Source organism: Schistocerca americana, chromosome 7 (assembly GCF_021461395.2).
Source record: "Schistocerca americana isolate TAMUIC-IGC-003095 chromosome 7, iqSchAmer2.1, whole genome shotgun sequence".
Classification (NCBI taxonomy): domain Eukaryota; kingdom Metazoa; phylum Arthropoda; class Insecta; order Orthoptera; family Acrididae; genus Schistocerca; species Schistocerca americana.
The window spans coordinates 423736973-424890405 of NC_060125.1; the positions used below are offsets into that span (position 1 = coordinate 423736973).

Sequence of the window (1153433 nt, forward strand, 5' to 3'; positions counted from 1 at the left end):
ACATTTAAATGTCAGACAAAATTAATATATGCAATCTCTTAAACCAACTGCAATTTTTTACAATATTCACAAAAGATTAAATTTTTTAAAAACTGATATCAAAGAAAGACCATTACTACATTTTTTCTGACATGTATGACATGTAGGCTACATACTGATCTACAAACACATTGGGATTGTTGCTACCCCCCCCCCCCCCCCCCCTGTCCCCCCATGGGAAAATGTCACGTGATAGTCCCCACCATCGTCTCTATTCTTGATTACTTTACCTACATAGTGAAATGAGTTCTTGCAGGGAACTCTATTAAAATGTAATCATCAAAGACAGCTTTCCTTCATCGTTCTCTGTTTGACTTCTGATATCTCCACTGGGCGAATAATCTAAAGATGAACACATTTTATTTTCAACTTCCCAGCTAAGTCCGAGTCTCTTGAACATAGACATCTCATGTGAGATTTACATTTCTTTTCCTCTTTCATCATCTGCATTCTTCAGTGTTCTTCAAACACCTCTTTAATTGGAGTATCTATTGTGATGCAACTCATTCCTATCTCTCTATTTCTTCTGTTGCTTATTCTTCCATCGTCTTTAGGATAACCTTTGAAAATATCGGGACCAATCATCGGTCTACTCTGCAATGGTGGATCTTCCTCTGGTAGAATATTAAAGGGGTCTTTCTGTGACTGCCTTTGACACTCAGTAGCTCCTAGAGCAGGGATTACACTGCTTGCATCATTGCCTGACACAGGAACAGCAACTGAATTTTGATTTGATGAGACTTGAGGAGCACTGTCATTTAGTGCTGGGGCTGGGTTTTTGTTGATCAAAACACAGTCTGTCACAGAACTATGCATAAAATCATATTCTGTGAAAATATCACAGTCATCTGGAAAAATAGAAAAATACCTGTTTGCTTGAAACCTGTCATGATGTTGGTTGGTGTCACTTACAAGTGAAGGCTTTGCCAACACATCCAGCAACATCATAAATAGACAGTGGTTTACCAGGATAATGCATTAGCCATGAATCAACTGCAGAGTTGTAATGAGGCTGGAATGGACTGAACACACAAACATCAAGAGGTTGCATTTGATTGCTGCAGGATTGTGGAATGGTTAGCACTGTTACACCATTTTCCTTAGCAATATTCAGTGCCTCTATAGCAAAGTGGTTCTCATGGTTGTCTAGGATGAGTAAAAAGAAGCACAAAATGCTCCATAACTTGTGGAAACAACACTCTATCCATCCAGCCTGATGTAGCTGCAAGTCCTATGAAGTGTCCCTGGAGGAGCACCTGTGAGCATGTGGCCCTTGAAATTGATTTTTGGGAATGTTATTGTTGGAGAAAGAACAATACCAAAAGCATCGATTATGCATACTATGGTCACAAGTGTACCTTTTTCCCCTCTGGTAACCTTGTTCAGCTGCTTAATTCGTTTAGAAGCAAGTTATTTTTTCGGAGTCTATACTGTTGAGGTACCAGTCTCACCAAAACTGAAAATCCCTGTTCCATCACTAAACTCTGAATTATGGTTCAAAATATTTTTCAGGTTACTGAAGAATATTCCAACATTAGTTTTATTGAATGATGTAGCGCTTCATAAACAGCAAGCTTCTGGACATTGGAGGCTAAGGCTTGGATGGCATCCTCTAAAAGCGTAGAGCCAATCTATGCCAGCCATATTTTTTCTTCTATCTGGTTATATTGAGGCATTTGGATACCAAGTGTTATACTTCTACAGTGTCGAAGTCATAGCACATTAAGAACATTACACCAAGTAGCATACCAAAGATTGTTGTTGTTCATCAGTGAAAAATTCACTGGCAGTTTTATTGTGGACACATACAAATGTCTGTTTTTCCTCTGTCCTTACTCTTCGTAATATTCCTGTAATATATGGAAAAGTAAATTATGTAAATTAAATTTATTTGCTGTGATTTTCCATAAAGTACTCATTTTGGTAAAAAAACTGATCAAAGGAATTTTTACCCGCAAAAAGTTCCACAACTCAGATTCTTAATAGCAGCTGCCTTGCAAAGACTAGTTCCAGAAAGCATCAGTTCAACAGCAACCATCATATCATCCTCAATAAAGACATCAATCTCTGTTTTTTGTGCTCTTTTATGAAGCATATTGGAAATCTATATTTGAATATCCTAATTTAAAACCTCTAGTTTATATTCTGTTCTCAGTTGTATTCATATATACAATTTTAGAGGCAAATAACTACTTTTTATTGGCATACAGCATAATGGGGTACATTGTAATGGTGTTACACTGCGCCCCACATTAAACCATTAAGCTTTGCCCCATGGGACTGCTTTGTATAATTTTCTAAGATTTGAAAAAGGACAAAAAATTACGAAATTTTCGATATTCAGTATTGTATGTGTGATTAACACTCAGAATTACACCAATTATTTGTTATTATAAACAACAGCAAAAATTTGTGTGTCTACAAAAATTTTCTTCATATACCTCAAAAAATGTTTTCCTCACTACAAACAATATTTGAATTCTGGATGTGGGTGTTGTCCTCATCACCATTTCATCACAATCAATGCACAAGTTGCCAAATTGGCATCAAATAAAAAGACTTGCTCCAGGCAGCTGAACTTCCTGCTAATAACACATACACACATTACATTTCGCTTTTGTGTTTTAGATGCCTGCTTAATTTTCAGCAATCTGTTATAGCATCACATTTTAAATGCTTCATGTTTCTTATTCTTCAGACTTGCATGGACGATGTCCCACTTCATACAATGCTGCACTCCAGATATATACTTTCAGGAACTACTACTTCACTTCCACTTGATGCACACAGGACTCTTATGTTGAAGAAAATTCCTGTTATCTGTACCATTCTGATTCTGCTAGCTCTTATCTATTGTAATCTTACTTCCTAGGTGAAAATATTATTTCACTATTTCTACTGCGTTCTTCAGTTTTATGTGTTAGGCAGTTTGCTCTGCTTTTTACTATGTTTGCTCATCTTTTTACTACTACTCTCTTGTCTACACTTCATTTGTTCTTAATCCACATTCTGTGTTACAAAAATTGTTAATTGTATTCAAAAGTTTTACTAAATATCCCTTACCTTTCTGCTTTTAGCAGAAGGTGCATGTTATATTGTCTATCAAAGGTGGTGTTGCTATCTGTACCTGTTGCTCTTTTATTCTTATTTTTTGGATTTGATTAACTTTTTCATTGCTACTTCACATTAAACAACACTGGTGGCAAGCTACAGCCCCATCACACAGTCTACTTTAAACAAACTAGTTTTTCTTATTTGTTACTCCTGTTTCTTTTCTCACTTTATTCCCATTCTTTTCAGTATTTGGAATTTCTTATTACATTTTACTTTACCATCTACATCTACATCTACAGCTATACTCTTCAAACCATTGTGAAGTGCATGGTGGAGGATACTCCTACTATACCCTGTAGAAGGGTTTCATCCTGTTTCATTGATATACGCAGTGTGAGAAGAAAGACTGTATTTGAAATACAGCATTTCTTGAATGATTTTATGATCATTGGTGCTGCAATGCTTTTTCTGAGCAGCTGAAACCCAGTATGCAATAATGCGGGCTGCAACATAATTTTTCCTGCTGGAGTCAGTTCATGGTTTGGATTTCAAAACTGTTTTTCATTCTGTTCCTGTGCATAACCTTTGAAAGGTTTATTTATACACCCCGGTTCCCAGAACTCCTGAAGATAGATGTAGACAATGGATATTGTATCACAGGCACAGTCCCTTTGACTGTTCAGAAATGTCACTAAAACCACCCAAAGATGTCAACAACCATGCATGAGCAGCACCTATTAGATGGAGGGGTCCAACAGCCAATCAGTCCCAGCCATTCCACCAGGAAGGAGGTACACAGCTTGCGTTGTCTGTAATTCAACCATGCCTAGACAATCAACACCGTGGTTCAATCATGTCCTCATTGTTACTTTGTGCCAGGAAGGGCTCTCAACAAGGGAAGTGTCCAAGCGTCTTGGTGTGAACCAAAGCAATATTGTTCAGACATGGAGGAGATACAGAGAGACAGGAACTGTTGATGACATGCCTCACTCAGGCCACCCAAGGGCTACTACTGCAGTGGATGACCACTACCCACGGATTACGGCTCGGAGGAACCATGACAGCAACGCCACCATGTTGAATAATGCTTTTAATGCAGCCACAGGACGTTGTGTTATGGCTCAAACTGTGCGCAATAGGCTGCATGATGCACAAATTTACTCTGAATGTCCATGATGAGGTCCATCTTTGCAACCACGACACCATGCAGCGTGGTACAGGTGGGCCCAACAACATGCTAAATGGACCGCCCAAGATTGGCATCATGTTCTCTTCACTGATGAATGTCATATATGCCTTCAACCAGACAATCGTCAGAGATGTGTTTGGAGGCAACCCTGTCAGGCTGAATGCCTTAGACACACTGTCCAGCAAGTGCAGCAAGGTGAAGGTTCCCTAATGTTTTGGGGTGGCATTATGTGGGGCCAACGTATGCCACTGGTGGCCATGGAAGGCACTGTAACAGCTGTACGATATGTGAATGCCATCCTCCTACTGATAGTGCAACCATATTGGCAGCATACTGGCAAGGCATTCGTCTTCATGGACGACAATTCGTGCCCCCATCGTGCACATCTTGTGAATGACTTCCTTCAGGATAACGACATCGCTCGACAAGAGTCGCCAATATGTTCTCTAGACATGAACCCTATCGAACATGCCTGTGATAGATTGAAAAGGGCTGTTTATGGATGACGTGAACCACCAGCCACTCTGGGGGATCTGCACTGAATCGCCATTGAGGAGTGGGAGAATCTGGACCAACAGTGCCTTGATGAACTTGTGGATAGTATGCCACGATGAATACAGGCATGCATCAATGCAAGACAACTTGCTACTGGGTATTAGAGGTACTGGTGTGTACAGCAATCTGGACCACCATCTCTGAAGGTCTCACTGTATTGTGGTACAACATGCAATGTGTGGTTTTCTTGAGCAATAAAAAGGGTGATAATTATGTTTATGTTGATCTCTATTCCAATTTTCTGTACAGTTTCTGGAGCTCTCAGAACTGAGGTGATGCAAAACTTGTTTTGATGTGCTTACTAATATCCAGGGTTTGTAACACAGAATTCATTCCTACAGGAATAACAACAAGGTTACTGGCTTGGTTGTGCATCTACTTTTTTGTGTTGTCAGTGAGATGACCATGAAATGCATCAAGACAGAACATTGATGGTGGTTTGAAAAGCTGACGAGGATGGAATTCCCATATGTTTCAGAGCCAGTCAGGCATTAAAGTTTCAGTTGTCCATCTCTTCTCTTGATTTCGAACAATGGCATAATCAGGAAACAGCTTTTCATTTTTTAGGCGTCTTGGGCCTTTTTTCCCACTTAAATACTAAGAAGGGGGGGGGGAGAGTTGTGCCCATCTGCTGCAATTGCCAGCATTACAGTTATATGCTATTTTTCACAACCTGATGTTTTGATAGTAACTTATTTTGTCTCCTTCTCATCAATCATGTAATTACGTGGCATATCCAACCCAACCAAATGTGCACTTCATCAGTTGGCCCATCAAACAGTTCGGTCCATTGAACAATTCTTCTCTTTTTGGAGTGTGATGACATAATGATGAAATTCTTGAAATTTTTTTTCAAAATCTTGTGAAAGCTTTTGCCATAGTTAGTTAGTTAGTTACTTTCCTGTTTCATGGATCATTTTGTATGATAAATCATCATGATGTGGAACAAGTCTTTTACATTCATATTGCAGATTAATTTGTACATCTATTTGTATTCTTAACTTCACCATATAATTACATACATTGAAGAATGTCGGCGTCAGAGATGGTATGGACATGGTGGATCAAGGTTTTGAGAACGCCCATTGTTTGTGCTGGATGGTGGCAACTAGTAGCTTGTAGATACAGATCTGCATGAGTGGGCTTTCTGTACACCGAGTGACCAAGTGTGCCATCACTCTTCCGTCGCACCAAGACGTTAAAAATGATGGTTGTCTGCCAACAACATGAACTGTGCAGGAACGCATTGTGGTTCAACACCAATGACATACTCGCCTTCTCCAACCCACCAAGTCTGCAATCGCTGAACATTGTATTTCCACAGACCATTCCATGAATTACACCGATTAAAAAATTTTGGATCATAGATCAAGCTTTTGGACCTCGATTATCAATGAATCTGTGGAAATAAGATTGTCTGACAACGAGACTCTCATCAATCGAGATATCAGTTATCAGCTAAACTCTGCTTGGAATTCTGTTATAGAGAAACTTCGTAGTCGACGTAGTTATCTGCATAAAGATGAAAATCGACCTGATATCGATACGCCAAGCTTTCACCATGGAGAGCGTGAGGCACAGTGCATGGAGTTGTTATGAACGTGCGCGCTGAGCAGCGCATGCGCAATGTCACCTAAGTATGGCTTTAAACAGCAGAGCTCAGCATGTAATCGCCAGTACTACTACAGTGGCACTCACCTGAAGATGGCCAGAAGACTCTGCGCCAAAATATCGTGGCAGGACGTTACTGATATCCGGCAGTTCTCCCATGTTTTTATGAATGTGATGTGTGTTTGTGAAATTCAGGGTGAGACCATTTGCAGAAAACCAGTCAATGATACTTTTGAGAACTTTGTTTATCATTTCTTCCACTTCTGTATGTATACTGGGAGTGATTACAATACTAGTGTCATCTGCAAAAAGAACAGCAATGCTAATGGTTGCTTAACAGTATGTCAAGCATAAAATGTAGCGTGTTGATGTCTTCTTGAAACTCTTATCATTTACCCCACTGTTTTGTATTTTAGATTTGATTCATGGATCCAGTTATATGGCTCCTTCTGTGTATAGCGATTTTACGACTATGACGCGTGGGGCCTGAAGAGGCATCAATGTAATGCCAAAACTGGTAGCATATAAGTTCATAAAATAAATTTCTACAATACATATGGCTGTTGGTAAATTATTGCATCAAGAAATACATGCCAGCCATTGTCCCACAGTCCATAATGGATCAACAAAGAATGAATGGTTGCAGGTGATCAGACATCATATCTAGACGTATCAGGGGTCCCACATCACTCCAACTGCAGACACCCCACGCCATTACAGAGCCTCCATCAGCTTGAACAGTTCCCTGCTGACATGCAGGGTCCATGGATTCATGAGGTTGTCTACACATGAGCACATGTCCATCCTCTTGATACAATTTGCAATGAGGCTTAGCCAACTAGGTAACATGTTTCCAGTCATCAGCAGCCTAATGCTGGTGTTGAAGGGCCCTGGCGAGGCATAAAGCTTTGTGTCATGCATTCATCAGGGTTACTCTGAAAGCTCATATTGATGATGTTTCATTGAATGGTTTGCATGCTGACACTTGCTGATGGCCCAGCATTGAAATCTGTAGCAATTTGCAGAAGGGTTTCACTTCTGTCATGCTGAACAATTCTCTTCAGTCATCGTTGGTCCCGTTCTCGCAGGATCTTTTTCCAGCCACAGCGATGTTGGAGATTTGATATTTTACTAGATTCCTGATATTCACAGCACACTCATGAAATGGTCGCATGGGAAAATCCCCAGTTCATTGCTACCTCGGAGATGCTGTGTCCGATCGTTAATGCGTTGACTAATACACCACATTCAAACTCGCTTAAATCTTGACAACTGGGCCACACATTTATTGTCTTATATAGATGTTGCTGACTGCAGGGACGTATTCTGACTGTCACAAATAAAGCTTGGTGTTTGTTGTCCATTTGTGATGAAGGCCGAAAGTTTTATTTGTGACAGTCTTTTTGTTGTGCCTATCTGTGACTCAGCATCTCCATTATATGGTGAGTGGCAACTTTCCTTTTCATAATATTGTTATATATGTAGCGGTTTGGCCTGCTTTATTTATCTCTTCATTTGTTGTCCTCAGTGTTGATGCACTGGCTAAAAAAATTGGGGATCGGTGTGCAGTACTGTCTACTGTAAATGATGTAGCCGACAGATGCATAGTTGCGTTTCACAGTCTTTTACATTCACTTTTCACAACCCCCCAATAATACACAGTCATATATGGCCAGTGCACTATTGTTTAACTTTTGATAAGCCTAATTAATAGGTTGCAGGTGAACATCCACATACTGCTACAATATTTTCCGGTTGAACATCTAAGAGCAGTAAAAATCTAACCTCAAAATTCACAGTTCTTGAGGAATAGAAAGGTACTTATGGAGCAGACACTGTCATTGTTTTAACACACAGCCTAATTGTGTAACACTTATTTCACAGATGCATTATTGTTGTTCTAACCAACATAGGTTTGTCATCTGAAACATGACCATGGACTGACTGTCTCGTGACCTAAATTAGAGCCCTTATATATCATAACAATAATAGGTGTTGAAACTACACATTGTCCTAAGTTTAATTCACAGAAATTACACTTAAGACTTAAATCATTAAATTAACTGAATACATCAAAAAATTGCATCTTTTTAACAGTTTCTTCTGCTACAAGGGTTAAACCGAATTATTTGTTTAAATTATGAAATTAACATATATGGTTATGTAAACAATACTTTTGACAAAACTGTTAATTACTTTGGAATTCATGAAGGGCTGGTTTTGCTAACATGTTTCTGACTAGAGCCAAATAGATACTTCAAGAATACTCGCATTTTGTCCTCCAAATGTTTACAATTATTACAGAATTTATATTTGTTTATATATCAACAATAGAATTTAAGTTGCAAAACAATTACTGATTTCACCCTATAGAAAAAGATACTAGGTATAGCCAAAATAAATTAGAAAATCTACTACATACCTAAAACTAAGCACAAAATTAGATCTGGTGTTAAATTCTTTAAAACTGAGGGCCAACCTTTCTCTTATATGAAAATGCAGATGGACAGAATGACGAATAGAGTGTGGGAAACAACAGAGAGGACAAGGGAAAGACAGGAACCAAGTGGGTTGTTGAACTTTGGAAGGACTGTTTGGAATTGGAGATCAAGGTTGAAGGAAAGGAAAATTGGAGGAACAAATATACACTTATCAAGATTCCGGAGATCAGTGACAGAGAAGAATACAGGGAAAGATTAAAGTGTCACCAGGAGAAAAGGACACTGAAGATCTCGGAAGAAGAGCGGTAGAGAAGAAGAGAAAGAATGAAGAGGTTCTGGGAGAAGAAGAGGAAAATGCAGTCCACAAAGGGGCTACCCATGGTCCTACAGAGACCGTAACTCAAGAAGAAGAAGAAGAAGAAGAAGTATATTAATGGTAATTAATTAAAACTGAAAAAATGAATTTAAGGAGGCGGATTGCAAAACAAGAGGGGAAGAAAAAATATCCCAGCTTGCTTCATCACACATTCCATCCTGGATTTTCCATCGTTTGACTCTTTGCATTTTGTTAAGTTTTAAATAATCAATGAGTTTTGGGTAGTCTTTCATAATAACAGAGGATAAGTTAACAAGACATAAAAGACATGGGTCCCCAAACATCGAAATATACCAATAATCTCATGTTTAAAAACAAATAGATAAGTAAATAAATATATTACCAATGTTACAAAATATGAGCCATGTTATACATCAGAAGACCAAGCCCCATTTCTTTAAAGTTTTTGATGTGAGAGTATTCTGTTGGGAAACAACGTATGTGGAAAAAGGTCACCATTGTCATGTTAGCAGTGGTTGCCACAAAATATTGGAAAGGACTATGTGCTGCTTCGCTTATATTTGATCTTCAATTTTGCATCACAAGCCACAATCCAAATTGTAGTTTTGCAACAGTAGACCAAGCACCACTTACCAGTCTCTGGTCTAGTGATGGTAAACAGAAAATGTGGCAATGCTGATTAACAACATCGACTGTGTCCACAGACTAAGCAAAATGCCTTCTTTCCTTGATCTGTGAAGTGTGTGGTGCTTAAGGACCTAATATTAGATTGTGTGTTATAACATTGTGAATGTTATGATTATCAGATGCAATAATGGATGCATTGAAAACAAGAACGCAGTATGTAACTGAAAGTGCAAGAAGGGTGTCTAATGGATTCGGAACTATAAAGGTATAAAAACAAGTTTCTTTTGCGGGGTAACTTCACAACTGCTCGAAAAAGACCTAGACCTCACACATTCCATTCTTTAGGGAGAATATACATCATCAAGTGTGGACATTCCAAGCAAAGATTGTCCTCCGAATGAAAATAACTGTAACAATGATTTGACCTCAAATGTAGTAGTGAGAATGGAACCCCGTGACGGATCTGTAACTTGTATGAAGATGAGAATTGCAGATCTAGTAGTAACCACGTTGACAATGATGAAACACAAATAAACATAAATGAAGATATCCCACAGCAGAATGTGTGTACTAATGATGTACTAACTAACATTCCTGGACTAGACAGAAATTTATTGCAGTGGAGACCAAAAAGGGGACGGAAACATAAGAACGAAAACCAAGACAGGGAGACTAGGGAAAGATGTTGCATTCAAAACAAGGGCTATTTTATGCAAAGAAATTGCTTCAGAGATGCTAAAGAGTTTCAGCATTACCTCTGCCCCTGCAAATGTCTGGAAAAAGTAGGACGACACAATGCTAGGAAACAATTTGACAAATTTTATAGGGTTGAATCTTCTGATGCCCAGTGTGCATTGCTTTGTTCAGTGATTTTGGAGTTTTAAACAAAGCTGAAAATAGTGAAAACATCAAACAAAGGAAAGTTTAACAGGTTATACGAACTGTATGGGGTGGTAGTATGTAAAGTTTATTTTTACAGATGTTGAGGAAATGAAGTTCTAAAGTGAATAACGCTTTGCAAAGTAAGAAATTCCTTGAAGGCGTTCATGATTGTTGTGGAGTAGGAGGTGGAAAAAATAAAATTTGTGGTGTGACCGCCAGACACCACACTTGCTAGGTGGTAGCCTTTAGATCGGCCGCGGTCCATTAGTATACGTTGGACCCGCATGTCATCACAATCAGTGATTGCAGACCGAGCGTCGCCACACGGCAGGTCTAGAGAGACTTCCTAGCACTCGCCCCAGTTGTACAGCTGACTTTGCTAGTGATGGTTCACTGACAAAATATGCTCATTTGCCGAGACTATAGTTAGCATAGCCTTCAGCTACGTCATTTGCTACGGCCTAGCAAGGCGCCATTACCCGTTACTATTGATGCTGTAAAACATGTACCGTCAAGAGCGATGTTCACCATTTATGGATTAAAGTTAAGTATTCCAACAGCTACGCACATTTTTTTCTGAAATCTAAATTCCTTGTCCTGTTCCAGACCTCACGCCAGCCTGCGTGAGCTCAAACGCGTGCCTTTCGGCTTCCTCTAGTAACACGGTGTTGGCTTTCCTGCCAACCACAACAAAATTGATGATACCCATGTACAAGAGATAACTGAACACATTAATAAATTTCTCAACTGTAAATGACATTACAGAAGGGTGAATGCAGAGGCAGAATTTCATGTGTCAATTGTACTGTGAAGAAGTAGCTAAACCAGTACACCTGTCATCATGTAAAAATTTGTTTTTGTCAAAATTCAACCTATGTAGGAAAAATCTTAAGAAAGATACATGTAATATTTGTGGCAGATAAGAAGTAAAAATAAAACATTGTGATGCTAATGTTAAGCTGCAAATGATAAAGGAAGAAAAAGGTTGTCATTTGGTAAAAAACAGAAAAGGCCCAGGGTATTAGGAAGGAAGACATGCTTGTAGTCATGAATAATCGTGATATTGAAAGATTGTGTTTTGATTTACAAAAAATGTTCCCTGTGCAATGAAAAATGTAAATGTATCTAAAAACAAAGATGATGTGATTTACCAAACGAAAGCACTGGCCGGTCGATAGACACACAAACAAACACAAACATACACACAAAATTTAAGCTTTCGCAACAAACTGTTGCCTCATCAGGAAAGAGGGAAGGAGAGGGAAAGACGAAAGGATGTCGGTTTTAAGGGAGAGGGTAAGGAGTAATTCCAATCCCGGGAGCAGAAAGACTTATCTTAGGGGGAAAAAAGGACGGGTATACACTCGCACACACACACACACACACACACACACACACACACACACACACACACACACACACACACACACATATCCATCCACACATATACAGACACAAGGCACAAGACACAGGCACTGAGGAGGTCACTCTGTTCAAGATACCTCATTATATTTGATCTCAGAGTATGTTCTAAGATTCTATAACAAATCAATGTCAAGGATATTGAATAGCAGTTTTGTGGATCACTTCTTCTACCGTTCTTGTTGATGGGTGTGACCTGCACCTTTTTCCAAGAACTAGGCACAGTTTTTTGTTCAAAGGATCTATAAGCGATTACAGTTAGAAGAGGGGCTAACTCAGCCACAAATTCAGTATGTAATCTGGCAGGGTACCATTTTAATGATTTCAGCTGTTTCTCAACACCACTGACACTAATACTTATTTCATTCATCTTTTCTGTGGTTCGAGGATTAAATTGGGGCAATTGTCCTGGGTTTTCCTTTGTAAAGGAATATTTGAAAATGGAGTTAAGCATTTCAGATTTTGCTTTGCTACCATCAATTTAAGTTCCTGATTCATCTGCTAGGGGCTGGACACTTAACTTTGGTGCCACTAACAGCCTTTACATACAACCAGAATTTCTTTGGGTTTTGTGAAAAATCATTTGATAATAGTCTGCTATGGTAGTCATGCATTGCTCTCTTGACAGCCAAATACATTTCATTCTGCATCACTCTATCTATCTCCTTATGCTTCGTTTTATACCTATTATGCAGTAATCTCTGTTTCTTTACAGTGACTGTATACCACGGAGGTTCCGTCATTATGAACTGTTCTACTGGGTACATATCTGTCCAGTGCTTGGTCAACTATTCTTTTAAACTTGAGCCAGAGTCCCTCTACTTGCTTCTGACCTGTGCTGAAAGTTTCGAGTTCCTTATTGAGATATCACAATACTAATTTTTTATGTAGTTTACTCATCATATATATGTTTCCGTTTATTTTAGCTGTCCTTTGTACTTTGGTAATCATTGTTGCCACAACCTTATCATGGTCACTGATACCAGTTTTGATGTGGACATCCTCAAAAGGTTACATCTATTTGTTGCCTTTAGATCCAATATATTTCAATCATGAGTGGGGGTTCCTAACTATCTGTTCTATGTAATTTTCAGAGAAGGCATTTAGTAGTTTCACAGGATGTCTTATCATACCCACCACTAAGAAGACTGTACTTTTCCCAATTAGTTGTTTGGTGATTAAAGTCTCCACCGATGATTACAGCATGATTAAGGAACTTATGTACAAGTGAACTGAGGTTTTCTGTGAAGTTTTCTTATGGGCGATAAAAGAATCCAGTTGTCATTTTATGGCCACCCCTGGTACTGAGTCTTACTCTAAAAAACTCACATACAGCTTCAATTTCTATCTTGGTGGATTTGAGTTTTTGTAACAAATATATCACCTCCATTTCCCATTTGCCTATCCTTTTGATATATAATTAAATTTTCCCCAAAAATCTCACTGCTATCAATTTCAGGTTTTAACCAGCTTTCTGTACCTAGTATTACGAGAGCTTCACTGATTTCAACAAGTACTTCAAACTCTGGCACTTTGTTGTGAATGCTATGGCAGTTTACCATTAGGATTTTAATACACTGATTCTTCTGGGTTTACTACAGCACCCCAAACACTGTCAGCTATCTGAGTAACAACCTCTGATGTGTGGTTCACACCTGACCTGTTTGGGGGATCTTACAGTTCTCAACCCTATGGCATAAGTCTAGGAAGCCAGAGCCTAGCTTGTCATAGTACCTTCAAAGTCTGTGGTTCAGTCCTTCCACTCGACTCAGAATCAAAGGATCATGATCAGTTCTGGGGACAATGCTGCAAATTGTTAGCTACATTGAGACTCCAGATGCAAGACTGGTCTTCTCAGCCTTCTCTGTCAGTCGCTGGAATGAACCAAGAATGACTTTGGAGCTCAGACAACAGGCATTATTTGTTCCAATGTGTGCCACAAGCTGCAGTTGGTTGTGCCCTGTTCCCCTGTTCCCTCAATGGCTGCTGGAATAGCCTCTTCAACATGTTGAATGAGGCCTCCAGGCATACACACTGAGTGCACATGGCGTCCTCTCCTATCTCCTGGTGCCATTTCCCTGTGGGGTACCATCATTAGTCATAAGTTTGAAGTGCTGATGATTAATAGATCCCTACCCTTTTGTGTTTGTCCCCTCCTGACACCGGATGAAACAGGTTTCCCCATAACAGGTGAAGAGGGTCCCACCAGCTCAGTTTCAGTATCAGTGAAAGACAGCACCTCAAACTTGTTGGTTACGGGGATTAATATAACACCCTGAGTCCTCCCTAGTCCCCATCCAGAAGGACTAGATCTACTGTTGACATGCCACTCACAGTCATGTGGACGGGTATTTCTTCAGAGAAGACAGGATGCACAGGAGAGGATAGTACTTGAGGTATCTCTGGTACAGGTATCACAGGAACCTGATTCTTGTGAGCTCTTCCAACAAACTGATTTGCAGCAGCTGTCAATTGTTTGACAGTAGTCAGGGCTATTTCCAGCTGCTTGTAAATGCTAACCAATTCATTCCATGTTTGAGAACAGCATTCAAGCAGAGCTGTATTTTGGCTGGTCAGTGTATTACAGCACAGGGGAAAAATAACTTCATATTAAGCCTGCTAATTATCTTTTAATCTGCTAATGTAAAAAGTTGCTAATTCCCTATAAGAATTGAAGCAGATATATGAAATCAGATTTGTATTAAGGCAACACAAAAATCTTTGGTAAGAATTACTAGTTTTCTAAAATGTTTTGATATAGCTGTTAGCATACTTGAAAACTGAGTTAAATTATGATAAATGCAAGTAATACATGGTGTTACTTCTCTTTAAGGGAAAACTAGATTTGACAATACATTTGAAAATGCTACAGTAACTAAATCACAAACCCAGTTTCGCTCATAGATTATGCAATGGACAATGGTAGCTTCCAAAAATTCTCAAAAATGCACATTTATTTGTCTTTATATACAATGAAATTCAGTGATGATGTATACTTTGGCTGAACTGTGAACCACAAATGCTGATTTGCTATGAATTAAATTACATGTCCAAAATACTTGTACTAGTAACTTACAAAAATATAGTTTTGTAAGCATCTGACAATTCTGGAACTTACCTATTTCTCATGTAATTGTACAATACAATTAGAAAAAGATTGTTTTGAACAAGGATAGGCCTATAGACCTACTGTCGTTAAAAATTTTAAAAAAGCACAATTTTGTTTAAGCCTACAGCTGACGACAACAATACTAGTTTACCGCAGCATTTTTTGCGAATGTTCAAAATTTCACAGTATATCAGAATACAAATGGGTACTGGTACAATCAATGAAAGATTACACAGAAGAAGTGATTTGAACAGTAAAACACATGAATATAGAACTTCAAATCGACACACAATCTTGCACAAATGATCTCTCACAAGTTGGATTTCATATATAAATAAATGTGCGTGTTGCATGGGTTTATCACTTAGCTAATTCTGTGCACCCTTCTACACTGGTGTGATGAAGAATAACTTCGCAGCACAAGTTCATCTTGATCAAAATCTCTAAAATGTGCAGCACCAACAAAGCATGCCTTCTGCCTGTTGCAGATAACAATGTAGGTCCGACTGGAATGCAACTACCACATCAATAGCAATGTGGAGTGTGGGTGGGGAAGGGGGAGCGATAGCAGGGTAAGCATGACACATGTTCCTGTACATGTCCTATAATTCAGTATCTTCTTTCAGAATCTCTGTCTCACCGTTATGTAATCCTGCTGGCATCTTCCTGTGTTCCCAGACAATTTCTAAGTATGCCTCTCCTCTTGTAATTCTTGAACAGTTTACTCACTGTTACTAGCTGAAATTTACTGCATAGCTCACTTAGTCTTTCTCCTCTCTCTACGAAACCAATATTCTTCTCAATTCTTGTCTTCTGTTCCTTCCTCTACTTCCACAGTCTAGTCCTCTGTGATTATTATATTATTATCTCCCTTTACATATTTTATTCAGTGTCCTCATATACTTTCTCTCTCTTCTTCATTTTCTGCTTGTTACTTCTACATGTATACCTGCAATGTTACATTTATGATAGTTTTGAGCTGAAGGAAGAGATTGCATTAGTCTGTATTTTATGTTTCATTTCACATTTGTAAACTGCGTATTCAAACACTAAGACACACAGTTAAGTTTACATTGCTCAGTTCACTAAAGAGTTTACAGCACTAGTGCTGCCAACCTCACTTTGACACTTAATTATATACAATCAAGGATAACTCCAACACTTTCCCTTATTTAACTAAGATAAAAGGACGAAATGAGAAACAGAAACATATCAACATGAAAGACCCAATTTTGGACATAAAATTAAGTCTTGGTTTTGCCAGGGGCTTTACCGAGCGCGGTGGCGCAGTGGTTAGCACCCTGGACTCGCATTCGGGAGGACGACGGTTCAATCCCGCCTCCGGCCATCCTGATTTAGGTTTTCCGTGATTTCCCTAAATCACTTCAGGCAAATGCCGGGATGGTTCCTTTGAAAGGGCACGGCCGATTTCCTTCCCCATCCTTCCCTCACCCGAGCTTGCGCTCCGTCTCTAATGACCTCGTTGTCGACGGGACGTTAAACACTAATCTCCTCCTCCTCCTCCTCCCCGCCAGGGGCTTTGTCAGTATATCTGCTAACTGATCCTCAGCTGAAATGTGCTGAATGCCCAACTCTTGTTCCAAAATTTTTTCTCTAAAGAAAAAATACTTTATATGTTTTGTTTAATGATGGAATTCAGGATTTTGTGTGAGTTTCACTGTTGCCTGATTGCCAACTTTAAGAACTGAAACTTCTGCTAGCTTCCTCATTCCTCTAAAAATACTTCACAGATAAATTACCTCTTTAACAGCTTCTGTTGCAGCTACCAACTCAGCTTCTGTTATATATGTGGCAGTCATGACCTGCTTTTGGCTGAGCCAGATGATGACTCCACCAGCATGTGTGATAACTATACCAGGTGTTGACCATCCAGTTTTGTTGTACTCCCAAAGTCCACATCACTGTAGCAATATAACATCCCACTACACAAAATTTGGATGACAGATTATGCCTAGCTCACATGTAACCACTACATAGCGGAGTATCCACTTCAACCTCACTACATCTTCAGTTGATGCTAAGTCCAGGGTTCGAGACAGGAAGCTCACACTTTAAGCTAGGTCAGGTCACATTCAAGGCATCAGGTACATCAGTGCTCCAACTGCTTGTCAATAGGGAAAGTTACACTTATCTGCATTCTTCCTTTCTGTCTGTAATGTATCTGGTTCCTTCACAATTGGTGTTGAGACTGGTTTTCAGTCCTGAAAATCGAAACACTTAAAGATCTTCGTGACTTATATAGGTTGCATCATCATCAAAGCACTTTATTTCAAGTCCAAGGAAATATGATGCTGGTTTCACAGTGATCTCGAATTCAGCCTTCAATCCATCAACAAACTTCTTGGCATTCTGCTGATCACTTGCCATAACTAACCCATCATCAACATAAAGGGCAATGAACAGTTTCTTGTCACCTTCTCTGATATGTAGTCCAGGATCTGCATCACTTGCCATGAAACCTGCAGACAAAAGAAAAGCTTCAAAACATTTGCTCCAACATTTTGGGGCTTGCTTAAACCCATAAAGACTTCCCTTTAATTTGCAAACTTTCTCTGTGCCATCAGTGTACCCTTCTGGCTGTTGCAAATATATTACTTCTTCTAATTCTCTAAACAAGAATGCCGTAGATGCATTAAGTTGTATGAGATGCATCATTTCAGCTGCAGCAACAATTACATTGAATGAACTGTGTCAGCTTAGCTACAGGACTGAATGTTTCACTGTAATCTACACCGTATCATTGATTAAAACCTTTGATAACAAGCCTTGCTTTATATTTCTCAATACTTCCATCGGGATTAGCCTTCACACGAAAAGCCCACTTACATGGTATAACTCTAGCACCTTCTGGTAGAGTAGTCAGTTCCCATGCTTGATAGTCTTGTAATGACTTCATTTCATTTCTCGTAGACTCCTTCCAGTGAAAACTTTACATATTGTTTACATCTTCTTCATATGATGCTGGCTTTTCATTTGTTTGATTTATCATCTCCTCAGTGATCATCACAAAGTCTTTCAGCTATGAGGGTTTCAATAATTTTGAGAAGTTTTGCAGTTGATGACGACACTGAGCAACGATTTCCTCTTCTCTGGTATCAGCACTCTCCTTTTCAGTCTCTGATTCTTCAGACTCTTCTTTGCTGGGGCTTGCTTCATCTTCTTCTTGGGCTGTGTAACTTTCCCTGATTGTTTTGCTCGATGTCCTCCATTGTCGACCCACCATGTTGCTGAATCTTTTACAACTGAATAGGCCTCTTCACATACAGGCATCAACACAGTAATAGCAGCTGCACAATCTTCTTGGCTTTTATTTCTATTTTTCTTTGGTTTCCATCATAAATCCACTTTTTGCAGTCCCTCACCAAGTGGCCCTTTCAGATACAGTAATTGCAAGTGTCACCTCTTCTTGATTCACTCTTAACAAACTTGCCTTTGCCATTTGGCTTTTGTTTGCTTACATTTACCATTAATGCATCCTTTGGTGTTCTGTCACCATTGATATTCTTCATGAAATTTCTTTCAAACATACATAAGTGTATTGTTAATTTGTCGAATGTTCTCTTCTCATCCTGTGTTAACAACATACAACTTGATTGAAAGTTTTCAAATTCACATGGTAAAATATGCATGGTCATGCAAACTAGCATTAAGTCTGGTAAAACAGTTTCATTTTTAGCTTTGGTCCTCTGTTTAACTCATTCCATAAACTTTTCAGTTTTGGTGCATGAGTAGACTCATTCTCACGTGGTAACCAGCTAGAAGACAGATGTCTGTGCAGACTGTGAACAACTGATCCTTGGCTGAAGATTGAAACTGCTGTTTTAAGGCAGCCCACTTATAACTGGCAGTTTCCTTGTACATAACATTTGATACACTTCATCACTGATTGCACTACTTGTCATGAACTTTGCATAGCTGTTTACCTTTCAATACAATTCAGATTGTTCTTTGTGCTTTCTAACTTCTCTGACTGTTGTGCCATCTTCCAGAAGTTTGGGCTTCACTAATTTCTTATCAATGGCCTCCAATGCACCTTCTTGGTAATCCAGCAAGTCTCTTATTTTCCTTTTCGAAATTGGCCAATCCACTACAACAGTTAGTGGTTTAATATTTTTTGACATGTCCATTTCTGCAGAATTTTATCTCAGAATATTCTGTGCAGCCTAAAAGTTACTTCTGAATGTAGATATTTTAATCTAAAACTCAGCTGTTGATGTTTCTAAACTCAAAAGTCAGCTGCCTGTACATTACTCAAATCTCAGTTGATGAAACTTTAGCCTCCAGTTCTGACTATGTATTTGCTGGGGGCAAAAAAATTACTCTTTTTAATGCTTACCTGCACTAACAAAGTTCACAGGAAGATTTCACAACACAGTTTTCACTCAAAGCAGGTGTTGTAGTATTTTCAACGACTTTTCGTCACTGTTTTGAATTGTTGATTAACTTGAGGCACTTAAATGAAACTGGGCCCATAACCTGTTCTATTTATAATAGTTTTAGGCTGAAAGAAGAGATTGCACTCATCCATATTTTATTTCACATTTGTAAATCATGTGTTCAAACACTAAGACACACAGTAAAGTTTACATCACTCATTTCACCAAAGGGTTTATAGCATTAGTGTTGCCAACCTTACTTTGAAAATTAAATCCAAACAAAGGTAACTGCAAATGAACTACTGTCAATGGTGTTGGTTTGCTGTCCATTTTGATGAGAACAACCCTATCACTCAACTGTTCACAGTAACTCACTCTCCACCCTACATTACTATTCATAATGAATCCTACTCCTGTTACATCATTTCCCACTGGTGCTAGTATCACCCTATGTTTGTCTAACCAGAAATTCTTATTTTATTTTCATTTCACTTCACTTCACTGAACCCCCACTACATCTAGAGTGAGCCTTTGCATTTCCCTCTTCAGATTCCTAGATTCCTTAGCACATTCAAACTTCTGGCATTCCATACTCTGGCTCACAGAATGTTACACTTTTGTTGTTTATTCAGTCTTTTTCTCATGGTTACCTTCCCGTTGGAAGTTCCTCCTGCAGACTGAGACAAGGGATTAATGGGAGAGATCATGATATTCTTTAATTACAGGTGACAAGTACTGAGGATGATGCACATTACCTGTGTTTAATGCAGTGGTTTACATTGCCTTCCACATCCTTGTGCTGTTGATAATTACTGATTCCTCCACCTTTTAGGAGCAGTTTTCCACCCCAAGGGCCAAGAGGTTGTCCTGAACCTCTGGCCAATGCTCCAGCCTCTGTGACAAGGCCACTGGCACAATGATGGTGATTCCCTATGTGAGAAGTCTTCAGCCACTATCACTGCTGATTTTTACTCAGAATTTTAGCAACAGCTGGGATTGACTCCAGGATCTAGGACATTTTGATCATTAATCAAATGTACTAACCCTAGACGACAGGTACATATGACCAGAAATTCTTTGGTTTTTATGAGAGATCTTTCAATAAGGTTCTGCTACAGCAGCCATTCAAGGCTTCTCACATTGCCCTTCTACCTCTCCAGTGTTTGGTCAACTATTTTTCTAAAATTGAGCTACAGTTCCTCTAAATTTTTCATGCCCAGATTAAAAGTTTCAAGTTTTTCCATGAGAAATTGCTGTCTCTGTACCTAGTTTACTGAACATGAAAATCTTTCTACCTCTTTTAGTTGCCTTTTATACCAAGGCAATCACTGTTCCTACAACTGCCTTATGGTCACTGACGCTATCTTGAAAGAAGTCATATCTTGATGTTGCTATTACATTGAACACATTTCTGTCATGACTGGGCTCCTTTTCTAAGTAGTCTTCAGAAACAGTGTTTAGTTGTTTTAGGGATCTTTTGTCATGTCCATCACTTACAAAACTGCAAGCATCCCGTTTGATTGTTGTATGATTTAGGTCTCCTCCAAATATGACAGTGTGATTGGGAACTTATGTTCTAGTGAACTGAGGTTTCTTCTAAAGTTTAGAGTTATATATGCAGGTGAGTCTGGTGGTTGATAGAAGGACCCAATTATAGCTCTATGTCCAGTCTTGATTGAGACTTGTGCAAATAATCTCACAAGTAGTTTCAGTTTCTGTCTTGGTGACTTTGAGTAACTGTGACAAATACACCACCTCCATATTCTATTAGCCCTTTCTTTAATATACACCTACATTTACCCCAACAAAATCTCACTGCTGTCAGTTTCAGGCTTTAGCTCATATTATGTGAGATCTGCTACTTTTTAGGAGTGCTTCAAACTCTGGAACTCTGTTAACACTTCAGCAGTTGATTAGTGGCATTTTAACAGTCTCATCTGTTGGGCCATTCTCTATTACACTAATACTTTTGGGTCTCATACAGCTTTCACTATGTAGACTGGGCAGAGAATCACCAATCAAAAAAGTCCTAGTGTACACCCCACACACATTTGGCTATATTGGTAGCTGCCTCTGATGTGTAGCACACCCTCAACCCTATAGCTGACAATCCTATGGTGCCAGTCTAGGAAGTCACAGCATAGTTTTTCACAGAACCTTCTTAGTCTCTGGTTCAAGCATTCAGCTCAAATGAGAACCACAGATTGTTAGCTTTGTTGAAAGTTCACCAGCATACCTTTTCTGACAGTTACTGGAATAACTGAAGAATGACATCAAAGTCCATATGACAGTAGGTATTATTTGTTCCAGTGAGTACAACAATCTGCAGGTGATAACACAATGGTCCCTTACCACTGCTGAAACAGTCACTTTAACATGTTGAATGGGGCCTCCAGGTGTACAAACTGACTGCACAAGGTGATTCTTCCCCTCCTTTGGTGCCATTTTCCTAATGGGTCCTATTATTCACCATACATATGAACCACTGACAATTAACAGACTCCATCATTTTGTACTTATTTATTCTGGACTCTGGATACAGCCGGATTCTCAATGGGTGAAGTGTGATGCATTGGCACAGATATTAGGTCATGGAGGGGTTGCTCCTTTGTAGCTGGTTCTTGGGGGTGGTGGGAGGATTGGGGCTGTGTGGGGATATGACACAGGAAATCTGTTTGCAGACTAGATGTAGATGTTAGACCTTCAACACACTGAGCAAAGGAGTTCTTGTCACTGCCAATACACTGTCCTTCAGTAGCCAGGCTGCATGAAAGGGACTTTTCGGTGTGGAAGAAATGGCAGTGGTTGAAATGCAGGTACTGTTAATGGTTGATGGGTTTAATGTGAGCAGACATGTGGATGGACTCATGAGAGAGGAGCAGGTCAAGATCCAGCAAGGCTGCATGCTCAGTTGAAAAGGACCAGGTGAAGTGGATCGGAGAGAAGGTGTTGAGGTTGTGAAAGAATGAGTCAAGATCATCAATCTGGACAGGTACCTTGATGATTTCTTCATGATCAGGACTATTTATGAAGGTTGGTCTTTTGTTTCTGAAGCTTACCTGGTTTTCTTACAGTAACCCCTCATTTTTCATTGTATTCTTGTAATTACTATTCCAGTGAACCTTTTACAAAAGGGGAATGACAGAACAATAATTAGATTCTTCTTATAGTCTGACAGTAATACTCATATGGAAATCTGATAGAAACTGTTATGTTTCATAGATTTTGGACGCAAGATCAACCCCTACTGCTTTTAACAACATCAGTTGTACATTATTGATTCATGTTAATTTATACATGTCAGATCATGAAGTGCCCTCTCAAAGTCTGATCATAGAGGGTCACATGCACTGTTTCTCTACCATCAACTATCTCCTCTTGAGTCACATATTAAAATATTTATTTCACACTCCTAGAACATTCTGTTTAATTTGCTTGTAAGCAGTACCGAATTTTCCTACACTGCTCTTGAAGTCAGTTTATTAATTTATGCCCCTGCTTCATTCTGTCTTTGGACATCCCTTTAATTTCATTCTATCATATAATTCTGACTTTTGACTTCACATATTACATTCTTGCATTTTTTTAATGATGGTCCCCTTACATGAATCATGGAACTTAAACAGCAGGTTGGCTTGCATGCCTCAATGATACAGATGTCTGTGCCAGACAAATGTGGCTCTTGAAGAGGAATAGTAGCCTTTTCAGTAGCTGGAGGGGCAACAGTCTGGACAACTGACTGATATGGCCTTGTAACAGTAGCCAAAATGGCCTTGCTGTTCTGGTACTGCAAGTGGCTGAAAACAAGGGAAACTAAGGCCACTTTTTTTCCATAAGGGCATGCAGCACTACAATATGGCCTAACAAAGATGGAATCCTCTTGTACAAAATATTTCACAGATAAAGTAATTCACTATTCATATCTCCAGGCTGTGATTACTCTTGAGGATGTTTCATCAGGAGAAACAAAAGTGGTATTCTCTGAGTTGGAGCATGGAATGTTAGAGCCCCTAATCAGGTAGGTAGAGTGGTTAGAGAATTTTAAAAAAGATAGCCACTCAGACTGGTAACACGATGTGCATTTCGTGGAACTGTTTCAGCGTCACGATCTGCCTCATCTTAATACAGCCGTCAGGCGTAATAACATGAGACTTGGGGGTGCGCTGATGACAGAAAGCATGGGTCACATTTCAGTGGTGTCGGTGGAGTCTATCAGCAGAACGGGTTTCACTAGACATGGCCTGCACCTCAACAGGTATGGGAAGGGGAGGTTGGCAAAGCTTATAGGTGACAGCATAGGTGGGGTTGGTGGGATCACTCATGGGAAAATTCCTGCAGTAGTGGGTGTTAGAGCTGCACCTTTTTTAGATTGAAGTCAGCTGATAGGTATTCCTGCTTAAGGGAAGTCCCTCTAACACTTTTGACAAAGCTTAGGTATCCGAGTAATGAGGGAATTAGTATATTTCATCAAAATATACAAGGTATTAGAGATAAAGTTAGTGAACTGCTTATAGATGTTGACTCTGAAATTATCGGTATATCTGAACACTTCTTAAATAAGGAGATAATTCAGAGGCTTCCTTTACCAGGATACAGGTTGGCTGGCAGATTTTCGAGGAGCTCTTTGTGGTGTGGGGGAGTAGCCATGTATGTGAAAAACGGCATCCCATTTGAGTCAATTGATGTTTCAAAGTACTGCACTGAAAAGGTGTTTGAATGTTGTGGAGGTGTGGTTAAATTTAACGGAGCTAAACTTCTAACTGTTGTTATTTATAGATCCCCAGACTCCGATTTCACAACATTTTAGTTAAAGCTAGAGGAGGTTCTTGGTTCACTTTATAGGAAATACAAAAAGTTAGTTATATGTGGTGACTTCAATATTAATTGTATAAGTGATTGTGCAAGGAAGAGGATGCTGGTAGACCTCTTTAATTCATATAATCTTATGCAAACCGTATTCTTTCCAACGAGAGTGCAAGGGAACAGTAGAACAACCATAGACAACATTTTTGTTCATTCCTCATTACTAGAAGGGCATTCTGTTAGCAAAAAGGTGAATGGCCTTTCAGATCATGATGCACAAATTTTAACTTTAAAAGATTTTTGTGCTGCAACACGTGTTAAATATAGTCATCAGCTGTTCAGGAAAGCTGATCCAGTTGCTGTAGAGACCTTTGTAAACCTTATAAAGGAACAAGAGTGGCAAGATGTTTATAGCACTGATACAGTAGACAATAAATATAATGCTTTTCTCAATACTTTTCTCATGCTCTTTGAAAGTTGCTTTCCATTAGAACGTTTAAAACAGGGTACTAGCACATACAGGCAGCCTGGGTGGCTGACTAGAGGGATAAGAATATCTTGTAGAACAAAGTGGCAATTATATGAAAACATTAGAAACAGTCAAAATCTAAATGCAGCAGCCCATTACAAACAGTATTGTAAGGTGCTTAAAAATGTTATTCAGAAGGCAAAAAGTATGTGGTATGCAGATAGAATAGCTAGGTCTCAGGATAAAATTAAAACCATATGGTTAGTCGTACAGGAAGTTGCTGGTCTGCAGAGACAGGTCGAGGATATAGAATCAGTGCGTAGTGGGAATGTCCGTGTTACTGATAAGTTGCATATATGTATTGCATATATGTACAGTATTTAATAATCACTTTCTGAATATAGCAGGTGAACTGAATAGAAACCTAGTCCCAACAGGGAATCATATAGCGCTCTTAGAAAAAAGTGTTCCGAGACTGTTACCTGAAATGCTCCTCCATGATACTGACAAGAGGGAGATTGAGTTAATAATTAAATCACTAAAGACCAAGAACTCATGGATATGACAGGGCATCTAGCAGAATACTGAAGTATTATTCTATGTATGTTAGCCCAGTTCTCAGCCATATCTGTAACTTTTCCTTTAGGAGTGGTCGGTTTCCTGACCGATTAAAGTACTCGGTAGTGAAGCCACTTTATAAAAAGGGAGACATTAATAATGTTGACAATTTTAGACCTATTTCTATGCCATTGGTGTTTGCTAAAGTTATCGAGAAGATTGTATTTACAAGGTTACTGGAGCATTTAAATTCACATAATTTGCTGTCAAATGTTCAGTTTGGTTTTAGAAATGGCTTAACAACTGAAAATGCTATAGTCTCTCTTCTCTGTGAGGTTTTGGACCGATTAAATAAAAGGTTGCGAATACTAGGTGTTTTCTTTGATTTAACGAAGGCTTTTGACTGTGTTGACCACAAAATATTACTGCAGAAGATGGAGTAAGGGGAGTAGCTTACAATTGGTTCACCTCTTACTTTAAGAACAGAAAGCAGAGGGTAATTCTCCGCAATATTGAGAGTGGTAGTGATGTTCAGTCCCAATGGGGCACTGTTAAGTGGGGCGTTCCCCAAGGGTCGGTGCTGGGGCCTCTGCTGTTTCTTATTTATATAAATGATATACCTTCTAGTATTACAGGTGATTCAAAAATATTTCTGTTTGCTGATGACACCAGCTTGAAAGTGAAGGATCTTGTGTGTAATATTGAAACAGTAACAAATAATGTAGTTCATGAAATAAGTTCGTGGCTTGTGGAAAATAATTTGATGCTAAATCACAGTAAGACTCAGTTTTTACAGTTTCTAACTCACAATTCAACAAGAACCGATATTTTGATCAGACAGAATAGGCATATTATAAGCGAGACAGAACAGTTCAAGTTCCTAGGTGTTCGAATAGATAGTAAGCTGTTGTGGAAAGCCCATGTCCAGGATCTTGTTCAGAAGCTAAATGCTGCTTTATTTACCATTAGAACAGTATCTGAAATAAGTGACACTTCAACACGAAAAGTAGTCTACTTCGCATATTTTCATACGCTTATGTCGTATGGTATTATTTTTTGGGGTAATTCTTCTGATTCAAAAAGGGTATTTTTAGCTCAAAAACGGGTTGTTCGAGCTATATGTGGTGTAAGTTCGAGAACGTCTTGTCGACCCCTATTCAAAAATCTTGGAATTCTGACATTGCCCTCACAGTATATATTTTCTTTAATGTCATTTGTTGTTAGCAATATTAGCCTATTCCCAAGAGTTAGCAGCTTTCACTCAGTTAATACTAGGCAGAAATCAAATCTGCATGTAGAATGCACTTCCTTGACTCTTGTGCAGAAAGGAGTGCAGTATTCTGCTGCATCCATTTTCAATAAGCTACCACAAGAACTCAAAAATCTTAGCAGTAGCCCAAACTCTTTTAAGTCTAAACTGAAGAGTTTCCTCATGGCTCACTCCTTCTATTCTGTCGAGGAGCTCCTGGAAGAGCTAAAAAATTAAGCAAATTCCAGTGTTACATTGTTGATTTTCTTCATTTAAACTTACGACTTGTCACCTGAATATGATTTTATATGTTTCATTTTATCTGTTTCTAATATTGGGTTATAATTTCATGTATTGACTCGTTCCACGACCATGGAGACTTCTCCTTAATTTGGTCCCATGGAACAATAAATAAATAAATAAATAAATAAATAAAAATGGATAGGTTGAAGTTGGATGTAGTGGAAGTTAAGGAAGAACAAGACTTCTGGTCAGCTCAGTACATAATGATCGATCAGCATACGCTGAGATGACAAAAGTAATGAGATACTTCCCAATATGTTGGCCCAGACCTCCTTTTTTGCAGCTTAGTGCAGCAACTTGTTGTGGCATGGACTCAACAAGTAACTGGAACTCCCCTGCAGAAATATTGAGCCTTGTTGCCTCCAAAGCTTTTCATAATTGCAAAAGTACTGCTGCTGCAGGATTTTGTGCACAAACTGACCACTTGATTATGTCCCATAAATGTTTGATGGGATTCATGTCAAGTGATCTAGTTGGCCAAACCATTTGCTCAAATTGTTCATTGCTCTTCAAACCAGTCTTGAATAACTGCGGCCAGTGACATGGTGCAATGTCACCAATAAAAATTCCATCTTTGTTTGGTAACGTGAAGTCGATGAATGGTTGCAAATGGTCTCCAAGCAACCAAACATAATCATTTCTAGTCAATGACTGGTTCAGTTGGACCAGAGGACTCAGTCCATTCCATGTAAACTCAGCTCTCACCATTACAAAGCCACCACCAGCTTGCACAATGCCTTGTTGACAACTTGAGTCCAAGGCTCCATTGGGTCTGCACAACACTTTAACCCTACCATCAGCTCATACCAAATAAAATCAAGACTCTTCTGACCAGGCCATGGTTTCTCAGTCATCTAGGGTCCAACCAATATGGACACAAGCCCAGGATAGACACTGCAAGCGATATCATGCTGTTAGCAAAGGCACTTGCATCAATCATCTGCTGCCATAGCCCATTAATGCCAAATTTTGCCACAATGTCATAATGAGTACATTTATCATACGTCCCACATTGATTTCCATGGTTATTTCACACAGTGTTGCTTACAACTGTGCAAACACTGCTGCTCTCAGACATTAAGTGAAGGCTGTCGGCCACTGCATTGTCTGTGGTGAGAGGTAATGCCTGAAATTTGGTATTCTTGGCATACTCTTGACACTGCAGATCACAGAATATTGAATTCCCTAAGGACTTCCAAAATGGAATGCATCTAGTGCCAGCTACCATTCTGTGTTCAAAGTCTGTTAATTCCTGGTGTGCTTGTGTGATTATATTGGAATCCTCTTCACATGAATCCTTTAATACAAACTGCCAAGGAACTGCCGTTTTATTCTTTGTATAAGTAACACTACTGCCATGTGCTATCACTGTCTCATGACTTTTGTAACCTCAGTGTAACTCTATAAAAAATAAGAATGTAAGGTATGTGAATAAGCTGCAGTAAAGTCAGTGCATTATTCTAGCCAAGATATACACAAAGCCAACATCTACAGAAGTAGTACAAGTTCATATGACAACTAGTTTCATTGCCATGGAGCCAGGAGGGGAGCAGATAACTGGGCCAAGAGAGCTGTGTACTTCATTAATGCTGTGTGCAATACATTACATGTACACACTATTAGTCTCAAATATTTATCAATCTTTTTCATGCTTAGTATACCAAATTCTATGGATAACACAACCATGCTGTTACAATTTCAAATCAACAACTTCAATACTTTCAGAGATATAAATTTTTACCTAAAACATATAATAACTGAGTTAGGGCTGTAATGTATTCATCTATAGTATCAACTGAAACTAGAACCATGTGGATAGATTCATATAATCCATTTTTCTGGAATTTTCTTTAGGCCTATTGCCACAGATTTCTGATCTAATTGAAAGTAGTTTGGAAAATGATTATTTAATCATATTTTCATTGCATGTGGTTTTGGAAAGACTGTGAGGACATATGTACAGAGAGAATGCGATGTTTTATTAAATCTATGTAAATGTAAGTGTGAGAGAGTTGTTGTGTAATAGGGGAATTTGTGACGTATGTCTGAGTAAGCTTGATTTTGTAAAGGGCAGCCAGAAGGCGTGTCTAGTACTAAATTTATTAGTAATTTATTTTGTGAAAAGGAATCACATTTTGTTTTCATTAAATTTTATCTAGTTATGGAATTATGAGAATTCTAGTCTAAGTTACTTGTGGTAATCTGACTGGCTGGCATTAGAAATACTGTGAGTGTAGAAGTTCTCAAAATGATCTGATTGGCTGCTTACCATACTAGCCAATAGGAATTGAGCATTTTCCACGTGTTTAAGTAGGGCTTGGTGCCTCAGGTCTATGAGCTGAGAGTCGCTCTGGAGCCACCTTGTGGTATACACCTGTGTTAAATTGCATGGACCAGATTTGTACCAAAATGAAGAATCTGCATGTTTGATTGATTCTCAGTGTCAATGGAAGTGTCTCACCGGTCCGCTTTGCGCTTTGACCTGTGACTTAAGGGTGTTGTTTTTTTGTTTTGTGTGTGTGTGTGTGTGTGGGGGGGGGGGGGGGAGGTTTGAGCTATACAGGTCAAGGGAAATGACCGATTCCTGTGGATTTTGTTTTTTTTCGTTTTTTTTCTTTTTTTTGTCGCTTTGTGTGGTTTGGGATCGTGGTGGGCATTTTTTTATATTTATATTTAGCTTGTCCTCACCCTAAAACCCCAGATTTCTCGCAGTTGTCCCGTTAGTTTGATTATATTTTTTGGAGGGCAATGTTATTGTTGTATTCATATATATTTTAGTGTTTGCTCTCGTGTTCATGTAGTGACATCATAGGTGCCATATTGGAGACACTGAGAATGGTCATTTCCACCATATTGATGATGTAATGGGTCAAAGCAGATTGGTGGAATCGGACGCTTCTGTTATCCCGATTCTCATGTAGTTGATGAAAAGTGACTACAGTGTTGAGTGTTTTGAGAAGGTTTGAACTTTGTGAGTGATTTATTTTAGGAGAATTTGTATGTGAACATTTCAAGTCATGCATAAACTCCTTGTAGTGTGTTCCGTGCAAATTACAAGACATTATGGTGAGCAAATCTATACTAGAGGACTACTGAATGACTGACTGAGTTAATTCACAAATAGTCATGGGTCAGTGACTATTTAGGATGTTTAAAATATCAGGTCAGACTAAATATGGTTCCACTTCTTCTGTGTGAATGCACAAATATGTCCGACCTCCTGTGGGAATCTCTAAGTATCAAATGGGAGTGTAAATGGACAGGGACTGCAGATAGGTGGCACTCGGTGAGAACGTGGATCAGCCTTGAGGCATACCAAGATAGCCAGTGCAGTTGTGATATAGCTGTGTTCCTGAGCAGTTGTGATAATGCTGTGTCCCTGAAGGTGTAGTGGTTACTGCACCTGCCTAGTAAGTAGGAAGTCTCAGATTTGAATCCCGGTCTGGTACGCATTTTCACTTCTCGCTGCTGATTCCACTTAATGTCCCACTGCAGCTGACAGCAGTGATCTCCTTCAACTTACATATGACTCTTTTTGCTCTGTCATTAATTGTAACTGGTAGATCATTAATTTAGATCAGGAAAATCATTGGCCCAAGTATCAAGCCCTGGGGAGCCCCATGTTTTACATTTCCCCAGTCTGAGAGGATACAAAATGCAGGATAGCTACAGCAAGGAAAGCATTTTTGAAAAACAGTAATTTGTTAACAATGAATATGAATATAAGTGTTAAGCAGCCTTTTCTGAAGATATTTGTCTGAAATGTGAACTCGTACATAAGTGAAATGTGGATGATAATCAGTTTAGACAAGTATAGAGTAGAAGCTTTTGAAATGTGGCGCTATAGAGGAATGCTGAAGGTTAGATGGGTAGATACTGAATTGAACTGGGGAAAAATGAAATTTATGGTACTACTTAATTAGATGGAGGGATTGGCTGGTAGGACACACCCTGAGGCATCAAGGAATAGACAGTTTGGTAATGGAGGGAAGTGGAATACAGCAATCAGGTTCTTCAGATAAACGTAGATTACCACAGTAATACAGAGATGAAGAAGCTTGCATGGAATAGACCAGCATATGGAACAGCATCAGATCAGTCTTTGGACTGCAGACAGCAACAACAACAGCAGCAGCAGATCAATGGAAACATTAATTGAACCAGTGACTATTTTTCTACATTAGCATTTGCGGTATGTATACTGACCTCTCTGGCTTTAATTATGTCCTATCTTGTTATATCTCATTGTCATTATACTGTACCCTCTTCAACAAGTTTACCTACAATTCATTTTACTTAATTTGTCACAATCTTCCTTCATATGTTACACTACATGCATTCATATGGCATTGCCCCCCCCCCCCCCCCCCCAGTTGTGAATACAAGCATCAAGATATGCAGCATGGAGCTTTTGTATGTCTTGGATGTAATCCTGTGATATTCCAACCCATGCCACTTGCACCTGCATAGATTCAACAGATTGGTAGGTGAAGGTGGTGTCCTGATGACTTGCTATGTGGCATCCAACAAATTAATTATTGATTAGGAAGAGATTGGGCAATATGGCTGGCCATGGCAGAGTATTCACTGTTGCAAGACACACTTGGGAGGTGGCAATGATATGAAGATGAGAACTGTCCTGTTCAAACAAGGCATGGGCATGGGTTTTCAAGAGCAGTAGAGCTTCCACTTGCAGGTCCTCATCCATGTACCATACAGCTGTCATGGAGCCTGTTAGGAACACTAATGGTGAATGAACACCCTTAGGATAATGCACCCCACACCATCACACCAGGCTGGCACGATGTGAGATGGGAGCATAAACTACCCTTCATATCACTCTCCACTGCGCCTCCAGACACAGACCCTGTGACAACCACTAAATATAATACTTACTACTAAAAATAACTTTCTGCCAGTCTGCAAGGCTTCATGTCCATTGTTGCTAACACTAGGCAACCTGGGCACAATGGTGTGAGTATGTGAGGAGCAGATGTCATAATAGTTGGCACAGGAGTGTCCTGCATCAGGCAGGCACCTTCCAATGCTACTAGCACTCATGGGATGTTGTACAGAAGAAAGTACAGACCACTGAATGGCTCCTATTGCTGCTGTCAAATCTGCTTGTGTTTTTCAGACAATCCTTCGGTACTTCCTCCTTGTGGTGCATGTCAGAAATCCAGATCTGACATGCCGTGCACATGTGCCTTCCTGTATCCTTTGCCAGAAACAATGGGCAATGGTGTGTCTGTACGGACAGTGTGGTGCGGAATACAATGACAGTACCACCCAGGCTCCCGCAGCCCCATTAAGTGGCCCCTCTCCAACTCAATCAGCTGGGCAACCTACTGTCAAATGTTTCACCTGGGCACAGTGCATGCCCAGGTAATTCTTCACTGATGCTGCCCTCTTGTATTAGCCAATGTGCATGACATTATGGCCCTACCCATGCTCCCTGACTGCATGGCTGACTGTGTAAAAGAAATCATTGTCATAGCTGATGGTTTGCAATACCCATCCAGTTTGTAGTAAATTGGTTGGGTTCTTCTGGCTGCAGCTCTTTTCATGACAGTGAGTGTGTACTTCTATTTCTAGAGTCCTATTGCTATCATTAGGCTCACATAACCCAGTGGGTAAGGATCTGGTCATGTTTTGTGGAAGAGTTAAAATAAACAATTGGTTGCCAAGGGTTATGCAAGTTCCATAAATCAATGTGCTGCCAATACAGCTCATTTGAAAGAAAGTGGCTAATTTCCTTCCCAATTCATGTCCAATTTGTGCTTGTGCATTGTTGTAATGTCCTCATCACTGATAGGGCATGAAAACCTTACTCTTTCTTCCTTTTTCATTCCACTAAATTTTAACCAGTCGTCCATCATTACTACATTATAGTTGTAATTTTTTAAATAATTTTCCCAGCAAATTTAAGGTTCAAAGAAATTTTGGGCTTGTAGCCAGATGTTGTTTAATTCATTGCATGATATTTTGACTAGGCACCTCCCACTCATCATCAGGTGAGTCCTCAAAGACTGATTAAGACTTGCTCTGTTCCACAATATATAGTGTGCTGCGAGTATTCCACATATACGTCAAAATGAAGTTGACAGACAGACCACAGTTTCCACCAGCAGCACCCTCACCAGTGGGACTGCAGTACTCAGTTGTCCTCTGCATTATCACTTGCCATGGCCATTGGCACTTTCTGTCATCTTCAATTAGAACAAATCATGGAGATGATGGGGTTCCATGCACAGTCCAACAGGTAGTCACTATCACGGTTCATCATCTTTTCTGCCAAGCATACTTCCATGGCTTCTTCAATGTGGAGTCCCAAAAAGATGTCACTATTGTCAGAATAATGGTTCTATCATACTCCTTAAATGTCCAGTGGAAATACAGTGTTCAGAAGTAGCGGACTTGCTAAGTTGCAAAAGGTGAGTGCAACATCGATGTTCGATACAATGTTCTTTCACAGTGTGTGTGGTCTGTCCATGTAAGCCATACCACACTGACCAGGTATTTTGTAAATTCTGGCGTTCTGCAATAGCAAGTCATCCTTTACTGATCCCAAGAGATCTGCAATCTTATATGATGGATGAAAAGTAACTGAAGAGGATTCTTGCTATTTTAAATGAAATGTTGCCCACAAAAGGAAGAAAAGCTAAATATATTTCTGGCGTGTTCAGTTCATTATCCACTTCCTGATTCTTGGTGTTAACTGACAGTGCCCTATTAATCTGATGGGTGGAATGTCAATTTTCCTGAACACTGTCTTTAGAAAAGCCTAGCTCTGAGACAGTGTATGCTCTACACGTGAGTGTTTTGAGCATTCTCTGTGGAATTACTTTTTCAATATTTCTTGATAAATATTTGCCAGTCATCAATCGACAAATCAAAGCTAAGTAAGAGCACTGATAAACTCTGAGAGACAATAAAATAATTATGCTCTTCAATTATTAGCTTTAGTAGTAGTCTTCTGTTCTGTTGTTCGTCATAAAGGGTAGACAATATGTGAAACCTGGTACTATATTTATGAAAGTTTATTTGAATGATCACCAATTTAAGTCAAAATGAAATCTCTGTATTTATCCTTATTTATGGAAACCCCAATAACACATTCTCCTGGACCAATATTGTTATTATTTATACAAGATGGATACATATAGCAGCAGCAATCTTCATGAAGGCACAGAACAAATATGGAGGTTGATGTACATGCCCTTTTCTTCCTTTGTGGCTGTCATTTTAATTTTTTTTAATTTGGTCATTTGCTGCAACACAAATACCTACAATCTTCATTGTTTCTCTTTTTCTAAAAAAAAAATGGAATTCCTTTGTTGCAATTTTTATCTGATTCTTATTTCCACCATAACTGATATTCTTTGCAGGCAGGCCACAAGGTAAGGTAAATCTAAGAAAATATATATGCCTACCTCTCCTGTATATTTGTCATATGTGAGTGACTTTTACAATAATTACAATTTCCTGCCATCATCCCCAAATGCAGTAGTTATTATACAGCCCACTCACTTGTGAATGTATGTACCTTTTCACGTTGTTACAGCAACTGGTGTTAAATATTACTTATATTTTATTAATATTCTTTGGCATGGTTTCCACTTGTGCATATTGCTATTCTCACAACACTGCTTGATGGCGAGAATTATTACATAACTTTATAATTACACCCAGTTTCCAAATTATCCACTGGCTTGCAAAATAATCAGAAAGGTTAAAAAACAATGGAGAAGGTGAATTACTGCTCCTAGTATGCAACTGGTGATAACAACTTAATGCTTGCTAATGCATAGGACAACTGAGTTCCATGGTTCCATCAGTGAGGGTACTGCTGCTGTGGAATGTGGTCCATCTATCAACTTTATTTTGGCATATGCATAGCATACTCACAACGTGCCATATATTGGGGAACAGAACAAGTCTCTATCAGTGTGTGATGGCTCACCTGAAGATGAGTAGTAGGTAAGCAGTCAAAATATTGTACAATGAACTGAACGACGACTAACCGTAAGCCCAAAATTTGTTTGAACATGCATTACAATATTTATACCCTGTAATATGCAGGGACATGTGAAAGATCGGCATTTGATTCTTATAACTTGATGGTGATATATTCCAATAGATGCATTACAGTGTCTCCAAGCATTTGTAAGTTTGAAAGAAGTTGTACATTACAATGAGCTGAAAGAAATCACCAATTCACTTGCTATAGTGACCATCATCTGAATTGTCAGAATGTCTGATGAAAAATTTATTTTAGGTTAATGTCTGGTCTTAAAAGAACAATTGAGAAACTGATTTCTCATAGTAACTTAGACTCTTGTCTTCTTTAATCATAGCAAAACCATCACCTGGTACATCTTTGATGATGTACTTGTTATTACCACCTTCTAGTCAGGCATGAATCCAGCTTTGGTGATGGGGACGCAGTATGTTAATAAGGCCCCTGTGATGAATCAAACAATTTGTCAACCTTCACTAGTTTGTCAAATTCTTTAGCAGAATGCTGCTTTGATTGATGTGTTTACCAAACATAGACTGCGTATGACATGTCTGAGAGAAAGTCCAATTGACAGCCAATTGGACAAATAAGTTTGATCAATTCTATACACAGTTCCCAAACAACAGGTAGTTGCTTGCCAGACTTACCTACAGCTTTAAAATATTTGGGAACTTGAGCGGATTTTGAGGATTTATTGTATTGCACCTCATACAATGTCATATAGTGTCAAAATACTTCACAACACAACATACACAGATAGACAGCTTAAATTTGACATATTTGGTTGGTGCATCTGTGTGATTTTTTGGCGAAACAGTGAATCTGACAAACAACTTTGATCATTTCTGCCACTCCCACTATTACTGCAGCACAGATATGGTGTTGTCATGTAATAGTTTGTGTCTAATAGTGTGTAACACCTCACCTTAGCATAATTTACAAGAAAGTGAAGTTCAGGAAAATACATTATTTTAAAAGTGTTTGTCCAAAACTTTTCTAAAGCTCAAGTGCTATCTAAGTAATTGATTTAAAATTATAATAATAAAACCTTAAACAACTTTGATAATGCCACAATGTTCATAATATAAAATCGACGTGTGCACTCAGTGTTTTCAGTATGTGACTTAGGACAGTGTACAAAATGAGGCCAAAAGATAGAATACAGGTGTATAGAAGTATATGATACATAATGTATTACAGAAAATGTAAGAAAAATATCTACTCTGCTAGTTATACGTGGACATGGCATTCAGATTTTCAGATCTGTGGAATTTTCTGTTTCAAGACAAATGATACAAAGTCAAAACTACAATACTAAACTACAGAAATAAGTGCAGAGGCAATGTAAATTACTTGAATTACAAATTGCAAGTTTACATTTATAAAGTCACACCTTCAAAATCACCAAAAAAGAAGAAAAAATAATCAGAGCCCAAGTGTACGACAAGTGAGTCAACTCAAAAAACTCACAACGTTGGGTACAGACCAGAAGAATATACACAATCACTAATAGGAGTACAGAACAACATCAATCAGTCACATAAACCACAGTATGTAAGGATATGTTGACTGATGAAAGGAGAAAATAATGAAAAAATATTAGGGCCTGTGCTTATTATGTGGGGACTGACCCATGAATCCAAACCAAAGTGGCTACACACCAGCAGAAAGGTTTTGGCACAACAAAATGAATGAAGTTCATAATCATATCTCAATAAGTTCAATCATATGTAAAGAATAATCAGAGGAAGCATCTAGCCTCAATCAATAAGCAAGAGTTTGCAGACAACTCAAGTTCCCAAAACAGAGTTAAGCAAGATTTTGCAGACAACTCAAGTTCCAAAGAGATACAGTAATGCAGTACTCAGGATAAATACAGATAATAAGAGCAATAAATAACTTTGAATGCTGATGTAATCGAGTCGCTTGAGGACCAAAATCAGTGTGTGAAATCAGAAATGTATACATCTTGATATACAGTCCATACACAATCTATGATCACAATCATAAATGTATTCCACACTATTTGCTAATTGTTCATACAAACTAACCTACATACATCTCATTAACAATTGATAAAAAAATTCATACTGAAAGTTGAGATAAGAAAATTCATTGAAATGTATGACTACTAACCTAACAGTGCCTAATTTTATCAGATTCTGATAATTATTTACAACATGGTTCATAGAATGTACTCTTGAATTTTTTAAGTTTTCACATTTCTTTGTTGAACATAACACTATGTAACTTTCCACAGTATTATAAAAAGTTTTATAGTGTATTGGGTAGTTAATCCTCCTACTTGAAAAAACATACCTTTATGTGGGACAACACTGTCCATAGCAGCGACTACTTTTCTAAACAAATAGTTCCACAATTTTTTCGTATGGGATAATTTCTTAGCTAACAAGACTGACATAACTGACACATGCTTGAGTACATTACCCATGATCTCTTGTAAGTCAACTGGACCAACAAGGGTGCAGTCATGCAGGAGTGTGGGAGTGAATCCACCTACATCTTTCAGTTTCCTCTCTAGGTTTCTCATCACATGCTCCAACGGATAGATAACTTCCTGTCTAGCTTTCACATCAAATCCTGAAACATTGTTTTGTGTACTAAGCATGCTGTTTAATACCTCCCTCACATCACACGGCATATCTTTTGCCTGTCTATATTGAAAAAATAAGTACACAGGGGTCACGTCAGAATGGATTAAAAAGTGTTCACATATATGGTTAATTAATAAACAGAGCTAAGTCCAATGAAAAAATGAACTAGTAAGGTAATATACGTAGATATACTAAGATGTCTCAAAGCAACATTTATTTAGAAATTAGCAGATTAGAAGAAATTATTTACACAAGCAAGACAAATTGGATTGCACTGACACAGCATCCAAAAAATACCTACAAAATGAGATATGGACCATAGTACATGATGTGGATTTTCAAGAATTTCAATAGATCTTATTTAAATATTGAAAAATTTATTTATTTCAGGTGTCAACACTTTACATTTCTCTTTGGCTTTCACCAACACAAGATCTCCTACCTCAAAGTTAGAAAATCTGCCCTTACCATCATGTCTCTGCTTTCTCCTACCCCCCTGCTTTTTCATCATCTGCCTGACACACTCTTCTTTCTCTTGCGGTGACAGAATTTTACATGGTGGAAACAAAACATACTTAGAAATAAAGTTAACTGGTCTGCAATTAAACACGATTTCAAATAGTGAAAAACCTGTTGAAGAATGTAGTAAGCCATTCATAATATCCTCGAAGTTTTATGGCAATATGTTCTAAACAGTCTTCCAATTTCTCTCATATATCTTTCTGCAGGATTACTTGACAGGTGGTACACAGAGGCTAAAATATGCCTTATTTTTGCATGATCAACAAAATCTTTTGAAGCTTGTGATGTAAACTGAGAGCCATTGTCAGATAAAATTGTTTTAGGAATACCCACCTAATGAAAGTATGTGTTTTCAAACTTAGGAATGATTTGCTTACTGGTAGCTTTCTTAAGAGGAAACAGCCTTATGAACCTCTAAAATACATCAACCACCACAAAAATATAACAAAAAGCCATTATTAGACTTAGGCAAAGGTCCATAGACATCCACAGACATGAGATCTAGGTTCACTGTGATCTAGGTCACAGTTAAGTGGATGCATTGTCATTGATCTAACCAATATGGGTTACTCATCTGAAACTCAGCCATGGACTGTCTTGGGACCAAAAATCAGGCCATTATATATCATCACAATAATAGGCACTGAAACTACACATTGTTTGATGTTTAATTTACAGAAATTACAATTAAAAGTTAACTCATTAAATTAACTGAATACATCGAAAAATTCCATCTTTTTAACAGTTTCTTCTACTACAATGGTAAGGCTGAATTATTTGTTTAAATCACGAAATTAACAAATATAGTTATGCAAACAATACTTTTGACAAAACTGTAAATTACTTTACAATTAATTAAGAGTTGGCTTTGCTAACATGTTTTCGAATAGAGCCAAATAGATCCTTTAAGAATGCTATTAGCTGGTCCTCTAAATGTTTACAGTTTTACAGAATTTATATTTGTTTATAAGTCAACAATACAATTTAAGTTATGAAACAATTGATGATTTCACCCTGTAACGAAAGATACTAACTAGGAATAGTCAAAATAAATTAGAAAATCAATTACACACAAGAAACTAAGCATAAAATTAGATCTGGTGTTATATTCTTTAAAACTGAAGGCCAACTTTTCTCCTTTATGAAAATGCAGATTATATTAATGTATGTTAATATTAATAAGTCAGACATGAAAAAATGAATTTTAAGGAGGCAGATAGCAAAACAAGAGGGGAAATAAAAATATTCCAGCTTGCTTTGTCACATCACCTCCTCATTGGATTGACCAGATAGATATTTCAAATAGCTAACTGGGCAGTTCAATAACCATAAGTGACCCCAGACTGTGGTTTAACAAGCTACACACAAAAAAATATTACATAAGAAATCTTATCAAAAACTACAGTACCTATATTTTTTCAAATTTATACTTATATGAACTGGCCATACAAAAATCCCCATACAAAATATTTACATACAGTGTATCGTACATTTGCACAAAATATCCACAAGTTATACTTTAATAAAAATTAGGCTTCTTCATCGTAAGTGATGTCCTTTTTGGGTAAACAAAGATTACATTCTAAGATCCGTATCACTTTATACAAGTCCTTCTTGCTTAAGAGAATAAATCCTCATGGGTTGCAAAAAGTTAAATTACACTGCGCATTGCAGTTCACTTTTTAGACAGAAAATTTCAGTTGCTCAGTGTTTAGTATTTTTCGCGAGCACTTTCACTATTTTTCAATGAGCTTTCACACATTTTCTTACCAAGTTGTCCATGCCTTCAACATGTCCAAGTGGGAGTCAGTAAGGAAATGCACTGCTATCAGTTCTCTTGGAGGCGTTTCTCCTCCACCACAGTACTTGAAAAAATCAAGACAAATTACTCTACATTAGTACATTTACTGTTACTTCTAACTTAGTCTAAGAAAAAAAATTTCACTAAAAATGATAGCCATTACTTCATAAATAGATACATTACACAGTTCTCATAATATAACAATAATTATCACTAAAATTGACTATAGTATGAAAGGTGGGGACTAGTAAAAATTTAAAATCAAGTGCACATTACACTACAAAACATTACTCTTAAGTCATAACTGTCTGAAACTGGTTAAACCTGAAAGACTAGGGTCTCTTTCCCACTTTCCCATTTGCAAAATAGTAAAAACTCAAGGTGTGCAGTAGCATAGATTTACTAATCACTATGTTATGAAAAAAATTAGCCACCATCACATAACTTAATTACTATTCAAATCAAAATCAAGGGGATGGAAGTTGTACTAAATCCTTTCCCTACTTCTCCACTCAGCTCTGAGTACTACTCTCATTCACCCAGAAAATTAAATAATCACAAAATGCTACAAAATAGTTGATCTGTCACAATATTCATATCAGTCTAGCACCACAGTTATCAGTTAATCAGGAAAATTACTTTTCTTTATTCCAGTTTTACCAGTTTAAGCTCATAATTCTTCAGAACACAAATAGAGGATTTCAGATAGCCTATAGATCCAATAATGCAGCATTATATGACTTCTACCTCACAAAAAATTTGCTCTTTCTGTTAAGCTCTCATTCCCAGTTGTAGTGTCATGAATTGCACAATATACACAGTACCCAATGCTGCCTAGTTCAAAAATTAGATCATCAACACAGTTACACCACATTTGTTTGTATACAGGTATCTTTTTCATTAATTATGTCTGTCAGCTCCATTATTTTACTTAACTTTCTTACCTTGTTAGCCAGTATAGTGCATTCTCAAAAAATATTCCTACTGCAGAGACAGGCTCCCTAACCATTAAGACCCTAACTTTATTCATTATTTTACTATTTCATTATTGATATCTAATAAATAAACACCTGCTCTGCTTATCTTATGCGAAACTGATTCTACTGGAAAACACTCCACAGTAACAGTTTCCTATGCTAAAGCAAACTTAACCTTCATTACCAAGCAGACAAAGTTACCACTTAGAAAAACTATTATTTCACTGTATTGCATCAAATTGCTTAAGATTCTATCCTGAAGGGTGATATACATACAAACCTTGCCTATTCTTTCCACACACATTACTCCAGGCAACTATGTTTAAAGTTGTAATTCCCTAATGTTAGAAAAGACTATTCCATGACACAGATAGATAGTTATCTCACATATACTTGACTGTGCCAAACACAAACACTTCTACTATACCACAATTAATATTAATACCTGGTATCCCAGATGGTTTATATAGCATATTGTCTCTGTTGTTGCACCAAGTCACACTAATTTCACACATGAGCTGATTACTTCAGATGTTAATTATCCTTCACATATGCTGACACCTTTCATTGTCTGTTTACAAAAAAAGAAGAATGTTTCTGATTCACTTATAAACTACAGATAGGATAGTAGAAGAGTTTGAATGCCTCAGAAAACATGAAAAATGAGACAGACAGCTGGATTAAGCATTATTGCCACATAATGAATCCACCACAGAATGTTGAACCCCCTATTTGCTTGTAGGTCTTACTTCTGGTACAATGCACACTCCATTCTCCTAACAAAATCAATACTACCCAAGCTTAGAAATGTTTTAAACTGTTGTGGATTGATATTCAAACATCTAATTGGTGATGCTCAGGGTTTCAGGTCAATAATATTCTTTAACCCAACATCCTATCAGTCTTTGCATAAACCAATTCATGAGAGTTGTCATGGGCAATGCATGGTCCTCTGAAAGGACCATGATACACATGCAAAAATTTCTTTATCTCATCATTTACTCTGCTTGATTTCTCTTTGGTTTTGACGAAGACAAGGTTATCTATTCAGAAACTAGTTGGATTCACTCCTTTGCCATGCCTTCCCTTCCTTCATGCTGCTTTCCTTTTCATCATCTCTTTAGCCAATCTGATCTTTTCATCCTGTGCTTCCCTTTTCATCATCTCTTTAGCCAATCTGATCTTTTCATCCTGTGCTACTTAACTTACTTGAGGGAAATCCATTTCTTCTCTGATGATATTACTGGGTCTCTCATTGAACATAAGTTCATATGGGGCATATCCTATCGATTCATTCCACAAGTTGTTTATAATGTTTTCCAAATGTTGACTATGACCTGCCCAAGCAGTGTGTTTCTTACTACAATACGTCCTGCACAGTTTATTAATCTCCTTCATAATCCTTTCACTCATGTTACCTTGTGGAAAATAGATAGAAAACTTTAAGTGTTTTATCTTTGGTGTTGCCACACAGTGTTCAAAAGTGTCTGAAACAAATCGTGGACCATTGGCAGACAAAAGTGATTTTGGTCCCCTACATTGCAAAAGTAATCAGATGTCATATTCTCAATTATAGTTCATAGGATACAGTTTTACATATTTTGAGAATGTGTTCAAAACAATGAAAATATATTTATGTGGGCAACACTCCTAGAAGGTCAACTGCTGTAAGCTCCTTAGGTTCATTAGGAAGGACAGAATGCATTAAGCCTTTTGTTGGCTCACCAGTTGTCTTTACTCTCTGACATTTATCACATCTTTCTAGTCTCTGCTTAGCCCTTCTCCACAAATTGTTAAATATTGCTGTCTCCTGTATCTTAGTTAATATTTTCCTGGTCCCATAATGTCCATAACTCTTATGCAAGTAGTCAATAAATTTATCAACATGTTGGTCAGGAAAGCATAACTTCCAGTCCTGATCATTCAAAATTTTCCTCCTAAATAACAACTCTTTATGTATAGTATAGTACTGCTTCACCTTTGGCATGTTGTCTGAATTGCAGTACTGCTTAACCAACCTTAAATTTGGATCCTCATTCTGCTCCCTTCTCATTTGCTTGCAAATCCTTCTAATAAGCTTGTGGGATTTCTGGCTGTAGCGACTGACTATGCACAGAAAACTCCAACTTATTATGATCAGGCACTTTTATTAAAGTTCATATAGTTACATAAAACAGAAGAAAAACAATACAGAAACTCACAACATGCACATCGTAACCTAAGTCCACGAGACCGTACCAAAGAACAACGATTCCCCAAAGACCATTTATTCTGCACTTCACCGGTGGCAGTTACTCACAGACACACCCCACCCTCCCCCCTCCCCCTCCCCCTCCCCCATGAGTGCAGAGCACTGGGGGAAGGAGGTGGGTGTCTTCCTGTGTAGTGGTGTTGTGGGATGCTCACTGGTTGATAGCGGCATGTGCCGAGAGTCCATGCTGTCTGTGCAGGGCGGACTAGCCCTGGTATAGTCTGCCATCCAGTGGTGGGGACAGACTGTTTGACCTGTAAGTGTGAACTGGAATGACATGGAAGCTGTCAGTGTTACAGTACAGGCAGAGGGGGTATGAATCTTGAGCATCCCATTGGTGCTGAACGTTGCAGCTATGCCAGCCATATCCACCCGAGTTGGGATAGGGACTGTGCGCAGGTTCGTGATACATGACATGGATGTGGACTTGTGCAAAGTGTCCCTTATGTGGGGGCTGAAGATGGATCCCTTGTGGAGCTGCAAGGAAGGGTCGTCACATGGGCACTCAGAGGCATTGATTGAGATGCAAATTTTGTTGATAGTGGACATAGGGGGCACTAGGGGGTGGGAAGTGGGAGGTGGGGGGAAACAACGTAGTTCAGGAGAAACACTAGAACTCTCTGTGGGGGTATTGGATGCCAACACTTGTGACGAGGTAATGTCACATGCAACATGTGATTGGGCCTGAGGTTGTGGATTGTCACATACAGTACCTGAGTGAAATGAGGGTACAGTATCATCACACGCAACCATTGAGTTGCCCATAGGTGTAGGCTTACTGCACATATGATCATGGTGGGGCGCAGGGGAGTGGGCGGTCTGTGTGAGATCGGGTTTGTCACCTGATGGAGGAACACTCAACTTGAGAGGATGTGGTACAGATTCCTCGATCGTCCAGGCTGTTTCATGCATTGAAGGGAAACTGTCTGCTGATGGCCACTGGTGAGAATGTCCATAGTATTGTCCATTCGAGCCAATACTCGATGCTAGCCAGAGTAAGGCAACTGTAATGCCAGTTTGACTATGTAATCCTGTAATATAATGAACTCACAAGAGCTCAGTGCTGAATACAGAAAGACCCGAGTATGGGTATGTGGTCATAGAGGGAGCATGTGGATTGCAGCTATGCACCTCCAGACAAGCTCATCTAAAGTGGGGAGGTCAGATAGGTCGACAATTGCTTCATCATTGATGAACTCTGCAGGGAGAACTAGGGTCTCACCATACAGGAGCTCTGCAAGTGAAGCCTGGAGGTCTGTCTTGTAAGCTGTGCATGTTCCTAACATAACCCAGGGAAGGGTGCTGGACAACCATCAGACATGGGTAACAGTCCTATGAGGCCCAGATGTACATGTCGGAAGCGGCCTTTCAGGATGCCAAATTTATCTAGACGGGGTTGTGTGTGCCTGCCGACTTTGCTGCACTGGCACTGTAAACAAGCACAAGCCCAAGTACGACAATTCCTCTTCACACTTGGCCACACAAAGCATTATGTAACAAGATGTGTAGTAGCCTTAGCACCAGGATGTGAAAGGTTATGTAACATAGTGAATACTTGGCAACACAGTTAAGGGGAAACAATAGGTTGGGCGGAAGCCCATGGACGTATCACACTACAGTGGCCTGACCAAGCCCAGTATGTTGCAAGAAACGATCTGGAGGGAAGTATCTGGGTCCTGTCAGAGGTTGTGCAATTCGGTATCATTGTCTTGAATAAGTGGGCCAATTAGTCGAAATTAATGGGGTACAAAATAGCAGTGATATGTGATAGGTTGCCGGTCACCACATTTTCTGAACCTCAGATGTAATGGATGTCTGTTGTGTATTGGCAAATTAAGTCCACCTGCTGAAACCTACGTGGCGGAAGGTCAACAGTGGGGTTACATAGAGGCTCCATGAGGGGGCAAATGGTATGTGAAAATTGTTATATTCCTTCCTTCAATGTCTGTGCAGAAATATTTTACAGCTTCATAAACTGCAAGCAGTTCTCTGTCAAATGCTGACCACTTATGTTGAGCCATAGATAGCTTTTTGGGGGGGAAAAAAACAAAAACAAAAAACAGAGTAGTAGTGTCATGTCACCGACATGCTGTTGAAGGACTGCACTGATTCCAAAATCACTTGCATCCACTGTAATAGAGATGCAGGCATCTGTCAAAGGGTGAGCAAGAGTGACACCACATGCTAATGCTGACTTAAGGTCTTCAAAAGCTCTCACTATGTTGTCAGACCACTTTATTCAATGATTGTCCATGGTTTGTTTCCTGGCCAATGTGTCAGTCAAAGGGACTTGAATTGCTGCCACCATCGACAAGCTATGGTAGTAGAAACTGATAGTTCCTAAAAACTGGCGTAATTCATGAAACGACACTGGAAGAGGTAGATCACAAATGGAATCAACCTATTCCTGAGGGAGGTGTATAACTTCCAAGGAGCTGGTGTACCCCAGAAAAGTGACAGCATTCCAGCAAAGTTATGACTTGTAGTTATTGATCTCGGATTTTTTACCTGTCAATAATTCCTATTCTGAGGCCAGTGGGAGTTCATGTTCTGTCAGTGGAGGAAAAAATGAATATGTCATTGAGGTATGCATAACAATGTGTGCAGTTAAACCGAAGTGAGCCTATAAAATGTAGCCAAGTTTGGACCGCATTTTTGAGACCGTAAGGCATGTAACAAAATTTTTAGAGGCCGAAAGGTGTGATCATCACTGTCTTTGGTGTGTCACTCTTTTCTGTGGGTATCTGTAAATATGCCTTGGGAATAGTCACCACAGAGGAGCATTGTGCTGTCATTTTTGGGCACTAAATGTATGGGCAAAGACAGTTACTGTCCAATGGATGAACAATACCTGCCCACAGAAGTTCCTCCACTGTGGCCTTAGCAAGGTGTAGTTTATGTGGTGGCAGTCAGTGTGCTTTATGACACACTGGTGGCCTGTCTGTTGTCAAAACGTTGTGCGTTATTCCATTTGTGATAGCATTCAGCTGGGCTGGTGAACTCACTCAGGGGCCATTGCGAATGGGAATTGGTAGCATGTGAGAGCCACAAACCTGATGTGCCGTGGAAACTCTCTGCATTGGCGGTAACAAAGTTCCACGAGGTGTGTCTCCAGTGTTGGGGGCCATCGGTGTCAAAGTCCCACATGGTGCATCACCGTGTCAGGGGCTGGTGGCGTTGACAGGTGTTGTACGAGGCATCGCGCCTTGGCAACGGCTTGCATAGCCGACAATATGGCACGGTTCAGTTTGGCACTGCGAGGGCGAAGATCACCGACTGCACTCGATCTGAAGCTGGGCAATGGAAGTTGTGAGGCTGTATGCCAGTGAAGAGCACTCGATGAGAGCTGTGTCACAATCATCAGGAAGCTGAGGGGGAGCGGGAGCTGAGGAGGCGACTGAACACACAATATGAGTGGACGAGGCGTGGTGCAATAATGCGACTGGCTGGAGGTCTGGAGACAGTCTGAAATGAAAATGGAACTCAATGTCTAATACTGGGTCTTCTACGTCAGGAACTCAGTGCCTAATACTGGGTCTTCTATGTCAGCCACATAGAAGGACCAAGTGAGCTGTTTGCCAGGTATGAGTTCGATAGGTAAATCGGCCAAACCGTCGACACGAAGTGGTGATTTATTTGCAGCTCGAAGGAACAGTTTGGCTGGTGTCATGTCCTTTACGGTAAATGTGGGAGGTACAATACTGACATCTGCTCTGGTATTGATAAGAACATACCGGCGCAAACCTAAATCCGAGGCATACAGACATCTTCGTGAGGTGGGGGATCTGACAGAATGCAACGTCTGTGGGTGTCCTTGCATGTATCCGCAGGCTGTGGCACCTATTGTGGCCTGCATGAGGCGTTTGGAAATGTGCAGGGCAGGAGGCAGTTGCGAGCAGCATCCCTGTAAGTAGAGTGGAACCAGCATATGCGTGAGTCAGCTGTACTCGTCCCGTCAGCCGAAGCATCAGGCGAGGGGGAGGTGGGGCGGGCAGGCACTAGCCCGGATGGGGTGGGGAGAGGCTGGTGCCAGCCCATTGGCGATTCCCGTTCTTGGACTCTAAATGGTTGCTGTTCTGTGTGCTGTCCATGATATGCATGCACCCGGCCTCTACTGCCCGATGGTGGAATTATATTCACAGGATTACCTACCTCGGCAGCATTAGGCACTGTGCTGTGTGGAGGGAGGTGGCAGTCCCAGATAATGGAGTATGCCTGGTGTGCCAGCCGTAGTGATGCTGTGATAGGTGGGAGTAAGTGTAATTGTAGTTCTTGCAGCAGCTTTGCCAACCACAACACCCAGAGCACTAAGTTTGGCAAGATCTCGGTACTGACCTCCACACGCGAGTGTCGCAACAGCTGTGAGGGGGTTCTGTCGCTTAAAGTTCTGTCATAACTAATGTTGTGAATTGTATCAGCTGGTGGACAAGAAATGCATTTGATGAGTAGTGTGCAGGAGAGGCATATTTGTTGCTCTTGGATGGGTTCAGCAACAAGTCGCTGATGAGATCAGTGTGGTCACGCAAGTGGTTCACTAAACACACAAAATGAGTGTTGTCATCTGCAATACCATGTATGTCCAACATGTTGTCCACCAAGGTAAACCATGTCACTGGGTTGTTCAGTTGTAACAGCAGCAGCTTCATAAAATGACCGGGGACCAGTGCTAGTGGGGTACTGTAGGAAAGGCATGAACCATACAGGGATTCTGCACTATGTTTGCTGATGCGAACTGTGCCTCAGTGATGGGTGATGTGTTGTGTTGAACGTCTGTTAGCTGTGCAGATGAGACGTGATATCCCATCCTTGTAGGCAGGAAATCTGTACGACCACATGACAAGCACAGTGCATCAGTCATGGAAGGATCTACGGCTGATGCAGACGAAATCGCGAGTGAGTGCCAAGTGACAGGGCAGAACCGCGATAGGTGCATCGCCCGAGGTGTGCGTGGGGTGGCAGGATGGGTAGGCATATACATGGCCCGGCGCTGTTGACACGAGTGTCCCTTCAACCGGCGTGAAGGGGGGCATATTAAAACGGCAAACTGCTCTGAGGAGGAGGCGAGCATGCTTGTGGATCCCAAAACTGGACAGCCATTTGGTCCATGTTGTGCAGTAGAAACTTGGGCAAGAGGTTTCCGGGATCTTGTGCTGGAGGGGCATTCTGTTGAGTGTAGAATGCCATAGGTGTCCGCACCAATGTGAACAGTACCCGGTGGGGTGTGCCGGCAGAGGGTCATCTGGCCAGTCGAAGCAAACATCGGAGATACGAACATTCCCTGTATATTAGTAACGCATGGGGTAAAGCATTTTGCTTCACAGTCAAATGTCCATTCTGAGGTCTTGGCATCCTGCCCTGCTGGAAAAACTGGAGTTTGTGACACTGTCTATTGGCGCAAAATCGGTGATACAAAGTGAGTGTATGCAACATATTTTCATGACTCAGGGTCACCAATGTGGGTTTTCTGGCTATAGTGACGACCGCACATAGAAAACTCCAATTTATTATGAGCAGGCACTTTTATTAACGTTTGTATAATTACACAAAACACAAGAAAAACAATACAGAAACTCACAACACACACATCGTAACCTAATTCCATGAGACTGCACCACAGAACGAGTCACAAAAGACTGTTTACTCTGTACTTCACTGGTGGCAGTTACTGGTGGTCGATGGTCATCACAAGCTTCTCATCCTTCACTCCCTGTAAATAAAATGACCTTACTTGTTCTTCACAGTTTTCACTACTGCCAGTATCCATCTTCCCTGCTGGCATCCTATTGTCCTATTGTCTTTTCCTTTTACATGCCTTACCTCCAAATCAAATTTTTACAAATACAAATCCCACCTAGTTAACCTGGTGTGTTTCAGCCAACACTTCTGAAGGTAATTCAAAGCCTTATGATCTGTATACACTATAGTCTTACGTCCAGTCACCGGCCACTGTGACTGAGCAGTTGTAGGCACTTCAGTCTGGAACCGCGCTGCTGCTACAGTTGCAGGTTCAAATCCTGCCTCAGGCATTGATGTGTGTGATGTTCTTAGGCTAATTAGGTTTAAGTAGTTCTAAGTCTAGGGAACTGATGACCTCAGATGTTAAGTGCCATAGTGCTTAGAGACATCTGAACCATTTCTTACGTCCAATCAAATAGTACTCAAACTTTTGAAATCCAAAAATAATTGCCAAAGCCTCAAATTCTGAAATGTAATAGTTCTTTTCACATGGCTGTAATGTTCTACTAGCAAAAGCAATAGTTTTTGTTCAACCCCCATCTCAGTAGGTACTAATTGGAAAATTTCTACCCCAAAACCACAAAAACTTGCATCAGTACTCATACAAAAAGGCAGCGAAAAATTTGAATTTCCTAACATCTTGCTGTTTACTAATTCTTTTTTCAAACTCTGAAATACCTCTTCACACTCCTCTGTCCAATTCCACACACAACATTCTTTTTCAATAAATTACCAAGGCAAGGATGGTTAAATGACTGATCTGATACAAACATTTGATAGAAGCCGAACATAACTTTAAGATCCTTCTTGTTCTTTGTGGGTGGGAAACCTGCAATAGCAGCAAGCTTTTCTGTGTCATGCTGTATACCTTCCTCGTTAATCCTGTGACCCAAAAATGAAATTTCCTTCTTTACAATTCAGAGTTACTTAATTTTTCTTTCATACCTCCCCTATACATAGCTCTCAGTACTTCATTCAGAATCTTAAAGTGCTGGAATCATTCTGCACTCACTATGAGGATATCATCTACATAGACTGTGATTTCATAGGTTAATATCTCACCTAGCACCTTGTCAATAGCTCTGATAAACACGCACACAGACAAATTCAGACCAAGTGGCACCACACAGTATTGGTAACACTTACCTTCACGTAAAAATGCTGTTCATGGCCTAGATTCCTTGGCCAAACTGCTATTCCAATAGCCACAAGTCACATCAAAAGAAGTCAGAAATTTACATTCATGGAACTTTTGCAAAATTTCGTCTATGTTAGCTGGTCTGTCACTCTTCCCTATTACAATTTCATTCAACTTCCTGGCATCCAGAACCAACCTGACACCACTATTCTTCTTCTTTACAACCACAAGTGGGTTATTACACCTGCTAATTGACCTTTCAATAATCCCCCATGAGACCATCTTTTGAATTTCTTTTCTCACTGCTTCCTTTCTGAAAAATGGTTCATGATCCTTAAACTTTAATTTGCACTCAGAATCTTTTACCAAGCCTGGCCTGTCTGAAAATGCCTTACAGTTCCTCAGGAGAATACCTTTCAATTCCTCTCTTTGAATACTGTCATCAAAATTCCTCCTACAATCTTACACTGGGGGCTTCACCCTCTCCATTTTATGAACATAATTCAATAAATCACTAATACTACCTGTAGAGGCAGATACAAGCAATTCTCTAACTTTCTGAGGCAACTTAGTTTCTACATCCATAATAATTGATTCACTACCTAGCTCTTTGTCCAAATATTTCAGTTTGTTTATCTAAAGCTGACAGGTACCTTTCACAGTACCCTTCCCAGAGTCAAATTCACTCAAAATTCTCTGCTGCTTCTCTTTGGACCAATATTCAACTAAAATTGCTTTCTTAAAACTTTGCCATGAAGTACAGCTATCAGCTACCTGAGCTGCCCATCTATAAGCATCCCCTTTCAAAATACCTCTCACAAATGACATTTTCTCTTTGCCATTCCATGTTTCAGACAAATCATTAAATCCTCCAATGAAATCCAGTGGATGCATTTCCCCATATGGTTCAAAATTATTAATTTTCTTACAACTAACAAATGAAGGACTTGGGACACTACATACCCTATGTTTTAGAGTTTGTACCTCTTCCATCTTTTTCTCTATTTCAGCCAATTTTGAATCTACATCTTTATTTACTTTTACCATTTTTTCCTCTACAACTACCGCACACTTGGTTTCTACCTCTGTTTCAAAATCATTTTTAATCTGATCAATTTGATTCTGAAGTTTAACCCTGTTTTCAGCAAAAAATTTCCTGGCATCTTTGACTTCATCTTGACACTGTCTTTCGGAAGCCTCCACCCCCATACTATAGTCATCACAAAGCCTTTTTCTCTTTTCTACACATTTACTAGTCATAATTGTTAATGATGATGGTGTCCTCTTGGGTAAAATATTCCGGAGGTAAAATAGTTCCCCATTCAGATCTCAGGGCAGGGACTACTCAAGAGGACATTGTTATCAAGAGAAAGAAAACTGGCATTCTACGGATCGGAGCGTGGAATGTCAGATCCCTTAATCAGGCAGGTAGGTTAGAAAATTTAAAAAGGGAAATGGATAGGTTAAAGTTAGATATAGTGGGAATTAGTGAAGTTCAGTGGCAGGAGAACAAGATCTTTGGTCAGGTGAATACAGGGTTATAAATACAAAATCAAATAGGGGTAAGGCAGGAGTAGGTTTAATAATGAATAAAAAAATAGGAGTATGGGTAAGCTACTACAAACAGCATAGTGAATGCATTATTGTGGCCAAAATAGATACGAAGCCCATGCCTACTACAGTAGTACAAGTTTATATGCCAACTAGCTCTGCAGATGACGAAGAAATTGATGAAATGTATGGCGAGATAAAAGAAATTATTCAGGTAGTGAAGGGAGACAAAAATTTAATAGTCATGGGTGACTGGAATTCAAGAGTAGGAAAAGGGAGAGAAGGAAACATAGTAGGTGAATATGGATTGGGGCTAAGAAATGAAAGAGGAAGCCGCCTGGTAGAATTTTGCGCAGAGCATAACTTAATCATAGCTAACACTTGGTTTAAGAATCATGAAAGAAGCCTCGAGATACTAAAAGGTATCAGATAGATTATATAATGGTAAGACAGAGATTTAGGAACCAGGTTTTAAATTGTAAGACATTTCCAGGGGCAGATGTGGACTCTGACCACAATCTATTGGCTATGAACTGTAGATTAAAACTGAAGAAACTGCAAAAAGGTGGGAAGTTAAGGAGATGGGACCTGGATAAACTGAAAGAACCAGAGGTTGTACAGAGTTTCAGGGAGAGCATAAGGGAACAATTGACAGGAATGGGGGAAAGAAATACAGTAGAAGAAGAATGGGTAGCTTTGAGGGATGAAATAGTGAAGGCAGCAGAGGACCAAATAGGTAAAAAGACAAGGGCTAGTAGAAATCCTTGGGTAACAGAAGAATTATTGAATTTAATTGATGAAAGGAGAAAATATAAAAATGCAGTAAATGAAGCAGGCAAAAAGGAATACAAACGTTCAAAAATGATATCGACAAGCAGTGTAGAATGGCTAAGCAGGGGTGGCTAGAGGACAAATGTAAGGATGTAGAGGCTTATCTCACTTGGGGTAAGATAGATACTGCCTACAGGAAAATTAAAGAGACCTTTGGAGAAAGGAGAACCACTTGCATGAATATCAAGAGCTTCGATGGAAACCCAGTTCTAAGCAAAGAAGGGAAAGCAGAAAGGTGGAAGGAGTATATAGGAGTATATAGAGGGTCCATACAAGGGCGATGTACTTGAGGACAATATTATGGAAAAGGAAGAGGATGTAGATGAAGATGAAATGGGAGATATGATACTGCGTGAAGAGTTTGACAGAGCACTGAAAGACCTGAGTCGAAACAAGGCCCCTGGAGTAGACAACATTCCATTAGAACTACTGAGAGCCTTGGGAGAGCCAGTCCTGACAAAACTCTACCATCTGGTGAGCAAGATGTATGAGACAGGCGAAATACCGTCAGACTTCAAGATGAATATAATAATTCCAATCCCAAAGAAAGCAGGTGTTGACAGATGTGAAAATTACCAAACTATCAGTTTAATAAGTCACAACTGCAAAATACTAACGCGAATTCTTTACAGACCTCGGGGAAGATCAGTTTGGATTCCGTCAAAATGTTGGAACACTTGAGGCAATACTGACCCTATGATTTATCTTAGAAGAAAGATTAAGGAAAGGCAAACCTACATTTCTAGCATTTGTAGACTTAGAGAAAGCTTTTGACAATGTTGATTGGAATACTCTTTTTCAAATTCTAAAGGTGGCAGGGGTAAAATACAGGGAGCGAAAGGCTATTTACAATTTGTACAGAAACCAGATGGCAGTTATAAGAGTCGAGGGGTATAAAAGGAAGCAGTGGTTGGGAAGGGAGTGAGACAGGGTTGTAGCCTCTCCCTGATGTTATTCAATCTGTATATTGAGCAAGCAATAAAAGAAACAAAAGAAAAATTCAGAGTAGGTATTAAAATCCATGAAGAAGAAATAAAGACTTTGAGGTTCGCTGATGACATTGTAATTCTGTCAGAGACAGCAAAGGACTTGGAAGACCAGTTGAACGGAATGGACAGTGTCCTGAAAGGAGGATATAAGATGAACATCAACAAAAGCAAAACGAAGATAATGGAATGTAGTTGAATTAAATCAGGTGATGCTGAGGGAATTAGATTAGGAAATGAGACACTTAAAGTAGTAAAGGAGTCGAAGTAGAGAGGATATAAAATGTAGACTGGCAATGGCAAGGAAAGGGTTTCTGAAGAAGAGAAATTTGTTAACAATGAGTATAGATTTAAATGTCAGGAAGTCATTTCTGAAAGTATTTGTACGGAGTGTAGCCATGTATGGAAGTGAAACGTGGATGATAAATAGTATAGACAAGAAGAGAATAGAAGCTTTTGAAATGTGGTGCTACAGAAGAATGCTGAAGATTAGATGAGTAGATCACATAACTAATGAGGAGGTATTGAATAGAATTGGGGAGAAGAGGAGCTTGTGGCACAACATGACTAGAAGAAGGGATTGGTTGGTAGGACATGTTCTGAGACATTGAGGGATCACCAATTTAGTATTGGAGGGCAGCGTGGAGGGTAAAAATCGTAGAGGGAGACCAAGAGATGAATACATTAACCAGATTCAGAAGGATGTAGGCTGCAGTAGGTACTGGGAGATGAAGAAGCTTGCACAGGATAGAGTAGCATGGAGAGCTGCATCAAACCAGTCTCAGGACTGAAGACCACAACAACAACAATGTTAATTTATCATTTAAATTCATGTCTGACTTATAACCACTATCATCTACTGAACCAGGCCCCTGTTGTGTCTTGTCTCCCATTGCACTGTCTTGTTCATTAAGCCCACTCATTATGTGTCACTTAATATGAAATGGCTTTTGCTATGAAATTACGTTATTCTTATTCACTCATCTGCTGCTGCTATGATTGTCATCTCAATTCGTCGTTTGCACAGCTGCTCCAAGTTGTAATTTTCTAGGCGAGGCATCTTATCTCGGTCAGCTGTGTCCACCTGCATGCTGATTGGCTGCTCCTGTACTCAATGGCTGCTTCCATAGAAACTGCTCACTGTTTGGCTGCTGCCCTACTGTGACCAGGAAACCCAAGTGCTGATTGGCTCTTACATCACTGTACTGCAAACCGCTCTTGAGTTAACTAGTTCAAAGTTCACAAGTCCTACTTTATTGTGCACAATTACAATATTCTTCACCAGGGGCACCATATGTGGCATTCACTTGCTTTATTTTTTTGTTGATGGTCATTGGTGTTAATGTACTGTGTTGTGATATTGGCTGAATAATGGGGAGTGGAAGTTTAACACTGCCTACTTTAAAAGATGTAGCCGACAGATGCCCATTTGCATTCCACAGTTCTTTACTTTCACTTTTCACAACCCCCCTCCCCCGCCCATAATACACAGTTACATGACCAGTGCACTATTGTTTAACATTCAGCAAGTAAACATCAACATACTGGTACAATAGTTTACTGTTGAACATCCACAAACAGTAAAAACCTAACCACACAGTTCTTGCCACATAATATGGTACGCATTGAACAGAGACTGTCATTGTTTTAGCGCACAGCCTATTACTCTTTTAATGGTTAAATGGATACATTGTTGTTGATCTAACCAACATGGGTTCCTCGTCTGAACCTCGACCGTGGACTGACTGTCTTGGGGCCAAAAATCGGGCCCTTATATATCATCACAATAATAGGCACTGTTCCTACACATTGTTTGTTGCTTAATTTACTGAAATTACAATTACAAGTTAACTCATTAAATTAACTGAATACATCAAAAAATTCTGTCTTTTTAACAGTATCTTCTACTACAAGGGTAAGGCAGAATTATTTGTTTAAATCATGAAATTAACAAATATAGTTACGCAAACAGTACTTTTGACAAAACTGGAAATTACTTTGGAATTAATTAAGAGCTGGCTTTGCTAACATGTTTTAAAATAGAGTCAAATAGATTCTTTAAGACTACTATTAGTTGTCCCTCCAAATGTTTACAATTAGTACAGAATTTATATTTGTTTATAAGTCAACAATAGAATTTAGGTTACGAAACAATTACTGATTTCACCCTATAACAACAGATACTAACTCTGAATTGCCAAAATAAATTACAAAATCAATGACATACATAAATCTATGCATAAAATTAGATCTGGTGTTATATTCTTTAAAACTGAAGGCCAACTTTTCTCTTTTATGAAAATGCATATTATACTCACGTATGTTAACGTTAATTAGTCAGACAAGAAAAAATGAATTTTAAGGAGGCAGATGGCAAAAATAAAGGGGAAGTAAAAATATCCCAGCTTACATCATCACATACCCACACCAATATCACTACTGTTTGTCATAATACAAAAAGGAAGAAACAAATCTGACCTGAACAAAATATCACTGAAAGCATCCTGATTTTCCTGATTCCAATCCCAAACAGTATTCTTCTTCAAAAGTTTACACAGGTATGAAGCATTCAAACCTTGGCTGCCACAGAATTTTCTATGGAATCCCATTAACCCAAAAAACAATTTAAGTTGTTATCTGTTGTGATGAGCAGAAAAATTAGCAATACCATCTAGTTTCTCTTTATCAGGTTCAGTTCCTTTCTCAGATATAGCATGTCCTAAAAATTTTACTTCTTCCACACCAAATTTACAGTTACCTATTTTCAAAGTCATACCTCCTCATTCCACTTATGAAAACATACTCGTACATCTTAACAGATCCAAATGTTGTTTCTAAGTCTTTTCAGTGACAAAAATGTCATCAACATACATAATTAATTTTTAACTCACTTCACTTTGAAAGCCAGAATCCAGAGCTCTTATGAATTCATCTACAGATACATTTAGCCCAAATGGCACCTCACAGAATTGAAAATACTTTCCTCCATACAAAAATGCAGTATACTTTCTAGAATTAATTTCAAGTGGAATCTGATGAAATCCAGAGGTCAAATTAAAACTACTCATGAGTTTTACATAATCAAATTTGTGTAAGAGCTCATCCACACTCTCAGGATGATCAATCTCTCTGATAAGAAACATACTATGATGTCTAGAGTCCAAAACAATGCTCGCTCCACCATTCCACTTACTTACCACAGCCAAAGGATTATTGTAAGCTCTCCTACTTCTCTCAATTACTCCCCACATTTACATTTTCTAGATTTCTCTTTCAACATCTTTCCTTTTTGAAGAAGGTATACTATATGGCTTGAGAAAGAAAGGTCAATGACCTCTAAGGTAAAGCTTGCGCTGATAGCCTTTCACTTTCCCCGTCTTTCACTGAACACATTTCTTAACTCCAATAACAAATTCCTAATTGTTTCCTTTTGTGTATCATTAAGAGTTGTAGCTTCCCTCACTTTAGAATCTACTGCACTTTCAAAATCCTGATCCTCAGTCCCATCAAAATTTATATCATGATCAAACTACTCATACTCACCTTGGTTCATAATGTTTTGCAAATGGTTGCAAATTTTCCCACAGTTTAAAATACAGAAATTAAATTTCACATAAGTATTACTTTTAGGTTCCAAAGGAAACAGTTCTTTAGCACTCCATCCAAAACAAGCCTCAACTTTCACTATCCAGTCCATACTGAGAATTATATTTTCTTCCAGATTAGCAATCACTAAGCATCCATGTTCAAAGGTCTTGTCTTCTACACTAAAAATGAAAAGTACCTGAGATTTTACCAATTTTTACTGGTACCTCCTCTTATCTTTACACCTACAATGGGCATTTCCATAAAATTCTCACTATATTTGATCTTGTCCCTAAACTGTTCAGATGTATCACAAATCTGGCTATCTGTATCAATCAAACAGTTGCCTTCCCACTGATCAGTCTTAATTTTAATGTGAGGACACCCAAAATCTGAATCATATTCTCTGTTGTCAGACACTCCGTGCAAAAGATCACTTTCAATTTCATCAACTGCTACATCCAGACTGCCTTCACAAGGTTTTATGAACTTTACATGTATCATAATATTACTTTGATTACTCATATTGTCAGGTAAAGATTGAACACAATGAATAGATTTCATGGCACAGCTAACATCACTTGTTACAGGAGGAACTTTTGATCAAAACATAAATAAATGAGAAATCTGAAGTTCCTTCTGTCAAAATTACACTTCTGCCTTAGATCCTCTTTCACTCCATTCCACCAATCGGGATACGAATTCTGACTAACCACAGCTAACTTATTCCAGAATACACCTTTATCTGTGATATCATCATGCTGGTCCCAGACTAACCTCAAAATGTCTGAAGATTGCCTTATAGGCTGAAAACTGGTTAACACAATAAAAGTAATATTGTAGAACAAAAGCAAACTGGTGCTCTTTATTTATTAAACTTCAAAAAGTTTTCACCTTTATTCTCCAGGCTTACAGATGCCTCATCTTTACTGTTTGGATCATTACTCTGCATGACATTAATGAAAAACTGTTTTGACTGGACTGGTATTCCATGACCCTCACTTACAATGTCACATACTTCACTTACCTTACCTGTACCATCAACATCATTTACAACTTCATTATTCTTAAACTTCACAAATACCTGATGCTCATCATCATCATCATCATATTCCTCCAAAATTATTTCATCAACATCACTGACAATACAAGTCTCATCTCCATCAAAGTCATGTACCTCACCTACATTCATTTGGAATTAGCCACCAGTCTCAGACTTACCAAACTCAGTTACTTCACACCTCTCATTACATTTATATCAAAAATACCACCTAGTTCGGATCAAATACAGTCAACGCCTGATTTACATACATCAACACTACTGTTTTCTGCCCAAGAGAAGAAATCATTAGTACATACTACATCAAAATTCTCACTACTCTCACATTCTGGTTTGTGATTAGCACTTACATCACCATAATTAAAGATAGTAGCCAAAAACTTTTGATCAAATGTAAGTGAGAAACTGATGTTCCTTCTGTTCAATTTGAGATACATGTGCCATATCATTAACACTGTTATTATTGTCTAATTGCAAGTATAACTTGGGGAGTCCTGTGCTTGTTATGTTTCCTCACCCGAAAACTATGGACCTTCATTGAGGCAAGCTGCCATTTCCCAAGTAATTACTTCTATGATTGTTTTTTGTATTAAAGTGCCCCTGGTTATCCCCATTATTCCTGTATTGCCAATGTTCAGAATTTCTCTCTCTATTGACACTTTGATCCTGAAAGGTGTTACCATTATCTCTGTTTTTGTGATTACTCTCATTGTGATTTCTATCATTCTAATTATTATGGTACATACTTCTTTCTACTGCCCTATCCTACCTGTCAACATATTGTAAAAATTATTTAAGAAAATTGTCAGGTCTGCGTACCAAATTCCACTGCACTCTTTCTGGTAATCTCCTTTTAAGTGCATCAATCAAGGGCATTTCATCAAATGGTTTGTCAAGATGTGCTAGTTTTTTAAGTTGTTTCTTACAAAACTTTTTCAAAGTGTCGCCCCTATTCCTGTATTTAGGACCATTCAAAAATACATTTTTGATTCTCTCCTGTTCAGCTTCTGACCAAAATTTATTTTAAAAACTTTTCTCAAAACTCTGATATACTTCCCACTGACTTAAATTTAAATTTACCCATGACAGAGCTTCATCTTCCAGAAATCTTTTTAAAAATTTAATTTTCTGATTGTCATTGAAGCCTGACACAAAGCTGTCTTTGCAGTGGTACAGAAAATCCACTGGATGTAAATTATCTGATGGAAAACTTTTGATAGGAATGTTGGACCACACAATACTATTGTTTGCAACAGATTTTTGGGAATGTAAATTTCCTGAACTGCTTAAATTTTTTGATCTAAAGCAGTTTGCACATTGTTTTCTACACTTACAATTTTTTGGTTTCAACTGGTTATATTTTGTTGTTTTTTTCCACTACAGCCTTCTGTTCAACTCTGATGTTATCAACACACTTCGATTGTTTCACTGACTCAGCTACAAACTCATTTTCCAAAACAATAAATTTATTTTCTAAAGCACCAACTTTTTCTTTCAAACATTTAACCTCTCTCACAATTAATTTTTTACTCTGAAACTTGATTACTAAGTTGATCTATCTGATCTTGTATTCTGTCCATTTTGCTAATGCTTTCTTCTTATTTCAGTTAATTGATCATTAACTGCCCTAAATTTGCTTTGTTATCTGGCTTCATTTCCTCTAGTTTCGTCAAAATTAACTGCAAAATATCAGTATTTACTGTTTATTTACTGACTATGATTTCACTTGGCTCAAACATGTCCTGACTGGATTCTGCAGCTTTCATTTCTACCTCATCTTTGCTTTCATCCCTATTCACTTGGTTAACAAGCACACAAGTCCACAAACAAATTAACTTCACAAATGGTTTATACTTATCTTTCAAACAATGGAAAATCCAGGATGAAATGTAACAATACTAGGAAATGGAAAGTTGCCACTCACCATATAGCAGAGATGCTGCATTGCAGATAGGCACAACAAAAAGACTGTCACAAATAAAGCTTTCAGCCAGTAAGGTCTCCGTCAAATACAGAAAAACACACACACGCACGCACGCACACACACACACACACACACACACACACACACACTCATATATATATATATATATATATATATATATATATATATATATATATATATATATATATATATATATATATATACTCGGGGCGGTTAGTAGACCCGCAACCGAGCGCCTCCCCAGGTGGCGGATAGGGGAATGCCTCCTAGATATAGGTGGTACCGAGGAAATGAAATACTCGGGGCGGACCAAAACTACTAGTAGCGTCTGTTCCCACAGTGGGTGGCTACAAAAGGCGTCTGCTCCACATGTCAGTGGCGGCCTCAACCAACCTCCTGATCTGGAAAGTCAGGTTGTACTCGGCAGCATGCCATACATCCAACTACTAAACATCATGATGGTACAACGAGAAAAATCTCATTACCCCAGGCCCCAGTCAATAGACTGGGATTGTCGTGAGCATCGGATTCCGGGGGCTCACGGACATCATGAGAAGAATTGGAGCTTCTCAAACTCCCTCAAGACCAAACGCAAACACTACATCGGCACACTCAACGTGAACACACTGATGAAGACAGGAAAGATGAAACAACTGACAGACACTCTCGAAAAATTTCAAATCAAAATATGTGCACTGCAAGAAACACGATTCACAGACGAAGACCATTTCAACACGGAGAATTTCAGAATATACAAAGGAAAACCATCGAGACAACTGAAAAACCTAAGGCTTTTTGGCACAGGATTTGCAGTACACAGGTCCATCACGGACAGCATAATCGACTTTTCGTCACCAAACAAAAGAATCAGCACCATCACAGTGAAATCAGCCAATAAATCCTACACAATAATCAACGCACATGCACCGACTAATGACTACAACAGGAAAAACCCGGATGAAATTGATGACTTCTGGGCGACAATGGAAGAAACTATCAGAAAAATTCCTGCACATAGAGTCAAAATAATACTGGGAGACTTCAACGCCAAACTCGGAAAAGAAAAGATATACAGACATATCACAGGAAAACATACTCCACACAAGGACACCAACAAAAACGGAAAACATCTGATAGACTTTTGCAAAAGCCACGACCTCGCCACTATGTCAACAAAATTCAAGAAACCAACACGAAAACTTACCACATGGAAATTCCCCAGCGGAAAGCAAGAACTACAAATCGACCATGTAATAGTGCAGAAAGACTCACAAAAAGAAATTTTGAACATAGACACCCGTAAAGGCTACTTCGACTCAGACCACCACCTACTACAGATCAAGGTTCGTCTTTTGCCCAAGAAAAAGCTCCAGAAGAACAAAATTGTTAGACCAGATCCAGAATACGTTAGTTTAAACCAGACACAAATATTACACAAAATTAAAATGGAGAAAATGACAGACTGGACACAACTTTCACGAAGAATCCGAGAGGCCATGAAACTAGCACAAGCACCACGAACACGGAAACACCGTTGGTGGAACCACACATGTGACCAAGCTATTGACCAACGAATCAGTGCGTGGAAAAAATTTAGTAGCCATAAATCCCAAGAGAATTGGATGAACTTCTTGAAAACACAGAAGCAATCAAGCAAAATCAATCGCAGTGAAAAACGACAGTATGACAAACAGCGACTGACAGAGATCGAATCGGACTTCATGAAGAACAATACAAGAAACTTCTACAGAACGTTCAGAGAAAATATGACTGGATATCAACCACCCAACTTGTGCTTCAGAAGACCAGATGGAACCCTAGAAACCAATACCAAAAACAATTGTGACATTCTGGCAAAGTACTTTGAAAAACTGCTCAACACGGACCCCCCCATGGAAGAAATGATGACAGAAACGAGCACATACAATCCAGATAGTGAACCTCCAACTCTAGAAGAAGTTAAAGAAATAATAAAGTCACTCAAGAATCATAGAGCACCAGGAGAAGATGGCATCATCGCGGAAATCTGGAAGTTGCAAGACCCAGAACTCACCAAAGACATCCACAGGATCTTGGAAGACATCTAGAAGACCATGAAAATTCCTGGCGACTGGAAAACTGCCCTGATACACCCACTACACAAAAAAGGTGACAAGACTGACCCGAACAACTACAGAGGAATATCCCTACTACCGGTCACATACAAGATCCTCTCTAAAGCTTTACTGAACAGACTAGAATGCCAAACCGACCACTTGATTGGGGAGTACCAAGCAGGCTTCCGTAAAGAGCGGTCTTGTGCGGAACAAATTTGGAACCTGAAAATGATTTTACAACACAAACAGAACCTGATCATTACCTTTGTTGACTTCAAAAAGGGTACAACTCTATCGACCGGAAAACTCTCTTCAAAATTCTAGCAGAATACAAAGTAGACAACAAAATACGGGCTATCATAGAGCAAACTTTAACCAACACGACCTCCAAAGTAAAGTTCTGTGGGGAACTATCAGAGCCCTTTGAAATTCGCACAGGTGTCCGACAAGGCGATGGCCTCTCACCTCTCCTTTTCAATCTGGTGTTAGATAAGGTCATAAAAGAATGGGAAACATCACAACAGGGGATAACCTTAGGAAACCTACAGATTAAATGCCTGGCTTTTGCAGACGATTTGGCGATTGTCACGAAAGGTATAAAGGAAACAAAAGACGCTATTGAAAAACTGCACGAAATCGCTTCCAAAACTGGACTACAGATCTCTTACGAAAAGACACAGTTTATGAGCACAAAGAAACTCTCATCTCTGAACACAAAGTATGGCATGATTTACAAAACGGCAAACTTCAAATACCTCGGTGAAACACTACAAATGAGTGGACATAACAGAGACTCAAATGAAGAAAGAAAGACTAAACTGGACAAGGCATACAAAGGAGTGTGGAATCATTACAACAAGAAGTCTATCTCACAAAAAGCCAAATTACGCCATTACAACACTGGCCATGTAGTTTAGTCCAAATGCGCTCTTTAAGGGCAAAACACCAATAATAATAATAATAATATATATATATATAGTAGAGGGAAACAATCCACATGGGAAAAATTTATCAAAAAACAAAGATGATGTGACTTACCAAACGAAAGCGCTGGCAGGTCAAAAGACACACAAACATACACACAAAATTCAAGCTTTCACAACAAACTGTTGCCTCATCAGGAAAGAGGGAAGGAGAGTGAAAGACTAAAGGATGTGGGTTTCAAGGGAGAGGGTAAGGAGTCATTCCAATCCCGGGAGCGAAAAGACTACACATATATGTGTGTGTGTGCGCGAGTGTATACCCATCCTTTTTCCCCCCTAAGGTAAGTCTTTCCGCTCCCGGGATTGGAATGACTCCTTACCCTCTCCCTTAAAACCCACATCCTTTCGTCTTTCCCTCTCCTTCCCTCTTTCCTGATGAGGCAACAGTTTGTTGCGAAAGCTTGAATTTTGTGTGTATGTTTGTGTTTGTTTGTGTGTCTTCCAACCTGCCAGCGCTTTCGTTTAGTAAGTCACATCATCTTTGTTTTTTGATATATATATATATATATATATATATATATATATATATATATATATATATAATAGAAGGAAACATTCCACGTGGGAAAAATTATATATAAAATCAAAGATGAGGTGACTTACCGAACGAAAGCGCTGGCAGGTCGATAGACACACAAACAAACACAAACATACACACAAAATTCAAGCTTTCGCAACAAACTGTTGCCTCATCAGGAAAGAGGGAAGGAGAGGGGAAGACGAAAGGAAGTGTGTTTTAAGGGAGAGGGTAAGGAGTCATTCCAATCCCGGGAGCGGAAAGACTTACCTTAGGGGGAAAAAAGGACAGGTATACACTCGCACACACGCACATATCCATCCACACATACAGACACAAGCAGACATATTTAAAGACAAAGAGCTCTTTGTGTGTATGTTTGTGTTTGTTTGTGTGTCTATCGACCTGCCAGCTCTTTCGTTCGGTAAGTCACCTCATCTTTGATTTTTTTTATATATATATATATATATATATATATATATATATATATATATATATATATATATATATATCAGCAACTGGTGCCACAATTGGAGCAGCAGCACCATTGCATGATTAGAGTGGAGACTGGGTGTTGGCAAGGAGGACGCTGGGGCAGGGAGGGGGAGGGGTAGTAGGGTAGGGGTGGCAGACAGTGCAGTGCTGGTGGGGAGTGCACAGGGATGAGGTAGAGAGAGGGTGCAGGGCAGCTATGTGCATTCGGGAGGTTAGAAGGTGGGCAGGTGAGAGGTGGGGAGGAGGGGTAGTGGGAAAGGAGAGAAGGAAAAAGCCTGAGTGTGATGGTGGAATGAGGGCTGTGTAGTGCTGGAATGGGAACAGGGAAGGGGCTGGATGGGTGAGGACAATGACTGATGAAGGTTGAGGTCAGGAGGGTTAAGGGGACCGTAGGATATATTGAAGGTGAAGTTCCCACCTGCACAATTCAGAAAAGCTGGTGTTGGTGGGAAGGATTCATATGGCACAGGCTGTGAACCAGTCATTGAAATAAAGGATGTCATGTTTGGCAGCGTGCTCAGCAACAGGGTGGTCCAGTTTGTCGGTGGCCATTCATGCAGACAGAAGCTTGTTGATTGTCATGCCCACATAGAATGTAGCACAGTAGTTGCAGCTTAGCTTGTAGATCACATGACTGCTTTCACAAGTAGCCCTGTCTTTGATGGAACAGGTGATGTTTGTGACTGGACTGGAGTAGGTGATGGTGAGAGGATGTATGGGACAGGTCTTGTATCTAGGTCTATTTCAGGGGTATGAGCCATGAGGTAAGGGTTTGGGAGCAGGGGTTGTGTAGGGATGGAATAGTATATTGTGTAGGTTCAGTGGATGGCAGAATATCAAATAGTTTAAATGGCTCTGAGCACTATGGGACTTAACTTCTGAGGTCATCAGTCCCCTAGAACTTAGAACTACTTAAACCTACCTAACCTAAGGACATCACACACATCCGCGCCCGAGGCAGGATTCAAACCTGCGACCATAGCCGTCGCGCGGTTCCAGATTGTAGCACCTAAAACCGCTCGGCCACTCCGGCCGGCGCAGAATATCACTGTGGGATGGGTGGGAAGGATAGTGGTCTGGACATTTCTCACTTCAGGGCACAACGAGAGATAGTTGAAACCCTGGTGGAGAATGTAATTCAGTTGCTCCAGTCCTGGGTGGTACTGAGTTATGAGGGGAAAGCACCTCTGTGGCTGGATGGTGGGACTTTGGGAGGTGGTGGGAGGCTGGAAAAATAAAGCAAGGGAGGTTTGTTTTTGTGCAAAGATGGGAGGACAATTATGGTTTGTGAAGGCTTCCGTGGACCCTCAGTATATTTTGAGAGGGACCTCTCATCACTGCAGATGTGACAACCACAAGTGGCTTGGTTGTATGGAAGGAACTTCTTGGTATCAAACAGGTAGCAGCTGTCAAAGCAGAGATACTGCTGGTGGCCAGTAGGTTTGATATGGATGGAGGTGCTGATGTATCCATCTTTGAGGTGGAGGTCAACATCTAGGAAGTATGCTTGTTGGGTTGTGTAAGACTAGGTGAAGCAAATGGGGGAGAAGTATTTGAGGTTCTGGAGGAATGTTGATAGGGTGTCCTCACCCTTGGTCCAGATCACAAAGATGTCATCAATGCATTGGAACCAGGTGAAGGGTTTAGGATTTTGGGTGTTTAGGAGGGATTCCTCTAGATGGTCATGAATAGGTTGGTATAGGATGGTGCTGTATGGGAGCTCATAGCTGCACGTCAGATTTGTTTGTAGGTAATGCCTTCAAAGGAGAAGTAATTGCAGGTGATGGTATGACAGGAACTGTGGAGAGATGGTGGAGGAAATGGTTGGTATCTTTTATATAGGAGGGTAGGTTCCAGGTAATAGGTTGATGATGTTGGTCTATGAGAGCAGAGATTCTCTCAGTGGGGGACACCAAGTGAGGTGGTGCAGTGGTTAGCACACTGGACTCACATTCGGGAGGACGACGGTTCAATCCTGCGTCAAGCCATCCTGATTTAAGTTTCCTGTGATTTCCCTAAATCACTTCAGGCAAATTTCAGGATGGATCCTTTGGCAGGGCATGGCCGACTTCCTTCCCCATCCTTCCCCAATCCAATGAGACCGATGACCTCGCTGTTTGGTCTCTTCCCCCAAATCAATGCAATTCAACCTCTCAGTGGGGGAACAGTAACCTGCCACAATGGGGTGTCCTGGGTGGTTAGGTTTATGGACTTTAGGAAGCATGTATAAGGCAGGAGTGCAGGGAATGGTGGGGGTCAGTAGGAAGATGGACTCTGGGGAGAGGTTCTGGGATGGGCCTAAGGATTTGAGGAGCGACTGGAAATCCTGCTGGATTTCTGGAATGGGGTCACTGGGGCAAGGTTTGTAGGTTGATGTTTCTGACAGCTGGCAGAGTCCTTCTGCTGGATAATCCTTGTGGCTCAAAACACTAGTGCTGAAGCCTTTGTCTGTCGGCAGGACAAAAAAATCAGGATCAGTTTTTAGATGGTGGACTGCAATTCTTTCTGCAGATGCAAGGTTAGTTTGCATATTGAGGGATTTGGGGAATGAAGGTGAGGCAAGGTTGTAGGTTAAGAAATTCTTGAAAGTTAACAGGGTGTGTTTTGGAGGCGGTGGAGATGGATCACAGTTGGATTGAGCAGTGAACTGAGTTAGGCAAAGTGTTTCCACTGTAGGGACTTGAAGAGGGAGAGAAGGTCTTTAACAATTTGTGCATGACTGAATTTGGGAGTGGGACAAAAGGTGAAGCCATTGGATAGGACTGATATTTCTTTGAAGCTAAGGCTTCTGGAGGAAAGGTTCATGATTTTGTTTTGTGTCTGTTTAGGTTCTTCATTCTGTGTGGTGGTGGGAGAGAGTTTTGGAGCGTGGGCTAATGTAGTAGGTCTGTGAGACAGGGTTTGTCAGCTATGAGGGGACATGGAGGAGGATTGGATTTTGTTGTAGAGGTGGTGGAAGGTGGAGCTCCAAGGCAGGAGTAGGAAGTGAGCAGGGTGGAGAGCTTTTTGAGATGGTGTTGTGCATGTTGCTCTAGTTCCTGGAGGACAAGAGTTTCAATTTGTGTTATGGGTTCCAGGAATTTGGTATTGCATAACTGGAGAATTTTGCGGATGGAGATAAGGTACTGAAAGGACATTTGGGCTTGGTTGATGTGGTTTTGCAGGACTGGCTCAGGTATGGACTACCCCTCTTGAGACCCCATTGCCAATATCTATAAGGAAGAGTTGGTATCTGTGGGTTGTGTCCTTAGAAGTAACATTGCAAAAAGAGGTGGTTACGAGGTTCGATTGGCCAAAGCCATGAGCTGCGCGAGGACGGCCTGCACAGAGCAAAGATAATGGAGTATTTCACCAGGAGCAGTGTCAACAACAAGCAGCAAACCCACATCCCGTCTATTGGTTGGCAACATTCATGTCGGATGACTGCTTGTGGCCTGACTGCCCTCTTCTACCTGGCTTCCATCGGCATCACTCAGTATCCACTCTGACACACCATGGATCCATGGAACTGGTTTCTGATAAAGGAGAGTAACTTTCTGCGATCCTCATGGTGATTTGTTTCATTGTCTACTTGCCCTCCTTATTATTTTCTGGTTTGTGCCTGACACGTAAGAGTTTTACTCGATTGGCTCTTTGTTCTTAAATATAGGCAGTAGTATTGTACTGAGACACAAGTTGTCATTTGAAGATTTGTCCCATTGCTATATTGCCTTTCCTTCTGGTCTGTACCTGATCATTAATGTTCTAATTAATCAGCTCTTGGTTGTAAATACAGCTGAAATGATTGTACTAAAGCACAGGTTGCTGATAAATAAAAGAGGGACCTGGTGGTTAGATTTAGCTTTCAACCAGTTCAATTCTTTGATTGTAATTGCATTTCTTAGTCATTAGTTATAATCTGAATAACTTGTTGCACTAAACTGTTTGTTTCTGTGTTTGAAAGACCGGGTCATTATTGGTATGTTTTAGCTGGATCTTGTGGTTCCTCCGAGTGAATTCTCTTGTAATAAGTGTTCACAAGTAATGTGTAAAGATGTTCTTTCAGAGTGGTCTTAATAACTGTCAATCATTTTAACTTTGAAAATATTAACAGCCAACTGTCATCAGGGCTTTAGTCAAAATAAAATTGTCAGAAGAGACAGGTTGGGATCCAGTTGCACATTGGTTGACAGTTGAAATTAAGAGGCTGGTTACTTTGAAGTAAGACTTATCATTGTCATATTGTTTGCTAATCTGTTTAACCTTTAAGCACAGGTGTGCATCTTAACCCCGAACCTTTCGACATAGAGCTTTCAAATTAAAATTCAAGTCATCTGTTCTTAGTAATTGAATCATTCTTGTTATCAATGGTGCTTATATAGTTTTCATGTTTTACAGAAGGACATTTAATAAGACAGACTGTGTCCAGTGTTGTAGTAAACACTGCTGTTTCATCTAATAATGGGCAGGCTGCAAGTCCTGCCGCCTTGTCATCATTGTCATATTGTCTGCTGTTTTGCAACACAGCACTTGAGATTTCTTTTTCAGGATTAAAAGCTTATTCAGTTCAAGGTTTAAGGTCAAAAGAATTCTGCAAATTGTTCATTTTGTCAAAGAAAATTTTATGGTTAAATGCCTTGATTATCTGTAAAACACAGTTTATATATTGTTAAATAAATAGTTTGTGTTAAAAGAAAGTTATATTGATGGGTCCTCCCTTCCATGTTTTCCTTAATTCCAGCAAGTACCACATATCCCAGGCATTTTCTTCAACAACTGTCCATAGTTTCTGTCCCTTTACCACATAGTGCCCTGCTCATCACTATTGATGCTACCTCCCTTTACACTAACATAGCTAATGCCCATTGTCTATCCACTATTGAACACTACCTTTCCCATTGCCCAATGGATTCCTAAAGAACAACCTCCTTCCTAGTTGCCATGACCAACTATACCATCAACCACAATTACTTCTCCTTTGAAGGTATTACCTACAAACAGTTCCGAGGTGTGGCTATGAGCACCTGCACGGCACCATCCTATGCCAACCTATTCATGGCCATCTAGAGGAATCCTTCTTAAACACCCAGTATCTTAAACCCCTCACGTGGTTCAGATTCATTCATGAGATCTTTGTTATCTGGACTGAGGGTGAGGACATCTTATCCACATTCCTCCAGAACCTCAAATACTTCACCCTCATTTGCTTCACCTGGTTTTACTCAACCCAACAAACCACCTCAAAGATTGCTACATCATCACCTCCATCCATATTAAATATACTAACCACCAGCAATACCTCCACTTCGACAGCTGCCACTTGTTCCATACCAAGAAGCCCCTTCCATACAGCCTAGCCACTAGTGGTCGTTGCATCTGTAGTGACAAGCAGTTGCTCTCAAAATGCACCAAGGGTGTCACTGAAGGCTTCACAGACCATAATTATCCTCCCAACCAAGTACAAAAACAAATCTCCCATGCCCAATCTTTCCCGTCTCCCACCACCTTCCAAAGACCCACTCTCTGGCCCAGAGGAGCATTCCTCTAGTAACTCAATATCACCCAGGACTGGAGCAACTGAATTACATTCTCCATGGGGGTTTTAATTACCACTCATTGTGCCCTGAAATGAGAAGTGTCCTGCCCACTTTACTTCCTACCCCTCCCTGCCCCCTACCATACAGCCTGGGCAGAGAGTGGGGAAGGAACAGAGAGGGGCAGGGAGGAGATGGATCAGAAGAAGGAGATTTATAGATATGGGAAGAAGAGTGGATGATCACAGAGGATGGGGAGGCAGTGCTGGACATATCAAACAAATCTGCAGGCAAAACTTCCCCCCTCCCTCCCACTCTCTCTGGACCATTAACTGCCCTCCCTTATCTTACTACCCACATTGTGCAGTGACATGGGTAAAGTGGTGGTGTCCCCAGCCCCTGGTTGCCCAGTAAGGCAGATGGGTAGTGTGGGATTAGTAATGGCATACTGCATCATCCATCAACAATGAGGCATATCCATGGATGTGTTCAGTATAGAATCACACCTGGCATCATACATTGTCTATGGTTGTGCCATGCTGCTCACTCCACAGTGATTCCATGCCTCTGCAAGAGCACAAGTACAAACAAGATGGACAGATAGAGAGGAAGTATGAGATGGACAGAGAGGATAACAGACAGGAGAGAGAGAGAGAGAGAGAGAGAGAGAGAGAGAGAGAGAGAGAGAGACTTGATGAGAACCATCCACTACATGGTAACATTAATAGATAGTTGTTGTTGTGGTCTTCAGTCCAGAGACTGGTTTGATGCAGCTTTCCATGCTACTCTATCTTGTGCAAGCTTCTTCATCTTCCAGTACCTACTGCAACCTACATCCTTCTGAATCTACTTAGTGTATTCATCTCTTGGTCTCCCTCTACTACTTTTACCCTACACGGTGCCATCCAATACTAAATTGGTGATCCCTTGATGCCTCAGAACATGTCCTACTAACCAATCCCTTCTTCTAGTCAAGTTGTGCCACAAATTTCTCTTTCCCCCAATTCTATTCAATATGTCCTGAGTAGTTGTGTGATCTACCCATCTAATCTTCAGCATTCTTTTGTAGCACCACATTTTGAAAGCTTCTATTCTCTTCTTGTCCAAACAGTTTATTGTCCATGTTTCACATCCATACATGGCTACACTCCATAAAAATACTTTCAGAAACGACTTCCTGACATTAAAACCTATACTCGATGTTAACAAATTTCTCTTCTTCAGAAACGCTTTCCTTGCCATTGCCACTCTACATTTTATATCCTCTCTACTTTGACCATCATCAGTTATTTTACTCCCCTAATAGCAAAACTCATTTACTACTTTAACAGTCTCATTTCCTAATCTAATTCCCTCAGCATCAGCCAACTTCATTCGACTACATTCCATTATCCTCATTTTGTTTTTGTTGATGTTCATCTTATATCCTCCTTTCAAGACATTGTCCATCCTGTTCAACTGCTCTTCCAAGTCCTTTGCTGTCTCTGACAGAATTACAATGTCATCGGTGAACCTCAAAGTTTTTATTTCTTCTCCATGATTTTAATACCTACTCTGAATTTTTCTTTTGTTTCCTTATTGCTTGCTCAATATACAGATTGAATAACATCAGGGATAGGCTACAACCCTGTCTCACTCCATTCCCAACCAATGCTTCCCTTTCTTGCCCCTCGACTCTTATAACAGCCATCTGGTTTCTGTACAAACGGTAAATAGCATTATGCTTCCTGTATTTTACCCCTGTCACCTTCGGAATTTGAAAGAGAGTATTCCATTCAACATTGTCAAAACCTTTCTTCAAGCCTACAAATGCTAGAAACTTAGGTTTGCCTTTCCTTAATCTATCTTCTAAGGTAAGTCATAGGGTCAGTATTGGCTCACATGTTCCAATATTTCTACAGAATCCAAACTGATCTTCCCTGAGCTCAGCTTCTACCAGTTTTTCCATTCATCAGTAAAGAATTTGTGTTAGTATTTTGCAGCCGTGACTTATTAAACTGATAGTTCCATAATTTTCACATCTGTCAACACCTGCTTTCTTTGGTATTGGAATTATTATATTCTTCTTGAAGTCTGAGGGTATTTCGCTTGTCTCATATACCAGATGTTCCGGTATGAAATGAGCGTTTTTTTTGTGAAAATGAAACACTAATTTTGAATTGAAAAATAAAAACATTTTATTCAAAGTACTGACCTTTACTTTCTATACATTTTGACCACCTTTCTGGCAATTTGTGGACACCACGCCAATATAAATGTTCGTCTTTTGAAGCCAACCAATCAGACACCCAATTTTCGACTTCTTCATAGGAATCAAAGTGTTCCTTAGCCAATGTGTGTCCCATTGATGAAAAACAATTGGTAGTCAGAAGGGTCCAAGTCTGGTGAATACAGCAGCTGGGGTAGCAGCTCCCAGCCAAGTGTTTTGATTGCATCCTGAACCAGTTTTGCTTTGTGTGCAGGTGCATTGTTGTGTAAAAAAATTACTTTGCCATGTATTCAGTCCCATTCTGGTCTTTTTTCGATCAATGAATAGTTCAAATTGATCATTTGTTGTCTGTAGGAATTAGTATTCACAGTTTCACTGGGTTTTAGAAGCTCATGATATGCCACACCTTTCTGATCCCACCAAACACAGCATTATCTTCTTGCCGAATCAGTATGGTTTTGCAGTCGATGTTGATGGTTGCCCCAGATTAACCCATGATTTTTCCCATTTAGGATTCTTAAAATAAATCCATTTTTCATTGCCAGTAACAGTTCGATGCAAATAGATTTTCTTTCATGTCTTTAAAGTAAAACTTGACAAATGGTGTTTCGGTTTTCCGTCTGTCTTTCATTCAATTCATGTGGCACCCATTTTCCACATTTTTGGATCTTTCCCATAGCTTTCAAACGGTCAGAAATTGTTTGTTGTGCAACACTTAGCATTGCTGCCATTTAGTTCTGACTCAAAGTATCATCTTCATCCAATATTGCTTGCAATTCGGCGTCTTTGAACTTTTTTGGTGATCTTCCACATTCTTCAATTCTTACATCAAAATCATTATTTCTGAACCGTTGAAACCATCTTTTCCATGTTTCTTCTGATAGTGCATGATCACCATATGCCTCGACAAGCATTCGATGCGACTCTGCAGCACTTTTTTTCAAATCAAAACAAAAAATTAATGCTTTCCACAAATCATCACTTTCTGATACAAAATTCAACATTGTTAACACGATGAAAACATAGGATGTTGTTTGTTCCATGACTTGATGTATACTAAATATCTTTGACAGATGTCATACCAACCAAACAACAAAAAAAAAAAAAAAAAAAAAAAAAATTAAGGCTCGTTCACAACAAATGTTCCCTATCGACACATTTGTATCTTAATGCTCATTTCATATCAGTACACTTGGTATCTTGCTCACCAGATGGTAGAGTTTTGTGAGGGCTGGCTCTCCCGAGACTATCAGTAGTTCTAATGGAATGCTGTCTACTCCCGGCGCCCTGTTTCGACTTAAGTCTTTCAGTACTCTGTCAAACTCTTCATGCAGTATCATATCTCCCATTTCATCTTCATCTACATCCTCTTCCATTTCCATCATATTGGCCTCAAGTACATTGCCCTTGTGTAGACGCTCTATATACTCCTTCCACCTTTCTGCTTTCCCTTCTTTGCTTAGAACTGGGTTTCCATCAAAGCTCTTGATATTCATGCAAGTGGTTCTCCTTCCTCCAAAGGTCTCTTTAATTTTCCTGTAGGCAGTATCTATCTTACCCCTAGTGAGATGAGCCTCTACATCCTTACATTTGTCCTCTAGCCATCCCTGCTTAGCCATTCTACACTGCTTGTCGATATCATTTTTGAGACGTTTGTATTCCTTTTTGCCTGCTTCATTTACTGCATTTTTATATTTTCTCCTTTCATCAATTAAATTCAATATTTCTTCTGTTACCCAAGGATTTCTATTAGCCCTTGTCTTTTTACCTACTTGATCCTCTGCTGCCTTCACTATTTCATCCCTCAAAGCTACCCATTCTTCTTCTACTGTATTTCTTTCCCCTAATTAATAGATTACAAAGATTAAAATTAAGATATCAGTCCTCTACTACACCTTGGATGGATCCTCTGTCAGCTACCCTTTTTCAGAACATCCAACAACTGTTGTTGAATTAAACTACAAGTCATGGATGATGCTAAACTGTATCAGAACTGGTGTAGCCCATGTAAAAATCAACCTGATGACAATTAATATGACTAAGGAGAAAGACAAAACATGGAACATCATCTAACATGCCAAAATTGTCACCGGCCGGTGTGGCCATGCGGTTCTAGGTGCTTCAGTCCAGAACCATGGGTGTGTGTAATGTCATTAGGTTGGTTAGGTTTAAGTAATTCTAAGTTCTAGGGTACTGATGACCTCAGATGTTAAGTCCCATAGTGCTCAGAGCCATTTGAACCATTTGAACCAAAATTTTCCTGTATGTTGCTACCTGGACTACCTCTGGCTATGTAAAATTGAAGCTTTTGACCTACTGCAGTACTGGGCCAAAAATTAATAGATATGGACATGAAAAAGTAAAGTAGAAAGTAATTTCACTGATTTTCTTTCCAAATTCTGATGTCAAAAGTTCCTACATTAAGCATAAGTTGTGCAAATTATCAAAATTATAGAAACATATTCCCTCCATGAAACTCTGTTATTCAGATCATTTAAGTTTGTTGTTCCAATTGCAATGAGCTAATTAATTTCATCAGAAATGTTTCCAATCCAAAGCTGTTAACAAACAATTTCTTAAATCTAGCCAAAGGGAAAATTTTATGAGCTACTACGTAAATTTTGAAGGAAAGATCACTTCCAAATTAAAGAGCTATTTTCTCTTTATATTTACATTAGCCCAGACTTAATTAATTTAAAGGATACTGTTACTTAATAACTTCATCTGGCCCCAACTTTCAGTGCCAATTATAGGCAGAATACTGTAAGTCTCCTGGGTACTGTAATGAGACACCCTCCTCCAGCATTACTTTTTCTCAACAGTAGTTGTTGATACCAGTGATATTTTTCGCATTTTGGACAGATCAATATTACTTCAGCTGCTTTTCTGAAAGTTTTCACATAATTTTATACCCAATATGTTATACTTTAAGCTAAAATTCATGAAAAGAATTATTTTATTTTAATGCTACAGTTTATACTAGCTCTGAATGTACAGTTACAATTAATTTTCTCAGAAACATTAGAAATTACAAATTATTTGGCACACTTAGAATTTCTGTTATTAATTACGCAATCTAGTACTGTTTACTATGTTTATTTCTGGATTCATTTATGAAATAATAAGCAAAATTAACAGAAATTCATTTGTCAAGAAAAACTGTCAACTGTTTGGAATATGGTTATTTACTGGAGTGTGAAGTTGTAGTAAGCATGCCTCTGATGTGATCGGATGTATTTTTATACACAGTGGAACCACACACAGCAAGCATAATTCATTCCTGAATCTTACTCATAGCGCGAAACAATTATTAACTGAAACAATTTATCTCATATAAATTAATGTAAATGTGATAATGCATTCCACGTAGAAAAAGTACTGAAAGTTTTATTTCATTTGTATCATTTATTCAAAGAAAATTATACATAGAATATTATATATTTTATTATTCATGATACACAATGAATTGAGATCTTGGGTTGTCGGGTGTTCTGCCGGATATCAGCGTCGTACTTGCACGATATTTCGGTCACGTAGCTCGTAACCTTCATCAGGTGCGACCTGAGACTGCTCCTCGAGTGGACCTGGTCCAGTATTTATGCCTATGGCCTTCCCCCTCCACCAACGGCAGCAGGCACTTCCTCTGTGGTCCGCGCCCATTCTCTGCGACCTGCTGGAGCGTTGCTGCTCCGTTTTCTGTCCGCTGCGGTTCTAGGTGTTCCCTCTGCGGTCCGCGCCCACCAAACCCACTCCTGGGGGTTTCATCTATGGTCTGGGGTACCGCAGACCGCAGAAGGAACACCTAGATCTGCAGTGAATGGAAAACGGAGCAGCAACACTTCAGCAGGCTGCAGGGAATGGGCGCGGACCACAGAGGAAGCGCCTGCAACCGTTGGTGGAGGGGGAAGGCCATAGGCATAAATACTGGACCAGGTCCGCTCGAGGAGCAGTCTCAGGTTGCACCTGATGAAGGTTATGAGCTATGAGACTGAAATATCGTGCAAGTACGACGCTGATATCCGGCAGAACACCCGACAACCCAAGATGTCATTAGATCGCCGGGAAAGCCTGAAGACTTACACAATGAATTGTTTTTACTAGGAAGCTATCTATAGTCATTTTTTTCTACCGATGCTTCAATATTTGGCAAAAAACCAGCCCAGCATTATCGTCAAATAAATTTGTAGCATGAGTAACCATTACTTTATCGGGGTGATGATTTTCAGTGTACAATGCAACCAATTCCCATGCCTTCACCATTTCTCTTATTGCACCAGAAGATTGCTGCTTTGCTGTTACCACCTCCTCCTCCTCTGAAGAACTCCTCTCCACAACTTTCTGCTGAGAAACACACTGCAACTTCATAAGCACTTTGGTGGTCATTTCTTGGCTGTGATCTTCCACAAGCTCATTGAGTGCATTTTTATCTACTTCTAGTCCCATGTTCTTGGCCAAACACATACTCTCATTGATTACCGACTCCACAGGTGCTGACTCAAATGCTTCAGAGACACATTTGACAATGCACTTCAGCCAAAGCTTACACCAAGTAGAAGTGAGAGTTCTCTCGGTAACCTCTTCCCATGCCTTTTTGATCACCTTAATGCATGCAAGGGTGTTGAAGTGATATTTCCAAAACTCTCAGAGAGTGAGATTGGTAGCTTCAGTCAACTCAAAGCAGTGCTTGAGTTAGAATTAGGGTGTTTTAGAGTCTTAGAGATAGGTGTTTATCTTGATGGACTGAGGAGAATGAGCAAGAGCATTGTCCATAACGAGCAAGGCATGGATTGGCAGATTCGTCTCAAACAAATATTTTTTCACCAAAGGCTTGTTGTTGAACCTCCACATCATATTTAACCTGCTCTTCTGGAATTGCACTTCTTGAAGGCTCGTGGAATTTCTGAATGGTAACCAAGCAGTGGTTTAATTTTCAAATCGTCACTTGCATTGGCACAGAATAGCAGTGTGACATGGTCTTTCATTGGCTTGTGACCAGACAGTGCATTCTCCTATGCAGTTATAAAGGTAGGATTCAGCATCTTTTTCCTGAACAGACCCATCTCGTCACAATTAAAAACCTGTTGCAGGAGATAACACTGAGAATTTACGAGCATCTTGAATTTGCTGGTGAAGCTCTCTGCTATCTTTGTGTTGGAGCTGGCTGTTTCACCATGCCTCACAACACTGCCATTGCCAGTTCTTCTCTTAAACTTCTCAAACCACCCACAGATCCCCTCAAACACTTCTTTGGTCGCTGATGATCCTGGTGTCTTCTTAGAGAGTTCAGCAAAAATCATTCTTGCCTTCTCACAAATGATGTTCTCATTAATAGTGTTGCCTTGCAATTGCTTTCATTTATCCATATAAGGAGCAACCTTTCAACAACTTTGAGAATACGAAACTGCTGTTTAGATACTCTTGCCACACCCTTTGAAGCATCTATCTCCTTAATCTTGTCCTGGTTCTTGAGCATAATGCAGATAGTTGATTTAGACTGAGTGTGTGTTCATGCTAAATCAGCAAAGAACACACCACATTCACGATTTTCAGTGATTTTGCATTTCCTTTCTAAGGCCACTTTCTTTCTCTTGTGGCTTTCTTCTTTGTACCTCTTGTGGCTTTCTTCTTGTGGCTTTATCTTTGCAGACATTTCTATGTAGGTTATTAAAATTTGCACATAAAAAAAACACTGTGTAAATGTAAATTTAGAGAAATGTGTGCTCACAGGCTGCACTAAGATGGTAGCAGGATGAGCACTAAACCCAGACTCATCTACATCTACATGTGTACCCTGCAAATCACATTTAAGTGCCTGGCAGAGGGTTCATCGAACCACCTTCACAGTTCTGTATTATTCCAGTCTCGTTTAGTCCACAGAAAGAACAAACACCTATATCTTTCCGTACAAGCTCTGATTTCCCTTATTGTATCACGGTGATCATTTCTCCCTATGTAGGTTGGTGTCAACAAAATATTTTTGCATTTGGAGGGGAAAGTTCATGATTGGAATTTTGTGAAAAGATTCCACCGCAATGAAAAATGTCTCTGTTTTAATGATATCCACCCCAAATCCTGTATCATTTCAATGACACTCTCTCCCATATTTTGCGATAATACAAAATGTGCTGCCCTTCTTTGAACTTCGTCAATGTGCTCTGTCAGTTCTATCTGGTAAGAATCTCACACCATGCAGCAGTATTCTGAAAGAGGATGGACAAGCATAGTGTAGGAAGTATCCTTAGTAGATCTGTCACATTTTCTAATTCTCCTGCCAATAAAATGCAGCCTTTGATTAGCCTTCCCCACAACATTTGCTGGGTGTTACTTCCAATTTAAGTTCCCATAATTGTAATTCCTAGATATTTAGTTGAATTTATGGCCTTTAGATTTGACTGATTTATTGTGCAAATTCCTTTTAGAACTCATGTGGATGACATCACACTTTTCATTATTTAGGGTCAATTGGCAATTTTCACACCATACAGATATCTCTTCTAAATCATTTTGCAATTTGTTATGATCTTCTGATGACTTTATTAGTGAACAAACAACAGCATCATCTGCAAACAATCTAAGTCTGTCTCCCAAATCATTTATATAGATAAGGAACAGCAAAGGGCCTATAACATTATCTTGGGGAATGCCAGAAATCACTTCTGTTTTACTCAATGACTTTATGACAATTACTACAAACTGTAACCTCACTGATAGGAAATCATGAATCCAGTCACATAACTGAGACGATATTTCATCAGCCATCAATTTCACTACAAGTCACTTGTGTGGTACAGTGTCATAAGCCTTCCTAAATCCATGTTGACTGTATGCCAATAGACAGTTTTCTTTGAGGTAATCTGTAATTTTTGAACACAATAACCTGCATATCGACGTTAATGATACAGGCCTGTAATTTAGTGGATTACTCCTACTACTTTTCTTGAATATTGGTGTGACCTGTGCAACTTTCCAGTCTTTGGGTATGGATCTTTTGTTGAGTGAATGGTTGTATATGACTGCATCAGCATACTCTGAAAGGAACCTAATTGTTATACAGTCAGGACCAGAAGACTTGCTTTATTAAATGATTTAAGTTGCTTCACAACTCTGAGGATATTTAAGTCTTTGTTACTCATGTTGGCAGCTGTTCTTGATTCGAATTCTGGAACATTTACTTCATTTTCTTTTATGAAGGCATTTCAGAAGGCATTGTTAAGTAATTCTAGTTTGGCAGTATGTCCCTTGCTATTGCCCAGAGAAGGCATTGATTGTGTCTTGTCACTAGCATACTTCACATATGGCCAGAATATCTTTGGATTATCTGCCAGGTTTCGAGACAAAATTTTGTTGTGGAAACTACAAACATCAAAAAAAGTTTTGCATCACCTCAGTTCCGAGAGTTCCGGAACCCATCCAGAAAATTGGAATAGAGATACACATAAACATCTTTCCCGCCCTTTTTATTGCTCATGAAAACCAAACATTACATGTTGTACCAACATACAGTGGGATGTTCAGAGGTGGTGGTCCAGATTCCTGTACACACTGGTACCTCAAATACCCAGTAGCATGTCCTCTTGCATTGGTGCATGCCTGTATTCATCGTGGCATACTATCCACAAGTTCATCAAGGTACTGTTGGTCCAGATTGTCCCACTCCTCAATGGCAATTCAGCATAGATCCCTCAGAGTGGTTGGTGCATCACGTCATCCATAAACAGCCCTTTTCAATCTATCCCAGTCATGTTAGATACGGTTCATGTCTGGAGAACATGCTGGCAATTCTAGTCGAGCGGTGTCATTATCCTGAAGGAAGTCATTCACATGGTGTGCACAGTGGGGGCGTGAATAGTTGTCCAAAAAGATTAATGCCTCACCAATATGCTGCTAATATGTTTGCATTATTGGTCGGAGGATGGCATTCACTTATCAAACAGCCATTACGGCACCTTCCATGACCACCAGCAGGGTATGTCAGTCCCACATAACGCCACCCCAAAACAGTAAGGAACCTCCACCTTTCTGCACTCACTGGACAGTGTGTCTAAGGCATTCAGCCTGACCGGGTTGTGTCCAAACACATCTCCAACATTGTCTTGCTGAAGGCACATGCGACACTCATCAGTGAAGAGAACGTGATGCCAATCCTGAGTGGTCCATTCGGCTTGTTGTTGGGCACATCTGTACCACACTGCTTGGTGTTGTGGTTGAAAAAATGGACCTCACCATGGACGTTGGGAGTGAAGTTATGTATTGTGCAACCTATGGCACACAGTTTTAGTCATAACACTACATCCTGTAGCTGCACGAAATGTATTATTTAACACGGTGGCGTTACTGTCAGGTTTGTTCCAAGTCATAATCCATAGGTAGTGGTCATCCACTGCAGTAGTAGCCCTTTGGCGGCCCTAGTGAGACATGTCATTGACAGTTCCTGTCTCTCTGTATCTTCTCCATGTCCGAACAACATTGCTTTGGTTCACTCCGAGATGCCTGGACACTTCCTTTGTTGAGAGCCCTTCCTGGCACAAAGTAACAATGTGGACATGATTGAACTGTGGTATTGACCATCTAGGCATGACTAAACTAAAGACCACACGAGCTGTGTATCCCTCTTCCTCGTGGAATGACTGGAACTGATTGGCTGTCGGACCCCCTCCGTCTAATAGGTACTGCTCATCCACGGTTGTTTACATCTTCTGTAAAAGATCACCCATCTTGGGGATTTTGCATCTGTTTGAATTTGGCATGCTTGTTTCACTGTTTCTGCAACCTTTTTGTGTACAAGGAGGATCAACTCCATTGTTTGTTAATTTATTTGGTATAAATCACTCAATTGCTGCTGGTACAGTTTCCTTGAATTCAAGCCACATCTGGTCTGCACTTATATTGGTAATTTGGAAGGAGTGGACATTGTCTCTCAGGAAGGTGTCAAGTGAATTTTTATCTGCTTGTTTGAATAGGTATATTTTTTGTTTATTTTTGGAGGATTTTGGGATTACAGTATTCAGTCTTGCTATGACAACCCTGTGTTCACAAATCCCTGCTTCATTTTGATGCTTGTTATTAACTCAGGATTATTTGTTGCTAAGAGGTCTAGTGTGTTTTCACAACCATTTATATTTTGCATGGTCTCATGAACTAACTGCTCAAAATAATTTTCAGAGAATGCGTTTAGCATAATTTGAGATGAAGTTTTATGCATACCTCCAGAATTAAACATGTATTTTTGCCAACATTTTGAGAGTAAATTAAAGTCACCACCAACTATAATTCTATGAGTTGGATACATGTTGCAATACATACTAAAGACATTGTTCATATGCCACTGCCCACAATGAGAGTAGTTCATATTGTTGAACTTTTCCCCCAGCACACGCATATGGCTGGTGACATCACATCAAATCATTGTCACTCATTCTGTGAAATATTGCTCATTAAGTGAGCCATTCTTTTACAATTTGTTTTTCTTGTTACATAAATTGCGCATTATGGGAGGTGCTCATTAAGCAAGGTTCCGGGGTATATAAAAGATTTCTGTAGGGACTGTATCTGTAGGTGAGTGCATTACATTTAATAACTTTTTGCAGATTAAGATTTTAACAAAATCCATTTGCTGAATTGGCCAGTATGCAGTCATGTTTTCATGGAGAAAATGGACATCACACCTGAAGTTACCGACATGTTCCAGAGATTGAACTATGAAAAGAAGGTGGTGGACCAGGGTCAGACTATGAGAACAAGATGGTGAAGCGGGGGTCAGAGATCAAACTATGAGAACTGATGAACTGATTTTGATTGTGTGCTATGTTTCTCTGTCCCCATTTATTATTGTCTGGAGCAGAATGGTTGCAGTTAGGAGTGGAAGTGAGAAGAAATGGGATACAATCCTTAAAGTCCTGCAAATTTAACTATGTAGTGTGCACTGAAGGGAAATGTGCCAGTTGATTCAGTACAGAATCGCACAGATATTGCCGCTGTAGCCAGATCCATATTGTGGTGACACTGCACACCTGTATCATTTTAGTAAATAAAATCAAACTATAAACCTCCTTAAAATTGAAAATAAAAGAAAACCCATTCCTGTTGTTTAGGGCAGCTACAGCTCATTGCTTATATTGTGACATATAACGAAGAACAGTTTTATTTTCATGAGTTATTAGTAAGTCATAAATTATTAATTAGCAATAAAAGAAGAAGTGTATAACCAAGAGTTGAGAAAATGTTCCTTTCCAGGGATGATGACTTTAGTATAATTTTATTATGTGTTTCCTTGTTTTGAGTAAAGAATACTCATTGATTATAAGACTGAAGTCAAGTTTAGAAAGTGTGTCAGATTCTATTGACAAGATAAGGGGCAATCAAGAAGTTTCTATTTGAGAGCATTGCTGCAGCATACATGCAACATAACACAACTGCGAATCGAGTATGTAAGACCTGACATGTAGGCAGGGGATTAGCATGTTGTTATGAAATGCATCCAAACAGAACAAATATGCTGTTATTCTTTTCTTGGCTGCTGAAGGAAAAAAACCAGAAGAGATTCATCAAAGAAAGAGAAATCTGTATGAGGCAGTATGTCAGTCCACCGCTGTTGAATGGTGCACCAAGATGTGTCATGGTCGTGATTCGACACAAAAGGCTGGTTGATCTGGGGGCCAGCTTCATCCATTACACTAGCTGAGATGGGAAACAATCAAGCACCTGCCCTAGATTCCTGATCACTGTCCATGTGATTATCATGCCTTCGGTGCCTTAAAAAAAGGCCTCAAAGGATCAACAATTCCTGTCAGATGAGTATGTGCAGCAGGCAGTTATGCACTACTTTACTCAGCAGGACACAGTGTTATACCAGACAGTTATCTTCAACCTGATACATCTCCAGGATAATTGCCTCAGTGCTTACAGCTCTGGTCTGTACAGCCTTCAAAAAGAAAGTTTTTGATCGCTGCTTATAAATTTGACAGCCTGCTTTCACCTGTGGTGCCGGTGACCCATAAGGGGAGGGTGGGGGGGGGGCAGAGAGGATACTTACCACCTCCTCCCCATTGGAATCTGGAGTATACTTTATTCACTACACATTCCTGTAAACCAAAGATAACCATCAGTTCTATAGGAAATAATATGTTTTTGTGTCATCTGTAAAATATGTGCACATGGCGTGAAGTGGTGTCAAATAAATAGCCTTTCTCCCAAATATAAAGACTTGCTCCAGGTAGCTGAACTACCCAGGAGAAGTTTCTGTTCAAATATGCCATACACACATTTCATTTTGATTATGGAAAGTGACCAACTCATTTACATAAAAAAGTAGCAGTTTTGTGCCTTGCTCTTCCAACTGAATAAAGTTCTATGGGCACCTAAGACCTATAATCAACATTAAGTACTTTTTTTTATAATCTTTAATTTGCTAAAACTTTGTTCATAAGCTGCTTCAGTCAGTGACATTGTTATACAAGGTCCAGTCACATTAATATGACAACCTCTATGTTTGACATCAAAGTGCAATAATGAATCCCAGGTGGCAAGTCGCAACACTAGCAGTGGAGGGTATATAAAGTGTGTCCAGGACACGGAAAACAGTGCTGTCATTGTCTTAATGCAGAAACAGAGTGACTCATCTGATGCCCAAAAAGGCATGATCATTAGCTTTTGGGCCAAAGGTGGAAGTATTTATGAAATGGCTAAGTTTGTAAACTGTTTGATTGCTGCCGTATTTGAAGTATACCCCACATGGTGAAATAGCACTATTCAAAACTATAGGAGGCATCTGTAGTGCACAACAGGCGACTGATGACAGGGGTGAACGACAGCTCTGGAGATGTGTACATGTGAACAGACATGCAACTGTTGAGCAATTGACACCAAAATGAACCATGGCCTACCTCAATCACCATTCAGCGGACACTGTAGTGTATGGGCCTGTACAGCAGGCACTTGATTCACGTATCCATGCCAACTGCTGTTCGCTGGCATTGAAGGCTGGAATTTGCATGTCAGTACCACAACTGGAAATCTTCTGAGTGCCAACAGGCAGAGATTGTCGTTAGTGTGTAAGGCATGTAACATCTGAAAGCAAAGGGTACAGATCAGAGGATCTAGTGTTGTGGTCTGGGGAATATTTTCGTGGCATTTTCTGGGTGATCGCATCATTCAACAAGCAACACAAGTGTGCATGTATCCTTGGGAACATGTCCACCCCTACATGCAGTTTGTTTTTCCTCAGCATCATAGTAACTGCCAACAGCGCAACATGATGTGTCATACAGTTCACAGTGTATGCACATGGTTTGAAGAGCAACAGAACAAGTTTACTACACTCCCCTAGCCACCGAATTCCCTGGACTTAAACCCAATTGAGAATCTGTGGGATCACCTTGTCTGGGCTCTTCACACCATGGATCCTCAACTGGGAAACCTAGCCCAACTGGCCACACCACTGGAGTTGTCATAGCTGCACAACCCTACCTGTAACATCTATAACCTTACTGACTTTCTTCCTGCACATCTCATAGCAGCCTATGCTGAAAAGGTAGTTATTCAGGCTTTTGACAGGAGATCACTTTAATGTTACTGGGTGGTGCAATTGTCGTCAAAGCTATTTTGATTATAGCACCATTACCAGGTTGGTAAAATTTATGAGAAGGTGGAGTGGAACTTTGCTAGCAACTGGTGGCTGGTGAACACAGCATGTCTACATTTGACATAAGACAACAGGCATGAGAAATTATTGTGAGACACACTAACCTCTCTCTGTATATCTTGCCAGCCCAATGATAATGCACAGGACAGGAAAGATGATGTCTCAGTCTTAGGGATTTCAGCAGTATTGTCAAGTACATGACCAAGTGTGGTTGCAGTGGCACAACTACACCGCTATCTGATATAAATAACCATTAATTCTGTAGCAGATTCATTCACAGTCCAGCAGTAGCACCAGGAAACAGAGGCTGCACTAGATGTGGAGATGGAATGTAGCCATGAGCCACAGCTGCTGGTTTGAGTCCCTGCCAGGATACCTGGTTTTTTCACTACCAAACCATACAACAATGCAGTGAGCTTGCTGGACCACCCCATTTGCAGTTGGCTTCCTGCCAGGAGGTACCAGATCAGATCCTGGGCACAGCAGATGACTTTCGACAATACAGTGGGTGTGTCTCTTGCCACTTGCCTTGGACACTTAATTCGGCCATTCATCATAAGTGACTATCTGCAAGATTCATGTGCTAATGATGTTGGAGCTGTGGGTCATGCAACACATTCCTGGGCCCAGCACTGGGTGCAGATGTCAGGAAAGCAGGACACCACCATGTTTCAGCCAGCTGGATGGACACAAGCCACAGTTGACTGACTATTGGCTCCCTCTTCTCGGCCAGGGTGTGGGTTGCTTCTTCCTTGGCCTCATCAACCTGCCTTCAAATTTGACACCTAGGCCACCAGACCTCCTGACAATATAGCTATCCCATGCTATCTCTGAGGTCAGCTATGAAGTGGTGTCAGAAGTTCTGATGATGTGTTCACTGGGCAGCATAGGGTGCATTGCCTGTGCATGTGACCTCAGGGTCACAAGCTGCAGCACCACCTAGTGTGATGAGTGGAGAAACTGTAATACTTTTTATGTGTGTCACTCATCTAAGGAGTGTCATTGTATCCTGAGGGTTACTGTGTTTTGACCAGGAGAACTGGCTGATGTGTGTAAATTTTGTGGCATTAGCAAAGAGCAGTTCTCAGAGGTGTTCTCAGTGCAATCTGCATGGGCATTCTGCACCATGTGCTGAATCTGTATCTGTAACTTGTTTTATGTTGCATGATTTTGATCATGTTGTGAAGCAGTGTAGAGAATGTAGATACTTGAGGATAAGGCACAAGGTGTAGTAATAATAATAATAATAATAATTATTATTATTATTTGCTGTTGGTAATTACTGCAAATTTGTATTGTGTATGAATGAAGGATAAAGATATTGCAACAGCAGCGCCAGAGGAGCAGGGTGTCACTGGGCCCAAGTCAGTTCAAGCATTAATTAATGAGGCAACATAATGGAGAGCAGAAAATACAATGCCTAAGAAGATGGCACATAGAGATGAGGAGTTATCACTGCTTAGAGCACCAAGCCTTGTAGTAGATCCAGCTGCTGCTAGCCAAATCAGTCCTTTTTCTGGAACGACATCTGAGAGTGTGATGTCCTTCATGTAGGATCTGACATCAGTGAGTATTGGGGGTTTGGCCAGTAACTATTTGTTGATAGTAGTGAAGTTACATTTAATGGAAGAAGCAAAGACTTTTGTGAGATGCTCAGAGATGTTGAAAAAAGGTGGAGACATTTGAGCAGTTGAAATGGGCTTCTTCAGAGATAAAAGAAGCAAAGTAGCATGGGATTCCTTTGGTAGCAGTTGAATACTATTATAAAGATGCAAGGGGAAGCCGTTGAACATTTTGCTGACAGAATTAGAAAAGTGAATGTGTGAGCATGTGAAGTGACTCAGAGTGAAAGTTTTGCTGCAGGAGGCCAAGCAGATGGTGCTCAAGGGTTTCCTATAGGGTTTGCCACCAGATATGTTGAGGAGGGTGTGTACTGGGGTGCCTAGGGCTATGGGATTAGCGATGGAGTGTGGGGAGATTGATGTGTTGATGGACAGGCTTCACGTATTCTCTGCAGATGTGAAGCACTGCAATTGTGGGTATGCAGAGCATGTACAGAAGCAGTGTCACCAGCCTTAGTGAAACAAACATGGCATGTATCATCAGTGGCACTATGGTAATGGTAGTAGGGGTGGAAGAGAGGAAGGAAGCAGCTGTTAAATGCAAAGGGAATCTGAAGTCCACCAAAAGGTGCTCATGTTAAAATGAATTGCAACAAGTATATATATGCAAAGGCAGAGGTGCAATAGTGGGTGTGATGAAGGTAAGAAAATATAAGTTTTTAATAGACACCGGGGCAGATATGTTGGTAGCCAGTAGGGACCTAGTGGGTTGGAGACAGTGGAACCTATGATGCTATTGATTGCTTCATGTGGGAGATAATAATATAAGGCCATTGGTGTTAATGGAAGTAGATTTTCAGGCAGAAGCAATTGGGCCTAAGCAGTGTATGGAAATAGTGACTCATATAAATGAGGGCTACTGTGTGATCCTGAGGTTAGAATTTTTGCATCAACGTCATGCCATAACTGACTTTCAGCAATGTTTGATTGAATTCAGTGGGAAGACATTCCAGCTGGAGGAAGCCTTCTCCAATGTAGATCTGAAGCGAGCTGCTTCCATCATTGTGGGTAATCTGATTAAGCTATGTATATTGCTTTGGATAAGTATGGTGCCAGACTTACTAGGCCAGATATTATGCATAACAGAACCCCTGGAAGGGAATGATGTATTAGCTTCAGGAAGCTGTTTTGCTTAAGGAGTATTGTATTCACATGGGAGAATGATGGCAGGAAGGTGGTACCCACGAATATTGACAATTTTAGTGCTGTAAAAGTAATGTTGACCAAGGGGATGTTGATAATCAAGACTGGAGATTCCAGAGGAGGGAGATTGCTGTCCAGCATGTGTACGCCATAAACAGCAACAAGACATCACTAAGACTGCATTGTGTAAGACAATGGAGCATCAAAAGAGAGTGGAGAGAACATGGATGGAGGAGCTACTGGTAGAATTTGAGGATGTGTAGTTTCCCAAGCGCCTGTTGCCTGCGATGCTCATTATGCAGTACAGAATTCAGACAGGAAATGATGCATTGGTGTGCCACAGACCATATGGAATACCTAGCTGTATACAACCAAATCTGGAGGACTTTATTAACCATCAGTTGGCTGATGGGATAGCAGAAGGGAGTAATAGTCCATGGAGAGCCGGTACTGTGACTGTGCTGAAGAAATCTGTGGACATTTCCAGGAAATACAGATTGTGCTCTGATTACCGCCATCTTAAGAGTAAGAATGTAACAGATGCATACCCCATATCTAACATTACAGAAACCATTAAACAATGGAAAATCCAGGATGGAATGTAACAAAATTAGAGAAGGTAAGTTGCTACTCACAATATAGTGGAGATGCTGAGTCACAGAGAGGCACAAAAAAAAGATTCACACAGTTATAGCTTTTGGCCATTAAGGCCTTTGTCAACAATAGAAACACATACACACACTCAGACACACACTCAAACAAATGCAACTTGCACATATGACTGCAGTCACAGGCATCTGAAACCACAGTGTTGTAGAAAACAGTCACCATGACTATACTGGCTGAGGGTACAGTTTGGAACTTTTTCTTCAGAGAAGAGGTGGTGTGGCGCCACCCCATGGATTGCCATTTTGTTTCTGGTTTGAAGTGATGAAACCCTGATTCATTACCTGTGACAATGTCCGACAAAAACTATCATGATCAATCTCGTAACGTGCAAGGAACACCACACAAATGTTCCTTTGTTGCCCTTTATGGTCTTCAATTAGACGGCAAGGAACCCAGCAGACACACACATGAGTGTGTCAGCCCTGCCACACACACAACGGAGACATCCAGTTGTGCAGTGAGGGGTTTCATTACGATCCATTGACCATCTTAAATGAGAGTGTCCACACATTCCAATATTGCAGAAGTCATAGCTGTGTGCAGCTGGCTGGCATGCAGAAGATGGGACAGGTTTGTGTGACCTTGTTGCGATGATGACAGGCGCCTCTTCCAATGACGCACCCTGCTTTTATTCACTACCAAGTCTACGCAGACATTTTGGAAGCACATATGAATATCTGCATTTACCTGGTTTTTCACCAAAAGAAGCTCAATGACAGGTCTATTTTTGGAATACACTTCCATTACAGACTTAATTTTGATGGCTACATATAGTTCTGGCACCTGTTGGAACTTCATGAAGCTATAAGGGCTGAAGCACAAATATTCCACGATGTCCCACTGCAAACTCTGCCGAGAAAAAAGTGTGTTGCATTACTTATTGAAATGCCTCTCTTACACTGTGCTATGAATTAGAGATTGATGGGTATCTGAAGTTCCACCCTGCTTGGCAGTTGGTGCTAGCACTGATGGTGTGTTTTACCATAGTAGATTACTGATTGTAAAATTACCGATGCAGTGCCCCACTGAGGATGGGGACCACCTGGAGTGACAGTGGAGAGAGTGATGGAACAGGAACCCCATAAAAATCGATCTAACTAGAAATGCCAGTGCTCATCTAACAAAAATGGAGGTACATCACCCCTTAGGTCTTATGTACTAAAGTTTGAAAGTAACTGAAACCAATAATGTTTCACTTTCCTCAGGATTAACTGAATATTATGTCCACATCTGCAAATCACCATACATCAGTGAAAATCAAAAACTTCCCTGTCCCAAAGCACATGACTGACATGAACACACTATCTGGTTTCCTGCTGCCTGATAGTTTAATGGCATACACAGGACAAATTTGCTCAGTGCGCACCAATAATCCACTTGAGAATTGTCACAAAAAATCGATTTGCAAATGCAAAAATAACATTAGCAAACAACACAAATACAAAAAATCAATTAGAAGCAAATATAAAAGACTGATTGCCTTTAGTCTCACTGATAACAGTAGCAATTATGCTATTGTTTGTCGGAAGTTAATGGGTTGGCAAAATTATAAAGTTTATAGCAATAAAGAGTTTATTCAAGAAAAGAACTTTTAATTATTGCTCTGAGTGTCACTGAGAAATACAGTTCAATGCGGTAAATTGCAGCTGAGTGAAAATTAGTGGTAATGAAAAACCAACATAGCTTTTAAAAAATTCTTTACGACATTATTTGTAGAAATAATTCGCGAAGGTTGAGCTTTTTTATCAATGTTTTTCGCAGTAGTCTCCATTTAACTGGTGCTGTCGGTGAGTCATCGATGGCTGAATTGTTGATCCACAGTCCTTGAGTATGCAGTCCAGTAATTTATCATAGTCTTGCTGCTTCTCTCAGTTGTAGCTGTCCATTGTGAATGCAGCAAGAACGTGGAATGTTTGTAGAATTATCTCATTTAGCATATCTACATACAGTGATGAAAATAAGACACGCTTCATTCAATTAATGCACTGCATACCTGAGGTAATAAGGTTAGTCATATATACAGGGTGGTCCATTGATAGTGACCAGGCCAAATATCTCAAGAAATAAGCATCAAATGAAAAAACTACAAACAACGAAATTCATCTAGCTTGAAGAGGGAAACCAGATGGTGCTATGGTTGGCCCACTAGATGGTGCTGCCATAGGTCAAACGGATATCAACTGCATTTCTTTAAAATAGGAACCCCCATCTTTTATTACATATTCGTGTAGTACATTAAGAAATATGAATGTTTTAGTTGGACCACTTTTTTCGCTTTGTGATAGATGGTACTGTAATAGTCACAAATGTATAAGTACGTGGTATCACATAACATTCCCCCAGTGCAGACGGTATGTGCTTCGTGATACATTACCCATGTTAAAATTGACCATTTACCAATTGCAGAAAAGGTTGATATTGTGTTGATGTATTGGTATTGTGATCAAAATGCCCAACGGGCGTGTGGTATGTATGCTGCTCGGTACCCTGGACGATATCATCCAAGTGTCCAGACCGTTCACCAGATAGTTACATTATTTAAGGATACAGGAAGTGTTAAGACACATGTGAAATGTCAACCACGACCTGCAACAAATGATGATGCCCAAGTAGGTGTTTCAGCTGCTGTTGCAGCTAATCTGTACATCAGTGCCAGAAAAATGGTGTGAGAATTGGGAATCTCAAAAACTTCAGTGTTGAGAATGCTACACCAAAATCGATTGCACCCGTACCATATTTCTATGCACCAGGAATTGCATGGCAATGGCTTTAAACATCATGTACAGTTCTGCCACTGTGCACAATAAAAATTATGGGACGATCACAGATTTTTTTGCATGCGTTCTATTTAGCGACGAAGCGTCATTCACCAACAGTGGTAACGTAAACTGGCATAATATGCACCATTGGGCAGCAGAAAATCCATGATGGCTGTGACAAATGGAACATCAGCGACCATGGTGGGTTAATGTATGGTATGACATTATAGGAGGAAGGATAATTGGCCCCCATTTTATCGATGGCAGTCTAAATGGTGCAGTGTATGCTGATTTCCTATGTAATGTTCTACCGATGTTACTACAAGATGTTTTACTGCATGACAGAATGGCAATGTACTTCCAACATGATGGATGTCTGGCACATAGCTCGCGTGTGGTTGAAGCAGTATTAAATAGCATATTTCATGTCAGGTGGATTGGTCGTCGAAGCACCACACCGTGGCCTACACGTTCACCGGATCTGACATCCCCGGATTTCTTTCTGTGGAAAAGCTGAAGGATATTTGTTATCGTGATCCACTGACAACACCTGACAACATGTGTCAGTGCATTGTCAATGCATGTGCAAACATTACGGAAGGCAAACTAATCACTGTTGAGAGGAACGTCGTGACACGTATTGCCAAATGCATTGAGGTTGACGGACATCATTTTGAGCATTTATTGCATTAATGTGGTATTTACAGGTAATCATGCAGTAACAGCATGTGCTCTCAGAAATGATAAGTTCACAAAGGTACATGTATCACATTGGAACAAGCGAAATAAAATGTTCAAATGTATCTGTGTTCTGTATTTTAATTTAAAAAACCTATATGTTACCAACCATTCATCTAAAATTGCGAGCTACATGTTTGTGACTATTACAGTGCCAAAGCAAAAAAAGAGTGGCAATCTGGCAGCACTGTAACCACATGTATGGTAACTACTTCTGTCAACAAATATTAGTCATGCTTTACAATCGGTGCAATGGGTAGAGTTTTGGGTCAGCATGCAGGAGGTCGATGGTTCAGTCCTGTGTTGAGACATGTTTTGTATTTGGTAAATGTAGTCCAGGTGGTACAGTATCTGACATCTTAATTATCAACAGTGATTGCAGTGGGTCCTCTAGAAAACATTTGCACTTACATACTACAATTGTAGAAATGGAAGATTGGTCAGCTGTGAAAGAAGCCCTTTCCACATCGTGGACATGAATTTATTTGCACCACTTCATCTACTAGATGCAAAACCAGTTTTCTTTGTACTCTTTTCAAATGGTCCCATAGATTAGTACCAACTATTATTCTTGCTTCGTACAGGTCAATTACATTTCATTAGGCCCTTATGTTACCAGTAAGACTAGCAACACGCTTTGGGAATAATGTCCAAACTCAGTTACTATTTGTTTGTGTTATCACCATGGTCCCACTAATTACGCCTTTCAACAATGAGTCCGGTAGCTGCATGCTGTTTAGTATGTATCTCAATGCATTATTATTATTATTATTATTATTATTATTATTATTATTATTATTATTATTTCTTTCTTTCCTTTCTCAGACGTTTATGTCTGGTTAAAAATGGAAAGTGACGTGGACCTGGATTAAGTGTGACTTCCTTTTAACTGTACGGTATATGTTACATTACATTTAGGAAATATTGGGTAATTGAACATGTATCAATAACTGCAGATTTCTGTAGCTGTATGTATACGTTTGGATGTAGCTGTATTGCATTGATGTACTGGTGGATATTGTGTGGTATGACTCCTGTAGTTGATAGTGTAATTGGTATAATGTCAACTTTATCCTGATGCCACATGTTCTTGACTTATTCAGCCAGTTGGATGTATTTTTCAATTTTTTCTCCTGTTTTCGTCTGTATATTTGTTGTATTGGGTATGGATATTTCGATTAGTTGTGTTAATTTCTTCTTTTTATTGGTGAGTATGATGTCAGGTTTGTTATGTGGTGTTGTTTTATCTGTTATAATGGTTCTGTTCCATTATAATTTGTATTCAACATTCTCCAGTACATTTTGTAGTGCATACTTGTATGTGGGAACGTGTTGTTTTATTGGTTTATGTTGTATGGCAAGTTGTTGATGTATTATTTTTGCTACATTGTCACGTCTTCTGGTGTATTTGCTAGTATTGTACATCCGCTTGTGATGTGATCTACTGTTTCTATTTGTTGTTTGCAAAGTCTGCATTTATCTGTTGGTGGTATTGGGATCTTTAATAATATGCTTGCTGTAATATCTGGTGTTTATTGTTTGATCCTGTATTGCAATCATGAATCCTTTCATCTCGCTGTATATATTGCCTTTTCTTGCAATGATCGATGTGTGACTGTGTTAGATGATACAGGTGCTTGCCATGTAGTGTTTTCTTTTTCCAATTTACTTTCTTTGTATCTGTTGATGTTATGTGATTTAAAGGGTTGTAAGAGTGGTTATGAAATTGTAATGGTGTAGCCGATGTATTTATATGAGTGATTGCTTTGTGTATTTTGCTAGTTTCTTAATTTTCTTAAATTGTCTTCCTGTCCATAATGTAGGTTTTTTATGTCGATAAATCCCCTTCCTCCTTCCTTTCTGCTTAATGTGAATCTTTCTGTTGCTGAATGTATGTGATGTATTCTATATTTGTGGCATTGTGATTGTGTAAGTGTATTGAGTGCTTCTAGGTCTGTGTTACTCCATTTCACTACTCCAAATGAGTAGGTCAATATTGGTATAGCATAAGTATTTATAGATTTTGTCTTGTTTCTTGCTGCCAATTCTGTTATCAGTATTTTTGTTAGCCTGTGTGTATATTTTTCTTTTAGTTCTTCTTTAATATTTGTATTATCTATTCCAATTTTTTGTCTGTATCCTAGATATTTATAGGTGAGGGAATATGGTATAGTTGTAGGTAAACAACTAGAATTCTCTCATATACAGATTTATTCACACTTAGCGTCTACACAGACACAAGTCCGGAGGCTAACTGCCGTTAGTGTCCAACATCCTGCCCCCAGAAGCCCTCTCCTCAAAGATAGCACACTTGCGCACAGAACAAATATCGATTTTTATGGCACTCTACGCCACATAGCCCCCCCCCCCCCACCCGTCCAGTATGGAGTACGTCCCTGTTAATTGGGGGGGGGGGGGGGGGTGAGAAGTTAGGAAGGTAACACACAGTTCTTCTGCGTCAGGCGGAAGCGGTCGACTGGTAGGAGACTGGGCGGTGAAACCCGGTACGTCAACGGTGAAGTCAGCAAGCGACGCCGGCGGCTGAAGACGACGTCCCGTCCTGGAGTGGAGGTGTAGCACTTCGTCAGCCGGCAGACGGAGAATCACCTTGCCAGAGGGCCTAACAAAGGCATGCAAATTGCCACACGCGGCACTTCTGCTCAATTTAAAGTGGAGGACAACACGAGATTCTGCACTTCCTCCCTCAGTATTGTCACACGCGAGTACCACACACACTGTATCGCCATCTACGACAACAGATAATTTATGTATGTCATCAGGGTGCACATGTGTTGTGAATTCTTGGATGGCACCTGTATGAGCAATGGTAGGGAGGCAGGGAGGTGTGGGAAAGCCATGGCAGGGGGAAGCATCTGCTAAGAGGGGGGTGGCAGGTGCACTGGACTGCGCAGGAGACAACCTCGGGCGATCAGCTGACAGACGAGGGAGCGTGACCAAAGGCAACGAGGAGCCAGCGTGGATTGAACGGCGTGATAAAGAGCTGTCACACGAAGATGGTAACACAATGGTAGAATCCAAGTGGTTGGCAGTTCGACTGCAAGGGCTGTGAGGAGTGAAGCCCCGGAAAGATTGGCCACTCGAATTAGATGAACGCGGAGAAGGAGCAGTGCTCAGCAGAGAAGCACGCTGTGGAGAACCAATACCCAAATGCATGGTGTGGGAAGATGGATGGCCGCTCGAAGCAGGAGTGGGAGAAATAGGGGCGAAGATGGATGGCCGCTCGAAGCAGGAGTGGGAGAAATAGGGGCAGAATCAGGGAGGTTCACCTGAGGCTCAATGAAAGCTGGTTTCACTTGGTTGAGTGAGACCATGGTTACAGAGTCTTTTATGAGGAGATCCATGTTATTCTCAGAGCGTTTGACGACCTTGTAAGGACCTGTGTAGGGCAACTGAAGCGGGGATTTGACTGAGTCATCTCTGAGAAACACGTACTCACAAGAGTCTAGCGTGCGTGGTACGTACACGCGCGGAGGTGTATGAGCAGCCGGAGGTGGAGGCTGAATTTTGCTGCAGTGCAAGTGCACCCACTCAAGAAGTGAAGGGAGTTCAGAGGGCCATGGAAGTGGGGTCGGAGTGACTAATTCTCCAGGCAAAACCAGAGGTTGGCCATACACAAACTCGGCTACGGAACCCTTGAGGTCTTCCTTGAAAGTCGCACGAAGGCCAAGGAGCACGAAGGGCAGTGCCTCTGTCCATAGTGAGTCATGGCAATGCAGGGCAGACTTTAAGGTGCGATGCCATCGCTCGACAAGCCCATTGCTTTGGGGGTGGTATGCAGAAGTATAAATTTTGACAATACCACACATTTTACATAAGTCAGAGAAAACTGAAGACTCGAATTGTCGCCCCTGGTCAGTGGTGAGGTAAACATGTGAGCCAAATCTAGAGATCCATGAATCTAAGAATGCTCGACTTACTGTCTCGGAGGTAATGTTCGGAATAGGCACAGCCTCAGCCCACCGAGTCATCCTGTCAATAGCTGTAAACAAGTAACGGAAACCCTCGGAGGGGGGCAAAGGGCCTACAAGGTCAACATGAACATGGTGAAACCGGCCTGGCGGTTGGGCAAAACAGCCAAGGGGTGGAGAAGTGTGCCTGGAAACTTTGTTCTGTTGACACACCATGTATTCCCTTGCCCAAGACTGACAGTCACGGCGCATGTCTCTCCAGACAAACTGCTCAGTTACCAGACGGGTGGAAGCTTTGACACCGGGGTGTGCTAATGTGTGTAGTTTGTCAAAGACCTGGCATTGAAGGGGCTTAGGAATGAATGGCCGCAACGTACCAGTCGATTCATCACACCACACTAAGTCAGATATGCCAGGGAAAGTAGAGCGTACCGGTTGGAGAGAGGAGCTGTGGTCTGAAATTAACTGCATGGTATCGGGGTCTGCCGATTGCAACCGAGGTAGGTCCGTTAAGTCAATTAAGGTTGTGACAGCACCAACACGCGAGAGAAAATCAGCAACCACATTGTCTGCTCCTCGGATGTAGCAAATGTCATTTGTAAATTGCAAGATGTAATCGATGTGACGAAAGCGTCGTGGGGGCGGATCAGCCACAGGATTTTTTATGGCAGGAACCAACGGCTTGTGATCAGTGAGCACATAGAAATCTCGTCCCTCAACATCAGTTCTGAACTGTCTTATGGCCTCATAAACTGCAAGTAATTCTCTGTCGAATGCTGAGTATTTCTTCTGCGCGTTGTTTAGCTTTTTTGAGAAAAACTGCAGGGGGGTCGTAACATCGTCGTATGTCTGACTCAGTACTGCGCCGATAGCATTGTCACTAGCGTCAGTAGTGATAAACATTGTGGCGTCTGCCTGTGGGTGAGCAATAGTGACAGTGGAGGCCAACAGCTGTTTGAGTTCATTAAATGCCTTGTCCATGTCTGGTGTCCATGGTACCTGGCGGGTGCCAGAAGTTTGTGGGCCAGTGAGAGCATCTGTGAGAGGAGCCTGCACCGCAGAAGCGGCTGGCAAATGTTTCCGGTAATAATTAACTGTTCCGATGAACCTGCATAATTCCCTATAGGACTGAGGTCTTAGCATCTTGAGAACAGGCTTGATCTTGTCCTGTGGTGGTGTCAGACCATCCGATGACACAACATAACTTAGGAATGTGACGGATGACTGGTGCAATTGAGTCTTTTTATTGTTCTGTTCAATACCAGCGGCTGCTAAAATATCCATCACGACTTGAACACGCTCCTCACTCTGTTCTAAAGTAGAAGCAAAAACCAATATGTCGTCCATGTATACGAAACAAAAGTCTAGATCGGATAAAGTTTGATTGATGAAACGCTGCCACGTTTGGGGGGCGTTTTTCAACCCAAACGGCATAAATTTGTATTGAAACAGCCCGAAGGAAGTGGTTATGGCAGTCTTTTCAATGTCCTCTGGAGCCATAGGAATCTGATGAAATGCGTGCTTACAGTACAAAACAGAGAAGTACTTTGCACCTGCGAGCGCATGATTGAAGTCTGCGATGTGTGGGACCAGATATTTATCAATGATGGTGCGGGCATTTAAACGCCTATAGTCTCTGACCATACGCCAAGTACCGTCTTTCTTTTGGTCAAACAGGATAGGACTAGCCCAGCAACCAGAAGAAGGTTCAATTATTCCCTTTTGTAACAGATCGTCCAATTGTTCTTTTGCAATTTTCATAAATTCCGGCTTGAGGTGGCGTGGACGTTGCGATATGGGTGGCCCATCGGTTAGACGTAACCGATGAACTGTGCTGTTAGTGACTACTGCAATACGTGGCACGGCACGACAGTCAGATGTCCGTGAAGCAGAGCAGGCAGTGGTGGACGGGCCAAGCTGTGGCACTGAGGGCACGGAAGTACAGGTGTGCCACCCTCTCGTAGGCTGCGTAAAGGCTGCACACGTGTTAACATGGACGAAGTTGGTACACTGGTTCTTGGTAGCGGGCTGTGCCGCTACGAGCGCTGTAGGCACGAGTGGGCGTGGCCGGACAGCAGATGGCCGTAGTTCATTGCCGCGAGCTTGGCAAGTTAATTGTCCATTCAGAACGCAAGGAGCATGAGCACTCGGGCATACCCTATCATTGAAAAAGGGGGTGCTGACACAGTTTACAGAGTTCACAACATTGTTGATAACGTGCGTGGGCACGGGAGCACCAGATTGCCACAGACTGACCTTGTCTGTAGCCGACGAGTTGTCTGCTTGTAGTGCCGCGAGGCGTTGTTGTGTGGAGGCCAACTCGTGGTGTACGTCGCGGAGATGCAGCAGCATTTCTATATGTTCCAACCGCAACTTCGAAGACTTGGTGCACTCCACTAGCCACTTGTTTGTCCAAGATTGCAGCTCCAAGGATAGGTTTACACACTTCTTAGCACAGCACACATGTTTGGTGTTAGCCGAACTGTCACTCGGCGAAGCGAAAGGAATATGTTTGTTAAGGGTGGGGTAAAACACAGTATTTTGCACAAAATCTAGTGACAACTGATAGTGCTTGAGGAAATCAATTCTGAGAATAGGTTCTTCAATTGCTGACACTAGAAACGTCCACTCCAGCTTGCACTCGGGTGAAAGTTTCACTGTATACAAAGTGGAACCCGAACACTGTAGGGTAGACAAGTTCACTGCACGAAGTACTGTTTTGTGTGGTTGCACTTTATTGGTTGCTAGGCGAACCGGCAGCAAAGAGACGTCTGCGCCAGTGTCTACCAGAAAACATACACCTGATTGTAAATCGCGAACATAGACTCGACCACACTTACTGTTATTGTCCGAAATGGAGTGCAACGTGGGATGGTGCCCATTGTTTATATCGCAGGAGGTGGCACCGTAGCCTACCTGCGGTTGGAGTTTGGGTAAGAACACGGTGACTGGCATTTGCGAGCTTGCTCCCCGAATCTCGCGTGGAAGAAACAGTAAGATTGGGTGGGCCTGTGCTCCTGTGGGTGGTTGCTAGGTGACGAAGTATGTGCCCCAGAATCTTCCACAGAGGCCGATGCACTGTCGTTGCGAGGAGTTGAAGGTGCAGGCCGGGCAGCTAGTTTAACAAACTTGTTATTAGCAGCACCAGACAAGGGCGTGGTGTCAGAAAGCGTCTTAGTGCGTTCGCATCCAGAATGCAGTGCACGGAGCTCACGTTGCCTGGCGGAGTATGCTCTGTCGGCGGCGCGTAAACGTTCATTTACTGGCCTATCTTCATACGCAGAGATTGCAGTCTGGACAGGCAAAGGCAGCTTTTCAGTCCAGATTTCTGCGAGCGTGTCATCAGGCATAGCTTGCTCATAGACGAGAAGACGGATGCACCACCACAGCTGGGACGGAGACCTGTCGCCGAGACGCTCTTCGTAGATGAGCTGTCGCACATTTTTTCTCCTGGTTTTAGAGATGCGCTCCAGTATCGTTTGTTTCGCCGCAGCATACTTCCCTGATAGGGGGGGGGTGCTTTGACCAGATCGTAAATTAAATCAACGCGGTCGTGAAGATGGTTCATAAGGCAGGCGAAGCGTGTGTCATCGTCCAAAGCACAGACATTGAATGTTTGCTCAACCAGGTTAAACCAGAACTCCGGGTGAGCGGGTTTGAAGTCTGGTAATTTCAGCAGATTTGGCACTGCAGCCACTGTGGAGGTGCGCCTATTACTTCGGATGGAAGTAGAGCATGCAGAAGATTGCGAGTCCAAATTATTGGCATCCGGTAATGCGGGAATCGCGAAATTCACTTGACGACGGAGGGGCGGCTGAGAAGCGGCGGACGCTCGAACGGTGTGAGGATCGTAGTCAAAATGTGCATTCTCATTGACGTGGTAGCTCGGAGAGAAGCCACAAGTGCTTAAGTACACCGGTGAATGTCCGTTATGCACACAGTATTCACTCGACCGTGGGTGGTGGGGCTGGTTGTAGATGTTGGAGTAATTACTGTCCAGCACAGAATTGTTGACTTGATTAGAAGCAACACAAGGATCCAACACACGTCCACTAGGATGCACACTCGGTGTGATATTTGCTGTTTGGCGAGCATTGAACACCTGTTGACTAGCCGGCGCAGAAGGATACACACGTGGCGGGAACTGATTCGAGTTTGAATTTACTACTGGATTTTCCAAAGTAGCAAAACCTCGCTCGATGCCACGAACTGTATTGAATTGTGTGTTTGACACAGGAGTAGGAATGTTCTGACCAACACGCTGTGGAGAACACGTGGGAAGGTCCTTGCTAACAAAGCCAGAGTCCACGACTGTTGGCGGTTGGAAGATACTGGTGGCACGCGATGAATTCCACTGCATGTTCTGGCTGAAGGATTCCGAAGATTCTTGCAGCATGTCCACTACAACGGCAGGAGTGCTGGAGAGATGTTGCTGGAATCCGGGCGGTGGTGAATGCTGAAAGGCCATTGTCTGGAGCTGAACAAAGGCCCTCGCGATCGCGGAGAAACCCGAAGCGGTAGGTGCGTAAATAACCTTCGGGCAATAACTCGGACGCGTATTACACAAAATGGGGTCACCAGTGAGGGAATATGGTATAGTTGTAGGTAAAAAAACTAGAATTCTCTCATATACAGATTTATTCACACTTAGCGTCTACACAGATACAAGTCCGGAGGCTAACTGCCGTTAGCGTCCAACATCCTGCCCCCAAAAGCCCTCTCCTCAAAGATAGCACACTTGCGCACAGAACAAATATCGATTTTTATGGCGCTCTATGCCACATAGTCATCTGCTTTTTCCATTGCTTCTATCCAGTCACTGTGGTTATCCAATATGTAATCTTCTTGTTTAGTGTGTTTTCCCTTGACTATGCTATTTTTCTTACATTTGTCTGTTCCAAAAGTCATATTTATATCATTGCTGAATACTTCTGTTATCTTTAGTAATTGGTTGAGTTGTTGATTTGTTGCTGCCAGTAGTTTTAGATCATCCACGTATAGCAAATGTGTGATTTTGTGTTGGTATGTTCCAGTAATATTATATCCACAATTTGTATTATTTAGCATGTTGGATAGTGGGTTCAGAGCAAGGCAGAACCAGAAAGGACTTAATGAGTCTCCAAGCTTAATCTGTATTGGCTGTGATGTGATATTATTTGAATTTGTTTGGATATTAAGTGTGGTTTTCCAATTTTTCATTACTATGTTTAGGAACTGTATCAATTTAGGATCTACTTTGTATATTTCCAATATTTGTAGTAACCATGACTGGGCTACACTATCAAAAGCTTTTTGGTAATCAATGTAGGCGTAGTGTAGTTACCTTTGTTTAGTTTTAGCTTGATATGTCACCTCTGCATCTATTATCAGTTGCTCTTTACATCCTCCTGCTCCTTTGTAGCAGCCTTTTTGTTCCTCATTTATAATTTTGTTCTGTGTTGTATGTGTCATTAATTTCTGTGTAATGACTGAAGTTAATATTTTGTATGTTGTTGGTAGGCATGTTATGGGGTGATATTTTGCTGGGTTTGCTGTGTCTGCTTGATGTTTAGGTTTCAGATAAGTTATTCCTTGTGTAGTTATTATTATTATTATTATTATTCTACTGTTGTGATTGCAGAAACATCATTTCTATTACCATTAGGGAAACAGTGTAATTCAAAACCAAACATTTCATAATTAGCAGTGTTGGAATGAATCATACAGAACACTATCTGTCCGAGGGTTAATGTGCATTAGCTGGAACAGTGCACAGGACTGACAGTGTGTTTATACTGTATGCGATGTCCACTAGTTGCAAGCAGAGTAACATGCTTGTGACAGACTCCAATGTGCATGTATACACATATCAAATTTTCTCACTGTAGACCTCTAAAACAGTGTGGCAGACATATGGCATACACAAACGATGAATATGTGGGTATGCTTCTGGTCCTTGGTGCATCTGATAACCGGGGTGGTGTTACCGCTTGTGAATATGCTGCTAGATATCCTCATCGACACCATCCAGATAAAAATGTATCTGTAGCTGGGCCTTTGGGAGTCAGGTTCCCTCTTTCCACCATCGCGTGAAAGTCGTCATCCACAGACTCGCCATATTCCAGCTACTGGGAAGTTATTCTGGAGGTCATACACCAAGACCCTAAGTGAAGTATAAGTAGCATAGCAAGGCAACTGCCTGTCTTGCAACACACGGTCATTAACGTGCTGTACGAGCATAGGCTGCAACCCTATCATTATGCTTTCACACAACATCTGCATCCTGCAGATCCCCATCAGCGGATGCAGTTCTGTTAATGGTTCCAACAACAACAGGGAGCTAACAATGACTTTGTGAACACTGTAATATAGTCAGATGAGGGTTGGGTTGTTTGGGGGAGGAGACCAGACAGTGAGGTCATCGGTCTCATCAGATTAGGGAAGGATGGGGAAAGAAGTCGGCCGTGCACTTTCAAAGGAACCACCCTGGAATTTGCCTGGTGCAGTTTAGGGAGATCACAGAAATCCCTAAATCAGGATGACTGGATGTGGAATTGAACTGTCATCCTCCCGAATGTGAGTCCAGTGTGCTAGTCACTGCGCCACCTTGCTCAGTGTATAGTCAGATGAAGCAGCATTCACTCGTAAGGGTGTCTTCAATATGCACAATGCCCACCATTGGTGTGAGGTTAACCCACATGTCACCCATGGTCATAGATACTGAGATCACTTTGCTATCAACACCTGTGGTGGAATATTGGGTGACATATGTTTTGGCCCCTACATGTTGCCTGCAAGATGGTAGCATGCATTCCTCTCAAACTATCTGCCTGATGCACTGGAAGATGTTCCACTACATGTTCGGCAGAGGATATGGTTCCAGCATGATGGTCCACCTCCACACTCTGGAATTAATGCACGATAGTATTTGGATGGAACATTTCTGGGGTAATGGCTCGGACATGGAGGTCTAGTTGTGTGGCCACCTCATTCACCTGACCTAAATCCCCTGGATTTCTGTCTGTGGGGACACCTGAAGATGAATGTGGAAGAATTGGTAGCATGTGTTCATAATGCTCTTGTTACAGTGAATGCAGCTTTGCTGCGAAGGGTCCAGAGTTCTTTGATCTGGTGGGTTGCACAATGTTTGGACTTTCAGGGATGTCACTTTGAGCATCTGTTGTTCTGAGGACAACGTATTCTGTTGTGGTCATGCAGTCATTAATATGGACATTATTATTGTCAATGGTTGCTAATGTGTGACATTTGAGTGCTCATATTACATGTAGTATAAATGACAAGTACACATTGTGTTATTGTACTGTGCTATCATCTTTAGCATCTCGAAACTGATATTGTTTCTGTAATTAATCTGTCTTATGACATGTCATTTGTTTCAACTGTCTGTTTCTTAATTGTCTAACCACGTATTTGTCATATGCAGCGTTACAAAATGTTATAAATTGAGGGTACATGTGTCCTGAAGGATGTACTTGTGGGCCGAAATTTTCTGAGAGACATTTTTTTATCGTTGGCATGTGAGAAGTTATTCTGTGAAGCCCGAGTGTGCAAATTTCGCTTCACCCTGTATGTGTGTGTGTAATCTAAAGGAACAGTTCACAGTATGAGTCAATCTATACTGCGCACAATAATCATGGCACACTCACACATCAGTTGGGTTGCTATAGGCACACTGTACATTCAGTATTAAAGTTCTGTGTATCATTTCATGATGAGGACGCATGTTAGCAACTTTCTGTTTAATTTTAGACAATATGCACCAATCAGACCGTGAAGTCTAAAATTAAACTGTGAACTTACAGGGTTCACACAGCTGGACAGTCTGCACATCATAGTTTTTAAGATTAATCTGATTATTTATTTATTGATAGGGTTTGTCAGGATACATTTCAACAAATATATAATATCTCTACAAAATTTTTTTTCTATGCTGAATTCATATGAATCTATCTTATGCTTAATACAATATACAACTAATAAGTATTTTTATAACATAATTTCTTATGTGGTTGACAGACCTATTCCTTGATGTTGTGATTTCATTTGTCACATTTATGATATCATATATTCTTAAACAGTTGAGCAGAGCTATTCACTTGTACTGTAGTGACATTTGTTAAGCATGTGGTTCTTAATCTTCTTATGTGCTTGACAGACATATTCATGGATGTACTTTCATTTGTCACATTAATTTAAACACATATTCTTATACATTTACGCAGAGATAATCACTTATGCTGTAATAACATTTGTCAGGCATGTGGTTCTTTATATTCTAATACAGTTGAGCACAGAAATTCACTTACACTGTAATAACATTTGTCAAGCATGTGATTCTTTATAACAGTTTTAAATTTATCCTCATTTTCCAGCTCTTTGATATGTGTTGGTAGTGCATTAAGAAGTTTGATGCCTTGATTACATACATGTTTCTGACTTCGGGTCCTTGTTACAGCTTGTAAGTGGAGATCTTTACATTGCCATGTATTGTAATTATGGTAGTCTGTATTGGTTTTCATTTTGTCCTGATTTCTTTTGATCACCAACAGATATTTCAGAATGTATAATGATGGAATTGTTAAAATTTTCAATGCTTTCAAAAGGGGTCTACAATGTGTTTGAGGTGGGCTCTGGGTCATTATCTGAACAGTGCATATTTGTAATATGAAAATCTCATTTAGACGACAATTTGTTTTTCTCCAAAATAACATCCCATAGGATGCAATGGACTGAAAATAGCCAAAATATACTAATCTGGTACAGTCATTACTACAAACTCTTGAAATTATTCTGAGTACAAAACATGCTGAATTTAGTCTTAGTGCTACGCTCACCACATGGTCCTTACAGTTTATTTTCTCATCAATGTGCATACCCAGGAATTTTGCACACTGTACTCTTTCAAGTTGTTTGCCCTCCATGGTGGGATTTAGGTTGTCATGCTCACTTATTTTTCCATGTTGCACATAATTAGTTTTTTTTTGCATTCAGTGTTAGCTTGTTTGCACTAAACCATTTTTGTATATCTTGTAGGACATGGTTCACAGTACTGTGCAATGACTGCTTCATATTGCTAACTATTAAACTAGTATCATCAGCAAATAACATGATTCTAGCTTTTCTCTCTGACACCTGAATATCATTAATGTAAATGAGGAACAGCAAGGGGCTAATACACTTCCTTGGAATACTCCTACTGTGACCTCCCTTGGATCTGATGTTAGTTTAATTTTTTGGTTAATATTTGGTGCTGTAATTTCAACCACCTGCATCCTCTTTTCCAGATATAACTCAAACCACTTTTTTATTGGTCCTCTGATACCTACAGCTTCAAGCTTTTCCAAAAGTATGCTGTAGTCAACAGTGTCAAAGGCCTTTTACAACTCTAGATTTATCCCAACCACACTTTTTCCCTCTTCCAATTTACTGATTATTTCTTTTGTATATTACAGTACAGCTATTTTGGTACTTTTCCCAGCTTGAAATCCATGCTGATTACTGTTTATCAGATTGTGGATATTAAGATAATGTGTGACTCTATATTTCATTTGTATCTCTAAAACCTTAGAGAAAGTTGGGAGAAATGTGACAGGTCTGTAGTTTTCTATTTTAAGCTTATCACCCTTTTTCAACAGGGGAATGACTTTAGAAATTCTCAGCTTCTGTGGAGACACACCCTCAGTCATTGACAGGTTTGCTATGTGCATCAATGGTTTCACTATTTGATTAGCTGTTCTCTTTACTAGTATTATTGGCACCTCATCTACTCCAGCTGACAGCTTGGACTTCAGACTTTTAATCACTTTTAAAACACCCTTTTCATTTGTTGGGGCTGCCATCTTACTACTGGCTGCCTTGGGTGCTGCTCTCTTAATCTGCTCCCCAAAATTCCTGCTTAATGTCTGGGGTATATTTAAAAAGTAGTTATTTATATAATTAGGCATGGCATATTTATCTGCCATTGTATTCTCCTCATCTTTTAGAATAATTTCCTTATCTTCGATAGGTATCCCAGTTTCTTTCCTCACAATTTCCCACGCTATTTTAGTTTTATTTCCATCTCATTACTTAGTAACTTTGCATTTGCAATTACTCTGTAGTATATTTTCCTATACCTTTTTACATATTCTATAAAATCAATATCTGGACACTCCCTCAACTCTGAGCTGAGTTTTTTCATGTTTTCACACGATTTCTTAATGCAAAGAGTCATCCAAGAACTTGACTTTATGTGTCCAGTAGACTTGATTCTGGTCAGTTTCTTTGGAAAACACATTTCAAAGTTCATCATATAATTCAATGCAAATACACTATATGCCTCATCTGTACTTGTTTGCTTCATAACATCTAACCAATTTTCATTTTCTAAGATACTTATGAACTGATGACAGCTGTTCACAGAGAAGTTTCTTTTGTAAATATAATTTACACCTTTATCTTCCTTTGACCTTAAAAGGATTTCAATGATGAGAGCATAGTGGTCAGACAGCCCTAAATCTATGTTTGTTACCTCTATGTCATTTGTTGACATATTTGAGAAAATGTTATCTCTGAGGCTACTGGAGGTGTTTGTTATTCTAGTTGAATTGTTTGTGTGTGGTGACATGTTGAAACTCTTTAATATGCCCAAAAATTGCCTTTTTTGTTGACTTTCAACTGGAATATTAATATTTAAATCACCGCAAAGAATAATCACAGATTTTTTTTTTTTTTTTTTTTTTTTTTAAAAGTATTTAGCAATAATTCTAATTTATCAAAAAAGACTTCTACGTTTCCACATGGTGACCTATACACTGTTATGACTATGACTTTTTTCTGCAAGCCGTATAGCTGGACAGCACCTGCTTCAAAGAACTTTTCAATACTTAAGTTCTCTGCTTCACATCTCTTTTTAAATTCTAACCCTTGTCTAAGGTAAATAGTGACTCCACCACCTTTTGCAATTTTCCTACTATAATGATTTGCCAGTTTAAATGAATTAATATGAACACTACTAATTTCATGGTCCTTACACCAGTGTTCAGTAATACACAAGAAATCAGGTTGGGTGTTACTTACTGCTATTTCAAGTTCATAATATTTGTTCTTGAGGCACTGCACATTTAGAGTCATAATCTTTAGAACAGGGGGTCATGACATTTTAATATTAACTATAGCAGATGTTGATATTTTCAGTGCTTCAGCAAATGTTGCTCTAGTTAAGGTTTTCATTTCTTCTGCTTCTGCCCTCATTTGGAGTGGGATTTTAGGGAACTTTTCTATTGATATACAGCTTAATTTGTCTAGTATCTTTTCACTCGTCATCTTTTTTCCATAATAGTTCCTGTGCTGCCCGTGCCTCGTGAAATGATTTCTCTCTGAGCTGTTTGCATCCACAGAAGTTGCACACTTAAAAGCACAGCAGCTCTTGCTAAGTTTATTATTTGTTGACTTTATTTCTTTGTTTACATGTGATTCCTCGATTAGATCATGTCTATGTGGCAAACTTACAACGATAACCTTTAAATTTAGATCTGACAGCATTTTTAGAGTTGTTTGAAGTGCCCTTGTTGCTAGTTGGCTTTCATTTTTGTATATGCCATTTGCTCCACCAATTAGCACACAGCATGTTCCAGTCTTAACTAAGTTTTCACAATTATTTATGTGGTGTCACCGCCAGACACCACACTTGCTAGGTGGTAGCTTAAATCGGCCGCGGTCCATTTAGTACATGTCGGACCCGCGTGTCGCCACTGTGTGATCGCAGACCGAGCGCCACCACAAGGCAGGTCTCGAGATACGGACGAGCACTCGCCCCAGTTGTACGATGACATTGCTAGCGACTATACTGACGAAGCCTTTCTCTCATTTGCCGAGAGACAGTTAGAATAGCGTTCAGCTAAGTCCATGGCTACGACCTAGCAAGGCGCCATTAGCCTTACATAGTTTGAGAGTTATCGTATAAATGTCTCAAGAAGAACGTTGTAAACCAACAAAGAATAAAGTTAAGTATTTGAGGAGCTGCATACTTTTCTTATTAGCATTCAATAGTTATCCTGTTCCAGACTTCACGCCAGTCGGCGTGTGTGTACGCGTGCCTTTCTTTCGGCTACCCGTCACTGTGGACTGGCTGCATTGTCCGTCCACATCAATTTACTATTTCATTAAGGGGAGTGCCAGGTTTGATAATGCCTGTTACCCCAAATTGGGACTGCCGATCATTTATTATTTGCGCCACACCCTTTGCATGACTATCACGTAATACACAGACCTGATATTTGTTGTTATTCAAGTGCCCTCGTTCCATTGGCTTTATAGTACACTTTGAAGAAACATTTCTCACCTTAGAACACACAGATGATCTAGATTCACTTTCACTTTCACTTGTCTTACTTTTTGAGTTCACATTTTGTCCTGTAGTGTCTTTATCACCCATTTTTCGTTGCACTCTATTCACTGACAATTCCATACTATCAGAAAGATTTCTTTCACTATGAGTAGAAGTTTTGTTTGAAACGAAAATTGCCGGTATTTTTTCATTACACTCGTTTTTTAAATTGCCACCTTTCCGTTGGTTTATCAGTTCCTCTAACTTATTTACATAACGATTTGCAAGCACAAGGTCTTGCTGAAGCGATGGAGTAACACTTTCTTCTATGCAGTTATCATATCTTGACAAAGCTACCATTAGTAGCTCACAGCATTCCATGCCACAGTCACATTTCGTGTCCCATTCTTTCATTCTCGCGAAACACTTTGCACGAATCCTTTTGTGCGACGCTGCACATAAAGTGATACCTTTCGCAGTGTAGTTATTGCACTTTATACAATTTATACTCAATATGTAGCCGTGTTTCATGGAACTGTTTATACACACTTCTATACGCAACGCCGTCTTACATTTACACAAAAACGTACCAGCGTTCAAACAGTTATTTTACATTGACCAAGAGCACAGGATACTTGCACTTGCCTGGCGCAGCAATCACCTTCTCTCCTATTTAATGATGCTTTTCTCTGCCAACCTATCTGTATCTCTCTACGCCGTTCAACATATAACGCTCAGAACTATACCGAGTACAACATCACATTACTTTTTTCTTGGAAAACAAATTTTGGGTAGCATATTAATAAATTTGCAAACATGCAACATCAGAAAAAAAAAACAGATAACTAATACATTCGTAACAAGTGCATGATGTAGACAGAAACCAGGTTTACAAAGAAAGAAATTTACAAAATTCATTCTAAAGTAACTCATCTGATGTATCAAGGAGATCAAGCAGTAAACAAGCAAAAAGAACACACAGGAAAAAGGAAAAAAATAATTATATCGAAGAGTAGTGTTATCTTCACAAGAGGAGCCAGTGGTGGAATGGCCAGGGTATCCACTTAAGAGTTATTGTTGGGGATCGTGGACATCAGCAGGACAAGATTTCAGTTGTAGTGCAAGGCTATGGATGGCACACCGTCTGGTCTTGTTATGTACTGATGTGGCGGGCTTAGGGTGTTGCCACCTGGTTATATGTGTAGTACTTGGCAGAAGGCAGCCAGTAACCCTGTGTCTAGGAACGATGGAGTAGCCATTGTCATCGTGGGACAGGGAGCCTCAGCAGCGACATGGCAGTAGGAAGACGGCCAGTGAGAAAGCGTCATAGCAAGTGAGTGTTTGAGAAGGCAGCCAGTTGGATGGGCTTTTGGCGTCTTGCTGACAACGTGGGGCAATGTTTACTGTCTGGGGAGGAGGTGCTTGGTGTTTCTCATCCAGGGAGTGTGGCGCTGACAAGATACTGGCTGATATTAGCTGTGGCATGGGTTTAGTCACGAAAGTGTGAGACGAGTTTATGCCCGTTGTGTTCAGTGCAAAACTTGGATTATGCAGACGTCTGCGTCAAGCTGCGTTTCAGCTCGTTTAAGTTGTGTGAGTTGTTGTATTGCTGTCACAGCAACACCACCGCAAGTATTAGTATGATAGACCTTAAAGGATCTATAATTTGTTGAAATTGTGTTCTAGGACTGTCTGTTGTCTTTTACTGCTGACATTAGTCGGATCATTGATCACATTTGTTGTGGTCTGTGGTCAGCAGTGGATACCCTGGTTCGGTGTCCTAATTACCTACACAGTTTGACAACTGCTGAAGAACAACTGTCAGCTACTTCAGAAAACTGACAATTTCTGCAGAACGCCTGACCAATGATAGTAAAAGGAAATGCTGAGGATGGGACATGTTAACTGTAACGAAGCTTGTTTATGAACGCTCTGCATGCATTCGACAACTCATGCAGTATGGTTTTTGGTGAAGGCGGTTGTGGAACTGATTAGTGTGACACTTCGTATAATATGGCAATACGTCTGCAAGACATAATTTGAGTCCTTCTGATCGTGGACGAGTCGGCTGAAAACAGCTGCTGAAGTTGGAAATGCTATGCGAAAAGCATGCCGTGAACATAGACAAACCACCATTCTGCAGTAGTGGGACATGGGGGGCGCTGCCCCACATTTCATTGTTGCCAAATTTATTCAAGATGGCGGTAATGACGCCATTCAAGATGGCTGATTTTTGTGGGAAAATAGGCCAAATGGGCTACCTCCACTAACCTAACACCCAGAAAATTGGAGGAAATTTGGATTTTGGTGGGAAAACAGGTCAATTGTGCTATGGCCACTAACCTAACCCTCCAGAAAACATTCGGCGCCAAATTCAAATTCCAACATGATAATGTCTCCAAAACCATACTTGTCTTTATTATTATTCATTATCATTTATTATTATTTATATAATGCACATGTGTTCACCACGAGGTCTGCAGTCCAGCTGAGTTAGTTCATATCTCTGCCACCAGGGAGCGCCACTATGACGCTATCCAAGATGGCCGATTTTGGCGGGCAGAAAGCTCAGCTGACTTGAATTGCTCCTGCACATTCAATCTTTGCTGAGCTGTCCTTGTCAAACCATCGCCATGTGTTCGATCATTGAGATGAATGTGAAGGATAGAGCAGCTTTCAATAGCTGAATTACATGTAGACATTCGAGGAAGTACTGTAGCCACAGTTCACTACACCACATATGGAAGAGTATAATAATGGAGGAGTGTTGAAGGAATAAGTACAAGAATTCTGTTCAGCAGCTTTCGGCCATGCAGAGGGATGGAGCAAGGATGCATATTGTAACCAGCACATGCTCATGCGCTTGCGCAAACTGCAGACATATTCACCATCAAGCATTCACTCTCCCAAAATGGAAGAGACATCCAGTTGATGTCAATTCGCTTCGGACTAAGCATATTTGTATACTCCGTGTATACAATTGAAGATCAGCTGCCTATCCCCCCATCCTCGTGGCCACGTCGAATGTGGTCCACCGATGAGTTACTGGTGTTCGAGAGGGATTAGTTTAACAGCTATGTTGTTTTAAGCATACAGTTGAGGACTGCCCCCATAGCCAATGCTAGAACATATGAAAAGGAAATAAATGCATTGCAGTGAGATGCTTTAAAGATGCATTACCCATCTCATGGAAACATCGGCTATTGTTGGAACTGTCTGACTTTTCTAAAAGCACCATATAAGCTCCCAGCCCACAAGAGATGACTGCCTCCAATCCAGCAGACCGAAGAACTGATCTAGTTAACGAGCTCACCGCTCGAGGGCACTTCGATAGGTCATGTGATCATACGATTCAGTCAATATGAACATGGCATCGTGATGACGTAGGTGGATGGTATATAAGGAGGACTCGGCAGCTGACGATCTCTGTTCAGGTCAGTCAAGTCAAGATGAAGTGTCAGTCACCGCAGCAGCAGAAGAATAGGCAGAGGAAGCAGCAGAAAAGGAATCATCTATTTAGCAAAATTATTATTATTATTTCTGTAACAGCAGCATATTATGCTTATGAAATTTCTTCTTTGTCCGCTACCTTCACCCGTGACGTCAGCATCAGCAGGTTCCAACCTGTCGGGACCAGCACACGTGGTGCCCACCACTAATGTACTACAGGATCCTGTAGTACAGCTTCTCAGAATGCTTGAGCAGGATAGCGAGGTACTAATGTCAGTGTTAGAGACTGGGTCTGAGGCGGCTTCACAGTGCTGGACTCCTCCATAAGTGCCATCTATTGATCATCGCACAAGAGACTTACAACCATCAGTGCAAGAACAGTAGGCTAACCGCGCTGGTATGGATGTTGTGGATGAGAAGATACCGACCTCCAGTGCACCACAGCCTTTACTGTTCACCTCATGCTATGTGTTAACAGTTAGTGGTTCAAAGTGTCTTCATGTAGGACTTGAAGTTTCACAAGACAGTAGCCTGTCAACTGTGTTAGTGCTCAAAAATGTACCCAAAAATATTAAAGTTAGGTTTTCTGACTATGAGTGGGATGAACTCTGTCATCTAAAAACATACATCAAGAAGCATATGACTACCAAATACGGTCCATCCCACTCCTACCAGTGCATGTACTGTGGTAGTCTAACTGTGAGTACTCTATCAATGTATGACGACGCTACACTAATAATTAAAAGTGCTGATGGTCATAGTATTTTTGTGCAGCACTCTACTATTGATAATTTTTTCAATCTGGACTTGGCAGTAACTAGTACAATAGAGAGACTAAATAGGTGACGTCCCTATGTTCAAGCTGTATGCAGTGACATCATTAACTGGCTTCACACATGTAGCATTCACATAGAAGATATAGATCATTGTTTTAGTACCTGTATAACTGCAGTGCTGAAGTCTTGTGCTATTCCTCGAATAGGTGTTGAAAATGTTGGACTCAAATTTACTGATGGAATACCAGACCATTGCAATGCACCTGTAACATTATGAGATATACGTGCTGAATTTAAGGGATATAAGAAGCAACTATTTTCGAAATAGTGTACTTCTGCTGCACCTTTTGAAAAAGAATTAACTTATTGTTTTCCATGCCGATCATAACTGTATATCTAGAATAAATAAATATATTTATAATGTTAAATTTCTGCTTGTCTTTTTTATTTCTCTAGACAAAAATGTCACATACCTTAATGCATGTTTGTATACGTCTATGTACGTGACACTCTTCCCTTTAAATATATGACTTGGGAGTTCATTCTATCATGTAACCATTGTAGCTCAGTTGGTAAGGTGACTGCGCTATAGTGACTACACACACATATTATTTATCATATAAAAGCCTATTGCACGCCAGCACCTAGCACAGTAGGTATCATGGCAGACTGGGTGAAGCACCCTCGCTGCAAGGACTTTGTTGTAGGTGACTGATCCTGTGATGATGACCAAGACCAGAAGACCAATAAGAACGAAGCACTCCTTCCCAACAGCATACGAGTGATAATTGTAGGTCCTTCCAACTGTGGTAAGACAAATGTCCTCATGGCTCTGTTAACACACATAGACGGAGTCCGCCTCAAGCACCTTTTCGTCTTCTCCAAAACACTCTTTCAACCCAAGTACCAGTTACTGCAGAAAATATTAGACGGGGTAGATGGTGTAAAGTACAGAGCATTCAGCGAAAGCAATGACATCCCCCCACCTGAAGAGGTGAAGCCTAACACTGTCTTCATATTTGACGGTGTGGCTGTTCAAAAGCAGGATCATATTTGTAGATATTTCTGCTTTGGTCATCATATGGGTGTTGACGTATTTTATCTGAGTCAGACATATTCCAGGATCTCTAAACAGTTGGTGAGGGATAATGCCAACCTCATTATAGCCCTCAAACAAGACAATCTCAATTTAAAACACATTTACCAGGCTCATGTAGGGAGCGACATGTCATAGAATGAATTTGTAAAGAAATTTGCTGATTGTTGGATCCACTCACAATACGGGTTTCTTGTTACTGATAAAAGTCAGAAACTGAATGATGGTAGGTATAGCTGGAACTTCCAGGAGTTTCTACATATATACACGTACAAAATAGATGAGTCTGTCAGTAGACACTACACCATGGACAAATTCGCACACATGGCGGACGCTCAGTCTGAGAGGTTAGGTGTGCATAAACAGAATGCTCGCACGTACACCGATACGAAATTTAAGAATCTTGACGCAAGAATTGGTAAGGTTGTAAGGAAATTAAAGGACACTCACAAACTTCTTGCGCTTAAACAAAATCGGCTAGAGAATATAATTAGCATAATTGAGGGGAAGATAGAAGCTGATGTGGTTGTTATTGAAGAAGGTGGTGTGGGAAACAAGCATAAGAAGAAAAACAACAAAGCATATATAAAACCACGTGATACATAGAGCTCTGATTAGATGTCGACAAAGCATAAAGTTATTCAGGCGCGCAAAGCAGTTCAAGAGAAATTACATTTGCTAAAGTTGGGACATGTGGATCACGAGCAAACACTAAGAGAAACTTTTAATCCTGTTACCAAATCTATCAGTAAGATGGTTTCGCGTGATAATGATCCAATCACAGCCACGCCTTCACTGTTGTGTCCCCCCTACCCTCCTTCTCTATACCCTTCATCTCCTTCCCCAAGGTGGCTTCCATCAACTTGCCTTCCCGGATAATGCCCTCTCTCCCTCCATTTATCCCTCCTATCAAATCTGGTCCTCACACCCCTCCTTTCCTCCATCCTTTCCCTGGGCTCCCTCTCCCCCCCTCTTCCATCATGTTTTCTCCGCACCCACCCTCTCCCTACCTCCCTTCTCCCCCCCCCCCCCCCCCCCTGAGTCCTTTTGTATTCTCCTCCTCTGCCTTCCCCACTCCCTGTCACGTCTGCCCAGCACCCCCGCCCCTCTTATGGGTCCTCATCCTCCATTGACTCCTCCCCCCCCCCCCCCCCCCCCCCTTTGTTTTTCCTCTCCTGCCCCTCCTTTTATTTTTCCCATCTTCTGTCCAGGTTCCCCCCACCTGCCCTTGGCTGTGACACGTTATATTTGCCAACTTTTTAGTGCAGTGTTCAAGTGAAAGTTCAGTGTTGTTCGTCTTTTTAAAGTGTTGCAAACAGAAATCATGCTGTCGCTTGGTGTGAATTTTATGTCTCTTGCGAACAGAAACCAGACTGTAGCTGTGTTTTTTTAATTGTCTGTCTATTATTTTACCTGTCTGCTTCATATGTATTTTATTAGCATCATCATCCCTTTGTTTCTGTGTTTTCAGTTCCAGGATTTTTTCCGCAATGTTAAAATTTAAGTCTCCGATTTTATCGCTGTTTTTAAAACAAATTCTGTAGGCTGAAGAGCGGCATACTAAGCTGCTGCCAGCCCGACCCCTTCGGGGGGAAATCGAAACTCAATAAAGAAAAAAAAACTACACCATATGTCTGCTGGTGCAGGCGACAAAGACGGCAAAAGCCCAATTAAAGGGCGTCAACGCAAACTTAGTCACAATGACATAATTCTCAATGAGCAGGTGAATGTGAGGTGAGTTCATTTTTGGGAGCTCTTCGCCAAGCATTTGCTTGATGGGAATGGAAATGATAGGACAAGGAAAAACGAGAGGGGGGTACAGGTGGGATGAGTGAAAGGGGGGTGGAGATAAATAGATTGGTGATATGAATTATGTCATTGTGACTAAGTTTGCATTGACGCCCTTTAATTGGGCTTTTGCCGTCTTTGTTGGCTGCACCAGCAGACATATGGTGTAGTTTTTTTTTCTTTATTGAGTTTAGATTTCCCCCCGAAGGGGTCGGGCTGGCAGAATCTTAGTATGCCGCTCTTCAGCCTACAGAATTTGTTTTAAAAACAGGCGATAAAATAGGAGACTTAAATTTTAAAATTGCGGAAAAAATCCTGGAACTGAAAACACAGAAACAAAGGGATGATGATGCTAATAAAATATATATGAAGCAGACAGGTAAAATAATAGACAGACAATTAAAAAAACACAGCGACAGTCTGGTTTCTGTTCACAAGAGACATAAAATTCACACCAAGCGACAGCATGATTTCTGTTTGCAACACTTTAAAAAGACGAACAACACTGAACTTTCACTTGAACACTGCACTAAAAAGTTAGCAAATATAACGTGTCACAGCCGAGGGCAGGTGGGGGGAACCTGGACAGTAGATGGGAAAAATAAAAGGAGGGGCAGGAGAGGAAAAACATAGGGGAGGGGGGGGGGAAAGGAGTCAATGGAGGATGAGGACCCATAAGAGGGGCGGAGGTGCTGGGCAGACGTGACAGGGAGTGGGGAAGGCAGAGGAGGAGAATACAAAAGGACTCGGGGGGAAGTAGGGAGAGGGTGGGTGCGGAGAAAACAGGATGGAAGAGGGAGGGAGAGGGAGCCCAGGGAAAGGATGGAGGAAAGGAGGGGTGTGAGGATCAGAGTTGATAGGAGGGATAAATGGAGGGAGAGAGGGCATCATCTGGGAAGGGGAGTTGATGGAAGCCACCTTGGGAAAGGAGATGAAGGGTGTAGAGAAGGAGGGTAGGGGGAACACAACAGTGAAGGCGTGGCGGGGGGGGGGGGGGGGGACGGGAGAGGAGGGAGCAACCAGGGGGTGAGGGGGATCAAGGCAGTGGTAGGGGCAGAGTAGGCGGAGATGTTTGAGGAATGGTAGCAGATGGGGGAAAGGAATGAAGTCATAGAGGATCCGCATGGGGGACGGGAGGCTTATATGGGAGGCGAGGCGGAGTGCATGACGCTCGAGGATCTGGAGGGACTTTTTCCGGCAGACACATGGGCTGCTCCCAGCACAGGGGCCCACTCGCCACCTTCCTCATGCCACTGCTAAGTCAAAGCATCCCGTCACTGTCCATCACACGCCGCCTCGCGGACCACATTCGTACCAATAGCCTCTCTAGCAAAGAGATTCTACACAATCATCGATTCCACCTGAAAGGCACAAAGTCGAAAAATACCAAAACTTTGTGGAAAGTTTCGACTCACAGCACTACAGCGCCAAGGGACTAGAGTGTGAAATAAATGTCAACATGATGCCTCTACCTGTTCCTAAGAGAGAGGGTTTTTAAAGTCGGACAGACAGAAAGACAGACGGGCAACAGAGTGATCGTGTAATGGTTCCTTTTTTGCCGACTGAAGTAACGAACCCTAAAAATGGAATTTTGGAATTTTACCTCCACTTGGATAACTTCCTGCCGACGACTGTGACGCAGGCGCTTCAAAATTCAGCCACAAGATGGCTTTCGAATGAGGTTAATTGGGCTGGTGGGGGGGGGGGGGGGGGGGGAGTATCAACTATAAATTTTAGTGGCGTGGCAAAAAGTGGCGTCACTAGAATGACATAACTGGAATATGGGTGCATATATGCAGACAGAAGCGACGAATGAAAATTGTACCAATACTGGGGTTGGAACCCATGTCTCCTGGTTACTAGGCAGATGTGCTAACCACTACGCCACCTGGCGCAGCGGCTTTGCTCAACTGAATGGATTACCTTTGCACACCTCCCTCCTCAATGCACAATTCCTAGTCACACCTAAACCGACTTCCTATTCCCCCTAAACTCGAACAGCAATACAGAGACTTTCTAACAGTACTGGGATAGCACGTCAGCATCGAAGAAACAAGCAGCTGTTTATTTATTGTTCTCTCTCTTCATTTATAACATCGTGATATGAACGCAACGACACATGGCTCTTGAGTTTTCACCAGTCATCTGTCATTAATAAAAATTAATTTCTTGTAAAATTTCTGCGGTATTCAGTTATACAAAGCACTATACTGAGAAACAGTTTATAACGTTTAATCACAAGTTACAGCTCTACATCTACATTTATACTCCGCAAGCTACCCTACGGTGTGTGGCGGAGGGCACTTTACGTGCCACTGTCATTACCTCCCTTTCCTGTTGCAGTCGCGTATGGTTCGCGGGAAGAACGACCGCCGGAAAGCCTCCGTGAGAACTCGAATCTCTCTAATTTTACATTCGTGATCTCCTCGGGAGGTATAAGTAGGGGGAAGCAATATATTCGATACCTCATCCAGAAACGCACCCTCTCGAAACCTGTACAGCAAGCTACACCGCGTTGCAGAGCGCCTCTCTTGCAGAGTCTGCCACTTGAGTTTGCTAAACATCTCCGTAACGTTATCACGCTTACCAAATAACCCTGTGACGAAACGCGCCGCTCTTCTTTTAGGTCGAACGAGTGTTTTGTAAGCCACCTCTTTTGTTGATGGACTACATTTTCTAAGGACTCTCCCAATGAATCTCAACCTGGCACCCACCTTACCAACAATTCATTTTATATGATCATTCCACTTCAAATCGTTCCGCACGCATACTCCCAGATATTTTACAGAAGTAACTGCTACCAGTGTTTGTTCCGCTATCATACACTCCTGGAAATTGAAATAAGAACACCGTGAATTCATTGTCCCAGGAAGGGGAAACTTTATTGACACATTCCTGGGGTCAGATACATCACATGATCACACTGACAGAACCACAGGCACATAGACACAAGCAACAGAGCATGCAAAATGTCGGCACTAGTACAGTGTATATCCACCTTTCGCAGCAATGCAGGCTGCTATTCTCCCATAGAGACGATCGTAGAGATGCTGGATGTAGTCCTGTGGAACGGCTTGCCATGCCATTTCCACCTGGCGCCTCAGTTGGACCAGCGTTCGTGCTGGACGTGCAGACCGCGTGAGACGACGCTTCATCCAGTCCCAAACATGCTCAATGGGGGACAGATCCGGAGATCTTGCTGGCCAGGGTAGTTGACTTACACCTTCTAGAGCACGTTGGGTGGCACGGGATACATGCGGACGTGCATTGTCCTGTTGAAACAGCAAGTTCCCTTGTCGGTCTAGGAATGGTAGAACGATGGGTTCGATGACGGTTTGGATGTACCGTGCACTATTCAGTGTCCCCTCGACGATCACCAGTGGTGTACGGCCAGTGTAGGAGATCGCTCCCCACACCATGATGCCGGGTGTTGGCCCTGTGTGCCTCGGTCGTATGCAGTCCTGATTGTGGCGCTCACCTGCACGGCGCCAAACACGCATACGACCATCATTGGCACCAAGGCAGAAGCGACTCTCTTCGCTGAAGACGACACGTCTCCATTCGTCCCTCCATTCACGCCTGTCGCGACACCACTGGAGGCGGGCTGCACGATGTTGGGGCGTGAGCGGAAGACGGCCTAACGGTGTGCGGGACCGTAGCCCAGCTTCATGGAGACGGTTGCGAATGGTCCTCGCCGATACCCCAGGAGCAACAGTGTCCCTAATTTGCTGGGAAGTGGCGGTGCGGTCCCCTACGGCACTGCGTAGGATCCTACGGTCTTGGCCTGCATCCGTGCGTCGCTGCGGTCCGGTCCCAGGTCGACGGGCACGTGCACCTTCCGCCGACCACTGGCGACAACATCGATGTACTGTGGAGACCTCACGCCCCACGTGTTGAGCAATTCGGCGGTACGTCCACCCGGCCTCCCGCATGCCCACTATACGCCCTCGCTCAAAGTCCGTCAACTGCACATACGGTTCACGTCCATGCTGTCGCGGCATGCTACCAGTGTTAAAGACTGCGATGGAGCTCCGTATGCCACGGCAAACTGGCTGACACTGACGGCGGCGGTGCACAAATGCTGCGCAGCTAGCGCCATTCGACGGCCAACACCGCGCTTCCTGGTGTCTCCGCTGTGCCGTGCGTGTGATCATTGCTTGTACAGCCCTCTCGCAGTGTCCGGAGCAAGTATGGTGGGTCTGACACACCGGTGTCAATGTGTTCTTTTTTCCATTTCCAGGAGTGTATAATCATACAATAAAGGATCCTTCTTTCTATGTATTCGCAATACATTACATTTGTCTATGTTAAGGGTCAGTTGCCACTCCCTGCACGAAGTGCCTATCCACTGCAGACCTTCCTGAATTTCGCTGCAATTTTCTAATGCTGCAACTTCTCTGTATACTACAGTATCATCCGCGAAAAGCTGCCTGGAACCTCCGACACTATCTACTAGGTCATTTATATATATTGTGAAAAGCAATGGTCCCATAACACTCCCCTGTGGCAAGCCAGAGGTTACTTTATCGTCTGTAGACGTCTCTCCATTGAGAACAACATGCTGTGTTCTGTTTGCTAAAAACTCTTCAATCCAGCCACACAGCTGGTCTGATATTCCGTAGTCTCTTACGTTGTTTATCAGGCGACAGTGTGAAACCGTATCGAACGCCTTCCGGAAGTAAAGGAAAATGGCATCTACATGGGAGCCTGTATCTAATATTTTCTTGGTCTCATGAACAAATAAAGCGAGTTGGGTCTCACACGATCGCTGTTTCCGGATCCATGTTGATTCCTACAGAGTAGATTCTGGGTTTCCAGAAATAACATGATACGCGAGCAAAAAACATGTTCTAAAATTCTACAACAGATCGACGTCAGAGATATAGGGCTATAGTTTTGCGCATCTGCTCGACGACCCTTCTTGAAGACTAGGACTGCCTGTGCTCTTTTCCAATCATTTGGAACCCTCCGTTCTTCTAGAGACTTGCGGTGCACGGCTGTTAGAAGGGGGGCAAGTTCTTTTGCGTACTCTGTGTAGAATCGAATTGGTATCCCGTCAGGTCCAGTGGACTTTTCTCTGTTGAGTGATTTCAATTGCTTTTCTATTCCTTGGACAGTTATTTCTATGTCAGCCATTTTTTCGTTTGTGCGAGGATTTAGAGAAGGAACTGCTGTGCGGTCTTCCTCTGTGAAACAGCTTTGGAAAGAGGTGTTTAGTATTTCAGCTTTACGCGTGTCATCCTCTGTTTCAATGCCATCATCATCCCAGAGTGTCTGGATATGCTGTTTCGAGCCACTTACTGATTTAACGTAAGAAGAGAACTTCCGAGAATTTTCTGTCAAGTCGGTACAAAGAATTTTACTTTCGAATTCACTGAACGCTTCGCGCATAGCCCTCCTTACGTTAACTTTGACATCGCTTAGCTTCTATTTGTCTGAAGAGGTTTTGGCTGCGTTTAAACTTGCAGTGAAGGTCTCTTTGCTTTCGCAGTAGTTTTCTAACTTTGTTGTTGAACTACGGTGGGTTTTTCCCGTCCCTCACAGTTTTACTCGGCACGTACCTGTCTAAAACGCATTTTACGATTGCCTTGAACTTTTTCAATAAACACTCAACATTGTCAGTGTCGGAACAGAAATTTTCGTTTTGATCTGTTAGGTAGTCTGAAATCTGTCTTCTATTACTCTTGCTAAACAGATAAGCCTTCCTCCCTTTTTTTATATTCCTAATTACTTCCATGTTCAGGGATGCTGCAACGGCCTTATGATCACTGATTCCCTGTTCTGCGCTTACAGAGTCGAAAAGTTCGGGTCTGTTTGTTATCAGTAGGTCCAAGATGTTATCTCCACGAGTCGGTTCTCTGTTTAATTGCTCGAGGTAATTTTCGGACAGTGCACTCGGTATAATCATCACAGACCTTGGTTCTTTTTGGGTTTCAACACGAATCCCGTATTTGGCAGAAATTTTCATTCGTTGATTCAGTCTTCGGATATACATCACAGGTGACTGAGTCTTGAAAAGGTCACTGAGCCGTGGCGGCTTCTGCGAGGGCGCTCGCCCAGTCCTACTGGCGCCACTTGTGCGCGCCCTCCATCGATTCTAGCCCTCGTCGCATCGTTTTCGCTTGGTTCTGTGTTCCCTCTGGGGCTGTGTGGTAGCGTGTGGTGCGTGGAACACGGATCTGGACGGGATATGCTTGAGTGCTCGGCGTTGCACCGAGTTGAAACCGTTGACTGCTGGGCTATGTAGGCCCGCGTTTTCTGCAGCGTTGACCGTTGCTACCGGCGAGTTTGGCGGGCAAGGAGTGGCTCTAGTCGCGTGCAACCTGGTTACGAAGGGTATCAGTCAATTTCGGTGTGCAAAATATGTCGAGACGTATTGAAAAACTTGTTAGCAGCGTCGAGCAAGAGGGCAATACTATCCAGTGCCTACCTGGAGTCCTGAAGCTATAGGCCTCTTTGATATTTATTTGAAATTATGTATGAAGACTGTTCATTAAGTACTGTACTTAAAGATTGTCTGAGCTGGCCAGAAATCCGGTTCTGCCTTTGAGGGACCCCTTTTGGGGCTGTATATGACAAGTCAGTCTGGAGGTTTCTGTAGGCGCCAAGCTAGTATTTTGCAATATTACTGTGGTAGTTGAAATCGTTGTTTGTTATCATTGAGTATTTGATAATAATGATTGTAATTTCTGTTTGTGGCTGTTCCTGGGGGCCGCGCGGTTTGAGGCTCTTGTCACGATTCGCGCGGCTGCCCTGTTGTCACGATTCGCGCGGCTGATTGAGTAACGTCGGGGACGGGCTACAACCCTGTCTCACTCCCTTCTCAACCACTGCTTTCCTTTCATGCTCCTCGACTCTTATAACTGCCATCTGGTTTCTGTACAAATTGTAAATAGCCTTTCGCGCCCTGTATTTTACCCCTGCCACCTTTAGAATTTGAAAGAGAGTATTCTAGTCAACATTGTCAAACGCTTTCTCTAAGTCTACAAATGCTATAAACGTAGGTTTGCCTTTCCTTAATCTTTCTTCTACGATAAGTCGTAAGGTCAGTATTGCCTCACGTGTTCCAACATTTCTACGGAATCCAAACTGATCTTCCCCGAGGTCGGCTTCTACCAGTTTTTCCATTCGTCTGTAAAGAATTCGCGTTAGTATTTTGCAGCTGTGACTTATTAAACTGATAGTTCGGTAATTTTCACATCTGTCGACACCTGCTTTCTTTAGGATTAGAATTATTATATTCTTCTTGAAGTCTGAGGGAATTTCACCTTGCTCACCAGAAGGTAGAGTTTTGTCAGGACTGACTCTCCCAAGGCCGTCAGTAGTTCTAATGGAATGTCGTCTACTCCCGGGGCCTTGTTTCGACTCAGGTCTTTGAGTGCTCTGTCAAACTCTTCACGCAGAATCGTATCTCCCATTTTATATTATCCTCAAGTACATTGCCCTTGCATAGACCCTCTATATACTCCTTCCACCTTTCTGATTTCCATTCTTTGCTCAGAACTGGGTTTCCATCTGAGCTCTTGATATTCATACAAGTGGTTCTCGTATCTCCAAAGGTCTCTTTAATTTTCCTGTAGGCACTATCTATCTTACCGCTAGTGAGATAAGCCTCTACATCCTTACATTTGTCTTCTAGCCATCCCTGCTTAGCCATTTTGCCCTTCCTGTCGATCTCATTTTTGAGACGTTTGTATTCCTTTTTGCCTGCTTCATTTACTGCATTTTTATATTTTCTCCTTTCATCAATTAAATTCAATATTTCTTCTGTTACCCAAGGATTTCTACTAGCCCTTGTCTTTTTACCTACATGATCCTCGGCTGCCTTCACTACCTTATCCCTCAGAACTACCCGTTCTTCTTCTACTGCATTTCTTTCCCCCATTCCTGTCAATTGTTCCCTTATGCTCTCGCTGAAACTCTGTACAACCTCTGATTTAGTCAGTTTATCCAGGTCGCATCTTCTGAAATTCCCACCTTTTTGCAGTTTCTTTAGTATTGTTATTAAATAAAAATGTGTTGATAAACGGCGCATCCTTAAATTGATGACGATCCTCGTTGTTCAAATGGCTCTGAGCGTTATGGGACTTAACAAACGGTTCAAATGGCTCTGAGCACTGTGCGACTTAACTTCTGAGGTCATCAGTCGCCTAGAAGTTAAACCTAACCTAAGGACATCACACACATGCATGCCCGAGGTAGGATTCGAACCTGCGACCTTAGCAGCAGCGCGGTTCCGGACTGAAGAACCCAGAACCGCTCTGCCACAGCGGCCGGCGATCCTCGTTGTGGAACTGTTACTGGCACCGTATATCGAACGTGCGTGTTTCCACCCGCAACTTCAGTGGCGTCACTCGCGTGATGTCACCTTAGTTGCATATGGAAAGCCGGCTTTTTCTTGGGGATGAGGGGCGAATGTGCCTAGAATGCAAGACCGCCACTGCGTGTGGCGCGCACGGCGGCCACTGTAGCGCCAGCGGCGGCTACCGGAAGGCCGCGGCGGGCCGGCCGGCCGGCGGCGGCTGTGGTGGGGGCGGCCCACGCCCGCGGGCCGCGCTGCCCGGCGGCCGGCGCCAGTGTGGCCACCGCCGACGCCCCGCCATGTCCAGCAGCCCGGCGCGCGACCGCCTGGAGCTGGAGATGCACGCCGTGCCGCCCGCCGGCGACGACGCGGAGGGCGGCGACGGGCAGCCGCAGCGCTTCGAGGTGTTCGCTGTGGCGGACGAGTGGCGCTCGCTGGGCCAGCTGACGAGGGAGGTGCCGCCGCGGGCAGAGCACTACCGCGACTTCACCAACTCGCCGCACGCCTACCGGCCCACGCTCGACGAGCTGCACGAGGGCAAGTACTCCGGCAAGGTAAGCCGCCGCGCGCCGGGACCGCCCCCACCTGTTGCCGCACGCCGCCGGCTGCGCCCCCGCGCGCTCTCGTGCCCGTCACCCCGTTACGTCCACCTATCACCTCACACTTGTACCCGTTTTATTTCGTCAACCGTTCGGGAAACTGAAATTACGTTTTCGGCAAAACGTAGTATGCAGAGGGGCACGTAATTTGCAGGTACAGTAGAGCGTCGATTATCCGAAGTAATTGGGGGACATGGGTGTTCGGAAAACTGGTTTGTTCGGATAATCGAACTGTACATGTTTATTTGCCATAAAGAAGTACTGTACAGTAAATTTATTCATATAAACAGGCATCTCTTTTAGTATTACAAAGTAACGTACAAAGGCAACATCAGTAGGAATATCTAGTATGTGACACAGTTTGTTAAACAAAAATAATACATATCACATACGCACTTTGTATAAACAATACACACAGTATACAAAATTAACGTTTAAAAAAATCCTTTATTTTGGTCTGTCTAAGCAAGCCTACACGCTTACGAGCAGCTAAGTCACGTACTTTCTTCATTACAGATATCTGAAACTGGTCACTTTCATCTTGGGCTTCAAACCATCGCAAGGCAGTATCTAAACAAGTAAACGCCTCAGAAGCTGTTGGTACACTTTCATCTTCACTTTCTGGAGCACTGACTGATGATATGCTGGCGGCGTCATCTTTATCAGTGACGACGTTTACAATCTCGCTGTCCTGCATGATTTGGTGTCCTGGATCTGCATCATCGATTTTCATCCATTCATGAACGTCTTCTTCATCACATTCGTGGCAATCTATTTCTTTTAGCATACCGATAATTTCGGACATATCATTCTGTTCGCCATTTTTTTGGTAGTGATGGACGGTAGGGTGGGAGAGTAACAGGTGCGAGCGAGTACACAGTTCGGTTAAGCGGCCGTTCGGTTGACCGACTTTCGGATAGTCGACGCTCTACTGTACCTCATGTAGGGATGGCGATTATCACCGAAGCAGCCGGTTTTAAGCTACGTCGGTTTTTCCCCACGCCAATTCAACCCAGCTGTTAAACCCTGCCGGCCGGAGTGGCCGTGCGGTTCTAGGCCCTACAGTCTGGAACCGAGCGACCGCTACGGTCGCAGGTTCGAATCCTGCCTCGGGCATGGATGTGTGTGATGTCCTAAGGTTAGTTAGGTTTAAGTAGTTCTAAGTTCTAGGCGACTGATGACTTCAGAAGTTAAGTCGCATAGTGCTCAGAGCCATATGAATCATTTTTTTGTTAACCCATCTCAAAATAACCGGTTTCTGAAATGACCGATTTTCGTTTTTTATTCTCATTATTTCCTGTAATAAACGTAGAAATCGAATAAAGAATGAAAAACTGTGACTCTTTTGATTTCAAGATACATAGAATCAGAATATTAAATTAAAAACACGAATAAAAGAAAACTTAATCCGTCCACCGTTCCGTTTCAAAAGGTTCAAATGGCTCTGAGCACTATGGGACTTAACATCTCAGGTCATCAGTCCCCTAGAATTTAGAACTACTTAAACCTAACTAACCTAAGGACGTCACACACATCTATGCTCGAGGCAGGATTCGAACCGTAGCGGTCGCGCGGTTCCAGACTGAAGCGCCTAGAACCGCTCGGCCACACAGGCCGGCTGTTCTGTTTTCCTCGAAAAGTGATACGTGGTTGAATACTAGAAAAATCGCCAGTACTCTCCTATTTGTTCTAATTTTTTGAAACTCTGCCAAAAATCATACTGTAGTTGGGGATCATATCACTATTTGGACATTAGGGATAGCTAGTTCTAAAAGGTGAAATCTGAGTGTGAAGAACTCTGATTTTGCTTCAATTCGTCCATTATCAAGGGCTACAGGCAGATAGATAGTTATATTATGTTGACAGGCAACGACAGATTAGTTGCTTGCTATTTTTATTGTTTATTATGAGTGAATATTTAAGTTTTTAATTTATTGCTGTTACGAAAGAAAAATGTGGAGTAGGAATTAAAATCCATGGAGAAGAAATAACAACTTTGAGCTTTGCCGATGACATTGTAATTCTATCAAAGACAGCAAAGGCCATGAGTTTTGCTATTTGGAGAGCGAAATAACTGATGATGGTTGAAGTAGAGAGGATATAAAATGTAGACTGGCAATGGCAAGGAAAGAGTTTCTGAAGAGGAGAAATTTGTTAACATCGAGTATAGGTTTAAGTGTCAGGAAGTCTTTTTTAAAAGAATTTGTATGGAGTGTAGCCATCTATGGATGTGAAACATGAATGATAAATAGTTTAGACAAGTAGGGAATAGAATCTTTCGAAATGTGGCACTACAGAAGAATGCTGAAGATTAGATGGGTAGATCACGTAACTAATGAGGAGGTACTGAATAGAATTGGGGGGAAGAGGAATTTGTTGCACAACTTGACTAGAAGATGGGATCGGTTAGTAGGACATTTTCTGAGGCATGAAGGGATCACCAATTTAGTATTGGAAGGCACCGTGGAGGGTAAAAATCGTAAAGAGAGACCAAGAGATGAATACACTAAGCAGATTCAAAAGGATGTAGGGCGCAGAAGTTACTTCGAGATGAAGAAGTTTGCACAGGATAGAGTAACATGGAGAACTGCATCAAACCAGTCTCTGGACTCAAGACAACAACAACTTTTACCATAATTTCCTTCCTCTTTCATTATTTTATTGAAATGGCAGACAAAACTTCAATCTCTTAAAGCAAATGCAGCAATGTGCCTCAGGGCTACGTCACAGCGTAAAAATATTTCCAGACTATGGTTGGTGCCATTCTGCAACGAGAAAATACCGTACAGAGTACTATGAGGGATGCGAGTCTTGCACACTAAATGTACACGGCCACGTAACCACGACACGCGGCTATAGGGATATTATGATCGCAACAATTCCGTACCAATTCTTATTCCATACATCTGTTGTTCGTTTCGTCCGGATTGCTATGAAAAAAAGCTCTGATCGGTTTTCGCATTTTCTGTAATAACGAAATATTTCAAACCAGTGCGGATTCTATTTAAAGAAAGTTCATTTAAAAAAGAAAAAAAATAGTACTGCTGTTATGGCTAGTTGATATTTCGGTTTTTTGCTCTGTAATTAATAAAAAGTAAAAAAAAAATGTTATAACCTAGACTGAACAGGGACCGAAAAATACCGGTTTTCAGAATTAAATTACCGGTATCAGTTTAAACCAGTCGGTTTTTCGCATCCCTAACCTCAGTCGGTAATAAAGGAATTCTTATACTATCACTCTGTTATTTGTCTGTCTGATAAGACCACTTTTTCTCAGAAACAGGTATAGGTATCAAGCTGAAATTTAGGCAGATACATAGGTCTTCGATCTCTTGGTGGTATAAAAAATTCAAGGTTCTAAGTCAGTGCAATTAAATACACTGCCATTTATGTCACACATTTTGATGCTCACTCATCGAAACTTATGGGGTACCTCTCGTTGACCTAGAATCATGAAATTTGCCAAGTAGCAAGGTTTCATAGAACAAGTAAAGGAAGAAACCTGAAAATTGTTAACCTGTAATTATATCATACAAAAATTTTTATTTTTCTATTTGTTGCCTGTCTGTCTATCCGTCCATCTGTTAAAATCCTTTTACTCATAAACAGATAGAGGTATCAAATTGACATTTACGTCAAATATCAATGTCTACGATCTCCTGGCGGTGTAAAAAATCATCTTCTAAGTCAGTGTAATCAAAAGGTATGGCCATCAATGTCACACTTTTGACATTCACAAATTCACTCATCAAAACATACATACATAATTAAATATGTATGGAAACCTCAAGCGCGAGTCCTACCCGCATTTGTCAGGTTTTTGTGTACGTGTAATATGCAATCAATCGCTTTTTAAATATGATACGATTATTGTACCACTAAATAGTTTTCCAACCACTTCAGGCTCGTCATCAAATGGAAGTGTTACAGAAGCATTTTCTGGAGCACGTGCGGCTCGATCGTTGTTACTCCACTTCCTCGTGGCATCCATGACAAATTCATTCCGATAAACTACATTTTGGTAGTTTACACACGCAAACACACAGTACCTACGCGCATTTGGTTTCACAGTAAACGAACACTGAACTCACATGCTCGAATTTACGTTCAGTGCTTGTTTTTAATGTACGTTACTGGAAAGGATAGCACGAGACAGCGCAAGCACGTGGACATCAGCACTTAGTTGCACATGGTCCAGAAAATATCGTTTCCGTGACGCCGTCTTCTGCGAATGAAACTGCAGTGAGTAGTAAAATAGTTAACGGTATCATAAATCTTATCACTTTCTCAAAGCGACTGTTTGCATATTACAGTCGTACTACATCGTCCTCAATGGATGTAATGAATTCACGTAATTTTGTTGCACGTTTAATCCACTTAAAACTTGTAACAACCGAGATATTGAAGTAAATATGTTTGTAAATGGAACGATGCCATTTGACTAATGGTACTTGACAGCTCTGGAAAAGACGTGCGCAGTGTTACAGTGGTTCTTAATGTTGACAGTGAAACTATTCATAAAATCGTCCGAGAGACGTGCTGAATTTCAAACGCAAAGCGGCCGGAATCGTTTATTACGATGTAAACGCTGCCAAGTGTGGTTCTCGTACACATCGCAGCAAGTGCAATTTTCTTCCAGTTTTTTTCTGCTAGTTCTTATGACCGTCTGCCGACGCAACTATCCAGCACACAATAGCATCGCTAGCCCACGCTAATAAGTGCTGCTGGTCGTTAATGTATACACTCTCGATTATGCTTTCTAGTTTAGTGTTATGGTCAAAACAATGGAACTGCACTTATTGCTATTTGAGAGGTTGTAGCTCTTAGAAATTTTTTTCACACGCATATCGTCTACTGATTTCGAGTTATGATGTGTTGAATTTGGTATCCGAGTAGATGTGGCTCGAAGAGAATCTCTACATCAGGGTTTTCCAAACTTCTCCTCTGATGCAACACTTTGACAATTCGGGTGTTTTGATGAAAGTCCTTGTTTATTTTGAAAATTGATAGAATTCTGAAAGAACGAGAAACTCGTTCTGTTCAGCGATTACTTCAATTTCAAATCACAATTAATAACAAAAAATCATCATTAAGTTTAAAAAAATTAGTGTCACCAAAACATTGAAAAGGAATGCCATGTTATTAATAGTTTTTCGCGTAGCATGTATTCACTTGCTGCGGAACACTGGTGTGCATAGAGTGTTTAAACATAATGTGTATTTTTCGTTAAATGCTTTTTTCCGTGACTTAAATATTTGGTTCTGATCTCATATTTTCTCAAAATCTGCTCGACAGGTTTTTACTCTAGCTTTTTATAGTATCCATTCTCCAGCCAACGAAATAGTTTTGTAATATCATACACCTATAAACTCATAAACAATTCGAAGCTGAAAATTATAAATAAAAAGTGCTTCCATACTTATAGAATTAAAAGTACCTGAAATACAATAGTTTTATTTCATTAGATTGGGTCATAGATATTTTTTGGCGACATTGTAAGTTCCATTTGTCTCCTGTTAATACTTTTTAAAAAAAGATATATGCAGTACTTCTACTACAGCAGTGGAACCTAGTTAGAAGCTGTAAGTTCGTGACAATGAAATATTTTAAAATGAATTCTTTTAATTAACGAGAGCCTTATGTGCATATTAGGTAAATTTTAGAGAAATTGGTATGAAAGTTAATGGGGAAATGAATTTTTAAATGTTTTGGAAGAATTACGTTCAACACTGAGTTATTGCACTCCTAAAAAAAAAAAAAAAAAAAAAAAAAAAAAAAAAAAAAAAAACAGATCAAAGAGGTACGAGCCATAAGCTACGTGTATTTTATAGATATTTACAATAGGCCACGATGCGTTGCAAGTCATAAATCATCATCAAGCGATCATTTAGTAGAATATTAACACATGACTGTAGTATTCTTATAAATTAAATTTCAAAGTATCAGATACATGAAGCATTCGGCTCGCTCGACTGAAAAAATTCAAATATGTGTGACGTCTTGTGGGACGTAACTGCTAAGGTCATCAGTCCCTAAGCTTACACACTACTTAACCTAAATTATCCTAAGGACAAACACGCACACCTATGCCCGACGGAGGACTCGAACCTCCGCCGGGACCAACCGGCTCGACTGAACATTTGTTCCTAAAGACTGGAAAGTTTCACATGATACACTAATTCACAAAAAGGAAATAAAAGTAATCCGCAGAACTGTAGACTATTTTCAGTAATATCGAGTTGCACTTGCATTTTGCGACATATATCTTGTTCAACCATTACTAAAATACGTCGAAGATGTACTACTGACATGCACCAAGCAAGGTTTCAGAAAATCTCTCTCTTCATTCGTCTGAAGTAATGAGTTACCGCCGGCCGGAGTGGCCGTGCGGTTCTAGGCGCTACAGTCTGGAACCGAGCGACCGCTACGGTCCCAAGTTCGAATCCTGCCTCGGGCATGGATGTGTGTGATGTCCTTAGGTTAGTTAGGTTAATTAGTTCTAAGTTCTAGGCGACTGGTGACCTCAGAAGTTAAGTCGCATAGTACTCAGAGCCATTTGAACCAATGAGTTACCGACAAGGTTCAAATGGTTCAAATGGCTCTGAGCACTATGCGACTTAACTTCTGAGGTCATCAGTCGCCTAGAACTTAGAACTAATTAAACCTAACTAACCTAAGGACATCACACACATCCACGCCCGAGGCAGGACTCGAACCTGCGACCGAAGCGGACACGCGGTTCCAGACTGAAGCGCCTTTAACCGCACGGCCACACCAGCCGGCTTACCGACAAGGGCTCTCCTGTTGATTTCCATACTCGAAGATTACCAGCAGAATACGGACACCGCTCGTTACAAGTAGCTTTATAACAAATGGCGTTCTATGGTATATCGTCTCAACTACGCGACTGAACTCATGATTTCTTGCCATAAGGGTCGCAGTAAAGCATGACTGATGGGAACTCTTGTGGTGAAACTCAGGTCATATCTGGCGACAGAAGCGTTGTAGCTCTTGATCTATATAAATCGTTTGTAAGACAGTCTGAGGAGCCCTCTTAGTATGTTTGCAGATGACACTGTAGGTTCCTAGTCGCTTCAGTCCGGAACCGCCCTGCCGCTACGATCGCAGGTTCGAATCCTGTCTTGGGCATGGATGTGTGTGCTGTCCTTACGTTAGTTAGGTTTAAGTAGTTCTAAGTCTAGGGGACTGATGACCTCAGATGTTAAGTCCCATAGTGCTTAGAGCCATTTGAACCATTTAAAGCCAACAGAAGATAAAAACGAATTACAAATTACTTAAACAAAATAGTTGAGTATTGAGAAAAGTGTAAACTGATCACGAACAACGAAAAACTTATGCTCTCCGCTTGAGCACTAAGTGAATTCCGTATAATTTCTGTAATATCCTGGATAAACAAATTTAGAGGTTGTTGGTTCAAGGAAATGTCATGGGATTGTAATAAAAACAATTTAAACAATTGGTTGATATAGAGAATGAGAATCAAAGACTCTGTTTTATAAGCCGAACATATGCGATGTCACGGAAAAAGGACAGAGAATTACTAACTGTAGAAAGAATTAGTTTATAAATATTCAAGTAGTGGTTACGTCAATTGTTCAGTGGGCCTTCCCTCACGACATACTGCTAAAACCTCATTTTGGTGTATAGTTTCTTTCGGACATTCGAACGGAAGTCAATTGTATGCCTGCACTTAACTTTGATTGTGTAACCGCTTTAAATGGTTAAGAAAGAGATACACCCTGCTTTTCTGCGTAAAGAGTATGCATCATCGTGAGTGCAGCCTATAATCAAATCTACGGCAATTTGCCGGCCGAAGTGGCCGTGCGGTTAAAGGCGCTGCAGTCTGGAACCGCAAGACCGCTACGGCCGCAGGTTCGAATCCTGCCTCGGGCATGGATGTTTGTGATGTCCTTAGGTTAGTTAGGTTTAACTAGTTCTAAGTTCTACGGGACTAATGACCTCAGCAGTCGAGTCCCATAGTGCTCAGAGCCATTTGAACCATTTTTTACAGCAATTTGAGTGTCACATTTGTCGAAAGTGAGAGTTGTGATAAGAGGTTCTCTGCCTCAGGCAGAGCTTGGGAGACGAATTGGCAGTTTACCTTCAAAGTAAATTGCGTACAAATAGGTGGAAGGACCCAATACTGTTAGATTACACTGTTACCAATAAATCACGGGAACAGTAGCAACCGTAAAATATCTGGGAGTACCCGCCCCAAGTGGAACAGTTACATAAAACTATTATAGGAAAGCAGATGCCAGGCATGCACTGGAAGATTCGTAAGGATGTGTAATGCATTCACGAAAGAAATAGCTTGCAAAACACATGTTCGATTCATGAGTACGACGGACGTCCAGTAAGTTAGGGAACTCATATTTTTCTCGGCCAGTTTCGGTTGAAAAAGTGCGGTATTTGTTGTGGAATATTATGGAATATTCACACTTCAGCACCTACAGCTTGGTGACATTTTGATAAGTGGCGGTGCTATACCTAGTCTTCAAAATGGCGAATGTAACGGAGGTGCGTTTCAAGCAGATAACTGCGCTGAGTTTCCTTTGCCGGAAAACCGGAGCACCACAAATATTAATAGATGCATGCTGAATATCTGAGACCTGGCAATGAATAAAAGCACGGTGAGTCGTTGGCAGAGGCGTCTGTGATCACCGCAACAAGGTCGCGAAAATCTGTACCATCTCCCGCGTGCTTGCCGGTTGCACACAGCCGTGACTCCTGTAAAACTGGAACGTGCGGACACTCTCATTCGAGGTGATCAGTCAAACACCTCGCTGCTCAACTGAACGTACCTGTTCCTAGCGCTGACACACACCTCCACCAGTTGGGGTATTGATAGGTGTGTACCCGCTGGAATCCTCGCCTCCTATCAGAAAGCAGTAAAGAGCAACGAAGGACCATTGCGCAGAATTGCTTGCGCGTTACGAGGCTGATAGTGACAGTTTTTTTGTCGAACATCGTCACAGGTGATGAAACATGGGTTCGCTACTTCGAACCGGAAACTAAACGTCAATCAATGGAGTGGCGTCACACCACTTCTCTTCCGAAGAAATTTTCAAAGCCACACCATCCGTCGGTAAAGTAATGGCGACGATCTTCAGGGACTCTGAAGGAGTTACTCTGTTTGCAGCTACAATCAACTCTGAAGTGTATTGTGCTACCCTCAGGAAACTGAAGAAACGACTGCAGCGTCGCCACAAAAATGCAAACGAACTTTTCCTTCTCCATGATAACGCAGAACCTCATACAAGTCTGTGATCCGAAAGGAGCTCACAAAACTTGACTGTTGTTCCTCAGTCATCCTACAAGACGGATCTCGCACCTTCTGACTCCCATCCGTCTGGGCAGATGAAGGATGCACTCTATGGGAAGCAGTACGTAGATGATGAAATTATTGATATACAACAAGATGTTGGCTCCAACGCCCAACAATATAGTGACACGATGCCGGCATGCAGGCACTCCAGTAAGGTGGCGTAAGGCCGTCACATTGGACGGAAGTTACGCTGAAAAATAGGGTGTTGTAGCCAAGAGTGGGGAACAATATGGTGTATTGGAATCCTGAATAGAACCAACCTGATTTATGAAGGACTCCCCTCTCAATGCTCGACGCCAAACGTGACACTTTACGACGTAGGACTGATGGAGAAGATAGACAAGATCGATCGAAGAGCGGCAGGATTTGTCATGGGTTCCTTTACTAAGTGGCAGATCCTACAAGGAAGGCACTGCACATTGCAGACAAGACTGATTTTAAAATTTCCAAAACAAACGTTCTATGAAGAGTCAGGCAACAAATAACTTTCTTCAACATACATCTCGGGAAATGATCGCCACACACCTTGAGGGGGCTTGCAGATTATTGGTGTGGGTGTAGAACAGCTTCCTTCAGACACGAGTAACTTGACAGATGTGTGTCTGCAGCATTTCGTAAGGGGGTGAATAAGAAAGTGCTGTAAACGGCTTCAGCATACAGTGTGGTGTTGTGTTTGAATTGGTGACGATGAGAGAGATATGGGAGAGGATGCCGTTACATAGATTACTCCTCGCGGACATTTGCGCACATAGCGGATAACAGTCAAAAGAGTCACATGAGCCTCATCTATGTGACACTGAGGAGAGCTTCCGAATTTGATCCAGAGCACAGACGCAAAGAAAACGGGTGATCGGCTACTTCACGCTACCAGTATCTCTCTCCTTTCGCGGCGAAATACTGGTTGTGAAAATCTTCTTACATATCCGAAATTCGAGCCCGATACCTGCGCATGCGCTAGTGACTTCTCTTATCTCGGCTCCAGAGGCTTGTCTATGAAGTCACACCTGTCACCGGTTAAAAAACATTTCACTCTACATCTACATCTACATGACTACTCTGCAATTCACATTTAAGTGCTTGGCAGAGGGTTCATCGAACCACAATCATACTATCTCTCTACCATTCCACTCCCGAACAGCGCGCGGGAAAAACGAACACCTAAACCTTTCTGTTCGAGCTCTGATTTCTCTTATTTTATTTTGATGATCATTTCTACATATGTAGGTTGGGCTCAACAAAATATTTTCGCATTCGGAAGAGAAAGTTGGTGACTGAAATTTCGTAAATAGATCTCGCCGCGACGAAAAACGTCTTTGCTTTAATGACTTCCATCCAAACTCCCGTATCATATCTACCACACTCTCTCCTCTATTACGTGATAATACAAAACGAGCTGCCCTTTTTTGCACCCTTTCGATGTCATCCGTCATTCCCACCTGGTAAGGACCCCACACCGCGCAGCAATATTCTCACAGAGGACGAACGAGTGTAGTGTAAGCTGTCTCTTTAGTGGACTTGTTGCATCTTCTAAGTGTCCTGCCAATGAAACGCAACCTTTGGCTCGCCTTCCCCACAACATTATCTATGTGGTCTTTCCAACTGAAATTGTTCGTAATTTTAACACCCAGGTACTTAGTTAAATTGACAGCCTTGAGAATTGTACTATTTATCAAGTAATCGAATTCCAACGGATTTCGTTTGGAACTCATGTGGATCACCTCACACTCTTCGTTATTTAGCGTCAACTGCCACCTGCCACACCATACAGAAATCTTTTCTAAATCGCTTTGCAACTGATACTGGTCTTCGGATGACCTTACTAGACGGTAAATTACAGTATCATCTTCGAACAACCTAAGAGAACTGCTCAGATTGTCACCCAGGTCATTTATATAGATCAGGAACAGCAGAGGTCCCAGGACGCTTCCCTGGGGAACACCTGATATCACTTCAGTTTTACTCGATGATTTGCCGTCTATTACTACGAACTGCGACCTTCCTGACAGGAAATCACGAATCCAGTCGCACAACTGAGACGATACCCCATAGGCCCGTAGCTTGATTAGAAGTCGCTTGTGAGGAACGGAGTCAAAAGCTTCCCGGAAATCCATAAATACGGAATCAACTTGAGATCCCCTGTCGATAGCGGCCGTTACTTCGTGCGAATAAAGAACGATGTTTTCTGAAACCATGCTGATTACGTATCAACAGATCGTTCCCTTCGAGGTGATTCATAATGTTTGAATACAGTATACGCTTCAAAACCTTACTGCAAACCGACGTCAATGATATAGGTCTGTAGTTCGATGGATTACTCCTACTGCCCTTCTTAAACACTGGTGCGACCTGCGCAATTTTCCAATCTGCAGGTACAGATCTATCGATGAGCGAGCGGTTGTATATGATTGCTAAGTAGGGAGCTATTGTATCAGCGTAATCAGAAAGGAACCTAATCGGTATACAATCTGGACCTGAAGACTAGAGCGTATCAAGCGATTTGAGTTGCTTCGCAACCCCTAAGGTATCTACTTCTAAGAAACTCATGCTAGCAGCTGTTCGTGTTTCAAATTCTGGAACATTCCATTCGTCTTCCCTGGTGAAGGAATTTCGGAAAACTGCGTTCAATAACTCCGTTTAGCGGCACCCCCGTCGGTAACAGTACCATCGGCACTGCGCAGCGAAGGTATTGACTGCGTCTTGCCGCTTGTGTACTTTACATACGACCAGAATTTCTTCGGATTTTCTACCAAATTTCGAGACAATGTTTCGTTATGGAACCTATTAAAGGCATTGAAGTCCGTGCCAAATTTCGCGCGTCTGTAAATTTTAGCCAATCTTTGGGATTTCGCGTTCTTCTGAACTTCGCATGCATTTTCCGTTGCCTCTGCAACAGCGTTCGGACCTGTTTTGTGTACCATGGGGGATCAGTTCCATCTCTTACCAATTTATGAGGTATGAATCTCTCAATTGCTGTTGCTACTATATCTTTGAATTTGAGCCACATCTCGTCTACATTTGCATAGTTAGTTCGGAAGGAATGGAGATTGTCTCTTAGAAAGGCTTCTAGTGACACTTTTTCCGCTTTTTTAAATAAAATTATTTTGCGTTTGTTTCTGGTGGATTTGGAAGAAACGGTATTGAGCCTAGCTACAACGACCTTGTGATCACTAATCCCTGTATCAGTCATGATGCTCTCTATTAGCTCTGGATTGTTTCTGGCTAAGAGGTCAAGTGTGTTTTCGCAACCATTTACAATTCGCGTGGGTTCGTGGACTAACTGCTCGAAATAATTTTCGGAGAAAGCATTTAGGACAATCTCGGAAGATGTTTTCTGCCTACCACCGGTTTTGAACAAGTATTTTTGCCAACATATAGAGGGAAGGTTGAAGTCCCCACTAACTATAACCGAATGAGTGGGGTATTTATTTGTTACGAGACTCAAATTTTCTCTGAACTGTTCAGAAACTATATCATCGGAGTCTGGGGGTCGGTAGAAGGAACCAATTATTAACTTAGTTCGGCTGTTAAGTATAACCTCCACCCATACCAATTCGCACGGAGTATCTACTTCGACTTCACTACAAGATAAACCACTACTGACAGACACAAACACTCCACCACCAATTCTGCCTAATCTATCTTTCCTGAAAACCGTATGAAACTTCGTAAAAATTTCTGCAGAACTTATTTCAGGGTTTAGCCAGCTTTCTGTACCTATAACGATTTCAGCTTCTGTGCTTTCTATTAGCGCTTGAAGCTCATGGACTTTCCCAGCACAACTTCAACAATTTACAACTACAATTCCGACTCTTCCTTGATCCAAGAACGTCCTGTATTTGCCACGCACCTTTGAGATTGCAGCCCACCCCCCGTACTTTCCCGAGGCCTTCTAACCTAAAACACCGCCCAGTCCACGCCACACAGCCTCCGCTACCCATGTAGCCGCCAGCTGAGAGTAATGAACTCCTGACTTATTCAGCGGAACCCGAAACCCCACCACCCTATGGCGCAAGTCAAGGAATCTGCAGCCAACACGGTCGCAAAACCGTCTGAGCCTCTGATTCAGACCCTCCACCCAGCTCTGCATCAAAGGTTCGCAGTCGGTTCTGTCAACGATGTTGCAGATGGTGAGCTCTGCCTTCATGTCGTAAGCAAGACCGGCAGCCTTCACCAAATCGGATAGCCGCTGGGATCCAGAGCGAATTTCCTCAGATCCAAAGCGACACACATGATTAGTGCCGACATGTGCCACCACCTGCAGCTGGCTGCACCCTGTGCTCTTCATGGCATCCGGAAGGACTCTTTCCACATCAGGAATGACTCCACCCGGAATGCACACGTAGTGCACACTGAATTTCTTCCCCTTCTTAGCCGCCATATCCCTAAGGGGCCCCATTACGCGCCTAACATTGGAGCTCCCAACTGCCAATAAGCCCACCCTCTGCGATTGCCCGGACCTTGAAGGCTGAGAATCATCCTCTGAAACAGGGCAGGCAGCTGCATCTGGCTCAGTCAGAGACAGTGCCTGAAACCTGTTTGTCAGACGCACCGGGGAAGCTTTCTGATCAGCCTCCGGGGACGTCTTTCGCTGCCTGCCACGCCTTGGAACGACCTCCCAATCAACCACAGGCGAGGGCTCAGCCCCACTGCGGGCAGCAACCGGGGCAACCACAGCGGCAGACCGATCTGGGGACAGACGGGACGAGGTTGACATCCCCGTGATACCCAAGTCCGGCTCCCCACAGTGGTGCCTATTGGCAACAGCCTCAAGCTGCGCGACCGAAGTCAGCGCCGCTTGCAGTCAGCCCTCATTCGAACACAGCAATCACAGTCCCTGTCCATTCTAATCGATGTTGAACAACAGTTACTGAAACACGAGTCCGTGCCTAGATAACGCAAGGGAAACACGTAAAGAATGTGTGAACTAACCTGTACAAATGCCTAACGATTGCGCTACAATCTGCCTGAATTTACGATTACAGTAACTAAAACTTGAAATTACACCTCCTATACGAAACTCACACGCAATTTAAGTAAGAATCTACGAAATAAACACTAAAGCGCGGTGCTACAACTCTCAAATACTATAATACTCCCGAAATTTATGAATTAAACAATGCAAGTACCCAAAAACACGCAAAGAACTTAAGAATTAAACTATGTAATAAATAAGTAAGCTAAGAGTATACGACTTGCTGCTGGCAGCTGCTTATCCAACGGCGGCAGGGAGCACACTTTCCACTCTTAAGCCATCTCAGAGAGTCGTAGCAACCCAAGTTTTCGTATAATATTAAAATTCGCGATAATGTCACACGACACACGAAGTGTTTCGAGAGCAGGTCCAGCAGGTCCTCATCGTCAGGTAAAACATACAAGAATATTTATGAATGGTTAGTAGGTTTCAAAGATTCTTTTATATTTTACCTTTGAGAATAAAATTTAAATTACCACTAATTCCTAACCTTGACCACAATTTAAGCTAGAATCGAAAACTCCAACCTGTCTGTTTCTGCGGTCCACAGTGAAACGGATCTCTGCGTTGACAACCGATCTTCCCTCTCCATTGTATCTCGCCATCGCTGATAGTAAATTAATAGATATTCTGACCTATTTCTGTAGGCCCTTCGGTAATTACCATTGCTAGAAACTATTATGATGTGCTAGGTAGGGATTCGAATCCGGACTTCGGCCGTTCGGCGGAGATTCTGTTCTCGACTGAAGCAACCGCGGACGATTCACTCTCAGATCCCAACCTCCACTTCTTAGTATCTCTCTCTCCTTCTTTCCAGGAGCTTTCATGGCAAAATACAAGTCATTTGTATGAAAGCATGGTGCCTGTTCTTTCGGATATGTCCGAAAGAAGAAACACCGCGCATTCAATAACTGATGTGCCCCGATGGGCAATCGATGTATCACCTTCAGTGCTGATACACAGTTATGTTCGACCTCCTGCGGGAATCTCAAAGTAGCGAGAGTGGACGACGTGGATATGGACTGCGGACAGGTAGCGCTAGGTGGGAATGTGGGTCGGCAGAGAGGCGTGCCGAAACGGTCTGCGTAACTGCGATAAAAACTGTCCATATGGCGCAATGGTTAGCGCGACCGCCTAGCAAGCAGGTGATCTCAGATTCGAACCCCAGTCCAGCAAACATTTTCACTCGTCGCGCGCAGTCCGGAACCGCGCGACTGCTACAGTCGCAGGTTCGAATCCTGCCTCGGGCATGGATGTGTGTGATGTCCTTAGGTTAGTTAGGTTTAAGTAGTTCTAAGTTCTAGGGGACTGATGACCACAGATGTTAAGTCCCATAGTGCTCAGAGCCATTTTTGAGCCACTCGTCGCCTCTGATTACTCATAAAGTCCCGATGCAGCTGACATCAATAGTTCCTTCCCTTCACTTTCCTTTCCTTTTCCCCCTCCACCTTATTCTGGTAACAACCTCTAAACTAAGAAGATACAAAGTATATGAGGACGCCATGAAAGCCTATACTGTTATGTAAAAAACGTTAATAGGTAACAATGTCCGAAAGCTATCTTTCGATGGGAGTACAGCGTCGACAACATTGTTAAATAGAAACAACAGTTACATTCTTCACGAGAATGGACTGACAGGCAGTTACAATAGTGCAACGTTATCTGTGGCAAGATTAAAAAAATAAATAAAAATAAAAAGGTTAAGTTCTTTGACAACTAATATGGCGCCGAAGAAATCTGATACCTATAAATGGCTGCATGGGTGAAACATAATACGACGGTGAACCACACTCATGCTCATGAATTGAGGATAATGCTGATACATGGTGAAACAACGCTCTGGTGGGTGGATTGCGGGTTTAAATCACCTCGAGGTATGACCATGCGGTGCATTTGACCTGCGGTCATCGCACGGTGGCGCTGGCAGCAGTCCGCATAAGCAGAGATGTGTTGGTGCATGTCAAAGTCCGGTGCAGCGAGTAAGTGTGCAGTCGTTTTCAGGTGTGCTAATGGTGACTGTGTGTTGAAAATGGCTCAAAGAACACATGCTGATGACGTTATGAGGGGTAGAATACTAGGGCGACTGGAGGCTGGTCAAACACAGCAGGTCGTTGCACGGGCCCTCCGTATGCCACAATGTGTGATCTCAAGATCATGGCAACGATTCCAGCAGACAGAAAGCGTGTCCAGGCGCTACAGTATGGGACGTCCACAGTGTACAACACCACAAGAAGACCGATATCTCACCATCAATGCCCGCAGACGGCCACGGAGTACTGCATGTAGCCTTGCTTGGGACCTTAACGCAGCCACTGGAACAGTTGTCTCCAGACACACAGTCTACAGACGACTGAACAGACATGGTTTATTCGCCCAGAGACCTGCAAGGTGCATTCCACTGACCCCTGGTCACAGGAGAGCCCGTAAAGCCTGGTGTCAAGAACACAGTACATGATCATTGGATCAGTGGTCCCAGGTTATGTTCACGGACGAGTCCCGGTATAGTCTGAACAGTGATTCTCGCCGAGTTTTCATCTGGCGTGAACCAGGAACCAGATACCAACCTCTTAATGTCCTTGAAAGGGACCAGTATGGAGGACGTGGTTTGACGGTGTGGGGTGGGATTATGATTGGTGCACGTACACCTTTGCATGTGTTTGACAGAGGAACTGTAACAGGTCAGGTGTATCGGGACGTCATTTTGCACCAGTACGTCCGCCTTTTCAGGGGTGCACTGGGTCCCACCTTCTTCCTGATGGATGATAACGCACGACCACACCGAACTGCCATCGTGGAGGAGTGCCTTGAGACAGAAGATGAGGTGAATTGAGTGCCTGTTCTCCAGACCTAAACCCAATCGAGCACGTCTTGGATGCTCTCGCTTGACGTATCGCTGTACGTCTTCAAACCCCTAGGACACTTCAGAAGCTCCGACAGGCACTGGTTCAAGAATGGGAGACTATACCCCAGCAGCTGCTCGACCAACTCACCAAGAGTACGCCAACCCATTCTGTGGCCTGTGTACGTGTGCATGGTGATCATATCCCATATTGATGTTGGAGTACATGCACAGGGAACAGTGGAGATTTGTGGCACATGTGTTTCGGGACGGTTTTCTCAACTTATCACCAAGACGGTGGCCTTATAGATCTGTGTCGTGTGTGTTCCCTATGTGCCCATGCTGTTAGCGCCAGTTTTATGTAGTGCCACGTTATGTGGCTCCACATTCTGCATTTATCCTTAATTTATGAGCATTAGTGTATATTGTTGGAAGACTTAGTAATTTTTATTTTGACGAGGTTGGCATTGCTGCAAAGTGGTATGCTGTCATTCACCTGTCGTAGTCTCTTCAGAGAAGAATGGCCCCACAATTACTCCAGCAGATATAAAGCCCGTCACTGTAAACTGGTTGTACTTCCATGGTGTGACACAATGTCTACCCACGCTAGCAAACAAGCATGTTGTCGTTGTAGCTCAAATACAAACAGTTCTAGTCGATTGTTTTCATCTACATCTACATCTACATTGATACTCCGCAAGCCACCCAACGGTGTGTGGCGGAGGGCACTTTACGTGCCACTGTCATTACCTCCCTTTCCTGTTCCAGTCGCGTATGGTTCGCGGGAAGAACGACTGTCTGAAAGCCTCCGTGCGCGCTCTAATCTCTCTAATTTTACATTCGTGATCTCCTCGGGAAGTATAAGTAGGGGGAAGCAATATATTCGATACCTCATCCAGAAACGCACCCTCTCGAAACCTGGCGAGCAAGCTACACCGCGATGCAGAGCGCCTACTTTGCAGAGTCTGCCACTTGAGTTTATTAAACATCTCCGTAACGCTATCACGGTTACCAAATAACCCAGTGACGAAACGTGCCGCTCTTCTTTGGATCTTCTCTATCTCCTCCGTCAACCCGACCTGGTACGGATCCCACACTGATGAGCAATACTCAAGTATAGGTCTTCCCCGAAACTAACGTTATTTATGTTCAGAGTTTGTAACTATTAGTCCAGGGATTGTTGAACAACCTGAGTTTTCCCCGTACGTGTTTATAGTGAATAACTTACTGTTTGGTCTGTCGAATTTCGATCAACGAACAGAATCGATGAGCGTTGTACGTACTGTGTTACTAAGAGCGCCTCCGCTAGTGAGCTAGTGTGTGCCCAACAAACAAAAGGCAATATCGCACAGAGCGGACACAATCAGTATCTTCAGGAAGAGGATTAAGCGAATTAATGTTGAATCGAACTTGAAATTTGCTACTAATAAAATTACTCATTTCATCATAAGAGCAAAAATAATAAATTATGTACAATAGATGCTGAAATATACTTCTTAGTTTCTGAGGTGTGAGGAATTCCTGATTATCCCGCACTTCTTCGGGTCAAGAACAAAAGTTGAGACCACTACTCAAACTGCCAAATGTATATGATATTATTCATAGACGTAGGGTGATGGTGGCTGTGGAGGACCTAGAATGCAGGACGATGGGAAATAAGGCAATACGAAAGTACGTACGCATGTATGTATGTGTGTGTTTTGTAAGAAATAATTATGCGTCGTGGACTCTTTCTATACATCCACAAGTCCACAATACTTTTCCTATACGGCCCACGAGCTTAGGAAGAGAAAATGACGACGGATCATGGTTGTAATTCGTTAATCATGTAGCCAAAGAATAACACACTTCTAAGTTTCGTGAAGTGTATGGATTCACAATTTATCTAAAATAAGAGCTAGTGGCCAATGTTTTCGTCAGGCTGAATTTGTCACGAGATCTGCCCGTTTGATAGTACAATTTTTGCCGGATTTAGTTTCCTTGTGAAGATGGCCTCATCTGCGAAATGCCTGAGATTTTTGCTAACACTACCCTCTAAGTCATTAACATATAAGAATACAGCCACAGCGACTGTCCCATTACACTCTATTGGGCCGCATCAGATATTACTTCAGTGTCAGTAGATGACTCCCCATCCAGGATAATCAGCTGCGATCTTCCCCTTCAGTACATTCTCAATACAATCTCAAATCTGATTAGACATAACTCGGGAACGTACTTAATTTAGAAGGCGTCAAGGCTGGTACTGAATGAAAAGCTTTTCGAAAGTCTAGAAACATCGGTTCAGTAAAGCTTCTGCTGTCCAAGGGACGGAGCTCATCGCGTGTGAAGAGTGGGAGTTGAGTTTCGCATGATCAATATTTTGAAACCCACGTTGACTTCCTCGAAGAATGTAATTTTGTTCCAGCTTTGTTCCTGTTTGAAATCAGAATAGGGTTCAGTTTTCTGGCACAGATGATTGTATGTGATATAGGGTGGTGGCAGATCTTCGGTTGAATTCCTTTTTCTGCAGATGGGTGTGAGCTGCGCTCGTTTCCAGTCACAGGTAACTTTTCTCTGCTCAACGTATCCACGGCACATTTTCATCGAAAACGACGCTAATTCAGATGCAAAGTCCTTATAGATCGTGGCCGACTCCATTGCGCCCTGAGACCTTAGTATGTCGTAGCGAGTTAAGCTGTTTTTCAACACTACTTGTAGATTAGTATGTCACTCAATTTACCAGCGGTTAAACTATTAAATGATGGTCATCGGGGCTCAGATCGAAGCGGAGCTCATCACTGAAGAGAGTTTTATTCCAGTCAATGAGATTACACGTCGAAGACTTGTCTGGAAACGGCCCTGACAACGGCGGGATTCCAACCTGACTGTCGCCCGCCATACGACCCAACAACCGGGGTTGATGGTCTGGGGTGCCATTTATTTTCATAGTAGGACCGCTCCGGTTGTCATCCACGGTACCCTTACAGCACTGCGGCACGTCGACGAAATTCTATGCCCCGTTTTGTTGCCATTCTTGGCAAGACTCCTGGGCTTACATTTGAGCCGGATAGTGCCTGCCCGCAAACGGCGAGACTTTCATCTGCATGTCTCCTTGCTTGCCAAACCCTACCTTGACCAGGAAGATCGACAGTTCTATCCCCGATTGAGAAGGTTTGGAGTATTATAGGCAGGGTCCACGAAACAGCTCGGTATTTTGACGAGCGCCAGCTGGACAGAATTTGGCACGATGTCCCTCAACGGGACGTCCAGCAGCCCTAACAGTTACTGCCAAGCCGAGTAACTGCTTTCCTGATGGTCACAGGTGGACCAACACATTACTACCTTGTTCAGTTCGTAAAGCTCTCGCTCTTGAATAAATCATCCAATTTTTCTGAAATGGTAATCATTTGTTTGTCTGTACATGTACACTACTGGCCATTAAAACTGATACACCAAGAAGAAATGTAGATGATAAACGGGTATTCATTGAACAAATACATTATACTAGAACTAACATGTGATTACTTTCAAGCAATTTGGGTGCATAGAAACTGAGAAATCAGTACCGAGAACAACCACCTCTGGCCGTAATAACGGCCTTGCTACGCCTGGGCGTTGAGTCAAACAGAGCTTGGATGGCGTGTACAGGTACAGCTGCCCATGCAGCTTCAACACGATACCACAGAGTAGTGACTGGCGTATTGTGACGAGCCAGCTGCTCGGCCACCATTGACTAGACGTTTTCAGTTGGTGAGAGATTGGAGAATGTGCGGGCCAGGGCAGCAGTCGAACATTCTCTGTATCCAGAAAGGCCCGTACAGGACCTGCAACATGCGGTCGTGCATTATCCTGCTGAAATGTAGGGCTTCGCAGGGATCGAATGAAGGTAGAGCCACGGGTCGTAACACATCTGAAATGTAGCGTCCACTGTTCAAAGTGCCGTCAATGCGAACAAGAGGTGACCGAGACGTGTAACCAATGGCACCCCATACCATCACGAAGGGTGATACGCCAGTATGGCGATGACGAATACACGCTTCCAATGTGCGTTCACCGCGATATCGCCAAACACGGATGTGACCATCATGATGCTGTAAACAGAACTGGATTCATCCGAATGGCTCTGAGCACTATGGAACTTAACATCTGAGGTCATGAGTCCCCCAGAACTTAGAACTACTCAAACCTAACTAACCTAATGACATCACACACATCCATGCCCGAGGCAGGATTCGAACCTGCGGCCGTAGCAGTCGCGCGGTTCCGGACTGACGCGCCTAGAACTGCTTGGCCACCGCGGCCGGCGATTCATCCGAAAAAATGACGTTTTGCCATTCGTGCACCCAGGTTCGTCGTTGAGTACACCATCGCAGGCGCTCCTGTCTGTGATGCAGCGTCAAGGGTAACCGCAGACATGGTCTCCGAGCTGATAGTCCGTGCTGCTGCAAACGTCGTCGAACTGTTAGTGCAGGTGGTTGTTGTCTTGCAAACGTCCCCACCTGATGACTCAGGGATCGAGACGTGGCTGCACGATCCGTTACAGCCATGCGGATAAGATGCCTGTCATCTCGACTGCTAGTGATACGAGGCCGTTGGGATCCAGCACGGCGTCCCGTATTACCCTCCTGAACCCACCGATTCCATATTCTGCTAACAGTCATTGGATCTCGACCAACGCGTGCGGCAATGTCGCGATACTATAAACCGCAATCGCGATAGGCTACAATCCGACCTTCATCAAACTCCGATACGTGATGGTACGCATTTCTCCTCCTTACACGAGGCATCACAACAACGTTTCACCAGGCAACGCCGGAGAACTACTATTTGTGTATGAGAAGTCGGTTGGAAACTTTCCTCGTGTCAACACGTTGTAGGTGTCGCCACCGGCGCCAACCTTGTGTAAATGCTCTGAAAAGCTAATCATTTGCATATCACAGCATCTTCTGCCTGTCGGTTAAATTTCACGTCTGTAGCACGTCATCTTCGTGGTGTAGCAGTTTTAATGGCCAATAGTGGACATCATCTCTAGCGATATCCATCAAATTCGGATAATTCCTTTGTGGTGCGTCGTTTTCTGTCTTGGAGCGTATTTGCTCTTGCACCCTTTTACAAACGGGATAATGCTCGCCAACAGACGGTACGGTACGTGACTCTATGAACTGTCGGCGTGATGTTAATGATAACAAGATCTGTTCTCAACAAATGGTTCAAATGGCTCTGAGCACTATGGGACTCAACTGCTGAGGTTATTAGTCCCCTAGAACTTAGAACTAGTTAAACCTAACTAACCTAAGGACATCACAAACATCCATGCCCGAGGCAGGATTCGAACCTGCGACCGTAGCGGTCTTGCGGTTCCAGACTGCAGCGCCTTTAACCGCACGGCCACTTCGGCCGGCTCTGTTCTCAACAGAACGTGTGCGGGACCAGCTCTTATCTCAGTCCTGCCCCAATACTAGTACCCAGGATACCAAGAATCAGTTACAAAAATTGTGGGCCACTTTGCCTCAGGAGAGGATATAACTGCTTTATGACACCGTTCCCAACCGAATTAATGCATGCATCCAGACGAGGGAAAGTGGCGGGGAGGGAGATGCAACGTCATAATAATGTGTGAGGTAATACTGCCACGTTCATGGCAAATTAAACTTGATGTCATAATCCTTGAAATAACACAACGCACTCTCCCAACTCGTCAAGTTTCATTTCGTTACCTCGTCCCCTTCTGGCGGCTTCAAGTTTTTTTTGTCAAACAGTGGTACAGGTAAGCTTCAACGTGGTATTAATAACGCAGTTATTCCGTGAGCTTGCGATTACATACCACATACTTCACAAAATTAAACGAGTTGAATCTTACAGGGTGACAATAATTGAACTGCGTAAAAACGTAAATTAGTTACAAAATACGGCGCGCACACACTTTATTCAACATATAAACGTCACTACAGATATTCGGATTTAGGTTACGACATGTTCAATATGCCTACCACCATTGGCGATGAAGTGGCGCGCACGAATAGTGAAATTCTGCATGACCCGCTGAAGTGTCGGAACATCGATGCCGTCGATGATCTCCTGAATGGCTGTTTCTAGCTCAGCAATGGTTCTGGGGTTACTGCTGTACATCTTGTCTGAAGTATAGTCCCATAAAAAGGAGTCGCATTTGTTCAAATCCGGAGAACATGGCGGCCAATCGAGGCCCATGCCAATGGCCTCTGGGTACCCCAGAGCCAGAATGAGGTCCCCAAAGAGCTCCTGCAGCACATCAAACACTCGCCTGCTTCGATGGGGTCGAGCTCCGTCTTCAATGAACCAGTTCTTGTCGAAACCAGGGCCATTTTGGACTGTTGTTGTTGTTGTTGTGGTCTTCAGTCCAGAGACTGGTTTGGTGTAGCTCTCCATGCTACTCTATCCTGTGCAAGCTTCTTCATCTCCCAGTACCTACTGCAACCTACATCCTTCTGAATTTGCTTAGTGTATTCATCTCTTGGTCTCCCTCTACGATTTTTACCCTTCACGCTGCCCTCCAATGCCAAATTTGTGATCCCTTGATGCCTCAAAACATGTCCTACCAACCGATCCCTTCTTCTAGTCAAGTTGTGCCACAAACTTCTCTTCTCCCCAATCCTATTCAATACCTCCTCATTAGTTACGTGATCTACCCACCTTATCTTCAGCATTCTTCTGTAGCACCACATTTCGAAAGCTTCTATTCTCTTCTTGTCCAAACTATTTATCGTCCATGTTTCACTTCCATACATGGCTACACTCCATACAAATACTTTCAGAAACGACTTCCTGACACTTAAATCTATACTCGATGTTAACAAATTTCTCTTCTTCAGAAACGATTTCCTTGCCATTGCCAGTCTACATTTTATATCCTCTCTACTTCGACCATCATCAGTTATTTTACTCCCTAAATAGCAAAACTCCTTTACTACTTTAAGTGTCAATCTAATCCCCTCAGCATCACCCGATTTAATTTGACTACATTCCATTATCCTCGTTTTGCTTTTGTTGATGTTCATCTTATATCCTCCTTTCAAGTCACTGTCCATTCCGTTCAACTGCTCTTCCAAGTCCTTTGCTGTCTCTGACAGAATTACAATGTCATCGGCGAACCTCAAAGTTTTTACTTCTTCTCCATGAATTTTAATACCTACTCCGAATTTTTCTTTTGTTTCCTTTACTGCTTGCTCAATATACAGATTGAATAACATCGGGGAGAGGCTACAACCCTGTCTCACTCCTTTCCCAACCACTGCTTCCCTTTCATGCCCCTCGACTCTTATAACTGCCATCTGGTTTCTGTACAAATTGTAAATAGCCTTTCGCTCCCTGTATTTTACCCCTGCCACCTTCAGAATTTGAAAGAGAATATTCCAGTTAACGTTGTCAAAAGCTTTCTTCAAGCCTACAAATGCTAGAAACGTAGGTTTGCCTTTTCTTAATCTTTCTTCTAAGATAAGTCGTAAGGTTAGTATTGCCTCACGTGTTCCAACATTTCTACGGAATCCAAACTGATCTTCCCCGAGGTCGGCTTCTACCAGTTTTTCCATTCGTCTGTAAAGAATTCGCGTTAGTATTTTGCAGCTGTGACTTATTAAACTGATAGTTCGCATTTTAACAAAATCAAATAGGGGTAATGCAGGAGTAGGTTTAATAATGAATAAAAAAGTAGGAGTGCGGGTTAGCTACTACAAACAGCATAGTGAACGCATTATTGTGGCCAAGATAGACACAAAGCCCATGCCTACTACAGTAGTACAAGTTTATATGCCAACTAGCTCTGCAGATGATGAAGAAATTGATGAAATGTATGACGAGATAAAAGAAATTATTCAGGTAGTGAAGGGAGACGAAAATTTAATAGTCATGGGTGACTGGAATTCAGTAGGAAAAGGGAGAGGAGGAAACATAGTAGGTGAATATGGATTGGGGGGGGAAGAAATGAAAGAGGAAGCCGCCTTGTAGAATTTTGCACAGAGCATAACTTAATCATAGCTAACACTTGGTTCAAGAATCATGAAAGAAGGTTGTATACCTGGAAGAATCCTGGAGATACTAAAAGGTATCAGATAGATTACATAATGGTAAGACAGAGATTTAGGAACCAGGTTTTAAATTCTAAGACATTTCCAGGGGCAGATGTGGACTCTGACCACAATCTATTGGTTATGAACTGCAGATTGAAACTGAAGAAACTGCAAAAAGGCGGGAATTTAAGAAGATGGGACCTGGATAAACTGAAAGAACCAGAGGTTGTAGGGGGTTTCAGGGAAAGCATAAGGGAACAATTGACAGGAATGGGGGAAAGAAATACAGTAGAAGAAGAATGGGTAGCTCTGAGGGATGAAGTAGTGAAGGCAGCAGAGGATCAAGTAGGTAAAAAGACGAGGGCTAATAGAAATCCTTGGGTAACAGAAGAAATATTGAATTTAATTGATGAAAGGAGAAAATATAAAAATGCAGTAAATGAAGCAGGCAAAAAGGAATACAAACGTCTCAAAAATGAGATCGACAGGAAGTGCAAAATGGCTAAGCAGGGATGGCTAGAGGACAAATGTAAGGATGTAGAGGCTTGTCTCACTAGGGGTAAGATAGATACTGCCTACAGGAAAATTAAAAAGACCTTTGGAGAGAAGAGAACCACTTGTATGAATATCAAGAGCTCAGATGGCAACCCAGTTCTAAGCAAAGAAGGGAAGGCAGAAAGGTGGAAGGAGTATATAGAGGGTTTATACAAGGGCGATGTACTTGAGGACAATATTATGGAAATGGAAGAGGATGTAGATGAAGATGAAATGGGAGATAAGATACTGCGTGAAGAGTTTGACAGAGCACTGAAAGACTTGAGTCGAAACAAGGCCCCGGGAGTAGACAACATTCCATTAGAACTACTGATGGCCTTGGGAGAGCCAGTCCTGACAAAACTCTACCATCTGGTGAGCAAGATGTATGAGACAGGCGAAATACCCACAGACTTCAAGAAGAATATAATAATTCCATTTTGGACTATGGGGATGAAATCATCTTCCGAAATCTTCACGTATTGTTCGGTGGTGACCCTGCCATCAAGGAATATAGCACCGATTATTACATGATTGGACGTTGCACACCACACAGTCACCCGTTGAATGCTGATTCTCAGTCCCCCAAACGCACCAATTTTGCTTATTGACCAACCCATCCAAATGAAAATGGCCGACAACAAGGCGCGTGCACATGCACATACCAGTTCCCATCATGTCCCGCGCCCAATCGTGCAGTTTGAACGTCCTAACGTAAACCGTTCAGCAGTTACGATTTTATTTACTCCTACACCCCTGGTCTAGCGAAGCCTGCACGTTACCTCAGCGTGTTCGGTCAGGGAGCTCGTTGGCCTCTGTAATAAAAAAATTGAGTGGAAGGGTCAACAAACTTTAACGGATGTCATGTGACGTCCGCAACGACCAAACCCGACGATCAACAACGGACAAAAATAAAAAAAAAAAAAAAAAGCGGTAGCGTCTTTGATTCATAATCAAAACGTCTTCGGTCCCGGTTTCGAAACCCGCTGCTGTTTAAATTTTGATTAATAATCCGCATTGGCAGCTGAAGACTTCTGGCTTGAGAAGTCACCCTTCATTCCGCCAACGGCCTTTTCAAAGAGGGCAGAGGAGCGGACAGAGGTTCAGGGCACTCTCTTGTCCTAGGGATGGGAAACTACCCTTAAAGGCGGAAGAATCATCAGTGATCAACGGAATGAGGATGCAGAAGGCAATGGAAACCATTGCATTAGAGACACGTATCGTGTGTGCACAGGACATGTGGTCTGTAGTTGAAGAAGTATCGTGATGATCTCTCCATTGGTAAAAGTTTCCGGAATAGTCCTCCAGTCGGATCTCCGGAAGGGGAATGCAAGGGGAATGCCAAGGGGGAGGTAACCATGAGAAAAAGATTGAATATTCAACGAAGGATAACGTTCTACGAGTCGGGGCGTGGAATGTCAGAAGCTTGAACGTGGTAAGGAAACTAGAAAATCTGAAAAGGGAAATGCAAAGGCTCAATCTAGAAATAGTAAGCGTCAGTGAAGTGAAATGGAAAGAAGACAAGGATTTCTGGTCAGATGAGTATAGTGTAATATCAACAGCAGCAGAAAATAGTATAACGGTAGTAGGATACGTTATGAATAGGAAGGTAGGGCAGAGAGTGTGTTACTGTGAACAGTTCAGTGACCGGGTTGTTCTAATCAGAATCGATAGCAAACCAACACCGACAACGATAGTTCAGGTATACATGACGACGTCGCAAGCTGAAGATGAAGAGATAGAGAAACCGTATGAGGATATTGAAAGGGCAATACACTATGTAAAGGGATATGAAAATCTAGTAGTCACGGGAGACTGGAATGCAGTTTAGGAGAAGGAGTAGAAGAATATCGGCTTGGGACAAGGAATGAGAGAGGAGAAAGACTGAGTTCTGTAACAAGTTTCAGCTAGTAATAGCGAATGCTCTGTTCAAGAATCACAAGAGGAGGAGGTATACTTGGATAAGCCAGGTGATACGGGAAGATTTCACTTAGATTACATCATGATCGGACAGCGATTCCGAAATCAGATACTGGATTGTAAGGTGTACCCAGGAGCAGATGTAGACTCAGATCACAATAAAGTAATGATGAAGAGTAGACTTAAGTTTAAGACATTAGTCAGGAAGAATCAATACACAAAGAAGTGGACACGAAAGTACTAAGGAATGACGAGATACAGTTGAAGTTCTCTAAGGCTATAGATACAGCAATAAGGAATAGCTCAGTAGGCAGAACAGTTGAAGAGGAATGGACATCTCTAAAAAGGGCCTTCACAGAAATTGGGAAGGAAAGCTTAGGTACTAAGAAGGTAACTGCGAAGAAACCATGGGTAACAGAAGAAATACATCAATTAATCGATGAAAGGAGGAAGCACAAAAATGCTCTGGGAAACTCAGAAATACAGAAATACAAGTCGCTGAGGAATGAAATAAATAGGAATTGCAGGGAAGCTAAGACGAAATGGTTGCATGAAAAATGTGAAGACATCGAAAAAGAAATGATTGCCGGAAAGACACTCAGCATACAGGAAAGTTAAAACAACCTTCGGTGGCATTAAAAGCAAGTTAGAAGAGAAAGGGGACCCAGTATTATTAGAATCAGTATTAGAATCAGAATTTAAAACAACTTTGGAGGACTTAATATCAAATAAGGCAGAAGGGATAGATAACATTCCATCAGAATTTCTAAAAGCATTGGGGGAAGTGGCAACAAAATGGCTATTCACGTTGGTGTGTAGAATGTATGAGTCTGCCGACACACCATCTGACTTTCGGAAAAGCATCATCCACACAATTGCAGAGACGGCAAGAGCTGACAATTGCGAGAATTATCGCACTATCAGCTTAACAGCTCATGCATCCAAGTTGCTTACAAGAATGATATACAGAAGAATGGAAAGGAAAATTGAGGATGCGCTAGATGACGATCAGTTTTGCTTTAGCAAAGGGCAATTCTGACGTTGCGGTTAATAATGGAAGCAAGACTAGAGAAAAACCAAGACACGTTCACAGGATTTGTCGACAAGTGTTCGACAATGTAAAATGGTGCAAGATGTTCGAAATTCTGAGAAACGTAGGGGTAAGCTACAGGGAGACACGGGTCATATACAATACGTCCAACAGCCAAGATGGAATAATAAGAGTGGACGACCAAGAACGAAGTGCTCGTATTAAAAAGGGTGTAAGACAAGGATGTAACCATTCGCCCCTAGTGTTCAATCTGTACATCGAGGAAGCAATGATGGAAATTAAAGTTTCAGGAGCATCATTAAAATTTAAGGTGAAAGGATATCAATGATACGATTCGCTGATGACGTTGCTATCCTGAATGAAAGTGAAGAAGAATTACATGATCTGTACGGAATGAACAGTCTAATAATTACAGAGCATGGATCGAGAGTAAATAGGACAAAGACGAAGGTAATGAGAAGCAGTAGAAATGAGTACAGCGAGAAACTTAACATCAGGACTGGTGGTAGATGAAGTTAAGGAATGGTAGATGAAGTTAAGGAATTCTGATTCCTAGGCAGTAAAATAGCCAATGACGCACGGAGCAAGGAGGACATCAAAATCAGACTAGCAACGGCCAAAAGGGCCTTCCTGGCCAAGAGAAAACTACTAATATCAAAGATCGGCCTTAATTTGAGGAAGAAATTTCTGAGAATGTACGTCTGGAGTACAGCATTGTATGGTAGTGAAACATGGACCGTGGGAAACCCGGAACAGAAGAATGGTTCAAATGGTTCTGAGCACTATGGGACTCAACTTCTGAGGTCATTAGTCCCCTAGAACTTAGAACTAGTTAAACCTAACTAACCTAAGGACATCACACACATCCATGCCCGAGGCAGGATTCGAACCTGCGACCGTAGCGGTCTCGCGGTTCCAGACTGCAGCGCCTAGAACCGCACGTCCAGAACAGAAGGGAATCGAAGCATTTGCGATTTGGTGTTACAGACGAATTTTGAAGATTAGGTGGACTGATAAGGTAAGGTATGAGGAGGTTCTGCGCAGAATCGGAGAGGGAAGGAATATGTGAAAAACACTGATTGATAAGGAGAAGGGACAGGATGATAGGACATCTGTTAAGACACGAGGGAATGACTTCCATGGTACTAGAGGGATCTGTAGAGGGCAGAAACTCTAGAGAAAGACAGAGATTTGAATACATCCAGCAAATAATTGAGGACGTCGGTTGCGAGATGAAGAGGTCAGCACAGGAGAGGAATTCGTGGTGGGCCGCATGTAATCAGTCAGAAGACTGATGTAAAAATAATAATAATAATAAATAAATAAAGGTTAATAACTGTCCACTTGTTCGAACGTACTTACATCCAGTAAGTCGTTCGCAGTTGATACAAGGTCGGACCGATTTGCCGAACCGTGGAACGACCCGGAGGCCAGGCTATTGTGTTCACATGCGATTGCAGTCTTTCTCGGCGTGTTCCACTGATGAATTCTTCTAGGGTGGCGTCGTCTTGTCGCAACGTTTCAATGAGTTCCATACCCATCATCTTATCGCGAAGTGTTTACATTTTGAGCCCAGGCCATTGAAACTTAAAGCTCAGGTTAAGGGGGTAACTGTATATGTGGTGTCTGTTCTTTCGGACATTTCGAAAAGAACAAACACCACATGTGTAATAGATAAGCACTGACCTGGTGGAACTGGGACTCTCACTGTATTATTTTGTTTTTTGATGGTGGGGATATGGGCGTCTGCATAAATTTGTGCGGGAGGATGGGGGCATGTACCTATGTATGGGGACGCTAATGTACAAGACGAACTATTTGCAGTGGTGTATTAAATGTTGGACTATCAACACACAAGAAGTTATGATAATTTTTTTTTTCGTTCTACCTGAATTCTCTCAACAATTTTCGTGAGTGATCCTTGACGCTCCTTGAACCAGTTTCTCATCCACCTGCTTTTCTGTAACAACGTAAAGCAGTTATCACAACAAAAGCGTCTTTATCATCCAACACTCCAAAACACAGTATTATTGCTCCGTGTTATTGACAATATTACTGATCAGTGTAGAGAGAACGTCCGTAATATTTCACAACACTATTATTCAATATTATTGACAGTCTAGGCTCCGCTTCTGTAGGCTTGAGGAGTACAGATATAGATGTAAATTTGCAGTGTCCAGGCGTAGATATAGATCAGCGGAAAGAGGCTTGTGGATCGGTGAATCACTGTTTATTCTATGCTGGTCAGATAAAAGCGGGCATATTTATTGAATGTCTGGTGAAACGGTATTTCCAGGCCTGCGTATTGCCTAATGCGGAGTTCTGCACATTAGGAAGTTACACTGTGGTCTTATTTCTGGTGTAGACAGCCTGGAGCTCTTTTGTTTACTCCATGCAACGTCACGGCAGAAGCTAGGGATCATATTTTTACAGAAGGCAGGGTATCAGGTAACAAATGCAGTGTTCATGAACTTCGCTTATCAGAGCTCGTGACTTGCAAATAAAGAGAAGTTTTATGAGTTGTTTCCGATCGTGTATTTCAGACAGTCCGCAAATTCTCACGTGGACATATGGCTCTAATTGTAGCTCTTTACGAATGGTGGGCTCTTTTGAGGAAGCTTTCCTCTAGGTAATCGGTGGCACGCATGGATCAGAGAACATTAAAAATAATGAAAATTAAGTGCTGAACCCGTATTCGACAGTTACTATGTGGCTAGTACTCATTCAAAGACACCTACTACAACCAAACTCGGATACTCTGATACCTCCGTTTTGTTCGCGTGGTCATCATGTGCAGCAAGTATATAAATACTAGCGGAAAAATGCTCGGTGTCGGAGCACAAAAAGGCAGATGCGTTCCTTTTTAAAAGACTGACAGAAAAGTGGGGAACCAGCTGCTTTAATCCTCATTTCGCTTTCCTTGGCAAAAATTTTGGCGTGCGACCATATTCACACAGGACATTCTTAATCCTTTTACCCAATCCCTTTTTGTAGTTAAGCTTTACCTCTTAGCATCCCCCTATATATATTTGTCTCATTTTTCTCCCATTGATTTATAGTATATCCGACTGCCCCTGTCTTCTCTCTCACATTGTCTTCTTTTGTCTTTCTTCCCATTGTAATAGTCACCGCCATACCTAGGCAGCTCAAAACTTCTGGATGTCCAACATATTTTTTCCCTGTATTCGCGTGTTTAAAATTTCGGTCCAAAATATGCCTCGCCTATAACTACCTGCTAAAGTTCGTCGGTCTGGCACGGTCCAGACTCTCTTAGGTCTCATCTATATTTTTCATTTCCACTGTCTCTTCTCTCTTTTGCTTCTACTGCTTCTATTCCATCCATCTCTCTTTCTCTTTTACTGCCACTGTCTCTCACTGACCACCAGTATCTCCTCTCTATTTGGCTCCCACTGTTATTGTCTTCATCCATTTCTCTCTCTCTTTGGCTGCCACTTTCTCTCACTCTCCATCACTTTCTCCTTCCCACTGCCGCTGTCTTCTCTCTCTTCCACCGTCACTGCCTCTTTGCTACTTCCTTAAAAAAAAAAAAAAAAAAAAAAGCGAATATGTTCGTATACTAAACTTTTGCGGTGAAGAAGGCGGAAGGCGGACTGAGGTTTGAGGTAGCTGGTTCTCGTTTCCTGCCAGACTCTTTTAAAGAGAAGCATACCTGCCTTCTTTATGTTCGGACAAGAGCATTTTTCCGCAGATTCTCTTCTTTTCACTGCTACAGCAGGGTGTACAGGTTGTATAAACCGACCTCTATGGGTCAGTAAAGTTTTGACACTTTATTTATACACTTCATCACATTTATATAACTTGACACATTCAAACAACATATATGATAATATAAGATTGACTCAATTATTTCTCTTTCTTGATGCTTTGCTCATCGATCGCATTTCATGGAAAACGCCCAGCTTATGGTTTTTATCTTAAAAGAGTAAAAATATATTGCTGAGTTTCCGGTGCCTTCAATTTCACATAATTTTTGGGAGTCTTTTTGTGTTCGTTTCAGACTTAGTAAGACTCTTTTCAGCCCTTTTTTTTTGTAACTGCAGTAGAACTTTAAACATATTTGTATAAGCCTGAAGTGCCCACTACACAGAGACACCGCGCCACAAAAAAGTTTTATTGGTGAAAAAATGGTGACTAAAAACGTAGTGACCTTAGAATCCTTGCGATGACCCTAGAACCCTTGCGCCATGTGTTCACTACGTCAGTTAAAACTATATTTACGCCTGAGACCGGACATTATGTGCATATTTTACATACGTAAGTACGGAAATATCTAAAAATATTTCGATGTTCTTCGAAAAAAATCATCTTAAGAATAAATGGTAAAAAATTTGACGATTTTCCACGAATAGAAATTATAGAAATGGAAATCCCGAATCCCCAATCACCCAAAAATTATGGTCTTTCAGGGTTTTCTCATGAACCACCCGCGAGAAAATTAGTGGTGCTTTTACAAGCCGCATAGAGTCTAACCTAGACCACATCTAATGCAAAAAAACCAACCAATTTGATCAATTTGCCTGGGCTGCAGAAAGTGCGTAACGTTCAAATTCCCACTTGACTGTAGATTAGCTACAGTGTGCCTGTTCTTTCGATAGGTATAGAAATGATCCCTGGGCCAAGGGCTATCCAAAACACTTGACCCCTTATCTCTGCGATCAACAGGGCCCGAGATATGACCCCCCCTGAAAAATCACATTTTCGCGCGCGGCTTTTTGGAAAATATTAGAAACGTGCTCTACGGTGCAAGAGCCGATTCTTTTTATAAATTCAAACTCTTTTTTCTTGCTGCAGTCTATTGATTCCAGACGCATTTAGCCTTTTACTATAAGGCATATTCAGTGGATTTAATCTGGAATAATGCCGTTTCTTTTCACATGCAATACTTACAAATGTGGGTGAATTTCTAAGGGACCAAACTGCTTAGGTTATCGGTCCCTAGACGTACACACTACTTAAACTAAATTACGCTAAGAACAACCAACACACAACCATGGCCGAGGGAGGACTCGATCCTCCGGCGGGAAGGGGCCGCGCAGTCCGTGACATGGCGCCTCTAACCGCGCAGCCATCCCGCGTGGTGCAATACTTACAGATTAGAAATCAGTTCACGTTATAATTTTTACATAAATAAATTATTACACAAAATTATTCGTTTATCCGGGTGAAATCTGAATTTCCTCTCATTTCGTCATAGGTCAGGGGTTGTACTGTCACCTCACCTCAAGTTGGACGAAATGCGGATTTAGAGCGGAGATACAAATAAAGTAGACAGGAAATTATGGTGGAAAGAAACCTAGCAAGCGGACCCTGTATCAATGCAGGACACATCGTAGGAAAGAAGATGAGGAGAATTTGAATTCCGCATGCTATGAGGCGGACTGCAGCTCTTTATGACATACGTCATGGGATAACGATAGGCACCTGTACAGACGGCGGTGGTATCGCGTCCACAAATTATAAAAAGGACAGTGCATTGGCGGAGATGTCATTTTAAGTCACGTGATCCATGTGTAAATGTTTCCGATGTGATTACGGCCGCACGACGGGAATTAACAAACTCTGAACGCGGAATGGCAGTTGGAGCTAGACGCATGGCACACTCCAGTTCGGAAATCATTAGAGAGTTCAATATTCCAAGAAACACAGTGTCATGAGTGGCCGAGGACACTTGGAATTACCTCTCACCACGGACGACACAGTGGCCGTCGGCATCGGCATTTGCGTAGAGTTGTCAGCGCTAACATACAAGCAACAGTGCCTGAAATAACCGCAGGAATCAATGCAGAACGTACGACGGACGGTTACGTTAGGACAGTGCGACGAAATTTGGCGTTAATGGGCCATGGCAGTAGATGACCGTCGCGAGTGCCTCTGCTAACAGCACGACATTGCCCGTAACGTGTCTCTAGGGCTCGGGACCGTATCGGCTGGACCCTAGGCGCCTGAAAACCGCGACCTCAGATGAGTACCGATTTCTAACAACAGATAGTAGGTTTCGAGTGTGGCGCAGAACCCACGAACCCATGGACCCAGGTTGTCAACAAGGCACTGTGCAAGCATCTGGTGGCTCCATAATAGTGTGCGCTGTGTTTACATGTGATGTACTGGGTCCTCTGGACCGCTGACAGGAAATGGTTGCATTCGTCTACTTGGAGACCATTTGCAGCCATTCATGGACTTCATTTTCCCAAGCAACGCTGGAATTTTTATGGATGGCAATACGCCTTTTCAGTGAGCCGTAATTGTTCGCCACTGGTTCGAAGAACATTCTCGACAATTAGAGTGAATAACTTGGCCACCCAGATCGGCCGACAATGAAATCCATCAAACTTTTATGAGACATAATCGAGACTTTCGCAATCATGGGTCAATATTTATACAGGGGACTTCCAACGACTTTTGAGCCCATACCACATCGAATCGTTTGCACTACGACGGGCAGAAGGAGGTACGACACGATATTAGGAGGTATCCTGTGACTTGTCACATCAGTGTAAGCTGAGGAAGCCACTTCGCTCATAGACATCGCTGTTCCAAACGCCTATAATTTGCAAACAGTGAGAAAAAATCCAAATAATTGAATCAGGGAGTTGAGGTAAAAACCATGTGGAAACAGATGTTAGTGTACATCGTCTCAGTTATATCAGACTCTGGCATTATCCCAAAGCGAACTGGTCGTCTCTAAGGATGTCGTCGTCAACGGAACGTTGAACACTGATGTCGTCGTCGTCCTCCTCCTCCTCCTCGTCTTCCTCCTCTTCTTCCTCTTCCTCCAAAGCGAACGGGAAAGTGTCTACAGGACCAAAAAATTACATTATTGACTCTGTTGATAGCAGGAATTGTGCACAACACATGCTGAGCTTTTCCTGGCAAATTAAAATTGTGTGTCGGATCGGGACTCAGAACTGGAAGTTTTCCAGTGGTGGCTGGCTCTGAGCACTATAGGATTCAACTGCTGTGGTCATCAGTCCCCTAGAACTTAGAACTATTTAAACCTAACTAACCTAAGGACATCACACACATCCATGCCCGAGGCAGAATTCGAACCTGCGACCGTAGCAGTCGCACGGTTCCGGACTGCGCGCCTAGAACCGCGAGACCACCGCGGCCGGCTTTCCAGTGGTCCTGGGTAGCTCAGTTGGTAAGAACATTGCCAACGACAGAAGAGCGTCCGGATTCGAGTTCCAGTTCGACACACACTTTTATCCGTCAGGAAGTTTCAAAACAGCGCTCAGTGGTCATATTCATTCTGCAAATCTGTTGACATGTTCGACGAGGTGTCGGAGAGCATACATAACTTATTGATGGTTTCCATTTAAACCATTATCATTGTATCAACAACAAATATTCATATATATTATTTAAGTGGATGTATGTGTGTGTGTGTGTGTTTGTCTGTGTATGTGTGTGTTTGTGTGTGTATGTTTATGTTCCTAAACCACTGGACCGATTTCAACCAAGCTTAGTGCACATCTCCTTTACTGTCAGGCAACAATTGCTGTGGAGGTAAGAATCACCTACCTATCATAATCCAGGACGAGGCCCACGATAAAGACAGGCCGCGGCGCGTACGTCACGAAGGTAGGCCTGAACTCGCTCGTTCGCTCAGTTCAGCAGACAAAATGCATTTCTAATCCTGTTAACTCGCAGCTGGGCTTGTAAGTACTAGCAAGAATTGCATCTTCCACAAGAATCTGCTATTATGAAGTCTTACTGATTAACAGTACTACAGCAAAATTTAATTTAAGAGCAATACTCGATATAAATGGTATAACGGCTAGTTTATAGCATTCAGTCTCTTCTGCTTAACAGTACTCATTACATGCTGGAAGTGGTGCCTAGCGCAACTGATAATCATTTTAGCATGATTTTATTTTATTGTACATCAGTACAGCCGTATCGAAATATAAGTAGACCCATGGACTTCCCATAATTATAGGACTAATAACAGTAAGATTCCATAATAGCGGATTCCACTAGAAGAATCAGTTTTCGTTTGCACGGACACGCCTACTTACGAGTTAACAGGTGTAGAGACGTAGTTTGTCTGCCGATTTGAGCGAGCGAGCCTGGACTTCTTTCGTGACGTACGCGCCGCGGCCTGTCTTTCTCGTAGGCCTCGGTCCAGGAGATATGACGTCATAAATAATTAGGTACGTGAATAGCTGCCGCATCATGTATGACGTTTAAATGTACTACCTCTACGCTGCTTACTCTATTCCCAACACATTTTGCAGGCAGTATCTACATATGTCCCGGAGGTTCCTACAAAATTATATCATTGTATGGCACTCAAATCAGGACATATGACGTCATAAACACTGAGATGCATGAAAAACTGCCATATCATGCATGAAGTTTTAATATATTTATTCTTTATTACTGAGACATTCCTACAATACAGTCAACACAAGGAAACTCCTGACACTTGGCAGCACTTCTGACAGCTTTCTGAAGCGAAACGCAAACTGCTATAGGCGAAAATAATAGCCGTCTATAGAGCTATCAAGTGGCGTTGCCATAGAGACGTGTACAAAACCGCGGTGCAGAGATGCAAAGCAGCTGTGCCCAGCGCACAGAAACTGTTTCATAATTTCAGAAGTGTTTCTTTTCACAAATACAAGGAAATAAAATTTATTCGATATTACACTACAAACATAGTTCAGTTTTTGTTTTCGTTTCTAATAGAAAAGAGACAAAAGGAATACCTGGGCAATGGTGAACTTGTCAGCTAGCATGATAATAATTTAGCCAACAAATAATAATAACCCCTTCTGCTGCGCCATTTGCATAAGGAACAGACGGAGAAGAAAGCAAAGACAAGTACTGCCAGTGTCATATGGGCCATTTGACGTCGCTAGATGAAGAAACAGAGCAAGGAAGGTGGCAAAGAACGAGGTCTTTAAGAGAAGCATCACAGGCTCGGACTGGAAAAAGGATGGATTAGCGTATCAGTTATGTCCTTTTGAAAGGAACCATCCCGGAATTCGCCTAAAGCGATTTAGGGAAACCAAGGAAAAAATAAATCTGGATCATCCAACGGGGATCTGAGCTACTATCGTCAACTCCTCTGTGGTAACCATTGTGCCATACTGTTTCTATTTATTTTTTTATTTTTGTAAATTTTACAGTCTAGTCCGTAGGACCAAATTGTGGAGCAAAGCTCTATGGTCAAGAAACGAGTCAGTACAAGATACTAATATTATGAAAGTCAATAATACATAAAACAGAATGTACACGAATCCTCGCAGACGACAAGCTGCTGAGTACATATTCTAATAAAGAACAAGATAACACAGGAATCTGCTTTATTTTTTCTAGGAACTCCCCAACACAATAGGTCGGGGGTGGGGGGAGGGGGGGGGGATCCGCGACGCTACCTCATTGACCTGGCTACTCTCTCATTGCTCTTTTTCTCTGTTTTAATCGCTGTTAGATTCTGTTTGCCTCTTTTCTGACCGAGCGAGGTGGCGCAGTGGTTAGCACACTGGACTCGTATTCGGGAGGACGACGGTTCAATCCCGCGTCCGGCCATCCTGATTTAGGTTTTTCGTGATTTCCCTAAATCGCTCCAGGCAAATGCTGGGATGGTTCCTCTGAAAGGGCACGGCCGACTTCCTTCCCTGTCCTTCCATAATCCGATGAGACCGATGACCTCGCTGTTTGGTCTCTTCCCCCCAAAAAACCAACCAACCAACCTCCTTTCTGCCTTACCCAATTTTCTATTCTGTGTGTCGCACTTCGTTGAATAGTGGGCGCTCTTGACTGTAATGGATCACAGGTACTACAGCTGTGGACGGGGCGTCTCCTGTTGCATCAGAGGCCCGGGCCGCCCACCTGCTGACCTCCCTATTTCTTTCATCTTTCTTTTATTACTGACAGTACAAAAGATGTCGATTACGTTTTTAGCCTTTTCACTTTTGCTGTTATGAATCTTCCGACTAGATAAGAAACCCAGTCCGCAGCTCGTGGTCGTGCGGTAGCGCTCTCGCTTCCCGCGCCCGGGTACCCGGGTTCGATTCCCGGCGGGGTCAGGGATTTTCTCTGCCTCGTGATGACTGGGTGTTGTGTGATGTCCTTATGTTAGTTAGGTTTAAGTAGTTCTAAGTTTTAGGGGACTGATGACCATTGATGTTAAGTCCCATAGTGCTCAGAGCCCACCCCCCACACTTTCCCCCTCTTCCCAAATCAACCAACCAACCCAACAGAATAGACGAGTGAGGTATGAGGAAGTTTATCAGTTTGGATCTGAAAGTGCGTGAATTACTCCTAAGACTTTTGTAAATACTGTGGTAGCTTATTGAAAACGGACGCAATAGAATACTTCACGCCTTTCTATACAACGAGGAGGTGTGATCAAAAGTATAGATTGGATATCTGCCTTATTATATTTATTTATTCGGCTTCCGGCAGTTTATGGCCATTTAGCCAGGTAAATGTTAAATAAGAGATATGTAGTACAACCCATAAATTAATGATATAACAGTGATGCAAGTATAACGACATTAACGACTAACGGCACCAATTACTACATAACACGAAAAAATAGGAGCACTAGAAACACAACTTTGCTGAGCCTACATTAAAGTAACTATACATATAAAATGCATATTAACATAACAATTAACATAACGACTAACAGCACCAATTAATACATAAAACGAGAAAATAGGAGCACCAGAAATACAACTATTCGGAGCCTAAATTAAAATAACCAAGCATATAAAATACATGTTAACATAACGATTAACATAACAGCTAACATAGTTTGCGGTGCTGGGTTTTATTACAAAGATTTCTTGACAGCTTGTAAAAATATGAAAATCTCTTTGTTCTATGCAGTATTATTCAAAGAAAAGTAGAAGGGGGAGGGGCAGTCGTGAGTAATTGTTGTAAAAAAACATAGTCTGTGCCTTCCCATTTTACACATGCAAAGAATATGTGATCGATGTCATCTTCTGTAGTGCTATTCCGGTCACAGAGCGGAGTTGGAGCAATTGAAATGCAGTGGAGGTGCACCTCAAAGGTTCCGTGGTTGGATCTCGGACAGCAGACGGTAGATATCAGCCTTCTGGGTAAGTTAACACCACGAATTTCTGGCGCCTTGCATTAACTGCGTGAAAGCTGGTTATTCTTGGGAATAAGTGCATACTGTTAACAACAAATGACGTTAAACGAAAATATGTTGAGAAGCCAACGTCATTGATTCCCATATTGCAGAACAGTGGTCGACAAGAGGTTCGCAAACTTAACTTGGATCACATATTGTTCGAACTACCCGTTTCTGAGCCATAAATCTGTAATGTGAAGAATTATCCCAGAAGATATAGCGTATTTCATAAGTGAATGAAAATAGACAGAGTAGACTAATTTTCGTGTCTTACTATGACTTACTGCAGATGCTGTTCTAATTCTAATTATAGCAGCGTTCAGTTTTTGAATAAGATCCTGAACATGGGCTTTCCATGATAGCTTTCCATCTATCTGAACACGTAGAAATGAGGGGTGTTCAGACTCGCTAATCATAAGCCCATTCTGTTTAACCAACAGGTCCGTTTCAGTTGAACTGTGTGTTAGAAACGGTAAAAACCGAGTCTTACTGTGGTGTAGCATTAATTTATTTCCTGCAAGCCATTAAATTATGTACAGAACTACGCTAACTGATACACCGCCTATGATGAACCCAACATTTTCACTAGCAAGCTGGTGTTCGATGGAACAGGAAAAGCAGAGACCAATGATCACTGAACTCTGTGCCGAAAAGCGTCTGATGTTAGAATAATGAGAAACCGGTAGTAAAAAACAACACCGGTTACAAAAGAAGCCCCGAAAAAATAATACATGGAAAATAAATAAACATTCCTCCGTCTGCAGAATGTAAAAATATGTTTGTGGCAGAGCTTGTAACAGCAATGGTACACGCTCTACAGGAGGTGGGAAATTTAAACGTTCTGAAAATAGAACGCTATCGAGTACATAACCGAATCAGCAGCTGTCACTTGATCGTGGTCCCGAGAGTGATGGACTGCAGCAACTGCTCCGCTGCCACAAATAGCGGTCCTCGTGCCAGAAGCTTTTAATACGCCACCAAAAGCTCACCCGCGCGCTCGCAAAATTAAATTTTTGATCCACAAAAGGCAAATGAATAGTAGTTTCCTCCTGCGCCGCTCCCCTCCAACTTCTCTGTGTCGTGGGGATTGATCGAAGAGAGAAGTTTGATGTCTGGTTGCCCTTGGTCAGCGATGAACAAGCGTCCGCAACGTCATTCATTCCTGCTGCCAGCAGATGGATCAGACGAGCATTACCAATGGACGCACGATATGTCCGATTTTACGTCAAATCTTAAAAGTTCACGTAGGTAAAACACCTTAAATGGGAGGAAGACGAATAGGACACGCTCAAGGTTATTTGTTAATGACGCATTTGTATGTACGACAGTTTCAGGCTGTAGCAACTGCAGAAAAAATTCGTATCCGCTGGTGTAAGCAATAGAAACTTCTTCCTTTCCTAGAGTTTATATCGTCGTATAGGATCCGTGGCTTTCACGATTTTTCAAATTTGTTTTAATCAGCTTTGCAGCAGGATGGCATCGCTGTCGCGACAACCATCAGTTGACCTAAAGTTACCGAAGGTGGTGCCACTAAATCGGAGTTACTAAATACAATTTTCCGTAATTCTTTCACAAAAGAAGACGAAGTGAATAATCCAGACTTCGAAACCATGAGTGACATAAAAGTATATATCTTAGGTGTTGCGAAACAACTCAAATCACTTAAGAAAGGCAAGTCTTCCGGTCCAGATGGTATACCAATCAGGTTGCTTTCATAGTATCCAGACACAATAGCACCTTTCTTAGCAATCATATACAACCGCTCACTTGACGAAAGCTCTGTTCCTAAAGACTAGAAAGTAGCACAGGTCACACCAATATTCAATAAAGGAAATAGGAGTAACCCATTTAATTACAGACCCATATCACTGACCTCAATTTGCAGTAGGATTTTGTAGCATATACTCTACTCGGACATCATGAATCACCTCGAAGAAAATGACCTATTGATACATAACCAACACAGATTCAGAAAATATCGTTCTTGTGCAACACTGCTAACTCTTTATTCCCATGAAGTAATGAGTGCTGTCGATATGGGATCTCAGATCGGCTCCATATTCCTAGATATCCAGAAGGCTTTTGATATCGTTCCTCACAAGCGACTATTAATTAAATGCGTGCATATGGAGTATCGTCTCAGGTGTGTGACTGGAATCGTTATTTCCTCTGAGAGGTCACAGTACGTTGTGATAGACGGTAAATCATCGAGTACAACAGAAGTGATATCTGGCGTTCCGCAAGGTAGTGTCATAGGCCCTCTGCTGTTCCTGATTTATGTAAATGATCTAGGTGATTATCTGAGCAGCCCCCTTAGATTGTTTGCAGATGACGCTGTAATTTACCGTCTTGTAAAATCATCAGACGATCAATTCCAGTTACAAAATGATCTAGAAAGAACTTCTGTATGCTGTGAAAAGTGGCAATTAGCGCTAAACAAAGAAAAGTGGGAGGTCATCCACATGGTACTAAAAGAAATCCGATAAATTTTGGGTATCCGATAAATCGCACAAATCTAAGGGCTGTCGATTCGACTAAATACCTGGGAGTTACAGTTACGAGCAACTTAAATTGGAAAGACCACATAGATAATATTGTGGGGAAGGCGAAACAAAGACTGCGCTTTGTTGGCAGAACACTTAGAAGATGCGACAAACCCACTAAAGAGACAGCCTACACTACACTTGTCCGTCCTCTGTTGGAATATTGCTGCGCGGTATGAGATCCTAACCAGGTAGGATTGACGGAGGACATCGAAAAAGTGCAAAGAAGGGCAGCTTGTTTCGTGTATCGCGCGATGGGGGTGAGAGTGACACTGATATGATACGCGAGTTCGGGTGGCAGTCACTGAAAAAAAGGCGGTTTTCTTCGCGGCGAGATCTATTCACAAAATTTCAATCACCAACTTTCTGTTCCGAATGCGAAAATATTTTGTTGACACCCACCTACATAGGGAGAAATGATCATCATAATAAAATAAGAGAAATCAGAGCTCGAACGGAAAGATTTAGGTGTTCCTTTTTCCCACGCGCCATTCGACAGTGGAATGGTAGAGAAGTAGTATGAAAATGGTTCGATGAACCCTCTGCCAGGCACTTTAGTGTGAATTGCAGAGTAACCATGTTGATGTAGATGTAGTGCGTGCGCCATCTGTCTGTAAATAGCGTAGACTGTGTTCTGTGTGCTATCGTATTTTTACTGCAAAAGAGAACTTCGAACTGCTCAAAGTGCTATATAAAGGTCACTCCTAGGTCTCACTGAGAAATATCAGAAAGGGCAATAACAGGTTTTCAGGGTGTCGTGGAAAGGATAAAGAGTCTAAAAAGGAAATGGGCAGGACGTGCCGTACGAAGATGGACAAAGGCTGTGTTAGTGGAATCCCAGAGAGAGATTACCACTACAAAATACCCCATCCGACCGATAGGATAAAGAACTGAAGAAAGCCACTGTCTTCAATTCGCAGAGGGTAGCAGGAGCTAGAGAGGCACAGAAACTGTAGTTCGCGATTGAAGAGGCTGCACTTTTAAATGTTGAATTAACTGAGGACTGTAGAATACAAGGGGGAGTCAGATGAAAGCGAGACAGGTGGAAGAGAGGGAAGTAATCTGTTTAGTATACATTTATCCTACTGTGAGACAAGACGGTCAATGCCCTAATGGGAAAATGTTTACGGTTGCCTACGGAGCCATGATTGCACCCAGGCCTACGCCTCTTCGTCCGAAGCACATCGGAGGCCACGAATTTCTTGCTTCAGGGCACAAAAATCAGGATTGCACGAAGGATGTGTAAGGGGTTCCCAGCGAAAGTTCTGCAGCGTAGTCTATCCAACGTTATCAACATGTGGGAAGGCATTATCCTGCAACAGAATGATGCTATCCGTCAACATTCCTGAGCTTTGGACTTGATGGCGCCCTTCAGTTTTTGTAAAGTGTCCACGTACTGCTGTGCATTAATTACGGTGGCTTGTTCCAGAAAGTCTATGAGCAGCGGGCCATGAGTCAAAGAAAGACTATCATCACCTTTCCGGAGCTGGCGTGCCGTTTGTTTGAACTACTTTGCACAATTTTCTCTGGAAAGCCGTTAAAAATCCTCCATACAGTTCTCATCTCTAACACTGTAATCTTCGTGCCTTTACATCAACGGTGATTGGTGGAATTTTATAGCGTTCATACAGTTCTGCATCGGTTCTAATTCTCCAAGCACTATTTTCATATACTGTGGAATATGTCTTGCGTTCCCATGCATGCAAAGCGTTTTTCACTTGTTCTGTTATTATCTACGTTTCAGACCCAAACATAACTGATTTTATAATCGTTTAGTAAAGTGTCGTCTTCAGCTGTCCTGAAATTTTGGAGAATCGCAACATGTTAAGGATGCTGCAATAGCATCTGTTACCTGCACCTCTTCTTGCCTTTATCTCTGTTGCTACCATATTATCTTCCATAACCATTCCTCTCAAATACTCATTTAGTCTTTCAAACCCTTCAGACTGCTCAACGCCTCTCCATCTTGTTTTGGTGTTTTTGTTCATCACATGCATTGTTTTTCCTAACTTATGAACAAGCCAGGGCAGCCGCTTTGCGTTCCAAAACTACTTAGTTTTTCAATAAATATTTCTGAGAAGCGCGGCTATGTAGTCGGCAAATGCCACATTCTGAGTCGTCCTGTTGAAAATAGTACCGACTGTTTTGCTTGGCAGTTATCGCATGACAGCCTCCACAGCCAAGTTAAATAACGTCAGAGATACAGATTCTTCCTGCAACATCCGAATACTTACCATTAGCTAATATTTTGCAGTTGGTGTTGCTTGCGGTCATTTTCACGGACTTTATGATCTTTGTGAGATCCCCTGTCCCCGTCCTGTCATAGCTGCATTAAAATCCATAAACAGCTGATGCGCCGTTATATTGTATTCGTAACACTTTCCCATCATTAAACTAAAGGGGAACATCTGATCTGTTGTTGCTCTTTCCTTCCTAAGCCCGCACTGGTATTCCCCAGTCATAGCTTCTGCATATGTTCATTATCCCAACCAGTACTCTGTAGGTAGTATTCACCAGTGCCATTCCTCTATGATTATTGTAGTTTGCTCTATCGCCCTTCTTATTTACTAGTATACTTATGGATGTGTTACAGTTTGATGACATCTTTTCACTTCTACGTGTTTTGCGAACCAGTTCACGCATATTCTTTAATATCCGTACACCACCATACTTGAAATTTTCACTTGGTACCTTCTCCCACAGCACTTAGTTCCGCATCTCCTTAACAGCTACAATCGCTTCTTCAAACATTAGTTTCCCTTCATTATCATTGCTGACAGCTTATTCCACCTGTTCCTCTTCTCCAAATTCCTGGATTTCCCCATATTTCAGTAACTCTTTGAAACATTCTTCCCATCTTTCTATTATTTCAGTTTCATCTCCGATTAAATTTCTTCCTTATCCCTGCATATCGTTGTTCGAGGCTGTCACCCTTGTTTTATTCTTTATTTGCTTAAGCATTCTTCTAACATCCTTTTCACTTCTACATTTCTCGACGTCTTTTAGTCTATTTGTCACTAATTCTCTCTTTTTCCTTCTAGAAATAGTTCTTACTCTCCGTCTCATTTCTTCCTGATTTTGTCTGGCGGTCCGTATGTCTCGCTGGAGAATCTTCTCACTTGCGCTATTTCGCTTCTCAATAGTCTTCTCACAGTCATCGCAGTACCACTGACTTCCACCTTACTCTGTTTTCCAGTTCCAGTTTGACTTCCATCGCCTGTAGTATCGTTCTTTCCATTATTTGCCACTACTCTTCCTCCTCAAACGCAATCGGTCTCATTCCTCCATCTATTTCAGTCTTGAATTCTGCTATTTGCCTCTCACTGATGACAACTAGGCCCACATTATACTTTCTAATCTTTTCTACAAGGTTATAGATTTTTGTTGACATACTCTGCCTATAAGTGACCAACACCATAAAGTGATCCGAATCTGCATCAGCCCGCCTTATCACCTTAACATCTTTAATGTTTAAGCCATATCTTCTTTAGATAAGGACATGATCTATTTGGTTGACTGTGTCTCCATCCAGAGATTTCCAGGTCAATTTATGGATACTCTTCTGTGGGAATATAGTGCCAGTTGCGGTGAGATTTTTGCTTACGACAAAATCAACCTACCTCAGTCCCTTGTCATTATACTCTTCATGTATACTGTACTTTCTCACATTTGACCCAAACACTGTTTTCTTCTACCGAGCGAGGTGATGCAGTGGTTGGCACACTGGCCTCGCATTCGGTAGGACGAAGGTTCAAGCCCGCGTCCGGCCATCCTAATTTAGGTTTTCCGTGATTTCACTAAATCGTTCCAGGCAAATGCCGGAGCGGTCCCTTCGAAAGGGCACGGCCGATTCCCTTCCCCATCCTTCCCTAATCCAAGCTTGTGTTCCGTCTGTAATGACCTCGTTGTCGATGGGACGTTAGACACTGATCTCCTCCTCCTGCTTTTCTTCCCACCTTGGCATTCGTATCTCATAGGCAACGCTATTAACCCGCAATCACATTTGCACTGTGATTTTACCGTCGTACTACTGTACGAGAGTATCCACTGTTCCATAAGTACCCTGCAGAGGATGGATTTGATGTGGAGGAGGAGGAGGAGATTAGTATTTAACGTCACATCGACAATGAGGTCATTAGAGGCGGAGCAAAGCTCAGATAAGAGAAGGATGGGGAAGGAAATCGGCCGTGCCCTTTCAAAGGAACCATCCCGGCACTTGCCTGCAGTGAGCTAGGGAAATCACGGGAAACCTCAATCAGGATGGCCAGACGCGGGATTGAACCGTCGTCCTCCCAAATGCGAGTCCAGTGTGCTAACCACTTCGCCACCTCGCTCGGTGAGATTTGATGTCATAGCTGCAGTCGAGATGCGGAGAAATGTCCGGAGCAGAATGAGGGGGAGTGACGTGCAGTGGAGAAAGGAGTGGAATCAAAGAGTGACGCTCCTCAGAGCACTACACGGAGAAGACACCAAAAATTATCTATCAGCCAACCCGCAAGATAGCTGTACAAGATCCCACTGGGATGCTCCGTAACAAAATTGTCCTCTCTCTCCCGAAAGGAATGTGTTAACAACCTGGTACAGCTTCCCAATCTCGAAAAATTTTGCAGCTTCGACCAATTCGGGTAAACTCAGGTTTCGATTTCGTGGAAAAAGGACACCCTGACTCCCACTATGTTATTCCAGACTCTAACCAATCATAGTGTCTCGCGCTCTGTACAATTCGAGGCGGTTCAACATCATCAGTGTCATGGTGACAGAAAGGCATGGTGGCTCTTCTTAAAAACACTCGCCGAACGTTTTGTATCTTTCACACTGCCACGGACTGGAGATGCTATCTGTTGTCTCGACCGTCTGCATTCTGCTCTTTTATGACTAGCGTCCAGCCTCTGGCCAGCAGGCGCTACAGGGAGCAATCTGAATCAATAGAGCGGACCGTAAAGAAACGCACAAGTCACTGCAGTTCCCACCGATTCTTTTATTCCAGACTGCCATGGCTGTCTTGTGCGGTCCACCCGCCAGATGCCCAGTCTATAGGAAAACGCTCCATCTAGTCAGTAGGACACCTCTCTGCGACGACGGATCGCTGAGACCCGGTCGATTTGCCAGCCTAATACAATGTACAAACCCAGTACCAAATTTATTGGAATGGCGTTATTGAAGGGATGCTATGATCTCCGCACCATCCATGTCTCAATTGAAATACGAAGTCCTGCATCAATTAATTAGGAAAAGGAAACTAATATAATTAGTAAAAAAAGTGACAGAATAATGATAATAAAAGATGAAACCACTGGCTTCCTCCAGCGTGGCGCGTTTCAGCATGAAATTACCATTTCATTTTCATTGACATAAGCAACCTTCAGCTGACAGCAAAAAAGCTCACAGCAACTATTCAGAATGCTGCCACTCTCACCGAATGCATGACATCATAAGTGATTGATATAACTGAAATATAAGTTATCATTTGGCTTCGCTGTTTGCACACATTGTTTGTGATAGGATCGCATTTGCTGCTGCGCCGTAGCTGTCAACACAATCTACACTGACGGAAAAAACCGTAACACCAAAAAATAATGAATGCAGAGTAATGAAATTTCAGGAACACATTTGTCTAAGTAACATATTTAAGTGATCAACATTGCAAGATCACAGGTTAATGTCAGGCCGAGATAAGCCATTGCAAATGTGAATTGCTGGTACATTAATAACCGGTGTAATCGCCAGAACGTTGAAAGCAAACATGCCAACGTGCTGGCATTCTGTTGCACAGGTGCCGGAGACGTTTTTGTGATGGAGTTCCATACCTGTCGCACTTGGTCGATCAATACAGAGACGGTTAATGCTGGATGTCCGATGATGGCCGATATGTGGTAGACTGGAGACAGATCTGGTGACCGAACAGGTCAAGGCAACATGTCGATACTCTGTAGAGCATGTTGGATTATAACAGCTGTATGTGGGCTTGTATTACCCTGTTGGAAAACACCCTCTGGAATGCTGTTCATGAATGGCAGCACAACAGGTTGAACCACCAGACTGACGTACAAATTTGCAGTCAGGGTGCGTGGGATAACCGTGAGAGTGCTCCTGGTGTCATATGAAGTCGCACCTCCGACCATAACTCCTCGAGTAGGTCCAGTGTATCTAGTACACACACAGGTTGGTTGCAGGTCCTCAGCTGGCTTCCTTCTAACCACAACATGGCCATCATTGGCACCGAGTCAGAACCAGCTTGTGTCAGAAAACACAACAGACCACCACACTAACCTTCAATGAGCTCTCCTTTGACACCGCTGACATCGCAAATGGCGGTGATTTGGGGTCAGTGGAATGCACACTTCAGGGCATCTGAGTCGGAGCTGTCCTTGAAGTAACGGATTTGTAACAGTTCATTGTGGTGCCAACTGCTGCCCGAACACGCTGATCTTCTATCTCAGTAGTGCCACCTGGCTGTCCGGAGCCCAGTCTTCTCGAAATCGTACATTCTCGTGACCAGCACTGCTAGCAATCACGTACAGTGGCTACACTCCTGCCAAGTCTTTCTTCAGTATCGTAGAAGGAACATCCAGCTTCTCGTAGTCGTATTACACGACCTCGTTCAAACTCGGTGAGGTGTTGGTGATGGCGTCTTCGTCGTCTTAAACACATTCTTTACTAACAACAAATGACCACATCCAGTCTCAAAGGTAGCTAACAGTTACGACCGTTACAGCTAGGATTTAAAGCAAACCAGATTTGCATCCTCATAGTGGCGTTACTGACGCCACTTTTATGCGACTGGCGCAAAATTTGAACAGACATCATCTATCAGATGTAGGAACAAGCCTACCAACTTCCGTTTACGTCGCACAATTCCTCCTTGGTGTTATGAGCCGTTTTCCGTCAGAGTATTTCCAAGTGCATATCTCACAAGCGATATAGCGGTGCTTGTTGATGAATCTTCCCCGCTGTGTGAACAAGTCCTTTTTTCTTTTTTTTCGAAAACCTTCGTCACTTCACTATGGCTTCAGCGAAACAGTGCCTCGTAGGTCTCCATCCACGACTATAAATTCTATCCAATAAAATGGCGCCCGTTGCAGAACTTTTGTCTACACACTCGTTCGGGTGTCTGGACACTAATTCCTGCTGCACCAAACATTAAACACACGCCTGCAATAATCATCTTACGCTCCTGTTTTTTCCGTCTTTGCGAATTAAATTTTGTTTTTAAAACTGCAGCGTCTGCAGAACATAATATCATCCCCTTTTTAAATTCTTTATCAAAATACTTTTCTGCAGTATTCTCGTCTTCAGTGGGTCCCCTTTTATTTCTGTGAAACGTTTTACAAAATTTAGTTGGTCCTCTATTTTAGGCCTAAAAGCTATAACATGTACATTTTACACACTTTTTGTATATTTACAACACCGAGCTGTTAAAACTTTTCACATTATTTCTCTGCAACTGGTTTCGACCTTACGTTTTCTTTTGTCGTGATTGTTCACCTGAAACTGCAGTAAATATACATTTTTAGACTACTTTGCATATGACGTTCTGTCAAGCCACAAAACGCCCAAAAGTAGGCCAACTTGAAGACTTCCGTCTTTAAAATTACTGTGGTTTCAAACGAATAGTCATAACAACAAAATAAAGCGTACATGTTATATTTTTAGGCCTAAAATAGAGATGCCTGCAAGAGCAGTCTTTTAGTCAGATACGATAGAGCAGACATCGACCGATTATTTGATAGTGATCTCTGTGTGATGAGAGCGGCGGATTCATGAGAATGACACCACAAAATGTATCCCTTTCATCGACTGCCCTAACCACTGCGTCAGTTTACTCGATGCCTAAGTAGAGTCGGGACTCACCGCTTCTGATACCACTGGCTCCGCTGCCACACGCATGGATCCTTTTGGATCGGCACAGGCCTTACGCAGAATGACAGCCCGATATTCTCGAAAAGCTACGACACGGGGGAGGCACTGGAGTCGTACTTGATGGCTACGCTTGAAGATGGCCATGATGGTCTGTGTAGCCTGGCTTAAATTATCTGGCATCTGATGTTTCAGATCGAAGTTGCATCGTTGTTGTGGCAAGTACTGTATGTAGACAGCTACCACAGAGCTAGAAAAAAATCTGAAACTGGCGTGCGATATACGAGGTGTGATTGGAAAGTTTTAAGAATGGGCTTGTAATTGTACAGTAGTAGTACTTAGATGCTGCTGTGATGCATCTCCTTCAAAATAGTTCCCTTCTGACGGAACACACCGACTCAACGGTGTTTCCACTTTTGGAAACATACCTGGAATTTTTTTTCCTGAAGTGTGTAAAGGACGGTCTCCATATTTGACTGGATGACTACAATCGAGTCAGTCCGCTTCTCTTTCAGAGAGAATTTCTGTTTAGGTATCAGGTAGAAGTCCGCAGGGGCCAAATCAGGGGAATATGGCGTTTATAGAAGCACAGGAATTTTGAATTTGGTCAAAAATTCAACGATGGAGAAGGCACGATAAGTCGGAGCAGACTCCCGTCTTTCCACAATGCAGGCCTTTTCTTCATACCTTTTCGCGCAAACGTTCAAGGACACATTTGTAGTATTCCTGGTTAATTGTCTGTCCTCCAGCAGTTACCCTATTTAACAAATCGGGGTCATTTTTGGTCCGATTAATGAGTTCTTGGCACACTTCAAGTCGGTATTATCTCTGGTCACTTGACAACACTTTTGGTATGAATTTTGCGGACAGCCGACACATGTCCAGATCTTCAGTTAAAATTGACTGAACTGCATAGAAACTTAAATTAAGTTCATCAGCCATCTCCCTTAGCGGGCACTAAGTCGTGAACTTTCACAATATTTTCATTCGTTTTTGAGGTGGAAGGACAGTCGGACCGTGGTTCATCTTCAAATGATTCGTGGCCATTTTTAAATCTGTTGAACCAGAAAAAACATTTGACTGGCTCATACAATTATCTCCAAAAGCTGTTTCCAATAGTTTGTATGTCTCAGAAGCTGATTTCTCGGTTTTAAAACAAAATTTCTCACAAACTCGTTGCTCCGTTTTTACGTCTATTTTCACGCAGACAGAATCCGGCAACAAGATCTAACAGAACCGCACTCAACCAGCTGCCACAGTGAACTGAATGAAGGGAACGCAGTTTGCTACCAGAGGCCGTTCAAGGACAAGGCAATGACTCACTCCCCACCCTCCGTGTACCTGCCCGCCAAACCAGTAAGCAGTAGCGGATCCATTCTTAAAACTTTCCAATCACATCTCGTAGATATCCATAGTGCCTCTGATTTATGCAATATGTTGTCTTACTTTTATTTTGGCCGGTATTAAGTAAATTTTTTGGAAATAGATACAATTTTCTTGTCCAGAAAACAGTTTCAAACTTACCACGTCATGTCCTGAAATCTACTGAAATTACTGAAACAGGTATTCCGTTGATTCTTAAAATACCTCGCTCGAAAACAGATCTTTCCAGATTTTCATATCGCATTGCGTTTACTGCGAGTAAGCTTCGAAAAAAGCGCTTTTTTTCAATTTTATGAATATGTAACTGTTGATACGCAAGATACATGAGACAAGAGAGAATACTCAGACTTCAAGAAGAATGTAATAGGTTAATTCCTAGAAGTCACGTGACGACAGACATTAGTTTTATAAGTCATGGTTGAAAAATACTGAGAAATTATGTACAGAAGTACGGAAAGCTGTTATAAGCTGACTTTGGGGAAGAACCGTTTGGTTTTCTCGTAAATTTAACATGCGCTTTAGTGACTGAACGAATTATATCAGATGATAGGTTGAAGAAAGTGAAACTTATGTTTATAGCATTTGTAGATGCAAAGAAAACTATTGACAATGTGGACTGAACTACATTCTATAGGTATCTGAAGGTAGTAGGTTGATTTCAACTTATATAGACTGCAGTTATAAGACTCGAAAGACATGAACCAGAACTAGTAATGAGACAGGGCTACAAACAATCCCCAAAGTTATACATCCTGCACATTGAGGAAGCAGTAAAGCAAATTAATAAGAAGTTTGGAATCGGAATTAAAATTCAATGGGAAGAAATAAAAACTTTGAGGTTTGCCAATGACACTGCAGTTCTGTGAGAGACAGAAAAGGACTCGCAAGAACAGTTGAACGGAATGTAGAGAGTCTTGAAAAAGAAATTATAAGCTGAACATCAACAAAAGTAAGACAAGGCAAATGGAACGCAAGCGAACTAAATCAGATAATGCTGAGGGCATTAGATTAGGAGATACCAAAAGCGATATATGCGTTTTGATGTTTCGGCAGCAAAATGACTGATGATGGCCTAAGTAGAGAGAATATAAAACGCAGGCTGGCAACGGCAAGTAAAGAATTTCTGAAGAAGAGGAATTTGTTAAAATATAATGTAAACTTAACTGTGAGGGAATCTTTTTGGAAGGTATCTGTCTGGTATGTAGCCTTGTATGGAAGTGAAACGTAAACGGTTAAACGGTGAGCAGTTCCGGCGAAAAGAAAATAGAGGCTTTTGAAGTGTGGTGCTACAGAAGGATGCTGAAGATTAGATGCGTAGATCATGCAACTAATGAGGAGGTACTGAATCGAATTGAGATAAAAAATATTAAGGCACAGCTTGACTAAAAGAAGGGATTGGTTGGTAGTACACGTTCTGAGACGTCAAGGAATCGTTCGTAAGATTCGTAATGGAGAAAAGTATGAGGGAAAAATTACAGAACAGACCTAATCATGAATTTAGTAAGCAGGTTCAGAAGGCTGTAGGTTACAGAAGTTAGGCAGAGATGAAGAGGTTTCCACAGGACAGACAAGCGTGGAGACTTTGCAACGGAATTGATTAGTCGCTCATTTCCGCTACATATTGTATTTTACAATATATCGAAGGCAATGATTATTCCATACGCAGAGACAAATCGCGTACTCAATAGACACAGATACTCTGAGCAACCAATACACTTAGACAACAAGGTCACTTGATACCACACTTTTTTCCGAAATCATACAAATATATGGGTCTTATCTTTCAGTGTTATCTTGTTTACATTCAATTATGATAATGTAAAGAAAGAAAATACCTCAAGTTTATGGCACACATATCTCTATATAGTGGATGACGTGTAAAATTATTATTATTGCCACCATTATTTCTCTAATTTTTTGAAAGATAACTTGAAAATATTTTTAACATACACTATTAATCCGCCCCCACGAACCATGGACCTTGCCGTTGGTGGGGAGGCTTGCGAACGTCAGCGATACAGATAGCCGTACCGTAGGTGCAACCACAACGGAGGGGTATCTGTCGAGAGGCCAGACAAACGTGTGGTTCCTGAAGAGGGGCAGTAGCCTTTTCAGTTGCAGGGGCAACAGGGGCAACAGTCTGGATGATTGACTGATCTGGCCATGTAACATTCACCAAAACAGCCTTGCTGTGATGGTACTGCGACCGGCTGAAAGCAAGGGGAAACCGCACCCGAATTTTTTCCCGAGAGAATGAAGATTTACTGTATGGTTAAATGATGATGGCGTCCTCTTGGGTAAAATATTCCGGAGGTAAAATAGTCCCCCATTCGTACCTCAGGGCGGGGACTGTTCAGGAGGACGTCGTTATCAGGAGAAACAAACTGGCGTTCTACGGATCGGAGCGTGTAATGTCACATCCCTTAATCGGGTAGGTAGGATAGAAAATTTCAAAAACTAAATGAATAGGTTAAAGTTAGATATACAGGAAATTAGTGGAGTTCGGTGGCTGGTCAGGTGATTATAGGTTTATAAATACAAAATCAAATAGGGGTAATGCAGTAGTAGGGTTAATAATGAATAAAAAACAGGAGCGCAGGCAAGCTACTACGAACAGCATAGTGAACGCTTTATTGTAGCCAAGATAGGCACGAAGCCCACGCCTATTACAGTTGTACAAGTTTATATGCCAACAAGCTCTGCAGATGACGAAGAGATTGAAGAAATGTCTGAGGAGAAAAAATGAATTATTCAGATAGTGAAGGGAGACGAAAACTTGATAGTCGTGGGAGACTGGAATTCGACAGTAGGAAAAAAGGAAGAGAGGGAAAAGTAGCAGGTGAATATGGAATGGGGGCAAGGAATGAAAGAGGAAGCCACCTGGTAGAATTTTGCACAGAGAATAACTTAATCATAGCTAACACTTGGTTCAAGAATCATGAAAGAAGGTTGTATACTGGAAAAGGCGTGGAGACACTGGAAAGCTTCAGATAGATTATATAATGGTAAGATAGAGATTTAGGAACCAGGTTTTAAATTGTAAGACACTTCCAGGGGCAGATGAGAACTTTGACCACAATCTATTGGTTATGAACTGTAGATTTAAACTGAAGAAACTGCAAAAAGTTGGGAGTTTAAAGAGATGCAACCTGGATAAACAGAAAGAACTAGAGGTTGCAGGGAGTTTCAGAGAGAGCATTAGGGAACGATTGACAAGAACGGCAGAAAGAAATAGAAGAAGAATGGGTAGCTTTGGGAGATCAAACAGTGAAGGCAGCAGAGGTTCAAGTAGGTTAAAAGACGAGGGCTCGTAAAAATCCTAGGGTAACAGAAGAGATATTGAATTTAATTGATAAAAGGAAAAAAAATATAAAAATGCAGTAAATGAAGCAGGCAAAAAGGAATACAAAAGTCTCAAGAATGAGAAAAGGAAGTGCAAAATGGCTACGCAGGAATGGCTAGTGGACAAATGTAAGGATGTAGAGCAAATATGACTATGGGTAAGATGGATACTGCCTACGGGAAAATTAGAGAGATCTGTTGAGAAAACGGAACCACTTGTATGAATATTAAAAGCTCAGATGGAAAACCAGTTCTAAGCAAAGAAGGGAAAGCAGAAAGGTGGAAGGAGTATATAGAGGGTCTATACTAGAGCGATGTACTTGAGGGCAACATTATGGAAATGGAGGAGGACGTATATGAAGATAAAATGAGGGATATGATAGTTCGTGAAGAATTTGACAGAGCATAGAAAGACCTAAGTCGAAAAAAGGCTCCAGGAGTAGACAACATTCCATTACAACTAGCCTTGGGAGAGCCAGCAATGACAAAATTCTACCATATGGTGAGCAAGATGTATGAGACAGGGGAAATACCCTCAGATTTCAAGAAGAATATAATAATTCCAATCCCAAAGAAAGCAGGTGTTGACAGGTGTGAAAATTACGGAATTATTAGTTTAATAAGCCATGGCTGCAAAATACTAGCACGAATTCTTTACAGACGAATGAAAAAACTGGTACAAGCCGATCTCGGGGAAGATCAGTTTGGATTCCGTAGAAATGTTGGAATACGTAAAGCAATACTGACCCTACGATTTATCTTAGAAAATAGATTAAGGAAAGGCAAACCTACGTTTCTAACATTTGTAGACTTAGAGAAAGCTTTTGACAATGCTGACTGGAATACTCTCTTTCAAATTCTAAAGGTGGCAGGGGTAAAATACAGGGAGCGAAAGACTATTTAGAATTTGTACAGAAACCAGATTGCAGTTATAAGAGTCGATGGGCATGATAGGGAAACAGTGGTTGGGAAGGGAGTGAGACAGGGTTGTAGCCTATCCTCGATGTTGTTCGATATACATATTGAGCAAGCAGTAAAGGAAACAAAAGAGAAATTTGGAGTAGGAATTAAAATCCACGGAGAAGAAACAAAAACTTTGAGATTTGCCGATGACATTGTAATTCTGTCGGAGACAGCAAAGGACCTGGAAGAGGAGTTGAATGGAATGGACAGTGTCTTGAAAGGAGTATATAAGATGAACATCAACAAAAGGAAAACGAGGATAATGGAAAGTAGTCAAATTAAATAAGGTGATGCTGAGAGAATTAGATTAGGAAATAAGACACTGAAAGTAGTAAATGAGTTTTGCTATTTGGTGAGCCAAATAACTGATGATGGTCGAAGTAGAGAGGATATAAAATGTAGACTGGCACTAGTAAGAAAAGCGTTTTTGAAGAAAAGAAATTTGCTAACATCGAGTATAGATTTAAGTGTCAGAAAGTATTTTCTGAAAGTATGCGTGTGGAGTATGGCCATGTATGGAAGAGAAACATGGACGATAAATAGTTTAGACAAGAAGAGAATAGAAGCTTTCGAAATTGGTACTACAGAGGAATGCTGAAGATTCGATGGGTAGATCAAGTAACTAATGAGGAGGTACTGAACAGAACTGGGGAGAAGAGGAATTTGTGGCACAACTTGACTAGAATAAGGCATCAATTGGTAAGACATGTTCTGAGGCATCAAGGGATAACCAATTTAGTATTGGAGGGCAGCGTGGAGGGTAAAAATCGGAGACCAAGAGATGAATACAGTAAGCAGATTCAGAAGGGTGTAGGTTACAGTAGTTACTTGGAGATGAAGCAGATTGCACAGGATAGAGTAACAAGGAGAGCTGCATCAAACCAGTCTCTGGACTGAAGACCACAACAACAACGTACTATTAATTACTTACAAATTTCTGTGAATGTAAAAAAATCGATCTTCATGAAAATAATTACCTTTGTGTTGCAAAGTTTGCACCTTTTGTGCGCTTTTGATCTGTGTACTGTTTGGCTTGTAAGTTGCTGTACGTTCTTGATGCGAAGCGTTACATGTCGGTTGGTTTTGTTTCAAGAACACAAGGAGCTGTGGTTATAAATGTTAGACTGAAGGAATGTGGTATAAATATGTACAAAACACCTGCGACTTTTATTACTCACGTTACTGACCAGCGGTAAAGGTTCAAATGGCTCTGAGCACTATGGGACTTAACATCTGTGGTCATCAGTCCCCTAGAACTTAGAAGTACTTAAACCTAACTAACCTAAGGACATCACACACATCCATGCCCGAGGCAGGATTCGAACCTGCGACCGTAGCAGTCGCGCGGTTCCGGACTAAGCGCCTGAACCGCTAGACCACCGCGGCCGGCGGTAAAGCTGAATCAAAATATCGTTCAGGAACCAACAGGAATGAAAATACCGACCGACAACAGAGCGTACAAAATGAAGAAACTACAACTGATTTCGATAAGAGAGATAATTATCAAATTAACAAATGAATTCTAATTGTTGACCTGTATATTTCAGTGAATTAAAACGCAGGAGAAAGTGAACCACATCGCTGGATAAACGATTCTTGTGGAAGCTTTTTAAGTTCTGATACAATTCAGTATTTTTAAAGACGGAAAACATTTAGCAGCTGTATCAAAGCACTCTTCGAAGTGAAGATAGCAACATCATAAACATCAACAGCAAATACAACAACAACAACAACAACAACAACTGGTAATAAGTGTGTAGTGTTAAGTCTCTGTCTCCTACAAAACCACGTACCAATTCTGAAATTAACGTATGGTATACATCTCTATAGCGCGTTTTAAGCGTCCCAAAATCATTCTAATTTTAATTGTAGACAGCTTTATGTTTTGTCTTGAAAAAAGGAACATTTTCGTGTCCGTAAACGTTTCCCACTTGAAGACTGGCAGATACCATCCTTTTCACAGGGAAAATGACAACACAGTGGGAATCGTCAATGCCAGTGCAGCTGTTACTGGGTTATCGCTGGCGAGAGTAGTCCAGTCCGCTCGCTGCCAAATGCAAGCTACTCTAAATCGGACTGTAGTTGCTTGGAACATCGTATCTCTGGGAGCCGGCGCCGTGTTCCGCCGTGATCGCAGTACAAACATTGCCGCTCCGGCCCAGTTGCCTGACCTCGGCTTTGATAGTGCAGGATGTGGATGACGCACTGTCCGCTCTGAAAACTTTGATATCACACCCAGGAATGGCGCCTTCAAACAAGTGCTCTCGAAATAGTACCTTCCGTCGTCAGAAGGACGGGCTCTGTTACGGAAATAATCAGGGGCCTTATTGGGGAACTTTGAAGACCTTGAAAGCCAAGGAGCTATTATTCCAAATGTGGGGAAGTGGTGACATCAAAAACATCTTTTACTCGGCTTAGGCGTAGCTATTGCGGAAAACCGAAATCTGCCGAATGACAGTTAAGAGTGGCAGACACTCCGTTACCTCGCTCGGTCTGGTGTTGCGATTGAGGCAGCGTGATAAGCAACTACGTGAAAAAAAAACAGTAATGGGGCAGATGTAACAACAAAAAATATGACTATGAACCTGTAGAAGCTATCCCTACTAGCTGTCGATATCTCAGATTGTGTTTTTCAGGGTGCTCCTGGGTACGAATACTGGTTTTTGTTGCTTATCTACGGCAAAGTGCTACGGAAAAAAATCGTGAATATTTGAAATTATGTGATAACTCAGCTTTTCTTGGTGTGACTGATAAAACGAATTTGTGGAAACAATTCGGCAGTATACCTAGAAGCGCAAAATTATTCGAAATAATAATAGTTGAAGATAGAATGAAGATCATAAATTAAAATGGTTCAAATGGCTCTAAGCACTATTGGACTTAACATCTGAGGTCATCAGTCCCCTAGACTTAGAACTACTTAAACCTAACTAACATAAGGACATCACTCACATCCATGTCCGAGGCAGGATTCGAACCTACGACCGTAGCAGCAGAGCAGTTCCGGACTGAAGCGCCTAGGACCGCTCGGCCACCGCGCAGTACTGTCAAACGACTAGGTCATTTAAAACGGATCACAAGCTATGGTTTGGTAAGGATGAGGAACGAAATCGTCCCTTTCAAACCAGCCATCTTGGCGTTCGCTATAGCCATGGAAAGTCTTCCAAGGGCTCTGCTGTCAGTATAGTCGAAGTGTACCTTTACCTGCATTTCTGGTATTTTGTATACTGTTTGTGCTGTAAACGTGTGTTGTACAGCTAAGGCCAATGCCTATGCCACCTAGGTATCACCGGTGGCGCTGAGAATACAAGAATTCGGTTGCTTGTCATGATCAAATATTCACATCTATCTCAGAGAAACACTGTTTCATTATTTATGATACCTGGTAGAAAGAAAATTCGACGAGCAATAAGGTAGCAAGAGGTAAGATTCGTTGGTCAGAGTGTACGATTCTAACGACCCTTACTTACTTCGAGTAAAAGTTTGAACTCTTAAGGTGCCAGACAAGCTTGCGTCAGGTATTCTTACATCCCACTAAATTAAATAATGTCTTGGAACCGATTCTCTTAGTGCAACTGAGCGAAAATATCTGTAATGCACGGCGTGCTCATTACGTGTTTTTCCTGGCTCGTTTAGGCAAATGCTGGGTTGATTCCCAATGTACGCTTTAAAAAATACAATGCACGAGCATTTAAAATACGGTAATATGCAGAAGAAAAAGATTACGCGATTTACAGGCTGCTGAGAGAAAGGGCACCCGGTCACAAAGTTGAAATAAAACTAAAATTGACAAATCATGAAAACAGGGGACCAAGTACGACGAGATATACGCTGCGGTAGAGAGACTGAAACCGAACAAAGTTTTTTTTTTCCTGCGGTAACTAACACTGCTGTGGGACTGGTGTAGCTAAAATTCTGCTAGGTGTAAACCATATTTTCTTTAACTGCGTCCCTGCAGCACTAAAATACATATTCTCCTTTACCCAGGTTTCCAATGGAGCGATGGAGCTTATTCCACCACTCTCGGTGAACTGAGCCCACAGTTACTCTCAATGTCAATGAGGCTGCATACTCCTCCATTCTCGTTGAACTGAGCCCACAGTTTCAGGTTACTCTAAGGATGAACAAGTCTGCTTGCACTACCATTCTCTGTGGCTGGGACCACAGTCTCAGGTTTCTTTGAACGCGAACGAAGCTGCTTATTCCACCATTTGCGGTGAACTGAGCCTGAAATTCCAAGCCACTCTGAACGTGTACGAGGCTGCTTTTCCCACTATTCTCGGTGACCCAAGCCCACAGTTTCACGATATCCTGAATATGAATAGGGCTGCTTAAACCACCATGCTCGGTACCCTTCGCTCACAGTTTCAGATTACTCTATGAGCGAGGCTGCTTATTCCACCATTCTCGGCTTTTTATTCTTCATGATGAGTGTCCTGTGGACACTACCGTGTTCTGAAATAACAAAAACCATCTTCGCAGGGCTGCTCGTGTACTTTCCTGCTTTGACGAAGTTTCAGGCACCCTGCTTGACTGGGCCCGCTGCATCACACAACATTAAGCCCGCAGCAAATGTCTGGTACTATTTCGAAGAACAGGTGAAATATAACAATCAATATCCACGCGATTTAGCTGCTGTATTATATCTAATGATCAGTGAGACGCTTCAGCTGGATATAGGATACTGGAAGAAACTAGTAGAGTTTCTTCCTCGCAGAACTGAGGCCATTATAAATGCCAGAGAAGGTGTCACACGTTAGACGTCTCCTAGGAGTTAATAACGTTTTTCGCGTGTGCTTATGCAAAAACAGCGTCCTTGGGGGAACGGGCTGGGGCATAACCCTCCCATATCGATACGTTCCAGACGAATTATGTTTAGTGATGAAAAAATGAATGGAGTTAGTTGGAAAGAAGTGAACGAATACGTTGACACAAATTTCTGTTTAACAAAACATACAAATGTCTGATCGGGTGTCACTGATATCATTTAACGTTGCTGTTTCTTCACTGATTTCATTCCCATTGATACCATTCACTTGAGGAGTATATCAAATTGCCTGAAACGAAGTGAAACTCAAAATAATTATTGAGATAGGACAACGGACGTTACAGCCTAAACTGGATGACCAATCAAAGATTTGAGCTCCGGTCCTCTCGATTCCGTCATGTGCTCTAAGCAAAGTACCACCTCGGTCGGTAATAAAATTTAAGCCTTGTATGTGAATTAGCACCAGTTGAGTGGAAAGCCAAACTCAGTAACGTAATACGAGGGTTACCAGAAAGTAGCGCACCGCATTTTTTTCTTCAACAGTTCCGTATTGTACATAATGAGAATTACAGACACCAAAGAATGGGGTTTTATCGACACACCTTACTTTTTCCACGTAATCTTCAACCCCGTTCCAAGTACTTCCTCCAGCGCGAAAGAAGGGCGTGTATGCCCTGTAGGTACCAACCCTTGTTCTGGTGGCGGAGCCATTGCTTCACTGTGTGAATCACCTCCTCGTCGCCGGCCGCGGTGGTCTAGCGGTTCTAGGCGCTCAGTCCGGAACCGCGGGACCGCTACGGTCGCAGGTTCGAATCCTGCCTCGGGCATGGATGTGTGTGATGTCTTTGGGTTAGTTAGGTTTAAGCAGTTCTAAGTTCTAGGGGACTGATGACCACAGATGTTAAGTCCCATAGTGCTCAGAGCCATTTAAACCATTTGAACCTCCTCGTCATCCTCAAAACATCTTTCACGAATGGCGTCATTTAATGGCCCATGCGGTTTGTGATCCACTGTTGGACACCGCGGGAGCCATCTTGCACACACTTTTAATATCCAAGAGTGTGGAGAATTGCATCCACACTTCCTTTGCTGATTGACAGATGCAGCGCCAACTGCCGAATCGTAATGCGTCTGAACTTGCGAGTTACAGCATTAGCTCGCTGCAACATGTCATGTGTGACAGCTGTGGATGGTCTTCCCGGCGAATCGCCTTCTGATGACCTCACCGTTCGTGCCCAGCAACTTAATTGTACATTTGCCGACAGTAGATGCTCCATAGACTTTACACAAGCGTTTGTGAATATTCCCCACAGTTTCTTTCTCTGCAGTGGGAAATTCGATGACGTACATCACCTACAGACGACTTTTTGGAACTGTCCTGCAGCTATGCTATCTGTCGGAAGCGACAGAAACTTGGCGCGCTCATCGCCGTGGCACCGAGGTGGCCAAACCCCGCATGGGCAAGCAACTGCAGAGCTGAGTGGACAAACGTCACCTAGAAAGCAACACCCAGCTGAATGAGCAACAGCCGAGGCTGGTGCCGAAGAGTATCGAGAATAAATGATTAAAATCTAATAATATTTTAGTATCGTCGCCGACCCCTCACAGGTTCCCACAAGTACCCTGGCGTCACGCAGAAGTGTCTCCATTCGGCCCTCTAAATGGAATAGTTATACTCGTAATGAAAAAGGGGAAACGTATGTTTAACGCAACAACGTTGTAAGTCTACAAATGCTTACACGATGTTTCCAAGGATTATGGATCATGTGGAAGGTATTTTTACCCGTCGAAGAAGCTAAAGATTCCAGGTACACATAATAAAGAGCAGCACAAACTGTTACTAGGTCTATACTGCTGAAATGTCCAGTCAGAGAAGTTTTACATCGCGATGTGGTTTATTGTTGAAGTTCCTAGGGCTCTCGGTCATAGAAGAGTCAGCAAACATATTGCTTCCTTCTACGAATATCTCGCTAAAAGACCATGAAGATAATGTTAGAGAGATTCGTGCCCACATGGAGGCTTATTTCCGCGAAGCATATTCGCTACTGTAACAGGAAAGGAAGAATGTGGCAGCGAAACACAAAGTAACCTCTGCCACACACTGCAAGGTCACTTGCAGAAGGTATATGTAGATAAAGAAAGATAAAATCCCCCTCTATATCCTTACCGGTTTATCTGACAGAGCACATCGCTTGTACACAAACCGTGCCAGTACAAGCTTTCGGCATAGCAGCAAAGCTAATTCACTTCAACTACCAATAGCTATAAAAAAAGATGAGAAATGCCTGAGGATCTTGTTAGGATGAAATTACTAATTTTTAATTTCTTTTACAATATTCGATTTTCGAATGGTGCCACTGTCACTTTCTGTCCCATATGAACCAGAAAACGTCAGTTTTTGCGTTGGCGGTGGAACTTATAGAACTGAGGTGGCGTCGAATATGTTCAAGCTTATCACGAAAACACTATAGAGACCGCTAAGCACAGTGATAGCAGAGGCATAAGTCACTGTACGAACACGAGGTTGTTAACCTACAAAGTCTGGAAGTTTGTCGATATTATTTTGTTGCACCATGAATATGACGGTTGTCTTTCCAAACAGATATCAGGAGTCATATGTCTCTGGTATTTAGACAGATATCTGCAGTTCCGTTTACTCTGTATATAAGTAGTCAGCTGAAACAAATGTTGCTCATCACTTACGTGACGACTGCTTTGCCGGAAAGCCTCGCTTTGTTCCTCGTTGTAGTCAAAATATTTTGTTAAGTGCTATTTCATGTGCACATTCGAAGACCGGTACTGAATTAGTCTAGTGCGATATACAATTTAACCCTATGTTTTAACAGGTGCACCAAAAGAACTCCAACATCGACTGAACGCGGAGTATGGATTTTGAAGAAAGTAAGTATAGGACCGAAACTTTTAGTTCTGTAATTATATTCTATGATCGTATCTAAAAGATATAAAACATTGAGTGTGACCATTACTTCGCCCTGTCTTCTGTGGCGTGTGGTGATGCTTGCCACGCCGTGCAGTAGCGATACTCCATCGCTGCTGGAGTACACGTTACTTTTCCTGTTTTACTACCCCTGTTAGGACACGTAGTCAAATCGAATACCCTACAAGACTAATTCGAGACCCCATCTATCAAATGTGCAAATAAAATTCCAGCTAAACAAATAATTATTGGTAATGAGAAACAAACCGATGCTTTTTGTCGATGCCGAGCATCGCACGAAAATGTGATAGACAGTATTTTTTAGGGCTGACGTCATTTACACATTCAAAAAACAAATAACGTAAGTGATTGGGTGGTAACGAGTCGGCACTGAGTACAGTAAGAAATATTTTTTTAATTTCTGAACATGTATTTGAAATGTAAACTTCTCAATTCAGCCTTCAAAATGGTTCAAATGGCTCTGAGCACTATGGGACTTAACACCTGTGGTCATCAGTCCCCTAGAACTTAGAACTACTTAAACCTAACTAACCTAAGGACATCACACACATCCATGCCCGAGGCAGGATTCGAACCTGCGACCGTAGCGGTCACGCGGTTCCAGACTGAAGCGCCTAGAACCGCACGGCCACACCGGTCGAATTCAGCCTTATGCAAGACGTCGTTTTATACTTTTGTTTCATCCAAACGTGTTTCACCATTTTCGGTGCAATCTACAATGAATTTTTATTTATATTCTTTCTGAAAATTATTATTAATGTTAAATTATTATGGAGATAATATGACTTTTTGGCATAAAGCAATTTACTTGTACAAAGGAGCAGTAATTAGGTGTCGAACTTCATGTTAATTTATCTTCACAGTTAAAGACACATGACACAGAGTTGACGCATTGTACTTTGTACACGCTTTGCTGAAAAGTTTAGTCTCGAATACTAATTTGGAAATAAGATGGTTATACACTTGTTCACATAGCTCACATGGTGCAGTTAGTTATGTATGTTGGTAGTCTACCGTGTATTCTACACATCTAATAAAACAACTCTTGTAAATGATCAGCATGTAGACTTACTTTCAAGTCTGAATGTATAATATGTATGTAAAATAACTCGTTAAACATCACTGCGATTAATCCTACAAATGATACGACGAACTAGCATGGACTCAGTAGCAGAGAAGATCAGACACACTCCCGCTGTCAACTTCGGGAAACCATTGAGAAGTGCGTGACACAGTAATGGAAGACTGCAGGATGAAACTGCGCGAGGTATACTGACGATGAAGTAAACTTCACGGATAGAGTACGCTACATCATGCACAGAAAACTGAACAGGATAATGGTGTGTGTGCGCTGGCTATCATAACTATTGACTTTGATTCAAGGAAACAGAAGACTGTCGAAAATGTTCCGCTTTCTACATGTGACACTCAATTTTCTAGCGTCTCGAAGTGGCAAAATGACAATATGTAGACTCAAACAGCAACAGTGAACAAATAAAAAATGACAATCGATAAATAAACTCCAATAAAAATACGGTACAAAACAAGAACGCTACGAACTTATGCACCAAGCTAATACTTTCGTCTCGATCAAATTGCGAGCGGAACAGAAAAGAATTCTTCCATGCAGCTGACGCAAACTGTAGACGTAGCAATTGGTTTTAACGGTGATGGTGCGTGTACAGTTACTTGTCTGACGTTTATAAAAAGAGCAGAAGAACCTTGGCGCGCTTAGTGCATACGACTTTTGTCTCCTCATCCTATACAGCATTGTCTCTGTGTGAGAGACAAATTTGAAGATTCAGAAGGTCAGAAAATTACTGTACCTTATGTAACTGTCTAAATTGAGATGGAAAGGGCTGCCGTTCAAGGGAAGGGCGGCGAAGCGTTTCTGCCATACGGAAGAGAAAATAGATTCATTAGGCTTCCTTTGTTCTAAAACTGCTATTACAACACGGTGTGGCGATGTAGAATGCTGCCAGCATTAGAGCTGGAAGAACTAGGTTCAACGAAAACGCAATGTTTCAATTTGGATGAGTAGTTTCTGTAGAGACACAGCGGGTTGCTGACGCGGATATTAAGCATCAGTACAGCTGCTAAATTCTCTCGCAATGATTATGTCGGCTGTAGTTTCTAATGTTAGGCAAACGGGTCTAGTAAATACGTTTAGGAACATATACTTATCGATGCTTTTAACGATCATTCGTTCTTGATGCTGCAATTTCAGTATGTAGGATACTGATGATGTAGAACACCCATACACACCCACCGAGCGAGGTGGCGCAGTGGCTAGCACACTGGACTCGCATTCGGGAGGACGACGGTTCAATCCCGTGTCCAGTCATCCTCCTCTACGTCTACATGGATACTCGGCAAATCAAATTCAAATGACAATAACTGTTTGATTTAGGTCCGAAAACTGACCTAATTTATTTTTTAAATCATCTCTATTATCCTGATTTGGGTTTTCTCTGATTTCCCTAAATCGCTCTCGGCAAATGCCGTATGGTTCCTTCGAAAGGGCACGGTCGACTTCCTTTCCTAATCCGATGACGCCGATGACGTCGTTGTCTGGTCTCCTCCCCCAAAACAACCCAACCCAACACACATACACACTCCGTAGATCGCTGTAAATGGTTTGGCAGAGGGTATTTTTTACCTTACCATAGTAAGTTAGTCCCTATTCCCATAGATAATACCCATAACAATTTGAAACCTGCCAAATAGGCAATAGGTCGCGTAAATCATAGAAAATTTTATGTGCTGGCCATTTTTAGGTTTGTAATTTTATGCTTATTTATATTCAATAATCTCTCTGTGGTATAGAAGGAGTCGTTAAGGAGAACGATTTTAATGTCTATTTGAAAGCGATTCTGTTGTCTCTCAGACCTTTTATTTTTATTGGTGGATGGTGTGCCAAAGGTAGATTCACTAGAACTTTGGTTCCTATCCAGCTGGTAATTACCCTTGCGACGACGAAATGAAATTTTCTAGGTGGTAAAACCAATAACTGTTCGATTTAGGTCTGAACAGTGACCTAATTTATTTTTTAAATCATCTCTATTATCACTCTCAAATTCTACTAGGTACGTAAGCAGTTATTGTCTAAAATTTGAAAAGGCCATTATTTGTACTTGACGCGTTGTAACGGTAGATAACATTTGTAGACCGGATACGTGAATGGCGTAATTTGAAATTTACGCACGGTCACAGATGACCGTAACTTACCACAACAGGTATTTCCTTATTGCGACAAGTGCAGCGTTTGGGCATAGTCGCCTAGATCACAGTTCAATATTCGTCACCTTCCGCCGAAATTAACCGCGTATCTTTGGAATTTCTTTGTTTAAAGCAGCACTTTTAAATTCGGCTTACAGGGAAATATGGTGAACTAAACCGTGACAACAAGAGGGTTGGCAATTTGTTGGCAGGTTGTTTCGAAAAAGTTTCTGAAGTTTCGCTGGAAAGCCCTTACACATCCTCCATATAGTGCCTGTCTCTCCCCACGCGATTTCCATATTTTTGGAGCCTTAAAGACATTCGTGGGCGTCGATTTGCTTCGGACGAACAGATATAAGCCTGGGTACAATCATGGATCCGCAGGCAACCTCAAACATTTTTTCATGAAGGCATTGGCCGTCGTGTCTCACAGTGGGATAACTGTGGTAACAGTTATGGCGATTAATTTTGAAATAATAAATGATTTACTTAATTTTTCCATCTGCCTCGTTTTTATTTGACAGCCCCTTACACATCTCTTCTACTGAGAGTACTCTACTTTCCATATTTGGAAAGGTAATATTATGGACCAAGCAGTACGAGAATGCCCAGAAAATATGACTCTAAAGGGTATACCATGAGAGGTATGATCACTTGTTTATATTTCATACTGTGAAACACATCTCTTCTATTGGACAAGTTGTCGTAGGTCTTAAGCCATGCATTTTAGAGGCCGTGTTTACGGCATATTTTTTCTTGATTTGGTCCACAATGCCTTCCAAAATATGGAAAGCAAAGTGCTTTCAATAGAAGATATGTGTTCCACGATCACGAAGACGAACAAGTGCTCATAGCTCTTAAGGTATACATTTTAGAACCCATATTTACTAGATTATTTTTTTCTTGTTTTGGTTCTTACTACCGCCTATGAAAGTTTGTCGGTATTTTTGTTCACCCTGTATAACCTCACAATAAAGAAGTCACATTTCTTCGAAACCAACGAAGAGTTTATACTGAAATCATTTCGATGCTTCCAGAGCTGACTATGGTGCTTTACACACGGTATGGAAAATGTTCTTTCACAGATTTATTAAATCAGCACTAGTCATGAATAATAAATTCTATTAGTACCAGCTCTTCCATTTGGAAAATCGAGGAACAAACAGCTGGGTTATAAAACCGTTTTCAGTGAATAAAGGAGTATTGGACATAAGTGAAATCAGGAACAATGCACAGTATTTTGTGTCCGTCTAGAACAACATATCGAAAATAGGTACTTGATAAGATAGAATTGGCAACATTGAGACCAACGTCACTGTCCCTTATTATCTACACTGCTCGAAAAAAAAAGTGTACGGCCCAGAAGACGTGCTCGGATGTCAATATAACTTCATATATGTATACACCATCGGTAGGTATGTAGAAGAGCTACAATACTCCGTGACAGGTACAAATGCCACCATAGTGCAATATTGTTGTAAGTGTATGGTTATTACTAGACCTCGTAAGGTAGGTAAGGGACGAGAACAACTTCAGATGTTGAATTATCATTGTGAAGAACACCGAGAGACCGTTATTAGAACCTGACGGAGTTTGACAGGGGTGTTATTGTGGATCTCCATTTGGTGGGCCGGTCGAATCGTGCAATATCTAGAACTGCAGGGCATTGGGATGCGACACTGGCCCGTCGTTGGACTGTATAGGAACAGCAAGGCAGGTATACTCGTCGTCAAGTTTCCGGTCGACCACAACGAGGAAGGCACGCTATATTCTGCGCAAAGCACCCTGTAACCCATTCACATCAGCTCTTTCCGTCCGAAAGCAAGTGTACTAGCAAATAGTGGACACGGAAACTTCCTGAAGAAGATCCCACAAGAGGGGTCGAAACACGTCGATTATTTTAGAAGGAAATATGACGCAGCCTAACAGCCTAGAAGATTTTAATTTAGTGACAACGGCCACGAAAGCTTGCAGACTTACAAGTAATGCATTCCTTGGAACATTCTGTGTCATCCGGCCGCACCGGTCAGAGACTAGCAGCACCGGATTAGGTAACTACCGTCCCTCGCGTAGGCTGCGTTTAGCAGTACAACAAACAGAGCTGCGTTTAGAGTGAGACCGTGACGGGGAAGCATGGTTTGCTAACGAATGGTGTCGCATGGTGTTCAGCGATGAACCGCAGTCCTGCACTACCCCTGATGACCACAGTCGGTGGATATGGCAGCGACCTGGTGAGAGGTTCAGTTCTTCCAATGTTTTGGAGAGGCACAATGTCGTTACTCCTGACTTCATGATGTGGGGAGCCATTGTGTGTGACTTCAAAATATGGCTAGTAGTGACTGAAGGAACTCCAACGGTACAGCGGTACGTCGCAGATTCAACATGATAATGCTTGAATGAAATTTTCGCTCCGCAGCGGAGTGTGTGTTGATATAAAACCTCCTGGAAGATCAAAATTGTGTGCCAGACCGAGACTCGAACTCGAGACCTTTGCCTATCTCGGGCAAGTGCTTTACCAACTGAGCTACCCAAGCACGATTCACGACCCGTCCTCACAGCCTTACTTCCGCCAGTACCTCGTTTCCTACCTTCCAAACTAACAGGAGAGCCTCTGTGAAGTTGGGAAGGTAGGAGACGAGGTACTGGCAGAAGTAAGGCTGTGAGGACGGGTCGTGAGTCGTGCTTGGATAGCTCGGTCGGTAGAGCACTTGCCCACAAAAGGCAAAGGTCCTGCCGCGCAGGATTAGTCGAGCGGTCTCAGGCGCTGCAGTCATGGACTGTGCGGCTCGTCCCGGCGGAGGTTCGAGTCCTACCTCAGGCATGGGTATGTGTGTGTGTGTGTTTGTCCGTAGGATAATTTAGGTTAGGTAGTGTGTAAGCTTAGGGACTGATGACGTTACTCCTGACTTCATGATGTGGGGAGCCATTGTGTGTGACTTCAAAACATGGCTAGTAGTTAAGCAGTTAGTCCCATAAGATTTCACACGCATTTGACCTTAGGGCAAAGGTCCCGAGTTAGAGTCTCGGTCCGGCACACAGTTTTAATCTACCGGGAAGTTTCATGATAATGCATGTCCACACATCTCCCGTGTCTCTATGAACTGTCTGCGTGATTTTAAGACATACACTGCCTCAAGATCCCAGCAAGATCCCTTGTCAGCAAGACCGTAGGGAACAGCAAGTTTGGCCCAGTGAAGGGTGCACTCCGCGGGAAACAGTACGTGGGTGATGGGGAGGTTACTGATGCAGCAAGACGTTGGCTCCGACATCTACCAGTAGAGTGGTACCGTGCCCTTTTGGCCCTCCCAATAAGGTGGTGTTAAGGCCGTCGTCTTGAACAGAGATAATGCTGAAAAACAGCGGTTTGTAACCACAAGAGTGGGGGATAATATGGAGTTCTGGAATCCTGAATAAAACCAATCTGCTTTCAGAAAAAAATGTTGCGTTACTTATTAAGCTCTCTACAACGTCTGGTGGAAGATAATTCATAAATATTTAGTCTCTTTTCTCTATCTGTATTTACGTAGGGAGATGCTCAGAAAGATGCAAATTCAGGCTTGTTAGTTGGCAATACTAATTTGTAGTTTCACCATCAACAACTCCAGTAGAAATTTCGTTTTCCCATTTGTCGCTTGCATCGATAGCAAAGGTGCATCCTCCGTTTAAAGAGTATCGCTACATTCTGCTAAGTCATCGCTATATCTCTGAAAAGAAAGGCTAATGGAACAGTCATTCATGTAATAACTAGATTTTAAAATCCATTTTTAACACGACGAACAGCATGCTTAACGTCACGCGGTACAAATCTTTGGTCATCGTGGCTTGTGGAACACTCTTCTACATCGCGCTAATAGAAACTCTTATTTTACATTTAAACATATGGATTATAGGGCTATTCATAATTATATCACGATGCACGCGGTATTATAAAATAAATAAGTAAACTTCAAAGCTTCAGTCAGTCATCAACATGATGGTGTTTTAAGTTACGCTCTTCAAGAAGAGGTGGTTTAATACCTTCAGCAGTCGGAATAGTTGTTTTAGGTGCTCCTAGTATTTTTTTCCTATGTGATACACTGCAGAGTCTATAAACACAGAGTGAGCCGGAACCCCAAGATCTGGGCGTCGCCCTTCACTCAAACTGGTGACGATCTATCCACTTGGAAGCAACGGTATGCAAATCGCATACTGGACCATCTAAGCTCAAAAAAGTATTACAACATGTGTAGGTTTATGACACGGATTCAACCATCCATAGAGTAACACTTAATTCGACGTTTATCTGCCCAAATGCAACACTTGTGTATGCCCACTGCGCTAGAGGCTTTGAATCCGTTCATCGCTAAAGGAGGACTTTCCAGCAAATCTTCGTACCTCGATGTAAATAGTGTCTGTCAAGTAACATCACATCGCTTTTCTAGCCGAGCCCTCCTGTTCAAGGTTATGTAAAACTAGCCGGTAACAGACTCATTTAGTCAACCTGAAACGTAACGTTTACCACACAATGCGGTGCAGTACGGAATATCAAATTCCGTGTTGAGAATGAGTCACTGTAGCCGTGGGTGGTAGAATCCTGAATGCTTTAGATTGTTCCCTTCATAGACCGCTGTCAGTCCTGTAGTAATACTTGACCGTGCTTATGGTCACTTGTCTTTTGCAGTAAGTTTCTTTTATCTATTGGGAAGTATCTTTGCACCCTGCAACTTTAACACAGTGCCGCAGATAGCCTCATTTCGTGGAAGGGAGGGGGAAGGGAAAGTGGTTGTGGTCTGTTAATGGGATTAACAGTAAAGTGTTTGTTGTAGCACTTAATAATAGCAGTAATTGCCCGTGGGAATATTGCCGATGACAGTAAGGGAAGTTACTAAACATAGTTTTCCGAAATTCGTTCACCAAAGAAGGTGAAGTAAATAGTCTACAATTCGAATGAAGAACAGCTGTCAATATGAGTATCTTAAAACTACATATCCTTTAGTTTTCATGTAAACAAAATTTGTTTCATTTATGTTCAAATGTGTGTGAAATCTTATGGGACTTAACTGCTAGGGTCGTCAGTCCCTAAGCTTACACACTACTTAACCTAAATTATCCTAAGGACAAACACACACACACCCATGCCCGAGGGAGGACTCGAACCTCCGCCGGGACGAGCCGCACAGTCCATGACTGCAGCGCCCTAGACCGCTCGTCTAATCCCGCGCGGCTCTGTTTCATTCATAATTTTTCTAATTTTATTATTGATAATTCAGTCGACAGTTACAAAAGACGGGGAACTGGCAGTTTTTATATTGTCAAGATTTGCAAACTTCATTGTTAATTATTAGACGCATAAATATTTCTACAAATAATTATTTCCAGCAAACATTATGTAAATTATATCAAAAAGTAATTTCAGTTGAGACAGTCATAATGAAATTAATTTGAGCTGCATCCTGTTCTAGGAGGATCTGGAAGCTATAATCGCAATACTTATAGAAAAAGCGCCATAATAGTTTCCGTTGTTGTCGAGATTGGTCAATGTAACTATTAGTTTCTTTTTGTTGTCTTTAAATGTTGCACAACGCATTTACTTAACAAGTGGCGTTTTAAAAAGTATCAAGAATTTATAAATAAATAGTGCTGATGCCAAAAATCAACAATATTCCAGCGACTTTTTCTGAAACAAAAAACCTTAGACTTTACCACATAGCTTAGCATCTCTTGCTTCTGACTTTTTCCGCTGGAAATTTTGAAATTTCCTCATCAAAATTGATTTATTATTTATCATGTCAAAAGTACAGATATATAAAATATATATATATACGTGTTGACTTAATTTTACACAAAAGAAGGCCAAAAATTGGACACCTCAAGTGCACTTGATGTAGCTCTCATAAGGTCATATATGGTGCTGGTGGTTGGTGATGAGGAACACTGAAGGAAATGGCTGTTAGTCTGCTCAACGCCACACTGGCAAAGAACTGAGTCCACAGAGAAACTCCAAGTCCGCAGATTGGTCTTGCCTCTCGTTGTGTTTGATCGTAATCTATTGAGAGACCTCCATATTGACCACTTCTCCGAATGTCCAGGGGGAAGTTCTTCCTTTGGAGCCATCTAATCTCCCAAATACCGACATTTCTCCCACCATCGCGAGATCCTTTTTTTCATGTTTCTGTACTTTTGACACGATAAATAAATGAATCAAAATATATACCTTTACCTACACTATTTTCGACTCAGAAAATTGCAAAACTAAAATGGCGTGCTTGACTCACAGTGGACCTAACATAATCGGTAATTAGTTTGAGCTTCGAAAAAATCCCCTCACAAAAATGGCTCCGAGCACTATGGGACTTAACATTTGAGGTCATCAGTCCCCTAGAACTTAGAACTACTTAAACATAACTAACCTAAGGACATCACACACATCCATGCCCGAGGCGGGATTCGAACCTGCGACCGCAGAGATCGCGCGGTTCCAGACTGAAGCGCCTAGAACCGCTCGGCCACAACAGCCTGCCTCCCCTCACATTACGGTATCGAGACACCCAATGTTAAGTAAACTCTTAACAGCAAAACTGGGTTGGGAGTAGGTACGGAAAATTCATAATTAACCACAAACTGTGGCTAGTGGCTCAAAGAAACATCTCACAGATTCATCACCATTATTGAAAAATATTTCCGCATGAATTTTCAGACATTTTGCATCAAGGAAAAAGAAATCCCTTATCACCTAAATTATGCCTAAATAGGAACAAAATGATATACAAAAAATATTAGTAAATAATTCCGTTTACATACGTATAAATGAATGAACACTTCATTCGATCTTCTGTAGGCAATATCTTGCGGCACGCGAGACGCACTGTAGTGACTGTTTCACTTCAAACAATAATACACCTACCAACATTGACTCCGATCACATAATTACAAACATACAGACAGAAAAGAAAATACATCACAGTAAAAAGTTTCGGAACAGCAAAAGAAAAGTCTCTCACACCACTTTCATCCGACACTACTATTTATCTACATTATTTGCATTACATCATTAAAAATGTGAAATTGTTATGGAAAGAGAGTCCCATCCAAAAACGTGGTATCATCGCTACATAATTTAACAAACGTAAGCACATACAACCGACTAGGGAACCTGATCTTGGAGGAAACTATAATTTAACATACGCTGAAGGCGACAAAGAGTCATGGGACAGCGATATGCACATGTGCATACGGCTGAAGTATCGCGTAAAGAAGGTATAAATGGGCAGTGCATTGGCGGAATATTTTCATGTGAAAAGATTTACGTCATGATTATGGCCGCACGACGGGAATTAATAGACTTTGAACTCGGTATAGTAATTGGATTTAGACACATGGGACATTCCAATATTTAGGAAATTCAATATTCCGAAATTACCAGTGTGAAGAGCGTGCCGAGAATACCAAATTTAAGGCACTATCACTCATCACAGGCAATGCAGTGGCCGACGCTCTTTAGTTAACGAATGAGAGCACAGGGGTTTGTGTTGTCAGACCTAACATACAACCAACACTGTGTGAAAAAACCGAAGAAATCAATGTGGGACGGACGAACGTATCCTTTGGACAGTGCGGCGAAATTTGGCGTTAATGAGCTATCTTCGAACATCCATATTTAAATTTGATGATGCTGGGACATCACCTGGTATAATTTTATTAAAAATGAAACTCCTCCAGCTGTACTTAAGATTTAGTATTTATTTGGCTACTAGTTTTGACGTTGCATGAACGCCATCTTCAGGCCCGTCCACTTTGACGATATCAATTGTGTGTGGCTAAGTACCGTACTAGAAGTCCGCGGTGAGGCCAATGCGTGCTCCACATGGAGCGCGTATTGGCCCGTGGTGCCTTGGCGACGGTTTGGATAGCGCCATTTTGCAATGTGGAGTATAAGCCCTATTTTAATGACGGCGGCAGGCGAATAGTTTACAGATTTAGCCGTTTCGGAAGTGCTTCCGCCTTTAGCCCGAAAGCCAATGATCACGCCCTCCGGTACGTCAGGTAAACCGCTCCGTTTCCGCATATCGACAACGACAAGTTTTATATACCCTCCGCTGTTAGTGCTTCCGCTTGCTGTCTGTAAGTGATCTACGCTGATGTGGTACACAGGCGGGGACCACATTAATGTGACTGGACTGCGTATAAGTGTACATAATTTTGGAAAAGCTGTTTACTTTCCCAAAACAATATTAAGCTATTTTTGCGCTTGTGTATTTTTCTTTATAGCCCGTCTGGTCATTGTCTCCCACTGCCCTGAAAATAAAAACTCATCTAAAGATTTTAGATTTCTCTGTTAATTCGTTCTATTTTCTTTTCGATATGCTGGTTATACATAATTTTACTCTCCTTATTACTGTTGCTTACCAAGCATTCTTACAAACTTGCTCTATTAGGTTCTTTCAATCGTTGGTGTGCCTATTTATGCCTATTTACAGTTAAGAGCAAGCAGTAGAATGTCCTAAACGAGACGAAGAGTGTTAAATTGTATTATCAAAATGCGAGACTATACAGTGCCAAACATAAAATGAAGACTATAGCATTCTCACAATCTATTCATTCGTCATCATGTAAATAGAGAGTTAAAATGGTTATGGTTTGAGCTGTGGCGTATATCTTTGGTTCAGCTGAAATAAAGCAAGAAAATGTGTTGTACTTAATCAAATAATTGTAAGATATTGTACAATTAATACACTTCTTTGCCTATATTTTGTATCATTTTCTACAGTAAAAAAAGTGTATTTTCTTGTGTAATAATTACAATGTTTCATCAAAAATCCAGTCAGTTTGTAAAATAATTTCACTGACACTTTGCACTGGATTGTCACTGGATTTGTTTACTGACAACTGGTCTCTCCATTTATTGATTAACTAGATCCAGATGCAGACTAAATATCTCCAAGCAACACCTTTTATTCTTCACTGCGTACAAGTTTTCTATAGACTTCGTCTATCCGGTCACACTGCATATCCAAAAATTCATGATTCAGTCCCCAGCTACCTTACGATTTTTCTTGTTACTTGCAGCTCCTTTCGTCTCTGGCAACGGTTTCAAATTCCAGGTTGCTTCGTAGCTGCCCCCCCCCCCCCCCCCCCCTCTACCCACCTCTTCCTACAAACGGGTTCGAAAGTCGGTTCAGCAGTCGGAGGAGGGTAAGGATCATGCTTCGTAAAAACGTGTTCATACCAAACTTCTCCTTATGGACAGCTATACCTTTAAGAAACACTACGTTTAGTACTCCATCTCACCACTTACTTTCTAACCTTCTTCTGAAGTATCACGCTTCAGTTGATCCTTTTCCTTCTGTCCTTGGTTTCCCGCCACTTTCCACCACTTTTTTTTCAACTGCGCTCTTAACTCTCCTTCTTAAGGTCAATTTACGTTGAACATCGCATCAGAATAACAACAGGTGAGGTAAAGTAATACTCGGTGTCATCTAATGTCGCCTTTCGGACTAACAGTCACTATCACGCCATGCCAAGATTTCTCGACGCGAATGGTTGGACTTAAGTTCACGTGGTGGCAGAACTCAAGATGTGGTGTTAACTTGCTCTCCCACGCTTTTTTTGCGTTGGATTTGTTATTCTATTGCTCATTATTTTTTGCTGCTGCTGCCCTGTTCTCTTTTGAGTTTTTTGAAACCGCAGATTATAAAATAGTAACATCACAACTCAGTACCCGTCATTTGCTGTCAGAATTGCTATGTGGCTTCAGGAAAGGAGTATCAACAGAAAATGTAATTGATCTTTTGTGCGTGACGTACTTGCAGAGCTAAATGGGAAGTTGAGGGTAGAAGGTACCTACTTCGATTACCAAACATTTAATTACGTTGATCATTCCATATTTTAGCGTAAGTAGGTCGATTAACTAAATTAAGAGGAAAATTGCCCATTCAATACCTAGAAAATTGGAAAGAGGCAGTTGTCATTACGTAATGATAAACACGGAATGGATCTTAATCTGGCTCGTATACTATAATGATTCTGTACTTGGTCCATTGCTTTTACTAATCAATGGCAACGATCTGTAATTAATTTTTTCAATTTGCAGACGATGTGAGTGACATTATGAAGGACGTGCAATGTAGTGTTAATGTGTAGCACCCAGTAGATGAATTTTTAGATATAAGTTAGTAATCACATCATTTTAAAAAATGTTGGATTATGACATGTAAAGACACTTTTGTTGAAGTGACACTTTTGTCAAACTGACACGCTCTACATCGCTACAGAGTGTCGTATTCATGTTTATCTAACAAGTTTTAATCTAATCTAGGATAGAGAATACATTAGCTCATGGTCTACAGGAACTAGATTGACGTTTAAATGTAAAAAATCCTATACAATTACTGATACGGTAGTCTTGTGCAAGTGAAATTTTATTTTTTCAGGATGATAAAGTAATCAGTGAAGTCAAGCATTTTAGATTTTTAGGACTGTATACAAAGTATGGAAACTTTCCCAAAGCTGACAGGTAAAACAGGCAGGACGTCCGAAATACGCAACGAGTGTAGCGGCGCAGTGGTTAAACAGTGGACTCGCATTCGGGAGGACGACGGCTCAATTCCGCGTCCGGCGATCCTGATTTAGGTTTTCCGTGTTTTTCCTAAAACGCTTCAGTTAAATGCCGTGATGGTTTCTTTGACAGGGCACGGCCGAATTCCTTCCCTATCCTTCCTTCATCCAATGAAACCGATGACCTCGCTATTTGGTCTCTTCCCTCCACTTAATCCAATCAAATCCGAAATACGCTTCAAAGAGCACTCTTCAGTTCACAGTAATAAAACAACATTTGTTGAGCGCCTTCTAAAATCGGTCATGCTGTTGGAACTATTGAAATGGATTTGGAAAGACTGCACATTGAACCAAAGGGACACGTCCTGATAATGTTGGAAGAAACTGAGATTTTTCCACAGCGTCTGCAAGAACCTGGCAACGCATAAAATCAGCAGAAAGATTTTATTAACAGAGCATTTTTAGGAGCTTCGAAAGCCTCTTCCAATCGGCCACCTCACCGTAGCGCACGTACAGTGTGGTCAACAGCCCCACTCACCGACAAGAGACAGCGATAGCGCACCGGCTCACACGCCGTCCTAGCAGCACGCCGGCGAGGCGTGCAGACTGGCTTCCGTACATACCGCAAAAGTGTGCGCCGCACAACGCCACCAACCAGAGGCTGATGCAGTTAACCGTGACTCTCATGTCCCTTCCCTATAACTTAAGTTGCTACTTATAGTTTTATTTTTATAATTTATTGTTTTATGCTTTTGACAGTTTTATACACTCATGTTCCTAAAAGTCGTAATATTTAATGACACTTCATGCAGTCTATTCTTGTACATAATTCCGCTTCTGTAATTTTACGATCTTCATGTCTTTCATTATTAATACATTCATTCTTCCAGGCCTAATATATTAAATAAAAAAATTTACACAATTTTTATTTTTATGCTTTCAGATTAAGACTTTATTACTTAACACTTTCAAGGTTTCACCCTTTGAATATCTTACGATACTAATTCAGTTTCCGCTTCTTTATTTCCTCTTTTATAATCTTATAATTTATCCCTGTTTAACAGTTTTACGCATCCATTTTGGTATTTTAACAGAACAATTAACTTTTTGCAATTCTAGTATAAGACCCTCTCTTGTTAAACCAGCAGCATCCCCGCCACTATCCCTCACTTACCACGCCCCCTACTCCCCCACCCCGCTTGCCATCGTTGCCAGTCTCTCCTCTATCCATTTTATAATTTCACTATTTTATGTCGCTTGTATTTTACATACCGTTTGTTCTACACTATCAGTATTTCAACGAGTACTTTTACGTAACTATACGTTTTATAATTTTAGCATTACCCCCCTCGTTATGCTTTATAATTTTAGCACTACCTCTCTTGTTAGACTCGTGACATCCCCACTGCCTCCTCCCTACTTCCTTTCCCCTCAGCCAATCAGCCTCAGTCCATTTCCCCTTCCTCCCCCCCCCCCCCCGCCCCTACTACCAGCATATACCTATTTAAAACACTGACCGCAGTTGCAAAACACAGTACTCTGGGAACGTACTTCTGAGTAGAAAAGACAGGTTGCTGACGCAACTACTTAGGTAAATTCTATATTTATGTACAATTCTTTTCTTTTCTCCTTACTATAAAATATTAATGGTACATAGTTAGTTTTATTTCCTTTTGGATCTAAATATGACCCAGAGGGATCGAAACATGATACACAATTAAAATGTGCAACTGAGACGGAACGATAAATGAGAATTATCTTAAATATAAGTGATATGTTCCAGTGGATATATCTAATTGATGGTCTTGTCTAGATGATGGGTTTAGGTTTTAAGGCGCTCATTGGTGAGGTAATGGGTGCCCGATTTTGTGTAGGAAACGAAATGCTGATATCTGTACTATAACAATAATCATCGCTGACAATGAGGTGCGAAAGCTTCTTTGCATTCTTACTTTATCGGTATGACATTGGTTGAGTGGCGAAGCACTGTAAGTCTGTCATTCCTGTACATACCCGTCCATCGTGTGATTTATGTTTAACGATACGGATACATTGAAAATGATCTGCCACGCTGACTCGCTGAAGACAAGATGGGAACAGAATTTGCAGTTGGATGCCACTTCTTTAATCACTGCATAAAAAGGTGTGGATTGTTTGCAAGTTACGTTTTTAATAGCCCAGCAGAAGAACAGAAAAGCTTGAATGACAAACCCCATGTTTTCACAACTAAGCTGAAAGGCTTCCTTGTGCCATATTCCTTTCTCTTGTAGAGGAATTCCTGGCAGAAGTTTAGAGCATTACACTACAACGTCTCATTGCTTGCAAACATGTTTGTGGTCTCTTAATTTTTATAATATTATTAGTTTCTACATTTTCTCATTGGCTCCCTGTGAGTTATGTAGTGATTTCTAAGAAATATAAAAGGTTAAATTAATGGATTTCCTATGAGCGTTTCTTTGCAAAGAGGGACAAGGTTGTAAAGAATAAATGTTAATTAATCAAACCAAATGTCAAAGCGTACTCAAAAATGTACGAGGGTCATTCAGTAACGCAATACATTTTTTTCTGACAGCAGGATTTTCATACATCATTTTGTTCCCCACCTTTTAGTTTCAAAACCTTATTTTTCAACATACGCCACCTTACTGGCAAGGCTTGTATGCCCACATGGTACCACTCTACTGCTCGATGTCAGAGCCTTCCCATCATCATCCACGTACTGTGTAAGTAGTCTGTTAATATGTTTGTATGTTGGCAGTGCAATAGCCTGTAACTAATATCGCTGGCAGCGCTCTGCGCCCTCGGTTATATAAGAGACTCTGTGGTTAGACGGACTAGGAGTTAACAGTTAGCGAGCGGAAGGCTTGCACAGTTCTTCGTGGAAACTCAGTGATGGTAGGACATGCATTGTAAAATGATACTGGATGTAGTTGGTAATGTTTGGGTAGTGGAATTATTGACGACTATATAATTTTTGGAACTGGATGTCAGATGGATAAGGTAAAATCTGCTAAATGCATTGTTCGCTCTTCAACAAAATCTTTATTTTGCTAACCATATGATTCCTAGTAGTTAGAGCCTATAATAGTTAGAATCCTTTTATTTAGATGGCTGTAGTTGCTGCTTGCTGTAATTGCTGTTGTTGGTGTTATGAAGATTTTCTGTGAGGTGACTTATGAAAATGTATGGTTTATTGTTAGGATTTCTTCCAATTCAGGGCAATTCTTTTGTGTTAGTTATTTGGAGTCATGTTGTCATTGTAGAGCAGTCAGATTCCGTCGGGCTTGTACACTGAGGGTAATAAATGAATAGGTTAAGTTCGTGTTGTCTTTGTCACGAAAAATTCCGTAGGTCAGTGTTGAAATGATAAAAATAAGTAATAAGACAGTAGGTTCAGGTGTACTCAGTAGTCTAAGTAAACACAAAGAAGTTTCACATACTCAGTTATTTCGGTGGACAGACACAAAGAAGATTCAACTGATTCCCGCGGTGCGCATCCTTCGTTGGGCCAGACTGACGGGAGTCGGAAGGTGCGAGATCCAGGCTGTAGGGTGGATGAGGAGAAACAACCTGTGAGCTCCTTTCCTGCACGCGGACTTACGTGAGGCTTTGCATTGTCATAGACAAGGAGAAGTTAGTTCGAATTTTTGGGGCGAACACTTCAGAACTGATTATTCCAGCATGAGGGAGAACATCAAACAGAATAATCCCTTCAGAGTAACAGAAGACCGCCACCTTGCCTTTACCGGCTGAGGGTGTGTTTTTGAACTTTTTCTTTGGAGGAGAAGTTGTGTGGCGCAATTACATAGACTACTGTTTTGTTTCCGGTTCGGATGAACCCATGTTTCATCGCCTGTCACGATGTTCGGCCAAAAATTGTAACGATCAGCCTCGTAACGCACAATCAATTGCGCAAATATGATCCTTTGTTGTTTTTTATGGTCTTGTATTAGGCGGCGAGGAATGCAACGATCACAAAACTTTCAGTAGCCCAGCGTGTGGAGGAGTGTGCCAACACTACCAACAGAGACGCCCAGTTGTGCAGTGAGGTGTTTGTGATCCGTTGATCACCTCCAAGGAGAGTGCCCGCACGTTCTAGTGTTGCAGGAGTCAAAATAGTGCGCGGCCAGCCGGTACGCGGGGGATGGGACAGCTTTGTGCGACCTTGCTGCGATGATGACAGACGTCTCGCCCAACGACTCCCTGTGCTTTTGTTCACCGTCAGTCTCCACAGACATTCTGTCAGCCCATATGAATATCTGTAACCCATCGCCAATAGAGACTTTAATTTGAATGCTACTACATATAGCGCCGCCAGTTAAAGGAACGTTATAAAACTCTAGGAGCTGAGGCTCACAACAAATCCCGTATTTTTTCAACCGAAATTGGCCGAGAAAAAAGTGTTATATTACATTCTGAATGCTCTTCGTAAGTTAATAAATGTTGCTCCTGCGATGAAATACCTTCTACCAATTTTCCTCTCCTCTTTCCTCGCCTTTATCCCATACCTACATGCGGTCGGCTTATTGAGTATTCGATTTGGCAGAGTAAGAGGGTGGCCGGATGCCCTTCCTGTCGATACCTCTCTTCCCTCCCCTCTTCTTTCTGGACGGAAATCGAGTACACCATCTGCGAAAGTGTGACAACGTTTTCGAAAAGTTTGCGAATCGTGTAATTGAGGTGGGACTGGGTACCTGACCGATATTCACTTAGTTGCATGTGGGAAACCGCATAAAAATCACAACCAGGCTCGCGGGCACACTGGCCCTGGTCGTTAATGCGTCGGGAGGATACTAACCCGGCTAGCACGACTAATGACGAAAAAAAGCTGTTGCTAGTAACTTAACGTGGCCAAGAAATCCCGTATTTAGTTAGACGGCGTATCATCCACTCTACAGTACTGGCAGGCACGGATATAGGATGCGTTTCTGCGGGTAAGAGGAGGGGAGAGGGGGTCATAGTTTGTTTTCATCAGGAACGAAAAGGAAAAATTAGAAAATGTGTGGGATAAGGCTTTCTTTCTCTTTCTGCCCCCTCCTATGGTCAGTGCTTTCAGGAAGCAACATACAAAGCCCATGGAATAAATGAGGTGTGGACAATACTGATGGACAGACGGAAGACATGCTGTATTACGCAGATGATATTACTATGGTCACAGAGACGACAGAAGATCTACAGAAAGTCTTCAGCAAATTGGAAAGGATTTTCTCTAATTAGTGTGATTCGAGAATAAACAAAGGAAGACTAAATTGATAGTATGCATTACTGGAGAAAAATATGAACCTCTAAGAATAAGAAATGGAAGAAAGAAATTGTGATATAAGAATTTATCTATTTGGTAAAAGGACGGTAGAAACTGCAAAGAAATTAAGAACAGAACACAGTAAGACTAAACTGCATTTAATTTGAATTATAACTTACCAGTGAGAACAGCAGGCTCGAAATAAGGAAACGGATCATGAGAGTATTTGGAGTGTGGCCCATACGAATGCGAAACTTGGACTATAGGAAAACAAGACAAAAGACGGCTAGAAGCCATGGAGATGCAGAAGTATGATGAAAAGGTAGAGTTACCAGCGAAGAGGTGCTGAGCACAGGCAGTCATATTCCTGTGGAGGCACATTCAAACAAGAAGAGACAAACTCATAGAACACTTTTTAAAACACACTAGCACCATTGGAACAATAGCAGAAAGAGCTATCGAGGAAAGAAATCGCCAGGTACGAAGAAAGGATGTTATAAATGCAGCAGATTATGAATGATGTGGGATGCGCTAAGTATGCGGAAACGAGAAGGAAGGCAGACAGAAGAGTGTAATGGCGTACTGCTCAAAACCACCCTCAAGGTTAAACACTGGAGAAGGAGAGAGAAGCAATCGTGCAGGATGTACAAAATAGTACTGAGAGACTTCGAAGGGTTATAGAAGGTGTCTTGAGGAACAAATGGAGTGCAGATACCCATGTTCGCAAACTTTATGCAATAACGCTAGAGTATCGACGTTATAAAGGGCCAACGCCTACCATTTGGCCACCCTTTCAACAGCTAACTTGAGTTTGTACGCTTACGCATCGCAAACATAACTTTTCTCCTTTAACATGTTCCAGGGAGTTCCATAGCGTCGAGTAGACCGCTAAGCGCACCACGGTCAGCGCACAGCCTCGTAATATTCTGCCACTCCAATGACATGGAGACGACTGAGAGATGCAGTGAAACTGTTCGAAGGCTACGACAAATGGTTTTGCCCTCGGGTGCTGCGAATCCGAGGGTAGCGCCAAACACGCCTCACTGAGACTGTCGTTGGCCCGCTACAAGGAATAAATGCTCGGCCCTGCGGGCAGTCCGGCGGTTCATATCGTGCATTGAAGCCTTGGTTACGCCGATATCCGAATACAACTGCTACCTCGCTTTTCTGGATCCTGGCTTCGACATGAAACCTGTGTGATTGTGTTTTGCATTTTAAGAAGATTTTGGCTTTATTCTCTAATACTCAGCTCAACTCGTGCTGATGCAGCTGCAACTTTCGCTCTATACTACGGTTTTGGCAATCAATATACCGTCGATCTTGGCTTCTACACACTGTATGGTTCTTCGCAATGGTCGAGTGCGTCAAGCTGCGACCTTACGTATGAGTATGGAACTGATTATATAGATAAGACAAGGAAATAATCAAATATCACAGAGTAGCTTCATTGTGAAACTATACTATCGAGCCAAAAGTATCCGCTATGTAAAGCGAAATTGGCCGCTAGACGCGACAGAAAACGGAACCGCCAGTACAAAAACAGGCGGTGAGCATTGTGTTGTCAGTAGAGATGCCAAAAAGCAGAATAGATTGGTCAGAAGAGATTAGTGGCTTCGAACGTGGAGTAGTGATTCAAAGTCACCAGATCATTCAGGATAAGTTAAATCCTACCAAATGTGCCAAAGATGACTGTTGGTGATGTGATAGTGAAGTGGAAACTCGAAGAAACAACCAACGCAAAACCAGGAATAGGCAGGCCTCGTATACTGACGGATAGGGACCGTCGTACGTTGCGAAGGGTAGTTGAGAAATCGAGCGAAATGAACGAAAAGAATCACTCGAGGATTCCAAAATATTACCAGTTATGGTGCTATCTCCGGCATCTGACTATATAAGAGAAACGCAAATACCAGCAAAAAATGCGAAGAACTGTAAGTAATTACGTATTTACGTAAAAAAAGACGTGAAATGTTTTATAATCTACAAATATCGCATATTAAAACAAAACTCATTTTAGATTCTACTGAAGATGCCTTAAAATAAAAGTCGGAAAGCGTCTAGGAGAAATAAAATGTATTGCAGTAAGGAAAGGCGATTAGTATCTACAAAACGTTTGTTTGATATGATTCGTTTTGCGTTTTTCTTAATTTTATCTTTTTCTAGCGCTATATGATAATTTATATCTTTTTATTTTAATTTTTAGCAGAACAGCCTGTTTCGCATTACAAATCACTTTTCCAGTAAAACCTGAATTAAACACTGTCAATTTCAATTTTGCTGTAAATATTGTTTATTTTTTTAAGTAACAGGCAGGAGGATAACTGTACAAAAAAAGTTTTCCGTTGGTTATGCAGCACTTTATATATCCTAATTCAGTTTCAGGACTGTTCACCGCTTCCGGTTTCTACGGGTATCTAATAACGCCGTTACGATCTTAACTAACGCTGCTAGAAAAACCACCGCAGTCTAAGCTTACTTACGACAGTCTACGGTAGTTTTACAACTCCATTTATAGGTCGAAGATTGTATCAGCACTTTGTCATAAAGCAGCAACTGTGGGGAATGATTGTAGACAATAACATTCCTGAAATAGACTGACCTGCCCAGAGTCCCGACCGCAACCCAGCTGAACACCTTTGGGATGAGTTAGAACGTCGACTTCGATTCAGACTCCAGCGTCCAACCATCTCTGGTTTCGTCTTTTGAGGAACAATGGTCTGCCATTCCTTCACAGACTTTCAGACACTTCACTGAAAGTTTTACCTGAAGAATTCAAGCAGTCATAAAGGCGAAGGGTGGACACACCCCATATTAATGTCCAGTAATATCTTTCCAGATTCTTTTGATCAGATAGTGTATGTCATGAATTACAGCTATGTGCACTAAAACTGTTCATTTAAACACTTGATTCCAATAAAGCACAAATTACATTTGATTTCATTTATAATATAGTACACTCATGTTGAGAAAGAACGGAATTCCTTGAGGATTGGAGATAGGACGTTGATATTCACAGGACGTTTATGTTAGTATGTTCTGCAAAAAAGATTACCGTTGATTGATGATGATGTTTGGTTTGTGGGGCGCTAAACTGCGCGGTCAACAGCGCCTGTAGAAAGTTCCAAGTTTTACACAGTCCAATTTTTTACACAGTCCACTGCCACAAATGATGATGACAATCCCCAAACCGGCCAAGAGGCAGCAACGCTAGCCACTAGACCACGAGCTGCGGACATTTCAGTTTCCTTGGTTCTGCATGTGTCCTGTTGCCTAGGAGACATAGGGTCCCCCATGGGCCCTGAAAACTTGTTCCATAGGTGATGGCATCGACATGTATAAGGTGCGAATGGCGTTCTGGGTACTAAGTCACCGTGCTGCACCCATCGTTTCACCATAACCCACATATTTTCGGTTGGCGACAAATCTCGTGATCTGGCGAGCCAGGTCAAAAGGCTGACACCCTCTGACACCCCGCTGGTGCAGATCCGCCAAGTATCTCGGCGTAACCTTGGACTCTAACGTGGAAACCCCATATAAACGAGATGCACAGGAAGGTCTGCGCCAGAATGCCCATCCTATACCCAGTCCTCAACACAACCAGTTCCCTTTCCTGCTCTGTAGGACTAAACGTCTATCAGGCTCTCATACGGCTAGTAATGGAGTATGCGTGCCCTGTGTGGGGATACGCGGCAAAGCAGCACCTGGACAAACTCCAGAGGCTGCAGGACCGCGCCCTCTGGAGGACACTGCACCTACCCACGGGATTCCCTACAGACGATCTGCACGCCGCTGCCGAAATCCCACTCCTCAAAGAAAGATTCCAGGATATGGCACGGGCTTTCCACGAGAGCTCTTCCAGATCTGGAAATAGCCTCATCCACTCCTTAGGTCGGTATGACATGTCCCATGATAAGCAAAAACGCCCCATGACGATCTTCGAAGACTAAGTCGAAGAGAAAAATCTCAAAAATCTCCAAATCCGAACACCAAATACTTAATCCTTAAAATACCAAACATCTCACCAACCTCAGGCAAGTACTAGACACCGCCAGAACACCAACACAACACACAGACAGCAAAAACAGTCAACGACAAACACACACTCACAACACACATTGTGAAGTAATAAATAGCAATCTACAAACTCCTCTATACACTTCCTCAAGGAGGGGAAAGTAAAAGGTGAAAGAGAGCTGTGACACCAACAAGGCGCGTGTTCGTGCAACACGTGGTCGTGCGGTGTCTTCCTGAAAAATGGCGTTGGTGTGTTGTGCAGAAAGGGTATGGCTACGGGTCGCAGGATGTCATTCACTTTGGTCACACTGGTTACAATGCCCTGGACGCGCACATACTGTGATTTGTGCTTGTACCCAGTAGCACCCGACATCATAAGCACTTGATTTGGTGCTGCATGTCTTGTGCAAATGGAATCACTGTTATGCCGCTTCCGCTGTCTACGGCGAACCAAAATGCCGCCATCATTTTCAAACAACAGAACCTGTATTCGTCCGAAAACACTCTCTGATGCGAGTCCTATCCCTAGTGACGTCGTTCGATACACAACTGCCGTCTAGTGTGTTATTGCACATTCGTCAAAGGTAGGCGGAGAAGTCGTTGACTCGCACATAACCTACGCCGTAATAAATGTGATCGACTATCAACCCTGGTAGCCTACGATGTGTTACACTGTTCCACTGTTGCGTCAGAGCAGAGGAGGACGCAGACCTGTCCTGCAATGCCATTTGGATGAGGTGTCAATGTTCCCGGGAGATGGTCTGGGTGGTGCGACCTGACCTATCTCGTCGTGCTGTACGGCCTTTCGTGAATCAAACGGCACACATCCGTTGCACTGCCGAAACACTCCGTCCCACATGAGCAGCAATTACGCGGATGGATGCATGGCATTCTCTCATGCCAACAATGTGCCTTCTTTCAAACTCACTTATTTAACGGTGCGGTCCGCGCATACGTCTGCGAGGCATGCGGCACATCTGTTTATGTCATAATGATCCATTACCTTCGGTTTACCACGGTATCGACGTTGACCTTAAACCCGTGGGTCGACATGGTACAAATGCTAATCATTTCTATAGAACATACTAATGTACCCGTCCTGTAAATATGATCGTCCTATCTCTAGTTGTTCAAAGTGTTCCTTTTTTCTGAATATTACACTGTTCCACTGTTGCGTCAGAGCAGCGGAGGACGCAGACCTGTCTTGCAATGCCATTTGGATGAGGTGTCAATGTTCCCGGGAGATGGTCTGGGTGGTGCGACCTGACCTATCTCGTCGTGCTGTACGGCCTTTCGTGAATCAAACGGCACACATCCGTTGCACTGCCGAAACACTCCGTCCCACATGAGCAGCAATTACGCGGATGGATGCATGGCATTCTCTCATGCCAACAATGTGCCTTCTTTCAAACTCACTTATTTAACGGTGCGGTTCGCGCATACGTCTGCGAGGCATGCGGCACATCTGTTTATGTCATAATGATCCATTACCTTCGGTTTACCACGGTATCGACGTTGACCTTAAACCCGTGGGTCGACATGGTACAAATGCTAATCATTTCTATAGAACACACTAATGTACCCGTCCTGTAAATATGATCGTCCTATCTCTAGTTGTTCAAAGTGTTCTTTTTTTCTGAACATTAATGTAGGAGATTTATGTTTGTAGGGTAAAGATGGAATTCGTTCTAGTTGTGTATCTCCGGCATATAACGACAAATATGCAGACTGCACCGTTGCATTTTTCGTTGAATCTGGTATTTCCATCCTAGCGACGATCAATCTTTCTTCGTCAGGGTAGATGCCCTTTGAATTTTCAGTTGTGCGAAGGGTATTTCTCAAACGAGAAGCACACGATTCTCGTAAATTGGCTGCGGACAGTGCTCACGAACACGAGAAGATTATGAGCGACAAGCACGTGTTCCACGGAGTTTTAAAATGGGAAGTGCTGTAAGGTTTAAACTAAATGAACGCCTTCCTCATTACCAGAGGCTTACATTACATTGAGTCTTTTTTATCCAGTTTCATCTGACCAAGTACTGTTTTCTTCTTGAACAGAGGAAGTCATACCTGACACTGATAATGCTGTGCAGTTCGGTATCAGTTGACTGTAAAAATAATTGTCTCCATCGTTAATCAGATAGAGACTATTACTTCAAATTTAGAATTTGTTTTGTTTTAGTGTTCATTTCTTCCAAATTATAATTTATTTCAAGTGCTCAGGCATTTGTCTTAGCTGAATTCAGATTCACCGTCTAGGAGGCCTTAGTCGGCAACGAATTCATCACAGTCCTCCAGCAACCATAGCTGATCCTTCGTGAAGTAACATAGAACTCTCTTTAGAAGTATATTCCACAGAAACACGTCCAGGCTATGATTCCTCAGCACGATTTTAGAGGATTTTTATTTTATTATTTTTTAGTTTTTGAGTCATCAGTCTTCTGTCTGGTTTGATGCGGCATGCAACGAATTCCTCTTCTACGCCAACCTTTTCGTCCCAGAGTAGAACTTGCAACCTACGTCCTCAATTATTTGTTGGCTGTTTTCCAATCTGTTTCTAGCTCTACAGTGGAAGTATGATGTCTTAACACATGTCGTATCATCCTGTTCCTTCTTCTTGTCACTGTTTCCCACATAGTCCTTTCCTCGCCAGCTCTGCAGAGAACCTATTCAATTTTTACCTTTATCAGTCCAGCTAATTTGCAAAATTCTTCTGTTGCACCACATCGCAAAGGCTTCGATTCTCTTTTGTTCCAATTTTCCCGTAGTCCATGTTTCGTTACCATACAACGCTGTGCTTCAAAGGTACATTCTCAGAAATTTTTTCATCAAATTAACACCTGTGTTTGACACTAGTGGACTTCTCTCGCCGAAGATACGACAGCAGTAAATGGTGGCTTCACGCCACATTGATTTCTCACAGTAAGAGATAAATGAAATGGGCTTTAATACTAATTATTTGTTTGTCACGTAATTAATCTATGGTCTCAGTTTCGTTTTGGTCACGTGTAACCTTCATGATGATGTACATTTTTGATTTACGTTAGTATTACGTACTATAATGACGATCCTTGATCATGTGGTCTTATCTAACAAGCAGTAATAAGGGAACACCAGGAACAATCGAGAGTGTCAGCTCATATCTTTAAGCGAGAACACTCAAAAGAAACCCTCTGACTTAGCAAAGAAATTTACATGATAAAAATGCATCTCAAAAAGCACAAAAATCTCTAGAACACGGCCATCACACCAGAATGTCTGAAAGAGAATGCGGGACATAAAAAATTGAAAAGACGGAACAAATAGTATTTCAGAAAATAATTGGTCCAAAATACACTAAAGAAGCCGAGGGCAAACAGTGAAATTCAAAAGTATCCCAATATTTAATACGCAGACCGTCGCAGAGTTCCAACGTAGCGTCCGCGGCTAACCGACAGCTTTCCATGAAGTGGGGCCGGGGCTGTTCCTCAGCTGAGTAACGTAGCTTGACATGATACCACGGTACTTTAGCTTTTTATGCTTGACTGTGCCTTGTTCTGGCATGTATTAGTTTATTTTATGCATCTGAAGAATGCTAGATTACTCTAGCTGAAAACTGGGTAAAGACCAGTAACTTTTCGCAACTGAGGCTGTTCTTTGACGTATTAATTTATAACAGTTGCTAACAAGGCTGCAACATGTTAAAAATGTTTATATCCCAATATTTATTCAGACATGAAAAATTAAAGCTCAAATTTTACTGGTACATTCAGAAGATGAACTCAAGCAGGCAACTAGACAAGTATTGGAGTTCGGCGCAACTCGAAGTAAAGCCACAACTACGACAATAAAATGAGCCACAGGAAATACGAGGCAGAAAAAAAGTTAGGCAGAAAATTTACGACTGGATACTTGTTAGAGAGTGAAACCCATAAAGACCGGAAGCACGTGTCTTGAAGGTACTCTGAGGCGACAAAAGTGATGAGACATCTCTTAATGTCGTGTCGACCTCCTTTTGGCCGACGCAGTGCAGCAACTCGACTCGGCATGAACTCAACAAGCTGTTGGCTGTTCTGCAGAAATATCGAGCCGTGCCGCGTCTATAGCCACCATAATAGCGAAAATGCTCCTGGTGCTGGATTTTGTGCATGAACGGACTTCTGTATGATGTCCCATAAATCGTTGACGGGACTTATGTCGGGCGATCAGGGTGGCCAAATCATTCGCTCGAATTGTCTAGAAAGCTTTTCAAACCAGACGCGAACAACTGTGGCCCACTGACAAGGCGTATTGTCATCCATAAAAATTCCATCGTTGTTTGGGAAATTGAAGTCCATGAATGGCTACAAATGGCCTCCAAGTCGGCGAATGTCACCATTTCCAGTCAGCGGACCAGGGGACCCAGTGCATCCATTTAGACACAGCCCACACCATTATGGAGTCACCGTCAGCTTGCACAGTGCCTCGTTCATAACTTGGATTCCTGTGTTCGAGGCGTCTGCACCGCAGTCGAACCCTATCATCAGCCCATCCCAATTGAAATCGGCGCTCGTCTGACCATGTCACGATTTTCCAATCGTCTAGGGTTCAGCCAATATGGACACGAGCCCAGGAGAGGCGCTGCAGGCGACTTCGTGCTGTTAGTAATGGCACTCGCGTCAGTCGTCTGGTGCCATAGCCCCTTGAAGGCACTGTCCTAAAGGATACGTTCTGCTGCTACTTCACGCAGTGCTGCTTGTCTGTTAGCACCGACGAGTCTATGCTAACGCCGCTGCTTTCGGTCGTTAAGTGAAAGCCGTCGGCCATTACATTGTTCGTGGTAGGAGGTAATGCCTGAAATGTGGTATTCTCGGCACACTTTGACACTGTGGATTTTGGAATATTGAAATCCCTAACGATTTCCGAAATGGAATGTCCCATGCCTCTAGCGCCAACTAACATTTCGCTTTTCCGTCGGAAATTTCTTCACATGAGTCACTCAAGTACAAATGATAGTTCTGTCAATGCCTTGCTCTTTGTTACCTGATGTACGTGACACTATGGCCATCTATATATATGCATACTGTTGTGCCATGAGGGTTTTCATCTCAGTGTAGGGAAGCTCTTGTTATGAGAGAATGAAAGTATTATTCGCAGAAAGAAAGGCTAAAAAATTTGAGATGTCCATTGTTATACATCGTGTGGTGCAACACGGATGAAACGCGAATAAGAACTATATAACGGATACCGAAACAATGTTTCCAAGGAGCGATAATAACCAAAAAAGTAAATATTTTTGCTGTATGACTGGTACTTTTAAGCTTTTCTCCTACCGAAGCTTTGATGCAACGTCCTGATTAGTTCGTGCCACTGGAACGACAAAATGGTTCAAATGGCTCTGAGCACTATGAGACTTAACATCTGAGGTCATCAGTCCGTTAGAACTTAGAACTACTTAAACCTAACTAATCTAAGGATATCACACACATCCATGCCCGAGGCAGGATTCGAACCTGCGACCGTAGCGATCGCGCGGTTCCAGACTGTAGCGCCTAGAACCGCTCGGCCATCCCGGCCGGCCTGACACGACATACTTAAAAAAATTAGTATGAAGAGTGACGCAACAGGAAAAGATGACCGTGATTGGCAGTATATAATGACCGATTAACTGTGATTGCCGCAGATTACAATTGTATGCTAGACCGTGACTCGAGCATGGGAGCTATGCATCAGGCAGGCAAGTGCTCCACCGAATGAGCTATCTTGCTCTTTATTTATTGAACTGAAATAAGTATTATGAGGTCCTACAAGTGTTTATGCATATTCAGATTTATAACACATTTTAAAATAAAAATAAAAACTAATGAGTTACACTAAACAATGACTTGTCTCTGTTGCATCCGCATAATTATGTGGTCTCAAAAACAGTCTTTGTAACTTAAATTATTTTCTCGAACGTCTTATTCGATCAGATGATTACGTTATTGGCTAATGCATGCTCTTCACCGTATTTTCCTTTCTTAACCTGTCTCGAGAATCACATGCAGATAATTGTGCACTGACTGTCCATATCTGATTCTAGTCGAAATTTAAGGTTCAGATGTTGCAACGACAAACTCCTGTAAATCAAACGTCCGACAAGCCAGGCAAACGCATTGTGCTTAGCACCAGAAAGAAATTCGAATCTGGTCGCAAAACTTCATCGACGTTTATCTTATTCATGGCGGTTCTCGTGATAATAGACAGCTTTTTTCATAACCAATTCCAAATACTAATCGTTTTATGCAACAGATACATGTGATCCATGTTGATTTCAACACTGCACACCGCATAAGGCTGAGAAGTGTAAGTTTGATTTTATATTTCCTATCAGAGCTGAGTACGTTTCGGTAATGACATTTACCCACGTAGCTCTAATATTTGTAGGTAAAACCTTTGTCTGAACATTTCTCCAAACACGTGACCAATTTGGGTGCGGATATTTGATTGACGTAGGACGCTTAGGAGCGCGTTGGAATAATTATTGGTAGAGTCTTGCAGAGGAATGCTTCAGTGTGCTCCTCCTAAGTAGCTTGTTTCTACGTAGTGGGTGTAGACATATTTGTGAATTTTGCACTCTGTGCCGATATAAATCGGCGGCCTTAAATCTGAGGGTCAAAAAATTTCAGAATCTTTTCTGTACTGCAGCCTGCGCCTTTCCTGTGTATCTTGCTTGTACGTTTTGGGAATAAAGTAATGAAATACTCGTACGGATTTCTCAGCCCCAATGAACCGTTGATACATGCGGTTGCTCATTTGAGAAAAGGCAATTTGAACAAATTGAACCTCCACACATGCCACGGCCAAGCACAACCGCCAATCAGCCTTCACAACTACACTTTTATTACACGTTAGCCATAGACTGAGAATGACCGTCTGGAGTACAGCATCGTATGGTAGTGAAACATAGGCTGTGGGAAAACCGGAACAGAAGAGAATCGAAGCATTTGAGATGTGGTGATACAGACGAATGTTGAAAAATAGGTGGACTGATAAGATAAGGAATGAGGAGGTTCTGCGCAGAATCGGAGAAGAAAGGAATATGTGGAAAACACTGATAAGGAGAAGGGACAAGATGATAGGATATCTGTTAAGACATCGGAGAATGACTTCCATGATACTAGAGGGAGCTGTTGAGGGCAAAAACTGTAGAGGAAGCTAGAGATTAGACTGCATCCAGCAAATAACTGAGGACATAATTGCAAGTGCTACTCTGAGATGAAGAGGTTAGCACAGGAGAGGAATTCGTGGCGGGCCGCATCAAACCAGTCAGAAGACTGATGACAAAAAAACAAAAAAAAAAAACCATAGCCTATGTGATGTTTTCCGAATGGCACACAGTTTTGATTTGTGCAGAAGTTTCAGATCAGTTGACCCTGAGCTGCAGAATGGAAATTCATTCTAGATTGATTAACTGTGTTAGTACGTTTTGCTATTGACTGTATAATGTATTTTATCATTGACGGCATTAATTTTATTTCTCACTGCAGTAAAAACGTTGCCATGTAGGCTGCTGTAAATAATGTTATGAAACAAGATGTTCAGAAGGTTGAAACAGATAGCGCAGAAAGAGTAACTGACGGCGGCTCTTGGCAGATTTAAGATATAGATCCATTTTCAACATACACTCCTGGAAATGGAAAAAAGAACACATTGACACCGGTGTGTCAGACCCACCATACTTGCTCCGGACACTGCGAGAGGGCTGTACAAGCAATGATCACACGCACGGCACAGCGGACACACCAGGAACCGCGGTGTTGGCCGTCGAATGGCGCTAGCTGCGCAGCATTTGTGCACCGCCGCCGTCAGTGTCAGCCAGTTTGCCGTGGCATACGGAGCTCCATCGCAGTCTTTAACACTGGTAGCATGCCGCGACAGCGTGGACGTGAACCTATGTGCAGTTGACGGACTTTGAGCGAGGGCGTATAGTGGGCATGCGGGAGGCCGGGTGGACGTACCGCCGAATTGCTCAACACGTGGGGCGTGAGGTCTCCACAGTACATCGATGTTGTCGCCAGTGGTCGGCGGAAGGTGCACGTGCCCGTCGACCTGGGACCGGACCGCAGCGACGCACGGATGCACGCCAAGACCGTAGGATCCTACGCAGTGCCATAGGGGACCGCACCGCCACTTCCCAGAAAATTAGGGACACTGTTGCTCCTGGGGTATCGGCGAGGACCATTCGCAACCGTCTCCATGAAGCTGGGCTACGGTCCCGCACACCGTTAGGCCGTCTTCCGCTCACGCCCCAACATCGTGCAGCCCGCCTCCAGTGGTGTCGCGACAGGCGTGAATGGAGGGACGAATGGAGACGTGTCGTCTTCAGCGATGAGAGTCGCTTCTGCCTTGGTGCCAATGATGGTCGTATGCGTGTTTGGCGGCGTGCAGGTGAGCGCCACAATCAGGACTGCATACGACCGAGGCACACAGGGCCAACACCCGGCATCATGGTGTGGGGAGCGATCTCCTACACTGGCCGTACACCACTGGTGATCGTCGAGGGGACTCTGAATAGTGCACGGTACATCCAAACCGTCATCGAACCCATCGTTCTACCATTCCTAGACCGGCAAGGGAACTTGCTGTTCCAACAGGACAATGCACGTCCGCATGTATCCCGTGCCACCCAACGTGCTCTAGAAGGTGTAAGTCAACTACCCTGGCCAGCAAGATCTCCGGATCTGTCCCCCATTGAGCATGTTTGGGACTGGATGAAGCGTCGTCTCACGCGGTCTGCACGTCCAGCACTAACGCTGGTCCAACTGAGGCGCCAGGTGGAAATGGCATGGCAAGCCGTTCCACAGGACTACATCCAGCATCTCTACGATCGTCTCCATGGGAGAATAGCAGCCTGCATTGTTGCGAATGGTGGATATACACTGTACTAGTGCCGACATTGCGCATGCTCTGTTGCCTGTGTCTATGTGCCTGTGGTTCTGTCAGTGTGATCAAGTGATGTATCTGACCCCAGGAATGTGTCAATAAAGTTTCCCCTTCCTGGGACAATGAATTCACGGTGTTCTTATTTCAATTTCCAGGAGTGTAGTTGACTGATTCTTCCGTCGTTTCACGGTAGAACAAATTCATAATGAAAGGTGGTTACACTGAGCCACAGCGCCAGAGATTGCGCCAAAGAGTTTTATTCGGCCTCCTCCACTGGCAGTGCTTGTCGAGATGTGGCAGTAGGCAGTGCTTGTTGAGAAGTAGTAGTAGTCAGTCGGTGTTGAGATGTTGTAGTAGGGAGTGCTTGTTCCATGTTTTACGCAGTTGTTTGATGGGCTAGACAGCAGATGTTGTTCGAATGGAGATATTGTAATGATCAGAGTGCTTTTCGTCAATATATATGAAGGTAAAAAAATGCCCTTTTTTTATTATTTCAATGTCTTAAATAATGCGTCATTACAGGTTCAGTCAACAAAGCATCTGGCTTGTGTTCTTGTATTAGAGTGTAATTCTGGTTTCCTTACTCAATTATAGTATTTCTATTTTTTTTAATTGCTTCAGTATAAATTGTGTTCAAAATAATATGTCTTATTGAGGAAGAACCGTGCCAGAGGTGTACGTTGAATCGCACTTCCACACACAGAACAGCTACACTTGTGCTTTGTTGTTTCGTTGGTTTTATAGCTGCTGGGGACTTAATTAATTAAGTGTGTTAACGGAAATTTCATTTCATTCTTTGTTGTTGTTCTATGCAGTCAGATTGCGTACAAATACTAGTCAGGGCCAACCGTTTACGAGACAGCGTAACGGGACAGTCAGCTACTAAATCACAAAATTAAAATTATTTGCATTATATTTAATTAAGCCCCCATGCACGTGGCGACCGCTGCTTCGGATCGTCCCTTGGAATTCTTCTGATTGTATAAATAGCAGACAGTAGTATTGTTGTAGTAATTTGTGGTTTAGTAATTGTAGTGTATATTGCATGTGTAGATTTGGTAATTGTCATTCTTCTAATGGTATTTTTTACAGAATTTAATTTTTGATGTCTTGTATAAGCGTTTGACAATTTTGTGCAATTATGAAGATTTCAATTGTTCGTTGATCGTGTTTGAGGGAAGCATTTCGTGTGGATGGTATTGTTGGTGATAAAGTGTCATTGTGTGTAATTTTCGTATAGTGACGAATTTTGTATGTTTTGTAAATGATTACGCGATTGATGAAAAAGGCAAAAATGATGAATAGTGAGAATAACGAAATTGTTAACATGGCGAACTCGCCAACACAGGAGAACAGGATGATGAATAATGAAGTTGATAACAATTTAATAAGTCGGGAAAATAGTCCGGGACCAATTCAAAATTTTTCAGAATCAAAAAATTTTCAGAATACGAGATTAATGACAGAAAACTCTGGAATAGTATCGAACACAGATAGCTTTATGGCTATGCCGAAGGAAGTTAGTTTTGCGGGAAATGTTAGGGGCGAAAAGAATTTCGAACCAGTAGTATGGAGCAGTTGATGGGTGCTATATTAAATTTGGGATCACAGATGGAAGCAATGGTAACACGGTTAGGCTCACGGATAGGAACAATTAAAACCAAGATGGAAACAATGGAAACACGGTTAAGCTCACGAATAGGGACATGTTACAAAAACATGAAAGATGAATCAAAGAAAGAAATTAGAGAAGAAGTACAACCGATTTTGAATGCTCACAATAATAGTTTAATTTCAACAGAAATTAGACAAGAGGAACAGGACAGAGAACAGGAAGAAAAAGATCGCGTGATAGTACAGAAATTTTCAGAGTTAAATTTACAACGTGCACACGATAAGGAAGAAATATTTGAAAGAATCGAGGAATCAGTACCAAATGACAGGACAAATAACTTAACCCAACAGTATGAACAGTTAACTACTAAATGTGACAATACCGAAACCCGAGTCGCGACACTTACGGAAGACGTAAATAAACAGAAAGAAAAAATAGGTTACTCATCGGAAAGAGTTGAGGAGATTTCAGATAAACTGACAAGTCTTAGTTTAAATGGGGACAGAGATTCAGATAATACAGCACCATTGCCATTTGCAGAAACCGAAGAGTACCAGAACATAAATAAGCATGTTGAAAAATCAGGGAAAATTTAATGAACGCGTCAAAAGGGAATTTGAGGCATTACGAAAGCAAGTCAAACAAATTGAAGGCGAAATCGTAGGAAAAGACAGCAGAAGAAATTTAGAATCACAGATAGCAGAGAGGTTTGAAGAAAATAATTTGTTTCATTTACGAGATGCAACAAGAGAGCGCCAGGCGCGCGAACTTGACAATAATCGACATTCGGACTGGGACAGACGCGGTAGGTCTTTGCCGCCACGAGGAGAAAATTTTGACTATAAACACTTCTTGATTGTTCGGAAATTTAAGATCTTTCGCAATTCTAAGAATGACATACATCCATGTGCATGGTTAGATCAATTCATGTACGCACTTCCACCAAATTGGCCACTAAATCACAAACTGGAAATTATGTGCGGCTATTAATGTCCTCAGGGGATTCACTACAATAAGTGAATATGTGCCGTAGCGTGCATAGGGCCCCGAGCTGTAGTGGTGCTATTTCCCTTTTAGTTTTCTGCACCGCTGCCTACTCTTTTACTATTCTTTGCATCTGTCAAAACAACTCTTCGACTATCAATCTATCTAGAGAGACGGTAAAGAATAACCGGACATGACTATTTTACCCAAAAGTGATTTCGGAAATTACCATTTGGACTTACTGTACCTTCAGCAGCATTCATTCGTAGTTTAAACGATATTTTACCTGTTTATCTTCGTGACAATATTAATTCATATGTTGACGATATTCTTATTGCTAAACGTTCTTGGAGTGAACACAACAAAATTTTGGATTCATTATTACATATTTTTGCACGAGTTGGCATTACAGTGAACTTGGAAAAATCTGAATTTGGTCGTTCTCAGGTGAAATTTCTCGGTCACATTATTTCTACAGAAGGTATTCTTCCTGATACAGAGAAATTAGACGCTATTCGTAATTATGCTGTTCCTACCACAAAACGTGATGTTCGTAGTTTCCTTGGTGTCTGTAATTTTCTTAGACGCTTTGTTAGATTGGACAATTTGACCACACCTCGTTTATGTGAAGTATCTGGAAAGAATTCTAATTGGTGTTGGGATGAGGAAGCTCAGTCAGAATTTGAACAACTTCGTGATGCATTAGTTGCTGCTCCACTTCTTTCACATCCGGATTTATCTAAAGATTTTTGTTTGGCGATGGACTCATCATACAAAGGCCTAGGTGCACACTCATTTCAAGGGATAGAAGAAAACAGCGTTGTAGTACAGAAAACTATTGCATTTGGAAGTCGTGTTCTCTCTAAATCAGAAAAGAATTATTCGATTACGGAACTTGAAGCTTTGGCTGTTGTTTGGGCTTTCACAAAATTTCGCATACTTTTGTATGGCAGACATACTAAGGTTTACACCGATCATCGAGCTCTGGAATTTCTTATGTCAACAAAATTAACTCATGGAAGATTGTCACGATGGGCGCTGTACCTACAGGAATTTGATTTTAGTATTGTTTACATACAGGGATCTTCAAATATTGTTGCTGATGCTTTATCACGTGCACCTATGGGTTTGAAACAAAGTGCTGAAGAGGACTGCAAGGAAAACAATTATTGTTTGATGTATATTCAAGGTGTTGCGTTTGAGAATTTTATTTCGTCTTCGCTCCAGGACATCGCTAAGGAGCAAAATAAGGATCCAATCTGGAAGGACATTAAGGAGAAGTGGAGGAGAAAGGAAAGCGTAGCGATTAGACAGTATTATCTAGTTCGCAATGACATTCTTTTTAAACGAAAATCGGTCGACAACTCTGTTTGGTTAGTTTGTATTCCTGATGAGTGGGTTAATAAATTGATTTGGTACACACATTTCAGTTATGCACACTTTGGTCCCAGAAAATGCTTTCATAAATTACGAGAAAATTGCTACTTCAGTAATATGGAAAAACGTATTCGATCTGTTCTTGCCAAATGCAAATTATGTCAAAAGGCTAAGCCGCCAACTATTTCTCACAGAGCACCGTTGTTTCCTATCATTCCAGCGAAATTAAAGGACATGGCTGCAGTCGATTTGTTCGGTCCAGTGGTTCGCTCTACTAATGGTTTTGCGTACATTTTAGTAGCAGTGGAATTGACATCAAAATATGTGTGTTTTACACCTTTATGCAAAGCAACAGCTCGTTCAGTATCTAATGCTTTCATCAAACATTTTCTTAAAGAAGTGGGTCATGTTGATAAAGTTATATCTGATAATGGATCACAGTTTCGCTCTAAAATTTGGCTTCGTACTCTACGGCGTCGGAAGATTAAACCAATTTTCATTTCACTTTTTCACCCTCAATCTAACGCTTCAGAAAGATGGATGAAGGAAATCAATAAATTGTGTCGACTTTATTGTCATCAGAACCACAGAACGTGGGATCAGTATCTTCATATTTTTCAAAACATTCTGAATGAACTCCCTAATGATTCAACTTCTTTACCGCCAAATTGATATTAAAAAATAAAGCACCGACAAATCGCATTTCTGAAATCGTTCCTTTTCCGCCTTCACGGAAACTGCGGCATTCTGAAGTTGTCAACCTGGCTCTACGAAATATTGCATCTGCGGCTGCTAGAAGAGAGAAATCAGCTAAACGTCCTGGTCGTTTAAAAACTTTGTCAGTTGGTCAAAAGGTATTAATTAAGTCTCATCGTTTGTCTCACAAGGGAAAAGGCTTGTGTCGCAAATTTTTTCTGCTTTATAACGGTCCATATAGAGTTCGCAAAATTATTCATGATAACACTGTCGAAGTAGAAACTCTTAAATCTCGGCGCTCTAAGGGAGTCCATCATATATCGAACGTTAAAATTTTTGTGGAATGACATACTTTCGAGAAACCAACAGTTATACGTAAACATGCAGAGAATACAAGGATACCGCGCTGTGTTTTGGCGGCGGCACAGACTCAAAGCAACAGTCAAGTCTGCGCGCCGCACATGCAGTCGTAGACCGCAAACAATTACTTCCTACGTCACGCGTACCTACAGCTGATCGAGCGCTCAGTGCGAATGCACTGACAGCCGTAAACAAATACACAGTCTAATTTCTCCGACTAAATTCAGTATAAAGCTATGGTGACTTGATAAATTATGTTATTAACGTTCAGAATTTTTCAAGATACGTTTGTATAAAATATTTAAGAACTTCAGGTAAATTCTGTGTGTGTCCGACGTTAAGAGGACTTGCTATCGAGAAAATTGCAGGAAGAATGTAATTTCGTAGAAGAAAGAAATAAACTAATAAGGTAACTATTAATTGAGTTTATTTATCAGGTAACATATTTCCACTTGGTACGTACTTTAGACGTAATTTGCTGCTCGCGATTACGTGATTTATACTTTGTGTAAACTGATTTTGACAATGATTGATTAATGAACAGGGCAATTACTTATGTATATTATACATCGCTTGGCTGCACTGCTTTTTCACTGATGTCATATTTTTTTATTATGTGCCTGCTGTGCTTATTTATTTAAATTATAATTGTCACCTGATTAGTTGTCCTGATATGGTTATGTACGTAAGTTATACTTTGTGATTTATCTGCTTGCGCCTTCATGTTTACTTATTAAGATTACATATGAACATTTATTTGCTTATGCTGATATGATGCTAATGACCTGTTTATTATGTGAGATATATATTTGCTGCTTTGCGTATGGATTGCATATTTACACATTTCTGTTTTGTTGTCATAACTACTCTTCAATTTAGAATATAGCAATGCTGATGTACAGGGCACGAACATAGAGTTTAGGTTACACTATGGTATTAATTATTGTTCGCTTGGCAAAGCCTCGTTGTAGGAATTGTGCTGCATCCACTGGTTGGCATTCTGTTCTCCACTGGTATATTTACTCGCTATTGCATGTTTTGCTTACGCTCAGTGCCTTATATTTTTAAGATAAGAAAATGAACTGCTATAATTCGACGAACGACATTAGTACAAGAAACTTCAAAGAAGTCACATGAGCTGGAGGTTTTATGGAAGCTGTATAAATTTGTTAATAGGAAGGAAGCTAACGACATGACATACCAACATTAGGTTTAGACCATTGACAGTTATTACACTGCATTCTTCGTGAGCAATTGAAATAGTAAGTGACACTTGACACCAAAAATACTCCACATGTTTGCTTCTGCCATGATTCTTGAAGTGGTGTACACACTGAAATATCATGATTATTCACACTTCGTAATCGTACTTACTTACTGAGAGTTATTCAAATTAAAGGCTGTTAGAGGTCATGTATGCATTTCTCTTATTTAATGATGGACAAGGTAACCAAAATGTATTTTATAATTCATAATGAGTAGAAGATATGGGTCAGATGGATTACACAGAGGTTGTGTGTGGACATTGCGTCTACGGATTGTATGGGATGATGAAGTTTGCATTAGGATTTTATCTGTACTTGTTCGAGGAGACTGACTAGAAGAAAGAGTTGTTATGGAAGTGAAATGATATTGGCGATAAGGTTTATATGTGTCGACGTATTGAAGAGGTATTATTGAGGTATTGAGATTGTGTGAAGTTGATGATTATTGGAGTTCTGGTGGACAAGAGGTAAGGTAAATGATATTGATGATAAGGTTTATATGTTTAGACGTAAGAGGTATTATTGAAGTATTATGATTATGTGATGATAATGATTATTGGAGTTTTGGTGGATAAGAGGTAAAGTAAGTGAGGAGCATAATTTTTTTTTTTGTTGGTTTATATGGAACAAGGAGGATGAAGATGGCAGACTAGAACACTAAAGTGGAAGGAAGATTGTCTACACTCAATTTGTTAAATCAATAAGCAGTATATACTTTTTTTTTTTTTGGAGAGAGGAAGTAATTGCATATCTTGGCACACTGACAGTTGTTCAGCAACCGTACATTTTGATCTGGCTTGGCAAACATTGGTCTTGACATGATGACTATGACGTTGGCTAACTATTATTGACTGTTATACATTGCTGCCACTACTACTTGATACACATGATGAACATCAAATTTTGACAGAATTGCATTTACACAGTTAACACTATTCAATTACACAGTAGCACTAATGTGGACGAAAGATGAGTGAGTATGTTTTGTGTGTTTTCCCTTCCTAATCCCAGATAATTGGTACCGACCTATCTCCTAAATATTATTTTACTTGTTTGTTGTGGCTTGCACTGACACCCATAAATATTATAGGTTTACTGATATTTGTGTATTTGTAATAGTAATATGACAATTATCTGATATCATTTGTGTATTTATTATAATTTGTATGTTTAGTGTAAGAGCATTGATAATAATTTTGTAAAAGCAATTGTGTGTGCATTCAAACTGTTGTTCATATCTGCACCTGTTTAACATTGATGTGTGACACTTGGAAATGTTTAATTTCCGCTGATGAACTGTGTGATTAGTGATAGTGAATATTATGGACTGTTACTTGCACTTTTACTACATGATTGGTGCCACTAGGACATGTTTAATTTCTGCTGATAAACTCTGATGAACAGTGTGATTAGTGATAGTGAATATAATGGACTGCTGTCTGCACCTGCTCAACATTGCTGGGTGCCACTGATGAAACTGTTTCTACTGACATAATGTCACTTGTTGCTGTCTGTACCTGCTCAACATTGCTGGGTGCCACTATTGGAACTGCTTCTACTGAAATGATGTTACTTCTTGCTGTCTGCACCTGTTCAACATTACTGGGTGCCACAGATAGAACTGCTTCTACTGAAATGAAGTCACTTATTGGTGTCTGCACCTACTCAACATTGCTGGGTGCCACTAATGGAACTGTTTCTGCTGAATGATGTCACTTGTTGGTGTCTGCACCTGCTCAACATTGCTGGGTGCCACTGATGGACTGCTTCTACTGAAATGATGTCACTTGTTGGTGTCTGAACCTGTTCAGCATTGCTGCATGCCACTGATGGAACTGCTTCTATTAAAATGATGTCACTTGTTGGTATTTGCACCTGTTGACCATTGCTGGGTGCTACTGCTGGAACTATCAACTACTTGTTTTTTGAATCATTGAAAGCATTTTATGTGAACATTTGTATAAACTGATTTTTTGTGTATTGTGTAAACTATTATGTAAAGTCACATGTATGAAAGAATTTGTATTGCTTACTGTATTTTATATATTAGGTTATTGAAAGGTCAGTGCAAAGCCAAAATTTTATCTAATTATGTGATATTTACGTATTAATATTATCTTTTATTTTTGTCTGTATTTTCGTGGACGAATTTGGTGGTATTTTCACCACCAATGCCGGCAAAAATACCATGAAATTCTGGCCCGTGGAGGAAGGGCATATGAGAGGTAGCTACACAGCGCCAGAGATTGCGCCAAAGAGTTTTATTCGGCCGCCTCCACTGGCAGTGCTTGTCGAGATGTGGCAGTAGGCAGTGCTTGTTGAGAAGTAGTAGTAGTCAGTCGGTGTTGAGATGTTGTAGTAGGGAGTGCTTGTTCCATGTTTTATGCAGTTGTTTGATGGGCTAGACAGCAGATGTTGTTCGAATGGAGATATTGTAATGATCAGAGTGCTTTTCGTCAATATATATGAAGGTAAAAAAATTCCCTTTTTTATTATTTCAATGTCTTAAATAATGCGTCATTACAGGTTCAGTCAACAAAGCATCTGGCTTGTGTTCTTGTATTAGAGTGTAATTCTGGTTTCCTTACTCAATTATAGTATTTTTATTTTTTTTTAATTGCTTCAGTATAAATGGTGTTCAAAATATCATGTCTTATTGATGAAGAACCGTGCCAGAGGTGTACGTTGAATCACACTTCCACACCAGAACAGCTACACTTGTGCTTTGTTGTTTCGTTGGTTTTATAGCTGCTGGGGACTTAATTAATTAATTGTGTTAACGGAAATTTCATTTCATTCTTTGTTGTTGTTCTATGCAGTCAGATTGCGTACAAATACTAGTCAGGGCCAACCGTTTACGAGACAGCGTAACGGGACAGTCAGCTACTAAATCAAAAAATTAAAATTATTTGCATTATATTTAATTAAGCCCTCATGCAATAATTATAAATGAGAAGAATTGAAGCAACAAACAGCCCTCGGTCGCAAAATGAAGTCTTTTTGACCTAGGTTTCGGTCACTTTTAAGAGTGCCTTCATCAGAAATAAAACATTTAAACTGGCATGTCATGGATAAAATAAATATCAAGCGATAAAGCTTTAGTCACATAATTTTAAAATAAAGCTTTATCGCTTGATATTTATTTTATACGTGACATGCCAGTTTAAATGTTTTATTTCAGATAAAGGCACTCCTAGAAGTGGCCGAAACCTAGGTCAAAAAGACTTCATTTTGCGACCGAGGGCTGTTTGTTGCTTTAATTTTACGTTGTAACGGTCGCTGACAATGTAGCCATGTTTAAAACTTTAATAAATGAGAAGCACAGAATTGTGGGTGTTCTACAGTCTTAATTTGTTTAGTTAACTAGATTGCAGCCTAAAAAGATATCATCAGACTTCAAAAAAGTACAAGAAAGATACGCAGGAAAGGCACAAGATGTAGTACAGAAAATATCCTCACATTTTTTTACTCTCAGATTTAAGGCCGCCGATTTATATCGGCACAGAATGCAAAATTCACAGATCAAAGAGGATATAATTCTGATGAACAACGCTGGAAAAGAAATTATGCATAGAGAGTGAGTTGTAAAAACAGAGTAAATGCAATCTGTGGCAACGCCGTGGTAACGTAACTGAAAAGTTAAACAGCAAATAAGACAAACACTAAACACCGGAAAAACAGTGTGTGTGGAGCGCGTGCGTGGGCGCATCCATAGAGATTAGGTAGAACAAGAGGAGGATAACATTCTCAAGAATTACACTTAGCAGAATAGTAAACGTAAATATGCTAAAATACCCTAAAAGACTATATAACAATTTAAAGCAAACTAACAATCACAATAAAATAAAATTAATTTAATACAAGCTGTGAGTTCTGAAGAATAAGCTGAAGAGGTATTACATGTGGAAGCTGGTGTCGAAACAGAGTAAAACACAGGACTGACAACTGTAAGAGCAAATAGACAAACTAAATTATGTCTCAGTGGTGTGATTTCTCTCACCCCAAGGAAGATGTGCATATTCGGGGGCCTACTGAAAAGTAATACTTCCAAATTTTTTATTCTCTTCTCAATATCGGTTGAAGTATAGCATGTCACGCACATTACTCAGCCGACGTTCCCGCTTAGCTGAAGCATGATCCTCTGCCGCTAGAGGACCCCGAAATTGTAGGGTGCAACATGACGGTGTGTAACAACCGTGTCGGTGCGTGAGAAACAACGAGCTGTAACCGGGTCTCGAATTTGAAGAGTTCGTCCCCACATGGAGCACAATCTTCTTCAGCATAACTATGCGAGACTACACACGAGCCATGCGACATCTGCAGCAATCCGACGCCTTGGGTTCGCAGTCATCGATCATCCTCCATCAGTGGCGGACGCTGATCTGAAGATGGCTGGACGGTTGACCGCCGAAATATTGTCGCAAGAAATTAACATGATGCTGCTGCAATCCCGAACCCTCGTAGAATCCTCTATCAGTCCAGACTTGGTCCTATCCGATTTTCATCTGGTTCCGATGCTTCAGGAACACATTCGAAGACTTCACTTTGATAGTGATGAAGCAGTGCAAGCAGAGGTGAGGTTGTCACTCCGTCAGATATGTCACACATGCTACAGTGACGGTATCAAGACACTGGTCTCTCATTGAGAGAAATGTGTTCGTCGTCAGAGTGACTACACTGATAAATAAGACATGAAGAACAAATATGTAGAATATTAATAACGTTTGTTTTTACAATGAAATGAATACCCGTAGCTGCATACAGGCGTTGATATAAGGCAACAGGGATAGTTGAAAATGTGTGCCCAGACCGGGACTCGAACCCGGGATCTCCTGCTTTTTTTTTTTTTCGATATAGTTCGTTGCGTTTGGTCCAGGCGGACGTCACAAGACATCCGTTCAAGTTGGTCGTTGTTTCCTTTACTCAGTTTTTCTATTACAGAGGCCTAGCAGCCCTCTGACCGAACACGCTGAGCTACCGTGCCGGCTACCCATCTGAGCCACTGAGGACACAGAAGAGAGTGCGACTGCAGGGACTTATACCTGGCACGCCTCCCGTGAGACCCCCATTCCCAACTTATTGTCCCGCGCTATACTCATAGTGCCGCTGCCCATTATACTCGTTACTCGCGGGTTTTTGCCCATTCCCGTAAGAGTTCGGGCACTGTTTGTGCATCCGCACGGAAGAAGATGGCCAAATGGCAGGAGAGTCATATATATATAGGGTGAGTCGCGTAAGACGTAACACCCCCATTATTCCGGGAGCGATTGCACGTATCGACAAGCGGTGTTTGGCGAATCATAGCCGACTATGGGGCACATACTTTGGTACATGCACAATATTCACAACGTTTATATTGACCGAGATAATGAGGCAAGTACATGTTTTTTAAATGGGACGCTGTACTTTTTCTACCATCATCCGAACGCTCTGGAAAAGACGCGTATAATGATGTAACGCATATTGCTATTGCGATTCAAACTTCGCTTAAAAGACGCTGGGAAATATTGTACGATAGAAGGTCGAGGCGGTCGGAAGCGGCTGCAGACTGTAAACACGCCTCGCGCGACCCGCAGGCCGAGTTGCCGTGCTCTATGCAGCATGCACGGCCTACGCTACGTAGGTAAATCCTCATCCGTCCAGGAACACCAAAACCTATTTCGCTTATCCAACGGCACACAAGTACAGGAAACGGCTGTATGGGGTGATACTGGTATCCTACGTGCCCGCCGACAGACGCTGCGCAGTACAGATGTAGATTTAGACAGGAGAGGAAACTGCCGCGGCTGGAGACAGACTTTGCGGTGACAGATGTGTGAGAGTGTCGTCTGCGCGGGTGGGAACGGGAGCGCCGGCGTCTGCGGTGCGGGGCTGGATTGGAAGGAAGCGCGGAGCCGCTGGCCTAGATTGGACGGACTGCTGGAAACTGCAGGAAACATTAATCACGACGACGGAGTGCTAAATCGAACAGATGGCGCCCTTCAGATGACTGCGAGTCATCAGGCGGAGCGCCGCCGGCAGCGGACTAAGGGCCGTGGGAAGCCGTCCACGTGCCCGCTCGCCGACGCCGCTCGCTTTTGGACGCGGGGGGTCTTTTTTGCAAAGCCTTGCTTTCAGCACCGTACAGTGCAACGCCTTGCTTTCAGCACCGTACAGTATCGGTGCCTCCGTTTAACGAAGCTTTCGACGGCTCGCTATCAGATAAGGCGCAACTTACAGACAACATGCCTTCGGAATTCCTAAAATCATTGCGGGAAGACGGAAACAAAAGACTACTCAAATTGATTTGTAGAATCAGTGGTCTTGAGACATACCATCTGACTTTCGGGAAAAATATATTCCACGTACTTCTAGAGTTAGCAAGAGCAGGTAAATGTCAAAACTATCGCGAAATCACCTTTACATCTCACGCAGCCGAGTTGTTGACAGGAATAATATACAGAAGAATGGAACACAAAGTTGAGAGTCTATTAGATGACTATAGTTAAGTTTAGGAAAGGTAAAGGCTCTAGGAGACAGTCTTGACGTTACGCCTGATAATTCAGTCTACACAGCAAAGAAGCAACGAGGAAAATAAAGCGAAGGTTCAGGGTGAAACAATATCAGTGATAAGATTTATTTATGACTTGACAATCCTCAAAGAAAGTGAGGAAGACCTGCAGGACGTGTTAAATGAAACGAACAGTTTAACCAACAAACACTACAGATTGAGAATAAACCATTGAAAGACGAAAGTAATGAGTAGTGACAAAGACGAAAGTACCCACAAGTATATCATATTAACTGAAGACGACTTGAAGGAATATACTGCTACCTAGAAAACAATGTAACACTTGACGGTGAGGTAAGAAGTACATAAAAAGCAGACTAGAAAAAACAAAGAGGGTATTCTTGGCCAAAAGAAGTCTACTAGTACCAAACATCGGCTACGATTTAAGGAACAAATTTCAAACTATGTATGTTTGGAGCACAGCACTGTAATGGAAGTGAGTCACTGAGAGTAGGAAAGGCGGGAAAGAAGAGAATCGAAACATACGAGATGTGGCGCTAAATAAATTAGGTCGACTGATGATAAGAAACGAGAAAGTTCTCCGCAGAATCGGCGAGAAGAGAGACATGGAAAATACTGAAAAGAAGAAAGGACAAGAAGATTAATCATATGTTAAGACATCTCATCTTCCAATGTATTCAGGGGATCTGCCGAAGACTATGATTGGAATGTTGTTATTGAGCTCTTAAACACACTCATCCCCAGTACCAAACTGACGGCTCCCTGCCTCAAAGGGGTCCTATCAACCGATACCCCTCTTAGTTAAAATGAGCCGTAAAATTCTTTGCCGGCCGGTGTGGTCGAGCTGTTCTAGGTGCTTCAGTCTGGAACCGCGCGACCGCTACGGTCACAGGCTCGAATCCTGCCTCGGGCATGGATGTGTGTGATGTCCATAGGTTAGGTAGGTTTAAGTAGTTCTAAGTTCTAGGGAACTGATGGCCTTAGATGTTAAGTCCCATAGAGCTCAGAGCCATTTGAACCAAAATTCTTTCTTCCCCAGTTAGATTCATTATCCCCTCATCAGTTATTCTACGTAACCATCTAATCACCAGCATTCTTCTGTACTACCACAGTCTGGACTGCTTATCGCACACGTTTCACTTACGTACAAGGCTATACTCCAGACAAATACCTTCAGATGCCTTCCTAACCCTTAAATTTATACTATTTATATGTCTGGCGTCTTTTCTGTCGCTCATGTCCGACACAACAGACAGCACACACGCACGCACGCACACACACACACACACACACACACACACACACACACATAGTATATCTGTAGGTACGACTGTCCTAATAACATCAGTGAGGTTGCACAACAGGGTCCGAGTCTCTTGCTCGCTGCGACCACTATGTGAACGGTCAGTGGACGCTACTAGCGTGTAACAAGTTGACAATTTGGGTCGGCGGGGATACATGTCCGGAAAACTGAGGCGGTTAAGGCAACCGCTCGCGTTAAGCAGGAGACCCAGATTGGCTCTGATGGTTCAAATGGCTCTGAGCACTATGGGACTTAACTTCTGAGGTCATCAGTCCCCTAGAACTTAGAACAACTTAAACCTAACTAACCTAAGGACATCACACACATCCATGCCCGAGGCAGGATTCGAACCTGCGACCGTAGCGGTCGCGCGGCTCCAGTCTGTAGCGCCTAGATCCGCTCGGCCTCACCGGCCGGCAGACCCAGATTGAGTCCCAGTACGGCAAAAAGTATCAACTTTCACCATCGAATTATTTCTATGCCCTATTGAGGCCATCCCTTGGAAACTTAAATTTATATTAGATGACAGCAAATTCTTCCTTGTCAGAAATACTTTCCATGCTACAGTCAGCCTGCATTTTATATCCTCTCCACTTTGGCCATCATCAGTTGTTTTGCTAACAAATAAGCAACCTCATCTAGTGTTAGTTGTTATCTCCTAACTAATACCCTTAGCTTCGCCTGATTTAAGTCACCTACATTCTATTACTCTTGTTTTACTTTTGTTTATATTCACCTTACGACCTCTTTTCAAGGCGCTATACAACCCATTCAGGTGCTATTCCTAGTCTTTCACTGTCTCTGGCAGTGTTACAATGACATTTCTTCTGTCTAACTTCCAATTTCTTCTCCAGCTTTTCTTCTGTTTCAATTTCTGCTTGCTCAATGCACAGACCGAATAACTTTGGGGGATAGGCTAGAACCCTGTCTCACTTTCTTGTCAATTAGTGCTTCACCTTCATATCCTTCGGCTCTTACAACTGCCGTCAGGTATCTGTACAAGCTGTATGTAATCTTTCGTTCCCTGTGTTTTACCATTCCTTCCTTCATAATTTCATAGAGTTTATTCCTGTCGACATTGTCGTACGCTTCAGCTAATTGTACAAATGGAATAAAAGTAGGTTTGTCTTTCTTTAATCTACCTTCTAAGTCATTGGGCTAAAATTGCCTCGCAATTCCCTCCATTTCTCGGTAACGCAAACTGACCTTCCCCGAGGTCGGATTCTATAAGTTTTACTATTCTTGTGTTAATAAGTCATATCGGTATTTTGCAGTCCTGAACTGCAAAACTGGTAGCTTCCTAGTATTCACACCTGTCAGCACTAGCCATCTTTGGAATTATTACAATATTCCTGAAGTGAACAATCCTCAGAAAATGCAGTCGAAACTACGCAGAATAGGATCCATAGCAGATAAGACTGAGAGACAAAATAGAGAAGCGTGAAAGAAGAGCAGCACTTTCGTTACAGGTAAGCGCGAAAGAGTCACGAATATGTTCAGCCAGTTCCGCTGCAGCAGAGAAGATCTACATCACGTTAAGATCTACAGTTAAAGTTCCGAAGCGCACATTCCTACATTGCTTCCTCCTACGTACATCTCGCGAAAAGTCCATGAAGATAAGAGAGTTCGAGCCCACACGGATGCCTACCAGCAGTCGTCTTCCCGCAAACCATATGCGTCGAACAGGAAAGGGGGAAGTGGCACCGATACATAAAGTACCCTCGGCCACACACCTTGTCGGTGCCTCTTCAGTCGTCGCCGCCATCTGTAGGAGCCGCTGAACACCATCACTCGGGCTCCCCTGAAGCCGCATCAGCGCCCCTATAGCATTGTACACGTGCTGCTGCCAGGCCTGTTATCATGGGCTGGACCTTAGTTGCACCTGGACTGGGGCCCTGAAGTCAGCGGACATCCCCTTGAGCTACTTCAAGCCTCTGCGAGCCAAGGGGGACTCGGCATTCCATGTGCCCGCTGGATAGGGCCAAACGACCGGCGATCACGACTTCTGGCGCTGCGGAAGATAGGGCCAGTCATGGACAACTCAGGCCTGGTTGAGGCGAACGAAACGTCGCGGCGTTGGAGCGGCACTTCACATGGGAAGGACACCTTCTGAAGACGTCGGTGCAGGTTGGGGAGATGTGGGCGACTCGCTTACATATCACCTTCGACAGAACGGCCTTCTCGGCGTCCGCCGCCTCTGGGGGCAACACCAGTGGGTCGCTGACACCAGTCGATTGTTGTCTGGGCGAGACTACATCAACGCCATCCGCTTAAAAGCCTTACCACCTAAGACGTGGCTGAGTCGCGGGCGGATGACAGACACCAGGTGCAGAACGGGCTGTAGAGCTGTGGAGACCAACAACCACATCACACAGGCTTATGAGCAGACGCACGGCTCCCGCGTGAAGCGTCACGACGCAGTCGTAAGGTAACCCGCCCGCGGACTCGCGCAGAGGGGGTCCGACGTCTCTGTAGGACCCCACCTGGAACAACCGATGGATTCTGCAAGCCTGACATCGTGACGATCTAAGACGGCCAAGCGCACATAGTCGATGCTCGGCTCGACTGGTGCGACAACGAGAAAGCGGCAAGGTAAAGCACGCCGTCCTCGACCTGCGTCCCGGCGTCACCGAGGTGTCTGTAACATCGGCCACATTTAAGTGGAGGGGGAAATGGCCCCCACAACTGGCGTCCGACCTAACTCAACTGGGATTCAAAGTGCGTGAACTACCCATTACCGGCCCCATAGTGCTAGTGTCGTGCTGTGCGTCCCATAGGATTTTCGATCGGATGACTTATTTTTCAAAACTGTTAATTATTTGTATGTTTATTCGTTGTGATTTGTTACTTTATAGTATTATAATACGGGAGTTGTGCGCCACCTGTAAACTCCTACCACGTCTGGGGGTCCAGGCGCAAGTACCAAACACACACACACACACACACACACACACACACACACACACACACACACACACAATACTAGATATATATATGAAGGGCTTATTTCAATAGTGGTACAAGTCCATTACCTCCACTTTTCTGCCTACAATGCTTCTGACATTAATGATCCAAACAAACAGAAAGAAAGGTTTATCTCTAGCAAGAAACTATATGCTTGAATATTTCTGGTATCTCAACTGCAGATTTTTCAGCGCTCATTTAACTTTAGGACTCTGTATCTCAAAATGAACAGAATTGGACTTGTACCACTATTGAAATAAGCCCTTCATATAGATATACAGGGTGGTCCATTGATAGTGACCTGGCCAAATATCTCACGAAATAGGCGTCAAACGAAAAAACTACAAAGAACGAAACTTGTCTAGCTTGAAGGAGGAAACCAGATGACGATATGGTTGGCCCGCTAGATGGCGCTGCCATAGGTCAAACGGATATCAACTGCGTTTTTTAAAATAAGAACCCCCATTTTTATTACATATTCGTGTAGTACGTAAAGAAATATTAATGTTTTAGTTGGACCACTTTTTTCGCTTTGTGATTGACGGCGCTGTAATAGTCACAAACATATGGCTCACAATTTTAGACGAACAGTTGGTAACAGGTAGGTTTTTTAAATTAAAATACAGGTACGTTTGAACATTTTATTTCGGTTGTTCGAATGTGATACATGTACCTTTGTGATGAACTTATCATTTCTGAGGACGCATGCAATTACTGCGTGATTATCTGCAAATACCACATTAATGTAATAAATGCTCAAAATTATGTCTGTCAACCTCAATGCATTTGGCAATACGTGTAACGACATTCTTCTCGACAGCGAGTAGTTCGCCTTCCGTAATGTTCGCACACGCATTGACAATGCGCTGACGCATGTTGTCAGGCGTTGTCGGTGGATCACGATAGTAAACATCCTTCAACTTTCTCCACAGAAAGAAATCCGGGGACTTCAGATCCGATTAACGTGCGGGCCATGGTATGATGCTTCGACGACCAATCCACCTGTGATGAAATATGCTATTCAGTACCGCTTCAGCCGCACGCGAGCTATGTGCCGGATATCCATCATGTTGGAAGTACATCGCCATTCTGTTATGCAGTGAAATATCTTGTAGTAACATCGGTAGAACATTACGTAGGAAATCAGCATACATTGCACCATTTAGATTGACATCGATAAAATGGAGGCCAATTATCCTTCCTCCCATAATGCCGCACCATACATTAACCCATCAAGGTCGCTGATGTTCCACTTGTCGCCGCCATCGTGGATTTTCCGTTGCCCAATAGTGTATACTATGCCGGTTTACGTTACCGCTTCGTCGCTAAATAGGACGCGTGCAAAAAAATCTGTCATCGTCCCATAATTTCTCTTGTGCCCAGTGGCAGAACTGTACACGACATTCAAAGTCGTCGCCATGCAATTCCTGGTGCATAGAAATATGTTACGGGTGCAATCGATGTTGGTGTAGCATTCTCAACTTCGACGTTTTTGTGATTCACGATTCTCGCGCAATTTGTCTGCTACTAATGTGCGGATTAGCCGCGACAGCAGCTAAAACACCTACTTGGGCATCATCATTTGTTGCAGGTCGTGGTTGACGTTTCACATATAACTGAACTCTTCCTGTTTCCTTAAATAATGCAACTATCAGCCGAACGGTCCGGACACTTGGATGATGTCGTCCAGGATAGCGAGCAGCATACATAGCACACGCCAGATGGGCATTTTGATCGCATTAGCCATGCAACAACACGATATCGACCTTTTCCGCAATTGGTAAACCGTCCGTTTTAACACGGCTAGTGTATCACGAAGCAAATACCGTCCGTATTGGCGGAATGTTACGTGATACCACGTACTTATACGTTTGTGACTATTACAGCGCCATCTATCACAAAGCGAAAAAAGTGGTCCAACTAAAACCTTCATATTTCTTTACGTACTTTTATGTACTAAAGAATGGGGGTTTCTATTTTTAAAAAACGCAGTTGATATCCGTTTGACCTATGGCAGCGCCATCTAGCGGGCCAACCATAGCGCCATCTGGTTTCCCCCTTCAAGCTAGACAAGTTTCGTTCTTTGTAGTTCTTTCGTTTGACGCTTATTTCGTGAGATATTTGGTCCGGTCACTATCCATGGACCACCCTGTATATGTACAAGTGTGTGGGCATTTTCCGTGCCTCATTTATCTTTCACACCAGATAGGGTAGTTTTGTTCAGGACTGGTTCTCACAAGAATATCGACAATTATGAAGAAATATGATCTACTCTAGGGGCCTGTTATCGGCTTAGGTCTTCAGGTGGTCTGACAAGTTCTTCTCGCATACTCTCTGTAATATAGCATTCATTACCCATCCATTCACCTTTCAGCTTCCCATTTTTTGCTTAGCACTGGGTTGTCACCTGAGCTCTTGATATTCATTCAGTTGTTTCTCTTTTCTCTACAGGCCTCTCTAATTTTCCTGTAGATGGTATCTATCTTTCCCCTAGTTGTAAATGATTCTAAAGCCTTGCATTTGTCCTCTAATCATTCCTGCTTAGCCATTTTACACTTTCTGCCAGTTTCAGTTTTTAGTCGTCTGTATTCCCTTTTGCCTGCTTCCTTCACTGCACTTATATATCGGCTCCTTTAGTCAATTAAATTCGGTATCTCCTGTGTTATCGAAGAATACCTACTAGGCGTCACCGTTTTACCTACTCGATTATGTTCTGACTTCACAATTCCATCTCGCAAAGCTACCCATTTGTCTTCCACGCCTTCCCTTACCTTGTTTCAGTCAAACGTTGCCTAACGCTCACATTGGAACGCTCAATTACCTCTTGTTCTATCGACTTAGCAAGGTCACAGCTCACTAATTTCCTACCTTCTTGCTATTTCTTACGTTTTAACTTCCAGTTCATAACCAATGAATCATGGCCAGAGTTCACGTCTGTCCCTGGAAATTTCTTACAGTTTATAAATCTGGTTTCAGAATCTCTCTCTTTACATTACATAATCAGTCTGAAACTTTCCAGGGTTTCCAGGTTTGTTCGGTGTGTACAACCTTCGTGCTTGATTCTGAAACGTAGTGTTAGCGATGATTAAATTACGCTCGGTGCAATATTCTACTAGATGGATTTCTCTTTCAATCCTTTCATCAATTTCATATTCTCATGCTATATTTCCTTCTCTTCCTTTTCCTACTATCGACTTCCAGTCCACCACGACAATTAAATTTTCCTCCCGCTTAATTATCTGCATACTGGCATATGGGAGTATGTCGTAGAAATAACTGAGGACGTTAGATGCAGCTATTACTCTGAGATAAAGACACTGGTAGCCGAGAGCAACTTGTGGAAGGCCGCATCAAATCAGTTAGAAGACCGAGCAAACGAAAAGCGGCTGTTCAAGAAGTTACGTTCAAGAGAGACCTATGCCCTGATTTGAGACCACACTGAGAGTCTAAATAGCAAGCGCATGCGTTCCCTAGGATGTAGAGGTTTAACGTCACTTCAATGACGAGGTGATTGGAAATCAGTGTCAAAGTCGGAATGGAGAAGTAACCTGTCCGCGTCCTTTTCAACGGAGCCAGCCTTAAACGATATAGAAAAAACGAGCAAAATGTATTATGAATGGCCAAAATGATTGTTTGAACTCAGTTCCTCCAATTTCCAAATCTTTTCTGTTAATTTCATCACCATCAAACTCGGGCCAGACAAAGAAATAATTCTGGGTAAAACCTACCTTTTATTTATTTATTTACGAAAATAATTTGAGATAAGTGTATATGTTTGGTACATTACTGTATATTAACGACCGAACATTGTTTCTTGCAGTAATATGTTTTTCGCAAATGTCATGATTGCCTATGATGAACTGTCATAGCATTATCTCTTAACGAATTACGACTCTCGTCCAGCATCATGAGAAAATGATGTAGTTTTGTACAGAATACGGAACCACTGTTTTGCACACATGACCAGGACGTGTCACCAGGAATGACTTGGCCAATTAGGACTGTCCTTCTCCAAGACCTGTACGTTTGTAATACAATAAAATCGTGAAGAAGTTGACCACTATTCAGCTGGGATCCATCATTATGTATCATACCTTTTTGTCTTTGTCTATTTAGGACCAACAACACTGAAATCTAAAGCACAATTATTTTAGATTTATTGTATATCAAATCAATAACCTGGCCTTCCTCCCTTTCGAAAATACAATACCAAGCAAGACAAAGTTTCTTACCAGTTAGAGTTAAATATTATAATACATTCCATGTGCCAATTAATTTATTTTAATGAAAGCTCCCAGGAAATAATAATTTTTGTGGGCTTACTCATCAGTATTTAGATTTTCAAGTGATATGGAAGAGGATGTGGCAGTGATGGTCTAGCGGGTGGAGCACTAGACTCGGACCATAGAGGTCTTGTGTTCAATTCCGGACAGGGACAGCGATTATTCTTCCTTCCGGTCTCCCCAGGACGGCACCAGGTCCACTCATCCTACTGTCAAATGAGTGCCGCACGGACGGAGTGGTTATGTTTCAACCCTGCAACTCCTAATGCTGCGGCGAAGAAGGACTGCAGACAGGCCAGGACCCCGGTTGCCGGGTTGCGCCACACAGTTTACCTTACCTTTTATAAAATGGGATAGCTTGCTTCACTGTGAATTGGCACACTTCAGCATTGCATATCAGTCTTGATTACATGTTTCAGTGCGTTGACATTTTTGTAATTAACTGTATTTAATCTGTTCTTTCCCTTAAGTAACATTTTGTTTGCGATGACTTGATTCTTTTTTCAAAAGTTATATTTTAAAATTGTTCTCAGTGTAGGAGCTACACATATTTTTCTAATGCTTTACACAACAGGCACTGTGTTTCATATGGTAGAATAGGATTTGACTTCTGAGAAAACGTTCTATCAGGTTATAGAAGTTATACGTGTTTACACGCCTAACAGCATTGTAAATATATACTGAAGAAGCCAAAACCTTTGTCATGTTACGGCAAACTGACGAAGTAAATTACTTAAAAATTGGTGTACACAAATTGCAAAAGTAAATCAGTTTACTTACCTTTTAACCATGTTAGGTGCAGACAAAAATATCAAAGGAGAAATAAACAGCAAAATTCAAAAAGCAGGTACACTACTAGCCATTAAAATTGCTACACCACGAAGATGACGTGCTACAGACGCGAAATTTAACCGACAGGAAGAAGATGCTGTGATATGTAAATGATTAGCTTTTCAGAGCATTCACACAAGGCTGGCGCCGGTGGCGACACCTACAACGTCCTGACATGAGGAAAGTTTCTAACCGATTTCTCATACACAAACAGCAGTTGACCGGCGTTGCCTGGTGAAACGTTGTTGTGATGCCTCGTGTAAGGAGGAGAAATGCGTACCATCACGTTTCCGACTTTGATAAAGGTCGGATTGTAGCCTATCGCGATTGCGGTTTATCGTATCGCGACATTGCTGCTCGCGTTGGTCGAGATCGAATGACTGTTAGCAGAATATGGAATGGGTGGGTTCAGGAGGGTAATACGGAACGCCGTGCTGGACCCCAACGGCGTCGTATCAATAGCAGTCGAGATGACAGGCATCTTATCCGCATGGCTGTAACGGATCGTGCAGCCACGTTTCGATCCCTGAGTCAACAGATGGGGACGTTTGAAAGACAACAACCATCTGCACGAACAGTTCGATGACGTTTGCAGCAGAATGGACTATCAGCTCGGAGACCATGGCTGCAGCATCATGATGGTCGCATCCGTGTTTGGCGACATCGCGCAGAACGCAAATTGGAAGCGTGTATTCATCATCGCCATACTGGCGTATCACCTGGCGGGATGGTGTAGGGTGCCATTGTTTACACGTATCGGTCACCTCTTGTTCGCATTGACGACACTTTGAACAGTGGGAGTTACATTTCAGATGTGTTACGACCCGTGGCTCTACCCTTCATTCGATCCCTGCGAAACCCTACATTTCTACATCTACATCTACATCCATACTCCCCAAGCCACCTGACGGTGTGTGGCGGAGGGTACCTTGAGTACCTCTATCGGTTCTCCCTTCCATTACAGTCTCGTATTGTTGGTGGAAAGAAGGATTATCGGTATGCCTCTGTGTGGGCTCTAATCTCTCTGATTTTATCCTCATGGTCTCTTCGCGAGATATACGTAGGAGGGAGCAATATACTGCTTGACTCTTCGGTGAAGGTATGTTCTCGAAACATAATGCACGACCGCATGTTGCAGGTCCTGTACGTGCTGTTCTGGATACAGACTGCTGCCCTGGTCAACACATTCTCCAGATCTCTCACCAATTGAAAACGTCTGGTCAACGGTGGCCGAGCAACTGGCTCGTCACAATACACCAGTCACTACTCTTGTTGAACCGTGGTATCTTGTTGAAGCTGCATGGCCAGCTGTACCTGTACATGCCATCCAAACTCTATTTGACTCAATGGCCAGGCGTATTAAGGCCTTTATTACGGCCAGAGGTGGTTGTTCTGGGTACTGATTTCTCAGGATCTATGCACCCAAATTGCGTGAAAATGTAATCACATGTCAGTTCTAGTATAATATACACTCCTGGAAATGGAAAAAAGAACACATTGACACCGGTGTGTCAGACCCACCATACTTGCTCCGGACACTGCGAGAGGGCTGTACAAGCAATGATCACACGCACGGCACAGCGGACACACCAGGAACCGCGGTGTTGGCCGTCGAATGGCGCTAGCTGCGCAGCATTTGTGCACCGCCGCCGTCAGTGTCAGCCAGTTTGCCGTGGCATACGGAGCTCCATCGCAGTCTTTAACACTGGTAGCATGCCGCGACAGCGTGGACGTGAACCGTATGTGCAGTTGACGGACTTTGAGCGAGGGCGTATAGTGGGCATGCGGGAGGCCGGGTGGACGTACCGCCGAATTGCTCAACACGTGGGGCGTGAGGTCTCCACAGTACATCGATGTTGTCGCCAGTGGTCGGCAGAAGGTGCACATGCCCGTCGACCTGGGACCGGACCTCAGCGACGCACGGATGCACGCCAAGACTGTAGGATCCTACGCAGTGCCGTAGGGGACCGCACCGCCACTTCCCAGCAAATTAGGGACACTGTTGGTCCTGGGGTATCGGCGAGGACCACTCGCAACCGTCTCCATGGAGCTGGGCTACGGTCCCGCACACCGTTAGGCCGTCTTCCGCTCACGCCCCAACATCGTGCAGCCCGCCTCCAGTGGTGTCGCGACAGGCGTGAATGGATGGACGAATGGAGACGTGTCGTCTTCAGCGATGAGAGTCGCTTCTGCCTTGGTGCCAATGATGGTGGTATGCGTGTTTGGCGCCGTGCAGGTGAGCGCCACAATCAGGACTGCATACAACCGAGGCACACAGGGCCAACACCCGGCATCATGGTGTGGGGAGCGATCTCCTACACTGGCCGTACACCACTGGTGATCTTCGAGGGGACACTGAATAGTGCACGGTACATCCAAACCGTCATCGAACCCATCGTTCTACCATTCCTAGACCGGCAAGGGAACTTGCTGTTCCAACAGGACAATGCACGTCCGCATGTGTCCCGTGCCACCCAACGTGCTCTAGAAGGTGTAAGTCAACTACCCTGGCCAGCAAGATCTCCGGATCTGTCCCCCATTGAGCATGTTTGGGACTGGATGAAGCGTCGTCTCACGCGGTGTGCACGTCCAGCACGAACGCTGGTCCAACTGAGGCGCCAGGTGGAAATGGCATGGCAAGCCGTTCCACAGGACTACATCCAGCATCTCTACGATCGTCTCCATGGGAGAATAGCAGCCTGCATTGCTGCGAAAGGTGGATATACACTGTACTAGTGCCGACATTGTGCATGCTCTGTTGCCTGTGTCTATGTGCCTGTGGTTCTGTCAGTGTGATCATGTGATGTATCTGACCCCAGGAATGTGTCAATAAAGTTTCCCCTTCCTGGGACAATGAATTCACGGTGTTCTTATTTCAATTTCCAGGAGTGTATTTGTCCAATGAATACCCGTTTATCATCTGCATTTCTTCTTGGTGTAGCAATTTTAATGGCCAGTGGTGTATGTAGCATTTTGGACTATTGGACAGAATAAAAAATAAAATCTCAAGAATTCTAAGATGTGTATACATGAAACATTTATTAGATCTGTTCGTTATAGCGTTAGTGAGACTTGGACATTAATTTAATGGGATGAAACTAAAAATCTTTGAAAGGAAAATTTTGATGAAGGGGTTTGGAGAGATTGAAGAAAGACCACAGCTGAATGGACAAAACTAACAAATACAGAGGTCCATGATTTATTGGGAGAGCCAGACATTATATCCGAAATAAAAGATAAGAGACCTCGTCGGGCCGACGATGCACTTCGAACTCTGGAAGAAGGGAAAGTAATCCACCAAGAGTAAACGTCATAGATCTCTCGGGAAACCCAGACTTCGTTTATTTAAAGTCAGAAAAAAATACGAAAATCCTATGTGTGAGGTACTTGGAAATTAAATGCCAACAAGACAGAACTACCAGTCAAAGCATTGTTAAATAAGGTACTACGGGCTGTCATAGCTTTTGAGGTTTGTTAATAACTAAATGCCTTTAAAATAAGTCGATGGAGTCGTTTATTTTCAGTGGTGTTTTGCAGGTACACGCTGTGATGCTCGACTAGTACTGAGGAAACAAAAGGACTTTCGTGCAAATAATTAATACATATGCACAAGTTCGCAACGAGGAGTAAGGGAGGTGGGGTGTTCATCAATCTGACTAGTTTGAGACAGTCCGCTACAGTTTCCTCTCCTGTACTCACATGTTCAACTCAAGAGTATCCCTTACATCCCACGTTCTCAATTATTAGCTGTGTATATTGCATTTTCAGTCTTATCCTGTCATTTTTCCCTCTCCGGCTGATTCTTGTATCATGGTATGTATTCTCTGCTGTCTTAGTATAAGTTCTATCATTCTCCCTCTTCTTCTACTATTCTCCGTGTACTCTTTTCCTCACCGATTCTGCAGAGACCCTGATCAGTGCAATTAGGTGTCAGCACGGTTTTGTAGCACCACTTGTCAAACGCTTTGATGTTCTCCTTCTCAGTTTTCTGCTACGCTGCGGTAAGTAGCAGCACCTGCGTAACTTCGACACCACGAGTGGTCTCCCGGAGCAGTGTGGTCTGTCGGTGGTCACCTGCAGCGCGTGAGAGGCGCAGAGGACGCCGCCGGCGGCAGAGTCTGCCAAGTCAAGCAGAATGACGGGAAGTGCCTGATTAGACGGGTCCGTCACCGCCCAGCAGACCAGCAGCTCTAATCGCCAGCTATGCGGGGCCTCTCCGGCGAACAGACTCGTTCCGCGTTTGTAGAAACCGTTCCCAGTGTGAAAGCGAACCTTGACTTCCAGCAGAGAGGGTGGTTTCCTTCTGCGCCACACGGACTGTGGCCTGAAACCCTCCGCAAGGAAAATTCTACATTATGTAACTATCCTTCTTCGTCTTCCTAGATTTTCCCGCGTCTTCACGGGATCGGCACGTTATTTCGGATTTGGGAATGATAATGGTAGTGGGTGACCGATTGCCCTTCCAGATGTCACCTGGACGGAATTCTTGTACCCCATCTGTTTGTATCTAATGTTATGTCCAGAGGTGAGAACATTTCTTGTGAACATTTGCGTATCGCTTATCTGAGGCGAGATGTGGGAACCAGACCGCTATTTACCTAGACCGATGTGGAAAAACGCCTACAAACAACCGGCCCTCGTCGTTGATTCGTGTCCCTGAAGCGGGCGCTTTCAAGCGCTGAGGTATCCTTTCTAAGTGGATTCTTACTGCTTGAGGCGTTCTTCATAAATAAACGTTTTATTGCACTGACTTTCTGCTGGTTTCCTCCCTTGGCATTATCTAGTACCCTGACGCTAGGAGTAATACTTAACAGTTAGAGTGCAGAAACAAAGAAAGTTGAAATAACAATGTACAGGACCCAGTTACTTAAATCAGGTAACAGGTTATATACTACAATTCGTATGTGCTTCGCACAGCAGTGCGGATAGATCAAAACGAAACGGGTCCACCAATATGAATGTACAATAAGGGACACCGCTTGTATGAGCGTCAGCATTTAACAGCATCACGCGTTAAACGGATTTAGTTCAAGAAATTGAACGTGGCTCATATCGATTCATAAAAATCACTTTTGTAACTCCACAAAAGTCTCAAGAATTATGTGACTGTCAAAGTTATTTATACGGTCCAGTGACATTAATGTGATATCTATCAAAAGGTTGAATAACCACCTCTTGCAGCGCAAACGTACGGGAAAGAATCAACGAGGTTCTAGAAGGCACCATCAGGGATGCGCAGCCATGCGGACACGAGTGGCGTGGCCAGGTGCGCTACGTTTCCCCGTTGAGGCTCCCGGTCGAGCTGGTCCCATAAATTTTCGATTAGGTTTAAATCCGGGAAGACTGTTGGCCAGGGGAGTGCGGTAAACTCATCCTGGTGCTCTTTGAACCACAACACTTACGCTGCGAGCTGCGTGACACGTTGCGTTGTCCTGCTGGTAAATGCAATCGTGCCGACAAATAGCAAACTACTTGTAAGGGTAGACGTATAGTTGTGTTGATCCACTGTGCTTTCCTGAAAGACGAGATCACCCAGGGAATGCTGCGAAAACATTCCCCAGACCATAACGCTCCGTCCTCCGGCTTTGTTTTTGTTTTGTTTTTGGACACAAAAACAACTAGGGTCATACATGCCCATGTCGGAACCGTAGGACACGAAGACAAGAAAAGGAGTTAAAAGCGACTACTTGTTAAGCCCAATCGACGAACGGAAAGACAGTCAAAAACAGATACTTGGAGAATATTCCACAAAATACACCATAGAGAAACAGTGGTCCTGAACCTAAGACTAAATCTCCTTAGCCATATTGCTATGACGAATAAAAAGTAAAACGCGGCCGACAACCCGAGCATCGTCCGCTACAACAGCCGATAACTTAGACGGCAAATATAAATTAGAACGTAAATGGTTAAAAAAAGGGCACTCCGTCATGAAATGGCCAACTGTCAAAGGCTGAGGGAAATGAGCCCAAAGTTGCAAGGGAGTACTACTTAACAAATGACGATGGCTAAAAGGACATTGCTCAATACGCAACCTAGCTAAAATGATCTCATGGCTAGAGGGCCGAAAGAAGGTCGTCCAAGCCGCTGGAAGAGGTTTAATTATCTGGAGCTTGATCCCATGAAGGGAGGACTAGTGGGGATGCCAAAGTAGCACCACCTGCCGACGGACGGCAACACAGAGATCATCGGAGGCAATGGAAGAACTAGTGGGCTGGGGTACCAGGACGGCAGCCTTGGCAGCAGCATCAGCAGCCTCTTTTCCTGTCAGTCCGATGTCACCAGGAACCGACATAAGCATCACAGTGGCTTCATCAAGACTGAGCAAGTGACAGCTTTCCTGGACCCATTGCAGCTCTGGAGACTGCTGAGAGAGTCGGAGCAGATGACACGATAGAAAAGCCTGTGTCTCCAAATGTACTGCGTCACCTGCTCTGACTGCGAAGAGCTCTGCTGTAAACACTGAGCAGAGCTCCGGACGCCGATACCGAAAAACGTTGGTGCCAATGACGAAGGCACACCCGGAATCATAGGGAAAAGGTGAAGTGAGGAAGGAAAATGCGGACTGCAACAGCTTAAAGCCGGGTAGTCGGGGAGATGGGCTGACTATGAACGTCATCCTGGATGAGCAGCGTGACTCCCCCATGAGATGGAATGCCATCCTCGGAAGGGAAGCGGACCCGGAAGAAATACGGGAGCCCAAAGTGGTCGTGAGGCCGCAATTTTGCTTCCAGTAGGCAGAGAACAAGCTGCGATTCTGAGAGCAGCTGTAAGTCCTTTTTGTTGGATCGAAAGCTGTGAACATTCCTTTGGAGGAGAGTCATGATGAAAGGGGAGGAGGGAAAGCATGAAGGGCTGTCACCTCGACGGCTGCGGGTGCCTGCCTTCGAAGACTCACTGCACAGGGCACAGAGGCTGGAGGATCCATGAAATCTACAGAGGAGTCAGCATTCTTCCGTCGGTGTGCAGAGCAGTTGATACAGCAGGGAGAAGAAGGGGGACAATCGCCCTCATTACCATCCCTACCACAGGTTACATATTTGGCTGGGTGTCGACAGGACATTTGAGTGTGGTTGTAGCTTCACATCAGGTTTGGAATGTACAGTCGGACTATGGTAACTTCATAATCTGCTTTCATTTTTGATGGAAGCACCAATCTAGTAAAAGTGAGAAAAAGAGTTCATGTGGGCTCTAAGGAGGCGTCTACCTTTTTCATTACCTGATGGACTGCAATGTCACCCTGATCAGAGAGGTACTTTTGAATTTCTACATCGGTCAGACCATCGAGCAGCCTAGTGTAAATAACACCACGGGAAGAATTCAGCAATCAATGGACCTCGACACGAATAGGATAGCTGTGGAGGAGTGAAGCTGCAAGCAGTTGTTGCGCTTGAGAATCAGAAGTAGTCTCCAAAATCAAAGTGCCATTGTGTAAACGAGAGCAGGATCTCACAGGGCCACAAAATGGCATCAACACCTTTCTGAATAATAAACGGATTTACCGTAGCAAAGGACTGACCATCATCAGAACGTGAAACCACGAGGAAGCGTGGTGCAGCTGGGAGGGTTTTCGAATCGTTAGCCTCATTCCGTTTACGTTTAGTAGACATTGACTGTGAAGAAGATGATTGGCTCATTACGAGAAAAGCCCCCATGGTTGCCAGCATCTCCGATAGTGCGCTCCTTCCAACTATGTGCCCCCTTCAGAAGTGGGCGCACACGGCTTAGGTGATTGTTCACATCTCAGTTCACCAATCGGCAGTTTGGGAAGGTAGCAGCTCAGGCCGTCACCCCTCCCAATGGCCTGGCCTGTACCAGGTGGTACGTGCGAACTCGACCTGTCTAACAGGGACTGGGAATACGCGTTTCCCAGTCACCTCTTACGCGTGAGACGCGTGGGCTGGCCTTCAGGAGCGCACATGGAGCAAGAGGAAAAAGAAGAACCACAAACCCGGAGCGGAGGAATGATAGGAGAAGGGGAATGAAGAAAAAAAGGAACGAGAAACAATGGAGAGACTGTTCTGGTATCGGCTACTGAAAATGCAGAACACATTTCCAAAAATATCCCAGACATGTTCCCCGAGGGAGTGGACAAAGAATAGCAAGAGGACAGACATGCAGCACGGAAGAGAAACGATGCTGCCAAGGCTGAGGCCCCATAGTAGGTAGCCAAGCACGAACCTGCCAAAGAGCAGCGAGCCCACTGGGGGGGGGGGCTTCGGCTTAGACCCTTTGCTTTCAGACGTTTCACAGCGTACACCCTAACATCCTCAGTTCGATGGAGCACAAAATGTGATTCATCCGAAAAAGTCACCTGTCGCCATTTAACGGGGGTCCAGTTGTGGTATTAGCGTGTAGCTTCCAGTCTTTGTGGTCGATGAATGACGAACAGCAAGGGTACATGAACCAGGCATCTACTGTAGAGATAAATTCGCAGCAACGGTCATTGAATGGTCGCTAAGGAGACACTGTTGGTTGCTGCTTGGTTCATCTAAGCAGTCGGTTGTTCAACAGTTGCACGTCTATTCCCTGTACACATCTCCGTAGCCGTCGGTCACGTCTGTCATTTATGGCCCCTGTGGCACCACAGCTGCCTTGCATCGGTTTTGGATAGTTCCATTTTGCCATGCACTTTATACTTTAAAAAGGGGGCAGACGGACATTTTACAAACTGGGGGTTACAGCATTCTACCCACTGCAGTCATACATCCTCAAAAGTAATGTTTTTATGGGCCAATGTTAATTAATTCAGTATTTATAAAAAGCTAGCGATTAAGCTAAACTGTACATCTCAAATAATTCCGGAACTGTTTAAGACATCATGATTCTGTTTTCAGCCCGCAAATTAGAAATTAAGGTTCTGGTGACACAAGCAACCAATTTTGAATATCTGTCATGGTATTTGCTCTAGAAGATTTTCGCGAATACCTTTCTATACATCTTTTATGTTTTTGTTTCGGCGTTATTGAGGCTCCTTGGGTAGTAGGTTCCTTGGGTAGTCGCTCGATTGGCAGTGGTAGCCATTCATCAATGAGGGGAACGTGTTTTAGTACTTCATAGAGAAACGTAGGTAAATAATCCACAGAACAATTTCTACTAACATTTCCACAGTATCCACACAATTCTGTTTAAAAAGATCTACATTAACACCGAATACGAACGACAGAACTTGGATTGAAATGTCTGCATGAAATATAAATTGTTTCTTTATCTTACGATTCACAACTTTCTCGATGTGTCGCAAATGAAATCGCTTTTACAGAATATCGAAGATTTCATGCTGATTGCACTGTAATCGCTCAAATACGCGACCCTAACTTTAAAAAATTTACATTGAGGAAAACATAGTTGGTTTCAACTAACACTCGCACAATGAAAGCAACTTAGCTCTCTTGGCTCAATAGCGGTCCTATTGGCTACCTGTGCATCGTGAGTTGTGATATTAAAAGTTACGTTAAAAACGCTCGTGGTACAAGATCTCGGAAAAAAAACAATATTCTAGGCTTCTTCTTCAAATTAAGTAGACCATCAAATTCGGTAAAACAAAACACCACATTGTTAAAAAATGTATATGCATAACAATAATGGAAGAGAGCGTCATTTTAATATTAGTGTTTATATCCATAAAGAATTAATTATATTACACACTCATAGAATTGTCAGCCTCTTCTGGAAAATGGACCAGAGTGTACTGCCGCATCACGCCACTTTAGTGCCATGAACTAGGTCAGTGACCTGTCACATGACCTTCTGGTACCATTTCTACGACATCTACGGTACTCCAAAGCTACCAGTGTGCCCTGTTAACGAGGAATTAGCTTTTTCTCCGGTGAGCTTAAGTATTGTGTGGTTAAAACAATAGAGTAAGATCGTATAAAACGGAAACAACACGTCTAGTGTAGGGAAAGATTTAGCGATTCAATAGGTATTCAGTAACAAACCAGTAGGAAAGATGTAGACGAAGAATCAAACGGCACCCTCTGAAAAACACACTGATGATGTAACTGGTCTTTGTTCCATGTTTCTTCCAAAAATTGGAATTAGAGACGGTTCTAATCTAATGAACAATCCACAGGTCTCCATCGAAAAAACATGTGTTTCATAAGAACCTCCGACTCTGATGGCCAACGGTCTTGCCGCAGTGGTAACACTGGTTCCTGTCAAATCACCGAAGTTAAGCGCTGTCGGGCTGGGCTAACACTTGGATGGGTGACCATCCGGTCTGCCGAGCGCTGTTGGCAAGCGGGATGCACTCAGCCTTTGTCAGGTAAACTGAGGGGCTACTTGATCGAGAAGTAGCGGCTTCGGTCTCGGAAACTGACATACGGCCGGGAGAGTGGTGTGCTGACCACTTGCCCCTCCATATACGCATCCACTGACGCCTGTGGGCTGAGGATGATACGGCGGCCGGTCGGTGCCATTGAGCCTTCATGGCCTGTTCGGGAGTAGTTTTTTTTCGACTTTGATGACTTACATTACCTCTTAGGATTCTTCCAATTACTGTGAACCTGTCTTCTATCCTCCCAATATTCAGATGTAAGTGGTTGTTACTCCAGAAGCCACCGTAATTTTTCTGAGCGTCTTGGTTGATTAGAGATTCTACGTTTATGCACAGTCCATTTAATTTGGTTATGATGTGGGCCATTATTAGTCTTCGTGTCAACTCATGTTTCTCTGTTAGCTTTACTATGGATGAAAACAATTCCCTATTAATGAAGTAGTGATGCAACACCAGGACACACGCATAAACAGGTTGTATTTTCAAGGTCGGTAAGGGACAGATTACAGAAAAATAAGAGTTGAATCTTCGGATCATAACCATCATTTACAGTACTTTTCTTGATACAGCACGAACGCTTCTGACAGCAGCATATTATTGGCTACAAAATTCTGAGTAGTTTGATACCAAAAGGCTTAAAAAACTTTTGCATATATAGATAATAGTTTAAGAGGTGAAATTGGTTTTTTATCTTTGTTTTGCGTTCAACATATATTTTCTTGTCATTAATTATAAGACAAAATGAGAGAAAAATCACATAACATAAAGGACTTCGTAGGAGATTGCTTCATTAATGTACTTTATCACGCATGAAATGTACAATTTGTGTACTACTGATTACATTATTTTGATTGTTCCGTACGTTAAACAAACCATTGCAGACTACCCCAGCATTACTAATCGAATGCAGTCAAACGAATATGTTTTAATTAATATATAGTTAACTAAAATTCCTGATAATTTCTAGTTCATATATCTTGAAGCGCTTTAAGTGTCAAAAATGTTGTTTGCGCACTTAATACAAACATTTAGGTATTGTCTTATACACACTTACTAGTTTTGAACAAAATTTAGTTTTTATTAAGTGTTTTCCACGATGCTGTCTAGAAACAGACCTGGCTGAATTTATGTGAATGGTGATTCAAATTCTAAGGAACTAGAATTTAGCATTTTTTATAATAAAAATCAATTTATCTGCGTTTCTGACATTGGTCGTAAATTCCATTTGTGTTATTCAAGAAAATGCCATGACTAAAAAGTGTGTTTACTTAATGTAATTAACACTATAAAAATAACGTACCTAAATACTGTCTGTTTCATTTCCTGGATTCTCATATCCGTAACATCAAGAAGGGCAGATGAGGACCTTTTCCGGGCAGGTCAAAAGATCAAAAGTAAAGCATCACATGGTACTTAATTTCCGTGGGACTACGTGCATTGTGGTACAATTGTACTGAGAGAGCTCCGACCCAAACTAATAAACTAACCCAGATGTCCAAGAGTATTGCGATAAGGGATTTTCACGGTATTTCTTCCTGTGGTTTAGAAATGGCGTCCAGAAGCAGATCTGAGATGACAGTTACGCGGATGCCGCAGCAGCTGACACGCACGTGGATCGTAGTCCTTGTAGTCATTCGCGAAGATGGCGTAAAGCAGGAGTGGCATCATTTATAGGCCACACCGCTGTTTGCGCAACGTGCGCGCCGGAAGTCATTTAGAGGGCAGCGTCATTAACGCCTGGGGTCAACGAGACAGATAACAGCCTCCATCTCACTGCGCTCGCATGTGCGGAAATGGACTTCGTCCTCGCGTCCTTGCATGACACGCGCCTCTCGTGACTGTCGACAAATAATTGTAACTTAGAAAATGGGAACAAGTGACTACAGTACAGTAGTAATTCGCAAAAACGCACCAAAAGTGACCCACATGATTCTGGTAAGACTACACTACTGACAACGATTTTTGATGATGATGATGGTTGATTTCTGTGGCTCTCAAATGAGCGTTCATCAGCGCCCTTACAAAGTCCGAATTCTTTCACAGTCCAGTTCTGACACACTCCAATCTAGCCACAGACACGAATGATGATGATGATGAAACAATGAGGACAATACAAAAACCCAATCCCTGGGCAGAGAAAACCCCACCTCGGCCGGGAATCGAATCCGGGACCCCGTGATCCAGAGGCACCAATGCTGGACACTAGACCACGGACTGCGCACACATCGATTTTTGGCAGGTTTTTACCCTAGCATGCAACACCTAAGGACGACAGTAGCTTTCGCATGACGTATTACTACCAACTAAAAGAACTCGATAAAACTTGGGCCACGCACAAAAAAAAAAAAATTGGTAGAATATAATACACAAGATAACTACGAGAAATAAGCAGTGAGACGAATAGAAATGAAACAATTATTCAAAGACAAACGACTAAGGTAACAAACGTCATGGCGTACCTCCTAATATTGTGTCAGATCTTCTTTAGCCTGGCGTAGTGCGCCAACTCGACGTGACATGAACTCAGGTCGTAGGAAGTCCCCTGCAGAAATATTGAGCCATTGCTCCATCTATAGGCGTGCGAAAGTTTTGCCGGTACAGGATGTCGTTCACGATCTGACACCTCGATTATGTCCCATAAATGTTCGATGGGTTTCATGTGGGGCGATCTAGGTGGCAAATCATTCACTCGAATTGCTCAGATTTTCTCCAAACCAATTGTGAACAAGCAGTCGATGACTGGCTGCAAATGGTCTCCAAGCATCCGAAAATCACAATTTTCAGTCAATTATCGGATTAGTTCGACTAGTCCATTCATGTTATATAAAAGCTATTAAATTCTTTAAAAAATCGCTTAATTTGATAAATTTAACTGTAAAATGTGAAGAAATGGTGGGTGATACAGTTTTTTAAGTATCAAATTTGGATTTAACACCCTAAAAAACATAAGAATAAGGTATTTTCAGCAAAAAAGTTTTTCCATCGTTGGCCTGTGTAATTAAATGCGAGAGTTGACACAAATGTACGGTTCAAATGGCTCTGAGCACTATGCGATTTAACTTCTGAGGTCATCAGTCGCCTAGAACTTAGAACTAATTAAACCTAACTAACCTAAGGGCATCACACACATCCATGCCCGAGGCAGGATTCGAACCTGCGACCGTAGCGGTCGCTCGGTTCCAGACTGTAGCGTCTAGAACCGCAAATGTAAGGATACGATAATACACGGTCAGTCACATTAACGTGACCACCTCTGAGTAATTACTTTTTACAACGCGGACGTGCAGGAAGAGAGTCACTGAGGTTCTGACAGTGATGTGGAGCCATATTGACTCCATTGCCGTGGCCAGAAACGCTAAGATTCGCCGGTGACGATCTGTAGGGTGAACAGCGAGATCGAGGTGGTTGCGCAGGTTCTCGATCCGAGAACTTTGGTGGCCAGAGTAGCACGATAGATTCATCCTGGCGGTCTCCGAAACTCCCTCGTACACTGCGTGCTGTGTGACACATTGCTCTGTCCTGCTGGCAGATGCCATCATGCTTAGGAAAAAATTGAACTGCATGTAGCAGTGGACGTGATCCCTATGGACAGATGAGTACCTGTGCCTTCCAGAATAACGGGATCAGAATAACGGAGTCACCTTGGGAACGCCACGAAAACATTCTTCAGACCATAACACTCTCTCTTCCGGTCTGGACCATTCCGAAGATTGTTGCAGGGGCGTACGTGCCAACTGCCATCTGTCCAATGGAGCATGAAACATGATTCACCTGAAAGGCCACCTCTCGCACTCAGTGGACGTTCAGTTGCAGTACTGGCGCGCAGATTCCAGTCCACGTCGCCGGTCAACCAGGGCCTGCTGCAGAGCCCCATACGCAGCAAAGTTCTCTGAACGGTCGTTCAGGAGACACTGTAGGTAGCCCCTTGGTTCATCTGGGCGCCCTGTTGGTTCAAATGGCTCTGAGGACTATGGGACTTAACATCTTACGTCATCAGTCCCCTAGAACTTAGAACTACTTAAACCTAACTAACCTAAGGACATCACACACATCAATGCCCGAGGCAGGATTCGAACCTGCGACCGTAGCAGCCCTGCGGTTCCGGACTGCAGCGCCTAGAACCGCACGGCCACCGCGGCCGGCGCGCCCTGTTGCTCAACAGTTGCACCTCTGTCGCCCGTACACCACAGCGCACCCCAACAGTTTACCAACTTAGCCGTTTCGGAATTGCTTGCACCATTCGCCCGAATGCCAGTCACCACGCCCTTTTGGACGTCAGATAAATCGCTCCATACGACAACGACTAAACTGGTTTTTCGTCCTCCCGACACGCTTTACATACCCTACACTGCTAGTGTTGCCGCCTGACATCTGTCAGTGGTTATTGCACGTTCACAGGCGGTCACAGCAATATCACTGGACCGTGTAGAAAACGTTCCTGTACACAGACGTGCTCCGTTTGCGAAATAAGTGCGAATGTGTGGTTACGAACGTACACTGTTATCAGCACGCAGTATTCTCCCAACAAGTACAAAAGTATTTAAATGTAAACATTTGTATTAGACCTCATGTAAATGGGCTCAGATTACATCCACGACGTACCTTAAAAAGAAATACGATACTGATACAATACGGTACTTCTTTATATTTACTGTACACTCGCAACATAAATGAATTGTTTGATGTGTCGCCCGTCGCCCTCGCTTTTTAATTAAACACTACGCCGACCTCTAGAGGTAGTTACGAAAGCTTTCAACCCCCCCCCCCCCCGGCTCGCCTAATAATTCTTGACAAGACTATAAAAATTTGTTGCTCCCTTTCTTCAACGGTATTAAGGAAATCCTGCCCTGCAAATGACCACACACACAGAAATCCAGATGACGGAGGTTAGATCATCTTGGAGGTCAAGGTACTGGGCCCTACTCGACCTACGCTTCATGGAGCGTTACTTTTATTACATTCAGGTGACAAAAGTCATGGAACAGTGATATGCACACATACAGAGGGTGGTAGTATCGCGTACAGAAGGTATAAAAGGGCAGTGCATTGGCGGAGCTGTCATTTCTACTCAGTTGATGCATGTGAAAAGATGTCCGACTTGATTATGGACACACAATGGATATTAACAGACTTTGACCGCAGAAAGTTAGTTGGAGCTAGACAGATGGGACGTTCCATTTCGGAACTCATTAGCGAATTCAGTATTTCGCGATCCTCAGTGTCAAGAGTGTGCTGAGGATACCACATTTCAGGCATTATCTCTCACCATGGACACCAACGGCCTTCACTAAACGAGCGAGGGCATGGGTGTTTGCACAGAGTTGTCAGTGCTAACAGACTAGCAACACTACGTGAAATAACCACAACAATCAGTGCTGGGAGACGACCGGCGCAAGTGCCTTTGCTAAAGCACGATGTTGTCCGCAGCGCCTCTCCTGGGCTGGTGTCCATATTGGTTGGACCCTAGAGAACTGGAAAACAGTGGCCTGCTCAGATGAGATCCGATTTCAGTTGGTAAGAATTGATGATAGGGTTCAAGTTTGGCGCAGACCCCACGAAACCATGGACCCAAGTTGTCAACAAGGCACAGAGCAAGCCGGTTGTGGATCCATAATGGTGTGGGCCGTGTTAAAATGGAATGGACTGTGTCCTCTGGTCTAACTGAACCGATCATTGACTGGAAATGGTTGTTTTCGGCTTCTTAGAAACCATTTACACCCATCCATCGACTTCATGTCCCCAAACAACGATAAAATTTTTATGGAGGACTTGCGCCATGTCACCGGACCACAATTGTTAGCGATTGGTTTCAAGAACATTCTGGACCATTCTAGCGAATGGTCTGGCCACCCAGATCACCTGACATGAATCTCATCGAATATTTATGGGATGTTATCGAGAGGTCGTGCACAAAATCTTGCACTGGCAACACTTTTGCAATTTCGATGGCTGTAGAGGCAGCATGGTTCAGTATTTCAGCAATGGGCTTGTTGAGTCCATGACACTTCGAGCTGCTGCTCTACGCTGGGTAAAAGGAGGTTCGACGTGATGTCAGGAGCTATCCATGATTTTTTTTCACCGGAGTGTAGATCAGCAGCAAAATGTGCCGGTACGTCTTCACGCATGTACCACATTCCCCAGCTAAGGACCATGGGTTAAATTTGTTCCCGATTAGATGAGGACTTCGTCAAAGTGTATATTTCAAATAAATTTGTACTGACCAGGATTTTATTTCATAACTGTGTCAATGACAGCCCGTAACCACACGTTCACAAATATTTCGCTAAAGTCTCGTTTGTAGATCCATGGTTACTGAAACAATTTTACTTCTGTTACCGTCTGATTTCACCTATGTCAGTTCTCGTCGTGCACACCCTGTGGAGGGAAAACACATTTTCTCTTGGATGATGTACATTTAATTTACAAATGCCGCCATTACAATGTTAGGTTTTAAACAGTTGTAGTACTGATGGTTTCTTGTCCAATACATATTTAATTGCGTACAGTTAGTATTGATGTTTTAATACATCCGTTGTTTCTGTTCTGCTGGCTGAGGGTGGTCTGATTTCATCGCATTTGGCTAAATGGCTCTGAGCACTATGGGACTTAACATCTCAGGTCATCTGTCCCCTAGAACTTAGAACTACTTAAACCTAACTAACCTAAGGACATCACACACATCCACGCCCGAGGCAGGATTCGAACCTGCGACCGTAGTGGTCGCGCGGTTCCAAACTGAAGCGCCTAGAACCGCTCGGCCACCAACGGCCGGCTCATCGCAGTTAACAGTTGCCAGCACAGCACATACGTATCCACGATTTCCATGTGTTACTCTACATTGCTGTAGTATAAACTGGAGAGAAAAGCATATAGTAAAATATTAATTTCATTTATTTGATGGTAAACAGACGTAATCTCAAACTCATTCATAAAACAACTTAGAAATGTTCAGAATGTAACCATATGTACAAATTAATTTGCGATATGGGTGTAAAATGACTCGTTCCGCGTCATTAACATTTATCGTGCAAAATGATCCATCGAACATGAAACTAACTAACTAACTAACTAAATAGCAACTGAGGTCAACAGTATTCAAGACGGTTGACATTTCATCTTAAATTATTGTCTACACAGACTACACAGGCAACAGATGCGGCTAACAGCATTTTTGGTATCAACGTTGGTCGCTAAGCATTGTCCCAAAGAATTATTTTCTTACCAACATAAAATGAGTATCTCTATGCTGCTGTACTTATGTTTACAGTTAATACTCAACATAATCTTGGCTGATAATTTTTTGTTCGGACATTAGGTTTGATATTAATACATTTCTCATAGTCTCTTGTTTATAAAGACATTTACACGTGCACTAGTATCCCTCTTTGATGCAAGCTCTGTATTGTTTGACAACAGGCAGTAGAAAATTACTGAATCTTCATCTCTCAACTCAGAAAAGTGACTCGTAGCCGTTCCTTAAAAGTTTGTTAACCCTCGAAACTGTCGCCACATAAACACATAAGAAATGCTTCTTCACGTCGCGTATGTTGATAAGCCTAATCTCAAACTATTGTCGTTTAATGTGGATGTATAAAACTGTTTTCGTAATGTCGTTATGCTTTACACATTATACACTCTAATGTGCACACTTATAGCCACAGTAAGAGTTACTGAATTGAAACCAGAGTATAGCAGCTACGCTGAGTCATTTTTCGTAACTACCTCCCGACGGTCAAAAGACGAATAAGGCAAAATGTATTTACTTCTTTTTCTAGGAATCTTGCAGCCTAGCACGTTAACCAATGCTGTCAGCTGAGGAATGGTATCCTACACATACGCCTCCAGTAGGATCCTAGAGCGAGTGGAATCCCGTAAAGCGAAGGAGAGATGGTGGCCCCCCCAGTTCCCTCCTTTCCTCTCAATCAGATACTCATCCGAGACCGAAAACAAGGGACGACCCTGCACAAGAATTAATAAAAATCATGCATAACGCATACATAAACACATGACGCTTCAAAATGTATCAAAAGGAAGCTTCGTAATCGTTACACCAAAGGATTGTGTCCAGTCCCTGTAAGCATCATGTCCAGCTATCTTTGGAAAACATGAAATAACGTTTGGCTTGACTTGTTCTGTTGGTCTGACCCGTCTAGGATTTCCTTCGATACCGTATAAAGCTTTCCATATCTGCGTATATACTGTTTCCAAGACGTTAACTGTACTATACGACGGGCGTTCAATGAATAATGAAACACTTTTTTTTTTCTCGGCCGTTTTGGGTTTGAAAAATTGAGGAGTTTTTTGGAGACATCCTGGAATATTCCCGCTTCAGCCCCTATGGTTTCATGAGGTTCCGGCAGGTGATGTTGCTATATGTAGCCTCCAAAATGGCGTCCAAGCAGAGAGCTGCCATTGGTTTCTTTTGGCCAAAAACCAGAGCATCTCACACGTCCACAGGTGCTTGCAAAATGTCTACGGAGTCCTGGCAGTGAAGGAAAGTATGGTGGGTCTTTGGGCGAGGCGTTTGTCATCATCGCAATCAGGTCGCCAAACCTGCCCTATGTCCCGCGTGCCGACCGGCCGCACACAGCTGTGACTGCTACGACGTTGGAACGTGTGGACACTCATTCGAGGTGATTGACGGATCACAAGCAAACGCTTCGCCTCTCAACTGGACGTCTCCAATGGCAGTGCTGACAAAGTCGTCCGTCAGCTGATGTTCTCAAAAGTACGTGCCTGCCGGGGTCGCCGGCCGCTGTGGCCAAGCGGTTCTAGGCATTTTAGTCCGGAACCGCGCTGTTACTACGGTCGCGGGTTCGAATCCTGCCTCGGGCATGGATGTGTGTGATGTCCTTAGGTTAGTTAGGATTAAGTAGTTCTGAATCTAGGGACTGATGACCTCAGATGTTAAGTCCCATAGTGCTTAGCGCCATTTGAACCTTCTGGGTTCCTTGACAGACCATAAAGAGTAACGCAGAACCATCTGTGCCAACGAATTTCTCCTTCACCATGATAACGGAAGGCCTCAGACAAGTCTGCGCACCCGAGAGAAGCTCTCAAAACTTCATTGGACTGTTCTTTCTCATCCACCCAACAGCCCCGATGTCGCACCTTCCGACTTCCATCTGTGTGGCCCATGAAGGAAGCACTCCGCGGGAAGCAATAGGTGGATGATTGGGAGATTATTGGTGCATCAAGACGTTGGCTCCGACGTCGATCAATGGGGTGGTACCATTTGGGCATACAGGCTCTCCCAGTAAGATGGCGTAAGGCCGTCGCACTGAACGAAGATCATGTTTAAAAATGGGGTTTTGTAGACGACTAAAACCAATTGTAAATCACCAATTGTAAAATACATTGTAAATCACGCATTGGAGAAGTCTGTGCCGAAAAAGTGGGTTACGGACGGAAAAGACCCACCGTGGTTTAACAGCGCAATACGGAGAATGCTCAGGAAGCAAAGACAGTTGCACTCACGGTACAAGAAAGATCGGGAGAATGAGGACAGGCAAAAGTTAGTAGAGATTCGTGCTGCTGTAAAAAGAGCGATGCTCGATGCATACAACCACTACCACCGCCATACCTTAGCAAAAGATCTTGCTGAAAACACAAGGAAAGTCTGGTCTTACGTAAAATCGATAAGCGGGTCGAAGGCTTCCATCCAGTCACTCACTGATCAGTCTGGTCTGGCAACGGAAGACAGCAAAACGAAAGCTGAAATTTTAAATTTAGCATTTGAGAAATCTTTCACGCAGGAGGATCGTACAAACATACCGCCGTTTGAGTCTCGTACAGATTCCCGTATGGAGGACATAGTGATAGACATCCCTGGGGTTGTGAAGCAGCTGAATGGGTTGAAAATAAATAAATCGCCAGGTCCTGATGGGATTCTAATTCGGTTTTACAGAGAGTACTCTATTGCATTGGCTCCTTACTTAGCTTGCATTTATCGCGAATCTCTTGCCCAACGTAAAGTCCCGAGCGACTGGAAAAAAGCGCAGGTGACGCCTGCATATAAGAAGGGTAGAAGGACGGATCCTCAAAATTACAGACCAATATCCGTAACATTGGTTTGTTGCAGGATTCTCGAACACATTCTCAGTTCGATTATTATGAACTTCCTTGAGACAGAGAAGTTGCTGTCCATGCGTCAGCACGGCTTTAGAAAGCATCGCTCCTGTGAAACGCAACTCGCCCTTTTTTCACATGATATCTTGCGAACCATGGATGAAGGGTATCAGACGGATGCCACATTCCTTGACTTCCGGAAAGCGTTTGACTCGGTGCCCCACTGCAGACTCCTAACTAAAGTACAAGCATATGGGATTGGTTCCCAAATATGTGAGTGGCTCGAAGACTTCTTAAATAATAGAACTCAGTACGTTGTCCTCAATGGTGAGTGTTCATCGGAGGTGAGGGTATCATCTGGAGTGCCCAGGGGAGTGTGGTAGGTCCGCTGTTGTTTTCTATCTACATAAATGATCTTTTGGATAGGGTGGATAGCAATGTGCGGCTGTTTGCTGATGATGCTATGGTGTACGGGAAGGTGTCGTCGTTGAGTGACTGTAGGAGGATACAAGATGACTTGGACAGGATTTGTGATTGGTGTAAAGAATGGCAGCTAACTCTAAATATAGATAAATGTAAATTAATGCACATGAATAGGAAAAATAATCCCGTAATGTTTGAATACTCCATTAGTAGTGTAGCGCTTGACACAGTCACGTCGATAAAAAAAATTGGGCGTAACATTGCAGAGCGATATGAAGTGGGACAAGCATGTAATGGCAGTTGTGGGGAAGGCGGATAGTCGTCTTTGGTTCATTGGTAAAATTTTGGAAGATGTGGTTCATCTGTAAAGGAGACCGCTTATAAAACACTAATACGACCTATTCTTGAGTACTGCTCGAGCGTTTGGGATCCCTATCAGGTCGGATTGAGGGAGGACATAGAAGCAATTCAGAGACGGGCTGCTAGATTTGTTACTGGTAGGTTTGATCATCCCGCGAGTGTTACGGAAATGCTTCAGGAACTCGGGTGGGAGTCTCTGGAGGAAAGGAGGAGTTCTTTTCATGAATCGCTACTGAGGAAATTTAGAGAACCAGCATTTGAGGCTGACTGCAGTACAATTTTACTGCCGCCTACTTATATTTCACGGAAAGACCACAAAGATAAGATAAAGAGAGATTAGGGCTCGTACAGAGGCATATAGGCAGTCATTTTTCCCTCGTTCTGTTTGGGAGTGGAACAGGGAGAGAAGATGCTAGTCGTGGTACGAGGTACCTTCCGCCAAGCACTGTATGGTGGATTGCGGAGTATGTATGTAGATGTAGAATCTGCTTTCAAAAAATGTATTGCATTACTAATTGAACTCCCCTCGTGCACTTCCGTTATTGACAACCCAGAAAATGTTTACCCTCTGTTGCGATCATCAGCGATAGCTAAAAGATTGGGTTGATAAGCTGTGATTAAAATTCATCACAACCAATAAATTTTGTTTCAATAAAAGAACAGTTTGTCAGGACAATAGCCATCCAGCTCATTGCATTTTGTCGTGAAGTTCCAGTTTATTTTGTTCTCTAGGCACACGACAGCTCCTTTTCCGATCGTACATCTACATCTACATTTACACTCCGCAAGCCACCCAACGGTGTGTGGCGGAGGGCACTTTACCTGCCACTGTCATTACCTCCCTTTCCTGTTCCAGTTGCGTATGTTTCGCGGGAAGAACGACTGTCGGAAAGCCTCCGTGCGCGCTCGAATCGCTCTAATTTTACATTCGTGATCTCCTCGGGAGGTATAAGTAGGTGGAAGCAATATATTCGACCTCATCCAGAAACGCACCCTCTCGAAACCTGGACAGCAAGCTATACCTTGATACAGAGCGCCTCTCTTGCAGAGTCTGCCACTTGAGTTTGCTGAACATCTCCGTAACGCTATGACGCTTATGTATGTCACGTCCAGTATGTCACGTCTCCACGTCAAGTTACCTTACCGCGCTTCTTCCATACAACCGACTGCCACACGCATTTCACTTTACTGCCATGATTGCGTCACCAGTAGAGAGTCATGTGGCCGGATTTCTACACCACCTACAGATCAGCGCTGCAAAGCTGCATGCTCTTTTAGGGGGAGGGTTGGGGGGGAGGGAGGTGATGGGTGCGGACTAATATTTCCTCCGGTTAACTTATGATATAATTTTTTTTTGGTCATCAGTCTACTGACTGGTTTGATGCGGCCCGCCACGAATTTCTTTCCTGTGCTAACCTCCTCATCTCAGAGTAGCACTTGCAACCTACGTCCTCAATTATTTGCTTGACGTATTCCAATCTCTGTCTTCCTCTACGGTTTTTGCCCTCTACAGCTCCCTCTAGTACCATGGAAGTCATTCCCTCATGTCTTAGCAGATGTCCTATCATCCTGTCCCTTCTCCTTATCAGCGTTTTCCACATATTCAAAAATGGTTCAAATGGCTCTGAGCACTATGGGACTCAACTGCTGAGGTCATTAGTCCCCTAGAACTTAGAACTAGTTAAACCTAACTAACCTAAGGACATCACAAACATCCATGCCCGAGGCAGGATTCGAACCTGCGACCGTAGCGGTCTTGCGGTTTCAGACTGCAGCGCCTTTAACCGCACGGCCACTTCGGCCGGCTCCACATATTCCTTTCCTCTCCGATTCTGCGTAGAACCTCCTCATTCCTTACCTTATCAGTCCACCTAATTTTCAACAATCGTCTATAGCATCACATCTCAAATGCTTCGATTCTCTTCTGTTCCGGTTTTCCCACAGTCCATGTTTCACTACCATACAATGCAGTACTCCAGACGTACATCCTCAGAAATTTCTTCCTCAAATTAAGGCCGGTATTTGATATTAGTAGACTTCCCTTGGCCAGAAATGCCTTTTTTGCCACAGCGAGTCTGCTTTTGATGTCCTCCTTGCTCCGTCCGTCATTAATTATTTTACTGCCTAGATAGCAGAATTCCTTAACTTCATTGACTTCGTGACCATCAATCCTGATGTTAAGTTTCTCGCTGTTCTCATTTCTACTACTTCTTATTACCTTCGTCTTTCTCCGATTTACTCTCAAACCATACTGTGTACTCATTAGACTGTTCATTCCGTTCAGCAGATCATTTAATTCTTCTTCACTTTCACTCAGGATAGCAATGTCATCAGCGAATCGTATCATTGATATCCTTTCACCTTGTATTTTAATTCCACTCCTGAACCTTTCTTTTATTTCCATTATTGCTTCCTCGATGTACAGATTGAAGAGTAGGGGCGAAAGGCTACAGCCTTGTCTTACACCCTTCTTAATACGAGCACTTCGTTCTTGATCGTCCACTCTTATTATTCCCTCTTGGTTGTTGTACATATTGTATATGACCCGTCTCTCCCTATAGCTTACCCCTACTTTTTTCAGAATCTCTAACAGCTTGCACCATTTTATATTGTCGAACGCTTTTTCCAGGTCGACAAATCCTATGAAAGTGTCTTGATTTTTCTTTAGCCTTGCTTCCATTATTAGCCGTAACGTCAGAATTGCCTCTCTCGTCCCTTTACTTTTCCTAAAGCCAAACTGATCGTCACCTAGCCCATTCTCAATTTTCTTTTCCATTCTTCTGTATATTATTCTTGTAAGCAGCTTCGATGCATAAGCTGTTAAGCTGATTGTGCGATAATTCTCGCACTTGTCAACTCTTGCCGTCTTCGGAATTGTGTGGATGATGCTTTTCCGAAAGTCAGATGGTATATCGCCAGACTCATATATTCTACACACCAACGTGAATAGTCGTTTTGTTGCCATTTCCCCCAATGATTTTAGAAATTCTGATGGAATGTTGTCTATCCCTTCTGCCTTATTTGACCGTAAGTCCTCCAAAGCTCTTTTAAATTCCGATTCTAATACTGGATCCCCTATCTCTTCTAAATCGACTCCTGTTTCTTCTTCTATCACATAAGACAAATCTTCACCCTCATAGAGGCTTTCAATGTATTCTTTCCACCTGTCTGCTCTCTCCTCTGCATTTAACAGTGGAATTCCCGTTGCACTCTTAATGTTACCACCGTTGCTTTTAATGTCACCAAAGGTTGTTTTGACTTTCCTGTATGCTGAGTCTGTCCTTCCGACAATCATATCTTTTTCGATGTCTTCACATTTTTCCTGCAGCTATTTCGTCTTAGCTTCCCTGCATTTCCTATTTATTTCATTCCTCAGCGACTTGTATTTCTGTATTCCTGATTTTCCCGGAACATGTTTGTACTTCCTCCTTTCATCAATCAATTGAAGTATTTCTTCTGTTACCCATGGTTTCTTCGCAGCTACCTTCTTTGTACCTATGTTTTCCTTCCCAACTTCACGCTTATTTCCGTTATTAATTAGCACATCCTCCCATACGACAGGTAACTAAACTCGTGACCCCAAGAGTGTAACGCCATGTTTAACAGCGTGTTGATGCACTTTTTGAATGCAGTACAGCAACGATTCTTGGTAGGTTTCCGGTGATTTAGTGAAAAAAAAAAAGCTTGCCGAGTATTGGACCAGATTTACGACTGATTTCAAGACATCCTTGCAGATAGAACTCAACACCTCGACAATTTAGTTTAGTAATGTCATGCTTCGTGGATCATTTTCACGGTTATTCTATCGATATGATGTGGAACAAGTCCGATTACAAGCTATATATACACACATGAATAGTGTTAATAATATTAATATTTGTGAAATTTTTAGTTCTACACATGCAAATACATTAGGGGTACAATTTTTTTTACCTGTTTTGAAACAGAAACTCGTCCATGGAATAGAAGGAGTTGTCCAAAAGAAATTCAAATTCAAATGGTTCAAATGGCTCTAAACACTATGGGACTTAACATCTGAGGTCATCAGTCCCCTAGACTTAGAACTACTTAAACCTAAGGACATCACACACATCCATGCCCGAGGCAGGATTCGAACCTGCGACCGTAGCAGTAGCGCGGTTCCAGACGGAAGCGCCTAGAACTGCTCGGCCACAGCGGCCGGCTCCAAAAGAAATTAACGGAACAAAATCGCCAGGTGCAAAGTTAACTGCCGGAGTATGCCAAAGAAGTGTGATAGGAGCGTTACTGTTTGCAGCGTACGAGAGGCGTTTAGTAAGTAACGCAACACTTTTTTTTCCCTGATAGCAGGTTGGTTATATTCCGAATTTCAGTATACCATATTATTCTCCAATATTCTGCCTTCATTTCTCAACATCTGAGGTCATCAGTCCCCTAGACTTTATTGTGAGGGCCTGTGTGTCCGCTTGGTACCACGCTACCAGTTGACGTCGGAGCCAACGTCTTGCCGCATCAATAGACTCCTCAGCATCCATGTACTGCTTCCCGCAGAGTTCATCCGTCATTGAGTCAAACGGATGAAAGTAAGAAGGTGGGAGATCCGGGCTGTAGGATGGATGAGGAAGAACAGTCCAATCAGGTTCTGTGAGCTCTTCTAGGTTGCGTCGACTTTTGTGGTGCCTTGCGGTATCATGGAGAAGAAGTTAGTTTGCATTTTTGTGGAGGGTAGCGCAATACACTTCAGAGGTGATCGTGGCAGCATGAGAGAGGACATCAAACAGAACAGCCCTTTCAGAAGACCGTCTCCGTGACTTTATCGACTGAGGGTTTGGCTTTGAACTTTTTCTTCCGAGGAGAGGTGATGTGGCGCCACTTCATGGATTGCCGTTTCGTTTCCTCTTCGAAGTGAAGAGCCCATGTTTCATTGTCTGGTACGATGTTCGACAGAAAAACTATAATGGTAACCTTGTAACGCGCAAGTAATTCCACATACATAGTCCTTCGTTGCTCTTCATAATCTTCTGTTAGGTGGTGAGGAATCCAGCAGGTACACTTTTGAGTACCCCAACTGGTGGATGAGTGTGTCGACTTCTAGTTGAGCTGCCAGGTGTTTCTTTGTGATCGTCGATCACATCGAATGAGAGTAATAAAATGGAACACCTACAGCCGTCATTACAATGTTATTTATTACATGGCTACCAGTTCCGGTTCTTCAGTACAACACATCAACTAGTTGATGATTGGAGACACAACATCGTTGACATAACATCGTTGTTAGCTGCTAGGTGTTTCTTTGTGATCGTCGATCACATCGAATGAGAGTAATAAAATGGAACACCTACAGCCGTCATTACAATGTTATTTATTACATGGCTACCATTTCGGTTCTTCAGTACCACACATCAACTAGTTGATGATTGGAGACACAACATCGTTGTTACAGGTAGTCTGTGGAAACCAGTTCATAGAGGCTGGACACTGAGAAATCGTGTATACGATCGGAGCTAACCTCCTCAGCGTCTGTTAAGGCCTGAAGATGGTGTACTGAAGCACCGAAACTGGTAGCCATGTAATAAATATCATCGTACGGACGGATGTAACTCCATTTTATTACGTAAGTGAACGTCTGAAGTCCTCAGACCTCCAATTAGCAGGATGGTCATGCAAAAACTCGAATGAGAGTGTCCACATGTCCCAACATTGCTGAAGTCACAGCTATGTGCGGTCGGTCAGCAAGCTGGATATCAGGCAGGGATGTGCGACCTTGCTGATGACGAATGACGCCTCGCTCAACGACTCATCTTGCTGTTGTTCACTTCCAAGTCTCCATAGACATTCTGCAAACGCCTATGAATATATGCTAAGCTCTGTTTTTCACCATAAGAAACTAAGCCCGCCACCTATTGGGACATCGCGAAACTATACAGGCTGAAGCGGGAATATTCAATGATGTCGCGCAACAAATTCCGAATTTTTTCAACTGAAATCGGCTGAGAAAAAAATGTGTTGCATTGGTTATTGAAATCCTCTCGTATGTATATGATCTAGCAAAAAGCGTTGGGAGTTTTTTAAGACTGTTCGCAGATGATACGGTTGTCTATAAGAAACTAGCAACGCGAGAAGGCAGTATCGGATTTGCAGAATGGCCTGCAGAGGATTGATAAATGGTGCAGGCTCTGGCTGTTGATCCTGAATATAAATAAATGTAACATAGTGTACATACACAGGAAAATAAATCCTCTGTTGTGCCACTATACTAGTGATGACAAATTTCTGGCTTTAGTATCTACGTTTAAAATACATAGGAGTAACTATCCACACTATCTTAAATGGAATGTCCATACAAAATAAACAGTTGAGAAGTGGAAGACAAACTGAGATTCACAGGAAGAATCATAATGAAACCTACCTCATGCACGAAAGAAGTGGCTTAGAAAGCGCTTCTTCAACCGATTCTTGAGCATTGTTCATCGATCTGGGATAGGTAGTAGGTAGGACTGATAGAAGAGATAGAGAAGCTCCAACTATGAACGGCACGAGAGCGTTACATAGATATTCAACAAACTTCGGTGACAAACGTTGCAAGAGATACTTTGTGCATCACGGAGAGGTTTACTATTGCAGTTTCGAGAGAGCTCCTTCCAGAGAGAGTCGGATAATATATTACTATCTTCCACGTACATCACGCAAAATGACCACGACGAGAAAATTTGAGAGATTAAAGCTAATATAGCGGCTTACGAACAGTCATTTTTCACACGCGTCATTCGCGTGTGGAACATGGATGGAGGAGTTCAATTAAGGATACCAGAAGTACCCTCCACCACACACCGTTAGGTGGCTTGTAGAGTATGATGTAGATGTGGATGAGGTATGCGGCACAAGATGTCTATGCATAGGTCAAAAAAAATCTGTAGATTATATGCGCTGGTGGTTTGTGAGTGTGGAGCTGGTGCCTGGTAGCATCACAGGCATCTCTCATTTGGGTCAGATCAGGGAAATTTGGCAGCCAAGTGATAAACGTGAGACCACTATCATGATCCTCTAATCACTACAGCATGGTTCTGGTTTTGTGACAATTATCCGGCTGGAAGATGCCATCACTGTTGGGGAAGGCATCGCATATAATGGGATGCAACAATGTTCACGTAGTCCACAGCCGTCATGGTACCTTTGACTGGTACCACAGGTCTCCTGAAATTCCAGGTGAATCCCCGCTCCCCTCCACCCACAGTAAAACACAGCACCTACCATCCTGTGTCCGTGATGCAGTGCACGTTTTGAGAATTCGTTCCCTGGACGACACTGTATCTAGGCACGACCATCGAGCTAGTGTAACAGAGCGACACGTTTACATTGCTCCAAGGTCCACTCTCGATGATCACATGCACATTGCAATTGTACTTGAAAAAAGTCGTCGGGTTAGCATGGGAACATGTAAGGGTTGTCTGCTGTGGAGCTCCATGTTCAATAATGTTCACTGAGCTCTAAGCTGTGAAACACTTGTGCTTACTTCAGTATTGCGCTCTGTTGTCAGATCTGCCACAGGTCGCCGCCTATCCTGCTTTACAGGTTGGAAAAGCCTCCAAACTCCACGTACTTTGGTTAGGCATGGACCTCCAACAGTTTGGTTCCTAATCGTTGCACCATCCTTCAACCACTTTTCGTAGATGCACATGATAGTGACTTGTGGCAGTCAAACAACTTTGCCGTTTCTGAGATGCTGTTCCTCGTCGGTGGCCCATAACCATGTGTCCTATGTCAAAATCGATTATGTCCGTGAATTTCCCTGTCTGCGGCCTGTATAATCGCTAGAATGATTTCGCATTCACTCTGCTCCACTTATATGATTTCCTTGCCATGTCATGTATGCTTAAATATCACTAGTGGCATTCAGTCTGGCAGTGACCACAAGTCATAATCTACTGACTGGTCAGTGTATAGGGTGATTTAGCTGCCCCTAAGTATCGATTTTTGCAACCGACAGCACCTTCGAAAACCACATGTTAGGCTTTTATATTCTCTCACTAGCTACATGCAAAATATTAGTCCTACAGAGAAAAAAAAACAAGATATTTATATGGGTAATTTAATGTGTTAAATTTTGTGTTGGTGTAAGTTTTCGCCGGAGACCATCGTTTTCGAGTAATTCAAGAAAAATGTACAAAAGTCACCTCCAAATGCATATTTCTTAAATAATTCGAAGCCTGGTACCTTCAGCGAAATCATACTGCAGTACAAAATTTAACTATATTAAATTTGCCACAAAAAGATCCCGTTCATTTTTTTCTGTAGGACTATTAGTTCGTGTCTAGCGAGTGAGAGAATATGAAAATCTTGCGAGTGGTTCTTGGAAGAATTGTGACAGGTGATGAAACATGGGTCCAACATTTTTCACCAGAGAGGAAGAGGCAATCAATGGAGTGGCATCATGCAAATTCACCTGAGACAAAAAAAATCAAAGCCACACGTTCTGCTGGAAAAGTTATGGCTACGTTGTTTTTCGATTCCGAAGGACTCTTGCTTGTGGACATCATGCCAAGTGGAACCACAATAAATTCTGATGCATATGTGACGACACTGAAGAAACTTCAAGCTCGACTGAGCGGTGTTCTACCACATCGGCAAAAGCAGGATGTTTTGCTGCTGCACGACAATGCACGGCCACATGTCAGTCAAAAAACTATGGAAGCGATCACAAAACTCGGATGGACAACACTGAAACACCAGCCTTACAGTCCTGACTTGGCTCCATGTGACTATCATCTCCACCGAGCGAGGTGGCGCAGTGGTTAGACACTGGACTCGCATTCGGGAGGACGACGGTTCAATCCCGCGTCCGGCCATCCTGATTTAGGTTTTCCGTGATTTCCCTAAATCGCTCCAGGCAAATGCCGGGATGGTTCCTTTCAAAGGGCATGGCCGACTTCCTTCCCCGTCCTTCCCTAATCCGATGAGACCGATGACCTCGCTGTCTGGTCTCCTTCCCCCAAAAACCAACCAACCAACCAACTATCATCTCTTTGGGAAACTGAAGACTCTCTTCGTGGAACAAGGTTTGAAGATGATGGCTCCAACAGGTTGGTCCAGCATTTTACCGTGTGGGTATACAGGCGCTTGTTCCAAAATGGAGTAAGGCAGTTGAGAGGGATGGAAATTACGTGGAGAAATGAAAATATTGTTCCTAAATGATGTATCTACACACTGTAAAACTTTCAAACATATAGAATAAAAGATGGATTTAAAAAAAAATAGTGTGCATTTCTTTTGGAGTGACCCTCGTATTACTTTACTTTGTTGTAGTCCATAATCTGTTGGTTGACAAATAAAGAAGACGCGACTAGATTAAGCGTCTGTAGAATGACATAATATTTAAGTCACAAATCTTGCAGTGTCGAATTAAATCTTGAATGTTGAATTCGGTAAATTTGAAGACTAACTGGGAACGGAGCTAGAAAGACTTGATGGCAGCAATGACTGAGCTGCAAACGATGACTAACATCGGCGCTGGCTGACCACTGAACGCGGTTGCGAACTGTGGACTGGCACAACTGCTCTAACTCCTGCTACACATGAGGTGGCCCAGCGGCGCCTCGCGGCGGGCACAAATACTGCGACTGGCTGTGTACTCTTTGGCTAGAACAGCCGTTCTTCTGTTCCGTTTATCGAGAGAATCGCATCCGGAAGATTTCTGAGGCGGCGGTGTGGTCGTATGACTGACGACATCACAGTAACGGTGCTGCAAATTGCAAGCTCTGCTTGCACCCCGCGCTCAAGTCCTGCAGTCTTCACCACCGCCGCCAGCCGCCTGTACGAACCGAGGATCGCCTCAGAACCCATGCGACAGCCGTCGTTGGTGCCGCATTGAGCCAGGACATGCGGACGACTGAACTCTGCACGCTCGATAACCACAGGCAAGGCCGCCTCCACATCTCGGATGATGCCCCCCTGGCAGACATACCGAGTGCACATTAGCTTTCTTCCCAGCCCAGAACGCTATCTGCCTAAGGGTCTCCATAACGCGCCTAAAATTGGAGCTCCCAATAATTAGTAAACCCCTCGCCCCGTGTGCCTGCTCGGACCCTTCAGAAAGAGCGGCCACCTGACAACTCACAAGGCCAGTATTCACAATGGCCTTCCGCCTCGAGCGACGCTAATGCGTTACCACCAGTCACTGACCCTACTGCGAGGGCCCATCCACAGCGTTGAGTGCATTAGGAGGTGTCTCGGAAGCAGAGCCCAAGGACAAAACAAGCGACACCTGTGGTGTCTCGCGCGACGCACCAGATTCTCCGCCACCTCTACGCCCAGAGGCAGTAGCCTGAAGGTGAGTGATCATAGCCAAAAGCACATTCAGCTGTTCGCGAACTGCGGTCAGCTCATCGTGCGCCTGCACACAGCGTGCACACATCCTAGCCGTGCTAGCAAGACTGACTGAAGAAGTATAAACGATCGTGTGGCATTGTTGGCCGAGAGGTCCCATCCGGGGAAGTTCGCCCGCTAGGTCGCAAGTCTCATTTCAGGTGACGCCACATTGGGCGATTGCATGTCATTGATGACGAGATGATGATGAGGAGAACACAAACCGAGTCAATGAGTGGAGAAAATTCCCAACCCGGCCAGGAATAGAATCCGGGCCCACTGTATGGAAGGCAAACACTCTACCGCTCAGCTAAGCAGGCGGCTACTGAAAAAGGGAACTATAAAGCAGACAGCACTGGATATGTAACTTGCTACCCTACTGTGCTGATGCGTAAACGAGCTACGTAGCCGGCTTTTCAGTGAGCAATTATTGCGCTACAAATTGAATTTACGCTAACAAAAACGCGAGATTAAACCTATTAAACAGAGAAACAAGCACAAAATATAATAAATATACTACGTGGAAACGCATAAAAGGAAACATCTAAGTTGCCGCTCTGTAGACGTATATCAGCGGAGGGCTGGAGCTTTTACTCTGAAATACAAGAGTTCTCCTGTTAGGTCTGTTCAAATACCTGTGTCCACACTGTGAACGCTAGATTCTTCTCATCTGTAAGAATTCAACTCAGAATAGGGAAAGGAAGGTTTGGCAAGCGTATTAGATGCCCTATTTGCAAGATTAACAAAAAAGCCAGGCGGAGAAAATGAAAATGATCTCCAACAAAACATTCCATTTAGTTGGGAAAGGATCTACATTTAGAGTTCCTGTTCATGAAACTGATAAAGTTCGTGGGGACGCTCGCTACAGTTTGGCTGTAGTGGTTGATGTGACAGAAGATAGTTTTTATAAATCATATTTGCAATAATTCTTTAAAAATAGGGAGTTTTCAATTGTTTGTCACATTTTAGTAATATTTCAAAAACTAATAAAACCAGTTTTTTTGGGATAGGCCAATGTGCTTTCACAATTGTGGTAACTCCCATGTTGTACTTTAACTTTCGTAAAATACTTAAATTTCTAATTTGAAAATGTTAGTCCGCAGCTCGTGGTCGTGCGGTAGCGCTCTCGCTTCCCGCGCCCGGGTTCGATTCCCGGCGGGGTCACGGATTTTCTCTGCCTCGTGATGACTGGGTGTTGCGCGATGTCCTTAGGTTAGTTAGGTTTAAGTAGTTCTAAGTTCTAGGGGACTGATGACCTCAGAAGTTGAGTCCCATAGTGCTGAGAGCCATTTGAACCATTTTTTTGAAGGAAGAAGGAGAGGGAACTTTATTTTGATAGGTTGTTGCGGTGGTGGGAGAACGTGACCTCTGTTGTCCATTGGCTCTTGTGTTATGTACCATGATCGGTGGCCACCGTCGAATGAGAAGTTTGCTGCTGTTTACCAACTGCTGGACGTTGGCCGCGCGGCGGCAGTTACTCGCCGGTAGTGCCCGTGCCTCGTGTTGACAGTGCATAGCTGGAACGCACCATTAGACCCAGAAGAAGGCCGCTGCAATCGTGGCCGAAACGTTGGTTTCTCTATAGCAGCAGTAGTTTTTACATTATGATGCAGTACCAAACCCAGAAAACTTTTATGTTACTTCATTGTAGTTTTATTCGTATACGTTCTCTGTCCATTTAAAGTTTTACAAAATACCCATGCATTTTATACATTTCCTAGGGAAAGTATTGTATTAAAATTGAGCTAGACACCTTGCAAAAAATTTTAGTATCTTTGTATATTGCTTAGGCATTCTATACTATGCCTTGGCTGACACTTCTTGGTTGACACAACGCCGGCAACCAACACACAAATCTAGATGTGAAGTCGTAAGATGCCGTCTAAATCGCCACTGTGTTGTATGTGAGGGAATTTCAAAAAATAACTTACACATTATTGTCGCAGACCAAGTAACTTTTATTCACTACTCTACTACATTACAAGGTAACAAACATTCATAACACCATTTTTCAACAGTCAGCAAGTCTCTGTAAACAACGGTATAAACCTTCTTCCAATCGTCCAGTTTCTCGACGACAGAAATGTGGTTCAAATGGCTCTGAGCACTATGCGACTTAACTTCTGAGGTCATCAGTCGCCTAGAACTTAGAACTAATTAAACCTAACTAACCTAAGGACATCACACACATCCGTGCCCGAGGCAGGATTCGAACCTGCGAGCGTAGCGGTCACGCGGTTCCAGACTGACGCGCCTTTAACCGCACGGCCACACTGGCCGGCGAGAAAAATGTGCTCCTTGTCACGAGCCATCTGAGAGCCACTGTGTGAACGTCCACACGTTGGAAAATCTGTGACTCCTGCGGATAATTTCCTTGCCTGGATATTGTCCACTACGGTCGGCGCCGGTGGCCTTCCTTCCGCATCCGCACCACTCACATGTGTGCGGCCTTGGTCAAATAGTTAGCATCAGTTCACTACGGCTGGATGCAAATGCACATTTGGTCCAAATACCACCAGAGTTTTACGGCGAATCTGTGTTTAATTTGGAATTTTTACCCACAACAATCGTACTGCCCCACCTACTTCCAACTTCGGACCACGTTTGCAGCTACCGAACCCTTTCATTCGCACGCTGTGATGCACCTGTTATCCGTACCGCATCAGAACTGTATCTGCAGGAAACCCAGAGCACTTAGTTCCATCTATCTATCTATCTATCTATCGCTTGCGCCTTGTCCCGCAGTTGCACAGGGTCGGCCATAGTTAACCGGATTTGGCATGTTAATTGTAAGGGGTGGCCGGATGCCCTTCCTGACGTCATCGCGCACCCCCCCCCCCCCCCCCCCAGGACGGAATTAGTGTATCCCAGCTGTCTGCGTCTAGTGTAAATCGTGAAATGGTGTGAATGTGTATCGAATGTCTGTGAGTCGTGTAACTGAGGCGGGAGTCGTGTAACTGAGGCGGGACGTGGGGACCATCCCGATATTCACCTAATAGGATGTGGAAATCCGCCTAAAAACCACATCAGGCTGGCCAGCATACCAGCCGTCGTCGTTAATCCGCCGGGCGGATTCGATCGAAGCCGGGGCACTTAGTATTTATCAATAATGCTCCACTCTTGTTGCGCAATGCTTTTGGCGTGGGAGGGTATGTTTAACTTACTTTTTGAAGTCCACTCGTATTAATTACAAAAGAAGACAGTGACCCGCCTTTGGCCCGGCACCTGCTGGAGTCGTCTTTCTGCATTTAATTTCATTCGCTTCCCTCCGGCCGCCCGCCTGCCCGTGGCGCGTGTCCCCGACGGGCGTCGCCAGTCTGCGATGCATAGTCATGAAGAAGGCTGCCGGCGTAAACGAGCGCTTGTCGCTGAATTCCGCCGCCATTTACATTCGCGCACGGAGATTTGCCGGAACGGCCGCCTCGGACGCACGAGGCTTTTACGACAGGCGCGACTGGGACTGCGCGACGGGCGCGGAAAGCGAAATGCGGCCGTCACTTTCTGGAAGGAAGCGAAAAATCTGGCGGCGAACACGACTCCCATGGCAACGACTGCTTTTGTGATTTATGTTCATACCGATCATGTCTCGCGCTCCTCCCTTTCACCAGAGTTGCGTCCCGAATACGCTGTGCATCCACGTACGCTCGTTCTCGCACACGCCGACACTACTCTTGTCCGACGATGATCGACAGTGAGGGATATCGATGTTGGCGTTTAAACACCGATGTATCAGTATCGGTACTGATGTCTTTGAAATATCTTAACAACGATTCTGAAGACAAAATATCGAAGTTCGACGTTACGAGTACGTAGGACAACCAGACGTTTTTGCGCAAATCTTTCTCATAGCAAGAACTTCAGTTATTATTAGAAGAACCGTTTCTCGATTTATGTTCAGTTCTTCTGCAATCATTTTCACGAATAATCTTCGATCAGATCGTACGAGTTCACGCACCCTGGCCAAGTTGACATCCGTCCGTGGGGTTGATGGTCGTCCACTGCGGTCTTCATCTTCAACATTCGTTCTGCCTTCACTAAACATTTTGTGCCAATGAAAAACTTGAACTCTTGACATAACCTTCCCTCAAAGAGCCTTCTGATGCTTACCGTAAGTTGTCGTCGCGTTTTCACCCAGTTTAACGCAAAAAGAAATGGCATACCGTCGCAATATTATGCGGTTCCATTTCCGTGACGAGAGACACAAACAATAGTTAACTTATTACGGCACAACTCATGACTGAGCAGTTGCATCGATGTGCCGCTTGGACTAGAAGCAGCTTATAGACCAAGGTCAAAGATATTATGCCTAAGCAAGCTTGCAGCGTTTCCACATCTTGCAAAGAAAATCAGTCTCATTACTTTATTGTCGCACCTCGTATATTATGATATCGCAACAATTCGGCAACCTTATGACTTTATAAAAGAGCGAAACCGACCATGACAAAATATATGTATTATACAGTTGTCATAATATTCATTACTCTTCATGTACTGTTTTTCGCCCACATGTTCAATTTGATAGCAAATAGGTGTATTGAAAATAAAAACCGCCTGAGTTGAGTGCCCGCTGTGAGGACTGTAGTGTGGATTGTGTGAAGTCTAATGGTGACTGATGAGCTAAGTAAATAATCAGTTTCTTTAGTAAATAAAACCATAAAGGGCACATGTTTTTTACTTATTCTGGAAACACATTTATTTACATTTTAAGTTTAAGTACATAAGCAAGAAATGTGTTTCAAATATATACATAAGTAAGTGTGTGTATATATACACACGAGACTTAAGAAGTAAATAAATATGTTTTCACAATAAATAAAACACATGAGCCCTTAAATGTTTTCTTTACTAAATGGACCCACCCTTTGACAAAGTCCTGTCTACGTCTTTGCCGACCCTGGTGGAGAAACGGATGTGTGGACGTATAAAGGTGTGTTTGTGTGTGTGTGTGTGTGTGTGTGTGTGTGTGTGTGTGTGTGTGTGTTCCACATCTACTCCTAAACGAGTGAATCGATCTGAGCCAAAACCAAACTCAGTACACATACCGCTCACCGTCAGGGAACAATTGCTGTGGGGGTGAAAACGACCTACTTATCATAGGAGATAGACGTCACAATCAGTGAGATGCGTGAAAAACTGCCGCATTCCGCATTATGTTTAAATTTATTACTTCTATCCTACTAATTCTATTCGCAACACATTTTGCAGAAATTATCCACGTATGCAGCTGAATATACCTACATAAATATACCTTCGTACAACAAGAGATATAAAGTCCTACCGGTAAGCACTGAGGCATGTCAAAAAACGCCGCAGAATGCATGAAGTTTTAATACACTTTTTCTTTACTACTGAGACACTCCTACAGTCGTGTCAACTTAAGGACCGCTGCGGTCGCAGGTTCGAATCCTGCCTCGGGCTTGGATGTGTGTGATGTCCTTAGGTTAGTTAGGTTTAAGTAGTTCTAAGTTCTAGGGGACTGATGACCTTAGAAGTTAAGTCCCATAGTGCTCAGAGCCATTTGAACCATCAACTTAAGGAAATCCCCGACTCCTGGCAGCGCTTTTGACAGCTTTCAACTGCGAAGCGCAGACAGCTGTATGTGGCAACAAAAGTCGTCTATAGAGTTAAGAAGAGATGTTGCCATAGAGACGTTTACAAAATCGTGTTGTTGACACGTAAAGAAGCTGCGCTCAGCTTATAGAAGCTGTCGGGAATACTGCTCTACAAACGTAGTTCATTTTTTGTTTTTGTTTCCAATAGAAAAAGGACAAATGAATACTCGGTCAATGGCGGGCTTCTCATTTGCAAATATGCAACTAAATGTTTCTTTATTTAGCAATATGATAACTTCATTCTATTGCCAAACAAATTTTAGTTCTAATGTAATTAATTGCCTCTTTACTAAAAAAACACAGCTCCAACAAATTAAAATTCTAATATAATGTATTGCCTCCCAGCTAATAAAACACAGCACAGTCTTCTAATATAAGGTTCACTATCGCCGAGTAGAAGAATTTTTACTTTAGGCTGCATAACTTATAAAGTTAAATAGTTTCAAATCGCTTTTGGTAATAGCCAACTTTCTTCTACTACAAACTTTTATTTAAATTTTCCATTTATGTGAAACAAAGACTGAATTCGTTCAGCAGGTGAAATCTTCGAAAGTTCCTCAATTCAAACTTAATTTTTATTAAAGTATCCTTAATTTCATTAAAATTCTTTAATTTAATGAAGTGATCGAGAATTTAAAAAAATTATTTCAACATTAAGCTTCAAACTACAGCAACTAAATTAAATGGTAAAACAAAGGGAATACACAAATACTATGAGCTACAATTTTGAGATCTTAACAGTGATTCATGCATTTATATCAACTACATTTCTAAGGTATGTGACTTCATAAATAGGTTTGTATTTACTCATGAGACGAAAATTTAATAGCCATGGGTGACTGGAATTCAATAGTAGGAAAAGGAAGAGAAGGAAACGTAGTAGGTGAATATGGATTGGGGGTAAGAAATGAAAGAGGAGGCCGTTAATCATAGCTAACACTTGGTTCAAGAATCATGAAAGAACGTTGTATACATGGAAGAAGCCTCGAGATACTATAAGGTATCAGATGGATTATATAATGGTAAGACAGAGATATAGGAAGCAGGTTTTAAATTGTAAGACATTTCCAGGGGCAGATGTAGACTCTGACCACAATCAATTGGTTATGAACTGTAGATTAAAACTGAAGAAACTGCAAAAAGGTGGGAATTTAAGGAGATGATACCTGGATAAACTGAGTAAACCAGAGGTTGTACAGAGTTTTAGTGAGAGCATAAGGGAACAATTGACAGGAATGGGGGAAAGAAATACAGTAGAAGAAGAATGGGCAACTTTGAGGGATGAAGTAGTGAAGGCAGCAGAGGACCAAGTAAGTAAAAAGACGAGGGCTAGTAGAAAGCCTTGGGTAACAGAACAAATATTGAATTTAATTGTTGAAAGGAGAAAATATAAAAATGCAGTAAATGAGGCAGGCAAAAAGGAATACAAACGTATCAAAAATGAGATCGACAGGAAGTGCAAAATGGCTAAGCAAGGATGACTAGAGGACAAATGTAAGGACGTAGAGCCATATCTCACTAGAGGTAAGATAGATATTGCCTACAGGAACATTAAAGAGACCTTTAGAGAAAAGAGAACCACTTGCATGAAAATCAAGAGCTCAGATGGAAACCCAGTTCTAAGCAAAGAAGGGAAAGCAGAAAGGTGGAAGGAGTATATAGAGGGTCTATACAAGGGCGATGTACTTGAGGACAATATTATGGTAATGGAAGAGAATGTAGATGAATATGAAATGGCAGATATGACACTGCGTGAAGAGTTTGACAGAGCACTGAAAGACCTAAGTCGAAACAAGGCCCAGAGAGTAGACAACATTCCATTGGAACTACTGACAGCCTTGGGAGAGCCAGTCCTGACAGAACTCTACCATCTGGTGAGCAAAATGTATGAGACAGGCGAAATACCCTCAGACTTCAAGAAGAATATAATAATTCCAATCCCAAAGAAAGCAGGTGCTGACAGATGCAAAAATTACCGAACTATCAGTTTAATAAGCCACAGCTGCAAAATACTAACTCGAATTCTTTACGGACAAATGGAAAAACTGGTAGACCTCGGGGAAGATCAGTTTGGATTCCGTGGAAATATTGGAACACGTGAGGCAATACCGACCCTACAACTTATCTTAGAAGCTAGATTAAGAAAAGGCAAATCTACGTTTCTAGCATTTATAGACTTAGAAAAAGCTTTTGACAATGTTGACTGGAATACTCTCTTTCAAATTCTGAAGGTGGCAGGAGTAAAATACAGGGCGCAAAAGGCTATTTACAATTTGTACAACAACCAGATGGCAGTTATAAGAGTCGAGGGACATGAAAGGGAAGCAGTGGTTGGGAAGGGAGTGAGACAGGGTTGTAGCCGCTCCCCGATGCTATTCAATCTGTATATTGAGCAAGAAGTAAAGGAAAGAAAAGAAAAGTTCGGAGTAGGTATTAAAATCCATGGAGAAGAAATACAAACTTTGAGGTTCACCGATGACATTGTATTTCTGTCAGAGATAGCAAAGGACTTGGAAGAGCAGTTGAAAGGAATGGATTGTGTCTTGAAAAGAGGATATAAGACGAACATCAACAATAGCAAATCGAGGATAATGGAATGTAGTTGAATTAAGTCGGGTGATGCTGAGGGAATTAGATTAGGAAATGAGACACTTAAAGTAGTAAAAGAGTTTTGTTATTTGGGTAGCAAAATAACTGATGATGGTCGAAGTAGAGAGGATATAAAATGTAGACTGGCAATGGCAAGGAAAGCGTTTCTGTAGAAGAGAAATTTGTTAACATCGAGTATAGATTTAAGTGTCAGGAAGTCGTTTCTGAAAGTATTTGTATGGAGTGTAGCCATGTATGAAAGTGAAACATGGACGATAAATAGTTTGGACAAGAAGAGAATAGCAGCTCTCGAAATGTGGTGCTACAGAAGAATGCTGAAGGTTTGATGGGTAGATAACATAACTAATGAGGAGGTATTGAATAGAATTGGGGAGAAGAGGAGTTTATGGCTCAACTTGACTAGAAGAAGGGATCGGTTGGTAGGACGTAATCTGAGGCATGAAGGGATCACGAATTTAGTATTGGAGGGTAGCGTGGAGGGTAAAAATCGTAGAGGGAGACCAAGAGATGAATATACTAAGCAGATTCAGAAGGATATAGGCTGCAGTACGTACTGGGAAATGAAGCAGCTTGCACAGGATAGAGTAGCATGGAGAGCTGCATCAAACCAGTCTCAGGACTGAGGATTACAACAACAACAACATTTGTGCTGTTAGGCGTATTCTCAAGATGCTTGTTACGACAATCTATAAATGTGTCATTTAACATTGATGTTAAAACCATCAACTTTCGGGGCCAATTATAGCTGTCCATTGATGTTCAGAAATCGATGATGAGATCTAAATCAGTATCGATTATATGAAAACATCGCTGGTCTTTCGTAAGTCCAACAGGCACACACACGCACACACACACACACACACACACACACACACACACACACTTCACTCTGCAGCATACTTTCCGCAGTCTTATGCAGGACATGTTGCAGCGGACAAGGATAGATACAGAGTAAAAACTAATGTCTTTCGCGCCAATTACATTAATATTAATGTTACCATACGTTTTTAGGACGTGATGGATCAGGGTAGGGGGAAAATTAAGATACGGCAGAAACGTGCCGACTATATCAATGAAATTTAGTTGTTTTTATTGTTAGTACGTACTGTGGAAAGACATCTATTGCCCGACTAAAATACACTGATGAGCCAAAGCAATGTGAACACCAGCTTGATCATGTGTTCGTCCCTCTTTGAAGCATAAAACAGTAGCGATTCCACATGGTATGGATCCGACAAGTCCTTCACAGGTGTTCGTTGATACGACGCATGATAACTACGTACGGGTCACGCATATCCCGTAAATTAGGGGTCGGTGGTTTGTGCACACGGAGCTTGAGTCAGCCCGGTAGTGACCCAGACCCGTTCCATCGGATACAGATCAGGTGAATTTAGTGGCCCAGATGTGTACCATCGGTTTCATGTCAGGTGAATTTAGTGCGCGACATATCAAGGTACGTTTATTACCATGGTCCTTGAACCACAGTAGTTGAATCTGGCCTTGTGGCGTGGACAGTTATTCTGCTGGAAGAAGTACTCGTTGCGGAAGAGGCATCAAGCTTGAAAGGATGTTGACAACCTGGAGCAATGTTCATGTAGTCTATAGTTGACAAGGTGCCTTCGATTACTAACAGAGGTCCTCAAGTGAATCGCCTTCACAGCGTAATATTTCTCCTACAGAACTGCGTCCGCTGCGCGGTAGTTGTTTCGAGTAGCCCTTCGCTGGATGATGGTGTATATGGACAGGAGCATCGACTTCTTGTAACTAGAGCAGTGATTCATTCGATCATGCGACAGTTTCTGTTGATCCCCCAACCCTCCCGGTGATCCCGTACCCGCTACAATCGTAGCTGTTCCCATGTTTTCGTTGGGTCAACATGCAAACACACAGAGCTCGTTTCATGTGGAACCTCCTCTTCAACAATATTCTCTGAACTGTGTGTTCTAAAACATTAGTGCCTGCACAAGCATTGTACTCTGTCCTTACATCTGCCGTTGATCACAGTCTACCCTGCTTTAGAGAGCGCGTAAGGTTCTGATTTCCACGTTCTGTGATGAGACGTAAACATTCAACCTCTTGTCACCCTTTCGTATTTTGACCGTCCTTCAATCCCTTTCAACAGATGCTCTTGGCAGTAGGACACGGACAGCCGACCTGCTTCACCAATTACGAGATGCAAGTTCACAGGCGCCGGACCATAAAAATCTATCGTTTGTCAAAATCGATTATGTCAGTGGAGTTCTTCATTTGGGCTCGTATTGTCGCTAGAATGACTCCCCATTCTCTGCTCCGCTTTCAAACTTCCCTTACCGCGTCATGTACCTGTGACGACCTCAGACAGAATTCAGTCTTCCTGTGGGCAGCGGTTATAATACATGTGGTGCCTTTTCTTTCGGACAAGTCATTTAATTCTTTAAATTCTTTTGGCATAATGTTGTAATGCCAATCCATAGCAAATTTGTGGTACTATTCTATTATGTGACTACATAATAGTTACTGAGAGTTCTCATCCTTCTCCTCGGTGATTCCCATTCATTTTTAAAGGACTGCGACGATAAATAACTAGACTGCCTGTGTCCGGATGGCGTAGTGGTCAGAGCGTGTGCCTAGTAAGCAGGAGTATCGGGTTCGAATCCTGCTCTGGCACAAATTTTCATCTTTCCCCATAGATATAAATCATTGACCACTGGCAGCTATTTTCTTTGTGTCATAGTGGTCATAATATTTGGGCTTGTCAGTGTGTCATTCCGGCGACTAATTCCGCAACTAGCCACACGAGTTGCCACGGACCGGGAGTCGGGGAATGACGTGCCTTCCCACACACTGTAGGGCAGCTGTTGCTGTCGCTCACTGCAGCATTTCTACCGTAGTTTACCCTTAGGAAAGAAGAAAGGCGTCAACTCCAATGAAATCGTCATTAGTGATACGATCTCGGAACATAAGGACGGGTACAAAAAATAAATGGAATGGCCTAGCTATTTATTTACAAAAAACTGAAGAAATAATCAATGCAATTTACTTTACGTATTTGTAGGAACGGCATACCTAAAATCTCTCTTTTAGATAGATCGTTGTACCTGGTAATGCTGTGTATCACGCCATTTAAGAAAAATGAAGCTCCCAGCCTTGCTTTCTGAAAAGAAAATACACTATTGGGCATGAGAAAAACCGTATTTCAGTGACAGAAAAAAAATGACAAAAAATGTCTGACACAAAAATAGATGAGAATCTGTACTGTTTTCTCCTTTTTTCCCCTTGTCAGTTTCGTCTTTTCTCATTGTAAGAGGTTGTCGTAACCCAACTTTCCTTTTATTTCTGTGTCTTTGCCTGTAATTATTGCGCTTAACAGCTGTCTGTCACTTTTCGCTTCGCATCTGTTGCTTGAGATGGAGTACTTCCTTTCAGTTTGTTTCATAAGAATGCTAGACCGTAGAAGCTCGCAGATTTGCTTCTCAGTCTCGTGAACTATAACCTAATAGGAAAAGTAATTTAAATTGACTTTTGTGATGATCCAACGATCGTTAATCCGATAAGTCATTTAGATCCACGTCTGCCGCAAGTGTGGCAATCGTAGGCTAAGATTAAGATGTTATGTGGAATACACTGCCTCAGTCAGAGCCTAAAATACAGTGTTTTACCGAAGGGACATGGACTTAATTTTTGATGTTGGATGCCGGCCGGGGTGGCCGAGCGGTTCTAGGCGCTACAATCTGGAACCGCGCGACCGCTACGGTCGTAGGTTCGAATCCTGCCTCGTGCATGGATGTGTGTGATGTCCTTAGGGTAGTTAGGTTTAAGTAGTTCTAAGTTCTTGGGGACTGATGACCTCAGAAGTTAAGTCCCATAGCGCTCAGAGCCATTTGAATCATTTTGATGTTGGACGGCTGACATGTCGTATGTCGTCATAGATTGCTGGACGTCAGCCGTTTCATTTAATTTGCTATGGCATTTCGATATATCGTGTAGATAAGTAGATAGACAGATAGATAGAGATAGAGAGAGAGAGAGAGAGAGAGAGAGAGAGAGATCACTGAACATAGAGCATAACTCACTTTGATAGGTGTAGTGGAAGCACCTGAAAAGCTACTATGGAATTCGGGAAGAATACTTTTACGACTGTTATAAAGCGATTACGTCCGAAAAGGGTCGGTATGTGATATTTATTGTTGGCCATCGCTTGGGCCACAGCTGTAAAGAAATTTATTTGATTATTCTTTTCCAGTATGCGCAAAGTAAAAGCAAAGAGCTTCAAATAGAATTAATACAAAATAATTGCTTCCGGTTTCTGAATAAAACCACACAAAAGAAATCATGCGTGAGTGAAAATAAAATCACATATCTGAACCGTTAATTCCTTCCTTTAAATGAAAACCAGAAAATTGAAATTTTCTATAGAATAATTTATCATTACTTTAGTTACCAAAATGGAGTGCTTACTTGAGCTATAACTGGCACATGACAAAGCTAGCTCGCTAATAACATATTCTATCAGTTTTAAAATACTGTTTTATCTGCTTGATATAATTCAGAGAGGAAACGTCTGTAACTGGAATAGATCTACAGTTAGACGACTAGGTATTTTAATTAGCTCGTAGGTTTTTAAAATTAATCTGCAATAGGATATTTAACGAGCATGGGGGTGAGTTGAATGTTTTAATGCTCAGATATAAAAACAAGGAGATGAGACCGTATTTTAAAATTTTTCTTTTTATTTAACACTATGATAGATACTGGTAAATATCTAATAAATTACTATTTACTCCCGTAAATTATTTAGTGGCAGTATTACAGCTTTAAAGTCAATCTGCTGGCTCCTTATCGGTCACGAAATACACATGGTCCACAGAAACAGGTCCTGTGAATCACGCTTTGACAGTGGTTGCAAGCTAATTAGATCTGTTATGATGCCTGGTCGCATTTTAGTGTCGCAGCCCGGTAGATGCAAACCACGTTTTAGGTGTCTATCAAGTACTCAACACCGAAGCAATCTAGGAGACGTACTGTAACGTAATTCAGTTTGAACATAGATAAACCATCAGACAAAACCAAGTGCTATACACGGGGGTGTCACCGAGCTCTAAGAGATTATTCGTAGCGGTTGCAAACCTGGCTACTGACAATTGTAGATCACATAGTGCTCTTCGCAGGTAGCTCATATAAAGCGAGATGACGAAAATCGTGGGATAGCGATATGCAGATGCACAGGCGGCGCTAGTTTCACGTACACAATTTATAAAAGGACAGTACATTGGCGGAGCTGTTATTTGTACTCAGGTGATCCACGTGAAAACGTTTTCGACGTGGTTATGGCTACACTACGGGAATTAACAGACTTTGAAAGTAGAATCTTAGGTGGAGCTACACCCATAGGACATTCCATTTCGGAAATCGTTAGAGAATTCAATATTCCGGTATCCACGGTGTCAAGACTTTACCGAGAATACCAAATTTCATGCATTACCTCTCACCAAGGACAACGCAGTCGGCGATGGCCTTCAATTAACGACGTAGAGCAGCAACGTTTGCGTAGAGTTGTCAGTGCTAACAGACAAGCAACATTGCGCGAAATAACCGCAGAAATTAATGTGGAGCGTACGACGCGCGTATCTGTTAGGACAGTGCGGTGAAATCTGTCGTTAATGCGTTTTGGCAGCAGACGAACAACTCGAGTGCCTTTGACGATACCGTTAGCAACACCTCTCCTGGGCTCGTGACCATACCGGTTGGACCCTAGACGATAGGAAAACTGTGGCCTTGTCAGATGATTCCCGATTACAGCAGGTAAGAGCTGATGGTAGGGTTCGAGTGTAGCGCATATCCCAAGACGCCATGGACCATATTGCCAATAAGGCACTGGGCAAGCTGGTGGTGGCTCCATAGTAGTGTGGGATGTATTTACATGGAATTGACTGGGTCCTCTAGCCAAGCTGAACCGATCATTCACTGGAAATGTTTATGTTCGTTTACTTGGAAACCATTTGCAGGTATTCATTGACTTCATGTTCCCAAACAACGATGGAATTTTTATGAAAGACAATGCGCTCTGTCTCCGGGCCACAATTGTTCGCGATTGATCTTATGAACATTCTAAACAATTTGAGCGAATGGTTTGTCCACCAAATCAGCCGCCATCACCCCATCGAACATTTAGGGGACATAATCGAGAGGTCAGTTGGTGCACTAAATTTCTGCACCAGCAGCACTTCCGCAATTACGAATGGCTGCAAAGGAAGAATGAGAGTGGTAGTGCACTTGCCTGCAAAAGGTAAAGTCCCGAGTTCGAGTCTCGGTCTGGCACACAGTTTTTGTCTGCCAGGAAGTTTCATATCAGCGCACACTCCGCTGCAGAGTGAAAATCTCATTCTGGGAACCTTACACGTATCACTGACGCGCCTCCCTCAGTGCTGGTTGCTCCATGAAACTATGTATGATGCGCTGGAACGGAAAGGGAGAACAAAATTTCGAGTTATCTGTTTTCCCTCGATAAAAATTGTCTTACGTAAATGGAACAAAGCTACATCCATTTCTCTAATTAGTTGTTCAGTATAGATTGTACATTTTGTTTAAAAAATAAGGAAAAAAGATTATTTTGTTCTCCTCTCTGCAGTCTTCTCTTTTCATTCTGAGGGAACTGTCTGGTAAAAAATACCGATTATATCACATCTTGTAGTCTCACATCACAGATTGATACTGAACTGGTTTTCTTTTCGCTACTGCCCTTAGTTATTGTTATATTTTAGGAAATTAGTAAACCATCCCTTATACACTGGCGAAATTTCGGGAATACATTCGTTTAGGTAACATACATAAGTGATTAACACTGCAAGATCACGGGTTAAAGTAAGCGTGAAATAAGCCTTTGAAAATGTGAAATACTGGCAGATTAATTACCAGTATCTCGGCCAGAATGTTGAAAGCAAGCATGCATTGTGTCGTACAGATGCTGGATGTCAGTTTATGGGCTGGAGTTTCATGTCTAATGCAGTTGGTCGGTCAATGCAGAGAATGGTAATGCCGGGTGTGAATGACACTGGCGTTGTCGTCCCATATGTCCTTAATTGAAGATGGATCTGGTGATAAATATGGCCATTGCAACATGTCGAGTATCTAGAGCGCGCTTGATTACAATGGCGGTATGTGGAAGAGCGTTGTCACGTTGGAAAACATTCCCTGGAATGCTGTTTATGAATGGCAGCACAACAGGTCGAATCATCAGACTGACGTATAAATTCAGTCAGGGTGATTGGGATAACAACGACAGTGCTCCTGCTGACACATGAAATTGCACCCCAGACGATAGCTGCAGGTGTAGGTCCAGTGTGCCTAGCATGCAGACTGGTTAAGTTGCAAGCCGTCAACTTGACGCCTTCAACACGTGGCCATCAATGGCACCGAAACAAAAACAGCTTTCATCAGAAAACACAAAATACCTTCACCCTGTCCTCCAACGAGCTATAACTTGACACCAATGCAGTAAAAAATGACGTTAGTTTGGGGTCATTGTAATGCACTCTACGGGGCATCTGACTAGGAGCTTTACTTGAAATAACCGATTTGCAACAGTTCTGTGTGTCACTGTGGTGTGAACTGCTGCTCAAATTGCCGCACCAGATTTGATACGACGCACTACACCCGTACGCTGGTCACGATAGTGTTTCCTCCGGGCAGAGACACGTGGCTCTCCGGAGCCCCGTCTTTCTTTGTCTGTACATTCTCGTGAACACCGTTGCCTGAAGTCATGCACAGTGGCTGCATCAAACTCAGTAAAGTGTAGATAAAGACGTCGTTGTCGCCTGAAAGGCATTTTTAACTAAAACCAGCTCACCACGTTCAATCTCATAGGTAACTAATGCTCACGACCGTTACAGCGTGTATTTAAAGCAATCCTGATCTACATCGTGGGGCTACTAGCGCCACTCTTATGCGATTGGCGCGAATTTAGAACAGATATCTTTCAGATGCAGAAACACGCCTACCAGCATTCGCTTATGCCATACAGCTCCTTCTTGGTGTTTGCGATTTTCTCCTGTCAGTTTGTCTTGAAAAGTTTGCCGTGAATGAATTAGTCGCTGGTCAGTTTACATTTGGTGATTTTAGATTGTACATTGCTGTATTTTAAATGTAGCTAACACTTTGAAATTGTTTTTCACACTGGAACGAGAGCCATACTTCTTTTCAGTCATGAGTAAATAAGTGATTTGTATTGTAGGTTGTCCACGACTAGGTTGGTAGTAACATCACACTTGAAGCTATTGCCACTTGTTACGCGGAGTTGCCTCACGTTTCTGTTTTTCGTCTGATGCTGATATTAGCCACAGCGTCGACTTGCATGGCTGTTTTCAGTATGGTAATACGTCTTCATCTGTACATCTCTTTCTGTGTTGCGTATCAACACGTTGTTCACGCAAGCTTGTTGAAAAAAGCCCGTTTCTATGGAATTACATAACGACATTGTACCGGAGGGCAGATGTGACTATATTGGCATGGAGGATGTTACCAATGGAAATGAAAGAACGAGGTAAGAACTTACAGTGAAATATGTACCATGGTTCTTGAGACGCCCGGCAAACCGGCAAGGCCGGCCGGTGTGGCCGTGCGGTTCTAGGCGCGTCAGTCTGGAACCGCGTGACCGCTACGGTCGCAGGTTCGAATCCTGCCTCGGGCATGGATGTGTGTGATCTCCTTAGGTTAGTTAGGTTTAAGTAGTTCTAAGTTCTAGGGGACTGATGACCACAGATGTTGAGTCCCATAGTGCTCAGAGCCACTTGAATCATTTGAAACCGGCAGGGCAGAACAGGTAATTAGGATTGTGGAAAGGGCCAAATAAGGTTTCGGTCAGGTTCTCTCAAAATTGTAGTTTATTGTAATTTAATAACACCTTTAAACCAAAACGGCACATAGCCAAACCTTTAGAACTACGAGTTTCAAAAAGGCAATTATTTCACGGCTGAAGGCCTCCAAACAAGAAATCTTAAAAATCAACAAAATAAAAACGCAGTTAAAACAGCAAATTAAATAGTTAAAATATACATGGCATCACAGCTAGGCTGGAAAGTCTCAGGGCAAAAGTAAATACAACAAACACATGCAATGTGCAATACAAGCGGCTCAGGGCCACAATTAAATTTGAAAATTTTAAAATATATTACCATAATCTTTCAAGGCAAAGGCCGCAATGTTTTTGCTTAAAGGGTAATTTCAAGAATAAGGTTTCAAGCGACTTAAAGCCCACAATTGATTTACCAAAATTCAAAAATACATAAAGTCCACTAAAACAAGAAATTTTAAGTAATTAGCTATGATAGATTATAAACAGACAATTAAACACCGGTGAGGAGGACAATAAAGAAAACGGCACTCAGAAGCTTCCAGGGAGGCTGGTCTGCCATTGTTCACTTAGGTGAGACAAGTGGTGAGCCCAACTACACTTGATCCGTCGGAACCCAACCAGGGGACATCCACGGACCGACAGACACAACGACTTGCTTGCCACCAATCAGTACACGAGAAGTCAAACACAAAAGGTTACGAACGTGATAAGCCACAATGAAGTATGTGTTAGCTGTCAAAACTAAACACCATGTTGGACAGCGACAACAGGTGAGGAAAGGACGCTGCCTGAAATTATGTTAGTGGCCAGAGCAGGTAACCGGAACACTAACGGCCACAAGGCAGAAAATTCCGCTGGTACACTTGAATTTGAAATACAGTAATGTAGTTAACTTCACCCAATAGGAACACTGCCTGAATTTATGTCAGTGGTGGGGGCAGGTAACCAGAAACTAATTGCCACAAGGCAGAAAATTCCGCTGGTGCACTCTAATTGAAGTCAACCAATATAGTTAATTGCACCGCATTGCGGCAAAATTTCAACAATAGAAACACTCGGTGTTGCTCACAGGAAAACCTCCCCAACAGCGAACGACAGAAACGAACTACATAACATGAATGGACGTGGCTTGGGTAGTTGAAACCACTACTCAACTTTGATGTCCTGGGTTGGTGAACCACGAAGCTCGTAGCGATCGGACAGCTCCACACACGCTCCGACACTGCGCAGGGACCGCCAGCGGACCCAGCCGACTGCACCGCGCGGAGATATCCTCCCTGGTCCGAAGCAACCGACCGACTCCTCGCCGAATGCCGACAACATCTAAAATAGTCGTCAGTGGAAATAACGCCAACTACAGACACAACCTGACAAACACTTGCACGAAGACCTGAACGATACCCAACAGTAACTAAGCACGCACAAAGACAAATCGGGAGTCGATGCGCACACACACACACACACACACACACGCACACACACACACACACACACACACACACAGCCGACTCATGAACGATCGGCGAGCCAAAACGCGTCGTCCAGTAGGACGACCGACTGACGATCCACCAAGACCATGGCCCGGCTCAAGTGATGCGTAGCGGCAATGGTCAGGCGAGCCAGGTCGACAAAGACCTCACAGCTGCTCCAAGGCGACTTCACTAGTGCCGCATTACAACTCCCCTATAGGCAGGTCCGGACTGTTCCCCAGACGCGTTCCAACTGACTAGCACACCGAACTTGCGACCGGAACTGCCTACGACAGACAACGACCGAGAAGTAATAGCAGTTGAGCAAAGATGCTAGAGAGGATATATCAATATAAGCTGCTCACGGTCGGGCAAAGCAGCAACTCAGTGATAGTAGTAATTTGAATTAACGTAATGAGGTGGAAGTACGTTAAAAACAGGGTGTAAAATAGATGATGGCGGGAACACGAGCCACGCACGGCTCAATTCTCAATTTCTCATCTTCATTGTTGCACTTTCTAATACAGATAAAAAAGTCTATGGTTTTGGTCTGATGTATTCTACAGTAGCTTCATTCGAAGCTGAGGAGACAACATTTAAGGCTCTGAAAACAATTTCAGGTGTAAAAACCGAGCAAGCCCCGTTTTCAGTACATTTAAACATTCAGGTTCGAATGAAATTTTTGTACAACTGCTTTGACGAAAAGACGAGGCTACAGTTCAGGTTTAATCGCAGGATGTCATGACGGTGTAAAAATGATTATAAGGTTCCACAGTAAAACCCTAGTGAATATGACTCAGAAAGGCGCACAGGTTTCCCCCTATCGCTGGGGTACTTCATGTGGACCAGGCAGCCATGAATTATTTAAATGGTGTTACTTATCGCTCTTTTATTGCAAGTAAGCAACCTCAGTCTAAGAACAAAAATTTATTCATGGTGTAGTTTGCTACAGTACAGACCCAAATGATGTGAGAGAAGTGAGACTGCAGTGCGATGAGCAGATGGTGTAACGAGTCAACATTGCCCCACACAAGCATTTGTCAACCAGCAGTCACTTCACACTTGTCGCTGATAGCAGTGGCCAAGGGAGACGTTGTGAACCTTAATTATATTCTTGTGATTTACTAAAAAATGCTCTACACAGCTACTTACAACAATATGAAAATGGCAGTTGCAGCACAATGAGCAGCATCTGTCGATGGTGCTACTTTACGTACCACTTGTTAGTCAGTTTGAATGAAATTATAGAAAATGTAGCACTGGATAATCTAAATCTGTCTACTTCAATTGAATGATAATTGCTCCTTCTGGCGTGAGAAAGTAGTTATCAGCATCTTCCACAATCGAAAAGCTTGTGACTCCTCTAAGACAGGGATTCCCAATTGGGCGCAGGGGGAGCGGGGGGGGGGGGGGGTTGAGCCCCCTTGCCAATGTGATGGATTTATTGGGCGGTGAGAGATTTATTGGGGGATACACTCTTTCACTGAAGTGCGGATTGCAGATTATTGTCAAATAAAGTTTTTCAAAAGGAGCAAAAAAATGGCTCTGAGCACTATGGGACTTAACATCTATGGTCATCAGTCCCCCAGAACTTAGAACTACTTAAACCTAACTAACCTAAGGACAGCACACAATACCCAGTCATCACGAGGCAGAGAAAATCCCTGACCCCGCCGGGAATCGAACCCGGGAACCCGGGCAAAAGGAGCAAAAAAATTTATAAGTAAGTAAACAAAATAAATAAACATAGGGAGGCGTGAGATATTCTGGAACAGCAAAGGGGCTATCCAGGTAGAAAAGTCTGGCAACTACTGTTATAAGGTACACCAGGAAAGGCATTACTGGCACAGCAGCAAGTCTGCGTGCAAAAAGTGAAGGATGCTGAAACTTCCCATCACAATAGCAAATGAAGTTATGCTAGACACAAGCCGTTTTTGCTACGGCTGCAGAAGTTTCGAGGAAACTTGCTAATAGATTAAAACTGTGTGTAGCAGCGGGAATCTAATCTGAGACCTTTTCCGTTTGCAAGCATGGCTCTACCGACTAGTGCTCTACGTATCGAGCACGACTAACGTCCTACCCTAACAGCTTCATTTCCGCCAGTACCTCATCTCCTACCTTCCAAATTTCACTGAAGTTCTCTTTTATCTGAGACTACCAAAATATCTGCTATCGGTCATGTAGATCTACATCTACATGGATACTCTGCAAATTACATTTAAGTGCCTGGCAAAGGGTTCATAGAACCACCTTCAAAATTCTCTATTATTCCAATCTCGTATAGCGCGCGGAAAGAACGAGCTCTGATTCCCTTATATTACCGTGGTGATCGTTTCTCCCAATATGGGTCGGTGTTAACAAAATATTTTCGCATTCGGAGGAGAAAGTTGATGATTGGAATTTCGTGAGAAGATTCCGTCGCCAAGAAAAACGCCTTTGCTTTAATGATCTCCATCCCAAACCCTGTATCATTTCAGTGACACTCTCTCCCATATTTCGCGATAATACAAAACATGCTGCCCTTCTTTGAACTTTTTCGATGTATGGTACTCCGTCAGTCCTATCAGGCAAGGATCCCACACCGTGCAGCAGTATTCTAAAAGAGGACAGACAAGCGTAGTGTAGGCAGTCTCCTTAGGAGATCTGTTACATTTTCTAAGCTTCCTGTCAATAAAACACCGTCTTTGGTTAGCCTTCCCCACAACATTTTCTGTGTGTTCCTTCCAATTTAAGTTGCTCGTAATTGTATTTACTAGATTTAGTTGAATTTACGGCCTTTGGATTTGACTGATTTATCGTGTAATTGAAGTTTAACGGATTCCTTTTAGCACTCATGTGGATGACCTCACACTTTTCATTATTTAGGATCAACTGCCATTTCTCGCACCTTACAGGTACCTTTTCGAAATCCTTTTGCAGTCTGTTTTGATCTTCTGATGACTTTATTAGTCGGTAAACGACAGTGTCATCTGCAAACAACCTAAGACAGCTGCTCAGATTGTCTCCCAAATCGTTTATACAGATAAGGAACAGCAAAGGGCCTATAGCACCACCTTGGAGAACGCCAGAAATCACCTCTGTTTTACTCGATAACCTTCCCTCAATTACAACACATAACTGAGACGATATTCCATAAGCACGCAATTTCACTATAAGCCGCTTGTGTGGTACAGTGACAAAAGCCTTCTGAAAATCCAGAAATACGGAATCTATCTGAAATCCCTGGTCAATAGCATTCAACACTTCAAGCGAATAAAGAGCTAGTTGTGTTTCACAAGAACGATGTTTTCTAATCCATATTGACTGTGTGTCAATAGAATGTTTCCTTCGAGGTAATTCATAATGTTCGAACACAATGTATGTTCCATAATCCTGCTGCATATCGACGTTAATGATATGGGACTGTAATTAAGTGGATTACTCCTACTACCTTCCTTGATACACTGCAGAGTATTTTTAACAGAAATTACCACTGTCCATCAGCTTTTGATATCCGTGAATGTATAAGCAGTGAACTGAAATTATAAGAATCGCACATACTGGGAATACAGTTGAAATTGTTTAGTAGTGTTATATGCAATGCAAAATGGAGACAATAAAAAATTTAGCAGAATGCCGGACGCACCAGTGATGTAATTATGTAATTATGCAGCATGATGGGCGTAGTGTCAGGACTCGTAATATATATATAACTTGTCTTTAGAATGTTTGCACTCCGTCTTCGGGCCACGAGTGGTCTACCGGGACCATCCGACCGCCGCGTCATCCTCAGTGGAGGATGCGTATAGAAGGGCCGTGGGATCAGCACACCGCTCTCCCGGTCGTTATGATGGTGTTCTTGACCGAAGCCGCTACTATTCGGTCGAGTAGCTCCTCAATTGGCATCACGAGGCTGAGTGCACCCCGGAAAATGGCAACAGCGCATGGTGGCCTGAATGGTCACCCATCCAAGTGCCGACCACGCCCGACAGCGCTTAACTTCGGTGATCTCACGGGAACCGATGTAACCACTGCGGCAAGGCTGTTGCCTCTTTAGAATGTTTAAAGGATGAAATTCATTGAGCGTTATGTCGCTATGGGAATGTCGTATGGAGATTGGAAGTAAGTCATTTGGTCAGATGAGTCTTGTTTTACACTTTTTCCAGCTTCTGGCCGAATTTACGTTCCAAGAGTGGACCATGGGGGAGCGGGGGACGGAAGGTGATGATTCGGGCGGCCATATCGTGGTATTCCATGGGTGCCGTGGTTACTCCGCCAGGTCGCATTACTGCCAGGAATTATGTGACCTTTTTTGCTGATCACGTCCAATGCAATGTTTGTTCCGCAATAGTGGTGATGCTGCGTTCCAAGACGACAGGGCCCCTGTTTACACAACTCACGTCGTCCAAGATTGATTTTCTGAGCACGAGGATGAGTTATCGGATCTCCTCCGCCAAAGGTTAGCGCGGCTGCCCCCGTCGGAGGTTCGACTCCTCCCTCGGGCATGGGTGTGCGTGTTGTCCTTAGTGTAAGTTAGTTTAAGTTAGATTACGTAGTGTGTAAGTCCAGGGACCGGTGACCTCAGCAATTTGGTCCCATAGTCCTTACCACAAATTTCCAAAATTTTTCCTCCGCCAACCCCTGTCACGAAGCCGCAGTACTGTTGAGCCTTTGTGATATACTTTGGGCAGAAAGGAGATAGTTCTCCACCTCCATCATCGTTACCACTACTTTGCAGCAAGGATGGTGTAAGATTCCCTTGAAAACCATACAGAGCCCGTATTCATCCACTCCGAGACGACTAGAAGCTGTATTGAACGTTTCCTACACCGTATCAATCATGGTAATGTATTGTATTTTCGGCATTTCCAAATTTTTGCCCACACTCTCTATAGTACTGTTAGACGGTTTCAACTATAAAGAGTTATCATTATAAACATCCAGTACCTTGTTACGAAACTAACGCATGAATTCGTCATCAGAAACGCACTGTGGTCATTTAATAGGCAAGTAACAAATGTAGTCACGATATTTGTGAATAAAAGAGCATTTTCAATGGTCCACATGCTACAATTTGGCAAAAGTCAAAGTTCATTAAAGATGTCTCACAAGGTAACATCACCAACTGGACATCTTATTTTAGGGAGAAAAAAGAACACTTCCAAGATGTGAACCCCAGCAATCGACTCCGTAGGAAAGTTGGGGCCATAGTACTGATAGTACGCAGTTATGACCTTATGAAAGTACAGCAATTAATCATAGGGCGCACTATTTGTCACTCGCTCTGTTCCACTGTAGCCTCTGGATGCCCGAGCGCCATACAGTGGAATGACAATCATAGCCCAACTACTCGCGGAATATTGAGCGTGACGCGTTTTGAAACCTTATTCCAAAGCAGTTTCTACGCGAAAACAGTACATAATATAAGTGCGTAATATGTCAACCTCATGCACATACAGTAGTAGAAATAAGTATAAAATCATGGATATTTGCAGGAAAATTAACATCGTCGGTTGGAATAGTTGTGTACAGTGTATATGGAATAGTATAGAATCAAGTATATCGACAATGCAGTCTAATGGTATCGCATTTGATGTCGGTAGTCCAATATACAACAAGACATCAACGATTCAGTTGGTAGATGGCGAAACTCGGCATAAAGTCAGTCGGCTCCGTGCGGTGTTAGGGTGTGCTTACGTTCCTTTATTGCAGATAGGAAAGAGTCATTGACAGTGGATGTTGCGTACATAAAACACGATTGTGACCATGTCACGCGGAAAACAATTATCACGTGATGAAAAAGCAAAAACTGGTACTTACTGGGAAATAGCACAGTCTAATCGTGAAATCGCAAAGAAGTTGAACCGTTCAAGTACAGTGATTGATAATTTCGTTAGATTGGGGGCACGATGTGGACACAACGTAAAATATAGGCAAAGCAGGAAATTATCTGAGGCACAGAAAGGATTACTTTTGCGCAAAGCAAGGGCCGCAAATCGTTATTCTTCTTAACTTGTCGCTGATTTACAGTTGTCAGTAACTGCCTGACGTGTACGACAGATTTTGTCACATGACGGCAGAAAATTGCGTCAACATCCAAACATAAACAGGCTGGACTGGAATTTGCCGAAAAACACATGTCACGGACTTCAGAATGGGATAAAGTGATCTTCGGTTATAAAAAGTTTAATTTAGATGGGCACGATTGATTTCAGTGTTATTGGCATGCTCAGAGAACAGGTAAGAATGAGCAGAAATTTTGATGGTGGAAGTGTTATGATTTTTCCAGACTTCTGCGCTAAAGGTAAATCAACGTATTGCTCGGCCGAACATTAGAATGAACTCTAACAGGTACACTGAGGTGTTAGAAACAGAACTGATTACAATGTATAAGGACCCAGGGGACGAAAGTCTAATGTTCAAAAAGATAATGCACCTGTGTCTGGTTTTGTTAGAACCAAATTGTGGTTTGGAGATTAAAATATCGATGCCTTGCCATGGCCTGCATGTAGCCCGGATTTGAACCCCATGGAAAACCTTTGTGGAATACTTGCAAAGCGTGTTTGTCGCAATGGAAGGCAACTTGAGGCCGTATGTGAGCTGAAAAGAGCAATACGAGAAGAATGGCGGACAATTTCACTGGAAGAACTACAAACCCCAACAAAATCAATGCCGAAGAGAATTTTTGAAGAAATTAGGAAGAACGGAGTTTGGACAAAGTACTAATAACACAACAGGACAAGGAGTGCCTTTATACTAGTTTCCATCCAGGAAATGCAAATGCCTTATTTTTTTGCTTTGTTATGAAGGAAACTTTGTAATTTCGTCATGACTGTTTATATGTTATATGTGTCTAGTGCTTCCATAGTAAATTCGATACACGTATGCTTCCGATATTGTGTTATTACGTTCGTGGAACCCTGCCTTTTTACTGATTCCCACTACTGTATACCTTCACTATCATTTTAACGACATTCTCATATTGATATTTTGCAGTTATATATACGCCTCAAAACCACAATTAATAAAGATAGTAAGTGAAGAATAATTAAGAACATAATAATTTTGGATTTATAGCTTAATAATGACAAGCACATTGAAGGACAGCGCATCCTTTGCAAATGTACACTGATGCTCATAAATTAAGGATAATGCTGATACATAGTGAAACAACGCTCTGGTGGGTGGTTTGCGGGTTTAAATCACGGTGGCGCTAGCAGCAGTCCACATACGCAGAGGTGTGTTGGCGCATGTCAGAGTACGGTGCAGCGAGTAAGTGTGCGGACGTTTTCAGACGTGCTAATGGTGACTGTGTGTTGAAAATGGCTCAAAGAACACATATTGATGACGTTATGAGGGGTAGAATACTAGGCGACTGGAGGCTGGTCAGACACAGCAGGTCGTAGCACGGGCCCACCGTGTGCCAAAAAGTGTCATCTCAAGATTATGGCAATGATTCCAGCAGACAGGAAACGTGTCCAGGCGCTACAGTACGGGACGTCCACAGTGTACAACACCACAAGAAGACCGATATCTCACCATCAGTGCCCGCAGACGGCCACGGAGTACTGGAGGTAGACTTGCTCGCTACCTTACCACAGCCACTGGAACAGTTGTCTCCAGACACATAGTCTACAGACGACTGAACAGACATAGTTTATTCACCAGGAGACCTGCAAGGTGCATTCCACTGACCCCTGGTCACAGGAGGGCCCGTAAAGCCTGGTGTCAAGAAAACAGTACATGGTAATTGGAACAGTGGTTCCAGGTTATGTTCACGGACAAGTCCAGGTATAGCCTGAACAGAGATTCTCACCGGGGTTTCATCTGGCGTGAACCAGGAACCAGAGACCAACCCCTTAATGTCCTTGAAAGGGACCTGTATGGAAGTCGTAGTTAGATGGTGTGGGTGGGATTATGATTGATGCACGTACACCCCTGCATGTCTTTGACAGCGGAACTGTAACAGGTCAGGTGTATCGGGACGTCATTTTGCACCAGTATGTCCGCCTTTTTATGGGTGCAGTGCGTCCCACCTTCCTCCTGATGTGTGATAACGCACGGCCCCACCGAGCTGCCATCGTGGAGGAGTACCTTGAAAGAGAAGATATCAGGCGAATGGAGTGGCCTGCCTGTCCTCCAGACCTAAACCCCATCGAGCACGACTGGGATGCTCTCGGTCGACGTATCGCTGCACGTCTTCAAACCCGTAGGATGCTTCAGGAGCTCCGACAGGCACTGGTGCAAGAATGGGAGGCTATACCTCAGCAGCTACTCGACCACCTAATCCAGAGTATGCCAACCCGTTGTGCGGCCTGTGTATGTGTGCATGGTGATCATATCCCATATTGATGTCGGGGTACATGCACAGGAAGCAGTGGCGTTTTGTAGCACATGTGTTTCGGGACGGTTTTCTCAACTATCACCAATACCGTGGACTTACAGATCTGTGCCGTGTGTGTTTCCTATATGCCTACGCTATTAGTGCCAGTTCTGTATAGTGCCACGTTGTGTGGCACCACATTCTGCAATTATCCTTAATTTATGAGCATGAGTGTACTTCAACAGGGCCAGCATTGAAATCCAAAGAAAATAAGGCCAACAGCGATAGCTGAAGTAGCGATAACTGAATAACGCTACGCTACTTCTTAACGGCACCCCAATTCATTTCATTCATTAATGCTGCATTTGGTTACTGCAACATAAAAATATCCGAAGCAAAAAGATGTCTGGCACCAGCTACAGCTTAGAAACCGCGCTTTTGGACACAACGATCAAAGTATGTTACGAATGTGAAAACAGTATTTCACAAACCTGTCACTCACTCCATTGCACAGTACTTATCGCACGCGCATTAAGTGGCTGCAGTGGAGCGGTGCGAGTGACAAACAATTGGTATGCGCGACTGCTGAAAATTTACTTGGCATGATTCTGTTGTAAACCCAAAATTATCAGGTTCTTAATTATTCTTCACTTACTTTCGTTTATTAACTACGTGCTATGAGAATTATGGTCCAAATTTTCGCGTGGTATCGATTCCTAGGGCTGGAATCTAGAGATTGTGCTCTTTTCTCCTTAAAATATTAGGTCGAGTCGGTGACGTTTCCCTGTCAGTGAGAGCGGGTGACGATGGGACGCGCAGGCTGCATAGCAACGTTCGACGCGACCACAGAGTATGTATATGCATGGAGTGAGCGTAGCCTACTCCGTATGTTCTCAACATCGAACGGGTCTAGTCGTGTCATTCTGGGACACCGCTGCTTGTATGTAATTTGTGGAAGTAGCGAAACTTGAATATTATTCGCATTCGACTTGTTTTATGTGCGTTTCTGCACGTTTGATTTTTAGTAACAGCTATGGTGCTGTATTGTCGTTGTTACGGACGTAAAGAGAAGTATGTGAAAGCAGAATCAATAACTTTTCATGGTTATGTCTGTGGTGTCACCGCCAGACACCACACTTGCTAGGTGGTAGCTTAAATCGGCCGCGGTCCATTTAGTACATGTCGGACCCGCGTGTCGCCACTGTGTGATCGCAGACCTAGCGCCACCACAAGGCAGGTCTCGATATACGATAGAGCACTCGCCCCAGTTGTACGGACGACATTGCTAGCGACTATACGGACAAAGCCTTCCTCTCATTTGCCGAGAGACAGTTAGAATAGCCTTCTGCTAAGTCCATGGCTACGACCTAGCAAGGCGCCAATTGTAACAATGCATGTATCTTACGAGTCTCATTTGTATAGCCAAGAGAGATGTATCACAAGGAGTAAATAAAGTTAAGTATATTCCAAAGCTACGTATTTTCTTGATAGCAGTCATAACGTATCTTGTTCCAGACTTGACGCCAGTCGGCGTGTGTGTACGCGTGCCTTTCTTTCGGCTACTTCAGTGTGGCGTAACAGTCTTGTTACGTCACACCAATGTCTTGTATTATAGAGATAATTTTTGCGATTTTATGGCCACGTGTTTACGAGACGAGTGTTACATAAATTTGGAAGTATAAGCGAACTGCCAGTCAGTGCGTACATATTGCTGATATGTTCATAGGCAGATAAAATTTGTGCTTGACAGTCGGATTATTTTCTCCAATTTCTCGCCGCGCGGGATTAGCCGAGCGGTCTAGGGCGGTGCAGTCATGGACTGTGCGGCTGGTCCCGGTGGAGGCTCCAGTCCTCACTCGGGCATGGGTGTGCGTGTTTGTCCTTAAGATAATTTAGGTTAAGTAGTGTGTAAGCTTCGGGACTGATGACCTTAGCTGTTAAGTCCCATAAGATTTCGTCCATATTTGAACATTTTTTTCCAATTTCTCAGACTCTTGTATGTGTCTAAGTATTCCTGCGTGAGTCAATTTCTTATTCAGTGTCATTGTAACTCGATTAATTAGAATGAATTCGACAACACGAATCAGTGCAATAGAAAACCCCAAAAAAGAATATTGTTGGCTGGCACTTCTTTGGTTTCTCCAACATTCGAGCATTGCTGTATTTTTTAATTTTTTGTATGTACTGTATGGTTACACATCTCTGACGATGTAGCGAAAAAATGGTAATGGTGTAGATATTTTACTTGTCTGTAAAAAGTAGAAGGATGATAATAATGAACAAGCAGATGGTGCAAACCGCCTACCGTATTTGCTATAACAGTTTCATAGTTCCAAATGCATTATTTTTTGGTGACACTTCCACGCAGTCTACAAAATGGCTCTGAGCACTATGGGACTTAACTACTGAGGTCATCAGTCCCCTAGAACTTAGAACTACTTAAACCTAACTAGCCTAAGGACATCACACACATCCATGCCCGAGGCAGGATTCGAACCTGTTACCGTAGCGGTCGTGCTGTTCCAGACTGAAGAGCCTAGAACCGCTCGGCCACACCGGCCGTCACACGCAGTCTACAGAATCATTGTAAAGTAGTTAGCTGGAACAGAGATTTGGCAATATGAACAAGTGCGATAGAAAACTTACGAAAAATGTTGGCTGTCATTTCTTGTTCCGTTGCCGAAAAAACGTAAATCAAGTGAATCCTGCTATCAAACTGTTAAGATGTCTGTAAAACGCATATACAAAGTTTTACGGTAATTCTGAAGGATCCCGGGGGAACTGACTGTAAGGGAATTCGTCACAAGGCATTCGTGCGACCCATAACAGAATATTGCTATACGGGCTAAAATGCCCCGTCAAAAAATAACATTAGTTGAGTGCAGGAGATGTTGTGTGTGTGTGTGTGTGTTGGGGTTTATGGGCGCTCAACATCGAGGTCATCAGCGCCCTGACACACAGTAAAAGGAACGAATTTGGAGAGACCTAATAAAACTGAAAAACACACTCAAAGCAGGAAAAGAGGGAAAATACGACCTGAGAAGGTAAAACCTAAGGTAAGGGATAACATAGCGACAAGAATGACATAGGAAACCGTCAGTGTCTGGCCACTTACATAAAATATGGGCGAGCTTGTCACACAGGAAACAAGTTAAAATCCCCTCCCTAAAATCTTTGTAAAAACATTCGACATGGCACAGAACTTTAAAACTTTAACCACATTCGTCCGAGTGTTGCGGACAGAATTCTCCATAGATATTCATCCTCTATGGAGGTGCCACGTGCTGCCTGTGTCCCCACGATAGTGTGGTGTGTCTGCTTGCCGGTGTCAGTGCCGCTGTCCACCCAGAACGGAGGGCAGGTCTGCTGAGAGACGAGGCAACCCAGGGCCACGGGCGGCGCAGGGGGCCGCGTCGAATGAGATGGGCCGGGCAGGACCAGCAAAGCCCGAGGGACTGTTGAGCGGCGGGCCACTCTGCACTTCTCTGATTTAAACCTCGCTGCAACTAGAGCGGCAACCACTGCGCTGTCTCGCTAGGCTTGCCTTCCAGTGAGTGACGTTACTGATCTGCAGACAGGTACCAGCCACAGTTTGTTGCTACTGTACACGGAGGTGATAAAAGTAATGTGGTATTTCCCAAAATAGTGTCCGTCCTCCTTTACCTCAGCGTAGCGCAGCAGCTCGACGTGGCAGGGACTCAACAAGTCGTTGGAAAGTCGCCTCTAGAAATACTGAGCCATGCCGTCCCCACAGCCGTCCATAATTGCAACAGTGTTGCCGGTGGAGGATATTGTGTACGGACTGACCTCTCGATTATGTCTCATAAACGTTCGATGGGATTCAAGCCGGGCATTCTAGGTGCCCAATTCATTCGCCCGAACTTTCCAGAATGTTTTTCAAACCAACTGCGAACAGTTGTGGCCTGGTGACGTGGCACATTGTCATCTCTGCTGGCCATTAAAATTGCTACACCAAGAAGAAATGCAGATGATAAACGGGTATTCATTGGACAAATATATTATACTAGAACTGACATGTGATTACATTTTCACGCAATTTGGGTGCATAGATCCTGAGAAATCAGTACCCAGAACAACCACCTCTGGCCGTAATAACGGCCTTGATACGCCTGGGCATTCAGTCAAACAGAGTTTGGATAGCGTGTACAGGTACAGCTGCCCATGCAGCTTCAACAAGATACCACAGTTCATCAAGAGTAGTGACTGGCGTATTGTGAAAAGCCAGTTGCTCGGCCAACATTGACCAGACGTTTTCAGTTGATGAGAGATCTGGAGAATGTGGTGGCCAGGGCAGCAGTCGGACATTTTCTGTATCCAGAAAGGCCCGTACAGGACCTGCAACATGCGGTCGTGCATTATCCTGCTGAAATGTAGGGTTTCGCAGGGATCGAATGAAGGGTAGAGCCACGGGTCGTAACACACCTGAAATGTAACGTCCACTGTTCAAAGTGCCGTCAATGCGAACAAGAAGTGACCGAGACGTGTAACCAATGGCCCACCATACCATCACGCCGGGTGATACGCCAGTATGGCGATCACGAATATACGCTTCCAATGTGCGTTTACGGCGATGTTCCCAAACACTGATGCGACCATCATGATGCTGTAAACAGAAACCTGGAGTCATCAAAAAAAAAAAAAAAAAAAAAAACGTTTTGCCATTCGTGCACCCAGGTTCGTCGTTGAGTACACCATCGCAGGCGGTCCTGTCAGTGATGCAGCGTCAAGGGTAACCGCAGCCATGGTCTCCGAGCTGATAGTCCATGCTGCTGCAAACGTCGTCGAACTCTTCGTGCAGATGGTTGTTGTCTTGCAAGCGTCCCCATCTGTTGACTCAGGGATCGACACGTGGCTGCACGATCCGTTAGAGCCATGAGGATAAGAAGCCTGTCATCTCGACTGCTAGTGATACGAGGGCGTTTGGATCCAGCACGGCGTTCCGTATTACCCTCCTGAACCCACCGATTCCATATTCTGCTAACAGTCATTGGATCTCGACCAAAGCGAGCAGCAACGTCGCGATACGATAAACCGCAATTGCGATAGGCTACATCCGACCTTTATCAAAGTCGGAAACGTGATGGTATGCATTTCTCCTCCTTACACGAGGCATCACAACAACGTTTCACCAGGCAACGCCGGTCAGTTGCTGTTTGCGTATGAGAAATCGGTTGGAAACTTTCCTCATGTCAGCACGTCATTTGCATATCACAGCATCTTCTTCCTGTCGGTTAAATGTCACGCCTGTAGCACGTCATCTTCCTGGTGCAGCAATTTTAGTGGCCAATAGTGTAGTCTCCAAGTAGCAGAACGTAACCATTTCCAGTCAGTGATCTGGCCCAGAGGATTCAGTCCCTTGCATGCGTGCATGGCCCACACCATTACCGAGCCGTCACCAGCTTACACAGTGCCTTGCTCACAACTTTGGCCCATGGCTTCCTGGGGCCTGCACCACATTGGAACCCTAATACCAGCTCTTACCAGCTGAAATCGGAACTCATCTGACCAGGCCACGGTTTTCCAGTCATATAGGGGCCAACCGATATGATTGCGAATCCAGGATAGGTGCTGAAAGCGATGTCGTGCTGTTAGCAAAGCCAAATTTTGCTGCACTGTCCTAACGGATACGTGAGTCGTATATCCCACATTGATTTCTTGTGTCAGTTCACTCAGTGTTGCTTGTCTGTTAGCATCGACGACTCTGGGTAAATGTCCCTGGACTAGGTCGTCAAGTGAAGGTAGTTGGCCACTACATTGTTCTTAATGAGAGGTACTACCTGAAATTTGGTACTCTCAAAACACGTTTGGCACTGTGAATGTCGGAATATTGGATTTCCTAACGATTTCCGAAATGCAATGTCCCATCCATTTAGCTCTAACAAGCATTCCGCGTTCAAAGTCCGCTAATTCCCGTCGTGTGGCCAAAATCACGTCGGAAACCTTTTTTATGAATCATCAGAGTACGAATGACAACTCCACCAATTTATTGCCCTTTTATACCTTGAATACGCGATACTACCGTCACCTTATATATGTGCATATCACTATCCAATAACCTTCGTCACCTTAGTACGCTTTAAAACTAGCTTTGGATGTTCAGAAATGCAAAGCCTGTCAGTTGTCGGAACGCAGAGACGCAGTATCCTGTGACTACAATACCAATGAGTCGCAGTTGGAATCAGCCAACTCACACAAATACTTGGGTGTGACAGTTTCTAGACGCATGAAACGAAATAGTTCATTCGAAGGTACGCTTCAATAGTCGGATCCTGCGGAAATTGTCTATAATCGGGATTGGTCACAAATCATTTCTGCGATCCATAGCAGAACATCGCTCAAGTGTGTAGGACACATAACAGACCGGGCTAAGCGGCGACACTGACTGCATACAAAGAAGGGCAGCACGAATGGTTAGAGCTGTCTCTAACTCACGGGAGAACGTCACTGAGGTGCTGGAGCCCAAATGGCACACGCTTGGAAACAGACGCCAAATACTCCGAGGGGAAAAAAATCGTAACACCACAAACTAATTAATGTATCGTATTGAAATTTCGGGAACACTTTTGTCTGGGTGGCATATTTAAGTCATTAACACTGCAAGACAACAGGTCAATGAAAGCGCATGTACAGCCACTACAATTGTGAAATGGTACATTAATAACCGGTTTAACGCTGGAATATTGAATGCAAGCATACAAACGTGCATGCAGCGTGTCGAACAGCTGCCGGATGTCAGTATGTGGGATGGAGTTCCATGCCTGTTGCACTTGGTCGGTCAATACAGGAACGGTTAATGCTGTTTGTGGATGACGCTGGCTGTAATACTTTGAAATGCACATGAAATTGTTTTGGATCATTAACGAGCACGTTTAAGACAATCCAACTTCTTTAAAAAAAATATATGACATGGACAGGGAGGCGGTACTGATTGTGGTAAATTACTAGGACTGAGGTTTTTTTTTTTTTTTTTTTTTTTTTTTTTTTTTTTTTTTTTTTTTTTGCAAAATTATATGGCAAGTTAGGTTTGTCTTTTCAAAAACATCTGATAACTGAAGTTACATTACTCACAATTGATACACAAACTATGAGATTTAAACAGCAAGTGTTATTTAACCTCACTAATCCAACATAAATGCAAATCATCAAATTAAATATAGCTCTGTTAACAAATCTTAGAAACATTACAAAGTGAAATATCTAACTAGCCTTTTTATCAAAACGGTTCACGCACATTCTGGGGTTACTCAACAATTACAAGTTACCAGCCAATTCCTCTTCACTAACGCGACGACAAAAAAAAAAAAAAAAAAAAAAGACCAGAAATCACAATTATTTAATATCTTTACCTTGACTGTATGAAGACTTCTGCTTCCATGTTCAACAATATTGACATACCTACATTAATCTAACACTTGGTGGCTTCACACAGCACACCAGAAAAATTGCCTACTCCAGAAAAACTGCCTACTCCATCGTCTTTCCCTCACAGTTACCTACAACTGTGCGCCCAGCGCTCTCTTACTCCAACAAGGCAGTATCTTTAGCTCTGCGGTCGCGCGCAGTCAGCGATCCGCATCATCGAGCCTATCAGAGACGTTCGTCGTTTATAGTATACTAGTTTCATTTTAATTTATTAATATTCTTATCGTATTCTGGTGCCACATACAAGTGAGCCCCAGTACACTCCTTTCAGGGTGGACGTAGACCTTAGCAGTGTTGGCTAATAGATGTCCCAGCAGTTTTGATCAGATAGTGAATACCACAACCTTATACACATCTCTCCCCTAACGACCCCGAAAACCAGGTTACACTACTATAGTGCACAAAGAGGCATTTGTTATTCTTCCTGAGTTCAGTACGTAAAAGGCAACAGACACGTTTCACTATGAGAAGTACAGTCTTCCATGCACTTTATAGTAATTAGCAAAGTACAAATATAGAAGTTTAGATGTACGAGAAGTAGCCTCGAATGGCTGCCTTAGTCTATTATCTTATAACTCGACTTGTTCCATATTCCTGAGATCTTAGTAATTGGTCTTATGGAACACGATGCATGAATGAATGTGCATTGGATTTGTGCATGTGACTCTTAGAAACTGTTACTGTATTCCACTTGGTCTACAGGAGGAATGTTCAGTAACAAAAATAACGCATCTCACATGAGAATAGTAACAATGGTCCCATACTAGTATGCAAACGAAGTTTTTGGCATTTGCTACTGTTCCTTCTCTGGAAATGCTGCTATTTCTGTGACATCAAATAAAGGTCTGTCGGATGCCTTGCATTGCCGGGAGACCGTAGACAGCTAAACCATAATTCACAAAGTCGAGTGGTGGTTGCTCGTAAAGGCTGTAGCCTCGAGCCAGCAAGTGGCTGTAATACGGAGGAGCGGATACGGCGGCGCTCTACGCAAATGACCGTGAGAATGGAAAGACCTCGAGGAGGGCGCGTGGTGGCCACCAGCCGTGACACGCGAAGAGATCTGGAAACACATTCCGCGGTTAGGCGGCGTGAAGCGCAGCTACCGCGTTCGTCATTTTGCGAGAGGCCGACACGCTATTCTTAGCGTTTGCCCAAGGCCGTACCAAGGGCGTGGGGGATAGCAAAAGCCAAACGGCTAAAGCCGATGCCGGTGTTTTAGTTCTGAATAACCACTATTTTTCGGTATTTTTACTAATAACCGTGTGAAAAAAAAACCGAAATATCAATTGGCTATAGCAGCAGTGCTAAAATTTTTCGTTTATTAATATTTTTTTTTTAAAAGAGGGTTTCTATTCGTAGGATATACATAGGTTTTTATAGAAAACAGGAAAAGTGATCACTGCTACTTTAATAATAATGCCCACGGAAACGAGCCACAAACACATGGCATAGGAATTGGCACAGCATTGCTGAGACGATAATGTCCCTCTCATCGTGTGTTGTGCCTAAAGTACGAGTGCACATACAGCTTGCGAGACTCCTCCCCCCCCCCCCCCCCCCCCCACCCCCTCCTCCCATGACTGGGTGTTGTGTGATGTCCTTAGGTTAGTTAGGTTTAAGTAGTTCTAAGTTCTAGGGGAAGGGGATTGATGACCATAGATGTTAAGTTCCATAGTGCTCAGAGCCTCTCCTCCTCCCCCCCCCCCATCACATGGTCTCTACGGTAGTTCCTCGCTGTCAGTGCTGGTTACCCGTTGTACTGCAGAGTGACACCAGCCGTAATCTGGAAATATCTTTACGAAGTGATGTACCAATGAAGTACAAATAGAAAGTAGATGATCTGCTGCCTGTATTTGCATAACATGCCTTTAGCTGCCTGTACGCATTGAAAACGGACAAATTAACACGAAAAACAGTTCAATGCGGGCCGGAGTGGCCGTGCGGTTCTAGGCGCTACAGTCTGGAACCGAGCGACCGCTACGGTCGCAGGTTCGAATCCTGCCTCGGGCATGGATGTGTGTGATGTCCTTAGGCTAGTTAGGTTTAATTAGTTCTAAGTTCTAGGCGACTGATGACCTCAGAAGTTAAGTCGCATAGTGCTCAGAGCCATTAGCCAGTTCTTCAATCTCAGTTTTCACCCTTTATCACTGACTATTCGTAATGCCTAAATAGTGGTATATCCTCAATTACAACATGATTTTTCAGCAGAATCTCAAAAAATTAGCATCAATAGCAGAATATTGGTGATTTTTATAGTATTCAACCACATATCACTTTTTGAGAAACGCAGCGAACTGTGGACAGCCTAAGTTTTCTTTTATTTGGCCATATTTAATATTCCAAGACTACGCTGGTCTGGAGGTTTGATTTGAAAGATTACAGGTGACTGCAAGTTTACAGCCTGGCAGCAATCGCTTTACTCTGTAAGCCTCCCACATGTCTACCTGACCACGCGTCTGCTAAATTAAATCTGCACTCTGACAGTGGCCTCTATTGCTAGCCTGCATTGGAATTTATCACTTTTATCAAAATCTGAAATAAAAATGGAATCCTGAGAAAAATGAATAAAAAGGTCGCCCTGTCATTTATTGTACTCAATTAGTGATGGGTGATTAAAGTATACCAATACAGATTTTATCTTTTATAAAATGGCAGAAATTTATTAATTATAAAATAGGACAAACAACACAAGTTAAGCGAGATGACAAATAAACCACGAACTAACGGCAACACAAATAGAAGCAACAAATAACTGGCACTCCACTGAATGGCGTTTGTTTGGCAAAGTCTAAGATTTATCTGTGTAATCAGTACATGGCTTCCAAGCACCGAATGTCCACTACAAGATTTACTGTCAAATAACCAAACCGCATGCTTGTTGTCAACCCCAGAAAATACTGTTCAGAGGAGAGCTACCAAAAAGATTAACACTGTACATGCTCCTATCAGCACTTGTTCATGTTGATAACTTCCTGCCGTCTCCAAGAAAATGATATCTGGGTTGTAACAAGAACATTAAAGAATAGCACTGAATTTGCAAATAAGTGAGAGAGAGACTTGACCTCTCTCAGTATAATATTTTGATTCTGTGCATCTTGAAACAGAGAGTCAAAATTCTTCAGTGTTCATTACCCGAAACAAAAGTAATAAAAATACAAATTCGGTTATTGCAGAAACCAGTTACTTCCAGCGGTTTTAACTGTCAGATTAATCCAGCGTGGAAAAAAAACCGATACAACAGAAAAGCGGTTGTTTCAGCGATAAACGTCATCCCTGTGTTGAGACAGGTCCTCGCCAAGTATGCAGGAGAAAGGGGGCGCAAAATGCGATCAAAAGAGGAAACAAAGACTATTTCAGGTGTCTAGAATTAACTGGAGGAGGTGAGTGACTTCCCCTACCATCGTGTTCCTGTCTTCTGCCGATGATCAGAAGCATTTCCGTCTACCTGAGACTGTAAACGCACGCTGTTGTCACAATGTCATTTCTACAGTGTCATTAAACCTAAGTATCATCTTGAAGAAACGACTCCTAGCGAACATACATTTATTTTTGACACGATCTTTGTGGCAACAGTGCTTTTGTTTCAAACAGCTCCCTTGTACACAGCTCGCTAATGGGTTGTTCCATTTCAGTTCGGACAGGAAGGAACTTTGCATTTTCTGTGGGGGTTCCGTTTGCTGTCATCTGAACTAGACGCTACGTTCATATCTTTTGCAAAGTCGCAGCTGCGGTAAAGAAGCGCCTTCGGATTTGTTCAGGGTCGAAGTTACCGTAATTTAATAAAACCACACGATTCTGAAATTGTAGGTCAGAAATTACTCAAAGTAAAATTCTCAGGTAAAATTCAAAATGAAGCTAATATTGTACAGTTTGAGGTAGTATTTATGTGGTACTATCAGAACTTAAATTTAATGTAATTTTCATTATGTTTCATATTTTTTATGAAAACATATTTTAAGTGGAATAAAAATTACTCTTATAGTTCAGCGTTTGAATTAAAAACAATATTAGTAAAAAATGTTATGGTATCTTCAGTAGAGAGCTGTAAAAAAATTAAAAGTAGGTAAAAACAGCGGTAAAACCCGCTGGCTGCACCGCACCATGTTACGCAACACAACGCTGTGACGGCTCTGGCCAAGTTGAGTTACAGACGGCAGTCCATCACAACCTAAGTACAGCGAGAGCGAAAATATTTATTATGTAATAATTTTTTCCACGCTTCAGAGAAGTGAATCCACGAAACTTGAAACTGAAATCAGTGTGTAAAAAAAAAAGAGGTTCAACTCCATATATGTTTAAACTTTATGAAAACTGTGTTACTTTATGTTATACCTCCATGAACGACAGAATTCAGATTCAAAATGAATCGCAGTTAACTGAAATCCGTTATAAGGTTCTTGGGTTTCACAGCAAACTGTCTCGTACGGAAAATAACGCGAACTTTACCGAATTTCAACTCGAAAACTCGTAAACATTTAAGACATAACTTTATGAAAGTTACTTTCTTTCAGAGTATTTGTCATATGTGGAAAGAAATAACGATTTTTAAAAAAGTGCGAGGTCAGTTTTCTTATTTTTCGTGCGATTTGGAATGAAATAAAATGAAATGATTGTACGACACTGATCTCCGCCACACGTCATCTGGGAAAGTTCAGCCGCCGACTTCCGGAGGAAATCTCCGACCTGGGTAGCACCCGGGCCCGCAGCATGGCGGTCAGACGCGCTGACCGTTCAGCTAAGGGGAATCGAATGGGAAGTTGTAATGTTCAATGGTGTTCTTGCTGCTACTTCGCTACAGTATTGTAGGATTTCAAAGGTCGGCGAGCGGGTGGTGAAGCAAATATGCGGTTTCACGGACAGTTTCCGATTTTTGCCGACTGAGGGAGCCGAGGAGAAAGCAGTCAATACTTTTACTGCTCGTTTCACACTGTCTGTGAGTTTGTCTGTAACATTCCCGAATGGTACCCTTGGAATTCCAGGCCTACACCGTCTAACAACTGTTATAGTTAACACTGAAGAACTTTCTCCAAAGTAAGAGATGCTGCAGAATAATAACTGCGACGTCCTATGCTCACAAACCATGCGTTGGTAGCTTACGCCGGCAACTACACTGAAGAGCCAAAGAAACTGGTACACCTGCCTAACATCGTGTAGGACCCCCACGAGCACGCAGAAGTACCGCAACACGACGTGGCATGGACGCGACTAATGTCTGAAGTAGTGCCTCATGGAATTGACACCATGAATCCTCCAGGGCTGTCCATAAGTACGTAAGAGTACGAAGGAGTGGAGATCTCTTCGGTGATCAGACAGGATGCCTATGTACCTGTCACCTGTCAGAGTGGTATCTAGACATATCATGGGTCCGATTTCACTCCAACTGCACACGCCCCACACCATTACAGATCCTTTACCAGCTTGAACATCCCCTGCTGACGTAAAGGGTCCATGAATTCATGAGGTTGTCTCCGTACCCGTACACGTCCATCCGCTCGATACAATTTTAAATGAGACTCGTACGACCAGGCAGCATGCTCCCAGTCATCAATAGTCCAATGTCGGCGAGGCGTAACGCTTTGTGTCGTGCAGTCACCAAGCGTACACGACTGGGGCTTCGGCTCCGAAAGCCCATATCGATGATGTTTCGTTGAATGGATCACACGCTGACACTTTTTGATGGCCCAGCATTGAAATCTACATCAACTTGTGGAAGTGTTGCATTTCTTTGACGTTGACCGATTCCCTTCAGTCGTTGTTGGTCCCGTTCTTGCAGGATCTTTTTCCGGCCGCAGCGATGTCGGACATTTGATGTTTCATCAGATTCCTGATATTCAACATACATTCCTGAAATGGTCGTACTGGAAAATCCCCATTTCATCGCTGCCTCGGGGATGATGTGTCCCATCGCTCGTAAGCCGACTATAAAACCACGTTCAAACTCACTTAAATCTTGATAACCTCCGATTGTAGCAGCAGTAACCGATCTAACAACTGTGCCAGACACTTGTTGTCTTTTATAGGCGTTGCCGGCTGCGGCGCCGTATTCTGCTTCTTTGTATATCCCTGAATTTGAATACGTATGCCTATACCAGTTTGTCTGGCGCTTCAGTGTATAACGAGGAAGCTTTTCTTTAACTGAGGATACCCAGGAATTCATGCATGTGACATAAGGTAAGGACCATTGTCAAACGAGTTTGCCCGTGGACAACGTGGGGGTTCCACTGACGATCGCCACATCCGGGCGCAAATCGCTCTGCCTTCGTCCTGCCAATAAGAACGCGGACTTCTCCGCTCCACAGTGTTACAGGCTGCTCACCCGCTTGTCTTATCGAGGCGCTTGTTCACCATATACATCTACATCCATTCTCTGCAAAACATGAGGTGCATGGCAGAGGGTATTTCCATTGTACCAGTAATTATGGCTTCTTCCAGTTTCTTTATGTATGGAACGCGGGAAGAATAACTGTTTAAATGCCTCTCTGCGTGCTGCAAGTAATATAATCTTGTTCTCATGGTCCCTACAGCAGCGGTGCATAGGTGGTTTTAGTGTATTCCTATAGTCACCATTTAAAGTCAGTTCTTGAAATTCAAAGTAAGCTTCCAGGGGATAGTTTTGCGCCGGCCGGGGTGGCCGAGAGGTTCTAGGCGCTACAGTCTGGAACCGCGCGACCGCTACGGTCGCAGGTTCGAATCCTGCCTCGGGCATGGATGTGTGTGATGTCCTTAGGTTAGTTAGGTTTAAGTAGTTCTAAGTTCTAGGGGACTGATGACCTTAGAAGTTAAGTCCCATAGTGCTCAGAGCCATTTGAACCATCTGATAGTTTTGCATCTGTCTTCAAGAGACTGCCAGTTCTATTTCTTCAGCATCTCTGTGCGACTGTTCCATAGAAAAAAAAAAAGTAAAATTAGCTACGACCTTTGCTTCACAGAAAATAACACAACGTGATAGCAAAATTGAAAGGAAAAACAAATAGTAATACACATAGTTGTTGTGCTACAAACTGCCGCAACCCACGCAGGCGCAACTTCATATCGTTAATTCAGATATGCCGCAACTGATAATAAAAGTTACGAATAAAACAAGCAAGTACTCATTGAGTATAAACTCGAATTAAAATGTGCAAATAAATCCACTTCTTAATCTAAAGCAAAATACATTTTTACATAGCGTTACGAAAAGTGATGCATTCCCTATTTGCATTTTTGGTGGCACTCAGCGTCAAACGGCACGACGAAACATGTCGTTCAACACGACAGTACATTTGTAGTTTTCAGGGTGATTACCTGCGCTTCTAAGTACTTGATATGTTCTACACTGACAAAAATCGCAGTACCAAGAAGGAGATGTGGGACATAAATCAAAGTTGGTCAACGTCTTTCTACATCTTGTGATAAACCTTTTGCATTTCTTTTATGTTTTCGCCTTCTTTAAAGGCAAAGAGAAAAGATGAATCGGTAGCCCATCATAGAGCCTATGCCTACAGTCAGGTATTTTAGATTTTCAGTTGTTAAAAAACAGAGGAGTTTTTCTTGTACCAGTAGGAGGAAGGAAGGATTCGCACTCAGCTAGTGAACGAGAGAGAAGCACGCCATTTTTAGCGAGTAATTGTAGACCGTCATTTTGGGGTCGCTATGAATAAGTGAGGAGCGTGTATTTCATATGTGCACCGTTTAGAAAAATACAGTATTGTTTTATTAACAGAAATGTCGTGTGAGTTGTTATTTCAAATAGTACATAATGACAAGTACTGAAGCCCACCTGTGTACTTTGGAAAATTACGAAGATCCGATAAGCTCAATGGGAACATGGTCAAGACTTCGAAGGTGAACACGGCGACCAAACGTAGCACTACAAAGAAGGGTTAGCACAAATCTACAGCGGAGAAAGAAACTACTTCCCCCCTGAAAAATAATATGAACTAATACGAACTTATTTCCAGGCATAGCTCAGCTTATTGTGCTTGTCATTCGTGCCAAAAAATTAATCTCCTTAATTCAACACATTTTCAAAAGCCATCCATTTCAACATTTTATTATCATTTATTCCAGTATTTTATTATATTATAATCTGAAAGGTCATATCTATTCCAATTTCGGGCCAGTCGCATAAGAGTGGCGCTAGGTGCGCCACTATGAGGATGCAAATAAGGTTTGCTTTAAATACACGCTGGAATGGTTGTGAAGGTTAGTTACCTTTGAGACTGGACGTGGTGAGTTGATGCGGATCAAGAATGCCTTTTAGGCGACAAAGACGCCATTATCAACACCTCTTCAAATCTGAAGGAGGCCGTGTCACAGGTCTACGAGAACCTGGGGTTTACTTCTGCGATATTCCAGAAATACTTGGCAAGAATGTAGCCACTGTACACGCTTCCTGGCAGCAGTGGTCACGAGAACGTACAGTCGCAAGAAGACTGGGCTCTGGACGGCCACGTGGCACCACCGAGCGGGAAGACCATCATGTTTGGTGTATGGCTCTGGCGCATGGTACTGCATCTGCAGTAGCAATCTGAGAAACAGTTGGCACCACAGTGACACAAAGAACTGTTTCAAAACGGTTACTTCAAGGATAGCTCCAAACCAGACGCCCTGCAGCGTGCATTCCACTGATCCCAAACCACACTGATTTGCGACTTCAGTGGTATCAAGCAGGAGCTGTTGGAGGGCAGGGCGGAAGTCTGTTGTCTTTTCTGATGAAAGCTGGTTCCGCCTCGGTGCCAGTGATGGCCGTGTGTTGGTTAAGAAGAGGCCACTTGAGGGCCTGATCCCACCCTGCCTGCTTGCTAGACGCACTGGATCTATACCTACAGTTATGGTCTGGGGTGCGATTTTGTATCACTGCAGGAGCACTCTTGTGGTTATCCCTCATACCCTGACGGCGAATTTGTACATCAGTCTGATGATTCGACCTGTTCTACTAGCATTCATAGAAAATGGTTCAAATGGCTCTGAGGACTATGGGACATAACTTCTAAGGTCATTAGTCCCCTAGAACTTAGAACTACTTAAACCTAACTAACCTAAGGACATCAAACACATCCATGCCCGCGGCAGGATTCGGACCTGCGACCCTAGCGGTCGCGCGATTCCAGACTGTAGCGCCTAGAACCGCACGGTCACCCCAGTTCGTAAATAGTATTCCAGGGGTGCTTTCGAACAGGACTATGCTCACCGACATACTGCTGTTATAACTCAACATGCTCTACCCTACAGAGTGTCGACATGTTGCCTTGACCTGCTCGATCACCAGATCTGTCTCCAATCGAGCACATATGGGACTGAAACCTTGTAGGTAGGTACACAGACTGCGCACGGGATAGGGTTAAGGTTGTGGATGGGGCCGTCAACAGTTACTGTGAGTTACACAATCGAACACACAACTTTGTTTTTCTAAGAACCGCTTATTTACACATTGCTTTAAAAGATCACAGCCTCGCGGGATGAGCCGAGCGGTCTGAGGCGGTGCAGTCATGGAACTGTGCGGCTGGTCCCGGCAGACGTTCGTGTCCTCCCTCGGGCATGGGTGTGCGTGTTTTTCCTTAGGATAATTTAGGTTAATTAGTGTGTAAGCTTAGGGACTGATGACCTTAGCAGTTAAGTCCCATAAGATTTCACACACATTTTTAAAAGATCACAATTAGACAATATGGCTGAAGGCCTAGTTAAAGAAAACTTGAGATGTTTTGTGGAGTGAAGGCCCAAAACCACACCAAAAACAAGAATGGCTGAAGGCCTGGCTTAGAAATCAAAAGAAATTAAAAATAGAATGTAAAATTAAAAAAAAAACTTGCAATGGAAAACAATTAGTGGCTCCTGGCCTACACTACACGTCTGAAGGTCAACTATAATTAAAACACATTAATAAACAATTTTGTTAACCAAGAAACTTCTTATGCTTACAACAGAACAGCTGAGAGCCTAATTTAAAAAAAAATATTAACTTATTGCATGGCTGAAGCCCACAAACAAATTTGAAAAACGGCTGAAGTCCTGAACAACAAGTCAGACAAACAATTTAAAATAAAACTCTTCCTTTTTACAAAAAAAATTCCTTTAAAGAATACACATCACTGAAGGCCTTATTAAAAGAGGTTCACGTAAATCCTCGTCCGAAGGCCACACACAACACGTCAAACAGCTAACGGCTTAGGGCCTCGATTACAAACAATTTCAGATAGAACAAATTTTAAGAAAAATTTTTTTTTTAAAGATAACGTCAATCTTCAAAATTCTAATTTAACATGGCTGAAGGCCTTTAAGTAATATTTAAGAAGAACTGTATTAATACACAGCCAAAGGCCTCGCACAATACTTAAAACTAAAATGAAAATCACAATCTGTAACAAACAAAACAAGTGGTGCTCAGAAGTGTTCCAAGGGTCGGCCTGAGAAGGTAGTTCAAATATAAAGTGCGGTGAGACAGGCAGCCAAGAGTTGAAGTTAAATAATCGGATGGCAACCCACACAAGGGACGGCCCAAGGACCGACCAACAATTTAACCAATTCCCTTCCGTCTGACCAACGGAACAACGATGGAAAATACCGGCTGAGGACGAGGATACGAACAGCACTATGTCTTCAGAAATTGGCGTCTAAAAACAGCCTAGGAAACAATAACCACTAAGGAAAATACGAACCAAACAACTTAAAGTCTGTCGCACTACAAGCCGTGCTGGACAGCATCAATACGACGAGGAAAGGCACACTGCCGGAAAACTACGCTAACGACCAGGGCAGGTAACTGGGGCGTAAACGGCCACAGGGCAGAAAATACCGCTAGTGCACTTCACTGGCAAGTAACAGTCAATTCAACAATTAATCGCAATATAGGAAGACGGCTGCAAGATTCTGCCGTCTCCAACACATCATACATTGCTACTAGCCAAAACGGCCCAGGGAGCAACAACCCACAAATCAACGAAGAGATGTCACAATAGTTGAGGTTTCATAACAGGTTAAGTGATCGCTCAACTTCAGCGTCCAGGTTCGGTGGGCAACGAACCTTGTCGCTCTTAGAGCTAGCGCCTCACGATCCGCCAGTGCGTGCGCGCTGCCTGAGGTCCCGGCCTGATCCCGCACCGCCTAGACGTCCTCGCTGCTCCGTCCCAACCGTCTGACCCCAATCCAGCACGCAGACAGCATTAAAATAACTGCTTAGTCAAAACCACAAAATCTACACACGGTTCCGCAAAACACTTCCACAAACAACTCACCAGTCGCTGAGGAACAACTAGCAGGAATCACAAGTCGACACTCACAGAGAACCAAATACACGTCGTCCGACGAGACGACGGACTGAACGACCAGCCAAGGTCCTCCACACTCAAGTTGTGTGTGTCGGCAACGGTTGGACGAGTCCTGGCTGTCCGGACCTCACTGCTGCTCCCTGCCCACTGAACTCCCGACACACGACGATCCGGAAATACTAGCGGGCTGCCACTCACGGGCAGGCAAGCCAGCAGCTTAGTGACACCAGTAAATCGAATAAGAAACGAGATGGGAGTACCGCCAAAGCTAGATGTCAAGAAATAACGGCACGAACACGAACCGTGCGCGGCTCAGGGACATCGTCGGATGACAACTCCAGCGCCATCCACAAACAACATTAACCGTCCCTGTATCGACCGACCAAGTGCAACAGGCATGGAACTCGATCCCATAAACTGATATCCGGCACCTACAAAACACAACGTTTGCACGTTTGCGTGTTTGCAGTCAACATTATGAAGGTTACACCAGTTATTAATGTACCAGCACTTCACATTTGTAATTGCTTACCTGGCGCTTGCATTAACCTGTTATCTTGCAATGTTAATGACTTAAATATGTTATCTAGAGAAATTTATTCCAGAAATTTTACTACTCTACATTAATTATTTCTTGGTGCTGCAATCTTTTCTGCCAGTGCATTTTGAAATCAGTGGTGCATGTACAAGGTGGAATAGATTTCTGGAATAACGTTGCAAGTTCTGTTCAGTTTCCCGCAGGATGGAGGTAACAACCACGCAATATATTTCTCGAGAACTTAAGTTTCTATTACATTTAGCAGGAACAAACCACGAGAGGCACAGAGAAATTTATAGTTTATGAGAAAGAAGGAATTATTCTGTTTATGTGAGAGTCTTCTAATGCAGTCTGCGATAGTCCCTTGTTTCAGGCACTGCTGGAGTAAGTGGCAAAACGTTCATAAGGGGAAATAAATTGATGAGACGTAAGATTAACGTCATTAAAGTTGTTGGTCCACGATGCAAAGCAATACAGCAGCGATTCTATGTGGCATGGATTCGGTAAGTCCTTGATACGTTTCCGGAGGTATGTTGCACCAGATGTTTTACGGACAGAACACGCAATTCCCATAAAGTGCGGCCGGCCGAGCGTTTCTAGGCGCTTCAGTCTGGAACCGCGCGACCGCTGTGAACGTAGGTTCGACTCCTGCCTCGGGCATGGATGTGTGCGATGTCCTTAGGTTACTTAGGTTTAAGTAGTTCTAAGTTCTAGGGGACTGATGACCTCAGATGTTAAGTCCCATAGTGCTCAGAGCCATTTAAACCATTTGAACCGTAAAGTTCGTGGTGATGATTTATGGACGCTGAACTGGCGCCTGATAGCGTCCCAGATGAGTTTCCTCCGGTTTACATCAAGGAATTTGGTGAACAACAGATTAACGTGAGTTCTCTATGATACTCCTGAAACCACTGTGGTACGATCTAGCCTTGTGACACAGATAGCCATCCTACCATCGCCGTTGGGGAAAACATTAAGCATGAAGAGACGCAGGTGGTCCGGAAAGTGCCTCTGGGAACTACCACAGCTCCTATGGAAGCCCCGGTGCATGTTCCCCTTAGCGTAATACTGCCCCCCACCGGCCTGCGTCCGTGGTACGGGACGTATTTAGACCAGCAGTTGACGCGGATGATGGCGTGTCCTGACACGTCCGTTGCCCTTGTTTTACAAGAAAATTGATTCATCCGACCAGGCGACTAATTTCTACTGATCCACGGTCCAATCTAGACGATCCCTTGTACGTTGCTATCACACGAAGATGTTGTTGGAAAACTTAGGAACAGGTAGGTGTTCTGTGGAGTCCCATGTTCAATAAAGATTTTTGGTCGGTATGCTCCGATACACCTCTGCTTGCACCTGAAATGTACTCTGTCATCAGAATTGTCACAGATAGCCACCTACCCTTCCACATACTGTGATAAGGCGTAGACATCCAATACCTAGTCACCTACGCCATTTCTTAAGTCACTTTCCCCATAGGCTCAAGACAGCAGTCTATCAGCTTCGCTGTTTCCGAGATGCTCGTTCCCAGGCGCCAGCCCAAAACAATCTGCCCTTTGCCAAAGTCGATGATTTCATCTACATCCACATCTACATACATATTCAGCAAGCCGACGTACGGTGCGTTGCGGAGGGTACCCCGTATCACTGCTAATCTTTTCCTTTCCCGTTCCACTCGCAAATAGAGCGAGGGTAAAACGGCTGTCCATATGCCTCCATACGAGCTCTTATCTCTCTAATCTGATCTTCATAGTCATTACGCGAAATGTAAGTTGGCGACAGTAGAATCGTTCTACAATCAGCATCAAATGCCGATTCTCCAAATTTTCTCAACAGTGCTCTTCGAAAATAATGTCACCTTTCCTCCAATGATTCACATTTGAGTTCCCGAAGCATCTCCCTAGTACTTCCGTGTTGTTCGCACCTACGCGGAACAAATCTAACAGTCCGCCTCTGAACTGCTTCGATGTCTTCCTTTAACCCGGCCTGACGCGGATACCAAACGCTAACAGTACTCAAGAATGCGCGGATGAATTGTGTATGGATGAAGAAGTAGGCTATAACTCAGTTCTTCAACAAGCATACGCAGAATTTCTACACGTATCGGTGTTGCACCCACAAGAATATGATGGACATTAAGTATGTACACCATCTACAGCTGGAATTTACATCGGATTCAACACTTTCTAGAAGGAGCTGAAGATAGACAGTTGCAATTTCCTAACTGATAATCGCCAAGTAGAGCCATTAATTCTGATGGAGCCACTTTAAAACTCGCAACTCTCATCGGTGGTCCGACGACAATCTACACGTCCTTGTATGGACGCTTTTCCGAGAACATTTCTCTGTAAATGTGTATTGTGGTATCAAAGACGACTGTTTGGAGGTGTTGTGTAACTGCGTAATGTTACAGGGCTATGTCGTCTTAATTTTCTTGAAAACGAGCTTCCTGGATTATTGGAAGCGGTTCCTTTCACATGTTCTTCCAGCAATTACGGGTCCCTTGCACTTTCTAGTGGTCAGGTAACATCATCTGAACCATAAATTCCGAGGAACAGGGATCGGCATATATGATCATGTTTCTTGGTCACCTAGGTCCCCGGGTAAATGATAATTAATTGAAATCCTCAGCTGACGACAGGATTTGTTGATATACCTCAATGGGGACAGCTGAAAATGTGTGCCTCGACCGGGGCTGGAACCCGGTATCTCTTGCTTACATGGCAGACGCTCTGTTCATCTGAGCCACCGAGGACACAGATGAATAGCACCACTGCAGGGACTTATCCCTTTCACACTTCCCGTGAGACCCATATTCCCAAGTGTCCACATTCTATTAGGAACATTACGTATGTAGAATGTGGACAGTTGGGCCGGCCGCTGTGGTCTAGCGGTTCTAGGCGCGCGGTCCGGAACCGCGCGACTGCTACGGTCGCAGGTTCGAATCCTGCCTCGGGCATGGATGTGTGTGATGTCCTTAGGTTAGTTAGGTTTAAGTAGTTCTAAGTTCTAGGGGACTGATGACCACAGTAGTTAAGTCCCATAGTGCTCAGAGCCATTTGAACCATTTGTGGACAGTTGGGAATGTGGGTCTCACGGGAAGCGTGCGAGGGATAAGTCTCTGCAGTCGCGCTATTCATCTGTGTTCATGGTGGCTCAGATGGTGCCGGCACGGTAGCTCAGCGTGTTCGGTCAGAGGGCTTAGCTGCCCTCTGTAATAAAAAACTGAGTGCACAGATAAATGAACAACCTGAAAGAGTGACATCGGACGTCCGCCACGAACAAATTCAACGAACAATATAGAACAAAATGAGATCAACAAGAAAGAAAATGGATAGAGCGTCTGCCATGCAAGCAGAAGATCCCGGGTTCGGGTCCAGGTCGGGGCTCACATTTTCAGCTGTCCCCATTGAGGTATACCAACAAAACCTGTCGGCAGCTGAGGGTTTCAGTTAATTATCATTTATTCTAGAGAAACTGCACGGTCATCAATGGTATCTGTTCTTTCGAGAACAGTTACTATCTTCATATATAGGTCCCCGGGCTCAACTCCTTCAGATGTTTGCCTGTGTGTATGGTTGAATGGCGAAATCTACTAAGGCGTAGATCGTACGGATTATGTACAGCTCTGTCCTCACAACAGAACACCAAGAAGCACTCAGAAGAGCTACATGTAGTGCTGTCAAGAAAATTCGAAAGTGCTTTGAAGTCGGACGTGGAATTTCTTAAAATCAATTTTTTAACTTAATCATTTGCGTTTGTACGACACCATGTGTGGGTATTTGTTTGGGTTATGTTCTAACACTGGTGTCTCTGTAAAAAGTGGACATGCGTTATATGGAATGTTTTATTCGAATTACACTGCTCCTAAAATATTTAACAGTCATCTTGGCACACCCTGTATGGCAGGCATGCACAATATTTGAAACACTCGTTGAAAGAAAACATGGCTGGTTCTGGTCGTGATTGTCACACTTTACAGCGTCAGCCCGTGGAGCATAGCATAGCAGCAAATGCGGCGACCCGCGTCGGAGTCGCACGAAACAGTGTGCTAGCTGCAAACGGCAGCCCGTTGTTGGTTGTGGTGGTGACGGTCCTCGTAACCTCAGAATATTTACATGATGTTGCTAGGCCCGAACTTGTAACCCGGAATGTTTTTGTCATTTATAAAGTGCTCTACTATTATGCCCACTGCAATGTAGTGCGGCTTATTGTCTTATGCGTTTACCGCAACCCTTGGGGAGGACTGTGAAACCGATGGGGTCGATCGCCTACCATGCTCAGTGCCACAGAGCAACATATGTCTTTGTCAGTGTTAGTGCCCACACTCACGTTAGGCAGCAACACAAGACGAAGTGTAGCATAATCACACTGAAATATACAGCGACGCAGTGTTTAAAATTTGTGGGATTCAAAACCGTCTTTGATTGCAAAAATTGTTCTTTAGTTTTGGACTGGTTTCGATCCATGAAATCATCGGATGCGTCTGTCCTCCTAAACTAGTAAACAAAATCTTGTAGATAAGACAGGCAGCGTCAAAAGATGTAAAAACATAATAAAACTACGAAAAACACAATATGCGTACTGTGGGTCCAGACTATGGGTCATTTGTGTTTACTACTGTGATAACAGACATTATGCCGAAGGCGACGCTACACGAAGAGTGTTTCGCGTTTATCACAGTTTTATTATGTATCTACGGCTACTCACGAAGCTTATCTTCATTGTAAGTTTTACGTGTTTTTTTAGTGCTGTAGGAAGAAAGGCGCATCTGATGACAGTCATAACAAAGAAAACACTATGCAATAAAAGACTGATTTGAATTCCACAGAGATATAAGGCATGGTTGCTTTAATCAGGTCTGTCTTGGTGCTGTGCTTGTTTTCTACTTTTTCGTGCATTTTGCACAGGTGACCGTAAGAACCCATCGATTCCGTTCTGTTCTAGGCGAGGCTCACTATTCTGTAAAATCAAGCAGAAGTAGAGGAAACACGAACAAATTCTTTAATTAGTACTCCATGATGTTGCAAGTTTAGGAGGACTGTTAAGCACTGGATACTGGACAGATAGATGTAAAAGAAATCTGTGATTACGGTGGGCAGCCTTACGAGATGCTCGTGTCAGGGAATCATCGATACTGATCGTGCTATGAGGAAGTTGCGACGGTACCGAAACATCACGTTGGAGGAGAGGAACTGTGAGTGTGGGCTGGTGGCTGTTAGCGGGTGCTGACGCCACGGTTGGCGTGTGGCCGCATCGTGGGTGGTACCAGCTGTCCGCCACTCTGCTGGTAGCTCGCATCGGCTGCAGACATAGTAAGCACCAGAATTTTTGCGAATGGCTCTATTCGCAAGATTTCCACTAAACAGACTACTGCAAATTACGGTGCCGCAGCAGATAAATTAATGCATACGATATGTTAGTTAAATGAGTAGCGTTCTCGTACTCACGGTGGGTTGAACGTGCTAAGAGTATAGTAACGGTAGTGCCGAGGGTTAAGGCAGTGGATTCTAGCACTTTGTTTACCAGTGATTACCGAGTGAAACCAACATTTTTTAGGTCGACTATTTAGTTTAGCAGTGGTGTGATTGCAAAACCAAGACGATTACTTGAGTCTACTGACCTCTGAACGCCTCCTCCAGTACTCGGTATTGAAGATCACACATTTCCCGCCTTCCGTGGCTATGCGACTACCGCTGCAGCTCATCCTTTTTGTCGCTCCGTTGTCTGTAAATTGTTCCTTGTCTGATGACTATACCGTTCAAAGAACTTTATTTTTTGTTGACGTTTGGTGTTTCGGAAGCTGTCACTAAGTGTAAGCCTCTCCACTAAACAGCATAATAGTGTGTGTTTTCAGCCTGTAAGCAGTGGCAAATAATGGTTGTGTCACCTCCTCTTCTCAGCCAAGAAATCATGGAACCTGTGTGCTGGTCACCTGAACAGTGTAATGCTGTATCAGCTACTGGCTGAATAACAAAACGATCAGCAGTCAGCAGCCTCCGAAATGGACAATGAAAGTGGAATATTAGCACGACATAATGTGGCATTTTTTCTGTCTGGCTGTTGCTAATACCAACATAATCGACAGCGAAATTAAAGCAGAAGATAGAATAAATTTTCAGTTGCTGCCACTGGAGGGCTTGGGTGAGCAGTAATCTGTTCTCCTACAACAAGACGTGCGGGGTAGTCGCGCGGTCTAGGGCGTCTTGTCACGGTTCGTGCGGCTCCCGTCGTCGGAGGTTCGATTCCTCCCTCGGGCATGGGTGTGTGTGTTGTCCTTAGCGTAGGTTAATTTAAGTTAGATTAAGTAGGATGTAAGCCTAGGAACCAATGACCTCAGCAGTTTTGTCACATAGGAACTTCCCAAAAATTTCCTACAAGAGCACATAAAGCTCTACGCATCGGATGTAACAAACCAGACATTCCAGAAGTAAATGAGTAAACGAAACTAATCATATATCTCTAGACGCCAAAGTCATGTAGGTGTGCATTGTGTAACCAAGTGTGGCACCTCCTTCGTCTCAAATAGAGGTGCCAGACATGTGGTGTTGCGCTCTGCATGAGTAGTAATAAAGCTGCTTTTCAAAATACAACAAGTAACAAAAATATTGTAAAGAATTTTTTTCTGAAAATACTTCTACAATGTTAATTTGACACTACCTTGATGTACGCCGACCGATGTGGCCGAGCGGTTTTAGGCGCTTCAGTCTGGAACCGCGCGACCGCTAAGGTCGCTGGTTCGAATCCTGCCTCGGGCATGGATGTGTGTGATGTCCTTAGGTTAGTTAGGTTTAAGTAGTTCTAAGTTCTAGGGGACTGATGACCTCAGATGTTAAGTGCCATGGTGCTCAGAGCCATTTGACACATTTGACCTTCATGTACCCATATTAGGAAAATAGTATTTCTAAAAAGATCTTATTACCGGTAAACAAAGGGTTTTTAGGGTTATGGCATATATATTACTATTTCACCTCTCAGATGCCTACAGAGAATAGCTACGACCTAATGTCATGTGACGTGCGCCACCGAAATTAGTTTGTAGTGGTACTGACACATTGTCTGTATACTCACACCTAAAAAAGCCTTATCTTACCTTTGCCAATGCTGATCGGATTCCTGCTACTCCAAGATTTATCACTTACCTTAACTCCTTGAAAGTCGTGTTCTGGCCATTGATTGCTGCAAACGCCAACCCACTCCTACAAAACTAAAACAAAACTCCATCCGAAAGATCTCGGAAGACACAACTGTTCTGACCGACCGAAGTGTCATCCTCAACCTATAGGCGTCACTGGACGCGGAAATGGAGGGGCATGTGGTCAGGACACCTACATTGGTGAAACAGGAAGACTTGTTATTACCCGCATAGCAGAGCACAGGCATTAATGTTCGATTGCAGCAGCGCAACAGACCGACACTAGAGGAGCACCATAGAGATTGTGAGCAACCTATTAAGTTTCAAGAAGCGCAAGTGGTGGTAAGAGAGTTGTGGATTCGCACACGAAAAATAAGAAACGCATTCGAAATCTTGAAGCAGCCTAATGACATCAACGTGGAAGACGGTTCCCGGGGCGTAGTGGCTATCAGCAATAAAGGTACGCTGGGTTATGTGTGATCGCAGGGCAGCATCTTCATCGGACACTGCCGCGACTGCCTGAACTATAGGTGTCCAAAGCTTTTAGCTTAGCTGGATCACACTGTAAAAAGACAAGTATTTTTGGGCCGCACATAATATACTTAGAAAACGACGGCGAGAAAGGGGTTGTTACAATGAACAGCATTATGAGGCAGGAGTTTCAAATTTTATTTTTATTTTTTAATTTTTTATTTATATTTTTCTTACCAATCGTTTGACAGATGCGTCCACTTTTTGGGTCCCTGTTGGACACCTCTGGCATAAGGAGCGCATGGACAACTAGTGTCGTTTCTCCGCACTAACAGCAGGAAAACACAGCCCCCCGAAGCTTGTCGCTGATCTGTAGCGGGTTGCCAGTTTCCATCAAGCCATGTAATTCCCCTGCCTCTCTCTCGACACCAAGTAGTGATATTTTACGGCTAATGAAATCTAACAGATGTGACGTTGGTGGTCTGCTGATACCATTACGAGCTCCTCGAGCAGATTTTGAAGGCCCAAAGGACGTCGAAACGCCGTCATGTCACCGTCTACCACTCGACGTCATGCGAATGCGGTATGGAGGGGCAGCGTTCTGCCGACACTTTTGCCGACTTTCCAGACTTTGGAGCCGCTACTTCACGACCGACTAGCTCCAGAATTGGCATCACGAGTCTGTCTATATCTCGTAGCAGTCCTCCTACTAAGGAAAACTCATTGGTAATACCGGGAATCGAACTTGGGTCTTTCCCATGGCAGCCGTCTACGATGACCACTCAACTACAGAGGCGGACACTGACACCATTAAAGGTGCAATATATTGAAACACCCACCCCTACTAATTTGCCTTTGCACTGAGGAAGGCTGCTGCAGTACGGCTGAAACGTCGGTCTTTCATCATCTCAAGTATTTTATGAAATTACGCGGCGGTATACCCAGATGAATTTCAGAGAGTAAGTAGATATGTACTTGCATACAAGTAGTTAATTTTGACTTTGCGTGTAAGAACCTAAGCGTGTCGTTCGCTTGTGCACCAGCGTGTAGAAAAAGCAGTTGTGAAGTTGGCAATGTTTTTGTAGAGACAATGGGATTCACACAGTGTCACCGCGTGAGTTTCCCGCCAGAATGATTACGAGGTTAGGCGACAGAAAGCGCTAGAGTCACGTGTTAATAGCAAGGAGCGGTGAATGTAACGAGTTCCAAGTGGCAGCCAGAATGTGTAAACAACACATGGAAACATAGGCGTCCACAAGGGGAGGACAAGAGGTGGCACTTGTCCCCCCCTGGAATCTAAAAGACAGAGTATACATTCCTATATTGAGTGCCTAACCACCAACTGTCTGGGATTTAATAAGTTTTTAGTGTCACCTATAAATTTTAATTATCCTGGTATGACATGTCTCGAAACTGATTAACCAAATTATAGCAAAAATGTCAACGGCAGATTCGCCGTAGCGAAAATAGCACTCCATTGCGAAAACACGTTGTTGCTTTGACCAATACGACGTAAGTGACCTGTACATGGGGTAAAACTTGACACTCCGCTCTACTAATAGACTGCGCCATCGTTGCTGTACCTTGCTTTCAGCGAGCGTTATTCAAACAGCAAAATCGTCAGAACATTGTGAAACACCTGTACAACAGTAGAAGGAAAAAATTTTATGCATTACTCTTTAAAGGAATCTACAGCACAGGAAGGTGTGAAATAAGCTACTATAAAGCTCTTTGACACTACCATGCAAATAAAACTGACGATGTGTGTGTGTGTGTGTGTGTGTGTGTGTGTGTGTGTGTGTGTGTGTGTGTGTGTGTGAGAGAGAGAGAGAGAGAGAGAGAGAGAGAGAGTGAGAGGGGCAGAGAAAGAGGGGTGATGCCGTTTAATAAAGTCACATTTTGGCAGCTAGGATGGGTGCGATATGGATGTAATTCTCTCTTCCGATTTACTATAAGAACTATGGCAACTTTATTGCTGTTATATTTGTCTGTTTAGTTCAGTTTATACGATTGTACATTCTATTTTTCCGTAATCGTATCAAGATCACAACCTACAGCACAATGATTATTCATACGATTTGTACAAAAGACTGACGCTCTTAGCATCTGAACGTTTGTATAAGCTTGTGTTTCCCTTCTTACGTGCATGGAAGGAATTCGTTTGACAACAGCTTCCGAAACAAAGATTTTAGGACGCACTACAATTTTTCTTTTTTTTTTTTTTTTACTATGCACGTTGAAGCAGTACTGTACACAAGTCGCAGTGAATTTCGTATTTCTGCTGCGTCCAGCAGATTGCAAATGCAGACGTAGGTGGCGTAGGTGGGACAGGGTCGCTACGTTATCGACGTAGCAGGCGGGAGCCACAGCAGTGGACGTTAAAAGCGAGGCTGAATGCTCAGTGTGCGTCTGTGCGTGGGCGGAGCCGCCAGATCGGCTGGCCGCTTCCGGCACTGTGAGGGCCCGCCAATGCCCTGCTCTGCGAATCTGCGAAAATGCTGCTGAGGTCGCTCGCGAAACTAGACACAGACATCGAGAAAAACAATTTCAGCTGTGCTGGGTAAACGAACAAGGAATAAGTTCTGTTTTTATGACTACTTTAAATGGTTTGCCTCGAGTGCGGATAAGTTGCAAGAGCTAATGGAAAAACGGAACCGAGCAATTATGTTATACTCTGTTCATCGTAAGAATAAACCTGAGCCGGCCGGGGTGGCCGAGCGGTTCTAGGCGCTACAGTCTGGAACCGCGCGACCGCTACGGTCGCAGGTTCGAATCCTGCCTCGGGCATGGATGTGTGTGGTGTCCTTAGGTTAGTTAGGTTTAAGTAGTTCTAAGTTCTAGGGGATTGATGACCTCAGAAGTTAGGTCCCATAGTGCTCACGGCCATTCGAACCAATAAACCTGATGTAAACAACCACAAACGGGATGATTGGTCAGAAGCCGTAGCACACGTACATTGGCGTTGTTACGCTCTTGGAAGTAGTTTGTACTAATGTATTAGATATATCATTACTAAGTTACGTTAAATGAAACTTTAAGATCTTCTAATGTATTAACAGCCATCAACGTTTTTCTTAATCACGCTTTAGCTACTTAATCTTTATTTAAAAAGCCATGTACAGTCACAGTCTCTCTACTTTTGTGCTCCGATTGTCGCGCTGTTCATACGCACTATGAAAATGGCTGAGGCTGCTTCCTGTTCCGTATTGAAACACGCGTGTGGAACACGGTTAGAACGTGCCGAGAAATAGGTTGTTCTTAATATTTTTCTTAAATTTACAGAAAAAAAACAGCTTTGAAGTTTTCCGAGGAACTGTATTTGATACAGTTGAGATACAAACACGCATCGGATGTATAGTGGAATTGGTTGCATAGTAGCTTGGTAAATTTGCAAAGTTCATGGGTCGCTGCTTCAAGCCTCTATTTTTTTCGTTCAATTTGAAATACTTACACCTCGTAACTGTAAAATTCATCATCTTTTTCATGAATAATGCATATCTTCATGTTTCTTATTAAATGTTGCACGGGAAATTCCTGTTTTCATTTCAAATATAAATGATTAATTATCGATATTTCATGAAAGAGTGTCAGTAAAAGTTGCTTAAATTAAGAAAACATAACAATTTAATTTTTAGAGAAAAAATTAAGAACCAAATATATTTTATTGCTTTATAATACAGATGTAGAGTGACACGAACCAGAGTGATGTGTCGCAGAAACATGAAAAACATTTTTACAGCATCGAGCACACCATATAAATGCTACATTTGACATTTGCTATTGCATCATTACAATATGAACACAACAGAACAGATCTAGAGGCAAGTTTTTAAATAATGAGACTGTTAAGCTGCCAGGCATACTGGAACTAACGCAGGCAGCTTTTCTCATGCCAGTGATGAACTCTGGCGGGATAAAGACCGGCACGTCATAAAAGGAGAAAATGCGGCGCCTGGGTGGCTTCGTGGATTTTTTGTTGATCGACTCGTTATTGACGAAACAGATGGCACTTTCAGAACTGAAACGTATTTCTCGGATTCGAATAACGAAGAAGCTAAGAGATTTCCAGACGACTGGCTGTAATAAATACCTTCAGTGGCTTCAGTATTGAACAATACAATGAAATCCTCGCAGTATGCTTTCACACCACACATTACCCTGTGTTAAAGTTAAGAATGTTCATCTCTCTTGTTTGTAATTAGAATACTACGTTAGGTGAAGACTAGAACATTTTATCCTTTCCGTCTGGTCACGTAAGAAGCGTACGGTAGTGCCGGAGTTTTTCAGAATATTATTTCATTCTCTTTAAAAATTATAAGAAATGACATTCGAAGCTATACTTCTTTTTGCCCGTCTCTTTTTACATTTGAACTCAGCTGTTCACCTCATTGCAGGTTAGTTGGACCAGCTGGCTGACCAGAGCTGTCCAAGTTTAATGCGCCGGTAAAGTTGATGTCCCACGTTATCGTTCAAAATGGTTCAAATGGCTCTGAGCACTATGGGACTTCACTGCTGAGGTCATCAGTCCCCTAGAACTTAGAGCTACTTAAACGTAACTAACCAAAGACATCACACACATCCATGCCCGAGGCAAGATTCGAACCTGCGACCGTAGCGGTCGTGCGGTTCCAGACTGTAGCGCCTAGAACCGCTCAGCTACTCCGGCCGCCGTTATCGCTCATTCTGCGTGCCTGTAACACAGCATAAATCGAATCCTTATGATCGTACTTGACTATACTAGACATAGCTTGCCGGCCATTTCGCCAAGTGAGTGGATAATGGAACAAGGAATTCTTTCCTGAATTCTGAATCTACATACACTATGTGGTGTAAAGTATCTGGAGACCACTGTCTATGCAGAAAAAACTGCTAGGTGTCACGTAAGACATGTAAAAAGGGCGGGGCTCACTGACGTCGAACGTGGACTAGTCATTAGATGACATGTAGGCAACAAGTCAATCAGGGACATTTGAACCTTTCCAAGGCTGCCCTAGTCGTCTGTCGGTGGTCTGAGTGTGAAGAGGAAACGCGTAAGAACAACTACAACTAAACCAACAGCAAGTACACCTCATGTACTGATGAAGAGGAACCATCGAGCATTGCGGGGAGTGACTGTAAAAATATCACATGACATAAGTGGAAGTAATCTCTTGAGTGTTCGAAAGTGCTTCCCGCAGTCCATCTAGCACAATCCATAGGGAGTTAAAACAGAATGATCAAGAAGTTCCTCGTAAGTCACATATTTGTGTAGTCAAAGCGATACTTGAAATTATGTAAAGAAAGACGCACTGGATAACTGCAAACGGTGATTTGAGTGAATCACCCTATACCCTTTGGCAATCCGATGGAAGTGTTTGGGATTGGTGAATGCCAACAGTGAATTACGGGGATAGGGTGTTACAGCGTGGAACTGTTTATGTGATTAGGGTATGATCCCCTTAATACGCTCAGGAAAACGCTAAACCTGGACGCAGTGTGTTTTGCGTGCAATAGAGGAAAAGTTCGGAGACGATGATTGTATCGTCATGACGACACAACCTGACATAAACCAGCATGTCTGAAGCAATGGACAACAACATTCCCAAAACGGACTGGCATGCTCAGAGCCCCAACCTGAACTGAGCAGACGACCACTGGGATCAGTTCCAGCGTCAACTTCGTTCTAATCCCCGGCGCTCGCCATTACTACCTGCTCTGGTTTCGGCTACTAAGGACTGCGTTCCTCCACAGACACCTCAGCGAATGTGTCCTCAGCACAGCTCAGGTCGTTACAGAGGCGAATGGAGGTTCGCTAACAGGTGTCCGGTTACTTTTGACCATGTAATGTATACACTCTGCAAGCTACTGCACAGTGTATGACGGAGGGTGCTTTCTACCAATATCAGCGATTCCGCACTATTTCGTTCGCTTATAGAACGAGGGGAAAAACAAGACTTTAAAATAAGCGACATGACATCAATGGTTTCTTAAATCACTGTAATGTAACATACCACTTGTCTGTATAAAGTATACGTTTATACATGCAAGCGGTATATTACGTGACAGTTATTCAAGAAACACTTGAAATCATTCTCGCTTTTGCCTGTAACTGCTTTTGTTGCGCTACTGCAGATTCGGCTTACGTGTCACCGTCAAGGATCTATGCCTGTCATCAATTACACGAGTAACATGAGATGTAGATTTGTATTTAGATGCAGGTTGAAGTGAGTCAACATTGACCCTATTATCATCAAGGATGACGCAGCGCTAAAAGAACGCTCTACGCTGTTTCTGTAATATAATATGACAACGACTCGTAATTATGTGAATGTTAACAGACTGCAGATCTGTTGTACATGCTGTCGTCCCATATTTTCCTTGATACATTGTATAATATATTTGTGGATGCTTCAAAATGTTCAAACGTGTGTGAAATCTTACGGGACTTAACTGCTAAGGTCATCAGTCCCTAAGCTTACACACTACTTAACCTAAATTATCTTAGGGACAAACACACACTCCCATGCTCGAGGGAGGATTCGAACCTCCTCCGGGACCAGCCACTGGATGCTTCATAGAGTCACACAAACCAAAACCGCAGCACATAATAAAAACAGTTACGGCCAAAACCGGTAATGACGTCATTTATAGAACTTATAGAGGCTGTGCATCCCGAGCAACGATAACCCAGTTCGTTGATATCGCCACTGTAGAATATTTGACTTTGTTGACGTAGCCACAATCTCACCTCGGCTTGCGCCGCTTCATCACTATGAAAGCGAAGTCGTCGAAGGTCTTCTTTAAGGCAGCGAACGCAAGGCATCGGACCGTTGCAGATGTTGCAGAGCTCGTGTGTGGTCTCGCATTGTCAAGCGCAAGGAGAGGCTGCTCCATGTGTTGACTAACCCTTCGAATTCGTGTTTTCAGTTTTTTGTGGCTAGCCTCCCGATTTCAACACGCTGTTTTTCACGCACCGATATAGTTATGTTACACACCGCCATGTTATACGCTACAAGTCGGATCCCTCTAGCGGCAGAGAGTTGCATCTTGCGTTAGCGAAGCGGGAAATTCGACCGAGTAACACGCATGACGTGTAATACTGCAACTAGTATTGAGAACAGAATGAAAGTTTTGAGGCATAACTTTTCAGCCCGCCCTCGTATGTCCCTTTTGACATGTTATACTACACAGGCGAAACTGTGCAGCAGTGGAGACTACAAACTAAAATCATATTTAATCCAAGTAAAGACACCAAGTGACGAAGATTACTCTTATTCAGGAAAATGAGTACTTTTTGAAAGGAAGTAATGTTCGGAAACGAGGTCCTAGTTTTCACTGACATAAGCAAGTTAAACACATAGCAGGTGTTCCAAATAACTAGCGTCAGTATAATTGTTGCTCCAGCAGTACTCACCAGACTGTGTTCTTCGAAGGTCGTTCTCACGGGAAAATTGACGCATTCATGTTGATAAATCTTCTCTGCCAATACCATATCCTCAAATTCTAGATTGTGAGCAACTATTTGATAAGAACCTAGGCTAGTTCAGTGTAGCTGAAAGTTACAGTGTCTCCTCAAGTTTCTATCCAACGTAATTCATTTCTTTCAACTATGATGGCGGCTGTTGTTGCACACTCGTCCGGTTTTCCGGCCACTATATCCTGCTGTGCAAATTATTACATGTACGTCTGTAAGTTGTTATAGCGACTAAAGGTCCATGTTTGGGGACCAGTCATGAACTGTAAACATTGGTTAGCTCCACCGTGCGAACATCACTGACAGCTGTGTACCGTTTTTCAAGGTAGTGCCACCATCGCTGATGTGGCGAGTAGCTGTTTCTTATGAAACATAAACAGTTTATAAGATACTACTTCTTACGTATTGATGATTCAAGACCTCGCACCGCCTGAAATGTCATTTTTCGCCTATTAGTTCCTTATCTCAAAATATCTCGTCTGGATCTCTGTGTCTACGAAAATTGTTTTGAGATATGTAGTGGCATATCATGGCCCACTGTCTGTTATTAGCTCAGGAATTCTGGGTAGATCGTATGAGTTTATTGAACATGTGATACTGTAAGTAGGCTGTTTAGGTTATTTTATTGGTAACGCCACCTCTGTATGAAAATCACTGGCTGTGCTGTGTGCAGTCTGTGGCTAGTTTGCATTGTTGTCCGCCATTGTAGTGTTGGGCAGCGGCAGCTGGCTGTTAACAGCGCGTAGCGTTGCGCAGTTGGAGGTGAGCCGCCAGCAGTGGTGGATGTGGGGAGAGAGATGGCGGAGTTTTGAAATTTGTCATGAACTGCTATATTTATATATGATGATATCAAGGTAAATATATTGTTTGTTCTCTATTAATATCTTTCATTTGCTAACTATCTCTATCAGTAGTTAGTGCCTTCCATAGTTTGAATCTTTTATTTAGCTGACAGTAGTGGCGCTGGCTGTATTGCAGTAGCTTGAGCAGCGAAGATTTTTGTGAGGTAAGTGATTTGTGAAAGGTATAGTTTAATGTTAGTCAGGGCCATTCTTTTGTAGGGAATTTTGAAAGTCAGATTGCGTTGCGCTAACAAAATATTGTGTGTCAGTTTAAGGACAGTCTTGTATAATTGTTCAAAGGGGACGTTTCAATACATTTGAAACGTCTCTGTCGAGTCTTTTCATACAAGTTTGCCTCATATGATTCAGTTACGTCTCATGTGATCCACTGCATAATTGCGATTTTGCTTATTAACTCTCTCAGAAAGACTGAGCAGTGGAACTGAAAGTAATTCACTATATATCCAACGTAAAATGCAAGCAAATGGTGCCTTGCACTAGTATTTCAATGTATTGTATTCTAATATTATGTTCTACGTGAAATCATGAGCCATATTTATCATGCCCCTCCGTTATGTTATCTTATGTGTGGTTGAATGTGAGTGAATGGGTGTTTTACGTATCTTTTCGGGCTTATTTTGTGGTGAAAGCTAGTTGGTTGTCGTCTGCTGGGAGCAGAAGATGAGTGCCTGTCGTTTGGCAGGGTTCACAGACTCGCCAACTTAGAATTGCTTACCTGCGCAAAGAGGTTCATCCGAGGTTCATCCCTTTTGTCCCGAGATTTGTGTGTTTGTCAGGTTGGTGGCGAAAACGATCCCTCTGGTCGCTTCCGTCTCAGCCAGGGGTTGCTAGGAGCTTTGTGTAGAGCAGGCACTCTTCTCCAGGCTGTTGGTCAGTACGGTTCGCAGCTCCTAAGTAAGGCTGCTAGTACTAATGACAAAGTAGGAAGTAGTGTTAATCGCGATTTTCCTATGTTAAATTCGTTGGAATATTTAAGTCGTTCAACCTAACTGAAACCTTACGAATTTCTGCTCGGACTGTGGTGCAATTGGTTAATAATAGGTCATGATCGTGTTTAAAAATAGTTGTGGAGGAAATTGGCTTGTTCCTTTGGGAAATCGTCGTGTGGAGCATCCACCATTGAACATGATTAGGAACAGCTAGTGAACTTATATCTCGTGCCAATGTGAGACTAATTGTGTGTTTTTGAGTGAGTGGGTTTATTTTTTTCAATTTTTTGTGGCTTCTTGATGATAGTATATGCTTGTGTTCGTATTGTACTACGGGTCTGATAAACCATGTACGTTTCCGCTTCCTATTGCATACCGATGGGTTTTTCCAGTGCTGATTTAATCTGTTTTGTGCGGAATAAATTCGTTGAAACATCGGATTTTTGTGAATTAAGGCGAACTTTTGTAATGGTTTGGTTCTTAATGGACCACGTGTACCTTGAATCATCGGAAGGTTTCTGCCATGGTGATTTAGTTTTCCGTTTTAGTGACAAATTCATTTTATAGTCGTTCCCTAAGAAAAGAAACGCTTCTTGTATTTGTGCTTTCCACTTAAATTCTGCTTTGAAACCATAAATGTGTGACCCAATTCACCACGTGGTGAACTGCGTTCTTTGCACGTGGGCGCACGGCTTCTCATTTCATGTACTGCTGACCAAATCTTGCAACGGAAATAAACCTCTTTGGAAATTAGTGTATGTTTGCAAAGGTGGTCGGTTATTCCTGTGATCTTTCTCTGTCGTGTGAATCTAGATTAAATGATTGAGAGGATGTTTCCAGTTTCCCCGTCCTCACCTTTTCCATTAATCACAACAGTTAAATTGTACAATATAATTTCAGTTATCGAAAATAAATTAATGTAGTTCATGTTCAGGCACCAGATAAGTGTACCCATAGGATGTGCACGCTATTTCAAAAATCTTTATTAACGAATAAATATGCCGTAAATGATAATACTGTGTGACCTGCTACTTCATTTGTTTCCATTGAATTCCAAATTTGAACTAATTCCAGTTCAGTCATTCTTGTATGTTAGGAAGGGCTTGGGCTGGTGGCGACCCTGTAAATTTTATTGTAAAAAGATGGTCTTTTGATGGTATCTTAACCGCAGATATTTGCCAAGTGCGGATGGAATTCGGCACTTAATATGGTTCGATTCAGGCCATTACCATCGATAAGGTTACGACGTGTAGCTTACACCTATAAATAGAAGTAGCACCCACTGTAGACCGGCGAACTAGCGGTTTACATAAGTAGCTTACACATTTTGTCATCTGAGCGCCGAATGGAGAACTAATTTCGGTCCGGGTGCGATTCTGAGGTTTAGGTATTCCGGCGGCCAAGGCGAGGAATGGAGGCTGATGAAAACTATCTGCATACCTGCTACTGGACATTACTACGAGTGTGTCCACCCTTCGCCTTTATGACCTCTTGAACTCTGCTGGGAGCACTTTGAATGAGGTATCTGTGGACGCCAAACTAGAGTAGGTAATGATGTTGGAAGCAGGGGTCTGGAGCAAAGTCGACATTCTAACTCGACCAAAAGTTGTCTTGTTGCGCTCAGGCCCCGACGTTGGGCAGCCCAGTCGTTTTCGAAACTGTTATTGTCCGCAAACCATTGCCTCACAGATGCTGCTTCATGACAGGGTGCTGGTACGCCCTACCGGCGTAAGGTTGCCACAGAGTGGGAGGACGGGGTAAAATAACGATTGAACATCATTCGTATCAAAATTTTTATCAACTCTCCTCAGGAAAAGTAACTTTAGTAATTAAGTAAATATATAATACGTCAGCCTCAGTTGCAAATAGAAACCAATCTTTACCTAGGTTTCAGCCAAAATAATTTGGCCCTCTTCAGAAGCTATTGACACTAAACTATTGCATGCCAAAGTTTAGCTATGTCAAGTATAAAACTATAGTACCGTAGTACCCAGTCATAAATCTACATTACTTAGCTAAAGAAAAACAGCAGGCCCCACTGCACGGATGAGGTCGGTAGGCCGCGAGAGCTGCGCTGCAACTAATCGTAGAGCAGTAGCTACCTTTACGTTAGGAATTGGATTAATATAAGCATTAAAACTGTTAATGGCGGAATATGTAACCGAGCTTACTTCTGAGGAGAACGAGAACCCTACAAACGGATTCGGAGCCCGTAACAAACACTAGCTATTACTCGGCAAAATTTTTCCTCAATTTTGAATACATTAGTATTCGACTTGAGAAAGTGGGGTCAGGCGTCGGCGACTGCAAAGGCAACGTAACATGAGGGCCGGTGCAACAAAGGTTGAAAACCTTCGAAAAAGTTATTATTTCTCAATTGTAGCTGGTCATTAAGCAGGGTTTCTTTATCAAGCAACAGGTGTTTAAAGATTTTCAACTCCTCAAGGATGTCAAGCCTAGTGCCTTTAACCTCGCAATTTAATAGCTCTGTCTTATTTGGTGGATTGGGAGCATGGGCCAATTGAACAAGGTGCTCGGCATAAGTCGAGCTACGCGTGCCATCACCACTTTTCGTGGGTATATGTTCTTTATATCTAGCTGAGAGGGCTCTCCATGTCTGGCCGATGTAGTAACTCGGGCAATCACTACAGGTAATTTTGTACACCCCAGAACGAGATAATTTGTCATTAATATTCTTTAACGAGTGGACCAAGTTCTTTTTGAGGCTATTATTCGTAGAATATGCCGTGGCTCTCTACGAGTCACCCTATTTTGTAAGATTCTTTGCCTATGAAGGGAATAGAAATGAAGCTAGTCGAGTTATCCTCTGGTGCGACACCTAGTGTAGATGAGGTCGCAGTTTTTTTACCTGTTTTCTTGTTAAAGAGCTGTCTCACAATTTCTGGTTTGTATCCATTATTATAGGCGATAACTTCTGGGGTTTGTAACTCGTTCTCCATTGCGTCTGCTGAAAGAGGAATGGCGAGCGCTCGGTGTATGCAAGAATGGAAGAAGGTTTGGGGGTGACTATTTGGCCTAAATTTGGCAATAGAGGACAACCTTATTAGGTTTTACATTTTTCGGAAAAATATCTCGTCGAGGTAAGTGAAAGAGAATTGCATACTTGTGGGGCGGCGGATAGGTTTGAAATAAATCTACTGTTGTATCCTTGTTTGAATGTTGTAACATTTCCCGGCCGATGCACCATATGTGGGGCGGCGGATAAGTTTGTAGAAAATAAACTAATTAATTGCTGGATAAATGCTTGCATGTTGAATCAGTTTCTGGCTTTTAGAATGTTGTTAATGCTGTCTTTCGCTGTTCTCAACACTGGCTCTCTATTTACTTTTTTTGGCACCCAGAAAGTGATTTAATAAAACATGGAACCAGTAATTAGAGATCCTAGTGCCCACTTTATCTGAGAATGTTATTATAGCTGCAGCTTATAGCTCTGAGGAATTAGGAGATTGTCCGGGATTTCTAATCAAAAACGGTTTTCCAAAATAGTTGAGTATATTCTGAAATTCACTGATAAAAAACACAAGTATCCCTACAACCTAACTAACAGAGCAGTTCAGAGTCTAATGCGCTGATGCAACTATAAATGTCCGAATTAATTGTTAAAAAGAATGCTCGCCATAATTTGATGAAAATACTTCATCAAACGCCACACTAAATATTTGGTAGAATGTCTGTCCCGCGACGGCACGTGAAAATACGACAATACGCAAACTGAAGCTAGATAATGAAAATCATCCCAGAATTAACACTTCACATGAAATGTTTTCATGGTTCCGCGTATCTCTAGTAACTTAATACGGCACCCGAGGCGGTTTGTAGCAGTGACACTGATGCGACGCGACTCCCGACACAGATGACGTGTCCTTCAGCGTCTGGAGAGAACTGGGGCCTTTCTTCCTCGCGCAGCGTTCTTATATATAAAGCCGCGGTGCGGACGGCTAAGGGAACGCCTGATCTTTTCGGCTCTCCCGACTAGCCGCTGGGCTAGTAACGCACCACTTCAAGTTACATAATAATTTATAGCTTCTTTTGCTGATGGCCGAAGAAGCTCTTAATTTAAACGTGCATTCAGCACGCAGGTAAGTATTGATAATAACATTTTGACGTGGCTAAGTTAAATATTTTGGGCGAGAGAATTAATTAAATTACACTGCACGCAGTAGATGAGCTCTGGACTGGCCCTTTTGAGATCCGCTATCGCTATAATTTTATAGGTATTCAAAAGAAACTTTACACATCTTCATAGTCATAGCGGACCTCCAACCTATTTAAATCTAAACATCCTAGCCTTATTTATTAGCCTACTTAATCTATCTTGCTTCCTTCAGTTTTGAGATGAAAACCACAAAATCATGAATTTCCACTAAAATCTTAATTTGTGAAATCAAAAGTACTATTTTTATTAAATCATTATGAAAGATGAATCTAAATATAAATTTTGAAGCCTCTAGCTCTTTTCTGTTGCGCCAATGATTTTTTCAGAAAAACGACCAAATTTCGAAAATGACTTAAGTTATCGAACTGATATTCAACACACATTAATTTAGTATTATTCCTGACATGCTAGAAAAGTTTTAGGTCATTTGCTTGATTTTTAAGGTATTGCGCAACATTTATGACGTCAGAGCTAGTTACAGCAGACTGGCTGGCACACAATGGAAACTGATGTGAATTTACTACAGCGTGAGTAGGCTGCTTCCCTACATCACCCTCCACTTAAATTTTTTTTGTTTATGAATGTTAATGAATGAAAAAAAAATTTAATTACAAAAAGGGAAGCAAGAGTACAGTTTAAACCCCTATGAAATTTCAAAATTGAAATATAAACATGTAGAAACATTAAAGAAAACTTATTACCTACATTAATTATTTAAATTGTGGGCATGTTCACTGCCTTTTAAACAATGTCATTACTCAAAATTTTAAGCAAAGTCAATGAAATATTTTGGCACACATATTGCCTTAGACAAACAAACACATACACATTGAAAAATTATGAAAATCTTAGATCCATTAAATACATTAAATACATTTTTACATACACAAATTCAAAGAAAATAACATGATACATAAACAGATGATTATCTCTTAGCAGTCTTTTCTAAACCTGAAAGAAAAGTTCACAAATAATTTTTACACACGTGGTTGTAGCCGCTTTGGCTGGCGTCCTACACTTCCATTCATAAGGGTAGAGGAGGGGAAGTTGCTATGGTGTGCGTCCTTCACGTTCTCTCTAAATTACATGGGGGAAAGGGGAGGGGTCACTGTGAGTTGTGTCCAAGTCACTCCACGCTTTCACGCAGCTACCAGGCAGCCATTATCTGGTTTGTCCTGTAGAACAAACAAAAAGAGTGCCTCAGACTCTGTTCACTTAATATCTAAGGGAGGGTCACAATGAAATGGGGATATATACATTTTATCCTTCAGTATGTTGCTGGAACAAAGTTAACAGAATTTTTTTCAATTCTACTCTCGTGGTTACTTAATTGTCATAAAATCGGTAAACAAATGGTTCAAAGCGCCGTTAGTCACTTTAGAGAAAATTTATGCTCCTAAGGCATATAATCATAAATCATATTTAATCTGAATTTATTATTTCTGGGCCGGAACACTGAATCAATGCTCGGTACATTCCTGATACATTTGCATTTTAAGCACTTAACTGACTCATCTTTGATTACTATATTCTTAGAGATAGTATGAGTATGATTAGTGGTTGTTTTCTCAGCTTTCATGTACATGTGAGTAGCTTTTGGTAATAGTACAGTTGTGAGTGTTCAAAACACACTACGTTTCGTTGACTACTAAATCCACTTATTGGTCCTCTGCTGTTGTCAGTTCCACATCTGCAATTAGGTACTTACTTACTTTGAAGTGTATTATGCTGAGCTAATATAATGTTTCACGTCTGTCAGTACGTTATTTATTTATTTTGCTAGTGTATGTACTTATTTAACACTCACTCTATTAATATTTAAAGCATAGGATAGCACATTTACTTCATATTCATAGTGTACTGCAGCTGATTAGTTTGCTCACGTGGCAATCCATTTCCACTCGATCGGACGCTGAAACCACAGGTAGTCTCTCTTGACCTACCAATAAAGTGCATCAAGTAATTATGGACGAGCGTAATGCTAAATTCCTTAAACCTATAGGAGACCATGAGCTGCTCTGTCTCATCTAACATGAGGGTACCTATGGTCGCATTCACGCCTCCAACTCATAACCTCAATACGTGTAGGTGTATCCTGTCACACACTACACTAAAATAATGGCCAGCTCCAACCTTATAAATACTTCAGGGACGTGTCCTTCACGTCTCAACCACAAACACTGCTCAATTCTATTACACTGCCTTTCCTTGCTACACCAGGTGAGTTCATCCTTACAACTTATCTGCATATTTTTCATAACACTAAGCAATCTCTTTCTTACTATTTATTAGTTAGCTATAATGCATACACTAGGTTTCACTACCACTTCAGATCCTGCTTGTACATGAATTCATATATCTTTTTAAATTACTGTTGGTGGACCATTTCCAATAAAACAACACTTTGTACTTACTATATTACCAGGGTACTATACATAATTGTTACTCAAATACATTTGTATCTTAATTACGTCATACTTCTCTATTGTTTGTCACTATTAGGTTTGTCACATTAGGTATTTTTCTTCACTAATCGGTAGATAGAATGGTTACATAACTCATGGCTTGATAGCCATGACAGAAAATTTTCATGTCTGGAAAGAAGAGGTCGAAATTTTTGAGGACAGGAAAGAGGAAGAATGAGTGAGATCTGAAATGGGAAAGAAGATCTCACACAGCTGGGACTGCACAGCTGCCACACTGTGTAGAGGTTACAGAACAACCTCCTCCCTACAGCATTCATTGGTTTAATGCTGTAAAGAAGAGTTAGAAATTTTAGGTGGATAGAAAAGATGAAGAGTGAGTGAGACCTGAAAAGGAAAGAAGATCTCACACAGCTGGGACTACACAGCTCCCACACTGTGTAGAGGTTACAGAACAACCTCCTCCCTACAGCATTCATTAGCTTAATGCTGGCTTGATAACCATAACGGAAAATTTTATGTGTTGGAAGAAGATGTCGAAATTTTTGAGGACAGGAAAGAGGAAGAATGAGTGAGACCTGAAAGGGAAAGAAGATCTCACACAGCTGGGACTGCACAGCTGCCACACTGTGTAGAGGTTACAGAACAACCTCCTCCCTACAGCATTCATTGGTTTAATGCCGTAAAGAAGAGTTAGAAATTTTAGGTGGATAGAAAAGATGAAGAGTGAGTGAGACCTGAAAAGGAAAGAAGATCTCACACAGCTGGGACTGCACAGCTGCCACACTGTGTAGAGGTTACAGAACAACCTCCTCCCTACAGCATTCATTGGTTTAATGCTGTAAAGAAGAGTTAGAAATTTTTGGTGGATAGAAAAGATGAAGAGTGAGTGAGACCTGAAAAGGAAAAGAAGATCTCACACAGCTGGGACTGCACAGCTGCCACACTGTGTAGAGGTTACAGAACAACCTCCTCCCTACAGCATTCATTCATAACCTTTGACCACGCCACGTCGATCTGAAAATACCTTATGATGCCTTTTTAGAACCTGTCTCAGTTCTTCCCTCTGATTAGCTGAAATTTTATCGATTTCCTGCAATTTAGCATCTATTTTGTCCAAAATAATTGCTTCTTCTTCTTCTGTGTTCAGCTTACTTGTACTAAGATTAACACCTCCGTCCCAATACCTCCTATTTTTCAGAACTCGTATAGGCAGCTCCCAAGTTCCATCATTAGTTACTACATGTTTATCACTAAAAGGTACTATAATTACTCCGGTTATTGGCAAAACCATTTTTAACTGGCTTCTTTCAAAGTCAACAACACTCTGATATTTTGACAAGAAATCTATGGCAATTAAAACCTCAATACTGAGATTGTTTACAATTAAACATGGATGATCAATTAAATTACCATTAATGTTAAAGGGCAGCAAAGCTTCTTGCTTTACCGTTTTTGACACCTTGCCAGTAGCACCAATTATTCTTAGTCCTGATACCCTAATTACAGTAAGCTTGTCTTTACCAGGTAATGCATCAGAGAAGGACTGAAATATTGCACTCACCTCACTTCCACTATCTAAGAGACAACGTACATTGATACCCAACATATTCACTATTATTATAGGGTGGCTTATTCTAGGTTGTACAGGTGGTTCCTCAAATTCATCTAATAGTTCCTTTTGGATTTGTCTCCAACTAAAGTGATCGACATCTGTCTTCATTATATTTAGGTCACAGTGTGTAGGGGTTTCCTGAATTATATTTTCAGCTGCCTTTTCCAGTCGGTCTATTAATTTTAAATCGAAACACCGCACGACTTCATTACATTTAGTTTGCTGAACATGACCCAAATTACTGTAGTCTGAGCGATTCTGCGCCTCCAGACCGGGCATAACATTAGTTACAGCTAAACCACTTTCACCATTATCGTCGGTTTCCTTCTCAAGTGACAACTGGTCACAGCTACTGGATTCATCGACCCTCAACAGCCTACCCTCTACATTCTCACTTACCCCCTGTCCTAAATTTATTAGTACATTATCAATATCCTGCACAGGCACTTTAGATAAGAGCACATCATCCTCATCGTAAATATAAGCATGAATTTCTTCTGCTTCTTCACCTGACAATTCAGTATTTTGTAGCTCTTCCCTATCATTACACTGCTGCGCTTTCTCATTCTCTTCCCACTTAGAAAGCGTCTCTAACACGGTATCTATCAAATACTGTGAGTGATCTAATATTTCTGTTGTATCCTTAAATGCTACCGACACTTCATCGACCTGTTCAGTTTGAGTATTCTGATCTGTCTTACCAATTCCCTTAACTACTGGCATAGGAAAAGTAACCGCCTGGTGAGCGCCAGTGTCCTCATAGACGGGAACTAGTTTTCCAGCCTCGGCCTACTGCTGTTTCCTTTAGTTTCATTATAGTTAGCCGGCATAGCATTACTTTCCGTACTGTTGTTTACATGCATATTTCTGTTTGGAACAAAATTATTATCCCTTGGACGCCATTGTTGGTTCTGATAATTATTTCCCCAATTCCTACCTCTCTTAGGATTACGAATACCTACTGTTCTGATATTTACATTGCCATTTTGCTCGTTCCTAAAATTACTATTATTGTTATTGGCATTTCTGTTATTACGTGCTTGCTCCTCATTGGCAGCAACACGTTCTACACGTTCCAAATATTCAATGAAACGATCAAGATTGTCTCTAGGGGCTGATATAATTCTAGTTTGCCAGTACCATGGCAGTTTGGCTTCAAGACCTAGTATAATCATTTCTGGTTTTAGCTTTTCCGCCAAATGTGACAAACGTGAAATCCATGACCTAGCAAACTCTTTAATTGATTCCTTGCCTGCATTGAAGCGTTTTCCACTCCAAAATTCTCTCAACACTTCATTTTGCTTATTGCTAGACCAATACTCATTAATAAAAGCTGTTTTAAATTCCGCTAATGTTTTACATTTCAACATAACATCAGCTGACCAACGCATGGCGTCACCTGCTAAATGGCTTCTAACAAACGAGATTTTCTCTCGTTCAGACCAAGTTGGTGGAATCACATCTTCAAAATCGTTCCAGAAATCTAGCGGATGGATATTTTTATCTGGATCAAACCGCAAGAACTGCCGACACCCGATAAAAGCGGCATTTGCAGCTACAACTTGTTGTATACTACCATTACCAGAAGTTACTGAAGCTACTTTACTCTCAATGTTAGCAATATTAGTACTGATATTTTCTACTTTCATTTCAACATTATCTACTCTTTGCACAATATGAGTAGTATCAGTTTTGATTGCATTTACTTCTGCTTGACATATGTTTACTTTTATGTTAACATCTTTAAACCTATCTGAGCACAGTTCAGATTCCGCGTCGATCTTTTCTGTTAACTTGTGCTCCAGCTTCGCATCTTCCATTTGGAAGTCCTTGCGAACCTCAGCAACTTCGGATTTTACTGTTTTATACATTTCAGAAAATTGTTGAGCAACCTTGTTCTTAATATCCTCATGATTGTAATCAATTTTACAATTCAAACTGTCTAGATCCTCTTTCAACTTATTGCAACCAGCCTTGAAGGTATCGTCCATTACCTCCAATCGTTTATTAAAATTAGTTTGACTGGCCACAATCCTGTTATTTACCTCAATTATATTAGATTTTAATTCAGCATTCATTCTAGCATTACTGGCTGATATTTCAGCATTATTGGATTCTAATTTATTGTCCATTGCCTCAAACCGCATATTAAAATTTGTTTGACTGGCCACCATTTCAGACTTTAATTCAGCATTGCTGGCAGCTATTGCTTGTAATATAACATTTAAATCAACAGCCCCAGCATCTTTGGGTTGCTCACGAGCTGGCTTTTTATCACACTCAGGTGACGAAAAACTAGCTCCAACACCAGAATCATCAAAACTAAATGAAACTTCTGATTGATTAGTCATATCTAACTTCTCCTTCTTAAACTCTACCATCTCTGATGACTGTTTCATTCTTAATGCATCAGAGAAACTATCATCCAATAAATTTACAATTTCTAATTTCTGCTTTACTACAGGGGTTTCTATTATTGAATCATTGCCTCTTCGCACACTACTGTCAGGAGACAATACTTCATTTTTCACTTTAACATTACTACTTTCATGCATATTTACACTTGAACCGTTGTCTGAATTTACAGTTCCCTCAACAGACATAGGTTCTGATTTAAGTTTAACCACAGCTTCTTTTGGCGGTTCCATCGCCAACAGTCTTTTAGTGCAGGTTAGTAAAATTTTTAACAGCTTTTCACTTAACTTAGTTCCTCCTGCACGACGTATGGCGTTGCCGGAGCGGCGTACCAGGATTCCTGATGCGACGTGGCACGTTGAACTGCAGACGGCTCTCCGACGGCTGTTGTGTGTTTGCGTGGCCCGCAATTGCAGGCGCTGCGCCAGCTGCTCCAGCGGACGACTGCGGTGAGGCGAAACTGGCTTCTCGCGATGCCGGCAGCACCGCTAGACTCAGTGCCAGCTCCGTCAATCCAAATGCGTTGTTAATCCAATTGCGTCGTCCACATACACACGTAACACTTTCACTGTTTTATACTCAGTTGCGTGTCGCATTTCACTCGCGAATCCGAATAGTTAAAAATCACTTTCACTTAGTCGATTTCCCGGCAGATGCACCATATGTGAGGCGGCGGATAGGTTTGAAATAAATCTACTGTTGTATCCTTGTTTGAATGTTGTAACATTTCCCGGCCGATGCACCATATGTGGGGCGGCGGATAAGTTTGTAGAAAATAAACTAATTAATTGCTGGATAAATGCTTGCATGTTGAATCAGTTTCTGGCTTTTAGAATGTTGTTAATGCTGTCTATCGTCGTTCTCAACACTGGCTCTCTATTTACTTTTTTTGGCACCCAGAAAGTGATTTAATAAAACATGGAACCAGTAATTAGAGATCCTAGTGCCCACTTTATCTGAGAATGTTATTATAGCTGCAGCTTATAGCTCTGAGGAATTAGGAGATTGTCCGGGATTTCTAATCAAAAACGGTTTTCCAAAATAGTTGAGTATATTCTGAAATTCACTGATAAAAAACACAAGTATCCCTACAACCTAACTAACAGAGCAGTTCAGAGTCTAATGCGCTGATGCAACTATAAATGTCCGAATTAAATGTTAAAAAGAATGCTCGCCATAATTTGATGAAAATACTTCATCAAACGCCACACTAAATATTTGGTAGAATGTCTGTCCCGCGACGGCACGTGAAAATACGACAATACGCAAACTGAAGCTAGATAATGAAAATCATCCCAGAATTAACACTTCACATGAAATGTTTTCATGGTTCCGCGTATCTCTAGTAACTTAATACGGCACCCGAGGCGGTTTGTAGCAGTGACACTGATGCGACGCGACTCCCGACACAGATGGCGTGTCATTCAGCGTCTGGAGAGAACTGGGGCCTTTCTTCCTTGCGCAGCGTTCTTATATATAAAGCCGCGGTGCGGACGGCTAAGGGAACGCCTGATCTTTTCGGCTCTCCCGACTAGCCGCTGGGCTAGTAACGCACCACTTCAAGTTACATAATAATTTATAGCTTCTTTTGCTGATGGCCGAAGAAGCTCTTAATTTAAACGTGCATTCAGCACGCAGGTAAGTATTGATAATTAAATTTTGACGTGGCTAAGTTAAATATTTTGGGCGAGAGAATTAATTAAATTACACTGCACGCAGTAGATGAGCTCTGAACTGGCCCTTTTGAGATCCGCTATCGCTATAATTTTATAGGTATTCAAAAGAAACTTTACACATCTTCATAGTCATAGCGGACCTCCAACCTATTTAAATCTAAACATCCTAGCCTTATTTATTAGCCTACTTAATCTATCTTGCTTCCTTCAGTTTTGAGATGAAAACCACAAAATCATGAATTTCCACTAAAATCTTAATTTGTGAAATCAAAAGTACTATATTTATTAAATCATTATGAAAGATGAATCTAAATATAAATTTTGAAGTCTCTAGCTCTTTTCTGTTGCGCCAATGATTTTTTCAGAAAAACGACCAAATTTCGAAAATGACTTAAGTTATCGAACTGATATTCAACACACATTAATTTAGTATTATTCCTGACATGCTAGAAAAGTTTTAGGTCATTTGCTTGATTTTTAAGGTATTGCGCAACATTTATGACGTCAGAGCTAGTTACAGCAGACTGGCTGGCACACAATGGAAACTGATGTGAATTTACTACAGCGTGAGTAGGCTGCTTCCCTACATGCTTTCCAGCACTGAATCGACGAACATTTGACACGTTTGCACTGCATTCCTGAGACCTAAAGTCATAAATTTGCTTTCAAATGCGCCAAATGGCGTATTACCGGCTGTTTAGGTATATCTTCGTCGACCACTGGAATCTGTATTTAGGCCTAGGCGCAATCTAGTATAGTCACAAGCGCCGCTCAGCGCTTAGTTGAAGTCGCGGACCAGAGGTATCGGGTACGTGTCAGGTACCTTGCAGGCGTTCAGTGCTCTGTAATCCCCACAAGGCCGCCATGCACCACCCTCAGTTGTCTTGATACAGTGTTGTGCCTGAGACCTTCGGTATGCCCAGTGGCTTTGTTAACGCTGGAAAGTACTTCAATAGCGCGGCATACTCATCGTCAGTGGCTCTAATCAGACAGGCAGATTGGGTGGATGTCTGACGAGGGAAAACCGCGGCCGTCAGCCCTATGGTCCGGTCTACAAGGTGGGTGTTGGTCATATCTAGCAAAAGGATATAGTACAGCAAGAAATCCGCTCCTATTATTGACTCTGCCACATCCGCCACTGTGGAATTGCAAAGGAACGCGTGGTGGAGGCCAAGATCAGCTCTATTCTGGGCAAGCCGTACATTGTAATAGGCGAGTTACTTGCGGCTATTAGACAGAACGACGTTCGTGGTCGGCACTAATGTAGCATCATACATGGGTAAATACATAAGTTGGAGCCAGTATGAATCAAATATTTACAGCTGATGTGTCGATCGCTGATGAATAGGTGCTATGGTGTTGACTGGCAATCAGACGAAGTGCCTACGCTAGTTACTGCTGGCATTTGAGAATGCATATGGTTTGGTGCAGCATTGCGCGTGTTCCCCGAAACGCCAGTGGTACCAGGACATGTCCTGCTACAAACTCCACCGACGCTGCAACACGCTACCAGCTGGCTAATCTATTGCATCAGTTGATCGACCTCCGCCACTAATGCGTTGTACTCAGCTCGCGCTACCGAGGTGACTGTACTCGCGCACTGCACGGCACAAGCACCTTGTCGGCCAATTCTGCCACGCCATCTAACAACATCTTCCACTGCGTAGCGATAATCGCCTTGATAGATGGAGGTAAGCGACTGCTCCAGACTGTACCCAGCAGATGATCGAGTATGATACCAGCACCAATTTTACTTCTAAGATGCCACAGGTACTCTGATGGTCTTCGGTCTCCAATATGTTCTTGAGTTAGTACCTGATGGATGTGCTCTTCTTGGGAAGCACATATGCAGTGGATCAGTTCTGTCTTCAACTGTTCGTATGCAGTCCCTTCAGGTGGTGCGACGATGATGTCTTACACTTCTGCCACATATTGCTGCTCCAATTGGCTCACCACCAATGCAAATTTAGATGCGTCAGCGGTAACGCCTGAGTAAATAAAATCTGTCTCTACCTGGGCAAACCACAGCGCCGGATTTTGTGGCCAGAACGGCGGTAGCCGTATAGATACTGCCTGGTTAGCACCTGCTTGGTTCTCATTCATACTTTACTGACGTTACGTGCGCACAGGCAGTCCAGATCTTGTTGGGTTCACCACTTTAGCTGCAGAGTAAATGAATTAGGTCCTGCGACTCTGCCATTCCATCAGCAAAACACCTACATTCCTGTATCGCAATGTGTCCACGGCCAAGCTACGTACATATTTGCCTCTGAACTTCCGAGAGCAAGAATTAGAACCCTTACGCAGTCTGAGCACCCAGGTACGAGATCTACGCTATGTCAGGTTCTACGTAGATCGCTTTGTGTGGATGGGAGCAAGGAAGGATTGTAGAGAGTGGACGAAGTGTTGTCTCCATCGCCAACGCAGTGAAGTCGGCAGCCACATAAATGTACCAGTAGGTAATTTCCCCGACATCACAATGCGATTCACACATATTCACGGAGGAGATAGAGAAGATCCAAAGAAGAGCGGCGCGTTTCGTCACAGGGTTATTTGGTAAGCGTGATAGCGTTACGGAGATGTTTAGCAAACTCAAGTGGCAGATTCTGCAAGAGAGGCGCTCTGCATCGCGGTGTAGCTTGCTCGCCAGGTTTCGAGAGGATGCGTTTCTGGATGAGGTATCGAATATATTGCTTCCCCCTACTTATACCTCGCGAGGACATCACGAATGTAAAATTAGAGAGATTCGAGCGCGCACGGAGGCTTTCAGACAGTCGTTCTTCCCGCGAACCATACGCGACTGGAACAAAAAGGGGAGGTAATGACAGTGGCACGTAAAGTGCCCTCCGCCACACACCGTTGGGTGGCTTGCGGAGTATAAATGTAGATGTAGATGTAGATGTAGACGTCGTCGAAACGCTGCCGCCTTCAAACGGCCAACGAGTGAACCTGTCGACGATGGTGAGCAGGTAACTTTAGCTGCAGTGTAAATGAATCAGGTCCTGCCACGCCATTAGTAAAAGAGCTACACTGCGCGCCAAAATGTCCGCTAGATGTGCTGTCGATGTGTCGCTGTTTTACTAACGGCGTGACAGAATCGCAGGAGCTAATTCATTTACACTGCGGCTCAAGTCATGCCGTTAGTAAAACAGCTGCACTGCGCGCCCCTGGCAGCGAGCACGGAGCTACTGACGCACGCGCGATAATTTCACACTCGCGCACTCACACACACACACACACACACACACACACACACACACACACATCATAGGCGGCTGCTGATCGCCACAGGGTGATTCATACAAATCACCCATTTCCATTTATTCAGTGTCCAGTACATCTCTTGTTACACCACTTCAAGCATCGTTTTGACCAAAGAAATATGTGAGTTAGGAGGAACTTCTCAATCAATCTTTTTTAACTCCCTACAGAGTTATTGCGCTAGATAGATGGCTAGTAGCACTTTCGGACCTCACAAGTGGTTTCATGTGATTTTTTACAATCATCCTCTGCAATGCTTGATGGTTTCTGTTCACCAGTACATGAGCTCTTCCGGCTCTTGACTTAGCTGTGGTTGTTCTTTCACTTCTCCACTTATGAATCGCATCACCAACAGCTGACTTGGACAACTCAGGTGACAAGCAATGAGACAACTTTCGAAGTCACTGACCTCTCCTGACAGACCCAATCTGCTGTTATGGCTTCTCTAATGACAACATAACACTCCACTCCTCTTTTTATACTGGTGCAATCGTCTCTAGCGACATTTAGTATCAGTTTTGCGTTACATAGGGCTGTCCGGATACTTTTGATCAGATAATATCTGGCCACCCCCTCCCTTTTTCCCTCTCCCAGGCACCCTTTCCTCGCCAACGTAACACTAAATTCTAACATTTTGTTTCTATTTATGTTGCAGCAACTATAATGCATCCCAACTTATCTGGTTTAGTAGCAGTAGTGAAATTTAAGAATAGAGCACAGCAAAGTGTACGAGCATATCAACATAAAGAAAATCGAGTGAGAATCATCCAAATACTAAACAACCCATGGACACCATGTGACAGAATAGTGGTTAGTTTCTCAGCAATTTATTTCCACTGTAGTTCGTCTCGTTCTTGAGAAGAGCTCATGCTCTTTGTGACACGGCAGCTTAAACAACTGTATACTGCACCTAAGCATTAGCATATCAGTGTTTTATTTTGTCTGATATTTTGGTAAATAAACTGGTGCACGTGCCACCAATAACAACTTGGAGGTGAAATCCCGATTAATATTTTACATTTAGAGGTTGTGTTTATTCAAGAAATATGTTGCAGTGGATTTTACTAGAGTAGGAAAAAAAGTATATGTGCACTTCAGTACTCATACATCCGTGCCAGGAATCACATTAACATTAATAATAACATTAATCACAACCATGCAATTAATCATTCAACTGCAAGGAAATTATCTGTATGTACACTATACTGCACAAGCCACCTTACAATGTGAGGTGGAAGGTACTTCTACTTCCACTAACTGTTTCCACCCTTCCCCGTTACAGTTCAGAATGGCGGGTAGGGAGAATGATTGTCGTCCAGCCTCTGTATTAGCTCTAATTTCTCAGATTTTTTCCTTTGGCCATTTCGCGAGACATACGAGGGAGGCAGCAATATGTTGTCCGACTTTTCTCAGAACGCACTCTCTCGGAATTTCAGTAGCAAACCTCTCTGTGATGCACAGCACTTCTTACAGCGCTACCCTCTGGAGATCGTTGAGCATCCCGCACTTCGCTGGTTTTTCTCTTCTACTAATTCAAACTGATAAAGGTCTCAGACTGATGAACAGTACTCAAGTATCGATTGCACAATGTTTTGTGAGCCATTTCTTTCGTGGATGAATTAGATAATCTTAAGATTCTTCCAATGAATCTCAGCTTGGCAGATGCTTTTCCTACAATTTGTTTCTTTTCGTTATTCCATGTTAGGTAACCCCGAACTATGATATACAGGAGAAAATCCCTTCTGAGACCTGCGATCATTTTTATGTTAGTAATTGGCTACCAATACTGTACAATCGCAATCAAGTCATGAGTCAATTGAACATCTCATGACTGTATTGAGATTGTACGGCATTGGCTGCCAATTATTAACCCAGACTAATTACAGGAACGGAATACTTTTGAGATTAAGATTAGGAATGAGGTACAATAAAAAGTCCTTTTCACTTTTATGTAATGCTTTTGGTATGTACATGGTAGGGTTTGAAATACTCTTCCACGCCAGAGAGATGAGTCCCACTTCTCTGGTTTCTGAGTGACCACAAGAATCTTCTGTAACTTCCTGGCTAGAATACTGAACCGCCAAAACCCTAAGCTGACAAATCCAGTTTGTGAAAATTTTCTGGATTCTCAACAGAAACTTGTTAGCTCCAAGTTCCCTGATTCACCGACTTCGAAAGATTCTTTACATTACACTTCATAACCACGGTGTTCGGATGATGCCAACCTAGTGTGTTTATTAGGTGTTAAAATAGAAAGTAAAATATAGCTATAGTTTTCACTGTCAAAACGAACTGGCCGAAGCAGCACACGTTCCGATGTATTTTGCCCTAAGCAAGCATTATCATTAAAAGACTGTATTTGTAGGACAGACATTTCTTTTAGGTTCTGGACTCTAGCAGTAACAGGCTGCCGTCTCGGTGTCGCTATTGCTGTTGTGGTGCCTCTGTTTAGTTGGTTTACAGCAAATTTCCGTAATAGCTGTGGTATTTACAACTCCGTTCAAGCACGTGTTTACAACTCCGCACACGCATTGTTCTGACGAATGTTTCTTTTTAGTACTTCTCGCAACAGCAACTGTTACGTCACGAACACATAACAGATTCAACTTAGCACTCCATGTGGTTTGCTCGAGAGAATACGTGATGTAGCATGACTGGATTGAAAGTGCTTTATGAAACAGAAAACAATGCGGATGCTGCCCACCCATTCATTCCTCGAAACAATATGGCTGTCTTGACACCGCTATCATATTTTCCATTACTTGCGCATATGTATAACTAATATTAGAAACAAATAACAAAGATAGCCTTATTCCTAAGTAAAATAAAATGTAAAATTAAAAGTACCTTCTGCCATCTGTATTTTGAATGCAATTTATTTATACGACCGGTTTCAGCATTTCACAACGGCATTTTCAGGCTCCTTGACCAAAGTGCAGAAGGAATTCCACCTCATTTGGAGTCGAAATAGGGACCACCATTAAGTAACTGGTATCTGTAGACTCCCAGATGCAACAACGCGATGCCTTGTTCATTACATTAATATTTTTTTCATAGATCATGAATACGACATTTCATAATGATATGCAACATGTCAGTTTAACACAGATTTCTCTACACAATATAATGAACTTTTTAAAGTTAATATTCATATCTAAAAATTCATCTATTGAGTAGAGGGAGTTGCCATTCAGAAATTCTTTCACTTTCTTTTTAAATGTTGGTTGGCTATCTGTCAGGCTTTAAATCCTATTTGGCAAATAATCAAAGATTTTTGAGGCGCCATAATTTACCCTTTTCTGTGCCAAAGTAAGGTTTAATCTAGAATAGTGAAGATCATCCTTTCTGGAATGGGCTATTAACTACAAATTTCATTAGTGAATATATGTTTTTCGAAGGTAATGTGAATATCCCGAGTTCCTTAAATAAATTTCTGCAAGGTGATATTGGGTGGGCTACAGCTATTATTCTGATTATGCACTTTTTGTGCAATGAATATTTTTATCTTAACGATGAATTACCCCAAAATATGATTATAAATGAAAGCAGTGAATGAAAATAAGCACAGCTGGCTAATGTACTGATACATTTATCACCAAAATTTGCAATAACCCTAATAGCATAAGTAGCTACACCTGACCGTTTCAGCAGATCATCAATGTGTGTCTTCCAATTCAATTTCTCATCAACACACATACACACACACACACACACACACACACACACACACACACACACACACACAGAAATTTGGAATATTCTGTCTCAGCAACATACTTTTGTTCAAAGTCTATATTATTAATGGTGTTATATCATTTACTGTGCAGAACTGAGTATACTGTGTTCCCTCAAAATTTAGTGAGAGTCCATTTACAGATAATTACTTAATAATTTTCTGAAAGACATTATCTACAATTTCCGCAGCTGATCCTTGTTTGTTGTGTGTGATCACTTGTATAATTAGCAAAAATAACTAGTTTTATATCTTCATGAATACAGGTTGGCAACCCACTAATATATATTTAGAACAACAAGGGATGCAAGACTGGACCCAGTGGGACACCATTCTTGATACCTGCCCAGTTAGAGGAGTCTGCTGATTTTTTTGCAGACTATCTGTACTGTTAATTTCAACCTTCTGCATTCTTCCAGTTAAATATGAATTAAACCATTTGTTACTGTCCCACTCATACCACTCTAGAAGAATTTCATCATTCACACAATCAAAAGCCTTTGAGGAATCACAAAATATCCCAATGGGTGATTTTTGGTTATTCAAAGCATTTAAAATTTTATCATTGAAATCATATATAGCATTTTCTGCTGAAAAGCCTTTCTGGAAACCAAACTGACATTTTGTCAGTACTTTATTTTTTTTCAGATATATGATGCTACACTTGAATACATCACATTTTCAAGAATTTTTGATACAGCTGTCAGAAGTGAGACTGGGTAGTAGTTGTTAGCATCACACCCATCCACTTTTTTATGCAATGGTTTAATAATAACGTATTTTAGTCTAGTTGGAAAAATGTCATGTTTCAGTGGGATACTACATATGTGGCTGAGAATCCTACGTATCTCTTGGAACAAGCTTTTAGTACTCTGTTGGAAATGCCATCAGTTCCATGTGGAATTTTATTTTTGAGTGAATTTATGATTTTCCTAATTTCAGGTGAAGAGGTGGACTGAACTTCAGTTTAATCAAATTGCATAGATATTGCCTCTTCCACATACTGCCTTGCATTTTATAATGAATAGCTGGATCCAATTTTCTCTACAATACTTAAAATATGATTACTAAAAATGTTTTCTACTTCTGACTTCTTGTTAACAAACTTTTCATTGAGCATGATAGAAATACAGTCTTCCTGTGCTCTCAATTCTCCTGTTTCATTTTTGACAATATTCCAAATTGTTTTAATTTTATCAGATGGGCTAATCTCAGACATAATGGACATACCTCTGGATTTTTTTATAACTTTTCTTAAAACTGTGCAGTAAATTTTATAGTGTTTCACTGTTTCTGAATCATTACTTTGAGTAGCTATAAGATACATTTCCATTTTCTGTTTACAAGAAATTTTTATCATTTAGTAACCCATGGCTTTTTAGATGGTTTCTTACAATTATATGTCGCTGATTTCTTAGGGAAACTTTTTCAAATATACGCACAAAGGCATCACGAAATAGGTTAAATTTTAAACTAGTATTAGGTTCCCTATAGACATCATCCCAGTCTGTTGCAGACTTCTCCTAAAATTTTCAATTGTTAAATATTTAATTGAACAGATTATTTTGGTGGACTGTTTTGCATTACTGTACAGAGCTATGTCATATACTGTAGCTAGCTGTGCATCTTAATTGCACAGACCATTCTTAACAGGAAAAGTTTTCAGTTGATTAAATTTATCTTGGTCTATAAAAACATTATCTATCAGTGCTTTCCTGTGCCACCTGAATAAGAAAATTAATAACTGACGTCAAATTTAAATAAGCAATTTATACTTCAAGCTCAAGCTTTCTGTCGGACTCTTTCACAAAAACTACACTGAAGTCCCCACAAACAATAATTTGCTTCCCTCTGTCTGACAGACAGCACAACAAAGAATCCATGTTTTTCAAAAACAGCTGAAAATTTCCCAATAGGAACCTATACATGGTAACGATTACAAAAGTTCCCGCTACGGTCGCAGGTTCGAATCCTGCCTCGGGCATGGATGTGTGTGATGTCCTTAGGTTAGTTAGGTTTAATTAGTTCTAAGTTCTAGGCGACTGATGACCTCAGAAGTTAAGTCGCATAGTGCTCAGAGCCATTTGAACCATTTGAACAAAAGTACCATTATTTAGTTTAAGCTCACAAGCACATGGTTCTATATGTTGTTATACAGAAAATGTTTTAGTTTCTCAATTTTTCACACTATGACAGATTTTAACAAATATGGCAACTCTTCCTCTCTCCACGGTGTCCCTGCTTACATGTGCCGAAACCTTATATCCATCTACATTTACCCTTTCCATATCTGTGATTATATGATGTTCAGGCAGGCATAGTACATCTATTCCACACTCAGTTTTTAATCTTCTAAACAAGAAGCTAATCTACTTTGTTTTTTAATCCCCTCATATTCTGATGAAATATACTAGCATTATTTTTCACTGTGCTTTTATGAAAACCTTGTCGCATACTTACTTTATTTTTCAGTGTAATTTTATGATAATATTGTGATATTAACATCTTTAGTAGTTCAATTGAAGACTGCTAGACAAACATTCAAACCGAACTGTCTAACTTACGGAGATTTATTCCTAATTCTCCATTCCCTTTGGGAGACGTTGGACCTACTCCTAACGCATATTGCACTAGTGTCCTACACAGGGAGGTGAACCAGGCCCAGGTCGAATCCGCGTGGTGGATCAGCGAGCTTTGGTCTGGTACACCATTCTACGTAAGTGTAATTTTTACTGTTTACACGGTCATTCACGCAAATGCTGGGCTTTACCGCAATATCTGCCTTAGAAAATTTGACACCACAAACAGTTCAAATATAAGAAGCGGTCAACTGAAAATGTGACAGATGTAGAAAAGTAAGTAAACTGTTTATTATTTCTAAATTAATCGTTGTAACTGTTAATACATTTATCTCATTATGTGAGAAGACGATCAACGCCTTAATGGAAAAATCTTTGCTGGTGCCTACGGTGTGCATCCCTTTGTCCGGGGTAAATTGATAGCCACGAACTTCTTTATTCAGGGCTCCAATAATATGGAAATCGCTTGGGGAGAGATCGGGACTCTATAGAGGATGTGTAAGGGTTTCCCAGCGAAATGTCCGCGGCGCTGTCGAAACAACGACGCGTCCATCACCACACACATTGGTACCTTTCGTCTCGTCGTTTATAGTATTGTGGCGTAAGCTCTCTTGGTTAGTGTAAATGACTGAGGCAAGTGCGTGTAGTGCGTCATGTTACATTTACGTTGCAGATGAGAAAGTAGAACGGAAGAAATCTGTTTCTGGCACATAACTTGCTCCTCTCGAATGGCTGTAAGGGCACCGCCGAACTTAAACTCCACAGCCATCGGACCAATTGCTATCAGCCGTGTGAAGTGCTGTTAACATCACAAGAGACAGTGCAGACGCTAGGGATTTAATCTATGATAATGACCACAGTGTGGTGATCAGGAGCTGTGGGTCGTCACATTTTTCCTGCCTCTATATCGAACAAAATTACTTCTCGTATCCGATTTCCAATTAAACTACTTTCTGCTCTGTAGTTGTAATTAATATTAAACTAGCTATTAACTAAACAAAGCGGTATCAAAATGCTGTTTCGACCTGATCTGTTCAAACTGAATTTCTGCTTGATAAGTGTTTTACTCAATTGTGAATCCGAGAACTCTATATCGGAGATCGTCACTTTATATTACAAACTGTATTAGTCATTTCATGGAGTGAAGAGCCGTCAGAAGAAAAGACAGAACAAAGCGGACACCTGTTTTCCTCGTCGATACACGTACAGCCCCTTCTTTCTGCCAGTGCAATACGTTCTCTGACCACAAGTAATATTACTGTCTACGAATCGATCAGCTACTGGTGCATGATATCTGTTTTCGTCTTACGCCTCAGCACGTGCGACTTCTTCTACAGCTCTGCAAAAGGATTTGAAATCCTTAGGAAGAAGCAAGGTTCACCTTGCTTGTTATATTCTGATGACGCTACGAATGTAAATCAGACATGCGCGGAAACCTGTAAGTCTCTACGACTGATTCAGGCTTGTAACGTTTATTAACTTTCCGCACGAAACTGTTCCTAACGTCAACTTGTATTTCAAGAGCGTTTTACACTGGCTGACAAATAATATGAAACACCAGAAGGGAACGAGGAAACGAAATGAAACTGCACGAGTTGGGAGTATATTTGTTATTATTTTGGCGACTATGAAATCTAGTCAAATTTGCAAATAACTCGACAGTATGAGCCCATATATCACCATGACGCTGTACCACCCTCTGGCCCGCATGCATCCATTGCAAAATGCCTCTTAATGGTGATTACACGTTTTGTGTGTATCAGAGTAAATGTTACCATAGCACATGAAGTGAAGATCGCATTGCACGTACTGTTATATCTGATTCTGTGACTGTTCAACTGAGATTTAATGGTCTTTGAGTTTAGCTTCATACTAGGGTAGACGTAATTTATCGTACAGCAACTAGCCATTTCGTAGCAGCCAATATTCGCACGATTCTTGTGATGCGCTGATACTGATTTTGTGTGAGAAGACTGAGAGTATGAAACAGGGCTCTGGTGAGGCATTTCCATAGTAATTAATCAAGCTATTCATTTTTCCTTAATTATTTTAAAATATTAAAATACACTTATCGCACTGACAATTAGCCGCGTAGGAGCATCGTGCATTGTTCTGTGCGCGATATGTACTTATCAAAACAAGAAAAAAGTCTAATAACAGTGGGTTATACATTATGACATATGATAACTTGTTCAGAGGAGGTCTCAATATGATGTCTATTCATCACAGTGCATTCCTCTACCGTTCGCTGTGAGGACTCATGCGCTCTTTGGAATCGCCCTGACCGATTCTGAACGTGCAGAGATGCACGGAAGACACGATTGTGAAGCTTCTGCACATCAGTTATTGGAGTGGCATAGACCAATTGTTTCATGTGTCCCCAAAACCAGAAGTCTAGGGGATTGAAATCCAGGGAACGAGCAGGCCAAGGTATGGGACCTCCCTAGCCAGTCAACCAGTTATCAAATGTCTTTTTCAGGTCCCGACGCACAATGCAGAGGAAATGTGCCGGTGCGCCATCATGCATGAGCCACATCTGCAGTCTTTCCTTACATGTCACATCAAAATGGTTCAAATGGCTCTAAGCACTATGCGACTTAACATCTGAGGTCATCTTAGAAGTGCTTTAACCTAACTAACCTACGGACATGACACACATTCATGCCCGAGGCAGGATTCGAACCCGCAACCGTAGCAGCAGCGCGGTTCCAGACTGAAGCGCCTAGAACCGCTCGGCCACAGCGGCTAGCCATGTCACTTCCTCCAGCAGGATAGATAGTATGTTTTCAGAAAGCGGTGATAACCAACCCCCATGTGAATCTCTGTAATAGCACGAAGGGCCCCAGTAATCTACCCAAGAATGCCTACCCATACATTCATTGAGACTCGATCCTGATGCCCTTTTTCTTGAATTACCTTGAGATTTTCGTCGACCCACAGATGCTGATAATGGAAATTTACAATGCCATCTCGTGTAAACCCTGCCTCATCAGTAAACAAAATGTTGGAGGCAGTTATGGACGTGTACTACATTGCCGCAAGAACCACTGGCAGAACTGCGCTCTGGCAGTATGGTCTTGTGCCCCAGGGCCCTGCAAGCGCTGAACATGGTACGGATACAACAACTGCTTATGAAGTACAACCCAGACAAGAATGTGACTAACACCTTCAGCTGCAGCTATTCGTCACACGCTGGTTCCAGGATTGTCGTCCACTGCACCTAGAAAACGCTCCTCCATTTCTGGCGTGCGAATTGAACGAGACCTTCCACTGCCTACTCTGTCTGCATTGTTGGGTGCTACGGAATCTGTTTCCTCAACAAGCTGGAACAATGGACTGAACAGCTTAACATATCGTACCCTGCGTGTTGGGAATGGTTCAGTGTATAGGTTACGGGCTCTGTGATTAACTCAATCTGCTAAACATAGCAGTAAATCATGTCCGCCATTTCCCCTGTGGAATAAAAGACCTCCGTTGCTAGGTTATGTCAGACTATCTGCAAGGGGGAAAACATGTTGTACCGCACCACAAACATCACAATAACATGTACTTTAAACCCTGACCTGTAAGTAGGCCAAACATCACGGTAGGACCCGAAGTTAGGAGAAGAACTTAAACAGATGTAACAAAACTACAGTATAATCACACAGCCTAAAAGGAATAGCTCACTGCAGACCACTGAGCCAACTAATGCTTACGTGAATACTGCACAGCAGTATCCCAGCACGCTCTCGACCATGCCGCGCATGGTAGCCGCGTGGTTTGAGGCGCCATGTGACGGATTGTGTGGTCCCTGCCGCTGGAGGTTCGAGTCCTCCCTCGGGCATGGACATGGGTGTGTGTGTTGTTCTTAGCATAAGTTAGTTTAAGTAGTCTGTAAGTCTAGGGGCCGATGGCCTCAGCAGTTTGGTCCCTTAGGAATTCACACACATTTGAACAGTTTCTTGACCATGGTATGACATGGAGCGCCAATGCAACAAAGGTGCTCACATCCGCAACCAGATGCCTTCCTACCTCGCACTTTCCATGCCAGGGGCTCTAATTCACGTTAATTAGCGGGTAATCGTCAGTAGTAGGACAAGTAATGCATTACCATGGGTGACATCACAAGAGCACCTCCTATGAACGAGTGTTCATATGTCAGAACGTATGCTTTGTAGGACCAACGGTCATAAGACATTTTTGTCTTGTTTTGATGCTTACTGTCATCCCCTGAAATAATGGTTAATTTTTTTAACGCCCTGTATATAATGCTTAGTGAAGAGAAGGCGTGTAGAAAGACATTTTAACTCATCCGGTAGGAAAGCCGTTGTAACCTCACCCGAGGAAAGTTAGGCCACACTGTTGTAACTGTTCTCTCCTATCCTCAATACTGGTCCCACACATGTTCTGTTTGGGACGAGTCTGGGGATCTTGCTGGCCACAAAAGTACCTTAGCAACACGCAGACAGTTCATACAGACGAGAGCCACGTGTGGTCGAAGATTGTCCTGCTGAAAAATAACACTACCATAGTGTCGCTTGAGATGTAACACATGACGACGCATAATGACCGTCATACCGTCAGAGTTCCCTGAATTAATACCAGCCATGACATGGACCTTGCCGTTGGTGGGGAGGCTTGCGTGCCTCAGCGATACAGATGGCCGTACCGTAGGTGCAACCACAACGGAGGGGTATCTGTTGAGAGGCCAGACAAACATATGGTTCCTGAAGAGGAGCAGCAGCCTTTTCAGTAGTTGCAGGGGCAACAGTCTGGATGATTGACTGATCTGGCCTTGTAACATTAACCAAAACGGCCTTGCTGTGCTGGTACTGCGAACGGCTGAAAGCAAGGGGAAACTACAGCCGTAATTTTTCCCGAGGACATGCAGCTTTACTGTATGATTAAATGATGATGGCGTCCTCTTGGGTAAAATATTCCGGAGGTAAAATAGTCCCCCATTCGGATCTCCGGGCGGGGACTACCCAAGAGGATGTCGTTATCAGGAGAAAGAAAACTGGCATTCTACGGATCGGAGCGTGGAATGTCAGATCCCTTAATCGGGCAGGTAGGTTAGAAAATTTAAAAAGGGAAATGGATAGGTTAAAGTTAGATATAGTGGGAATTAGTGAAGTTCGGTGGCAGGAGGAGCAAGACTTTTGGTCAGGTGGTTACAGGGTTATAAATACAAAATAAAATAGGGGTAATGCAGGAGTAGGTTTAATAATGAATAAAAAAATAGGAGTGCGGGTTAGCTACTACAAACAGCATAGTGAACGCATTATTGTGGCCAAGATAGACACAAAGCCCATGCCTACTACAGTAGTACAAGTTTATATGCCAACTAGCTCTGCAGATGATGAAGAAATAGATGAAATGTATGACGAGATAAAAGAAATTATTCAGGTAGTGAAGGGAGACGAAAATTTAATAGTCATGGGTGACTGGAATTCGTCAGTAGGAAAAGGGAGAGAAGGAAACATAGTAGGTGAATATGGATTGGGGGGAAGAAATGAAAGAGGAAGCCGCCTTGTAGAATTTTGCACAGAGCATAACTTAATCATAGCTAACACTTGGTTCAAGAATCATGAAAGAAGGTTGTATACCTGGAAGAATCCTGGAGATACTAAAAGGTATCAGATAGATTACACAATGGTAAGACAGAGATTTAGGAACCAGGTTTTAAATTGTAAGACATTTCCAGGGGCAGATGTGGATTCTGACCACAATCTATTGGTTATGAACTGCAGATTGAAACTGAAGAAACTGCAAAAAGGCGGGAATTTAAGGAGATGGGACCTGGATAAACTGAAAGAACCAGACGTGGTACAGAGTTTCAGGGAGAGCATAAGGGAACAATTGACAGGAATGGGGGAAAGAAATACAGTAGAAGAAGAATGGGTAGCTCTGAGGGATGAAGTAGTGAAGGCAGCAGAGGATCAAGTAGGTAAAAAGACGAGGGCTAATAGAAATCCTTGGGTAACAGAAGAAATATTGAATTTAATTGATGAAAGGAGAAAATATAAAAATGCAGTAAATGAAGCAGGCAAAAAGGAATACAAACGTCTCAAAAATGAGATCGACAGGAAGTGCAAAATGGCTAGAGGACAAATGTAAGGATGTAGAGGCTTGTCTCACTAGGGGTAAGATAGATACTGCCTACAGGAAAATTATAGAGACCTTTGGAGAGAAGAGAACCACTTGTATGAATATCAAGAGCTCAGATGGCAACCCAGTTCTAAGCAAAGAAGGGAAGGCAGAAAGGTGGAAGGAGTATATAGAGGGTTTATACAAGGGCGATGTACTTGAGGACAATATTATGGAAATGGAAGAGGATGTAGATGAAGATGAAATGGGAGATATGGTACTGCGTGAAGAGTTTGACAGAGCACTGAAAGACCTGAGTCGAAACAAGGCCCCCGGAGTAGACAACATTCCATTGGAACTACTGATGGCCTTGGGAGAGCCAGTCCTGACAAAACTCTACCATCTGGTGAGCAAGATGTATGAGACAGGCGAAAGTGAACCGTGACAAGACGTCTAGACCTCACGGCAACCCCTCGCGGCTATGTATTTTTGTCTGGTACTGAGCAGAAACGCTACACTCTTAAGAACCTATTAACGTTATTTGACGATTGTACATTCGCCTGTTAGTTGCTAGATTCATATTATCATAAAATACCGCTGAGAGTCTTGGACTGCACATATACTTGATTCAGGCCGCATGCAGCCCGCGGGCCGCAGTTTGATGACCACTGCTCTAAAATCTTCTGTTTTTTCGACGTACAGGAGAAAAACCTATGATGTAAGCCCGTGTCCACAACCGTCATCCACTGAGGCTACAGTGCATCACATTGATAGGAGGCAAGGAATTTCTAAGTAGCAAGTAACTCCACATTCTCCACTGCCGATCGTGACATTCAGTCGAAATCACTAAATAGAAAAGAACATTGCGAGACGACCCGCAAGCTGCCGTCAGCATAAAAAGTCATGTTTGCTGCCCAAGGGACGGCCTCTTGCCCGGCGCCAGCGCCTAGAACTGCGCCGTCGGGTGACGGTTCAGGACGTGGGTTCCTCGATTTGTTCCTCAAGGCTTCCTCGTAAACCTCTCGAAGTTTGTCTAACACTTCTGGGACAGTGTGTACGGGACCTTCTTCGTTTGCTAGCACCTGTGTGTCCCGCATCTTTGCGCAGGGTCGGCATGGTTAAACCGGATTTGGCATGGTCAGTTTTTTAAAGGGTGGCCGGATGCCCTTCCTGCCGCCACCCCGTACCCCCCAGGACGGAATTAGTGTACCCCAACTGTCTGCGCCTAATGTAAACCATGAAAGAGTGCGAACGTTTTTCAAATATCTGAGAGGCGTGTAATTGAGGCGGCACGTGAGGACCAGCCCAGTATTCGCCTAGTGTGATGTGGAAAACCGCCTAAAAACCACATCCAGGCTTGCTGGCACACCGGCCCTCGTCGTTAATCCGCCAGGCGGATTCGATCCGGTGGCTGGCGCGCCTACCCGAGTCCAGGAAGCAGCGCATTAGCGCTCTCCGCTAATCAGGCGGGTACCCCGTCTACGGAATCTGAACAGTATATTTGATTTCTGGTAAACTTGAAGTTATAGGCATTACTTTCACTAATGCCACATTGTGTTGAAATTGTTGTACTGTTTGGATCTATGTCAATTGGGCACGGGTACTAAGGACAAAATACCGAGTATTGATTTTTCGTGTGTTCTCTGCAGTTACTACATCGTCGTAAAGTGCTTCCTTTAATATCTGGACTTCTATCGTATATTTAATGTCACAGTTCTTATCATGTGGTTCTCCAGAAACTCGTCGTGTGATGATAAATAATATTATTTGGTTATCAAGGCACATGTTTTAACATGTAGTGCCGACATGATCGGAGATTTCCTTGGAGGCTATTTGTTTAAAGTGATCAAAAAGATGTTTAGTATAATATAAAACTTTCTGAGGAACGACGTAGGAAATGAGACGAAGATTATATTTTAAAAGCAATGCCGACTGAGATGCAATTATATGGAAGAGAAACTTGGACACGTACAAAATGGGGAGAACCAATGCTGCAGCCCACAGAAATGAGATTTCTTCAAGCTATAAAACGGAGATATAGTGAAGAGGTATTCTGAAATGAAGACACACCTAAGGAATTAAAAGCACACAGTGTATTGAAGTACCGTACACGCTGAAGAGATTCTTATGTTTATGTAGACAGGGCAGCTGACTTTTGAAAGCGTGAAGGTATCGACCTACCGACAGGAGAAACTCTGTAACACTGAGAAAACGATGGTCATCGGAACAGCACAATTGGCTGTATTATTTGGCATTTAAGAAAAGAATTACAATTCTGATATTTTATTATTTTCACTGCTACGACAACTGTCTTTATACAATCTTAATATATTAAACTATTTGTTGTTTCGTTAAGCCACATTACGTTGTTTTTAACATCGTGTCTCTTCCTATGTCTAAAATCTAGCGGCTTGGAATGTAACAGCTACGCATTTATTACAGTGTTCTGCTTTTATTACGAAAAATTTTTATACTCTTTAGTCAACAAAATTATTTATATTTTATCAGTGCAGTAATTCAAGGTTCAATTAGCCTTGTCTTATGACAGTTTAGCCTGTCGTCACGGACGAAATGGCAAAATTGCTTGCTTCGTGCCATGTTGTAATGCTTGTGTCAATTTGGGCACTGATGGTCTGCTGGAATGCAGTGTAAGGTGTATGATTTGTGACAGGTACGTTTGTCAGCTTCACTGCGGTGAAATATATATCTTTCCTTGTCTTACATTCTACGTTTATACCACAGATCTGATGATGGAGATATCCCAAAACGCATAATGGTGAGATGTTAATATAAATTACATTGATGAGTAAGACTAGTATATTTTCATTCAGTGCTGAAGATGGTCGCAGATCTGCTAAGTAACTTCTCGTCAAAAGTGATATCCTCTCCATTTCAGCATAGCTGCTGTATCACGTATGCGATTTACCATACATACACACATTCGACTCTTGCTGTCCACCTTCCCTTAAACTATAGTTTACAGTAGCCAATCATCTCAAAACGTGCCCAACCGTTCTCCCTCTTCGATTCATTATGTTATCAGGCATTTTATTCTCGTTGCCTCGTAGAATGTGTTTATTGTGCACTCTGGCAATCCCTTTGATCTTCAACAGTATCCGGTGAAACAACAGTTCAAAGGATTCTAATGGTTTTATTTCTGTCTTTTCCACTGTCCACGTTTCCCTGCTGTTTTCAGCAATCACACACAACTGCTCGCTCGACTGAAGATCCGCACCTAAAGACTGGAAGCCGCACAAGCCACACCGACACACAAGAAAGGAAACAGAAGTAATCTGCTGAATTATAGACCCAAATCACTGATATCGATGTCTAGTAGGATTCTGGAACATTATTCTGCGTCCCAACGTTGAGATTATTGTCAAACACCACTGTCTCTTTATTCACACGAAGCAATGAGTAATACCTCAAGTTCTTTCCATGTTCTTAGATTCCCAGAAGGACCTCAATGTCGTTCCTCAAAGCGGCTTCTAATCAGATTGCATGCCTATAAGTTATGTCTCAGTTGTGTGACTGGATTCCTGATTTCTTGTCAGAAAGGCCGAATTTATTGACAGAAAGTCATCTAGTGAGGCGGAAATGATATCTGTGTTTGCACAGGTTAGCGTTATAGGCCCTTTATTGTTCTTAACTTACGTGAACGATTTAGGAGAAAATCTGAGCATTCCTGGTAGTCTGTTTGCCGATGCTACTGTCGTGTACTACGTACTAAAGACATCGGAAGATCAAAACAATTTGAATAATGGTTTAGACAAGATTTTTGTATTGTGTGAATTAACCATAAACAACGAAAAGAGTGAGATCTCCCGAATGCTTAAAAAATTCCGTTCAATTTCTCTTCCAAGATAAATCACACAAATTTAAAGATTTGTCGATTCAACTAAATGTCTATGGATTGCAATTAGGAACTACTTAACTGGATTATCATATAGAAAGTGCTGTGCCGAAGGAAAACAAAAAAAAAATGCATTTTATTGGTAGTAGACTTAGAAGGTGCAACAAATCTATTAAAACCACTGCCTACACTACGCTTGTCCATCATCTGGAGTACAGCTACGCGATATACGGTCCTAATCAGATAGGACTGACGAAGAACATTTAGAAAGCTCAAAGAAGGGAGTTTGTTTAGTATTATTGCGATATACGGGAGAGAGTTTGACGCATATGATAAGTGAGTAGAGTTGACGATTTCTATACAAAGGTGTTTTTTGTTGCGGCGAGGTCTTTTCACGATATTTAAAGATCTTAACTTTCTCCTTCGAATGCCATAATATTCTGTTAATTCCCAACTACGTAGGGAGAAATGATCATCGTAATAGAATAAGAGAAATCATACCTCGCACGGAAAAATTTCATTTTTCACACATGCCATTCTAGAGTGGAGCTGTCGAGAAATAGTCTGAAAGTAGTTCTATAAACACTCTGCCAAATACTTAACATTAACTTCGGAGTAGTTATATAGATGGACATACGCAAAGGTATACAAAGCTAAGATCCAATTTTTCTGATGCCAAGGTTTCTATTTTTGGATATTAACAGCTGCAAATAGCAACCAACCGTACAATATTAACGAGCTCTTTCTCTCATCTACTACTCGTATTTTTGCAGGGGAGCTACAATTTCACATAATGCCACCAATGACTCTGTCACTGTCGCTGCCACAGAGAACATGTAATCATTTGATTTTATATTCCCCTTGCTCCTTTGCATATGAATAAGATAACTGAAACTGCGTAGTTCAATCCCTTCCCTTTGCCCCTAGAACTGGTCAAATTCTGCTAACCTTCCACGTGGCACATAGACAGTGCAAACATACGCATATTTTATTTCTCGCTTGCTTCAAGTCAGCACGCCCACGTGCATATGAACCGTAAACACGAAGGAGAAAATTCAAAAGCAGTGATTATGTCGCCGCAGTATAGTGACAGCCTGAAACTTTTGAAACACGCGCAGCTTAGAGACAGCCAATAAACTGAAGAACAACCATTAAGCGTCTGAGTATCTCGGAGGCGAATAAAAGGATAAGAGGTAATACATGTGAAACACTGACTGTAAAAACGTGTAACAGCGGTCTGATGACGCTAGTTTCGCTGCAATTTCTTGCAGACGTCGTACTTCCTTTCGTAGAAACTCAGTGCGAAACATCAATGAGAGACAACTTCAGATATGACTGATAACAGAGGGAGACTACAGGTAGTGCAGAATTCACAGGTAGATGGCGTTCGCAGTACAACGGATACCTGACAACAGGTGTTCCTGTGCTGCGCCCTGGCGATTTGATTTTCACTTAAGTGAAACTTTGCTACAGAGTTTTTCCTGCATGTCGAGACATCTGTAGGGTATTTTATGTTCGCTCGGTGTCGACAGCACATTGACCACAGCAATTTCTTAGCATTACAAATAACCTCTCTCTGCAACTTCCTGGCTGATTAAAACTGTGTGCCAGACCGAGACACGAAATCGGGATCTTTGCCTCTCGCGGGCAAATGCTTTACAGACGAGCTACCCAAGCACGATTCCCGACCGCTCCTCACAGCTATACTTTCGCTAGTACCTCACCTACCTTCAAAACTTCACAGAAGTTCTTCTGCGAAATTTGCAACTCTTCTTTTACAACAGTCACAAAGGAACCATTACATATATGACACAACGAGCTTAATGGATCCCCCACCCACATGCTGCATTATGCTGACACTGCCTACCTAGCCACTCACCACACCTTTTCTCTCTTCCATGCCTCCCTCCATCGTCACCTGAATATCCTCGTAGAATGGTGCACGGCATGGTTATGTGGCAAATTCAAATTAATCAACAGAAAAGCCAGCCACCAACTTTGGTCGCACCACTCGGCGTTTCTGTCGTCCAGATTTCCATCTCTTTATCCACAATCAATCATCTATCCCTCTGACTAACACAGTAAAGTGTTTGTGATTAACCCTCGACAGGAATATAACACGGAATGTTCATGTCCTTACCATCCAATACAAAGCCCGAAACCGATGAAAATTACTAAAACTACTAAAAGGGCGCACGTGGCGTCTATATTCTTTTACTATTATCCTCACCAATAAATCGCTCATCCTCCATCAGCTGTGCTGAAGCTGCCTGGATCTTAATTTTTCCTGAATTCTGCAAGACACTTGAAGTTCTGGAAAGACATTCACTCCGCTTTGCGTTTCGCATCCGCCTACCTTCCGCAACTCGTATTCCATATCAAGTCATCTATGTCCCACTCTTAACATCATATCAGGGTACGATTTAAGCTAATGTAAAGTCTGGATTGTCAAAGCAAATCGTAATAAAATATTTCCATTGTTGAAAAAGCTGTATGAGAATGTTCCGAAAGCTAATAAATAAAAAAATGTACTTCCCTTTCTCTCTTCTGTTCCTAGAACACTTCTGGATCCAACAAATTAATCGCAAAACCTAGTCCCTGAACCAAGTATCCCATACACTAATCACCAGTCTAGGTACCGTGCTGTGCCACTACATCCATAATCCACCTTTCCTGCAACTTCATGCCTTATCCATCCTCTCCTGTCGGAATTTCAACCAACTCCCACTCTCCAAAGATTAAATCTGTGCCGAGGTATACACCTCCTCTAACCCTATTCACAAGGCCCCACCTCACACCATATTCCATTTTCCCTCTTCTCCTTCCTCCACCTTGCTGACTTAGTCGCTATCTGCGGTTCCACACGATCCCGTAGTCATACTCATCATTCCGTCTCCGCCATAGCCATGATCATTTACATGCATCACCAGCATCAGCATTACACCATAGCATCATTCACATCATCAGCGGTGATTTTATTTTTATTGCAACATAAAATAACATACAAAATTTTAAACATCATCAATATTGTCCACCAACGTATTTTTAAGCAGCCTTCATTTATTGTTATTCGTAATCGCTAATATTGTCCACCAATGAGCTTTTGAAATATAATCATTTATTTTCATCTGTCTTTATTTAGTTTAATCCATAGTTTCTGTTTGTTTGACCTTTGGTTGAAGATCGGTTTCGTCCGCTGCCATTCTGCCTTTCGTGGGGGGTTGAAATAACAAACAGAGGAGAAAAAAAGCCTGAATGGATGGAACGGAATAACCGTCAGAAACAAAATATACACTTCTGGAAATTGAAATAAGAACACCGTGAATTCATTGTCCCAGGAAGGGGAAACTTTATTGACACATTCCTGGGGTCAGATACATCACATGATCACACTGACAGAACCACAGGCACATAGACACAGGCAACAGAGCATGCACAATGTCGGCACTAGTACAGTGTATATCCACCTTTCGCAGCAATGCAGGCTGCTATTCTCCCATGGAGACGATCGTAGAGATGCTGGATGTAGTCCTGTGGAACGGCTTGCCATGCCATTTCCACCTGGCGCCTCAGTTGGACCAGCGTTCGTGCTGGACGTGCAGACCGCGTGAGACGACGCTTCATCCAGTCCCAAACATGCTCAATGGGGGACAGATCCGGAGATCTTGCTGGCCAGGGTAGTTGACTTACACCTTCTAGAGCACGTTGGGTGGCACGGGATACATGCGGATGTGCATTGTCCTGTTGGAACAGCAAGTTCCCTTGCCGGTCTAGGAATGGTAGAACGATGGGTTCGATGACGGTTTGGATGTACCGTGCACTATTCAGTGTCCCCTCGACGATCACCAGTGGTGTACGGCCAGTGTAGGAGATCGCTCCCCACACCATGATGCCGGGTGTTGGCCCCGTGTGCCTCGGTCGTATGCAGTCCTGATTGTGGCGCTCACCTGCACGGCGCCAAACACGCATACGACCATCATTGGCACCAAGGCAGAAGCGACCCTCATCGCTGAAGACGACACGTCTCCATTCGTCCCTCCATTCACGCCTGTCGCGACACCACTGGAGGCGGGCTGCACGATGTTGGGGCGTGAGCGGAAGACGGCCTAACGGTGTGCGGGACCGTAGCCCAGCTTCATGGAGACGGTTGCGAATGGTCCTCGCCGATACCCCAGGAGCAACAGTGTCCCTAATTTGCTGGGAAGTGGCGGTGCGGTCCCCTACGGCACTGCGTAGGATCCTACGGTCTTAGCGTGCATCCGTGCGTCGCTGCGGTCCGGTCCCAGGTCGACGGGCACGTGCACCTTCCCCCGACCACTGGCGACAACATCGATGTACTGTGGAGACCTCACGCCCCACGTGTTGAGCAATTCGGCGGTACGTCCACCCGGCCTCCCGCATGCCCACTATACGCCCTCGCTCAAAGTCCGTCAACTGCACATACGGTTCACGTCCACGCTGTCGCGGCATGCTACCAGTGTTAAAGACTGCGATGGAGCTCCGTATGCCACGGCAAACTGGCTGACACTGACGGCGGCGGTGCACAAATGCTGCGCAGCTAGCGCCATTCGACGGCCAACACCGCAGTTCCTGGTGTGTCCGCTGTGCCGTGCGTGTGATCATTGCTTGTACAGCCCTCTCGCAGTGTCCGGAGCAAGTATGGTGGGTCTGACACACCGGTGTCAATGTGTTCTTTTTTCCATTTCCAGGAGTGTATTCTTAATGGCCGCTGCTGGACAGTGAGGTCTAAAGTTCCTGCATGTAGAACTCTCGTCTTTTAACACAGAATTTCATCGCATGTTCTGATTCCAGTCGTAAGCATTAATTGCCATGTTGTAGTAAGGCAAAAAGTTTCCATCGGCTTCTATGTAACTACCAGTCAAATACCGTAACAGTGTCTGAAGCAGGGATGTATCATCTCAACATAATATTGCAATACCTCAAAGCGGGAATAGTTCCTTTCTTCACATAACGTATGAATTTTGCAACGTCTTTTGTGTTTTTGGTCCCGTAAATGAAAACGGAAAATGTAGTGCCCAGAAACATTTCTTGCGCTTTGTATCTTTACTGTGTATGTCCTGCACGGAATTGACAAGCGTTTGCAAAATTGTTTGCGATATCCATTTACGTCACCTTGTACATGTACCGTTGTTGTGAAACTAGACTACACGTAATATTCAGAATTGCAGACAGTTTTCCTGCGAACTCGATTTTAATACTCTGCTGAGATGAATAAGTAAGCGTATTTGCAGTACGTATCCCTATGACACTAAATGGCGACATAAATACTGGAAGACAATCCATTTCATATAACATGTTTGTGAAAATGTATTTCACTTTAGTGTGAGAAGTAGGTTCCCTTGCAACTTTAATATCAGTTTATGCTTAATGCTTTCTTAATTAGTGTATTCTTAATTATAATTATTGGTAAAGGCGAGTCTGAGCAGACAATGTCAGCTTTGTTTAATAGGCATCTGCACTGTTTGACACAATTTTTTGAATTACATGTACTGAAAGGCTTATATAATACACTATCCAATATAATTTCGTAATGTACAGGGTGAGTCACCTAACGTTACCGCTGGATATATTTCGTAAACCACATCAAATACTGACGAATCGATTCCACAGACCGAACGTGAGGAGAGGGGCTAGCGTAATTGGTTAATATAAACCATAAAAAAATGCACGGAAGTATGTTTTTAACACAAACCTACGTTTTTTTAAATGGAACCCCGTTAGTTTTGTTAGCACATCTGAACATATAAACAAATACGTAATCAGTGCCGTTTGTTGCATTGTAAAATGTTAATTACATCCGGAGATATTGTGACCTAAAGTTGACGCTTGAGTACCACTCCTCCGCTGTTCGATCGTGTGTATCGGAGAGCACCCAATTACGTAGGGATCCAAAGGGAACGGTGATGGACCTTAGGTACAGAAGAGACTGGAACAGCACATTACGTCCACATGCTAACACCTTTTTATTGGTCTTTTTCACTGACGCACATGTACATTACCATGAGGGGTGAGGTACACGTACACACGTGGTTTCAGTTTTCAATAACGGAGTGGAATAGAGTGTGTCCCGACATGTCAGGCCAATAGATGTTCAATGTGGTGGCCATCATTTGCTGCACATAATTGCAATCTCTGGCGTAATGAATGTCGTACACGCCGCAGTACATCTGGTGCAATGTCGCCGCAGGCTACCACAATACGTTGTTTCATATCCTCTGAGGTTGTAGGCACATCACGGTACACATTCTCCTTTAACGTACCCCACAGAAAGAGGTCCAGAGGTGTAAGATCAGGAGAACGGGCTGGCTAATTTATGCGTCCTTCAGGTCCTATGAAACGCCCGTCGAACATCCTGTCAAGGGTCAGCCTAGCGTTAATTGCGGAATGTGCAGGTGGGGTAAGCCTGACTGCTGTGACATCCTCAGTGCAGATGCACAACAGGATCCGAACTCTTGCGGGAACACAGGAAACCCTGCCAGCAAATGAGGTAATTTCACAGGGGTGCTATTTCGTAGTGGGCTGTAAAGCGTGAATTTAGGTCGGACTGAAAGCGTGCTCGGATATCCCAAGTGGTTAAGGCGACCGCTCGCGTAAGGTACGGCTCCACCGCGCTCTGGCACGAATTTTCAACTTTCGTCACTGAATTATTTTAATGCCCAGTTGCGCCTTGTGCCGGTACCTCCAAGAAATATTGATAATTGCGTAGGGTTTCGTGACCAGAATAAATTAACACGGAGATTCTCTGCGTGTGGTATTAATGGTGTAACTAGTGAACCATAGGAATGCTACTATAACCGTGGTCGAAACGTTGGTTTCATCACTAATAGTTTTTTTTACAGTGTGATGAGATACCAAGCCCAGAAAACTTTCGTGTTAGTATAGTATCTAATTTACTGAATTCCACTGTATCACATGGCGTTGTTTTATGCGCCAATAGAATTTATGAGTAACGCGCATGTGAAATAAAGGAGAAACCATTTTCCTGTCAGTCTGTCAACGTTTTGAAATGATCGAGCAGAACAGTTACTGCTTTTTATTTTGCACTAGTTCTCAAACAGTGTACTTTATTCTTTTCCAGAAATTTGGAACAATTAATATAATAGGCTCATGGGGAATATACTCTACTGTCACGTCCTGGCTGCCATGTTGTACTTAGGCAAATAACGAAAATGAGAATCTTTGACCGGCACGTGCAGACAGTGGCAGCTCGTCATCCTGTATTACTTAAAGATCGTTGGTGAGAGATGAGACCGATGAATCTCGATTGCTGAGAGCTACAGCCAGCATGCTGCAAATGTCTGCTGTGTTTACTCTTCATCATGGTTTCTACTGCAAACGGGGTTAAAAGTCATTATTTGCATTAATTCCTTGTTTGTTTCCTAAACAGAGAGCGTCAGCTACTTTGTTCATCATAAAAATTGATCTAATGAAAATCTTCCCTAAAACTGGTGAGGAGTTCGGATATCTATTCTTTACTGAACATGTTACTTCTCTGAAATTTTATTTATTTTCTTTAAAAATGGCATATTTCCTTTCTAGGACAGTGAATCGTTGAACCGAGAATTTTCTGTGGTTGGACAAGAATAGAGAAGCAATCTATAACGGCCAACGTCCACCTCGAGTGATTTAAACATCTCCATGTCAACCTACTTCAATAAATATGTGAGGGGCGATTACAAAATTGCCGTTTGGGGTCTTTGCTGCAGCGTATACGCAACGTATTGCGACTCCGATGTGGGTATATAAGCACCGACCTGTACGTAAGAGATTAGTGTGGCATTTGTGTCTTTCCGTCGTGCGTGGAAATAGGACCATCGTGATGTCATTCTTTTCTTAGATGCCAAAGTGCAAATGCCCCTAGACATCCATCGGAAAACGCAGAATATGTAAGGGCAGCATCTGTTCAAAACCACCGTTGTGGAATGGCGCGACGTGTGGTGCCCCTGTTTCATAGTAAAGCACGTCCCCTATTGCAAATATCGTAATGCAGTAGTTACATTCGAGCACCCGCCCTGTAGTCCAGTTCTCCCCCATGCGAGTATCAGACCTTAAAAAAAGGCCCAGAATGATCAATGATTGTTGTCGGACGAAGATATGCCGCAGACAGTTGCAGACTTCTTCATGTAGCAAGTCACGGTGTTTTTCCAAATGGGCATATTCAACCTCGTGGATCGTGGAATGTTTGATTCAATGCTCCGGGGGCCTTTGTCTGATAAGAATATTGATTATGAACTGTATGACCTTCGAACGGAAACTTTTTGATCGCCCCTTGTATTTTAAATACTTTGTAAACATAATTTAAACTAAAACAGAACTAGTTATCTCTGTGGCTCCCCGAATTCTATATTTATGGACTGAATTAACTTAAAATTGGTTTTCTGCGTAATTTGAAATTGTATAAATGATAATTTAACTTGAAACACACGGTTAATTCTGATGTTTGTCATGGTAGACGAAAAGAATGACGTTACAAACCATACAATAAAAACAGCTACGTCAGCAATTTGGGGAATTCACTACAGATAGTACTAGAGCGACTGGGCGACAAGAGGTACTTTCGTTTGTCAGTTTCATTTGACACTTCGTACTTTCGTTTGAGTTGGCGGTATGATGTGAACACTGGCGGCAGCCATACTGAGGTGCAGTGGATCCTTGTTTTTATTTGGGGATACCTTGGTGGCATTGCTGGCTTAAACCATCAAGGTGAAATGTTCAAATGTGTACGAATTTCTAAGGGACCGAACTACTGAGGTCATCGGTCCGTAGACTTACACGCTACATAAACTAACTTAAACTAACTTATGCTAAGAACAACACACACACCCATGGCCGAGGGAGGACTCGAACCTCCGGCGGTAGGGGCCATTAAGATCACCTCAGGCATGTATGGAGCCGTAGATCTGAAATCCACAAGAGGAAAGAAAAGTAACGAACATAAGTGTATCCATGGGAATTGGGACTGAGAAACTACTGATGGGGGCCCGAATTATGTGTCCAATAATAAACATACACAGACGTCATTTTGAGTGTGTGTCTCTTAATCACAGGTTGCTCTTTCTAGTTTCTCATTTAGAACAACTTTATTCGACAAGGAAGTGAAAATGAATAGTAAGTGCCCTTTTTAGGGGGTTGGAAATAACAGCCAATCAGCTGCAAAATAAAAGTTTATTGAACCTTGACCATGGTTTCGACAATTTTAAAGCTGTCTTCTTCGGAAAGTATTATACCAATTAAGAAATATTGTTATTGTGTGTAGAGCAGATTCGGTATTATTATAACACACAAAATTACGGGAAATGTTTACAAGTAATTTCAGTAAAGCGTACTCACGTAAAATCACGTATTATCTATATCCGATGTGGGAGTCATTGATAGTGTAGTACATGTGCGTGTCATCCGCTTCATCGCCATTTAAAATACATGATAAAGTATTAGCTCTCTACTGTAAAGCTTTACCTTAAAACTTTTTAAAATATCACACATTTAATAATGAACTGTGCCACCTGAAAGATTTGTATACATATGACATTTAAATATGAAACGCGGCGTCGGATCCTACAAAGCGTAAGTGTGCCACGTACATAGCTAGTGGCTGGTGCCGACAGCCTGCAGAGTAGAGACGCTAGCCTTCAGTTGCCTCTGGTAGGTGGAGCTCCTCCGAGTCCTGTGTGCGCTTAGCTGCAATGGACGGCGTGTGTGATTTCACAAGTACCGGGTGATCAAAAAGTCAGTATAAATTTGAAAGCTTAATAAACCACGGAATAATGTAGATAGAGAGGTAAAAATGACATGGGGTTTTGTTAGAACCACCCTATATTGCTAGACGCGTGAAAGATCTCTTGCGCGCGTCGTTTGGTGATGATCGTGTGCTCAGCCGCCACTTTCATCATGCTTGGCCTCCCAGGTCCCCAGACCTCAGTCCGTGCGATTATTGGCTTTGGGGTTACCTGAAGTCGCAAGTGTATCGTGATCGACCGACATCTCTAGGGATGCTGAAAGACAACATCCGACGCCAATGCCTCACCATAACTCCGGACATGCTTTACAGTGCTGTTCACAACATTATTCCTCGACCACAGCTATTGTTGAGGGATGATGGTGGACATATTTCCTGTAAAGAACATCATCTTTGCTTTGTCTTACTTTGTTATGCTAATTATCGCTATTCTGATCAGATGAAGCGCCATATGACGGACGTTTTAGGAACTTTTGTATTTTTTTGGTTCTAATAAAACCTCATGTTATTCCAAGCATGTGTGTCAATTTGTACCTCCCTATCTACATTATTCAATTGATTTATTCAGATTACAAATTTATACCGACTTTTTGATCACCCGGTACATATTCATTACTAGAATTAATATATTAATTAAAAAGTTGATAGAGGGAGAGAGGAGAGGAGTATAAAAGCGTGCAATTAAAGTCATATGGCTTATAAAGACCATCAGGCTGAGGTAAACAAAATTATTAAAATGGCTCTGAGCACTATGGGACTCAACATCTGAGGTCATCAGTTCCCTAGAACTTAGAACTAACCTAAGGACATCACACACATCCATGCCCGAGGCAGGATTCGAACCTGCGATCTAGCTGTCGCTCGGTTCCAGACTGAAGCACCTAGAACCGCTCGGCCACAACGGTCGGCTTGAGGTAAACATATCAGACCCTTTACAATGTCACAAAAACGCACGAGAAGCACTAGTGTGTGAATACAAGCAAGAGTGTTAAAGAAAACGCTTCAAGGAAACATTGTCAATCTACAAGGGGCCTAATATTTGACGTATTGTAAAAGGGCACACTGTGACGGAGAAACTGAAAATATTAAAAAATCGTCACTTGTGAAGCACAATGCTAAAGGAAATGGTCGTACTGATGGAGCATACTATAAGAACAAATATATTACAACACAAGGTATTATAAAATGGCCAATAAGATAATGAATAAACGAACCCACACTAACCAGTGTACGTATGTCTAGAAATCTCTACGTTAAAGGCAGAATAAAAAACTCTAAAAATGAGAAAAGGGGGGGGGGGGATGGGCCTAAGGTGGTTCATCACTAAAATGTTGACCAGCCACGTAACTGCGGACGACGAAGTGTATATTGCAAAACAAGAAAATAAAGCAAGTATCCTACTGAACATAGAATTCTGAGGAAAAGAAACACCGTGCGGAGGTCACCACCGAGCGCTAAGCTTGGCTACTCGGCCTGAAGTAGAGGCTTAAAGCCTTCCAGTAAATGTCTACTTGCAAGCTGAAATCGATCATTTGAAATGCAGCAATCGCTTTTTCCTCAGTGTTTGAAAATTTCGAACTTCTCACACAAATTAATGGTTCAAATTGCTCTGAGCACTATGGGACTTAACATCTATGGTCATCAGTCCCCTAGAACTTAGAACTGCTTATACCTAACTAACCTATGGACAGCACACAACACCCAGTCATCACAAATTAATCTACGCCTTTTTACTTCTTTCTGTAAGCTTAAGTTATCCTCTAAATCCTTCAGAGTATGACAAGCAAAAAATAAATGTTCTGCGAAGGTGGAATTGTGTGCATTACTGCCTTTCTTTCCGAAGAGATGTTCGTTACATCTCTACTAGATTGGTCTACCAGTTTGTTCGCTACAGTAACTAGGACATTTGCTGCAGATCATTTTGTAAATGAATTTGACAACAAATCTTCCGCGTCTTTGATAACATGCACAAGATATTTCTTTAGGTTGTTAGCAGAAAAAGTTAAGTAGCGTTTATATTTATCCACGAAGAGGCAGTTAATCCTATGGGACACATTGCCTGAAAACGGTATGGAAACGAATTTACTCTTGTCCCCCTTACTGTACGTGCATCTGTTACCTAGTAGAGCTGAAAATTATTTGGTAGTTTTGTTAATGAGGATATGATCTACTACTAGCTTATATGTTTTGTTGGCAGCGATGGATTTTACTATATTAATTCTATTTTGTAGATTACTAGAAGTTAGGGACGTTGTTATGGCATGATTGGTAGCGGAATGAAAAAATTCTAATTTGTGTGTTCGTGGTTTTTTTTTTTTTTTTTTTTTTTTTTTTGGTAGGGTTTAAGGGCGCTCAACTGCTGAGGTCATTAGCGCCCAGTCACTGGTGTTAGAGCACATGGAACCTGCTAAAACTCAAGGGGATGGGGGGACATCAGAAGGACCTGACGAAGATGCAGATAAAATAAGTAAAAAGGTTAAATGTCTTTGGACAAGCCAGTTAAAGTTATAAAACGCACAATACGAGCAGCTGCTCGAGCGTCATCAGCTAAAACATCCGGTAAAGTAGATGGCAGGGACATCAGAAGGACCTGACGAAGATGCAGATAAAATAAGTAAAAAGGTTAAATGTCTTTGGACAAGCCAGTTAAAGTTATAAAACGCACAATACGAGCAGCTGCTCGAGCGTCATCAGCTAAAACATCCGGTAAAGTAGATGGCAGGGACAGGATAACACGAAATTGACTAAAACGGGGACACGACAATAAAACATGGCGCACTGTTAATGCCTGACCACAAGGGCACTGCGGGGCTGGGTCACCGGAGAGCAGGTAGCGGTGGCTAAACCGGCAATGCCCAATCCGCAACCTGGTCAGAAGGACCTCCTCGCGCCGAGATGGTCGGGAGGATGTTGTCCAAGCAGTTGGGAGCGGTTTTACTGCCCGGAGCTTGTTTCCTTGGAGGGATGACCAAGCATCCCACCACAACGACACAAGCCTCTTACATACATCCCCACGAACGTCAGATGACGGGACACAATGGGAGGCTGGCCGAGGCAGGAGGACCACAGCCTTGGCTGCAGCATCCGCAGCCTCATTTCCAGGCACTCCTACATGTCCGGGAACCCACAGAAAGCTGACAGAACCACCATTATCAGCGAAAGAATGGAGGGACTGCTGTATCCGTTGAATCAAGGGATGGACCGGATAGGGAGCTCCAAGGCTCTGAAGAGCACTGAGTGAGTCAGAGCAGAGTACATACGATGAATGGCGGTGGCGGCGGGCATACTGAACGGCCTGATGGAGAGCAAAAAGCTCGGCTGTAAAGCTGGAACATTGGTCGAGGAGCCGGTATTTAAAGGTGGCGGCCCCGACGACAAAGGCACAGCCGACACCGTCGTCAGTTTTGGAGCCATCGGTGTAAATAAAGGTGTGACCGGCAAGTCGAGCACGAAGTTCGACAAACTGTGAGCAATACACTGCAGCCGGAGTACCCTCCTTCGGGAGTGAGCTGAGGTCGAGATAAATAGGAACCGGAGCCTGGAGCTAAGGTGGTGTCGGGCTCTCACCCTCTCTGAAGGTGGTAGGGAGGGCAAAATCCAATTGTCGGAGCAGGCGACGGAAGCGGACTCCGGGGGGCAGCAGGGCAGACACATACAACCCGTACTGACGGTCGACAGAATTGGCGAAGAAGGACTGGTAAGAGGGGTGGTTGGGCATAGACAACAGCCGGCAGGCATACCGACACAGCAGTACGTCGCGCCGGTAGGTCAATGGTAACTCGGCAGCTTCAGCATAAAGACTCTCGACAGGACTAGCGTAGAAGGCTCCGGTCGCAAGACGTATCCCCCGATGGTGGATGGAGTTGAGCCAGCGTAAGAGGGATGGCCGAGCGGACGAGTAGATGAAGCTCCCATAATCCAGCTTCGATCGGACTATGGACTGATACAAGCGAAGCAGGACAGTGCGATCCGCTCCCCAAGATGAACCGCTAAGAACTCTGAGGACATTAAGGGAACGTATACAACGGGCCGCCAAATAAGAGACATGTGGAGACCAACACAGTTTCCTGTCCAACGTGAGCCCTAGAAACTTAGTTGTGTCCACGAGTGGGAGAACAACGGGACCGAGATGTAAGGATGGCGGAAGGAACGCTTTATATCGCCAAAAGTTGATACAAACCGTCTTCTCTTCAGAGAACCGGAAGCCATTTGCCACGCTCCATGAGGAGAAGCTGTCTAGATAACGCTGAAGGCAGCGCTCCAGGAGGCACGTTCTCTGGGCACTGCAGCAGATCGCGAAGTCATCGACGAAGAGAGAGCCTGAGACATTAGGTGGAATGCAATCCATAATTGGATTGATCGCGATGGCAAAAAGGGCTACACTCAAGACGGAGCCCTGAGGCACTCCGTTCTCCTGGAGGAAGACGTCGGACAATACGGAACCTACACGTACCCTATACTTTCGATCCGTTAAAAAGGAATCAATAAAAAGGGGCAGGCGACCGCGTAGGCCCCACCTGTGCATAATGCGGAGGATACCTCCTCTCCAACAGGTATCATAAGCCTTCTCCAAGTCGAAGAACACGGCTACCGTTTGGCGCCTTCGCAAAAAGTTGTTCATGATGAATGTCGACAAGGTCACAAGGTGGTCAACAGCGGAGCGGCGGCGACGATAGCCGCATTGGACATTAGTAAGTAGTCGTCGAGATTCAAGAATCCAGACTAACCGAGCATTAACCATGCGCTCCATCACCTTACAGACACAGCTTGTAAGAGAAATGGGGCGGTAACTAGAAGGAAGGTGTCTATCCTTCCCGGGTTTGGGTATAGGAACAACAACGGCGTCACGCCAACGCATGGGGACTTGACCTTCGGTCCAGACGCGATTGTAGGTATGAAGAAGGAAGCTTTTGCCCGCTGGAGAAAGGTGTGCCAGCATCTGAACGTGAATGGCATCTGGCCCCGGAGCAGAGGACCGGGACAGTGCAAGCGCACATTCGAGTTCCCGCATAGTAAAGGGGGCATTATAAGTTTCCAGATTCAGCGAGTGGAAGGAAGGACGCCGAGCCTCTTCTGCCTCTTTCCTGGGAAGGAAGGCAGGATGGTAATGGGCGGAGCTTGAAACCTCCGCGAAAAAGCGGCCAAAGGCGTTGGAGACAGCCACAGAATCAACAAGGACCTCATTACCTGAGGTCAGGCCAGGTACTGAGGAATGGGCCTTAATGCCCGACAGCCGGCGCAGGCTACCCCAAACGACGGAAGAGGGAGTAAAACTGTTAAAGGAGCTGGTGAAAGAGGCCCAACAAGCTTTTTTGCTGTCTTTGATGACTCTACGGCATTGCGCTCGGAGTCGTTTGTATTCAATACAATTCGCCAACGTAGGATGGCGGCGAAAGGTGCGTAAAGCACGTCGTCGAGCACGGATAGCGTCCCTACAAGCCTCATTCCACCAGGGGACGGAAACGCGACGTGAAGAAGAAGTAGTACGAGGAATGGAACGTTCGGCAGCATTGATGATAACAGCCGTGAGGTATTCGACCTGACTGTCACAACTGGGAAAATCGTGGTCCGGAAAGGTCGCCAGGGAGGAGTAAAGTCCCCAGTCAGCTTTCAGTATGTTCCAGCTCGAAGGACGTGGGGATGGGGTGTGGTGCAGGAGACGAACGACACAGGGGAAGTGGTCGCTCGAATAGGTGTCAGAAAGGACATACCACTCGAACCGACGGGCAAGAGTGGTAGAACAGATCGAGAGGTCCAAGTGGGAGTAGGTATGAGTAGAGTCCGAGAGGAAAGTCGGGGCGCTGGTATTGAGGCAGACAAGATTGAGATGGTTGAAGACATCCGCCAAGAGTGAGCCTCTTGGACAGGATGCAGGAGAGCCCCAAAGGGGATGATGGGCATTAAAGTCGCAAAACAATAAGAACGGCGGGGGAAGCTAAACGATCAGGTGCATCATGTCAGCCCGACTAACAGCAGATGACGGTGGAGTGTAGATGGTACAAACTGAAAAAGTAAAAGCAGAAAGAGTAATGCGGACAGCTATTGCTTGGAGTGAAGTGGTCAATGGGATGGGATGGTAATAAACATCGTCCCGAACGAGCAACATGACCCCACCATGAGCTGGGATACCGTCCACAGGGGTGAGGTCATACCGCTCCGAGGTATAGTGGGTAAAGACAATACGGTCAGTCGGGCGCAACTTGGTTTCCTGGAGACCAAGAATGAGCGAACAGTGCAGGCGGAGGAGCAGTTGTAATTCCTCCCGATTAGATCGAATACCTCTTATGTTCCAATGAAACAACGCCATCGCTAGTCAAAAGGTTGGGGGAACGAGACGGGGGAAGAGCTGGTCACCTCGACGGCCGCGGAGGGCCAGGTTGCGAAAGGACAACGCTACAACCGACGGGAGGCGGATCCGGTTCCATCGACTCGTCGCCAGCCGCGGCCGCTGTCCCTGGTTGTGTAGGAGGGGCCGCATCATTTGCCGACGAAAGGCCGGCGGAGCGCCTGGCAGCAGAGCGTCCCGGCGAAACTGAGGACGGCCGGGAGCAGCAACTCACGGATGGAGCGTCAGACGAAACGCGCCGGGGAGGAGAGGGGGATAGAGACTTCTTCTTGGAGGTCTTCTTGGAAGGCCGAGGAGGCACAGGGATGGTGGGCTGGTCCTGAAGAAGGTCCTCACGCGCGGGGTCCGTTTTGGAACGCCGGACCTCGGAAGCTGGGGTCCGGAACGTTTCCCCGATGGATGCCTGAGAAGAGGATCGCTTCTCAGGTGGCGTGGGGGGTGGAGGAGGAGGAAGGGTGGCCCCTGGGGCAGAGGGGGTGGGGGCCACGGGGGAGGAGGATTTGGAAGGGAGGGATTTGGGAGGCGGAGGCAGAGCCCCCTGATGGGCGGAGGAGGCGGAGGGGGGACAGGATAGGGGTGAGGATACCGCGGAAGGAGTGGACACAACTGAGGCAAACGAAGTGGTCAATGGCACGGGATGGAGGCGGTCGTACTTCTTCCGGGTCTCAGAATAAGAGAGCCGATCCAAAGTTTTGATTTCTTGTATCTTCTTCTCCTTCTGATATGCGGGGCAGTCTGAGGATCTAGGCGAGTGGACGCCAGGACAATTAACGCACCGAGGTGGTGGGGTGCATGTATGTTCCTCATGAAGAGGACGTCCACAATCGCCACAAAGGGGCTCAGCCTCACACTGTGACGACATGTGCCCAAAGCGCAAACATCTAAAACAGCGCATAGGAGGCGGGACGTGAGGTCGCACGTCACACCGGTAGCACATCACCTTTACCTTCTCCGGGAGAACGTCCCCCTCGAAGGCGAGGATAAAGGCCCCGGTGTCAATGCGACAGTCTTTGGGGCCGCGCTGGACTCGCCGGACGAAATGCACGCCTCGGCGCTCCAGGTTGGCCCTGAGCTCCTCATCAGATTGTAGCAGGAGGTCACGATGAAATATAACCCCCTGCATCCTATTTAGTGCCAGATGTGGGACAATGGATACTGGGATGTCCCCTAGGCGGTCACACGCCTGGAGCGCCGCCGACTGTGTGGCGGAGGTGGTCTTGATAAGAACGGACCCTGAACGCATCTTGCTGAGAGCCTCGATTTCCCCGAAGACGTCCTCAATGTGCTGAACAAAGAACATGGGCTTGGAGGTGGCGAACGTCCCCCCATCGGTTCGAGAACAGACCAAATAGCGGGGGAAGTACTTCGCCCCAAGCCGGCGGGCCTGTCCCTCCTCCCATGGAGTGGCCAAGGGGGGAAGGGCAGGAGAACCAGAACTAGAAACGGTATCTTTTCTTTTGAAAGACTCGGCCGCAGAGCGATCTGATACATGTTGACGTTTCATCTGCGAAATGTCCGCCCCGATACCACCCACTCCGACCAGGGGCTCTCCCCACGGGCGCCACCCAGCCGCAGCAAGGGCCACCTGGCAGGATGACCATTGCCGGGAGTCCTGATGCCCCAAGGAGACGGGCGTCTACTCCTTGGCCGACGTGGGGAGGGTGCAGCTCAGGTATCGGCAGTACGATCCCTGTGTTGTCAGGGGGCTACAACCTAGAGGGTACATGAAGACCCCACCACAACGGGCTGGCTACCGTGCTGGATTTCTGGTGCCATGGAAAGTCCATCATGATCGCTGGTGCAGATGGAGATGCACTATGGGCGTAACTTGGACAACCCATCAGGCGTTTAGGCCCAATTTGAGGAATAGTGGGTATGGTTACAACGCCAGTGCAATGCTGAGTGCCAAGGTCTTAGTGCACTTAGGACCAATGGTACACCATGTAAGGTGTCCTTCCCCAAAAGGCTCGTACTTCTGTAGAATTTTGAAAAATGGAGGTCAAACCCCAAGGGGGACCATCACATAGAAGGCCGAAACGGTTGAAACTCCTTTTAGTCGCCTCTTACGACAGGCAGGAATACCTCGGGCCTATTCTTACCCCGGACCCGCAGGGGGAGTGTTCGTGGGTGAGCGGAATTATTGGGATAGTATTATCTCAATAAGATGGCTTACGGGAAACACGAAAGCTGATGCTGTCATCTGCTGTAGATATTTTAAGATCGAGTAACGTAAACTCCACGTTTTCATTCTGGATTTCTTTTGTAAAGCATATTTTCTCATGACCAGTATTAAGCGTATTGAACGACTGTTCTAATTCTTGGTCATTGCCATTAAAGACCATAATTAAATTTGTTACAACTGAAGAAAGCACTTTGCATAGAATAAACGAAGATATCAGCTAGGATTCTGGAAAAAGAGCTACCCATCGCTAGGCCGTGTGATTGTAATTAAATTTTATCATTTAACGTGAAATAATTATATTTAAGTACCACAGCTACCAAATTAATAAGCTCAGCTATTTGTACGTCAGTTAAATTTTTGTACAGTAATAAATTGTTTCAGATAATGTTAAAGAGTCAGATCAACACGTACAGTAGTGTAAAAAAATTACTTTGTAAATGAGATCAACCTAATTTCCGGTGTACAATTTATTAGTTTTATTTTGTTGATTAAGTCCGCACTATTTTTAACTGAAAAGTTGCGCTCGAAAACGAACGAGTCTCTGAATCTGTAATGAAGCCCCCTAGCTAATCTATGGTGTGCGGTCCCTATCCAACTGACTAAAGGACGGATCGGGCGGTTTTGTTCTATATAGTTTAAACTGACTTCTAAGAAGTGGAGGCTTCGGGTTCATTTTGACAAGTCATTTCTCTTTAAACTTTTCAAACAAGCTATCAGTATTAGCTAAATATCGCCGTATTTCTTTTTGCAGATTAACAGTGGCATCGGTGGTGATCTTAACGATGTCGTTTTCGTCAAAAATCTTTACAGTTTTATCTATGTATTCTTTTACGTAGGCAATAACAATAGAGTTACCTTTGTCAGACTTCTTTATCAGAGCAACATTTTCTTTTAATTTGCTATTAATACTATTAATCAGTTTTTATTCTTTTGTACAAAAGTTAATATTTTACGCAATTTCTTTTTCTATTATATTATTCCATTCGTGTTTGACCTTGGCCTGTTTGATATTATCAGATTTAAGGATGTCTACACCTATTTTGAGATCTATTACAGCCGGCCGAAGTGGCCGTGCGGTTAAAGGCGCTGCAGTCTGGAGCCGCAAGACCGCTACGGTCGCAGGTTCGAATCCTGCCTCGGGCATGGATGTTTGTGATGTCCTTAGGTTAGTTAGGTTTAACTAGTTCTAAGTTCTAGGGGACTAATGACCTGAGCAGTTGAGTCCCATAGTGCTCAGAGCCATTTGAACCATAGATCTATTACAAAACTGTAAATAACAATTGAGCTTTGGGGCAACCGTTGTACTTGAAACTTTTACGTAAAATTACATTTCCCTCTGGAGCGAAAATACTCCATCGAAAAAATTATGCTTTGTAACGGCATCTGCAGTAATTATTCGTCAATACGTGCAGTACATTCTGAAGAAAGCAATTTTAAAACTGTCGAAATCATGGTCATGGTTTAATAAACTTGTATTTTGAAACTGGTTGGCTGTTATTTTCAGTCCGTTGCAGTCCTCGGATGCACAGTTGCTGAAGCGCAGCCATGCTCAAAATTAGGTTTAGATTAATGCGACAGAAGACTGATACGGGGAATTACGCATAATTCGTATTCGCCCTCCAATACTTAATAATTGTCGCACAACTTCTCTTATGTAACCGTCCGTTTCCGTAGCGCAACGGTAGCGTTACCGCCTATCACGCAAGGGGGCACGGGTTCGATTCCCAGCAGGGGACTGGGTGTTGTGTGTCCATCATCACTGACACGCAAGTCGCCGAAGTGGGATCAAACAAAAAGACTTGCAACACGGCGGCCGAACCCCGAGGGGGATATCCCGGCCAATAAATGCTATACGATCATTTCATTTCTTACGTAACTACATTTTAAAGGGTGACGACTCTAAGACTGGAACAAACATATTTCCGATGCTGCTATCACTGAGATCCATATGATACGACTGAGTTCACATCAATCAGGCGTGTCCGTGGCGCCAGCACTTGACTTGTCTATTGCCACCGATAAACGTCAGTAGTTACATATTTGCGTTATCGGGCGCCCGACCAAGTACATGGCTACGGGAAAACAGTGTCCTCCTTTTCCGTCGTTACGATGCTCTTTGTATGAGGGTTATACGCGTGAAGAAATGTCAGGGACCCACGTCAATGTCTCGCTTTTCTTGGAGGTGTGAACGGCCGCTGCGGGCGCGGTTCAAAAGTCGTAAAGCAACACGTGATGAGCGCCAGACGATTGCCTAGGCTACGACTGTCACGAGCAGACCACATGTAATATTCATCAATTGCGCCTATATCACTTCCATTCCAGGCTATCACGCTGTAGCCTCGCGTGGAATAAATGTTACCTTAGTCTAGCCTGACGGAAGGGTGGTTATGATTAAATTTTCGCTACTTGACCGGGCCTCCATGAAGAACGATTAAGCGTAGGACAATGAAACTTTGTGGACACATTTGTAAGGACATACGGAAGAGAAATGACGAATAAACCATTCACAGAAACACATTTTAATCTTCACATTAGGAGGTAACATTTGTTAATTGCTTACCATTTTTACCAAGTTACAAACGTTTCCGATTGAGACGATCACGACTAACAGCATCCACGACAGCCTGGAACAGCACTAGAGATTCATTTACTGCGGCCCGAAACATCTCAGCTGGACCATAGAACGTGCAGCTGTCGTGACACAGCTCGTGTAATGTGTAATGCCTGAAGAATGCTCATTGCGTCCAGTGCCTCTCCCAGTAGCAATTTCCAAATCGTCAGTTAATTCGAATGTTTTTCAACCTCGTTGCGGAAGGAGCAGTTCTCCGTATTCCTTTAACGTGTGGATACAAGCGAGAGCAGCACCATTAATGCTGTTGTTTTGATAAAACAACTTTACGAGTAAAGCCCTTCTCATCTTGTCCAGAGCTGTGATAATTGTTTGCACCTGTAATGCACACTGATGCTTGTGTTTGAATCGCTAGTCGCCGTACCAGTACGCCACCTGACTAAGCCGTGACTACTGAGGCAAACCTTGCAGCGCACTGACTGAACATCGTTCCCATACGGTAAATAATTTTGCGTGTACACTGGCTCAAATAACGAGTCACTTTTTTTCAAACAGCACACCACGATTTGACTGTGTATTTCTTTATCTATCTTCTGTATCTATATAGATTTCGGCTTTAATGCCATTATGCTAAAAGCAGGAACAGGCAAATAGACATAGTAAAAATTCAAAATCTTAAGAAAATATTAGATGCACACTGATATAAAATTACGAAATATTCACTTACTTCTTAGGCCATTAACAAGTCATACCTGTAAGGGAGACCTAAGCAGTTAAACAAAACTAACACATGTCTTTAAGATGTAACTGTCAAAGAATGTAGACTCTAGAAGACAGTAAATACAGTAGTATCACAGATATAAGCTTACAAGTGTTAGGTGTCATCTCATCGCATGTGATCACCTTTGGAGGCAGCATTGTGAGTCATCATCTTTGCATTTACATGTATACATCAAATCGTTACTAATATGAAGCGAGCATGCGTTATACAGCATGAAGAAACCGAAGTCTGTAAGTAACAGACAAAATAAAGTACAGAAGACAGTGAATCGCACTTAGCGATATAGTAAGTGCTAGTAATAATATAAAAAGTACTAAACATAACAACATGAGTGAAATACAGGGGAGGATAGTGGGAGTGGAAATGGGGGCAGAAGAAATAGGAGTAGATATTGTTATGTGAAGATAGTATATGATTAAGAAAAGGAAGAAAGTGAAGAGAGTGCCTGGAAGAGAAAGAGGGATGAGGGACTGGAGGAGGAGAGACGGCTTTCCTATAGAGGTCAGTTAGCGAAATGGATACATAGGAAGTATAATGTTGGAAGTGAATGCTTGTAGAGGAGAGAGAGAGAGAGAGAGAGAGAGAGAGAGAGAGAGAGAGAGAGGGAGAGAGAGAGAGAGAGAGAGAGAGTGAAGGGGGTGTAGGAGGGAGGCGGGTTGGAGGAGGGAAATAGCATAAGAAACATGTATGAAATGGATCAATGGCTCTAAGCACTATGGGGGTTAACATCTGAGGTCATAAGTCCCCTAGACTTAGAACTACTTAAACCTAACTAACCTAACGATATCACGTATATCCATGCCCGAGGCAGGATTCGAACCTGTGACCGTAGCAGCAGTGCGGTTCCGAACTGAAGCGCCTAGAACCGCTTGGCACAGTGGCCGGCGAAACTTGTATGAATATTTGATTAGATATTGAAGTTGGGCAGATCAGAATGAGGATGTGGGGGGAGGGGAGAATTCTTGGAAGGGGGATGAAGAAATTACGACGGACAGATAGATTAACACACATGTGTGCAAGGTTTTTTGGATCAATGTACTTTGCTGGAAGCTCCAGTAATCGAGCTGATCTGAGGAACGTATTGTAGTTACCTGTTGGCACTGTAAACGTGACTACTACAACTTCTACATTAAGTTACTGCTGACTTCATTTTTGCATTATTATTCTACAATGAATTAACTATCTTGCTCCAGCACACATGTTGGGTTGTACCAAAGTTGTTTTACACTAAATGGTTTTTCCTACTTAGGGACTGTTACACCATGTTATGCAATACATAATACGTTCCTATGAGCATACCGTGGTTACTATATTGTTTCTTTTTCTTGCAATGTATCTCACAACGACACTGGGATGCGGAATTGTGACTTTTTTGTACAAGTCCATTTTTATTGTTTTAAGTCCTCCCTTTCATAGATTCCATCTACAATATGTTTTCTTCTATGCACACCAATTTTATAATAGTCTACACTTTTAATGTTTTGTGCCGATTGACTTGCATCGTACCTGTAATATATAAACCTGTACGTTAGCGCGTCACAGTAGCAAACATTTCTAGGTACCTGGTACTGTGGTTTACCCCTGTGTTGCTGATTGCTTTTCTAACTTAATTAATTGTTTGCAAACTTTTCTGGTTAGATGTACTTTGTTAAAATTTTCTGTAAGTGGTTTTGTATGAGCAGTGGATTTTGATTACTGGTTGACAGTGTAAACATGAGCACTACTGTTTTTGCATTATTGGTAACTTCTTTTTCGCAGTATCTTGCGTTTGATTTACTATCTTCTTTGAACAGAATAATTCTGGTACTCTTCACGGTTGAAGCATATACCAATTTTGCACAGGTAGTCTCACTCTACATTAGAGCGCATCGTACCTGTTGGAGAGTTTGTGAATTTCCTGCTCCTAGTAAAATTCCTTACAGAATTTAGGATTCATATATATTGTTAATAAGATATGGTGTACATGCACACTGAAGTGTTCATGCTTTGTTGAACCAAAGTAATTTTTTATGTGTCCTTACCTTCCAAGAAGTAATAGCCCCATGCCATATGTAACTGGTAATGCACTAATACGGTTATGTATGCATATTATAGCCACTATATTTATCCCATTCTTGCATTATATTTCGTATGCATATTTGTATGCTGCATTGTGGCTGTAGTCCCGTGTTATCCCACCACCTCTGTACCCTCCCCCATCCGTCCCACACCCTTGTCTTCTCAGACATTCCCGCCCCCTCCACTCACCCACATCGTCATACAAGACTACCATGTTTCCTTGCACTTAATTATACACGTCTGCCAGTTTTCCATTCCGTGACATGTTACATGCATCGTATACTTCGCCTAAGGGAGATCCATGACGTATGAAACATGTTACGCAAACATAAGCAGACGTACAAATGTGAGTTTTACTTATAACGCGCGTTTTCAGAATTAACAAGCCTCTACGAGTGCAACGTATGCAAACTGGCCCCTGTGCATAAGGTACTCTTTAACTGCAAAAGGCTTTATTGTCAACAGACCTGTGTATAGTGTGCTGTATTTTATTCATCATAATGACAACATGGCAAGACTCACAACAGAACACGTTTTATAATATTGCCCACAAATACATCGTCCTTGTTACAACAGTCACGACTGTCAAAACCGGTTGTCAACACTAAGGACTAATTTATGCGTTCACGGCTATTGAATTTTTCGTAGTTAAGTAATCCGATTTAGAGAGAATTTGGAATGTGACACTAAGAACAGTAGATGAATTATGCTGTTTGGCCAGAAAAATAACGCAAGATGGCTCAAGCAGAGAAGGCAAAAAGGCAGAAAACAATAGCAAGAAAATAATTTCAGTAAATTTTTATTAATGTCTAATAGAAATTTAAGTGTTAGGAAGTCTTTCCTGTCTGTATTTGTGTGGAGTATACCCCGAAATGAAACGGAGACGATAGACAGTCAAGAGAAGAAACGAACATATGCTTTTGGAGCGTTGTGCTACAGGAAAACACTGAGTGTATTTGTATGGAGTATAGCCCTGTACGGAAATGAAATGGAGACGATAAACAGTGAAGATCTCACAAGAACAGTTGCTTTTGATGCGTTGTTCTACGGAAAAATACTAAAGAACAAATGAATGTATCGGATAATTAAGAGGTGCTTTACTGAATCGGTGGGAAAAGAAATGCATAACACAACTTGACCAAAAGAAGAGATCGGCTGATAAGGCGCGTCGTGGACCATCAGGGAACCACCTGTTTGGGTATGAAGGAGAGTGTTGCGGTTAGGACCAAGAATTTTCTTTAGAAAGGAGAGTCAAATGGATACATTTTCCAATATTTATGCAGAAATTAAGAGGGTTTCCTACGACAGACTAGTTTGAAGAGCTGCATCAAACCGGTCTTCGGGCTGAAGGCCGCAGCACTAGCAAATGCTACTAAGAGAGAGTTTCGAATTTTACTTGCGAGTTGGAGCAATCATCATGAGCTTGAAAGCAGACGTTTCTTTCCCTTTGCGAAAGTGCTTTTAGAGATGAAAATTTCATCGAGTAGCCGACAGTGAAGTGATTGCTTCTGAACTGACTTCTACGTTTTTACCATACTTATAGGTTTCAGTGATGATGATAGTACTGATAGTATTTCATTATTTATACAGAATGTGACCATCAGTGGTTCTGTTATGCCTTTTGTGGTCAGTCGCTTCCGCAAAGATTTGCCGTCGATGACAACGTTCTTGTTACTATCCTGCACCTGTACTCCGCCCTTATTAATCTCAGGATTCAGGACGTTTTATTCTACTTTGCATTTCTCTCGACTACAATTGCTACAAAAGCATCCTGGTTCTTTCTTTGTCCTCCTTTCATTACTAGTTATAGTGTCAGAATAAGCTCTCTGACAGTTTAACAGTTCTAAGTGAAATGCAAATATAGGTCGCAATTGAGCACTGAAATTATTTCAACGGTGATAAGTGAAAATCTGTGCGAGGCCAGATCTCGAACGCAGAAGTCCCACTTTATGCGAGCGGTCGCCTTTTGCGCTTCGGCCATCCACACACGTTTGTCATCCTACCTATGTTCTCAACTTGTCACACGCTAGTAGCGTCCACTGTACATTAACCTCTATGCCAGCAGCTTCTGGTTGAGTCCCGCAAGAGTTTGGGCGTAGAGTGCATCCATACTGAAATTACCATGCGCCAATTAATATATATTGTATCATTTCTGAAACCAAAGTAACCTCCGTTCAGTTCATCTCCAATTTCTCTGTGTGCGACTCAAATTCCTGAGCAGTGTTCTCAGTAAACTCTCTTCTGCCCACATAGACAGACTACACTAAATGACGAGCATGAAGACAGCTTGTAGCTGGATAACATTAGGATGAAATATTCCGAAAGTGGAATGATTTAAGCATCTACAAGAACATACAGAAGCTGGTCTGACAGAAAAAGTTGCTATGCGGGAGTATGAACCAACAAGAGGAATTTAGCATACACATTCATCGTAAACACAGAGAACACGAATAAATGAAAAAAATGAAACATTACCTGACAGTGATCCGACCTGAACCTTTGTTCGCTACAGAACGATTTTACTTGTTAAGACCAGGGTTACTTAGCAGCCTGGAGGTAGTGAAACGAAATATTCTCAGATACTGAAAGTGGAGATGTCTTACATAGTATATCAGCGAACCAAGTCGTGCATAATGAAACACAAGACACCTGGAAAATAAGAACTTTATTCTTCGCACACACGCGCTGAATGAACTAGGGGAGATTAAAAAATTAGATCTGCAATTTCTTGCGAGCAAGAGAATCGGAGTACGCTAGGACCAGGAGACAGTGGGATGGAGAAGAAATGAGAATACAGAAAAGACATTTACAACATGGTGATTTTTATATCGAAAATCGAGGTTGACACATATTTCCAGGACACAATTAGACCGAGCAGGAAAAAACCACATGCAGAGGAACGAAGAAAACTGCAAAGCGAGAGAATGAAAGAATAATGGATAAAAGACAGACATCAGAGGCTGATTAGAATGAAATTGGGTTATATATGGCCAAAACGAAAACAACTCACACCGAATACCTCACTATTATTCTAATATATATTCAGGGTGGTCCATTGATTGTGACCGGGCCAAATATCTCACGAAATAAGCATCAAACGAAAAATCTACAAAGAATGAAACTTGTCTAGCTTGAAGGCGGAAACCAGATCCCGCCTTGGTTGGCCCACTAGATGGCGCTGCCATAGCTCAAACTGATATCAGCTGCGTTTTTTTTAAATAGGAACCCCCATTTTTATTATATATTCGTGCAGTACGTAAAGAAATATGAATGTTTTAGTTGGACCACTTTTTTCGCTTTGTGATAGATGGCGCTGTAAGAGTCAGAAACGTATAAGTACGTGGTATCACGTAACATTCAGCCAGTGCGGACGGTATTTGCCTCGTGATACATTACCCGTGTTAAAATGGACCGTTTACCAATTGCGGAAAAGGTCGATATCGGATTGATGTGATCAAAATGCCCAACGGGCGAGTGCTATGTATGCTGCTCGGTATCCCGGACGACATCATCCAAGTGTCCGGACTGTTCGCCGGATAGTTACGTTATTTAAGGAAACGGGAAGTGTTCAACCACATGTGAAACGTCAGACACGATCTGCAACAAATGATGATGCCCAAGTAGGTGTTTTTGCTGCTGTCGCGGCTAATCCGCACATCAGTAGCAGACAAATTGCGCGAGAATCGGGAATCTCAAAAAAGTCGAAGTTGAGAATGCTACATCAACATCGATTGCACCCGTACCATATTTCTATGCACCAGGAATTGCATGGCGACGACTTTGAACGTCGTGTACAGTTCTGCCACTGGGCACAAGAGAAATTACGGGACGATGACAGATTTTTTGTACGCGTTCTATTTAGCGACGAAGCGTCATTCACCGACAGCGGTAACGTAAATCGGCATAAAAGCTCTATTGGGCAACGGAAAATCCACGATGGCTGCGACAAGTGGAACATCAGCGACCTTGGCGGGTTAATGTACCGTGCGGCATTATAGGAGGAAGGATAATTGGCCCCCATTTTATCGATGGCAATCTAAATGGTGCAATGTATGGTGATTTCCTACGTAATGTTCCACCGATGTTACTACAAGATGTTTCACTGCATGACAGAATCGCGATGTACTTCCAACATGATGGATGTACGGCACATAGCTCGCGTGCGGTTGAAGCGGTATTGAATAGCATATTTCGTGACAGGTGGGTTGGTCGTCGAAGCACAATACCATGGCCCGCACGTTCACCGGATCGGACGTCCCCGGATTTCTTTCTGTGGGGAAAGTTGAAGGATATTTGCTATCGTGATCCACCGACAACGCCTGACAACATGCGTCAGCGCATTGTTATTGCATGTGCGAACCTTACGGAAGGCGAACTACTCGCTGTTGAATGTCGTTTCACGTATTGTCAAATGCATTGAGGTTGATGGACATCATTTTGAGCATTTATTGCATTAATGTGGTAATTACAGGTAATTACGCTGTAACAGCATGCATTCTCAGAAATGATAGGTTCACAAAGGTACATGTATCACATTGGAACAACCGAAATAAAATGTTTAAACGCACCTGTGTTCTGTATTTTATTTTAAAAAACCTACCTGTTACCAACTGTTCGTCTAAAATTGTGAGCCATATGTCTGTGACTATCACAAAGCGAAAAAAGTGGCCCAACTAAAACATTAATATTTCTTTACGTACTACACGAATATGTAATAAAAAATGGGGGTTCCTATTTTTAAAAAACGCAGTTGATATCCGTTTGTCCTATGGCAGCGCCATCTAGCGGGCCAACCATAGTGCCATGTGCAATCTGGTTTCCCCCTTCAAGCTCGATAAGTTTCGTTTTTTGTAGTTTTTTCGTTTGACGCTTATTTCGTGAGATATTTGGCCTGGTCATGATCAATGGACCACACTATATATATATATATATATATATATATATATATATATATATATATATATATATATATATATAAACAGACGAAACAGGAAGGAATTATCCAGATGGTACGAATATCAGTAGATGTGTTGTACATAACAAACAAATGATTACATTTTCCGAAAAAACTGATGATTTACTCAAGGGAAAGACCTTCACAAATTGAGCAAGTCAGTAATGCATTGGTCCACCCCTGGCAAGCAATTATTGCTTCTTCTCCGGAGAGATATCGTGCCCAGTTCTGTCCAACTGACGCGTTAGATCGTCAAGATCCGGAGGTGGTAGGAGGGTTCTTCCATACTGCTCCAAATGTTCTCACTTTGGGAGACATCCAGCGAACTCGCTGACCGAGGTAGAGTTTGGCAAGCACGAAGACAAGCAGTATAAACTCTCGCCTGTGCATGCGGGCATTGTATTACTGAAATATAACGCCAGCATGCTTTGCCATGAAGGACAACGAAACGGCCGTAAAAAATGGTTCAGATGGCTCTGAGCACTATGGGACTTAGCGGTCGCGCGGTTCCAGACTGAAGCGCCTAGAACCACTCGGCCACACCGGCCAGCGAAACGGCCGTAGAATACCGTCGACGTACCGCTGGGCTGTAAGTGTGCCTTGGATGACAAACAAAGGGATCCTGCTATGAAAAGAAAAGAAACTGCAGACCATCACTCTCGGTTGTCGGCTGTGTGGCGGTCGACAATTAGGTTCGTATCCCACTGCTTTTCGGGGTGTCTCCAGACAGATCTTCGTTTGTCATCATGATTCAGTTCGAAGTGGGACTTATAACTGAAGACAATTCTACTCCAGTCAATGAGATTCCACGCCGAAGATGTGTCTGGAGACGTCCCGAAGAGCAGTGGGATACCAACCTGACAGTCGCCCACCATACAGGGTCTGGGGCGTCATCTCCTTTCATTGGTTATGATCCGCATCACGCTTACAGCACAGCGGTACGTCGACGATATTCTACGCCCGTTTCGTTGCCTTCATGACAGGCCATCCTGGGATTACATTTGAGCAAGACAATGCTCACTCGCACACAACGAAAGGTTCAAATTGTTCAAATGGCTCTGAGCACTATGGGACTTAACTTCTAAGGTCATCAGTCCTCTAGAACTTAGAATTACTTAAACCTAACTAACCTAAGGACACCACACACATCCATGCCCGAGGCAGGATTCGAACCTGCGACCGCAGCGGTCGCGCGGTTCCAGACTGGAGCGCCTAGAACCACTCGGCCACCCCGGCCGGCACACAGCGAAAGGTTTTGCTGCTTTTCTTCGTTCTTGCCAAACCCTACCTTAGCCGGCAAGGTCGCTGGATCGCTCTCCAATTGAGAACGTTCGGAGAATTATGGAGAGGATCCTTCAATCAGCTTGGGACTTTGATATCTAACTTGCCACTAGGACAGAATTTGACATAATGTCCCTCAGGAGACCATTCAAGAAATCAGTCAGTGCGTAGCCGACTAACTGCTTGCGTAAGGGCCGGAGAAGGACAGATGCGTTATTGACTTGTGAATCGTTTTCTCTTGATAAATCATTCAAATGGTTCAAATGGCTCTGAGCACTATGGGACTCAACTGCTGAGGTCATTAGTCCCCTAGAACTTAGAACTAGTTAAACCTAACTAACCTAAGGACATCACAAACATCCATGCCCGAGGCAGGATTCGAACCTGCGACCGTAGCGGTCTTGCGGTTCCAGACTGCAGCGCCTTTAACCGCACGGCCACTTCGGCCGGCGATAAATCATTCATTTTTTTCTAAATTGTAATTTTTTTATCTGTACATGTAAATCGTATCTCCCAACTTCCGTTCCATTCGGATAATTCCTTCGTGGTGCGTCTTTGTTTTTGTCCTAGAGTGTACTTCTACTGGAGTTTAGATAAGATAACATGGAATTTCGAGTGCGAGTGTTTGCTTGTCGGTCGTTTCGCAAGTGCACCTCGCGACCCTAATTGGCAGGGTTAAGGACCGGAGCGCCGGCAGATATTGGCAGGTCCGCCTTCCCACGGCAGCCGAGGGCGGACAGCGCTCATCAACTAATTGGAGCGCCGTGCCGGGGTGTGGCGTGGCCGGCGCTGTGGCCGACCAAGGGCACACGTTTCCGGGTGCGGTGTGGCTGCGGACCGCCTGCCGCACAGCTGCACGGGGCGTGACGAGAGGCCGTCGCCGTCGCTTATGGGGGCACGCAACAGGTGTCTCTTGAATCGTACGCTTATTTTTCGCATCAACTGATACAACAAAATTATACAAATAAAACAAAACAATGTACAGAATTACTCTTAAGTTTCACAAGACTACTGAGTGAAAACTGCAAGACATTCAGAAAAATTGGCCAGTGAGACAATACCTAACGGCTACTGCTAGCGTAGTTGCCCTTCCAAACAGCACCTCATACGAACAAACCAGTTTAGTCTTTACCTGCAGTTATTCGTAGTTCAGGTACTTAGGCTATGCACGGCTATGTTTAAAAACAATAACTCGATGTAGTCAGTGGGTCGAGCAACGCACGTCTGCTTTCATGCCCGCACTAATTCGCTGCGAATAATAATCTATAGCTGGGATCCTGCAATCAAATAGTCTAACCACTGGCTGGAACTACGAGTAAAAAAAGTCACAGAAATACACAGCGGAAATGAAATAAATAATTTAATAAAACGAGTTTTATTCTAACGTCTGTAATTGATAAAGACGACTGAGAATTATGTTGAATAACGTTTATTTAAGAAAGGGTATCTCAAATAAACTGGCAGTGGTTTTAGGATTTTCAGTTAAAATATAGACAGTGAATACCCTTATGAAATGCAGAAAAGTTATGTTGAGGACGTTACAAGAACGGTAGCGAAATCCCCAAACTAAATAGACATAAAAAGGTATGTGAAAACCAAGTTTATTTCGTGGTCACAATACAGGGAGTATTGACTAGCTCGAAACAGTTCAGAGTTCAAAATCATGATCTATAAATTAACAAACGTGAGATGATGAGTAGAAATTCATACCTCGTCTATCCTAAGTTCTGTAATACAATCGGAAAAAGAGACCTGCTCTGGAGCACATTCAGACCTCTCGAAATATAAAATCCCTTCAAAAGTTAGTTTATTATAGCAGCCATTCACCGCCCAGAGTCTATCATTAACACGAACCAAATATGACACATTATCACAGGCAGGTCTGCGTTCTTCCAGAACGAACACCCTAGTTTCCAAATTGCCGACTGGTGCTCTTCATTCAAAAAGTCCCTGTTTCCAATCGACTCTCATAGTGTTTCTCTACAGTCTGCTTTTCCATTGGCTGAAGGCCATCCCCACCAAAGATACATCGCTCTTAATTCTACAGACATGATTCGACTCAACTTGACCGCTACCCAGACTAAACTAATATATCACAACAATATTTAAATCCATCAGTCTTCACAGTAATTACAAACAAAGCCTTGTTCACAAGCCGGTCGTTGTGCCCGAGCGGTTCTAGGCGCCTCAGTCCGGAACCGCGCTGCTGCTACGGTCGCAGGTTCGAATCCAGGTTTAAGTAGTTCTAAGGCTAGGGGACTGATGATCTCAGATGTTAAGTCCCATAGTGCTTAGAGCCGTTTGAACCTTGTTCATAAATAAATAAGCTAATGTTCTTGTTGCAAGTGCACTCACTTAAATGACAATCACTTTTCATTAAATATTGTTTAAAGAATTATATATGTCTTCTTGACAAAAGCATCTTTTGGTTCTCTTTTCAATTGTGGTGTCTGCTATCACATATCACTGATCACTTTTAAGTAAGCACAGTTTTTAATAGCATCTGCAATCAACATTTCAATAAAGTTACTGACAAAATAGTAAACTGTACATTAAATAAGTACACAAGCATGTCAAGATACGAAGTGTTCATGCTGCACTCATATGCTGTACAATTGTGGAGAATATAAAAGACGTCGTAAGTTAACAAATAAAATAAATAGAGCAGATTTCTGGTATGATAACTATAGTGCAATGGTATAATCTGAGATATCGTTGTTGAAATCCCACAAAGTGTCTAAAAGTTGTTAATTCAGATGGTCATTGTGAAAATGCGTAGTCACTGTGAAGTATTAACTCCTGTGATTTCAAAGATATTGAAAATATTGTTGTGTCATCGGATGCGGCTCACTTTTCTAAGATCGCAAATATATTCAGATTTACTTTCATACATGACTGTAAATTATTATGGCTTATCAAAGAATTATAGGAAAGCCATCTAGTAGCTTGTTTGCAAAAAGGTCTTGTGAGCAACAGCCGTCCAAATTCCCAGCTTTGGGGTTTACCCATTTCCAGCGATGCTGCTCGTCTTTGTAACTGAACTCGCCCTTACTGGTCAACTAGCCGGATATGCTGTGGCGTGCCCTTAGCCATGGACCAACTAGTGTTCAGCCGTACAACAATTCCATCTTGCCTCGTAAAAGTTCTAGGGAGCCGATTAGATAGCCTATGTACTCGTGACGTTACTCCAGGTGCGAGCAGGACTTGCGTTTAGTGTATTCGATAAAAACTCAGATTTATACCGGGTGAAGGAAAAAGGACGGACGCTTAAAAATATTTATGTTGTTACTTGTGCTTCAAAAAATTTTTATTTACAACATAATACTCAAATAATGTTGCCATTTTACAAAATTAATGCTTGAAAACAGGATCGTACAGGTGACGGTCGTTCCAGCGACGCACCTCTCATGCCGCTCTCAGAAGTTGCCTTGCACTCTCTTCAACATCGCTCTGTCAATTTAAACAGTTTACGAACTGCTTCCTTCAGTTCTTCAAGTGTACATCGCTTATGCTCGTATACACGTGACTTGAGGTAGCCCGACAAAAAGTAGTCGCACATGAACAGGTCTGGGGAACAAGAAGGCCAACTAATCTCACTAAACCGGGAAATGCCACGACCACGAAAAACAGTCCGAATAGCTTCCATTGACATTCTTTCTGAGTGAGCTGTGGCCCTGTTCTGCTGAAACCAAACGCACCGAATAGCAGTACGCTTTCTTCTTAGCTCAGGTAGGAAGAATTCAGTGATAATCTGTCTATAAGGTTTCGAGGCTACATTTACAGTGTTCGCGGTATCGACTTGGGAGAGGTATGGACCAATAACATCTTTACCGGTATGAGATTTTCACTCTGCAGCGGAGTGTGCGCTGATATGAAACTTCCTGGCAGATTAAAACTGTGTGCCGGACCGAGACTCGAACTCTGGACCTCTGCCAGGAAGTTTCATATCAGCGCACACTCTGCTGCAGAGTGAAAATCTCGTTCTGGAAAAATTCCCCAGGCTGTGGCTAAGCCAGGTATCCGCAATATCCTTTCTTTCAGGAGTGCTAGTTCTGCAAGTTTCGCAGGAGAGCTTCTGTAAAGTTTGGAAGGTAGGAGAAGTAAAGCTGTGAGGACGGGGCGTGAGTCGTGCTTGGGTAGCTCAGTTGGTAGAGCACTTGCCCGCGATAGGCAAAGGTCCCGAGTTCGAGTCTAGGTCCGGCATACAGTTTTAATCTGCCAGGAAGTTTCATCTTTACCGGTTACAGCACACCAATCACCTTGGAACTATGTAGTGGTGTCTCATGCATTAATTTTGGAATTTCAGTGGCCCAAAAACGACAGTATTGTTGATTTAGCATGCCGTTCAGATGAAAATGAGCTCCTTCACTCGTAAACAAAACTGTGTTGTCATTTGGGTCAAGTATGGCCTCCCTTTCTAGAGCAGAATTTAGCCGCGGTACATAATCTCTAGGGTTCAATTGTTGCATCATGGCGATTTTGTAGAGATGATATCCTAGATCAATATGCAAAATACGCCTTACTGAACGATTATTGAGGTGCTGTTTAGCAGAATGTTTCCACGCAGATCGATCAGGACTACGGAATATGGCTTGCCGAACTCTTTCAACATTTATTGCAGCGCGTACTCAGGGAGGAGCCACTCACGATTTTGTGTTCATCACTGTCCCTCATAAACGAAATGTGCAGCCCAACGTAAAATGTTGTTACAAGTGGGAACACTATCATGTCTTGAAAGACTGAAATGGCAACGAAACGCACGCCGAGCTGCAACGATAGACTCATTGTTAGGCATAAAACTATCGTAAGCAAATACACGATCTTTCACAGTCCACGTCTCCATGACCTCGACTACACAAGATGGCAGGAGGTACCAAATACGTGACCACATCAGTCCCCACACTCCTACTATCTGAGCTGGATTCTGTATGTTCTAAAAATGTTCCGTCCTTTGTGCTTCAACTGTACATTCATAATTCATCTACCCCAGGAATCAAAGATTTTCGACGATTTTTGCTTGTTCTCTACATTGATACTCGCGAGATATGGGTCCTGGGAATTCCATGGCTTTCGAGAATGTTATAAGTTTGTAGTCGTATAACAAATGACAAAAATATCTTTTGTGTGTTACATATCTACAAACCAAGAATTATCGGATTCTTTTCTTCACCTGTACTTCGAAACGTTCCTGCTTTCCAAATTTCACGATTGTAGGTGAATGGCAAGTACTTTATACACTGCTGTGGCAGAAGTCACGGAATAACTACATGCACATATACAGATGACAGTAATATCGCGTACACATTGTATAAAAGTGCATTGCACTAGAGGAGCTGTGACTCACGTGAAAGTTTCCGACGTGATTATGGCCGCATGACGTGAATTAGCAGACTCTGAACGCGGAATGGTATTTGGAGCTAGATACATGGGGCATTCTATTTCGGAAATTATTAGGAATTCAATATTCCGAGATCCACGATGTTAAGAACGTGCCGAGAATACCAGATTTCAGGCATTACCTCTCACCATGTACGACACAGTGACCAACGACCTTTACTTAACGACCGACAGCAGCGGCCTTTACGTAGAGTTGTCAGTGCTAACAGACAAGTAATAATGAGTGACATAACCACAGAATTTAATATGGGAGATACTACGAACGTATCCGTTACGACAGTGTGGCGAAATATGGTGTTAATGGGCTATGGCAGCACACGACCGACGCGAGTGCCTTTGCTAACAGCGCAACATCGTCTAGAGCGCCTCTCCTAGGCTCGTGACCATATCGGTTGGACCCTAGACAGCTGGAAGACCATGGTCTGACCAAATGAGTCCAGATCTCAGTTGTTACGATGAGGTGGCAGGGTTCGAGTGTGGCACCGATCCCATGAAGCCATGGACCCAAGTTGTCAGCAGGGCACAGTGTGCAAGCTGGTGGTGGCTCCATAATGATGTGGATTGGAAAGGGTTATGTCCGCCCACTTGGAAACCATTTGCAGCCATTTATGGACTTCACGATACCAAACAACGATGGAATTCTTTTATGGATGAGAACGCGCTGTGCCACTGGACCACAGCAGTTCGTTATTAATTTGAAGAACATTCTGGACAATCCGAACGCTTGGTTTGGCCACCTAGATCGCCCGACATGAATCCCATCGAACACTTATGGAACATAATCTAGAGGACAGTTCGTGCACAAAATCCTGCACCGGCAACACTTACGTACTTATGGATGGCTGTAGAGACAACATCGCTCATTATTTCTGCAGAGGACTTCCGACTTGTTGAGTCCGTGCCACGTCGAGTTGCTAAACTGCACCGAGCAAAACGAGGTCCTACACGATATCAGGAGGTATCTCATGACTTCTGTCATCTCAGTTCTAGTTTTGATGAGTGGGTTTGCTAGTGTCAAAACGTGTGACATAAATGGCCGTGGATTTTGATTGCACCGACTTAGACGCTTACATTTGGTACTCCGCCAAGGGACCGCACACCTTAGTAAGCGACATAAAGTTCAGCTTGATACATCTACCCGTTCCTGGGACTGACGTATCTTAACAGACGGGCGGACAGGCAGACAGCCGGATTAAGAATGAGAAAAAAAATTCTTCTTATATTATTACAAGCCGGCCGCGGTGGTCTAGCGGTTCTAGGCGCTCAGTCCGGAGCCGCGCGACTGCTACGGTCGCAGGTTCGAATCCAGCCTCGGGCATGGATGTGTGTGATGTCCTTAGGTTAGTTAAGTTTAAGTAGTTCTAAGTTCTAGGGGACTGATGACCATAGATGTTAAGTCCCATAGTGCTCTCAGAGCCATTATTACAAACTACCAGTTTTCCTTTTTTTCCTTTCATTGTACTGTGAAACCTTGCTTCTTCCCAAATTTCATGATTCTACGTCAACGGGGAGTACCCTGTAGAGTTTGATGAGTGAGATTGCGAGTATCAAACTGTGACAAAAATGGCGGTATCTTTTGACTGCATCGACCTACAAGCTTCATTTTTACACCGTCAATGGATCGTAGATCTTAGTACGTGACGTCAGTTTCAGCTTGATACGTCTAACCGCTCTTGAGAAGGGGGTTTTTAACTGAACGACGTAAAACAAAGTGATCCTATAAGGGTTCCATTTTCATCTATTCAGGTACGGAACCATAAAAAGACAGTGATTAGAACATCTTTCTAAGTATCGATTCGTAACACGTGTCGTGACTTATTTACAGAGAGCACCACTAGGTGGCAAGCGTATACTTTGGCGTATAATGGAACGAGGCACAAGTTTTGTGACCTTGAGTTTGCTAAATGTTGGTCGAATTAAATCAGACGACGCTGAAGGGATTAGATGGTGAAGTGAGACACTGAAAAGAATAGATAAGTTTTGTAATTCGGACAGCAAAATAATAAGACTGAAGGAGAGAAGATATAAAATGCATATTGGCAACAGCAAAAACAGCGTTTCTAAAAAAGAGAACTTCGTTAATATTAAATATAAATCTTAGGAAGACGATGACGAAGGTGTCTGTACGGGGCATAGAACTGTACAGGAGCGAGACGTAGACGATAGAGACGTAGACGATAAATATTTGAGACAAGAGTACAATAGAAGCTTATCAAATGTGACATTACAGAAGAATTCTGAAGATTAGGTGGGTAGATCTAATAATTCATGCTTTTAGGGTACTACCCAATACACGTACTTACATTACAGTTTCCTCCTATGTGCACGCCCGACGTATCCCGCCAATACAGTAGCCAATTCTTGTGAGTCGTCTTCTCCTGACTTATCTAAACAATCATCCCACTAAGGTTTCTCAGTTTGGTCTGGCCACATGTAGAGATAAATTTGCGACCCTCAGTCAAAGAATCATGAGTATCATGGTGGCCTTCGCTGTCCGCTTGTATGATATCTTGCCCGTGGAATACATCTAGGATATTTTATTGTGGATTAGTTCCTTTTTCTTTCTACATCGGAACAACTCCAGTCATAGATTTCAAATTAACTTTCTATCTAGTTAGAAGCCGCAACGCCCTACCTACAGGCACAGGAATTTTTTCTCAAACGCAGAGATCTTGTAATTTTCTACAATCCTAATTATTTGTATTTATTAATGAGTTTTAAATCCATCTTTGCAACTAGAAGAAAAACATATTTTGTCACCAAACGATTTTCTTTTCACTGAAATAAAACACCATCAGTGGCCTATAAAGAGAGATATTCGCAATCTGGCTTGCTGTTTAGATCGAAAAATAGTTCGCTACCGAGTATAGATTTAAGTGTCAAGAAGTCGTTTCTGAAAGTATTCGTATGGAGTGTAGCCATGTATGGAAGTGAAACATGGACGATAAACAGTTTGGACAAGAAGAGAATAGAAGCTTTCGAAATGTGGTGCTACAGAAGAATGCTGAAGATTAGATGGGTAGATCACATAACTAACGAGGAGGTATTCGATAGGATTGGGAAGAAGAGGAGTTTGTGATATAACTTGACTAGAAGAAGGGATCGGTTGGTAGGACATGTTCTGAGGCATCAAGGGATCACCAATTTAGTATTGGAGGGCAGCGTGGAGGGTAAAAATCGTAGAGGGAGACCAAGAGAAGAATACACTAAGCAGATTCAGAAGGATGTAGGCTGCAGTAGGTACTGGGAGATGAAGCTTGCACAGGATAGAGTAGCAAGGAGAGCTGCATCAAACCAGTCTCAGGACTGAAGACCACCACAACAACAACAAAATATATTTATTTCACTCATGGTATTTCATTTCCGATTTTCACTCGTGTCAGGGACTGCCGTCTGTTTGCACGTTTTCGAGGTATTCTTTCGTTTAACGCTGATGATTCCAACCTAAGTCCATATTTATTTGCATAACTATATATTTCTTAATTCGAAAAACAACACAATATTACATCACTACTGTTAGTTTGCATCTTTCTCGCTAAATATGTCTCCTCTGTTTTGGGCAGTATTACCAGCGTAATCGCTACTTTTTCCTTTGGTGCACAAATGTGTTCTTCTCTGCGTAGTGATGCTATGCTGATGTATTAAACATCACGAAATTCATCGTTCTGAAAAGGAACGTGAGATTAGGCCGGAAACAACAGTACCAAAGGATGGAATACCTCAAAGAGAGCAAGAAGTGTGAGGGAAAATGACATAAAACACCATAAGTAAAATCGACATCTTTTGCAACGAACTGTTTTTCGATCTAGAAAGCAAGGCAAATTGCAAATATCTCTCATTACAGACGACCTACGATGCTTTATTTCAATAAAAAGAAACGCGTTTGGTGACAAAATACGCATGTTCTTGTAGTTGTAAGGATGATTTAAAATACCTTCAGTAATTATAAAGGAATTAGGGGTAATATGGCCACACAAATCAAGAATCTAATTATTTGTATATTATCATTCACCTGCACTGGTAGATGAAGTCTGTATAAGTGTCATGTATGCTTCTTAGAGCTGCAGTTTTCAAAAACATTCATTTGTTTCGTAATTTGGAATGTGAACCTGTCGTCCAAACCTCACAGGAGTTACGGTTTTTCTTTGTGGCTTTATCAGTGTCCACGCTTCCGCCCCGTGCAGAAGAAATGTGAAAACATAGCATATTAGTAGCCGCAGTTTCATCTGTTGAATATTAAACGGAAGGTGATGAGGAGGAGGAGGAGGAGTAGCAGTTTCGAATGTACTTAGATGGAGACGGTGACTCGGCAATAATTGTTGTTTAGAAATATTGAGAGCTCTGTTCAATGTATTTAATATAATATGAATTGTCCTCATATGAATGTCATGACCACTAGCTTTGTCATGTTATCACCTCTCTCCGAAGTGACAGTCGGAATACGTTCACGTTTTGCGCAGTATTTTCAGGGCTATCATGGCGGTCTCAAATGCTGTACTCGAGATATCTCTGACCACATCGAACTCTTCACTGTGTCATTTCCTTGCCTGTTTTTATCATTTTGAGACATCATTTGATACATTGATACAATACAGTTATCGGTGATGAGATCTACGCAGCCCGCACAGCAGTAGACCGAGTTCCCACGCAAGACAAATAGCGTCTGGATCACTTTTTTTTTTTTTTTTTTTTTTTTTTTTTTTTTTTTGACCGACAATGATTGCTTTCGATCTATCAAGCCAACTTTACAAGTTGGGAAAAGGAAAACGAGCCTAAAAATAATGTAAGTGTAACACTATGAAGACTACCGTCAATGGTACGGCAAATAACATGAAAACATCCTTGTCTTATTCATACAAAGTGCTTCAAGGTGTAGTTTGTCAGTAGCTGTAAGAATGTAAGATAAAACTACGTAAAATAGTACAGAGGGTGGAATGGGGAAAATTGCTTATCGGTAACGTGACGTGTGGCGAAGTCAGTGGCCAGAGCGTTGATACAGTTTACAGAGGATTCTTCCATCATGAAATTAAACTTTGATAATTTCACGCTTTCCATCTTACGAAATACTTAAACAGATACGAAAATGTAAATTTACTGTGAGATGGTTTTCTACATTTGTATTCTTACTTTTATCTTATAATGCAGCATACATTCTGCAGTATATTACTTCGATCTGCTTTTTATTTTAGTAATTCTCTTTATTTCTTGACGGAAGAATTCTCTGTACGCTGCACCAATGTACTGGCGACTGAGTTGTGCACATATCACGTTATTCTCTGTGTAATCATCCCCACTGCATGCTCCATACTTTCTTACGTAGGTTTATGTTAAATTTTATAGTGTTACACTTTCGTAATTTCTTTTATATTGTCGCACTTCATTCCATTTTCCCAAATCGTGACTGAAGATGTCTTGCTAGTAAGACCGAAACTGGTCCTCACCAATATAGAACAGGGGTTCAGACGGCGCTTGTGTCAGAAAACCGCGAAATGGGACAAATCGCAGCAAGAGTTTTGGTGTAAATCCCCGCAGCTCCAACAATGTGACGGCAGTTCTTCAATGATACTGCCTGCAAAAAATGTCATTCAACACACACTGCATAAGATTATCCCATCCGAAGATATAATTCCCCTGTCTAACAATAAAATAAGGAATTAGGAGAAACTTTCTGGCAAAGCACTGATCTCTGTGCTTGTAACGTCGACACGCAATAAAGAACGAATGGAAGAAGAATGCATGGGAAAAGAAAACTTTGCTACTGAGAACGAAAGACGTGCTAAAGAAACAAACGAGCGTGCTGCAGAAACAAAACGGCGCAAGCTAGATTTCATTACATCAATGACAAAAAAAGGAAAAAAGAAAACAGATCACATAGCCCTCTAATAATTATTCAGAGTCGGATTCACACATTTAATATCATGAAAGTACTTTAGATATAGACATGGACTTCCTGTCTTGCGAAGTTCCTGTCTTGCGAGTTCAAGAAAGGATCAGAGGACCTAACAAGGTACAATACTTACTAGGTATCTAAATAGCTTAGCCTCAGTAATTGAACAGTTCCAGGTTACCCTACGATTCCTCCTTTCGTGGAAAGGAAATTATTATTTCTGTACATGTATTTTTAAGCATTATGTTCAAATTTATGAGCCATTTCAGTTCAATATTGTGCTGGGTAAGTTGGTTACAACACCACAATGTTACAAATAAGTTATGTCAAGTGTTTTATTATGCAGTCATCTATTGTTATCCACGTTTATTTCAAATGGCGTGAAGACCCGCACTCAAGGGCTTTACCCCATTTGTAAGGTAAAACCCCGAAATCTTTGTTTTAGCTAAATTGTTAGTTTCTCTGTAATCAGACAGAGCTGGAATTTAGGTGAATTATAGGTAACATCCTAACCTACTACTTTAACTCGAAATCGCATGTAAATCTGCCTCTCACTGCCCGCAGTATTACAAACAATCTGAACATTGTGGGCCATTACCCCCTCTCCCCCTTCGCTACTATTACAGACCGCTCAGGAACAATCAGATGGTAAAATTGCACTAGTTGCACGTGAATTACCTCTTTATGCACTTAATTCTCGTGATGTAGGCTGTTTGTGACAAGATGTATTTTGCCTCGTATAAGAACGAGAAACGCCTACCAGCACCTATTGGAATTAAGCAGTAGCAGGATCGTTTCTTATAGACACTTCGGTTTATTGTTACCCGACATGGCTGCTCGTGAAGGTTGGGATACCATGACTGCACCTGGAATACGGAATCGATGGGTTAAGGAGGGCCACGTTCAACGCCATGCCAGATTACAGGGGCACCTCAGAGGACAGACATACAGGGTGCAACAGGTCCAAGTGAAGATATTTTTATATCTGGTTCAGTATATGTACCCACTTTACTGTGCTCGTTGTTTTCTCCCCGTGTCGAATGGTCTTCCTACAAAGACGTCACCAACTTTACAACCTGATGTCTTCCGCATGATCGTAACTGCACCATTAAGTGGACTACGCGTCAGAATAGACTAACCATTTTGCAGCCACACTTCCACACTTCAACGTCTGACCTGCTGCCCCAGTGCTCCCCCAAAGCTTGCTCTTGCCACACATGCCCGCATCTCGTGGTCGTGCGGTAGCGTTCTCGCTTCCCACGCCCGGGTTCCCGGGTTCGATTCCCGGCGGGGTCAGAGATTTTCTCTGCCTCGTGATGGCTGGGTGTTGTGTGATGTCCTTAGGTTGGTTTAAGTAGTTCTAAGTTCTAGGGGACTGATGACCATAGATGTTAAGTCCCATAGTGCTCAGAGCCATTTGAACCATTTTTTTTGCCACACATGCTTGGATGTAGTAAACAAGCTAAAAACACACGACTTGTAATAGCTACAATTGTGAGTCTGCAAATGGCATAAATATTGATGTAATGTTGTTCAATAGACAGCTCTCAGTCAACAATAGAAATATCTGCACCTGTTACACCATTGGATCTAAACGTCCGCAGACCACCTGTGGTTCGCAAGAGTTAAAAAATGGCCTGCTAAAGATTGTAAATTTCAAACTACTCGTTATACAAACTCAAAGGAGAGGTGGAAGTGTTTGTGGTGGGAAAAAATGGAAGCAGTGTTCTGATCTGACACCTCAGTTGCATTTGGCTTATGTCAATATTTTCAAACGTTTGAAGAAGTTGAACTTGAAGTTGTGAGGTTCCGGAAAAAGGCATTTAGAAGACGTTGCAAATATATTTATGTTTGAAGATAAACTCCATGCCTTTATCTGCAACCTTTAGTTACTGATAGGTAAAACTGCCAAAAATAATTATTCTTCATTCGTGATACTAAAAGCACTAGATAAAAAAGGTATGACACGATTACGACAAAGGTACAAGAAGACATCAAGAGTTATCTGCAGGTGTTGGCTTGTGACTTCAGTCGTTACTTCCCAGAATATAACAAAACAGAAGCTAAAGTTGACCAAAAACTGATTCGCAATGCTTTTAGCACTAATGCAGGATTGCTGCAGAACAAACCAAGGAAGAACTCATTGAAATCTAAAACGATTGAAATTGTAAGGACGAATTTGACTCTGATTCTCTTGGTCGGTTTTGGTGTAAAAAAAGCCATTTCAATACATTAAAATTCGAGAAATCACCTTGCGATATCTTATGCTTCCCTCCAAAACTGTTTATGTGAACAAGGGGTTTCCGCTTTTCTAGCAATTAAAAACAAGTCCAGTTCTTGATTGAAGGTAAGTGATGACATGGGTGTACCTCTGAACAAAAATATTAGCCCATTGTACAGAAGATGCAAGCTCATAAAATCACATTGACGCAAACCGAATTTAATGTTCTGCTAAAATACTGTGTTTTCCATTATAATAGCGCCGTTAATGCATGCTACTTTTGAGTTTAAAGAATATGTTAAAAGTTCCACTTCTGACACCAAACGCAAATCCTAACGCCGCCTTCGATACACGGACCGTTTTCGAACGTCAACGACGGAAGCGCCGACTTAAACGTGCTGCTGAACGCTCAGAAACGATGCGACTTGTGCAAACGTTAAAATTCCTACGGTAGCTCTGTTGAAACGCACATTTCCTCCCTTGTCAATACGATAGTCATGTTGTTGTGTCTGTAGTATACTGGCTGTTCGTAATTAAAGTCAATTTTGCAAAACATATTATTCACGCAAGCAGGAAACGCCATGGGATAAAAGCAATTTAACGAAAATCTGACCAATAGATGGCTCTGTAAGCCTATTGGTGTGCCATGAACGACGTTAAGATGTTGCTACTGGACGCATTATACCGCGCAACTTTGGGCACGGTATCTGATCAGTCCGTAACAGACAGTGCGCATCGCACATGACAGCACGCTTCAATTTAATCGACTTTGGATCTGGGATGATAACCGTTGCTACACGCATGGACCATGGCATATCGGATACTACAAAGAAATTTGTTTTTCCGCGATCAACAGTTATTATATTTAGAATCGCAGAGACGTTCCCACACACGAATGGACGTCACGTGTCCACTGTGGAGCCATCGTGGCGATCGACGATGACCGACTGTCAGTCAAATGGCCGCCGATTTGAATGTGTGACGTGACCAAGGCATTCTTGCACGACTGAAGCGAGACAAGTGCATCACGTAGTCTTCGGCGTGCGACGTCCGCCACGTTTACCAGTGCCTTCCCATGTATTTCGCCTCTCAATGTATATGTGTGGTATTGGCTAGTGAAGAGTATTCAGTCCATAGTCTTCATTTGTATTCGACAAATATGTTACTTACTACATGAAAAAATTTGAATTGAGAAAAGCACTGACGGTCTAGGACATTCCTAGAACTCCTACATCTACATGGATACTCTGCAAGTGACATTTAAGTGCCTGGCAGAGGGTTCATCGAACCACCTTCACAATAACTCTCTATTATTCCAATCTCGTACAGCACGCGGAAAAAACGAACGCCTATATTTTTCCGTGTGAGCTCTGACTTCCCGTATTTTATTATGATGATCATTTCACTACACGTAGGTCGGCGTCACGTCTCTTAGGGAAAAAGATAGGGATAGCGGACATATAAAAGTACGTTTTAGTTACATGAAATTATTTCAACCGAATATAATAGTGTGGCATTCTATGAGGGAAAATACCCAGGGATGTAAGACACCCTGAAACATGTATGTTTGAAATGTGATTGAAATTACGTAACTGACAGCAATCTGAAACGCAACTGTTAGGATGGGAATGGAATGTGAACATGTATTTTATCTCGTCCCTTATGCGCTTTGCCCTGTGCTAAACATTTCTGACTGCCAGAATGCAAATTTAATTTAGCTGCGAGAAAGTAAACTGTTAATAACTTTAAACCTAATTAAAACTGCAGTAATTTACGTAACACAAAAACTGAATCTGATGCCACACTGTTCATATACATCTGCGTGATTACTCTGCTATTCACAGTAAAGTGCCTGGCAGAGGCAGTGATTGAAAATGGCCCTAGTAATAAAACAAAACTTCATCGGTTTGGAAATAAAGGTCCCTGTGGTTAATGAATGCTATCTCTGAAATAATCAAATTTCCTACCTTTATCTGCGCAATGGTAAGGCTCTTCGTACTGCTCTATGTTAGCACTTTAAATAGTATAGTTAGGAAACAGCTATTGTGCATGACTGTTGCTTAGTATACATTTTAATTAAACCGAATATGACTGAGACAATAACTTCTTGAGAAAAATAGTTAATCGAAAATGATATGGATCTGGGAACTGGCAGTGACTTGCGGTAAGCAACAATGTGGCACTAACAAAATAAGCAACAATATGGCACTAACTTTAAACCTTGTGTTTTGACTCTGTGAAACTTAATAATGGTCACACACTGTCTCAATCATCACTCATGAACACGCGCATTGCATTAGTAACAAAACAACTTTCTTTATCTTAATTAGTTCCAGCTTCAGTTCAGATTCCTTTTACAGTTAGTAAACATCATTGTATCATGCAAACAAAAAAATCATTACTGCACGTAGCGATTAAGTATATATCCAGCACACATAAAATACAACACGTCTTTACATTCTAGAATCCTCTGTACCACTCCATACATTACTCGATGTGAAGTTACCCTAACCCAGTACCCATAACACATTGAATCAGGGATCGCTGTTAAGCAGCGACGCTACTGCACAATCGATACTACATTTGACCATCTCTGGTTCAATATAATATCACAGTCTAACGTAACAGTCGTGACACTCACTACTGTAAAAGTTGTTACCGTTTGACAGATGGAGCGACACTAGCGCTCCAAGCGGCAAGTGAGGTGAACGCCAGATGCGTCGTAAGCATAATATTTGTTTTGCATCAATTTCCTACGTAATTTACGAAATATTTGAGTTATTTTCTTGCCGCCAAGTGTTTGTGTAGTATCAGAAGGCATATATACTTCTAAGAATGATTCTAAAATAAGCGCAAGTATGGACAAAAATCGTGAATCGTGTGGCAAGCTACAACACATTCGTGAAGAAACACTTGTGACACTGGATAGAATTGCAACTTACCACGTTGATATCAAAAGAATATAAACACACGGATTGACACGTAAGAAGCACAGACATGTACCTCTACAAGCAAAAGCGATCGACAGATCGTTTATCGTTCTGTAGGCCTACTGTGTTTGTCACTCTCGACTGTTGCCACAAGTACGACCTTCATCTTTATACACTACTGGCCATTAAAATTGCTACACCACGAAGATGACGTGCTACAGACGCGAAATTTAACAGACAGGAAGAAGATGCTGTGATATGCAAATGATTCGCTTTTCAGATCATTCACACAAGTTTGGCGCCGGTGGCGACACCTACAACGTGCTGACATGAGGAAAGTTTCCAGCCGATTTCTCATACACAAATCGGAGTTGATCGGCGTTGCCTGGTGGAACGTTGTTGTGATGCCTCGTGTAAGGAGGAGAAATGCGTACCATCAAGTTTCCGACTTTGTTAAAGGTCGGATTGTAGCGTATCGCGATTGCGGTTTATCGTATCGCGACATTTCTGCTCGCGTTGGTCGAGATCCAATGACTGTTAGCAGAATATGGAATCGGCGGGTTCAGGAGAGTAATACGGAACGCCGTTCTGGATTCCAACGGCCTCGTATCACTAGCAGTCGAGATCACAGGCATCTTATCCGCATAGCTGTAACGGATCGTGCAGCCACTTCTCGATCCCTGAGTCAACAGATGGGGACGTTTGCAAGACAACAACCATCTGCACGAACAGTTCGATGACGTTTGCAGCAGGATGGACTATCAGCTCGGATACCATGGCTGCGGTTACCCTTGACGCTGCGTCACAGACAGGAGCGCCTGCGATGGTGTACTCAACGACGAACCTGGGTGCTCGAATGGCAAAATGTCATTTTTTCAGATGAATCCAGGTTCTGTTTACAGCATCATGATGGTCTTACCCGTGTTTGCCGACATCGCGGTGAACGCACATTGGAAGCTTGTATTCGTCATCGCCATACTGGCGTATCACCCGGCGTGATAGTATGGGGTGCCATTGGTTACACGTCTCGGTCACCTCTTGTTCGCATTGACGGCACTTTGAACAGTGGTGTTATGACCCGTGGCTCTACCCTTCATTCGATCCCTGTGAAACCCTACATTTCAGAAGGATAATGCACGACCGCATGTTGCAGTCCTGCACGGGCCTTTCTGGATACAGAAAATGTTCGACTGATGTCCTGGCCAGCACATTCTCCAGATCTCTCACCAATTGAAAACGTCTTGTCAATGGTGGCCGAACAACTGGCTTGTCACAATATGCCAGTTACTACTCTTGATGAACCGTGTTATCGTGTTGAAGCTGCATGCGCAATTGTACCTGTCCATGCGATCCAAGCTCTGTTTGACCCAATGCCCAGGCGTATCAAGGCCGTTATTACCGCCAGAGGTGGTTGTTCTGGGTTCTGATTTCTCAGGATATATGCACCCAAATTGCGTGAAAATGTAATCACATGTCAGTTCTAGTATAATATATTTGTCCAATGAATACCCATGTATTCATAGCATTTCTTCTTGGTGTAGCAATTTTAATGGCCAGTAGTGTATTATTCTAATTGGGACAAGCAACTGCCAAATAGTGGGAGATATATGTTGAAAACATTATAATGAGCTCATTACATTACATTTCACACAAAAACAAATATTTGAATAATTTTCAAGCAATCTGTCAGTGAACAAGGTGCTAACAAAATAATGTCATCACAGGAAAGAAGCAAGGAAATTTAAGTGACTAACAACAGAAATGAATGAAACACATACCAAACACTACGCTTTTGTAAGACACGAATAACTGCACTTAATCTAACCACTTCATCGTCAAAGCAGGAGAGTTGAACTGGTTGCTTCTGAGTCATAGGACTGTTTTACAGCTTTAGATGGATTGTCGAATCTTTGTGGCAGTTTCCTCTCCATCGTCAGTTGACGTGGCTTATTGGGGATGTCAAACAGTGTAGGTACTGCATTCAACACGAGTTTATTATTGTCTGCGTTCATGAACTGGTTTTGTTCTGGAACGTCCCCTTAGAAAAATTATACATGACTGTGCTTAAACTGACACACAATATTTTTTTTTAGCGCAACGCAATATGACTTCCACTAATCCTTACAAAAGAATGGCCCTGACTAACATTAACCTATACCTTTCACAAATCACGTACCTCACAAAAATCTTCGTTACTCGAACTACTGCAATACAGCGAGCGCCACTACTGCCAGCTAAATAAAAGATTCAAACTACGGAAGGCACTAACTACTGATAGGCATAGTTAGCAAATGAAAGATTTTAATAGAGAACAAACAATGTATTTACGTTAATAGTGTTGAAAAATCATAATATACATAGCAGTTCATGACATCCAGTCTTACAAATTTCAAAACTCTGCCATTTCTCTCCCCACATCCACCACTGCTGGCGGCTCACCTCCAACTGCGCAACGCTACGCGCTGTTCACATACAGCTGCCCAACACAACAATGGCAGACAACAATGCAAACTAGCCACAGACTGCACACAGCACAGCCAGTGATTTTCATACAGAGCGCTAAGTGGCGTTACCAATAAGAAAACCTAAACAGCCTACTTACATAGCCCCCATGCTCCCCACAAAAAATTTTACAAATTTTTTTGGGCAGTGGCCAATAGTGATTTGATAAAATTTTTCATAATTGCAATAACAAAGATATCAAATGCACACACTTATTGATACAATGTTGATCAAAAGCTAAAATTTTCTCACAGTCCATAAAGACAGTCCCGATCATTCATCACAGTAAAGTTGCAGTGTTTTTTTTTCCTCAAAGTCTGAGCAGTAAAAGAAAATGCACACAGAAGTAGTGGATTTCCATGCAGTCTTGAAGAAGTAGTGTTGTCCTTCCAATGGAAAGACAGTGCTGACTCTTGACATGCAGACAGGTATTGGTCCACAACAGAGCAAACCCACAGCAGAGTCAGTCGAAATTTTGAAGAGTATTGGTAGATAGGTCATCACAGAGCAGACCCACTGTAGTCCTGGTAGAGATTATGGTATTGGTGGGCTACCAGAGGTGCAGACCCACTGTAGTCCTTGTAGAAATAATGGTATTGATGAATCATCAAAGGTGTAGACCCAAATGGCTCTGAGCACTATGGGACTCAACTGCTGAGGTCATTAGTCCCCTAGAACTTAGAACTAGTTAAACCTAACTAACCTAAGGACATCACAAACATCCATGCCCGAGGCAGGAGTCGAACCTGCGACCGTAGCGGTCTTGCGGTTCCAGACTGCAGCGCCTTTAACCGCACGGCCACTTCGGCCGGCGGTGTAGACCCACTGTAGTCCCTGTAGAGATGGCCAGCGGCCATCTGCTGCGACTGTGGAGGTGCACAATCACCATCGAAGAGTCTTGTGGACAATATGGTAAGTCCATAACCACCACTTGTGCACTCACAAAGTTTTTGGAATTGTCCTTAGAACCAGAAATGCTGTTATCCAGTCCCTTGCTGAATTATTAACACACGTGTAAACACTAACAGTCCCTACTTCTCACATATTGTCCATATACTATGACCAACAGAAACGTGTGCAGTGAAATGGAACTTACAAGTTAATAGTATGATGAACTGGTGTCAATTACAATTTTATAACATAAGAATACAATTACAAAGGTACAAAATACATCTTTAAAGAACATAAGAATATAGATAACATTTGTAGTACAGGCTTTACAAAAGAATCGAAATAACATATACGTCAGTGTTACAGGAATTATGACATGAGTACATACATAAAAGATCAGAATAACTTTCAAAACATTAACTTCACACGTGAGCATTAAAACAGAACAGAATTAATAATTTCTAACATCTTTACAAAGTAAATAACATATTATTAATGCAAATTATATTTGAGGATAACAGTATTGCTCATCATAGTAAATGTAGCTTAGTACTAGAAAAATTATACAACATAAATCTTATTAGCTAAACACATAAAGACAGGAAAAACACAAAAATGCAAGAGTACACAAACACATAGCAGAATAACACAGGGGAAAGGACAGGGTTTGTTTTAGGTGTAACATTTGGTACTGCAGTATTTTGCAAACAAAACCTTTTTTTTCTTAGAGATCTCCCTTCGTTCATCATTATTCCCAAAAAGTCCTATCTATACCTGCTTTCTGTACTTTTTTCGTATAACTTCTCAATGCATTTCTTCCAATTCATCGCAACTCATTCTCTTATATAGTCTACCCCCTCTTAAGCTAACTTAAATCTACTGAGCTCAGATGCTAAACTAAGGGACGAGGCAATGCAGCAGTACAAAACAATTAACACAAACAGCAATGACAAAATATTCAAATTGGCCAAGCAAGCAGCAATATTACAACTAATATAACGCAATGAGCAGCAAACAAGAAAAATAAATCAGTAGTAAACTGGCTAAGCAGAGTAACACAAAGTCAAATTCAGTAACACTATGCCTGGCAAACAGCAGCAGCAAATGAAATAACTTATATCTAAACATGACATAGCTCAAGCAGAAAAAATATTACATTAAAGGCAACAATGCAGACAAGGGAAATGTATATTCACATCTTAATGTCTATGTAATTAAAGTGGTGCACCACAAGAAGTTATTCCACCAAAAAAATTACCAATTAGTTGAAAAGAAAATTCCGTATGCAATTCCTGTGAAGGGAAATGTCTTTTTATGCTCCTTCGTTTTTTTTTGATAAATCATAAAATTATTTACTGGATCTGTAGGCATAAAATATTTATATTAGTACATCTATTAAATTTTATTTTAACTAATGCTGCAGTGCAGCTAGAAACTATATATTAAACAGAATGAGTAAATAAAAACATAAATCAAGCCATATGGCATTTCTCTCAACTAGCAAGACAATAGCCGTGAAATGTTTCTCATCATTTCATTAGGAATTTTAGTAAATATCATTAATTAAGAGCTCCACAGTATAATCATATTTTTTCAAGTTTGAGCGTGTCGTATTTGCAATGCTTTCTGCAAAGGAATGTCAATAGCGAGGATAATGGCCTCCGTTTCTTTTTTTTCTACCTGTGCCTCTGAAAAGGCACACACTAATGGCTTTTTCTCCAGGTGTCTGACACACCTGGGCGCCACCTGGGTCACTTAGCTTCCTTACCAAAATATTTACGACAGCAGTTTCCACTACAGTGACAGTCTCATATAAAAATATTTCACAGGTCAAGAATTTGCGTTACAAATCTGTAGAAACAAAATCGTATTGACATAACAGAGTCCAAAAAATTTTCGTCGGCATTGTAATACATTCACGCATTTACATACATTTCATAACTCTTAAAGTACGATTCTTGGTTTCCAACAACCTTTTTCACAAATCAGAGTCCCTAACCACTTCTCATTATTCCTTACCTTATTCGTCAACACTTCTTCAATATTTCATCATAACAGATACGTAGCATACTCAGATAACTCATATAGCATCAGCTTATTGATCATAAACATACTGCAACAGCATAATACACATAGTCATCGTAATAATAACATCATAACACCTCAGTCAACTCTCAAAATCGTCGTAGATTCCTCCAATACTTTCAAAACCTAAAAGAAATTCTCTGCTCATTTCAATAGTGTCATCTACCTCAAACGTACTTTAAAATCATGATCCCATACCAAATACATCATTCAAAGCTCTCACAGTATCACAATGGTTCCAAAAAAATATGAACAGTTCACAAAGTACAGACAAAATACAGTTTCATGAGTTTGAAATTATCCAACTGTGTAATTGCGTAAACATGTGTCACTAACATAAAAAAAATTTCTTTCTCTGTTAAATAATCAGATAGCTGTGTAATTCTGTGTTGGAGAAATATGGTACCGATGTGTAAAGTTGTATAAGCAAATACCATATTAGCTAGGGATCCTTGTGCTTGCCATACATATGATACACAAAGTAAGCATGTACCCCCCTGAGGATTCATGAAATTATACCCTCAGGTGTTACAGATTACAGCAATGGAATGATATGTATCACAGAAAACTTTCTTTGTAATTCAAAAACCATTAAAAATAAATTTTTAAGTACAAAATCAATCACTCAAATAGATGTACTGTAGCGCTAAACTGTGCGTCATGTTGTAAGATAATCTCTGTGGAAGTCTCGTAGTTATCGTCGTCCAAAAGCTAAGTTCTGCAGAAGTCAATGTACTTACCTCATGATATACAAAAGTGAAATGCTTTGCATATAGATATCTTAGTTATTACGCTTATTGCCGTGATGAAGAAAGTACTGTGCTGTAACGTATTGTTGTGCTACGGAAAAGGCTGTCTCATTGTAGCTATACCACAAAAGCTACTACTAAAACATGTTTTACTTTCCAGAATAATTCAGAAAAACTGTGCAGATATAAAACAGATACACCGCAAAAGCAACATTGTAAATTGTCACTCATTAGTAACGTCGTGATATAATCGTGTAGCTGTCACATAAACTAACCAGTGCGTCATCTGGTATCTCACAGAAAGTACTTTAAATCCAGAATGTATCTTCAAGTAAACCAAAATGTTGCATTAAAATCTCATTAGCAGTACCAGTATATGTCCTAAGTATGTAAGCCTGATAGTCGTTACGTAATCGTGCAACTAACAAGCAAGAATGTACAAATACAACACTGTGTCGTCTGTTCACTATAACAATGCATTCGTAATTTCTGTTTAAAAATGTTCCCTAGGTTCTTGACTAGATATTTAACTTCAAACATTGTTGCATGTTAACAGATTCTAAGTCTGACAATGCATATTAGAAAAGTGAAGTGAAAAGTTTTATGGCAAAGACAAAGTTAAAAAGCAGATTATCTTTCAATAAACGGTTTTACATGTGAAATGTGGTGCAATCCTTTACTCTTCCTAGTGGACAGAGTTTTAACTTCAAAGCAATTATCATGTTGTATACGTCGGTATTGTTGTTGTTGTGATCTTCAGTCCTGAGACTGGTTTGATGCAGCTCTCCATGCTACTCTATCCTGTGCAAGCTTCTTCATCTCCCAGTACCCACTGCAACCTACATCCTTCTGAATCTGCTTAGTGCATTCATCTCTTGGTCTCCCTCTACGATTTTTACCCTCCATGCTGCCCTCCAATGCTAAATTTGTGATCCCTTGATGCCTCAAAACATGCCCTACCAACCGATCCCTTCTTCTAGTCAAGTTGTGCCACAAACTTCTCTTCTCCCCAATCCTATTCAATACCTCCTCATTAGTTACGTGATCTACCGACCTTATCTTCAGCATTCATCTGTAGCACCACATTTCGAAAGCTTCTATTCTCTTCTTGTCCAAACTAGTTATCGTCCATACAAATACTTTCAGGAACGGCTTCCTGACACTTAAATCTATACTCGATGTTAATAAATTTCACTCGATGTTAACAAATTTCTCTTCTTCAGAAACGATTTCCTTGCCATTGCCAGTCTACATTTTATATCCTCTCTACTTCGACCATCATCAGTTATTTTACTCCCTAAATAGCAAAACTCCTTTACTACTTTAAGTGTCTCATTTCCTAATCTAATTCCCTCAGCATCACCCGATTTAATTTGACTACATTCCATTATCCTCGTTTTGTTTTTGTTGATGTTCATCTTATATCCTCCTTTCAAGACACTGTCCATTCCGTTCAACTGCTCTTCCAAGTCCTTTGCTGTCTCTGACAGAATTACAATGTCATCGGCGAACCTCAAAGTTTTTACTTCATCTCCATGAATTTTAATACCTACTCCGAATTTTTCTTTTGTTTCCTTTACAGCTTGCTCAATATACAGATTGAATAACTTCGGGGAGAGGCTACAACCCAGTCTCACTCCTTTTCCCAACCACTGCTTCCCTTTCATGCCCCTCGACTCTTATAACTGCCATCTGGTTTCTGTACAAATTGTAAATAGCCTTTCGCTCCCTGTATTTTATACCTGCCACCTTCAGAATTTGAAAGAGAGTATTCCAGTTAACATTGTCAAAAGCTTTCTCTAAGTCTACAAATGCTAGAAACGTAGGTTTGCCTTTTCTTAATCTTTCTTCTAAGATAAGTCGTAAGGATAGTATTGCCTCACGTGTTCCAACATTTCTACAGAATCCAAACTGATCTTCCCCGAGGTTCGCTTCTACCAGTTTTTCCATTCGTCTGTAAATAATTCGCATTAGTATTTTGCAGCTGTGACTTATTAAACTGATAGTTCGGTAATTTTCACATCTGTCAACACCTGCTTTCTTTGGGATTGGAATTATTATATTCTTCTTGAAGTCTGAGGGTATTTCGCCTCTCTCATACATCTTGCTCACCAGATGGTAAAGTTTTGTTATGACTGGCTCTCCCAAGGCCATCAGTAGTTCTAATGGAATGTTGTCTACTCCCGGGCCCTTGTTTCGACTCAGGTCTTTCAGTGCTCTGTCAAACTCTTCACGCAGTATCTTATCTCCCATTTCGTCTTCATCTACATCCTCTTCCATTTCCATAATATTGTTCTCAAGTGCATCGCCCTTGTATAAACCCTCTATATACTCCTTCCACCTTCCTGCTTTCCCTTCTTTGCTTAGAACTGGGTTGCCATCTGAGCTCTTGATATTCATACAAGTGGTTCTCTTCTCTCCAAAGGTCTCTTTAATTTTCCTGTAGGCAGTATCTATCTTACCCCTAGTGAGACAAGCCTCTAAATCCTTACATTTGTCCTCCAGCCATCCCTGCTTAGCCATTTTGCACTTCCTGTCGATCTCATTTTTGAGACGTTTGTATTCCTTTTTGCCTGCTTCATTTACTGCATTTTTATATTTTCTCCTTTCATCAATTAAATTCAATATTTCTTCTGTTACCCAAGAATTTCTACTAGCCCTCGTCTTTTTACCTATTTGATCCTCTGCTGCCTTTACTACTTCATCCCTCAAAGCTACCCATTCTTCTTCTACTGTACTTCTTTCCCCCATTCCTGTCAGTTGTTCCCTTATGCTCTCCCTGAAACTCTCTACAACCTCTGGTTCTTTCAGTTTATCCAGGTCCCATCTCCTTAGATTCCCACCTTTTTGCAGTTTCTTCAGTTTCAATCTGCAGTTCATAACCAATAGATTGTGGCCAGAATCCACATCTGCCCCTGGAAATGTCTTACAGTTTAAAATCTGGTTCCTAAATCTCTGTCTTACCATTATATAATCTATCTGATACCTTTTAGTATCGCCAGGATTCTTCCAGGTATACAACCTTCTTTTATGATTCTTGAACCAAGTGTTAGCTATGATTAAGTTATGCTCTGTGCAAAATTCTACAAGGCGACTTCCTCTTTCATTTCTTCCCCCCAATCCATATTCACCTACTATGTTTCCTTCTCTCCCTTTTCCTACTGACGAATTCCAGTCACCCATGACTATTAAATCTTCGTCTCCCTTCACTACCTGAATAATTTCTTTTATCTCATCATACATTTCATCTATTTCTTCATCATCTGCAGAGCTAGTTGGCATATAAACTTGTACTACTGTAGTAGGCATGGGCTTTGTGTCTATCGTGGCCACAATAATGCATTCACTATGCGATTTGTAGTAGCTAACGCGCACTCCTATTTTTTTATTCATTATTAAACCTACTCCTGCATTACCCCTATTTGATTTTGTATTTATAACCCTGTAATCACCTGACCAAAAGTCTTGTTCCTCCTGCCACCGAACTTCACTAATTCGCACTATATCTAACTATAACTTATCCATTTCCCTTTTTAAATTTTCTAACCTACCTGCCCGATTAAGGGATCTGACATTCCACACTCCGATCCGTAGAACGCCAGTTTTCTTTCTCCTCATAACGACGACCTCTTGAGTAGTCCCCGCCCGGAGATCCGAATGGGGGACTATTTTACCTCCGGAATATTTTACTCAAGAGGACGCCATCATCATTTAATCATACAGTAAAGCTGCATGTCCTCGGGAAAAATTACGGCTGTAGTTTCCCCTTGCTTTCAGCCATTCGCAGTACCAGCACAGCAAGGCCGTTTTGGTTAATGTTACAAGGCCAGATCAGTCAATCATCCAGACTGTTGCCCCTGCAACTACTGAAAAGGCTGCTGCCCCTCTTCAGGAACCTCATGTTTGTCTGGCCTCTCAACAGATACCCCTCCATTGTGGTTGCACCTACGGTACCGCCATCTGTATTGCTGAGGCACGCAAGCCTCCCAACCAACGGCAAGGTCCATGGTTCATGGGGGGATACGTCGGTGAGGAATGCTAAAATTTTTCTCAAGGTTAGCGTCTATGTTATTTTTCGCTGAGCCAGCAGGCGCACATGGCTGCCTGCAGTGCGAGTCATTGTCTGTCTCTTTGTTGGCGCACGTCGTTATTGGGATTACGAGACCTAACTTCTACAAATTCACCTTGACAAGAAGGCCCTGCCCTGTCTGAGGCTCGCCAGTTCTGATGGAATTCAGGTCTGTTGTTTTGTCGGTAGTTTACATAGTTTCTTTCTTGCCGGTCAAGTGGTGGGGAATTTCTTCCTGAATCGTAACTGCGCCCTGGACCGTTGCGTCTGAAGTTATTCTGTCTCCCTTGATAATAATTATTTTGGTTCCCATATTGTCTGTTTCTATGGCTGTCTCTGTGATAGTCATTACTATAGAAATGCTATCTTTCTCTGTAATTATTTTTACTCTGCCAACGGTTGTCATACGGGTGGTGACTGTTTTGGTCACGATTTACGTTGTAAGAATAGCCCTGTCGTGTCCAGTTATTATTTCTTTCATCACGGAATTGTGATGGATGTGACCTGTAGTTGTTGTGTTCCTGTTTTCGCGTTCCGCGATTGTCAGTGTCAATTTCCAATTCTTGTAAGAGTCCCTGAAAAGCTTCAATGTCGTCTTTGCAACGTCCTGCCAAAATAATATTTCTTAAATGTTCAGTCAATTTCATTAAGCAAATGCGGATGAGTTCTGAAGGGCTGTATAGGTTTGAAAGATATTGATTCTTATGCAACATATCTTCAAAATATTTGACAAGACTGGAAAATTCAGATTGTTCAAAGTGCTTCATCATCATGATGCTATGTTTTACTCGGTCTTGTGTAGCTTGAGACCAATATGCTGAGAGGAAGGCATGGTGAAATTCTGCTTCACTGTGACAATCATGAATGACCGATCGCATTCTTACAGCTGGTTCATTCTCTAAGTAGCCACACATAAATTCTAATCTGTGCTTTAATGACCAGTTGGGAGGAAAACAATGAGAGAATTGATGAAGCCATGCTTGTGGATGAATGTCGTTGCCAGAACTCTTAAATGTTTTGAATTTACGTGTAGTAATGAACAGCTTATAGTCAAAATCATCATGTTGGCGAGTCGCACGTCGGTCATTGTTACGTCGTTTCGGCAGTTCCAGCTCAAAATTCGGTGTGCCTTGCCAATTTCTTTCATAATTTCCGAAGTGTCCTGTGTTATTATTTTGTGGTTGTTCCGTATTTCTAAGTCCCTCTTTCCGTGTTGGAGCGCGAGTGTCCTCTGAAATATGTAATTTTTTGTATTACTTGTGCCAACTGATCTTGTACTTCCCGGATTTCTCTTTTGTGTTGGGTATTAATTTGATTCTGACTTTGTTTGAATTTCTTAATTTGTTCATACTCTTCTGTGTCAGTGATGGCTACAGGTCTTGTGTCATTCGGATCATCATCTACCTTTGTAGATAAGTTAGTGAACTGATCCGAAAGTTCGGCTACTTTCTCCGATAGTGTACTTATTTCCTCAGTGTGTTTTTCTGAACCAAGTTTCAGAGTATCTACTGTGTCCTTTAAGTTTTCCTGAGTTTTTGTAAGTTGCGAAACCGAATCAGTAGATGCAACTGAGTCAATTTTAGCTTGCAAGGTGTCGTGATTTTCATGAACAATGGTTTGCAGTTCTTTTATGGCTGCTTCGTGATTCTGTAATGCATTTTCATGCCGCGTAAAAATAGGTTGAAAATGCTCACAAATTTGTGTTTTTACGTCATTACAGACTTTTTGACATTTCGATTCAATGTTATGTAACTCAGTAGTTAAATCTTCACGTGTTTGTTCAAGTGTGGTGACTAACTTTTGAAGCTTTTGCTGTGTTTGTCTCTGATTTTGTTCCATTTGTTGCATTAGCTGTAATAACAACGCTTTTCGGCAGTGCATTTGCACCGGCAACATTCACATTTTGACAAGCAGAAAATGTGTCTTGACTTATTTGAGAAAACGGTGAGGACGCAAAACCTGAATCTACAGTATTTGCAAAATTGTGTCCTGTCATTTCCGATTCCTGAGGCGAGCTGTTGCCGAGCGATCGATCGATAATGCTTCCCTGTTCACTAATTGTTTCACTGCCTACGCCATTGTTTGCCGCCCGCTCCATTTCCCTATGCACAATTACCAAATTACTATGTTGAACATTAGTTAATTCATTACACGGTGGCACTAACACACTGTTTTCGTCTTCACTGTCATTTCTCAGTTTACTTTGGAGCCTAGTATTACGTTTTTCACGCGCCATAATTGTCACAATATTTCACACGATAACACAGAAAAGCACAATTTGAAGAGTAAAATAAGGTAACACATTAACATAGCACTGAAAATAATATCTAGTTAATTGCAAGCGCAGCTGCGAAATACTTGGTGCAAATCTACATGCATGCCACAACAACAATGAAAGACTGCAACTACAAAGGAGATTCTCTCTACAATTACGCGCTAGCAATAAACAATAGCTACACTAATTACACAAACTACAAGAAAAAATCAGAAGATTCCAGTGCGGTATCCTCGGCTAAGGGTCGACATATGAAACGTCCCCTTAGAAAAATTATACATGACTGTGCTTAAACTGACACACAATATTTTTTTTTTTGCGCAACGCAATATGACTTTCAATAATCCCTACAAAAGAATGGCCCTGACTAACATTAACCTATACCTTTCACAAATCACTTACCTCACGAAAATCTTCGTTACTCGAACTACTGCAATACAGCGAGCGCCACTACTGCCAGCTAAATAAAAGATTCAAACTACGGAAGGCACTAACTACTGATAGGCATAGTTAGCAAATGAAAGATGTTAATAGAGAACAAACAATGTATTTACGTTAATAGTGTTGAAAAATCATAATATACATAGCAGTTCATGACATCCAGTCTTACAAATTTCAAAACTCTGCCATTTCTCTCCCCACATCCACCACTGCTGGCGGCTCACCTCCAACTGCGCAACGCTACGCGCTGTTCACATACAGCTGCCCAACACTACAATGGCAGACAACAATGCAAACTAGCCACAGACTGCACACAGCACAGCCAGTGATTTTCATACAGAGCGCTACGTGGCGTTACCAATAAGAAAAAATAAACAGCCTACTTACAGTTCTTAATGTAATGAACAAAACCTCATATTATTATGCAGGTAAACTGGGTCTTTTTTCGTAAGGTCTTCTCGTCTGCTATTAACTAGCCATTTTCCGCTCCTAAAACGAAACATTGATCATTAACACACATGTAGTTTGCAAGTGAATTTTGACGATACAGTTTAGTAACATGATGGTATATATCTCTCAGGGTCCTTAGGAAACCTAAAAAAAGACAGTTGTGGTATCTTCTTCCTGTTGTTGCTGCAATTTATTGCGCTACAAACGCTCCCACTTGTAAAAACCATTGTAGAAATAAAAATAAACAACCACTATTCGCTTTCACGAATGCGCCGAACTCCCAGTTTAAGTTACTGGCCACTTCGGGCGCTGCTGGCGCGGTGGGCAACAAAATCGAGGCGAAGTGTCGCAACTGTTGTATTAGACTGTGATAATATTTTCTTACAAAACTTGAATTAATTTACCATACGTCTATACCTTTCAACCCCTGGAACCGTTACGCCGACGGCACACGGATCGTGCATTCGAACGTTGAGCGCTGAGCGTTTAGAATTTTTGACGTAGTAACACGATAAAAAACCAACGTTGGCGAGTCTTTCCGAAGGTGCAGAGCAATATTTAGCACGTCTGATACTCTGAACGTGAGTTTGAATGTAGGCCAGTGAGAAGGAAGAACGGTACCTACGCCACTTGCATGTCATCTCTCTCGCGAGGCACCATATTGGCTTTCAAGTAAAGCTCATATGGTATGTACGCTGTTTCTAACAAGGGAACCTCCCCATCACACCCCCCTCAGATTTAGTTATAAGTTGGCACAGTGGATAGGCCTTGATAAACTGAACACAGATCAATTGAGAAAACAGGAAGAAGTTGTGTGGAACTGTGAAAAAATAAGCAAAATAGACAAACTGAGTAGTCCATGGGAGACATAGGCAACATCATGGAGATTGTGAGCTCAGGAGTGCCGTGGTCCAGTCGTAGCGTGAGCAGCTGCAGAACGAGAGGTCCTTGGTTCAAGTCTTCCCTCGAGTGAAAATTTTACATTCTTTATTTTTGCATAGTAGTTATCTGTCCGTTCGTTCATTGATGTCTCTGTTCACTGTAATAAGTTTAGTGTATGTGTTTTGCCTCTCCAATGGGAACCGAAAACATTTGATCGCAAGGTCATAGGGCAACCGATTCCTCCACAGGAAAACACATCTGATATATTCTATACGACACTGGTGACGGCATGTGCGTCACATGACAGGAATATGTTGTCGACCCACCTAACTTGTACACTTGGTGAATGGGTAAAAAGATTCTTCTACCTTGCCCGATTTAGGTTTTCTTGTAGATGTGATAATCACTCCCAAAAAAGTGATGAAAACATAAGAGTTTGTCACATAAACTGAAAATAAAAAATTAAACTTTTCACTCGATGGAACATTTGAACCAAGGACCTTTCGTTCCGCAGCTACTCACGATACCACGAGACCACGGCGCTCCTGCGGTCCCAGTGTCCTTGATGTTGCCTATCTCCCATGAACTACTCAGTTTGTATATTTTGCTTATTTTTTCACAGTTCCACACAACTTCTTCCTGTTTTCTCAATTGATCTGTGTTCAGTTTTTCAAGGCCTATCCACTGTGCCAACTTATAACTAAATCTGAGGGGGGTGCGATGGGGAGGTTCCCTTGTAAGCAACAGAAAATTGAGTATATCTAGGAAATCCGTCGTTAAATTTATGATCTGTAGCAACAAAATGATAGGAAATGTTATATTGGTGGTTAAAGAAGTATTGTAACTTGCGTGTTATGGAAGTGTGCCGTTTAACGCAGCGGCACATTGACCATTCATCGAAAATGCATTCTTCTTGGTACAGCTGTTTATAATTAAATGTCAGTTAATAACATACGTACGATTAAAGCTTTCATGAGACTACAAGATGTTAACTATGGTCAATATTTATTCGTGGTCGGTGTAGCACAAAGATTACAGTCGCGGAACTTTAAGGTGTTAGGTTATGTCTTGTTGATTGCGCCTCACTCGATCCAAACATTCACGTTTTCGAATATGTTCTGACATTTTCTTACTATTTTAATAACAGTATATTGTATAATATCCAATATTATGTGAATGTAGGAGCGCAATTTCGGAGGAGTGAGTTTGATTGGTTGGCTTAATCTACAAAACTGCTTGCACTACTTGCAGTAAGATACTTTGCACTTTCTTCTTTTATGTTTTGTATTTCCAGTCTGTAAAGATTCTGCTACTGAATAGCAGCAACAGTGATCAAGTAACAATGACCTAAGGGCTTTTATTAAAAAAGTGAGAAGATGAAACAATTTTTATCTTAAGTAGGGAACTAACGTAAATTGCATTGCACTTTTTGTAATGGAATTTTCATAAGCCAATGACCTCATTGGCTGGATATACTGCATTCCCTTTTGCCTTGTAACACATTCATGGACATTGAAGTTTATATTTAAGTACAGGGTGTCCATAACAAAATTTACAGTTTTAAAACGCTAAAAAAAGGACCACTGCTCAGAATGACGTCAAATTTAAATAGCATATCATTGACGCAGAAGGACACGTCACGGAACAAAAAATGTTTTAATGGAAATTTTACTAATAGATGACGCTGTAAGCGTCTTAACTCAAATGGAGTCGGCTAAAATGATATATAATCGCAATACGACGACTATAGTTTGAGTTGCACATTACACCATCTGTATTGTTCAAAGTGCACAACTGCACGGTTTCGGCAGTCAACAGTTGTAGCACTGTTAACAAGGTAAGCCCATTATGCCAACGATACTAGTTTCATAATAAATCCCATTAGAGCGAAAGCAACGGAAGAATCGGTAAATGATATTTTCAAAAGAATTATTAAGTTGTTCTGTGAAAATGGACTATCCCCAAATTTTGAACAAACACACTACATTCAGTTCCGTGCAACAAATAGTCATACTAACGACTGATGTAGCACATGAGCAAGAGTCAGTAAGTAGGGTAGAATGCTCCAAATTTTTGAGGAATACATACTGTTGAAAACTTGATCTGCAAGATGTATTTTACGGAGCTTCTTAAACAATTAAACTCAGCTACTTTTGCTGTTCGTACAATTGCTAATCTTGGAAACAAACGTATCAATCTCCTAATATTTTTCATACGTCCACTCGATCAAGACGTAAAGAATAATTTTCTGTGGTAACTCATTCTTTAGAAAGAAAGTATTGATTACACAAAAGCGAACAGTAAGAGAAATACGTGGTGTTCACCTACGGACATAGTGTACGTACCTCTTCAAGGAGCTAGGGGTTTTAACTGCCCCCGTCATAACATATATATTCGCTAATGAAATTCGTCATAAATGATTCATCACAGTTTCAGAATTACACTGATGTGTATACCTACAACACAAGAAGGAAAAGTGACCTTTATTACCCATTGTTAAAGCTGTCAGTGGCCCAGAGAGGATTTCAGTACTCAGCAATAAAACTTTTTGGTCATTTTTCCAGTAACATAAAATGTCTCTGTTAAGTAGAGAAGTAAATTTTAAATCTAAATTAAAATCATTTCTCCTGGACAACTCCTTCTATTCGATTTATGAATTACTACTTAAAATTGGAAGACAGCTGAAAAAATCTTGTTTAAATGTAATTGCATGTTAAGAAATAAAATAATGTGTTCATTAATGTTAACACTAATCATGTATACACACACCGTAAACTGACTTGTTCCACATCATTTCGATAAAAGAGTCGTTCAGTGGATCTTTGTAACATCTAACTAAACAACTAACATCAACCACGGCAAAGGTCGTATCAGAGCGGATGGGAAAAATCGGTTTTTAGCTGTACTGAGGCCAAAAACCTCATAAAAAACAAACTGACATTGTTTTCTAATCGTCGTGAGACTGGCGGAAGACAGGTTCAATACACCGTCCACCGTTTCCTGCCACAAGTTGCAATCGAAAAACAGCGTGCTCCACAAGATATCGGAGTGTCTCGGCGCCGACGGTCAGAATGCGTTGCGCAATACGTGCCTTCAGTTCGCTACGTTCACAACTGGACCGCTGAACACAACGTCTTTCAGATAATCCCCAGCCAGAAGTCATACGGATTAAGATCAGGTGATCTGGTCGACCAGGCTGTAGGAAAGTGCCGGCTGATAAGTCTAACATTTCCGAAATGCCTCTGCAGCAGCCGTTTCAATGTACGGAGGAGTGCACTTTTGCATACAAATGGTGCTACCCACACATCCACGCTGTTGAAGGGTTTGAAAGACGTTGGTGGGTAAAAGACTCTCGCAGCCTTTACCAGTGATGGTACAGGTAACAGGACACGTAGGACTCATCTCTTCGAGAAAATACGGCCATACAATAAACGATGTCTTCAACCCGCATCACACAGCCACCTTTGCAGAATGAAGAGGTACCTGTTAATGTACGTACGGATTTCCGTTGCCCATATTCTGCAATTCTACATATTGAGATGTCCTTGGAGACGGAAAAGGGCTTCGTCTGCCAACTGAATCAGAATGTTCTATGGCCATTCACCGTGTACTTCATGCGAGCAAAAAATTTCAGATCGAAGGTTTGTATTGTTGGCAGGTCAACAGGAAGCAATTCTTGAACATGAATGATACTGTACAGATAGCAATTCAGGATGCTTCGTAGGATTTTATGCACCGTGCTCGCAGGCATGTCAATCGTTCCGACAATTCCCCGTGAAGATTTTTACACACCACCGATCAAACTCTCAGGCAGTGCTATGACCACATCTTCGACAAACGTCGGATGAACTGCTTTCCTCCCTCTGCCCCATTGCACTAAAAAAAAAGGTCGCTTCGCATTTGTTAATCATTTTTTCGAGACTCTTAGGAGACATCGGACCACTGCCATTTTTCATGCCGTTGAGTGTTCGGAACTTCTGCGGGGCTACTGACGCACAGTCACCGTTTTTGTAAAGAACTTTACCAGCAGAATGTACCCTTCATAGCACTTCAGTCATAGCTCGGACACAAACCGAGCAAAAGCCAAGTGCCGCGTTCCTATCGGTTAACTCCTTAGGTTCCATCCACATAAGTGACGAACGTAAATAAACTGTTAACATTGATTTCATTGGGTCAACGGCTGTAAACGAGCATGTTTCATTCATGATATTCATGTTTTTAAGTAAACTGACTTGGCAAACTGGAGAAACAACTCGACATTCTTTTACATGAGTATGGGGAATAGCATACGTTAGATGAATCTTCACTTCCATCTCAAACACAACAACCATCAGTGACTGACGTTTTTACCAATTTTTAAGCCTAGACTAGGTATAGCTTCCAGTTCCTGAATGGAACGTCGCAACTGAATTACTAAATTATTTTCGCAGACACACACAGAGAGCGAAAAAATATATTAACCCTTTTGTTGACGGGATACAAATGTTCCACTAAAGTAGTATCCAGTTCTGAGCATAAGGACATCTGTCTAGTGCTATCATGTAGCGAGATGCCTTCTGAACTTGAAGAAAAATGCTACCGACCATGGGGTGGATACTCAAAAGGCTATGAGCGATCATATAGGGCTGTGTTTGTGTACAGGTGACACAGCAAGTTTTTGACACGAAACTCAGATCAAATCACCATCTTCTCCATTTCGAGAATGCCTGAAGTAACTGAGTTTTCTTTTACATCATAGACACCGATTTGAAATAATATTGCCGGGCGGTGTGGCCGTGCGGTTATAGGGCTACAGTCTGAAGCCGCGTGACCGCTACGGTCGCAGGTTCGAATCCTGCCTCAGGCATGGATGTGTGTGATGTCCTTAGATTAGTTAGGTTTAAGTAGTTCTAAGTTCTAGGGGACTGATGACCACAGATATTAAGTCCCATAGTGCTCAGAGCCATTTGAACCATTTTTTGAAATGTTATTACACATCTGAGTAAATCTGCGGTTTCCTCATAATTTGTATGCAGTGGGAGGTGTATGCCCCAGAAAACTTCATAGAATGTAAAAAACACTAGCGTGTGGTATGTCAAAGCCATCTTCAAATGCTATGTTGAAAACTCGTGTGCGATATTTTGTGTTTTTCATTGTCACCGTGATAAAATCATTCTAAAATTAAAAATTTGCCTCTGAAAATCCTAGGTTCACATGAAAACATGGATCTTGTTAGGTTCGTGGGAAACATGTGTTCCACTTCACCGATTTCAAAAAGGGTAAGGTTAAAATTTTTTTATGGTGAGAGTTTGTTACTTATCACAAAAGAAGATAGTTTTTGTCCTGTATTTTTTATAGTATTTGAAGAAATACTTAAGAACCAAGATCACATTTAAATACTTATTTTGAATTGATGACCGGTTTCGATACTACTTTGCTGTTATCTTCGGATCTCATCCGAAGATGACAGAAAAGTACTGTTGAACCCGATCAGCAGTTCAAAAATAAATATTGAAGTGTGATCTTGACTCTGAAGTATTTCTGAAAATATTACAATCAGCTGATCGCCTCCGGATCAGAATGTCGGTAATATTTTATTTTTCAATTATTTGCAAAATAAATTTTAACCATGAAAGGGTTAAACAGTTCTTTTTGATCTTGAAAAACACGTAGACGTCCAACATGATTGTTCCTCTGATTGTCTGAATGTGATATGAAAACTAGCTCTTACAACTGGATAAGATGCGTAGTCACTTCACATTTTGAAAAACGGCTCAAACTGTGATGGAAGGAAAAGTTTGGCGCTCTCCCTTAAGAGTTTCTGCGAATGGAAACGTCGTCTGTCCACTGCGGGACGCGCCTAGCGGTCGCTTCCTTACGTAAGCGCTCGTGATGCAATCGACGCTAAATGTCACTTTATTGTTTCTTCCGTCAATTTCGCATTTCCTGTGCCGACGTTCCGCGAGCGGTTTGTGTCCGGTTACTTCTGGCTGCTGGCACGCGCTGAGGCACCGCCCGAGGCAACTCCTTCAGCAAGCCGCGGGCCAATTGTCCGCAGTATGTTCTAAGTTAAGCCGAGCAGCTTCGCTAGCCCGTGCGCCATGTCTAATAGCATGAGGCAGTTCTATAACGACCAGCTTCAAGGCCATGAGCGAATGACTGGGCAAGTGGTCAGAGAGGAGGAGAAACAGAGAAATGCAGAAAGAAATATATTAAGTGAGAAACGAGAAAGAAAGAAGAAAGCTACTTAGTCGAGCACATGCGCCCAACTTAGGTGTGTTATTTATTGAAGTCTTCAGTCCGGAGACTAGCTTAATGCAGTTCTCCACGCTAGTCTATTCTGTGCAAATCTCTTCACATCTGCATAACTACCGCAACCTGTCTAACATTCTGCGTGGTGTCTGTTAGTTCTAAGTCGTGTCTCCCTACCACTTTCGCGCAACGACGCTCTGAGCGTGTTTTTTTTAGGGAATTGACTAGTTTGAACCGGGGACCTGTTGCTGGTAAGGAGACACCAGACCACACATGACATGTAGAGTTCAGAAGAGTTCAGTGAGACTAGCGATCATATAATCAAATACTTAATGATTTCAGCGTCAGCTCCACTGCACTCCCTGTAAAAGAATCTTAATACTAACTAAATTTAGTGGAAGCGGTTCAGGGCTTTCCTATTTTTAGTTAACTGGTAAAATAACGTCGAAAAAGCAGTTAAGTTTACCATTGGAAATTTTATTCTACTCACAAAACATTGTTTATAAATTGCACTGTTGATAAAAGGAAATATTTTAATACAGGATGATAAAATCCAACTGCGTTCAACAAAAATGTGAACGAATATTCCCTGAATGGGTTTCCAAGTTCTACTACGGATCGAAGGATGACCTATGCCATATCACATCTGTAATCTCGGTTTAAGTTAAGTTTCATGAAAGAGAAAACTATCAAAATGGTCTACAGTGACCCTCAATTATCTTTAATTACTTATTTAACTTGTCGTAAATTACAGTGGCTGATGTGGCTTCTCAATAATTATATAACAGAAAAATCATCGCATTTCAGATTTTAACTTCTAATAGCAAATGTGAATACCACGAAGTTTAATTAACGATCGGCACTAGTATTACGTAAATAGGGGATGTAACAGATGAGACTTCTGCAGTTCTGAGTGAAGCCTTATGCTGCATCGCGTGCGTTCATTACCTTGTCGTTGGTTAGGCAGTGTCAGGGGGCGGCAGGCGGCGCAGCTCCACACACCTCGCCGTCTCGGAAGCAACTCTCCCTAACTTCTCTTTACTACAATTTGCCGAAGTTGTTTTAAGAAAAGCTATCTGGCTGTGTTTTCAGCTGACCAATCAGGGTCTCAATGTTAACCTTAAGCCCCACCTACAAAAATTCTGTCTATCCTATGAAAAACGTTATACTTTCTGTGGTGGGGCAATGTTTTTAATGTTTGCTACGTAACAGAGACTCGAAAAAGTCTCACGCTAAAACTTGCAGCTGGTGTGGCCCTTTTAGTGTTATCGTAAGATCTATACTGTTCTTCTGGAGGGCTCTATCTTTTAACATGGGCTGGGGGTGGTCTTGGCGGTCGGCTAGCGACTTGGGTGTCCGTCCCTTATCGTAGGGCTTCCTAGGCTACGTGACTTTGCTCTCGGCTTCTGTTCTCGTTTCTCCCCTCGGAACTGCGTCTGTTTCACGGTGGGAAGGTATGACATGCATTTAGGCGTTCTTGTGTTAGTACACTCCTGGAAATTGAAATAAGAACACCGTGAATTCATTGTCCCAGGAAGGGGAAACTTTATTGACACATTCCTGGGGTCAGATACATCACATGATCACACTGACAGAACCACAGGCACATAGACACAGGCAACAGAGCATGCGCAATGTCGGCACTAGTACAGTGTATATCCACCTTTCGCAGCAATGCAGGCTGCTATTCTCCCATGGAGACGATCGTAGAGATGCTGGATGTAGTCCTGTGGAACGGCTTGCCATGCCATTTCCACCTGGCGCCTCAGTTGGACCAGCGTTCGTGCTGGACGTGCAGACCGCGTGAGACGACGCTTCATCCAGTCCCAAACATGCTCAATGGGGGACAGATCCGGAGATCTTGCTGGCCAGGGTAGTTGACTTACACCTTCTAGAGCACGTTGGGTGGCACGGGATACATGCGGACGTGCATTGTCCTGTTGGAACAGCAAGTTCCCTTGCCGGTCTAGGAATGGTAGAACGATGGGTTCGATGACGGTTTGGATGTACCGTGCACTATTCAGTGTCCCCTCGACGATCACCAGTGGTGTACGGCCAGTGTAGGAGATCGCTCCCCACACCATGATGCCGGGTGTTGGCCCTGTGTGCCTCGGTCGTATGCAGTCCTGATTGTGGCGCTCACCTGCACGGCGCCAAACACGCATACGACCATCATTGGCACCAAGGCAGAAGCGACTCTCATCGCTGAAGACGACACGTCTCCATTCGTCCCTCCATTCACGCCTGTCGCGACACCACTGGAGGCGGGCTGCACGATGTTGGGGCGTGAGCGGAAGACGGCCTAACGGTGTGCGGGACCGTAGCCCAGCTTCATGGAGACGGTTGCGAATGGTCCTCGCCGATACCCCAGGATCAACAGTGTCCCTAATTTGCTGGGAAGTGGCGGTGCGGTCCCCTACGGCACTGCGTAGGATCCTACGGTCTTGGCGTGCATCCGTGCGTCGCTGCGGTCCGGTCCCTGGTCGACGGGCACGTGAACCTTCCGCCGACCACTGGCGACAACATCGATGTACTATGGAGACCTCACGCCCCACGTGTTGAGCAATTCGGCGGTACGTCCACCCGGCCTCCCGCATGCCCACTATACGCCCTCGCTCAAAGTCCGTCAACTGCACATACGGTTCACGTCCACGCTGTCGCGGCATGCTACCATTGTTAAAGACTGCGATGGAGCTCCGTATGCCACGGCAAACTGGCTGACACTGACGGCGGCGGTGCACAAATGCTGCGCAGCTAGCGCCATTCGACGGCCAACACCGCGGTTCCTGGTGTGTCCGCTGTGCCGTGCGTGTGATCATTGCTTGTACAGCCCTCTCGCAGTGTCCGGAGCAAGTATGGTGGGTCTGACACACCGGTGTCAATGTGTTCTTTTTTCCATTTCCAGGAGTGTATGTGGTATTCCATTTGCTCACTCGTTGATCGTATTACTTTGGTTAATTTAATGTCAAGATTTATTCGGAGCTATGTGACATACTGCCGGATTTGCTATCATGTCAGGGTTTTCATGGAAGGTGTTGGATTTGCCTGACACCTTACACCTGTATCATTCTGAACCTGCTTACTGTACCCAAACCTTGACCTCCGTCTACAATCTCACTCCCTCTACTGCCAAATTAGGTGTTATTTGTTGCCTAAGAACGTGTAGTACCAAACTTCTCTTCCTTTCGGTCATCGTTTATGGTAAGGCAGTTGTACCATTTGCCCCCTATTCTCTTTCGAGCTTCCTCATTAGCCGATCTAACCATCTAATCTTCAGCAGTTTTCTCTAATTTCACATTTCAAAAGCGTCCATTCTGCTCGAGGGGCGTTCAACAAGTAACGCAACACATTCTTTCTCTGAAAGCACGTTGGTTTTATTCAGGATTCCAGTGCATCATATTATTCCCCACTCTCTTGGATACAATGATCTATTTTTCAAAATAACCTCCGTTCAATGGACGGCCTTATGCCTCTTTACTGTGTGCGCCTGTAGGCCCTCTACTAGTCGACGTCGGAACCAGCGTCTTGCTGCATCAGTAAACTCCTCGTCATCCATATACTGCTTCCCCCCGGGGTGCATGTCTCATTAGGCCAAACGGAAGTCAGAAAGTGCAAGATCCGAGCTGTAGGGAGGGTGAGGAAGAACAGTCCAATGAAGTTTTGTAAGCTCCTCTCTGGTGCACAGACTTCTGTGAGGCCTTGCGTTGCCATAGAGAAGTTCGTTTGCATTTTTGTGGCGACGAACATGCTGAAGTCGTTTCTTCAGTTTCCCCAGGGTAGACCAATACACTTCAGAGTCGATCGTTGCACCATGAGGGAGGACATCAAACAGAATAAGTCCTTCAGAGTCCCAGAAGACCGTCGCCATGACTTTACCAGCTTAGGGTGCGGATTTGAGCTTTTTCTTTGTAGAAGAGGTGGTGTAGCTCTGCTCTATGGATTGCCGGTTCGTTACCGGTTCGAAATGATGAAACCATGTTTCATCGCCTGTAACAATATTCGACGAAAAATTGTCATGAAAGTGTTGGAAGTTAAATTAACTATAAAATGTTCTTTTGTATGTCCGGTAAGATTGTTTGATAAGCTGCGGATAGAGAATTGAATATTTGTGCGGGTCTACATGTACTACCTAAACAGAACTTAAAAAGAGTATACAAGATCCGGATTGTACAGAAGAGACATATTCGGATACAGAAACGTATTCAGATACAATCAAATAGGACGTACATAGTGACATACATTTAGAGACATTCCATATTCTGCTGAATAGCATATGGGAATATAGTCGGTTAACTGAGCGCCGCGCGTCTCCTGGCATTCTAATTTCCAAGCGCAGGGCCTACATCTGTCGACGAACTCGTATAGTAGTACATATGTTGCTATATCGTTGGATGCGAACAAGATTTGGAGGCTGCTTGGGAACCGATGGCCAAGAGCCCGAAGATTACTTACTAGGACGTTTATGTGATCCGTGGATGACAATTATTGAACTATATGAAATAAAATCGTCACAACTTCTGACCGGTTTGCGTTTCGGCATTCAAACTTCAATGTTGGCCACGGGGAATTATGGAATTAGTATGTGCATGCGCACGCGCCTTGTTGTTGTAGGCCATCTGCACAAGAAAATGTCACGGTACTACGTGCCTGAGAGCATAGCGCTTGTGAAGGCCTTCTATGAGGGCAGTAATAGCCCAGTTGGTGTTCAAAGGAAGTTTGCGACAGAGTTAAAGCTGAAGACGACCAGTCCAAGCGTGCCAACAATCAAGAATTTGATTCGCAAGTTTGAGAGAACGGAAAGTTTTCGTCATGGCAGTGTTGGCTATGTTGGTCGTCCAAAAAGGGTGAAAACGCCTGAAAAAATCGAGAAGACACGCGCTGTGTTACAAATCAGCCCCAGGAAATCGATCAGACGAGCTGCACAACAGGTTGGAATCAACCAGGTGACACTGCGACAAATATTGTTGTTGAAGACCTGCATCTCATTCCAAACAAAATTCAAACCCATCCACCATTAAGGTCCAGGGCATGGAACAGCAGGTTGTGTTTCGCCAACACTATTGTCCACGGAATTGACGAACAGGATTTTGATGTGAATATGCTTTGGTTTAGCGAAGAAGTCTACTTTCATTTGAATGGGTTCGTCAATAAGCAAAACTGGTGCATTCGCGATCGAGAAGTCTCTTCACCCACAACGGGTGTTTGTGTGGTGTGCAGTGTCCAGTCACGGAATAATTGGTCGATAATCCTTGATGGGACGGTGACTACCGAAGGGGATGTGAAGGTTTTGGAAGATAATTTCATCCCCATTATCCAAAGTGATCCTGATTTCAATACGAGGTGGATCATGCAAGACGGAGCTTGACCCCAGCGAAGCCGGAGAGTGTTTGATGTCCTGCAGGAGCACTTTGGGGACCGAATTCTGGCTCTAGGGTTCCCAGAGGCCACCGGCATGGGCCTCGATTGGCCGCCATGTTCTCCGGATCTGAACACATGCAACTCCTTTTTGTGAGGCTATATTAAAGATAGTAATAACCCCAAAACCGTTATTGAGTTGAAAACACCCATTCAGGATGTCAGTGACAGCATCGATGTTCTGAGTCTTCAGCGGGTAATGCACAATTTCGCTACTCGTCTGCTCCACATTATCGCCAATGATGGCAGGCATATCTAACATGTCATATTGACAATTGCTGCAACTGGTGAGTTGGCACACCTCCTATGATGGTGTCTAATACGTTGTAGGGGTGACATACTATCAGAGATATGACTACTATGTCTGCTGTGATCGTTTGTGCCAACAGCAGGGTGTCCAAAACGGCAGTCAGCTCGGCTGTCATAACAGTGGTGTGTGGATCTAGCTTGTATAGGCCTTGACGTCCCAGTAGGACTACCAGCGCTGTCACTAGACTTGGTCCTCTCTGTGTACGCATCATGATAGTGAGATAGGAATTCCATTGCCTGTAAATTGAAGGTGGAGAGGAATCACTGCTGTCAGCCGCATCGGCATTCCATTGCCGTTGCGTTAGATGGGTCTCCGTTTTGAAACATAGCTCTGCTCCTGACATCAGTCTGCAGAGTCGACGTTCCGTACGATCCGTTGGAACGCGGAATAAGAGAATTTTCCCACGTCTCCTGCCTTAATGCTTGCATCTCCACATATTCAGCCGCGATTGTGGAAGTTCCTTATTTGTCCAATATCGTCCGCCCACACAGGAGGATGTTAATTCACTGACTATTTTGTTTTGTCAAGAGGCTGATATACGTCGAGAATGAGCCGGGGGAGAAATTGTTCCAGAGGAATATTCGTCGCAGCTTTAACAGTGGTTCATTTGCTTCACACAGTAATACGTTGGTTGAGGTTGACATGAATGTACCAGTAACTGTACGTAAAGGTTTGTGCTGCATGCTGTAGAGTGTTTGGAGTGTGCTGCCTGACGCTGGTCCGTAGCACAGGTGTCCGTAATCATAGTGTGTCTTCAGAAGATACTGTTATAGCTCATTGCTACCCATCGATCAGCGCCCCAGCCGTAGCTGTGATGAGATTGCATGCTTTTTCACGTCTACAAATGATATGTCGGGTATGATGAGCTCACACTAGTTTATCACCGATAATCATCCCAAGATATTATATTGATTTCGCAACTGAAAATTATGCTGTCCCAGTTTTATTGATTGGGGAAACGGAATCCTGTGGCGAGTAAAAATCATTATAGTAGACTTCCTGTCAGATATTACGAGGTCATTTTCTGTATACCATTCATGCAGCGTATGAGAGCAGTGTGCATTTTCAGCTGGCAGGACTGAAGAGTACTGTCTTCAGAATAGATGAACACGTCGTCTGCATATTACAACATTTGGATGTCCCCGGCAAAGAAGTCATAAAGGTTTGAGGAATAGAGATTGAATAATAAGGGAGCCAAGACTGATCCCTGCGAGAGACCTCTGCTAGTTTCTCTGTGACCCAATGTAGTTCCGTATTGCAAAATGATTGTCTTCCTATTGCTGAGGAAGCTTACAGTGTTACGCACGATATGTATTTCCAATTTTTTCCCTAAGACTGACAGGACGACTTTGCCGTATGCTTCCTTCTGTAAGGAGCATTCAAAAGAAATTCGGTCACTAGTATAAAGTAAAGGTAACGATTTTATTAACTCAAAAATGTAGTTATACGCAGTGCACGCACTCAAAAATAGTCGCCAGAACTGTTCGCACATTTATCCCATTGCGACACTAGCCGGTCGTTTTCATCCTTGAAGAAGCTAGTAGGCTGCTGTCGGATCCAGGCCTGTCCCCGTTCACACACTTCGTTGTCCGTTGCGAATCGATGTCTGTGAATAGCTTGTTTTAGAATTCCAAACTCATGAAAGTCACAAGGTGAAAGGTCGGTAGTGTACGGTGGATGTTCCAGCGATTCCCGCAGAAACTGCTGCAATGTCGTCTTCACCACATTGACCGTGTGTGGGCGGGCTTTACCATGCATGAGGACAACGCCATTGGACAACATGCCTCGGCGTTTCGGCTTGATGGCTCTTCTACTTCTCTGTAAAGTGGCTTGATAACGCTGGGCATTGATGGTGGTTTCCCCTTCCAGGTACTCGAAAAGTAGTGAGCCCTTGTAGTCAAAAAAGGACATCATGACCTTACCAGAACTGGTGTGCACGGCCTTTGATTTCTTTGGAGTTGGTAAAAGTTGGTGAAGTCCCATGATTCCACTGCTTGCTCTGACGCCCGCTTTCCGGTTCAAAATGGTGACACCATGTTTCATCACCTGTGACAATACGCGACAGAAAGCCGTATTCCTCCTCATGATAACGTTGCAGGTGACTCAAAGACAGCGCCATTCGAGTATTGCGCTGTTCGGCGGTCAGTGGACGAAAACTTGTACGACCACCTTCTTTTCGGCGTGAAACCACACTGGCGCTATGCAACATCAAACGGTGCGCACGCGTCAGTCTCTCTGACCAATAGATGGCGCAACCATACTCGCAGTTACGTGGTGCCACCTTACGTGTAAGGCAAAGGTAGACGCATTGACCAGGTTTCATTTGAATGAACCCCATACATTACGAAAGCAGCCATCATACAATTATTCCTAGAGAATGTTAGCTGTATGTCAGTAACTTACCGTAGAAGGATTTCGGTTGTCCCTTTTTCTTTGCGAAACTCAAGCTGTTCTTCCGATAGCATTTTCTTGTTTTTATACCACCATTCTCAGAGCCGCTTTATAATACTGTCCATCATCTTCGCCGAGCACGGTAGTAAGGCGACAGACCGATAATAGTCGGGTTTATCACATCTTTTTCCCTATTTGTGGGTGGGAACAATACAACATGTTTTCAGTGAGTCGATTTTGATCTTTTGTGTCCATAAGCTATAGTAAATTTTCAGCAGCAGCAGTTTACCTTTGCGTGGGAGGTGTCGTAGCGTTGGGTAGTCAATATAACCCGGGCCAAGTGCAGTACCATTCTCTCGAGAGCGCGCAATCTGGAGTTCTTCCAGTAAAAAGGGTCTTGTACTCTCTTCGTATTCCGCCTCGTCTTCCTTGTTCAGTACGTCAGATTGCGGAGGTGTTCACATGTCCATTGTCAGGCCGTTTTTTATGTTCCTTATGGCGTTCCAAATCGTGGTTGATTATGTTTGAAGAGTTTTTAGCAAACAGAACACAGCATGTTGTTATCAATGGAGAGACGTCTACAGACGTTAAAGTAACCTCTGGCGTGCCACAGGGGAGTGTTATGGGACCATTGCTTTTCACAATATATATAAATGACTTAGTAGATAGTGTCGGAAGTTCCATGCGGCTTTTCGCGGATGATGCTGTAGTATACAGAGAAGTTGCAGCATTAGAAAATTGTAGCGAAATGCAGGAAGATCTGCAGCGGATAGGCACTTGGTGCAGGGAGTGGCAACTGACCCTTAACATAGACAAATGTAATGTATTGCGAATACATAGAAAGAAGGATCCTTTATTGTATGATTATATGATAGCGGAACAAACACTGGTAGCAGTTACTTCTGTGAAATATCTGGGAGTATGCGTGCGGAACGATTTGAAGTGGAATGATCATATAAAATTAATTGTTGGTAAGGCGGGTACCAGGTTGAGATTCATTGGGAGAGTGCTTAGAAAATGTAGTCCATCAACAAAGGAGGTGGCTTACATAACACTCGTTCGACCTATACTTGAGTATTGCTCATCAGTGTGGGATCCGTACCAGGTCGGGTTGACGGAAGAGATTGAGAAGATCCAAAGAAGAGCGGCGCGTTTCGTTACCAGGTTATTTGGTAACCGTGATAGCGTTACGGAGATGTTTAATAAACTCAAGTGGCAGACTCTGCAAGAGAGGCGCTCTGCATCGCGGTGTAACTTGCTCGCCAGGTTTCGAGAGGGTGCGTTTCTGGATGAGGTATCGAATATATTGCTTCCCCCTACTTATACCTCCCGAGGAGATCACGGATGTAAAATTAGAGAGATTAGAGCGCGCACGGAGGCTTTCAGACAGTCGTTCTTCCCGCGAACCATACGCGACTGGAACAGGAAAGGGAGGTAATGACAGTGGCACGTAAAGTGCCCTCCGCCACACACCGTTGGGTGGCTTGCGGAGTATCAATGTAGATGTAGATGTAGATGTAGATGTTTCTTTGCAGACTGTACGATGTAGCGCTATAACGTTTTATGAATCTAGGAGCGCCACTGGCATTTCTGCCATTGCGTAGGCACTCCTGCAGCTCCACAATGTGTGGTGCCCGCTAAAGTCACCTAGTAGGGTTTCCCGATAGAGTCAATGATTGTTGTTAACTGTTGATTGGAAAATCTGTTGTTGGACTTTTTATGCTGAGACCAAATTCAAATGGAAGTCCTTGATGCGCAGGCGGATACTTACTACTGCTGAATGCCAATATTACCAACAGAAAAATGGATACTTTGTATGACTAGCTACACCGCTGTAGCCACTATCTCTATTTTGCCAGATGACAGAGTATCCACTTTAACCATGTTTCGGTGATGGCACAAACGTCTACTTTAGTTACGAGCAGAAAATGTCGAAGGTTGTCTTTAGTTGCCTTGAGTTATCTTGCGTTCCATTGGATGACTTTATAGGCCATTTTGGAGGATAAGGAGTGGGGTCGACATATTTTGGACTGACATCCGGATCGAATCTGTTTGTAGTACAGGAGTGGGCCCATTAGTAATCTGCTGGTACAATACATCATTCACTACTGCCATTACTATACTTGAAATGTTGTTGACGAGGTAGTTGTCAACATCATTTTGTTGGCTGAGTCTGTGAAATTGTGATGGGTAGGGGTTGGGATCCATCGGAGCAAGAGGCAGGCGGAGTTCTGGTTCGTACAATTGGTCCCTTGGGACTGCGCTTTGGTGGGGTCCATTATGTTTTGTTGAATTTATGCGTTGTTGGTGCTGTAGATGGGCATGCTGTATGAGAGGAGGGGGCGGTGGTATCGGCGATGAATCCACTTGGAGCCACCGTTCCTGACGTCGTTGTGGGGTTCTGCCCATTCGTTGCTTATAGGGTGCCTAAAGGATGCTGCGTTCTCGGATATCTCCACAAAAATTCGAGCAAATCACATTAATAGTTTTTATTACAATAAAGAGGATTGACAATACTTAACTTGGTATTTACAAGAACGTGTCGCAAGAGATGGGCGACATTCAAACTGTCAGTCCTTGGCTATACACATTATCCATGTATGCAATTGATACGGATCACTAATAACTGTTGTGCGAGTGCCGGTTTCGTATTGTGCGGCCGAGGATGGCATGAGCCGTGCTTACATTCTCTTCTTGTAGGGGCCGCTCCTGTCGTGGCGCGATCTTTGTCAGCGGGCTAGTGGCTGACGTCGTCTCACAGCCTTCTCTGCTCTTGCGTTCTTCGTATTCGTGCCGGTGCTTGTGGTTACGCCGGAACAGTCGTCATTACATGGCTGGTTGCTGCAGATATAGGTTTGAGGGAGAACTAACTGCATTTGCATAAGGTCTTCTTTCAAACATAGCCGCTGCTTCTCGGTAGGTAATATTACTGAGACACATAATTTTGTTAATTCTCTTGTTTTTGAGATACATTGGGCAGGTTGGAGACAGGGCAATGTGACAACCGATACCATTAATACAGGTTTGTTGATTGACCCCCCACATTACGCATATTTTATCTCACTTCTCCACCGTTCGGTGCCACATCCAAATCGCAAACAATTATAGCACTTTAAGGTGGAGGGTACACACACGTCCACTGGTCGGAGGACTCCATGAATATAAACCAACTGTGAGAGCCGCAGTGATCTGTTACAATAAAAACTGGTGACGGATTTGCTACCCTTTTCCCGCTCAGGTTTACAATTTTACTAAATAACCTGATGGCAATAACTTCGCTGCAACAGGTCGTTCCCGTCTGTAATTCGCCCTCCGCAAGGGAGGTTTCAACATCATTGATGATGCCTTGTTTAGTTGTGAAAACTTCGGAATATAGGCCTCCAAATTTGGTCTGGCTAAGAAAGAACGCTGAACCAAGGTATCTGCTGATACTCCTGCCGCAGTCTCAGTTTTTCCCTTCCGCTGTAATATTGATTACATGTTTCAATAACTACTCACATTCCCGTCTAATAAGTTTACCTAGCACCATAGGATGAAGCCTGCCTATGTTTTTGTCTCTACTTCGAAAAAACAAGATAAAAGGTCATTTGTGGTAAGTTGCTTAAAAATTAACAACGCAATTTACATGTCGGTAGGTGATGGTTCCTTCTTGGGTGGCGCAGACATGCAACACTTTCTCCATTTGGTCTCGGTCGTCGTATCCCTCTGTTACAGTCGCGCTGACGTTTCTATAAGGGTTGCAGGTCTCTCGTTTCAAATGCACAGACAGATGGAATATCTTGGTGTGTGTGTCTGCGTTGTGGAACGCGGACTGCGTCGCTAATCACTTCACTGATTGGTGCATAAAGTGCATCAGTATCCATTGTGACACCGTGTGGCTGGTTTTGTGAAGCGTGTGTTGCAAGGGGGCTACAATCGCCACGGTCCAAGGTGGTGGTGGCAGCGTAGCAAAAGTTTTAACCATTTGGCAGAGTCTATGGCAGTTTATCGAATACCGCAACGAAATACCACCGTATACACTGCACGATCACTAGCTGAGTAAGAAGAGTTTACACAGTCAGAGCGCGCTAATGTTCACCTCCCGCTTTTCCGAGTCAGCTGCCTTAACATTTCTAACGATGGCTTTTGATCACTGTTCGTGAACTGGCTACATTATTACTCAGCATTCGGAGGCCCATTTCTTCCAAAATATATTTTGTTGATTGTGTTGCACAGCTCTGATAAACTGCATAAAAGGAGATGAAAAAGTTTCCATTCGAAGGACGTACAGCCCAGAATCGGTATGTCGGTCAGGCAAAATCGCCATAAACATTGAGGCAATCATCCCATCGACGCACCTGATTCGTGAGACCCTTTTGGTAGTATACCATTTCCTGCTGTGCGAAAAAGTGCGCCGGCCGGTGTAGCCGAGCGGTTCTAGGCGCTTCAGTCTGGAACCGCGCGACCGCTACGGTCGCAGGTTCGAATCCTACCTCGGGCGTGGATGTGTGTGATGTCCTTACGTTAGTTAGATTTACGTAGTTCTAAGTTGTAGGGAACTGATGACCTCAGATGTTAAATCCCATAGTGCTCAGAGCCATTTGAACCATTTGAAAAAGTGCGTAACTGCCTGCTGCACATCGTCGTCCGATAGGAATTGTCGACCCTGAAGGCCTTTTTTAAGGGATCGAAGGCTAGACAATCGCGTGGGGAGACATCAGGACTATAGGGTGGGAGCTCGAGTGACTCATACTTGATTTGGCATAACTTCTACGCTACGACACTTGCTATATAGGGACCTCTTGTGTCCAATCGCGACCAGCACGGAACTTGGCACACCTTTCCATAACGGTGGCTTTCGACAAACATACTACATTCTAAAAAAAAAAAATTAATTAATTAAAATAAAATAAAATAAAAAATGGCTCTGAGCACTACTGGACTTATCATCTGAGGTCATCAGTCCCCTAGAACTTAGAACTACTTAAACCTAACTAACCTAAGGACATCACACACATCCATGCCCGAGGCAGAGTTCGAACCGTAGCAGTCGCACGGTTTCAGACTGAAGCGCCTAGAACCGCTCGACCACCGCGGCCGACTCTTCATTCTCCGATGGATGTCTACCTGTGTTTGTCCTTCGGCAGCCAATAGAAAAATAACAGCACTTTGGTCCTATTTGGACGCATTTGGTAATAATGTCTCCATAGTAAACGTCCCCACATTTACAACACGCACGTCGGAAAGACACGTGCGCCACACTAATTTCTTGCATGTCGATGTTTATATTCCCGCACCGGAGTCCCATTACATTGCGTATAGGCTGCAGCAACGCCCTCAAACGAAAATTTTTCTTCTCCACTTACAGAAATGACTTCGTGTAATACCATAAAACTGTTGTTTATTTTTTATTATGCGATGTGTTGCGGTCACTGATTTTAACAACAGGGGTTAAAAAAATGGTTCAAACGGCTCTGAGCACTATGGGACTTAACTGCTAAGGTCATCAGTCCCCTAGAAGTTAGAACTACTTAAACCTAACTATCCTAAGAACATCAACACACATCCATGCCCGAGGCAGGATTCGAACCTGCGACCGTAGCGGTCGCGCGGTTCCAGACTGTAGCGCCTTTAACCGCTTGGCCACCGCGGCCGGCAACGGGGGTTACATATAAAAATAAAGACGCAGTGCAAATATGTAATATGTATAAATATCGATTTGTCATGCAGAAGTAGACACATGGAGTAAACAATTGCTTAAATTGTTGCTTGACGTCATTTCTATCCTTTCCTTCCGTGAGTGTCATTGACCACTTTGGTTACGCGAAGAATTTGTATGTTTCATCCTCAAGCGCTCTCTAGTTCTCCGAGATTTCTTCTACACACCGTATGAACCATATGTCTGTTGTTCCAGATGGTTTATCACGCATCCTTAAGACATTTACGTCATTTTTTTTTCAGTCTACTGTATCATTGGTAGATGTAATAACACTCTCTATATCGTCCACCTCCATCCTGTGTGAGACCACCTTGCAAACACACCGTGACATTGACTTTGTAACACTGAGGGATTATTTTATCTGTTAGCAATATCAGTATCAAATTGATTATATCTAGAAGTACTCAATTTGATCAAAGCTGTCACTGATAAAACATAATTTACTTTAGCGTAGGTGCGAAACTTCCAGTGTCAATCTTCTATAGTGCTACTGGAGAAGCGTCATAGAATCTCTAATGTCACGAACTATTGTAATGTATCATTTCCTGGCCACCCAAATGTGACAGCCCTATTCGCTATTGTAGTCGCATCGATTATTTTCCACTTGCAGGAGTAAGGGGGTTTTGGTTCGACATGGACTCGATGTGGGGTGGGCTTTCCCTAATCCTCCTAAATGGGTGGTGCTCGGAGCTGACTGAGCTGACTTTAAGGCCGAATAATTTCCACAAGACTGCCTGTATTTCCAGCGTTCGTTGGAAAAAGAGTTCGTGAAGCCTCATCCTTAAAAAGCACCCTACAGAGGCGCCGTAAGCAGGAGCAGGAAATGGCCAATGAATTGCCTACTCTGTGCTCCTGATTCTGGTTGGCTAGAATGTTTAAGGGTTAAATACTTTCGAGGAGCGTTTTGGGGGCTTCCTAAATCGAAAGTTGTCCAGCAGCCCTCGTAGGATTGAGGTGACAAGTCTTGGGCCGTCTGGGACGGAGTTTGTAAGTGGTTATTTCGTAATAAGTCACGACCACAGATTTTATTTCATGCCAAATTTGAGAGTGATGTTTTTTGAGTGACTCTCTCGCTATTGACTTTGAACTGTATTCCCTTAAACTGTATTCCTGATTCTGTGATGGTTGTGATTATCAGCGAGAGTTGATAGTGGCCAGCTGAAGTCTGCTTATAAACTGTGGCAGTTATTCTATTCTAGCCCAGAGGTCGAATGTCAGAATCTCTCCTGAAAGTGGTTTAATGACTTTCGAGTTGTGAGAAGTCTAACAGTGTCTCACAGTCGAAGTGAGACTGGCGACTCTCATACGTACTCATGCATGTGTTTATTCCAGTCTTCTATTAGTCCATCGCCTCTTTCACCCTCTCTCTGTCCATCTCCCCCTTTCCTCTCTCTCTCCATCTGCTACTCCCCCCTCTCTCATTCCATCTGCCCCTTCCCCCTCTGACCCTTTACTTTGTCCCCCTCTGCCCATTTCATATTCTCCCTCTATCTCCTCCTCCCCCTCTTTCCACCTCTTCATACCTCTGTCTCTCCATCTCCTCTTCCATTCTCTCCCTGTCCACATCTCTTCCTTTCTCTGCCTACTCCTCCCCCCTCTCCCTGTCCATCTATCCACCTGCTCTCTCTGCCAATCTCCTCTTCGCTTCTCTCTGTAAATCTCTTCCTCCCTGTCTCTACCTCTCTGTCCACCTCCTCCACACCCACTCTGTCCATGTTCTCCACTTCCTTCTCCTATCTCTCTGCTCCGACCCCTCTCTCATTCCATATGTTCCTCCCCCTTCTGTCCATCTGCACCTTCCCCCTCTGTTCAACTCGTCCCCCCTCTCTAAGTCCATCTGTTCCTCCACCTCTCTCTCTCCATCTGCTCCTCCCCCTCTCTCTAGCCATCTCTGCCTCTTTCCTTTCTCTGTCCATCTCCTCTTTCCCACTCTCCTTATCCATCACATCTTCTTTCCTTTCTCCATTTCATTCTCCACCTCTCTGTCCATCTCCACTGGGCCCCTCTACTCTCCTCCACCTCCTCCCTCTGTCTATTTCTTTCTCTTTCCTTTCTCTGGGCATCTCCTTCTCTTCCCTTACTCTCTTCCTTTCTTGCTCTCCCTCTCTCCGTTCATCAGCTCCACCCCCGATATGTGTCCACCGCCTCCTTCCCCCTCTCTTTCTCTTTCTGTCCACATCTCTCCACATTATCACCCCACCCAAATAGGTCACTCCTAGTTCTTAGCTCCAAAGTATTTCTTTCCAGATAGTAATATGCATACCAAGTTTGGCTGAAATCGATCCAGGGGTTAAGGAACGGCTTTTTACACACAGCTTTCCTTGCATACGCACTTGTCACATATATTTAACATATACCACTTGCCTCTGAACACATATTTCTCCTTTATCTGTAGCAAATTTCCCCCAGCAGTTTCGCTTTCACGCAGATCTGTGTTTATGACGTCATATCTCCTGATCTATGTGCCGTAGAATCATACATTTTTCCAGGTACATTCAGTGGCCTATGTGAACAAATGCAGCATATATGTGAACACATGCAGCATTCAAAACATTTGTTGCAATTAGAATTAGGAGTAAATAAGTAAAAAATTAAAACGTCATGCCTAATGTGGCAGTTTTACTGGATGAACATCCAAAATGTAGTAAGCGATAAACATTTTTCCTTGCATCGTTTTCTGTCGTAAAGGTTGGAAATTATGTGTAGAGTTAGTTGCACATCACTAAGAGCTCTCATTCTCAAGTACTGGATGAGTATTGTTTCGCTGTTTGCGTGTCGTGAGCTGTGACACTATTTCACCGCTACCCCTTTAAAAGTGAGCTGGTTCTTACCACACAGTGATTCTTTCCAGGCAGCAAGTGATATGTGACCAAGGTTGGTTGAAATCGATCCAGTGGTTCAGGAGGAGATGTGGTACATACATACACTGTTGTAATATGTATGGATTTTTTTTCATGTAGTAGTTCAGAGAATTAATCCGGGTGCGCTACTGAAGTTACCATTAAATCCGCGGGGCCGTATTCGCGTAATTTGTCTCCCGCGCCTTACATGCCAAGATTGCGAGGATTCACGGCGGAGTCATGACTATGATTTCACGCGACACCACGAAAACTCCGAGTTACGGACAAAAGGAACGTTTCACTACGTAAAGCATCTGTCACAGAGTGGACAACAGCGTGAGGTCGTTGACTGAATTCATTATATACAAAACCGTCAAAGTTGACATATAACGCAGCGAAAGCTTCAGTCCGGTCAGAAGTAATAGACAGCTGTGTGAGATTGTTGACTTAAGTTGTAAACTCGAACTGTACGACAATAAAACGGCTTCAAAATATTGCTGTAACGATGGTCCTTGTTCGATGACACAACTCTCCTTACTAAAGCCGGAAATGGTGATTGTACACTAACAGATACTTTCTCTGGTAAGCACTCCACGAACGCCCAATTTTGACGCCACTAATAAAGATCGTATCGACTTGTAAATCTGTCGCCTGCTGGAGTGGCCTAGCGGATCTAAGCGCTACAGCCTGGAGCCGCGCGACCGCTACGGTCGCAGGTTCGAATCCTGCCTCGAACATGGATGTGTGTGATGTCCTTAGGTTAGTTAGGTTTAAGTAATTCTAAGTTCTAGGGAACTGATGACCTCAGAAGTTAAGTCTCATAGTGCTCAGAGCCATTTGAGCCATTTGTGAATCTATCGTTCGACATAATCTCGAATCTCTCTTTTTTTTCACCTTCAGTCCTCTGAAAACATTAGGGCCAAATATGCTATCCTAGCTTGTGCTGCAGTGGCGTTTCGTACTTCGAAACTGCATATCACTGATCTGTCTTCATTGATCACTTGTTAAGGCGACAGATATCGCGTAGGATATGCGAGCTGTCTCCATTGAACACTTGGTAAGGCGATAGATATCGCGCAGCATGTGAGAGTTGCGTGTATATTATCAGCTTTCATTCACAAGTCACGAGAAGAGCACGATATTTATCAAATGAAATTTTGACCTTTCACGCGTACTTATGCATCACAGAGAGATCGTGAAGTGTTTTTCATATTTATAGAAAATTTCGTAAGTAGAGTTCTAGATGCGTTTCGATAAATACATACCTGACGGGCGGAAGCTACTAAGATACTAACCACAAGTTAAACGGAGCAGGCTAAGACATTAGATTTCATCATTCATGGTTCAAATGGCTCTGAGCACTATGGGACTTAACATCTGAGGTCATCAGTCCCCTAGAACTTAGAACTACTTAAACCTAACTAACCTAAGGACGTCACACATATCCATGCCCGAGGCAGGATTCGAACCTGCGACCGTAGCAGTCGCGCGGTTCCGGACTGAGCACCTAGAACCGCTCGGCCACCGTGGCCGGCTCATCATTCATGACCTCACACAATTAGTTACAGCGACCACTACGTTAATCGGAATATTGTGATCATCAACCAAGTAGTATGTCAGACCACTTTCATTAGGCGGAGGATTTGTGCTTCTTCATAAAATGAATTCAACAGATCCTTCATACATGGCCAGAGTTGTTGAGTTTAAGTGTTCACTCACAGGTCACGCAATTCGTGCATATCACGGTGGAGGGATTACCATAAAGTATTTGCTAACCAATGAAATTGTGAATGGAAGGAGCAATAATGCCATTGCAGAAGTTATGATCAGTAGTAGTCTTCATGAAGAGTTCCAAGATAATTCAATTTATATGTAGAGAAGAGCGCAAACTTTAGAAGCACTCATGAGAATTTCGTGCTGTTTTTTTCTGGTACTTATATTAGCTACACAGCATTAATGAAAATATTGGCTGGTGGGTGGAGGAGGGGGGGAGGCAGATGGGATACCTATCACCTTAACTCACACAGCTGCCCCGACCGATCGGTTTTATGCAAGCCACAACGCCTTCAAAAACCCTATGTGCAATTTTCTTATTTCTCGCTCCCTATGCACAAACTATTAGCCCTGTAGAAAAAATGAACAGGACCTTTTTAGGAAATTTAATGACGTTAAATCTTGTCCTGTGGTATGTTTTCGCTGGAGGTCACGGTTATTGAAGTTATTCAAGAGAAACGCATTTGAAGCTCACACTTGAACGCTTTTCTTGAATACTTCAAAAACTATGGCCTCTAGCGAATACGTATCCCAGTACAAAATTTAACTACATTAAATTTCCTACAAAAAGGTCCTGTTCAATTTTTATATAGTTACACTACTTTGAGCGTACCGGGCGAGAGAATATGAAAATTTTGCAGGTGATATACGATGGCGTTGTGAGTTGTATAAAATCCAGCAGCAGGGACAACTGAATCAGCCTGTATTCAGTTGAGCAGCAGTGGTGAAATAGGTCCTGATTCGGTGTATTACGAGCCATATTAGGCGAGTGTCTACCTCCAAAACATTTCAACTGCACAGTATTTTTCTCTCTCCCTTACTTCTGCATTTAGAACTATGACATTTGCTATTTTGTGTGGATAAATGAATGAACTATAAGGTGTTGACTTTTTCACTGTAGAACAGCAAAATTCACACACTGCGATTGTACTTAGAGCTATTACACATTCTAAAGTATTAAGCGATGATAATAACCAATAAATAACACGACAAAAATTACATTAACTCGTCATATTTTCTGTGATCAATCTGAGTTGTGCAAGATTTTATATCAATTGCTATCTCAATATATAATAAAATTATGAGACATTATCGAACAGCAAATATCTGTTACTTCACGACCTATCAACTGTAGAAAGTCTTTATTCGTAACAATAACACGTTTACGAGACATTAGTTTCGTCCAAGTGACCATATGCATACAATATAATCTCCAGCAGTGAGTTAGTTGTGTATGTTTCTAGTCTGTTTGGGGTACCATGTTTGTGATATTAAGGCGTGGAGAGCAATTACTTAAAGAGGTAGAATAAGACTGAGGCACAACGTCTACAGAGTGGTTCGCAGTCTGTGATAGTCACGTCCACAACGAAAACCGACGTCGCCAGGTGTACAAGAAAATAGATCTGAAGTACTCCTGCATCTGAGTCTGAATTTAGACATTGCATAATTCTGTAAATTGCATGGCAGAAGATTCTTCTCTTTCCGCCGTACAATAACTGATTAATGAAAAGGTGCGTCTTACTTGTGAGAGGTAACGCTACCATCGCCTGGGAAATGGAACAGTTCGTCATGGCTCATGATACTGAAGACGTCAGGTACTGTTCCTTTGTCAGGGTGATGTTACCAGATTCAGCATTTTGATCAAGTATATATCACTAGATACGGATAAGGAACTCTATTTCGAAAACCATAAATAAACTGGGCCTTTTGACAGCCACTTTGTGAAGGGTCAAGGGAAGGTATTGGGAAAAAAAGCAGATACCAGAGTCAATTACAGTGGGCAACAACGCTGTCAGCTAGCTTCGACTTTAACGAGGCAAATTGGATCACAGTATAACAGTTCACTAAGAAGTCTGTTGTGGAAACTAACGTAATCATACCATATGGGATCGTAATTTCATTAAGGCATATATGAATCACGAGTCGTCAGGTATTTGCGAGGATGTAGACAAGTAGCAGGTAAAATATTCGCCCGGGCTGATGGCACAAGGAACATGTTGATTCTGAAATATCGAAAACCACTGGAGACGATGGATGTATCTAGGAATCAGGATAGCATTCAGTCTTGTAGCGGTAGCCTCATGTTGCGGATATATACATGGAGTGAAACTGTGAAATTTCTTAAGTCAATCACAGTGCCTCAGAACTTAAGACACGTAAATCTGACGGACTATCACAAGGAAGCCTTAGCTAGCACCGTGCTAAAAATAAGTACACTTGTTTACTTAGGTATGTATTGAACCTGGCAGGATTAGAGCTTTCATGCCCTCTCTTAGCTCTAAATGGACATCCTTAGTGAGTTAACATTGCAGTATGTAGCAAACGAGCAGTATATAATAATAATAATAATAATAATAATACGAAGAAGAAGAGTAATGAGGAGAAGAAGAAGAAGAAGAAGAAGAAGAAATACCACTTTGTATACGGTATTTCAGAAATACCACTCTAATTAACATTGTGCAAAATGATTTCTTTGTTTCTTTCTTTTTCGAACATATGAAATGACTTCTACGAACAATGTATGGCAGCATTAAAGAAGGAATCAAATCTGTGTGAGTTGACTGGAAAGACAACAGATATAGAATGGAATGAGGAAGACATGGATTGTGTTGACAATATAGCAGAAATACTGGTTCGCTGCTGGACAGAAACAGGATAGCTGAGATATTCCGAGGGACAGACTAAGCCAGTGATAGCAGGTAGCTACGGATTTAATCCTGAATCCAGAGTGATTCTGTTTAAGAAGCAGGTTATTGGGTGGAAAGTTTCAAACTCGTATGACTGAAATGGAGAATATGCATAGATATAAGTAATATGTTGGACTTGACAGATTTTACATCGCAGTTATCGAATCATAATAGCTATTTGATATGCGAGGAGACACTCGTGACTACGAAACCGACGAAGAAAACAGAATGTTTGAAAATGGCACTATTTTCGGAGCACCATGTATGGGCACTAGAGAGTGTACTCGGCGAGAACGTTTCCTGCAGTGGAAGTGGGCCTCGGTATGTTCCCGGGTCTCCTTTGTCGGCAGAGAGCAGTCTGTGAATCTCATTCAGTCAGTCATACCTCCTTGAACTGTCGAGCAACTGCCACAAAAGTCGGGCTGTGGCAGACGCCGGTTTGTGTGTTGGACAGTGAAGACCGCACCCGATTTACCATCCTCTGGAGTGATATGAGGTAGACATTTTTGGTTTTATGCGTTAGCTTTAGAGGCCCAGACTCTGAAATGTTGCTCGGCCAGCATGGGAGCACCATTCTGACTTGCTCCAAATATTTGGTTTATCGAATGAGAATGTGTCGATCCACTGACATGTGAGAGCATGGTGTGCAAGGGCCGAACAATCAAAGTAACACTTCTTCAGTGGAGTGCCAAATCTGTGATATAAGCTTCGGGTCTTATATGCAAACATATAAATAAATATGTAGGCATAAAGAATAAAAATATAGAATGGTTCAAATGGCTCTGAGCACTTTGGGACTTAACGTCTGAGGTCATCAGTCCCCCAGAACTTAGAACTACTTAAACGTAACTAACTAACCTAAGTACATCACACACATCCATGCCCGAGGCAGGATTCGAACCTGCGACCGTAGCGGGTCACGCGTCCGGACTGAAGCACCTAGAACCGCTCGGCCACAAAGGCTGGCTAATATAGAATGTTCACGTAAAAAATTCGGAGACATTACTCTTCAGCATGCCCTCGAATGTATAACGAAATTCTAAATGGTAAAAACTGCACCAATATCAAATTAGATCAGCCTTGTGCAAAGACTGGATACTACCTCTCCATGTAGAGAAATGTCAAGCTGCGCGCTTCAGGAAATGTAAAAGCGTGGTGCCTTTGACTATTGCATTAATAAGTTATATACAAATGTTTGGGAGTAAAGTGTGTAGAATTGGAATGACAAATAGACTCATCACTAGGCAAAACAAGTGACAGTTTATATTGGGAAATAGCGGTCTGTCTATAAAAAATTACTAAAAAGCAATTTAATGGCCTGTACCTCAATACTGTTCGTATGTATAGGACTCATATGATGTCAGACGTGCAGGGGACATCAAACGTGTACGAAGAATGACGGTGCAAAAGACGACAAGTTTTTTGGATGGCAAGGGAAACATAAAAAAAATCTTAAGTGTCAGATACTCTGAAAAACATGTGGTACACGTCACGAGAACCTGTGATTATACAACAAACAGTAAACTTTGCCACACACTTCAAAATGATTTTTAGAGTGTGTCTGGAAATTTGATGTAAACAGAGTGAGACAGTAATAAAGATCACCACAGCTGTATTTCAGGTTTTGTTTTACTGTAGCACCGGCGGTTTTCTTCTAAATGAATATCTGTAGGTTACATCGATAATTCACCAACAGTCTTTGTAGCTAATTCTCAGAAAATGGTAGAAAGGTGGTGGCGTCATGACTGTATCACTTTCGGAGAATCAGTTGCGAGGCCTGTTGCTAAATGCTCCATCTCCATATGGAAGGAACTCGGTTGTAGAGCAAAAATTGAAGGAAGAATACAGTTGCGGTGGTCTTTCTTATCATTACATTATTCATCTGTGGAGGCACAAAATGAACAAGATTAGAGTGAGAGACACGGCGCAATGGTAGAGACACTGCAATGTGAGGGACGGTATTCAGATTACAGTGCAGCCAATCGGGTTTAGAATGCCGGTAGTTTCCCTAAATTACCGGTATTAGCCTCTAAATCAGCTCAGAGATTAATTTCCTTTCCAGGACATATTCGATCTGTGCATGTTCTCCTAATGACTTGGCGCCAGCAGGACATCAGACTCTTAACCTTCAGTCGTCATGTGGAACAGGTAATACAGAAATACTGACTCGCGAGGTACGCATTATCTCCATCTTCTTAGCGGTTGGGTTTCTTAATCACCTCGAGACTCCGGGTGCTGCAGTGTAAAGCCACTGCCGGTTATTACCAGATGCGAATAATAAATTAATCTCTAATTATAGCTCTGCCAGCGGAACTTTCTCGGGAGAAAAGAAAATACGATTAAATAGACGTCACGAAAATGGTAGCCCTCAAATGCAACTGGTGATCAGGTCTGCCGGCCACATTACGTCATACATCGAGCGATTAGCTGGCGTACAGGATTTTCCTGTCAACTCTGCCCAGCGACAATGGTCTTGCTATCAGCCATTGTGCGATAACGACTGTCGTATATGTAATCAGACGTCAGTGTGGCGCCAGGCGCTACTTAGGGTGCCGGTTACTCGAGAGCAACACGTGTACTTCTATTACTGATAAAAGTCTGCACATCTCGCGCCAGATAAGCTCCCACGCCAGGTGGGTGCTACAAGAGCGTGGGAACTGTACAGCACCTCTCTCTCTGTCTGTCTGTCTCTGTCTCTCTCTGTGTCTCTCTCTCTTTCTCTCTCTTTCTCTGTGAGTAGGGTGGTGGAGGTCATAGAAAGGAAAACAGAAAGGAATATTAGGGTTTAATGTCCCATCGACTACTAGAGTGTTGGACCCGGAGCGCATTGGGGAAGGATGAGAAAGGAAATCGGCTGTGTCCTTTTCAAAGGAGCGATCCTTACTTACCGTAAGCGACTTAGGGAAATCGTAAACCTGCTGTCTTACCACTCTGTTCACCTCAGAAAAACAGCCTCATCGAACAATCTTAAATATTTGTTGTATGTATTCCAATATTTGTATTGTGTTTTTCTACTTCGTCTAGTACCAGGGAAGTTATTCCCTGACACACTAGCAGATATCCTATTACGCAGGATGTTTCAAAATCTTTGTATAAAACGTCTTGGGGTGTGAATGAGCTAGTACAGAACAACTTTTGTGTGAAACAAAATTTTCGAGCCATGCCTCGGGCATGGATGTGTGTGATGTCTTAGGGTGGTTAGGTTTAAGTACGTTTAAGTCTTGGGGAGTGATGGCCTCGGATGTTAAGTCCCATAGTGCTTAGAGTCATTTGAACAAAATTTTCTTTCACACTTCTCGGCGACGCTAGAAGTCTTTTATTCAATTTTCCGCCCTGGGATGATATTTCACCGAATTAGCCGTTCTACTTGTATTAACAACATGAGCTGCATCTGCTTACTACCTACCCCAGTAAATTGATAGAGTGATTTTCAACAAGGAAACCTTAATAATGAGTATCTGTAAATGGAGAAAGATATTTTAGAAGCTCGGCCGCCCTTCTATCACGCGTAGCAAAAGACAGCTATGGGCAATTCATAATACGTATTAGCGCCGCAGTGTTCCTATGCTCTGGCGTCTCTCTGGGCATCACCAGTTATAAGAGGGACGTTCAATAATCAGTGCAACACATTTTTTCTCGACAATTTCAGTTGAAAACACACGGAATTTGTTCTCGCTTCAGCCTCTGCAGCTTCTTGAAATTCCGATAGGTTGCGCTACACGTAGCCTTTAAAATGGTGTCTGTAACGGATTTGCGTTCCAAGCAGAGAGTTGGCGTTGAGTTTCTTTTGGCGGAAGAACAGAGCATCTCAGAGATTCACAAGGGCTTGAAGAATGTCTACGGAGACCTGGCAATCAACAGAAGCACGGTGAGTCGTTGGCGAGGAGTCTGTCATCATCGCAATCAGTTGGCGCTAACCTGGCCAGTGTCCCGTGCGACGGCCGGCTGCACACAGCTGAGACCCCTGATATGTTGGAACGTGTGGACACTCTCATTCAAGGTGACTGACGGATCATAACCAAACACCTCTCTGCTCAACTGGACGTTTCTCTTGGTAGTACTGTCACACTTGTCCACCAGTTTGGTTACTCAAAGGTGTGCGCCTGATGGGTACCCTGCCATCTAGCAGAAGATCATAAAGAGTATCTGTTTGGCCCAAATAAGGATGCACTCTGCGGAAGCAGTACGTGGATGATGGGGACATTATTGATGAAGCAACACGTTGGCTCCGACGTAGACAGTAGGGTGGTACCATGGGGGCATACAGGCATTCTCAATAAGTTTATGTAAGACCGTTGCATCGGACTCAGATTACATTGAAAAATAGGGTTTTCTAGCCAGAAGAGTGGGGAATAATGCGACGTATTGGAATCCTGACTAAAACCAAACTGTTTCCCCCCCAAAAAAGTGTTGCATTACTTATTGAACACCCCTCGTAAAAGAGGATTAGCATCGCTGGGAAACATCAGAGAACATTTTGCCTGCAATGGATGACGTGATCTACCACCCCTAGGCGCTTGATTCACGCAAAGTCTCAAAACCCCTTTACATTATCCTGTCCCTTCTTCTAGTAAATTTAATACATGTATTCCGTTCCTCGCAGGCTTTTCGACGTACTGCACCATATTATAACCCCCATCTACTTTTTTAATATTTCTCTGTAATAGTACATCTCATACGCTTCAGTCCCATTTTTCCTTGCTTTCCTACAGTCGTACAATGTTGTCCTCCAGAAGCAGACTGGCGTTATCAGAAAATACTTTCCCTAGTGATGTCCTATGTTTGATACTTCCATTCTTCGTTTGGCGAGGAATGATCTCTTTGCCTGTACTTCCTTACTTCGTCTGTGATGAATTTCCAAGGTTGCAGAATTCCTTCACTTCAGAACGTTCATTGACCCCAGTTTTGACCATAAGTTTGATCTTTCTTTTCTGCAAACCAAATCATTGCCATCCGTAATCCTAATTTTAATTCCACTTCTCAACCTTTTTTTTTTAATTTTCTTTATTGCTTCTTCGACACGTGGAAGGAGTAATACTGCATCCTTGCCTTACGCCATTCTTAATGCGAGAACTGTTTCTTGGCATTCCATTCTTATTACTCCCGCGTGGTTCTTTGTACACACTGCTTATTAATCGTCATTCTCTACGGCGTATATCCATTTTCCTGAGGACTTAAAGCTATCTCTCTGGTACCATTATCTTTTCTAGAGCCATAGTGATCGTCAGTTTCTTTCCTCTTTCTTTTGTATATTATTTAGGTCAGTAACTTGGAAGCTTATGCTGTAAAGCTGATTGTACAGTAGTTCTCGCATGTGTCACATCCGGTATGTGTGAATACTATTCCTTCAGACAACCTTGTGGGTGGGGCAACCACAGGTATGAGTATTCATCTTGGGTATCAATACTCGCTTCAGCTGTAATTTGGTCCTTTATTACTGTACCAATACCGGTTTCGTGGCGTTAAAGCCACATCTTCAGGTGACATCTGATGTTTTAATCATATGAGTAATAACATTTTCATATTCTCATCTAAAAGGTTTTAATATTTTCTTAAAATCTTAAAACAATTTACTATACCAGGGTTGTCATTTCTTCTGGATTTATTGTTATACAGATGTCACCTGAAGAGTTGGCTTTAACGCCACGAAACCGGTAGTGGTACAGTAATAAAATACAGCTGGAGCGATTATTAACACCCAAGATATTCGAAATGGTTCAAATGACTCCAAGCACTATGGGGCACCACAACGGCCGGCCCAAGATAATCCTTCAGAAGTCTGGCGATATGTGTCTAGTCTCAAAATTCAATAGAATAACTTTAGTAATGGTTTCTTGACACTTCCTACAACGATTCTAGAAATTCCGAAGGAATGGTTTCTACCTCTCCTGATTAGTTTGATAACAAGTCTTCCGAAACTCTGTGAAACTCTGATACTAATTCGATAATATACATGCTCTCCAAATCGATATCCATTTCTTCTTCTGTTACTTCAACAGACAGTTCTTCCCCATCGCAGCAGAGACACACAATGAACTCTTTCCACCTATCCGATCCATACTTTTAACTAATGGACATCGTTATGCACTGTTATTGTTGAAAATTTTGTTATCGAATTCTCCTAAAGTTATTTTGACTATCCTTCATACTGACAGTGTCTTCCTAAAGAGGATTTGCTTTTATTTTCTTTCTCGCTTTTCCTGCTGCCATTTCACTTACATCCCCAGAAATTCAAAGGAAGCATCTTTTGGACAGTTATGCGATTATGGACTTTCACCAACACTGTGAATAAATAACTGATCTAATCACTGTCCCAAAAAGATAAGTAAGAAACACTTAACACCGACCAAAAAGGGATTTAGAGAAATAAGATTACAATTAACCCTCATCGACTACAAAGACATTTGATACTGAGATCAGTCCCTTGACAAAGATACTATAGGACTCAGGCCAAGCTGGCCGTTGTGACCGAGAGGTCACCGCGTGACCGCTACATTCGCAGGTTCGAATCCTGCCTCGGGCATGGATGTGTGTGATGTCCTTAGGTTAGTTAGGTTTAAGTAGTTCTAAGTTCTAGGGGACTGATGACCTCAAAAGTTAAGTCCCATAGTGCTCAGAGCCATTTGAACCATTTGAGCTCAGGCCAATGCCTTATAAAATGGCCATCCCAGCTTTCAGATGAAATTATTTAGGGAATCCCTGGGAAACCTATATTTAGATGCTAGGACTTTTAATTGAGCCGCCTACTCCCAGTTTCTTAAACACTTCATCACCTAGCTGTGTATCAACGGCCTTGAATTTGGGTCTCATGTGCAACACGACGGAAAAACAAAGTTTGAGTTCATTCTCGCCTCAAGTGGATTTCGTATGAGACTCTAGACTGATGTTGTAGCACACCTTTTGAATTCTGGCAACATCACTGGAGAAAGATGTGATGTAGATTTGACGCTATTGGACGTGAAGAAATAATGCTCTGAGAGATCTGCGATCTCTCGTCTGTCATATCAATGATTGTTACTCGCAGCTCGTTTAATGTTGGTCATCTATTTCCTACTTGTAAAGGTCTTTACCCATGATGTGTCAAATTAATTATTATTTTTTAAACTTCTCTAATGTTGAACGGGAAATGATATGGGCTATAAACCATACGAAGAACAAGTTTAAGTGTTAACCGTATGCACAGAAAGAAGTAATAACATCCAGCCGTAAGTTATGGTGGGCAAAATGTTATTCATAAAAACAATTAAGGTTCGAATTAACACACTGCACATGGATTCAGTAGGTCTATGTAGTCTTCAAGTGGTGAGAAACGAAGGAAACTCATTTAACACATAGGGTGTGCTGCGGAGCTCCCATGGAGAAGAGTTAGTAAGGAACGGTTCTAGGATGAGATTTAGACGTGAATTTTAGAGGTAGCTGTCTCCATTTCTGATATTGTGACGAATGGTTCCACTAGTCATGACAGTCAGTACGCTCAAAACTACGTAGCAAATTGGACAGTAACATCATGAAGAAGGGTCGGGCCCATGCACAGTAATCCCTTGCGCAGAAAAGAAACATAGAGCGTTCCGCATGCTAAAACAGCGGCCCACGATTACAGTTGGCTTTACACGGTGCTTAAGTTTTTTGCCGGTTGCTAACACTACTGAAAATAGACGACCAGAAGGTGCGGTCCTTTAGTACTCCCCCGCTTCTACTGAAGAAATAGATCATTTAATACAACATACAATATGTTTGCAGACGATATGCGACCACTCCATCCATCCAATTGGCAAATGTCGATTTAGGTTTGTATGCCAAAGTGGCGGTTTATCTGTTGGAAAATGAACACCCGCTGTTTCTGCTCCTTTGTGAGTTGTGGCATTAACCGACATATAAACGTGTGGAGCTACAAGTGATTTCCCTTTGTTCTCTAGGCAAGAAAAAATGGGCCAAGCATAGAACTTTGGAAATGGCTACAGACCAAACATATTTTTGAACTATCACCTCAACGGAGTCACAGAGTTTCACATTCTCTATAAGCGGATATTAAGTCTACTGAATTTTCTAAATAAATGAAATATTTCTTCGTCACTCTTGGTGACTCATCTGGAAAGCCCTTTAGCACTTCCCAGCGCGAGGTGGCGTAGTTGTCAGTATATTGGGCTCGTATTCGGGAGGACCATTGTTCAAAATCGCGTCCGACTATCCAGATAAAGGTTTCCTGTGACTTTCCTAAATCACTGCAAGCAAATACCTGGTTGGCTCTCTTGAAAAGGGCACGGCTGATATCCTTCTCCATCCTTTCGTAATCCGAGTTTGTGCTCCGTCTCTAATAACGCCGCTGCCGACGACGGGACGTTAAACTCTAATCTTCTTTCTTTGCTCAGACATTTCAGTAATGGCAGTAATGTTCTTACAAAACGCCTTTCTCTTTGTGTGGTCATCAGGTTGTGGTTTATATGGGATATACTGCGACCATTACCGCAAAATCTTTTTCACATGTGATATTTTTGACTTGCTCCTTGCATTTGATTTCTCTGAGTAAATGTGAAACTTCCTCGCGATTTGTTGACTGCGTACTCACATTTAATCCCGCGCGCAGCCTTTCCCTTAAAGACGCATACATTCTCTGCCACGAAATTGCTTATCACACCTTCTCAGCGACGGCTCTGGAGAAGCAAGATATAGAATTTGCCATTAAATGCCTATCGAACGGGAATAAAAATTTATATTAGCTCAAATCCAACAGTTCCTCCATGAGCAACATCGTGTACCGTCATGTTATATCTAACACATCACCAGTTATACAATGTGGTCCATTGATCGTGACCGGGCCAAATATTTCACGAAATAAGCGTCAAACGAAAAAACTTCAAAGAACGAAACTTGTCTAGCTTGAAGGGGGAAACCAGATGGCGCTATGGCTGGCCCGCTAGATGGCGCTGCCATAGGTCAAACGAATATCAACTGCGTTTTTTTAAATAGGAACCCCCACTTTTTTATTACATATTCATGTAGTACGTAAAGAAATATGAATGTTTTAGTTGGCCCACTTTTTTCGCTTTGTGATAGATGGCGCTGTAATAGTCACAAACATATGGCTCACAATTTTAGACGAACAGTTGGTAACAGGTAGGTTTTCTAAATTAAAATACAGAACGTAGGTACGTTTGAACATTTTATTTCGGTTCTCCCAATGTGATACATGTACTTTTGTGAACTTATCATTTCTGAGAACGCATGCTGTTACAGCGTGATTACCTGTAAATACCACATTAATGCAATAAACGTTCAAAATGATTCCGTCAACCTCAATGCATTTGTCAATACGTATAACGACATTCCTCTCAACAGCGAGTACTTCGCCTTCCGTAATGTTCGCACATGCATTGACAATTCACTGACGCATATTGTCAGGCGTTGTCGATGGATCACGATAGCAAATATCCTTTAACTTTCCCCACGTCAGATCCGGTGAACGTGAGGGCCATGGTATGGTGCTTCGACGACCAATCCACCTGTCATGAAATATGCTATTCAACACCGCTTCAACCGCACACGAGCTATGTGCCGGACATCCATCATGTTGGAAGTACATCGCCATTCTGTCATTCAGTGAAACATCTTGTAGTAACATCTTGTTGTAACATCGGTAGAACATTACGTAGGAAATCAGAATAATTTGCGCCATTTAGATTGCCATCGACAAAATTCCGCTTCATACCCGCCAAGGTCGCTGATGTTCCACTTGTTGCAGCCACCGTGGATTTTCCGTTGCCCAATAGTGTATATTATGCCGGTTTACGTTACCGCTGTTGGTGAATGACGCTTCGTTGCTAAACAGAACGCGTGCAAAAAATCTGTTACCGTCCCGTAACTTCTCTTGTGCCCAGTGGCAGATCTGTACACGACGTTCAAATTCGTCGCCATGCAATTCCTGGTACATAGAAATATGGTACGGGTGCAATCGATGTTGATGTAGTATTCTCAACACCGACGTTTTTGAGATTCCCGATTCTCGCGCAATTTGTTTGCTACTGATGTGCGGATTAGCCGCGACAGCAGCAAAAACACCTAGTTGGGCATCATCATTTGCTGCAGGTCGTGGTTGACGTTTCACATGTGGCTGAACACTTCCTGTTTCCGTAAATGATGTAACTATCCGGCGAACGGTCAGGACACTTGGATGATGTCGTCCAGGATACCGAGCAGCATACATAGCACACGCCCGTTGGGCATTTTGATCACAATAGCCATACGTTAACACCACATCGACCTTTTCCGCAATTGGTAAACGGCCCATTTTAACACGCCTGTTGGGCATTTTGATCACAACAGCCATACATTAACACGATATCGACCTTTTCCGCAATTGGTAAACGGCCCATTTTAACACGGGTAATGTATCACGAAGCAAATACCGTCCGCACTGGCGGGGTGTTACGTGATACCATGTACTTGTGACTATTAAAGCGCCACCTATCACAAAGCGAAAAAAGTGGTCCAACTAAAAATTCATATTTCTTTTCGTACTACACAAATATGTAACAAAAATGGGGGTTCCAAAAAAAAAACAAAAAAAACGGAGCTGATATCCGTTTGACCTATGGCAGCGCCATCTAGCGGGTCAACCATAGCGCCATCTAGTTTCCCCCTTCAAGCTAGACGAGTTTCGTTCTTTGTAGTTTTTTCGTTTGATGCATATTTCGTGAGATTTTTGGCCTGGTCACTATCAATGGACCGCCCTGTATATCACACATAATCAAATGTCAATTTCTAATTTTATTAAAAGTTTCTGCTTGATATGATGCTCATTTATTTTAGTATTTCTCAAACAAACCCTTATAAATCGTGCTATAATTTTAACTACACTGTGTTTATTTGAAAATTCTTTTAAAGAGCTTCAGAGATAATTATTAACTGTTTTCATCGGTTTCACGTTTTCAAGTTACCTGTTAAATGGTTCAGTCGGCAAACTTTTATTCATTTCTGTTCATGTCAAATGAGACCAGTGGGAAGCCAGTTTGATTTTTCCAGTTTTCTTACACAGACGGCGTTAAGTATTTCGTATTTGCTATCAAACAGTCGTGTGCGTACTACAAGAGTATTGTGGGGTCTGAACGATGTGTCCTCGACTCCTATCGCGTGCAAGGTCACGACCGTGCCTGCTTGACTGCCTTATCTCGAACTGCTGGATAAACAACATCGGACACTGATCTCAAGAGGCTTCTTCCCTTTAAAAACAGCTCTTCATTACCTATAATGTCTCGCTACATAGATACGACAAGTACTACAAACTCCAGTTTGTTCATGACCAACAGATACGACATTGCAAGATATATGTACACATTAGCATCATAAGGTCCTCATAAAATTTCTCTGTACGTAAATAATTGTATGTAATTGTATAACAGACAGGACGTTAGACTATACCCCTACCTTTCTTTTTTAACATAATGCAGCGCGTCAGCAACCGTGAAATGTACAGAAAATAAACAATTTTTCAGCCTTCAGTTGCAAGGTAATTTTTTACTCGTTTACCTAGGTTTCGATTCCAGTAATGGAATCTTCTTCAGAACAAAAAATTAAATTATTTTGAGAGCCAAACACTGGCCATGTCACAGATTAAAAATTAAAACAATAAAGACGCATAATCATAAGAGTTTCCGTGCCGCTCACGTGTGCTCCTTATTTCTGGCCGGCGTAGCTCCGTCTACGTTCGCCTCAATGGTTTTTATTTTGACAGACATAATTTTATGATTATGCGTCTTTATTGTTTTAATTTTTAATCTGTGACATGGCCAGTGTTTGGCTCTCAAAATAATTTAATTTTTTGTTCTGAAGAAGATTCCATTACTGGAATCGAATCCTAGGTAAACGAGTAAAAACTTACCCTGCAACTGAAGGCTGAAAAAATTGTGTATTTTCTCTACCCTACCTTCCATGTTTCAGTGGGCTATATGAACAATGGTAATGTTTGACAGGTAGATAAAAGTAATGATTCACAAAAAAATGATTACAGTATGATATCTGTGTACCTATATTTATTAGCGGTGTGCTGCTTGAAAGTCACGTCGATTAAAAATCCAGGCGTAGCATTGCGAAACGACGTCAAATGGAAGCGTTTGCAAGACAGCCGAACGGTCGACTTCGGTTTCCTGAGACAATTCGAGGAAAGTCTAGCTCTCCTACAAATGAAATTGCGGACGTAACCCTTGTGTGATGCATTTTTGAGTACTGATCGAGTGTTTGGGAACCCCATAGATGAGATTAAAGGTAGGCGCCGACGCGATTCAGAAGGGTTCAAATTCAAATGGCTCTGAGCACTATGGGACTCAACTGCTGTGGTCATAAGTCCCCTAGAACTTAGAACTACTTAAACCTAACTAACCTAAGGACAGCACACAACACCCAGCCATCACGAGGCAGAGAAAATCCCTGACCCCGCCGGGAATCGAACCCGGGAACCCGGGCGTGGGAAGCGAGAACGCTACCGCACGACCACGAGATGCGGGCTTTCAGAAGGGCGCCGCTAGTTTTGTACCCAGTAGGTTCGATAATCAAACGAGTATTACGTAAATGCGCTGTGAACTCAAATGGGAATTCCTCGGATGGAAGACGCCGTTCTTTTCGCGAAAAGAAAATTTTTCAGAGACTTTAGAGAATCGTATTTGTGACAGACTGCAGGATAACCCTGCTGCCAAGCACATACGCTCGCGTTGGGACCCGAATTCAAAAGAAATGAAGATTCGTATGGAAGCGCGTAGACAGTCGTTTTTTCCGCGCTGCATTTGCGAGTGGAACAAAGGGAATTACTAGCAGTGGTACAAGATACCCTTCGCCATGCGCCGCAAGGTGGTTTGCGGAATATGTATGTAGAAGGAGATACACATTGTCCAAAGAGAAACGAGGAAGGTCGAATTATTAAGGAATTATTTTTCGTACTGTACTTTATTAGTATGCGGCTGTTGTTTGTTCGTGAACTGTCTTGAAGCTGTGAGGCGTTTCAAATTGATCGATCATCTCACAGGCAGTGGTTGTACTCAGTCGCTCTACCGGAACGCAAGAACAGTAGAACCAGGAGAAACGCAAGAATGTTTCGGGAAATGGAAGGAATACATCAGACGTTTGTGAACTCAGTTGAGGTCTACGTTAAAGACAAACACCAAAAACTGAATGTCTTTCGTAAGTCCACACATTTGCATAATCTCATTTATTTTGTGTCTGACCATGCACAGGACATTTTCCGGTGATGAGAAAGAATACATATGCAGTAAAATGCTGGTCCACTGCCATTCGCAGGAAGTGAAGCAGTTTCCAGCAGAGCGAACTTGCAGTCTGGAGGTTGTACTTTCAAATCCCCATTCGACCACGAAGGTTTTCCTACATCGCTCAGGGCAAAAGCAGGAGTGGTTCCAACCTAAAGGACGCAAACGACTTCGTTTCCCCAAAACGAGCTGGTGCTCTGTCTCTAATGATCTCGTCGTCGGCGGGAAGTTAAAACATCATTTTTACATTTTTTCTTTCCTTCGTCTACCGCCACTTTAGTTGATAGATTTCGATATACCTTATCACAACGGAAGGACGTGTAAATAAGAAACCATTCAAACATAAATACACCACGACAAATTATTTCTTAGCGAAGCGAAGAACCTTTTTTTGTCAGACCTTTGTATACTACGCTACTCAGTCAAACACCGAGTACCTGACTGTGGTGTTAGACGCCACTTTTCAAACTCAGTCTTCCAGTTGGTGCTAGATCGAGTTGCTATTATCAGTTTACAATGATGACCACCCTATACAGTTGAAATTTCACGCAAAATCTTCTTCTTATGCCAAGGCCTAGTGCCTGTTCCGGTCTCACCATCTCATTCTCGGTCTTTCCACACCTCTTTTGCCCCATGGTTTATAATCGATTGATAGTTTAGGAAGTTTTCGTGTTGACATACGAAGTAAATGTCCTCTCTACTTTTCTGGCTGTGGATTGCCTTTTGGTTTATCTGTTGCATTCCTAATTCCTTCCTTATTACTTCGTTTCTTATGTTGTCTTTCCTAGTGCAGCCTTTCACAGATCTTAGAAATTTCATTTTGATGCTTCTTGTTGCCGTAAATCTTTCTCGGTGTCCAACTTTCTGCCCATATGATAAAGTAGGAATCGCCACGACTTCGAAAATTTCAGTTGTGTCTCTTTCGTTGTTTTACTCTGAAATGTTCTTCTTATTGAGCCACATATACGTTTTTTCTGTATATCCATATCTTGATCACGTGATGTGTCAATTCCTAAATAGCTGAAAAGGTCTACCTGCTCTTTCGGCTTATTGTTGATGACTATTTTTTTTTCATATTGGATTCTTCGCTGTCTTACACGATAACTTGGTCACTCGCGAATAATATGGTATTACATTGTTTATTCCTTCCAATATTTATGCCTGATGGTGTTCTATCTCTTATCCATTTCCTGATCATGTCATTTATATAGATGTGTTAATGTTGGTGACAAGCTACACTCTTGTTTTATTCCTTGATTTATTTGTATTTCAGGCGTTATCTCTTTCCGGTGTCACTTATAATTCTGGTGCTGCATATAAACTTTCCTCCCTTCATGAACCATGTACTTGCCGTTGGTGGGGAAGCTTGCGTGCCTCAGCGATACAGATAGCCATACCATAGGTGCAACCACAACGGAGGGGTATGCGTTGAGAGGCCAGACAAACGTGTGGTTCTTGAGTAGGGGCAGCAGCCTTTTCAGTAGTTGCAGGGGTAGCAATGTGGATGATTGACTGATCTGGCCTTGTAACATTAACCAAACCGGCCTTGCAGTGATGGTACTGCGAACGGCTGAAAGCAAGGGGAAACTACAGCCGTAATTTTTCCCGAGGGCATACAGCTTTACTGTATGGTCAAATGATGATGGCGTCCTCTTGGGTAAAATATTCCGGAGATAAATTGCTCTCCCCTTCGGATCTCCGGGCGAGGACTACCCAGGAGGACGTCATGACCAGAAGAAACAAAACTGCCGTTCTACGGATCGGAGCGTGGAATGTCAGATCCCTTAATCGGGCTGGAAGGTTAGAAAATTTAAAAAGGGAAATGGATAGGTTAAAGTTAGATATAGAGCAATTAGTGGTGTTCGGAGGCAGGAGAAACAAGACTTCTGGTCAGGTGAATACAGGGTTGTAAATACAAAATTAAATACGGGTTATGCAGGCGTAGGTTTAATAATGAATAAAATAATAGTAGCACGGGTAAGCTACTACAAGCAGCATAGTGAAAGCATAAATGTAGTCAAGATAGACACGAAGCCCACGCCTGACACAGTGGTACAAGTTTATACGCCAACTAGCTCCGCAGATGACAAAGAGATTGAAGAAATGTATGATGAGATAAAGGAAATTATTCAGATAGTGACGGGAGACGAAAATTTAATAGTCATGGGTGACTGGAATTCGATAGTAGGAAAAGGAAGAGAAGGAAACGTAGTAGGTGAATATGGAATGTGGGTAGAACTTTGCACAGAATATAACTTCATCATAGCTAACACTTGGCTTAAGAATCATGAAAGAAGGTTGTATACGTGGAAGAGGCCTGAGAGACAGGAAGATTTCAGTTAGATTTTATAATGGTAAGACAGAGATTTAGGAACCAGATTTTAAATTGTAAGACATTCTATTGGTCACGAACTGTAGGTTAAAATTGAAGAAACTGCAAAAAGGTGGGAATTTAAGGTGATGGGACCTGGATAAATTTAAAGAACCAGAGGTTGTAGAGAGTTTCAGGGAGAGCATTAGGGAATGAGTGACAGGAACATTAGGAAGAAATACAGGCGATGAAGAATGGGTAGCTTTGAGAGATGAAATAGTAAAAGCAGCAGAGGACCAAGTAGGTAAAAGGACGAGGGCTAGTAGAAATCCTTGGGTAACAGAAGAGATATTGAATTTAATTGATGAAAGGAGAAAATATAAAAATGCAGTGAATGAAGCAGGCAAAAAGGAGATCGACAGGAATGCAAAATCGCTAAGCATGGATGGCTAGAGGATACATGTAAGGATGTAGAGGCATATCTCACTATTAGTAAGATAGATACTGCCTACAGGAAAATTAGAGTGACCTTTGGAGAAAAGAGCTCAAATGGAAAACCAGTACTAAGTAAATAAGGGAAAGCAGAAAGGTGGAAGGAGTATATAGAGGGTCTATACAAGGGTGATGTACTAGAGGACAATATTATGGAAATGGAAGAGGATATAGATGAAGATGAAATGGGAGATACGATACTGCGTGAAGAGTTTGACAGAGCACTGAAGGACCTAAGTCGAAACAAGGCCCCAGGAGCAGACAACGTTCCATTAGAACTACTGATAGCCATGAGAGAGCCAGCCATGACAAAACACTCTCATCTGGTGAGCAAGATGCATAAGGCAGGCGAAATACCCTCACATCACCCTTGTATAGACCCTCTATATGCTCCTTCCACCTTTCTGCTTTCCCTTCTTTGTTTGGAACTGGATTTCCATCTGATCTTTTGATATTCATATAAGTGGTTCTCTTTTCTCCAAAGGTTTCTTTAATTTTCCTGTAGGCAGTATCTATCTTACTACTAGTGAGATAAGCCTCTACATCCTTGCATGTATCCTTCTGTCGATCTCCTTTTTGCCTGCTTCATTCACTGCATTTTTATATTTTCTCCTTTCATCAATTAAATTCAATATTTCTTCTGTTACCCAAGGATTTCTACTAGCCCTCATCTTTTTACCTATTTGGTCCTCTGCTGCCTTCACTATTTCATCCCTCAAAGCCACCCATTCTTCTTCTACTGTATTTCTTTCCCCCATTCCTGTCAATTGTTCCCTTATGCTCTCCCTGAAACTCTGTACAACCTCTGGTTCTTTCAGTTTATCCAGGTCCCATCTCCTTAAATTCCCACCTTTTTGCAGTTTCTTCAGTTTTAATCTATACTTCATAACCAATAGATTATGGTCAGAGTCCACATCTGCCCTTGGAAATGCCTTACAATTTAAAACCTGGTTCCTAAATATCGGTCTTAGCATTATATAATCTATCAGAAACCTTCCAGTACCTCCTGGCCTCTTCCATGTATACAGCTTCCTTTCATGATTCCTGAACCAAGTGTTAGCTATGATTAAGTTATGCTCTGTGCAAAATTCTACCAGGTGGCTTCCTCTTTCATTTCTTACCCCCAATCCATATTCACCTACTACGTTTTCTTCTCTTCCTTTTCCTACTATCGAATTCCAGTCATTTTTGACTATTAAATTTTCGTCTCCCTTCACTCTCTGAATAATTCCTTTTATCTCATCATAAATTTCATCAACCTCTTCGTCATCTGCGGAGGTATTTTGCATATAAACTTGTACTACTGTGGTAGGCTTGGGCTTCGAGTATATCTTGGCCACATTAATGCTGCTGCCTCTCTTCAGGAACCACACGTTTGTCTGGCCTCTCAACAGATACCCCTCCGTTGTGGTACGGCTGTGTGTGTCGCTGTGGCACGTAAGCCTCCCCACTAATGGCAAGGTCCATTGTTCACTGGGGGGAGGGGGGGTGTCAACCCTGGTATAAAGCATATTTCAGTCAATGCTCACGTAAATTGTATGATGGGTATACTTGTTTCAACCCACTGGCCACTGTAAGCCTATGAATACTTCTTAGCCAATGGTTGCTTCAGGAAATGAGTATCCACTTACAACCTGTGCAGTCGCTAAACAATTTAAGTGAGCATTATTGTTAAAAGTAATGTATTCACCGATGTTCTTCTTCAACAAAATAAATATGAGGAAATTTATGAAATGCAGTGATGTAAAAGTCCGGTGATCGCAATCATCCTTCTCTGTCTCCTCTGCGGTATTCACGAAAGTTGTGTAAGTCCTGTTTTAGTCTGACTGAAGATGGTGGTCTTTGTGCAATGTCATAAACATAAACGACATTGATTAAATTTTTAGTGGTTGTACATCTCGAATATAAAATGCAAATGTTCCGCGCCACTATTCGCTGACATATTCCGTAGGGACTCTGATCGCTAACCAGGAAGAGTCCCTTCACGTGTTTCGATTAAAAAATCTTTCCTCAAAGGACAGTGTGTGTTGGAAATTTGTGGTAAGTTCCAATGTGACCAAATTGCTGAGGTCATCAGTCCCTAGGCTTACACACTACGTAATTTAACTTCAACTAACTTACGCTAAGGACGACAAGCACACCCATGCCAGAAGGGGTTTCGAACCTCCAACGTGGTGAGCCGCGCGAACCGTGCCAAGGCGCCTCAAATCGCGCTGCTACCCCGCACGGCACCTTGTGTGATTTGTGACAGTTATCGTGTAGATTTTTACTATCAAGACGTTAGATGTGAGTTTCATTTGGAGAACATGCCAGCACATAGTCCACTCCTCTCAAAGAGCACCAAGTAGAATGCCAAACTTAACGTCCTAGTCTGATTAAAGGAATACGTCAAAAATGTCATTCAGCCTCCTCCTGTGAGATAATGCAGAGCACTTTGTAAATTGTTCCAGAATATAGGGGCTACGTTTGTGATCAGAAACTTTACACCACTATCTCTCGTCCTGAAGGCGGGAAAAAATCGGCGGTGGCAATTTCTTTTCCCACGAGGATTCGAACCGGAAACCTCAGATTCGATCGCCACTGCACGAGTGGGTGTTCGTGGCCACTGTTCCTTCCTGACAGCACACCGATCTATCAACAATACGCAATTTTACGCCTCACGACAGTTGAGTGAGCTCATTTTTAGCTAATTAATTTAGTAAATGGTTCTTAGTCGACAAACACGCTCTACAAAAGTCAGTTTTTTTTAACAGAAAAGGAAGATTAGGATAAGCGGCAGGGAAAGGAAATCCGCGATGTATTTTGAAAAGGAACCATCCCTAGGGACCTAACTTGGGAAGGTTGTACGGAAATTTAATCTCGATATTCCCGAATGTAAGTCCAGTGCCTTAACCAGTGCCATTTACCTAGGTGGTATTTGCTTACGTTTTAGGATGTTTGAACCCACGCTACCAACTGAGTTGCCTCAACCAAGGCTGTCGAGATTCTTTGCCTTCGTCAGCTTCAGCCGTTTCGGACATGTAAGGAGAGGAATTTTCCTTGGAAGAGAAGGTAAATTAGATTGGTACACTTAAAATTTTGTTGACACGCTATCAACTTGGGATAATAACTGATATCTTACTTCTGTGGTTGCTTCTGAGTGAACAATTGACGTAATCCAACACTGGCGATGCAGGGAGGTGATCAATGTGTGACTTTTCGCTCACGCTGTCGGCACGCGTGTATCCTTCACTCTCGCCATCTCTGCTCGAGACAGTGGGACCAATTCCTGTCACACCCTCAAATCTCTATCGATCAATGTTTCCTATTCCATCACAGACATTAGAATTTTTCCATCTTTGTTCGAAGTCTACTTTTATGACTGAAAATAATACAAATATAAACCGAAAACTGCTTATTTCAGAAACAGGTTATGTTGAGCGGTTTTAGCGGTCAGGCTGCACTGGAGACGAAAAAAACGGTATAATCGAAGACCGGTTGTTTCAATGATGAATGGCATCTCTACTGCTCAACCGAGATGTACACAGCTCTGTACGAGATATATTACGATGCTGGTTGGTTTGCAACTTGCTTTCGCACGATTTCAAACACTGATGACGACACAATCAAAATAAAGGTGATCCATGTATCCAGAAAACAATTAAATTTTGTTGTATTCACCAAACGCCCTTGGTGTCAAGTGGTAGGATCAGAACCCCCTACCACCGAAGTTGTTTCTGTTGCTAGGTGACTTTCCTTTCCCAGCAGTTACACAGATCCGTCACAGTACTAAATATCGCTAGGCAACAGCTATGACAAAATGAATGGAAACACAGGTTAGAAACAATTTACAATGATTTGTACTTCTTCTTCTGCTTTTACAGCCTCACTGGATCGCTTCAGACAGTCATTTTATGGCCATCTTCTACAACAGGTTTTCCTTCTGAATTGCCTGGTATCTTTCCATTCGTTCTGATCCTTTTTGTTGTTTCTCATATTTAATAAATTTTTATAGTTTGTCTTTTTATACTCTTGATTTGAATTTCATCGTGATGTTTTTCAGTTTCTTTAAATTTTCTGTTTTGCTTTTTCAAATTTTCCAGGATTATTTCTTGCTTTCATTTCCTCCTTGATTTTCTCTATCCTATTTCTTGCTTCGTTTTCGAAAGTTTCTCAATATCTTTTTCTTGGTATTTCACAAAAAATAGATCATTTTTTTCGTTTAAAATCTGTAATGGGCTCCAGTTCGCTGAAAACCACTTAATTTGGCACTTTCCGCCTTTATCCATCTTTTTGACATTTCTCTCTTCTTTTAGGATTTAGTCGATTCTGTGCTTCTAAGTGACTTTGGAAACAAATTTCACTGTTTTATACGACCTCTCGCTGAACCACCGTCTTGTAATGTTTTAATTTAATATTGACTGATAGACTTTTTTATTTTAAGTAGACCAATGATTTATTGATAGAAGTTTCACAGTATCTAATTGGAGTCTGAAGATGATGCGTGGCAGTGCAGTTCAGTTTTCACTTGCACTGACGTGTGTTTCAACACTGCTAAGAGTGTTAAATCCAGTGACCGGTGACTAGCACCACTTGCAAAACGCTCAGTATAGTTCTTCTTGGCGGCGACAGTAGATGAGTCTGGGACGCTGACCCAACTTACATCATCCGTGCCAGCTGTGGACGATTATCCGATGATTATCTGGTCAGCAGAGCCGTTTTGTTTGCTTATATTCATCTCTGGCGGATGGATGTCCATTTAGTAACTATTTGTGTGACATAAGGCCGATGCGTAATGAGGCCCCTGTCGTGTGTGCCCTATCAGGAGTCTGACCTCAGGTATGTTGCATCTGAGTAGTAGAATCTCAGCGCTCTTTGTCCTGTGTCTTCTGGACAACACAGCAGATTTTGGTCTACATTTTCAGCTTCCTGGACGGGGCGCGATGTAAACTGCCAATTCTCTCTCTTATGTAGAATTCCTAAGGGACCAAACTGCTGAGGTCATCGGTTCCTAGACTTATGCACTACTTAAACTAAATTATGCTAAGAACAACACACACACTCATGCCTGTGGGAGGACTCGAACCTCCATCGGAAGGGGCCGACTGCCAATTCATTTGACGTGAATTTGGCTCCTGATGGTACATGTAACAGGTAAGTTTTAGAGTAAATCAATAATGCTGCCTTCTGTTAATCCTTTAAAAGAGACAATGGCTTCCATTGCGAAAGGGTCGTTCAGTGGGTAATGGACAGATGCATGTTGAGAATTACCGAGAGTGAAACGAAAAAACAGCAAATAGGGTGGAGTGTAAGATGTGATGACAGCTACAATGAAAATGAATGGGAGATATTTGGGACATGCACCGAGACGAATGAATGATAGATGGGACAAGTATGTTCTTTGACAAATGAACTTGATCCCGAAATATTTCATGCACCTTAAGGCAAGCAACCCAGCTTACACCATCCGTGCCAACTGTGAATGATGGTTAGTTGGCAGATGATAAAGGTAATTAGAAAACATGTAGGTTCGACGTGGCTGCAGAGGGCTGAAGACAATGACGTATGCCGAAGTATAGAGGAGGACGGTATCCGGCATAGTGAAGTATCGTAAATAAAACGTAAAACATAACAACAATGGGTCAACATACTTCCTTCTTCAGACGTGTTAGTTAATAACCCAAGGAGAAAGCTGATGCTCTGTAATTATGCTTACTACTAACTTTCAAGCAATACAAAACTGAAAAATCAATGCGACGTATCGTATTTACAGGGCGCAATAAAGTTTAGTCACATAATTACAGAAAATGATGAGATTTTTTTCAGTAATGAAACAAATTTTCTGACAGAATAGTTACATTTCTCATCAATAGGTGACCCTGTAGCGGCCTTTGCCCTTCTGCCCGTTTCTTATTGAGAGATACGTTTACTAGCTGCTACAGATGGAAAATAATCTGATTGGCTGTTAATTGTTCGGCTGACGGACAAAGCCGCACTGTATAAACTATTAATACAGCTGTCAGTGAATGATGTAAATGTCTTCGCAGTTCACACTGACGGCGTACTTTTCAAAACACATTGCTCTAGAAGTAATACTTAGCTCTTCCGGGCGGGAAGGAGAGCCTGGTCCACGGCACGAATCCGCCCGGCGGATTTGTGTCGAGGTCCGGTGAGCCGGCCAGTCTGTAGATGGTTTTTAGACGGTTTTCCATCCGCCTCGGCAAATGCGGGCTTGTTCCCCTTATTCCGCCTCAGCTACACTATATCGGCGGTTGCTGCGCAAACAAGTTCTCCACGTACGCGTACACCACCGTTACTCTACCGCGCAAACATAGGGGTTACACTGGTCTGGTGTGAGACGTTCCCTGGGGGGTCCACCGGCGGCCGAACAGCACAATAACCCTGGATTCGGTGTGGGGCGGCGGAGGGGTGAAGTGGACAGCGATAGTCGTCGTGGGGTTGTGGACCACTGCGGCTGCGGCGGGGACGGAGCCTCTCCGTCGTTTCTAGATCCCCGGTTAACATAACATAACATAATACTTAGGTCGCTTGTGGAACACCCGTCTGCCCAGCTTTTCCCGGCTTCTGTAGGGCTCGGCCACGGCCAGCTAGAAGATAACTCTGTTCGCATGTGACTTGCTCATTCCATAGAGAATGTGTGTGGTCGGTTGATGCTGAATCTCATCGCCCTTGTAAACTGCTCGTCCATCGGAACTTTGATTGAAATGCTTTCCACCTCTGACTGCTTCCTTCCATTTAAAACTTCACTACACATTTTTAACTACTTAACGTAAATGTTTACAAAACGAATTTCGTTACATTGATGGTGACAGTGGATAATTAGCTGTTGCGCCCCGTTAATGGCAATTCTTCATTTTTCAGAAGAATTAATCCAATAGATATGAACAACAACAAAATTAATGTAGCGAACAGGATAATAAAACAATAGAAACGACGTGCAACGCGAGGAAACAGAAGTTTTCTTGCAGCCAAGCGCAGTATAATTTGTTTCTTACACTCATCTTATAGGTCACTGTTTCTTAATGGGACATAGAAATGAAACTCAACATTGTAAGGAGTGAATCAAATTTCAATATATATTTCCCTAATCCGTCTGCCCAACAGAGCGGTAGTTCTAACTACATAACTACATGCGCGTGAAAATAAGAATCACCACATTTATGATTATGGTTGAAATATTGGTCTATGGAGATGCGATTGTAAGAAAGTCCCATGTGCGCTTATTTTAAAACTCGTACGCAGTATTTACTAATGAAATATTTTCTCAAGGTAAGGTCAGTGACGAAACATTGCTATGACTTGCTGAAAAGCGGAAACAAATCTTATCCTTATAGACCAAAACTACGTTAAGAGATCCGCAGTCTGGCATTCAAAGACAGCAGAGTATAGTTCATGGGAAAAAATTAAGTGCGGAGCCCGAAAAAAAAGAAAAAAAACCGCCGCGTCGTGAGAACGTGCGTACGGTTTCTTTAATTCATAATGGTGCTTTTCTGTAAGATTTTTAGCAGACTATACTTAAGCCGGTCGCTGTGGCCGAGCGGTTCTAGGCGTTTCAGTCCGGAACCGCGCTGCTGCTACGGTCGCAGGTTCGAATTCTGCCTCGGGCATGGATGTGTTTGATGTCCTTAGGTTAGTTAGATTTAGGTAGTTCTAAGTGTAGGGGACTGATGACCTCAGATGTTAAGTCCCATAGTGCTTAGAGCCATTTGAACTATACCGTCTCGTAAGCTGCGGTGACGGTTGCGAAGTTCAACGGTATATACTATGCTTATGTCCGAAACAGAGAGTAGCAGCTAATATTAGACACAAGCAGACGATAAGTCCCTGTATCGTTTCAACGTAACATCGCCGATAACTCATAAGATTCATTCACGTCGTAAAGCTTGGCGCAATCCACCAAAACAGCATAAGCCTGAAAGATTAAGATAATCTCGTAATGGCTGAGCAAATGCCAGACGAGAACTTACAGCTTTTCGAAGAACAAGTAGCTTATCAAACAATCGTGGGATAAGTCCATGAATATTATCCATCTACATGATAGCGATAAAACTGGAGAGACTGCGACTTAGAAGCGCAGAAGCGGTCGATTCTACAGGGAACCAACCGAGAATGTAATACAGAGGTCAGCACACAAACACGTACCATAGACGCTCCACCATACGTCGTATGGTGGTCCACCTTTTTAAAGTGAAGATCAGAATGAATTAAAATAATAAGTTTTTCACTCCATATCCTCAGATCTGCGAGGTGCTTGAGATCCGACCCATTCTAGAATTCAGTTCTTTTCAACTAAATTCCAGTAATCAGAAAGAAGGGGTTTCCAGTTGTGATTTATAGGAGACGATCGCCGTATTCGTCACTCACATCGCAACCAAGGAAAATCTCTCGATAAATTCTGATAGGAAGCAAGGCACTGTAAAATACGAATGCCTAGTTCATCTACAGCGTGACAATTATTAAAATATATGAAAAAAACGTAAATTAATTACAAACTGCTGTGTGCACACACTTTTTTCAACATGCAAATGTCACTACAGATGTTCAGATTTAGGTTATGACATGTTAGATATGCCTGCCGTCATTGGCGACGATGTGGCGCAGACGAATAGCAAAATTCTGTATGACCCTCTGAAGTGTCGGAACATCGATGGTATAGATGACCTCCTGAATGGCTATTTTCAGCTCAGCCGTAGTGTTGGGATTATTGCTGTACACTTTGTTTTTCAATAGCCCCACAAAAGGGAGTAGCATGTGTTCAGATCCGGAAAATATGGCGGCCAATCGAGGCCTGCGCCAGCGGCCTCTGGGTACACCAGAGTAAGAATGCGGTCACCAAAGTCCTCTTCCAGGACTTCAAAACCCTCCTTCTTCGATGGGGTCGAGCTCCGTCTCTCATACAACCACATATTGTCGAAATTAGGGTCACTTTGGATAATGGGGATGAAATCATCTTTGAAAACCTTCAATTGCCATTCGGTAGTCACCGTGCCATCATGGAATATACCGCACCGTATATTCCTTGACTGGACATTGCACACCACACAGTTACCCGTTGAGGGTAACGAGACTTCTTAATCGCGAAATGCGGATTCTCAGTCCACCAAACGCGACAATTTTGGTTATTGACGAACCCATGCAGATGAAAGTGAGCTTCGTCGCTAAACCAAACCATACGCGCATACTAATTCCCTTCATGGCCCGCGTCCAACCGTGCAGTTTTAACGTCCGAACGCAAACCGTTCAGAAGTTATGACAATTTTATTTCATGTAGCTCAGTAATTGTCACCCTGTATATACGTATATCTTTTAGTGTGTAAAAACCGATGACTTGATCGACATGTCACTTCTTTTTCCATTCCCTACTCACAAGAGCAGTACAGATTATACCAGGACGTTGTTCTTTTCAGCCAAATCCCAGTAAAGCTTGGAGTGTGACAAAGTGATTCTTAGCTATTAATATTTGGGAGGTGATTTCTAGTTCTGACATTCGACTGGTAATCAAGAGAAAATTCTTAATCCGAACGGGGGGGGCTGGAGCTATTTCTTTTTTTTTTTAATTCTTCGACGACTGGAACCAGACAAAAATATGAAAACCTCATGTGTGTTACAGAATAATCTCCACGTGTGTTTCAATCTATTTTTATTGAACCAGTTCATTTGTATGAATTCTAATGAAAAATTTAGCAGTACGACCTGTATAAAAAGAAAAACCGAGTTGCTGTGGCAGGCAATAACACCAGCACTGTGATGTATTGCCACTCAAAATGGTTTCACATCTTCTTGTAAGCAGACATACTCTTATAAAGAGTTGTGAGTTACGTTGAGTCTGCAGAAGTAACTCAGAATAATCTATTTTTGCAGACTTCCTAGCGTGTAATAATCCAATTTCAATTAACTTTCTTTGCCATGCCAAGACATTCAAGCATCACAGTTTCGAAAATTTAATTTTCTTCGATCGATTCATGCTTTTTAAGGGGAGAAGAGGAGTTTGTGGCACAACTTGACTAGAAGAAGGGATCAATTGGTAAGACATGTTCTGAGGCATCAAGCGATCACCAATTTAGTACTGGAGGGCAGCATGGAGGGTAAAAATCGTAGAGGGAGACCAAGAGATGAATACACTAAGCAGATTCAGAAGGATGTAGGCTGCAGTAGGTACTGGGAGATGAAGAGGCTTGCACAAGATAGAGTAGCATGGAGAGCTGCATCAAACCAGTCTCAAGACTAAAGACCACAACAACAACAACAACAACTTCAATATATCTCTAATAATTATTATTTCGTGAACAAATTTGCTAGTCATCTGTGACACAATGCACCTTGTAGTCACTGTTGCTCATTGATCTGATTAATTATTGGCATGTTTTTCATAATGTACCTTAGGGGACTCATTCTAGGTATCTGTTAGCAATCATGTTGTCGCCTCCAAAATATTCTCAAAAGTAAACCAACGAAGTTTGTCTAACGGCTGAGTGCTTTAGAGTAGGTAACAATTTCATAAATTATCCCTTGCTGGAGAGATGGGCGTACATTCCTGCTACTTGAAATTCGTGCTGTCATGTAGCAGTCTTCATCATGACTTGATAATCAATTTTTGTTTCGCTGTTACCTTGGATCAGCCTTTTTCCATAATTTTTGATACGATGCTGCTGACCGACACAACAGATACCGCAAACAAATATCTGAGACATTAAAGACTAAAAAGGGAATATTGTAAAAACTTCTTGAATCACACTAACAAATTTACATTTTTTGAGTTCCGTCACGAGACTTATAAAGTGTTGTTGCTACTGTTTGAAAACATGTTTCATTGATGTTACACCATCATCAGTGTAACCTCAAGTGGAATGACCACGTAAAGCAAATAGTAGGAAAAGCATACGCCTGACTGAGATTCATAGGAAGAATCTTAAGGACAGGTAACTCACCCACCAAGGAACTGGCTTATAAGGCATTTGTTCGACCGATTCTTGAGTATTGTTTTCCATCTGGTATCCCTACCAGATACGACTGATAGAAGAGATAGGGAAGACCCAGCGAAGAGCGCCACGTTTCGTCACAGGATCATTTAGTCCGAGCGAGAGCGTTACAGAGATGCTCACCAAGCTACATTGTCAGTCGTTAGAAGAGAGCCGTTGTGCATCACGGAGAAGTTTACTATTGAAATTTCGAGAGTGTACTTTCCAGGAAGAGTCAGACAACATATTACTTCCTCCCACGTGCATCTCGCGAGAAGACCACGACGAGAAAATACAAGAAATTGGAGCCGATATGGAGGCTTACCGACAATGATCCTTCCCACACGCCATCAGGACCTGCAACAGTATAGGGGGATCAGTTAGTGGCACCAGAAATACTTTTCACCAGACACTATCGGCTAGCATCCGGAGAATAATGTAGATGTAGCTGTATATCCATTCAACAACGTGAAGTATTCTTCACTACACTTCCAGTCAGATAAGTGAACGTGGTATGTGGAAAACTTGTGTGGAATGCAATACTTGTACAATTTGAAGTATTAAATAATCCACGAGAACCGTAACTGAAGGGAAAACCACACACAAGTGAAACTGTGTCCCAACACAGGCGAAACCAGTTTCACAATTGTTGCTTCATCTGAGCCACAAACAGCAAGAATAAATCGCACAAATCTAAGGGCTGTCAATTCGACTAAATACCTAGGAATTACAATTACGAGCAACTTAAATTGGAAAGACCACACAGATAATACTGTGGGGAAGGCGAAACAAAGACTGCGCTTTGTTGGCAGAACACTTAGATGATACGACAAACCCACTATAGAGACAGCTTACATTACACTTGTCCGTCCTTACCAGGTAGGATTGATGGAGGACATCGAAAAAGTGCAAAGAAGCGCAGCTCATTTCGTGTTATCGCGCAATAGGGGTGAGAGTGTCACTGATATGATACGCGAGCTGGGGTGGCAGTCACTGAAACAAATGCGGTTTTCTTTGCGGCGAGATCTATTTACAAAATTTCAACCACTAACTTTCTCTTCCGAATGCGAAAATATTTTGTTGACACTCACCCACGTAGGGAGAAATGATCATCATAATAAAATAAGAGAAATCAGAGCTCGAACGGAAAGATGTAGGTGTTCCTTTTTTCCACGCGCCATTCGAAAGAGGAATGGTAGAGAAGTAGTATGAAAATGGTTCGATGAACCCTCTGCCAGGCACTTAAGTGTGAACTGCAGAGTAACCATGCAGATGTAGATGTAGATGAAGAATTTTAAACACACCTGCTTCTGAAACAAAAGTTACTACACTTACAAAAATATTCAAGCTTTAGAAATTCGAGTGACATGTAAGAATCTCCCAATCATTAGATTCCATACAAAATTGTTGAGTGTCAAGGAAAGTGCTTATCATATTAAGAACAGGAAATAACAGAAATATACGCCCCTCATGCATGAAATATGTGTTCATTTCCTCTTGCTTTCAGCAAATTAAGCTGTAATTACACACATATTCGCAAACATTTCTTCATGAATAAATTGTAGCTTACGTCGCTGAATCAAGGAGATTCGGATGTTTTTACATTTATTTCGCTGTCAATCGTGTCTCTTAACAGTTTACTAAGCAAGAATTCAATAACTATCTCCTTAATTAAGCAACAAAATAATTAAAAACAAACAGTAATTTTACGGCTGGCTTTCTCGCCGCCAGGAACGCTAATACCGTTCCAACTGTCAGATGGTAACCATTTTCACAACTCTAAATGTCGCGACTGTATATGTTAACCAGGGGTCTCCAAAATAGGGCCCGCGCGCCGAATGCTGCCCGCGAAGGGATTTAATACGGTCGGTGCGTGAGCGACAGTTATTTAAAGTAGGGCGCGATTCCTCCCACTTATTTAACTCTGAGAGAAGTCGCTAGAAGCATTGTATGTTATCTGTAACGAAGATATTTCTGTTCTCAAGAAATACAATATTCGTCGCCACTACGATTGAAACTATGATGCAAAGTTTGATAAATCCAATGTCAAGGTCCGTGAACATAAACTCGAAACATTGACATGGACATTGTTTTCAACAAAACATTTTCATGATATGAGTTCAGGAAAGTGAAGGCATTACGAACGTACGTTTACGAATAGTCAATGAAATACCCAAACAAGGCAAGTCAGTCACTGATGATGATTCCACAACGAGATGCGTTTTGCATTTTAATTACAGCAGAAGAACGTTTCCCAAGAAAACCGAACAATGTAACGCGGTTACTGTTTCGGAAATTCTGCGGAGTATCGCATTGAAGATGCTGTTTATTTTGTCAAATCACTTTATCAAATCACTTACAAGAAAAGGCCTCTAAGTTTTCTTGGTCCTCAGTAGGCCTAAACGAATCTAAAGGCATTTCTGATACTGCTCAAATACTGGTGTTTTTTAGTGTTGTCAACACAGATTTCCAAGTTACTGAAGAACTAATAGATCCAATCTCCTTCGTGGTAAAAATACAGGCGTACAGTTAATTCCAGCTGAAACGTATGAATTTCTTCTTTATCAGTATTAAAACAGATGGGAGAGATATACACTATGTGGTCAAAAGTATCCGGATACCTAGCTGAAAATGACTTACAAGTTCGTGGCGCCCTCCATCCGTAATGCTGGAATTCAGTATGGTGTTGGCCTTTTTTTTTTTTTTTTTTAATATAGTGTGGACTGAAGAGATCATCCTTGATGACTTATTCTTCTAGGATGGGATGTAAGGATAAAAGGAAAACACTTTATTTATTACACATTCAGTTAGGCTTGGGCACGCAATGGGTCCTTTAGCCTGCTGTCCTTGTTGATGTCTATCTCCTGTGGAGTGTGAAATGTGTCAAGGCTGTTATGTGTGACTGCTTCCTCGTGTTATGACATATTGCCTATGGGGGGTGAAACGTTATTGACTTCGGTACTCGATACTTGTGCCGTCTTGCAGGGTTTACCGTTCCTACCGATTCTAACTGTCGAACTTCGTCCCTAAGGACATCGATCTTGTCAAAAACTCGTAGTGCCTTGACATGGACCTTCTCTTGTATAGTGGTCTCGTGGAGTGCGGTGCGGATGTCGACGTTTCTTGTCCACCGTGGAGCTCCTGTGATCCATCGATAGCAAATGTTTTGCAGCGCTTGGAGTTTGTTGTAGTTGGAGACGCACGTAGTGCCCCACGAGGTGGAGCCATACAACATTGTGGGTTCCACTGTTGCCTTATACAATTGGAGTTTAGTCTTAGGGTTGAGATCCTTACTCTTCAGGAACGGAATCAATGACCTGGCCATCTTCTGAGTTGCCGTCTTCTTGTCGTCAATATGCTGCTTAAAGAGTAATTTTTTGTCGAGGTAGACACCGAGATACTTCACTCCCGGTGACCATGGGATAAATTGGTCAGCTATTTGGAGTCTGTCGTTCAGAACTGGTTTCCTCCGTGTGAACAGAACGGCTGCCGTCTTCGTCGGGTTGATCGTTATCTTATTTTGCAGCGCCCAGCGTTCCATTACAGCAAGTTGCCGTTGCATCCTAGCGATTAGCTGGTCCCAGTGTCGTCCAGTTGTCAGAAAAGCCGTATCGTCCGCATAAAAACTCCCCGTAACAAGGGGGACTTTTGGGATGTCATTTATATATAAGTTGAAAAGCAGAGGCGAAATGACAGAGCCCTGCGGAATTCCTGCGGAGATCAGTTTCATTTCGGAGTTTTTGTCGTCGACTCGGACATACAGTTTCCTGTCCTGCAGAAAGCTGTCTACGAGTCTAATGTAACAAACCACAATAGGGGTAGTGCGATGCAGTTTGACGATAAGGTTGGGCCGCCACACCTTATTGTAAGCTTTTTCGATGTCAAGGAAGACATCAATCGTGAAGTGCTGCTTGTTGTATCCTTCTTGTATCCGTTCGGTGATCCGTAGAAGTTGAAGTTCGGCAGATAACTTGTCCTTGAAACCGAATTGTTCGGGTCGTATAACATCATGCGCTGTAAGCGTGTCATGGAGCCTCTTCAACAGCACTCTCTCGAGCACCTTGCCAAGGTTCGGCAAGTGGCTAATTGGCCGGTAACTGTTGGGTTCTGCTGGGTCTTTACCTGGCTTGGGTATTGGAACTACTCGAGCCGTCTTCCATGCCGTAGGAAAATATCCCTGCAGAAGGCAGCTGTTGAGAATTCGGGTAAGGAGCACAGTTGGCTTCCTGGGCAACTGTTTCAAATCGGTGTTGCTTATGGAGTCGTTGCCCGGCGCATTATTCCAAGTCTTCCGGATAATTTTACGGATCTCTGCTGGTAAGGTGAGTTGTGGGCGGCTCTGCACAGGCGCAGGGCGAAAAGCAGTCCATTCTGCTGTAACGACGGCTTCCTGTTCTTGCAGGCAGACGTCGTTCACGGGGGTCGCTGGTGTAGACATCTGTTCTTGGTAAGTCGTAGGATACAGCTCCGCCTGTGCGAGTTCGTCATAGAGGAGGCCATCTGGTCCTCTGATGGCTCGTTTAGGTGGCCGCTGGTGTCGTATGTTCTTGACTACCTGCCATTCGTTCTTGGTTCGAAGTAAGAATTCATCCATCTTATCTTCCCAGACCTGCTGTCGTCACTCTGCCACTCTCCTGTACAGTTCTCGTGTTAAGATGTGTGTTTCTCGTCGATCGATCGGGTTTCTATAGCGGAGCCAACGTCGCCTACTCCTGTTTCTCTGTGTCTTCAGTTCTTGGAGTAGAGGCGGGAACTCATCGAAAGCTACTACAGGGTAGACCGTGTGAGTAGTTGCCCTCCGTTTGGCTGCCTTTATCTTCTGCGTCAAAGTTTGTATCGCGATGTCGATGGCTTCCGGTGTTGAAACGTCCTGCGTCGGGCAGATATTGTTGTCAAGATATGTCCGAAAGTGACCCCAGTTCAGAGTTTGTGAGGTTGGGAGCGGAAGGTTGGCCGTTGCGTGTTCCACTATGCTGATAACAGGTCGGTGGTCAGACGAAAGATCGTCGACGGTGCGGAGCTGGAGGTTCGTCTCAATATTTTTGATGATAGCAATATCTAGGACGTCTGCTTCTTGCCGATCGACGTAAGGAATCCGTGTCGGCTCGTGGGCCATGGACTGTGATGCCCAGTTCTTCTTTCATGGCAATCAAAGTTCGTCCACGAGGGTTCGTACGCCGAGAATTCCACGCGACGTGCTTGCTGTTAAGGTCACCTCCGAAGAAGATTTTGTCAAAATTGGTGAAGATACTCCATAGGTCGTCTGGAACCAGGTTTTTACTGGGGCTGTTGTACGCCGCAATGAAAGTGATGTTGCCTGACGCCGATCGAACCGTTACTGCTGTTGCCTCCAGATGTTGGAGGTGTGGTAGTGTTTCATGATGGTGCCGCAGTTCCCTTTTAAGCAGAACCCCGGTCCCTCCACCTCGTTGGCCTTGTCTGTCCGTTCTATAGACGTACATGTTACGAAATCTGAGCTCAGTTGTTGGACGAAGGTGTGTCTCCGATACAAGTGCGATGTCGATTTTGTGACGTTGTAAAAATTCAGTGAATTCTGTTTTCTTGTGTTTCATTCCGTTGGCGTTCCATATACAGATTTTCAGGTTTCTCGTGGTCCCAGGGCGATCCATCTTAAGGTGTTCCAAAGGCCTTCAATACACTTTCGATTAAAGAAAGTATCCCCACTAGTTGTTGCTGCACGGCGGTGAGAAGTTTCGCGACATCAGAGAGCGCTGGACCCATAGATTCCATCAAATGAGCTGGTGAGACGTAGGTTTCCGGTTCCGGTCGGCGTGGTGATGCTGCGTGGGCGTATGAATAATGCTGGCGGTGCTGTCGAGGTGCGCGTGCTTCAGGAGGAGGCTGTGTTACTGGCTGCCGTGTCGCCGCCGGCTGTTCTTGTGGCGGTTGCTGACGGTGGGGCGGAGGGTGTGGCGTCAGGTTGGAGTTCCGCATTACACGAGTCCTCCGTTGAGAGGGCTGCGGGGAAGACCGTTGTCTGTATTTCCTGAGAAGTTCCTGGTACTTCTGGCAGCCACGCCATGTGGCAGGATGGTCCTTTTCACAGTTAACACATTTCGGCGGAGCCCCTCGGGGATGAGTAAATGCTGAAGATCGGTGTTGCCCTCCACATCGAACGCAGCGAGCAGGCAAGCTGCAATAGTTAGCCGTATGTTCGAATCGCTGGCAGTGGCGACGTTGAACAGGTCCTTCTTGTCTGTTGTAGGTTTCTGTAACGACTTTAGTATATAGAAGGTATTTGATGTCGTAAATCTTGTAGTTTTCTTTTTGGGCTGGCAACGTGACACAGTAAGCATCTTGAGGTCGTAATTCCTTCCTGTTGTCGTCTCGATTTTTAAACTGGTGGACGTTGATGACAGGAAAACCCTTCTCTATCAGTGCGTCTTTCAGCTCTTCCTCCGTAACTTCGGCAGGTAGACGTTTGACAACGACTTTGAGGTCCTTGTCCTCTGCGGCCTGATATGTAAAAAAGTGGATGTCATTCGACACAAAGAAATTGATGGCCCGCCGTTGATCTTCATAGGAGTCAAAGTGATATTTGATCCTGTCTCGTTGGTAGATGCCCTTAAGACTGCCGTCAATATTCGCTTTCAGCGCCTTGTTGAGTTCCATGTAGTTCTTGGTATGGTAAATAGTAACGAGCGGGACTTTGCGTTGTAAGTTACGGCCAGAGCCATCTGTCCCCTCTTTATCTGCTTCGAGATTGACGTCACTCGTCTGGTCCATACGTTCTGGAGCATCCGTAGTATCTTCCGTCGCAATAGCCGCATAACGGTTGGAAGTTTCCAGTTCTTCTGGACGTTGTAGCTTCCGAGAGTTGTTCTGCTTTAGAGAAGCGTTGAGTCGTTTTCTTTGGCGAACTGGTGTAAAATCGCCCTCTCCGTCGGTGGGCTGCATGTCCAAACTTCTTCAGAGGAGACTCCCTCCATTTCGTCGTCGTCTTCTGGTGGAGAAAATTGTTCCACGTCGTCTACTTGTTCTTCGGGCTGTGAAGTAGAAACCGTACTAGTCCGGTTGTCGTATACTTCCTGACTTTGCAGAATCATGTGCTGTATTTCACGTCTTAGTTCCCGTTGTTGGCGATTGTTCTGTGTTAGCTGATGTCTCTCGTCACAGGGGTTTGACGTACGGTGTCCTCCGCTCTGCATTCGCATATCGCTCGTCGTGGTCCTGTCCTCATTATCTTGCCTGTCAGAATCCGTTGTCGTTGCAGGGGTCGTCGCCGTGGTATCCGTCCTGTGGGGAGCGGCCGCCGGGACGGCCGGCGCGGCAGGCCCCACCGACCGGCCAGCGGCCGGCCCCGGCGAGACCGAGCCGGCTGGCTCGGACGCGCGCGTTCCGTTGTCCGCACTCTTCGGCATCGCGCGCTCAACTGGTGTTGGCCCACACTTAGCCTTGATAATAGCTCCCACTCTCGCAGGCATACGTTCAATCAGGTGCTGAGCAGTTTCTTGGGGAATGACACTCCATTCTTCACGGAGTGCTGCACTGGGGAGAGGTATCGATGTCTGTCGGATGAGGCCTGGCACGAAGTCGGCGTTCCAAAACATCCCAAAGGTGTTCTAAAGGATTCAGGTCAGAACTCTGTGCAGGCCAGTCGATTACAGGGATGTTATTTTTGTGTAACCACTCCGCCACAGGCCGTGCACTATGAAGAGGTGCTCGATCGTGTTGAAAGATGCAATCGCCGTCCCCGAATTGCTCTTCAACAGTGGGAAGCAAGAAACTCCTCAAAACATGTGTAGGCCTGTGCTGTGATAGTGCCACGCAAAACAACAAGGGGTGCAAGCCCCCTCCATGGAAAACACGACCACACCATAACACCACCACCTCCGAATTTTACTGTTGTCATTACACACGCAGATGTCGTTCACCGGGCATTTGCCGTACACCCATCCTGTCATGGGATCGCCACATTGTGTACCGTGGTTCATCACTCCACACAACGTTTTTACAGTGTTCAATCGTCCAATTTGTACGCTCCTTACACCAAGCAAGGCGTCATTTGGCATTTAGCAGCGTGATGTGTGATTTATGAGCTGCCGCTCTACCACCTCCCGTCTAACTGTCATAGTACTTGCAGTGGATCCTGATGCAGTTTGGAATTCCTGTGTCATGGTCTAGATATATGTCTGCGTATTACACATTACGACCCTCTTCAACAGTCGGCGGTCTCTGTCAGTCAACGAACGAGGTCGGCCTGTGCGCTTTTGTGACGTGCATGTTCCTTCACGCTTCCACTTCACTATCACATCGGAAACAGTGGACCTATGGATGTTTAGGAGTGTGGGAATCTCGCGTACAGTCGTATGACCCAAGTGACACTCAATCACTTGACCACGTTCAAAGTCCGTGAGTTCTGCGGGGCCCCCCATTCTCACGATGTCTAATGACAACTGAGGTCGCTGATATGGAGTACCTGGAAGTAGGTGGCAGCACGATGCACCTAATATGAAAAACGTACGTTTTTGGGGGTGTCCGGAAACTTTTGGTAACATATGTATGCCGGCCGAAGTGGCCGTGCGGTTAAAGGCACTGCAGTCTGGAACCGCATGACCGCTACGGTCGCAGGTTCGAATCCTGCCTCGGGCATGGATGTTTGTGATGTCCTTAGGTTAGTTAGGTATAAGTAGTTCTAAGTTCTAGGGGACTAATGACCTCAGCAGTTGAGTCCCATAGTGCTCAGAGCCATTTGAACCATTAACATATGTATGTTTGTAGAAAATATACAAGTTTCGTTGTAAGACTAAACTCAGAACGTGGAGCAAGTTGTGTCTCTAAACCCTTGACAATACTTTCTTCAAAGTCAATGGATATGTCGATATATCCTGTGTGCTGAAGCCAGTAATTTCTGTTCAATTTCATTCGATGTCATAGACTCAGACACTATCAGTTCCACTCTTTCCTGGAAGAGGTAGAATCTTTGTCAGGTGATTTCCTGTATCACACGGCACTAAGGTGGTCAAATTGCGGTGTAATTTTGTCGAGGTTCTTGTTTATGAATGAGGAAAACATCCTTCAGAAGTGCTGTCGGACAAAGAATGGCTATGGATACTAGTATTCTTGGCTGATGTTGTCTCCATTAGACGAACTAAACAAAAAAAAACTTTGAAGAGGAGGACAATATTGTTGTTGACCTTTACACATGTTAAAACTTCCAGGGAGGAACTGATTCTACTTGAACATAAAACAGGAAGTTTTCTCACACTCCACGAACTGCCGGTCGTTGAAAGGTGAACGTGGTTCAATTTTTCCGCTTTCACTTACTATGGAATTTGTTGGAGTTCTGAAGGGAAGTCCTCAGATTTAGATGCTTATTCCTGCGAGATCCAAATTTTCCAGAGCCCCTTTTTTATGAAGTGGATGTCTATCATTGATCTGCAAGCCGATGACACAATGAAGGACAAGTTTAAAGAAGGGAGCCTAGTTCAGTTTTACAAGTTTCTTCCAGAAGAAAAGATCCCAAGATCAAAGACATTGCACTTGATTTGTTATCTGTATTTGGAAATACGTACAGGAGTGAACAAACATTTTTCTTTCTGGAATTTATATTCCGTGATGTCTTAACAGATGTCCTGCCGTCCTGTCCTTTCTCCCTGTCAGTGTTTTCCATACATTCCTTCTCGCCGACTCTACAGAGAACCTCCTTATTCCCTACTCATCAGTCCATTTAACTTTCAACATTTTTCTGTAGCAATGCTCCGATTCTCTTTTGCTCCGGGTTCTTACCGTCCCTGTTTCACTATCATATAATGTGTGCTCCAAATGTACATCCTCAGAAATTTTTTCCTCAAATTAATGCTTATGTTTGATACTAGTAGACCTCTCTCTTGGCCAGAAATCCCCGTCTTGCTGGCGCTAGTGTGCTTTTTATTTCCTCCTCGCGCCGTCCGTCATGCGTTATTTTCCTGCCTAGTTAGCAGAATGCCTTAACCTCACCTACTTCGTGATCATATATCCTTATGCTAAGTTTTTCAATGTTCTCATTTCTTCTACTTTTCACTAGTTTCGTCTTTCTTCATTCTTCACTTTCACTAAGGACTCAGACATCACCAGCGAATCTTATCGTTAATATCCTTCTACCATTCATTTTTATTCCATTCTTGAACCTTCCTTTTGTTTCCGACATTGCTTCTTCGACGTGTAGATTGAACAGTACGGGCGGAAGACTACATCCAACACCTCGTCTTTGGTCTTTCAGTCTTATTCTTCCCTCTTGCTTCTTGTACACATTGTACATTACCCGTCTTTCACTATAGCTTACTCTTATTTTCCTAAGAATTTCGAATATCTTGCACGAATTTACACTGTCGAACGCTTTTTCCTGGTCGAAAAATCCTATGAAAGTTTCTTGATTTTTCTTTGGTCTTGCTTCCAATATCAACTGCAACGTCAGAACTTCCTCTCTGGTGCCTTTACGTTTACTACAGCCAAACTGATCATCATCTAACATGTCCTTAATTTTCGTTTCCATTCTTCTGTATATCATTCTTGTCACCAACTTTGATGCTTGAGCTGTTAAGCTGATTGTACAATAACTCTCGGACTTGTCAGCTCTTGAAATCTTAGGAATTGTGTGGGTCAGCTCTTGTAATCTTCGTAATTGTGTGAATGATGTTCTTCCGAAAGTCTGATGGCATATCGCCAGAGTCATATATTTTACACACCAACATGAATGGTCGTTTTGTTGCCACTTCCACCAATGATTTTAAAAATTCTAATGGAATGTTATCTAAGTGTTCTCCATAGCAATAAAGTCTACCTGAGGCTTCCACTGAATATTGTGTTCGTGTCAAGCAACAATAATCTACTTTATAATAGTCTTCTTCAATTTCTGGAAAAATTTGTATCCGCCCACACTTGATATGTGGCCCTCACGGTCTAGTAATTTGGAGAATCCCGTATTAGACTGTGGTAGCACTTGACCTAACGTTTGACTTGTTCTCTTGCGGGTAAGCGGGAGAGCAGAAGAGTGCAGTTTTGTACGGCGGCTACGCGAGGGACAGGGAGTTTGGCACGGAGAGGAGACGGCGGAGCAGGCGCGGATTCGCGTCCAATCACTGGCAGCGACCCACTCCACTGGTCGCTCATTGGGCTCTTCCTGGCTGCCGCCGCGACCTGCTCCACGCCGCCAACTGCTCCGCGGGCAAAGCGCGGCCGCCGGGCTGGACTGGACGGTCGCTCCGTGCCGGGGACGCACCGCCATTGCCGCCGCTTTATCCGGGCGTCTGAGCGAGGACGCCAGACAAATAAATTTTGAACAGCAGCTTGCCAGTGAACCCCCGATTCCTTTAAGTATCGACCTCCCGCGTATAAAACTAACGTCAGATCTCTACACAAAAGAGTTAATACATTAAATATTTTGTATTATGAAGGCTTTAACGAGTGGATGTCATAGTTGCTGATGAGTCTTCCGGGCTGTATGGCTGCGGTCGAAGAAGTTTTTAGGTTCCTGACGTGTCCAGCACAGCTCTGGACTAAAGTTTCTTCGGCCACGCCCATACAGCGCGGGAAACTCATTAGCAATCAAGCTCTTTATGACTGCATGTCTGGGCAGGTTCTCGATGGTAATTCTGCCTCGGATTAATTCCTAACGACTCAGATTTCGAAACAAGGCCGCGTGCTTGCTCCATCACTCTTTGCTCTGTATATGTCTGCCATGTTGGGTGAATCATCTGAAATCAACCGAGACGTCGAGATTAAGTTTCTTTTTGATCCATATTACTCCAAAACTTCTGGCAAGATTTAGTTTGCAAAGAAATACCCAGTCACCCGGGTAGCAGAACTACAGTACGGCGATGACGCAGCTTCTCCTACTCTAACACTGTTAGGATTACAACAGTCAGCTGCTTTAAAATGCATGTGATCGCTTTAGTCTTACGATTAATGCGAAGGTACGCGCACAACCCGCCCCAGCATTAACTCTCCCTTAGTTCGATATCTCCGTCTTGGACACAGCACTGGATAAAACTGATAAGTTTCCATATCTTGGAGACAACTTGCCTGAACAGTGTACCTGCGGAAAAGACGCTGATAAAAGAATTGGGGCTGGACATTCAACATTCAGGCCTTTAATGCACAGAGTCTTCATGAATAATGACCTAAAGCTGCATACCAAACTCATAGTGTATAGAAATGTTATAATTTCCACGCTCCTGTTCGGCTGTGAAACTTGGAAACTGTCACCGTGATATCAAAAAACTGAGCGGTTCCACCGACAAAAAATGAGACACATCTCGAAAATTAAGTGGGAGAACCATGTGACCAACACTGTAGTTCCCGAGAAAGCGCAGCTAACAGCACTGAGACAACCACGGTATCTCATCAGCTTTGGATCAGGCCTTGCTCACATCTACATCTACATGGATACTCTGCAAATAACATTTAAGTGCCTGGCAGAGGGTTCATCGAACCACCTTCACAATTCATTTTTCCAATCTCGTATAACGTGAACACCTATATCTTTCCGTACGAGCTCTGATTTCCCTTATTTTATCTTCATGATCGTTCCTCCCTATGTATGTCGGTGTCAGCAAAATATTTTCGCATTCGGAGGAGAAAGTTGGTGATTGGAATTTCGTGAGAAGATTCCGTCGCAACGAAAAACGCCTTCCTTTTAACGATGTCCAGCCCAAATCCTGTATCATTTCTGTGACACTCTCTCCCATGTTTCCCGATAATACAAAACATGCTGCCTTTCTTTGAACTTTTTCGATGTGCTCCGTCAGTCCTATCTGGTAAGGATACCACACCGCCCAGCAATATTCTAAAAGCGGACGGACAATCGTAGTGCAGGCAGTCTCCTTAGTGGGTCTGTTACATTTTCTAAGTGTCCTGCCGATGAAACGGAGTCTTTGGTTAGCCTTCCCCACAATATTTTCTGTGTGTTCCTTCCAATTTAAGTTGCTCGTAATTGTAATACCTAGCTGTTTAATTGAATTTACGGCTTTTAGATTCGACTGATTTATCGCGTAACCGCAGATTAACGAGTTCCTTTTAGCACTCATGTGAATGACCTCACACTTTCCGTTATTTAGGGTCAACTGCCACTTCTCGCACCATTCAGATATCTTTTCTAAATCGTTTTGCAGTTTGTTTTGATCTTCTGATGACTTTATTTATCGATAAACGACAGCGTCATCTGCAAACAACCGAAGACGGCTGCTCAGATTGTCTCCAAAATCGTTTATATAGATAAGGAATAGCAAAGAGCCTATAACACTATTTTTCGGAACGCCAGAAATAACTTCTGTTTTACTCGATGACGTTCCGTCAATTATTACGAACTGTGACCCCTCTGACAGGAAATCACAAATCCAGGCACATAACTGAGACGATATTCCATAAGCACGCAATTTCCCTACTAGCCGCTAGTGTAGTACAGTGTCAAAAGCCTTCCGGAAATCCAGAAATACGGAATCGATCTGAAATCCCTTGTCAATAGCACTCAACACTTCATGTGAATAAAGAGCTAGTTGTGTTTCACAGGAACAATGTTTTCTAAACCCATATTGACTGTGTGTCAATAGACCGTTTTCTTCGAGGTAATTCATAATGTTCGAACACAATATATGTTCTAAAATCCTGTTGCATATCGACGTTAACGATATGGGCCTGTAATTTAGTGGATTACTCCTATTACCTTTCTTGAATATTGGTGCGACCTTTGCAAGTTTCCAGTCTTTGGGTACGGATCTTTCGTCGAGCGAACGGTTGTATATGATTGTCATGTATGGAGCTAATGCATCAGCATACTCCGAAAGGAACCTAATTGGTATACAGTCTGGACCAGAAGACTTGCTTTTATTAAGTGATTTAAATTGCTTCACTACTCGGAGGATATTTACTTCTACGCCTGAGTGATACCAGATATCCTCACCAAATCCCTTGTGGTGAAATCTGCTCTGGCAGTAGACCTCATAGAATGTATCTCAGACACTTTAAGGACCAACTGTAACATATCATGAAGACGACTGGTATAAATATACGATCATGACCGTTAACCGTGGAGGAACTCAACGTCCACCGCTGTAAACTTGTTTGAAGGATAACGCCACAGACGTGAATAGGCCAAGCGACAAACAAGAAAGCTCTGTCACTACAACCCCTCCCTCCTGTAACCACTTGGTGTGAGTTGTATGGACGCACGTTTTATATCAGGATTGGTCTGTTCAGTCATCAGACACATATATGATATAAGTTAAGCTGAAATGCTCGTTCTATGAAGGAAGACTTAACGAATTTTCGCCGTGTTGCAGTCGACGACAATTTGAAGTTAAACATGTAAAAAGCGTGTTAGCCAGAAAAAGTTTCGAAAAGGTTAGAAAATATGTTTAAAGTTTGTTGGAGGTTCAATCAATACAAAACAAATGACGAATATAATCTGTGTAATTTGCAATCCATTTTAAGCAAATGCTAGTTTTACACTCATCTCAAAGTTTCTGAAGTCATATCTCCTGAACTATGTATCGTACAATGATATAACGTTCCAGTTACATTCAGTGGATGCTACAGATACTGTAGAGTAGACAGTAAAGCAGTAATAAATTAAAACGTCGTGCCTGCTGCTGAAGTTTTACTGCATCAATGGGGAAAATATAGTAAGAGATAAAATTTTGCATTTCATCACTTTGTGAGGGTTGTCAGCGACAAAAAGTTTCGTCAAGGTTTGAAATTATGTGTAAAGTTTGTTGGAAGTCGCTAACTGCTCTCACTCAAATACTGGATGAAGAAACACCTGGTATTTGCTAGCCATCAGTTACGCTGCTTCGAGACATACACACATTGTTTCTAATTGTAATACTTATCTTAATGAATAGATTACGGCAGAATTTTAAATTTTTAAATTCGGTCAATAATTACGTGAAATATTGAAAATCAAATTTTTGTCAACCCTGGATTCCGGAACATCACTTAGTAATATAGATGATCACCAGAAACAGTTGTCGATTGAGAGGGCGAAGAAGGAACTGACGTTAATATCGAATCGCAGCCTTAACTAGTTTAGCCATAGTCCCCAATTGCTAAAAATAACATGTTTACACGAATTATTGGACATAATACTTGTATTCTGTGTGTGCCCGTATCACAGAGGCCTGGTAATCGACTTTGTACAAACTTTAATAAATGAGATTTTAAGACAAAATTATTAAGGCTTTCGTGGCCACTTGTTCACGTACTGCCTGTTGACTTTTGTGGAGGGCTCTTCTGCTGAAGTTTTTTACTTTGTCGTTTCGCCACGACGTGTGGCTACCGAGTGAAGTGGCGCAGTGGTTGGTATATTGGTCTCGCATCCGGGAGGACGACGGTTTATATCCGCGGCCTATCACTCTCATTTCGATTTTCCGTGATACGTCGAAATGGTTACTTTGGAAAGGGCACGGCCAACTTCGTTCCACATTCTTTGAAACTATCAGAGCTCTAATGGCGTCGATGTCGACGGGACGTTAAACCCTAAACTTCTTTCCTCCCTTCCATTAGGACGAGAGGCTGTCATAGTCATATATTCACCTTACAGTCTGCTACGAGCAATGGAAGGCGAGAAAATCCAACAGGCAGTGCGCCAGTCTCTTAGGAATACGTGTACATTCTAGAAACAAAGAAATAATGAATGGGGCATGATAACTACGCACGTAGAATAGGATTTATTTATTTCAATTTAATTTAATTATTTTTATTATATAGGCTCCGTTAGAATGTTGAAGCAGATAAGAACGGTGAGACAAAATGAAGAATCTTCCTAAATCCTCTGTTCTAGGCTGCTTTTCTGTAGGTAGAATTTGATCTACACCTACCTCTACATCTACATGGTTACTCTGCAATTCACACTTAAGTGCCTGGCAGAGGGTTCATCGAACCATTTTCATACTACTTCTCTACCATTCCACTCTCGAATGGCGCGTGGGAAAAAGGAACACCTAAATCTTTGGGTTCGAGCTCTGATTTCTCTTATTTTATTATGATCATCATGTCTCACTGCGTAGGTGGGTGTCAACAAAATATTTTCACATTCGGAAGAGAAAGTTGTTGATTGAAATTTCGTAAATAGATCTCGCCGCAAAGAAAACCGCCTTTGGTTCCCATAGCCAAACCACCTTTGTTTGTGTAGATGCCGCCAGGGCTCAGGCATTGGAAAAACAGAATGTTTAAAACAATGTACGATCTATCAGGAGTGGCTAACGTAAATAAACTAGCAATAGAGAAATATGGCTGTGCTGTTAAGGATTCACCTCACTGGTCACAGAAAAATACAGAGAGCAGAACACTATTCTTCGGCACCAAATGTTAGGTAACACTTCCAACTGGTTAACCGCCTAAAATAAGAGTCAGAGAGAGGGCCAGCGTCTTGTAAGGCATCTTTTTACTGGTCAGCGCCCGGAATCCGTAGCACAGACAATTGAAATGACCTAAAGAACCAAAACACACAAACCTGAGTGTTCCACATCGGAAGTACATGGAACAAAATCACTTTGACTTCATCCCCTGGTGTCTTCGCCAGCCTTCACTGCTAGCCAGGAGCCGAGTAGTTGAGTGCCTTTTCGAGCAGATGAGCTGAGGACTTGGAAGAACTGCAGTCTGAGTCACACTTAGCTGCAGATGCAGGCTGTAGCCACTTCAGCCTCCACCTGTAAATCAACATACGTAGTGAGATCTAGCCATGACAGCGAGATGAACCGTTGCGACTAGGTTTCGGTAATTTTGAAGCTCCAGTCTTGATGTACTTGAAGATTTTTACGGTCAATATGCTTTCACCTCCGGCCACACATACAAACGCACACCCTTCTACTGTATATCGTTGTGTTAATATCAACATTTCAGCAATCACAGAGCGACTTCGCGAACGTAATCGTTTTATACTGGGACGTAATTATTAGAATCAGACCCTCGACACTTCATTCAGATGTGCCACGGTAATATTTCGATATTGTCAATTTTTCCAGAATGACATTTTCACTCTCCAGCGGAGTGTAAGCTGATTCTTGTGAATTTTAGTCAGATTTGTTAATGAGCACTGTAATGTGGTATCTGATTCAGTTGTGATTCTTGCTTATTTTCGTAGCTAACGAATTGCCTATTTATTATTTTGGATGAGCTACGATTTGTTTATGTCAAAATTAAAGCAGAAACGGAAATTTTGCAAGATTTCGTTTGTTTTGCCACTAAATAGTATAAACAGGTGATTAGTAAAGTAGAAACAATGTTAAGATTACAGAACGTAATCAACAGCAACATGCATAACGGTAGACAAAAATGTTCGTTTTTTCCCCAACTTCACCATTGGCACATACACCCTGGCAACTAGTTAATGTGCTCAGTATGGGATGTGACCACCTCTGGCACCAATACAGGCTTGACAACGACGGGACATGCTGTAAATTACGTCATCATCTCGTGTTGAGGCAATAACTCCCATTCCTCCTGCAGAACTGCTCACAAGTCTTGGAAAGAGGTTGACAGATGCAACCCATCACCCCAGTGCATCGTAGACATGCTCCGTGGGATTCAAATCGGGAGAGCGAGCAGGCCACGCCATGCGTGCAATCAGTAGAAAAAAAAAGTTAAATGTTGCTGATTCACCTGTGCAATTTCATGAAGAGGTGTCGCTGCCCACATCATTAGGGATCTTCCTCGATATCGGTCTCTTTTCGCAATGTTTGGGTACCGAAATTGTGTTCCACATGCCCTCCAGATGCGAGTAGGTCGAGAATCTCTTTCCAGACCCCATCGGGACGCATCTGTGAAAAGAACATTGGTCCTCTGTTCGACCGTCCAAGGTAGCATATTGATGGCTCCACTCTAGACGATCCCTTCTGTGAAGACACGCCAGGGGTAAACAGAGAGCACGCCTCCAGCAATGAAAGCCACCCTGCTGAAACCTTCTGTACACCGTGTGCTCGATACAAGATGTCCAAATGCTGCAAGGTCAGATGCCAGTTGCAGTGCAATACTAAGGCGATACCGTCGCGCCCTTACAGCTAAATAACGGTCCATACTTTCTGATGTCACACGTGGTCAGCCCTGTCCTGGTCTCCGGGATACAGTTTCGGTCTCTGTGAACTAACGCTTCATCCGAGAAACAACAGAACGATTCACATTAAGCCATCGGGCCACATCAGCTTGCGACTCTCCTGCTTCCATTCTTCCTACGGACCTCCACGGCAAAGAGTCTGTAGGCGTCTTCTCTGCGCCATATTGCACCGTCTGTATCTGTGTACGCTGCGACTGTTGATGCGGGATTACCCTGCAGACACTACCCCGCTTGATAGGTGCCTCAAAGTCATTGTTAGCGTGCTTGTCAGTAGATCTGAATGCCATCTTCCGTGCAGAACACGATCGTAACATTTGTTGACGTTTTGTATGATTATATCGTGATTTAGACACAGGACGGGGAAATTGCTGTTTGTTGCTTTAATTTTGGGCACCAGTGTATATGTTATACACATGTACGCTAGTAACGTGTCACTGCAAAGTAACAGAGACTGATGAAACTTGGACCGTACATAGAAAGAAGTACTACAGTATCGTACAGAAGATAACTAAAATAAATACGTAATGAGACGAACATAAATGATACTTTTGTTCAAAGACAATAATTACAATGAATTCACCGCGATTCATGATGGTCTCCAGAACATTATAAAACGCGGTACATGGTTTTTATAGGGTGTGTGATCACAACGGACGTAATGCATGCTCTGCAACGTACGCCCATGCTCCATGCTGGCCACAAGTTTGTTGGGGCGTGCTTATCGTAAAGTTTTTCATTCCTCTACCAGCGAGACTGTCAACTATTGGATAGTCGTTGGTGCATGTGAACGTGCTACAATACGTCTCGTCAACGCACACCACACGTGATCGATGGCACTAAAGTCAAGGGAACTAGCTGGCCAGTCCATCCGCCAAATATCCTCTCGTTCCGCCGTGCGGAGTGGCCATGCGGTTTGAGGCAGCATTTCACTGATTGCACGGCCCCTCCCGCCGGAGGTTCGAATCCTCCCTCGGGCATGGGTGTGTGTGATGTTCTTAGCATAAGTTAGTTCAAGTAGTGTGTAAGTCTAGGGACCGATAACTTCAGCAGTTTGATCCCTTAGGAACACACATTTGAACAGTTGACGCGCGGGGTAGCCGCGCGGTCTCAGGCGTCTTGTCACGGTCCGCGCGGCTGCCCCCGTCGGAGGTTCGAGTCCTCCTTCGGGCGTGAGTGTGTGTGTGTGTGTGTGTGTGTGTGTGTGTGTGTGTGTCGTCCATAGCGTAAGTTAGTTTAAGTTAGATTAAATAGTGTGTAAGCTTAGGGACGGATGACCTCAGCAATTTGGTCCCATAGAACCTTACCACAAATTTCCAATTTTTTTCCCTCGTTTCAAGAGCTCCTCCACCTGAGCAGTCGGTGCAGTCAGGCGTTGTCATCCCTAAAAATGAAGTTAGGGCCAAATGAATCCCTGAAGACAAGCACATGGGTGTCGAGTACACTGTGGCAGTAGCGTTGAGTGGTGAGCGCACCGTGTTCAAGGATCTGGAGGCCAGTATGCCCACGCAATGTAATGCCTCCGCACACCGCAACACATGGACAACCAAAACGATCATGTTCGACAGTGTTCCTGGGAGTGTTACGCGTTCCTTCTTCTTACCATGTGATGGCCTATCCTTTAATTTTTATGGATGCCATGTGCGCCTGGGCCGGCCGCTGTGGACGAGCGGTTCTAGGCGCTTCAGTCCGGAACCGCGCTGCTGATACGGTCGCAGGTTCGAATCCTGCCTCGGGCATGGATGTGTGTGATGTCCTTAGGTTAGTTAGGTTTAAGTAGTTCTAAGGTCTAGGGGACTGATGACCTCAGATGTTCAGACCCATAGTGCTCAGAGCCATTTGAACCATTTGAATGTGCGCCCGCATCGCGATGAACAGGTGGGGGATCTCTCGGAACGAGAGGATATTCGCCGCATGGGCTGACATGCCCGATCACCCGACTTAAATCTCATCGCGTACGTCTTTCTTTCTCTACAGTATACTCATACAAAAAAGCTTCAGACATCACTTATACTATGGGAACGCATGCTTCCTCGGCGAATTTCATTGATTAAATCTTCTCGGGTTGCCAGTCGAGTCTTGGTGTCGTGTTGTGGCAAGGTTTCAACGAGTTTTCTGCACATCTTCGCCTGAAAATGACGAGTAGGAAACTCGTCTAAACGTTCCGAGGACATGAGCTGCCTGAAAACCCGAGAAGATCTCATCAATCAGTTACTCTATTTATTAACGAGTTGCCTTGCTATGGGTTCAAACGGACAGTATCACAGTCAGATGGCCTCTCACATTTATTTTACTTAATTCATATAGTGTTGACCATACGATGTCATCTGTTTCCAGTTGTGGTATAAGTTGGTTGGGGTGTCAGTGCCCCAACTGACAGTTAGACAACGGTAGCGCCTGTAGTTTTTTAAAAGAAAATGGTCAATAGTGGCCTGTTGCTGTTTTAACTTCCATAAATATTACCCCTATATTTTCACAAGGCGACGGTTTCATTGTGCCACTTTTTGAAGTAGCCTTTGTTAACCAGTTTTTCATGATAACAACATCTTCGCCATTTCTAGTGATTACCATTTAAGTTACCCTGAATCCTTGTACGTACTAAGTAAGCAGTGTTTCTCCGACTTTCTTCGAGATCATTTTCCACTCAGCCTTATTACAATTTACACTAGCCCTACATATTTCCACACTTCAATAACTTGGTCTTCCATTTCCTTTCCTTTCACCTAACTTCTTTGTGCCCTTCAGTTTCACACTGTTACTCCTACTTCCAGATATTTACTAATATATCTATGCATATTATTAAAATGGATGCATGTTTCACATCTGCCCCTAAAGCGCTGGATTAATTTCAACCAAACTTGGTTTACATATCACTTACTGTCTGGAAAGAACGACCTATCTATTAGGGGTGGGGGAAAGAAGCGTAGCTTACGACGTGCATAGTAACCAGACCACATTCATTCTGTATTTGAAAAGAGAGCACTTGGTGACTTACAACCGTCTTTGCGCATAGTTTCAAACGTTTACGAGACTTTTCCTCGTTGACATCCCACACAAAATGATGAAAGAAAGGAACTTATACTTTACTACATTTTCGCTGTTCATGCAGTAAAACTGTCACATTAGGCATGATGTAAGTTTTGACTTTTTTACTACTAACTATATTCAAAACATATTTTGCAGACTATATTCGCCCGTAACGCTGAACGTACCTGCTAAAATATGTGCTTCTAGGACACACAGATCAGAAAACGTGAAGTCCTAAAATTTAGCACATGAAAACGGAACTGCAAAGCGAAATTCGAAGAGATAGAAGTGAAATACATGTTCAAATATATTAGTGATATATGTTAAATATATGTAAAATATATGTAAATAGTGCATACGCAGGCGAAGCTGTGGGTAAAAAGCTGCTCCCAAACCCACGGATCGATTGCAACCAAACTTGGTGCACAAATTATTTACTCTCAGAAAAGAAATACTGTGAAGGTAATAACCAGAAACCTTCTGCTGGAGGGGGGGTGACAATGTATAGAGAGGAAGAGGGGAGGAGGAGATGGACAAATAGTGAGGGAGAAGAAGGATATGGAGACAGATGATGGGGCTGGGGAAGGATATGGACAGAGAGAGGAAGGTGGGGGAAACGACAGGAAAAGAAGAGGAAGAGATGGTGAAAGCGAGAGGAGAGAAGGTTATTGACAGAGAAAAGAAAGAGGAGGAGACAGACCGAGAGAGAGGGGAGAAAGAGATGGCTAGAGAGGAGGTTGAGGAGGAGTCGGTCAGAGGGTGAAGGACGAGATGGAAAGAGGGAAGGAGCAGACGAACAGAGGGTGAAGGGGCAGTTGGACAGAGTAAGGAAAGGGAAGTATATGTACAGGGGTAAGAAAGAGATGGACAGACGGAAGGGGGAAGAGGATGGACGAGGGGGAGGTGAAGGACAGGGAGACAGAGAGACAGATGAGACAGGGATGTACAGAGAGAGAGGTAGGAGGAGATGAACAAAGGGGGAGGATAAGGTGGACTTAGGAGTGAGAAGAAGAAGGAGGAGGAGGAGATAGTCGAGAGGGGGAATGAGATGAAAAGAGGGCGGAAGGAGCTATGAAAAGGGTGGGCGAGGGAGGTAGAAGCTGATAGGGAAGTACATGGGCGGGGTGGGGTGGGGGGGGGGGGGGGAGATGGACAGACAGGGAGACAGAAGGAGATGGGCAAAGAGTGAGGGTGGAGGAGGTGAGAGAGTGGGAGGAGGAGATGGACAGAAAGGGGGGGGGGGAAGCAGAGATGGATAATAGAATCTTGAAATAAATGAATACCTCATCGACTATGGGTACTCAGCTAGCATATATATAAAATCGATGTGGGTGACCAAAAGCTTATCGTTAATTCTGAACTTGAATAAAAACAGATATGTTCTTTTCAGATGCAATATATCTCTATATATTAACACACCAGATGGACATACAGGCACTTACAGAATGGATAAATCTCGTATTAGTGGGTCGGTATTTCCTTGCAATTATCAAGTAGCTTTCCAACGGAGAAGAGTACTCTCCTCTGTCTTATAAATCCATTATACTGAGTACCTCTCGTAACGAGAACATTCTCCAGATTCCATGTTGTCGAAGAACAGTTCCCCTGAAGTATTGAGCAAAGAGCGAATATTTTCTGCACACCAGTAGTTCTATCAAATGCTGCCGTACTGCGAAAAGAACAACACTTTTTCTTTGTTCTGAAAGAAATTATGTGTATCATACAGGAATGTTAGTCAAGAAATGGATCCTTATCACCACATAATCACCGAACTGACTTAAGCTAACCTTATGACACTATCCTGATTATGCACATCAACAACGTGTTTCAAAGGCAGTGCAGTCTAAGAATTTCTAAATTTTCGAAGACCTTAATGGAATGATTACGGGATAAAATAGATTTGAAAATATTCCATATAAAATTTCCTAATTTTTTCCTTTTAAAATAGACAATTCTCTAAATAATGTGTACTGTTCCTTGCTTCCTCTTTGAATATTGATATTATATTAATTTCTTTCCATGACTGCAATGTTTGATTGCTTACATACGTAAAGGTACCGAAATAATCAAGAGTAACATGGTCGTATTACAATTATGACTTTAATTCTAATACAAATGTATGGAATTACATCTTTTTTTCTTTCTTTCCAGAACGAAATCAAAGAAGAAGAAGAAACTCTTCAAAAGAAGAAGGGGAAAGTCATAAAATTCGGATGGGTAGAAGGCGTATTTGTAAGTATTTTCTTACGATATTTCATAATCAGCTTTTATTGTGGGGGTATGTTAGACTATATTTTACTGTTGTTTCCAGATGTGACATTTTTACATCTGTAAATTTTAGCATGTCCTACTAAAATTTTGTGCTAATTTCTTTGTGGTAATTCGCCAGTACAACACAAGACATAAGAATAATAATTTGACTTTCTGACAAATAAAATGTGTATAGGACTCGACATTGCACTCTTGGAACTTTGATTCGCGCTTGGATAGCTTGTGAAGGCAATGGTCAAGGTAAGAATCCCGGTCCGGCACCCGATTTTAATGCCAGGAAATCCCAGAAGAGCGCACGCCTCGCTGTAGCGTGAATCATCGTTCGAGAATAAACGATTATTTTTCTGGGAAAAACTGTCAAATTCTCTGGTTGACGTACATCATTATTCTTTATCAATGGAAAGTCGTGGTTTCTTATCTCACTGCGCGATTAGGAGTATTAAGCGAAGTGGTGTAACAAATAACACGGCTGTCATATTTACATTAGTCCTCTAAATTAAGGCAGGTTTGTTTGAGGCCAGCGTTTCACAGACTAAATCTACTTCAGTTTCGACAAGCAAGGCGTGCGAAATCGGCTGTGGTCACGGTATTACGCTAGCGTAATTTAGAGGAAAATAAAGCTGATCTCATCTGAACCGCCCAATTTCTAATGTTAATCATAGCTTTAGCTCCACCGACGGATCGTCGAAGTTTCGTCTGCTTTCTTAAACACAAACAAGCGGCAATTGGCTGTCATTACGACCACATGCCAGATTAAGAAATGACTGAGATCTGTTGCGCATTTAACATCACAGTACAATGAAGGGGAAGAGTTAGCGCTCCGGATAACAGTAGTCGTCTGATGTTACACTCCTGGAAATGGATAAAAGAACACATTGACACCGGTGTGTCAGACTCACCATACTTGCTCCGGACACTGCGAGAGAGCTGTACAAGCAATGATCACACGCACGGCACAGCGGACACACCAGGAACCGCGGTGTTGGCCGTCGAATGGCGCTAGCTGCGCAGCATTTGTGCACCGCCGCCGTCAGTGTCAGCCAGTTTGCCGTGGCATACGGAGCTCCATCGCAGTCTTTAACACTGGTAGCATGCCGCGACAGCGTGGACGTGAACCGTATGTGCAGTTGACGGACTTTGAGCGAGGGCGTATAGTGGGCATGCGGGGGGCCGGGTGGACGTACCGCCGAATTGCTCAACACGTGGGGCGTGAGGTCTCCACAGTACATCGATGTTGTCGCCAGTGGTCGGCGGAAGGTGCACGTGCCCGTCGACCTGGGACCGGACCGCTGCGACGCACGGGTGCACGCCAAGACCGTAGGATCCTACGCAGTGCCGTAGGGGACCGCACCGCCACTTCCCAGCAAATTAGGGACACTGTTGCTCCTGGGGTATCGGCGAGGATCATTCGCAACCGTCTCCATGAAGCTGGGCTACGGTCCCGCACACCGTTAGGCCGCTTCCGCTCACGCCCCAACATCGTGCAGCCCGCCTCCAGTGGTGTCGCGACAGGCGTGAATGGAGGGACGAATGGAGACGTGTCGTCTTCAGCGATGAGAGTCGCTTCTGCCTTGGTGCCAATGATGGTCGTATGCGTGTTTGGCGCCGTGCAGGTGAGCGCCACAATCAGGACTGCATACGACCGAGGCACACAGGGCCAACACCCGGCATCATGGTGTGGGGAGCGATCTCCTACACTGGCCGTACACCACTGGTGATCGTCGAGGGGACACTGAATAGTGCACGGTACATCCAAACCGTCATCGAACCCATCGTTCTACCATTCCTAGACCGGCAAGGGAACTTGCTGTTCCAACAGGACAATGCACGTCTGCATGTATCCCGTGCCACCCAACGTGCTCTAGAAGGTGTAAGTCAACTACCCTGGCCAGCAAGATCTCCGGATCTGTCCCCCATTGAGCATGTTTGGGACTGGATGAAGCGTCGTCTCACGCGGTCTGCACGTCCAGCACGAACGCTGGTCCAACTGAGGCGCCAGGTGGAAATGGCATGGCAAGCCGTTCCACAGGACTACATCCAGCATCTCTACGATCGTCTCCATGGGAGAATAGCAGCCTGCATTGCGAAAGATGGATATACACTGTACTAGTGCCGACATTGTGCATGCTCTGTTGCCTGTGTCTATGTGCCTGTGGTCCTGTCAGTGTGATCATGTGATGTATCTGACCCCAGGAATGTGTCAATAAAGTTTCCCCTTCCTAGGACAATGAATTCACGGTGTTCTTATTTCAATTTCCAGGAGTGTATTTGCAGACGTAGCTACGCAGAGACGACCCGTACGTCTTTGCTGATCGGCTGAGGTCATTAGTTGCTACTGTACTGGGTGGTTTAGTATCTTGGTTCAATCATGTAGCAGTAATAATAACTAATTTGGCAGAAGAATCTATCTTGATGTTCCATTTAGTCGATAGCTGATACATAGTTTCCAAGCTGAGGCCTTCTCGACACGTTCATGTACACAGAATAACGGCGTAAAGTAGGTGCATTTACAGCAAACGACGAGAGAATTCAAAAATTTCTTAGTGAGCAAAGATGAAGGAAATCGCGTAGCAGGCTGTTGATGACGAAAAACATCAATCTCCAGACTGCAGCTGATAACACAGGAACAGAAGTAGACAACAGCAACACGAAAGATAAACAGTTAAAGTCGATTTCAGATGTTGCCTTACTTCGGGAAATACAAGCTTCTTATCACCAATAAATTCAGCAACTCTAATTCACAAAAGAAGTGATCAGATACTTACCGGTATATACTATGCACATTTCTGTTCCAACGCCAGAAGTTATAACTAGTGCCGATCATATTTATTTCTAGGGTTGTATTTATGAAAGCCAATAATACACTGAAATCATAAACTATCGTTTAGGGCAGACTACCGTTATGATGTAAGTGTATTATGAAGCTATTATTAGTGACCCAAGAATCTTAAATCGTTGTTTACACCAGCTATGAGGACGTGTGCCATTTATAATTCTCATTTTGTGTTTTGTGCAATAATAAGCGTACATTTAAGTACAGTATTTCTACCAGATTATTTTTCTGTATGATATTTAAATGTCAGTAAGTTAGATTATTTTGCATTTTATATTCTTTCCTCATCAAATTCAGCAATCACATGCATAGTGTAAGCAGTTAAACGTATCTAGCCTAGAACTTATATGATATGTGATTTACGATTCGAAGTCTTATGAATATTCATACACAGAGTCAGTGAATATTCTCTTTCATACATCTTAAATTATGAACCATATGAACACTGTTTTTCCTGAGTTAATTGACAGTCCATTTACAGAGAATCAATTATTATTGTAAAAAAATGCCATTTATCTTTAATTCACCTACTGCATCTGTGCGTATCTGATTTTAATGTTTGCATCATCGGTAAGTAAGACTATTATGCTTTTTCAATAAAATATATAATAGTTTTCATAGACCCAGCATCAAACCTTACATATACCAGTAATGGTTTGTCTGCAGGAAGCAGATCTTTATTATTACTGGAGCTACCTGACTCCTCACCATCTATTAGCAAAATATTAAATATACCAATAATTACTTGTAGCTTCATTACAACAAACATTTTAGAAAAAGCTTCTCAAAAATTATTTTATGATTTGTGCATTTAAAAAGCCTTGTACACAGCCAATAAAATTTCAGTTGCAGGTATTGTATCATTTAAATGTTTTAATATGTGGCGGGTTAATCAATAAATACTCTATCATTTTTAGTGGAAATATCTCTGTGGAATAAAAGTTGTGCCTTTCCTCAGTCTGCAATAGTTGCTTAGATGTTCAGCAATTCTGTAGTACATTATCTTTCACAATATTTATGAAATTTGTTACTAGGGAAAGTAGTTAACACCGTCATTAATATATGTCTTAATTTTTTCTTATAGAGAAGTCTAATACAGTTAACGTTAATCTGTTGAGAGCGATATACTAAAGCGATAATAAGTATGTGAATAAGTATAATAATACAAAGCATAAGAATATCATCTCAGATGAGCAGATTTTTATCGTTCTGTCTGGAATCTCACTAACCTCGTCTGATTTTTTTTGAACAGAACTACTTATTTCCGAGATTTTTACACACAGTGGATTGGTGTTTATGTGAGCTAATTGTATTATCACTATTGTTGCGCTTTGTGAGGATGGCTGATGAAGCCAGATACCGCCGCTACAAGCGCGGTGATAGTGTGAGTTGAATAGCAGGGCAGAGGGGTCGTGGAGTCAGGTGGATGTCCGGCGGCAAATCATAACTGACATCTGCACATTTATTCCGATCGAAAGATAGTTGTAGAGTTGGCACAGTGCGGTCGGCTCCCCCGAGACGCAGGCTGGTATCAGTTGGGGGAAGATGGTCACTTCAGCAAGCGTCCTCATGTAATGGCCAGCCTATGGCCTAGACCTGTCGAGCAGGCGACAGCTAACTCTGAGTTACGTGATCAGCTCTTAGTCCAGTTAACGAAGGAAAAGTAGGGGATAACATTCACGTAGTAGCAAATTTTTCTACAGCAGTTCGACGGAGTGTCATGAACAACATATATTTTTAAATTCTTCATAATGAAGCTCTGATTACAATATGCCCATCATACACATTTATTTAGAAGTAAGCACCTTCTTAGGTATACAGTTAACAAAACAAATCAAACTAATTCTCTGCTTCCTAAACTAACAAGGCAAATAACGAATAACCAAATCAAAACCAAAATATAACTGTCAGTAATGGTTCCCTTAATCCATTCATACTGTGCTACACATAAACCACTGGCATCTCCAGCCCCATTACTCAGAAAAACCATCACACAGGAATTCCAAACTGCGTCAGGATGGACTGAAAGTACTATGACAGTTAGGCGGGAGGTGAGGAAACTTGACTTTCATGGTCGAGCTACACATCACGCTGGTGAATGCGAAACGACGCCTCGCTTGGTGTAAGGAGGTTGTGTGGAGTGACGAATCACGGTACACAATGTGGCGATCCTATGGCAGGTTGTAGGTATGGCGAATGCCAGGTGAACGTCATCTGCCAGCGTGTGTATTGCCAACAGTAAAATTCGGAGGCGGTGGTGTTATGGTGTGGTCATGTTTTTAATGGAGGGGCTTGCACCCCTTGTTTTGCGTGGCACTATCACAGAACAGGCCTACAATGGTGTTTTAAGCATCTTCTTGCTTCCCACTGTTGAGGAGCAATTAGGGGATGGCGGTTACATCTTTCAACACGATGGAGCACCTGTTCGTAATGCATGGCCTGTGACGGAGTGGTTACACGACAGTAACATCCCTGTAATGAACTGGCCTGCACAGTGCCCTGACCTGAATCCTTCAGAACATCTTTGGGATGTTTTGGAACGCCGACTTCGTGCCAGGCCTCACCGATGACCATCGATACCTCTCCTCAGTGCAGCACTCCGTGAAGAATGGGCTGTCATTCCCCAAGAAACCTTCCAGCACCTGATTGGAGGTATGCTTATGAGAGTGGACGCTGTCATCAAGGCTAAGGATTGGCCAGAATCTTATTGAATTCCAGCATTACCGATGGAGGGCACCATGAACTTGTAAGTTATTTTCAGCCAGATGTCCGGATACTTCTGATCTCATAGTGCATATTCCCGAATGTAAATAAGATGTTCTACTCCCATCGTCTGCTACAATTACATCATTAATACACATAAAAATGGAACATCCCTATCTACTACTTCTCCTTCTGCTATCTCATTGCATGTGGAATCGTATGTGTGTTTGCTTAAGTTAATCTACTTTTCTCTTTTTCTTCCCACCCATCCTTCCATATGATAGAGTGCTGCCACCACAAGCAACAATGAATCTGATGCACCTATAAAAGGTCGAATAGGCCCAACATTCACAAAAGCCATACATGTCAATAATTACAGCTTAATATCTACTGGTGAGGTCATCTGCACATTCTAAAACCAACAACCTTGGTACCAGGTGACAGGCTTTTTCGTTTTACCCTTTGGAGTGCATGGGCTTGTCAGTATCACTCACTGACTTACACAATATGCTGGTAACTTAGCATTCCGTCGAACCACTCTTTCTTGACAGTCCACACTTCTTTCAATCTCTTCATGATTTTTGTACAAATTCACCTTTAAATCCCCAACTCTGGTTTGATTGCTTCAAAGGGCGAAGCGAATTTTTTACCATACACCCTTGTAATGTGACAGGGCCTATGTTCTCATGGGGCTTCGAATTATATGCTGCCACTACATATTGCTAGAAAATATCCCAATCGTTGTTATGGATTTTCATGAAATAGCTTGGTACCTTGCTTGTTGTCCGATGTACTTGTTCTGTCCTACCATTATCCTGTGGAAGTGATGGGTCTGTTTTCACCTTGCAAATAATTAGCAAGGGAGTCAGTATTTCATCAGTTCTGAATTACAGTTGGTGCCCTGATCCATGATTATCATCACTGGAACACCAAACCATAGCAACCAATTACTTACCAACACGTGCATGTCCACTTCATGATTAGGAACAGCTATTATTGTAACATAGTGAGAGAAATGATCTATAACAGAACATAGTGGTTCCCCACTGCATTCTGGCTAAAAAGCCCCAAAATACCTATTCTGATCATCTCAAAAAGCTTAGTAGCCACTGGCAACTTCTCCAGCGTCATACGCTGATGATTTAAATCTGCACACTATGCACAAGGCACACAACTGTTTACATACTGTTCTACATCTTTTTGACGTGTTCTCGATTAACAGAACTCAAATATTCTCAGGCCTTCGGTTCTACATCATCCATGACTGGATAACATGTGGTAATGCACTTCCTTTAATACTTATACGGCAGGCACTACCACGCAAGGCCCATGTCCTACATAATACCCCCTGTGAGTGGCGAACTGTGGACGCAATGTGAAAATCTTCATCAGCAGCCACTCTGCAAGGCTAGTCGAGTGTCTGCACCACACCAATTCTTCCACTATGCCCATCTGCCTTACCATGTTTCTTACCAGACTTATGAATTACTCTGAAGTTTAATTCACCAAATTTTAATGCTCATCATGTAAGCTTACTTGATGGATCCTTCAACTCAAACAACCATTTCAATGCTGCATGACCTGTAAGCACTATAAATGTTTCCAATATAAATAACTGTGGAAGTATGTGACACCATATATAAAACTCAGCATCTCCTTTTTGGGGGTAGAATAATTTCTTCAGCTTTCTTCAAGTGCCATGATGCATACGTAACTGGATGTTCCTCACTCAGCACTTCCTGACTTAAAACACAACCCACTGCATGGCTGCTAACATCAAATGATAAAATGGATTCCTTTACACAATCTTGGAAGATCAGCATAGTACTATTGTGAACAGTTTTTAAAATGTGGTTTCACACTCTGGTGTCCACTGTAGTTTCACACCCTTTTTTTAACAAGTGCATGAATGATTGTGCTATATCTGCAAATCTCATCATGAACTTCTTATAGTAATTAGTCAGTCCTAGAAACGACTACAATTCCTTATTAGTTTGAGGCATTGGAAATCTTCATACAGCATTAACTAACGCTGGGTCTGTTCTTTCCCTGTCTTGGCTAGTCATGTATCTCAAGTAATTCACTTCCTTCAGTGCAAAATGGCACTTCTCTGTACTCAGGGTCAAATGAGCAGTCTCTTAAAAGTGTCTTTCAACCAGTGCACATGTTTCTTCAAAATCTTTGCAGATATAATAATATCATCAAGATTCACTATATTCTGTATCGGTTTGAATCCTCTGAATACTCTATTCAATAACCACTTAAAGATGACTGGTGCAGTTTACAAACCAAACATCATTTGCTGTTAGTGGTAAAGACCCCAAGGAACTGTAAATGCCTGTTTTTTTTTTTGTTCTCTGCTGCAACTTTCAATCGATGATACCCACTTCTTACGTCTAATCATGGAAAAGTATCTACAGTGTCCACATTGTTCCTGGTTTCCAGATATCTGGCAGTGGATATGCGTCTGGAATTGTCCTTGCAATGATATATTTGTGATCGCAGCGAAATCAATATTTCCTCGACCCATCTGAAGATTTTTTTCAACACTGTGAGAATAGATGTACTCCATGATGTCATTGCACAATTGCTGGTTAACGAATTCTTCCATTACCAGTTGTAGATGATGGGGCAACCCATGTGTCTTACAGTAAACTGGTGACCAATTCTTTGTTGGAATACTGTGCTCCATCACCGGGTATTGTTGACAATGCCCCACAAGGATTAAATAGATCCTCGGATACCAATAGTAACATCTCTATTGCTACTTTTTCTGCACTGTCCAAATGTCACCCTTTTGCACATAATGCTGTCATACTGGCGACTTGCTCATGGGTAGTGTCCGAACGTGCCCTATCTCAATCATACTTTTCTGGAATATCTGAGTACTACTCGTTCGCCATCTACTTCCCATACATGTACAATACCCATGCGCACAAAACACCACGTTTTAAGTAATTCATCGTTTTCTTTTAGTGTTTCTGCCACACACAACATGTTTGCAAGTAGGTTTGTTCCTATGTTTACCTAAATTAGTTTCCCTGTATCTTGCGATGCTCTCTCACACGAATTAAGCCTGAACACCTTTGCATGGTGTTTAACCTGTTTTCCCTTCATGAGACTTGACCCTTGCAGCGGAGTGTCACCAACAACAGTCTCCTGCAGTTGGAACGATGTTTCCCCAGTTTCTACCAGGCTCTGCCCAAGGTCAACTTTATCATGGTGCTTATGCACGAAATCTAACCCTAGTATAACGCAGTACCCTTCATATACATAGGGCTTCCACACTTTCTCAGAACCGCTTTGCTCCAACCTGAAAATATAACATCGCTGACATAGCAACCATACATCATTATCTCCCACTCAACGTAACCTATAATGTGGGGGGGGGGGGGGGGGGAGGGTTTAAAAGTCTGTTCCCCATGAGACACAAACTCATCACACATACGTGAGCGTCTGTGTGTCATATAAGTCTATCTTCCCTATCGTCTACTACCCCAAGTCAAGCAACATTTCGGCGAATGGGGCCTCCCCTTTTGGTTTTACGGTTGATTATTTGTCTTTCGTCCTTTTGCACTATGCACCTTTTGAAGTCTCACTCCCAGTGCCCCACTTACCTACCTTTTTTACACTGTTGTTGGTGACATTCTCCTGAATGTCAACAACGACAGCACTTCGCGTTAGTAGAGAGTACCTTCTTTATCTCGGATTTCTATCACCGCATTTATTTCTTCCAGTGCCTTGATTATGCTAATAGGCCAGCCAGGTCCTTCGGAAATTCTTCCTTGCCGCCTCAGGTAGAAGTCCCCTTAAGAATGCCTATAATGCCCCACGTTAGGCATCATGCAGAATGATTCTGTTTGCTTCATCATTAGCCGTCAACTGATATACATCCTATGCACAAAGTTTCTCAACAGACTCATTCTGCTTTTCCGACTCCCGCATTGTTTGCAGTAGAGGCAGCATCTCTTCTGCCTTTTATAACGTTGTACTATGCCTTTCTTGAGTTCAAGGAATGTTTGAGCCTTTCTTAGGTCCTCTTGGTTCATAACATCTGTTTTCTCTTGTCCCACTGGGCTTAACTCAGTCACTTGTAACAGCTAGTCATCTCTCTAAAATCCCATCTTCCAGCTGTGAGGAGATAATCTATAAATTCCAGTATATACTTTCTTGTCTTGCCAAGAAAAAAGATTACCTAATCCAGTGGTAACTGAATCTTAGCTAGAAGCAGTCAAACAGGAAGAGGCCTTGTCCTTTACAGCATCCAATTGATTATGCAGTTCTGCACTATTCTCCTTCAAAGTATCTGACTGCTTACGCAGGTCTGCATTATCCGCTCTCAAATGAATTGCTGGTTCTATCGAAGATTTAATTGCTTCCTCAGTGATAAACGCGCCTGTTCTTGACCCCGGTATTATGCAACTTTTATCTAATAAACAAAACAACGGGGCAAACAAAAACAATGGGATGACATGAAGTCACTTAAATGTAACTCTACCATAACATTGCTTTCTATAACTCAATTTCTCCGTCTGAGTGACTGGTCATGTTTTCGCTTTACATGTTTCAAGATAAACTACATGTAGTAATTGAGTCATATTCCCTGGTCACAACAAGTTTCATTGCCCACATTAAACGGGCGCAGTTTGACATTCATCACATCCTAAATTTCTTCATACACCCTGAGATCATCGTCCGATTGTAATGTCACAGTCTGCACACACAAACCATAAACGGAAATCTTACAGAAAAATAACTGAATCTTCATTGCAAAAATAGCCAGAAACAGGTTTTCGATTCACCCCACTACAATGCCGATGCTGTACGTCGCACTTCATCTACATCTACATGGATACTCTGCAAATCACATTTAAGTACCTGGCAAAGGGTTCATCGAACCACCTTCACAATCCTCTATTATTCCAATTTCGTATAGCGCGTGGAAAGAATGAACACCTATATCTTTCCGTACGAGCTCTGATTTCCCTTACTTTATCGTGGTGATCGTTCCTTCCTACGTAGGTCGGTGTCAACAAAATATTTTCGCATTTGTAGGGGAAAGCTGGTGATTGGAATTTCGTGAGAAGATTCAGTCGCAACGAAAAAGCCTTCCTTTAATGATTTCCAGCCCAAATCCTGTATCATTTCTGTGGCACTCTCTCCCATATTTCCGGATAATACAAAACGTGCTGCCTTTCTTTGAACTTTTTCGATATACTCTGTCAGTCCTATCTGGTAAGGATCCCACACCGCCCAGCAGTATTCTAAAAGAGGACGGACAAGTGTAGGCAGTCTCCTTGGTAGGTCTGTTACATTTTCTAAGTGTTCTGCCAATAAAACGCAGCCTTTGGTTAGCCTTCCCCACAACATTTTCTGTGTAGTGGGGTACAGTCGAATAACCTACTTGCTATTGACTCGGTGGGATCAAGAACTATACGACTATAAACTGTGACTCAAAATGAAAATTTTGAGTTTTAAATGATTGATATACTCTGTAAAAGTTCAAACGCATAAACTATAACAACATCCCTAATAATAATAATATCCCTATTGGAAACAGCACTATTAACAGTTCAGAGGCGACTTCTACAGAAAGTTCCAAATAAAACTGTCTATCGTCCTGACTTCTAAATCACCATAAGTTAATTGCTCGCCTTAAAAGTGGAAAATAATCTCGCCACATACAACGCGGTTTCGTCAACATTACGAGTGACACAAAAACAATTACTTCCGTGAAATTTGAGCGATCCAGGATCGTGTACAGTCCTCGCGAGTTCACTTCGTACTTTTACCGAAAAAGCATTCGTCTGTCCAGCTTTGATGTCATCCGAGGCACAACGTACGTCGGCGTTTGACAGACGCAGATTGATATATCGGTGTTGGTGACGCTGCTTATTAAGAAAAAATAGCGCCGTTACCGGTTTCAAATTGACAGGTTCATCATCAGACGGCTGTTGAAGTTTAAGTTGCTCTTAGCTTAAGCTGCACAAGCGATGCTGGCTGATTTTCGTTGTGGCGAAACTTTCTTGAGTTTATGGTCCCCTACGTCAAATAATAACATAACATAGAGCATTATGTATTCAAATATTCCTACTCTATCAGTAGAAATCCAGCTAAACTGGCTAGAGAGCTACATAAAACGTTGTTACACTCTACCTTTTTTGAGTGGATCGCCAGGTAAAAGATAATCATTATAAAGTAAAATATATCAAGTTGTTTTGATTTACTCATCTCCTTCTCTTTAATAGTTGATCTACTGGCCCACTAATTGGTTATATCTGACAATTACTTAAAAATGAAATGGACACGTTTCTTTCAAAATATTAATCAAGGAGACAGAATATCACATCTAATTCCATTAATGGGGTTTCATCATGTTCCTCCAAAATTTCTTTAATGCTGGAGGATGGGGATGCAGTTAAGAAGCTGTGATTCTCTTTTGAACATACGTTACAAATAATTTATTGAACAATTTATTTTAGACATGGACTAAGCGTAGATAGCAAAAATTGCATTTAACAGTATAAAGCATTGGTATAGCCTCTGTTTCACACAAAAGTTAAAAGAAATTTATCAGTGCACTGAACTAACAAATGACAGCGTAGCTGGAATAACATAAAGGTACGTGAACTAGGAAACCAATCTTGCATTCATGCATACCGCAAGAAATTGAAAGAAACGCCCCATTACCACTATCAATGCCACTTTGAGCGCACAATGCCTACTCAGAAGAGAGATTCCTTAGCAGAGAGATGAAATACAACGTACTCTGAACAACACGTGGTCGCACATGGCACCATACATACAGAGCAAAAACCCCATTACAACTTTGTTAGCATCTACACAAATTTAGTGATGTGCACAAATGATTCACGAACACTGACCGCTTATGTACATTTTGGAACGTACTGAAATTGAGGAAGTTCCACAAACTGCGAAAATCCACTAAGAAGTGTGTTACACAATTCCAGAACCTTAAAAACAATTTGGCCACATAACTATTCATTCTATTACGCACATTGAGATCACTGATTAATAAGGGACTGCTACACACTTTACCGGGAACAAGCGTGCTTGAGAACACCCAGGCTTACACACTGAAAAAGCATCAGTTTACGAAAGAAAAACTGACTACAGAGTGTCTAGGTTAAACATATAATAACGTAAAATGTAATAACCTGAGTAATAACTGAGACGTTTATTGACAGTATGTGTCTATAAGTATGGTAACTCAACACTTTTTTTCAAAGGCCTAATACACCTCGATGTGCGAACTATTAGTGGCGCGACAGCCATCTAATCTGTATTCCACTTCCTTCCTAGTGTTTTGCAGCGTTGCAGGAGTAACATTTGCGACAGCTGCACGAAAGCGATGGCGCAGATCTGACAGATCACAAGCTGGTGTCTGGTACATTTGATTCTTGATGAACTCGCGCAGAAAAAAATCAAGCGACTTAATGTCTGGGTATCTACGGGGACCAAGCAACCAATGGCATTTCTCCCAATCCAGTGATCTAGAAACTCGTGATCCAAGAGCAACACTGTCGTTGAAAAATCACGTCACGAAGAAGTTGTGACACAGCATACAGTTCCATCATGTTTACGAACGTTGTTGCATTAACTGTAGGTTCCGAGAAGACGTATGGGACCATAACCCTGTCCTTCAACAATTTCCTCCATACATTTACTTTCGGAGAGCCAAGTTCGCACTCTATCATTAAGTAGGGAGTTAGCTCCACTTCTGCGCCTGTTGTGTATGTTTACTGTGCCAGACGTGTTGAATGTAGCCTCGTCCGAGAAACAGACGAAATCGAAAAATGCCTCGTTTTCATCCATTTTTGCCACAATTATTTATGCGGGTGCCTTCCATCGCGGCCTATCCTAAGGCTAGATTCGGTGATGAAGCTGCAGTTGTTTTATGGACGGCACTGTGCACTATCAAACTTGGTAACTATAACTGCCTACTTGATTGTTGGGTTGACTTACGAGGTCTCCACTGGAAGAACGCATGGATTAATTCAACAGTACCCTCTGGAAATGCGTGCTTGGCGTGGTCGAAAGCGAATGCGACAGCGAAAGCAAACTCCTAATTTCTCGAAGCCGCTTGTCCCATTTCTTGATTGTTACGTAAGTGGAAACATGGTCGCAGTCCATACGCACACCGAAAACGACGTTGTTCCAGTGTAATACACTTTAGCTCCGCGAGAGAAAGCACATAGAACACCATCTTTTCTGGAGTCCAAAGCAGAGCGCGCATTCGCATGCGGTATCAATTGTCGCAAGTAAACACAGAAAACACTTTCAGTTATCATACTTATAGAAGCAAACCGACAATAAATATCTCAACAACATCTCGAATTATTACATTTCGTTTTTTTATGTATTTAACCGGGACACGTTGTATAAATTTCGAATATAATACAGATAACACTCATGCACTTAAAGTGCATACATTTACTGAAAATAACAGGGAGTAGACACCTTCTACCACTGTCCACGTGGCAGTGTCACTGCACAAAGCCACCGAATTCCAAGTTCCGAAAACACGTGATTAACTTAAAATCCACACTCACACCTCTCGCAATTACATTTAATAAATTAATTCCACACTGCAAAACCTATCTAGGAATATAAAGTCTCTTTGTCTTAGTCCACACGTGGAGCCTAGCTCACTCACACACAAGGAATTCCCTACCAAAAACTAAAGGATAATGTTAAATCCCCCCACATAATTACTCTGCCAATAACTGGCATGTTTACCACTGATTACCAAGAGTACTGAAGTGGTAATGTTTATAATTCACACACTAAATAATTCAAATATCTCCATTGGAGGACTGCCTCACTGACGAGACAGCAGAGCACTGCGTATTCGCACAGGCCAAACTAGTATCCGCTTCATCTAAGCTTGTGGTGAGGATATCCACCAAAGATGCATACAATAGTTATCTGTCACCCAACTCTTTCTACCTGCTATGTACCTGTCCTGATGACCTAGCTAGACCTCTCTACCATTTTACTTACAATACAGCTATTGGCAAAACTACAGTAGTAGACAGCGGCTACTACCGGAAGAGTCACATTCACTGGTTTCAGCCACACACCATAGGTTAACTGATAGGACAAGGCTATGAGAATGACTCACGTGCATGATTACCAATAATACAATAAAGCAGAGAAGCGACACACTTCCTTCCGAGAAGATCGAAACTCAGAAAAACAACGGAGACAAAAAAATGAGCCGAAAGATAAATAAGCTGGATCTAATGGATCTCTCTCAATGTTTACTTTACTGTAATAGGATCTATCAGAAAATTAAAACAACGTGAACAACTTTCTATTATAAGAGTTTAGTTAATGTTGTGTTATTTAAACCGCTAATTCCCTTGTAGCACTGTTGGCTGCTTTTGAAGAAGTTCGTATTTCGCCGAATAGTAAGCAATATTCAACACTTTTCTGAGTTTTCAGATAGGGACAATGTACAGCACCATAAACACGTAAACATTTGGGCCACATGGATGTTTACGTACGAAGATCTGTAATGTGCAACTTGACAGAAATAAGGTATGCATTGATGAGACGCATACTGAGGCATGAAAGATTATTTATTTTGATAATAGAGGGAATTGCAGAGGTGAGTGTAAGTGCTGGAGTCAGTCAAATTATCGAATGCAGTAAGAAGCATGGAAAGGATCTAGGTTGTAAAAGTTATGCAGAGATGAAGTGACTTATGCAGGGTAGGCTACGATGGAGCTCTGCAAACCAGTTTCAGTGAAAACAACAACAACATTAAGAAGAGTTGTCCATTCTTACACTAAAGAATAGTTTCATGTCCAGTTATCGAGACTATCGTGGTTGTCTAAGCATTACATTTAATTTGTGAATAGGTCCTCACTGAGTATTAAATGAAGATAGATCGGCTTTGCTGTTTACCTAAGCACAGGAAAGTGCAGAAGTATATATTTATTTTTCATGTTTTCAGATGCGATGCCTGCTCAACATCTGGGGTGTAATGCTATTCCTGCGACTTTCTTGGGTCGTGGGACAGGCCGGCATAGGTGAGTCAAATTAATTATTCACAACTGTGGTGAAGTTTATTAACATACTTCACGTCAGCTAGTCTTCTTACAGTGCATCTTAGATAGCATTTTGCGGCAACCAAGTCTTCGCTATCTGAAACTGAGTCATGTTACAAGTTAAGCAATGCTACATTGAGGATTTGTCCCTTTGAACCCACGAAAACACACTATTAAAGAACCACTACATGTTTTTCCTAAGTCAGTTCAGCTGTTGACTGATTGTTCTAATTTCAACTTCTGTGCTGTATGGTAGCACGATTTTGCCACCGTTCATGAAAATTTTTGAAAATACGTAATTTATATTTACTTAGTATGGGATCGCATTTTAGGTGAGGTTATCGAATTATTAATCATTTATTGGTTGATATAGGGTAGCCTCATACTAACATTTCTGTAGAGTTGCTTGCTTGGAAAGCAATTTCGCAGTGGCTCTGACAGCAAGGTGAAGTCAATGGCGTCCACAGTCTTCCAAAGAGACATAGGCCAAGGGAGATAGCGCTGATGGTAGGGTAATTTTTATGGGTCTCAAAACAATAGTACAATAGGCGCATTTACTGCCTAGGCCCGCACCCTGTGCAGAAGCCAGCGAAATGGGCTGCTCGTGGTGATCCGTGTCGTTGCTAAAAATAGTTAGGGGCGAGGGAATTGCTGAAAGCATAAGATCGTATAGATGGTTCTTCTAAGCGTCGCCACCAGCCTTGTTAGCACAAAGGAATATACGGGGGACACCTGACACAGGCGTGGGCTAATGTAAACGAAAATTATGACGCAAGATGACAAGCTGTGTTCAACATAACAGGGCGGAGAAATGAGGCTGACTGGCTGAATTTGTAGCCGTAGGAGGACCTAGAGAAAGTTCTAGAACCTTTTCCTGAACTGAGTATGAGTCGAAAGCGGTTGGTCGGCAGCTTTAACACTCGTAGGATGGGAGCCATTCCGTTTGTAATGGGTATTACAACTGGCCGCATGGAGAGTGCTTGCAAAGGTAGCGAGGTTTTTCTCTAATCCGAAGCCGACTGGGCACAGCGATGTCGACAGGACACACTTCGCTTGAGAGCGTTTTGAGACATCGCTGGCACGGTGCCAGTGAACAGTCTCACTATTAGATTCCGTAAAGTGCTGATTTCGCCACTAGGAGCAGAAGCATTCGTTTCTGCATGAGCAGAGAATCGAATCTGTGCTTCTTGTGGAGACGGAGGCCAACCCTAGGAGTTTGCAACCGCTATTTCACTTCCTCTTTGTAGCCGGCTAAACAACCCACTTCGTCTGCACGACGGCCGTCAGTGCTGACCAGATCGGCGCAGCAGAAATGTTCTTCCCAGCAGTGAATTCGGTGATACGCACCACATCTCGTCAAATATGGAATATTTAATAGTAAATGTGTTAAGTTCAGTTTGCTGGACCTCTGAGATCTTTACTGGCAGTGCCATTTAGGGTAGAGGCTTTCTTAAATTCAGTTCTACTCAGTATTAACCACTTAGTATTTCCACCGAATAAAAAGGGGCGCGATTTCGAGTCAAGTCACAGATGTTTTACCGATCTTAAATTTCGATTAATGAGTATGAGTTACTGTTCTATGTCAATACCTGCTCAATTTGCATTTTTTAGCGTTGCTTTTTATAATAAATACTCTTACAATACCCAACTGTTCTACTTTCCCTAGGATCAGATTCCAAGTACCAGTCCTGATTTAGAGTAGAGTATTACCACAACTTGGGGACTTACAGGTTAATCCTGGTTCACTTTTAGGCGTGGGCGTTCCATTGCGAACGCAACACTGAAACCATCACTCCTACACATGCCGTATGTACAAATACACCTGGAGAAGCATTGGAGTGTTTACAGACGTTTATAAAGTCAGAGCTACCAACGAAACGGAATGTTCTTACACGGCAGAAAAATAATAGTGTCATTATGGACTAAAGTAACTTTGTTTCTAATTTTACTTCTAAATTCTCTGACTGTGAAAAGATCGTGGGAAGGTGCTTGTTGAGATGTTATTAGCGAGTTTCCGCACTGCTGCTGAGGTCTGTGTGGTGCCTGGTGGAAAAACCAAAGTCGTATGGCATAAAAAGCTGGGAGACACCGAAAGGCAGGTTCGGCCACCTAATTGGAAAGTTTTCCCTTATCCTCTACGACCACAGGCACCTTTCCTTTGTGAAGTATCGGAGTGGTGTGTGTAAGTGCGTCTGTTAAGTGTAGACAACTATAATTGTGTGCGTGGAGTGTAGTGATGTGTTCACGTTGGAGATGATAAGGGATGTTGTAAGACATATCACACAGCCTACTGCCCTAGAATAGCACCAAGATGGACGCCGAGTTTAACATCGCCATCCGATGAACGAATCACCGTGTACAGTGTCTCACGTTCACATTTCATGTTACGCTGCGGAGAGGTAGAAACTATTTCGTGGCGCTCAACATTCATATCGGCGGTGATCTGATTCACGATAGACAGTTGATTGCCCCTGTGGCTAAAAGGAAGCGGAATGGCGCGCGCCTTTCATCAGTGCGGGAGTGTCTTTTTTTTTGGGGGGGGGGGGGGGCGGTGGGGGATAATCAATCTTCTGACTTGTTTGATGCGGCCCGCCACGAAATCCTCTCCTGTATTAACCTCTTCATCTGAGAGTAGCACTTGCAACCAACGTCCTCAATCATTTGCTGCATGTATTCCAATATTTATCTTCCTCTACCGTTTTTGACCTCTACAGTTCTCTCTAGTACCACGGAAGTCATTCGCTGATGTCTTATCAGATGTACTATCATCCTGTCCCTTCTCCTTATCAGTGTTTTCCACATGTTCCTTTCCTATCCGATTCTCCGCAGAACCTCCTCATTCCTTACCTTAACAGTCCATCTAATTTTCAACATTCGTCTGCAACACCACATCTCAAATGCCTAGATTCTCTTCTGTTCTGGTTTTCCCACAGTCCTTGCTGTCTCCAAGCATACATTCTCAGAAATTTATTTCCCGGATTAAGGACTATGTTTGATAATAGTAGACTCCTCTTGACCAGGAATGCCCTTTTCACCAGTGCTAATCTGCTTTAGATGTCCTTCTTGCTCCGTTCATCATTGGTTATTTTGTTGCCTAGATAGCAGTATTCCTTCTCCTTCATGACCATCAATCCTGATGTTAAGTTTCTCTCTGTTCTCATTTCTGCTGCTTCTCATTACTTTCATCTTTCTTTGATTTACTCTCAACCCTTATTCTGTACTCATTAGACCATTCCATTCACCAGATCATGTAGGTCTCCTTCATTTTCACTCAGGACAGCAATGTCATCAGCTGATCATATTTAATCCAACTCCTAAACCTTTCTTTTATTTCCATCATTGCTTCTTCAATGTACAGATTGAACAGTAGGGCGAAAGACTACATCCCTGTCTTACATCCCTTTTTAATCCGAGCACTCCTATTATTCCCTCTTGGCTCTTGCGTATATTAATCGTCTCTCTCCATAGCTCACCCCTATTTTCCTCAGAATTCCGAACATCTTGCACCATTTTGCACTGTCGAACGCTTTTTCCAGGTCTACAAATCCTATGAACGTGTCTTGATTTTTCTCTAATCTTGATACCATTACCAACCATAACGTCAGAATTGCCTCTCTGGTGCCTTTACCTTTCTTAATCGTCATCTAACACATCCTCAATTTCCTTTTCCACTTTTCTGTATATTATTTTTGTCAGTAACTTGGATGCATGAGCTGTGAACCTGATTGTGCGATAGTTCTCGCACTTGTCAACTCTTGCAGTCTTCGAAATGGTGTGGATGATATTTTTCCGAAAGTCAGATACTATATCGCCAGACTCATACATTTTACACACCAACGTGAATAGTAACCTTTGTTGCCATTCTCCCAATAATTTAAGAAATTTTGATGGAATGTTATTTATTGCATCTGCCTTATTTGATCTTAAGTCCTTCAATGTTCTTTTAAAGGCTGAATCTAATACTGCATCCCCAATCTCTTCCCTGCTGACCCCTGTTTCTTCTTCCATCATATTAGACAAAACTTCCCCCTCACAGAGACCTTCAGTGTACTCTTTCCATCTATCCACTCTCTCCTCTGGATTTAGCAGTGGAATTCGCCTTGCGCTCTTAATTTTACCACCCTTGCTTTTAATTTCACTGAAGGATGTTTTGACGTTCCTATATGCTGAGTCAGCCCTTCCGACTATCATTTCTTTTTCGATTTCTTCACTTTTTTCATGCAGCCATTTCGTCTTGGCCTCCCTGCACTTCCTATTTATTTCGTTTCTCAGCGACTTCTATTTCTGTATTCCTGAATTTCCCTGAACGTTTTCGTACTTCCTTCTTTAATCGATCAACTGAAGTATTTCTTGTGTTACCCATGGTTCCTTCGCAATTACCTTCTTTGTATGTGTGTTTTCCTTTCCAACTTCTGTGATTAACCTTTTTAGAGATGTCCATTTGTCTTCAACTGTACTGCCTACTGAACAGCTTATGGGTGTAGGAATACTGTATTTGAGAAATTAAAGATCCACCCTACACACTGTTGGGCTAGGAAAACCCAGTTTCTCTGTAGTCGCCGTCTTGCACCGATTATGGTTTCACGTTCAAAAATCGTGATATGCTGCTATGTTCACTACACATGTCTGTCACACTTTGTTCAGATTCGGGGTCATACAAGGCACATCATCAAGTGGAACAGTCCTTTCCGTGACTTCTGACGACTGAACTTTTAACTCGGAAAAAAAATGCCAGCGTTAACACTAGCATATGAAATCCTACAAAACGATGCGTAATGTTATCATTTGTAGTACATTATGAACCGTAATTACTTGTTCATTGTTCAGTAACGATCAGCACGAAAAGCGACTTTTCAAATTGATAATGTGATTAGTATCCTGTTTCTCACTCCATACAAATTATTATTACTATTAGCCACAGGCTCATCAAGGATTATCACCTTTTAAAAGAGAAATAAGATCGGCTTTTTCACTTAAATGTGTTATGTTACTTGAAAAAAGAAAAGAAAGAAAACAATTACATCTTGAATCGATTTGTGGCTCAGGTTCAAAATTGTCAATATAATCAAGATGAGCGCAGAAGTACTGTCTATTAATTAAAAATTGTAAACAATGTTTACTTTTTAAATTCTGTAAAAAAGAATAACACATTAAAAGTAATTTAATCTTGAATAGTAAATACTCAAAGCCATGCATTTTTATTTTCGTCTGCCTAATTATTCGTGATAGTCCTTTATAGTCCTTTCTATTGTTACACTTCTTTTATTGCAGTGTTTTTTTATCTCTTACTTTTGTGTAGCACACTGTACTCCTTCCATACTGGAAAACTTACACCTCATGTGTATGAGACATCTCAATTAATTGACATCATGGATTGTTACATATATCATGTAGTCTGAGATGATTTTTTTTTCCAGGGGAAGGAGTTGGTGTGATAGTCGTAGCAAACTTTGTTACGTTATTAACCACAATATCAATGTCGGCGGTCTGTACCAATGGACAGATAAAAGGAGGTAAGCAAATCACAGTGACACGGACAACAAGCTGTAAATAAAACTCTGCGTTTGGTACTGTGCATGAATTATGAGTTTATTTTATATGCATGTCTTTGCTACCAGATGGTATAAAGGCCTGCTACGCAACTGGAAGCTTCTTCGGTTTGAAAGAAGTCTAAAAGCGCTATTTGTGTTACTGCCAAGATTTTGCAGTTGTTAGATCGGTTACTGCTGCTACGATGGCAGATTGTCAAGTTTAAGTGAGTTTGAATGTGGTGTTTTAGTCGGCGCACGGGAGTTGGAACACAGCATCTCCGAGGCTGCGTTGAAGTGGGGATTTTTCCGTACGACCATTTCTCGAATGTACCGTCAGTATCAGGAACCCGGTAAAACATCGAATCTCCGATATCGCTGTGTCCGGAAAAAGATCCTGCAAGAACTGGACCAATGACGACTGAAGAGAATCGTTCAACGTGACAGAAGCGCAACCCTTTAGCAAACTGCTGCAGATTTCAATTCTGGGCCATCAATGAGTGTCAGCGTGCGAACCATTCAACGAAACATTGGACAAACCTCGTGTCAAATTGTATCGTGGGGATGGATATGTACAGGTGTGGAGACAAGCTCATGAATCCACGGACCCTACATATCAGCAGGGAACTATTCAAGCTTGTGGACGATCTGTAACGGTGTGGGGCGTATGCAGTTGGTGTGATATGGGTCCCCCTGATACGTCTAGATACGACTCTGACAAGTGACACGTACGTAAGCAACCTGTGTGATCACCTGCATCCATTCATATCCAATATGCATTCCGTCGGACTTGCGCAATTCCAGCAGGACAATAAGACGCCCCAAGCGCCCAGAAATGCTACAGAGTGACTCCAGGAACACTCTTCTGAATTTAAACACTGCCGCCGCCCACCAAACTCCCCAGGACAATTACCGACCAAACTTTTGAAACTTTACAAGCACACGTCCCAAGGTGGTGATGAGCATATACGAGCAAAGTGAGAGATTAATAGAAATACGTAACAAGCTATTTGGAAGAGATCATGAGATTCGCGAAAATTTCAGGTGGACTATATTAGGATTAGACTAGGTACTAGACTGCAAAATATACTCTTTTTACCTCTCTACATGCCTCCTTTGTCCATTCCGAGGGAGATTGGTTTCACAGTCCCCTACATTGTCCTAAGCTCTGAAATCTTGCTAGTGTGGTTCTTGGGTATTACGAATGTATGGAGAGTTATTATCAACCGCACGCGTGGATTGTTAGAACTTTTAAAGTACGCAAATACCTGATAAACAGCATTTTCCCTTTAAAGTCTTCCCTAGAGCTACGCTGAGTACCTTCTTCAACCAACGATACAAACCCATAATAAATCGCAATACTTTTCCTTGCACTGATTTGATTTCCTCACTCGTTTGGACATGAAAAAACACATATATGAGCAACACTCAAGAATGCGATAAGGGATGTGTTTTAAGCCATAAAGAGAAAATACTCTGCTAGGATTATCCCAATATGCCCTCCGAAATAGTACTAATTATTAATCTTACAAAATCCTACAAGGGCTCATTGTCATACGAGATAGATGTCCACAGAGTCTTTCACGATGGCATGCATGATTAAATATACAGAATTCAGACAATTCGCACTGTCTCTGAGCTTTATGCTGAGCACATGTGCCGAAACAGGGAAAAGGAAATGAGAAGTCGGACTTGGTTGAACACTGCCGACCGGACGAACGCAAAATACAGTTTTAAAGTTTATAGTCTTAGCCCAGGCATGTTCATGTAAGAATTCCGTCATGTAGCAGGCGGTCGAGATTACAATAAATTGCAACAATTTTAACCCGAGATCAGGGATACACACTTGGTAAGACATAAGGCGGGCTGTGGATACGGGGCGGAAGCAATACGATTGCTTAAAGCTTGTGTGGAGGTGGGAGCGACATTTCAAACGTGGCGCCGGCTCCACGCGTCACCTAATGTCACTCAAAGCCCCCCCTCCCCTTCTTCCCAATCTTCCCAAAGGCCCAAGAGAAAAAAACACGCCATGGCGCGTATATCACAGTACGTGATACGGCAGGTCTTTAATTCAACCTTTAGCTACTTAGTTTTTATTTCAAAAATCGTGTGCAGTCACAGCCTCTGCAGCTTTGTGCTCTGATTGTCGCCCTGTTAATGAACGCCGGCCGGGGTGGCCGAGCGGTTCTAGGCGCTACAGTCCGGACCGCGCGACCGCTATGGTCGCAGGCTCGAATCCTGCCTTGGGCATGGATGTGTGTGATGTCCTTAGGTTAGTTAGGTGTAAGTAACTGATGACCTCAGAAGTTAAGTCTCATACTGCTCAGAGCCGTTTGAACCATTTTTTGTTAATGAACGGTATGAAAATGGCTGAGGCTGCTTTCTGTTCCGTGAAAATGGCTGAGGCTGCTTCCGTAGTGAAACACGCGTGTGGAATACACTTAAAAAGTGCCAAAAAATAGGCTGTTCTTAATGTTTTTCATAAATTTGCGGAGATAATCGGCTTTGAAGTTTTCCGAGCCATTGTATGTAATACAATTGATAAATTACCGCACATCGTACATATAGCGCAGTTGGTAGCGTTATGGAATGTTAACCACATACAATTAATCGTTCTTTGGTTTGAATCTCCCCTGCATCATTTTTTTCTAGTTCAATTTAAAGTACGTATAATTATAAAACTCATCATCATTTTTTTATCAGTAACGCAGCTCTTCTTGTTTCTAATTATATATTGGACGCGAAATTTCTGTTTTCATTTCAAATACAAATTGTTAATTAGCGATGTTTTATGAAAGATTGTTCATAAAAGTTGCTTAAATTAAGAAAACTTAACAATTTATTTTTTAAGATAAAAATGAAAAACCAAATCTTTATTTGGACTATGTCCATCGTTTTATACGACAGAGGTAGATAAGTATCGTAGAAACATGAAAAACAATCATTTTCACAGTATCGATTACGTCATACAAACGTTGCATTTTTATATTTCCTACTGTACCATTATAATATGAACCCAACAGACTTGATCTGGAGCCAAGTTGCGGGATTTGCCCCGAGAAGTAACAAGGCTGTTAAGATGCCAGGCGTGCTGGAACTAACGCACGCAGCTTTTTCACACGTCACTGCCGAACGCTGGCCGCATATACAAGGGCTCGTCATAAAAGAAGAAGAGAAAATGCGGCGCCTGGTTGGCGTCGTGGATTTTGTTGTTGATAGGTTCGTTATCAACGTAGCAGGTGACATTTCCAGAACTGAAATGTATTTCTCAGTTCGGATAAGGTTCAAGTGGTTCAAATGGCTCTGAGCACTATGGGACTTAACTGCTGAGGTCATCAGTCCCATAGAACTTAGAAATACTTAAACCTAACTAACCTAAGGACATCACACACATCCATGCCCGAGGCAGGATTCGAACCTGCGACCGTAGCCGTGGCGCAGTTCCAGACTGTAGCGCCTAGAACCGCTCGGCCACTCTGGCCGGCTCGGATAAGGAAGGAGCTACGAGATTACAAGACGACTGATTGTAATTAATACATTCAGTGGCTTCAGTATTCAACAGTACGGTGAAATCCCTGCAGTATGTTTTTGCATTACACACAGCTCGTTCAGAAAAATTACCCTATGTTTAAGTTAGAAATTTTCATCACTTTTGTTTGTAATTAGAGTACTATGACAGGTGAGAATGAGTGCATTTTATGCTTTCCGTCTGGACACCTCAGAATCGCGCCATATTGCTGGAGTTTCTCCGAATATTATTTCATTCTCTTTAAAAACTGAATGACATTCGAAGCTATATTGTTTCTTTGCCTGTCTCGTTTTACTTCTGACCTGCAACTGCTCACGTCATTTCATGTTAGTTGGACCGCACGCTGGCCAGCGCAGTCCAAGTTTAATGCGCCGGTAAAGCTGTTGTCCAGCATTATCGCTCAGTCTTGTGCGTGTAAACACAGCATAAACCGTGTCCTTATGATCGTACTGGACTGTACTGGTCACAGCTGGGCTTCGCTCCCCGTGAAACGAAATCCAATGAGATTCAAGCAAACGCGGAAGAATAAATGGCGTAATATTGACATCAGGTTTATTCTTAAGATCACCATGGTGCGACATGACAAGTTCATTGTAGGACCCGTATTTCTAGTGGGACCCGTCTTCCCCCCCCCCCCCCCCCCCCCCCCCCATCGACCGGGAGCTGCCAGAAACTTGATCTGTGCTGCCTGTGTTAGCATAGGGCTGGTGCCGCCAATGCCCAGCACATATGGAATTCCATTTTAATCTGCATCCATCGGCCAGAACATTATGACCACCTACCTAATAGCTGGTATGTCCACCTTTGTCACAGATAACAGTGGCAACGTGTCGTGGCATGGAAGCAATAAGGCCTTGGTAGGTCGCTGGAGGGAGTTGGCACTACATCTACACAAGTAAGTCACCTAATACTCATAAATTCCGGGGATGGTGGCCATAAACTCTGACGCCAAATTCAGTCGCATCCGGGAGGCAGAAAATCAACTGAAACTCGCCACTGTGTTCCTCGAACCACTCCATCACTCTCCTGGCCTTGCGAATGGCGCATTATCTTGTTGAAAAATGCCACTACTGTTGGGAGACGTGATAGTCGCGAAGGGGTATACATTGTTTACAAACAGTGTGCGATACTCTTTGGCCGTCATGGACCTTGCACGAGCTCCACTATATCCATGGAGGCTCACTTGAATGTTCTCTAGAGCATAATGGAGCCGCCGGCAGCTTATCTCCGTTTCGCAGTACACGTATCAAAGAGCTGTTCCCCTGGAAGACGATGGATTCGCGCCCTGTCATCGGCATGATTAAGAAGGTATCTGGATTCATCAGACCATGCAACGCTCTGGCACTGCACTAACATCCAGTGCCGATGGTCAGGTGCCCATTTCAGTCTAGTTGCCGATGTCGTGGTGCTAACAGTGGCACATGCGTGGGTCGTCGGCTGCGGAAACCCGTCGTTAGGAGTGTTCGGTGCACTGTGTGTTCAGACACACTTGGACTCTGCCCAGCACTAAAGTCAGTTCCGCCACAGTACGCCGCCTGTCCTCTTCTACCAATGTGCCCAGCCTACGACGTCCAATACCTGTAATGAGGGGTGTCTGCCCAGCCCCACGACTTCTGGACGTGGATTTACCTAGGTTTCACCATGTGTTGAAGACACTCGCCACAGCACTCCTGGGATATCCAGCACGTCCTGCAGTTTCCAAAATGCTCGTGCCGAGACTCCGGGACATCACAGTCTGCCCTCGGCCAAACTCAGGTAGACCTTCCCCATTCTAGACACGACAGCACGCTCACTGATACTACAAACACTGTGCGTGTGTCTGACTAGCAGTAATTCCTCGCCATGTGAAGCTGCTACGCCTGGACGGGTAATAGGATGGTGGTCATAATGTTCTGGCTGATTGTTATATTTTATACGTTGACGGTGATGTGGATATTCATCTTGACAGAACAGAACTGTAAGGGAAGTAGCCACGTTAATTTATTATTACTTTTATTGATGTTGTTCATGTTTTATACTAGTAACATTTAGAGATTTTTGTAAGATTATTCTTATGATGAAAGCTCGACCTTCGAAGCACGTAAATTTGAGAGTTTTTTACACTGTAAATAGGCGTTTGAGCCGATATTTTAACATTTATTCTCCAACTGTCGCAATAAAGGTCTCCAAAAATGTCCTCTACGCGTACAAGTGTGAAACAGTTTCAGCATTCTGACAAAACATGATGTAGGTCCTATAATGAAGGAGCTGGTTGACTGTGCCAATGAGTTGGCGAAGTAGATAAATGGAGTACCATTGAAAGAGAAAATATTTGTAATGTGTTGTCGAAGAAGCTATTTCTCCCTTAAAATCAACAAATTTAGGAGTTCAAAAGATGCGGAATATGTATTTGATTACAACCATAATTTAGATGATTTTGTAAGAATCGATTGAGTGCAATCTCGTAAAAAATGTGATCGAGACTCAGCTCTTCAGAACTATAGAACCATCATCGTATCCTCCCGCAGTATAGTTCAGCTATTAGAAACTAAAATATAAAACTGTGGCGTTAATTTCCTCGTTGAGAACATACGGCTCACAGAGGTTTAGTCCGAACTGACGTGTCGAGACGAATTGTGTTTTTTTCCCCACTCTCGGAATAAACGTAACTTAAAATCCACATGCCGTAATTCAGCAGCCTATACACGCTGTAAATTGTCTAAAAACTCACGAAAAAGGTTGTTTTCACGATTGACCCTTTCGTTTAAGAGATGGATACATCTAGATTCGTTAGCCGTTGTTACGCCGATGGTAGTGCGGTCTTCTAATTATCGGCGCAGCGATCATTGAACAGGCTTTGTTCAAAACTGAAGCTAATACTCGTATTTTGCAACTCTGCCTTTTAATTTTTGAAAGAGTAAGCAAACGCACCATTCTGATCAACGTCCAAGCACCGAAATTCATTTGCGCATTCTATCTCGCCATACTGGTGATGAGGAACAGCCTGAATGTTAAACTACTTTTTATGGAGATACACAACTGACGTCAGCCGAAGCCAACACCAGTACACAAGCATGAAGACCATGTGAAGTGCGTAACGGTGGTGAAAGTTTAAATAGAGCAGAAATATGATTAGAAACGATTGAAACAATCGATATCACAGACTGAAAATCTATAAACGTTTAAATAGAGCAGAAATATGGTTAGAAACGATTGAAACAATCGATATCACAGACCAAAAATCTATCAGTGGCGAAGAAATTGGAGGTAGTATTAGGTCACTGATGAATTAACGAGTGATAAGAATATAGTGTATTAATATATCACTCCGAAAGAAAAGTCAGGAATTAAAATTGTCTCGCCAGGTAAAGAAAAAGCAGTGATGTATTGGGTAAAAAGAGGACGTAAGAAAACCTAAACTCTCAGTATTGTTGAAAATGAATTTTTCTTTTGCCTCCTTTGCGTCAAATATTTAGGTCGAGAAACGAAAATACAGAACTAAGTAAGAGTCAAATCGAAAATAACGTCAACGTTACATACGCCATCTTTTTTAAATTTTATGAAGCCAGACAATTTTTTTTTTTTTTTTACTCTCAGTGATACTCTACTATCTTGCGGAAGTGGTGGACCTTAGATACTGTTAACAACATTGGAGCAAAATAATTAACGGCTTTGCGAAGTTGAATTACTCGCTTCAAGAAATAGCACGCTATTGTGATTATAAAGTTACCGCGTCAAGAAACACGCCGGAAAAAATATGTGATTCAAAATGGAAGTGATCGAAGCATTTGTTGTGAGTGCGGAGTAAAAAATTGCTACCTGTAGTTTTAGTGAGTCGCGCATGAATCCTCCAGATCACTTCAACTATGAAAAAGACGTTTTCATTCATAGAGATAAACACACACAGAGGCATGTGGGTATAGCTGTTTATACTTGTAGACAAAACGGCCGCGATCAGTCTGGATGGTTAAAAAATGGTTCAAATGCCTCTAAGCACTATGGAAATTAACATCTGAGGTTATCAGTCACCTAGACTTAGAACTGCTTAAACCTAACTAACCTAAAGACATCATACACATCAATGCCCGAGGCAGGATTCAAGCCTGCGACCGCAGCACCAGCGCGGTCCCGGACTGAAGCGCCTAGAACCGCTCGGTCACTGCGGCCGGCTGGATGGTTTATTGTTACCTGTGTTATATATGTTTACTTCAACAATCGATCGGCAACTTTGCACTACGCTTAAAAAGATTAATGTTCTGCACAGAAAATGTTGTACTAGTTTCCCCAAGTCTGAAGAATGAGCACTGAAAATGTTACGTTTTACTTGCATCACGCTGTTCTTCTGTTTTGTAGCAACCATTCCGTTCTACTTATATCCTCTTAGTAAGGCTATAAAATTCAGAATTAAGCTATCAGCCATATTTCAAAATGATCATGATAAAGAAAGGGGGATACGTCAGATTTCACTTGATGTAATTTAATCGTTAGAGCGAAAATTTTCCGACAGAGGCGGGAATTTTACAGAACTTTAACAGTGTGATTAAGAACAGATCGTGCAGTTTCCACTCTACCACCGCGACAGTGTTCTTAAGTTGCAATCACTATTACAGTGCCAGTCTTCTTCAAAATCTCATTCCACAATATAGTATGTTTTATGTACCAACGTCGAATTCCGTCAGCGGCTCACAAGGCTGTCAAATGTCGTTATTCATGCTCAAGTTGCAGAATTAAACATCGTTATGGATAAAAAATGAGTCTGGTTTTTCTCCACAAACATTTAATTATATTCTGACCGCGTTGATTCGTGGATTTAGCGCTTGTCTAGCAAATAAATTGAAGCAGTTCCAAGGAAGCGCCGAGTAGTTTTGCACGTGAATTGACGACTGTTCACCAGCGAGTTTCAAGCGCGAAAACCATGCGAGAAATACCGCATTTCAAAAATTTTTTAGTAGCTTTCAGTTTGCGTCGGCAGCTAAAATTGTGCATATGGAAATTTCGCAACGTCGACGAATAATGGGGAAAGCAATCGAAACAGTTTTCATAGTCAAATCTGACCGTTCTACTGCAGGCTTACCAGTAAGAGCAGAAATTGAATCTGTTGATTCGAAGGGCAAGCTACCTTTCAGCTTGCGGCATAGATATTAGTGACCGGTGACTGGTGAGCTCTCTACAGTCTCTCAGGCTCTTTGGTAATTGGTCTCAAGTACTGCACTTAGTACACAGAATTTTGTTATACTTCCATAAGCTTGTTTTCGTCACATCTTTTATTTCAGCTTTCGCACTCAGGTCTGTGTTAAAGATGTCATGATTTTTCAAAAGTGGTCCACGTAAGAAAACGTACAGCCTTGACGAAGATAATTATTTCGTAATACAGATATGTCGTTCGAAAGCCAACGAAAAGAAAATGAGAGCAGAAAATCCTTGGAACTCATGAACAAAATTAAGCGCTTGGGAAAGGTAATTGTAGACAGATGAGGTCAAATTTGTTAAAGGCTTCATTATTTACACTCTCTTCAAGATTCTCTTATGGAAGGCAACCAAAGATAATATTATACTTTCAACAAGACAAGTGGCTGTCGGAGGTTTTTGGTATACACGGTATGTGTTTAGCATGAGTACAACTTGCTAAGAACTAACGCCTTTTATATTATAAACGAAAAATACAAAATTGTGGAAGTTCTGCACTATTAATTTATTGCAGTAGGTAAAACTGGAATCTTGGGCACGTTACCATGCCCTGTAATCATTCAATGCAGCTTTATTTCGACTGAGCGTTTGTTGTTGATATATGCTATATACGTTAAACTAACACATGCCCAAGAACTCTCACGGATTGTGTACCTTCGTTACGTGCAGTCGTAACATTGATGTGAAGCAAAGAATGGAGCATGAAGGTGACTCGCTCACGTAACATAATCCTTGTTTCTTCCGTACCTGAAATGTACGTTATGCCAGAAAGCTCTTACGTGCCCGACTCACTTAATTACTTTTAACAATTGTTAAGGTAGCAAAATGTTCTAAAAATCTTAAGTTGCCTTCTAAACTATTAACTGTCTTCAGACGTCATTGAAAGCAAGGATTAACATATATTGGATTATGAACTTACCACGCTCCAACAGAGGTGGGAACTTTTGTAGGAACGCAAGATCGATCCAAAAAGAAAGAAATAAACGAAAAGTATTGTTAGAAGTACTTCTCTAATAATGCGTTACGTCAAATATCGTTGCGTATAACGCATGCGCCAAAGAACGATGGAAGATATACAACAAACACTGCAGTGTAAGTTCTCTGGAAATATTCAGGAACAGCAGGGTAGATTATTGTACGTTGGTGCACTTTTCAGACATTAGCCTCTATCCAGCATTGCAAAAAAAGTTTGATTAATTTCTTATTCCAGTTTTAAATGATGACATTCACTTTTTATGTATTGCAGTCTTTTTCTGAAATTACAAAAAATTACTCCGAAAAAATAAGATTTTTCCAAATGTGGAATCATGTTCCATGGAAAAATTTTGTCATGTACCTGTGAACAAATATACCATTCAAATTTGAATAGAAAATCTGGTCTTTACTGTATTTGATAGTCTATCCGTTACGTTATTACTCTACTACACACCAATAACCAGTGAGTAAAATAAAATTAAGAAGTATTCTTAAAAGCCAATTACAAGGTGATTACATTTGAAATAGAAGCTACTCGAAACTAACGCAAATTTTCAATTATCAAGACAGATAAATGGTTAAACATTAAAAGAACTCCGTTCATTTGCAAGTATCATCTGTTCCATGGCAAGGGACCTTCTTTTTCGAGGTACAAGATGGTGCACGACCGAGGAAGTATGGGTTGATGAACTACATGTTATATAAACAGTTCTAAAAATGTGAAGCATTATACTTGCCATAAAATTCTGTATCAGACGCCTTAACAGTAAGTTGCTAGCTATTTTAATACATTATACAGTACTTAAATCTGTAGAACGCGATATACTTACAAGTGCTGCACAAAGCCCAACCTCAGGTCTAAAAAAAATAAAATAAAATAAAAAACTGTAAAACGTGCTGGGAACTGCTTACGGCGACGGCGGTCTCTAGTGAGCATTCATTCCCACGATTCTATAATCAGTCCCTAGACTGCAGTACCGATCAAAAAACATCGCTTGTTTCTCGGTACACTATCCTCTAGGTACAATACTCTCCCCTTTACTAAACACTTCAAAATCGCGCATCACCAATGCTCTCAATGTACATAAAAGTTTACTGATAAATTTCAGGAACCCATCACACCGTTTACTATTTAGGGGTAATATTAAGAGGCAGTATGAAATGGCTCTGATACGAACAGAAGACTTAAAGTTGTTGGGAGCGCTCTGCACAAAGAAAATCGCACACAAGACCTTTCTACCAACAACTGCAAAGAATTGTTCTTTCGTATTCAGTAAGTAGCACTTAGCCATGACAGCAGACGCAGAACGAGTTCTGAGATAACGCTGCTACAGTCGAGTTGCCGCAAGAAGATCGCTGGTATTTGCACTGGGCTGGCCACGACAGCTTCGTACATCTACTTCAGCCAATCAAGTAACACGATTTTTAAACGTCTCTGTAGCAACGCCACAGAATACAGAGTAGAGTACACAGAACGAAAAGCAGAGGGCGGCTTCTTTCATTTGCATGAAGCCAAAAGTTGCACGCGAAGCCACATTGAAGCCGAGTGAATGCGAAACGATAGCTGCCTACTACTAAGGCACGGCATGGACATTCTTACGAAATGGAACTAATCTAACCAACTAAGTGAAAAGTTACACAAAAGGAAACGCTAATGAAACAAATTGTAATAAACCTTTAATTCAAAACTTATTACATAAGCTTTTAAAATACTCCTACTGTTCACATGCGCAAATTGTGAACTGCCACTGTTTATAGCTTAAGTTGACAATAAAGCTACTTTTTGTAAATAACGTTCTTTTCATTTCAGGAATCCTATTTGATTTTTTAATTTTTCTTTCCTGGAACTTTGAGTTAATAAATCAACTTCACTTTCAACAGAAACAGCTGTTATGAGTCACTCACTGTGCAGGAGTTTCGGTGTTTGTATCAGGGCTGGAATTTTCATTCAAGTTTTCAGCCGGAAAGTAACGCATAGATATTACTTTAAATGGAGGCAGTAGGGTGCACAAAAATTTAATTTATGCAAATATTCGGGCTTACGTCCAGAGCTTTAAGTACATTCTAATACATTATATAATATGAATTACATTTGTTTAATAGATGACGATTGATAAGTGTCACGAAGAAACTTTTTCTCGAATTTTGACCTAAAGATGAGATATGTTTCAGCTTTTCCATTATGTAACATTGTATATTTGCAGATAAGTGATGTATGGTATTCCCCCTAAACTGGAACAGCTTTTGCGCTGAGGTGTGTATGGGAATTTGGATTGAGGGGGGAGGCATGCTAGTGTAATCCGTACATTTCTGCAGAGTCACTGTGGCAGGGTAGTGTAATGGTTAGAGTATCTGCCTCGAGATCAGGGGATCTGGGTTAGAGTACTCGTTTTGGTACAAAGTTTCATTGGCCGCTTCAGCTTGCATATATACATCGTAGATGTTTGCGACTTGGAAAGACCTCTGGAACCCTAGAGTTTTATTGCATCATGTAACTCGGTGTGGAATGTCTTCCTCTTCATTTAGTACAACAATAAATCACGATCACTAATTTCAGAAAGGTGCGTCTACTTGCACGAACTGTTCCCGACTAAGATGCCGGCTCTTTCTACGTGGTGCCATCAGGTAGCAGGTTCAAATAAAATACTTTAACTTATGTTTTCTCCATACTGTAGTGAGATGTCGCATTCTTTCCAACTTTAAAAACAATTTCGATGTGTTAGCTACATTTAGTACATAGAAAAGTATCATCAAAAACGAAGCAAATGTAAACAGACCACAACCACATTTATCACTGCAAACTTTTCAAATTTTATGCGACCGAGTACTTGGAAATTAAGTATCACAGTAACTATGACCAATATCGAAAAAAATACACTTGCATTAAAATCTAATGTATACAAATGTTTTCAATTATGGCCAGGCCTATAAGTTCACTCAAACATACGCTGAAGAGCCAAAGAAACTGGCACATCTGCCTAATATCGTGTAGGGACCCTGCGAGCACGCAGAAGTACCGCGACACGACGTGGCATGGACTAGCCTATTGTCTGAAGTAGTGCTGAAGGGAACTGACACACCATGAATGCTGCAGGAGTGTCCATAAATCCGTAAGAGTACGAGGGGATGGAGATCTCTTTTGAACAGCACGTTACAAGGGATCACAGATGTGCTCAATAATGTTAATTTCTGCGGAGTTTGTTTAAATTCAGAAGAGTGCTCCTGAAGCTATTCAGTAGCATTTCTGGACGTGTGGGATGTTGCATTGTCCTGCTGGAATTTCCCAAGCCCATCGATATCCACAATGGACATGAGTGGATGTAGGTGATCAGACGGGATGCTTACGTACGTGTCGCCTGTCAGATTCACTCGCCCCACGCCATTACAGAGCCTCCACCAGCCTGAACAGTCCCCTGCTTACATGCAGGATCCATGGATTCATGAGGTTGTCTCCATACCTGTACACGTCCATCCGCGCGGTACAATTTGAAACGAGACTCCTCCGACCAGGCAACATGTTCCCAGTCATCAGCAGTCCAAAGTCAGTGTTGACGGGCCCAGGCGAGGCATAAAGCTTCGTGTCATGCAGTCATCAAAGGTACACGATTGGTCATTCGGCTCCGAACGCACATATCGATGATGTTACTCTGACTAGTTCGCACGCTGACACTTGTTGATGGCCCAGCACTGAAATCTGCTGCAATTTGCGGAAGGTTTGCACTTCTGTGACGTTAAACGATTCTCTTCACTCGTCGTTGGTCCCGTTCTTGTAGGATCTTTTTTCGGTCGCAGTTATGTCGGAGATTTGATGTTTTACCGATCTCCTGATATTTACGGTACACTCGTGAGATGGTCGTACGGGAAAATCCCCACTTCATTGCTATCTCGGAGATGTTACGTCCCACCGCTTGTGCGTCGACTATAACACGATGGTCAGACTAACTTAAATCTTGATAACCTGGCATTGTAGCAGCAGTAATCGATCTAACAACTCCACCAGACACTTGTCTTATATAGGCGTTGCGTACCGTAGTGTCGTATTCTGCCTGTTGACATATCTCTGTATTTTAATACGCATGCCTCTACCAGCTTCTTTGGCTCTTCAATGTGTTATGTAATATGAATCACATTCGTTTAATAAATGACGCTTGACAAGTGTCACAAAGAAAGTGTGATCTAAGATACGAAAGAAATCAATTCTGTGTGACAATCACTTACCTCGGAATGAAATGAGAGATGTTATGTACAATAATGAAGAAAACGCGCAAATGCCGAACAAGTTGTTTTTAATTTTTTTAATGCAAAGGAGAACCTCTACCGAAAAAGTAACTCGAGGAGCTGATTTAGCTTTACTTCATTTACATACAGTATTTTTTTACAGTTTAATCAGCTTTTATTGTTTACAGTAAGAAGATCAGAAAACATATTTTACTCATGAATTGCTATCAACCTTTTGTGGAAACCACTCGTTGCTTTCCTGTTTTGTCTTTTCTCTTACAACTGCTCATAATATATTTCTAACTTTAACAGCACATCAAACAACAGTTTACCTGTAGGTAAGCCCAGCAGCTGCAATACACAACTTTAAAAAATAAACAAAAGGTACCTGTTCGCCTTTGGCTTCAGACACAGTTGTTTCCTCTGTTTAAGTATGCCAGACTTCGCGCGTGCGCACTAAATTTTGGCGCATGGATTGCAGTCGAGTTTCCATTCTCTGTATTCTCTACTCTGTGGCGGCGCCTCAGTGTTGCCGTAGTTCTACAGAAGACGAAATGGGCTGAAGACTTCCATCCAGGCACTCTTTGCCCAGACTGGTGTGGCGACAGATGAAAGCAAACGGAAAGCTGAAGTTTTAAATTTCGCGTTTAAGAAATCGTTCACGCAGGACGATCGTGGAAACCTATCGTCGTTCGACCATCGCACAGACTCCCGTGAGAAGGACGGAGTAATAGGCCTCTGACGTGGAGAAGCAACTGAAAGAGTTGAACACAAATAAGTCGCAATGTCCGGGTAGAATTCCAGTTCAGCTTTACGAAAAGTGCTGTAAGGCATTGGCCCCTTACTTAGCTTGCATATGTCTTGAATATCTCGCCCGCGCAAATTTCCAAGCTCCCGGAAAATAGCACAGGTGACTCCTGTTTATAAGAAAGGGAAAGGAACAGACTCGCCAAATTACAGATGAATGTCCTGAATTGTATACTGCAGAATTTTTGAACATATTCTCAGTTCGAATATAAAAAAATTTCCTTGAGAAGAATAGCTTATGTCCACGAAACAGCAGGGTTTTAGAAAGCATCGTTCGTGCGAAATTCAGCTTGCCGGTTTTCTCACGTGATATACTGGGAACCGTGGATGAAGGGCAACAGACAGATTCCATATTCCTAGATATCCGAGAAGCAATGGACACGGCGCCCCACTGCAGACTGTTAACGAAGGTGTGAGCATGTCCGATAGGTTTCCTGATATGTGAGTAGTTCGAAGACTTTTTAAGTAATAGAGCCCGGTACGTTGTCCTGGACGGCGGGTGTTCGCCGGAAAGAAGGATATCGTCAGCAATGCTGCAGGGAAGTGTGATAGGGCCACCATTATTCTCTATATACATAAATGGTCCGCAGCTCGTGGTCTTGCGGTAGCGTTCTCGCTTCCCGCGCACGGCGTCCCGTGTTCGGTTCCCGGCGGGGTCAGGGATTTTTCCTGCCTCGACATGACTGGATGTTGTTGTGTTGTCTTGATCGTCATCATCTCCATTACGGCCGGTGGAAGACAATGGCAAACCAACTTCGCTACGATCTTGCTTACTCGGCGGTGCGGGTCTCCCGTATCGTTCGCTACGCTCCTCGGAGGTACGGGACCTCATCATCATCATACATAAATGATCAGACACACAGGATGAGCAGTAATCTGCGGCTGTTTGCTGGTGTGCTGTGGTGTACAGGAAGGCGTCGTCGATGAGTGACTGTAGCAAGATATAAGACTACTTAGACAAAATTTCTTGTTGGTGTGGTGAAGGACAGCTTGCTTTAAATGTAGAAAAATGTGTTTTGAAGGGGATGGGTAGCAAAAATGTAATTAGGAGTATGCTTGACACAGTCACGTCGACTATCTGTACAGTCGTAACGTTGGAAAGCGACATAAAATGGAACGAGAATGTGTGGTTGGTAGTAGGAAAGGTGAATGATCGACTTTGGTTTAGTGGGAAGCTTTTAGAAAAGTGTGTTTCGCCTGTAAAAAAGACCGCATGTAGAATAGCAGTGAGACTAGTTCTTAAGAACTGCTGGAGTGTTTGGGATCGCCGAAGCAATTCAGGGGCGGGTTGCTAGATTTGTTACCGGCAGGTTCGATCAACATCAACTATTACCTAGATGCAGGAAGTCAAATGGGGACCCTTGGAGAGAAGGCGACTCTCCTTTCGAGGAATATTATTGAGAAAATTAAGAGAAACGCCATTTGAAGCTGACTGCTGAACAATTCTACTGTCGACAACTGTACGTTGGACCACGAAGATAAGATTAGACTGATTGGGTCTCGTACTGAGGCATATAGGCAGTCGTTTTTCTCCCGCTGTATTTGCGAATGGAACGAGAAAGAAAATGAGTAGTGGTGGTACAACGTAGCCTCCGCCACGTACCATACCGTGGCTTGCGGAGTATGTATGAGATGTAGATGTAGACGAGTACTGCTTTCGGCTGTAGTCGTTTGCGCTTCGCGTTTGAACAGCACTGCTACCTGTTACGTAGTTTCTTACGCCGACGTGACTGTAACTTCGTAAAAGTAGCCCTAAAAGTAGAATAAAAGTGCTCTGGTAACTAAATTAGCCAAATTTAGAGAACCGATATTCGAAGGAAACGAATGCAGTCTCGTCTCGTTCGGTATTCTCAGAGACTCAACCCACGGATGCGTTGTCGTCGCGGCTCTTTCGGCTGCCTCGTCATGGGAAACCGCCTCAACAGTCGTCGTCTTGCTGACACTCCGTGGTGCTCCAGTTATCATCGCACTGTCCGTGTGGGTACAGGGCTTGCTGCAAACAACTGTGCCGTTAGCGGTACTGAAGGCTCAACCATCATTCAGAGCCAAGTGAACAACAAGTCTATCGTCTCGGGCGCTAGCACCGAGGGCCGTTGAGATCTTGCATGGTACTGAATATGAACCTCCTGACCCACACGATGCAATATTCATGCGATATCCGAACGTGAGGACCAACACAGACAATAATATCGTGAGACAATAAACCACAGTCTTGGTAGGCTACTATTTTGCCGTTGTCAAATTCCGGCTCGTGCTTGTAATCGTCGCGAAACGAACGCCACTGTGTGTTAACAGTAATCGCTTATGAAATAGAGTGGCGTAGTTTTAACATAACTCTGTTTGTACATTTGTAGGTAACTATTTTCTTTGTAAAACACCACTAAATCATGAAAATATGAAGCCACCAAATAGTAGATAAAACAGCAGCTGATACGAGTAAAGAAAGAAAATTTGTCTTTCAGACGAGCAGCTGTGTGTGTGAAAGTGTGTGTATGTGTTGGTGATTCAGGAGTGCTCAGCGAGAAGGTTGCGAGCCCCCACACGAAGATTAGTAGAAACGAATGTGGGTAAAAAGTAGAAAATGCGATAAAAGAAGCAAGGAGCAGTGAGAGATAAAATCGCACTTACTCTCTCCCAGTCTCACCCATGATCGCCTGTACAATCTCACTAGATCAGAACATGTACGATAGCGTTAAAACGGTGAGCTGTCCTAAAACTGTCAGATAAAGCACAAGAAAGAAAAGAGGAAAACTAAAATATATTCGCAAGAGTATGGAGTTGGCTGATGACTTCCAAAAAAAGAAAAGATGAGCCAGGCACCTTGAAAACACATATTACTTAAAAAGACATACCGCATTCGTGTCATTGTCATTTAAAAAAGAGGGTAAATGGGTTGACAAATCGGCCACTGACCTTTTGTCTGAATACAAAAACAGTCTGCCAACATATAGCGCACTGTGATCTGCACGCCACAAGCACCACACATTGGAGTGTTCTCTCGCCAGAACAAGAAGCCATGCGTCAGAGGGCTGTCTCACATGCGAAGACGATTGAGAGGAACTTCATCCTGTCTGCGTGACTGGACGCAGATACGTTGTGGCCGAATTGTAGACTTTATCAGAGTAGTTTGCTATCTGCTACTTACAGCCACTCCTCTTCCCACTGATGCATGATTCTGTACCGCAACAGCGAGGTGATAGCTTATAGAGGGATAGTACACTAAAGGAACTGAGGACTGCGAGATGCCTCCTTGGCTGCTTGTCTGTCATTTCGTTGCCTGCAGTACCCATGTGCCGTGGCACTCTGCAGAAAGACACCTCCAACCACATACTTTGTAAGTGGAGAAGGGTGTCCGGGAATATCCTGGACTACTATATCTGCTCGGTACAAGTTGTTGCAGAGAGTGAAGAGCACTCAGGGAGTCGGAACAGACGAGGAATATTAACACGCACGGCACATCGCATCTCCACCAGCACCCTCAAGATCGCGTATAATTTGAAATCGAAGGCAGTGAAGTCTGGAGGAAACCGAATCTTGACGACACGATCAGGGGAAACAATAGAGCAGCCAACGGAATTCCTCTGTTTAGACCAACCCGTGAGTACAGCTACAGGTAGTAGTGGCGCTCAGTTAAAATGTCAGAAAATATCCCATTAAAAACATAACGGGCGTGCAATCTATCCTGTATACTGCACTATATCTAAAATTACTTTGGGCCTCTTCAGTAATTGGCTTTCGTGCTAATTGACAAAATTACCATTTCTAACGCAAGTGCAAATATTATTGATCCATATGGTGATAGTTCATAGTTAATACAGAGTACAGATCAGATGCTGCTTATCATTTGCTAAACTATATCGTGATTCGTTTCACATCTCCCTGATGGAACTTATGGAACAGTACCAATCAGTGAATGAATATGCACGGATAGCACTACCATGGTAAAACTGCCACACTTGCAGATTGCATGCTGCATGTTTAATTCGTTAGTAAATTTAGAAATAGTCTCAGCGACTAGTAATTCTCTACAGCATTAGGTTCTGTAAAGTTAAGATCTGTGACCATGAAAACTGTTTTTTGTCGTTATGATTTTCATCCACTACAGTGACATCTCTATGATATCTTTAACCTTATGTAAATTTTTGATGTTTCAGGCGGTATTTATTACATGATATCTCGATCTCTTGGTCCTGAATTTGGCGGCGCTATCGGTCTGATGTTCACCCTAGCCAATGCTATAGCTGTATCGATGTATATTGTTGGTTTCTGCGAGTCACTGCAGGACCTGCTAAGAGTTTATTCACTCACCATTGTTGACGGTGACATCAATGATATAAGGATCGTTGGCATCATAACACTTGTTGCTATTCTAATACTGGCGCTGGTTGGAATGGACTGGGTGACAAGGGTACGTGCAACAGAACACTTATAGCGTTATTCACAATAATCTCACTAATTAAAACTCATTTCAAGCATTTCAATAACTGACTGTTTATGTTGTCTGATTGTTCTTGTTGTATCACAAAAGTATAAATGGTACTGATGCAAATTAACACAGCAATGCTCACAATTGTCTCCCGCAATTTCTGCGTTAGCGTAACTTTATTAAAAGTAATGATTTATGATGACGACTCAAAACTATCTGTTTGCTTGATGAATTACCGACCATTCACTGAAACTGCTGGTGAATCTTCTTAGTGTCAATTCAGTTATGAACATGCGCCTCAATTTGTAAGGTGTGATGCTTAATAGTTTCATCTAAAATATCTTTGGACACATTAACGACATTAGCGATCTGATTTTACTAGGCGAATAGTTACAAATGTGTAAAAAACCAAGCATGTCCTTTCGTAACCTTTTTAACATCTGACATAAATATATCAAAAGAAATTTTATGGAATTATGTTGTATTTTGGCTCTGTAACAGAAAGAGGGAGGAAAGGATATTTACACCTTACATAGAAACCAGGCGGTAATTATAAGAATCGAGGGGGCATGAAAGGGAAGCTGTGGTTGAGAAGAGAGTGAGGCAGAATTGTGGCTTACCTCAGATATTATTCAGTCTGTACTTTGAGCAAGCAGTCAAGGGAACGAAGGAAATATTTGGAGAATGAATTAAAGTTAATGCAGAAGAAATAAAAATTTTGATGTCTATTGATGTCGTTGTAATTCTGTCAGAAACAGCAGAGAAATTGTAAGAACAGTTGAACTTAACTGACAGTGTCGTGAAAAGAGGTTTGGTTCGACAAAAATAAAACTACAGTAATTGAATTTAGTCGATTTAAACCAGTCAATGTTGAGGAAATTAGATCAGGAAATGAGACCTAAAAGTAATACTGTAGATGAGTTTTGCTATTTGGACAGGAAAATAACTGTTGATGGACGAAGTAGACGGGACATAAAATGCAGACTGCCTACAGCAAGAAAAGCTTTTCCGAGGAAGGGGAATTTGGAAACATCGGATACAGATTTAAGAGTTATGAAGCCTTTTCTGAAGATGTTTATCTGGAGTGTAGCCTTTTACTGAAAGGAAGCGTTGACAATAAGGAGTTCAAACAAGGAGAGACTGTAATCTTCTGAAATGTGGGGCCATAGGGGAGTGCTGAAGGGTAGATGGGTAGATCGACTAACTAACGACTAGGTATTGAATCTCACTGGGGAGGAAAGAAATTTATGGTACAACTTCACAGAAGGATTGGATCTGTCGGTAATACACATTCTCAGGTATCTAGGAATTGTCGGTTTCGAATTAAAAACAGTGTTTGGGGTAAAAATTGTAGAGGAAGACGAATGGCTGAACACAGTAAGCACGCTCAAACCGACGTAAGTTGCAGTAGTTATTCGGAGATGAAGAGAATTGCACAGGATAGACTAGCATGGAGAGTTTGCATTAAACCTGCCCTCGGGCTGGCGGCCACAACAACATCAATACAGAAAGCCTGTGGAACAACTAATTCCATTTCAAGTGGCGCAACACGCGATAGATCATACCTCTATCAAAGGAAATACATGTTGTTGAGCGAACAGGTATTTCACTTATTTATTGCTCCTCGTAGGATTTGAACGAAGTGCACTGCAACCAATGGCGACATAGATCCAAATTCCTTACATTATTTGTATCGTTGTTTTACGTACTAAAGGGAAAGAATTCTTTACTATCTGAATAACTCAAGTGAGTGCATAAGCGGTTCTCACTGAACTATTAATTGAATTTAAGGTATGAAATCATTTCTTTCACTACTTTTGAACAAGATATTGGTACAGTGCCTCGTGTTTGTTCGGGGCCCCTATTACATAAATGTGTGTTATTTGATTAAACAGATGATGGTATGAAACGTGAAGAAAGAATTGAAATTCTCTTTAACCTTGTACTTATTACTGAATCCCAAGAATACAAAGGTGTTACACAGAACAATAAGATTAACGTTACACGACTCATGTGGTGCCTCGACACAGTCGTACAAAGCCTTGCTCCATAATATAAAGATGGAAAAATACTTTGGTGAATGAAATACCAGCTTACTAAACTTGTCACGAATCAAGTACGGTACTTAAACAAAACGGAATCTCCCCCACATTAATCGAAACCGCAAACATCACTCTGCTAGTCATTCAAGAACAGTGCCTAAGAAATCTCATTATCCCAGTGTGGCTCGTCAATGGTGTATTTGTGGAAAGATATTACCTTGTGTTCATGAGTAGACGCGTGGAAAAGAACTGTATATAATTGTGCTTATAACTTCACAAATACAAACCTATAGCTGCTTTCATAGATAGCTCGTTCTCCTCATCGCAACCACGTTCATTAACACGTCATATCACACACAAGGAAAAGCATATATTCTCTCAACAACCGTCTCGAATGGAACAGACATAAAGAAGAACGCTCTGTTCCCATTCGAAACTGACAAGCCATATGGAGTGTCCCAGTGCCCTCCCTTCTCATTGGCTGAGGATGTTCTCGTTACAAAGATCATAGACAGAGGAAGTAGCGTAGCTGATGCAGCAGGTAATTTATGGAAGTCGACCTGTGGACGTAGGTATGACAACAAAGATTGCTTGCGAGCAGTAGGCACGAAACAAACGTAATATGTAGAGTGAGAATCAATAACAGGCTAATTTCCAAAACACTGATTCCGAGTTATTCAGCTATTTTTGTTGTGACTATAATGATCTAATGAAAAAACATGAACAATACTTTTTATTTATTGTCTACAGTAGGAATCACACTTAAGTGTGAATTGCAGAGTAACCATGTAGATGTAAATATGTTTGTGGCATATTTTGTAAACGAACAGGGTGATGATTTGCATGTGTGTGATATTCTGTATAAAGGAGGAGACACAATCCTGTAAGTATGCAAACAAAAATACTCATTCTAATATTAGCATTTAAAAATACTCAAAGGTTCATTTTGTCCGATTTTCCGAGTGCAGTCTAACTTTTAAAAAATGCCAGAGAGGCAGAAAATCACACATTCAAACATCACAAAACGGATTCTCGTAAACAAATGCACAAATGCAACTGAAAATGAGAATAAGTTCTCGAAACGCGTTGTGCTAAGCATAAAGAAATAAGTAAATGGTGCTGTTTTCATTATTTAAATCACAAATGGCTTGTTAGGTGTCGCATTCTCCATAATTTTTACAAGGTTCTTATGTACTTGACATTCTTACAGCCTCCTGCATTTTTCAATCCGGGAAAAATCTGTCACATGACATAAATAAATGGCCAGAGACCAAAAATTTGTGGTTTATCTCATCATTCTTGCCTTTCTTTCATCGCGAACTGATTCTCTCTGCCTGCCGCGGTGGCCGAGCGGTTCTATGCGCTACAGTCCGGAACCGCGAGACCCCTATGGTCGCAGGTTCGAATCCAGCCTCGGGCATGGATGTGTCTGATGTCCTTAGGTTAGTTAGGTTTAAGTAATTCTAAGTTCTAGTGGACTGATGACCACAGCAGTTAAATCCCATAGTGCTCAGAGTCATTTGAACCATTTTATTCTCTCTTCTTTATTTTTCTGCTGGTGTCACTGTGTAAATCCATCGTATTTACAATATACCTTCGTGAAGTTAACAAACAAAACAAGAAAACGGATTGTGACTGCACAGTATTGTTGCAGGCAATGCTCGTAAACAATTACAAAGCTTTGTGCCACTTAACACGCTCTAGCCCCACCAGTGGGTCGACAAAAGCCCTTAACCCCCTTTTCAGGTTGTTGGCAATGGCACTTAGCTTCATTTTCGGGTGTAACTAAAAAACTGTTTTGACCCTTAGCTAGTTATTGATTCCCACTCTACATGGATGGAAGCTGGTAAATATAACACATAAGTTTCAGGTTCTGTCGACAGCTTTCAACTTACTAGTAATGCCTATTGCCAAGAGTGATTTGCCCATGGTTTATAAACCACATTTTTGCCATAAACGAAATCTTACGTGAAAACCTCATCACTTATCCTTTAGGAAAACGATAGTCCAATTTGAAATTAGTTGCCATGAAGCTGTTTGTGGAGAAAATTTTGGATTGCATTAAATGCGTTGGTATGTAATATTGGCAGAGAACGTCTTGGCGAATCTTACTCGCATATCCAGCTGCCTCGTAGTGACTCGTGGCTTGCATGTTGCCGCTGCTAAAATGTTAGGTGCATTCCTCTCATCAGTTGCTACACTTTATCTTCGACGTCCTTTATCTCTCCAATTTGCAGTTTATTTCAATTGTTTCACAATGCTTGCAACGATAGATCCTGCTTGCTTTCACGATCACGTTTCCATTCAGCATATAACGGCGAAACTGCTCAAACGGTTTGTTGACACTGACCATAAACGAAAACCATATCCACTTTCTCGGCTGCAGTATACGTTGTAGAAGTCTGAAAAGGTTCGTGAGCAAATTGTCTGATTGCTACAATAGGAAAAGTGCAGACTAATGAGCATCAGTACACAAGTGAGCACACGATCTATAAGTGAGTTACGTGTTTGCTTACGATTGCTACAACAGGGCAGATGTTCACATGACTTCATCTTGTGAAGGAGGGACGGTGGTTTGTGGAGCTAGTACCTGTTACTGTATAATTAAGTCCCATGCATGCTATGTCGCGAAGTCCTCTTCCGAGGTTCTTCCCAATACCACAAAAAAGTATTTCGTTACATTTAAATGAAACAGTTACTACCATAATTCGGCAGCTACAAACATTACAGATTCCTTGCGTATCTCACGAAACTCATCACACTGGCCACTTAGGGAACACCGCACTCGACATATAGTGGGGTGACAAAAGTCATGGGCTATCGGTGTGCACATATACAGATAACAGTAGTATCGCATACACAAGGTATAAAAGGGCAGAGAAATGGGGGAGCTGTCATTTGTACTAAGATGATTCATGTGAAAAACTTTCCGACGTGATTTTGGCCCCACGACGGGAATTAAAAGACTTTGCACGCGAAATGGTAGTTGGAGCTAGACGGTGGGAGGATTCATTCCGGAAATCGGTAGGGTATTCAATATTCCGAGATCCACAGTGTACCGAGGATACCAAGTTTCGGGCATTACCTCCCACCACTGACGGCACAGTGGCCGACGGCCTCCACTTAAGAACCGAGAACAGGGGCGTTTGCGTAGAGTTATCAGGGCTAAGTGCAAGCGACACTGCGTGAAATAACCGCATAAATCAATGTGTGACCTACCACGGACGTATCGGTTAGGAGGACATTTTGGACAATTCAAGCGAATGATTTGTCCCCTCAGATCGCCCGACATCAGTCCCATCTATCATTCATGGGACATAATCGAGAGGTCAGTTGATGGACAAAATCCTGCATTGGCAACGTTTTCACAGTTATGGACCGTTGTAGAAGCAGCCCGGCTTACTATTTCTGCAGGGGACTTCCAACGACTTGGTGAGTCCATGCGATGTCGAACTACTGCACTACGCTGGGAAATTGGAGACTCGACACGTTATTAGGTGGTACCGCTTGACTTTTGTCACGTCGGTGCATTTACTCGTTTGGATGTATTTGGGATGACCTGTCTTTGCTACTTCGTCTTCCATAAATGTTTGGAATCATTAGTTTTGCATGGAGCAGTAAGTCTGTTCCTGAAATGCGATGAGAGGTTCTTGGAGAGCTCTAGAAGGAAGGGCGCAGAACTGTTACAGTTGTATTGGAATCTAATTACAAAAATGGCGTACATAAAATAATGCACGGAAGAATTTTACTTTGAAGTAGAAGAACTTGCAGAAACGTTTTCAGTAGATGGGTACTATGTTATGATTACCTCAAATGAATCGACGGAAAAGTGTTGCTATAACGATAAAAAAAACGAAATACTCTTGTTTATAAACACCAAAGGAAACTACACATATTAGAACGAAGGCGCAAGATCTCATCCAAGAAAGAGATAAACTGAGTCTAACAACCAGATACACGACAAGTGTCCCCTTGGAATGATAGTCAAACTCTATCCAATCAAAAATAGTAAAAGAATTTTGAGCGCACAGGTCGAAGCTCACTGCAAAATGCAAGATGACTTACTGTGATCGAGTTGCCCATTACGAATAAATAAAATAGATTTGCAGAAAAATGGTGTCATTTAGCTCAGCGCTCTCTCCGCTGCTGAGTGAGACATTTCCTAGACTGTGGCTAAGCTATTTCTTCGATATATCCTTTCTTCTATCAGTGCTAGACGAGAACAAAAGAAGTAGAAGAGGTTCTGCGAAGTTTGAAAAGTTCGAGATAGGTACTGGCTTAAATTTCAGTGCTGCTGACAAGCTGATGCTGAATAAGTAATCACTTGAACAAGACTTGCTGCGAGGTCAAGAAACCTACACGTACTTTACAGAAACACACTGTTGGAGGTCTGGGTGTACCGGAGTTCGGTTTGTTTGTGGGCGGGACTTGTCGCCGCCCCCCTCCCCCACTCACGAAAGGTTAAACAGGGCTCTAACAGCTGTCAAAGAGGAGCTGCTTCACGCACACTTGACGCACCTACAGACTCCGCACGACGACCACACAGGAATGATAGCCAAACCCTCCGTGTTATTAATAAGTTGTCCGTAAACCAGCTCCTACTGGTGAAAGCTGGCTCACTGATTTATCTCAGCTGCCGCTGTCGCGTGATCAATCGAATCAATGTGTGAGTGTCTGCCGGAATCACTACAGCGTACGGCAGACGTACCGACGTTGAGGGCATGCTGTTAATAGTGGCGTTCAGCACATAATAGCCGACTCAGACCTCCTATTAGGTTCTCATACCTCAATCGGTAAAAACAGAACTTTTTTAGGGCCACTTTTTGACAATCTGCTTGTCTGTCTGTTCGTCTGTCTGTTCGTCTGTCTGTTAAGAGTCCTTTTCTCAGGGATGGACAGACGTATAAAGTCCAAATCTGTGCCAAGTACTAAGGCATAGGGTCCCTTGACGACGTAAAAAATTTGAGCTTCTACGTCAGTGCAATTGTGTGATATGGCTCTCAGCATAAGACCAGATAAGACGATACGTAGGTGCTAACTAAAAACGCGTAGAACTGTAATCACTTATTTATTTAAAAAGCGAGAAGTGAACTGTTTTATAATCCACCAATAATACGTATAAAAACAAATGATGTATCGTAACTGTATCGTTACAGATCCCACTGATGATGCCTTAAAGTAAAAAAAGGCGAAACGCGTCTGGGAGAATAAAATACAGTGCAGCAAGAGAAGGTGTTTTTTATTTACAAAACAAATATCCTATGCTTACTGCGGTGGATGGCACGCATACAAACCCGTCACTCGTCAAAAACTATACGGTACTCCTCGTTGACTTCGAATCGTTAAATTTGGCAATAAGCAAGATTTCACAGTACAAATAAAGGAAAAAATCCGAAGAGTATTAATTTGTAATTATATCACACGAAAAACGTGTTTCTTCTGTCATTTGTTATCCGTCTGTCTGTCCATCTGTTAAGAAAAAATGTGTGTGAAATCTTATGGGACTTAACTGCTAAGGTCATCAGTCCTTAAGCTTACACACTACTTAACCTAAATTATCCTAAGGACAAACACACACACACCCACGCCCGAGGGAGGACTCGAACCTCCTCCGGGACCAGCCGCACTGTCCATGACTGCAGCACCTTAGACCGCTCTTATCTGTTAAGACAGCTTTTTCTCAGGAACGGTTAGACGTATCAAGCTGAAATTTAATAAAGTATACAGTCCCTTTAAGGTGTAAAACATCTAAGCCTCTAAGTCAATGCAATCAAAAAATGTAGTCATTTATGTAACATATTTTGATATCCTGCCATCGGTATCGATAAGAGGCAAAAATCGTCGAAACTCTCGATTCCCGGGACCGATGAACAGTCTATATACATTATTGTGTTTGTACGGAAAACTCTGTTCGTGAGTCAAATTCGCACTTATCCAAATTTTTTTTATTACTCCATGGTCAACAGGCCGTTACCTACAAACGAGAGCGTAGCATGAATATCTGCAAAAATATAGCTTAAAATGTAAAACACATGCAAATGCACCTATTGAAATGACACAATCAGATATTCACAGTGCATCACAATAAATGAAAATAATACACGATAACATTGATTCCTATGTAGGAATCGACATGAATTCCGCAACGATCGCATGAAACGCACCTTCTCTGTCCGTCCACGTGACCGAGAGGGCAGTATATGCCGGCGCCCAGGTTGATGCCGCGTTCCTTGGCTCCCAGAAGGCATTCGATGCAGTTGTGCAGTGCCATCTGTTGAACTAAATACGAACGTATGGAATTTCAGACCAACTGTGTTACTGGTGTGAAGACTTCCTAATAAACAAAACATAGCATGTCATTCTGGTGCCGTTGTTGTGGTTTTTGAATCCGAGGACTGTTTTTATGCAGCTCTCCAGGCTAGCCTATTCTGCACAAGCCTCTTCGTCTCTACATATTTACTGCAAACTGCATCCATATGAATTTCCTTGGTCTCCCTCAACAATTTACCTCTCACACTTCTTTTCATTACTGTATTGAAGATTCCTTCGCATCTCACGTTTTGTCCCATCAACCGATCCTTTCTTTAACCCAAAATTACTAACCTTCATGAAATCTACGATTGCAGTTGGTACCAATTCGCGGTTCCGGTCAAACTGATACCGTCAGTGTAGGGTGTAAAACAGGACATGTTGTACTTATTTTGTATGTGATGTAATTTGGGAGGGGGCGGGGATGGTCGAAGTAGAGAGGATATAAAATGTAGACTGGCAATGGCAAGCAAAGCGTTTCTGAAGAAGAGAAATTTGTTAACATCGAGTATAGATTCAAGTGTCAGGAAGTCGTTTCTGAAAGTATTTGTATGGAGTGTAGCCATGTATGGAAGTGAAGCATGGACGATAAATAGTTTAGACAAGAAGAGAATAGAAGCTTTCGAAATGTGGTGCTATTGAAGAATGCTGTAGATTAGATGGGTAGGTCACATAACTAATGAGGAGGTATTGAATAGAATTGGGGAGAAGAGGAGCTTGTGGCACAACTTGACTAGAAGAAGGGATCGGTTGGTAGGACATGTTCTGAGGCATCAAGGGATCACAAATTTAGCATTGGAGGGCAGCGTGGAGGGTAAAAATCGTAGAGGGAGACCAAGAGATGAATACACTAATCAGATTCAGAAAGATGTAGGCTGCAGTAGGTACTGGGAGATGAAGAAACTTGCACAGGATAGAGTAGCATGGAGAGCTGCATCAAACCAATCTCAGGACTGAAGACCACAACAACAACAACATACCACTTGAGACCTAGCAATTGTAATTATCTAGTGCGTAAACTATTGATTATGGCTTACGTTGAGTAAAATACGGCGTAGTAAAATTTACGATAGTTTGGTAACATTGTAACATTTCCTCCCTTTAGTGTTCTAGAGTTAAGTCATATTGTGCCATAAATTTTTTTCAACAGTATGATTCTGTTCCTATTTAGGTACTCCATCTCCTCATCTAATCTTCAACAGTCTTCTGTAGCACCACATTTCGAAAGCTTCTATCCTCTTTCTGTCTCATTGGCCTATCTTCCACTTTTCACTTACATACACGGCTACATTCCAGAGAAATATCTTCAGAAAAGACTTCCTAACATCTTAATTCATATTTATTCCAAGAGGAGAAACATCTTCAGACATAAAAATCACTTTGAGCGCACACCACGAGATTGTTAGAGAACCGTTATGTGCACAGCATACAGAGCGTAAAGTGTAAACGGTAACTGTGCACAAGATGGTGGGTGGTTTAGGGAAAGTCTAGACGAACAAATTGATATCAAACACTTGTGATCTATCAAGCCGCGAAACAAACACAAATTGGCTTAGGAAAGCCACCTAAACAGCAGCACTTGTACCGTCCCTCCTCTTACACCAAAGGCTTTCGTTGACATTAGTAGGTTAACCTTTCCCGTAAGGGTGATGAAAGTAAAATACTTTTGAAAACGTTATGCAAAACCTTGTTACATTTCCATTCGATCTAAAATGGCAACCACAACAGTATCGCAATATAACGGCCAAAGAAACAAAAGCGATTTAATTGTTATTTTTACATTATTAAAATTCACAAAACAGTAAGTTACAGTTTACATCAACGTCAGTTTTACAATTTATAAATGCACAACTACGGCGGGTGACGTACAGCGCTAGTGGACATTCAAAATCTAATGTGTCACGCTTGTGCCATAGCTTAGGTGGCTTCAGTAGGCCAATTTGGTGCTGCTTCCCAACTTGAAAGATAACAACTATCCTACACACATCAAAAAATGTTTTGCATCACTCCGGTTCCCACAACTCCTTAAGACAGACGTTGACTGTGGATATTGTATCACAGACACAGTCCCTTTGACTATTGAGAGATGTCACTACACCCGCCCAAGCCGGCCGCTGTGGCCGAGCGGTTCTAAGAGCTTCAACCCGGAACCGCGCTGCTGCTACGGTCGTAGGTTCGAATCCTGCCTCTGGCATTGATGTGTGTGATGTCCTTAGGTTAGTTAGGTTTAAGTAGTTCTAAGGCTAGGGGACTGATGACCTCAGAGGTTAAGTCCCATAGTGCTTAGAGCCAGTTGAACCAAACCCGCCCAAAGATGTAAACAACCATGTATGAACAGCGCCTATTAGAGGGATCGGGTCCGACAGTCGATCAGTTCCAGTCATTCCACCATGAAGGAGGTACACGGGTCGTGTTATCTGTAGTTCAGCCATGCCTAGACGGTCAATACTGCGTTTCGATCGCGTCCACATTGTTACTCTGTGCCAAGAAGGCCTCTCGAGAAGACAAGTGTCCAGGCGTCTCGGAGTGAACCAAACCGATGTTGTCTGGATATGGAGGAGATACAGAGAGACAGGAACTGTCGATGACAAGCCTCGCTCAGGCCGCCCAAGGGCTACTATTGCAGTGGATGACGCTACCTACGGATTATGGCTCCGAGGAACCCAGCCACAGGACGTCGTGTTACGATTCAAACTGTGCACAATAGGCTGCATGATGCGCAACTTCACTCACGACGTCCCTGGCGAGATCCATCTTTGCAACCACGGCATCATGCAGCGCGTTACAAACGGGCCCAACAACATTCCCGAATGGACCGCTCAGGATTGACATCACGTTCTCTTCAGCGACGAGTGTCGCATATGCCTTGAATCAGACAATCGTCGGAGACGTGTTTGGAGACAACCCTACCAGGCTGAACGCCTTAGACACACTGTCCAGCGAGTGCAGCAAGGTGGTAGTTCCCTGACGTTTTGGGGTGGCATTATGTGGGGCCGACGTACGCCGCTGGTGGTCATGGAAGGCACCGTAACGACTGTACGATACGTGAATGCCATGCTCCGACCGATAGTGCAACCATATTGGGGAGGCATTCGTCTTCATGGAGGACAATTCGCGCCCCCATCGTGCACATCTTGTGAATGACTTCCTTCAGGATAACGACATCGCTCGACTAGAGTGGCCAGCATTTTCTCCAGATGTGAACCTCATCGGACATGCCTGGGATGTATTGAAAAGGACTGTTAATGGATGACGTGACCCACCAACCACTCTATGAGGAGTGGGACAATCTGGACCAACAGTGCCTTGATGAACTTGTAGATAATATGCCACGACGAACACAAGCGTGCATGAGTGCAAGAGCACGTGCTACTGGGTATTAGAGGTACCTGTGTTTATATCAATCTGGACAACCACCTCTGAAGGTCTCGCTGTATGGTGGTACAGCATGCAATGTGTGGTTTTCATGAGAAATAAAAAGGGAGGAAATGATGTTTATGTTGATCTCTATTCCAATTTTCTGTACAGATTCCGGAACTCACGGAACCGAGGTGATGCAAAACTTTTTTCGATGTATATATCGAATTGTTCGTCTGGATTTCCTCTACGCGTCTATGGCACGTTGTGAACAGCTCTCGCTTATACTCGGTGTATAAACGACCTAGTATATAACGTAGGAAAATTTATGACACTGTTCACAAAGATTCTGTTGTATACAGTGTAGTCACGATCCAAAGAAATATAATTGATTCGCCTCAATAGACAATGAACCCAGAACTTTCGGTGAGGATGCACATTTACATTCGATCTCCAGCGCAAATCTAAAATTAGCAAGCGTGAAGGACATTGACGGGGACTCCGGATATGTAGCGCTCGATAGGAGTGTGGCTCAGCCGGGGAGCGTGGGAAGATAGTCGGTGCAGGTGCGGTAACCACTGTGTCCGGATTGCACAACTGTAAACGGAACTGCCTAATAAGCAGGAGGTCCCGGGTCGAGTCCCGATCTGGCATACTGTTTCACTTGCCGCCGCTGATTCCACATGTAAGTCCCGATGCAGCTGATATCATTAATTCCTACCCTTTCGTTTCCTTCCTCCCCCTTCCTCAACCCATTTACACAATAAGGCTTGTATGATTGCTGTGGAAGATGTGTATTGTGTTTCAGTTGTTAATAAGCTTCATGCAGGAACAATAGGATCAGAACTGAACGGTACATCTAACATTTTAGGATTCTGAGTCAAAGCGTGTATCCTATCTCATTTTTTCTATTCTTCGTTGTAGAGCGATCTGGAATATTGCACCTTTCGATTTATTCTGTTTTGCACGTTTATAATTTCTAGTGTTAGTCGTTTACACCGACTTCAAAGTTACTGTTAATGTTGAAATGAGTAATTACATTTGCGTTGACCTAAAGTATATGTGAGAATTTTATAGTAACGTGACAATGTGGCGTTCCCCGCGCTGTAATTCTTTTACTTATACATTTGTCCTAAATGAAAAGTCTTACATTTAACATTGCAACTTCTATAGCACATAAGGTGTACATGATAATGATAACTGTAACAGTAGCCGGCCGCGGTGGTCTAGCGGTTCTAGGCGCTCAGTCCGGAACCGCGCGACTGCTACGGTCACAGGTTCGAATCCTGCCTCGGGCATGGATGTATGTGATGTCCTTAGGTTAGTTAGGTTTAAGTAGTTCTAAGTTCTAGGGGACTGATGATCACAGATGTTAACTCCCATAGTCCTCAGGGCCTGTAACAGTAGTAACATATATAAGTAATACAGTAATATCAGTCTTATTATGAAACACAGTTATCTTCTACCATAACGTTCCAGTCAAATGGAAATAATGAAATGTTAACAGAAACGCTTGACACCAGTGCACAAGGAATTAAATCTGGAGAAGACAGAGATCAGGAAAGCACGGATAGAATTTTGTGTTACAAATGCTGATTCACTTTGTACGGAAGTAATACGACTGGGATATGCCTAGAGGGAAGCTACGTGATAATAGGTAATGCTCTCATCTCCTCTTAAATGCTGCGTGACTTTGGATCAGACGCAGGTTGCTGGACTGTTTGTTCCAAAGTCCATTGGCTGAAATGGAGGAGAAGATAGAGAAAATTTAGTGTCTGGTTTAGTTACAGCCGACTACTGGACGTCTAAGATCTTTTTGTTACAGTTATGAGATGATGAGACGTAATTTGTATGCCAAGAGAAGGACACCAGTGACTAAGAAACCAATGGATAAAAGCATAAAGTGTGAAAATCACATCGCTTATCTGGTCGCATCCACCTTAACTGATCTCAGGAAGGATTATAGTGATAAAACAACTCAGTGCTACATATACATATCGTACGCAAGAATTCATGGTTAACTCTTGACTCGTCAAAAGTTTTCGTTATTTATGTCGTGTTGAATTACACAACAGAAGCAGGGAAACGGCGGGATAAATGAGTGGACTAGATTTTACTTCATTTGAGGTGGGTCAGTGACAGGTGATAGTCTGTCCTCTCCATCCTGGATATTTATCCAAGATTACGCCTAAATCTTTTAAAAGGTGATATTCTGTCTGTGGAGAAAAGTATCTGACATGTATTAACAGTTCTGTTTATTTCGTCTATACACAATCCTAGAACACATTTTTAATCCTGGTTGGTACGACCACACATTCGTCAACTTCAGGACCCATAGGTTTTAGGCAGCATACGTGCTGTCCACAACACACATTGCCAAAGTATGGGCGAAACAAGTCACGAATAAAAATGTATTCTATCGTTGCGTCTAAAATAAATAAAGAGAATTAACTGTGTAATATTTTTCTGTTTTTGCTCTGGTAACTCGGTACCGTCAATCAGTGTGGGATTAATGGTCTTACAAAATTATCGCTTATCAGCTTTCGTTGCGATTTAATGATCACGTGGAATATCTTAAAGTTCAGTGTAAGATCCTGATTTTGTACCCATTATGCACTCTCTTAATCATTTAAGGTAGACTTATCGGATTTTTCTGCCTCATTCTAAAAACAACTTGAGACGTTAAGCTGATGTTATGGTCCTTCCTGGGAAACTGATGGAACATTACTTTGCAGTGGCTTATTTCAAAGGTTTGGGCCTCTGAGTCCAACGGTAGCACAGAATGTGAAGTATTCCACACCTATCAGCTTCAGTGTACTCGTTCTGAGATGTAAAACAGTATTGCAGACAAGGAAAATTTCCTGTAATTTTTACATAGTTTGTTGTTGTAAAACAACATTGTTAAGAAACTAACTGTAACTTGTTCCCTTAACTTTATTACAAAACACTGCCGACGGTACAAAAGCTCAGGTATGTTAAAGTTACCGTCAGCTGGGTCTTTGCTGAGAGATACAGTGAAAGAAAATCCACGCTACGGTATCGTTTCGAGTGTATTCAAAGCAGAGGCTGAATTGACTCTTTAAGTACGAAAGCATATCATTTGCCATTATCTGATGTTTTTCTTCCAGCATGGCTAGTAGTTTTCATAATCTTTAAAAATCTTTCATTTCATATCTACACACCATGTACAGTTGCGAATGGAATCCGTTTGTAAAAATGTTTTTGGCTGCACGCCATAGTTTACAGAACATCGCTTGATTATTCATAGTTGATATTTAATTATTACCAATAAAATACTTCAGAGGTTTCTGACCACAAACTTTTGCTTATTTCGTTATCACATTTTTCACGAGTAACGAATTACTTACTCTTGTCGCGGACACCGTGGAAAATATCTTTCTGTTGGACAATTCTCTGACGCTTGTATCCTGGAGTTCCTATTTCTATCTCCTTGAACATTTTTATCATTAGTAGTTTCATTCTATGTGTATTTTTTAACTGGGTACGTACAAGTGACTAAGAAAGTGTCAGGTTGAAATTTAGTAACATCAGTTTGGATGAAAGAAAATAAACTATTTTAGTATCTTGCTATGTTTCACAATCTTCAGCAATTGGAGATTCTAATGAAATCGTTGTTTCCAGACGCAGATGATACTTCTATTTGTTCTGATTGCTGCGCAAATAGACTTTATAGCAGGAAGTATAATCGGACCAAAGAGCGCCGAGGAAAGGTCTAGAGGATTTGTGGGCTACAATAGTAAGTGGTTGAGTAAACGTATCAGTTCATTCTTACAACATTCTAGTATTTGATGTATTTATTCTTCAGATTACATTCAAAATTTATTTTAGTGGCATTTATTGCCGTAAATGATGTGATTAGCACGTCTGACAATGCAGTATTCCATCCATGCCACGAGTCGGCTGTTTTGTGTTTCAGTGGAGACTTTCAAAGAAAACTTGTGGAACGACTATCGTTACTATGAGGGAGTCCATCACAACTTCTTCTCCGTCTTCTCTGTCTTCTTCCCGGCCGTCACTGGAATTGTGGCTGGAGCCAATCTGTCGGGGGACCTCAAAGTAAGTATGTGTAAAAATGGTGCTTAGAGTAGAATAGCGTCCTCGAACTGTCCTTACGTTCTAGAGATGTTCATCTTTTATCTGAAAATACCGGAAATGAAGGTATGCTTCAGGTAATCCTTAGAGAAACGATACTCATATGAAAATATTTCGAATACTATTTGAGGGCGTTTTGTCATTGTGAGTATGATATTTTCTTCAAGTTTATTTAATATGCTACCTGAGCACGCCTGTAATGTGACTAGTTCCTTCAATACAAACAATACATGTTTGGTATCATATTTAGGGGATGACAAGTGATTAAGAACATATAAACTTCCATAAGGTATGCTAAATACTGATGTTGCCTGTTTCTTTATTTACTAGTTTTATATGGACATTCACTTTTACATTCAGCTATTTGTTGACACAGGCAGAAGCAAGAAAAATTCAAATAAGTGATATTCTAAATGCAGTAGAGAAAGCTACATTGAGGAATGTATTCAGTACAATGCAGCGTATGTGTGAGATTTGAAAAAGAGCGATCATCTATCCTGCTTACACAAATATTAACGTTAAGACTATGTTGGCATATAGAGTGCTTCTAATTAAATTTTCGCTACTTGAGTCAGTGTGGACGGAAAATATTTACCGTATGGTTACCCAACTTCATAGGAATGGTGCTCAAACTGTGCACTGTGGGATTTGCGTTGTTAGTAGTGTTAGTGACATCGCCGGCCGGTGTGGCCGTGCGGTTCTAGACGCTTCAGTCTGGAACCGCGTGACCGCTACGGTCGCAGGTTCGAATCCTGCCTCGGGCATGGATGTGTGTGACGTCCTTAGGTTAGTTAGGTTTAAGTAGTTCTAAGTTCTAGGCGCCAGATGACCACAGATGTTAAGTCCCATAGCGCTCAGAGCCATTTAGTGACATCGCGTCGACGGCGAGTGTTCACCAGAGATAAGGGTATCGTCAGGAGTGTCTCAGGGAAGGGTGATAGGACCACTGTTGTTCTCTACATTCACAAATGACCAACGGACATACTGATCAGCAGTCTACGGATATCTGCTGATGATGTTGCAGTGGGGACTGTAGAATTATACAAAATGACTTGGACAAAGTTTCTAGCTGTTGCGATGAATGGCAGCTCGCTCTATACATAGAAAAAGGTAAGTTAATGAGGATGAGTAGGGAAAGAATCCTGTAACATTCGAATACAGCATTACTAGGGAGCACCCTGAACATTCATTTCGATTAAATATCTAGACTTATCGTTGCAAAGCGATATCAAATGGAATGAGTAGGTTAGGTTGGTAGTAACGAAGGCGAATGCTCGTCTTCGTTTTATAGGGAGAACTTTGGGAAAGTGTACTAATCCACACAGGAAACGGCGTATAAAACGCTGGTCCGACCCATTCTTGAGTACCAGGTCAGATTAAAGGAACGAATGGAAGCAATTCAGCTGTTAGATTTGTTACTGGCAGGTCAGATCAACAAGCACGTGTTACGGGGATGCATTATGAACTCAATTTCCCTGGAGGGAAGACAATGCACTTTCCACAAATTTGGCCAAATTTAGATACACTATATTTGATGCCGATTGCAGAACGATGCTACTGCACCAACGTACATTTCGCACAAGGACCGTGAAGATAACATGCGTGAAATTGGGGATCATACAGAGGCTTTCAGGCAATCGTGTTTGCGAGTGGAACAGGAGAGGAAATAAGTAGCAGCAGCACAGGGTACCCTCCGCCATGCACTGTACGGTGGTTTGCGGGATATGCAGATCTAGATGTAGACTTGCCGTTCGGCGTCGGTACTGGTACGGCGACGTATAGTTGAAAAACAAGCACAAAAAACAACAAGAAACACAAGTGTTACAGTCGCAGACAGTCAACATCGATCTGGGCAATACGAGCGGGACCGTTGCTCGTAATGCTGTTTTATCTCAACGCCAGCAACAGTGCTACTGCTCATCGCGAATGTCGACGCATTAAAGGAATACGGAGAGGTCCTCTTTCCGCACCGGTGTGGATGAATATGATTCGGAAGTTCGAATTAACTGGCGATTTGGGAATGACTCCTGGGAGAGGCCGACGGCCAATTGTGCCGCAAATTATTGACGGAATTGTTGTTGCCACGGCTGAGGACGTTGGACGCAATGTGCGAGCTTCATGTAGCGGACGACCTGTGTTACGACAACTGAATATTCCATGATCTTCTGTCCGAAAACAACTGTGAAATGGCATCCATATAAAATCCACATTGCTCACCACCTTTTGGCACGTGACACAGATATTTGAGCAGATTTTGCTCTTTATCTTGGTGGGATTGAAGTTGATAACCTGTGGCCTTTGTGCATTTTGTGGAGTGATGAAGCACACTTTACGCTCACTGGAGCCGTCAGCACACAATTGTCGCATTTGAGAATCGTCACGAACGTTCATGAAATTCCGCTGCGTAGTGAACGCATCGCAATATGATTTGACTGCACGGTACAGTTCATGATTGGACCATTTTTCCTTGAGGAACTTAAAGACCGATGACATGCAGCGTGAACGCACACGTTACTGTAATCTACTTCGCCAACATGTGATCCCTACTCAAGAGGAGAGAAGTGCTTTGGGCTCAACTGTCATGATGCGCGATGAAGCTCCACCTCTGTTCCAGAGGTTACTCGGTTACTCAGTAAAATATTCGGAGGGAACGGAATCATTAGCGAATCGTTCCAAACTGCGTGGCCATCAAGATCAACAGATTTGAACCAGAGTGAATTATGGCTTTTGGGTTACCTGAATGTCAAGATTTATCAACTGGACACTAACACAGTTTGGAGTTTGCTACGTTTTTGCTACACAGCATGGCACCGCAGTCTTCACACCGCGCAGCTACAGGGAAAGTTCTTCAAAATAAGGCACATACTTTTATATGCAATGCCATTAAGTTTTTGTCGAAACAGGCAAACAAAGAAGCAATAATCTCATTCAAAACTGTTCTTGAGACGGCCGGCCGGAATGGCCGAGCGGTTCTAGGCGCTTCAGTCTGGAACCGCGCGACCGCTACGGTCGCAAGTTCGAATCCTGCCTCGGGCATGGATGTGTGTGATGTCCTTAGGTTGGTTAGGTTTAAGTAGTTCTAAGTTCTAGGGGACTGATGATCTCAGATGTTAAGTCCCATAGTGCTCAGAGCCATTTGAACCATTTTGTTCTTGAGACGGTTACAGGGAGAGTTATCTTTTCCAATCTCTCTCAGGAAAGAGAACATTGAGTGAGAGTGGAAAACATACCTACAGTTTCGTCCCAGGGCTTACTGCTTCAGGAAAGATGCGGAAGAAGGAAAAGAAAATTTTATTTGTGGGTGATATTGCTGAACAGGTTATGGGGGACTGACAAATAATTTTCATGTGACATACGTTCTTTAGTTTGCATCGTCAGTATCATAGTAAATGTCATGCTACGTTTTTACCCGCCTTTTTGTGTTATGAGATTTCCTTCCAGCTGTGTGTGTGGTCGATTTTGTTTTGCTTTGAGATCTTTTCTTTATATGATTATTTCTTTTTGGGTACTGTCCGCCCCGGGTAACTGAGTAGTCAGCGTGACGGATTGTCAATCCTCTGGGCCCGGGTTCGATTCGATTCCCGGCTGGGTCGGGGAATTTTCTCCGCCCGAGGACTGGGTGTTATGCTGTCCTCATCATCATCCTATCATCCTCATCGACTGCAGGTCGCCGAAGTGGCGTCAATTTGAAAGACGAACACCCAGCGAACGGCCTGCCCGACGGGGGCCCTAGCCGTACGATTAAATAAACTTTTGGGTACTCTAGCGGGAATCTATCGACTTTGAACATCTATACAGGGCGTAACAAAAAAGGCAGGACCAGATTGTCAGGGAACATTCATCACACACATAGGGAGAAAATATGTTATATGGACGTGGGTCCAGAAGCAGTTCATTTCCGTACTAGTGCTCAGTTTCTACAACTCTTCCATATATTAACCATCTACTATGAAACAAAACCTGATCCATGAACAGTACATGAACTAAAGTGAGGGTTGACACATTGCTGAAGGAACCATTCGCAGACGTCGTACCCATGCAGGATAATCAACAGCTGGTAGTGCCTACCTCACATAGCATTCTCCAGACAGTCATGTGGTCAACATTATGTACTTGTTACAACTAACAGTCTTACGCTGACACTTACGGCTGTAATCAACTGCACAAAGAAGTTCCTCTTCCAGTTGATGTGTCCTCGTGCTTCTACCCCCCCCCCCCCCCCCCACCAACCGGGTCCCACGCTCTCCCCTAGTCGCGAGTAGTAGACGTAAGCGTCCCATGCACCCTAAGACGGCGATCAATTTCTTCATACGTCCTCCCGTCAGGGCACCATCCTTCTGGTGATCTCTTCCAATACAAACGTTGAGCGCCACGGCAATTTCCATCTGCTAATCCGTAGAGCAGAAGGGTATCTGCCAACTCCTCATTTGACTACACTTCCATTGCACTACACTGGAAACTAAATTCGTGAGGAGAACTAAACTGTTAATCCCACAAGCATCATCCTAGCAGAGCAATGATATCGTCGCTTGTCAACACAAGCAATGAAGTGAGTCACATGTCAACATTACCCTCGTTCAGATGCGACAACAAACGCTGTCGGTGAACTTAAAAATTACCTTACTGTACACTCCAACCAAACGTAATCAAGAGGGTATTTTGATTATTTCAAGTAATGCTGGCACATTGTTTCTGTGTACACTCCTGGAAATTGAAATAAGAACACCGTGAATTCATTGTCCCAGGAAGGGGAAACTTTATTGACACATTCCTGGGGTCAGATACATCACATGATCACACTGACAGAACTACAGGCACATAGACACAGGCAACAGAGCATGCACAATGTCGGCACTAGTACACAGTATATCCACCTTTCGCAGCAATGCAGGTTGCTATTCTCCCATGGAGACGATCGTAGAGATGCTGGATGTAGTCCTGTGGAACGGCTTGCCATGCCATTTCCACCTGGCGCCTCAGTTGGACCAGCGTTCGTGCTGGACGTGCAGACCGCGTGAGACGACGCTTCATCCAGTCCCAAACATGCTCAATGGGGGACAGATCCGGAGATCTTGCTGGCCAGGGTAGTTGACTTACACCTTCTAGAGCACGTTGGGTGGCACGGGATACATGCGGACGTGCATTGTCCTGTTGGAACAGCAAGTTCCCTTGCCAGTCTAGGAATGGTAGAACGATGGGTTCGATGACGGTTTGGATGTACCGTGCAATATTCAGTGTCCCCTCGACGATCACCTGTGGTGTACGGCCAGTGTAGGAGATCGCTCCCCACACCATGATGCCGGGTGTTGGCCCTGTGTGCCTCGGTCGTATGCAGTCCTGATTGTGGCGCTCACCTGCACGGCGCCAAACACGCATACGACCGTCATTGGCACCAAGGCAGAAGCGACTCTCATCGCTGAAGACGACACGTCTCCATTCGTCCCTCCATTCACGCCTGTCGCGACACCACTGGAGGCGGGCTGCACGATGTTGGGGCGTGAGCGGAAGACGGCCTAACGGTGTGCGGGACCGTAGCCCAGCTTCATGGAGACGGTTGCGAATGGTCCTCGCCGATACCCCAGGAGCAACAGTGTCCCTAATTTGCTGGGAAGTGGCGGTGCGGTCCCCTACGGCACTGCGTAGGATCCTACGGTCTTGGCGTGCATCCGTGCGTCGCTGCGGTCCGGTCCCAGGTCGACGGGCACGTGCACCTTCCGCCGACCACTGGCGACAACATCGATGTACTGTGGAGACCTCACGCCCCACGTGTTGAGCAATTCGGCGGTACGTCCACCCGGCCTCCCGCATGCCCACTATACGCCCTCGCTCAAAGTCCGTCAACTGCACATACGGTTCACGTCCACGCTGTCGCGGCATGCTACCAGTGTTAAAGACTGCGATGGAGCTCCGTATGCCACGGCAAACTGGCTGACACTGACGGCGGCGGTGCACAAATGCTGCGCAGCTAGCGCCATTCGACGGCCAACACCGCGGTTCCTGGTGTGTCCGCTGTGCCGTGCGTGTGATCATTGCTTGTACAGCCCTCTCGCAGTGTCCGGAGCAAGTATGGTGGGTCTGACACACCGGTGTCAATGTGTTTTTTTTCCATTTCCAGGAGTGTATTTCCGATGATTAATCTCATTATGAAGAGAAGTAGAAAATGAGCTCTAACATGGAAATAAAGTGTTTCCACGGCCATCATCACAGAACACATTTATTCCTCTTGTGTGAGGAATGTTTCCTGGAACTTTGACCATACCTTTTTGTCACGTCCTGATTTGTCCTATTACTGTACGTACTGACAGAACCTAATCAGTTACTGCAGTCGTTTGCAGACTAGCTAGCTGTAGCTTACAAATTAACATTTGCGCATAAGTTACAGGTGTCGAACCACAACTCCCCTACCGCAGGATGGTCGTTCGCAGTGAACCTCACACCACTTCAATTGTTCTCTCCTCTACTGCATCACCAGCACAGTTATGGGCCAAGTTATTTTGTGTGGATGCTATAAGAGAAATAGCCGTAAAATGGAAGTTATTTCTATTAATAAATGCTGCTGAGAACAACATGTTGAGGCATGTGGTATGCCGGGAAAATGCGTAATGGTCGATTTATAAACATTATAGGTTACAGTTTTCTCTAGGAAATAAATTTCCACCTCTGAAACAAATAAAGCAGATACTAATTTAAAGCAATTATAAGATCGAAGAGATTATTAACCCTGCAAACTGCTTGAAGAATACGATGTTTATTGATAATTAGTTTCGCTTAGGGTACTGTTCTCAAGCCAACTTAACAAGGAATGGTACAAAAAAATGGCAATCATTATTATACAGTGTGTGGATAAATATAGTTCAAATGGTTCAAATGGCTCTGAGCACTATGGGACTCAACAGCTTAGGTCATACGTCCCCTAGAACTTAGAACTACTTAAACCTAACTAACCTAAGGACATCACACACACCCATGCCCGAGGCAGGATTCGAACCTGCGACCGTAGCGGTCCCGCGGTTCCGGACTGCAGCGCCAGAACCGCATGGCCACCGCGGCCGGCCTATATATAGTATTTAGATAATAGAACACATGTATCACCATATATAACTGTGTTAAAAATGTGACAAGTTTCATATTTCTCGGTTAAAACAACAAACGTGGATGTTTCATTCTTAAATATGAAATTTTTATATCAAGCAATGACGAAAGAATCCATTAACAAAACCTTTCTACATGAAGTATTGTTATATTGTTGTATCTAGGCAGACAGTCATAACATAGTCTGAACTATTGCAAAATTGAGAAACAGGTGAAAAAGTTAGTGTACAAACTGCTAGTGCACATTTACAAAGAAACAGAAAAATTGCTACCTGTACACGTAACTTGCCAACCCTGTTCTCCTAATGTACGTCTATAACTCGTGAGAGTAAGAGGAGCTAGGCCTGCACTGAAAGACTTAACGAATGGTATCTCTATGCATAATAGTTAGAGGGATATAGAGGACTATTTAGGGGCCAAAGACAGTATAACTGTTGATTCCTCTGTCAAAGAAATGTGCATAAATATACACTCCTGGAAATTGAAATAAGAACACCGTGAATTCATTGTCCCAGGAAGGGGAAACTTTATTGACACATTCCTGGGGTCAGATACATCACATGATCACACTGACAGAACCACAGGCACATAGACACAGGCAACAGAGCATGCACAATGTCGGCACTAGTACAGTGTATATCCACCTTTCGCAGCAATGCAGGCTGCTATTCTCCCATGGAGACGATCGTAGAGATGCTGGATGTAGTCCTGTGGAACGGCTTGCCATGCCATTTCCACCTGGCGCCTCAGTTGGACCAGCGTTCGTGCTGGACGTGCAGACCGCGTGAGACGACGCTTCATCCAGTCCCAAACATGCTCAATGGGGGACAGATCCGGAGATCTTGCTGGCCAGGGTAGTTGACTTACACCTTCTAGAGCACGTTGGGTGGCACGGGATACATGCGGACGGGCATTGTCCTGTTGGAACAGCAAGTTCCCTTGCCGGTCTAGGAATGGTAGAACGATGGGTTCGATGACGGTTTGGATGTACCGTGCACTATTCAGTGTCCCCTCGATGATCACCAGTGGTGTACGGCCAGTGTAGGAGATCGCTCCCCACACCATGATGCCGGGTGTTGGCCCTGTGTGCCTCGGTCGTATGCAGTCCTGATTGTGGCGCTCACCTGCACGGCGCCAAACACGCATACGGCCGCCATTGGCACCAAGGCAGAAGCGACTCTCATCGCTGAAGACGACACGTCTCCATTCGTCCCTCCATTCACGCCTGTCGCGACACCACTGGAGGCGGGCTGCACGATGTTGGGGCGTGAGCGGAAGACGGCCTAACGGCGTGCGGGACCGTAGCCCAGCTTCATGGAGACGGTTGCGAATGGTCCTCGCCGATACCCCAGGAGCAACAGTGTCCCTAATTTGCTGGGAAGTGGCGGTGCGGTCCCCTACGGCACTGCGTAGGATCCTACGGTCTTGGCGTGCATCCGTGCGTCGCTGCGGTCCGGTCCCAGGTCGACGGGCACGTGCACCTTCCGCCGACCACTGGCGACAACATCGATGTACTGTGGAGACCTCACGCCCCACGTGTTGAGCAATTCGGCGGTACGTCCACCCGGCCTCCCGCATGCCCACTATACGCCCTCGCTCAAAGTCCGTCAACTGCACATACGGTTCACGTCCACGCTGTCGCGGCATGCTACCAGTGTTAAAGACTGCGATGGAGCTCCGTATGCCACGGCAAACTGGCTGACACTGACGGCGGCGGTGCACAAATGCTGCGCAGCTAGCGCCATTCGACGGCCAACACCACGGTTCCTGGTGTGTCCGCTGTGCCGTGCGTGTGATCATTGCTTGTACAGCCCTCTCGCAGTGTCCGGAGCAAGTATGGTGGGTCTGACACACCGGTGTCAATGTGTTCTTTTTTCCATTTCCAGGAGTGTACATTCATAACGTTCACTATGATGAACATACATCACCCTCTTTGATCAAAAGTTACAATGTCTTCGGATCTTTCAATAAACGTTGTGTATATGAAGTAGCTTAACTGTAGCTCTACAGTGGATCATTATTTTGAATATATTTAAAGTTTGCAACGCTGTTACATTATATGCCAAAAAACTCGTACTTCTCGTAAAATAAACTGAGTGGAAACAAGTACTATTTAACACGTAATTTGCTTTAAGTTTCAATGTATCCCTCCCCCTCCCCCCCCCCCCTCCCACACACACACACACACACACACACACACACACACACACACACACACACACACACTTTTAAAAGACGGTAGCAGTTTCATAGCTAATGCTTTGTTCATGAAAAAATTATTAAACAATCACCGAGTTTTAAATTGGCTCTCGGTGCATGATGTTCAGTTGACCTAGTAATAGATAACATGACATCCCAGAATCAGTTGTTGACAAAAATAGTTCTTAATGCTAGCAGGACATTAGTTTAGAATAAATTCTGTCTCATATTTACTGCAATCAACGTATTTTAAGTGATAGTTTCATGTTTATGACCACCTTTGAAGTGCTATTCAAAATAATTGAGAGCTATGTGCAAAATATTGCACCGTCAGGACCGAAATTGTGCGCGTTTATAAGTTCAAATGATTATTTACGTACGCTGAACAGTGATTATGCATTAGACTATCATCCATCAAGAACTCAGAGAAAGCGCCAAGACTAACTGAATCTTGACTGCGACTCTTCGCAAATACAAATTAATGACACTGTCATTTCAACTCAAGAACGAATACCACGACGTCACAAATGGTGTACAAAAGGCAGAATGTCAGCCTACAATTCTGAACAACGGTCATTCTTGTCATGTTTGCAAATTATTCAGAGGTAGAGGATCAGCATTTAATAATTATAGGGTGTATATCCAAATGCACGTAAAGTTTATTAGAACCCAATGGGTGTTATGGAACACCGCATTCTTCTTGTTTGTTTCCTTTTAATCTCATTTCAGGACCCAAGCAGCTCTATACCACTGGGGACTCTGTTGGCGATCGTCGTCACATTCCTGTCGTACGTTGGCTACGCTTTCATGGTGGGCGCCTGCGTACTGAGAGATGCTACTGGCAACGAAACCATGTACCCCATGAACGTATTTGACAACGCAAGCAGTGTAGATCCATTATCACTCATCAATTACTGCGCCAACTCAACGTGCAAATTTGGACTTCAGAACGATAATCAGGTGAGATGGATGGATGGAATTTTTCTTCTTCAGGGCCAGCAGAATTATACGGGGTGTACATAAACACCGGGAACACTTTCAATTCTTTATTGCACAAGAACGAAACATTGTACAGATATCATACATATGCCATTTTGAAGAGAAACTCTGAAAGTTTTTTTCATGTGTACCGCCACAGCGTAGTTTGGTAATTTGCTGATAGTCAGCGCTAGTCGCAAACATGGCGAGTTCAGGTGCGGAGGGAGCTTTCTGTGTGTTGGAGTTTCATGAAGTGGCCTCCCCGATTACCATATCTCACTCCGTGTGACTTTTTTCTGTGGGGACACATTAAAGATCTGGTGTATGCGCCAGCTTTACCACCTGATGTAGCAGAACTCCGGGAGAGAATACGGGAAGCGACTGCCAGTCGACGATGCCATGCTGGGACAGGTATGACAAGAATTCGATTACCGTATTGATGTCTGCCAGGTCACCCATGGTTCGCACATCGAATGTTTGTAAAAACAGAGTTTCTCTTCAAAATGCAATATGTATGTCATCTGTACAACGTTTAGTTCCTGTGCAGTAAATAATTGAAAGTGTTCCCGGACTTTATCTAAGCCCTGTATATGTCTGATAACAACATGATTGTTAGAATAGATGTACCAAAATAGCTGCTTATAGTAACAAATCTTTATTTGCGACAGACTGTCTCAGCATTTACCGCTATTTTCAAGTACCTCTAGACTGATGTGACGTCCTTATTACGTCGTTAGTGAACTCTCTTATAACTGTCACTGTTTTAATAAGATGGTATGTTATGTAATATAATGAAAACAAAATATGAATTACGGTGTATCAGTAGTTTGAGAATTCCATTCCTGCGCGCTATATATTTACAAAGATCTTTACAAACATACAGGGTCGTAAGAGTGGAACTGTCAAACTACTGACACACCGATTTTTTAACGCTTTATTTTCAATATATTACGTCATTTACCACCTTATATAAAAAACTGAGTATTATAAGACAGTTCACTAACGACGTAATATGGAGGTCACATCAGTTTAGACGTACTTGACAATGACGATAAATACCGAAACAGTCTGCCGTAAGCAGCTATTTTAGTGCATCTGTTCTAATAAGGTGAGACGGAGCTTTGCGCTCGACAATTTTCAACAGTTATTGTTTTTACGCTGGAATTTTCTGCGTCATTAAGACACTGTAACTATTTTACTGAAATATTATGGAAGATTAAATCTACCTCTCTCAGCGAGAGACACTGAGTTGTGCTTTTCTTATTAAACACCAGGTAAACAAAATTTTTATGATGTAACATTGCCACAAACATTCCTGTTTCAATCAACTCTTTCGTGATCTATTTACCACCTTCATAATCCCATAGTATGTTGTGTACACATTTTCTATAGTGGATATTGTTTGAAATGTAATAAGAAAAAGAACTACATTCAGTCATAAAATTTAAAAATGTTTTTATTTGTATTCTAATTTTTTTAGCATGATATACAGGGTGTTACAAAAAGGTACGGCCAAACTTTCAGGAAACATTCCTCACTCACAAAGAAAGAAAATATGTTATGTGGACATGTGTCCGGAAACGCTTACTTTCCATGTTAGAGCTCATTTCATTACTTCTCTTCAAATCACATTAATTATGGAATGGAAACACACAGCAACAGAACGTACCAGCGTGACTTAAAACACTTTGTTACAGGAAATGTTAAAAATGTCCTCCGTTAGCGAGGATACATGCATCCACCATCCGTCGCATGGAATCCCTGATGCGCTGATGCAGCCCTGGAGAATGGCGTATTGTATTACAGCCGTCCACAATACGAGCACGAAGAGTCTCTACATTTGGTACCGGGGTTGCGTAGACAAGAGCTTTCAAATGCCCCCATAAATGAAAGTCAAGAGGGTTGAGGTGAGGAGAGCGTGGAGGCCATGGAATTGGTCCGCCTCTACCAATCCATCGGTCACTGAATCTGTTGTTGAGAAGCGTACGAACACTTCGACTGAAATGTGCAGGAGCTCCATCGTGCATGAACCACATGTTGTGTCGTACTTGTAAAGGCACATGTTCTAGCAGCACAGGTAGAGTATCCCGTATGAAATCATGATAACGTGCTCCATTGAGCGTAGGTGGAAGAACATGGGGTCCAATCAAGACATCACCAACAATGCCTGCCCAAACGTTCACAGAAAATCTGTGTTGATGACGTGATTGCACAAGTCAACATTACCTTCCTTCAATTGGGCCAACTGGCGGTGAATCGAGGAAGTACAGTACATACTGACGAAACTAAAATGAGCTCTAACATGGAAATTAAGCGTTTCCGGATATATGTCCACATAACATCTTTTCTTTATTAGTGTGTGAGGAATGATTCCTGAAAGTTTGGCCGTACCTTTTTTGTAACACCCTTTATTTTGAGCTCTGGTGGCCCCTGCCTCGCCATGTGTTTAACTTCATTATTCCGTTAACATTTGTATGTAGGAGTTCTTGCTGGTCTGGTTCTCTTCGACAGTTACACATATGTGAAGAACGGATAATCTACATTTTGCAGCACAGATATTGCACATTTCGCTGGTTTCCTTACACATACTTGGCGTAGTCATAAAGTTTTAACTATCACCTCGAAAAAATAAAGGTCGTCTTTTTTTTTCCCAGTGTGGGCTGTAATTATCGCACAGCAGCGAAATATCGTAGATATGTTAATGCGGAATCGATTTACGCAGGAAAACAAGTTGTGGCCACTAGTTGCAAGTCTGACGCTGTACACTATTTGTGTAATGGTATGACATCCACCCTATCATTTGAGAAACTATGAAGTGAGTGAACAGTATGGGTATCGAGAAAAGAGACTGTGCGCTATTTGTGAAACTGTTTTAAGTGAACGGCAACAATTACAATGCTGCATTGAGATAGTATCGCCGACAGAAAGGTCTTAGGAGTGCCCCGATGTCATTAAATAGTTTAATGAAGAAGAAAATGAAATTCGAAAACACGGGTGAACATGGCGTGGCACCTGGTAGAGGCAGTCGTCCTGTCCCGGTAGAAGTTATTGACGAGGATGCTGTTGCTATTAACTGACCATGCAGCACGTGCCCCGTGTAGTGCTAGTACTCAAGCAATGTCACAAGAATAATACATCCCACAATCAGCAGTAAGGCAAGTTTTGCGGTCTATTTTACACTGGTATCCGTACAAGATGCAGACTGCGCAGCAGCTGAAACCTCATGATCAGTAGCAATGTTCTGAATGCATTCTTCTGTTTCTGGTACTGGTACGGATCGAAGTTGATGACTTGTCGCCGGGGAATATTATATGGAAGGACGATGCATATATTACACCGCAGAGTACAGTGAATAGACGTAACTGTTAAACTGCGATTTCTGTACGAATAACCATTGCACTCGCCGATGTGACTGTGTGGTGTGGATTCACAAGCATCTTTATTCTTGGCCCGTTCTTCTTTGAAGAGAATACAACATGAGGGCTAGTCAGGTGTACGTGACATCTTCACTTCATCTCTGTGAAGAAGCAGCTACCGCAAGAGAAGCTGGAGCCCAGGAAGACTGGCGTGTCACAATCCAGTGGAAAAAGTAAAATTCAGTCGAGAATGAGTATTCAACATCTGCCACGACATTTTGCTCCTAACAAAGGTTGCTTCTCGCTTGATTCCCCATTCAAGAATCTCGTCAAACCGAGGCAGCACCGTAAATGTGCAACTGTGACAGGCAAATGTAGAAGGCTTCCTTGAGGCCTAGTCGCCATAGACGAGAGCTAGGTGTATTACTATGGTCACAAAACAAAGGAGAAAAGCTAGTGGTGTGAACATATGGATTCATCTATGGATAAGACCCAGTCACCATCGGGAAAGGCAACGCTGACTGTTTTTGAGACAGCCATTGTGTGATCATGACAGATCGTGCTCGTAGCGGGCAATTTCTCACAGTACAGTCATCTCCTGACGTGGTTACGGGAGTCTGTCACGATGAAGCTAAGCGTCATGGTGAGCTGTCCATGACAATGTTTTTCCTCGACGACAACGACCCAGCTCATGCTGCACAGGATACAGCCGTACATGTTGCTTCTTTTGGGCTATCAAATTTTGCCTCCCTCTCACCCCCCCCCCCCTCCCCCTCCATCACCCATATCTTTCTCACAAGGCACCCAGCTACTTCTTTCTTCTTCCTTGAGTGAGGAATCTAATGTGTGAAAGGCGTTTCCAGAATGATGATTTTCAAGGGGAGGGGGGGGGGGGGGGGGGGAGGTTTCCTGAACGCTGAAAATGAAGAGTTCTACGACCTGTCTCCACCAAGCCACCAATTGTTGGGAAACAGGTGTCGCTGTGAAGGGTGAATATGTGGAGGGTGACTATTGCTAGGTCTCATGCTCACAGCTTCATTTTTCCAAGTGATAATTATAAGTTTATGAGTAGCCTTCGCATTAACATTCTGAAGACCTGTGTACGATACAAGAATACGATCCACAAGTGTTCAAAATGATAATATACAGGGTGATTTTTTCCATTGTGTACAAAATGCATGGTTTCCATGCTAGAGACCATTTACTCAGTCATAAATTGTTACAGAGACTGTGGTTAAATATGCGCTGTACCAGGCAGCCGAAGTTACGGTATGTGTTGAAAATGGTTTCCATATGCCTCAAAGCATACATGTACGCCCTGTAGTATGTTCTGTCTCACACGTTCACGTCGGTCAGGCTGCCTCCGAACAGTGTCAAAGGCAGCATGAGTACGCTGCACATCTGAAATAGGCTCTGCATACATGATACTTTTGAGATGGTTCCATAACCAGAAATCACACGCGTTGAGATCCGGTCAACGAACAGGCCATGCAACTGGACTTCCTCGTCCAATCCATCGACCAGGGAGAACACGATTGAGATGCGTCCGGATGTTAACGGCTACCATCATGTAGCAGCCACATAACCCATAGAATGATCAAGGCATTTCTTCCAGCAAGGGAGGCAGAGTCAGCCGCGAGAAACGCCGATATTTCCGGCCTGTTAGGCGACGTGGAAGGAAGACTGGTCACAAAATACTGTCACCAGTTATCCCAGCCCACACACTCCGGTTGCATCAATGCTGATCATTCGTTGTCACCGTTCCATGAGGGTTCTGCCAACTATCCTACAGATGACTGTGATAAAAGTTGAACATACCGCTCCCCCTAAAGGTGGCCTCATCTGTGAATGGATGACACAAATCCTGAAATCGTGCTTGCCTGGTGAACAAACTAGTGAGAAAACTGCTTCCGATGTGGAAAATCTGTCGCTAGTAAGCCCTTCACATCCATATGATAAGGGTACCAACAATTGTCATGAAGAATGCTCCACATGGTCATCTGGCTAACCCTGTACTGGCGGGCCAACTGCCTGGTACTGACACGGCGGTCGCCTTCCACAGCGTTAACCATATTTTCCTGTAAGTCTGGTGTCCGAACATTTCGGTTACATCGTTCATGATTTCCTGCTTCCTGAAACGACCCTGTCTCAGACAACGGCGAAACACTATTGCAAAATTCTGAATGCTATGGTTGTTGTCATTCGCCTTTCCGTAAGTAAACACCATGTCGGTAAGCTCTCGATTGGAATACGGAACCATTGTGTATAACACTGTACCACATTCATTACAAAGTGAGTCAGCAAGAGAAGTGAATCGGACACAACATTACTAATTACTACGGCAGAAGAGGGCGGTAGGGCCTGATGTATGATGAACAGTACCACCCTCTTGGAGGAAACCAAGGATGCTGTAACCGTGGCTGCATGGTACAGCGCGTATTAGACCGCAGTCTCTGTAACAAATTATGACTGAATAAATGGAAACCATGTTTTTCCGGACCTAAGTTCATTAAACCTTTTTTAGTTCTGTATCCTCTCACCGATCAATCCCTAGATTTTGTACACGATGGAAAAGTCACCCTGTATGTACGAAAACCAGTGTAATGTGCAAAATCTATCTTTAGTAATGTGTACCATACATAGTTCAAAGTCTATGCAACTGATAACAGAAGTAATGAGGGCATTACCATGTGAAGCACCTGAATAGGCATATTTGGGATTAGAAATGCATCTTGCTTCTTAATAAGTATCACGACTGGTGACTGAAGGTAAATGTGTTTCCTATTACCTTTTATGAATGTAACACGATCACAACGTCTTCGGCTACTAGGATTCGTCAATTGAAGGCTGACAATTCTCTTTAAGCATATTTAATCCTCTGTGTTTTACTGGACCAAATTACACGTGCTGATATTCATAATCTTTCTTGTAGCCTTATTAGTAAGATGTTTAGGGGCGCATTTCATACAGAGTATATGAGGCGCAAACCAGTTGTCAATTGTTTTTATAAGTAACGTCATAACTATTTTGAAACACCATCAGTGATGAATATTATTTGCCACGAAATATATTCAAGAGTACAATCAATGATTTCGCAACCAGTGAATAGAGATACTCGACTCATATTCTTTAAACTTCTTCATTATACAATGCATTGTCACAGTGAACGTTTTGTTTGATGTGCTCGGAGATTACGGTTGCCGTCGCCCCACACATAGCTTCAGAATGCATTATGTTTTTTGTTGGAAGGAGCCACAGATGAGCTTTCATCGCTATATATGGGCATGCCTTGTTTCCGCGTATGCTGCGCCCTCTTCTTCCTCGCGATCGCTGGATCTCACGCCGCGCTGATGTGCATTCCACAATCTCTGTTAAGGATGTTTTCGGTGATTTTTAGTTTGATGGCTTCTTTAATTGTACGGTCCCAGAAGCCATTAGTGCGAGCCACGACAGACATTTAGTTAGATTTGATCCGGCTGCTGTTTTCTAGAACATACACATCTAAAGCAAAATTTTCGGGATAGTGTAGGCGATAAAACTTCGCATGCTCCTTCCTGCGTTGCTCTCAATGTGTGCACTGTTTGTCCGATGTAAGATTAGCCACATTCCCAGTGTATCTTGCAGTCTCCAAGTGTTTGTACTGTCTGGTCTGTTTCGTAACTTCGTTCAGGACTTGCGAATGGTTTGTCATGCTGTATTCACCCTAAAAGCCAACATGTTCCTTCGCTTGATCAAATGCATAAGTTTATTTTTATGCGCTTGATAATATTTTAGCGAATATCTTGTGTCGTATGCTCTATCAGGCTGATGGTCCTACAGCTTGTCTTACCTCTCTCCTTTCTTTTGAAATACAACACTTATAAAATTGCTCCAGGTTTGGAAATTGTCTTCTTTTGCAGGCATTATTTAAGCAATTTTCAAGTTGCTTTTGTGTTACATTTCCTCCCGCTTTAACAATTTCTACTAGAAAACCGCCATCTCCCGACAGCTTTACTCCCTCGAATTATTTCATCCACCTCATCAGACATTAGTGCTACGATCTTATTATTTTCATAACAGTTTATCTGTATTTCTGATTCAGTGGCTTAATAACCGGTAAGTGTTCGTCATGTTCAGGTGATGGAGCTGGTGTCGTGGTGGGGACCTCTGATCTACGGCGGGTGCTTCGCAGCGGCACTATCGTCAGCTATTGCAAGTCTCGTGGGAGCTCCTAGAGTTTTACAGGTAAGTAAATTTCTGCTATCGTGGCGGGAAGTCCAATGTATATGCCGCAGATATACCGTTCTTGAGGTGGTTTTCGTGGTAGGCCATAACCTTCATTTGATATTGTGAGGGTGCATAGCATTTACCTGTGGTCATACACAGACAGGAGCGGGAGAGTTGCAGTTTTACATCCTACTGACGCCCACACTAATAACTGAGTTGACGTAAGGTGAACCAAGCATACGTCTACGCCTATACTTGGCAAGCCGTCTTATATGTATGGCAGAGGCTGCTTTTCATACCACTGTCACTTCCTCCCTGTCCAAATCCACTGGCCAATTATGCGCGGGAAGAAAGATTGTTGGTAAGCCACCGTGTGAGCTCACGCTTCTCTAATTGTGCGTTCGTAGTCTTTCACGAGCTGTACGTAGGAGAAAACGGTATATTGGTTGACTTTTCTAGGAACGTATGATTTCGCAATTTTTACAGGAAATCTCACCGAAATGAGCAACGTCTCTCTTGCAGCGTCTATTACTGTTGTTGGATGAGCATCACATTGACACTAAACGAACCAGTGACGAAACGCACTGCCCTTCTTTGGATCTCCTCTGTGTCCTCCAACTGTCCTATCTGATAAGGGTGTCAGAACTTCGAGAAATATTCAGCTATCGGTAAAACTAGGGTTTTGTAGACCGCCTTCTTCGTGGGTGGACTACACGTCCTGAGGATTTTTCTAAAGAATCTCACTCTGGCATCTGCCTTTACTACGATAGTTTTTGTATAGTCGTTCCATTTCAAGCAGTCTCCTCCCCCCCCCCCCCCCCCCCCCCAATCACGCACACACAGATATTAAACAGATCTGGCTGCTTGCAGCGATTGTTCGGAAATCGTGTAATCATACACTAACGGATGCTTTCCACCCTTTTATGCTGAGGTTCAACAGACTCATGAATTATCCGACGTTACTGACTAAAGATTTCAGCTACTATCATTAACGACCGCGGAGTTCTCAAGATCCAACATGGGTAAAATAACATTTACATACATTCTAAGACAAAAAAAGACGCACAACGAAGGAATTGTCCGAACAGGACGGAAATCGGTACATGTGATGTGCATGTGCAGTCAAACAAAAATTACAATTTCAAAAAAATTGGCTGATTTATTCAAGTGAAAGAGATTCACAGATTGAGCAAGTCAATAACGCGATGTTCCACCTCTGGCTCTTATGCAAGCAGTTATCCGGATTTGCATTGCTTGATAGAGTTATTGGATGTCCCCCTGAGGGATAACGTGCCAAATTCCGTCCAATTCGCACTTTAGATCGTCAGAATACCGAGCTAGTTGGAGAGTCCTGCGCAAAAGGCTCCAAATGTTCGCAACTGGGAAGAGATTCGGCGACCTTGCTGGCCAAGGAAGGGTGTGGCAAGCACGAAGAAAAGCAGAAGAAACTATCGCCGTGTGCCATTGGGGTAGGTCGTTCGTGGTGCGTCTTTTTCTTTTTTTTTCGCCTGAAATTACTTTTACGACTGAAGATCTCTCTCTCTCTTAAGAGTGATATAGGTGTTCCATTAGCTAGGAATTCCTCAATTTATTCACAAAGTTGGTCCAATATTCCGTATGATCGTCCTTTGTTGATTAGGCAGCAAACCCGAACTCTATCTAACGCCTTACGAAAGTCGGGGAACACATCAGCCTGAGCGCCAGGAATTACTGTGTACGAACTAAGTACGTTGTTTTTCACACGTGAGTTATTTGTAAAATCAATGTTGAATCCTGCAGAGAAGGTTTTCGGTTCACAGAAAGTTCATAACACAGGACCTTAAAATGTATTCTAAAATTTTGCAGCAGACTGATGTCAGCAGTATACGGCTATAGTTTTACGTCTTTCTTCGATGCCCCTTCTTGAGAACGAGATTGATTTGCGCAGGTTTGAAATCACTTGAAACGTTTCGTAATTCGAACCTCCAGTCACCTACGGTGTACTGCAGCTAGAAGAGGAGCAAGCTGTTTCGCATAACCTACGTATACTCGTTTTGGTATCCCATCACATCCAGTCCCCGGTTCTGTCTGTTGAGATATTTTAACTGATTATTGGCAATTTGAAATTATTGGGACGATTGGAAAGAGAGATCGCAGTACTACCATCTTCAGTGAAACCGTTTTGGAAGTAGGAACTTATGTTTCGATCTTCTCTCTGTCATCCTTCGTTCAACTTCGTTACAGTCACTGAGTCTCTGGACAAATAGCTTTGACCGTTTGCTATTTTAACATAATGTCAAAGAATTTATTGTCAGATCGCTAGATAGAGTTTTACTTTCGGATTCTTTGACTGGTTCGCTTATAGCTCGCCGTACGCTACTCATCGTTTCTTTCAGTTTCTGTTCGTCTAAGAGCCTTTGGCTACGTTGTTTTTGAAGCAGCTTTCCAACACAGCTGTAAAAAGACTGTGCATTTTTTTCCATACCTCACAACCGTGTTCGGCACATATCTGTCAAAGGCATACATACAATACTCTTGAACTTTGTCCAGCCATACGCAACATTTTCAGTCTCAAGGATGAATGTTTGATACTGACTGCTTACGTTAATTGAAATCTGTGTCCTGTCACGATTAATAACCAAAAATATCCTCCTATATTTCTTTAAATTCTAATTGGAATCTGTTGTCAATGATGATATCACGGCCTTATCGTCATTGATTCCCTGCTCTCCGTTAACTGATCTGAACCGTAGTCCGCCCTTATACGAGTCCACTGTGCTAACCACACATCACCTCCCTCGGTTTTAGTTTCGATTTTAGCCTTCGCTGAAGCCATGTCCTGTAGGAGCAAGTAAGATCTGATCTTATCGACATGACTGATCAGCTGAGGAAGGATGTTTGCAAATATCGACAGTATTATTTCTTTGAAACGCACCAGCCGCGTCATTACTCAAATATATAATGTTATTTCTGACTGTTAACAAGGGCGCCTATTCTCGTGGGCGACGATTGGGGAGTGGGGGGGGGGGGGGGGGGGTGGCGCAACACCCCTCCCCCTTTAGCAGTCAGGGGAAAAAATTTAAATATCGGTATTACGCAAGTTTTTAACAGGTTCGGAACTACAACTTCTTTAAGGCTACTTACGAGTTCCCATTCGTCTTCCAAAATATTAAAGATACACCATACCCCACGTCTAGGCCACCCTACAAACTATCATATGGGCGCCCTTGCCTGTTAGGCATACCCATTCCAGACCTACAACACGTACAAGAAGCCCCTCATACATATTCATAATAAAAAAGTTTAAAGTCAATAAAAAGTGTAATCAATATCATTTGAGTCTAAATAACACTTGGGTAAAGTTAAGTAGTGATTCTCAAACATAGTGCAAAGCAGTGCTAGAAGCACAGAGATATTGGTCAGTAATGAAATTAGGCAACATTATGCAAAAAATATTGACCAAAACGAAAAATATATGATTTGCACTTGCAGGTACTTATTTACGTGAACAATCCTACAATCCTATGACACATGGTAGACAAAACAGAACAGACAGCTCAGAAATAATCCAGAGAAAGCAGCAAACATAATTAAGCATCCTCATGAGAGAACAACTGCAGGAGAACTTCCAAAACACATTTTACTGAAGAATATTGAATCTCACTGTCATACAACTAAGTAAAGTGGTAACATACTTGTTTCGAAAAATTTTAAATGCATTTCATTAAATGACATTAATGCTTGTTGAACAGATCATGAATACATTTTGTAACGATTTTTAACATGTCAGTTTAACATAAGGTTTATGATGTAATTAAATTATTATTATTATTATTTTATAATTACTACTTCATATCTAAAAATTCATCTACTGACTAGAAGGAATTGTCACTCAGAAATTCTTTTAATTTGTTTTTAAATTCTGGTTGGCTGTCTATCAGAGTTTTAATCTTATTTGGTAATACAACATTAACAAGAAAAAGGAACACACATACACATTAGGGACAAAATAATAGAAACAGAACGTATTGCAGCACAAGAAGGAAGAACGATAATGTAAAAATAGGATGAACGAGAAAATTCATAATAAAACAAGTAAATGACTTCACTAAAACTAGAAAACTCATAGAAACAAATAGTAAGGTAACAAAGAAGCTCTATTAAAATCTATAAAGGAAAAAGCGAGAAAAAGGGGCAATAGCTACAAAATCAGGTAAAGTAATACTGTGGTGCTCATAATTATAGAGGAATATCCGAATAAAACAAAGAAGAATTATAAAAAAAATAATTGTCCAAAAACTGAAGTCTGATCTACCCATTGGATTCCAAATGAAATTGAAAAACACCTTAAAATATCAAATACTTGATCAAGAAAACAGAAACAAACAATTAGAAAACAAAAAAAAGCAGCACCAAGACACAGAATGCAGTTCAAGACATACATAGAAAATATCCCATTGAGATTAGTTATCAATTTCAAGAGTGGTCACACATACCACACTGCAAAGTTCAGACATTAATACTTAGCTGAACATTATAAACTAGAGAACAACAGAAGTATATAAAACTCCTTAGCATTCATATCAAAACAAAAAGACTCACACATCCTGCAAATTACAAAACAGATCTCCTTTGATGTCCAATATATACACTTTAATCCAGTCAGTGATGCAATCAACATCATATAAGAACAACTGGCAGAAAACCTAGAAACCCCAAATACCGTTACATAAGAACTAATACGAATCACAAAAATAAACATGAGCAGAAATACATCGAACTTAACAATTCATCTGTTTAAAAAGAAAGGCCTCAGAATGCAAAACCAACGTCATACATACTAGCAAATATCACAATGAAAAAAGAATTTTTGCAGATATAACAGAAAAAAAGAGTTCAATCTTACACTGGCACATGTATGTAGATGATATGACATGCCTCATAGATGGATTACAAGAACATATAAACAGTTTATACATGTAGGTATGTAACACACACCACAACATTCAGTCTGCTATGGAAATGGAAACAAAAGAAACAATAAACTACCTTGACCTCAAATTCATAAAATAACAGTTTCCAACACCACTGGGTGTGACTCATGCCTCACACATTCTTGTTGTAGGAAGCTCTGTGACTGATCTGTTTCCTACAAAAAGGGACGGAGCTTAGAAAGGAGTTAAGAAATGTGATTCTACAGCAAAATTCTGAACTGTTTTTGGGAGAGCTGTCTTAATTGCTCTTTGATTGACCTATTTCCAAAAAAGCGCGTACCTTAGGAAAACAGGGAGGAGAGGAAGGGGCGTGGCTTCAGAATGGGGTGGGTCTTAAGAGAGGCAAGGGTTATGATTACGTCACGATCTTGCCACAACATGTAGGCAAACCGGCAGTCAACGGACAAATTGATCAAGAATGCCCATTCCATTCCTAAGGTCTTATTGTTCTCTATTGTTTCCCTATAGCTTACATCGATTTTTATGAGAATTCCGAACCTCTTGTCTGACGCTTATTCTAGGTCGATAAATCCCATGAATGTGTCTTGATTTTTTGTACTCTTGCATTCATTAGTCAGTGCAATGTCAAAACTGCCTGTCTGGTGCCTTTACTTTCCCTAAAACCAAACTAATCGGCATGTAACATATATTTTAATTTATTTTCCATCCTTCTGTATACTGTGGCGTTTGAATAGAGAGTTTGGAGTTCAAACAATAACGGAATCTTAAATACTGGGACTACTTAGCGCCACATTCTTTTTCTTCAATTATTCAGCCTCCACGTTTCTGACATTTCAACAAAATTCTTGTATACCAATGAGATAGGGCTGGTCTCGATAGCAAAAGACATAAAAGAAACACAAACATTATTATCAGGGCACTTGGAGACAAGAACGTTTCCTTTTTAAAAACGGTAGTTAGCCATTTGCAGGCGATCAGCGACTGCCTTCGTTATCATGTGGCATATTACATGCAGCATGTGTAACGAGCGTGTTGCCTGGAAGATTTTTGTCGCATCACTGATAGCTTACAGTGAGCTTTTCTTCCTATGACAAGAAAAATGGGAAGCAAGAACATTAAACAAAACTCTTCAAAAGTTTCATCAGGAGTGAATAGTAAGAAGGAATATTGTGAGACGGTATATTTTCCCTCTTTCGTAATGGCATGCTGTGATTTGATGCTGTTATAGATTAGTGTACCCCTCCCCCCCCCCCCCCCCCCACACACACACAGTTGTTTTTTTTTATTTCGAAGGGTACAATAAAGCAACATTTCTCTGATTTTTTGTTTTCAACTGTAGTTTTCTTTGGGCCCACACTGTTTTCATTCTTCGAGAATGTTGTTTCTCTTTATCCTGTGCTAATTTTCTTCAAGTTCTTCCATTTTTTCCTGTCCTGAAGGCCTGCCTTTTCTACTGCTTCCTTAAAGCTTGTCCTATTTCTTATTGTGTCCATGTCGACTCCCATATTTTGATATTTCTTAATACAATTCTAACCAATGTGATTTTGAATTTGTGATTATTTAGGAAGTCAGAGTTTTGTTTAGTTATTCTGCCATTATCCATCCTGCATATAGGTTCAAGTAATAGTTCTCTATTAATCTGTACTCTAATTTTCTGCTGATTTTGGCTCTTAGTGTTTGTATTGAGGTTCTTCTTTCAGTTTCGTCTAACTTCTATAGCTCTCCCTTCGTAGTCAGTTTAAGAGTTCCCACAGGATAGACTGTTTCTGGTATGACCACTGTTCCATAATGTTCCACTTTTGTGTTTCAGGATAAAGATATTTTCATAGACATGTTTCTTGTTATTTGAAAGGTCATCTCAGTTTTATGTAGGCTAGTCTCTATTTCTGTCTTTTCCTTCTCCTAGATACTTAAAAGAGTCTACTTTAGATATTGTACTGTTATTTATTTTATGCTTTTGACGTGCGTGAACGACGTACGTCATGAATTGCATTTTTTTCAAATAGTGTTTGTAACTGTACTTTTACTAATCGACGTTGTAGTTCTGTAATTGGTTCTTGTGCATTTTCAAGTGAGTCTGTAGTAAGTGCCATGTCATCTGAAAAAGCTATACATTGTACAGTGGTCTTATTTGGCATTCTTCCTAGTTGTATACTGTTAGTATTTATGGCATTTCTCCTTTCTCTAGCCGCTTTCTCTAATACACAATTAAAAAGTAGGTATGTCAAACCATCCCCTTGTCTTACTCCGGATTTTGTTTCAAAATTATCTGACAGTTCTCACACAAATTTTGCTTTTGACTAAAGTTGATTTAAGTGGTTCATGGTGTGGGTTCCTGTAGTCATGTCCTAGTTCATGAACCACGGGCAACGTATGAGTGGCCAAGTAAGTGAGCCCGACAGTCGGGATACCATTTACTTTGGAATAAGGCTGGGCATCTCGGACATATTCTGAGTCGTGGTCGCCTTTGTGCTCATACGGCAAAGACTACCAAATCCACCGGTTAGTCCCTCAGCCGTTAGGGGTAAAACCCCTATGAGATGGGGAGCTATTAATATCAATGGGGGCTACTCTGGGAAGAAGGTAGAACTGGCAGAGGCTGCAAGTAAGATGGGGCTGGACGTTTTAGCTGTTAGTGACATTCGGGTAAGGGGTGAGAAAGAAGAGGTAGTGGGAGAATACAAGGTCTACCTGTCAGGAGTCAAAGCAGGAATAGCACAATGGGGTGTAGGGCTTTACATCAGGAAAGAAATGGAACCCAGCTTAGTTGCAATAAGGTATGTAAACGAACGACTGATGTGGATAGATTTGACAGTGTCTAGCAAGAAAATTAGGATTGTGTCAGTATATTCGCATTGTGAAGGGACAGATCAAGATAAGATGGATAGTTTTTATGAGGCACTCAGTGATGTAGTTGTTAGAGTAAAGGACAATGACAGTGTTCTGCTCATGGGTGATTTTAATGCCAGGATTGGAAATCGAAAAGAAGGGTATGAAAAGGTTATGGGTAAATTTGGAGAGGATATGGAGGCCAACAGGAACGGAAAACAACTCTTGGATTTCTGTGCCATTATGGGCTTAGTAATCACAAACTCCTTTTTTTAAACATAAGAACATTCACCGGTATACTTGGGAAGGCAGGGGAACCAGATCTATCATTGACTATATAATAACAGATGAGGAATTCAGGAAGGCTGTGAGGGACACACGTGTATTCAGGGGATTCTTTGATGACACTGATCATTATTTAATCTGCAGCGAAATTGGTATTGTGAGGCCGAAAGTGCAGGAGGTCAGGTCCATATGTAGGAGGATAAGAGTGGAGAAACTTCAGGATAAGGAAATCAGGCACAAGTACATAACAATGATCTCAGAAAGGTACCAGTTAGTTGAATGTAGTCAATTACAGTCATTGTAAAAGGAATGGACAAAGTACAGGGACACAGTACTACAAGTGGCTAAAGAATGTCTTGGAAAAGTAGTGTGTAAAAGTAGGATGAAGCAAACAGCTTGGTGGAATGATACAGTCAAGGCAGCCTGTAAAATGAAAAAGAAGGCGTATCAAAAATGGCTACATACCAGAACCCAGGTAGACAGAGAAAGTTATGTTGAAGAAAGAAACAAAGCCAAACAGATAATTGCAGCATCCAAGAAGAAATCGTGGGAAGACTTTGGAAACAGGTTGGAGACTATGGGTCAAGCTGCTGGAAAACCATTCTGGAGTGTAATTAGCAGTCTTCGAAAGGGAGGTAAGAAGGAAATGACAAGTATTTTGGACAGGTCAGGAAAACTGCTGGTGAATCCTGTGGATGCCTTGGGCAGATGGAGGGAATATTTTGAAGAGTTGCTCAATGTAGGTGAAAATGCGATCAGGAATGTTTCAGATTTCGAGGTAGAATGGGATAGGAATGATGATGGAAATAGGATCACATTTGAGGAAGTGGAAAAAATGGTCAGTAGATTGCAGTGCAATAAAGCGGCTGGGGTGGATGAAATTAAGTCGGAACTCATCAAATACAGTGGAATGTCAGGTCTTAAATGGCTACACAGGATAATTGAAATGGCCTGCGAGTCGGGACAGGTTCCATCACACTGGACAAAAACAGTAATCACACCAATCTTTAAACATGGAAACAGAAAAGATTGTAACAACTACGGAGGTATCTCTTTAATCAGGGTTGTGGGTAAAATCTTCTCAGGTATTGTTGAAAGGAAAGTGCGAGTATTAGTTGAGGACCAATTGGATGAAAATCAGTGTGGGTTTAGGCCTCTTAGAGGTTGTCAGGACCAGATCTTTAGCTTACGGCAAATAATGGAGAAGTGTTATGAGTGGAACAGGGAATTGTATCTATGCTTTATAGATCTAGAAAAGGCATATGACCGGGTTCCTAGGAGGAAGTTATTGTCTGTTCTACAAGATTATGGAATAGGAGGCAAACTTTTGCAAGCAATTAAAGGTCTTTACATGGATAGTCAGGCAGCAGTTAGAGTTGACGGTAAATTGAGTTCATGATTCAGAGTAGTTTCAGGGGTAAGACAAGGCTGCAACCTGTCTCCCCTCTTGTTCATATTATTTATGGATCATATGTTGAAAACAATAGACTGGCTGGGTGAGATTAAGATATGTGAACACAAAATAAGCAGTCTTGCATATGCAGATGACTTAGTTGTGATGGCAGATTCGATTGAAAGTTTGCAAAGTAATATTTCAGAGCTAGATCAGAAATGTAAGGACTATGGTATGAAGATTAGCATCTCCAAAACGAAAGTAATGTCAGTGAGAAAGAAATATAAACGGATTGAGTGCCAAATAGGAGGAACAAAGTTAGAACAGGTGGACGGTTTCAAGTACTTAGGATGCATATTCTCACAGGATGGCAACATAGTGAAAGAACTGGAAGCGAGATGTAGCAAAGCTAATGCAGTGAGCGCTCAGCTACGGTCTACTCTCTTCTGCAAGAAGGAAGTCAGTACCAAGACTAAGTTATCTGTGCACTGTTCAATCTTTCGACCAACTTTGTTGTATGGGAGCGAAAGCTGGGTGGATTCAGGTTACCTTATCAACAAGGTTGAGGTTACGGATATGAAAGAAGCTAGGATGATTGCAGGTACTAGTAGATGGGAACAATGGCAGGAGGGTGTCCACAATGAGGAAATCAAAGAAAAACTGGGAATGAACTCTATAGATGTAGCAGTCAGGGCGAACAGGCTTGGATGGTGGGGTCATGTTACACGTATGGGAGAAGCAAGGTTACCCAAGAGACTCATGGATTCAGCAGTAGAGGGTAGGAGGAGTCGGGGCAGACCGAGGAGAAGGTACCTGGATTCGGTTAAGAATGATTTTGAAGTAATAGGTTTAACATGAGAAGAGGCACCAATGTTAGAACTGAATAGGGGATCATGGAGGAACTGTATAAGGGGGGCTATGCTCCAGACTGAACGCTGAAAGGCATAATCAGTCTTAAATGATGATGATGATGATGATGATAAAGTTGCTTTAAGTATATCTGTTATTTTATTACTTTCACCAAACTCTTTTAAAAGATCGAGTGATGTATTTCCATCAATAGAATGGTACATCTTTCGAAGTCTACAAAAGACAAACTTATTTCAAGCTTCTGATTTTCTGTATTTCTAAGTTGTGCTTTAAATTTGTGACTTTTTCTACACATGATCTCTCTCCTGCCTCTCTTCCTGTGCCTTCCTTCGCACTCACGTAACTGTGGCTCAAGTATTGTTTCAGCTCTGCTTAAAATGGCCTTCTACAGGATCTTATAGGTCACTGGCAACAGGGAGAGTCTTCAATATTTGTTAGCATCTGTTTTATCTCCTGTCTTTTGCAGTGTATATATTGAGGCAGATGTATATCCAGCCAGGAGTCTGTTTGTTTTCCAAATTTCTTGAATTATTTTTGTTAAGCATGCTATCATATTGTCACTAAAGTGCTTCCATAATTCTACAATTGTATTGTCATCTTTAGATTTTTGTTATTTTTTTAGTTGTTTTGTTGTTTTTCTTTTGATCTATAGTCAGAAGATTGGTTTTATGCAGCTGTCCTGTGCACACCTCTTCATCTCTGAACAACACCAACTTAGGGCATTTGATCGTGCTTATTGTATTCAAGTCCTGAGCTATCTCTACAATTTTAACCACCCACCCTTCCCCCATTTCTCTCCAATAACAAACTGGTGATCCCTCGATGTTTCAGAATGTGCCCTATCAGCCGGTCCCTTCTTTTAGTTGTGCCACAAATTTCTTTTCTTCCCAATCCTGTTCTGTAACTCCTCATTACTTATATGATCTATCCATTTAATCTTCAGTATTCTTCTGTAGCACGTCTTCTCTAGCTTCTCATTTCAGAAGCTCTATTCTCTCCTTTTCTGAACAACTTGTTGTCCACATTTGACTCCCAAACATGGCCAAACTCCAGACAAATACCTACAGAAAAGACTGCCAAACACCTAATTTTCTCCGTTACAGAAAAACTTTTCTTCCTATTGCGAGTCTACATTTTTTGTCCTTTCTACTTTGTCCACCACCACGTAGTTTGCTGCTCAAGTAATAAAACTCTTCGACTACTTTTAGTGTCTCGTTTCCTAACCTAATTCCTTCAGCATAACCTATTTAATTCGACGACATTCCATTATCCTTGTTTTGTCGCCTTTCTTATGTTCACCTTACATCCGACTTTCAAGACACTTTCCATTCAGTTGAACTGCTCTTCCAAGTCCTTTGCTGCATTTGACTGAATTACAATGTCATCAGCAAACCCACAGTTTTTATTTCCTCTTCCTGAACTTTAATCCTTCTCCAAATTTTTCCTTGGTTTGGTTGCTCACTGAACAAGCTGAATAGCATCGGGGTAGGCTCCACGTGTGTCTGCAATCATGTCTCACTTCACTCTGAGTCATTGCTTCCCTTTCATGCCCTTCTATTGCTGTCTGGTTTCTGTGAAAATTGTAAATAAGCTTTTGTTCCCTGTATTTTACCCACGCCATCTTCATAATTTCAAAGGGTGCGTTCCATTTAAGATCTTCTAAGAGACGTCGTATGTTTAGTATTGCCTCCCGTGTTCCTACAATTCTCCGGAATCGAAACTGATCTTCTTCAAGGTCGGCTTCTACTAGCTATTCCAGTTTTCTGTAAATAAATCATATTAGTATTTTGCAGCCATGACGTCATGAAACTAATAATTCGTAAATATTCACAATTGTCACCACCTGCTTTCTTTCTAATTGGGATATTACATCCTTCTTTAAGTCTGAGTGTATTTCATCTCTCTCACACATCTTTCACGCCAGGTGGAATATTTTTGCTGTGTCTGGCTCTCCCAAGGATATCAGCACGTCTCAGGGAATGTCGTCTACTCCAGATTCTTAAGATTTCTTTCATTTTCTCGAATTTTAGTTCCTTCGAATCCGATTCTCTTGATATACATTGTCAAAATTACAGTTTTCTTTGGTAGGTTGCAGTTGTGTTATTGCTTGAAATATTCTGCTAGTATTTTAAAGTTTTCGTTGTTTTTGCATACGGTTTTGAGCGTTTTTAGATGCTTGAAACGTAAATTTGGTGGTGTATTGAGCTGGTTTGGAATACTTTGCAGAACTGCCCTAAGGTGATTTACTTGAACTCCGATTCTTTTGAGCTCAACCGATCATATACTGTGACTATCTGAAGAACTTTCGATGTTGCTTTTATACAAAGACTTCTCGATTTTTTTTCGGATGTCCAGGCTCTTTGTCTGTTGAGGACAGGTTCACCATATTCATCATTCCATTATCATTCATTTATTTATTTAGGGCAATCATGTTTTCTGCTGCTCGTATTAATATTGTTTTAGAATTACTGTCCTTGGCTGATCTCTGTGTGTCAAACTTCTTTCGTTGGTACGGATTCTTTTTTCTAACTCTGGGTCTGATTTTGAACTTGATTATGGGCATATAATTATCTAAATCCAAACCAGCACTTTTAGCGATTTTAAAATGGAATATTTCCATCGCAGAGTATTTACTTATAGCCACACAACCAAGTTGTTTCCCTACCTAACTAGATTCAGTGACACCAATGTAGTTTGCTTACGAGGAAGCTTCTAAAATAATATGGATTTTAATACCATACCTTGTTCTTCACATAGGCTGGTAAGTAGTTATTCATTTGCATTAGTTATGGTATGTGCAGTATATCTGTCTACTACACGTCTGTGACGATGTTCTTTGCCGATTTGGGCATTAAAATCTCCACGAAATATTACTTTGTTTCTTGATGGAATTCGGACTAATGTGCTGCTGATTAATTATTGGCCAAAATTCTTGTGTTTGCCCTGTTTGTGTTGTTTTTATTTTGTTTGTTGGTGCATGTGTGTTGACAGCAGTATACAGTTTTCATGTAGACTTAAAGGTTAATGTGGAAAGCCTTCCACTTATGAGTTTAAATTCTATTCTCGAGTTCAATTTATTTTTACTTACAATTAACTGTTTTGAACATTGTGGCTTTTTTATACTCTTTCTTGGTTTTCCTTTTAAAAAAATTCTGAATTTCTCTGAACCAAGAAAGATGTTTCACTAAATATTTTCTTCTTAGATTTCAGTTATCACAATATTTCTCTTTTTGAGTAATTCTGTTAATGTTTTTAGTTGAAGTGCACATTAAAGGTGGCTAGGCAATTTACATTCTTATGTTTAATGTTACGTCTTTGTCGTTTTAAGTATGTTTCAGGACGCTCCGACTCACCCTTTGTACGATGTTGTAAGTCCACATAACCGATTTCTTACTTTCATTTCCTTAGAATTGGGAGATTGGTTACTCCCTGGGTTACAAAATTCATCCTCATGTTGTTTGCTAGTTTTTGTTCTTAGACACCGATATTGTGCAGGAGTAATTGTTTTTAGAAAGTGAGTTTAAGAGTAATGGGAAGAACTTCGCTATAATTTTTATACGGGTACAACCTTATGAGTCAAAAGACCCAGAAAAATGCATTTTTTGGACGAGGACACTCAAAAATTAATGAATTGATGACATATGCCTGCATTGCTTTAAGGGCGCGTGACTTGTAGAGCACATGATGCCATGCAATATCGTTCAATTAAGTCAATCGTTTTGATAGAGACAATAAACATTTGTTTTCAATTTTTCTAGGCCCTCGCAAAGGACAGGCTGTATCCATTCATAGGATTCTTCTCCGTTGGGTATGGTGCGAACAACGACCCTGTCAGAGGTTATATCCTCGTGTCGCTAATTTCCTTCGGATGCATATTAATTGGTGAGCTCAAAAACTCGTAATAATCTTAAAACCGGTGCTACTGACAATTACGATAGTATGAGACATTTCTGTAATAAGACATGCGACTTGCTGATTAATTTGAGTTTGCATTTTTTTTCAGCACAGCTGAATGCGATCGCACCTTTGCTCTCCAACTTCTTCCTCGCAGCCTACGCTCTTATCAACTTCTCCGTCTTCCATGCTTCCATATCAAAGAGCCCCGGTTGGAGACCAGCGTTCAAGGTACAATCCGATATACTTTCATTTTGCAATGTTATCATTTCATTGGCTATGACGGTTCTTCCTTTGTTTTCTGTAAGATGTACTTTGTTTATTTTAAATTCGTAGTCATATGTAACTGTCAAGTTAGCAAAAACACCTATACCTTACACGAAGAAACGGATCTTACATCCAAAACTCAGCTACAGACCTAAATTAACATTTCCGATGCTTCGTTAAAATTATTAACGACTTTTCATCCGTGGATCAGCTTACGAAGAAGGTATCACGATATCAGTGGAAGAAGAAGTGATTGAGCGAGGTTCCATCTTACAGTACCAGGCGTTAAAGGTGGTAGTACTGTAAAGTTTTAATGTTACACATAAATCAAAGAGTTTCACATCATACTTTTTATTTTATTGTCGAGTAAAAAACTCAAAAATCTCAGAACTTCCATGGATATGATACTTTAATTTAATATTACATTTTCATACCATAATTGCATGGAGAGAACAAGAAACTCTGAATAGTAAATTGAAAGTATATGGACAGTTGGAAAGAGGTATAATGGCAGGACATATTACAACTGCTGTGTGTGAGGATTAAAGCATCAGTGATGCAGCATAATTGTGCAACATCCTCAGTTACCAGTGTCTGTCAGTACTTGGAAAGTTCAGTCAAAACGATACTCTTCTCCACAACTTTTGCATTATGGTATTCCAAAGCAGTTGCTGCATCGTACACAAACATGGGACGGGAATGAGGAAGTTCCATCATTTCTTAAATTAACGAGGAGTAAGTACTGACATTATGACGAAACACCAAGTAGACGTACGAATGTCAGTGCAGCAAACATTAGCGCAGCACTCAGCAACCTGTGGAACGCGTCTTTCTGGCGGGATGTTTTCACGGATCACCAGAAGACTGTAACGAGATACAGAGAGACATGCGGAGGGATAATGGTTAGTACAGGGACTGACAGTGGACCCAGAACGTGTGTAAAAGTCTTACATATTGCGCGCAAGTATACAAATAGATTATTACAGCACCATTACGCTATTGGAGAAAAATCACTGGGCACAATAACTACCGAAAATATGTAGGAATAACCATACTAAGCGACCTAAAGTGGACTGACCATACGAAGTAAAGAGTAGCGAAAGCTGATTACAGGGTGAGATTCATTGGAAGAATCCCAAGGAAATGTAGTTCACCCAAGAAAGAAGTGGCTTACAAAATGCTTGTTCGACCAATGCTTGTGAATTGTCCACCAGTGTACGACCCATACCAGGTTACACTAACAAAAGAGACAGAGACCCAATGGAGAGCGGGTATCTTTCGTTCTGGAATCGTTTAGTCGGACGAGGGTGTTACTGAGACGCTCAACAAACTCCAGTGGCAGTCGCTACATCGTGTGACCGAGAGGGTTGCTGCTGAATTTACGAGGTGTCGCGAAATGACTACACCAAGAAAATCAGAGCAATGAGACCTCATACTGAAGTTTATTAACAGTCGTTCTTCTCATACACCAATGATACAGGGAAGTGGGAAGAGGATAGCGGTTAGGGGTATCCTCCACCACACACCGTACGGTAGCTGGTGGAGTGAGGACATAAATGTAGAATTAAAATACTCGTTAGTAAAACTGCTTCATAAAAAGTAAGAGAGAAACTTCACAATTACAGCTCAGTTTTCTTGTTATCAGTGCTGTCGAAGGCCTTAGAGAAGGTAACTTGTAAGAGAACAGTATCAGATATCAATGCAGACTCATAGTATGGCTCGAGAAAACGAGACTCAACAGAAATTTCAGTTCATTATTTCGTGTGTGAGGCACTTAAAGATCTAAACGATGAGTACCCTAGTATCGTCTATGACGTAGGACAGGCATTTGACATAATGAACAATAATATATTCTGTCATTTTGGAGGGAAACTCTGGTGCCACTATATTTAGCAAACCGCAAGCAGAAGGTTTTCCTTCATTTCCAGAAACAAGGAAAAAATTTGAATCTAAATGGCGAGTGCACAGGGATCTGCATGTGTTGGAGAAGTACTCGAACGTCATATCTACCGATTGCCGTCCCATTTGGGTAATTCGTTCGTAATGCATCTTTTTTTCAAGAGTGTGGTCAACAAGATTATGCATTGCAAAAACGTTTTGCTGAAATTATGCCAGTTGCCTCTAGAGCAGATTAATTAAGAAAACGAATCAAGAACATTAGTCCAGAATTTTGCAAGTAGGCTGAAATAGTGATTAATGAATACGTCGCAAGAAGCATTCTATAAATCAGCAAAGAAGTTATAGAAGACGTTGAAGAGTTTTTGTTCAGGGAAGCTGATAACAGTCACTGGACGGACAGCAGAAGAAATACGAGAAGAATATAAATGTTCTGGAGCATTTTTGGTAAATTAAGAAATGTTTTCACAACCATGCCTTTGATGTGACTGAAAATAAAAGTTTACAATAAGTATGTATATTTCCACTTTTGATAAATGGCAGTGAGGTATGGTCTTAAAATGCGAAAAACCACTCATGCACATTGATCGTTACTCAGAGATACAGAAAAATAAGTGACTCAGGAAACAGATCGGACTGTAAGACATAAATATGACAGACTTGCGACTGAAATAAAGTAGGTGGATTATGTAGACAAGCGAATGAGTGTCATACACTGGGTTCCAAGCGATAAGAAAACACCATCGCACCAGCTAATACATGGCACTTAGATGACATAGAGAACACATACAAGGGTAGTAATAAAGCTTTAAAAATCATCCCCAAAAAGCAAAGTTACACAATCAATTTTTTTGTTTGTTAGTTCGCGTCTGCAGTCCTAGTACGCATTGAAATCCTCACGTTACAATATCGCAACATGCCTCTAGAGGATCCAAAACAAAACGAAGCTGTCCATTTATAAACTTGAGTATCTTGCAGTAATTGATTTGCTTCCGCATTTGAAGCGGAACGGTACTGCAACAATCCATGCTGAGTAGGTGGACATGTACAGTGACACAGTGAGCATCTGGCACAGACACTTCCAGTGTTGTCAAACAAATCTGAATGGTGAACAACAAGTAGCAGATCATCAGCCTGTGAAGAAACGGGAACCTCGAGAGAAATGAAGTCTGGTGCCGAAAGACCGGCGTATCACGATCGAAGTGATACCGGAAAAGTGAAAATTTGTCTCTGATCAGTTTCCAGTGTCTTTCGCGACATTTTGAATATGACAAAGATTGCAGCCCACTGGGTTCTACGACTGCTCACACCCATTCAGAAAGCCTGTAAAATCGAGGCAGCAGAGGTTATGTTATACCTTTGGCAGGCCAGTCCAGAAGACTTCTTCAGCCATCTAATCATCTTGGACGAATGCTGAATGTATCACTATGACTAAGACAAAGAAGCGGAGCTGGCAGTGGAAAAAATTGGATTTACCACCTCCGAAGTCGTGAAGACCCAGTCATTCTTGGACAAGATGATGCCGAGTGTTTCCTGGGACTGCTACGATATGGTGCACGTAAATTAAGCTCGTAGGGGGGAGGAGGGGGGGTCGCAAACCGTCACAGGAGCATACTATCCAAATCTTCTGACGAGATTGCGGGATACTGACCAGACTTCGCTTTACTGGAAGCTGTCATTAGAGGTGTTTCTGCTCCACAACAACGCCGCAGCTCGTTCTGCACAGGGCAGTCACACATACCGCTACTTTAGGCTATCAAACTTTGCGTCATTCCGCGTATTCTTCTGACGCAGCACGCTGTGACTTCTTCCCCTTTTCCCAAATGAAGAAACCATTGAATGACACGCATTTCCAGAATGACGAAATGGTAGTTTTCAGCAGGAAATGGATTGTTTTCTGAACAGGCAAAATGCAGAATTGAGAAATGAAGATGTGGAGAAGGACTAAAAACATGTACAATTCGCAAGATATCAGTTTCTTTTGTTCAGGTGTTAAACTTTGTCACTGGCAACTGAAGTCAGCTGTGAGTGGCGCTACATGGTGACCTCTTGTTGCAGTACTACAATGCGTGGGTGAGCCTGCTGGGAACCCTCATGTGTATCGGAGTGATGTTCCTCATGTCTTGGGTCATGGCGCTCATCACCTTCGTTGTGGTCGTCACCCTCTACCTGTACGTTTCCTACCGCAAACCAGGTAAGCCATCATTACCCTCGTTTCTTGTAATGTAATCTACCCATATTTGTATATACATCTTCTTTATCGTTTGATTGCATTTAATTTTCTTCCAATTTTTTATCAGAGTTGTTGCATTCCATCTTGGTCGCTGCAGCTCATCTACAAGACCACGTCCAAGTTATTTCTTGTAGTAGCGTATTCTCGTTTTTAGGGAACCGTACCTCAGTCAGGAAAAAAGGAAATCTTCTAGGATCACTTTCTTTTCCGTCTGTCTCTCTGCCTGTCAGACTGTTAAGAACTCTGTTTCTCAGGAATAAGTAGATGTATCAATCTGAAGTACATATCACATACTAGGCTCTACGGTACCCTTGCGGTGTAAAACGTTTAAACTCCTAAGTCAATGCAATCAAAAGATGCGGCAATTTGATTCACGTACTTTGAAACTCGCAAACTCACTCATCAAAACCTCATCGTTGACTAATAATCATGAAATTTGGCAAGAAGCAAAGTTTCGTAGTGCAAGTAAGGTAAAAATATCCGAAAATTATTAATCTGTAATTACGACACACGAAAAATATCATTTTTTGCCATTTGCTATTCAACTGTTAGGTTTTTTCTTTTAAGATCCCTTTTCCCCAGGAACGGGTGAACGTATGGAGTTCAAATTTATGAAACATACTAAGGTCTATGAGCCTTTGTCGACGTAAAAAGTTTAAGCTTCCAAGTCAATGGCAGTAAAAGACACGACCACTAATGTCACGTATTTTTATATCTTGCCAGTATCGATATCGATAACACGCAAAAATCGTTGAATTTCTAGATTTCCGGACGGACGAATTTCTATATACATAATTAAGTTTATGCGGAACCCGCAGTCCGCGAGTCCTATTCGCACTTATTCGGATTTTTTTCTTTCACTTTTCTCTGTCGTAAACGTGATCCCCTTAAAGAGCTGGACTGGTAGAAGCCATGTTGTCGCTCAGCCTCTGATTAAAACAGTCACATACGTCAACACCCTTTTTTGGGATATAAACAATGATCTTAACGTTAAATGTACGGTGATGTGTCTAATATCCAACTTTATGGAGCAGATGACACCATGATCTTCTGGTAATATTTCCTAGGTGTGGTGCTTCGATGTAAATGGGATTAGAGGGGAAGTGCTATGAGAAATAATGTGCGATGAGTCTTGGGAAGGGTCAAAAGACGGATTGTAGGAGGTGGACTGCACTGCAGTTAAGCGGGGAAAGAAAGAGGTGCGGTAGGTTGTGATTGGTAGAAAGGATAGTCCTCGTAGATGATTTCGTGCCCTGGGAGAGGGAGGCGGTTGAAATTACGCTGTGAAAGGACAATATGTGTTTGGAGGAGTAAGGAAATTGGAAGCTGTTGGCAGAGACGCGGCAGCGGCCAGAGTTCCCAAGGATGCGGATACAGAGGATTGTTGGGATTAGATTTTGTAAGATGTATAGGACTGACGAAGGTGTTGAGGGTGTTGGAGGAGATGCGGGAATTTTTGCGGCTGGTTCAGGATGCGGGTGGAGAGGGGTTAGATGGATACGGAATCCGAGACGGAGTGCGTGGGATGGGCTGAGATCCGCACATCATTTGCATAGCATATGACTGGACAGGCGAGGGCCTCGTAGATATATGTGATATCTGAGGGGTTCAGTCCCAATTTCGAATGGTTAGTAGCTTTAGCCTGCTGTGCACCTTCAGTTACAAGATGCGGCTGTTGATTGCGAGGTAGAGTCTCGAGAACGGAAAGCTTGGGATTTTTGTTGTAACTATTACCTGAATTTTTGCAAGATTTACGGAAATTGAGTATTATTACAGATGAAATTTTTATTCAAACACGTTGATACTTATATGATCATATTAGCCATTTTATGTATTTATATTGTGTTTTCAGTAGAAAGACAAGAAGTGATCTTGCTCAAAGTGTAAGCCTAAACTATGACCATAACCTTAACAAGCATTAATAAAACTATAATCCAGCGTTGCAGATGTTGCAGTAGTACTATGAAAATTCATGCAACAATAAATAGGTAGCCACTCAATGTGGAACCTTTATACCCGATATACATGTTCTCTGTTAAGGTACTCCTGTTTTAAAAGATCCTCTACTACTTCATGAATCCCTAATTGCAGTTTGGCTATTCGGTCCGTCGGTGAGCCACCCGTCTACTTGTTAAGGCGTGCTGGGTTCTAAGCTCACTCTCAGTGATTTGCAGTATCAGTATATGAATCCAGAGCAGCAAAACAATTGCAACAAAAGCTGGCTTTATTCAGCCTTTGACCATTGTTTCGACGGATGTATGCCCGTCTTCTTCAGAAATTCGTGTAACTTGAAGACACTGTAACAGCAATAATTACAAACAGGGAAAAATGCATGTCAAAATTACACTTCATACAGAGACTAGATCCTCACAAAAGGGTGAGAATATCACATATATCATGTTTTTGAGCATGTATTTATTGCTGTTTCGTTGTTTTCAGGTTACACACATTTCTGAAGAAGACAGATTAACATCCGTCAGAACCATTCTCAAAGGTTGGATAAGACCACGTTTTGTTGCAACTGGTTGGCTGCTTTGGATTCATTTACTATCCTCTAACCGTTGCTAAAGTACAGGCTCAAAATACTAATTTGCAATATATTGTGTTTATACAATAACGGTGTGCGCATGTATAGATTAATAACAGTTGCCTGTATTCTTTCTTCGCTGTAGCTTATTTAGGAATCCTGTATATCCGTAGGCTGGCGGTAGTCGAAACTTATTTTACTCAAATCGTCGCATGGAAGCTGAAAGTGAACATTTTGACAGGAAAAGCTACTAACGTTGTCACCCGACTAGGGGTGAAACACTTCACCAAATTCATCTAATGCAGGTGGTTTTCACATTGACGGTGCAAGTCACAAGTCAGATTAAGCTACGAGCGTTAACTAATCGCACGACCGCCAAGTGACTAACTGCCTGTGTAAATGTAATCCTAGAACCAGGGAGAGACGCCTAACAGGTGTAAGATACATGCGTCGTCCACTTTTGAAACGCAATACAGCAACGATTCTGCGTGATATGGAATCGGCAAGTCCTCAGTAGATTTCCGGATGTATGGGACACCAGATGTTTAGGCACAGATCACGCAAATCCCATTAGGTGCTGCTCGATACTTTGTGGGAGCAGAGCTGACGCCCGTTCGGCCCAGATCTGTTCTGTCGGATTCACGTCACTTGAATTTTGTGGAAAGACATCACCATGAGTTCCAGCTAACCTGCTGGAAGATGCCTTCGACTTCCTGGAAGACATTAAGCATGAAAGAAAGCAGTGGTCCACAGTACTGACAGTACTGTTCAAGTAGTCCGCAGTTGCCATGGTGCCTTCGATTACTACCAAAAGCCCCATGGCAGCCGAGGTGATTGACCCCACAGGACAATATTGCCCTCAGCGGCCACCGTGGTGGAGTGCATGTATTGAGCAGCTGATAGCTTGGACGACGGGGTATCCGGACGGGACCGTCGACCTGAAGTATCATGATTCACCCGAACAGGCGATGTGCTTCCACTGATCCACGCTACAATCTCTTTCATACCGTACCCTCTACAGTAGTGCGACGGGAGTCAGAAAGTAAAGAGAGTTTTGCAATTTCTCGCCGTAGGGCTTGGTAACGCTAATAGTATCCAAGAATGAAGCATCGTCGCAGCAACAATTCAAGGTAACGTGTCACTCTTATTTCAGAGTTAGTCGTTGTATCGTTTCAGACCGTGATACACGGCAGCTCTATTGTCAACTGCGCAAAGAAGGAAATGAGGGCAATTATTCGTTTTTTGTTTACGTAAGCTCTTACACCTGCGGAAATTATTCGTCGAATGCAAATGCAATTTCGGCTGTTTATCGCGGAGCAAGATCCACGAGTGAACAGAGCACTTCAAACAGGGAAGAACTTGTCTATGTGAGGAGGAAAGATCGATCAGCCATGGTTCAGCGTCTTCCATCTTACACGGCAGGCTAAACTGTGTGCGGGGTCGGTACCGAAAGAATTGTCAGCGCAGCGTAAGGCACAAAGGATGGACATCTCTCGTAAACATTTGGTCCGTTATCATCGCGAGGAGATTGATTTTTACAGCATATCGTTACTGTAGACGATACGTGGATGCATCATCACGAACCGGAAAGTAAGGCTGCGAGCATGGTTTCGAAACCAGAAGTTAAGAAATTTAAACGTCAGCCAGCAGCTGGTAAGATTATGCTAGCTCTATTCTGAGACATGGAAGGTGTGGCAGCCATACGTTTCAATCCAAAAGGCGAAAATATAAACAGTGAGAACTATTGTGCTGTGTTGCGAACTAAACTGAAACCTGCAATCAGATCCAAGCGCCGCGGAAAAGTGCAAAAAGGTGTCATCCTGCAGCAATACGAGGATCGGCCACTTTCTACCAAACTGACTGTCGAAACAATAAAGGCGTCGGGATCCGAATTGCTGGAGCACCCACCATACAGTCCAGCCCCGCCTCCAAGCGATTTCCATACGTTTGAACCATTGAAGAAAGCGCCCAAGGAAGATAATTTGCAACCGATGCGGATTTCATTGAATCAGGTGCAGCCAAAAGACATTTTTTCCGACGGAATCAAAAAACTTGTGAAACGTTGGGCAAAGTGCGTTGAAATGCAGGGAGATTATGTAGAAAAATAATGTACGTTTCAGTCTTCTGACAATAGAATAAATATTCCGTTTCTGAAAAATCCAAGCCTGCAGCGTCCAGGGTGTGTCATAAAGCGTAGACGTTCAACAGCGTAATGCCTACTCGCTCTTTAACCACCCTTCAGTCACGTTCTGTAGGTGCTGACGGCAGTAATAGGAAAACAGCCGACTAGCTTCGCCGTTTGCGAGATGCTCGTTCCCAGGCACGGGACCATAACAATCTGCCCTCTGTCAAAGTCGCTTATGCCAGAGAATTTCCCCATCTCCTGCCCATATCGTATCTGATACGATTACATACTTTCCTTACCGCTTCACAAGCTCACAACGCCAGCGCGCGCCTTTCAGCGTCGGGGTTAGCAGTGCTCACCACTGGTCATCAGTGTTCAGTCATAAGCCATTTCACATAAACTAATGGAGCTATACATTTTTCTACACATTACGCTCTTAGCCGCTCCCTGAAAGTGACAAGTTTAGTGTTGATGTTGAATCTGTCTCTCACTGAATTTCTCGCTAACAATCTGAAAACCGCATGACTTCAAAACTTCCGATTACAGATTCTGATCTTATTATGCAAACTAATTTTAAGAATGTGTTTTTAATTAATCTAAAATGGATCTGTTGGTCTGTAAATTTGGTAATGCAAAGAACAATTTACAAAAATACTCAGAAAGACTGTTGTTGTGGTCTTCAGTACAAAGACTGGTTTGATACAGCTCTCCTTCCTGCTCTATACTGTGCAAGCCTCTCCATTTCCGAATAACTACTGCAACCAACATTCTTCTCAATGTGCTTGCTGTATTCATCTCTTGGTCTCTCTCTACAACCCACAACACACACACACACACACACACACACACACACACACACACACACACAAACACTTCCCTCCAGTACTAAACTGGTCATCCCTTGGTGTCTCAGAACGTGTGCTATCAACCGATCTCTTCTTTTAGTCAAGTTGAGCCATAAATTTCTTATCTCCCCAGGTCTCTTCAGTACCTCCTCTTTAGCTAAGTGATCTACCCATCTAATCCTCAGAATTATTCTGTAGCACCACATTTCAAAAGCTTCCATTCTCTTCTTGTTTAAATTGTCTGTTGTCCATGTTTCACTTCTATACTGGCTACATTCTACACAAATACTTACAGAAAAGACTTACTAACATTTAGATCTCTGTTTGATGTTAACCAATTTCCCTTCTTCAGAAAGCTTTTCTTGCCACTGACATTCTACATTTTCTGTTCTCTCTACTTCGGCAATCATCAGTTATCATGCTGCCCAAATACCAAAACTCATCAACTACTTTAAGTGTCAAGTTCCGTAATCTAATCCCATCAACATCACCTGACCTAATTCGCAACGTTCCATTATCCTTGTTTCGCTTTTGTTGATGTTCATCTTATATCCTCCTTTCAATACACTGTCCATTCCGTTGAACTACGGTTCCAAGTGTTTTGCTGTCTCTGACAGAATTACATTGCCATCGGCAAACCTAAAGCTTTTTTTTCTTTAATTTTTAGAATGACTAACTATCACGTAATTTAAATATGCCCTATTATAAAAATGCATCTGATGAATGTACATGAAATTTCACTAATTGGAAACTGTTCCTAATATTCTGACAAAAAATTTTCATTTAGACCTACAAAAAATTCTTACCTTGCAGCGGATAACTTGACTACGCTCTCTCAATTTGATGTTTTAGCAAATTAGTTGATTCACTTTTCAAAATTATCGATTATTGTTCACGCGGAAGCGCAAGGCGTGACCAAATATATTCTACTAAACATTTTTCTTCGATGAGTGGGCATATGCTTCGTGAAATATTTATAAACGACAGAAGGAAATACTTTGAAAATTTTTTAACAACGCCACTTGCTGGAATCGACAATATTCTGAATGAACAGGTGATTTTCATTGCATTTGCATTCAAAGGTGTACCAGTTGGTAATATACCAAAATAATTGCGATTTACTACTAATTCAGTCAGTGTGTAAAGCTTTCAATGCACGTTTGCTAGGTTGACATTTCTGCCTTTTCTCGTCTCCCAGAATTTTCTTGGCTCATCTGCTCTCAGATCGCCAATTTACCATGTCACTTTCATTATTGTCAAATTACGTCGTACACTCAATTCTGGGGCTTGTCACCTGTTTGATTTCTTGTCTCTCCCATTACTTCCCAACGTACACCTCAACACCGCTTGCTGAAAGTCACCTCTTCCCCCGATGCAATAAGTCAAACCTGGTAATACACAGCGACTGTAAAATTTCCTTTTCAAACACGTCGAACGCTTAATTTTTAACGTCATATTTAGTACACTAAAACCACTCCGGGTATGAACTTTGGAGTTTTTCTCTCTTCCTTTCCATTTAGTCGCTGTCTGCAACTGTCCTAAGAACAAAAACTTCTCCGTTAGTTCTTCAACTTCATTTTTAATTCGTACAACTTTCTTTTCGATTTGCTTGTGATTCATAATTTTTGTCTTATTGTGTTTCAATTGCAACCCTTCTTGCAAACTTACTCTTTTCGTTGGTAAAGATTTGCTGATCCAGAAGTAAACAGCACTCTGCCGTGTAAACCCGTCGGTGGTTTAGTTATCTACATCTGCATCTACATCTACATGATTACTTTGCTATTCACAATAAAGTGACTGACAGAGGGTTCAATGAACCATCTTCAAGCTGTCTCTCTACCGTTCCACTCTCGAACGGCACGCGGGAAAAACGAACACTTAAATTTTTCTGTGCGAGCCGTGATTTCTCTTATTCTATCGTGATGATTATTTCCCCCTATGTAGGTGGGTGCAAACAGAACGTTTTCGCAATCGGAGGAGAACACTGGTGATTGAATTTCGTGGGAAGATCCCGTCGCAACGAAAAACGCCTTTGTTTTGATGATTGCCACTCCAATACACGTATCATGTCTGTGACACTATCTCATCTATTTCGCGATAATGCAAAACGAGCTGTCCTTCTTTGTACTTTTTTGATGTCATCCGTCAGTCCCACCTGATGCTGATCCCACACCACACAGCAATACTCCAGAATAGGGTGGACAAGCTTGGTGTAAGAAGTCTCTTTAGTAGACCTGTCGCACCTTCTGAGTGTTCTGGCAATGAATCGCAGTCTTTGGTTTGCTCTACCCACAATATTATCTCTGTGATTCTTTCAATTTAGGTTATTTGTGACTGAGATCCCTAAGTATTTAGTTGATTTAGCCTTCAGATTTGTGTGACTTACCGCGTAATCGAAATTTAGCTGATTTCTTTTAGTACTCATGTGAATAACTTCACACTTTTCTTTATTCAGGGTCAATTGCCACTTTTCGCACCATACAGATATCTTATCTAAATCATTTTACAAATCGTGTTGATCATCTGATGACTTTACAAGACGGTAAATGACAGCATCATCTGCAAACAATCTAAGGCGGCTACTCAGATTGTCTCCCATGTCGTTAATGTAGATCAGGAACAATAGAGGGCGTTTAACACTTCCTTGGGGAATGCCGAATATTACTTCTGTTTTACTCGATGACTTTCTGTCTATTACTACGAACTGTGACCTTTCTGACAGGAAATCACGAATCCAGTCGCACAACTGAGGCGATATTCCATAGACATGCAGTTTGGTTAGAAGATGCTTGCGGGGAACGGTGTCGAAATCCTTCTGGAAATATAAAAATATGGAATCAATTTGACATCCCCTGCCGATAGCACTCATTACTTCATGAGTATAAAGAGCTAGTTGTGTTTCACAAGAACGATATTTTCTGAAACTGTGCTGACTATATGTCAATAAATTGTTTTCTTCGAGGTACTTCATAATGTTCGAATACAGTATATGTTCCAAAACCCTACTGCAAATCGACATTAGTGATATGGGCCTGTAATTCAGCGGATTACTCCTACTTCCCTTTTTGGGTATTGGTATGACTCAAGCAATTTTCCTGTCTTTAGGTACCCATCTCTCTGTGAGCGAGTGGTTATATATAATTGCTAAATATGTTCGATTAACAAGAATTGCTTCAGCTCTTCGCAATTTAAATATGTGAAAGAGAAATCTAGGAACAGTAGGAATAACCTTGGCTGCATGGAAGCCCCTTACTCATTTCTAAATTTCCCATTGTCTTGATGAATTCTGGTGGAACCAGTAATATTGACAGATACTTTCTTCACTATACCCACATACAATGTATTAACACATTGTTTCTCTGAGTCAGTATGCATAGATTTCGTAGAAACCGAGTCAAAATCTTTTCCAGTATCTACGAATGCTAGACAAAGTGTTAGTTCGTGCTCGTTACTTCGATTCATAATTTTCATTCAACACTTGCAAGTGATTTCTTGCACTAAAGCCAGTATGATGCTTCATTTGCATCTACATCTACATACATACTTAGGAAGCGCACCGTATGATGAGTGGCGGAACGTGTCTTTCCCATTACTAGTAGTTTCCTTTTCTGTTCCACTCACAAATGTTGTTGTTGTGGTCTTCAGCCCTGAGACTGGTTTGATGCAGCTCTCCATGCTACCCCATCCTGTGCAAGTTTCTTCATCTCCCAGTACCCATTGCAACCTACATCCTTCTGAATCTGCTTAGTGTATTCATCTCTTGGTCTCCCTCTACGATTTTTACCCACCACACTGCCCTCCAATACTAAATTTGTGATCCCTTGATGCCTCAAAACATGTCCTACCAACCAGTCCCTTCTTCTCGTCAAGTTGTGCCACAAACTCCTCTTCTCCCCAATTCTATTCAATACCTCCTCATTAGTTAGGTGATCTACCCACCTAATCTTCAGCATTCTTCTGTAGCACCACATTTCGAAAGCTTCTATTCTCTTCCTGTCCAAACTATTTATCGTCCATGTTTCACTTCCATACAAATACTTTCAGAAACGACTTCCTCACACTTAAATCTATACTCGATGTTAACACATTTCTCTTCAGAAACGCTTTCCTTGCCATTGCCAGTCTACATTTTATATCTTCTCAACTTCAAGACATTAGTCAGGAAGAATCAATACGCAAAGAAATGGGATACGGAAGTACTAAGGAATGACGAGATACGTTTGAAGTTCTCTAACGCTATAGGTACAGCAATAAGGAATAGCGCAGTAGGCAGTACAGTTGAAGAGGAATGGACATCTCTAAAAAGGGCCATCACAGAAGTTGGGAAGGAAGACATAGGTACAAAGAAGGTAGCTGCGAAGAAACCATGGGTAACAGAAGAAATACTTCAGTTGATTGATGAAAGGAGGAAGTACAAACATGTTCCGGGAAAGTCAGGAATACAGAAATACAAGTCGCTGAGGAATAAAATAAATAGGAAGTGCAGGGAAGCTAAGACGAAATGGCTGCAGGAAAAATGTGAAGACATCGAAAAAGATATGATTGTCGGAAGGACAGACTCAGCATACAGGAAAGTCAAAACAACCTTTGGTGACATTAAAAGCAACGGTGGTAACATTAAGAGTGCAACGGGAATTCCACTGTTAAATGCAGGGGAGAGAGCAGATAGGTGGAAAGAATACATTGAAAGCCTCTATGAGGATGAAGATTTGTCTGATGTGATAGAAGAAGAAACAGGAGTCGATTTAGAAGAGATAAAGGATCCAATATTAGAATCGGAATTTAAAAGAGCTTTGGAGGACTTACGGTCAAATAAGGCAGAAGGGATAGATAACATTCCATCAGAATTTCTAAAATCATTGGGGGAAGTGGCAACAAAACGACTATTCAAGTTGGTGTGTAGTATACATGAGTCTGGCGATATACCATCTGACTTTCGGAAAAGCATCATCCACACAATTCCGAAGACGACAAGAGCTGACAAGTGCGAGAATTATCGCACAATCAGCTTAACAGCTCATGCATCGAAGCTGCTTACAAGAATAATATACAGAAGAATGGAAAGGAAAATTGAGAATGCGCTAGGTGACGATCAGTTTGGCTTTAGGAAAAGTAAAGGGACGAGAGAGGCAATTCTGACGTTACGGCTAATAATGGAAGCAAGGCTAAAGAAAAATCAAGATACTTTCATAGGATTTGTCAATCTGGAAAAAGCGTTCGACAATATAAAATGGTGCAAGCTGTTCGAGATTCTGAAAAAAGTAGGGGTAAGCTATAGGGAGAGACGGGTCATATACAATATGTACAACAACCAAGAGGGAATAATAAGAGTGGACGATCAAGAACGAAGTGCTCGTATTAAGAAGGGTGTAAGACAAGGCTGTAGCCTTTCGCCCCTACTCTTCAATCTGTACATCGAGGAAGCAATGATGGAAATAAAAGAAAGGTTTAGGAGTGGAATTAAAATACAAGGTGAAAGGATATCAATGATACGATTCGCTGATGACATTGCTATCCTGAGTGAATGTGAAGAAGAATTAAATGATCTGCTGAACGGAATGAACAGTCTAATGAGTACACAGTATGGTTTGAGAGTAAATCGGAGAAAGACGAAGGTAATGAGAAGTAGTAGAAATGAGAACAGCGAGAAACTTAACATCAGGATTGATGGTCACGAAGTCAATGAAGTTAAGGAATTCTGCTACCTAGGCAGTGAAATAACCAATGACGGACGGAGCAAGGAGGACATCAAAAGCAGGCTCGCTATGGCAAAAAAGGCATTTCTGGCCAAGAGAAGTCTACTAATATCAAATACCAGCCTTAATTTGAGGAAGAAATATCTGAGGGTGTACGTTTGGAGTACAGCATTGTATGGTAGTGAAACATGGACTGTGGGAAAACCGGAACAGAAGAGAATCGAAGCATTTGAGATGTGGTGCTATAGACGAATGTTGAAAATTAGGTGAACTGACAAGGTAAGGAATGAGGAGGTTCTACGCAGAATCGGAGAGGAAAGGAATATGTGGAAAACACTGATAAGGAGAAGGGACAGGATGATAGGACATCTGCTAAGACATGAGGGAATGACTTCCATGGTACTAGAGGGAGCTGTAGAGGGCAAAAACTGTAGAGGAAGACAGAGATTGGAATGCGTCAAGCAAATAATTGAGGACGTAGGTTGCAAGTGCTACTCTGAGATGAAGAGATTAGCACAGGAAAGGAATTCGTGGCGGGCCGCATCAAACCAGTCAGTAGACTGATGACAAAAAAAAAAAAATTGTATTAATCTGCATTTTTCTACATTTAGAGCGTCACACAATGACGACACCTTCTCGTACACGGCATCATCATCAACAAACAGCTGCAGACTGCTTCTCACGCTGTCGGACGTATCATTTGTGCATGTCGACAATAACAGCAGTCCTATCACACTTTCCTGGGGCACTTCTAACAACACCCTAAATTCTGATTAACAGGACAACGTACTGGGTTCTATTACTTAAGAATTCTTCGAGCCACTCACTTATCTGGGAACCTATTTCGTATGGTCGTATCTTAGTTAACGGTCTGCAGTGGGGCACCATGTAAAAAGCCTTCCGGAAATCTGGGAATACGGAATCTGAAACTTCCTGGCCGATTAAAACTATGAACGTGACCGGAACTCGAACCCGGGCCCTTTGCCTTTCACGCGCAAGTGCTCTATCGGCTGAGCTACCCAAGAACAACTCAAGACCTATCCTCACAACTTTACTTCCAGCAGTATCTCGTCTCCTACTTTCTAATCTTCACAGACGTTCTCCAGCGTAGCTTGTGGGGCTAGCACTCTTAGCAAATAGGTGGCTTGCCACAGCCTGGGGGATTGTTTCCAGAATTAATCCCTCGCTCTGCAGCGGAGTGTGTGCTGATGTGAAACTTCGTGGCAGATTAAAAATGCGTGTCGGACGGGGGCTCGAACCTGGCACCATTGCAGGAGAATTGCTGTGAAGTTTGGAAATTAGGAGATGAGGTGCTGGCCGAAGTAAAGCTGTGAGGACGTGTCGTGAGTCGTGCGTGGGTAACACAGTCGGTAGGGCACTTGCCCGCAAAAGGCAAATGTTCCGGATTCGAGTCCTAGTCCTCTGGCACATAGTTCTGTCAGAAAGTTTCGTATCAGTACACACTCCGAAACAGAGGGAAGATTCACTCTGGATGGAATCTCCCCATCGCCTTTTTAAGTGATTCGCAGAATACCATGCGAGCAAGGAACAAGCTGACTTTTATATGAGTGATGCTTTTCAAATCAATGCTGATCTGTGGAGAGAAGATTTTCCTTCTCAAGGAAATTTATCATGTTCAGCTGAGAATGCATCCTGCAGTAAACCGATCTTAAGGATATTAGTTTAAAATTTTGCGGGTCCGTTCTTGTATCCATTTTACACATAGGAGTCACCTGCGCATTGTCCAGTCCCTTGGGACGTAGTGCTGGGCGAGAACTCCGCAATAAATAATACCTAAGTAAAACCGGATTGGGATTGCATCCGGGCCTGGCGTTTTTATTTTTTCCCTCTTTCAGTTGCTTCTCTACGCCAGGGATGACTATTACTATATCCTTCTTGGGAGAGACTGTACGACGATCTAACGAGGAATGATTGTACCATCTTTGAATCTTGGTTTGTCCATTAGCTGTCTTCTGTTGCCTCACCATACTGGTCAACGAGTGACTGGATAGAAGCCTTCGACGCACTTAGCGATTTTACGTAGGACCAGAATTTTCTCGGATTCTCCGCAAGATCTTTCGCTGATCAGAAACACATATTTTCAGTACATCCAAGCAATCATAAAATACTAATAAAATACAGTTTACGTGGAGGCTAACTGATTTATTTATGGCCAAATCTTACACCACTGATTTCGTAAAATAACCATTTCATATTCCTATCTGTGCCTCCTAACGTGAATGTTATGTATGGTAACATGTGACTTTAATGTAGCTTCAGTGCAGTAATGCAAACTGATAGAACAGATGTAGTTGTTGTATGCTTCACGCATTGATCGTTTTACGTAAGCAAGAATTTCCAGCAATTTCTGCCTGTCGTCACCTGCGCGCTCGTTTTTGAACCGAGAATGCTACAGTCTGCTTCCTCAGCGATTTCCGGATTTTGCTGTTAAACTGCCATGGGTCTTTTCCGTCCTTAATCCATTCACTAGGCACATAGTTCTAAGACCACGATTAACAATCTGTTTAAACTTTGCTCATAACACCTCTACGTCCATATTCGTTTACTATGTGGGATTCTAGCAGGCAAAAATACGAGTAAAACTTTCACTGCGAAACTGAGTGGCCGGTAAGAACTTCCGATAATTTATTTCAGTTCACCTGGACCTGTTACATGCTTCCATATAACTTCACAGTCAGATTCAATTTCAACATCGATAAACAATGGTGAAGTCACTGATGACAGTGTCACCAAAGCGGAGTTATTAAACACGGTTTTCCGAAACTTCTTCGCCAAAGAAGATAAAGTAAATATTATTGAATTCCAATCAAGGACAAATGCCAAGACGAGTAACATAGAAGTAAATATCCTCGCTGTAGCAAAGCAGCTTAAATCACTTAATAAAGGCAAGGTCTCCGGTCCAGAATGTATACCAATCAGGTTCCTTTCAGAATATGCTGATACAATAGCTCCATATTTAGCAATTATATACAACCGATCGCTCACAGAAAGTTCCGTACCTAAAGAATGGAAAATTGCCCAAGTCTCCAAAAAGGAAAATAGGAGTAATCCGATGAATTACAGGCCCATATCACTAATGTCGATTTGCAGTAGGGTTTTGGAACATATACTGTATTCCAACATTATGGATTACCTTGAAGAAAACGATTTATTAGCACAGAGTCAGCACGGATTCAGAAAACAGCGTTCTTGTGAAACACAACTCATGAAGTAATGAGTGCTATCGACAGGGGATGTCAAATTGATTCCATATTTTTAGATTTCCAGATGACTTTCGACACCGTTCCACACAAGCACCTTCTAACCAAACTGCGTGCCTATGGAATATCGCCTCAGTTGTGCGACTGGATTCGTGACTTCCTGTCAAAGAGGTCACAGTTCGTGGTAATAGACGGAAATTCATCGAGTAAAACAATAGTAATATTCGGCGTTCCCCAAGGAAGTGTTATAGGCCCTCTATTGTTTCTGATCTATACTAACGACGTAGGAACAATTGTGGAGCCCTGTTAGATTGTTTGCAGATGATTCTGTCATTTACCGTCTTGTAAAGTTATCAGATGAACAAAACGACTTGCAAAATGATTTGGGTAAGATATCTGTGTGAAGCGAAAAGTGGTAATTGGCTCTCAATAAAGAAAAGTGTGAAGTTATTCACAATAGCACTAAAAGAAATCCGCTAAATTTCGATTAAACTATAAGTCACACAAATCTTAAGGCTGTAAATTTAACTAAATACTTAGGGGTGATAATTACAAATAACCTAAATTAGAACGATCACGTAGATAATGTTATGGTTAGAGCAAACCAGAGACTGCGATTCATTGGCAGAACACTTAGAAGATGCAACAAGTCTACTAAACAGACTGCTTATACCACGCTTGTCCGCCCTGTTCTCGAGTATTGCTGTGCGGTGTGGGATCCGTATCAGGTGGGACTGACGGATGACATCAAAAAAGTACAAAGAAGCGCAGCTCGTTTTGTACTATCGCGAAATAGGGGAGACAGTGCCCCAGAAATGATGTGTGAATTGGAGTGGCAATCAGTAAAACAAAGGCGTTTTTCGTTGCGACGGGATCTTCCCACGAAATTTCAACCACCACCTTTCTCCTCCGATTGCGGAAACATTCTATTGGCACCCACCTACATAGGGAGAAATGATCATCACGATAAAATAAGAGAAAGCAGGACTCGCACCGAAAAATTTAAGAGCTCGTTTTTCCCACGCGCCGTTCGAGAGTGGAACGGTAGAGAGACAGCTTGAAGGTGGTTCATTGAACACTCTGCCAGGCACTTTGTTGTGAATAGCAGAGTAATAGCGTAGATGTAGATGTTTGTCCACTGCAGCTAACATTCCCTCTCCCATGGCGTATAAACTGTTTTTCCGATATACATTCCATGCCTCGTTGGTCATTGGGGTTCAGTTCGAAGCGGGACTCATCACTGAAGACAGTTCTACACCAGGTAGTGAGATTCCAGGCCGAAGACGTGTCTTGGATACCAACCTGATTGTAACCTGCTATACGGCCCGAAGACCAGGAGTGATGGAGAGATGTAAATTACATCTATCGATTCCCGATCCATCCGGATAATTCTTTCTTGGTGCACCATCCTGGAGGGAAGTAAATTCAGGAACTTTGTTACTGTTGTTTACTGTTGAATTTTGACAGTCGAAGCGCCTTTACTTTGTATGATTTCGCTCTCTGCGTACTGACTAGTGACAGATCTCGAACTACCACCTCGCCCTAAAAAAAGCCCCACGTACACTCCACAAGTTCCTTGCTGTGCGAGTAATTTCTTCTTTTACACAGTGCACTCCTGAACTATCAAGAGAAGTCCTACAATTCTCCATTCCACAACGCAGGTCCGGCAATCTGCAGCTAAGACTGTCACAGAACTACCAGAGCCTTTAGTTGAGATCCTCCATTTGGCTCTAATCCAACGAACGCCAATCAATTCTGTGAACGATGGAGGTAAATTGCGAAGTCTGCTTGCAACCCACAAGCGAGGCCAGTAGCCTTCACCACTTGCGCAAAGCCGCTCGTATGAACTGATAATGGCGCCGGCAACCAAGCATAGACGTCAATGGTGGCGGCCTGAGGCACAACTTGCAGCCGACTGCACCCTGCGTGCACGATAGCTGCAGGCAGGACCTCCTCCACATCTTGGATGAGGCCTTCCCGGCAGATGCACCGAGTGCACATTACATTTCTTTGGAGCCCCGGACCCTCTTTTCCTAAGCAGCTAAGTAAAACGCCTAACATTGCAACTCCCGGTAAGAGGGAAACAAAATCCAATATTTTTTCTAACGGTTGGAGATCATGCCTCCTCTATTAATGAAAGCAGAACGATGATTCTCTAGTTTCTTAAGTCTTGTTTCTATCATTTCTTATTAATACAGTTATTATATCATTTTTTCAGTTTTGGGGAGTTGTGTTACTCTGCAGACGTTCTGTAAAAACTTTTCAAGTTATTTCTATATTACTTTTCCTCCATCAATAATAATTTCTAATGAATATTGTAACTATACATGTAGCCATTAGTGCTGGATCCATCCTGACGGAAATGAATTTAGATTAAAGCAACGTATTTCCATTTATGGTGGACCCTCCACAGAGATTGATTATCAGTGTCCACTTCACTCATGTGACCTGATAAGAGATACTAAGTATTTCGACTGCGATAATTTATCTTCTTGTTTTTCATGTCAGTACATTCAGAATGTCTTTTTATCTGTTGTACATGTTTATCGAGACAAGTCTAGATTAAATGTTCTGCTACCGTTCCACAGCTGAAGATTTGTGGTTGAAATTTTAATAAAACTTGCCAAACAGGGGTTTTACGCAACATCTCAACTAGTACCTGATCAAATATCCTACTTTATCCATCGTAAGTGCGCTAGTACTACCAAAGGCTATTAGGCCTTTTCCGCTGTTTTACTTTTTAAGAACTCTCAGTTATCTACTTCGTGTCTCAGTCAGCTATCAGACAATAGCTCCCTGCTGCAATCTGATACAGACAGTGCTATGCAGCTAGAGCACAGGCGAGCAGTGGAACAGTCCCAGACAACATCATTTATTGTTTCTTAATTGAGGGGTATACTATGAGAGTGCTAGTCATTGATTATGAGCCGGCCGCTGTGGCCGTGCGGTTCTAGGCGCTTCAGTCCGGAGCCGCGCTGCTGCTAGGGGTCGCAGGTTCGAATCCTGCCTCGGGCATGGATGTGTGTGATGTCCTTAGGTTAGTTGGGTTTAAGTAGGTCTAAGTCTAGGGGACTGATGACCTCAGATGTTAAGTTCCATAGTGCTTAGAGCCGTTTGAACCATTTTTGATTATGTCCAGATATTGAAACTGAAAGGAACAGAGGAAAAGGCATAACTGAAATTAGGAAAGAAAAGATTTAAAAGCTCACCATAGTAATACAAAATTTTTTACAATAAATTATTGTAAGAAATTTTGTTCTACTACGGTGTTCTCAGAAGAGCAAATTACTCTTATCATGGTATAACCTTCCAGCCGTTCATGCCAGCTTATGCTTGATAATGGTCATTTGACCGAAAGTAGTAGCTTAGCGCATAGTGCAAAAGAAAGGATAGCTGAAGGTTCACCATGAATTGTAACACTGAGAGTTAGTCTGGAAGGGCGAACTTCTGAAAGGGTCTACAATACAGACAACTTGAAAGAAAAGTACAACACATTTCGAAAACATTTATCACTTCATTTAATAATTTATTCCCATTAAAAATTGCTAGAGAGCAAACAGTTTAGATAACTAATTGCATTATACGAGTAATATCTCATAATAGAAAACGGAAATGCAGTATATCCCAACTTAAACTCAATCGTAGCCCAGATACAGTTTTTTACTGTAGACGATACTACAACGTATTGAAAGAATATCATTCAACAAGCTAAAAACCTGAAATACACAAAGAGAAAAGGGTGCTCTCAGGAAAAAGTCACGAGGTGTAAGCTCAACATAATATATCTCTTTCGTGGGAGAACTGTGCGAAATATTTAATTATTACTTCCCGTCAATTGTTGAAAATTTAAATAAAAATGTTATCAGTAACTGTTGAGCAAATGACCGCCCAGATAAAACAAGGGCCACCAACAGTGTCTCTCAACAACCGTTTAGCGAAAGTTGTTGCGAATGGGCCTCTGCAGCAAATGGATCACACGGCTCTGAGCACTATGGGACTTAACATATGAGATCATCAGTCCCCTAGACTTAGAACTACTTAAACCTAACTAACCTAAGGACATCACACACATCCATGACCGAGGCAGGTTTCGAACCTGCGACCGCAGCAGCAGCGTCGTTCCGGACTGAAGCGCCTAGAATCGCTCGGCCACAGCGGCCGGCGAAAACAGAAGAACGTCTGTACAGTTTTAGCATTACTCCGACTTTGTCCTCACTCATTTCACGAGATATACGCCAGAGGAAGTAAAGTGTTGCCTGACTTCTACCAATGTCCACGTTCTCTGTATAAGGTAATTCTAAAAGGATTTTACAACTTTACTTATAAACAGAATTTTATTGAAAAGGCTTATGTAGGTAATAGTGGCGTCATCTTGCAGCAAAATACCCTCAAGCTTCACTACTAACACACATACACACAGAGAGAGAGAGAAGGTACTTTCTTACAAACAAACAAAAAATGGTTCAAATGGCTCTGAGCACTATGCGACTTAACTTCTGAGGTCATCAGTCGCCTAGAACTTAAAACTAATTAAACCTAGCTAACCTAAGGACATCACACACATCCATGCCCGAGGCAGGATTCGAACCTGCGACCGTAGTGATCGCTCGGCTCCAGACTGTAGCGCCTAGAACCGCACGGCCACACCGGCCGGCTCTTACAAACAATAACTGGGAAATTTCTCAATCGGTCTATTACACATTATCGATTATGATGGCTGATGCACACAATGAATTTCTTCACAAAACAAAATTTTGCATGCCAATATGAGTTGTTATCGCCTAATAATAAACATAACGTTTCTTTCTCTTCTCTCACTAGTCGCCGTTTTCTCTTCTTTCCGAAATTAGCGCAAAATCGTCTTCTTTTTCTCAAGCTGTTTTTTAATCTACTGTTCCACTGAATTTCTTCTCCAAAACTGTTGCTGAATTCCAATCCTTTGACCAATATTCAACTGAGAATGTTGTTCAAAACTCTGCAGATATAAATTTTTTCACGCCACACTTTCACTATATGTAGTCATTAACATACAAGTGTTGTGTATGACTATCAATATCATCTACCTCAATGGGAATTCCTAAACATGAAACATTAAATTATTCGCTGATAGCGAAATTATTGGTCGTTACATCAGAGTAGCAGTTATCATTGTGGCCTCATATATTAGCGAATCAAACATCACAATTTTGTTTGGCCTTGATCAGTTGATCGAGCTCGTTGACAGTTATTTCAAGATCACAAGAATTTTGTCGTCCAATAGAAACCAACTTGACCTCTAAATTACTTTCGTCAAGTGACTTTGGCACTATAGCAAATCATCGTGAATTATTGTACTCGTTTCAGTAGTCTGATGAACTTCTAGTCGCTGTAAGATTGACTGAGACTGAACTTCAACCACTTCGAATTCTTTCTCTTCATCATGCTGTTTACTGTCGCGCATATAATGAGAATTTTCGATATTAGTCAATCCAATAAGCTAATTTTTCGAATCTGTGAATAGCTCTCGCATGTCGTCCTTTATTTTGTGCTTCCTTTTCTTTAACTCGTTCGCGTTTCCTCTTGTTTTATTGTCGAATTGGCAGAAGTTGAGGTCTTGCTTATTGTTCGTTTGTTCAAAATACTGAACATTTAGGCAATTATTATCAACGTTTCTAGCATTGTTCATCATAATGTCTGAACTGAACTACGAGAATTTCAATTTACATCAACCATCGCAACTAAATCCGGCTAGTTTATTATTGTTACCAGTTTCACCTAATTCTTATCTATTATCGTCACTTCCAACAACTGGGTCACTGTTAACACATCCGTCCTCCATTGCTACAGTTGTTTCACACACAAAAACGCACAAAATAGCAGACATATTAAAATGATTGATAGTTAAAGCAATCAAAGCTCGCAGTTCCCACTTTTTCAGTGTATCCAACATTGTAACAGCTAACACTGAGAGGTGTGGCTGTATATTTTAATTCACATTCACCGTTTCTACTTGGGAGATTTCTTGGTTAATCCATGACGTCTAATACTCGCCATGTGTAATATTGCTACAAATGTATTAGCAACAATGCTACATTATTCCTCTCTGTGTCCGTTTCTCTACTCAGCGAATCATACACTTTTTTGCAATAGCATATTATGAAACGATCTCCAAAGACTTAAATTCACAACAGTTAATGATGGATCATAGAATATATTGTTAGTATTGGAATTGTTCCTTCTTCCAAAACCATTTCAGGCTACACTTTGACTCAGAAAAATGTCGTGAGCCAAAATACAGGATGATGAAATCTTCTCGGGCTTCCATCCGGGTAGTTGCTTCGAAAATCCGCGACGTTTCGATGAGTGTCATTCTCATCATCTTCTGGCGAAGACGCAGCTACCCGGATGGAAGCCCGAGAAGATTTGATCAGCAGTATACACCGAGAAAGCCTACATTCACATAAAAATACAGGTTGTTTACAATTACTTGTGAGTGCTCCCATGGGAAGCGAGTGACCTAGATCAATGAAATTTTCTGTAAACATTTGTAAGGACATGCGGAAGAGAGATAACGAATGACCTTTGCTAGAAGAATATTTTAATTTATACATGAGAGGGTAATTGCGTATTATATTTACATTCCAGGTTACAAATGTTGTTCATTGTGACGACAGTCTGCATCTACGATATCCTGGAACCGTACTAGAGGTGCCATTTCACGATTATTGGCATTACTATTTGAAAGTTGGGTCATGGAAGATTCAGCTGTCGTGCACTGCTTAAAGACTGCACTTTGCGTCCAGCATTCTCAGCCATGGAAACGGAACTTCTGCAACACTTTATGACGCATTGGCCGTCGGCGTCTCCCAGGAGCAGTTCCCAAATCGCTAATCAGTTCGAACTTTCGAGCCATGTTCTTCAACCCCAGTACGGAAAGAGGACCCCTGCGTATTCCTTTAATGCGACTATAATCCACGGACGGTTAAAGCTTGTTTTGGATGAGGCAGGGGTCGTCCGATGGTGTCCCATATGTGCTGCATTGGAGACATCTGGTGATCGAGCAGGCTAAGGCAACATGTCGATACTCTGTAGAGCATGTTGGGTTACAACAGCGGTACGCGGGCGAGTTACTGTTGGAAAACACCCCCTGAAATGCTGTTCATGAATGGCAGCATGACAGGTCGGTCGAATCACCAGACTGACGTAGAAATTTGCAATCAAGGTGATTGGGATAACCACGAGAGTGTTCCTGCTATCGTACGAAATAGCGCCCCAGACCATAACACAAGGTGTAGCAGGTCCAGTGTGTCTACAACGCAGACAGGATGGTTGCAAGCCCTCAACTTGCCACCTTCTAACCAATACATGGCCATCATTGGCACCGAGGCAGAATTATCCTTCCTCAGAAAACACAACAGATCTCCACCCTGCCCTCCAATGAGCTCTCGCTTGACATCACTAAAGTCACAAATGGAAGTGTTTTAGGGTCAGTGGAATCCACGCTACAGAGCGTCTGGCTCGCCGCTGACCTTGAAGTAATCGATTTGTAACAGTTCGAACCAGTTGCTGCTCAAATTGTTGCTGCAGTACACTACGATGCGCCAGAACCATACGCCTTCTCTCTCGGTAATGCCATATGGCTGTCCGGAGCCCGATTTTCTTGTTGACCGTACATACCCTTGACCACCGCTGCCAGCAATTACGTACAGTGGCTACATTCGCGGCAAATTTTTCTACAGTATCACAGAAGGAACATCCATTTTCTCGCAGCTCGATTACATTACCGCGTTCAATGAGGTGTTGATAATGGCGTCTGTATGGCCTTAAAGGCAAGCTTGACTGACATCAATTCACCACATCCAATCTCAGAGGCAAGTAATGTTCACGATCATTGCAGCGTGTATTTGAAGCTAACCTGATTTGTATCCTCCAAGTGCCGCTACCAGTGCCCATCTTACGCGACTGGCACGAATTCTGAAAAACATCTTCTTTAAGACACGCCAATCAATTTTCGTTTATGTCACAGAACTCCTTCTTGGTGTTGCGATTTTTTTCGTCTACGCTGGTTCAAGTAGCAGAAGTTTAATAATAAGACCTTCATACTAAAATTTCAGATATAAACGAACCGCTGCGGGAATAACCAGACTCAGAACATTCTTGAGTTGGATTCAATTTTATCCCAGTTATATCCAAACTTACGAGTAAACGCATCTGTATCTCAAGAACGCTGCCGAGCAGCTGCCCGACAAAAGTTTTACGCCCAGCCGACTGCGAAAAGATAACAACAATTATCATTTGCATACCTTTGTCAGCAAGCAGAGATTTATACCGCAGGATAAGGCTGCTCGGTTATCGATTCTCACTATGCGGCCAAAGAAGAAATAAATTTCTAAATTTTTTTAAAATGTAAATAAAGATATAGGCTCCTCACACACTGATATTTAACCTGGGTGTCTGTTTCCCGGCCACGTTTATCCACATTTAGATTTTTGCCGACTTTTTAAAATTTCTTCTTGCTCAAACAAGTTGACCATTTCAAACGACAGACAGAAAGTTTGTTCCACAACCTTTTTGAAATAAATTCTTTCTTCTTGAATTTTATGCTGTTATTCGTCCCTGGTTTTTGTAGATGCTGTAAATTATTCTGTCTCTGCTCCGTATTTCCAGTTTCCTCAGAAGTGCAAATTCTCCTCTAATTATTTGCGTACTTTCCCTAGCTTCACAAACATCGTGTATTGCACGAGTAATATTTCTTACAGATGCACTAGTCTGCTAGCTTTATCTTTCGTGAATTTTACTCTGCGATAGTCAGTCCAAGATCACTTCAGATTTTAATTTAAGTCCTTATGTATCTCATTCAATTGACTAATGTAAAACCTCGAGTTTCACACTACAAATGCTACATTTCCAACATATTTGCATTCATTGTTTCCTCAGTAACGTAAGGGTAATTTTTACCCCTGTTTATCTATTAAAAAACGAAATCCTATTAAGTACAGGAAAACCTGATAAACTCACTCGTTCGGTACTCGGCAACCTTGAATCGCTGGTTAATTCTGCTATTACATCTTCAATTTTTGGTATATCAATGGCTTTGCGAACTTTTATGTCCGATGACATCCTTTCCGTGCATTAAACGATTAACTCGTTGCTCTTCAAAGATTTCGCCTCAACCACGATCTTGCTGTTACTCGTGGTCGCAAGGTAATTCTTCATTTCAAAATCGCCAACAAATCCTACATCCCAGTCTGCGAAGTCGAATTGGCTTCAATTGGCAAACAAGGCAGTATAAAACATCTTACTAGCTATCAGTCAATCTTTTGCAGATACTGGCCGACTAAAGCCTGCTCTTTCTGTAGAACTTCACGAGATCTGACTGCAGAAGGCCGCCGCATCTTGCTTAAGCATACGTTATTAAAACCGCTGGAGCTGTACCACCTGAGTGTTAATTTCCAAACCCTGTAAATCCTGTAATTCTTTGGATCATCAGTCCTGTGACTGGTTTGACATGAGGCCACTACTTCCTCTGCTCTGCCAACCTCTTCATCTCACAGTTACAGTTAGATGTAACTTCCTCAATTATTTGCTGGACCTATTCCAATCTTTATCTTACCCTACAGTTTTTATCCCTTGCAGATCCGCCTAGTGCCAAGGAATTATTTCCTGACTTTTTAATTACCATTCAGTCTCTTCTTCTTGTCAGTTTTTTCACATATATTAGTCTTCGACGATTCTGCGAGGTATTCCTCATTTCTTACATTTCAACGTTCTTCTGAAAGTACCAAACATCGATTCTCTTCTTTTCTAGCTTCACCGTAGTACATGATCGCTTTCATAAAATGCTGTGTACCAGACGTACATTCTCAGATATTTCTTCCTCAAATTAAGGCCGATGTTAGATACTTGTGGATTCATTTTGCCCAGGAACACCCTTTTTACCTCTGCTGGTCTGTTTTGTATGTCGTCCTTGCTTCGTCCGTATTTTGCTTCCTAGGCATGAGAATTCCACGACTTCATCTACTTCTTGATCCTCAGTTTTTTTATTAACTTTATAAATAATCTCATTTCTGCTTTTCCTAATTAATTTCGTCTTTCTTCGGTTTACTCTAAATCCATATCCTGAGAGCACCTCATCCCGTTCAGTACGCTCTATCATTCTTCCTCGATGTGAACAAGGATAGTTGTGTCATCAGCGGTTTTTATCATTATTATCCTTTCTCCCTGACTTTTAATCCCACTCATCAATCTTCCTTTTCTTCCCGTCGATGCTTCCTCGATGTACAGATTGAGCAGTGAGGGAGAAAGATTGCATCCCTGCCTTACAACCTTTTTAATCCCAGCATTGATCTCAGTCTTCTATTCTTATGTTCCCTCACGGTTCTTGTATGAACACTACCAGTCAAAAGTTTTCGATCACTCATTATAAAACCATATACTATGTTTCAGTGTAAAACACATCAGAAAGCTAAATAGACAAACAAAATAAATATTTTCGCACTATATCTTTAAATACAATGCAATATGATTTAGGTTGTAGCCTCCTCAAAGTATCCACATTGTGCAATCAGAACAGCTCCTCACAATCCTGGCATTCTGGAGATAAGATTTTTTAGTGTTTTGGCAGAAATCGCAGTCCAACACGCCTGTAAATTGCTCCATAGACCTTCAACATTGGATGATGTCAGTTTTCTGACCTCCCTGTTAAGTTCATCCCGTAAGAGTTTACTGGGATTTAAGGTAGGTGACTCACTTGCCCAACTCACTACGTTAGTTCCTCAAATTTCTCTTTTCTATTGACATACCCTTTGCACAATTTAGAAACATGTTTGGCATCATTTTCCTAGTGCAGAACAGACCCGCATCCAAAAAGTATCTTGCCAGATGGAACTACTTTATTGATCAGTATCCTATGATATCCTTCTTCCATAATGTTCCATTAATTCTCTCTAGATCACCGACTTTATCACCTGGAAAACATCCCCACACCATGCCCGATCATCCACCATGTTTCACCATTGGTGTCACACACTGACTCCTCATACGTTCTCCAAGACGTCGACGCACAAACATCCGATGATGGCTTCCAAATACGTAGAACTTGGATTCGTGCTTGAGTAACACCTAGGACCACATGCTCCGGTTTCTATTGCAGTCTTTTTACCTTATTTTTCTTTTTTGGGTAATAAAGGTTTTTCAGCCGCTAGGCACCCCATTAAACTTAGTTCACAAAGACAGTGTTTCGCAGTTGGGGTGAAGATTGGAGCTGCTCATATACTTGTTACTTCCTTGCGAATTTCAGGTACATTACGAGTCCTCTGACCTTTACTCCATACATATATGAACTGATATTACCTGTACGAGGTTACACGGAGTCTTCGAGATTGATTGATTGATAGTGTTTTACTTTTCGCACTTACCTGCAGTTGTTCACTTCGGAGTTGTGAGGATGATATTGTTACGCCGTAACCACACTCAAGTCCAAATCCGAAAGTAGGGTAGTCAGTGATATACTTCTCACGGAAATAATATTTACTGCAAGCACCAACGTACAGCCAGAACTGAGCTGACCACCTCGACTGACAGTGCCGCTATTTATAAAAATAGAATATTCCAGAATGCTGGTATTTACAAAAGCATCGAATATTCCAGATTACATGAAGATTACAAACTTAAGATATTTCAAGAACTATCCAGATATAATTAATGCGAAGTAATTAGTAGGGGTCAGCTTGACCTGGTGCCTGCAGTATTCCAGCTAGCGACGCTAATCACTATACTATACACTTAATGCACCAGAGTTCACAGTGTTGCTCCTTCTGCTGGAGAAACAGCAAGCCGCTGTTTCAAAAGGTCTGGCTGGAGCGGTCTACAGCACCCTGTGTCTAGATGTTATCAGTGGTCTTCTATATGGCGGCTCTGACAGATCATCGTGCTCTGGTGCTGTTGTTATGTTCTCTCCGCTATGATGAGCATCGAAAGTAGCTTTTCCCGCCGAAGCTTCGCGAGCGCGTCTTCAGTTTCCTTGAACCTCCCATTGTCGATCTCCACTTCTGGATTGTAGTAGGGCTTCATACGAAGGACACGGACGACGTCTATACTCTTTTATTTTCTTGATGAAGGGTCATGATCCTCGACTTCATGTGTGACATCTGACAAGTGATGAAGGATGCGATACGGCCCAAAGTAGTGCTTCAGAATTTTTCTGATAGTCCTACTTTCCACAAAAGTGTAGAAACAAACCAGTGCTCTTAGGTTGTACTTCACTGTCCTTTTCCTGGTATACCTCCTCCTGTTGTGGTTTTTGAACAGAGTATTCGCTGTTACCAGCTAAAATTTATTGCAGAACTCATCTAGTCTTTCTCCTTTCTCATTCCTACTACAGAGCTCATATTCTCCTGTAACACAGTCTATTTCTTCCCCTACTACAGCGTTATAATTACTCATAGTTATTGATTTCATCTCCCTTCACATACTGAATTACTCAGTCAATATCCTAGTATACTTTCCCTATCTCTTAATCTTATGCTTGTCACATCTATATGTATACCTGAACTACTAGTATTGGTGCTGATCTGCTGTCGACTCTATTGAGAGTAATCCTGTCACTGAACTAATCACAGTAACTCAGTTTCTGCTGTTCCTATTCATGACGAATCCTACTCCCATTATACCATCTTCTGTTGCTGTTGGTATTACGCTATGTTCATCTGACCATAAATCCCTAACTTCTCTCCAGCTCATTGATTCCTGAGTGTTTGTATTTCCTATTTTCAGATTTTCTGGCTTCCTTATCACACTCCAATATCCAACTCATAGACCTTTGCTTGTACAATCTTCTCCTTGTGGTTACCACCTCCCTGGCAGGCCCCTCCCGTAGTTCCGAATGGGGGACTAACCCGGAATCTTTAGACAATTAAGAGATCATTATGACACTTTTTCAGTTAGAGGCCACATGTCCAGTGGATACACATTATGTGTCTTCAATTTAGTATTTCCATTGCCCTCTGTACCCTCATTCCTTTGATCAATGCTTATTCTTCCGCCATTTACGGACAGTTTCCCACCTCAAGGGCAAAAGAGTGTCATGCACCTCTGTCCTCTCCTCCGTCCTCCTCGACAAGTTCGTTGACAGAACGTCGTGACTCCTTATGTACCACTATATCTGATATTGCGTTTCAGTTGCAGAACAAGCACACACATACATACACTAAAATATATCACAACACTTAGACTTTGAATTTTGCCTTCGTCTCTTACCACATTAATTTCAAAGTTAATTGCCACATAGTATCGCTCAAGCTGAACGCCGCATTGCTCCCTATGGCCAGCTTCTCCTCCAATCTGAGCAGAGCTTTACCTCTGATGACCCAACCATTGATAGGATGTTAAACACTAAGCTTTCTTCGTGGCAACCATTTCAGTTAGCCCAAACACTTTCAAAATACTGTAATTCCTTTCCGCGTGTCTCTTCCACTCTGTGAATCTTTCTTTATATCCCCAATATACTGGTGAGTACAGCCAAGCGTTCACAGCCTGATTCGGGCAAATAAATGCCAGATTTGAACGACAGAGATGCACGGAACTCAAAGCTTTAAAGAAAATTGCCAATCTACGCATCACTTTGAAATATTACCAACATATTTTTTCAGCTACTATTTCGTTACCGAGAACTGCACCATTTCAGAAAAGTCTCAGTTTACTATTAATATCTTCTGCATGGTCATTAATATACAAAATTAATAACAAGATCCCAACACACTTTCTTGGGGCACGCCTGCAGTTGCTTCTACATCTGTCGAAGTCTCTCCATCCAAGATAACATGCTGCGCCCTTCCTGTCAACAAATCTTCAGTTCAATCACAAGTGTCGTTTGATACCGCAGACGATCGCGCTTTCGATTATAAGAGTGGGTATAGTAAAGTGTCAAATGGTTTCCGTAAATCAAGAACTACTGCATCTTCCTGACTACCTTGTTCCATCGCTTTCGGGATGTTATGTAAGACAAGTGAAAGTTCGTATCTTCATCTTGAGGTTTAAACTCAGTCTTGTGTACGTGTTTGCTTCAAACTAAATTTGTTTCTGGGTAAGATCCACCTTTAGCAATCGCAGTTTATTCTTTTTTTCAAGCACACATGTTTCGCTGCGGGCTGCGTTTAACATGATCGATGTTTTCGAAATCCGTGCTGTTTGGCATGGTGGAGGACATTCTGTTCGCGATCATTACGTTAGAGGTCCGAATATGTTCTAAGATTCTACAACAAATGGATTCCAAACATATTGGACAGTAGTTTTGTGTATCATTTCTGCTACCCTTCTTGCAGATGGACGTAAGGGATCTCTTCCAACTATTGAGCATGTGTCTCTCTCTTTGTCTCTTTCAAGAGAGTCTCGGCGCTAAGTTTGGTACCACGGACAGCCTCTACATAAGGCCAGAATTTCTTTGGATTTTGTGAGAGATGACTCGATAATATTCTGCTACGGTAGTCGTTGAAAGCTTCACGCATTGCTCTCTTCACAGCCAAATGTGTTTCATTCGGTGTTAATATATAGCGCTATGCTTTGTTTTACAACTACCGTGCAAGCAATATTTTAAACTTGAGTCAAAATTCTTCTAAGTGTACCTCTCCAGAACACAACAGTACTGCCTCTTTATCCATTTTGCTACTTGACTGAGAAGTAGCGGCTCCGGTTACGAAAGCTGGTAACGGCCGGGAGAGCGGTGTGCTGATAACATGCCCTTCCATATCCGCATCCGGTGACGCCTTTGGGTTGAGGATGACGCAGTGATCGGTCGGTATCGTTGGGCCTTCCGAGGCATGTACGGACAGAGTTTTGTTTTAGTTATGATGAAAGTATTACTTACGTACTAATCAACTTAGCCTTTCTCTAAAATTTTCCGTTACACCTGGAGTGAGTCTGGTGATCGATAGAAGGATTCAATTACAAGTTTATGCCCACCCTTAATATTAAGTGTTGCCCAAACAATCTTACATGTAGCTGCAACTTCTGTTTGGGTCGAATTGAATATATTCTCTACAGCAACAAATACACCACCTCCATTTACCATTAGCCTATCATTTCGATATACACATACATTTTCTCAAAAAAATTCACAGCCGTCAATTTTGGATATTAACCAGCTCTCGGCACCTAGTAGTGGTTAAGCTCCACTGCTTTTTAGGAGCACTTGAAATTCTGACACTTTGTTGCGAATGCTTCGGCAGTTAATCACTCTTTACTGGAGTCACATAATCTCAAAAGCTCTTATGTGCAACCCGCATTCAGATAGCCTCTAAAGTGCACACCTGGCCCATTCAGGGGACTCTTTAGTTATCAAAAAAATGGCACAAGTCAAGGAGATCACAGAGTAACTTACCGCAGAACTTTCAAAGTATCTGGTTCATACATTCCACTCGACTTAGAACTGGTGTGTCACCATCAGTTCTGGGGTCAGTGCTTCAAAGTGTAAGCTTCGTTAAAACTCTGTGAATATGGGTGATATTCTCAACCTTCTCTGCCAGTCGCTGAGTTATCCAAGTATGGCCTCGGTGCGCAGAGGATTGACATCATTTGTTTCAGCATGCGGCACAAACTGCAGTTTTTTTCTCCCCCTTTCCTCCAGTGGCTGCCGGAATAGCCTCTACATCATACTGAATGAGGTCCACAGCCACACACAGTGACTGAAGCCGGTGTCCTTTCCCATTCTTTACTGTCATTCACCGTTATTTGCCACATGAATGAACTGCCGACGGTTAATGGCCTCTATGCGTTTGGGTCATCTTGACTCAACACACATCAATTTTCCCAACAGGTGAGGTGAACCTCACTGGCTTAGTTTCGGATTCGGTGGAAGAGAGCACTTCGAACTTGATAATTATGGGCATGAGTGTAACACACTAATTTCTCTTTCATCCCTGTCTTCCATGTACAGGCGCCTAGACCTACCACTGACACGCCACTCACAACCAAGTGGACGAGCAGTGTTCGATCCCATACTTCTTGGAGAGGAGACAGCGTCCACAGGATAGCATGGTACTTGAGGTAGCTTTGGTATCGCTGATTCACGAGGATGCGTAGCCACCAATCACACCCATCTGCAGCATTTTCCAGTCACTTGCCAACATTCATGGCGATTTCCATTTCATGACTATCGTTAACTCTTTCAACACAGCCATCTGCAGCAGTTTCCAGTCATTTGCCAATAGCCAGGGCGATTTCCAGCTGCTTACAAACAGCAACTAATTCATCCCTTACCCAAGAACAGCATTCGCAGTGGGGTTACATTGTGACTGGTGCAATATTTTACAGAATAGTAAACAAATAGCTTTAAAATAAGCTTGCTGATTTCCGGGATCTGTTAATCTACTTTGTATGGTTCAAATGGCTCTGAGCACTATGGGAAAACTTCTGAGGTCATCAGTCCCCTATAACTTAGAACTACTTAAACCTAATTAACCTACGGCCATCACACACACCCAGGCCCGAGGCAGGATTCGAACCTGCGACCGTGGCGGTCGCGTGGTTCCAGACTGTAGCGCCTAAAACCGCTCGGCCACCACGGCCGGCTCTACTCTGTATATATGAACTTTGTGTACATGGGCAATGTCAAGCTGCAACTTGATATGGTTTCTGCCTGTAACTGTAGGCTACATGAAGTGGTTATCAGACTGTAGAATTACGTTGATATATTGACTACAACTGCAGAGAACTTAGTAACGCATTGTAGTGTGAACATTCCATTATTTTATGTCTCGCATTAAATTATTCACCCTGTATAGTGAGGTCTTAACACAACTGACTGAACAGAGAAATTCCAGCTCTGTCGTAGGACAAGGACGACTTCTTCGAGTAATGTAGTTGAAATATTTAGATCTGGCTCTCGCAGCGGAACGGTCGTGTGTTGCAGACGTGAACTGGGGCTCGTCGACACAGGCGCAGTGCTACAACTCTGCGCTGAAGGCGATGCTGGAGCTGAACCACGTGGAGGAGCACGTGAAGAACTTCCGGCCGCAGCTGCTGGTGCTGGCGGGCATGCCCGGCACACGGCCGCCGCTCATAGACTTCGCGGCACTCATCACCAAAGGCATCTCGCTGCTTGTCTGCGGACATGTGCTAAGCGTAAGTAGCCCGCAGCGCCGCTCATCACCGAACGCATCTCGCTGCTCGTCGGCGGACATGTGCTAAGCGTGAAAATCCCACAGCATCATTAATCAGCAAAGGCACCTCGCCGTTCACTGTGGACACCTGCTCAGTGAACATAACCTGCGTAGCGCTCATTACCACAGCCAACTCGCTGCTTGTCGGTGGACAGGTGCTCAGTAAATTAGCCCACAGTGGCGCTCGTCATCAAAGACATCACGCTGCCCAATGTGGCCAAGTGCACAGTGTTAGTAACTTGTGTGACACTTATCACTGAAGGCATATTGCTGCTTGCTGTGGACTCGTGCAGTGTAAGTAACATTCCTGCTATTCATCGCCACAGACATCTCACTGCTCAATGTCGAAAACTGCTTAGCGTAAGTAGCCTGCATTGGCATCTTGGTGCTTCTCTGTTTACACGTGCTTAGCATAAGTTACCTGCACTGGCGCTCATCACCATAGGCTCTTACTATTCGTCTGCAGACACGTGCTCATTGCAAGAGTTCTGCATGGTACTCATCACCAAAGGCATCTCACTGGTCACCTGTTTGCACATGCTCAGCGTAAGTGGCTCGCAGTGGCGTTTCTTCATCTAGGGTAACTCTTTGTTTGTCTACAGACATATCCTCAGCGTGAGTAGCCTGCTTTGGTGCTCATCACCAAAGATATCTCACTGCTCATCTACTGACATGTGCTCAGTGAATGTGTCTAAAGCTGAGTCCAGGGTTAAAGTATAAAACTTTCCGTAATATCTTAACGAAGTAAGAATGAGGGTATTGTTGATGGCGATATATATGTCGCATGGAAATGTTTGACTTGGCGCCTTCCTTGATGCTACGGGTCCGAACACTGCTCTCCCTTCCTTTCTCACCTGCAATCACTATCATATATGTCTACACTCCGCAAGCCACCTTATATTTCATCGTGAATGATACGTGGCAAGAATGAGTTTGTCTGATTCTTTGGCCAAGGTTATTACGAGAGATATTTGTGAAAAGATGTAATATGTAGCCTGACACTTCTTGTGAGAACAACGCTGCTCTTGCTCACATTATTGGTGTTTGCCGTAGTAACATTTTGATCACTTAAATCTGTTTGCTCTGCTCACGAAATTTTGGTAGTAAACGACACCGAGATGCACGACGCCTCTCTGGAAGCGTCTGCAACTAGAGTTTGACGAGCACGTTCGTAACGCTCTCTTGCTTACTAAACGATCCATCGGCGCAATACGCTGATGATCTGTATCTCTTGTATTTTCCTACTTGCTGAAGGTCTCCAACTCGGAGGCTCACGCCGATAAACGTACATTTTCGAAAAAATCACCTGATTTTGATAAGGAGTGTGTCACACTGTCTGACGACGCAAAATTCGACGTTCCACAATCGACTATTTCGATTCAACGTGCGATAAACGCGCACTTTGAGATGCGCACTCACTAGCAAAGAAAATTGACAAGAAAGTGTAACAACGCTGAAGACTTGTCAAGACTGATAGGCTTGACAAAGCTTATCAGTCCTTAGTACATTGCCCTGTCAGTTTTCCTTCTATCGACCGTCCATATTGTGCAGTTACTATGTGCAGTGCAAGCACGATTTCCTTATCGGATAAGCATTAAATTATTTCTTATTTTGTCATGTAGTCAGTGTATCAGACAAAGTAAAAATACACTTCTGGCCATTAAAATTGCTAGACCAAGAAGAAATGCAGATGATAAACAGGTATTCATTGGACAAATATATTATACTAGAACTGACATGTGATTACATTTTCATGCAATTTGGGTGCATAGATCCTGAGAAATCAGTACCCAGAACAACCACCTCTGGCCGTAATAACGGCCTAGATACGCCTGGGCATTTAGTCGAACAGAGCTTGGATGGCGTGTACAGGTACAGCTGCCCATGCAGCTTCAACACCATACCACAGTTCATCAAGAGTAGTGACTGGCGTATTGTGACGAGCCAGTTGCTCGGCCACCATTGACCAGACGTTTTCATTTGGTGAGAGATCTGGAGAATGTGCTGGCCAGGGCAGCAGTCGAACATTTTCTGTATCCAGAAACGCCGGTACAGGACCTGCAACATTCGGTCGTGCGTTACCCTGCTGAAATGTAGGGTTTCGCAGGGATCGAATGATGGGTAGCGCCACGGGTCGTGCCGGCCGAAGTGGCCGTGTGGTTAAAGGCGCTGCAGTCTGGAACCGCAAGACCGCTACGGTCGCAGGGTCGAATCCTGCCTCGGGCATGGATGTTTGTGATGTCCTTAGGTTAGTTAGGTTTAACTAGTTCTAAGTTCTAGGGGACTAATGACCTCAGCAGTTGAGTCCCATAGTGCTCAGAGCCATTTGAACCATTTGAACCACGGGTCGTAACACATCTGAAATGTAACGTCCTCTGTTCAAAGTGCTGTCAATGCGAACAAGAGGTGACCGAGACGTGTAACCAATGGCACCCCTTACCATCACGCCGGATGATACGCCAGTATGGCGATGACGAATACACGCTTCCAATGTGCGTTCACCGCGATGTCGCCAAACATGGATGCGACCATCATGACGCTGTAAACAGAACCTGGATTCATCCGAAAAAATGACGTTTTGCCATTGGTGCACCCACGTTCGTCGTTGAGTACACCATCGCAGGCGCTCCTGTTTGTGATGCAGCGTCAAGGGAAACCGCAGCCATGGTCTCCGAGCTGATAGTCCATGCTGCTGCAAACGTCGTCGAACTGTTCGTGCAGATGGTTGTTGTCTTGCAAACGTCCCCATCTATTGACTCAGGGATCGAGACGTAGCTGCAAGATCCGTTACAGCCATGCGGATAAGATGCCTCTCATCTCGACTGCTAGTGATACGAGGCCGTTGGGATCCAGCACGGCGTTCCGTGTTACCCTCCTGAACCCACCGATTCCATATTCTGCTAACAGTCATTGGATCTCGACCAACGCGAGCCGCTATGTCGCGATACGATAAACCGCAATCGCGATAGGCTACAATCCGATCTTTATCAAAGTCGGAAACGTGATGGTATGCATTTTTCCTCCTTACACGAGGCATCACAACGTTTCACCAGGCAACGCCGGTCAACAGCTGTTTGTGTATGAGAAATCGGTTGGAAACTTTCCTCATGTCAGCCCGTTGTAGGTGTCGCCACCGTCGCCAACCTTGTGTGAATGCTCTGCAAAGCTAATCATTCGCATATTACAGCATCTTCTTCCTGTCGGTTAAATTTCGCGTCTGTAGCACGTCATCTTCGTGGTGTAGCAGTTTTAATGACCAGTAGTGTAGCATGGATCTTGATCACGCAGGTGATGATTGCAATGGAAGCTCTGCAGTCACTAAGATGTGATGATTGAGCGGCATTTAAGGAATTAAGGAATATAGGCGTATTGTGTCTGTTACAGGGAAGGCATTCGCAGCGTGTGCACAATGCTCTGTCACGGAAAGCGTACCTGTGGTTGCGCAAGCACAAGATAAAGGCCTTCTTCGACGTCGTGGACAGCGACAACTTCGAGACGGGCACCGAGACGCTGATGCGGACCTCTGGGCTGGGCAAGCTGCGGCCCAACACCGTCCTCATGGGCTACAAGGCCGACTGGCAGCACTGCGACCACGACGAGCTCCGCAACTACTTCAACATCATACAGTAAGGAACGCCGCCACGCGTCCCACCCACTCTAACACAACACAACATTCCCCAACCCTCTATAGTAAGACATACTACCGCATGTCCCAGCTCACTACCACATCAGTCAGTAGGAAACACTACCATAGGTCACAGTTCTACATCAATTAGTAAGAAAGTCTACCCTCTGTCTCAAAAACTTTAACATCATAGGGTAAGGAGCGTTACCACCCTCCTAGTTACCACAACATTAGACAACAGACAACACTACAACACCGCACAATCACCCTATCATATACAATGGATCACGATCACACGTCTCAACAAATACAACATCAGACATTACACAACGTTATCACATGTATCATCACCTCATTGGCATACTTAAGATGATACTATCATACGTGCCAATTACTACAATATCAGACAGCAGACAGTACAGCCACACATCCCAATTACGACATCAGGCAGTAGGAAACATTACCACAACATCATACAGTAGTTACCATGAGCAACCCTGCCCTACACTACCACTGATTTTGACCGCCTGTACTATTTAATCCGTGGTCATTTCTCAATTCTGCTTTATATTCACATAAGCAGAATAGATTAAAGTCCTATCCCTGTAGTTGATGCTACACTGCCTAAGAATAGCAAGCATTTCATTCGTTTCTACATTATATAATACCTTCTCCAAATCTACAAAAGCGATGTTTTTCCTAAATCTGCCCTTCGTTATTAACAGCGTATTGAAATATCTTCTCGATCGAACCTCAGCCGCCCCACACTTCCTCTCTTCCTAACTCTACGTCCATATTCTGCAAATCATTGTGAGGTGCATGGCAGAGTGTACTTCCCATTGTAGTATATGTTAGGTTTTCTTCCCATTTTATTCGCGTATGAAGTATGGCAGAAATGACCGCTTAATCGCCTTTTTAGCCAGTCTAACTTGTCCTCTGAGTGACTGATGTTAGAATGGGGCTGTAAATAGTCCTAGTCGCTCCTTTGAAATTGGTTCTTGGAGCTTCGTAAGTAGGATTCCGAGAGACAGCGTTAAATAAACTTATCGACTTTTGTGATGTCATTATTTCTATATACCTTCTGCATGCCCTGTTAATCTCATTTAGTTGGGTCCTGCACACTAGAGAAATATTCTTGGGTGAGTCGAACGAGTATATTGTAAGCAATTTTCTTTGTAGACTGGCTGAATTATCCTAGTACCTACAAATGAAACGGTCTGTCAATTCCTTTACTGCAGAGAGGTCTATGTGATCATTCCTTTGAAGGCTTTACGCACTGCTCCTTTGACAGCTGAAAGTGTTTCATTTAGCGTCTCTCTATTTACAGTCCTATGCTTTGATTTAAACTTAATGATCTGTAGTTATTCTTCCTTTAGAATTTTCTATATTCAATAATGAGCCAAAGCATTGTGATCACCTGCTTAATAGCTTGTTTCTCTGTCTTTGGAACGACATACGTCTCTGATTCTGCGTATCTGCGTATTGCTGGTAGGTTTGTGGAGGTACGATGTGTGATCAAAAATGTCCGGACACCTGGCTGAAAATAACTTACAACTTCGTGGCGCCTCCATCGGTAAGGCTGGAATTCAATATGGTGTTGGCCCACCCTTAGCCTTCATGGCAGCTTCCACTGTCGCTGGTATACGTTCAGTCAGGTTCTGGAGGTTTCTTGGGGTATGGCAGCCCATTCTTCACGGATTCGATGTCGGTCGGTGAGGCCTGGCAGGAAGTCGGCGTTCCAAAACATCCCAAAGGTGTTCAAAATGATTCAGGTCTGAACTCTGTGCAGGCCAGTCCATTACAGGGATGTTATTTTCTTGTAAGCACTCTGCCACAGTCCGTGCACTACGAACAGGTGCCCGATCAAGTTGAAAGATGCAGTCGCCATCCCCGAATTGCTCTTCAACAGTGGGAAGCAACAAGGTGCTTAAAACATCAATCTAGGCCTGTGCTGTGATAGTGATAAGCAAAACAACAAGGCGTGCAAGCCCTCTCCATGGAAAACGCGACCACACAATAACACCGCCGCCATGGCACTACACACGCCGGCAGATGAGGTTCACCGGACATTCGTCATACCCACACCCTGTCATCGGATGGCCATATTGTGTACCGTAATTCGTCACTCCACACAACGCTTTTCCGCTGTTCAGTTGTGCAGTGTTTATACTCCTTACATCAAGCGAGGCGCCGTTTGGCATTTACCCGCGTGATGCGTGGCTTATGAGCAGCTGCTTGACCATGAAATCCAAGTGCCTCACCTCCCACCTAACTGTCATAGTACTTGCAGTAGATCCTGATGCAGTTTGGAATTCCTGTGTGATAGTCTGGATAGATGTCTGCCTGTTACACATTACGACCCTCTTCAACTGCTGGCGGTCTGTGTCAGTCAACAGATGAGGTCGGCCAGTACGCTTTTGTGCTTCTCGTTTCCACTTCACTATTACATCGGAAACAGAGGACCTAGGGATGTTCAGGAGTGTGGAAATCTCGCGTACAGATGTATGACAGAACTGATATCCAATCGCAGGCCGGGATGGTCGAGCGGTCGCAGTTTCGAATCCTGCCTCGGGCATGGATGTGTGTGATGTCCTTAGGTTGGTTAGTAGTTCTAAGTTCTAGGGGACTGATGACCTCAGAAGTAAAGTCCCGTAGTGCTCAGAGCCATTTGTGCCATTTGATACCCAATCACCTGACCACGTTCGAAGTCCGTAAGTTCCGCGGAGCGCCCCAATCTACTCTCTCACGATGTCTAATGACTACTGAGGTCGATGATATGGAGTACCTGGCGGTAGATGGCAGCACAATGCACGTAATATAAAAAAAGGTATGTTTTTGGTGGTTTCCGGATACTTTTGATCACAATGTGTATGTGGTATTACATGTATACGCGTAGGTCATGTAATTCGCGCAAATAACGGGCGGTTGGTTTGCGTGCGCGCTAATGGTGCCCGACAGCGACCCAGATGTGCTCGACAGGATTTACACGTGGCGAATTTGGTCGCCCAGACGTCAACGTGAGTTCACTATAATGTTCCTCAAATCACGGTTCTGGCTCCGAGACACAGACAATTAAACTGCTGAAAGATGATATTGCTGTCGGGGAAACCATCAACCATGAAGGGATGCAAGTGGTTCGCAGCTGACAGCGTGTGTTCGGTTACTACCTCACGTCCCATGCAAGCGCAGGAGAATGTCTCCCATAGCGTAATACTGCCCCCACCAGCCTGCATCCTTGGCGCGTTGCACGTTTTGAGTCGACGTTCATATCGATTTGTAGAGAAGACAAGCGACTTAGTGTAGCAAAAACGTGATTCACTTGAGGTACCGACAAGTTTCCATTGATTGACGGTCCAATCCCGAAGGTCCTGTGCTCATTGCAATTGTAACTGACGATGTCGTCGGCTCAACGTGTGAACACATAGTGGTTGACTGCTGCGGAGCTCCATGTTCAACAACGTACGATGAACGGTGTGTTCCAAAGCACTTGTGCGTGCACCAGCATTGTGCTCTTTAGGCAGAGATGCCACAGATCACCGTTATACTACTTTACAGAGCAGATAAGTCTCCGAACCCCACCTTAGTGAAGAGTCGTAGACGTCCAAGCATTTAGCGCTAGTGGTAAATTTCCTGTTCTACCTTTTTCGTAGATGCTAGCGATAGTGCACGTGAACATTTGACAAGCTTCGCCGTTTTCGAGACACTCGTTCACTCTGCGTAGTAATAATCTGTCCTTGTCAAAATCGCTTAGCCGGCCTAAGTGGCCGAGTGGTTCTAGGCGCTACAGTCTGGAACCGCGCGACCGCTACGGTCGCAGGTTCGAATCCTGCCTCAGGCATGGATGTGAGTGATGTCCTTAGGTTAGTTAGGTTTAAGTAGTTCTAAGTACTAGGGGACTGATGACCTCAGAAGTTAAGTCCCATAGTGCTCAGAGCCATTTGAACCATTTTGAACCAAAGTCGCTTATCGCGATGGAATTCCCCATTCTCAGCTCATAACTTCGCTAGGGTGATTTTCCGTCCGTGTCTGCTCCGCTTAAATACTTCTGTTACCGCGTCATGTGCCCTCAACGCCACCAGACGGCATCCAACGTCGCGGTGGGCAGTGGTCATAACGTTTTGGCTTATCAGAGTAAATACTGTGTACCATGGAGGATCCCTCTCATCACGATCTATTCTACTAGGTGCTTATCTATCCAATGCTTGGTCAAGTGTTCTCATAAGCTTACTCAAGGCTAAATGTTTCGAGTTACTACTTGGATATGATATTACTGCTTTTTTTTTTTTTTTTTTTTGGCTGAACACAAAGCTTTTATCTTGTTTTAGCTGCTTTTCATACCTTGGAAATCATTCTCGTCACAACTGCGTCATCACTGGTTCCAGTTTCGGTGTGATCATCCCGAGAGACCAGTTCTATTTGTTGCCTGTTGCCAATAGAACTGGATTTGTAACTGTTTTAAGTAGTTTTGTTAGAAGGTACGAGTATTTAGTATTGTTTCACATAATGCCTTGTCACGCCCAGCATTTACAAAACTGCAATTATACCAGTCGAGAGTTGGATGACTAAAATCTCCTCAAATAACGGCAGTGTCAAAAAGAAACGTTTGTTCTAGTGAGCAGAGGTTTTATCTGGCCTTTTCGACTACATCCGTAGGTGAGTTTATTGATCGATAGAAGGATCCAATTATAAATTTCTAAACACGTTTGTAGTGAATCGTGCCCGAACGACATCGTATACAGAATCAGTTTCAATCTCAGCGAATTTGTGTTTCTTATCTAAAATCAAACTGGTCCTCTCCAAACCTGTTACAATTTTCCCTTCCGAAGCGTAACAATTTCAGTCTTTTCGACGTCTGGTGGAACTTCTCGACATACATGAATTTCGTTCACCAGCTTGTGTGGCTGCTACTCCGTGCATCGGCCTGACACCCATAGGAGTTATGCTGGTATGTTACGAATATTTGTTCCGAATTCGTGTTAAGTTTATTAATTCGAAAATAAATACTGCATCGCCCCCATCATCATCTTGCACCGTATGCTCATTTGCAGTTGGCTAATTCCTTCTGGACCACTATAAATGTTCTTTAAGTATTGTTTGCATCTTCTGGCCTTATTCTTACTTTCATTATTCATTTACTTTTATCTGTCATCATTGTGATTCTCGTTCTTTACTCTCTAAAGTAACTGTTAATTATATTTTATTACATGTTATTTACATTACAGTATTTCAATTTGATATCTATTTCTTGACATGCATACAGTAAATCTTATTTAAATTTTCTACATTTCTGCTTAATTTCCATGCTGAGTGACCTGTGTTGTTAATGTTCTCTTTCAACATTAGTGCATTTTCATCAAGCTGCTGCTTTTCTGCCTTCTTCAATATGCTGTATTCACTTAATTTTTAAAATCATTCAATGGATTTTCCATATCAGTTTCTCCTTGGACTGTCAATATTTCTTTTGTCAACCTTTCTACAAAGGCAGTCTCAATTTGTGGTTTCTTCAACTTTTCTAGGTTCCAACATTAACTTTTCTAGGATCCAACATTTCAGATACTTTCTCTTTATTTTCTTGAATTTTAAATAAATTCATTTGTGGTAAGTTACGTTGAGTATCAGTGTCAGCACACTGGTTCATGAATCTTTGTTTTACAAAATAATAATCAATCTGGTATTGCCCTTGATCCCCAGCAATCTTCCATATATATTTCCTTGTAAAGACGTTTTAGAAAAACGTATTCGCAACAAACATCAAAGATTTCAGTTAATTTTTCTCTCTTTCACATTAATTGCCGAAACCACTGCATTCCTGCCTCTCATTGTGATTAAATCCTCCCATTATGATTAAATTCTCATTCTCTTTTGTATATATTATCATATATTTCCAGTTGTTATGACATCCACATCTGTGGCTAGCTGGTATTATTGTGTTATTATGGAAACTGTCGTATATTCATTCAATCTCATCGTCAATGTTTCTTTCTCTTTGTTGCAGATAATCCTTTACTTCGTTTTAAAATCACCTACTCGTTATTATTTTTACTCGTGCTGTACCTACTATGAATAATTCTATGAACCCCACTCAGCATATCCCCAACACTGCTTACTGATTCTTAAACTATCTTCTGCGTCCTTTCCATTTGTCCCTTTAGATTTTCCTAGCTCACCACACTGCTTTACCGTATTACCATTCCATGTTCTCATCCTGTTTAGTACTACCGAGCGAAGTCTCACTGTAGTAAAGTAACGGACATATATTCGACTGGGAGGGGGCGGATGGAGGGGGCGCTGGTTCAGATACCCTTCCAGCCATCCAGGTATAGGATCCACATGATTTTCCTAAATCACTTAAGGTAAATGACAGAATGGTTCCTTTGAAACAGCTCAGCCGATTTCACTCCACATCCTGCGCCAAAAACAAGTTCGTGCTCCATCTCTAATGACAAGACGTAAAAGCTTAAGTTGTCTTCTTTCCTTTTAATTAGTACACTCTTCATACCTTACACCTCCTCCTTTGTAATCTTTTGGAAATATCCTTCTACATCAATACACATACTTTGCAAACAACTGTACAGTGCTGATTTGAATATTTTACGCAAAAAAAAGAAACGTCATAAAGCTTTTAATTGAGGACTCCTTGTAAGAGAGAAAGGTACTAAGCTAATTTCCCACTGCATTTCGCATCACCGTACAACGGCCGTTCACGTCGCCCCTTCCACGCCTGCATCTAGCGCTGTAGTTTCCATACCCCTCGCCTTGATTTTTGTATATTGCCGCCTTCCTCTAGGATGAAGTTTCTATGTGTTCCAACAGAGAGAATTGGTGCTTCTGGCTGAATGTACGCAGCTCGTAGTCGTGCGGTAGCGTTCTCGCTTCCCACGCCCGGGTTCCCGGGTTCGATTCCCGGCGGGGTCACGGATTTTCTCTGCCTCGTGATGACTGGGTGTTGCGTGATGTCCTTAGGTTAGGTAGGTTTAAGTAGTTCTAAGTTCTAGGCGACTGATGGACTGATGACCATAGATGTTAAGTCCCATAGTGCTCAGAGCCATTGAAACCATTTTTTTCTGCTTGAATTCACAGCCAAGAGTCTCATAGTAATTCTTGCAAGATGCCCTCTCAAGACATTACCAGCCGGACCTGTTTTTACCAAGGCTTTTTTAATCAGATGTGACTATTCGATCACTCCCACCCTTTATTCTGGCTTAAGTGACGTCTGCATTTGTGATCTGCGCTCATTATTTTCTAGTATTATTTACCCTTCATATGTAGGGTAGTACATATTACGACTATATGAGTTACAAAAATCAAATTCTGTTGTTGACATGAGAACCGCTCGCGTTCTGTGAACGCCTGGCTAATGTCATAGTACCATCGCAATATGGAAATGTCTAATATGCAGAGTCTTGCCGTCATCAAAGAAGTGTTTCGTTTCAGGTGGGATAGCTATCATGATGTTTTCTGTTCCATGTCTCCTTTCCATGATGCACTCAAACTGTTGAGGAGATGGTGCAAACTGAAAGAGATCTGCATGGCCACTAAGGTCAGAAACAAGTGATTCTTCATAAATCAAAATGCCCCTATAGTACTCCTAAGGAACGGACATACTGTGCCTCCAACGACACTAAGAGATGACTTTTCCTGCACCCAACTCGATCTTGCTAATGGGACATTAATGAAAAAGGAAAAAAAAATACAACATTCAATATTTGTAACTATGTACCATATCAGGTTTCGAATCTAGATATTCAGCTTCATCTCTCCCATCCTATATGATTATTTAGGTCATAGTCTTTGCCATATATTGATAACAATTGATAACAGGGTATCGTGAATCAAGTCCCAATATCACTCGCACTTATATCTTCTCAGTGGCTCCAGACTGAAGACTTCCTTGCGTAGTCTCTCCTACGTACTGCTACATACTCTTTGATGAACGCCCTCTCTAAAGAATCGTACGTAGTACACGACTCCATCATTTCCGTCACCTATAATGCACGTTCCCCCTGTACATACCCCGACTCGTAGCTTATTGTCTTCGTATAAATCCAGTACTGTGACAGAATATCCTTAAATCCGTTTATAAAGGCTACGAGGCTTACACATTTGTTATCTGGCACAAAAGGCTGAAACTGTCTATGCTTCAGGAGTTTTTCTTTCATGATCATATCAGCATAGATATTCATAGGTACTATGAACCAAAACAAGAAAATAAGTCCAGTAAAAGAGGGTCCCAAACTGCATACCGTAAGAGCTATAAACACTTGTTCATCTTTCCTAATGTGAGACACATCTCTTCTACTGGCGAGGTGTTCATAGGTCTTAAGATATACATTTTGGAGCCCATGTTTACTAGGCAGTTTTTTCTTGTTTTGGTCCATACTACCTCCTCCCAAAATACCGACATCAAAGAGCTTGCAAAAGAAGAGATTTTTTTTTCACTGAATCGAAGGCGAAGAAGTGCACATAGCTCTTAAGATACGCGTTTTAGAGCCCACGTTTACTAGACTTTTTTGCTTCGAACGATTGTCACTGTCAAAGCCCTGAATACTGACCTATGCTCCTACTACCAAAAGTAGTAACAGCCGGGATTACTATACACACTGATGAGCAAAAACATTGTTACCATCCGATTATTAGCTTGTTTGTCATCTTTGGAACACAATTCGGCAGTACTGCCGACCTGGTATAGCAAGAAACTTGATTTCTCCGACCAGACGTTATCCTTCCATTGATCCGTGGTTAAATCTCGACGATTCCGTGTTCATTGCAGTCGTAATTGGCGATGTCATTGGGTCTGCATGGGAAAACGTAAAGGTCGTATGCTTGGTTTCCTATGTTCAGCAGTGTTCGGTGTCGGTATGCTCCAAAACACTCGTGCCTACACCAGCATGTTCGGGCACGCGCGCATTTGTCGTCAGATCTGCCACGGATTGCAGACTACCGTGCCTTACAGATTGGGCAAGCCTCCAACCTCCAAGTTCTTTGATGAGGCGTGGCAGTCAATAGGCTTATCGTCTAATCGTGATTTCACTGTCGCATAACCACTTTGCGTGAATCCCCGGGACAGTAGCACGAGAACACAGAAGTAGCTTCGCCATTTCTGAGATGTCGTTTCCAGGCGCCAGGCTATCAAAATCTGTCCGTTTTCAGAGTTGCTTATGTCACTGCATTTTCTCATTTGCTGGCCGTATCGTCACTGGAATGATTCACATTCGTCTTTGCTCCGCGTATGCCACCAGGCGGCATTCAGTCTCGCAGTGAGCAGCGGTCCTAATGTTTTCTCTCATCAGCGTATTATGTAACACCAATTAGACTTCAATAATAAGTTATCTGTAGTGTACCCAAATCCCATTAAGCAGACGAAAATAGGTGCTCGCCGTTAGGATTTTATCTTCACCTGTAATAACCTTTTTTTAAATTTTTTGTTTTAATTATTTTTGGTGTGAAACACACTCTGAGTGACGTATACTGTCATATTCTTTTCCAACAGCAATGCCTTGGACAGATACCTCGCTGTAGGCATACTGAGACTCGACGGAGGCCTGGATTACTCGAGGGTTCTGCAGGATGACGAGTTTGTTCCAATATCTAAACTGGACAAAAAGGACGAAGAGGAGAAGCTCAGGAGAAATCAGTCAGCTTGTCAACTTACACAAGGTAAATATGACATCACGTCATCTAAGTATCTCGTTTTATCGTAATTTTGATACTGTAGCCCTTGTAGTGCTGTGACTCAGACTTCTCTGCGCATCAGTGAAAAACGATCGCTATTTTTAACGCATACAAAAAGTGTTCTGTTAATTGTCAACTAATGGAGATGCGAAATCATAGCAACATTTCCTATACGTATATAATACTGCATTGTCATCCATAATACGACATAATTTTACAGAGATACTCATAGTCTCCTATCTATATGGGTGTCAATCGACAAGAGCCATTATAAAACTGTTTGGAACCAGAAAAATATACAATAACTGCATTTGATTCTCACCGTGTAGACGGCATCCTCCTCCTCCTCCTCCTCCTCCAGATATCTAACTGATCAGTCTTCAGTTTAGGTCCTCAGCTGGCTGCCACTTCTCAGCTGTAACGCCGTGACTTGCATCAACTTTAATTTGTTGTTTTACTCGTAATTATCACGGGGTCTATAGCTGAACCCTGTAGGTTCGCCTTTCATCATATTAAAAAAAAAAAAAAAAAGATAATAAATCTCAAGCGGGAAAATATGGTGATCTTAGAAACCATGGAACATTATTGTATTTGGAAAGATATCCTTGCCAATCAGTTTTTAACTTTTCTACTTGTTTATTTATCGTGAACTGAATTAGCTAGAAACCTTACAAATTTCCCCGCACTAAGCATTGTCGTGCCATTCCGTGGAAAACAGGCATTGTGAAGTTAAGGAGACTGTACATTGTGGATCCAAATAAGAGACGATTCCGTCCCAAAATACCAACAATAAGTCAATTCACTATGCTCGGTTCATCATTTACGAAACTGCAAAGTCGCTAGATTTCCTTTGACTGACCTTCTCACCATAATGTAATATTGAGAATGTGTAAAAGATATATGTAAACTTTGTCGCTGTTAATATCCGACCACTCACGATCTCTATAAAAGAAATGTGTTTAATTTAACAGTAAATCGCTTTTTTAAATACCCAGACATTTCAAAAAATTTCAGATTACATTGTTTTACATTAGTAGTCTGCCGGGATTATTGCCTTACCTGTAGCTTACATTAAGTCAGTCAAGACGATTGCACCGGTTTTTTGAGGGCAGTTTCAAATGTCTAACACCGAGTGAATCTCTTCACATTCACTCAGAGTATCCAGTACTACTCTTCTAAAATAACCCAATTATCCAACTGTCCTGCATGTATCCACTTTACTGTCATATTCTTCTCCAACAGCAATGCCTTGGACAGATACCTCGCTGTAGGCATATTGAGACTCGACGGAGGCCTGGATTACCCGAGGGTTCTGCAGGACGACGAGTGTGTTCCAATATCTAAACTGGACACTCTGTCTGAGGGTATCCCAACCTTAGTCACGACCTGGAGAAATTTCTTCAGCAGGTTTCATCCGTTCATTGACGTTGCTTAAAGTTGTTTAATTCAAACGAACTTTCCTCCCAATTATGAGCATTCTACTTGACTGAGGTCGTGATTTGCTCTAAATGTTCCCGTGCAGTGAATGCTTACTGCCTTTCAGGTAGTCTGTAAAAATTCTTTGTCAATACAAACTTTCTTGATGATGTTCACATGAGCAATTCCTGCTAAAAGGTAATGTTTTTCGGTGAATCTTCTTCCCCATATCAAATTCGCACGATAGAGCCATTTATATTGCTTGAACGGTCACAGGAATTACTCCATCCATTTCCCGCCAATGCTACATAGAATCTAACCTTACAGTGGATTTTCAGAATGCTTTTAATACAGTTAATCTTCGAGGTGGTATGTGGGACATGCCCGAAGGCACAGTTGTGTAAAGAGTTCCTCGCTATTGACAATGATATGGTACTTGCCACGGGGCCCAATCCGAAATATAGCTTTGATACCCAGGAAACTTCCATACTGGTTTTCTAACGTCTAATAGTTGCTGCGACACTCGCTAATCGTCTGCAATTATTCCGGAATTTCGCAACATCTCTCACTCGAGATCATCTCACTATAAGCGATAATATCGTCTGTGAACACCTACCTTCTATCACATGCACATTCTTATACAGGGTGTCCCAGAAATGATGTCACAAACTTAAAAGGGTTTTAGAAGGTGTCTTGAGGAACAAACCGAGGATAGGAACCCATGTCTGGAAACATCACCCAACGACGCGTGCCACTAGGCCATGTCTTCGGTAGCAAGCGTGGCTTTGTACACTGGCGGATCGTAGAGCGGAACATCTCCCAACGTTGTGTGTTAATCAGAGATCGCGACTGCTTTTCACTATCGCCAGTGGAGAAGGTTAAACCACCTGCCGCATAGAAAGGCCTTGTCTCCAGTGAATGTAATGCTCTGTTACGTCGGTAGATGACAGTTTCGGAACGTGTTTCCATGTGTAATTCATTCCTCTCCTGTATATTGAAAAACAATGGAGATTTTACAGGGTTCCAGGAGGAAAATACACTGCAGATGGGAACCTGTGTCTGAAACCGTCATTCACTGTGGCATGAGAGCATTGCAATCATAGGAAACATGGCCTTTCTACGTAGCAGCTAGCTTCATCAAATCCACTGGTGATCGTGGCAATCACTCGTGATCACTGAATAACAAGCAACATTACGATATGTTCCGCCTGCTGTCGGTCAGCGTACGAAGTCACGTTTGCTGCTGCAGGGGTTGCCTAGTGGCAAGCGCCGGAGCCTGCAACTTCGACGTTCTGTAGCGTTGTTGTATGACGTTTCCTATCCTAGATTTGTTCCTCAACACACCTTCTACAACCCGTCGCCTCATTTCTGAGACACCCTGCATAAATTTCAAACGAAGTGTTAAAAGTGAGATTAAAAGCAGGGATAAGCCAATAGAATACATACTGAGCTTCAAAGAATAGGGATTTGGTAGCGGGGAGGAGTGTGTGTGATAACCTGTGTAAAGAGAAACCAAGACCTGACTACAGCAAGCAGGTTCAGATGAGACTTCTTGGCAGTTTAAAACTGAGTGTCGAACTCTGGACCTTTGCCTTTTGTAGATAATTTTTCTACCAGCCGAGATGCCCAAGCACGACTCACGACCCGTCCTTACAGCTTTACTTTCGATAGTACCTGATCACCTGGTAGAGCACTTGTTCAAGAAAGACAACAGTTCCGAGATCGAGTCTCGGTTCAGTCTGCCAAAAAGTTTCATATCAGCGCACATTCTGCTGCAGAGTGGTTCAAACGGATGTGTGAGTTGAGGTAGCTACATGAGAATTCCACTGAATATGACAGCATGGAGAGCTATGTCAGACCAGTCTTCTGACTTAAATTAAAATCATGTTCTTCTGTTACAGCTGTTGTAACCAGCAAATTATATAGTGCATAATCCATCACTTTTTTTGAGACAAAGTAGGACATTGTTAGACCATATTTAACAAAGATATTCTGTCAGATATTAGTAACTATAAACTTGCTACATTATTCGTTTCCTTCTCAACAGCTTTGGAAAAAGTAAGTGCCCAAGAATGGTTGACAGTATCTGGAAATTTGAGATTTTGAGCCTACCGCAATTTGGATTCCAGTAGGATTCCTCCGCAGGATAGACCATCCACCATTTCACCGACTGTATATCAAAATATTTGAATGATATCGCCTACCAGAATCTATGTCATCTACGTAAAGCATTCGAATTTGCAAATCACAGTACTAATTCGGAGAAAAGGCGTTGAAGGTACAATGGGTAAGCGACTCGCTTCATATCCAAAGCAATGTGCTACGTTAGATACCTCACGCAGCCTTCATGATGAATTCTCTTCTGCGTATGCATAAGTTACTACCGGTATTGCACACAGTTCATTCTTAGGACTGCTCCTGTTCTTGCCATGCACATCTGCATGCATACTCCGCAAGCCACCATATGGTGCATGGCGTAGAGAACCTCGTATCAGTACTAGTCATTTCCTTTCCTGTTCCACTCGCAAACAGAGTGAGAGGAAAACTGCTCAACAATACCACCTTCCAGTACACCACAGCATCATCAGCAAACAGCAGGAGATTGTTGCTCAGCCTGTCCATCAGATCACTACTGTAGACAGAGAATAAGAGGAGTCCTATCGCACTTCCCTGGGGCAGACCTCACGATGTCCTTGTCTCTGATGAAAACGCACCATCGAGGACAACGTACTGGGTGCCATTGCTTGAAAAGTCTTAGAGCCACTTACATATCTGGGAACCTATTCCGTATGCACCTACTTTCTGTAACAGTTTACAGTGGGGTATCGTGTATGGTTTGCAGCATATATAAATTGCCTTCCATTTTAAATTGACAAAGAATAACATAGTGCTCCTTCCTGGTGTAGTAAGAATCATAATAAAGCCTAACAAAATGGCAACAGTAGAAGGAACAACTAATAAAATATTCAGAAAAAATAATGATTAATTCTCAGTATATGGTCTCTCCCTTAACTGAGACAGAAACACAGATAATTTAAAATCAGTTAAGTCTTCATTCTTCTAGCAAAGATTCGACAGCTTACGAGATCTGTGAAAAGTGACATATGCCTCATGACGCCAGGAATATAAAAAATACCTTGCTGGTGCAGCCAATTTTACGTTGGACAGCACCCTTCAGAAGATGACAGGTGTTTTCGCCTACGGTATCCTGAGAAATCAGCTGTGGCAGAACATGCTCTGGATAACTGACGCCAAATTGCATTCGATGAAACATCTAGTATTAAACCAACAAACGGTTTTCTGGCATAGCGTTATAAAAGAAGCGCGCGAGATAAAAGTATCTGACAACATCACCAATAAAGATAAGTGTCTGCCGTTAAGCACTGCTTGGAAGCCGGCCGTTAGAAGACTGAAGAAGGTGCGGCAGTCTTGCAACAAAGTCCTACCTTGTATGGAGCTGGACTGGGCGCCAGTTACGTCACAGGCGGTAGCGAGGCTACGTAAGGGTGGCAGCAGCAACAACACGACAGAGACCATCTGACAGTGGCAGAGAAGAACTCGACCGAGAGTTCATAGTTTTTAAACCAATGACGCAGCTAGAAGCTCGAGAGAATTTTAATAGATAATAGTTCCGTACATATCATCGTCAGCAGCAACAGAGTACAGGGTAAAGAAAGACGTAAAACTGAATGTTCGAAATTCCTGTATGTGCATACTGATTAGAACTTGACTTGTAAATCTCATGTTATACATCCATCCAAATCTTGGGTTCAGTAACATGTGTTCTGTATTTTAATTGGTAATTTTGTTGAGGAAAGCATCCGAAAGTTAGGTTACTTTATGTACTTATATTCGTTAATTTCATACAAAATAATTTTCCAAGACGATGTCACACATAGATACAAAGCATTCTTTGCGCAGGAATGTTCTCAATGAATAATATCTGGTGTCCCCATTCCAACCTCATGTAGGCAGCTAATTAAAAAAGAAGCATACTAATAATACCCTCGCAATACATTTACCCTCTTACGAAATTTTTTGTTAAATTTGAAACTAATAGTACCGTTCATAAATTTAGCACTAGGGACATAAAGAATATCCACTATCCACAAATTCTTTACCTTTATACAGAAAGAAGAATAGTGTGTAACTTTTTTGAATCATAATTGCTGGAAGATAGTAAAATATTTAACAACGAATTGAAGTAATTTCTACTTGACAACTCCATCTACTTTGTCGATGAATTTCTGATTAGATAATATTTTATACAGCGTTGTGTTACAATGGAAATTTTTTGCGGATTAAGATTATACTAATCATAAATACAACGATAAACGTCAAATAATACCTCTGTAGGAGCTAAATGCCACAATAGGTGATGTCCTCATCTCAGAAGTAGTAGGAATTGTGTGGGAGAAAATTGTAAAGGAAAGAGATTTTGCTGTTTTTAACAGATTAAAAATAAAAAACAAATTCTTCCGAAAAAAGACCTTCACAGATTTATATTGTCAGGAAGGGGATACATGTCTGTCAGAGACTACGTAGTGACAAACGACAAAGTAGAGAGAATAGTGGAAACTGTAATTGATTTCATTCTTTTCTTAGCTTAAGAAAATCAAGACACGTTCACAGGATTTGTCGACCGAAAAAGAAGCATTACACAATGTAAAATCGTGCAAAGGTACATAAGTATGTTGAAAATTAGCTGACTAATATGAAATGAGACGTTTCTGCGCAGAATCGATGAGGAAATTAACATATGGAAAACACTGATAAGAAGTAGGGACAGCTTGATACCACATGTGTTAAGACAGGATGGAATAACTTCGATGTTGCTAGAGGGATCTGTAGATTGTAAAAACTGTAGGAGAAGATAGAGACTAGAATGTAAACAACGAATAATGGAAGAAGTTGGGCGTAAGTGTTACTCTGAGTAGAAGAGGTTGGCACAGGATAGGCAGTCAGGCAGGCGGAATAAAACCAGTCAGAGGACAGACGAACTGCCCTGCATTGCGCCTCACGGTAAAATGTCTAACGTCACATTTGTCAATATTTACAAGCTATATAATCGAGCGGTAGGCTTACTCATTTTCATATGAAGTGGTAACTGAATTTAACAATGGTTAAATTTGTGAAAGTCGAAGGTCCTGACATTTCATCATTCAGTTCTTGAATGTCAAGATTTAAGATAGTGAGTTGTTTAGTTACACATATCATTGTTTACAGAGAAGTGTTGTGGAAAAGTTGGGTACAGTTTTCATATCCATATTATAAGTAGTAGTGTGTAACACTTCCATGATATCCGAATCTTATCGTTCGTTTCCAGTGGTGTCGTAGATCTACATGTTTGTTTTTTCCTGATATGAAATGCTCTTTCCAATGACACACTTTACCGGCGAATAAGTACCTGCCGAAAAATTTTAAGATTCTCTCGACTTTTATTCAAAAAATGGTTCAAATGGCTCTGAGCACTATGGGACTTAACATCTGAGGTCATCAGTCCCCTAGAACTTATAACTACTTAAACTTAACTAACCTAAGGACATCACACACATCCATGTCCTAGGCAGGATTCGAACCTGCGACCGTAGCGGTCGCGCGGTTCCAGACTGAAGCGCCTAGAACCGCTCGGCCACGCTGGCCGGCGACTTTTAATCGGTAGATAAAAACAACAGTGCCAACGTTATTGGTCAAATGTGCCCCTCGCCCCATTCAGCCAGCGTCTAGGCGTATTCAGGAGTGTAACACTCAGCTGATGGATGGAACGAATGAGAGAAGTGAGATTAGTACGTACGTTGGTGCGACAGCGCCCAGATACCGTTTCCCGGAGCAGAGAGGCGCGAGGGAGGAACAACTGTGCGACTCTTAACCGCGAAAGCTGTATCACATGTCAACGTGTGTCGTCACACGTCAGCGTTGTAGGTCAGGAACTGCACACCACTGGCCACTGTGAGCCGGCGCTCCCTGCAAAACCCAGTCAGCAACAAAATCTATCACAGACACGCGCAGGGTCATCTCGCGTTGATTGCACGACAAACTTGTACTGACGGATTGGTTAATTCGGAACGATAGCTTCAACAGTAGTGGTAATATACGAGGAAAAGTTCACATTGTTAAATATCCTCCGAATGCTACGGTTCAAAAACTTTGTGACGGCCCTGTATCCTCGAAGGAGGCAGAGCTGAAAGTTATTTGAAAACCCTCAGTCACAAGCGGTAGAGTTCAGTAGAAATGTATGTTTATTCTTTTAAAGGTGCCTAACTGCATTAATGTGCCTAATTGATACCCCTGGGAAAATTACGTTAGCAGTAAAAAAGTTACGACTGCGTCCCTAGATTTAATATCGGGTTGCAAGGAAAATGTACCACTGCTTCGGTGCCTCTAAGCGGACAACTGAACGAAAAAAAATACGAAGCCAAGAAGCAAATGAATATCATAGCTTCACCCACCGGTTTAGAAACTGCATTGTACGCAAACTGAGTTTAATTAAAATGAGCACACTTTCACGTCCGTTCATTTTGTGATGGAAAAGACTGACTGCCGAGGAACAAAATGAGCAAATTTTTTCAACATCAGTAGACCTGATCTTTCTGTTTTAATAAACTATAATTATTATGGCCCAAGCCAGGTGTAAATTTCCAACACGTCAGTCTAAGACGAATAAAAACAAGGACTGGATGGTGGGTTGTGCCTTTGGTGCCTCTTGCTTCACGGTAACTTTTCCTCGTCTCCATCGCATCCATAATAGTTTCACGAGTACTCCATTCGCCGGAATGCTGTTCTACCTGGTAGCTCTGACGTTCTTTGCAGTAAATATGCAGCGCATTTTTATAAAACTGTTAACAAAATTTTTCCCACTCATTGCCCTTCTGCCATCACTCAGCAAGCGTTGAGATTTGATTCTTTTCTCCCCATGCATATTAATTTAATACTTCTGAGAGAATAAGAAAATGTATGCATTCGGACTGTTACATTTTCTTTTGTCTCTCCTTCTTCCTCCTTCTTGGTGCCCAAAAGCTTTTCAAAAAACAGATGCAGCTCGGTGCGTTCTCGTGAGGAAGGAAATATACTTCTTTACCCTACGCCTACAGCCAATGAAACATACAGGCCTTATGACGTTATGTCAGAGTTTGTAGCAAGCATGTTCACACGCCTTCTAAAATCGAAGGCTGACGTTTTGCGTGGAAACTGCTAATATAGTATTGGTTTAGAGTATAGAGGCTATTACCCAGAACTTCAGCAAACATTAATACTTACAGAAATCGATAAAAATGATTTGTTTTGGCCCATCCCGACTGTGTCTCCTGTGCCAACCTCTTCATCTCAAGCAGAACACGTTTGTTGCATGTATAAAAAGAAACATGTTTTTCAGGCCACTGATGATGCTTCCAAATAAATGAAGATAACGCGTATGGCAACAAAAAAACTGCCTTCATTTATTTACGTAGACAGTACATACCTCCACGAATTTAGAGCAACTAAGAGAAAGACGCAAAACAGTTAAAAATGACAGGAAGTATATTTAATTGATGGTGGATTTGGTAGGTCTTTGTATTTAGAGTAGTTGATAACATCAACTGAATGGACAGCAAAAGGAAAGGAAAGAAAGAAGAATGGAAGTGGTCTGGAGTGCTTACTGTAAATTAAATACAGTTTACGAAACTAAGGTTGATGCTGGTCAGTAAAGTAAACGTAAACACCACTCACGTCGCCAAAGTAAAATGTACGTCAGAGTGTATTAAAAATGTCGAATGAGGCCGTGAGACGTGGCTTGTTAATGCGAAAACCAGTCAAAAATAAAGGGTTGTTGAGCGAGTAATGGCGATATTGTGTTAGGAATCACTAGACCATACAGAAAAACTATATTATTCATCAGGAAATGCATTAAAGTAGGATACATGATTACGGCTAAAATGAAGGCATACAGCTGAAGGCCGCTGTCCATGAAAAATATCTGGAGGCCTTTACACGCCTATGCATGATAATATTAGTGATTTTAATAGTCTTATAATTCCATTCAGATATGGATAGTGGTGGGGTACACGTAACGAGCCTCCCCGAAGACTGCGACGTTTGATGATAAGTACAGAGATATTGGGCAAAGTCAGAGTCCAACTCAGAATGACCTGGCGGCTGATCCTTTCACACCAGAAGTATCAGAGACATCAAGTCAACGGTCCTTTTTAAGACCAGTGTTGACTGTAATATCCGTGAATATCGAAGGAATATATCCCTGCAAGCAACTACTCTTGCAAGGCATGTGGCACACTAAGCACTGTGAAGTTTTGGGTGTTCAAGAAATACATAGGGACACCCAGCAGAGACGTTCTTCTGTTTCTGGAATGAAACTGGTTGCTGAAAGACCACATGCACAGTACGGAAGCGCTATTTTTATAAGACCTGACCTTGAAGTCTGTAGTGTTTGTCAGTCAGACGATAACAATATTGAAATTATTACTGTTAAGTAACTGCACAGTCACATCAGTATACAAATCTCCAGCAACAGATGTTTCCTTCACTCCATCTGAAAATTTTAATACAGAGAAAGCTTCTACTGTGATAAGTGATTTCAATAGTCACAGTCATGTTTGGGGGTACACTCAAGAGGATCAAAATCAAAATGGTGAGGCTGTCCTTCTGTGGGCTGAAACTTTCCATCTCTCCCTCCTTCAAGACAGCAAACTACCTCATTCTTTCTACAGTGGACGCTGGGAACGTGGCTATAATCCGGATCTGCTTTTTGTAAGTGAAAGTATTTTTCATACCTGCACTAAATCCGTCTGTAAGCCCATACCGAATACACAACATCTACCCATTATGTGTCAAGTTCTCCCACAAGTAAGACCTCAAGAAATCCCTTTCAGACGAAGGTACAATTTCAAAAAGGGTGATTGGCAGAAATTTTCAAAATTATTAGATGAGAAAATTGTAACTATAGATCCTGTGATAGATCAATATGAGAAATTTGTTAACATCGTTAATGCCTCCTCCCGAGCATCAATTCCAAGGGGATGCAGAATGAACTATATCAAGGGTATAACACCTGAAACGGCCACTCTTCTTGAAGAATACTTCAGGAAGTTTGAAGAAGATCCTTTCAGTGAAGCCACATCGGGCCTTGCACAGAATGTCCTCTCTTTAATATCTGAGGCTAAGAGAGAAGAATGGGTACAATTAATGGTCGACTGTGACATGAGTAAAAGTACCCAAAAGGCCTGGAGGCTATTATGTCGCCTGAGTAATGATAACACTCAGGTCAACACATATGTTAATACTAAACCAAACCAAATTGCTCACCAGCTCCTCATTAATGGGAAATCTACTAAACCCAGAAATATAGAGAGGAAACAATTATTCAGGCAAACGGATCAAGAGAGTTGTATCTTACCTCCTTCTTTCTCTCTTGAAGAATTGAATTCAGCCCTGAATAAATGTAAATTGGGAAAAGCAGCAGGATTGGATGACATTAGAGCTGAACAAATCAAGAATTTTGGTCCTGCTACAATGCTTTGGTTACTGGAGTTTATGAACAACTGTATTCGAGAATGCAAGATCCCTAAAGTATGGCGAAAAGCAAGAGTAATTGCCATACCGAAACCAGGAAAGGGTAGGAAATATCTCAAAAATTACTCGGTCACCTCTATAAAATACTGGAGAGGCTCATTCTTCAGAGAATCATTAGAAAGTTGGAGCTTCTTCTAATACCACAGCAAGCAGGTTTCAGAGAAGGGAAAAGTCGCACGTTTCAAATATTAAACTTAATACAACATATCGAAGATGGATATGAGAAACGGCTCATTACAGGTGCTGTCTTTATCGATCTATCCGCGAATTACGATACGATCAACCATCGGCTCCTTCTGAATAAAGTTTATGATATAACTGAAGACTACACACTCATGTGGATTATTAGAAACCTTCTCGAGAACCGCAGATTTTTTTGTGGAATTTTAGGGTAAGAAAAATAGATGGAGGACTCAGAAAAATGGGCTACCACAAGGCAGCGTGCTTGCGCCGCTATTATTCAACATCTGTACCAATTATCAACCTATCCCTGAAGGAAGGCGAAGCTTTATTTACGCTGATGCCTGCGCTATCACTACTCTGGCTGACTGTTTTGAGACTGTAGAAGATACGCTATCAAAACTTTGGAAGAATTCACTGTTTACTATCATGGGAATTATTTGAAACCTAATCCTGCGAAGACTCAGACCTGCGCTTTCCACCTGAAGAATAAACAGGCAAATAGATGCTTAAATATATTCTGGAGAGGCATCATACTCGAACATAATCTTATTCCCAAATATCTTGGAGTAACTCTAGATCGCGCCCTAACATATAAAAAGCATTGCCTAAACAACAGATAGAAAGTGGCATCCAGAAATAACATAGTGCGAAAATTGACAGGTACATCATGGGGTGCTAATACATGCACTGTGCGCTCAAGCACGCTTGCTGTGTTGTTCCACTGCTGAATATGCATGTTCGGTATGGTACAAGTCCAGTCATGCCAGGAACGTAGATGTGGCTCTAAATGAGTCTTGCCGAATTATCCCGGGTTGCTTAAGACCTACTCCTGTGCACAAACTCCATTGCCTCGCTGGCATAGCTCCTCATGAAATCAGACGTGAGGTAGCTGAGAGATATGAGAAAAGTAAGGCCACAACGAAGGACGCCCATCCACTATATGGTCGTCAGCCCACACATCCTAGGCTGAAATCAAGAAAGAGCTTCTTGACAACTACTGAGGCTCTCATCGAGCATCCACATACGGCAAGGATCTCGAGATGGCGGGAGAAATGTCGGTATTTGGGAGAATGGATGTCTCCAAAGGAAGAACTTCCCCGCAGACATTCGGAGAGGTGGTCAATATTGAGGTCTCTCAATAGATTACGATCAAACACAACGAGATGCAAGACAGTCTGCGGACTTGGGGTTTCTCTGTGGACTCAGTTCTTTGCCAGCGTGGCGTTGAGCAGACTGACAGCCATTTCCTTCTGTGTTCCTCATCACCAACCACCTGCACCATGCAAGACCTTAAGAGAGTTACACCAAATGCACTTGAGGTGTCCTATTTTTTGTTCTTCTTTTGTGTAAAATTACATGTGTAACATATATATATTTATATATGTTTCTGTACTTTTTACACGATAAATAAATAAAGGGATAGTGGTAACAAAGCTACTTATCTGACTTCGTATTTGTCTTATTTAGTCTATTTTAGTCTGTTTTCTTATTTACTCTATTTTTTGTCTTATTTAGTCTGTTTTCTCTATACAGTGACCTAAATTCAGACCGAAACTTGTGTGGATCTAAAGGTTGACATGACTGTACGCTACTTACCAGTGTGCTACTTGCTTTGTTATGTGAAAGATTCACGTTTCAGCGCACTGGAAGTATGTAAGAGTAACAATACATACGAGGAGAGTTCAATAAGTAATCCAACACTTTTTTATCGGCCAGTTTTGGTTGAAAAATGTGGAATTTGTTGTGGGACATTGTCGCATATCTCCGCTTCAGCTCCTATGGTTTCATAAAATTCCAATGGATGGTGCCACTAAGCTTAGCCTTCAAAATGGCGTCTGTAACAGAGAAGCGTTCCAAGCAGAGAGGTGTCATTCTGTTTCTTTTAGCGGAAAACCAGAGCATCGCAGATATTTGCAGACGCTTGCAGAATGTCTACGGAGACGTGGCAGTAAACAAAAGCAAGGTGAATCGTTTGGCGAGGCGCCTGACGTCATCGCAACAAGATCGCGCAAACCTGTCTGATCTCCCGCGTGCTGGCCTGTCGCACATACCAGTGACTCCTGCAATGCTGTAACGTGCGGACACTCTCATTCGAGGTGATCGACTTACACAATGAAACAGCTCCATGCACAACTATATGTCTCTGTTGGTAGTGCTGACAGACTTGTTCACCACTAGGGGTTCCTCGCCGCGACCCTCTACCAAATGTTTTGAAATGGTGAGACATCTCGAGAAAGTGATGATCAGAGCAACAATTGAACATCATCTGTGTCGACTTAGGACAGGACAGTAGAGCTGTTGAAAGAATTTCGACATATCGACATTGCTTCCTTAGAATATCGATGCGTATCGTCGCTACCTTTCCCCAAAATGTCGATATCAAAATGGCAATATCGAATGCTGATATTTTTATTCTATATTATATTTCTTTCACAATTTTCGGTAAATATGTGAAGTTGTTCTTCTGAAATTGCAGTAGAAAATAATTTTACTTTTACTGTGTGTAGGAGTCTTACTACTTTTTGAGCTTTCATCCCATCTAATCTTTCTCTTTGGGTGTGCGAAGCAACTATAGGTGGCCCGAAAAAAAGAATTCCGATTGTGCTGGGGGGTGGTGGTGTGAATGGTATAACAAGATTGCGATGTGAAGAAACAGCACAATTTTAATGCAACTAGTGTGCTGTTTCTTCACATCGACAGTCTTCAAAACCAGTTGCTGAGGGTGATGAACAAAAATCTGAATAACAAGATGGGTCTTTGCGGTTGGCGGAGACGTGTGAGGGGAAATGCTGACGTAATAGGCGCTCGGCGCTACGAACGAATCTGCAACGTTTAACTTCACCATGCTATTTGGACGCTACAACTGACAAATCGCTGGAGTTGGCTGAAATGAAAAAAACAGGGAAGTCGACATGAAGTGTTCCGGACAAATCGGATATGTGACGAAACCGAACGACGGACCCATCGGACACCTTTTATTGTGCCACTTACCTGTAGTTACGAATGTTAGCAAAGCGGTTATTGCCAAGCGTGAATGTGCATCGTTTACCTTTCAATTCTTGCTTTAAGAGGGATGGTTAGGCTGCTAGATTGTTGATGTACAGAATATCTAATAATAAATCATTCTTAAATATGCAGCTCTAAAACCAGCTCAATCCGCATCTGATATTTTTATATGCCGCTTTATCGTCATTTCTCCGTCGATATAGCTATAACTTTTTCGATAAATTAAGTACTGATAGTGACCCTTTTTAGAGATCGATGTATTTGATGCCTGAAATTTTTAAAAAATAGCAACAGTGCTACAGGACAGCACGGGAAAGGTGGGTCTTGCGTTATCTTGCTGAAATATAAAGTCAAGATCTCAAAGTTTCGGGAGATCTAGTGGCCTTCAGACGTCAGGAATATAACGGCTGTTTTTCTAATTATCGGTTACGCGAACCAATGGCACCTCACACCATTGAGTCTTATGCTGGCCCTATATGGCGATAACAAATTCAATCTGGCAACTTTCGATATCATCAAACTCCACACACGGATTCGTCCGTCGTGATGCTCTAGGCATAAGGGAGACGCGTCTCAAAAGGCTACGTAGTGCCGCTACTGTGCCAAGTGTAGATGTTGTGCATATCAGTATCGACACGCCCACTCGCCCCTCCCTGCGGTCTCTTCAAGGGAAGCCGCAACGATGGTCACTGCTCTGGCTGTCCGTTACGATTCAGACGTTGTAGCACTGTCTGTCTGAATACTTACCTTGCTGCAAACAAGCCCATGCAACAAACATATGCCGTGGATATACTATTATGGACGGCGGAGCGAACCTCATGTCTATCCTCTCGCACGATGATGAAGTGGGGCCACTGAGATCCTGTATGCCATCGGGTATGGCTCATCTGAACCCATCGATTGCATATACGCATGACAGTCGTGAGATCCTGACCATCGCAAGCAGTAGTTCCGCGGCTTGGTAAACCATAGTCTCTGTAGACAGTGATACTGCAGCTGTCGAATACCGACACATGATTGTACAGGTTTCTCCGTCCTACATGAGACATAATGCAATTTTATCACCAACTACAACATTAAAATCAAATTCGTGAATGAGTAACCCGATGCGTAATCTTTACTTGTTGTACTGTAAGTACGAGGGGCGTTCAATAAGCAACACATTATTTTCTGAAAGTAGGTTGCTTTCATTCAGGATTCCAATCCGTCATACTATTTCTCACTCTTTTGACTACAAAACCTTATTTTTCATCATACTCTCCGTTCAACGCGACGGCCTTACGCCATCTTACCGGGATGGCCTGTACGCCTGCAGTCTACTGGTCGACGTCGGAGCCATCGTCTTGTTGCATCAATAACCTCCTCCTCATCCACTTACTGCTTCCGCACAGATGGGCCTTCGTTGTCCTTTATGGTCTTCTATTAGGCGGCGAGGAACCCCTAGTGGTGAACAAGTCTGTCAGCACTACCAACAGAGACATATAGTTGTGCAGAGAACTGTTTCATTGTGTAAGTCGATCACCTCGAATGAGAGTGTCCGCACGTTACAGCATTGCAGGAGTCACTGGTATGTGCGACAGGCCAGCACGTGGGAGATCAGACAGGTTTGCACGATCTTGCGATGACGTCAGACGCCTCGCCAAACGATTCACCGTGCTTTTGTTTACTGCACGTCTCCGTAGACATTCTGCAAGCGTCTGCAAATATCTGCGATGCTCTGGTTTTCCGCTAAAAGAAACAGAATGACACCTCTCTGCTTGGAACGCTTCTCTGTTACAGACGCCATTTTGAAGGCTAAGCTTAGTGGCACCATCCATTGGAATTTTATGAAACCATAGGAGCTGAAGCGGGGATATGCGACAAGGTCCCACAATAAATTCCACATTTTTCAACCAAAACTGGCCGATAAAAAAGTGTTGGATTACTTATTGAACTCTCCTCGTATGTATTGTTACTCTTACATACTTCCAGTGCGCTGAAACGTGAAAACGTTCGTGCGTTGTGTAACTCAGATGAATGAAAGAAATCAAAATAACGTCGGTGTAAAGTGCATGGGTAATACTGGCCTGAGCTAGCAGACAGATTCCCCTTCATTCTACGAAACAGCAAGAGAAACCTAAGACGACATACTCTGGCGCAATCACATGCGAGAGAAATGAGAAAAACACGACGCCTAATCTGTGCCTTGATACTGATGGCACCGAAGGTTCGCCAGCTCCTATCTCTCGTGAATCGTGGTTTACAGTACGCTTCAGTTCGTTCGAACTTCTTATCGTGGCTGTTAACGCCAGAGCACAACACATACAGCGTACTGCTAAGCTACTGTAAAGTTAAAACACACGTCGAATAAGTAGGTACTCATATTCGTCTGGCCTAAATCCAGTCGTACCAATCAACGACGGTCTGGAAAAACATACAGCGTCTGACGAACCTGTTAAACAATTCGGTCAAAATATCTCGAAGATCACTTAGCACGCAAGTAAGGTGCGAATGATGTACCGCCAAAACATGTTACTGAGTGACGTAGAGATCATTCTGAATAAGGACGTCTAGCGCCGCCTAATAGAAGACCATAAAGGACAACGAAGGCCCATCTGTGCGGAAGCAGTAAGTGGATGAGGAGGAGGTTATTGATGCAACAAGATGTGTTACGACCCGTGGCTCTACCCTTCATTCGATACCTGCGAATACGGGTTTCTCCGTCCTACACGAGACATAACGCAATTTTATCACCAACTACAACATTAAAATGAAATTTGTAAATGAGAAATCCGATGCGTAATCTTTACTAGTTGTGCTGTAAGTACGAGGGGCGTTCAATAAGTAATGCAACACATTTTTTTCTGAAAGTAGGTTGCTTTCATTCAGGATTCCAGTACCTGCGAAACCCTACATTTCAGCCAGATAGTGCACGACCGCATGTTGCAGGTCCTGTACGGGCCTTTCTGGATAGAGACAATGTTCGACTGCTGCCCTGGCCAGCACATTCCCCAGATCTCTCACCAATTGAAAACGTCTGGTCAATGGTGGCCCAGCAACTGGCTCGTCACAATACGCCAGTCACTACTCTTGATGAAGTGTTGTATCGTGTTGAAGCTGCAGGGGCAGCTGTACTTGTACACGCCATCCAAGCTCTGTTTGACTCAATGCCCAGGCGTATCAAGGCCGTTATTACGGTCAGAGGTGGTTGTTCTGGGTACTGATTTCTCAGGAACTATGCACCCAAATTGCCTGAAAATGTAATCACATGTCAGTTCTAGTACAATGTATTTGTCCAATGAATACCCGTTTATCATCTGCATTTGTTCTTGGTGTATCAATTTTAATGGCCAGTAGTATACATGGAGTTGCCATGACTAGCCAAAAAACTAGTTCTAACCAGACTGGACATCGAGGCGAACTGAAGTTCGATGACGTACGTCATTCCGATGCTTCGACTCTAGGCCAGATGTCATCAACCGTAGCGGCTGGCGAGTTGCTGCGTGCCGATCTAGCGCCAAATAACGCAGTTTTCCTGAATTTCCGGTTCACAATTCGGAGTATGTTCCTAGAAAGTATTATTAGACATCGTCAAGATTTATCATCAACATTTTGTTGATACTGAACGTACAGTAGCGTAATTCTCAGAAAATAAGTAGGGGCAAGAGCTCTTCTTCAGCGAATGGATTGGCCCAACGGTTCCCCCAGCTCAGATCCCACCCACACTTGTAGGAGCACTGGGAAGCCCTGTCGCAGCACGTCCACATGCAACAACGACCGTCCAACAGCTGCCAAACGCGGCGGTGTAGGAATGGAACGCCCTACCACAAGAACTCCAAAAATGGCTCTGAGCACTATCGGACTTAACATCTGAGGTCATCAGTCTCCTGGACTTAGTACTACTTAAACCTAACTAACCTAAGGACATCACACACACCCATGCCCGAGGCAGGATTCGAACCTGCGACCGCAGCAGCAGCGTGGTTCCGGAATGAAGCGCCTAGAACCGCTCGGACACAGCGACCAGCACAAGAACTCCTTACCAACCTTGTGGCCAACGTGGGAACACGTTTCAGAACATGAACTGCCGTCCGCGGTGATCACATAGCCTGTTAAGAACCATTTCACGCCTTTTTTAATGTGTAGGGGCTTCAATGTAGTAACTGTCTTTGAATAAAACTGTCATTTCTGATCATCTCATTGCGTATTTTTTTCAGTTACCTTCTGTACCAAACTGTAGCAGTTCTTTCTGTGGTTCAAGTTTCGTCGAGCTACGTTACATTTTGCCATAAGTTTTGCACAACAGTGTATGTCTTCAGTTGTCATATTGACCGTTATTTTAGATACCATAACCAGAATCTTAAAAATGTCTTGTAAATACTTTTGAACGGCAGCCTAATCACTGGGAATAAGTTCTTATTTATTAATAATGATGTCTTTCTCGGGGATTTTGTCCTTTACCTAAGATCGTAATGTAGTGTATGACAGAATTATAAGTTACGTAAACGTTTCTAGCTCATCAAGTAGTATGTACCCAAAACAGAGCTGCAATCGAATCAATGATCGCACGAAACCACGCATACATCGGACTGCCCGCAGTACGTTTCTAGTCATTAATGAAGTTGACTCAGGTCAACACATAGTGTGTGCGCGCGCGCGCGCGTGTTTGTGTGTGTGTGTGTGTGTGTGTGTGTGTGTGTGTGTGTGTGTGTGTAGATATCACGCTAGTCCTGTTACTTGCCTCGAATACACACGTCTTATAGCGGTAACTGCACAAACAGCTTAAATCCGCAACTCATGTGGTTTCTGCTGCAAAGGATAGATAACATGAAGGAAAAGCAAAGAAACGAAGCAATGATGTTTGCAACATGTTGTCCAGATGCATAAATTAATCTTTAACTTCTATAATTGAAATGGCTTACTTTCTCTGGCTGTTGGTCTGGGCGAAACCGATTTTGTCTTTCTCTGAGTAATTGCCAGAATATTATTCAACAGTTTGGAACGTGAAAATAGGACGAGGAGGGGTCGTTAAACCTACACAAAGAGTGGTTGCACGAATGTCTTAGATTTGTTTGACCCACGGGAACGCGACACCCAGATGCCGGAAAATATGAGCCGGCAGATGCATGAAGATAAGACACCAACTATAAGACACCATTTATCTTGGGGAAGTCCACTTACAAAGTTTCAAGAACCAGTATTAAATGCTAAATATAGGAATTTACTAAACCCCTCACATATCTCTCCCGTTTGGACAGTGCAGACAAGATCAGACTAGCTAGATTATGCACAGACGCGCTTAAGCAGTCATTCTTTCAGCACTCCATACGCAAATGGAACGAGAAGAAGTCTCAATACAGGTTAGAACTGGAGACAGACTGTAACCTCCCCACCGTAATTTTTATAAATGACAATATTATTTATGAATGCTAATGGACATTGCGCTAAGTGTAACCTCTCCACTGAAATTTTAAAGACAGAAATAATAAATGGGAGCCAAGTGTAACCTCCCCAATCGCAATCTGACTGAAAGTATAAGGTGTCACGAAAATGATGAAAAACAATTCAGTGCTAATGAAACTTCAGTGACAATGAAAATTCAATTAAACCGAAATATCGGTCTTTGGCCCTGTGCAAAAATCAGAATTAAATTCTTACCTCATTGTAACAACTAGTCAAATTTCTGCTCTTATTCTTGCGCACGGCTCGGAGGAACTGCATTGTAAATAATAATATTCCTCTTTTTTTTTATATAATTTAACTGAGACTTTTAAGGGAAGTGGAACGAAATCGTTAGTTCAATAAAATACATATTTTTTGAAAAATGCTTTTGAAATCAAAATTATTATTGGGGGACTTGTTGGAGATTAATTACAATAAATAAATTTTACATTATCTGATGATTATCTTAATTAACAGTATACCTCATTCAGCATCTTGACCAGTGTTGCCGACAGACTACATCGCACAACCGCACTGGGCTGCTACTACTGACCGACTGCTCTGCATGACGACCACTAGCGAACAGCTCTACGACGACTGAACAGAGCTACTGCTCGCAACGACTACTGACAGAGTACTGCATGACGACAACTACTGTACTGTACGACTACTACTAGCGTACTGCTCGTAACACTCGCGCGGTCAAGCGCATACTAACCACGATAATAGGCTCTCTGGTCAAAGATTTTAACGTGCCTCACCATCGCTGCTACGTTACATACGTGTTTCATAACCCTCCACTGGGGGGGCAAAAATTTGGCAGCGATGGTGAGTCATTTGGACTTGCCATCGCAAGAAATTTTTACAATTTACAGAATATTCAAATTTAGTACATAAATTAAATGTGGTGCACACGCACCGAGTACAAAATATATCAGACAAAGACAGGATGTGAGTACAAAACATAGTAGCAAATCAGAAAACTGTATATACAAATTATTTGACAGATAACAAAGTGCACAGGCACTGAAAAAATTGTTGAGCATAAACAGAATGGCAAGAAAAAAATCATACACACTGAAGTATTGAACATACAGAATGAGTACAAATCATATTGAAAAATGAGAAAAGTGCACAGGCACTGAAGTTCAGTAGAAAACATATTAACACCTAACATAAGTGCACATGCACTGTAGTTCAGAACATATCCTCAAAATAAAAAAAGATGTATACACAATATAAAAGACAAGAGTGCACATACTGTACTTGAGAACAAATCGAAAAAATGTCTTAGGCATTTTTGCAATAAATAAACATAATGGCAAAAAAATCATATCGACAAGTGACATAAGTGTACTCGCACTGGAGTTCAGCGAATCGAAAAAAAAGTATAGCCATGAACATAAATGATATTAGCAAACATGATTTTCACTATGTGACAAGAATTAGGATAGGAAAGGGAAGGATTGCATCATGGTTGTAGCACTTTAGATTGCACACAGCTGTTCTGAAAGTCCATATCTTTCCACAGAAGTACAACACCAAGTGACACAACTTGAAGTTCTTTTTCCATCAGAATTTATCAGTGTAGCCAAGACACTGAACTGTCGTAGTAATGTTCCATGTTCTCATTTTGGCAGTACTCTAGGTACACCAAACAGTGGGACCATAATAACGTCTTCATCGCTCACGGTGGTGGACAGCATGTCGTGTCAACACCACGCTCTTACAAGGCACACCAACGTAGAATTAGTGCAAAACCAAATATAGTGCTCCATGATCACTAGGATAAACAGGACAAATGGACATTGCAGTAATTCAGGGTAGTTAGCTCATGAGGTGAAGGACATTAAGTCACATAATATTGACAATTACAGTCTTCATTAGTAGTTTGCGGCATTCATAGCCCAGTTATTGAACATTTCTGTACCAAGTATGTAGTATTACAGAAAAATGTTCATTAATTGTTTTACATAGAATCAGTAATCTTCTTTTCCTAGTTACAAAGTATAGCATAGTTAATTAATCATTTGTCATTCCAATATAGTAATAATCATTAGCCTTCTCCTAATTACAAAGCATTATGAAACAATCGCATTCTTTTCCAGTTACAAAGTATGGCATAGTTAATTAATTATTTGTCATTTCAATAGTAATAATTATTAGCTTTTTCCTAATTACAAAGCATTATTAAACAGTCACATTCTTTACCAGTTACAAAGCATAATTAAGAATCATTAGCCTTCTTCTAATTACAGTTAATTAATCATTTGTCATTCCAATATAGTAAGAATCATTAGCCTTCTCTTAATTACAAAGCATTATTAAACAGTCACATTCCTTTCCAGTTACAAAGTATGGCATCGTTAATTAATCATTTGTCATTTCAATATAGTAAGAATCATTAGCCTTCTAATTACAAAGCATTATGAAACAATCATATTCTTTTCCAGTTACAAAGTATAGCATAGTTAATTAATTATGTAAAAATCAGTTAATTACAGTCATAGCATTAATAATCATGGGCGTTATAAGTAGTCTCATTACAATAAACAGTGGCAGTTATTAGCCAGTTACAAAGCATTATTTTATATATATATATATTTTTAAGAAGTCATTACTGAAGTGACATACTATTCAGAGTTGATCAGTATTATTCAAAATTATCATAAACTAGTGACATTATGTGGGACTGGTAATACCTCTTTTAGCAATGCATTGCGTTGGGATCGATAATTAATTGCTGAGGAATAACACTATTTGCTTTTGACCTATTGCTGCAAATGAGGATAGGTAACGTCATTCGTCATGAGTCAGCTGTAGCAAGGTTATGTAACAAGGCAGTATATGTGATCACATTTATAAATGATAAACACAAATGGGTAAAAAATAAAAATGCAAGTACTAGAACAGATATAACAAGTAACAGGTTTAGTAAGTATCATGAAAAGCTTCTCCTGGAAAAAAATACAAAATGGATTATTGACCTGAAAGAAGAAACGCACACTATGCTGAAAAGTAGTGAACTTCGAATTAACAGGTAGTGAAATGTGTATAAAAATGTGTTCCATAGCTGTCCTTTCCAAAACTTTCCGTCATCCTACTATGCAATATAACACCTGCTGTCAAAACAAACTGCAACAAATACTTAAATAACTACATAGCCTAAATATAACTTCAACATTATCCTCATCTGCAAAGAAAAAACTTCATTATCCATATTATCATGACTTCATTATTATCATCACCTATAAAGAAAAACTTCATTATTCATAACAGCATATTCTTCATCATTATTCATCAGCATTCATTATCATCTGCAAAAAAAATCACTTCATTACTCATTATACAACTATTCCTTATCTCTAGCATATTTCATCACTAAAACTAAGATGTGTCGTTCTGTCTGACAGCCTGCATCAATCACCTTGTATTCTGAAAGAAAAAATTAGTTAAGACTGCTATTCTACGATGAGTATAGTATATTCTTGTTAATGCTTGTTAATCCTGATCCATTTACTCTTCCTCATAAAGTTATTGCATCTTCTTTCGTTTATTCCGTAGGTGAAATTCCCATTTCTGTTGGATTTATTTCTTACACGCATCATTTCTTTCTGAAATTGATGAACAAAGATTAATGTCTTGCATTTAAATCATATACCCACTAGATAATGACTGGTTTACGGTAACATAATTAACCATACAGCATAACATGACAGAAAACGTAATATGTCAAAGACATTGACAGTGTTCAGATGCAAAAATGTACATAGAATATCACAATGCAGCAGCAAAAAACGTAAAACAGTCACGATCTTGAGATGTCATAGGGCAAAAAAAATGTCAAAGTCAACTGGTGTGTGTTATATCCTAACTATTTCACAATGCATAAACAAAACTGGAGTACAATCATACACACGAAAAAAAAAAATGGAAAATGTGCACGGTCTGATGTGTAACGACAAGAAAAACGACCTGCTAACCTTACCTTGTCGGGCACTTGCCACGAAAAAATACGATAATCATCAGTAATTAGTCAGGTGAATATAATTGCATTAGTAAATAGCATCATAGTGTGTTGAATCATACAGTGTCTTCATTCAATAAAGGGTTTAATATTTGAGATATGGTGATTGCCTTTCGATTTTCTGGTTCTCAAAGTTTCGACGTGTACAACATTGGGGTGAGGGATGCTGCGAATCCGATATGGACCTGCGTATAGAAGTTCAAATTTACTGCACTTACCTTTTATTCTGCTGGATAAATAGTGTGTACGTACTAATATCTTCTGTCCAACGTGAAAGTCGCGGCGTGTACAAACCTGTTTTTGCTGTCTTCTCCGGCGCTCTGCGGCACGTTTGATGTTGTTCAGCGCAATGTCAATTATTTCGTGGTGTCTTAGTCGACGACAGGTAGGGAAGTTTACTAATTCTTTAATTTTATTTGGTGGTTCAACGTTTTTCAGTATAACAGACGGAGATAGCATAGTGGATTCATTTGGAATGGAATTAATTACATCTTGGAATGAGAGTATGTGTGTATCCCAATCAATATGTCTTTTGTGGCAGTACATTCGGCACAGCTTACCAATTTCTTTCATTAATCTTTCACAGGGATTCGAAGAAGCATGGTACTTGGATATATAAATCGGAGAAATGTTTCTGGCTCGTAACATGCGTGTCCATACGCTACTACGAAATTGAGATCCATTGTCAGAAATTACTTTCATCACATGCCCTACATGAAATAGAAAATGTTTTACAAATGCTTTCGAAACAGTTTTAGCAGTAGCTTTGCGTAATGGAGTGAAAGTAACAAATTTTGAAGTGAGCTCAACAGCGACAAAGATGTAGCAAAAACCTCTGTTAGTTCTCGGAATTGGACCAAAAATATCTACAGCGGCCATATGTCTTAATTTAACAGCTATAATGGGATATAATGGAGGAATATGTGAAGTGGTGTCTGATTTAGCTTTCTGGCAAATTTTACAAGACGCTAAAACTCGTCGTATACGTTTCTCCATGTTGGTAAAATAACAGTTCTGTCTCAGTATAAGAAAACATTTTCTTGCTCCGTAATGTGCGTAACTTAAATGAGTGTACCAGATTAATTTGTTAACCAGTTCGTCAGGAATGCATAATAACCAATTGTTGCTGTCAGGATGAGAGCGGCGAAACAGAATGTCATTGCGTACAGTGTAATGGTTTCTAATCGTAACATTATTCTTATCTTGCCAAAGGTGTTTAATTTCTTTCCACACATTGTCTTTATTTTGCTCCTTTGCTATGTCCTGTAATGACGATGAAATAAAGTTTTCAAATGCAACTTGCTGAATGTACATGACACTGAAATTTGTTTTGCAGAAGTTGGTTGCTACGTCTTGCTGATTGTTGCTGAGAGAACGCGATAGTGCGTCTGCTATAACATTTTGTGTGCCGGGAATGTGAACTATTGTAAAATTGAATTCCTGTAAATAAAGTTTCCATCTGCTTAATCTGTCATGAGTAAATTTAGCCGAAAGTAAAAATTGTATTGCTCTGTGGTCTGTGTAAACGGTGGTATGTCTGCCATAAAGAAAGTGCCTAAATCTCGTAAAAGCCCATACAACACATAATGTTTCAAGTTCTGTGACGGAATAATTTCGTTCAGCAGATGACAAAATGCGGCTTGCAAATGCGATGTTTTTGATTACTGTAGACCCATCTTCTTCAGTTTCCTGGAAAATATGTACGCCTAAAGCGGTATTGGAACTGTCAGTGGCAATGGAAAAATTTCTAGTAAGATCTGGGTGCGATAACAGTGGTGCATTCAACAAAGCATGTTTCAGGTTCATGAATTCAGAATGTGCTTGCTTATCCCAAGTCCAAATAGTGTTTTTACCTGTTAATTGGCATAGTCTAGGCGTGTCTAAAGCAGAGTGATGAATAAATTTACGGAAAAAGTTAATTAAGCCCAAAAAACTGCGTAATTGCTTCTTTGTCGTAGGAACAGTAATGTCACGTAGAGCTTGAGGTTTTTCCGGATCAGGCGCAATGCCCTCTGCTGAAATTACGTGTCCAAGAAATTTTATGGAAGTTTTGCCAAAGTGCGATTTACCAAGATTAACTGTAAGTCCTTGTGCATGGAAAGTTTGTAACAGTTGTTCAAGAATCAGATTGTGTTCAGACCAGTTAGCTTCTGCGATAAGAATGTCGTCTACATACGTCGTAATTCTGTCCTTAAGTTCTGTCGGAAGTATAGTGTTCAAACCGCGAATAAAAGCTGCAGAAGAAATAGTTAAGCCGAACGGTAATTTCCGAAATTGATAACAGTCGCCAAAACAGAGAAAAGCTGTATATTTTCTGCAATTCGGATGAAGTTGAATTTGCCAAAATCCCGATTTCAAATCTAGTGTAGAATAAATAGCTGTACCATGAAATTTCTGTAAAAGTTCCTCTAGTGTCTGTGGTCGATCTGTTTCATTAATAATAATGTCATTAATGTGACGTGAATCAAGTACAAGGCGAAGTGAGCCATCTTTTTTCTTAACAATATGTAGCGGGTTTATGTACGGACTAACTGCTGGTTCAATAATTCCTTGGTCAAGCATATCCTGCAATTCCTTTTTAACTTGTTCTCTGTGAATATATGGGATGGGATAATGCTTTGCTTTAAATGTGTCGTGCTGTTTCACTTGAAATTCATACATAAAACCGCACATAGTACCAGGAACATTGTCAAAAACTGGAGCTTGCTGTAAAAGAATTTTGTGTAACTGCGTTCGTTCGTCGTCTGTAGTTGCACTGCTTTGTTTAACTTTATCGGAAATCATCTGCATTACGTCGTAGTCAGTTTCGTCTGTAGTATTATAGTTGTGTACGTACGTATCTGTGAACAATGCAGAATTACAGTCTATGTTACGTGTTGCGGAAATGACCTCTGTGCGGTTAATTGTTTGTTCTTCCGCAGATAATGAGTGCTGAAATTCTAAAGCCAATTGTATATTTTCATCCTTTAACATTAAATAAGAATTTTGAAAATCGATAACTGCGTCGTGTTGTACCAGAAAATTCGTACCTAAAATTACGTCTGTTGTCAATAAAGGAACAATCCAAAAATTTGAGTGGAAGGTATGACCTCCAATACAAAATGATAAATGCGTCTGTAATTTAACGTCTACTCCTTTACTCGATACTGCTTCCTTCACTTTTGTTTTGCCTAAAGGTAATGTCGGATAAGTATTCTCTTTGTCGCACTCGTTGAAAGTCTTCTCATTTATTACTGATATAGGTGATCCGGAATCAATTACTGCTGAGAATTTCGAAGAACCAATTTTAATTTCAATAACAGGATGAGAAATGGTTTTCTGAATAACTGGTCTTTCCTGCAAGAGAGTGTCTCTGATATCGTCAAAAGTAATTACATTTTCGTGAACAACATTTTGCTTATCTAAGGTAGTGCTTGTGTTATTGGAAGATGCGTCCTGTGCAGTATTTAGTCAGATTCTATCTGACGTGTTATTATTATTAGGAGGATTCTGTGGCATTTCTACTATTTGAACTGTCCTATTACTTCTTCCAGACGTGTTACGCTCTGGATGGTACCTACTGTCGGGTTCATTCATGAGAATAGGTTCTCGTTCATAATTTTGCTGTTGGTATGACCGACTGTTGTTAGATGTACGCTGAAAATTGTCCTCATTATTTTTACGTCTGTCGTAATAGTCATTCCTATACGGTGCATTACGATAGGAATTGAAATACTGCCTTCTTTGTACGTAGTTGTTTCCTTGCTGCCGTACGTTACTATTTCTTGCATCAGGGACTATATGTGCACGCGGCGGAACATTAAAGCCTGGTCGGTTAGGTATGCTAACCGGCTGGTTTTGATGTTGTTGTTGTGAAATACCTCTATTGTTACTAAAGTGTGGTTCCTTTTGCTGAAAATTTTGACGATATTGATAATTAAAATTTTGGCTGTTATTAGAATTTTGGTAGTTGCCGTTCCTAAAGCGTCTGTTATCTTTCCTATTGAAATTACGTGTCTGATCATAATTGCTGTACTTTTGTTGACCTTGGTTATTATAAGAAAAGTTTTTGTTTACATAAGAATAATCAGATTGCTGTACTTCCAAGAGCTGTAAAAGATCTCTGAACGCTGAAATATTTTCTTTTTGCTGACCTGTTAGAAGTGACACTCGTAATGACCGTCGTAATTTGGAAATGCATAATTGTATAAGTGCGGATTCACTGTACGGCTCACTTAGGTACTGGTTTTGTTGGACCATATGCTCAAAAAATTGCGTCACACTGGGAAAATTTGAGTTCTCGTAATTCGGCAAACTAATTAACTGATCTTTAATTCCGCGCTGTGTCGTCTTCGACCAGTACGCTGACAGAAAAGCATTCTGAAACTCTTCTACTGAATAGCATTGCCTCGCGATCGGTCTCATACGAGTTGCCGGTTCGCCTTCCAAAAAACTGCAAATAAATTCAAGTTTATGTGTTACAGGCCAAGTCGGTGGAAGAGCAAAGCTAAATTGTTGAATCCAATCCAGTGGGTGAATCTGCGTTCTATCGTTTTTGAAAACCTTAAACTTTCTCACTGACAGAAAATGTTTGTAGTCGAAATTATCATCTCTGTGTGATGGAACAGGTTCAGGATCGTAAGAGAATCTATTGAACTGTGGTTGATCGGAATCTAAGTCCCGTACTCTCTGTAGATTACCCAAATTATACGCGCTGCGTGAGTCTGACACATGTTCATAAAGTGGCGTCTGTTGTGGCATGTTATTAACTGAAATGTTTTTCATCTCTGTTACTTCTTGTTGTAAATTTGATAACTTCCTACGTAACGTGTTGTTAGATGAATCGATCTCATTAATTGTCTGCTGTAAATTTTGAAATTCAGGTGTTTGGATAAATGAAACCGGCGCAGTATCGTCTGATTTATTGTCATTAGTATTTTCGATAACATCAATACGACTGGCCAATTCATCACATTTTTCAGTCAGTATTTTAACCTGATCATCGGTTTTAGAATCAGACGCATTAATCTGTTTTTGCAACTTACGCGTAGTTTCGCTCAGTTTTTTAACATCAGCTTTGATGACATCGCAATCCTGTGTTAGATCTAATTGTTCGAATCTGTCTGTCACTGTTTGAATATTTACTGTGTGTGTATCTGTTTTTAATTTAAGATCAGAAATTTCATCCCGTCATTCCGCGTTCAACTGTTCTATGGTATTAATTTTGACGGACACTGTAGTAATATTATTGTCTACATGCGTCTTCGCTTTCGCGAACATTTTACGTTTGTCTTCTTGTCTTTGTGCAGTGATTGTTTCCATGACCTGACGTTTGACTTTATTTTGATCCTGAATAAATTTGCGGAAACGCGTATCACTGTTTTGTATGTGCTGATTAAAGCGCTCGTTAATCTGAGTGTTCTGCTTTTCGAATTTCGCGTCTATCTTTGCGTCCACTGTGCGCGAAAGTTCTACCGTCATTGCTTTAAACTCTTCCCGTAATTGTGTAGCTTTTTCAGAGCATTGTTTAGCGACTCCGCTAATTTCGTCTCTGAGTGTGTCTGTTGCGGCTGTTTGCATTTCCCTTAATTCCTGCGCAACAGACTTAATTTCTTCGATATTTTTTCTTGAACAAGCCTCAATTTCCGCGCGCAACTGTTCCTTAGTGTCATGACACTGCGCGGCAACAGCTCTCATTTGTTCACTAAGCTGTCTAGAATTGTCGTCTAATTTTTCATTTAGCTGTTTGTTATATTCCCTAAGTTGTCTAAAATCTTCACTTTGTTTTTCATTCTGTTGTTTGACCTGTTCACTAAGTTGTTTAAAATCTTCACTTTGTTTGTCTAATTTTTCTTTCTGTTGTTTGAAATTGTTGTCTATTTTCTCACTTTGCCTTTCATTCTGTTCTATCAATATTGCCATAAATTGCTCCAAGGTGACATTACCTACTCTATTCTCAGTACTGTTTGATGGTGTATCTACAATTGTCGCGTTTTGTGTGACCATTTGGTCATTCTGTAATTTACAAAAAGGTTTATCAGTCGGATGTGCACTATCAGACACTATTTCGGAATTAAATAAATCCGTCCTACTTTGTGCATCCTGTTCATTTTCGTTAGACAAATTTGTGTGTTCATCACGTAAATTTAATAAACCGGTTGTGTTAGGCTGGGCAGCGCTCATTACAATAGAGCGTCCCGCGTCATCAATTGTCGTCAAATCAACAGGGGACACAACCGAGTTCGTTTGTTCATCATTAAGATAAAAGTCATCATTAGTGGTTGTAATGCACTGATTGTTAGTGAACGCAGGATTGTCATCATTACACTGCGTGTCACATGTCCTATCGGTAAAGTTGTTTGAGTCGGTAATTTCATTCATAATACCTCGCGATACACTATTCACAGTCTTTCGCAGCATTTTTACAGTAGTCACAATTGTTCAAAAACAGAAATAAGCACAATGCAAAAGCAACACACAAATACAACAGAGCAACGAATTGCCGTTGACCTGTAGAAAGAAATTCACAAGTTAATAAAAGCGTTGCGCCAAATCCTAATTATATTTAAGCAAATAAGAGCAGATATCTGACTGTTGTTCAAAAGACTCTCAACGAAATACGATCCTGGACTGGGTGTCGCCAAGTGTAACCTCCCCACCGTAATTTTTATAAATGACAATATTATTTATGAATGCTAATGGACATTGCGCTAAGTGTAACCTCTCCACTGAAATTTTAAAGACAGAAATAATAAATGGGAACCAAGTGTAACCTCCCCAATCGCAATCTGACTGAAAGTATAAGGTGTCACGAAAATGATGAAAAACAATTCAGTGCTAATGAAACTTCAGTGACAATGAAAATTCAATTAAACCGAAATATCGGTCTTTGGCCCTGTGCAAAAATCAGAATTAAATTCTTACCTCATTGTAACAACTAGTCAAATTTCTGCTCTTATTCTTGCGCACGGCTCGGAGGAACTGCATTGTAAATAATAATATTCCTCTTTTTTTTTATATAATTTAACTGAGACTTTTAAGGGAAGTGGAACGAAATCGTTAGTTCAATAAAATACATATTTTTTGAAAAATGCTTTTGAAATCAAAATTATTATTGGGGGACTTGTTGGAGATTAATTACAATAAATAAATTTTACATTATCTGATGATTATCTTAATTAACAGTATACCTCATTCAGCATCTTGACCAGTGTTGCCGACAGACTACATCGCACAACCGCACTGGGCTGCTACTACTGACCGACTGCTCTGCATGACGACCACTAGCGAACAGCTCTACGACGACTGAACAGAGCTACTGCTCGCAACGACTACTGACAGAGTACTGCATGACGACAACTACTGTACTGTACGACTACTACTAGCGTACTGCTCGTAACACTCGCGCGGTCAAGCGCATACTAACCACGATAATAGGCTCTCTGGTCAAAGATTTTAACGTGCCTCACCATCGCTGCTACGTTACATACGTGTTTCAAGACTCTGTCATGCACTTTACAGCGGTTCGCAGATTATAGATGTACATGTGCGTTATCTATGTTTCGGCAGGATTACACATATTTTTCATACTAGAGACCATTTCTTTCTTCCTAACTGTCAGATAAAAAAAATACTAAATAAAGATAACCGCGTGTATGTCCCATAAGAATAGGCAGTCAGCTATAAACTATCTTATGCTGAGTTTCAAGCCACAAATTTCGAATCTTTACACGCTTCGAGTTTTGATAACTGATTGAAAGGCTGTTACAAGAAAAGACCTTTAGGCGGGAATCACTAGACAAGACGTTTGTTGCCGAACAGGAAGTTACATTTTCGCCTAGTAACTACGTGAAATTTTAGCATTATGCACAATAGACAGGACTTTCAATTGTTTGTCGATGACGAGAAAAGCCACTGCAGTTTCAAAACAGCAATACTTTCAGCTCGCTACGTAACTCTTTTGTGGCTTGTTCACCGAATAAAAAATGTTTGAGGATTTGAAGAAAATTGTTGAATATATATCGCAGAATTATCGCAGATGTAATGACACTCCCCTCCAGTAGTCCAGTAACCTACTACCGAGATTGCCAATGGCTCTACAAAAGATGTTACTTTTTTAAATTCATTATGTAATCTTTTTGTGTTATTTATCTTATGTAGCAAATTTTCGGTATGTTTCTTTGTATGATATCTAATTTATGTCAAATGCTTTCATAAAAATGTTGGAAAACACTGACTGCTCTTTCGAGTTATATCTACTTTTATTATGAAATGTTCCCTTTTCTAAGTTTTTCCCGAAATTCTATTTTTAGAAACAATTTTTTCATACTACAGTAAAGTCAGGAAAATTTGACTTCTGATTTTTGCGATTACAGAGTAATTAATAAATAAAAAATTAAAGATTTTATTGACAAACGTCGTTCCAACTGAGAACCACCATCACTTTACGTCATGGAAATCTAGAAATATATAGTACTGAGATACATCGTTATGTTCCACTGTTAGTAACTTCTACTTTCCCTAACCAAAACGTGTGGGCGAGTCTGAAGTGGTTCATTCAGGTAATGCAAGGTCCCTGTAGTCAGCTCGGACCTACGCTGTCAGCGATGTTTTCCACACCTGTTGAAGGGAGGGTGGCAAAGGTTCACCTATCTCCTCTGCCTATCGATACAGGCTCATACATGTTTCCCTGGTTTCAGATTCGTGGAAAGTGGCAAGGTACGTTATCCCGCTTCCTCCCAGGCAAGGTCATATAGTTTACAAGTGAACAAATCTCCGACTCCAAGGTGAATTCCTCGCTGCGTTATTTTGAAAGTTCCTGGCAGACTAAAGAACTGTTTTTTTCTTCCGCGAGTGCTTGTCCTGGATAACAGGCAAGAGAGCTAATATTTTCAGCCCAGTTAGAGAAGTGGAGGAGAGAGGTACTATCAAATTTGAAATTAAGGGGAGGGAATTGCAGTAGTCGTGCCTCAGTCTCTATGAGCATTAACCGCAAAAGGCAAGGTTCCAGTCCCAGTCCAGCACAGTTTTAGACTGTCAAAAAGTTTTCACGATCTCCGATAACTTAATGGTTAAGAGCGCCTTTATTGTGGATTAATGACTACAATATATAGCATAACGTTCCACTACCACAAACGTCAATGTTCTTCCGGCAGTGGGACAGAAGGGTGACAAGGGTTTCATGGCCTGTTGACAACCAGCTCATTAGAGAGTGAGCACAAACTGAAACTGGGGTAGGTCTGAGAAGCAATTGGCCTCTCAAAGGATCCGTCCCAGCATTTGCATTAAGAAAGTTATGGAAATCATAGGAAACTTAAATCTGGTTGACCAGACGGGAATCTCAACAGGCGTAATCCCTAAAAGCGAATCCAATACCTTGACCTCTGCGCCACATAGCTCAGTTTGGACAATGGGAAAGAAAGGATACAAGATCAGGGTTTAACGTTCCAGTGAGCTATTTGACCAATAGTGACAGAGTAGAAATACGCATTCCTTTTTCATTGCGAATCAGTATTTGGCACAGGATATCGTGGGAGTGGAAGTGGAGGTTTACTTGGCTTAAAGTCTTAATTTCATTAATAAGTGTAAACAATTCAGAATTCATACAAGATAAGAAGCAACAAGAAAGTCATCACTTAGATTAACAAAATATTACTTAACATCCAATACAAGATTTTACACCTTTTAACAATTTGCACCATGGTATGAATCATTTTACAATAAACGGTACACAGATAAATATCACAACACACTAATACTTAATACAATAGGACACGATATGGATAAATCAGCCCCTCTCAATTTATTCAGCCTTACAACACAAGGAACATGAATTAATAAACACAAATGATAACACTCGGTAAAAGGAGAATACGAGAATACTCAATAAAATGTCTTAAGAGAAACAGATCCTAAAATGCACCCAACTAACGCTGACACCTTACTTAATACTAGACACACAATACAAGAGTGACAAAATCCACAGGAAAACCAACATCTGTATACTGCTGCAAGCATAAAACAGAAAGAATAAAACAGTGAAATGCAACAGCAATGACAAATAAAATGTCACACACTTCGACCACACAGAACTTTTTCAACTATTACACTAGGCCCAAAAGTAGCCTCATAGCGTTTTACAAACGGAACCAACAGGTGGCTTAAGTGGGCCAGCCATGACGCAGTCGGCCGGCCGAAGTGGCCGTGCGGTTAAAGGCGCTGCAGTCTGGAACCGCAAGACCGCTACGGTCGCAGGTTCGAATCCTGCCTCGGGCATGGATGTTTGTGATGTCCTTAGGTTAGTTAGGTTTAACTAGTTCTAAGTTCTAGGGGACTAATGACCTCAGCAGTTGAGTCCCATAGTGCTCAGAGCCATTTGAACCATTTGAACCATGACGCAGTCGCATGCACTACACGCTAGCACGGATCACACCAACATGCTCTCTTCTAACTGTCGTGCCACCGCAACCAGTTCTTCACTTCTGGCCGCGCCGTGTTTTCTGGAACAGCGAAGTCAAGCACCGTCCTCTGCTCTGGCCATGGCCAGAATGACGCCCCAAATTGACCACAAGCGACCACTAGCGTTGGCTGTCCGTACACCAGGTCGCTTCTCTGCATCTCAGCACGCTTCCTGGTTCATCTCTCCAGGCAACTGTTCTCGTGGTCCAAATTGCTAGTAGTGTTCCCCTTCGCTGGCAATTCCATACTCTCCACTGAGGCTGTGCATCCGATGACGGCAGCAGCTGCCCCGTCTTCCACCTACATGGAGCGTCATTAAACTGTCAACTGGCTGAGACATTCAAGCTGATACACAAACAAACTCGGCCAATGTGCCACAAATGGCCACGGTGACGCACTGACGTCCGCTGCTGTCCATGCCCCCGAGCTGCTCGCTCGAAAATTTTGTTATCTCTATAGTTCCAGTCACCAGATTCCCCACTGCAGCTCCCTTAGGCAGCCATGCCAATCCACAAACAAGCTCAGCGCTTGTGCCATGAATGGCTCCAGTGCCACACTGACAACTTGCCCACTACTGTCCATGGCCACCATGTGCTGGCTCCAAAATTTTGTTGTCACTACAGTTTCAGTCACCAGATCCCCAGTTAAGCTCCCAGAGGCTGCCACGCTGATACACAAATAAGATCAGCTGGTGTGCCGTGAATGGACCCGTTGCCACACTGGCAACTTGTCCACCACTATCCATGGCCCTCAGCTGCTGGCTCCAAGATTTTGTTGTCACTACAGTTCTGGTCACTAGACTACCCATTGCAACTCCCTAAGCCAGCCATGCCAGTACACAAACAAGCTTGGCCGATGTGCACTGATGACTTGTCCGCCACCGTGTGTGGCCCCCAGGTGCTGACTCCCAAGATTTTGTTGTCACTACACTTCTGGTTGCCAGACTGCGTACTGCTGTGACACACAGCCACAGCTTCCTTAGACATGGTTGTACATCGATGAAACTCGCTAATATGCATGCCTCTACTGGGAAAAGGGGCGCATAAGCTGTGCTGCCGCCATCGTTAGATATGCCGGGCATGAACAGTGTGGTGAACTAGCAATCCATGGCATAAATAAAATACATGGTATACATTAAGTCCGGAAACACTTTCAATTATTTATTCCACAAGAACCAAACATTGTACAGATATCACACATATGTCATTTTGAAGAGAAAGCCTGAAAGTTTTTTTTTTTTTCATGTATACTGCCACAGCATAGTTTGGTAATCTGCCGATAGTCAGCGCTAGTCACAAACAAGCGTGCTGCAGCTGTTCAACGGATGTTTAGCACCAAGTAAGGTAAGAAGCCACCAACAAGGAAGGCCATTTACCACTGGCCCAACAAATTTGTTACGACAGGTTGCTTGTTCCCGGCAAAGAGAAGCCGACGTCCCAGTGTGAGTGAAGTGAATGTGGAGCGCGTACGAGCCATTCTTCATTCTTCTTTGCCGAGAGCACTGTTAGTGGATATTTCTTCTTGGACGTGTTGCAGCAATGGAATCGGATTCTCCGTTCATCTTTCAGCAGGATGGGGCTCCACCCCACTTTCATCGTGAAGTTCGTGGGTACCTGAACACGGAGCTGCCACATCGATGGATCAACCGTGTTTACAGTCGGGGACAGGTGTTTCACGAAATGGCCTCCCCAGTCACCAGATCTCACTCCATGTGACTTTTTTCCGGGGGGGCACATTAAAGACCTGGTGTTTGTACCGCCTCTACAACGCATGTAGCAGAGCTCCGGGAGAGAATATGGGAAGCGACTGCCACAGTCGACGATGCCATGCTGGGACGGATATAGCAAGATTTCGATTACCGTATTGACGTCTGACGGGTCACTCATTGTTCGCATATCGAATGATCGTAATAACAACTTCCAGAGTTTCTCTTCAAAATGCAATATGTATGACATCTGTACAATGTTTAGTTCTTGTACAATAAATAATTGAAAGTGTTCCCTCACTTTATGTACGCCCTGTATAGAAACAAACAAAACAACAAACCAGGCAGTTCGCCGCTTGTCCTCGGAGGATGCCTTTCCGCAGTCGAAGGCGAAACGTCAGGGGAGAAAATTGTTCAAATGGCTCTGAGCACTATGGGACTTAACATCTGAGGTCATCAGTCCCCTAGAACTTAGAACTACTTAAACCTAACTAAACTAAGGACATCACACACATCCATGTCCGAGGCAGGATTCGAACCTGCGACCGCAGCGGTCGCGCGGTTCCAGACTGTAGCGCGCAGAACCGCTCGGCCACCCCGGCCGACGTCAGTGGAGAGTTTTATTTATGGACCAAGGCATCTCAGCCCGGAAGTGTTACGTGATGACAACAGCTTCCGTGAAAGCGTTCATTCTATGATGAAAACATCAAATGCTAAATATACTAAGTGACTGCATCCTGCTGTGCCACACAGCCACAGCTTCCATCAATGGGGTTGTACATCGACAAAACTCGCTAATATGCATGCCTCCAACGGGAAAAGGGGCGCATAAGCTCTGCTGCCGCCATCGCTAGGTATGAGGTATTCAACTGCTTGGTGAATTAGCAATCCATGGCACAAATGAAATATAGTAACAAACAAATGGTAAATATGCTATGTTAACTTTTGTTGCATTAGCTCATTTTCATCGCAGGAGTAGTTCCATCTAGTAGCTAAAAATACTTGAGTATCTGTTGCAGGCAAAGACGTGTTTTGTAATGGCTGTTCAACACAATCCAATAAAAAGGACCTCTTGTTTTCCATTCATATATCTTCTGTCCTTCCACCTTTAGTGCCTTTTAAACCTTTTGCTTCTTTTTTTTTTTTTTTTTTTTTTTTTGTTCTTCCACTTTTCTTCTTCCCTCTCGTGATTTACCCTCTTCTCTTTTTCTTTCGCTCCTCCCTTTTTCTTTCGCTCCTCCTCATTCTCTTTTGCCAGTCTTGAAAGCGTGTGACCGGCCAAAGTGGCCGAGCGGTTCTAGGCGCTACAGCCTGGAACCGCGCGACCGCTACGGTCGCAGGTTCGAATCCTGCCCCGGGCATGGATGTGTGTGATGTCCTTAGCTTAGTTAGGTTTAAGTAGTTCTAAGTTCTAGGGGACTGATGACCTGAGAAGTCAAGTCCCATAGTGCTCAGAGCCATTTGAACCATTTTTTGAAAGCGTGTGCAAACGGAAATGGCACCTGGGGCAGACGTCCCGACTGGCACACACTAGTTGTGCCGCTGGCCACCCCTCCCTCGCCCCTTCACCACGCTCAGATCTCATGCTCTGCTCTCTTCTCCTCAACGCTCGCGCCTGGGTGTCGCTGACCCTGCACTCTGCGCAGTGGCGCGCGACTTGGCCGACCTGGAGCAGACGGACGAGAGCTCGGACTGCGACTGCGGGCCCGGCGACGCCGTCAGCGCCGACCCGGACCCGGACCGCGACGCGGACCCCGGCGCGCTCTCCTCGGTGGCGGCCGACGACTCGCCGGCGGCGTCGGCGTCGCCCGCGGGCAGGGCCGCCAACGGCGTGTCGCGGCGCATGCGCCGCTGGGGCAGCCAGCTGTTCCTGGGGCCCACCGGCGAGCCGCTCAGCCCCGAGCTGCTGGCGCGGCTCACGCGCTTCCGCCAGAAGCAGCCCAAGGGCTACATCGACGTCTGGTGGCTCTACGACGATGGCGGTGAGCACCTCAGCTCCGGTTACGGGGGTCATCCGTGACCTGTCCTAACCTCACCTCTCTTTGCTTTACCCAATACAACACGAAAACAGAACTTCACAACGTTTTCGCTTCAGTTTCTTAATTTTTACACAGACTTTTATGTGATATGAATCATAATAGACACTGTAGAATAGTCGATCGCAACACCTAGCAACAGACTCTTTGATTCTAGCCTATCTCGATATTACGCAAATTCTATTTTTTTGTACATAAGACATGTTCACAACAATAGCACAACATTGCCGTTTGATCGATAATTACATACATACCGTATAATCCTTCTGAAACTGTATTTTAGGATTCCTGTAAGAAATCCACATTTCGAATACTGGAACTACACTACTGGCCATTAAAATTGCTACACAACGAAGATGATGTGCTACAGACGCGAAATTTAACCGACAGGAAGAAGATGCTGTGATATGTAAAGGATTAGCTTTTCAGAGCATTCACACAAGGTTGGCGCCGCTGGCGACACCTACAACGTGCTGACATGAGGAAAGTTTCCAACCGATTTCTCATACACAAACAGCAGTTGACCGGCGTTGCCTGGTGAAACGTTGTTGTGATGCCTCGTGTAAGGAAGGGAAATGCGTACCATCACGTTTCCGACTTTGATAAAGGTCGGATTGTAGCCTATCGTGATTGCGGTTTATCTTATCGCGACATTGCTGCTCGCGTTGGTCGAGATCCAATGACTGTTTGCAGAACATGGAATCGGTGGGTTCAGGAGGGTAATACGGAACGCCGTGCTGGATCCCAACGGCCTCGTATCACTAGCAGTCGAGATGACAGGCATCTCATCCGCATGGCTGTAACGGATCGTGCAGCCACGTCTCGATCCCTAAGTCAACAGATGGGGACGTTTGCAAGACAACAATCATCTGCACGAACAGTTCGACGACGTTTGCAGCAACATGGACTATCAGCTCGGAGACCATGGCTGCTGTTACCCTTGATGCTGCATCACAGACAGGAGCGCCTGAGATGGTGTACTCAACGACGAACCTGGGAGCACGAATGGCAAAACGTCATTTTTTCTGATGAATCCAGGTTCTGTTTACAGCATCCGTGTTTGGCTACATCGCGGTGAACGCACTTTGGAAGCGTGTATTCGTCATCGCCATACTGGCGTATCACCCGGCGTGATGGTATGGGGTGCCCATTCGTTACACGTCTCGGTCACTAAGATGAGATACGAGAACCAGGGCTCATATGGAGGTACACTACTGCCCATTAAAATTGCTACACCGCGAAGATGACGTGCTCCAGACGCTAAATTTAACCAACAGGAAGAAGATGCTGTGATAAGCAAATGATTAGCTTTTCAGAGCATACACATTGACGGCACTTTGAACAGTGGACGTTACATTTCAGATGTGTTACGACCCGTGGCTCTACCCTTCATTCGATCCCTGCGAAATCCTACATTTCAGCAGGATAATGCACGACCGTATGTTGCAGGTCCTGTACGGGCCCTTCTGGATACAGAAAATGTTCTACTGCTGCCCTGGCCAGCACATTCTCCAGATCTCTCACCAACTGAGAACGTCTGGTCAATGGTGGCCGAGCAACTGGCTCGTCACAATACGCCAGTCACTACCCTTGATTAACTGTGGTATCGTGTTGAAGCTGCATGGGCAGCTGTACCTGTACACGCCATCCAAGCTGTTTGACTCAATGCCCAGGCGTATCAAGGCCGTTATTACCGCCAGAGGTGGTTGTTCTGGGTACTGATTTCTCAGGATCTATGCACCCAAACTGCGTGAAAATGTAATCACATGTCAGTTATAGTGTAATATATTTGTCCAATGAATACTCGTTTACCATCTGCATTTTTTCTTGGTGTAGCAATTTTAATGGCCAGTAGTGTAGTTAAATTCATCACCTCCTATTTTGGTACACGAGTAGAGGATATATAACAAGGTTATAATACGATGATAGGTTTTATAGGAGACCTACAAATTCATCATCTCCTATTTTGGTACCACGAACAATATCATATTGAGATGATAGGTTTCGTAGGAGACCCGATCATTTGGCTAATTCCAAAATTGTGGCACGTACTAACGAAAGTAGTTATGGCACAGTACTGAAATACAATTAAACGACTGTTTCCAAAAGTAAGGTTCATTCAACCAATGATAGAGGGCAAAAGATAATGTTTTGCACATACAACTGTTGCCCAAATGCGTCAGATGAATAAATATTAACAGAGCATTAATCATGACATTAAATTCTCAATAACTTCGGAAACGTTACAGCTTCGCAAAATCTAAGACAGTTTTTGAATTAGCGCAAAAATTACTTGTAGATGAGACATTTTACACATTACTTCACAGTCGTTTTAAAGTTCGTAAAAATTATATTTTTATTATTCCGATAAGATGTTAGCAGGAGTTACGGAAATCTGGTTACAACGACATTAATAGGCAGTGCAATTAATTTAAGGTACAAAGGAAAAACTCTATTGTGCTAAAATTAATATAAATTAAAACAGCGCTAGAAATTAGGCAGCTTGTTTCTACAATGAAGTGAATATCTATACTTCGTTTTCGTGATCTCACATCCTTTACGCTGGTAGGGAGGGGTATGTCTATATTTAGAGTTTTAAGTGATACCACAACGCAGTTCTATGTGAGCTCGTGTTGAAGTAGGTCGGTCAGACCGACAGTACCTGTGTTTCTGGGAATAGGTGAAATAGGGTGGTAGCCGTGAAAAAACTTGTTAATATCTGTTGTTATTGTGATTTCTGATTGTATGTGCTGTCTACGTAATAAGAATCATAGAGTGAATACATGCTTCTGGCCTATTAATATATACCTAGCACAAATGAACTCGAGGAGTGGACTGGAGCCAGATTAATTCATCGTGTCGTAGATGAAATCCAAAAATTGGACTTGTAGCTTCTGTTGAATATGGGCTCCGGGATGTAAATTTTTATTGGCTTCGAGTTTACAAAAGGAGGGCAGTCACCGTCGTGTATTGAAATTCTTTTAGTGTATTTTTCAGCCTCAGGTCACGCTAGTCATGACCGGTTTCGATTTCTTAATAGGTCTGCGCAAGAAAGAAAGCAGTAGCAAACACTGGTGATGAGAAAAACACGTGAGACAGACGTTGGCAGAAGTATTAATCAAGAGTGTAGTGTTTCACCAACGGTTTTCAGTATTTATGCTGAGAGACTCACAGAAAAAGCATTTTAAAAAGCGCGAAGCATAATCGTGGAAGGAGAAAGGATAAAGTCAACGAAGTATACAGATCACCAAGTAGCGTTGGCTGAATCAGAGGAGGAACTGAAGTTAGTGACTAAGAGGATACTAGGAGTGAGAAAGAGAATGACATGAGGATAAATGCAGGAAAGGCAAAACTGATGAGTGTCAGGAATCATACCATTGGAATAAAAGACTTTGGAACAAATAAAATCTTTTACGTACTCAAGAAATTTGGTGACGGAAATCGGATCTGCGTGGAGGAAATACTTAAGCGAAAAATCATTTGAAAAGGTGAAAGATTAGTTAACAATAATAGGAATTCCGATAAACTTAATAAAGAGATTATCCAAGTGTTTTACCTGGACTATGAATGAATATCAGGTATGTTCTACAGGATTAATTTTTTAAGTTAACCAGTTTTCGGCTTACACGGCAATCATGAAACTTTAACGGACTATCGTCGTCAAAGAAGTTACAATACTTGTAAAAAACATTGGAATAGATGCTATAACATAGAGTGAGGCACGAACCTAGAGTAAAAGTCGTATTTTACAGTGGAATGGCAACGCAATTAGAAAGTTAAAAGCTAAAGAATAAATAAATATAAAATGAGCAAACCAGGAAAACATTAACATTAAATTCTAAAAACTGTGCCTCTACAAAATTTGAAATTAACCGTCCCAACAAAATAAAATTAATAGCTGACAAGAAACCAAGGAATATCTTGAAGAGTTGTTACACATGGAAAGTGATGCAGAGACAGAGTAAAAGATTGGACTGACAATTGTAAAAACAGAATATAAGGAGAACATAGGCAATTACAATAAAATAATTAAATACAGGAAAATAGACGAATAGAAAGGAACATCCAGTGTGGGAAACACTGTGAAGCCGTGAGGTTTGTGTGGAGTTTAGAAAAGGTGAAGAACTGAACAGTTTCTGTCCATTTAATATTAATTTTAAATACGTTAACAGTCCACTGTCAAAGATGACAGTTACTCTGCGTTCGTACCTCACTCTAGACCGGTATCAGCTTTTCCAGTGTTGTTATAAAGAACACCATTGTATAACATCCTTGACGAAGAGAGGCAGTTAAAGTGTGATGATGGCCTTGTAAGACGAAAACCGGTTAACTAACTAAATAGATCCCGGTGACCATACACTATATTGTAAATATTTTTAATTGCTGGAAATCGTAGTCAAATGTCCTCATTTTTATATAAAGGCAATAAACATCGTTCTGACTGTAAAAGATTTATTAAAACCACGATCGGTTTCAAGCCAGTGTGGGTGCATCCTCAGGTGATCTAAGGATCGATTAGAAATGAAGTATTTTACAGTTTTTTCTTTGTACATAGTCTTAGTGAATACTGTTACATGTAGTAAAATAGACCCGCACATTAGACAGTTACATAATTATGTGTACAACATTATTTAACGCTTTTCTTGGAGCATCTCCCAGTCCTTCCTGTTACTGATAAAACTGAAACCAGCTAGAAGCGTTAGTACAATAGACAAAACGGAGTGTTCCTAAAACAAAATAAAACGAGTATTTGGTGCGGAGGGAGAAAAATAAGCCCTTCAAAGTGTGCGGAATTTCATGTAAGAACCAATAAAAACATACAGTAATATCAGCTGGAGACTATGCGGGCTCAGCCATGAGAGACACTGGGCTAGCTAGCTACAGCCCAATGCAAGCAGCCACGATGAAAGCTGCATTGGCCGTGGTATCTGAAAACATAGTGAAATGGCGCTAGAAAAAGTAGGGCTAGTGGACCTAACTGTGAAGCGTGAAAGAGGTGCTGTACATAAAATAATTACAGTTTTAATCAGAAGTTGATATAAAACATCGACGATGTGTAGATTGGAAACTAATACTGTTAATCCCGTATGATACAGACTAGTAATATTTATAATGAATATTATTCCGTGCACTGAGTGAACCAATGGAAACTTTATAAACAGTAGAAGTTCGTACTCGCAGCAAAATACGTTGTCGAAAATTATAACAAGGGTCTATCCGGATATGGAGTCAAAATTTCTGAAGATATTGCTACGTCTCAGTTTTGGCTAGGCGTTCAGGATGAGCACCAAATACTCATTTCATTTTGTTTTAGGGGCACACCGTTTTATCTATTTGACAAACACCTCCAACGGGTTTTAATTTTATCAGTGGCGTGAGTGGCGGGGAGAGGCTTCAAGAAAGTCGTTAAATAATATTGTACGCACTATTATACGAGTACCAAAAGCGGGGATCTATTTTACTCCATGTATCGGTATTCTCAAAGACATTGTAAAAAGAAAAAAAATTGCAAATACTTCATCTCTGTCCCTGTTTAGATAACCTGAGGATGCGCCTAAACTATCGTGAAACCTTCATGGTTTTAACAAATTTTCTACAGCCAGAGCGGTGTTTGTTGCCTTCATATAAAAATGTTTACAATACTGTGTTCTCCATTTGTAAGCAAGATGTTCTGCCAAAAAGCGACAGAAGGAACAGTTAACATGTAACATCTGGACTATAGTACTACACAGCAACGAATCATGGACAGAAAGAAAACCTACTTGGACAGTTTTCCAAGGTGTTCGTGGATAAAAATTCTAGAAGTGAAATGGACTCACAGAATGACGAATGAAGAGGTACTTCAGTAAGATACCGGGTGATCAAAAAATCAGTATAAATTTAAAAACTTAATAAACCACGGAATAAAGTAGATAGAGAGGCAAAAATCGACACAAATTCTCAGAATGACATGGGGTTTTATTAGAACACAAAAAAGGTTCACAAAATGTCCGACAGATGGCACTGGACAGCAAAACTGCTACAGTGACGGGTGAGAGGTACGCTGATATGTTACAGAATCGCATCATCCCCAGCCTGGCTGATAGACACCTGCTGGACGCACGATGTTTATGCAGGATGGCGCTCCACCCCATATTGCTAGACGCGTGAAAGATCTCTTGCGCGCGTCGTATGGTGATGATAGCGTGCTCAGCCGCCACTTTCGTCATGCTTGGCCTCCCAGGTCTCCAGACCTCAGTCCGTACGATTATTGGCTTTGGGGTTACCTGAAGTCGCAAGTGTGTCGTGATCGACCGACATCTCTAGGGATGCTGAAAGACAACATCCGACGCCAATGCCTCGCCATAACTCCGGACATGCTTTACAGTGCTGTTCACAACATTATTCCTCGACTACAGCTATTTTTGAGCAATGATGGTGGACATATTGAACATTTCCTGTAAAGAACATCATCTTTGCTTTGTCTTACTTTGTTATGATAATTATAGCTATTCTGATCAGATGAAGCGCCATCTGTCTGACATTTTTTGAACTTTTGTATTTTTTTGGTTCTAATAAAACCTCGTGTCATTTGTACCTCTCTATCTACATTATGCCGTGATTTATTCAGTTTTCAAATTTATACTGACTTTTTGATCACCTGGTACATTCAAAAAGAAACGGGCCGGAGGCTGTAGAATTAAAACGGCTAAAAGGATTGGAATGTCGTTATTTGTGGAAGGAAGTGTGGTCCCTATAAGAACGTCGAGGCCCAAGACTCGCCGCTACGAAGACGCGGGCATATACCCACATGAAGACAGAGCGAGCACGCTCACAAGTTGACCGTCCACTGCACTAATTCGTACTGAAAACAGAAGAATGGATGTCTCCAAAGACGATCAAGTGGATGTAGTGAGTTTCCTGACAGTGGAAGGGGTGCTGCGAACGAAAATTCACCGAAGAATGGCGCGAGTGTACGAAAAGGACTACATGTCCGCTGTAAGGGACAAGGCGCAAGCGATTCAGGGTAGCACGGACGTCGGTGGCCGACGAAATGCGGGGCGGAACGCCACACCTTAATACCAATGCCTTAGTCCAGGACTTAGGATCAAATACGCAGAAGGGACAGATAACATTCCATCAGAATTTCTAAAATCATTGGAGGAAGTGCCAACAAAACGACTATTCACGTTGATATGTACAACGTATGAGTCTGGCGACATACCATCTGACTTCCGGAAAAATATCATCCACACAATTCCGAAGACTGCAAGAGCAGACAAGGGCGAGAAGTATTGCACAATCAGCTGAACAGCTGATGCATCCAAGTTGCTGACAAGAATAATATACAGAAGAATGGAAAAGTAAATTGAGGATATGCTAGATGACGATCAGTTTGGCTTTACGAAAGGTAAAGGCACCAGAGAGGCAGTTCTGACGTTGCAGTTGACAGTGGAAGCAAGACTAAACAAAAATCAAGACACGTTCATAGGATTTGTAGAACTGAAAAAAGCGTTCGACAATGGAAAATGGTGCAAGATGTTCAGAATTCTGAGAAAAATTGGGGTAAGCTATGGAGAGAGACGGGTAATATCAATATGCACAAGAGCTAAGAGGGAATAATAGGAGTGCTCGGGGTAAAACAGGGTGTAAGATAGGGATGTAGTCTTTCGCCGCTACTGTTCAATCCGTACATCGAAGAAATAATTATGGAAATAAAAAAAAGGTTCAGGAGTGGAATTAAAATTCAAGGCGAAAGAATATCAATGATACTATTTGTTGTTGATATTCCTATCCCGAGTGAAAGTGAAGAAGAATTAATGATCTGGTGAATGGGATGGTCTAATGATTGTACAATGTAGATTGAGAGTAAATCGAAGAAAAACGGAAGTAATGAGAATCAGCAGAAATGAGAACATCGAGAAACTTAACATTAGGAGTGATGGTCAGGAAGTACGTGAAGTTAAGAAATTCTACTGCCCAGTGAACAAAATAAGCAATGATGGAAGGAGCAAGAAGGACATAAAAAACAGACTAGCGCTGGCAAAAAGAGCATTCCTGGCCAAGAGAAATCTACTAGTATCGAACGTAGGTCTTGATTTGAGGAAGAAATTTCTCAGAATGTACGTTTGGAGCACAGCATTGTATAGTAGTGAAACATGGACTGTGTGAATACCGCAACAGAAGAGAATCGAAGCACTTGAAATGTGGTGCGAGAAACGAATGTTGAAAATTAGGTGCTCCGATAAGATAAGGAATGAGGAGGTTCAGCGCAGAACTGCAGAGGAAAGGAAAACGTGGAAAATACTGACAAGGAGAAGGAACAGGATGATAGCACACCTGTGAAGACGTCACGATAATAGAGAGCAGGAAATAATTGAGGATGTAGGTTGGAACTGCTACTCCGAGATGAAGAGGTTGGCACAGGAGAGAAATTCGTGGCTGACCGCATCAAACCAGTCAGAAGACTGATGACACAAAAAAAAAGTCCAGAGGGCGGATACCCTCATTATTCAACAATGGCACCAGCCATTGTCGCAGAGATCAGATTCAGCGTCAGAAGTGATCACGCCTTCATCAAGGACAAACTGAAATTTCCAGCCTTCAACCAGCACAGGAAGCGCATCGAACAGGACTCTCTCCCGAACATCAGCAGTACTATGCCAAAAACAGGAATGATTTCCAATCACTAGTGGTCGCTAGAGACAAGATATGGTGTCATCGCTTAGAACCCGATTTAAAACGGCAAAGTCTCTAGTGCAATCGACGACGCGTGCACGTGTTCGCTCTGTCCTCGGGGGGTGGGGGGGGGGTTGGGGGGGGGGGGTAAGCGCTTGAGTTCTTGTAGTGGAGAGTTTGGGGCCTCACCACTCTTGTAGGGACCACACCTTCCTCTCCAGGCAATGATATTACGATTTTTTTTCCGGCTCCTTTCTTTTTGCATGCTGTTCCTACTGTTAACACGCTGCCGAAAATGTCTCTATGATCGAACTGAGTGGTCACTTTTCGGATTAACCATCGCAGAATTTGTCTTAAGCGATTTATGCAAATCGTGATACCTAAATCTGGATGGCCGGACATGGATTTGGGCCGCCGATCTCCGATCGCTAAACGTAGAAATGTTGTTGAGTGCCTACGCAGTACTATGTGCTAATTTTCGCCAGTATTAATCTGTACACTGTCTAACAGAAGTGCCTTATTTCCAGGTTTAACGCTGCTGATTCCATACATCCTGAGCACGAGGTCACAGTTCTCTGGTTGCAAGCTGAGGATCTTTTCGTTAGCGAGCAGCAAAAACGAACTCGACAGAGAGCAGAGAAAGTAAGCACCGTGTATTTTCTAACTATACCACAAATGTTATCCATTTTGAATGATTATATATTGCAGCCCTTTATCACAGTAACATTTTTGTAAAAGCAGAGGAGATTCTAAGCACAGAGTGTCAAAAATTGCATACACATTTTAGGGAAACAAAATAACTGTGTAGAGATGATAGAAAAAAATTCTCATCTACACTTACGCTCCGCAAGCCACCTCATGGTGTCTGGCGGAGGGTACTTTCTGGTCCACTGTCACTTCCCCATTTTCGCAAACCATTCGCAGGAAGAACGACTGCTGGTAGTGGTAAGCCGCCGTGTCAGCAGGAATCTCGCTGATATTCTTGATCGCAAGATACGCAGGATGAAGCCTATACTGATTGACCCTTCTAGGAACGTACGATCTCAGAAGTTTAACAGTAAAGCACATCGTGTTACAGGACTCTTCTGTTCCAGCGCCAGCCACTGGAATTGGCTGAGAGTCACCGTCACTCTTCCGTGATTACTGAATGAATCTGTAAAGAAACGTGTTGCTCTTCTTTGGATCTTTTCTATTTCCTCTATCATCTGGCAGAGATGCTGGATTGTCGAGCAATATTAAAGTATTCGTGGAACGAGGGTTTCCTTTGTGTTCAGATCACAATTCCTGGTGATTCTTGCGATAAATCGCAGTCTGGCATCTGCCTTATCTGCGACTAGTTTTATGTTGTCTTCCACTTTTAGTCGCTCCGAACGCATAAGCCTAGATATTTGGTGGATGCGACTGTTTCCAGTGTTCCGCAATTGTGTAATGATACAGCAATGGGATCTTTCTTCCTGTTTAAGCGCATTTGTGGGTCCATTTTATGTTCATGTATGCTGACATTTCTAGAGAGACCGATAATCTTCTCTCCAGGAATCATCATGGGTTCCGAAAATAACGACCGTATTTAACCCAGCTCCCTCTGTCCGTCCACGAGACCCAGGAAGCAGCAGATGTCGTCACACGGGTTGATTCTGTGTTCCTTGACTTGCGGAAGGAGTTCGATACAGTTCAACACTATCGCCTATTGAACAAAATACAAGCATACGGAATATCAGATCAGCTTTGTGATTGGACAGAAGAGTTTCTAGCAAAGAGAACACAGCATGCGTTCTCAAGGCAGAGATATCTTCATACGTAAAGGAACATCTGGTGTTCTCCCGAAGGAGTGTTTATAGGGCCATCACTTTTCACTCTATTTATATTCCCTCCAGGGAAACTATTGAGAAAATTTAGAAAACCGGCATTTGAAGGAGAGTAGAGAACGGCTCCACTGACGCCAACGTAATTTTCGCGCAAGGGCCAAGAAGACAAGAGAAGTTAGGGCTCTTATGGAGGCATAAAGAGAGTAGTTTTTCCCCCGCTCTGTTTGCGAGTGCAACAGGAAAGGAAATGACCCAGCAGTAGTGCAAGGTAGCCTCCGCCAATCACCATAAGGTGGCTTGGGGATTATGTATGTAGATGTGGATGTACAGTGATACTTGTCCTTGCCACCGTGAGGGCACAGAACGTGTGGAACTGGCCATTGCCCCGGCCCACAAGCACTTCATGATGACCGTGACGAAATCATTTTTGTTCTGTGGTATACTCCAGAAACTAGCAGCCATCTATAGCGCATCAGTAGATTCAGATTTCACAACATTTTTCATTTAATAAACAGAACTACTTCCTTTGTTAGGTTGACGACGGCATCTCGGAATTTGTTAAATCCGCGTATTATTTAAGCATCGCATCCGCAAGGACTTTTAATCTCTTGTAGGTTTCACAACACTGACGACTTCAGACACCTTCTTTTCTGTCTCCCAAACCGAGCCGTATTCTGATACCCAAAATTTCTACCAGTTTCAGGAAACTTGCACCACAATTTTCATAACTAAAATGAGAGTGAGATTGATTGGGTCGAGTCGGAAATTTCATTTCAGTGACTGCCAACCTTTGCCTACTTTGAGTGTGAATGTTCCATATTTCGCTTCTCTTTGGAGTTCTGTTATTTGGAATTTATTTTTTTTACTTTGTATGATACATCAGCAACGTTTATATCAGACAGTGTAATCTAAACGTTTAAAAGAATTGATTTGCCTTAATACCGAATTTTATGTATAACTTTGGTTTGTAATAGGCATTTTCCCTCAAAAAAAATATTTAATTTTTCGTCATGGGATTGCCTTACAACAAGTGTTTTTTTTGTTTTTTAAATAACCTTAGATGTTCGTCTTCAGTACTAGCAAAGAATTTGATCAATTGCATATAGTATGGCGACGAATGTGTTGTTACCTTGAAACTGCATGTTGCCATCACGAACTGTTCATGTTCATTACAGCAACACTGATACAGTTGTTCAGTACCTTAGTGATAAGGGACAAGTTGGTCGTAGCACACTATTTATTGGCCAACATTTAGAAAATTCTGTTCCTCATTTCATTGATCAACACTGCTGTCCAAAACTTAAGGACGAAAATAGCTTTCGCATGATGTGTCACTGCCAAGTAGCGTAGTTCGATGAAACTTGGGACTATTCTTAGAAAGAACTGATAAAGATATTACAGAAAGTAACTGAGAGAAATACGTAATGAGACGAACTAAAATGACGCTTTTATTCAGAGACAGTAAGTACACTGAAGTCATTGCGATTTACGATGGTCCTTCTAACATTACAAACGGCGGGATATGTTTCTTCATAGGTTTTGTGATCAGAGCGGACGACAATGCACGCTCTGCGAAATGCTACAATGTTGGTTGGCAAGGAGTTCTTGTGGAAAGATGTTCCATTCCTCCACCAGCGTGGATTGTCGTTGGTGAATGTGGACGTGCTTCAATACGTCTCCCACACGTGCCCCACACATTTTCGATGGGCTGTAAGTCAGGACATCGGACAGGCCAGTATATTGACCGAATTACCTTTCGTTCCACCAGCGCCTCCACGTGCGCAGTTCGATGCGGACGCGGATTGTCACCCATAAAAATGAAGTCGGGACCGAATGCATCCCTGAAAAGACGCACATGGGGAAGGAGTACGGTGTCACAGTAACGTTGACCGATGAGTGTATGGTGCTCAAACATTCGGAGGTCAGCATGCCTATGCAACATTACACCTTCCTAGACTGTAACTCCTGGACTACCAAAACGGTCAAATCTACATCTACATACATACTCCGCAATCCACCATACGGTGCGTGGCGGAGGGTGCCTCGTACCACAACTAGCATCTTCTCTCCCTGTTCCACTCCCAAACAGAACGAGGGAAAAATGACTGCCTATATGCCTCTGTACGAGCTCTAATCTCTCTTATCTTATCTTTGTGGTGTTTCCGCGAAATGTAAGTTGGCGACAATAAAATTGTACTGCAGTCAGCCTGAAATGCTGGTTCTCTAAATTTCCTCAGTAGCGATTCACGAAAAGAACGCCTCCTTTCCTCTAGAGACTCCCACCCGAGTTCCTGAAGCATTTCCGTAACACTCGCGTGATGATCAAACCTACCAGTAACAAATCTAGCAGCCCGCCTCTGAATTGCTTCTATGTCCTCCCTCAATCCGACCTGATAGGGATCCCAAACGCTCGAGCAATACTCAAGAATAGGTCGTATTGGTGTTTTATAAGCGGTCTCCTTTGCAGATAAACCACATCTTCCCAAAATTCTACTAATGAACCGAAGACGAATATCCGCCTTCCCCACAACTGTCATTACATGCTTGTCCCACTTCATATCGCTCTGCAATGTTACGCCCAAATATTTAATCGACGTGACTGTGTCAAGCGCTACACTACTAATGGAGTATTCTAACATTACAGGATTCTTTTCCCTATTCATCTGCATTAATTTACATTTATCTATATTTAGAGTTAGCTGCCATTCTTTACACCAATCACAAATCCTGTCCAAGTCATCTTGTATCCTCCTACAGTCACTCAACGACGACACCTTCCCGTACACCACAGCATCATCAGCAAACAGCCGCACAATGCTATCCACCCTATCCAAAAGATCATTTATGTAGATAGAAAACAACAGCGGACCTACCACACTTCCCTGGGGCACTCCAGATGATACCCTCACCTCCGATGAACACTCACCATCGAGATGATTATGATGATGATTATTAGTGTTTTAGGGCGCACAACAGCGAGGTTATCAGCGCCCGCCACCATCGAGAACAACGTACTGAGTTCTATTACTTAAGAAGTCTTCGAGCCACTCATATACTTGGGAACCAATCCCATATGCTCGTACCTTAGTTAGGAGTATGCAGTGGGGCACCGAGTCAAATGCTTTCCGGAAGTCAAGGAATATGGCATCCGTCTGATACCCTTCATCCATGGTTCGCAAGATATCATGTGAAAAAAGGGCGAGTTGCGTTTCGCAGGAGAGATGCTTTCTGAAGCCGTGCTGATGCATGGACAGCAACTTCTTTGTCTCAAGGAAATTCATTATATTCGAACTGAGAATATGTTCGAGAATCCTGCAACAAACCGATGTTAAGGATATTGGTCTGTAATTTTGAGGATCCGTCCTTCTACCCTTCTTATATACAGGCGTCACCTGCGCTTTTTCCAGTCGCTCGGGACTTTACGTTGGGCAAGAGATTCGCGATAAATGCAAGCTAAGTAAGGAGCCAATGCAAAACCGAATTGGAATCCCATCGGGACCTGGCGATTTATTTATTTTCAACCCATTCAGCTGCTTCACAACCCCAGGGATGTCTGTCACTATGTCCTCCATACGGGAATCTGTACGAGACTCAAACGGCGGTATGTTTGTACGATCCTCCTGCGTGAAAGATTTCTCAAATGCTAAATTTAAAATTTCAGCTTTCGTTTTGCTGTCTTCCGTTGCCAGGCCAGAATGATCAGTGAGTGACTGGATGGAAGCCTTCGACTCGCTTACCGATTTTACGTAAAACCAGAATTTCCTTGTGTTTTCAGCAAGATCTTTTGCTAAGGTATGACGGTGGTAGTGGTTGAATGCTTCGCGCATCGCTCTTTTTACAGCAGCACGAATCTCTACTAACTTTTGCCTGTCCTCATTCTCCCGACCTTTCTTGTACCGCGAGTGCAACTGCCTTTGCTTCCTGAGTATTCTCCGAATTGCGCTGTTAAAGCACGGTGGGTCTTTTCCGTCCGTAACCCACTTTTTCGGCACATACTTGTCCAATGCGTGATGTACAATGTGTTTAAAATTTGCCCATAATTATTCCACGTCCATCGTACCAGAAGTAAATGAAGTCGATTCATTTACTAAATGCACCCAAGCACACCGTCGAACGTGATCGGTTTGATAGTCCAGGTGCTACGGTGTGATGAGGCATAATATTGCATGGGACTGGTGACACTCACTATCAACGTTATTATCATACTATACTCTTTCCCCACGTCTTGTCAGGGACGTATTCGGCCCTGATTTCATTTTTATGGATGACAATGTGCGACCGCATCGAACTGCGCACGTGGAGGAGCTCTTGGAACGAGAGGATATTCGGCCATTGGACTGACCTGTCCGTACTCCCGACTTAATCCCATCGAGTACGTGTGAGACGCGTTGGGGAGACATAATGCACCTCGTCCACATGCTCCAACGGCGATTCACCAGCTGTCAACTGCGCTGGTGGAGGAGTGGAACGACCCACCACAAGAAATATTACTAACCTTGTGGCCATCACTGGGACACATGGCAGAAAATGCAACGTTATTAAGAATCATGTGTCGTCGTTAGCTCCATGGGATCATCACCAATATCAGCGTAGTTGTCGTAGGACCGTTGCTATTCACAATATACATAAATGACCTTGTGGATAACATCGGAAGTTCACTGAGGCTTTTCGCGGATGATGCTGTGGTATATCGAGAGGTTGTAACAATGGAAAATTGTACTGAAATGCAGGAGGATCTGCGACGAATTGACGCACGGTGCAGGGAATGGCAATTGAATCTCAATGTAGACAAGTGTAACGTGCTGCGAATACATAGAAAGAAAGATCCCTTATCATTTAGCTACAATATAGCAGGTCAGCAACTGGAAGCAGTTAATTCCATAAATTATCTGGGAGTAGGCATTAGGAGTGATTTAAAATGGAATGATCATATAAAGTTGATCGTCGATAAAGCAGATGCCAGACTGAGATTCATTGGAAGAATCCTAAGGAAATGCAATCCGAAAACGAAGGAAGCAGGTTACAGTAGACTTGTTCGCCCAGTGCTTGAGTATTGCTCACCAGTGTGGGATCCGTACCAGATAGGGTTGATAGAAGAGATAGAGAAGATCCAACGGAGAGCAGCGCGCTTCGTTATAGGATCATTTAGTAATCGCGAAAGCGTTACAGAGATAACAGTTAAACTCCAGTGGAAGACTTTGCAGGAGAGACGCTCAGTAGCTCGGTACGGGCTTTTGTTGAAGTTTCGAGAACATACCTTCACCGAGGAGTCAAGCAGTATATTGCTCCCTCCTACGTATATCTCGCGAAGAGACCGTGAGGATAAAATCAGAGAGATTAGAGCCCACACAGAGGCGTACCGACAATCTTCCTTTCCACGAACAACGCGAGACTGGAATAGAAGGGAGAACCGATAGAGGTACTCGAAGTACCCTCCACCACACACCGTCAGGTGGCTTGCGGAGTACGGATGTAGATGTAGATGTAATTAATGTTTTTGAATAAAAGTGTCATTTCTGTTCATCTCGTTGCGTATTTCTTTCCGTTAGCTTCTGTACTATATCGTGGCAGTTCTTTCCATGTATGGTCAAAGTTTCATCGAATTATGTGCCAGTGACACATCGTTCGAAAGTGATCTGATTACTTGTTTCATCATTTCTAAAATTTCAATAAGGCTTTTTATTTATGGAGTTGTGTTCTGTCTATGCAAGTAAATGAATGGTGGTTAATGGAGTAGACAGAACACACCTCCATGAACTTTGCAGCAACTAAGGAACGACGCAAAACGAAAAGAAAAAAATATATTTCTGCTTACACAATCAAATGCTTTCTCACAATGAATGAACGCAATATGTGTTCCTCTATGAAAATTTTACTTTTCTATTGTCATCAAAATATTTAAAGAATGCAATATTAAATCTACCTGTACATTATGTTTTATTATTTCCACACGACTTCAGACTTCTGTCAGTTTTGTGGAGGGCTGTTAATGATAGGAAGTAGTACCATTATAGTTTATTATTATCATCAACCACCTTCGACAAGTTTAGAAAAATTTGTCCACAAAATCCTTCCAATTGAAAACTTGAATAATGTTACATTACCAGATACAACAAAACATGCGAGAGACGACGCACTGGCCTTAGATACGAAGAACTCGCAGCATTTTACAGTTGATTTTGCCTGATGTTGTTGTAACTATTAACAGACTTAATTAAACAATATTGCTCAATATTACGTCTAGAACAGATCTTTGCAGACCAGTATTCCACGAAAATATTGTAATGTGTCCAGCTGGCTTCACTCACCAAAGATAAATTTGTTCTCTCTTTATTTCATATTCGCATCACATTCCCATAGAATCTCATGAATTTGTATTTTCAAGTCGGAGAGTCAATAATCGGAACACGTATCACCTTTCGTGCCCCTAACCTTGCGAAAAAAATAAATGGCGCCAAAGCGTTTTCAGAATCAGCAGCCGATACCCTTCAGCAGATGTATCCTCTTGAGATAACCAGTGGCAATGTCTTCTCGACAGTTAGCATTTCCCATTACGTCTTTATACTACTTATCAGTGTTTTGCAATACTGCTGTCAAGAAAAGCGTATTAAGAGTCTTTCCTGTACAGATAAGAAATATACTGTACCATTTTATAATTAGCCACTTATCAGGTCCTCACGTGAAAAAAAAGACAAACAACAGCACTCCATCCCCATCGGCTTTAAAGTGCTTGTTTCATGTGCTTTAGAAAATTACGCAGAATATAGGCTATCATGTCAATCGATTGATATAATCAAATTGTGTGTAGTCCCGCTTCACAGCTATTACCATCGTAACAAAGGGTTGCTAGTGCAAAAACAATATTGCAGCTACGCTGCGGGACGTCGAATCTTCTTCACTTACATTTATTACCAAGACCTTAAGTATTTATTCGTTATTTATTGGAGTCGTAAACAAATACAATACATGGTAATTGACAAAACAAAAGATAGGAAGAATTATTAAACTACACTAATGTTGCCCAAAATTTTGCAACATCAATTCCGCTCGGAACCGCGAGCAGAAGATCTCCATCTATGCAAGATGCTGGGCATAGTTGACAGACAGACCAGCTGTTCCAGTTCGTGGTATCCACGGAAAGTGCCATTTCTGGAGGTTACTCCGGGTATTCCAACTTCAGATCGAAGGCGCCTGACTGAGCTCCAAATGACCCAATTCTGTTCCTGCCCAGGTGGGAGGGTTTCCGAAAGGGGTGACCAGATTGAGTGAGTAATTGTCAAGTCGAGAAATTCACAGTTGTGTGCCTCATGTAGCTGCTATTGTTCACAACACTGAGGTGATCTTGATGAAACTTCTTCTGGACTTCATACTTGTGGCTACTGGAAAGTTCCCGTTTAATGGATGGTTTTCCTAATAAGCCTGATTAGTTCCCTTCGCATTAGCGGCTACTTCACAAAGAATAACTTGTGGCCCTACGCCTGCCGGTAGAGTTCTACAAGTGGCGTAGGTTTCAAACATCCTGTAATACGCCAACACGTTTCGTTTAGTGCCTTGCCAACTATCTACATCTACATTTATACTCCGCAAACCACCCAACGGTGTGTGGCGGAGGGCACTTTACGTGCCACTGTCATTACCTCCCTTTTCTGGTCCAGTCGCGTATGGTTCGCGGGAAGAACGACTGTCTGAAAGCCTCCGTGCGCGCTCGAATCTCTCTAATTTTACATTCGTGATCTCCTCGGGAGGTATAAGTAGAGGGAAGCAATATATTCGATACCTCATCCAGAAACGCACCCTCTCGAAACCTGGACAGCAAGCTACACCGCGATGCAGAGCGCCTCTCTTGCAGAGTCTGCCACTTGAGTTTGCTAAACATCTCCGTAACGCTATCACGGTTACCAAATAGCCCTGTGACGAAACGCGCCGCTCTTGTTTGGATCTTCTCTATCTCCTCCGTCAACCCGATCTGGTACGGATCCCACACTGATGAGCAATACTCAAGTATAGGTCGAACGAGTGTTCTGTAAGCCACCTCCTTTGTTGATGGACTACATTTTCTAAGGACTCTCCCAATGAATCTCAACCTGGTACCCGCCTTACCAACAATTAATTTTATATGATCATTCCACTTCAAATCGTTCCGCACGCATACTCCCAGATATTTTACAGAAGTAACTGCTACCAGTGTTTGTTCCGCTATCATATAATCATACAATAAAGGATCCTTCTTTCTTTGTTTGTGTTGGTAGATTTGTACCAGACTGGGAGCGCCCACTCTGAAAAATTGTAACATGTTGCTAGTGCCGTCGTTCTCAAGGTTTGCTGTCGACAGCCGCACGGTATACCAGCGGCCTTGCGGCGGATATTCAATGAAATCCTATTATTTGATCTGTCTTTTAGGGGGAATACTGATTTTCATGTGTAGTAGTGCTTTTAAGATGGGTCAGGGTAGCTGTTTCGAGGTGAGCTTTTCATCTTTCATCAATGCTTAGGCTCAAGGCAGACACAAACGTTTTATCAGCTTGACACAGGTTTTTTTTTTTTTTTTTTGGGCGGGGAGGGGGGAGGGTCTGGAAATATTTTAAATATTTAAAACTACGTTGAGTGAATTTCTAATCTAGTCGTTATTGCGAGAGAGAAATATAAATTTGGGATATCTGAAGGATAGTCCTTAAAATTGTGTACTTGCATCAGTTAAGAAATGCTGGTGGTGACGTAAATTACTGTCTACACCTGCATATGTACTCAGCAAATTGCTGTAGAATCTGTGGTGGGGAGTATTAATACTAGCGATTTTCTCTCTTAGTCCATTCGCGTAGTGAGTAAGAGAAAATGACTATCTATATAACTGTTTCAGCACCCTAAACTCTGTTATCTGCTTCTCCTGGTCCCTATGCGCTATATACAGGGTGTTTGAAAACGCTGTCGAAAGAGAACCATGTTACGAGTAAGAATGAAGTCAGATTTGATCAGTGCATTGTCGACGCGGAGGGAAACGTCATACAACAAAAAAATTTATCGAAAATTTTACCAGTAGATGACGCTGTGTGCCCTAACGTACATGGGGTCGGCGACAAATAACAGATGAATCGCAATACGACAGCTATGATTTGAGTTGCACATTACACCATCCGTACTGATAAACTGATCACTGGACAAATTCGGCAGTCAACATTTGTGGCACTGTTCGTTATGTAAGCCTAAGAGAGAAGGTCGCTCGCCACCGGAGGGGAAAAATCGGCTTTTAACTATCCTGAAGCCAAAACCGCATAAAAAGCAAAATGAGATCGGTTTCTAACTGTCCTGAGACTGACTCAAGACATGTTCAGTATGCTGTCCATCGTTTCCTGGCAAAAACTGAAAAAAGCACGTTTTACTATAGATTGGGCCGGCCGGAGTGGCCGAGCGGTTCTAGGCGCTACAGTCTGGAGCCGAGCTACCGCTACGATCGCAGGTTTGAAATCCTGCCTCGGGCATGGATGGTGTGATGTACTTAGGTTAGTTAGGTTTAAGTAGTTCTAAGTTCTAGGGGACTGATGACCTCAGATGTTAAGTCCCATAGTGCTCAGAGCCATTTCACTATAGATTGGAACGTCTCGGGGGTCACTTTCAGAACGCGTTGCGCAATACATGCTTTCAATTCAACTACGTTCGTAATTGCAGCACTGAACACATCTTTCAGATAACCCCATAGGCAAAAGTCACACAGATTAAGATCAGGTGGCCAGAGTGTACAGAAATGACGGTTGATAGTTCTAGCATTTCCGAAATGCCTCTGCAACAGCCGCTTCACTGGCTATGCAATGTGCGGAGGAGCACCACCTTTTATAAAAAAAAAGATCCTATCCACACATGTATACTGTTAAAGGGGTGGAATTCTTGGTGCGCAAAAGACTCTTACAGCGTTTACCACTGACAGTACACGTAAAAGGGCCTGCAGGACTCATCTCCTCGAAAAAATGCGGCCCTAATACAACCGATGTTGTCCATCCGCACTACACAGTCTTTGCAGAATGAAATAGTGCCGGTTGATGTACGTGCGGATTCTCCGTTGCCATGTTCTACAGTTCCGCGTATTACATGTCCTTGGGGATGGAAATTGCCTTCGTCTGTCTACAAAATGTTCCATGGCTATTAATTGTCCACTTTCACGCGAACGAGAAATTCCAGAGACAACTTTTGTCTCGCTGGTAGGTCGGCAGGAAGCAACTCCTGAACATGGATGCTTCTGTACGGATAGCAATGCAGGACGTTTCGTTGGATTTTATGCACCGTGATTGCAGGCATCTCCAACGTTCGAGCAGTTCCCTATGCACTGCATGTTTCCACAGCACCGCTTGACCCCTAATACAGTGTTGTGGCCACATCTTCGACAGACGTCGGATCAACTGCTTTACTCCCTCTGCCACGATGCACTTTAAAAGAACCTTTTTTTTCGAATTTTGTAATCATTTCCTCCAGACCCTTAGAGGACATCACACTCGTGCCTTTTTCCCTACTGTTGCTGTCTGGAACTGCATGTGCAGTAATCGCACGTGGATATCTGATGATGGATCAATTCCGAAACGCGTCGTATGAGCAATAAAGTCATTCCTCGTCTGATGTCTGACTGTTACCGTAACGCGTCAGTCAGCCTGAATTCAGAACTACTGGTTCTTATAATAATGGTCGCCTGCTCCCTTCATGACTTATGGCACATTTATATTGTTGTTGTTGTTGTTGTCTTCAGTCCAGAGATTGGTTTGATAAAGCTCTCCATGCTACTCTATCCTGTGCAAACTTCGTCTCCAAGTCACTGCTGCAACCTACGTCCTTCTGTATCTGCTTAGTGTATTCATTTCTTGGTTTCCCTCTACGATTTTTACCCTCCTCACTGCCCTCCAGTACTAAGTTGGTGATTCCTTGATGCCTCAGAAGGTGTCCTACGAACCGATCCTTTCTTCTACTCAAGTTGTGCCACAAATTCCTCTTCTCCCCAATTCTACTCAGAACCTCCTCATTAGTTACGTGATCTACCCATCTAATCTTCAGTATACTTAAATCTATACTTGATGTCAACAAATTTCTTTTCTTCAGAAACTCTTTCCTTGCCATTTCCAGTCTACATTTTATATCCTCTCTACTTCTGCCATCATCAGTTATTTTGCTCCCAAAATAACAAAACTCATCTACTACTTTCAGTGTCTCATTTCCTAATCTTATTCTCTCATCATCACCTCATTTAATTCGACTACATTCCATTATCCTCGTTTTGCTTTTGTTGATGTTCATTTTATATCCTCCTTCCAAGACACTGTCCATTCCGTTCAACTACTCTTCCAGGTCCTTTGCTGCCTCTGACAGAATTACAATGTCATCGGCAAACCTGAAAGTTCTCGTTTCTTCTTCATGGATTTTAATTCCTACTCCAAATTTTTCTTCTGTTTCCTTTACTGCTTGCTCAGTATACAGATTGAATAACATCGGGGGATAGGCTACAAGCCTTTCTCACTCCCTTCCCAACCACTGCTTCCCTTTCATGCCCCTCGGCTCTTATAACTGCCATATGGTTTCTGTACAAATTGTAAATAGCCTTTCTTTCCCTGTATTTGACCCCTGCCACCTTCAGAATTTGAAAGAGACTATTCAGGTCAACACATTTATATTACTAAAATTAAAACATTCTCGAAAATCTTGGAATCTTGGGACCGATATCTTGCCAGTATCAGTATCGGTAACAGGCAAAATGGTCGAGATTCTCGATTCGACGGCCGGCCGCTGTGGCCGAGCGGTTCTTGGGGCTGCGCTGTTGCTACGGTCGCAGGTTCGAATCCTGCCTCAGGCGTGGATGTGTGTGATGTCCTTAGGTTAGTTAGGTTTAAGTAGTTCTATGTCTAGGGGACTAATGACCTCAGATGTTAAGTCCCATAGTGCTTAGAGCCATTTGAACCATTTATCGATTCCACGAATGGATGAACTCTTTTTATACATAATTAAGTTTCTACGCAACCCTCAGTGTGTGAACCCTACTCGCACCTGGCCAGTTTCTTTCACTTTCTTATCCCTAGACTCATATAACTGGTGTCTGATTTCTATACAAGCCATACTCGGCCCAGTCGTCTTAATGTGAGCATCTCCTATGTTCGACATCAATAATCACTCACAGACGACTGGTGGGAGCATTAGCAGTGGACGGTATATAAAGCGTGCCCAAGGGGACGCGGAAAACACTGCAGACGATGGCACGCTGCGGAACTGCGTGGTCATTGGCTTTCGAGCCAAGGGTGAAAGTATTTCCGAAACAGCTAAGTTTATAAACAGTTTGCGTGCCGCCGTGGTTAAAGTAAATCGCGCACGGCAAAATGGCTCTATCCACAACCGGCGCTGTGACAACTGTGGTATACCACCGCGGTCATAGATAACAGAGCTGAACAACGGTTGCGGAGATGGGGTACGGGCGAATAGATGTGTAACTGTTGAGCAACTGACCGCCCAGATAAAACAAGGGCTACCAACAGTGTCTCTCAAGAACCGTTCAGCGAACGTTGTTGCGAAAGGGCGTCCGCAGCAGGCGATCGGTTCATGCACCCATGCTGACTACCGTTAATCAGTGACGCAGGATGGAGATTGCACCTAAATACCGCACGTGAACGTCCACTGAGTGGCAATAGGTGGCCTTTTCAGATGAAACACGTTACATCTACATCTACATCTACATGACTACTCTGCAATTCACATTTAAGTGCTCGGCAGAGGGTTCATCGAACCACAATCATACTATCTCTCTACCATTCCACTCCCGAACAGCGCGCGGGAAAAACGAACACCTAAACCCTTCTGTTCGAGCTCTGATTTCTCTTATTTTATTTTGATGATCATTCCTACCTATGTAGGTTGGGCTCAACAAAATATTTTCGCATTCGGAAGAGAAAGTTGGTGACTGAAATTTCGTAAATAGATCTCGCCGCGACGAAAAACGTCTATGCTTTAATGACTCCCATCCCAACTCGCGTATCATATCTGACACACTCTCTCCCCTATTACGTGATAATACAAAACGAGCTCTCCTTTTTTGCACCCTTTCGATGTCCTCCGTCAGTCCCACCTGGTAAGGATCGCACACCGCGCAGCAATATTCTAACAGAGGACGAACGAGTGTAGTGTAAGCTGTCTCTTTAGTGGACTTGTTGCATCTTCTAAGTGTCCTGCCAGTGAAACGCAACCTTTGGCTCGCCTTCCTCACAATATTATCTATGTGGTCTCCCCAACTGAAGTTGTACGTAATTTTAACACCCAGGTACTTAGTTGAATTGACAGCCTTGAGAATTGTACTATTTATAGAGTAATCGAATTCCAACGGATTTCTTTTGGAACTCATGTGGATCACCTCACACTTTTCGTTATTTAGCGTCAACTGCCACCTGCCACACCATACAGCAATCTTTTCTAAATCGCTTTGCAACTGATACTGGTCTTCGGATGACCTTACTAGACGGTAAATTACAGCATCATCTGCGAACAACCTAAGAGAACTGCTCAGATTGTCACCCAAGTCATTTATATAGATCAGGAACAGCAGAGGTCCCAGGACGCTTCCCTGGGGAACACCTGATATCACTTCAGTTTTACTCGATGATTTGCCGTCTATTACTACGAACTGCGACCTTCCTGACAGGAAATAACGAATCCAGTCGCACAACTGAGACGATACCCCATAGGCCCGCAGCTTGATTAGAAGTCGCTTGTGAGGAACGGTGTCGAAAGCTTTCCGTCGTAGAGATAACCGCTAGCGTGTACGGGGTGAAACGTCTGAAAGGAAACACTCTGCATACATTTTAGTCTGTGGAATGTTATCGTGGCATTCCTTGGGTGGAAGGTACAAAGGATCATCACAAGTATACTTCTATGCTTGGGGACTATGTCCAACCGTGCATGCAGATTGTTTTTTCTCGACAATGCACCTTGTCACCCAGTTCGCATAGTACGTGCGTGGTCCGAAGAGCACCAGGATGAGTTTACCGCAGTCCTCTTGTCGCCAAACTCCCCGGATTTAAATTGAATGGAGAATCTGTGGGTTCACCTCGATCAGCCTGCTTGTTCCATGGATCCTCAACCGAGAAATCTACAGCAGCTGGCCACGGTACTGCAATCGGCACGGCTCCATATTCCTGTCGGTACCTTCCAGAGACCGTAACTCTCTTCCTACATTTCTCGCAGCGGTCCGCGTTGCAAAGGTTGATTACTCGTTGTTTTGACAGGTGGTCACATGACGGTAACTGAACTGCACAATGTAGACAACATTTTGCCCTCTTTATTTTATACCTGTCACCATCAGAATTTCTAAGGGTATATTACAGTTAACATTTTCAAAAGCCTATACTAAACCCACAAATGCTATTGAGGTATTTTGGGCTTAATTTAGTATATCTTCTAAGATACGTCGTAGGATAAGTATTGCCTCTTGTGTATCTACATTTCTCCGAAAACCGAATTAATCTTCCTCGACGTAGGCTTCTATAAATTTCCCGAACTTCTATAAATAATTCGAATCAGTATTTCGCAACCATGACTTAATTAAACTGATAATTTGGTAATATTTGCGTCTATCAGCACCTGCCTTCTTTGGAATAGAAATTATTGTATTTTTCTGAAAAGGCGTAATAGAAAGCCTTGGATATCACACGAGATACTGAATTTAATATTTGAAAGGAGAAAATATAGATGTGGAGCAAATGAAACAGACGAAAGGGAATACAAACATCTAAAAAGTGAGACCAAGAGGAAGTGTAAAATGGGTAAGCAGGAATAGCTAAACAACAAATGCTTCTCTATAGAAGTATTTGTAACTAGGGGAAAGATGGATACCGCCTACAAGAAGACAAAATTAGACATTTGAAGGAAAGAGAAGCAACAGTATGAATACCAACAGCTCAGATGGAAATTCGGTACTAAAGAAGAAAGGAAAGTGGAAAGATGGAAGAAATATATAGAGGGGCTATACCAGGAAAATGAAGGCAATGTTATGGGAAGGACAGAGGAAGTAGGTGAAGATGGAATGGCAGATATGATATTGCTAGAAGAATTTGAAAGAGCACTGCAAGGCCTAAGTGGAAACAAGCTCTCGGAAGTAGACAACATTCAGTCAGAACAACTGATATTCTTGGTAGAGTCAGCCTTGACGAAGGTATTCCACCTAGTATGGAAGACGCATGTGACAGCGCGAAATACTCTCAGACTTCAAGAAGAAGGTAATAATTCCAATTCTGAAGAAGGCTGTTGCTGACAGGTGTGAATATTATCAAACACTACGTGAATAAGACTTGGTTGCAAAATACTAACACAAATTGTTTACAGAAGAATGGAATTATAACCGGTAGAAGCCGATCTTGGGGAATATCGGTTAGAGTTAGGGAGCAAAGTAGAAACGCATGAGGCAATACTGATACTACGACTTATCTTAGGCAAACCTATGTTTACAGCATTTGTAGACTTGGAGAAAGCTTTTGATGATGTTGAGCGGAATGCATTCTTTGAAGTTAAGAAAGCAGCGTGGGTGAAATACAGTGACGAAAATGTTATGTGCAACAGAAAGAAGACGGCAGCTATAAGAGTCTAAGGGCGTGAAAGGGAAGCAGTGGTTGTGAAGGAATGAGACAGCGTTATAGCCTATCCCCAAAGTCTTTCGATCTATACATTAAGCAATAAGTAAAGGAAACGAAAGAAAAATTTGAGGAAGGAATTAAAGTGCAAAGAGGCGTAATAAAAACTTTGAGGTTAGCTGTCAGAGACAACGAAAGACGGAAGAGCAGTTGGACGAAATGGAAAGTGTTCTGAAAGACGAATGTAAGACGGACATACATAAAAGCAAAACTAGCGGAATGGGATGAATCTAATTAAATAATGCGATGCTGAGGGATTTAGGTTACGACATGAGACACTAAAAGTAATAGATGAGTTTTGCTAGTTGGGCAGTAAAATAACTGATGACGTTCGAGGTAGAGAGGATATAAAATGTAGACTGACAATGATAAGAAAAGCGTTGCTGAAGCAGAGAATTCTGTTAACATTCCATGCAACTATAATTATTAGGCAATCTTCTCTAAAGCTATTTATCGGGAGTGTAGCCATGAACGGAAGTGAAAAGCGTACGACAAGCAGTTAAGGCAAGAAGAAAATGGAAGCTTTTGAAATGTTATGCAATAGAGGACTGAAGATTAGATGTGTATATCCCGTAACTAATGAGAAAGTACTGAATAAAATTAGGGAGAAAAAAATTTGTGGCTTAACTTGACTAAAAGAAGGGATCGGTTGATAGGACACATTCTGAGACATAGAGGAATCCTCAGTTTAGTTTTGGAGGGAAGCGTGTGTGTGTGGTGTGTGTGTGTGTGTGTGTGTGTGTGTGTGTGTGTGTGTGTGTGTGTGTGTGTGTGTGTGCGTGGGGTGGGGGAATTAAAATGGTTAAAATGATATGTAGTAATGTGAAGAGCTGCGTCAAAAAAACTTCTTGGACGGAAGGTTCAAATGGTTCTGAGCACTATGGGACTTAACATCTATGGTCATCAGTCCCCTAGAACTTAGAACTACTTAAACCTAACTAACCTAAGGACATCACACAACACCCAGTCATCACGAGGCAGAGAAAATCCCTGACCCCGCCGGGAATCGAACCCGGGAACCCGGGCGCGGGAAGCGAGAACGCTTTCACACGACCACGAGCTGCGGACTTGGACGGAAGGCCACAACAACACGAACATTCTTCTTCGATTCTAAGGGTACTTCGCCTGTTGCATATATAATTCGCATTATATTGAATAGTTTTCCCATAGATGGTTCTGCCAAGAATGTCAATAACCCTGAAACCCAGAGGAAATGTCATCTGCTTCACATTCTCTGTTTCTTAGTAGTCGGGTTCTTTCTGTTTCTTGTCTTGCATTTACTCACATTTTAAGATATCTGCCATTCGTTACAGAAACTGGAAATTTTGCCCAAGTCTTTCTTTACGATCGTCCGAAGATGGAACACTTTTCTGGAGGCACGAACAACTCGATAGTTCCGCTGACCCCATCTGATAAAATGTTCATGTATATCGAAAACACTAGGGAGTCTGTTAGCTTTATTGGGCCACATCGTATGTTTTCATTTCTGATCAACATTCACAGTCCAGTACTAGGTTCTACTGGTCAAACGTTCTGCTTCAAACAAGTCATTTGTCTGTGGACATATCGGTACGATCCTTTTAGCGTCATACGGATAATTAGGGAATAATAAAACATCCATAAAATGATCTTATATATCCTGAATCAAGTGTTGAATGCAAATGACCTGTTGTATGTAGAACTTAAACATATACATTTAACGTGCACTTATCATTCTAATACAAAAACTTTATAATTAAAATGTTCTGTCACAGTTTAGCTGCGCTCCTGTCAAAATTCCGAATCGACTACAGCGATGTGGTCGTGATACCGAACATCACTCAGCAAGCACAAGAAAAAACAAGATTGGAATTTGAATCTCTGATCGAGAAATTCCGAATTAACAGCAGCAATGGAGAGAACTCTTCCAACGGTAAGAGCTTCTGGTTGTAATTTTACAATATCACAACACAAAGGATACTACTCTAACATTTTAAAGAAACTCTCTAGAGTCTAATTAAAAAGATAAATAAACTATGAGTTTATGGTTCTGTGAGTCCATCATTATGAGCAGGTTCCTCAAAAAATACATCTACTACGCATATATTGCATATTCATAGTAACCAACCATTAGCAACTAAGAAAAAAAATTTTTTTTTAAATCTGGTATAGTTATTTCAGATGTTTTACATTTAAATAAAAATACACGATTTGGAGCTTATTTAACAATTCATTTAAGCCACTTTTACCTTTTGTCATTCAAAGTATCACACTGAAACAAAATTAGTAAGTGAACTATTTACTTTGATATGCCGTGCCAAATACATGGGACCGAACGCCATCTCCTGTGAGATTAATATCGAGATATGTAACTCCACCATTAGACCTATTGGTATCAATAGCGCAGAAATATGGGAGTTCAGGAAAGCAGATAGAGACAATCCTGACTTCTTTGAAAGAAAGATGATCACATGAATACTGGGTCCAATCAAAGATGGGAAAGAGTGGAGACAGCGGGAAAATGGAGGTAAATGTGGCATGGCAGAATGTCAGAGGATCACAAATATGTTCAGGAGCCCCTAATCAACTGAGTTAGCCATGAGATATGAGTAACGGGTGCGCTATGCCAAGAGCTATAACGGAGGGACTGCCCTCACGAGTTTTTAAAAGATTCAAACGAGCTGGACATTGAAGGACAGTGTTAAAAGGAAAGTTTTAAATTGACATAGATGGCAACTTCAGGTAATGCGTGGTTTTCACAGCCGATGATCCTTGTATGATGGTTTGGTGATGATGACGATGATGATGATGATAATGTGTGCACTCCCGATCATCTTGAAGGGAATCGTTGAGGGAATTAGGCATTATAGCTGTATATATGCATAAAATTTATAGTGAAAAATGCATTACAGGTCACGAGGAATAATGGTGTCAATAATTACATTATTAGGAAAAGACGGCAGTCAAGCAATAAAAGAGTGAATGATGCTGCTTCCAAAGTCTTTCATCAGTTGCTTAATGATAAAAGATCTGGCAGACGGAAACATTAAATTTGTAAGCAATCTGAAAAAGTGTGCCGTGGTTAACTCGTATTCTATGGAAAAATGTTGTTATGAAATTTGTTGTTCACGTAGCGAAAAACAATAAGTTACACGAGGCCTTTACCCCTGAATGCAATGAGGTATTAGCTCGTACACCCCAACCCATCATAATCCCCCTCCCCCCCCCCCCCCAACTCACAATCATCAACTTCAGTTCCTAAGTAAATTTTAGAATTAAAAATAATTTTCTTTGAACACTTTAACCTGTAAATTCACGAAATTGAATGACAGAGTATTTAGTTTTTTAGGTTTTTTTATTAAAACCTGTACTAATGAGGCAATGACTACTGCTTATTTCGAACAACCTGTGTTTACAGAGTAACGCAGCAATTCTCGGTGCTTTGTGCGTGCTACCTACAACTTGTTCTTAGAAAAGAAGGTTAACTATCCACATTGATGGTAGACACTTGTTACATAACCTGATAACCTGATTCCTCTATATTAGTCCTCTTCCTAACTACAGATGCTTATTAACACCTTGTACTCACATTTAAATCAACCACGTTAAAAGTGTGCACTGTGCGTTACTTTTGCAAATCCCTTGATTTCGGGTCTGCTTACTTCTGAACTTTCAGTAATTGGAAGCCTTCAGGCTGTCAGTGTTTTGTGTCTGACCACTGCCACTAATAATAGTAATGTTGCGTAGGCCAGACAGCAATGCAGCAGCCATTACATAGCTACTATGGTACTGTGCTGTCGATGTCATTTGTCTGCTGTGAAGTGAATAATGAAGAAATTTATGATCCATTGCAGGAAGTTGGAGAACGCATTTTCAAGAACAATTCTAGTATATGTGAGGTATATGTCCCAATTTTACTGCTATAGATGCATGGTAAAAAGTACAAAGTATGTGTGTATTGGTTGAACAATATGAGGAAGCTGTTGTTCACTCATTCGTTTCACAAACTGTAACCTCCACCACATTGTGTCACGCGTTAATGCTAGAATATGTAAAAAAAATTATTGGCAATTTATGTAATAGTCATTACTCTTATAAGATATTGATAATAGTAATGTTCTTTTAAAAATAGCGTTGTTTCGTAATCGAAACAAAATCGAACCCTTTTGTTTTGACCCCTCAGAAAACTACGTTTTACCCCTCAGATCGTAACTATCCCCAGTGTGGGAACCACTGACTTACACAGTTCCTTTATTTACTATTATGTAAGGTGACATGTCATTATTTAACACGTAATCATATTTAAATAAATATTATTCTACATATCTTATAGATCATCATTACAATACGTCGTACAAATTGGCAGAGTAAAATGTAACTTGTTAAACTGTACAGTCAACCAAATAAGAATATCTGTTATTATTTCATTGAAATTGAATGTTTCCGAAGTATAACAACATTCCTGTAATAACGGCTACAACGAAAGTTCGATTTCACTAATTGAACATGATATTATAAAAATATTTGCAGATCAATTCATGCACCCCAAAAATCCCTATGGATTGTTGAAGAAAGTCTGCGAGTTAGGGTACATTTTGTTTTCGTACCGAGTACAGCTGTGAAATGCAAGTTACTTTAATAGTTAAAATTCGTAGCCAACCACATCTGCACTAAACTGGATGTTTTTTTCTTTTTGGGTAAGAATTTTCCTCTTAATGTATTTGTACCAGCATGTTCTCTATTTCACCTTATGCCCTCCTAGTTACAGTAGTCACTGCATGTTGAATAGGTGCCTAAAAAACTTTCCGAATCACTTAGAAATATCCTTAGAACACATTTCAAACTTTAATTTTATAAATAATACACCTTCTTATTCCATTTTTAAATGATGACATCCATTTTTTATCTCATGCAGTTTTTTTCTAAACTTAAAAAAGTAAAGTTTTTTCAAATGTGAAAACATGTTCCATGGTACAGCATGGTCAATTGCCTAGGAACAAGTGTTCTATTGTAATTTAAAAGCGCAGCAAGCGAGAAAATCTTGTCAATTCTGTACTTAATAGCCTATGTGTTACATTATTACTCTACTATACACCAATGACCAGTACATGAAATAACATCAAGCAGAAGTATTATCAAAAACCTGTTACAAATTAAACACGTCTTGAAATAGGAGCTGTTGGCGACCAGTACAAATTTCTGTTTTCAAGGCACGTTAAATTATTAAGACATTAATAAAACTCAGCTGCTTTGCTAATATCACATGCTCTTTGTCAAAAGATCACCTTTCATTTCAAGGTACAAGACGGTATTCACTAACGAAGTATGGTTTAACCGTCCACAGGTTATATAATTAGTTTTAAAAATATATTAAATGTTACTTGCCACAAAGACATATAACTGAAGAATTAACAACATATTCCAAACAGCATCAATATATTATATAATACCTAAACTAGTTGAGCTCGTAATACGAGGGCTGTCAATAAATAATGTAACATATTTTTTCTGAAAGTAGATCGGTTTTATTCACGGTTCTAATAAATGGTATTATACTTCACTCTTTTGGCTACAGAACTTCATTTTTCAACAAGCTCTCCTTTCTATGTGACGGCCTTACGCCACCTTACTGGGAAGGCCTATTTACTCGCATGACCCCACTCTATTGGTCGACGTCGGAACCAACGAGTGTGTCAGCACTCCCAAAAGAGAGGCCCAGGTGAGCAGGGAGGTGTTTGGATGCGATCCGGAGACCACCTCGAATGAGAGTATCCACTCGTTCCAACATTGCAAGAGTCGCAGATATGTGCCTCCGGCCGGCACGAGGGAGATCGGACAGGTTTGCGCGATCATGTTGCGATGATAGCAGACGCCTCGCCCAACTTCGCGTCATGCTTTTGTTCATTGTCAGCTCTTCGTAGCATCTTGAATATCTGCGATACTCAGCTTTTCCAACGAAAGATACTCAGTGACAGCTCCTGCTTGTAACGCCCCTCCGTCACAGAAGTCATTTTGAAGGCTACGGATGGCGCCGTCACCAGTCAAACTTCATGAAACTATACGGGCTAAAGCGGTAATATCCCACGACGCCCCACAATGAAGTCCGCATTTTTTCAGTCGAAACTGGCCGAGAAAAAGATGTGCGCATTGCTTATTGAACGTCATTCGTATTTATAATTTTTGCACAAAACACAACGTCATGTGTAACAACTACAAAAATTGTAGAAAATGTCGGAACCTGCTTATGGCGTATTGCGCATTCCTTCACGTATTTCCAAAATCAGGCACTACACTGAAGTACCGACCAAAAAGTAACATGCGTTCCAAGGTACACTATCTCATACGTACAACATCCTCCCCTGCTGGTGACAAAGTTCTAGTACTCGTGTAATTGCGACGATTTATTTGTAACTTTTTCCAAGTAATGTTAGTTGGTATTACCTCAATGGTGTTGAAAGCACTGAAAGCATTTAATTTTTTTGACTAATGTAAATGTAACGTATATTTGTTGCAGCCAATCAAGGGATTTACATAACTGATTCTGAGCTGTTCGCTCTAAAGGAAAAAACGAACAGACATATGAGGCTGAGAGAACTGCTGTTGGAATATTCCATCTCGTCAACTTTTGTTGTAATGTGAGTTATTACTTCTAACAACTCCAATCCCATTTCCAGATCGCTAAGTTTATTACAGTACAACGATTTATGTCAATTCATTAGCCTATTATCATTCCAGTATATGTAATTAGTTTTTTTATGTTATTTATAGAATTCAATACTGTGTCAATGTGTGCGTGACCAACTGGAATTTAGGTCTGTTTACCTGTGTTTTGCTAAAACGACTTAAACATTTGGAAGCGCTTGGTAACTTCAAAACACCTCGTAATTTCGCTAGATATCAGTACAAATGCTGCATGTTCCAATAGAAACCAGACAGCTTCCCAGGAGAAACTGATAGCTCTCTAATCGATTTGGAATGTCCTATGACGGGAAACCTTCAGAAGTACAAACTCCCAACTGATCACGAACTGTGTTTCAGGGCGCTTCCCATTCCACGGAAGGGAGTTGTGTCCGCACCTCTGTACATGGCGTGGCTGGAACTGCTGACCAGAGGAATGCCGCCGTACCTCATCCTCAGGGGAAACCAGACATCTGTCCTCACATTCTATTGTTGAAAACTTTGTTGCTAGTCCTAAAATTATAATTAGAACAAATTAACAGAGAATTTTTCGATTTCATCTGTCACATACATTATATTTGTTGCCTATTTATATTCATAACATGAAATGTACCAAATAATTACATCAAGAAATTTACTTTTGTAAATAAACTTTTTTATTTTCAAGGCTATATTTTTAAGCTTGAATGACGGAGAGCACTACTTCAGTAGTTGCGCGACAAATGCCTGTATCTTGAAAGAAACAAAGAGCGTTTTAGAACGTCAGTCTTCTGGACATGTATTAACTGGTCGTAAAGAGGCTAGTTCTAGTGTTTTAGAGTACTATCTAAATATTCAGTAATGACACTATTGAATGATAACCATTTCTGATGAAACATATCTTTTGCGAACACCAACCTGTCATCCACCACCAATACTACCTGAATTTAGAATCAGACACAGCGCTACACATAATCCAAATGTTACTAAGCATTGCTTAGGAAAGGACCACAACGATATACCTTTGTGAATAAGGAGAAAGCGTATGAAGTCTGCCTTGTTGACTAACAAGGTGCAGTTATATACGCAAGATTCAAGTTTACCACGATAGAAAAAAGCGTTACACAGTCAGCAATAGTTTGACGATACGAATGATTTTCGGAAAGCTAATTTGCCCTAATGGTATAAAAGGCTACAACTCCTTTAGGAGAATTCCCAAGTATTAAACAGCAACAATGAAATATTGACGCAGCAGATCTGAGAATAATGTCCATTGTTATCTGAACAAAATATGGTCTCTAATTACCGGAGAAAGTAATAAATACACATTTCTCCCAGTGTCAACACAACACAGTATTTCGTCCCCTCGTTGCCAAACAGTGTTATTGTAAGCATCAATAGCTACACTCTTTATGGAATTCAAAAACCGTGAAAAATTAGTTGTGTTCCAGACCATCCCCAAGATCTGAGTAAAGGAGAGAGGAACTCATACTATTTTTGAGGAGGTAGGAGAGAAGAAGAAAATGAAGTACAATTTCTTACAAAATAAAAATCAAAACTACTGAAAAACTGTGTTTATTAATCACCAAATATGCAAATACTATCACTCCATTATAGGTATCCACTATCTACAATGTACTAATTTACTATAGCTTGAATGAGATTTTCAAGTATTGTTTTGCTTTAGAATCCTTTGTATATTCAAAATTTTAGTATTCATTTATTTGCATGTCTGGATGAACAGACATTAATGAAGATTGAAAGCCGTCTAAATTAATTTGGAATAAATTCCCTGAATGGGAATATCTTGGCATCAGCTGTGTCACGTACACGTATGAAAATTTGTGCCGGACTGGACTCGAGCCGGATTTCCCAAGTATCACGAGCGGTGACTTTAATCACTTCGGCTATCCATGCGTGCTTCCCAGACAGACCCAAACTTACCGTTCCGACACAAATTTTCATATGTCACAAATGGGTGGTGGCATATCTATATCTAACACAGCCGATGACATGATATCGCATTCAGCGAATTTATTTCGAATAATTTAAGTAGTTTTTGACGTTGGCTGGCATCACTAAAAAGAACACCGCGAAGTAACGGAACAACGCTACTGGAAGATTGTAGAACAAAGTCATCTGGCACTTTTATTCACAAAAGAACATGATTGTGCAAGGCATTGATGAATGAAGCCTACAAACACATCGCACCATTTTCGAATTAGCCTGGTCCCTAGCACCTTGTATAGATATTCCAGTAAAATGATTGCAATACAATGACTGCACATTCAAACCCACCAGCTCTGTTATTCAAAGAAGCATTTCTGTTTACAATATTCTACGACATGCTTGAGAAGACACTAAGGACATCCAGTGGCTTCACATTTAAGACGGTTCTTTCAGTTATTTCGCCAGTGAACTTTGCAAAAGATCAATAATGATCCGTCACCACAAGTAAGAATATAATGCACGATACCTCATCTGACTGACATCAGCTTTTCAATGATGTGCGTTTGGGAAACCACGTTTCACGTTTAGCACAGTGGCTTCAGCTAACGGGATAGGAACTGGTCTTCCAACACAGTCCGGACTTGCTCAGAGGGATGTTTGCTAATCATAGGGAGCTCCAGTGTTAGGCCTAGGACGGGGTCTCTAAGGGAAATAAGTCAGTTCAGAAAGGAAACTGTTAGGTACCTCTTTTACATCTCATAAACTCTGGTAAAAGAGGATAACGTCTCAGTCTGGCTAACTAGCGGTAGAGCTGTATAGGCCTATATTGACGTTATATAAAAAAAATCTATTTGGGCTGCGCTGAAATCCCACAGAGTGTGTATTATTTGTCTCGATCAAGTCAAGCAATTACGTGCTCCCCGGCGTATTTAAACAAAGCTACACATAGGGATATATCAGTTCCTATTCCGGTATTAAACACAGTTTCATTACATGCACAACACCAATATCTCCACTAAAGTTTTTCAGTTTACTAGAGCCTAACAGTTCGTAACAGAGCGATAATTTGTTAATTCAGCAGGGAGTACCTATGCACGCCTCGTTCCTTGGACAATCAATGTCGTCGCACAGACAATTATTTACTGAGTACACAATACTGAATGAATTGAAAGAAGTTATTAAAGCAGTAATAAAACTGAATGCTGGTTTATTGCACTATTTTCACATCCTAAAATTGCCGTAAGGAAGTAGCTTTTACTATCTGGGTGGAATTAATGACATATACTTCAGTCCAAGATATTATGCAAGTTCCAGAGTCCATTAACTGATTTTACGAAAGTTAATTCTTTTCTCATAATTCAGTTTCAAAGATTAGTCTCTATATCGGTCCATCATAAATAGTTTCTAAGTTTGGATAATGTCCAGTCTTTTATTGAAAATGTGGGTGTTGGAGAAAACAATTCCTTTATTCCCACATACATTTAGCAATAACTGAACACTACACACATGAATGAATCGTGTAGACATGAACAGCACGGAATAACTAACTAAAGTCAAGTCAAAGAATAACTATAACACTGCACGCAAATTAACACTTCACGGAATGTTTATGAAGCACTGTACACTTGTAGGGATCGATTGTCAGAAATAGGTCACTACAAAAATATTCAATTTAAGACATTTTCGAATCTTTCACTATCTGTATTCTACGTGATATCCTATTTGAAGTTGCTGATTTACTTCTTACAAGTTCAGTGCGTCGTAGTAGATCGCAAATCTTTAGCGTTCAAAAAAACAATCTCGTCGCGCCCACGTGTACGAGCACACGCTGAGGTACGACTTGCTCCGGCCAACTCTCGTTAACACAGTAACAGTGCGTGGCTCTTTCTTAGGTATTACACACGATTCTCAAAGAGTACTCATAAGGAGTATTCTTTGAGATCGTTCGTCGTACACCGTGATTTCTAATTACGGCACTTTGCGATCTACTATGATTTTATTTTGAAACTAATGGGATTCTATCTTTTTTATTTCTTTCTTTTTCAAAACACTAAGCTACTTGTACTGAATTTCTTTTCTATCTACATGCTACTTGATGTGTCGACAGAAGTGCCGACACAGTGTGATTTGAGGGGACCGCAATGCACGCTATAAACACACGAAGGATGGCGTGAGGTCTCGCTATTGACGATACAAGTGAGACTCTGTAGATTCAGGCAATAAACTACTAATGGTGCCTTGCTAGGTCGTAGCCATTGACTTAGCTGAAGGCTATTCTAACTATCTGCTCAGCAAATGAGCGAGGCTTCGTCAGTGTGCATCGCTAGCTACGTCGTCCGTACAACTGGGGTGAGTGCTAGTCCGTATCTCGAGACCTGCCTTGTGGTGGCGCTCGGTCTGCGATCACTGACAGTGGCGACGCGCGGGTCCGACATGTACTAATGGACCGCGGCCGATTTAAAACTACCACCTAGCAAGTGTGGTATCTGGCGGTGACACCACACTCCTCCCCCGCAAATCGGCGAACGGTCGTGTTATAAGGCTTCCGCCCGCCGTGGGGAGGACCCCATGTTGACGTATGCGATGAGGTGGGGAGCCTAACAACAGGCGAGGCTGTGCCGCCCGCACCCGGCCATTCGGTCCGAGGGGAGCTAGGAAACGCCTGAAAACCTAGTCCAGGGTGCACGTCAACATGCGGTGTATGCGCCCGTAACGAGACAGGAGGGGCCGAAGGGTCGACCTCCATTGCGTCGGGGTACCCGACGCGCGAAGACGCCATGTGGTCCGGAGCGGGCAAGAGTTCCATGGCGGAGGACAGCTGGTCACGGGAAGCGATCGGCGGCGCGTGACCCAGGGAGGCGTTTGGCGGTTGCAGCGAAGCGTCCTTTGCGGGCGGCGCCGGCGGGACAACAGACGGCGGCGGCGGCGGCGGCGGCGGCGGCGGCGGCGGCGGCGCGTCGCCATGGGGCAAAATGGAAGGCAGCGTCGGTAACACCTGGGGATGAGGCGAGCCAGTAGATGGGTCCCCAGGGCGCTGACCGGACGGCACCGTCGCTGAAAGCAGACGGGGAGCGGCAGAACCCGGGCGACGACAGAGGCGCAGCTGATTGAGATGCCGACGCACCTCACCAGAGGCCCCCAAAACCAAATACATCGCGCGGCCGAGGCAGCGAAGAATGCTCCCTGTGAGCCAACGCCGTGAACCGCGATAGTTGCGATAGAATACAACGTCGCCTGGAGCAAAAGCAGGAGTCTGCCGCTGCACAGGAACCTGATGCGGCGGATGCAGCAAAGACATCAAGATTCAATGAGGACGACCGTGGAGCAACTCAGCCGGCGAGCGACCATCTCGGAGCTGAGAGAGATGCGAAGACAAAAAGAGCAACAACGCGTCCTCCCGAGAATGCGACTCTTTCAACTTCAACATCTGTGACTTGAAAGTGCGGACCAATCGTTCAGCGGCACCGTTTGACTGAGGCGAAAACGGCGCGGATGTCAGATGTTGAATACCATTGGCCTTGCAGAAAGACTGAAATTCTGCAGACATGAATTGTGGGCCATTGTCGGAAACAATAGTCTGTGGAAGACCTTCAATGCAAAAGATAGCAGACAACGCTTGGATGGTGGCAGATGACGTCGTGGAAGACATCCGGACAACAAAAGGAAAATTACTGAAGGCATCTGCCACAACCAACCATCTAGCATTCCAGAATGGACCAGCAAAATCGATGTGCAAGCGTTGCCAAGGGGAAGTGGCTTTTGGCCATGCAAAGAATTTCCGCGGCAGTGCGGATTGTTGTTCGGCACACGCCATGCAAGAAGAGCACATATTCGTAATCGCAGCATCGATTCCGAACCAAGTACAGTGCTGACGAGCAAGTTGTTTCGTTCACACGATACCCCAAAGTCCTTGGTGAAGAAGCCGTAAAACAGAGGACTGTAACGAACGTGGGACCACGACTCTGGACTGATCATTATCAGAACGCAACAACAAAACACCACGTCGTACAAAAAGTCTCTCCTTGTGAGCAAAAAATCTGCGAACCAACGGATCCTCTATCCGTGACTTTTACAAGGGTCATTGCGTAGCAACAAAACGCAAAACCATAGCAAGGACAGGGTCAGCAGCTGTGGCCGTAGCTACACGACGAAAATCAATCGGAAACGATTCGACCACGTCATCGGTTTCCGAATCAATGAACATGCAAGCAAGTTCAGAAGAATCGAATGCTCTATCCTCAGCAACAGGCAAACGGGACAACGCATCGGCGTTTCCGTGCTTATCAGTGGACCGATACAAGATATCGTAGCGGTACTGCGAGAGGAAAATAGACCAGCGAATGAATTTCTGCGCTGTATGTGGAGGTACAGGGTTGTTCGGATGAAAAAGCGATGTCAAAGGTTTGTGGTCCGTGATGATGGTAAAGTGACGACCATACAAGAAATCATGGAACTTAGCAACACCAAATACGAGAGCCAAAGCGTCTTTCTCTATCTGTGAATAATTTCTTTGCGCAGACGAGAGCAATTTGGACGCAAAGGCAATAGGGCGATCATGCGATCCATCTTTGTGCGCAAGCACAGCACCGATTCCGAAATTCGATGCATCTACCATCAACAAAAGGGGTTTCTGGGGATCGTATGGCGTAAGGCAAGTATTTGAAAGCAACGCTGATTACAACTGGCGAAAAGCGCGTTCGCATTCCGTCGTCCAGACGAACGGAACACCTTTACAGCGTAATCGATGAAGCGGAGCTGAAATGGAAGAGGCATGCGGGACAAAGTTATGATAATAGTTAATTTTTCCCAGCACACTCTGTAGCTGCTTCAAATTCTGCAGCGAAGGCAAGTTTTGTATGGCACGGAGGTGCTCTGGACTGGGATGTATGCCTTGGGCATTAATTACATGTCCCAAATATGGTAAGTCACGAGCAAAAAACACACATTTGTCCTTCCGCAAGCGAAGACCATGTTGTCGCAATACCTGAAATAATGTTCGAAGATTTGCTAAATGTTCATCTGCTGTCTTTCCGGAGATCACAATATCGTCCAGATAGTTCGCAGCAGTAGGGAACGACGCACAAACAGTTTGTAAATATTGCTGAAACAATGCAGGGGCGGATGCACACCCGAATGGCAGTCTTTTGAATCGGTACAAACCAAGATGCGTGTTAACCACCAAGACGTGCTGGGATTCGGCGTCCACCGGTATTTGCAAGTACGCATCTGCTAGGTCCAACTTCGAAAAGTATTTACCCAGGCACAGTTTATCAAAAAGATCTTCCGGGCGGGGTAAAGGAAAAGTGGCAATCACTAGTTGTGGATTCACTGTGGCCTTGAAGTCCACACAAAGTCGCAGTTTTCCGGAAGGTTTCGGCAAAATCACTAAGGGTGATGCCCAGAGAGAAGCTTGCACACGTTCAATCACACCTTGTGATTCTAAATCGTGTAATGTTCTTGCGACCTCATCACGCAATGCGTGGGGAACATTGCGCGCTCTGAAAAATTTCAGTTGCGCGTTTACTTTCAGTTCCAAATGTGCTTCATAGTTCTTAGCGCAACCAAGGCCCAGTGCAAAAATGCCTGCAAATTCTTCACATAGACGAGAAACACTGGCGGAAGGCACAGTCTGGTTCACTGATAGGACCTGATTGACTATTGATAAGTTAAACAACTGAAATAAATCTAAACCAAACAAGTTCACTGCAGTAGAAAAACGAAGAACGTAAAATGACACAAGTTTTGTTTGTCCCTTGTATGTTGCAAGAAGAGTGCACTGTCCTAACACAGGGATATGCTGTCCTGAATAACTAGCGAGCTGAACATTTGCGGTACGCAATGGAGGTTTGCCCAGTTGTTTGTACGTGTCTTTATTGAGCAATGAAACTGCAGCTCCTGTATGGAGCTGGAATGGTATGACCTTGCCATTAAAGTCCAAATCTACAAAAAGTTTATTGTCCTGCTGACAACAAGAGCGACTGTCTCGTGCAATTTGAACTGATACTGGTACAGCATCACTTGCTAATTGACGTGATTTTCGGCGACGTCGACGCACACTTTTTGCGGGACGAACACAGTCACTGTTAGAAAGAGTGGCACTGGACGGAGTGGAATTAACTACATGAATGTCCATTGGCGAAGGTTCACGAGCCTGAGTATTCGTGGTTCGATTCCGGCGCGAAGCAAAGGGCCTGGAATCGTTGTTTTTAGTGTCCGATCTGAGCTTTTTCTGGCAAACACTCTGAACATGTCCTTTTTTATGACATAAAAAGCGAATAGCTTGGCGTGACGGGCAATTCTCACGCGAATGTCTAGTAGCACACCGCGGGCATGATTTCACTGCATTTGCGTGCTTGCGCGGCACACGTGGCTGCGCGGACGTGCGCGAGGGCTGTTTACAGTTCCGTGCAGCTCTCCCGGCGGGCCGGTTAATGTGACACACAGCTGGCGAAGTTGCAAATGCATCCTGAGCAAAGTCAAGTGTGTCTTGCCTATCCAATACGTCTATCACTTGTTGAAGGGAGGGATTAACTAGCTTCAAAATCTGTTCCCGTATACGAACATCAGAAACGTTCTGTGCAATTGCATCACGTACCATTGTATCTGAATAAGGGAGTCCACATTCACACTCAAAAGCACAATCCCTCGTAAGGCCTTGCAAATTTGCAACCCACTCCCTATTAGTTTGACCGGCCGTACGTTTTGTACGAAAGAACGTATACCTATTTGCAACTACATTAACTGTTTCCTTGAAATAGGCATCTAAAGCAGACAAAATTTCGTCGTAGGACAGAGTTGCTACGTCGCGTCGGGGAAATAATTTCACTATCACACGGTACGTTTGCACCCCTACACACGCCAATAAATGAGGCCGCCGCTCGTTACCTTGAATTCTGTAGGCGGCGAGATGAAATCCAAACTGGCGTGACCACTCCGTCCATGTCTCCAGAGCCGCATTGTAGGGACGAAATGGGGGTGGCTGCGGTAGTGGCGAAGCGGCGGCCGCCGCATCGTTTTGCATTGCACGTTGACCCTGGACGAGCTGTCCAAGGGCATCCAATAACGCCTGCGTCTGCTGATTCTGCAAGCGATAAAATTCGGACAGTACTTCTGGAGATTGTGGCGAAGCCATGACACAAGCAAAGTAGAGCAATACGAACGCTAATTCCTCTTTTAAGCCTCGTCGCCAACTGATGTGTCGACAGAAGTGCCGACACAGTGTGATTTGAGGGGACCGCAATGCACGCTATAAACACACGAAGGATGGCGTGAGGTCTCGCTATTGACGATACAAGTGAGACTCTGTAGATTCAGGCAATAAACTACTAATGGCGCCTTGCTAGGTCGTAGCCATTGACTTAGCTGAAGGCTATTCTAACTATCTGCTCAGCAAATGAGCGAGGCTTCGTCAGTGTGCATCGCTAGCTACGTCGTCCGTACAACTGGGGTGAGTGCTAGTCCGTATCTCGAGACCTGCCTTGTGGTGGCGCTCGGTCTGCGATCACTGACAGTGGCGACACGCGGGTCCGACATGTACTAATGGACCGCGGCCGATTTAAAACTACCACCTAGCAAGTGTGGTGTCTGGCGGTGACACCACACTACTATTCATGCAACATTATTCCAAAAGAGACTTTTTTTCATGAAACTTGGAACTTGATTTTTGGGACTTTTGAGCTTTGGGGTACTATTTTTATATTCTTCATTTTTCGTCCAAAGGAAGCGGCGTTACAATAGGGAACCGAAAATTATGGTTCTCACTGTTACCTTTTTGTTCCTTGACTAAGGAGTGATTTACTAACACGAACCTTCTACTCGGCTTTAATAAACATCTCCAGGTATGTAGCATGTCATCATGCTGTATAGGCCAAAGCTTCGGCTGTTGTCGCTAATGGCCTTCGCCATACCACCCTTATCGAGTTCACATGTCACAGTAGCCGAAGCTTTGGGCTATATAACAACACGACCACGCGGTCCATGCTTAGAAACGTTTATGGGAGACTAAATGTGGCACACTTCTACTCAACTCATTACCACATTAACCTCAGTTAATTTTATTACTTGGTAAGCACTTGGCTAGACTTGGCAGAATTCATAAAAAAGTTCTGTGTCTTTTGCACTGCAGTTTACACAAAGCATAATGCGCTTTAGGCGGCAACGAAAAGCATCTGTCTACATTTGCAGTAATCATGGTGTATGGTTTGTCAACTTCATTCTACTCTCGACTACCGAGTTGAGAATAATTGGTATGCAGCTGTGCGAGATTGTTTAGTGACGATAGTGTGCACCGATTTTTTGTTTGAAATTCTCTACAGAGAAGCGAATGTAAAGGATGGTCCATAGTTGTTGAGAATTACCAGGCAGAATACACTCCTGGAAATTGAAATAACACCATGAATTCATTGTCCCAGGAAGGGGAAACTTTATTGACACATTCCTGGGGTCAGATACATCACATGATCACACTGACAGAACCACAGGCACATAGACACAGGCAACAGAGCATGCACAATGTCGGCACTAGTACAGTGTATATCCACCTTTCGCAGCAATGCAGGCTGCTATTCTCCCATGGAGACGATCGTAGAGATGCTGGATGTAGTCCTGTGGAACGGCTTGCCATGCCATTTCCACCTGGCGCCTCAGTTGGACCAGCGTTCGTGCTGGACGTGCAGACCGCGTGAGACGACGCTTCATCCAGTCCCAAACATGCTCAATGAGGGACAGATCCGGAGATCTTGCTGGCCAGGGTAGTTGACTTACACCTTCTAGAGCACGTTGGGTGGCACGGGATACATGTGGACGTGCATTGTCCTGTTGGAACAGCAAGTTCCCTTGCCGGTCTAGGAATGGTAGAACGATGGGTTCGATGACGGTTTGGATGTACCGTGCACTATTCAGTGTCCCCTCGACGATCACCAGTGGTGTACGGCCAGTGTAGGAGATCGCTCCCCACACCATGATGCCGGGTGTTGGCCCTGTGTGCCTCGGTCGTATACAGTCCTGATTGTGGCGCTCACCTGCACGGCGCCAAACACGCATACGACCATCATTGGCACCAAGGCAGAAGCGACTCTCATCGCTGAAGACGACACGTCTCCATTCGTCCCTCCATTCACGCCTGTCGCGACACCACTGGAGGCGGGATGCACGATGTTGGGGCGTGAGCGGAAGACGGCCTAACGGTGTGCGGGACCGTAGCCCAGCTTCATGGAGACGGTTGCGAATGGTCCTCGCCGATACCCCAGGAGCGACAGTGTCCCTAATTTGCTGGGAAGTGGCGGTGCGGTCTCCTACGGTACTGCGTAGGATCCTACGGTCTTGGCGTGCATCCGTGCGTCGCTGCGGTCCGGTCCCAGGTCGACGGGCACGTGCACCTTCCGCCGACCAGTGGCGACAACATCGATGTACTGTGGAGACCTCACGCCCCACGTGTTGAGCAATTCGGCGGTACGTCCTCTCGGCCTCCCGCATGCCCACTATACGCCCTCGCTCAAAGTCCGTCAACTGCACATACGGTTCACGTCCACGCTGTCGCGGCATGCTACCAGTGTTAAAGACTGCGATGGAGCTCCGTATGCCACGGCAAACTGGCTGACACTGACGGCGGCGGTGCACAAATGCTGCGCAGCTAGCGCCATTCGACGGCCAACACCGCGGTTCCTGGTGTGTCCGCTGTGCCGTGCGTGTGATCAGCGCTTGTACAGCCCTCTCGCAGTGTCCGGAGCAAGTATGGTGGGTCTGACACACCGGTGTCAATGTGTTCTTTTTTCCATTTCCAGGAGTGTATTATTCACTTTTGGATAGTCGGTCTATAGTCGGTCTACGTTTGGATGGTCGTTCTTTATAAGGAATGTGTGAGGAAAGTAGTGAGACTGACAACGTTGCGAGCAATCTGGCAACGCTATGTTATTTTACTTGTGCATACCGGTGTGTTTATCCCTTCCTGATGCTCAGTCCGACTTTCAGCTCGGTACAACCATCAGTTTACTTTTGAGAACGCCATCAGTGAAGTTGTATTTTTGTTGTTTGTTCCGAAAATGGAACAGCTGAATTTAGAACAACTTTATGCCAACAAGTTTTGTGTTAAACTTGGAGGAATCCGCGAGTGTGACCTGTAATTGGCGGGCACAAATCATTTTTGGAATTCCGAGAAAACGTTGAAGATGTACCTCGCCAGAAAGGCCTCCAACTTCAAAAACTACGAAAACATCGAACATGTGCGTGCTCTTGTGGCACCAGACTGGCCTTTAACAATATGGATGCCCTGTTAACCTAAATTAAAGCAGATGAATAAACTTAATGTAAAGTCAAATCGTATGAACTGAGCTCTCGTTAGTCGTCGATAATTATCAAGTAAAATATTATTTACGTTTGGATAGTCACGGGCACATAAAATTTTGACCGACGTTTTGCACATGCCAAAAGTCTGTGTCAAAAGGGCGAAAAACATCACAGCTGAGCAGCAGGACAATCGAGGAAACGGGTATGTTGATCTTGAGAGGATTGTCAAAGCCCACGAATTGTTCTGTTGTGCGATCGTGAGACATAGCGGCAAAGTCAGGAGTGGCACACCGAGACATCTCGAATGAGAAAATCAAAGATCAAAACAACGCTGATTTGCTCTTTTGAGTAGGGGTATTCTGATTAAAGAACTTGTTCCTCCAGGAAAACGGTCAACCAAATGTTTTACAAAGATGTCTTTGAAAGGCCCAGGAAAAGGGTGAATCGAGTGAGACCGGACATGGCAGACAAGTGGATGCTGCATCGTGACACCGCCCCATGTCAAACGGCCACTTCCACTTTTTGACCTCAACAGGAGCTCCTGTTGTTGGTCCATAGCCCCATTTATTAACATGATGTGAGTCCTAGTGACTCTTTTTCTTTTCTCTAAATTGAAAAATGTCTTAAAAGAAAGTCTTTTTCGTACTCTGTAGAACATTGAAAGGAAAACTTTGGTGTATAACAAATCAGTCGCATTACTTTTCTCACACACCTTGTACGTGAGTTGGGAGTTATTAAAGTTTAATCTACCCACAACTGCAGATTAATGGAAAACAAATATCTTATGCATCATAGTAAATGTAGAGTGAACCGTGATGTGCTTAACCACAGGAATGTCTTACAATGAAACAGTTAAACTGTGTTCTCTTTACCTGAAGCCAAGTAGTTAAGGATTTCCTTCAGTTATCACTATTACAGTGCCACAAGCCAGCAACCAAACACATCCACTGCAGCGGAAGAGACTTCTCTGAAGACAAAAGAAAAATTGTAAGGTGTGAGTGATTCAGACTTCTCCTACGACAACCTTGCGTGTGTGGTAGCTCTGTTACAACCAGAGGCCTATCATCACTATGTTACGTCTGACGATAGGTATTTGCGTGTGTATAAGGTTCAGTTTTTTTTTTTTTTTTGCTATGAGCAGCATCCACCCAGTAGTGTTCAAACAACAATTCGGGGGAATATTTTGAAACAGTGGATGACGAGAAGAAGACAGGGTGCGCAGTTAGTACACTAGAAAGGGGAATGCGAATTGGAGCGCAATGTGAAACATTCAGTCAGCTCATAACTGCATTCATGATTCAATATTGCTCAAGCAGCGCTCTGAGATTATATAACGAGAGACTTATTTGAGGCACAAAAGAATTGCAGACAATGGTTGCGGGTGGGCATTGATTTAAATCCACGGGGAATGTTGGAAATTTGTGCCGATCCGGGATTCGAACCAGAGTCCCCTGCTTATGAGGCACACGCTCTGACCATTAAGCCATCCGAACACAGAGTCAATGTAATGTCAAGATTAAAGAAAGGACAAATAAGGAGCAGCAGGTAAGTCCATGTTATGATAACAACATTTGTAAGTAACAGTTTGGACGCATTTTACAACATAATTCATGACATAAGATTAGGTTTAGAGAAGGAAGACAGTGATCTACATCTACAGACGTTCTCAGCAAACCACCATACGGTGGGTGGCGAAGTGTACCCTGCACCACTATTAGTCAATTCCTTTCCTGTTCCACTCGCAAATAGAATGGTTCAAATGGCTCTGAGCACTATGCGACTTAACTTCTGAGGTGATCAGTCGCCTAGAACTTAGAACTAATTAAACCTAACTGACCTAAGGACATCACACACATCCATGCCCGAGGCAGGATTCGAACCTGCGACCGGAGCGGTCGCTCGGTTCCAGACTGTAGCGCCTAGAACCGCACGGCCACTCAGGCCGGCTCGCAAATAGAGCGAGCGAAAAACGACTGCTATATACCTCCATATGAGCCCTAATTTCTAGTATCTCATCTTAGTGGTCCTTACGCGAAATGTATGTTGGTGGCAGTGGAATCGTTGTGCTGTCAGCTTCAGACGTCGGTTCTCTAAATTTTCTCAATAGCATTCCTCGAAAAGAATGCCGCCTTCCATCCAGGGATTCCCATTTGAGTTCCCGAAGCATCTCCGTAAAACTTGCATGTTGTTCGAACCTGCCGGTAACAAACCTAGCAGCCTACTTCTGAATAACTTCAGTATCATCCTTTAATCGGATTTGGTACGGATCCAAAATACTCGAGCAGTACTCAAGAATAGGTCGCACTAGCGTCCTGTATGCAGTCTCCTTTACAGGTGAACCACAGTTTCCCAAAATTATACCAATAAACCGAAGTTTATCATTCGCCTTTCCTACCACAATCCTCACGTGCTCGTCCCATTTCCTATCGCTTTGCAACGTTACGCCTTGATATTTAAACGACTTAAGTGTGTCCAGCAGGACACTACTAATTCCATATCCGAACATTGTGGGTTTGTTTTTTTATACTCATCTGCATGAACTTACGGTTTACAACATTTAGATCTAGCTGCCATTCATCGCTCCAACTAGAAATTTTGTCTAAGTCATCTTGTATACTTCTACAGCTGCTCAACTTCCACACCTTCCCACATGTCACAGCAACTTCAGCAAACATCCACAGATTTCTGCCCACCCTGTCCGCTAGATCGTTTGTATATGTAGAAGATAATAGCAGTCCTGTCACACTTCCCTGGGGCACTCCTGAGGATACCGTTGTCTCTGACGAACACTCGCCGTCCAGAACAACATACTGGGTTCTATTTATTATTTAAGAAGTTTTTGAGTCGGCACATATCTGGGAACCTATTTAATATGCTACTTACTTCGGTAATAGTCTGGAGTGGAGTACCGTGTCAAATACTTTCCGGAAATCTAAAAATATGGAATCTGTCTGTTGCCCTTCGTCTATAGTTGCTGTATATCTCGTGAGGAAAGGGCAGGCTGATCCATGGACATAAGCTTTTCGGTTTCAAGAAAATTTATTGTGTACCAACAGAAAATATGTACAAATATTCTGCAGCAAAACGCTGTTAGGGATATTGTTCTTTAATTCATTTTTTTACCCTTCTTGTATACAGGAGTCACCTGAGATTTTTTCCAGTCACTTGGGATATTAGCGATGAGGAGGAAGATCAGGACATGGTTGTATTAGCAAAACACGATAAATACAATGTACCAGTTTATCTCGTTAAAACTGACGCGATAAAAACTAATTCAGGTAGTGGAGAAAATCAGTACGAGGTTGACTATGAAGAACACAGTGACAGCAGTAACCAACAATAAAAACCTCGGCAGACACACAGCTTTTTGTCGGTATGTAATTGACGATTCCAGGGGACCTGAAGCTACAGCACTGTTGTTTTATTTTAGATTTCTGCATTATTGTCTACTCTCCTACTTTCTATAAATCTATCAACAATACTCTTTAACTATTCATCTACGAGGAGTGAAGTTGAATGCTACATAAAGCTCATTTACAGAGTGAAAGACACTGCCGATCTCAGTAAAAGGAGAAACTTTCTTTAACTATCCCTAACAACAAGGTTCAAAAATGGCTCTGAGCACTATGGGACTCAACTGCTGAGGTCATTAGTCCCCTAGAACTTAGAACTAGTTAAACCTAACTAACCTAAGGACATCACAAACATCCATGCCCGAGGCAGGATGCGAACCTGCGACCGTAGTGGTCTTGCGGTTCCAGACTGCAGCGCCTTTAACCGCACGGCCGCTTTGGCCGGCCCTAACAACAAGGATGCAAATCTTTAGAAGTTGTGGAAATCACGAACATGAAATAGATCACAAAACAAAATAACACGTAATTGGTGCAGAGCTGTCTAGTGCTGAAGTGACATGTTACCAGACTAACGTACCAAATATCTTGTTACATATTATCAATGACGCAACTATTTCAGATTCATTATTACGCTATACAGACATAAGATACACTAAAAGTTACATGAGTATACAAAAATAAACACAATAGGCATGATGATTAAAAGTTATAAAGCAAAAGAACGGGTAAGTGAATATCCTCATGAGTGTAAATCGATATTTGCATTGGTAAGTCAAGAAATGTAAGTTCTATAGCAAACCAGCTGGGATATACAGCTCAGATTATTAGAATATTAAGTACTGCAGGCAACCGATAAAGGGTCACAGATGATTATTATGATGGAAAAAGTGAGACAAGATGAAATACAGTAAGAAACGGTTGTGTACCACAGATTATTTAGGTAGAAAAGATTCAGTAATGTAGGCAACTGGTAATGGGCCACAATTCACTTATTAAGTAGCTGGTTAGGCGAAGTAATTCCACAGTATAAAAATTAGCAAAAAGTGAGCCCATTAGCACTGAAGTAGGGATGTGATACTGAACCTTTCAAGACGGGTATACTGAAAAATACCAGTAGAAATACTAATCATCGTTTGTTAGCGCAATAATATGAAGAATATAAAGACATAACGATATGCTCTTCCAAAAAGCATCCCATACGAGCAAACCAGTTTACCTGTGGTTACTTGTACTTTAGGTACTTAGGGCTATGCACGGCTCTGTTAAAAAGAATACACTACGTGTATTCAAAAGTATCCGGATACCCCGGATCCACTGCAAGTACTATGACAGGCGGGAGGAGAGAAAACTTGGATTTCACGGTCGAGCTGCTGCCATAGCCACACATCACGCCGGTAAATGCCAAACGAGGCTTCGCTTGGTGTAACGAGCGTAAACATTGGACAACTGAACAGTGGAAAAACGTGGTGTTGAGTGACGAACCACGGTACACAATGTGGCGATCCGATGGCAGGGTGTGGGTATGGCAAATGCCCGGCGAACGTCATCTGTCAGCGTGTGTAGTGCCAACAGTAAAATTCAGAGACGGTGGTGTTATGGTGTGGTCGTGTTTTTCATGGAGGGGGCTTGCACCCCTTGTTGTTTTGCGTGGCACTATCACAGCACAGGCCTACATTGATGTTTTAAGCACTTCTTGCTTCCCACTGTTGAAGAGCAATTCGGGATGGCGATTGCATCTTTCAACTCGATCGAGCACCTGTTCATAATGCACGGCCTGTGGCGGAGTGGTTAGACGAAAATAACATCCCTGTAATGGACTGGCCTGCACACAGTCCTAATCTGAATCCAACAGAACACCTTTGAGATGTTTTGGAACGCCGACTTCGCGCCACGCATCACCAACCGACATCGATACCTCTTTTCCTCGGTAATTTCCAGTCACCATTTGACTCCCATGGTGCTCCATCAGTGTCTGCTTTTCCATTGGCTGAAGGCTGTCCCCACCAAAATTACATAGTTCTTAAGCTCTACAGGCATGATTTGACTCAACATCACCACTTCCCAGACTAAACTAATGTATTACAACAATATTTAAGTAAAGGTATGCCATAAACATTCAGTTACATTCAGACCATTTACAACAAATATAAGTAATCGTTGGTTCATAAGAAAATAAGCTAGCATTCTTGTGCAATTGTGTTGATGAAAAATGACAACAGACTGTCGTTAAATATTGTTTAACATTTATTTATGCCGTCTTGGCAGAAGTGTCTTTTGATTTTCTTACAGTTGTGGTGTCCGCTAATATATGTGATTGACCCCTTTTAAATTTGGAGAGTTTTTTAACAGTACTTGCAATCAACATTTAAATAAAGTTACTGGCAAATAGTAAACTATTCATCAAGTAACTTCACAGTGTATGAAAGTATGAGGCTTCCAGGCTCTATTCATTTGTTGTGTAATTGAGGGAATATGACGTTCTGTCAAATACGTGCATAATAAAACGATATAAAAGACATCATAAGCCAATATTTAAAATAGATACAGATGAGTAGCTTTCTGCGATGGTAACTATACTCAATTCTGTCGTCTGAGATATTATTTGTTGAAATCGTATGAAGTGATTAAAAGCTGCTAATTCAGAGGTTCACTGTGAAAATGTTTGTTCACTTTACATTATTAACGTTAGTTGGTTTAAGGATACTGAAATTATTTTTGTCACTTTGGATGCACCTAGTTTTCCTGGGATCGCCGATATTTTCAGATGTGCATTAATATTTGATTGAAGATTATCATGGGTTCTCAAAAAGCTGCAAGAAGTCATCTTTCACCTAACTTGACACTCCGCCATTTTTGGAGCATTGTCTCCTGCACAGAGGGCATGCAAACAACAGCCGTCCAAATTCCCAGCTTTGGGATTTACCCATTTCCGTTGATGCTGTTCGTCTTCGTACCTGGCTGGCCTGTAACGGTTGCCCAGCCGTGGCGCTTTGGCTATAAGACGGCCACGCCGCGCCCTGAGCCCAGGCCCACACAAACAAGTTTACCTTACCTCCTACTAGTTCTAGACTAAAAAAAACTCCACCCGCAAAGAGCACGAAGACCCAACGGTACCGACCCGCCGCCTTGTCATCCTCAGCCCACAAGCGTCACTGTACGCGGATATGGAGGGGCTTCGCTCTTGATTGCTCTATAACCCTGCAGCTCAATGCTGGACTAGAATTTGCTATGGACTTGGCATTGTCTCTGGCTGTCAGTTCTCTGTTACTGTATTCTTTTCTTTCTCGTGTGTGGTTCAATAACCCCGTTAACTGTCAGCACACCGCTCTCTCGGCCGTATGTCAGTTTCCGAGAACCGCCACTTCTCACTCTTCTGTTTGCCTCACAAGAGCTGAGTGCACCCCGCTTGCCAACAGCGCTCGACAGACCGGATGGTCATCCATCCAAGTGCTAGCCCAGCCCGACAGCGTTTAACTTCGGTGATCTGGCGGGAACCGGTGTGACCACTGCGGCAAGACCATCCTACCAACTCCAGGCGGCCAAATCGTCCACGAACATACGCGTAACGTTACAACCTATCCAATACTACACCAAAGTTGATTACCACTCAAGCGGTGAAAAACGAGATTAGAGAAACAGAAATACACACTAAGTACTGAATAAAGTGTGGTGTCACCGCCAGACACCACACTTGCTAGGTGGTAGCCTTTTAAATCGGCCGCGATCCGTTAGTATACGTCGGACCCGCGTGTCGCCACTGTCAGTGATTGCAGACCGAGCGCCACCACACGGCAGGTCTAGAGAGACTTACTAGCACTCGCCCCAGTTGTACAGCCGACGTTCATAGCAATGGTTCACTGACAAATACGCTCTCATTTACCGAGACGATAGTTAGCATAGCCTACAGCTACGTTATTTGCTACGACCTAGCAAGGCGCCATGGCATTTGATATTATTTAATGAAGCATGTACAATCAAGAGCGATGTTCTACAATTATGGATTAAAGTTAAGTATTACAGCAACTGCGTCCGTTTTTCTAAGTTCTCATTTCCTTGTAATGTTCCAGACCTCACGCCAGCCTGCGTGAGCTTAAACGCGTGCCTTTCGGCTTCCTCTCATAGTGACTTGGCTGTCTGGCCAAGTCAGAACATAAAGTATTAAAACAAGAAGAAAAGATTGGCTCTGAGCACTATGGGACAACATCTTAGGTCATCAGTCCTCTAGAACTTAGAACTACTTAAACCTAACTAACCTAAGGACATCACACACATCCATGCCAGAGACAGGATTCGAACCTGCGACCATAGCGGTGGCGCGGTTCCAGACTGAAGCGCCTAGAACCGCTCGGCTACAACGGCCGGCCAAAAAAAGATTCTTTGAACGCAATACTAAGTGGGTAGGCACTGAATTCCAAATGAATACTGTTGGTTACGAAAAAAGAATTCTTGCAGACTCGAGATAGGTACACACATCCACAACGGAAACACAGTCGATATTCGGACAGAGAAAAACAAGTTCAACTAATGGCGTTTAGCTGATTGCGGGCACAGTGACCCTTCGCTAATTGGGTTCACAGTAGCCTCGTAAACATGTAAAGCTGTTTTCTGCAATATTTTTGCACATGTTGAAGTATTTGCCCCAATGTGATTCGTCCTTTTTGTCTCACTATCAGTTCATTTACTCACTGTAGGAGGTCCAGGTTCAGGGTATTCTTCAGGAACGTTCTTTTTTGGGTTGACTTCACTTTTAATGGTTTTTCCGAGCAATGGTTTGGCGGAGAGTGTGGGCAGCATTCTGCGGTTGTTTGCTGATAACGCCGTGGTGTACGGTAAGGTGTCGAAGTTGACTGACTGTAAGAAGATACAAGACTACTTAGTCAAACTTTCCAGTTTGTGTGATGAATGGAAACTAACCCTAAATGTGGAAAAATGTAAGTTGATGCGGAAGATCAAGCCTGTAATGTTCGGATATAGTCTTACAACTGTCCTGTTTGACATAGCCAAATTATTTAAATATCTGGGCGTAACCTTACAAAGCGATATGAGGAGGAGTGAACATGTGTAGGGAGGGCGAATGGTCGACTTCTGTTTATTGGAAGAATTTTAGGAAGGAGTGGTTCACCTGTAAAGGAGACCGTATTAGGACGCTGGTGCGACCTATTTCTCTTGAGTACTGCTTGAACGTTTGGGCTCCATGACAGGTCGGATAGCAAGAAGATATAGAAGCAATTCAGAGGTGGGCTGCTAGATTTGTTACTGGTAGGTTTGAACACATTACAGCTCAACACCAGCATCGACAACACTGGTCCGGCCGCGGTGGCCGAGCGGTTCTAGGTGCTTTAGTTCGGAACCGCGCGACTGCTACGGTCGCAGGTTCGAATCCTGCCCCGGGCATGGATGTGTGTGATGTTCTTAGGTTAGTTAGGTTTAAGTAGTTCTAAGTTCTAGGGGACTGATGACCTCAGATGTTAAGTCCCATAGTGCTCAGAGCCATTTGAACCATTTGACAACACTAGTGAACACTATGTTGGCCTATGTCTGGGATGACTCCAGCTTCCAAACTAGATTCTTCATTACGCTGTTCACTGTCATCATACCATGCTGCACCTGAGATTTGGATACACTACACTGTTTGGACTTCACTCTTTGTTACTCTATGATCGTTAACGCTACATTAGACTAGAACTTTGCTATGCACCTGGTATCGCCTCTAGCTGTCGTTTCCCTGTTATTGTATTCCAGCTTCCAAATTTCATTCTTCATTGTGGATTTCACTGTCATCATACAGTACCTCACCCGAGATTTGGATATGTTTTGTTGTTTGTACTTCACTCTTGGTTACTCTATAAACCTGCAGCTCTATGCTGGACTAGAATTTGCTATGGACTTGGCATTGCCTCTGGCTGTCACTTCCCTCTTCCTGTATTCTTTTTCATTCTTGTATTTGATTCAATAACCCAGTTAACTGTCATGTGTTCATCTGTATTCTGTGCCACAATATGAATGTATTGTCACTTTGTTGACCATGCACAGTGAACCAACAATACCTAAGCCACACACAAGAATGGCTTTCAGCACCCGGTTGCTGCAGCAATAACTGAACTGAAAGCCTCAAGAACAGAGTTGCGACCCCCTGGAACAGTGTAAAGCGCTGACAGGTTCGGAAAACTAGGGTACAATCGGTCGTTCTCGTCACACAATAACGTCATCAGGACAGACCAACCGTTACAAATATCCTGACTTCCACAGCTTAGTTCTCACTTTGCAGCTAACCAGTCCTGAGGTGGGACCTGTGACGCTCTATCTGTAGCCTGCCTAGGTGACTAGGATCTACGATGCAACAGCCAGGCTACCCTCAAGGACTTAACTGCCTTAGGCTGCTACCACCTTGATTCCACCTTCGTTGATGAGAAGTCTTGGGCCCGCTGGAGGCTTCGCTCAGGGAACCTGGTGAGGTGCTGAACTACCATCAACCCATGGAAATGCAGTAGCTGCCACCTCCCTAGCTATGTGTACGACTAGACACCGGTATCACTTAGCATTCTCTTGCTGAGAGGTCATGAGTAACCACCATTCAGGTTTTATATGTATCGGTCTCCAAAATGAGTAAACCCGTTATGAGCGCAAAAGAGCTCTATTTTTATTTAGACAATAAAATCATTTTCCCCAGTCCCGATAGGTGCCTACTTTCACTCTCTATCACCGAAAATTTTTGAATCCTTCGATAAATTTGCTTAAGTCCTTATATCACGTCTAGACTTTTTTAAGCTAGTATGTACCATGTCCTGTGTCCCTTGCGACATTTTGCAAATCATGTAACACAATGTTATTATCTGCCTAAATGTCTATTCTTGTAACACGGAGGCTATGCGTATCATGCAACCTTATCTCTTATATGTGTAATGAATACTTTCTTAAATGGAAAACAGCAGGTGCTGGCTGTCACCGAAATACCAGTTCCAATGAAAAGGATTCCCACGTCGACAGCATTTCAATCATTTCTCTCCTTCCCAATCTCGTACATTTAAATCTTGTTCCTCCAGATGGATTACTTTTATCAAAAACTTATCTTTAAATCCGACTCTTCAATCTGGTCATTCATATTCTGCTCCAGATAATATTTCTGATGGTCTTTCATAAATTTGAATGAGTTGATATCTAAAACGGTAGATACACAGACACTGATAAAGCTACTGATAAGGTACAGAGATGTATAAATAAGACATATCTGAAAGATTCATCTACAGTAAAGGCTTAGCATAATGATGTTGGAGAAGACATCAGCACCTCCTGGCGCCAAGCCATTCAGTAAGAAATTGCATACTTACTATGTGTCCAGTCTTACTAAACTTACGCGTTTTATTACCTCGGAGTTTCAGTATGGTCGTAACTTAAAATGAGTAGTCACTCCTGTCGGTATAATTTGCATAAGATATACGAACAAAATAGCGTAGCTACTTTTTTTGTTAAAGACCAGCTTTTTTACTCGGTATAATTTCGTTGCCCTGCAAACATAATTCACTCTATAGACAGCTTTGCAATGACATTAACTTGTTATACTTGATAAATGCCGATTGTATGCATAAATGAAAATCGATTAACAATACCGTTTCTCTGTTGGGAGGGCTCAAGGAGCCGTCTATTGAGAGCTCATAGAAGGCCGTGCACTAGTTCATCTACGATAACGTTCTCCAATTAAACCGAGTACGACGTTGCTGAAAATATTTTCTCAGCTCTCACTCAAAGCGGTTTTTCAGTAATTCTTTAATGAGAGAGAGTAGAAGCGATTTGAAATCTACTAATTTTGAAAACGAGCTCAGAATTTTGTTGCCAACAGGACGCTGAGGCTATAAGCACATCGAATATCACAATACTGTGGTAAAAGGGGAAAATAAAAACTTAAAATTTTGCTTAACTGGACAAGTAAACGATCATGTTCTGTCGGAGGGAACAATATAGAACTACTGGGTAAGCTACGGCTCAAATTTAGACTTCATCATGATTTAACAAATATGTTGCAGAAGTGGTAATATAAGAGACACCTCCTCAGTGTGCAACCGACACGTGAGCTGAATTACTCTCGGTTGCACGGAAACCATGTTTGAAATCTAACAGTCTGAAAACGCAAGAAAGTTCACTAAATCCTATTTCTTTAATGTAACTTGCTGAAACTGCTTGTGAGGCAAGGATGAAATTTCATATAAGGGGCAGTTAAACGATATTCGAACGCCCACTACAACGGGACCATGGAATAGTTCCATTCAAAATTAATCACCGCACGCTTTATGATAATTATCCCACTGGCCGACGAGACGATCAATTCCTGTTTCGTCGACCGCTGACGGATCCACAAACTCACCTTCTCTTGGACTTCCTCGTTCGACTCAAACCGACGTCCACTTATGTCTTTCTTCAGGTCGCCAAAGATGTGAAAATGACACGGTGAAAGATCCGGGCTGTACGGGGGATGAAGCGTAGCCTTCCCCCAACTGGCAGTGTGGGAGCGGGCGTTATCGTCCGACGGGATATTTCCATCTGACAGCCTTCCTGGGCAATTTGACTTTGTGGCGCTTCGGAGTTTCTGCAAAGCGTTTCCATATCACTGCGCGTTGGTTGTGGTTTCACGCTCGAAAAATTCGACGATCAGAGGAAGCATCCTGTTGCAAGATAACGCCCGTGCCCACACCGCCAATCGGACGAAGGCTAAGCTTCGGTGATTTGGTTGTGAAACACTGCGACATTCTCCGTACAACCCCGAACTTTCACAGTGTGATTTTCACATTTTTGTCGACCTGAAGAGTGACATGTGTGAACGTCGGTTTCAGTTGGACGAGGAAGTACAAGAGTGGTGCGGTTGTGGATCCGCCGGCGGTCTACCCCGTTCTATGAAACAAGAATTAACAGTTTCGTCTCCCAGTGGCGTAAATGTCTTAATGTGTGTGGTGGTTACCTTTTGATGGAACAATTCCATGGTGCCGTTCTAGTGTCTGTTTGGTTTTCATTTGACTGCCCCTTATAATTTCGTAGAGACTATATGAACACAAACAGGTAAAAACCACACGAAAATAGAAAATACAGATTCCGTATTTCGTTTCAATATATTATTGTTGTTGTGATCTTCAGTCCTGAGACTGGTTTGATGCAGCTGTCCATGCTACTCTATCCTGAGCAAGCTTCTTCATCTCCCAGTACTTACTGCAAACTACATCCTTCTGAATCTGCTTAGTGTATTCATCTCTTGGTCTCCCTCTACGATTTTTACCCTCCACGCTGCCCTCCAATGCTACGTTTGTGATCCCTTGATGCCTCAGAATAATATAAAGCTACAGCAAATATTGATATTTGAACGCTACATTTCTCAATATCTAAAATATAGTCTCTGTCAGAATTACAGTAATTAAATAAATAAATGAAGAAGATTTTGATACGGCATAATATAGAACCTGATTAAGTTCTAGTATGACTTTTGCGGCCCATTTTAACACTGCTGTGATAGATCACCATCCTACGCGCAGAACACTGTATTGACAAAAGTCGGAACGCAAACCGGCGTTACCTGCGTCTGCGTGAGGACAGACACCTAGAAGCCACTCTCCGCTAATGAATTGTCTGTCACCTGTCATAATTCTTTGGACAATACCACGTTAGAGACGCATTTATCTATCGGGAGTAAAGCTAACTACTCTGAAAGATAAAATGAAAGAAAGAAATTTCAACACCATATCGAAAGAGATTCGTGATTTTATCCAAAAGATTTCATCAAAGGCAGCGTACTACGCTAGAGCCAGAGCTAAATACCGCATAGCATTCTGGGCTGGGATGTCCTTTAAGGAATCTGCCGCTTTAAGGTTTTCTCTGTACAGATTCACTAGGCACTATCCCATTGCGAAATGCATGTGTCTTATCTTACAAGTAACTGTTCCATGTAGGTGACTGACAATGTTTCCAGAGTACTTCGACGTAAAAGAGAGGAAGATTATGGTTTAAAGTAGCGTCGACGAGACGAGGAGTTCTTCAAAGGCGGAGTATAAACTCTGGTTGTAGGAAGGATGGGGAAAGGGATTCAACCGAGGCCTTTTTTCGGTAGGAACCCCCCCCCCCCCCCATATTATCCGTTTTAGGAAAACCTCGTTCGGTATTATTTAATAGAGCCGTCGTGCTTAACGTCCCATACGACGTACAGATCACCGTTAACTTTGCCAGAATATCAATTCGCGACACGTTCCATAAAGGTCTGAGATTTAACTCTTAGCATGTTGCTCATAGCCAAGTGATCAAAAACTTCACAACCCTACCTCTATTCCAATCGTAAAGCACGTGGCAGAGGGCACTTTCCATTGTACCACATTTCAACGTTTCTTCTCATTTCATTCACACATGTAGCATAGGACAACCGAATGCTTATATGCCTTCGCGAACTGTAATTTGTCGAATTTCACGTTTACGGGACCTACGGTAGCGATGTATATGAACCAAGAAAGGTGATAGATTATGCCATATAAACTGGTTTTGCTATTTTATAAGCATATTTTCTAAAGATGTTGAGCTCTTTTTTGTTTTCCAGTGGTTACATGGCCAAAATTTGCGTCATTTCTGTAGCACCCTCCCACCAATCGAACAAGTATTCGAACAGTTTAGAGTCCCACATGAGTCGTACGTTTTATAAGACCAGCTGCAGTTTCCAAAATCATATCACTGAATCGAATTCTGTCATTTTTTACGTCTAGAAATGAGACTCTGTAACCAACAGACTTGATATCCCCGAACGTTGCCTCTTTCGGGTATTTATATGTGTTTGACTCGAACTGTGACTGATTAGCCGTATAGTCAAAAATTTCTATATTTTTACGTTTCACGGAGGACACAGTTTAACACTTTTCTGTGTTAAGAGTTGGGTCTACATCGTTTCAATGACTGGCTGAATATTATTACAGTCTTAAAGGGTAACAGTTTTTCACGTTGTTGTTATTGTTGTTGCGGTCTTCAGTCTGAAGTCTCTCCATGCTACTCTATCTTGTGCAAGCCTCTTCATCTCCAAATAACTAATACAACCTGTGAATCTGCTTACTGTATTCCTCTCTTGGTCTCCCTCTATCGTATTTACCCCTCATGCTTCCCTCCAATACAAACTGGTGATCCCTTGATGTCTCAGAATGTATTCTCTCAACCAGTCCCCTCTTCTAGTCACATTAAGCCACAAATTTCTTTTCTCCCCAGTTCTATTAGCTATATGATCTAACCCATCCAACATTCAGCATTCTTCGTAGCATCACATTACTAAAGCTTCTGTTCTCTTCTTATCTAAACTGTTTATTGTCCATGTTTCATTTCCATAAAAGGCTGCATTCCACACAAATACTTTCAGAAAAGACTTTCTAACATTTAGGTCTCTATTCGAAGTTAACCAATTTCTCTTCTTCAGAAAGCTTTCCTTGCCATTCCATTCTACATTTTATGTTCTCTCTATTTTGGCCATCATCAGTTATTATGCCCCCAAACAGCAAACCTCTTCTACTACTTTAATGTCAAGTTTCTTAATCTAATTCCCTCAGCGTCATCTGACCTAATTGGACGACATTCCATTATCATTGTTTTGCTTTAGTTCACGTTCATCTTATATCCTCATTTCAAAACTAACTGCTCTTCCACGTCCTTTGTTGTCTCTCAAAGTTGCTACTTTTTCTCCGTGGACTTTAATTCCTACTCCAAATTTTTCTTTGGTTTCCTTTACTGTTCGCTCATTGTACACATTGAGTGACATTGGGAATAGGCTACAACACTGTCTCGCTCCCTTCTCAATCATTGCTTCCCTTTCACACCCCTCGACACTTGTAGAAGTAGGAAATAGCCTTTCGGTCCCTGTATTCTACCCCTGCCTCCTACAGAATTTAAAAGAGAGCGTTTCAGTCAACATTGTCAACAGCTTTCTCTAAGACTACAAATACCATGAACGTAGGTTTGCCTTTCCTTAACCTATCTTCTAAGGTAAGTCGTAGGGTCAGTATTGCCTCGCGTTGTCCTTCATTTCTCTGGAATCCAGACTAATCTTTCTCGTGGTTGGCTTCTAGTTTTCCCATTCTCCTGTAGAGAATTCGTGTTAGTGTTTTTCAATCACGCCTTACTGAACTGGTAGTTCGGAAATATTCACATCTGTCAGATCCTGCATTCCTTGGGACTAGAATTGTTATATACTTCTTGAAGTCTTTTTCATATACCTACTTACGCAAAGTCTGAAATTGCAGCCAACATATTCAGTTAAATCATTAGCACACAACGTGAATAGTAGTGGCCTTATCGCATTTCCCTGGCGCATGTCCAAAATTATTTTTCTGGAAGATTCCATTCACATAATATGTTGTCTTCTCCTGTCCAGAGAAATTCAGTGTACTCTCCAATCTAGTTAGATATCCCATACGGAACTTTTTTCGTTACTATGCGTTAGTACAGCAATGAATCGAAAGCTTCTCCATACATCACTTCACGCTTCTTTATTTATGATGGGATGTGTCGATAATTACTATCAGAGCGACCGAACTTGGTCAACACTTACAGAAGCAGCAGACAGCTGACACAATGAGATATTTATACACACACCGCCATCTTTATTTCGACAAAAAAAACAAGGTTAATTTTATAATTTATCTTTTAATTCAAATTTACTACTCCTGACGTAGCATTCGTGTCTTTTATCCTCTCGTGGATTCTAAATGTGGTAATATTTCTACAGAAACAGATTTTAGTCTGTTATTAACACCGAGGCTGTGTAAAAGAGATCCTCTATACAACATCACCTGATCGGTTAAGGTTACGGTAAACACTGCGTCGTATACAGCAACGCCTGCAAGGTAGGCCTGCTGTGTAACGGCTACAACACATTTGCACCGGAGGCGGTTGAACCAAACAGCACGCTAGAGGCCCCGTGCAATTACTGGCCACACAGACGAACAACCAGGTTTCTCTGGGGGAAAATTAGCTGTTAGTAGTGCTGGATTGAAAATAGTACTACTGTGTAGGATTATATGCTCGGGATTGTGCATAACTGGAAATATCAGATCACTGACATGTTTGTAATTTCGAACGATTGAAGAATATATTTACCAAAATTCCACAACACGTAATCATGTTTTATGTACTGCAAATTGACACAATATTTTTATTTACATCTTAAGAATCTGTACAGTATTGTCGACCCGAGATGTTTACTTTATGTCATTCAGTTTTCGCCTAAAAATCAGTTGTTGATACACTCTTGCACCAAACTACGTAGGACGCTAAAAGGAACAGTTGGACAATCGGAATTAGTTTGAATTAAGATTAGCGGTAATTTACATCGCTCAGTAATATTTTTCAGATCCTTTTTTACGTTCCTTTCACTAATTTTAAGTTCAACCGAAGTCCCTTAACAGTAGACCTAACTATCATGTTTCAATGCATTTCTGTGAAGTGTGCTTATTCCCAATTGCCTAGTGACGCAGTTTTAGTTTTCCAGTTTCCTGCTCTTCGTACAACATATACCAGGTTCCCCCCACCAATCGTTCACGACCGTGTTGCACTGTTTTATGGAATAAAAAAATTTTATTATATCCACACGTCTAAACTTTATAAGCTTATAATGGGACGCATTGCACTTTTTAAGGTGAGTTGCAAATAATTTCGAGATAGTCTGTACAAGACAGCGCCTGAAACGGTAGGCAATGGTCAGTTCTGCTTGCCGGTAATTTCAGCGGTGGTAAAACTTTGAACTATGGGTAATGGTGCAAAAAAAAATTTTTTTTTTCTGTTTCATGACGGAGAGCCCTATTATTGGTGAAAAAAAACAACCTAGAGCTTAAATTAATAAAATAAAATTTCATCAGACGTTATCTTCACATTTTACGTAAAAGTAAATTAATAGGTTAAAAAAAGGAGTAGCCTACCTGCATATTTCTGCATAGTTCACGTTGCCGCTGATTTGCACCGCTGTATCATGTCTCTTACTTCAAGTTTCACAATTACACTATATATTTTGCAGTTTCATTTTGACGAAGCAATGATATTTAATCGACGTTGAATGGTCACAATGTTAGGTCGATTAAGCAGAACATGTATGTTCGCCGCCATATTATGTTGGGTTTTTCTTTCTTTAAAATGACAGACTGTGGGTTTCCTTGTTGTTACGGAGTGCACTGCACCATTTATAGCTTAGCTCGATTTTGCGTTACACATAGCGCGTAATACTATTCACAACTCGCTTGCTTCTGTACTTCTGATAAAGCGCGCTACCCGGAAATTCAAAAACAGATTTTGCTGTTTTTCACGCGTCTTTCACCACTTTTCACAACTCTTACATAGAATGCACTTCGTTTCAAAATAAATATTAAATACTGGTTGAAATTATACACTTCGCTTGGCCTTTTTTACCATTTGTTTTCTCAATTAGAAAAATACAGGCTGAGACAAATAAAAGTAGCCCTGAGAACAGAGTACCAGGGTGCAAAGGGAAACAAGAGAGGAAAGTAAATGCAGTACTAATCCTACTATAACAGATGTTGAAAGTGACCACCATTGCAGCCAGTTAAAGCTAAATGGTAAATTGGATGAAATAAGTGGAATTTCTGGTATTGGGAAGGTTACGCTTTCGTCTCGGTTTATCACTGTACCAATCGATTTAAAATAATTTTATCTTCATCTGGAACAATATTTTGTATTTGCTAATTTTTTGTTGAACTGCGTCGCTAAGTGTAGTAGTTTCTGCGTACAAGAGAAAATTTTATCGATAAGTTGCTCCTTTGTTTTTAATACGTTGCACAAATCGGAGGTTAAGACGTATTTTGCCGGAGTGTGCGTCAGTGCCATATGTGCCGTTTCCAAGTTCTATTCTAGAACATCCGAAAACATATATGAATATTCGTAAAAACTCGAGAAATTAGAGACCAATCTTGAATGTTTTCCTTGAAAAATACGTTGATACGAAAGAGTCATAAGATGTCCAGGGGACCACCACGATGTGATGGTAACCACTTCAAGCACTCATATCTGCACAACCACGGCAGTTACAACGGCACAGCCACGTGATCAAGAACAGCACCATACACAAAACTTAGTGACTGGTGGTCGGTGGTTTGGGAATTAATTTTACAGTGCACACACTTATCAGAGCCGTTTTTATTTGCACACTGCAGGGCAAATAAGCAAAACCCTCAAGGATAAGGTTATTTCATTGACGCGGCATAACGGGTGGGTTTTCGTTGTAGACGTATGTGACGAATTCAGACCGAACGAAACACACACGTCACAATAACGGGCGCCCAAACAGTCGCATCAGTCCACCGTCTACCACCCTCTGGCAGCTATGCAGGCGTGTATCCTCGCATGCAAAGTAGCGAATGGTCCCCTGTGATAGATTATTCCAGACATTTTGCATCTTTCGTTGCAGTTCAGTAACGGTTCTTGCAGAGTAAGGAGATCGAGTAAGTTCTCGCTTCATCATGTTCCACACGTATTCAACTGGCGAGGGACCTGGCGATCTTGCTGGCCAAAAGAGTTATTGTACAATATGTTTGCAGCAACTGCATGTGGACATGCATTGTCGTGCTGAAAAAGCGTACCACCTTCCTGTCGAAGAAATGGCAGTAACATGGGGACAACAGTGTGTGCAATGTAGTGGGCACTGGTTACTTTACCCTGCAGAAACATCAGATGATGACCCCTCAAGGTGTGAAACCTGCTGTAGGACTTGTGTGTCATGGGGGAATACATTCCAGAATAGGCAGCTTAGCCTACCAGATCTACACCGTACATGTGTATGTTCACTACTAGCATGCATACAGAAACCACTCTCATCACTCAAGACAACAGAGTGCCATTCCGCTCCCCAGCTGATTCTTTCACAACACTACTGTAGCCATGCTTAGTGGAGACTCGGTAACAGTGGTAGCCTGGCCAGGAACCCACACGGTCTTCGTCCTGCTGCAAGCAGATGATTCTCAAAGGTCCTTGGTGACACAGCTGGTGCAAAATGTGCCTGGATTCCTTCCCTGAACGATGTACAGTCAGCCACTTCTGCTCATACGATGTGTTGATGTCTGTACTATGTGGATGTCTATGAGTGTGGCAATGTTCCACAGATCACTGCTGACAGCAGTGACACACTACCAACACACTGTCCCCAAAATAAGCATCAATCTGTCGACAAACACACCCAGCTTCCAGCAGGCCCACAATGTGAGCCTCTTCAAATGGTTGAAGTTGTTCTACAGGTGTAGGTACTCGTCAACAGGTGCAGGTACCCAACAATTATGTCACGAAAACTGTTCATTTCTAAGTTCTGCACAATTACCATCTGCAAGAGGTACACAGACAGGCGTCCTGAGAGCCAGCTCATCATTGATGACTGTGACAAATGTTTCCTTAACACTAAAATGACTCAGTATGCACATATTGTACTCTGGTGCCATTGAACACAGTCCATAAGGGTGGTGTATTTTTTTCTGACAGTGTATTAGTGAGCTACGACACACAGGATCTACACATGCTGCTGTATTGCTACCAGGTTTAAGAGCTGTATATCAAGGGGGGCTTCAGGCATTTGATAAATTAAAAGTAGACCAGCTGTGCTGTATTTAAAACCCTCTTGCCTGAGGGACTGCAGTTCATTGAATGCTGCATTCTTTTATTACTAAAATTTCATTTCACAATTTGGTATCATGAACTAATCTGCTATTCTGGATGCAAAAAACTGACAGCAGTGGTGTGAGAAAATATGAAGAGACTGGAGACATACACTCACAATGAAGATACGTGGCAGGATGCTATGAACTGTAGCACTGATGTGTACAAAATAGTTCTATGACTTTTCCTGAAGAATCATTAAAAATTGTGAGATGCCTACCTGACACATTAGTAACAGGAGATACTGAAAGTTCAAACATAAGATATGAGCATACATTACGACTACGTGTCTGAAAAGTATGTGGACATTCAGTGTCATTTATCCCAAAGATGAGTAGTAGATCAGAGGCGTATTTTACAACTTTTATAGCATTCGTCTTTGGGGACATCTTTTCACCAAACTCCATACAGGTGAAACTGACTTTTGTTTGCATTCTTATAGGACCATTTTTATCTAACCATGAAAGAAGTCATGAATTATCGTGTGGAAGACTACTCACAAAGTTTCAAGAACAAGTATTAAGAGAATAATCTAGAGATATGCTTCATTCACCTGAAAACTGCTTTAATAAGGACTGTGAAGAAAAAATTAGATAAATTACACCACACACACAAGCATTCACATGATCCATACGCAACTGGAACTGGAAGAAACCAAAACATGTGTTACATGCTATGTATTCTCTGCCACCACTTGACATTGGTTTGCAGAGTGTGTAATATGTAGATAGGTATGAAGAATCTTTCTGAAGCTTGGTGAATAATTGGTGGGTGAAGTGATCTGCTACTGAGCTGATGATGTACTCTAGCCAAACAATAACTGGGGAGTGTGATAAACATTGGGACTTTGAACAGGCCACTCCAACTAACCCATGCAATCTTTTTCAAAACTATGAGGGTCTTTGCTTTTGTATAGGGGGTTTATCATGCTGATATATAAGAGATGTTACTCGAAAATGTTACTACAGTGTGGGAAGTATGCTATCATCTAAATATGTTTATAAACTCATGCAACCATTCTGCTCTCAATGAGAATTAGTCCTATGTCCTTATGCTAGGAATAACATCCCCAGACATTCACACCACATCCAGCTAATTTTACTACTGCCTTAATGAACTAAGATACAATTCCTTTCACTAGGTATCTGCCAGATCCATGTATGACCACTTGAGTTCCATATTATTTACCACTCCTATTTCAACTGCGCTGCTTGTTTGAAACACACTAAACAAAATCATGTACTAATTCTTATGGTCAGTGGCTTCTGGTTCCTGCAATAGGCTGTAGTTCCTATCTGTTTGATTTCTCAGACATTCTAAAGTGATAACAAAGATCATCACCTCCCACATGTTTCCATTTTATTCTTAGTTGTGGACCAATGTTGACGAACACGGAGAAGAGTGACTTGGTAATCATCAACAGCAGGAACAGCATAAAATACAGGCAGCAACTGAGACTGTGTGATATCTCAACAAGACAACAATGCCAATACATAATGTGACACTCAGTGAACATATATCAGGTGGCAAACAAAGTATTTTGGTCTCTGTTCAAGTTAAAGAGATAATGAAGTAAGCAAAAAGCAGCACAAAGGCGAAAGCATACTTGTCCCTTGTAAGAACTCATTTGTGCTCTTCTTCAATGATATGGGATATTTTGCCAAAATATGTACCAAATCAGATAAAAGGAGTCCAATGGATAGAAGGAGTCAGGATTGGTATAATTTACCAGGGGATATTCTTGGCACTTCCTCGGAAGGCATCACCAGAGTTAAATGTGATACACAAATGGTCAAACGCCCAACAAAAAGAAAATCAGGATAACTGTCAATTTCATAGTAAGTAGTAAAGTTTTCATAATAAAATGTTATTATGAAGGGTAAATTGCTGCAAAATAATGCAGAGTACTGTGAGGCATACTAATGTTATGTTCTACAATTTGACAACAGACAAACAGTGGGCTAATATGAAATGAGTTAATGGAAAAATAAAATCATTCAACTTTTGAAACCACTCATTTCATCACACTGATTTATTCTGATAGAAAACAGATCTATGATGTCAGTGTACTGAATCTACATTATATATCATCAAATTTAATGTCTAATGTATAAAAAAGTGTATTCAATCAAGTCTTTGGAGAATTTTCACCCATTAGAGAGTTAAGTCCCTTTCTTGTTTTGTATTGTGCAACTAATATTTTGAAATTCTTTTGCAGCCTGCTTTCCAATAAGATATGCTGTGGCTGTGTTGGGGTTCCTTGGAATTGCTTTCCAATACATGCTAAAGGTCACACTGTCAGTAGCGATTGTGGGAATGGTATCCAAACCTGACAAGGACGAAGATGCAGTTCTTGATGATACATGTCCCGTCACAGTGACTAACACAAGCTCAAGTTCACAGGTAAACCTCATGCTTATTTCTTACAATGGAAACTAAAGGGAGCTCCTTCTTTTCTTTATTGATCACTAACTAATTTCAAGGTGTTGTCTGATTGATAATTTATCCCAGTTTTATACTAAACAAATACATTATACTAATAGACAGAGCTCTATATTATTATTTAATTCTCAGTTGACTGAACACAAAACTCAATTACATACTGGCTTTTTAACTTCCCCTCCAGTTGACTAAATGAATTTTTGAGTAATTCCATTCTTGAGCAAGCAGCATGAGCTGTCCATCAGAGAAACTGGGTCATCTCAAATTCACTCCAAAGTACTTCATAGACTGCCCCTGTGGTTTATTGACTGTCATCAGGAACACAAGTCTCAGCGGAAAGTGCAATCTCTTAAAGTTAAAAGGGAAATCTGTTGGAATGAGTGATACCTATAGGATAAATATTGTTTGACCCTTTCCCTTTATTGTTACGACTACCAGTTCTATTAGATTCCCCAGTGTTTTCTTTACTGACCCAACTGCATAACTAGAAGTGTTACAGGTACCTTTGTGCCACAACCTTGTTTTTTTACCAAGTTTGGCTGAAAGTTTTTGAAACAAGCAGATGCTAGATCAAGATCCATCCAAAGATTACCCTGGAAATGTCATTCACACATGAAAGAGACTGTTTACAAAACTCTCATTGGACCAATTTCTGAGTATTGCTTCTCAATTTAGGACCCTTGCTAAAGACTGCTAACAGAGAAGATCCATACAACAGTGGTATGTTTAGTCATGAAGCTGTTATCATTATTGTTATTTCAATGTTCTGACACTTGATTTATTATTTTGCCTTCTTGCTTCGCAGTACAATGTGGTCAAGTCTGAATTATTACAATCACTTAATTTTTTACACTCTTTTAAACATTCTTTGTTCATGAGCAAACCGATCTTGTAACACACAACACATTCTGAAGACAGCAGGATGAATATTTCATGCAGACAGATGACCAAAGAGTAATGTCCAGTAGTCAAGCAGAATATGACTACCGCTTCTCTTCTCGATCCATCAGACACTACCTTTTGATAGATGAGATTTTTCCAGATCTTTCCCTCACATGAAATTTTATTGGAACTTTATAATTCTTTTTGAAATGTGTTAATAATGTGCTTCACTGCAAAATACAACATTTTAGTTTTTACAGCCCGTTTAATTTTTGTGCCCTTCTTGGCTAGAAAATCTGCTTTTTCTTTACCATCTAAGCCACAGTGAGATGGTACAAGCACAACAGTGTCATGTAGATGTTCATGATACTCCAGTGGGAAATTTATTTATTTATTTATTTATTCATCCGTAAACAAATTTCTTTGTATGGATGTCATCATTATACATACATATGTACATTATTTTGTCACATAAGATAATGAAATACAAGCTACATACAATACAGTCATTATATATATATATATATATATATATATATATATATATATATATATATATATATATATATATATATATATTACACACACAATTTATCATTGAATTACACATTTTAAAGTTAACTGTTGAAATTCTGAAAGCATAAATTCTTTCACACACAACTCTTGAAGTGATCATGACATGAAAATCAAAAAATTTTGAGTTCCTACATATGCTAACAACAGTCATTCTTCCCATGCACCACTAACAATTGGAACAGGAGGAGGAGTAAATAATTGCGGTTCTGGAAGTGTACTCTGTCAGTCACCAAAAGGTGGTTTGTGGAGTGCAGGTGTAGATTCTCAACATTTAAGATATGGAGGACGGGATTCAAATGTGCCACACTTCTCCTTAAGGTGTTGAATGTGAAGAATATCACAAAACTGCAACTACAAATGAGAACACCAATAACATCCACAATGTTATAATGGATGATCAGTATTGAATGTGTATGAATTAACTGACATCATAGGCACATGACAAGAGAAGGTTTGGTGCAGATTATAAAATGGATCAGTTAAGAGGAAGCTTTGTGAGAATGGAGGGGGGGGGGGGGGGGAGGGGGTGCCACATTTGTTGAATACTGGGAAAAAAGTTGCAAAAACTAAGGTATTAGTAGCATTTGTTCCATTCTGGAAAGAAATCAGTACTTTTTGTGGATAATTTTATCAGCCAGAATATTTGTGAAATGTGTATTCCATTACACAAAGGGGATTATTCTACATGATTATACTGCATACAGTAAAACGACAACTGGTGGATACCATGCAAGCATTCTAGGGGAACTGAATGTGAACAAATGCTAGACAAAATCTGGATTTCAAAAGAAGAGACTGTCATCCCTCAGAACGATGTATTTGCCTCAAAGTTACTTTGGAAATGGGAAAATTGAGTGACCTGTAATAAAAACTGATGGAACTCCCACCATTCACATCAGATTTTGCTTCCTGTGATTTCTGATTACTCTCACATCTAAAGAAATTAGTGGCTGGAAATCCAGTGATAAGATTATGGCAGTCACATTTGGTTATTTTGCAGACATTCTATAGTAAAATTTCAGGGATGGAATCTACTTACTGGAAAAACATTTTAGAAAGTATGCTGACCTAAAAAGTGTATATTTTGAATAATATGTGCATATTTAACCTAAAAAATGCAGTACTTCCCTAGTTGATCAAGCACTTTTCACCTTGCTCTTACAAAGCCAAGCAAGAAATTAAAATTTGGTTGTTTCTTACCTGACTGAACAACCAACTCATTATACAACTAAAATAATTACTGAAAACACATATGCATGACATTTATGCTATAAATCATTTGTAAATTCCATGAAATAAAGAAAAAATGAAACAAAAGTATACAAACATTTAGATTACAACATGTGTTATTTAAATGTTAATGGTTTGGCTCCATTTATTTCTTTGTAGACACATATCAATATCATTATTACTGTCACTCACACAGATTTGAATATGATTTTTCTGTGCCATTGTGGTGTTATTATTCTGGTTTAGTCTAACAATAGTGTGTGTGTGTGTGTGTGTGTGTGTGTGTGTGTGTGTGTGTGTAAGGCCTGCTTTTTCTGTATGTTTGTATCTGGGCATCACTGAAATAACATTATCATGAATTAATGCTGTTGGAGGAAGTACCTGTTAACAAAACCATTCTTTTGCAGACTGGAGAATTCGATTGGGATGAGGAAATGCAAGGTCATATTCTGTCTTCATATTATTATGGATATGTGGCAATGCAGATAGTTGGTGGCCACAGTGCTGCGAAGTTTGGTGGGCGGTGGGTGTATGGAGCAGGACTCTTTGCTGCAGGGCTCCTCACACTTTTGGGGCCACTAGCAGCATATGCTGGGCCTGTAGTCTTCATGGTCTCACGCATAGGTGTTGGACTTGCTTCTGTGAGTAAAGAAATTTCTTTGAATCAGAAAAAGCTGTGCTAGTTTTATGATTTAAATGTGCCACATAAAAAAGAATTACAGCAGAGTTCCACACTAGTTGATGTGCTGGAATATTCAAGTCACTGCTTTTATCATATTAAGTGTTCATTTAATTCTACTGCAAAGAATTTTCCCTAAGACATTTGTTTAGTGCTTCATTCTCCTAAGTCTAATGTTATGAGTAAGAATTCCAAGATTGATAAGATGTATTTTTGCATTGTATCACATACAGGCACCCTAATATTGTTATACCTCCAAATTCATTGAAATGAAACATCGGTATCTAGGAAATAGTGAAAGAGCAGCATCTAAATGATAAATTCAGCTAATCTGCAAAGCAATTCAATAATGAAATGGTTTCTCCTGTTCCAACAATCACCAAGTATTTAGGTAATTAATGACCCCTATAGTCACATCAAAAATTTCAGTTGGACTCTATGTTTAACATGAGTAAAATGAACTGTGTCATTATAACAAAACCATCTAAAGTTAATTAATTCATTCATTCATCAATAGTTTTTCTGTGCTGATTTCATTTTCCTGGATCTCAAAGAGTATTATACAGGATGTTTCATTTAGTGTCTAAACAGTAATGTCTACTATACGTGCTGAAAGGTCATTTTTATTAATTTGAAATCACAGAATAATAGGAACATTTTGGGAGTATTTTGAGTAAGTATCCATGTTTAAGAAATGTCTTTAACAGAATAATTCAAAGAAAATGTTCAAGAAAGGAAGCCCATTGAAACAAAGATAGAAAAATATGAATATTTCATATACCATCACACCTACGAGTATGCTATTAATCTACAGTGTGTTCATTTTAACTAAACACACTGAAATATCTCAAAAACTCCACATCAGATCAAAGAAAGTTATAATTCTCATGTGTTTGTCTCAGAGCAGAACATCCAATGATACCATACTCGACCCCTCATCCCACCCTGTGTGCGGGTGGAAGGAGGCAACTGTTTTTCATTGCAAATTACACGATTCTATGGCAAAATCTACATACTTTTGTTTGAAGCATTTTCTTCAGTTCACCACAGAGGGCACTGTAATTGGAGAAATAGAAATGGATACATAATAATAATTTATGACATGCTACTCAAAGACCCTTGAAAATCCAATAGCACGTGGGTCTCCACCTCCATGCTGAAAGGGTAGGACAGGACAGTATTTCATAATTTCTAATTGGAAACACCATTCACAATGTTGTATTCTTCCAATATATTGAACAGGGGACTACTCGACGTGCCTCTGTGGCCATGACTCAAGACAAATGCTGCTCTATCTCTTCATTTAGAGGAAGTGTTCAAACAAAGCACTGCCAACTTCAATACACTTAGTGATCCACTTTTCAAATGACCATATGCAGGACAGAAGCATATCTTTGGGGATGTCAGCACAGGCGTTTCTGATACAGTCAACCGTGACCTCACCGCCTGTTGGCACTTGCTGGTACACCATATCTTTTAAATATCCCCACAGAAAGAAATCTGGCGATGCCAAATCTGGCAACCTAGTGTATCTCTGCTGATCCACCAACAGGTGTAAACATGATCTAATACCTCCCATGCTTCAACTGAGTAATGCACTGGGCAACCGTCATGCTGAACCCACATATTTTGTCAAATGTCCAGGACACCATCCCGCAGTAGTACCAGTAGTTCCTATTCCAAAAACATTTGATACTTGCATCCATTCAACATCCTGTTGATTAAATATGGAGCAATAAATTTGTTCCCCATGATGCCACACCTTATGTTAACTGACTAAGGATGTTGATGATCAGCTTGCCATAACCAATGGTGATTGGCTACATTCCAGTAATGCATATTATGCCAGTTAATATTACCATGTTTTGTGAATGTAGACTCATCAGAAAATAGTTCCTCAACAAAGAACGTGGGTGTCATTTGCGTTTGTTGAAATGCCCATTCACAAAAAACTACTGAGTTATTGAAATTGGCCACATGAGTTTCTAGATGCAGTAACACATGGTGTGGATGATTCTTATGATGATGCAATATTGTGAAAATAGTACCTATGGACATATCAGAATCTCAGTGTAATTGCCGGATGCTTATGAGTGGGTTGGTGCACTCCCACTAGTACAGCTATTTTGTTTGCGTCTCCTGTAACATGTTTGCTTCATTTCCTTTTGTCAGGGTTACACTGTCACCAGAGATAAAGGTACTCACAACCCTGTAAATGAACAAATGAAACTGGGCTTTCTGTGGAAAATGCTCTGTATATGAGGCAACAGCAGCCCCGACATTTCTCCTATGTTCTCTGTAAATCAGGATCATTTCAGTTTTTCTTATGTGGTTGCAACATTCATCATCCATTTGTGCATCTGCACAAGTATTGTAACATTTAGAGCCACTACCTGTTCTATGTCTGTACAGTACTTGAGCTTTGGTCACAGTGTACTGTCTGTTGTGATATGCAGTAGTTCGCTACACGGCCATGGTGGCACGTCGAGTAGTCCCATGTTTGATATGATGGAGGAATACAATGTTGTGAATGGGGTTTCCAATTACCTAGGAGAGATGAAATACTGGCCTGTCCTACCCTTGCAGCATGGAGGTGAGGTCCCACATTCCACTGGATATTCATGGGCCATTGAGCAGCATGTCGTAAATTGCAAAATGGTGACTGTATGGTGTGCAATGTCCAGTCACAGGATAATTAGTGTGATATTCCTTGATGACATGGTGACTACCAAATGGTATGTGAAGATTTTGCAAGATGATTTCATCGCCATTATCCAAAGTGACCCTGATTTTGACAAGAGGTGCTTCATGCAAGACGGAGCTCGACCCCATCGAAGCAGGAGACTGTCTTATGTCCTGGAGGAACACTTTGTGGACTGCATTCTGACTCTGGAGTTCCCAGAAGCCTCTAGCATGGGCCTCAATTGGCCACCATATTCTGAGTATCTGAACACATGTGACTCCTTTTTGTGGGGCAATATCAAAGATAAGGTGTACTGCAATAACCCTAAAACCATTGTTGAGCTGAAAACAGCCATTCAGAAGGTCATTGACAGCATTGATGTCCCGACACTTCAGCAGGTTAAGCAGAATTTTGCAATTCCAGGTCAAGCAGAATTTTGCAATTCATCCATGACACATCATCACCAATGGTGGAAGGTATATTAAACATGTCATAACCTAGATCCAAATATCTGTCATGACTTTTACATGTTGAATAAAGTGTGTGCATGCCATAGTTTGTAATTAATTTTTTTTCATATAGTTCAATAATTGTCACCCTGTAAGTGATTCTTTTTTCAATACTGGTAATGTACGAACGTGATGTGGGAAATTGATAAATCTAATGTAACTGATAGGTATATTTTCAACATAACACTGAGAAATAATTATTTAATACAAAATAAAGGATGTACAGTGTCTGAAATATAAGCATACAAAATCACACAAAAACTAACAAACAGTAACACCAACATTAGCAAAAAATAACAGAAAAGTTTGCTAAAAATAACACCAAAACTGGCCATAAAGTAAAACAATATTTTCCTGTCCCTTTTCACAACATTATATTGGAAAAATGTTACTACAATATCATTTTTAGTTGTGTATAATTAGACATATTGACTTGTTTCACAGAAAAATTAATTTTACACATAATACTGAAAAATAATGAAATTAGACAAAAATAAGGGGAGTTATAGGGTATGGTAGCCCTCTAACCCCATCCAGGAAGAACATTGCCATTTTTACCTGAAGGGTGTGCTTTAGAAGATGTAAGAGCTGGGAAGTTTTGCCTTCTAGAAATTTCTAGAGCATTCTAGAAGATTTGAGAGTGTTTAAGAATGTTCCAGAACATTTGAGAGAATTCCACAATATTCCAGAATGTTCTGGAATGTTTCAGACTGATCCAGGATGTTCAGGGATAGTGTGGAACATTCAGCAAGATTCCAGAATGTTTGGGAACATCACAGAACATGCCAGATCAATGTCGAACATTCCAGAACACCCTCAAATGTTGTGGAATGTTCTGGAACATTGTCTGCCATTTGAAGCCTTTCTAGTATATTCTGGAATTCACCCTGGTGGGGCTACCCAGTGGTAGGGGTATAAAGTAAGACCTGTCGCAGGTTCAAGCATCAGTTTCTTATCAGTGACAAAGATAGGATCTGAAAAACTAGTGCAGTGAATAAATAAAAACAAACAGTGAAGTGTGAGTAGTCAAAGTGATACAGTGACTGCATATAAATCAAGTGTGAAAAATTTGTAAAGTGTACTTAGTGTATTTGTTAGTAAAACATTTATTTTATTTATACTTTAGTCAATGGCCAAATGTAAAAGAGGAAGAGCTCTTGCCAGTTCTGAAACAAAATGGCAAAAACAAAAAGAACAATGAAAAAACAAAACAGACAAAGAGTGCGAAGCATGTTTAAGTTCCCAACAAATAACAATGAGCACTGTGAAAAGCAGGGAAAACAAAGAACAACAAAATGAACAGATTGAAGAATCAATAATTGCAACACAGTCTTATAATAAAGGACTGCGAACTCAAGCCAGCCATGAAAATATCACCCTAAGAGAAGCACAGACAAGTAAACAGTACAACGTAACAAATGAAGCATTTCACTATGACCTGACAAAATAATGTAGCAAACACAAACGTCTCGTAATTGAAAAAAATGAATAACATCTACCAATTTTGCAATGCAAAAAAATTCAATAGAGAAACATCAGGATTCTGTTGCCTGAATGGGAAAATTCAATTACCACCACTGAACACCCCACTGCAGGCAGTTTTACGTTACATGATTAGGGAAACTCCAGATTCAAAACACTTACTTCAAAATATAAAAGCGTACATCACCTGCTTCCAAATGATTTATTTTGGCACCACTTTGTTCAACACTAACAGAGCTCAAACTGATTACTTTTTTTCCCATTCAAGGAAAAATCTATCAAAACTTGGGATCATTACTATCACTACCCAATGGAGACCGTAAATTCCTGCAAGTACGTTTCATCAGAAATGAAGAAACAGAAATTGATCAACAATGCACAAATATCTGTGGATTGAGATGAGAAGTAGTCTAAGATGTACAGAAGATCTTACACAAATAGAATCAACTGTTTTACATATTCAAAACAGCAGTAGACCGAATGATTTTTGATGACTATAAAGTTATAATTTGAGCTGACAAAATACCACCAGTAGATCATGAAGATAGAACATGAACATCAATTTAATGCACCTCAGATAGACAAAGTTGCCACTGTAATTAAGACACAAGCATGACATAATTGTACAACAAAGAAGAGGAGAACTACAATGCATTGCAGAGACACACTGTTCATTTGGTGCCCTCCAATATCCATTAATATTGCTGCATGAAGAGGATGGATATCATTTTTACATGAAACAAATCCAACCTGAAACAGGTGCAGAAACAAACCAAAAAGTCACCTCCAAGGAGTTCTATGCTTACTGTTCAATGATCAGAGACAATGAAACATACAATTCTTTGCACTCACTGTTTATTCTAATAATTTCTGGTAGATATGTATGCAAAAATAGAAGTCGAATGGATAATTTACATAAGACTAAATCAGAAGAAACTATGTATAGAAGACTACAGCCACCTTCAAGATGCAATCATAAATTATGGAAACTCTGATGACATTGGAACAATAGTAATCTTACCCTCATCATACATAGGAAGTCTGAGGCACATCCATAAGCACTTTCAAGATGCCATGATCTACACAAGAAAATATGGGTGACCTGACGTTTCATAACATTCACATGCAACTCATTGTGGCCAGAAATCAAAGAACAACTAAGATATGGACGAGCCCGTCTGCATTGACAAGACATAATAGCATGAATTTTCTGACAAAAACAAATAAGATCTATCAAAGTTATGACAAAATACCACATCTTTTGAACCATTAGATGCTGGATGTACATAATCGAATGGCAAATATGACTGCCTCATTCATACAATCTTATATGGCTGCATAACAGAATTCAATCAACAGCTATCAACAAAATCATCCAAGCTGAATTTCCCAATCCCAATATGATTCAGAACTGTGTGACACAGTAGTGAAAATAAAGATTCACTGACCATCCAAGCCATTAAACCCCAAGTCCCTGTGTATGAGTGATGGAAAACGAACAAAAAAAATACCCAAAACCATGCTTGGATGACACACAAACCAGAGTTGATGGCTATCCCAAATAAAGAAGATGATGACTCAAAAGTGGTGGCTTCAGCAAAAATATGAATATGAGGCAGCGATGTACTGGAAATAGACAATCAATTGGTAAAAAATGGAAAGGAGCATATGGTGTTGTTGGCCTGGAGGCCCCACCTGGGAAGTCTCATTTCAATCAACGCCACATTGGGTGATTTGCATGCTGGTGAAGAGGATGAAATGATGATGAGGACAATAAAACAAACAGTCCAAGAGTGGAGAAAATCTCCAATCTGGCCACGAATCGAACTCAGGCCCACTTGCATGGGAGGCAAATACATTACCACCCAGCTAAGCAAATGAATGGGTAGTAGCATATAACAAACTACTTTCCAAAATGTTCCAAGTACACATAAATGTAGAATACTGCAATTTAGTGAAATCCACCAAATATGTCTGTAAGTACGTGAACAAAGGCAGTGACATAGCAGTATTTCAAATAGCCAAAGACAGCAGACAACAAAACAGAAATGACAATATCCTCAAGTACCAAACAGGAAGATACATCAACAGTAATGAAGCAGCAAGGCAGATTTTCGCTTTTCCCAGACACGAATGCAAACACACTGTGCAACATCTAGACGTGCATTTAGAGAATGAACAGAGAGTTTATTTGACAGAAGACACCAACGGAAAAATTGCAAGTGAACCACCTTAGAATACAACATTAACAGCTTCTTATCAACTGTGCCAAACAGATCCATTCACAAAAACATTACCTATTATATGTGGAACACAAGAAGAAAAATCTTTCGATGATGAAAACAAGGAACTCCAGTAGAAGATCATCATGAAAACTGGTGCATTGGGCCAAGTATACATCCAAACAGCACTGAATGTTTGTATCTCCAGATGTCGCTACATGAAATACAAGGACCAACAGGTTTCACAGATCTCAAGAGTGTTGACAGTTACCAATACTAGCCATGGAAATACAAGGACCAACAGGTTTCACAGGTCTCAAGAGTGTTGACAGTTACCAATGCCAGACATACAGAGATGCATGACAATGCTTAGTACTACTCGAAAATGACAACCACTGGGAATTAACATTACAAGAAGCGTCACTCACAGCCTCAGGTGAACGAATGAGAGACTTATTCACCATAGCGTTAATGACAAGCCCATTCTGAACTGACTATCAAATTCAATGACGACATCTTCAATGAAACACTCATTTACTTAGAAGATAAATGTTAAGCAACAAATAACCAGACCTTAGTGCAACTTGGGGTGCAAACTCCATGAAAAGATGGTATCAATGTGCTAAACTTTGAAATTACAAAGGGAAAAAAGCTACAACATCAATGAATTACTTCAATACACTGCTCACAGCAAACCACTCCTCAATGACAATCAAAAGGAAATTTACAATGTTGTCATGGACCAGATCAACATCAACAGTGGTGGATTTAGTTACCTGAAAACACCAGGCAGCACTGGGGAAACATTTCTTATAAATCTATTGCTGGTGGAAATGTGTGCTAAACAACACATTGAACTTGGACTGGTATCATCTGCCATTGCAGCCACATTAATGGAAGGTGGATGAACTGCCCATTCCACCAAACTACCATTGAATATAGCCAAAGAACAATTCCTGATATGTAAAATCTCAAGAGCATCTGGATGGGATGAACTTCTAAAGCAAGCTAAACTAACTCCTAAAGCAAGCTAAAATTATCTTCTAGTACAAATGCACAATGGCACACAAAAAATCACTTGAAGCCAAGGACAGAACATTGCAAGACTTATGAGAAAATTCTGAAGTGATAGAAGGAACTCTACTCATACTGTCAGGAGATTTTGAACAAACAGAAGCAGACAAGATCAAGGCATGCTTTAAAAAAAATCACACATACAAATACTTTGACTAACAAAAAATGTGAGAGTTGAACTACTGAAAGGTGATACAACAGCATATTTTGTTCAACTTCTACCAATAGGTGAAGGAACATATCCTACTGACTGGATGATCGGCCTCATTAAACTCAGCAGTAATTTCTGCAACATTGCCACTGCTGAAAATGAACTCGTTGACCAAATTTATCCAAACATTGTTCACAACAATACCAATCCAGACTGGCTATTTGAAAGGGCAATTTTGGGAACTAAATATAATATTGGCGATGACATCAACTTTAATATTTAAAATAAAATTCCTGGTGAAGAGTGAATATACTAACCAACTGAAAAGATGATAAAATCATTGAAGAAAATGTGAACTTTCCTACAGAGATTCTAAACTCTTTGCAAGTACCAGGAAATCCATTATTGGATTTCTGATTGTACTACTCAGAAATCTCAACTCACCAAAACTATGTAATGGAACAAGGATGATCGTCAAACAGCTATCAAATAACATCACTGAAGCTGAACTTATAACTGGAAAGTACAAAGGACGCACACTATTTATCCCCAGAATACCACTGATCTCCACTGAACTGCCATTTCAGTTTAAAAAATTGCAGTTTCCAATCAAATTAGCCTTCAGTTTTGCAGTTAACAAAGCACAAGGACAAACTTTAAAATATTGTGGCTTCAAACTCAAAGAGTCCTGCTTCTCTCATGGTCAGCTGTATGTAACTTGTTCTCAAATAGGAAATTCAAAAACTTTGTACATATTCACCCTGGATAAGAAAATGAAAAATGCTTTTTATAAACAAGTATTGTAAACAGTTAGAATATATTTTCAATAATTTTTTTTACCTTTTATACTTTAACAAGAATTGTAAATAGAATATTCTTTCACTAACATCTTTTTTACATCTTATACTTTACAGTTCATCCTTTTATTCCAACAACCACACAGTCTCATATCAACTCCCTGAGCAAAGTGGGGTACCCCACCTAGTTATTTGTAAATATTGTGTTACAGTTTTTAACCCACTGACAAATATGTATATTTCTTTTATTTTTTCAGGGAGTAATAATTCCAGCAATGCATGTGATGTTTACAAAATGGTTTCCCGACCATGAACGTCAGAGACTATCTGGTGCCATATTTTCAGGTTATTATCAGATGTTTACTATTATATATGAATTGTTTACTTTTCTTGAAGGAAAAGTAAGAGCTAAAGGTAGAATATCTATTTTTGCTGCTTGTTAGTAAGGTCACATGCAAAATAATTTACTAAAACATTCATCAAATATTAAAAAGCCACCTAATTTTCTTACGTACATTTTCAGTTACATGTTGAGCTAAGTGATGAGAAACATGAAGTGTCATTAAAGATGGTGTTTCATAAATACATATCTTGTACTTATTGATGAACTATTCGTAGAAAAGGATTGTGAAATTTTTACTTCCACTTGTTTGCAGCAAACTACATGGGTACCCTACTTTCAATGGCAGTATCAGGAACAATGGTGAAGAACTTGGGATGGCCCTCTGTATTTTACGTTTTTGGTGGTATTTCAACAGTTACAATAATTCCATGGGTATACTTTGTATACAGTGAACCTGAATCTCATCCAAGAATTACAGAGAAAGAATTAAGATATATTCTGGACAATACTGGATGTAGTATGAAAGAAAAGAGTAGCAAAGAGCCAGCGGACAGCCAGGTACATTTCAATAATATTTATGGAAATTAAATAATAATCGTCTCTCAAGCTTATCACTTTGTAGAAATAACTGAATTTGCATGAATTTATAATTTTAATTTGTTTCTTTTCAGAAATAATTTTAATTTATGGGGGCTATTCATAAATAAACTTCCAATGGCTATTAAAAAAAAAAAAAGAAAATGATAGATAAAGTATTTTATTTACAATTTGTACCTACATGCAGAAACTACTTCTCCACATAATTGCCACCCCTATTCAAACATTTGTCACCCTGTGACACCAGCTTCTTTATCCCTTCATCAAAGAATGTTGCTGCATGGTGCTTCAGCCAGTTGTTGACAGCATCTTTGGGTGCAGCGTCAATCATGAAGTGATGAGTGGCAGCTCGACCTTCATCTTGGAAAGTGATGAAAATCACTTCATGCCAATTCTGGACTATAGAGAGAATGTGCTGACTGAGACTCAACTCAGGACCTTGGCCTTTTGCGGCAAGTGCTCTACTGACAGAGCTACCAAAGCACAAGGTAGGAAATGAGGTACTGGCATAAGTAAAGGTGTGAGGGGGTGAGTTGTGCTTGGGTTGGTCAGCCAGTAGAGCACTTGCCTGAGAAAGGCAAATGTCCTGCATTCGAGTCTCAGTCCAGCATACAGTTTTAATCTGCCAGGAAGTTTCGTATCAGTGCACACTTCACTGAAGAGTAAAAACGTCATTCTACAGACAGAATGCTGAAAAATCTTCCAGCCAAAAATATGAGATTTACTTTCATTCAGTTCGCATTTTGGGGTCACACATTGTTGTAAAGGAGAAGGACTTTTTTCCCAAATTGTTTGTTTTAGATTGATCCTAGGAGTTCCATAAGAGTTTGATAGTAAACCTGTGATGTCACTATATTCTCATTTGTTACTCTTATGAATTTCATTTGATATCTTGGAAAACTGTAACCATCATTTTGCAGTTTGACAGCATTTGCTTGAATGTTTTGCATTCACTGGAGAAATGAGTGTGCTTCCACTGATGGACTGTTCATTATTACTGTAATTCATGTACTGCACCCATGTCTTGTCCTCAGTCATGATTCTGTTCACAAGTTCATCCTACATCTTAGTGTAGTGTTGAAGGGATGTCACACCCAAATCCATTTTTTCAGTTTTATGTGTATCAGTTAGACATGTTGTTACCCACCGTGTACAAAACTCCTCGTAACCTAACGTCTCTGAGACAGTGTTAAAGAGGGTCATCCTTGAAATCTGAGTCTTATCTTCAGAATGTTCAGAAATAGTGAGTCAAAGTCTCACATATACATTTTCATCAGCATGTTGCACAAGTTTATAAGTCACATCTGAATGTCTTTCCTGACCAATTTCATCATGAACATATGTGCAACCAGGCTCAAATTTTCTGTACTGCTCCGTCACACCACTATCACTCTTAACTCCATCCATGTACACACTACACAACTGACAAAAAATCTCAGCATCATTGACACCTTCTGCTTGCTTGAAGCGAATGACAGAACATAGCTCACAACTACAGGAGATGCAATAACATCATCTATTTAAATCACTTGCTGCTTATGCAGTGACAAACACAACAGAGCTGACTGACACAACATGACCTACAAAGTCTGTTTTTGAACCCCTCGCACAATCTAACTGCAAACATTTATTTTTAACAGCCAGTTGTGGGTTAATTTATGACTAGCCCTCATATTTATTTTTTCTGATAACATGTTATTAATCTAGTTATTTTCTTTTTTCGGATTTATGAAGTCCATTAAATCCTTCTTATTTTAAAAATAATACACTTTGGACTTTATTAAATATTCAGTATTTCTGCAATCTATGAGACATTATTTTCTTCAGCTGAAAATAGATAAAAGATTTGTAAAAACAAAGAATCATATAAAAATGTCTTTGCAGGAATAAAATTTCAAGTTTAGTTTTTTTATTTTTATTTTCTTTTTAATTTTATTTTTTATGTGGGACAAAGACATAGAAATGAGAGGAAATTATAATGATGTAAGAGTTTAATAGCAAATGACAAAGTAATTAGAATTAGATTAACATTCAAGTTAGTTTGGAAGAAAAGTCAACCAATGGATTTGTATAGTAGCAGGAAAGAGGTGGGATGCTGTTCATTTATTGGAACAATATTGAGGAGAAAATGATTAACTAGTCAGGAGGTTTAAGAGATGAACATATTAATAGAAAAGAAAGAAAGAATAATAATCTTCATCATTTTTCAGGCTTCTTCAGTTCTCAATAGCAGATTTAAATGCATCAATAATCATTCTTTGACATTACAGTTACATCATACAGACTTTCGTCTTTCTGAAAATGACACACAGTTCCATTTTTTTCCTCTTGCTCTCTTCTTAGCTCTTGCTGAAGAGGTGATCATAAAGCTTGAGATGTAGTATTCCTTTATATGCAAGTAATAACATTTTTTATCAATAACAGATACTTCACTTATGTTCATAATCATCTGATGTCTACTTTTGAACTTTTAATTTTCCAATTTAAGCTTTATTTACCCTGTATTAAAATTGGTATGATTACTGTTATTACAATAATGATAATCTGAAATTCTCACTTCTATTAGGATAATTCAAACAGAACTAATCCATGGATTATGATACCATTGACTCCTGGCATGTGGGCACACTGTCTTGTTCTATTTGCTGTTGGATGGGTCAACTACACATTGCTTTCAGAATTACCAACATATATGCAAAACATTTTACACTTTGACATTGATGAGGTAAGTATATTATTTACTTCTTATGTAAGTATATTATTTACTTCTTATGTAAAATACTGCCCATTGATTACCATTACAAATGCTAGATGAGTCATTATTGCTTACATACAAGTAAACATGACAAATTAATTTTAGGTTTTCCTTGCATTTTTTAATAAGAAACAGTGTCTACCTCTACTATGGCCATCAGAAAGTTTGAAGATTATAGTTCACTGAATAATTATCATTAACTAAAACATTTGTCTAAAATAAGAAGTATTCATAAGATTAGTTAAATCTTACTATTTATTAAAAAAGTACCCTTAACTGAATTTCTTGGGCAAAATACAAAATGTGAGCTACTGACAAACTGAATAAATGTAATTTTTCATCAATAAATTAGTATAATTTAGTTTATTTAATCAAAATAAGTGATGGTGAAAAGAGCTAAAAAGACCAAATGGGTCCTTCTGCTGAGTAGAAATGTATTTAATTGCAAATATTGTTTTCTGAAATGTATGCTTAATACCATTAAAATGAGTGTAAATTCTTACCTGATGCAGCCGAATATAAATGTCTTAAATTCAAAATCTTCCAGCAACCTAAGCTACAAACTTGATGATTTTCAAAGTCTTCACTCAGAATGTAAAATTATATAAACTGTTTGTTTAAATGAACATTGTCTTAGCTAGATACAATCATATTTTAAATAAAACTGAAAATTTCAAAATTGAAAGCAACTACTGCAAGGGAAAAAAAATATATATATATATTGTGGAAATTGCTGTGTATTCCTGAATTCTGCTATAAGCTATGTAGTGAAAACACATTTCAATTACTTGAATGAAGATTGTATACTTGGAACCCTCTGCATAGAGCTTAAGGACCTCAACATGTTAGTCATTTCAGTTTACAGAATTCCAGAAAGAGCATTAATTACACCATTCCTCTCTAAATTCCAATACATGCTGGATAAACTAAAGAAAGAAAAAATTTTTAACTGTTGCTGATTTTAATAAAAACAATGCAAATGACAACAAAAAATCAACAAAATTTATTGATTCAATTAAAAAGCTTGGTTTTAAACTAAATTTTTCAGAGTCCACCAGAGAAAATACTCACTCAGCAACATGCACTGATAACATTGTAATAAATTACTTCTTTGATATGTACATAAATTCTGTTTAGACTTAGGACTTTCTAATCACTCAGCCTTGTTTTTCTCACAGTCAAAAACTGATAAATATAATACAAGAAACAACTTAGGTATATTACAAGAAGTTTCAATAAAAGAAATATTGAAATATTCTATGAGAAACTGAGTAAAGCTACATGGTCTGACAAGGACAGCGATTTAACAAATGAAAGCTTTAGTAAATTTTTAAATAGTTTTCTTGGAGTATTTAATGAAACTTTCCCACAAGAACATATTGCAATAAAGTATTTAGTAAGATAAGGTGGATCACCACCTCTACTCAGTGAGAGGAAGAGAAAGTTACACAATCATCTGAAGTACAACAAAGATTCTCATTTTGTAAAAGATGTTAAAACCATAAAATTATTTTTTAAAAAGCTGAAAAAGCTTAAAAACAAATGCAAATAATAAAGTCATTTTAGGGTAAAAAAATAAAACAATGGCAGTATGGTCTTTAGTTAAGTCTAACCTGGGTTTACAAAATTACAAGCAAGACATTTCAAAAATTAAACTTAAGGAAAAATTGTTGTAAATCCAGCTCAAATATCTGAGTATTTCAATGAGTACTTCATAAATGTATAAAAATCTGATTTAGATGTACTGAATTATGAGCACAAAGTAAATAGTTTTGGGTTGAAAGACGGTGTCAGTGGATGTCTTATAAATACAACATTGTCTCAACAAATGATGTTAAAAATGTCATACTGTCCTTAAAAACCAAAGACTCTACAGGTTGGGATGGGTCACCATCAAAGTAATTAAAGAAGGTTACAACATGATAGCTCACCCTCTATCTCTCATAATGAACAAAACATTTAAGGAAGGTTGCTTTCCAGTTCTTTTAAAACAAGTAGAAGTATTTTAAAAAGGTTCAAAAGATGATAAGTGAAGTATTCTATTTCTATACTCCAAATCATATCCAAAATATTTGAAAAAAATGTTGCTTAACATATTCAAAGCTTCATTACACAGTACAATATCGTTTCACATAATCAATATGACTTACAACAAAGTAAAACCACACCAGATGCCATAAATGAGTTTATTGAAAAAATTTCTTCATTGTTAGACAGGAAATCTAAATTTGCAGGAATATTCTGTGATCTTCCAAAAGCATTTGATTCTGTAAGCCATGCCGTGCTGTTTTTCAAACTCGATAGGTCTGGAATAAATGATATGCTTTGAATTGGTTTGAATCATATCTCACTGAGAAAGAACAAATGGTAATAATTACATCAAATGGAGCAGTTTACTTCTCAGAGTGGAAAACTTTATCACAAGGTGTTTCTCAAGGCTCAGTCCTTGGGCCAATTTTATTCCTGTTCTCTGAAAATGATTTGCTCTCAATATAAATATTCATCCAACCGAAAATGTAAATGCTGAAAATATACCACAGAGTGTCATGAAGGACTTGGAAACATGGTTCACTCTAAATCAATTAATGTTAAACATTTCAAAAACCCATATGATGAGTTTTAAAACAAAAATGTAAAAATCTGAAGAAATATTTATTATTCACAAAAATAAAAAAAATAACTCAGCTCTGTCAAATTCCTAGGAGTAGATTTAGATAGAAATTTCAAATGGAGAACACATATAGAATATCTAGCAAATAAATTAAACAGGCTTTCATTTTCAATGGAAATTTTAGCCAGTGCTACTTATATAGACACCAGGGAAGTGTAATACTAAAACTTTTTTCAATCCATTATTAGACACAGCATATTTTTTGAGGAGGCTCAGGAAACATTATAAAAATTTTAAAGCTACAAAAGACAATCATTCATAACATGTGCACTTCAAAGCCAAGGGCATCGTGTTGACCATTATTTAAAGAACTAAAAATATTAACTGTCCCCTCATTATACATATTTGAGGTGATTCCTTTCCTATGCAGCAGAGCTGATCTATTTTAAAGAAATCATTTTCAACACTTGCACTACACATCACTTAAAATTGTACGCACAGACCCCATAATATATAGCCATGAAAATTCACAACAAAATAAAAGGGTGTGACATAACAAATATGAAGCTAAATACGTTAAAAAGCAAGTTACATCATTTTCTAATTGAAATAAGCTACTACTCAGTTGAAGATTGCAATGACGAACTGATACTTTGAGCTGGACTCTTAAAATGAAATAAAAAGTTACCTGCTACTTATAGTGGATGCAAATTCTTCAAGAGCTTCAGGGAGAAGCGTGAATAAATTCTTCAATGAGTAATATTTTAAGTTTGACAAATTTTAAATAAGTAAATTCTTCAACAAGTAATACTGTAAGTTTAGCAAAATTTTTAAATAAGTAAACTGTGAGCCTGTCTTGTCTCCTGTACATCACTCTCATGTTTTGAAGTTCTCTATGTTATGAGAAAAGACATTTCACATTTCAAACGAGACAGCTATATGTGTTTTCCTCTGTGGCATTTAACAATTTATCTACACAGCTGAGAAAACAGAAAGTTTATTTTTAAATTTCAAGCTGATTTTGAATCAGCCCAGAAAGAATTAAAACACTCAAGAATTTTATACTGGAGCAATAATGTTGTAAATGTCTTATACGACAAGATTAGAATGAACCCTGCCATTTAATCTGGGGGTATAGCAAATTTTCAATATTTTTAATAGTTTTGGTGCTTTGAAGTATTTTGACAAAACCATGCATATAAACAAGAGATTAGGTTGTTGGAAATAGCCCTGGTAAAAATTCAAAGATTGTGGTCAGAGAGCTAAATATGTCCTTCTAATAAGTGGCAGTCACAGATGTGTAATATCAGAAACTGTTCATAAAACCCTGGATAAGAGCTACCAAATTATGATGATGATCCATACTCTGAAAACCTTTTCTTTTTATTTTTCAGGCTGGATTTATATCTGCACTGCCTTACTTATTTGGTTGGATGAGCTGCAGCATATACAGTTTCCTAACACAGTGGTTCATACAAAAGGGCATGCGTAAGATTGTTGCTTTCAAAATATGGGATGCAATAGGTAATTATTATTTTTATACAAAACTGTCTTCTGCTGCTCTTTTATTGTCAAATGGATGAAGCTTCTTTATAATTTCTAACCCTCTCTTATTGACACAAAACTCTAACAGTTCCAGTAAGTATATGAGTAAAGATAAGCAAAAATCTATTCCCCAAATGTAATGCAATTGATGAGTAGAACATTTCTGCATAAAGTATATCCAGAATAAAGTACAATTAAAGAGTATTTCATCCATTGTAAGTGTATAAGCTTCTGCCCCATTCAGTACATTTGATGTATTATGTTTCTGTCTTCATAAAAATTTGCTGAAACCACAAATTACTGTTGCTGATCTGAAATTGTATCAGATAAAATCTACGAACTAAGCAGCCATTTCTAGTAAGAGATTCTGTTTATAGTTTAGAAGATAGCAGAGGTGTTACTTATCACCATAAAAGCAACTGGATCACAGCATCCAGAAGGTAAGACCTATTCATCCAGTGCAGAAAAAAGAATGAGCAAGTGGAAAATTGTTCTTTTATATTGTAAAATATTAAAATAATAATTAACAAGAACTTTATTGCACTCACATATTGCCTTCGACTGCAGCTCATACCCTGTCATCTGCCAAAGCCAAAAAAATGTTTTTATTTGTGTCTATTTGATTATTTTAAAACAACAATGTAGGAAAAGACAGATTGCTACTTACGGTAAAGAAGACACATTAAGTTGTAGACTGGCACAATTAAAGGACACTTATATAAAGCTTTCAGCCAGACACAAACACCATTCACACATACAAGCAAGTGGACCTCATGGACATGATTGCCAACTCCAGCATCTTGAGCCAGAATGCAACCATCACATGGAATGCAAGCATCAATCTGGAGAGAGTGGGAAAGGGGAAGGTATGGTACTGTATTTGTGTAGAGAGAGATGAACACTGTCTGGTGGAGAGTACAGGCATAGTGTCAGGAAGTTGTGGAGAAGGGAGGTGGGGAAAAAAGGAGCATATAAGGAGAGGAGTGGGGAAAGATGGACAGATGTGTTGGCAGAAGGCGGCAAATAAACAGGATGGGAGATGAGAACAGAGAGGAGATAACAGGACATAGAGAGTGGAAACTGTTGGGTGGAGGGTGTGAGGACAGTATGCTACTGTAGCTTGAGAGTGGAATAATTATGGGAACAGGGAATATGTTGTAAGGATAACTCCCAAATGTGCAATTCAGAGAAGCTGTTGGTGGAGGGAAGGATCCAGATGGCTCAGATAGTGAAGCAGCCATTGAAACCAAGTGTGTTATGTTCAGCTACATGTTGTGCCACAGGGTGGTCTACTTTGCTTTTGGCCACAGTTTGGCAGTGGTTGTTCATGCTGGTGGACCACTGGTTGATAGTCATACCAATGTAAAAAGCTGTGCAATGACATGGCTGCTTTCATATGTGGCCCGGCCCCTGATTGTGTAGGACAAACCTGTGACAGGACTGGAATAGGAAGTGTTGGGTGGATGGATTGGGCATGTTTTATAGCTGAGTCTTCCACAGGGAAAAGATCCTTGTGGCAAGGTGTTGGGATTGGGAGTGGCATGGGGATGGAAAAGGATGTTGTGGAGGTTGGGTGAGCAATGGAACATTGCTTTAGGAGGGATGGGAAATATCTTGGGTAGGATGTCACTCATTCCTGAGTATCATGATAAATAATGAAAGCCCTGGCGAAGGATGTGATTCAGTCGTTCCAGTCCAGGTTGGTACTGGGTGCTGAAGGGACACTCATTTGTGGCTGGTTTTTGGGTGTGGTGGGAGGATTGGGGGTGTGAGGGGAAATGGCACGGGAGATCTGTTTGTGGACTAGGTCTCGGGGATAGTACCTGTCTGTGAAGGCATTGGTGAGACCCTCAGCACACTGAGCAACAGAGCTTTTGTCACTGCAGATAAGCTGTCCCCAGGTGGCCAGGCTGTATGGGAGGGGTTTTTTGGTGTGAAAGGGATTACAGCTGTCAAAATACTTGTACTATTGGTGGTTGGTGGGTTTAATGTGGACAGAGGTGTGGATGGAGCCATCAGAGAGGAAGAGGTCAGCATCTAAGAGGGTGGCATGCTGGGTTGAGGTGGACCACCAGAAGTGGATGGGAGAGAAGGTGAAGAAATGAAGATAGAGTGTCTTGGCCCTCAGTCCAGATCATGAAGATATCATCAATGAATCTGAACCAGAATAGGGGTTAGGTGTTTTGGGAGGCTAGGAAGGTCTCCTCTAGATGACCCACAAGAAGTTAGGCATAGGAGGGTGCCATGCAGATTCCCATGGTTGTTCAGCGGATTTGTTTATATACCTTTCATTCAAAGGAGATGTAGTTGTGGGTTAGGGCAAAGTTAGTAAGGTGTATGAGGAATGAGATAATGGATTTGAGCCTGAAGGATATTGGGAAAGGTAACATTCAATAGTGGTAAGACCATGAGGATGTTGGTGTACAGGAAAGTGGCATCAACAGTGACCAGTAAGGATCCAGTGGGTGGGTAAAGGGGTGGGGATGGTGGAGAGTCGGTGAAGGAAGAGGTTGGTATCTCTGACATGGGAGGCCAGATTGTAGGCAATTGATTCGAGGTGTTGCTCAATGAGGGCCAAAATTATTTCAGTAGGGGCTCAATAACCAGCCACAATAGGGTGTCCAGGATTGTTGGGTTTGTGGATTTTGGGGAGCACATAGAAGGTGGATGTGCAAGGTGTCATAGAGGAGAGGAGGGAAATGTATTCAGGGGAAATGTCCCAAAAAGGACCTAAGGCTTTAAGCAGAGACTGGAGGTTGTGTTGGACTTGTGGGAAGGGATAACTCTGGCAGTTTATAGGTGGAGGAGTCAGATAACTGCCAGAGTCCTTCTGACAGGTAGTCACTGTGATTCATAAAAAGTGTTGGAACCTTAGTTTGCAGGTAGGATGATTAAGTCAGGATTTGTTTTGTGGCTGTGTATGGCTGTACCTCCTTCTACTGAAAGTTTGGTGTTCTGAGGAAGGGACCTGGAGGAGGATGGTGAGAATAAGTTAGAGATAAGGAATTCCTGGAAGATGACCAGTGGATGGTTAGCTGGGAGGGAAATGGGGGAGGGGGTGAGGATGATCACAGTTAAATGGTGGTATGGACTGGAAAAGGCAGGGTTCAATGTCGGAAATAGGGTGGTTTGTTCGAAAGGCGGGAAAAAAGTGCTTTCATTGCAGGGGTTGGGAGAAGGAAAGTAGGTATTTGACAAGTCCAGCACAGTTAAATATGGGTGTAGGGCTACAGGTGAGGCATTTGGATAAGACTGAAACTTCTGTGGAGCTGGGGGGTTTGGTGGAAAGATTAACAACAGTGATACAGGGATGTCTTGGCTATGGATTTGGTGGAGAGCTGGTAGGGAGTTTTGGGGAATGTGCAATTTGAAAAGATCAGCTAGGCTGGGTTTAGCTGCTATGAGGGGTGGATGAGGAGGAACACTGTGGGTATGACAGGGTTTGGAAAGTGGTGCCCCAAGGTGGCTATAGGATGTCAGCACGTTGGATAACTCGTGGAGGTGGTATCTGGAATGCTGCTCTAGGTGCTGGAGAGCAAGGAATTCAATTTCAGTGATGTGATGCATGGGATTGTAGAGTAGTAGTAGTAGTATCTTGTGGAGGGAACAGAGGCGATTCTGGGTTGCCTGTGCCATGTAGATGTGTTTTTACAGTACCAGATTGTTGATGGCAAGGGACTGTCAGAATATGAAAAGGAGTAGGTTATTGTGAAAGAAGGGGTGGGATCCAGAAAAGGAATCCTTATGGTTAGGCCATTTGGGAGGAATTCCATGGTTTAGGCAGCCTGTTGTTGTTCTTGTCCCTGCACCCTCCACCAGACAGTGTTCGTCTTTCCCACACCCTTACACTACTATCACTTCACCTTCAGTGCCCCCCTCCAGATTGTTGCTTGCATCCCATGTGATAGCCGCATTCCGGCCAGCAATGCTGGAGTTGCCAGGAATGTGTGCGTGAGGTGTGCTTACTTCTGTGTATGAGTGACATGTATCTCTCTTTTACTGATAAAGGCTGCGGCCAAAAGCTTTATGTAAGTTTAACTTCTCATGGTTGGGATTCAGAGTCATATAATACTTCTTAAAAGACATTATAGTCACCGTTGAATGTATGAAATATTTATTATTACGATTGCAATTTCGTCCTTAATGTCTTCCAATTGTATCTGTCTGCAACTTAATGTGTTTTCCTTATGGTAAGTAGCAATCTGTCTTTCCCTACATTGTTGATATTCCTACCTGGAGTTTCCATGGTTTGATTACTTTAAAATTTTTTGCCTACTAAGTAGATCCGAATAAACAGAACTTGTGAGCATTTTACAAAGAAAATTGCACTGTTCTCACCATTCATTTTCTGAAAATTCTGCTTATGAGAGTAATCTCTAGTTGATCATTAATAATAATATAAGTGAAGTTAAATGTCTGAAAGAACTCATGTTCCCCATTTCTTTTTTTCACAGCCTGTATTGGACCTGCACTTTGCCTGTTGGGAGTGACACTTCTCGGATGTAATGTGACAGGAATTGTTGCGATGTTTGTCCTCACAATGGTTACACGGTGTGCAATTTATGGAGGTTCATACCTAAACCACATTGATATGTTTCCTCACGCTGCTGGAACTGCAGCAGGAATTGCACAGACATTCATCACTGTCCCAGGAATTATAACACCACTTGTTACAAGTGCATTCATTTCTGGACAGGTATGTTACCTTAAATGGAAGACTTCCACTAATATTAACATGACAGGTACTAAAATTCGACAACTATGACAGTATTTCAATTTTCTGCATTTATGCCTTTAGATAAGAATTCTTGTTTGAATAGTAATCTGTTGCACTAGTGTGTAATGATATGTGTTCTTGTACTTTACTGGTACCATTTATGTCTACCTTTGATACACATTTATGTATCTGGAAACAAGAGGAACAGCTATTAATAATATTTCACTGCTTTAAATTTCTTCCAGTAATCAGAATTTTCATAACTCGCTGTAAAAATGATATATTACTGAATGACTGAAAACACACACACACACACACACACACACACACACACACACACACACACCACACACACACACACACAGAAAGAGAGAGAGAGAGAGAGAGAGAGATATGAAAAACATGGACTATGGACACCATATGCTCTCTATGCCATTGGTGAAAATTTGCCTAGTATCCATATGGCATCCCTGACAGTTGAAGTTGACTTTGCCCAGCTGCTTTGCGCTTTTATTATGACCAATCACATAATGCGATTTTCTTATGCTCCTTTATCACCACAGTGTTGCTACAGTTTAGGCAGCTATTGCTTTCAGGTAGCATTCTCCATATCACAGTAAAAGATGGCAACAATCCAACTGTCTGTCAGAGATCTTCTTTTGCTGTATGGAGTAAAGTAATCACAACAAAATGGTGTGTGTCTATGTGCAGCAGAGGAGTGGGGAGTGAATAGAAGAGATATAGAGAAGCACAAAACAAAGGAAGGACACAGAATGAGACAAATGAATGAGATAAGGAGATGTAGGATAAGGACTAGCAGAGTGTAAAGGAGATTGGAGGATGTTCTAGATGGACCATTTCTATCTGTGCAGTTCAGGGGATGGTGACTGGTGGGAGACGATTAATGTGGTGTAGAAGCTGAAGTGACAGATTAAGTCACTGGTACAAAATGTTCAATTTCAACCTGAAGATTGCATGAAAATAAACAAAAGCAAAATGCAAACTGAAATAGGACATTTTTGCACAACTAAAGATCATGGACAATCCATAATGATGAACATGTCTAGTTTTGATCAAATCACTGAAGTTGCAGTGTGCTGCACATTCATTACCCAAATGGGTAGCCACAGTTTAGTGCTGGCCATATAACCATAAAGGATGATGCACAGCAGCCACAGTACAGCTGCTTGATGACATAACTGTTTTCACATGTAGCCCTAACTCTGATTATATAGGAAAGTAATGTGAAGGATTAGCAGCAGGAGGTAGTGGGTGGAGGAACAGCATAAAAATTGTATCTGAGACGTCTACCAAGGAATGTCATAAGAGGTGTTGGGCTGGAAGTGCAGGTTGGGCAAATGATAGAAGACAAATTTAGAAGGAGAAATCATTATTTTGAGTAAGATATGCATCATATCAAATGGCACACACTCCACTGCTCAAGTCAACACTGCCTTATGCCAGCCTATATGAGGTGCGGCTAGAAAAAAACCGGACTGATGCTGGAAAAAACATTTATTTACAATTATTTACAATTTCATGTTATCTCCTTCAATGTACTCTCCTCCTCGGTCTCTACACCGCTCCATACGAATTTTCCACTGTTCATAGCAATGCTGCAGATCATTTTCGGTAAGTCCATACATTACTTCTGTCGCTTTTTCTTTTACTGCTTCAACAGTCTCAAATCTAGTTCCTTTCAAAGCTGACTTGACTTTAGGGAAAAGAAAAAAGTCACAGGGGGCCAAATCAGGTGAGTAGGGTGGATGATCTAAGATGGGAATGTTGTGTTTTGCCAAAAACGTCTTCACTGACAATGCACTGTGAGCTGGGGCATTGTCTTGGTGAAGGATCCATGACTTTTTTCTCCACAAATCGTTCCGTTTTCTCCGTACTCGCTCACGTAGGGTAGCCAGGACGCTAATGTAGTAATGCTGATTCACTGTTTGTCCCTCTGGTACCCAATCAATGTGCACAATCCCTTTGATGTCAAAAAAAACAATCATCATTGCCTTGAATTTCGATTTTGACATTCGTGCTTTTTTTTGTCGTGGAGAACCAGGAGTTTTCCAATGCATCGATTGGCGTTTGGTTTCGGGATCGTAAGTAAAAAACCACGATTCATCGCAAGTAATAACATTTTGTAAGAAGGTGGGATCACTTTCAATGTTTTCCAGGATGTCAGAACAAATCATTCTTCGGTGTTCCTTCTGTTCAATTGTGAGACACTTTGGAACCATTTTTGAACACACTTTGTTCATGTTGAAACTTTCATGAAGAATCTGCCTAACACTTTCCTTGTCAACTCCTGTTAACTCAGACACTGCTCTGATTGTTAAACGGCGATCTTGTCGAACAAGTTTACCAATTTTTTCAATGTTTGCATCAGTTATTGCTGACAATGGTCTGCCAGTGCGAGTGTCATCACTGGTGTCTTCGCGGCCATCTTTAAATCGTTTAAACCACTCAAACACTTGTGTTCGCGATAAACAATCATCGCCGTACACTTGTTGTAACATTACAAACGTTTCACTTGCAGATTTTCCTAGTCTGAAACAAAATTTGATGTTAACACGCTGTTCTTTCTGTACACTCAACATTTTCTGACGCACAGACAAAACGTCAACTACTTAAAACAGACGCCACGGGCAGACTGAGTGCAGGAGGCAGATGAAACTCGAGCAGTAGGCGGAGCGAGAGTCACGTGACAGGCCACGTGACTTTCAGCCTTATTGCATTCGTTTTATTGTTTCACCAGTACTAGTCCGGTTTTTTTCTAGCCACACCTCGTATGTCAGAGTCTGGCGCGATCCCACCAGAGAGCATGCCCAATGATCAGTGTCATTTGAGTAGTGGCACCATATAGGTTGATAGTAGTTTTATACCAGCTACTTGGTTTCAATGATAATGTTGGGTGGTGCCATTACTCTCTGTTCTCCTCCGAGCAGAAACTGATGGGGGAAAAGATGCAGGTGGTACTTGGTCTGGATGAGCTATCATCAGTGAAGGCAGTGGGTTGATATACATGGGTGTTGCTTTGGATTGCTAACACAGGATAAGATCCAATGGGAAATGCCTGAGACACCATGGGACTTGAGATTCTGCCAGGAATGGGAAGCAGATACATGCCGGCCAGGGTGGTGAAGGTTAAGCTGGTTCCATTGCCACTGCAGAAGTCTGTGGGTGGAAGCCACGGTATACAACATGGACCAATGGTGGGCAGAGATAATTCTGTATCCAGGTTGAGTGGCACCTGAACTGCCACACCCACACTGTAGTGCTCACTCAGAAGGCAGAGGGCTGGGCACTAGTCACAGTATATTCAAAATGGTGTGATGAGGATGACCAAAAAACCACTCTAACTGCCTGCTGCCCTCAGCTGTGGTCGTCCTGTAAATAGCTAGAAACCTACAGAAAGCATTAGATGTGTTGTTTCACATCATTTCCTTGTGCAGCTGGGTTTTAAACATGGGGATCTCTCTGCGTGATTGTTGGAGGCCAGGTGAAAAGGTGTGGTGTGACTGTGTTGAAACCTATTACAGGTGAAAAAGCTTTTCTGGTAAGATGTAAACACCATCCCATTATGAGAAATCAAAATGCATGAGCCTGTGTACTGTGGCCAGGGGTGTGGACTGTTTACTATGGGGAATAGGTGTTAGCATGTCTTCATGAGTGAGCCTATCCAGCTCTGTTTCAGTGTTGCCAAGCACAATGGGTGGTCTTTGAAAAAAGGATGGGCTGCAATCACTTTAAGCTTTAAAATAGTTGTTGTTTGGGTGTGCATATCACATGGAGTCTTTAATGCACTGCAAAGCCCTTCAGACTGCACAGTATGCAAAAGTGTGGGAATAGCCTATCCCAGAAACATTGTCCACTTTGGTCTCAGCTGCTACCCGAAAATTTACTGGCCAAGTGACTCAATTATAAGTATTAAAACAGCAGACTTTCCTAGCAAAGGCAAGTGATGATATCAACAAGCTCAAAGATTTGTCTCACCTGCCTGCAACTCTTAAACTTAAGTAGACTGATTTAAAAATGACACAGAAGTACCAGTGTCAAAAAGTAATCCAAGAGGGTGTTTGTCAATGACTGTGTCCATGTACATAAAATAAAGAAAAGGCAATAACTCACCTATAGCTGACTGGCACATGATGCATGGAAGCACACAACAGAAAACAGCATTTACACTAGCTTTTGGGCTCTTGCTCTTTCTCTAGTTAAAGTACACACATTCATGCACACAATCATGCAGACACCCACACACATACGTCCATGGCAAGAGATGTGTCCAATTACATTTTTCTGGGCTACATCTCTAGAACTGGCAATTCTACAGATTGCTCACTCACTTGGGGAGTAGGAGGGAGGGATGGTGGAAGAGCATACACATGCAGCACAAGTTTCTGGCTTTGTGTATCTTACTTCTAGCATCTTGAAATACAGTTGGTTTGAAGAGAGCTCTGATGCAATAAACTCAAAATCAGTATGCTACATCTCAATCTTCCAGTGTAGTGTTCATAAAAAAATTACCATCTTTTTATCAGCAAAAGTTGATAGCCACATGTAACATGTACAGTGCAGAACTAACATCAAATACTGCCAGTTTGACAAACACTGTGTTGTGTTTTGGACAGTGGAGAGAGATACAGACACTATCTTACTATGTCTTTTATATTCCATCATAGTGGGAAATGTGCCAGTTCATTTGAAATATATTTATACTGTGTATGTGTGTATTGTTCCTCATAACAGCTTAATTCATCTTCACCTAAAAGAATTTGACCATTCAAAAACACCTTGAAGTCACTGAAGTAATGGAAAACCGCCAACTCTTTTCTTCTTTATACAGCAAAATATTCAGCAGTGGAGTAAAGTACTATATGTGATTATGGGTGTATCTGCCATTCCATACTTAGCCTATCTGTTATTTGGGACAGTTGAGGAGCAGGAAACACGATGGATGAACAAAAGGAAGGAAAAGGATGTGCCGAAGGTCTAACAAGTGCTGCAGGTGAGTCACTAAAACATACTCACTTCTTCCTTGTATAACAAATTCTTTGTACATTCGAGTATGCTTTATGACGACAGCATCAACATGAAGTTTCCATGAGACAGACAGGCCGCAGAGGCAGCAACTTACAGAATGATACTACATTTTGCTCACATAAGAATTGTGAAGATAAGATTACAAAAATAAATTCACACACAGAAGCATTCAAACAATCATTCTTCCTGTGCTCTATATGTGAATGGAACACAAAGAAACCCAAATAACTGGTACAATGGGACACACCCTCTGTCTTGCACCCCACAGTGGTTTGCAGAGTATGGATGTATATCTAGATGTAGATGATTTTATTCTGTGATGCAGAAATTACTGAGTTCTTCAAATATTTTTCATTCTACTGTCAGTTTCATTGGTATTGCTACAAATTTGTGTACAGAAAACTGTTCACATCCCAGTAGATTTATTGATATAATGTCAAGCTATTATAAAGTGAAGGTAAAATGAGAAGTTAAGAAGCACTTTCAGCTTAACACTGAAGAAAAGGAGGAACACTCATAGTAATATGGTATACAAAGGAAAATTTCTTCAGAAATTAAAGATGAGGAAGATAGAAATCAAAATGAAAGGAGCATGATTGATTAGAGCATTTGCAAAATATGATTACAGACTGAACAATGTTAAAACTGAGTTGAATGACACTTACAGAATAAAGTGTCATGTATGACTTTTTTATGCCTTCTATTTTATTATTTCTTGTGACTTCTTATCTCCTGAATAAGTACCTCTGAATTTTCTTTAAAAAATTAGTTTACTAATACTTACATGCTACTAACTTCATGCTTATCAAATACAACGTTTTTTTTATTGAATTTTAGATAACTATCTGGTCAACAGAATTGCACTAACATAGAAAAAATCTTGAAATAGTGAAATTAAGCTTGAAGTCAATGGAAGCTAAAAATTAAGTAAGAACCAACAGTAAAAGGTAATAATCAGTAAAATGTACAAAGCTTTGTTGAACCCTTTTTCACACTGTATTTGGATAACACACATTATATAAACATTACATCTTTCTAAAAAGGATATTTGATTACAAAAGCCTCAATTCAATAATTATTTATTTTGTCATATTAGCTACAATGCTACATTGTTTCTAGGAAGCTGTTACTTTTATCTGTTTTTATTGATGTTTTGAATGTTACTGAAGCTCTGGAAATCCAACCAAAAAATGTTGTAAATGGTTCTCAACCTCACACACTGTGCAAATTTCCTGATATTTGCATGAAGGAAGAAGTAAAAGAAATGATTTCTCCTAGTGCTGAGTTGTTGAACTGCAGACACACACACAAATAACTACAGCTTGTAACTGTCTTGTTCACTCTTTTCTTTGTACCTATCACTAAGTGACTCCTTCCATTTACTGTATTCCAGTCAGGACTTCTCTTTATTGTGTTAATGTTCCCTATATTCATTTAGGACTTCAGTCATTATTTCTGCTGTGCTATATAGATTGTTATATTGATCACATCCATTTTGGGATAAGGAATGAGTTCCAGCATATATTGACAGAGAAACATTAGCAATACAAATGATCCTGAATGACACTTTTATTTTATTTGTGCTTATAAATGCTACAAAATAACACTATCTACAATTAGGGACAACTTGTAGCTAAGTAATAATATTATTATTTTTTAAATTACTGATTTTCCATTAAACTAGTATTATTGCTTGCTGACCATTACTAAGAGCACACTCACAACTTGTCAGTGGTAACATTCACCCTTGAGTGGGAGCAAGTCAAGGACATGTGGCTCAAGTTTAAAAGAATCTTTGACCAGGCACTGGATAGACATATATCTTTTGTGACAGGAGGCTCTCTATGATATAGTCTCTGTGAAGAAATTTCTAAAGAAACAGTAACTGCTGCATAAAAGATATAAAACAAATCAAAGGGCTGTAGATAGATAGATGCTGAATGAAATGCATTTGGTTGCCAAAAGAGCACTGCAGGAAGTCTTCATTGATTACCAGAGCAGAATCTTATTGAAACATTTGGCTCCGTTTTGCAGTCACTGAAATAAAATCTTATACCCTCTCAACTCATGAAGTTTCAGTTCGTTTCTTTCTGCCCTTCTGGGTGCTTCACATTTTTTGTCAGTTAGTATAACATGCTAAGGATGCCTAGAATTTCAATAACAACTATAAAATATATACAATGGAAAATCCAGGATGGAATGCAACAATATTATGAAAAGGAAAGTTGCTACTCGCCATGTAGTGAATGCTGAGTCACAGATAGACACAATAAAAAGACTGTCACAAACAAAGCTTTTGGCCAGCAATGCCTTCATCAAAAATAGATGATAGGGGTGCACGTGTGCCCACACACACACACACACACACACACACACACACACACACACACATATAATTTTTATATGCACTACATATGTACTCTGTAAAACACAGTAAAGTCAGGTGTTGATCCAGCAGGTCATGATCCCCTGCACAAAGCAAGACCAAATTTAAATAAATTATTATGATCATATGATAATGTTGCATATATTTATTTTATGAAAAGGAAAGTTACTACTCACCGTTTAGAAGCGATGCTGAGTCACAGATGGGCACAACAAAAAGACTGTCAAAATAAAGCTTTCAGCCAGCAAGACCTTCATCAAAAATAGACAACAGCACACACACACACACACACACACACACACACACACACACACAGTGTGAGCTGCATGTGCGTGTGCCTGTGTGGGTGTGTATGTGTGGGTTGTCATATATCTTTGATGAAAGTCTTGTTGGCTGAAAGCTTTATTTGTGACAGTCTTTTTGAAGTGCCTATCTGTGACTCAGCATCTCTGCTATGTGGAGAGTAGCAACTTTCCTTTTCATAATATAAATATATGCAACATTTTCATATGATCATAATAATTTATTTAAATTTGGTTTTGCTTCGTGCAGGGGATCATGACCTGCTGGATCAGCACCTGACTTCACGGTGTGTTACAGAGTACATAGGTGGTGTATATAAAGGGTTTCAAACTACCTGTGAAAAACTCCTGCATGTAGTCCATTGCTTTCATCTACAACTACTGTGAAGTAATATTTTTCATTGTAATAGCAGATCCACTTGCACATTTAAGCATGATACCTGTTGATTGATGATCTGTACATCCACAAATTGGCATTGTTAACACAAACTCTACACAATTTTCTTCAATAATTTATAAAAGTATGGATTTTTCACTTCTGCAAAAGACAATGGAAACACAAAACACATGCAAGATACCAATTAAAATAAGATAATTCTAGAGTTGCTTTAGTATATGTAACTCATATTTAAGCAAAACATTAATGAAACTTGTTTTTGACTACTTTTACAAGGGTTGGAACTTTAATAGTGGCAACTACTTATTTACAGCTCATACAAAATAGATACATGTTTCAAAGTTTTACTGACCTTCAAAGTAGTCACCAGCATTGTGTATAACCTGTTGCCAGCAATGTGAAAGTTGTAGGATACTCTTAGCAGTGCCAGTTGTGTTGAAAGTTCATTTTTGGAACACAACCTTCGACCAGCTCAGAGATAGAAGTGATCACACTTTCTGCAGGACCTGACCATCATTTTGTAGGACAATGCTCAAGCGCGTACAGTGCAAGCTGTTACTGATTTGTAATTCTTCAAGCTTTCCCTGTGAGGCATTGTCATGTTGATTAATCAGGTTTCTGCTGGTTATTCACATGTTTCCTGCACGATATTTCAACTGCGTGACTCGCAGTCTTCTTCAGGTGCTGTCTGATACTGATTCCAGTGTGGAATGAGTTCTGTATTTACGCCTACGTTTTGCTAGGCGTGCCCACTGTGGACCGTGCCGTGTCTGGCACTCTGTCCTTGGTGTGTGCCAACCAATAACAACGGCTGTAGCATTTTCTTCTAGTCGCGGCTGTTCCGAACGCTGTGCGCATGCTTTGTGGTTATTATCCATTGTCAATATAGCTGAATTAAGTTCTGAATGGCGTCCAAGCTGTGCTAGACATTTATCTTCTGATTGTCATCATTTGAGTCCTTCTGTGAATTAGGACGTTCTGTTACCATGCCGTGCCGTGTTAGACAAGCTTTGACAAAGGAAGGGCAGACTGCTCAATTCTCTCTGTTTCCTGCTGCAACACCGAGAAGAGGACGTGGTTCCAGTATTTGCTAGAATCAAACATCACCTCAATTCTAGAGTGGCCAACAGAATTAAACATCGAGCATGCTTAGCATTGGTCAGGGAGAGAGTACATGACATGCGCCACCGACTTGATGTGATATCCAGAGTTGCTGGCTCTACACATTTTTATAGCAAATTCTCTAACCAGACAAGACTGGGATCAAGTTGACGGCACCTCCTGGTCCCTAGCTGAGTGCATGAGGAAGAAATTGGCATCCTGTCAACAAGCCAAGTCTGAACGTCTTAACCACAAAGTGCAGCTGAACGATGATGCTCACAATGTTGTCAACCTGAGTGAGAAGGAACTGGACGCGACCACCTTGAAAGTATTGGGCAAGGATCTCAATTTTGCAGTTACCCCCAGAAATATTCCAATTGTGGCCTTTGTCAGTGCAGTAGGGCAGGTGGCCCTAAAACTTCCTGCCAGTGAGGCTGAAGAAGTCCGACGAGAGACACGTAGGATGCTTACTAAAACCGAGCTGCCCAAATCAAACATCTCCGGTGACAAGAGGTTGGCTCTCAAACAACTCTGGGAAGATGACAACATTGTGGTGTTACCAGCAGATAAGGGGAATGCAACCAATATCCCACAGAAGGCAGATTATGATAGCAAGGTGCAACAACTTTTAGACAACCTGGCATACAGACCAACAGAAAGCGACCCCACAGACAAAGTGGATAAGAAGACCAGGGCTCTTCTAAAGGAAACCGGCCTTCCAGAAAAGACCATTGAGCAGCTAAGGGTTAAAGCACCAGTGCCACCCTGATTTTATGGCTTGCCTAAGGTGCGCAAGGAAGGGGTTCCTCTATGTCCAATAGTCAACAATATTGGCACGACCACCTGCCTCGCTGCTCAACACCTTAAGAAGATTCTCTCACCATGAGTGGGGAAGTGTGCCCATCACATTCACAACTCAGAGAATTTCCTACAACGCCTCAGGCAGCTACAGATCTTGGACTGTGACACAATGGTCAGTTTCGAGGTGGTCTCCCTGTGCACCCACGTACCACTGAATGATTCACTTGAGCTCAATGGATAAAAGTTCAACAGTGCGCTCCTGGACTTATTCAGATACATACTGACTTTGATGTACTTCCTGTATGGGGGTCAATTCTACAAGCAAATGGAAGGGGTAGCAATGGGCAACCCACTCTCACCAGTGGTGACCAATCTCTTTATGAATGATTTGGAGAAGACGCACATACATTGGCCCCAGATCAACCGAAATGCTTTTTTAGATATGTGGATGACACCTTTGTCATATGACCCCACGGGAGGGAAAGGCTTGATGTTTTCTTGGGCCACTTAAACTCATGCCACCCTAACATTAAATTCACCATGGAACTGGAGAAGTAAGGACTGCTCCCTTTCCTAGAGGTACTTGTTAGGAGGAAGGGAGATATTACCTTCAGTCATGGTGTGTACTGCAAACCCACTCACACCAACTTGTACCTGCAGGCCAGCAGTTGCCACCACCTGGCACAGAAAAACGGTGTAATCAGAACACTGGTTCACAGGGCATGAACTCTATCAGATTCGGATAATTTGGCAACAGTGTTCTACAAAAATGAGTACTCTTCTTGAAATCTTCAAAAGGTGCTGTGCCCTGTTTCCCCATGAGAGATTCCTGAAGAGATACAAGAAGAAATGGTGTGTTCCATCCACCCACCAAGATTAAGGCTCTGCTAGGGAGTGGGAAGGATGACCTGCACCTACAGAAACTGGGTGTTTACCACATACCATGTGAATGTGGTATGGCATACATTGGCCAGACAACCAGGACAATTAACAACAGGTGCAAAGAGCACCAAAGCTACAAAATACTGAGACAGGCAACCAAGTCATCAATTGCCGAACATTGTTTAGAACTCAATCATTCTATGAAGTACAGTGATGCAAAGATTTTAACACAAACATTGAGATACTGGGACAGTGTCATCAAAGAATCTAATGAGATTAAGGTTGCAGAGAATCTCATTAACCGGGACACCAGTTTCCAGCTGAGCTCGGCTTGGAACTCAGCACTTGATGTTCTGAGGACGCAACGTAGACAACACCCAGACCCTACGGGGCACAAGCATAAGGATGGAATTAGAGATGACAGCCCAATACATGCAACCAAGGACATACGTGAAATGGCACCTCAGACAACAGACAAAGTATCTGAGGACGCACTTCCGAGTCTCGAGCAACGATCTGAACACAATCGTCCTGAAAATAATGCTGCAGCCACTCCTGGGGGGCGAAAACTTCGGACGAAACGCCTAACACAAGACAGAATGGTAACAGAACGTCCTAATTCACAGAAGGACTCAAATGATGACAATCGGAAGATAAAATGTCTAGCACAGCTTGGACGCCATTCAGAACTTAATTCAGCTATATTGACAATGGCTAATAACCATAAAGTACGCACACAGCATTCGGAACGGCTGCAGCTAGAAGAAAATGCTACAGCCATTGCTATTGGACGGTGCTCACCACATACAGAGTGCCAGACGCAGCGTAGGCATAAATACCGGACTCGTTCCACACTGGAATCGGTATCAGACGGAACCTGAAGAAGACTGTGACTCATGCATTTGAAATATTGTGCAGGAAAGACACGAATAATTGGCAGAAACTCAATTAATCAACATGTTACTGATTTGTTTGACTGATGGGGCTGCTAAGTGCTATACCACCTACTGCACTCCCCTGACTTAAGCCCTTGTAACTTCAATTTGATTTCTAAACTGAAGGAAACACTTCACGGCACTCACTTCAGAGCTCCTACAGTTTTGTCAGGCAACAGATTGTGCTGCTTTAACTGTCAACACAACTGGCACTGCTAAGAGTATCCTATGACTTCCACATTGCTGACAATGTGTAATACACAATGCTGGTGACTACTCTGAAGGTCAGTAAAATTTTGAAACACGTATCTATTTTGTAAGAGCTGTAAATAAATAGTTGCCACTATTAAAGGTTCAACCCTCGTATTTCTTGTTTCTGGGTGTTGTAGTAATTTGAATTATAACTTTCAATTGCTTCTTGTTTATCCTCCTTAGTGCCCTGTGAATAAATCAGTTTGTGTGTGTGGGGGGGGGGGGGGGGTGTATTTAAGTGATATTAATTGAGAAGTCATCTGTACGTGTATTTCGCAGAGAATCATTTTAGTTCTATAGCTTAAAAAAAAAGTATTTCAGCTGTGTGCTAATTCAAACACAGGTTTGTATAAATTCTTGAACACAGTTTTTGTAACTGTGGATATGTCGGTTATTGAATGCTGGAAAGATATTTAGACATTTAAATCTAAGCGTGAATTCATATTCAGATGAGTCCGTAATTAATGCTACTGTCAAACTATATTAAGTAGAGTATGTTTTGTTTCAACTACTAAATAAATCCACCTGTAAAAGACAGACCCTACATTTTGGTACCTCTGTAAAAAAAAAGTATAAATTACAAATGACAATAATGACCATAATTAAATCAACAATTCTTTTCAGATATGTTCCAGGAGACAGTATGCAACACAACATGTGAAGAATAACAGAAGATGAAAATTCTGACAACAGTATTTATGACTTGAAGACTGCTCAAATTCATTGTAGAATCTGTCCAACTTAGAGTGAAAATAGGCCTCAGTACTGTTGGAAGTAAATTACTTCTACCTGAGAGGGAAAGTATTAATAGGCTAATTAAATCACGAAGCAAAATAACAGACAAAAAGTGGAAATTTTCCATATGATTGACAACTGTATCAAACAGTAGGAGCACATGACCATGACAGTCAGGGTGCCAGAAATAGGAATCTCACAGTTTTTAGTGAACATAAGAGAAATGGTCATGGCATGAAGCCAGTGAAACAGATGGAAGGCAAGAGGAAATAATACAATAGTGGAAATGAAAGTGGCCACAGAATGGAATAACATGAAATGAAAAGGGAGTTATAGGCGAGAGCTAGGGAAGTTAAATGTAGTATGTAAACACGATTGTAACAGACATAGGGAAAGAAGTGTGCAATTGCCTGAAGGCAATATATTATTTCTGCTGTCACATGCAATAGCAGAAGAGGACGTACAAGGTAGACCACAATATTACTCATACTTCTAAATGAGTAATAATGAGCAGAATATGTGTTATGAACACATATAAATAATTGTAATGTATGTAACAACACACAGTTCAATCTACATCGGTGTGTACTTTGAAATCAACTCATAAATAGTCTGTTCTTTATATCACTTATATAAATACTACAAGAAATATCTATTTTTTCCAGTGCAAATCTGTATATTTGAACTATGTTGTGGAATAAATAAAATAATGTTTAAATTTAAAATCATATATTTTCATTTGTATTATTATAACCGACCAGCACTGGATTCCAGACATAATATTTACCTGTTGTTGGTTTTGATGTAGATTCTTCGTTATGCACCATTTCACCAGTGCTATGTATCCTTTCAAATTTTCAGTACATATCTATATTTTTGTCAAAGAATATGTCTAATGTTTGATTTCAGTATCAGTTCATTTGCAATAAATCATGAAACATTAAAAAGTATACTCCAAAACGTCTTCAGAGATTTCAAAGCTATAAAAATTAAAAAATTAACAATGCCCTCTGGAGCAAAAACAACTGTTAACATGATATTGAGAGATACTACTACAAAAATGTTAATAAATATGTAGCACTTTAACCTGCAATCATCTGGCAAAAACCACACACGATAAATAAAACTGACATGGAAAAAAATAATTATAATTTTCAAACAAAATCCTTTAAATCTCTTCGGTAAAATTATATGTCATGCAATACAATATTCACCATTTAGCAGACAGGCCATACTTGACTGACTGTACTAGAGTTGGTAATACAGCACCCAGCAGTTCTCTTCTTAGAACTGAAGTATTATGCAATATTAATCAAAATTAAGGACACACATTTAATAATCAACTACTATGACAACTGGTACAAATGCAATCCAGCGAAATACTGTATATTTACATTTTACATTTAGAGTTTGTTTATGTCTTATTGAATTGCCTATGCACACCAGTCAGAAATGTCGGTAAATATATGTGTTGTACTTAAGATACGTCTAATGCAGTTCTGTAAAACGATTTCCTTATTAATTATTACCTTGGCTCTCAAGCTTAACAACATAACTCCAAAATATACACTTCCTAAATAGTCTACTTGCTCACAAAGCTAAATTCACACTTAACTTGAGTCAATCTGCAGTATGCAATACTGTCGTTAAAAATGTAAGAATAGCAATGTTATTTGAATTGACAACAGGAAAAAAAGGAAAAACATAGAGAACAGTAAGTCACATGTATTTTTCCTCTCATTGATACATAGCTCCCATTGAACTAAACTTTTAACTCAATATTGACAATAGTTTTACAACAAATTATGTAAAATCCTACCTAAACTTCAAAACAAATGCTCATAAACAGTCACATAATAACATTCCATGGGTGTATTGGCAGTCCATAATGTCCAATGGGCACAATATTTCAGCAATCAGACATCTCTGACTGTCTGATCAACAAATATGCAGGGAGAAACTGAAGAATCACTGTCACAGAACAATTAACTACAATATTTCAGTGATCAGACTTCCCTGGCTGTTCAATCTACAAATCAGCCTTCCTTACTTAAACAATGGAAACTTCACGTAGGAATATCAACAATGTAGGAAAAGATAGACTGCTACTTACTGTAAAGAAGACACATTGGGTTGCAGACAGGTACAATTAAGATACACTTAGACACAGGTTTCAGCCACAGCCTTCAGCAGCAAAACAGAAACGTAGAAACACACCCATTCATACACACAGGCAAGCACACCTCACACACACATGACCGCTAACTCCAGTAGAACAAGTGCAGTGTCAGGAGGACTTGGAGCAGGTAAGTGGGGAAAAAAAAGGAGAGGAGTAGAGGAAGGTGTGTGGGTGAATTGGCACAGGGCAGCAAACAAAGAGGCTGGGAGCTGAGAATGGGGAGGAGGTGGTAAGACAGACGGGGTGGAAACTGTTTGGTGAAGGGTGTGGGGACAATTTGTTACTTTAGGTTGAGTCAGGGATAATTAAGGGAGTGGAGAATGTGTTGCAAGGTTAACTCCCATCTGTGCAGTTAAGAAAAGCTGTTGGTGGAGGGGAGCATCCAGATGCCTTGGGTAGTGAAACAGCCACTGAAATCATACGTGTTATGCTCACCTACATGTTGTGCGACTGGGTGGTTAGTTTGCTCTTTGTCACAGTATGGCAGTGGCCATTCATCCTGGTGGACAGCTGGTTGGTAGTCACATCAATATCAAAAGCTGTGCAATAGTTGCAGCAGAGCTTGTAAATGACATAGCTTCTTTGACAGGTGGTGCAACCCCAAGAACCAGCCACAAAGGAGTGCCTCCCTTAATCACCCAGTACCACCCTGAACTAGAACAACTGAACCACATCCTTCACCAGGGCTTTGATTACCTATCATCAAGCCCTGAAATGAGGGATATCACACACGAGGTGCTTCCCACCTCTCCTAAAGTTATGTTCCATTGCCCATCCAACCTCCAAAACATCCTCATCCATCCCTATGCCATTCCCAACCCCAATATCTCTCCACAAGGATCCTGTCCCTGTGGAAGACCCAGGTGCAACACCTGCCCAATCTACCCAACCAGCATTTCCTATTCCAGTCCTGTGACATGTTTATCCATCCTATCAGAGGCTGGGCCACCTGTGAAAGCAGTCACATCATTTACCAGCTCTGCTGCAACTATTGCACAGCTTTTTATATTGGTATGACAGCCAACCAGCTGTCCACTGGAATGAACAGCCACACCAAACTGTGGCCAAGAGTAAAGTGGACCACCCTGCACCACAACATACAGCTGAGCATAACATGTTTGATTTCAATGGCTGCTGACTACCTGAGCCATCTGGATCCTCCACTCCACCACCAGCTTTTCTGAACTGAGCAGATGGGAGTTATCCCTACAACACATTCTCCACCCATGTAATTACCCAGGCCTCAACCTACGCTAACATATTGTCCCCACACACCCACCTAACTGTTTCCACCCACTCTGTCCTATCATCTCCCCATTCTCATCTCCCAACCTCTTTTAATTGCTGTCCTCTGCCAACACACCTGCCCATCTTTCCCTGCTCCTCTCCTTTTTTCTCCATTTCCCTGCCCCACAACTTCCTGAAGCTGCACCTGTTGGCATTCTAGTCCCTGCACACTTTGCCAGACAGTGCTTCTCTGTCCCCCATCTGTACACTATTATCCCTTCCCCTTCCCCAACCCCTCCAGATTGCTGCTTCCATCACATATGATAGTTGCATTCTGGCCTGAGCTGCTAGAGTTGGCAGTCATGTGAGCATGAAATGCGGTTGCTTATGTGCATGAATGGTCCATGTTTCTCTGTTTTTCTTTTGCTGATGAAGGCTGTGGCCGAAAGCTTTGTGTAAGTGTATTTTAATTTGCCCATCTGCAACTTAACATGTCTTCTTTACTGTAAGTAGTAGTTTGTCTTTTCCTACAATGATTTACTTAAAACACACTTAATTTTTTTGAAGTACAGTTCATTTATACGCTGTTAATGGGAGATGGAGCAATAAGTGTTACTTCAAAGGGAAATAACAAGAGAGAGAGAGAGGAGGTACTTTTTCTTAGGCTTGTGTTGATGGTCAACACAAAATAATTCTGATACATCTCTGTCTATAAGTTGAACAGTGAAACTAATCCATCATAAATATGCAGTTACAGGCATGATTATTTTCTCTCTATCTCAACACCACGACACCATCACACCATGGCTGGATTTAGCTCACAGTGGTCAAATGGCACTGGTGCTATGTACCACATGTTCATAAAACATAAAAATACACTCCTGGAAATGGAAAAAAGAACACATTGACACCGGTGTGTCAGACCCACCATACTTGCTCCGGACACTGCGAGAGGGCTGTACAAGCAATGATCACACGCACGGCACAGCGGACAAACCAGGAACCGCGGTGTTGGCCGTCAAATGGCGCTAGCTGCGCAGCATTTGTGCACCGCCGCCGTCAGTGTCAGCCAGTTTGCCGTGGCATACGGAGCTCCATCGCAGTCTTTAACACTGGTAGCATGCCGCGACAGCGTGGACGTGAACCGTATGTGCAGTTGACGGACTTTGAGCGAGGGCGTATAGTGGGCATGCGGGAGGCCGGGTGGACGTACCGCCGAATTGCTCAACACATGGGGCATGAGGTCTCCACAGTACATCGATGTTGTCGCCAGTGGTCGGCGGAAGGTGCACGTGCCCGTCGACCTGGGACCGGACCGCAGCGACGCACAGATGCACGCCAAGACCGTAGGATCCTACGCAGTGCCGTAGGGGACCGCACCGCCACTTCCCAGCAAATTAGGGACACTGTTGCTCCTGGGGTATCGGCGAGGACCATTCGCAACCGTCTCCATGAAGCTGGGCTACGGTCCCGCACACCGTTAGGCCGTCTTCCGCTCACGCCCCAACATCGTGCAGCCCGCCTCCAGTGGTGTCGCGACAGGCGTGAATGGAGGGACGAATGGAGACGTGTCGTCTTCAGCGATGAGAGTCGCTTCTGCCTTGGTGCCAATGATGGTCGTATGCGTGTTTGGCGCTGTGCAGGTGAGCACTACAATCAGGACTGCATACGACCGAGGCACACAGGGCCAACACCCGGCATCATGGTGTGGGGAGCGATCTCCTACACTGGCCGTACACCACTGGTGATCGTCGAGGGGACACTGAATAGTGCACGGTACATCCAAACCGTCATCGAACCCATCGTTCTACCATTCCTAGACCGGCAAGGGAACTTACTGTTCCAACAGGACAATGCACGTCCGCATGTATCCCGTGCCACCCAACGTGCTCTAGAAGGTGTAAGTCAACTACACTGGCCAGCAAGATCTCCGGATCTGTCCCCTATTGAGCATGTTTGGGACTGGATGAAGCGTCGTCTCACGCGGTCTGCACGTCCAGCACGAACGCTGGTCCAACTGAGGCGCCAGGTGGAAATGGCATGGTAAGCCGTTCTACAGGACTACATCCAGCATCTCTACGATCGTCTCCATGGGAGAATAGCAGCCTGCATTGCTGCGAAAGGTGGATATACACTGCACTAGTGCCGACATTGCGCATGCTCTGTTGCCTGTGTCTATGTGCCTGTGGTTCTGTCAGTGTGATCATGTGATGTATCTGACCCCAGGAATGTGTCAATAAAGTTTCCCCTTCCTGGGACAATGAATTCACGGTGTTCTTATTTCAATTTCCAGGAGTGTATAAGAGGCCCTAAGTACCTCAACATTTAATTTAAAACTAAAAACACAAAGTTAATAGCTGTATTATCATCATTCTTGTGTGATGAAAAAATCTGTATGAAAGCTTGTAAAAACACTTGAAAAGAAAAGAATTTTGTTTAGGTTGGTTGGTTTTTTGGGGGAAGAGACCAAACAGCGAGGTCATAGGTCTCATCGAATTAGGGAAGGACAGGGAAGGAAGTCGGAACCATCCCAGCATTTGCCTGGAGTGATTTAGGGAAATCACGGAAAACCTAAATCAGGATGGCCGGACACGGGATTGAACCGTCGTCCTCCCGAATGCGAGTCCAGTGTGCTAACCACTGCGCCACCTCGCTCGGTAATTTTGTTTAGAAGACAGTCCCTAAGTAAGTTGCCCCCTCAAACAAAAAAGGTAAATCACAAAGCCTGCCTCACAACCAGAAGCTGCAGTGCCTCATAGACATATGCAGGGGCATCTGTTTTTGCAGACATCTAGCCCTTGATCCACAGCCAAATTGCCAACTGTAAGCTACATGTTAGCAAATCCGACAAACCGCACTGCAGCTGGCTGAAGTTGCTGCCACTCTCTCAGTATTTACAGTGGTCTTTTGTATGTGCTATACATTCAGCCTTCTCAGTTAATGGTTCTGAAACTATACCAAGTATTTACAAGTTCTAGTACCAATTGGTTTTTATCTCTTCAATTCCTCATCGTGGAAGAGCTCCTATCAGGTTTTACAAAAATATTACAGGAAAACCTAACCCTGAAATTTTCAGTTACATTTCAGACATTGAAGTTGGGATGCCAATCAATATGAAATTCTGCAACTATTTTTTAGTAGATAGGCAATATGTATCAAAATTCTGGCACACTGGATCCTGATGTTGTATCTGTATTTTCAAGAATACTGGATGTCACTCCTTACTTAGTTTGAAATCTGTATCACAACTGACGTCACCACCTCCATCTAGATAGAAAGAACAAGGCAAAGGCGCAAAAAAGTATATTTTATAATGGGATAAAACTGTATAACAAATTACCACAGGAAATTAAAGAAATAAATGAGCCCCTCAGTTTCAGACAAAAGATTAAAACCTTCTTAGTAAGTAAAAGTTGTTACACAGTAAAAGAATATTTAACATAAATGTAGATTATTAGCAACATATGACATTATCACCAAAATATAATGTAATTATAAATGTGTGTCTGACTAGTTACAAAAACTACACAAAATATGAGAAATCTGTTTTACTGTAAATGTAAATGTGTGCTCATGTATTATAAACTGACGACATCCATACAATATACATTGTTCCATGGATGAATAAATAAATAAATAAATAAATAAATAAAAAACTCCATTCCAGTGGATTTTGAGTTTGCAGTTGTCAAGCATTACACTGTATTCTGGACTGTAAAAGTAATTCCATGAGCAAGAAAGTAGTCTGTTACTACCATTTACACCTGACCTGAAATTTAAATCTTAAGTTTCTTCTTAATGTTTATATACTACACGATACAATCTGAAAGGATGTATGATGAAATATAATTTAGCATCATTGTCCAGCTGTACAAATGAGAAGAATATAAAGTCATCTACACACTGTAACGTATCTGTTCTTTTCCCTCATACTCTTTCTTGAACACTGTTGTATTGGGAGTTTGAGAAATCCATGTACCCCTGTTGTTGTTGTACAACTGGGCACAGATACATTTTGTTTTATTGCTATCCCTACTTTGAAGCTGATAAAAAGCAATGTTGTCAGTAGTGCACTGTTTTGGTAGTCAAGCCATGGCTGACGTTAGCACTCACAGTTACACTGTTGAAAAGTGATCACTAGCAATCATGTGGGTGCACAAACAACAGGTCAAACAATAACAGAATCTTGACATGTCTTTAGATTGCTTTAGCAAGGTTGCACCTGTTGAAACAACTCTGCTTCATTGGGAGGCATATGCTCTACCATCGACTAAACCAGGCTGTGATACTGGCAAAAGCATCTAACCCAAAAAAAAAAAAAAAAAAAAAAGCAGCAGAACCAAGTTCCACACCTGAAGATATTCAAGATACAACAAGAAGAACTGGGCACTGGAAACCAGAAGCAGTACCTACAGGAGACCCACTAAGGACATCAGCAGATCCAGTCTCAAAAGTATCACCAAAGGAGACCCACTAAGGACATCAGCAGATCCAGTCTCAAAAGTATCACCAAGGGCATCTAATTTTACATGTATCAGTGAACACCAACAATCAGCAACTACTACCCCAGCAACGGGAGGAAGTTCAGCAACTCCAGTGAGAAGAAATGTAAGGCGACGATGTCATCTACAAGATTTTTATTCCCAAAAAGCCTCAACACCAAATTAGAATAACTAGTGCACCTATCAACACCACCTCCAGTAGCAGTCCTTGCAGTAAAGACAGAAACCACCTCAATATCGACCACACAAGTAAAATGACCAGAGAGATGGAGAACAGCCCTTTTCACCATCAGGACATTTTCTTACGACCAATGGAAAAAACCAGCTCACGCTTCTAGATGAGAATGAAGATTTCTCACACAATTTAAATTCATGAAAAAAGGTAAGTAGTCAACCAAGTACAATCAGAACAAACCTAAAATATTACCAGGTCACTCTTCTTCATCAGAATATACAGTCACTTAGGAGTAAAGTAAGAGAGCTTGAAATCTTGCTATCAAGTGAACTCAGATATGTTAATATACTGTGCTTAACTGAACACTGGCTGAAAGAAATGAGTTAAAGACAGTGAAAATAACAGATTATGTGTTAGCAGCACAAACTTGTAGAAATCAGTTTACATGTGGAGGGAACTGCATATACATAAAGAAAGATATCTAATTGAATAACTTAGACAATGTTGAATCCTTAAACACTGAGAAAGATTTTGAAATATCAGGCATAGAAATTCCAGCATTCAAGTTAATTGTAATATGTTTATATAGATCTCCAGATACCCACCTAAAAAAATTCAATACTCAGCTTGATACTTTACTAAATGAAGTAGCAACAAATCGAAAATCAGTTCTTATATGTGGAGATCTAAATGCAGACTTTAATAAGCAAAGCAATTCAAAATCTGAGCTGATGAACATATTAACAGCCAATAATTTGGAGATTACAATCCACTCCCCTACATGTGAAACGAATCATTCTAGTACTACCATAGACCAAATAATAATAAGCTCCAAAACAAAATATAAATCAGTTGTAATTAAAGCTGGACTGGCAGACCATCACGCACAGGCTATAAGTTTTTGTGTAAACACTAATCCATCCTATAATTATATGAGAAAGACTACACACATGGGCAGAACTTTCAGTAATACTGCAGTACAAACATTCCAGAATTATCTCCAACAAGAATCATGGGAGATAGTGAATAGTACAGAAAATATTTCTGATAAGTTTCAGACATTCATGAATAATTTTAAATATTATTTTGATCTTGCTTTTCCATTGAAAGCCAAAACAACTCAAACCACTAAAAGCAACAAGTGGATTACTAGTGGTATAAGGAAATCTTGTGCTAGAAAACGGTACCTTCACAATATTGCAAGAAGCTACAACACAACTCAGGAGTTTGATAGTTACTTTAAAATATATATATATCTTAAATAAAACAATAAAGGAGGCAAGGAAACGAGTCAATGACAAATACATAGAAGATGCTTCAAACAGAACCAAAGCAATCTGGCAAGTTGTAAAAAAAGAAACCAAATCTTACAAAAATACAGTTACTAATATAGTATTAAAGGCTGGCTTGGAAAACATTAATAACCCACAGGAAGTAGCTAGTATGTTTAATAACTATTTCATAAATGTAACAGAGAAACTACTACAACAGACTTTTAATAGAAAACAGCATACAGAAACAGGGAAAAAAGTCTCAAGCAGATCAGTGTTTCTGTAGCCAACAAATGTAGAAGAAGTACAGGTTACAATAAAAAGTCTCGAAATGAAACACACTGCAGGTGTACATAATATACCTGATTTCATTATAAAGAAGTGTGGGGACTTGATTACTGAGCCCTTAACCCTCCTATGTAACCTATCTTTTGCTACAAGAACTATTCCTTCATGTTTGAAAATAGCAAAAGTAAAGCCATTATACAAGAAAGGAACAAAGATGATATTTCCAACTACAGATCACTGGCACTTCTGTCTGTTTTCACAAAAATGTTAGAAAGGCTTTTCAATAAGAGGCTAACAGACTTCTTAGAGGATAATGGCATTCTGTCAGAATCTCAACATGGATTTAGAGCAAACCGCTCAACCGAATCAGCAGTTCACTCCTTTCTATTAGAGGCACTGATAGCATTAGACAACAAAAAACTTACCATGGGCATATTTTGAGATTTGTCAAAGGCATTTGACACCATAAATCATGACAAATTGCTACACAAGCAAGAAAATCTTGGCATTAGGGGAACAGCTAACAACTGGCTCAGCTCTTATCTTAAGAACAGGGAACAATATGTGGAAATAGATCAAGAAAGGGACAATGTCATTAGTAAATATAATTCCAAGCTACTGACTGTTAAATATGGAGTGCCACAAGGATCAGTAACGGGTCCTGTTCTGTTCTTACTCTATGTAAATGACCTAAACTTGCTGATGATATGAGTGTTTTTATTACAGGAAACTCAGAATAAACTCTTGTAAAAAACATAAAAGAAGCCACTGACAGGCTAACATGTTACTTTGATGACAATGACTTAATAATAAACACTGAAAAAACTGTAGCTATGGATATACACACAGCACAAACAAAAAATCTGATATCACCCAATCTAGAGCTATATGGACAGACAATTGCCAAAAAGCCTGTACCAAATTTCTTGGACTTCATCTACAAGACAACTTCAAATGGAAAGCACATATTGAGGAAATGAACAAAAAATTAAGTACTTCTTGTTTTGTGTTGCGTACATTAAAAAATTGTACCAGCTACAACACCCTTCAGTGTGTATATTACGCAGTTGCACACTCTCACCTCCAGTATGGGATTTTGTTCTGGGGAAATTCTGGAGATGCCATCAAAACATTCAACATTTAAAAAAAAAAAATTATAAGAATAATGGAAGGGGTAGATAATCGCAAATCATGTAGACCATTGTTTCAATAAAGGATGATCCTGCCACTTCCTTGCATATATATACTTGAAAATATAATGTATCTAAAGCAAAACTTACATACCAAAAGACCACTCATCACTCAAAATCACACAATAGACAGCTATGATACAAGACAAAAATTGGATGTATATGTTCAAAGTGCCAACACAAAGTTATTTCAAAACAGCCTTATCCATCCTAATATCAAACTATACAATGCCTTACCAGATACCATTAAACACATACAAAACATTGGTCACTTCAAATCTAAACTGAAGTTGTGCTTTGTTGATCACTGCTTTTACACAGTAAATGAATACCTACAAAACTAAATTTTTGTGTGTTTACCCAATGTAGTCTCATTCAGAAGAACATTTGTATTTTATCTCTCTGTATATAGCGAAACAACATTTATTTAAGGATTCATCATTAATTGATATATTAACGTGTGTTATTATGTACAAAGGTAAATTATATGTAAAACTGTTAACATTAACAAAAAATACAAATATCTCTTGCACATTGTGCAGCTGTAGATGAAAGTGGATCAATAAATCAATCAATCAATCAGGCAGTGCAAAAATGAGACTGTGTAGTGCACATAAGAAAATGGGAGAGGAAACAGGAGCTGCTGTCGTACAGTCAGTTGAGCTATCTTGAATGAAATCCATTCTCAGAAGTGCAGCTAAACTTCAAAAACTGCAGTCACAAATGCATTAGCACATTACAATAGATTTGAAAATGAAAGTATTTGCATTGATGTTTCTGAACGGATTATCTGATGTCAGCATGGAGCCTGCCATGGTCTCTCAAGGGTATTATGTTCTTATGAATGGGTAATTTAACACAGTACACACAAAGAGGACGTGGTTTTCTGAGTTACTAAAAATCCCCACTGTATGCAACAGTGGGAAAGGAACCCTCTTCATATTAATATGGACTGGGATGGCTTCACAATAACTGTTTGAACCATATTTTGTTCAAAGGTGCATGAAAGGAAATTCGTATTTGGACATCTTTCAAATGTGGCTAATACATCAGCTTGAAGACTAGGGAATCATGGATCATGTGTGTTTATAGCAGTACGGAGCTCCAGCACACTTTGCTGTTAAGGCACACGAGTTCCTTGATGAGTAATTTCAAAGTGTCTTGAACTGGACATGATTCAGCAAAATCTCCAGCCCTATTTAAAAGACCACCAAGAAGCCCCGACCCTACCACACTAGACAATTGGTTATAGGGGATAATAAAATCCCATGTTACCCAACATCGGTATAAGACTAGCGAAATCCTGCAAAAAAGTGCTGAGGATGCATTTCAAAGCCAAACACCTGAAATGCTCTGCAATATGTCGAGGAGGACAAGGAGACAAGTCTGTGTAATGTACAGTGGCGTACATACAGGTCTGCTGGATATGTTGTTTTTAGATATAAGTACATCAATATGAAATATTATGTTTTGACCTATGGGTTCAACAACTTTTCAAACACACTGTACTTATGAGACCAATCAAAGGCCTCATTGTATCGGCAAACTCAGAATATTGTTTCATTCTATCCACAGATTATACATTGGGGTCCTCAGCCTGAACACAGCGACTATCAAAGATTTTGTTAAACCATCACACTACTTCGATCTGGGATACCTAGAGTTCATTCTTTTTGACTGAAGAAATGCAAGGAGGTTTCAGTACAACAATACTGGCCATAAATAAACACAGAAACATATAAAGTAACCACAAAGATAAATTAGTCACTGAGAAAGAAACATGCAAATAGAAACAGAACTATAAAAAGAAATTGTTGAAATTCAATTACTTGGCTTTCAAAATCAAAAGTTTTCATCAAGTTTACAATATGCTGCACCATCATTGGAAACATATTTAAGTGATAGTGCACCATTGTTCACCTTGCTATCAAAAACTCAGTAAGTCATTTCTACTGAATCCTGATACTCACTTCCTTATTATTACAAGGGCATGCTGAAAAAAATGCCTTCAAATTTTTTATGTGAAAACTCTTAAAGCTTTTTGAATGAAACAAAATTTATTGACATCCTACATCTTTTATTTCTTGTATAAATATTTATTTCCCAACACAGCCATTATGACAATGAACACAGTTCCCCCAATGAGAGACCATTTTGATGATACCACCATTGTCGACAGCCTCACTTCTGCTTGCACCACTTCACCACTATCAGCAGTAGGTCCTCAAAGGTACTCTTTAAGTTTTGGAAACAGATGAAAATTGGATGAGGTCAAGTCAGGACTATATGGAGGAAGATTGATGATGGTGAACCAAAGGCGTCACATTGTTGCTGATGTCACAGCACTCATGAGTGGTCTGAGCTCTCTGGATTCGTGTTTTCAGTTTTCCGGGTTTTCAATTTTTGGACCAACATAATTATGTTACACACCACCATGTTACATGCTACAGTTTGGAGACCCCTAGCAGCAGACGGTTGTAACTTCTGTTAGAGAAGTGGGAAAGTCGGCTGAGTAATACTCATGAAATGTAAAACGTCAACCAGTATTTAGAACAGAATTAAAAATTTGGAGGCATTACTTTTCAGCATTCCCTTGTACTCGAATGCCTGTACCAGAATGTGTTAGTATTTCCTACTTACAGAGTCTCCTGTCACTTCTTGCTAGAAAAATTTCATTGTTAAAATTGAAAAACAGACATAATGCTTTTTTGTTCTGCTAATATTTGTTTATTATGAACCAGTTTTCAGTTTATTATGCCATCACCAAGAAACAACTGACTAGTGTCCCTTAGAGCATAATAGGAACAAAATTTACAAGCAAAGATCATCTCAATACACATAGAATCTCTGGGCATGAAATTAGGTGAAGGATGTTCAATTGAGAGCTCATCACTCATATCAGGTACCAAACACATTAAATTATATTTTAGAAGATGGATAGTATCCAATCCAGTGCATAATGAAAACATACAATATTGAAATATATAAGTTGTATAAATATAAAACTAAAGGTTGTGAGGGAAAACAAAGGTACGCATATGTAATCATTGGAATCTAGGTCTGTAAGTATTTAGCTGGTGAAGCTTAAGGTGGGGGTGTGGTCAGCCGTAACTGATCATTTAGAATTGGGTGAGGGCTTTGAGCTAAATGCGTATTTACCTCAAGTGCTTCAAACAGGTTAGGTTTTTCTCTCTTCTACGTCGACATTATTACTCTGCAGTTCACAATTAACTGCCTGTCAGAGCTATTTCTCTACCATTCCACTCCTGAACAGTACATCAGAGAAATGAACATTTAAAGCTTTCTATGCAAGCTCTGATTTATCTTACTTTATTATGGTGATAGTTTATTGCAGTATAGGTGGGCACCAGCAAAATATTTTCACATATGGCGGAGAAAGTTGGTGATCGAAATTTCATGAGGATGTCCCGCCGCCACAAAAAACACCTTTGTTTTAATGACTGGCACCCCAATTCATGTATAACATCTGTGGCACTCTGCCCTAGTTCACAGTAATACAAAATCAGCTACTCTTCAGTGTCCTATACCAATCCTTTCTAATATGGATCCCACACCAAATGGCAGTACTCCAGAAAATGACAGACAAGTGTGGTGTATGTAGTATCTTTAGCAGACTTGTTGCACTTTCTAAGTGTCCTGCCGGTAAATCATAGGCTTTGCTCCACTTTCCCCACAACATAATTTATGTGGTCATTCTAATTTAAGTTATTCATAATTTTAATCCCTGCATACATAGTTGAATTCACAACCTTTAGATTTTTCTGATTTACTTTGTAACTGAAATTTAGTTGCCTTCTGTCAGTAATTTTGTGGATGACTTGACACTTTTCATTATTTAGATTCAGTTACCGATTTTTGCACCACACAGATATCTTGTCAAATTGTTTAACAGTAGACAGTAAATGAGGACATTATCTGCAAACAGTTTAAGAGGCTGCTCTGGTTGTCCGCTAAATCACTGATATAAATTGGGAACAGCAGAGGGCCTATAACGCTTCCTTGAGGAATGTCCGTTATTACTTAATCATTGACTTTACATCAGTTACTATGAACTGTGACCTTTCTGGCAGGAAATCACAAATCCAATCACGCAACTAAGATGATAGTCCACAGCACACAATCTGATTAGATGTATCATGTGAGGAATAGTGTCCAAAGCCTTTGGGAAATCTAAAAATACGGAATCAATTCAACGTCAAATGTTGATAGCACTCATTACTTCATGAAAATAAAGGGCTAGTTGTCCTTCACAAAAATGATATTTTCTGAATATGTGTGGCTATTTGTCAATAAATCATTTTCTTTGAGGTAATTTGTAATGTTCAAACATAGTACATGTTCCAAAATACTACTTCAAATTAATGTTAGTGATATGGGTCTGTAATTCATTGCATTACTCCTATTTCCTTTGTAGGGTATTGGTGTGATTTGTGCAGCTTTCCAGTCTTTGGGTAAGGATCAATCTATGAGTGAGCAGTTAAGTTGTATATGACTGCTAAGTATGGGGCTATTGTATCAACATGTTCTGAAAAGGACCTATTTGGTATACTATGTGGACCAGAGACCTTGTGTTTATTAAGTGATTTAAACTGCTTCACTACACCGTGCATATCTACATCTATGTTGCTCATGTTGGCAGTTGTTCTCGACTCAAATTCTGGAATATTTACTTCATCTTTTTTAGTGAAGTAATTTCGAGAACCATGTTTTGTAACTCTGCTTTAGTGGCATTGTCATCAGTAGCATCACCATTGCTATTATGTGGTGAAAGTATTGAGTCTTGCTGCTAGTGTACTTTACGTATGACCAGTGTCTCTTTGGACTCTCTGCCAGATTTTGAGAGTGTGTTTCACTGCGGACTCTATTAAAGGCATCCCATATTGACACCTGCTCTAAATTTTGAGCTTCTGTAAAACTTTGCCGATCTTGGAGATTTTGCATTCTTTTAAAATTTGGCACGCTTTCTTCGTTGCTTCTGCAATGGTGTTTTGACCTGCTTTATGTACCACAACAGATCAGTATCCCCTCTCATTAATTTATTTGATGTATATCTCTCAATTGCCTTTGTTGGCTATATGTAACGTTTCTGAGTGGACTTTGTATCTATGACATTCCTTCAGCACATGTTTAGCAGAACTGGTCTGACTTATGTAATCTCCAGCTACGTTCATACTCAGTTAGTCTAGTGATTATAGCCCTGCCTGTATAACATTTTGCAGTCAATGCCCCACTATTATTTAATAAATCTGTTTTATTCTTGCTGTGTAAGACATGAACTGTGGTGCCTCTTACATACAATGCAGTTTTATAGTGGTATATTTGAGAGTTTTGGCTAATTTGTTGTACAACTTTTCTAAATATGGGATAGTACACAAGTTGATTTTAGTTGTGACTGTTACTGCAAAAGGAGCATAACTGTTGGGTAAGAGCTTTCTTCTTTGGTATTTATACAGAATGTCATCAAATAAGTTAGGGCTATAGCCATTGCTAGATGCAGTAAATTTAATTTGTTGTGTTTGACATTTGTCTGGATGTAAAACAATGCACCATAGAATGATCTATCCACAAAGTTTCAAGAAACAGCTTTAAATGATGACTCTAGGAATATATTACTATCCTCAAAAATTGCTCCAAAAGGGATTGTGAGGACAAGATTAGATTAATTACAGTATGCACAGAGGCATTTTAACAATCAATCTTCCCATGCTGCACATGTGAATGGAACACGAGAAGGCCCTAATAACTGATACAACATGCCATATTCGCTCCCATGCACTTTACAGTGGTTTGCAGAGTACAGATGTAGCTCTTGGTGTAGATTTAAGAAGGCCGCATGTTTGTGTGTCACTGGTTGCTACGTACAACAAGATATTTCAGCATCTGTTGTATGTTGTATCTTTTCTCCAAATTTGGAAATAATGTGTATTTGTAGCAAAGTCTACATTATGATGCAAGAAGCTAATGGATTTTTCGCTAAGTTTCATGATAAACTGTATGTTTTTGTGTTGCGAGTTTAGATGTTCTAACTGTGTTAAGTTGTCTGGTGATGCCATTCCACAGACAAATTACATCATCTATGCATTTAAACCATTGTTCAACATTAACAATGAAGTTTTCTTCGTCTACGATACATTTTCGAAATGGTGCATGAAGATTTCTGCTAAAAAAGCGACTAAGAGGAGACCACATTGCCAAGTCGTCTAATTATACACAGTTCCTAGAAACTGAAAATAATTTTGTTACAAACATGTCTTGGTGGTCAGCCTTACATCTTATGCTACTTGTACTGGTCTGCCTACATATTTTCTACCCAACTACACTTGACAAACACAGACAAAATAGTTTAGTTTTTTACTTTTTCGTGGATTTGATGGTAGCTCACTACCCAACCCTGTACACATTCACTGTTGCACTCACACTGTCCATGTTCTTTCAATGTCCATGTACAAACCAGACCACCCTCACCTTCAGTCCTGATCCTCTTGATCACCTTTCCCCCCTACTCATCTACTTGAGTAATCACAGGTTTCAAAATTCCTATAGAAAAAACACCATGGATGCATCAAAATTGTTAATAACAATTTTTAGAATTAGTGTACATGTTTTTCTTATCTGCACAACTTTGAAGATACACTGCTCAAGCCACACCCTGGGAACTACATTGTTCAGGTTCTCTCATTTGTGGATTTTTCACGGCTGCAAGAAAATTCACCATCTACCCCAGGTGTGTTATCCAGGCTACCAGTTATAATATCTAAACCTCCATTACTCTGTTCAGCCACTACACAAAGCAAGCAGGAATACCAGGATGCATTTTAGTGCAGTTTATTTGTAAATCCCTGGAAACTCTGTCATGACAGGAACTATGAACACGAAATATTTCTGTCACAATCTTTGCACTTCCCACCAATCATTCTATTCTGAATTCCAGTTGCAATCTCCAGTATCGTAAGAAGAGGCATTACAGCTTATTGTATTGCTTCACGAAAAATATCTGATGCAAAATGAGCTCCTTCCCATGCTGTGGAGGCTCAAGGGATGTCCACTGGCCACGGTATCATTCTCTGTCTTGCAGCATCATGCAGACGTGGTATGGATGGGCATGTGGTTAGCACACAACACAGCCAGCCATTTTGCACACTTTCCAGACTGGGGAGCCACTACTACTTAGTGCTGTGCAATTGGCATCATGAGGCTCAGTGCACCCCATACCCATCGTCTCACCAAGGAAAAAATCCTTGACAGTACCAGGAATCAAACCTGGGTTCTCTGCATGGCACCCATCTACATTGACCACTCAGCTATGGAAGCAGACAATATGTGATAGGCACACACCAATTTCTTGAACATTAAGTTTCATTCTCTTTCCAAAAGGCTAAGGATAGGTGCAATGAAGACTGCCTCATTTTGACACTACGTGTATTTTATGTTCTGTTTTTAATATCCTTATGCTAGTATGTATTTGTCCTTACTGCTGATGGAATTTTCCCAAAACCTCAGCAATGCTTCTTCACAGAGTAGATGTGTGCTGTTGTGTAGGGTTGTCGTCTCATCGTCTGGTTTTTCAAAACTGACTGATTCTAATATAGACAGGGTGGAAGTGGATACCTATAAGACGGAAAGTTTGCAATGTAGGAGTGTGTCTCGATTTCTTCTGTAGTTAATGTTGTACTTTAGGCCTCCATATTTTTAAAGTTCTCTTGATCAGTTTAGAACCTAGAGGTCCCATCTTTTATTGTTCATATACTACTCTTGCGGCTTTGTTGGGAGCCATTTTGAACATGGTTCTAAGTACTCTCCTTTGTGCATAGTGTGCATGTAACATGGTTGTTGCGCTTGTGTCCTTTCCCCTGCCTCTCATGTGTTTCTTTACTCCCCACTACGTGTCTCATATTTTTGCATTTATCTTCTAAAGGTTTTCCTTTTTATCTAGTGTTATGCCAAGAAATTCCATAATTTCCTTTGGAGTGATATTGTATCCCCAAAGCATATTCTGTATTCTGTCTTTTGTCTATGCTGGAAGACTATTATGTCTACATCTACTTACATACTCTGCAAGCCATCAGATGGTGAATCACAGAGAATACTTTGTGCCACTACAAGTCATTCCGTTTCGTGTTCCGTATGCAAATGAAACAAGAGGATAATGACTGTCTATTTGCCTCTGTTCGAGCACTATTTCTGTTAACTTGATTTCTTGCTCCTTAGACAACATATACATTGGCAGCATGGCAGCAGTAGATTTATACTGCAGAAGCCACAAATGTCAGTTTTCTTTCATCGTCTACACTCCAGGGATTCCAATCTGAGTTCACAGAGCATCTTTGTAACAATCACACATTGACCAAACCTATCACTAAAAGTCTAGCAGCACACCTCTCAATTGCTTTGACATCTTTACAAATGTTCTATAGGAAATATCCTTTCTAGATGTGCTAAAATTTCCTAGAATTCTCTCAATAAACCAAGGTCAACCCTGCTACCAACCATATACACTTGTTCCAATTTACACTGCTTTGTAACGTTAAGCCTATATATTTAACTGATGTGGCTGCGTCAAGGGGTCCACCACTGTTACTGTATTTGAGCATTACAGAATTGTTTATCCTAGTCATCTGCATTAACTTATATTTTCCTGCATTTAGAGCAAAGCGCCATTCATCACACCAAACGGAAATTCTAAGTAATCCCACATCTCCTACAGTCATTCAATGACAGCACTTTCCTGCACGCTACAGCACCATCAGCAAACTGTTGCAGATTACTGCTCACCCTATCCATTAGATTGGCCATATTTTCCGTCTTCCTGGCTATGGACCGAGTGAAGTGGCGCAGTAGTTACCACATTGGACTCGCATTCAGGACAAAGATGGTTCAAACGTGTGTCTGGCCATCCTGATTTAGGTTTTCCGTGATTTCCCTAAACTGCATCAGGCAAATGCTGGGAGGGTTCCTTTGAAAGGGCATGGCCAATCTCCTTCCCCCATTCTACAGGACCGATGACCTCGCTGTTTGGTTCTCTCCTCCTAAATCAACCTAGCTACAGTTATAGATTTTTAATAAACTGGCACTTCATCTCTCCTTGGCTCCTTGTTTTTTCGTGTGTGGCATCTATACACCACGTCATTGGCATATATTACAAAGTCCTGCATTTGACGTGGTGGTCTGAGGGATGTCTGTGGTATACAGTGATTACAGTAATGGCAAGGGTATTGCTCCTTGTGGTACACCTGCTTCTGAGTAGAAAATATCACAGGTCTTGTCATTAACATATATTTTCATCAGTTTTTGGCCCAGTATGTTTGTTAGGTGTGATACTGTATTTTGTGCCATACCTTGTCAAATGTCCCTCGATGTCCAGAATTACCGCAAAGGCAACATTACATAGGTCAACAGCTTACATTATATTTTTTGTCACGTATTTTTGAATGTGCTTGGTTACAACTCTTTCAGAATTTTGCTATAATGAGAAGTTTTGGTATGGATGACAGTGGGTTGCTAGGCAGCTTTGCAGGTTTTAGCAGCTTACCATATTTACTCGAATCTAAGCTGCACTTTTTTCTGGTTTTTGTAATCCAAAAAACTGCCTGCGACTTAGGATCGAGTGCAAAGTAAGCGGAAGTTCTGAAAAATGTTGGTAGGTGCCGCCACAATTAACTTCTGCCGTTGAATATATATAGCGCTATACAGGCATGCTTTGCAGGCACAAAGATAAATACTGGCGCCAAAACCTCTGCGCCAGTAAATGAATTAAAAAAAAACAAGGTGGAAGACGAGCCTTTTTCTCTGCCCCGAGTTTCGACCACTGCATTTTCAGACATTATCCAAATACAAATTCCGTATTGTTCATCTTCGAATGTAGCAGCATTTTGATGTACTACGAAAATCCGACTGGCAAGACTGTTCGGGATGTTTGTCAATATGGCCAACTCTACGTCCTGAATTTTTTCCTACCTGTGAGAAGACACGGTTGTTAATAGGAACTTTTATGAATTGAGAATCACATTCAGTATTATCATCACCATAAGAATAATATGAACATAAACATTTTGCCAAGTATTCTTTCGTGTTTGCTGCTATCTCATTTAAATCCTGTCTGCCGAATAAACTACGAAACTAGAGTGAGAAAACAGTAAAGGCGAAACAATATACATATCATGTCATGTTTATATTCGTATTATCCTTATGCCTAATAGTGATTCAGTCAGAAATGAAGCACGGCAATTGACTAGATTTTTAAATCTAAGATGACTAATTTCTGTGCAGAATGTAATGTACTAAAGAGGCGTCTGCAAAGATTTTCAAACGAAGAAAAATTTTTCGCCAAACTCTCCTTCAGAACATCTTCTATCATAAGCAGTCCATTATTTGGTTCTTGTTGATGATTATTAAAGAAAGCAGCAGTGTAAGTAACAATAATGAGACGATTCCTCTCTCTCTCTCTCTCTCTCTCTCTCTCTCTCTCTTTTTTTTTTTGGCCCGGTATCGTGCACAAAAGGAAGCCATCCGCGAGGGGCTACAAGCCGTAGACACTCATTATCAGAATGCGACAAACAATGCATGACACAGTACAGTAATGCATTTTCAGCTTAGTGACGTAAACACCTATAACAAAGAGAATGGCACTTATCAGATCAAAGAAAAAAAGCAATCAATTCAAACCAGATGAAGCACTTGAAAAAGGAAGGGTACACGTATAAATACGGACGGAGTGCCTGACACATAGCAATGGCTACCTGGTAAAGCGTAACTGCTAAGCTTATGACTCGAACCAAACTACTACAGCTGTATCGTCATTCATTCGACCTAAATTGTGTCTCATTTTAGAATGGACCAACTTTGTTTTGATTTGGAGGCATGGCCTAAAACTTTTCTCCCCTCTTGAATTTCGAGTCTCAAATTTAAGGTGTGGATTAGATTTGGGATTTTTTTTTTTTTCCTCAATTTCGAGTCTCATTTTTCATGTGCTGTTTAAATTCGAGTGCGGCTTAGATTCGAGTAAATACGGTATTCACTTTCGCTCTTTTCCATTTCATTGGGGTGTTTTGCAGCCTAAGCAGTATTCTCATTGGATTTACTGCCTTCATTTGAGATGCTAAATGAAGACAGTACCTGGTGAATCTATCTGCACCTGAAGCATATTTTTTCTGAAACCTCTTTGCCTTTTATTTTGGCCATAGAGGTGCTTCGTTGACATTTTAGCTGCGGGAAGGACAAGATGGAACAGTGTTTGCTTTCAATCTTTTTTTCCATTAAATGTCACATCATACATCTATGAGGAACTTGTCGATATTCTGTAGCACTTTTATGAGGCCTTTCACCTTATCTTCATCATTGTCTATGATGGGCACCAAAGGAAAAATGCACAAGACTTGACATTAAATGACAGTGGTGCATAGTTCCTACAGCATGTGATATTTCTTAATTGCAATGAGAGCTAACTTGCATTTGTTTCCAGCACTTTAAGAACTGGAATGCTGCTTGCAGTACTAGCTGTTACAGGTGGGGGGGAGGTTTGAAGGAAACATTGTCACGTGATAGCCAAAAGTTCACACACCTACCCTCCTTCAGTTTCATAATCAGCTACTATTGAATAACAGCACATAACTTCAAGATCAGATCTATAGGTAGCTAGTATATTTATATGGCCGATGTCACAAATCACATCAAATTGTACCCACTACAAAGGCACCTTTTGGAGAGATTTTTTAATGCAGTGTATGTCAGCTTCAATCCATACTTAATATTTTTCACACTTTCCGTTATAAACTAGAGATGTTTAATGTTTCATGTGTGTTCAATATGCAGTGCATACGAATTGATGAGACGAAACAGAAGTGTTTCCGTGGTCTTGCCGCAAGTTTTGTGCTGTGATTGGCTTATATAAGCAACCAAACGGTATAAAATAATTGCTTCAAAGGCTTTTGTGAAGCTATCATACCACATATGTTGGTTTTGTATTTATACTTGTATATTATGAAAACATCGAGTTTAAGCGATATACAGCAACAAAGATCTCACCAAAACACATAATTTTTTGTATGGTTTGTTGTGGCAGCTACAAAGCAGGAACTGCCTCTAATCATTTACTATTGCACATTCTGCTTATTGTAATTCATTTGTTTATAGAAGAAATCAGTTTGTCCAGGTTCGTCTCCTCTTCTGCGCTGCAAAATGGTCTATGACCATTTCTTTAACACCTGGACAATTCAATAGTTCTTTTTCAAGATTATGTTTTTACCGAATAAATTGTACACTGAATTCACATTGTGTTGTTCTCAGACTCAGGGTACGCTGTAGTTATTTGCAAAAAAATGACACCAACCACAACTCAGGCACAATACACTCAAAACTGAAACTTGCTAACAGTAACAGAACATTTTTCCCATGCATATTTCCTCTGTTCCTTAATGAATCTCTCACTAGGTGGTGGCATACATGTTACCACATTTTACTGTACTCTGATGAGACACTTACAAATTACATTGGATAAATTTGCAGTGCTACAAGCAAAAAACTTATCCAAAACATTAATATTAAATATCAATTACTGATATAGAGAGACAAGGACAGGGATTTGATAGCGAAGCCACTCTGTTTGCTTCCTTTTCATGTAGCAACAGAATGTGAAAATTATGTGGAAGGTGGTGGGACAACCTTAGGCTCTGCTAGTCGAGGCTATGGAGACCGATAAGAGCCGTATTCTGTAGAGGCAACAACCCCCAGCCCCTACTAGGAAGAGCTAGGTGGGGTTTCAAGGTGCACCTTAACATTAGCTACTATCATTTGATAAACATCACTTAACAGTTCCAAAAAGATTCACTGCCTTAATTCACTTAGGAAATATTCAAAATGCATCCCAATAATTTAAATTCTGTACTACGTTATTAAGAAATGTATTAAAATATATATTTTTGGGCAGTTTCGTCTCAGAGCCTTTAACCACAAGAGGTGCCTGATTTTTAAATAAATGATGTTGGATGTTCTAGTCTGATTTGTATCACATTTTGTCACCATGTTCATAAATATGTCTCAAAAGCATGTGTACAGTATTAACCATATCGGATATTAGTCTGCAGTCAGCTGTTTGAGAAGTTACATGTGTTTCAGCAGTATTGATTATTATTTATTTTGTATAAAAATGGATCAGAGAAATTATATTAAATTTTTGTATAAGAATTGACTAAAAAGTCCATCAAAGTTTTACAAATGTTAAATATTGTTTTGGTAAATCTGCTGTGAGTAAAACAAGGGTTTACGACTGGGTGGGGGTAAGGAGTAGGCTGGGGCAGAGAGGGGGAGGGATAGTAGGGAAAGGGTGGTGGACAGTGAAGTGCCGCTGGGGAGCGCAAGGTGGAGAGAGGGCAGGACAGCTATGCGCAGTCGGGAGGTTAGACGAATGGCGGGGAAGAGGTGGGGTGGGGAAAGGGGGTAGTGGGAAAGGAGGGTGGAATGAGGGCTGTTTAGTTCTGAAATGGAAAGAGGGAAGGTCTGGGTGGGTGAGGACAATGGCTAATGAAGGTTGAGGCCAGGAGGGTTACAGGAACATAGGATATACTGCAGGGAAAATTTTCACCTGCGCAGTTCAGAAAAGCTGGTGTTGTTGGGAAGGATCCATATGGCACAGGCTGTGAAGCAGACATGAAATGAAGGATATCATGTTTGGCAGCATGCATGGCAACAGGCTTCTGGTGGAAGCTAAGGCCTCTGGAGGAAGCCTTAGCCCCACAGAAATATCAGTCCTTGCCAAAGGCCTCACCTTTTGCCCCAATCCAAAATTCAATCATGCAGGACTTGTTAAAGACCTTCTCTCCTTCTCCCAGTCCCTACAGTGGAAACATTTTTTCGCCACCAACCCTACCAATCAGACTCCCTGCCACCGGCGGATAAGCAGCTGCCAGCAGAAAGTCGTATACTCCTAGCTCACTTATTTGTTACATAGTTTAATTCTTAATTTCTTTGCATGTTTTTGGTACTTGCATTGTTTAATTCATAAATTTCAGGCGTATTATAGTATTTGAGAGTTGTAGCATCGTGTTTTAGTACCTGAATAGTGTAAAATCACGTAGTCTCCTTCCGCCGCCAAGCAGTGTGTCAGCAGTGCACAAGTAGCAGCATTACTGCATTTACTAGGCAATCTGGTATTTTAGTAATCGTTTAAATTTTGTGTCGATTTGTTTGTGCTCTCTGTAGATTAGTTCAGACGTTCTTTGCACAACAGTTTTTAGCATGGATAGGGACTGCAAATGCTGTGTTCGGATGCAGGCTGAGTTGGCATCCCTTCGCTCCCAGCTTCAGGCAGTGTTGGCTTTGGTCACACAGCTTGAGGCTGTTGCCAATGGGCATCACTGTGGGGGTCCGGATGGGGGCTTGTCGGGGACGGCCAATCGGGCTACGACTGTGGCTGCCCGGGATACTGCCCACATTGAGGCTGATCCCTCACCTGTGGTAGAGTGGGAGGTCGTCTCAAGGTGTGGCAGGGGCGAAAGACATTCCGGAGGGCTGAACGGAAGGCCTCTCCAGTTTGTCTGACGAACCGGTTTCAGGCTCTGTCTCAGGCTGATACTGATCTTCGGCCAGACATGGCTGCTTGTCCTGTTCCAGAGGTTGCTCCTCAGTCTGCAAGATCCGGCCGGTCGCAGAGGGTGGGCTTACTGGTACTTGGGAGCTCCAACGTCAGGCGCGTAATGGGGCCCCTTAGGGATATGGCACCAAGAGAGGGGAAGAAAACCAATGAGCACTCCGTGTGCATACCGGGGGGAGTCATTCCAGATGTGGAAAGGGTCCTTCCGGATGCCATGAAGGGTACAGGGTGCACCCATCTGCAAGTGGTCGCTCATGTCGGCACCAATGATGTGTGTCGCTATGGATCGGAGGAAATCCTCTCTGGCTTCCGGCGGCTATCTGATTTGGTGAAGAATGCCAGTCTCGCTAGCGGGATGAAAGCAGGGCTCACCATCTGCAGCATTCTCGACAGGTCTGACTGCGGACCTTTGGTACAGAGCCGGCAGAGGGTCTGAATCAGAGGCTGAGACGGTTCTGCGACCGTGTGGGCTGCAGATTCCTCGACTTGCAACATAGGGTGGTGGGGTTTCGGGTTCCGCAGCATAGGTCAGGAGTCCACTACACGCAGCAAGCGGATACACGGGTAGCAGGGGTTGTGTGGTGTGGACTGGGCGGTTTTTTAGGTTAGATGGCCTCGGGCAAGTACAGAAAGGGCAACAGCCTCAAAGGGTGCGGGGCGAAGTCAGGACATGCGGGGACCAAGCAGCAATCGGTATTGTAATTGTAAACTGTCGAAGCTGCATTGGTAAAGTACCGGAACTTCAAGCGCTGGTAGAAAGCACCGAGGCTGAAATCGTTATAGGTACAGAAAGCTGGCTGAAGCCAGAGGTAAATTCTGCCGAAATTTTTACAAAGGCACAGATGGTGTTTAGAAACGATAGATTGCATGCAACCGGTGGTGGCGTGTTTGTCGTTGTTAGTAGTAGTTTATCCTGTAGTGAAGTAGAAGTGGATAGTTCCTGTGAATTATTATGGGTGGAGGTTACACTCAACAACCGAGCTAGGTTAATAATTGGCTCCTTTTAACGACCTCCCGACTCAGCAGCATTAGGGGCAGAACAACTGAGAGAAAATTTGGAATACATTTCACATAAATTTTCTCAGCATGTTATAGTCTTAGGTGAAGATTTCAATTTACCAGATATAGACTGGGACACTCAGATGTTTAGGATGGGTGGTAGGGACAGAGCATCGAGTGACATTATACCGAGTGCACTATCCGAAAATTACCTCGAGCAATTAAACAGAGAACCGACTCGTGGAGATAACATCTTGGACCTACTGATAACAAACAGACCCGAACTTTTCGACTCTGTATGTGCAGAACAGGGAATCAGTGATCACAAGGCCGTTGCAGCATCCCTGAATATGGAAGTTAATAGGAATATAAAAAAAAGGGAGGAAGGTTTATCTGTTTAGCAAGAGTAATAGAAGGCAGATTTCAGACTACCTAACAGATCAAAACGAAAATTTCTGTTCTGACACTGACAATGTTGAGTGTTTATGGAATAAGTTCTAGGCAATTGTAAAATGCGTTTTAGACAGGTACGTGCCGAGTAAAACTGTGAAGGACGGGAAAAACCCACCGTGGTACAACAACAAAGTTAGGAAACTACTGCGAAAGCAAAGAGAGCTTCACTCCAAGTTTAAACGCAGCCAAAGCCTCTCAGACAAACAGAAGCTAAACGATGTCAAAGTTAGCGTAAGGAGGGCTATGCGTGAAGCGTTCAGTGAATTTGAAAGTAAATTTCTATGTACCGACTTGACAGAAAATCCTAGGAAGTTCTGGTCTTACGTTAAATGAGTAAGTGGCTCGAAACAGCATATCCAGACACTCCGGGATGATGATGGCATTGAAACAGAGGATGACACGCGTAAAGCTGAAATACTAAACACCTTTTTCCAAAGCTGTTTCACAGAGGAAGACCGCACTGCAGTTCCTTCTCTAAATCCACGCACAAAAGAAAAAATGGCTGACATCAAAATAAGTGTCCAAGGAATAGAAAAGCAACTGGAATCACTCAACAGAGGAAAGTCCACTGGACCTGACGGGATACCAATTCGATTCTACACAGAGTACGCGAAAGAACTTGCCCCCCTTCTAACAGCCATGTACCCCAAGTCTCTAGAGGAACGGAAGGTTTCAAATGATTGGAAAAGAGCACAGGTAGTCCCAGTCTTCAAGAAGGGTCGTCGAGCAGATGTGCAAAACTATAGACCTATATCTCTGACGTCGATCAGTTGTAGAATTTTAGAACATGTTTTTTGCTCGAGTATCATGTCGTTTTTGGAAACCCAGAATCTACTCTGTAGGAATCCACATGGATTCCGGAAACAGCGATTGTGAGAGACCCTACTCGCTTTATTTGTTCATGAGACCCAGAAAATATTAGATACAGGCTCCCAGTTAGATGCTATTTTCCTTCACTTCCGGAAGGCATTCGATACAGTTCCGCACTGTCGCCTGATGAACAAAGTAAGAGCCTACAGAATATCAGACCAGCTGTGCGGCTGGATTGAAGAGTTTTTAGCAAACAGAACACAGCATGTTGTTATCAATGGAGAGACGTCTACAGACGTTAAAGTAACCTCTGGCGTGCCACAGGGGAGTGTTATGGGACCATTGCTTTTCACAATATATATAAATGACCTAGTAGATAGTGTCGGAAGTTCCATGCGGCTTTTTGCGGATGATGCTGTAGTATACAGAGAAGTTGCAGCATTAGAAAATTGTAGCGAAATGCAGGAAGATCTGCAGCGGATAGGCACTTGGTGCAGGGAGTGGCAACTGACCCTTAACATAGACAAATGTAATGTATTGCGAATACATAGAAAGAAGGATCCTTTATTGTATGATTATATGATAGCGGAAAAAACACTGGTAGCAGTTACTTCTGTAAAATATCTGGGAGTATGCGTGCAGAACGATTTGAAGTGGAATGATCATATAAAATTAATTGTTGGTAAGGCGGGTACCAGGTTGAGATCCATTGGGAGAGTCCTTACAAAATGAAGTCCATCAACAAAGGAGGTGGCTTACAAAACACTCGTTCGACCTATACTTGAGTATTGCTCTTCAGTGTGGGATCCCTACCAGATCGGGTTGACGGAGGAGATAGAGAAGATCCAAAGAAGAGCGGCGCGTTTCATCACAGGGTTATTTGGTAACCGAGATAGCGTTACGGAGATGCTCAGCAAACTCAAGTGGCAGACTCTGCAAGAGAGGCGCTCTGCATCGCGGTGTAGTTTGCTCGCCAGGTTTCGAGAGGGTGCGTTTCTGGATGAGGTATCGAATATATTGCTTCCCCCTACTTATACCTCCCAAGGAGATCATGAATGTAAAATTAGAGAGATTAGAGCGCGCACGGAGGCTTTCAGACAGTCGTTCTTCCCGTGAACCATACGCGACTGGAACAGGAAAGGGAAGAAATGACAGTGGCACATAAAGTGCCCTCCACCACACACCGTTGGGTGGCTTGGGGAGGATAAATGTAGATGTAGACTCAACCAAAGATCAATGTTGAACTCTGCCTAACTCAGTTTGCTCCTCCATCCAACTGCGATCCATCCCCACTGCTCCAAAATCACCCCGTTAACTTTCCAGAATTTCTTAGCCTCGAACCTTACCTCACCATCATTCCCCAAAACCCTCAACATGCAAACTAACCTTACATCCACAGAAAGAACTGCTCTCCACCATCTAAAAACTGATCCTGACCTTATAATCCCAGCTGCGGACAAAGGCTTCACCAGTTTTACCGCAAGGGTTACTTGGCAGAAGCGCTCCGCCAGCTGTCAGACACATCCACCTACAAGCCTTGCCACAGTGAACCCATTCCAGAAAAACCAGCAGGATCTCCAGTTACTTCTCAAATCCTTACGCTCATCCCAAAACCTCTCCCCAGAGTTCATCTCTCTGCTCATCCCTATCACTCCCTGCACTCCTACCTTCTAAAGACCATAAACCCAGCCACCAAGGATGCCCACTGTGCTCAGTTACTGTGCCCCCACTGAAACAATCTCTCCTCTCACAGACCAACACCTTCAACCTATCACCCGGAAACTACCCTCCTATATAAAAGATACCAACCATTTCCTCCACCGACTCTCCACAGTTCCTGTCCTTTTACCACACGGTGCACTGCTCGTCACAACTGATGCCCCCTCCCTTTACACTAACATCCCTAATGTCCATGGCCTTACTGCTATTGAACACTACCTTTTCCAATGCCTGATGGGTTCCAAACCAACACCCTCCTTCCTAGTCGCCATGACCAACTATATCCTCACCCACAATTACTTCTCCTTTGAAGGCATTAACTACAAACAAATCTGGGGTACAGCTATGGGCGCCCGTATGGTATTATCATATGCCAACCTATTCATTGGGCATCTAGAGGAATCCTTCCTCAACACACAGAATCCTAAATCCCTCACCTGGTTCAGATTCATTGATGACATCTTTGCTATCTGGAACAAAGGTGAGAACCACATTTCTCCAGAACCTCAACAACTTCTTATCCATTTGCTTCACCTGGTCCTACTCAACCCAACAAGTCACCTTCCTAGATGTTGACTTCCACCTCAAAGATGGCTACATCAGTACCTCCGTCCATATCAAACCTACTAACCACCCGCAATACCTCCACTTCGATAGCTGCCACCTGTTCCACACCAGAAGTCCCTTCCATGCAGCCCAGCCACCCGCGGTCGTCACGTCTGCAGTGATGAGCAGACCCTCTTAAAATATACCAAGGGTCTCACTGAAGCCTTCACAGACCGCAATTGTGCTCCCAACCTTGTATAAAAACAAATCTCCTGTGCCTTATCTTTCCAGTCTCCCTCCATCTCCCAAAGTCCCATCGCCCAGCCACAGAGGAGCATTCCCCCTCATAACTCAGTACCACCCAGGACTGGAGCAACTGAATTACATTCTCTGCCTGAGTTTCGACTACCTCTCATCATGCCCTGAAATGATAAATATCCTGCACACTATCCTTCCCACTCGTCCCACAGTGGTATTCCGCCACCCACCAAACCTACACAATATATTCATCCATCCCTACACAACCCCTGCTCCCAACCCCTTACCTCATGGCTCATAACCCTGTAATAGACGTAGATGCAAGACCTGTCTCATACATCCTCCCATCACCACCTACTCCAGTCCGGCCACAAACATCACCTATCTTATCAAAAGCAGGGCTACCTGTGGAATCAGTCATGTGATCCACAAGCCAAGCTGCAATTACTATGCTGCATTCTATTTGGACAAGACAACCAAGAAGCTGTGTGTCTGCATGAATGGCCACTGACAAAACTGTGGGCAAGAAACAAGTGGATCATCCTGTTGCTGAGTGTGATGCCAAACATGACATCCTTCTTTTCAATGATTGCTTCACAGCCTGTGCCATTTGGATCCTTCCCAACAACACCAGCTTTACTGAAAAGCCCAGATGGGACTTTCCCTGCAATATATACCATGCTCCCGTAACCCTCCTGGCCTCGACCTTTGTTAGTCATTGTCCTCGCACATCCAGTCCCTTCCCTGTTCCCATTCCAGCACTACACAGCCCTCATTCCACCCAGTCTTTTTACTTCTCTCTTTCACTGCTACACTTCTCTCCCCACTTCTCCCCTGCCATTTGTCTAGCCTCCTGACTGCACATAGCTGCCCTATGCTCTCCCCACCTCATCCTCGCACGCTCCCCAGCAGCACTTCACTATCCACCACCCTATCCTACTGAGACAATCTGAAAAAGGTCCGGATTTGTGGTGGAACAATTCATAGTTTTCTGCACCATGACAGTGCACCTGCTCACAGTTATTTCAATGTTCATGAATGTTTGGCCAAAAACAACACTATAATGATGCCTTAGCCTCCATATTCACCTCATGTGACTCTTATGTATCCAAAAATAAATAAAACCTTCGACAGTTATTTTACAAGCATAGGTGAGATTGAAAATGATATGCTGAAAGGGCTAAAAGCTATCTCAAAGACCGCGTCCAAGAACTGTGCTAGGAACTGGAGAAAGAGCTGACATGAGTGTATGATATGTAATGGAGAATATTTTGAAGTGGGTAAAACTGATATAGACCAGTAAATAAAATTATTTTCAAAAAATAAAAATTCCCTTAATATTTGGATGCACCTTGTGTCTCAAACTTTTTACATTTAACTTGAGAACCGGAGTGCATGTTTTGAAGGAAATTTTAAGAATGTACAGCACAGCTATTGTATACATGTTTTACGCAATGTTCCTTATTATCAGGTGAACAATAACTGAGGTAGAGATTTAGTGAAGGAATCCATTCAGGTGAGCCATGTCTCATAAGCAGCAAAGGTTTGACACAACAGAAACACATTCTATTAGCAAAAAATTAATGAATTTGTGTATAAAGTTCTTGAATTATTGCTGGTTTTGTACAAACAATAATAAAAATGTTTATTTCTTTGGACCAAGTTTGACTGCATTTATCTAGGAAAATTTTATAATACTTTTGTCATCATGTAGTACATTCATACCAAATAAATTGTAAACTGTATGAAAATGGAAATGTCTGAAAAAATAAACAACACATATTTAAAAAAAATTATTATTTATTGCCCAAATATGACATCTTCAACAATATCACTGTCTTGATCATCGCCAATTGCTAATGAATAATTATGGCATCTACTTGCATTATTCCTTCTTAACACCATCCTGAACCCAGCACACTTTTTCAAGTTTCTCTATGTGCAGGTAGTATGCAATCCACTCATCCTGAGTGATAGTTTTCAAACCTGAAACAATTGGGGGCAAGTGAGAATATATGCTTTTTCTCAGTTACTGAAAATTGGTTTGGAATAAAAAAAGAAAACTCACAAAATTACTACACACCTTCTTTCACCAACTGTAGTAACTTCATAATGCAAATTTTTCTTCTTCTGACAACATTTTTAAGCTTTGCCCGTGCCACTTCAGCTGGATTAAGGCTGCGGTTTTATGGTGGAAACTGCAGCACAGTGTGTTCTCAGGTTTCAAATATTTTATTAATTTTAAATACTTGGTCTTTTTGCTTAAATTGTACAATTAAGTGAAATATTATTGTTTTTGTCACTGACAAGTCAGCAATCATATAACTTTTTAACAACCACTCAATTATTTCCCCCTTTTATTCAAGGGCCAAATTGGGAGCTTTGTTATGAAACTTATTGTGATATGAAGCACTGTCCATAGCAGTAGTACTGGTGAGAGGCAGATTCATAACTATTTCAGTCTAAATTCAATCCAAAATAATTCTTAGGTTCATTTTGTTGTGATAGTCCTATGGGGCACAAGACCAGTATCAGATCCTATACAGACAACAATAATTATGTTGCTTCCTGGCAGATTAAAACTGTGTGCCGGACCGAGACTCGAACTCGGGACCTTTGCCTTTCGCGGGCAAGCGCTCTGCCAGGAAGTTTCATGTCAGCGCACACTCCACTGTAGAGTGAAAATTTCATTCTAATAATTATGTTTCTGCCATTAACTGTCCACGATTCTGTCGACATTTTCTGTTATTAATGTTGTTCTCCACCTAAGTTTCATCAATACAAAGAACTTTGTCTCGCTCACTTAACTTCCTTACTTGCGCAAAATACTTGCATCACCAGTCAGTTACATCAGTTCTCTCTACCAAAATCTTCCTTTTACCTACACTTCTCTTCCAGATAAATCTCAGTTCATGCAGTGTCATCGGCAAAACAGCTTTCTGCAAAGAAAAATGAATTTTCTGTTTTACAGCAGTAAGTAATTTGCATAATGTTGACACTGTTTTTTGAAAGTCCAACAGCATTTATCAAGTTACCAATTTTGTAAAACTGTCTGTAACAATCGTTTCTTAGCACCCTCTCTTGGCGATTTCAGTAAACAATGTGGTTTATTTTCACACTCCTTTCTGATACATACTATTGTGGCATGTCTGACTTTTGTATAAATTGCAGTTCTTTGGAGCTGGCAATATTACCCAACAGTTCTTTGCTTATTGACTCTTTAACACAAGCTGTAATTACGTTACAAGTCTGCAAATACCTCCTCTTTGTATCGTGCACATTTTCTTGCGGTGTAATAAGCTTATCAATCACTTCTGAAAAACTAAGTAAATAACCAAATATTCTAAATGAACTGTCTGACACTATCACACAAACGGAATCGACATAAATCGCCGCCCGCTGTACTTCACTACTAACCAGGAAATGGGCAACTGATTTCTGGTGTGCCTGTAAGGCAGTTGCAGAACTAGTGACTAGTTTTGTGATACTGGCGGCCTAAAGGACAAGTACATGGCAATGATCAGGTCGCAGTGCACTGCGGGTGTTAGTGTAACTCATGTGGTGTGGGGAAATAGCTGTTCAACAATCCATTGCTGAACACTTCCTTAGAATTCAGCTTTCTAAAAACATCACACCTTACTATGGGTAAACATGAGAATTTAATTTGCTTTTTTGAGGAAGCGAGGGTACATTTTTGTAATGTGTAATGCATCCTTTCAGCTCCTCTGTTTAGAGGCGATAACATTTCTGGAAGCTCTTGCTGTGTGGCACAGTGCTCATAGTGTAATGCAAATGTTACATAACTGTTGACTGTCATGCTGCATAAAATCTGTCCATTTGCAAATAATTAATACTTAGCAACAGACGGATAACTGTTTTCAACAATGTCAAATATGTTGGTCTACTACAGTGAGGAATTCTGACACAAGAGGCGAAAACTTCTCTTATTTTTCACATATTAAACAAAATGATCTTCCACTTGGTACACTACTCAGACAGTTAAGAGAAATGTGTTTGTTCAACCGATATTCTTTCTTTTCTTTACAATTAATTCTCCTTTACCCTCATATTGTCTTGTTGCCACATCTGAAATATGTAAAATAATGATATGTCATCAAACTTCCAGTAGTACCCTAACCTCATCAAAGTATCAAAAACATTTTAAATAACATATTTTATTAGTTACAACATTCCACATATTTTCATTCATCATCATCAAACTTAATCTTCTTTCCTTGAAATGCATGAATATTCAGCTGTTGCTGCTGCATTTTCTTTTTCGCCTCCCAAGATGGATGTAGTGATACTCCTGCATCTGAAGTTAAAAGAACATGTTAAAAACAGAAATTCAAGAGAAAATAAATCTCAAAGCTCTACACAAATAAGGCATTTAAACAGACGTACCATTCTGGCTAGTTTTCAGTTCTGGGTTTTGTCTCTTAATGTGGGTGTTCAGTGTATGCTTTCTCTTGAGAGGTTCCCCTTGGAATCTTTTCCTCTCTTTCTCCATTCCTGTTCTTCTTCCCTCATTCATGTGTCTATATTCATCTTTCACTCTCATTGGACCTCGCAACTCATCATTGAAGGCATTTTTGGCTGAAAACACGATACTCATGTTTAGTTTAATGATAATAGCATATAACCTACATTTGTAGTCCCAGATGAGGACTGATTACATGAACAATTTATAAATGAAGAAAGGATGGAGCACAGGTAACCACCCACTGTACAGCTGGGGTCTTGAATAGTCAATGTGCACTGAAAAATATCAAAATCATTGTTAAGAATTTGGATGAGTCTTTCCTTAGAGCTTACTGACTAATGAACTCAGACTACAGTGCAGGGAACTGTAGCTGGCTGGGAAATGTAACTTAACTGTACATAAAGACACTAAAGCGAAAAAGAAACTGGTAAAGGCAAGCGTATTCACATGCAGAGAGATTTTAACAGGTAGAATATGGCGCTATGGGTGGCAATGCCTATACAAGGCAACAAGTGTCTAATGCAGTTGTTAGATCGGTTACTGCTGCTACAATGGCAGGTTATCAAGATTTAAGTGAGTTTGAAGTGGTGTTATAGTCGGCGCATGACCGATGGGACACAGCATTTCTGAGGTATCGATGAAGTGGGGATTTTCCTGTATGACCATTTCACAAGTGTAATGTGAATATCAGGAAACCGGTAGAACATCAAATCTCCAACATCGCTGTGCCCAGAAAAATATCCTGAAAGAATGGAATCAATGACGAATGAAGTGAATCGTTCTATGACAGAAGTGCAACCCTTTGGGAAATTGCTGCAGATTTCAATTCTGGGACATCAACAAGTGTGAGCTTGCGAAGCATTCAACGAAGCATAATCGATATGGAATTTCAGAGCCAAAGGCCTGCTTGATGACTGTACAACACAAAGCTTCACATCTTGCTGGGCCCGTCAACACCGACATTAGGCTGTTGATGACTGGAAACATGTTGCCTGATCGGATGAGAGTCTTTTCAAATTATACCAAGCAGATCGACATGTACAGGTATGGAGACAACCTCATGAATCCATGGACCCTGCATGTCAGCAGGGTACTGTTCAACCTGGTGGAGGCTCTGTAATAGTGTGGGGCGTGTGCAGTTGGAGTGATATGAGACCCCTGATACCTCTAGATATGACACAGACAGTTGACACATTCATAAGCATCCTGTCTGATCAATTGCATCCATTTATGTCCATTGTACATTCCAATGGACTTTGCAATTCCAGCAGGACAATACAACACACATCCAGAATTACTACAGAGTGGCTCCAGGAACATTCTTCTGAGTTTAGACATTCTATTGGCCACCAAACTCCGCAGACATGAACATTATTGAGCATATCTGGGATGCTAATTTTAAATGAAACAACAAGTTTACTGTTACCAGTCACCGTTTTATTTTTTCCACGACGCATTTCGAAGGTTTAAACCTCCATCATCGGGTGGATTTACATTAGTTACATATGTGTGTATGTTGTGTTACGACATTTGGAGGAACTTGTGGCACTGCCTAGTGGAGAAACAAGACACTATTTCAGAATATGGTTTTGGATAACTTTTGACAAAAAATTAAACTGATATTTAATGGTAAACTTTAATAAGTAAACTAGAGTACCTCCAGTGGTCACAGGTTCCTTTTTATGTCGTAACACTTCACATGTATACTGCCACATTTGTAAACAAATATGGCGTCTGGAATCAGCTGGGTGCAAGGTTCGTGCAGCAGAAGAGAAGACATAATCACAAAGTGCAAAGAATATACATTGTAACAACATTATTACAGAATAATCGTTTAAACCATTTGGAGGTGTTTGTTTTGAGGTGTCAAATATATGTGTGTGTACTTCAGGTGGTATATAAATCCAATTTTGAAAGGTTTTAACTTTTCAAAGGTTTTAACCTTTCAAAATTGGATTTATATACCACCTGAAGTACACACACATATATTTGACACCTCAAAACAAACACCTCCAAATGGTTTAAACGATTATTCTGTAATAATGTTGTTACAATGTATATTCTTTGCACTTTGCGATTATGTCTTCTCTTCTGCTGTACGAACCTTGCACCCAGCTGATTCCAGACGCCATATTTGTTTACAAATGTGGCAGTATACATGTGAAGTGTTACGACAGAAAAAGGAACCTGTGACCACTGGAGGTACTCTAGTTTACTTATTAAAGTTTACCATTAAATATCAGTTTAATTTTTTGTCAAAAGTTATCCAAAACCATATTCTGAAATAGTGTCTTGTTTCTCCACTAGGCAGTGCCACAAGTTCCTCCAAATGTCGTAACACAACATACACACATATGTAACTAATGTAAATCCACCCGATGATGGAGGTTTAAACCTTCGAAACGCGTCGTGGAAAAAATAAAACGGTGACTGGTAACAGTAAACTTGTTGTTTCATTTAATGTCAGTAACAGTCACGGTAAAGCCTAACCTAAAAATGTTCGCATTTAAAGTTATATCTGGGATGCCTTGCAACATGCTGTTCAGAAGAGATCTACACCTCCTTGTACTCTTACGGATTTATGGACATTTATGGAATTCCCTCGTGCGCTGCTTCAGGCATTAGTTTGAGTCCATGCCACGTCATTTTTTGGGACTTCTGTGTGCTTGTGGGGGGTCTACACAATATTAGGCAGGTGTAGCAGTTTCTTTGGCTCTTCAGTGTATTTATGGCGTGTTTCTGTTAATCAGTCAGAAGTTTAGGGACAATTTCGATCTTTCCCATGTGTCTGACAATCACTCAACACCTCAACTATTAAGTTAACAATATTCCTATCGTTAGTTGTATTCCCTCCAAAACTTTGCAGTACTATGTTAGTACTATATATATAGTTTGCATTAAGTGAAAATACAAAAAAATGTGGTGCGCAACACAAAAGAGATAAAATGGATGTTACAGGAAAGTGCAATTTTTTTTAAAAATCATTACAATCACACAAATCTTATCCATAGGAAAAAATGTTACAACTAGAATTTTTTTTTTTGACATACTGGTATTTAAGATGAAAATACCACAAACTTAAAGCCTCCCAAAAGGTGGTCATTGCCTACAGTTAATCCTGCAGTCACTGAACAAATATATGTGTCAGTCACATGTATGGGCAATATTTCAGTAATAATAACCTCACAATTGACTGCAATTATGATATAAAATATGTTTTCACTGTCTAAAACTGTCAATAAGACCAATTCATACAAACATAATTAATTTATTAAATCTCATTTCTAACTGCCTGCCTTCCCATGGGAAAACAAGCTACATTATACTGAGGCACAACCAATTAATGGTAGGTAGCACTTGTACAACTCAAAGTCACAACTTAACATTTAGAAAGAGCAGCAATCTATACAACACCAGTTCAATGCACTGAATATCTAATTTGATTCTTACACTCACATGTCAAACTACATACAGCATACATTATCAGTCAAACCATTCAGAGAGAGACTACTACTGTAGCTTTGACACTGACAGCCTTTGAAGAAGCTGTGACTTCACTGTTGAAGACTCTCCAAGATAAACCTGGAGTAATCAAAGATAAATCAGGAGTAATCTAGAACAACAACAGAAAACTATTTATCAGTAGAGCTCCACAAGGCCTTCAACCCAGCTCCTCATGATGTAACTGTAACATTTTACCACTGCTCAGTTCATAAGACTATCAAACACAGTTATTTGTAATGTAATACATCACAAAGTATGTGTTCAAGACTGCTCGTATGCCACTTCAAAGTAATCGCTTCCAACTTCTTTGTTGCTATTGCACATTATTAATGCTTTTGGCAGAGGTCTGTTCTTTTGTTTTTTCAGGATAAATTATTTTGTCATCCCGTATGCGTCTACTTCTTGAGATGATTGTAATTTATTGATCACTTCACTACAGTGCAGATCCTTCTAACCTCCCAACAATGTTGTTTTGTCATGTTACCTTGAGTTGCTTACTTTCTCATAAAACAATAAATTAATAAAAACTTCAAATATAATATTGCAATAGAGTTAAAAGCCAATTTTTGTGTCTTTCAGCAATAAGCATTGTCGAGCATTGTCTTACAATGCACTTCTCAGGGTTAAGTATTCATTTCCTTTCTTTATAATATCTTCTCATCTGTAAAATGTTAGTTACTTATTCTACAGATTATTCGCATGACATATTGTGGTGTTGAGTGTCACACACACATCAGTACTTGCTGTCTATTTATAATGGAATACATACAACACTGAAAATTACATTAACAAAGCCAGAGTGTGTACTACACTTCTTACTTTAGTATCATTACAATAAAAAATCTTTTCTATTTGTTAACATTTTACATCATTGGGAAGGTTATCAGAAGTTTTGCCATAAAATAATTGAACCCTGTTTTGAGCCAAATTCAACTTCAAGGAAGTGTAAGGAAAGTCATATTTATTTTTATTTTGTGTCGTATGTTATGGCCATTATTATTCCTTTTGAGCTGTGAATAATCATCTACTACATATTTCATTACAGAATATACAGTTGTGTTGTGAAGCTGCAGATAAGTGCCTAACTCTGACCATTTGACACTGATTTGACAGCTAGATTTTTGGAAATACTGTCACAGTTTCAATTCAAAAATCTATCTTTTGGTGTATGTGAACTCACATATCTTAAGCTCTCATGTGTACTTTCAGACAATTCCGAACAGATAACATACACAGAGCGTTATCCATTACTAACTGACCTTTCAAAACCAATCATAAACACGGGATATAAAATTAATTTTTCTATAAAGTTACTGTTATCTAAAGCCCATTTACACACACACACACACACACACACACACACACACACACACACACAGAGAGAGAGAGAGAGAGAGAGAGAGAGAGAGAGAGAGAGAGAGAGAGAGAGAGAGAGAGAGAGACACAAACTAAATTTTAGCTGCTTCCTCTTCTCTCTAGATTTCTCTAATCGAGACACACAGTGTACTACTTCCACAAGCATATATTTTAACAATATTATGAGAAGGAAAGTTAGGACTCACCATATATTGGAGATGCTGAGTCGCAGATAGGCACAACAAAAAGACTCACACAATTACAGCTTTCGGCCATTAAGGCCTTCATCAACAATACACACACACACACACACACACACACACACATTGACGAAGGCCGTAATGGTCAAAAGCTATAATTGTGCGAGTCTTTTTGTTGTGCCTATCTGCGACTCAGCATCTCCGCTATATGGTGAGTACCAACTTTCCTTCTTATAAAATTGTTACATTCCATCCTGGACAAGCATATACTTGTCTAACATAATTTTAGAAAGCCACAGAAAATCTGAAACAATATGTAATTTCATATCATTCCAACAAAAAGTGAAATGATTTAATATAATGCCAGTTGATTACAATATTGGGATTAACTGACACTTCAATACCACTTTGCCCACTCACATTCAAACTGCCATCTTTCAACCTAACTTAGGGTTTGGGCTACACTACAGATCAGTATATCACCACAAGTAAGATTTTGTATTTGCATTTGTTCGTTTCACCTACTCACAACCAAACTGTCACTTTTCAACCTAACTTATACATTGGTCTACATTACAGATCAGCCTACCACCAAAACCTACACTCCAACAAAAATATATAAACACAAAAATTTTGTCTGTGTTCTGTTCTCTTCGTGTATGTGCTTGTATGATGCCACAAGCAACAACACCATTATGGCATATTTGGTATCGATAGGTTCAGTTGACCCTAATATTGTATTTTGTGATATGTGCCACACCAAAAAGTCTGAGTAGGCATATAACACTGTTTTTTTTGTTATTGGTTCCAAACAATCAAGTGCTTAGAACAGAAATTGTTAATAATTAGATTAGATTTACTTTCATTCCAATTGATGCGTAGTGAGGAGGTCCTCCAGGATGTGGAACATGTCAGAAAAACAACAATACATTACAAATATTTACAACTAAAACAAATAAGCTAATGTAACATTCCACAGGTCCCAAGTGGAATGATCATCATTTTTTAATGAACACTATATGAAAGAGTCATTTTACAAATACTAATGCACTGAATTTAAAATTAAAAAGTTTATTTATTTATTTATTAGGTAATAAACATGTAATACAACTACTATAATACTTACAATGAACACATTACTGCACTGAAAAGGTGCAGAAGTTAGATTGTACTTACACACACACACACACACACACACACACACACACACACACATTTACAATGAACACATTACTGCACTGAAATTGTGCAGAAGTTATACAAATCAGTTGGTTTTACTGAGAAATTCATCAATGGAGTAGAAGGAGTTGGCCACCAATAAATCCTTTAGGCTTCTCTTAAAGTTAATTTCATTGGTTGTTAAGCTTTTTATGGCTGCTGGCAAGTTATTGAAAATGTGTGATCCTGAATAATGCACATCTTTTCGTACAGGACTAAGTGACTTTAAATCCTTGTGAAGATTATTCTTATTTCTAGTATTGATTCCATGAATTGAGCTGTTGGTTTGAAAAAGTGATATATTTTTAATGACAAATTTCATTAAGGAATAAATATATTGGGAAGCAGTAGTTAGTATACCTAATTCCTTAAACAGGCTCCTGCAGGATGTTCTTGAGTTCGCACTACATATAACTCTTACTGCACGTTTTTGTGCCCGGAAAACTTTAGCTTGGCTTGATGAATTACCCCAAACGATAATCCCATATGACATTATGGAATGAAAGTAAGCATAGTATGCCAGCTTTTTCATTTTTATATTCCCTATGTCTGACATAATTCGCATTGCAAACAGAGATTTGTTAAGACACTTCAGCAGTTCTGTGGTGTGCTCCTCCCAGTTGAATTTATTATCTAGCTGTAATCCCAAGAATTCAACACTGTCCACTTCTTCAATCTTCTTGTCATCGTATGTTAGACATATACCTGTGGGACACCCCTTACAAGTTCTGAACTGCATGTAGTGTGTTTTTTCAAAGTCTAGTGACTAGGAATTGGCTAGGAGCCAGTGATTAATGTCCACAAATATTTTATTAGCTGATCTTTCTAAGACTACACTTGATTTGCTATTTATTGCAATGTTTGTATCATTGGCAAACAAAACGAACTTGGCATCTGCTAATGTTACTGATGAAAGGTCATTGATCTAGACAAGAAAAAGTAAGGGCCCTAAAATGGAACCTTGTGGGACTCCACATGTAATTCGTTCCCAGTTGGAAGATGCCTGATAGCTTAATACTGTCTCTTTCCTAATAACACCCTTTGTTTCCTGCCAGGGATATAAGATTTGAACCATTTTGCAGCATTTCCTGTTACACTTTAATATTCTAATTTACTTAAAAGGATATTGTGATTTACACAGTCAAATGCCTTGTCTAATGAATTAAGCACATTTTCACTGTAAGTGTAGATAGCCTTCTCAATATCAGAACCTTTTACAAATCCAAACTGTGACTTTGACAGTATGATATTTGAGATAAGATGGTTATAAAGCCGACTGCACATTACTTTTTCTAAAATTTTTGAGAATGCTGGCAACAGTGAAATTGGACGGTAATTTGATGCTATTTCTTTATCTCCCTCCTTAAACAGTGGCTTAACTTCAGCATATTTCAACCATTCATGAAATATTCCACTGATAAACGACTGATTACACAGATAGCTTAATATGTTACTTAGCTCAGAATCACATTCTTGAATTAACTTTGTTGATATTTCATCATACCCACTTGATGTTTTTGATTTTAAAGATTTTATGATGGACATTATTTCTGTTGGGGTAGTGAGGGTCAAATTCATATTGTGGAAGTTACTTGAAATGTCTGGTATGACGTATTCCATAGCAGCATCTACCGAACCTGACAACCCCATCTTTTCAGTAACAGTTATAAAATGTTTGTTAAAAAGTTCTGCAACACTATACACATCTGTCACCAATGTATCATTTACTCTTAATGCTATTTGTCCCTCTTCATGTCTGGTTCTACTGGTCTTCTCCACTATATCCCATAATGTCTTTACTTTGTTATCTGATGACTATCTTTTCCTTGTAATATATCTGCTTTGACGTCCATATTACAGTCTTTAATATTTTGCAGTATTTCTTGTAATGTGCTACAGCATCAACATCGAAACTGTTTCGGATTGACAGATACAGTTTTCTTTTTGTTTTACAAGATACCCCTATTCCTTGAGTAATCCATGGCTTCTTTGTAGACTTTGCTCTAACCTTGGTAAGTTTTGGGAGAAACAGTGTTCGAATAAGGTAAGCACTTTATTAGCAAAAGTGTTATATTCTTCATTCATGCCATGAGCACTGTAAACATCAGTCCAGTGAGTGTCTCTGAGGAGTGTCCTAAAATAATCAACTTTTGGCTTATTGGCTCTTGAGCTCAGATTTAACAGATTTTATATCCTGTCCAGTATCAACATTTAACAGAAGGAACTGCATGTCATGGTCTGAGAGGCCATTGACTATTGGTTTTGTAATATAATTTTGTTCATTGGACTTTTCTATAAAGATATTATCAATGGCTGGCTGTGAGCAATTGGCTACCCTAGTGGGGAACTTTACAGTGGGAATTAAGTTGAATGACAGTATTACTAACTCAAATAAGTTCTTATTGGGACAGTCTTTAAGGAAACCTACATTGAAATCACCAGCAACCACTATTTCTTTGTTTTTGGTTGTTAAATGGGCCAGTACAGCTTCAAGGTGGTTTACAAACAGATTAAAGTTGCCTGCAGGTGCTCAATATACACTTAATATTATGAAGGATTTTTTGTGAAATTCTACTTCTGTTGCACATGCTTCCATATGCTGTTCTAGGCAAAATTTATGAATGTCTATGTTCTTAAATTTATGACAGTTCCTGATGAATGTGGCAACTCCTCCTTTCTCCATTTCTGATCTACAAAAGTGAGATGCTAACCGAAACCCTGTAACACTTAAAAGTTCTATACCAGTGGTCACATGATGTTCAGAGAGGCAGATTATGTCAGCTGGGTTTGAAGACTCTAATTCATCTATGCAGATAGTTAATTCATTAATTTTATTTCTCAGTCCTCGAATATTTTGATGCAATAAAGATAGCTGACATTTCACATTAACTGAGTTCAAATTGGGTAGAGTTAAAATATCTGTTGACTGTTGAAAATTCTTAACCAATAGCTGTTTATGCTGATGTAATAAGCTGGAATTATGTTTTTTGATTTCTTTCTCAAACTGAAGGTTTGTCTCAGTTCTAACCTCTCTTAAAATTTGCTTTCTTTCTGTCCTCCCTACCCTAAAAAAGGGTCTTTTCTGAACCCTATAACCACTGATATTTTACCACTCATGAGAGTGCCTCCCCCCTTTAACTTTCCTGCTATTTCCCCAGACAATTTACCTTTCCCCTTCCTGTTGAGGTGAAGGCCATGCCTAGTATAATCCCACCTGCTGAGAGAATCAACAGGAACCACACCAATGTGTGACCCTGCACCTGACATAAGCAGCCATTCCAGCTCCAAATTAACTCTCTTGACAGAAGAGTTCATATGAGGTCGGTCATGGCGCCCAAGAACAGATACAAACTCAACACTAGTATGCTTCGATGCTGTGCAATCTTTGCCCGGTCACACTCTATACTGTGCCCAGGATCTCTGTCAATATTGTTACCTGCCCCACCCACTATAACCATGGTGTCTTCCATAGTGAAATCTTAGCAAAGTGATCCTAAATCCTCTGTCACCTGCTCCAGACAAGCACTAGGTTTAAAAAAATTGGTGACCTGGTATTCTGATCCTAGTTCATACTGCAAAAGTTGGCCAACACCTCTTCCATGGGAACTACCTAACAACAACACTTTCTTTCTCTTTACTGATTTCCCTACATTCTTACTTTTCAATTTGCTGCTGAAAGTTTGTTGTGCCCTGTCTACACCTGCAACTGCTTGAGGCTCACCAGTTTCTAACTGAAGCAACAGGTCAAATCTATTTTCCACATTGACCATGAAGCTGTAAGACAAAGTTCTAGGCCCGTTCCTCCTGTTGCCACTTCCCACCTCTCTTTACCCTTCTCCCTCCTTAACCTGTCAAGATCTCCCCTGGCCTTGTCTAACTCAGCCTGAAGGGCGGCAATTTTCCCCTCCTGTTCTAGTATCTTCCTATCTCTACTACAAATCCTACAAAACCACTGATGAGTCTCATTTACTTCCCCTATTCCCATGCCAATAATGAAGACAATGGACAGGTATTATGCCACCAGTGTTTTTTCACATGTGTAAGAAGAATTTCTTCTTCAATTAAACAAAAGAAAACAATATGGTCAATAAATTCCAGTTAGTAATTATACAGGATTCCATATGTATGCCCCTAATTTCTGTACCTTTCTGATTTCTGTTCATCTTGGGGTATTTTGTAGACACTCTGCTGCTAGAATTTCCAAGTTTTTTCATAGTCTGTTCTTCACTGTGTACACTTTCACTTTTTACAATACTGCTTAAATATTCTCCTTCATCTGTTAAGAAAAAAGGATCTGGCTGTAATGATTTTAAGTTTTCACTGGTAGCAGATCTTATGACTCTTTCATCAGACAAATGTTCTCTCTCTTGATCTGATGATTCACTGAAATTGTTATTGTCATCAGATGAAACATTTTCTTCACTTGCGACATTTTTCCTTTTTACAGAATGCTGAGGGACATCAGATGCCACAGGATTGGTATTTTTAGGTTTACTTTTATTTTTATTCACTGAGATATTAACACCTACAGCTGCATCTGGATATGTATTAGGTTTTTTAATTTTATGTTCCCATTTTGCCTCATCTGATGTCTCAATTTCCTCACTAATTACCACATCAGAGGTAAGGTCTTCACTGCTAGAAGTATGCCTTATCCTGACAAACCTCCCAGGCTCATATTTTTGCAGATTTTCATTTTGTTTTGTCTTTTGCTTCTTGTTCTTCTTTTTCTTCATTTTTGTCTGAGATCCGAGATCATCTAGAAGTGCTACCCAGTCAACAGGTTCAGATCGTAGTTTTCGTACATGTGCCTCCACATCAGGATGACAAGCCAGTCGTCCAAGGGCACGCTCAAGACAGGATGACTGCAGCTGTTGCACAAGGAGAGAAACAGAAAAAAAGTTGCTCACTAAGACTGAAATGACTGCAGTAACCCACCTGTACAAAAATACTTATATCTGCAATGAAATTAAACATTTGGTAAATTAGCTGTGAACTACATAAAAGAATATGGATAACTACTAAATAAATAATTAATCGTTAACTAATGTACAACAATACAATGCAAATGTATTTACATGTTACACCCCATATCGATTATCTGGGGTGACATTAAATGTGGGCAAGTGCACTACCTCTGAGCTACCCAAGCACGACCCACTACCCGTCCTTGTCCTTACAGCTTTACTTCTGCCAATATCTCATCTCCTACCTTCCAAACTTTACAGAAGAGCACTTGCCCGTGAAAGGCAAAGTTCCCAAGTTCGAGTCTTAGTCCGGCACACAGTTTTAATCTGCCAGGAAGTTTCATATCAGCGCACAATCCGCTGCAGAGTGAAAATCTCATTCTGGAAACATTCCCCAGGCTGTGGCTAAGCCATGTCTCCACAATATCAATTCTTTCAGGAGTGCTAGTTCTGCAAGTTTCACAGGAGAGCTTCTGTAAAGTTTGGAAGGTAGGAGACGAGATACTGGCAGAAGTAAAGCTGTGAGGACAGGTCGTGAGTCGTGCTTGGGTAGCTCAGATGGTAGAACACTTGCCCGCGAAAGGCAAAGGTCCCAAGTTCGAGCCTCGGCCCTGCACACAGTTTTGATCTGCTAGGAAGATGTTGGTATAGTATTATATAAAGATGAAGACTCAATACAACACAGGAAAAGGTGAAGAACAGCACCAAACCATTCAAAAGACTGATCTCTAACCGGTACTGTGTGCGCCACATGCTACTGTCCCTCATTTGATTCTTTCCCTCAACATGTTCTGTTGATTCCATCAAGAATGGATGTGGAGATAAGTGCATTGTAAAAATGTAATCTGTATTAACAGTAAATTATCACTATACTGCTTAATGCTAGTCAAGCATATGCCGTCTAAATTAAACCCAGGAAGTTAAAAAAATGCTACTTTGGAAAATGCTGCTACTTTCTCAGTTATACTAAACAGCTGTTGTTGGTAGCTGAATGTTTACTTTATTACACACGACTTTTCAAAGAAAATATTTACCTATATTTGAATATACTGAAACCTATTTGTAGCACATTACTACTTGTCATGCACTTTCACAGTGAACATTCTTATGCATACTATGTAAGAGTTAATCCCCAGCTTTGTGTTATTTAGGTTGCTGTAGTCTCTTTCCAGGCAGGGGAATGCAATTACAATTACTTGCCTCCTCCTCGAAGTCAGGATAATCCCAAGCTTTGTGTTATTTAGGTTGCTGTAGTCTCTTTCCAGGCAGGGGAATGCAATTACAATTACTTGCCTCCTCCTCCTCCAAATAACATTCAAAATGACAAGGAAGATTAATCAGAATTTGAACCATTATTTTGCTATATGCTTCCGTGAATTATTAACTGTGGAGCAGCATCACAGCTCAGGATAACACAATGAACAGTTTGCACATGAGTGTGAGATTACAAAGTCCTTCAAGGTGAGAGTGTATTTAATTCATCTCCTCTTGATGGACTCTTGGCAAGCTTATAACTGATTTTATAGGTAACAATGGTACAATGAAATTAGGATACTAATACATGGACTACTTCCTTTGGTGTCATTCTTTGAAAACATCACTCCCCACTACAGCAGTTACTAAGTATATTTCATTTTTCTCCAAGTATCATTAGTGTTGACTGCGAGTTATGACTTGGTGGCTCAGTGATAAAGTGCCAGATTATAAATCCAAAGAACTCGAATTCGATTCCTGGTCAATCCCAGGAATTTTTTGCTGAGCAAGACTACTTAACATTTATTCCAATGAAATTCATGTATGATGCAATAATACGGGAGAAGGGAAGTTGCTACTCACCATATAGTGGAGATGCTGAGTCGCGATAGGCACAATAAAAAGATTCACTCAATCATAGCTTTCGGCCATTAAGGCCTTTGTCAGCAGTAGGCACATACACACACGCACTCACGCAAGCACAACTTGCACACACTTCTGCAATGTCAGAGAGCTGAAACTACACTCTGATGCTCTGTTCCAACATTCTCCACTACAAACAACAACATAAACCTTTGGCGTACTTATCAACCAGGATACAAGTTTTAATAATCACCCTGCATTATTTTTACTAAGAGTGTTGAGCATGTTTCATTACTGCTGTAGGTATCCTCTTCGGTAGGTACCCCCTTCTCTTTGTGATTATTTATACAGGATGATTCATGAAGTTATGCAAATATTTTAACTATGTTATTCTACAAGTAAAACTAACGAAAAAGTTCATGTAAACATAGGTCTGCAAATGTTTGGTTATGGAGTTACGGCTAATAAAAGTTTTTGCCTGGAATTAAGCAACTTTGCTAACATGAAGCCATCGCAAAACTGTACGAGGTTAAAGTAAAGCATGTTTTCTATTTATTTTGCCGTTATTGGTCTGGCGAATCTAATAAATCATGTCCCAGATGTGTATCTGAAGTAGTTTTCCAGAATATCCAGAGAAGTAAAGATTATTATACAAGTAAAATTTTTACTTTCCATTAAGAATGAAGAAACGTTTATGTCACTATCGGCAACCGTTAGCGAATTGTTCAGATTAGATTAGATTAGATTAATACTAGTTCCATGGATCATGAATACGATATTTCGTAATGATGTGGAACGAGTCGAATTTTCCAATACATGACATAATTAGGTTAATTTAACAACATACTTAAGTTAATATAACAACTTTATTTTTTTGTGTTTTTTGTTTTTCTTTATTTTTTATTTTTTTTATTTTTTTAAATATTTTTGGTTTTTTTTCTTAATTTATATCTAAAAATTCCTCTATGGAGTAGAAGGAGTTGTCATTCAGAAATTATTTTAATTTCTTCTTAAATACTTGTTGGTTACCTGTCAGACTTTTGATACTATTTGGTAAGTGACCAAAGACTTTAGTGCCAGTATAATTCACCCCTTTCTGTGCCAAAGTTAGATTTAATCTTGAATAGTGAAGATCGTCCTTTCTCCTAGTATTGTAGTTATGCACACTGCTATTACTTTTGAATTGGGTTTGGTTGTTAATAACAAATTTCATAAGAGAGTATATATACTGAGAAGCTACTGTGAATATCCCTAGATCCTTAAAAATGTCTGCAGGATGATCTTGGGTGGACTCCAGCTATTATTCTGATTACACGCTTTTGTGCAATAAATACTTTATTCCTCAGTGATGAATTACCCCAAAATATGATGCCATATGAAAGCAATGAGTGAAAATAGGCGTAGTAAGCTAATTTACTAAGATGTTTATCACCAAAATTTGCAATGACCCTTATTGCATAAGTAGCTGAACTCAAACGTTTCAGCAGATCGTCAATGTGTTTCTTCCAATTTAATCTCTCATCAATGGACATACCTAAAAATTTGGAATATTCTACCTTAGCTATATGCTTCTGATTAAGGTCTATATTTATTAATGGCGTCATACCATTCACTGTACGGAACTGTATGTACTGTGTCTTATCAAAATTCAGTGAGAGTCCGTTTACAAGGAACCACTTAGTAATTTTCTGAAAGACAGTATTGACAATTTCATCAGTTAATTCTTGTTTCTCAGGTGTGATTACTATACTTGTATCATCAGCAAAGAGAACTAACTTTGCCTCTTCATGAATATAGAATGCCAAGTCATTAATATATAATAAGAACAACAAAGGACCCAAGACTGACCCCTGTGGAACCCCATTCTTGATAGTTCCCCAGTTTGAGGAATGTGCTGATGTTTGCATGTTACGAGAACTACTTATTTCAACTTTCTGCACTCTTCCAGTTAGGTACGAATTAAACCATTTGTGCACTGTCCCACTCATGCCACAATACTTGAGCTTGTCTAGCAGAATTTCATGATTTACACAATCAAAAGCCTTTGAGAGATCACAAAAAATCCCAATGGGTGGTGTTCGGTTATTCAGATCATTCAAAATTTGACTGGTGAAAGCATATATGGCATTTTCTGTTGAAAAACCTTTCTGGAAACCAAACTGACATTTTGTTAGTACTTCATTTTTACAGATATGTGAAGCTAATCTTGAATACATTACTTTCTCAAAAATTTTGGATAAAGCTGTTAGAAGGGAGATTGGACGGTAATTGTTGACATCAGATCTATCCCCCTTTTTATGCAAAGGTATAACAATAGCATATTTCAGTCTATCAGGGAAAATGCCCTGTTCCAGAGAGCTATTACACAGGTGGCTGAGAATCTTACATATCTGTTGAGAACAAGCTTTTAGTATTTTGCTGGAAATGCCATCAATTCCATGTGAGTTTTTGCTTTTAAGCAAGTTTATAATTTTCCTAATTTCAGAGGGAGAAGTGGGTGAGATTTCAATTGTATCAAATTGCATAGGTATGGCCTCTTCCATTAACAGCCTAGCATCTTCTAATGAACACCTGGATCCTACTATATCCACAACATTTAGAAAATGATTATTAAAAATATTTTCAACTTCTGACTTTTTGTTCGTAAAGTTTTCATTCAATTTGATGGTAATACTGTCTTCCTCTGCTCTTGGTTGACCTGTTTCTCTTTTAATAATATTCCAAATTGTTTTAATTTTATTATCAGAGTTGCTGATTTCAGATATGATACACATACTCCTGGATTTTTTAATAACTTTTCTTAATATAACACAGTAGTTTTTATAATTTTTGATAGTTTCTGGGTCACTACTCTTTCTTGCTGTCAGATACATTTCCCTTTTCCGGTTACAAGATATTTTTATACCCTTAGTAAGCCATGGTTTGTTACAAGGTTTCTTACGAGTATATTTAACTATTTTCTTGGGGAAGCAGTTTTCAAATGCATTTACAAAAATGTCATGAAATAAATTATATTTTAAATTGGCATCGGGTTCACGGTACACCTCATCCCAGTCTAACTGCTGTAGGCTTTCCCTGAAATTTGCAATTGTTAAATTGTTGACTGAACGTACTACTTTGGAGGACTGTTTAGTATTGCTGAATGGAGCTATGTCATATATTGTAACTAGCTGTGCACCATGATCAGAAAGACCATTCTCAACAGGCTGAGCATTTATCTGGTTAAACTTATCTTGGTCTATAAAGAAGTTATCTATCAGTGAGCTGCTATCCTTTACCACCCGAGTAGGAAAATCAATAACGGGTGTCAAATTGAAAGAACCGAGTAATACTTCAAGGTCATTTTTCCTATTACCCTCTTTCAGAGAATCTACATTGAAGTCCCCACAAATAATAATTTGCTTCCCCCTGTCTGACAGATAGCACGACAAGGAGTCCAAATTTTTCAGAAATAGATGAAAATTTCCTGATGAGGACCTATATACAGTTACAATTATAAATGTGCCTTTATTTAATTTAAGCTCACAGGCACATGCTTCTATATGTTTCTCTACACAAAACTTTTTTGTTTCTATACTTTTTGCACAATGATAACTTTTGACATATATGGCAACTCCTCCTTTCTCCATATTTTCTCTCATTACATGTGCAGAGAGCTTATAAACAAGTTGGTTTCCTGTATTTTTCAGTGAAAGAACATAATAACAACAGTGTATTTAAGTGAAACCACATAGTAACTGTTGTAGTTTGTTGATTATTTGTGAAATGGGGATGCCTTTCAAATTTATGACAGGAATATGCCAATATGGCATTTATTTGTGGTAAATGTGATGGTGATGCTACGGCTGCAGTTAACAAATATCGCATATGTAATCCAACTCAGATGATTTTGAATGCACGAACCATTAGCCGAGTATTTGGAATGTTACGGGAGACAGGTTCTCTAATAATCAGTACAAGTGCTCAATACATGAAGACGATGATGAGGATATTATGGACACTGTTCAATGTAGCCTGGGTACCAGTACATGACGTACCTCTCAATGATTAAAGAAAATTGTGGTAAGGTCTTATGGGACCAAACTGCTGAGGTCATCGGTCCCTCAGCTTACACACTACTTAAACTAACTTTTGTTAAGGACAACACGCACACCCATGCCAGAGGGAGGACTCGAACCACGGACGGGGGGCTCAATGATTAGGCATTTCACAATCTAAGGTAAGGTGTATACTGAAGTACAATAATCTGTATCATTATCACAAACAAAAAGTGCACCATTTACATCCGAGAGATCCTGCCCTTTGCTTGGAGTTGTGCAACTGGCTAAATACTAATCCGCAGTTACACAAATACATTTTATTTACTGATGAGGCGCACTTTACTTGAGATGGTATAAACAATTTACATAACAAGCACATATGGTCTCAAGCAAACCCACATACAACAGTGCAATGCAATTTCCAGCAATGATTTAGCATAAATGTGTGGTGTGATACAATCAACACACACTTTACTGGACCATTCATTTTTCCAGTACGTGTAACTGGCGAGTCGTACTTACAATTCCTTCCAGAAGAAATTCCCCACTTGCTCAAATATGTTCCACTTGCTACACGATTGCAAATGTATTTTCAACATTACGGCACACCTACACATTTCACCAACACTGTTACTACACATTTAAATGAACATTTTCCTCTGAAATGGATTGGTCGTGGTGCTACACGTCTGTGGCCACCCAGACTGGCCGATTTAACACCAATGGATTTTGGTGTATGGAGATGGATGAAAGACATAGTTGATGAGAACAAGTCAATACATGTGAGGCAGTACTTGCTCACATTCTCAATGCAATAGACGAAATTAAGAACAACCCTGTGAAATTGAAAAGAGCAGCAAAATCTGTTTATACATATGCAGCTAAATGCATTGAACTCGGTGGAGAAATTTTTGAACATCTATTGTGAATGTATTGTGGAATTGTATGTGCTCAGTACAACTTCCGTAACACTGAGCTTTATTTTTTCCTGTTTAACATGAATTCACGTAGTAAACAAAATAAAAATTTTACGAAATTACATCTTTTCTTCTTTGGATGTTCTGGAAAACTACTGCAGATACATGCCTGGGACATGTTTTATTAGATTCACCAAATCAATCACAAAAAAATAAATAGAAGTCGTGCTTCATTTTAACCTGGTACAGTTTTGCAATGGCTTTATATTAGCAAAGTTGCTAAATTTCAGGCAAAATCTTTTATTAGAAGTAGCTCTGTAACTAAACATTTGCAGACCTATGTTAAAAAGAACTTTTTTCTTTAATGTTGCATGTAGAACAACATATTAAAATATTTGCATAACTTCATGAATCACCCTGTATACAGTTTATTTTCAGAACATTTGAGTTCAAAGATATAATTACTATCTCCAATGCATGTGATGTAGCAACTATCTTCATCATTTTGTCATGTTTGCAAACAACAAAAGCATCATTTCAGTTCTAGTAAAAATCTTACGATTTTTCAACTTAGTTGGTAACAGGGTTTGTTACAAACATAAGAAATGTTAGAAGGAATGAAAAAAGAGAGGAGGAGAAGAAGTCAGTTAGTTACATGTTCCATGGATCATTCTGCACGAGATATCATAATGATGTGGAACAAGCCACTTTAAATTCACACTGTAAATTAATTTGTGCATGCAGATACATTCTGAACATCAAAAAAAAGATAGACAGATGTGAATTAGTAGCAAATAACCCACCACCTTTTTACACAATGCTATAATAAAAATAATTCTACACAATGCTATAATAAAAGTAATTCTACGGAATAAAAGGAGTTGTCAAAGAGAAACTTTCTCAGTTAGTTTTCAAATTTTGCTCTGCTGTATGTGAAACATTTTATAACACTGGATAACTGATCAAAAATTTGTACCTATTGCAGCACTGTACACCTCTTTTTGTACTAAAGAAAACTTTAATGTGGAGTAATGAATGTCATTTTTCCTTCTGGTATTGAAATTATGTACATCATCATTCCGTTTGTACTGAAGTGGATTATCTACAATAAACTCCGTGACAAATACATATACTGTGAATAAAAGCAATCAACACACCTAGAACCTACTCACACCATGCTAGAAGAGGGGAAAGGACTGTTTGAAGTTATAAAGGATATGAGTAATAAAGTGTTTCTGGTCTTCTTTTCATAACTTTCTGTAACGTATATGACAAAGAGAGAAAAGGAAACTTAAGTATTGTATACACTGCATAAATAACATGATAAGAAACAGAGAAGTCTTTATCATGTAACTGTACATATTTACCAATTTTTACACATATTTTAAAATAAGAAATGTGTTTAATGTATTCATATAGTCTTATTTGGCCAACAAAACAGATTCAAATTCTACTGGACTGCTGGACCTTTGTACTAACGGGATGTCAGATTAAACACACTTACGTCAGTCAATATTTCTTGTAGTTCTCTAGTATTTTTGATAGCAAACTTCGAAACATCATCTTCTTTAAGTTTCTGTATGGGGGGAAAAAAGAAAAGAATTAATGACAATAATATCTACTACAGGCCTTGCCACATATTTCAAATAAAACTGGACGAACCTTTATATTTTGCAGTTCTTCTATCAGTCTTTCTGCTTTCCTTTTACACTTTTCAACTTGTTTCTCATTACCTTTCCTATTCTTAAGTTTGTTAATTTCTCTGGTCAGTCTATGAACAATGTGCACTTGGGCCTTCCTGACGCTGTGTCTCATAGACACTATCTGTTTTAAGTACAACAATAATATTAGATAATATTAATAATATTTGCAAACTGTTAAACACAGTCACACTTAGCAGCCACAAACTACAATGTCATAGACAATAAAAATGTGAATAAACAATAATCACTGATAGAGCAACTGAAGCACATAATGCATAATGATAAATGGCTAAAATTTATTATGGGCCACCCACTTGTTGCATTTAAGCGAGGTACAATACAGATGATGGCAATAAGTCATCATCATGTAAGGGAGCAGCCTGTCAGAGGAAGCTCTAAGGTAGCAAACTACAAATTTTTTACCCAAAGACACATACACTGGGGAATATGAATCACTTGCATTGTGTGAATGGCTATTCCCTCACACTATGTGTTGCCTCATGTTGATGTATTTATTAGTGATGTACCAAATATTCATAGCTACCACTTGGTTTAAGAATCATGAAAGAAGATTGTATACATGAAAGAACCCTGGAGATACTAAAAGGTATCAGATAGATTATATAATGGTAAGACAGAGATTTAGGATCCAAGTTTTAAATTGTAAGACATTTCCAGGGGCAGATGTGGACTCTGACCACAATCTATTGGTTATGACCTGTAGATTAAAACTGAAGAAACTGCAAAACGGTGGGAATTTAAGGAGATGGGACCTGGATAAACTGAAAGAACCAGAGATTGTACAGAATATCAGGAAGAGCATAAGGGAACAATTGACAGGAATGGGGGAAAGAAATACAGTAGAAGAAGAATGGGTAGCTTTGAGGGATGAAGTAGTGAAGGCAGCAGAGGATCAAGTAGGTAAAAAGACGAGGGTTAGTAGAAATCCTTGGGTAACAGAAGAAATATTGAATTTAATTGATGAAAGCAGAAAACATAAAAATGCAGTAAATGAAGCAGGCAAAAAGGAATACAAACGTCTCAAAAATGAGATCGACAGGAAGTGCAAAATGGCTACGCAGGGATGGCTAGAGGACAAATGTAAGGATGTAGAGGTTTATCTCACTAGGGGTAAGATAGGTACTGCCTACAAGAAAATTAAAGAGACCTTTGGAGATAAGAGAACGACCAGTATGAATATCAAGAGCTCAGATGGAAACCCAGTTCTAAGCAAAGAAGGGAAAGCAGAAAGGTGGAAGGAGTATATAGAGGGTCTATACAAGGGCGATGTACTTGAGGACAATATTATGGAAATGGAAGAGGATGTAGATGAAGATGAAATGGGAGATACAATACTGCGTGAAGAGTTTGACAGAGTACTGAAAGACCTGAGTCGAAACAAGGCCCCCGGAGTAGACAACATTCCATCGGAACTTCTGACGGCCCTGGGAGAGCCAGTCCTGACAAAACTCTACCATCTGGTGCGCAAGATGTATGAAACAGGCGAAATACCCTCAGACTTCAAGAAGAATATAATAATTCCAATCCCAAAGAAAGCAGGTGTTGACAGATGTGAAAATTACCGAACTATCAGTTTAATAAGTCACAGCTGCAAAATACTAACACGAATTCTTTACAGACGAATGGAAAAACTAGTAGAAGCCAACCTCATGGAAGATCAGTTTGGATTCCGTAGAAACACTGGAACACGTGAGGCAATACTGACCTTACGACTTATCTTAGAAGAAAGATTAAGGAAAGGCAAACCTACGTTTCTAGCATTTGTAGACTTAGAGAAAGCTTTTGACAATGTTGACTGGAATACTCTCTTTCAAATTCTAAAGGTGGCAGGGGTAAAATACAGGGAGCGAAAGGCTATTTACAATTTGTACAGAAACCAGATGGCAGTTATAAGAGTCGAGGGACATGAAAGGGAAGCAGTGGTGGGGAAGGGAGTAAGACAGGGTTGTAGCCTCTCCCCGATGTTGTTCAATCTGTATATTGAGCAAGCAGTAAAGGAAACAAAGGAAAAATTCAGAGTAGGTATTAAAATCCATGGAGAAGAAATAAAAACTTTGAGGTTCGCCGATGACATTGTAATTCTGTCAGAGACAGCAAAGGACTTGAAAGAGCAGTTCAATGGAATGGACAGTGTCTTGAAAGGAGGATATAAGATGAACATCAACATAAGCAAAACGAGGATAATGGAATGTAGTCGAATTAAGTCGGGTGATGCTGAGGGAATTAGATTAGGAAATGAGACAAATAAAGTAGTAAAGGAGTTTTGATATTTGGGGAGTAAAATAACTGATGATGGTCGAAGTAGAGAGGATATATGAGCCAAAAGAACTTTAACCGCGATAGCGGATACCATCTGAGCTGTGCGTGGAAACGAGCGCTTGATGCAGAGAAGCAGCAGAGACGTTCCTTCCAAGGTTTACGTTTAAACGGAAGCGGTGGCGCCACCGGCGCACACAGTGACACCGTCTGAGACAGCAGCACGTAATCGCCGACCAATCAGAATCCGACCAATCAGAAGCCGTCTTCGGGCTATATAGAGGCTACCATAGCAGCAGTAGAGACAGTCAGCTCCTGACGATGACGATGGAGGTAATCGTCGAAAGCTCGAGATTTTATCTAGAACTGACGCGGCAAGAATACCGAGAATATTTTATACATAGAGAGGATATAAAATGTAGACTGGCAACAAGGAAAGCGTTTCTGAAGAAGAGAAATTTGTTAACATCGAGTATAGATTTAAGTGTCAGGAAGTCGTTTCTGAAAGTATTTGTATGGAGTGTAGCCATGTATGGAAGTGAAACATGGACGATAAATAGTTTGGACAAGAAGAGAATAGAAGCTTTCGAAATGTGGTGCTACAGAAGAATGCTAAAGATTAGATGGGTAGATCACATAACTAATGAGGAAGTATTGAATAGGATTGGGGAGAAGAGAAGTTTGTGGCACAACTTGACCAGAAGAAGGGATCGGTTGGTAGGACATGTTCTGAGGCATCAAGGGATCACCAATTTAGTATTGGAGGGCAGCGTGGAGGGTAAAAATCGTAGAGGGAGACCAAGAGGTGAATACACTAAGCAGATTCAGAAGGATGTAGGTTGCAGTAGGTACTGGGAGATGAAGAAGCTTGCACAGGATAGAGTAGCATGGAGAGCTGCATCAAACCAGTCTCAGGACTGAAGACCACAACAACAACAAACCAAATATTCATCCATTTTACTCAATTGTAATAAAAAACTACTTGAGTGTAGCCCATGGGCCAGGTTGGATTGACAGGTAATAGCTTTATTTGCTAGAAACAACTGAAAAATATTACCTGTACGCAGTCTTTTGAATGAGGTACAGCGGGATGATTGCAAAAAAAACCTTGTCCACTACTAACGAATAAGATATATTCTGCAGGGAAAATTGCAAAAAGTGCGGAGAAGGTACAATCAAAATGTGACTGACTTCAAATACGCCAAATCTGTCATGAGAATGAATGATGATGAGCAGCAAAAGTGATAAATATTTACATTAATATCCTGCAAACCACTGTGAAGTGCCTGGCAGAAGAACTTCCCATTGTATCATTCATTAAGGCTGCTTCCTGTTCCATTTCCACATACAGTGCAAGAAGAATGCCTCTGTGTCTGCTATAACTAGTCTAATGTTGTCTTTGGGATCACTGTGGGTGCAATATGTAGGAGGTTGTAGGATATTCGGGTCGACCGAAGCATCCGATCCCACCCGTCGGCTTTCACCCGTGACGTAAGCCCGTTGTGGTGTGTGGCATCACGAAGGCGCAGAATTTAGTTTGTGAGAGTGGCATGTTTGTAGGTGTCGTTTTGATGCGATCGGTGGTGCTCTCTGGTGGTGTTTAGGTGATGTTTTTGGTTTAGTTTGCGAGTGTGGCATCGTGTTTGAATTTTGGTAAATTGCTCTTTTTATGTCTTTGGTAGGTATGGATATGACTGACAGGGTCAACAGTTTTCGGTTGTCGGCTATGATGAGGGACAGTGCGTTGTCTCTAGTAAAATTTCTTCAACTATTCGGATTTTTGGGTGAAGTCGTGAAGTGTTCAGTATGTCGTGAAGAAATGAGGCTTACTTAAAGTTCCGGCATCTCGGACCAGGGACGGTTGTATGTGGAGATGTCGTAAGGATAACAGGTCAAGGGAAGTGTTCGATCCCAATGTGTGGCTGTGAATGTTGGTGTTTTTGAGCTATATAGGTCAAGCTGTATGTGGAGATGTCGTAAGGATAACAAGTCAAGGGAAGTTTCGATCCCAATGTGTGGCTGTGAATGTTGGTATTGGGAGATGTTTTTGAGCTATGTAGGTCAAGGGAAGTGTTCGATCCCAATTTATGGGATCGGGAGCTGCTGTTGAGCCAAACTTTGGAGGTCATTTTGACTGGTTATTTTTGAGTTTAGGATATTTGGTGTAATAGACAATAATCTAAAGGACCATAAACCACGATTCCAATATGGCGCATATAAAGCCGTTATGTACACATTATGAGGATGAAAATACATCAAAACACACACACACACACACACACACACACACACACACACACACACACGTTCCACAAAAAGCCTAATGACACTAACGGGCCAATGAACCGTCTGACAGCAATCAATATACCGTAATATTGCGTGCAACTGAGGAAGACAGGACTACAAAAAGTTGAAGATGTAAATATAAACTAATTTAGACACCCACCCCCATACAAAACCACACAAAACTGACATCACAAAACTCCCCAAATACCACTAAACACAATATTATCTGGAATCGGACACTTCCCTGACTATCCAAATTTTCAAAAATCCACTTTTTAGGCCGAAAAATAATGAACGAGGAGTAATTTATGAGAGTCTATTGTTTCCTATAGTTAGAGATCGTACACTACTAGCCACATGTAGAGCAAGAACACGGAACAAATGTTTACTTAATTTTTATGAATTTTTGAAATTTGATAATTTTCATTTTTTTTTGTTAAGTTTCGGGTTAGTTGCCTCAGGTGTGATTGAATATAAGAATATCAATATAATAGAGGGAAACATTCCACGTGGGAAAAATTACATATAAAAATAAAGATGAGGTGACTTACCGAACGAAAGCGCTGGCAGGTCGATACACACACAAACAAACACAAACATACACACAAAATTCTAGCTTTCGCAACCAACGGTTGCTTCATCAGGTAAGAGGGAAGGAGAGGGAAAGATGAAAGGATGTGGGTTTTAAGGGAGAGGGCAAGGAGTCATTCCAATCCCGGGAGCGGAGAGACTTAACTTAGGGGGAAAAAAAGGACAGGTATACACTCGCACACACACACACATATCCATCCACACATACAGACACAGGCAGACATATTTAAAGACAAAGAGTTTGAGCAGAGATGTCAGTCGAGGTGGAAGTGTAGAGGCAAAGAAGTTGTTGAAAGACAGGTGAGGTATGAGTGGCGGCAACTTGAAATTAGCGGAGATTGAGGCCTGGCGGATAACGAGAAGAGAGGATATACTGAAGGGCAAGTTCCCATCTCCGGAGTTCGGATAGGTTGGTGTTGGTGGGGAGTACCCAGATAACCCGGACGGTGTAACACTGTGCCAAGATGTGCTGGCTGTGCACCAAGGCATGTTTAGCCACAGGGTGATCCTCATTACCAACAAACACTGTCTGCCTGTGTCCATTCATGCGAATGGACAGTTTGTTGCTGGTAATTCCCACATAGAATGCATCACAGTGTAGGCAGGTCAGTTGGTAAATCATGTGGGTGCTTTCACACGTGGCTCTGCCTTTGATCATGTACACCTTCCGGGTTACAGGACTGGAGTAGGTGGTGGTGGGAGGGTGCATGGGACAGGTTTTGCATCGGGGGCGGTTACAAGGATAGGAGCCAGAGAGTAGGGAAGGTGGTTTGGGGATTTCATAGGGATGAACTAACAGGTTACGAAGGTTAGGTGGACGGCGGAAAGACACTCTTGGCGGAGTGGGGAGGATTTTACGAAGGATGGATCTCATTTCAGGGCAGGATTTGAGGAAGTCGTATCCCTGCTGGAGAGCCACATTCAGAGTCTGGTCCAGTCCCGGAAAGTATCCTGTCACAAGTGGGGCACTTTTGTGGTTCTTCTGTGGGGGATTCTGGGTTTGAGGGGATGAGGAAGTGGCTCTGGTGATTTGCTTCTGTACCAGGTCGTGAGGGTAGTTGCGGGATGCGAAAGCTGTTGTCAGGTTGTTGGTGTAATGATTCAGGGATTCCGGACTGGAGCAGTTCGTTTGCCACGAAGACCTAGGCTGTAGGGAAGGGACCGTTTGATGTGGAATGGGTGGCAGCTGTCATAATGGAGGTACTGTTGCTTGTTGGTGGGTTTGATGTGGACGGACGTGTGAAGTTGGCCATTGGACAGGTGGAGGTCAACGTCAAGGAAAGTGGCATGGGAATTGGAGTAGGACCAGGTGAATCTGATGGAACCAAAGGAGTTGAGGTTGGAGAGGAAATTCTGGAGTTCTTCTTCACTGTGAGTCCAGATCATGAAGATGTCATCAATAAATCTGTACCAAACTTTGGGTTGGCAGACCTGGGTAACCAAGAAGGCTTCCTCTAAGCGACCCATGAATAGGTTGGCATACGAGGGGGCCATCCTGGTACCCATGGCTGTTCCCTTTAATTGTTGGTATGTCTGGCCTTCAAAAGTGAAGAAGTTGTGGGTCAGGATGAAGCTGGCTAAGGTAATGAGGAAAGAGGTTTTAGGTAGGGTGGCAGGTGATCGCCGTGAAAGGAAATGCTCCATCGCAGCGAGGCCCTGGACGTGCGGAATATTTGTGTATAAGGAAGTGGCATCAATGGTTACAAGGATGGTTTCCGGGGGTAACAGATTGGGTAAGGATTCCAGGCGTTCAAGGAAGTGGTTGGTGTCTTTGATGAAGGATGGGAGACTGCATGTAATGGGTTGAAGGTGTTGATCTACGTAGGCAGAGATACGTTCTGTGGGGGCTTGGTAACCAGCTACAATGGAGCGGCCGGGATGATTGGGTTTGTGGATTTTAGGAAGAAGGTAGAAGGTAGGGGTGCGGGGTGTCGGTCCGGTCAGGAGGTTGATGGAGTCAGGTGAAAGGTTTTGCAGGGGGCCTAAGGTTCTGAGGATTCCTTGAAGCTCCGCCTGGACATCGGGAATGGGGTTACCTTGGCAAACTTTGTATGTGGTGTTGTCTGAAAGCTGACGCAGTCCCTCAGCCACATACTCCCGACAATCAAGTACCACGGTCGTGGAACCCTTGTCCGCCGGAAGAATGACGATGGATCAGTCAGCCTTCAGATCACGGATAGCCTGGGCTTCAGCAGTGGTGATGTTGGGTGTAGGATTAAGGTTTTTTAAGAAGGATTGAGATGCAAGGCTGGAAGTCAGAAATTCCTGGAAGGTTTGGAGAGGGTGATTTTGAGGAAGAGGAGGTGGATCCCGCTGTGACGGAGGACGGAACTGTTCCAGGCAGGGTTCAATTTGGATGGTGTCTTGGGGAGTTGGATCATTAGGAGTAGGATTAGGATCATTTTTCTTCGTGGCAAAGTGATATTTCCAGCAGAGAGTACGGGTGTAGGACAGTAAATCTTTGACGAGGGCTGTTTGGTTGAATCTGGGAGTGGGACTGAAGGTGAGGCCTTTGGATAGGACAGAGGTTTCAGATTGGGAGAGAGGTTTGCTGGAAAGGTTAACTACTGAATTAGGGTGTTGTGGTTCCAGATTGTGTTGATCGGAATTTTGAGGTTTTGGCGGGAGTGGAGCTGGAAGTGGGAGATTGAGTAGATGGGAGAGATTGGGTTTGTGTGCAATGAGAGGAGGTTGAGGTTTGCTGGAAAGGTTGTGAAGGGTGAGTGAGTTGGCTTTCCGGAGGTGGGAAACCAGGAGATTGGATAGTTTTTTGAGGTGGCACCACTGCTGAAGCCCAGGCTATCCGTGATCTGAAGGCTGACCGATCCATCGTCATTCTTCCGGCGGACAAGGGTTCCACGACCGTGGTACTTGATCGTTGGGAGTATGTGGCTGAGGGACTGCTTTCAGACAACACCACATACAAAGTTTGCCAAGGTAACCCCATTCCCGATGTCCAGGCGGAGCTTCAAGGAATCCTCAGAACCTTAGACCCCCTGCAAAACCTTTCACCTGACTCCATCAACCTCCTGACCGGACCGACACCCCGCACCCCTACCTTCTACCTTCTTCCTAAAATCCACAAACCCAATCATCCCGGCCGCTCCATTGTAGCTGGTTACCAAGCCCCCACAGAACGTATCTCTGCCTACGTAGATCAACACCTTCAACCCATTACATGCAGTCTCCCATCCTTCATCAAAGACACCAACCACTTCCTTGAACGCCTGGAATCCTTACCCAATCTGTTACCCCCGGAAACCATCCTTGTAACCATTGATGCCACTTCCTTATACACAAATATTCCGCACGTCCAGGGCCTCGCTGCGATGGAGCATTTCCTTTCACGGCGATCACCTGCCACCCTACCTAAAACCTCTTTCCTCATTACCTTAGCCAGCTTCATCCTGACCCACAACTTCTTCACTTTTGAAGGCCAGACATACCAACAATTAAAGGGAACAGCCATGGGTACCAGGATGGCCCCCTCGTATGCCAACCTATTCATGGGTCGCTTAGAGGAAGCCTTCTTGGTTACCCAGGTCTGCCAACCCAAAGTTTGGTACAGATTTATTGATGACATCTTCATGATCTGGACTCACAGTGAAGAAGAACTCCAGAATTTCCTCTCCAACCTCAACTCCTTTGGTTCCATCAGATTCACCTGGTCCTACTCCAATTCCCATGCCACTTTCCTTGACGTTGACCTCCACCTGTCCAATGGCCAACTTCACACGTCCGTCCACATCAAACCCACCAACAAGCAACAGTACCTCCATTATGACAGCTGCCACCCATTCCACATCAAACGGTCCCTTCCCTACAGCCTAGGTCTTCGTGGCAAACGAACTGCTCCAGTCCGGAATCCCTGAATCATTACACCAACAACCTGACAACAGCTTTTGCATCCCGCAACTACCCTCACGACCTGGTACAGAAGCAAATCACCAGAGCCACTTCCTCATCCCCTCAAACCCAGAATCCCCCAACAAACTGTCCATTCGCATGAATGGACACAGGCAGACAGTGTTTGTTGGTAATGAGGATCACCCTGTGGCTAAACATGCCTTGGTGCACAGCCAGCACATCTTGGCACAGTGTTACACCGTCCGGGTTATCTGGGTACTCCCCACCAACACCAACCTATCCGAACTCCGGAGATGGGAACTTGCCCTTCAGTATATCCTCTCTTCTCGTTATCCGCCAGGCCTCAATCTCCGCTAATTTCAAGTTGCCGCCACTCATACCTCACCTGTCTTTCAACAACTTCTTTGCCTCTACACTTCCACCTCGACTGACATCTCTGCCCAAACTCTTTGTCTTTAAATATGTCTGCCTGTGTCTGTATGTGTGGATGGATATGTGTGTGTGTGTGCGAGTGTATACCTGTCCTTTTTTCCCCCTAAGGTAAGTCTTTCCGCTCCCGGGATTGGAATGACTCCTTACCCTCTCCCTTAAAACCCACATCCTTTCATCTTTCCCTCTTACCTGATGAAGCAACCGTTGGTTGCGAAAGCTAGAATTTTGTGTGTATGTTTGTGTTTGTTTGTGTGTGTATCGACCTGCCAGCGCTTTCGTTTGGTAAGCCACCTCATGTTTATTTTTATATGAATATAAGAATATGATTTTTGCACAGTTTGTACGCCTATATGATAGCAACATACTGTAAAAATTTTAACACTGATATCTGGCTCAACAAAGATATGAATTTTTGAAAATGAGGAGATAATTCACTGATAACTGTACAACTGATCTTATGGCTGTTACCTATCATGTGTGATAGTGGTGAGATATAATCAATTATTATTTAAGTAAGGTACTGAATTATATACAAAAAGTGGAAACATCACTGAAATTAACATTTATATTATTTTGACATCTTAAAATAAATATTTTCAAATAAAACCCTTCGAAGTGCGACTGTTTCTAAACCTGGTGGTGAATGTTGAGAACACTATTTCTTCAGACAGCTTCTGTGACATAGAATAAGACCTCCCAGTTGCTGTGGTAAGCTCAAGCACTGGAAGTTTCCTTAAAATATTTTTCATTGGCACCAAACTTTGTCACTAGTAGATTTCTTGAATGATGTTCTTGGGCCAGCAGGTGGTAAAAATGCACAAAAACATCATTGTTTTCCAAACTCACTCTTTCAACCTCTGCAAGCCACCACTGCCCATCATACACACATGCCACTACGTCTTTCAACATTAAAGACAAGAGATGTAATTTCACTCATACAATGATCCTCATAAATATTGATTTCAGGTGTTACATAGCACCGAACAAAGTTTTCTGCAATGCCAAGGAATTTGTGGAAATGCATTGTTCCTTTAATTGCTATACAGTTTTGAAATCTGGTTTGAAGTGTTGTTTTCATATGCAGAAGCACTTCTTTCTTGATCAGAAAATGAATCCAACTGTGAAAAATCACTAAAATTAATATTATCCTTGCAAAAGACATACATGTCCTGTACTGTGAGAATTTGGTCTGTGATTCGACTTTGTAGGCTGGCTGTACTTACTTCATGTTTTGTTGTACCTCCTACTCCATCACATGCATTTTTACTATGGCAAGACGCAAAAAAGTGCCATTCAGCCTACAGCCCAAAGTCAACTTTGTGGCTGCACAGATCTGAAAAAGTCTTTTTGTTCTTATACTGACTACCACTTCCATCTGAAAAGTATATCACCTTCTCAATGTTGGGAAAATTTTCTTTTATGTAATTTATTACATACTTTTGAACACATTTACAGCCAAAGTGATGTGCTCCAAGTAGTCACTTAGAATGCAAATTGAAGAACTGCAAACTTCATCTTTCTCATTTTTAAAGCAGAGAATAAATGGATGCACTGTTGCCTGATCATTGACCCAGTGGTACCCTTGTATTGCATCCTGAATCACAAACGTAAAATTTTCTGCAAAATCAGCTAGCACTATGCATTCAGTTTCATGAAGTTGGCCGAAGATCATCATTCAAAAAAATCTATTAGTGACAAAGTTTGGATACAAAAGGAAAAATGTTTTGAGGAAGCTTTCAGTGCTTGAACTTACCACAGCAACTGGGAGGTCTTATTCTATATCACAGAAGTTGTCTGAAGAAATAAGTGTTCTCAACATTCACCACCAGGTTTAGGAACAGTCGCATCTCGAAGGATGTTAATTGAAAATATTTATTTTAAGTATTTCAAAATAATATAAATGTTAATTTCATGATGTTTCCACTTTTTGTATATAATTCAGTGCCTTACTTCAATAATAATTGATTATATCCAGCCAATATCACACATGGTAGGCAACAGCCATAAGATCAGTTGTACAGTAATGTGAATTATCTCCCAATATTCAAAAATTTATATCTTTGTTGACAGTTAGATATCAATGTTGAAATTTTTACAGTATGTTGCTATCATATAGGTGTGCAAAAATCATATTTTTATATTCAGTCCAACCTAAGATAACTAACCCCAAACTTTACAAAAAATAAAAATTTTCAAATTTCAAAAATTCATAAAAAATTAAGGAAACATTTGTAAGTGTTCTTGCTTTATATGATGCTAGTAGTGTATAATATCTAACTACAGGAAACAACATACTCTCATAAATCACTATGTGTTTGTTATTTTTCGGCCTAAAAGTGGATTTTTGAAAATTTGGATACCAAACTTTGGAGATCATTTTGACTGGTTATTTTTAATTTAGGGTATTTTGTGTAATAGACAATGTTGTAGAGGACACTTTTCTAAAAACAATCATGTCAATTGGAATATTGTAACTTAACCAGTGTAGAGACATTCAAATTTTCAGTAATGTCTCCAGACTGAAAAATTGTTGCATTTCTACAAACAAAAATTGCTGCCATCCAGTAAATGTGCAAGATAAATTATTGAAAAAAACTGTTTTGCACTTTTCAAATATGGGACAATCACATATAAAAAAAAAATTAAAATATTTAAAATTGGTCAAGCAACCATCACTGGACCACTTCATATGGATTGACCCATAATAGAGTTTACTCAAATTCTGTACGGGTCCCATATACTTAATATTCTAGCCTGGATCACAAGAGTATTTTGTAACTAATCTATTTTTTGACTGATTGCATTTTCCTAGTATTCTACCAATGAATTAAAGTTTGCAACAAGTATTACCAATGACTGAGTCTATATGATTATTTGGCCAGAGTGGCATTGGACTCCCTAAAATACTGGTTGTGGTGTGAGAATGAAGTCTAGATAAGGTTGAAAGGTGATGATTTATTAAGGGGTGGTAAATGCCAAATCATGGTTGCGGCAACAGCCTGACCTGTAGCCTATCTTAATTTTGACGTCAGCGTCTTATACGTGTACGCAAATTCACGATATTTATATTAGGTAATTGACAAGTTTCCGAGTGTTTTGATGAGTGTTATTAACATGTTTTGTACATAAAGTAAGAAAATTGGAACAGAGGTCCATTACATGAATTTTACCAAAATTTACTTCATAGCCCTACGAACTGTCGTACTCAACACTCACTGATATTATGGTCATGAATACCATGTCCGGTCGCTTTGTGACGCGCATAATTTTACATTTCTGTATATTAAAAGCAACTTACCAATGTTTGTACCAGTTTGAAATCTTATCTAGCTATAACTGAATAACTATGCAGCTATGTTTCTGCCACCGAGATTGCTATTAATACTGTCTGCAAACTTATACATTGTGACCGGTAACGATAAATCAAATAAAAACAATCGCGATACAAATCACTGCAAACAAAATTGTTATATCGCAGAAAATCAATAGTAACAAGAATTTTGTGCGTACGAGGAGGAGAGGTTGGGAAACAGACTTACAAATATGTTCACAATACGCTTTTGTAAACCGCAGTAATCTACAGAAAAAAGTGCAAGTGATAAAAGTTACCGCTGCAATTCAAGTACGATAAAAATATTTCTACAAAAAGTTCTATATTTACAACAAAACACAGTCAAACCTCATTATTCAATCTTAGCTTCTCCATCGTACACAAAACACAAACACTACACCCACATGTCCTGCAATTGTAAACACTATCAAAGACCGACACAAGAAAGATGTCTTCAGATCGCTGTCAGTGATGCTCCGTTCTAGAGAGCACACAAACCTTGCCTATTTTTACCTCCATGACACAAACGCTTCGTTGTAACACGAACTGTGGAGGTCATTGGTGTAGTTACTAAACTGCACAAAGTCATTGAAAACTTCCGTATTATCAAAAATCTTTATTTACTATCATATTTGAACATAGGAATTCGTCCCGATAGACTCGTCTAAAACCGCCCATCATTTCAAGCCATGAACTGCCTTATTTTTAGTTCACATTTAGACATCCCTTCACATTTTAAAATATCATTTTTGTTCCACTTACATCCAGTAATTATGTTATATTATAAAACCGATGTTCTGCCAACCAATTTTTCAATTCAACGTGAAAAATTCTAACGACCTAGAAACAGCCGAAGATGGAAGTTTTCAGAAATATTTTGTAGGAATAATAACCAGTTTTTACCATCTGTGTCTAGGAATATAAATTTTTCTTTTAGATAGTGTTCCGTTAGTAAATGGTCTCTTACAGTATGTTCATTCTTGTTATAAATCGTTTCGTTTCGTTATTTCTTTTCTTAAAATTTATAATAAATGACGAAATATTAATTGAAGCAGTTAGGCAGCAGTCTGAATTGCCCTGTATTATATTTCTAGAGTAGTTTTTTATACATACCGTTACAGTATTTAATATTTTACTATGAAATGGATTGCATTATGGCTGCAACTTACAGTGAAAGAAGCACTGCGTGTAGAATCAAATTTATTAGTACGTGGAATTTGTATGTTGTCAGGCATTTGTAGTGTTCCATAATGAAGGGTACTGAAACCTTCAGACACTGCAAGTTTTTTAACTATGTGTTTGGGGCAGGCTTATATTGTGTGTGAAACAGTTTTTCAAGCATCAGTGACAAATATCTATGTTGTTTCACTAGCTAACTCGTGTACAAAAAAGACATTTGAACTATTAAAAACCAAATACAAGATGTAAAGAAAGCTTATAGTTCTCGAAGGGAACGGCATTGAGGGAGACATGAACATTGCACAAAACTTTGCACTGGAGTATCAACTAAACTTAATCTTAACAAGCCAATTTTTCAAGGGATGTGATGGCAGCTCGTAACACAATGTTCCTTTTGATATTTCTGGGCGCAATTTAATGTAACTAATGAAAAAATTGATGCTTCGACTTTCTAAAATATACAGATTCCTTTTCTCGAGCTTTTTGATAGTGTGTGAATTTCCCCTTCTGTAGCACTTACAAATGAGGATTCCAACATCGACATACATAAACTACTGCAGTGTGAATGTGCACTTCACCTGTAACAACAACTGAAAATCATCTTGTGAAGATCGCAATTCCCGTGAAACAAACAGCTGAGGACAGCCATGCGAGTTGTGATCACGTGACTTGAACTGACTCGACATGCCATGTCGTGATGAATAGTGACTACCACAGTCTAACATAAAGTTGCGACACTTTGTCTCGATTTTGTTGCCTACTATGCCAGCAGCACCCTAAGCAGCCAGTAAGTAAAACTGTTGAGTTCGGCGAGATTGTGAAAGGGAAAGCGAATAGTAGCTGTTTAGCTTGGTTTGTACAATGGTTTTTACAAACGGGAGAATGTGCAGCGCAATAAATTGTAGCAACAACAACAACAAGGAGACACCAGATCAGTCTTTTTTTCTTTCGGTTTTTGAGGATCCTGAGAGGTATGTATATACCATCATGTTACTAAACTGTATTGTCAGTATTCGCTTGCAAACTACATGTGTATTAATGATTAACGTTTCGTTTTAGGAACATACAATGGCTAGTGAGGAGCAGACGAGAAGATCTTCTGAAGAAAGATCCTGCTTTCCTTTACAATAATGCTAAGTTTTGTTCGCCATGAACCAAACCGGTTCATGAATGCAGACAATAATAAACTCGTGTGGAATGCAGTACCCACACTGTTTAACAACCCAAATAAACCACTCCACTTGACAATGAAGAGGAAACTGCCACATAGGTTCGAAATCTGTCTAAAGCTGTAAAACAGTCCTATGGCACAAAAGCAGCCAGTTCAACTCTCTGTCTATCAGTGCCAGATTCATATGCATCGTCATCACAGATCTGCTTCGACAATGAAGTAGTCATATTAAGTGCAGTTATTTGTGTCTTGCAAAAGTGTGTGATCGCTAGATTACGTGCAAAACTATTACAGAACAGGGAAAGTGCCTATCATTTTAAGTACAGACAGCAACAGAAACTGTATCAAAAGGATCAAGTGAAGAAGGACAAACAAATTTTGAAGACTATAGGATCCTGATATTTAAAAAACAGATGACCTTGACTCATTGTTAAGCCAGATTTGCACGCCACTGAAGGAGAAACTTAATGCAAGATGGAAAGACGAAAATAAGCTGCTTGCTCTAAATTTATTATATTACAGCGCTCAGTCATACAGGTTTTGTCAGAATGATTTATACTTCAGAGGTATGTGGAAGGCATACAAATACAATGTGGAGTAAGTAACAATATATTCCACCTTTTAATGCGAAAGGTACAGAATTTCTCTGATACTGATAAACTGGTGAACTGTTATTGTATGAAATGTATCTAATGGCAAATTTAACGTATGGCAGCACTTCTGGCACTGAAATTGGCTTTGAGGACTTGGGGTTTATGCGGACAGCTTATTTCTACCACTATTTGGCAGTTGCTTGTCCCACTTCGAATAATATAAAGATGAAGATCGTATTTGTGGCAACAGGCGACAATGACTAAAACACAGTAGGCATACGGAACAGAGGGCGTCGATCCCTTTTGCACATAGGGGTACATCCCTGTGCTTCTCATATGTGAATCTTTGTGTTTATATTCTTTTGATATCAACGTAGTAAGCTGTAGTTCTATCCAGTGTCACGAGTATTTCTTCACGAATGTGTTGTAGCTTGCTACTGAATTCGTGATTTTTATCTGTACTTGCACTTATTTTAGAATCATTTTTAGAAACATCTGTCTTCTGATACTATACAAAGTCTTGGAGGCAAAAGTTATTGAAATACTTTTTAAATCATGTACGAAAGGGATACAAAACAAACACTATGCTTACGATGCATCTGACGTTCTCCTTTCTCGCCACTTGGAACGCTAGTGTCGCTCCAGCTGTCAAACGCTAACAACTTTCACAGCTGACAGCAGTGAGTGTCGCGAGTCGCGACTTTTATGTTAGACTGTGGTTTCCACATTTACATGTGACACATCTTCCGAAAGACGAAAATCGAATTTTGAATACCGTTTTCCGCTGATGTGTTTACATGTTAAGATCTGAAGCAGATTTGCTAGTCCAGTTATATATGGCACTTGGAAAACAGCTGTTAAAGTTTCTGATTTAGCCAGCACACTCTCCAGTTCTCTTCAGTTAGACGACAGCACACTGTACTCGCATTTGGGAAGACGACAATTCAATCCCGCGTCCGGCCATCCTGATTTAGGTTTTCTGTGATTTCCCCAAAAGGCTCCAGGCAAATGCTGGTATGGTTCCTTTGAAAGGGCACGGCCGACTTCCTGCCCCATCCTTCCCTAATCCGATGAGACCCATGGCCTCGCAGTTTGGTCTCTTTCCCCAAACAACCCAATTAGACGAGGTGTAAACAGCTTCAGTCTAATATTTCCACTTAGATTAGATTAGATTAGATTTACTTTCATTCCAATTGATCCGTAGTGAGGAGGTCCTCCAGGATGTGGAACATGTCAGAAAAACAACAATACATGACAAATATTTAAACTAAAACAAATAAGCTAATGTACCATTCCACAGGTCCCAAGTGGAATGATCGTCATTTTTTAATGAACACTAAGAGTCATTTTACAAATACTATTGCACTGAATTTAAAATAAAAAAGTTTTATATTTATTTATAAGGTAAGAAACATGTAATACAACTACTGTAATACTTATTTACAATGAACACATTACTGCACTGAAATGGTGCAGAAGTTAGATTATACTTACATACACACACACACACACACACACACACACACACACACACACAAATTTTCAGTGAACACATTACTGCACTGAAATTGTGCAGAAGTTATGTTGTACTTATATACAAATCAGTTGGTTTTCCTCAGAAATTCATCAATGGAGTAGAAGGAGTTGGCCACCAATAAATCCTTTAGGCTTCTCTTAAACTGAATTTCATTGGTTGTTAAGCTTTTTATGGCTGCTGGCAAGTTATTGAAAATGTGTGTTCCTGAATAATGCACACCTTTTTGTACAAGACTAAGTGACTTTAAATCCTTGTGAAGATTATTCTTATTTCTAGTATTGATTCCATGAATTGAGCTGTTGGTTTGAAAAAGTGATATATTTTTAATGACAAATTTCATTAAGGAATAAATATATTGGGAAGCTTTAGTTAGTATCCCTAGTTCCCTAAACAGGCTTCTGCAGGATGTTCTTGAGTTCACACCACATATAATTCTTACTGCACGTTTTTGTGCCCGGAAAACTTTAGCTTGGCTTGATGAATTACCCCAGAAAATAATCCCATATGACATTATGGAATGAAAGTAAGCATAGTATGCCAGCTTTTTCATTTTTATATCCCCTATGTCTGACAAAATTCGCATTGCAAACAGAGATTTGTTAAGACGCTTCAGCAGTTCTGTGGTGTGCTCCTCCCAGTTGAATTTATTATCAAGCTGTAATCCCAAGAATTTAACACCGTCCACTTCTTCTATCTTCTTGTCATCATATGTTAGACATATACTCTTGGGACACCCCTTACAAGTTCTGAACTGCATGTAGTGTGTTTTTTCAAAGTTTAGTGACAAAGAATTGGCTAGGAACCAGTGATTGATGTCTACAAATATTTTATTGGCTGATCTTTCTAAGACTACACTTGATTTGCTATTTATTGCAATGTTTGTATCATCAGCAAACAAAACAAACTTGGCATCTGGTAATGTTACTGATGAAAGGTCATTGATATACACAAGAAAAAGTAAGGGCCCCAAAATGGAACCTTGTGGGACCCCACATGTAATTAGTTCCCAGTTGGATGATGCCTGATAGCTTGATACATGTCTCTTTCCTAATAACACCCTTTGTTTCCTGCCAGAGATATAAGATTTGAACCATTTTGCAGCATTTCCTGTTACACTATAATATTCTAGTTTACTTAAAAGGATATTGTGATTTACACAGTCAAATGCCTTTGACAGATCACAAAATATACCAGTTGCCTGCAATTTTTTGTCTAATGAATTAAGTACATTTTCACTGTAAGTGTAGATAGCCTTCTCAATATCAGAACCTTTTAGAAATCCAAATTGTGACTTTGACAGTATGTTATTTGAGATAAGATGGTTATAAAGACGACTGTACATTACTTTTTCGAAAATTTTTGAGAATGCTGGCAACAGTGAAATTGGACGGAAATTTGATGCTATTTCTTTATCTCCCTTCTTAAACAGTGGCTTAACTTCAGCATATTTCAGCCATTCGGGAAATATTCCACTGATAAACGACTGGTTACACAGATAGCTTAATATGTTACTTAGCTCAGAATCACATTCTTTAATTAACTTTGTTGATATTTCATCATACCCACTAGATGTTTTTGATTTTAAAGATTTTATGATGGACATTATTTCTGTTGGGGTAGTGAGGGTCAAATTCATATTATGGAAGTTACTTGAAATGTCTGGTCTAAGGTAATCCATAGCAGCATCTACCGAACCTGACAACCCCATCTTTTCAGTAACAGTTATAAAATGTTTGTTAAAAAGTTCTGCAACCCTATACACATCTGTCACCAATGCATCATTTACTCTTAATGTTATTTGTTCCTCTTCATGTCTGGTTCTACCGGTCTCCTCCTTCACTATATCCCATATTGTCTTTATTTTGTTATCTGATATGACTGTCTTTTCCTTGTAATATATTTGCTTTGACATCCGTATTACAGTTTTGCAGTATTTCTTACTCTTCACTGCACAAAAAGCCACTCCGTCCATATTGAACGAAAATGTTTAGAAACAAGACGAAACCTGTCAGCCCAAGTACTTTTCAAAACCGGTTGCGTTTACATGATACCAAAAATTGATTACGAGATTGGGAAGCCGACAGCTACAATCGGATTTCCAGGATCGATTTCGAAGTATTTACATGACCACCCAAAAGCGGTACTGGAAAATTGGTTTACGAAATCTGGGTTTGGGAGCTCTATGTAAACGGAGTGAGTGTGAACACAAACTGACGTGACTGTGCTGTTACGTGACGGTGCATTGATGGCTAGTGTGAATTGGTCTTTAAAGAGAGGTCGCTAGCGGTCTATTTGGTCAGCCCTCGTTATTTCCTGTTCAACTTTTATGTTGCATGTTCAGCATATCCCAGATACAAATAGCACCTTTTATGACTTAAGAGACTGCATAAGATCAAAATATATAGCTTTAAATATTCACAATAGCTACATCTCTCGGTTTCCACACAAGTTTGGTTAACTTTGATGCTCTTTTGCAAATATCGTTGATATTTTCTCCACAGATCAATTAGGAGTCAATTTAACTAATTAAATACGTTCTTTAGTGTACTCTTCAAGCTCACCATTAAAAGTTTTTCGTTTATTTGCGTAGTGTTTCAATAATCGTGAAAAGTTTGTTTGTTTACTTACTGCTGCTTAGGTCTCATTTTTCGAGTGTGCATATTTAGTGTTATAGCGCAGTTGTAAGTGCATTTGCTATAGTTTAACTAATTAAATACGTTCATTAGGGTGCTTTTCAAGCTTACCATTAAAGGTTTTTCTTTTATTTGCTTATTGTTCCAGTAATCGCGAAAAGTTCGTTTTTGTTACATTCGGCTGTTTAGGCCTAATTTTTGAATGTGCATATTTGGCGTTATACCACAAATTTAAGTGCATTTGCTAATAGTTTACTTACATATTAGTTTCCAAAACATATTTAGTGTCCTTTTACATCTGTGTTTAATATATTATCGTTATCACTTAGTAAATCTCTAATTTCCAAACTACCATGGATACTAAGTGTGTGAGCTGCAGTAGGAAAGATAGTTCAGGGGTTTTGTGCAGCTGTTGTGACAGGTGATTTCATTGGGGAAATTGTAGCGGCGTGGAAATTGGGGAAGCAAACGAGACTCTTTCATTCTTTGGCAGGGTTTGCTCAAGAGATATGATTATAGCTGAACAGGAGGAGAAAATTAGAGCCGTTCAGGCTAATTTGGACAGAGAGAGGGAGGAACTGAAGAGGTTAAGGGGAAGGAGGGTAAACGGCAGTGGGAAGTGGTAGCTGGGAACAGGGGCCACAGAAATAGAACAGGGTCTGACAGTTTCCCAATTGGCACAACCAATAGATTTGCCTTGCTACCACAGTTAAATAAGGAAGAGACTCCAGTATAAGTAGATGTAGTTAAGATGCACAGAATCTCACTAGGAAACCAACTGTTTCAAAAAAAGTAGAAAGTAAGAGGAAAGTTCTGCTGCTAAGTAGCAGCTATGGAAGAGTTGTGGGCCAGATTTTGGAGGAAAAATTAGGTGGCAGGTACCAAGTCACAATCTTTTTCAAGCCAAGTGCTTGTCTTAGCCAGGTGGTAGAGGATATAGGTTCCTTGCGCAAGTGTTTCCCAAAGCAGGATCATGTGATGAGAGTGGGTGGAGTGAGAAACAGTATTGATAGGGATCAGGGCTACAGTGTTGAGTGTGACCTGGTGAAAATAGCCTCTGCAACGACCCATGCCAATGATCAGGCCCAGTTGAACCGCTCTGCCAGGAGGGTAAATATGGTGTTGGATCAGTTGCATAGGGCAGCCACTCTGTCACACTTTGGATCGGTTCCTGTCGAAGCTACCGATAGGGGAATTTCACAAGGCATGGCCTATACCTCAATAGGAAAGGGAAGTGTAAACTGGCAGGGTTGTTAGTGAAATCCATAAGGGGGGACACCAGTACTCATGGATGTACCTCTTTTTTAGAATAATAGTATATCAGTGTCCAATGAGAAGTTCATGCAGGCAGGTGCTAGAGAGGTTCAAAACTCACAAGATTCTCACAACAGTAAAGTAAATAATAATGTTACCATATTTAACCAAAATATTGGTGGATGAAAGAAAAAAGTAGATTCTCACAAAAGTAAAGTAAAAAATAATGTTACCATTTTTCACCAAAATATTTCGGGATTGAAGAATAAAGTAGATGAGCTCCTGGTTTGTTTAGATGACATTGAATCTGATAATTTAATAGATATACTATGCCTGTCTAAGCATCACATTGTGTCTGATATGGAAAAGGTAAGTATCAGTGGTTATAAACTAGCTGCACATATGAGTAGAGAGAATAAGGTGAGAGGAGGAGTTGCTATATATGTCAAAAGTTATCACTGTGAAAGAAGCTTAGACACAAAAAAGTTTTGTCTAGAGCAACATATAGAAGCATGAGCCTGTCAACTTAAACTGAAGGAGGGCTCTTTTATAATTGTAACAGTATATAGGCCCCCTTCAGGAAACTTTCATTTATTCCTGGAAAACTTGGATGCCTTGTTGTGCTATCTGTCAGATAGGGCAAAGCAAATTGTTATTTGTGGGGACATCATTCTTGATTCACTGAATGAGTGTAATAGGAAAAATGACCTGGAAGTCTTGCTCAGTTCTGTCAGTTTGACATCTGTCATTGACTTTCCTATTTGGGTCGTAAAGGACAGCAGTACATTGATACTTAACACTTTTATAGACTAAGGTAAGTTTAAAAAGATAAATTCTTGTCCTGTTGAGAATGACCTTTCTGATCATGGCGCTCAACTTGTTACAGTATATGACACAGCTCCATTCAGTAATTCAAAACTACCCTCCAAAGTTGTGTGTTCAATTAATGACTCAACAATTAAAAATAAAAGTTTAACAAAATGTCAGTTTGGTTTCGAGAAAGTTTTCAACGGAAAATGCTATACATACTTTCACTAATGAAATATTAAATGCTCTGAGTAACCGGAAGTCACCTGTTGGGTTTTTTTTGTGATCTCTCAAAGGCTGTTGATTGTGTAAATCATGGAATACTTCTAGATAAGCTCAAGTACTGTGGTATGAATAGGACAGCGCTCAAATGGTTTAAATCATACCTAACTAGAAGAGTGCAGAAAGTTGAAATAAGCAGTTCACATAATATGCAAAAAACGGGTGATTTCTCAAACTGGGGAACAATCAAGAGTGGGGTGCTGCAAGGTTCGGTCTCGGGTCCTCTGCTGTTCTTGATATATATTAATGACTTGTCATTTTATATTCACGAAGGTGCAAAGCTGGTACTTTTTGCTGATGATGCAAGTATAGCTATCACCCCCAACAGACAAGAATCAACTGATGAAATTGTAAACGATGTTTTTCAGAAAATCATTGAGTGGTTCTCTGCAAATGGGTTGTCATTAAACTTTTTGTCAAAACAGTATATACAGTTCCACTCAGCAAATGGAATAACACCATTAATAAATATAGACTTCGATCAGAAATCGGTAGCTAAGGTAGAATATTCAAAATTTCTTGGTGTACACATTGATGAGGGGTTGAATGGAAAAAAACACACTGAAGATCTGCTGAAATGTTTGAGTTCAGCTACTTACGCTATTAGAGTCATTGCAAATTTTGGTGATATACATCTCAGTAAATTATCTTACCACGCCTATTTTCATTCTCTGCTTTCATATGGCATCATATTCTGGGGTAACTCATCATTGAGTAAAAGAATGTTCATTGCACAAAAGCATGTAATCAGAATAATTGCTGGAGCTCATCCAAGATCATCCTGCAGACAACTTATTTAAAGAGCTAGGGATTTTCACTGTAGCCTCACAATACATATATTCACTTATGAAATTTGTTATTAACAATCCGAACGAATTCAAAAGTAATAGCTCTGTACATGGCTACAACACTAGGAGAAAGGATGATCTTCACTACTCAAGGTTAAATCTAACTTAGGCTCTGAAGGGGCTAAATTATGCAGCCACTAAAGTCTTTGGTCACTTAATTCAATCAAAAGTCTGACAGATAGCCATATAGCATTTAAAAGGAAATTAAAAGAATTTCTGAATGGCAACTCCTTCCACTCATTAGACGATTTTTTCGATATAGTAAGTGGGTAATTTCCCCAACCCCACCAAAAAAATTAAAAATATTAAGTGTCATGTAATAATTTGTGCAATGTAATATCTAGCATAGACACCTTTTATTAACCGTAATTATGAAGTGTTGTATTTGTGATCTATGGAACAAGTATTAATCTAATCTAATCTACATAATCCTGAAAGTCTAGTTGTCTTATTTTCTATATCTGACATCGCTAACATAGGATGATGGCGCTTATTTGGGTTAAAATGAGGTTCACTACTTCCTCAAGAATTTCTTGTGAAAATTGTTCTAAGGCAGATGGAGGTTAATGAGTGGCAACTACAGTTGTGTCATCTGGAGGGCACACCACAAAATGAAGTTGAAATGCTTAATCACTATAATGAAGAATGCTTCATGACCTGAGCCCTGTAGTGAGTTGGTCTCAACGATTTCCATAAAATGGAATCTTTCTCAAATAATAGCATATAAAGACTACCATTAAAAGATTTATTACAGTCATATAAAACAACAGAGACTTATCCTTATTTTCAGTGGTTATGATTATGTCATGATATGCTGAGATGGCACCTTTTCCTGACCAGTAACCAGGCTGATTGTTAGAAAACAAATTATATGTTGCAAAACAACCATTCTTTGATTTTAGAGCAGGATTTTAAAATATTTTGGAAAACACAGGAAATACTGAAAACTGACAATAATTTTGGGACAGATACTTATCATGCATTTTCAAAATTGTTATTATAATGTTCGAAATGTTTATTATGTGAGAGAAAATTCTAAACTTTAGGTATTTGTTAAATGTAAGTGCTGAAGGTCCACAAATCAAGTTAATTGGTTTCTCAGTGAAGCAGATGGGTAACAAGTAATTACCTGTACTTTTGGAGCAGGACAATTTTGTGGCTGCATTTATAATTGTTGTAGGTATGATACTGTTCTGTCTTACTAGCCACCGTTAACCAAGTTGGTCACTTGCAGAAGTATCACTTGAGGCGACATAATTTCCAAATTCTTTCACTGAAGGCACAAAGAGTTCATTTAATTTTTTATATTGAAAATAAAACAATCGCAATAGCGAAATGATTTTTATTTAAAAATAAATGGTTTCATCGTGGGCAGGCATCATCAGATTAAGTAAAACTGTCAAATGAAGTTCATTGTGCCAGCTACCAAAGCTCTGCATTTGCCATATACACATAAAACTCTCTGGGTGAAAATCCGATCGTCACAAAAACTAAAAGGAACTGCAGGAACCTTTGAACTGTTATGACAGCAAGTAGGGCACAGCATATAGCCACACCAAACAGCTGAGCGAGGGCCACTGCCAGTAAGATCACTTCGCTGCTGGTATCCAGGCCAATATGTAGGTGTGGCTCGAAGCTGTACTCTACTTGCTGTCACAATGGTTCAAGTGTTCCCACATATCCTTTTAGTTATTCTGACCACCAGATTTTCATACAGATGGTTTATGTGTTTGTGGCTGACAGAGTTTTGGTAGCCAGAACAGTGGCCTTCCTATGACAGTTTTACATAATCTGATGATTCCTAACCATGGAAAAACACATTATTTTTAAATAAAAATAACTTTGCATCCGTGGCTGTTTTATTTTTAATATATCCATGAAAACCAGTTGCTTTATTAATCAGCCAATGGTGGAATAGAATAAATACTACATTTAATTTGTTATGTTCAAGCAATAATTATTGTCTGTGTGTATGAGAGTGTTATTTTGTGACAGACTCCCATGCTTCTTGAAACCCACTGAGAGGGAGTTGGACTTTGTACAGTCTTTTATAATTTACATATGCATAATAAATTGAATCTACCTATTGCATACCAAATTAACAGTTACTTTTACATATATGTGTAGTAACAATGTTGTCCCCTAATACTGCCAATATCACAATCATACAATTTCTTTTAGATTTAAATTTAAAATGAGTCCTTCATAGAGGGAGAAAAGGAGAACAAAACCTTGATGTATTCCCTAATTAATCAATCAGGCATAGTTTCAACATTAGTTTTTTCATCTGCATTACATACAAAAGTCAACTTTTGCATTACTTGGTCTAACAGTGGGCATGTATGCACATTCTTATTTCTCTCCTATCAGTCATCTCTCTACATGTTGCTTTTTGGTTGAATTGATAGTCTGAACTGACTATTACACACAGAATGTGAAAATAAAGGTTTGTGGTCATAAAACCATACATGTACATGACTGGTGGTACAAATAACACTAGGAAATCAACAACAATACTATCCAGGCAAGCTTTTTAGTGCGTAGCACTTCTGTTTATATAAAATAACTTTAATAATCTGAGAATATTGAAACAATCGTCATGACACTGGCTTTTCAGAGTCTGAGATTTCTGTTCGAACATCACCAGAAACAGTAATGTTTATTTTTGTCTTTAATACTTTGTAATCATAATGCAAAAATTTTTGAAAAGTATTTCTTCAACCCCCTTTGGAAACCTGTAAAGACTTGTACCTGTCATATTCTAGATTGTTAAATTTATATAACTGAACTCCGAACTCTTAATCTAAATCAGAACATGACTGGCTTACATCAACTTCGTGATTTTGTGACTAGCACTGATAACATGTAGAGCAACACAGTTTTGTTTCTATTTCCTACATTTGAAACTTGCAGCTACATAAGACTGATGAATGAAAATGTATACTTTAGTTATTGTCTGCCATTGTTCTGATACGCAAACAACACCAAGATTCGTCCTTCTACAATACTCTTATAGTTCAAGTAGTTCATTTATGGTGAGGCTTAAATTGATTTTCAGCAATGTAAATGTCTTTCCTTTGTATCTGTTCGTACTGGTTCTCACTGAATCATGTATAGTGCTATTTGTATTATCAGTAGCTGTTAAGTCAGTTCCTCTCTTATTGTGAAGAAGAAAATATTCTTTTTTTCCTACCATGGTGTTCTCTCGTATGAATTTTTTGCCAAATGGTGTGATGTAGACCATTACCGTGCTCCACAATTCACAGTGAATGTCATGGAATGGAAAAAAATCGTAACATTCCACAAAGCATCTGAAGTGGACATACACATGCACAGACCGTCAACAAAAAGAAGAACATGTCAGAATCAACTATTGTCAGGAAGAACGTTTGAAGGTGACATTGTTGGGTGGGGGAAGAGAGGGGAAGTAGTTTTGTCTGCCAACATTGAAAGTTAACCTCATTTCACTGTGCTCACTCTTTTTATGGAGCTAGAGTATGAGTTTTAGTATCTTTATTTTATGAATTTCTTTATCGTTGTGACATTTTACAAATATTCCACGAAGACTTCCTTATTTTGCTTCCAAAAAAGGGTCAAATACCTGAAGAAGAAAAATGAATTAGCTTTTTACAATACGTGCACCAAAAAACCATAAAATTTGATAATAGAAACATAAATTAATGAAACAATTTTCATTTTCATGATGTGGAATCTACATCTTATATTATTCTGATGTACATTTTCAATACTTAACTGTTTGCATTTATTTTAATAATACGCTTGCAACATATATTTCTCTGTTCACACAAGGCGCCATAATGGCAGGTCATATCTTTGTGGAATGCCCAGTGCCAGAAAATTTTTATGAATCAAGTGTTCTGAACACCTTTATAATTGCTCATTGCTGGAAAAGGTCACCGATTCTCCAAGCAAAAGAAAAGTACCTTAAGATAATTTATTGATTTCTGGCAAGTGGCCAAGTTTTCTTATGCCAGACAAATGAGCATCACACTCAGCAAATGATGTTTCCCTTCCAGCTGTTGTTTCATTTTTCTGAATAGAAATTCCATACTTGTCAGTAAGTGCAATAAATTTTCTTGGAATTTTTGATATTTTAGAACACTGGGTTTGGGGTATGACTTTCACATGCAATGATATGTATCTGAAACTTTCATTGAAACTGAGATACAGTATTTTCAATCAATTTTCAGATATGAAGCCACAGGACAGATGCAAGCGTCCTCAGATATTCATTACACATTTGAGTAACAAGCACCACTTGGTACTATAATCAGCTTGAAATGAAATCAGTAGGATGTTTAACCCTTGGGTCCATGATGGGGGCCTTTCAAGCTAGGGAGTGAATTAATCACCCATTTAGTTATATTAAAATCACATATAATTGGACCTTACTTCATGTAATCCTTAAAAATACGTTTATGACTAAGCAACACAATAAAGTTGTATTATAATGTCGCAAAGAGTTTATGAAATCAGTGTTTTCTTAATGGTATGTGCATAATGCATGAAGGGAGCCTTTCAGGCCTGATGTATTCTAATGCGTTAGTGAGCGCTTTTCTTCCAGTTTATGAATGTTGGTACCTGGGATATTTTTATACTTGCAGTTGTTGTATGAGTCAAAATCCAGCGACAACAATAATGGACATACTACTCATTGTAGAAGTTGACCTCAGATGTGAAAGAAGTCTTTCTCATAGATAATGTAAGTAATTGTGTTTGTTATTCTCTTTGTTTTCCTTTCTTCTCTCTTTCACTGACAAAGTAATTATTTAGACTCCCTCTCTAGTCATGGAATGTTCGTTTCTTACAGTATGGAATCATCGAGTATATCTCGAAAGAGAGAACGTAATTCTGCTATAAATGCAGATGATTCAAACGCTTTAATGATTATTTCTGAATGGTTGGACGAATGTGACTCTAGTATTGCTTCTGAAGATGAAACGGATCCTGCATATAGACCTTTGATGGACAGCCCAAAATCTAAAGAAAGTAGTAACGAATATTCCGACAAAAATGAAGCGGGCTTACCAACAAATGTCTGGTCTGATAACAGACAGCTGCCAATAAATTCAAATAATGTAGCAAGTACATAACAGCCTGTAAATTTTTTTATTGGGCGCGATGGGACTCACTGTAGAAAAACACTACCTCTTTCTAGTGGAATGCTTACGCATAATATAATGAGAATTTCTCCAGGTCCTGTTAGGGGAAGTTACACACAAATACCAAAAGATACTTGGAGTTACTTCATCACACATAATATTGTGAATGGAATAGTTCATTGCACAAATCTGAAAGGACGATGCTCAGCAGCTATAAAAGGTCAAACATTATGTAATGTCACATATGGGGAAATGAATGCATTTTTTGGAATTCTCCTACTAGCTGGCGGTGACAGAAGGTGGGATGTTCCTATAAGCGAATTATTTCACGACTCTTCTGGCAACCCTGTTTATATGGCAACTTCTTCTATAAACAGATTTGAAGAAATAAGGAGAGCTGTAAGATTCAACAATAGCTGCACTGGACAAGCCAGGAGCCAAGATGATAATATGACAGCTTTTGGCAATATGTGGGAACTATTCAAAAGCAATTGCAGGCAAAGGTTTCATCCAGGAGCGAGCTGCATAACAGATGAACAGCTAGTCTTTCAGAGGGCGTTGCAAATTTCTACAGTTTATTCCAAGCAAACCAGGAAAATATTGAATAAAGATATTCTGTCTCCATGACTCTTTGACATCATACACTATAGATGGGCTAGTGTGCACAGGAAAAACTCCAGATCGCCCTCATGAAGTTAATGTTGCAGCTTATGTGGTAAAGTCTCTGGCAAAGACGCTCAGTGGAAACTCAACCACCATCACAATGGACAACTACTTTACCAGTGTTTCCCTGTTTCAAGATTTATTGAAGGATAAAATTACAGAAGTCAGCACTCTTCGCCATAACAAACCACAAATTCCTCCTGAAATGCAAGACACGAGTGGGTTTATCTTCAACATTTGGATTCAGAGATGATTTGACTATTGTGAGCTACGTACCAAAGAAGAATAAGAGTGTGGTGCCACTAAGCTCCATGCATCACGACGCCGCAGTTGATGAGACTCATAAGAAGAAGAAATCAAAAATGATTCTATTTTATAACAAAACAAAATCAAGTTTAGATTCTGTTGATCAAAAAATGTCAAATGTGTGTGAAATCTTATGGGACTTAACTGCTAAAGTCATTAGTCCCTAAGCTTACACACTACTTAACCTAAATTATCCTAAGGACAAAAACACACACCCATGCCCGAGGGGGGACTCGAACCTCCGCCGGAACCAGCCGCACAATCCATGACTGCAGCACCTTAGGCCTTTTGGCTAATCCTGCACGGCTCTACTAATCAAAAGGTACGTGCATATACTTGCAAAAGACAGACAAGGAGATGGCCTCTTGTATTATGGGCTAATGTAATGGATCCAGCAACTATAAATGCTTTCTATTTATTCACAAAACAACATCCTGAACATTAAAATGGAAAATCACATAAAAGGAGGCTTTTCATGAAAGGCTTGGCTCTGCAACTTATTCATTCACATATGGAGTCCAGAGCCAAAACTCGAAATTTGCAAAGAAATGTCATACCATCACTGCAAAGATGTGGCGTCAAAAGCTGCCAGGACATCAACAACCAAAGAAAAAGGCCCAGAAGAAGATGCCTTTGTGTCCATGTGAACTGGAAAGGAAAATCGCTCAGTGTTCTTCAAAACATTCTAACAATGCATGCAATGAACATAGTGTGCTTGTTTGTGAAGATTGTTTCCAGTAATGTGTAAAACTTACTGTTTGTATGCAATGCTGTGTATCTCAGTTTTGATATGCCCATGTAATATGCAACTTAGCATTTCCTTTCGTTCTATTTTATATTCGGATGCTTTATGCATACTGATTTGCATTGTACCACTCCAATGTACAATTCATAGTTTATTTGAATATCAATGAAACTTATTGTATACAATGATAATAAAATTAGTATTCATTCAATTAAAACTTATTCCACTGAAATTATTGTCCACAGCTTTTGTTTAGTATTTTTCTACTTAAACTAGATTAGGAAATTGCAAGCTGGAGTTACGATTTAGCATGACATAATATAAACAGGTTGTTGTTGTGGTCTTCAGTCCTGAGACTGCTTTGATACAGCTCTCCATGCTACTCTATCCTGTGAAAGCTTCTTCATCTCCCAGTACCTACTGCAGCCTACATGCTTCTGAATCTGCGTAGTGTATTCATCTCTTTGTCTCCCTCTGCGATTTTTACCCTACACACCGCCCTTCAATACTAAACTGGTGATCCCTCGATGTCTCAGAACATGTCCTACCAACCGATTCCTTCTTCTAGTCAAGTTGTGCCACAAACTCCTCTTCTCCCCAATTCTATTCAATACCTCCTCATTAGTTATGTGATCTACCCATCTAATCTTCAGCATTCTTCTGGAGCACCACATTTCGAAAGCTTCTATTCTCTTCTTGTGTAAACTATTTATCGTCCACATTTCACTTCCATACCTGTCTACACTCCATACAAATACTTTCAGAAACGACTTCCTGACATTTAAATCTATACTCGATGTTAACAAATTTTTCTTCTTCAGAAACGCTTTCCTTGCTATTGTCAGTCTACATTTTATATCCTCTCTACTTCGACCATCATCAGTTATTTTGCTCCCCAAATAGCAAAACTCCTTTACTACTTTAAGTGTCTCATTTCCTAATCTAATTCCCTCAGCATCACAAGACTTAATTCGACTACATTGCATTATCCTCGTTTTGCTTTTGCTGATGTTCATCTTAGACCCTCCTTTCAAGACACTGTCCATTCCGTTGAACTGCTCTTCCAAGTCCTTTGCTGTCTCTGACAGAATTACAATGTCATCGGCGAACCTCAAAGTTTTTATTTCTTCTCCATGGATTTTAATACCTACTCCGTATTTTTCTTTTGTTTCCTTTACTGCTTGCTCAATATACAGATTGAATAACATCGGGGACAGGCTACAAACCTTTCTCACTGCCTCCCCAACCACTGCTACCCTTTCATACCCCTCGACTCTTATAACTGCCATCTGCTTTCTGTACAAACTGTAAATAGCCTTTCGCTCCCTGTATTTTACCCCTGCCACCTTCAGAATTTGAAAGAGAGTATTCCAATCAACATTGTCAAAAGCTTTCTCTAAGTCTACAAATGCTAGAAACGTAGGTTTGCCTTTCCTTAATCTTTCTTCTAAGATAAGTCGTAGGGCCAGTATTGCCTCACATGTTCCAACATTTCTATGGAATCGAAACTGATCTCCCCCGAGGTCGGCTTCTACTAGTTTTTCCATTCGTCTGTAAAGAATTCGCATCAGTATTTTGCAGCTGTGACTTATTAAATTGATAGTTCGGTAATTTTCACATCTGTCAACACCTGCATTCTTTGGGGTTGGAATTATTATATTCTTCTTGAAGTCTGAGGGTATTTCGCCTATCTTATACATCTTGCTCACCAGGTGGTAGAGTTTTGTCAGGACTTGCTCTCCCAAGGCTGTCAGTAGTTCTAATGGAATGTTGTCTACTCCTGGGGCCTTGTTTCGACTCAGGTCTTTCAGTGCTCTGTCAAACTCTTCACGCAGTGTCTTATCTCCCATTTCATCTTCATCTACATCCTCTTCCATTTCCATAATATTGTCGTCAAGTACATCGCCCTTGTATATACCCTCTATATACTCCTTCCACCTTTCTGCCTTCCCTTCTTTGCTTAGAACTGGGTTTACATCAAAGCTCTTCATATTCATGCAAGTGGTTCTCTTATCTCCAAAGGTCTCTTTAATTTTCCTGTAGGCAGTATCTATCTTACCCCTAGTGAGATAAACCTCTACATCCTTACATTTGTCCTCTAGCCATCCCTGCTTAACCATTTTGCACTTCCTGTCGATCTCATTTTTGAGACGTTTGTATTCCTTTTTGCCTGCTTCATTTACTGCATTTTTATATTTTCTGCTTTCATCAATTAAATTCAATATTTCTTCTGTTACCCAAGGATTTCTACTAGCCCTCGTCTTTTTACCTACTTGATCCTCTGCTGCCTTCACTACTTCATCCCTCAAAGCTACCCATTCTTCTTCTACTGTATTTCATTCCCCCATTCCTGTCAATTGTTCCCTTATGCTCTCCCTGATATTCTGTACAATCTCTGGTTCTTTCAGTTTATCCAGGTCCCATCTCCTTAAATTCCCACCTTTTTGCAGTTTCTTCAGTTTTAATCTACAGTTCATAACCAATAGATTGTGGTCAGAGTCCACATCTGCCCCTGGAAATGTCTTACAATTTAAAACCTGGTTCCTAAATCTCTGTCTTACCATTATATAATCTATCTGATACCGTTTAGTATCTCCAGGGTTCTTCCATGTATACAACCTTCTTTCATGATTCTTGAACCAAGTGTTAGCTATGATTAAGTTATGCTCTGTGCAAAATTCTACCAGACGGCTTCCTCTTTCATTTCTTAGCCCCAATCCATATTCACCTACTATGTTTCCTTCTCTCTTCTTCCTACTCTCGAATTCCAGTCACCAATGACTATTAAATTTTCGCCTCCCTTCACTTCCTGAATAATTTCTTTTATCTCATCATACATTTCATCAATTTCTTCGTCATCTGCAGAGCTAGTTGGCATATAAAGTTGTACTACTGTAGTAGGTGTGGGCTTCATGTATATCTTGGCCACAATAATGCGTTCACTATGCTGTTTGTAGTAGCTTACCCGTACTCCTATTTTCTTATTCATTATTAAACCTGCTCCAGCATTACCCCTATTTGATTTTGTATTTATAACCCTATATTCACCTGACCAAAAGTCTTGTTCCTCCTGCCACCGAACTTCACTAATTCCCACTATATCTAACTTTAACCTATCCATTTCCCTTTTTAAATTTTCTAACCTACCTGCCCGGTTAAGGGATCTGACATTCCACGCTCCGATCCATAGAACGCCAGTTTTCTTTCTCCTGATAACGATGTCCTCTTGGATAGTTCCCGCCAGGAGATCCGAATAGGAGGCTATTTTACCTCCGGAATATGTTACCCAAGAGGACGCCATCATCATTTAATCATACAGTAAAGCTTCATGCTTACAGCTGTAGTTTCCCCTTGCTTTCAGCAGTTCGCAGCACCAGAACAGCAAGGCCATTTTGGTTAGTGTTACAAGGCCAGATCACTCAGTCATCCAGACTGTTGCCCCTGCAACTACTGAAAAGGCTGCTGTCCCTCTTCAGGAAACACACGTTAACTGGCCTCTCAACAGATACCCCTCCATTGTGGTTGCACCTATGGTATGGCTATCTGTATCGTTGAGGCACGCAAGCCTCCCCTCCAACGGCAAGGTCCATGGTTCATGGGGGGGATAAACAGGTATCGTATTGAAATAATTTTGGTATCTTGTTTTGGATGATAAGAAGATAACATGTGTTGTCACTGTATTCTGCTAGTCCTGTCATTACTGGTAGATAGCGATTGTCAGTGTCATTTAGATATTTCGGTGTATCTATATGTGATGTAGTAGCATTGCTGTACGACCTCGAATTTTTTGTATAGCGAAAATGTTGTTTGTTATTATCTAGCATTTGAGTCTGCTGTCGCGTCAGTGTTTATTATAGTTGCAGTTGATAATCACCAATGGGTTGATCTGTCCTTAATTTGTTGTCTAAGAGTGCAACTACTGTACAAGCTATACTTCAAGTGTTTGCCAGGCGCTCAGCTACCTTCCAAAAGAGCTGACTGAAAATTTCCTAGAGCTGAGGAGAATCGAGACACTTAGGCGGTGTGCCTGCAGGCATACCGTAATTTTTTGGAGGCTATACACAAATAAACGATAATTGAACTGCTAGTGTGAAACGTGTATATGTTGAAGTGTAAAATTACTGTGGCCAGTGATCCGACATTTCTAAAAGAATGGTGTGGGTGGGACTACATTCGTTCATAAGGGAGGTATAGATATGACTGCAATGCATTAATAGCCGTAATGGTTATGTAATATTTTATGTGGAACATTATTTCCAGTCATAAGGAGTATATAGATTTACAGGGGAAATAGATATTTCCAGAGCCACAGTCATCAGAGGGAGATAATTCCAATATTTTGCTCACTTTTTAACGTCACTGGATTGGTGCTGTAAGCATAATATTTAATTGTAATTAAACTGATGATTACTCATATGTGGCTAATTTCCTAGCAGAGCTCTGCCTGGCGTTCGTGCATGTGGCAGAGGTAGCCAGTAGTGGAACAACTGGACATTTCCAGTTTAAAGCACAAGCCATCATTGAGCCTCTCAAACTGGTCAGATGTGGTACGGGATGCAGTTGACCTCACTGTGTCGCCCTCAGAGCCGGTGAATAGTGAACTAATACTCAGTATGTGTTGGGCTGCATTTGTGATCACATGTGTTGTCATCCTGGTCATCCATGACACCCTCTGTGACCAGGCAATCCTCTCCAGCTGGCTGAGTCCATCTGCTGGCCTGGTGCAATCGTGGAGACTCATGTCCACTGTGGCAACTAGCACTGCGTGACCTGTGGCCTGATGTGCTGCATGTGAACATTGGGACATAAGCACACGAGATGTGTTAATGTTTCAGCGAACTCTGACCTATAACCATTACAGCTACTACTATGGAATAGTATATGGTTTATGTCTGCAGTGTTCACTGCTTCTCAATACAGTCCACTGTACTATGCCTTGCAGTCAAAAGGTGGGAGTTGTTCATTGTTGTTACTATCCTATCATGTGATAGATTCATCCACCTCATTATTCATCCTGCTGTAAGCGAGAGAACCAACTTAGGCATTATATAGTACTTTAATAACCAATAGCAATGTCGAATTCCCAACTGATCAATTTATTCTTTCCGCTAGTGATATTGCGAGCACACACACCAGTCCAACCCAATGCCCTGGCTCCCCCAAATTGTTTAAGGACATTGAATGCAATTGAGCTGAAATTTGAAATTTTCAGTTACCTCCAACGTAATGGACTTTCTGCCAACTGCCCTAGCTGTGCCAGCATCCATCAACAGGATGCAAGGAAAGTACAGAAGGGGGTAAGAGTAGGGTTTGGAAACTGGTTGGTTGTGGGATTGATTCCCAGATAGCCTCAGAATTTCAAACCAAATATGCCAATTCAAGTGTCCACCCATAGGAAGCAAGGAATCACTATCACTTAGAGAGGGTATCGATTTAATTAATCATCAATAAGTATGATAGAGTGTGGGTAGCGTGAATGGACTAGTTCCAAAACATCCAAAGTTGGATACTTATCAGGTATCGACTACTTTATTCAGGACAAAAGCGGAGTTAGTGTGGTATATGTTAACTGGGTAGGAAGTAGCCACTTGAGAATGAGAGAGAGGGAGGGAGGGAAAGAAAGAGAGAGGAGAGAGAGAGAGAGAGAGAGAGAGCATGTGTTTCAGCAGGAATTTCCCAGGTATCAGTGTAAAAGACGTACCACCACCTGTATCAAAGATTTACTGCCACCTGATGATTTGTCCAATGGGAAATAACCAGAGGGGTGAGAAGCAGGAGACAAGATGTGGAAAGGTTGCTTTTTCCAGCGTCCTCTGCCAGTGGTATTGTGAACTAACTCAGTAAGTGTATGCACAGCAGAGCGAACATATAGAGCAGTTGTTTCGACCCACCTGATATGGAAGGTGTGTGTTTGGGAGCACATTGTGCATTTGCTGCAACCAGAAGTAGTCACTTGAGGTGGGAATTGCCCAGCGAAGGACGCTACTGTGAACAAAGGGAAGCATGGCTGTGGGGTGACCTGGTTGTCAGATAGTCATAGAAAATGTATATTGAGTCTGCTGTCATGAGCAAGAGAGCTTGTTGGTCCCTCAGTATGCGTCACGTAATTTCAGTAATGATTGATAGTCAATCGATAGTTAACATGCTAATACTGGGAGACGTGAGCTGAACAGTAGATGCCTGGCAGTCCCTTACGGTACATTGTGGTGTCATGAACCTGGGTGCGCCACGGCTTCCAGCAGATGGTGTGAGCTTGCCCCTTGGCCAACCTGAGCACTGCAGTGGACAACAATGTGTGGTGCAGCCCAGTGAATGGCGTGTGTGCATGTGTGAAGACGCTATCAGGATGTTTTCAACAACGTAATTGTGTGTGGTGAGGTATGCTGATGGCGATTTCAGGATGGTATTTCTGACGCAGTCGGAAAAAAGCGATCTATTAACACATTTAATTACTTCTTTTTGATGTACTTTACAAGACCTGCATCTTAGAAAACAGCAGAAAATGATGAGCTTTTCCAACCAAATAAAGAGCTTCATCTCCTGGAAATTGGTATGCTAACTGAATTTTATAAACAAACAATATACACTCCTGGAAATTGAAATAAGAACACCGTGAATTCATTGTCCCAGGAAGGGGAAACTTTATTGACACATTCCTGGGGTCAGATACATCACATGATCACACTGACAGAACCACAGGCACATAGACACAGGCAACAGAGCATGCACAATGTCGGCACTAGTACAGTGTATATCCACCTTTCGCAGCAATGCAGGCTGCTATTCTCCCATGGAGACGATCGTAGAGATGCTGTATGTAGTCCTGTGGAACGGCTTGCCATGCCATTTCCACCTGGCGGCTCAGTTGGACCAGCGTTCGTGCTGGACGTGCAGACCGCGTGAGACGACGCTTCATCCAGTCCCAAACATGCTCAATGGGGGACAGATCCGGAGATCTTGCTGGCCAGGGTAGTTGACTTACACCTTCTAGAGCACGTTGGGTGGCACGGGATACATGCGGACGTGCATTGTCCTGTTGCAACAGCAAGTTCCCTTGCCGGTCTAGGAATGGTAGAACGATGGGTTCGATGACGGTTTGGATGTACCGTGCACTATTCAGTGTCCCCTCGACGATCACCAGTGGTGTACGGCCAGTGTAGGAGATCGCTCCCCACACCATGGTGCCGGGTGTTGGCCCTGTGTGCCTCGGTCGTATGCAGTCCTGATTGTGGCGCTCACCTGCACGGCGCCAAACACGCATACGACCATCATTGGCACCAAGGCAGAAGCGACTCTCATCGCTGAAGACGACACGTCTCCATTCGTCCCTCCACTCACGCCTGTCGCGACACCACTGGAGGCGGGCTGCACGATGTTGGGGCGTGAGCGGAAGACGGCCTAACGGTGTGCGGGACCGTAGCCCAGCTTCATGGAGACGGTTGCGAATGGTCCTCGCCGATACCCCAGGAGCAACAGTGTCCCTAATTTGCTGGGAAGTGGCGGTGCGGTCCCCTATGGCACTGCGTAGGATCCTACGGTCTTGGCGTGCATCCGTGCGTCGCTGCGGTCCGGTCCCAGGTCGACGGGCACGTGCACCTTCCGCCGACCACTGGCGACAACATCGATGTACTGTGGAGACCTCACGCCCCACGTGTTGAGCAATTCGGCGGTACGTCCACCCGGCCTCCCGCATGCCCACTATACGCCCTCGCTCAAAGTCCGTCAACTGCACATACGGTTCACGTCCACGCTGTCGCGGCATGCTACCAGTGTTAAAGACTGCGATGGAGCTCCGTATGCCACGGCAAACTGGCTGACACTGCCGGCGGCGGTGCACAAATGCTGCGCAGCTAGCGCCATTCGACGGCCAACACCGCGGTTCCTGGTGTGTCCGCTGTGCCGTGCGTGTGATCATTGCTTGTACAGCCCTCTCGCAGTGTCCGGAGCAAGTATGGTGGGTCTGACACACCGGTGTCAATGTGTTCTTTTTTCCATTTCCAGGAGTGTATTATTATGCCCTCTTCATTGTAGTTGAATTTCCTGTCTTGTTATCCTTCCTCTACAGCCCAGACTGAGTCTTTTTCCTGCAAATTTCGAGGTGGAGGAGGGGTGGTGGGAAGTGGCGGAAGAGAAGGGAGGGCTAGGGGATTTCCCAGAGAGGGAGGGGTTAATTAATTGATGGATTTAATTAATGAGTTAATTTGATATAAAAATGTGTTTGGACTAGCGAGGGAGGTGGGGGTTTGGGGATTTCCCAGAGTATTAGGGGAGTGGAAGATGGAGGGGGATGGGGTGGATATTTCTCAGAGGGCTGGATTATTCCCATGGGCCATAAATCAGTTAGCTTAACAATAGGTTAAAGGGGAAAGGGGAGTGGTTGTGTGTTTCTCAGAGGGATGGATTATCCCCCAGGATGATGTAAATCATTTAGCAGAACAAGGTTGAGGGGAGCAATTATGTGGAAAACCACTTAGCAGAACAAGAGGTTAATCTCATAAATCAATCAAGTTTGCCTCTGAGTGTATGCAACCTGCACAAACCAAATCATCCAGCACCCTCTTTGCATTACTACTCACAGAATATGATCCACCCTGCTCTCCCCCAGAGATGTGCTGTTCTGGCCTGACACTATCCATAACATCACTGTACAATGGTGCTGCAATCATTCTGAGACTGGGTAGTCAGTCCATTTATTTAGAGCACTCTACCCTTACAAACTTGTTTTGTCTACAAATAGTGCTATCCACTGTGTTGGAATCCAAAGTGCATATAAAGACATTTTGAACTATCGCCATACATGTAGTATGCATGTAGACTAATTAAAACACCATATTGACAAGAGACCAAAAGAAGAAGCTAAAGGCCTGCCCATCACTTTCAGGTAAATATACAATGAATTCTGTGCATACAAGAAACCATTCTTTGCTAAATACTATACTTGTGTGAAGAAAGAACCAGTGGATTTTGTTGATGTACCACGTCCTATGTACGATTACTGAAGTGTGAATAAAATATATTATGATAAACCTTTTGTTTTTCTTACCTCATAAGTTTTTCATTATAATGTAACCATTGTAGTTCAGTAGGTAAGGTGTTGATTGCGCTGTAATGCTACATATTTTATTACAAGTGTTTTTCTGTAAAATGTCTTTGTACTCCAACACCTATTGTAATCGGTACCATGGCTGGATGAGTGAAGCATCAGAGCTTTGCTGTAAGCGACTGGTTCTGTGTGGAAGGAGACAAGAAGGAGAAGAATGGACTACTCTTCCCTGATAATATACAAGCGATAGTTGTAGGTCTAGCTAGTTGTGGCAAGACAAATGTTTCCACGTCGATGCTAACACTCCCAGATGGAGTCCAATTTTAGCTTGAATGTGTTTTTAAAAACACTATTTCAATCCAAGTATCAGTTGCGGCACAAAATACACAAGGTGTCGTTTGTATAACAAACACAGCTGTAAAGGTTGATGGAACTGAAAAGAAAGTACAGGTGATGGAATTAGGCAAAATGTATGTAAGGTGCAAATTATGAAGCAGTCCATTTGATATGTAACATGATGTCAACTAAGCATAAGGCCATCACTGACCAGAAGTCAGTTTGAGAGAATTTATGACTGCTACGGCTAGGGCAATTGAATCAAAGGCACATACTGAGAGAAACATTTAAGCCAGTTACAGAATCATTCGATGAAATCCCAGCGAAATTTCGCACTAACGAGGAAATTGCTGATTTGATTAACATCCACAGTGACAATAGGAAAGACAAAATATTTGGTGTCAGTGGTGAAATACCGCACATGATGGGGATGCAACCTACAAGTTTAAAAGAAAAAACATTACAGATAGGTGATAGGGAATTTCAAAGAACAATTATCTGATGAACCTCATATTCCCAAATCCCTCAAAAACTGTAAATCTGGAGATGCATGGTGAAATACTGCAAATGCCTGGTGTACTTAGGATAGCAGGAAAGCAATGCAGTGCAAAATAAAATACCATTATAAGACCTATATTAGATGCTTGATACAGCATTGGTGATGGTATTGACATCCAGCATAAAAGAGTCAGCTGGTAATACTGCTCATTCAAACTAAGTTGTTTCAGTAATTTCTGAGCATAGAGAGACAGTGGTATGAGAACTGCACAAATCAGCACATAAAATATACCATCATAGACAAGTTATGAATAAAGATTTGGATGACTTATGGCAGGCTGATCTTGTAGATGTGGGGGAATATGCACATGCCAATAATGATTCCAAATACATTTTAATTGTCATTGAAACATACTCTAAATTTGTCTTGGCATTGATGGTTAAAACAAAAACAGGGCAAGATCTTGCATGGGTGTTTGATCATTCATTGCAGACAGGGTTGAATTGACAACTGGACAACCTTCAAGCCAATCAGAGTGGGGCGTTTTACAATAGGTATTTCACGGTCACAATGTAGTGGTATGAAATAAACCACTATTCAACATTCATCTACCTGAAGCCGCCTATCATGGAACATCTGAACAGAACAATAAAAGATTAAATGTGGATGCATTTTAATCTTTGTGGCTCATACAAATAGACTAATATCCTCCCAGAAATAATTTCACAATGTAGTCAAACCGAACATAATACAATAAAAATGAGACCAACCAATGTTCATGATAATTGACTCATGGAGATGGTGCACTATGGTATTAAAATACTGGATCCATGTAAACAGAAATTTAATGTGGGTAATTTGATATGTATCTCAAAACACAAGACAACATTTGAGAAGTCATACCTCCAAAACAGGTCAAGTGACATATCACAGTTTCCAAAGTGCAGAGGACAAACCCAAGAACTTACATCTTAAAGGATGGCAGTGGTACTGAAATTTAAGGATGCTTTTACACAGAGGAAAACCAGAAGAGCTCATAATCACACAATTCTCATAGAGCATGTCGTAAGACATCGAGTGAATAGAACACTAGTTAAATGGTTTAGTTTTCCTGCAACAAAAAACTACTGGATTGATGTTGACGACTTCCTATGTAATGGAGTGCACAGAGCATAACCAGCACAGCAGCATAACGTGCTTGATAGGGACACATTATAGGAGGCAGTGGTATTATCCACAAAATTGCAGCTAAATTGCACATTCTGGGGTATAACTACTGTCGACCTGGTACAAAGTTTAAAAAATATTTGGCTTGTGGTGATAAGGGGATTAACCTGATCGATGAGAAGTGTTTGGAACACAACACTGCGCATGCAAAACATAAAGATCTCCCGGGACATCATGCTGCAGATTGATAAAGCCAAGGCAATATACGTATATGCAAGTAAGGGTGTTGTTACAAAACAGCGCATTGCAGCGTTTGTAGTTGATAAAACCAAAGATGGTAAAATTAGGTTGTGCTTGGATGTCAATTTCGAGCAAGTTATGAATGCTGCACATCGTGCACTGAAGAAGAAGACAACAATGAAGAAGAAGAAGGCGAAGGGAGTTTAAAAGATTGTATCCTGTCAGCGATGTATGCAGCTAAAAAGTGCCCTGAAGCATAAAGGACCGGCTACAGCACCCTGGGTTCTGTCAACACCCAAGACATCATGTAGAAGTATCCCCTTTCTTAGGCCTGCACTCGCATGTCTGTCAGCGATGGGTGCACTGGCTGGTGGTGATGCAGCTATTGCCAGAACAGTCAAGAATGCATGGAACTCTCAGAAGCAGCTAGAGGAGGCAGAGCGACATAACCACATGATGGCAGCAGTAGCCATCGGGAAAGGACTACACCTGAAACTAGCAAGAAAGGACTGCATCCCTTCATATGTAAATAAAACAAACAACCTGTTAGCCAGCCTACCAGATAGACAGCTTAAAAATACAGATCTGCTCAAGTTTTATGGAAAAAAATCAGCATTCCATGATTCCGCACTGTGTTTACTTGGGACACATTACCGAAGACTATGTGGAAACACAGAGAATGTAGAACTGTGAATTTAAATATTGCTGGGGGACCTGGAACCTTCTGGGTAGCATTTGTTAAGAAAAATACAAATAGTTTCTACTATTTCGACTCATTTGGGCATTTGGAGACCTGCAACTAACAGAAGAGTTACAACAATACTTCACCGACAGGAGATGTGTGCTTCGCAATTTTTATCGCAATCAAGACTTTAATACTTACCTGTGGGGCGTCTATGCATCATGTTCCTCCTAACGTTTACGAATGAGGATATATAAGGAGGTGCACTAAGCATCCACTCATCAGTTGAGGTTCAGATGCAATGTCGTATACTTTGACTTGAGAGGAACGATTGTTTGCATCATTCGTAAATTATTTCCCATCGATTGATTGAAGCAATGGAGGATGGAGCATTGCATTGATTGGACTGGAGACATACAACAGCACTCCAAATATCACAGAGGCTAACAACAAACTTCATTTGGAAATTAATGGTCGAAAAGAAATCGTGGATATAGAACATGACACACATGATATTGATGATTTAAACGAAATTTTAAAACAATTTGGAATAGGAATTGTGCTACATGCAAACATCACCACACTTAAATCTTAAATAAAGGCAGAAAATGCAACGATTGACTTTAGATGGAATTTTCAGTAGGATGACTGTTGGGTTTCTCAAAAGGAAGATGCTAATAAATTTTACAGATCTCATCAGTCAGTAGACATACTTCCTGTCAGTATCATCCTCGTCAAGTGCAACACTGCAGCAGACTCCTATGCATATCAACAGTAGACTGATTTATACATTTTTCAGATCCTTCCCATCATTTGGAACTGGGTAGAAAATTACTGACACCCGTACCAACGCTATATACCTACCAGTAACAGTCCAGACAATCGACTATCTGGATGTGTGTATTGAGGTCCAGGATAATCAACTTGTCGACATTTATGGCGAGGAAATAATTGTACGGCTACATCTAAAGTGGAACCACAAGTGACCTTGAATATGCAGAGACCAGCAATGACCTTCAACTAGTCATGACTTGCAGTGGACCTGCCTCCAAACTCTTGTTAAGAACAAAGACACCACCTTGGCAAGAAACCAGAAGTGGCAGCAGCAAACTTCAGCTAGCCAAGTCTTGAGGCATGCCGCAGATCAGAAACCGACAATGGGAATAAGAGCTGGCCAGGGTGGCCGAGCGGTTCTAGGCACTACAGTCTGGAACCGCGCGACCGCTACGGTCGTAGGTTCGAATCCTGCCTCGGGCATGGATGTATGTGATGTCCTTAGGTAAGTTAGGATTAAGTAGTTCTAAGTTCTAGGGGACTGATGACCTCAGAAGTTAAGTCCCATAGTGCTCAGAGTCATTTGAACCTTTTTTTTTGGGAATAAGACGTAAAACCGACAGTGTGGCACTTCATAACAGAACATGCGCTAACTATGAGTTTCTTAAATCATTGTGCCTGAAACCTTCAATGACGTCATTTGATACAACTAAACAGGAGAATATGATGGGCATATTATGTCAGGACTACTTTTGCATAAACCTTATGCTTCAACCCATGCACAAGCTTCATATATCTTGGTAGATCATTTACGAGAAGGGATGGTACTGCTACAGTGGCATTGAACTTTACACATAATGCTTTAGCATTCCTGTTTCATGAGGTACAGTATGAACTTAACGGAGTTGAGAGTGACCATACATGTAATGCAGGCATATCATTAACTCTTAAAACGCATGTCTCTGCTTCTCCTTCGGATCTGAGCGATTTAGATATTGCTGGATGGTTCATAGACGAACCAGTGGGTAGAACAGCTGAAGAGTACAGGAGATTTACTGGATGTAAACTCCTAAAACTGCTTATGTGATACTATGAAGACATGCAACGACTTATTTTCAAAGCTAAGCAGGAACTTATTCTGGTATGGAGTGCAATGGACAACAAATCAAACAATTAGGGATCATAAGAGGAGGATGTGATCACCATCAATAAAATAATATCGAAAATGCCACACATCACTGCATGGGATGAGCAGTGTTTGAAGCTTTTAGAAGTTTTGAATGCAGTTGTGTTTCTACCATTGTCTTTCTGTTCATGGGAGCTTTTTGGATACCCAGTTCTACCGACTGCAAGGAAACAAAGATGGGCTATTATAACCTCTGCTCAATTGGAGACAGCTAGATTCATCATACTTGCATTCCAGATCAACAGAAGAGGGAATATAGCAAATGATTCCACCAGATTTGATGATTGTGGGTAAGCTAATGCCAGAGTCTACCTGAATTCAGAATTCTAGCAATATGATAATTTACACCTGCAGCGGAGTGAAAATGTAAACAGTTTAGCATTTGGCATGTGTGTGCACTTCTACACTGCTTATTGTGAAGAGGAAGTATGTCGACTCAGCCCACGGAAATCCAAGAAGCTGGCACCAATCATCATAACAGACTGCTAAAACAGAACGAGATAGTTACATCAGTGACTATACATGGCAGAACTCATTTTGAATCTTCAGCAAATTTCCCAGAACCCAGTGCAGCTTATGCTCTAGTTCTACATGATCATGTGATTAACTATTGCCTTCTTGCTGGTGTTGGGCAACGAGCTATTTAATTGAACAAGTGCTGTGCCACACCAGAAGCATTTCACAATGGCATCTCTAGGTATGAACATCACTGCCAACGTTCAGGGTTTCTATGAAGAACAGCATGGACAATTCAATTCATGTTTAAAGACATTGCATTCATAGCATACACAGAAGATCCTGATATAATATAGACATGCTCAGCATGCATTGCATAACCAAGGTCTTTCAAGACGTGAAGTGTTTTAAAAACATGTAGGAGTGCAAACCGACTAACTCATTTCTACCATAGAATTCACTGGTCTGATCCTGGTATACACTATAAAGATATGATGACATCGCTTCGATTATCTGACCACATGGCTACCCTCATCTACATCAAAGACGAGGAGTAAGCCACATGGATGCGTCGAATATTCATATTTTCTGCTATTCAAGACCTAGAATTCTATGGGTACCCTGCTCTCCATTCACTAAAGAAGAAGATGTTTGAAAATAGTTTTGCTGTGCGTGCTTATGAAAATGTAAAATGACTTTTAATTCAGAAGAGAAATAAGTAAATTTTTACCTCATAATCTGTGTGTACTGTATTTTCGTTCACGCTTTGTCAGTATTTAACTTTTCTCAGCTACCTTGTCTGTAACTTTTCTGAAGCACAGGAGATATAATTTTAGACATGTTTGCTATACATCTTTGGAAGCAGATATAGCTCCCACAACAAAACACATGCAGCACAATACTCATAGTCCCATGCAACCATTACATATATTTCTTTATTCTACATCTTAAACTTCACCTCCTTAGTAGAACTCACGTCCAAAACTAATGTCACTTGTCTCCTACACGTCCTTTATACAGAAAAATGGGATAGGCTTTCTGTAAATAACAAAATCAAAGACATATGGTAAGGAATTTCTACTTTTACTCAGTTCTTACAGATACAGTTTGATTCTTGAGATGCAATTTAGTTCTTGAGGTAGAATTGGTTCTTTTAGAACAAACACAAATGCATGGCAATGTTCAGTAATACATTTTGGTTCCTTCTACACATTGGTTCCCCAGATTCGGTACGCTGATAGAATTTGTTTCATATGAGACAATTTAGTTCTTTTTCAGGAAACACACACATTTTTGCTGCTGTTGACAAAAAGCAGCATGTTAATATGCAGCTTGCACTGACCTATAAAATTGGTTAAATGGAGGGGTCGAACGACTTTGTGAGTGATTTTACCATTGTCGTGTGACTTGTTATTCTCCAGGCCGAAAACGTTAACCGAAATGCCCTCATTCTGCCTCTTGAATTTGAGTATGTCCTGGAGTTTAATGGGTTACTCGATACTGTCAAAGCTGTAACATATTTTAATATCACAATATCGGGGTATTTGTCTGGAACGGGATGAAATTTATAACTTTTTTCACAAGTCAGGATTGACCACGTGAAGCAGACATTGTCTGTTTTATTCTTGACTTAATACACGCCTGTTTGGCTACTATATCTTTTGGCAGCTCGATATAGCTGGACCCTCCGTTCATTGGGTCATGGAGTTGTGAGTGGGTGTCGATATGCAGAACATTGATGAGTGCTTTACCGGATCCTCTACCAGCCATCTCTGAAAGCCTGGTCATAATAGCAACCAAGATGAGGTCATGGAGCCGGCCGGAGTGGCCGTGCGGTTCTAGGCGCTTCAGTCTGGAACCGAGCGACCGCTACGGTCGCAGGTTCGAATTCTGCCTCGGGCATGGATGTGTGTGATGTCCTTAGGCTAGTTACGTTTAATTAGTTCTAAGTTCTAGGCGACTGATGACCTCAGACGTTAAGTCGCATAGTGCTCAGAGCCATTTGAACCATTTTTGAGGTCATGGAACCACTCAGTGATCTATGAACTCCGCGATACCACAACGTTTCTCCTCGGCAGCGCCTTCTTCTTTGGGAAGATGTGATAGTTTGCAGCATAGTACAGCGCTGCATTTCATAGAGGGATATCGCGGACCATTTATGAGTATCATGAGCTCTCTCTCCATGACACGGTAGCATGCCAACAGGAAACTTGTACCATCCTGCCGGATTTTCAAACCTTGTAAACGAGAATCGTTCATCAAATGCGCACTCGATCACTGCGTAGTCTAGTTCCAGCATGACGTTTGTAATCAGATGTCAATTAACATAACACAGGAGGCGACTGTTACTAGCCATATCACTGTCGCCATTACTACTACTACTACTACTACTACTACTACAAATAACCAAAGGTAATGGTGGGGTGGTGGCATAGGACGCTGGTGCAGAGGGAGCCCTGCCACCTGGCTTAGCAAACAGCCAGGTTGCAGAAACGCCGACCATTGCGGCTGTGGCTGAGGGTTGTGGCGCCACTGTTTCTCTGGCCAGCGGCATATGGGCTGATCCATGACAGCTTCCGTTGCCTTGTGTGAGGGCCGTGCACATGGCTCCCCCAGAGGGTTTAAGTGCGGAGGTTGTCACCGCCAGATACTGCCTGTTGACTAGCTGTAGAATGAAAAAGTACAGTACTTAAACACATAGATGAGCCGGCTGTAGAGAGAGGAAGAAAAGTACATTGATTAATACAAACACAGATGCTGCAAAGAGAGAAAACGTGAGAATATAATAATTTACTTGAGTCAGCAGCGCTGCCAATGTCGTCGTTCTGATGCCAGGAAGCTATCATCTCCCCCCAAAAATCATCAGGCACCGCATGGGCCTATTCAGGTAGCAGCAGCTCGAACCCTGGTCCACCCTGTCTCTCAGGTAATACCAACTTCTCAGAGTCTGAGCTACTCTGCAGCTGCTGGTCAGCTATGACGAAATTGGGGGCTACAACAAAATATCGATTTGTTACAGCAAGACCTCCTCTCTCCTATACTATGTACACAAAGAGAGCTTGTTCTAGCACCACAGAACTTTTTTTTATTTTTACTTACAAGGCTGCTCAGACGTCTCATTGTCTGCTGGAGACTGTTCCAGTACCTGTTGTTGCACGTGAACAGTCTCCATCTGCCTAACTATGAAGTCAAGCGCCTCTAGAGTAGTTGCTGCAACAATAAGAAACACAATTTTGTTAACATTGAACTACACACGCACATACAGAAGGATTACACAGCTAATACACAGATACCAGGGCTATTCTGAAAGTAAGTCCCTATTGATAGCGGAATGGAAACCACTTTGAAAATCAGAAATATTTTATCTACAACAGTTAGCTACAGCTTCCAGCCACTGCTCTACATAGCCACCACTCCGTCTTAGACATTTGTCGTAACGTTGTACCAACTTTCCAATACCTCGTCATAGAAAGCAGCTGCCTATGCTTCCCGCCAATCGTCTATGCTCATCTATAGCTCGTTGTCTGTGCGAAAATGTTGTCTTCATAGCCACTAGTTAATGTGAGCAGAGGGAGCCAATTATGGGCTGTAATCCGAATGATCAAACGCTTCCCATCGAAAACGCTGCAGGAGCATTTTCATTGCCCCTGCAGATTGCGACCGAGAATTGTCACAAAGTAGAAACAGTATGACAGTTCTGTAAAGTGGGCTGCATAACGTCAGGCGAAATCTCTCACCAGGAGCTCATACTTGGCGGGAGACACTATTTTCTACGCATCCTTATGTGCTCACCATGAGCTCAGAACTGAAAAGAGCGAAGTGACCGACAGGCATCTAGAGACACTGTGGAACACATATGTGCAAAGCTTTATTAAATTTTCACAGTGGTTTCCATTTCTTGACCGATCGGAACTTACTTTCCGAATATCCCTCGTATTTATTTCTGTACTTAAGCGATTGATGCTGCTAAGCATTCTCTGCTGGTGGGAGTTCCACAGCATGTTGCTGTTGTTTCTTTGCAGCTTCCAGCATTATCTCCAGTTCAGCCTGCATTCTTGGCATATAAACTGTAAAAAGAACAAGCACGAAACAAAACTTTGGACGTTAAACCATTGCTACTACTACACCTGCTACTAAGATAACAAATTACAGAATGCTTTTTATACTTACCAGACATTCCTGGCTGTGGGTTTTTCACAGGAGGCTGGACCTCAACAAGAACAGGCTGAACAGTCTGCCATGGTCCATCGTCCACGCCTTCCTGTCTCTCCTCATACTCTAGAATAAAATCCTGGAGATGTGATGTAATGAGCGAAAGGAAATGGAATTACTGACTAGAAATTCACAATAGAATTTAACACGCAGATTTTTCGCGATTTCCACACCATAACCACAGTTCTATGAAAACAATTATTTACTTACGTGGTAGTTTGTCTTCTAGAAATCTTCGGCGGTTGCTGCTAATTTTGGAGTTGCTGCTGCTGCATTTCATTGTCAGAGACGCACACACATTGACAGACAAAACAGAAAAATAACTGTAGCCACCAAGCGGGTAGGAGCAAATGAGGATGAGAGAGGTGGGTTGGGGGCTTATATAGACTCACCACGTTTCACAGGCAGCCAACCAGAGGCCCCGAATTTGAATGGACGCCTAGTCACGAAGGGGAGCTGATGAGAAGTTCCGAAGGAGTATTTTCAGGATCCAATGAAATTCAAACTTTGACAAAAACTTTCAGAAATCCCTTGGTCGACTGTAATGTGATGTGAGCCATGATGTTACACTTTTCAGAATGAGACAAGTCTCTCTCTCTTTCTCTCTCTCACCATCCAGCGAGTCTTTGTGTTGGACTTGTGGTTGCTTACAACACACCCCATTCAACAGTGGACAGCAGTCTGGTTCCACTTCATAAAAGCATGCTCGGTGGCAGGATGCAGTATCCGAAGCTTCTCCTGGATTGTGAGAGATGTTTCGTGATTATTATTACCATGAGGATGGGGGGTTCTGTCGAGTAGGATGGTGCGTTGCAATTATTAGACTTTGTTTCTTTCGCAGTTTTCTCGTCTGTAAGACTGTGCCACGAATTCCATTGGCTTTTGAAATACGTGGTGATTGTGAGCTCTGTGATCGTGGAATAGGAAGCTCTCCCACTGCAAGATATAAGATAATTGTTTAAATAAAGATGCGAGTATTCCTACTACACAGCGTACATTTTAGACTTCGTAACAGACGATGGCAGTGGCCACATATGTGATTCGCCAGTTGGAACGGTAATAAAGTGCTTTTCGTTACCAGACATAACAGAAAAGAATAGTTTTCTTTATCGGATGAATCAATACTTTGAGGAAATATACACTATGACATACTGCTGTACAGGATTTTCGCGGTACTTTAGCAACGTGAAGACGTAATTTTGCTCAGTCGCTAGAGACAGGGAGTGGGATACACGTTTAGAAAGTGGTGGTCAGCAGACAGGTATTTTTCTATTGTTCACAAGGCCGGCATGTGTTGCTTTGCAGAAAGCATTTCCCCCTCAGTGTTCTGGGATGTATTTGAAACCAGAATATTTAACAACTTGTGAGATATTTAGACAAAGAACTGTTTAGCTTCGACAGGTATTACCTCTCTCTCCTTGCTGCAGGTGCTGAGAAAGCTTTTAGCATTAACAGCAGAATGCTCTGAAAATAGCTGTATTATTGAGGGCTGCTGTAGAAAGTTTTGACATCAAGGAAGCTGGAGAGCTGTATCTCAGGAAGGACTTTGTGAAAATGATCGACAAATTCTGTTATTTATGAATGGAGAGGACCGCTAACTGCATAAACTACCATACACACACACACACACACACACACACACACACAGAGGTGTTGCGAAAGTATGCTATTGTTCTAGACTGGCGACAGTTTCTGTTTGCTCTCTTCCATCTGTACAAGTGAGGCTGAGTGCATATTTGTGTTTGGATCCTACGGATAGACTGTGTCACTTGTGAAATCATAACAGGAGTCTGCACACTGTCTCACATGTCAGCAGCCTGGAGCACTAAGTGAGTCACAGCTATCGTGATAGCCGGCAGCGTGTGCGGCAGCTCTGCTACAAATGGCTCTGAGCATTATGGGACTTAACATCGGAGGTCATCAGTCTCCTAGAGCTTAGAACTACTTAAACCTAACTAACCTAAGGACATCACAAACATCCACGCCCGGGGCAGGATTCGAACCTGCGACCGTACCGGCGGCGCGGTTCCAAACTGACGCGTCAGGCCGATTTTGTCCGATGTTCAACAACAACGGTCTTCTTTTCGATCATTGGATTCTTCCAACTAGTGCTGTTGCGATTTATCGTTTCTGCTGTCTTCTCCCACCGCCGCGCTGCGTGTCTACTTGCCGCCAGGAGGCGCTGCCCATCGTCTCGCGCACGCGTGGTGCTCTGTTCGTGGTGCATAAAGGTTGCCGTCGTTGTGGCTGGAATTTATCCTCCCCGTCCCTCCTTCTGAGCGGATTTCCCCTCCTACTCCCCCTCCATCTCTTGTGCCTTCTTTCAGTGTCTCTGCGCTCCCTCCTGCCCTGTCTTCCCTTTTCCTCTCCCGCCCCATGTGTCTCCTGCCTCTTCGTGAACCCACGGTTGCCCCTCCTCTCTTCATCCCGCCGCTTCCCCAGCTGCCCCATGCTCTCCCCTCCTTTTCCATCCTCTCTGACCTTTCCCTCGGCAGGTCCCACCTGGTAGTTTTATTCTTCGTCGTGTGTGCTCCAAGTGGGTTTTAAGTGTGTTGTTTCGGAGTGTTTTTAATACTGTGGCCAACTTTTAACCTGTGCATGCGCATCCAGTGTCTTCTCTGTGTTTTAAGAATCGCCAACTGTGTTTTTTAACTTTCTGGTGACTTTTTTAACTGTCCCCAATGAACTTCTACATGTCAGTGTATTTTTACCTCCATTTTCTCCCCTTACTCTGTTTTATGTTCCCCCTTTTTACCTCCTTATGTATGTATTACTTTATTCTTGTTTTAGTTGTCATGTCACTCGGCTGAAGAGCGTCGGATTGTGCTGCTGACAGCCATCCCCTGCCCATATGGGGCAGGGGAATGAAATCACAATAAGGAAAAAAAAAAAAATATGGCTGGAATTCAGTTCCGGCGAGGCAGTGTACTAGCATTAAATCACCTGAAGATAGCGGCCAGCTGGTCCGCCGAAATATTGTATCTCGACGACGACATGATCCTGCTGCAAACCCGTGAAGAATATCAGAAGTTATTAGGCCGGGAAAGTCTACGAAATCACATCCAAAGCCTCTACGGGGAGGAGATGGTGAGTCTTGTTCGAAAGTTGGATCATTTTCGCAAGAAGAAAGGGAAGTTACTGAGTGCTCTTGTGTTTGTATTGAGATGTCGGGATGAGCATATTATCCCTAAATTTTCCAGAATTAATCATTATATTGACACAAAAGCGGCCAACAAAATAAAGAAGCGGGCCAGTCAAGCATTGGTACGGGAACGTATTTGTTTTACGCGGCGACAATTGGACTTTGTATCCAAAGATTTACATTATTTGCACTTGGAAATTTCTTCAAGACTGTATGCCACATCGCGGGAATGGGTGGATAGCGCTTCATGGGCTTTTTCCGACTCAGTGCATGAAATTGCTACTAGTAAACAGTTATCTAAGTTCCAACGTCTCTGTGTTTCTACTATTATGTCTGGTGACGACACCCGCCAACGGGTGGCTATTAACCTTACAAATTAGGAATTTGATGATGCTACATTATCTGTTTTGGAAAAAGGTTTAAATTTTGCACCTACTCCTAAGAGGACTCCTATTACGGATTTTATTTGTGCTGCAGAACAAGCTGCGGCCCGCTTACCTGAGAACAGGGCAGAAGAGATCAGGCAGGAGGTTGCCTATAAACTTCGTCGAGTTCTCGCTCCACCGAATAATATACCATATTGTGAAAGGGCTGCTATTCGGTCTCTGAGAGAAAATCGGGATCTAATAATTCTTCCGGCTGATAAAGGTAATGTCACGATTATTCTCTCACGTGAGGATTATGTCGTCAAAATGGATCTTTTGTTAGAGGAATCGGCATATCGGAAAATCAAAAATGATCCCACGGATTGTATAAAACGGAACACTCTCTCACTTTTAAAGAAGAGCTCCTTACCTAGTGATGTCATCAAGAAATTTCATCCTGGTGCGGCGGTTCCTCCAAGATTGTATGGTTTACCCAAAATTCATAAGAGTGGTATTCCTCTGCGTCCCAATGTCAGCAACTTGGGCGCCCCTACCTATAATTTGACCAAATATTTAGCTTCAGTCCTCATACCATACGTGGGAAAATGTGAACACCACATATCAAATTCGATCCGACTTTATTCGACGATTAAAATGCTTGTACTGTGGTCCTTCTGGCTTGCTCGTTAGCTTTGATGTTATTTCTCTCTTTACTCAAGCTCCTCTTGAAGAAGGTCTGTTACTTATAGGTGAGAAACTAGATGAAGAAACTACCAAGTTATGTCGTCATGTGTTGACTTCAAAGTATTTTCTTTTTAATGATGTATATTTTGAGCAAACTGACGGGCTGGCTATGGGGAGTCCACTCTCCCCCATAGTCACCACCCTTTTTATGGAAGACTTTGAGGATATGGCACTCAAAACTTCGTTTCTTAAACCAAAGTGTTTTTTGAGATAAGTAGATGACATTTTTATGGTTTGCCCATGTAGTGTTGGCAGAAGAGCCAACACTGTGTTTCTAGAGGAGGCCGAAATGCACGCGTTTAATTACACGCTGACTGGCGTGAGGTCTGGAACAGAACAGTATCTTGAGAATTGCAAATAAAGTACGTAGTTGATATAATACTTAACTTTAATCCACAATTGTAGAACATCTCTCGTTACGGTACATGCTTCATAATATTAATTATCAATTGAATACGGCGCCTTGCTAGGTCGTAGTAAATGTAGCTGAAGGCTATGCTAACTATCGTCTCGGCAAATGAGAGCGTATTTGTCAGTGAACCATTGCTATGAACGTCGGCTGTACAACTGGGGCGAGTGCTAGTAAGTCTCTCTAGACCTGCCGTGTGGTGGCGCTCGGTCTGCTATCACTGACAGTGGCGACACGCGGGTCCGCCGTATACTAACGGACCGCGGCCGATTTAAAGGCTACCACCTAGCAAGTGTGGTGTCTGGCGGTGACACCACAGCCCACATGGAACTGATGCTTTGAATCGCTTCTTAGATAATTTCAATTTTCTACATCCAAGTATTAAATTTACTATGGAAATTGAAAGTGATGGTAAACTTCCATTTCTTGATGTTTTAGTGCAAAGAAAGGATGGTGGGACTTTTGGACATAGTGCGTATCGGAAACCCACTCATACTGACCGCTAACTTCATGCGACCAGCTGTCATCCACCACACCAACGTAGTGGAGTTTTGCGGACTCTCGTCAAAAGAGCTTATGCCATTTCGGACGACGAACATTTGAAAGAAGAACTTGATCATTTGACGATTGTTTTTAAATAGAATGGATATACGGAACAACAAATATGCCGTGCTCTTCAGTTTGGTTCATCACCTGAACCCATAGAGGATACTTTTGAAGCTGTTGCTTATTTACCCTTTGCAGGAAGTATATCATCCAAAATTTCAAGAATTTTAAGAAAATATAATATTAAAAGTGTTTTTACGCCGGTGGCCAAGACTAGAGCTCTTCTTGGCTCAGTTAAAGATAATCTGGGCTTGAGGAGGCCTGGGGTTTATGAAATTCCGTGTCACTGTGGAAAGAAGTATATTGGTCAAACTATTCGAACTATTCAGGACCGGTGTGTGGAACATCATCGGCACACTCGGTTGTTCCAGCCTGAGAAGTCGGCAGTGGCGGAACATTGCCTTAACGAAGGACACAGGATGATGTATGACAAGACACAATTGATCTCCCCTGCTTCTCGCTGTTGGGAATGTGTTCTTAAAGAATCCATTGAAATTAGATTATCCAGTAATATTATTAACAGCGATAAAGGTTTTCCTCTAAGTAAGATATGAATCCGATTTCGTCCGACATTAAACAACAACGGACTTCTTTTCGATCATTGGATTCTTCCAACTAGTGCTGTTGCGATTTATCGTTTCTGCCGTCTTCTCCCACCGGCGCGCTGCGTGTCTACTTGCCGCCAGGAGGCGCTGCCCGTCATCTCACGCACGCGCGGTGCTCTGTCCGTGGTGTACAAAGGTTGCCGTCGTTGTGGCTGGAATTCAGTTCCGGCGAGGCAGTGCACTAGCATTAACTCACCTGAAGATGACGGACAGTTGGTCCGCTGAAATATTGTGTCTGGACGACGACATGATCCTGCTGCAAACCCGTGAAGAATATCAGAAACTGTGTATTTCTTAGTTCCATCTGTGGATTTTTTAGGCACAACGACAATGCCCGCTCCCCAGCAACCATTACTATGCTCTATAGACCGTCCGCAAGCTGCTGATCAATGAAATCCTCCACAATCGGCTGCCAATACCACGGTATTCTGTATGGTTTACAGTAAAAAGGTGCTTCATTCCCCGTTGGTATCCTATGTCCAACTAATGGAGTTGCTGGCAACGGCCCATGTGGAAAAAACAAATCCTTAATTTCCCACAATAATTCTTCCATATGCTCTCTTATTCCTCCTTCCAAATGCTTAATTTTGTTATGCAGTGCAGTTCAATCGACAGTTAGTGGTTGATCGCTTCGCCTACCTCTCGAACACCAGTCTTCGTCATCTGACACATCCAAATTTGCTACTAAAACTCCTTTTCTCAAATTTGTGTCTACAGCGCTAAAATTATGCACGTTCATAGGAACTAGTCGCCCGTCGTTCTCCTCCTGTACGCGTACAACACTACGTTTCACATAACAACCCAATGAACCCAAATCTTCATTATCCTCCAATGGTTCAATAACACATACTGTACCCACAGGTAGATTCAACTCCACACTTACCCAAAGCGACTTCCCGGTGCCACTAGACACACACTCATGCGAATTAATCCTTAATACTAATGTACGCGGTTCAATTGGTTTGTTCATTACGTTGAACGCCCCCCGTGACCGCTCTGCAATGACAACAGTTTCCCCTAGCGGAAATAACATTCCACAAAGTTCCACAGTTCGTTGTCCAAGGTCAATTTTGGCATGATGTTGATGCAAGAAATCTACTCCTAGGATCATGTCGTAGCCCTCGCTCACCGTTGGTACCACGTCCATGTTTGCATTAAATCGGACTTTCCCTATGCAAAAGTCAACTGTCACCGACCCCAAAGGTGACTCCAACTAACTTCCTTCGTCCCATTATATTCTTAGTAGCCACTGACACTTGCGCCCCTGTGTCCAACAAAATCTTAAACTTATTACACTCCCGGAAATGGAAAAAAGAACACATTGACACCGGTGTGTCAGACCCACCATACTTGCTCCGGACACTGCGAGAGGGCTGTACAAGCAATGATCACACGCACGGCACAGCGGACACACCAGGAACCGCGGTGTTGGCCGTCGTATGGCGCTAGTTGCGCAGCATTTGTGCACCGCCGCCGTCAGTGTCAGCCAGTTTGCCGTGGCATACGGAGCTCCATCGCAATCTTTAACACTGGTAGCATGCCGCGACAGCGTGGACGTGAACCGTATGTGCAGTTGACGGACTTTGAGCGAGGGCGTATAGTGGGCATGCGGGAGGCCGGGTGGACGTACCGCCGAATTGCTCAACACGTGGGGCGTGAGGTCTCCACAGTACATCGATGTTGTCGCCAGTGGTCGGCGGAAGGTGCACGTGCCCGTCGACCTGGGACCGGACCGCAGCGACGCACGGATGCACGCCAAGACCGTAGGATCCTACGCAGTGCCGTAGGGGACCGCACCGCCACTTCCCAGCAAATTAGGGACACTGTTGCTCCTGGGGTATCGGCGAGGACCATTCGCAACCGTCTCCATGAAGCTGGGCTACGGTCCCGCATACCGTTAGGCCGTCTTCCGCTCACGCCCCAACATCGTGCAGCCCGCCTCCAGTGGCGTCGCGACAGGCGTGAATGGAGGGACGAACGGAGACGTGTCGTCTTCAGCGATGAGAGTCGCTTCTGCCTTGGTGCCAATGATGGTCGTATGCGTGTTTGGCGCCGTGCAGGTGAGCGCCACAATCAGGACTGCATACGACCGAGGCACACAGGGCCAACACCCGGCATCATGGTGTGGGGAGCGATCTCCTACACTGGCCGTACACCACTGGTGATCGTCGAGGGGACACTGAATATTGCACGGTACATCCAAACCGTCATCGGACCCATCGTTCTACCATTCCTAGACCGGCAAGGGAACTTGCTGTTCCAACAGGACAATGCACGTCCGCATGTATCCCGTGCCACCCAACGTGCTCTAGAAGGTGTAAGTCAACTACCCTGGCCAGCAAGATCTCCGGATCTGTCCCCCATTGAGCATGTTTGGGACTGGATGAAGCGTCGTCTCACGCGGTCTGCACGTCCAGCACGAACGCTGGTCCAACTGAGGCGCCAGGTGGAAATGGCATGGCAAGCCGTTCCACAGGACTACATCCAGCATCGCAGCCTGCATTGCTGCGAAAGGTGGATATACACTGTACTAGTGCCGACATTGTGCATGCTCTGTTGCTTGTGTCTATGTGCTTGTGGTTCTGTCAGTGTGATCATGTGATGTATCTGACCCCAGGAATGTGTCAATAAAGTTTCCCCTTCCTGGGACAATGAATTCACGGTGTTCTTATTTCAATTTCCAGGAGTGTAGTTCCTACAGATCCAACCACTGAACGTTCCACCTCTGCATACGTATTCGTAGCATTGAAATTAAACGGGAGCTCCATTAGGTGGGTCTTGGGGCCCCCTCTGCCGTTTAACGCTTGTCCACCTCTCCTATTTCCATTTCTCCATTCTCCACGCTGTTGCCACCCCTTCTTCTATTCCTCGGTGACGGGGTACATTGCCCCTGCACATGTCCCATATGACCACACTTATAACATTTTATACCTGCTGCAAATACTGTTTGACTCCCGCGTAACCCTTTTGCCACGTCTATTTCCTCACATTGGACTGCCAGCTGAATGGCCGAATACAAAACTTTTCGTGACATATGCGCCGGTAACCCTCTCAAAAATACATCAAGTGCCCTTTGCTTCGCCTCCTGCAACAGAACACTATTGGCTTCATCGCTCTGACCAAAGTCGTAAGTATACTCATTAACTTCCCTTGTCCTATCCGCAATTTTCCCTACCGACTCCCCCTGTCTCTTTGTCATTGTACTCAACCTCTCCCTAAAGTACCGAGTGCTATTCTGTTTCTTGTACGTTTGTAAAAACCATTCCTTTAACTGCTTGAACTGTCCTGCCTTCCTTAAGGCCTCTGAGCGCCTTACAGATGTTTCCGCTTCACCCGTTAATCTAATCTTGGCTATATGTAACAACTGCTCACCAGACCAACCATTCATCACCGCTGAAGTCTCCGAGTCCACCACAAACGAACGCACGTCCTCAGATGCCTTGCCAGAAAACGGAATAATCAAACTTGAGGCATCCTGCACCCTAGACAACAACGACTGATCAGATGCGGTTTCCCGCTCACTTCTAGATGTTAATTCATTTCTCAACTGTGTATTGTCCTCTGTCAACTGTGCTATCTTTTCCATCGAAATCCGCACCGCTTCTGGTTCTGACACACCTTGCCTCCTTGAATCTGCCATTGTGTTGATTTCGTTCCCAGTTAGTCGCTTTGTTTTGGGACTAAGTATAAGAATAGCCTGATATTCTACAGCTCCGTATCGTCACACTCAGTATCATCATACTCAAATTAACACAAAAGTAATTAAACGAAACAAAACAATGTTACTCTTTCAACATACTAATACTTATTCTGACAAAATAATATGTCTATGCAAAACATCTAAAAAAGTGCCTTTTGACACTACATACTCAAAAAACAAACAAAAAAGAAAGCATCCACCCAACACTCAAAAAAGAACAGTTTTGTCAGCACTCTGCAGATCTTGTGACTGTACTGCAGGCGGTGGGCTCTAACGTCGTACTGGACAGACGACGTCCGCTAGTCTGACACCAAATGTTGTGGTATCCGACGCCAAATGTGGCGTATTGACACCAAATGTAGTGGGTGGGTGCGCCCGGAGGTGTAGTATTAAAACTCGGCGAGAACTCTCCAAATGATTGATTTGTTTCCTCTACAATGCTCCGTTCACCTCGGTTCACGTCACTGGGCCCTGCAATGCTGAGGCCACTGCCCCAGCGACACACTGCAACGCAATGCTGTGTCGAGCCGGCCTTGTACGCCAGCGGAGTGCGTCGTCGTCAGGGTGCCGCAGTTGACTCGGCGGTCTGCGTCCCTGCCAACTCAGCGCAGCTCGATGTGAGCTGCAGCGACACCCCCGGGATAACAAGGCCGTCCAACAGTGTTAGTGACGTCACACTAAGCGGCCCATAGCCGACGCAGCAGTCCACGGACACCTCCGTACAGACGCGCCTGATGCTAACCATCTTCTGCCCGTCATACAGAAAGCAGCGAACTATAATTCCAACCAAAGACCAAATTACATATATTCTCGTAAACAGCATAAAGGTTCATAACGAAATACCGATTACATATACGAGCAGGAATAAGATTATTCGATTACGGAACTTTGCCACTATTTTATAATTGTCAGAACACTATTTAGCTTTAAAACTCGCATACAGGTGGTGACAAATGCCAACTGACAGCAGGACTTAACATTTTCAAGCTATTACACTGAAAGTAAATTATCTTAAACACTGTCATACATAGCAAAACCCTCACAACTTTCGTTTACAATAAGGTAACAAGAGTTCGCTTTATCACATAAAACACATGACTATTGTGAATTTACTCATATGTTCATGGTGACAGCTCTCTTCAAGAATTTTTAAAGTGTATCCCCAGTAATAAAGAATGGAAACAAAAGATAGATATCAAATATTCTCCTTTTAACATAGACATCACTGAACACAAGATTCTGTCTTGCACTGTGATACTAAGGGACTGCTCTTTCCTTTAAGAAAAGCCTGACAATTTGAAGTTCACTCTGCTATTGAAGATACACTTCTTGAAACAATATTAAAAATGTTATGAAAGGTAAGGAAATCAAAAACAACCAAGTGCATTACATGTAAGAATGTGAGCAAACGGCTGAGGCTCTCTTTACATACTAAAAATCACCAACTGCAAGTCTCATTATTGCTGTCTGTTACTAACAAAGTCCTTTTCTATTTAGAAAACCTGACAATTTGATGTTCATTCTGGTACTGAAGATAAACACTTTTCAGAGGAGTTCTACAACCTATTCCTGCCCGTATATGTAATCGGTATTTCGTTATGAACCTTTAAGCTGTTTACAAGAATATATGTAATTTGGTCTTTGGTTGGAATTATAGTTCGCTCCTTTCTGTATGACGGGCAGAAGATGGTTAGCATCAGGCGCGTCTGTACGGAGGTGTTCGTGGACTGCTGCGTCGGCTATAGGCCGCTTAGTGTGACGTCACTAACACTGCTGGGCGGCCTTGTTATCCCGGGGGTGTCGGCTGCAGGCGGCTAGCTGCGTCCTTCTTCTCGCTGGCGTGGCTGGGCGCGGTGACGACCAAGCGCCCGCTATCCGGCGTCCACCTCTGCGGCCCTCGCCTCGGAAGTCTCCGGTGAGTGTCGGGAGCCGTGACGACTGCCCGTGGTAGCAAGCCGAAGAGTGGCCCACCCTGGCTGGCTGCGGATCCCGCGTCGGCCTCAGAGCGTTGAACCAACGACCCGCCTTAGACTGTGACACTGTCGCCCCATCTGTTGCTGCGTATAGCCCGGCGGTGTGACACGCCTCGCCATCCAGGAGAGCTGCCACACTTGAATGAATCTCATTAGGAAACAACACCTATTTATACTCGCCTGTGCACCTCTACTTTCGCTAATGCACCACTTCGCGTCACATACGCATAACACTTAGGTTGGCCAGTGGCCCTCTTCTGCTGTGACTTGCACCATGGAAACTGCTTTGTGCGCTCTCTCCAGGAGTTCTACGCCCCGGTGGCCTCTATTTGCCTTCGCAACTGCTGGTATGCGTAACTTACTGCAATCAGGCCCGCACCTGGCTGTAACTCGTGCTTCAAATATCGCACAAAGCTAACTTTCCCTATTCTAAATGGTGGTGCCGCTACAATATGAACACCCACTCCCATGGATGCTCAGAATTAGTCCACAAAGACTGATGAGGATAAGCATGATTTGGTCCACTTATATGGGTCTTGCAGATGTTATGTTCCATCTCACTGTCGATTTTGGGCCAGCGTGCATGATGTCGAACAGTTACCTTCACTCGACACATCCCAAGTGTATCTGCTGCTAGAGGATACAGGACCGGAGCAAAGTGATAATGACGACACACATTCTGACTCATCAGTGGTCAGCAGCAACATAGTGTCCGATGTGATGAGGTAATATCGCAGCTAAAAATACGTTTTATAGCATGGGTCTGTTTCTGTGAGTAAGTGCTCTGGCCATGCACACTCAACCAGCGACATAATCCTACAAAGTCACGGATCCTGAGCTGTACTTCATGAGCAGTAATAGCAAACAACTGCAGTGTCTGACAATTGTTGTCGCTGATAGTGAAGCATAAGGCTTCTTGTTTCTTGAAGTCCTTATCCAGGCCAATAGGCAGGCGAGGCTAAGCAATGGCGTTTACGTGCTGCTCAGTGGTCCTATGCTGTAAGTCATAGGTGTAACCGGTCAAAAACAAGACCAACTGCAGCAGCCACTGTGACATTTTCTCCAGCAGCCTCAGTCAGGAACCGAACAATAATATCAGTGGCTTATATTCAGTTATCAGTGAAATTTGGTGCCGTACAGGAAAACATGAAATTTTTTGCTACAATGGATCAAGAAAGAACAGACCGTGTGCCGTGTGCAGCGCATAATTGATCTGACAGCTACCTACACCAACCAGTCGTTCTTTCAAAATCTTTCTACTCACATTTCATTCCCTCCCAGAAAGGAGAAGGTGGGCCCTTGTAGGAGTTAGTTCTTTTGAGCCATACCAATCTAGCTGGAATTTCAGCAGGAGGATCGCGATACGGAATAATAACTTGTCTGACGGCATGTTATTTTTTAACTTGTGCAACATTGTAGTTGCAGGAACAGGATCAGTACTGGGCTTCCAGGAAACGAAATTGTTTAGTTCTCAATAGTTCGGGTATTCTGCAGTGCATACTTGTTTCATTGGGCTATTCATTAATTCACTGAACTTTCTGCAACAAAGGTAAGCAATAATTTTATGTTTTTCTGTAAATCTGTAAACATTTACTTTACGATCGTCAATCAATAATAATACACGAAAATTTTATACAGCAATCGTTTTTAGCATATGGACATATTTTTCTCTTTATAGTCGTTGTTGTGAAGATTTACTGTCCCCACCACGAGAAGGTCTAAAATTAAACCTAGACTTGATAAAGCAGGACCAAGCAGGAAATGCAAATTGCAGGATGAGAAGTGGTAGTGTCAGGATAGTTGGAGTGAAAAATTTTCGTTCTGTGCAATTGCTGAATACCATCATTCGTCACGTTTGCAAAGGAGTTGTAGGCTTTCCAAAGAAAAACAAGTTAAGAACACGCTATGAAACCTGCAACTTTTCCCGTTACAAAGTCACAGTTAGCCTACGATACTGTAACTCTGTACACTCCTGCCATATATTGTCGTCAGGGCTTCATTTTCCAACTGTGAATAATTTAAATGTGCTGCTGATACTTTTTTAGAAAGGAAAGCAAGTGATTGCTCAGTTCTTTCAGCCTTTTCTTCGACAGTACAGCACCTATCCCGTAGTGCAATGTGTCCATTGCAATTATGAAGTAGGCAGACACGATGCAGATTTCAGGTACTTTTTAGGATTCTGTACCTCAGTCGGTAAAAATGGAACCCTTATGGGATAATTTTTTAGCTGGAGACATCCTTCATGGCACACTTCTGATGGTACAAACTTAGCACATTTTTTGCATAACTGTTCTAATGGGTACGCTATTTGGGCAATCTTTGTAGCGAACTTCGTGTAATAATAAATTTTACTCATGAAATAACGCAGTTTCTTAGGATTTCTAGGGAGAGGAAAGAAAAATATGACACTGAACTGTTCGCCCCCAGGTTTAGATCCGTTCTTGCTTAAAATATTGTTGCTGACAAAACAAATGAATCGCGTAGAAGCTCAGGAGGACACGGAATGGAATATCATTGGTTGAGATTGTATGTGATGTTTCTGCAGTGGTCATAAAATAGAGTCAAATTTACAGGTCACTTGGCAGTGTGAGCCAACTTATCAGTATGATGTTGCACTCCATCTAGCCTAGGTACACACACCGTTTCAGTTGGGTGCAGTGCTGCAAAGTCGTTTCATCCTCTCCTGAGGCAAGGTGGCCCACAACTGTCGTAAATGGTCCTTCATATCCAGGAAACTGGCACTGGGGTGGAGGTGACGTCCATGCTGGTCCGACATGTGTTGTACTGGGACTAGATCTGGGGATCTTGCTGGCCACAGGAGTGCCTTAACATCACTCAGACGTTTCACAGACACACGTGTCATGTGATAAAAAGTGAGGTGATGCATATGGAGGGGGGATGTCCATGAAATACTGTTTCCGGCAACAGGTTCCCTCAGCCACTACCAGCCATGACCTGAAATCATTTCCACTGATTAATTACACCATGACGTCACGAGTAACACCACTGTGTCTCTTCAAAGCAATGGGGAACGGGATTTCTACCCATGACGCCACCACATTCGTCAACACGGGTCATCTGGGGTAGTGCAGAACCACAATTCATTGCTAAATGTGATGCCCAGTCATTCATCAGCAGTGTATGCTTCGCAGTCACGGTTCCACTCCAACTGCATCCACTTCTGTTGTGGCGTTAACGGAAGTCTATGCATAGGATGGTAATTCTGCAGCCCGACTGCTGCCAGTCTTCAACCATTGGAGTGGCATGACACAGAAAGTTGCAGGAAGTCAGTTATTTGTTCTCAGGTGGCAGGTGTAGATGTAAAGGATTATAATGTGTTTGGTGCACAATAGGGCGATTCCCCCTTGTTGTGGTTAGACATAGTCGCCCGGAACCTTGATGACGAGTTTTTCTGCTCCCATGTTCTCGTGCAGTTCAACATTAGGAGACTGTCACATCTTCTAGGCCAAATACCTAACTGAATAGGTACCTCTCCTCCGTGTCACAGAAATTTGCAATTTAACAGAAAATATTGGAATATCACCGGACCGAATGTAACGTTTTTCGGCGCAGAGAAACAGAAAGCACTCCGTCTTTAGGCCACAAGTGGCCCATCGGGATCATCCGACTGCCGTGTCATCCTCACGTGAGGATCCGGGTAGGAGGGGCGTGTGGTCAGCACACCGCTCTCCCGGTCGTTGTGATGGTGTTCTGTGACCGGAGCCGCTACTATTCGGTCGAGCAGCTCCACAATTGGCATCACGAGGCTGAGTTCACCCCGAAAAATATCAACAGCGCATGGCGCCCCAGATGATCACCCATTCAAGTGCCGGCCACGCCCGACAGTGCTTAACTTCGGTGAGAGAAACAGAAAGGCAAAACAAAACGTGTTGTAGATAAATACATACAAGAAATAAAAAAAGAAGAAGATTTAAACCTGAGCGCAAAGGACAGTTTTAAACTAAATGATTTCAATGTTATTGTAGATACAGTTATAGGAAACTGAACTGTAATACACTCTGTCTTAGACAACATGGACATATTTGGTTTCTTATGGAACTACATAAGACTAGACGTTTCTACACTATCAGATCGCGTAGAAAACATGGTACCTTTGTACGGCGTTAGACGTTAAACAACAAATTTTTCAGTTAAAAAAGATCCAAGGAACTAATTTTGGATCTGAATCACTTCGTCCTCTGCGCTTTCACCATGCTCTTCATAACTACTGTTTTAACAATATATTTCCAAATTTAATGGCAGTCTTAGGGATTTTCTGCAGTTTGTTGTTACTGCTACCCAAGCAGAGTGGTCATTCAGCGTTCTTGCAAGAGTTAAGAATTCTTTTAAGATTACAATACGGCTTGCTGGATTAACTGTAACAGCAGTAATCAGAGTTAACCCTGTGTTAGATTATACTGGGGTTATAAAAGAGTTTGCATCTAAAAAAGCTAGAAACAAGGAACAGTTTCGTAAAATATCGAATTTCTGTGAATTGCGTGCATTAAAAACAGTTTCTTTAAATAAGTCGTTGCTTGATTTTTTGCGTTAAAATGTTCTGAATGCCCAAAAAATCAAAGTTTAAAGGAAATGGAAATTAGCGTTTGGCGTCATTGGCCGGGAGGCCCCTTACGGGGCAGGTCCGGCCGCCTTGGTGCAGGTCTTATTACATTCGACGCCACCTTGGGCGACCTGCGCCCCGGATGGGGATGAAATGATGATGGAGATAAAGAAAAAAGTTTTTGGAAGGAATCGAAGAAAGATTGCCTGGGGCCCAAAAATCCTAGTGCTAGCCTGTTCACGGTTATAATAAACTGTACCGACAAGTTGAAAGCCATGGCACAGAGTTTATCTGAACATGTTGAAAACAAACTTGAGAATGATTGCCAGAACATAAGGCCAAAAAATTTCTATTCTCAAAATCTCACACAAGCATGGAACGAGACACTTGCAGGCCACTTGTGCAAATTTTTGATAGTTGGTACAGAAAAAGGGCAACAGCATCAGCTCCTGTCGTGGAACGTCAGACAGCATTAGTGACAGTATAAACAGAGGTAGCAGCAGTATCAATTAAAACAACAACACCAACACCAATAGTAGCAGTAGCACCAACAATACTAACAAAAAGGCAAAAGTAGTGACAATGACAGTAGACACACGAACATAAACATTTATAGCAGCAGCAGCAAAACCAGTAGCTACACAATCACCATCAGGGTCAACAATTACAACACCAACAAAACTATAGTCCGTTTCACGAATGATGGCGGTTCGCGCATGTCGAGGTACTGATGGGGATTGCATTGTTGCCAGTTCCAAGCGACAATTGTGGTACTTGTATATGCAGGTTTTGCGGTTGAAGAAAACATGTATCCTGCAAATTATGTCTCTCTCTTGCTTATGTAGAATTTATGCCTTATCTCTACCATCAGCGATGACAGCTCGCAACAAGTGGAGCAAAATTTCGCTAAATATCTCATTACGACCAAGTTTAATGTTGATATTGACTAAGACATTCACTGTGGAGCGTTCAGAAAAATAATGAACGCTCATTGGCTGTCGGAGGATGCATAACGTAGGTGTGCAGAAAAAAACCTAAACACGAGCGCTTCAAAAATGGTTCAAATGGCTCTGAGCACTATGGGACTCAACTGCTGAGGTCATTAGTCCCCTAGAACTTAGAACTAGTTAAACCTAACTAACCTAAGGACATCACAAACATCCATGCCCGAGGCAGGATTCGAACCTGCGACTGTAGCGGTCTTGCGGTTCCAGACTGCAGCGCCTTTAACCGCACGGCCACTTCGGCCGGCCGCGAGCGCTTCTTTTGTAGCTCCGACTATAGCATCTTTAACTAACCTTGAAAACTACACCAAATCATCTATAGTACAAAACACGGTAACAGAAGCAGTCCCAACAACAGCAGCTGTAGCAGGACCACTGCAAACAGTAACAGAAGGTCCATCAATAATAGTAACAGCAGCACCAACAGTGTAACTAAAATGATGGAAGAACGCTACAGTAGAAGAAGCATAGTCAAGTGTTATGAGTAGAAAGAAAACAGTATATTTATGGGCTCTTTGGCATTTTCCGGTCAGATTGCCTGCACACAGCGGCAGGAACTTATTGACAAAGCATGACACCATCAAGATGTCATATGGAGAAATTTAAAAATCCAGGAAGGTGGACGCCAGGAAATTTAAAAATCCAGGATGGTGGATGGTGTGAAATATAAAAATTAATGACTGCGGATGGTGGGAAATTTAAAAGTTAAAGATGGAGGGAAAATAAAAAGAAAACAAAAAATCCAAGATGGCAGAACTATCCCAATTGTGCTTTGTTGTGGAGCCTACATTTTAACATCATTAAAATAAGACAGTCAGTCACAATGTCATCTTGGGCAAGCTCAAAAGTATTGAATGATCTGAATTTTTTGATGCCATATTTAAAAGTGTGTACCTAGAAAATTACATAATGGTTGTAACCTGCATTATTTTTGGTCATGCTCAAAACTGTCTGAATGCTCCGAATTTTTTAAATTTTTTTTGTTGCACCATAATCAAAAGTATTTATCAAAAAATTGCATTAAAGTGTAATTAACAGTATTTCCACATCCAAAAGTACTTGACAAGTCATTAAAATGAAACAGCCAATGACAACGTAGTCGTCTTACCCAAAAAATTGTATAAAGCAGCAGTGTATGGAACAGTACAGTCACTGTGTGTAGGGAAGCAACCTACTCACGGCATTTAGAATTCATATGCTTTCCATTTTGTGCCAACCTAGTCCACTGTAACTAGCTATGACGTCACGAGTGTTGCACAATACCTTAAAAGTAAAGTAAATAATCTGGTAAGTTAATAGCATGTCAGGAGTGATGCCAAAATGATAATGTGTTAAGTTTCAGTTTAGTAACTTTAACAGTTTTCGAAATTTGGACGTTTTACGTAAAAATCATCGGCACAACAGCAAGGGGCTAGAAACTTAAAAATTTATATTCGGATTCCTTTTTCATTGTAATTTAATAGAAGCAGCATGCCGGATCTCACAAAGTAGTATATTGGTTGAAATTGATGATTTTCTGTTTTTGTGTCCTAAAAGTACGGAAGCAAGATAGATTAAGTAAGTGATTAGATAAAGCTAGAATGTTTAGATTTAGGTAGAATGGAGATACTCTATAATAACAAAGATGTGAGAAGTTTCCAAAAGGTAGCTATAAAACTATAGCTGTAGCGTCTCTCCAAAGGCCAAGTTCAGAGCTCATTTATTGCGTGCAGTTCAAATAAAATAATTCTCTCGCCAAAAGTATTTAACCTAGCCACATCAGAATTTTATTATAGATACGTACCCGTGTGCTGATTGCACAATTAAATTGAGAGCTTCATCGGCCTTCAGCGAATGAAGCAATTAATTATTTAGTAACTTAAAGTGGTGCCCTACTAGCCCCAGCGGCTAGTCAGGAAGGCAAATTGCGTCAGCTATGCTTTTCGTATCAGCGCGCACTCCATGTCGGAAGCCGCGTCGCATCTGTGCAGTTGCAAGGACCAACCTTGGATGCCGTATTACAAAACTCGGTAGGCACGTAACAATGAGTTCGCGTTGTGGTAAAGTGTTAATTGCGGGATGACCTCACTGATTTATTCTTAGTTTGCGTATGTCGTATTTTCACGTGTCGTCGCAGGACAGAGCTTCTACCATTACTAGCGTGGCGTTTGATGAGTATTAACATCAAATTTTGGCGAGCATTCACTTTGAACATTTACATCGATAACGATCATTGAACAGTTTCGTTATCTAGGGATAATAGGATCAGCGCAATAGACTCTGAACAGCTCTGATAGTACAAGAGCTAATAGTAGCATTGCTTGGGTAAACTTTTGTCTGGAACTTTACATTTTATCGTTTTCAGAATATAGTGAAAACTGTTATAGTAAACTGCATTCTCTATGAATCCCAGACATCATCCTATATCCACAGCGTAATGAACTTCAATGATCAACAACTTTATTTCTCCATCAGACAGGGCACAGTGAACTTTAATTACAGGCATCACGATTTTGCTAATCACTTTCTGGTTGCCAACATAGTAGTTAGAGAGCCTGTGTTGAGAACGGCAACAATAGAAAATTTCCACCCACCACCAATTGCCAACTGCCGCGAAAAATACTGTTAAACTGAGTGAAAGTGATTTTAATTCTTCGGATTCGGGAGTGAAATGCGACATGCAACTGAACAATAGTACAGTGATAAACAGTGTTATGTGTACATATTAACGACGCCTTTGGATTACAACGCATCTGGATTGACGAAACTGGCTCTGAATCTAGCTGCGCCGTCGGCATCGCAAGAAGCCAGTCTCTCCCCACCGCAGTCGTCCGTCCGTGCAGCCGGAGCCGCGCCTGCTGCTGCGGGCCACGCACACACACAGCAGCTGTCGAGGTGCCGTATGCAGTTCAATGTGCTGCGCCACATCAGTAATCCTTGTACGCCGCGCCGGCATCGCCATACGTCGTGCAGAAGGAACTAAGTGAAAAGCTGGTCAACTTTTGCTAACCTTCGCTAAAAGACTGTCGGTGATGAAACCGCCGAAAGAATCTGAGGTTAAAATTAAATCAGAACCAATGTCTGATGAAGAAAGTGCAAATCCAGACAACGTTTCAAATGTAAATCTACTTGAAAATAGTGATGTTAAAGTGAAATCCGAACCATTGTCTCCTGACAATAATGTGAAAAGAGGTAATGATTCAATAATAGAAACCCCTGTAGTAAAGCAGAAATCAGAGATTGGTATTTTACTGGATGATAGTTTCTCTGATGATTTAAAAATGAAACAGTCATCAGTGGTGGTAGTATTGAAAAAGGAGAAGTTGGATATAACAGATCAATCAGACGTTTTCATTGAGTTTTGATAATTCTGGTGTTGGGTCTAGTTTTTGGTCACCTGAGTGTGATAAGAAACCAGCTAATGAGCGACCCAAAGATACTGGGACAATCGATTTAAATGTAATATTGCAGGCAATATCAGCCAGTAATGCTAAAATGACAGCTGAATTAAAATATGATATAACTGAGGTAAATAACAGGATTGTGGCCAACCAAACTAATTTTAATAAGCGGTTTGAGGTAATGGACAATACCTTCAAGGCTGGCTGCAGTAAGTTGAAAGAGGATTTAAAAGCTGAGCTCAAAGCGGATCTGAACAGTTTGAATTATAAGATTGATTCCCACCATGCTGACTTTAAGGAAAAGGTTGCTCAGCAATTATCTGAGTTGCATAAAACGGTAAAGTTCGAAGTTGCCGAGGTTCGCAAAGCCTTCCAAAAGGAAGATGCGAAACTGGAGCAAAAGTTAACAGAAAAGATAGAGGTGGAATCTAAACTGTGTTCAGATAGATTTAAAGATGTTAATGTAAAACTGAACATATGTCAAGCAGAAGTAGAAGCAATTAAGACTGATAATACTCATGTTGTGCAAAGAGTAAGTAATGTTGAAATGAAAGCAGAAATTACTAGTACTAACATTGCTGAAATTGAGAGTAAAGTAGCTTCAGTAGCTTCTGGTAATGGTAGTGTACAACAAAGTGTAGCTGAAAACGCCGCTTTTATCGGGTGTCGGAAGTTCTTACGGTTCGATCCAGACAAAAATATCCATCCGCTAGATTTCTGGAACGATTTTGAAGATGTGTTTCTATCAGTTTGGCCTGAATGCGAGAAAACTTCATTTATTAGCAGTCATTTGGCAGGTGATGCAATGCGTTGGTCAGCTGATGTCATGTTGAAGAGCAGCCCATTAGCGGAATTTAAGACAGCTTTCACTAATGAATACTGGTCTAGTCATAAGCAGAATGAGGTGTTGAGAGAATTTTCGAGTGAGAAACGCTTCAATGCAGGCAGGGAATCTATCAAAGAGTTTGCCAGATCTTGGATTTCACGTCTGTCACATTTGACGGAAAAGCTGCAACCCGAAATCATAATGCTAGGTCTTGAAACTAAATTGCCATGGTATTGGCAAACTAGAATCATATCCGCCCCTAGAGACAATCTTGACCGTTTCATTGAATATTTGGAGCGTGTAGAGGGTGTTGCTACCAATGAGGAGCAGGCACGTAATAATAGAAATAGTAATAGCACTAATAGTAATTTTAAAAATGAGTAGAATGGCAATGTAAACATCCGAACAGTAGGTTCGCCATCCTAAGAAAGGTAGGAAATGGAGAAATAATAATCATAACCAACAATGGCAACCTGATGTTCGTAAGGAAAATGTGCAGGCAAACAACAGTGTTGAAAGCAATACTGTTCCAGTTAACAATAATGGCAATAAGGGAAGCAGTAGTCGGCAGAGGCAGGAAAACTAGTTCCCGTCTATGAGAGACTGTCGCACACCAGGCGGCTACTTTTCCTAAGCAAGTAATTACAGCGATTGGTAAGACAGATCAAAATACTCAAACGGAGCATTCGGATGATGAGCGGTAGCATCCAATGATACAGCAGAAATATTAAACCACTCACAGTATTTAGTTGATACCGTGTTAGAGACGCTTTCTAAGTGGGAAGAGAAAGAGAAGGCGCAGCAACGTAATGTTAGGGAAGAGCTACAAAGTACTGAACTGTCAGGTGAAGAAGCAGAAGAAATTCATGCTTATATCTACGATGAGAATGATGTGCTCTCATCTAAAGTGCTTGTGCAGGATGTTGATACTGTGCTTATAGATTTAGGGCAGGATGTAAGTGAAAATGTTGTCACTTGAGAAGGAACCCGATGATAATAATGAAAGTGGTTTGGTTGTAACTGCCCGGTTTGCAGGCGCAGAGTCGCTCAGACCACAATAATTTGGGTCATGGTTAAGCAAACTAAATGTAATGAAGTCGAGCGGTGTTTTGATTTAAAATTAGCAGACCGACTGGAAAAGGGAGCTGAAAATGTGGTTCTGGAAACCCCTGCGGTGTTGCAGGCTGTGAGACTGACGCAACGTACTATAAGCATCAGAACGGTTCGGTCTTCATGTCGAGAACAAACCTAGATGGTATGTGTCTAGGGCCAAGGAGAAGGAAACGGCTGTGAGGCAGCAAAGCTACAACAAAACAAGCACGAGAACGTTTCAAACCCTCTTTGGGCCTTTGTGTGATCAAGGGGGTTCTACAGGACTGTCGGATTCTACAGCATACTGAGACATACTTTGGCTTACGCCATGTTGGTGGACCACTTTCCTGCAACTTGTATAGGGTTCGTCCCAATATTCTGTAGAGCCTAGTCCACCAGACGTGGCGTACGCACAGTCCGCCGCTACCCTGCACGTTCGTCACTCTGGAAGGATCCATGATCACGCAAACGCCCAAACAAGGCTCAACATTCGTGTGATGTAGTAGGTGTCTGTGACGATACTTGTTTTGGTATAGCCGTGCTGTCTCTCGAGCGTTTCCATCTGTTACGCCGTACACAGACACATAGATGCCGGACCATTCTGCTGCTCACAGCACGCTGCGTCAATCACACAGCCTGTTACTCACAAGAAACAAACGGCACGTGGTCAGAGGACCTTTCATTCGCCAGCGCCCTCTGCTGTAGCAACGGTGCATTTCCGGACACACGTTCACAGGTGCGCTTTCCCTCCATTTCCAGTCAAGAATCCGACCCTCCAACTTGTCGGTTTTATTAAAGTGTATTGTGAGCACCTCAGAGCATTAAAAATTGACAGTACACACTCCACTCTTGCAGATTATCTCATACGATAAACCACCACGAAAACAATACACAGAATAGAGGCGAACTAACTCAGATAAAAAGCTGTGATACAAGCAAAGGAAGTGCTGAATGACAATACAGCACTGTGCAATAATACAATGTTAGCACTAAATTAATACTCAGCTGCCTTCAGGTTCGCATAATAACTTGAAATGTTTTTGAGGACTATATTTTATTTCAAAAGCAAACAGTGGTATGTAGATTATATATGCAGTCCGTGGAAGAAAGATGCGAAGTGAAGCCTCAGATAGTGTGATTCTTATGAATCGGCGTCTGGCTTAGGCGCTGGCGCACGTACCATCAAACTCTGCAACAGAGGAGACAAAACATAAGTAAACATAAAATTCACGATAGTTCCAGTGTAGAGAGAGGTAAAGAGAGAGACATTACCATTTCTTGTGGCCACAGTACCCCTTTGATCTAAAGGTAATGAAGACATATGTCGATCACTTTAGCTGGAGACAAATCCAAAAGGAACTGTGGATGAATTTGAGGAACCACCTGTACAACCTAGAATAAGTCACCCTATGATACTAGTAAATATATTAGGTGTCAATGTTCGTTCTCTCTTACACAGTGGCAGTGAGGTGAGTGCGTTGTCTCAGTCCTTCTTTGATGCATTACCTAGTAAAAATAAGCTTACAGTAAGGAGGGTATCGGGACTGAGAATAATTGGTGCTACTGTCAAGGTGCCAAAATCGGTAAAGCAAGAAGCTTTGCTCCCCTTTAATATTAATGGTAATGTAATTGATCATCCATGCTTAATAGTAAACAATCTCGGTATCGAGGTTCTAATTGGCATAGATTTCTTGTCAAAGTATCAGGGTGTTGTTGACTTTAAAAGAAGCCAGTTAAAAATGGTCTTGCCAATAACTGGAGCAATTACAGTACTATTTATTGACAAACACATAGTAACTAATGATGAGACTTGGGAGCTGCCTATACGAGTTCTGAAAAATTGAAGGTATTGGGACGAAGACGTTGTTCTGTAGGGAGGAGGTTGTTCTGTAACCTCTACGCAGTGTGTCAACTGTGCAGTCCCAACTGTGTGAGATTTTCTTTCCCCATTCCAGGTCTCACTCATTCTTCATCTTTCCTATCCACCATAGTTTCGACCCCTTCTTTCCAATACTAAAATTTTCCGACATGCCTATCAAGGCAGTAATAAGCCAATGAATTCTGTAGGGAGGAGGTTGTTCTGTAACCTCTACGCAGTGTGACAGCTGTGCAGACCCAGCTGTGTGAGATCGTCTTTCCCCCTTTTCAGGTCTCACTCATTCTTCATCTTTCTCATCCCCAAGTTTCGATTTCTTCTTCCCATAACAAATTTTGCAAATATTGTCAGTAACAAATCAAAAGTTCTGTAACCATTCTATCCACCGATTAGTGAAGAAACTACTGGATGTGGCAAACCTAATAGTGACAAGTAAACAATACAGAGGTATGAAGTAATGAAGACGTAAATGTATCTGAGTAACAAATACGTAGGGTATATACGTTTTAGGAAGAACCGTGGTAATATTATTAGTACAAAGTGTTGTTTTATTGGAAATGGTTCCACAGTAATATTAAAAAGATATGCAAATTCGTTTGTAAGCAGAAGCTGAAGTGGCAGTGAGACATATTGCCTGCCTTAGAGCTAACTAGTAAATGCTAGAAGAGATTGTTTAGTATTACGGAATATATGCAGATAAGTTGTAATGATTAACTCATCTTGTATAGCAAGGAATGGCAATAATAATGGAATTGAGCAGTGTTTGTGGCTGAGACGTGAAGGACACGTCCTTGAAGTATTTATGAGGTTGGAGCTGGCCATTATTTTGGTGTAGTGTGTGCTACGATACGTCTACACATATTAAGGTTATGAGTTGGAGGAGTGAATGCGACTGTAGGTACCCTTATGTTAGATGAGACAAAGAAGTTCATGGTGTCCTATAGGTTTAAGGAATTTAGCATAACGCATATCCATGATTACTTAATGCACTTTAGTGGTAGTCGAGAGAGGCTACCTGTGGTATCAGCATTCGATCGAGTGGATATAGATTGCCATGTGAGCAAACTGATCAGCTGCAATACACCATAGAAATGAAACCAATGTGCAATACTGTCTTTAAATTTTTAATAGAGTGAGTATTACATAAGTACATACATTAGCAACGTTACTGAATAACGTAACTAGAGAAGTGAAACATTAGTAATAGCTCAGCATAATTAAACTTCAATGAAATGTGGAACTGACACAGCAGTGAAGGACCAATAAGTTAATTTAGTAATCGACTGATCATAGTGTATTTTGAACACTAAGCAATTGTACTCCTATTATCACAAGTTACTCAAATGTACAGAGAAGCTAAGAATGACAACTAATAATTAAATATACTCTTACCATCTGTAAGAATGAGATAGTTGACGATGAGTCAGCCTGTAAATAAATACAGATGTGTCAGGAATGTACCGAGCATTGGTTCAGTGTTCTGGCCCAGAAATAATAATTTGAGATTTAAAGGTTTCATGATTGTATGCCTTGGGCATAAATTTTTCTTTAGTACGTGATTAACGGCGTATTGAGCCATCTGTTTACCAATTTAATTACAGTAAAGTGACCATGAGTCTGAAATAGAAAACCATTCACTTAACTTTGTTTCAGTAACGAGTTGAGAGACAAAATGTATATATCCCCATTTGATTGTGACCCTCCCTTACCTATTAAGTGAACGGAGTCTGAGGCAATTTTTTTTGTTTTTTTTCTACAGGACATACCAGATAATGGCAGCCTGGTAGCTGCGTGAAAACGTGGAGTGAATTGGACGCAACTCACAGTGACCCCTCCCCTCTCCCCATTGTAGTATAGAGTGGACGTGAAGGGCGCACACCATAACAACTCCCCCCTCCCCCCCCCCACTCTACCCTTTGAATCGAAATGTAGAACGCCAGCCAAAGCGGCTACAACAACGTATGTAAAAATGGAAGTCGACTAACCTATAATTTATTTCAGTAGCACCAATGCCCAAGCTGCATGTATTTTAATGAATAATACAAACAGTTGACATGTGGAAATATTTAAATTCAGGGTTCATTGTGCTTACAATGTGTGATACAACAATCGAACTCTGGTCGTTAGCAAGGGCTGCTTAACCTAAAAGTCTTATCAGTAGTGTTAATATGCAAGCTATATGCATTTTTTGAAATTTCATAGATTAATGAAATTGCACCAGTACTGCCATATGTGTTTTGTGCTTGAAGTCTTCCATATTTAGAGAAATAATTGTATTTTGCTGCATAGTTTGAATTTATGTTTTCAACTGGAGATCTGTAATTATGCTTACATTTCATATAAGCTACCTGCATGTGTTTTGTGTTCGATAAACGATAAATAATTTTATCTTGGTGACAAAAGATTTTATTTTCAATGTCTTAAGGTTCCACTCTGCCTTGTTGAACTATCATCTTTTGTTATGTTTCAACTCTTTCTTGTTGCACCACCAGTACCATCTTTGCTCATGTTGTGAAAAATGTAAATGTTTCAAGGTCATGGACAATAAAGTTCAACTTGCATGTTACAAAGATATATAGTTTAAGTAATGTAAGACATCATTGGTGTCAACAGAAAAAAATTTTTAGTATGGCTTGTTGTGGTAAAGTTTCAAAAAATGTAATGTTGATGGATAAACTTGTTATCACACGTATGTTCAAGATCAAATATAACAAAAAATCAATAATGACTGTTAAATGTTACTACAATGCCTGCCAGTTGAGTTTTATCTTGTTATAGGACGATGCAGGCCTAAAAATAGCATTCTGGATAATAATTTGAGAGTCTCCAGTGATGTTTCTAGGTTTTATACATTAATTGGACTGTTCCAGTAATTGATATGTTGTTTCTCCTGAACATGTGCTTAAAACAACAATTTAGACACGGTAATTACATTGACATACTCATTATGTGTGTGCTTGCATATTTTTGATAAATAATAAATCATTTCTGCATTACTGGATTCACACTCTCATTTCACTCTATAAGGAATTATTAACTGCCTGATACGTGTATTTCATACTGTTACATAAAAATAGTACAGGTACATAAGACATGGAAATAACTTACGGTATAATTTGAAAGATGTCAGTCATGTTTTAGGCACCAATTTTAGCGAGTCCCCACTCCTCACCTATATAAATGTGTATTTATATTTTACTATAATGTTTGCGTTAGCCACAAAAGATGGCAAACATTTTGCGCTGTAGGATAAAACTGAAACTCTAGTATTGACTTGGTTAGTATTTAACTGGCACTGAAAGCATAGTAACCATTCATTCCTCGTCCTCATAACTGTGTATTACTACTCTTTAGTATGCTCGTTCATCAGGTGGCATGCATTGTGCAGAACCTATGTCGTGCCAGTTATAGGTGGGGAGTGTTTTGAACTTTGGTTGCGTAAGATACTGGTAGAGGTCAGGTCTGAACTACTACTACTACCAGCTACAGCAAACATTGGCGCTGTAGCCTCTACCAAATGCTTTGTGTGCTTAAGTTTGTTTTGTGTTGCGAATGGCTAATTTTTTTGAAATTATCATAAAGGAATTTGAGTGCGACTCTCACCACATGAAGAGGAATGAGCGATCATAGTCGCTGGTGTGTCAGTTCTGCTTTCTTAGGAGCTCAGAACGTGGACATACGATGAAAGCCATGCGAGAGGGTGGAGGAGGTTTCTTTCCCATACCGTTCCTCTCCCCTCGGACATTAAAAGTTCTCATTTGATCCACTGTCTACACAATAGCTTCCACAGTGTGACAGCAAAAAACGACAAGCTTTTTGAACTACAGGTTGAAGTTATGTGCTAACATAGAGTCATTATACTACTTGGCTGACTTTGATATCGGTTTTAGAAACGAGTTTTGGCAATTATAGACATGACCACATTATTGTTTACTTTGGTTGTTCTCGTCATCAAGTGCACTTTAAGCTGTAGATTAAATCAGCAGGCCTGCATCTCGTGGTCGTGCGGTAGCGTTCTCGCTTCCCACTCACGGGTTCCCGGGTTCGATTCCCGGCAGGGTCAGGGATTTTCTCTGGCTCGTGATGGCTGGGTGTTGTGTGCTGTCCTTAGGTTAGTTAGGTTTAAGTAGTTCTAAGTTCTAGGGGACTGATGACCATAGATGTTAAGTCCCATAGTGCTCATAGCCATTTTTTTTTAAATCAGCAGGTATCTTTGCAGTAAGGCATATGTGTCATTACATAACGAGCTGAGCCAAATGAATTGGATGTAATCTAGACAAGACTTGTTGGAACATGTCATTATACAACGAGCCAAGTCAAATGAATTGGATGTAACGTAGACAAGACTTGTTGGAACATATCATTATACAACGAGTTGAGTCAAATGAATAAGATGTAACCTAGACAAGGCTTGTTGAAACAAGCAAAACGCTCAGTCAGTGAGCTCAGTCTTCACGATGCCTGTTTTGTGACACTGTTTTTGACAAGCATCACAGAACAATTTAGAAATGTAAAATAATTAATTTGAGATCCTTACTACCTTATACCATCTCCACTGCAGAAATCAAACTTTGCACATACAATTTTTTGAAGAAACGCCTTAGAGCATGGCGCAAGAAGTTCGAAGTGTTCGGGTGCTTTTGAGTACAGCCCGTATGACTACATTGTTATGGGCTGTTTCATTTTAATGGCCTGTAAATTACTTTTAGATACGGAAAAACGGAAACATTTATATAAATAATTTTGAATGTGGCACAAAAAAATCTGAACCTTCAGATACTTTGAGCATAGCCAAGATGGCTACATTGTCAACGGCTGTTTCATATAAACGGTCTTTAAAGCGCTACACCTGATTGATGGAGAGAGGTAGAGAAGGCAAATGCTACAAAACGTAACAAGTCTAATTCCACCATCTTAGGTTTATGATTTTTTAAAATTTCCTATCATTTTTAATTTTTAAATTTCTCACCATTTGCTATCTTGGATTTTTAAATTTACCACCATCCACCCTTTTACATTTTTAAATTTCCTGTCACCCATCATCTTGATGAAGTCACACATTCCACATCATTGATGACGTCACTGCTTCTCGTGTAGAGGTACGCCTTACACCTGCGCGTAGGCAACCTGATGGGTGAAGTGAGCTGCAGGAGCAGTGGGCCCCATAGATGTTTTCCTCTCCATCTGAAATAGTTCTGACTTGAAACAGAAAGAGGAAGAGGGCTAACAAGATCAGTAGTGTAAAATATTTAATAGCCTGTCACCAAAACATTCAGACTAAAGAATAAGTTTTTGACTTTAAATATTGGTAGTTTTCAGTTAGTTGTAAAATCTTTGTGTTGGTCACCAATGTGTATCATTAATATATTCTTAGAAAAACTGGACATGCTGTTAGATGTTTTAAGACAGACTAGATGGGTGCAATATGATACTGTAGTAGGGAGACATACAAACAAAGATTTCGGTTTAACAACACATAAACATCGTGTCACTGTCTTGAAAAACCTACTAATACACAGCGATTTATGCAGGGCCAATAGTGCACCTAAAAGAAAGCAATTATGTGTAGAAGATATTTTCGGTAATTTCAAAATTACAGTAGTATCATGTGATATGACAAAGTTTCCATTTTCTGATCACAATGCTGTATCTCTGAATTAACCAGTTCGATCCCTCTTAATAAGAGTAATATAATTAGACCTGTCCTAAGACTTGTGATTACCAGACTTGTCACTGATGATAAAACTGTCAGGTTTTGTAATTCCCTTGCTAACAGAAACTGCTTTAGTCAATGTTAGTGTGCCATAAATTGTACTTCAAGTATTGGTTTTTCACAAAGGATAATATTTGACAGATATTTAGTGGTAATATTCTCATGAAGAAGTGCAGCATAATGTTTCAGAACAAAGCTTCCAAATGGATATAATCCTTGTGTAATGACACATTCCGACACAGAGACATACAATACCTTAAAGGCTGCGCCAAAGATTAAATTGAGAGGCATGTACATTATAATCTTTGTAATGTTCACATTGGATTCTCTTTTGTTTCATACTCCAAGAAGAGCTAAGAGACACTTTCGATTGTTGCCTCATGGAGGATGGACGTAATTTTTGGTGTGTGCGGAAAGGTAGCCATATTATTAGTAATTATGGTTTGTGCGACGTGCAGAGCAAGTCTTATTGTCTTGTGAATAAAAAATAGTGAGAAGTATCGAAGTGTTACGAAAATTATTTAAAGTGATGTAGCATTGTATTCCTTGGTTTCCACCGTCATCGTGAAGTGAACCGATGCCGACTCAGGAAGGTACACACGGTCAACAAAGAGAAGAACATCGATGGCGACTAATGAATTAATATTGTGGCAGAAGGACTAATTCTACGTCTAAGGTGAGAACTCTGATTAAATCAACAATGACGTAGTATTCAAAATGTAATTAAACGGAATAGTAAATTATATTACAGGCATATTTCATGCAGCACTGAATTTGTCTGCATTCAAGCAGGTCAATACAGTCCATAAAAAAGGCCATCCAAAAATTCTGAAGTTACAATTCCATGTCCATGAATGTTCCTCTTTTCAAAAAATCAATAAATTTAATTTTTTTTATTTATTTCGCCACACCTGGTACACAAAATAAATGACTAAACTGAAAAGTCGAGTTATATTTTTGTACAACACATATAATAGATTGAATACTGACCAAGCCTGATTATCCTATATTAAATATAAAAATGAGTATAAGATAGCCCCTGTGGAAGTCAAAACATAATCTCAGAAGTACTGTGAAATCCCCCAATAAATGAATGGAAACCAGTAAGTAGTGTTGTTAAAATTGCAAGAAATAATAAAATTAATATCTCTCCCCTAAAATTCAATGATTTTTTAAACTAAATCAGTTGAAGAAGCAGGAAATAACTATTATCAAGCCTGATAACAGTTCATTCAGTTGCTTTTAAAAAAATGTTGTGCTGTGTGTTGTGGGATCAGCATTAGATAGTATTGACAGAGGAAATCGAAAAAGTTCAAGGAAGGAGGAGAGCTCGTCTCATGTTTACGCAAAATAGTGGAGAGAACATGATGGGTATGACAAGAGCGTTGGTGTGCCAATCATTAAAACAAAGGCTTTTTTTCATTGGCACGATCTTTTCACAGTCTCCAACGTTCTACTCCGACTGCGAAAATATTTCGTGACACTTACTTACATAGAGGGAAATGATAGTTGTAATAAGACAAGGAAAATCAGAGGTCGCACGGAAAGATTAAAGTGTTTGCTTTCCTAGCGCTCTGTTAGAGAGTGAAAGAATAGAGAAATATTGTGAAAGTGATTTTATGAACCCTCCATCAGTTATTTAAGTGTAAATTGCAGGGTAGTCATGTAGCTGTAGATGCATAGTGTATTACTTATCCTTTGTGGTATAAACACCATAGCTGTTCGATATTTTCCTGATAACTTAAACTGTCTAGGGCAGTTCTTGTACACAGAACAGGAGATAAAGGCTCTCATTCAAGTCACAGTCTTTATTATGCTGGAATTGTTATTTATCAACAGTTATACATTTACTTTGAAAATCTAGGAATAATTAGTGGATCACAACATGGCTTTAGGAAAAACCTGCCAACTATTAATTCCATAGACTATGTAATCAAACACTTCCTTCCTACCTTACAAACTTCAAAGAAGCTGTCCTGCGAAACTTGGAGAACTAGCACTCCCGGAAGAAAGGACATTGCAGAGAAATGGCTTACCCACAGCTTGTGGGATGTTTCCAGAATAAAGGAGAGCTTCTGATAAGTTTGGAAGTTTGGAGATGAGGTACTGACGAAAGTAAAGCTGCAGGATGGGACGTGAGTCATGCCTGAATATATCAGTCGGCAGAGCACTTGGCTGCGAAATGCAAATGTCTGAAGTTCGAGTCTCGGTCTGACACATAATTTTAACCTGCCAGGAAGTTTCATCTCAGCGTACACTCTCCTGGAAACAACTTAGGAGTACAATAGGTTATATTTGTTATTTTCAGGTCACCTAACCATGGAAAAGCTGTAGAACATCTAAGGGATCTTGACATTTAATTCAAAGCTGAGTATAATGAACTTTTGCTTGCTCTTTGTGATGCACACAATTAACAAAAAGTTAACAGATAGCAGAGTTCTCTAAAACCTCAATCGAACTTACACAAAATTACGCTTACGCTGGTGGTGGGGTACCAAATTATGTGAAGACAGTATGGAGAAAAAGCAGCAAGATCTACTAATCTGGGCAGCTCGCTAACTCAAAGTAAACGCGACAAAAGGGACGAAATATTACAGTCAAACAGGCAACACAAGTTGGGTAGCAGAACAGGTTGTGAGCAGCTCAGAATATGGATTGCACTACACAAAATTGCAGTAATTGCATTTCCCCAAAAATATGGTAGGGCGCGCCATTCAGCGCTAGACGGCGGCCGGGAGACGAATAACCCGGAAACTTCCTTCTCCACCTTCAACTTCCAACTTCTTTTTTTTTTAAAAAAAAAAAAACCTATACGTGGATGGGACGACTCAGTGTTCTTGTCAATGTGCTGTATCAACATATTGCTAATTTCACAACAAAAAAAAACACAGGGGAATGCACCAAAATCTCTGTCTTGGCACATAAAAGACACATTAACAAACAAGAAACTGCATTCGCTGATAAGAGCGATTCCTGGCGACTTTGAAGCGTATTGTGACTGACAAGGTGTGACACTCGTCTCCGATCCCTGTTAGATATTTTTACGACCGCTCTTTGATCGCGGCTTTACACAGCTGTGAGCAGTGCATCACTCTCCGAAAACACGTTGGGTAGATCGCCTTGATGACAACTTTATTCACGGTATGATAACGAGCACAAGCAAACATGATAGCTCGTTACTGCCTTATCCACCCATCTTACTGTGCTGATTCCATGCATCGACAGTGGAAGGTAACACGAGCACCTGGTACGTTTATACAATTTACAGCCGGACAAAACGACCACTATGTTATTTTACGTAAGTGACGAATATTTTTCCTGTTGAACTTATTTCAAATAACCTACAGCCAGCATTACTTCAGTAAGGAATTCTGCGTATCTATTATCCGGTAAGATTTCTTCAATTAAATGAGGCCTACTTCACATAGTGTCCAATATTCCTGCTCTGCATATTCACAATCTATTGCCTCTTACACTGAGGTGACATAAGTCATGGGATACCTCCTAATATCTTGTCGGATATCCTCTGGCCAGGCATAGTGCAGCAACTCGACGTGGCATGGGCTCAACAGGTCGTTAGAAGTCCCCTGCAGAAATACTGAGCCATGCTGCCTCTTTAGCCGTCCATAATGGCGACAATGTTGCCGGTGCAGGATTTTGTGCACGAAATGACCTCTTGATTATGCCTCATAAATCTTCAATGAGATTCACGTCGGGTGATCTGAGTGACCAAATAATTCGCTCGAATTGCCCAGAATGTTCTTCAAACCAACCGCAAATAATTGTGACACAGTGACATGAGTAGCTGCAAATGGTCTCCAGGTAGCCGAACAATACCAATACTTCTTGATGCAATAATTTACAAACAGCCGTATGCATTGTAGAAATTTATTTTATTTTATGAATTTCTATGTGCTACCTGTTTCGGCATTACAGTGATGCCATCTTCAGGCCACAGTCGTCATAGTCGTAAAATCATTATACACGGAAGGAGCCATAAACTGGATCCGTGAATCAATCGACCTGCAACACCTCTTGGTGGCCAGGCGACACAGCTATTGCAGGACGATTAATTCACGGATCCAGTTATATGGCTCCTTCCGTGTATAGCGATTTTACGGCTATGACGAATGGGGCATGAAGATGGCATCAATGTAATGCCGAAACTGGTAGCACCTAGAAGTTCATAAAATAAAATAAATTTCCACAATACATACGGCTGTTGGTGAATTATTACATCAAGAAGTTCATGCCAGCCGTCGTCCCACGATCCATAATGGACCAACGAAGATTAAATACCAATACCAGTCAATGATTGGTTCACTTTGACCAGAGGATCCAGTACATTCTATGTAAACACAGCCCTCACCATTGTGGAGCGACCAACTTGCATAGTGCACTATTGACAACTTGGGTCCATGGCTTCGTGGGGACTACGTCACACTCGAACGCTAACATCAGCTCTTGCCGACTGAAACCGAGGCTCATCCGACCAGGATACGGTTTTTCGTCGTCAAGAGCCCAACCGATATGGTCATGAGCTCAGGATGGGCGCTGCAGGCGATGTCGTGCTGATAGCAAAGGCACTCGCATCGGTCGTCTGTTGTCATTGCCCATTAACGCCACATTGATTTCTGCGGTTATTTCAGCAATGTTGGTTGACTGTTAGCCCTGACAACTCTACGCAATCACCGCTGCTCTCGGTCTTTAAGTGAAGTTCGTCGGCCACTACATTGTCCGTGGTGAGAGTGTTGTTTTGGCAGAAGAGCCAACACCGTGTTACTAGAGGAGGCCGAAATGCACGCGTTTTAGCTCACGCAGGCTGGCGTGAGGAGGGAAGAACTATACTGACGTGAGGTCTGGAACATGACAAGGAATTAGAATTCAGAAAGCGGACGTAATTAGTTTGATACTTAACTTTAATCCATTAATGATGAACGTCGCTCTTGACGGTACCTGATTCACAATATTATCTGTTCGGAATAGTAACTGAATATGGCGCCTTGCTAGGTCGTAGCAAATGACGTAGCTGAAGGCTTTGTCAAACTGTCGTCTCTGGAAATGAGAGCGTATGTAGTCAGTGAACCATCGCTAGCAAAGTCGGCTGTACAACTGGGGCGAGTGCTAGGGAGTCTCTCTAGACTAGACCTGCCGTGTGGCGGCGCTCGGTCTGCAATCACTGATAGTGGCAACACGCGGGTCCGACGTATACTACCGACGCATACTAACGGACCGCGACCGATTTAAAGGCTACCACGTACCAAGTGTGGTGTCTGGCGGTGACACCATAGAGAGTAGTTCCTGAAATATGATATTTTCGGCACACTCTTGATCTGTGGATCTCAGGATATTGTATTCCCTAAAGAATTACGAAATGGAGTGTCCCATGCGTCTAGCTGCAACTACCATTCCGTGTTCAGAGTCTGTTAATTCCCGTCGTGTGGCCGTAAGCATGTCGGATACTTTTTCACTTGAATCACCTGAGTACAGATGATAGTTCCGCCAATGCAATGCCCTTTTATACCTTGTGTGCACAATACTACGGCCATCTGTATATGCGTATATCATTATCTCATGACTTGTCACCTCACTAGATTTTCAACCTGTCTCAGTTTGTGCGGAGTCTCAAGAGTCCATTGATGCGTATTTCTTATGTGGGGTGTTCAAAAGAAACGGTGCCAAATAACGATGTTTTCCTACCTGACCAAGCACATGGAAGTCAGAGCAACATGTTCGGGCTATAGTGCGGATGCTCAACCTGCTCCCCCTTGAACTTGGCCATTACGCCTTGTGTGGCCTTCGAGACGTGTGGGCGCGTATTACCGCGGAGCAGAATCACTCTCCCCGAGAGCAGCGCAGGTCGTTAGCTCTTGAAGGACTTGCGAAGGCTACGGAGTGTCTCACGGTACACGTCACCGTTAACTGTTTTACCGTGCTCAAGGGATTCGATGGGTATTGGACTTCGGGGTTCGAAAAGGACTGCAGAGCTTCGAATTATTTAGCGCGAGGTGACGAAGCATGCTACCATTGTTAGGTGTCTCACTACGTTATTCCAAAGCGGCGTATGCAAATTGCGACAGGTTCGGTTGTTACGATGTTTCGTACCTGTTCATTTCAACACTCCCTATACTTTCAGATTGCCATGACTTGTAAAGGTTGCTTCACTGGTAAAGAGAATTATTTCAAGAAGGAACCTAATGTCTTGACGTGCATCAGAACAGGATAACATAATTCCATGTGTCTTCTGAAATCTTGTGTGGTTAATATACTAATTAAGTGACACATGATATGGGTGGAAACTGTTAGCGCACAAAATGCGAAAAACCCTTGACTGACGTATTCCAGAGGCACTAGAAGTTTCGATGGTGCCAACATACGGATTAGCGAGCACAACTGCCAGAATACTTATTTCGTTCGCTCTTCTCGCTGCTGGTTTGCCACTTACCCTCAGATAAACATTTCAGTGCTCCTTCAGTTATAGTTTTTTTAACATTTGCTGAATTGATATTTCTGTTGGACTTTTGTGTGTAGAACTCAACCGTTCACTTCGAGTATTTTCTGCATTATTTGTAGAGAAGTAGACTAGCTAATTTCTCTTCGTTTGTGAAACACGTCTTTTCTAATGTATCCATCACTCTGTAGATTGGTGAGAAGTACGCTGGGAAAGAATAGAAATCTGCATTTGCGCTGAGGCCTTTTTATATGTGCGATGTGGCGGTGCATCCCTTTCTTCTTAATCTTACATGAAGTACTTCTTTATTTTGGTGTGAAAGCACGAACTTCCGCAATCTGTTCGATGTTCAAAACAGTGAAATCCTAAGTTCTCAGTATTGTAATTTCTCTGAAGCTACTATTCAGATTTTGAAGAGTGAAACGCAGTTTCAGAACTATCGTATTATCAGCATAATTATTTATAATATTACTTGCAAAAGCGACGTTGATATAAATATCTCAATAATTAATATAGCTACGACAAGTTCCTTATCTTTTTAAAAAAGCCAGATTTCTGTAAAAGTCCATTCATATTCGTAAGATGCGAAACAATTTGGAGACAGAACACATTGTAATTGCTGTAAATGTTCCATTCCACATTCCTCAGTTTGCTGAAATATAAAGATCAATTTTGAAATACATTCAAAAAATATTACCGGTTATACAAAGGCTTGATATTTTACACTCTGTGTGCCCCATAGTAAAGCACAATATGTAACTGCTCTGTACATGAAGCACTCAGTAATCACTATCTCCTACACTAATAACATCATGTGGTGCAATGATAGGAGCTTGGAATAACTGTGTGACGTTTATCACTTTTTGTAATGGTATCACAAATGACGCATCTGCCATACACAGTGTAGGGTCTCAGATAAGAGAATTATCAAACAGATTTCGTCACCCATAAATGTATTATACATAAATGAAGCGTTTCCAATGCCGCAACACGGTGAAACAATTCGCTTACCCTGCAGTGATAAAATGTTGCACAGGTTTATAAATAAAAGTGAAAATAGTTGGCCATACGTTGCACTGGCATGGCAGTGGCATCACTCTCACGGAGTCAGATATACATAAAATATTTTCGGAGTCTTCACCTACAACATCAGTAACTGCTTCGTCCACATTTAATTTAAAGCAAAATACGAAGTTTTGTTGCAACCCTGCAAAAATGTTCTTACTGGATAAGTTGAGAGCATCTTTCACACTTAGTATATCAGGTGCAGATTCTCCTTTATATGCATTGAGTAAGCATGTTGAGCTGGAAGCAATTGTTGCTGACATCTGTTACAACATGTGGTGCAATCACTGAATACTATCGTCATTCCTTCTCATTTTAAATACCACAGACTCCACCTCGAGTGAGAATTCACAGGGATGTAAAAGGACCTGAAAAGCATCCTACATTAACGCCAGCGGTGAAGATCTTTTATTGTTGGATTGCATTGATTACTACTAATAATAATTAGAGACATGGCTCTGCGGCATTTGTCACAAGTATTTGCCATACATATTTATATTTTATAAGCTGCCTTGAGCATAAAAATTGGTTCATTATTAGTTGCACAGCTCGACTGCTGAATCTACTACAATAGCCTCAAAACTATGTAAATGCACAGAATACCGTATACAGAATGTTGAAGACTAATTTACAATGCATAATGTGTCCCGCAATACTTTCTGATAGGGATTTATAACACCAGAATGCAACTATCCGAGGATTTATAAAAAAGAGTAATAAGATAAACTTTTGATTTAGTACTGAATTTGTGAATGAATCCGTAATTGTGTGTACTGGGCTAGTGAAAATCCGTGCATAACTAGAGAATGGCATGTTAATCTACCTGGAGTATAAGTCTGGTGTGGCCAGTCATCTGCAGAGTTAACCTGGCGGTACTTCTTTGAAAGGACTTTCACAGATGATTCTTATCTACAAAATGTTGCATTCGACAACTCCAGGTCTTAGTGATATTTTTGACAGTGCGGATTATTACTTGCAATGAGATGGGCCACCATCTCACTTTCAACTTGATGTGAGGGAATTTCTCAGTCGCACATTCCCTTCGAGATGGAGAGCACCAAGGGGAAGCGCTGAGGAGCATCAAGCTCTGTCACCAGATTTATCCCGTTTAGACATCTATCTCTGGGATATTGCAAAGAAGACAATGTCTGCCGCAAAAACAACAAACACTGAACAATGTAAGAGAAGAAATTGATCAATATGATTAGTATGTCACTCTAAGTAGTTGTGTCCGCAGCTCGTGGTCTCGCGGTCGTGCTCTCGCTTCCCGAGCATGGGGTCCCGGGTTCGATTCCCGGCGGGGTCAGGGATTTTCACCTGCCTCGAGATGACTGGGTCTTTGTATTGTCCTCATCATTTCATCATCATTCATGAAAGTGGAGAGATTAGACTGAGCAAAGTTTGGGAATTTGTACAGGCGCTGATAACCGCGCAGTTGAGTGCCCCACAAAACAAACATCATCATCATCCTCATCTAAGTAGTTGTGGTCGATGCACTGGGTTGGAAGGTGGTGATATTGAGCATACATCGCTCACACCCACTCTCCTTCGGAATAGAAGGCTCCAGGTCTTTCTCCAGGGTAAGAGGACCAGGTAGCACATACGAGAAAAGAATGGCCTACCACAACACATTGTGCTCGCCATCGTGCTTTTAACATGTACACCAATGATCAGCCCATTACAGAACACTCCAGGCATTTCACCGACGCTGATGACACAGCAGCATTAGCCCAAGTGTAAGACTTTTGAAGAAACAGAAGAAAATTTGGCTTCATCTTTGGACGCGCCTGACATTTATTATGAGGTCAGGCATCTAAGGCGAAATTCCAAGTCTCGGGTGTGCACATTTCATTTATGGTACAGAGAAGCCCAATGTGAATCGGATGTCATATGGCAACGTTAATGACTTCAACATTGACCAACACCTGTATATCTGAGTGTTATTTCTGACTATACACTGTCCTTCAAGAAACATTTCTATAACACCAGTTAAACGTCAGCGCAAGAAATAATATCTTCAACAAAACTGACAGCCACTACTTGGGGAGCTAGTCCTCATGACCTAAGAACCTGTGCTCTTTCTTTGTGTGTGTCTGCTGAAGAGTGCGCCTCACCTGTGTGGTGTGCATCTACTCTAACATCAAGCAGCTTGACACTAGTGTCGACGAGACTGTCTGAAACTTACATGAACGCAGATAGGTGGCGCTCGGTGGGAGTATGTATCGGCCATGATGCGTGGCGATACAGTCCGTGCAGCTGCGATAATGCTGTGTCCCGGATGGCGCAGAGGTTACCACACTTGCCTAGTACGCAGGAGATCCCGAGCTAGAATCCCAATCCGGTGCACATTTTCGCTCGCCGCCGCTGATTTCGCATACTGTACTGACGTAATATTCGAAATTTGTCAGATTATATGAAGCCAACTCCAACTTACAAACTCAACCCGATATTTGAAATAGCTCTCTCCAATGTCAGAAGGACCACTGACGCCGATGTGAAGAGGGCAAAGCAAATCAGTGACCCCCATCATCTACTGCATCATTATCAGCCTACAGTCCGTTCACTGAAATCTAAAAGGAGCTACGTAGTTAGAACTCAACCACTGGAGGGACCTCAGAGTCTAACGGCATCACCAGGTGGAAAAGTAAGCTGTCATCAGATATCCCAGCAAAGGAAACGATCTGCCCACACTCTTTGGAGATCACTCAATCGTCTTAGGATGGGCATCTCCCATTGCAAGACCAACATGTAATACTGGGATATCTTACCAGCTGATGAATACATGTGCTGAGAGTGCAGCACAACGCAAGAGCTGGGCCACTTGCTCATATAGCCTCTAATGGAACAATCTTGGACAACACAAAACTGGGTCAAAGTAAATAACAAGGCCACCCGAGTTGCTACATTCTGGAAATTCTGATTGGGCAGAGGAATGAATTACTCAGTGAATTATGTTTAGCGGAAGTACCTTTCAAGGTGGGCATGGATGAAAAATTTAAGAATTCTTTGCAAAGCTGTTTTGTTATCAGTCCTATAGCTGCTTCCTGTAATCATACGAAAGGAATTAAGACTATGGTTCAACGACCGCTCGACAACGAGGTGATTAGAATCGGAGCACAATGTAAAAATCTCATTGCATTTGTCCATGGAGATATCTGTGTTTCGATGCTATTTTCTGCACTATTTCCACTTTTCCATGCTTCTTCAGCTACCGCTTGCGTGTGGCATACTACGTTACTTCACTTCTCTGGCGTTATTTGCACCAATAATATCTCTAATAGATTTTTTGAATTTCTGCCACAGTGAAGCTATTGTTATTCGTTGCCACGTAATGTTTGACCTGCGTGTGGTGGAAGCCTAAGAAACTTGTGGCCACCTCATCAACAACATACTGTTGAAAATGTGGATTATTGTTTTTCACTACTTTTATGAGCTTCGGATTACATAAACCGTTCAGAACTTTCACACTGTGGCGTTTCAGCTGTTTAAGAATGTAGGCTTCTTCGCTGGCATCGTCGGAGTTTTTTCTTTAATAACTGAATGGCATAGGGCAGTATCCTGTACAACGGCGGCGGCCGACTTACGTTTTCCCATAGTTGTCCCTTGAACCAGTTCAGAAAACTATCGTGGTTCGTGGTAGTCGCGTTTTTTTGGCGACTTGTAATGGAGGAGACAGTTCGGAACCAAATTATGTTACAGCAAGCAATACAATAATTCTTGCACCGTTTCCCCTGGGAACAGGAGAACTTTAGCATATACGTACTATCCCATGTCCAGTCTTTTGTGACGGAGCGACCGACATTTATCCATGTTTCGTCGAGCCACACAGTGTCTTCAAAATAATATCTTTCAAAAATCGACAACACCACGCATTGATATCTCCTCGTTCCAATACAATGTTGACTCCATAAATTTTTTTTTTTTTTTTTTTTTTACAGGAAATTGAGGGCTCTGACATCTATTAACAACGAAGTCTTGCTGCCACTGAATAACTCTGCCTCGCAAAGAGTAACCCACGGTTTTTTCTTTTTTTTTTTTTTTACTGTTGGATGTTCTCGATCCATGAATGTGGCGGCAACCAGCATCTTGTCAGAATGAATCCAAGTTCGTTATTCATTGTTCTGTGTTCCTCTTTTTTGTCCGTAGCTTAGATAAACCAGCCTCTTCTTGTTCTGTATAGTATTTTTGCTTACAAGCTTGACGACTGTGGTTTTTATTTACCTCCAAAGAGTATGCAGTTCTTTCGATTACCTTTGTTAGAGGCAATAGAATCGCACCACTATCTTTCTCTCCTGTTCGAATTATACCCGCACCGAGCACGGAAACTCACGTGTCTGACCACGCAGATCATGGGCATGTCGCTGAACTTTCCGTTTAGTTCAAAATGGTTCAAATGGCTCTCAGCACTATGGGATTTAACTTATAAGGTCATCATTCCCCTAGAACTTAGAACTACTTAAACCTAACTAACCTAAGGACATCACACACATCCATGCCCGAGGCAGGATTCGAACCTGCGACCATAGCGGTCGCGCGGTTCCAGACTGTAGCGCCTAGAACCGCTCGGCCACCCTGGCCGGCCGAACTTTCCGTTTAGCAGTTACAGTTTTCTGCATACTTCCGTTGCAAGCTTCAGACAGTCTGCAGTGCTAAACAAATTCGACGCACAGATAAACAATACATAAAACGAAACTTGACTGGCTGTAGGAGCCGCAGCACTAAGAACACTAAAATATGTAAAGTGCAAGGCCCAGGTTACAGTACAGAAACAGAAACAGACAGTAGCGCTCCAAGTGGACTGGTAATGAACCTCGAATTCAGGAAAATGGGGCTCAATAATCCCTATTCTTGCTTTGCGAAATGCGATTCTAGATGATAATACTTTTCATTTTCATAGTCAGATGGAAAGCATTTTTATCTGAAGACTGCTTCTGCCACATAGAGGAATTTCTCAATTATTAAAATGAAATTATTAAAATGAATTTACGCAAAATTGTATTTATGTGTAAAAACCGATAGTGCGATTTCGACTGTGTGGATGTTATGAAGTGGAAATTATGTTCCTAATTACAACATTTTCATATGTATTGCATTCTTTGAATTGCACTGTAAATATGTTGCTCATACTACGCTTAATTTTTGGTCTCATCCGTGATATTAGGTGCAATAAATGATTCCAAATTAGTTCTTCTTTCGTGTGAAGTAGAAGCTGTTTTCATCGCATGGTATTCTCTGACTGTGGTGTCACCGCCAGACACCACACTTGCTAGGTGGTAGCCTTTAAATCGGCCGCGGTCCGTTAGTATACGTCGGACCCGCGTGTCGCCACTGTCAGTGATTGCAGATCGAGCGCCGCCACACGGCAGGTCTAGAGAGACGTCCTAGCACTCGCCCCAGTTGTACAGCCGACTTTGCTAGAGATGGTTCACTGACAAATTACGCTCTCATTTGCCGAGACGATAGTTAACATAGCCTTCAGCTACGTCATTTGCTAAGATCTAGCAAGGCGCCATTATCAATTGCTATTTATATTGTGATGCAGGAGTAGGTTTAATAATGAATAAAAAAAATAGGAGTGCGGGTTAGCTACTACAAACAGCATAGTGAACGCATTATTGTGGCCAAGATAGACACAAAGCCCATGCCTACTACAGTAGTACAAGTTTATATGCCAACTAGCTCTGCAGATGATGAAGAAATTGATGACATGTATGACGAGATAAAAGAAATTATTCAGGTAGTGAAGGGAGACGAAAATTTAATAGTCATGGGTGACTGGAATTCGAGTGTAGGAAAAGGGAGAGAAGGAAACATAGTAGGTGAATATGGATTGGGGGGAAGAAATGAAAGAGGAAGCCGCCTTGTAGAATTTTGCACAGAGCATAACTTAATCATAGCTAACACTTGGTTCAAGAATCATGAAAGAAGGTTGTATACCTGGAAGAATCCTGGAGATGCTAAAAGGTATCAGATAGATTACATAATGGTAAGACAGAGATTTAGGAACCAGGTTTTAAATTGTAAGACTTTTCCAGGGGCAGATGTGGATTCTGACCACAATCTATTGGCACTGAGGACTGAAAGACCTGCAGATTGAAACTGAAGAAACTGCAAAAAGGCGCGAATTTAAGGAGATGGGACCTGGATAAACTGAAAAAACCGGAGGTTGTACAGAGTTTCAGGGAGAGCATAAGGGAACAATTGACAGGAATGGGGGAAAGAAATACAGTAGAAGAAGAATGGGTAGCTCTGAGGGATGAAGTAGTGAAGGCAGCAGAGGACCAAGTAGGTAAAAAGACGAGGGCTGATAGAAATCCTTGGGTAACAGAAGAAATATTGAATTTAATTGATGAAAGGAGAAAATATAAAAATGCAGTAAATGAAGCAGGCAAAAAGGAATACAAACGTCTCAAAAATGAGATCGACAGGAAGTGCAAAATGGCTAAGCAGGGATGGCTAGAGGACAAATGTAAGGATGTAGAGGCTTATCTCACGAGGGGTAAGATAGATACTGCCTACAGGAAAATTAAAGAGACCTTTGGAGAGAAGAGAACCACTTGTATGAATATCAAGAGCTCAGATGGAAACCCAGTTCTAAGCAAAGAAGGGAAGGCAGAAAGGTGGAAGGAGTATATAGAGGGTTTATACAAGGGCGATGTACTTGAGGACAATATTATGGAAATGGAAGAGGATGTAGATGAAGATGAAATGGGAGATAAGATACTGCGTGAAGAGTTTGACAGAGCACTGAAAGACCTGAGTCGAAACAAGGCCCCGGGAGTAGACAACATTCCATTAGAACTATTGGTGGCCTTGGGAGAGCCAGTCATGACAAAACTCTACCATCTGGTGAGCAAGATGTATGAAACAGGCGAAATACCCTCAGACTTCAAGAAGAATATAATAATTCCAATCCCAAAGAAAGCAGGTGTTGACAGATGTGAAAATTACCGAACTATCAGTTTAATAGGTCACAGCTGCAAAATACTAACGCGAATTCTTTACAGACGAATGGAAAAACTGGTGGAAGCGGACCTCGGGGAAGATCAGTTTGGATTCCGTAGAAATGTTGGAACACGTGAGGCAATACTAACCTTACGACTTACCTTAGAAGAAAGATTAAGAAAAGGCAAACCTACGTTTCTAGCATTTGTAGACTTAGAGAAAGCTTTTGACAACGTTAACTGGAATACTCTCTTTCAAATTCTGAAGGTGGCAGGGGTAAAATACAGGGAGCGAAAGGCTATTTACGATTTGTACAGAAACCAGTTGGCACTTATAAGAGTCGAGGGGCATGAAAGGGAAGCAGTGGTTGGGAAAGGAGTGAGACAGGGTTGTAGCCTCTCCCCGATGTTGTTCAATCTGTATATTGAGCAAGCAGTAAAGGAAACAAAGGAAAAATTCGGAGTAGGTATTAAAATTCATGGAGAAGAAGTAAAAACTTTGAGGTTCGCCGATGACATTGTAATTCTGTCAGAGACAGCAAAGGACTTGGAAGAGCAGTTGAACGGAATGGACAGTGTCTTGAAAGGAGGATATAAGATGAACATCAACAAAAGCAAAACGAGGATAATGGAATGTAGTCAAATTAAATCGGGTGATGCTGAGGGGATTAGATTAGGAAATGAGACACTTAAAGTAGTAAAGGAGTTTTGCTATTTAGGGAGTAAAATAACTGATGATGGTCGAAGTAGAGAGGATATAAAATGTAGACTGGCAATGGCAAGGAAATCGTTTCTGAAGAAGAGAAATTTGTTAACATCGAGTATAGATTTAAGTGTCAGGAAGTTGTTTCTGAAAGTATTTGTATGGAGTGTAGCCTTGTATGGAAGTGAAACGTGGACGATAACCAGTTTGGACAAGAAGAGAATAGAAGCTTTCGAAATGTGGTGCTACAGAAGAATGCTGAAGATAAGGTGGGTGGATCACGTAACTAATGAGGAGGTATTGAATAGGATTGGGGAGAAGAGAAGTTTGTGGCACAACTTGACTAGAAGAAGGGATCGGTTGGTAGGACATGTTTTGAGGCATCAAGGGATCACAAATTTAGCATTGGAGGGCAGCGTGGAGGGTAAAAATCGTAGAGGGAGACCAAGAGATGAATACACTAAGCAGATTCAGAAGGATGTAGGTTGCAGTAGGTACTGGGAGATGAAGAAGCTTGCACAGGATAGAGTAGCATGGAGAGCTGCATCAAACCAGTCTCAGGACTGAAGACCACAACAACAACATTGTGATGCATGTACAGTCAGACCGATGTTCACCAATTATGGATTAAAGTTAAGTATTCCAGCAGCTACGTACTTTTCTTGATAGTATAATTACTTTACCTGTTCCAGACCTCACGCCAGCCTGCGTGAGTTGAACGCGTGCCTTTCGGCTTCCTCCAAACCCCGTGAACTGGCTCCTGCCAATTCACAACACTGACCACATGCCTATTTGTTACTGCTTATGACTCCGTGTGTGAGCTGTTCGATTTAGATGCGTTTTCAGTACATTGCTCGTGTTCTACGTTATTCTAGGTCCCATTCGTTTATCATACTGTCGCGTTTAATGGAGGCCACGAATTTTTAATTGAGTTTGCTAAAAGTACTGTTTGCAGTACTCATTAATAACGTGTGAAAACATTTGCGTAACTACTGTCTCATTTTTTGGTAATTCCAAGGAACAATGCTCCAGTCACCAAGACTACGAAGCTTACTTATCTACAGCTACATTCATACTCGGCAAGCCACTGCGAAATGCATGGCGTTCAAATGCAAGAAGCAACACGGTTCTAAGAAGAACTTCATAAGCATTCTATAACAAGATGTAATAATGTTGGATTCCAATACTGTCAAAAACTGCTAACATGGAGCTCTCCACTAAATGCGAGGAAGTACAGAAAACTGGTGCAAACAAAAATAAAGTAGAATAAAGGCAGTACACTTAACATGCATTTAAATCGAACAGTTCACACACAGATTCATAAGGAGTAATAACACACACAAAAATCCATAGAACAGTATGTGATGAAGCTATCTTCTGTTTTGTATGATACAATAGCAAATATGGGATCATTTAACCCATCCAGTATTATGGATGCAAGCATAACTCAATCAGAATATGAGTATATTTACAATGCAATCCAAAGAGTGAAATACACACAAGATTTTGTAATAAGAAGCACAATGTCGTGAAACCAGATCCTGCTTACTATGAAACGAAAACAAACGTGGAAGACTAAATATAATAACAAAGTGAGATGACTAATAAACTCGCAGCGCTCCAAGTGGCCTGGTAGTGAACCAAGGTCGTGTTACCAGAAGTCCCTAAACGAGTTTCACCCCCATGCATAGCAGAGCGATTTGACAACATGGACTGAAGCAGAAAATGGACCAAGTTTGTTCCATGATTGGCCGTTACTGTGGAAGTAGCCCTCCAAGCAGTGGGACACCAGTGTCTTTGATATTGTGATCCAGTTATATAATGTTACCTAATGAGAGCAATCGAAAATATTTGTCACAAACACCATCCGAAAAGCATTTCTTTTGGTTTTCTACAGTGCAAGAACCTTCCCACATGTCCAAAAGACTTAAGAACAAAGCAAGAACCAAAAAAACAGAGGTCTGGTAGATCACTCCTCAGAAAAACAAGAATGTTTTCCGTACTATGTATCTGTATTAATGAGATTTTTAGATTTTTAAGCATTATTTGATTGTGAATCCAAACCTGTTCTGCGGCATGGAATAAGTCTCTGATTCTAACACATGGCAAACAATTTACAAGATCGAACAGTAAAACTAACCTCAGTCAGTGAGCAATTTTACATTATGGCAAAAAGATTTACTGCTGACTGCCCCAAGTATTAAATCGCAGTCAGATGGAAAGCATTTTTATCTGAAGACTGCTTCTGCCACATAGAGGAATTTCTCAATTATTAAAATGAAATTATTAAAATGAAACTGAAAATTTTCTTGTAGAAATTTTCTTCTTCTTTCTACTCTCATTATCAGAAACAATGTAGCTTTAATAGTTTTTATGTTGCTTGCTAAACTATGCAAATTAACAGAAAATTAATTAAAACACGAAAAATTATAAATCTTACAAACTAAATCTTACAAACTAAATCTTACATGTGATGTGCAATTACTTCTCACAATCCCTACTACCTAGCTAGTTGTGTAGGTCTCTAGTATTAAATGATTTTCTTTTTTGTACCACAAATATTATAAAGTTATTAATCATTTACTGATTTCCAGTTGGTTGTGTCTTCTCAGTGCTGCAGCCAGGCTCCTGCCCAGGGAACAGTAGGTTGCATCCCTTGCACGACAGCTGTCTGCCACCACAGTGGTGGGTCCACCCCCATGCTACACAGAAGCAGCAGCCTGAGCATGGTCGTTCACAGCAGATTTGGTTTACAAAAGAAGAAGGCGATTTGCGTTGCATTTATTGTGCAATTTCAATTAGTTCTTTAAATAACTGAGGGGCATTCAGCAAGTAATACAACACGTTTCATTTCTGAAAGCAGGTTATTATTCAGGAGTCCAATACACCATATTATTCCCCCTCTTTTGGCTACAAAACCCTACTTTTCAACATAACCTCTGTATGATGTGATGGCCTAAGGGCTCTTTATTGGGGGGGGGCATGTATGCTCGCATTGTACCACTCTACTGAGCGACGTCAGAGCCAACCTTCTGCTGCATCAATAACCTCTCCTTCATCCATATACTGCTTCTGTGGAGACCATCCTTCATTGGGCCAAACAGATGGAAGTTAGAAGGTGAGGAATCCAGCAGGCACACACCTTTGATTACCCCAACTGGTGGACGAGTGTGTCAGCACTACCAACAGATACATCCAGTTGTGCAGACAGGTGTTTGATCGTGATCCATCGATCATTTCGAATGAGAACTTATGCACATTCCAACATTGCAGGAGTCACAGCTGTGTGTGGCCAGTTGGCATGCAAGAGATTGGTCAGGTGTGCTTGACCTTGTTGCGATGATGACAGACGCTTCGTCCAACAACTCACCTCGTGTTTGTTCACTGCCAGGTCACCATAGACATTCTGCGAGCGGTTACGAACGTCTGCAATGTTCTGGTTTCCCGCCAGACTAAAATCAGTGAAAGCTCCCTGCTTGGAACGCACGTCCTTTACAGTCGCCATTTTGAAGGCTACGTTTAGCGCCATTACCTGTCGGAACTTCATGAAACAATAGGAGCTACAATGGGAATATTCCACGATGTCGCACAACAAATTCCGCATTTTTTTTTCAATCGAAACTGGCTTACAAGAAATGTATTTGATTACTTATTTAAAGTCCTTCGTATATGAAGGAGTTATTTAATTCTGAGAGGTGCAATCGCAGAATACTTAGATGACGTGACTTAACGAAAGACTATGTAGTGTTTCAAGGAGAGAAAAGATTTACGAACTGTATGTTGACGAAAACTACAAATTGCTTTTTTTAGGAATTTATCCTATGGAACATTCAACTGCAATTGCTGATGAAGTAGACAATGATTCACTGCCTTAATGGAGTGCTGGTTTAAACAGGTTTCCTGTTGTCTGAGCAACGAATAAAATCAGTAACTGTATTTTCAACTATTTCTAGAAGTGATCACAGAAGAGAATCTTTCTTTATCTCTTTTCTTTGTTCTTTCTCAAATGGGACGAAACTGCAGATACACAAGAAATTAACTACTTATAGTCAACGGATTTATTTACTTAAAATAGAAGTTTGCCACATTCGTAATCCCAACGTAGGTTCCGATGTGGAGGACTAGACGACGTCAAAGTTTAAATTTATTAACCCCAAAGAGAAACTGAATCATATTAGCGATTCAGTATCGAGTATTGTATCAAGTATCAGATGTAGTTGTGGTTGTGGCAGAACAGCAGATGGTCGGTATTTAATAACATATATTCCTCGTCAGTTTTCAACATCCTACGTTGTTTAAGTGTAAGATGTGCACCCATAATACCACCCACCAACATGTACTCATCATATCTTTCTCAACTTATCAGCCAACATGTTATTGTGCCTTGTAGAGAACACATCAGAAATAAGAGTCTTCCACTGTGCTGGGACTCACAAGACATTTTCAGTTAATTCGGCCGAGTAGGAGGATACACTTGTCCATATTCCCATATAATCTGTGTGCTGCTATACTTCTGAACTGAATCCCACTACTGATGTTTTTGACAAGTCTTCCTTTAGGTATATTGCATGCCCATGAGTAAACAGATTGTTTGTAACCATTTACAGTTGGTGTTCCTGAGATACAGCTTACGTCACATTCCCGTGCATTCCTGATGAAGGTGTGCAGTTGAATGCACTCTCAGCATGACAGCCCTTAAGCCACTCTGATTTATGTCTGTTACTTGAAATCCACATTATCTGATAACAGGAGTGAAATGCTGAGGCTGCGTCATGTGCTTCAGAAGTGGCTCATTAACTGATAGCAATCTCGAAGATAGCACCTGAAGTCTAGGCAATATTGCTGTCACAGCTGTAGTTGGGAAATCTGATACGTGAATGATGCAGATGAATTATTCGTTACGATGACGACGTCCTGCAGTTGCTCAATATGTTAACGACAATTTAATATCGTGGGTTGGGCAGAGAGAATCTGCGATGTATGATACGTTCTACAGCCGATACAATTATCGCACGAATAAGTGGGTGACAGTTGGTCACGCCCAGCCATCAAGAAGTGGCGCCAGATAGTTCTTGTATCTCTAAGAAGCCCAACGCGCCTAGCGAGATACCACATTATCAAGAGGAGAAGAGATCAACTGAATATTTCTCCTCGTAAGCGACACAAGGGAAACAATAAACTAGTAGCTGCACTTTGATCTGAAATTAAGCAAATATTTGGTATGAGCCAGATGAAAATACAACTCTTGGTTGCCTTGTGGTGTTGTATTACCAGTTGTTATCAATGCGACGTACATATTATATTGACTAAAAGTTGAAGCTAATTCAATAGCCTTTGAGATTAGCTAATACATAAGAGGCTAGAACATCGACCCTCTTATGCAATGGATGCTCTACATAAATATTTCATTCAAGATATTACGAATAACAGAAAAGTCTATATCCTCCCCTTATCAAGAGAAAAAAAAACCTCCATTTCACAGATTGTGTGTGGCAGAATTGTGCCAGTATCATTGGCGCCCATCGTGACTCAGCAGTGCTGGTTTTACGCTGAGGGAATGACTGCTCGCGTACTTGAGAATTTCTTTAATATTAGCGTCACAGTAATGTAGGATGTAGTAAAACGTTGTTCGAATCCATTTGTAATTTTAAGAGTAGAAATTTTCATAACTTGTGATGAAGTGAAAGAATACGCGAATTACTTGTTTTGATTCTCTATGAATTAATGCAGACCAAGGTGTTGCTAAATTGTTGCCAAGTCTAATCCATATTTGTTCCAAAACATAATATTTTATACGCCATGAGGGCCAAGCGTCAAATATTCTGACATTGTGATGTAATTCCAATTACTTTTTGCATTACACTAAGGTTGAATGTTGGATAATGGACGCTATTCCTTCTTATAGTATTACATACATCGATGTTACCGTTCTTTTTGAATTGCGAATGATAGTTGACAACGAACTTCATAAGGGACTTAATGTAGGGTGACGCCGTCGATAGTAGGGGTTTTATCTCCATTATTTCTTGCTGTACTCAACCTCCTGTGGTTTTGCTGGTTCAACTTATGGGCTCTCGAACCATGTTGCCACCCAACTGTTCAAGGAACTTCAGTTCAACTTAGTTCAAGGAGCTCTACGAAAAAAGGTCTAGAGTGGACACTATAATGCCCAGGCGAGAAACGTGACACAAGTCAAAAACAGCAATTTTTAGTTTTGTCACCGAAAGAATACTTGTGAAGTGCCCCCAACATGCACGAAAAACGTCACATCTCAATCTCGCAATTTGTCCACTCCGAAACGTACGATCGTTAGTTCAAGAATGATATGAAGTGTGGACATTAAGTGTCAGACTGCCACATTTACAGACTTATACAAATTTTGTAAAAATTTTATTTCAGTTACCTGGTAATTTAGAATTCAATATATTTTACTGATTCATATTCCGTCATTAATTTCATTCCGACTTTAGCAAGCATACATATATCTCTGCGCAGGTTCGACTGTTGCTAATCGAAACTTGAATATAAGACATGAAAAATTCTCATTTTGTAATTGCAGGATAATTTTTGTATGGTTTGGAATTACCATTCCATTTGTTTTTACGTAATAAACTCACAGAAATTTTAGGAAAATTTTCAACTAATAATCTTCATGATATAAGATATTTTATTCAAACATTGTTAGCGAGCATATTTTACGAATTTATATACTAAAAGCTAAAAGCCATGTAAAACTTTATGTTGCAGTATGAGAGGAACGAATTAATGTGTAACAGAACGATGACAGTCTGTGTACACTAGCAAGATTTTGATGTAATCCATAAATTTTTTGTTTCTAATAAAGGATGACATAGGTAGTACTTGTTACAAATATATATAAGTAGTGAAGAATCAGCCATGTGTATGTCTGTTTTCCGACAGTTTATGTGAGCCAGTGTTGTTACAGCATTGTGCAGTAAATATGTGATTTTGGAAAAGGACACCGTGTCAACCTGAGTTTCTTGAAGTTTCTCATAGCACTACCAAACCAATAGCTATACTGTCAAGAAATCAGCAAGCTGCAGAAAATGTTTGTGGAGCACAAAACTCTCAAATTGTTTTACAGCTACTTCAGCATTGGGGAACACTGAGAAATGATGATGAGTATTTGCTAATTAATTGTTAAGCCCTGGTATATTTCTACTTCAGGGCAGATGTATCGGTTTTGTTGTAGATTAATTCATGTTGCGCCACGGTAAAAACAGTGTTGTATCAGCATTGTTACTGGCAGGTGGGCATGGGTCAGTCACGAAGAGTGGCAAATTATGAGTTGTGGAACTTTTCGTGTATAAGGTAACTTGAATGTAATTGTCAGTATCGTTGATTATTATGACAATGTCATTGTTTATACAGTGTCTGTATCACATTACAGTGTCCTTCACATATGCCTGCATGTCTGACAGAACAGTTGCTGTTTCGATGCTTACAGCTGTTGTAAATATTTCTTGTGTTCCAACGCACAAGGAAAAGATGGACATTTCTCCTGTAAACAAAATTTAATATTGAATCCCTTTTATCAGCGAATAGTATTCCTTCATTATACAAGCACATTTATGATTCTGTGGTTTAGTAGACTGTGTTCCTTAAATTGTGCCTAATTGATGTTCCTTATTAGTTGTGTTAATTTTCATAAATTACAGTTTTGAATTTGTATTTTTATGATATAACAATGAAACTTCTTTTCATTTTTAAATTAACTTTAGTACTAATTTCGCCTGATAGAGGTTGGAACGCCATATTATATTGCAGTAAGTAAAAATAATCTATTATTTGGGGTGCGAGAGTGGAAAAAGTATTACATGGAGGATTATAACAAAAACCAAATAGTTTTTACAAAACGAAGAAAAGTGACACAAATAATTGAACAATACTTGCCAGATAACACCTCACATTCGATGAGAACAGAACTACATGTCCTTAGTACTGTTGTATAGACTATATTGGAATTTACTAGTAAAATTACTTCCTCAAAATTTAAAGAACGCTCATACTATTTCAGTATAAGTTTTATAGAATTCTTTAAGACTATTTATCTCAAGTAGACGAGTTTTAATTGTGTCACTGTTCTCGCTAGGGTACAATATGTTATCTTTAGAACTGATACAGACATCTGCACATGAAACACTTTGTTCCTGAATGAATAATTTCTTCAGAACGTGATGCATAAGATTTTAGTGGGTGTATGTAAGAGAAATTAAACACATTTTCACATTTTCATCTTCAAAATTTGCTAGTAGTCATAATATAAAAGCTGTATAACTTAGAAGTTGGAAAGATCAATAATATGAGACTTCCAGTTCAGAATCGTATCAGCATAAACACCGAATTATTTAGAATATTCTGTTTGTTATATTTCCATAATGGATTGCTTCTAGCGGTATAGTGAGTCCTATTCTGTACAGATTTGCATGCACTGCAGTTATTATAAGATCACTGGAAGTCCATTTGTAGAGACAACTTTTTAAAAATTCCAAGAAAATTTTATTTCCGATTCCAAGTGTAACTTTCTCCATTGGTTTTTGTTATAATAATGTGCACCATCAACAACAGGAACTATTTTAGGTTCTTCAAGGTATGACGGGAGACCATTTGTATACAGGATAACCACAAAATCTGTTAACATTTGAAAATGCTGTGCTTCGTGGGATAATGTAGGCAGAAAGATAGAAAATGACACACATGCTTGGAACGACATGAGTTTTACTAAAACAAAAACAAAAAATGCGAAAAATGATCAATAGATGGCGCATTGTACAGTTAGCATAACAACTGATTTTAGCAAAATCGATGTTCTTTATGCAAATGCTCAACATGTCGGTCGTCATTCATCAACAATACCTGTAGTCGAGAAATAGCACTACCGGCTACTACTAAATTTGCAACACAACGGCGTTATTCCTATGAAAGGATTTTTATTTTACAGTTATCGTGTGTAATGGAGACATGTTGGACTACTTTTTTTTAAGATTTCTTTAGAAAGGAAGCATTAGCAGAGCAAACGGAAATAGAACCAAGGTTGTATCAATAATTAAGTAAACTGTAATTATGAAAAAGGAAATGGTCGCCAGCCTAATAAGTCAAAGTTGTACCAAGTACTAGCATGATTCATAAAGAAAGTTAACTACTGAGATTGACTTTAATTGATACTGAAATTCTGTTTTGCTGACAAGATACAAGGCATTAGCGCAGTTTAGCAAGTAATGTACCAATGATTTGACATGAGCAACACAGGAGGAGTATTAATATGTTTAGGCAATAGCTTGCTGTCAATAACACTTACTATCTGTACATCACAGTAGAATGATTACAAATGGTGGAGCACTTATAACTTGGAAAAGAGGTTCTTTTGTCAGTTTAACTATGGGAAATTACTACCATGGAAATATGTGTCAAATAATTGTATCTTTTATACTGATCATTATTTGTATTCTCAAGCTGCTTTTACTTCCTTAAACTATTTAATTCAAATGGGACATGTGATACCTGAACCTATTATAGTTTGAATAATAGTAGTTATTTGCTTACTGTAGTACACACAAGTTATGACAATGAAAGCTGTACTTCGTAAGTACTGTTACCGTAACATGCAATTTAAATCTGGTTTAACTGTTGGCATGGGAATCCAGAAACTAGTATATCAGTAGACTCTGATCTAAGCTGAACATCTTAGTCACAACACGATATTAGGAACACTATTAACTACATAACACATGAAATTATAAACACTGTTATTTCAATAAGAAGAACCTTTAAACTCAATACTTTAAATCTCCGCTCAGCAATTATACTCTGACGAAACTATAACTACCCTTTTAAGAAAATTACGTGGTTTACTTCAAGACTTATGCTCACTGAATAATTACGAAATTTATTACTCCACGAAGTCTATTCACTGTAATGAAGGATTATTGAAACGACTTTCTAGTTCAATAAAGTAGGATACTAGGAAAAACTGTAGCACTTGGAACAGGACCCTGTCTAGGTAAACGACTAAGGATAGAATATGGGTGCTCGACACAAAGTTTATAGAGGACAAACTTATTATTAATAAAGAAACCACATATCTTGTCCGTGCAATTATGCAGCACATAACTGATAATTTCATATGAAGTTGGCGGCAATGTCGGTCTCCTGTGCAGTTCGAAAAAGGCAGCAAAAGTATCCATGGCTCTTGTTGTGTAATTAGCTCTGAAAACTCTCTTCTTAGCGTCGGGTTTTCGTAGTACAGAGCCAGCCAAAGTATGCCATGAATAATATGCCAAATTACAGCCACATCCGAGACTATGTTATATAATCTTGCAGTTTTTCTCGCCTCGTTCAGTTCACAAGATGTGCACACGTTGCCTGCTGGCCACCGACTGACAGATTCCACACAGGAGCCTTGTAGTTCGACGGCCAGATCCACCTTTTGTATTCTGGCCGAGCCAGTTCCATTGTGGAGAGACTGCCCGCCAAGTTTTACGTAATTGCAAACCTACTTTCCCTACGCATGAATCAGTATTACAAGTAAAGTTTTTACATTTTCATTCTCTTACAGCATATTACTTTTGAAATTACACCCATAGATTAATTACAGTTACATACAGGGTGATAATTATTGAATTATATGAAAGAAAAAGTTACATACTAAGGCGTGCCCACACTTTATTCAACATGTATACGTCACTACTGATATTCGGATTTAGGTTATGACATGTTCGACATGCCTGCCATCATTGACCATGATGTGGCGCAGACAAATAGCGAAACTTGCCGACCCGCTGAAGTGTCGGAACATCGATGCTGTCAATGACCTCCTGAATGGTGGCTGTTTTCAGCTCAGAAATGGTTTTTAGGTTATTGCTGTACACCTTGTCTTTAATATAGGCCCACAAAAAGGAGTCGCATGTGTTCACATCCTGAGAATATGGCGGCCAGTCGAGGGCCATGCCAGTGGCCTCTGGGTACCCCAGAGCCAGAATGCAGTCAGCAAAGTGCTGCTCCAGGACCTCAAACACTCTCCTGCCTCGATGGGGTCGAGCTCTGTCTTGGATGAACAATATATTGTTGAAATCAGGGTCACTTTGGATAATGGGGATGAAATAATCTTCCAAAACCTTCACGTACCATTCAGTAGTCACCTTGCCATCAAGGAATATCGGACCGATTATTCCGCGAATGGACATTGCACACCACACAGTCACCCACTGAGTGCGAAGAGTCTTTTAGATCGCAAAACGCGGATTCTCAGTCCCGCAAATGCGCCAGTTTTACCTATTGGCGAACCCATCCAAAAGAAAGTGAGCTTCGTCGCTAAATTAAACCATATATACATCAAAGTACTGTTCATCAGTTTTGTGGACAACAGCATTGGCGAAACACAGCCGATGTTTCATATCCCTGGGGCTTAATGGCTGATGGATATCAATTTTGTATGGGAAGAGATGCAGATCTTCAGCAAGAATTTGTCACAGTGTCTCCCTGTTGATTCCCACCTGTTGTGCAGCTCGATTCATCGATTTCCTGGGGCTCGTTTGAAACACAGCGCGTGTCTTCAGGCCTTTTCACTCCATTTGGACGTCAGACATTGCCAACACTGTCATCACGAACACTTACCCTTCCCTCAAACTTGCCCATCAAATTATTGATTGTTAGCACGCTTGGACCGGATGTCTGCAGCGTGAATTCGCTCGCTCGGAAACTTCCTCTGAGCCGCAGTAGGCCTTCACAAGCGCTTTACGCTCAGGCACTCTGTACCGTGACATTTTCACGTGCAAACGGCCGACAGCAAAAAGTCGCATGCGCATGCACATGCTAGTTCCCATCATGCCCCGCGGCCAACCGTGCAGTTTAAACGTCCTAACGCAAACCGTTCGGAAGTTATGATTTTATTTCATATAGTTCAATAATAGTCACCCTGTAAATTATCGTAGATAACGAATAAAACATTTACATGGATGTAACTTCAAAGAGCATGGTTATACAGAAATCACATTAAGTAAAAAGAGACAAAGAAGTTAGATAAGACCGTTATAGGTAAATCCGATAATAGTGTTACAGAGGGACAATGTTGTGAACGGCAAAGTACAGCATTTCAGTAGGTATGGTAGCATACTGACGTCGGATATTATCTTTTAGCTTCTCTACTGAAATCAGACGATCACTGTAGACTTACGACTTTAGGCAACCCCACAACCAATAAACACACGGGTTCAGGTCTGGAGACCTGGAAGGTCAAGCATGAAGGAGGTGGCGGCTCAGCACGAGATCCTCACCAAACGATGTGCGCGAGAGATCTTTCACACCTGCAGCATTGTGGGGTGGAGCGCCACCCTACATAAAAGCGTACCTTCCAACAGAGGTTTATCAATGAAGCTAAGGGATGACCCGACATCCTCTCTCACTATAGCCTATTTTACACGCGATTCTCATCTGGCGTCACTGACATGTTGCTGTCTAGAACCGTCTTTTGGCAGATTTTTGCAATCGTTTTTATGTTCTATAAAATCCTATGTTATTTCAGACATGTGTGTCAATTTTTATCTTTCTACCAACATTATTCCTTAAATTAGTGCATTTTCAAATGTTAACGAACGTTTGAGTCACCCTGTGTAAAAAGAACAGATTTAATACTGACCAGTGTACTAGACACAACTGCAGTTTCGAGTTTCGTTTCCCACGCTGAATGTCGCTTTGTGTACATTTCCTACGCTTGTTTATGTGACCCTTGCATTCTGTTAGACATGATGAAAAACGGCGCGGTCCTCGGCGCTCATACTAAGTCCCAATTTTTACACAGTCTAATTGTTTATACAGTTCAGTCTAGCTACTGTCACGAATGATGATGATGACGACGATGAAATGATGATGGCAACACAAACACATAGTCCTTGGGCAGAGAAAATCCCCGACCCGGCCGGGAATCGAACCCGGGACCCTGTGATCAAGGATTTATGATTACGTAAAACAGTGGTCAGCAATCCGTAACTTCATTAACGAATGTATTCAGACAATAAATCTCACTGACGACGATGTAAAAGGATGATTTGTCGAACTTCATATCAGTACAACCTTATTGGAGTGCGCAAGCGGATTATAGGAGCAACGAAATCTTATGCCAATAATTCAGTCGTTTTTCGAATCAAATACGTTTGGGGTTGTATGCACAATACCAACAGTTGCGAGAGTACGTTTTCTCAAATGAAAAAAAATCAGTATGCATTGCAACTGACACTTGAGATGAACATTTAGATTGGTTTCTACGAATGAGTGTAACTAGCAGGAAAGTTGATGTCGCCAAGCTGCCGTCCAAGATTCAAGCCCACGCGTCGGTCTCTACTTCAGAAATTGCCCACCGTTTATAAACTGTAACCTGACAGTGTACCTGATCTCTTTCACATTTCAAAGAAACATTATGTTTTAGATAAATGTCCAGAAACAAAGTTTCTTCGTGTTTTAAGGCAAAAGTGTGAATGTTCTGAAACGTATGTACTGTTTTGTTCGACCAATTTCTTCTATTATTGAGATGAACAAACAATACATCTCTGTACAACTGCTGTTATTTCTGGGTGAAAAACTGTGAAAGTGAATTTTGCTTGTCTGTTTTGAAGTCAACTTTACATCACTGAGTTTTATTAAAGACAGAAATAAAGCATAACCTGATGGTACAAGGAGAGGACTGCCTTGTTGAGATGTCGACTTGAAAAGGTCTGTTCTTTTCTGAAACGTCATCAGAAATATGTGGATGTGCCGTTTGAGTTATAGAAGACGGCGCAGTACCTTTCGTACTGATCGATTCTGTTCGATTTCTTCAATAGTATATGCTTTCCAACTATCGACCACAGAGTTCAGAATCTAACGTTTGAGCTTGTACTGGACAAATAAATCCTACGTCCCCCCTTCACCAACCCCGCATACACATGACAAAAACGGTTTCTTGCACCAGTCCTCGTTCTATAACATATTTTTAATGGAAAATAGCTTGACTTCATACAAATTAAGTTGTATCGTCCATACTAGGTGGGTGAAGACAGTAGAGAAACTGTGAGAGAACGAAATAACTTTAGACTGTCGTCAGTTTTCCGATGACGTCACCATGCAAGCTTGCCAAGGGTTCTGAGGCGGCTTTCCCTGTATATAAACGGGCAGAAAACTCAAAAATTGTCAGGAAAATTGAAAATACTTGAATTATGCTAAGCGTAAAATGGAGGGAAATTGAAAGATCCAAGATAGTGAGTCTAGCCCAACTGATTTACTAGTCTTTTCTGTAGTCTTACTACATCATCCAAGGTAGTGGATCCAGGGATATGGGCCCAGGTTGCATAGTTGTCAGATTTCCTGGACTTTTGTCAGTCCCATAAAATCACAATCGGAGAAGGTGGAGGTGAGGATACTGGCACAGTCTGCCAGATTTCCCATGATGTCACTGATAACGTCCAATATGATGATCCAAGATAGCAGACCTGCAAGTACTTGTGTCGCCTGCATGGTTGCACAGATTTCCTGTCTTACTGGCACAGCCTGCATGGTTGCCACATCGCTTGTACTGTGAAACTTCCTGGCAGATTATACTGTGTGCCAGAACAGGACTCAAACCCGATACATTTGCCTTTCGTGTGCAAGTACTCTACCAAATGAGCTATCTGAGCGTGACTCACAAACCATCCACAGAGTTTTATTTGTCAGCGCTTGTCCAACACGTTTTACAGGAGAACTTCTGTGTAGTATGGAAGGTTTGAGATGAGGTACTGGCAGAAGTAAAGCTGTGAGGACCGGCCATGAGTCACACTTGGATAGCTCAGTTACTAGAGCACTTACTTGCGAAAGACAAAGGTCCTAATCCCGCTCTGTCACACATTTTTGTTCTGCTAGGAAGTTTCATATCACTGCACAATCTGCTGCACAGTGGAAATTCATTCTGGAAACAATACCCCAGGCAATACCCTTCCCAATATTCTCCAGAAGTGTTAGTTCTGCAGGTGTTGCAGGAGAACTTCTGAGAAGTTTGAAAAGTAGGAGATGATGGACAGGTGAAAGTAAAGCTATGAGGGTGCCTAGTGAAGGAGAAGATGTATAGGCGGAAGTAAAGCTATGAGGGTGCCTTGTGAGGCATGGTTGAATACATTAGTTGGCAGAGCAATTGTTCGCACAAAGGGAAGGTTGTGGATTCGAGTCCTGACCTGGCACATAATTTAATCTGCCAGGAAGTTTCATATCAGCATACACTCGCTACAGAGTGAAAATACATTCCGCTTGTGCTGTATTGAGGGTCTGATTCTAGGTTTAAAATTGTGGAAAATTAACACTAATTAGTTTTCCCCTCTCCTATGTCATTACAGTTTCCTTATACTAAGAATCCATGTACGATAAGTTTAAAACAGTTTAGCTTGTATGTTCAAGCGATTTCCCTCCCAACACCCCTGACATCACAATTCACATGTTTAAGCTTCTGCCACCCCGAGTGTAGAATCCCTATGTTCCTGGGTGCAATGCATGGTCCCACATCTTGCCATATGAAGGTACATCCATCACTGTTGAATATGAATTATAGTGTGGGGAAGCATAATGTTGCATGGACATACCGACTTCCAATTCATACATCTCACTGGTTAATGTTATTATGGTACTACTCTCCTTCCCCATGTGCATCTTTTCAGGGGTGCATTTGCCCTCAATTCCTTTTCATGGATGAGCTTTTCGTGGAGGAGCTCTTGGAATGAGAGGGTATTTGTCGACTGAACTTGCCTGCCCACTCTCCCACCTTAAATCCCATGAAGCATGTGTGAGAATCGTTGGGGAGACACATTGCAGCACATCCATATGCAATAACAACCACAGCAATGGTGGAGGAATGGAACACTCTACACAAGAACTCCTTACTAACGTTCCGACCAGGATGTGGCACATTGCAGAGCATTCATTACAATCTGTGGTGGTCGCACACTATTCAAAATCATGCCCCACTTTCTGAAACGTGCATGAACCAACAAAATGTCGATGACTTCAGTTTAATCATTGATTTAAGATAAAAGTTAAAAAAAATACAAATGTGTGTGAAATCTTATGGGACTTAACTGCTAAGGTCATCAGTCCCTAAGCTTACACACTACTTAATCTAAATTATCCTAAGGACAAACACACACACCCATGCCCGAGGGACCAGCCGCACAGTCTTAGGTAAAAGTATCATTTCCTTTCGCCTCATTGCATATTTCTTTTACTTACCTTCTGTACTGTACTGTAGCAATTCTTTCTATGTATGGTTCAAGTTTCGTCGAGCTCTGTTACTTGGCAGTGACACATGATGGAAAAGTTACAGTCATCCTTAAATTTTGCACACCAGTGTTTGTATAAGATCATCACATTAGATATAGCACAGAACTGCGTTCTTATTTGAGTAATTACATATGCCTAGCTAAATGTAAGAGCATAAAAAACAAATGAATTGTGTGTGCATGACATACGTGTTTTTTCCCTATAAATCCCCATGCATGCTGATGCAGTTACAAAGTATTCATCATGTACTGGCAGAAGAAATACCTTCTTCATAAGAGCTTTATGGTAACTGATTGGACTGAGAATAGTGAAAAATGCTATTCCAGACTAAATACCAACTGCGGGAGGAGATTGATGGCGCTACATACAAGATTCTCACCAAAAGTTGCAATTTCCCACAACATGAAGGAGTGACATCGAATCTTCGTTCATATTTGATAATGTAGCAGTAGTAATCACGTTGAAATACTAAATACATCTGATTTGACCGACATATAGTAACTGATTTCTTTTTGCCAAAGTCAGACATACTCTAGCATCTCTAAGCTATTGATAAGAAATATAGCAAACCTTGAAAGGTGGCTACACTGAGACACAGCGCCAGAGATTGCGCCAAAGAGTTTTATTCCGCCGCCTCCACTGGCAGTTCTTGTCGACAAGTCGTGGTGGGCAGTGCTTGTCAAGATGTGGCAGTAGTGAGTGCTTGTGCAGATCTTGCTGAGAGGATATTGATAGCTGTGCTATTTGTGGCCATGTTGTATGCAGTTGTTTGTGTTTGATGGGCTAGACAACAGATATTGTTCGAATGGAGATAGTGTAATGATCAGAGTGCTTTTCGTCAATATATATGAAGGTAAAAAAATTCCCTTTTTTTATTATTTCAGTGTCTTAAATGATGTGTCATTACAGGTTCAGTCAACAAAGCATCTGGCTTGTGTTCTTGTATTAAAGTGTAATTCTGGTTTTCTTGCGCAGTTATAGTATTTCTATTTTTTTAATTACTTCGGTATAAATGGTATTTAAAATTTCTTGTCTTATTGAAGAAGAACCGTGCCAGATGTGTACGTTGAATCACACTTCCACACACAGAACAGTTACACTTGTGATTTGGTTTCGTACGTTTTATAGTTGCTGGGGACTTAATTAATTAATTGTGTTAACGGAAATTTTCTTTCATTCTTTGTTGTTGTTCTATGCAGTCAGATTGCGTACTAAAACTAGTCAGGGCCAACCGGTTACGAGACTTCGTAATCGGACATACAGCGACGAAAATTAAAAAGTATTTGCATTTCATATCTATTTAATTAAGCCCCCATGCAACCTTATTATTTTCAAAGAAGATAATATTAATTTAAAACACATTTATCACCTCCATGCAGCAACCGACATGAGATTCGACGAATTTACATCATAGATTGTTAGAATCATTCACAGCATAGCTTTCTGGTTTCTGAAAAGTGGCGACTGAATGGCAGTTGATATGAACAGAAGTTTCAGGAAGGTTTCAAAAGATGAAGGCAAGTATATATGGTGGAACAACTGGCTAATTACATCATTCTACATCATTCTACATCTTGCTATGAACAGATTTGCATGCATATCCCCCAGTAATCAGTCTGCTAGGAGAAGGTAGCGAGGAGTCCTGTTAGTACTACCGGAGAAAAACTTAAGCACACTTAGTTCTGTCATGGTAAGATCGTAGACACGACTCCAGAGAAACACACACAAATTATGTACATTCATTCAACAGGAAATCACCAAAAAATAACAATTTTAATAATTCACAAAACTTTTCAATGGGAGTGAAGCTGGCATGCAACGAACAGTGTTGCTTCCAAACAAATAGCCCCTATGGCCTTGCTGACTGCAGCCTTAATAGAATACATTAACATATGTTTGGCACAAAGAAACTCTAAAAAGCATATATACTAAAAAATTACAAAATGTACACTGGCAAATAGTCATTCAATATAATTAAAGGAAACCTTCTTGAAACTTACATAGCGAATCTTGGAGCTCAAATTCAATTTAATTATATGATTTTAAGAACTAGTAATAAAACAAAATATTCACTAGGAGGGTTATGCCCAGAAGTGCCAAAGAGCATATTCAAATGAAAATACACTGTTTTAAAACAGAATTTTAAAATTTGTAAGTTGTATAAACTCAATTTGAGCTCAGTATAACCAGATGACAGAGAGCCACAAAGCACCACAAGCTAACTGTAACTCACTTCAAGCATCATAGTTATTTAAATACAAAGCAACCACACAAAATATGTCACTAAAATAGGTTGGGCTATACAGTAATAACGTTTAAAAGATACTGTGTCAACAAACACACAATAAAATTTAAACGGTTTAACCTCTGTTCTTGAAAGAACCAATACTTGAACCAAGAGAAGCCTTAGACCCTGTTATATTCACTAATTTCAAAGCTCAGACACACATCCAAACGATCAGAGCACAAATGAGCGTTTTCGCCTAATACCAGAAAAAAAATTTATTTACATCCATATACGACGCTCATCATGCGCTGAAGTGTTGGTTTGTTATCCATCAGCATGTCTCGGGAAGCATCAACAGGAGGTGACTACCATTAAAATTGCTACACCACGAAGATGACGTGTTACAGACACGAAATTTAACCGACAGGAAGAAGATGCTGTGATATGCAAATGATTAGCTTTCCAGAGCATTCACACAAGGTTGGCGCCGGTGGCGACACCTACAACGTGCTGACATGGGGAAAGTTTCTTACCGATTTTCCATACACAAACAGCAGTTGACCGGCGATGCCTGGTGAAACGTTGTTGTGATGCCTTGTGTAAGGACGAGAAATGCGTACCATCACATTTACGACTTCGATAAAGGTCGGATTGTAACCTATCGCGATTGCGGTTTATCGTATCGCGACATTGCTGCACGCGTTGGTCGAGATCCAATTACTGCTAGCAGAATGTGGAATCGATGGGTTCAGGAGGGTAATACGGAACGCCGTGCTGGATACCAACGGCCTCGTATCACTAGCAGTCGAGATGACAGGCATCTTATCCGCATGGCTGTAACGGATTGTGCATCCACGTCTCGATCCCTGAGTCAACAGATGGGGACGTTTGCAAGACAACAACCATCTGCACGAACAGTTCGACGACGTTTGCAGCAGCATGGACTATCAGCTCGGAGACCATGGCTGCGGTTACCCTTGACGCTGCATGACTGACAGGAGCGCCTGCGATGGTGTACTCAACGACGAACCTGGGTGCACAAATGGCAAAACCTCATTTTTTCGGATGAATCCAGGTTCTGTTTACAGCATCATGATGGTCGCATCCATGTTTGGAGACATCGCGGTGAACTCACATTGGAAGCGTGTATTCGTCATCGCCATACTGGCGTAACACCCGCGTGCTGGTATGGGGTGCCATTGGTTACCCGTCTCGGTCACCTCTTGTTCGCATTGACGGCATTTTGAACAGTGGACGTTACATTTCAGATGTGTTACGCCCCGTGGCTCCACCATTCGTTCGATCCCTGCTTTCCCTACATTTCAGCAGGATAATGCACGACCGCATGTTGCAGGTCCTGTAGGGGCCTTTCTGGATACAGAAAATGTTCGACTGCTGCCCTGGCCAGTGCATTCTCCAGATCTCTCACCAATTGAAAACGACCGGTCAATGGTAGCCAAGCAACTGGCTCATCACAATACGCCAGTCACTACTGTTGATGAACTGTGGTATCGTGTTGAAGCTGCATTGCAGCTGTAGCTGTACACGCCATCCAAGCTCTGTTTGACTCAACGCCCAGGCGTATCAAGGCCGTGATTACAGCCAGAGGTGGTTGTTGTGGGTATTGATTTCTCAGGATCTATGCACCCAAATTGCGTGAAAATGTAATCACATGTCAGTTTCAGTATAATATATTTGTCCAATGAATACGCGTTTATCATCTGCATTTCTTGTTGGTATAGCAATTTTAATGGCCAGTAGTGTAAAATGGGGAGTGGCTGACAACTCCTGATGTTTCTGGTCACCGACGTGCAGCAGAACTTTCAATAGACTATCTGACAACAGTTCACTGTGGCTACCTCAGTTACTCCACTTTTACGTGCACTACGCCAGTCAAGGAAGAATACCATGCATGCGGCTGCGAAAGTGCCACAGTACAACCCCTACGTGATCTTTACTCAACTGCAACAGCAACATACTCACCTGTCCGAACACTACTCGTCCGGCGTCACACTGAGTAATGCCTGCAGGTGGGTCATAAAGCGTCCTTAGTGCGCCATGTGAGTTATTTTGTTTTTCAGATACGTGACTATCGCCTCCTAGCGAGGCGGGAGATAGCACGGACTCAAGCACGGCCCTAGATCTTTGACAATCGATCATGCATCGTGTCGGTCTACCTCTTACTATGTGCTTAAAGGTTTTTCACGTACATCAAGTCCCCAGCGTGACGTTAATGCCCACTATGTCCTCGAGTATACCACTTAGTCTGCCTTCGATGCGAAAGACAGATATTACGGTGTGCCACATCTCATTTCTTCTTAATACTGTCCGGGTCCACTTTCTCAAGTAGGTTGTCGTCGATAGTCCTCAGACTACTAAGTAGGGAATTAATGCGGTAAGTCAGCATACACTTGGTGGGTGTAGTTTTATGGGTATGATGAATGTGGTATGAAAGGCAAAGGCTAACCACTTGATCCCACTGTGCCTGCTTATTAGGGTTATAAATAATAATTACTGTGGACTTCAGATATCTGTTAAAGGGTTGAGCAAAACATGTCTGTGGAAAATAAGGTATGGTAGTCACATGAGAGATCGCATGATCAAAACAAAATCATCAAATGAAACAAAGAGATCATCACAGATCAAGAGCTAAAGTGGGCCAAAACTGCCAAAAATTGCCTAGAGATGTTGAATGGCCGCATCTGTAGTAACTGACGTACTGGGTATCAATCAGAAAAATCTACTAAATGCATCTGCAGTCATGAATACTTGCTGATACTTAGCCTTAATATGTGGCAAGAGTGGTCAATGAATATTTCATCCATGGGATAACTTTCTCAGGAGGAGCATAAGAACCCTCTTGCAGGTACTGGAATTCGGTTTTGCCATTTTGTACATTTTTGCAGGTATTGGAATTGGGATTTGCCATCCTGCACAGTTCACGTTGCCCAATCAGACTTTTAATGTCATTCATAAGACCGTTCCATGGAAGGTGTTCTTTAATCTTCTGGACAGTTTTAGAGTAACCAACATGTCCACCATACAAACAGTCATGGAAATACTAATGCACCACTGGTATCAGCCTCTTGGGCAAGAAGATATTCATGCAGTCGTTACATTGGGTTTGGTAGCACAATGGTTTCTTTGGAATGCAATATCAGTCAACCGTCTCTCCTCAATCCAAGCTTCACATTAGCAAACAATAATGAGAGCTGAGTCAAGACAACAGCAACCCTTCTGCAGGGTGTTCCACGCTATCAGAAAACAAACTGGATGGCTCCTCCTGAAGTATGTAGCTCAAGGCTTTGGCAATTGATTTCCAGTGCTACATATGTGTTTGACTCGAAATACGAACCACCTAATGGGCGATCCGGCCAGTCTAGTGGCCCGCCCAACGCCCAACTCAGCGCCTGGTTATCAGTTTCTAACGCGAATTCCTTATGTTCAAGATGAAGCTTAGATTTCTTGAGTGCAAAGGTCTGTCTCATGTTCCAACTCTTAGAGCAACCGTGAGGCATAAGTGAGTGGCCTGCACTTATCCTCCTCCTCCTGAAACAACAAGGCAAAAAGTCCACCGTTTGAGGTATCAGTTTGCTCCATTTTCGTTGGTGATAACCTAAACTGGATGTGTCTGATATATGTGTGATCAGGTAATTGAATGTGGTATTGTATCTTATTAGTGACTCTCAGACTGTCAGAGTGTACTCCAGGAAATTACTCAAGAAGACGTAGCACATATTCAGCTTGATTATTGGTTAACTAAGTCACGTTAAACATACTGGCCTCTCTATTGACCGCACAAAGCCTTTGCTGGGTGTGCCGTCTCCTTAAATTAAAAGAAAATAATGTTTTCCAGCATAGTTTGACGTACATCCAGTCCTAGTTAAAAAAAAAATTACACACCAGTATTACCTGAGTAGTCAACCCTTAGACCACAATAAATCGGAGAGTCCACAACAACTAACAATCTTAATCTTAAAGTAACACTGGCCAGCTATCGAAAGAAAACAACCATTAGTTGTAAAACACTTCCTCTGCATGTGGGCTTTTGGCCCAAACCCCCCAACACTGCCGTATCGAAAATAATACTTGCTGTTCACTAAAGATACTGAACTGCCACGATCGACCAATGCACAGACCAGTCCAGAATTGAAAAAGAAACAAACAAATGCAAAATAATTTACATGTAACTCACGAAATTACGGTTTGCGGCGCCCTTGATGCCGTGCCAACGACCGAGAGCATCGTTTATTCCTAACTGTCTCGTGTGGTTTTTGACAGTCAGGGACCATGTGACTGGGTTCGCGGCAATGAAAACAGACTGATTCTTGTAATAGTTTTCATATTTTACTTGGTGGTTCCACACTTTCAGTGTCAAAAAAATGGTTCAAAAGTCTCAAAGGACTTAACATCCGAGGTCATCAGTCCCCTAGAACTTAGAACTACTTAAACCTAACTAACCTAAGGTCGTCACACACATCCATTCCCGACAAAGGATTCGACCGTATCAGTCGCGCGGTTCCAGACTGAAGCGCCTAGAACCATTCGGCTACCACGGCTGGCCTTTCAATGTCTCGCACACGTCTGCCTCCAAGGCTAACTGTCATTTTTGGTCTGCTGACCTAATGTTTACAGTTGCTGATATCATCCCATACAGATCAGCGAACGAACTTTGTTTATCACACCTCACAGAAGCGACCCTGTGGAAGCATTCCGGTAGGTTGGTTGGTTTAAAAGAGGGGAGGAGGGACCAAATTGCTAGGTCATCGGTCCCTCATTCCGATTAAAATAATTGCACAAGGGTGGGAGAAAATAATCGAGACATACAAAAAACAGCTGGAAGAAAGGAGAAAACCACAAGAATGACAGAAGGGTAACAAACTCTAAAATGGACAAAAACTGACAGCAAACATGTAGAAGAGATCAAAACAAGAAAGCAGATTACCATGGCTGGCTGACCATGAGAATAAAAAGGAGAAGCCAGCCACTCTGCAACACATTAAATCCTCCACCCTAAAAGCACTAGCGTGGAAGACACAGAGAGACAAAGGACATGCGCTAAAACTTAGATCAAATGATAAACCCACCCTCATGAATAAAACGGAGCTGCTGTTGATGCACTGTCGCCCAACACAGAAGGTAGGGTACTGGGAAAGTTGAAAGTTGAAAGTCTGCCGCAGAGTGGCTATAAGTGGGCAGTGCAGATGTGGACGACCGTCATTTGTGAGCCACAGCGACACCGAGGGGAGTCCTCACGATGGAGGAGATAACCATACATTAGCCACATATGGCCGATGTGGAGCCAGCAGAGGACAACTGATTCCCTGCGAGAGGACTACATGGAAGACTTCCACACATTCGTAGTCTCCTTAATGACACACAGTTTGTTATGAGTACTGTTATGCCATTCCGTTTCCCAAAGCTGAAAAACCCTGTGTCGTAATACAGAACGCAGGTCAGTTTCGGATATATTCATCTCCAGCAGCGGTGTCCGTGTAGCCTGTTTGGCCAGCCTGTGAGCAAGTTTGATGCCTGGGATTCCGACATGTCCTAGGGTCCATACAAACACCACTGAATGATAGGAGCGTTCCAGGGCATAGATGAACTCCTGAATGGACGCTACCAAAGGATGGCGAGGGTAGCACTGGTCGACAGCTTGTACGTTGATCAAGGAGTCAGTACACAGGAGAAATGACTAGCCAGGGCATGAGCGATTGTGCTCAAGAGCACGAGATATGGCCGTCACTTTTGCAGTGAAAACACTTCAGCCATCTGGTAAGGAGTACTGGACTCCAGTTCAGACAGATGGGACAGAACGCCGACCGCAATTGTAAGCCCTGACCTGGGCCACCGATGCGGGAGATGAACCGCCGCGGTTGGGAAAAGGAGACGGTAATTCGGATGAGCAGGATAACTACGAACATGTGCAACATAATTGGCGAGCAGTTGCCTAAACTTTAAGGGAGGGACTTCGGCCTCGACCAGGATACTGGTCACCAGACTCATTCTAAAAGTTCCAGTCGCTAGGCGAACGCCACAATGGTGCACTGGGTCCAGTAAACGCAACGCTGAGTGAGCCGCTGAACCGTAAACCAGAGTCCCATAGTCAAGGCTGCATTGAACAAGGGCTCTGTAGAGCTGCAGCAGCATAGAGCGATCTGCACCCCAGTTTGTGTTGCTCAGGCAGTGGAGGTGATTGAGACGCTGCTAGCACTTCCGCTTAAGCTGACGAAGGTGCGGCAGCCAAGTAAATTGGCCATCGAAAACCAAACCTAAGAATCGATATGTCACCACCACAGTTAGTGGATCGTTATTAAGGTAAAGTTCTGCGTCTTGATGAGTGGTGTGACGCCGACAGAAATGCACGACACACGACTTCGTGGCTGAAAACTGGAAGCCAAGGGCTACAGCCCATGACTGCACCTTGTGAATGGCTCCCTGTAGATGCCACTCAGCAACATCAGTACTGGAGGAGCAGTAGAAAATGCAAAAGTCATCCACATACAGAGAAGGTGAGACCGACGGCCCTACAGCTGCTGCTAGACCGTTAATAGCCACTAAAAATAGACATTCAATACGGAGCCCTGTGGAACGCCATTCTCCTGAATATGGGGCGGAACTATGGGAGGCACCGACGTGGTCATTGAAAGTACAGATCGACAGGAAGGTTTGGATAAAATTCGGGAGCGGACCTCAGAGACCCCACTCATACAACGTGTCAAGGATATGGTGTCACCAGGTCCCGTGGTACGCTCTATGTAAGTAAAAAAAAAGACGGCAACCAGACGTTGGCGTCTGGAAAAGGCTGTTCAGATGGCAGACACGAGGGACACAAGATTATCAGTGGTAGAGCGACCCTGGTTGAAGCCGACCTGACATGCAGCCAGTAGGCCATGTGACTCCAGGACCCTACACAACCGCTGACACACCATACGTTCCAGCAACTTACAAAGAAAATTGGTGAGGCTATCCACATCAAGCGGGTTTTGAGCGGGTTGGAGCACCGGAATGATGGTGCTCTCAGGCCACTGCGATGGAAAGACGCCATCGCATCAGATTCGGTTGAAGATGACGAAGAGATGTCACTTGTAGCCAGACGAGAAATGTTTAATTATCAGACTGTGGATCGGACTGGGCCCAGGAGCTGTGTTGGGGCAATGTGCAAGGGCGCTGAGGATCTCCCACTCTGTAAATGGGGCGTTATAGGGTTCACTAAGTGAGTTGTGAACGAGAGGACATTTTCCTCTGTTTAAGGGTGTGAAAGGCTGGAGTTAGTTCTCCAATGCAGAGGCTCGAGCATTGTGCTCAACAAAGTGCTCGGCAGTCGCGTTTGCGTCGGTAGATAGCACACCGTTTATGTTAATGCCAGGGACACCTTTTGGGGTCTGGTACCCAAAAAGACGTCTGATCTTCGTCCAGACTTAGGAAGGTGACATAGCATCCAATGGTCGACATGTACCTCTCCCAACACACCGTTTTCTGTCGTTTTATAAGCTGGAGAACGCAGGCACGAGGCCGCTTAGAGGCTATTAGATGCTCTAGTGAAGGATGTCGCTTATGTCGCTGTAGAGCTCACCGACGCTCTTTAATTGCCTCAGTGACTTCCGGCGACCACCAAGGGACTGTCTTTCGCCAGGGGTACCCTAAAGAACGAGGGATGGGGTTTTCTGCCACAGAAACGATCATTGTAGTGACCTGCTCGACGACAACATCGATGGCACCATGTGGGGGAGATTCAGCGGTGACAACAGAGGTGAAGGCTTCCCTGACTGTCTTGTTTAAAGCCCATCTGGGTAGGCGGCCGTGGGCATGACGCTGGGCGAGTGACAGGAAGATGGGGAAGTGGTCACTACCACACAGGTCGTCATGTGCTCTCCGGTGGATAGAAGGCCAGGACTGCAAACCGAGAGATCAATGGCCGAATATGTGCCATGTGTCACACTGAAATGTGTGGGGGCCCCTGTATTTAAGAGGCAGAGGTCGAACTGAGACAGTAAATTTTCGACTCCCTACCTCGGCCAGTAAACAGGGCGCCACCCCACAAGGGGTTACGAACGTTATAATCTCCCAAAAGTAGGAAAGGTTTAGGGAGTTGATCAATTAATGCAGCCAATACATTCAAAGGTACTGCACCATCAGACAGTTATTTACTGCGCCGTCATTATCCTGATAGCCACAGATTCAAGAGGGGCTTGAAGGGGCACAGGTTCACTACATACTAAGTTCAGGACATAGGCGCAAACTCCACCTGACACTCTGTTAAAGTCGCTACAGTTCCTGTAATATCCCTTATAGCTGCAGAAGGCAGGGCCACATTGCCGGGAACCAGGTTTCCTGCAGGGCAATGCAGAAAGCAGGTGTAAAGCTTAACAGTTGCCGTAGCTCAGCCAGGTGGTGGAAAAAACAGCCGCAATTCTACTGGAGGATTACGTAATCGTGAGACTGAGACGGCATGAAACACTCAATGAAGCAGTCTACGATTCAGGGTCACCTGCTGCCACCAGATGAATACCTGTGCGATCGACATCCATTGTGTCTGAGGGCCCAGCGAGACCTAGGTCCTCAGTGGACGCCAGAATCTCCACCTCATCCTTAGACACAGAGCTTGTAGGTAGTGGTGGTGTGGGTGCCACCGCAGTGCCTTGGTTCTTTAGGGTCTTTTCCTTTTCAGATTTCTCTCGCTGCTACTTAGGTTTGTCCAGCTGGGGGAGCTCCACTGATTCAGTCTCAGGGACTGAGGAGGAGCGTGAAGCCCTATGATCTGTGGTTACTTCAGCCACTGGTGGGTGTCAGCTTTGCCACTGGTAGGAACCTGGGAAGAGAGTGACCCAAGGGAATCCATTCCGGCGAGAGGACCCGAAAGAAGACTTACACTTCTTCAGCTGAGAAGTGGGGACAGACGTCCCCAATTGTTTGCGGGGGGGGGGGGGGGTGTTGATCCTGAAGTAGGTTGTCCAGGAGCAACAGGAGTGTCTCCCCCGCCCCCCCCCCCGCCCCCCCACCATCAAGGGGGCAGGTGTAGTCTGACGGTTCTGAGAGCCAACTGTATGCAGCGGAACGGAAGATTGTAGAATTGTTGTCATAGCGGCGATGTAGGTTGACGTCATCTGCACAGGATATAGCCTATCATACTTTCTCTTAGCCTCAGTGTAGGTCAGTCGGTCCAGGGTCTTGTATTCCATTATTATTCTTTCTTTCCAGAGAATCCTGCAGTCTGTCGAGCAAGGCGGATGGTGCTCTCTGCAGTTGACACAGATGGGAGGCGGGACACAGGTAGTATTGGCATGTGAAGGACGTCCACAATTCCGATGCTGGAAGTACAGCGGGAAGACATATGGCCGAAATTCCAGCACTTAAAGCACCGCATCGGGAGAGGGATATATGGCTTTATGTCACAGCGGTAGACATTCACCATGACCTTCTCGGGAAATGTGTCACCCTCAAAGGCCAAGATGCAGGCACCGATGGAAACCTGATCATCTCTCAGGCCCCAGTGGATGCGCCAGACGAAATGGACACCTCGCCGCTATAAATCGGCGCGAAACTCTTCGCCAGACTGCAAAAGAAGGTCGCTGTAAAATATGATACCCTGGACCATATTTAATCTCTTATGGGGCGTGATGGAAACAGAAACATCCCCCAGCTTGTCACAGGCGAGTAGTGCCCTCGACTGGGCAGAGGATGCTGTTTTGATCAAGACCGACCCTGACCGCATTTTGGACAAGCCCTCCACCTCCACAAACTTGTTCTCTAAATAGTGATTAAAATTCCTCTGGGCATTATGCCGCGTCATTGCTAAAAACTAACAATAATAAACTAAAACCGACGTTTCGACAGAATTGCAACGGCCTTCGTCAGGGCACGACTGGTTTTGCATGAGGATAGGTGCTTATATTTATTACCGACTATCGATGTCTGACGTCACTGTTGTAAAACTTTTAATTGGCCCTCTAATATGATTGGCTAGTCATGACGTAAGGGAAGATGGAAGGAAAGAGGTTATTCGTGGATGTCCTTGTCGTCAATGATTGGTAGCTGTCCGCCAATCAGCGTTCGGCTTCTGGTCGGCAAGTTTTCCTCCTGGTGTGCGCGGAAGTGGACTGACAGTTGCTCTACAGCTGTTTGTGCAGATACGTCCGTGTCCCGTGTAGCTCCGTTGGACTGGGATGGCCGGCAGCCAGGACGCATGGAGTTTGTAGCCATCTTCTCTGTTTATGTTGTCAGGCTGATAAATAATTTCGATCGCTTCCCGTACTTCGCGTTCTTGCGTCCACGGTTCTTTCGCCAGTACTCGGGCTTCCTGTAACCTGATAGGTTGTCCACAGTCACGGTGGTGTTCCGCTATCGCCGATTTATTATGTTGTTGTAATCGTACATAGCGTTCGTGTTCTGCTACTCGTAAGCTGACAGGTCTTCCTGTTTCTCCTATGAAGGCAGCTCTACACTCACACCGTAGTTCGTAAACACCTGCAGTGTTATTTGTTGACTACATCCTTGGTGGGACCTATCATTTCGTGGATCCTGTGACTGCTTCGAAAAATCGGTTTGAAATCTCGTCGGCGGAGGACGTTGCCTCGCCGTTCACTGACGCCTTTTACATATGGTGAGTGTAGCAGTGGAAGCTTCTCTTCTTTGCCTTCTTCTTGTGTTCTGCTCCCTTTGGTTTTAGCTACCTTGCTTATGATGTTGTCATCATAACCGTTGGCACGAAACGTGTGTTGTAGCTCCTTTAATTCTTCTTAGATGTTATTTTCATCGCTTATCCGGTAGATCGGGCAGTTAACGTATGCATAACAGAATACTTTTGAGCTGGATGGTGGAGGCTCTCCGCGTGCAGGCACCGATAAGTGTGCGTTGGTTTCTGGTACACTTTGTGTCCCAGATTACCATCGACAGCTCTGTATACTTCCACATCCACAAACGGCAAGGTACCACTGTTTTCAGTCTCATGCGTGAACTTTATATTTTTGTGCAGGCTATTTAAGTGCTAAAGGAAGTTTCCCAATTTCGCTTCACCATGAGGCCAGATAACGAATGTGTCGTCCACATATCGCAGCCAACAACTGAAACGTAACTGAGCAGAAGCTAGGGCCATTTGCTCAAAGGCTTCCATGAAGATGTCCGCAGCTACAGGGGAGAGTGGGGAACCCATTGCCACTCCATCTAACTGTTCGTAATATTTTCTCCGCCAGGTGAAGTACATAGATGACAGGCATAAGCGCACCAGATCGCAGATATCTGGTGGGATCCGATCCTGTAGAACGCGCATAGCCCGCATCTCGTGGTCGTGCGGTAGCGTTCTCGCTTCCCACGCCCGGTTTCCCGGGTTCGATTCCCAGCGGGGTCAGGGATTTTCTCTGCCTCGTGATGGCTGGGTGTTGTGTGCTGTCCTTAGGTTAGTTAGGTTTATGTAGTTCTAAGTTCTAGGGGACTGATGACCATAGCTGTTAAGTCCCATAGTGCTCAGAGCCATTTGAACCATATGAAGAACGCGCATAGTCTCCTCAATAGGTACATTAGTGAAGAGAGACTTAATGTCAAAACTGACCACATTGTCTGATGGCTTTATTCGCTGTTCCCTAATCAGTTGTATGAAGTGGGAGGAGTCTTTCACGTAGGAGTCTGTTTGTCCCACAAGACGGCGTAACTTAGGTGCCAGATGTTTCGCAACATGATAAGTAGGTGAATCTATTCCGTTCACTATGGGCCTCAGCGGATAACCCTCCTTATGGAGCTTAGGTACTCCGTAGATTCTAGGAGGAACAGGCACCTTGGTGGTTAGTCTCTTGGCTGTGTCAGGATCAATTCTCGACTCCTTTACGAGGGCCTTCGAATTTCTGCCTATCCTCACCGTCGGGTCACTCCTTACTACTTTGTAAACGAGATCGCTTAGCAGTTCGTCCATCTTCTTTTCATATCCAGAAGTTTCCATCAGAACCGTAGCGTTTCCTTTGTCCGCATGAAGGAGCGCAATATCATTGTTATTCCTCAGTTCCTTTATGGCCTGTCTTTCTTCATGTATGATATTGGCTCTGGGTGTTTTTGCTGTTTGTAAAATATGTAGTTCACACATGAGACTGAACAGAATGATACCTTGCCATTTCTGGATGTGGAAGTATACAGAGCTGTCGATGGTAAACTGAGACACAAAGTGTACCAGAAACCAACGCACACTTATCGGTGCCTGCACGCGGAGAGCCTCCACCATCCAGCTGAAAAGTATTCTGTTATGCATACGTTAACTGCCCGACCTACCGGATAAGCGATGAAAATAACATCTAAGAAGAATTAAAGGAGCTACAACACACGTTTCGCGCCAACGGTTATGATGACAACATCATAAGCAAGGTAGCTAAAACCAAAGGGAGCAGAACACAAGAAGAAGGCAAAGAAGAGAAGCTTCCACTGCTACACTCACCATATGTAAAAGGCGTCAGTGAACGGCGAGGCAACGTCCTCCGCCGACGAGATTTCAAACCGATTTTTCGAAGCAGTCACAGGATCCACGAAATGATAGGTCCCACCAAGGATGTAGTCAACAAATAACACTGCAGATTTTTACGAACTACGGTGTGAGTGCGGAGCTGCCTACATAGGAGCAACAGGGAGACCTGTCAGCTTACGAGTAGCAGAACACGAACGCTATGTACGATTACAACAACATAATAAATCGGCGATAGCGGAACACCACCGTGACTGTGGACAACCTATCAGGTTACAGGAAGCCCGAGTACTGGCGAAAGAATCGTGGACGCAAGAACGCGAAGTACGGGAAGCGATCGAAATTATTTATCAGCCTGACAACATAAACAGAGAAGATGGCTACAAACTCCATGCGTCCTGGCTGCCGGCCATCCCAGTCCAACGGAGCTACACGGGACACGGACGTATCTATGACACCTGCCGCGGAAGCCTACGTTCTTGTTCTCTAAATGCTCCATAAAAATACTGAGGTTTCATTGCGAAGAAAGATTCCCCACCAACTCTCGTACATACGACGTACTGGGGTGAATAAGCTTCGCTGCCATCCTTAGCCTGGCGTTCCTCCCATGGTGTGATGAGGGGGGGGGGGGGGGGACGATTGGGGGTCGTATTTCTTAGGATTGAAGTTAGACTTTGACCGCTTAGAGATTGCTGGTGTTTGATCAACAGCAACAGATGACATACTGTCATCATGGTGTGTCATCTGCCCTGATGCGACCCAGTCCGACCAGTGGCCCTCCCCACAGGTGCCACCAAGCCGCAGCAAAGGCCACCTAGCAGGATGGCCATTGCCAGGAGTCCCCATGCCCCAGGGTGATGGGCATCTACTTCTTGCCATACGTGGGGAGTTAATGGTGCAGGCATCGGCAGAGTGATCCGTATATGGTCAGGGGGCTACAACCAACAGGGTACATAGTGGCCCCACCACAACGGATTGGCTACCGTACTGGAAAACAGGCCCAAACGAGCTAGGAAGTCCATTATCGTCGACAGCGTAGAAAGAGATACTGCACAGATGATGGAGGAAAACGCATCCAGGAGAGCGAGCTCGCCCAACAGCTGGAGAATGAAAGAAAGTGCAGATCCACGTCGACGAAGGATATGAGAGGTCTCAGTGCATGATGTACATTATGCACCATGCAAGGCACCCTTCCCCAACTGGCTCGCTCTTCGGGAAAATTTTGAAAAATGGAGGTCAAACTCTACAGAGGACAATCACATAAAGGTCGAAACGTGTGAGACTCCTTTTAGTCGCCTCTTGCGACAGGAAGGAATACGTCGGGCCTATTCTAACCCCTGGACCCGCATGGGGGTGGAAAGCATTCCCTCAATGATCCTGCATACCACCTCAGCTTCTGACAATTTTACTGACAACACAATACTAGCTTACGAATATCCTTCACATAATTACTCATCCCTTCTTGCGTTCCCTGCACTCGAAAAACATACTCAGTTATTAGATCCTCCATCATATGGACACCCAACTTACCATGAACAATTTTACTACAGAGATACTATATTAAAAGACCACTCTCAATGGCTTCAGCCACTAATTTATTGAAGAATCTTACAGTCACTGAACACAGTACTTTGAACACAAAATTATGTGAAAGCCGTAAAACGGCACCTGTTCATCTAACTTGACAGTTAAGAAAAGCACTTTCTTACTCCCCTTACTGTTTTCCAAGAATAAATCTTTACATCTTCTCATAATCGATATTAACAGGTTTGGTAATTTAGCAAAACCCTGCCAAAATTGGGCTTGTTCGCTACCAGTTTGCTGATCGGTACCTTGACGTAACTGCAGTATATTACCTTCCATCTTTTCTTCCCAATTCAATAAACTAATTTTCTGTTAGAGTAAACATCTTGAAAGTGTTGAATCTACGGACGACAGGCGACTTCCGCATTTGCGAAACTCAGATCCAATGTGTGATTGTATAAATGATTACACTATGCCCGCACATGCTAAACCTGCCACTGTGAAGGGCCCACTTGCTCTAACATTTCAACACTGTCTCAGCCATCACGCAACAGCTTAGCACAAGCAGTGCAAGCGGTACTCACGTCCCTAACGGTGTTTTCGGGAATCTTAATCAGCCAGTCCAAGAGATCCTGCAACCATTGGACAATTTCGGAAACAGTACCTTAGGTAGAGGCCTCTTGTATATGAAGTTCATATATTACGCACCCCTTCTTCAAATACGTTAACTCCCACTAACATAGCGGCGCAAATTATTTCTGAAATAGTGGCAAAACAACCAGTTCCCAAAACTACAGGAGTCCAAATGTATGCCTGCTCCTCGTACGACCGAATTTGTGTCTACTACCAATGAGCAGTCCTGGTAGTACTACTAGACAAAAATTTAAGCTCACTCATTTCTGTCCTGGAAGGGCCGTGGACAAAAGCCCAGAGAAACAATTTTTCAACAGTAAATTACTAACAAATAACCATTTGAATAGTTTACAAAAATTTTCAATGGCAGTGAAGTTGGCACGCAATGAACAGTGTAGCGTCCAAGCAAAGAGACCCTATAGCTTTGCTGACCATTGCCTTAACAGAATACACTAATATATGTTGGGTAAAAATAAAATATAAAACACACATACATTAAAAAATACAAACTGTACACAGGCAAATAATCATTCAGTAAAATTAAAGGAAACCTGGTTGAAACATATACAGCCAATCCTGCGGTACAAATCAAATTACACTACTGGCCATTAAACTTGCTATACCAACAAGAAATGCAGATGATAAACGCGTATTCATTGGACAAATATATTATACTAAAACTGACATGTGATTACATTTTCACGCAATTTGGGTGCATAGATCCCTGAGAAATCAGTACCCACAACAACCACCTCTGGCCGTAATAACGGCCTTGATACGCCTGGGCATTGAGTAAAACAGGGCTTGGATGGCGTGCACAGGTACAACTGCCCATGCAGCTTCAACACGGTACCACAGTTCATCAAGAGTAGTGACTGGCGTATTGTGACGAGCCAGTTGCTCTGCCACCATTTACCAGAGGTTTTCAATTGGTGAGAGATCTGGAGAATGTGCCGGCCAGGGCAGCAGTCGAACATTTTCTGTATCCAGAAAGGCCCGTACAGGACCTGCAACATGCGGTTGTCCATTATCCTGCTGAAATGTAGGGTTTCGCAGGGATTGAATGAAGGATAGAGTCACGGATCGTAACACATTTGAAATGTAACGTCCAGTGTTCAAAGTGGCGTCAATGCGAACAAGAGGTGACCGAGACGTGTAACCAATGGCACCCCGTACCATCACGTGGGTGTTACGCCAGTATGGCGGTGACGAATACACGCTTCCAATGTGAGTTCACCGCGATGTCGCCAAACATGGATGCGACCATCATGATGCTGTAAACAGAACCTGGATTCATCCGAAAAAATGAGGTTTTGCCATTAGTGCACCCAGGTTCGTCGTTGAGTAAACCATCGCAGGAGCTCCTGTCTGTGATGCAGCGTCCAGGGTAACCGCAGTCGTAGTCTCCGAGCTGATAGTCCATGCTGCTGTAAACGTCGTCGAATTGTTCGTGCAGATGGTTGTTGTCTTGCAAACGCCCCCATTTGTTGACTCAGGGATCGTGACATGGCTGCACGATCCGTTACAGCCATGCAGATAAGATGCCTGTCATTTCGACTGCTAGTGATACGAGGCCGTTGGGATCCAGCACGGAGTTCCGTATTACCCTCCTGAACCCACCGATTCCACATTCTGCTATCAGTCATTAGATCTCGAGCAACGCAGGCAGCAATGACGCGATACGATAAACCGCAATCGCGATAGGCTACAATCCGAACTTTATCAAAATCGGAAACGTGATGGTACGCATTTCTCCTCCTTACACGAGGTTCAAATGGTTCAAATGGCTCTGAGCACTATGGGACTGAACATCTACGGTCATCAGTCCCCTAGAACTTAGAACTACTTAAACCTAACTAACCTAAGGACATTACACAACACCCAGTCATCACGAGGCAGCCTAACACGAGGCATCACAACAACGTGTCACCAGGCAACGCCGGTCAACTGCTGTTTGTGTATGAGTAATCGATTGGAAACTTTCCTCATGTCAGCACGTTGTAGGTGTCGCTATCGGCGCCAGCCTTGTGTGAATGCTCTGAATAGCTAATCATTTGCATATCACAGCATCTTCTTCCTGTCGGTTAAATTTCGCGTCTGTAGCACGTCATCTTCGTGGTGTAGCAATTTTAATGGCCAGTAGTGTGTGTTATTTGAGTTTAAGAAACAGTAGTCTATGATTAGGTTAGTGTTTTTCAACGTCCCGTCGACAACGAGGTCATTAGAGACGGAGCGCAAGCTCGGGTTAGGGAAGGATGGGGAAGGAAATCGGCCGTGCCCTTTCAAAGGAACCATCCCGGCATTTGCATGAAACGATTTAGGGAAATCACGGAAAGCCTAAATCAGGATGGCTGGAGACGGGATTGAACCGTCGTCCTCCCGAATGCGAGTCCAGTGTGCTAACCACTGCGCTAGCTCGCTCGGTAAGAAACAGTAATAAAACATAATATTCAGTAAAAGGGCTATAACGAGTGCAAAAGATAATTTTTAAATGAAAATACTATTTGTTCTAAGGTAGAATTGTAACCCTTGCGATTTGTTCAAACACAATTTAGGCTCAGTATAACCAGCTGACAGAGGGCTACAAGGCATCACAAGCTGACTGTAATCCTTCGTAGCTCGCTTCAAGCATCACGATTATTTAAATTCAAGGAAACCAAGAAAGTCTATCTCTCTCTCTGTTTGTCTGTCTGTCTGTCTGTCTCTCTCTCTCTCTCTCTCTCTCTCGCTGTCTCTCTCTCTCCCTCTGTCTGTCTCTCTCTATCTCTTTCTCGCCTCTACTTGTGTATGTGTGTATATAAACTTTCACGTTATAATTATAGATTGTTGAGACGTTCTTGCAGTAATACTGGACGATATGGACCTTCCAATAATCATCGATGTCATCACATGCAACTGCAACTAGGCCTTCACAATTGACAACACCTACTTCACTACCTGCACGGATTGCATTCACAACATAGGTGACTGCACCAGCATCCGGATTGCTGTGAACGTAAGTGCTTACGTTGCCCATGCCAGTGCAATGCCCAGACTTTCACTAGCAGTCGTGCTATTAATGCTCTCACACCCAGACCATCACAAACACTGACATCTGAAGAGATCTTCGTAGCTTTAGTGATGATCATGTGTCAGCCAGCAGCGTCCCTACCCATTTGGTTAGTAAGGATGATGATCAGGTATGTCAAAATGGCTCTGAGCACTATGGGACTCAACTGCTGAGGTCATTAGTCCCCTAGAACTTAGAACTAGTTAAACCTAACTAACCTAAGGACATCACAAACATCCATGCCCGAGGCAGGATTCGAACCTGCGACCGTAGCGGTCGCGCGGTTCCAGACTGCAGCGCCTTTAACCGCACGGCCACTTCGGCCGGCGATCAGGTATGTCACACAGCTTTACTGCAAGTGATTCAAGATGCACCAGGGGACAAGATATTGTTTTCCTGCATCAATAATATGGTCGGGTATCAAATTCTGATACTTTTCTTAAATATATACCTACCCATTTTTGAAAGGGAACTTTCGAAGATCATAAACGCTCTGCAGTGTCCTACCATTAAGTGTAGTACAATGCTACGCAGCGAGTTCAATCTCCAAGCTAGGAAGGATGTGTCCAGAAACAGTATCGTAGATATGCAGGGTGGTAAAGATGTGATATTATGGGTCACCAGATATGAGAGTATGATGTGTTGTAGTAGCGATTCCGTAAGGATGTTGGTTAATGATTTTGTTTCAGCTTATTCATGTGTGAATTCTGTATAAATTGTTTAATTCATGTTGTAAAATAATGAGAAGTGTTAAAAACTGGAATTAATATAACCCAGAAATTTTCTTTCTGTAAACACTATATTTATCTCCTTTTCTCTACTAATGATTTCAACAATGCCAATACCAGGAACAATATCTCAAGCGAACTTATATCCTTTTTTATGCAGTTCAGTGAGTAGGGTAGCCTTTTCTACAAATCCATTTATGAATTTTCGTAAAAATGGCTTCATCAACAAATCGAGCAACCTGCTTGACATTACGAGACTGTGGAAATTGCTTAACAGTCCTATCCTGTCTGGGTCAATCCAGATTCCTTTACCCAAAACCTTATGCCCTAAAAATTTCATGGATGAACAGGCAAACACGAACTTCTGTGAGTTTACAGTAATATCTCCCCTTCTTAAACGTTGGAATACCTCTCTCAGATGTTGTATACGTCTCTAAGTAAACGACTCTATACCTCTAAATCATCTAGGTTTTGGTACACGTATTTAAATTTGATGTCGGAAAAAATGCTGTCCATAAGCTGAAGAATTACTGCCGCCCCTGTTGCTAATGTTATAATTATTTGTGCTCCTCGAATCCACCCAAAGCAGGAACGTTAGTCCGGTAGTGGCAACAATCTCAACAACCTTTCTATTCAGTTCACGGTAATCCACTACTGGACGATCTCCATCATTAGGCTTGGGCGCCAAGAGTATTGAGGTTGCATATGGAGATTTGGACGGATGGATAACTCTTTGCTCTAATGTCCTCCCTGTAAGCTGCTTTAATAATTTCATCTTTCTTGGTTATAACCTACAAGGCGCCTTATTATCAGGGATCCGATAAGTTAATTCGACCCAGTACTCAACGTAACTGGTCGCTCCCAGCTCCTCCATCAATACATCATGGAACTCTGCACACTGATCTTTAATTATTTCCGAATCTGTCTAGGTGTATCAGCTATTAAAAGTATCCTCAGTTATGGCTATGATTCCTCATTGTCCATGGCTACAGAATTCCCGTTGGTTCTTAGGGCTGAATTAAAAATAAAGCCACTGGCCTGCCCAATCCGGAATTAAACCCACTTTGGCAATAAAGGCGGCATCCAAAATACATTCTGTAGCTAAATGTTCAATTACCCTCATTGTAATTTCCCAGATATACTTAACAACTGTGATCTTAACCTGTGGCACTCACTTTACTGGCAGGTTCGATCTATCAGCAGTGACGTATTTCTCCATATCCATTGTAACTTTCGCCACTTGCAGATAACCTGATGTGCTACTACCTACCGCTAACCAATAGCTGAAATTCTGCTCCTCAGATCGAGCAGGACACATACCAGTTAACAGCAGCATACACGAAAGGCAACTGCATCATCCCAATAGTCTTTATTACATGCATGCATGCATGCATTCCTTCCTTATATGACCCTGCCTACCACACTTCCAACATGCTAACTTTGATATCATTCCATTCCATTTCGTTAAATATGGTCTACTCTGTCGTGGTCTACTACAATATAGCTGTCCTTCCCCTTTTACGAGTATCTGGCTGCTAGCCATCTCGACCTTTTTCACATAATGTTCCTCTTAAGGCGCATTGGGTAATTCCATAGCTTGTATGTACATTTTTACTTAGTTTAACTGTGCAAACTTTCCGGGAATCTGACAAAATATCATACTTCGTCTTTTTTCCGTGTTCAGCCCACCTAAAATATGCCTCACAACTTGTTCTTCAGTATATGCCAACTAAAATGCTACCATATTTTGCTTAACTCACTTCACGTAATTTATTAGTGGCTTTCTAGTACCTTTTTCGCGCCAGTATTGATTGTAAATAATTTCTTGCATGGCTTTTAGTGGGATTAGCTCACAGAGTCTACGTAGGAATTGCTGTCATGTAATATTCCTTCACAACGCCTGTAACACTTCCTGCCGTAAGTTACCCTTCAGAGAGACAGCTTCTAGATCACTCATCTGCAGTGCTTGTGCTCTATTCTGTAGTTCCAACGAGAAGTTCAAACATTCAACTACATGGTCGAAACTGAGACTAATGTCAACTTGGAACACTCTTGTGACTCATTTTGCAATAGATTTGGCAACTTAGAGATTACGGCATCTAAAACAGTCCACCTCGTGTTGTCAGCGTGGTCTATCTGATTTATTTCCTCACTAATTTCGCTCGCATTACCGTCCTGATCCTGTAACCATCCCTTAATAATATAACTATTTGCAAGCAACTGCTGCGTCTGATCCCTCTCCACACCTACGAATTCATTCATCCTACGCAGGTAGTGCTCCAAACGAGTCTGCAACCTATGGGTGTGGATAGGAGTACAACTAGGCTGGCTCTGCACGATTTCTAACATTTCCTCAAATGCCGTAATGATAACGGCGGCAGCCAAACTCACGTCACTGGGGACCGTTGTTTTTTTCTGCGGGCAGATGACTTTTGACCTACTTGATGACCAACTCACGAACAGTTCCCTTTGTCTCCATCTTCCGTCTCTCTAATTCACACTCCAGCTCACTTCTCAAACAAGCCGGGTTCTTTACATCTGCCATTCTGGAAAAAGCCAGATGCCTAAGTCAACAGTTACAAAATACAAGCTATATTTTAATCAATCGTTACTCAATCAATCGAGCTCTCTCGGCTGACACAAGTGTTATCGGTAACAGGGCCACAGTAGGAAAAGGGTGAAGCGATTGATTGAGTTTGGATTACATTTGCATTTTTTAAAACATATTTTAAAGGCCAAATTTGCATAAAACTTCGGTCACTGATGATTGCACAAAATTTTTTCATTAAAGTAGTCCACAGTTACTCTAACAGTGTTAAACATGGAAACAACAATTATTTTCAAAAGTAAATAATTAAAAACAATACTTTAGTTCTGAAACAAACCTTAGAAAGGAACCGAGAAAACTCTCAGTTAAATCAGTAAATTTAATAAAGGAACGAAAACTTGATCCCACAATAAATTTCAATGGTGTTTACCTTACGCAAACATTAAAGAACTACCTCTCTCATACTGACTTATGAGGGCCACATAAACATAGCAACTGATATCAATACCAGTCAGTAACGAATTAACAGTTTCACACTACAGAGAAGAATCTAAAGCAGTAGATACTAATGCTCACTGATCAGTGCATAATCTGAGATGGAACAAGGCCTCCCTTGTTTATAAACGGCTGGTCATGTCCCGACCAGTGCTTCATCATTGAGAGCTTCATTAGAATCCGCCGTAGTGTATGTCACTCTACAGAAAAGCAATATCAGATCTTACACCTGTAGCAAGTATTCCATAAACACAACAGCCGCATTTCACTTCACGTCTCTGTTCTGAAAATGCTATGTGCAGGCAGCCTGCTGCAAGCCACAGTGTCGGTCACACACCGGCGATGTGCTAACCGCTCTGTCCAGCGTAGTCTCCAATAAACAAACAGCGGCGCTCCAAACATGCGCCTCGCCCAGCGTGCCATCCTCCAGCGTCTGTCGGCAAAACTGTTACATGCTCTGCTGCCGGATACCTTTTTCCTCCATAGCTCACTCGTTCGGACAGAGAAACAAATCTGAAGCAAAGAGGCCCGCTACACTGGGACAAGGAAGTATCAGCAACCTGGTTCGACAGTTGCCGAACTAGATCAAAATGCCCTGCACGACTCAGAAGGTTCGACAAGGGCAGTCAATTAACTTTCCAGACTACGCTCGTTTACTACACACGTACACAGCACGTGATAACAGCAAATACGTATCACAAACAGATATTACTAACTGAATGACCACAGGATGAGATAATGTTCTTAAGAGCAGACCTCCGGCGGATCTTACGGAAACTACGCATTCTAGATAAAAAAAAGCTAATTCACTTAATTTATATTGATAAAATCGTGACATCTTTTGAAAAATGGAATTTTTCAGTTTCTTGATGTCTCGTTCTCTGAGTGCCCAGCACGTTTCGCGTTCTGTGCAGATGTCATCGGGCGATGAAGGTCGTCACTTATATCTGGCTATCGATCCGCAGAATCGAAATGGCATTTAGAATTAATAAAGAAATCGTTTTTGACCGTCAGCAAGTTTCATTTTTAACTGAGAATGCTCTGTTTTCAAAGGGTTTAACTGTACTAAAACGATTTTCTTATCTTGAGAACCTGTTTTGTCTTCTCGGAATCTTGCATAGACTGCTTCATCGTGTTATAACAGATGTTGGAAGAGCGCTTTGTGGATAAACCAGTATCCACCAGTTCAGTAAATTCGTCTACAATAGATGTAAAGGATGTGATGTAGCTCTACTGTTTTCTACTTCTTTCCTTTTTTTCTTTTTTTTCAGACATCAATCTTATGACTGGTTTCATGCGGCCCGCCACAAATTCCTTTTCTGTGCCAACCTCTTCATCTCAGAGTAGCACTTGCAACCTACGTCCTCAATCATTTCCTGGATGTATTCCAAAATCTGTCTTCCTTTGCAGTTCCCTCTAGTGCCATGGAAGTCATTCCCTGATGTCTTAACAGATGTCCTGTTACCCTGTGCCTTCTCCTTGTCAGTGTTTACCACATATTCCTTTCCTCTCCGATTCTGCGCAGAACCTCCCCATTCCTGAAATTATCAGTCCACTTAATTTTCAACATTCGTCTGTAGCACCACGTCTCAGATGACTCAATTCTCTTCTGTTCCGGTTTTCCCACAGTCGATATTTCACTGCCATACAGTGCTGTGTTCCAAACGTACAGTCTCTGAAATTTCTTCCGGCAGGTTAAGACCTATGGTCGATACCAGTAGACTTCTCTTGCCCAGGAGTGCCCCTTTTGCCATTGCTAGTCTGCTTTTGATGTCCTCCTTGCTCCGTCCATCAATCGTTATTTTGCTGCCTAGGTAGTAGAATTCTATAACTTCATCTATTTCGTCACCATCAATCCTGATGTTAAGATTCTCTCTGTTCTCATTTCTGCTACTTCTCGTTACTTTCGTCTTTCTCTGATTTTCTCTAATTCCATATTCTATACTCATTAGACTTCATTCCTTTCAGCAGATGATGTAATTCTTCTTCCCTTTCACTCAGGATAGCAATGTCATCAGCGAATCGTATCACTGATATCCTTCCACCTTGCATTTAATCCCACTTATTTCCATCATTGCTTCTTCGATGTGCAGATCGAACAATAGGGGTGAAAAACTACATCCCTGTCTTACACTCTTTTTAATCCGAGCACTTAGTTCTTGTACTTTTTGTACATTACTCGTCTCTCGCTGTAGCTTACCCCTATTTCTCCCAGAATTTCGAACATCTTGCACCATTTTACATTATTGAACGCTTTTTCCAGGTAGACAAATCCTATCAACGTGTCTTGACTTTTCTTTAGTCTTGCGTTCATTATCAACCGCAACGTCAGTATTGCCTCTCTGGTGCTTTTAGCTTTCCTAAAGTCAAACAGATAATAATCTAAGACATCCTCAATTTTCTTTTCCATTCTTCTGTATATTATTCTTGTCAGCAACTTGGATGCATGAGTTGTTAAGCTGATCGTGTGATTATTCTCGCACTTGTCAGCTCTTACAGTCTTCGGAATTGTGTGGATGATGCTTTTCCGAAAGTCAGATGGTATGTTGCTAGACTCATACACTCTACACACCGACATGAATAGTCGTTTTATTGGCCCCATTGACTTTAGAAATTTTAATGGAATGTTATGTGTCCTTTCTACTTTATTTGTTCTTAGGTCCTCCAAAGCTCTCTTACATTCTGATTCTCGCAATACTGAAACTACTACCTCCTCTAAAAAAATGATTCAAATGGCTCTGAGCACTAGGGGACTTAACTTCTAAGGTCATCAGTCCCCTAGAACTTAGAACTACTTGAACATAACTAACCTAAGGATATCACACACACCCATGTCCGAGGCAGGATTCGAACCTGCGACCGTAGCGTTCACGCAGTTCTGGACTGTAGCGCCTAGAACCGCACGGCCACCCGGCCGGCTACTACCTCCTCTCAATCGACACCTGTGTCCTTTTCTATCACATGAGACAAATCCTCACCCTCATGTAGGCCTTCAGTACATTCTTTCCACCTATCCACTCTCTTCTCCGCATTTAACAGCGGAGTTCCCATTGCACTCTTAATGTTACCATCTTGCTTTTAATTTCACCAAAGGTTGTTTTGACTTTCCTATAAGCCGAGTCTGTCCTCCCGACAACCACTTCTTTTTCGTTTTTTTTTCACATTCTTCCTGCAGCTACTTCATCTGAGCTTTCCTGCATTTCCTATTTATTTCGTACCTCGGCGATTTATTAATATTTCTGTATTCCAGAATTTCCGTGGACATTTTTGTATTTCCTTCTTTTATCAATCAGCTGAAGTATTTCTTCTGTTACCCATGATTTCTTCACATTTACCTTCTTTGTACCTATGTTTTTCTTTCCAACTTCTGTGACTGGACTTTTTAGAGACGTCCATTCCTCATCAACTGTACTGTCTACTGAGCTATTCATTATTGGTGTATCTATAGTCTTAGAGGACTTCCGACGTATCTCGTTATTCCTTAATACTTCCGTATCCCACTTCTCTGCGTATCGATTCTTCCTGACTAATGTATTAAACTTCAATCTATTCTTCATCACTACTAAATTGAGATCTGCTCCTGGGTATGCCTTACAGTCCAGTAGATGATTTCGTAATCTCTGCCTGACCATGATGTAATCTAACTTCTTTCCCATGACCCTCTAACGTTCTGCCATGGAAAATACTAAAGCGGCAGCAAACATAGACTCTTTTAAAACAACCAAGCCAGCTTCCAGATAGAATTATTCAGAAACACAATACACATCTTAAGCAAGAATCCGTTGACCCCCACCCAAATGCCGATTGTCTTTGACCCTCTTATCTTCATCGCAGCCACAGTTAATGCTATTGACTAATTTCCTGCTGTACAGTGATATTATTATAATGGTCTAGGAAGTCAGCTAGAAAGTTTTAAAATTTATGAGTTATCTTAATTTTGAGAGCAATAAATTGATAAATAAGTATATATGTTGTTACGAAGTCATCTAAATAATTTACTGCCGTTGGTAACAATCTAGCGTGTCTCACTAATAATGCTCCTTTATTTACTGCAGAGAGATTAAGGGTCACGTCCCGTCGGTTGCGGCATCATTAGAGACTGTGCCTAAACTTGCGATGATTGAGTATGGGACAGAAAATCAACCGTGTCCTTCTCAAAAGAACCCTCCCTCAGTCTTTTCAGGGGATTATCGGAAACTATGGGAAACCTAAACGTCGCGAATGTGAGATCAGCGTCTTGAGGCAGGGCTTCCACATTCAGGTGGAAACCCCCAGAATATGAGAGCGACGAGTGTCACACGTGTCAAATCCGGCATAGTCGTCAAATGAGGGCTGTCTAGAAAACCTGCTTTCTCGGATCACTAGACAACATTCAAACTAGCCGTATTAATTAATTTCATTACAAAAGGAAAAGATTACATCACTGAACTTTGTGATTACACAGATGTGTCGCAAGCAAAGGGCGATACACGAAATACTCAAGTTTCTTCAGTATAGACAATGCTACGAGGGGCGTTTGAAAAACCCTTGCAAAGTCCGAGAGATGGCACCACCGGCGAGTATCCAGGCCATGTTAGTTAGTAGTATCTTTGGAAAGAACGCACACCAAGTATCAGCCATATTGGTCTATTTATTTGTGTTTACCATTCGTTTGAATCAAGGAAGACGAGTGATTGTTAAAAAATGGACGAAAAAGAGTTTCGTGTGGTGATTAAACATTACTTTATGAAAGGCAAAACGCCTCAGGAGACTAAAGAGAAGCTTGATAAACACTACGGTGACTCTGCACCTTCGATTAGAACAGTTTATAAGTGGTTTTAAAATTTTCGGAGTGGCCATATGGGCACAAGTGATGCTGAACGTTCTGGACGCCCTGTGGAGGTTACGACTCCAGAAATCATTGATAAATCCATGATATGGTGATGGATGGGAGAAGAGTTAAGGTGCGTGAGATTCCTAGTGCTGTGGGCATCTCAAATGAACGGGTACATAATATTTTGCATAAACATTTGGACATGAGAAAGCTATCTGCAAGATGGGTTTCGCGATTCCTCACGCTTCACCAAAAATGGAATCGTGTGAAGTGTTGCAAGGATGGTTTGCAGCTGTTCATGAAGAATCCTCAAGACTTTAAGCGTCGTTTCGTCACTGTGGAGGAAACATGGATACATTACTATACTCCTGAGACCAAAGAACAACCAAAACAATGGGTTACCAAGGGAGAATCTGCACCAAAAAAGGCGAAGACCATTCCTTTGGCCGGAAAGTTTATGGCGACTGTCTTTTGTGATTCGCAAGGGATAATCCTCATCGACTATCTGGAAAAAGGTAAAACTATTACAGGTGCATATTATTCATCGTTATTGAACCTTCTGAAAACCGAGCTGCAAGAAAAACGCCGGCGATTGGACCGCAAAAGAGTCCTTTTCCCTCAAGACAATACACCAGCACACACTTCAGCAGTTGTGATCGCAAAATTATTAGAAATAGGATTCCAACTAGTTTCACATCCCCCCTATTCTCCAGACTTGACTCCCTCGGACTACTATTTGTTCCTCAATTTGAATAAATGGCTGATGGGACATAGATTTTATTCAAATGAGGAGGTGATTACAGCAAATAATAGCTATTTTGCAGACTTGGACAATTCCTATTATTCAGAGGGATTAACAAATTAGAACACAATTGGACGAAGTGTATAAGTCTAAAAGAAGACTATGTCGGAAAATAAAAAAGGTTTATCCCAAACACGTAAGTAGTTTTTATTTTTGCATGGGCTTTTCAAACACCCCTCGTACACAGTACAAGCGAAATGACTAGTCTTGAAGGCACTCTTGAACTGGCCGCCATCATTCAGGTGCCGCGCTTATGTCTTCTTTGAGCAGTGGCCGCTGCAGTTGTGTTGTCATCCTGGAGAGGGCGGTCAGTGTGTAAGTGTGTAAGTGGCTGGCATTTTCGCATAGCCCTCTCTGCTCTACCGTTCCCGACTGGCGTGCCGGCGCTTGACTTTACGCCGTAAAGTTCCTCCTCCACCCCCCCCCCCCCCCCCCAAAGAGACGGACCACCGACCACCGTCGTCATATAAGGAGCCTACAACAGGACGGGAGGCAGGAGTGTGGATGCTGCGATAGACTGAAAGCTGTGGCTGCAGGGAACGTCAGACCTCCAGTCGTACCCCGCCATCTGGCATTTGCTCTGGTGGAAACGTCCCCCGGAAAACGACCAGAAGGATACGGGTCCACCACCTGAGGCCCATAACCAGCTGTAGAAGGCGTCAGCTGCTGCGGCGTGGGCGGGTCCAGCTCCATCGGTAGGACGAGAGGAGGCGGAGGAGACGAGGGCTCCGTGTCCATGGGGTCGTCCGTCAGTGTCATGATGACATCCTCTGGCGGCTGCTGTGGCCGCGCTGTCCTCGGGATCCGTGAATCTGGGAGAAGAGATACAGAAGAATCACCGTGCACATGACAGTGGCGAATTTGATTGTGATGTCGGCGCTGCAATCCGCCTGGGCCTGAAATGAGATGCTTGCCTGCGCCAAGTCGACGAAAGATCTCGCCTCGTGCCCACCGTCTGCTGCCGCTAAAAACCCTGAAAAACACAATATCATGCATATCATGTGGCACGAAACTATACTTACCGGATGCTGAGGAGGGTGGAGCAGGTGGAGCAATGTCTGATGACGACGGCCGTGAAGCAATTCCGTCGGCGTTGGTCCATCTCGTGGATGAGAACAACAGGGGGCGAGAAGCAGTTTCAGTGCTTGATACCCGGTGTGTGCGGTGCGAAGTTTGGCCATCTGCTGCTTGAAGGTGCTGACAAAATTTTACGCTTCGCCGTTTGACTGTGTTGGATGCTATATGTCGTTGGGTTCACAGAATGACGTGAACTGAGGGCCATTGTCAGATACTATGACGTCAGGTAAACTTCGAGGCAAAAAAATAAAGGACAACACCTGAATTGTGCTACGTGACTTTGTCGAGTTCATTGGCACAGCAAAAGGAAACTTGCTATAAGAGTCTACCACAATCAACCAACTGGTGTTACAAAAAGTTTCCTCAAAGTTTATGTGCACACGTTGCCATGGTGATTGCGACTTAGACCAAGCAGAGAATTTTTGTGGTGTAGTGGACTGATTTTCCACACATACGTGACACTGTACCGCCATCTGTTCTATTTGTGAGTCCATACCGTGCCAAGTATAGTGTCGACGCGCTAGCTGTTTCGTACAAACAATCCCCCAGTTTCCTTAGTAAAGTAGGTGCAACACTTGTTTTGTGAAGCTTTGGGGATCAACACACGTGACTGTCCACTGTCATTTTGAACAAGAATCACACCTAGGTGTATAGCGAGGCTACGCCTACGCGCAAAGTATCGGCACACTACAGAGTTCTTTACGCGATGCAATGAACGAGGCCAACACGTGCGAATGTATTCCGGTAAAATGTGCAAATTTGAATCAGCTTTCGTGACCAGTGTATTTTTCCTATAGTTCAGAGGAAAGGTCTGAAGCAATTCCAAATCCTGAGCATCGATTTGACAACAAGATGCAGCAGAAACGTCGAAGTCTGTATCAGGGACAATCGGAAGACGTGAAAGCACGTCCGCATTACCATGTTGAACTGTCGGACGATACACAATTTCTTACTGATATTGAGACAACAACAAAGCAAACCTTTGCAATTTCTGGGCAGTTCGTACAGGAACCAGCTTCATCAGATGAAATAAGAACTGCAATGACTTGTGATCCTTTACTCAGTAGAATTTTCTGCCATACAAATAGTGGTGAAATTTGGTAACACCATACACAATTGCCAATGCCTCTTTCTCTATTTGTGAGTAGTTGCACTGGGCTTTGGACAACTCTTTTGATGCGAAAGGAATAGGACTGTCTTTATCACCAAATCTGTCCGAAAGCACTGCACCAATTCCGTAAGAGAAAGCGCCAACTTGCACCACAACTGGTTTGTCAAGATAAAAGAGAACTTAGGATCGATCACTGAGCAATGAAAAGCTCCTTGGCACTCATCTGTCTAACAAAGGTTACATTCTTGCGATGCAAGCGACGCAATGGAGTTACGATTTGTGCAGCATTCGGTATGAACCGAATATAATAGATCATTTTCCCTAAGACTGATTGCAATTCCGTGACATTGCGAAGAACTGAGAGGTCACGTATCGCTAACAAATATGACTGAAGAGGGTGTACACGTTGACTGTTTATGACTTGACCAAGATATTGCAACTCAGGTTTTAAAAAATCACCCTCGTCCAGTCTACATTTTAGTCCTGCATCAGATAACACAGGAAACAAATCATGCAAATTTGCAATGTGATCTTCGGGTATACGACCTGCCACGACCATATCGTCCATATAGTTTGAACAGTTTGGTACCTGCGCAGTCAGCTGTTCCAAATACCGTTGGAAAATCGCGAGTGCGGAAGCACTGTCAAAAGGCTAATGCAAATATCTGAACAAGCCCAAAGGAGTTCTCACAACACACACTCTTTGAGGTTCTTCATCTAGTGTTATTTGAAGGTATGCGTCGCGCAAATCAATTTTTGAAAAGTTGCGACCATGAGATCCTCTGGGCGTGGCAATGGATAAGTATCAACCACAGTTTGTAGGTTACCTGTACACTTAAAGTCAACACAGAGGTGAATGCGACCTGAAGGTTTGGGGAGCAAAACCAGTGGACTTGCCCAGAGACTAGCTTGTATGAGTGCAATAGCTCCGCTTTCTTGCAATTCTTCAAGTTCCGCAGCGACTTTGTCCCATAATGAAACGGGAACAGTTGTGGCCTGGCAAAATTTTGGCTGAGCATTGTCTTTCATAGTAATATGTGCAACAAGGTTGTTTGCCTTGCCTAAACCTTCAGAAAAGAGTTCAGGGAATTCTTTCAGCAAGCTGTCTTTGGCAATGAATACAGTCACTAACAACACAGTGTCCTGAATTTGAAAGCTAAACAAATCAAACGAATCAAGGCCAAATATGTTCTCACAATCGCGTGACTATAGCACAGTGAAAGTCATAGTTGGCTTTTGCAAGCGATACATGACAGGCAAAGTACATTTTCCGAGAACAGGACTGTCTCGTCTATTATAAGCCATGAAGTGCATGTTTGTTTTAGCCAGGCTTGGGGAGCCTAACAGTTCATATGTGCTACAATTCAGCAATGTACGAGTGTTCCATTGCAAACATAAGGATTGTACTGGATCTTTCTTGTCGCAAGTGTACACTGTGCTTGGGACAGGCAGTTTTGGCGTTTGTGCTTTGAATAGCACCGAGGGCATGACTTAATTCTGTTTGCCTGAGTAGAGGACTGTTTACACGGTGTGGTGCACGGGCTGTTGCTACCTAATGGGCCGGTCCTGAACAAGAGACGACTCAACCCAACAAATTGGTGGCTGCTCAAAGTTATTGGCCGACACGGCAGCTGAATCGTACTGATCTAATATTTGCACTATGTACTGAAATGATGGATATGACTATTTCAGAATCGTTTCTCTAAGTCTGACACCAGTTAAGTTGCACATGATCGCTTCGCACAACATGTAATCCTTATGTATAAAATTCTCGTGTCACAGTGTTAGTTGCCATACTCCTCCGAAATGGCTCAATCGTTTCTGATGAAATTTTATATGTATATTCGGTAGGTCTGAGAATCGGTCATAATCTATTTTTCATACCCCTAAGTAATAAGGGTGGTCAAATAAGTACCCCGCTCATACAATTATAGTCGGAGGTGAATTCAATCTACCCTCGATATGCTGCGAAAATTATACGTTTAAAGCCGGCAGCAGGCATAAAACATTATTCGAAATTGTACTGAATGCTTTCTCAGAAAATTATTTTGAACAATTAGTTCATGAGCCCACTCGAAGCGTAAATGGTTGCGAAATCATACTTGACCTTTTAGCAACAAATAATCCTGGACAAATAGTGAGTGTTGTGACGAATACAGAGATTAGCGACCACAAGACAGTTGCTTCTAGGCTGAATACCGTAACACCTACAACCATCAAAAAGAAACGCAAAGTATATCTGTTTAAAAAAGCTGATAAAAATGCAGTTTAAGAGACAGTCTTCACTCCTTCCGATCTGATCATGTAAGTGTAGAAAAGTTGTGGAATATTTTCAAAGGATAGTGTCAACAGCTATTGAGAGATATATACCACATAAAAGAATAAGTGATGGTACTGATTCCCCATGACACACAAAACGGATCAGATCGTTGTTGCAGAACCAACGAAAAAAAGCATACCAAATATAAAAGAACGCACAATCTCCAAGATTGGCAAAGTTTTACAGAAGCTCGAAATATAGCGCGTACTTCAATGTGAGATGCTTTTAATAATTTCCACACCGAAATTTTGTCTCGAAATCTGGCAGAAAACCCAAAGAGATTCTGGTCATACATAAACCACACCAGTGGCAAGACGCAATCAATACCTTCACTGCGCAATAACAACGGTGAAGTCACTGATGACAGTGCCACTAAAGCAGAGTTATTAAACAGTTTTCCGAAACTCCCTCACCAGAGAAGACAAAGTAAATATTCCTGAATTCCAATCAAGAACAACTGCCAAGATGAGAAACATAGAAGTAGATATCCTCAGTGTAACAAAGCAGCTTAAATCACTTAATCCGGTCCAGATTGTATACCAGTCAGGTTCCTCTCAGAGTATGCTGATAAAATAACTTCATATTTAGCAGTTATAAACAACCACTCGCTCACAGAAAGATCCGTACCTAAAGACTGGAGAATTGCTCAAGTCACACAAACACCCAAAAAGGGAAGTAGGAGTAATCCGCTAAATTACAGGCCTATATCACTAACGTTGATTTGCAGTAGGGTTTTAGAACATATACTGTATTCGAACACTATGAAGTACCTTGAAAAAAACGATTAATTGACATATGGTCAGCACAGATTCAGAAAATATCGTTCTTGTGAAACACAACTAGCTCTTTATACTCATGAGGTAATAAGTGCTATCGATAGGGAATGTCAAATTGATTCCATATTTTTAGATTTCCAGAAGGCTTTCGACACCGTTCCTCACAAGCGTCTTCTAACCAAACTGCGTGCCTACGGAGTATCGCCTCAGTTGTGCGACTGAATTCGTGATTTTCTGCCAGAAAGGTCACAGTTCGTAATAATAGATGGAAAGCCATTGAGCAAAACAGAAGTAATATCCGGCGTTCCCCAAGGAAGTTTTATACGCCCTCTATTGTTCCTAATCAATATTAACGACATAGGAGACAATCTGAGTAGCCGTCTTAGATTGTTTGCGGATGAATCTGTCATTTACCATCTTGTAAAGTCATCAGATGATAAAAAAGAATTGTAAAATGACTTAGATAAGATATCTTTATGGTGCGAAAAGTGGCAATTGACCCTAAATAAAGAAAAGTGTGAAGTTATTCACATGAGTACTAAAAGAAATCAGCTAAATTTCGATTGCGCAATAAGTCACACAAATCTGAGAGCTGTAAATTCAGCTAAATACTTACGGATTACTTGGCGATGTGGAATCCGCATCAGGTGGGACTGACGGATGATATCAAAAAAGTACAAACAAGGGCAGCTCGTTTTGTATTATCGCGAAATAGGGGAGATAGCGTCACAGACATGATACGTGAACTGGAGTGGCAATCATTAAAACAAAGGCGTTTTTCGTTGCGATGGGATCTTCTCAACTTTCTGTTGGCACCCACCTACCTAGGGAGAAATGATCGTCACGACGCAATAAGAGAAATCAGGGCAGGCACAGAAATATTTAAGTGCTCGTTTTTCACGTGTGCCGTTCGAGAATGGAAAGGTAGAGACACAGTATGAAGGTCGTTCATTGAATCCTCTGGCAGGCACTTTATTGTGTATAGCAGAGTAATCATGTAGATATAGAAATGAATTTATAAAACCTAAAAACTAAATTAATAAAAATGGATCCAAAATTAGGAAGTTTAATTAAACAATTTAATAAGGAATTACATAATATTTTAAAGCAATGAAAGGATAAATTGATTTTAAAGTTCGAAAAATAACTATAAAAGGTCCAGCAAATTATTATGATATGGTTATGAAACAGTACTTAGAAAATGAGCTAACCAGTCTTGTTACAAAACCTGAATACATAAGTATTCTGACACAACTCAGTAATTAGGTCACTACTAAGCAACTTACAAAAAAATTAATGAAAATGATCTAATTACTTTAAAAGGAAAGGAAATAGAAAAGCTTTTACAGATTAATTCTAAAAAACAGATTTAACTCTGTACTTAAATGGTTTAAGTAATCTTAAAGATACAACGTATCATAAACAATTTATTGAATTCACTTTTATAACTGGAGGCAAACAAAAAATGCACAACTTCAATAAATATGATTTTATTCTTAAAAAAGTTGTTTTTTTGGTAAAAATATAAACAAAGTGTTAAGTATCAATGGTTTAAATACGTTGATGATTATTTTTTATGAACTTAAGAAAATACCTTCCGATATCAATCAATAAAATAGTATGAATAACAAATTTTCTATCTATAAGATTAAAAGACTCTGTTAAAACTGTTCCAGTTGAAGTAAAGTTAATTATATTTGGTGAAATAATTTAATTATTCATTATTATATACAAATGAAGAGTCAAGATCACATCTACTCTTCGAAAGGTAAAATGTTTAATGACATATATAATATTCATAGAGTAAGAACTAAAAATGGAAAACAAAGAACTGAAGGTATTTGTTCAATTTGTAAAATTAAAAAAAGTAAATTTGTCAATTTCTAGGTAATGGATTAAGTATCTGGGAGGAAATTATCAGTTAATTACATAAACAAACAAATAAAAATGAAACCAAAAGATGTAAACAAAAAAATGAAATGTTTTATTGAAAATAGTTTATGTAACAGGTTTGTTGGATACTAATGCAAAATATAAAATTAGGGAATATAAGTAAGAATAAGTAAATTAAAAGGAAGTTTTAAAGAGAGATACACTGGTAATTGGTCAACAGAAATTTTTGTAATTGAAGATGTTACTTATTCTAATCCAATCACATATAAATTAGAAGATGTAAATGGTGAAGTAACAATAGAACGTTTTTATGAACAAGAACTATTGGGAACGAATTTTCGAATTGTTTATCTTGTTGAAACCGTTTTGAAATAGAAACATAATGAAACAATTTAAAATGGTTACATTTTGAAAATGCACACAATAATTGGGTAAATAAAATTAATGTAATATCTGAAAATTTAATAAAATTTTTTGTAGATAAATGTCATTAGTTACTGAACATTAAAACATGCTTCATATTGAATATAATATTCATTATGCTTCTTGTTTCATTAAAGAAGATAGAATTGATTTAGATATTCAAACAAGGTTAACAAAAATTATTTAATGTTGAAGTTATTTCAAAATTTTTTATTTTAATTAATGGAATCAGATGATTTTAATGAATTTTGCTTATTAGATACATCTAAGAATCGTTATTAATGTTATTTAAAATTTAATTATTAAAACATAGTTGGAAATTTAGTTTTATATTCTAAGAAACATCATTGACTGATATAAGTATACTGAATTTGGTACATAATTAATTCTTAAAAATCCTTCACAATTTGAATGTCTATTTCTTTTCGAATTGTCAATTGTGTTCAAATAATGTAGTAATTATAATTATAATCATATAATCTTAAAATAACAAAAGGTCTTAAATTTCGATCAGTTGTTTGAGAAACAACTTGTGGTAATAAACTATTTGTTCATTTCTTTCAGAGAAATTTTCTTCAGTTCTAAGATATATTTAATCTGTTTTCTTATATAATTATTCTTAATTTTATTCAGATCTTTTAAATGGTTTATTCAATCTTCATAGAATTGTGTTATATTACTATTTAATTTATATTCGCCATTTTTTCGAATTAATGATAAAACTTCTTCATAAACACAATCTTGACATTTTTCTACAAATGACACTTGTGAATTCATAATTCACTAATAAATCTTGAATGAGGATGAACATTTTTAAAAAACCAACATTTCATCGCTACTGAAATTTTCATATGTTTTGTAACATTTCTCTTTAATATGTTGTTTTACAGCATCTCAAGAACGTTAATGGCATAAGATATCATCAACCTTATTTGTATAAAACGATGGACTTAAAGCAACTTCATTTGTTTATAATCTAATTTAGTATATTTTTTAATTCTAATAAATTTTCCTTTATAAATGGACAGTGAAAATAAAATGGTTTGTTCCTTGTGCAATGAAGAAAAAGAAATTCATAAAGAAATAAAGGAGACGTTGGTAAGATGGCGGACAGTGCAGTGCAACATATTGAGAATGCTCTTATGAAGTTCAGAAAAGTGGCAGAAGGAGGAGGATATATGAAGAAGGAAATGAAGAACGAATTACTAGAGGTGGTGAGTGAAATAAAAAAATTCTTAGAATCTCGGAAAAGCGAAACAAAAGCAAAGAAGGAGGAGAATAGGAATCCTACGATAGAGGTTAGGAACATCCAACAAGAGGAGATGAGAGAGGAAGAAGACAACTGCACTGCCGGACAACTAGCGACATCTATCAGAGAAACGCAGGAAACAGCACATAATGGACAGTGGACTGCTGGGCACCTAGTGACATCTATTGGGAAAACACAGGAAACAACACATAGCGGACAGAGGCAGACAGAAGAGACACCTACAGGATCTGAGAAGAACTTCAATGGAGACATCGGAGTGGGTAGCTCTCTGGAAAAAGCAAAAGAAGACGAAAATAAGACGGAAATGGGAGAACTGAGATATAAAGTGGAGGAGATAACTGATTTCCTAAGAAACCATCTAGAGATATTAATACAGGAGCAAATAAAGAAAACTTTGGATAAGAAAAGTCACCTAGAACCAGATAAAATCAAAACTGGTGGAAATAACTTACAAACTAAACACAACAACAAAGTTAAACCAGGGGGAACGACAATATACAGGAATCCTCTGCTCCAGCAACAAAATAAGCTACAAGTCCAAATCATGCACATGAGCAACATAATAAAACCCAAAATCACGTTAATGCACTAGAGGAACCAACTTGGAGTACTGTGGTAGGGAGGAGCTGGTGCAGAAGAAACCAAAGTAATAATAAAACCATAATGGGTACAAAAAAGGTGAAGAAATGCAAGCATCAGAAATAATACCATCGCTATATATCGGTGACTTGAAGACAACCACCACAACTGATACAGTAGTGAAATACCTTAACAAGAACAGAATACTAGGACACCTAGAATGTGAAGAACTTCATACACTGGGCGACAAAAAAGCTTTCAACGTAGGCATTCCGTTTGAAAATCTGCAAATCACAGAAGAACAAGAATTCTGGCCTGAAAACATGAAAATACGTCGATTTCATTTCCCAAGACGATCAATGGAAGAGGTAGCAGAGCTCAACTAAACTAAGAAGAAAACTAGAAGAGCAAGAAATAAAAGCAGTCTTGTGGAATACAGAGGGAATAAAAAGTGCTCTTGACCTAACACCAACAGACATTCTGCAAAACTCGGATCTTGCAATTCTAAGAGAAACCTTCCTGATAGACAACTGGCAACCTAAAGATTTCTACAATTATCCCCTAATGGCAAAGAAGGTAGAAATAGGACGAACCACGGGAGGAATATCTATCCTACTGAAACCCTGCATAACGTCCAACAAAAAAATCATAAAACAAGAAAATAGTATGCTAGTAGAAGCAGCAAACATAAATATAATTGCAGCCTATTTTAAACCGCACACAAATGCTGTAGAAATAGTTGACGAAATAGAACACACTCATCAAATAATGCGGCAGGAAACCCACCATTATTGCATGCGATCTCAACTGCAGAATAGACACGGAGAACTATAAAACAAGACTAGTCATTGAAACCCTAGAAGAAGATGGTTTCACCCTACTGAACGATAGACAGGTACCTACATGCCACAATGGGAAAAGTACCATTGATATTGCATTAACAAAAGGAGAAATGAAAGGAAGAATTCAACCAATATGGCATGACTCCATCACTCCTATACGAAAGCACATTACAATGAAGATAAAAATAAATAACGTCATGTCACCATCAGCAAGAAAGACCCACCATAGCACACAAAGGAAAATAGATAAAGAAAAATTAACAAACCAGCAGGAACAAATAACACAAACAGAAACTTTAATAGAGGAAGGAGACCTTGAAAAGCAACATACAAAATAGAATACCTCCTAAAAAATTTAGTGATACAAACAAACCCAAAAAGGTCGTTCGATGCTGAATGCTACAGCAAAAGTAACACTGTTCTAAGAACGCTCCACAGATTAAGAAACCAGCATGACAAGGAAACATACAAACTGTACTCAGAAGAGAGGAGAATCTACAAAAAACTAATAGAAGAGAAGAAAAAAGAATAGATAGAAAGAGAGGCAAAAAGAGAAGTGGATAAAGTAGAGAAAGACCCATACATAGCAGCAAGACCAAGAAAAGTGGCTCAAACACTAAACATAGACATGAAGGAATGGGAAAACTGCTTCAGTAAGAACAAACGAGGAATCAAAACACGCCCAAAGAGAGAGAAACAACATCAAACTAAGGAAAAAGACAATGTATGGGAACCTGTAAATGAAGAAGATGTAAAAGAAGTAATAAATGCTCTGAAGAACAAGAAAGCAGCAGGACCCAACAATATATATATAATGAACATATAAAAGATGCAAAAGAGGCCCTCCAAGATGTATGGATCAAACTATTCAACAAATGCTTGGAACTTGGAAGAATTCTGACCAAATGGAGACACTCGACAATAAAAGTTCTCTACAAAGGTAAAGGAGACCCAACGGACCCAAACAAGTACAAAGGCATAGCCCTGGAAAATATTCAGTTCAAGATGTTTTCAAAGATAATTACATAAAAATCAAAGCCTGTGTGGACAGCCATCTCCCAGAATGACAAATGGGCTTGAGATCTGAAAGATCAACACTTATAGCTGTCAGGCTTCTTCTAAATAACTTTGACGAAGCGCTACAAAAAAAGCAAATGTTCTACACAGTGTTCATAGACTTTACCAAAGCCTTTGACCTACAGGAAAGAGATCTCATAGTCCAAAAGCTGGAAAACACAATGGGAGAAGATAGCATATGGACAAGAATAATGAAGTCAATCCTCGAATACAACTTAATTACAATATCAAACAACCTCCCTATTTCGAACCTCATTTTGCAATCGAACGGAGTCTTACAGGGTGATCCAACGAGCCCTTTGCTGTACATTCTTGCCACTGAAGAAGTACAGCGAAGTCTAGAAAATGAAGAAGATGTACACATATATGGATAAGCTGATTACATAGCCATAGGTTCAACAGATATACAGAAGCTGCAGAAAATCATTGAGAAAATAGACAAATGGTGGAGTGAACACAAACTGCACATAGACATAACAAAGACAGAAATGGTGATTTTCAGAAAAGAAGGCTAAACAGCCAAGAATGCGGAAATCAACATCAGAGGACGAAAAATAAAAATCTCATGAGACTTTAAATATCTTGGGGTGACATTGCAAACAACAGGCAAATGCTTCACAAAACATACAACAGAACTTGCAGCCCAAGCAATAATAGCAATACAGGACATCAAAAACATCTGCCTTCTCAGTCTAGAAACGCCCATAAATTATTCAATGCAAAAATGTTGCCAATCCTGGCCTACTGGATGGAGGTTATATGGGACCACCTGACACAAAAAAAGCCTAGAAACACTAGAAAAGGTAAAATCGACTTATCTAAAAAGAGCACTATGTCTCTCAAAGACAACAAGATCTCGACTAGTGTACCTGCTAGCGAGAGAGACATTCCTGACTGAAGGCATCAAACTTCCATATATGATGCCACACACCAGGGCTTCCAGAAATCAACGAAGATCATGGAGGACAAACGAGAAAAAGTATGGCCGGAGTTCTATGGCACAGAAGCAATGACAAACCGCTCATGGACAGCACCAAACTTTGAACTGCAACATGTCGTAACTAGATTTTCTATTCATGGGTTTCATCATCTAATTTGCAAAAGTAAAACTTATCAAGACCCAACCACAACATGTGTATGTAAACTGTGTAACGAAGCCTGTCAACGACATCACATAAAACTGTGCAGTAAAAGAGTGAAATCGATATATGAATATGTAAAAATGTAAAATGTAAATGTAAAATCTTAAGCAAAGTAACTGTATATGGCCATATGGCTGCAAGTTTTTTAAATAAATAATAAGAAATAATCAAAGAAAACAGAAATGCCTTCAAAAACGGGTTGTATAGATTGTATAAAAAAGGAACAAAAAATATAGGGAAAATAAATATGAACATATAGAAGAACTTGTTAATAACTGGTATAAAGACCATTTGTTTGTGTAAATTGTAAATAGGAATCTAAAAATTCGTCTAAATATATTTATAACTGTGACCATAATCAACAAAAAAAGAGTAAAAAGCTTTCAGTTATCAGAAATATAAAGAAAGATATTATCAAAAAGTTGAATGCTCTTATGGAAAACTTCTTTGTAAACTGTATCTGTAAATTCATCAGAAATTACCATATCATGAAAAAATATTGGAGAGTGATTAATTTTTATTTTATTATTTGTTTTTTGGTTAACTTTCTATGCTATTGTTCAATTCCCATAAGAAACCATTATCATCATCTATTATTTTATTTGGGTTTAATTTATAATGACCATATGGTAATGTATTAATACCCTCTTATAGTATAACACGTTTATCATCTCCAAATTTAAAACAATTTTGTTACATTCAACTATCTACAATTCATGTTCAAATGATCTAATGAGATTCATTTTATTTTATCACGTTTTGCGTATCAAACCATATACCGAAAATTTTATATACTAAAGTTGTACCCAGATGATAGAACTACATGTCACCAATTCGAAATTATTAGTTGTGTTACAGCCCACATCAACAGTTAGAATAAACAATGCTGTTGCGCTGCATACCAGAACGTCTCCTAAAACGCGCCGAGCAACATTTGACAAGAATTAGGTGACTATTGGAGTGTACTGATATTTCTTCCTACTATAGCAATGTCATCAGCGTATGCACGTATCTGGCTAGTTTTCATAAATATGATGTCTCTTTTGTGATTTTATTTACTACATTATGCAGGGTTATATTGAGTAGGACAATGGAGAGACTATCACCTTACTTCATGACTTTATTAAAGTGCAAGCTTTCACTTGATCTGCTAAGGACCTTTACTTTTGCTCTTTGTCTCTGTCATTGTCATTCTGATTAATCTTATTAGTTTAGCACATATACCAACTTCTTCCAGTACTGTGAATAGCTCTTGCCTGTTTATGCTGTCAAAGGCTTGTTTGAAGTCAATGAATAGGAAATGCAGATCTATATCATATTCATAGAACTTTTCATCATTTGTATGTTCACAAATATTTGATCAGCTGTTCCTCTGTCTGGTCGAAAGCCACACTGATACTCCCCTAGTAAATCTTCTGCATACTTCTGTAACCTTTTGTTTAATATAATTGTGAACATCCTATAAGCTGCACTTAGGAGTGTTATACCTCTATAGTTTTCACATGCTGTTCTGTCCCTTTCCTTATAAATGGGAATTATTATTCCAGTTCTCCAATTATCTGGCAAAGTTTCTGTTTCCCATATGTCTGATATTAATGTGTGCAGTTCCTTTATTACAGCCTCACCATCAGTTTTTATTACTTCAGGGATTATGCTGTCTTTCCCAGGGGATTAATTGTTTTTTGACTTGTGTGCAGCTTGGGAGACCTCTTGCCTCATTGGCATCATTGTCTACTTCCAGCTCCACTTTTTCCTCCTGTGCAGTTGTCTCTTCATCTTCTAGGGTGGTGCTTAGCGTATCTTTGAAATACTCTGCCCATCTTTCCACTATCTGTTCTTCTTCCCTTATCATTTTCCCATATTTACTGCAACAGGCCAATATTTTTGGCTAGAATCTGTTCTTCATTTTGTCTACAGCATGTTAGAACCTTCTTATTTCACTCTGTTCCTTTAACTCTTCTAGTTCTTGAAATTTCTTCTTGGTGCACTCTCTTTTCTTTGCCTTGCACAGTCTGTTAGCTCTTCTCTTTAATTTTCTATATTGTTCCACATTATTTCTGGTTTCTCTCTGTCGCACTTTTGTTCTTTCCCTGTTCTTTTCCTCTACTGCTGACCTGTAATCTTCGTCAAACCATTCCTGGGTTCTTCTGTTCCTCCTTATATCCATTATTTCTTCTGCAGCATCTTTAACAGCTTTTTAATTCTGTTCTACTTTTCATCTACCCCTACTGTGGTCTCTTCACTGCTCAACTTTTTGCTTAGTGTTACTTAGTATTTCTTTACTTCGTCAGGGATTTTCAGTTTGTCAGTATTCCATTTCATCATATTTCATATTCTGTTGCCATTTGTTAGTGACAGTTTCTCTCTCAAGACTGGTTACATCTCAAAGTGGTCTGAGTCACAGTTTGCAGCTCCATACATCCATAACTGACGTGGAGTGGCCTGCAAACACTAAAATATGGTCAATCTGATTGATTACTCCCCTAACTGCAGACTTCCAAGTACCCAGATGGATCCTTTTTTGTGGGAAACAGGTACTTTTAATAATAATATTATTTCTTACTGCAGATTGACATAGTAAGTCTCCAGTCTCGTTGTTTTCTACATGTAGTGAATATTACTAAATATATACTGTCATTTTTCTCATCAGAGCACCACAACATGTAACAGTTGTGTATTACAATTCTAAAAGTGTATATTTTTGTATCCATTTGTGCATGGAAAATATTTTGCAAAGATCTGGCTCAGCATTGGTTGCTACTATGTACTGTGACATGCTCTTTAATATATCGTAACTCCTTGGACTTTTTGTGATTTGTCTTTGTGACAATGGCTAATTTCTTGTTTATACTGATGAATGGCATTGTTTTTCTGATTTATATATACCTACAAGCACTCAAAGTTTAACTTCTACTGCATTCTGTATAATTAATCTGCCTTTTCTTAGTTTAACAGATAAACTTAACATATGTATGAAATGATGTTATAAAAATATTGTCCATAAATCTAAGTGTTTGGGATTTTTTGAAAGTGAAGATGAAATTCATGACTTGTGATATGTGCCATGCATATACAATATATTTAGAATGGAAAGAAAATCAATAAGAGAAGTGAGATGCAGGAAATATGTGGGATACTAAAGATTATGTTTTTTTTTTTTTTTTTTTTTTTTTTTTTTTACTTTTCAGCTTTACTCTTTTTGCCAAGGCATAAGATAAGATTCTTTTATATACATTTTTTTCTTTCAACATGTGTGACATTGCAGACTCCCTGCATGTACTTACATATGATGTAACGTAATAACATGCATTGCATTAGCTTAAGGAATTTTCAGGTTGTATTTACCTTTTACATTTATATCATTTATTAAAAATTTTAAAATCTGTATTTCCTGTATAAATTATTACTATAGGATGCAGCATCATGAATATAATAATTATGTTAAGTATAGTACTGTAAGGTGTAAGAAGAAAACAAAGAGGAAAAGGTAAGAAAGAATAAAGAAATGGCTTCAAAGATGAATGTGAGGAGAAACGATTAGGTAGGGTAAATATGAGAAATCATTTGGTAGGGCAAATATGAGAAATAATTGTGCAATACAAAGATGAAAAATAATTAGGTAGGGCAAAGACGAGAAATAACTAGGTAATGCAAAGATGAGAATTGTTAGGTAGAGCGAAAATGACAAATGTTTAAGTAGGGCAATGGAGGAAAATAATATGAACTTACGAGAATGTATGAAACATATGACAGAAAGAAGCAAAGGGTACAGTAAACAGTGGTAACTGTTGAAAGTTTGATGAAATTATAGGTGAAAGGATTAAAAGGTACACGAACTAAAGGATGAAATATAACTAAATAGCACAGTAATTACTAACCATATTAGGTATCAGGGGCAGCTTCTGAGGTAGTGTTGCTGTGCCACGGCACTACTTGTATAAAAAAGAAAGAAAGAGAAATCTGTGCAAACTGCACATAAAACATAGTTTCGAAGTATGTATTTCCTGATTTGAAGAGGCGCGTTTCGCCACATGCACTCTCACGGTAGTTTTCTGAAGCTTGGAGCCAACTGTAATTGGCACCGTCTGCCCTCATAAGAGCTGTGTGAAAGGCTTGGCTGTTGGTTTCTACACGCTTCTTATGGCGTAGGTGGTGCCACAGCTAGTCTGACACAGAGCTTTACTTTCCTTCCACCAGAGAGCAATAAAGTGCAGGACATATAGAAGCACAATGTGCCATCAGCCGATCATGTTAGAATACATCGGGGCGCAGATTTCTTGTAATTCAGTTTTACAATCTTTCTGCAAGTTAATGCTAATGCATCCCTAAGCGCTAATTAATGCTTAATTAAATCGAATACAGAAATAATGCGCTTAAATATTGTCATAAACAGCTATATCTAATTTGAATATAATTACACCCTTAGATTTTGAAACTAAAAGATATTATTTCCATATTGGTATATTTCACAACAGCAGAGCTATTTCTACAGGACAAAAAAAACTAATGTATTCACCATATGTTGAGCATCTGTTTTCCTAACAAAGGGAGTAGTATTCGTGTTTATACTTGTCTATATTGTACAAACACTTTGCAGTTATTGCGAGGTCAGGTAATTGACAGTATATAGCTGTCTACATAGTGTTACCTGTAAGGGAAAGTTCAGTTGACTGGGAAAATAGCAAACATGAACAAAGTAAAAGAGTTGTTAGAAACGTCATTTAGCGACAGGACTCTCAGATAAAAAACACTAGGTAGGCCACTCCCGAATCTGAATCAGCAGCAGCAAACAAAAGATCGATACCATAAGTTCAGTCCAGAAATTTACCAAAAGAAGAAATGAATATGTGGTTGTGAAGAACGCTAGCCTGTTTTTTGTTTTCCTAGTTGTTATTTGGGGGAAATGTTCGTTGGTGTAAGACCGGAATAACTGATATTGGGCATATATAGTCTAAAATGAAAGTACATGAAATGTCAAAGCGACACATGAATAATGTGCTTAGCCTTTCATTTGTAGGCAAAACCAACATTCAGCAGAAATTAGATTCGCAATGTAGACAATCAATTGCCAGCCACAACAAACGTGTAGAAAAAAATACATACGTACTAGCTATACCCGGCGAACTTCGTTCCACCTCTGAAAATCTTTATATGTTATAACTGACCCAGCAAACGTTGTTTTCCATAAAAATTACCTCTAGTCTATAAGAATAATGTATACATGTAACACAATGTATACCCGGCGAACTTCAGTCCGCCTCTGAAAATCTTTATATGTTATAGCTGATCCGGCAAACGTTGTTTTGCCATATAAATTATCTCTAGTCTATACGTGTAACACAATGTATACATGTAACACAATAGCTGTTGTTGGTGGGAGTTCGTGACACAAACAATAATAATGGCCGAAAACTGTGTAGGGAGTGAGAAAAGGCTTAGGGGGAAGTCCGGCGGTATCGGCCACTATTAGTTCTAGCGATTCAACGGTAGATCACGCGAATTTAACAATTGCAGCCGATACACGGCTCGTCCATGAGCATACAAACATAGCGGCAATTTCGTGTCGAAACGTTTTCGCCAGCATTATGAATAAGGCCAAAAGTACACACATCGATTTTTATCGTACGTAAAAATATTGTATGATTAAATTCTTTTAGAGGAACAAAGGAGAGCATAGGAACTTCTTTGTTCCACTAAAAGAATTTGATCTTACAATATATTTCCATTTGATAAAAAACGATACATGTGCACTAGGCTTAAATGTCGGTTTGGCGAATGATGCATGCTACCTAGTTAAACTTCTCGGTCTAGTGACATCGATTCAAAGAGGGATATTCGAGTCGTTGCTTTTGGTATGTTTCCTTCAATTACCTATCTATCGAATAGTGAAAGACTATCACTGGTAGACACCTGACGGGGATAACTGATCAAGTGATAATTGATCCATTATCGACCAGGGTTGAAAGTTATTAAATTACTAAAATCGCTATTAAAAATAGGGGTTGGTGGTAGTAGGGTGAAAATTTAGGGTTGAGTGTATTAGTAATGTCACATCATGAAAAAATAAAAATAAGATGTTCTGTCCAAAAAATAAGAAAAGAATTTTTGGGGTGCACCACCCTTATCACTTAGGGGTACGAAAATAGATTGCGACTGATTCTCAGACCTGCCGAATATACATGTAAAATTTCATCAGAATCTATCGAGCCGTTTCGGAGGAGTATGGTAACTAACACTGTGACACGAGAATTTTATATATAAGGAATGGATGTATTGAATTTAACTGTAGACTGTATTCGGTTCCGTGGTGCTTTGGATCTGGTACTCAGGGCCCACGATGAATCTGATGCCTCTCAAAATGAGTGGGTTTTTCGCAAGCTTATTCAGTTCAGCGCGAAATTGGAGAAAGATCTTCAAGCTCAACTCACTCAAGCATCGTTGTTCAAAGGCATTTCTAAGACTGTTCAGAACAAACTATTGCAATGCACATTGGAAGTGTACCATGATGAAGTCCGCAAAGCAATAAAACGTGCCGATTATGTTACAATAATCGCGGATGAAAAAACAGATTTGTCTTGAGAATTTCAATTGGTTATTGTTTCGCGTTATGTTGTTGAGGGAAAACCTGTTGAAAGATTTTGGAACTTTGTTAATCCAGAAAGTCAGAATGCTCATACTATAGCTGAGAGTACTCTGAAAGAAATTGAACCATTAATTGGCGATGGTCAAGCAAAACTAATAGCTCAGAGTTACGATGGAGCACACGTTGCGAGCGGCAAGTCGAACGGGGTTCAGAAATTACTTAAAGACAAATATCCAAATGCAATTTACATCCACTGTTACGTGCACTAGTTCAACCTTATGTGTACGGCAGCCTCTGTTAATCGCAAAGCCCGCATCTTTTTTGCACACCTTTCAGGTAATTCTTCTTTCTTTTCTAGCTCGCCACAGAGAGCAAAAGTGTCGTGCTCCGTGTGAGTGACAATATGGAATTACCATTCGCGAGTAGTATCAGATGTTTCTGAAAACAGAAAAATCTTATTACTGTTATGGAAGTCACTGAAACAAGTGAGAGCAAAAAAAATCTTCTACTACTGAAAAAACTGTTTCATACAAACAAAAACTGAAAGATAACGAATTCATTTCCTGGCTATCATTTTTCTATAAGATACTGCCTCAGCAGACGCACTTTTTAATCAGCTTCAGAAGAAGATAACCGAATTGACCACAGCAACGCAAGGCAACCAGAACTTTGAAACTGTGATGCAAAACATCAGAGATGACATTTTCTCCATCCTTAATGAGATTAGTTTCGAAAATGACGAAACGATGCCTGCCAAGAAGTCACGGATTCGTGAACGGCATAAAAAAAGAGATGCTTTGGAAGTGTACAATGCCGTCCCTTCTGAAATAAAATTACGTTTTCATTTCACTGGACACATCATTGCAGCCAACTTATTTGATGTAAATCAATTTGACAAATACATAACAGATTTTTCAGACAAGTACCTTGAAATGAAAGACACATATACATTTCTGGAAAAAAAAGTTTGGAGGACGAGCTTCAAGTCTTCTATGCTAGGCCTGAGTTGAGAGCAATTGCTGATATAGTTCCGTTTCTTTGGCTAATACTAGAGGAAGAACTTCGTGATACATTCGATGAGACTGTTAAAGTTTTGAAACTGCTAATCACAACGCCTATCCAGACATCAGAAACTGAGCGGTGTTTTTCGATGCTCAAGAGCATTAAAACGTTCCTACGAAACACCATGAAAGAAGAATGACTGACTGCCCTAGGGATGCTATCCTGTTAAAAGTCATACGTGAGTAAAACTGAACATTTCAATTTGAGATGACAGATTTATTTGCCAACAAGACCGAGAGATGAATCGATTTACAATATCGTTCCTACTAATTATTTTGAAGCTGTCTTCCCAAAGTCATGGCGTTGCTGCTTTTGATGAGTACAATGCTTTTAATTTTAAATGCTGGTAATTTGATTAAATGTGCTTCGCAAAAGCCAGATTACAACTTCTAATAATTTATACATGCTCTGTTATTGCTCGTAATGGCACTCATGTTGTAGCAGGCACTTTTCTGCCAGTCGGCCGCGAACGTTAAACAGTCGGCCGCGGACGTAAAACAGAAGAGGAATTCTGGCTGTCGAGATGAGAAGAGCAAAGTGGGGCGACAAGCCACGCCTCCCTCTCACAGGGCTGGCAGCCTACGTCCGTGTCCTGTGCTCCTGGGAAGGCAGAACCGATGTAATAATGGACATATGGATCGCTGATTCCATTTGGTGTTGCGAGAGTCGTATTCGAACCCTGTGACAAAGCAAGATAGCTCTCTGCACTCATTTGAAAATAAGGAAAGGAAATAACCAGCAAGCACAACTCAGAGCAAAGCGGAGCACATAAATCATTTGGTAACGGCTAGAGCGCAATTGTTAGCTGAGGTTAGTAGTGTCGTTACGTGGTAGTTCGAACCCGATCTCCAGCGGCATCTTAAGCAACTATACATCAAACACCCCCTGCTTACGACTGACACCTAAAAGGGTCCAAACCCCTATACAGAGTGAAGAATTGTGCTGTTGATATGTGTGCGTGCGTGTGCATTTGTGTATGCGAGAGAGATTTTCGGAGTTGTGCTACGTTTTATATCTTACGGAGACATGCGAAAAAGATAGCAAAAGCAACCTCTCTCTCTCTCTCTCTCTCTCTCTTTTTCTCTCTCTCTCTCTCTCTCTCTCTCTCTTATACAAACACTTGCTATCATGATCTCCAGGAATATATCAAACTCTTACTGTCCATAACAAGGGCTCTGTTGTAATAGGTGTTTTTTTTTCTGTTTCTGTGTACATTTTGTTTGACATTTATATATATATATATATATATATATATATATATATATATATATATATATATGAAGTATCGACAAAATTCTGTAGCACATTGTATGCTACCAAACTAAGTGTTTTTCGCCACCAATAGAATGTCTCAGAGGCCGCCACTGTTAGGTATAATCACAGACTGACATTTGACTGGCTGTATAAAGTGTTCTTTGATGTGAACCTTGGTTACTACCAAATCCATTTTTTTTCTAAATATATATTTGTGTTCTCCTTATATGTGTGTGTTACCATTATCTTTACGTATTTATTTCTAGTGTGTATGTCTCTTTCAATCTCTCGATATTTTTGTTTATTTCAGTGATGCCCACACAAACATTTATTTGAATAGATTTAGAATCTTATGTAGGGTCATTCTGTGCAGATATTATAATTGACTGTTATGCCTATTACAATACATTGTTTCACATGATTTACATGTCTGATGTTTCTGTAATTCATTATTGTAAACCCATGATGCTATTTTTTTCTTAGATTTTTTATAGAGATAGAAATCTGTTGTTACCATTACACTACATGTGCATTCCATACATACAACAACACAAAATCTTATTACTCCTGTCTTAATATAGGTAACTGTATATTGTAAGTGTAACAAATTGGAACTGATTGACCATTTACCATAAATGATTGAGACTTGCCAGGACAGAAGAAATATGTCTGCTGATTATACACCGAAACATTCTGTCAGATGTTGACATACTTCACTGATACAAGCTGCAACTGACTTGCATAAGGAACTTTCCGATACTACAAGATGGTTTTGGAGCTATCAATGGATCTTCAGTCTGCTTCAAGCAGATATTACAACATTTACTGTTTGTGTATGTGTGGGGTAGTCAGCTGAGAACTGTGCTTGGCCTAACTGAGTCTGCTTCCATATAACTTTCCACAACAGCGAAATTATTTGAACGAACTAAAGAAAGATTGATCGTTCGTGACCAGGACACTCTTTCACCTACTTGCAACATGCAAATTACTACTGCCATATGTGCTTCAGAAATGTAGGCCTTCTGTAATATAGACACACAACCTACTTCCTGTGTGCCACAAAAACAGTGAAGATCACCAATACTACGTACTTCAGTACAAAATATTATATATAAACTTCCAAAATAGGCGTGTACAGAACGTTCTCATAGACATCATAAAAAACTGACAACTGACCAGTGAATTCTATTGAGTAATCATTCACATGGTCTTCAATTTTGTAAATATTTATTACTTATAATTCTTTAACTCATAGTCTTGTAAAACTATTTTGCTCTTTCTATTTGTAACATGTTTTGTATATTCCTATACTTAATGTTTGTAATTTTGTCCTCGTCCCATTCCTATCTGAAATGACCCTGGTACAAAATTCTACTGTGGGAAGGTGGAGAACATGTAAGATGGACATGTCATTTTGATTTTTGTATGTCATCGATTGGCTAGTCAGAGAGAGAAAGAGAAAGGGACCTTACTGTTAACCAATCTTTGGTCTTGTTGTGACACAATGTTTGCCTCTGTGCAGTCTGATACATTCTTAGTTGAAGTGTGGTAGGTGATGGATGCATTCTCTGGTACTGTCTTGACTTGTGATGGTACCTGTTAGACGAAATGAAAATGAAATGTCGTGTGGCGAGGGCCTCCCAGTGGGTAGACCTTATCGCCTGGTGCAAGACTTTTGAGGTGACACCACTTTAGCAACTTGCGCGTTGATGAGGATGATTGATGATGATGAAGACGACACAAACACCCAGTCTCTGAGTGGAGAAAATCTCCAATCCAGCCGGGAATCGAACACAGGCCCTCAACATGACTCTCTGGCGGGCTGTTCATTCAGCTATGGTGGCGCCCATCTGTTACATGAAGAAAGACTGATTGGAAAGGACAGCAAGGACGAGTAAGATTAATACATTAGGAAGCGAAGAGAATATATACTTTGAATTATGTTATTAGTGTGAAGAAAAGGAGTTTGAGATAAGACTGCAGCACTGTGCAGCTAGGAATGACTATTGTCAGCTATTTAACTTGCTCAGAGCTGAGAGAAAGACCACCCCACTTCCCTGAGTCTTAGATTAACATGTTAGTTGGTTAAGCTGTGTGATTTTCATAGAAATTCGCTCTTGACACTATACCCTCTTTAAATCATTGTTCACTTTGTTGAGCTTAATATTGTTCAGACCTACGCTACGTGTGAAGATCACATGAAGTACTACTCTGTCTTTTTGAATATATAATTCATTCTGAAACCGCTGTCTTGGCATATTATTTCGTAGAAATAGTTACTCTCCCCACAGCACTGTTTATCATTACGCATTACCATATGCAACAATTTGAATATGTATTTAGAAACAGAAAGGGTATCTACCTTAGCCGTTGCCCACTTGCTGCTTGCTGTTGTGCTTTCTAGAAATCTGCAACAATGTTGTCAAGGCATTGAGGTAAGTGGAAATATACGCATTTAATACAAAGACAAGTTGCTTTCAAATCAGTTACAGTCCAGTTCATATTAGGTTCTGTTTAGTCAAACGTTAGCATACGAGTTTAAACTGGATAACAGTTTGTGGGTACAAAGTTTTGGCAATACATAGACTTTCATTGAGTGGGAGATAAACTGGGGCTCAATTTCAGACAGGTACAAATTTAGTGGGAAGATTATACTGCAATGGAACGCAGAATGTTTACCAGAAACTTCAAGCAAAATTAAGCAAATCACTTGTTGGTGATGACCGTTGTGCTCACGTTTTGCAGCAGCAAAACTGTCTGCCAATTGATGCTGAAGTGATTGTCTTCAAAATTTACAAATGTTTTGAAACATATATTGTTAGAACCGATGACTTACAAGAACTGTGAGTTGACCAGTGTTGAATACAAGTCCGTATTAAGTAAGAGCAAAAGATGTTGGCTGCCTCTTCTTTCTGCCATGCGGAGGATCCTGGATATTCTCGAAGGATGTAAGTCATACTTGTCGTCCATTCACAACAGTCCTCAAGTTTTGCTAAATTTCTTCTCTAATAGCTTCTCTGCATTATGGGTGGGATTTTTAGCAGATCAGTTACAAGTTTTTGTTGTTACCATTAAACAAATCGAGAACCAAAATATCTTTGTCATTGAAACTTCTTATTTAATTCGCAGTCTTATAGAAAAATTAATTTCTAGAAAGGTCAACATGTTCATAGTAACAGCCTGTTAAAGAAATGTTGAAAAATCCTAGGGCATACGACTTATTACAGAAAAAGAGTTCTTCAAGTCTTTCAAAACATTTTATGATAACTGTGAATTACTTAAAGAAGCGAGCCTTGGGTCAGTATTCAGACATATATGATATATCTTTGACTCATTGCAACAATCTGCCTTGCTGGAGAAATGTTCAGTATTCTCTTAGGATTTTGTCTCAATATCGTATACCTCTGTCTGCTTTCAGAGAGAATTCATTGTCTGTTGAGTTTGAATATGTTAAGAGCATAATAGAACAGCAGATTAAAGTTTTGGAAACGAAGAAAGTGTCACTAGAAGTACGATGGATTGGAATACTTAAAATGTGTGAAATTTGCAATGTTTCTTCGGAAAAGTAGAGAAAATTGTTAGTTTTGAGTTACCTCTCCCAGGTGCAGATGGTGCACTAGAAACGGTTTTCAGTTTCATTAACATGTACTGGCATGATGAAAAAGATCACACTAGTTTTGAGGCAATGACAGCTATTATAATTGTGAAAATTCGTTTAAATATATCTCGCACTGAATTTTATGATTATCTCTTTCTGACAAGGAACTTCTAGAATCAAGACAGTCTTCTGATAAATGTAGCTAAGGTAAATCTAAGGATTAAATGTGTAATTTGTATCTGATTACTGATTAGCAATATTACATAGTTTTTAGGATTAACAAGTTGTACCGATTTAAGTAGTAAATGACTAAGTATTGCAGGAAATGTATCCAGGCTGTTATAATAAAAAGTATATATCAGTCTTTTTTATTTCTGAAGAAAAGAATTTTACTGATCTGTACCGTACCAACATTTTTTTTTTTCAATTCAGAAATGAAGATGCAGCCTTGCTATGGGTTTTTCAGCTGTTGGAATCTCATGGCCCTATTATCGATTCCAAAATATCATGTTAACTGACAAGAAAGGCAAGTGTAGTTGTGGGTAACGAAGTTAAGTATAAATACAAGTGTCCAGTTGTTTTCTCTTCGAAATCTGGTCAACCTATACCTATTCAAAACTAGCTGTGGAAACATGTGGGTTGAGCAGTTCCAAATGAGGAGAAGATCCAAGCGTCCTCAGACAAGGTGACACTGAGTGTATTTTGAGACTGCCATGATCTGATGCTAACAGATTATGTTCGTAAGTGACAGACCATCGCAGGAGCACACAGTGGAAATCAGCTGACGTAGCTACTGGGGAGGGGGATTTTCAGGATGAAGCGTCACGGGAAGCTGTCCAGGGGAGAGTTACCAAATTTTTCCTCATCATCGTATTGTCCAGCTGTTGCTCCCGGTGATTATTTTTTCTTTCTTCGGACGAAAAAGTAATTACGTCGGAGGCATTTCCAAAATAACGGCGAAGTGATTTTCGAGATGGAACGTTTTATGAACAGCCAAAAGCCAGACTCTGCGGTGTAACCGCCTTGCTGGGGATAAAACATTAGGAAATAATGAAATATTAGTTTTGTAAATAGTAGCTGAAATAAATATTCTTAAAGTTGGGTGTAGCTCAGTTTTTTTTTTCCAAAATAAACGTTGTCCACATGTCTCTTAAGTGAAGACAGTCCAGAGAACACCATGATTCTCAAAAGGAGTGAAAAGTCAATGTTTGAGGAAAATTTATAATGTCACTCAGAGCTGCACGAGATCTTACAATGGGCCCATAGACGATTTCTCACGGTCAATGAGATTTTCACTCTGCAGCGGAGTGTGCGCTGATGTGAAACTTTCTGGCAGGTTAAAACTGTGTGCCGGACCGAGACTCGTACTCGGCCCCCTTTGTCTTTCGCGGGCAAGTGCTCTACCAACTGAGCTGCCCAAGCACGACTCACGCCCCGTCCTCACAGCTTTAATTCTGCCGGTACCTCGTCTCCTGCCTTCCAAACTTCACAGAAGCTATCCTGCGAACCTTGCAGAACTAACACTCCTGGAAGAAAGGATATTGCGGAGACATGGCTTAGCGACAGCCTGGGGGAAAGTTTAACTGATGTATTGTTGGGTATAGTAAATTTTCTAAGTACAATTACAGAAGTTGTCGATAATTACAAAAACTGTTATCATCCTGTGCTTACAATTGAAATGCATGGAATTAGCTACAAAGACAAATACAGATGTTTTGTTTTCATGGGAAAAAATTGAAACGATACGAATAAACAATGTTGACGGCATTTTTATTAATTTTTTTGTGAATCTTGCCTTACATGCGACGGATTTTAGTGTGAGGCGACGACTAAGGAGACAGGACGCGTTCTACAGACTTGTGGTCGAAACCTGTGTTCCGGCCCTCACCGAAGGTTCGGAAAAAGTTCTGCCCTGTTTAAGACATCGTTGGTCTTTGAAGTGCTAGGTGCGCTCGGAAGTGCTAGATGCGCTCAGTAATCCCTGAAAATGCGGCTGTGTTTACGTGAGACAAAACATCTGCTGAACGCAAGCACCACATAAAACAGAGAGACCTGAACAAGTCGGCGTGGCAGGAACTTGTCTTGAGACTGACCACGTCAAACTATTTGAGAAGAGGTGGATGCTGAGCCAGACGATTGCATTCTGGGTTTCTGCTATAAAACAAGTAGCCGAGATTCGATTACGGCGCAGTAACTTTAACAGAAAACAGGGATACTACTTAGTAGGCATAGTGACAAGCTGTAGAACCCGAACAGAAATACAGGAAAACGCATGAGAATTACACATCGGGCGGGAGCATGACTTTCGAATTTGGCGCCGAACTCGCACTCCTGTTGACGTCATCGGAATCGTGGAGGCCCAGACTGGCGGGCGAGACAGCTTCTTTCCACCCGAACGACCACAGAAATTGACGACAAAATGACGTAATCTAGCGCCCACGTTAAAATGTAGTTGTGCGGAATTCTGTCATATAAAACGTAATTGTTCCGTAATATTTAATCCGTACTCCGGTTCCTGCCTAACCACCACGTCGACACTTTCCGAAAAAACCCTAAATTTTTTTAAAACGACCAGTCGTCACATCGTTTGTGCATCCTGGCTGTTTAACTCACCCTCCTGCGCATGCATTAAGTCGCCTCACCTCTGGATTGTTCCATACGCTGCTGGACGCACACAGTCCAGAATGGAGGCAAGAAATATTGCTGTGGTTACTCGGTGTAAAGTGATGACCTGCCTCACAAAACGAAAAGCTGGCGTAGTGGCAATAAATCTGAGCCGTTAACGGCGGAAATGTTTCACATTCAAGGAAATTGGCATACACTGGTAAGAAATAATACCATTTTGCTGAGCTTCATTATCCACAAATTCCGTGGACATTTTCAAAAGTGATATTTCGAAGGGTAATCTGAAGAGAATTTTGCGCAGCAACAACAGCGAAGACTGAACCACAGATCTGACCACTCAGACTATCATTTTTTATTGAACTATACCCCCTTCGTAAGCTTAAAGGAAGTATGAGAGGATACCTAGTCTAGCTGACCAGTTGGTGACACATTAATTATTGGCATAATACCTTTAGGAAAAACGCAGTGGCCCAAAGATTAACTGACAAATATTTAATCACTCTAGATCGCAGCGAAGATAATTTCGCATAAGCGATTTCGGCCAATTCCGAATATCAGCTAATGTTGTGATCTAATCAGTAAGTTATCTTCGTTGCAGTCTGGACTCAATTAATATTTGCCAGCAGCAGTTAATATTTCTTGGGAAGGAAACACATGATGAACGAATAACTCTGAATGCGAAACGCTTAACAAAGAATATATATATATATATATATATATATATATATATATATATATATATATATGTATATATATATATGCACTCCTGGAAATTGAAATAAGAACACCGTGAATTCATTGTCCCAGGAAGGGGAAACTTTATTGACACATTCCTGAGGTCAGATACATCACTTCATCACACTGACAGAACCACAGGCACATAGACACAGGCAACAGAGCATGCACAATGTCGGCACTAGTACAGTGTATATCCACCTTTCGCAGCAATGCAGGCTGCGATGCTGGATGTAGTCCTGTGGAACGGCTTGCCATGCCATTTCCACCTGGCGCCTCAGTTGGACCAGCGTTCGTGCTGGACGTGCAGACCGCGTGAGACGACGCTTCATCCAGTCCCAAACATGCTCAATGGGGGACAGATCCGGAGATCTTGCTGGCCAGGGTAGTTGACTTACACCTTCTAGAGCACGTTGGGTGGCACGGGATACATGCGGACGTGCATTGTCCTGTTGGAACAGCAAGTTCCCTTGCCGGTCTAGGAATGGTAGAACGATGGGTTCGATGACGGTTTGGATGTACCGTGCACTATTCAGTGTCCCCTCGACGATCACCAGTGGTGTACGGCCAGTGTAGGAGATCGCTCCCCACACCATGATGCCGGGTGTTGGCCCTGTGTGCCTCGGTCGTATGCAGTCCTGATTGTGGCGCTCACCTGCACGGCGCCAAACACGCATACGACCATCATTGGCACCAAGGCAGAAGCGACTCTCATCGCTGAAGACGACACGTCTCCATTCGTCCCTCCATTCACGCCTGTCGCGACACCACTGGAGGCGGGCTGCACGATGTTGGGGCGTGAGCGGAAGACGGCCTAACGGTGTGCGGGACCGTAGCCCAGCTTCATGGAGACGGTTGCGAATGGTCCTCGCCGATACCCCAGGAGCAACAGTGTCCCTAATTTGCTGGGAAGTGGCGGTGCGGTCCCCTACGGCACTGCGTAGGATCCTACGGTCTTGGCGTGCATCCGTGCGTCGCTGCGGTCCGGTCCCAGGTCGACGGGCACGTGCACCTTCCGCCGACCACTGGCGACAACATCGATGTACTGTGGAGACCTCACGCCCCACGTGTTGAGCAATTCGGCGGTACGTCCACCCGGCCTCCCGCATGCCCACTATACGCCCTCGCTCAAAGTCCGTCAACTGCACATACGGTTCACGTCCACGCTGTTGCGGCATGCTACCAGTGTTAAAGACTGCGATGGAGCTCCGTATGCCACGGCAAACTGGCTGACACTGACGGCGGCGGTGCACAAATGCTGCGCAGCTAGCGCCACTCGACGGCCAACACCGCGGTTCCTGGTGTGTCCGCTGTGCCGTGCATGTGATCATTGCTTGTACAGCCCTCTCGCAGTGTCCGGAGCAAGTATGGTGGGTCTGACACACCGGTGTCAATGTGTTCTTTTTTCCATTTCCAGGAGTGTGTGTGTATATATATATATATATATATATATATATATATATATATATATATATATATTAAAATGAGTCATAATTAAATTTAAATGAGTTATTTAAATGGGTTATAATTGAATATGATTGCGATGTTAAAATGTTTGTGCTTATTGGTATTCTTTCGGGCGTCGGACTTCCTTACATTTTTGTTGAAGCTGCAGGCAGCGGAGGACTCTTCTTATAAATCTTAATTTTACGGCATCCAGAGGTCCTTTCATCATGTACTTATACAAATGTAAGAGAGATTTTGCAGAAATTTAACAGCTCGTTGTAATTCATCAGAGTGACTTTGGTGCAGGAATACAACAAGCCCATATATGTGAACAATTTATTGACGGCAGAAATCCAACAACAAAATCTTATTGAAACGAACTTGTACCGCTGGTTGGCACTAGTGCAGTCGACGTCAGCTGTGTGAAAGATATCGCGAGGCCAGGTGATATCTTCGGCACGTTATATGAACGGTGGGAAGCGACGAACAGGCGGTGAACGGGTGTGGACGTTCCGGCTGGAGAGACAGTAGTGTATTTATGAGTTTTAACTAATGGTGGGATGAGCGTACTGAAACACAAACTACGTACACTTTACATATTATGCTATATGTATTCATTGAACTGTTTATCTTTAATTATTAGTGTATGGTTATTTTACGTTTAAATGTAGTTAAGCTATTTACAACTTGTACAGAAACCAGATGGCAATTATAAGAGTCGAGGGACATGAAAGGGAAGCAGTGGTTGGGAAAGGAGTGAGACAGGGTTGTGGCCTCTCCCCGACGCTATTCAATCTGTATATTGAGCAAGCAATAAAGGAAACAAAAGACAAGTTCGGAGTAGGTATTAAAATCCATGGAGAAGAAATAAAAACTTTGAGGTTCGCCGATAACATTGTAATTCTGTCAGAGACAGCAAAGGAATTGGTAGAGCAGTTGAACGGAATGGACAGTGTCTTGAAAGGAGGGTATAAGATGAACATCAACAGAAGCAAAACATAATGGAATGTAGTCGAATTAAGTCGGGTGATGCTGAGGGAATTAGATTAGGAAATGAGACGCTTAAAGTAGAGAAGGAGATTTGCTATTTGGGGAGCAAAATAACTGATGATGGTCGAAGTAGAGTGGATATAAAATGTAGACTGTCAATGGCAAGGAAAGCGTTTCTGAAGAAGAGAAATTTGTTAACATCGAGTATAGACTTAAGTGTCAGGAAGTCGTTTCTGAAAGTATTTGTATGGAGTGTAGCCATGTATGGAAGTGAAACATGGACGATAAATAGTTTAGACAAGAGGAGAATAGAAGCTTTCGAAATGTGGTGCTACAGAAGAATGCTGAAGATTAGATGGGTAGAGCACGTAACTAATGAGGAGGTATTGAATAGAATTGGGGAGAAGAGAAGTTTGTGGCACAACTTGACCAGAAGATGGGATCGGTTGGTAGGACATGTTCTGAGGCATCAAGGGATCACCAATTTAGTATTGGAGGGCAGCGTGGAGGGTAAAAATCGTAGAGGGAGACCAAGAGATGAATACACAAAACAGATTCAGATGGATGTAGGCTGCAGTAGGTACTGGGAGATGAAGAAGCTTGCACAGGATAGAGTAGCATGGAGAGCTGCATCAAACTAGTCTCAGGACTGAAGACCACAACAACAACAAAAACTTAACAACATGTTTTTTCGCTGGAAGTTTATAAATCTGCTTTGAAATATCGTCAAAGAGATAAGTTTTCTTTCGCAAAACAATTCGATTGTTATACTGTAAGCATATTTGAGGAGAGACTTTTCTTGTCCTGGTATATGTACAAGATAGTAACTAGTTTGGAAAAACTTTGTAGACCGTCTGAGCAGAATCAGTTATTGCTGTTGTTAATACGAAAGCATGTCACAAAGTAAAAGTAATTTTTAAAAATAAACTTTTTATTGGGAAAACGACATCGCAAGTCATGTAATTTTTGTACGTAATCTCCCTCAACCTATATGCACCTTGTCCATTTCTTGACAAACTGCCTAGTTCCGTGCTGGAAAGAGCTCTGCGGAATCATGTGCATCGACTCTTGCACCGCCACTACAAACTCGTCTTAAGGCGAAAATTTGAATTCGTGTAGGTGCTCCATCATCGTACCAAAAATGTGAAAACCAGTTGGAGCTAGGTCAGGACAGGTCCAGAAGCAATAAATCAAGATTCCGAATGCTCTGGATTGTTTTTCCAGCTGTTTGAGAGCGGGCATTATCCTGTAGCCAGATCACGAGTTTTGAGACCTTTGGGTTTCAAAAATCGCAGTAACTTACAGAACCAGTCATTATTCACTGTTTGAACTTCAGGAGCGTAGTGAATCAGCAGTGGAGCTTCCACATCTATCTGCTCCATTATCCACGAGCTCGCCGACTGATGCCAGAGCTGAATTGGCGAGTAATTTTGCTGCACCCTGACCCGTCTGTCTGCTTGGCACAATGGCAAGTGGAGAGCATAGTTTCTGGACGATCTCAGCCATGAATATTCCACGCGCGAGGCACGGGCTGCAACCACTACGCTGTCAGGGGTCTTGCTCACACTACATGCGACTGTAAGCTGACGACCATGTACCTCTCAAGTGACATGCTGTTCGAATTCATTCACCGTGGCAATATGACATCCTCCTTCCCATCATCTATGATTAAATTGCTTATTTGTATCTGGCTTTCTAGGTCCACTCCTTTGCTATCTGCCTGAAGAGGCGAAATTCCTCACTTTTTGTTTATTTTCCGTGCGTGATGCACTTTACGATGACGAGCAGACCTAATTTGAGCCTCATCGAGATAGGAGTGGCACTTGTAGCCACGATATGTGCCACTTCGTGCCTCGTTCGCATTGCTGCATCAGATGAAGATTTCTTAACTTCTGCCATCCAATTACAAGACACTCAGGAGGTAATGCAAGTGTGTATATAGAAATAACATGCTCCAACTCTACATGAGAAGAACATCTGTCTCAAATTTACCTCTATATTTGCTATGGTTGGCCCTTCAGAAAGGCACTGAGTGCGTTCACTGCATTGTTGTCCAGGTGACCAAACTTGCACTGTGGTGAACACTTGATGACACTGCACATCTTAATCCGCGTACATGCCTTGCAAGCCTCTGTGAAGTGGATGGCAGAGGGCTCTTAGTATTGTACCACACGTAAGGGTTTCGTCGTAGCTTCAGCTACAGACTCTATGTACTGTTCGCTAGTAACCAAAGTTTGCGACTCCGGAACAACTTCTGTTCTAACCACGTCAGAATAAACATTACCTTCGCCGACCATTATTACTATGGAAGCATCTGCCTGGTTTTCTAGCTTTACCACTGCCAAACTAATCAAATCCACTAATCATGACCTTCCTGACTAAATAAACAGTTCGAATATACATCTGCTGAAGTTCTTTGTCGCTTCTGCTTTTTGTTGCCTCTCGATAGCGCTGTGTCCATCCTCCCCACAATTCCTCGTTACCCATTACAGCCTCTATTGTAAATATCTGTGTCTCCTTTTCTGCCAATGGATACTGCTATCTGTTTTGCACATTCCTTCTGCGGTTCTAATCTTTACAAGTTCGTTCTCCTCGCTTCAGTCTCTTCAGTCGGGAGAAAGTTTAGTTATCCGACTGCTGCCTGGGTCGGGCACCATTTTGCTGGCTATCGCCATTATGCATACTATTGTTCGCAATTCTGTTTCACTGCTGATCCCAATTCCTTTCTGCCCGACTATTCCCATTACTGTTTCGTGAACCGTTTCCTCTGTATCTGTAGCAAATCGCGTTATACATGCGCTCCACGAAATCAAGGAACTCGTCTATCGACTCAGTATGGCTATGAACCAAATCCCTCAGCAGAAAGTCTTGCAAGCGCCTCTGTTAGCATTCCTAGCGGCTTGTCCAAATGCAGTAATTTCTGCAGTTCCTCCTGGCAGAACTCGTACATACATCTACATCCACGTTGATAGCATTCACTTTAGGAAAGCACTCTGTAATTCCATTTGTCTTCCTAATCCCGGGTGCTAGTCAGACTAATGTTTCTAATGTACCGGTACCGTAATCGCAAAACGGCGCAGCGTTCGGGGGCCTATTCTGTACCATTCACACCGATCGGTGTAGTAGGTTAGGCTCGGTAGTGACGTCATTTTCGGTTCTTTATCGAAATATCCTATTCAGTAAGCTTCTGGCACTTGTTAACGAACGGTCGTCCCACCGATTTTACGACAATTGTACCGAGAGGTTTTGGATTTCGGTCTGGCCCTGTCGATCGGTGAGCTGTGGTTTATGTACACCTATAATTTATTATCTTAAACATATTTAGCGGTTTTAGCTTTGGATTTAGGGATTACGTTACTAAAGAATCACCAGAGATCGCATCCAGTTGGAAAGTGAGTTCATAATAGACTATTTTCCTTTGTTAGAAATATGGCTAGGTTAGGTTGTTCAAATGGCTCTGAGCACTATGGTTAGGTTGTTACTGTGAATGATTACATCCAAACAGGAAACGTTTTCGGTCAATATCTCGCAAAATACGTGTTATTTCAATGCAAATAAGAGTTTAAAGATCATTAAATAGCAAGACATCGGCTCTGCTTACGTATATTAAATGAGTGTGAACTGTGACTTTGTGTACTTTTTCCCATAAATGGTTTAGTTAGTAATTATCGAAACGTTTCTACAACTTTCAAGTAACAATGGAAAGCAGTTATGTGAAGCCTGATACTAGAAACCTTCCAAACTATTACGCATTTCTGACTTATGCAACATCGTTTGGCAACGAGGTCAGCCTACGTTCAACGCAATAGCACAAGAATTGAGAGATGTGTAGTTGTTGTCTAGCGTAGCCAAGTGGTTAGCGCGCGGGATTACTACACGTTTCGCGCAAAGATGGGTGCAAAAAAAATTTTTTTCCTCATCATATATGCTACACGTTCTGAGACATTGTTATTCGTATAAGTTAAGATTTTTCTGCAATATTACTTACATGTAAGAGCGCACTTCCTCAGTAATGATTTCGTGATTTCTGTGTGTTTAAAGTACGAAATATGAAATTACTGGAGGTGAAATTGCTGTGAGTGAAACAAACGACAGTGACCTTTATATTTTTTCTTGTCACAAATAATTCACCATTTTTCCGAATATGTAGTGATTTCCGAGTACGCGGTTAGACAGGAATCTAAGAGCACAACTTAAATTACTGGGAATGTAACTAGCAACAGTCATCTTCATTATCGTGCTTGTCACAAGTCTTTATCTGCAATCGAATCGTCAACAACAGTAGATGGAGATGAAAGACCTCCGCCATAATATTTTTAGACTGTAGCACCATATACGAAACATTTTCATTCATGAGATGAATGTTATAAACTTCGACGAACTGCAGGAGCTCTCGAAAACGCGTTTTTTCAATTTTATTTTTAAGAGGTGGGGGCTCGTGAGAAAAGGACTACAGATCATATTTAGGAGTGACATGATTTTTCTGAGTGAAGAAAAACATTTTGAACTTTCAGTAGTAGAGTTAAAAGAACAAAATACCCTTAAAAATTGTATATACTGTGTTTATATAGCTCTCCTAATGGTGATGTCGAAACCTTTTTCACTAAATTAATACAAGTGTTGGACAAAATATGTAATCCTAAAGTACATATTTTTATTTGTGGAGATTTAAATATCAGTATGCTGAAAATGGGTGAAGTCAGCACCAGGTTCTTGAATATCTTGTAGAGTTATGGTATCTCACAATGGGTAACAAATGTCGCAAGAGTAACCAAACACTCATCTTCAATAATTGACCATATTCTAACAGATATTAAACATAAATGCTGTGAAGTAACCGTTAAAAACCTTGGGATATCAGACCACTTTGGTCAAAATGCAAAACTTAAAATATCTACAAAGTTACAAGCAAAAGTTCTTAGCTACAGAAGGTTTTTTTTCTAAATCAAAAAGGTGCGAATTTTCAACACAGATGACTGGCCAGACATGGTCCGAAGTATATTCAGCAACACATGTAAATGAAAAATTCAACAAATTCATGAATGTATTCAAGTTAAAATTTGAGGAAACCTTTCCTAAAGTAGTTCTTTCTGTTGGGGGCTCTATTAGGAAGACTTGGGTAACAAAAGGTATCAGAAAATCCTCTGAAACACTCAAATATCTGAGATCTATCAAAAATTATAAGAGTGTCCCAGTCTTCTTACAGTTTTTTTCTCAGGTACAAGAGGACACACAGAAAACTGTTGCAGGAAGCAAAGAGAATCCAAAATGAAAAGACCATACAGAACTCAAACCATAAAAACAGAGCCATTTGGAATATAGTAAAACAAGAAACTGGTAACTCAAAATCAAAGCAGATGAACATAAAAATTAGAAATAAAGATAGTTTAATAGATAATCCTAAGGGCCTGGCAAACTTTATAAACAACTACTTTAGTAATATAGCAACAAAACTGCAAGAAAAGCTTCCTAAAACACAACAAACAATGGCAAAGAACTATGTATCTCACACAATGCTATTGGTACCCACCAGTGGAGAGGAAATTAGTAGCATTGTACATAAATTCAAGAGTAAATCATCCACAGGTTTAGATGAAGTTCCAACGTGTACACTAGAAGACTGCATTAGTAGCATAAAAGAACCCTTAGCAGACATTATGAATGAGTCATTCTCATCAGGTTGCTTCCCTAATTATCTAAAGCACACAAAAATTCTTCCCATACACAAAAAGGTGACACAGAAAATATAGAGAATTACAGACCAGTTTCATTGCTGTCTTCTTTTTCAAAAATAATCGAAACTATTACAAAAAACAGACTTATGGACTACTTAAATAAATACCAACTCCTATGCAAAGAACAGTTTGGTTTCAAGACTGGATAGGGAACAGAAGCAGCTATAGAAAAATTTAGAAGAGTAGTTCTAGAAGCCCTAGATAAAGGAGAACAAGTAACAAGCATTTTCCTAGATTTCAGCAAAGCATTTGATACAGTTGACCATGAAATACTACTACGTAAACTTGAAGCATTAGGACTCATGGGGGTTGTAAATAAATGGTTTAGATCTAACCTTGCAGACAGAGTGCAGAGGGTGGATATATCTCAAATTTCAAGTAGCTCAAATTATTTAGTGAAACATCTTTCAGATGAAGAATATTTGAACATTGGAGTACCTCAAGGGAGTGTGTTAGGCCCAATACTATTTCTTATTCATATTAATGGCTTCCCACCGTGAGTAACGCAAGGAGAAAGTGTTGTTTGCTGATGACAGCAATATAATAATTACAGACAGGCCACCAGAAATGTTCAATGTAAAAGTTGAAAAGGCAGTTATGGAAGTTCACAACTGGTCAAATAACAACAAAGTAACTCTTAATGTGAGGAAGACTAATAACATAAACTTCTATATAAAGAAAAAACCGAATATGACAAAACTAAAAGTTCAAAATGAAACCGTAGAGTGTGTAGCCAGCACAAAGTTTTGAGTATGTATGTTGATCAACAATTAAAATGGAACAGATTAGGATGCTTGGGAAAAAAATTAGCACAGCATGCTATGCCTTACGAATATTAGTCGCTGTGTGCAATAGTTCATGCCAGAGAATGACATACCTTGCACACATACATTCTATAATAAGTTACAACATAACATTCTGGGGTGCAAATAACCAAAATGTGAAATATGTGTTCAGATTGCAAAAACGAGCTATCAGAATAATGAGCAAGAGTCACTGCAAGAGCGCACTGCAGTGAGCTATTTAAAAAATGGGGTATTCTGACAATCTCAAGTGAATATGTCTTGAAACTACAGTTTTTATTCACAGAAATATTGAGCAATATTTAGCAAACAGCTGCATACATGATCACCAAACCAGAAACAGTAATTGGTTATACCTAGACAAAATGAATAAAACTAAAACCCAAATCACTATGTTTTACCAAGGTGTCAAGATATACAATAAATTGCCAAAAGAAATTAAAAAACATAAAAGAACTCTGTAAATTTAAAGCATTCCTTAAAGATTATTTATTAAAAAATAGTTTTACTCGATTAGAAAATTCATGCAGCATAAAATTGGCATAAATAAATAATCAGATTAATCAATTATAAAGTGGGCATTCTAGATTGTATTTTACCCATACAGGTATTAGAGGAGTCTTGTGATCTATGTCTTTTGATTGAAGCAGGTTCTTCTGCGTTATGTAATTCAATGATAAATTGTGTGTGTAATATACATACACACACACACACACACACACACACACACACACACACACATATATATATATATATATATATATATAATTTATTATATATAGCTTGTATCTCATTATCTTATTTGACAAAATAATGTACATATGTATGTATAATGACGACATCCATACAAAGAAATTTGTTTACAGATGAATAAATAAATAAATAAAAGATGGAAATCGTTGACTTATCATACAGGGAAATGGGCTACTTAATCATTTGGATCTCTAAGAGTGAGTTATAGCCACATTCTGTTTATCTTTTTATTCTTTTAGCACAGGCTATAAATACTGGCCAAAACTGTTCAATAATAAGTGCCCCTCCATACCCAGGGTAGCTGTTTTTGTTTCAAATAAAATAACCATAAACGACAATCACAATAGCAATCCTAAACACTCTTTCAGTGTCACTGAACTGTGAACTACTACATTTCCGCTGGTATTTTAGCAACACTTCGTACTGCAAAAACGCAAGTTCGGTACTGCGAAGAATAGCGCGCCTGTGTCGTCTGCTAGCCACTTTGTGTTCGTGGCGCTGTGTGCACTGCAGTGCGCATGCACAGATGTGCGGCCGCTTGCTTTTGATTGGCTTGCGCGACGCGAACCGACAACAGTGCTTCGGTTCTCTAGACCCGAAGGTATCGCTACCGAAATGCATACTGAATAAAGATGGGACTCTAATTCGAGGACTAGACCGTTCGGTGCTCTTGAGTACCGAAACGATCGGCACAATGGAGGAAAGATACAGAATAGGGCCCCTGGTTCGCCCCAGTCTTAACTTTTGCGTCATCTGACATTCCTTCAGTAAAACACTTTCGCATGACAATAAGTCCACCACGTGGTACTTTTTATTTCAGCTAAAATACTTATTTTCGGCTCGGCTTTAACTGCATACCTACTGCCTCTTTTTGGTTCATCACTATGTTCCATGTATGTATGTATGTATTGAACTAGGGACCTAGAAACGGAGGAGAGGCTTCGTCCTCGCCGTAGCCCTCAGCAGTACACAACCCCACAATAGCCTACAGCAGGCCTCTCATCTCACCGCTGTCCCATACCGAAACCAAGATATTGTGCGGTTCCGCCCTTAGTGGACCATCTCTGAACAAAGGGACTGTACCTGTGATACAATATCCACAGTCAACGTCTATCTTCAGGAGTTGTGGGAAATGGGGTGATGCAAAACTTTTTTTGATGTGTGTATGTGCGTGCTCTAAGAAAACCAAACTTGTGGTCCTCTTCATCCAAATTTCACACACGATATTCACCTGTTCCATCCTAACCTCAGAGTCTAGTTGCTGTGCATGATAAAATTCAGAAAAGCCCCAAACTGCGACAGAATTTGTATCTCTCAATGCTTCCCTGGATAATATCTTCGTCTCATCTCTGCAACATATTTAGTTCTGGTCTCCAAGATCGCAGTCTGTCCTTCACGATAAATTTACATTACCACCTGTTAAAAGCCTGAGTAACCTATCCACCTTCTGCGGCATCGGCCGCTGCAAGACGTGCAGGAAGAAGTCAGTGAGGTTCTGGAAGGTATCGACAGGGATGTGGACCCATGCCGACTCCAGCGCCGTTTCTGAGCTAGATTTCTCTGTTGAGGATCCATGGCGTGAACATTCCGATCGAGGTGGTCCCATAGATTCTCGATTGGGGATCAATTCGGGGAGCCCTGTGGCCAGAGGAGTGCGGTAAGCTCATCCTGGTGTTCTTCGAATGACGCATGTACACTGCGAGCTGTGTGACACGTAGCATTGTCCTGCTGTAAGATGCCATCACATCATACTGAGGAAAAAGAAAATGCACGTAGGTTTTGATATGATCCTCGACTGGACGGTCAGTTCCTCAACAGTTGCACGTCTATTCGTCCCTACACATCTCCGCAGCCGTTGTTCACCCCCATCATCAGTGGCCCGTGTGCACCAAAGTTACTTCAACGCTGGTTTCCGGATAGGGCTATACTGCCTTGCACGGTGTAGTTCAACCACGGTGGCACGCTAACTGTTTACAAACTTAACCACTTCGGAAATGCTTCGACACTTGACGTGAAAGCCAATGATTATGACATTGTGGACATCAGATGAATCGCTCCATTTCCGCATTATGTCAATGGATGCACTGTTTCCAGCATTCCATCGACAGGCTTGATATACCTTCCACTGCTAGTGTTGCCATCTGGCGTCTGTGAGTTGTTATTGCACGTTAACTTCGAATGTCGGCGATGGTCAAATTAACATGACTGGACTGTGTACAATCAGGAAAAACGTCTGTTAGATCTGATAAATAGTTGTGGCATGTAAATGCAGTTACCCAACGACGAGATTTACAATTAAAGTTTGACAGTAATTTATTAACCGAATCCACATCAGCAACGATGGACTGGTGAAAACCTAATAGCTGCCATTATTGTGACCGAAATGTGACTTGAGCGTCCATATAGTGGTTTAAAAATCAGTATAAATTTCAATAAATTGCACATGTTCACAGACAAGAAATATTCTACGTCGACACTGTCCCGCCAGAGTTGAAGACCCAAATCACAAAAAAATAATTCGAAGTCCACACTGGCTCTACACTCGAAAAACACAAGTATTTCTGGCTCAAGGCGAAAGAATTCTAAGTCCAAGTATCTAAAAACCCGAAATTTTCTTAGTATAAAATTTGAAGTGGCTAAATCACCTCCCAGAGTGGCGTGGGTCCTGCCTCTGCAAACGTGTCCGTCAGTCTGAACCCAGGCCAAGATGATGGCTCTCCTTAACAGACGCGGCCCAGGTGTCCCGACAACTACGATAAACTAGTGTCAGTGTTCACCAGTCCGAATTACAACCTTCCATCCTCGTGTGCATCTTAAAACTAGAGTTACCAAAAGATGTGTGCTGATTAAAATGACATATTACGCTAAATTTTTGAATGAATAATTCGTCCACAATCTTAATTAAAGCAACCGTAATTCTCACATAATGAGAACCATATTTAGTATTAGTTAACTATACTTCGAACGTTTACTACATACATACACGTGGTACACTAGTATTATAGGAAATGAGCTGTTCTTTTCACTGGTGTCATTCAAATTTATTTAGCTATAATTTATTTTCAATTATGTTCGGAACTGTGAGAAATCTAATTAATTAATGATAAACAGCAATTACACACTGAAAACTTGCGATATGAATGTTGTTGATAATGTGTGCTTACGTGTTCCAATACATGCTGCAATTTTATTCATGTAACTGCCTTGTATAATTAGCTGTGGTGGCTTTACTTAATCATTTGATTCATAAATAAACAAGTGAGTAAGTCATTCTATTTGTCTCGATCAGTGCTTTCATTCGGTAGGTCGATCTCCTCTATGGCTTAATTAGTACAAATGCTATTACAGATATTGCAAAAAGTCGTTACATATTTATTTTCCGCTAATTTACTAATTAAATACGTCACTGCTACAGTCAGTCTGTACAGGGCGATCGGAAACAGTCTGAAAAGCTTGTAACGGTGTTGGAGGGTAGATTGTGTTGAGAAATAATTATAAAAATTTCGCCGTTTCCGAGTTAGGTAGCACTGAAGTTAGTCAATCAGGCCGACGCGAACGAAAATTCAAGCGGCCCGCCGGAGACAGTGTCACCGACCATGTTCTTTGATAGGTTTCCTAAAACCGAACAAGAGAGCAACGTACCGAATTTATTTATTAATAATTATTTCTCAGCGCAATATACCCTACAACACTCTTACAAGATTTTCAGGTGTTATTTAGGCTCCACACATTCAAATGTGCATTTCGATTATTTGTATTTTAGTAACGACTCTCGCAACGTCAAATCCGAACGGTAGCAAGTTTCAAAGCAGCACAGCGCCCAGCTGCCACAGCTGCGTTCACGCCACACCCCTGTCCGGACCTCCCAGCATGTAAACGAGCGTCTGCGAAGTGTGTGGCAGAGGCTGTACCACACGTAAGGTTTTCTTCCCGTTCCAATCAAGCCCCTACCACGCCGTAGCGGAGAAACGAGGCAACTGTCCCCCAATTGAAGCAGCTGATCACCGCCATTTGCAGGGATGAATCCTAGTACTGGGGTTGTGATTTGACGTATATGAGACGCAACAAGAGCAAATTGAAGCACAAATTAAACACATGTTTGTTTAAAAATTACTGAGTATTCGAGTCTATTTTAAAAGTATACTTAAATGAATGAAGTTTGCCGGCCGGTGTGGCCGTGCGGTTCTAGGCACTTCAGTTTGGAACCGCGTGACCGCTACGGTCGCAGGTTCGAATCCTGCCTCGGGCATGGATGTGTGTGATGTCCTTAGGTTAGTTAGGTTTAAGTAGTTCTAAGTTCTAGGGGACTGATGACCACAGATGTTAAGTCCCATAGTGCTCAGAGCCATTTTTGAATGAAGTTTCCTATTTTCCGAAATACGTCTGCATAGAGACGCGAAATTTAAGAATGTAAGGCTCTTTCCTGACAAGGTGCGAGTTTACATCGAGTTATTTGCATTAGATAATTACATGAAACTTTTAAAGTAGCAGACAGTACGATTATTATTTAATTCACGTAATTTTCTTGTCAGGTCCTGTTTGCTTTTTGCCGACTACTGTGTACATTTTGCACGCTTACTTTTGTTTAGCACAGTATTGTTCAAATGACTCTGAGCACTATGGGACTTATCATCTATGGTCATCAGTCCCCTAGAACTACTTAAACCTAACTAACCTAAGGACATCACACAACACCCAGTCATCACGAGGCAGAGAAAATCCCTGACCCCGCCGGGAATGGAACCCGGGCGCGGGAAGCGAGAACGCTACCGCGCGACCACGAGCTGCGGACAGTATTGTCTATACTCGAATTTTGGTATGATTAACTGTAATAACCCATATGACTTTAAATACGGTAGGAATTTCATTCGCACATTAGTTTTTAACACTGATAGTACCTCTACAAGTGGTTGAGTTTGCAACATTTGATCAAATATTTGACCATTTAGGAAGTATAATCACCACCTGACAACACATGTTAAGTATCTAAACGCAATTATTCGACCTACCTCTGATTCATACTTGATATATATTTGATTGCCTTGGTAACCTGGAAAAGGAACGTTCAAAATTATACACACTGACAGTATTTCCACACAATTAAACCTAGGCCTATATTGCACGATTTCCAGGACACTATACCTTTTTCAAATGAGTTGGAAATCCAAATACTGTCGGTATAGCATCGTCCTTCAGTTGACATCTATTTACATAATTATCCATGTAACAATTCTCTTCAAAATGAAGAGAGCACAGCAAATGATTTGCTGTCGGTTGGAAGTTCTCCCTCTGAGTAGCAACTATCCATTTCCAATGTAGAAAATCGTTTGTAAGGGGAAACCTAAACAAAAACAAACGCTCATGATATATTATTTCTCCATGAAAATACTCAAGATTCTTTATTAGCCATTGATCATGCAAGATGAAATAGGCTTCGTCAGTACATAAAATAATATTAATATTCCAGACACTATATATAAGGCATAGATATAATTAGCATATGAGTAACTTACAAATAACATAAACCTTAAGCAGGTGACTACAATGCTTAATACATATTCTTGTTTCAGATACATACAAAGGTACCAAAAATGAGTTACATTGTAGTAGCAAACACAGTAGTTACGTAACACATCATAACACTGGCAAATAAAGTAGTTACCTAACACAGTTGAAATACAAAGGTATTAGATATGAAATATTTTGTGACAGTATATATAGTAGTTAATTAAGTTAATTATGCAATTACAGGTTTATCTCTGTGCTACTCAGATCATAATATTCTTGCATAGAATAAAATGGATTGTCAGATAACCAATTGTACAAATTTTGTTTAAGAATTTTTGTGGGCATGTCCCGAGCAGATTGCGGTAGTTTGTTGAATATTTTTAAGGTATTCACTTTGTGTGAGTTACTACTTTTTGTTAGTCTGTGTCTTGGTATATCATAATCTGCCTTCCTTCTAGTGTTGTAGTTATGAATTTCTTCCCTGACAACACCTTCAATACCATTGTTTTTAATGTGTAACACACAGATATAAATATACAAGTTTACAATGGTCAACAGTCTTAGCCTTATAAAGAGAGGACGACAGTGCTCCGTGGGACCGACTTTACACATTATGCGCAGCATTCTTTTCTGCATCAACAAAATTTTGTTACTGTGAGAGCTGTGCCCCCATATGAGAAGGCCATATGTAATATGTGACTGGAAGAGTCCACAGTACATTGTTCTCAGAAAGTTCATGCTAATCATGTCCCTAAGTTTCCAAAGGAGATAGGAGACTCTTGAAAGCTTTTTGCAAACCTGATTTACGTGTTCTTCCCAATTAAGTTTGGAATCAATATGCATTCCTAATAGTTTTACAGTTTTGTTTTCTATGGTTTTGGGTAACCCTAAGAGAAGCTGTTGTGTTTTCTCTGAGTTACACAGTAATTTATTGGATGTGAACCAGTGGATGGCTGATTTGAGTGATTCCTGTGTGTTATTGTCCAAAGCTGAGATGTTCTGATGTGAGGTGAGGAGGGTTGTGTCATCTGCATAGCATATGGTAGTACTATTTATGTGATGAGGTAGGTCATTGATGGCTATGATGAAGAAGAAGGGTCCCAGAACCGAGCCCTGTGGTACACCAGTCCTAACTGCTGCTACAGGGGAGTAATTATTTTTAACTGAGACAAACTGTCTTCTATTATGAAGATATGACTCTATTACTGCTAATGCTGGGTTACATACACCATAAAATTCTAGTTTTGCAACCAGGGTGCCAAAGGGAATGCAGTCAAAAGCTTTGCTCAGATCACACAAGACCAGTGACACCATATTCCGGTCTTCAAAGGCTGTTAATGTCTGGTCAACAATTTCCAGGATGGCCGCAGTGGTATTTCTGCCCTGTCGGAATCCGAACTGACTATTGCTCAAAAGGTTGTGTGTCTCAAAATAGCTACTTAATTGAGTGTACATAAGTGACTCAAATACTTTAGAAAATATTGGCACAATTGAGATTGGGCGATAACTTTTAGGAAGATGTTTGTCACCCTTTTTAAACACTGGAATAACTTTGGAAATTTTGAGGGAGTCGGGAAACACTCCTGACTGTAAACATTTATTAAATATGAATGCCAATGGTTTAGCGATCGAGTCTACAGTTTTTTTTACTATGTAATTGGAGAGCCAGTAGCAGTCCATACTTTTAGAATTTGAAAATTTTGTGACTGTTCTATGTACAAGTAATAGAAAGTAACAAACAACCAGAAATGACTGACGTGTGAAATGTAACATTGTTTCCGTCTTCGTCTTTGCTTCCATTATACTGTTACAATTAAAAGCAGCACACGAACGCTGTTTACGCACTGTTTCCCTGCAAATGGCGGCTTCTATCACGTTCAATGTGGGGACGCGACACTAGCGCCAATGCGCGGTCTAGTTGGTATTTAGTAAGTCTATGGTTCCAATAGTGTATGAAGCACAGCAAGAATGATTGCTTAGCTGCCTTTGCGAGCGCTGTAATTAATATAATATTGTCATTGCGGTCGCCACGGAAGCGATGAGCAAGGGGCTGGAGTAGATTTCTAGAGTCTTCGCTTAATACTGATTATTGAAACTCTGAAAGCAGGCTCGTTGTCTATCTTCAGGTGTCTGAAAATACAGCTTTTCCAGCATTTCGGGGACACTTTCCAGTTAGTCAGACACTTTCCAGTTAGTCAGAGAAACCTTTGACCATTTGTCCTGCTTTTCACTGCAGATTTTCAATATCGCCTGACAGTATTATTTGCTACGGATTCCACCCACTTCAGCTATATTCTAAGAAGGGACGCACCAAGAGCTTCGTAAGCAATATCCTTCGTAGACTGAGTGCGTTTTCCCGGTATCCTGTCAATGAACCGAAGTCTGCCGCCTGCTTTCTTTTAACTCATGTAATCAGTCCATTTCAAAACCGTACAAACTGTTACACCCAGGTATTCGTAGGAGTTGATTGAACCAAACAGTGATTCATTGCTATTGTTGTCGTAAGATACTGCAAATCTACGTTTTACCAAGTACACAGTTTTAAATTTCTGTAGGATTAAAGCAAGCTGCCAATCCTTGCGCCACATTGAAATCTTGTCACGATCTAGCTGGGCATTTGTGTAGCTTTTTCAGACAGTACTTCATAATACACTGAAGAGCCAAAGAAACAGGTAACCAGCCTAATATCGTGTAGGGTCCCCGCGAGCACGCAGAAGTGCCGCAACAGGACGTGGCATGGACTTAACTAATGTCTGAAGTAGTGCTGGAGGGAAATCGACACCATCAAACCTGCAGGGTCGTCCATAAATCCGTAACAGTACGAGGGGCTGGAGATCTCTTCTGAACAGCACGTTGCAAGTTATTCCAGGTATGCTCAGTAATGTTGATATCTGGGGAGTGTGGTGGCCAGCGGAAGTGTTTCAACTAAGAAGAGTGTCCCTGGAGCCACTTTGTAGCAATTCTGGACGTGTGGGGTTTCGCGTCGTCCTGCTGGAATTGCCGAAGTCCGTCGGAAGCACAATGGACAAGAATGGATGCAGGTTATCAGACAGGATACTTACGTACTTTATCTAGAGGTATTAGGAGTTCCACATCAGTCCTAATACACACGCCCCACACCATTACAGAGCCTCCACCAGCTTGAACAGCGCTCTGCTGACATGCAGGAGCCATGGATTCATGAGGTTGTCTCCATACCCATACACGTCCATCCACTCTATACAATTTGAAACGAGAGTCGTCCGATCAGGCCACATGTTTCCAGTCATCAACAGTCCAATGTCGGTGTTAGGCCCCGGCGAAGCGTAAAGCTTTTTGTCGTGCAATCATCAAGGGAGCACGAGTGGGTCTTCGGCTCCGAAAGCGCATATCAATGATGTTTAGTTGAATGGTTCGCACGCTGAGATTTGTTGATGGCCCAGCATTGAAATCTGCTGAAGGTTTGCGCTTACCACGTTCAAACTCACTTAAATCTTGATAACCTGCCATTGTAGCAGCAGTAACCGATCGAACAACTGCGCCAGACGTTTATTGTCTTATATAGGCGTTACCGACCGCAGCACTGTATTCTACCTGTCTACATATCTCTGTATTTGAATACGCATGTGTATATCTGTTTCTTTGGCGCTTCAGTGTAGATAACTGCTTCACCTGCAAAAAATCTGAGGCGTCCATTCAAGCAATGTCATTAATACCAAATGTTCAAATGTGTGTGAATTCCTAAGGGACCAAACTACTGAGGTCATCGGTCCGTAGGCTTACACACTACTTAAACTAACTTATGCTAAAAACAACACACACACACACCCATGCCCGAGGAAGGACTCACACCTCCCGCAGCAGGAGCCGAGCAATCTGTGACATGGCGCCTCAAACCGCGCGGCCACTCCGCGTGGTATTAATATCCAAAATGATCATATTCTACTTATTTATCGTGTTCAGTGACTTGTGGGACACCAAAACACTGGCAAGTCGTATTTTTCTTAATGTTCTTCTTTCCAGGAAAGCAAAAATGAAAAAGAGCTATTTCTGGGAGATATAGTTGCTTCTTCTAGGAGATATCTTTGCTTATATGTTCACTACCGAATGCAAGACGTGTAACTGCGAGGTTCGCGTCGTCTTTTTTCTCTGTGTACACACAGTTAAGATCCAGTGGCCTAGTGGGGAGCCTATGCATATGACTCGCGACTGGGTTGCGAGCACATGTGCTTCACGGGACAGGAATTGGAACAGCCTATCCCAGATGATATCTTCTATGAAATTAATTGGTCGAATCTACATTTAGAATCTCGATCAGCGCTACAACTCTTGGACGCGGTCTCACGAATTTCGTCTTGATTTCCATATTTTAAACTATGCAGAGGTTATGACCCATGTAGGCAGTCAGAATGCCCCCCGCTCACCTTTCCCCATAACCACGTACCCCAAAAACTGACTGATTAAAATTTATTTAGCATACATTTGAAAAATAAAGGGTCAAAACCTTTCTTACTTTGTGATAAATAATAATACATTATCACTCCCAAAAAAATTTCAAGCTGGCCGATTTTGAAAATCGGTGTAGTGGGATACACGTGTTTCATGTTTTCATGTTAACTTGGGATTATCAGTGTTAACTTTTTTATTTTAGAATGATTTTATCAGAATGGCACTTATGGAAGAAAGCATAACGAATCAGTACCAAAACTTATTTATTCCCCTGACAATGAAAAATATGAAATAATGCACACAGATTTTCCACACAGCATTTGAAGTTGGTTTTGGCATACCACACAGCAATGTTCTCTACATTCTATAAGATTTTTTGAGACAGATATGTGCAATCAAATATGTTGTACAAACCAGCAGAGTTACTGAGGGATGTAGTAAGCTTTCAAAATTATGTCTATGTCGTATAAGAAAACACAGTTAGTTACTTTAGACATTCTTGGAATGGAGAAGAGCGTGATTTGATATGATTTTTGTAAAAGAGACACGCTATAACCACACGACACCCCCATTTGATCTCTGAGAGCCTTCTATATGTCCACACCATGATCCGTAGTGTTTTCTTCCAAGTTCCGAAAGCATCTCGCTTCATGCTAGCACTGTCCAGAAATGAGATATAGACGTCCCAACACTCAAAACTGCATATTACTTTAGTGGGACGTACAGTATGTATCTCATCAACCACGAAAGGATTAATAAACGGTGTTGCGAAAGTACATTCGAGGTCGCACACCATGAAAAAAAAAAAAAAAATCCTGTATCATAATAGGTTTAATGAAGCATCCTGTCTGGTAGCGCTTTTACCCCAAAGAAGAGCAAGAAAAGGTTCAGAAATCGTTTCTCGGTGCATTCAGTAAGTCAAGGACTTCTAAACATTTCTTTAAAGTGACTCATACTCTGGCAATTAAAAGTTATGTTGAATAACCTCATGCCCACAGTCCTTGAGACTGTTGACTCTTAGTTTCTTCGTACTTTAAGATAAAGTGAAAGATCTGGTTAGATGTTGAGTATTTTACGTTCATTCTTTATTTACTTACCTTTTGTAGTAGAATTTGTTGTAAAACGACTCGTTCGATGATTGTTTTTGCAAAATGGATTTTCAGGTTCTCTAGTTTCATGCATGCGATTAAATGAATAGTCATTTTGATTGAAGACTTCAGTGAATATTTATCATTGTTTCCGTCTTCTTTAACAAAATCTCCCATACAAGACCAAATCCAACCGCTAACTCTCCACTACTGCTAAAACAGAAACTGCATGTAGTGAGTGCCCAGAGATGACACACGTGAGACACTGAATGACTATTGCTACAGTTATTTTTCAGTATAAAACACATTTCGTTCATAAATGTCATATTACCTGGTCGGCAGGAATTATTACTTTTGTTATCGTATTGAGAAAATAAAAAAAAACTGACAATAAACGCTCTACTTATCATTATAATTCGAGTGATATCAAAACCAACATAATTCCTAATAATTTGCAAGAAAATATTCCGAGTAAAAAAATGCAAAATATTTGGTGATCAAATTCTATAAAAAAATGGTAATTATAAAGAAGAGATGATACAAATGTTTGTTTTTCCGTAATCGAATGTGCTAGAAGCGAATTAAAAAAAATTATTCAGATTTTCTTGAGTACATATAAATGCAAGCAAACTTTTTAATGTATCTGGTAGCTACAATCCCTTAGTAGTAAAATATGTAAGATACCAGTAACCAATGACGAAAATCTGATTTCGTGGATCGTGTTCTTAACTGAGTGTGACACACTGCCCAGTTTCGTTACGGGCTGATGACAGGACGATTTTACAAACTAGACGAGGCATTTCTACCAGTACTATCGAGTTAACAATGATAGTTTGATCTGTTGCTCGCACTAATGGAAACAGAAATAACACATTAAAACACGACATGAGGCCTATACCATCTGATGGCGCTTATCAGTGACTATGCTTTTTTTTTTTAAGTACGCATTTGATACAACACTTCTACTGTCTTCGTTCCTACATTGCTGTACAGAAAACTCAAGAAAATTGTTAGAGCTTGGATTTGGAAAACTTGTTTGCTGTGGAAATAAATCCTGCACAAAAAGGATGTCTTTGTCTGCTGGGTAGACAATGAGAGACAAACACTGTCGAGGTGCCGTCCCACGAAGGACATCCGACGAAGATGGCTGTGTGAACGACACATTTAATTCTACACTTCATTTACGACGTAAATATAAATCTTCATTTTATAACGGTTGGTACAGATTTTCACACGTTACTTGAGTGTTGCAAATGCGATTGCACAGAACAAATAATATGCCTAGAGACTGACGTTTCTGGGAGATAAGTTACTTGTATGGTAATGTAGTGTTCTGTTCCCTAAGGTGTTGGTTGTAGTGAGTTCGCAAACCATCGGACTGCATAATTTCGGTGACTACCCTCAAACCCTGCGATGAGAGTGTCTGATTCGGTGTTTGTTTCCATCCAACCGCCGTAACTATCGTGCTGGTAGCTACACGGCTTCCGGCGGTGCTGGTGACAGGCGCACCTACCATGGGTACTCAACGAAATCAAGCTTCCCAGTGGTGAGAGGCAAAGGGGACTCAACGAAATGAAGCACCCCAATAGTGAGAGGCAATGGGGCTCACCAATGTCCAGCATCCCGAGGGCACAGAAAACTATCACATCCACGTCGTTTTGTTCATGGATCATGTTAAACGTGGTATCAAACCAGTCATTGAAACGACTAAGCATTTTATATTGTACTATCAAATTTGCAACACTAAAGTAAAGTTGGAAAGATTAGAACACAATGGTTTACATTTACATAGTGAGTAAATGCAATGTAGAATCAAATGCGTTGATTCTTAATTGCAACAACAAGCACACTTGATATTCATCGATTACAGCGCGCTGGCCGGAGTGGCCGAGCAGTTCTAGACGCTACAGTCTGCAACAGCGCGACCGCTACGGTCGCAGGTTCGAATCCTGCTCGGGCATGGATTTGTGTGATGTCCTTAGGTTAGTTAGGTTTAAGTAGTTCTAAGTTCTAGGGGACTGATGACCTCAGAAGTTAAGTCCCATAGTGCTCAGAGCCATTTGAAGCACTTTTTGATTACAGCGCCATCTGCCACGAATGAAAAACGATGGTTTGAGTAAACCGTACGCACTTTTCTGTACAGAATCCGAATATTCTATAAAAATGGACAGTTCCTATTTGAAAACACAAAGTTGACATCTCCCACACAGGAGAGGTTGTTAGGAAAGTGACCAGTTGTAGCACAGACATAAGCCTCTTTACTAATATTAACTTTTCACCTAGAACATTTTTCGTGCGATGCGTCGCTTAAGAGATATTTAGCTGTTTGGAGTTAAAATTAACATCCCGTATGTGTAACTTGTCTCCCATCACGGATTCGCTCTTTGTGGTACTTAATTGTGAATGACAAATTTCCCCACGAATGATAAATCGCGTATTATTCACCTAGACGCCTATACCGCCTGCGAAATATGGGGAAACATTGATTTGTTGTTACACAGATTCGCTTTCTGGAAGTTTGTTAGTACCGGTTGTCAATCATCGACCGAACGAATCTACGCCTTCTCATTTCAAGCGAACTGCTTCGGTCCGACCTTTTGCGATATGCACGTACAACAGATAATGCTGCCCTTCGGATGCTGGAACACACTGCCGCATGCGTCAACACAAATCGAAAAGCGCCTCTATTGAGGGAGAATTTTGGCGGGTGACGGGAAGAAGTAGACAAAAAACAAGGCAACAAATACGACAGTGAAAGAATACAAACTACAGTTTTTTTTAAAAAATGCGGGTGTTATTCGGCAACCGTATTCTAGTTTCAACCTCAGAATATATAGCCAACGGGTTGCACATGAATGTTAGGTACATTGACCTAGGCTTCGACACTTACTAGGGATGTCTTCTTCAGAATGAAATGTTGATAAATCGTAAAATTACATTGCTAAAAAGCAATAGTCAGAATTTGGAGCAGCTATGTTCAAGTCAAAACTAAAATAAAATGTCCCAGCTTTCGCCACTTGTGCCCAACTGGGAACAACATCGGACTCTTTCTGATCAAGATAGGCCTAGTAGTGTCGAAATCTAGGTCAACGTACCTACCATTAATGTGCAGCTGGTTGGCTGTTTAATACTAAGTTGAAAATACAAACTACTTTCAGCCTTAGAACAGATCATGATGTGAAATACCTGTAACCTACGAAAACCCTGTGAATTTGAACACTAGTCATGGCAAAGATTTGTTCCACTTGTTGTACCTGACGTTGGCCGAGTATCCATCTCCTCCTTCCCTGTCTCTCTCTCCATCTCCTCTATCCCCTCTCTCTGTCCATCTCCCCTACCACTCTCTCTGTCTACCTACTACTTCCCCCGTCCCTCTGTCCAACTCCTCCTCTCCCTCTCTCTGTCCGTCTTCACCTCTTTCCTTTTTCTGTCCAACTACTTTCTCCTCTCTCTCTCTCCGTCTCCTCTTCCCTTTCTCTGTCCATTTCCTCGTGTTTCTCTGTGCATGTTCTTCTCCCCCTCCCTATCTCCTCCTCCTTCTCTCCCCCCTCTCTTTCTGTCCATCTCCTCTGTCTGTGCCCATTACCCTTTCTCTTTCTCTGTCCTTCTCCTCCCCTTTCTATATCCGTCCCCCCTCCTCCTTTCTGTTCGTCTATACGCCCACACATCACTGTCCATCTCCTCCTGCCCCTCTCTGATCATCTCCTGCTTCCCCATCTCTGTCTGTCCATATCTTCCTTCTATCTACACGTTATCACCCCCAAACCTATAGGAGGTTCCTGGTTTTTACCCCCACAGTATTTCTTTCCAGATAGTAAGTAATGTATGTAACAAGTTTGACTGAAATCGATCCATGGGTTTAGGAGGATCTTTATACCCATGGCTTTGCCCGCATACACACACATCACATGTGTTTCGGATATGTTTAACGTATTTCACACATATTTCACCTGTATCTCTAGCGAATTTGGATCTGCAGCTTTGTTTTGCGCAGCTCAATGTTTATGACGTCATATCTTTAGAATTATGTGTCGTACGGTGGTATACTTTTGCAGGTACATTTAGTGGTGTGTGTGATACTGTCTGCAACTGTGTAGCGAATAGAGTTATCAGTAAAGACGTAATAAAAGGTCATGCCTGACGCACCAGTTCTACTGAATGAACAGTGAAAATGTAGTAAGTGATAAACTTTTCTTCCTTTATCATTTTTCAGGTGAGTGTGAACGAGAAAAGGTCTCCTAAAGGCTTGAAACTATCTGTAAAGTTTGTTGGAAGTCGTTAAATGCTCTTTTTCTCAAATACTGAGCGAGTGAATGTAGTCTGGCTCGCGCCGTGGGCTACTCTGCTACTTCATCCGCTCCCCCATTCCTTGGAGAGGTTCTTAAACCCGCAGTGGTCTTTTCCATACTGTGTACTACGTGTACCACGTTTGGTTGAAATCGATCCACTGGTTCAACTGATGTGAAACATGCATACATATTACACTTTTATAACATGCACGGATTATTCATATCGAACCTTATAGTATCAAGTCTTCTGAAAAGGAAGTAGAAAGGAAAATATCATAAGCGACGAAAACAAATGGAAGGCGTTTCTCAGTGATTCGGCCAGCGGAGCAATCCTTTTTCTACGTTTTATCAGTTTTGTAGGGCACAGAGACGGCAAAAGAGCTACACAATTTTTATGGGATGCTGTTTGTGACTTGATTGTTTTGTATGTGAAACATTGTGTGTAATCGTTTCAATTCGATTCAGTTAAAAGAGTGCAAACTAAGCCCCCCCCCCCCCCCCCCAACCGACATCATCTCATTTTTTTTGTTTGGTCCAAATTATTCTCTTTATCCTTGTATTGAGATCAAAAGTTTACAACGAAGAAAGAGTACAAATATGGATAATTCTCGTTGTATGATACAATTCAAAATACACAAACCGAAGTCGCATTACTATTAACAATAACTGGATTCATTTTTTATTGTCGTTCAATACAAAGCCATAACAAAGAAAACAACAAACGATTTAGGTGTTTTAGACGTGTTGGCTCACTTGGCGGAGCAGGAACGAGAAGGGCTACACCAAGCAAGCGAGGAACAAGGACCGTTGTATCAATAAAAGGTACGGTAGGTCTTACAGAACTGTTGCCGAACACAGTCCAATCCGAATCTCCTGTTGTTTTCCTTTCGTACATCTCCGCATTTTAGTGCTTTGCAAACCCTTCATCTCTTCTCCTTTTGCTTCCCATCCTGCTTCGCCTAACTCTTACCATTTTCTTTCGTCCTACCTCATTGTCTCCCCTGTCACAAATCTGCACCGCTATGGAAATGGCGCGCGTCCGGTGTGGCATTTATAACATAGCTAGACTATCACCTAGCGGAGGTGCAGATCGTCCTCCACAGACTTGATGCAGCGCAAGTCTTGTGTTTTATTTTATTTATTTTTCAATCTTTCAGCTCTCATGGCTAGCCATGTGTGGTTCTTTTTCAAGATGGTTCAAATGGCTCTGAGCACTATGGGACTTAACATCCGAGGTCATCAGTCCCCTAGAACTTAGAACTACTTAAACCTAACTAACCTAAGGACATCACACACATCCATGCCCGAGGCAGGATTCGAACCTGGGACCGTAGCAGTCGCGGCCGGCCGCGGTGGTCTCGCGGTTCTAGGCGCTCAGTCCGGAGCCGCGTGACTGCTACGGTCGCAGGTTCGAATCCTGCCTCGGGCATGGATGTGTGTGATGTCCTTAGGTTAGTTAGGTTTAAGTAGTTCTAAGTTCTAGGGGACTGATGACCACAGATGTTAAGTCCCATAGTGCTCAGAGCCATTTGAACCATTTTTTTAAATCGTAGCAGTCGCGCGGTTCCAGACTGAAGCGCCTAGAACCGCTCGGTCACATCGGCCGGCGTTTTTTTCATTGTAGTCCTTGTTTTCTTTGCGAATTAGCCTTTTACATGTGGCAGGTAACTGTATCAGTAACGTGGAAAATTGTTTTTTCATCTTTTAAGTAGGACCATTGTCGGCAATACGTACTTAATCTGTTCAATCCGATTAGAAAGTTCGATGAGACGATATTTTCGAGGTTTGGTGTAATGAATGCCTAGAATTGTTTCGTTTCATTCAAAGCACCGTTAACGCGTCCATTAATAAGTTTTGCTATGATGTGGATGTAGCGTTTCCATTATACTGTAGTATTCATAGTCAGGCCGAAATGTTTGTTGTTTTTTTAGTGCCCTTAACAGCAACTTTACGTCTTCTGGTGCTCGCTTTTTCTTCTTCGTATATTTTTTTTGTCTGAAGAGAACAAGCCTTCGGCAACAAGTTGACTGCCTTAGGTTTTGGGTTTTATGAGTCACAAGCCGAGCCTTTTTTTCTAGTTTGCTGAAGTTTTTCATGTTCATTTGTTTTAAGCCTTCTTTTGTCGTTTCAACAATTACAGTTTCACTCGCGTATAACGCTAAAACTTCGCTCATGAGTTGGGCGAAGTATAACAGCAATATAAGGTTATATACTATACAGCGATGAAGTTAAGATGGCTCCCTGAGGTACTCCAGTTCCAGGATTAAAAATCTCAGAATGTTTGTCACCTACTGTACGGCGGTTGTGGGCCTATCATGTGGGACAGAGATGTCTAGCGACCGCATGGAGAGCCAACCTGAGGGGTCCCAGGGGCGTTGACGTGTTGGATTTGCATACGTATAGTAGTGCAAACTGAAACGAATGAAAGTGTACGTGAGAAAAGGGAGTATTGGAAGGGGGCACCAAATAAAAAGTTGCTTCTGTGCAAAGATGTTCTCCAACCGGTCCGGAACGCAGCTAAATTGCCACCCAAACCGACGCAGAACCTCGCGCAAACGCGTCTCGTGCAGTAGCCTACTCCGCTACCCCTCCCCATCGTCTCTCTCTCTCTCTCTCTCTCTCTCTCACACACACACACACATACACACACACACAACAGCTTCTCAGAATGCGTTCCCTTTACTGGGTCCCCAAACGTCACTGTCCCGATTCATTAAGCTCGGAATTTCATAACTGTTGAACAAATTAATTCTACCATGGCATACACGCATCATTTCTGAACGAACTGACACTAAATACCATATGTCCAACTTCAAATATTGTTTGAGTTACTGCAGTTTATAGCATTTGTATTTGAACAGTCAATATACATATTAATTTTATGCTGATGTAATAAGTAGGGAGTTTTCCCTTATGTGAATGGAACAGGAAGAAACTCTAATATCAATAGGAAGTACCCTATGACATGCACCTCACAGTGATTTACAAAGTATAGATGTAAATGTAGATGTAGGTTTAGCGTCATCTAATTTTGATATTAATTTACATTTACTACACGCATCAAAAAAAGTTTTGCATATCCTCGGTTCCGGAACCTGTACAGAAAATTGGAATATAGATCAACATTAACGCCATTTCCACCCTTTTTATTGCCCATGAAAATCACACATTGCATGTTGTATCACCATACAGCGAGGCCTTCACAGGTGGTGGTACAGATTGCTATACTCACAAGTACCTCTAATACCCAGTAGCACGTCCTCTTGCATTGATGATTGATGCATTCCTGTATTCGTCGTGGCATACTATCCACGAGTTCACCAAGGCAATGTTTGTCCAGATAGTCCCACTCTTCGACAGCGATTCGGCGCAGATCCCTCAGAATGGTTGGTGGCTCACGTCGTCTATAAACAACTCTTTTCAGTCTATCCCAGGCATGTTCGATAGGGTTCATGTCTGCAGAACATGTTGACCACTCTAGTCGAGCGATGTCGCTATCCTGAACGAGCTCATTCACAAGATGTGCACGATGGGGGAGCGAATTGTCGTCCATGAAGACGAATGCTTCGCCAATACACTACCGATATGGTTGCAATTTCGATCGGAGGATGGCATTCACGTATCGTACTGTCGTTATGGCGTCTTCTATGACCACCAGAGGCGTACGTCGTCCCCAGATAATGTCACTCCAAAACAGCAGGGAAGCTCCACCTTGTACACTCGCTGGACAGTGTGTCTAAGGCGTTCAGCCTGACCAGGTTGCCTCCAAACACGTCTCCGACGATTGTCTGGTTGAAGGTATATGCGACACTCATCATTGAAGAAAACATGATGCCAATCCTGAGCGGTCCTTTCGGCATGTTGTTGGGCCCATCTGTACCGAGCTGCATGGTGTCGTGGTTGCAAAAATGTACCATGCCATGCACGTTGGGAGTGAAGTTGCGCATCATGCAGCCTATTGCACACAGTTTGAGTTGTAACACGACGTCCTGTGGCTGCAAGAAAAGCATTATTCAACATAGTGGCGTTGGTGTCAGGATTCCTCCGAGCCATAATGCGTAGGAAGCGGCTATCCACTGGAGCAGTAGCCCTTGGGTGGCCTGAGCAAGGCATGCCATCGACAGTTCCTGTCTCTCTGTATCGCCTCCAAGCCCGAATAACATCGCTTTGCTTCACCCCGAGACGCCTGGACACTTCCCTTGTTGAGAGCCCTTCCTGGCATAAAGTAACAATGCGGACGCGATCGAACCACGGTATAGACCATCTAGGCATGGTTGAACTACAGACAACACGAGCCATGTACCGCCTTCCTGATGGAATGACTGGAACTGATCGGCTGTCGGACCCCCTCCGTCTAATAGACGCTGCTCATGCACAGTTGTTTACGTCTTTGGGCGGGTTGACATCTCAGAACGGTCAAAGGGACTTGTCTGTGACACAAACATCCACAGTCAACGTCTGTCTTCAGGAGTTCTGGGACCAGGGGTGGTGCACAACTTTTTTTTGATGTGTGTATATATCCTAATAGCTAGGTGTTAATACCAGTGCACGCTGCAGTGGTAACAATCTGTTAATTATGAAGCGTATCAAAATTGTCAAATATGTTAATTTTTCAGCGGAAGTGCTGTAACAGATACGTATGAAAAGGCGATTTTTTGTGTGTGGTGGGGGGGGAGGGGGGGAGGGGGAGGGGATGTCTTGGTGCTCGGTTGCTATTTGGGACAGTGGAATAGAAAATTTTGTTTTAGCTCGGACCAAAAACCATTTGTTTAGCCAGTCGAACATCTGTCTCACTGTAGCTATGTTACAGTATATTAAGCTAAGTCTGAACGACGAACTAGAGCTGTCGCCCAGCCAAATTGTGCGAATCGATTAGTTTCTTTTCAAAATACACTCCTGGAAATGGAAAAAAGAACACATTGACTACGGTGTGTCAGACCCACCATACTTGCTCCGGACACTGCGAGAGGGCTGTACAAGCAATGATCACACCCACGGCACAGCGGACACACCAGGAACCGCGGTGTTGGCCGTCGAATGGCGCTAGCTGCGCAGCATTTATGCACCGCCGCCGTCAGTGTCAGCCAGTTTGCCGTGGCATACGGAGCTCCATCGCAGTCTTTAACACTGGTAGCATGCCGCGACAGCGTGGACGTGAACCGTATGTGCAGTTGACGGACTTTGAGCGAGGGCGTATAGTTGGCATGCGGGAGGCCGGGTGGACGTACCGCCGAATTGCTCAACACGTGGGGCGTGAGGTCTCCACAGTACATCGATGTTGTCGCCAGTGGTCGGCGGAAGGTGCACGTGCCCGTCGACCTGGGACCGGACCGCAGCGACGCACGGATGCACGGACGCCAAGACCGTAGGATCCTACGCAGTGCCGTAGGGGACCGCACCGCCACTTCCCAGCAAATTAGGGACACTGTTGCTCCTGGGGTATCGGCGAGGACCATTCGCAACCGTCTCCATGAAGCTGGGCTACGGTCCCGCACACCGTTAGGCCGTCTTCCGCTCACGCCCCAACATCGTGCAGCCCGCCTCCAGTGGTGTCGCGACAGGCGTGAATGGAGGGACGAATGGAGACGTGTCGTCTTCAGCGACGAGAGTCGCTTCTGCCTTGGTGCCAATGATGGTCGTATGCGTGTTTGGCGCCGTGCAGGTGAGCGCCACAATCAGGACTGCATACGACCGAGGCACACAGGGCCAACACCCGGCGTCATGGTGTGGGGAGCGATCTCCTACACTGGCCGTACACCACTGGTGATCGTCGAGGGGACACTGAATAGTGCACGGTACATCCAAACGGTCATCGAACCCATCGTTCTACCATTCCTAGACCGCCAAGGGAACTTGCTGTTCCAACAGGACAATGCACGTCCGCATGTATCCCGTGCCACCCAACGTGCTCTAGAAGGTGTAAGTCAACTACCCTGGCCAGCAAGATCTCCGGATCTGTCCCCCATTGAGCATGTTTGGGATTGGATGAAGCGTCGTCTCACGCGGTCTGCACGTCCAGCACGAACGCTGGTCCAACTGAGGCGCCATGTGGAAATGGCATGGCAAGCCGTTCCACAGGACTACATCCAGCATCTCTACGATCGTCTCCATGGGAGAATAGCAGCCTGCATTGCTGCGAAAGGTGGATATACACTGTACTAGTGCCGACATTGTGCATGCTCTGTTGCCTGTGTCTATGTGCCTGTGGTTCTGTCAGTGTGATCATGTGATGTATCTGACCCCAGGAATGTATCAATAAAGTTTCCCCTTCCTGGGACAATGAATTCACGGTGTTCTTATTTCAATTTCCAGGAGTGTATTTTAATTGGGCAGAAATTAATGCTCCACCATTTGTATGTACACCGTTGGGATTGTGAGTGCAAAACAGTCACCCTTAAATAACTCCGGACTGGAGCGAGAGTGATGGTTCAAATTTGGTCCACCAGTGTTTCGCCCCTTGCTCTAAGATGAGTTTTAATCGTTTGAAAAATCTTGTGTCATTTCAACTTTACGTGAAATGACACGTCGTTCTGGGAGGTTTTTGAAGCGCGCCGCTTCTGCACTTTAAACTTGTACGAATAGGTTGGAACTTTGCACAAAAGTTGATAAATGGATAAAGCAAAATGAATTTTTTTACCCAGTTTTCTTTATACGTTGTCGAGTACGATGGTAAAGTCGAGCTAAATGTAGCACATAAAATTAATTTTTAGTTGAACTGAATGCTCTGGAATGGTTTCAAGTGGATAAAATAAATGAAATATGCATTCTTACCATAAGATTGAAAATTCACTTCCAAAAATGTTGCTTCATTCGTATTTTACATGTAAAAAACACTTTCTTGATGAGTTTTTTTTTCTTACTTTGGGCACTTCTTTGTTTCAGACCTGTGCAAATCGGTTCAAATTTCATAAGAAGTTAGACAAGTACGTGTAACTAATGTTCGTCCTGTTGTTTTGTGGAAGTTTTATCTGTTGCCACCATAGTTGCAACATGGCTCGAAAGAAAATAGGAGAAAACCTATACCGGATCAGTCGCCACCTGAATCAACAAAAATCTACCTACATCGGTTGGCATGCTATGGCGGTCTACGAAATTTAACACTGTTCAAATTGAAGCTAGGAGAAATGTAAGCGACGTATTTGGATTAGATGCGCATCTTACTTTGCTCTTTCTTCTTGCTTTTTCTTGTGCATTTGGCGTGGTTAATTTAAGGGGTAGCCGGATTCCCTTCATGTCTATACCCCAGTAATCCTATGGCGGATATGTGTACCCCAACTGTCTGCGTGGAGTGTTATCCATGTGAAAGTGAGCGCAAGTTTTCTAAATGTTTGCGAATCGTGTAACTGAGGCTGGACTTGAGTACCACCCCGATGTTCACCTGATGGAATGTGGGAAACCGCCTAGAAATCACATCCAGGTCGTTCATCCGCCGGGCGGATTCGATCCGAAAGCGGGCGCTTTAACACCAACGGCTATCCATCCGGGAGGGTTTCTTGTTCTGACCTTTATCCTTTGAAATTCTGAAGTTGGCTCGTTCACCATATTCTTGTTACCTGAGCTCAAAGTTAAATATAACGTTTCGCCTCTAGCCTACCTACGTCTACATCATACTTGGCAAGCCACCTAGCGATGTGTTGAGGAGGGTACTTCTGGTGCAACGTAGTGCCCCCCCCCCCCCCCTTACGAGTTCCACTCGCTATTGGCATTTGGGAAGAATAATTGTCGGTAAGCCCCTGCATTAGCTCTACTTTCTCGGATATTCTCGTCGCGGTCCCTTCACGAGATGCATATGGGAAGAAGTAACAGTTATGTTGTCCGACTCTTCTCGGAAAGTGCTGTCTCGATATTTCAGTAGTAACCCGCTCCGTGATGCACAACACGTCTGTCACTGAAGTCTGTTGAGCATCGCTGTAACACTTTCGCGCCAACTAAACGATCCCGTGATAAAACGTGCCTGTCCTCATTGGATCTTCTCTATCCCTTATACCAGTCGTACCTGGTAAGGATCCCAGACTGATGAACAGTACAAGACTCGGTCGAACAACCACCTTGTAAACCACTTCCTTCGTGGATGAGTTACATTTCCTGTAAGATTCTACCTATGAATTTCAGTCTGGCATCTGCATTTTCTACTGTTTGTTTTTTGTGGTCATTCCACTTGTCACTCTGGACCACTACGCCTAAACTTTTTCGGTAGATACTGTTTTCAGCAATTTGTCGATAATGTAGGTGTGCAGCAGTGAATTTCTTTTCTTATGTACGCGCAGTATGTTATATTTATTTACGTTGAGGGTCAACGGCCAGAGTCTGCAAATCGATGCTGTCTCCTGGCATTGCTACTTACTTATAGACAAGCGCATAATCTGCGAACAGTATTAAAGGCGTTCCTAAGCTTCGTACCACACTCGTGCTCATAAGTTAAGGATAATGCTGATTCATGGTGAAACAACTTTCTGGTGGGCGGTTTGCGAGTTTCAATCACCTCGGAGTATGGCCATGCGGCGCATTTGACCTGCCGTCGTCGCACGGTGGCGCTGGCAGCAGTCCACATATGCAGAGGTGTGTTGGTGCATGTCGGAGTACGGTGCAGCGAGTAAGGGTGCAGAGGTTTTCAGACGTGTTAATAGCGACCGTATGTTGAAAATGGCTCAAAGAACACGTATTGATGACGTTGTGAGGGGTAGAATGCGTGGGCAACTGGAGCCTGGTCAAACACAGCAGGTGGTAGAACGGGCCCTCCGTGTGCCGCAAAGTATGATCTCAAGATCATGACAATGATTCCAGCAGACAGGAAACGTCCACAGTGTACAACATCACAAGAAGACCAATATCTCACCATCAGTGCCTGCAGACGGCCATGGAGTACTGTAGGCAGCCTTGCTCGGGACCTTACCAGAGCCACTGGAACAGCTGTCTCCAGACACACAGCCTACAGACGACTGAACGGACATAGTTTACTCGCCCGGAGACCTGCAAGGTGCATTCCACTGACCCCTGATCGTAGGAGAGCCTGTAAAGCCTGGTGTCAAGAACACAGTACATGGTCATTGGAACAGTGGTGACAGGTTATATTAACGGACGAGTCCAGGTATAGTCTGAACAGTGATTCTCGCCGGGTTTTCATCTGGCGTGAACCAGGAACCACATACCAACCACTTAATGTCCTTGAAAGGGACCTGTATGGAGGTCGTGGTTTGATGGTGTGCGGTGGGATTATGATTGGTGCACATACACCCCTGCATGTCTTTGACAGAGGAACTGTAACAGGTCAGGTGTATTGGTACGTCATTTTGCACCAGTACGTCCGCCTTTTCAGGGGTGCAGTGGGTCCCACTTTCCTCCTCATGGATGATAACGCACGGCCCCACCGAGCTGCCACCGTGGAGGAGTACCTTGAAACAGAAGATATCAGGCAAATGGAGTGGCCTGCCTGTTATTCAGATCTAAACTTCATCGAGCACGTCTGGGATGCTCTCGGTCGATGTATCGCTGCACGTCTTCAAACACCTACGACACTTCAGGAGCTCCGATAGGCACTGGTGCAAGAATGGGAGGCTATACCCCAGCAGCTGCTCGACCAACTGATCCAGAGTATGCCGACCCGTTGTGCGGCCTGAGTACGTGTGCATGGTGCATATCCCACATTGATGTCGGGGTACATGCGCAGGAAACAGTGGCGTTTTGTAACACATGTGCTTCGGGACACTTCTCAACCTATCACCAATACCGTGGACTTACATATCTGTATCGTTTGTGTTTCCTATGTGCCAAAATTACTAGCGCCAGTTTTGTGTAGTGCCACGTTGTGTGGCACCACTTTCTGCAATTATCCTTAATTTATGAGCATGAGTGTAGATCATTTATATACATTGTAAACAGTAACGATCCTATCACACTCCCTCGGGGTACTCCGGAAATAACATTTACATCTGCCGATTTTGTTGTGTTAAGAGCGACGTGCAAGGAAGCCTTGAATCCAATCGCAGATCTGGTCCCGTATTCGGTTAAGTCGAATTTTTTTCGCTAATGAGAGTGGTAGACGGTCTCAAATGCCTTCCTAAGGCTCAAGGAACACAGCATTAACACACTAGCGCTACGTATCTCGTGGAAGAACAGAGCAAGCTGAATTTCGCAAAATCTCTGTTTGCGGAATCCATGTTGATTTTTATAGAGGAGATTATTGTTCTCCAAAAACGTCATAACTATTGAGCATAAAATATATTCCAGATTCTACAACAGATTGACATCAACGATATAGACCTACAATTATATGCATCTGCCCTACGACCCTTCTTGAAAACTGGATGACCTGTGTATTTCTCTAATTGCGAGTTAGGTACCTTTCTTTCCTCCAGCGATCTTCGATAAATTACTGCTGGAAGGATAGCAAGTTCTATCGCATAATCTTCGCAGGATATTATAGCTTTCTCATCTGGTCCTGATGCCTTTCCATTACTAAGCGATTGTAGTTGCTTTTCTGTTTCGCGACCAGTTATCTCAACATTCGCATTTCGACATTCATATGATGACTGAATGGACGGATCGTCTTTAATTCTTAGCACAACAATGCTGAATTTTAGTTCGGGTGACTCAATGATAAAATGCCAGACTGCAAATTCTAAAGGTCCCAGGTTCGATGCCCGCTCACTTATAAGATTTATTTTATCTGTTGCTTATCACTTTTTTCCCCGCTCTGGCAAAGTTTTTTGGTATGAGTTGCACGCTGATTCGGAATCCACGTTAAACTTTATGTCCCCTATAATTGGCTGGGTAAATCAGTTCAAAGGTCGGAGGAGGGCAACGGCATACCACCTCCAACAGGACCACATCTAGTACAGCATTGTGGTGTTCAAAACAATCTTAAGATTGATGACTGCTTTACTTACTTAATGTAACAGGTCTGTCTCTGCGCAATTGGATGTCTCATTTCTTGAGTAAGGTTTCGTTTTTGCAACTTCCAGGTAGTTTTTTCATTTGTCTCCAAGTTGGTACGATTACCGTGTGATTTTGGCTGGAATATTTTCTGTTTGGCAGCTCGTCCTCATCTGAGGATGAGTCGTGTGCTTCACTTGAGTTTGCCCCCCCCCCCCCCCTTTCCCCTCCTTTTTTTCCGTAAACCTTCGGCTGGGTCAAATCTCTGAGACTTTCCAGGAAATTCGTTGTCATCTCGTTACCTTACGGAACACCCGATGAAGACGTCGGGCTATGGTGTCGAAATACCGTGTTGGGATGCCGCAGACCATCGGCAGGACACCCTGTCTCAACGTGATGACCTCGTCTGGATCGTTGAGTGTAGCTCGAATTCTGTTCGTTGCGTGTTAAGTTTGTTTGGCGTGTCGGTTCTGCATTGTTTTGGCATTCCGTCCTCTTGCCTATTTGGAATAATATGTTTAGTTCTTTCACAGCGCCTGTGTTTTTGATATAGTGATTATCTGTTGCTCAGACTTTCAACAGCTAAATCTTAGTCTTATTAAACGCAGGCAGGCATGACACATAACGGCTTGGATTACTCTATTTCCTCACTAACGTCCCTGTTTTCGACTTTCCAGAAATTCTTGGGTTACTCTATTTCCTCACTAACATCCCTGTTTTCGACTTTCCAGAAATTCTTATCTAACTCTATTCTGCCCACAAACACTACAATAAGTTCAGAAAAGAGATTTGCTGGATTTCTAGAAGTGGCGATTTGGCCCCGATGTGGCGCAAGCTGTCCGAGAAAGTAAACTAAGTCACCGAGCTTAAATAACATGTTCAGAGCTGAGCAGTACTTAGAAAAATGGTAACTCTATAACAACTATCAGTTTTTACATTGAGCAGAACAGATGATTCTGTTACTGGCACTTCTGTCATTAGCTAAGGTAATTTTCACCGTGGAAATTTCTGTAAATGAACAAAGTGATCAAATTGAGTTTTGCTCTCAACAGTTGGTCAAGTAAATTCTGAAGCGTAAGTACAGCAATTAATATTCAACAATGTGATTTTATAAAATTTTTACCATCATTACAAGTCGTGCTCATTGCTGTGCATTGTGACCACATAAACAAAGCGTCTCCATTCTGGACGGTTACCAGCTTCCGTTCTTCCTCTCAGTCTCTTGCCTCAGCTTCCTTAGATGATTATTTCCTCTAATTTTTCTCTATTCCTTCTCACAATATGGCCAAAGAACTGAAGAATTTTTTAGTTGATACGAGAAAAAGGCACCTGGAAATATGAGCTGCTCAATAATAACTTGTTCCTTCAGTCCACTTTCTGCACAGCATCTTGCACCTGCACTAGAGCTGAAATACTTAAACACGCTGCTTGTTTCTGGCCTTAAGGGTCGATGTTTTGCAACCATAAAAGAAGATGGAAAACATGAGTGTTTCAACCATCCAGACTTTTGTGGTGTTCGTTATTGCACTGTTTTGCCAGATCTTGATGAAGTTCTGCATAGCCTATCATCCTAGTGAGATCCCTTTTCTCATCTCATTTTCACAGGTTTCTGTATCACAGATGGTTTACCCTAGGTAGATGAAAGAAACCACGACTTCCAGTACCTGTAATTGACCTATCAGCTGTACTTGTGCTCTTTGATCAATTAGTATGAGTTTGGACTTGCTGAGACGTGAGGTCCAATTCATATGATATACTACTGTCATTTACTTTTGTTAGTTGCTCAGGAATTTCATCTTTGCTGCTGGCTAAAAGCACAGTGTTATCAGCAAATCGGAAGTTGCTAATAGTTCTACGACCAGCTGAGATGCCTTTAGTCCAACCACCAAGAGCATTTCTAATGAAGTGTTCTGTATGAATATTATGCAGTTGGAGGGACAGAACAGAACCCTGCCTCACAGGTTTTGATACACTGCCCATGCCTGACACGGTTCAATACACTGAAGAAATCAGACGTGAGCACTGTTCTTCCCTGTTGCAAGGTGATTATTCTACGGATGATCATTGCTGTCAAGCGTGATGGGACACTGAACACTGTAATCTCCTGCCACAACAGTTCCCAGGCACACAGTCAAAGGCTTTCCTATAATCAAGGAAACAGATGAAGATATGAACACAGAACTCCCGTGATGTCGCGATTGTTTGTGATATACTGAGCATCTGCACTTAAACATCTATGGTGCTGCATATAATACTTGTTGCTCCACAAAGTGCATAGGCCTAGTAGATGGTGTTGCATGTAAGAATTACTCTTGCAGTTGCGTTACTCCACATCAAGTGGACTAGTTTTAGGAATCTTCCCCAACCGACGACCTCCAATTTCAATGGAAATTTGTACAGATATTGCCTCTGCAATAAAATTGAGCTGTGCCAAACTAGACCTCTATACAGAAAAAATTCACGGTTTTGATAGACTTTCAGTAGAGGGATGCAAAAAGTTGTGTGAGTTACGTGTCAATTTTGGCCAAAGTTAAGATGGTTTAAAGCTGAAGCTAGGATTACTGTAAGCAAGATATTTGGCTTAGATGCACATCTTCTTTTGATCTTTATACTGCTGTAGTTTTGACACTGTGTCATTCACCACATTCTTGCTACCTGAGGTCAAAATTGGTGAAATATCAGTCAATAATTTTTACACCATTTTGTGACTTATAATTTTTGAGTAAACTGTGTACTGAATGTCTGTTAGCAGTTCTACAGAGGAGTTACTTATTATTGACCCAACTGAGCTTGTTGTTTTTGAGTAGTCTGTAAGTTATCAATATGTAAACACACCAGCAAAATCTTTTACTTCAGCTTTTTGCACTAAATGTCACTTCCTATGTTACTGATTTTTGTTTCGTTAGGAAGGGTGTGTGTGTTTTCATACCAAAAGAGGCAATAAATGAAGCAAAGAAACTGCATAACATAGTAAACATTGAAGAATCTAACAATAAATGCAAAAAGGCCTGAAGCATAATAAACTCCATTGCTCACACTAAACACAAAGAGGAAATCGCCATTACCCCAGAAGAATTTAATAAATATTGCATTCAGTCCACTGAAGAAATTAGTAGCTCAATAAACAAACCCCCTGAAAATGTACTTAGTATTATGGACAGCTGCTTCGAAAAGCTTCCCCCAAGCACCTTCACTTTCACAGAAGTGAGCCCAAATAATATCCTAAAAAATAGTAAAAAATTTCAAACCTTGAGTTAGTGTTGACCATGGCGCAGGGCACGGACAGCGGAGGGAGCGCGCTGCGGGTGGAGGGTATTTAAATCGGCCGCCGCGGCGACCGAACCCAGTTCCCTCTGAGCAGCCATAGCGTACGGATCTCCGTGCCGGCACGTTCACAGGAGCTCAGTCCGTCAGTTCACCTGATGATGGCGACATGTATGATCGCCAAAATATTGTGCCCGCTGGACACTCTAGACCAGCAGTACACCCGTGGATATTTTGATTATGAAATACGCCGGGAGAAACTCAAGAATCACAGATAGAATCATGTATTTGCTGATGATACTAGTTTAATAGTTAGTAATATGAAGCATTCATTGTACAGTACTGTGGACCATGTCCTACAAGATATACAAAAATGGTTTAGTGCAAACAAGGTAACACTGAATGCAAAAAAAAAAAAAAAAAACTAATTATGTGCAATATGGAAAAATAAGTGAGCGTGATGACCTAAATCCCACCATGGAGGGCAGACAACTTGAAAGAGTACAGTGTGAAAAATCCTTGGTATGCACATTGATGAGAAGATAAACTGGAAGGACCATGCGGTGAGCTTAGCACAAAATCTAAATTCAGCATGTTTTGTACTTAGAATAATTTCAAGAGTTTGTAGTAGTGACTGTACCAGATTAGTATATTTTGGCTATTTTCAGTCCGTTGCATCCTATGGGATAGTATTCTGGCGAAGAAGAAATTATCGTCTGAATGAGATTTTCAAATTACGAAAACGTGCTATTCGGATAATGACCCAGAGCCCACCTCAAACACATTGTTGGCCCCTTTTTAAAGCACTGAAAATTTTAACAATTCCATCATTATACATTCTGAAATGTCTGTTGGTGATCAAAAGAAACCAGGACAAAATGAAAACCAGTACACACTACCATAATTATGATACACAACGATGTAGAGATCCCCACTTACAAGCTGTAACAAGGACCCGGAGTCAGAAACATGTATGTAATCTAGGAATCAAACTTTTTAATGCACTACCAAAACATCAAAGAGCTGGAAAATGAGGATAAATTTGAAACTGTTATAAAGAATCACATGCTTGACAAATGTTATTACAGTGTAAGTGAATTTCTATGCTCAACTGTATTAGAATATAAAGAATTACATGCTTGACAAATGTTGTTACAGCATAAGTGAATATCTCTGCGCAACTGTATAAGAATATTGTGTAACATGCAAACTATATTCAAGGTTAGTGGAATAACGAAACCAGGTGCCCCTTTGCGCGAAGTTTTAAAAGACTGTGGACATTCTTTGAAGCTGGGAAGCAACTGTCTAATAATAGGAGGTGCTAATGATGTTTATAGGAACGAGGGCAAACTCGCCACAAGAGCTCTAAGAAGTACATTACAGAAAATTACAGATGTCAACTTCTTCATTGCCAGTATCCCACAAAGACATGATGTTATAGAAGAATCCTGTGTCAACAAAGAAATCACAGTTACTAATAGGAAATTTGAGAAAATCTGCCGAAGCCTCCCAAATGCCACATATGTGGACGTACCATCCGCAGAGAGAAGTCATTTTACAAGGCATGGGCTTCACAGAAATAAACTCGGAAAATCATTCATTAGTCGAGAAATCCTTAATGCAGTGAAGGCAGTTAAGGACAAGAATAGCACAACCATACCACTTCCACCACCAAACACAGCAACTGAAAATTTCCAACAAGAAAATGAAACTGAATCACTGACAACAGGTCCAGCACTAGAATCTCCACTTTCTTCAAAAACAGCTGAGATAAATGATTCAACCAGGACAGAAGTTTCCAAAGCAGCTTCAGCAGATGCAGCTACATACTACGCAACTGCATCATTAACAAGAAAAAAAACGCCTGATGTGCCAACAGCCAATGACCTTTCATCAGTATTGGCCGCTCCTCAGTCTTCAACAGTGAAAGACTTTTCACCATCATCAGCAGTAACAGAAGCAAACAGAAGAAGCACAAGAACCAGGAAACTTACAACTCTGCAGGATTTTTGGTACCCGGCCTCAGTTACAAGACTAACATAAGGCAGATACCTTCAGATACACCAACTTCCAAGTCAAACTGGCAACAGACACCTCCACTGTCACAACAGAAGAATAACCATGCCACCAGCTCATCTAAAGGATTTTTTAGCATCAGGTCTAAAGGGAAAGGCGCCACCAAGATAAGTGAAAACAAATGCCTAACAGTGTTTCACCAAAACATTCAAGCCATAAAGAACAAAGCACAACAGCTAGAAGTAGAATTGGAAAAATTTGATAGCCAAATTTTGTGTATCACTGAACACTGGTGCAAAGGGAAGCAAATTGAAGACATTGCATTAGCCTCATTTGACCTTGCATGTTACTATAGCAGAATCTCAATGAATGGTAGAGGTTCATGTATCTATGTAAAAAAAGGTATGTCATTTAAAGTAAGATATGATCTTTTAGATCTAGGTGAGGACAAACATTTCGAACTTTCCACTGTTGAAATAATAGGACCTGGCATAGCAAAAAAATTAGTCATATTTTGTGTGTACCGCTCTCCCAGTGGAGACATTGATATATCCTTCTCAACACTGAATCAAATCTTAGACAAGGTTTCTGGACCAAAAGCAAATGTAATTATCTGTGGTGACTTAAACATTAATATGATGAAGCCTGATAAGGCTAGCAACATATATGTGAATATTCTAAGCTGTTATGGAATATCCTCCCTTGTTAATTGTCCAGCTAGAATAATGAAAGAATACTCCTCATCTATAGATCATGTAGCTACAGATATTGATGGTAAAAAATGTCATATTGTTGTCCATAACCTGGGCCTAGCAGACCACCTCTGCCAGATCTTAAAAACTAACATTCATGTAGAAACTCCTCCTAAACTTTGTACATACAAAAGAATGTTTTCCAAATCAGCCCTGCATCGGTTTAAATCCCAGCTAGAATATGAAGATTGGAGGGAAGTCTATGCAGAAACCAACGCAAATCAGAAATTTATCAAGTTCATGTCAATTTTTAAACACAGATTTGAAGAGATGTTTCCCAAAACTCTTTATCAAATTAAAACTACAAAGAGAAATCAGTGGGTGACTACAGGTATCAAAAAATCCTCAGAAACTCTTAGATATCTCAACTCCATAAAAAATAATCAATCTAACCCAGAAGTTCTGCAATCCTACAAAAAGTACAGGAAAATTTACAGAAAGGTGTTGCTAGCCGCAAAAAAACTTTCAAACAGCAAAATATAACTTGAAGCTGAAAACAAGAGCAAAGCAGCCTGGAACATCGTCAAACAGGAAACATCTAACTCTGCTAAAAAGGACCTCAATTCACATATTAAAAACAAAGATGTACCAGTAGGTAACCCTAAAAAATTAGCTGATTTTGTAAACTCATATTTCAGTAGTATTGCAAAAAAATTACAGCAGAAATTTCCAGATATGTATGATTTACCTACTCAGAACCAGCCAACAAACTCAATGGTGCTCTTGCCAACTACAGAAAGGGAAGTGGCACTAGTAGTACACCAACTAAAAAATAAAACTTCAGTAGGACTTGATGAAATCCCAGTCTGCGTAATTAAAGATTGTATAGACTCCATAAAGGGCCCATTAACAGACATAATTAATGAATCTTTCGAATCTGGATACTTTCTGGAGTACATAAAACAAGCAAAAGTTATACCTATCCTTAAAAACGGAGATGTGGAAAATGTAGAGAACTACAGGCCGATCTCTATACTGTCTATCATTTCTAAAATAATAGAAATACTAGTCAAAAAGAGACTGCTAAATTACCTGAATAAATATAATCTTCTTTCCAATGACCAATTTGGTTTTAGGCCCGGAAAAGGCACACAATATGCTATAGCACAGTTCACTAAAGTAATTTTAGAAGCACTGGACAAAGGTGAAAATGTAAGTGGTATCTTTTTAGACTTGTCCAAGGCCTTTGATACAGTTGACCACAAAATCTTACTTCATAAATTAGGGCAAATAGGAATAAGAGGTGTGACAAAGAAGTGGTTCAAATCATACTTGGAAAACAGAGTTCAACGAGTTGAGATATCACAAGTTTCAAACAATTCCCTTATAAAACACCTGTCTGACCCAGAAAATGTGAATATAGGCGTCCCACAGGGAAGTGTATTAGGCCCAATATTGTTTCTTATATACATTAACGACTTCCCACAAAGTATCAGACATGGCGAAAAAATAGTAATAACAGGTGAAAATCCAACACAACTGTCAGAAAGAGCAAACGAGGCTCTCAATGATGTCCACAACTGGTCATTAAAAAATAAAGTAACCCTAAATGTAAAGAAAACTAACTATATTATCTTCCAATTGAACAAAAAAACAATGCCACTAGAATAAAAGTTAATAATAATGAATTAGAATGTGTAACAAGTGCCAAATTCTTAGGGATGAATGTAGACAGCCAACTGAAATGGACAAACCATGTCAACATTTTGGCAAAGAAATTATCCACAGCATGCTATGCTCTTAGAATCCTTGCACCGGTATGCAATAATACCTGTCTTAAAATAAAATTTTACGGATATCTACACTCAGTCCTCAGCTATGGGATCATGTTTTGGGGAACAAGTGCCATAACATACAAACTGTGTTCAAAGTACAAAAAAGAGCCATAAGGATACTAACAAATAGCAACAACAGGGCCCACTGTCTAGAATTATTTAGAAAGCTAGGAATTCTAACTGTTTCTTGTGAGTATGTCTTTCAGAACATAATGTTCATTAAGAAAAATCTCAACATGTACAACACAAACAGCCTAATACATGACCATGAAACAAGAGCTTGTCACCACCTCCATCTAGATAGAAAGAACAAGGCAAAGACGCAAAAAAGTATATTTTATAATGGGATAAAACTGTATAACAAATTACCACAAGAAATTAAAGAAATAAATGAGCCCCTCACTTTCAGACAAAAGCTTAAAACCTTTTTAGTAAGTAAAAGTTGTTATACTGTAAAAGAATATTTAACATAGATGTAGATTATTAGCAACATATGACATTATCACCAAAATATTATGTAATTATAAATATGTGTATGACTAGTTATAAAAACTACACAAAATATGAGAAACCTGTTTAATTGTAAATGTATGTGTGCTCATGTGTTGTAATCAGACGACATCCATACAATATTTATTGTTCCACAGATGAATAAATAAATAAATAAATATAATAAATGTGACAAATGAAATCACAACATCAAGGAATAGGTCTGTCAAGCACATAAGAAATTATGTTATAAAAGTACTTATTAGTTGTATATTGTATTAAACATAAGATAGATTTGTATGAATTCAGCCTGGAAAAAAAGTTTGTAAATATATTATATAGTTGTTAAAATGTATCCTGACAAATGTGATCATTGGGATGATAATAAATAAATAAAAGCTAGAACGGCTAAGTTAGGAAAGTTCACAAAAATTGTAACTAATGTCCCAGAGTGAGATATACAAGAACTTGCTACTCTGTTACCCTTCTTGAGGGCTTCAGATACTGAAAATGTGGAACATGTGGCAACTGTGGAAAGCATCAGCTTAGGTTTGTCAGGTTGCGACCATTTCCCATTCTCCTCAACAACATCATATCTCAAAATAAGATTCACAATGCTACATGTACAAGTTTTCTCAAGTCCAAAATGTAATTTGTGGCCAGATTGCAATTTGTGCTGAGTTAAGCAAGATACATTTGTGCAACAAAATTCTTATGATCATTGTTGTAGATACTGGAATGGTCATTATGATCTGCTCAGTGAGCAGAGGTAAAAATGTTTCTTCAAATGTTGAGGTTTTCAAATGTAAACACTTGTTTCAAAAAGTTAGTTGGTACTGTTGCTTGATTCCGAATTTGAGGATTTGAGCAGGATGGTCAAAAAAGGTAGAAAGCCTAAAACAGAATATGGGTGATTATATTTATTTATTTATTTTTCCATATAAATCTCTTTTTCAGTACATATAATGTGCACAGGATATTGGACAGAAAACCTTTTTAGCTATTGGTTTTCCAAATGTCAAACATACATTATTAAAATTTTTATAACAAATTGGATCTATACAGTTAATAATTACAAATATTTTTAAAATAATGTATATTTATAACTTATTTGTGCAAATAAAGATACAAATTACATTTTTTCTTTCATAAGATACTGTGAGATGGAATAGTAGCAGTAGTTCAGGAAGAGATTTTATGTCTTGGTAATCTGTAGTAAAGTTTTGTTCCTGCATGGTATACGCCTTTTTGGCATAATGTGGTGTTACAATGATTAACATGTATGTCACTGTCTGACCTGGTACTGTAATCATGGACACTTTTGTTTGGAGGAAAAAAGTTTTCTTTTCTCAGTATGCTTTTTTGACATGCATGACTACTTCCATTATATAAATGCAGGGAAGGGATAGGATCTTTAGATCTTTAAAGAAAGGTTTGCATGGTTTTCTACTTCTCACTTGTTTCATTACTCTTATAATTGCCTTTTGTTTTCTGAAAACTGTTATGGCCTGGTGTATATTTCCCCAGAAAATGATACCGTGCTTAAGTATTGTATGTACACGAGCAAAGTATACAGCCCTAACTGTTTCTGCACTAGTATTGTTGCAAAGAATTCTTACTACATAGCTCATTTTTGATAGTTTTGAATTTAGGGATGTGATATGAATGCTCCATTTGAGATTTTCCTGGATATGAATCCCAAGAAATTTCGTTGCATTGACAGCCCTAATGTTCTGGTTATCTATACATATTACGGGTTGTGCTGCATTTTTATTTTGATCAGTGTGGAAATTCATGAGTACCATTTTTTGGGGATTAACTATTAGCCTGATTCTGTTAAACCATTCAGACACTCCTTTTGTAATATCTTTTGCAGATGCAGTAAGGTTTTATTCTTTATTCCCTTCAATCAATAGACTGGTGTCATCTGCAAACAGTACTGGTTCAGAATCCCTAACGTGTGATGGGAAATCATTAATGTAAACCCAAAAAAGAAAGGGACCTAAAATGGAGCCTTGTAGAACACCATGACTTAGTCCACATGGTTCTGAAAGGTGTACCTGGAGTTCATTTCCTTCCATGTACATAATTTCAGTTACCTGAGAGCGATATTTCAAATATGATTTGATCCACTGATTTGGCACACCTCTTACACCATACCATTCAAGCTTCCTCAGGAGTACAGAATGATCAATCACACGAAAAACTTTTGTTAGGTCCAAGAATAAACCTAAGATATTTCTGTAGCTGCCCACTGTATTTAAGACATGGTTTATCAGATTGAAAGTGCCTCTTTCAATTGATTGCTGTGGTCTGAAGCCATGTTGACATCCAGAAATAATATTATTCTTGTCGAAGAACATAGTTAGTTTTGAAAGGAACACTTTTTCAATAATTTTTGAAAACTTGACAATAGAGGCACAGGCCTATAGTTACCCATACATTGATGATCACCTTTTTTATATGGGGATATTACTTTTACCATTTTCAGTTCTGAGAGAAGGCACCACATAATAAGAATGAATTGCGTATGTCCAATAAAGGTGAAAGTATTTGTCTTGCTGTTATTTTTGTAATATAATCTGGAATATATTAGCAATCTCTTTCTGACAACATAAAAAAGTATAAATATTGCTTTCTTTCAAGATAACAAATTTAGCTATATCAGCAGTAAAAATGTTTTTCGTGGACTCCTATGTCTAAAAACAATAAAATGTAATTGGATGGATGAGAAAAAATCTACCCACCAAGCAGCAGCAGGAGAACACACACATAGAAGAGGTTTATATTTATGCAAGATTTTGGAGTCAGTGGCTCCTTCTTCTGGAAGAAAGGTTGAAGAGGTACAAAGAGGGGTGAGTTTCCTTATGTAGCCAATTACTTTATATTGTCAAAATTGAATATTTTCATTGTTATAAAACAATAAAAGTTTTTTTAAAAGCATTACTTTGCAGACAGGTTAAAGATAGCAGCAGCTATACTGTTAATTTTAAATTTCTTATATGAAATGCACTTGTTAAAATGATGGTTTGTGAATATTTGACAATAGTATTATTCAAGAACATTTTTAAAATAAATGTTGTCCAAAGAGTCTCAAAAACAAACAAACCATTTAAGTGCAAAGTTTATAAAAAAAAAGTTTTGCTGTAATGTTTACACATTAATAACTTCCTGAATACTCACAAAAAGCCACTGCAGTATGGTAGAATCGATAACAAGTAACAACTTTACAGAGCTGCCAAATGGCACCTTGTATACAGTAGGTACATTGCTCACTTAAAAATTAGTGCAATGACAAAGTTGTAGAAAAATATTCATTGTTGATTTTTCTCCAACTCTGACCTCAGGCAGCAGTGTGATTAACACTAAAAGTTGTAGATCTAATCTGAATAGTTCATTTAAATTACTACTAAATTTAGTCAAAACTGTAAGAGAGCTCATTACTGAAAATCTTGTAAAACCATGAGCGTTTTGTATCTTCTGCTCAAATGTTTCTATAAAATCAAAACCAACATGAAAGCCATGAAAGAAGTTACTTCTTATATCTGCAATGTACAGACACGAAAGAAAGATAATGATGTTGATAATACAAATTGAACAGAAGAAAGAATTACATTTTACAATTTACGTACAAAATATCAAACAAACATGAAATATAACAACAAAAATAATCAATTTTTGACAATATGAAGTAATTGGATGGATAAAAAATCTATTCAGACTGGATGTTCAACAGTTGCTGGATTCAAAGCACCCAACGAACCTCCACCTGCCTTAGGTGATCAGCACCAGCAACCTGTAGTACAAAGACTTACCTGCTATATTAAAGACACCAAACATTTTCTAAATCATCTGACATCTGTGACCATCCCACTCCCAAATTGCTTATCCGCATTGATTCCACCTCCCTCTGTACCAAAATCCTCCACGTACGTGGTGTGTCTGCTGCTGAACATTTCCTCAGTCAGCACCCATCTGATTCCAGACCTATGATGTCCTACCTGCTCACCTTCATCAACTTTATACTTGGGCAGACATACAAACAGATCAGGGGTATGGCCATGGGAACCAGGACGGCTCCTTTCTATACTAACCTTTTCATGGGGTGCTTGGAGGGAGCTTTCCTGGGATCTGTAAGCCTTCAGCCTCTGGTTTTATTTTGATGCATTGATGACATCTTTGCCATGTGGACAGTCTGTTAAATTTCCTGGAATCTCTAAATACCTTCTCCCAATTAAATTTCACATGGTCCTATTCTGAATACCATTCCACTTTCTTGATGTTGACCTCATGCTCATCAAGGGCCAGCTACACAATTCTGTTCACATTGCACTTACTAACAAACAACAGTACTTTCCTTCTGATACTTGCCATCCTTTCTGCATCAACGTTCCCTCCCACACTGCCTTGGCATTCAAGGCAAACCTATTTGTTCAGATGCAGGCTCTTTACAGCAATACACCACCATTCTCATCTCAGCCTTCACTGGATGTAATTACCCCACCAGCATAGTTCAAAACCAGATTTCCCGTGCCATCACATCCAATACTGGTGCTGCTGATCCCTCCAAAAAACAACTTTGAGGCACACCACTTGCCACTCAGTATTAGCTTGGTCTTGAATGTATTAATCAACTACTTTGATGAGGCCATGACTTCCTAAAATCTTGCTCTAAAATTAGGTCCATTTTGTTTGAGATTATGCTCACCACAACTCGAATAGCTTTTTGTCATCTTCTCAGTCTCCACAATATCTTTGTCATCAGTCTCCACAATATCTTTGTCAGACCCTAGTCTCCTGCATCCATTTCCGTACTCTGTGGCTACTACGCCTGTGACCATCCCCACTACAAGACTTGGCCTAGGCACCCTCCTACCACTACCTATACCAGCCCTGTAACTGGCAAAACATATACTATCAAAGGAAGAACCACCCGTCTAATGGCATGTAACATATACCAGCTGTATGTAAACACTGTTTGGCCTTTTACATTGCCATGGCTACCATCAAGTTATCAATTAGGATGAATGGGCGTAGGCAGAGGTTGAATATCGGCAACACACAGTATCTTGTTGCACAGCATGCTCTACGTTATGACAGCCATGACCTCAGTGCCTGTTTCACCACATGTGCCATCTGGCTTCTTCCTCTAGACACCAATTTCTCAGAACTCTGCATGTGGGAATTAGAGCTACAACATGTCAGCTGGCTTTAATTTTTGTTAATTTCTTCCATGATACCAAATGTTAAAATTAATATTCATTATTCATTTGATTTTATGTGTAGGCCTGGATTCGTTTCACATTATTGTTAAATTATCATTTGAATTTTGTGATACGAATACCAATATTCTTAAAGGCAATCATAGCATTCAGTTTTGTTTCACTGTTGAACCTGCAAATAAAATATAGTGACTCAGAATGGGTGCAAACCATAGTTGTGATTGTACTGAGATTCAAAGACCTGCTAGCTTGAGGTTAATGAATGGTTCATGCAGAGATCACAAACAGCTGTGTGGCCGGAATAAAGCTGAACGTCACAGAAGTGAATATTTGTATGTGACTTTGGATGAAGAATGCACTGAAAGACATGAGTTACCTATACAAACTGTAAGAGGACTTACGAAGGGAAAATTACATGGATTGGAGCAACAAGTTCTGCAGTATGTAGAAAATAAATGCAGTGAAGACTTCCCCATTACTTAAGGAATTATTATAATGTAGGTACTTGCAACAGCAAGTTGTGCTGACATGTGAATACATGCTGGAGCACGGGAACACAATCAGGGTATGCTTATAAATGACAATAACAATGATCCTAGAAATGATGATGATGATAATGGTAATGTTGAAAATAGTGATTCAGCAGACTATTATCTTAGGCATTGAGTTAAAAGTAAACTAATTATGTAAACTATTTAATGTTTTACTTTGATTAGTCTGAATATGTTAGAAATAAGAAAATTCTCAAGAATGTTCAGCAAAACAGAAATCTCCTTATATTTAAAGACATCTTAAATGTTGGTAGAAACAGTACTTTCAGAGCATCAGGTAAATAGATTTCTTTGTTTTTCAGGCATTATCAGGACACAAAGTAACTACTGCATTGGTTTATAGTGGTGCACAATAGGAGTTGCATTTAATAAATATAAATATTCCTGAAGATTAGAGACCTCAAGTGATGATTCAAATGTATATTTGCAAAGGGTTTTGTTCTTCACACACAATGGCATCTTATGTTCACAAAGTGTGAATGTTGTTGCTCAAATTTTTCTGTCCAGTGTCAAAAACTTTTAGTGAAGCAGAGCAACTCATGATTTTGTTTCACACTTTGTCAGATTTTACAAACCACTGAATGATTGCAGTGTGGGTTTTGTTTCCTATGCGACATCTCATTTCCTATTCATAGTAACAAGCACATGATAAAGAAATGGAACAGCTGAAAACATTTAACTGTGATACAGTATTCTGTGCTAGTAACTAAAAATCATCTGTGATATGCAGTATAAGTTTTCAGAAGTTATAAAATGATAAAACAAGCTGCATGTGCTTTATACATGATTAAAATATCTGCACCAATCACTGATAAGAACAGCAAATCAGATGACAACAGTGATTACCTGTTTCAAGTGTCAAATAAAAAGATAAAAACAGAGATTTATTGGCTTTGTATCAAAAGATAACTTTCCTGAGTGCCAGTCACTGTTTTATCATATACATTATCTGTTGGCTGCAGGTTCACATAATAAAATTTCCAACAGAATTATCTGATCACTTGTTTCTCATAGCTGTTCCGCTCTTATCTCTACTGATAAAAATATGCTCTGATCTTAGCCTAGACCCTGTCATGCACAGGATATCATCTCTTATTCAGCCACAGAGCTATTACATAATTGTTGCATTCTGATTGTGACACTAGCCATCTAGGGAAATGTACACAGCTCTATCAGCCAAAAGTTATTTGATCCAACCACACATTTTTGAAGATGCTCCATACTTTCATACCTCTGACATGTACTTCACATAAATTGTTTGACAGAGCCATGCCAAAGGGATCCTGTGCTTCTAGCAGAACTGCAAAATCTGCCCCCCCTTCACACCCCCCCCCCCCCCAACCTTCATTTTTTTCTATGAAGATTTAGTAAAATTTTATATTTTTGGAAGTAGGTTTAATAAAAATGAAGCATTACTGAAAAATATTACTTCAACTATCAATATTCATGAAAAATTTGCATACAAAACATTTAGCAAAGTAATTAGCAAAGAAGATTAAGGCTTATGATGACATTGCATGTGCCAAAGTCTCATTAACACTACAGGAAAAACAAAATACCCAGTACATAAATAAGGCCTGCACCCAGTTGGGTTACAACATCAGATGCTTAAGCAGTACATTCTATAAGCAATAACAGAACATATGTTCGTTTATTTGAATGTTCAACTTAGATGAACAGAATGTAGCTGTCTACTGGCACAATGAGTAGCAGCCCATAGTATTATTTATCAGCTATACAAGGTTCATTTTAGGATTCTTTTTTATTTACACTGCAGACTGTACCAACTGAAACATGGGAGCAGCAAAAGTACTGGCTGGACTTCCCCTTCACACTTGCTTCTTGCTTCATTTACTGTCATGCCTTTCTCTGGTCCTCAATTGGAAGAAATGAATAAAGGTCAGAAGACTTCAGCCAAATATAGCATTTGCTGCAGCGGCTGTTAGCTGACTTTTGAGATCCTACAATATCATAATGAAAAAGCAGTAGGAACTCATTGTTGAATATGAGTGAGCTGTGTAGGTGACAGCTGTTTGAGCCAAGCGCATTGTTGATACATAAACAATGTTAACGATACATATCTGTTTGGTAGTAGTTATTTCTTTATGATGGTACTTGGATGAAATAGCACTGTAGATATGACACTGTGTTTACAGTTGCAGGTCATGGGAAAGGCTTCTTCTCACAGGTAGAAGACACAGATACAAGTGGTACTGAAGATGCATATACCTGTGCTGGTAGTCCTTAAACCATCTTTTTTCCTCTCTTTCTTTCTTTCATTTTTTCTTTCTATTTCTTTGTGTTCCCTCTGTGCTTGTTCACTTGGTGAGGAATTATCTTGCTCCATGGTTAGGTCCTGTTGCGCAGTTTGATTTTAGCATCTTTCAGATATCCAAGAATAGATTCACTCATGACTGTGATTTGTGAGATATCATATGAAATAAAAGATGACCTGCTTTGCTCATGAGTGATGCTTTTAACATCCATGCTGACTTTTTATTTGACATTTCTCTCTCTAGTGATGTAATTATATTAAAGCTTAGAATATATTGTAGAGTCACATAATACACAGATTATTAATGATCCTGGTCTACAGATTTTCTCATCATTGTTCTTATAAACAAAAGTAACATGTACTTTCTTAAGGGATTGAGAAGTTCACATTAAATGTAACCTAAGAAGGGGGTTGATTCCCCAGCAAACTTAGTGTAACTGATATGTATTCTGTCAGTCCTTGGTTCAATATTTCTCTGCAACTCAATGATATTTCAGTAACAGGGATGGTTATTTCTGCCATTCATTAAAGAGTTTGTGCAGCAGTCAAACTGTCTCCCCCCCCCCCCCCCCCCCACCCCCACCCCCCATAGTGATGATGAACCTTCAAAATTGGAATTTAAAATTGAAAGTTTCCTATTATTGCCTCTTAATGTAAGTTCAGACTAATTGACAGGTGACTGTCCAAATATTTTCATTTGCTATGCAATTTTATGTAAAATCACAATATACTGGTTTCCTTGGAAAATACACTAGTTTCTGTCTGACAGTACAAGTTGTTATTGGCATCACAGATAACTCAACATGTACATCTACATACATGTTCAGATAGTGACCGTACAGTGCATGGTGGAGGGTACCCTGTACTACCACTAGTCATTTCCTTTACTGTTTCACTTGCAGATAGAGTGAGGAAAACTACTGTCTATATGCCCCCATAAGATCCCTAATTTCTTGTATCTTATCTTCATTGTCCTTATGTGAAATGTATTTGGTGGCAGTAAGATCATTCTGCAGTCAGCTTCAAGTACCAGTTCTCTAAATTTTATCACTAATGTTCCTCAAAAAGCACATCACTTTCCCTAGGGGAATTCCCATTTGAGTTCCTGAAGCATCTCTGTAACCCTACATGTTGTTTGAAACTACGAGTAACAAATCTAGCAGCCCACCTCTAAGTGCTTCGATACCTTCCTTTAATCCAACCTGGTGTGGATACCAAACATTTGAGCAGTACTCGAGAATAGGCCACATTAGCCATCCTATACAGTCTCATTTACAGATGGACCACAATTTCCAAAAATTCTTCCAATAAACCAAAGTCAACCATTCATCTTCCCTACCATAATCCTCAAATGCTTATTCCATTTCATATCACTCTGTAACATTTTGCCCAGATACTTAACTGACATGACTGAGTCAGGCAGGACACTACTATTGCTGTATCCATACGTTATGGCTTTGTCTTTCCTACTCAACTGCATTAACTTACATTTTTCTACATTCATCATACCAACTATAAATTTTGTGTAAGTCATCTTGTATCATTCTATAGTCACTCATCTTTGACACATTCCTGTACATCACAGTATCTTCAGCAAACAACCACAGATTGCTCCTCACTCTATCCTCCAGATCATTTCTGTATACAGAAAATAATAGTGGTCATATCTCACATCTCTGGGGCATTCCTAGTGATACCCTTGTCTCTAATGAACACTTGCCATCAAGGACAACTTACTGGGTTCAGTTACTTAAGAAGTCTTCAAGTCATTCACAATATGAGAACCCATTCTGTATGCTCGTACCTTCGTCAACAGTCTGCAGTGGGGTGCTGTGACAAATGCTTTTTGGAAATCTAGGAATATGGAATCTGCCTATTGCTCTTCATTGATAACCTGCAGTATATCATATGAGAAAAGAGCAAGCTGAGTTTCACATGAACTATGCTTTCTAAAGCGTGCTGACTTGTGGACATAAGTTTTTTGGTCTCTAGGGAATTTATTTTATTCGAACTCTGAATATGTTCTAGAATTCTGCAGCAAACTGATGTTAGGCATATTGATCTGTAATTTTGTGGGTCCATTCTTTTACCCTTCTTATATGCAGGAATCACCTGTGCTTTCTTCCAATCACTTGGAACTTTGCACTGGGTGAGAGATTTGTGACAAGTGTAAGGAGCCAATGCCACAGAGTACTCTTTGTAAAACTGAACTAAGATTCCATCCAGACCTGGCAACATATTTATTTTCAACTGTTCCAATTGTTTCTCTCCACCAGGGATGCTTATTACTATGTCATCCATATGAGACACTGTGTGATGGTCAACAGCATTATGTTTGTATGATACTCCTGCATGAAGGATATCTTAAACATGAAGTTTAAAACTTCAGCTTTCGTTTTGCTATCTTCAGCTGCCACACTAGACTGGTGAATGAGTGACTAGGTGGAGGCCTTAGACCTGCTTAGCGATTTTACCTAGGACCAGTATTTTCTTCAGTTCTCAGCAAGGTATGATGATGGTGATTGTTGTATGCTTTGGGCATTCATGCAAAAGCCTTTGCTTCCTCAGCATTTTCTGAATTTCATTGCTAAACCATAGTGGGTCTTTTCTGTCTTTAACCCACTTACTAGGCACATACTTGTCCAGAGCATAATTTACAATACCTCCATGAACATCACACTGAAACTAAATGATCATTGTCTAACTGAGAAGCTAAAAACTGTGTATCTGTTGTTTCTAGCAGAAACACTCTAAGCCTTCTTGACTAATTTATTAACTTTTGTAACCATAGTTGCTATGGTGACAGCATGACCGCTAATCCCTGTCTCTATACTGCCACCATTGATAAAGTCCACCCTGTTTGCAGCTACAGAGTCTAAGATATATACCCCTGTCATATGTGTACTAGTTGTTATTCAGATTCATCTGATTCTTTAAATTTTGGACCACAATCCCTCTAAATTTGTCAGATTCAGTACAAATGTTCTGATTTAACTGTCCTTTAGTGGTACCTAGTGGTGGTTATCTGCTCATGTTAAAAAAAAATAACTGAGGAAATATTGGTAACATACACACATGCCTTTATTTACTAACAGTTGCCGTTATTAATAATAACAATGCGAACTGTTACTACAATATGAATGGTGCATGGACACTACTTCAAATGATTATTATTGAAATTATAATATGTTGCAATCCCACTGGCTCATGCATTTTTCATTTTTATTTAGTGGTCAGTCTGCTACATGTATCTGTGACAGTATTATTCATGCTTCTCTTTTTCTGTCACCATAAATCTTCAAGGAGGCAGATATCAACTTGTTATTGTCATTGTTTTGGTCTTCAGTCCGGAGACTGGTTTGAAGCAGCTCTCCATGCTACTCTGTCCTGTGAAAGCTTCTTCATCTCCAAGTGACTACTGCACTCTGCATCCTTCTAAATCTGCTTAGTGTATTCATTTCTTGGCCTCCCTCTACAATTTATACCCTCACTAACTTGGTGATGCCTTGATGCCTCAGAAAATGTCCTATCAACCGATCCCTTCTTCTAGCCAAGTTGTGCCACAAATTTCTCTTCTCCCCAATTCTATTCAGTACCTCCTCATTAGTTACATGATCTAATCTTCAGCATTCTTCTGTAGCACCACATTTTTTAAGCTTCTATTCTCTTGTCTAAACTATTTATTATCCATGTTTCACATCCATACATGGCTACACTCCATACAAATACTTTCAGAAAAGACTTCCTGACACTTAAAACTATAGTCGACGTTAACAAATTTCTCTTCTGCAGAAACGCTTTTCTTGCAATTACCAATCTACATTTTATATCCTCTCTACTTTGACCATCATCAGTTATTTTGCTCCCTAAACAGCAAAACTCATCTACTACTTCTAGTGTCTCATTTCCTAATCTAATTCTCTCAGCATCACCTGATTTAATTAGATTACATCCCATTATTCTCATTTTGCTTTTGATGTTCATCTTATATTCTCCTTTGAAGACACTGTCCATTCCATTCAACTGCTCTTCTAGGTCCTTTGCTGTCTCTGACAGAATTACAATGTCTTCTGCAGACCTCAAAGTTTTTATTTCTTCTCCTTGGGTTTTAGTTCCTACTCCAAATTTTTCTTTTGTTCCCTTTAGTTCTTGCTCAATACAGAGATTGAATAATGTCAGGGTAGGCTACAACCATGTCTCTCTCCCTTCCCAACCACACTCTTATAACTGCCATCTGGTTTCTGTACAAACTGTAAATAGCCTTTTGCTCCCTGTATTTGACCCCTGTCACTTTCAGAATTTGAAAGAGAGATATCAACTTATACCTGCAATAATAATTACTTGGATGATTAAGACCTGTGAAGATGTGGATACGCACAGTACTAACTGTGTTGTATAAACTTAAAGAACCATGTCAGTATGATTTTTGCGTACGTAGGCTAGCCTTTATGCTTCATGGCTCCAGAAGTTTATTCCACAAGATGACATGGACTGAAGGCATACAAAATATGCTAGGAGTTTTATCTTAATATGGATGTTGATATAATGAGATATATTTTTTCCCATCAAACATGCTGAATACTGCCTTTCATCATCCTAACAACATGCGAATGGCATCCAACTTGTTATCTATCTCAAAATTCAAAAATTCATGCTCTGGTTCTCAATCACTGTGCTTTTATGAATGTGCCTTTTGGGTAGCTCTTGGTCATTGTAATTTGTTAAAAAATATATAATATATTTCTGTGAACACATGATGATTGGGATCTACAGCCAAGACACACTATTCTCATTCCTCCATGGGCTCAACAACTCCTTTCCTGTCCACTTGTTTATCCTCAGCCCAGTGTGCCATCTTCAAGATATGTACCGTCACCCCTCTAATGGCACTCTAAAACTTCTGTCCATATCAAATCCACTGACAATCAGCAGTATCTCCGTTTCAATATCTATAATCCCAATCATCCTAGAACACAAACAGGTTACATGGGGAATATGTATCTGCAGTGGCACAAAGAGCCTCTTACCCCAAGTATACTGAAGGTCTAACCAGGGCTGTCACAGATAATCATTACCCACAAAACATAGTCCACAAACAGATCTGCTGTGCAATATCTACCCATACCACTAGTCCCATGACCAAGCTGCAAAAGATCACCCTCCCCCCCCCCCTCTCCCCCCCTCCCCCCCCCCCCCCCCCCCCCCAATATCACCCTGGAACAATTTAATCACATCGTTTGACAGGACTTTGACTACCTACCATAATATCTGGAAATGAAAAACATGGAAACTATGAAATATCTTGGTCCATCATTATAACACATCTACTCCCAAACCATTGCCACAACAGTCATAACCCTACAGAAGATATAGCTACAAGATCTATTCTGTGTACCCATCCAGCTTATCCTATCCTATCATAGGTGTGATTACCAACCTTGCCCACCTAAGTGAGTGGCCACTACTAAACTGTAGCCAAAAGCAGAGCTGGCCACAAAGTGACAGGACATACTGATGACCAAAAAATGCTGAGTTTCAATCACTGTTTCACGACTTGTGCAATCTGAATCCTCAAATACCACTTTCTTTAAATTACATATACATAAATCATCTTTACAGCATATCATTTTATTTCATAACCATCCTAGGCTCAATCTCCTTTAGCCCCTATCCTGTGTCTAGCTGCACCCCTGTTTTTGTGCCCAGTACTTCATTCATTCATTCAATACTCACACCCACCTACTTGCAGTCTCTCTCTTCCTCTGTTCCGTGTCCCCTTCTCATTCACTCCTCTACATCATTGTGTGCCACGTGTAATTCCCCTTGTCTGTGCAAGGGTGAGCTTATGGTTGTGACACAGTTATCCTGCTGCACACTCTCTCTTCCTCCCATCCATCAGCCAATCTTCCATCCAACTCTGCCTTCCCTCCCTTTGCACCAGATTTCTGTCCTCACTCACTCCACCTTAATGAACTCCCATTCCCATTGAGCAACAGCATGTGCACATTTAGTCAACCAGGACAATGTAACTGCAGGTAGGTGTAGGTGTGTGTGTGTGTGTGTGTGTGTGTGTGTGTGTGTGTGTGTGTGTGTGTTTGTACACACCCACACACTGTGATAGCCACCTGCAGGTCTGATCACTTAATGTAAATCTGGTGTGACTGAGCTTGGGCTCGTAGTCAATAAACTAAACCTTCAGTATATTAATAGCTACATATGTTGGTTGCCTTAGTAGTATTTCAGATGTAAAAAATCAGCAGTCTGGGAATAGCTCACAAACTCACTGAGGGGGGGGGGGGGGGAGGGGGGGGGGGAAATAATAATAATAATAATAATGTTTTCATAGTTGACTATAGTATGGATAATTTATAGAAGACTTAAGTTTATGCTGTGTAAATGTGACTAACAGTTATTTCTCTATGAATATTGAAACCATAGAAATCTGATATGAGAGCCAAATGTCCTATCAGTTAATGGCAATATTATGCCAGATAAATGATACACAAGTAATACTCCTTTTCAGCTGATAACTATGTTTTCTTTAAGGTCTCTGCATGTTGTACATTAATCTAACAAGCCACTACAAAACTACTTCTTCTTAAGATAAGATAAGGAGAGGAATAAAAACAAAGTGAACCATAGAGTGAACCTTCAGAGTGTGATTACCATTTCATCATCAAAGCCGGCAACATGACTTCAAGTAACACTGCTCGCAAGGAATCCAGTATGTAATTTTAATATAATAATCATTTTTAGTTATAAAGCTGTGTCATGAAGCTCTTGTCTTCCTAACTACATTCGGTACCGTACCTCCTCATCAATTACCTGATCTACCCACATACTTTTGAGCATTATTCTGTAACAACTCATTTCAAAAGTTTCTGTTCACTTTTTGTCTTTTCTGTTGGTTGTCCTTGTTTTGTACCCATGAAGATTATATTTCATACAAAGATTTTCTAATTCTTAAATTTATACTCAATTTTAATATATTTCTCTTCTCCAGACAAGCTTTTCTTACTGTTGCCAGTCTGCAACTTTATACCCTCTTTACTTTGGATGTAATCAGTTAGTGTTCTGTCTAAACAGCAAAATTCATCTACTACTCTTAGTGTTTGTTTACCAATCAAATTTGCTAAGCATCACCTGATTTAATTTTACTGCACAGCATTACCCTTGTTTTACTTTTATTTGTGTTCATCTTATAACCTTTTTTTCGAGACACTATCCATTTGCATTCAACTGATTGTCCTAGTCTTTTGCAGTCTCTGACAGCATAACAAGTCACTGTCAAACTTCAAAGTTTTTATCTCTTCTTCAGGAACTGTAACTAATTTTTCAGAGTTCTCAATAGTTTATTTTGCTTGTTGTATGTACTTCTACAGATTAAATAACATGGATAGCCTCCAATTTTGTCCATCACATTTGTCTATTACTGCTGCTCTTTCATGTTGTAATATTACTTACCTAGTTTTTATCTCACAAGTCTAATAGAATTTTTTCGTTAACTGTCCACCTGTGTTTATTGTATTTGGTGAACAGTTGTTAAATAATGTACACAATGCTGACAGCATTATTTTTTGACCTGTTTTGACCTGTTTTGATAATCAGCTTTACAAGAGTTAGTAGTCTCAATATTTTAACACAGGTGATTAAGCTACAATGCTTATCAGAATTTTCAAAAAGTTTGTAAGTGATAATAATTAACACAGATGACCACTAACTGGCTAACACAGAAGTTTGTGTTTCGTTTACTGGGCACACAGTAACTGTACACATCAATTGTCCAATATGACTGACATTGAGGATAATCAATACAGCCTCACAGTAAATTTATATGTGATTACTGGGTGATGTCTGAGTTGAACTTTCCAGGCATTGTCAGGTTATAGGCATGCTTATTACAGAAATTAAAAATTGCTAAAATGCATGATTCTCACATTTTACATATCAACATGGAAGATAGAAAAACTGAAAGATACAATAGATGATGAAGTAAATTTGTTTAACTAAAGTCTGAATAATTAAAAAATAATCAATTAATAGGTACTACTTTATGAGAGATAGGTTTTAATATTATGGGATTCCCAAAATTTGCCAAGAATTTTCCAAATAGTGAAATTTTCTAATTTGAATAATTACAAACTAATAAAAGTATATAAATTCAGAAACAGAAAAATCTGGGCTAAAAAACAGTAATTTTAGATTCCACACAATCTACATCAGGGACAGCCAACCTATTTTACCTACTGTTCACTTTTGTGTCTCTGTCAGTAGTAAAATTTTCTTACCACCCACCAGTTTCACAGCAATGGTGAGTTATTAAGTAGGGAAGTAACTTTATAAAATTTATAAAACAGAGTTATATCAAGTTAAAATGTATAATAATAATCACCTATCAAATACTTCATATTAAAATCTTATGAAAACGTAATGAAAATTTTTACAACTCCTGTGAACTGAGGGGACATTTGGTTTCATCAGGATGGAGCAATGGCTCACACTGCAAAGGCATTGATAGCTGTTTTGAGAGAACACTTCCCAGAGTGCCTCATTTCAATAAGGGGTGATTTGTAGTGGCCAGGTGCTCCCCTGATTTGTCCCCTTGTGATTCTTTCTCTTTTTCCTAAGTCCTGGATTTATCATTTATGTCAACTGTCTAAAGACCTTAGAAGACCTGAAGGCTAACATCTGGACAGAAATTGCCAACATACCAGCTGCCGTGCTGGTAAGGGGCATGAAAAATACCACAAATCAGCTTATTCAGTGTATGGGCAATGGGGAGATTGGGGGGGGGGGGGGGGGTAGTGTCACCTACCTGTTATGATTTTCAAAACTGCATAAAACAAAACTTTAGATGAGTATCTACATTATTTAAAAAAAATTAAAAATCTGATTCATAAAATGTGTTTTATTATGTTTTGAAATCAGAAAGCTATGTAGCTGCATCCTCTACAAAGCTTTCGAAAAAAAGAAAACATTTGTTGAAAAGTGAGAATGAGGACTTTTAAATAAGTTAGATTAATTCTGAAACAAATCATTTTTAAGATCATTGACTTGCGATCATCATTTCCAAGTGTTATAAGTTACAAAATGTAACAATTAAATGTTCTAATATCAACCAAATATACTGTTGTTGTCAGCTATTGGTATGCCTCAATGTCTCTTGATTCTTATAACTGCAGATGGCCTCTATACAAGTTGCAAATAGCATTTTTCTCTTTGTATTTTATCCCTTAGAACTTTAGAATTAAAAAGAGTGTTTTCTAGTTAACATAATCAAAAGCTTTTCTTATAAATCTACAGATGCTATAAATGTGCATTTACCTTTCTTCAGCCTCTTTTCTAAGGTAAAGCATAGGGTCAACATCAATTTGTGTCTTCCTACACATCACAAGAACCCAAATTGATTTACATCTATGTGCACATTCTGTCAACCTGTTCAGTATCAATTGTACAAATGGTTCAAATGGCTCTGAGCACTATGGGACTTAACTTCTGAGGTCATCAGTCCCCTAGAACTTAGAACTACTTAAACCTAACAAACCTAAGGACATCGCACATATCCATGCCTGAGGCAGGATTCGAACCTGTGACCATAGCGATCGTGCGGCTCCAGACTGTAGTGTCTAGAACCGCTCGGCCACTCCGGCCGGCTCAATTGTACAATTTGTGCTGTATGATATAACTGGACCAATAAAAAATGATCAATCAACCACTGTGAAATGTGTGGCAGAGGTTGCTTACTGTGGTACCACGTGTTAGGGTTATAGCCCATTCCAGCTGGGCAGGAATGCATGGAGGATGCCTGCATGAATGTCTTGCTGCTTGCTGTAATTAGTCTGATCTTTTTCACAGTCCTTATGGGAGTGATATTGAGGGGGATGAAGAATATCCCAAGATTTTTCACATAGTTTCAATGTCTCCTGTTAGAATTATTCAGTATGGGTTGCGTACACTTGAGCAATATTGTAAGATGGAACACACGAGAGTTGTGAGCAGCCTCCTTTGTAGACTTACTGTATTTTTCCACTATCCTGCCAAAGAACCAAAGTCTGTGAGGTGGTTACCTACGACTTACCCTATGTGATCATTCCATTTCATACCACCATAGATTTTGGAGGTATGAATTAAAAAACTCCTTCAGTCACAGGTTTTCATCTTTTATTAAGGACACGATGTGAATTACACCTGATGATGGGCCCACAGGGTCCAAAATGCATTGTGTCCTTAATAAAACATGACTGAAGGCATTTTTTAATTCATACCTCCAGCGTATAGAATACAGTCATATTTGAAGCTGTCAAATATGGATAAAATTAAATTGAATTTGTCCAGCCACTACAGATTGTTGCATTACACATATTTTTGTTAGTCAGATGATTCCAGTTGTGGTTTGATGCCATTGCTGTAGGATACTACTTTCCTGAATTTTGTGCATTGCACAATTTTACATTCCTGAACACCTTTGCACTACTTTGAAGTCCTATCAAGATTTGACTGGATATTTGTCCAGCCTTCTTCAGGCTGCACTTCATTACTGATAACTGCATCATCTGCAAAAAGTCTAAGATTACTATTAATCATGAATGTTTCTTGATATCCCGTATAAGAATACCTTTGCTAATAATTGTTGGTGTGGGTCTGAGTCAGTGCTTTTCAGAAGATAAGAAATACTGCAGCCACCTGCTTTCCTTGATCCACAGCTTACAGAATGGCATGTGATGAAAAGGCGAGTTGAGTTTCACATGGTTGATGTTTTCAGAATGCATGCTGATTGCCAGGTATTTTGTTGGAGATAAACTATGTATGTTTGAACTCAAAATATGTTCAAGAATTGTACAACAGAAAATGTCAATGTGACAAACAACAGATTTGTAAATCAATTCCACTACTTTTCTTTTAGATGGGCATGACTTGTGGTTTCTTCCAATCAATGTGCACAGCATTTGTTCAATGGTTCTACACTATGTTATGGCCAAGATGGCAGTTAACTCAGCTTCAAATTCTGTATAGAAAGTAATAGGGATTCCATTGGGCCCTGGATCCTTGTTTAATTTTAGCAATATTGGCTATTTCTCAATGCCACAGAAGTAATGCCACAGAAGCAATATCTGTATCGCTCATCTTTGCAGTGGTGCAGGAAGTGAATTGGAGCTGTACATCTGTAACTTCCTTTGTATAGGACCTTTTGAAAATGGAATCATTTGTTCTGCTGTTCCTTTTTCATACATAAGTGCATGGACACTAACTTTGGTGCCAATAACAGCCTTTAAATATGACCAGAATTACTTGGGTTTTTTGAGAGATCTTTTAATAAGATTCTGCTGTAATCACCATGGAAAGCTTCACACATTGCCTTCTTCTCAGCGAAATGTGTTTCTTTCATCATCTTTCTATCTATAGCCCAAGGCTTTGTTTTACACCTTTTATGAGGCTGCCTATGTTTCTTTAGAAGTTTTTTTTTTTTTTTTTTTTTTTTTTTTTTTTTTTTTTTTTTTTTTTTTTTTTTTTACAGTGAATGTATACGATACACTGAGGTTTTAAAAGTGATGGGATACCTCCTAGTATCATGTCAGACCTCCTTTTGCCCGGCAGTGCGGCAGCTGTATGTGGCATTGACTCAATAAGTCGTTGGAAGTACCTTGCAGAAATACTGAGTCATGCTGCCTCTATAGCCATCTATAATTGTGAAAGTGTTGCCAATGCAGTATTTTGTGCATGAGCAGACCTCTCAATTATATCCTGTAAATGTTCATTGGGATTCATGTTGGGTGATCTGGGTGACCAAATCATTTGCTCTATTTGTCCAGAATGTTCTTGAAAGCAGTGGCGAACAATTGTGCTCTGGTGACAAGGTGCACTGTTAGCCATAAAAATTCCATCATCATTTGGGAACATGAAGTCCATGAATGGCTGCAGATCATTTCCAGGTAATTGATATAAAACTATGAGAGTTCTTTTGACAGTAATGTTTATTTTTACTTACTGTCCAAATAGGTCCTAGTTTTCTCAAATGAAACTTTGTAATAGCTTAAAATAGTGTTGACTGCTTCCTTAATGTGATTTCAAAGAAGATCTCTTTTTTATTGGAAATGATGTTTTAACATATCTATTTGAGGATGCCTTGTAGATTGGTCTAGAGATACAATTTGTACTGTTTTGCCACTATGACTGAGTTCCACCTTACACAGAAGGATGGCAGTAACAGCTAAATATAATACTTTCTTGTGTATGAACAATAAATTCATTTCTTATTGTCTTCTTTGAGCTTTACAAGAGAAGAGCTTAAGTTCTAGTAGATTGTACATCATTTTCTTTTGGTTTATGGATTTCTTGAATGGGCTAAAAAAAGTATAAAAATTTTTACAGCACTTATTCCTTTGCGAGCTGCTGTTGCAATTCTTGGATTTCTGGGGATAGTTTTCCAGTATGTATTGAAAGTGACACTGTCTGTTGCTATTGGTGGCATGGTGAAACAGACTGCCCAGGAGGATGCTACTGATAACACATGTGGTCCTGCAGGTGCAAACACCACATCTGGTGTATCTCAGGTATGTTGTTCCCAGATTGCATTGTATTGTAAAGAGAAGCATCTCTCTTTATGTTTCAGAGAGAAGTTTTGTATTCTAGTGCAAAGATCTTTGTTACTCTATTGGAAGATGTAAGAGGGCTGTTCAAAAAGTATCCAACCTTATATTTTATTGTAGAAACTAACAAAAGTATCAGGGCATGTGCAGTCTCTATGTTTGTAGGCATATGTAGTGTGCATTCCTGTTCTTTTTTTTCATGACTATGGACATAACCAGTCACTGGCTAGCTGCTGACAAGTGAACAGGTGTAAGTGGTAGTCATCAGATTTTGTGTTGTGGGTAAAATAACAGAAAAAGTAGATCAGATTTTGTGTTGTGGGTAAAATAACAGAAAAAGTGGAACAATGTTACTGCACCAAATTTTGTTTCAAGCTTGGTAATTCTCAAGTTGAAACAATCTTCAAGATTCGAGAAGTGTTTGGGGACAAAGCAATCGGTACCTCACAGATAAAGAAGTGGGACAATTGCTTCAAAGATGGCCACTCATCAATAAAGAGTGAAGTATGTTCAGATAGGCCCCCAGCACCAGCAAATGAGGTTGTTATTGATCACTAAGGGCCCTAGTGATGCAGGACAGACAGATCATGATCAGAGAACTTGCAGATGAGGCCAAATTAGAAATGGATCTATTAATTCCATTTTTATGGAACAGTTGGACTGCTGGAGGGTCTCAACAAAATTTGTGCCAAAGTTGCTAACAACTGAACAGAAGTAACTTCAGTCAGAGATCGCACAGGAGATGCTGGATTCTGTGAACAGTATCCCCAACTTCCATAACGCAGTGATCACTGGTGATAAGTCCAGAGTTTATGGGTGTGAACCAGAAACAAATTTCCAGTCACCACAATGGAAGCATTCATCATCCCCAAGACACAGAAAAATGAGGTAGGTCCTCAGCAATGTGAAAGTCATGCTTACTGTCTTTTTTTTACTCCAATGGCATGATCCATCATGAGTATCCCCCACAAGGTACTAGAATCAACAAGGAGTACTACCAAGATGTTCTGCACCACCTTTGTGAAGCAATTAGCCACAAACAGCCAGAACTTCTGGGCAGCAGAGAGCTGACAGCTTCACCATGATACTGCACCCACTCATCCTTCTCAGTTAAGTCAGAGATTTTTGGTCAAACACAATATGTCTATGATTTGTCAGCCTCCCTGTTCCCCTGACCTAGCACCGAGCAACTTCTGGCTTTTCCCTAAACTGAAAATGACTCGGAAAGGGACCAGATTCCAGAACAGGGAAGATGTTATACAGAATTTGACAGAGCAGCTGCGCACCATACAAAAAGAGGCTTTCCAGAGATGCTTACAGCAGTGGTAGCAGCACTGGGAGTGATGTGTAGAAGCTGAAGTGGGCTACTTTAAAGGTGACTAGTGCCAAACAGTTGTGTCTGAATAAAGATTGATTTTATGAATAAAAGTCAGATACTTTTTGAACAGCCCTCATAATACAATATATTAGGAAAATCTCATGTTAGTCACTTCTAAAGCTTATGAGGGTTTTGCGCATCTCAGCATTGAAAATTCTTCATAGGAGCACAGTAAGTAGTAACAATCACTGTAAATATTTCTCCATTCTTAAAGGTTGTAAATAGCTTTCTTAGACTGTCAGCACTTAGTGACATAAATATTTACTAAGCAATAGTGTTTAAACAAAAGATACCTGATATAGCTGAGATAGTACCACCTTTTTACAGTAGCAACTATTCTGCAGTTGTATTACAGGGTGTATATGCCCCAGGACAATCAGGAAATCTGGGAACAGCCTGAGAATTTCTTCATCCAGGGAAAATGTGGTAAAACTCTGGAATTTTTTAAGAATTGCGGCAATTTTTTATTGTTTTAGACTTCAGATAATTTTTTGTAATTTTGACTGATAGGAACTGACACGCTAAGAATTTTGCTTCAGTGTATTACTACAGAATAGTACCGCAGCAACAGAACATAAATGAGAGAATAACACCTAAATAAAACTTTAGTTACAAAGAAAATGTGCCATTTACATCAAAACACATCGCACACACAAGCATCTATCAATAGCAAATGTGTCAAAGGTCATAGGATAAAGACTCTGCAGCATTTTGAAACAGGAAACTGTTCCGATGAATGTGATGGCACAACTGTTTACATTTCTAACAGGTTATGGAAAAATACTGTGAATGTTGATTTGAGAAGCGTTATTTTATGTTACTTGTAAGAATGTGTGACGAATGTCTGAAATGATGGAGCACTTGAATATCATTCAAAATATAACACTTTAAGGACCAGCCACTCCAAAAAGTTTTGGGCCCAGGAGACCACCCATTTATGTCATTATTTAAAATTTTTCTGGTGCTTTTGTGTTTGACTTACCTTACAGGGTAACACACGCTAAAAAATGACCGAGGTTCAAGGTTAGTTTTTTGTATTTGTTTTAGTTCTTTCGTAGGTTACAAGTTACACAGTAATGATGACAAAAAATATAATTATCATTCAGAAAAATGTGCAAGGTGAGTTCTTGAGCAGTTTTACAAGTAACTGGATATTTTGTGGAAAAGTCAAAGTGTTCGACAGAACATTTATTAAGCCGGGTAACCCACAAAATGTTTGGTGCTCAGCAGTGAAATTTATAATCGTGCTTGTCAGAAATATTCAGTTACTGCAATTTAAGCTGTCATCCTATGATCCTACCCTTGGAAAAAAGCAAAAAAGATATTTATGACCAATTTATATGAGAAAGCTTAGGTTTATGATGTAACTATATTAAATGTATATTAATTTAAACCATTAACTTTTTCTATTTATGTGCTTACTTACTTTACTTTCAGTGTCTTGGCAAGAACATCTAAACTCTCTTCTTTCAAAACTCTGCAGCTTTAATGGCCTTGTCATTGCACAAAAATAGATCTTACACTGTGCAAACAAATTTGATCTGCGGGCACATGAGCAAATCTTCAGTTGTCCGTGTTTCTCCACATTCACGCTGGTCTCTTCAGAGTAGCCCATTTAACTGTGTTTACTTTGCATTTTGTGCCTCCTGTTCTTAATGTATTCAGTGCTCTCCATGTACTACACTTTAGTTGCTGCCCTTGTGTGATTTCCTCTTTGGACACAGGTTTGTAGAAGATAAGTGCAGGGAGTCAAGTTGGGCTTCTAGGGGTAGTGTCCATTGGACAAAGCTCTTCTTTGACTTAAGATGAGTTGGAAGTGTTTGGTGGTTATACATTAAGTGCCATGGATTGGTCAGCTGCTTTTTCTTGTCTATTTCACTGGCTACTTTGTGTCTGCTCTGCTTAACAGTGATGTTGCCATTGGTTGATTACATCATGTCCTATGCTCTGAATATATGCCATCATTGGCTGGTTATATCACATGAGTTATGACTGGGTAACGTGTGTTAATATGGGATACAGAAACATTTCCTGGCAGTAGTTTTATCTGTAAATAGCCTTGACTCATTCCATATACTTGAAGGACTGCTTCATGAAGAGATATGTTCAACATGATAACAAGTGAGTTAGCCATTTACATTTTTCAATTTTTCAGAAAGCAGTGTCTGATAAATACAGCCAGATAGTCTCCATTATTAAGAAGTATGCCAGCAATGTTGATTAAACTTATACACTCCTGGAAATGGAAAAAAGAACACATTGACACCGGTGTGTCAGACCCACCATACTTGCTCCGGACACTGCGAGAGGGCTGTACAAGCAATGATCACACGCACGGCACAGCGGACACACCAGGAACCGCGGTGTTGGCCGTCGAATGGCGCTAGCTGCGCAGCATTTGTGCACCGCCGCCGTCAGTGTCAGCCAGTTTGCCGTGGCATACGGAGCTCCATCGCAGTCTTTAACACTGGTAGCATGCCGCGACAGCGTGGACGTGAACCGTATGTGCAGTTGACGGACTTTGAGCTAGGGCGTATAGTGGGCATGCGGGAGGCCGGGTGGACGTACCGCCGAATTGCTCAACACGTGGGGCGTGAGGTCTCCACAGTACATCGATGTTGTCGCCAGTGGTCGGCGGAAGGTGCACGTGCCCGTCGACCTGGGGCCGGACCGCAGCGACGCACGGATGCACGCCAAGACCGTAGGATCCTACGCAGTGCCGTAGGGGACCGCACCGCCACTTCCCAGCAAATTAGGGACACTGTTGCTCCTGGGGTATCGGCGAGGACCATTCGCAACCGTCTCCATGAAGCTGGGCTACGGTCCCGCACACCGTTAGGCCGTCTTCCGCTCACGCCCCAACATCGTGCAGCCCGCCTCCAGTGGTGTCGCGACAGGCGTGAATGGAGGGACGAATGGAGACGTGTCGTCTTCAGCGATCAGAGTCGCTTCTGCCTTGGTGCCAATGATGGTCGTATGCGTGTTTGGCGCCGTGCAGGTGAGCGCCACAATCAGGACTGCATACGACCGAGGCACACAGGGCCAACACCCGGCATCATGGTGTGGGGAGCGATCTCCTACACTGGCCGTACACCACTGGTGATCGTCGAGGGGACACTGAATAGTGCACGGTACATCCAAACCGTCATCGAACCCATCGTTCTACCATTCCTAGACCGGCAAGGGAACTTGCTGTTCCAACAGGACAATGCACGTCCGCATGTATCCCGTGCCACCCAATGTGCTCTAGAAGGTGTAAGTCAACTACCCTGGCCAGCAAGATCTCCGGATCTGTCCCCCATTGAGCATGTTTGGGACTGGATGAAGCGTCGTCTCACGCGGTCTGCACGTCCAGCACGAACGCTGGTCCAACTGAGGCGCCAGGTGGAAATGGCATGGCAAGCCGTTCCACAGGACTACATCCAGCATCTCTAAGATCGTCTCCATGGGAGAATAACAGCCTGTATTGCTGCGAAAGGTGGATATACACTGTACTAGTGTCGACATTGTGCATGCTCTGTTGCCTGTGTCTATGTGCCTGTGGTTCTGTCAGTGTGATCATGTGATGTATCTGACCCCAGGAATGTGTCAATAAAGTTTCCCCTTCCTGGGACAATGAATTCACGGTGTTCTTATTTCAATTTCCAGGAGTGTACATATGTCACAAAACTCATATGGGAAATGCATATTTCAGTAATCTACTTTAGGAGACTGAAACAATATTGCTTATAATCATGAAGATTCCTAGTCTTATATCAATGAAATATTTACATATCTTGTAGACAGTATTGCACTTAACATAAGAAAGATTAACTAAAAACTGTTTAGCCACTGCTGAAAACAGGTTTGCTAAAAATTGTTTAGCCACTGCTACAAACAGTAAATATATATCTCCATTATCTTTGTTTCACAAAAAATTATAGCTTCTTTACAGCACAGTATATTATCTTATAAGACCTATGTATGCTTAAGACAACCAGTCGTACCCTGTTTACAGGTTTACAGTGATACAGGTTGATGTCACACACTTGAAGGTAGTCCCCTAGGATGTGAATTGCATCATGCTTTGAAGTAAAAATCACAGGTAGTGACTGAAAGCAGTTTTGTTTCTTTAATGTAGAGGGAGACGAAGAGATGAATACACTGAGCAGATTCAGAAGGGTGTAGGTTGCACTAAGTACTGGGAGATGAAGCAGCTTGCACAGGATAGAGTAGCATGGTGAGCTGCATCAAACCAGTATCAGTACTGGACGACAACAACAACAACAACAACTGTCGGAAAGGAATTGTAATGCATTGTTGTTTGGAAGACCCTACTGGCCTTTTCAGCCACCTAATCAGAAAGTGTTTTCTTCCTCATGCACAATGACCCCTTTCCACATTGTATATGAGAGTTGTGTTTTAAATGCTTCAATTGAGCGTAAGTGACTGCAAATGGGTGCATCTAGAGTGTAGTTTCCAATTTATGCTGTACAGTGATGAAATAATGGAGAGAGTGAAACTTGGTGCACATAGCCTACTCCTCTTAAACAGCACCAAACAGTGGGTGAGATTTGAGTCTTAGATGGATCAGTTGGATGTAAGCAACTGTAGTATGTGTGTGTTTATAGTGTGGTTTCATGTTTGGGCTGTATGATGATGGAGTAAGGTAGAGGTTGAAATCTGGTGCCAATACATAGCCTACTCCTCTTGAATAGAAAATGGGTCCTTGGCTCAAGGGTCCATATCCAGTTGATGGATCCCCATCAACCAGTGGTGGCTGCTGTGTAAGAGCACAAAAGTGTGTGAACACCCTAACTTTCCACACCTTGCAGATTTATTGGTTATTTTTCTTTGAATGCTGTTAAGCGTAACATAGATGCTGTAATCTGAAAGATATGGCACTTAAATCTATCATGCTACTGCTCCTCTAGACCCATAAAACTTGGCATCTTGCCATCAGGGCTGTGAGCACACCTTCATTTGTACACTTTTTAAGGAGCTTCTGCGCATGCGCAACTTACGTGACATAATTGCCTTAAGGGCCAAATACATACAGATTCAATAAACAATGTGCTTGGTTCATAATGTGGACAGCTAGCCCTTGCCACTCAACTAGAAGTTTATGTCATCTCCACCAGGTGGTACACACTGTGGCAGACTTTTATCCCCGTTCATTCGGCATAAATCCTGCTAGATGATAGCACATGTCTCAGATATGGTAATTTGCTCACTATATACTGTAGTAAAATTACATCATATGTCAGTATATGTTAAAACTTTACTGACAATAAACCTATTTTGTGGGTTTCTCAATGAGTTATAATACATTAAGGTGTGAATTTTATCATACTGTAATCCATTTGAGGCACTGAGGACCATTTTGGCCTAAAGCACATCAGTGTTTATTGTGAGAGTGTAGCATTTATTCATGCTTCTGAAATCTGTTGATCTTATGGTGAGTCAGGTTTATCTGTGCTGTAGGCCCACAATGTAGATATAAAAATTCACAAAAAGCTGTATCGCTGGTTTCTCTGATATTCACTTACAGTAAATGTGGGATTGAAGGCAGTGTGCTTTAGGCCCTTATGGTGCTCAGTGCCTCATTTGTATTCTAGTCAAGTGACCATGTTGGTAGACATTACTACTTGAGTTTAATAATTTCCACAAATGGTACTTTGTGTTTGGAGTTGGTTGTTTATTGTGCGGGAATCGGCTTTTGTCTGCAGTGTAAACATGGATTATATTGACTGTTTTAAATACTAATAGAAAAATAAAACTGTGAGGATGTACCAAGAAAAGTTAGCCTCAAGGGATGTAGGGCCTCTGAGAACAGATAGTTTGATTGAGAGAGTGACAAAGTCAAATGAGCATGACTACAAGCAAACATGTAACAAGGGAGTGTACAGTTAGCACATAGCGTAAGAATATCTGCTTTTCAGCATGGAAGTAAATTCGTGAACTAATACATCTGTTAGGGATTTCTACTTTGTCCAAAAAAATGGAAAGCATGAAAACTCCCACTTACACAAAAATACAAAATGGACAGTTGTGAAAGCTTACACATTTCTTTGGTATTGCCATAAACTGTAGTTAATTATGTTCAAAACAACATAATTCCACAAAATAATTCTTTCTTGTGTCAGATAGGTTATGCATCTTTATTATTATTATTATTATTACTATTATTATTATTATAGCATTTCCTTTCTCAGACGTTATGTCTGGTTGAAAATGGAAAGTGACGTGGACCTTGATCAAGCGTGACTTCCTTTTAACTGTACGGTATGTGTTACATTGCATTTGGGAACTTTCGGGTAATTGAACATGTATCAATAATTACAGATTTCTGTAGCTGTATATATATGTTTGGATGTAGCGGTATTGTGTTGATGTACTGGTGGCTATTGTGTGGTATGACTCCTGTAGTTGATAGTATAATTGGTATAATGTCAACTTGATCCTGAAGCCACATGTCCTTGACTTCCTCAGCCAGTTGGATGTATTTTTCAATTTTTTCTGCTGTTATCTTGTGTATATTTGTTGTATTCGGTATGGATATTTCGATTAGTTGTGTTAATTTCTTCTTTTTATTGGTGAGTATGATGTCAGGTTTGTTATGTGGTGTTGTTTTATCTGTTATAATGGTTCTGTTCCAGTATAATTTGTATTCATCATTCTCCAGTGCATTTTGTGGTGCATACTTGTATGTGGGAACGTGTTGTTTTATTAGTTTATGTTGTATAGCAAGTTGTTGATGCATTATTTTTGCTACATTATCATGTCTTCTGGTGTATTCTGTATTTGCTAGTATTGTACATCCACTTGTGATGTGATCTACAGTTTCTATTTGTTGTTTGCAAAGTCTGCATTTATCTGTTGTGGTATTAGGATCTTTAATAATATGCTTCGTGTAATATCTGGTGTTTATTGTTTGATTCTGTATTGCATTATTATTATTATTACTTTTGTTATTATTATTGACAGTGGCTCTATCTGTATAAACTTGTGGATAAGCATAACTGTTAAACAGAAGATGGTATTAATTTCACACTCTCAAATTTATCTGAATCTAAAAATTTGAGAACACGCACAACATATACTCATAAACTGGCACTGCCATCAAGAGTGTACCATGCCCCACTTCATGAGAGACTACAGACAGATTTAAAATTTAGTCTAGTGCATTGTTGCCAAGTCTGGTGATCAGAAGCTTTACCACGCTGTCTCTCCTCCTCTTGCCAATTAAATACTGGTGGTGTAAATTTCTTCCACCACCAGGATTCAAACTGATACCTTCATTTTTCTTGAAATATGTAAATGTTTCCATTTTTAAATAACCAAGTTATGTTTCCTCCTAAAATTATGTATCTCTGACATTAGACAGGTGTTACTGGAATAACGTGAAAGCCTCTCAATGAGAAAGCAAGGAAATGTGCAACAGCCAATGTAATTTTTATATTTTATTTTATTTCTTCTTTTGTCTCAGATATTTTTCCTCTAAACTCATTTTCCTGCTCTCGTACACTTGTGTTGGGAGGAATGAGTGTTGTGTGTTTACAAGCAGACAATGAATTTTGTACAGTTTCTGAACAAATGTAGCAAAGTCATGGGCAATCTCATATATGTTACTTGTTCTCCACATCTCGCATCCCAAGAAGTCTCCACATTCAATGTAATATCTTCTAATATCTTCATTGGTAGATAGTAGACATATTTCTTTTGCTCTTGTTGTTTGAAATGACTAATCCTGTTCTTTTTTTCTTTTTCTCTGGAATGTGTTGTAATTTTAAAAACTGTTTGTAATTCACAGCACTCCTCCCATGTCCAAATCTTATCACTTTTTCCTCCACTTTTATATGTTGTGTCCTCTTTTAGTTTTGTTATTGTGATCATTTCTATGTCTCATTTTGGTGCTGTCTCCTTTGTTGCCTTCAAACACTTTAACCCACTCTTGCACTTTTCCTCTTACCCTCCTCTTAGTTGCTTAATTTCTTTCCTCTCCCTCCACTCCACTGAAACTGAATTTCCACCCTTAAACAGTTAACGTAGATGTGGGTGGATGCATTTGGATATCTGTGCATAGAATAGTGTGCATTCAAACTAGGAGATTTAGCAGTACCTGAAAGATAGTAATGTCTATACTGTTAAGTGTGTCTATGTGCCATTCATTCACCAACTTCAGGTGGATAGTTATGTATCTTCATTATTGTTTATTAATTTTCTGATTATTCAATGTGTTCTACAAAAACTACATACATTTTTGTGGTTGTCTAACAACTATGTTTCATAATCATAAATTGTTTATTTCAACAGCCAGGTGACTTTGAGTGGGATGAAGATATGCAAGGATACATATTATCATCGTACTACTATGGATATGCACCAGTTAACATCATTGCTGGTTACACTGCCTCACGATACAGTGCTCGTTGGGTCTACTGCACAGGACTTTTGATGGCAGGCCTCTTCTCAGTGCTGGGCCCTTTGGCAGCTGAGGGAGGACCAGTTGTTTTCATGCTGACACGTATTATTGTTGGAATTTTTTCTGTAAGTAAATGTAATTATTTCCCTATCAAAGCAAACACTGCCAATTTGGAGCAAAAATAAATAAATAAATTTGCTTGCATGAAGTAGAAAATAATATGGAAATGAAAAACATAAAACGTTAAAAATTGTCTTATATATAAAAACAAAGATGAGGTGACTTACCGAACAAAAGCGCTGGCAGGTCGATAGACACACAAACAAACACAAACATACACACAAAATTCAAGCTTTCGCAACAAACTGTTGCCTCATCAGGAAAGAGGGAAGGAGAGGGGAAGACGAAAGGAAGTGGGTTTTAAAGGAGAGGGTAAGGAGTCATTCCAATCCCGGGAGCGGAAAGACTTACCTTAGGGGAAAAAAAGGACAGGTATACACTCGCACACACGCACATATCCATCCACACATACAGACATCCCTTTTTTCCCACTAAGGTAAGTCTTTCCGCTCCCGGGATTGGAATGACTCCTTACCCTCTCCCTTAAAACCCACTTCCTTTCGTCTTCCCCTCTCCTTCCCTCTTTCCTGATGAGGCAACAGTTTGTTGCGAAAGCTTGAATTTTGTGTGTATGTTTGTGTTTGTTTGTGTGTCTATCGACCTGCCAGCGCTTTTGTTCGGTAAGTCACCTCATCTTTGTTTTTATATATAATTTTTCCCACGTGGAATGTTTCCTTCCATTATATAAAAATTGTCTTAAACATTTGAACATTTGTATATGAGACAGCACTATCAAATTCTAAATTTTCTGCTTTGTGGAGTTTGTACCATAGTAATTTTGTCTGGCGAGTACATCCTGCAGAAAAAGGATGTTAGAGTGGCAATCTGGCAACTCTGTAACCACATGTATGGTACCTGCCTCTGTCAGCACATAGTTGTACAATTGGTCGATGGTCGATGGTTCGATCCCCAGTTGAGGCATATGTTTTTTATTTGGTAAATACAGTATCTGGCATCTTAATCATCAATAGTGATTGCAGCGGGTCCTCTAGAAAACATTTGTACTTACATACTACAATTGTAGAAATGGAAGATTGGTCAGCTTTGAAAGAAGTCCTTTCCACATTGCGGCTGTTAATTTATTCTCACCACTTCATCTACTAGATGCGAAACCTGTTTTCTTTGTACCCTCCTCCAGTGGCCCATAGATTAGTACCAATTATTATTCATGCCTTGTTCAGGTCCATTACATTTCGTTAGGGCCTTATGTTCCCATTACGACTAGCAATGTGCTTTGCAAATAATGTCCAAATTCTTTTACTATTTGTATGTGTTATCACCAAGGTCCCACTAATTATGCCTTTCAACACTGAGTCTGGTAACCACATGTTGTTTAGTACATATCTCATTATTATTATTATTATTCTATTGCCATTATTATTCTATTACCATTAGGGAAACAGTGTAATTTGAAATCGAACATTTCACAGTTAGTGGTGTTGGGATGGATCATGTGGAACAATATCTGTCAGAGGCATAATGTGCATTAGGTGGAACAGCATGCAGGACTGATGGCATGTTTATACTGTATGCGCTGTCCACCAGATGGACTATTTGCAAGCGGAGTAATGCACCCATGACAGACTCCAATGTACATGTGTAGATGCATCAAATTTCCTCATTGTAAACCTCTAAGCCATTGTGGTGCATCTGATAACCAGCCTGGTGTTGCTGCTCATGAATATGCTGCTAGATATCCTCGTCGACACCATCCAGATAAAAAGTGTTTTGTAAGGGCCTACAGATTGGCACGTAGCCATACAGTACGTAATACGTGCTCACCAGCTGACCTATCTTGGAATGCTGACAATTTGCTTGGTCAGTAGACTTGTGTACAGCTGCAGTGCATCACAATGGAGTAAGCCACTGGCCGCTGTCTGCAGCGTGCCATATAACTAACATGGTCTCGGGTGCGAATATGTCTCTCTTCTTAACTCACCATGGAGCCCTTCGATACAATCATAAGTAGCCAGTGTTAGGATGTCAGACACGGTGGTAGCACACATTGCGTGCAAGTTTATAATCAGTCTTTCGTTAATAAACTGTTTTATGTTACTTCTCAGTGTTTGGGTATTTCTGTACCTCAAGGACCCACTGTTTACAAATCCTGACAAAATATTTCGTGTAATTATCATCCGGGACAGCAACACAAACAACCTCCTTATAGAAGTGATGTCAGCATGGGGATAATTATGGAAAACCTACAGTCTTGAAGAGGTGCAGCACAATGTGAACTTCGAGCAGCAGCAGCATGAACATCTTCCCACTACGTGGGGATATCCAACGCTGGAATTCAGGTTAATCTACTTCAGTTTGGCTAGAATACAAAAGGCAGTGATGGATTTTTATTTTACAGTTGAGTGACTCTTTGGCATTAAATTAAACAAAGTGCCGCAATCCAGTCAGAGTAACGTTGTTGATCTACAAACTATTATTAATGAAATGCAAGAAGAGATTCGGCAGTTGAAAGCAGAAACAAGTGAGCATAACATTCCGAAAGACTTGTCAAATGATAGTTCATGCAGTTCAAGTACAACTACAATAAAGAATTTTTCATTATTGCCATCAGTACCAGTGTTTAGCGGGAAACATGAAGATGATGTGAAAGTGTTTTTTTGTAAACTTAAAGGTGCCACCCTGTTAGGATCATGGACAGATTCTGATAAGCTAGTGGTTGCCAAATTAAGAATTCAGGAAGCAGCACAAGATTTCATTAGCGTGGAGCCTACTTGCATGAAAGAAGAAGATTACAATGAGTTTAGAACGGTTGTTATTCAGAGATTTAAATATAAAAACGTAATTAGATTTTACAGAGAGCAGCTTTACAGTTTGTGAATGCGATGAGATGAATCTATCGAGAAGTTTGCCAACAGAATTCGGAACATCAGCGCTGAAATGTACGGGTTAGTAGAAGATGAAAATGAAAATCGCATTCAGTTGTTCAAAGCTGACCAGAGAGCCTTGGACACATTTATTCATGGATTGTACACAGAGAGGAAGTAAGCAAAGCTGTTAGATTGGCATGATGTAAAACATTTGAGGAAGCAGTAGACTCAGCTGTTGGTTTCGTTGAAGCACTAGGACGACTGAATGAGATGCAGAAACAAGAACACAGAGTTTTCAACACAGCAGTGCAGTGCTGGGTCACAAGTGTAAGGATTGTAAAGAGAATCGAATCTGCTATCAATGCAGGATGCAGGGCCTTGTTTCGAGAGATTGTCGCAACAAGAAGAAAGGTAATACGAGCAACAGACAATCTGCCAGATCTTTAAAGAAGTATGGGGAAGTATGGGCCACCACTCCATTCGCCCCCTGCCAGAGACAGTGATTACAGTTAATTCCAGCGAAAACCAGATCAAAAATAACTTCATGATAGGTGCTATATATTGTAGGAGAAACATCAAACTACTTATTGACACAGGAGCACAGACCTCATTAATGTGGTGTTGCATAGATAAACGGGATAAATTGAAACCACTGCTATTAAAAGTGTGAGTGTTAAACGGAGGAAGACTACGTAACTATGGAGAAATTGACATAGAATTAATTCTTGGCCAAGGCCAAGATCAGGGTGAAAATAAAGATAAAAATAAATACACAGCAAGGGTGCAAGTAATTTCAAATAACGAAATGCATTACGATGGTGTACTTGGATATGATTTCTTGTCCACTAACAAGGCAGACATATTTGTCACAGAAAGAAAGATCGGACTAGGCCTTAGTAACTACAACCTATCAAATCATTCTTCATATCGTACTCAAAGGAACAGCAATACTGACATCGCGGGAATCGACCGCCCAAGCGATGCATCAGTTCAAACTGTCCGAGTCAATGTTCAAATTGATCAGCCTCAGCAAATTCCCAAGGGAGCAGGAAAGACAATCTATGTTGAAGTTAAGTCACCCTGATGCAAGGAAGGAACTTCGTTATTAATTGAGCGACCTGAGAAAAGTGAGTTACTGGATACAATGCATTGTTATGTTGCTAGAAGTGTAAGTGTCACTTCAATGGTGAGACAGAATGTCGCAAAAGTCCCAGTTACAATAATGAATATGGGCAATGAGTATGTTGTTTTGTCATAAGGAACGAAAGTTGCTGAAGTGTTGAGCGTAAGTAAAAGTGACGTGATACAGATTCCAGATGAGGTATCAAACGCTGAAGTTATAAACACAGATTTTTGCAACGTACCGCAAAATTGCAACGAGGAGATGAAGTTAATAATGAACTGAAGGGCAAGATTTGGAAGAAGATAGAACATTTGACAGCTGATGGACAGAAGATTTTAGCACCTGTTTTGTTGGAGTGTGCAGATTTATTCCAAGAACATGCAAATTTACCTGTCACTCATTTTGTTCAGCATCATATTCATACAGGGAATGCAGTCCCAATCAAGCAGAAACCAATACCATTCAGTCAAAGAGAGTTGGTAGAGGACATGGTTAAAGAACAATTAGAAGCTGGAATTATAAAACCAAGAGATCCTTCAGACCCACTGTGCTGTTCGCCTGTTGTAATTGTAAAGAAGAAATCAATTTCTGGAGAACCACAGTTCTGTTTTTGTGTTGATTACTGATCTTTGAATTCTGTGACCACACCCAAAATTTACCCCTTACCAAATTAAGTGGAAACCTTGGATTACTTGGGCAGATGTCGGATTTCTTAAGTGTGTGATTTAACAAGTGGTTATCACCAGTAAACAGTGCATCCAGATGCTCAAGCAAAAACTTCATTTGCAACTGCAACAGGATTATATAAGTATCTTCATAGGCCATTTGGACTTCGTAATGCTCCAGCTGCATTTCAACGCCTGATGGTTTCATTTTTATGTGGGCTCACCCCCACAGAAGCACTTGTTTACCTTGATGATGTAATAATTTTTGGTGTCTTGTCTCAAGAAGTTGACGGTCATGAACATCCAATCTCATTTTCTTCCCGGCAATTAAACAAAGCAGAATGTAATTATACTACTACAGAGAAAGAGCTTTGTGCTTTGGTTTTCAGTATAACACATAACAGATGTTTCTTCACAGGAAGAGAATTTACAGTTACTACAGATCATGCTGCACTTAAATGGTTATTGATCTTAAAGGATCCAAGTTCCAGATTAACAGGATGGGCATTAAGACTGAGTGAGTACCAATTTAAGGTTATTCACTGACCTTGTAAACAACATGTGAATGCTGATGCAATGAATCGAAAAGTCAATATTTGTGTTACAATAAGTCGGGAAGAAGAGTTAAAGGCAGCTCAAGAAGAAGATCCACAATGAAAATTATGGAAAAATGATCAATGTTTTGTTGAAATAGATGGATTATTATACAAAATCACTAGTAAAGGAAACCACCTAGTTGTTCGAGAAAGCATGAAAGAGCAAATTATGAGAGAACAACATGATTCTTTATTATCAGGACATTGCGGTAAAAAAGCAACAAACTATAAATAGCTCAAATGTTTTTGTGGCCGAGCTGCAAAGCTGACATTTTTGAGTTTGTTTCACAATTTTATTCCTGTAACAGGCGGAATAATGTTGGAAAAAGTAGAGCACCATTGCAAGAACTGCCAGAGGCAAGTAAACTGCTTGAAAGAGTAGGACTAGATGTTGTAGGACCATTGCCTAAGACTAAAGATGGAAACAAATACGTATTGACAATGTTAGACCATTCCTCTAGATACCTTCTCATGATACCAATACCTGATCAGAGTGCTGAGACTACAGCCAATGTTTTTGTAAAAGAATGGATTCTTAAGTTTGGGTCACCATTAAGTATAACCAGTGATCAAGGAAAGAATTTTATGAGTGAATTACTTAAACAGACTTGTCAGCTCATGCAAATAACTCAGTTAAGGACTACACCAGCACACCCTGAAGGAAATGGAAGAGACAAGTAAGTCCACAGAACAATTATTAAAATGGTTAGACATTATGTGGGCAGAAAGCACAACAATTTTGATGTCAACTGGCCTAAGACCATATGAGATCGTCTATGGAAGAAGACTGCATTCACCCTTGGAATTTGCATGATCGACTACCAAAATCAGCAATGAACACGTGAGGGATCTAGCACGCAAACTAAAGGAAGCATGGACGGGAGTGAAACAGCGAAACCATCAATCTCTTCTTCAGCAAGCAAAACAACATGACCGACAAGCAGCAGTGCCACATTATGGAGTTGGAGGTCTTGTGTATCTGAGCAACGTGGTGTTAAAGAAGAGTCAAGTCAAAAAGTTTAAGAAGTTTTGGAAAGGACCGTATCGAATCTTGGAGGTGTTGTCACCAGTCACTCTTAAGCTCCAACTGCCCTTTTGTTTGATTGTTGTTAATGTCAGTTGTGTAAAGCCATTTCTGGGTAGATTTCCTGTAGCATCGCAAGACAATGAGGACCAACCAAGAGGTAGACCTGCTGTTCTCAAACCCAGGAAGCGAGAATCGCAAGGTCGTAGTCCAGACTTTGAGGCCAACGCATCGCCATGTTCTGAGCAATCCTGTTCCAGACACCCCTACAAGCTGCGTAAACGTGTGTAGTGTGTGAGAGTGCAATGCGTGTGTTTATTTCTGCCATGTGCTTATGTGAATGTGTTGTGAAAATTTAGTTTTGAAGCTATTACACAAGTGCACAAGTGAAACTAAACCTTTTATTCCACAGGTTACCAGAAGCAACTCATTTATTTTATGTTCATTGTTAACTCTAGTATACAGAACTGATTAACCATGTTCATTTTTATTCTAATGTTTGCTATAATAGCATATTCTGCCAATGCTGGAGTAATATTACCACAGAGTACAAGTGTTTTATTTGAACCAAAATCAGACATGGTAGTTTCAAAAAGTAATGCAAAACTTGTACTCAAGTACAGTCTGAGTGAAATCCATGAACAGTTCAATTCTGTAAAGAAGCAAATTGATCTAATTCATTCTGTTAAAGGTAACGAAACAATTTTGGAAATGGATACATCTTGGTATAATAACTGGATCACAGCTAAAATGCAGGTAGAGTCTAAATTTGCTAATTATGAACAAGAGATTTACTGTTTTTTAAAGCTTTTGCCACACAAAACTTTAATTAGGCGTAAACATGCCTGGTTTGATTTTGGAGGGAGTCTCCTTCATACTGTATTTTGTACTTTAACTAGTTGAGATCTACTGGAAGTTAAAAGGTGAAATATTAGCTCTTGAACAACAGTCCAGTACAAATTCAACTAATCTCTCTAATGAAATTGTCATATTAAAGAGTATTCAAAGAACCATTACTAACCACACAGGTTTCATTGAACAGATTGCAAAGCAATTTATCTCACATTTCCACGTAATTAATAATGAAATGAATGCAAATAACCAAGAACTATTCCAAGGATTAAATGCTGTGAGTGCACATTTAGATTTAAACACTCTTTTGTTAAAGATTACTGATAGTTTATCAGATGCTAGAATTGATGCCCCTAACTTAAGAACAGCCTTAGAAAGTAGTTCAAATGATTGTTTGAGCAGTGTACAGAACAATTTTTACAGATCATACTGTCAACTGAAGGAAAGTTAGATGCAACATATACTATGATTTACCCTGTTAACTCTTACAGTTTATATGCTTACAACAAGTTAACCACCACACACTCTTTAATGATTGAATATGAATTAACTGTTATTGTTTCTAAGTCCATTGCTAGATCAAAGCATAATTTTGAAATGTGTAAGATTTATACTTACCCTGTGAAATGGAGACAGGCAGGTATTCATGTAAAGTATGTAAGACAATGATTTAATTAAGGATATCCATGAAAATATAATTTCTTTCAATGAATGAGCTAAACTTCATTGAAGCAGCGAATAAAATTAAGTCCTTTGATTCATCCAGTAATGTTAATGCACACTCAATTGTCAATATTGTGTTTTTATTGCTTTTATTAATACGTCTTTTGTCAACAGCATGTGTCATGTATGAAATTGTCATCCTGAAAGCTCACTTCTTTGTACCGAACGTTACTGTGTCTGCAAATGAAATACATGTTGCAATGCCTTCTGATGTCACAAATGGCAAAATAGATTCATAACGCCCAGGAGGTCATTTTGAGTCACTTGTGGTTGCTCTTTTTCTCTGGAGAGAGTGATGTAAGGGTCTATGGGTTTGCATGTAGCGGTACAGTACATGACATGTGCTCGCCAGCTGACCTACCTTGGAATGCTGACAATTTGCTTGGTCAGTAGACATGCGTACAGCCACTGTGCACCACAAGCGAGTAAGCCATTGGCCACCATCTGCAGCACCCCGTATAACTAATGTGGCCTCGGGTGCGAATATGTCTCTCTTCTTAGCTCGCCATGGAGCCCTTCGATACGACCGTAATTAGCCATTGTTAGGATATCAGACATAGTAACGATGGGTGCATGTAGCATGCGTATTTATAATCAGTCTTTTGTTAATAAACTGTTTTAACCTACTTTTAGCTGTCTGCGTATTTCTGTACCTCAAGGACCCACTGCTTACAAATCCTGACAAATATTTATGTAATTATCATCCGGGGGCAACAATTCAAACAATCTCCTTATAGTTTCATCATCTCCAGCTGTGCCTTTGGTAGTCATGTTCTCTACTTCCACCACTGCGTGATAGAGGTCATCCATTAACTCGCCGTACTCCAGCTGCTGAGGAAGCTATTCTGGAGGTCATACACCAAGAACGTCAGTGAAGTACATGTTGCATAACAAGGCAGCTACTTGTCCTGCAATGCATGGTCATTAACGTGCTGCACAACATGGGCTGTACCCCTATCATCCTGCAGATTGCCATCAGCAGATGCAATTCTGTGAATGATTCCAATAACAGTAGGATGCCAATGACAACTTCGTGAACACCTTAATATGGTCAGATGAAGCAGCATTCACTCATGAGGGTGTCTTTAATATGCACAGTGCCCACCATTGGTGTGAGATTAACCCGTGTGTTACCTGCGACTGTGGATATCCAGTTTACTTTGGTATCAACATCTGGGCCAGAATATTGGGTGACTGGTGTTTGGGCCCCTACATGTTGCCTGACTGGTTGACTGCATGAAGGTATCATGCATTCCTCTCAAACTGTCTGCCTGTTGAGCTGGAAGACGTTCCACTACATGTTCAGCAGAGGATTTTTTTTTTTTTTTGGTCATCAGTCTACTGACTGGTTTGATGCGGCCCGCCATGAATTCCTTTCCTGTGCTAACCTCTTCATCTCAGAGTAGCACTTGCAACCTACGTCCTCAATTATTGCTTGACGTATTCCAATCTCTGTCTGCCTCTACAGTTTTTGCTCTCTACAGCTCCCTCTAGTACCATGGAAGTCTTTCCCTCATGTCTTAGCAGATGTCCTATCATCCTGTCCCTTCTCCTTATCAGTGTTTTCCACATATTCCTTTCTTCTCCAATTCTGCGTAGAACCTCCTCATTCCTTACCTTATCAGTCCACCTAATTTTCAACATTCGTCTATAGCACCAAATCTCAAATGCTTCGATTCTCTTCTGTTCCGGTTTTCCCACAGTCCATGTTTCACTACCATACAATGCTGTACTCCAGACATACATCCTCAGAAATTTCTTCCTCAAATTAAGGCCAGTATTTGATATTAGTAGACTTCTCTTGGCCAGAAATGCCTTTTCTGCCATAGCGAGTCTGCTTTTGATGTCCTCCTTGCTCCGTCCGTCATTGGTTATTTTACTGCCTAGGTAGCAGAATTCCTTAACTTCATTGACTTCATGACCATCAATCCTGATGTTAAGTTTCTCACTGTTCTCATTTCTACTACTTCTCATTACCTTCGTCTTTCTCCGATTTACTCTCAAACCATACTGTGTACTCATTAGACTGTTCGTTCCGTTCAGCAGATCACTTAATTCTTCTTCACTTTCACTCAGGATAGCAATGTCATCAGCGAATCGTATCATTTATATCCTTTCACCTTGTATTTTAATTCCACTCCTGAACCTTTCTTTTATTTCCATCATTGCTTCCTCGATGTGCAGATTGAAGAGTAGGAGCGAAAGGCTGCAGCCTTGTCTTACACCCTTCTTAATGCGAGCACTTTGTTCTTGATCGTCCACTCTTATTATTCCCTCTTGGTTGTTGAACATATTGTATATGACCCGTCTCTCCCTATAGCTTACCCCTACTTTTTTCAAAATCTCGAACAGCGTGCACCATTTTATATTGTCGAACGCTTTTTCCAGGTCGACAAATCCTATGAAAGTGTCTTGATTTTTCTTTAGCCTTGCTTCCATTATTTGCCGTAACGTCAGAATTGCCTCTCTCATCCCTTTACTTTTCCTAAAGCCAAACTGACCGTCACCTAGCGCATTCTCAATTTTCTTTTTCATTCTTCTGTATATTATTCTTGCAAGCAGCTTCGATGCATGAGCTGTTAAGCTGATTGTGCAATAATTCTCGCACTTGTCAGCTCTTGCCGTCTTCGGAATTGTGTGGATGATGCTTTTCCGAAAGTCAGATGGTATGTCGCCAGACTCATATATTCTACACACCAACGTGAATAGTCGTTTTGTTGCCACTTCCCCCAATGATTTTAGAAATTCTGATGGAATGTTATCTATCCCTTCTGCCTTATTTGACCGTAAGTCCTCCAAAGCTCTTTTAAATTCCGATTCTAATACTGGATCCCCTATCTCTTCTAAATCGACTCCTGTTTCTTCTTCTATCACATCAGACAAATCTTCACCCTTATAGAGGCTTTCAATGTATTCTTTCCACCTATCTGCTCTGTCCTCTGCATTTAACAGTGGAATTCCCATTGCACTCTTAATGTTACCACCGTTGCTTTTAATGTCACCAAAGGTTGTTTTGACTTTCCTGTATGCTGAGTCTGTCCTTCCGACAATCATATCTTTTTCGATGTCTTCACATTTTTCCTGCAGCCATTTCGTCTTAGCTTCCCTACACTTCCTATTTATTTGATTCCTCAGCGACTTGTATTTCTGTATTCCCGATTTTCCCGGAACATGTTTGTACTTCCTCCTTTCGTCAATCAACTGAAGTATTTCTTCTGTTACCCATGGTTTCTTCACAGCTACCTTCGTTGTACCTATGTTTTCCTTCCCAACTTCTGTGATGGCCCTTTTTAGAGATGTCCATTCCTCTCCAACTGTACTGCCTACTGCGCTATTCCTTATTGCTGTATCTATAGCGTTAGAGAACTTCAAACATATCTCGTCCTTCCTTAGTACTTCCGTATCCCACTTCTTTGCATATTGATTCTTCCTGACTAATGTCTTGAACTTAAGCCTACTCTTCATCACTACTATGTTGTGATCCGAGTCTATATCTGCTCCTGGGTACGCCTTACAATCCAGTATCTGATTTCGGAATCTCTGTCTGACCATGATGTAATCTAATTGAGATCTTCCCGTATCTCCCAGCCTTTTCCAAGTATACCTCCTCCTCTTGTGATTCTTGAACAGGGTATTCGCTATTACTAGCTGAAACTTGTTACAGAACTCAATTAGTCTTTCTCCTCTTTCATTCCTTGTCCCAAGCCCATATTCTCCTGTAACCTTTTCTTCTACTCCTTCCCCTACAACTGCATTCCAGTCGCCCATGACTATTAGATTTTCGTCTCCCTTTACATACTGCATTACCCTTTCAATAGCCTCATACACTTTCTCTATCTGTTCATCTTCAGCTTGCGACGTCGGCATCTATACCTGAACTATCGTTGTCGGTGTTGGTCTGCTGTCGATTCTGATTAGAACAACCCGGTCACTGAACTGTTCACAGTAACACACCCTCTGCCCTACCTTCCTATTCATAACGAATCCTACACCTGTTATACCATTTTTTGCTGCTGTTGATATTACCCGATACTCATCTGACCAGAAATCCTTGTCTTCCTTCCACTTCACTTCACTGACCCCCACTATATCTAGATTGAGCCTTTGCATTTCCCTTTTCAGATTTTCTGGTGTCCCTACCATGTTCAAGCTTCTGACATTCCACACCCTGACTCGTAGAACGTTATCCTTTCGTTGATTATTCAATCTTTTTCTCATGGTAACCTCCCCCTTGGCAGTCCCCTCCCGGAAATTCGAATGGGGGACTATTCGGGAATCTTTTGCCAATGGAGAGATCATCATGATACTTCTTCAATTACAGGCCACATGTCCTGTGGATACACATTACGTGTCTTTAATGCAGTGGTTTCCATTGCCTTCTGCATCCTCATGTCGTTGATCATTGCTGATTCTTCTGCCTTTGGGGCAATTTCCCACCCCTAGGACAAGAGAGTGCCCTGAACCTCTATCCGCTCCTCCGCCCTCTTTGATGAGGCCGTTGGCAGAATGAGGCTGACTTCTTATGCTGGAAGTCTTCGGCCGCCAATGCTGATTATTTATCAAAATTTAGGCAGTGGCGGGGATCGAACCTGGGACCGAAGACGTTTTTGATTATGAATCAAAGACGCTACCCCTAGACCATGGGTAAGAACTTAGCAGAGGATATGGTTCCAATGTGATGGTGCATCTCCACAATCTGGAATTAATGTGCGACAGTATTTGGACAGAACATTTCCAGAGAAACGGCTCAGACATGGAGGTCCAGTTGTATGGCCACCATGTTCACCTGACCTAAATCTCATGGAGCATGTGTACTCTTCTCCATTGACAAAAGTGGAAGAATTGGTAGCGAGTGTTCATTCTGTTCTTGTTATTGTGGATGCAGCTTTGCTGCAAAGGGTCCAGAGCTGCAAGACCTGGAAGTAGCACAATGTTTGGACGTGCAGGGAGTTTGCTTTGAGCATCTGTTGTTCTGAGGACAATGTATTCTGTTGTGATGGTCATGCAGTCATTAACAGGGACATTATTATTGTCGCTGGTTGCTAATGTGTGACATTTGATTGCTCATACTACATGTAGTATAAATGACAAGTAAATGTTGTGTTATTGTACTGTGCTATCATCTTGAGCATCTTGAAATTGGTATTGTTTTTGTACTTATTCTGTCCTATGACAGGTCATTTGTTTCAGCTGTCTATTTCCTATTTATCTAACCATGTATTTGTTATCAATATAATAGAAGGAAACATATCACGTGGGAAAAATTATATATAAAAACAAAGATGAGGTGACTTACCGAACGAAAGCGCTGGCAGGTCGATAGACACACAAACAAACACAAACATACACACAAAATTCAAGCTTTCGCAACAAACTGTTGCCTCATCAGGAAAGAGGGAAGGAGAGGGGAAGATGAAAGGAAGTGGGTTTTAAGGGAGAGGGTAAGGAGTCATTCCAATCCCGGGAGCGGAAAGACTTACCTTAGGGGGAAAAAAGGACAGGTATACACTCGCACACACGCACGTATCCATCCACACATACAAGTAAATGTTGTGTTATTGTACTGTGCTATCATCTTGAGCATCTTGAAATTGGTATTGTTTTTGTACTTATTCTGTCCTATGACAGGTCATTTGTTTCAGCTGTCTATTTCCTATTTATCTAACCATGTATTTGTTATCAATATAATAGAAGGAAACATATCACGTGGGAAAAATTATATATAAAAACAAAGATGAGGTGACTTACCGAACGAAAGCGCTGGCAGGTCGATAGACACACAAACAAACACAAACATACACACAAAATTCAAGCTTTCGCAACAAACTGTTGCCTCATCAGGAAAGAGGGAAGGAGAGGGGAAGACGAAAGGAAGTGGGTTTTAAGGGAGAGGGTAAGGAGTCATTCCAATCCCGGGAGCGGAAAGACTTACCTTAGGGGGAAAAAAGGACAGGTATACACTCGCACACACGCACGTATCCATCCACACATACAGACACAAGCAGACATATTTAAAGACAAAGAGTTTGGGCAGAGATATCAGTCGAGGCAGAAGTGTGGAGGCAAAGAAGTTGTTGAAAGACAGGTGAGGTATGAGTGGCAGCAACTTGAAATTAGCGGAGATTGAGGCCTGGCGGATGACGAGAAGAGAGGATATACTGAAGGGCAAGTTCCCATCTCCGGAGTTCGGATAGGTTGGTGTTGGTGGGAAGTATCCAGATAACCCGGACGGTGTAACACTGTGCCAAGATGTGCTGGCTGTGCACCAAGGCATGTTTAGCCACAGGGTGATCCTCATTACCAACAAACACTGTCTGCCTGTGTCCATTCATGCGAATGGACAGTTTGTTGCTGGTCATTCCCACATAGAATGCATCACAGTGTAGGCAGGTCAGCTGGTAAATCACGTGGGTGCTTTCACACGTGGCTCTGCCTTTGATCGTGTACACCTTCCGGGTTACAGGACTGGAGTAGGTGGTGGTGGGAGGGTGCATGGGACAGGTTTTGCATCGGGGGCGGTTACAAGGATAGAAGCCAGAGGGTAGGGAAGGTGGTTTGGGGATTTCATAGGGATGAACTAACAGGTTACGAAGGTTAGGTGGACGGCGGAAAGACACTCTTGGCGGAGTGGGGAGGATTTCATGAAGGATGGATCTCATTTCAGGGCAGGATTTGAGGAAGTCGTATCCCTGCTGGAGAGCCACATTCAGAGTCTGGTCCAGTCCCGGAAAGTATCCTGTCACAAGTGGGGCACTTTTGTGGTTCTTCTGTGGGGGATTCTGGGTTTGAGGGGACGAGGAAGTGGCTCTGGTTATTTGCTTCTGTACCAGGTCGGGAGGGTAGTTGCGGGATGCGAAAGCTGTTTTCAGGTTGTTGGTGTAATGATTCAGGGATTCTGGACTGGAGCAGATTCATTTGGCACGAAGACCTAGGCTGTAGGGAAGGGACCGTTTGATGTGGAATGGCTGGCAGCTGTCATAATGGAGGTACTGTTGCTTGTTGGTGGGTTTGATGTGGACGGACGTGTGAAGTTGGCCATTGGACAGGTGGAGGTCAACGTCAAGGAAAGTGGCATGGGATTTGGAGTAGGACCAGGTGAATCTGATGGAACCAAAGGAGTTGAGGTTGGAGAGGAAATTCTGGAGTTCTTCTTCACTGTGAGTCCAGATCATGAAGATGTCATCAATAAATCTGTACCAAACTTCGGGTTGGCAGACTTGGGTAACCAAGAAGGCTTCCTCTAAGCGACCCATTAATAGGTTGGCGTACGAGGGGGCCATCCTGGTACCCATGGCTGTTCCCTTTAATTGTTGGTATGTCTGGCCTTCAAAAGTGAAGAAGTTGTGGGTCAGGATGAAGCTGGCTAAGGTAATGAGGAAAGAGGTTTTAGGTAGGGTGGCAGGTGATTGGCGTAAAGGAAATGCTCCATCGCAGCGAGGCCCTGGACGTGCAGAATATTTGTGTATAACGACGTGGCATCAATGGTTACAAGGATGGTTTCCGGGGGTAACGGATTGGGTAAGGATTCCAGGCGTTCAAGGAAGTGGTTGGTGTCTTTGATGAAGGATGGGAGACTGCATGTAATGGGTTGAAGGTGTTGATCTACGTAGGCAGAGATACGTTCTGTGGGGGCTAGGTAACCAGCTACAATGGGGCGGCCGGGATGATTGGGTTTGTGGATTTTAGGAAGATGGTAGAAGGTGGGGGTGCGGGGTGTCGGTGGGGTCAGGAGGTTGATGGAGTCAGGTGAAAGGTTTTGCAGGGGGCCTAAGGTTCTGAGGATTCCTTGAAGCTCCGCCTGGACATCGAGAATGGGGTTACCTTGGAAAACTTTGTATGTGGTGTTGTCTGAAAGCTGACGCAGTCCCTCAGCCACATACTCCCGACGATCAAGTACCACGGTCGTGGAACCCTTGTCCGCCGGAAGAATGACGATGGATCGGTCAGCCTTCAGATCACGGATAGCCTGGGCTTCAGCAGTGGTGATGTTGGGTGTAGGATTAAGGTTTTTTAAGAAGGATTGAGATGCAAGGCTGGAAGTGAGAAATTCCTGGAAGGTTTGGAGAGGGTGATTTTGAGGAAGAGGAGGTGGGTCCCGCTGTGACGGAGGACGGAACTGTTCCGGGCAGGGTTCAATTTGGATGGTGTCTTGAGGAGTCGGATCATTAGGAGTAGGATTAGGATCATTTTTCTTCGTGGCAAAGTGATACTTCCAGCAGAGAGTACGAGTGTAGGACAGTAAATCTTTGACGAGGGCTGTTTGGTTGAATCTGGGAGTGGGGCTGAAGGTGAGGCCTTTGGATAGGACAGAGGTTTCGGATTGGGAGAGAGGTTTGGAGGAAAGGTTAACTACTGAATTAGGGTGTTGTGGTTCCAGATTGTGTTGATCGGAATTTTGAGGTTTTGGAGGGAGTGGAGCTGGAAGTGGGAGATTGAGTAGATGGGAGAGACTGGGTTTGTGTGCAATGAGAGGAGGTTGAGGTTTGCTGGAAAGGTTGTGAAGGGTGAGTGAGTTGCCTTTCTGGAGGTGGGAAACCAGGAGATTGGATAGTTTTTTGAGGTGGAGGGTGGCATGCTGTTCTAATTTATGGTTGGCCTGTAGGAGGATGCTCTGAACAGCCGGTGTGGATGTGGGAGCGGAAAGATTAAGGACTTTTATTAAGGATAGGAGTTGACGGGTGTGTTCATTTGTTATGTTCAGCAGTACAAAATGTTGTACATTTGGGATATGTGTACCTATGAAATGGTGTACATTACAGTATGAAATGTCAAAATGAAATTAGCAAATTAAAAAAAAAATGCACCCCCAACACATGATCGAACCCTTGACCTCCTACGTGCTAACCCAAAACTCTGTCCACTGCACCAACTATACAGCGCAACCAATATGTACTGACAGAGGTAGTTACCATATATGTGGTTACCGTGTTGCCAGATTGCCACTCTTTAACGTCCTTTACCCGCCAGATGAAATTGTGTGTGTGTGTGTGTGTGTGTGTGTGTGTGTGTGTGTGTGTGTGTGTACAGGAAGTTATTCTGAAATTCTAAATACAGGCCATACAAGTGTCAACTGCATCAACCTCCACCCCCAACCGTACCCCCATCACCCAGTTTGTGTACAGGCACTGCCTTACAAACTTGCAGTTTCAGTTCATTTCTACATGATCATTCATTAATGTACACAAACTACAGTTAAAGTATAGTAAAGTATGAATATATTGTAAATGAACAATATGAATGAACATTAAATTACTCAAAAACAATATTAATTCTAAAATCGATATTTGTAAATGAAAAACAAATCACATTGCATTAGTGAATGTCACATTGGCAGTAAAGTGTGATGGGACTTCATGAACATGTTCACAAATGTGCACCACTTTCTTGCATTTAAAATGGGTTGAAATGGAAGAGGTTTGTTTAGATAATACAATAGTGGAATGTTGTGAATGGAAAACAAACTTGACATGGGTTAAAATAATCTCTCACCAACTACTGGTGACATTAGGGGATGGGTATCCATGTAACAAGAACTAGAATGCCTTATATCAGCTTACAAATTCGTTTCACCCACCCACCCATCCACACTCGCACACACACAAACACACACAGACACACACACACACACACACACACACACACACACACACACACGGCAAAAATCAACCCCGAGAAAGCCACAAGTTCATTTTATTTTGTATTTTCATTGAATTTCTGCTTGTGCTTGTGCTTTAAAACAAAATTGTAGCTATTTTAATGCATTAATGTAATTTTGTTTTATATTTCAGGGCATTATTACACCATCCATGCATGTAATTTTTGGTAGATGGTTTCCCGAAAATGAACGTCAGAGGCTGAGTGGATTTATTTTTTCAGGTACGATAATGTATCACACTATAACTTAATAGCTTCTATTAGAGTGGTATCCTATGAAGACTCTGTCAGCATCTACAATTATACAGTGCAAATAATTTTATGAAGTATATTAGAATGTACTTCTTTTCTCTCAAATATCATGAGATACCATAATTACAACCATGTGTTTCCACAAAGAGTGGTTGGTTCTACATGTGTATGAAAGCTATAATAATCAGAATACAAATTTTGTTTTTGTTAGGAAATGATAAATTTGTTGAACTTTTTGAAGTGTTTTTGTTAAACAAAATGTATATTTTTTATTGTCTTCCAGGTCAGGTTATTATCACTTATATGACATTCTTCTGTGTGTCTGATAGGTTGTAACATATAATAAACAGTTGATAAAAACGCTACACCCATTATCCACATCTAAAGTCTACCACACAGACCCTAGCCATATTAAGAGTCTGTCATTTCACAAAAGGAAGTCACTGGGGATCCTTAATAATACTTAAAATTAATAAAACACAAATTACCAATTATGAAAAGATAGATGCCATTCACGATAAACATGACATGCTGAGTTTCAGACAGGCACAATGAAAAGACTGTTACACAGTGAGCTTTTGGTCAAAGTCTTCTTCAGAAACGAAAATAAAACACAGAATTTCACACAAGCAAACACATCTCATGCACTCGACAGTCTGTCTAGAGCAACTGGAGGTATCAGCCATGCACGCATGAGGTCCACCTGCTTGTGTGAATGTGTGTTTTCCTTTCTTTTCTGAAGAAGGCTTTGGCCAAAAGTTCAGTTTCTAACAGTCTTTTTGTTGTGCTTGTCTGCAACTCAACAATTCATCTTTAAGGTGAGTACCAAACTACACTTTTTATAATTGTTGATATTGCAGCCTGGACTTCCCATTGTATAAAAAACAAGTTAGTAAAAATTAATACGTAAATAACACAATAGTAATACCATAGAAAAATACTTGAAATATCTTCCCTAGCAGTCCATGAGGTGTGCTAACAGTGTTATGTACCGTTTACTGTGATGGATAGAGAAAGGCTTAACAATGAAATTGAAGGGCCTGTGTGTGATTGTGAATAATACTTGTCCATGACTGTCAAATGCTACATCTGCTATTTCCCAAAGACTTTTAAAGTGAGAACAGCTTTGTGTGCATGGTTATGTTTTGTGTGTACAGAGCTGGTAAAATTAATTTATGCACAATATATGTATCTTCCCCACAAATAAGTGACTGAGTAAGTGTTTATATGCTAGATGATTTTTAATTAATGGACATCATCACAACCTTTCATTAAAATAGAGTGTAAAATTTGCCAATGTTCTTCCTCTTCTTCTACCCTAAGGGAACAATTATGGTCAACTTTCTATCCCCAGCAGTACATCAGCTTAATTAATTACATGTTAATTACATTTGAATGAATTTAATCCACAGCAATATGGTGTAGTAATGAGTTTTAAAAGGTGAAAAGACAGATTTCACACAGAAGAATGAATGGGCAGCTCAGTGAACTGAAACACTAAAGAGTGGTTTCAGTTCAAAGAACAAACACTTCGTTCAACTGACAGAAAAATTACAGACTGGGTTCACTTTAAAAGAAAGAATGACTAATTCAGTCAATATGCAAAACTACAATGGACTGAATTGGCTGTTTTCATTCAGTTACTCCCACAAACTGGTTTTAGTCTCAGGAAATGAATGAATAATAATCCAACTGATATGTAAAACTACAGTTGACTGAATCACTTGTTTGCTTCCACAGACTGGTTTCACTCAAAAGATAGAATAATTCAACTGATTCATAAAAATACAACCAAATCACTGAATTATTTTCCAACAACCAACCAAATTGATTGTTTTCATTCAGTTGTTCCCATCACCACTGAAGGCAAACACCACTTTTGAACTGTCACCACATAATATGCAGGTGATCTCGCTCTACTACAGCATGTAGCAACTACAAGAAATCTGTAGACATTTAAAGACCTTGGACCACTAATATTTGTGTGTATCCACTGACAATATTAGCAATCAAATTATAGAGTTGTCTTCATATATCATCTTCTGATTGCCAGTACCTTTACTTTATAGGTGCAAGTCTCATTCAGTAGGACAATAATTTTGAAGATGACATTAGTAACACTATAGAAGTCATATACCATCCCTTTTCTGCTTTATAAATATGTGGAAACATTTGAACAATGGTCATTTACTTTCAATGAATTGCTGTAGTTATTGATTGATGACCTCATCCTTTCCTGAGTTATGGATAGTGTCTTGGGGAGTTGGATCATTAGGAGTAGGATTAGGATTATCCTTCTTCGTGGCGAAGTGATATTTCCAACAGAGAGTATGAATGTAGGATTCCTTGTATCTTCTAGGAGAGGATGATTTTGAGGAAGAGGAGGTGGGTCCTGCTGTGACGGAGGACGCATCTTCTAGGATACTGTCCTACACTCGTACTCTCTGCTGGAAATATCACTTTGCCATGAAGAAGAATAATCCTAATCCTACTCCTAATGATCCAACTCCCCAAGACACTATCCAAATTGAACCCTGACTGGAACAGTTCCGTCCTCCATCACAGTGGGGCCCACCTCCTCTTGCTCAAAATCACCCTCTCCATACCTTCCAGGAATTTCTCACTTCCAGCCTTGCCTCTCAACCCTTCTTGAAAAACCTTAATCCTACTCCCATCACGACCACTGCTGAAGCCCAGGCTATCCATGATCTGAAGGCTGACCTAACCATCGTCATTCTTCTGGCGGACAAGGGTTCCACGCCCGTGGTACTTGATTGTCGGGAGTATGTGACTGAGGGACTGCATCAGCTTTCAGACAACACTACATACAAAGTTTGCCAAGGTAATCCCATTCCTGATGTCCAGGTGGAGCTTCAAGGAATCCTCAGAACCTTAGGCCCCCTACAAAACCTTTCACCTGACTCCATCAACCTCCTGACCCCACCGACACCCCGCACCCCCACCTTCTACCTACTTCCTAAAATTCACAAACCCAATCATCCTGGCTGCCCCATTGTAGCTGGTTACCAAGCCCCCACAGAATGTATCTCTGCCTACGTAGATCAACACCTTCAACCCATTACATGCAGTCTCCCATCCTTCATCAAAGACACCAACCACTTTCTCGAACGCCTGGAGTCCTTACCCAATCTGTTACCCTTGGAAACCATCCTTGTAACCATTGATGCCACTTCCTTATACACAAATATTCTGCACGTCCAGGGCCTTGCTGCAATGGAGCACTTCCTTTCACACTGATCACCTGTCACCCTACCTAAAACCTCTTTCCTCATTACCTTAGCCAGCTTCATCCTGACTCACAACTTTTTCACTTTCGAAGGCCAGACACACCAACAATTAAAGCGAACAACCATGGGTACAAGGATGGCCCCCTCGTACGCCAACCTATTTATGGGTCGCTTAGAGGAAGCCTTCTTGGTTACCCAGGCCTGCCTACCCAAAGTTTGGTACAGATTTATTGATGACATCTTCATGATCTGCACTCACAGTGAACAAGAACTCCAGAATTTCCTCTCCAACTCCTTTGGTTCCATCAGATTCACCTGTTCCTACTCCAAATCCCATGCCACTTTCCTTGACATTGACCTCCATCTGTCCAATGGTCAGCTTCACACATCCAAGCACATCAAACCCACCAACAAGCAACAGGACCTCCATTGTGACAGCTGCCACCCATTCCATATCAAACAGTCCCTTCCCTACAGCCTAGGTATTCGTGCCAAATGAATCTGCTCCAGTCCGGAATCCCTGAACCATTACACCAACAACCTGAAAACAGCTTTCGCATCCCACAACTACCCTCCCGACCTGGTACAGAAGCAAATAACCAGAGCCACTTCCTCATCCCCTCCAACCCAGAACCTCTCACAGAAGAATCCCAAAAGTGCCCCACTTGTGACAGGATACTTTCCGGGACTGGATCAGACTCTGAATGTGGCTCTCCAGCAGGGATACGACTTCCTTAAATCCTGCCCTGAAATGAGATCCATCCTTCGTGAAATCCTCCCCACTCCACCAAGAGTGTCTTTCCGCCATCCACTTAACCTTCATAACCTCTTGGTTCATCCCTATGAAATTCCCAAACCACTGTACCTACCCTCTGGCTCCTACCCTTGTAACCACCTCCGGTGTAAAACCTGCCACATGCACCCTCCCACCACCACCTACTCCAGTCCTGTAACCCGGAAGGTGTACATGATCAAAGGCAGAGCCACATGCGAAAGCACCCATGTGATTTACCAACTGACCTGCCTAGACTGTGAAGCTTTCTATGTGGGAATGACCAGCAACAAACTGTCCATTCGCATGAATGGACACAGGCAGACAGTGTTTGTTGGTAATGAGGATCACCCTGTGGCTAAACATGCCTTGGTGCACGTCCAGCACACCTTGGCACAGTGTTACACCGTCTGGGTTATCTGGATACTTCCCCCTAACACCAACCTATCAGAACTCCAGAGATGGGAACTTGCCCTTCAATATTACCTCTCTTCCCGTTACTCACCAGGCCTCAACCTCCGCTAATTTCAAGTTGTCGCCGCTCATACCTCACCTGTCATTCAACAACTTCTTTGTCCCTGTACTTCCGCTTCGACTGACATCTCTACCCAAACTCTTTGCCTTTACATATGTCTGCTTGTGTCTGTATATGTGCGGATGGATGTGTGTGTGTGTGCGAGTGTATACCTGTCCTTTTTTCCCCCTAAGGTAAGTCTTTCCCTCTCCATTAAAACCCACATCCTTTCATCTTTCCCTCTCCTTCCCTCTTTCCTGATGAAGCAACCGTGGGTTGTGAAAGCTTGAATTTTGTGTGTGTGTTTGTGTTTGTTTGTGTGTCTATCAACATACCAACACTTTTGTTTGGTAAGTTACATCATCTTTGTTTTTAGATATAAATAAAATGTTATTAATAAATAAAATTTTGTGTCAAATGAACAGTAATAGAGATCATTCCAATACAAGATAAAAATAATTTATACATGTAGGCCTACTCTATACCTTTGTGCTGATAACAACATGGTGTTCTTTATTCTAGTTTCAATAAACCACTCACTGACCTTAACAAATTGGAAGTCTTGCAAAATAAACTGTAAATCATGAATTACTAGTCATTCCATGAATGATTAATCTATTGGGATTCTTGGGAGTTCCTGTTAGCAATTTATAAAACAAAACTCACTCTAATTAATCCTCCCTTGTTGTAAGGTAAATGAAATGACACAGTTTCATAGACTTTACTAGTCTCATACAGACTTTATGTACATAGACTGATGTGGCGAGTGAAAATTTGTACCAAGGCTGGGAATTACACCCATGTCTCCTGCTTACTACTTGGATTGAGAAGGGAGGCATGCTGGGGTAAGTCCTGCAGCTGTGTGATCTGCTCTGCCAAGGTGACTTAGTGGTTAATGCACCTGCCTAGTAAGCAGGAGGCCTGGGTTCAATTCCCGGCCTTGGCACAAATTTTCAGTTGCCATTTCAGTCTATATACACAAAATTATTGTAACAGATGTTGTAATAGATAAAGAGCAGTTTCTCTAAAGTTAACAATTTTCTACTAATTACATAACATGTGACTTGAAATATGAATACTGTATGGTAATTCCACTGGTCAGTAACGTAAATATCTTATCATTAATCATGGTGGTTGTTCCAGTCCACTGTAAATGTGTTTATTGAAGGTGCACATCTAAGCTAATGTGTACATTAATGCAATTCTGATAAATCAAGGTCTGTTCAAAGAATTCTGGAAAATCGTAATTTCATACCATTGATATGTTGGAAAAAAACACAGTTGGAATCCCCACATATGCCTGTGTTTAGTGTGTAACTGCCAGAAATTTCACTGTTGTATGTCTGTTACTTATTGCTCAGTGCTGTATTGAGTAGAACATTGTGTTGCACATTTTGCGAATTTCAAGATGGCTGAGTTAGAGGAGCAATGCATTTGCATTAAATTTCACATAAAACTAAAAGAAATCTTTATAGAGTCATACCAAATGATGCAGTAACCTACAGTGGTGAGTGCTTAAGCTGTACTTGGTGTTTCAAAAATGGTTGGACAGAATTTAAAGATGACCCTTATTCAGGATGCCCTTTGACATCTACCAATGATGATCATGTCAGGAATGTTAATGAAATTGTGCATGCCAATCTAAGACTGACAGTCCAGGACATTGCAAAAGAATGTAACATTTCAGTTGGATTATGTCATGAAGTCCTGCACAGTGTCTCAGGATGCATCATGTAGCCACGAAGTTCATACCATGGCTCATGAGTCAAGACCAGAAAGACCTTTTCCTTGCAGCCTGTGAAGAACTCTTGGATTGGACAAATGAGAATGAGTTGTTACTTAAGAGAATCATAACTCATGATGAAACATGGGTCTATGGTCATTATGTTGAGACCAAGGTTCAGCCTTCACAATTGGTTGGGAAAGGTTCTCCAAGACCAAAAAAGCTTGTCAGGTGAGGTCAAATATCAAAGCCAGGCTGATAGTTTCCTTTGACTTTGGATTTGCTCATCCTGAATTCATGCCGCAGTGACAAACTGTTAATCACGGGTACTACTGGGACATGTTGTGATGCCTACAAGAAAATATGAGAAAGGAACATCCTGAAATGTGGCGAGACAATTCACGGCTCTTGCATCACGATAACACACCTGCACATTCATCTCTGTTGGTGCATGACTATTGCACAAAAAACGAAATCACTGTGTTCCCTCATCCTCTGCACTCTCCAGATCTGCCCCCTACAGAGTTTTTATATTTCCAGAGTTGAAACCCTGTTGAAAGGCAGAAGATTTGCAATGATAGATGAGGTAAAAGAAAATTCACAAATGCTTCATTGTGCTGTCCAGCAAGAGGTGTATCAGAACTGCTTCTGGAAGTGGAAACAGCATTGGGAGCAGTGTATCATTTGTGGAGGAGAGTATTTCAAAGGAAACCATGCACAATAAGTAAAAGGTAAGTGTAGAAAAATGTTGTGTTCAAAGTTCTAGAATTTTTTGGACAGGCCTTGTAACTGCACTCCTAAGTTATCACATAAGCGAAATGTCGAATGTAAAATGATTTATGAAGTGTGAACGAATGGCAACACATATAATATTTTACTGGCTCCAATGCAAGGCAATGTATAAAATGTTTGAGTGAATTATGAAGCACTTTTAAAGTAATATGGTGAGAATGGTAAGGGGAAGGAAAGAGAGAGAGAGAGAGAAAGAGAGAGAGAGAGACAGAGAGCACTACTGTAAACTACAGTTCTGTACTGTGCCATAAGGAACAGAAATAATAAATGTCAGTGTGCTTACAATATTAAAAAATATACATTCTATACTTACTGAAATGGTAGTCAATGGGCATCATAATTTATATGCAATTTTCTGAACAGACGTCATATATTAACGTGTTTACAATTACCTTTTCATCCCGCCACAAACAGCAAGTCTATGCATCTAATCAAATAGTTTTTCGGTTATCTACCACTTCTGTTGTCATATTTACTTAATACACTGTTTTTTATTACAAGCAGATGGTCGTCAATATATTGAAGTATTGGTGGTGTCATTCATGACTTACATTGCTTCTCTTAGTATAGAGGGCTTTAGATTAAAGTTAGCTGTATAACTGTGCACTAGACAGGTCTGATTTACTATAGTTCCAAATATGTATTCTTTTGGGCTTCTTATGTTTAGACATGACCACACCTTTCTTATCACCACATGGTAACATTTTCTGTTCGTGGAGTTTTACAATAATATCATGTTTTCCAACCTCATTGTTGAAAGTTTTCAAAAGGGGTAAATTGCCTGGGGAAATAGCAGGACAGTTAAAGGGGGGAGGCACTGTCATGAGTGGTAAAATACCAGTGGTTATAGGGTTCAGAAAAGACCCTTTTTTAGGGTAGGGAGGACAGAAAGAAAGCAAATTTTAAGAGACGTTAGAACTGAGACAAACCTTAAGTTTGAGAAAGAAATCAAAAAACATAATTCCAGCTTATTACATCAGCATAAACAGCTATTGGTTAAGAATTTTCAACAGTCAGCAGATATAACTCTACCAAATTTTAACTCAGTCACTGTGAAATGTCAGCTATCTTTATTGTATCAAAATATTCGAGGACTGAGAAATAAAATTAATGAATTAACTATCTGCATAGATGAATTAGAGCCTTCAAACCCAGCCGACATAATCTGCCTCTCTGAACATCATGTGACCACTGGTATAGAACTTTTAAGTGTTACAGGGTTTAGGTTAGCATCTCACTTTTGTAGATCAGAAATGGAGAAAGGAGGAGTTGCCACATTCATTAGGAACTGTCATAAATTTAAGAACATAGACATTCATAAATTTTGCCTAGAACAGCATATGGAAGCATGTGCAACAGAATTAGAATTTCACAAAAAAATCCTTCATAATATTAAGTGTATATCGAGCACCTGCAGGTAACTTTAATCTGTTTGTAAACGACCTTGAAGCTGTACTGGCCCATTTAACAACCAAAAACAAAGAAATAGTGGTTGCTGGTGATTTCAATGTAGATTTCCTTAAAGACTCTCCCAATAAGAACTTGTTTGAGCTAGTAACACTATCATTCAACTTAATTCCCACAGTAAAGTTCCCCACTAGGGTAGCCACTTACTCACAAACAGCCATTGATAATATCTTTATAGAAAAGTCCAATGAACAAAATTATATTACAAAACCAATAGTCAATGGCCTCTCAGACCATGACATGCAGTTCCCTCTGTTAAATGTTAATACTGAGCTGGATATAAAATCTGTTAAATCTGAGCTCAAGAGGATAATCAATAAGCCAAAAATTGATTATTTGAGGACACTCCTCAGAGACATTTACTGGACTGATGTTTACAGTGCTCATGGCATGAATGAAAAATATAACACTTTTGCTAATAAAGTGCTTACCTTATTCGAACACTGTTTTCCCCCAAAACTTACTAAGGTTAGAGCAAAGTCTACAAAAAAGCCATGGATTACTCGAGGAATAGGGGTATCTTGTAAAACAAAAAGAAAACTGTATCTGTCAATCCGAAACAGTTCCGATGCTGATGCTATAGCACATTACAAGAAATACTGCAAAATATTAAAGACTGTAATACAGATGTCAAAGCAAATATATTACAAGGAAAAGATAGTCATGTCAGATAACAAAATAAAGACAATATGGGATATAGTGAAGGAGGAGACCGGTAGAACCAGACATGAAGAGGAACAAATAGCATTAAGAGTAAATGATACATTGGTGACAGATGTGTATAGTGTTGCAGAACTTTTTAATAAACATTTTATAACTGTTACCGAAAAGATGGGGCTGTCAGGTTCGGTAGATGCTGCTATGGAATACCTCAGACCAGAAATTTCAAGCAACTTCCATAATATGAATTTGACCCTCACTACCCCAACAGAGATAATGTTCATCATAAAATCTTTAAAATCAAAAACATCTAGTGGGTATGATGAAATATCAACAAAGTTAATTTGAAGAATGTGATTCTGAACTAAGTAACATATCAAGCTATCTGTGTAACCAGTCATCAGTGGAATATTTCCTGAATGGCTGAAATATGCTGAAGTTAAGCCACTGTTTAAGAAGGGAGATAAATAAATAGCATCAAATTACCGTCCAATTTCACTGTTGCCAGCATTCTCAAAAATTTTCGAAAAAGTAATGTACAGTCGGCTTTATAACCATCTTATCTCAAATATCATACTGTCAAAGTCACAGTTTGGATTTCTAAAAGGTTCTGATATTGAGAAGGCTATCTACACTTACAGTGAAAATGTGCTTAATTCATTAGACAAAAAATTGCAGGCAACTGGTATATTTTGTGATCTGTCAAAGGCATTTGACTGTGTAAATCACAATATTCTTTTAAGTAAATTAGAGTATTATAGTGTAACAGGAAATGCTGCAAAATGGTTCAAATCTTATATCTCTGGCAGGAAACAAAGGGTGTTATTAGGAAAGAGACATGTATTAAACTAGCAGGCATCATCCAACTGAGAACTAATTACATGTGGGGTCCCACAAGGTTCCATTTTAGGGCCCTTACTTTTTCTTGTGTATATCAATGACATTTCATCAGTAACATTACCAGACACCAAGCTCGTTTTGTTTGCCGATGATACAAACATTGCAGTAAATAGCAAATCGAGCATAGTGTTAGAAATATCAGCTAATAAAATATTTGTGGACATTAATCACTGGTTTCTAGCCAATTCTTTGTCACTAAACTTTGAAAAAACACACTACATGCAGTTCAGAACTTGTAAGGGGGTGTCCCACCAGTATATGTCTAACATACGATGACAAGAAGATAGAAGAAGAGGACAGTGTTTAATTCTTGGGATTACAGCTTGATAATAAATTCAACTGGGAGGAGCATACCACAGAACTTCTGAAGCGTCTTAACAAATCTCTGTTTGCAATGCGAATTTTGTCAGACATAGGGGATATAAAAATGAAAAAGCTGGCATACTATGCTTACTTTCATTCCATAATGTCATATGGGATTATTTTTTGGGGTAATTCATCAAGCCAAGCTAAAGTTTTCCGAGCACAAAAATGTGCAGTAAGAGTTATATGTGGTGTGAACTCAAGAACTTCCTGCAGAAGCCTGTTTAGGGAACTAGGGATACTAACTACTGCTTCTCAATATATTTATTCCTTAATGAAATTTGTCATTAAAAATATATCACTTTTTCAAACCAACAGCTCAATTCATGGAATCAATACTAGAAATAAGAATAATCTTCACAAGGATTTAAAGTCACTTAGTCTTGTACAAAAAGGTGTGCATTATTCAGGAACACACATTTTCAATAACTTGCCAGCAGCCACAAAAAGCTTAACAACCAATAAAATTAAGTTTAAGTGAAGCCTAAAGGATTTATTGGTGGCCAACTTCTTCTACTCCAGTGATAAATTTCTCAGTAAAACCAACTGGTTTGTATATATATATATATATATATATATATATATATATATATATATATATATATATATATATATATAAGTACAATATAACTTCTGCGCAATTTCAGTGCAGTATTGTGTTTCATTGTAAATATGTGTGTGTGTGTGTGTGTGTGTGTGTGTGTGTGTGTGTATGTGTGTGTGTGTGTGTGTGTGTGTGTGTGTAAGTACAAGTACAATCTAACTTCTGCACCATTTCAGTGCAGTAATGCGTCGATTGTAAATAAGTATTATAGTAGTTGTATTACATGTTTATTACCTTATAAATAAATAAAAAACTTTTTTAGTTTAAATTCAGTGCATTAGTATTTGTAAAATGACTTTCATATAGTGTTCATTAAAAAATGACGATCATTCAACTTGGGACCTGTGGAATGGTACATTAGCTTATTTGTTTTAGTTGTAAATATTTGTCATGTATTGTTGTTTTTCTGACATGTTCCACATCCTGGAGGACCTCCTCACTACGGATCAATTGGAATGAAAGTAAATCTAATCTAATCTAATGTGTCACACAAAATTGATCCAATTCAGAAGCATTTACTTTGTTCAGGTAATCTGCTACATTAGCATCTGATTTCATGATATTTATTTCAAAAGCCATTGAGGTAAATAATTCCAGTCAACATTCTATCATAGTTCCTGCCACTAATTACTTTCTTTAAATACTACTGGTAGTTTTTTCCCATCCACTTTTCTCTTACCCCAGAGCTGCAACATATTTAATTTATGTATTCATACGTAGAACAATATACATTGTCCAGATGTTGTCAAATGTTTGTACAATATTTCTTATGAAAATAAACGTTTCTCTTACAGTATTTATAGCTCCTGTATTTAGTTATGCTTTTTTTTATCGTGTCACAAATTGTTACATAGTAGTGTTCATGAATATCAAGTTACTGTCTATAGTTATTTTAAATATTCATTTGCAATGCAGTAGCTATTATTTACAAATATTTTTTAGGCTTTGGCTGAAGGTGTGGGAATCATTCACATTTTTTATTTCTTCTGGCAGTCTATTGTACAATTTTGGTCCTTGGCACAATACACTAGTTTGAGTTTTTGACTGATTAGATGGATAGACTTGCTGTTTGTGGGGGAATGAAAAGATAACTGTAAACACATTAATATATGACATCTGCTCAGAAAATTATGGAACATTCGTAATTATGCACCAATGGTGTGTTGGAGCAAAATGTGGTTGGCATCCCTATACACACCTGTGTCTAATGTGTAACTACTGGAGGTTTCACCGTTGTATGTCTGTTAGTTATTGACCAGTAATGTATTGAGTAGAATGTTGTGTCATGCAGTTTACTAATTTTGAGATGGCAGAGATAGAGGAGCAATGCATCTGCATTAAATTTTGCATGAGACTCAAGAAAACCTTTACAGAGACACACCAAATGATGCAGGTAGCCTATGGTGGTGAGTGCTTAAGCTGTACTTGGTGTTATGAATGGTTCACACAATGAAAAAGGCCAGACAGAAGTTAAAAAGACCCCTGTTCAGGATGCTCATGTCAGTAATGTCAACAAAACTGTGCCTGCCAATCGAAGACTGTCTGTCCGAGAGGTTGCAGAAGAATGGAAAATTTCAGTTGGATTATGTCATGAAATCCTGCACAATGTCTCAGAATACATCATGTTGCCTCTAAATTCATCCCACGCCTCATGACCCAAGACCAGAAAAACCTTTTCCTTGCAGTCTGTGAAGAGCTCTTGGATTTGGCAAATGTGGATGAGTTGTTACTTAAGAGAATCATAACTCATGATGAAACATGGGTCTGTGGTCATTATGTTGAGACCAAGGTTCAACCTTCACAATTGGTTGGGAAATGTTCTCCAAGACAAAAAAAACTCATCAGGTCATGTCAGATGTCAAAGCTATGCTGAAAGATTTCTTTGACTTTGAAGGATTTGTTCATCAGGAGTTCATGATACAAGGACAATCTGTTAATTGATGGTACTATTGGTACGTGTTGTGATGCCTACGAGAAAATGTGAGAAAGAAACATCCTGAAATGTGACGAGACAATTCATGGCTCTTGCATCACGATAACACACCCTCACATTCATCCCTGTTGGTGTGTGACTATTGCATAAAAAATGAAATCATTGTGCTGCATCATCCTCTGTGCTCTCCAGACCTGGTCCCTGTGAACTTTTTTTATTTTCAAAGTTGAAAACACTATTGAAAGGACAAAAATTTGCAAAGATAGACAAGATAAAAGAAAATTCACAGAAAGCACTTTGCACAATCCAGCAAGAGGCATGACAGGACTGTTTTCAGAAGTACAAATGGCATTAGGAACAGTGTATCAGTTGTGGAGGAGAATATTTCAAAGGTGACCATGCACAATAAGTAAAAAAAGGTTAGCACAGAAAAATTTTGTGATCAAAGTTCTGGAGTTTTTAGATCAGACATCGTAGGTTATTATTAACATAATTAATTTTAAAATATTAAATATGGTATAAAGCTATAATGTTGAAAACTATATTGGGGATGTGATTTTAGTTCTCGATATTCTGTAATATTATATATTATATATTATGTATATCATATTCTGTAATATTAGTGAAAAAGCTTAAACGAGTTTCTGTATGAAAATTTAAGAAGCTCCTCAACTTCTGTAATTCATTGGAATGTGAGTCTCACGGGAAGCGTGCAAGTCGCACTATTCATCTGTGTCCTCGGTGGCTCAGATGGATAGAGCGTCTGCCATGTAAGCAGGAGATCTCGGGTTTGAGTCCCGGTCGGGGCACACATTCTCAGCTGTCCACATCGAGGTATATCAACAACACCTGTCTGCAGCTGAGGGTTTCAGCTAGTCATCATTTATTCCAGGGAAAAGCTGCACGGTCATCAACAGTATTCTGTTCTTTCGAGAACAGTTACTGTCTTCATATACATATTCATTATTCTGTTTTGCATAAAAAGTGTTAAGAGCAGGCTGATGGCTCAAGGTTATTACATTTTAAACTCATTCTTCTTTAGTGTGAGCTGTTAATTATGACAGCTATCTGGAAATCTGCAGGTTGCACCATAACAGATTTTTTAATGTTTATTTGTTATGAAATATAAAGGTCAGCTTACAGGTGAAAAAATGAATAATGTTTTCTTCCTGTTGCAGGAAACTATTTGGGTACTGTTCTTTCAATGGCCTTGTCTGGAACAATGGTGAAGTCTTTGGGATGGCCTTCAGTATTCTACATTTTTGGTGGCATTACAATTTCCCTGACTATTCCTTGGCTCTACTTTGTGTACAGTGAACCTGAGAGTCATCCAAGAATCTCGCAGAAAGAACTTGACTATATACTAGAGAACACTGGTCACAGTAAAAAGACGAATGATGAAAAAAAGAAGTTGCCTGATGATGAGGTAATACACTTATAATTTAATATATAGAAAAGAACAATGCAGTTGCAGTTTTCAACAGAGTAGGTGTAGGAAAACATATGATTGCAAGTTTTTAAGGCCTATTTTCACACTAAAAATGGAACTTATCATTAAATTTTGGAGCAATAAGTTTCTGTTATTGGAAAAAGATAGAGTCCAAACAGAGAAATGAGAATTAGGATAAAATGGAGACTTGACTACACTCCTCAACCTGAGTGAGACAACACAGAATTAGATGGAAATTATGCAGTAAATCATACTGAAAAACTGAGAAATCAGAAGTGGAAGAGAGAACCTTTATTCAGTTCAAATTATGAAACAAGAAATTGGAAGAAAATCATAGTAATGTACATCTGGGGAGAAATGCTGAATAGAAAAAGTAATGGGAGGAAGACCTAAATGGAAAAGGGAAAAAGGCATATAATTTGCAAGAAAAGACTGAAACTAAGATCTAGGAAATGATAAGTTAAAGAAGAAATTTTTGTAATGTGAAGGCAAGTATGAGTAAAAGGATAAACAAACAGAAAAAATATGGGATAGAGTCAAATGAAATTATGTGATAGCTTGGGTTTTCTTGATGCAATTGGTTAATAGTTTGCTTTTGACTGTTCTGCTGAGTTGTCACATTTTATGCACAAGATTTCAATGACCAACAAAGCTGTCTTCTTCAGGTGCTGTGAGTTTAGCTGTTATATGAACTTGCTGCCTGGACTCCAAACAGTCTGACAGTCTGATTGGAGTCCAGACGCGAGTACACATAGCAGAAAAACTCACAGCTCCTGAAGAAGACAGCTGCGTTGGTCACCAAAACATTGCACATAAAATGCAAACAACAGTTTAGCGGAATATTCAAAAGCACACTATTAACAAATAAAATTATGGTATAGAACACATACCATGTGTAAAGTTCTATAATGTGGCTGATGAAAGGAATTCTTGTATCATTGATATGGTAAAGCAGCCACCATAATCTCTGCTATAGTGTTGCCAGTGAATGCTGTTATTGTTTTGAATAGAATAGAATAATTTTATTGTCGTTAGGCCATTAAGGCAATAGACAAAGTCATACATATAATACAATATAATTCATGTTGCAGTAGAACAATAGGTTTGTTATTACAGTGTAATATTATAATTGATGAAATCCTACAAAGTCATACTTATAACAATATAATTCCTGTTGCAAAAGAGCAATAGATTTGTTATTACAGTATAATATTACAATTGACAAGGTCATACATATAATACAATATAATTCACGTTGAAATCCTACAAAGTCATACTTATATTACTATATAATTCCTGTAGCAAAAGAGTAATCGGTTTGTTATGACAGTATAATATTACAATTGGTGAAATCCTTTATGTCGTAGAATGGGTGGGCAACTAACCAGTCATACAGTGCTTGTCTGAGTGGTTGCTCTGGTAAATCTTGCATAGCTAGTGGAAGTTTGTTAAATAATTTGTGCCCCATTAATTCGTAACTGTTCAGTAATTTTGAGAGTCTGTGGAATGGAATATAAGTACATCTATTCATCCTAGTGTTGTAGCAATGTATATTTTCCCTGCGTTTAGCTTCGGTTAGCTTCTAGTATATATATAGGTTTACTACTGTCAAATTATTTTGCTCAGAAAACAAAGGTTTACAGTGTGCCTTATATGATGAGCCTGTAATTACCCTAATAGCTTTCTTCTGCAGTAGAAGGATGTCACACACACAACTGGAGTTTCCCCATAAAATGATACCATAGGTTATTATGCTTTGGAAGAATGAGAGATAGGATATTCTAACATAATCTTTAGGTACAAAATCCATTAGTCGCCTTAACAGATAGATTACCCTAGACAACGTAAAAGTGAAGTCAGGGATGAATGCACCCTAAAAAGGCTCACGGAGAAGCAGTAGAATGTCACAATATCATTGACCAATGAGTACAATGTTTAAAGATTTGGAGGTCAGTACGACCATGCAACCATGCAACATAATACCCACAACATATACCTGAACCACCAACAAGATCATATCCAACAGTGTTCCTGAGTGCATTATGTGTTCCAAACTCTCAGAGTTTCATGGTACATCCAGAATAACTACTCAAACTCAATCTGTTCACATATGAGAAGAGCATGCGACCCTGCTCCTTGTTGGTCCAGTTCCTATGCTCTTGGCCCCATTGAAAATGGTGTCGCTGATGTGTGGTTTAACAGAACACAATGAATATAGTGATCATCTGGCAGAGACCACCCTCATGTAGTCATTCTTTGACTGGAGCAAGAGATTGCATGCCTTGCAGTTGTGTTAAATGTGGTTGCAATTGCACCACCTGTTGACATGGATTAGTTCTTGCCTGTTTTGCAGTGCAGCACTCATATGCTGCTATAGTTGATCTTAGTCAGCCACCTCCTCTCCTTCAGGCATCAGTATCTGTTGGTCGGAATACTCCCCATCCATGCAAGACAATGCTGTGAGCAACACCAATTACGTGGGCTGTTCTCATCACACTTGGTCCTTCTTCTAGTTTTCTGATGATTCTTCCCCACATGAAGTCAATCAGTGGTTGTGTCTGGCCACATTGTAATGAGGAACACTACCAAAGTACACCATAACTGTTCAGTGACTGACACACAGTGTCTTCGCCCATTCCTTCAACTGTCACAAGTTGCGGGGTCAGCCTCAGTTGGCACTACGATCACACTGACCTCACACAATGTTGTGTCCAGCTACCTGTGCATGACACGAAACCTCTGGTGACATGCTGCTGCTCTTTCATTCATTTTCACTGAGTTGTTAATATTTTATAGTACTTTATCTACCTTGACTTTAAGGGGAGTCGGATCACCCTATCCTGACAATGTTAAATTTAGTGACTTGGCTTCCCTGTATTTCATGAATCACTGTAGCCATTGACATGAAACTTTTACAGGACATTAAACTGTATGTTCTGAGTCTACTTAACTACAATAATTACATTTCAGCACTGCTTTCAGAAATACAATTTTTTAATTACAAAGTTCAAATTTTTTGTACTTTTCTCTACGTTATCCTAAATAATTTTAACATATCATTACGTTCTTCTTTTAGTTCAGTAGACTCAGGATATGTATGTTATTACTCCCTGAAAATTTGAATACTCTACTCGAAGTGGCTTCTGAGATTTAGGGAAAAATGCAAAACAAAATGTAAATTTTCAGGAACAGCTTCTAAGGTTACAAAAGACTGTAACTCACTTACTATATGCTTAATTTTTTATTTTTAGTCACTCAGAAGCACCCTGCACTATTCTGTATATCATCCTCTTGATCGTTTTCCAAGTTTTTTCTTCTTTTCTCCTCCTTAGTGACCAACTGTGCTGTATACTCTGCTTTATCAATGCGAACCATATCCATCCATTCAAGTTCTCTGATGCAGTTTGCTCCAGGACTAATTCCCATATGCTGTGGCACTTTTACCTTACCAATGCTGCGATCATTAAAAGCAATAACAGCATCACTGATCCCCCCCCCCCCCCCTCTTTATTGTCTTCACTCCAGCAAAAACATTTTGTGGTAAGCGAGTCCATATAAGATTACTGAATGACTCATTGAGATTTTGAGTCTGACACTTCTTCAGTAATTCAGGATTTGTCAAGTCTCTGTAAATAGATTTTATGATATCCATGGCTGCTGTTGGGATGGATTGTTTATGGCTGTATGAACTGTTTGAGTACTAGGCATTGTGGTATTGCACCATGAATCAGGCCCAGGAGGGCAAAGTGGTGTACTGGTTTTTCATCAGTTGACAGTCTGTGGAAGAAGGTAGCCCATACTGCCTGCTTCATTTTCAACCAATCCTCAGTATTATTTCTAATGGCCATCCCATAATACTGCTGTAGTTCATTAATCATTTTGTCTGTCAGCTGGTCTCTTATGGTTTTACCATAAGAAAGTTTCTTGTCTCTCAAACTTTATGTCAACTTCCTCAACCTGGTGCCCATCCTCTTCTGGACATGACTATATAACACAACAATCCACAGCCTTTTATATAAAAAATTACCGATTTTATTAGGTCTTGAAGTAATGCACGTAAAAATTTTAACATTTTCAACTGGTGTAGATTATATTTAAAAAAATAAAATAAAATGCTTCCCATGTGAGTTTATAAGTGATATATATATTATTTTATTCAGAAAATTGGAAATTTTATAATGAGATAAAAATCTGAAAATGTGAAAAAAAAACTTTTTTTCCATTCTAACTCCCCTTAAGTTTAGCAGAGCACTGTATATTAAGAAATTTCTTATCTGACAATTGTTTTATTAAAAATTTATAATCAATAGGCGTGTGAACCATCTCTACCTTTTGCACCCTATTTTCCAGGTAAGACAGGAACCACCAATTTATTATTCTCAGACTGGAATCACTCATTTGCTATTCCTCTTACACTTAACGCTTCTAGATTGTTTAATAGTATTTTATGGTCAACAGACTAAGAATATAGTTACAGCATGGTCATACTCATCAGGAGCTTCAAGAACCCCTTTTGTGAGCTCTATTATGGCTAATATTGTACTTCTCCCACTCCAGAAGCCAAGTTGTGCTTTGCTGGCAAGACTGTCCTTATTTATTTGTATCTATAATGGCTTCTGGGTCTGATTTCAAATCTGTTTGTGTGTATATGCGTGAATTCATTCCAATTTCTTACCTGAAGTGTGAATTTGTAGAATCATATATGTATGCTTCTGACTAAAGTAAAATACAAAAAAGTGAGTCCATATTTCATGATTGATTCAATATTTTTGAAACACTGGAAGTAGAAAAACTGGCCTGTAGTTTTCATCTGCATTGCCCTTTCCTTAGTGAGAACACAACTAATATCTGGGATAATACACAAACTAAATGATACATTTATTATGTTTCTTGAGGGTGTGTGTATACAGTCCATGCCCACTCTCAGAACAGAAACTGGAACCTTTCCTAAGCCTTCTGATTTCTTATTTTTTAATTTAAAGTTCTGTAATGGGAAACACCACAGTGCTTGCACTGTAATTTACTGTGGGTGCTACATATGTTTTAGGTAGATTTTGTTGCAATTTCTCTGCAGCACCATAGTAACAGTTATTTACAAAATTTGTCAATTTTCTATTACTCTAATCCCATATTTGATTTGTATGCTAATATACTTGTGTCTATCTTTTCTAGTTTCATGCTTAGTAACATCCCAAATGACTTTGCTATTATTCCTGCATCATATATTATTTTGATACTGAAAGACTTTTTTGTAGCAAGCAGCACCATCCTGTATATTGTTTTGTATTTGCATTACTAATTTAGATGTTGTTGATTAGTTTAGTGTTTTAGCAAAGAACTGAGAAATTTTAATGTCTGAACTAAGTTTCTAACACGTTAGTTGTTGAAATGGCTACTTTTGGATATACCTTCTTAAAAATGCTGACAGTGCAGGGTGGAGATGTGCTCAGTGGGACAGCAATCAGTTTCAATGGGACTTCCCCACACAGTTTGGTTTCAGAATTTTCAGAAGCCTGTGGAATGAAAGAAGGTAAATTCAGATGAAGATCTAAGCTCTGTTTAAGGATTTAAGTAAGCACTGGAGATTAAGCTGGACCTTTGGACCAGGAGCAGGGTGTTAAGACCTTCATGTGGAGGTGTCAAACAATTAGTGCATTGTTTCCATCTTGTAATTACTGGAGTCCATACCAAAAGTCATGGAACTTTTATTCGTATGTAAATGACTGTTGTTTGAACCTTCAACAGTTTGTTATCTTTGAGAAGGGACATCGGAAAGAAATACTGCTGGTTTAGTGGAAGTGAAGGACATGTGGCAGTACACTGAGGGTGGGGGAGCAATAATGGTATAAACCAGGTGCAATGTAGCAAAGATGCTCATTCTACAGGTATCACCTGAAGATGACGGTTGGGTACAGTGCAAAATATCATGTTTCATAAAAGACCGCATCTGGCAGGACACTAGAGAGCTACATAGACAGAAGCATGATAAAAACAAATTCAACAGCATAGCATTTATTGTGAATATGGTTTATGGTATATGTCTTCTAATAATAAGCATCAATATCCATAAATATTACTGCATCTGCTTAATTTCTGTTTATTCCCATGACTGGTTTTGGATATTTTCCCATACCCAATTGAAGTTCATTTGGTTACTGTCTTTTTGCAGTTCAAACTATCCAGTGCCAAAGGTAGATTGCCTTATATCATTTTAATTTGTGAAGTGTAGTAATTGAATGAACTCCACTTGTGAATCAGTATCTAGACTGAAACTAATCATTGGTAGAGACAGAGTTTAAATAGCTGAGGCAGCATTTACCAAAGAAAAATGATTGAAAAGAATGCAGGGAACAATGCTCATTAAATTCCTAGTGGAATTCACAAAATACCACTCACAAATGGATGAGTACATTGAGAGAAAGATTGTCAACTTTTACTACGTGAAGTATTCTGATATTTCCAGGAGTCAAAAATTGGAAATCCATGGCCTATGGTTTTGTCAAATCCTCCAATGTGGGCGCATTGTTTTGTAATGTTTGGGATTGGATGGGTGAACTACACATTATTATCTGAATTACCAACTTACATGGAGAAAATACTCCACTATGATCTGGATCAAGTAAGTGCACTGCTATTTCAAAATAGAATACAAATCTACACATTAAATAAAAATCTAGGCATTACTTTGAGATGTTGGTCTGTTATGTTGAACTATGTTCCAGGCTGGTCTTGTGTCAGCATTGCCCTACCTGTTCGGGTGGATCAGCTGCAGTATATATGGCTATCTGACACGCAAATGTACGCAGAAAGGTGTGCGCATTATTACAACAATGAGGATGTGGGATGCAGTAGGTATGTTATCTTTCAAGATAATATTTCCTCCAAGAGACTAAATTCTAGTTTTACAAAGTGAGCCCCTTTGAATTTTTATGTTTCTTTTATTGTCTTGATGTGATGTGGAACCTTATTGTAAAGTTTTTGCCAGTCTTCAGTGTTCCATTTTGTCTGGGAAGCTGTGTTTACAGACTCATTGTGAAGGTTCAGTTTTTGCCTGGTGTCATATGTGTATACTTTTGATTGATTTTGTTAGGCCAACGTATAACATTTTTCACATGCCTGTTCAGCAGAGATTTTCCCAGGCACTGGTTTTTTACTGTGGGCCAAATATGTCTACCACAAATTCTGTTTGTATTTCTTCTCATTCTTCTTCCATTTATTATATTTAATTTTGTGTTCCATCCCCTGTTTTATCTTTGCTTGTACTCCGACTTAGCAACACATAACTTTCCTCCTTCATTGTTACAACATTTCTGCACCTGAGCGACCCACAGCAAAATTACAACAAAAGAAAAAAGTTACTTAAGTACATGTTTGCCAACTTAACTTCATACATGGCTCATTCTGACCAGATACAACATTTATGTGTGAAAACTCCGCATTCTAGAAAAGTGAGGGTTACAATGTTTTTGTTGGCAGGTATTCAAGTGATTGTGTACTGAAAATAAGTCCCTGTATTTATAGATGTAAAAATATTTTCTTTGAAAAATACCACCATAATCAAGTAAATACAAAGCTGTTAAGAGCAGATAAACAGCAGGTATGTAATAAAACTTCAGAGGAAGCTGCTTTTTTCCAAAATAGCTTTCTCACTATTTCACTCGATTAAATTTAGTGTGAATAGCAATAGGCAGTATAGTGATAGTTTATTGTTATCCAATAGACAGATTTAGGTTCTGTGATGTCTCTGTCTCATGTCAGTGCCTATCTTGACTCATTCCACATCTGTGAAAGTTCAGCTTCTTGATAGATTCTACAGAACACAATGAATGAATGAAGTTAGTCCAATATACAGATTTAGTTTCTGTAGTATCTTTGTCCCATGTTAATGTATATCTTGATTCATTTCACAGCCATGAAGGTTGTGTTTCTTGATAGACGCTATGGAAAACAATGAATGAAGCAATGAGTGACATACAAATTTCAGAAACAGATTGCTATAGAATAAAGACAAGAAAGGAAGTCAAAAATTTCTCATGATATAGAATGGGCTTACTATGGAACTTACAGTACTTCATTTAACCCTTCATTCACATAATGTTAATAATAGTTAAAATACCAACTGTGAACAATTCAAGTGCTCACAAAAGAATGCAAGAAAAACAGTTTGTAGCTCTTAATGTAGCGTAATGAAAATATGAAGTGAAAGACATTCTCATGGGGGGAAGTCTTCCGAAGTAAGAGTGATTTCATGTGTGCCGTAGGGGAGTGACATAGGACCGTTGCTATTCGCAGTATATATAAATGACCTTGTGGATAACACCAGAAGTTCACTGAGGCTTTTTATGGATGATGCTGTATTATATCGAGAGGTTGTAACAATGGAAAATTGTACTGAAATGCAGGAGGATCTGCAGCGAATTGACGCATGGTGCAGGGAATGGCAATTGAATCTCAATGTAGACAAGTGTAATTTGCTGCAAATACATAGAAAGATAGATCCCTTATCATTTAGCTACAAAATAGCAGGTCAGCAACTGGAAGCAGTTAATTCCATAAATTATCTGAGAGTAGGCATTAGGAGTGATTTAAAATGGAATGACCATATAAAATTACTCGCCGGTAAAGCAGATGCCAGACTGAGATGCATTGGAAGAATCCTAAGGAAATGCAGTCTAAAGACAAAGGAAGTAGGTTACAGTACACTTGTTCGCCCACTGCTTGAATACTACTCATCGGTGTGGGATCTGTACCAGATAGGGTTGATAGAAGGGATAGAGAAGATCCAACAGAGAGCAGCACACTTCATTACAGGATCATTTAGTAATTGCAAAAGCATTATGGAGATGATAGATAAAATCCAGTGGAAGATTCTAGAAGAGAGATGCTCAGTAGCTCAGTACGGACTTTTGTTGAAGTTTTGAGAACATACCTTCACCGAGGAGTCAAGCAGTATATTGCTCCCTCCTAAGTATATCTCACGAAGAGATCACGAGGATAAAATCAGATAGATTAGAGCCCACAGAGAGGCTTACCGACAATCTTTCTTTCCACGAACAATACGAGACTGGAATAGAAGGGAGAACCGATAGAGGTACTCAAGGTACCCTCCGCCACACACCGTTAGGTGGCTTGCGGAGTATGGATGTAGATATAGATCTGTGGGTAGTAGAGTCACACCATGTTCAATAGGAGACTTTGATCTGTTTTTGTGAGCTTCTTTTTTACTACGAATGAGATGTTCACTCTGTAGCAGCACATGCACTGATATGAAACTTCCTGGCCGATCAAAGCACTGTGCTAGACTGAGACTCAAACTTAGGACTTTTTCCTTTCGCAGGCAAGTGCTTTACCAACAGAACTAGCCAAGCAGCAGCCATGACCTGTCTTTTTCTGCCAGTACCTCATCTACCACCTTCCAAACTTCACAGAAGTTCTCCTGTGGAACTTGTGGGACTAGCATTCCTGGAAGAAAAGGTATTGCAGAGACATGGTTTAGCCACAGCTTGGGGGTTGTTTTCAGAGTGAAATTTTCACTCTGCAGTAGTGTATTAGCTGATACAATACTTCCTGGCAGATTAAAATTTTGCACTGGACCAAGACTTGGTTCCTAAACAGTTCTAATATGTCAGGAAGTTTCATTTTTCTTATGATTTCTGACCAAAGGGTGCAGAAGAGTTTGATGTGAAGTGACGACACATTAGGTGATACTGAGCAGTAGATATAAAAAAGTAGAAGAAATAAAGACTGGGAATGTTGTGATCATTGATCTAAATAAGAGAGAAAGTTTTTATTGGAACTGTCCAAAGATATAGTTGTCAGACTTAAATAAAGGAAGAAACTGTATAAATTCTTTTAGTGACAAAATATATGACAACAGTCACTCTTCAGGATTACCTGTGGGGTAAAAATAATAGTATCATTGACATATAGTAGCACACAGAGCTTTATGATGGACAGAGTATGGAAACATAGTTAATATGTATGTTCATACATGGGCAGGTAAGTAAATGAAATGGAGAAAGTGGAACTGAAAGAGATCTTTAATTATTGCAGATTTGCAGAAAAGAGACAGCAGTGCATGAATTTCACAATAGACAGTAAACCAATGCCTTATTATTGAGCAGAATAATGTGGGACCCATGTAAGCAATATAATGCCCACAAAATTTAGTTTACTTTCAAATGATTATTAACATGTGTAGTGTTTTGGGTTATTTGCAAACATCACAACACACCACTGGAAAGCCATCAACAAGACACTCATGAGTAAACTGAATAAGGATAAATGTACTGGGAAATGGAAACTGTGTGTTTTCCTTTCTTGTATGCAGTGAACATGGAGCAGTGGTGGAGCTGGTAAGAAGGAGACCAGTAAAAATGGTATTACAACCACTGGTCATCCAGGAGTCATTTGTGCTATGGTGCAGCAAGTGCCTGAATCTGAGAGCCATGGAGTAAAAGATGCACCAACAAGGGCATATTGAACAATTGAGTGGTATTTATTTTTCTTATTTTTCTCTCAGGTCCTACAGAATGTATGTATGGAAGTTTTAATGTACTCATGAGAGTGGTATTACTGTGGCAATTGTTAGTTGTGTTGTGAAAAGTAATAATGAAAATTGTGGGCAAAGTATACTCCTGTTTGTGAGAAGTGTGCCTATTTATTTAGTAGTGCAATAGAGAGAACTTGCGGAAGCATTCCAAGGATATTCACTGCAGTTGGATTGACAGGGAGGTGGCATGGAAGGATCCGGACCACCAAAAAAGAAAAAAACTACTCTGAGAAAAGAGGATGAAGGTAATACTACTTTCATCTGGTGGTGTATTGTGGTCGGCAAAATATTGCCCCGTCATATCAGCCAGGGACGCAACTTCTCACTAGTGCTGATGTAAGACCCACCACAAATCTTACAAAATAAACAGCAGCAGGAAAAGAAGGAAAAATACACCCCACATGCAATATGAAAATTATCTGCCATGACCGAAAGAAATGCACCATACAATTTTTAATTTTGTATTTACTACCTATAGATAGGTCATAACTAAATTCATGAAGAAGCATTACTGAATATAGAATTATGGGTTTTAAAGGAATGGTATAAAAACTTTATTCCTGATGTTTGTTATCAAAGGAACTCAAAACACATGAAGACAAGTAAAATTTCAAACTGTTAATTACAAGTATATTAATGGCAGTAGTTATTTACTTCAGTTTATGGAAGTTTTGTAGATATTATTTCCATATTTTGTAATAAAGTAGTTTTGACTGTACAAGATCATTCTCTCAGTAGGCTTTTGTGTTGTAGATAGTGCAAAGAAGATATCTGATATTAGAAATACTTTTGTCTTACAGCCTGTATTGGAACTCCACTGTTCCTCCTTGGTGTAACCCTTGCTAATTGCAATGTAACAGCAATAATAGCCCTATTTGTCATGACTATGGTGGCTCGCTGTGCTATATATGGTGGTTCCTATATGAATCACCTTTATCTATTCCCGGAATCGTATGGAAGTGCAGCTGGTCTTGCACTAACGAGCACCAACATTCCTGGAATTATTACTCCCATTGTTACAAGTGCATTTGTATCTGGCAGGGTAAGTATAATAATCTGCAGTTATCATTTATCACAAGTAATAAGTGTTTCAGTGCATCATTGTTTATCATCAGAACTAAACAAAAACATGTATTTTAGCATTATTCTCAAAAATGTTTATTCAGAATTGCCTTTACCTAGTTTCTTTGATGGTTTGTCTGTATGAAACAATCTGTTCTTGAAGACACTACAAAAAGAACTGATTAATTAGAATTACAGCATTATATCTATGTAACCTTCCTGACTCTAATTATATTTTCATTACAACAAACCTTAAATTATATTTTCATTACAACAAACTTTAAATGAGTTAAAAAATTTTAGTTAATTAATTGTGAATGCTTCTAATAGTTAAGGGAGTAGATTTACAATATAAAAGTTTTATAGAAGGCAATTCTACATCTGTGATTGGTACTTAACTGCTTTTTAGCATGAATAGTTGGAGATATTCAGGCATCTAAACTTTGGAGTTTGGGGACAGAATAAGAACTCCAAGTTCATTTAGAATTCACTTTTGTAATTTATTTACAGAATAATTTCTGACAATATTGTTCTTTCTAGAGAATACAGTTTTGACTTTCACAGTGTTGTACAAACTTCCATGTGAATGCATACTTCTTCAGCAGGCAAAATGTGCTGCACTGTACTGCTATGCACTCTTCCATTGTGTACCCTATTGGCATGAACTTGTGGGAATAACAGGTGGCAGGGATCAAGTAGAATGATATACAGACACCTCAGCAAAATATTCTACACTTTAGTGCTGTGAACATAAACTGGACATAAACAAGAAACACTCACACAATACACACAGTTCGAGAGTCCACCGGGAACTGGCAAACAAAGAGCATGAACTTAAGCTCAGATAGTCGATTAGGGTACTGGTGGTGTGGATATGGAATGTTTTGTACACAAACAGTCCTTCCTCACCCCCTGAACTATCAGGTGAAGGTGCTGTAGTGGCAGGGTGATACATCTGAACTAGGATACTGAATGGCATGTGTGAAGGGACAGTGGTTAGTGAAAAGTATGAGAGGGCATCCCTCAACATCTTGTCTAAAATACTTTACTGCATCATAGAGGGCGAGCAGTTCATGGTTGTATGCAGTTCACAACTTTTGCAATCTGTTCAGTTTACATGTGAAGAAGTGCAAGGGTTGACATATGTCGTTAACTGTTTGCTGTAGAAAAATGCTGATGGCAGTGTCGCTAGCATCAGCAGTGAGTGATTGACAGGTGGGCCATTGGTGAGTGGTAAGTCAGGTTCACAGCCCTTGTAGCCCTTTTATTGCCTCAAAAGCCTGTGACATTCCTTGTGACCACAGAACAGCTTGGATGCCTTTGGTGTTGGCTCTGGAAAGGGTGTTGGTGAGGGGTGCCTGGATTTTGGATGCCTGCACAATATGGTATCAATAGAAATTTGCCATTCCCAGAAATTTGCATAGCTCCTTGTAGGTAGTGGGCTTGGGAGTGAATTGCATGAGTTTCTTCCTCTCTTCTGTTGGTATGATCCCTGCTAATGACAGAATATCCTTGGAATGAAACTTCCTGGTTGATTAAAACTATGTGACAGACCGAGGCTTGAACTCGGGACTTTGCCTTTCATGGGCAAGTGCTCTACCACATGAGCTACCCAAGCATGATTCACAACCTGTCCCCACAGCTTCAATTCTGCCAGTACCTCATCTCCTACCTTCCAAACTTCACAGAAGCTCTCCTGCGAACCTTGAAGAACTAGCACTCCTGGAAGAAACTGTGGGGACGGGTCATGAGTCATGCTTGGGTAGATCAGTTGGTAGAGCACTTGCCCACAAAAGGCAAAAGTCCCGCATTTGAGCCTCAGTCAGGCCTACAGTTTTAATCTGCTATGAAGTTTCATATTAGTGCACACTCTGCTTCAGAGTGTAAATTTCATTCTGGAAATATCTTAGGAATGTTAGGTTCTGGTGATGCAAGGGACACTTTTAAGTGTTGACGACTGCACCTAGATGTTCTAGGGTATAAAAAACTTGTCATATGTGGTCTTCATGCTCTTGGAGTGTAGTGGAATATATCAGTACATTGTCCAGATAATGGGAACAGAACTGGAATTTGTGTAGGGTGGAGCTCATGAATTGCTGCCATCTTTGAGCCACATTTTTTAGTCTGAATGACATGAATAAGTATTCAAATAACCTGAAGGGGTGTACTGGCAGTTTTTGCAATGTCTTCAGTCACCATTGGTATGCACATTCGAGAAGTATCACTCTTTTTTCAGTCCATATGTAGAAGTGAAGCCCAAGAGCTATTTGAAGGGCAGATAATGCCAGAGTTAAGCAGCTCGTCTACAGCTGCTTCAGTGGTTTGCCATTTCTTGGGGGAGAGGTGGTCCTCTTTGGGAGACACAAGCAGTCCCTCTGTTGTTATAATTCTGTGCAGTGTGCCATTAGTAAGGTCTTTTATCAGGGAAGAGATTTGGATATACAGGGGGACAGACATAACTGTCATACTCACTTGTTGCATAAAAACTGACTGCACTGTCACTTGTTTTGCTGGCCCTGACCTGTTCATTCACAGTGTTAGTCAAAGGTGGTTGTTTGCTGTTTGTGAGAGGCGATGACCACAAACACTCAAGAAGATCAGTGCAACACTGGATTGTATCCAATGCTTGTTTGCAGTGATGATGATGATGATGATGATGCTGGTAGTGGTGGTGGTGGTGGTGGTGGTGATGTTATGTGTGTGTGTGTGTGTGTGTCACTGGTAGTGTTCGTGAAGTCGAGGGTAAGTAACATCTGGGTCAATGATTCATCAAGGTGATGATATTTGGAACAAGGATTGGCAGAGAATTTCTACATTCTGGTGTGGAGGTCCTTTACCATTTTTTGCCATATGTCTGCCAGGTTGTGCTGTGGTGGTAATTGTTGCACGGTGGTGATAGGGAAGGACTGAAAGGTCCTAAGTTGTAATTCTCCCTCCACTAGCTAGTTTTGATGTGAATGCAGAAGGCTCTTCCCTTGTGTCAATGTTGGTTGGTTGCTGTCAGTTGATTTTCAATAGAGGATCATAGCAGTTGGAGCCTGCATACATTGAAAGGCAGGTGTCCTTGTGTTGTCATGGGGCTGGGGCCGGTGGTTGTCTGATGGTGCCCTTGATGGTGACATTGCTTGGTCTGCAGAGCAGTACTCCTTCTCATAAATCTGGGCAGAGATGAAATTGCCATAGGAAATCAGCCCCAACCAGTGGTTTGTTGACACTGGCACAAAGAAATGTCCATGTGAAATGTTGGCGATTGCTGAGGTAAATGTCACAGGTGGTGCTTGCGTAAATGGCAGTGATTGATTCATTTGTTGCTTGCAGTGTATGTGCAGAGTAGGGGGCATGGGAGGATAGAGCGGTATTCAGGACCCTACTGATTTCCAACCCTGAGTCCACCAAAATGTGCTGTTTGGTGTGTTGTTATTGTTGACTGGTGTGGGAGACAAGCTGGTTTGGTATAGTGTGTGGCAAACTTTGTTGATGCTGCAGCCTCTGACGCCTAGTGAAGGTCAGGTGTTTGGGTATTGGCAGCACTGGGAATACTTGTGTGTGATGTTGCTGAAGTAGGTGTGAAACCAGCACCACTGCACAGTTGTCGTTTGTTGTCCATATGCCAAGGTGTGGATGGTGCTGTGCTGTATGTAGTTGTCAGCTGTGGGGGCGTGTTGTTTGGCCAGCTGGGGTTGATAACTGGCTGTGGCAGTGTTGGGCACTGTCAGGGAGGTCCAATAGCAGTTGGTTATGGACTGCTGGGAAGGTTTGGTACGATGGCCGCCATTGCTCCATGCATGACATGTTGGAGGACCTTGCTGCAAGAGGTTGGTACTGTTTGGTGGTGGTGTCCTGGAGTGAGAAACATGGTTACTGCTGCTCCATGCTGAGCACATCAGGTAATCTCAGAAGAGTTGGTGTCATTCAGAAGCCATCTGCCAACTCGGTATGTAATGTGGCTGACTGCAATATGTAGTGCCAGTGGCTTCTGAGTAGTGTGAGTGACCATTTTGCAAAGCATATATGCTCTCTGCTAACTGTAATCTATGGTCCAATGGGAGTCCTTCATTGCATATTAGCACAGTTTGGATTTCACATGACAATTTTTTGACCACATGACTGCAGTGAAATCTCAAATATTTGTGATGGATCCACTGTGGACCATAAAAGGTGCCATGGCTGTGAAGGTGGTCATCCATTTAATTGTTCCACATGGGTGGCTTGAATTTTGTTGTTAGGGGGTCTTGCGTAGTCTCAGGAGCAACTCTGTTTTGGCTACCTTGGACTTGTTAAATTTACGTGGAGACAACATGATGTTGCTAACCATGATGGTATGTTTGCCTAAGTGACACAGACAAAACATATACTTCAATGTGTCATTAAACGTGTTATGCGTGGTGACTACTGATTCAGTGATAGCGAATCAGGTATGAGGTTGATCTACTGGGAATGGAGGCAGTTTAAGAGGTGTAGACGTTACTGTTGAAGTGTTGTGGGGAAGGTGTCCATAGGTTATTATTGATTAGATTTGGGAGTGGAAGTATGCAAAACCTGATTGCTCGTATGCCATGCTGTTGGGAGACTGGGAATGTTCTGGCATGACTCGGCCAGCTGAGCTCTGCCACTAGGTAGGAATGAATTTGTCACCTGAGAGCCTGATGTTATAGCACAAGTCTCATGGGGTGGCTGAACAATTGTTAGAGCATCTGAAGAGTGGCATTTTGTGGGATTGTATGGTGGCTTACAAGTGTTGGCTCAAGTTGGTGTTCTGTAGGAGGTGGGTAGATCTGCTTCATTGTGGTGTGAGATGGTGGCTGATGCCATGTGGGGATGAGGGTGTGCGTATGGGGAAGTGGAAGAAAGTTCTCTGTTGGTCACTGTGTCCATTATCCTGACAGCAGTTTGTGTGTCCATTAAGTATGTGGCAGATGTGCTGTGGTCTGGGGTCGCCAATTTGGGAATAACAGGTGGCTGGGGTCAAGTAGAATAATATATCTACCGTTTGGCAAAGTATTCCACACTTTATTGCTGTGAACATAAACTGATCGTATACAAGAAACACTCACCTGATACGCACAGTTTGAGTGACAAGTAGTAACTGGTGATCAAAGATCATGAGCTTAAGCTACAGACAAACCATGTCCTTAGTTGCTGCAGTCAATAAATTGATCAGTGTCGTGTTAATACTGGTGGTTGATATTGCCACAAACTCAATTCTTGAGTGCAGCTGTCAAAGTATAAATATGTTCACCAAATGTAAATCAATACATGCATTTTTGACAGTAAAATATTAGTTGATTCATAATTGCAAACAATAATTGTGCAATGATGTAAACAAACCACAGCACACATGACAAAACATAATTAGAGTTTCCACAGTGAAACTTCATAAATTTGCATTCCTTCATGCAAAATTTATATTGCATTTTTAACAATTAATTGTCTAAATTATTAATTTTGAACATAATTAAACTATAATTTCATTTACCTCCAATTGTAGTAATTTCCTATGGCAATTCATATTATTTTATATAAATTATTCCATTTCACTTTGTACTGAAGATGACAGATGAGACATCTGTTTACATTACAAAAAGTTGTACACATAATTTTATGAAGTTTTACCTAAGCTTCAGTTATTTTCTACATGTAGTTATAAATATCTTCAAGAACAGTTGTTTCAAGTTTAACTAAAAAAATATAAACTGTGTGTGTATACATACATAATAGAAGTGACTGGATTGGATGGTATACTATACTGAAGTACTGCTTAGCACTATACCTCAGTCTTGATCTGACATTTCATAGTAATTAATTTTTTGTGTTCCACTGGCCCTTTCTTTCTCTGAACTCCATTGATTGAGCCTACAGGGGTGGGGGGGATAGCACAAACTGTGAATGTATGTTCTTATTCTTGAGAAAACAACTATTACCATTTTTTGTCTTTCTTATTTTGACCTTTGCCTTAGGATGTAGCTCTTCATGGAGTGCAGCCTTAGGCACCTGAAACACTAATCTATGTATGGTACAGTAGAGTCTCAATAGTTCAAGGTGAACGGGACCAGAACCACCTCGAACTATCGAAAACTCGGACTATCGAAATTTAAATGGGAAAAAGAAATATTATGATATTGCGAGTAATACAGGTTAAAATATGAACTTTATTAAAATAAAAGTATTTACACATGCATTTGCATTAGCAGAATAACAATAATTATTTATTTAGACAAGTAATAGTGAAGTGTCTTTTGTTTGGCGAAGCTGCAGTGTTTCCTCGCAGCAATGTCACGCCACCATCTCAGGAGCAGTAGGTAAGTTGGTGTCGCCTCTGGCTGTTGTTCCATGTAGCATATGGCGGCCTCGAGAACAGCGTAGCCATCGGTGTGACTCATCATCGGTGCAGCATCTGCCTCGTCATCCTCATCACTCTCACACTGCAATGGAATGTTAACCATGTCAATTATAGAAGAGTCTGTCACTTCCAACTGTTCATCCGAATTTAACCACTAACCTTCTTCCACCTCTTCTACCTCTTCACACCCTAGCAATCTTCAGATTAAATGACACAATGGTTAATCGTCTTCATCTGCTAAATCTTCCATTTCTGTGTCTGGCATACTTTCCTGTAGAATTTTCCTCCATGAATTAGTAATTGTGTCTGACTTTATTTCACTCCAAGATTCGCTAATCCAGTACATGACGTCCTTCAAAGTCACTTTCTTCAAAGCTCCTACAATGCTTTTGCTGTCTTCGGAATGCAGGATTGACTGTAGCAATCACCATCGATACTTTTGTTTTAGACATTCCAGAATGCCCTGACCCATGGCCTGAATGAGAGAGGTAACGTTTGGTGGGAAAAACAACGCGCAGAAACCATCGCACTGCAGTCCTCCTGCACTTGGATGTGAGGACACATTATCCATGAGCAAAATTGCTTTGCATGACAGTCCCCTTTCTTTTAAAAAGTCCTTGCAGTCAGGTACAAATGAGTTACAAAAACAGTTCATACAGGCATTATTCTGATGTGTATAGACAACCAGAAGAGCTGAGATGGATACATTCTTGAATGCTCTTGGCTTGGCAGACTTCCCAATCACAACCAGTTTTAGTTTGTGGTTTCCAGTTGCATTTGAAGCTGCCATAACTGTGAGCCACTCTTTGCTTTTTTGTGCCCAGGAGCACTTTTTTCATCACAAGAAGCAAGTGCTCTCACTGGTAACATTTTAAAATGTAGCCCAGTTTAGTGACAGTTATATGTTTGTTCATTAGACAAATTTTCATCAGTTACGATTTTTTTAAACTCGACAATAATTTTTTGAACGGCTTGAGTGTCACCAGAGAGTTTTTCTCCACATACATCTAGTTGACGCACTCCATATCTCTTCTTCCACTTGTCAAGCCAGCCCAAACTAGCGGCAAAATTGTCATCTCCTTCCAGCAGCTGGTTTCTGAAAAACAAAGCTTTTTCTTGCAAGATTGGGCCAGAAATCGGAGCACCCTTCTGTCTCTGTTGGGTAAACCACATGAACAATGCCTCACTTGTTTTTTCAAAGTCTGACTTTTTTTATACTTCTTCGACTGAGAGATTCGTCTGACGATTTCTGTGAAGAAAACTGTTCCAATTTAAGTCGGTTTCTTTGCCAGTCACCAACAGTAACTTCATCGACACCACATTTGAGAGCAATTTTTTTTTATTGTTTCCCCTTTGTCAAGTCATCTGAGTGCTTCTAATTTTAGATGCAAAGGCACGAATTTCCTCTTTTTTGTTACAGCACTCATCTTTGTAAGGTGTACAATGGAACACACAGTCAACAAACAAAATGACACACAACACTGTACAGTACAGGCACTGGGAACTACAGCAGGGTATGAACTCCCCAGTTTTGATCGGTAGCAGCTGGCAGCAGTCGGGGTATTTCATGCATTTCGTGCCATGCTGACAACAGATGTTCGTGCAATAGGGCAGTGAGCTAATCGTCGGTGTTGATTGCATTGTTGTCTGCTTTGCCACTGAGCTGTACTCTCCCTGTCTATCTTTTGCAATGATGTTTTCATTATTTATCATGTCAGTAAAAAAAGAAAGTAGATAATTGCAATCCCGCTTTTTTTTTATATATATATATATTTTTTTTTTAAATAAAGAAAAAAGAAAAAAAGAGACTCGGATTATTGGAAACTCTAACTATTGAGACTTGAACTATCGAGACTTGAACTATCAAGACTCTACTGTACTGTGTAGATGAAAGACAAACAAACACTAATCTTCTTTTGCAGAATGAATCAAAAGTATAGACAGTATATAAGATTTTGTCAATGAGGTAACTTTCCTATGTATCGGTTGAGACAGTTATCTACTTATAACCTAAGTATACACATATATATATATATATATATAAAAACAAAGATTCATTTACCAAACGAAAGCATTCGTACGTTGATAGAAACAATAACAAACACAGACACACACACAAATTTCAGGCTTTCGCAACCCAAGGTTGCTTCATCAGGAAAGAGGGAAGGAGAGGGAAAGACGAAAGGGTGTGGATTTTAAGGGAGAGGATAAGAAGTCATTCCAATCCTGGGAGCGGAAAGACTTACCTTGGGGGGGAAAAGGGACAGGTATACACTCGCACACACACACATATCCACCTGCACATAACAGACACAAGCAGACATATGTAAACGCAAAGAGTTTGGGTAGAGATGTCAGTCGAGGTGGAAGTACAGAGGCAAAGATGTTATAGAATGACAGGTGAGGTATGAGCGGCGGCAACTTGAAATTAGCGGAGGTTGAGGCCTGGTGGGTAACGGGAAGAGAGGAGATATTGAAGGGCAAGTTCCCATCTCTGGAGTTTTGACAGGTTGGTGTCAGTGGGAAGTATCCAGATAACCCGGACGGTGTAACACTGTGCCAAAATGTGCTGGCCGTGCACCAGGGCATGTTTAGCCACAGGGTGATCCTCATTACCAACAAACACTGTCAGCCTGTGTCCGTTCATGCGAATGGACAGTTTGTTGCTGGTCATTCCCACATAGAAAGCTTCACAGTGTAGGCAGTTCAGTTGGTAAATCACGTGGGTGCTGTCACACGTGGCTTTGCCTTTGATCGTGTACACCTTCCGGGTTACAGGGCTGGAGTAGGTGGTGGTGGGAGGATGCATGGGACAGGTTTTACACTGGGGGCGGTTACAAGGGTAGGAGCCAGAGGGTAGGGAAGGTGGTTTGGGGATTTCATAGGGATGAACCAAGAGGTTATGAAGGTTAGGTGGACGGCAGAAAAACACTCTTAGTGGAGTGGGGAGGATTTCATGAAGGATGGATCTCATTTCAGGGCAGGATTTGAGGAAGTCGTATCCTTGCTGGAGACCCACATTCAGAGTCTGATCCATTCCCGGAAAGTATCTTGTCACAAGTGGGGCACTTTTGGGTTTCTTCTGTGGGAGGTTCTGGGTTTGGGGGGATGAGGAAGTGGCTCTGGTTATTTGTTTCTGTACCAGGTCGGGAGGGTAGTTGCGGGCTGCAAAAGCTGTTTTCAGGTTGCTGGTGTAATGGTTCAGGGATTCAGGATTGGAGCAGATTCATTTGGCACGAAGACCTAGGCTGTAGGGAAGGGACCGTTTGATATAGAATGGGTGGCAGCTGTCATAATGGAGGTACTGTTGCTTGTTGGTGGGTTTGATGTGGATAGATGAGTGCAGCTGGCCATTGGACAGATGGAGGTCAACGTTGAGGAAAGTGGCATGGGATTTGGAGTAGGACCAGGTGAATCTGTTGGAACCAAAGGAGTTGAGGTTGGAGAGGAAATTCTGGAGTTCTTCTTCACTGTGAGTCCAGATCATGAAGATTTCATCAATAAATCTGTACCAAACTTTGGGTTGGCAGGCCTGGGTAAAGAAGAATGCTTCCTCTAAGCGACCCATAAATAGGTTGGCGTATGATGGGGCCATCCTGGTACCCATGGCTGTTTGCTTTAATTGTTGGTATGTATGGCCTTCGAAAGTGAAGAAGTTGTGAATTAGGATGAAGCTGGCTAAGGTAATGAGGAAAGAGGTTTTAGGTAGGGTGGCAGGTGATCAGCGTGAAAGGAAGTGCTCCATCGCAGCAAGGCCCTGGACGTGTGTGATATTTGTGTATAAGGAAGTAGCATCAATGGTTACAAGTATGGTTTTCGGGGGTAACAGACTGGGTAAGGATTCCAGGCTGGTGTTAATATTCTGAAGATTTTTTTGATTATCAAATTGAGTGGGAAAAGAAAAAGAATATAGAGGAACATTGTAAATCCGAGAGGCATTCAGTTCACCAGTGGGGAATTGCTGCTGTTTCTCAACAGAAACATCATTTGTTGAAAGCTTAAATAGAATCAAAAGATGAGAAAAAGCAAAGACCATTCCAGAAAAAAACTGTCAAAATTTTTGAAAAGGCAAACATCCGAGTCAGAAACATTCAGTCACCAGAAAGTTATATCAAAGAACTAAGGATTTGTCTTCTTGCACATAGCATAGCAACATTTTGAATTTTTATGTCTAATGATTTACACACAAAAAATAGGTCTGATTTTCACCAAAAAATAGGTGCTACGTTTTCAGACAGGTCCCTAGTTATTACACCTGATCATGTACTAAATACAAGCTGACTGTGAGAAACTGAGTTAGTGTGTGCAGTTTTTCTCACAATTTAATACTGGTTCTCAATGTTACTTAATCTGTCTGCTTATCCCAATTTGTAAGATGCACTTATCCAGTCGGTATAGTGAAGAATGGTGCGGAAGGGGGGGGGGGTGGAGGGGGGGGGGGATGAGAGAGAGAGAGAGAGAGAGAGAGATACAGAGATACAGCTGCTGGAAAGATTTATGCTTTTTCTACAGGTGCAGAAGTAACAAGAGCTAACTGTTTGATGGGAAAAGAATCACTGTTTTAATAATTATCTGTTTCTTAAATACAACCATTTTTACAATGATAAGTAATAGGGCCAGGTATTACTTTGACTTCATTTCCTTAAACTGAATGTCTGAATGTTAGACAAATAGTTAGAAACTGAGAGTACTGTTGACATCATCCAAATGAATGATAAATACATATGGATTGTTCTACTTTCTGTTGCAGCAAACAATACAGCAGTGGAAGTATGTATTTTATACATCAATGGCAGTATGTGCAATTCCTTATGTCACCTTCCTCGCATTTGGAACTGCTGATGAGCAGGAATCAAAGTGGCTAGAACGCAAGGAGCAAAAGAGGAAACCGGCTCACATAACAGATGTACCTGTAACAAATTCTGTGTAAAAAGAAAAAGTTCTAACTTCAGTCTTATACAGTCAGGCTGAAGTATCATTGTTATCAGTACATGGAAAGATCTCTGATATCAGAGTAATATTCATCCTTGCCAGTTTTTTTATGACTTGAATAGTGAACTATTTCTCAGAGCTAACATATCCCTTGTTTACATGAAGGGTCATAAAATGATTAGGATGGATCTAAAAATCATATACACTATGTGTTTAGAAGATTTAAGTTTCAAAGACCATTGCTGGTTGATGCCTGTTTCTAAACTGTGTTGTTTGTACATGCTACAAGGAACAGAAATGACATTGAGTAATTGTGTTTCAGCACAACCACAAGTGCATTGTATAGGTCTCAATAATATTAACCAAAGAGCAAAAAGATCTGTATGCCTGTTATTATTAGTTTTGGTTACATTGCTAAAAATGTGTTCTTTACTACTATTCAACATGAACAGATGGGAAAAAATGAATATTCACATTGTGCCAGTTAATACAAACATGCAACAAAGTGATAGTGACAGCAATTTTGTACTTGCAATGTTAGTAATTAGGTACCTGCAATGATATTTTGCATACTGTGGTAATAAGCAACTTCCTTGAATGTAATTTAAATTATCACTGGTTAACAATAATAAAGTTCCTCCTTTAGAACTCCGGCATGACAGTACAGTTCTCTAAGCATGCGAAATGAGACTTCAAACAATCTGTTAACAGACTCACATTGTTATACTTACTTACATCATAGCAGAATTGTTGCTCTCATGTAACATAAAATTGTAAAAATCTACCCACTGACATCTGAGTTTCTCAGAACACTTCAGTACTGATATATAGAGAGGGTTCTTCTAGTCCTTCAGTTTCCTTTTGGGACACTTCTTCCAGATTCTTTACTCTCCTACATCTTATTATATTTTAACTCAATTCCATATTCTTAATTTTCTCATTCATGAAACTTTACCTTCCCCTCAGAATTTCCAATATTTTAATTATTGCCAATAATATCTCTGAGTATTCATAACAGTTCAGATAGTGTGTTAGCTAGAAGGGGTAAAAACTCAAGAAAAACCGTTTGTAAACATAAAGAAATGTAAATGTGATGCAACTACATAGAATGGGATAGAATGACTGTCCAGTTCTTACCCTCAGCAGCTGAAATTGTATGTACCGCTAATCGCACATGTAAGAGTAGAAGAACTATCAGACCTTTTGGAGCTGTTAGTTCCTTCCCCAGAAAAGAAAGAGGGTAAGTCAGAAAATGTTATAAAGGATGATCAGTCACTAGGGCACCAGAGCCAGTTACATATTGTCTCTTTGTAATTCTGTAGTTTTCTCACTTAAAAATGAGATTTCAAGTACAAAAAGGTGTATGAATAATACCATAATTATCAGTGTATGAAAGCTTGATCTGAAAGTTGCAAATATAAACAACAAATATTCTAAATGAAGCATTTAGAGTACAAGCTTCAGTCCCAGAGAAGTGGGTGGTAACAGGGCACACAAAATAGAAATAATGCTATAGACACGAGACTAAATTTTTAATTAATACAAAATAGCAACAAAAAGTTATGAATCTTCAAAAGATGAAAAATAAATAACTGCAGATATCTATATTGTCTCTGCCTCTCCAATTGTTTTGGAGTGGGTTAGTCTACTGAAACTTTGTTTTTCTTTGTTTCTCTGTTTGCCTTTGTTGTCACTACGTGCACACAAACTATTTTGCCTCTGGTTAGACCAGAATTTTGTCTACCTGTTAAAATTAATTGTGTTGTTACTTCTGCTAATTTCTTAAGTAAAGAACTATATCTGAGATTAATGTGTCAAATGTATGTTATTTATTTAAAATTTTGTAGCTCAGAGTATGTAATAAAATTCTTTTATGTAACATAAAAATTCTGATTCTACTTGATTTTATTGAAAGCAAAATATCTTGAGCTTTTCACTGTGTCCCATTTTTTAAATAGTTTCTACAAACATATACATGACAAAACTAATAACAGAACATGTATAGCTAAGCTGTATATTTTTGGTCAGCCCATATACATTGCTGAGCTTTCACATAATGTCCTGCTCTGATAGCTGGGAGGGAGAGGCAGCAAGGGAATATAATATGAATGTTATACCCATGAACTTTCCCTGGTGCAGTCAGGGGAAGCAGTGTGTGATGTGTGACCAAATGAAGGAATGGGTTAGAAGAGTATAGACAAAATGTAACAGAGGAAGGGGCAGGGACAGTTGAGAGAAAAGTGGGTGTAGACATTAATGCCATGCAGTGGGAAGTATGGTTACAGGGTGGTGGTGGTGGTAGTGGTGGTGGGTGTGGGGTAGGAGCTAGCAGAAATTGGGGCCTGGAGACTGCTGGATAAAAGGAATGTTGTAATTACAATTTCCTTCACTGTAATTAAGAAAAAAAATGTTGGGAAGGGGCGGAGGCAAGAGACCTAGAAGGCATGGGTTGTGAAGCAGCTATTGAAGTAGCATATGCCATGGTGTCATGCTCAGCAGTATATTCTGCAACTGGGTGGTCAGCTTTGCTCATGGCCACAGTTTAATGGTGACATTCATTGAGTGGGTAGCTGGTTGGTGGTGATAACCACATAAAAAGTTATGCAGAAATTACAGCAGAATTGGTGTATGCTTTTATATGTGGTTCTGATATACCATCAGAATACAGAGCAAGGGATTAACCATCACTAAAATATACCATTCATAGGTAGCCACACTATATATGAAAGATGTTTTTGTGTGAAGAAACGTTGACTGTCAAAGTGGAGGTATTTTTGATAGAGTGAGGGTTTAATATGGACGGATATTGTTATAGAATCAGGAAGGTGACATGCTAGGCTGTGAAAGACTAGGGTAAAGGGACAGGAGAGAAGGTGCTGAAGCTGTAGAAGAGTGGTAGTCATAGCAGATAAAATTTAATGTTCTGTTGATAGATAGGTCATTGAAGATTGAGCATAAGCTTGGACTGGGGAATTAAATTGGCTGTAACTTTTCAAAAGAACTATTCCAGCAAATGCTGCATAATGTAACAGTCTTGAATTGCATATTGGAATATGTGACACACATATTTTAATACATTATTCGATACACAACTTTTAATGTATTACTTGATGCATAGCATAATCCTTCGGCACCCATTTCCCTTCCCTGTGTCTCCTACCCTTGCGACCATTCCTGCTGTAAGACTTGCCCTATGAACACTCCTATCAACACCTACACCAGCCCTGTAACTGGCAAAATATATACTATCAAAGGGAGAGTCACCTGTGGAACAACATGTCATATACCATGTGTTATGTAAACACTGTTCAGCCTTTTACATTAGCATGACTACCACCAAGTTATCAGTCAGGATGAATGGGCATATGCCAAGGGTATATACTAGTAATGCACAATGCATGCTCTACAACATGACAGTCATGATCTCACTGCCGGTTTCACTATATGTGTCACCTGGATTCTTCCCCCAGTTTCTCAGAACTCTGCAGGTGGGAACTGGTGCTGCAACATGTCCTTTGTTCTCGCCACACACTTCACCTTAATTTATGTTAATTTCTTCAGTCTCACCATTTCTTCATAGCAATTATTCCTTTCTTCACTCCATTTTTAGTTTCCAACTTGTGCACAATGTTTTGGCATTAATCTCTGTCTTGCTATCATCCTATTTCCACCTTTAAGTTCTCAGGTTTCCAAATCTTGTCCAGTGCAGTCACCAGCAATAAGACTTTCTTCTCATCACATCTGGTAAGTCTCCCCTGACCCTGCGTTCTGGATGACTTTTCTCAACACTCCCCATTTCCTAAACCTCATCAGTTGTTTTCCTTCACCCTTTTCCTTCTCCTTCATCTTTTCTGCCAGAAGGAGCCACTGGCCCTGAAAGCTTGTTGATTTAAATACCTCTATATGTTTGTGTTCTCCTGCCACCATTCGGTGAGAAGATTTTTTTTATCTATCAAATTACTTGATACATATTATGGAGTACTTCATTTTTATTATGCTGCATTTAATGTTGTGTGGAGGAATTGTAGATTATATACCAATTGACAGTGAACACATTATGTTACAACATAATCACAATTTTCAGTAATTCTTAATAACATATTTTTGAGTTTATAATTAGCTAAAACAAAATCTGTATTGTCAAATCTAAAGGAATACTACCTCAAGTTTGCAGTTAGGTTAATTTAATATAAAACTTTTGTGTTGAGATTTCCATAATATTGGCATACAATATTAAGACTGTTTAATAATGTGTAACATTAAATACAAAGTAACTTGTGGGGGGAAAGCAAAATTTAATTCTTCTATTAGAACATGTGTAAATGGTAAATGTTAGTAATTGAAATAATTATGTTATTTAGTAGAAAATTAGTTTCTTAGAATAATGGTTTACAATTCACATTTTAAGGAAATTTTTTTTAATTAAAAACAAAGTATTTAAAAATTGAACCATATCAAACTTTTCCTCATTACTATAAAACATAATATTATTTAAATATTTGTGAATATGTAATTTTTTTCATTATGACATCACAGAAGTATATGTTCTGGTAACGAGCTGGGCATCATAGACTGTTACATTTTATATAGAGGCCTGTGCAAGGCTGAGTGGGCTGGTTGTTGTCAGTACAGAGATGGCTTATATATTTGTTGTATTTCATACTAATTGTAATATCAAAGATTGGATTTGTATTTATCAGTAAAATGCAACCAATGATTCTGAAAAATTGTGAATTTATCTGCTACACCAGGAAAAATTAAAATGGGAGAATTTGCCCATTTGTTATTTGTGTTCAAGAGCCCTGGACCCATTTATTCTAATTAAAATTGCTACACCAAGAAGAAATGCAGATGATAAACGGGTATTCATTGGACAAATATATTATACTAGAACTGACATGTGATTACATTTTCATGCAATTTGGGTGCATAGATCCTGAGAAATCACTACCCAGAACAACCACCTCTGGCCGTAATGATGGCCTTGATACGCCTGGGCATTGAGTCAAACAGAGCTTGGGTGGCGTGTACAGGTACAGCTGCCCATGCAACTTCAATACGATACCACAGTTTATCAAGAGTTGTGACTGGTGTATTGTGATGAGCCAGTTGCTTGGCCACCATTGACCAGAAGTTTTCAATTGGTGAGAGATCTGGAGAATATGCTGGCCAGGGCAGCAGTCGAACATTTTCTGTATCCAGAAAGGCCCATACAGGACCTGCAACATGCGGTCATGCATCATCCTGCTGAAATCTAGGGTTTTGCAGGGATCAAATGAAGGGTAGAGCCATGGGTCGTAACACATCTGAAATGTAACGTCCATTGTTCAAAGTGCTGTCAATGCGAACAAGAGGTGACCGAGACGTGTAACTAATGGCACCCCATACCATCACGCCGGGTGATACGCAAGTATGGCGATGATGAATACATGCTTCCAATGTGCGTTCACCGTGATGTCACCAAACACGGATGCGACTATCATGATCCTATAAACAGAACCTGGATTCATCTGAAAAAATGACGTTTTGGCATTCATGCACTCAGGTTCGTTGTTGAGTACACCATCGCAGGCACTCATGTCTGTGATGCAGTGTCAAGGGTGACTGCAGCCATGGTCTCCAAGCTGATAGTCCATGCTGCTGCAAACATCATCGAACTCTTCGTGCAAATGGTTGTTGTCTTGCAAACATTCTCCTCTGTTGACTCAGGGATCGAGACTTGGCTGCATGATCCATTACAGCCATGCGGATAAGAAACCTGTCACCTCGACTGCTAGTGATACGAGGCCATTGGGATCCAGCACAGCATTCTGTATTACCCTCCTGAATGTACCGATTCCATATTCCGCTAACAGTCATTGGATCTCGACCAACGCAAGCAGCAATGTCGCGATACGATAAACCGCAGTCGCAATAGGCTACAATCCGACCTTTATCAAAGTTGGAAACATGATGGTACACATTTCTCCTCCTTACATGAGGCGTCACAACAACGTTTCACCAGGCAACGCTGGTCAACTACTGTTTATGTATGAGAAATCGGTTGGTAACTTTCCTCATGTCAGCACATTGTAGGTGTCGCCAATGGCACCAACCTTGTGTGAATGCTCTGAAAAGCTAATCATTTGCATATCACAGCATCTTCTTCCTGTCGGTTAAATTTCGTGTCTGTAGCACATCATCTTTGTGGTGTAGCAATTTTAATGGCCAGTAGTGTACATGGAATACAAGCATGAATGATATTTCTGTTCTAACAATATCTGATGAACTGACGATGTGGTAATATGTCTTGGACTTATGTACCAATGAAATCATATACTAAATGACACTATAATCTATATTTTTTGTAAAAGTTGGATAATTTTCTATTGAAATAATTGAATGGTTGTGTTAGAGCTAGGATCTCATTCTAGATAGCCAGATATGGGTTTGAACTGCCATCTTCCCACATACAAACTTAGCCAGATATGGGTTTGAACTGCCATCTTCCCACATACAAACTCAAGTGCTTAGCACTGCACAACCTCGGTCAAGGATGAATAATAGAATGTCTTGTCTTTGATTCAAATTATGAAGACAGCAGAAATGTTCTTTGTATGGAAGATACTGTGAAACATATTTCATGTACTCTTGAAGAAAGTGACAGGCCTACATCAATATGAGTAACACACATATTTCTTAGAGCTACAGAAACTATTTCATATTAGTGTTTAGCTCTTTCTTAAATAAATCTGATATTTTATATTCTTTCTTCTGCAAGTCATTTATTGAAGATTACAGCGTATTTTTCTGACACAGGACATTGCTAAGTACTTCTACATGAGAATTATTCCTACTTCTATATTCATAATTGAGAATTTGGCTGTTTAATTCAATAGTTTCCTACATGGTTTAATGTAACACAGAAATCAGTACATATCCAATCCTTCAAGGGTAACAACTTAAATCCTTTGAAAATGTCCCTGGACTACAATGTTACCTATGGTAGTTCTTATTGCCCTTTCTTAAATTTAAATGATTCTTTTGCTAAATTCAGCAACATAGGAAAGGACTGACTTGCTACTTACCATAAAGAAGACATGTTCAGCTGCAGATGGCACAATTAAAAGACACTTACATAAAGCTTTTGGCCACAGCCTTCATCAGCAAAAGAAAAACACACACCATTTGTACACAGAAGCAAGTGCACCTCATGCAAGGATGACTGCCAACTCTATCATCTCAGGCCAGAGATGCTGGAATTGGCAGTCATGTGCACGAGGTGTGCTTGCTTGTGTGTATGAATGGCATGTGTTTCTCTTTTGCTGATGAAGGCTGTGGCCAAAAGCTTTATGTAAGTGTCTTTTACTGTGCCTCTCTGCAACTTAAAATGTATTCTTTATGATAAGTAGCAAACTATCTTTTCCTACATTATTGATATTCCTACCTGGAGCTTCCATTGTTTGATTTGTTAAATTCATGTTCCCCTGAAACATCATACAGTGTCTTACCCTAACAGGCCATGCACATTTGTCTAGTAAGTACATAGCACTGTTTCTTTGCTATAGTGGTCCTTAAGCATTCTTAAGACATCACTATTTACTCAACCATTTGTTCCATAGTCCAACATTTTTTTTCCTGTCTTAAATGAGAACCTAAGCAAACTCCTAAAGGTTCATGTAATAAGGTTGTTCAATACTGGAGCCAGGCAATTCTATGATTATATTGCTTCTGGCTTATGTTCTTGTCTCTAAAGTTTATCCATTCCATCAACTTCTCATTTATCACCATACATATGTCTATAAAACATCTTTATGCTTCTTCAGTTGTCAGAGAGACCTCTTGCTGTAAATCAACTTCATTCCATCCTGTAACATAAATACTAAATCGTCTGTGAGCAACACTGGCTCTGCTGCTGGTAAGTGCTATGGTAAGTCATTTGTAAGGGTCAAGAATAACCAAGGATGTGACACATAGCTTTTCTTTATCTTGATTAGAAAATTTTTTTCATGATACTTCTGCCATTTTCGCCTGTTAGAAAGACATGACAATATAAACCATCATTTGAAACTGCAGAGATAGCTTATTTGTATAATCACCTAAGTAGCAGATGATTGATCAGATCAAAGGCTTCACAGAGTACTTGAAGTAGCCAACAGTTTAATAATTCATCTTGGCCTGTAGCACTCAGGACTTGCTTCAAGAAGTAAAGACTGCCATTTCAGTAGATTTGTTTTTCCTGAAACTTTTTTTGAGCCTTAACTAGTATTTTATTTTTATTCAGAAATGTAAATAACCTATCATATATGACTTCCAATTTCTTAGAAAAGCTAGATAATAGTGACATAAGTGTGTTATTTGGTATGTTGCTTGTGTTACCCCTTTTGTGAAATTGCTTTACTATTGAGTGTTGTAGGTTTGTCAGCAACATTTCTATACTAAATTATATATTGATTATATTAGTTTGCTGAGAATCTGTTTCAAATGACGTTTGCTTAAAGAGATTGCTTAGGTACCACAAGGACCACAGGACGATTTACTCCATTGGTTTGCTAACTGCATCTCTTATTTCTGTTATAGTTACTGCTGTATGCAGACATTATATTTTTACTGAGCAAGGTGTCGTAGTGGTTAGCACACTGGACTTGCATTCGGGAAGATGATGATTTAAAATCATGCTTGGCCATCCTAATTGAGGTTTTTCCTTGATTTCCCTAAATTGCTTCAGGCAAATGCTCGGATGGTTCCTTTGAAAGGGCATGGCTGACTTCCTTACCCATCCTTTCCTAATCCGATGACCTCACTGTTTGGTCTCCTCTCCCTAATCAACCAAACAACCATGATATATTCATTATGAGGGATTTTCAGGCATCACCATCATCAGATTGGTTTTGAACTAAATTTTATGGTATATTTTTATAATATTCATTGAATATGTTAGTAAATCTGTATTGAATCTTCAAAAGTCCTTTATTCAATTTTTATCATTAACTTATTGTGCCGTGGTCGATCTGTAGAACTTCTTCTCCCTGACGTTTCGTTCTCAACTACGGAGACCATCTTCCGAGGTGAGTCGACGACTGGCTGCTAGGAGCTTGGGCCGCCGCTTATATAGAGATCATAGGGGGCGCCACCACGTGTCACATGGCGTCAATGTGCTGCTATCTCTGGCTATCGTCTGTTCTCTCGATTGCAGGCAATCGATTGTCACGTGATTGATGCAACGTCGACCGCCATATCTTATCCAATTTTTATCCTTCTTCTTTACGATTAAAATTGTATTGATGTTTGTGGATTTCAATTGCCTCTCTATACATACGTGTATAATAGTGCGCCGTCCTCGCTAGCATGCTTGTTTCACCAAATTTTATTTCGTGATCTCCATCCTTAAAAACATGTTCCGCTACTGTCGATTTGTCGATATGTCCCAAGCGACAGTTTCTTTTGTGCTCCATCAACCGTGTATTGATGCTCCTTTTTGTAGTTCCTATGTAAACCCTGCCACAACTACACGGAATTTTATATACCCCTGGGGTGGCTAGGGGGTGACGAGCATCTTTTGTTGATCTTAGGCATTCACTAATTTTCCTAGTAGGTCTAAAAATGGTCTCTACCTGAAACTTGGCTAGTACTTTTCCAATTCGATCCGTGATATTATGGATGAATGGAAGAAATACTTTTCCAGCTGATGGTTGTTGCTGTCTCCTATTTTTAGGCATTTTTCTATTTGGGTGAAGTGCTCGGTTAATCTCGTTTTTCGTATAACCATTTTTCGCAAAGGCCATTCGTAAATGATTTAGTTCTTCTTGTAAGTAGCCTGGTTCACAAATATTATTGGCCCTATCCACTAGTGTTTTTATGACCCCCTCTTTTGCCTAGGTGGATGATGGATGATACCTTTGTAATATGGAATCATGAGGAAGAAGACTTGAATGATTTCCTGGTACACTTAAATAGCATTAACACAAAGATTAAATTTACTATGGAGAAGGAGAAGAATGGACGACTTAACTCCTTGGATGTATCAGTTATCAAACGGGCGGATGGGACCTTAGGCCATAAGGTCTACAGGAAAGATACACATACTGATCGCTACCTCCATAAGAACTCAAACCACCACCCTAGGCTTTCATCATGAAACCAAGAGATGCCTGGGCCCATAACCTGATGTGCGTAATGGAGTTTGTTAAGAGACATTAATAAAGCTGTGTATGAACTTATTTTATTAATTGAAATAACTGGATTTCTTTACAACGAATGACTTTTCAAACACAACAAAAAATACAAAGAATACTACTACTGTGAAGAAGACAAAGATAAAGAGCTGCACTCACATAAATAAACTCTATGCACTAGTGGTCAGAATGTGAGCATAAACAAGAACAAGAGCTGCAAACACACGTAAAAGCAATAGTGCAAAACCTTTCCAACACATTCCAGACTGATTTATTACATTGCTTTCCCATTTGATAGTTGAGTCATTTTTTAACATTAATGACCTTTAATTAATCATTTCATCATGTTCACTTTTCATCCAGTAGATATGCTCAACAAAGATCGAACTGCAGGGCAGACAGATGGCACTTATTGAGTCAGCACACATTTTGGTTGCATCTTAGCTAGGGAAGATCAATCATCAGGTTACAATCACTTTCTATACGTACAAAATTTAGTAAGCAAACTGTATCTTGTTGATGTTTGGTGGCACCTGTGACCATATGCCATTAGATAAACCTGTATCATGGTGGCATCCGCATTCAATTGGGTGGGTTTTACACTGATGTGCCTTGTTGCCAGACCTAGTACACTATAAATGAACTGTCTCTCATACAGTGATATTCGCAGTGCACTAACTAGTGGACCAGGAAAATGTGCCAACCCAGACTGAATCCGTGTGGTGGTGTTTGGTGGAATTTCCAGGCTGAGTAGGTTTTTTTGTGCTGATTTAGGCAAATTCTAGGTTGATCCCCAATTTTTGCCTCAGAAATTATGGTACACAGACTTATTGGACCCTGTACTAGATGGGTTTAATGCAGAGTAAGAGAAGTAGTTGTACACTATGAATTGTTGCCATTGGATTCTCAGGGCACTCTGCCTCAAACAGCACTAGCCACAAAAGGTCTTCAGGGGTTGTAGTACTTGGCATCTACACTGCTGTTGAGAGAAGCCCAAATACCATGTAGTTGGGATACAACCTTGGCCATTCAAATCAGGTTTCTTTCACTTCTATTATGGTGCACATGTCTACTGAAGATCAAGCTCGTTGCCTGTTCATACTCTTTTGTATCATCAAGACATCTTCAAATTCTCTATAGTGAACAAAAGTATTTTTCCCTAATCTCTTACAATAAATGCTTATGCTAACTGAAAAATATCCAAGTGATTTTAAACACAAAAAAATGATATGGTTGTAGAAAATGGAAATAATTTTGGTTTTAAATGTCACAACAAAATATATTGACTTAAAAATTAAACTGTTCAAGTTATAAAAGACAGCAAATTATAAGACAACATTCAATTGATAGCTCTTTTGGGGTAGTATATTGAGCATTTCAATATTTATGTTTACATTTACAGTATATATATTCATAACTGCCAGAGCCATGAGTCTATTTTCTGCTATTGCATTACTCAGATACACCTTCAGTCTTCTTAATGTACTAAAGCTCCTGTTGCTGTTGCTGATGTCACAGGCATCAGTGCAACTATTCAAAGAAGCTCATGTACATTGGGAAACATCTCTTTTTCACACCTGTGTAGCTTTTCAAGAGGCAAGCGGCAAGATGGCGGCGCGTGTAGACGTACTAATAAACCGATCCGCGAAAAACTACGAGTTTTTAAATCCTGTGTGTGTAAAATGCAGTAAGAAGGTGAAATATGGTGTTAAATTATGTTCGTGGTCACAGAAATGGATCCATCGTCGATGTTTAAATGTCTTAGAGGAAAAAAACATGACCTGTGACTGTGGAAATGTGCACTGTAACTATAGTTATATCGTGTGTTTACAAACGGAATGCGAAGAAGAATGCACGACTTATTTATTAAAATATTATCTTATGATAGCTAAACTATATGTAGAGAAGCTTGAATCAGTGATAGTTAGTGTACAGAAGCTGGAAGAAGTGATAGACCATTCAAAGGGTAGTGAAACGGTTGTAAACGAACAAAACGGTAACTTTATTAGGCCTAAAAAGTTTTGTAGTGTTAATCGTAACGAAAACAACTTTCGTCTCCCACAAGCAAATAAGTTTGAATTTTTAACGTGTGATGAATATGAAATATGTGAAAAGAGCCAAAGAAAGGAAGTACTTTCATCAAATGCAGCGACCACAAATCGTGTCAGTAGGCCTACGAAGTCCTGTAATAATAAGAAAGGAAATACCTGAAAACACATGGAACATACTTATCGTGCAAACAAGATATCTACCAATACAGGTAAGAAGAAAAAAGAAGATATTTTCATACTTTCAGACAGTCATGGAAAGGGCTTAGACGACATTTTGTGTAACATGCAAACTATATTCAAGGTTAGTGGAATAACGAAACCAGGTGCCCCTTTGCGCGAAGTTTTAAAAGACTGTGAACATTCTTTGAAGCTGGGAAGCAACTGTCTAATAATAGGAGGTGCTAATGATGTTTATAGGAACGAGGGCAAACTCGCCACAAGAGCTCTAATAAGTAGATTACAGAAAATTACAGATGTCAACTTCTTCATTGCCAGTATCCCACAAAGACATGATCTTATAGAAGAATCCTGTGTCAACAAAGAAATCACAGTTACTAATAGGAAATTTGAGAAAATCTGCCGAAGCCTCCCAAATGCCACATATGTGGACGTACCATCCGCAGAGAGAAGTCATTTTACAAGGCATGGGCTTCACAGAAATAAACTCGGAAAATCATTCATTAGTCGAGAAATCCTTAATGCAGTGAAGGCAGTTAAGGACAAGAATAGCACGACCATACCACTTCCACCACCAAACACAGCAACTGAAAATTTCCAACAAGAAAATGAAACTGAATCACTGACAACAGGTCCAGCACTAGAATCTCCACTTTCTTCAAAAACAGCTGAGATAAATGATTCAACTAGGACAGAAGTTTCCAAAGCAGCTTCGGCAGATGCAGCTACATACTACGCAACTGCATCATTAACAAGAAAAAAAACGCCTGATGTGCCAACAGCCAATGACCTTTCATCAGTATTGGCCGCTCCTCAGTCTTCAACAGTGAAAGACTTTTCACCAGCTTCACCATCATCAGCAGTAACAGAAGCAAACAGAAGAAGCCGAAGAACCAGGAAACTTACAACTCTGCAGGATTTTTGGCACCCGGCCTCAGTTACAAGACTAACATAAGGCAGATACCTTCAGATACACCAACTTCCAAGTCAAACTGGCAACAGACTCACCTCCACTGTCATCAACAGAAGAATAACCATGCCACCAGCTCATCTAAAGGATTTTTTAGCATCAGGTCTAAAGGGAAATGCGCCACCAAGATAAGTGAAAACAAATGCCTAACAGTGTTTCACCAAAACATTCAAGCCATAAAGAACAGAGCACAACAGCTAGAAGTAGAATTGGAAAAATTTGATAGCCAAATTGTGTGTATCACTGAACACTGGTGCAAAGGGAAGCAAATTGAAGACATTGCATTAGCCTCATTTGACCTTGCATGTTACTATAGCAGAATCTCAATGAATGGTGGAGGTTCATGTATCTATGTAAAAAAAGGTATGTCATTTAAAGTAAGATATGATCTTTTAGATCTAGGTGAGGACAAACATTTCGAACTTTCCACTGTTGAAATAATAGGACCTGGCATAGCAAAAAAATTTGTCATATTTTGTGTGTACCACTCTCCCAGTGGAGACATTGATATATCCTTCTCAACACTGAATCAAATCTTAGACAAGGTTTCTGGACCAAAAGCAAATGTAATTATCTGTGGTGACTTAAACATTAATATGATGAAGCCTGATAAGGCTAGCAACATATATGTGAATATTCTAAGCTGTTATGGAATATCCTCCCTTGTTAATTGTCCAACTAGAATAACGAAAGAATCCTCCTCATCTATAGATCATGTAGCTACAGATATTGATAGTAAAAAATGTCATATTGTTGTCCAAAACCTGGGCCTAGCAGACCACCTCTGCCAGATCTTAAAAACTAACATTCATGTAGAAACTCCTCCTAAACTTTGTACATACAAAAGAATGTTTTTCAAATCAGCCCTGGATCAGTTTAAATCCCAGCTAGAAAATGAAGATTGAAGGGAAGTCTATGCAGAAACCAACGCAAATCAGAAATGTATCAAGTTCATGTCAATTTTCAAACTCAGATTTGAAGAGATGTTTCCCAAAACTCTTTATCAAATTAAAACTACAAAGAGAAATCAGTGGGTGACCACAGGTATCAAAAAATCCTCAGAAACTCTTAGATATCTCAACTCCATAAAAAATAATCAATCTAACCCAGAAGTTCTGCAATCCTACAAAAAGTACAGGAAAATTTACAGAAAGGTGTTGCTAGCCGCAAAAAAACTTTCAAACAACAAAATATTACTTGAAGCTGAAAACAAGAGCAAAGCAGCCTGGAACATTGTCAAACAGGAAACATCTAACTCTGCTAAAAAGGACCTCAATTCACATATTAAAAACAAAGATGTACCAGTAGGTAACCCTAAAAAATTAGCTGATTTTGTAAACTCATATTTCAGTAGTATTGCAAAAAAATTACAGCAGAAATTTCCAGATACGTATGATTTACCTACTCGGAACCAGCCAACAAACTCAATGGTGCTCTTGCCAACTACAGAAAGGGAAGTGGCACTAGTAGTACACCAACTAAAAAATAAAACTTCAGTAGGACTTGATGAAATCCCAGTCTGCGTAATTAAAGATTGTATAGACTCCATTAAGGGCCCATTAACAGACATAATTAATGAATCTTTCGAATCTGGATACTTTCCGGAGTACCTAAAACAAGCAAAAGTTATACCTATCCTTAAAAACGGAGATGTGGAAAATGTAGAGAACTATGGGCCGATCTCTATACTGTCTATCATTTCTAAAATAATAGACATACTAGTCAAAAAGAGACTGCTAAATTACCTGAATAAATATAATCTTCTTTCCAATGTCAATTTGGTTTTAGGCCCGGAAAAGACACACAATATGCTATAGCACAGTTCACTAAAGTAATTTTAGAAGCACTGGACAAAGGTGAAAATGTAAGTGGTATCTTTTTAGACTTGTCCAAGGCCTTTGATACAGTTGACCACAAAATCTTACTTCATAAATTAGGGCAAATAGGAATAAGAGGTGTGACAAAGAAGTGGTCAAATCATACTTGGAAAACAGAGTTCAACGAGTTGAGATAT

General features: G+C 41.4%; 4 protein-coding genes, 1 non-coding gene and 1 pseudogene across 5 annotated transcripts; 4 read left to right on the plus strand and 2 right to left on the minus strand.

Annotated features, from left to right (window-relative positions):
• Nucleotides 1–123386: 123386 nt before the first annotated feature.
• LOC124622978 (bumetanide-sensitive sodium-(potassium)-chloride cotransporter-like) lies at nt 123387–714573 on the plus strand. The gene is made up of 21 exons (XM_047148767.1): nt 123387–123649; nt 505870–505950; nt 521508–521583; nt 527019–527114; nt 545979–546232; nt 561601–561715; nt 561896–562035; nt 572092–572322; nt 579813–579920; nt 593972–594095; nt 594217–594338; nt 598329–598464; nt 629803–630014; nt 633437–633678; nt 643168–643334; nt 680755–680879; nt 680913–681090; nt 690330–690444; nt 709000–709157; nt 713739–713859; nt 714263–714573. Exons 1-21 carry the CDS (start codon nt 123395–123397, stop codon nt 714396–714398), a joined length of 3192 nt encoding a protein of 1063 aa, XP_047004723.1. The 5' UTR covers nt 123387–123394; the 3' UTR covers nt 714399–714573.
• LOC124623333 lies at nt 295313–295430 on the minus strand (annotated as a pseudogene).
• Nucleotides 714574–736730: 22157 nt separating the features above from the next.
• LOC124622342 (sialin-like) lies at nt 736731–786940 on the plus strand. Its single transcript, XM_047148020.1, has 10 exons — nt 736731–736776; nt 748337–748521; nt 751656–751889; nt 761103–761190; nt 761502–761746; nt 764352–764510; nt 768546–768675; nt 773151–773392; nt 778263–778424; nt 786140–786940. The coding sequence occupies exons 1-9, from the start codon at nt 736731–736733 to the stop codon at nt 778410–778412; spliced, it is 1479 nt and encodes a 492-aa protein (XP_047003976.1). The 3' UTR covers nt 778413–778424; nt 786140–786940.
• Nucleotides 786941–820627: 33687 nt separating this feature from the next.
• LOC124622351 (serum response factor-binding protein 1) lies at nt 820628–853921 on the minus strand. Its single transcript, XM_047148027.1, has 6 exons — nt 853829–853921; nt 840656–840817; nt 840498–840569; nt 831378–832104; nt 820877–821068; nt 820628–820787 (listed from the first exon to the last, which is right to left on the minus strand). The coding sequence occupies exons 1-6, from the start codon at nt 853853–853855 to the stop codon at nt 820675–820677; spliced, it is 1293 nt and encodes a 430-aa protein (XP_047003983.1). The 5' UTR covers nt 853856–853921; the 3' UTR covers nt 820628–820674.
• Nucleotides 853922–1067225: 213304 nt separating this feature from the next.
• On the plus strand, nt 1067226–1139913 carry LOC124622492 (putative inorganic phosphate cotransporter). Its single transcript, XM_047148206.1, has 9 exons — nt 1067226–1067276; nt 1072922–1073103; nt 1082813–1083046; nt 1100638–1100725; nt 1114910–1115157; nt 1121645–1121800; nt 1121904–1122033; nt 1126534–1126775; nt 1137886–1139913. The coding sequence occupies exons 1-9, from the start codon at nt 1067243–1067245 to the stop codon at nt 1138063–1138065; spliced, it is 1494 nt and encodes a 497-aa protein (XP_047004162.1). The 5' UTR covers nt 1067226–1067242; the 3' UTR covers nt 1138066–1139913.
• Trnat-agu lies at nt 1106164–1106235 on the plus strand. Its single transcript has one exon. It is a non-coding gene; the product is annotated as a tRNA-Thr (tRNA).
• Nucleotides 1139914–1153433: the final 13520 nt, after the last annotated feature.

Bases quoted from the DNA above. Each gene is read 5' to 3' on its own strand.
- LOC124622978 (XM_047148767.1), top strand. From the start codon at position 123,395: ATGTCCAGCAGCCCGGCGCGCGACCGCCTGGAGCTGGAGATGCACGCC. The intron at 123,650-505,869 runs GTAAGCCGCCGC...CTTTCTTTCCAG, and splicing joins AGGGCAAGTACTCCGGCAAG to AACGAAATCAAAGAAGAAGA. The intron at 680,880-680,912 runs GTGGCGGCCGAC...GCGGCGTCGGCG, and splicing joins ACCCCGGCGCGCTCTCCTCG to TCGCCCGCGGGCAGGGCCGC.
- LOC124622342 (XM_047148020.1), top strand. From the start codon at position 736,731: ATGATGTTGGAGAAGACATCAGCACCTCCTGGCGCCAAGCCATTCA. The intron at 761,191-761,501 runs GTTATTATCAGA...ACTTGTTTGCAG, and splicing joins ATCTGGTGCCATATTTTCAG to CAAACTACATGGGTACCCTA. The intron at 764,511-768,545 runs GTAAGTATATTA...TTTATTTTTCAG, and splicing joins TACACTTTGACATTGATGAG to GCTGGATTTATATCTGCACT.
- LOC124622351 (XM_047148027.1), bottom strand. From the start codon at position 853,855: ATGGAGAAGCTAAGATTGAATAATGAG. The intron at 821,069-831,377 runs GTACAGAAATTA...TCGTGTTTTCAG, and splicing joins GATGAACAGAAATCAGAAAG to CCAAAAATGCCTTCAATGAT. The intron at 820,788-820,876 runs GTACGTCTGTTT...TTTTAACTTCAG, and splicing joins ACTGAAAACTAGCCAGAATG to ATGCAGGAGTATCACTACAT.
- LOC124622492 (XM_047148206.1), top strand. From the start codon at position 1,067,243: ATGACTTCAAGTAACACTGCTCGCAAGGAATCCA. The intron at 1,067,277-1,072,921 runs GTATGTAATTTT...AAATTTTTACAG, and splicing joins CACTGCTCGCAAGGAATCCA to CACTTATTCCTTTGCGAGCT. The intron at 1,126,776-1,137,885 runs GTAAGTATAATA...TTTCTGTTGCAG, and splicing joins GTGCATTTGTATCTGGCAGG to CAAACAATACAGCAGTGGAA.